General features: G+C 36.9%; 2 protein-coding genes across 5 annotated transcripts; one reads left to right on the plus strand and one right to left on the minus strand.

The window, feature by feature from the left end:
- The first annotated feature begins 287794 nt into the window (after positions 1-287794).
- Positions 287795-890596, plus strand: LAMA2 (laminin subunit alpha 2). Its single transcript, XM_079939315.1, has 63 exons — positions 287795-288046; positions 444494-444664; positions 450693-450805; positions 495443-495685; positions 546593-546772; positions 549693-549782; positions 551163-551280; positions 556595-556773; positions 562783-562882; positions 572542-572702; positions 585170-585310; positions 587668-587841; positions 633330-633431; positions 634825-635036; positions 643645-643756; positions 649371-649484; positions 655576-655703; positions 665676-665762; positions 673648-673859; positions 678736-678842; positions 684093-684273; positions 687127-687263; positions 698681-698917; positions 700773-700916; positions 702642-702821; positions 702928-703116; positions 703200-703333; positions 707288-707405; positions 714593-714727; positions 726550-726674; positions 732973-733059; positions 736917-737110; positions 754917-755059; positions 758405-758503; positions 770701-770812; positions 775599-775761; positions 777068-777278; positions 784333-784449; positions 785146-785309; positions 786650-786788; positions 805369-805471; positions 814628-814744; positions 816196-816378; positions 821027-821181; positions 827720-827863; positions 828871-829004; positions 830871-831030; positions 833997-834121; positions 838453-838615; positions 839290-839434; positions 845735-845873; positions 851254-851374; positions 853855-854031; positions 857665-857813; positions 862413-862589; positions 862829-862997; positions 872285-872397; positions 872718-872907; positions 874842-874997; positions 877536-877689; positions 880142-880272; positions 886431-886653; positions 888190-890596. Exons 1-63 carry the CDS (start codon positions 287926-287928, stop codon positions 888345-888347), a joined length of 9360 nt encoding a protein of 3119 aa, XP_079795441.1. The 5' UTR covers positions 287795-287925; the 3' UTR covers positions 888348-890596.
- A 40346-nt stretch (positions 890597-930942) lies between these two features.
- ARHGAP18 (Rho GTPase activating protein 18) lies at positions 930943-1062951 on the minus strand. 4 transcript variants are annotated; one of them, XM_079938882.1, is made up of 15 exons: positions 1062775-1062935; positions 990027-990223; positions 986364-986602; positions 982613-982676; positions 978143-978321; positions 967926-968091; positions 965677-965768; positions 961331-961408; positions 957534-957693; positions 955068-955150; positions 950548-950754; positions 949361-949501; positions 938437-938561; positions 934776-934837; positions 930943-933191 (listed from the first exon to the last, which is right to left on the minus strand). In XM_079938882.1, the coding sequence occupies exons 1-15, from the start codon at positions 1062885-1062887 to the stop codon at positions 933100-933102; spliced, it is 1998 nt and encodes a 665-aa protein (XP_079795008.1). In that variant the 5' UTR covers positions 1062888-1062935; the 3' UTR covers positions 930943-933099. The 4 variants fall into 4 exon arrangements, with proteins under 4 accessions (XP_079795008.1, XP_079795007.1, XP_079795006.1 ...); XM_079938881.1 differs by having other exon boundaries at positions 934776-934840; XM_079938880.1 differs by lacking the exon at positions 930943-933191 and having other exon boundaries at positions 934399-934840; positions 1062775-1062951.
- Positions 1062952-1151647: the final 88696 nt, after the last annotated feature.

Genomic DNA, 1151647 nt, shown 5'->3' on the forward strand with positions numbered 1-1151647 from the left:
GGACTTGGAGGGTGACATGTGGAAAAGAATTAGGAGTAAAGGCAAAAATGATAGGCACAACTGAGGTACAAACAATCGGCTGTGAAAACACAGATAGAGAAGCAATTAATTTCTGTCATTTTCTAAGCAAGGATGGGTGACAAAATATCTTCACTCTGCTTATTCCCCTCCCATCTGTTTCTCTCACTTTTTATGGGGACAATTTGGGATCTGGGTTGTCTGTTTCCGCTACTGAAATGTGAAACTGGAGGATGAAATTTATTCTGATGTCAACCATAGAAGAGGCTGTATTTAATTTAATATCGTGAAAGAGCAGTTTGGTGACCAAATCTCTATGAGGAACAGTGATCCTAGGTTTCCGTTGCCAGTTTCTGCTTTAGGACCTGCAATCCTAGTTGTTTGAGGCATATTTTCTCATTTCTTCCTCTCCCTCCAACTTCCCAGTGCCTTCCTAGGATTTCCCAGTGTTTTGCCTCACTACTTCCTCGTACCAGACTATTCTAGTTGCTGCGTACTTCAAGTACAGATCAGACTATGTAACAGGACAGCCTGATTGCCTATGTGTTATGAATTATAGACACTCTCCAGAGTCACTTTGTCTAAAATGCCATCATTTTACTTGTCTTATCAAGCATTCAAATGTTCCTGTGAGGGTAGAGTAGAAGTTCTATCAGTCATTTATACCACAGTTTGAATTATTTTATCATATCCTTTTCCCCTAAACATCTAGTGGTCATGAGCTACCTTCAGGAGGCTAATTCACTCATTCAGGCTCTATTTATTTAGCATCCTATTTCAGGCTAACTTGTTACAAAAATGGAGAAGACTTGTCTGACTCGTATGCCAGTTGGGAAAAGAAACACACCACAACATTAATAAATGACAACTGTAAGGAACAACCACCAGTGCTGCCTTGGGAACTGGGTATAGGCTTCAGAGAGAGGGTCACAGATTTGAGGAAAATCTTGAAGTTTAGGTTGGAGTTAACCAGAGCTAGGGAAGGAGGGAAGAATTTGGAATCCTAAACATTTTAAAATAGGGAGGTTTGGCGTGAAGGCCAGGATAGAGACTTTAAGCAGCCAGGAATAGCGAAAGACAGTGGGTAGTGGAGGAGACATAGATTCAGAATTTGGGAGAAAATGTCAAAAGGGAGATGGGGACAGGGGAAGATCATAAGACAGTCTGTGACTATTTTAGACTTTTGCCATTGAGAGTTTGTTTTAAGAGGTAAAGCAACAAGGCAGTTGGGAGTCCACTAGTAGGATAATTTGGAAGGAATTAAAATATGAATAATGGAACTGACAGTACATGAATCATGAACATTCCTTTTAATCAACCCTTCTCCCAGTCACCTAGGATCTTCATTGTTTGTTACACAGAAACATGTTGAAAAGCACAGGAGTCCTGGTTGTATCATTAACTAACTGCTTGCAAGTACTCTAAACTTCCAGGAATCCGTTTCTTCATATTTCATAGGAAATCACAGGAAAAGATAATCCTTAAGATCGATTTTAGTTTTAAAGTCTATGATTATTTTTAGGTCTCAGAAGAATTGTGTTTTTTATAGCACTACCTTCCTACTAGGAACATAAGCATTACCAGAACATTGACACCAAAGAACTCAGGAGTTTACTATTTTAATTTTTTTAAATAACTTATTTCCTCATTACAAAAAATAATATACACCCATGACAGAAAAATTAGAAAGAAGAAAACCTGTAAAATGTCACAACTCCTACCCACTTAGACACAACCATGGTTGCTACTTGATGTATAACCTTACTAAGAATACTACTATTTCATGTAAGACTATATTAAATTAATGGTGAATCAGTCTCTACTAGAAAAAGCTGTTTGCTTCTTCTAGAGCTGAGAGATTTTTACACAAATTACTATTGAGCATTTCATGGGGTTCAACAAATCCAGGCAGATTTCATTCTCCCTAGAAACTCAATCAATCTACATTAAGTAAAAACTAATAGAATTACAACTCCATACAAATGTCTTCCCTATGATTTCAGATTAATGCTTCCTTAAAGTGTTTCAAGGAACACACTAAAACATTAACAGGAGGTGTGATTTATGGGTACATGTACCATGTACCATAGAAAGCACAAGGTACTTTCTATGGGTTGTGTTTAAACCTCAAAATAATACAATAGGGCAGGTATTTTGATCCCAGTTTTGTAGATAAGATTTCAGAGACTTGGAGAGGTTAATTGACTTTATAACAGACATATTGCAGTAAAGAGCTGAGCCAAGATTTGGACCCCAAACTGCCTCGTGCCAAATGCCATCTTCTTACCATAACACCAGCATTCATCAAACTCTTTTCCAAATGATACTAGTGTCTGGTGAGAAAATAAGACTGTTCCCTGAAAAAGGGCTTTATCACCAACTGTGCTTGAAAAACATCACACTGCGGGCAAGAAACATATTTAACTTAATTTAATGCTCAGTTCCTTATTATTTGAACACTACACATATGTTTTTCACTAACAGACTTTCAGCCACATCACCCTAGAGACCAAGGAGAGTAATAATGAATGAGGAAACCCAGGCTTTTCCCTATTCAGTACAATTTAAACAACCACTGCCTACCAGCAACATTTTATCCAAGTTTAGGGAACCCTTGAATAATAGAGTATAAAAATATCAAGGGTTATTATTTTCTTTCTAGTCTCAACTACAAACAGAAATGGATTTATTAAAGTTAATGAACCTTAATCTATAAAGCCTCTTACATTGACCCCCTTCCAAAACCATGGGAAGTCCCTAACAAGGTACACATATCACCATAAGCTTTTCGTAAAATTTGTGGAAGATAAAAGTTATTATATGTGCAATTGGTTAAGATTTTGTCTCTTTCCTCTTCATCTTTCCCTGTGCCATGTTTTGCCCTACTGAGAGATATTGGAGTAGTGGTGAATATTTTTGGTATTCAGTTAATTAGATGAGCTGGGAACGCAACTGATTGTCTAATGCATTGATTATCAGCTGGGGACAATTTTGCCCATCAAGAGCTATTCAGCAATGTCTAGAGACGTTTTTGGGTTTCACAACTTGGGTGGGAGGTGGGAATGTTACTGGCATATAGAGGAGAGGGAGGCTGCCAAACACCTGGAATTCAAAGAATGTCCCTCCCTCCCACCAACAAAGATTTATTGGGCCCAAAATGTCAATATTGCCAGGCTGAGTAATCCTGATTTAGTGGAACACATTTTTGTGGTTTGCAATCACTTTCATGTAGAGTTAAGTTATTTCTGGTTGTCCTGGTGTAGAAATGACTTCCATGGATATTCTGTGCTGACACTCCCAGGGTCATGATATGAAGATGGAAGAGCAGAAATTGTATGTGAACTGGCTCTACAGTAATTGACAGTAGAGTATATAAGCAGGTTGCAGAGGAGAAAAGGGTTTTGAAATTTGTGGAGCCAGAAGCTAGCCTGAGATAACTTTTCCAAACATTGAATAGCGAAAGCAAGGGGAGGCTGACTACTCAAAACAGAAGTCCTCTTCTGTTGGAAACATGCTAAATAACACAGCATATACAACTGTAAATGCACCATACATTTTTCTCTTTTTGATGAGAATTATGCAAAATGGAATTTATAGAACTCTTCAGATTGATTGTAGGGCACACAGCTAAAGCAGTACTACAAACATTGTGTATGTCTGTTTTTTAAAGTCACCTATTTTGGGCATTCCAATATAGGGGCATCTTGGCATGACAATACCAACTACCAGTTGTGAGGCTGAAATAAAGGTTTCTAAGCCAGCATTAATTAAAACTCATTTGTTCTACAAGACTAGAAGACAGGCTGAATTATCTTTTCATTCCATTTAGAGAAAACATAGGAATCGTCACATAAAAAAGTATTATACAGGTATGATGGGCAGTTAATTAATTATAATTAATTAATGACAATAATGTTAGGCTTTTCTTGAATTTTGTGATGTTTATTTGTCAGCTTTTAAAAATACACAATTTATTGTGCTTTTTTATCATCTTAAATATTCACTTTTGAATCTAATTAAATTTTAATTGTAATTTCTTTTCTTAAAAAGGGTCCACATAGTTGTATTAGACATCAGGCCTCACAGAACCTACATATTCTCTCATATATACATTTTATTTTGATATAAAATACTGAATTGGTATTTCTTTTGTTTCTTTAAAGACAACGTTTGCTTCTAGCTCATGGCTCATTGCAAAAAGCAGCCCCACTGAGAAGTCCATTTCTTTCCTTCTTCTGCTCTCTTACTAGGACTGAAATATTCTCTTCCATTTCCCTTACTTAATGGAAAATGAAGATGCAAGGAGAAAAATCCCATTTCCTCTGTGAAACCTTCTGCCCTAAAGTCACAAACATAATTTATGGATTCTAGCCATGCTTGCATTCCTTGCCATGCCAATAAAGTTTATTGAAATTGGAACTGGAATTAAAAAGCTTAAACCAAAAGAACCAGTCTGGGATTGGAAAAAAATATGTATGTAGGCTGTACCCAAATAAGAATGTTGCTCTACCTTGGTCAGACTGTAATGCAAGTTAGCAAAAGCCAGACTCTTTTATTTTTTAATCCAAGCTAATCATGTTAACATTGAGGAAATTTTTCATTTTTATTTAATATTTTATGACCTAAGACTTGTCATTCCATATTAGAAAGGAGGTCCAAGAAAAAAAAACTTTTGCCTTGTGGTTCAGAGTTCTAGGGCTTTAAGATTTAGAGAGAACATGACAAAAAATATCTATGGTAAGGCTAAAAATTACTAGTCAGGGTGAACATTATAAAAATGTAAGTAAAAATGAATTTAAAAGTGATATGAGTACATTGAATTGGTTGAAATGTAAAATCCCACAGAGAAGTATTTGTGGATTGCTGCAGGAAATCTACATTAAAGTACATTATTTCATGCAGAGAGAATCTTACTGAAATTATAAAGTACTCCTATGGCAAAAAGGAAAGAACAACCCACTGCTTTATAGCAGCAGTCAGAGTAACAGCACACATCTCAAAATAAATCCCTCACACTTTCAGAGGAATAACTCCTGCTAATCAAATGTCTCAAAACATCTGGGCACTACTTGAAGTAGTTGAACATTCAGAATGTTCATACTTGAACATTCTGGACAAAGAGAGAGAAATGTGGGTTGCAATAGGGCATAATAATATTTCAGAGATGCTGCTCTTGAAGCATATCTAATTTCATTCAATCTTAAAATGTCCCATTCTAATAGGGAGACACAAGAATGATGGGCATTGAAAGCCCCAGATTGCAGATTAGGGAATAGATGAAGCAAAAACAACTAGTAGGCTGTATGTGTGGGGATAATAGAACAAATTAAGCATCTGAGATCCTGATTCAATTTGTTATACTCTACTTTGTGTAGCTCCAAAGTGATCAGGTAAGCCTGTTGCCAGAAACTTTGGGGGAGAATCTGTATGCTTGGATGTTTTAGTGGGAGAATTTAGTTGAGAATTCCACTAAGCTCTTAGCATCAGGAAAATATTTACATGGGTCTATAGATTCAATCGTTTGCAGAATGAGGAAAAAAGGAAGTAGTCTGATATTAAGAAAAGGCTACCAATCCAGAGACAGAGAAACCGTTCATAACTGTGACTTCGGTAAATCTCATTAATTTACCTGTAAAATATACAATAGTATACATATGAGGGTGTTGTGATGAAGGTTAAATAATAGTAACATATGTGAAATGACTTCACATGGTGGTGGGAACAGAATGGTTTTCTTATTGTTGTTTTAATAGTTATTCTGTTCTTCCCTCATCTGACCTCAGCTACGCTTAAAAATAATCATGTTTAAGAGAATGCTGTTTGTCTACTATATTTTGAAATTAATTACAATAATTTTGTTTCTTTATATGGGTAAACATTTTGAAATTTAAGGGAGAAGATGTCAACGAAATGAAGAGAAAGACTGACTCATTAGATGATTCAGAGAATAACATTAGAGTTTATAATTGCTTAGGAGTGGGAATGGGCACATGGCATTTTAATAGTACTAACATTATAAATACTCAGGCTACTTTGTGCACTCAGAATTTCTTTTCAGTTTAACAAAGTCCAACCTAATCTGAATAAAAATCAAGTTTCTAAAAAACAATACTACGTATGAAAACCATGCTGAAATTAAGTGCATATTTTAATTTAAGCAGGAAGCCTGAGCTAACAGTTTCTACCATCCAATATGAAATGTCTAATACATTATTCACCAGAATGAAATACACTTTGATTTCTCCCTCCCTTCCCCCCTTCCTTCTTTCCTTCCTACCTTCTCTTCTTCCTTTCCTGCTATCTTGTTTTCTTTCATTAAAAAGGAAACAGAAGTCAGTTGGCCCTCAGTCTCAATGTACTACATTTTAGACCTGAAAGATTTCACTGTGATAGTCTTATCTATAAGTTTGTTCTACACAGACCCTGATGATAGTATCATAATGAGGTTCCACTGTAATAGGAACATAATTTACTAACTTAAATTTAATATAAGTATATATAAAAGTATATCTTAAGTATGCTACCTTAAATATGATATAATTTTTACGGTTCTGCCTACCACACCACCATTCATAATTCTTGAAGTTTTCTCTAAAAAAACATTGGTTTCGTGATCCATAGCCACACTTTTCAGAAAATACATGGCCATTCTGTAAAAATTCTGGAAAAATGAAATTGAAATAGAATAGTTGAAAACTACCAGACCTATATCTATATTATCAGCTCTTTGAAAGTTAATGGAAATCTGTTTAAATGTGTGCATATACTTTATTTTTCATATTTAAGGCTATCTCCTCCAGTTTTATGCCACAGTTTTCTTCTCTTCTTCTCAACATATTGAAATTGCAGGTCCATAATGCCTTATCTGCAAATCTGAAATCCAAAATAGTCTGAATACCAGAAGATGTTTTGAAACTCATATGATGGCAAAACCTAGCAGAACATGAGATTATTTATGATCTCGATTTTACACACTTATGGATGTTAACACATTTCCCTGCAAAAATAGCTGAGCCTTTGATTACAGTGCTTCTACAGACCCCACTGTAGATGTATGTGATATATGGTATATGTACCATATCACTGCTCTAAAATTCTAAAAGTTCTTAACTTTGCTATACATCTTGCCCCATGAATTTCAGGAAAGAGGTAGTAGACGTGGATTTCCTTTAGGATCACTCTTGTTGTATTGACTCTCAACTTTTCTTTTTTATTTCTATTTTGTAAAATTTCAGTAAACTTGGACTACATTAAAGGTCAGCTTTGTTTAGAAATTGATCAGGGGTTAATAATTCAGAGCCTCTTTTGTGATCTATTAAAAGTGGAATTGAAATTATTTCTATTACAGAACAGGGGAGAACACTAGATGTTATACAAGGGTATCCATTTGAAAACCAACAAACAAAAAGATATGATTCCTTATCATGGTGGGAAATAGAATGCTAAATTCTAGGTAATCTTGTTTAAATGTAGAAGTTTCATTTTAGCAACACATCTCAAAAAGTGATGCCTGGCACTGTATCCTAACTGCTAAGAGTCCCATGATTATCTCCTATAATCCAGCTGTTTTCAAAGTTTTTGATAGATGGCCCTTGGTGCTCTGCCATCTTGCTCTGTGAATCATGTAATTGTTTACTGTACCGGTCCATTTCTTTCCCATTTAGTACTATATCTCATATATAAACCCAGAATATTTATATCTCCTTTCTTTGATGATAAAAAAATTTTATGATTTTTATATAAAGGAATTCAGAAGTCAAGTTATTAATACAAAAATATATAAATTTTTGCCCATGTTAGGTCTTTCCCTTCCTTTCTTCCTTCTTTTCTTCTCTCCCTCCCTTATTCCTTCCACCTTTTCTTCCCTGCTTCCTGCTCATTTGTCCTTTCTTCCTTCAAATGAATATTATCTTTAAGAAATCTGATGCAATGTGGAGCCCTTCCCTTGAAATACAATGCTTTTTTTTCTCATATGAAAGTTAAATACATGAATATTGCCCTATTTAAAACAATTGTAATTAACTCTGTCTTTATTATGAAAATGCTATTAGATAGCACTTGATCAAATGATAATATGATCATATAAATTAAGCAAACATAGCTCATATGTTAATGACATTTGGTCTGGATAGAAAAATACGAATTTGAGAGTAAACTTCTTTAACTTGGTAAAATTTCTATCAACTCAGAATGGTAAAAATATCCCACTATAAACTGCACATATTTAAGTACACAATTTGATAAATTTTGACATATGTATACATCTGTGAAAACATCAACACACTCAAGATAATGAACTTATTCAGCACCCCCAAAAGTTTCTTCAAGCTTTTCTGTCACCCTTTCCTTCCACTCCTCTGGGCCTTCTCTTCCATCTTGTCCTCAGACAACCACTAATCTGTTTTCTGTCACTATAGATTAGTATGTATTTACTATGATTTTATATAAATGGAATCATACAATGTGTATTTCTTTTCTGACTGAGTTATTTCGCTCAGTCTATTTTGAAACCCATCCATGCTGTTACTCTAAGTACATGTAGGTTAATTGCAGATTGTGGCCCTTATCAGGTTGAACATCTTTCATTCTATTCCTAGTCAGTTGAGAGTTCTTATCAGGAGTGAATATTGAATTTGTCAAATGTTTTTTCTGCATTTTTTTCTGCAAAGAGTTTTTCCTTTTTAGTCTGTTAATATGGTGAATTACTTAGGTTAACTTATATATTATTGATTTCAGTTTTGCTAAAATTTTAAGAACTGTTTCATCTACGTCCATCATAAATATTTGTCTGATTTTGGTATTAGCATACTAGTGCTAGCATCATAGAGTGACATGGGAAGTATTCCTTCCTCTTTAATTGTCTGTAACATTTTGCAAATACTTGGTATTATGTCTTTAATGAATGTTCGGCAGAATTCACCAGTAAAGTCATCTAGGACTAGAATTTTCTTTGTGGGAAAGTTTTTAACTACAAATTTAATTTTTTCAGGTAAATATAGAGTGATTCAAGGAGGTGAATAAACCTGAATAGGACAAACACAAAGAAATTCACACTCAGCTACATGAGTATCAAACTTTTGAAAACTAAAGACAAAGAAAAACTATTTAAAGCAGAGAGAGAGAGAGAGATGACACATTACCCAAAGGGAGAAAACAATTCAAATGACAATAGATTTCTCATCAGAAACCATGAAGACCACTAAAATGCAGCACAATATTTTTCAAGTGGTTAAAGAAAAGGTCTGTCAACCCAGAGGTCTATATCTAGCAAATATATTCTTTAAGAATAAAGTGGAGATCAAGAAATGTTCAGATGAAGAAAAACTTAGAGAATTTGTTTCCAGTAGACCAATCCTCAAATAATGGCTAAAGGAAGTTCCCTAACAGGAAGGAAATAATAAAAGAATAAATCTTGAAAAAAATGGAAAGGTAAATATGTGTTTACTTACAATAATTTTTTTCTTCTCTTTCTGAGTTTTCAAATTGTGTTTGACAGTTGAAGCAATAATTATAACACTGTGTGATGTGGTTCTAAGGGTATGTAGAGGAAATATTTAAGATTTATTATAAATGGGTAAAGGATTGTAAGGGAGCTAAGGTTTCTATATGTCACTTGACCTAGTAAATTATCAACAGCAATAGACTGTGGTATGTTAGGTACATATAATGTGATAAACAGCATGGCCACTAAAAAATACAAAGAGATACACTTAAAAACACTATACACAACCCCCTCAACTTATGATGGGGTTATGTCTCCATAAACTCATTATAAGTTGAAAATGCATTTAATACACCAAATCTACTGAATAGAATAGCTTAGCCTAGCCTACTTTAAATGTGCTCAGAATGCTTACGTTAGCCTACAGTCAGGCAAAATCTTCTAACACAAAGCCCACTTTATAATAAGGTGTTGAATATCTTATGTAATTTATTGCATACTGTACTGAAAGTGAAAAACAGAATGGCTGTGTGGGTACAAAATGGTTATAAGTATACTGGTTGTTTACCCTCGGGATTATGTGTTTGGCCGGGAGCTGCAGCTTGCTACCACTGCCCAGCATCATGAAAGAGTATCACACTTGTATCACTAGCCCAGGAAAAGATCAAAATTCAAAATTTGAAGTACATTTTCTACTGAATGCATATAGCTTTCATACCATAGTAAGCCAAAAAACCATAAGTTGAAACATCAAAGTCAGGGACTGTCTGTAGATAAATCAAAATGGAATTCTAAAACATGTTCAAGTAACCTGCAAGACAGCAAGAAAAAAACACATAAATGCAAAAGAAAGAGAACAAACAGAAAACAAAAAATAAAATGGCACACTTGAACCCTAACATATTGATAATTGCACTAGATGTAAATTATACAAACCCAAGGAAAAGACAGATATTGGCAAAGTGGATAAAAATACATGGCCTAAACATATACTGTCTACAAGAAAGTCACTTCAAGTGTAATGACATAGGTAGATTGAAACGAAAAGGGTAGAAAAAGGTATACTATGCAAACCTTAATCAAAATAAAGCAGGAGTGGGCTTCCCTGGTGGCGCAGTGGTTGGGAGTCTGCCTGCTGATGCAGGGGACACGGGTTCGTGCCCTGGTCTGGGAGGATCCCACATGCCGTGGAGCTGCTGGGCCTGTGAGCCATGGCCGCTGAGCCTGTGCTCCACAGCGGGAGAGGCCACAGCAGTGAGAGGCCCACATACCGCAAAAAAAAAATAATAATAATAAAAATAAAGCAGGAGTGGCAGTATTAATATCAGATAAAGTAGACTTAAGAGCAAAGAAAATTACTAGACACAGAAAAGGCCATTATACAATGACAAAAGGGTCCAACCACCAAGAAGACACAGAAATTCTAAATGTGTACTCACTGAACAATGAGTTGTAAAATGTGTGAAGTAAAAACTGATAGAACTGAAAGGAGAAATAGGTATAACCATAATTATACTTGAAGACTCCAACCATCCTCTGTCAAAAATCGATAGAAAAACAAGACTGGATTTAGAAGAGCTCAACAACACCATCAGGCAGTGAGATCTAATTGAGATTGAAAATTCTACCACAAAACAGCAGAATAGTTACAAGTGCTACAGAACATATACCAAGATAGATCATATTGTAGGCCATAAAACAAACCTCAACAAATTAAAAGGAATTGAAATTATAAAGAGCATGTTCTCTGATGGCAACAGAATCAAACTAGAAATCAATAACAAAAATGGTAACAGGAAAATCTCCAAACACTAGGAAGCTAAACAACACACTTCTAAATAATTCATGGGTCAAAAAAGAAGCCTCAAGGAAAAGAAATACATTGAACTAAATGAAAATGAAAAAAAAAAATCAAAATTTATGGGACATAGGTAAGGCTACGCTGAGAGGGAAATTTATAGCACTAAATGCTTACATTAGAAAAGGGAAAGTCTCAAATCAATAATCTAAACTTATTTTCTAGGTCCTTAAGGACCGAGAAAAATAAGAAAAAACCAAAGCAACCAAAAGGAAGGAAATAATTTAAAAAACAATAATAAAGTAAAGAACAGAAATACATGAAATTGAAAACAAAAACTATGGAAAACATAAAGAAAAAAACAGTTCTTTTTTTTTTTTTTTTTAATTTATTTTGGGCTGTGTTGGGTCTTCATTTCTGTGCGAGGGCTTTCTCTAGTTGTGGCAAGTGGGGGCCACTCTTCATCACGGTGCGCGGGCCTCTCACTATCGCGGCCTCTCTTGTTGCGGAGCACAGGCTCCTGACACGCAGGCTCAGTAGTTTTGGCTCACGGGCTTAGTTGCTCCGTGGCATGTGGGATCCTCCCAGACCAGGGCACGAACCTGTGTCCCCTGCATTATCAGGCAGATTCTCAACCACTGCGCCACCAGGGAAGCCCAACAGTTCTTTGAAAAGATCAATACATTTAACAATCTCTAGCAAAACTAACAACAACAAAAAGGCATAAATTACGAACACCAGTAATGAAACAGGGGATATCACTATGTTATCCTGCAGCCATTACAATGATAGTAAAGGAATACTGTACTACAAACAACATTAAACTCATAAATTTGACTACTTACCTGAGGTGAAATATTTTCTCAAAAAAGCACAAATTAACAACTCAATATGAAATAGGTAATTTGAATAGCCTTACAAATATTAAGAAAATTGAATTTATAATTAAAAACTCTCTTCCCAAATGGTTTTATTGCAGAATCCTACCAAACATTTAAAGAAGAGTCAATGCTAATTCTATATAATCACTTCCATAAAACAGGAGTACTTCCTAAACTATCTTATAAAGCTAGTATTTCCCTGATACTAAAACCAAAACAAGATGATACAAAAGAAAAAAATATAAATCAATATCTCCTCCAAATAGAGATGCCAAAATTCTTAAGAAAATATTAACAAATTGAATTCAGCAATGTAAAGAGAATTATACACTATGAGCTAGTGGGATTTAGTCCAAAGATATAAGGATACATCAATATTTGAAATGCAATCAATATAATTCATCATATTAATAAGATAAAGAAGAAATATCACATGATCATATTATAGAAAAACATTTTACAAAATTCAAAATCTACCTATGATAAAAACTCTCAGAAAACTTGGAATAGAGGGGGAACTTCTCAGATTGATAAAGAACATCTACAGAAAACCTCTAACCAATATACTTAATGGTTAAAGATTTATTGTGTTTCTCCTAACATCAAGAACAAGGCAAGTATGTCTACTCTCACCATGGCTATTCAACATGGTACTGGAAGTTGTAGCTGGCACAATAAATTAAGAAAAAGAAATAAAAGGCATACAGATGAAACAAGAACAAAATTGTCTCTAATTGCAGATACCGTATTCTACATAAAATATCCTAAGGAGTTTACAAAGAAACTCCTAGAACTAATAATTGAGTTCAGTGAAGTCACAAGATACAAGATCAAGACACAAAAATCAATTGCATTTTTATATTCTAACAATGAATACATGATCACTAAAATTAAAAATGCAATACCATTTACAATCACTCAAAAAATTTAGGTGTAACCATAACAAAACATGTCCAGGACTTGTATGCTGAAAATTATAAAATGATGAGGGAAGACATGATTAAATTTCAAAATTAATGGATAGATGTAATATGTTCTCGGATTGGAAGTTTCAAAATAGTATAGATGTCAATTTTTCCCAAATTGATATATAAGTATAATGTAATTCTTGTCAAAATTCCACAGATATTTGCTTTTAGAAATAAAAAAGATTTTTTTCTAAAGTTATATGGAAAGGCAAAGGAACTAAAACAGGAAACGATTTTGAAAAAGAAGAATAAAGTAGGAAATATTATTTTACTTGATTTCAATACATACATAACTACAGTAATAAAAACTGTTGTGGTGTTGGTTCAGGGAGAGACACATACATCAATAGAACAGAATAAAAGACTCATATATAGCTCTAAACAACTATGGCTAACTGAATTTTTACAGAGATGATAAAAGCAATTCAATGGAGGAAGGAGAGTCTTTTTTAACAAATAGTGCTAGAGCAATGGGATAACCACAGGCAAAAATTCCTTCACCAAAACGTTGCACCTTATACAAATATTAACTCAAAATGGATCATAGATTTAAGTGTAAAACAAAAACTGTAAAATGTTTCAAAGATTATATAGGATAAAATCTTTAGAATTTAGGGCTTAGTGAAGAGCCTTAGATGTGACACCCCGCCAAAAAACAAAAAATACCCCATGATCTCTAGATGAAAAGAAATCCAATAAACTTGCCTTCATCAATATTAAGAAATTTTGCTCTTCAAAAGAGCCTGTTAAGATGATAAAAAGACAAGCTACAGACTGAGAGAAACTGTCTGTATACCTCATCAGATAAAGGACTCCTATTTTGAATATTTAAGAATTCTCATAACTCAACAGTAAAAGACAAAAAAAAAATTCATACAAAACTAATGAAGAGACATTTCAAAACAAATGGAGAGGTTATACAGATGGCAAATAAGCACACGAAAAGATGTTGTGCATCATCAGCCATTAGAGAAATACAAATTAAGACCATGATGAGATATCACTTCACATATACTAAAATAGCTAAAATAAAAGAATGGTCACAATACAAAATGCTAGCGGGGTTGTGGAGAAACTCAATCTCTCATACTTGCTGTTGGGAATATAAATTACAGCCCCTGTGGAAAATAGTTTGACAGCTTCTTTAAAAACTATATATATTTACCATACATTCCAGCAATTGTACTCTTGAGCATCTATCCTAGAGAAATGAAAATTAATGTGCACATAAAACTTGTACATGATTGTTTAGCAGTTTTATTTGCCACAGCCTCAAGCTGGAAAAAGCTAAAATGTCTCTAAATAGTTGAATGTCCCTCAAAAGTACATCCAGGGCTTCCCTGGTGGCACAGTGGTTGAGAATCTGCCTGCTAATGCAGGGGACACGGGTTCGAGCCCTGGTCTGGGAGGATCCCACATGCCGTGGAGCAACTAGGCCTGTGAGCCACAACTACTGAGCCTGCGCGTCTGGAGCCTGTGCTCCGCAACAAGGGAGGCCACGATAGTGAGAGGCCCGCACACCGTGATGAAGAGTGGCCCCCGCTTGCCACAACTAGAGAAAGCCCTCGCACAGAAACGAAGACCCAACACAGCAAAAATAAATAAATTAATTAATAAAATCCTACCCCCAACATCAAAAAAAAAAAAAATGTACATCCATTCCATGAAAACTACTCAGCAATAAAAAGAAATGAACTATTGTTATATATGATACAGTCTTGATGTGGAAAATTTTTCATTTTTTAAAATAGCCATTAAAAGAGGATGGGCAGATTTGAATACCAAAAAATTAGCCATCTGAACAGCAATAAATCAACAAATTTATTTTGATCCTGACTGATGTAGGACCACAGCATGTAAGATGGGGTTTGCACATTGAAGAACTATCAGCACACTATGAAGGAAATCTTCAGGGCTAGATTCAGGGAATTTTGTCTAATTTGTAGTTTTTTTAAGTTCAAACTTTGAAAAATTTATTAACAACATTAGAAGTATAAAAATGTCAGATAATCACTAGCAGTTCCAGAAAACATGTGAATCGGAATAAAAATAATAATAAAACCTTCCTTGACTTACACGGAATATTATTGATTTGTTTCCTTAGGTTGGTTTTCACAGATGTTCCCTACAAAATTTGAAAATAGAAATTAATTTTAACTAGTGTCATCTGATGTGTAAATACCTACCTTATGTGTGTATTTGTCAGTTTATACCTCTTCATGGGCTATAACACAGTACTCTCAAAGGAGAGTTTTATCTTTTCTGCTCTATAATTGTTTTCATTTCCATTAAAAGAGAAAGGCACAAATAATAGATAGAATGAAAGCATGCAATCTATGTTATGTCAGTAAATCCTTGAGGTCTATTAAAACCCCACGTAAACTTGCAATTCTCTTGAAAGAGCATATAGGAAGGCCTTTCTCCCGCTGCTGTTTTTGCTGATGAGATGCCAAATGTCTTTACAGATACATCTCAAAAGGAAAGAGAGAAAGAAAGATGAGAATGCAATTACAGGAACTCTACTCTTAAAAGTAGTTCAAAAAAGGTGACTGATTTTTATACTTACTAGATCACCACACAAGGATAATTTTAAATCACGTTCATTAACAATAAAAGAGAATTTGATCTGATTTTTAAATATTGGATTATATCTAATAAAATGCATGAAATGGCCATCAACTGCCATTCAAAACTGTGGAGCTTCATCTTGTGATTTTTTTCATTTAAAAAAATATTTCAAATTTTAAACTTTGAACATTAAAAAAAATTTATTTGGAATCCAATTTATTTTTATACATCAATACTCATGAGCTATACTCTGAAGACTTGTTACACCACAATGAATAGAGAAGCAATCAATATGTAAATATTACTTATTTTCAGGATAGCTTTTTTTTATGTAGTATAACAAAGGAGTAGCAACAATGTTGTAAATATAAATTCTGTAGTCAAAAATTTCAGTAATTCCCTTTCCTGTTTTCAACAATGACAAAATAGTCCAACATTCAAATAATTTCCATTATTTCTGTATCTTCAAAGAGCTTGTTCTTTATATACAGGGGTTGCTGGTTTGGATGAATATTCATATTTGTGAACATATTATTGGCATTAATAGTCTTTAATGAGGATCAGCACAATATTAAAAATTTCTAATTTCAAACTTGGGATTTCAGAAATATTGATTGTTCGCTTATTATTGTATTCTCTGGGAGTTTACAACCAGGATTATCCAGTAAATAGAAATTTCAGAAGGTCGACAAAAGAGTAAAAATAACAAAACTTGTTTCTCTGTCTCTGTCTCTCTGTCTTTCCTTTCCCTCCCTCTTATCCTCCTTCTTCCTCTTTTTCCTTTTTTATAATAGTGAACATAGCAAATTGAGTTCACAGTTATTTGAGATTGGACACTATTTCTTATTCATCACTTCCTAAGTTAAATTATACATCTGTTCTTTAAAGCATCAAATTGTTACAAAAGTGTGTAGGAAAAATAAAACTGCCTTTGAGGCTGGGTGATATATTTTTAGTGTTCTTGAATATAGGTGTAAATTGAAATGGAATAAAACAAGCAAGAGCAAACAGGGTAAGAATTAAAAACACTTTATCTTTGTTCTTTCATTTCCTTTAATACAGAGTGTAATCAATACTTTACAACAGGGTTAATACACTCTCTTCAAACATGCTATTATTCTTTCACAAGAGCACAATAACTTTGTTATGCTGTCTGCAATCTTTCCAAAGTGACAAGAATGTGTGGGTATGTTAATCACAAGCAATTCTTAGTGCCCTCTGTTGGAGTATTTTCAGTGTACACCAACAATAGCATCAAGAACCATACAGCTGCAGGTAATTTTAATGGTGGAAGTTCTAATTTTAATTAGTATAATTAACTGAAGCAAACAAAAAATAGAGATTTACTCTTTCTGCTCAGTAGTTATTGAATATTCAGATCTTACATCTGCTCTTCATTCAAGCAAAGCCTGAGTTGCATTACTTTGCTTTAAAGTAGGCCTAGTTTTATTTCATATGAAGATAGTTTCTCAATTTACTCCTGGATATTTTAGCATAGTTCAATTTATTTTTATAAGGATTTTGTGTTTCTAAAAATGTACTAAAAATAAAAGCAAAAATATTATTTGAGCAACATATAAAATATCGAGTGACATACATTACTAAAACTTGTATTTCAACCTGTTTTTCACAGATGAGAGCAGAAAATCCTTTCTCATCGGCAGTTTTCTTCTTATGACCATTACCACCAGTATAACTAATAGTAAAAAGCATATGTGTAGAAATCAAAATCAAATAATGTGAATTAAACATCTCTAGTATATATGACATCATATTAGATAATTCATCACTGTGATTTCAAATGGGAGAAACAAAAGGAAAGGTATCTGTTATGGATTGAACTGTGTCAACAAAGAACATATGTGGAAGTCCTAACCCTGGGATCTATGAATGTGACCTTACTTGGAAACAGAATTTTTGCATATGTAATCAAGTTAAGATGAGGCCATAGTGGATTAAAGTGGACCCTAATCCAATGCCTGGGGTCCTTATAAGAAGAGAAAACAGAGACACACACAGGAAGAAGGCCATGTGAAGACAGGCAGAGATTGGAGCTATTCTGCCACAAACCAAGGAACACCAAGGATTGCCAGCTACCACCAGAATCTAGAAAGAGGCAAGGAAGAATCCTCTGCTAAACTTTCAGAGAGAGTATGGCCTTGCTGACATCTTGATTTCAGACTTTTAGTCTTCTGAACTTTGAGACAACACATTTCTACTGTCTTAAGCCACTGAGTTTGTGGCACTTCCTTACAGTAGCCCTGGGAAACTAACACAATATCCTCCAGCCAAGTGAGATAACTCCTAATCAAGGAGATTCTTTATTTATTAGGGCCCTTCAAGCCCTACATACCACATGACTTGGCTGGGAATGCAAACAATGCTGAGAGAACAGTTTGTCGGAAAGATGACAAATCATAAACTGCTTTTGTGCACAATTACAAGAGGAAAATTACCTACATCTAACTGATGAAGTCAATAAGCTGTACTACAAAAAGAGGACACATTTTGATGTTCTTCAGATACTGAAATTCTGCAAAGAAAAACACAATATGTGTACCATCACTTTATCAGCTACTTAACACAGCTGATGTTCTCTCTCTCTTTTTTTTTTTTTTTTTTCAGGCTTTCTCTAGTTGTGGTGAGCAGGGGCTATTCTCTGTTGTGGTGCTCGGGCTTCTCATTGCGGTGGCTTCTCTCGTGGCTCGCGGGCTCTAGAGTGCAGGCTCAGTAGTTGTGGTGCACGGGCTTAGGTGCTCCGCAGCATGTGGGATCGTCCCGGACCAGGAATAGAACCCGTGTCCCCTGCATTGGCAGGCGGATTCTTACACACTGCGTCACAAGGGAAGTCCCTGATGTTCTCTTTTAAAAACATTTTTTGAGCAATTATCAAAGTGGAAAATTATCAATATAAAGCAAACCAATGAATGAAAATTTCAAATAATTTTAGGACTGGAAGTCTTAGCACTGATCCTGTCAAATTATTATTCTGTTGACCTCCTTCCCTGGCCCTTGCCTTTCTGTATTTTGGCCCTGGCTTATTACAATCTAGCATCAGCTTGCGATATTATTTGCAAATAACTAGGAATCCCCTAATACTGAGAGAGCAAAACACAGATGATTCAGAGAGGATAATGTATTAGATTGAGAAAATAGAAGAAAAACATAGAAACAGAACTTTAACAGATGGACTGCACACAAAATAATTAAAAGATGGTACATTACATCAAGGAGAGGAAATAAACATTGAAAAGGAAACAGGAGAAAGGAAGAATCAGAAACAGACAGTGCCTGGAAAAACAAGAAAGCTTGAAACAATATTAGAGATAGGAAAAAAAATAACCTAAATTGCATTTTAGGGCAACATTTTAGAATAATATATAGGATTATAACTTCACAAATATCTTTATAAAATGATAATTTGATTCAAAACAACTACTAAATAATTATGTAAATGCAGTTTATTTTTGATCAAATATGTGATTGGAGAGGTTTATAATAGATTTGTCAGAACCATGAAGAGAATAGATATCTGGAGGTCACAACAGTCTTCTTGAATTTGTGTTCTTCATACTTGTCCAATAATCTCAGGACTGGTAGGTTCACTGTGCTCTTTCCCTTTAGATGTTGTTAATAGGAGCTTCTATGATATTTAGTTAGTGTTTATAAAATACTTTATTTTCACAAAATGTGATATAAAATATTATCAGAGATCTGTGTATGCATTGTGTATGTGTGAGACAGTATCCACCAATAAACAATACAACACATTTCTTCAGAAAGCCTTCTCTGCTCAAATAATGTTCACACTCAATTACTCTTATGATGAGAACAAGCTCATCTGCTGCTGTGAATAGATAAGAGGCACAAAGTATGTAAGAAGAGAATAGAGTGGAAGAAACATTTTATAATTGATCAAGATCTGCTGTTAGTAAGTTATTAAAAAATAAACATTATTATTATAAGGTTATTCTATCCTGTTTGCTTTCCTACTCTCTGCTATTTTTTCCCTTTCTTCCAATTACTTTCCATTTTCTACACTTTGTTACCTTAGCCTTCAAAATCATTAAGTTTCCAAAGAACTATTAGCTTGGAAAATGTACATTTTCACCACTCACATTAATCTATACTACCACATTTCTTTTTTAGTCATTTTTTTTCTCCTTTCTATCACCTAGAATGCTGTCCACCTTAAAATTCTCCCCACTGCTTATAATTCCATAAAGGTAAGGGTGGGGATGAAGGAAGATGAATATTAGGTTTAATTCAAATTTCCTTAATTTCTTCTAGACTATGGGGATATAAAATCTTCCTTTGGGAGGGCATGGCATACATATAGTATATTTCTTTATAGAATACTGTACATGCAAAAAAAAAAAAAAAAAAAGATGTGCATCTAAGGGCCTAGGGGAGACCAGCAGTCTTGACATCTCTGCCTCCTCTCAGTCATATTCTTAACACCCAGTGATACATGCCGTTGTCCACTTGCCTAAAAGGATTTGTACAAGTGTTTCCTGTTTAAATGCAAAACACATTAATCTATTATCAACCAACATTTTAATGGCAATTATCCATGCTTATCCAATGGCAGGCCCTGGGGAAAAGAGATAGGGCCTTGAGAAGACAAAGAACCTGGGAGGTTAGATGGACTCAAAAGGAAGGAAGATTAACACATGGGAGGAACTGAGGACAAACTGCCTCATCATTTTGATGGTCATGCCAACCACAAGTGCTCCAACTGTCCCAATGTCCAAAACTTTGCCATAATTACTTGACTATTCAATAGTTAATTCTCATCTCTTGCTATAATTTAGTTTCTGTGCATTAGATTTGAGAGCACAGGTAGGTTGCCCTCTTCAATATCCTCCCAGGTATACTTTTTCTCTGACACCATTGAAAGCTTTTTGTTTGTTCTGTGCTCAGATGTATTAAACAAATTTGCTACTTGGAACTATGATATGAAAAACATCATAAATACTTGTGTCTTCCTTTGGGTTTTATTATAGTTTGACTTCTCTAAAAGATTTTTTCTCTTTCTGAGTTCAGTTATCATCTCCGTAGTAACACCCTCAATTCTGTTGCTTCACTTAATAACTTTCATACGGTGACTTTAATTTTACTAACATGTCTTTTGTTGTTTTCTTCTCTGTATTTTGTGGCTATTTTTTTTTTCTCTTTCACCAATATCTCCCCCCTGCCACCCCCATCCACCCCCAGCCCCTGGTAACCACTATTCTATTCTCTGTTTCTGTTGAGTTCAGCTTTTTTAGATTCCACATCACATGTAAGTGGTATCATACAGTATTTTTTTTTGACTTATTTGGCATAATGCCCTCAAGATCCGGCCACATTGTTGCAAATGGTAGCATTCCTTCTTTCTCATGGCTGAATAATATTCCTTTGTATATATATGCCACTTCTTTATCCATTCACCTATTGACTGACACTTAGGTTGTTTCCAAATTTTGTGAATATCTTATGAATAATGCTGCAATAAATATTTTTGGTGTTTAATTTTTTTCTTCTCCTCACTAAACCCATCTTCTTTATATCCTTCTGTAAGATGTTCAAAGTCACCCCAATCAATCAATGACCAAGCCTTTGCTCATTCTTGTTTCTCTCTCTTTTTCAAGCTCTCTGTAATCTGCTCCGTTTAATCTTAGCCCTTGGCACTCTGGTTGTCAGGGACTTCCTCTTCTTTGCACTGATATCTATGACCTACTTCTCTTTAATTTTTCTTGCCCTTTTGCTTTTTTTTTTCTAATCTATTTAATCTCCTACATTCCAAATGATTTTATTCTCTCATAAACTGCTGCGTTTGTTCAATTCACTTCTACATTAGCAATGTATATCCTTTATACCTAACACCCTTCAAACTCCTTTGCCACATCCTAAGCTTTCTTTTAAATATACATGTTACTGGTTTTGATAATTAATGATGTGCATGAGTAGGTGTTTTTAAAATATGATCAGTCCAAAAAGAACTGGCAAAAATCCACAATGGTAAAGTGTAAAATTAGAACAACAGTTAAAAAATGGTTGTACATGTGCACCAAACCCTGCTCATTCAACCACAGCTAATATCAGAAAGACCCACTGTTGAAGCTGCAACAGTGATGGAAATTTGAGCAGCTTGATTATGTGAATAAAATACAGCCTTGCTTATTTATACGAAATCAACAGGTATTTATTGAAGTTTATTATATACCTGAGTATGCTGCTACATTATATGAAAAATATAGATGAGTTTGAGAAACTGCATATCATACAGAAATGAACAATTTAGTAGCTTTATCTTTGGACTTCTCATATGATTGTCCTTTCTCTGTGCTTAAAAGGAATTACTGGGAGTTCCCTGGTGGCCTAATGGTTAGGATTCCAGGCTTTCACTGCCCTGGCCTGGGTTCAATCCCTGGTCGGGGAACTGAGATCCCGCAAGCCGTGTGGCACGGCCAAAACAAAACAAAACAAAAGGGCTTCCCTGGTGGCGCAGTGGTTGAGAGTCCGCCTGCCGATGCAGGGGACACGGGTTCGTGCCCCGGTCCGGGAAGATCCCACATGCCGCCGCGGAGCGGCTGGGCCCGTGAGCCATGCCTGCTGAGCCTGCGCGTCCGGAGCCTGTGCTCCGCAACGGGAGAGTCCGCAACAGTGAGAGGCCCGCGTACCGCAAAAAACAAAACAAAACAAAACAAAACAAAACAAAAATGAACTACATAGAGAAAAAATAATTAAAAAAAAAAGAAATTATTACCTAAATCAAGGATTATCTGGGCTACAGAATTCTTGTTCTGGCTACTACGTTGCACTATTTCACAGGACCTATTGATTATTTCTTCTAAGTATTTCTCATCTATTCAGTTCTCGTTATTCCACTATTATTACTTTAATTTGGTACTTCTTTAATAATTAACTAAATAATTATATTAACTCCCTAACTGGTCTTCCTGCCTCTGTTCTGTCTCTGTCCCTGTCTCTTTCTTTCTCTTTGTTTCCACCCATCTGTCTACCTATCTATTTACTGTCTATCGTTTGCCATGCTCTTGACTAAGCCCCGGTTTAGTCAAGGCACCAAGGTGGTGCCTCCCTTAAGGAACTAACAGCCTGGTCTACTTCACTACTGCTCAGTTAAACCTTGTATTTTCCTTTCTTAAAAAAAAAAAACCTTTAACATATGCCAGTGACTTTTAGGATAAGGTTCAAATTTGTCAGGGCTTGCAAGACCCTTCACATTTTGGCACAATATATTATTATTTGGAGGGAAAGGCAGGAGCCAGGGATGATTGATGTCCTGCAATGTGCAGGGCAGTTCTATATAACAGGGAATTACATAACAAGAAATCTTGCATGACATTCACATGCTCACAAGGTATTCAAAACTTCATCTGAACCCAGAGCCTAACTCTGTTTTTCATTATGTACAAAGCTTTTATTTTATTTAATTTTTTGAAATGGTTTTCATATGCACTGATTTTGATGCTGATTTCAACCAAGATACTAAACTAGTCCGACTGCTAGATTCCTCTTTTATTTTCAACCTTCAGCAACCAGAACAGGAACATGAACAACACTGGGTTATCACCTCTTTGTTGCTCTCTCAGCAACTGGTGTGTGTGTGTGTGTGTGTGTGTGTGTGTGTGTGTGTGTGTGTCCTCAGATGGTTTTAGCCTGGGATAAGATGCAGTTCTGTTTTTGCTCCCCTGTCCCCTTTTATCTTGGTACACTTAACATCTGCTCCAAATCCCTGCTCAGAACTCTTGTCCCAATATCCTCAAGAGTAAATTTTGGTCAGTAGAAACAGTTCTTTCCTTCTAAGGAACTATTATATACCTGAAAAACAGGTGAAGAAAAAAAGAAAAATAGGTGAAGACAATCCAACTTCAGGCAATTGTGTCTCCACCCTCATTCTCCAAATTCTTGGAAGAGTGGTACTCAATTTTAGCTGCACAATGGAATTATCTATGGAACTTTAAGAAATACTAATGAATGCCTGGGTCCCACCCTTAACAGCTTTGGATTTTGTTGGTGTAGGGTGTGGCCTGGTGATTAAGTGGTTCTCCATACAGTTTAGTACTAAAGAATTATAATCTAAGGAGTATCTCCCTCTAATACTGATTCTACCAAGGGTGGTGAAAGGTGAAGCATTGACCTGAGAGATTTTTGGAGTAAGGTGTGATTTTTCTGGAATTTGGAACTCTTCATCTTAGGAGTCATCAAACCCCCTCACAGGTACTCCCTGACTCAATGAGCTGACACATTGGGAAATACACACTGCTTGACAGCAAAGCTGATACTTCTAGAACAGTGGTTCCCAAATTTTGTTGAAATCTCATGGAGATGTTAAAAAATACTAACACCTAGCTCCCACTCCTAGACATGTTGATCTAATTGCTATGGAGTGGGACCTGACTTTGGGGATTTTCAAAGTTCCACAGGTGATTCTAATGGGCAGCAAAGCTTGGAAGCTACCCCTAAAGAAAAAGCACTCAGAATAATATAACAGGACACGTGAGGAGCACAGCCATTTCAAAACGAATTTCTGGATTACAGATCTCCACAGAAGCAGATTATGAATTTAAAATTATGGAAGATATTAGAAAAATAAAAAACAAAATACATAAATAAGAGTGTGGGTAGCCAAATTCACACCATATACATATATAAAAGACTAACAGACTCTAAAATCAGATTGATATCAGATTTTTCAACAAACATACATAAGAAGATAATGAAGAGGTATTTTATAAGTACTAAAGGAAAATAGTTTAAAATATAGAATTTTCAAATATGCCAGCATAATAAAAAAAAAAATTCTCAGGCATGGAAAGTTTCAAGAGAATTGCCATGAGATAATGCACAGAGACAACAGTTTCAAGTAAAGGAGGATGAAAGAAAAATCCAAGAGATGCTGCAAAAGATATATGAATTAAAGGTGACTGACAGGCTTGGCAAAGTTTGTTCTTATTGTAGCCATTTATTTAAGACTAAATAAAAAGAGGAAATACGTCCACAATAATCCAGAATTAAAAGTCTTGAAAAAAATTACATGATGTGAATTGTTGTGGAGGAGAATTAAGGAATTTAAGAACTTGCTAATTTCTTGTCTTAATAGGGAAGACTAGATTTGTTTTTTTTTAAGAGATAAAGTGTTAAAAAGAAACAGTAAACAAAAATAAGTTAAGGTTGATGAAGCATTCAAGTATATGAATAATAATGATGAATGTAAATAGGTTAGACTCATGAATTTAAACTCCAACTTAAAAACTGAATATATAAAAAATCCATATAGATAGATAGATATAGACATAGATGGAGTTTAAAAGACACATTGACCTTACTTGTGGCCAAGATAGAACACGAAAAATAAGATTTACTCTTCAATCTGAAAGAACTTAAAATCTGGACACATATAGGAAAGAACAGTTTTCAAGACATTGGCCTCAAATAACAAAGGACAGTGATCTCTCACAGATAGGAAACAAATGAGGCGAACCTTCTGATTGCACCAACCTTGAGAGAATGTCCAGATTATACGGAGGGTAAATTCAGGTGGAGATCAGTGGACTTCCTGATTTGAGGAGGCTGAGCTAAGAATCCAAGGAGAATGTAGTTAAAGTTCACGTGGCAGCTAGAGTACCAGAAAGGAAATAGCTACATGAAAATAAAATTCTGGACAACTACTGAGAATCACCCTCGTATAGTCGGCAAAGTAGTGATCAGTGCATGCATTTGAGTAAACTACCTCCATAGTAACTGAGGGGAAAAGAACACCCAAAATGATTAAAGGGAACAGGACCCATCTATCAAGTAGGATGGAGAATAGTCATTGCACCTATCAGCCACATTGGAAAACTATACAATTCGCAGGGCCCTGGGTAGTAGGGTCTAGTCTTGGTACTGGGAATATTTAACTAGTTTGCATAAAAAAAATAACTCTAGTTTGCATTAAAAAATCTTAAAAGCAGGACTCCAAAGGATCAAACTATTTTATCTCAGAAAAAGCTCAAGATATTTTTAGAATACAAAATATCCAGCACCTAATAAGGTAAAATCTATATTGCCTGATGTTTAATAACATTTTTCTAGACATAAAAAGAATGGGAAAAATACAACCCACATTAAGGGGAAAAATCAGCCAATCAAAATCAATCAATGAGGACTTCCCTGGTGGCGCAGTGGTTAAGAATCTGCCTGCCAATGCAGGGCACATGGGTTCGAGCCCTGGTCCAGGAAGATCCCACATGCTGCGGAGCAACCAAGCACGTGCACCACAACTACTGAGCCTTTGCTCTAGAGCCCGTGAGCCACAACTACTGAAGCCCGTGCGCCTAGAACCCGTGCTCCACAAGAGAAGCCACCGCAATGAGAAGCCCGTGCACCGCAACGAAGAGTAGCCCCCGCTCACTACAACTAGAGAAAGCTTGCACAAAGCAACGAAGACCCAACACAGCCAAAAATAAATAAATAAATAAAAATTTTTTTTAATTAAAAAGAAAAAGAACTTCTGGTAAACCTGTGACTAGTATATGAAATAGAGCTTGTTTAATATACTTTGTTAAAGGCTTCACAAAGCAATAGGAGAAGATTAAGCAAATTAACTAAACAATTCAAATCAACAATGGGCTAGTTTTAAAAAAATTTTTAGGTAAAAATTAAAATGTGTCTTAATTTTATGTTGGCTACCAAATGATAATCTGCACACATTTTCAAAGTTAAAATAAATATTGTATTGTTCTTGTGACACTTTTAATTCACTTATATGATTTATAATGTAATTCATTACCAAAAGATTCCTTACTTTTATGGGGATAGTTTACATACAAATAGGTATCAAAGTAGAATGTTTTAGGTTTTTTAAAAAAAATTCTCCACATTTTCCAATTGAGTAAATCTCATCTCTGATGTTACAAGTCAAACACGAACCTCCAACAGATTTCTCTGGCTTCCTTAATAAAGGCAATAGAGTGATTCAATATTCTGTTTCAGATTTTTTCTCCCAACCTTTTTTTGTCTCTAGCTATGAAGTGATGGGCGGTGATGGTAGGATGGCATTGAACATAAAGTTCTGAAAATCCTATCTCTCTCACAACTGTTTCACAGTTGGTTCCTTCCAGGGATGACCTACAGAAAGACACCACAGCATCCAGAAGGAGTTGAAAAAAATAATTCGTGGAAATCCTATCCCTTGAATGTCTTATGGGAGAAGTATCCTTAACGATTTCCTCCTTCTAGAGGCATATGTGCACCTTCTAATCAAATTGTGGTTGACCACATATTGGTCTTCTGCCTCCAGGAAACTGCCAATCAACAACTCAAATTGCCTCCACTTGCCATGAGTGAATATACAATTCCCACTGAGTTCCTGGTTGGGTTCACTCATTCACCTATCTCCCTGCCCCTCTTTCTAGTTTAGGCAATAACAGATAACTGTTTTGAATTCTATTTTGTTACACATGGTGCTCTTTACTCATAATTTCACTTAATGCTCACAACATCTCTATGTGGTTAGAATTACTATTATTTTTTAAAAGGAAGGAAATGAAAAGATATTTAGGGAGGTAATTAACTCAAGATTATGCAGTAAATAAATAGCAAGGCCAATAAATTAAATATGGTTATTTAACACCAGGTTACACAATTCATTCATTCATTTAACAAAATATCTGAGTATTTAATATATGTCAAGCAGAGAGCTAGGTGTTGAGAATGCAATGATCAAAAAGACAAAGAAGGTACCTGCCCTTTGGGAATGTAAATTCTACTGAAGGAAATAGATACAAGTAAGGAAATAGATTAAGCAGTAATAATTTGTAAACATTTTGATGAAGAAAACACATAAGGAACCCAGTAGGGAAGAAAGGTGTCTCTGAGTAGGGACTGGTTAACCTAAACCTTTATTTTATTTTATTTTTTTAATACTTCTCTGACTCCCAGACCTTTTTTTTTTTTTATTTTTTTTATTTTTGGCTGCATTGGGTCTTCGTTGTTGTGCACGGGCTTTCTCCAGTTGTGGCGAGCAGGGGCTACTCTTCGTTGCGGTGCGCGGGCTTCTCATTGCCGTGGCTTCTCTTGTTGAGGAGCATGGGCTCTAGGCACGGGGGCTTCAGTAGTTGTGGCACAGAGGCTCTACAGTGCAGGCTCAGTAGTTGTGGCACATGGGCTTTGTTGCTCCACAGCATGTGGGATATTTCCGGACCAGGGCTGGAACCCGTGTCCCCTGCATTGGCAGGTGGATTCTTAACCACTGCACCACCAGGGAAGTCCCTAAGCTAAATATTTAGAAAGACAAAGGATTGGACAGGGAGAAAGATAGGGAAAAACACAGCCTCCCAAGCCTGCACACAAGCCAGTATGGAGGATGAATTGCATGTGATTTGCGTAAGACTTGAGAGGTCATATACGTAAGGCATTTTTTGGGCATGTAATTTGGCAATATCCATCCACATTTTAAATCTGTTTAAAACTGCTTGGATGCAGCACTTTCTTTTCTCATAGGCTTATAAAAAATAGTCTTGCATATGTGAACTAAGCTACTCAAAATCGGTAAATCTTTCTCTTTCCTAAGGGAAAGGAGGATATGGAATCCCAGGTTGTTGTTTCTGTTTTTTCTTTTCTTTTTGGTATCCTCTAGGCTATAAGTTATAATGCTCCATTTTGGGTTTCTTCCCTACTCTGCAGGCAGTCACTGATAGAGATCTTTCCTGGAATAGTAAGGAAAATAAGGTACAACAAAGCTGACATGCCACATGCTGGGCTGTATTGCAGGTGCAATCATAACTTTTAATAAAAAAAGTTTATTTTGGTAAAATAATATCTTTCCAGCTGTCCTAACAGATACCAGTGAGAAATGCCCTCTGTGGACAGAATGGTGGTGGGAAGCCATCCCAGAACCCTGGGGGCATGCCCTTAGGGCTGAAGCACAGAGCATTCACACAGTGTAGTAGTGAGATTGCCGATCTACCAGTAAAACCTGCTCTGTAGGACTGAAACAGACTAGATTTTTATTTGTGCTTTCCTTTTCCTGCAAATCACTTTTGAGTTTGTTTCTCAAGTCTGGAAGCAGCAGGCATGTCATTCTGCCAGAACCTTTCTCAGCGACTTTCTAGTTGTTTTATTGTTTATTTAGAGTGTGGGGTGAATAATAATGAAGAAACTGGTACCATGGGTTAAGTCTGGGCAAGTTTCCTCTTGCAGCTCTGCCAGCATTCCACATTCTAGGCAGAATGGAGAGGTAAGCCAATTATCTAGGTAGTTTAGGCCCAAAGGTAAAAATAAAGAGAGGATGATTAAGGCTTCCTCTACCTCCTGCTTGTGTCACTGAGGCAACAACCACAAAGACTCCATCCAGCTCAGTAGGCTGTGACTTCTCTTTGTGTGGTGTAAAGAATGTATGAGGTTACTGGGGCATATACCCTGAGAAAACCATAATTCTAAAAGATACATGTACCAGAATGTTCATTGAAGCACTATTTACAATAGCCAGGACCTGGAAGCAACCTAAATGTCCATCGACAGATGAATGAATGGAATATTACTCAGCCATAAAAAAAGAACGAAATTGAGTTATTTGTAATGAGGTGGATGGACCTAGAGTCCGTCATACAGAGTGAAGTAAGTCAGAAAGAGAAAAACAAATACCGGATGCTAACACATGTATATGGAATCTAAAAAAACGGTACTGATGAACCTAGTAGCAGGGCAGGAATAAAGATGCAGACATAGAGAATGGACTTGAGGATACAGGGGGAGAAAGGCAAGCTGGGACGAAGTGAGAGAGTAGCATTGATATATATACACTACCAAACGTAAAATGGATGGCTCATGGGAAGCTGCCGCATAGCACAGGGAGATCAGCTCAATGGTTTGTGACGACCTAGAGGGGTGGGATAGGGAGAGTGGGAGGGAGGCTCAAGAGGGAGAGGATATGGGGACATATATATATATATATATATATAGCTGATTCACTTTGTTGTACATCAGAAACTAACACAACATTGTAAAGCAATTATACTCCAATAAAGATATTAAAAAAAAGAATATATGAGGTTAACTAGGGCATGTAGATAGACATGATCTAATTCCTGATTCCAAGCTTATCACTTATTGCCTTATTTCTTTTGCTTTTGTATGCCCTTAGATCTCCAGCATAGTTTGGCATCAATGTATTCACCTCTATATTAAAACTTCTTCAGGTTCAGATCATGTGATCATTGGAATAAACTGTGACATGTATTTACATTAATGTTTATCTCCTTCCTCCTTCCCTTCCTTTCTTTCATCCTTCTACATTTATTTAGTGTATATAATATCCCAGGTACTGAGCTACATATTAGAGAAACGAAGTCAAATGATAATCCATACCCTAATAAACCCAGACTATAGTTGTTGGGGAGACAGGCAAGTAAATTAATAATTATAATACACTGTGGATGAATACTTGGATAGAAATATACACTGGAAGCTGCTAGACAATAACACAGGATAACATTATTGTGCCCTGACTAATACACTTACACATACAAAAATACACAAAAGCAAACAAAAAACTAATAGTAAGACTCAAAGCTACCCAGAAAGGAAAATGCATATCAACCCAGATGCTTATTAATATGTCTTAGTTTTTAAAATTTTACAGAAAATAAACCTGATATATACTTACTGGTGGTCTAGGAAAATAGACTGACTGAATAAAATAATTTAAATAAAGAAGAGGTTAAATTTCTCTTTATCTTTCTTTGAGTTATAATCTCCATTACAATATGGGTAATATTTATTCTTTCTTTGAATTATCTACATTTCATGACACATAGCAGATGCTTAATTAAAATGTTTGGAGGAAAGAAGTAAATACCACAACTTAAAAAAGTAATAATTCTTTTTTTGGTAGGATATACTTATGAAACATATTACCTACTTCTCTGAATTAGAAAGAACAACACTGAATGTGACATCATTTCTTTGAGAATTCTGAGTCACTATTATGATCAATAATTATTTAATTCAGCTTTAGGTGTACATGCAGATAGAGATATAGGATGTAGGGACAAATGGATGTCAATTTGAGGAGGTACATCACATTTTTTTCTTGAAAAGATGCCTGGATTGCTGAATGCTTGCTTCTAGTTTATTTTCATTGATTTGTTTTCTTTTTCATATATATGGAAGAAAACCAATGTATTGCTTGGCCCCCGGGAGAATGTAATATGGTTATTCTTTCCCAATGTAAATCATGGAATAAAAGTACACAGTCCTCTCTCAAATAATTTCCTTACCCTCCGGAAAATTCTTCATTCTCATTGTCAGTTTATTTCTTAGTAGCACACAAATCATCTCCTTTTTCCAACCTGTCACTTTTAACATAGAAACTTCAATATATTTTTCTATATATGTATGTTAATATTTATTGAACAAGTATTTATTGAGTACCTGCTATGTATCAGATATTGCTCTAGGAATTCAAGATACATCAAGGAACAAAACAGAATTGCTAACTTCATGGAGTTTACAATCTAATATTTTTAACTGAAATGTCTCTGTTTTAAGAATTCATGTTAGTTTACCTGGGACAAGAACACCTATTCACTTAAAATTTTATAATATTTTACAGTTGACCATGTTCTTTTGGAGAATATAATTTCATTTGAATTCTGCAGATAAGAAGATAGGTGTTATTACTGCTTTTTTGCAATGTATAGGTGCAAAACTTGGGCTCTTAGACAAAACAACTTCTCAAGGTAACACAGGTGTAAGTAGCTGAGCTGCTTGAACGTAGAACAATTAAATATTCCAAAACTGCCTCAGTACTTTTCAATTTAGAAAATATCTTTATATTCATTATTTAATTTGTTATTCACAACGATCTATGTGGTACTTACTGATCCCTCTCTAATTTTGGTACCTAATGGTGTGGAATTGTTGGGTTGTCTGTCCAAGGTCATCTAGCTGGTAATGGTGCAACGAGGAATCCAGCCACGTTCATTGAAAAAAATCATCTCTGTATGCTAAACACCAGACAAATATTTTCTTTAATCTCTCTATATTCTTTTAGGCAGAGTCCTACAAATTCACCATAAATATGATAGAAATTTTTGAATGCTTTATGAATTAATATCCCATGAAATTAAATTTTCTTATAGCATTACATATTCTGAATAACACCCAGGTACACCATTTGAATAATGAGGTGACAGTGGCAGGCAGCAAAATCACAAAACTATTACACTATGTATTCTGTTTTTCAGACTATATTCTACAATTTTCTTAGCTGAACCTATCATTCAGACAAGGCTTTTTAAAAAGTACACTGCAGGTGACAAAATAAGGTTAAAACAACCAGAAAAAAACAAAACAAAACTCTAGCTACTCATCCATTAATACATGGTAAGGTATCTTTTTCCTTCTTAAACTCAGCAGTTTGAGATTGTTACTGTTTGGCAAGCAGGAGTAAATTGGACCACAATTTCACCAGCTTTGTAGAAGTGTTCCAGGAGAATGTGTTTATAAATGAGTCCTAAAATGCCACATGATTTTCCTGCAGCTTCATTGTTTGATGACTTACTTTCCATGGACACACTCAGTCCTTAGGTCTCATGTCCCACTGCCAAATGTGAAAGCTGCTGGTTAAGTGGCACATAAAGAATTTCTGCCTTTTTGTTAATAGGAAATACTTTGTATATCTGGTTTCTATGGAACTAATTGTTATCCTTCTTGTATATACCTGAACGTTGCCCTGGATATTATTATGGCTTCCTTTGCCAGTAGATACCCCTTACTGTTCAGAGGACCCTCAAAATGATAACCCCTCCAATACAGCCATACCCTCAAGGCACCTATGGTTAACAGGACTCAGATTGCCCGCCTCCATGAATAGCCTAAATAATCTGGTGAAATATAGCTATTTTATATTTTGTTTTAAGAGGCTAATGAGGTATTTAGAGTAAGGGAAAGATAGGAAACCATCATATATTAGGCATCTAATATCCATCAGGCACTGTGAGGTGCTTTCTACATGCTGTCTTATTTAATTTTCACACCAGAAAACTTCCTCTATAAATTACATACTATCCCTATTTTACAGATGAGAAATCTAGTACTCAAGAACGTTAAATAGCTTGTCCAAAGTTAAGTGGCAGAGGTGGGATTTCAACGGATTATCTCACTCCTAAAATAAAGCTCTTTCTGTTTACTATTTTGTTTAGTGGGCCTAATTTACCCTTAGGCCAAATGACAGTGAAAGAATCTCTCTTCTGATAGGCAAACTGGCAAATTAAATTTATTTTTCTTGACTCTGTGGATCTTTCACTTTTCATGGCTCTGTTTTTTGTTTGTTTTCTGTTGGTAAAAATTGAACATATTTAGGCAGAAGTAAATTTGGTTAAGGTGAAATTTTGTAAGTTGAGTGGAAGTAAGACTGCCTAACTGGGTTTGCTCACTTTTTGCCCAAAATTCTATAATAATCAGTAGAGTCTACTCAGTCCAGATATCTGTATGTGATAATAGGTCAGAAAGATGCTTTTTACTTGAGACTTTGTGAAGTTGACCAAAATAATTATTAAGAATGACTAACTGTGGGCTTCCCTGGTGGCGTAGTGGTTGAGAGTCTGCCTGCCGATTCACGGGAAACGGGTTTGTGCCCCGGTCCGGGAGGATCCCACAAGCCACAGAGCGGCTGGGCCCGTAAGCCATGGCCACTGAGCCTGCGCGTCTGGAGCCTGTGCTCCGCAACGGGAGAGGCCACAACAGTTAGAGGCCCGCGTACCCCCACCCCCCCAAAAAAAGAATGACTAACTGCACTCCTGAATGGGGATTACATTCATCTTCTGGATAGGTCACCTAAGTTTAGCTAGGGTGGCCATGGAAATAGCTGGTACCTTTAATTGTTCTAGACACTTTGTTTCCTTTGATCCTTCTGGGGATTTCTCCAGGCTCTACTAGCTGGAACTGAAATTTTTTCCCCCTGGAATCCTTACTAATAAGATCTTGGTCCTTGGATGTATAAATAACCAAAGTTTGATTTAAGTAGAAGGTTTATCAATAGATTTTTATGGAGACGTTGCATCCTTCCCATATACTTGCTGCTTGATTTACCTATTAGCTCTGGTCTTTTCTTGCCTTTGTCTGTATCTATTCAGGTAGGAGTTTTGTGGGTTTTTTTTTTTTTTTTTTTTTTTTTTTTTTTTGTTGCGGTACACGGGCCTTTCACTGTTGTGGCCTCTCCCGTTGCGGAGCACAGGCTCCGGACGCGTAGGCTCAGCGGCCACGACTTACGGGCCCAGCTGCTCCACGGCATGTGGGATCTTCCCGGACCGGGGCACGAACCCATGTCCCCTGCATCAGCAGGCAGACTCTCAACCACTGCGCCACCAGGGAAGACCTTGTGGGTTTTTTTCGACTTTGTTTTATTCTTTTTTTTTCCCCCACAGCTACTTCTATTTTTTTAAATTTTTAACTTTTTGGCCACACCATGCCATATGCAGGATCTTAGTTCCCTGACCAGGCATGGAACCTGAGCGCCCCCAGCCCCGGCAGTGGAAGCGCGAAGTCTTAACCCCTGGACCACCAGGGAAGTCCCTGTTTGTTTTATTCTTGGTTAAAGTAACAAGAAACCTAACTTAAAGTGGCTTAAATATTAAAAGTGGTTAATTCACTCTCATAACTGAGAGTCCTAGTGGTAGTCTGAGCTTCATGTTCTGTTCAGTGAAGAATCCAGCCCTATTTTTCAGTAATTCTCTTGGCTCTGGCCTCCCGCAGTTTCAGCTTTGCCCTCAGCCTGTCTTGCCTTATGGTTATAAAATGACTGCCAGCAGCTTCTGGAGTGACCTGTTTCTTAATTCAGGTTTGTAGAAAAGCAAACATTGCTTCCCAAACTGTTGAAGTTCTAAATTTTTCTCTGAGTGAATCAATCATGGATGCCCAGGGGGAATGAGTTTAACCTAAATGATTTATTCTAATCAAGGCTCATCCTTGGAGGAGGCCAATTGCACCACATGTGCATGGTTTCTATACAATGGAGAATGACAAATACTTGTAGGTGGTAATCAAAATGCCCATCATACCACATGAACCTAAACATTAAATTTGTCTTTATTCTTTTTGTTGTTTGTTTTTTCCACTAACAGAGGAGAAAAGAAAGTTAGAGAAAGGTTATTGGGATCCTTTTGATGAGAAAGCCACATTTTTTTTTTTTTTTTTTTTTGCAGTACGCGGGCCTCTCACTGTTGAGGCCTCTCCTGTTGCGGAGCATAGGCTCCGGACGCACAGGCTCAGCGGCCATGGCTCACGGGCCCAGCCGCTCCGCGGTATGTGGGATCTTCCCAGACCGGGGCACGAACATGCGTCCCCTGCATCGGCAGGCGGACTCTCAACCACTGCACCACCAGGGAAGCCCCAAGTCACATTCTTAATGGTAACCAAGACGAAAACAGATTTTCTCATTTGTGTAAGTACTGACACACAGTACTGTCAACTGTTTTCAGCAGTAGTTAGTATGGTTCAGCCAAGTGGTTCCCAAAGCATGGCCCAGGGACCAGCAGCATCAGCATCTCCTGGGAATATTTAGAAATGCAAATACTGAAATAAAAACTTTGGGAGTGGGCAAATCTGAGTTTTAGCAAACACTGCAGTTGATTCTGATCACGTTAGAGTTTGAGAACCAGTGCTCTGGTCTAACAGTTCCTTCAACTGTCACTATTCTGTGGTTTCCATGTGTACTTCATAGGATCATTTACTTTCATTTAATTGCTATTTGAGACTCAGCTGTACCAGACAATTGAGACCCAGATAAATTGTTTTCTTGTTATGTTCTGGTACATACCAATAAAAATTTGAATTCAACCAACCCTGTACAGTCAGTTCTGTTATAATGATTATTTTTTTAAAATGTGGATTTGTTCCAATGCAATTGATATTTTAAGAAAGAAGTTTCACATCAGACAAATTTTGCTTATGCACCATTTCATCTGCTATAAAAAAAGGTAAACACAAGAAACTGTACACTGCTGAGCTAAGCCTCCTAGGAATGTACAAAACGTACACACATTCACACCTTACAAGGATAATTAGTGGTTCACACTCATCCATATCTGATGCTTCACTTCCTGGTGACTCAGAAAACCTTCCTTCCACACTTCACAATGACTCACAAACTGCGACCCTTTCACAAACAAACTTCAGGTCCTTTTCAAAGTAAAGTGCCATATTTATTATAGTATTTCTTATCCATTTAGCAAGTGTAAAACTGTGCTACCATATTCATTAGGTTTTTTACTTTTTTTTTTTTTTTAATGTTCTGCTGACAAATTTTTGGAGTATCATGCCCCAGCCCCTATGGTTTTAAGTGCATTCTTTTGCATAGTGTGGAGATTTTTAAAAAATTAATTAACTAATTTTTGGCTGCATTGGGTCTTCATTGCTACACGCGGGTTTTCTCTCTAGTTGCCCAGAGCGGGGTCTACTCTTCGTTGTGGTGTGCGGGCTTCTCATTGCGGTGGCTTCTCTTGTGGAGCATGGGCTCTAGATGTGCAGGCTTCAGCAGTTGTGGCTCACAGGCTCTAGAGCGCAGGCTCGGTAGTTGTGGCGCACGGGGCGTGTGAGATTTTCCCGGACCAGGGATCGGACCCGTGTCCCCTGCATTGGCAGGCAGATTCTTAACCACCGCGCCACCAGGGAAGCCCAGTGTGGAGATTTTTAGAAACACCTATGTTCCATTAAAGCAGAATTGAGTGTGATTTGATCAGAACTTAGCAACTTAAAACTATTATAATCCTTATTTCAGGGCAAACTTTTTGTTTTACACTTATAATTATTTTGTTTCCTCGTTAGCAAGCATAGAAAACTGAATTTAAAGTTTTTACCACCAGGGAGTGATAGCCTTTAAAATATTTACCAGTTTACATATTGATGTATTTTGTTTGACTCCAAAATTGCAGGTTGTAGGTACTAAAATATATTAGTCCATACCAGAAAAGATTCCAAGAAAAAAAATGCATTTCTCCTTAATTTCCTCTTTTTGCTAACCAATCATCTTAATACACAAATACCTGAAAATGCCCAAATTTTCCTTCTCTTCTTGAAATAAAGATATATTGATAAGAGCCAAAAGGTTTTTAAAGAGTATTAGGAGTCTGACATCATTGTAGGAAGATTTAATAGGAATAGCTGTTTGTTATTAGTATCATTATTGCTGTTATTACTATTTCCTTGAATATATATTTCTTTGTCCTATTTACCCTTTTCCAAAATATTTTTATTCTTGTGGTTTTAATCAGTGTTTTAAGGAATGCAAAAAATGCTTGATAATTATAGTCATCCCTTGTATGAAGGACGGAGGTCTTTAGTAAATAGCTGTGTACATGTTGTGTGAGGTGAGAACACCTGGCTTAAATGATGTTGTACAGAAATGACTCTTGGAACTTATTTATTTTTCACTATATTCCTCACCTCACCCCTATTGCTTTATCCAGTGATAAAGTGCTCAGAAAGTATGATTTCTGGAGTAATGAAAGCTCAGTGAGGAAATAATAGCATCTGATGACCCTTTAAAGCATTTAGCAGTCAAAGGTGAGTTGTCTAAAATGCATTTACCCTGAACAAAAATACAGTGACACTGCTAAGTTTTATCTTTGTAATTACTCATTGCTTATTATTTTGTTGTCTGCCTACCCTGTATGTTTTCCACATCAGTGTTATCTGTCTTAGAATATGATCTGTCTTGACCTAGACTCTGTTTCCTAAATTGCTCTGTGTAATTAAATGCTTTGTGATTATGATAAAAAGCACCATTATAATTGTTAGACTAGAGGTGTACATACAAAGCTGTATCCCACGGAGAGCAGCTTCTGTCACTGAGCAACGGCTGGCTGGGTACAATCCGTGTAAGGGCGGGACAGACGATTAGTCAATTTAAAACCATCACTTATGCATATCTCTCAATATGGTACACCAGGCCAATGTGTGTGTATGTGTGTGTAATTCAGTTCTTAATTTATAACAAACGGAAAAGCAATTAAATTGAGTTATAAAAAAGATCGATTCATAAATTTGTTAATTGGGGAACTTTGAATGGCTTTGCTGATCCCTTATGGTTTGATCTCTTAAATCTGCAGTCTATTTCTCTCACGAGTGACTCAGTAAGTGGTGAGGCATTTACATGTATAAATATAAAATATCAGATTTTATACTTTGTACAATGAAAAAGTCCCAGGCCATACTCTCAAATAACTTCCAGTAACATTAGCTTAATGTTTGCTACATCATTAGACACAAGGTCCTACAGAACAAACAAAATACTCTTCTTCAAAATTAAACTAAAGGATTTGCAAAGATGTTCACATTAAAGAAAAGAATACAGTTAGTTCAATGGGCCAGTCAGTTTCTATAAAACCCCTTGAAAAAATATGAAACAGTTATTAACTTGTCTATTTAAAAAATATTTTTTTTTCTTGACTGAGTTTGCAGTCTTCTACTTGTCACCAAATACCAAATGGACTTAAAGTAGGAAAGGGGAAAAACCAAAATCAGATGTCAAACATACATGTGCACTTTTGGCATTGTATAATGAAGTACCGCTAAATCTTTGATGAATGAATGTCTTGAATACCAAATGGATTTTCAGGGGAAATATAAACTGACAAACATTTCTAAAGTTCTAAAGTCAATTTCCAAATTCTAAGTTATTTTTTCCTAATGTATAAAACCCTTAAGTCTTCAACAGAAAATACTTTTTTTAATTCCCCCCCCCCGAAAAAACCTGAAAATTTGAAAATAAAAGCTTATATTTTAGGGAATTGGTGAGAAAATAATCCATTTTTATTTTTTAATTTCTTAACATTATTGCTTGACATAAAGTATAAATAAGATCAACCCAGTTAGAAATTCAGGGACCCACAGCTGAGTAGGTTTGAGGATTATCTATGAAGTGTTAGTGAATAATTAGGATTTAAGCATTTATTTGAATAAGTTTGGCTTTGTCCACAGGACCACATGATTCTGTTTTTTTTTTAATAGATCTTTATTGGAGTATAATTGCTTCACAAAACTGTGTTAGCTTCTGTTGCACAACAAAGCGAATCAGCCATATGCATACACATGTCCCTATATCCCCTCCCTCTTAAGCCTCCCTCCCGTCCTCCTTATCCCACCCCTCTAGATCATCACAAAGCACCAAGCCAATCTCCCCGTGCTATGCTGCTTCTTCCCACCAGCCAACTATTTTACATTCGGTAGTGTATATATGTCAATGCTACTCTCACTTCGCCCCAGCTTTGCCCTCCCACTCCATGTCCTCAAGTCTATTTTCTATGTCTACCTCTTTATTCCTGCCCTGCAGCTAGGTTCAACAGTACCATTTTTTTTTAGATTCTATATATATATGTGTGTTATCATATGGTATTTGTTTTTCTCTTTCTGACTTACTTCACTCTGTATGACAGACTCTAGGTCCAACCACCTCACTACAAATAACTCAATTTTGTTTCTTTCTATGGCTGAGTAATATTCTACTGTATATATGTGCCACATCTTCTTTATCCATTCATCTGTTGATGGACATTTAGGTTGCTTCCATGTCCTGGCTATTGTAAATAGTGCTGCAATGAACATTGTGGTATATGTCTCTTTTTGAATTATGGTTTTCTCTGCGTATATGCCCAGTAGTGGGATTGCTGGGTCATATGGTAGTTCTATCTTTAGTTTTTTTAAGGAAGCTCCATACTGTTTTCCAGTGTTTGTATCAATTTACATTCCCACCAACAGTGCAGGAGGGCTCCATTTTCACCACACCCTTTCCAGCATTTATTGTTTCTAGATTTTTTGATAATGCCATTCTGACCAGTGTGAGGTGATACCTCACTGTAGTTTTGATTTGCATTTCTCTAATTAGTGATGTTGAGCATCTTTTCATTTGCCCCTTGGCCATTTATGTCTTCCTTGGTGAAATGTCTATTTAGGTATTCCACCCATTTTTTAACTGGATTGTTTTTTTTTTTGATATTGAGCTCCATGAGCTGTTTGTATATTTTGGAGATTAATTATTTGTCTGTTGTTTCATTTGCAAATATTTTCTCCCATTCTGAGGATTGTCTTTTTGTCTTGTTTATAGTTTCCTTTGCTGTGCAAAAGCTTTTAAGTTTAATTAAGTCCTATTTGTTTATTTTTGTTTTTATTTCCATTACTCTAGGAGGTGAGCCAAAAAAGATCTTGCTGTGGTTTATGCCAAAGAGCGTTTTTCCTATGTTTTCCTCTAAGAGATTTACAGTGTCTGGTCTTACATTTAAGTCTTTAATCCATTTGGAGTTTATTTTTGTGTATGGTGTTAGGTAGTGTTCTAATTCCATTCTTTTACATGTAGCTGCCCAGTTTTCCTAGCACCACTTGTTGAAGAGTCTGTCTTTTCTCCATTGTATGTTCTTGCCCACTTTGTTGTAAATTAGGTGCCACTGATCTATATTTCTGTTTTTGTACCAGTACCATACTTGTCTTGATTACTGTAGCTTTGTGGTATAGTTTGAAGTTGGGAACCCTGATTCCTCCAACTCCATCTTTCTTTCTCAGATTGCTTTGGCTTCAGGGTCTTTTGTGTTTCCACATGAATTGTAAAATTTTTTGTTCTAATTCTGTGAAGAATGCCATTGGTAGTTTGATAGGGATTGCATTGAATCTGTAGATTGCTTTGGGTAGTATAGTCATTTTCACAATGTTGATTCTCCCAATCCAAGAACATGGTATATTTCTCCATCTCTTTATGTCATCTTTGATTTCTTTCAGGATTTTATAGTTTTCTGAGTACAAGTCTTTCTCCTCCTTAGGCAAGTTTATTCCTAGGTATTTTATTCCTTTTCTTGCAATGGTAAATGGGAGTGTTTCCTTAATTTCTCTTTCTGATTTTTCATTGTTGGTGTATAGGAATGCCAGAGATTTCTGTGCATTAATTTTGTATCCTGCAACCTTACCAAATTCATTGATTAGCTCTAGTAGTGTTCTGGTGGCATCTTTAGGATTTTCTATGTATAATATCATGTTGTCGGCAAACAGTGACAGTTTTACTACTTCTTTTCCAATTTGTATTCCTTTTATTTCTTTTTCTTCTGATTGCTGTGGCTAGGACTTCCAAAACTATGTTGAATAAGAGTGATGAGAGTGGACATCCTTGTCTTGTTCCTGATCTAGTGGAAATGCTTTCAGTTTTTCATCATTGAGTATGATGCTTGCTGTGGGTGTGTCATATATGGCCTTTATTATGTTGAGGTAAGTTCCCTCTATGCCCATTTTCTGGAGAGTTTTTATCATAAATGGGTGTTGAATTCTGTCAAAAGCTTTTTCTGCATCTATTGAGATGATCATATGGTTTTTATTCCTTAGTGTGTTAATGTGGTGTATCACATTGATTGATTTGTGCATATTGAAGAATCTTTGCCTCCCTAGGATAAATCCCACTTGATCATGGTGTATGATCCTTTTAATGTGCTGTTGGATTCTGTTTGCTAATATTTTGTTGAGGATTTTTGCATCTATATTCATCAGTGATATTGGTCTATAATCTTCTTTTTTTGTGATATCTTTTTCTGGTTTTGATATCAGGGTGATGGTGGCTTCGTAGAATGAATTTGGGAGTGTTTCTCCCTCTGCAGTTTTTTGGAAGAGTTTGAGAAGGACTGGTGTTAGGTCTTCTCTAAATGTTTGATAGAATTCTCCTGTGAAGTCATCTGGTCCTGGACTTTTGTTTGTTGGAAGATTTTTAATTACAGTTTCAATTTCATTACTTGTGATAGGTCGGTTTATATGTTCTAATTCTTCCTTGTTCAGTCTTAGAAAATTGTACCTTTCCAAGAATTTGTCCATTTCTTCATGGTTGTCCATTTTATTGGCGTATAGTTGTTTGTTGTAGTCTTTTATAATCCTCTGCATTTCTGCAGTGTCAGTTGCGATTCCTCCTTTTTCATTTCTAATTTTATTGATTTGTGTCCTCTCCCTTTTTTTCTTGATGAGTCTGGCTAAGGGTTTATCAATTTGGTTTATCTTCTCAAAGAACCAGCTTTTAGTTTTATTGATCTTTGCTATTGTTTTCTTCATTTCTATTTCATTTATTTCTGCTCTGATTTTTATGATTTCTTTTCTTCTACTGACTTTGGGTTTTCTTTGTTCTTCTTTCTCTAGTCATTTTAAGTGTAGGGTTAGATTTCTTATTTGAGATTTTTCTTGTTTCTTGAGGTGAGATTGTATTGCTATAAACTTTCCTGTTAGAACTGCTTTTGCTGTGTCCCAGAGGCTTTGATTCGTGTTTTCATTGTCATTTGTTTCATGTATTTTTTTATTTCTTCTTTTATTTATTCAGTGATCTCTTGGTTATTTAGTAGGTTATTTACTGTTTAGCCTCCATGTATTTGTGTTTTTTACAGTTTTTTTCCTGTAATTGATTTCCAATCTCATAGTGTTGTGGTCAGAAAAGATGCTTGATATGATTTCAATTTTCTTAAATTTACCAAGGCTTGATTTGTGACCTAAGATGTGATCTATCCTGGAGAATGTTCCATGTGCACTTGAAAAGAAAGTGTATTCTGCCACTTTTGGGTTGAATGTTCTATAAATATCAATTAGATCTATCCGGTCTATTGTGTCATTTAAAGCTTGTGTTTCCTTATTTATTTTCTGTTAGAATGATCTGTCCATTGGTGTAGGTGGGGTGTTAAAAGTCCCCTACTATTATTGTGTTACTGTTGATTTCTCCTTTCATGGCTGTTAGCATTTGCCTTATGTATTGAGGTGCTCCTATGTTGGGTGCAGAAACATTTATAATTGTTATATCTTCTTCTTGGATTGATCCTTTGATTTTTATGTAGTGTCCCTCCTTACATCTAGTAACAGTCTTTATTTTAAACTCTATTTTATCTGATATGATTATTGCTACTCCAGCTTTCTTTTGATTTCCAATTTGCATGGAATATCTTTGTCCATCCCCTCACTTTCAGTCTGTATGTGTCCCTAGGTCTGAAGTGGGTCTCTTGTAGACAGCATATATATGGGTCTTGTTTTTGTATCCATTCAGCCAGGCTGTGTCTTTTGGTTGGGGCATTTAATCCATTTACATTCAAGGTTGTTATCAATATGTATGTTCCTATCACTATATTCTTAATTGTTTTGGTTTGTTTTTGTGGGTCTTTTTCTCTCTTGTGTTTCCTGCTTAGAGAAGTTTCTTTAGCATTTGCTGTAGAGCTGCTTTGGTGGTGCTGAATTCTCTTAGCTTTTGCTTGTCTGAAAAGCTTTTGACTTCTCCATCAAATATGAATGAGATCCTTGCTGGGTAACCTTTGTTGTAGGTTTTTCCCTTTCATCACTTTAAGTATATCCTGCCACTCTCTTCTGGCCTGCAGAGTTTCCACTGAAAAATCAGCTAATAACCTTGTGGGGATTCCTTTGTATGGTATTTTTTGTTTTTCCCTTGTTGCTTTTAATATTTTTTCTTTGAATTTAGTTTTTTTAGTTTGATTAATATGTGTCTTGGTGTGTTTTTCTTAGGACTTATCCTGTATGGGACTCTCTGTGCTTCCTGGACTTGGGTGACTATTTCCTTTCCCATGTTAGGGAAGTTTTCAACTATAATCTCTTCAAATATTTTCTCAGACCCTTTCTTTTTCTCTTCCTCTTCTGGGACCCCTATAATTCAAATGTTGGTGTGTTTAGTGTTGTCCCAGAGGTCTCTGAGATTGTCTTCAATTCTTTTCATTCTCTGTTCTTTACTCTGCTCCTTGGCAGTTATTTCCACCATTTTGTCTTCCGGCTCACTTATTCGTTCTTCTGCCTCAGTTATTCTGTTATTTTATTTATTTATTTATTTATTTATTTTGCGGTATGCGGGCCTCTCATTTTTGTGGCCTCTCCCATTGCGGAGCACAGGCTCCGGATGCGCAGGCTCAGCGGCCATGGCTCACGGGCCTAGCCGCTCCGTGGTATGTGGGATCTTCCCGGACCGGTACACGAACCCGTGTCCCCTGCATCGGCAGGCGGACTCTCAGCCACTGCGCCACCAGGGAAGCCCTATTTTTTTAAAATTAATTAATTTACTTATTTTAGTTTTGGCTGTGTTGGGTCTTCGTTTCTGTGCGAAGACTTTCTCTAATTGCAGCGAGTGGGGGCCACTCTTCATTGTGGTGTGCGGGCCTCTCACTGTCGCGGCCTCTCTTGTTGCGGATCACAGGCTCCAGACGTGCAGGCTCAGTAGTTGTGGCTCACGGGCCCAGTTGCTCCGCGGCATGTGGGATCTTCCCTGACCAGGGCTCGAACCCGTGTCCCCTGCATTGGCAGGCAGATTCTCAACCACTGCGCTACCAGGGAAGCCCCGTTATTCTGTTATTGGTTCCTTCTAGTGTATTTTTTCATTTCAGTTATTGTGTTTTTTTTCTCTGTTTCTTTGTTCTTTAGTTCTTCTAGATCTTTGATAAACATTTATTGTAGTTTCTGAATCCATGCCTCCATTCTATTTCCGAGATTCTGGATTATATTTACTATCATTACTCTGAATTGTTTTTCAGGTAGATTGCTTATTTCCTCTTCATTTAGTCTTGTATGTTTTTACCTTGCTCCTTCATCAGTGACATATCTTTTTGCCATCTCATTTTTTTTTTTATTTTTGATGTATGGGATTGTGTTCCTGTCTTACTGGTTGTTTGGCCTTAGGCTTCCAACACTGGAGTTTGTAGGCTCTTGGGTAGAGCTGGGTCTTGGTGCTGAGATGAGGAACTCCATGAGACCTCACTCTGATGAATATTCCCTGGGGTCTGAGGTTCTCCATTAGTCCAGTGGTTTGGCCTCGGAGCTCCCACCGCAGGAACTTCCATCCGACCCCGCGCTCATGAAACAAGATCCCGCAAGCCACAGGTTGACTTTGGGGTTCCTCCCATCTCCTTGGGCATTAGAGTCCCCCACCAGTGGCTGGCAGGCACCCTAGTTGTGGGAAGGTGCTAACGCCGCATCTTTCCACACCGCCATCTTGACTCTGCCTACGGACCACATAGGAAATAATCCATTAAAAGCAGCTTTAAAAAATATAAACTGCTGGAGAAAAAAAAAAAAAAAAGACAATGAAAACATTCTGACATCTCGTCATGATTTAGTGCTGATGAATGTATCTCACACTTGAAGTCTTTGCTTCCTAGTTCTGCCTTGTTCACTAACTCAACGTTTGACTTTGGGAAGATCACTTAATCTCTTAGGGCCTTGTATCTCTTATGTCAAAGGAAGTGGTTTGCCTGTAAATCTTTTTTTTTTTTCTGTAAAATCTTTGAAGTCCTCCTATTTATAAAATATTATTAAATTATTCAGATACCATGGTATGATTTTGAAAAATTATTTAAATATTTACAGAAAAATATTTTGAAGGCACACTGAGGTAGTATGTAGAGAGTCTAAAAAAATCACTGAAGTGTAATATTGCTCCAATAACTGACCACTACTGGAGGGGGTGCAAGTTCTCTCTTAGAATTTATTTGCCTCAAATACTGATGGAGATAAAAGTATATGAATGTCTGTTGTAAAAGTACAGACAATTAGATATAATTTAGCATAACAGATCTATAGATAACATGGACCATTACCTACATATTATTCATTAAATTTAATGCCATCTAGCGCTCAAGTAATTGTATTGAACTCCTCATTTGTGTGTTTGTTTATCTTGAGCAAAGTTTATTTCAAAGATCAGGGAGTTTGGGGTTAGCAAATGCAAACTATTATATATAGAATGGATAAGCAACAAGGTCCTACTGTACAGCACAGGGAGCTATATTCAATATTCAGTAATAAACCATAATGGAAAAGAATACAAAAAACAAGAATGTATATATATGTTTAACTAAATCACTTTGCTATACAGCAGAAATTAACACAACATTCAAAATCAACTATATTTCAATTTTAAAAAAGAAAACAAACAGAATGGATGACAGTAACAAAAAAATAAAATAAAATAAAAAGAAAGGCAAAGATCAGTGCCCCTGAGTTAGTCAGGAGAAGGTCAAAGCTCATAACTCAGTCCTATGCATGTTAACTAAAAGTGTCAGAACTAGTGGTATTTCTCATTAAAGCCTTTCAATTGCAAGAGAGACAGAGAGAGAGAAACCACAGGGCAGGCATTTTTCTACAGTAGTTTGCTTTAGTGAATGTTGGACTAGTAAACCATTAACTGAATATAAAAACATTGAAAATACATATTTTCATGTTTGTTTTGTGTTGCCTGCCACCCTGACAATTAAGGGGAAAATAATGTATTTGTAGGAGTAGGTAATCCTTGTGTCTCTGAGTTCCTTATGTCTGAAATAATTGGCAGTGTGAATCTGAAATGCAGACACAGAAAGTCACCCTTGGTTTGATGCCATGTTTTTCTTTTTGCTTTTCATATTTTTATTTTGGTGTATTTTTTTCTGATATCAAATATTACCTTGGCGCTAAAAATCAAGAGGGGAAAATGCAGGCAGAAAAATGAAAAGAAATCATCTCATTACTTCTCTCCCATGTATGATGGGGCTCATGTGATTGGTGCATTAGACTTTGTAGTGTCATTTCACTCCTTTCTCTGTAGACATCAATACTAGGAAATAAAAAGGGAAGTTCTAAAGTGGGAGGAAAAGCACCCATTATTTATGCATGCACATAGTTTGTGAGGGTTTCTAACTATTGATCTTTAGGTAAATGTCTAGGCTGAAGTAGATTTAAATGTGTAGGTGGCTGGGCTGTATTTTTACATTTATTGTAATTAATATAAAGCAGGAAGGGGAAGTCAAATTGTCACTCATTATTTCCCCCAATTGCCTCTGCACAAGTAGGAAAGACAGGGGATTGCTTTCTATCTGCTTGAAATAGACATTTAAACTACAGTGAATTCAAAAACCCTTGGACATTTTTCTTAAAGTTTCCTTCAGTGAAAATTGATAAGAATCAAAAATTTATATTAAAAAAAAAATGGCAGGGCCATTGCTCCTAGCAGAGCTATCTGAATGATTTGCTAGGTCAAGCAATCTGTCAACTATTTTCCTCTAGATCAGAGGATTAGTATATCAGGCCAGAGTCTTATCCTGTATAACATTGAACAAACTTATTTTTAGAATCTGACAGAGGGTATGATTTGACACTCCTAAAGGAGATATCTAAGACTTTACTTCTAAAAAACTGAGTGGATATTATAGTAAAATATAATTCCTATGGTAAAGTACAGCTGTAAAGACTAAAATGCAGTTTGAATACATTCAGACTGAGTCTTCAATGCTTTCTCCATTAAATAAAGAGATTGCAAATTAAAAGTACTCAAAAATTGCAGTTGACATTCAGAAACTCATTAGCTTCATTCTTTTCCAAAATCACCATAGCAATTAGTCTAAACTTTAATTGGCCAAAATTGTTCATCACTGAAACACTGATTTTTAAGAAACATATTTTTTTCTGCCTTGGACTTAAATTTTTTAGAATTTTAAATCCATTCCTCTACCAGTTCCTGAAATGGTTGAGCACATTTGCATTTGCATTTTGTCTTTCCATGGAAGACATTCTTTTTCTTGAACTCTCTTATGCTGGCTTCTTATGCTTGGTCAGATGCTGTGAGCATCCTATGCCAATCAGCTATAGATTGCATGCAAATATGTATTTCTCAAGGGAAAAATGGAAAAATTTGTACACAGGGATCCAATTTATATTTAGAAATCTCAGATAGGATCTTTTGTCATTCTTAACTATTTCTATGTGATATAATCTTTACATTTTCGTCTCACTTTAACTTCTTCAGTTTAAGACACTGCTTCCTTGTTAAAATATTTACCACCTTAAAATTACCCACTACAACTTAATACATTCAAACTTATATTCCTTCCTTCATATATTCAGTCAATTAGTTATTTGTTCATTCAGCAACTTCTAGTGCTGACACGGTGCTAGAAACAAAGAGGAAAGAGATGTGTTCTATGATCTAAAAATGCTTGTAAAGGCCAGGTAAACAAACAAGTGCAGTTAAATGTTAGGAGAACAAAGGCAGAAGGAGATACAGGGCACTCTGGGGGCCCAAAGGAAGGTATGGTTTTTACCATCTGAGAGAGGGGAGATGAAACAGAAGCTTTGTGGGTACAGATGATGCATGACCTGAGTGTTCAAAAGAGCTTTTCCAGATGGTCAATGGATGAAGGTACTCTTCTTCCAAAGGAGAACCAGAGGAAAAACACAGGCTGGGAAATGGCAGGGTGGATTCAGGAAACAACAAGGAGCTCAGCCTGGCTAAAGCAGAATGAGAGACAAGGCACAAGACTGAGTCAAGGCCCATTTAATGGATGATATCAAGACAGAGAGTGGATTTCAAACAGCAAAATATGGGTCAGGGGAAGAGTCAGCAAAGTTAAGCAAGAAAAATAATATGATACATTTTTTTTTCTTTTAGAGAGAACACACCAGATACTGGAAGAAATGGAAATGAAACATTTCAGAGTCTAGCTTTTGCTTCTGGTTAACAAAGTCTCTGCTACAGTGGAACAAAAACAGAAATATGCATGAGAGGGAGAGAAGTTGCTTTCCTTCATGAATGAGAAGAAGGGTGGAACATAGAATTCTGAGAATATGGGGACCCAAGCACATTCTTAACTCCATCTCTTTCACCTATGCTTGGTAAATATGTGGCTAAACATATAATTATATTCAATTAGTTTCTGTAAAACTCATATGATAAAAACCAAAACTATAAACCTATGATTGAGAAAACAAACTATATGATTGAAACTATAAACTCTATATTTGTAGAAATAATATGTATGGCAACGGTAACAAAAAGGACAGGAGTGGATAAAAGGAACTCTTTGCAAGGTTTTTACATTTTATTTAAAATGTTATAAAATTAACTCTAAGTAGACCATGGTAGGTTAAGAATGCATGTTGAAATCCCCTAAACATCCACTAAAAATAAAAAGCCAGTAAAGGAATTCAAAGAAAAAATAATCAAGTTAATCTAAAAGAAAGTAAGCAAGAAAGAAGACAGGAACAAATAAACAGATGAGAGAAATAGAAAATGAATAAAAAGTTATAGTTTGGTCTTGAGTTTTTGGTGGTTGTTGTTTTTTAATCCAGGTGAAGAATCTCTTGTCTTTTAATAGGAAGAAGTAATTTATTTATATCTAACATAATTTGTGGGATGAGATGGTAAATTCTGCATTATCCATGAGGAAGAAATTGGTATAGAATATGCCTTTTCTCTGTAAACAATTAGAAAACTGGACCAAATATATGAAACAATTATTTTCAGACATTGGCCAAAAGGTAGCAGAGCACTGTAATTCCTTCACAAATGAGTTAAGCCCTACCTGCCAGAAGCAAAAAAGGCACATGAGAATGGCTTCTTTTCAAAAACATGCAAGTCAGAAAGTAATGAAACAGTATTTTTAAATGCTGAAAGAATTTTATATCCAACAAAATATTTTCAAAAACAGCACGCAAATAAGGACTTTAAATTATTTACTTATTTAGATAATTATTTATTTTAAAAAATTTTGAGGTATAATTTGCATATAACATATTAGTTTCAGGTGTATCATATGATAATTTGATATTTGCACATATTGCAAAATGATCAGCACAATAAGTCTAGTTAACATCTGTCACCAAACATAGTTATAAATTTTTTGTTGTTGTGATGAGAACTTCTAAGATTTACTCTCTTAGTTACTTTCAAATATGCAGTACAGTATTATTAACTATAGTCACCATGCTGTACATTACATCCTCAGGACTTATTTATTTTATAACTGTTAAGTTTGTATCTTTTGATCCTCTTCAGGCATTCCACCCCTTTCCACCTCCCCACCTCCAGTTTCTGGCATCCACGAGCTCCGTTTGTCTTTTTTTTTTTAATTCCACATATAAGTGAGACCATATGGTATCTGTCTTTCTCTGTCTGACTTATTTCACTTAGCATAATGCCCTCAAGGTCCATACATGTTGTTGCAAATGGTAAGAGTTCATTTTTTTTATGGCTGAATAATATTTCATGGGATGTATATATGATGTTTTCTTTATCTACTCATCCATCGATGGACAATTGTTTGTTTCCATGTCTTGGCTATTGTAAAAAATGCTGCAGTGAACACAGAGGTGCACGTATTTTTTCATGTTTGTGTTTTTGTTTTCTTCAGATAAATACCCAGGAGTGGAATTGCTGGATGATATGGTAGTTCTATTTTAAAATTTCTGAAGAACATCCATATTGTTCTCCATAGTGGCTGCATCATTATATTTCTACCAATAGTGCACAAGCCTTCCCTTTTCTCCACAGCCTTGGCAACACTTGTTATTTCTTGCCTTTTTGATGATAGCAATTCTAACAGGTGTGAGAGGATAGCTCACTGGGGTTTTGATTTGCATTTCCCTGATGTAGTGATGTTGAGCATTTTTTTTTCATGTACCTGTTGGCTACCTGTTTGTGTTCTTTGGAAAAAAATGTATGTTCAGATAGTCTGCCCATTTAAAAAAAAATAATAATTAATTAATTAATTTATATTTGGCTGTGTTGGGTCTTAGTTTCTGTGCGAGGACTTTCTCTAGTTGTCGCAAGCAGGGGCCACTCCTCATTGCGGTGCACGGGTCTCTCACTATCGCGGCCTCTCTTGTTGTGGAGCACAGGCTCCAGACGCACAGGCTCAGTAGTTGTGGCTCACAGGCCCAGTTGCTCCGCGGCATGTGGGATCCTCCCAGACCAGGGCTCGAACCCGTGTCCCCTGCATTGGCAGGCAGACTCTCAACCACTGTGCCACCAGGGAAGCCCCAGTCTGCCCATTTTTAATCTGATTGTTTTGCATTTCGCTATTGATTTGAATGAGTTCTTTATATATTTCAGATATTACCTTCTTATCAGATATATGATTTGCAATTATTTTCTCCCATTCAGTAGGCTGCCTTTTCATTTTGTTGCAGAGGCTTTTTAGTTAGATGTAGTCCCACTTGTTCATTTTTGCTTTTGTTGCAAGACTTTTTTAGAGAGACAAAAGCTGGAAGAATTGCTAGCATATTTTAACCACAAGAAATATTAAACAAAGTTCTTAGGTTGAAGGTAAATGATCCCAGATGGGAACATATATGTATACAAAGGACTCAAAAGTGCCAGAAATGGTAAATTAGCAGTAAATATAAAATATTTTCTTTTTTCTTGTAATAAAATATACATAACATAAAATTTACCGTTTTGACCATTTTATGTGTACATCTAGATCAGTGGTATTAAGTACATTCACATTATTGTATAACCATCACCACCATCCATCTCCAGAACCTTTTCAGCTTCCACAAAATTCTTTTTTTTGGTTTTGTTTATTTTTCACTTGTTTAAATGATATTATACTATTTAAAGCAAAAATAATGACAATGTATTTTGGGATTGATGAAGCAAAGTATATGATAACAAGAGTGCCAAGTGGAGGAGATGTAAGTTTACAGTTGTAATGTCCTCACGTTATACATCAAGAGGTATAATATTATTTTTATGTTGAATAAATCATTTAAATAATTTAATAATTTTAAAAGCAAATTGTGAAAAGTTAAGATGCATACTGTAAACCATAGAGAAACCACTAAAAATATAAAGCAAATAGATATAGCTAATAAGCTAACAGTGGAGAGAAAATTGAATACTACAAAATAATTATATGATCCAAAAGACACAAAAGCAGAAAAAAAAAAATGAACAAAGAAGAAATGGGACAAATGGAAAGCAATAGTAAGATTGCAGCCTTAAATGCAACCCTATCAATAGTTACATCAATTCAAATGATTTAAGTACACCAATTAAGAGGCAAGACTGTCGGAAGAGATAAAATAATGGAGTACCCAATTACATGTTGTCTACATGAGATATACTTTTACTATAATGACACAGGTTTAAAGGTTTAAAAGCTAAAGAATGGAAAGAGATGGACCATGCATTATAAAGCTGTTATGATACACTGAGAGGAATATAGCACCACTTCTGTTATAGTCCTGCCAAGAATGCATACCCTGAATCTGATCATGAGACAAACCCAACTGGAGGGTCATTTGTCCCACAAAATAGCTGACCTGTCCTTCTCAAAAGTGTCGATGTTATAAAAGCCAAGGGAAAACTAAAGAATTGTCCCAGACTGAAGGAGACTAAAGAGACCTGTAAGAGGTAGTTCTGAACTGGATCCTTTAAATATAAACATTATTGGAACAACTGGCAAACGAATAGGGTCCAAAGAGGTAGCCTAAAGAATTAAACCAGTTAGCTGACAGTGTTGCATCAATGTTAATTTGCTAATTTTGATGGCTGCATTTTATTATGTAGGAGCATATTGAATATCTTTGTTTTTAGGAAATATATACTAAAATAATCAGGGTATTGAGGCTTCAGATTGATAACTTATTTTCAAATAGAACAGGAAAAAAAATTCTTTGTGCTACTTATGCAACTTTTCTGTATGTTTGAGAATTTTTTTTAACTTTAAAATTGACTATTAAAAAAAAGAACAATAATCAGAATAACACTGAACTTCTCAGTAGTAACATTAGATGATGGAGATAGAGGGGTACTGACTTCAAAAGTCTGAGGGAAACTGTTTTTCAACAAATAATTCAATGCCCAAGCCACCTATTAATCAAGGATGAGTGTAGAACAGCAACATTTTCAGATACACAAGAACTCAGAAAGCTCTTATCAGAACTGAAGAATCCACTCTATTTAAATAAGGGAAGACAAAAAAATAACATCCACTGGTGAAGAGAAATATTAAAATGGTAGTGTTCATGTTGCCGAAAGTGTTAAAAGAGGTGCCCAAGAGTAGCCAAATCGGGAGGTGGACAGTGGTAGATCTGGAAATTACTATTCTTCATTTAAAAATAGGTACATGCATTCCTTTATGATGATGTTAAAGAATTATATTCTTTAAAATAAATGAAATATGGTGAAGTGAGTGAATAAGTAAAGATGTAAGTGAAGGCTATTCTTCTTAACAATAGAAGGATGGAGAATGCAGGAAAGGTAGCTAGAGAAGGAACATAGGTATGACAGATTTTTTTTCCTGCTAAATTAAGAAAAATAAGCATGATTTTATAATCTGAAGGAAAGCCAGAAGAGTGGGTGATCAAATAAAAAGAACTAGAAGGAGCACTTTTTCAACTACGCTGGTAGAAAATACGTGACATGCCACGTAGATAGAGATAATTTGAAGTCTTGTGTACTATAGAGAGCCCCACTTTTTTCCATATAGATCATATGTTAAGAAAAAATGGGACATACAGAATAAAGAGGATTTTGAAGCTTGGTGAAGATTTGAAGTCATATTTGTGGCTCATAGATGAGGGAGCTGAAACAGGGACACGTTGGATTGCTGAGCAGCATTGGATGGTCCCGTGAAGAGATGACTGTACATTTTCAGTAGCGCTAGTTGTACATTTGTATGTTTCTTTTTCCTCAAATGTTATCACAGCCTGGGTACAAACAAGTGATAACCAAGGGGGTGGTCCAAACTTTTCCAGGAGAAAAGGAAGTGAAACTATGCAAGGATGACAGACAGGATTAAGACGGAGGGGTTGAAAAGCTGGAGGTCAAAATGCACTGGAACAGCAGTAAGAGTGAGATTACAGGAGCACAGAAGTAGGATGATGTGAAATGTAGTCCAGGCAAGATGGGGTTAAGGAGAGGGAGACTTGGAATTGGGACTGCTGATTCAAAAAAATCACCATTCCAAAGGAGCACGTTGGTGGAAAATAATCAGGGCTCCTCATGTAGAATGAAGAAAAGCAGATAGTGGTGCCCCGGGAACGTGGAGCTCTCCAGTTGTTATGGGGAAGTTAGGCTGACTTAGAGCCTCTTTGCTGTATCCTTGCATTCTTGGGGCTGACATTTCTTGGATGAATCAAACTTCCACCATATTAAACTATCTGTGGGTGATAAGCCACCTACTATGAAGTTGGCCTTTTCCAGATTTCGATCTTTGCACCAATTTAACACCTTAGTCCTTTCTAGCAAGGTTGTTTTTTATTTATGCTTTCGATTTCCTCTGCATTTCAGTGATAGTTGTCTTGGCACACAGTCCCAGCTGCAGACAGCTTTTATTTTTAGGTTTCCCTATTCAGAAAGAGTAGTCCCTGTTTAGGGATTTCACTGTCATTCTAAGCTTTCCACTGATCTGCGACCCTGCAGCTTTCTTCAAGTTCAAGTCTCTGGGGAAACCTTTCGAAATGCTGAAAAGACAAGACAGCATTTTGTACAAGGGAGAAAAAGCAACCAAAAAGAGATTCCAGAACCGAGAAGACACCACAAAAAGGACAGGAAAATGAAGACAGTGACAGAAGCCAAAAGGACAAAAGACAATACATCAGACCCTTAATAAGCCAGCCAGAAGCATCAAGACCAAGGGCAATAACTTGTAGCTAGAGGTTTGCAAACAGGGAAGGAAATTCTTGCTTCATAATTCCCCAAAGTACCACCCAAGGTACTATAGGTCATAAAAATACTTCCTATTGCTAAAATAAGGAAGTTACTTCCTGGTCCACAATATTAGTGAACTGGTTAGATTTTGAGGACTCTCCTTGAAACTCATTCAGGTATAGATCTTCAAATAAGTACATTATTTGAGTTCAACAACCTTATGTTGAACCTATATTTTAAAAAAGCAATAGTATAGTTAACTAATTGTGCCTAGATATTGAAAATACATTTATCTAAGCATTGCCATAATTTATAAAGGATATGTTCAAGTCCCTCATCCCAATATTTAGCAGTCCTAGTAATGACGCATGAAAGATGAACAAATATCCTGTAAAGTAATTGTAATCAAACGTAAAGGTACAGTTTAGGGCATGCATAAAGTGCCTTTAAACATGGGTGTCAGGAGCAATACGTACTTCAAATGATGCCCCAATATGCCACATTTTGTTCTCTTTGAAGAGCCTGGAAGGGATGATCGTTAGGAAAGGATACAGTAAGCAAGGTACAGGGCAATTGCAAAATTGCAGAAGGAAAGAATTGTACTAGAAAGCATTACAATTTTGTGGCTCCCAAATAAGACCCTTCTTATCTCAGAAGATTTTAAGAATGATTTTTCCGTCATTTATTTCTTAAAAATGAATGCTATTTTAATCATTGAGGTATACCTAGGGAACACTGAAAGGCCATTAACAATTTAAACTAACTCAGATGTAGCAGCACCTGCCTCCACTCACAGCTTCACTCCTGGTTACTGCCTTCTGCTCTCTCCATATGTGGTTCTCCACCCAGGCTCATTCATTCTCAGCAGGATGGGAGGGAACCCAAGAAGTAGGTGCAGGAGAGCAGGCCGCCTGGGCTCAGGGCTCCTGTCCTGGCCTCCTGTCCCACAAGTCGTGCTTTGTCCTTACAGTTCTTTGGCTCCCCTGGCAGTTTCTGATGGCCTGCCTGTCTGGCCACACATTTAGCTTTTACCCCTTCTATTTCTGCGGATCATCTAGAAGCTGTTTGCTGGGGCCTCTAAAACTCCTGACTTGCTCTGACTTCCAATACTTATGTCTGTCTTCTTGATTCTTTGTTTATTCATTTCCCTGATGTTTTAAAATACATTTCTCCCCAGTTTTAGGGCTTCTTCTGACCTCCACTTTGCCCTGTCCCTACATATTTTGCTGTAATTAGTGTTGTATGAAAGAAGCTAATCAACCAATACTTGAAATTCATAAAAACTTTGAAGTGAGAAAGAAAAAACTTACATTTTTTTCAATGTGTCCCCATAGATTTGACTATCAAACTTCAGAGTCAAAAGGGTGGCAATCAGCAACCTTAAGTGACAACTTCTGGGGGTTGTGCGATGACAATGGGTCAAAGCTTCAGCTCTACTATGTTGTAACTTTGATCAGGATAAACAACAATGATGATGATGACGACAACAATTGTAATAATGATACTTTCCTCCTAGTCTTAGCATAAAGCTAGATAAATAGAAACTGTTCAATATGTACTAACTTTTATGGTGATGAATAAAAATGTGTAATGATCATTAAGATTTAGATTGACTTTTAGAGGGACTTCCTCTAGAAGGTGCCTGGCTCCCCCAAATTTTCTCACATCTATGGCATTCTCTTACCCTAGCAGAGCTTCTCAGTATTATTACTGTGCTGTTTTCTAGAAGGTCCACATCTACACTTCTAGCTTTGTGGCAATACTGTCCCTCCCAACAGTCTCTGCTGACACATTTTACCTGGTATGATGGTCCCTATCTAGTCAGATGCTATCTTTCTGTCCTGTGACACACTTACCAGAGGTGTGTCTCTCAAAGATCATTAGCGGACCTTAGGAATCACTTGGAAAGATTCCCTCCTGAATATGACTCAACACCTCTGGCTCAGCCATTCATATCTCATCACCAATGACCGTCAGGAAACAAGGTCAGTACAGAAATGGCACTCGCCTCGTTTACTATCTCGATCTTCTCCCCATTATGAGAAACCTCATAATCCTTAGGTTATAATGATTTATATTGCCCTGTCTCTACAGTTCTTCCTTGGCTCTCATATAGCACTTGTCACTTGTGATTGTAATTGGTTGTTTTCAGCATGTCTCTCCTTCAAAACTCTAAGCTTTATGAAAACAAAGAAAACATATGTACCTCCTGATGATGGCTTTATTCTGAGTTCCCAGCCCAAGGATCAGCAGTATCACCTAGCGGTTAAGAGCTTGTGATCTGGAGCCTGGCTGCTTGGTTCAATTTATGACTCCAGCTCTACTATCTGTGTGGATTTTGGCAAGTTACTTAAATTACTTGTATTTCAGTTTACTTGCATGAAAAATAGGTATTTTAGTAATAGTGTTTACCTCTTGGGGAAGATTAAATAAGTTAATATGCATAAAGCACTTAGAATAGTGCTTGGCACAGAGCAAATGGCTATTAGAGTAGGTTCTCAATAAACGTTTGCCAGATTAAGAAATGCCACAGTAGGTCCAGCCGTCAGCACTCTGCACATGTCATTTCATCAATCTGAATAGTCCAGCTGCCTTCAGAGCCGCTTGATTTTCTTCACACATGTTTTTCATTTACTGCCTCTCAGGCTTTATTGTATTTGTGTCAAATCTACTTGTGTAAACATTCAAAAAAGCAAAACAGTGCTACATAGTTTTAAAAACTGTTAAAATTTAGCTCTATGGATTTCTAAAACTTCACATACAAAGCGCTTAACTGCCTCACCTGAGGTTTTATGTTGCTGATCAAATGCACTCATTTCATAAATACGTGGTAACATGGTGTGTGGTGTGTAAAGAACAATACTAGATTAATGTTTGCGTGTGCACATGTACTTGTGTATATCTGCATGTGTGCGTGCAGTGGGAGTGGAGCTGATAATGCCGAAGATGAATAAGATGAAGTTTCTGCTCTATGGAATCTTAAAATTTAATAAATGAGATAACCATGCAAACAACTAGCTAAATCCCAAGGCCCGATCCTCTGGGAGCCTGTGAAAATCTGCATCCTGCGCTGAGAAAGCATAATCTCTCTTTGTGTCTATAATTTCACCCAGGCTGGCATCGGAGTTAGAGAGTAGACTCCTAACGTTTCACATTCTCTGTTTGTACAATGTCCTACATCTGTGAACACAGAAGTAAACTGCTGCTATTAGCACAATGTGAAAAGCACTTTTCCCCTGAAAGGAACAAAAATTTTGCCATGAAGCTATAGAAAAAGGTAAGTCTTTCAGGAAAAAGACTTTTCCAAAAAGGACCTCCTAAAGAACATTTTAAAGTATTTAAACAAACAAACAAACCAGGATGAGTAGAGTTTAAGCCTATGCCCCTTCTATATTCTCTTATCCTGTGTCTTTTGACCTTTAGTGAATCACTTCTTTGGGTTACTTATTTCCACCCTCACTTTGTCATAGTAGTAAGAGAATTCTCAGAGGGGAGACTATAGAAGTCTGTCAGCAGCAGGGTCCATTCTGGCAGGAAAACTATTCTATAAAAGAGAAAGAAATGGATTTCCTTTCCCTGTAGTTCAATATTTTCTTCCTCTACACATTGGTTAAATTCCTCCATCCTATTTCCTCACAAATTCAGGGTTGGGTTGCCCCACTGTCAGAGAGCTCTCTTCATTATGATTATCTGTGTTAATGCCATGTCATTAATCCTCATGGGTGTAAGGAGGCCTCACACTGAATGAATGGGGAAGGTCACCATGGAAACGTTTGTCTCCATAGCTGACTCACTGCAACCCCCATAACTGCTGAACCACATCTTGTCCGCCATCTGAATTGCACTGGATGAAGCCACATATTTGGCATCTACTATAGAACCATATTCTTTTTAAAAGCTATAAAAATCTATGCCAAGGAAACATACCTCAGACTTAGGGTAAAAATACCATTTCAGATGTGTCTAAGTGGCTGATGCCATGCAATTACTTGTTAACACCTTTTAATAAACACACAGAGTGAACGTTACCTGTGGTTTTCCAGCTCCCAGTTACTGCATGGTGTTGTAGCCTCTGGAAGTGCCCATGTAGGAAATGAGCAAAACACCGACAGCCTCACATTTCAGAAAGGATAATATTCAGGGTTGGTGTGCTCTATCAACCTGTATCACAGTGAACTGGAGGGGGAAAAAAAGGTCTTTGCTGAGGTGTTGCTTTGTTTTGGTTGTTTCAATGCAAAAAACTTAGCAAGATAACCCATGTAGAAAAAATTACACTTGAGAACTACAGATTTCTCACTTAGCCTTATCATGGAAAGGCAGGATATGAGCATTTCCTAGATGGGAAATTAGGTTTATGCTGGGAAATATCAGGCATAAATAAAATCACATGAGAACTACAGTGTACGTCCCAGCCACCTCAGCACAGCTCAGTGGAGCAATCTGTCTAGTTCTATATTCAGAGCTGGCTGTGATTATTCAAACCTAGGCCCAAGCAGGAGAGGCAAGCATGGGAGTGAAAAAAGGGAATGGGCTATTCCCCAAGCTGCACACTGTCACTGGATCTTCACAGAGGCAGGTAGGTCCTCATTTCTTGTTTATACGTTGGATCTCAGGTGGAAGTCTTAAACTTGACTGATAATAGTAGATGTTTACATAGCACTTGCTTAAACATATGCCAGTCTGTACATGTATTAGCTCATTTGATTCTATAAATTATAATATGAGGTAGGTATATTCTTTACTTCATTTGAGAGGTTAAGAAACTAAGGCATGGAACGATTTAGTGATTTCCCCATGGTCACATAGCTCTTAAGTGACAGAACTGAGACATAAGCCTAGGCAGTCACTCTCCAGAGTTCAATTACGTAACCATTAAACCATACATTTGCTTCTTGTGGAGTCCCATTTATTCGTTCTCTCCCTTTTCCTCTTTCCCTCCTTCTCTTCCTCTCCTCTCTTTACCCCCTCTCTCCATCTTTCCCTTTCTCTCCCCTCTCTCCTCCTTCCCCACATTTCTTTCTCTCTCACCTCCTTCCTCTTACTCTCCCCCATCTGCCTCCCATCTCTACCTTCATGCCCACTCCCACTATCACATTTTTTCTTGGAAGGTTTGGGATATCTTAAACTCATACAGTGAATTCAGTCTCTTTGTTTACATTATTGAAGTACACCATGTACCTGGTGTTATGGACTGAACTGTGCCCCCTTCCCCCACAACAAATTCATGTGTCCAACCTTAACCCCTAATGTGACTGTATCTGGAGACAGGGCTTTAAAAAAAGGTAATTAAAGTTAAGTGAGGTCCCAAAGATGGTGCCCTATTCCATTATAACTGGTGTCCTTATAAGAACATAAAGAGACACCAGGGATGGCTATGCACAGAGAAGAGGCCACGGGAGGAAACAGGGAGAAGATGGCCATCTGAAAGCCAAAAAAGAGAGGCCTTAAGAGAACATGGCTGGTGGGGACTTCCCTGGTGGCCCAGTGGTTAAGACTTCACGCTCCCAAAGAAGGGGGCCCAGCCGGATTCGATCCGAGGTCAGGGAACTAGATCCCACGTGCATCCCTCAACTAAGAGTTTGCATGCTGCAACTAAGACCCAGCGCAACCAAATAAATAAATAATAATTGAAAAAAAAAAAAGAGAACATTGCTGGTGCTTTGATTTTGGATTTCTGGCCTCCAGAACTTCAAAGCTATTCTAGTAAATTCCAGAACTTCAAAGCTATTCTAGTAAATTGTTCTATTATTTTAAAGTCTAAAGGCTCTGGGTCTTGCAGACAAATAGAGCTCCTCTACAACAAAACACAAAACTCCCATTATTATGGGAGTTTTATCCCCTCGCCTTTTTTTTTTTTTAACTTACTAGATCACTGGTTTATTATCAGTGCTCTACATGTTCAGGGAAACTTCTCTAGTAATGAGCTATAGAAATGATCCCTGAGAGTATAGCCTTGCTAATCCCATTTTTAGCTCCTGTATTTCCCAATATGTTGCATACCATCTGTTAATCTAATGAAATGTCCCAAGGCTCAAACTGTAAATTTTAAAACCTCTCACTTCTTTTGATATGTGATTGAAGATCCCACTCTAATGTGGATTAGTTCTTCAATGAAGGAGTAAGGACAACTAGAAGTTTAAGCAGATTTGGAGCTGGGCTGCATGACTAATGTCACTTGTCTTAATTCCCAACTTCCAGTCAAGAATGGTGTTGGAATCCATTTACTTACCTTTCACTCCAATCATACTTATGGAAAGGGCAAGCAGAGAACCGCCCCTTGAAGATTGGGGAGCTACACCAAATGGTTACTGAAATCTGAGCAGATTTGAGAAAGGAAGAGCAATGTAAACACTTCAAAGAACTGCTGGATGGGTTTTGAGGTGACAAAGCTATTACTGGTGGATAGTCAGCATGAAGAGTCCTGTGTCCTTAGGGAACATGTTCAAAAAATGAATAGATGGAGACTTTAAGGGAAGACAGACAAACTGAACCATATTAAATGTAAACCAGGCAAAAGATAAAATCCAGGCCAGGGTTTGTTACTGTTTTGGTGAGATTATCCACTCTAGGGTGGGGAAGGTACCTTTGGAACATAAAAAACTCACTGACTTCATGTGGTTACTCCAGAGATCTAAAGAGTACGATTTGAAAAACAAATGAAACAAATGGCCAGGCCTGAGAGAGAAACTGAGAGGTCAAGAAAATGAAAAATAGTCACTGAAAACCTACAAGTGGTGAGAGACCTACATAAAATAAAGAGGCCAATTTAAGAAACAAATTAAACTGTTAACAGGTGCATGCCTTGATTATCTTGTGTGATCATCTAACTCTTTGGGCTTATCAACATTAATGAGAGACCACCAGCATTCCAGTAATAAAAAATCCCAGGCCACAGCTGCTGAAGAAACTTGAAACCCACCCAGGTGTCTGAGTGGGATGCTTCTGCCAGGATTCAGCAGTAATTGTAGAGGAATAAGTATGGACTTTAATTTCTTTGAAAAATTAGCTTACAAGGGGAAGATTTGATGTGTCAGCTCAACTGGGCTAAGAGATTCCTTGATAGTTGGTAAAATATTATTTCTGGGTGTGACTGTGAGGGTATCCTTGGAAGAAAGTAGCTTTTGAATCAGTAAACTGAGTAAAGAAAATCACTTTCACCAATGTGTGTGGATATTATCCAAACTGTTGAGCACTTATATGGGAGAAAAAGGTGGAGGAAGGGTGAATTCACACCCTCTACTTGAGCTGAGATATTCATCTTTTGTGCTCAGACTTGGACTTAACACCATCACCCCTAGGATTCTCAAGACTTTGGACTGAATTATACCACCAGCTTTCCTGGTTCTCCACTTGCAGACAGCAGATTGTCCTATTTCTTGGCCTCGAAAACCACATAAGCCAATTCTGATAATAAATCTATAATAAATTCCTAAATAAATATCCATATATGGCCTATTGGTTCTATTTCTCTGGAGAACCCTGACTAATACAGGGCCTGAGCTCAGCTTAGGCACTTTTAACTTATAATACACTGGAACTTTATGAAAACTAATTTGGCCCTAAATTTTCTAGAAAATAAAACTTCTGTTATCAGTGCTAATACTTCTTTTCTCCCTTTGTCCTTTTTATATTAGGATATATTACCAGAAGAAAGATTAAAAATTTAATGATCTCATAGGATATCCTGCCAATGTATACTTCAAAAATTTACCCCAATTTACTTGTCACTAACAATATATAAATATGCAATTTTAATCTGCTTCGTCAAAATAGGGTGTTGTCATGTTTTACATTTTGTTTCAGTCAGGACAGGCTATATTATCCATAGTAGCAAACAATCCCCAAACCTTAGTGACTTACAGTAACTTAGGTTTATGTCTTGCTCAAACTATTTATCTTTTTCAGGCTCGATGGGCACTCTGCTCTGGAATCCTACCCAGGAGAGATCTGGAGGACTTTACATCAGAAATGGAATATTCTAAGCCGGAAGTGAAAAGCAGCACTTACGTTCACATCCCCATTAGCCATAACTAGTCATATGGCTTCACCCAGTCATAAGTTGCCCAGGAAATACAAATCTACCATGTACAAAAAAGGAAGAGAGCTAGAAAATACTTCATGAGATCAGCACTCGGATTGTGACACATTTTCACAAATTTCATAGTGGAAAAATGACACCTTGCCTTATTTTGCATTAATACTGCAAGAAACGTTGAGAAATTTCTCCTTTGAGAAATTTCATGCTCTTCTTGTCTTGCATATTAATGGGTATGTTGGTGGAGTCCAATAAAAAGTTGGTTGAGGAACTGAAGTTGTTCTCAAGTTATTACCAAGGACTTGCCATGGCCTCCCTTTACCAAGAAGTTCCACACAGGGAAAAATTCTGGAGGGTAGTGATCACTTGATCTGCAACACTTCTTAGATTCGTTTCAGTAGGGGCAATGACTGTTAGCAATGTTTGGTAACCTATGATTGACTTGTATTTACAGCAACACAACAGGCAGTCTACCTTACTTTGCCAAATGTATCTATTTTTCCAAGGTACAGTTTGTTTGGCTTTTTTCAATTGGAAGTGACATTAGTTAGTAAAAGAAAAACATATGGCCTCAGGTAAAAATTATAGAAGTTCCCTAGTTTAGACATGCTGGATATGTGTGGTCAAATAATATCAGAATTCTTTCTCCTCCTATCTCTCACGTCTTTTTTCCTCATGTTGATCCTTGACAGTTTTTCTCTACGTGGCTAAAAAAAAGAAGCTTTGTAAACTTATAGGTAAGCTCCAAACCTATATCATTACTGGAACTGTGGATCTCAGAAAGTAGGATATGACCTTCCTTTTTCCACATATTTATCAATCCTCAAAAAGACACTGCATAATCTTGCCTGAAAATATCCCCAAATGGGACCAACCTCTCTATTTAGGGGCATGGGATATACTGATTGGCCAGCTTTGGTTCACCCAGGTATGGGCCAAATTGTATTCTCCCCCAAATACGTATTTTGAATTTCTAACCCCTAGTAACTCAGAATGTGACTGTATTTCTTGGAATATGTTCTTTAAGGATGTAATTAAGTTAAAATGAGGTCATTAGGGCAGGCCCTAATCCAATATGACTGATGTTCTTATAAGAAGAGGAAATTTAGACACAGATGTGTACAGAGGGGAAGATTATGTGAAGGTACAGGGAGCAGATGGCCGTCTACAAGCCAGACAGTGAGGCCTCGAAAGATATCAACCCTACTGACACCTTGATCCTGGACTTCTAGCCTTTGGAACTGTGAAAAAGTAAATTTTTATTGTTTAAGCCATCCAGTCTTTGGTACTTTCTCTTGAACGCCCTAGCAAACTAATACACATTTCCAATCCTGTAGTGTGACAGGGTAAATGTGACCCTTTGATTGCCCACCCAACCACTAACTCCAGAATGGGAGACAGGCAGTCATCAGGAGGAAAGGAGAGGTTGCATGACTTGAAGAAGGAGAGAGTGATGCTGGACATATAATTGTTGATGTTCTCACAGATGGAGAGTAACTATCTGCCTTGGTCAAAAGGTCATGATTTCATGGCACCATTCTGGAAGGAGAGTTTATTATCTATGATAGATTTCTTATTTAAACTTTTCAAAACATTCTGAACCTCAGCTTCAATCATCACAATTTGGTATACGTTGGAATGGCAGCAGAGGATAGTATTTACGAGGCAAGAGAGAGCATTACCATCACACTCCCAGGGGGCAGATAGTGTTAATTGGAGGGGTGTGGTCCAAAAGAGCCACATTCCCAAAGACTCCTGGTAGCCTGGGTGGAAAGAATCTACTGGTTTTGTTAATTAGAAGATGACTCATGGCATACATTAATGAAAGCAGTTTCATTCCTGTGATTGGACAGAACTCTGGTGGACAGAGGAAGTGAGGAAGTCCTTTTCCTTTCTCTTTTTTTTTTGGAAAGTATTTTGTCTAATGGAGTGATAGCTAGATGAGGTATTTTATAGGAGGGCTGCTTTTTTATTATAGAATAAAACAGTGTTATTGACCAACTCGGAAGAAGTTCGAGTAGGAGATAACTGCAAATAGCGTGAAGAGACAGAAACAATAGATAGAGCCTGATTCTAGCCAGCTGTGAATGACTGAGCAAAAAAAAAAAAATTGTACCCACATAAACCTCTTAATGAGTTAATCTTAAATGTTTGGGGGGGACATTTCAGTTTCCCCCTGAAGAAATGAAAAAGTGTTGGGTCTCACCCCCAAAGCCACTTCCACCAGCCAATAAGTACCTGCTGCGAGGACATTTCTGTTGCTCTGAAATCTTGAAATAGATAAAGAAAGAAACGGTATCAAGTGTTCACCTGGAGACATGACACGCAGTCGGCCTCAGAGCCCTGTCAGGCGGGGTATCTGAGCTCCGGACAGTCTCGCGAGACGTCGCCAGGAGGACGCGAGGGCTCGTGGCTGCGGTCGATTGCCAGCTGGACGCAGGTGCTGCGCCGAGTCCCGCCTGGGAAGAAGGGCTGCGAGGCCGCCTATAATCTGTCCTGTAAGTTGTCTGGGGCTGGGACGCCTTCCTTCAGGCCTTTGTGCTTACGTGTCTCCGCGTGACCTGGCTGGGGTTGCCGGTGTGGTGGAAGGGGTCGGCGGGCAGGGTCGGCGGCGGTCAGACACGCACAGGGCCTGGCGGCCGGTGTGGAACTCAGATGGAAAGCAAAGCCAAAGGCCTCGCGGTTGGGACTTCACGACAAATATGGGGGTGCCGGCCACCGGAGCCTCCTCTAAGACATGGCTCCGCTACCTGTTCAGGACCTGGTAGAGGCCACCCGGCCCTCGGTGCAGACACAGACCTCCACAAGGAGATGGGCGCTTGGGTCAGGGCTGGTGGCCGGCGTGGCGTAGAGGTAGCGCCCTGGCGTGGAGACGCTCAGGATGGATCCGCGCAGCGTCACGTCACGTCGAGGCGCAGGGCCCCGCCTGTGCTACAGGCGCAGCGCTCCTTCTCGGTGGCTCCGGGAGGCCGGCCGCCAGGTGGCACTGTTCTCCTTGAGGCTCTGCGCACCCTTGCTGACGTCGCGGAAAATGATAGGGCTGGTGCTGGCCGGCCCAAAGGACGGCATTCTTTCGGCCTGGGACAGGTTCCATTCATATTTCCTGGCCAGATCGAGGCCCGTTACTTGAGCTCCTGGCTGGCCGACACCTGGCCCTTGACGGTGTCCTCAACCAAGGAGTCGAGGAAGGGCCCTGCCTTCATGTACAGCCTGTTGTGCTTGTGGGGACTCCTTGCTGATGGTCTCCCTAGTACTAGATGACTGGTGGGATTTTTATTTTTTCACTTTATTGAAGTACAGTTGATTTACAATGTTGTGTTAATTTCTGCTGTACAGCAAAGTGATTCAGTTATACATATATATTCCTTTTCATATTCTTTTCCATTATGATTTATCACAGGATATTGAATATAGTTCCCTGTGTTACACAGTAGGACCTTGTTGTTTATCCATTCTCTATATAATAGTTTGTAACTACTAATCTCGAACACCTAACCCTTCCCTCCCTCACCCCCTTAGAAACCACAAGTCTATCCTCTATATCTGTGAGTCTGTTTCATAGGTAAGTTCATTTGTGTCATGTTTTAGATTCCACGTGTAAGTGATGTCATATGGTGTTTGTCTTTCTCTTTTTGACTTACTTCACTTAGTATGATAATCTCTAGATCCATCCATGTTGCTACAAGTGGCATTATTTTATTCTTTCTATGCCCGAGTAATATTCCATTGTATATATATGACACATCTTCTTTATCCGTTCATCTGTCGATGGACATTTAAGTTGCTTCCAAGTCTTGGCTATTGTAAATAGTGCTACTATGAACGTAGGCGTGCATGTATCTTTTTGAATTATAGTTTTGTCTGGATATGTGCCCAGGAGTGAGATTGCTGGATCATATGGCAACTCTATTTTTAGTTTTGTGAGGACCCTCCATACTGTTTTTCCTAGCAGCTGCACCAATTTGCAATCCGGGTGGGATTTTTTTGATAGTAATGCAGGTGTGGTTCTCCTCTGGGTCTTTCAGGCAGATCTCCAAGTGTAGCTCACTGGCCACTCTCCATGATGTGCTCCCCCCCTACTCCACCATGATGCATTTCACCATGATTGAGCAAAATCGTAATCACACAAAATGTGAATTTTAAGACTTGCTAGTCTTGAGGTGGATGTCCCATATCCTAGAGCTCAAAAAGTTTAAAATAAATTTCATTAATTGACCCTACCCATTCTCAAATATATTTCTATTGCTGCCTTCCCCCTCCTAGTTATCCAGTCTCCCAAATGAGAAGCCTGGAAGTCATTTTATACTTCTCTTTTCATCCCTGCCTGTTCCTCTTATCTTTCCTGCCGCCTCCCATCCATCAGACACAAAGTCCTATTGATTCTTCCCTTAAATATGTCATGAGTCTATCTTTTTTCTTAATCAGGTTTCTCTTCTTGTGATCTCCACTGAACTGGAAGCAGCTTTTTGTTGATGAGGGTTTTTCTGTATGTTCTTTCTCATTTCAACTCCTAAAAGCATATAAAATATAATATGCAATAAGTTTTGTGGAGATGAACTAAATAATCTGGTCTCTGGTTTTCTAGTTTTATGTCTTGCTACCCTTGCATCCTACACCCCACCCACACTGTACAGCCTACTCTTCCACCAATACTCCAGATGATTCCATGGTTCTTTGCCTTTACAAGCTGTTACCTCTGCCTCAACTGTTCTTAGCAATGCATTGTTTACCTGAAAAGTGGATATGTCTCTGAAAAATTAGTAGCAGAATTAACATCCCTGTGAAATTTCCCTTTATTTCCCTACTTCTATGCAGACCTTGCTGGAGAATAACAAATACATTTGTTTTTCTTTCTGGCACACAAGGAAACATTGCAGAGCCTCACTTGTTTGACATGGCCATAGAATATGAGTGGAAACAATCTGTTTAGTGGAGCTCTTAGTCTCCACTCTAAATTCCTCCCAAATGACATCCTCCACTTTCAGATGGCTGGTTTAAGAACCCCTCAAGGATATCTCAGGAGCTGTGTATTGAGGCTGGTAGAACTGTCGGAAAAAGAGAGACCAGGTGCCTGAGTCATTGCTTGGAGGAGAACTGCCCAACTAGTAACTCCTGCATGGGACCATTGTAGGAGTGAGAAATAAACTTCCATGGTGTTAAATCATTGAAATTTTGGAATTTATCCACTATAGCCACTAATCTAATCTTAACTAATATAGCTCTCACTGCATCTTTTAGCCCCCTTATAACTTAAAGTGTAGTAATTGATGGCTATGTCTATTGTTCCACTAGACTGTGCCTGTCCTGCAGACTTAGTCTCTATCAATATTCCCAGTATCAGGTACAAATTAGGTGTTACAAACATATACCCTAAATTTTATGGGAGAGCCACAGTTTACTGTATTGGCTTTCTCTCAAAGGAGAAATGAGGAGGATGGCTCACAAAAAACAGTCCTCATAACTATAACCAACTACATTTTTTTCTTGCACATGAAATTCTCTTATTGGAAAACATCAGATGTAAGCCATCATATTTTTACCCAGTTACCACAGCTAGTTCCTTCTATTTGGGATAACAAGTGATATTGGACATATTTTCAAATTCAAATGTAGTTTTGAAATGTGTAATTTATTATTTGTATTTTCATGAGTAGCAAGTGTAATGGTAGTTTGTGCAAATTAATGCTCACAGTAGGAGTGTTTTAATACCATTGAATAATAACAGTATGCAGTTTGAAAGGTAATTCTATTATGGCAAGCTTCCTGGGAAAAGCAAATGGCCTGATTGTTATAAAATTTTGCGTCATTGTTAGAAATTACAAGTTTATTGAATAATAAATACAGTAGTCACTTGGCCTCTAAAAGTGAAGTTTTGAATTGCTTAAAAGAGATAGTTTCACATAATTCTTTTCATTACCTGTCTCTTCTTTTTTCCAAATTACCAAACCCTGTATTGGGAGTAAGAAAGAGTTGTGATGGGAGCGAAAGGGTAATTGTTGTTCAAGTCAAAATAATAGCTCTTTTAGTTGTTTTTAAGTTTTTTCATCATTCCAGGACAAATAAGATATTTTCAAGCCATTTTAATTATAATGAGTGATTGTTAAAATCATAAAGAACAGAAAATGCCTTTGTTATGCAGGATTATTCTAGAGAATAATTAGTACAAATAGATCTAGGAAGTACTGGTTACAAAAATCCAATACAGACTAAAGAGTGGACTCTGTCTACCGCCCAAGCCCCTTCATGAATGTTAAGGAAATGTAAAAACTCAATGTGAAATTTTAAACAGTGATTCCAATGGAGTAAAAATGACTTTGTTGCATAGTCATGACATAGCTTGCCATTTCCTTGGAGGAAGGACTACTGGCTGTCCTATTTCTGAAGAGGAGAGAGTGGAAGGTACACAGCAGAGTCCAGAAGAAATTCCATCCTGGAGAACGAGAGACTCCCTCTTGTGAGAACACTGGAATCACAGCTAACTGATGAGCAATCATCGATCAGAAGACACTGGAACTCACCAAAAAAGATACCCCACATCCAAAGACAAAGGAGAAGCTGCAGTGAGACAGTAGGAGGGGTGCAATCACAAATCAAATCCCATAACCGCTGGGTGGGTGACTCACGAACTGGTGAACACTGATACCATAGAAGTCCACCCACTGGAGTGAAGGTTCTGAGCCCCACGTCAGGCTTCCCAACTTGGGGGATGGCAAGGGGAGGAGGAATTCCTAGAGAATCAGACTTTGAAGGCTAGCAGGACTTGATTGCATGACTTCGACAGGACTGGGGGAAAGAGAGGCTCCACTCTTGGAGGGCACACACAAAGTAGTGTGCACATCTGGACCCAGAGGAAGGAGCAGTAACCCCACTGGAGACTGAACCAGACCTACCTGCTAGTGTTGGAGGGTCTCCTGCAGAGGCTGGGGGTGGATGTGGCTCACCACAGGGACAAGGACATTGGCAGCAGAAGTTCTTGGAGGTCATCCTTGGAATGAGCCCTCCCAGAGTCCACCATTAGCCCTACCAAAGAGTTGGGTAGGCTCCAGTGCTGGGTTGCCTCAGGCCAAACAACCAACAGGGAGGGAACCCAGCCCCAGCCATCAATAGACAAGCAAATTAAAGTTTTACTGAGCTCTACCTACCAGAGCAACACCCTGCTCTACCCACCACCAGTCCCTCCCATCAGGAAACTTGCACAAGCCTCTTAGACAGTCTCATCCACCAAAGGGCAGAGAGCAGAAGCAAGAACTACAATTCTGCAGCCTGTGGAACGAAAACCACATTCATAGAAAGGTAGACAAAGTGAAAAGGCAGAGGACTATGTACCAGATGAAGGAACAAGATAAAACCCCAGAAAAAGAACTAAATGAAGTGGAGATAGGCAACCTTCCAGAAAAAGAATTCAGAATAATGATAGTGAAGATTATACAGGACCTCAGAAAAAGAATGGAGGCAAAAGATTGAGAAGATTCAAGAAATGTTTAACAAAGACCTAGAAGAATTAAAGAACAAACACCTAGAAGAATTAAAGAACAAACAAACAGAGATGAACAATGCAATAACTGAAATGAAAAATACACTAGAAAGAATCAATAGCAGAATAACTGAGGCAGAAGAACAGATAAGTGACCTGTAAGACAGAATGGTGGAATTCACTGCCATGGAGCAGAATAAAGAAAACAGAATGAAAAGAAATGAAGACAGCCTAAGAGACCTCTGGGACAACATTAAACGCAACATTTGCATTATAAGGGTCCCAGAAGGAGAAGAGAGAGAGAAAGGACCCAAGAAAATGTTTGAACAGATTATATTCGGAAACTTCCCTAACATGGGAAAGGAAACTGAAAGCATTTCCTCTAAGATCAGGAACAAGACAAGGATGTCCACTCTTGCCACTCTTATTCAACATAGTTTTGGAAGTCCTAGCCACGGCAATCAGAGAAGAAAAAGAAGTGAAAGGAGTACAACTGGAAAAGAAGAAGTAAAACTGTCACTGTTTGGGGATGACATGATACTATACATAGAGAATCCTAAAGATGCCACCAGCAAACTGCTAGAGCTAATAAATGAATTTGGTATAGTTGCAGGGTACAGAATGATTGCACAGAAATCTCTTGCATTCCTATACACTAACAATGAAAGATCAGGAAGAGAAATTCAGGAAACAATCCCATTCATCACTGCAACAAAAAGAATAAATTACCTAGAAGTAAACCTACTTAAGGAGGTAAAAGACCTGTACTCAGAAAACTATAAGACACTGATGAAAGAAATCAAAGATGACACAAACAGATGGAGAGATATACCATGTTCTAGGATTGGAAGGATCAATATTGTGAAAATGACTATACTACACAAAGCAATCTACAGATTCAATGCAATCCCTATCAAATTACCAGTGGCATTTTTTACAGAACTAGAACAAAAAATCTTAAAATTTGTATAGAGACACAAAGACCCCGAATAGCCAAAGCAGTTTTGAGGGAAAAAAATGGAGTTGGAGGAATCAGACTCCCTGACTTCAGATTATACTACAAATCTACAGTAATCAAGACAATGTGGTAGTGGCACAAAAACAGAAATATAGATCAGTGGAACAGGATAGAAAGCCCAGAGATATACCCACATATCTATGGTCAACTAATCTATGACAAAGGAGGCAAGGCTATATAATGGAGAAAAGACAGTCTCTTCAATAAGTGGTGCTGGGAAAACTGTACAGCTACATGTAAAAGAGCGAAATTAGAACACTCCCTAACACCATACACAAAAATAAACTCAAAATGGATTAAAGACTTAAATGTAAGACCGGACACTATAAAACTCTCAGAGGAAAACACAATAAGAACACTCTTTGACATAAATCACAGCAAGATCCTTTTTGACCCACCTCCTAGAGTAATGGGAATAAAAAAAAATAAACAAATGGGACCTAATGAAACTTAAAAGCTTTTGCACAGCAAAGGAAACTATATACAAGACGAGAAGACAACCCTCAGAATTGCAGAAAATACTTGCAAATGAATCAACTGATAAAGGATTAATCTCCGAAATATATAAAGAGCTCATGCAGGTGAGTATTAATAAAACAAACAACCCAATCAAAAAATGGGCAGAAGACCTAAATACACATCTCTCCAAAGAAGACGTACGGATGGCCAGGAGGCACATGAAAAGCTGCTCAACATCACTAATTATTAGAGAAATGCAAATCAAAACTACAATGAGGTATCACCTCACACCAGTTAGAATGGGCATCGTCAGAAAATCTATAAACAACAAATGCTGGAGAGGGTGTGGAGAAAAGGAAACCCTTTTGTACTGTTGGTGGCAATATAAATCAATGCAGCCACTATGGAGAACAGTATGGAGGTTCCTTAAAGAAACAAAAAGAGAATTACCATATGACCCAGCAATCCCACTACTGGGCATATACCCAGAGAAAACCATAATTCAAAAAGACACATGCACCCCAACGTTCATTGCAGCACTATTTACAATAGCCAGGTCATGGAAGCAGCCTAAATGCCCATTGACAGGTGAATGGATAAAGAAGATGTGGAACATATATACAATGCAATATTACTCAGCCATGAAAAGGAACAAAATTGGGTCATTTGTAGAGATGTGGATGGACTTAGAGACTGTCATACAGAGTGAAGTACGTCAGAAAGAGAAAAACAAATATCGTATATTAATGCATATATGTGGAATCTAGAAAAATGTTACAGATGAACCAGTTTGCAAGGCAGAAATAGAGATACAGATGTAGAGAACAAATGTGTGGACACCAAGAGGGGAACGTAGGGTTGGTGGTGGTGGGATGAATTGGGAGATTTGGATTGACATATATTCACTAATATGTATATAATAGATAAATAATAAGAACCTGCTGTACAAAAAAAACTAATACACTGACACATGAATATTACTGTTACATAGAACCTTATTTTATATTTTGTCTTCAGAATAAAATCTTATTATTTTTAATTGACAATTGCTTAAAATTTATGATAAATCAAATATTTTATTCTGAAGTTTGTTTTAGTTATAAATTTATTTATATTTATTTATTTATTTATTTTGGGCTGCATTGGGTCTTCATTGCTGCCACGGGCTTTCTTTAGTTGCGGTAAGTGGGGGCTACTCTTTGTTGCAGTCCACCGGCTTCTCGTTGTAGTGGCTTCTCTTGTTGCAGAGCACGGGCTCTAGGTGTACAGGCTTCAGTAGCTGTGGCACATGGGCTCAGTAGTTGTGGCTCACAGGCTCTAGAGCACAGGCTCAGTAATTGTGGCACACGGGCTTTGTTGCTTCGCGGCATGTGGGATCTTCCCCGACCAGGGCTTGACCCTGTGTCCCCTGCATTGGCAGGGGGATTCTTAACCTCTGCGCCATGAGGAAAGCCTCTGTTTTGTTTGTCTATTTTAAAATGTTGATGGTAAAAATGAAAGTTTAGACGATTTGGTTAACCTACATACAGTATTTAAAGAAAGAAAAAAAAGGCATAGTTCTGTTTATAGAGTCAATGCTAATTACAATGAAATCGTAGCTATTTCCCAAGGTATATATAATAAGATCTTGATTCATCAGTAATTGAGTTTATATTACTATATATACTTCGGGTGGATGCAACTATATTTCTTTAAAAATATCGTAGAATCTTTGTTTTTTGCATTTTGTTCATATATTTCTTCATTAAATAACACAGGAACAAGCAGACAGAGTTTAAAAGATTAACACTGAATCTTTGCTGTTGGGAAAAAATGTTTCCTTAAATTAATGTGCAAAGATTAAAAACAATATTAAAAACATGAGATTCTAGGAAGATGGTAACCTACATTTGGTGTTCTTCCTTTCCACTACGTACCTACGCCATCCAAACTGTCTTTCCTGAGTCAAATGGTTGCTAGGACTCATAGAATGACTAGGTGGAAAGAAAGCGTTCATTTTTCCCACTCTGGTGGGGCAAATGCCCAGGACCACTAAAGGAGCCTTGTGCTGTTAATCACCAGAATCTGTAGAGAGCTTGGCCCTTAGAGGTTCATGGAAACCCAGTGGAAGATCACCATGTTTGTGGGCATGGTTTTCATTGGTTTCCAAAGGAGAAATAACATTTTGTTTTTAATAAAGGAGAAGAGAATTGCACCATTCTCAGATGTTTTCCATGTACCTAAGTCTGGGAGAGAATGACAGCTGCTTTAGCAAGAATTTCTACACTGCTGGTGGGTCACCAAAGAGGCCTCCAATATATGTGTAACTTTCATCACTTTGGTACTATACAACCAGACTTGAGTGCCACTGAGCAGGAAAAATGAAACAAAACCAAAAACATCTAAACGAGCCCAGCAACTAGAGAGGAAGATGGGTTAGAACAAACAAAACACATGCCAAACAGAATTGAACTTCTGGATGAGGTAGATAATAATTTGAACTGCAATCTAGAGCTCTCAAGGAGATTCAAGTACTTCTCAAGAAGTCTTTAGAAGCTAAAATAAACAAACAAAAATAAAATCCACTCCTTCCCCTCAAAAGAGAAAAAAATATGATTTTCTAACTGAAGAATTTACCAGAAGAACTGAAGGATTGACAGTCTTCGGTAAGGTGACAGAGACTGCTATATGTTCCACAAAACCTGACCCTTCTTTGTCCTGGGCATGTGGGTAGATTACATTCCCCAGCCCCTTTTGCACTAACGAATGCCCGTGCCATAGAGCTCTTGCTAATGGAATGTGAGTAGAAGTGATGTGCACCAGCTCCAGAACTGACAAACTTCTAATGGTGAGCCTCCACTCTCTCCCTGTTTATTGGCTGGATGGAGATGTCTGAGGTAACCTGGAAAATCCTATGTTGAAGACAACAAGTTTCTGTCAAACAAGCTTGATTGAGCAGAGCAGACCCTCCCACCCCAACTTTTACCGCTTACACTTTATGCGATCAAGAAATCCACTGCAATTGTGTTAAGCAACGGAGTTTATCTGTTATGCCTAAAGTATACGTTAATGAATACGGTGACCTGAAAATTAGTGGCTTGAAAGATCAAAGGAAATAAATATCTCAGTGTGTACATTTTAAAAAAAGATTTATGGAAATCATAGGACATTTGGAAGGTAACTAATATGTGAAGAAATGGAGTTCCAGAATGAGAAAAAAACCCAGATAAATGATTAAACCAACAGTAGGAAACTTCCTAGAGATGAAGAGAGAACCAAGAGAACTTAATGATGTTCAAGTAAAATTGATGAGAAAATACATGCACCTAAGGATTTCATGGTAAAATGTTTTTTAAAAGATCCTTATAAGCCTTTATCCAAAAAAGGAAAAAAAATTTTTACAAAGGAAAGAGAATCTGTCAATGGACTTCTCATCTATAAAAGGTAATATAGAAGAGAGTGGAATAACATCTTGAAGGGAGAAAGACTTCAAGCCAAGAATCGTAATGCACTCATGAAAGATACCCATATTTCAGAGTGTAGGAAAGATATTTATGATTATGCAAACCATGGAGTATATTCTGCATTAGAAGAAAATAATTGAGATAACAATATATTCAAATCACAAGTAAAATAGAAGAGAGACACTGAAATAGAGGAGAGGAGAGGAGGATATGGAACCATATAGCTAAGTCTATGTGGATAATAATATCCTACTGATTTGGACTGTTAAGGTAGTGTTAATTATGGAATCTTGAAACTGAAAGGATATATGAGGACTGACTATTACTCACAACCAAAAGTACATTATTTGAGCAAAACCTCAGAGTTTGTAATGGATAAGAGAGAAAATAAAAGCATTTAAATAGTTTTTTCTGGGGGCATATAGAAGAGGGAAAAACTGTCCCTCATTTTTATTAGGTTCCGATCTTTTTATTAACGTGTCACTGACAAAGTCTTTGAGCGTTGTACTCCCAGCCCCATTATTCCCATAAGCCTTTTAATTGCATGGTTTTGCAAAAGACAGTCATTTTTAGGAATTAATATGTTGAGTTAAAGAACTGACTGCATTTTACATTTTCTTTCCTTCTTTTCTCTTTTCCTTATTTCTTTTCCTTATTTCCTTATTTTCCTTTTCTGTTCATTTATTTATTCCTTCAGTTCAGGCATTCAGTTTAGTCATTCTTTTCATTATCTTCAATTAATTTAATAATTATTAAGCACCTATTTTGTATTTGTCACTGAAGTAGGGGCAGAGGTTCTCCATTCAGTCACTACTTGATGGCTAAAATGCAAATTTGTTTTCACTAATTTCTCTTTGTGCCTAGAAGTCATCTTTTATTCTGATTCCAGCTCTGTTGGAAAGAGAAGCAAGTTTCCTCTTCTCTCTTCTTTTGTTTTCCTTTCTCTTGCTTAGTTTTAGCAAAGTGAGAAGGATAGAAGCTGGGAAAGAAAGAAACTGGGAAACTTTATTGAGTACCTTCTCTCTTTTAGGTAAGAGTTAGCATTTCACAGTTGGAATCTCGCAAATCTGTCAAGGAGGTATTAATTCTATTCCTACAGATGAAGGTACCAAGACTCAAAAAGTTTAAGTAATTTGTTAAAGGTCAAAAAGCCACTTAGTTGCAAAGCTAGGATATACACGGAAAAGTTCTGCCCAAAAAACTTTTGATTACAGTTTCAATAAAGTCAGAGGAGAGTAAAATTATGTCCCTGTGGAAGTTATGTGCATAGGCATGTATTTGGGGAGTGTCTGGGAAGGTAGTTGTCTTTAAGTTTTGTCTTATATCTTACAAATTTATATGACTTTTTATTTCATTCCTTACATGTTAGTTAGTTAGAATATAAAAAACTGTGGGTTAACAGTTTTTAGGAAAAAATAATCTTATTTTTCTGCTTTAATGGGTGCAATTGCATCAAGTTTATGAATTTCAGATAAGTATGATAAAGACAACTGACTTTACATGTAAGTTTCAGTGTCCAGGAAATGTCTACTCTGTCTTGTAATCACTAAATTTCAGGAGTTCATAGTAACATAAATCTAGGGATACAACAGACTTTTTCACTGTGCTTCTGAAACTCTTACAAGTCTTGCTGAGAAGAGACTCAAATGCTATCTAAGTTGAAAAGGTCTCTGCATCCAACTGGCCAGTCTTACTTACTCACTGATGCTGATCTTTATTTTCTCCTAATGGTGTAATTCTCATCTCATGAATCAAGAATCTCAAGTGACTCATAGTCCTTATTATTAACTCTTTCTTCATCCAATTAAAACTTTATTTTCTGTGTAGTGATCATATATGTATTTCAACCACTCAGTCCATAGCACTTTGCACCCTTATAATTATTTATTCAACCCTGGTAATTATCTGTTTAATTTGTGTATTTCCTACTGGTGTAAGCTCCATGAAGGTAGGAACCTGGCTATCTTTTAAACTAATATATCCCCCACGTCTAACATTTTGACTGGTATATATTAGGCATTTAATATTTGTAGGACTTTCCCAAAATAAGTTACTTCTAAAATATACTTTTTATGTGCCAAGCTTCACTGATTTTTGAAGAAAGCCTGAAGTAATTTTTAGTTTCATTTATCTACTCTCTTTTTAGTTGCAAAATATCCTGAAAAGCTCTCAGATTTGTTTGGAATGTTACTATAAGAATGATGATTTCTTGTTGTTATTGCTTGGGAACTTAAAAAATAAAATAAAATTCTACCCAATATGTGGAATTATTTATATCTTTATTATAAAAAGTTTAAAATATAAATGAGCATCAAAGTTCATCAACATCTTTAGTATTAATAGCTTTTATATACCATAAATTTATCACTTTGGATTGGGAAAAAATCCTTTGGTTGTTTCTTTTATCAAGATCATTTCAAAGATATATCAGGGACATCTGAGGGACAGTTGACTCTATGATATCTGATTGCTATGCATTTCTGTTGTTTTGTATGTTTTTGCTGGTTTCAGACCGATTTTCAAGTTATTGGCTTTTGTATCCCTTTCAATATTGCTAGTTAAAACTAATTAAAAAATTATCTCGCTTCTTTAAAGTAAATAGGAAAGATAATAAATTCCCTTACCTACCTGTAATTAGAATTCTCATGTTATTGGGGAGCTCATAATATCAGGAACTGGAGTAGTGGCAAACTTGCCCTGAGCATATATAGTAACCAGGTATATGCAACCTCTGTATTTCTTTTATGACATTATTTCATATGTATTCTTTATATGTCACATGTCACATTATATAGTTTTATCACATATACATGTATATACCATTTTTTAGTGACACATAACAATTTTATATTATAGTATCCTCACATTGATAGAGAAGATATTTGTTCCTTAAAAAAATAAAAATAAAAAAGAAAGCAACTGAGAATTTTGAGATTCAGTCTTGCCCAAGGTCACATAAGTCCATCCAGAGTTGGAACCAGTCACATCTCTTCTTTAGCACTGTCCACTGTGATTTCAAAGTAGAGGCTCTTTTTCACTTTTCCTATTTTAATTTTAGAGTTCTGGCAGAATGGAAAAAGTATAAAGAAAATGGTTCATTGCATCCTCTGGTATACACTTTATCTTGTGAGAATTTATGGTAGGTAGTACTTGCGAACAGTGCCTGCACGGCAATTCTTGCAGCATCTCTACTGCTGTATATCATCCCATTTTCTTATTTGCTACACTGTAAATCAGCTTTGCAAATAGCCACTCATGCAGGGAAGTACTTACACTGGATAGTATAGTACTTTCCAATTTTGAATGTGGTTTAGTAAGCTATATCTGCTAAATATACTGCATTTTTATCATTGTCATCTCGAAACCGCAATTAATATTAACTGACATGTGATCAAGGTAACAGTCTCAAAACTCTTTGGAAAACAAATGATGCTATTGCAGTACCACTGTGCTAGACAGGATGGATATGGGTAGTTTAATAATTTTAGGATATTTAAATAGCGATTCCATGGAGTTGAGGTAGAAAACCTTCACCAGGAGTTGGCAAATATAAGTAAATAAAAATGAAGCAGTATGGTAAGACGCAGAAAAAAAATAACCTTGTCAGAAAGAACAGATACGAAACACAAACTGGGAGTCTTTTCAAGAGAAGTTTTGAGCTGATCCAAGCGAGAATAAAGTATGAATGCCCAGGGCAAGACTCTGCAAAAAACAGTGACTGTGTATGTATTTATTGTTTTCAAAGCTAAACCTAGCTTGTGCCCATGGCTTTGACAGCTTCAGGTGGGTGAGAAGCCACAGGAGTCAGGAGGGAGCACTGGACTAGCCAGCAGCACCCTAGTTCTGGCTAACGAGCTGGCCTAGCCTGTTGCCGGGGCTGAGAAGCTGCAGTCAGCAGCCTAGATCAAGGTCCTGGGGAGGGACTAAGCAGGTGGTTTGATCTGAAACACTTGGACTGGCACAAAGTCAAGTAGGTCATACAGGTTGGGCAGAGGCAGGCATGGCAAGAACTCCAAGAACTTGTGGCTCTGAGAGCGGACACCTGACCTTTTTGGCTAAGGGCTGCTTTGTTGTTCTTTGCCTTTTCTACTCTCCCATGAGGTGGAATGCTCAAGTCGGAAATCTTGAAAAAATTGGGAAAATCCCTGTTACCTGAAAGTAACATCATATCTTTGGTCTCCCAGGAAAATTCATTGTGTCCTGAATTAGGACATGTTATTGATCTTTGTCCTCAGTGGCAAAATCATTCCCTGGTGCTAGGAAAGAAGGAATTTGTGCTAGTGAAAGGGGGAATCTTTTTTTTTTTTTTTTTAAGGGGGAATCTTAAAGCCAAGGATGCATCTGTACTTAAGCAGTAAAACCCTAATCTGAGAGATCTGTAAACTGTAGCTCTCCTTACTTTGCCCTTGACTTTGTCAGCTCCCTTATTTAAAAAAAATGACGTGAGGCAGACAGATAAGATAGGTTCCCCAGAGTATATCCACCCCCTCTTCAACCAGACTGTGGTTGACAGTTCGTGTAACACTAACTCTGAATATGTGGAACTGACAGTTGTCAAATTAATATTTTTTATAGAATTTGCTCCATATGCAAAACCAGTCAGGCTCAAGTTTTTAAACAGTGGACATTGGTTTACAGTTTCTGATGCTTTAAATATCATCCTGGTATGACTGAATCTTACCTTGGTAGTGTGAGTGCTGGGCCATTTTTAGTGCACAGTAATTGTCTCCCACAAGATAACTTTATTATTATCCTTCAAGATAACCATGAGATTTTTGAAACTATTCTTCTTTTTCTCTCCTGTCTAACTCTAATGGAAAAGAGTCTTAGCTAAATTTTCTTATTCACCATAACTTCTGGACAACTCCATCAAAGCTTCAACATTTAGAATAGGCCCAAAACCTCCTATAAGTCCATTCACTGACCAAAAGATCTCTTTTTTACGTTTACAAAATGGACAATAAGCTTATGATAATTATTACTCCAAGAAATTACACAAGCTGAAAATATATATGGAATTTAAAGGCATACACTTAAAATATTTTAAAAACATTTAGGTACATCTGAGGAATACCCCTGTCACTTGAAAATATTTCTCAAACATCTTCATGTTTCACGTATGGAATCATGAAGATGTTTGAAAAATAAGGCTTTGGTCAATGGACAGTTACTAGACAATTCTGAGCGAGGGAGTAAGACTAAGAGGAGTTAAAGGAGATCCTTTTCTCACTTCCTCATAAGATATCTTCATTATCCTATATATTTTTCCCTTATGACACTTGGTAAGAATGACACTTGGTAAGAATTATATTTATTTAAGTGAATAATGCCTGTTTCCTCAGATAAACTATAAAATCCATAAAGGCAGGAACCTTGCTCGTTTTTTCTCATCTTGAATCCTCCATGTACTGTGTATGATACACAGAGCCTCTACAAGGTGAGAAGTTAATACATTTTTTGTGAAAGAATAAATGAATGAGTGGAAGAATGAATGAACCTAGTAGATAATTAGAGGGTTAGACAATGAAGGAAGTAGGTCCAGGGATACCACAGAAAGTCAGCAGAGTTGACCTTGAATAAAACACTAAAGGTTCTGTGCTCTGTGCCCTGATTTATAGCCTGTTGGGTACCAGTGGCCTGAATGCCCAAGTGTTGGCCATGGCCAGGGAGCATTGTGAGACCTGGAGGTGACTCTTTTCTCTGATTGTGTTGGTAGCAGCAAAGCTGTTATCTTACCCTGGATTCTGATTACACACTGTGTATACAGTAATTGTGTAACAGGCCAGGTGAGCTGTAAACAAAAGCTGTTTTCATTTCTTCAGCTCCCTGTGCAATTCTTTAGCATGAGATGATAAACAACTTTGGCAGTCAGTCAAATGTTTTAAGCATATTTTCAGGGTGGTCATGAATACATCATTATTTGTATGCTCAAATTTCATGGTAACTCTTAATTGTATGTTCAATAGGAACAAATCTAAGCTGACCTAACTAGTTGGTTGTATAATAATTAATACACATAATAAAGACGTTAAAGGACCATTTTAGCTAATAATAGCAAGTTTATTTTCCTTAAATGGGCTATTTTTTTCCCAAAACGATTTGCAATATAATTTATTCAGGCTAGTTTGCATTCACCAAATTTCTTTACATTCTGTCTACTGGAAGTAATTTGTCTTCTTTTGTTAATAAGCTTATAAATTTGAGTTTTAAAGCCAATTAAAGAGAAAATCACCAAATGAACTAAGCCTAATTTAACTAACTAATTTAATCTAAATTAAGCCTAATTTAACCTAATTTAACTAACTAAAATTTAACTAATTTTACTTTTACAGAATTAAAAAAATGTGGAATTTTATGTCTTATTTTGTCTTTAGTGACTTTCATTGAGTACTTCAGACTTCAGTTTCCCTGTTACATAATCTGTAGACTGGAGTTAGTCATTTGATGATTATTCTCTGAATATTATGGAGGTATTACATTTTAAGCTAAAGAATTTCACGTATGAAATATTCAAAACAAATCTGTATTAAGGTGTTTGTTTACTACCTCTTATTTACTAAAACATTAAAAAAGTCTCACTGGTTGCAGAAAACATCTAATAAATAGTAGGTTAGATACTGGGGATATAGGGATGAAAAACGTGATCTTTTTTCTCAAGAAACTCACTGTCTAGTAGGGAATATAGATAAGGAAAGCAAGCATTTCATTCCAGTGTGATGAGTAATATAATAGAGGAATTCACACAATATTTAAAGATGAGAGCAGAGAGTTAGAGACATTTTTTTTGTACTAGAAATAATTTATTTTGTTGTCAAAGAAGATTTTCTAAAGGCAGTTATACTTGATGGGTTTCTTGAAGGAAAAGAAGATACCAGCCAGAAGGAAAAGTGTGTGTGTGTGTCTGTGTGCACGCCTGTAGGCTGGGTATTTCAAATAGAGAAAATAGCATGTGCAAAGATATTAAGGCATCAAATAGCTCTTTATCACTTGTAGCTCTGTATAGTATTTATGTTTAGTAATCATTGATGAGAAGCTGAGGGGAGATAAATAGGAGCCAGATCACTGAGAACCTTATAAAGCATGCTAAACAAATGGTTCTTTGTTCTAAGGATAACGTGGACCCACTGAAGAATCTTATTCAGTATATTTTATTTTCCTTTCTTTCCTTTTAAAATACATGCTCTTTTTCAATATACATAGAAATAATATGGCCTCCTTTAAAAGATTTTAAAGTTCAAAATAAAAATTATTACTCTCCAATAAGATTTTCCAAATTACTTTATTAATAATATGATTTGTTTAATTAAAGAAGACTCTCTTCTTTCACCCTACTCTTTCCCTAACATTTAGATGGGATTATGTGATTTTCTTCTAGTCACTCAGTTAAGAATAACAGCTTTAGGATCAGTATGAAATGTGGATAGAGAAGTTTCAGAATAAACTTGAGAGATTTGTTAGGAGGCTATTGGGTATTCCAAGTAAGAAGTGAAGAGTGCCTGAGCCAAAGCAGCAGTGGTAGGAGCTGAGAGAATGAGGTTGGTTTAAGAGATACTAAGGAGGTTAGATCAATAGGACAGTATGAAAAATTAAATAGGGGATGGAAATTATAGAATGGTTAAAGTTGATTGCTCAGTTTCTGGCTCGGCCTAATAGTTAATGATCCACATCAGAGAGTTTTGAAGGAGTGGGTATGAAAAAGAGGTAGGAAAAATGGTGAGTTCAGTTGTGGATCTATTGCTTTAGAAATGAGTGATGTATAATAGACATATAGATATATGGGTTGGAGCTCAGGAGAGAGATCTGAGAGACAAATATAGATTTGAAACTCATTGCTGAACAGATGAAATCACAGGATTGGCCAAGATGTTTCAGGACAAAGGGTTAATAGGAATCAGAAAAGTACAGATGAAGAAACTTTGGGAAAAACCAGTATTTACAGGGAAAAGGAGGAAGATGAAACTTAAGGAAAGCTGAGGAAGAGTACCGTAGAAGTAAGAATAAATCCAAGACATAGCAGAATCTTGGAAGATGATGGAGGAAATAATTTCAAGGTAGAAGAAGCAGTCACCATGTCAAAAGTGACTGAGAGGTCAAGTAAGATGGGGACCTACGAGTGTTCACTCAATTTAAAAGTTAAAAAGTCAGGGGTGGGTATTGCCTCATTTGTGAAAATTCAGGTGATATTTTAAGGATTTTTGTTAAGCAAAATGATTTACCTTGGAAGGATGAAGCCAAATCAAATCAATCAAAACCCACTCTGATACCGTGAAAGTATTTCCTTTACTTCTTTTTCTAAATGTTACAAGACCCTTTGCTCATTTGGTTTAAAAAAAAAAAAAAAAAGAGGGGAGGAGTTACATTTGCTCCTTCAACACCCTTATTAATTCAGAGAATTGTTGATTTTAGTAAATTCATATAATCAAAATGACAAAATTGTCCTCTCAGATTCTATTTCTTTCTTTTCATGATATTATTTGTATTTCTTTTATTAATTTAAATAGTAATTCTGAATGTCATTTTCTAGACTAGCATTAATGGTTCTAAATTCATAATGTAGCTATTGTAACGTGAAATTTTTTCCAGCTTTATTGATATATAATTGATATATAATGTGTAAGTTTAAGGTATACAGCATGATAATTGGGTATACATATATATTGTGAAATGATTACCACAATAATGTTAGTTACCACATCCATCACCTCACATAGTTACCCTTTTATTTTATTTTGGTGGTGAGAACTTTTTTTTTTTTTTTTGCGGTACGCGGCCCTCTCACTGCCGTGGCCTCTCCCGCCGTGGAGCAACTGGCTCCGGACGCACAGGCTCAGCGTCCACGGCTCACGGGCCCAGCCGCTCCGCAGCACGCGGGATCCTCCCGGACCGGGGCACGAACCCGCGTCTCCTGCATCGGCAGGCGGACTCTCAACCACTGCTCCACCAGGGAAGCCCGGTGAGAACTTTTAATATACTCTCTGAGTAACTTTCAAGTATACAATATGGTATTATTAACTATAGTCACCATGCTGTATGTTAGATCCCCAGAACTTATTCACTTATAACTGGAAGTTTTTACCCTTTGACCACCTTCACCTTCACCTTCATTTCCCCCACCCTCCTCAACCCTGGCAGCCACCAATCTATTCTCTGTTTCTATGAGTTTCTTTTTTTCTCACTTACATGAACCCACATGTAAGTGAGATCATACAATATTTGTCTTTCTCTGACTTATTTCACTTAGCATAATGCCCTTAAGTTCCATCTATGTTGTTGCAAATGTCAGGATTTCTTTCTATTTTTGACTGAATAACATCCATTGTATATAAAGTTGACCCTTGAACAAGCTAGAGGTTAAGGACGCTTGCTCTCCAGGCAGTACTCTCTGTCCCTGGTGCTACATCTTTGAATTCAACCAATTGTGGATCATTTAGTACTGTAGTATGTATTTATTGAAAAAAATCCGCATATAAGTGGACCTGCACAGTTGAAACCTATGTTTTTTAAGGGTCAACTGTAAATACCACATTTTCTTTATCCATTCATCCATCCATAGACACTTACTTAGGTTGTTTCCATGTCTTGGCTATTGTAAATAATGCTGCAATGAACTCGGAAGTGGAATTTCTGGATCATATGGTAGTTCTATTTTTGATTTTTTGAGGCACCTCTATACTGTTTTGCATAGCAGCTACACCAATTTACATTCCCACCAACAGGGTACAAGGGTTTCCTTTTCTCCACATTGTCACCAGTATTTATCTCGTCTTTTTGATAATAGCCATTCTAAGAGGTCATTATATATATAGTATAAAACTTAACATCAGTGTTGGAAGAAATTAAGACAGTATTTTGTTTTTAAGAATTAATTTTGTTTTTTCTTAACTCCATAGAACCTCTCAGGAAGAGGGGCTTCCCCAGGTTAATAAGTAAACTAAAAGCATCAAGGAAAATGTATGCCCAGAGCTGGATTGCTTTCCAACTGATTCAGGTTTTCCAGTTTAACCCTTAAAAAATATGAAAAACATTGTACATGAAGTTTGAACTTGGTGACAGTGAAGACAGGAGAGAGGAGAGAAATACTTAATTCCATTACTTAACAGTATTGTTGTAAACCACAGGTCAACTTCTATTTCAAAGTAGAGTGATCACAAAAGCTCAAAATAGCCTTGGGCACTACAGGAGAGCTGAGAAAGTACTGAACTGGATGCCAAACATGAAATATTATGAGAGAGAACTGGTGAAAAATGGCAGCAGGAATAACATTTTGGGCCCAAGAAAGGCTGGGATATTTCCAAGAGGCTACCCACTTCCTGAAACAAGATTATGTGAACTATGTTTCCTAGATATGCAGGACCTGCAATGTAGGTGGTTAAGAATTTTGGACATTTACCATTGCAACAAAAAGAATAAAATACCTAGGAATAAACCTACCTAAGGAGACAAAAGACCTGTATGCAGAAAACTATAAGACACTGATGAGAGAAAGCAAAGACGTTACAAACAGATGGAGAGATATACCATGTTCTTGGATTGGAAGAATCAACATTGTGAAAATGACTCTACTACCCAAAGCAATCTACGGATTCAGTGCAATCCCTATCGAACAACCAATGGCATTTTTCACAGAATTAGAACAAAAAATTTCACAATTTGTATGGAAACACAAAAAACCCTAAATAGCCAAAGCAATCTTGAGAAAGAAAAATGGAGCTGGAGGAATCAGGCCCCCTGACTCCAGACTATACCACAAAACTACAGTAATCAGGACAGTATGGTACTGGCACAAAAACAGAAAGATAGATCAATAGAACAGGGTAGAAAGCCCAGAGATAAACCCATGCACATATGGTCACCTTATCTTTGACAAAGGAGGTAAGAATATACAATGGAGAAAAGACAGCCTCTTCAATAAGTGGTGCTGGGAGAACTGGATAGCTACATGTAAAAGAATGAAATTAGAACACTCCTTAACACCATACACAAAAATAAACTCAAAATGGATTAAAGACCTAAATGTAAGGCCAAACACTCTAAAACTCTTAGAGGAAAACATAGGCGGAACTCTCTATGACATAAATCACAGCAAGATCCTTTTTGACCCACCTCGTAGAGAAATGGAAATAAAAACAAAAACAAATGGGACCTAATGAAACTTAAAAGCTTTTGCACAGCAAAGGAAACCATAGGCAAAATGAAAAGACAACCCTCAGAATGGGAGAAAATATTTGCAAACGAAGCAACTGACAAAGGATTAATGTCCAAAATATACAAGCAGCTCATGCAGCTCAATATCAAAAAAACAACCCAATCCAAAAATGGACGGAAGATCTAAATAGACATTTCTCCAAAGAACATATACAGATTGCCAACAAACACATGAGAGGATGCTCAACATCACTAATCATTAGAGAAATGCAAATCAAAACCACAGTGAAGTATCATCTCACACTCGTCAGTCAGAATGGCCATCATCAAAAAATCTATAAACAATAAATGCTGGAGAGGGTGTGGAGAAAAGGGAACCCTCTTGCACTGTTGGTGGGAATGTAAATTGATACAGCCACCATGGAGAACAGTATGGAGGTTCCCTAAAAAACTAAAAATGGATCTACCATATGACCCAGCAATCTCACTGCTGGGCATATACCCTGAGAAAACCGTAATTCAAAAAGAGACATGTACCACAATGTTCATTGCAGCACTATTTACAGTAGTCAGGATGTAGAGAATGGACTTGAGGACACGGGGAGGGGGAAGGGTAAGCTGGGACGAAGTGAGAGAATAACATTGACATATATACACTACCAAATGTAAAATATATAGCTAGTAGGAAGCAGCTGCATAGCACAGGGAGATCAGCTCGGTGCTTTGGGACCACCTAGAGGGGTGGGATAAGGAGGGTAGGAGGGAGGCTCAAGAGGGAGGGGATATGCGGATATATGTATACATATAGCTGAGCCACTTTGTTATACAGCAGAAACTAACACAACCTTGTAAAGCAGTTATACTCCAATAAAGATGTAAAAAAAACCAAGAATTTCAGAGAAGTTAAATTGATTAATTATTTCATTCCAGGTCAATGCAAACATTTTTCAATAAATAGAACTGCTCTACAATTAAAAAGGAAAGTTCCAGAAAGTATAACACCTCCTAAGTCAGGGTCTCCTGAGTGAATATGTAGATGTGTTCTTACTTCCATGATCTGTTGTTCACACAAGGGGCAAAGACAAGAATGATGAAGAGATTTCTATCAATGAATTTAGCAGAGCTGATTGGAGCCCTTGGCCTTCAGAACATCCATAGAGCTCTGATGTCCTCTAATCCAGTTTGTGAGGGTCAGAAGAGCTTCTGTCTCTACAGAGACAGAGAGGCACTTTCTAGAAATCCCCCTTGGAGTTATACCTGGAAGCGGCAGTTTCCTTTATAATTCTTATTGGTTTAAAAATGTTTCAGTTGGAAGTGAATTAGAATTTTTACCTAAATATTTCAATAATTTAGCACCGTACATACAACTTAACACGCCTTTGAAAATCACTGCATGTATCCATATAAGCACGTGGATCACATATACCTGAACACACAGAAGGTTTTCAGGGCATGACTCAAGAAAATATGAGATTACACTCTGTGATGGCAAACTTCAAGTTCTGATATTTATGTCTGTCTTGCTTGATGTGAGTAGATAATTTTTTAAGAAATATACAAATGTGCTTTAGAAAAGAGACATACTTCTCTAGAAAGGTTATCAACCAAATGATAACCAAAGGTTATCAGTTAGGAACAGGTCATTGTTCAGATTTCTATGATCTTGTGAATGAATTGTCATAGGAATGGCTAATTATTCCATAAAATTTATTACCAGTTTTAAATTTGTGGGAGTTGCTGGGACAAATTAAACAGTGCTAGAAAGAGTATCAAAATCTCCCTTCAGAATGAATAAAATTGCCACTGAAGATGTTGAGGCAGTACCTTAGCTCCTCCTTGTCAAAACTTGGCTACAGAGAGTGACATCTTCCTGACTTCCAATGCCTGCCACTCTCATTCAAAAATATTCAGTGACTGCATATTTGCTAGCAAATTACTCTTCCCTCAGCTCTACTTGACAAAAATCTTAATCATTTTCAGTTTCTTTCTCAAATGTCACTTCTTTGTGAAGCCTTTTCCGAATCTTTTAAACTGAAAATAATCTCTCCTTCCTCTGACTGCACAAAATACTTCACTCTTCATATAGTTACACTTATTTGCTTAATCTGTTCATTTGCCACACTATTTTGTAAGCTCCTTAAAGGCACAGAGTTTCTTTTTCAGCTTTGTATTCTCTATCTCCTTAGCCCAGTATCAGATAGATAGATAGATAGATAGGTAGATAGATAGATAGATAGCTGATGTTTAAATATTTTATTTTAAATTAAAATTATAGAGAGGAAAAGCAAGTAGACACAAAAGGACCTAGAAAGAGAGAAGACGCTCTGGTCAAAAAGATCTTCATCATCAGCACACTAATGACCTACAGTTGGAAGCATTATGCCAATCCATGTGGGGACTAGCTCTTTTTTGGTGACTGCATGCTTTTTACTCTTGTTATAATAGTTTGTTTATTATATTTTAATCTTGGCTCACTGGCCTTCTACTGCTGGGTTCTAGAATGATCATGTCCCCGTCTGGCCAGAGCAGGAAATGTTTAGGAGTTACTTAGGGAAGCCTAAGTTGTTATAATTTCAAGGTCACCTTATTGCTGCACTTGTAATCAGCTGTTTAGTTCATCTTTGATCTTTGGTGTTTGTATACTTCCAACTCCACTTCGGACACCGTTTTAGGACCTTCAGCTCCATCGGTTTTGGGTCCCAAATATCTCTTGGCTGTTCCAGTCCTGCCTCTTAGTAACTCGTAACCTTGGCATGATCTTTTGTAAGGTTTTTCTTGGGCATTTTTATTGGATTAAAGTGAAAGGTGGGAAGGAGAATGGCACAGAAGAAAATAAATTTGATTGCTTGTGTTACCTAAGATGATGTGATTATTATCACATTAACTCATGCTGCCGTCTTTGCCCGTAAATTTGTCTGATGGTTGTTGCTACGCCAGGTGGTCCTGAAGTCTTCTTTGGGCACCTTCTGCTTCTCTAATGATCCAGACAACAGTGAGAGGCCTGAGTACCGCAAAAGAGGTCTTTGCATATGTGACTAAATTAAGGATATTGTAATAAGGAGATTACTGTGGCCTGTTCCCTGGGCACTAAATACCATCACAAGTGTCCTTATAAGTTAGAGGCAGAGGGGAACTCCACATAGACACGCATGTAACTGTAGAGGCAAAGATTGGAGTGATGTGTACACAAGCCAAGAAAGTGCTTGGAGCCACCAGAAGGTGGAAGAGGCAAGGAAGGATACTCCCCTAGAGCCTTGGAGGGAATAAAGTTCTGCTGACACTTTGAGTTTCGACTTCTGGCCTTCAGAATGAGAGGGAATAAATTCCTATTGTTTTAGTCCACTAAATTTGTAGCAATTTCTTTTTTTAAATATAAATTTATTTATTTATTTTTGGCTGCATTGGGTCTTCTTTGCTGCGTGCGGGCTTTCTCTAGTTGTGGCAAGCAGGGGCTCCTCTTTGTTGCAGTGCATGGACTTCTCGTTGTGGTGGCTTCTCTTGTTACAGAGCACGGGCTCTAGGCACGCGGGCTTCGGTAGTTGTGGCACGTGGGCTTAGTAGTTGTGGCGCAAGGCCTTAGCTGCTCCGCGGCATGTGGGATCTTCCTGGACCAGGGCTTGAAACAGTATCCTCTGCATTGGCAGGTGGATTCTTAACCACTGTGCCACCAGGGAAGTCCTGTAGTAATTTCTTACTGCAACCCAAGAAATGAATACGGTAACTAAAATAACTCCTGCCTTGGAGAACATCTTCATTGCAATTTGTTGGGGAGAAATGTGATTCTAAATGTGCTTTTAATGTGGTGAAAGGTAAAATTTGAAAAGCAGGTAGGCAATGTGGGAGGTATCTAGCAGTACAGTGGCAACAATAACATTTGCTATTGTCATAGAACTGGAAAGTGAAAGGAGGGGAGAATAAGAGGGAAAAGGTCTCTTTTTGAGTGCCCCAATCTCCCTTTTAGTTGAGATATTAAATCTAACCACCTAGATGGAATGAAGTTGTGTTAGTTACAGCACTGGATGAGAATGGGTGCCAGATACTCTTTTTTTTCTTTTTTCTAATCCAAGTCCTGGATTATCCTTCAAAATTGCGTGGCTGAGTAAATAGGATGTATGCTATAGTTTATCAATAAAGAAACCAATAGAAGGAAAATTGTCTGAGTCACTTTTCTGGACCTTAAGAACAGTTCTTTTTAAAGAAATGGTTTAAATCACCAGGTTTAAAAAAAAAAAAAAAGGGCAAAAACAACTGCTGCTTCAAAACTCAAACTAGATCCACTCCAAAGCATTCTTTCCTCAAAATGACCTTGTGGATGCCAGACCTAGTAAATTTACATCTGACAGACAAAAGAAAAGTTTTTCATGTTACACAAAGGCAACATTATAATCTAGCTGTCAGGCTTTAGCTCCATTGATGCACAGAGATGTGGGACAGATAATTCAGGGAATCCAGCTGTAGCCCCAGTCTCAGGGAGCCTTCCCTCAGTTAGTTGAAATCCCAAACGCTTATCACAAAAGCAAGAGAAATTTGATAACGACCTGGCAGTGGCGACCAGACTTATTCTTGCTAGAACAAGAGAGTGATATTCAGAGACTGACATACCCTTAAAACGATCAAAAGGGAAATGCAAAGGTTTTCTTTTCAGAGTTCAAGTCACACTGAGTTTGGTCAGATAGTGTGAGGGGCCCAGTCAAGTCACTTGTTAGAGTATGTAAAATAAAGTTGGGAAAGAAAAGAAGAAATTGAAAAGAATGGGGTATTTAGTTACTGAAAGGACCAATGAAATCAATCCCCTCTGAGTGTAAAAGGAGGAAGGGAGGGTACTCTGCTAGATATTTAAAATGTGTATGCAGAGGATTACTTCTAAAAGACACTTAGTGGATATTTGCTGTGGTATGCACCAAAGATAATAGAATTCTGTTATGCCAGTTATCACAAAATAATGGATTGAAAAATCTATAGTAATGTTTGTTTACAAAAGTACTACATATTATTAGAAAAGAAAAAAACAAGAGCTGTAATAAAGGCAGACATTCCTATGGATGTCCACTCCTTGGAGTCAGCCACAGTTAATAGCTTGGTGTACAAAACTGCAGAATTTAGAGCTGATAAATTTGTTACATGTCATCCAGTCCAACTCCCCTACTTTATAGTGGAGGAAAATGAGGCACAAACAAAGCTATTGAGTTGCTGAAGTTTGCGCAGCTAATTAGAAAAAGCTGTTGGTTTGCTAGTACATCACCTGAGTATACAGATGCTTTTATTCACCTGATTTTTCTCTTAAACTACTAGGGAAACACATCGTAGATATTCTGAACTTTCTGCTAGGTTGACTCAACAAAGTAAGAAAGGAAATTTTAAAAAATAGCTGAAGACAGCTAAAGAGAGCTACCTAAGGTAATTATATGAAGAGGTAGCATGTTACTGAATCATCACTCAATAAATTGAAGAGGACTCCATTCTTACTTTCAAACTTGAGGAAAAAACATGATAACAATACAGTATTTACAGTCTGCAGAACTTTTTTTGTTCAATGCAGGAGTATATTTTTTAGCACTTTTTCCAGAAAATCAACCTCCAGTTTCTGAATCATTTGGGCCAGTTTCTACATCCTCCTAATCTATCCTCTGCGGCACTTTTACTTGCTAGCTGTGTGATTTGGGGCAAGTTGCTTAGCTTCTGAACCTTACTTTCCTCATTTATAAAATTCACATAATGACTATCTTGAAGTGTTATCACCAGGATTAAGTAAGATAAAGAAATAGAAGTCCTGATACCATGCCTGGCATCTAGTAGGTATCAACAAATGACAATTATTATCATTTTTTTCTTATAAATAACATTACATTGTCAGAGGACTAAACAATATTGCCTAAAAATAATCAGCTCTTGTCTTTACCGATTTCTGCCCATTAGAAAATGCTGCTTCTTTGAAGGTCATTTGCAGATTGTAGCTTTATTCAGTCTTTCTCAAACTTATATTTTCTCTTCTGCTCCATCTCTGACAGCTGTAGCTGCTCTGCTGTTATCACTTTCTGGCTCTTGTCCTGTTCATGCATTGTTTCAGATTGGATTGTAACATGTTCTGGAACCATTTCAGGTATTCTGCCCTCTGTGCAACTGCCTTAGAATCAACTTCTTCCACAATTGGTTGTCACTTGTTACATTTTTATCAGTTGACCAAAATGCTTAGTTGAACGTAGATTTGGTTGTCATGCCTCTGGAGTGCCTGAAGTTCAGAACTTTTTAATGGACACTTTTCCCTTGTCACTTGATGCTAAGAGGAACATGTCAACAGTGAAACTTATCTGGAAGCTGAATATGATGTTACTGATAGATTTAGGTGTCACATTGTATAGTAGACAGTAGTGTTGCTTCATAAAACATTGTTTGACTTCTTGCCAAAAGCGCATTGGGTTCACTGTAGCTGTTTAGCTCTTCATACGTCAATATGTCATTTGCTAGCATGCTAAAAATGTAGCAAGAGGCCACGATTATTTTTAGTTGGAAAATCTTCATTTAGTTCTTATAGGATAAATAGATATTTAATGAATAACCTCTTTAACTTAGCCTTGTTCTTAACACATGAAAAGTGAATATTCAGTGATTTGAATGATGAGTTTTCTGTAACAATGAAATATTTAAATGCTCTTACCAGCACCATTAATACACCATAACGTTTCTTTTGACAACCACAAGTATTTTCTGTTAAATGAGTAATCTTTTTTAAGCTAAACGTAAAATCACAAACAGAGAGAGCTTTCATTTTGAACTTTTAATACTTAGAAGTGAGACTTTGTTCAGATTAACTTAACTGCTGCATGCATAAAGATCTCTTCCTAATCAGCATTAGTTTTATGATTAATTTGGAAACAAACCCCCCAGTTTTAGTCACTGGCATGAAATGTTTCTTGGAGCGGGGAACTGGAATTTGCTTTCCTTGAGCACTAATTCATTCGTCATTTGATGCCCTCTGATATTAAATGACATATTTTCAGTGATCTAAAATGTTGCATAATTTACAAAATACTTCAATTCTATTGTTATAACATTAAATGTGGTAGATTATATACAGTAATACGAGCTCACCTATAATAAATTTGCTGAGATTAACTGAAATCTGGCTGAGAGATATGCCTGTGAAGGATTATCCTGCCTTGAGAGTAAGAACCAAAAAGATGGTTCATTCCTTCGACTAAAGCTTTGAGTTCACAGTCATGTAGTGAACTACTTTTCCTATCAAAAAAATGCATAACCAGAAAAAAGTTTTTGCATAATTTCTTACAATAAATGAAGATAACAATAGCTCTTCTATTTCCCATACAAGTAGCCCTTGAGGTAGACTATTATATAGCAAAATCCCCTGATCTATGGTTTCATCAGAACTGATATCAAGGGTGGTTTTTGGTTGTAATTTGTTTCTTTTTTTCTTTTTATTTCTCAGTTACTTTTTGGCCATTTCAAACTTGTGATATTTTCCTGTATTGGAAGGTTTCCGTTTAAAAAGCAGGAGCCTCTCTGACTATTCAACAGGAAGGGGTTGGACACAAGAATTACAGATGTAACCATAGTTATGGCTGGTGATTGAGGGTAGGGAAGTCAAGACCCAGAGGCCAGCAGACCTAGAGTGGATTTTCAAGAGTTCCTCTGGAAGCTATGGCTCTTAAGAATCTCCAAGAAGTGGCTACTAATGTTCATGTTGCCTCAGGCACCCAAAGTGGATGATTTGGAAGCCCTCATCTCAGAATCTCATGTCTACCTATGCATATTTCTTTAACTGCTGCCAGAAAATAATGCTTCTTTTCTTTGCTACTTTCTGCATGTTATTGCTTGTTTGCCCTTTGCACACTAACTTGGAACCATCTAAAGGGGGTCTGGGAAATGGAGTTTCAAGTTCTTCTCCTTTAAGCAGACCAAAAGATAAAATGCTGTCTTAGTCAGTTGGGGCTGCTATAACAAAAATACCTTAGACTTGGTGACTTAAACAGCAACTATTTATTTCTCACAGTGTTGGAGGCTAGGAAGTCCTAGATTAAGGTGCCAGCAGATCCAGTGTCTAGTGAGGGAGCTCTTCCTGGTTTGCAGATTGCCATCTTAACACTCTATCCTCGCATGGCAATGAGAGAGATCTCATGTCTCTTACTCTTTTTTTTTTTAAGTTCTTTATTTTATTTATTTATTTTTGGCTGCATTGGGTCTTCGTTGCTGAGCGTGGGCTTTCTCTAGTTGCAGCAAGCGGGGGCTACTCTTGGTTGTGGTGCATGGGCTTCTCATTGCAGTGGCTGCTCTTGTTGCAGAGCACAGGCTCTAGGCACGTGGGCTCAGTAGTTGTGGCACACAGGCTCTAGAGCACAGGCTCAGTAGTTGTGGTGCATGGGCTTAATTGCTCTGTGGCATGTGGGATCTTCCTGGACCAGGGCTCGAACCCGTGTCCCCTGCATTAGCAGGCAGGTTCTTAACCACTGCGCCACCAGGGAAGCCCTCTTACTCTTTTTATAAGGGCTTCAGTCCCTCCATGAGGGCCCCACCCATGACCTAACCTAACCCTGATTACTTCCCAAAGGCCCCATCTCCAAATACCATCACATTGTGGATTAGGGCTTCAACATACAAATATTAGGTGCACACAAACATTCAGTCCAAAGCAGGTGGGAACAGGAGTGATGCCAAGTCGAACAGTCTGGCATAGTTCACAGTTTGTCAACTCAAAGTCTATATATGCCTTTCTACTCATATTTTAACTTCAAAAACAACAACCATTCAACTTCATGCTTCTGTATAATATGATATAACTCTGCTTTATATAGCCATATATACATCTGGCCACATATAGCTCACCTTTTCTCCAAAAAGGTTGACACATAATTCCATGAGTCACTATCTATCCCTAGGTGATGTCCATTCCTTTTCTAACTTAATTCCAATTGTCCTTTGATAGCTTATAACTTACAGACTGAATTATAAGATTAATCTCTACTAATACACTTTATATTAGATACAAGAAGAGGAAGGTTAGAAAACAAACTGATTGATATATGCAAATATGTATATCATAAGTCAGAAAAGGAAATAGGCTTAGCTCCTACCTGCCTTATTTTCACAAGTAAATAAGAGGCCATAGTCAGTGTTTATAATTTCCTTTTCTCACTACCCATTCCATTTGCCTTCAGTTAGCACCTTAGCTGGTTATGGTTCTTTACCTGATTGGGTGATGCAAAACTTCATTTTTGAATGGCTGGAGTTATTACTGGCCCTTCTTTTTTGGCTTGCTCCACTACTTTATTAACCTATCTTTCATGGGACATATGTGTACTAAGAGGCAACCCAGAGAATCCCTTGAATCCTCTCTGCCTTAATTATGTAGCAGTAACTATATTTCTCCTTGATAATCAGGATCAATCACTCCAGTTAGTACAGCAAACCCTTCTTTGCCTATTGGCTTAGGGGCATGAAGAGTTCAAGGTTTAAACTTCAAGTTCAGTGGAATCATGTTTAGGTCTACTAGTGGAAACATTTATTCTTCAGGAATTAAGTCCTCTAAACCTGTAAAGCCAAAAGGTGGGGAATGGGAACAAAAGCTTTTGTGATTGGATGCTAAGAATAACAGGGAGAGGAAACACTCCTATTCCCAATTCTTGGTTCCTTAGTCAATATCTTCTGGCTATGAGAAAAATATAATATTGGTTGCTGGTTCCAAACATACACAAAATATTGTAGGATAGCACCTAGCTGAACAAGGTATTATTACTTGTCTTTAATAGGGTATTCCACTTTTTCTATCAAGCAAGGAGATTTGAAGTGATGTGACACATAACGAAACTGATAAATTCCATGGGTGTGAACATTTTCCTCATTTTTTTTTTTCCGGTAAATGTGTTCTTTGGCCAGAAGCAAAGTTTTGTGGCTATCACAATAGAAAATCAGGAATTTCATTAGCTTATGGGTAGTGGTGCTTACAAAACAGTGCAGACAGGGAAGGCATATGCATATCTATCGTGTTTATTCTCATGACATGTTGCTTCCTCCTCTGTGATGGGGTGATCATCCTGGCTAGCTAATCCCCTTGGGTACGGTGCCACAAAAGGGGATTAGCATCCGGCTCAGCTGATGGCATGTCAGATATTTAGCAATAATAACAGTCAGAATTGTTCTTGTTGAAGGGAAGACCATGTTTTTTAACCCATGCATAGCCTCTGTCACTGATGCTTTGAGTACTTTGTTCACGAGCCCATTCATTGGTCAAGCTGGAGTGGCTGGGGAAAGAGTGTAGCTAATATCCACAGAAAGTGTTATTTTCTCCACTTTATTATTGAGGAAATTCTTTGCAGTTGATGCCTGTTTGTGAGCACTTACTTGGGCACAAATCATTGCAAACTCTTACTCATTCCCAGAAGTTTACCACTTCTTACTCAAATCTTCTTGTTATCAATCCTTTAATTTTTTTCTTTCAAAATTCCGAGCAACGGGAAAACTGTTATCCATTTTCCATGGTGTAGCTCTGCCATCTCTTTTAAGAAGAAGTAAACAATTGAAGGCATTAGTTTATATACACAAAAGCATTCATTTTTGGATAATTTGATGAATTTTGGCAAATGTGTACACTGTAACCTCCACAAAACCACAAATATAGAACATTTCCTTCATCCAAAAACTACCCTTGTGCCTCTTTGCAGTCAAAACCCCCACTTACCTCCCTCCTAAACAAACACTGACTTGTTATAGATTAGTTTTGCCTATTCTAGAATTTCATATAAGTGGAATCAAGCAGTGTAGAGCCTTTCATGTCCGGCTTCATTTAACTGTCTAATATATATATTTTTAATTGAAATACAGTTGACATAAAATATTACATTAGTTTCAGGTGTAAAACATAGTGATTTGACATTTATATACATCACTGTGTAATTTTTCTGAGATCCATTAATGTTGCAGCATGTTTCAATAGTTCATTCCATTTCACAATATTTATTGTGTGAATATACCACAGTTTGTTTACCCATCACCAATTTGTTTACCCATCATCTGAATCATGATGGATGTTCATGGGATTTTAAATCTGGGCTCTAAAATTTAAATTGAAAATTAGGGGAGCCACTTGAATGGGTAAGATGCAATGTTAGGATGCTGTAGGATGGGCATCTTTGTTCACTGTATCTCTGTAACCTTCAGAGAGAGATGAATAGGTGAAGTTAGTACTCAGCAAGAAGCAGAGGGGAGGAGAAAGTTTCCAGGTTTTTGATGTGTTCCATTTTTCTAGTTCCAGCATTTCTCAAAAGCCAACCTACATTCCTGTCCTTAGGCATTAATGAAATGTACCTATTACCTTATAATAAATTCTTTCTTTCTCTTGCTTAATCTAGCTAAATTAGTTTATAATGCTTATAAGGCAGGAGTTCCAACTAATAAAGTATTCAACTTATTTTAGCAAAATTTTGGTATAAACCATCAGATATGTTATCCAACATCTACCCTAAACTATATAAACTGTATATCATCTCCTGGGAAGCAGATGAAGTCAGTTGGCAGAAGAAAGATGATAAGGTCAAGTCAGAGGCTGGTAATGCAGATTTATATCAGATTCTATAATTTCTAAGAAGGTTAGACTTGAGCCAGGTTTAAAAAAATTCTGTGTGGGAAGTTTAAGTACCAGGTACTCTAGAGCTGGAGATGGGACTGAAGCAGGTTGGAAGGGTGATAGGAAAAGGCTGGAAGTAACATTTAGGAAAATGAGGTAATCCATGCAGAATTAATCTAGGGTGAATCTCAAGGATAAGCAGTTTAGTTATTCATTTAATTTTTTCATTGGGCAGCTATAGAAGCATAAGGCACTGAACATATAGCAGAAACCAAGGCAGATACTGCCCTTTCCTTATGGAACGCATATTCTTGTGGGGAGGGAAGAGGAAGATATTAAATGATTAGTTACACATTTATTTACTTCATTGTTAACTGTAATGAGTACTATTCAGGAGAATCACTAAGAGAAGGAACTTGACCAAGTCTGAATAACATGGAATGATTCTTTGAGGAACTGAAATAAAGTGTTTTTGTATGTATTTTCTAAGTCAGATGTTAAAGTGGCAGACTTGTTCCAATAGGCCTGTGGAATAAAAAAAAAATCAGTTTATAATTACTTGTAATAAAAAAGTGGAGAAATGTAAAAGTGTATGGGTTTAAATTTCCGAGTTCTTTTTTTATGCCTTTGACATTAATTTTCTTCTTGAAATAAGTGTTAGTCTTGCGACTTAAAATGCAGAGAATAATACACATTGTCTAGTTTTGTCAGTGGGATGCAGTGAATGCAAAGAATTATCCTGCCTAAGAAATCTACCATTCTAAGTAGAAAGGCTTTAACTATCAAATAAACTTAGCTGGTTATATATATTTCCTTACACTGTTTCAGTAAGACTTGTTTTCTTTCTGCTATCCAACTCATATTGCTCAGACTTTTCTCCAGACCTTCAGTCACTGGGAGGAGAAAGAATGTAGGAGAACTTACAGATTTTAAGCATGAATTATGTGCCAGATTGTATAGGAGGTGCTAGGGCATTTTTGGATGCTTCCTTGTCCTTAGAAACTTATTCTTTTCCTCATCAGTCTAATCATATCTAATTCTCTAACAGAACAGACCTTTTTCACCAAAGCTGTAGACACATTTGGAGTTTGTGCATAGGCTTCAGGGGGTCAGTGAAAACTTAGAATTGTATTTCAGAGTCAAGATTGGACAAGAGAAGTAAGTCCATAATATTTACCAGCTTTAAGAGAAAACAATGAGTCAAAATTGTAGGTAGCTGCTCAAAAATCCTGCCTTGTCCCTGAAGACTCTAGTCCACGTTTATCTCACTCTGGAAGTAGTTCTGCAAGACTTAATGTACTTAAATATAAACTGGTTCACATGCTACTTACTGGCTTGGGAAATGAATGGCTTCTGTTAGAGATCAGATAGAAAATTCCAAGAGGCATAGTTTTTTTATGACTTTTGTATCTCCCCTTCATTTCTAGCACAAGGGTTTAATCTTAAAGGTTAATTAAAAATTTTGTTCACAAGTAACCTATATTATTGCTTCTTAAAATTATAAAAAGTTGAATTTTCTAGTGAAAATTCATCTACCATCACATATTTCTACATTTCTGTAGTTTACAATTGGATTTGATTATTGTTCACAGAAATTTTTTTATTTGTAAAAATAATAATAAAATATGTTCAGTTTAATGAACAATACATATACAGTTTGCTGACTTTGTTGTTATCTAATATCACTGGGTTCTTTTGGAAAGGGATCTTGTAAATATCAATGTTTTCCTATTATGCCTAACTTTTTAAAATGTTATAGTTAGTAAATTAAATAATATTATTTAACTACTCAGTATGTGGTAAGCAGAAGAATGGCCCCACCCCAATGATATCTACCTGCTAATCTTCAAGTCTGTGAATAAATTAAATTGGCATAATTTCATGGCAAGGGGGTGTTAGAATTAAGGCTACTAACCAACTGACTTTAGAATACGGAAATTATCCTGTATTTTCGGGGTGGGTACAAAGTAACCACAAAGGCCCTTAAATGTGGAAGAGGAAAGCAAAAGGATTAGAGTCAGAGTGATTTGATTTGAGAAACTAGCCAGACTATTACTGGCTATGAAAAGGAAAGAGGACTATGGGCCAAGGAATGTAGGCAGCCTCTAGAAGCTGACAAAGGCAAGAAAACAGACTCTCCACTAGAGCCTCAGGTGTAATGCAGTACTGCTGACACCTTGATTTTAGGCTACTGAGACCCATTTCGAATTTCTGACCTCCAGAACTCTAAGATAATAAATCAGCTTGGCTTTAAGTCACTAAATTTGTGGTAGTTTGTTACAGTGATAACAGGAAACTTAATATGACTGTCAGATAGAAATAATAACACTAGGTTACATTATTGTCCACATACTGTGCACAAAATAGTTGGTTAAATACTCTATATTCTTTTTGTTGTTGTTCTCACACAATTTTATGCATTAGACTTTTACAGCAGAAGGCTGAAGGCAGTTTTGAATCAAACTCTGTCTGACTCCAAAGCCTATAGTCTTAACCACTGTGCTATGCAACCTCCTCTTTTATAAATCAGTGAATGAATAATTGAGATATGTAACACCAAGGTGGGTACATATGGAGCATAAATGAAGTGCTCAGGAAATGCTTATAAATAATTAATATTATAATTTAAAATTGCCTTTTCTATTAGAACCCAATTCTTAATTTTCTAAAGGGCAGCATTTTGGTCAACAGGAATATTCAGGAGGCTGGAGTTATTCTACCTCCCTGGATAGAGGTGTCAGTGGCTGGAGCAACTTAGAACTTGGCTTTTTCTATTTTAGCTATTCATTACATCTATCTTTTGAGAGCTACTCAAGCCTTTGAGAGTTCATTTCTTAGAATTCTGAGAATAAGAAGATACATGAACCTCCTAGCACACCCTGGTGAACCATCTTAATCTGGGTGTTTCCCTCAAGGTGTTCCAAATAGACATTTTTTATAGGATGAGAGAGTGAAAGCATACTGAACCCAAGGCCAAGTTATAGATTCCCTAAAGGTAAGCATCATATAAAACAAGTGATCTGGGCTTCCCTGGTGGTGCAGTGGTTGAGAGTCCGCCTGCTGATGCAGGGGACACGGGTTCGTGCCCTGGTCCGGGAGGATCCCACATGCCGCGGAGCAGTTGGGTCCGTGAGCCATGGCCGCTGAGCCTGCGAGTCCTGAGCCTGTGCTCCGCAACGGGAGAGGCCACAACAGTGAGAGGCCCGCGTACCGCAAAAAAAACCACCAAGCAACAAGTGATCCATTTTTCTTCAACTTTCCAAACTGTTTTTATCCATTTGCTTGAAATGTTTTCTCTCTTGCTGTATGAGTACATTAAGTATAGTGCCTGATTCTCCCTATGATATTTGCTTTCCATTAACTTCCTATTGATTTTTGGTTATGCGTACACAGTACTGCACCAACATAAACCGCAAACACCAGACTTAAAGAAGTTGTGAACTATAACTTTTATCTTGGTGACAGAGCACTACAACATGAATACGTGGATATTATCTGTGGCTTCTTAAAAAATGTGACAAATAGGGTCAAGTCTAACCAAGTGATAATATATATAAATTATAATGGGAAGAAATTTGGCATTTGGGGATGAAAGATGTTCAAGAAGAAAGGAAAGATTAGAATGGGTAAAGATGAGTTTTTGAAAATATAGCATTACAGAAGGTGAAGCAAAGTATAAATCATTATGAAAAGAAAGGTACCAAGAGATGAGAAAAGTGGGGAGGAGTGTTAAGGAAAAAACACAGCAAGTTGAGATGACACCTAAAAGGGGATGCAGTTTTTGAGACAAGTGAAATTTTAACAGTTATTTTAACTTAATGTGATTAGTAATGCCTCTCACATTTTAAAAGCATTCAAATTTTTTATTGTTTTGCTTTAGAATCTCAAACAAAGTAGCAATACTTTGAAACTATAGAGACTTGGATATAGATTGGACCAAATAATTACTTTATCAGTCTCAGTTATGTCATCTGTAAAATGGAGACAATAAATATTAGCTCACAGAATTATTGAATGGCTTTTCTACTAGTAAAGAAACTAGTAAAGTGCCTGGGTAGATTTTATATTTTTTAAAGTAATATAAGTAACTCAATATCCATACTTATATTGAAGCTGATTGAAATGAAAAAGTAAATGTAACAGAAAAGACTAGCCACAAATAAAATGGATTGAAATAATCAAGTAAAAAGCACATACGCTTTAATTTCTTTCAATTATTTTAAAGATTTTGATTGAAGTTCCCAATGTTGATTAAATGTCTATCTCCATTAATAGCTGTTAATAGGACAGAAGAAACAAACAAGCTAAGGAGATTGGTGGCAAAGGCAGGAATTTTTTAAGCCGATATGTTGTGGAAATGATCTCAAATTAAAAGAATCTAGTGAGATTCCTTTATATTATAATCTGAGCTAAAACTGAAATTGAGGTTGTTTTTTTTTCCCACCTGTATCAAAGCAGTAACAAGTAATTCTCTTGAATTTTGAGATTGGATTCCACTTTCAGACAGTATTTTTAGAAACAGAGCTAAGTTAAATTTCTTGTAAGAAAACTTTTAGCACATTTCCAAAAAACGTTTACATAAAAGACCTGTATTGCATGAAAAACATTTAAACAACATTCAAACAACATTCGTCTAGTTGAACACAATGTCTCCCCTAAAGCTTCTTTCTTATCGGAAGAAGGGAATAAAAAAAGGTGTAGCTTTGGAGGAGTGATAAACTACCTGTTATGACTTAGCTTTGTGCATTCTTTCATATGTATCATTTGTACAAATAAGAATTTTCTATTTATCTTTCACTAGTTAATTACTGGCAATACTGTTCTGTTATTTTTGTTTTTACAATATTTTGTTTGAAGAGTTCAAGATTCTAAAGCAAGAAGCTTACTTACAGAATATTTTATATTGATTTTTGTTTATATAATTTATATAATATTATATATATTATATATCATATATTTATTATAAATTTATATAATATATATTATTATATAATATATATTATTTATATTGATAAGTAAAAGTGGAGATCAACAGAAATTTGGCAGAAAGATTAATATAAAAATTGTAACCTTAGGGGCTTCCCTGGTGGCGCAGTGGTTGAGCGTCCGCCTGCCGATGCAGTGGACACGGGTTCGTGCCCTGGTCCGGGAAGATCCCACATGCCGCAGAGCGGCTGGGCCGTGAGCCATGGCCGCTGAGCCTGCGCATCCGGAGCCTGTGCTCCGCAACGGGAGAGGCCACAACAGTGAGAGGCCTGCGTACCGCAAAAAAAAAAAAAAAAAAAAAAAAAAATTGTAACCTTCAAGAGGAAAAATGAAATCTAGATCTTCATGAAGCAGTCTTAAAGGGTTAGAAAACCATTTATTTAGAAAACCACACTAAAGCCTGAAAGTTTAGAATGTTCAGATCCCTAAAGAAATAAGGATACCATCATACAGATTTTATGGGGCATTTTATTTTCACAATACTTGATACTGAACGTTATTTTTTTTCTCAGAGAGAATCTACCATATAACAACTAGTAAAATAGCGAGAAAAACAGGTAAAATTGGGTAAAAGACTCCATCTTCTAGCAGTCCAGGATTTTACCCTGCAATTTGTCTTTAAGTTTTTCACTTAGCCTGTTCCTGAATGTCTCATATAACAATTGATTTGTAGATTATCCTTTGAGTGGTTTGACTGTCCCCGAATTTATAGCCTGGGAAGCCTTATATATAGTCTATTTTCCTGACTCCAGGCCCAATACCATTCAAACTAACCTAAAACATCTCTCTTGGTTCTTAAAAATCTGTGAAGAAGAGGCCACAATCTTTCCTTTGTAAGCTCTGTGGAAAACATCTATTTGGCAGGCTGCTTTTAGATACATTTTCAAAGATTTTCCTTTTTCCAAGTCTCTTCTTAATATAGTACTAGCACAGGATGTCAACAGCCCATCTTATTATCATGTCATTCTAGTATCTTAACTAATAGACCCCTGGGAGGAATGAGTTTATTCTTTTGAAATTATATATATACTTCCTTCCTTAATTTTATCTAAAGTGTAAACTTGTATACAGATCATGTCTTGTCTTTTGTATTCTATATAGCACTCCTTTGGCTTTAGAGAAAGTTCAGAAGAGATAATGATGGAGGATATTTTAAATGGTAGTAGAATTAAAGTTGGATGAAAGATACAGGCTGAGTGTGAAAGGGCTTAAGTAGATAGTTTAATAAGAGGGAAAGATGGGACTCTGTCTTCAGAGGAGACTTCTTGGAGAGGCAGACTAGTGTCTTTGTCAGAGACAATGGGAACTAGGAACATTAATTCAGACTGACACAAGACACTGAACAAAGCTTTGATTATTTGTAAATTGACATAGTGTTTTTTTCCACTGTCCTTAGGAAGTTGACATTTTATTTTAAGATACTCATCTGAATATACCTACTACTGAATATCTACTTTTGCTCACTAGAACCCATTACCTTTCTCTCTTAAATTTTTTTTTTCACCCTGCTCCCAGTTTTAGGGTTTATATTTTGAAAGAGATGAGCACCCACCCAGACCCTTACATGACTATGATCCAGGCCTAGACAATGACTTTATTCAATTCCTGTGCCTACAGAGCATGGTTTTCAGGGGAGGGTGGGAATCACACCTTGCAGAACAATCCTAGGGTTGAACTATTGAAAAGGAGGAGGTTTTTCCACTGTGGTTGCTGAAAGTAGAAAATGTAGCCTGGAGCTGCTAGCAGCTATTTTGTTACTCCCTGGGTAAGCTTGACTGAAAGAAGCCCACGCAGAGAAAAGCAGACCTGAGAGAAGAAGAGAGACCAATATAGTTCGAGGCACTGGATCTAGAGCCTTTTGAATGTTCAGTTTTTAAGCCTATAGATTATCCTACCCCCTTTGTTTCGCACGAGCCACCATGACTTGCCTTTTTCTGTTACTCACAACTGAAACAGTCCTAGGTAATAAAATATGTTTTACTTCCATACCCATAGAGGAGCTTGGGTGCTTCTATATTTCAAATGCTGAGTATTCTATCCAGAATCCACTTCCTTTCTGTCTTGCTTTACCCTTAAAAGAGGGCAGTGAAGGCAGGCATGAGCGGCCAGCCAACCAGGCATGCTATACAAATAGCTGCCATGGGTCATCTCTCTTATGCTGATGGCGTAATAATAAATACTTCCTTCCCTTGTTAGGGAACAAGGTGGACTTATCTTAAACTAGAATTTCTTCTGTAGTGAATAGCTATGAAAAACTGGTATTTGAAAGAGAGATCACTAACAATACACTTTAGTAGAGCCCAGGATGCTGCAAAGGGAAAGGAACAAAATGACACTTTTACTTTCTAGGCTGGAATACTAGTGTAGAAATTGTTGCCTTATTGCCTTCTTCTTTCCATGTAGCATGGCTAGTGTTGCAGAGGATCATGGATGCTAAACACTGGTTCTTGCTAAACTTCAAAGAAGTGAATAAGAGAAAGAAACAGCCCCCAGTGAAAAGTCATGGTGATATCCAAAGTTGAGCTCTGTCCCTGGAGGGGAATTTTTTATGAGATACTGGGATATTATAGTACTATTCTGGTGGTTTAAAGAAAAATAAATAGATTCATAGCTGTAGACATTAATTATATTAGATGATATACATCATTTGTATATCAAAGTATCATATTTTCAGAAAGTATCTGACATATGACAGAAAGTATCATATTTTCTTTATTAATTTTCAAGTTGTTGAATCATTTTTTCTTCTCAGGACTTAGCATGAAGGCCATTTCTGTACTGGCAAATAAAATGTGAAATTGAGAAGGCTCGAAGTCATTTGACAGTAGGGAAAGTGTTAGATTTTTAACTTGGTAGCAGATTTAATTTTATCATTTTTAGAAAATTTAAAAATATATATCATGTAAATTGCACAAATCATAAGTGAAAAGCTTGATGAACTCCCACAAAGTGAACATGCTGGTGTAACAAACACCCAAATCGAGAAACACAACATGACTGGCACCCCAAACTTCTCTGCTCAGTTACTGTGTACCTCCTTCCTCACCAAACGTAACTGCCATCTGATTTCTTACACATTGCTGACTGTAGATTAGTTGTTGTCAGAGATTTGGAATGGCAGAATGGCCTACTGAAATGTGAGGGAAGTTCCATGGATGGACTTAAGCCTAAAACTGCATGGATATTTTTTACAACAGTACCTATTTTTCCTCCAACCCACACAGGAACCCACCCATACCTACTCCACTGTCCCTCTAGAATATTTTTTATATTAAATTTTCAGTCTTGCAGTTGGATGATTTAAGAGACTTTGTCATAAGAGTTATACAGCATTATGTAAGGTTGCCATGGGGGAGTCTGGGTCAAGTAACCACCTGCAGTAGCTATGGGAGAAAGGGCTAAGGTGGAGGCAGCCTTGTCCTTTTCTCTCTCGCCTTACTCCATAACTTCCATGGATTACTCTTTTAATAAGAGAACAAAGGAAAAGAAATATGTCTTAAAGAGTTTCATTTAAAGTCTCTTGCTTCATTCTTAAACCCTGCTTAATCTCTCCTGATTTTGACTTTAAGTAGTACAGATCTCTGTTGGAATTTTCTATTTGCCTTCTGAGGCCCAGAAATTGGACACAAGTAAAGAGGGTAAGAGATAGTTCAGGAGCACTGGCCAGTGTATGCTCTGGACAGATGGGTTAACTTGCTTTGGAAGAATAATGGTCATTCCAATGTACTGCTGGGTTCCAGAGTGTGGTATTCTGTGTCTAGATAAACTAATCTCTTGGTCATTTGTCAAAGAGAATACTGAATGTTTAACAGAACCTACTACACATGCAGGTGTATCCTCTCCAAACTAATAGATGTTACTCATCATGCTGGGATATCGGACAGATTTGACTTTTAGAAGCATAGAGAAATGATTTGGCTTAAAACCAGAGATGCTGGATTATATAATTACTCATAGCATCAAGCAAATTTAGAATTTTAAAAATGTACCTTGAAGAATATTTTACTCTTTTCAATAAACAATAATCCATGAACACTAACAGTGAGAGTCTATGAATTTTGTAATTTTCAGAGCAGTTATTTCAGTTGGATTTAAAGGAGATATTACATTGCTTCTCTGTCTTTTGGCTAAGATCAAGTGTAGTATCTCTTATTATCAGTTTAATAAAAGGGATATTATGCTGCATAAAACCCTCAAAATATTTTTATGTAGTAGTGCCATGGTTTATTATGTAGAGCTCATTTAAAGGCACCCATGCAACGTATTAAATTAGCTTCTTATAATCTTATATATTATAAGTATTTCTTCTTCCAATCAGTAATTATTGAGAAATAATGAGAACTGTTGAGAGAGTGATTTTAAGAGTTTAACAAAGAAAGTCTCTACCCTTAGAAGCTTGCAGTCTTCTTGAAGACAGGGATTCTGAGTCTGTGTGTTTTGGGTTAGTGTCATCCTTGCCTAAAATGGTGTGTGGAAAACAGCAATAATGGGAAGGAATAGTGTGTATTTGAGGGAGGAGTAGACAGGTCAGTCCAGTTGAGTGCTATGTGTGTGTGTGTGTGTGTGTGTGTTTATGAACCAGGTGTAAAATAAAGTAGGAGTCATAAAATTGGGTATATTGTAGATAGTCTTCCATTGTAACAGATGCAATTGTACTCAATATAAATGGTGAATGAATGAATGAAAAAGAGTCTTGAATACCTAGTAGAGGATTTGAGCCTTCACCCTGTAGGAACCAAGGAAATATCATGAGTATAAATTGTTTCCCACTCTGTGACCAGAAATGCTAGAGTTCCTTTGATGGACAGAGCAAAGTTGCAAGTTCTTAGATGGATGAGAATTGAAACTTTCCAGCTTTAAAGAGAGAATCCTACTCAACATTATACATATTTAAATTTATGTGAAGTTGCCCACAGGCAATGGAAGGAGTTAGCCAAATAAATGATAAAGAAACTTCAAAACATCTTGTACTTGGATATAAATTTGGTGGTTACATATCCTATGGACTATAACCAATCCGTCTTTCCCAAGCCTAAGAGCACTTTTTTTTCCTGTAACATTAAAGACTTCAAATTATACCAACAAGTGTTGTGACAATATCAACTGTTGCTAGAGTGATAAAACCAAAATGCCATCTAAAAAATATATATGTAAAAAAAATTTTTTTTAATTAAAAAAAAATATATACACCAAAATAATATATATAGCTATATATATAAGTGCTATGCACACACACTTATTAACTAGATTTTTAAAAATTCCATGAGATGAAATTGTGAAAACTTAAAAAAAATACTTCATTAGAGTTTCTGGGTTTTTTCTTTTTTAAAAATTCAATTTATTTAAACTAAAAAAAAAAAAAAATTCAAAAACGGGTCACCCATTTTTTCTACCCCCAACAATCAGAGTTTCTGATAGGAATCCAGATTTCATAAGTATTTCCTTGAAGTCAGATCTATGACTTTTAAAATATAAACCAATTTATTTTATTTAGTTTCTTTTGATTTGTTTTACTTTAATTTTACTTTTAGTAATGAATTCTAACAAAATGATCCACTTGGTTGTGCTTGTGGCACAGCTGATGTCAGCATATTACTAGCCAGCTGTAGATGACATATCTTGATGTCCAGTCCTGTCACTACATTGTTCCCATCAACACTGTTACCAAACATGAGATGGTGAATGGGAGTCATTTATTTTCTGCTTGTTATCATCTGCATAATTTATTTACCCCCTAGATGACATCTTTGTAAATAGTGTTGGGTTCTATAAACTAGAGTGGGCAGGTGGCATATTGGGAAACATTCGCCAGTCTTACTTAAGTATATAACAAATCCTAGTATAAGAGAATTCAGATGTTTCTGTGGTCAGCATGAAATTTTGCTCACAAGTTTCCAACATAATATAAAACTTAACATAAAATAGTTGAGAAAAATAAAGCTTTAGAAATGTTTTCAGCTTATTTTGGGTCATCAAATGAAAGAGTCTGGTCATCATTTCATTTGGCATCTTTGGATTATTTTAATGGATTATGTCCCAGATGGGTATTAGCATATTGGTAGGGCATGGTCAAATTTTTTAAGAAAGCAACAGCTACTGGATTGGCTAGAACTGTTTCCTTAAAATGGCAGATTAGTTTTATGAGCAGTGTTTTTAATACAGCTTCACAGCAAAGCAGATTTGTGTAATTTGACCACCTGCTATAAACATCGATTTTAATCAATCACATATATCTTTGCCACTATAGTTTATCAGTGGTAAAATGTCTGAAGATTTTGAAATAAATTTCATGATAAAATTAAGCAGCCATCTGGAATTATACTATAGTTTTTCTCTAAATGATTTGCAAGGCATAAATTTGAAATGTTGTATATAGAGAATATACACATATAAGTGCACATCTGTTTTGTCCTTGTTTATAATGCCGTTTGTGAGGACATTTTATCGTGAATAATACAGAAAATTTACCTACTTAACAAGGCCCGTAAAGCTCCATGGGCAGAAAGATGCTTGAGCTCTGCTGGTCTAGCCTGTGCGCTTAGATAATGATCCATCTGCTCCACTCTGGGTCTCAGTGATTATGATCCAACCTTTGTAGCTTTTCAGTCAGTGTAAAATTATTGCAAAACACAAAACCTGCTTTCTGATATTTGTTTCAAGTGATGTTGCTTTAATAATGTGCCCCCATCCAAATATAATTTATGGGAAAAGTATGTATTTATCCTGTATATGCAAGTTAGATTTGTCTCCCCCCCACCTCCCAATTCTCTGTGTAGAAACTTCCCAAACTGTTCATGAAAGACACATTCAAAGAATCTGCGTGAAGATTATATTACATCTGGATCTGTGAAACCAAAAATATTGAATATTTAAATTAGTAATACTTTCTGCATGTAACCCTTCAGTCCACTTATTTCAGGGACATGGCTTGTTTTAGATTTTCTCACCTTGGTCTTATTTTAGGTTTAGTTATTTATTCATCGCTAGTGATAGGGGATGTACAGGTTGGTTTCATATCCTCTGTTTTGTCCCTCTTTTTAAACTCCTTTTATTACTCATTTTAAAGTGCCACCTGTGGGGTTTCTCCTTGAAATAACAACTATTCCTCCAGCTAAGAACATATTTTATTAGTTTTATAACTTATCGTGCCTTTTATGCAAAACCATAGATTTCGAAAAAGACGGCATTCAAAATTAAAAATGTAAAATCTGAACAAAAATATGTTTAAAAAGAGACTTGAGATCACCAATGAAAGACTCATTATTAGCACTTAAAAATAAACTTTTCAAAAGTCATTAGGGATGACATTATACTTTTAAATTCTATGACATTACTGTCTGTATATAGGATATGGAATCTCTACTTTATAGAGATAAACATTGAACATGTAAATAAACCAAGACATATAATTACCCTTGTGCTTTCTTTTTTTCTTTCATTTCATTTAAAAGTAAATTATTTTATATATTTGAAGGATATCCTTCAGTTATCAACTCATACAGAGGAAAGTGAAAGTTTTTATCACTTGTTCATTTAGCAAAACACATATAAAGGACTGAGTACTTACCTACATCATCTAATATAAAAACCCGGTGAGGTAACTTAGGCTGACTCTAGATGGCAAACTGTTGTCAATATACTACAATATCTCTCATGTAAACAAATAATTTAATGCATGATATAATAATTATGAATAAATGTCCGTCTGGAAAACAGAGGAGAAAGCAACCCCCTCTTCCTTGAGTAGTAGGTAATGATTTCACAGAGGAAATAACATTTATACTGGGCCTTGAGAGATGCGTAAGAGTTTGTGAGGCAGTGAAGATCATTCCAACAGAAAAAATGGTATGAAAGAGTATAGTGAATTAAGAGAAGCCAGAGTGATTGAGGCCTATCGAGTTGGGTAAAGGAACCCAAGATGGTGGAGAAGTAAGATAAGGGGCTTAGAACTCATTTAAGGTCAAATTATTGAGTATTATTGCCATGATAAAGAATTATTCTGTAGGCATGGAGAACCAACCAGTATTTTAAAGCACAGGACTGACATGAATGGATGGATTTTTGTAAAAAAATTAAAAAGTGACAATGTGGAGGCAGTTCCAAACAGGAACAGATGCAGCAGAGCCAATTATATAGAAATGATAGTGATACATGTTGCTTGAGAGGTCCATCAGGCTGACGAATTAACTCCACTGTGGCCCTCAAAACTGTTTTTTTTTTTTAAACAGTAAATATAAGTCTCCTTTATCAATATTTTGCAGTTATCCAAGAGCATAAGGAACTGGTTTGTGTTTTGTCTCCTTTACTTGACTCTTCTTCAAAAGCAGATATAATGTAAATTATTAGATAAATATCTAATAGGTATCTGGCTAAAGAGAAAAGAAGAAGTATGTGAATAAGGAATATATCAAAAGTTTAATTCTTGTATAGCTGAAAGATGAAAAGCTAATATGTCATGGGTTTTGAAAAGTAGCAACTCTTGTGAAAATTATTATTGTTATTGCTATATAAGATGTCTTTTTAAAAAAAAATCTACTCTCTTATTTATGCTGTTCAAAATCCCTACTGTAATGGGTTATGAAATGGGATTCACATGCCTGGGATTGTTTGTCCATATCAAGTATTATTTGATGGCAGTGACTTGATTTGACAAGTCAGGTCAATCAAAATAATGAAATAAGCCTCTACATTTTATCTAGTCTAATTATACTAACACTTAGATGTTTTATAGTAGTGATGCATATTAATTGTTTGCTTCGAGGAGTTTAGCGTCCTTAGCTGCCCTTCTAGCAATTAAAGTGTTGTTCGCTTTAGCAAATATGTAAAAAAATAGTTGGAATAAATTTTGAGCAAAGCAATTTATTTCCTTACTTAATGCAAGACTAGTACTAATGATTCTTTTAACAGTTGTCATAAAGATGATTCATATTTTCTATGTGGCTTTATAAATGCACCATCTAGCATAAGATAGAAGATTCTACTTTAATTGCTAACATTCATCTTTTTGGGTCTCATTTTCCCCCTGGAGTAATATTTTTAGAAATGATAAAAAAAAATAAATCATTACTTAAAAGATTGGGCTTTAAAAATGGAATTCAAGGTTATTAGATAAAGTTTTATGGGTGGGGTTGGTGGTACATGTATTATCCTTGTTTGCATTTTTTGGTCTGTTAGACCATAGATATAATTAAAGAGTTAATTGTTATAATTGTCTTTTGGAAGTCAAAGTCTAGATTAAAAATTTAAGGGAACAAGAAATTTGCTTTAAAATTATCCCTTTAAACAATACCTTAAATGAGCAACTCTTTTCATTTCATTCTCCATCTCTTGCCCTCTGCCTCCCCCCCACCTCCATTACTTCTTCCTCCTAACTCCTTTTCCTTCCACAAATGTATATTGAGAGCTCACTGGGTGTAAAATGTGTTAATGTAATGACAAATATGTTGCCATACAAACAAATGCATATATTTCTTAGATTAAAAGTACTGTTAAGATTAGTGTTGAGCAATATTTGAAGAAGGAAAGAGCCATACTTTTTGGAGGGATGATATCATGAGTGAGCAATGACCGTTTCAGGGCAAAATTGGCTATTTAGGACCAAGTCCAAAAGTCCAGTTATGTAGAAAGAATGTTGTAGGCACTGTAGATCTAGCAGGCAAGAGGTCATGTTCCAGCTAGCAGGGGGAGGTTCTATTAGACAATGATTCTGGTAAGGAAATTACAAACAAATTACAGTTCCTTTTAGTAGAACCTTATGAGGGAAGGTGCATGGTGCAGAAAAAGCATGGACTGTAAGGAGGAAGAAGGTACAAGTAGTGGCTTGTGCTGTCAAGGAAGACAAGTTCATTATAAGACAAAGCAAATCCCTTTGTCTTCATTGGTGAGCATTAGCTGGACCATGGTGGAGTTGGCCAAAACGAGTGGGCCCTTGTCAAGAGTATTAATTTAAATTGATTGGCTAGCTGTTTTTTTTCCCTTTTCTTTTTTTCTTGAGGAAGAAATATGGCAATTCTAGAATCAAAATGGTTATCTAAGGAGGATATTTCGGAGAACCTAGTGATTAAGAGCATGTACTTTAGAGTCAGACTGCCTGGATTCAAATCTCAGCTTCATTACTTACAAATTATGTGGCTTTGGGCAAATTATTTAACCTCTTTGTGGCATTTTTATCTTTAAAATGAGAAAATTAATAGTACACACCTCATAGAATTGTAATGAGGATTAATTGAAATAATACTTGTAAAGTGTTAGAATCATGACTGGCCAAAGTAAATGGTTGTTAAAATATATTTTATTAAAGTTATTTTATGAAATTAAAATATTTAAAAATCAAATAAAGGCTGTATGCATGAATAGCTCATAACAGAAATTATAAATAATATACCATTATAGGAAAAAAAAAGGCAAATATGAGGTAATTAGGGTTTGAACTAGGAGTGTGGCCTGTGGTAGAGGGAAGAGTGGATCTAGACTTTTATTCCTCTAGTTTTACAAGGACAGTCCAGATCTTGCCCAGACATGCCAAGTTAGCCTGGATGTATCATAAGCTCAGTCATATAAGTATTAGAAGAATCTGAGATTTCAAAATCTTACTTGAAGGGACAAGAGCTGTTTTGAGACTCCCAAATTCACTCCTGAGTTAGCAAAATTTGGATCAAACTTCTCTTTCCATGGAACTTAATTATCTTCAGGGCTAGAAACCTTGGGGCTTCTGATAAAAATATCATACCACAGAGTCTACATGAATCTGCAGACTGAACAAACAGGTCAAACACAGAAGCTGAAAGGATTTTAGAGCTGGTTCAGAGGCTGTTTTTTATACCTGTATAGCCCATTAATAAATAGCTGGTTTTTGTGATTTGCATAGTTCTTTTGGGGGTAGAACCTGGGACTTTCTGACATTTGAAAGTCTCATTCCATCTTTGAATCTGTGATATATCCATTTGGAGAGTCCTAAAAATGTGAAGATATTTTGCAGAAGCTGGAGAATGATGCAGATTAAGGAATGATTAATTGTCCTGTTGAAAGGTTGATTCATATTCTCAGTTATTCTAGAGGGACAGTTTTATTGGATGAAAAAAAATGTGAATTTCTCTCTAGGTCACTTTGTTCAGTCTGTGAAGAGCAAAGGATTATTTTTTACAGTATGTTTTCTAATAATTTGTCTAAACTAATTTTGCATTCCAGAGTCACATAGTGCTCTTGGGTTATTTTTCCCCCACATTTCCCCCTAATGGATTATTTATACTTTTAACAAAATGATGAATGGTACTTTGTATATTCGAAATGTGTTATTTCCTCTGGAGAATCTGAGTGAAACAAGTACATTCTTGCAGAAGAATTCCAATATGGTTACCTATTCCTTTGAAATTGGCTTTATCTTTGATTGTGACAATTCTCTACAAATTGAATGCTGTATATTAAAGAGCTACAGTATTTCATATTTTTAATAGCAGAGGTAAGATTGCAGAAACAAGTTATAATAGAGAAGGGATTTTAGTTTCATCTAGAGCGGAGTATTTCATAACATAAAATAACTCCATTTAGGGATTTAAAAATATATTTTCCTGCATGTTACTATGAAATTTTTAAAGATGTGAAATTATTTTTCTCCTTCGTGGAGATACTTTCTCTCTCTCTGATTCTCTTCTCTGGCCACCATCACATTTTTGCCCTTTGGCACTTAAGCATTTGACTACAGTTTTGACTTAAGGGAGGTATCCATTTGTTTTCATAATATATATATATATATGTTATATATTATGAAATATATATATGATGGTTGATTTTGGAGCAGAAAGTATAGGGAAAAGTGAAGCTATGGGGCAACAAAGGCACAAAATTCTCCAGAAAGTTGCTTTTTTTTCTTCCTATATGAACAAAGTGTTATAAAAAGTATATTTAGATTTTTGGAATTTCTCAAATTGGAATGGTATTAAATGATTTTGGAGTTTTTTTTAAAGTGTAGTTATGAGCACATGCATAAGTAATTATGCAGTAGGTAGTATGAGTAGAAAATTTATGCAAGCTCAGTTGTCATTAATTCTATTACAATTGTTTATAAGATGGACTTCAATAAACTACAGATTTTTAAGTTAAAAAAATTTTTTAGCTCTCATTAAGACACTTTGGCACTTATATAAGAATGTATACACATTCATGACATGGTCCATACTCTACAAGGATTTATAATTTAGTTGGAGAGAAAAATGTTGACACCATGAAGATACAAGCTAACTTGTGAGTGGCACAGGATACCAAAGGCATTTTTGACTCCTTAGGAGAATATTGGGAAGATGTGTATATTCATATTTCTCTGAAGAAAGGATTTGTATATTCCATTAGTTTCTCCTCAAACTTTAAAGCCATAACTGCTTTCATTGTTGGGGATCTTTTGCAATAATCAGTGATGGTTTCTTGGAGGAAGTAAGATAAACATAGCACCTAAAAGTTGCATAAGATGCCTATGGGTGGAGGCACATACAGCTAAAGGGAGAGCATTCTATGAGAGATCAAGAGTACAAATGATAAGAAAGGAAAATATAAAGTAAATTGGTTCAGAAATGATGAGCAAGCAGCCAAATTGAATTAGAGCTGAATTAAGTTGGGCCAAATTATAGAAGTCTTTGGATTCCAATTAAGATATTATTGGTGGAATGGGGTCTTTAAATGCTTTTGAAAGTTCAAATTGATTGTGGTGTATAAAAGACTGGGAAGTGAAAAGAGATGAAGTTGGTGTAAGATTTTTTTTCTTTGCATAGCATATATAAGTTCATATAAGATTTAATATGAGGAAGAAAAAGAAGAAATTAGGATGAGAGAAAATAAGAAAAAACCCTGAAAGCTCTTTTTAACTATATGTGCATGGATATAGGAGCTATGAGTACATTCATTCACCCCCCACAGAAATGACTGAGGGCCTATGCTATGAGCCAGGCACTGTTCCAGGCATTTGAAATACATCAGTGAACAAAGCAACGTTACTGCTCCTAAGGTGTTTACATTCTAGGGGATGATACAGAAGTCCTAAGTGAGCGGGACAATTATGGCACCACAAAGTGCTAGTTGTGAAAGGGTAAAATGTTACAAAGCTGTGGAGGTATTTCTAGTTTTTTGTGCCAAAATAGTAGGCAAGAAATTTGCTCCTTGGAGTCTGGAAGAGATGATATTACTTGTCATTAATATTCCATTTGAACTAAAGAATAAAGTAACTGAAGAGTATTTAAATTAAACATTTCAGAATCATCTTATACTTTATCAGTCTGAAAGTTCTACAGTGACCTGACAGAAAAGTAAAAAGAAAAGAAAAAAGAAAGATAAGGAAAAAGAATTGGAAAAAAATCTGAAGTGCTTTGGATAGCTGGAGAGAGGCATTGAATTGCCTGGGTATTAAACATGTTATAAAACAAAAAGTCTTCAACATATGGCAGTTTTCATTCATGTTTGTAATAGTGAGATTTAAGTCTGAGAAATACATTTCCCTCAAGAGTATTTCTGTCTGTGAGACTGACTAGTTATAGTCTTACTAAGCACTGAGAAAGGATTGGCAATAAGTTACTAAAAGTCACACAGGACCCCAGTCCTATAATGATATTAGAAATTTTCTTTGGTTGTTTTAGATTTATGTGAAATTCAAAATTTTAATTTAGCAAATATTTAATAAGTACTTTCTATGTTCAAGGTACTGTAAAAGGCAATGGAAATTTTATAAAAAAGAATAAAAGACAGAATTTGTCTTCAAGAAATTCACCATCTAAATAGGGAAACAAGCATGTTAAAAGTTAAAACAAACCAAAACAAAGCTATAATAAAACATAGCTAAAGGAGCTTAGAAAAAGTATGTCTAATTCTGCTTGAGGTTATCTGGCAAGCTATGCCCAAAGAATGAATCTCAAGATAAGTCTCAAAGGTAGACCAAGTAGGAAAGGGCATTTCAGGCATAGGAAACTCTACAGGCAAATGCACTGAAGAGGTGTAAAGTAGAGAACGCTGAGGAAATTGAAAACTGAATGGTAGAATATTGGTGGAGCTGTCAAAAGGCATGACATGACCCTGGACTGTGACAAAGGCCGACTGATGAAAGGCCTTGCCCACTAGCACGTGTTAGAGCATTCTGAAGTGGACTCTTTTGAACTCTGTAATGTGAGAAGAAATAATGCTGTCATTATAATCCCCAAACGTACATTTGTGTCAAGCAATAACACAAACCTATGGAGTGTTGTGAAGTAGGATGGTGTAGTCTAATGCAGAGGTCCCCAACCTTTTTGGCACCAGGGACCAGTTTTGTGGAAGACAGTTTTTCCCTGGACAGGGGTGGGGGCTGGGGGGATGGTTCAGGTGGTAACGTGAGCGATGGGGAGCGGCAGATGAAGCTTCCCTCGCTCCCCTGCTACTCACCTTCTGCTGTGTGGCCCAGTTCCTAATGGGCTGTGGGCCGGTACCAGGGCTTGGGGACCCCTGGTCTAATGTACAGCAAGTGGTCATTTTTGCAAGATGAATCTAGATTCTCTGGGGTGAAGGAGAGTCAGACCATAAATAGATAGAGGAGGTTTAATGAGCTTCCAAAAGGCAGTCTTCATCTAGTCAGACTGTAGAAGAGAGTCACAAAACGAATAATTCTAATTTATTAATTAATCCAATAAATCTTTATTAACTGCCCATAACATATCACTGTGGGAGATGACAGTCTTGCTCTTGAGGAATTTATAAGTTACCACAAACATCACGATCTTTTGAGTCTGAAGAACTAAAGTAATAGAATCTGCTGAGTGATGTTGTGGCTACTTCCTGCCCCCCAGGTATCCTGAGTGAATTATGTTGGTGATCATCAAAGATCAGGAAGGTTAATGGACAATTGCATTTCTTAATGTGCTTGTAAGTGCTTCTTTTGTGAACTGAATGTTAGCCTATTTATAAGACATGCCACAAAGTGGTCTAGTGGGAACTCTTTAAGCTCATGCTACAAACTTGGGGTGGTGGAAAATAAAACAAGTAAGTCAGTATTTTAAGTATATAGCAAAAGTAAAAGAGAAGAAATGCATGAGCAGAACAAAGAGATAGCATTAGAAACCATGACAGATAGTGTTGGTTGGGGGACTACATGCAAACATTCACTGATTTTATTCATGCTCTGCCCAGGGATGTTGAGCATCAGGAGAATTTGGCTTCCTCCCCAACTCCAGGGGTGAAGCTTGATTAGTCCAAGCCAATTATGGTAATTCCATATCCCTGCCAACTGATTCATTCTGGCATGGGCATGTGACAGAATTTTGGCAAGTGAGCTGTAAAGGGAAATCATTTGGACAGCTTCTGGGACACTTTTAGCCATTATTTATTTATTTATTTTTTGCGGTACGCGGGCCTCTCACTGTTGTGGCCTCTCCCGTTGCGGAGCACAGGCTCCGGACACGCAGGCTCAGCGGCCATGGCTCACGGGCCCAGGCGCTCCGCGGCATGTGGGATCTTGCCGGACTGGGGAAGGAACCCGCGTCCCCTGCATCGGCAGGGGGACTCTCAACCACTGCGCCACCAGGGAAACCCTTAGCCATTCTTATTTAGGGATGTGAAGAAGGAGAATATGTCCTCTCTTCTTTCTGGCTTTTGAATATTGTTGTGTGAGGATGTAATGTTTGAAGCTACTGTAGCCATCTTGCTATCAGGAAAAGACAAGCCCAAGGACATATGTCTACATTCTGATGATGGCAGAATGGAAGAGATGGAAAGAACCTGAGTTCTTCATGGTATAATGGACTGACAAATTAACCAACTAACCAGTCCTACCCTGCCATACCTATGAACTCCTATATGACCTAACAAATGTCTTTACTGAAGCCAATTTTGTTTTAATGACTTTTTTCTTTCTTGCAGCCAAAAGCATTGCTGGGATGGAAAAACTTTTCCTCTTCCCTTTTAGTATCAAAGTTTGGGAGACTGCAAATTAAATTGACAAAAGACAGATCAATGGGAGAAAGGCATATGTTTCTTTATTGATATAAATTTTTTTATGTGTATGCAGACCACACAGATAAAAAGTGAAAACACAGAGAGTTAGATTTGGGGCATGTATACCATTTTAACAAAGGGTCATAAATTGCAGAGAAATGATTAGACAAAGGAAGAGGGGGTTTGGGCTACTAGGGGCAGTAAATTATGGGAAGATGACTAGGAAATATATAGTAGATAAGGGTTATTGAGTGTGGTTTGTTATGCAGATAAGAGTTGTTTTCCTCTTCCTGGAGAGGGGAACACATTTACAAATGGAAACTTATGCTCTCCTTTTAGGAAAAATGGGGGAGTGCAGAAAGTTCTTCCTGTATCTGCTGCTTCTCTATTGCCCTTGGCTCAAAATAGTCCTTATGCCAAGTGACATATGTTGAAGTAGTATATTCTACTCCCCTTCAGCATTCTACATGATATAGCAATTATTTCATATTATGACTGAATGTTTTGTCCCCCCAAAATTCGTATGTTGAAACCCTACCCTCCAAAATGATGTATTAGGAGGTGGGGACTTTGGGATGTATTTAGGATTAGATGAGCTGTCATGAGTGGGATTATTTCCCTTACAAGGGTCACAAAAGGGCTTGCTTTCCCTCTCTGCTCTCCACTATGTGACGATACAAGAAGTTGACAGTGTGCAACCCAGGAGAGGGCTCTCATCAGAACTCAGTCATGCTGGCATGCTCATCTTGGACTTCTAGTCTCCAGAACTGTAAGAAATAAAATTTTGTTGTTTATAAGCCACTTAACTTATGGTCTTTCGTTAGTGGCCTGAGCTAACTAAGATACCCACTCTTGCATTCCCAGAGACTCAACTGGAGCCTTTTGTTCAAGCTGACGTGTTCTCTAGGAGCTAAAGCAGATCGGAGGGTTTTTTTTTCATGTTAGACATATTTATAAATTATAATTTTTATGTCTATAGTAAAACCAAATCTTAAGCATCATTAGAGCAAGGCTGGAGGTGATATATAAGTTGAGAAATAAAGAACAAAATTAAAATGATTTACAAAAAAATCCACAGGCAGGTTTTAAACTAAGGCTTTAATAGTTTACAATTAAGACACTTTTCTTATTTTTATCATTACTAAGAGTAAAAACAGAAAGACCAAAAGCAAGTGATTAAGAACTAGTGATGGATCGGGCAGACAGCTACTTTTCAGGTATAAAATTAAATGCAGCTCTGTAGGGAACTTAAGCAAGTGGATGGCCTTTAGCTGTCCCTATAAGGCCCTATAAGTGAGACAAAATTTAACCCTTAAATAAAGATTGGGAATAAGGAAATTCAGAGATTTGAATCATATGATCAATAAACTGTCTCTGTGTTATTGTGGATACCATTTGTGTAGGGATCTGAATGACATTTAAGAACCTCTTGCTTATATGAAATTGAATTTCAGTGAAAGTAGGCTGTTATTTTGTAAAGTATCTGACTTAGCATTTTTTCTTTAGGAAGATATCATTTTAATTAGTGTATCTGAAGGTTGAGTGGATAGTTTTATCCTTTCAAAGTAGTGGTTTTCTTCACAGACTTCAGTTCTATGTCTTATATTACTGGACTTTAAAATGTCTCTGAATTACTGCTGTTTTCCCTTTTTACATTGGGAGATCTTTATTCCTGATTGAGAAGCAAGAACTGAAGATGTCACTTCTCCCTTTGAGGTGTGAGGTGTGGACGAAATCTTTTTAAAATGTTCAGTTTTCTAGTTTCACGAAGTGCAACTTCTACTTGTGTAGAATGTTAGGTCAGAATTTTTTACCGCTGGCATTTCTCGCATTGAAGGGTAAGGGCTTGATGCCCATGTAAAAACAAGAAAAAATCGCCACCTGTTTTAGGGAATTCAGTCCCCAACCGAGGGCAATTACTGGCAGTATTAACATGTTAGTAACAAATGTCAGAATTCAAATGGCCAGTCTGAATGTTCAGTTTTTACCTGCTCTCTGATACTGGCTTGAGAAGGGTGTCTTTTTTTTTTTTTTTTTTTTTTTGTTGTACGCGGGCCTCTCACTGTTGTGGCCTCTCCCGTTGCGGAGCACAGGCTCCGGACGCGCAGGCTCAGCGGCCATGGCTCACGGGCCCAGCCGCTCCGCGGCATGTGGGATCTTCCCGGACCGGGACATGAACCAGTGTCCCCTGCATCGGCAGGCGGACTCTCAACCACTGCACCACCAGGGAAACCCAGAAGGGTGTCTTTTGAAGGAAGAAGGTGATCTCACATGGATTGACAGGCAGCAGTCACGACTCATGTAATATGTGTCATGGCTCTAGACCAAGAGAGAATTATTCACTCATTTGGAAAATGTTGTATGTCCTAAAATCCATCAAGGGCTTACTGTGTAGGTGGCTTGTCTCTAATCAGTGATCATAGCATTTAAAAAATCATTCTAGTAAACTTCCTAGACTGCATGGAGAAAAATTAATTTTTCTCAACCATTTATTGGTTACCACATCAGGACAGAGACCTGTATTAGGTCTTGATGGTCATAGATAATTAAGAATCTACACTCTAGCAGAAGGAAATAGATGTATGCATGCAGAGATAACCAAGTGTAACAAAAAGCTGCAAGTGATATAGTTGAAGTACAATTAGATGAAGGGACAAAGATTATGTACCATTTGATGAAAAAAAAATCATGCATCCATTCATGCAACAAGTATCTATTGACCATCTCTCGTGTGCCAGGGACCATGCTTTGTGCGAGAGTTATGATGAAGAAAAACAAAACACTTATGGAGCTTATTCTTGGAAGGTAAGATATTAATTAAAACATCTCACTAATATTTAATTACAAACTAGGTTAAGTGTGTGGTTGAAATGTACAGCTGGATGGGGGTTGGGGTAAATATAGGGCAAAGAATTTAACTTTTCCATTTTCTCAATGAGCTGGGAATTGTGAGGTGTGTTCCATACTTTGATTTAGCCCTGTGACCTTTTGATGCTTTGTTTTCTTCATCTTCAAAACCAGGAGAAGTTATATTTATCTTATCTCACAGAGCAAATTAACATGAATGAAAGAACCTGGAAAAATAAAAAGCATTATACAGATTTAAGTTGTACAGTGTTACAAGATAATAGTTAAAAGTACTAAATCCAGGAACATCCTCTGCAGAACAAGATTGTTATATAAAATCAATTCCGGTATGTAATTATGACTTCTCTGTCAGCCAAATAGGCTGAAAAACCCCTAAGGCCTATGTCTGGGGTCATTGTTGACTTAGATTTTTCTCCTTCTTCCTTTTTTAAATAGACTATTCTATATTATTATCCACTCCTTAATGGCTTTCCTCATATTTTCCTAGTTTATGTTATCCACACATTGTTCTTCTAAATGTAAAGATTAAATTCTGTAGATCTTGCATTTCCTTTAACCTAACTCCATGGCACACTGAAACCCGACTGGATATTGCATATTTCTGACTTTGTCCAGGTAGTCATCAGAGGTACCTGACAACAAAAGCATAACAAATCAACAGAAGAGGTAGCTCATTACTTTTTGTGATTTCTCAAGCCACTCAAAATTATAATCTGTTTCAGGAAGAAAAAAAATGTCTAGAGCTCCCTGTTATCTTCCTTCATGTGTGATCAGCAAGTGCTCTGATATTCTAGGTCTTTAAGAAACATATCATTTGGAATTGGTAGGTTCTTTTGATAGAATTGCCAACTCTGATATTTATTCCATGCCTACGCATCACTCTCATCCGGTCAAAAGTCATTGTATTATGAACATCTAAATTGGTTCTTTAGTAATACTTAGAGTAAGTATTAATCCAAGAAGTAGAGTAATACTGAGAAGTAACACTTAGAGTCTATAGATACAAGGGTGATTTTGCATTGACATCTGTCAGTCCATTAATCACTAAGGAAGGTTTGGCTGAATTAATTTGTTTTCTGTTTATCCTCTTTCTTCTCTACTTTTCCATTTGTGTCCTTTACCAGTTTGCAGTCTTGGACAGTTTAAAGATACCTTCCAAGATAGAGAAGGGTTTTCATCGAAGGTATGAAAACCGAGTACATAAGTGTAACATCAGTTCAGTGCAGTTTCCAACATATAAAGCCTCATTGGGCATAAGGAAGGCTTTTTGTACACCTCTATAGAAGAGCACTTTGAATTCATGAACATTTCCTCAGACATTTAATGACAGTTCACTCTGTGCCAGACACTCTGTATAAGGTGGGCGCTCAGGCTGGGGACTGGGAATGAGGACATGGAAGTGAGCACAAAAGCAGACACTCACAAAGAAGGCACTTGGAGGCCTTTTTAATTCCTTAGTATCTGACTGTATTTCTATTTAAACATGAAGGATTTTTAAAATCTTTTTTTGGGGGGGTGTTGGGGAGAGTGGTCTGTTACCAAATGAGTCAAGTTATTTTCTCCTTTGTACTTGCAACAGTCTTCTTCCATAGTTGATACTGTCCTTGTACTCCACATGCTTGTTTCCTAATGGTTTCCTACCTGCGATAACCCTGTCTCTTTTCTGTTTTCATGACCATTTTTCTTTTCAGGGAAAATTGGAATAAAGTAGAATAGGATAAACCTGTATTATTTTGTGCTCTTTTTATATCTCATAATTTTTTTCTGTCTCTTTTCTGCAGTACTTAAAAAAGCAAAAAACAAACTTTTGTCCATGCTTTTCTTTCTCTTTTGAATACCCCTTTTCCCCTTTCTTCTCTTTTGTCTTTCTTGTCATAGTTAACAGTACAAGTTTTTACTGAAGTTTTTCTAAAGCTCCTTTAATAGGGGTCCTATTATATTTGTAAAAGTTTCTCTTCATTCCTCTCGTCATACATCTTCCATTTGACTTCAATGTACCCTCTGCTCAAACAACTAGAATAAATATCACCATTATTTCTGCACAGCTTACACAGCATGAAAAAGACTCTGTCCTTGTACTTTTCATCTAAAAACACTTATATATATTGCAATTCATGTTTAAGTGTTCAAAAACTGTAGATGGAGCAGTATTGCTTATTTACTCAAATTCTTCCTTATTTGGGTAGAGAATCCTTCTTGTGACTTCTTTCAGGTGTGGAGACATTGGAAGAAGAATTAGTCACATGTCAGCAGGGAAAAAAGTGAGGTGGCAAGTATTGACTTTTGTTTTTAATGAAAGGTGAGGATGCCAATTAGGCTTTAAATGTACTGCTTCATTTACACAAATACACATTTAGAAGAAAGCTCAAAAGTGAAAAATTTTGAGAAAGTGATCATATGATAAAACTTGGTACATATACAAGAGGTGAGGCAACCAAAAATTAAAAGGGAAAAAGAGAAAAATTAAATAAAGGGGGAATAGCTTTAAACTATTCTACCTCCAAACTCATTATTTGAAAGTATTTATTATATATTTACCAATCTTGATAAAATGACACCAATGTATAGTTTTACTTCAACTCTATTAATACTATCATTATTACTGTCATCTTCATCAACATTATCATCATTACCATTGAACACTCATTCCATACAAAGTAAGATACTGTGTATTTGTGTGGAAACAGAAATTAGACAACAGCTCTGATCACAAGGAGTAGAGATAGTAGATATACACAGCACTGAAGGAATGCTAATCAAAACCATTAGACTTACTTGAAGAGTCCCCAGAATTTGCCCTCATTGATTGTGATGTTTCCCCTTTATGCTATTATATATAATTCCTCTAACCTTCATAATTTGATTAATATTGGATTTCAGTCTATCTGGTTGATATCAAGAAAACCTGTAATTCTAAACATGGTTTGTCCACCTAACAAAACTAATCTGGTATGAACTATATTTGAGTCACTAGAACATATAGTGAACCTTTAAATTATTGATACCTGTTTGTGTTCATCAGTGTAATTAATGCTTTATGGAACAAATAACCTTGCAAATCTCATAATTTTAATAGGAAGTCTGATAGGGGTTTGTGTAATGGTTTTTCCTGGATTGCCCATCTCTAAGCAGTGACTCACACCTATAGATTCCTTCAGTTCTTTAGCTCTACCATCTTGGAGTCCATCACCCCTGCTTCAGATATAGCAGAAAGAGTGAACTATCAAATGGGGCCTTTTAAGAATATATCACTTCTTAAAAAAAAAAAAAAAAAGAATATATCACTTCTTCCAGTGTTCCACTGGCCTGAATCTAGTCATATGGTTTCAGTTTATAGTAAGGGAGGGTGGTAAATGTAGTCTTCTTGTGTGCACCATCCCCCTCTCTGCCAAAAAAAAATAGAATGGTTTGGTGAGTACATAGCAGTATGTCTGTCACACTGTAGAAAATCCAAGTAGAGATGACAATAGGCATTTTGAAATTAGGAAGTTAGGAGACAGGACTGAATAATAAATATAGCTTTAAAGATAATGACAATTACATTGGGTTGATAAGTTGGATATTGGATAATGAAAGCCACTACCCAAAGAAAGAATATAACAGATGATTTAAAAAGTATTTGAAGAATGCTTTTAAAAATGAGGGACAAGGAGGGAACACTCTCATGTCATGGATTTTTAATTGTCCCCTAATGTCCATTTCTTCTTTTGTGAGAAAATTCTGATTTTTTGCCCAGCTAAAAGACTATTTCCTGTCTTGCTGTTGGGTGTGATCATGTGACTAACTTATTTCCATTGATATAAGTGGAAATATTGTGTGGGATTTATGGAAAGCCTTCTTTAAAAAGAGGAAGTATGCTCTTTGTCTTCCTTTCCTCTTTTTTGAACCATGATTGACCTTTAGAATGCGAAGCATGTACTAGGATTGTGGAGTAGAAAGAGAGAAAAAGTCTGGGTCTCTGAAAACTCTGACTGCCTTCCCCCAAAATTATTTTACATGGGAGAAAAGTATACTACTGTTTTGTTCAGGCCACTAGTAATTTTTGTTTTCTGTCTCATGCAAATGGTCCAAATCCTAAATCCTAAATAGTATATCAAGGTATACCAACATTTAACGTAAATAACTCCATGGCACACTGAACCTAGATTTGCTACTTTATACTTCTGATTCTTTCCAGATGGACATCAGAGTTTCATGATAGTAAAATCACCAAAAAAAAAAAAATCAATAAAAGATGTAACCTCTGACTTTCTGCCATTCTCAAACCACTCAAAATTATAATCTATTTTATCAAGAAAAAATAATCTAGAGCTCTCTGTTATTTTCCTTTCTGTAAAATAAGTAACCTCTTTGACTTTCTGGATGTTTAAGGAACCAATATTTTTAGAAAATAACCATTCGAGAAAACAGAAAGTACTCTATTTTTAGATCTTCATATCTATATGAAATATATAGATACTGTGGAAGGTGAAATAGAAAATGTATGTGATCATAAAAAAATTTTAATTAATTTTGGTAAGGCTGTTTTTCCTATAAGCTGTTATATATATAGCATCTTGGAAAATTTAGAGGGCACTGGGATCAATTAACAATAACATGGTCTTATAAAGGATAAATTATGTTAAGATTGATAGCTTCATGTCAAATTACAAACTTTGAGAATAGAAGAAAGATAGTAGATGCAGTATGTAGTTCCTGGAATTTAGTAAACCATTAAAGGTACCTGAAATATGTGAAAAATTAATTTTAATTGGCACTGTCATTGTAGCTGAAAAATGAGTGGCATTGAATGAATTGAAAACTGTCTGATGGTGATAAATACATGTTAAGATTAATGGCATTGCATTAATTTTTGGCAGAGCTGTCCAGAAATAAGTCCGTGCTATGAAGGTCTCTCTTTCTTTTCTCTCTCTCTCTCTGTCTTTCTCAGCACATTTTTATTAGTCTTATGAAAGGATCATATTATATAGTTTTATAACCAATTAATAAATAAATATTTATCACATATTGGACTGTTGTACTCCCTAAGAATTTTGATTAATTATGATTTACTGATGAATTGATCATAAATTGGTTTTGTTTAATTTTAATGTCATTGCTTTTCACAAAGCTGCATTTCATAGATATAGTGTTTGCAAGCTTCTTTTGTAGTCTCCTGGTTTATATGGTTTCCTTTATTCTTAAAGTTTTTTGGAGAGGGCACAACTTTCTTCTAGAACTTTTTTCTTGCCCTATTTTCTTGAATGGTCTTCTCTCCCTGTCCCACTGTTTTCTCTTTGCCACTTTTTTTTTGGCCCCAATGCTCTCACTAAGATTTTAGACTTTTAAGTGTTCACTTAAGTATAAATTAGTAAAAAGGTATGAGAATTGTGAAGTACAAAAAGGTTGTTCTTCAGAATTAGATCTGGTTTAAAATTACTATTACTACTCATATTAATTGAGTAATCTTGGGCAGATTGCCTAATAGCTTTGAGCATTTTTTCTTTTTTTTTTTTGCGGTACACGGGCCTCTCACTGTTGTGGCCTCTCCCATTGTGGAGCACAGGCTCCGGACGCGCAGGCTCAGCAGCCATGGCTCACGGGCCCAGGCGCTCCGCGGCATGTGGGATCTTCCCGGACCGGGGCACGAACCCATGTCCCCTGCATTGGCAGGCGGACTCTCAACCACTGCGCCACCAGGGAAGCCCGAGCATTTTTTTACTTATAAAAATTAGTATATAAATCCGTGTTACAGGCATACTGTGAGAATTAAACATGATGTATATAAAATGGTTAACAGGTGCATCTTACAGAGTAGGTAGATAGGTAGTCAAAGAAGATTTTCTCTGTCCCTTTTTCTTATGTTCATCCACCTTTCCATCCCTCCCTTTTTACCTCCATCTTTCCAAATGTTTGTACTTTAATAAAGACAACAATATCCTAATCTAAGGTTTAACTTTAATATACCTCTTAAGTCACTTTTTGCCAAATTTTTATTCAATCGCTGGAGACTCAGATAACTTCTGCAAGAAAACAAAGGAGCAAATGAAATATTTCTGACCATAGTTTTACACTGGAATATTCCGTGTGAATTTAGGGGAAATGTTAGCATTGGCTGCTTTCTGTTTCCTCTCAGGGGTATTTTCTCATTCTACTTTTGATTTCACTCACCCACACATTCTGATTAATGTCATAGTGGTGGCAAGCATGTGGATGCCTAAAAATGTATACATAGTAAGAAAAAGGCTGTTTCAGGGCAGCACTCTGAAGTAGCTGTTCTGTGGGGGGTTAGCCATGTCTCTCTCCTGCCAAGAGTTCAAGACTTCCATGAGAGTTAGCAGTCAAGTCATTCCACAGGTGAAGAAATAATAGCGCTGACCATGGTTCTTCTAAAACCTCTCCTCTCTGCTACTATGGAAACTCCTAGTACTTCTCCATCACATCCCTTCCTCTCCTCACCGTCCTTTACACTGAGTGGACAACCTTTATTTGAAATGTTAAGCACTGACATGTATCCTGTCATCATCCACTGTCTTGGCTTCCTTCCTTTCTTAAATGCTTCTGGCATTTCAATCCTAAACTATTAAGCAGCTAATGGATACAATTTTAAAACTGGTGTATTAGTTTGTATTTTCTTAAGAAGTGAAATTGTAGATTGACCTATTACGTACAAGTTAATATGCTCAACAGAAGACAAGGTATGATTGTAGAAACTGAGTGTTTAGTGAGAAGCTGCTACTTAAGTGACCACTTTGGAAAAGAGGCACAGATATGTTTAACAGTCTCAAGGAAAAGATCCATTTATGTTGACTGGGTGGATGTAGACATCATTTTGAATATATATATTATAAGTAAGTGGTGCAAATACAAAGACACATCCATATTCTATGGAATTAATAGGACAAGAAATTTGTTTTCCTAAATCTGTGAACATATCCTATAATGCATCTGAAACTGCAAATTCACAAACACAAAATTGACAGAAATATGCAAAACTTTTCCAACATTTTATTTCCAAAAACATTATAAAATATGACAACATAGTATATTTCGTGTCATTTATTTCCCGAGGGAAGTTCTAGGTTTGTAAATCCTGGAATATCATCAGACTATGTTTTGAACTTTATTTCTCTTTGAGCTAGAATTTTTAAAAGATTACATATTTTCTTGAAGAAAATGTTCATCCACTTACTACTAATGATGCTGAAGGAATGGAAAAGTAATTTCTAGAAATCACTTATCCCTTTGTAAAATTTTATAGTTTAAACTGGAATACAGAAGACTGAAGTTTGATTTAATATTTAGTGGAAGAGGAGAGTTTGTTATTTATATCTCTGATATTAAAAATTATTTGAGGGCTTTGGTGGCGCAGTGGTTGAGGGTCTGCCTGTCAATGCAGAGCACACGGGTTCGTGCCCCAGTCCGGGAAGATCCCACATGCCGTGGAGCGGCTGGGCCCGTGAGCCATGGCCGCTGAGCCTGTGCGTCCAGAGCCTGTGCTCCATGACAGGAGAGGCCACAACGGTGAGAGGCCCGTGTACCGCAAAAAAAAAAAAAAAAATTATTTGAGGTTTCTGTTAACAAACTTCATAAAATATATTTTGTAAAAATCATTCTTAAATCAGGTTTTAGAGTGAAAAAAAAAGTTGTGCTGAAAGGAATTAGATATTTAACACTGTAGCTGACCTAAGTAAGCTGGAGAAAGTTCTTAAACAATTTTGTTTCATTTTCCCATCAGTAAAGAGAGAGATAATAATAATTATTTATTGCACAGGAGTCTTGCAATAACTAATGTCTTAGAGCGTTTTGAAGATGAAAACAACTTTATAGGCCTCATTATTAAAGGTAAATTGTTATGGTAAATGTCAACCAACGAAAACCACGCATTTGATCTCTTCAATTTCTCTTCAAATATTTAATTTGGATCCCTATGTTAATTAGGAATCTTAAAAAAAAAAAACTATTATAAAGAGGATGTGAAATCCTGCTTTGAATTTTGATGTTTAGGCTGTGAAATCATGGATAGCTTGTTTTTCTGAATTTTGTTTTTCTCACGGTCATAAGCCTCTTTTATATCCCAGGGAGTGAGCAAAATCGCTCCCACCTCCTTATTGTAAAAAGAAATTTGTCATACCAGAGCCTCAAAGACTCACCTTTCTCTAAAGCCCTTTACTTAATGCAAAGAGCACCCATGACTCTATTATGGCAATTCTGCATATGGAAAAAGCAAAATTATTAATTTATTTAAAAAACATTTATTGAGCATATACTAAAACATACAAAAGATAAATCACCAATTACATTGAGAAATATAGAAATGTTCTCATTTTCATGGCAAATGCATCTAATAGAAGAATTCAAGCAATTCAGTTCAAGGTGGAAAGAGATAGGTTCTCTGTAGAAGGTTAAAAGTCATTATTACAATGGCTGAGAAAAGGGAGATCCAGTTTCAAGAAATACAAAATTTCTGTAAAGGTAGCATCTTAGAGGTGGCTTTACTAGGAAAAAAAGGAGGAATGGTATTGTAGAACAGTGGTTCTCAATGGGGGACAATCCTCCCCTTTCCTACCTCCTCCTCCCATCCCAGGGGGACATTTAGCAATGTCTGGAGACATTTTTGATTTTTGGTCGTCACAACTTGGGAAGTGCTACTGACATCTAGTGGGATGCTGCTAAACATCCTACAATGTACAGGACAGCTCCGCACAACAAAGAATAATCAGACCTTAATGTCAATAGAGAAATTCCGTTCTTGAAGAGAACACAGGGCTATCAAAGTTACCAAATGGAGAAAGTATAGGATGCTTGGAATTAGTTTGACAGGAGTAGAGAAATAGAGGTAGGTAATACTGAAAATGTTATTAATACTCTAATAATTTTGTATGGTGACAAATGGTTACTAGACTTATTGTGGTGATCATTTCATAATGTATTTGACTGTCAAATCACTATGTTGTACACCTGAAACTAACATAATATTGTACATCAACTATACTTGAATTAAAAAAATTTAAAAAGAAAATGTTATTAGGTGAGCCTTGAGTATTAGGTTAGACTATAGAGTTGATTCATTCTTTTCACTCACTTACTTATTCATTCAGTAAATATATCTCAGGCAATGGGAACAGAGAGATGAGAAACAGTTTCTGCTCTCAAGGTTACAACGTAGCTGGAGAGAGTCAGGTAAACCAGCCATTGTATGGGTAGTGAATCCTTGCATTTGATTTCTGTGAAACACCGATTCTACTAAGTGTCTTTTAAATTAGTTCAATTAAAAATGAAGTTTTGAAAAGAGTACACACTATATCCTTCCTCATGCCTTAGGATTTGGCTTTATGTTAGCCAACAGTTATTTTGCCAACATAACCTTTTCTTTCCTTTTGTGTAGCTGTTAGCAACCTGTGATGTGTTGGGTAGCATCCATTGTTGACCCTTCCAGATTTACTCTCTACTCTTCTTCACATTGTTCCCAGGATGCTGATGTTTATGGATTTCATGCTCGAGTGCCCCCGTGTTTGTTTTTGGTTGTGTTTAGCCTAATTGGGACACTTGTACTTTCAGAAGGTAATAGTGGGAGGAGAGAGTATTTAGGATATTTATTCCTCTTCCAAGTAACCAGGTCACCACAGATTAGCTGCTCCCTCAGCTGAAGGCCAGAACTCCTTTTCGATGGCCTTTCTTATAAAGCTACCCTCTCTGAGTTCCTATAACTTCTCCTTCTCCTAACCCCTTTAGACCTAAGGCTGGCAGTACTCCTCAGCTGTTGCAAGCCTTTTGAATTTACACTGTCCCTCTTTATGAACCTGTCTACATGTTTATAAAAAGTCCTTTCTAAGCTTTCCTCATATTACCCATCTAGGACCTCATTTTTATGTATGGAAAACATGACTTGGGTAATGCTCATATGGTAGCTGCTTATAAAAAGAGTTCTGGGGCTTCCCTGGTGGCGCAGTAGTTGAGAGTCCGCCTGCTGATGCATGGGATGCGGGTTCGTGCCCCGGTCCGGGAAGATCCCACGTGCCGCGGAGCGGCTGGGCCCGTGAGCCATGGCCGCTGAGCCTGCGTGTCTGGAGCCTGTGCTCCGCAAAAAAGAGTTCTGCAAAGGAAAGAGTCCAGAAAAGTTTAAATTTCATATTATGACCTGTGAAGATCTACTGAAGAATTTATCTGTTAGCTTATTTATTGTTTTGTTTATTTTTAAGTGTGACACACCTCAAATTTCCGTTGTTTCACAGAACCATTTTGATATTCTCTATGTCAGTGGTCCACAACATTTTTGGCACTAGGGACCAGTTTCGTGGAAGACAGTTTTTCCACGGACTGGGGCGTGGTGGGGGGGATGGTTTTGGGATGATTCAAGCGCATTACATTTATTGTGCACTTTATTTCTATTATTATTGTAAGATATAATGAAATAACTATACAACTCACCATAATGCAGAATCAGTGGGAGCCCTGGGCTTGTTTTCCTGCAACTAGCTGGTCCCATCTGGGGGCGGTGGGAGATAGTGACACGTGAAGTGTGTTGCTTATGTCCAGTCTACTCTGTAATCTTGTTTTGGTTGCTGTCACTGCAGAAAACCCTGCTTCACAAGACCACCATCATTTGCGATCTCAAGCAATTGATTCTCTTCTAGCCCGGACAGTCGATTCACCTGGCTTATTCACAAATGGGTTGCGATCCATTCCTCCCTAGTTCAGGGGTCTTTCGTGTTTGGGAAGTAATGCTCAACTCTTTTGAAAGCTGAGATAGGTGATCATGCACCAGCTGGGAGAAAGAAGGCCCTGGCTCAGTCCCTTGCAAAATCTCTGCTAATGTTTGAAACATGTCAAAAATCCCAATGTTCACTCGTCGTCCCCGTAATTCCAGTTTAGCTTTGAATGCAGCCTTTTTATCTGCCGACTTGAACACAGTTGTCATTCTCCCCTGAAGCGACAGATTGAGTTCATTGAGCAGGTTGAGTATGTCACACAAGGAAGCAAGTTTTGTGACCCATTATGTGTCACTGAAGTGTGCTGCCGGTGGTGACTGTTTTTCTAAAAGAAAGCTGTGAAGCGGCTCTCATAACTCAAAAACTCTGCCCAGTGATCTACCTTTAGGAAGCCATCTCACTTCTGTGTATAAGAGAAGACGTGTGTGCTCTGCGTCCAGCTCCTCACAGAGCTGTGCGCGAACAGACGTGAGTTAAGGGCACGTACTTTAACGTGGCTGATAATTTTAATCACATCCTGCAAAATGTTAACTTCAGGTGACATTTTTCAGCTAGCCAGCATTTCTCTGTGGATGTCACAGTGCGTAGACTCACATTCTTCAGAAGCGAGGACACAAGACGTTTATCAGATATAACTTGCATATATTTTCTCTCAGCCTGTGTCTTGTCTTTTCATTTTCTTTATGGTGTCTTTTAAAGCCTTGGATATATAACCATATGTATCCATACACGTGTACATATGTTAGAGATTTTATTTGGTCTTTTGGTTTTATTAAAATAAATTCTAACTCCGCATACCTTTTAGCATCTTGATTTTCTCACTCCGCATTACCTCATGGAAATTCTTCCAGTGGCTCTAATTAATTATTTTTAACGACTGCATACTATTCCATGGTGTTTATTTCCCCGTTGAGGAGTGTTCAGTTTGTTTCTAGGTTTATTTTTTCCCTTCGCAACAACCAGTGAAACAACAGACACACTCATATCCATACCTATATGTTCTAAGTATTGGTGCATTTGTTTCTATAGCTTGAAGCATAGGAGTAAGATTTTTGGCTCAAAGGCTGTATTGACTTTTTACTTTGATAGATGTTGCTGGATTGCTTTCTGAAATGGATGCGATAACTCACTTTTCTCCCAAATGTCTGAGCTTCTTTTCTCCCATATCCACACAAATCAGAGAGATGTCCATTTAAACATGCTTGCCAGTGAGGAAGGTAAAATGTGACTGGGCATGTGCATTTCTATGATGACTAGCAAATTTCGGCATTTTTCACATGTTTGGTAGTTGATTGGATTTGTTCATCTATTAACTCCCATTTAAACTTTCATACATTTTTTTCCATTGGTCATTTGCATTTTTCTTTTCAGAATGTGTCTATTTGGATATTATATTATAGATGTTAGCTTTTGCTATTTGGATTGCAAATATTTCCCCCAGTCATATTGTTTGATTATTGGTTTTGCTTTTGGTATTCTTTGCTGTAAGAATTTTTTCCTAGTATTGGTTAGGAAAGTCGTCTTCATCTCCAGACTCATGTAGTTTTTTGAAATACTTATGTTATCTTTTTTTATATATTTTTAAATTATTTTCTATTTTTAAAGGTAGTTACTAAGTTTCTTTGTTTTTGTCTTTCTTCGTTAATAATAAGGTACTGTCATGAAAGTAGTGACATCCCACCGGCAGACACCTAGGGCACAGATCTTGGTTTCTGAATACCATTAACTTCTAAAGGAACCAAGCCTCTTTGGAGAAATGGCTGAGATTACAGCTTGTGGCCAGGAAAATACAATCAAGCCAGATCATCTTGTGGTGCTAGAAATAAAGGAAGTGGTCAGAGACTAATGGGGTCATGTCAAAAGGACTCAGAGATCACATTGAAGGGTCTCTGACTGGTCTAATTTGGGAAAATGTGAACATAAAAAAAAATAACAATGATGGTAAGTGATCACAAAAATTTGAATAAACAAACAAAAATTCATCAGTCAACAGAGATATCCCAAAAAAGAAAAGAAAGAGAGAGACTAATAAATTATAGGAAAAAAGATACATTTAAAAAAATCACTGTTGCAGCATCAATGTTGTATCTGATTCAGGCAGGAATGTCAATGGAGGCTAAAATTTTTGACCAGTGGATTGTTGGGTAACACGATAGTCCCACAGTGATAAGTCATCACTCCACAGATTTCTTGCTAATTGCAAAGGGGAAAATGTACCTTTAGTATGAAAAGATTTGTCAGTCACTACCCCAACCAAGTAGACAGTCTTAGTATTTGCTAATAGTAGGATGATCTGACAGTTTGTGTCTTCTCTTCTATGTAATATAACATATATAAATCATTGACAGTAAAGTGATTTTGCCAAGAATGTTTATTCTGAATAAAGCATCTATCTAATTTGCATTTTACAAGAAGTATTGGAATTAAAGAAGCAAGTTAAATAACATCATTATGAATCAATCAGACAAATTGATAATTTGGGACATTCTCAAAGCAAACTTGTCTGGACTTTTTAAAAAGTCAAAGTCAAGAGAAAAAAATTTAAAAAGTCGAGAGAAAAGAAGAAATACTATCTAAAGAATAGAAGGATTCTTTAGATTAAAAGTGATTTCAGAGACATAACAATCTTTATTGAAATATGTGACTATTTGGATATTGGAGTTCAAAAAACTGTTAAAATATATTTTGAGCATAATTGGGGGAATTTGAATGACAACTGAATTAGAAGATATTATGAAATTTTTATTAATATTTCTTAGTTTTAGTAGTGGTGGTGTACCTTTTTAGAACCATGCCCTTATTAGGATATGTGTGCTGAAATGTTGGAAGTTCTAATTACTGCAAAAGTCTTTTTCATGTATAGTGAAAATCTTTTACTACCTACTGGTCCCCATTCTGCCATCTGAAGCTCAAAACACATGAGTTAATACTGTCAACAAGAAAATACTGTCTTTGCTATCAATAAAATAATTAAAGTGTGTACATATAAAGGAGATGATTACAAAAACTTGGTGTCCTGATATTATTATACTAATTATATGCCACTGTGGCACACACCCTTTTAAATGCATGATTCCTCCTAGCAGATTTGTCTGGGTATAAGTCACGTATGTCAACCGTTTCCCACTGCTTAGATGCCGTGTTAGAATTAGGATTAGAATTATGTGGGAAACTGGGAATTCATTCTTGCCATGATTACAGTGAATTATGGCCCATTTTCAGGGATTGTGAAAAAAGCTGGGAATAGACTTACCCTAAAACAGAGAGGGGTAATAACCATGACTTTTGTCCTAGATAATTGAAAATGAATGGGAATTAAAGATAAGAAAATAAAAATATCAATGACAGATTTCTGAGGAGAAGAAAAGAAAAAGAACAGGTAAATTATCAGTGATGTAGGGGAAAAAAAACTCAAAAGAAGAAATTTCTGGAAGGGGACTAAAGAAGTATAAAGGTGATCATTCTGAATTGGTCCACCCATTGATGGGTTAATCAAGCTGTCTACACAAGACTGCAAGGTGAAGTATGTATTCTTCCTGACCGTTAGTTACCTAGACACTTTCTTTAGTTAATGACAACTACAATAGGCAACAGGAAAATGTCACTTAGCCAGCATGCCCAGCTGTATCTTCCTTGACTTTCATGGTGAAAGCTTTTTCTATGTAGAGACTACATATTTTATCCCAGATACCTGACTGACAATAGAGGTAAGATACGCAATGTGCTTTGGAGCTTGTAGTTTCCTATTTTTTTTTTTTTTGGTTGGTACTATGTAGATGTGGAGAGAAAAGTTTGGTGAGAGAAACATTAGTGTTAAAATATGTTATGATTCAGCTGCTACCTTTTTTATGCAAAAATAGTTCTGCTTCTGAAGTATTTTCCTTTAGGTGTGATCTGTTGTACCTATAGCATCTTTAGTGGTATTTAAAAGTTTCTACACCTGACAGTTTACTTGGACAAATGCAAAGAACAATGAACACTGATTTTTAAGGAGCTAATAAGTAGTCATTTAACTAACAAATTAGCTTAATTTTAGTTAAAATAATCTAAATTTTGGAAAAATTTATTTGTATATCGCAATGACATTTCTTAGCATAAATATGCTTATTTTCAGAGGCTTAAAAAGATACAATAGACACGATTCTGTTTAATATACATAACTGTGGATAGATTTAACATTGAAAGTTTAAACACTTGCTTTTAGAATTTGGATTTTTGTTTTCACTCTCCCTAGCAAGGTAACTTTGAGATAGATATGTGTGAGAAATATAGAGTGGATGGTGAAATAGAATGCTAGGATATGAAGGGAAAGTTGATGAAAGTATAATTGATTCAGAGATTTTTGTTGAACAAATGAAACCAAAGATTTTTCCCCCAACATCACAAACTAATTGCATTTCTTTTTGATTTCCTTGGAGACACATGTGGAATAAAATGTAATAAATACTGTATTTGTGTGTTTACTTACCAGAATATTCTCCTCAGAAAAAGTAATGATACCCTTTCATTGACATCATCCAAGTGATAATATACTTTTGTTTCTGTCGTTGGAGTAATAACCTTTCAACCATATCACTGCACATTTGTTCTTTCTTTTATTGTACATAATGCATAAAAATAAAAAGGCTATATTATTTCTTAAGGAAAAAGGTTGTTATTTAAATAAATTCACAGACATCTGAAAACTATAGTTCCTTGTTAATGTGTGCTAAAATTTCTATAGATGCTTGTAACTTTTTACAAAAATTTAGTTTTAATATTCTTTCAATTGTCACATTATACTTAACTCTACAGATCTCTGCTAGTTCACATCTCAAAAATATGACTTCAAATTGGTTTTAGTTGCTTATATCACAATAATAAGAAATTAGATTTTTTTTTTTTGCCAAATACCTCTCAGACTGTTTCAAAGTCTGGTTTGCATAAAATATTACTGGTAGATAAATTGTTCGTTACTAAAGGGCAGATATGTCCAAGCTAATGTTGATGGGTGATTTTAATATAATTCAATAAGAGTTGACACTACTCAGAGTGAAAATTTCAACTTTTTCTTTCAAATTACTTTAATCACTTAAATATAAATGTAATATATTTAATATAAAACATTGATATGTATTTAATAGAGTCCTTTATGAATTGCTTCCTATTGTAATAAATTGTAAACAGTATGAAATAAATGGTGACATTGGTCTCTTTATTTAGTATCTCTTAAGAACAAAGAAGGTAAGTCCTTTGTGTTTTTGCTTATTAAGTTTGCTTTACTGCATCATAAATTGTAAAACTGTGTTTTTGCTGAATGAAGGAAATCCAAACAGCATCACTCTATGTAATAAGAAAAGTGAACGATATATTGAATATTTAAAATAAAGAACTAATCTTAATAGTAATAAACTAATCATAAAGTGTCTTCATGCAGGCATGAATTCTGGGAAGTAGGCTAGAGGAGCTTTATAACAATTAATTATAAAATTTTATATTTTTTCAGTATATGTTTATTAAATAAGTGTCTGTTTCTGGTCTTGTTCCATGTCCCAAAGTACTTTATCAGAGATGGATATGCTGGTTTGAAGTCACACTTACAAATGCAGGGCAGAAATGTTACTATCATTTACAGATTTCTACTACTACAAATAATCTCTAAGTTAAAGCCTAAATTGTCCACTGGATGCCTAGTTAAAGTTTTTGTTAAAAAATTCTTATTTATTAAGCAGAGCAAGAAAACAACTTCAAGACTAACTTTTAGTTGTTCTAAACATCATCTTTTGGTTTTCTTATTGGAAGGAGAGGGATTGTTCACCAAATTGGTAATAATAAGAGTGCTAGATGACTCTGTTATTTAGTTAGTGTGATTTAACAAGCCAGGTCCCTTTCCGTGAGTATTAAGTGATGTGTTATTCTCAACAGCTATTGTTCTAGGAAGTTTTTTGTTACAAGTCTTATTGATATATATTTTACATACCTCACAGTTCACCTACTTAAAGTATACAATTCAGTGGTTTTTAATCTATTCAGAGTTATGCAACCATTGGCAAAGTTAATTTTAGAACATTTTCATGATCCCCAAAAGAAATCCCATACCCATTTACAATCACTCCCCATTTCCTCCCAACCATCCTCCTACCACCCTAACCCTAGGCAACAGCTAATTTAACTTCTGTCTTTGTATAGATTTGCCTTTTCTGGACATTTCATATAACTGGAATCATGCAATATGTGGTTTTTTTATGACTGGTATCTTTCACTTAGCATAATGTTTTCAAGGCTCATCCATGTTGTAGCATGTATCAGTATGTCATAGCATTTTAATGCCAAATAATACCCTATTATATGGTATACCTCATTTTATTTATCCGTTCATTGATTGAAGGACATTGGGGTGGTTTCTATCCTTTGACTATCATAAATAATGCTGCTATGAACATTCTGTACAAGTTTTTAAGTGGATATTTCACTTCTCTTGGGTATATGCTTAGCAGTGGAATTGTTGGATCATCTGGTAACTCTATGAATAGTCATTTGAGGAATTGCTGGGCTGTTTTCTAAAGAGGTTGTGCCATTTTACATTCCTACCAGTGGTGTATGAGGTTCTGATTTCTCTACATCCTTGCCAGCACCTGTTGTTATCTGCCTTTTTTATTATAGCCATCCTAGTGAGAATAAAGCAATATCTCATTGTGATTTTGATTTGCATTTCCCTGATGATTTTGAACATCTTTTCAGGTGCTTATTGGCCGTTTGTTTATCTTCTGGGAAAAATATCTATTCAGATCCTTGGTCCATTTTAACAATTGTAATTTGTCTTTTATTACTGTCATGAGTTGTTTATATATTATTTTATCAATTTTGTGTGGTTTACTAAGATGAAAATCTTAAATGTATGTGTGTGTGTCTATAATAAATTCAATTATTAACAAAACATTAAATCAATTAAATATAAATTTTGGTCAGTCTGATATAGGGACATTAATTTGATTCAATTTTTCTTTTAATTATTCTGAAGCCTACCAAACTGTGTGGATTTTAATAAATTACCAAGGGCATAGCTTATAAAATAATAGGATGTATTGATTGGAAGTTAAGTTTAGAGAAGTAAATTATTTGTTGTGGGATTTCAGAAAGAGCCCTCTTTTTAGGAAGATATGATATGAAGAAAAAAGTAAATTTTATTCACCAATATTTTCATTATAATGCATTTAAGTTATCTTTTAAGTGTTTAAGATTTTAGCATTTGAGCAACCATCTTTCCTTCTTTCAAATTTTTTCATAATCCTTTCCTCATACATGTTATTACTTTTGGGCTATAAATTAAACCCAAAGGAACATAAATGTTTTCATATTTCAACAAAAACAGTCACCTCCACTCCCCACTCCCTTACCTTCAGTTGAACAAGTGAGGGAAAGAGTAAAAATCATGATTGGTCCTTTGATGTTGCTGGTCTGGCCCATTTTCCAAGCACAATGGGGCAGAGGTACAAGCCTACTTTACATGGAAGAACATTTAAGAACAATCAAAGCTTGGAGAGGAAATCAGCTACCAGTAAAATGTCAAAGTATTAAGTATTTCTGCATATGTAACTGAAGGAAATGGAGAAGACAGCTGAGTGTTCAGAATGAGGTCCAGGTTCCCTGGCATTTGAAAGAAGTTATTAATGACCCTTTCTTTAGGTCTCTTTCTTTGGGTTGGGGATGTAGTATGAACATCTCCTTACATACACTGGACAGAAAGAATGTGCAGCTCAACACATACATGACTTCCCTTTCATGAGAAAAAGAAATTATGGGAATATAACTGAAAATTATCATACCAGTTTGCAAACTCATTGGGCAATATGAATTTTTTTTTAGGGTTCCTTATATATTTTGGTCAGACAATAAGTCTTCACCATAAAACAAAAATGAATGGACTAGAAAACCAAACAGACTAAGCTTAATTATAAATTTGAAAGTTTGGACATGTACAGGGAGTCAGCACTTAAAATATAATGCTTATTTTAAGTGATCTTTGAAGTAAAGCAGCGTATGAATGTATGGTATAACTTTAAGATAAAATAAGTTTACATATATATAAATTTATAAATATATATAAATAATTGTTTTAAAGTTCATGCAATTCTCTCAAACAGATGCAATTCTAAATATCAGCAAATTACTACTAACAAGAAGATGCTGAATGTAAATCATGATCCAAGACCTGGACACAGTGATAACACTGCTATCTCATTTGAGTAACAGCTCCTTATACCAGGTGTCAGCAGCGTCATCTTCTGAGCTTCTCATTCTTATGCCTAGCCTTTATTTTAGCTCATAGGTATGTCATTGGAATTTTGCCATTTAACAACCAAGCCCTGTGACAGGATAATAAGTTAAGAACAGTTCAATAATGTGAGTGCGGAGAAGAGCATGTCTTCAGCCAGGAAAGATGGAAATTGTCCATATAGAAGAAAAAGAAAGTAAGAGGGAAAGAAACAATAAGAGAAGTAAAACCTTAAGGGCAAGAATTAGCACTAGTTTTTGCAAGTGAGTGCCTATATTTTGTCGTCTTAGTAAATCATGGCTGCTTAACCACAAGTTTAAAGCTGTTAAATTACCAACAATCAATCCCCCAAAACATATGCATAAAAAGATGTAAAATAAAACAATAAAGAAAATTTCCTGTTTAAAATTTAATGATGATATCATTAAAAACATATATCAACCGCTTAAAGGCAATCAGATGTCATTATCAACAAGTAAGCTTGTTATAATAAAAAGAAGCTTCATTGTCATTTCTGGGTGCCAGATTAATTTATTATTGTTTCTTAAAAAGCTGAAAATGGTAAGAGGTGATTCATTTATTTGGATTGAAAACTACATCTGAGTCAGAGTTAACAGCCATCTGGAAGGAAAGTACCGTTGAGAAGCCTTGGGGGTATGCCTGAAGCTTTTTACTTTTGTATCGTTTGCTAATAAGCTAGTTATCTGGAAGCTGTTAAATTAAAATATTTGATTTTGCTGAGATTAAAAAGAAATATTGGACTCATAGTTAATATTTTGTACATAAGTCTTCCATTATATTCTGTAACTTTTAAAAATCCAATGCTATGGCCTGTTATTTCTTCTTCCTTCCTCTGTTCCTCCTTCCCTCCTTCTTTGTGCTTTAGGAAATATGTTTCTATTTGTTGTATGTGAAATAAGTGTAAGAATTGAAGTAAGATAATGTTTTTAGCTTATGTTTTACAAAGCTTCAAACTTTAGAACTATGTTTTGTTTAAAGAACTTTGTACTTAATATTTGTGCTGTATAAGCTCACTGGTTTTTACTAGTATATGTACTAAATTCCCAAAAGCCTGTATCTGTAGAGTAATTAGTTATACTCTAAGCATTTTTCCCCTCTGACTCTCCTGAGAAAATAGGTATAGTACAGGAAGATGTGAGAATGTTAGTGAACCACTTAGGAACAAACTAAAATGGAGAAAAAATAAAGATGAGAGAAATGTTATGACCAACATTGAACTTAATGTGTATTTGACAAATGTTATACATTTTTTTAGACTGTAATTTTTTGTATTTGGTTTTCCCTTCATTAATTTTCCTTTCTCTTTTATTCTTTTCTCCTCTCCTTTCTCATTCCTTTGTTTCTTTTCTCTCCTTTTTCCCACCAAATTTTTTTTCTGCCATGAACAAGAAATGGTTCCACTTTGAGGAGAATTTTAGAATGCCAGTGTCCTTACATTTAGTTTTGCAAGTTCAAGGCGTGTGTGTGTACATGTTGACGTTTTTCTTCTAAGAAAATTTAAAATATAAATTTGAATGTATTATCTTTCTCTTTTGCCTAACGTTTTATACAAATTCTACATAGTTTTGGAAACAAACTGCAGTAAACAGTTCAGAATCCCTGTGGTATAGACTTTCCTTAAAATTTCTTGCTTACTGGAAATGTCCATATTGACTTATTTTAACTTGAAATATAGCCACAAGTAGATCTTCCTATGATATTTTTCTCAATGTTCCAGCTATGGAACTGCAAATATGAAAACATCATAACTAATTTCTTCAACTACTTATTAAACACAGTCTTCTGTTAAAAATCAACTTCTTTAACACAGGCAATTAATAACTAATGAATGAGATTTAAAAATTTTCATGTATAATATCATTGTTTACAAATTTTGGAAAAATTTTCCCACTGCAGCAATATTAAGGAGTAGGACTTGGTCCAAGAATGATCCCCAAACTGGTTTGTTTATCTCATAATGAAGCTGAAATGTAGAAATCTAGATTCTGACTTCAATGCATTGTTTGCAAGAAAAAAAAAATGGGCTGAAGCACTCTTGATTTTCTGATTTACCAGGGTTTTGCTTTGCCTGTGTAATCTGATTCTTATCCCTGGCTTCACAACTGTATAGGAAAAAAAACAAAAACAAACAAACAAAAAAACCCCAAGGAATTGTTCAGCTCTTGCTCACCACAATTTCATGCCAATTTTAACTGAGCTCATGCCTTCTCTTTTAAAAAAATTATCTCAATGGTTCTCTAACAAAATATTCAAAAGAGTAGCTGCTGTGAGGTTTTTTTCATCTTTCCCCTGATCTTTCCAATTCCGTATTCCCTTCTTCCTCAAGTTCCATCCTTAGTCCTCATCAAATGATTATTCTTTATTCTTCCTATTTATTTGGAAAGATTCAGGGCACTTTTCCCTCCTTCTTGGCTTGTCAGTTTGTGATTCCCTTCAATTTTTAAGAAAGAGATGTTTATAGTATAAAACCAAACTGTCTCTTTGTCCTTGACCCAGTTCTTCCTGTTTCATAAGCAGTATTATTCTCACAGATACTCTTTTCCAGACTAGAATCTCCTTCTTAACATTCACAGTTGTTCCCATATCCCCCTCTGGCTACAGTCCTCTTTCCTTCTTTTCCTCTATTGCTAAACATCTTCAATGTCCCTTTCAGGTCTATTCATATGATCTTAAATGCATGTAATTTTTTTTTCTTCTCTCTCATTCTACTGGGATTACCCTCTCAAGATCCACTCATTGTCAACTTTAGTATTCACTCTCAATCGACTTAATTCTTTTTTAAAAATTAATTAATTAATTAATTTTTGGCTGTGTTGAGTCTTCGTTGCAGCGCATGGGCTTTCTCTAGTTGTGGTGAATGGGGGCTACTCTTCGTTGCCATGCGTGGGCTTCTCATTGTGGTGGCTTCTCTTGTTGCAGAGCATGGGCTCTATGCACGTGGCTTCAGTAGTTGTGGCACACAGGCTTAGTTGTTCCACGGCATGTGGGATCTTCCCGGACCAGGGCTTGAAACCATGTCTCCTGCATTGGCAGGCAGATTATTAACCACTGCGCCACCAGGGAAGTCCTCAATCTACTTAATTCTTTAATACATTTCACTCCTTAAAATTGTGTTTCTTTGACTTCTGGGAAAGCACATTAAATTGCTCTGCAGTTCTCAAATTCTCCTCTTCCTATCTCTTAAATGCTCAGTCTTTTTCAAATATTTCTTTTCACTCCTCTGTTGTGCTCTCTATTAAATAATACACCTCAGAGATCCCATCTCCCCCAGAACTGCAACTCTCCCTTTTGTGTGAAAAATTATTTAAAAAAAAATGGCTTCCCATTTTTAAAGAGTTTTTTGTTTGTATGGTTATATTTAATCTTCAATATGAACCCGTGAGGTTGATATTATTGTACTCATTTTATAGACTCCTGAATTCATATTTTTCAGTTTCCAACTATCTGGCCACTTTCCAAAAGTCAACTGGACATACATTGTACTTAGGCATTCAATATAGTGCAGTAACACATTCAGGATTAAATTTATAATCTTTTTTTTCTGTCCCATCCAGTGTCTTCTAACTTTCCTATGGGCGTTAATAATACAACTACTAGCCAAGTCATTTAGTTCAAAATCTTCACTTAACTTTGATTTTAACCAATAGAGACTTCTAACCCGATTAGCCTGGATTATCATCTGGTGGTGGCTACAATGATCTGTTTCTACCCACAGCACTTCTGATATCAAGTGTGTGGGTTTTTCACACTAAGAAATTTTCCAGTTCTCTGTGGACACCAGCTGGCTTGCCTACAATTTAATTCATTTCTGACACCAACTACTGGGAGCCACATGTTAAGGACTCAGTCCCGCAATACTGCCCCCATTTCAGATACCAATCACATGTAGAGGGCCCCCAGCTTATCCACACTTTTGTCCAATTTGGCTATAAATCAGAGGTCCCCATGACCACCTCTTTACGTTGTTACAATGACCCACAGTACTCAGGGAAACATTTCACTTGCTAATACCAATTTATTAAAGGATGTTGTAAAAGATACAAATGAACAGCCAGATGAAGAGGCACATGGATTAAGGTCTGGAAGGAAAGGAGCTTCTGTCCCCATGGAGTACACCACCCTCCCAGTGCAAGGATGCATTCACCAACCTGTAATCTCTCCAAACACTTTTGTTTAAGGTTTTTATGAAGTTTCCATTATGTAGGAGTAATTGATTAAGTCATTGGCCACTGTGATTATTAACTCAACCTCCAGCCCCCTCATTCCTCCTCAGAGGGAGGTTAGGGAGTGGGGCTGCAAGTTCCAACCCTCTAATCACATGGTTGATTCCTCTGGCAACCATCGCCAATCCTGAAGCTATCTAAGGACCTATCAAGAATCACCTTCTCAACATAAACTCAGATACAGTTGAAAGGGACTTACTATGAATAATAAAAGACCATACTCATCCCTATCACTCAGGAAGCTTCAAGGATTTACGGAGCTCTGTGCCAGGAATTGGGGATGAAGACCAAATATATATTTCTTATTATATCACAATAGGCAAGTACAGAATAAGATATTGTGCCTTGACATTGCAAATCAACTGAAATTATAGCGGTCCTCTTCATCACCTGTCAACTCATTCTTCAAAAGCCCACTAAAATGCTATTTCACCTGATCCCAGGGTTCTTAGGAACCTTTTCACAACTCTTTGTTCCTGTGGCACTTTTTTATTCCCATCCTGATACCGCTGAATACTGTGGTTTTCAGAGCTCAGGTTCTTGGGTTAGACAGGCCTGTATTCTGATCCTCGTGCCATCACTTATAAGCCGGATGACTTGTAACAAGCCACTTAACTTTTCTGAAGCTTCATTTTTCCATAGCGGTAAACAATACTACTAATGCCTAGTTTGTGGGTTGCTTAAAAAGATTAAATGAGAAAATAATGCACATAGCGGGAACATAGTAAATACTCAAAAGATCACCTCCTAAAGCATAATATTGTGAAAATATGTAGAACCTGGAGTTTGAATATTCAGTTCCCAGTTTTGTGCCCCTTGGTTTAACAGTGCTGTGACCTAGTCATAGCACCTAAACCCATAGTACTTTTATTATCTCTGCTATACAATGGGATGGATTATAATTCAAGTGAGTATTTGTGGGATATGATGAGAAATTTTTCTATGAGATGTTTATAAACTATAAAATTTGTGGTAAAATGTAAATAATGACTAAAATCAAGTGCTTGAACAGAGGAGTCAGATTTTGTACATCTTTGCATTTTGTTCATTACATGAACAAACATGAATAACAGAGTGGCTTTTATATAAAAAGCCTGTGGTTATTTGTGGTTTGAATTTACTTTGATATCACTTCTCCATTTCTCATATACAGACACTTTCCAAATCCTGTTGATTAAAACAAAAATGTCTTATCTTTATTACTTTCTTCTATAAGCCAAAGCCACTTTCCTAATCAGGTCCCAATATCCTTTGAGAATAACTATAAGTTTAGTCTACTTGGACACCTTGCCCCCAGGTTTTAGCTCTATTAATCCTTTCATTACAATGATTTAGAATAATCCTCCTTAGACACTCATTTGACCATACGATATCCTTGTTCAGGAACCTTCAATGGCTTGCTTTTTCCTAGCACAACAAAGCTTCTCCGTTGAATTTTAAAATCTCCATCTGTTCTTGCTCTTCCTAGGCAATAATAGTTTCCATTATTCCTTAACAAGCTTCCACTGCCCTACCAAGACAGGTATATTTTTTGTCTCTAGTAAACTAGGCCCTGAAGATACAAATTTGCATAAAATATTCAGTAGCATGTTCCTTATTTTTCTCTCGCCTTCTATGCTTTCATACATGCTGTTTAAATCTCCTGGAATGCCTTCTTCTCTCCCATCACTTTACATAAATCTACGGAAACTCCATGACCCAACAAATGTTTTTTATTCCCCTATCAATTTTTTCCTCTTATTCTTGTTAATCTTTCCCCTTTCTTAATGTCATATACATAGTCTTTTAAAATAGATGATTTACTCGCTTAGTATAAGATTCAGAAGGTACCATGGGACATATACAGTCTCTGTCCCTTAGCAGCTCCCCATTTAACTCCTCCCAGAGATGTTCTATATATAAACAAATATAATATATATATTCTATCCTCATTCCTTCCCCTCTCCCCGCTTTTAATACAAATAATGAAGGGAGTGGTGAAGCTGTCCCTAAGGAGGTCTCATTCGAGCAGAAGCCTTAGTGAAGTGACTGAGCGTATCCAGTGAAAATTTGGGGAAAGAAAATTCCAGGGAAAGTAAACAGCAATTGCAAGGTCCTTTATGTGGGAACAAGCTTGTTGTACTCCAGGAAAAGCAAACTGGCCAGAGTAGACAGATTGGGAGAGTGAGGATGAAATCATAGCAGGTGAGGATGGTGTGGTATAGGGCCAAATCAAGGAAGTGACCTAAGCCATGGTAAGGAGTCTGGAATTTATTTGAAACTTGATGAACATCTTTTGTAGGATTTTGAGAAGAGCATGCCATGAACTACTTATATTTTAAATATAAAATATTTAAAACATGACCATTATAGATACTCCATTGAAATTTGACAATAGGCAAGTACAGAATAAGATATTGTGTCTTGACATTGCAAATCAACTGAAATTATAGATTACTTAGAAATTAATGACATTACTACATATTAAAACTTAAAGGATATAGGTAGAGTGATACTGGGGAGAAATTTATAACAGTAAAATGATCTATTTAAATTGTTGAAAGTAAATAAACTAAACATTTAGCTAAACAAAAGTGTAATTAAGAAAGTAAGGTAAAATAGGTGGAAAGGCTGAAGAAAGCTATAAGCAGGAATTGAATATAAATAAAATAAATAAAATAAGACTAAGTTCTTACTGGTTCTTTGAGAAAACAAATGAAAAGGAGAAAATTGGCAAGTTGAAGAATAAGAAAAACAAGAAAACACATTAAGACCTGTTGCAGGTAACTTTTGTGAGGGTGGTACAGCTCACAACTTCACCTTTTCTAGGATTGGCCTCCAATAAATAGTGATTGATTCATTTTTTTAATTTAATTTTTATTTTATATTAAATTATAGTTGATTTGCAATGTTGTGTTGTTTCAGGTATACAGCAAAGTGATTTGCTTATACATATACATATATCCGTTCTTTTTCAGATTCTTTTCCCATATAGGTTACTACATAATATTGAGTAGAAATCAACAAGGACCTACTGTATAGCACAGTGATCGATTCTTAGTGGCCCTGTCTGTAGTATGTGATCCTCTCCCAGTAGCCGTCATTCACTGAGTAAGCTGGGGAACTCACCCAAGCTGGACCAATTATGATTTGCCCCCTGAAATTTTGACATTTAAAATTGTAAGAAACCAAGATCCAGAATGGTTAGAGCCTAGAGAAGTAGACTTCATCTGGGGTTCACTGTGCTTCTGCACATATGTACAGACTCTCCAAAAGTTACTGGGACTCATGGATAGATTAAAGGAATCAATTTCCACAACCTTATCGTCCATTCATACTCTAGTTATGCTTTTCTCATTTTAATTTTCACAATATCCCTTTTCTCCTTTACAAAAAAAGACATACATCTCACTCAGGCTTCTTGAATATTACAATGGTTAATTGCACCAGTATGTAAAAAACACCAGGGTGCCAAAGAAAGAACATTTGGAAATATTGATGTAGGTATTGAAGAAGTGAAGGCCTAATGACTGGGTAACAAATCCTCTTGCAAGTCAGGAGATTTCTTGTCATAGAATTAAATAAAATTTCAGGAGAACTTAATAGAACTTCCATTGATTAATCATTAATAATAATTTTAAAAGATATATCTTTTAAATTTTTGTAATTTTTGTCATGTAAATGATGTAATTTTTGTCATGTAAATGATGATGAGTTAAAAGAATCCAAAGCATTACTATATCAAAACTCCTTCTAGGACCAGTTATTAATTTATATGAACAAACTTTCTCAGCACTTAAATCTGTGAAAATGAAAATACAGATAATCTGAATTTTGAGCCCTATCTCATTAGCAATATTAACATTCACCAATAAATATATGAATTAATAATAAAAAATAAATGGAAAGACAGAAAATCTTTAGTCCCTTCCATTTCACTAAGAAATACATTTTTAATTGAAGTTTACATTTTATGGTTGGTAATTGTTAAAATTTGTGAACTTGTTTAACTCAACAGAGAGCAACTAGTAATAATAATTCAATCCAAAAGAAAAAAAAATAATTTAACACTTGGAAACTTATAATCAAAGGAAATTAAACACTAAATTTATATGCATAGTTTTCTTGAAGAAAAATTTTAAAGGTTAATAAATAAAAGATGCTCAAACATAAAAATATGTATCACCTTGGTATAAGTTTTATGGGGTCAAGTGAAACATAAAAAAGGAAACAAGGAATGATGGAAATTTTTGACTTTTTAAAGCTTTTTAGAAATGGATTGTTAAAAAAAAAGGGTTGTGGTGGGTGTCAAATCATTATGGTATTTAGAGTCCACTGGATACATTTTAAAATGATAGAGGAGTTTCATTTTTAAAGTCATATATTTATAACATACAGAAAATTATCTTTTTGCAGCTAATTAAATTTACAATACAATATTTTAATTTTCAACTTAAAAATTCCTTACAAGTATCAAATCAATATACTGTACACCCGAAACGTAAAATGTTATATGTCTATTATATCTCAATAAAACAATTCTTATGAAGATACATAAGCAAAATGTTTGATGACCTCTGTTTTAAAGAGAAGACCAACTCCTGAAACTTGTGCTGCAGGGGTCTGGTGAGAACTTCTTCCTTTCACAAAAATAAGTTCAATTTGCAACCTAAAGAACCTAACAATTGCCAGATTTTTATGGTGTACATGTTAAGAACATAGGGTTTGAGTTTGAACCCTTGAGAGGCCACAGAGGCCCTACAGAGGCTCTCTGTATGATGTTGGATAAGTAACACTGATTACTCAATTTCTTCATCTGAAAAAATATGGTACCTATCTCAAGAGTTGTAAGAATTACGTTTATACAGTTCTTGGCATACATTAAGAATATGAAATATTAGTTATTGTTGGTATCATGAAGAAATGGGATCTAATTAAACATATGGGAAGGAATATGAGAATATTTAAAACAAGTATTTGACAAAATAACTGTGAAAAACTGGATTAATTGAATTTATCTCTAAGAAAATATAAATTGGTAAATTCTAATCACATAAAGTAGGAAACCTGAACAGAGCAACAATTACAGAAAAAAATGGTACTTAAGACAGGTAATAGGATTAGATGATTTTATGAACAAATTCTTCTAACTTGTGTAAGATTTTTAGGTTGTTTAAAACTGCTTCCCAAAACAGGACAAGATGAAAATTCCTATATTTATAGTAGCATTATACTGCTAACAAAACCTGTCACATAAAGGACTCATTTATACACACACACACACACACACACAGAGACACGTTAAATCTCACTTAGAAAATATGATTTAAAAGTTAAAGTTTACTCTAGGAGTATAACCTTGCTTAAACATTAGAGAAACTATCATTATAACAGGACTAAGAAAAAAACCATACCACTTACTTATATTCAGAATTGGTGACCTGAGAAATACCAACATATAGGATGTTCTTAGATAGGAAAACTCAGCATGGAATGATATCACTTGTTCCTAAATTAATCTATAAATTGAGTGTAATTCAAATAAAAATTTTAGTAGTCATGATTCTAAATTTCATTTGAATTAAATTAATCAATGTTTGCAAAGAAATGGACATATTCAGTTATGCTTGGTGGGAGTGTTATTTGCTACAATATTTTGGGGGGCTAATATGGCATTACATATCTAGATGAGGAATGTGCATATTCTTTGACCTAGCAATGAGGTGGATATTGATTGATTGATGGGGATATTAGTAAGGGAAGAAAGCAAGTTGAAAAACTATGTTTAATTTCATTTTGCTTAAAATCCATATTTATACATTTAGATATATTTGAATATATAGAGGAAAATGCTCAAAAGATGCACATCCAAATGTTAACTCATGAGGCACTGGAGACACTTTACTACTTATTGCATACAGTTCTATAACACTGGGTTTTTTTTAAACAACAAGAACACAATTTTTTATGATTAAAATAAAAATCGAGTCATAGTCGAGACTTAGGAAAAGTCATAAGGTTGGCAGAGATATTGGATAAACATGTTGCTTAGCTTGGAATTACAGTCAGAGACATAGACTTTTGGGACAAAGTTAGGCTGAGAAAAATTCTTTCCATATAGGCTCTTCTCCATTTAATAATTTTGGGCAGATCTGTGTTAGAAACCAGATTCAGTCACTTCATCTAAATCACACTCTCGCTTTTGCAATCAAAAGTTTAGATCTAAGCACAGCACCTTACATTGATCTCATTTAATATTATTTTGTTAATTTAGCCTATTCTCTGCACCTAATCCAAATGGTATGGGAACTTTTGGTAGACCAAAAAAATCCCATATTTTCTTCCTAGTTTTATGACATACTACACATATATCTAAATTATAGCTTAAATGTTTTCATTGTATAGAAGCAAAGAGGATATAAGTCTGAGTTTTAGTATCAAAAGTCTCCTTGTTTCAAGGATATAGATGGTAAAAGAAAGGTAGACTCACAAAACTGTGATGTCAGCTATTTATCCCTGGGATGTTCCCACATTTCTGTCTTTCTTTTTGTTGCCCTGTCTCCAACCTGATTCCACCCATAAGCATTGTATGGTCATTCTTCCCCAAGTTTTCCTCATAGCCATCCCTGCTTCCCTACCTAGCCCTTAAATATGGACCTCAACTTCTGTCAAATTGCTTTCCTATCTATCATCTATCTATCTATCTGTCTGTCTATCTATTTATCCATCTATCACCTATTTTTTTCTGTATAGGCAGCTGCCCTTGATTTTCACATGGATATGATACATACACTTTCCTTTTAACAGCTTTATTTGTTACCCCTCCCAGGAGAGTCTAAATTTGAACAGAGAACTTGACCACAAGCCTTTCCATAGAAATATTCCAAATAGAAAAATAAAATCTCTATAAACCCAAAGGACTTGGGAAAATAGCTTAAAGCATCCAGCAAATACTGAATTTCTTTGAAGGCCCATGTTTTATCTCTATAATTCAAGTCTGGCTGAATTCCGCTTCGTAATATGCTTACTTTAATATGAAATTGTGGCTTCAAATATGAAATAGAATAAATCATTTATTCCACCAAATCTTGAATAAAGTCGATTCTCCATCTCCAAGATGATGTGTTCTTGTTAATATCATCACTCTCATGCTTCCCTGAATAGCACCTTGCCAAAGCACTGTATTTACCACTTAACTTTCATGTGCATTTGGGTTTAGGAGTGTGTGTGTGTATGTGTGTGTGTATATGTGTGTTTGAATAGGGCATTATTTTGTACTATTATTTGACAAGGAAAGATTGTCTTCCCAACCTTTCTTAGGAGCTTTCTATGCTCCTGGTGGGAGTTATATATAAAAGAAAGCAAAATGTGCATAAGCTCTTTTCTAGGATTTCAGCATTTTTGAAAGCTGAACTTCAGAAAAACCATTTCAGTGTCTTATGAAATTAGTCACTGGAAGGAATTGATGCAGCTTTTACAAGCAACGAATGTTCCCAGAGAGTGCTAAGGCTCTGCTAGAACGAGCATCAGTAGGCAGGTAAATCAGTCATACAAAACGAAATTATGTGTGCACCTATTAAGGGGTACCTTCTTGCTAAGTAAATGAAATTTTTTTATGAGACATATTTCTTGTAGTTGAAAGTCCTTGGTTGTGGGTGTATAATGACAACAGAAACTTGAGGCCACCTGTTTGCATAAATTCTTTTTACAAAATATGGAAAATGCAGATTAAAAAAGGGTATTTTACTTTCTCCCAAATGTTTGAAATCAGAAACATAAAAGGAATAAAATAAATCTTATAGTACTAAATCATCTTAGAGAGTAAAATTGTGTTTTTTGTTAATACAATTCTTTCAAAGCATTATTTTAATTTAGCATGTGTGATCTAAATAATTTACAAGTTAGATAAAAGATGTTTATTAGGAACCATTTATGTGAAACATAAAGGTACTTCTTTCTTGATAAAGGTGAAGGGGACCTACAGAGTAAAATCAGAGGGTATAAGAGAAAAATCAAAAGAAAAATCCACTTTGAACAAAATTTAGGGACTTATGGAAGGTTTAGATTTTAAATGACCAATAGAAATTGTTTGCTGATAGAACTGGCATTTGGAAAGGTTAAGGTCCCAGTTGTGAAGCACTCACCAAGAAAAAGGTTCTCTTTTCATGGACACATTAGAACAAAGCAAGAAAATGAATCCATATCCCAAGAACCAATGCGTTGTATGAGTAATGGGTGATGTGTCAGCAGTCATTGTTAATAGCAGAAGTTCTGCTATCCTTTTAAGTTCTACCTCCCATATTAAATCAAGAATTTCATCACTACATTCAATTTCCTTCTTATTCCTTATTTTCCCCATCAGTCTGTACTGTTCCTTGTTGAGTTCATATGAGTAAAAGGAAGTAGCAGTGCTGTCCTCAGCACAAACTTTGCCTAGGCAACTCTTATGTCACTTTGGCACCTGAAATTCAAAAGGAGAGCGTTAAATGTCTAATTTTTGCTTAGCTCTGTGCTGGTGTCAAGTCAGCTCCAGTCAAGAACCTTAGTAAATAATGGCAATAAAACTTAATAGGAAAGAACTGCAGGACTTTCCTACATACTACATTTTTTTTTTCTCCAGGAAGAACTCCCCTTCACATGTAGGGTTTCTCTGTCCCAGCATGTCTTCTTTTTGCCAAAGTCTCTCTTGTTGAGTGACAATGAGTTCAAAGGACGCAGTAAGTCACTTTTGACCTCTCATTTCATTTTGTCACAAGTGACAGGTGTTTAAGCTGAATTATTTTCCTTTTTCTGCAGAACTGGTGACTTTGCGTTTGTTGAAGGTGAACCTTTCTATGCAAAAACTAGTAAGGAAGTAAATGATTCTCTCAAGACTTTCTTACTAAATACTTCACACAAGTCTAATGCTGTGGCTTATATAATTTGTCATCTACAGTGCAATGTGGAGTTAATGTTTGGGCATTATTTTTTCCTTAGCTAGTTTTCTCTGTTCTCATTCAAGCAAATCTTGTGCCTTTTCCTCTTATTTTATTCTTTTTCAATTTGTACATTTTCAGTGGGTGAAAGGGAGTTTATGTAGGAGGAACTGTGTTGTTTGAAAGATTTTCTTTAAACATTTTAGTAATATCTTAAATAATAATGATTTATGTGTCAATAGACAATTAAGGCAAGTAAATTAGGTCTTTTGACTTGTCGTATAACGCATGCTACTGAATTTTTCCCCACACTTTTGGAGCTTTGTGGTTTTACTTGAATTTGGTTTCTAAAGGCCAACACTAGGGGTCACCCTTCCTTATATTAAAATTTTAGTCATTGCTGAGAACCCACTGACAGTCCATTAATCTCAGAAGGAAGTAAGCAACTTTGTAAAGAAAAGCAAAAGACTTTTGGCACTAAGTGCTAGTAATTTTGCTTCTTGTCCTTGCCCTGTTGTAAAGACCAAATTTGTAACAGAGTTTTATGAATGAGGGAATGTTGTTGAGCTTTTTTGGGCAAAAACTATTTTGAGAATAAAAATCTGCTTAGTTGCTTTGAAGCAGGGCTCTTAAGACAGTAAGCATTTTAGGGTATAATATATAGGGCATTACTTAAAACCATTAAATTTTAAAATGAGGTTTTCACTTAATAATTTACTTATAGATAAGATAATGATGTTGCTTAATAAAATAGTACAAATATCTTCATAAAATGAAATGGGAGGAGTTAGGTAATCAATGATTATACATATCATAACTATGGGTTTATGAAAATTATCTTAGAATAAAATTGTAGATAAAGGATATGCTGAGCTATATAATGTTCACTCTCTGGTGTGTGTGTGTGTATGTGTGTGTGTGTGTGTGTGTGTGTGTGTGTCTGCTTGAAAGAATATTTCTATTTATAATAATGAAAAGAAGTTGCAGACTAGCAATCATTACCTCAAGATTTATTCCACAGTTCAACTTTGAGGATAGGTTTTACAGTTTTATTAGGAAGCATGTTTCTCTCTGGAATATTTCAAACATAAAGTGGCACTAAAAGAGATCACTCAGAATGGCAAAGAGTGCTCTTCTTCCAAGAATTTTGTTTAACAGTCTTAAGTTTTTTTTTTCTTTCCTTTAGAAACTCTTACTTTTGTCCTCTTCTTCCTTTTTCCTTGTTTTAAATGGGTTTCCAGATAGTAAAGACAATACTTTTAGTTAAAAAATGCTTATTATGTGCTAGGCATTAAGTCTTCATAACATCTTCATTTTGTAGATGAAGAAACTGAAGCACAATGGTTTATGCAGAGTGCCAGAGGTAGGGTCTGAACGGAGGCTGCCTGACTGCAGAAAGCATGCTGCTAAGCTCTAGGCTCTGCTAAGTTTGCCAGCTGACCACAAAATTGTATACCAGTTACACAGCACACATGTAGAAACACCCAAAGAGACATTTAAACATTAGGCAACAAATGTATGATTATCTGTAGCCATCTGAAGATAGTGATGCAATTTCAGAGGAGTGATTCTAATAGTGGCATTTTGGCCAGTAGTGGGATTAGTAGGGCAGCTATTTAGGGACAGTGAGGATCACACAAAACCCTAAATTTTCCATACAAAGGGAGCCATGTCAGCTTGGAGGGAAGAGTCTCATTCAGGTGGTTAGGCAGGGCCAGCAGTTTCCATGGCAATAGCCAGGTGATGCATTCCTGCTGCTTGTTCACAGTGATGTTCCAGTGTGCTGAACTGGAAGAAAGGGAATGGTTAAATGGGGATTCAATTACATTTAATTGGTTCTTTAGCTATTTTTTTCCTGCATGTAGGTTTTCGTAAGTCCAGAGGAAGAACAAGTTTCTCCTTTCTCTGTGCTCCTATAGCAATTTGTATATATATTTTACTATAATTTTCTCATTACCTGATAATTGTGTCTTCAGTTTCTTCTTTCTGCACCTAATCTACAAATTCACTGAAGCTGAGACAATGTCTTTTTCTTTGTAGCATGCCCAATATGTATCACATTGTCAGACATATGAGAAACTAAAAAAAATGGTTGTGAAGAAATGAACTCTCAATTTTTAAAGGACTCTTTGCCATATTTTTCAATATGAGATTATCATCATATTGTTCAACACCAAAAAGATAGAAATTGGGGCTGGGTTGTACAAGAATGCTTTGCTAGGCAGATACAGAAGGTGATATAGGTGATTAGGAGAAAGGGAGAGAGAGAGCAAGCCCAATTGAACTTCCAGAAAGGGAAGGGAAGTGATGAGGCTTGTCCCATTGCTGGACCAAGGTAGCTGTTCTGTGTCAATTTCTAGATGGCAGTCTGTATATTGTACTTGTAAGGTTCAAATAATCTTTTGCAAAATTGAGTTTGGTATAGGAAATTAAATTTTCCTCACTTCATTTTCAGAGTTGACTAAAACTTGATTTGGGGGCTGAGCAAGCATCCTCTTGCAATCTAGAAGCCCACTAAGGCATCTCTTTCACTGCATCCCCACGTGCTGTTTGCTCTTCCATCAGTCAGGTCATGAAATCTGCCAGCTTCCCATGTTTGCCACAGCATTTTCACTCACCCTCAGTATTTTTTGAGTTTAGAAACTCTAAGACTGATGAAGCATAGACAGCATTCACCTGCCCAACTTTATATTGTCTTCTGTCTGCTCTTAGACTTTCTGTTTCCTGTTTTCTCTGAGTAAATCCTTCTTCCTCCCTCCTGTGGTCTTTCAGCTAGCTGGTGGAGCGAAAAGAAGAAATGAGCAGGAAAGTTCTTTCTTGACTGATGTTTTCATGAACTGGCGTTAAGCTCCCTGGGAATTGATGTTGTTTCAAACTACCCATTTCTCTTAAGGCACTTTTGCGAGTTCCTCACAGACTCCTCTTCTTTCACCTCACATTGCTGAAAGTCTCACAGCAGTTGTTTCCTCGAGGGAGAGTTCCTGTCTCACCTTCATATTTAGACATACATCACTCTCTCTAAATGGTTTCTTCAAAGGCCTTCTCTTTGGTTTTGACATTAAGACAAATGAACCCCTAATTCCTTTTCCTAGGGGAGAAGCTTAACACACCAACTCTCCAAAATTCTCCAGCCCTTTTATACACTCAGTATGGGTGGGAGTTGAAGACCCACAAAATCAGTTCCTCTCACCATTTTCTGCAAATCTCATTGGTGGTCTTGCACCTGACTTTGATATGTGGTCTCAGGGCTTTAGCAGAAAACTGAGATAAAACAGTTCAATTTTAATGCCCTGTTAACCAGTTCTGACTTATGCCAACATGCTGAAAAAGAACTAACAGTCCACATGGTTAAGATCCTTGCCCAGTGTCACCTATTCAGTAAATGGCAGAATCTACTTTTTTGGTTATTGTGGTAAAATATATGTAACAAAAATTTACCAGTTTATCATTTTAAGTGTAAAATTCAGTTGCACTAAGTACATTCACATTGTTGTGCATTGAATCTACCAAGGTCTTTCTGCTCTCAGGCTGTGTGCACGTTTTGTGACTCCGGTGATTCTCATCCTGTTTGTGGCACTCAAGGCTTCAGGAGAGGTTCAACAGGCTCTAATATGAGAACTGTGTAACAAGAAGGTCTTTTAATAAACAGTTGGGTAAATTGGTGAAAATTTTTGAGAATTGGGCAAAATATTTTCAAGCATTCACTCAAATATTCATTAAGTGCTTATAAATGTGCCAATTACTGTTTTAGGCACTGGAGTTAACGCAGTGAACATGATAGACAAAAATCTCTGACCTCACGTAATTTCATTCTATCAAACTTAGTGTGCAAACTCTTTGCCCCAATAATTACACTTCTAGAAATTTATCTTAGAGCTTGCACAAGTGCACTGAGGTTTATGTAAAATATTCACTGTAGCACTGTTAGTCATGTGAAAAATTAGAAACAAGCTAAAAGTTCATCAGTATAGGAGTAGCTGAATAAGTTATGGTATTCATTGTGTAAAATCTTCAGTAGCTAGTAAAATAGTGAGGTAAGCTTAGGTCTGTGAGTTTGGGCATAAAAGATATTTATCTGTGTATATAAGTATGTTTTCATAGGAGACATTCTGGTAGCATATACATAAAAATGGTTTCCTCTGGAGGTGAAATTATTGACAGACTGTACTTTCTTTGTGTATTTTTAAGTGCTGTGTGTTTTCTAAAAGGTACATTTTGTTTGTAAAAATCAGAATTTAAAAAATGGGCACACTTACTAGTAATCAAAGAAATCCAAATTAAAACAACATAAGATACTGTTGTTGCCTTTCAAATTAGTTTAAAAGAAAGAAAAAGAAAAAATAATGGTGTTGGCAAACGTGTGGAGAAATGGCCACTGTAATACACAGACGTTCTAGCAGCACCATTTTTTCCAGAGGGCAGTACTTAGTCTGGGTCAGCTACAGTTGTCAAGCTAGCTTGTGGTTTTAGGCAATACTGCCCCCTAGAGGTCATCATTCTTTGGTCATCCAAACTTTCCTGCTTGCAGGGAACTGGGAAGTAGATGCTCAGCTGGAAGTCTGTGCCTAGGGTCCATGCATGGGGCATGCTCGACCATCCACTAACCAGAAATCTGTCCATCCCCAATCCTGTTTTTGTTACCTGTGAAAAAGGCCAGGGATATGAAAGGAAAGAACTGTGTCACCCGGGGCCCAATTTCCTGTGAAAGAGCAAGGTTTTGAAAAGGGGAGAGCTTTCTTGTTGGCTGACAAGCAAAAAAAAAGCACCAGTATTCTGAAGTCCAGAAGAAAGCAGGGCCGCTGAGCCCCGGCTATGGAAAAGAGCAGGAAGACTGCATGATTAGAGGGCAACCACCAGGGGGACTACAGAACTGTGATACCTCCCTCTACTCCTCTAGCCCAGCAGTTATAGGAGGAATAATTTGGAGGGTAAAGCGGAAAAACACCAAACTTCCTCCTAATTTGTGTTATCACACTGCAATAGCCACGTTTGTATTTACTTTGAGGGAACCAGTGAAAAAGATCCAGATATCAAAGGCCAAAATGTGTATCTGTTGAGCTAAAAATTCTACTTCTAGTAATTCACCCTAAGGAAAAGTACTTGGCATCCCCACAGATTTATGTTCCAGAATGTTTATTACAAATAGTAGAAATAATCTCAGAATCATCTTGAAGAATACTTACTGTCAGAGGAAAACGTTATAATATTTTTATTAAGTGAAAAAATCAGATTGCAAAACAACACATAACCAATTTTACAAGAAACCTAAAAAGCATGTATATATTTATGTGATTGAAAGGATATATGTACCATAATGTTATCAGTTGTTTATCCTGGATAGGTGGGATTTTTTTTATGATTATTTTTTCCTTTTTATACTTTTGTACATTTCCAATTAAAAAATATTACTTTTATAATTAGAAAATATTTAATTTAGAAAAGTATTTCCTCTTGAATTGTAGGTACAATTCAAATTCTTTCTTTTGTGCCACTGTTCTCATAATAATTTTTTATTGGCTTAATTTAAGAGTCAGTGATTTTAGATAGCCGAATATTATGTGTCTTTAAGATTGTCCTCTTAGAATGATTGGTATTGGATTAAGTGGATGACACTTTGATTGGGTGACTTTCTTTCTCTTCCTCTTTTTTTTTTTTTTTTTTTTGCTCTAGATGAAGGGGCCAAGAGGTTAGGAAAAATGAATAAAATGATCCGATTTACATTATTTAAAAAGAGATTGTCGGGCTTCCCTGGTGGCGAAGTGGTTGAGAGTCCGCTTGCCGATGCAGGGGACGCGGGTTCGTGCCCCGGTCTGGGAAGATCCCACATTCCGCGGAGCGGCTGGGCCCGTGAGCCATGGCCGCTGAGCCTGCGCATCCGGAGCCTGTGCCCCGCAAAGGGAGAGGCCACAGCAGTGGGAGGCCCGCGTACCGCAAAAAAAAGAAAAAAAAAGAGATTGTCCTCATAATTTAATCACAAAGAACAATTATATCAATCATATGATTTTTAAAAACTGATTTTTTTTTAACTAAGGAGACTGATATGGTATAGGTTGGGAAATATCCTCCTCTATAAAATAGAGTTAATGTCACTATTTATTCCATTGGCTCTTGGAGAAGTAAATGAAACTGATTCATGGTAAAGACCTGGCTCATAGTAAATATTCTAATTAGTACCTATAATTTTCATCAGCAGCAAGAAACAATAATATAATAGATGTGATATTCTATATTCTACATGATATTCTAATATCATGTGTACTATATTATTGTCTCTTCCTTTGATTTCAGGTTTGAGCACTGGTCATGTATGCAGAGAGTTGCAGAGAGTTATATACTTAGCATACCTCCAAGTGGTTGGTTAGATACCAGTGAATAACATGTCCACTATTCAACCATTATCATTTCCCATCTTTCTGAGAAAAATTCTTTTTTTTTTTTACAAATATATTTTATTTTATTTATTTATTTTTGGCTGTTTTGGGTCTTCAGTGCTGCGTGCGGGCTTTCTCTAATTGCGGTGAGCAGGAGCTACTCTTCGGTGAGGTGCACGGGCTTCTCATTTCGGTGGCTTCTCTTGTTGTGGAGCACGAGCTCTAGGCACACGGGCTTCAGTGGTTGTGGAGCGCAGGCTCAGTAGTTGCGGCGCACGGGCTTTGTTGCTCCGAGGCATGTGGGATCTTCCTGGACCAGGGCTTGAACCTGTGTCCCCTGCACTGGCAGGCAGATTCTTAACCACTCCGCCACCAGGGAAGTCCCCTGAGAAAAATTCTTAAACCTTGAACAATCAGATCGAATGTGTTACCAAAATGTATATGGATACAATGCTACTGAATTCTATTTGGCTCTTCATTTGACTTCATTTTAATCAGTAGTCGAAGGATAGTGCCGTTGTCTTGGCAAAATATTCTAAGGTCTGTTGTTTTTTTTCTTTTATAAGCTTGTTTCTTGACATATCAAACTTTGCTCAAACTTATCAAATGAGTAAACAAAGTAGAAAGCAATTCTGAATGGCTCTACATTCTACTCAGATTCACACAGTGAACAACACTGGTGAACAGATGAATTAAGGAAGAGATCAGCAAATACAAAAGACACAGATAACTATTTCATATTCACAATGTAAGTTTTTCATACCCACACTGATACACAGGAAATTCAGAGGAAGTCTGAGTTTTAACTGTTAATTTTTCATTATTTCAGTATTGCAATATTTCTAAATAAATGCCATGGTGAGATTCCTATTAATTCCTTTATAATATCTTGCTTCACAGAAATTAATGGAATATGAAAAGGATCTTCATAAGACATTTGGTTCTTTTCTTTTTGTTTTTTGGATAAGTGAATTGAGATTCACAATCTTAGCTTGAAGGATGATTTTTCTTTTTTTTTGCGGTACGCGGGCCTCTCACTGTTGTGGCCTCTCCCATTGCTGAACACAGGCTCCGGACGTGCAGGCTCAGCGGCCATGGCTCACGGGCCCAGCCGTTCCGTGGCATGTGGGATCTTCCCGGACTGGGGCACGAACCCGTGTCCCCTGCATCGGCAGGCGGACTCTCAACCACTGCACCACCAGGGAAGCCCTGAAGGATGATTTTTTTACATTTATTTTTTGCAACTCTTCTTCATCAATGAAAACTATTGATTGGGCAGGCCAGACATTGCAATAGTACAAATGTGCAAAGTTAAATGGATTTATTAAAATGTGAAACAAATAATCTATTAAACCATAGATAGAAACACCTAACTTCAATGAAATAAATGACTAATTTTGAATAATTTGTCATGGTAATTAGAATGAACAAATTTTCATTATATAAATTATTAACAAGAAATAATTATCAAATGGTCTTTTGCTATTATTATGTTTATGAGGCCAGAATATAAAAAATAAATATTGTTGAAAGTGTCAAAAAATAGCAAGCTCAACTTAAATTTGTTTCCTCTCATGATTTCTGATCTGGCAACCTTTATTTTATTTATGTATTTATTATTTCTTTTTTTTTTGTCATTCACCCATCATTTGTTGAACATCTACAACATGCAATTCTGTGAAGGTTTCCAGCAGTATGAAAAAAATTCAGAGACCCCTATAGTCTAGAAATTTAACATTCATCCTGGGCCTAAGATAAGCCCACAAGCAGCTCAACCTCAAGGCAGACTGTAAGAATAAGAACAGAAGTTCTAGCAAATTGCTATGAAGGTTCAGAGACAGGAAAGATTAAATAGACTTAGAAAATTGCTCCAATTTCCATAGGAATAATAAATATGGTCAAAAGCAGAAGAAAGAAAACAACGTTCACAGTTTTCTCCCTGTTTAGACTGCCCACTCTATTTCAAGAAAATTCAGATTAGAAAGCCAGGCTTTACTACACACCTCAGAATGTGTACAAAATTTTAAGTTTGTCAAAATGGATGGAATATAAATTTCCAAAGACTAGATTGCCTCCAGCTCCTATTATTTGAAACTAAGGATGGCAAACAGGAATATCTTATCTAGCAACTTTTAAACATCAAGAACAGGGAAATCTGGTCCTGGCTTGTGAACTTCAAGCTTACTGAACTATTCAAGCAGGGTTAGTCCCTATTCTGAAGCCATGTATTGAAACTTGCTTAGTAATTTTTTTAATGCACATTTAGGCTGCTAACTGGAACTAATATAATTATCTCTAGAAATTTCACTTTGTCTAATTTATTTCAGAGTTTGATTTATAAAATGTAATGTGAGCTTTTACTGGGAACTTAAGAAAGTAAAAAAGAACTAATTGATCTCAATTGTATAATACTGGTTTGCTACTATTTCCAAAAATATAGTGGGTGAGATACTTTAAACGACCCTCCCAAACAAAATAATTACAATGCTTTAAAAATATGTAAATATCTTGAAATATAATGCTTAGGTGGCACAAAGGAAAGGAATTGAAAAAGGACAAACAAAATGAAAGCAGTAACCTCTGGAGATAAGGAAGAGCTGAAACTTGCTTTCACTCTGAAAGATCTGAAGCTTTTCTTTGGAAGGGCACATGATGCAGGAATAGGCTATAAAGCCTAGAACTTATGCAGGATGCAGAGTCTTATAGGAGACATTTGCATAAAGCTGAGACTCTTTATAAAGATACAGAGAAAAGAACCACCATGCTGAAGTGGGCAGCAAGGGCATTTTCCTGTCTCAACTTTTGTTCTGGGAAGAAGGAAAAAAACCTAATATGAGAATTCATATCCAAAAACCAACCCTCAAGCAGATTTGAGATCCAAATTCACACTGTGTTGATCTAGAACATTTAAATGGAGAATATAGTTTAAAATTGTCTAGGATTGTTAGTGCCTCTAGGCAATTTCCAAACACAAACACAATTGTATTTCTCTGGAGAAATACAACTTCAGAAAAGTCCTCAAAGAATTTCCTCACATCAAGTTCACAAAAATGAGTGCAAAATTTAAAAAAATCTCATTTTCTCTCTCTCTCTCTCTCTCTCTCTCTCACACACACACACACACACACACACATAATAGACCACAGGAGAGAGTCAGATGAAACAATAGACTTCACAATAAGATCCAACACGGTAGACTTTGTTAGCTATGCCTCTTAAAATTGTAAGGGTGACTAAAAAAGTGTATACTGACAGAATAATTTCTAACAGGTAGAAGGAAAAATGTCATGAAGGAAACCAATCTCAAAGAATACAAGAAATTAGTAAAAGTAAAAAAGAGGAAAATAGAATTCAGAACAATAGGAAGCACATAAAAAGTTGGTATAAATAAATTCAAACACAGCAGTAATTACAACAAATATAAATGGGTTACACTCTAAGCATATAATTTCCAAACTAATAGGAGACTGTAATGAGGAAAACAAGATTCTAGTCCAAAAGAAAGCTAGAAATTTATAAAAGCAAAAAAGAAACAGAAAAAATATACAGGACAATAATAAAAACACGTAAGAAGGTGATACAAGTAAATCTAAACATAGCCATAATCACAATAAATATAAATGACTGAACTGAGTTTCTAGTTAACACAAAAATTATCAAAACTAGAGTAAAAATCAGAATATCTGCTGCTTATATAACATGTTTAATATTATAAAGACACAAAATTAAGAAAAATTGAAAAAGACAACCCTTCCAAAAAAAACTAAATCAAACAAAACTATATTATTATCAGACAACTTAGACTTTTAAGCAAAATGCATTATTAAATATGAAAAAGGTACTAAATTTGCTATAAAATGAAAACATTTAAATGATAAATGAACAAATATACTATCTGAATAGATTTTAAAACAGGAATTCATATTTCAAGGAGACAAAATAAATAGTAAAAATACAGCACATTAACAAGTTTGATCTGATAAACAGAGAAGGATGCTCTCAAAGTATCCTGACAGACAACCACTTGGACAAACTCAGTATTGGATTTTTTTATCATTCCCCACTGATTTGCATTACCTCTGTTGCATATCTTTTCCATATGTGTGGAGATCTATCTCTAGGCTGTCTATTCTCTATTTGTTTATAATTGAGGTAATAATTGCCATAATTATTATAGTTTTTATAATGGTAGGGCAGCATCTCCACTTTTCTTCTTCAAAATTTTATTTTTTATTGGTAGAATCATTGTTTTCCATATGAATTTTAGGAATATAAAATCAAGTTCCATGAAATTCTGTCAGGATTTTGTTTAGAATTGCAAAGAAACTATAAATTACTTTTTGTTGACATTGCAAATTGAATCTCATTTTCTATTATTTTATAATGGAAGATTACTGATAATAATTTTTTCAATGCCTCATTGTTTCTAACATTATGAGTCTAGATTGTCTTTGATTTTCTAATTAAACAACCATGTTTTATGAAAATATGTCCACTTTTATCTTCTCAATTCATATTCTTGTAACTCTCTAATTTTCTTGTCTTTTTGAATTGGCTGAAGCCATCAGTACGATTTTCAGTAGGATAGTGATATCAGGTCTGCTTGTTCTTCTGACTTCAATGTCAAGGATATTTCCTACAAATTTTTAAAAATGTCTTTTTCCAGGATATAGTAATTCTCTTCTATTTCTATTTTTATAATTAAAAATAAACATGAAAGCTGAATTTGCTCAAATGTGTTTATCTATTGAGGTTTACCTATGGATTTACTCTTTTGATATGAGAAAATGGTATCTTACATTAACATTCAATTATCCTTATGGTAAAACCAAACTAGATGTGTGTGTGTGTGTGTGTGTGTGTGTGTGTGTGTGTGTGTGTGTGTGTATGCGTGTGTACGTATGCATATGTGTGTAAGGTACTGCTGACTATGACTTGCTAATATTACAATTTTTGCAAATATGCTTATAAAAGATATTGATGTCTATTTTCCTTTTTCCTAACTGTCCTGGTCCAGTCTTAGCATCAAGACTACACTAGGCTCATAAAATTAGTTGGAAAGTATTCTATCTTGGGAACATTTTACATATGATTGAGATCTGTTCCTTGAATTTTTTATGGAAATTACCTCTTTGAGTGAAAATTAAGTAAATAAATATGTGTGAATGTATATATATACATATACACATATATATATTTACAAAATCAAATTCATTAATTGTAATTGGTTTATTCAGTTTTTCTACTGATTATTGAGTTTTATAGCAAAAACAATTAGTTCATGTATGCTCAGAAAAAAGTGGTAATTCTATTTTAAAGGGGGAAGAGAAGAATTAATTTGAGGAAAATTAATTGGGTGCCTGCTCCCATATGTTTAATAAATATCCTAAATAGCTCTATCAAAATCTTTTATAGTTTGTCTTATGTGTTTTATCCTTATTCTATCTATTTCTGATAGAGGTTTGTCAGAAATTGTCATCATGTTTGTGGATTTTTAAATTTCTACTTATAATTCAGGCAGACTTTTACATTTTACATTTCAGGCCTGTATTGTTAAGTGCATACAATTTTATGGTTATTTTTTCTTCTCAGAAGATGATTATTAATTTTGTGACTGTATAGCAACCTTTATTCCTATTAATTTTTTTTGCTTAAAATTCTGTTTTCCCTTATATTACTATCAATATTGCTTCAACACCTTTGTATCTGTTTCTGTTTGCACACTGTATCTTTTTAACCTCTTTATTTTCAAACTTTCTGTGTGGTTTTGTTTGAGGCATGATGCTTAAAAGTAGAATATATATATATTTGTTTAAATTATTTTCTGTATGGATTTGGCAGTTAAATATTATTGTTTTGTTTAATCCTAAATGAACATAAATAACTACAATTTTTAATTCAAATCTATAATTTTTTAGAACTTCTGTTTCTCAAACACACAACAATAAAGATCTTAGCACGATTTGCTCATTGAACAATGTCTGAAACTGCCTCACCTTTTTATTTTAACTAAGAATTTTAATTTCCTACTTTAAAAGACAAAATTTTTATTTTTGAAGGGTAGTTAGTTGAATTTACTAGAGTATTTTTATAAATTTCAGTGCTCATCATTTCCCTACCTTACCTCCTTCTTCACTTTTCTTTCCATAAAATACATGGTTCAATTTTTTTTAAGAGAATGGCTAGTGGGGAAATGATCTTAGATATTTTTATGTCTGAAACATCTTTATTTTGTTCTCACTCTTGAATAATAGTTTGTTAAGTATAAATTCTATCTTGGCAGTTTTCTTTTTTTCCCATCTATCTGTCCTTGTATATAATTATTCTATAGAATTTTGAAATGCTTTGTTGCAGATGAGAAGTATCTGTTCTGTCATTTGTAAGTAATTTGTCTTTTTTCTCTGGTAGTTTTCAGGAGTGTCACTTTATCCCTGATGCCCTATAGTATGTATTAGTGCACTGTGTCTATGTATAGAAGTTACCAACAAATCAGAGTGTACTTTTGATCTGAGGGCTCATGCTTTTCTTTAGTTCTGGAGAATTCTCAAGAAGTTATGTGTTCAAATGTTGCATATTCATCAGTCTCCCTATGGGACCAGCATTTTAGCTTTTCAATCCATCCTCCATGTTTCTTCACTGCTTTGTCATATTTATTTTCCTTCTCTGAACTGTATTCTGGATGAGACCCTTCCTTATGCTCACCTTCCTAGCTGTTCTGTATATTTGTTTCCATTTCTATGTTAATTACATATATTGTATTTTAATTTAACATTATTTTTCATTTTTAGTATATTTAAATATTTTCTATATTCTTAATTTAAGAATTCAAAAATTTGAAATTTTAAAGAGAACCTTGTCTCCCTTTTCCCTTGAAAGTCTTCAACTTATTTAGTTTTAAATCCTTGCCCCAATTTTTAACAATAAACTTAAATTAGTTAAAATGAATTTATTTTCTAATTATTGACTTTCTTGGCTGTCTCTTAACATATATTTCTTTGTGTGTATTATTTTTACTGTCCCTCTTTCTTTCTCTCCCTTTCTCTTCCCCTCCCTCCTTTACTTCCTCTCTCTCTCTTTCTCTCCCACTCTGTCACACTTCCCCACCCAGGATGTTGAATTTGCTTCTAGCTGGTCCTTGATTGTCTATTTCAGAAACAAGTCAAGTAATGACAATCAATATTTCCTTGCCCAGTGGTGATACTGGGAATACCAGATCTATTCACAAAGCCAGTGATCAATTTGGTTCAGCCTCCTGTCACAAGGTTGTTTGTCTTTTTGTCTATTTCCTTGTCCTGAAACATCAAGCTCTCACACTGTTTTGCATTTATATTCCGTTTCTGGTCAATGGAGATATTTGCTGTGAATTTCAGTATGGCTATGTCATTTTAGTTTTTCTGTTTTTATTTGTCATTACTACGAATCAAGGGAGCTTATCAAAGGGTGTACCCTTTGTACTATTTTGACCTGTGTATATGTTTATTCAGCTTAATGTTCACCCTTTCATCATGCTTTCTTGCCCTGACCCATGTTTTGTTTTGATTTCTTGGTATTGTGATAATTTTTGAAAGTTAGCTACAGGCTTTGTAAGCTCCTTTTAAATTTGTTTAGTATCTGGCTATTGAATTATAAGCTTTTCCACTCTCCTAAGAGTTGTTGAGGGCACTTTATGGCTGTAGTATCTTGCTTAACCTAAATGCAGTACAAACGAAAAGTACTAGAATGTTAATGCCTTTGGAAACAGTCCACAGAAAATTGGATATGACTTGGTGTGTAACCATCACAGGTTCCTGCCCCTCATTTAGGATAACTCCAAAGCATGTTCTACACCGTCTACCATAGTTACTTAGTGGGTTTAGTTCCAGTTGCCCATAGTGGTAACTTGTATTACATATTTTGTTGGCTTACTTTCCTTTCTTTTCTCTCCACTCTTTTATAGATATTTACCTGGATCATTTCCCAAGCATATTACTTATTCTAGCCCTTTTCTCTGGGTTTGCTTCAGGGGGATTTCAAACTCAGATACCAACCATCTTGTCCACATACTCTAACTAGTGTTTATCCATTCCTACTTGATGTCACAGTAGATATTGGTACAGCATTTTGGCTCTCTTTTCTGAATATTTTAGTTTGCTCTTTACATTCATGCCTGCTTTTTCTATGTGCTGACTATTTCACTACTCCATAAGAGAAGTTACCTTATTTTTGCAAAAGGTGCAAAGTTCTACCAGTGTCGTTTATAAAAAAAATTCTCCCTTGCCTACTCCTAGGGCCTGACAAAGAGTCTCTCTTTAACCAAACTTAAGTCAGACTCTTTTGTTTTTGTTTTTAAAGATTTTTTTTGATGTGGACCATTTTTAAAGCCTTTATTGAATTTGTTACAATATTTCTTCTGTTTTATGTTTTGGGTTTTTGCTGCGAGGCATGTGGGAGCTTAGGTCCCAACCAGGGATCGAACCCGCACCCCCTGCATTGGAAGGCAAAGTCTTAACGACTGGACTGCTAGGGAAGTCCCTAGTCAGACTCCTTTGAATACTGTCTAGTGAGGCCTTGATTTTTGGACTTCTGTGTTCTTCTTTGCATAGCCCACTTTTAGCAAGAACCCTGTTAAGTTGGTTTAGCCAGAATCCCCTACTCTGGGTATCTGATCACCTTTGGTTTCTGATCAGGTTCTTCAGTTCTCGCCATTGCCCAGGTGTTATCTGATCATCCTGGCCTACCTTCATCAAGAATCCTGTTATGTCAGTTTAGCTAGAATCCTCCCTTAGGTAATCTTCATGTTTCCTCTTAGTAATTTTCCACTCACTGCCGCTCTACCTGCCACCCTCAGCTCCTTGACTATAAATTCCAGTTTCTACTTGTTGGATTTGGAATTGAGACCAGTTCTTTACTGAGGTCTCTTTCCCTTTATTGCAATAGTCTTGAATAAAATGTTTTTACTCTTTGCTCTCCAGCTCTGGTTTTCTTTGACATGATTCTTCTTTAGATTTTTTTTTTTCTGTTATTCCTCTTTCAAAATATTATAAGCTAAAGAAAAAAAAAGCTAGATTCACAAGGTAGTCTTTAAAACCAATTTTGCAGTTTGGAGCAGGCATAGGCAAAGGCTTTAACTTTCTCTTCCAAAATAGATTCTGTGAGTTGGTTCATTTTGTACCAGCAAAGGAGTGATTGCATGGTGTGTTTAGGGGATAGAAAATTAGACCTATTTGTTAGACTTATGAGTTTAAAAGAGTAGAGTAGTAGATAGTATGGTTGAGAGCTTGGTTTATAGGAGTCAGAGGTAGTTGTGTTTTGTAGCACTACTACTTCTCTTTCTCTCATCCTCCTCTTTTTGTATAGTGATAAGATAATTATTTAATTGGTCAAATGGTAAATCTTTGTAAATGTATTCTGGATACACAACCAACTTACAGTGTTACAAGTAGCAGGAGCTTTCTAGTTTTCTCTATATCTTTTATAGTCTCTGTTGTTTCCATTTTTCATCAGGGAAGTCACATTGATTTCAGCTGTAGAAAGAAGGCTAAAAACTGTCACAAACTGCTCTACAAGGCAATTTAATCTCAACAATCAGCTAGCTGAATGGATATCATTCAGGGGCAAAGGCACCACCATGCAAATTCAAGAACATTTAAACCCAATTTATTTTTAATCTCTCCCCCATTGACAAATATTGATACTGGGTACTAAAATCTGTAGAGCAGAAGAGAATGATTTTCATGGCTTTTGAACAAAGCCACTGGAGTCACTTTGCCAGTTGTTTCTTTTTATCTTTAAATTGGCTTATTGTTTCAGGCATTGTCTCTCACTCAGAGGTCTCCTTTTGCATATTCTGTTGAAAAATTTGAAGCATGTTTCCTTGGAAATTTGGGTTGTCTGGAACAGTTATTTACATAAACAATGTTTTCATCAAAGATAATGTTTCCAAAGGAAGAGGAATATTAATAGTTTGCCTCAGATAAAGCATGAAGTAAAACTACAATATTTTTATGCTCTTTCATTATGATTGTCAAACCTTGGTTACTTTCATCAACAACATGAAATAATTACAAAAAAAACTTTCCAAAGTCTGTATTAGGTTACAGGTTCTATACATTATGTAACAATATCCCTCCTACTCAATTCAGGAGTAGTGGTAGAAAGCTAACTGAAGTAGTTGTTTTAAGTTGAATATCAGAAACAAATATAGATACATATTTCAACATTCCACTTTAATTTTAAAAAGTCAGTTTGTATATTTGCCAATCTGCTGATGGAAATCCAAAATCTTTACTTTGATGGAATGGCTGAGAGAAGTTCTACTTTTTCCTTTTTATATAAACATATCTATAATACACTCTGTAATTTTTGATTTTGGTTTCCTTAAAATTAGAATGAGAGCCCATGCCCTTGAAAAAAAAAATATTGAGAGCAAATTCCTTCTAGATTCATCTCCTGTCAACTTTTAACAGTTTTGTCTGCACTTCATACAACAGAGAATACGTGTTAGTGACTCACAATTATGAAATCTTTCACAGCATTTAACTTAGTTTACATAGCACACCCATCATCAATCACATTTCATCAATTTGCATAAAATTTAATTTAATTACATAATTGTAGTAACAAGTTCAACTGGCATAAACAGTTAGGAAATTTAACTGAATCTTGGTAAGCATACAATTCTACTAGTGGAAGCATATCCACTTAAAAAAGTATTCACTGACTATTCAGGAGGGAAAAACTTCTTTCTGTCCTCTTAGGTTCTGTAGCTGGGCCTAAGAATTAAACAGACATAGATTAACAGGAAAAGACCAAACAAGTTTTATTTAATATTTTTACATGTACATGAGAGTTTTTAAAAGAAAAATTAAGATTCAAACAAGCCATTAGGTCTTAAAACTTATATATCTTTAAATAAAGAATAATAAATTGTAAGGATGTGACAAGACAAACGGTCTTGGGCTAGGGGCAAGTAGGACAGTGGTACAGTTATTAGGAAATATACGGGGGAAACTAATGGAACAAAAAGGTTATTTTAGCAGATTTGTTTGTATAGATCCATTTTGTTGTTGATTCCTAGTCTCTGGTGGTAAGAATGTTCTTCTCGCTATGGTACAGGAAACACATCTTTCTCATGGGAAATTTTACGACTTGCTTTTAGGTAGAAAGTGGTAGGTCAGAAACCCCGTCTTGTATCTGCTGTTTCTCAAGTGCCTTCAGCTCAAAATAATAAATAGGCTAAAGTGATATATTCTGAACTCCTTCAGTACTTTAGTATACCAGGCTCTGAGCTTTGTCCTGGTGATATGAGAGTAAGTAAAACAGATGAGAATCCCTGCCAGCATGGAAAGGTAGATTAGAAAATAAATAAATATTTATTAGTAAATAACTATAGCCTCTCTATGACAAATCAGGGATGTTCTCTACCTGAACACTTCCCCAGGTTCACAACAAGTGTGTGGTCCTTCCTCTGCCTGAGGTCCTTGATGTTTAAGTTAGAAGCTATTACTATGGACCTTCCCACATTCAATGCATTCAGAGGATTCTTCTCTAGTGTTAATTCTCTGAGGTTGAAAAAGGTATGTGATATGGCTAAATATGTGACCAGTCTTTTCAGCCATCCACCACAAGTTCTTTTTTTTACTTTGAGCAAGGTATGCATTCTGGCTGAAGATTTTCTTTAGCATGAGTTCTTTGAGCAGAAGTGTAAGGGCACTTGGATAATAGTTGGCAGCATTCAGGAATCAATGGACATTAGTCAGTATCCTTATAGTAGAAATGGAGAGAATAGCTTACTCTGTTGAGTCAGTCAAGTAGACTGAATATTCATATAAATTTGTTATTATATTATGATTTGGGGGCATAAGAATACAATTAGGTATATATATATTTTTTCTGATTGGCACGCTGAAAATGTTTTCTTTCAGAAAATATAAATGCTGCTGTTTTTATCCTATTTTGATATGTCAGTATTGTTATTATTTTATCTAAAAACTAATATTTTAATAAGAAATATGCTTACTTATAACTATTTTTGTCAGTACCACAAACTAATGTTCGAAAACTTTTTCTTTTTCTTTTCAATGACTTATTTATTAAATCTATTCAGTACTTTAATACCATATTATGTCATATTAGTACTTTAGCAATGTCATAAGGAAATTTAGAAAAGAAACAGAGGACTATGATTCTTTTTATGTAAACACAAACACTAAACATGTACAATGTGATAATGTGTCCATTAGAACACTCCCACTATGTCAGTAAACAAAACACTATTTTTTTCAACTTTGCCTCCTTCCTATTTCTTTACCAAAATGAACCCAACTTAATTGTAGTTTTCTTTTTGCTGCTATTGTGATTTCTCATTCAGCAATTTTAGGCAAAGCAGAATCACTTGTATGTATGGGAATTAAGTGGTGAAACGAGCTTGGAATCCAAAAGCAATAGCTATAACATGCTATGTGATGTCTCTTGATTGTTTTTTTTTTTTTTTTTTTTGGATAATATTGGACAGTTTTAAATTTTCTTCTTTTTCAGAAAATATTTTTGATAATTTCTTCAAGTTGAAGCTGAACTTTTTTTCATTCATTAAATAAGTGTTTACTGTAAACACTAAGTGGCAGGAATGATTCTAAGCATTTGGAATATATCAGTGAATCAAACAGCTAAGATTACTGCCCTCTCAGAGCTCACTCTCTAGTAGGGAAGAAGAATGCACAATGGAAAAGGAAGCAGAGGAGGGTAGGCAGATGGGAGTATTAGGGGCATGGTGGAGTCAGGGTAAGCTCCATCGAGAAGGTGATATTTGGGCAAAAACCTGAAAGAGGAAGGGAGTAAGTTGTATGGTGGAGAGAGGAAACTAGTAGAGTCCCTGAAGAGAAGTATGCCTGGGGTGATGGAGGATAGCAAGGGGGCCAAGAGGCAGGAGTGACTGAGTGAAGTGAATATTAGAAAGAGAAGTGAGAGCAGTAGAGTCATATTATCTCAAGGATCACTCTGGTTGCTGTGCTGAGGAAAGGACAAAGTAGAAAGAATAGTTGGGAGGCTGTTAAAACAGATGAGAAATTATGGTGATCCAGACTCTAGATTTTGCACGGTAGGATTCTGGATATGTTTTGAAGACAGAGCTTTAAACTTATATTATTGTGTTTTTTAAAAAAGTATTCTGTTTCTTTTCGTGGGATGGAAATATGAATTGGACAGATTCTATTATTGCTTTGTAACATTTCTAGAAATATTTTATTACTTTTCTTTACCATGAAAAAATTTTGAAAGTCTGTTTGACACTCACACACAAAACCATCATTTTTTTAGTGGGAGTGATAGGTGATTGCAAATATATTTCACAGATTGTACATGGATTAGTTTTTAAGATGAACTTGCCTATGTTGTATGTATCATTTCTCAGTATCCTGAACATAAACATGTCTACTAATTATAGAAATACTGTAATTCATTCTAAATTTTCATTTTAAAATTTATTTTCAAAATAGGCACCATAGTTAAGAAAAATGATATACGTATACATATATCACACATATATTTTGTCTTTTTAAATTGGCCTTCTTAAACTAATAATAACTTTATTTCTTTTCTTTTATCGCCAACTTATTTGAAATGAGGAGCCTGACTTTCTGAAATGTTTGCAGATGTATCTTACATTTTCTACCTTTTCTCTAAATGCCAGTTCTAGTCAGAAATTGAAAACAAATCAAGTATCACCAGCCTATTTAAGAATGTTGTCAAAATCATTCAACTTCATATGTAGCTGTTCTCTAGATCTTTGACTCCCAATTATAAGAAGGTGTCTAGTATTTTCATTTTCAGTCTTTTACCCTAATCTCTATTACAACAGCTTATTTTCTTTCCAAACAATTTAAAATTATGTCATTACCAGTTTATTGTCTTCTACTGACATAAAGACATATTGAAAATTTTTAGGTTGTAAGAACTGATATGTAAAGAAAAAGACTGATGGAAATGATTAAAATGAATACAGAATAGAGAGTGACTGTACTATGGTGGTAAAATCCAGTCATCTTCCTAGATAGAAATTTGAATGTTCTGAACATCTTTCACATCAGATTTAGCCTGGGCCTTACTGACAGTTGAAAAATATGTGTTGAAAGTTTCAAATTTTCTCCCATTTGAGTGCTGATAAGCTCATTTCTTCTGGCAAAACCACATTCTTTTTATTGGAATTTAGGCAGTTATCTCAGCTGTTTATGGACAACATGGCCTTAAAATGATGACAGAAATGGAAAAAAAATCTCATAAAAATATTCTCAATTTTCAATTGAATTCCATGCATTTAGGGGTTCTTCATGTTTTATTTATATCAATTTCAGTGGTTAAATACCACTCACAAATTTCTCTTTCCAGCCAGATCATTCCATTGAATATCAGACTGTATATCTACCTGCTTAAAATTAATGAATCCCAAACTGAATTCCCAATCTGGCCTCCTCTTCACCACCTCATTCTTTTCAAACTCCATAAAAGTCATCTGCATCTTGATTGATATCATTAAATCTTTTCAGTTGTTCTGGCCCCCAAATTTGACTTCATCCTTTTTTTTTTTTAAATATTTTAAAATTTATTTATTTAATTTATTTTATTTTTGGCTGCGTTGGGTCTTCATTGCTGCATGCGGGCTTTCTCTAGTTGCAGCGAGTGGGTTACTCTTCATTGCGGTGCACAGGCTTCTCATTGCAGTGGCTTCTCTTTGTTGGGGAGCACAGGCTCTAGGCACCTGGGCTTCAGTAGTTGTGGCTCGTGGGCTCTAGAGCACAGGTTCAGTAGTTGTGGCGCACAGGCTTTGTTGCTCCCTGGCATGTGGGATCTTCCCGTACCAGGGCTTGAACCCATGTCCCCTGCATTGGCAGGCAAATTCTTAGCCACTGCACCACCAGGGAAGCAGCTAAATTCATCCTTGACTGCTCTCTTTCTCCCTTATCCCACATTCTATCATCCGGAAATCCTGTTTGCAGTAAATTCAAAGTATATATAGCATCTAACTAGTACTGTTTGAACCACCACAGGTAGACAATTTCATTAGACTTCTAAATAGTCTTCCTACCTCTTGTCTGGTTTCTTTACAATTTATTCCCATTACAGTAACTGAGTGATGCATTAAAACACAATTAATTTTCATGTCACTTCTTTACTGAAAAGCTCCATTGGTTCCCCATTTTAATTAGTGTAAATGCCAAAGTTCATACAATGGCATGTAAGTCCCTGCATGACCTGGCCTACTGTTACCTCTCTTATACAAGAATAGTGTTCAAGATCCACCAGAGAAAGAGGCACTAGTAAACACATTTGAATCTCAGATGAAAACAATGAGAGGCTCACCTTAGGAGTGAGTAAAAATCAGAGGAGTCTTAACAAAACTGTAATCAGACTCTACTTAGCTTAGTCCCTGATTAGATTAAGATGATAGCTACTCCATATAACTGTATTTTCTAGGCAGAGAGAATTAAAAAAACAAAACAACAAAACAAACAAACAAGCATAAAGAAAACTCCTTAGAGGAAGTCAAAATTATCTGGAGTTACAATTTTTTACACAAAATTTGTGCTATTTCATTAACACTGGGCACGTTATGAGATAGAATCATGGGATCAGAATTAAGAGATAAAATAGACAATAGAAGGAGAATCACAGGGAATCTAGTAACGAGAGTTAGCAGATAGGAACATTAACATAACTATAATTAATATGTTCAAAAAAAAGAGGAAAATGTGTGAAAAGATGAAAAGTTAGAGAATGTTACTATAGAATTAGAAATTGAAAAAACTTTGACATTTTAGGACTAAAATTAAGAACTCTATAAAAGATTAGAAACAACAGAAGACTGGATTCAATGGAAAATATCCAATTTGAATCCTTGAAAGAGAAAGAACATCAGAGACTTATGGAAATATGGATATGATCTAGAGTTCTAGAAGGAGAGAGAAAATGTGGCAGAGGCAATATTTGAATAAATAATGACTAAGAATTACTAACATTGATGAAAGATGCCATAGAATGACTAGAAGAAAAACTGTGCTGGAAAACTTTTAGCAGAATACATACAAAGAAATCATACCCAGGTATACCATAGCAAAACTTTGAGAACCAGACAAATAGAAAATTTCAAAAGCAGCAAAAATGAAAAAGACACTTCATCTTCATAGACTGACAGTTAATTACTCAGTGAAAATGATGGAAGCCAGAAATCAGTAGAATGCTATCTTAAAAATATTAAAGAAAAGACATGCCTGAATTAATTTTATATCAAACAAAATAATCCTCCAAAAATGTAGACAAAATAATGACATTTTCAGACAAACAGAAAGTGAGAAGACATCACCAGCAGATCTGAATGAACAGAAATACTTAGGGAATTCTTCAGGCAGAAGTAAAATAATTTCAGATAGAAATATGGAAATTCAGGAGGTCAGATAAATATGTGGGTAAATCCAAACCTAGAGAGTCCATAAAAACAACAATAATAGTAATGATTTATGGTGCTTAAAATATGTGAAGATTTAAAATCCATGAAAATACAAAATATGGAGGGGATAATAACCAATCTATGCTATTAACATTCTTACTTTTTCTAACCTCTTTCCCTAGAGCTACAAGCTGGGTAACTTTCAACGTATTGATGTTTATAGTTTTACCAAATATTTCGCTATTGGATAATATAGTTATCCATCTTTTCCATTTCTAATATCAATTTCCTCACTGTCTACTGCCTAATCACTAAGCCAGTGCTACACTGCAAAATATTTCTTTTTTTGCGGTACGCGGGCCTCTCACTGTTGTGGCCTCTCCCATTGTGAACACAGGCTCTGGATGTGCAGGTCCAGCGGCCATGGCTCACAGGCCTAGCCGCTCCGCGGCATGTGGGATCTTCCCGGACCGGGGCACAAACCCGTGTCCCCTGCATCGGCAGGCGGACTCTCAACCACTGCACCACCAGGGAAGCCCTGCAAAATATTTCTTAAAGGAAATATCCCACTTCAAATTACTAATATCTATATTAATTAAAATAAAACCAGGTGCTATAAAATTAACAAACAGCACAAACAAAACAAAATTTTGGTTTATATGACTGAAGATTATATTTTGCTCAAGTAATATCTAATATAGTTGCTCTTGGTTGATAATTTGCCTTGTATTAAGTGATTCAGGACCTCAGGCTCCTTTCATCTTGTGTTTCCACCATCCTTTAGGACCTCGAAGTCCTCTGCGTTTAGTTGGTAAATAAGAAAAGAGAGTGTAAATAAAGCAGGGCTGTTTTCTCAGCCTGAGGTGACATCACTTTGATTCACACTACATCGGTGTCACTGCCTAAAGGTGGCAGCTAGACTTCAGATGGGTAGGCTTCCCACAGGAACTCTTATATTAGTGAAGAGGGATCAGAATTTTTTTGTACAGTTAACCAGTCCTGTCGCAGAAGCCTCTCATCACTATAACTTTATACCCACATTCAAATTTAAATAGAGTTGATGAGGTATCCATTGTGTGGGAATGGAAATGCCATATATTCTGTGCCATTATGTAAAACCTTTCGGTTAAATCACTTATCTAGGAGCATGTATCACTAAAATGATAAGTAAAAGCTGAAAGCAATCATGCACGCACTCTATTATATGATACATATGTTAAAAAATACATTTTACTTGAGAGTAATATTTGTGAATTTTAACCTATTCACAGTGAATTTAAAGACACTAAAAATAAAAACGTCTTGATGAGAGTGTTTTATATGTGAATCTTGTATAAGTCCTCATTTAATTCTACCTGCAATAGCAATAGAGTCCTGAAGTTATACAAACTTTCAAGATTTAGATTAGCCTTTCAAAACTAGCTCCTCTTAAACATGGGAGAGTATAACACAAATAAAAATGTGTATAATTAAAGATATTGTGCTGAAATGCTTAATTTCTCAAAATCACTCATACTTTAATAGTGGAAGAAACAAACGATAATTATGGTCTTCTCATTTGTGACCTAAGCCCATACTTCCAGAGAAGAGAGATGAATATTTTGACAGAATAAATTCAAACTCACAGGCTATTTGCATATATTAGATACACACTGCAGTATCAAGCCCAATTAATTGGAGAACATATTTTGTGAGATGCAATAACAACATAACACAAAAAAAGTCCTATAATACTAAATCTAAATTAAATATCTACTCTTGATTATTTATACTAAGCATTTAATGTGGAAGCACTACTTTTTAACTAATTTATTTTTGGCTGCGTTGGGTCTTCGTTGCCGCACACTGGCTTTCTCTGGTTGTGGTGAGTAGGGACTATTCTTTGTTGCGGTGTGCCGGCTTCTCCTTGCAGTGGCTTCTCTTGTTTCAGAGCACAGGCTCTAGGCGTGCGGGCTTCAGTAGTTGTGGCATGAGGGTTCAGCAGTTGTGGTTCACAGGCTCTAGAGCACAGGCTCAGTAGTTGCGGCACAAGGGCTTAGTTGCACCGTGGCATGTGGGATCTTCCTGGACCAGGTCTCGAACCCGTGTCCCCTGTATTGGCAGGCGAATCCTTAACCACTGCACCAGGGAAGTCCCTGGAAGCACTACTTTTTAGGTTTTAATTTACAAATAGCAACATTTAAAACAATTACATTCATCCATGGATATATTTATTTGCATCTCAGAATCAAATGAGATGGCTGTTTAGAAACTGCTCAATCTTACATACTGAGCTTATGCCTCCTAATAGTCTGCAGAACCCATTTAGATTTAATGAAAACCTCTTACTAGTTATCCATTTCCAGTATCCTTATTAAATTAGTGCTGAAATATTGTGTCTATAATGCATTGAGTTCATTCATTCTAGTTGAGTTCCTGTTCAAAAGGCACCTTCCAGTATGACACAATAAAGACACCATTAAAAAGTTTTAAACAACATATTAAATGCTAATTAGATCTGATCAAATACATAGTAAATTTTTATTGTAGTTCATTTTGCTTGATTTATTATTGAGTAAGGTAGTTACATTTTTTTTAACTTGATAGCAAATGAATTGATTTCAACTTTATAATCATCATTAAGAGTATAATCGACCTGTTGATTTTTCTCTTGTTTAATACAGGATATTTTTTTTTTGATTTCACACTAGAGTTTTAAAATTTTTTATTTATTTTATTTTTTATTGAAGTATAGTTGATTTACAATGTTGTGTTAATTTCTGGTGTACAGCAAAGTGATTCAGTTTATTATATATGTATATATATATATATATATATTCTTTTTCATATTCTTTTCCATTATGGCTTATTACAGGATGTTGAACATAATTCCTTGTGCTATACAGTAGGACCTTGTTGTTTATTTTATATATAATAGTTTGTATCTGCTAATCCCAGACTCGTAATTTATCCCTCCCCCACCCCCTTTCCCCTTTGGTAAGCATAAATTTGTTTTCTATGACTGTGAGTTTGTTTCTGTTTCATAAATAAGTTCATTTGTGTCATATTTTAGATTCCACATATAAGTGGTATCATATGGCATTTGTCTTTTTAGTTCTGACTTACTTCACTTAGTACGATAATCTCTAGGTTCAATTCAATGGAATTTTTTTAATAGACAAAGTAGAGGAAGACCTGCCTGTGAGGTATTTATTTTGCCTTTAGGGCCAACACTGGAAAAATTAATATGTACAGTTCATTGCTAAAATCAAGGAAATTTTGGTCTTTTGTGAATATTATAAATTACTTGGGGGCAAAAACTATGTCTTAGATATTTTTTATATCTATACTGTAGCTAAGCAGTTTTATAGCCTGCAAGGGTACTGAAGGAAGTGAGGGAAGGAGCAGGGAGAGGGAAACAATCTCATTCCTCACCAGCACTGGAGAGATGAATGAGAAAGCCCTTGTAGCAGCCTCTCATGAAACCAGTCTCCTCCGTGAACATAGAATATCCCTGTTTGTTTTTCTTAATTTCTCTCGGATGACTTTTGTAATTTTCAGTATATAGGACAGGTATCTCTTACTTTAAATTTCTTTCCAAGTATTTTGTATTCTTTAACACTTACATAAATGCTATTTTAAAAAAATATTCCTTTCACAATTGTTTCTTGCTAATAGAGACAAAACTGATTTTTAGCAGATATTGACTTTGTATTCTATGACCTTGCTGAACTCATTTATTCATTCTAGTCATTCATTTTATAGATTAAGTCTATATATAATGATGCAGTCTGTGAATAAACACAGTTTTACCTTTTGCTTTCATGTTGTTATTATTTTAAAAAATGTCTTTTTCTTGCTTTATTGTATCTCTGAAGACTGCAGTAAAATTTGGGGTAAAAGTGTCAAGAGTGGGCATCTTTGTCTTGTTTCATATATCAAGTGAAAGCATTTGATGTTCTACTTAAGTAGTTATAGATTTATTGCATCTATTCCTAGTTGCTATGGATTTCTATCATGAATGGGTGCTAAGTTTTGTCAAATGTTTTTTTCTGCACCTACTGAAATGATTATATGACTTATGTTAATATGGTGGATTACATTGACAGATGTTCTGATATTAAACCAACTTTGAATTTCTGTGTTAAACTCCATTTAGTCAAGATATATTATCTTTTTATATATTCCTGGATTAGGTTTGCTTATATTTCAAGGATCTTTGCATCTATATTCATGATAGATACTGTTCTGTGATTTTCTTTTCTTTTAATGCCCTTTTCAGGTATGACTCTGAGGATTCATTTTCAGCAGGGCTCTGGAAACTTTGCACCCCAGAAGGCATAACACTGCATGAATTCTGTTTCATACTCTTCTTCCACTGCCAGTGTTCACCAAAATTCAGGGAGTTTTGGGAGAAATTGTCAGGTACATTGATATCTGGGGATCTTCCAGATTTTAATCCTCTTTGCCAGTGTACACTTTTAAAAAGCTAAGCTGGTTTCTCCTCATTTCTGCCAAGTCTTTCTATGACAAGCCCACTTACTGCCCACTTGTACCCAGAAAAGGCATGCACCCCAGGCATGGAAGCTATCTTGGCCCACTACTTTTCTGTGCATGCTTCATTTCTTGCTGGGGTTTAGCTTCTCAAGGCTTCCATGAATCCATCAGCCTTTGATATTCCCATAGACTATTATGTATAGGTTTGTTATTTGTCGTTTTTCTTGTGGCTACCATGAAAAGTCTGTATTTTTTGCATTTCTATACATCCTACTTAGAAGCAGAAATTCTTTCTACTGTATTATATTGTTCTTTCTGTTCTTAAAGATACAGAATTATCCCTATTGTCTATGTTTGCTGTCAGACCAATTTTTTTCCTACTAAACCTTTTTACCTGCATGAGTCCAGTGTATAGTTATGTCCAAGATCTTGTCTCCTACTTCCATCTGTGCCTTAAAATCCAAGCCTTTAGTTTATTAAAATCAATAAATATTTCCTGAAGAATCATTCTGAGGTTTTAGCATACTATGCAGGTTGTCAGTGCTTTCTCTTTTCTTTTCTTTCTTCTCTTACTCTTTTAGCCACCATTGGAAATTTCCTCACTCTCAAATGAGATAAATTATGCTTATAAAAGCTTGTTTTCTATATTTTATCCCGCATTTCTAGGTGTTCTGTGGTTGAACAATATCTAGTATGTCATATTCTCAGGAAACATAAGTCACTTCTTAGGCCTTCATGTAGCTTTTAACCTTTTGCTCAATCTGGAAATACTTTTTTTCTTCCTCTGAAACCTGCCAGTACTTTTCAGTTCTCTTTTTATATATTTATAACATGCTCTGTGCTATTGTTATATCATTGCTAGTTTGCATGCTTGTTCTTGCTGTGCTACAAGAGTGTAAGTTCAGCAAAGAAAGGAATTTTTTTACGTTCTTTATATCATAGTGCATGCTCGGTGCAATACATTACACAAGCTATACACTCAGTGGAGGAGTTGATGTATAATGAGTGTAATAATGTGGATGAATTTCGATGAGAAAAAGCAGCGTTTCTGTGGGCAAGGTAAATTTTGAAGATTTTTTTCCCCTTTAGTTGTAGTTGCAAACAAGAATAAATCCAAAGGCAAGAGGACAATGGACAATGGTTGTTTTCTCAAACCACCTACCCAAAGTTGTATTGCTTTCATACCATGGTTGCCAGACTTACTAAACAACAAAAATGATAATGATAATAATAATAATAAAAAGCATCCAGTTACATTTGAATTTTAGATAAACAAGGAATTATTTTTAAATATAAGTATGTCCCAAATTGCAATATTTGCTCAAATTTACCAAGATGTTTTGTATTTTATCTGGCAACCCTATTCACATTACAACTAGGATGAATGCCCAGAGCCCCACTGTTGAACACTTTCCAAGTTTAGCTTCATTGCACTGTATCCTATACCCAAGACCTTCTCTCTGAATTCTACTTCTCTCATGAGGATAATTTCCTCAGCATTGTTCTTCCTGTTTTTCAAGATGACAATTAGCAAATTGACAAAACTGAGCTGCATTGAAAGTGAATAATAACGGGTTAATTCCCCAATTTTCAACTCATATAACATATGCACAAGGTAATAGTGGTCTTTTGATGTCAGTGTCATAATCCAATATAAGTGATTCTATTACTGGGAATTTCAAACCAGAGACAAAGATATTTCCAAGAAGCAACAAAGAAGTTTGTGGTTTTCAAAGCAGCCCAGTAATGTGGCTGCTGATTACACCTGTGTTAGAAGAAGCACTTCCAGCTTGTTGGGATCATCAGCACCTAGACTTCGTGATTATTTAACTGTAATTGGTGGTCTTAACTATAATTGAAAATCTTTTTTTGGTGTTGCTACTTAAAAATATTTTAAAGAATGTTCTTGGAATTAAAAAAAATTCAAATGATCACTTATAGTCTTGGTTTCTAAAAATTTGGTGGTAAATCATAAAAAAAAAACAGTTATTAAACCCACAAAATTCCTCACCAGTGTTTTTTTCTCTCCAGATTACATATACTTACTGAATATCACAACTTTCCCATTATTAAATTAAGCAGTAAATCAGGAAATAAAATAGAATATAATTGGAATTAAAAAGAAGTAAACTGCTACCTAAAGTATTCATCTAACTATAAGAATTTTTACATTTGGAACTAATGGGAACTTTTTAATTTATAAATTTAGATTTAAGGTTGATTCTTCCAGAGAATATTATTATTAGGAGAGGAGATGGAAAAAGGAATTATGAAATAGTTTCAAGTAAAATAAGAGGAATTTTATTAGTATTTTAAGTACACATTTATTTTTTTGGAATAATAGAGATTTTAAATTATAGCAGAAACAATGGTTACATTGAATATAGTGGAATACTTGTAATTGGAGTGTATAAACAAGGAAGATAGCTACCAACTTTGGACAATTTTTAAAGGAACCCTTATAATTATCCCTCTAAGATAAATATCTTCTTGATGATTTTGTACATTCTAAAGACTTATCTGTAGTTTATTTCTGTATAACAAATGAGATTTTAGAGCTGAAAAGAGCTATTTCCCTGTGGTCCTCAACCATTTTTCTCCCTACTCAACACACTTGATGGAAACAACCAACTCCTATAGGTAACAACTGGAGTGGTTCCCAAAAGGGTGTAAGTTTAGCCTCTTGGCGAGGGAGTGGGAGGCTACAGAAGGGCATGGATACTTTGATAAAATCCTCCGAATAATTCTTGTATCCTTTTCCATTCCTTTAAAAGCTTGTATCTAGTACATATTTTTAACAAGGCAACTGAGAGTCAGTTTTGTTCAACACTGAACAAAAAATTAGGTCCAGAAAATTAGGTCTGGAAAATTAGGTGAAGAGTTAGAATTAGAACCCATGTCTCCCATTTCCAAATGCAATGCTGTTTTTAATGCCTCGTGTTTTACTATACCCCTCTTAAACTTATCTTAGTGTCAGTAATGATTTATCAGTTTAATTCACAAATGGATTTAATGTACATGGATTCTTTGACCTCCTTTTTTTGTTTTAAACTGATTTCCCTTAAATATTGTAAAGCAGAGGGTCTCTGGAAGAGATATACTCAAATATGAATTGCCTGAGTTAGTCTTAGTTTGATGCTTCCTGACAAACTCAAAGATATCAAGACAATTTTACCAGTCTTTGAACATATTTTGTCTTTTATTATTTTAGGTTTTGAAACATATTGTTAGAATCTTTAATCAAGGATGAAAAATGTCAGAGCTCTTGCCCTAATGACTAATTTTGATTAACTCATCCAGCCAATATGGTTTGCATTTCCATACTGTGGTTTCACTAATTTCATAAGTTCAGACAGTACTATAACTAGGAGAATAATTTTAGGGGACAGCAGACAGTAGTGGTGCATATTCCTTTTCTGGCACTAAGGACAAGTGGATGAAAAGAGGCATAGTTACGTACCTGGGATCTGTCAGCCCCTGCTCAAGTTACCTGCTTCTTGGGTGAATCTTCAAGAGCATAAATTCAGAAACAAACTAGTCAGATCAAAATATTTCATCATCTTTTATTCACATACCCACTATATAAATTCATTCATGTCCTTCAATTTAATGTCTGAGCTTTGAAAGATACTCTTATTTTCTGTTGCATCTTGGACTTTCTTTTTCTCTTAAATATGTGTGTGTATAAACTCTTATCTGGATTATATTCTTTTAGTAGAGATTTAGTCATTTATTTATTTATTTATTTATTTATTTGCGGTATGCAGGCCTCTCACTGCTGTGGCCTCTCCCGTTGTGGAGCAACAGGCTCCGGATGCACAGGCTCAGCGTCCATGGCTCACGGGCCCAGCCGCTCCGCGGCATGTGGGATCTTCCTGGACTGGGGCACGAACCCGTATCCCCTGCATCGGTAGGCGGACTCTCAACCACTGCACCACCAGGGAAGCCCTAGTCATTTATTTAAAAAAATTCATTAAGTGCCTACTATGTGTTAGACCTTATCCTAGGTCGTGGGCACAAAGCAATCAATAAAACAAAGTCTTTGCTCTCATGGAATTTATAATCTGCTTGGAATTTACAGTTGTACAGTCTGGTTGGTAAAGATTTTGTGTATATACACCACACATATATGTATCTCTACATACGTGTGCATACACATATATGCCATGTCTACATACATTTAAATGTATATATATGTATGTGTGTTTTGTGATGCAAACTAATATGAAACATAAAGGGACAGAGAAATTCACAGGGTTGCTATTTTAGCTAGTCAGAAAATACCTCCCTGATGTAGTAACATTTCAGTACAGACATAGATTAAGTGAAAGAGTGAGACAGGACAATATCTCAGGAAAGAACAATTCAGACCAAGGAAGAAGCTTGCTTTGTATGTTTGTGGAATTACAAAGAAGTGATGCAGCTGGAGCACTGGGACAGGAGAGTGAGAAATGAGGTCTGAGGTGTTGCCAGGAGCCAAGACACACAGGGCTTTGTGGGCCTTAATAAGGACTTTGGAATTTTTTCTCTATAAAATGGGCATATACTGGAGGGTTTTGAATTGAGGAAGGGCATAATCTGGCTTGTGTTTTAAAAAAAATGCTATGTGTGTGGTGTATAAATAGACTATAGTGGAACAAATGTGGAAGCAGGCAGATACATTGGGAGGCTATTAGCATAAAACAGACAAGAAATGGTGATGCTTGGGCTAATGTGGGATCTGTAGAGGGGTGAGATTCTCACTCCATTTCAAAGGTAGAACCAACAGGCTTTGCTGATGTTTGGATATGGAATGTGAGAAGAAGAAAAACTAAGATGACTCCATGATTTTTGACTGAAAACCTGGAAAAATAGACATTACTATTTTACTGAGAGGGAAAAATAATATTAGATATGTACTGATTTCCAAAGTCTTTCCTAGGAGTATAACAATTCTCACAGGATATAAGTAAAAACTCAGAAAGACTGAATTGTTCCAGGACCTCTTTATATTACTTTGTGAGCATTTTTCACACTTGCTAATGAAAGTTCAGGTTGGCAGCAGGGATAAAAATGATTGGTGAAGCTATTAGGGAAATATTCACAGAGGCTAACAACTATCTTGCTTGACAGGCAGAAACAATGACTACTTAAGTGGCTTTAGGGACTGCGAGTGGCCTAAAAAATCCACTAGCTTAAAGAAATGTCAGTCTTACCAGAGAGTCCCTGACTTCACCATTTGTTTGCTAGTATAAAAGAAATAGAGAAGTTTCCCTGCCATGGTTGGATTTTAAATCAGTACTAAATGTTTAAATGCTAAAAATTAAATTGATTTAATTCTCCTTTTTTTTTTTGAGAATTTTTAAATTTCTTTTTTATTTATTTATTTTTTCCTTTTTTTTTACACATCTTTATTGGGGTATAATTGCTTTACAATGGTGTGTTAGTTTCTGCTTTATAACCAAGTGAATCAGTTATACTAATTCTCCTTTATAATTAACAGGAAAAGATTTGTTGTTTTTTGCTCCTGGGAGTAGAAAGGAGAACTCTAGGACCACTTAGTATACTGATACCTCTTGTACAGACAGAAAAATAGACAAAAGCAAGATTAGAAAAAGATACTTAGTAGAAATTTTTTAGACAATATATAAAATTAATTCTTCAAATTTGTATAATGGACTTATTTTTTTCTTGATATATGCTTTTTGATATTTACAGTTATAATTCATAAAATCCAGGATAATTTATTGCATTCTCTTCTGAAGGCTCTAGGAGAGAATCCATTCCTTTGCCTTTTCCAGCTACCTGCAATTCATGATCCCCTTCTTCCATCTTCAAAACTAGCAATGGGGGTTGAGTCCTTCTCAAATCCCATCATGCTGACCTCCCCTTCCCTCTCCCTCTTCTACTTTTAAGGAACCTTGTGATTACATTGGACTCACTGGAATAATTCAGGATAATCATCTCAATATCCTTAACTTAATCACACTTGAAACATCTTTTGTCATGTAGGGTATCATATGCACAGGTTCTGGGGATTATAATGTAGAAAGCACTGGTGGGCCATTACCCTGCCTACCACACCCTTCAAGTACCCTTGTTGCTACTGGACTCATAACTATGGTTATTTATCAGCATGCTTCAGAGTGCCAGGTACAAAGTCTGAGCAGGGAGGAAATAACTCATTTACCAAAAAAATTGCAGAAAATTTCTAATGTATGTTGCAGATGCCTGAGGATTAGATGTGGGAGTGCCTTTTAAGAGTATTAGACCAAGGAGAACAGAATGTAACATTAGATTGTATCAGTTTTTGAAATGTGTAAATTTGCTAGCTATGTTAGATTTTATATATTAACTTGAACAGCTGGAAAGAGCTTTCATAATTTGTTTTGTTGTTGACTGATACTTAGATTGAAAGAGGTTGATATCTGGAACTTCCCTAGAATAATGTAAAGGAAGGAATCCAAAAGTCTAAGGAAATATGAGTGTTGAAATATTTATCATGTATGACCTGTGCATTCCCTAATCTTTATATATTCCAAAGAGACCTAAAAGATCCTCACTTAACTAGGGCATTGACCACCAGTGTCCTTAAAAAGCCTAGTGATGACTGTAATCTGTAGGCTAGTGATGACCACAGGAGATGCTGCCAGTGAGATATATTCTCTGGCTTTATTAAGGGTGATGGGATTCAGAATGACGTAACCTAAGTGTCAGTGCTTAAATAGGATCAGAGACAAGGTAGGTACATTTACAGTAATGGGCAGCAGGAGTGAAGTGGTAATCTGAATATTTTAACTCACAGGAATCTTTGGAGAAGGCTATTTTTAAAAAATGATAACATATCAAAGATATATTTAACTCATTATTGATGGAATCAATAAAATGGTAAAGCTGATTAAAAAAAATTATAGGGTAGATAGAATTATTTATAGCCATGGAAAGAAAGAATGCTAGACTAAGATTTATAAATTACATACAAAAAATTTCAATACCCTACAGGATATATAAGGGTTTCTATGGCATAAAAATATTTTGCATATCTACAGGACAAAATCAATCTGCCTTGCTATAGAAACAGGATCATCCGCATCACTGTCAGTTTTATACTCACCAACACCTACCTTTACAGAGTTGCAAAATACCACAATCAAATGTACATGCCCCTAGGAGTTAGCTAATACTTGTTAGACAAACCTGCTACAAAAGGATCTAACATGACATTGAAAGGACATGCAGTCATACATTTGCCTATTTCTAAGTTTTGGATTTTTTTTTTTTTTCTTATCAGTCCCTCCTTTTTAAACACAAATTTTCTTCAACCCTGGCCACAGGCAACTACTGATGCTTTCTGTCACTATAACTAAGATTTGTCCTGCATGAAATCATACACAATGTACTCTTTGTGTCTGAATCCTTTGTTAGGATAAAATTGTCTAGCTAAATATTTTCTAGTATCTATCAGTAGTTCATTATTTTTGTTTTGTTGAGTTGTATTCCGTTATATGGATATACCAAAATTTATTTATACGTTTGTCTACTGGTGGACTTTTTGTGTGGCTCCAGTTTTTAGCTATTTTGAATGAAGTTGCTAAGAATCTTCATATACAAGTCTTTACGTGAACATATGATGTTTCCATTTCAACTGGTAAATAACTATGAACGGAATTAATAAGTTGCATGGAATGTGTACACCTTTATAAAAAAGCTGCCAAAAAGTTTTTCAAAGTGGTTAAATCATTTTACATTCTTACCAGTAATGTATCAGGGTTCCAGGGGCTCCCCATTTTTACAAATACTTTGTATTGTTAATCTTCTTTATTTTAGCCATATTAACGGGTGCATAGTGTGTCTTAGTTCAAGCTGCCAAAACAAAAATACTATAGACTGGGGAACCAACAAACATGTATCAATACTTCTCATAGCTCTAGAGGATACGAAGTCCAAGATAAACGTGCTAGTGTTAGGGCCTGTTTCCTAGCTCATAGATGACTGTTCTTGTTGCACATGACAGAAAGAGAATGAGCGCTCTCTGGGGTCTCTTTTATAAGGGCACTAATCCCATTTATGAAGACTTTATCTCATGAACCAATCACTTCCCAAAGGCCCCATTTCCAAATACCATCTCATTCAGAATTAGGTTTCAACATAAGAATTTTGAGGGACAAAAATATTCAGTCTACAGCATAATGGTAAGTTATTGTGGTTATAATTTTCATTTAACTGATCACTAATCACATTGAACTGTTTTTCATGTAGTTGTTTGTCATTAGTATGTCTTCTTTTGTGAGGTACTTAATTAGGTCTTTTGTCTATTTTGGTGGGGAAGTGCTTTGTCTTTTAAATATTTAGTTGTAAAAGTTCTTTATATGTTGATGATAAAAGTCAGTTTCCAAATATACATATAGAGGACATTTTTTTCTCAGTCTGTGGATTGCTTTTTCTATTTTCTTAACACTGTCATTTAAAGAGCAGATGTTTTGAATTTTAATGAAATCCAGCTTGCCAATTTTTCTAAAATGGATGATGCTATTTCCCCCATCTTTGCCTACTCCAGAATCACAAACATTTTGTCCTATGTTTTTTAATAGATGTGCTATATTTTTAAGTCTTATGGTTATGTGTATAATCCACTTTGAGATAAGTTTTTTGTGTACTGTAAGATAAGGGTCAAGGTTTATGTTTTTTCATATTTATATCTAGTTTTTCCAGCACCATTTATTGAAAAGACTACATTTTTTTCCCACTAAATTGCCTTTGTCAAAAATCAATTAACCATACATGTGTAGGTCTATTTTGTTCCTTTGATCCATAGCTTGATCTTTATACCAAAGATAAATTGTCTTGATTTCTTCAGCTTTATACTGTCTTGATGTCAAATAGTGCATGCTCTTCAACTTTGTTCTTTTTAAAAACTATTCTTAGTCTTTTGTATTTCTATATAATTTTAGAATCAACTTATTAATTATCACAAAAAGCCTGCTTGTTTTGTTGGAATTGTAAATATTAAAGCTATATTTCATTTATGTAGAATTATCTCAACAATTAGAAGTCTACGAATTCATGAACATGGTCTACCTCACCATTTCTTTAGATATTTCAAAACTTTGTCCTACAATGTTTTGAAGTCTTTAATATATAAAGTAGTCACATAGTCAGCGAAAGAATTAAGGGCAACACTGTGCATCTTTCTGGACTTCCTTTTCTGTGTAGCTCCCTCACTGTAGAATACTGTTCTGTAATTTCCAGCTACCTAAACTTCCCTCAATCCAGCTTTTCACTCTTTAATTCAATGAAATCACTGTGTTTTCTTTGGAATCTTCCCCATGAACTTAGATCTGGACTGTGCTTCCAGACAGAAATCCAGGGCAATGTAAGTCTCACTGATTTGTTTCCTGTCTCTTAGTTGTTTCATATATTTTTGTGCAGATTTTTCATTATGAATGGTGAAAGAGCTAGTTGGCTTTTGGTACTCTACCTTGGTCAGAAGCAGAACTCCTAAAAATCATTGTATGTAATGGAAAAGAAAATAATTTAATTTCTTTTTTTTTTCTTTAAAATGTGATGCTTTATTTATTAATATAAACTTGATAAATATGCATTCTCTAACTTGGGAGGTAGAGAAATCAAGCTGATAAATTGTATTGCTAAAATAGTTTCTATAAATTTGTGTCAGCTTGATCTATTAATTTAGTAAGAAAGTTAAAAATCTTAGATGGTGAATGTTTGCATTATGAGGCTTTGTTAATAAGCGTTTAAGTTTAGAACAGAACAGTACTTCTGATAAAATGAACCTTTTTGTCCTTTAGTAGTGACCCTCTTGCTCCCTGACAGCACTTTGTTTCTTAAAGAATAGCCTCATATTAATATAGCAACAGCAACATTCTTTTGCTTATATTTGACTAGGTATCCTTTCTTTTTCTTTTTGACTTTCAAGCTATGTTGTTTTTTTAAAAAATATATATATATTTTTTACATCTTTATTGGAGTATAATTGCTTTACAATGGTGTGTTATTTTCTGCTTTACAGCAAAGAGAATCAGTTATACATATACATATGTTCCCATATCTCTTCCCTCTTGCATCTCCCTCCCTCCCTCCCTATCCCACCCCTCCAGGCAGTCACAAAGAACCGAGCTGATCTCCCTGTGCTATGCGGCTGCTTCCCACTAGCTATCTATTTTACGTTTGGTAGCGTATATATGTCTATGCCTCTCTCTCGCTTTCTCACAGCTTACCCTTCCCCCTCCCCATATCCTCAAGTCCATTCTCAAGTAGGTCTGCGTCTTTATTCCTGTCTTACCACTAGGTTCTTCATGACATTTTTTCCCCTTAAATTCCATATATATGTGTTAGCATACGGTATTTGTCTTTCTCTTTCTGACTTGCTTCACTCTGTATGACAGACTCTAGGTCTATCCACCTCGTTAAAAATAGCTCAATTTCGTTTCTTCTTATGGCTGAGTAATATTCCATTGTATATATGTGCCACATCTTCTTTATCCATTCATCCGATGATGGACACTTAGGTTGTTCCATCTCCGGGCTATTGTAAATAGAGCTGCAATGAACATTTTGGTACATGACTATTTTTGAATTATGGTTTTCTCAGGGTATATGCCCAGTAGTGGGATTGCTGGGTCATATGGTAGTTTTATTTGTAGTTTTTTAAGGAACCTCCATACTGTTCTCCACAGTGGTTGTATCAATTTACATTCCTACCAGCAGTGCAAGAGGGTTCCCTTTTCTCCACACCCTCGCCAGCATTTATTTTTTGTAGATTTTTTGATGATGGCCATTCTGACTGCTGTGAGATGATATCTCATTGTAGTTTTGATTTGCATTTCTCTGATGATTAATGATGTTGAGCATTCTTTCATGTGTTTGTTGGCAGTCTGTATATGTTCTTTGGAGAAATGTCTATTTTGGTCTTCTGCCCATTTTTGGATTGGGTTGTTTTTTTGTTATTGAGCTGCATGAGCTGCTTATAAATTTTGGAGATTAATCCTTTGTCAGTTGCTTCATTTGCAAATATTTTATCCCATTCTGAGGGTTGTCTTTTGGTCTTGTTTATGGTTTCCTTTGCTGTGCCAAAGCTTTGAAGTTTCATTAGGTCCCATTTGTTTATTTTTGTTTTTATTTCCATTTCTCTAGGAGGTGGGTCAAAAAGGATCTTGCTGTGATTTATGTCATAGAGTGTTCTGCCTTTGTTTTCCTCTAAGAGTTTGATACTTTCTGGCCTTACATTTGGGTCTTTAATCCATTTTGAGCTTATTTTTGTGTATGGTGTTAGGGAGTGATATAATCTCATACTTTTACATGTACCTGTCCAGTTTTCCCAGCACCACTTATTGAAGAGGCTGTCCTTTCTCCACTATACATTCCTGCCTCCTTTATCAAAGATAAGGTGACCATATGTGCGTGGGTTTATCTCTGGGCTTTCTATCCTGTTCCATTGATCTATCTTTCTGTTTTTTGTGCCAGTACCATACTGTCTTGATTACTGTAGCTTTGTAGTATAGTCTGAAGTCAGGGAGCCTGATTCCTCCAGCTCCGTTTTTCATTCTCAAGATTGCTTTGGCTATTCAGGGTCTTTTGTGTTTCCATACAAATTGTGAAATTTTTTGTTCTACTTCTGTGAAAAATGCCAGTGGTACTTTGATAGGGATTGCATTGAATCTATAGATTGCTTTGGGTAGTAGAGTCATTTTCACAATGTTGATTCTTCCAATCCAAGAACATGATATATCTCTCCATGTATTTGTATCATCTTTAATTTCTTTCATCAGTGTCTTATAATTTTCTGCATACAGGTCTTTTGTCTCCTTAGGTAGGTTTATTCCTAGAAATTTTATTCTTTTTGTTGCAGTGGTAAATGGGAGTGTTTTCTTGATTTCACTTTCAGATATTTCGTCAATGCCAGACATTTCTGTGCATTAATTTTGTATCCTGCAACTTTACGAAATACATTGATTAGCTCTAGTAGTTTTCTGGTAGCATCTTTAGGATTCTCTATGTATAGTATCATGTCATCTGCAAACAGTGACAGCTTCACTTCTTCTTTTCTGATTTAGATTCCTTTTATTTCCTTTTCTTCTCTGATTGCTGTGTCTAAAACTTCCAAAACTATGTTGAATAAGAGTGATGAGAGTGGGCAACCTTGTCTTGTTCTTGATTTTGGTGGAAATGCTTTCAGTTTTTCACCATTGAGGACGATGTTGGCTGTGGGTTTTTCATATATGGCCCTTATTATGTTGAGGAAAGTTCCCTCTATGCATACTTTCTGCTGGGTTTTTATCATAAATGGGTGTTGAATTTTGTCGAGAGCTTTCTGTGCATCTATTGAGATGATCATATGGTTTTTCTCATTCAGTTTTTTAATATGGTGTGTCACGTTGATTGATTTGCATATATTGAAGAATCCTTGCTTTCGTGGGATAAACCCCAATTGATCATGGTGTATGATCCGTTTAATGTGCTGTTGGATTCTGTTTGCTAGTATTTTGTTGAGGATTTTTGCATCTGTGTTCATCAGTGACATTGGCCTGTAGTTTTCTTTTTTTGTAGTATCTTCGTCTGGTTTTGGTATCAGGGTGATGGTGGCGTCATAGAATGAGTTTGGGAGTGTTCCTCCCTCTGCTATATTTTGGAAGAGTTTGAGAAGGATAGGTGTTAGCTCCTCCCTAAATACTTGATAGAATTTGCCTGTGAAGGCATATGGTCCTGGACTTTTGTTTGTTGGAAGATTTTTAATCACAGTTTCAATTTCAGTGCTTGTGATTGGTCTGTTCATATTCTGTTCTATTTCTTCCTGACTCAGTCTTGGCAGGTTGTGCATTTCTAAGAATTTGTCCATTTCATCCAGGTTGTCCATTTTATTGGCATAGAGTTGGTTGTAGTAATCTCTCATGATCTTTTGTATTTCTGCAGTGTCAGTTGTTACTTCTCCTTTTTCATTTCTACTTCTATTGATTTGAGTCTTCTCCCTTTTTTTCTTGATGAGTCTGGCTAAATGGTTTATCATTTTGTTTATCTTCTCAAAGAACCAGCTTTTAGTTTTATTGATCTTTGCTATTGTTTCCTTCATTTCTTTTTCATTTATTTCTGATCTGAGTTTTATTATTTCTTTCCTTCTGCTAGCTTTGGTGTTTTTTTGTTCTTCTTTCTCTAATTGCTTTAGGTGCAAGTTTAGGTTGTTTATTCGAGATGTTTCCTGTTGCTTAAGGTAGGATTGTATTGCTATAAACTTTCCTCTTAGAACTGCTTTTGCTGCATCCCATAGATTTTGGGTCATCGTGTCTCCATTGTCATTTGTTTCTAGGTACTTTTTGATATCCTCTTTGATTTCTTCAGTGATCACTTCGTTATTAAGTAGTGTATTGTTTAGCCTCCATGTGTTTGTATTTTTTACAGATCTTTTCCTGTAATTGATATCTAGTCTCATAGTGTTGTGGTCGGAAAAGATACTTGATACAATTTCAATTTTCTTAAATTTACCAAGACTTGATGTGACCCAAGAAATGATCTATCCTGGAAAATGTTCCATGAGCACTTGAGAAAAATGTGTATTCTGTTGTTTTTGGATGGAATGTCCTATAAATATCAATTAAGTCCATCTTGTTTAATGTATCATTTAAAGCTTATTTATTTTCATTTTGGATGATCTGTCCGTGGGTGAAAGTGGGGTGTTAAAGTCCCCTACTATGAATGTGTTACTGTTGATTTCCCCTTTTATGGCTGTTAGTACTTGCCTTATGTATTGAGGTGCTCTTATGTTGGGTGCATAAATATTTACAATTGTTATATCTTCTTCTTGATCGATCCCTTGATCATTAAGTAGTGTCCTTCTTTGTCTCTTCTAATAGTCTTTATTTTAAAGTCTATTTTGTCTGATATGAGAATTGCTACTCCAGCTTTCTTTTTGTTTCCATTTGCATGAAATATCTTTTTCCATCCCTGCACTTTCAGTCTGTATGTGTCTCTAGGTCTGAAGTGGGTCTCTTGTAGACAGCAAATATGTGGGTCTTGTTTTTGTATCCATTCAGCCAATCTGTGTCTTTTGGTGGGAGCATTTAGTCCATTTACATTTAAGGTAATTATTGATATGTATGTTCCTATTCCCATTTTCTTAATTGTTCTGGGTTCGTTATTGTACGTCTTTTCCTTCTCTTGTGTTTCCTGCCCAGAGAAGTTCCTTTACGATTTGTTGTAAAGCTGGTTTGGTGGTGCTGAACTCTCTCAGCTTTTGCTTGTCTGTAAAGGTTTTAATTTCTCCATCAAATCTGAATGAGATCCTTGCTGGGTAGAGTAATCTTGGTTGCAGGTTTTTCTCCTTCATCGATTTAAGTGTGTCCTGCCAGTCCCTTCTGGCTTGCAGAGTTTCTGCTGAAAGATCAGCTGTTAACCTTATGGGGATTCCCTTGTGTGTTATTTGTTGTTTTTCCCTTGATGCTTTCAATATGTTTTCTTTGTATTTAATTTTTGAGAGTTTGATTAATATGCGTCTTGGAGTATTTCTCCTTGGATTTATCCTGTATGGGACTCTCTATGCTTCCTGGACTTGATTAACTATTTCCTTTCCCATATTAGGGAAGTTTTCAACTATAATCTCTTCAAATATTTTCTCAGTCCCTTTCTTTTTCTCTTCTTCTTCTGGAACCCCTATAATTCGAATGTTGGTGTGTTTGATGTTGTCCCAGAGGTCTCTGAGACTGTCCTCAGTTCTTTTCATTCTTTTTTCTTTATTCTGCTCTGCAGTAGTTATTTCCACTATTTTATCTTCCAGGTCACTTATCCTTTCTTCTGACTCAGTTATTCTGCTATTGATCCCATCTAGAGTACTTTTAATTTCATTTATTGTGTTGTTCATCGTTGTTTGTTTCACCTTTAGTTCTTCTAGGTCCTTGTTAAATATTTCTTGCATTTTGTCTATTCTGTTTCCAAGATTTTGGATCATCTTTACTATCATTATTCTGAATTCTTTTTCAGGTAGACTGCCTATTTCCTCTTCATTTGTTAGGCCTGGTGGGTTTTTATCTAGCTCCTTCATCTGTGGTGTGTTTTTCTGTCTTCCCATTTTGCTTATCTTACTGTGTTTGGAGTCTCCTTTTTGCAGGGTGCAGGTTCGTAGTTCCCGTTGTTTTTGGTGTCTGTCCCCAGTGGTTAAGGTTGGTTCAGTGGGTTGTGTAGGCTTCCTGGTGGAGGGGACTAGTGCCTGTGTTCTGGTGGATGAGGCTGGATCTTGTCTTTCTGGTGGGCAGGTCCACGTCTTGTGGTGTTTTTTGGGGTGTCTGTGGACTTATTATGATTTTAGGCAGCCTTTTTGCTAATGGGTGGGGTTGTGTTCCTGTTTTGCTAGTTGTTTGGCATAGGATGTCCAGCACTGTAGCTTGCTGGTCGTTGAGTGAAGCTGGGTGCTGGTGTTGAGACGGAGATCTCTGGGAGATTTTCACCATTTGATATTATGTGGACGTGGGAGGTCTCTTGTGGACCAGGGTCCTGAAGTTGGCTCTCCCTCCTTAGAGGCACAGCACTGACTCCTGGCTGCTGCACCAAGAGCCTTTCATCCACACAGCTCAGAATAAAAGGGAGAAAAAGTAGAAAGAAAGAATTAGTAGAAGTAGAAAGAGAGAGGAAAGAAAGAAAGAAAGAAAGAAAGAAAGAAAGAAAGAAAGAAAGGAAGGAAGGAAGGAAGAAAGGAGGGAGGGAGGGAGGAAGGAAGGAAGGAGGGAAGGAAGGAAAAAAGAATGGAGATAAAGTACAATAAAATAAAGTAAGATAAAATATAATAAAGTTATTAAAATAAAAAAATTATTACGAGAAAAGAAAGAAAAAATAAATAAAAAATAAAAGAGTGATAGAACCCTAGGACAAATGGTGGAAGCAAAGCTATAGAGACAAAATCTCACACAGAAGCATACACTTACACACTCACAAAAAGAGGAAAAGGGGAAAAAATCATAAATCTTGCTCTCAAAGTCCACGTCCTCAATTTGGGATGATTCGTTGTCTAAAGGAGGGAAGGAAGGAAAGAAAAAAAGAAAGAAAGAAGATAAAGTAAAATAAAGTTATTAAAAAATTATTAAGAAAAAAAATTAAAAAAAAAAAAGGACAGATAGAACCCTAGGACAAATGGTGGAATTAAAGCTATACAGACAAAATCTCACACAGAAGCATACACATACACACTCACAAAAAGAGGAAAAGCGGAAAACATAATAAATCTTGCTCTCAAATTCCACCCCCTTATTTGGGATGATTGGTTGTCTATTCATATATTCCACAGATGCAGGGTACATCAAGTTGATTGTGGAGCTTTAATCCGCTGCTTCTGAGGCTGCTGGGAGAGATTTCCCTTTCTCTTCTTTGTTCTCACAGCTCCCAGGGGCTCAGCTTTGGATTTGGCCCTGCCGCTGCGTGTAGGTCACCGGAGGGCGTCTCTTCTTCGCTCAGACAGGACGGGGTTAATGGAGCCGCTGATTCGGGGGCTTTGGCTCACTCAGGCCGGGGGGAGGGAGGGGCACGGAGTGTGGGGTGAGCCTGCGGCAGCAGAGGCCGGCGTGACGTTGCACCAGCCTGTGGCGCGCCATGCGTTCTTCCGGAGGAGCTGACCCTGGATCCCGGGACCCTGGCAGTGGCGGGCTGCACAGGCTCCCCGGAAGCAGGGTGTGGAGAGTGAGCTGTGCTCGCAGACAGACTTCTTGGTGGCGGCAGCAGCAGCCTTCGTGTCTCATGCCTGTCTCTGGGGTCCGCGCTTTTAGCCGCGGCTCACGCCCGTCTCTGAAGCTCCTTTAAGCAGCGCTCTTAATCCCCTCTCCTTGGGCACCAGGAAACAAAGAGGTAAGAAAAAGTCTCTTGCCTCATCGGCAGGTCCAGACTTTTCCCCAGACTCCCTCCTGGCTAGCCGTGGCGCAGTAACCCCCTGCAGGCTGTGTTCACGCCACCAACCCCAGTCCTCTCCCGCTGCTCCGACCGAAGCCCAAGTCTCAACTCTCAGCCCCGCCCACCCTGGTGGGTGAGCAGACAAGCCTCTCGGGCTGGTGAGTGCCGGTCGGCCCTGATCCTGTGTGCGGGAATCTGTCCGCTTTGCCCTCCGCACCCCTGTGGCTGCGCTCTCCTCCGCGTCTCCGATGCTTTCCCCCTCTGCCACCCGCAGTCTCCGCCCACGAAGGGGCTTCCTAGTGTGTGGAAACCTTTCCTCCTTCACAGCTCCCTCCCACTGGTGCAGGTACCGTCCCTATTCTTTTGTCTTTTTTTTTTCTTTTTTTCTTTTGCCCTACCCAGGTACGTGGGGGGTTTCTTGCCTTTTGGGAGGTCTGAGGTCTTCTGCCAGCATTCAGTCGGTGTTCTGTAGGAGTTGTTCCATGTGTAGATGTATTTCTGGTGTATCTGTGGGGAGGAAGGTGATCTCCGTGTCTTACTCTTCCATCATCTTCCCGGAAGCCCAAATAATTTAATTTCTAATTAGTAAATGAGTTCTCAAAGCACTGTTTAAATCTTTATTCATTGACTTGAAATATCAACTTTATCATAAAGTTAATTCTTACTTATATCTCTTTCTGGACTTGCTGTTCTCCTGCTATTCGTGTGTTTGTTTATACTTAAGAAAGTATCTAATAGTTTAATAGTAGGAAGTTGAAAATATATTTTAGAATCTTGTAGTGCAATACCTTCTAATGATCTTTCATTTCTTGTAATTGATTAAGTATGATATGCTATGATGAAAATAGGAATATAAGAGATTGTATATTTGTTTTTAATATGTCATTTATCCACAGAATTTTTCTTCTTTTATTAAAAATATAATTAAACCTTATTTTGGTAAATTATGTATTTTTCTGAACTTAGTTGTTTAGTAGTGTTTAGATTTGATGAAGAACAAGGAAAGGTTAGTGTGAAGAAGCTATTCCTTGTTTAAACAGTTTTATTTTCTCTATGCTATGTTGTAGATGAATGGATGAACTGGTATGTCTGAGCTATTAGTAAGAAACTTGTACAAATTCAAAGTAATGTTAATAATTTTAAACTTATAAATGTTAAATGTAATGTAAGGGTTTAAGATGAACAGTCTACCTAAGGAATTGAGAACTTGATTTGATTCAGTCTTATAACAACAGAAGTATATTTTTGAAGGTTAACTTATGAAAGATATTGAATTGAACTAAGTAAATAAAATAAAATTCCAATAAAAGTATGAACTTTTGAAAACTGAATATAATATTATACAGAGATATGAGAAATTCATATATGAAAGCTACAGTTGAAATTAAGTTTGCAGAAAGGAACATAAATATTAAAAACCTTACGTAAATGCAGGAGACGTATGTGAAAGAAGAAAAATTGTTCATTTGACTCTAGAAGGATTTCACTTTGAGCATTCATTGACTTATTCAGTCTACAAACATTTATTGAGCTTAGTTAGCATCTACACTATAACACATGGATATTTATTGAGAGAATAAAGTGATATAAGACTTTCTCTAACTTCAGTGAATTCACATGTTCATAAAGATCAAATTAATTTTTATACAAATGTTAAAAGTAATATAGTTATTCTCTAATGAATAGATATATGATCTATAAATTTTATAACATTAATGATAACCATGCTAATATTATGAATTATGTTAGCCTAATATCAGTATTTTCCAGTTTTAAAAATACTGCTTTATTATATTTGCATATTTTATACCAAGCAAATAACCTAGCAATCTTTTTTTTTTTTTTTTGAGATGCCATCCAGGTCTTTTTTTTTTTTTAATTAACTATTTTTTAATGTCTTTATTGGAGTATAATTGCTTTATAATGCTGTGTTAGTTTCTGCTGTATAACAGAGTGAATCAGCTATACATATACATACATCCCCATATCTCCTCCCTCTTGCATCTCCCACCCACCCTCCCTATCCCACCCCTCTAGGTGAACACAAAGCGCTGAGCTGATCTCCCTGTACTATGTGGCTGCTTCCCACTAGCTATCTATTTTACATTTGGTAGTGTATATATGTCCATGCCACTCTTTCACTTCGCCCCAGCTTACCCTTCCACCACCCTGTGTCTTCAAGTCCATTCTCTATGTCTGCATTTTTATTCCTATCCTGCCCCTAGGTTCTTCAGAACCATTTTTTTTTTTTAGATTCTATATATATGTTTTAGCATATGGTATTTGTTTTTCTCTTTCTGACTTTCTTCCCTCTGTATGGCAGTCTCTAGGTCCATCACCCTCACTACAAATAACTCAATTTCATTTCTTTTTATGGTTGACTAATATTCCATTGTATATATGTGCCACATCTTCTTTATCCATTCATCTGTCGATGGACACTTAGGTTGCTGCCATGTCCTGGCTATTGTAAATAGAGCTGCAATGAACATTGTGGTACATGACTCTTTTTTTTTTTTGGCGGTACGCGGGCCTGTCACTGTTGTGGCCTCTCCCATTGCGGAGCACAGGCTCCGGACGCACAGGGTCAGCGGCCATGGCTCACAGACCTAGCCGCTCCATGGCATGTGGGATCTTCCCAGACCGGGGCACGATCCTGTGTCCCCTGCATCGGCAGGCGGACTCTCAACCACCGCGCCACCAGGGAAGCCCACATGACTCTTTTTGAATTATGGTTTTCTCAGGGTATATGCCCAGTAGTGGTATTGCTGGGTCATATGGTAGTTCTATTTTTAGTTTTTTAAGGAACCTCCATACTGTTCTCCATAGTGGCTGTATCACTTTACATTCCCACCAACAGTGCAAGAGGGTTCCCTTTTCTCCACACCCTCTTCAGCATTTATTGTTTGTAGATTTTTTTGATGATGCCCATTCTGATTGGTGTGAGGCGATAACCTCATTGTAGTTTTGCTTTGCATGTGGGATATTCCTGGACTGGGGCACGAACCCGTGTCCCCTGCATTGACAGGTGGACTCTTACCCGCTGCGCCACCAGGGAAGCCCCACAATTTTAACCAATGAGAAAAAGGATCTATGTTTTGTCCCTCTTTATTTGCTTCTTTCCCTTGGGCTTCCATTAAACCTGAGAAAATAAAAACTTTAGCCAGTTAAGTGCTTGAGAGAAAGCAGTTCCTGGGGGAACAAGAGAGATCATGAAAAGGAGACTAAAGATATTTAAGCACAAGATGGTATTCTGAAACCATGCCTCTTCTGTGTGTACCTCAGGAGTTCAAACCAGTATTATTGCTTCACCTGCCATGTTACTCATATGGCATCTTTAACTTTGTCTTGCCCTAATCATTCACTTCCTCCTTTACCCTCATATCATCTGTGCTTCCTCCTTAGTTGAAGTGGGACTTAGGCATGCCATTCCAGAACATTTGAGAACACAGAAAAACTGTGCCCCCCAGTACTCCCCTGCACTCCTTAAAAGTAACTGCAAGAAATTCTGATTAATTCTCTGTGACAAATTCTAACTGAGGATTGCATGCAACAGAGATCACATTTACAAATTTACACATCCATCCAAGTCTTCATTACAGTATATTTCTGTGCTTTTCATGAACTCATAAGCATTGGCAGAAAAAAACCAAGTAGATATCTATCACACTGTCCTACGTTAGACAGTCACTGACAGTCTGGTGCACTGGTTATTTAGTTCTTGAGAAATTTTTACTTACTCTCATATTTAAATGTGTCACTCTGAAGGAACTTTACACTCTCCTTATCCCTCCCAAACCCCAGCATTATTATCTTTATCTTCTGGGATACAGATATCATGACCCTTCCCTATGTTCTTTCTGGTGTTGATAGAACTTATTCCTGTCCCAGGGATCTTGGAATACTCTCTTTGATCAAACCACAGTTTCTTTGCCTCTGAAACAAACAAGTGAATAAACAATTAAAGCTCTAATGTTAGCTTCCTGGAATTTTGCCTCTTACTAGTTTCTATGTCACTGACACATGTATTCTTCATGTGAAAGACACTGTAAAGGTACAATGCTGGTACCATGCATAAAATTTCTCCACTTTCAGATTTTAGGAATTTAATAAATGGGAATTGACTCTAAAGGAAAAATGAGACTGATTTTTATGGAATGAAGTTTTATACCTTGAGCAGCATGTCCTAAAGCAAGACTACAGAATATCCTGTGGGATGATTCATGAAAACACAAATAATTTTATGATATAATATGCAGTATAATAAGCATAAACCATGTCTTGTCTTGTAGATTCAGTGAATTTAAACATAATAGTTTCTCTCATATGTCCTATTGAAGAAATCTGCTTGGCATAATAATTCCCAAGTTTATTTGAAAAGTGGTTTAGTGCATTGGTTAGGAGCTCAAAGTCTGTAGTCAGGCAACTCAAGAGCACATTCCGACTCTGCCATTTGCCAGTTGGGTGACCTTTGGCCAATTATTTGATCTCTTTGTTCCTCAGTTTCATCATCTATAAGGTGGGGATAATAATAATAACTGCCTCATAAGTTTCTTGTGAAGATTGAATGAGTTAATATATGTCAAGTGCTTAGAATAGTATTTGATGTAAGTGCTCCCAAAAGATTTTGATTATGGTTTAACTTTGGTATCATTTTTTTTAAAAAAATGTAGCACCTACTAGTAGCTTGTTATTAATAACTCACTTATCATTCACTGACTAGTTCACAAATGCTGGTCATATGTGAGCTATTGTGTTAGTCAGTTTGGGTTGCTCTAACAGAATATCACAGACTGAGTGGCTTAAACAGAAACATTTATTTTTCACAGTTATGAATGCTAGGAGGTCCAAGATCACGGTGCTTGCAGATCCTGTGTTGGTGAGGGACCACTTACTGGCTTATAGATGGCTGTCTTCTTCTTGTACCTTCACATGGTGCAGGGCAGAGAGTGAGGAAGCAAGATTCAATTTCTTATTTTTATAAGGGCACTAATCGCACTCAAAAGGGTCCAACTCTCATGAACTAATTACTACTCAAAGGTCTACCTCTTACCATCATCACATTAGGGATTAGAATTTCAACATATGAATTTTAGGGGGGACACAAACAGTCTAACAGCTGTACTACTAATATTTATTTTTATTTTAAAGATAAGCAAACAGAAACATAGATTAAATTGTTTCATTTAATGAACAAATACATGGCAAAATGTATCAGACATACATTTGTAGATAAGAGGCACCCATATAGTAGAACTTTGGTCTCTCTGACTCCAAAGCTTATGCTAGCAATGGATGGGCTTAACAGTTTTATTCTGTTTATTTAAGATACTTCAGACATTGAACATGACCATCTACTACCAAGATCTCAATTTCAGAAGAATCTATTATGTTCTTGGAACTTGGCACACTGAAGAGTGCTAATAGGTTTTTCCGTAGCTGATTGCATCAGAGGTAAGTTTCTGACCCAAGGATGGATGATCAGTTGCCTGATGAGTTCTTCCAAACAGCGATAATAGGTGATTAAATGAACAATTCCAGACTTTCTCTTATGGCATTTGAATATTGAACATACTGAGAGGGAGTCTTTAATCTCAGGAATACTGGATGGAGAGCCAGAATGTTGATAACTCACCATAATGGTTAAGTCCTAGGCTCAAAACACTCACTTCTGATAAAACAATAAGAGCCAGGTTTGTCTGATTTTCTGCTAGAGCTACCACTATATTTCAGTGTCTATGAGGTCTGGTTTGTTGCTGTTCACATTTTCCTTTCTTCCCACATATCCTTTAGTAACAGGAAAGTTTTGACTAGCTACGATAGTGCAAAGATGCTGCTGACACTTTTCTCTAGCTCTACCTGCTACAAATATCAGTATCCACATGTGTGAAGTATCTTTGTTTCCTAATTAGAAAAAGAGGGAAGAATTTTAGAGTATAGATTTTTTGAGAGCAAGAGGATAGAGAAACTGATTCTTCAACTTTTGAGCCCTTTAAAAGGGAATTAAACTCAACCACAGGGGTTGTAAAGAGATTTAATTTCCTTCATCCTTTGAAAGAACTTTGTGGTATTCAGGCAAGAGATTGTGATCAAATTTGACAGAACTCTTTGTGTCGATGTTGTACACCCAGGGGCCCTGCAGAGCAGGGTTTATTTTCACAGTCAAAGTATAGCCCAAAGTTAGTAAAAGGTTATTCTTCCCACATCTGCATTGAATACAGCATCCTTCTAGTCCTTTAGAGCCCAACAACATGGGGCATTGGAGTTTTCATTACTAGAAGCAGCCACTCTTTTCCAAGGGCTTCTGCAATTGGGGGGTGTGAACTTATGTTAAACCTGAAAGGAGAGCTGAAGATGAGTATAAATGTGACATGATAACTGCAGCCGACAGGCTGTGTTTTAAGCATAATCGAGACATTTTTGAGCACTTCCAGAAAAAGATAAAAAACCTGGAGAACAAGTTGAGGGGAGCTTATTTCTTGCTTAGGCAAGTAGGAGAGAGGTTTATGACTCATAATTAAATATCTCTCAATTTAAAAAAAATTCAGTCTGTTGAGTCTTGGGAATACTTGTTATAATTAAAATAATTCCCTATCAACTGAAATAATATCAGCATATCCTAGAAGATTTCTTCCAGTCTGAAAGAGCTTACCTATCACGATTGTATGGTATACTGCCTACAAGAAGTGAGTACAGACAGCACTATTGAGAGATTTTTTCCTACTAAATTAAAGGATTGAGAAGGCTGAGTGTTATTTTGTTATTTTTATTTTTTTGCCTTTTCAAACCAGAAGTGGTTGCAATCAAAGAAATAAATAACAAAGTAAGAATCACATGGTAGATTCTTACTTATTCATACTCTCATAGTAGTAAATAGTTGAATTAATATGTACAATATAAAAAACTTAACAATTACTATTAAAAATACATGTACTTCTTTTTATTCAACTTTTAATTTATTTCACTAGGAGTTGCGAAAATAGTACAGACAGTATGCATCCTCCAGCTTCTGTCAGTGGTGACATATTACAAAGTACATTATCCAAAACAGGATATAGATATTGGCAAATTACAATTAACTAGACCAATTCCTCAAATACTGCAAACCACCAAAACTCACTCAAGATGAAATAGATAATCTGAATACTTCTGTGAATATTAGAGAAATTGATCTTTAATTTAATCTTTAATTTTAATCTTTAATTTAATCTCTAAAGCTTCTGGAAAACACATTAAAATCTTTAATTTAATTAATTTAAATCTTTAATTTAATTAATTTAATTTAATCTTTAAAATTAATCTCTAAAGCTTCTGGAAAACACATTCCCAGATGATTTCACTGGAGAATTCTACCAAGTACTTAAAGAATAGTTAAGATCAGTTTTACATAATTTCTTCCAGAAGACAAGAGAGGAGGAAACACTTCCCTATTTTTTGAGGCTAGCATGACCCTACTACGAAAACCAGATGAAGATTGTACAAAAAACCAAACTACTTCTTCATGACCATAGACACTAAAATCAGCAACAAAATATTAGCAAATTGAATCTAGCAGTGTATTGAAAATGCTATGTATAATAACCAAGTGGATTTTATTCCAGCTATGCAAGGCTACTTCAGCACTTGAAAATCATTAATGTGTCTGCATGCTAAAAACTACAGAACCATGGTAAAAGAAATATAGAAGATCTAAATAAATGGAGAGGGAAGCAATGTTCATGGATTAGAAAGTTCAACATAATAAAGATGTCAGTTCTCCTCAAACTGATCTATAGATTAATCACTATTCTTATCAAATTGTCAAAAAGATCTTTTTTGTAGACTTAGACAAATATATCTTAGAATAGGTATGGAAAGGCAAAGGAACTAGAATAGCCCAAGCAGTTCTGAAAAGAAGAATAAAGCTAGAGGACTCACACTACCTAATTTTCACACACTGTAATATATATTTATTTATTTATTTATTTATGTCTCTACTTTTAAATTAATTTCTTCCAGTTATATTGAGATATAGTGAACATACAACACTGTGTAAGTAAGTTAAAAGTGTGCAGCATAATGATTTTACTTACGTATGTCGTGAAAATGACTATCACAAAAAGTTCAGTGAACATCCAACATCTCATATAGATAAAAAATTAAAGACAGAAAACAATTTTTTGTGTGATAAGGACTCAGGATTTATGATCTTAACAGCTTTCATATATAACACACAGCAATGTTAATTATCATGTTGTACATTACATTTTTAGTACTTATTCATGTTATAACTGGAAGTTTGTAGTACCTTTTGACTGCCTTCATTCAATCCCCTTACCCCATCCCCGGTCCCTGGTAGCCACAAATCTGATCTTTTTTTTTTTCTATGAGTTTGTATGTTTGAAGTATAGTTTACCTACAATTCTTTGTTAGATCCTTTTGAACAACATAGTGATTTTTTTTCCATAGATTTCAAAATGATCACCACAATAAGTCTAGCTATGGTATTTGACCAAAGATATTACTTAGTTGTTAACTGTGTTCCCCACACTGTACGTTTCATCCCATGACCCACTTATTTTGCGACTGGAAGTTTGCACCTCTTAATCTCTGTGTCCTATTTCTTTCCTTCCCCCAAACCCCCTCTGGTAACCACCTGTTTGTTCTCTATCTATAACTCTGTTTTTGTTTTATGGGGTTTGTTCACTTTTTTTTTTTAAGATTCCACATATATGTGAAATCATACAGTATTTGTCTTTCTCTGTCTAACGTATTTTTCTTAGCCTAATGCCCTCTAGGTCATCCATTTTGTTGCAAATGACAAGATTTCCTTCTTTTCTATGGCTGAGTAATATTCCATTTTGTGTGTGTGTGCGTGTGTGTGTATACACACACGCACACGCACATAAACACATGTATGTATATAACCACATATTCTTTTTTTTTTTTTTTTTTTGAAGTACGCAGGCCTCTCACTGTTGTGCCCTCTCCCGTTGCGGAGCACAGGCTCCGGACGCGCAGGCTCAGCGTCCATGGCTCACGGGCCCAGCCGCTCCGCGGCATGTGGGATCTTCCCGGACCGGGGCACGAACCCGTGTCCCCTGCATCGGCAGGCGGACTCTCAACCACTGTGCCACTAGGGAAGCCCAACCACATCTTCTTTATTCATTCATCTATTGATGGGTACTTGGGTTGCTTCCATATCTTGGTTATTGTAAATAATGCTGCAGTGAACATAGGGGTACATATATCTTTCTAATTAGTGTTTGTGTTTACTTTGGATAAATACCCAGGATTGTAATTGCTGCATCATATGGTAGTTCGGTCTTTAACTTTTTGAGTAATCTCCATACTGTTTTGCGTAGTGGCTGCGCCAACTTAACATGCCCACCAACAGTGCAGGAGGGCTCTCTCTTCTCCACATTCTGACTAACACTTGTTATTTGTGGGCTTTGGATAAGTGCCATTCTGACAGGTGTGAGGTGATAGCTCATTGGGGTTTTGATTTGCATTTCCCTGACGATTAGTGATTCTGAGCATCCTTTCATGTGCCTGTTGGCCATCTGTATGTCTTCTTTGGAAAAATTTCTATTCAGATCCTCTGCCTATTTTTAAATCAGTTTGTTAGCTTTTTTTAAATGTTGAATTGTATGAGTTCTTTGTATATTTTGGATATTAACTTCTTATCAGATATAGTACTTGCAAGTATTTTCTCCCATTCAGTAGGTGGTATATTTGTTTTGGTGATAGTTTCCTTCACAATGCAAAACCTTTTTGGTTTGATGTAGTCCTGTTTGTTTATTTTTTAAAATTAATTCATTTATTTTTTCTGCGGTACGCAGGCCTGTCACCGCCATGGCCCCTTCCGCCGCGGAACACAGGTTCCGGGCGCGCAGGCCCAGCGCCCATGGCCCATGGGCCCAGCCGCCCCGCGGCACGCGAGATCCTCCTGGACCGGGGCACGAACCCGCGTCCCCCGCATTGGCAGGCGGACTCCCAACCACTGGGCCACCAGGGAAGCCCCCCTGTTTGTTTATTTTTGCTTTTGCTTCTCTTGCCTGAAGAGACATATCCAAAAAAAAATTACTAAGACCAGTGTCAAAGAGAGTACTGCCTGTTTTCTTCTAGAAGTTTTATGGTTTCAGGTCTTACATGTGTCTTTAATCCATTTTGAATTTATTTTTGTGCATGGTGTGAGAGAGTAGTCCAGTTTGATTCTTATGTACATGGCTGTTCCATTTTCTCCACGCTATTTATTGAAAGGCTGTCTTTTTTTGCATTGTATATTCTTGTCTCCTTAGTCATAGATTAATTGCCAATATAAGTGTGGGTTCATTTCTGGGCTCTCTTCTGTTCCATTGATCTATGTGTCTGTTTTTGTGCCAGTACCATACTATTTTGATTACTGTAGCCTTGTAGTATAGTTTGAATTCAGGGAATGTGATACCTCCAGCTTTGTTTTTCTTTCTCAAAGTTGTTTTGGCTATTCAGGGTCTTTTGTGTTTCCATAAAGATTTTAGAATTATTTTTTCTAGTTCTGTGAAAAATGCCCATGGTATTTTGATAAGGATTGCATTGCATATGTAGATTGCCTTGGGTTTTATGATTATTTTAACAATATTAATTCTTCCAGTACATGAACATGGTATATCTTTCCACCTGTGTTACTTTTAATTTCTTTCATCCATGTCTTATATTTTTCTGAGTATAGCTCTTTTATTTCCTTAGGTAGGTTTATTCATAGGTATTTTATTCTTTTTGATGTGATGGTAAATGGGGTGTTTCCTTAATTTCTTTTCCTGATAGTTCATTGTTAATATATAGAAATGCAACAGATTTCTGCATATTAATTTTGTATCCTGCAATTTTACTGAATTCATTGATGAGCTCTAGTAGTTTTTTGATAGTGTCTTAATTATTTATATAATTTAATATATATATATTTAATATATATATAATATATATATATATTTAATATATATATATATTTAATTATTTATATTTATATATAAATTCAGTCCCTGCTACTCCTTCTTAGCCAGATGTGTAAGTTCCACCATTCTATTTTACCTGGACATCTTTAACGTTTCCTATATCTCTCCCTTCCTTCATTTGCACTCTCTTCTAATAAATTCCTTTTGCTGCAACCAGAGTAATCCTTCTAAAATACATAGTTGATCAAGAACTCTGCTAAAACACTTCATGACTTCTCACAGCATTTAGCATGAAAAATAAAGTCTAATTAAAGCTTAATATGATTTTGAAGGCTTCTGTCTAAATCTGGCCATAATCATTTCAATCCAGTATCTTCCATTTCTTCCTTTTATACCCTGTACTCTAGCCTCACTTAACCTGGGGTTCTTCAAATGTGTGAGATAGTCATGCATCTTTACATCTTCACACATCCTTACCCCCTTCTCCTAGGTATACTCTGTTCACCCTTCACTTCTTCATTTGAAGTATATTTTCTCTGGGTTTAACTTAAATACTTAGCACATAACAGGCAAATAAGAAATATTTCCTTTAGCATGTTGTTATTGGGGGTTGGTGTGGGAAGGATATGTTGAAAATAGACTAATTATGTCTGGGACATTTTATTTTTAAAATTAAATGAATTCTAAGTAAAATTAAGTTACTAATATTTATATTCTCGAGATCTTTCCATTTCTACTGAAGAGGTATAAGCGTGGCTGTTTTCAACACTTGAGTTTGCAATGGAGTTTACCCACCTGCTCCCTTTTCTCGTCTTTCCTACTAAGTCATCTTGGCCTTTCTCCAGGGCTCTCTGTTTAGTGCCAAATTTCACCCAATTCTAGGTTGGCATGATCATTCAATTTTATTCCAGGAAAGGCTCTTCTACTTCTTCCCCAAGCCAGCTGGCATCTTCTTAAAATCCTTTGCCATATTCATGGCCTATCTCATGTTCCAGGTTCTTCTTGCCTTGGCTTTTTCTCATAACACACCAGATTCTCTAATGAGGCAAAGACTATTTGTCTTGACTGCTGGTGGGCAGAATTCCTAGTCTCATTATAAACCACCAAGTAGAAATTATTTAACTAGAAAGAAAATACGGCATTTAAAGATTTTTAAATAATAAAGGTTGAAAATAAAGTGCAAAATTTTATTTCTACACTTTAGATAAATATCCTCAGGAGAATATTCTCATAAAAAGATGATGTTATTAATTATTGTCATATACTTTGGAACGTGTTTCAGAGTATTTTTTATATAAATGACTTTAAAGTATGTGTATAATGTTTTTTGGAAAATAATTATTTTCTCCTGCTTTTTATTTTAGGGGCCTTCTTGAATATAGACTGGGTTAATATTTGAATCATATATCCATTTGTCATAAAGTATTTATTAAGCAGAGCTCTATGCAAAGCACTGTGCTTTGTTGATCCTTTGTTGATCCTTATGTGGGACACATAAGGATCAACAAAAGACATGTGCTGTCTGCCGTCATGTAAAATTATGTGAATAGATCATTAGAAGGCGAATTATTGATTTCAGGATGAGCTACAAAATTTTACAACATCTGTAATGCCTAATTATGCTACATACCTATTATGTTTTTTGTACTTTGTAGAAACATACATTAATTAACATTTATCTTCCTTTGTATCTTAGTGTTTCTAAGTTTGTATCGCAGGGGAACAGGATTTGACTAATATTTATCTTTATTTTACCACACACACTCATCAGTGGCTCTTGCATATCTTATTAGTTTGTTTTTATGTATTAGTTTAGTTTGTAAGCAGTAGTATAACTGGTACCAATTAACTTAACACCCAATTTAGAAAATGAAACATCTAATGACCTGGTTTTTACTATTTCTACCCCAACCTGAGTCTCACCACTTTCTGTCACTATTATCTTGGATCATATATGGATATTATGTTGCTTTTAAAAATATGTCTTAGTCATTGCTAAGACGTATTTAACAAGTAGATTGTTTTGTTTTAATTTTTTAACTTTATAAAAATGTTATGCAATATTTTAAGTTTTGGACTTATTTTTCCCACTTAAATTTATTTATTTTTCTTTTTAAATTTTATTTTATTTATTTTTTTATACAGCAGGTTCTTATTAGTCATCAATTTTATACACATCAGTGTATACATGTCAATCCCAATCTCCCAATTCATCCCACCACCACCCCCACCCCCTCATGGCTTTCCCCCCTTGGTGTCCATACGTTTGTTCTCTACATCTGTGTCTCAAATTCTGCCCTGAAAACCGGTTCATCTGTACCATTTTTCTAGGTTCCACATACATGCATTAATATACGGTATTTGTTTTTCTCTTTCTGACTTACTTCACTCTGTATGACAGTCTCTAGATCCATCCATGTCTCAACAAATGACCCAATTTTGTTCTTTTTTATGGCTGAGTAATACTCCATTATATGTATGTACCACACCTTCTTTATCTATTCGTCTGTCAATGGGCATTTAGATTGATTCCATGACCTGGCTATTGTAAAGAGTGCTGCAATGAACATTGGGGTGCATGCGTCTTTTTGAATTATGGTTTTCTCTGGGTATATGCCCATAGTGGGATTGCTGCATAATATGGTAATTCTACTTTTAGTTTTTTAAGAAACCTCCATACTGTTCTCTATAGTGGCTGTATCAATTTACATTTCCATCAACAGTGCAAGAGGGTTCCCTTTTCTCCACACCGTCTCCAGCATTTGTTGTTTGTAGATTTTCTGATGATGCCCATTCTAACTGGTATGAGGTGATACCTCATTGTAGTTTTGTGTTTTTTTGTTGTTTTTTTTTTTTGCGGTATGCAGGCTTCTCACTGTTGTGGCCTCTCCTGTTGCGGAGCACAGGCTCCGGACGCACAGGCTCAGCAGCCATGGCTCACGGGCCCAGCTGCTCCGCGGCATGTGGGATCTTCCCAGACCGGGGCACGAACCCATGTCCTCTGCATCAGCAGGCAGACTCTCAACCACTGCGCCACCAGGGAAGCCCCTCTCATTGTAGTTTTGATTTGCGTTTCTCTAATAATTAGTGATGTTGAGCAGCTTTTCATGTGCTTCTTGGCCATCTGTATGTCTTCTTTGGAGAAATGTGTACTTAGGTCTTCTGCCCATTTTTGGATTGGGTTGTTTGTTTTTTTTTAATATAGAGATGCGTGAGCTGTTTATATATTTTGGAGATTAATGCTTTGTCTATTGATTTGTTTGCAAATATTTTCTCCATTGTGAGGGTTGTCTATTCATCTTGTTTATGGTTTCCTTTGCTGTGCAAAAGCTTTTAAGTGTCATTAGGTCCCATTTGTTTATTTTTGATTTTATTTCCATTACTCTAGGAGGTGGATCAAAAAAGATCTTGCTGTAATTTATGTCAAAGAGTGTTCTTCCTATGTTTTCCTCTAAGAGTTTTACAGTGTCCGGTCTTACATTTAGGTCTCTAATCCATTTTGAGTTTATTTTTATGTATGGTGTTAGGGAGTGTTCTAATTTCATTCTTTTACATTTTGCTGTCCAGTTTTCCCAGCACCATTTAATGAAGAGACTGTCTTTTCTCCATTGTATATCCTTGCCTCCTTTCTCATAGGTGTGTGGGTTTATCTCTGGGCTTTCTATCTTTTCCATTGATCTATGTTTCTGTTTTTGTGCCACTACCATACAGTCTTGATTACTGTAGCTTTGTAGTATAGTCTGAAGTCAGGGAGTCTGATTACTCCAGCTCCGTTTTTTTCCCTCAAGACTGCTTTAGCTATTCGGGGTCTTTTCTGTCTCCATACAAATTTTAAGGTTTTTTGTTCCAGTTCCGGAAAAAATTCCTTTGGTAATTTGGTAGGGATTGCATTGAATCTGTAGATTGCTTTGGGTAGTATAGTCATTTTCACAATATTGATTCTTCCCGTCCAAGAACATGGTATATCTCTCCATCTGTTGGTATCATCTTTAATTTCTTTCATCAGTGTCTTATAGTTTTCTGCATACAGGTCTTTTGTCTCCCTAGGTAGGTTTATTCCTAGGTATTTTATTCTTTTTGTTTCAGTGGTAAATGGGAGTGTTTCCTTAATTTCTCTTTCAGATTTTTCATCATTAGTGTATAGGAATGCAAGAGATTTCTGTGCAATAATTTTGTATCCTGCACCTTTACCAAATTCATTGATGAGCTCGAGTAGTTATCTGGTGGCATCTTTAGGATTCTCAATGTATAGTATCATGTCATCTGCAAACAGTGACAGTATTACTTCTTTTTTTCCAATTTGTATTCCTTTTATTTCTTTTTCTTCTCTTGTTGCCATGGCTAGGACTTCCAAACCTATGTTTAATAAAAGTGGTGAGAGTGGACATCCGTGTCTTGTTCCTGATCTTAGAGGCAATGCTTTCAGTTTTTCACCATTGAGAATGAGGTTTGCTGTGGGTTTGTCGTATATGTCCTTTATTATGTTGAGGTAGGTTCCCTTATGCCCACTTGCTGGACAGTTTTTATCATAAGTGGGTGTTGAATTTTGTCAAAAGGTTTTTCTGCATCTATTGAGATGATCATATGGTTTTTATTCTTCAGTTTGTTAATATGGTGTATCACATTGATTGATTTGCATATATTGAAGAATCCTTGCATCCCTGGGATAAATCCCACTTGATCATGGTGTATGATCCTTTTAATGTGTTGTTGGATTCTGTTTGCTAGTATTTTGTTGAGGATTTTTGCATCTATATTCATCACTGATATTGGTCTGTAATTTTCTTTTTTTGTAGTATCTTCGTCTGGTTTTGGTATCAGGGAGATGGTGGCCTCATAGAATGAGTTTGGGAGTATTCCTTCCTGTGCAATATTTTTGGAAGAGTTTGAGAAGGATGGGTTTTAGCTCTTCTCTAACTGTTTGATAGAATTCACCTGTGAAGCCACCTGGTCCTGGACTTTTGTTTGTTCGAAGATTTTTTTTTTTTTTTTTTGCGGTACGCAGGCCACTCGTTGCTGTGGCTTCTCCCGTTGCGGAGCACAGGCTCCGGACACGCAGGCTCAGCACCTATGGCTCACAGATCTAGCTGCTCCATGGCATGTGGGATCTTCCTGGACCGGGGCACGAACCTGTGTCCCCTGCATTGGCAGGCAGACTCTCAACCACTGCACCACCAGGGAAGCCCCAAAGATTTTTAATCACAGTTTCAATTTCATTACTTGTGATTGGTCTGTTCATATTTTCTATTTCCTCCTGGTTCTCCTCTCTAAAAATTAGTTCAGTTTTTCCAGGTGGTCCATTTTATTGTCATAGAGTTGTTTGTGGTATTCTATTAAGATGCTTTGTATTTTGTCTGTTGTAAGTTCTCCTTTTTCATTTCTAATTTTATTGAGTTGAGTCCTCTCCCTCTTTTTCTTTTTGAGTCTGGCTAATGGTTTATCAATTTTGTTTATCTTCTCAAAGAACCAGCTTTTAGTTTTATTGATCTTTGCTATTGTTTTCTTTGTTTCTATTTCATTTATTTCTACTCTGATATTTATGATTTCTTTCCTTCTGCTAACTTTGGGTTTTGTTTGTTTTTCTTTCTCTAGTTCCTTTAGGTGTAAGTTTAGATTGTTTATTTGATTTTTTTCTTGTTTCTTGAGGTAGGCTTGTATAGCTATAATCTTCCCTCTTTGAACTGCTTTTGCTGCATCCCATAGGTTTTGGATCATCGTGTTTTCATTGTCATTTGTCTCTAGGTATTTTTTGATTTCCTCTTTGATTTCTTCAGTGATCTCTTGGTTATTTAGTAATGTATTGTTTAGCCTCCATGTGTTTGTGTTTTTTACGTTTCTTTTCCCTGTAATTCATTTCTAATCTCATAGCTTTGTGGTCAGAAAAGATGGTTGATATGATTTCAGTTTTCTTAAATTTATTGAGTCTTGGTTTGTGACCCAAGATGTGATCTATTCTGGAGAATGTTCTGTGCACACTTTAGAAGAAAATGTAATCTGCTGTTTTTGGATGGAATGTCCTATAAATATCAATTAAATCTATATGGTCTACTGTGTCATTTAAAGCTTCTGCTTCCTTATTTATTTTCATTTTGGATGATCTCTCCGTTGGTGTAAGTGAGGTGTTAAAGTCCCCCACTATTATTGTATTACTATTTCCTCTTTTAGAGCTGTTAGCAGTTGCCTTATATATTGAGGTGCTCCTATGTTGGGTGCATATATATTTATAATTTTTATATCTTCTTCTTGGATGGATCCCTTGATCATTATGTAGTGTCCTTCCTTGTCTCTTATAACATTCTTTATTTTAAAGTCTATTTTATCTGATATGACTGTTGTACTACAGCTTTATTTTGATTTCCATTTGCACAGAATATCTTTTTCCATTCCCTCACTTTCAGTCTGTATGTGTCCCTAGGTCTGAAGTGGGTCTCTTGTAGACAGCATATATATGGGTCTTGTTTTTTTATCCATTCTGCTATCCTGTGTCTTTTGGTTGGAGCATTTAGTCCATTCACGTTTAAGGTTATTATCGATATGTATGTTCCTCTGACCATTTTCTTAATTGTTTTGGGTTTGTTTTTGTCGGTCCTTTTCTTCTGTTGTGTTTCTCACTTAGAGAAGTTCCTGTAGCATTTGTTGTAGAGCTGGTTTGGTGGTGCTGAATTCTTTTAGCTTTTCCTTGTCTGTAAAGCTTTTGATTTCTCCATCGAAGCTGAATGAGATCCTTGCCGGGTAGAGTAACCTTGGCTGTAGCTTCTTCCCTTTCATCGGTTTAAGTATGTCATGCCACTCCCTTCTGGCTTGTAGAGTTTCTCCTGAGAAATCAGCTGTGAACCTTATGGGAATTCCCTTGTATGTTATTTGTTGTTTTTCCCTTGCTGCTTTCAATAATTTTTCTTTGTCTTTAATTTTTGCCAGTTTGATTATTATGTGTCTCAGCATGTGTCTCCTTGGGTTTATCCTGTATGGGACTCTCTGAGCTTCCTGGACTTGGGAGGCTATTTCCTTTCCCATGTTAGGGAAGTTTTCCACTATAAGCTCTTCAAATATTTCCTCTGTTCCTTTCTCTCTCTCTTCTCCTTCTGGGGCTCCTATAATGCGAATTTCGTTACGTTTAGTGTTCTCTCAGGGGTCTCTTAGGCTGTCTTCATTTCTTTTCAGTCTTTTTTCTTTATTCTGTTCTGCAGCAGTGAATTCCACCCTTCTGTCTTCCAGGTCACTTATCTGTTCTTCTGACTCAGTTATTCTGCTATTGATTCCTTCTAGTGTAGTTTTCATTTCAGTTATTGTATTGTTCATCTCTGTTTGTTCTTTAATTCTTCTAGGTCTTTGTTAAACATTTCTTGCATCTTCTCGGTCTTTGCCTCCATTCTTTTTCCGAGGTCCTGGATCATCTTCACTGTCATTATTCTGAATTCTTTTTCTGGAAGGTTGCCTATCTCCACTTCATTTAGTGTTTTTTCTGGAATTTTATCTTGTTCCTTCATCTGGTACATAGCCCTCTGCCTTTTCATCTTGTCTATCTCTCTCTGTGTTGATAATTCTCCATCAAGGTAGTCAGTTCCACTCCTAGAGACTAGTTACCTCAGTCATGGAGACCAAGGTTATAGAGCCAAGACATGGTCTGCACTCCCTCACTCCTTCTCTTCCCTATCAAACAACTGACCTTCCCCCTCTTAAATTCAGATTGCTTACATTCCTTAGTGTTATTATATGTAACATTTATTCATTCATTATTTGACATTATTGCATTTTGTGAATATACAATAATTTAGTCATCCATTTGCCTGTCAGTGTACTTTTGATTGTTTACAAATTTTTGTTATTACAAACACTACTGATATAAATATTCTGTATATATGTCTATTTACTTTTGCATGAGATTCTCTTTAATATAAAATTATCTGAGTTAACCACAAGTTTCTTAAAAGTTATCAGGAAAAAGAGAAATGTTTTAGACTGTGTTTTGCTATTATATAAACTTATGTATCCCAGACAAATTCTATTTCTTGTGAAATACACATGTTTAGAAATGTAATATTAATACTTTTTTTGAAAGTTAATTTTGTCAGAAATATCAAATTTGCTGTCCAACCTGCAAATATTTTTCTTTGTTGTCTTATTTTCAAAGGTATGCACAATGCTCTTTTGCTTAATTGTTTAAAAAAGGTAAATACTATGTTTTATCTCACTTGGTATATCAGTTGATGTGAAGAAAACATCCATTTCTGTCCAGGACAAGGATTTGTGTTCCGCTAAAAAAAAAAAAAAAAAATGTAGAGAAGAGTTTTGAGTAGATTTGACAAATTGAAAGAAACTGGAAAGCACTGTCCAAATACCATTTTCTCATATGACAGAACACAGAAGTTTGAACAAGCAAATTGCAGCAAATGAATCTACTGATATTTGTTCAGTGTTGATATTATTCAACATCATTTTCAATAGCCTTTCTTACAAACTTAATTTGAGATAATCTTTTTGTCCTCGCCTTTTTATTCAAATCATTTATCTTGTATCTCCTTTTCTAAAAACAAAAGTCACACTAAACCTTTTTTTTCCACAGCCACGTAGGACAACGGCTGGTGCTTTCTGAAAGTAGCAAACAGATGACTCACAGTTGCTTCTTTTCCATCTCGCTTTATGCTCTGAAATTTTTAAGGTTGCATTTGTAAGGTATGACTTGACCACAAGGGTGCACTAAGAAGCACTCATAAACACAAGAATCAGCTATTTAATTTGCTGTAACTCATTTGTCTAGAGCAGTAAAATGTTTCTATTGGATTCATATGGAGATGTTCATACTCAAAGAACTTTTCTACATTATTAGAGATTATGTGCATAGGAGCAAAAAATGAATTTCCCTTACAAATAAAAGACAACAGATAAGAATTTATTTATAATAATTATTAAGTTTTAAAAATTGTTTCATAGATTGTTTCAGGCATGGAAGTGAATTTAGTCAGGTTTTTTTTAAAATTTCTTTGACACTTAAAAAATAGTTTTCCACTCTAAAAAGAATTTTAAATTATTTGGGAGAAATAGTGATGAGATTTTAGCATATATTCTAATTATGAGGTATAAAACTTTAATACATTATGTTACATTATATTAATTTTTCTTCATTACTTAGATTAAGTAAAATTATATATTGGGTTTTTATGAGCCTTACATAAATCAAGAAATACTTTACATACTGCTTATACCAAGTTGCACTGTTGGAAGTGAGTTTTGTTTCACTTCACAGAACAAACAAACAAAGAAAAAACCCACACCAACAATAATGCTTCAAACCTATTTATGTCTATATATCAGAAACATATCACATCACCTCTGTCATCTCATTGACAAAAAGTGACAATTATTTTGTTTTCAGATGAAGTTTTGCAGTTGTTCACATGTAGATCTGCCACATCCTTTATTCTCCAGTGGACATTCATTAACTGCCTCTTGTATGTCAGGTACTGTGATAGATCTTGGCGAATTAAGGTTAATTGATTGAAACCTTTGAAATTGAAACCTTTGAAATTGAAACCTTTCTTCAATATTCACTGGAAAGTTTGCATCAGTTGCAGTCAGAATGGATTTTTTTGAAAGGGACATTATCTTATCATGTTTTTGGGGTGGGTAGTGGAAGAAACACTGGATCGGGAGGCAGAAGTTCTGGGTTTTAGTCTCAGCTCAGTCAATAATATTGTACTTTGGGAACTTTAAAAGATCCTGTTTCCTCTTTTGTAAAATACAAGAGTTAGAGTAAATGATCTTTCAATTTTCTCTGACTTTTAAAAATGCTATGATTCTACTTATGTGACTGTGTAATTAAGAGATTTGCTCTACTAAAATGCAAAAGAAACTGGATTGCAAACTGAACATTTTGTAGTAACAGGACAATAAATATATTGTGGGCTCTTGATTTTGAAGATAAAGACATTATTCTTTTTACAGTTCAGTTCAGCATTCAGCATCTTGCCAATGCAATAGGCACAAAACGACCCCTTACATACAAAATAATCCTTTAAATACCACAACATTCCAATCTACTGATATTCATCACTGTAAATTTCTTGGTAGGCTAATTGGCTTGGTGATGGAAAAATATGGAATATCATTCCAAGAAATTATATTTCATATTGAAGATTTAATATTATGGAATTTACCAAGGACTTCCTTATTTTCTTGTCTATAATCACCTTTAATTTACTTCAGAAATGTGTATTACGGAAAACGCCAAACATAAAAAATGAGAGAAAATGATGTAATAAATTTCCGTGTATTCATCATACAATTTTAACAATTATCAACCTATGACCAATATTTATTACTCTATGCTATCCACTCCTGATTACTTTCAAGGAAATTCCCGTATTGCATCATGTCATCTATAAATACAAAGACAAAGCAATCTCAACCATTTGTAAACCAAACTCAGCCTTTTTCCTATTTCTTCATTTGTTTGTATTGGACCTTCCTCCTTTCATATGACCATCAGTGTAGGTTGAGGGAATGGCACTGGTGCAAGCATGGTGGGTGATACAGGATTATGGGATGCCTGCTTTAGTGTCTTATTAATGTGCTTTAGGTTTGTTTGAGCTTGATCCCAGATGTACCACTTCCATCTTATTATGATGGCTGGTGTGTCTACCTGACTTCATGACTTAGTGGACCTAACAGAACACAACTCATGATAGGCGGTTCCTTATGTGTGACCACTTGGTGTTCTACTGTCAAGTGTTTCATCTTTACCAGGGCCCAGTAGCCCACCAGGAACTGTTTTTCAAAAAGTGTATAATTCTCCACTGTAGATAGCATGACTTTGCTCCATCACCCCAGCTGCCTGCCTTGTGATTCACCTACTGGGGCTTTCCATAAATCCCTCACTATCTTTAGCTACCACTGAGACTTCCACTTCAATATAGGATGGACTAACTTGTATAGCCTAAGCAGCAGGCTCCTTACAGCATGCCTGAACCCATTTCATATACCCTATCTGCTCCAGTCAAAGACAGCAGTATCTCATGGTATCCAGTATATGAACCAGATCAGTATTCCTCAGTGAGAAATGTGTTGCTTCAGAACCTTAAGAGGTGAATGTGTTTCCTATGTTAGGGAGGAAGAAATATTCTTCTACCCTTCTAGGTTCTTCTGGCTGATCTAAGAATTAAATTGGCATAATACAGATTAACAGGAGAAAATCAAACAAAAGTTTAATAACACGTATACATAGGAGAGACCTAGGAAAACTGAGTAACTCACCACAAAGGCCAAAATTCTCACCTTAAATATTATTCTCAGCTGAAGACAAAAGATATTGGGGGTAGTTGTTTGGGACTACAGAGGGGAGAAGGCAATTCACATGGAGATGGAAAAACAAATGTTTGCTGGGCCATGCAGAGACAGTGGGACACAGAGTGGACTCTAGGCCTTGCTGAGTTTCCCCCACCATACTATGACTATTAATGAATTTAGTGTGTTTGTTTCATAGGGCTACCATAACAAATTACCACAAACTTAGTGGTTTCGAACAATAAAAATTTATTCTCTCACAGTTCTGGAGGCCAGAAGTCCAAACTCAAACTGTCAGCAGGGCCAAATGCCCTCCAGAGACTTTTAGGGAAAATCGCATTCCTTGCTTTTTCCAGCTTCTGGTGGCAGTTGGCATTCCTTGGCAGTCCTTTGCTGCACCACACCAATGTCTGCATCCATGGCCACATTACTTCCTTGCTCTTCTGTCTGTTCTCCTCTGTCTGTCTCATAAGGTTCTTTTCATTAGATTTAAGGAACACTCAGATAATCCAGAATGATCTCATCTCAAGGTCCTTAATTACATCTGCAAAGATTCTTTTTCTAAATAAGGTAACATTTACAGGTTCCAGGTATTTGACTTGGGAATCTTTTGGGTGCCATTTTTCTTTTCTTTTTTTAAACTTTTATTATGAAACACTGTCATCACCCAATCATCAACATTTTGACAAACTTGCTCCATTTATTTATATTTATAAATAAATATAAATTTTTAAATTTATTTAAAAATAAATTTATATTTATTTATATTTAAATTTATATTTATTTATTTATTTATATTATATTTATTTATATTTATCCTCCAATTATTTATACTAAAGTATTTCAAAGCAAATTGCAGAATTCATGTCGTTTCAACCTCTAAATACATCAATATGCATCTCCGAAAAGGGGAGGCATTTTCTTACATAACCACAGTGCCATTATCACATCTTACATAATTATAATTTTTATTATGATCTAATATCCAGTTCATATTCAAATGTCCCAAAATATCTAAAAAATATCTTTTTGCAGTTGGTTTGAATTAGGATCCAAACAAGGAACTCTCACTGTGCTTGGTTATTATGTTTTTTAGGTTATTTCTAATGTTGAATGGTCCTCCTTTAGTTTTTCATGCCATTGACTTGTTGAAGAACCTGGGTCAGGTGTCCTGAGGAATTCTGGGTTTGACACCTTTCTTCCTGTGGTATCATTTAACTTGTTTCTCTATCTGCAGTATTACCTATAGACAGGAATTTATATGTAGAAACTTAAAATTAGGTTTAAATGACTTTGGGGTGCCATCTGTTGGACTACCTCATTTAGTATCAGTTCTTGCTCCCCATACTCAGTGTAAAATAATTGTAATGTATCTATACTTTTAGAGAATGTAGTTTTTTGTGACTATACTATTTTCTTTATAACCATCATTTACTTTTAGTTCTGCAGATAAATATATCCTTAAAGCTTCTTCTAGACATCTTGCTGATGACTCCCAATTTATTTAACTTGCCTGAAACTTTTTCTTTAATAGATTCCTTCAGAATGCTCATGGAAGTAATATTCTCTGGGCTCCTGATATTCCTAAGAGTTGGACGCTTTTCAGCTTGTATATGTAGTATGCTTGTATGTATGTATGGCAATTTGCCTGAATATAAAAATTATTGGCTTACATTTTCTTTTATTGTGTTTCTCAAATCTGTTTCTTCGGTTGTCTTCTGGCATAAAGTACTGCTGTCAAACAGTCTAACAACAATTTAATTTTCTTTTCCTTTTAGATATCTTGATGTTTTTGCCTAACTGCTCAAACTACCCCCCTGCCCCCTTTTCCTTTTTCTTAAAAATTCATTTTTTTTTTTTACTAAATGTGACAGTGTATCCTCTTCTGGATCATTTGTCCACATATATAATGTGCCTTACAATATGTACTTTCAGCCTTTCTTTTTTCAAGAAAGTGTTTTTGAATTGTGTTTTTAGTATTTGTTCTGTTTTATGGTCATGGTTTTCATATGTTGGATCTTGCCTAACTTCCAGTGATGTTTATCATTTTCTTTTGAATCCCCTTTTATCTCTATTTCTTTTTTCTTTTTTTTTTTTTTTTTTTTTTTTGCAGTATGCGGGCCTCTCACTGCTGCAGCCTCTCTCGTTGCGGAGCACAGGCTCCGGACACGCAGGCTCAGCGGCCATGGCTCACAGGCCCAGCCACTCTGCGGCACGTGGGATCCTCCCGGACCGGGGCACGAACCCACGTCCCCCGCACCGGCAGGCGGACCCTCAACCCCTGCGCCACCAGGGAAGCCCTATCTCTATTTTGTTTTGCTTTTCAAACATTAAGCCCTTTCCATCTTTTCTTTCTCTTAAGCCATTAATCATGCTGGTGTGTGTGTGTGTGTGTGTGTGTGCGTGTGCATGTATATGTGTATCCCTTCTAGTTTAGTCTTCATTTCTGAAGTGATTTTTTTCTTTTATTTAGAATTCTTTCTAAGTTTTTTTCAGCAGTCTTTCAAATCATACTTTCGTCTAGTCATCACATTTATGAATTTGTATAATTCTTTACTTAAGCTATTAATTCATAGTTTGTAAAAATTTCTTAAATTCTTTGGGCTAATATTTAATGATTAGGTAACTGTTTTGTGGGAATATTATTCTAGTGCACTTTCATTGTCTGTAGGGACATAAACTTTCTCCTTAATTTCAGTTTTGCTACAATAATTTTATCTGTGATTTGGCTGCAATCCTTTTCATTGCTAATGCTTCAGATTAATTTTCTTGTATTCTTAGGAGAGAAAAGTGGGTACAATTGTATTTCCTAGCTTCATGGTTCTAGACCTCTCTCTTCTGTTAGTTTAATGAAGTGTTGGATAAAATATGTCTTCATACTCTCCGAGATCTTATGTCTTTTTTCCCCTCTCCAATATTAGATGACTTTTTCTTTCTTTGCCCCTCCCCTATTTCTCATTCTACTCTCCAGCAGATTTTGGAAGGAGTTTTGATTGTTTTGTTTGTTTTTTAAATAGAGTTTTGAGGGTTCAGACTACTCCAACACCATGTGATCTTACCATGTTTTCCTGTATTGTACCCACAAATTGGAAGCTGTCAAGTCCTTTTCCAAATCAGTTAATGTTCCCATATTTCCTTCCCAAGCTTTTCAGAGCTTGATAATTTGAGGGTTCTCTAGCTGTTATGGCTCTAAAAAATCCCTGTGCCTTTCCTCTACTTCCTCCTGCAGAGTCACCCAACAAAACTATTTGGGTATTGTTCTTGAGGTGTGTATCGTCACCTATTTTCCACAGTGTTTGATTTTGCTACCCTGAGTGTTCCATCTGGTTTTATGGGAACATTAACAAAGATTCGAAAATGACATGTATTAGTTTGCTAAACCATCCTAACAAAGACTAGAAGTCCTAGAAGTGAGATCCAAGGCCTAGAAGGGAGAGAATGTGCATGCCTGTTCAAATTGTACAGAGAAGATTTAGAAATTACAGTAGACCTCAAGAAGTAATCGGGAAATGATTGGATAGGGATGATGTGAACAACTTTTGGTGACCTTGAAAGTCGAGTGGTGGAGCTAGACTACCTGAGGAAGAAAATGGAAAGCTGATCAAGGTTTTTGAGGCATATTGTGTGTTAAAGCAAATTTAAGGAGATTAGTCTATCTGCAATATGATTGATGGATTCAAAACAAAATTAAAATTACTAGATTAATTTACAGTTTATAAAATATGTTTACATCATTTTCTCAATGCCAGTAGAAGATAGGAAATAAAGACTTATTTAGACTTGATAATTTCTGAGGAGACTTGCACAACTGTTATCTCATTTACTCCCTGCAAAAACACTTTGATATAGATGTTAATGCCCATATATTACAAATGATGAAATTAAGCCAAGAGAGTTGAAGTAACTTCTTCAAAAACATACATTTCATGAGTGTTAATGTTAAGATTTGAATCTAAAAGTCTCTCTGCCTTCAAAGATCATGTTTTTTCCACCATAATGCTCTGCCTCACAGGAAGTAGCTATATTTTAGAGGTGTTGTTATAAAATGTATATTAGAGACTAAGCAATGAGAACAGAGAGGCAGGTATAGGCATGAGAGATTTGGGGAAGGAGGATGAGTTATTGAATGACCATATATTTTGCAAGTTAAAGGTTACATCTAGCTCATTTTCACATCTCCTATACTCAACACAATGTGGCAACATATTAGTCTCTTGAAAAGTTTTTATGGGAATACAATGCTGAACATCATTTTCAGTATTATGCAAGTCAAAACAGCATTCTGTAATTTTGTGTTCCCACCCATTAAAAAAAAGAGATGAAACATTAATAGTGTGTAATTAATCATTACAGATTTAATTGTCCTACATATTAAAAGGAAGCATTTCTTTAGTCGTTTTTCTTAAGTTTGTGGTCAACTATGTCCTATGTATTGTGGGTCTGAGATAAATCTACTTAATAGTTGAAAGTACCAATAAAAATTGAGGGAAGGAAAAGAGGTGCAGTAGTCACTAGTTAAGTCTCTCTTTTGGGGGAATAGAATTTAGCTCAAAAGCAGCTCATTTTACCTTCACCTTCTCCTAGGGCTGATTTCTAGTCTTTTATGATTCTATACACAGAATGATTTTTGTACCTCTCTTGATTACATCAAATTTTGGCTAATATAAGTATGTTACCATGTTGTCTGCACAAACAGGGAAAAGAAACAAGAGATGCTAATGGTAATAAAAACATGGACAGACCAAGGAGTTTCTTGCATATAATATTTTAAGTTATGCTTATATGATGTTATTTTAAAGTATTATGTTAAAAAATTTAAAATTATGGAATTATGTTGTAAATAAGGAATATATATTTGCACCTCACTAATAGTATTGAATGTTACTTTTAGAAATGCTTTTTGCTTATTATATTATAAAATTAAAAGCTTCATAAAATCAAATTTTAATTATTAAAATAAATAATAAATGTATTAAATTTATTATTATAATAAATAGTAGGGGGGACCTTCAAGATGGTAGAGGAGTAAGATGTAGAGATCACTTTCCTCCCCACAAATACATCAAAAATACATCTACAGGGTAGAGGGAGGCTGTGGTGGCAGAAGAAGCTCGGTGGCTGATGGCGGATCAGGCTCAGAAGCCTCTCTAACATTCCCGTCTGCCTGGGAGTTCCTCAGTTGCCGTGTGGCTGACAGGGTCTTAGTGATCTGGCCGGGTGTCAGGTCTGAGCCTCCGAGGTGGGAGAGCCAAGTTCAGGACTGGACCACCAGAGACCTCCCGGCCCCACGTGACATCAATCAGTGAGAGCTCTCCCAGAAGTCTCTGACTCAATGCTAAGACCCAGCTCCACTCAACGACCAGCAAGCTCCAGTGCTGGACACCCCATGCCAAACAACTAGCAAGACAGGAACACAACCCCAACCATTAGCAGAGAGGCTGCCTAAAACCATAGAAAGTTCACAGACATCCCCAAACACAGGACCAGACGTGGTCCTGCCCACCAGAAAGAAAAGATCCAACCTCATCCACCAGAACACAGGCACCAGTCCCCTCCATCAGGAAGCCTACACAAGCCACTGAACCAACCTTACCCACTGGGGTCAGACTCCAAAAACTACGGGGACTACAAACTTGAAGCCTGCAGAAAGGAGACCACAAAAACAGTAAGTTAAGCAAAATGAGAAGACACAGAAATATGAAGGAGCAAGGTAAAAACCCACCAGACCAAACAAATGAAGAGGAAATAGGCAGTCTACCTGAAAAACAATTCAGAGCAATGATGGTAAAGATGATCCAAAATCTTGGAAATAGAATGGAGAAAATACAAGAAACTTTTAACAGGGATCTAGAAGAACTAAAGAGCAAACAAACAATGATGGACACAATAAATGAAATTAAAAATTCTCTAGAAGGAATCAATAGCAGAATAACTGAGGCAGAAGAACAGATAAATGACCTGGAAGATAAAATAGTGGAAATAACTACTGCAGAGCAGAATAAAGAGAAAAGAATGAAAAGAATTGAGCACAGTCTCAGAGACCTCTGGGACAACATTAAATGCACCAACATTTGAATTACAGGGGTCCCAGAAAAAGAAGAGAAAAAGAAAGGGACTGAGAAAATATTTGAAGAGATTATAGTTGAAGACTTCCCAAACATGGGAAAGGAAATAGTCAATCAATTACAGTAAGCACAGAGAGTGCCATACAGAATAAGTTCAAGGTGAAACATGCCAAGACACATATTAATCAAACTATCAAAAATTAAATACAAAGAAAAAATATTAAAAGCAGCAAGAGAAAAACAACAAATAACATTCAAGGGAATTCCCATAAGGTTAATAGCTGATCTTTCAGCAGAAACTCTGCAAGCCAGAACAGAGTGGCAGGACATATTTAAAGTGATGAAAGGGAAAAACCTACAACCAATACAACTCTACCCAACAAGGACCTCATTCACGTTCAATGGAGGAATCAAAACCTTTACAGACAAGCAAAAGCTGAGAGAGTTCAGCACCACCAAACCAGCTTTACAACAAATCATAAAGGAACTTCTCTGGGCAGGAAACACAAGAGAAGGAAAAGACCTACAAAAACAAACCCAAAACAATTAAGAAAATGGTAATAGGAACATACATATTGATAATTACCTTAAATGTAAATGGATTAACTGCTCCAACCAAAAGACATAGACTGGCTGAATGGATACAAAAACAAGACCTGAATGTATGCTGTCTACAGGAGACCCACTTTAGACCTAGGGACACATACAGGTTGAAAGGCAGGGGGTGGAAAAAGATATTCCATGCAAATGGAAATCAGAAGAAAGCTGGAGTAGCAATTCTCATATCAGACAATATAGACTTTAAAATAAAGACTATTAGAAGAGACAAAGAAGGACACTACATAATGATCAAGGGGTCAATCCAAGATGTTGTAACAATGGTAAATATTTATGCACCAAACATAGGAGCACCTCAATATATAAGGCAAATACTAACGGCCATAAAAGGGGAAATCGACAGTAACAAAATAATGGTAGGGGACATTAACACCCCACTTTCACCAATGGACAGATCAACCAAACTGAAAATAAATAAGGAAACACAAGCTTTAAATGTTACATTAAACAAGATGGACTTAATTGATATTTATAGGACATTCTATCCCAAAGCAACAGAATACAGTTTCTTCTCAAGTGCTCATGGAACATTCTCCAGGATAGATCATATCTTGGGTCACAAATCAAGCCTTGGTAAATTTAAGAAAATTGAAATTGTATCAAGTATCTTTTCTGACCACAACGTTATGAGACTAGATATCAATTACAGGAAAAACGCTGTAATAAATACAAACACATGGAGGCTAAACAATACACTACTAAATAACCAAAAGATCATTGAAGAAATCAAAGAAGAAATCAAAAAATACCTAGGAACAAATGACAATGAAAACACGATGGCCCAAAACCTATGGAATGCAGCAAAAGCAGTTCTAAGAGGGAAGTTATTGTGTTGTAGCAATACAATCCTACCTCAAGAAACAAGAAAAATTTCAAATAAACAGCCTAACCTTACACCTAAAACAATTAGAGAAAGAAGAACAAAATAACCCCAGAATAGTAGGAAGAATGAAATCATAAAGATCAGACCAGAAATAAATGAAAAAGAAATGAAGGAAACATTAACAAAGATCAATAAAATTAAAACCTGTTTCTTTAAGAAGATAAAATTGATAAACCATTAGACAGGCTCATCAAGAAAAAAAGGGAGAAGACTCAAATCAACAGAATTAGAAATGAAAAAGGAGAAGTAACAACTGTGACAGCGCAGAAATACAAAGGATCATGAGAGATTACTACAAGCAACTATATGCCAATAAAATGGACAACCTGGGGCTTCCCTGGTGGCGCAGCAGTTGAGAGTCCACCTGCCGATGCTGGGGACACGGGTGTGTGCCCCGGTCCGGGAAGATCCCACATGCTGTGGAGTGGCTGGGCCCATGAGCCATGGCCGCTGAGTCTGTGCGTCCAGAGCCTGTGCTCTGCAACGGGAGAGGCCACAACACTGAGAGGCCCGCGTACCACAAAAGAAAAGAAAGGACAACCTGGAAATAATGGACAAATTCTTAGAAAAGCACAACCTTCTGAGACTGAATCAGGAAGGAATAGAAAATATAAACACACCAATCAGAAGCACTGAAATTGAACCTGTGATTAAAGATTGGTCAACAAACAAAAGCCCAGGACCAGATGGCTTCACGGGTGAATTCTATCAAACATTTAGAGAAGAGCTAACACCTGTCCTTCTCAAACTCTTCCAAAATATAGCAGAGGGAGGAACACTCCCATACCCATTCTATGAGGCCACCATCACCCTGATCCAAAACCAGACAAAGATGTCACAAAAAAGAAAACTACAGGCTAATATCACTGATGAACATAGATGCAAAAATCCTCAACAAAATACTAGCAAACAGAATCCAACAGCACATTAAAAGGATCATACAGCATGATCAAATGGCGTTTATCCCAGGAATACAAGGATTCTTCAATATATGCAAATTGATCAATGTGATACACCATTTTAAGAAATTGAAGGATAAAAACCATATGATCATCTCAATAGATGGAGAAAAAGCTTTTGACAAAATTAAACACCCATTTATGGTAAAAAACTCTCCCGAAAGTAGGCATAGAGGAAACCTACTTCAACATAATAAAGGCCATATATGACAAAACCACAGCCATTATTGTTCTAAGTGGTGAAAAACTGAAACCATTTCCACTAAGATCAGGAACACGACAAGGTTGCTCAGTCTCACCACTGTTATTCAGCATAGTTTTGGAAGGTTTAGCCACGGCAGTCAGAGAAGAAAAAGAAATAAAAGGAATCCAAATCAGAAAAGAAGAACTAAAATTGTCACTGTTTGCAGATGACATGATACTGTACATAGAGAATCCTAAAGATGCTACCAGAAAACTACTAGAGCTAATCAATGAATTTGGTAAAGTAGCAGGATACAAAATCAATGCGCAGAAAGCTCCTGCATTCCTATAAACTAATGACGAAAAATATGAAAGAAAAGTTAAGGAAACACGCCCATTCACAACTACAACAAAAAGAAAAAAAATACCTAGGAATAAACCTACCTAAGGAGAAAAAAGACCTGTATACAAAAAACTATAAGACACTGATGAAAGAAATTTAAATGATACAAACAGATGGTGAAATATGCCATGTTCTTGGATTGGAAGAATCAACATTGTGAAAATGACTCTACTACCCAAAGCAATCTACAGAATCAATGCAATCAGTATCAAACTACCAATGGCATTTTTCACAGAACGAGAACAAAAATTTCACAATTTGTTTGGAAACACAAAAGACCCCGAATAGCCAAAGCAATCTTGAGAAAGAAAAATGGAGGTGGAGGAATCAGGCTCCCAGACTTCAGACTATACTACAAAGCTATAGTAATCAAGACAGTATTGTACTGGCACAAAAACAGAAATATAGATCAATAGATCAGGATAGAAAGCCCAGAGGTAAACCCACGCACATATGGTCACCTTATCTTTGATAAAGGAGGCAAGAGTATACAGTATGGAGAAAAGACATCCTCTTCAACAAGTGGTGCTGGGAAAACTGGACAGCTCCATGTAAAGGAATGAAATTAGAACACTCGCTAACACCATCCACAAAAACAAACCCAAAATTGATTAAAGACCTAAAGGTAAGGCCAGACACTATAAATCTCTTAGAGGAAACATAGGCAGGATACTCTATGACATAAATCACAGCAAGATCCTTTTTGACCCACCTCTAGAGAAATGAAAATAAAAACAAAAATAAACAAGTGAGACTTAATGAAACTTAAGAGCTTTTGCAGAGCAAAGGAGACCATAAACAAGACAAAAAGGCAACCCTCAGAATGGGAGAAAATCCAAATGAAACAACTGACAAAGGATTAATCTCCAGAATTTATAAGCAGCTCATGCAGTTGAATATCAAGAAAACCAACAACCCAATCCAAAAATGGGCAGAAGACCTAAACAGACATTTCTCCAAAGAAGGTATACTGATTGCCAAAAAACACATGAAAGGATGCTCAATGTCACTAACCATTAGAGAAATGCCAATCAAAACTACAACGTGGGGCTTCCCTGGTGGCACAGTGGTTGAGAGTCTGCCTGGCATTGCAGGGGACACGGGTTCGTGCCCCAGTCCGGGAAGATCCCACATGCCGCGGAGCGGCTGGTCCCGTGAGCCATGGCCGATGAGCCTGCGCGTCCGGAGCCTGTGCTCCACAACGGGAGAGGCCACAACAGTGAGAGGCCCGCATACCGCAAAAAAACAAAAAACAAAACACAAAAAAACTACAATGTGACATCACCTCACACCGGTCAGAATGGCCACCATCAAAAAATCTACAAACAATAAATGCTGGAGAGGGTGTGGAGAAAAGGGAACCCTCTGGCACTGTTGGTGGGAATGTAAATTGATATAGTCACTATGGAGAACAGTATGGAGTTTTCTTAAAAAACTAAAAATAGAACTACCATACAACCCAGCAATCCCACTAACTGGGCATATACCCTGAGAAAACCATAATTCAAAAAGAGTCTTGTACCAGTGTTCATTGCAGCTCTATTTACGATAGCCAGGACATGGAAGCAATCTAAGTGTCCATCGACAGGTGAATGGGTAAAGAAGATGTGACATATATATGCAATGGAATATTGCTCAGCAATAAAAAGAAACAAAATTGAGTTATTTGTAGTGAGGTGGATGCACCTAGGCCCTGTCATACAGAGTGACGTAAGTCAGAAAGAGAAAAACAAATGCTGTATGCTAACACATAAATATGAAATCTAAAAACAAAAAAAAGGTTTTGATGAGCCTGGGGCAGGACAGGAATAAAGACTCAGATGTAGAGAATGGACTTGAGGACACGGGGAGGGGGAAGGGTAAGCCTGGACGAAGTGAGAGAGTAGCATTGACATATATACACTACCAAATGTAAATAGATAGTGGGAAGCAGGTTTATAGCACAGGGAGATCATCTCGGTGCATTGTGACCACCTGGAGGGGTGGGGTAGGGAGGGTGGGAGGGAGACGCAAGAGGGAGGGCATAGGGGATATATGTATACAGATAGCCGATTCACTTTGTTATACAGCAGAAAGCACAACATTGTAAAGCAATTATACTCCAATGAAGTTGTTTAAAAAAAAGTAAATTAATATATAGAAATCATGAAGGGGGTTGTATTATGAAACTTTTTTTAACCAATAGAATACTGATTAGAATTCACATTCCAGAAATAGTAATTTTTATGAGACTTATGCTCCTGTTGATAATTATTATAACTGAATTAAAAAAAACTTTTTAGTGACATTAAAAGCAATCGAAAGCATCAGAAAGTCTATGGGCCACAATATTCTACAGAAAAGCAGTAAACACGATGACATTCTTATTTAGTTGGTTTTCCCTCTAGGCCACTCCCCAGTTTCCTGAGACATACAGAATAATAGAATTCAAATAAAAATTTGCAGTCTTACCGGACTGAAGAGACAGAGGTTGAAAAAGACATGAACAGATGGAAATTTAGGGAAGACCTCAGAAGTGAGGAAGCAAAGAAGGAAAGGATGCCCACCCCCAAATTCTGTATACACATTTCCTTCAACTGTTTAGATTATTCCTAAAATGTGTATATGATAAACAAGACTCCAAAGAGCCAAAAGGAAAGCAGAAGCTGGGAGGTTAAAGAAATTAGAAGAGGTTTCAGTCACTGATCATTGCTTGGGAAAAAAAGAGTTTACCATTTAAATGTTGCTAAGTTCTAGCTTCCAAAACTGTGAGACAGTAAATTTCTTTTCAAACCACTTAGTCATGTACATCTTTTTGGTAGCCCTAGCAATGAGCAAATCATATGTGACAATATATAACAAAGATAATAAGTCTTGACCAAGCTCACTTGATTCCCTGAATGCAAGGTTGGTTTAATATTTGAAGTCAATCAATGTAATTTCAACAGAACAAAATGAGAACATAAACATAGGAAAAAAATATGATCATCTCAATAGATGCAAAAATGTCATTTGACAAAATTCAACACTGATTCATGATTTTTAAAAAAGTTTTCCCAAAACAAGAAAACAAGGAAACTTTCCAACCTCATTGAGGACATCTGTGAAAACACTACAATTAACAGTACATATAACGGTGAAAGACTAGAAAGTCTCCTTATGGGGAATGATAGATGCATCAGTCGCACCACTTTTATTCACCATTGAAATTAAACTTCTAGCCAGTAAAATAAAGCAAGAAGGAAAATTAGAAAAGAAGATGTAAAACTTTATTTAAGGATGACATGTATACTTAATAAACTTTATGCATTTTACAAAAGAAAACAAATCAAAGCCTACTAGAGCTAATGAGTTTATTTAGCACTGTCAAACTCTTCTAGAAAATATATAAATAGAGAGAAAATTGAAAAGGAAGTAATACTTTCTTTGAGGCCAGCTTTATTCTGACATCAAAACCAAACAGATGCACTACAAGGAAATAAATAGATTAATATCCCATATAAACATAGATGCAAGAATTATTAAAGAAATTTTAGCCAATCAAGTACAATATATATAAATGATAAAGTATTATGACCAAGGTTCATGTGGTTAATACAAGTTTGATTTAACATTTGAAAATTAAAGATATGATTCAAAAATGAAAAAATTGAAGGAGAAAAATTATGTGATCATCTCAACACATACAGAAAAAACTGATAAAAGTCCAACTTCTATTCCTTTTAAAAACATTCAGCAAACTAGGAATAGAGGTATATTAGTATTCTCCAGGGAAACAGAGCCAATAAGATATCTATACTTTTATCTTTCTATTTATTATCTATCTATCTGTCTACCTACCTATCTATCTATCTATCTGTCTACCTGGAGAAAGGGGGAGGGTTGATAAGGGAGAGAAGTTGAAGGAGGGAGAGAAGGAAGGAAGAGGGAAAGGGAGAGGTTAAAGAAAGTATTTATTTTAAGGAATTAGCGCATGTAATTGTGGGGGCTGGCAAGTTTAGAACCTGCCAGGCAGACCCTCAGGCTATAAGCCCAGGGAGGAGTTGATGTTGCAACCTTGAGTACGAAGGCAATCTGGAGGCAGAATTCCTTCCTTTTTGAGGGATCTCAGTCTTTTATCCTAAGACTTTCAGTTGACTGGATGAGACTCACACACGTTATGGCAAGTGATCTGCTTTACTCAGTGTCTACTGATTTAAATGTTAATCACATCTAAGAAATATCTTCATAGCAAATCTAGACTGGTGTTTGATGACATAACTGGGTGCCATAGCCTAGCAAAGTTGTTACATAAAATTAACCATCACAGAAGGAAACCTCCTTTAACAGAATAAACGCTTTCCAAGAAAAACCTACAGCAAATCTTGTAGGTGAAAATTTATGGTGAAAGATTAATGCTATCTTCCTAAGATGAGGAAAAGGCAAAGATATTCAATCCTACCACTAATTTTTTTTTTTTTTTTTTTTTGCGGCACGCGGGCCTCTCACTGCTGTGGCCTCTCCCATTGCGGAGCACAGGCTCCGGATGCGCAGGCTCAGTGGCTATGGCTCACGGGCCCAGCCGCTCCACGGCACGTGGGATCCTCCTGGACCGGGGCACGAACCCGCGTCCCCTGCATTGGCAGGGGAACTCCCAACCACTGAGTCACCAGGGAAGCCCTCAATCTTACCACTTCTAATCAACCTTATATTGTAGGTTTCAGCCAGTACAATATGGTAAGCAAAAGAAATAAAAGGAATCCAGATTCGAAAGAAAGTCACTTCATTTGTATAGAACATGATGATTTGTAGACTATTCCTTGGAATCCACAAAAAAAGCTATTATAATTAATAAGTGAATATAGACATGTTGCAGGATACAAGATAAATATATAAAAATATATTTCTATATACTACCAACAAACTATAGGAAAATTAAATAAAATAATGCTACTTACAATGGCATCTAAAATACGAAAAAGTAATAAATCTGAAAAAAAAAAGAGGGGAAGACCTATACAATGAAAACTACAAAACGTTGCTCAGTAAAATGATACAGCTAAATAAGTGAAGAGATATACTGTGTTCATGGATCAAAAGACTAAATATTGTTAAATATTTTGATCTATATTCTATATTTTGATCTCCACAAATTGATCTATATAGTGATTGGATTACATTCATTTATATATTGTCTAAGGTTGCTTTAGCTCTGCAATAGCAGATTTGAGTAGTTGAGACAAGAGACTGCATGCAAATCCTAAAATATTTGCCAACCGGCCCTTTACAAAAAGTTTGTCAACTCTTGCTCTATTTTATTTTCCACACTAGCCCTGGGTATTTCACCACCCCCATCTCTGTCATTTCCCACTCTTGCACTCTACCCATGTTAAACTTCTTACAGATCATCTAATATGCTATGCTGTCTTTCATCTGTGCCTTTGTACGTGCTCTACTTACAATATTCTTTAACTACCCTACCTCTGATTTGACTGTGTTGTCCCTTTTTTTCACCCTTCAAGCCTCATTTTAAGATGCTGCTTCCTTTAGAAAATGTCATTGAGCCCTGAAATCTTATGGAGTTGCCCTGACCATGTGCTTTTACTGCGCTTTGTACATTTTCAACTCTTAAGAGTTAGCACACTATAAATAATCTCTAAAAGATTGTAAGCTGTGTGAGGAAGGAACTGTGGTTTATGTTTTTGAGGGGTGGGATAGGCATATAATATTTTTAAATATTAATTAATTAATTAATTAATATTTAAAAACAAATTAATAAATAAATGACAGCTTAAGACCCAGATAGCTTTGGACTTAGAGAGCATGCTCAAAAAAAGGATTTATGAATATCACAATGATGCTATTGTTTTCTTCAAGAATAATTGCATGCCATTTCTCTTGGTTAGTCTGGCTTCTAATTTGAGACACAGAGTTACAGTTCTCTGACTTTATCATTTCAGAAAAAAAAAATCATGGAAGCATATTACAAAGAATTCTATAAATATTTGGGAAATTAACCTTTCTTCTGGCAGAGCATTGATAGAATTCTGCCTAGGCTATAACTGAAACCAGTCCCTTCCAGTCTTACGATTTTATCTTAAGTGAAAATAAAAATTAGTCTATTTACTGATATGCTAACATAAGAGGCAAGTTTCCTGGGCTCCTTTCCCAGACCAACAACTGACTTGTGTAGAAAGTGCACACTTTTATTTGCAGTCCAGCATCTCCCTATTTAAAGTGGCAACACAACTGCTTTCCCTATAATTCCTTAATATGGTTGTTGAGAGGATTGGCATCCCTGAAATATTTTAAAATAAAAATTTAGGAAGGCTTCTGAGTGTGCCTTCAGGTTACATGAAGGGAGAAAAAAGCACAGCAATACTTGGCTGGGTAAAGGAGAGGACAAGAAATTATATTTATGTCATATAAAGAAATACTGTACTGGTATTCAAGGTAAATAAATGAAGTTGTTTCAAAGTAAAAATAAAATTTGAAACTAGTGTGCAATGGAGACAACCATATGATAGTGACAAGTCAGTTTAATTTGCCGAAGTTTTACCAGTAAAAATTACAAATGGAATCTTGAATGCAAATTATTAGTTCTAGTAGTTAACTAGTCTAATATTTGGAGAATTTGACCCAGGACAGCTGCATTTTGACTGGTACAAGATGGCTCTAATATTAAATGTTTGGTAGTTTAGATTAAATACAGTAGGAGCAACTCTGGGAAGCTAGAAGGTACAGTGAGATGTCTAAACAATGAGAGGATGATATTTGAGAAGGAGATAAAGACTCATTAGACTTTAGAAAGTAAAAGGGGTGTTAGGAAGTGCTGATTTTTAGTTAAGGAATTATGTCATAACCATATACTGGAATATAAAAAAATAGTAAACATATTGCAATATAAAGATAGTAAGTTCGGGCTTCCCTGTTGGCACAGTTGTTAAGAGTCCGCCTGCCGATGCAGGGGACACTGGTTCGTGCACCGGTCCGGGAAGATCCCACATGCCGCGGAACGGCTAAGCCCGTGAGCCATGGCCGCTGAGCCTGCGCGTCCGGAGCCTGTGGTCCGCAATGGGAGAGACCGCAACAGTGAGAGGACTGTGTACCACAAAAAAAAAAAAAAAAAAAAAAAAAAGATAGTAAGTTGATGAGAAAGAATACAAAGTGACATCAGTCATGTTGCCTCAGAAAAATAATGTCCTAAAATCTTTCTGTATATTTTGCACATTTGGCCTCCATCTGTGATAGAGAAAAGGTGATGAGCAGAAGCTGCTATCTTCCCCGTAGAATATTTTTGACTCAGCAGCTGAAAGTGACAGCTTAAGTTATAGAAAATTGGTGGAGATACAATTAGATAAGTAAAAGTCATTTTTTTCTTTCAGAAGTTAGAGTATATAAACTAAGAAACAGAAGTTTGCGAAGCCTAAAGATCTAAACCTTAGAGGAGAGCTAAACAGAAACTGTTGACTTAGAGTGAAAAATAAAAAAGATAAAGAATGAACATGTTTTAGGATTACTGATGTTCTTTGTTTTCTCTCAGTCAGTTCCCAGTTTCCAGAGATGGAAGACAGATGTATTAAATAGTAAGCAAAACAATGGCGAAAGCAAAAACCCACCACCAACAGCCCCCCTCCAAACAACAACAATAACAACTCAATGTATTTATGAAGAAAAACACTTGAGAAGGAGGGCAAAATTGAAACTAATCAATAAATAAACATTTATTGATGTTTATTAAACAAGAAATCATTTAGCAAAAGGTTTATGATATTTATACAATTCTTGAAGTATTTTTAGAGGGAATGTATCCTTAGAAGAAAAATAATAAACTCTTTGGTATTGGGGATACTTTCCAAATTTGGAAAATAGCAAGAGCTGTTTTCTGAAAAGCTGCTATCATATATAATAATAATAATAATGTTAAAAAGCCTTTTGATATGTGAAAAGTTCAGTTTATTAAATGTGATTCCATGATTCCACTGACATTGACTGATGACAATGCTCCCTTGAGTGCTGAATAGCAGAACTATTTTCCGGGTGCTTTGCTAGGCACCAGAGACCCTCAGGTGACAGTCCCAGTACTTGCTATTAAGCTTCTTATAATATAATGAGAAAGAGACAAGGAAACAAGAAAGTACATTACCATGTACTTTGGAGAGGTATGCTTGGTATATACATGAAATATTGATGAAAAAGCTCTAATGTCTCCAATTCTCAGAATTGGATGCTCAATTTGTAAGAGTAGAGACCTTACCTGTTTTGTTCAACATTAAATTTCCAGTTCCTAGAATAGTGATTGGCCTAGAAGAGTACTCAGAAATTTTTAAAAGAATAAAAAATTAAATCTGCCTTGGGAAGTTAGGCTAGATTTCACAATGGAGGCAATGATTCTTTAGAAAAGGCAGGCAAACAACATACCAGTATGCCCAATGGCACAGAAGCAGGCTGATTGGTCAACAGCCAGTAGTGGCTGTCAACCTTGTAGGAAGAAATGAAGTCTCTGAAGTCTGAAGATCCTGGAGAGGCAGGCAGCAGTCATTGCATTAGATGGATCAGAAATGTAGAGGATTTGATATGGATGTTTGCTGAGATAATGGAAGCAAAACGAAGATGGAGAAAAATGGAAGATGGAGAAAAATGGAGACTTTGGAAGAAAAAGAAATTTTCTTCTTGAAGGAAATGAGTTTCAACACTTTAAAAAATCTGGTTTAGACAGGTATGAATGGGTACCTCAATCAGGGCAGAGACATTTCTGAGGCTTGGAGGTGCCAGGAGAGTTTTTGGGGGTGAGGTCTGAGATGCCTATGGACATGGGGAGGCAGGCCAGGGTAAATAGCTCCTAGGGCTTGGGCTACTCTATATCATAGTATAAGTTACTTGCTGTTCAAGAATTCTCTTCCATTATCACCCAGTCTTTAGGAGGAGTCATGTCCAAAGTTATAAATTGGTCCTGGTTGACTGTGGAATATTAAGGATACCATCAGGGATACCTGGAGGACACTGCAATAAAGCCATTGATACCTAATTTGGTTACAGTTTAATAAGACACTTAGCACATTTCTTGGGCATAGAAGTCGTGCATAAATATTAGTTGCCTTTGTCTCCTCTGCCCTATATCACTGAGTACTTCAGTCATCACAAGTATTTATTTGTCTCTCACTGCTCTGTATCATTGAACCTCTCATTTAGTGTTTGATCTTTTTCTTTTCTTTTGTATAGACAATTTTTATTTCTGTTTTCCCTGTACCCTAAAATGCTTCCCCACATTCTCTCCAATAACCATGTTAATCAACTCCATTAGAAATCAGAGGATTATTTCTATCAGGATACCTAACATCAACTTAACCCTATGTGTTTATTTCCAGTGCTTGACATTGTTTTTCATTTAGTTTCACAAAATCATGGCCAACCCTTAAGCCTCATCACAGGCCCTACCTACTCCATGAAGATACCCTCAGCCCTACTGAGTTTGTTTGGATTCAGTCTACTATTTCCTTTAGATAAATCCCACTCATTAGGCCTTAATGATTTTGTGTGTTAGCTACAGCATCACAAATAGATTGTAAACTCCTCGCCTGTCAGGACTTGATGTGTATTTGAATCCCACGTAGTGCAAATTCCAAGGTAAGAACATGGCAGATGTTCATCAAGTGCTTGTGGTTACTGACTTAAAGAAAGGTTTTGTGTGGGTGGAGGAAGGATTCTTGAACCTCTGGACAATACAACACTTGGATCTTTCCTAACAGGGAGTGGTTAGCAGATTATTCAGTGTTGGCAAGTGCCTCTTCCACTTCTCTTCCTTGTCAGACATCTTTATGACCTGCCTTTTGTCATTCTACTATTTTCCTTCTGCCATCAACGATTTGCTTGGCTCTGCATCTATGAGATATTTATAATTATAAAATGACATGAGGTAAACATGGAAAGAATTTGTTGAATTCATCACTGAATAAGAGATGTTGCTCATCACGGGGTAATGTGATATGGCAATCCCCTAATCACTGGAATGTTCTGTGTATATTATTGAACATAACAAAAACGGAACGGTTACACCATGCACACATGACTTTACAAATTTATTCTCAGAATCGGTGAAGCAGTAACCATAAATAGCTGCTTGTATTTTGCTCTGTTATATATAAATGTAACAACTAATTATAGACCTATCTCCAGTGTCTCTGGGTTAGTCAACCAGTTATTAGATACGTACAGATTTTGCTGTTATATAAATAAAAAATGGAATAGTGCTTGGTTGAGTTTTTCTTTTTATGCTCTATAAAGATAAAAAAATCAAGAACATTAGGACATTTATGAACGATATTAATATTGCACAAAAAAAATCAGTATAGTAAATTGGACTGCTGATATAAAATTGTTATCCCTCTCAATATCCTTATTACAGAGCTTTTTTTTTTTAACATCTTTATTGGAGTATAATTGCTTTACAATGGTGTGTTAGTTTCTGCTTTATAACAAAGTGAATCAGTTATACATATACATATGTTCTCATATCTCTTGCCTCTTGCGTCTCCCTCCCTGCCACCCTCCCTATCTCACACCTCTAGGTGATCACAAACCACCCAGCTGATCTCCCTGTGCTATTCGGCTGCTTCCCACTAGCTATCTATTTTACATTTGGTAGTGTATATATGTCCATGCCACTCTCTCACTTTGTCCCAGCTTACCCTTCCCCCTCCCCATATCCTCAAGTCCATTCTCTAGTAGGTCTGTGTCTTTATTCACATCTTACCCCTAGGTTCTTCATGACATTTTTTTTTCTTAGATTCCATATATATGTGTTAGCATATGATATTTGTCTTTCTCTTTCTGACTTACTTCACTCTGTATGACAGACTCTAGGTCTACCCACCTCACTACAAATAACTCAATTTCATTTCTTTTTATGGCTGAGTAATATTCCATTGTATATATGTGCCACATCTTCTTTATCCGTTCATAAAAATATGGAACGCTTCACGAATTTGTGTGTCATCCTTGCGCAGTGGCCATGCTAATATTCTCTGTATCGTTCCAATTTTAGTATATGTGCTGCCGAAGCGAGCACTACAGAACTTTCTGAATAATAATTTTCTAAGTTATCCTAAGTAGCAAATGAGAATCATGTACACAATTAATTGGAAATTTGATAAACTGAATTATGGTAGTAGTTTTCTAATGAGTAACTGATAATATTAGGAAAGGCAAGATGATATATTTTCTGCATTTGTTCTTCAGACAGAGCTGTGCTTTTACTTCTACTGACCATAACAAAAGTTTTCTCCCCGAGTTGTGACAGGGAGACAGTCATTTTTTCTCTAAGAATATCTGTGATTGTTATTCCCATGAGAAATTGCCTAAGGGTCCTCTTCTCCAGTTATAAGCTTTCTCAAAGACAAAAAGCAGTCTCTCGAAAGCCATGGATAGTTGTGAGCAAATGAAGCCTTTCCCATGGGCATTGCTGCAGCACTTCAGGTCTAATGCCTCAGCTATGCTCCCTCAATACCTTTCAACTGATTCTTATCTTGAAATTGAATAGCGTTAGAAATTAATACTAGAAAGACTGTTTGGAAATACTTGGTGAGATCAATTTAAGAGTGACCAGTTACAGGGCTTCCCTGGTGGCGCAGTGGTTGAGAATCTGCCTGCCAATGCGGGGGACACGGGTTCGAGCCCTGGTCTGGGAGGATCCCACATGCCGTGGAGCAACTGGGCCCGTGAGCCACAACTACTGAGCCTGCGCATCTGGAGCCTGTGCTCCGCAACAAGAGAGGCCACGACAGTGAGAGGCCCGCGCAAAAAAAAAAAAAAAAAAAAAGTGACCAGTTATATGCTTCCTAAGTGTTATTTAAAGTTGATTAAATATGATAAGGTGAGGCAGAACTCTAAAAGGAAAAAGATTCAATATGATAGACATGTAGTACTGGTTTTGATTGTTGGTTTTTTGCAATGGCAAATGGGATGATGTGAGGTTTATGTCTAGACTTTTTTGTGGTGCACTTACACATGCTTTGTAACTGTTAATACTTAACTCTTCAATAGTTATGGATTGGTCCTTCTTTTTAATGTATAATCACATTGCCTTGTTAATAGCCGACTTCCTGTTTATGGATTCAAAGTGGCCAGAAAAGAGACTTTTTGAAAGGAGGATCACAGTCTGTGAGAAATACATTGGTGCTGATATGGTTCATGTACTTATGTTTTCAATTTCCCATTCTCTGGGAGCCCTTGTAATCTTTTACTGTGGTGACTGTTTCCACTACCATTGAGAAGCTCCTGCAGGACTCTGAGTGCACATCCCTCATGTCTACCTTTAGAATATTAATTCAAACTTCTTTTTCTCACTCATCTCTGAACACAGCCACAGACTGCTTTGCAAGATCACAGAGTTGGTGAAATTTTCTTCACTGATTTCAGCACAAGTGACTAACAATGTATAATTATATTTCTCAATGATTACTGCATTTTAACTTCAGCTTCATATAGTCCTTTTCACTAAGGTTAGAAAAAAGAGAGGTAATCAAATATATGAATTATTATTTTTTTTAATGTACCTGTGGCAGCCATGGAGGTGGGCTGTTTGAATCTTCCTCCAAGAAAGTATCAATACATTTTGTTCAACTGTAGTTAATACAGTGATCTCATAATCTACAGCTGGAAGAATTGCAGTCTCTGTCTTAGCCTTTGAGACAATCCATGCTGTTCCCAGCCAGCCCATAGTCATGACTGAGCCCACTACAGGTGCTGGTCCTGGCATATCTGTTCAATACATACAGAACTCTACTATGAGACAGTCTTTACTTCAGAGCTCCCAATTGGTTGGCTGAGATTTTGTTAAACCTACATCACTGTTAGAATATCTCCTTGTCCAATCTTTCTTATAGCTTCCTTTTCCTTTCATAAGTGTCAGATTTTCACTATCATGACCTCAAGTCTTTCTCTACAAGATTCTGCTTCCTCCAGCTTTTATCTTTTATAGGCATTATAGCTCAACAAAGCCTTTTATTTCAGAGATGACTTCCCAGGGCACTTAACTGACATAATATTTTAACTGCTTTGTTTAATGCTTAAAAAATTCACCATAGTTTATAATCTAATTACCCTTTTACTCCTTAAGTTCCCTATGAAGCAGAGCTTGAGACAAGAACTTATGTCCAGACAGCTTATTTTACTAAATTATTCTAGGGAACAAGGATGGGGCAGTTGACAGAGTGAAACAGATAATCCAAAGGTAGTTAGGATGACCACTGAGAACTACTGGGACTAAGTTCCACTAAAGACCAGTGGGGAGGCTGCAGAATTGTCTCCTGGAGAAATGGAAAAGTGGAGTAATTTTCATCATCCCCAGTCTCTCACTGGTCAAGGGATGCCTTTGGGGTGTTAACTCCCTTACATTACCAGATTTGCCTGTGTATCAGAATGGCTGAATAGACTCCTACTGAAAATTCAACTGTGGGATAGAGAATCATCCTCTTGCTAGAAAGTGAGAGAGAAGAGGATGAGCTGAAGTAAGATGCAGGTGTCAACCTCTGCACAGCTGGTAGCTGCAACAGCAGCTGCAATAAAAAGTTGGGTCTAGTGGATGGGAGGTGTGGAAGGATGTGTTGGATGTAACCCCTCTAGGAGCTCCATTCCCTATCAAGTTAGGTTAAATTTCTTTCATCTTAAGGGCTTCTGACAATTTTTCATCATTTAGCATCTATTTATTAAGGAAATTCTAAAATCAACAAAATTATAATGGATGGTGTAATAGAACCCCATGGATCCAGCTTTAAAAACTAGGGATTCAATGCAATCCCTATCAAATTACCAGTGGCATTTTTTATAGAATGAGAACAAAAAATCTTAAAATTTGTATGGAGACAAAAAAGACCCTGAATAGCCAAAGCAGTCTTGAGGGACAAAAACGGAGCTGGAGGAATCAGACTCTCTGACTTCAGACTATACTACAAAGCTACAGTAATCAAGACAATATGGGGGCTTGCCTGGTGGTGCAGTAGTTGAGAGTCCGCCTGCCAATGCAGGGGACATGGGTTCGTGCCCTGGTCTGGGAGGATCCCACATGCCACGGAGCGGCTGGGCCCGTGAGCCATGGCCGCTGAGCCTGTGCGTCCGGAGCCTGTGCTCTGCAACAGGAGAGGCCACAACGGTGAGAGGCCTGTGTACCGCAAAAAAAAAAAAAAAAAAAGACAATATGGTACTGGCACAAAAACAGAAATATAGATCAATGGAACAAGATTGAAAGCCCAGAGATAAACCCACACACCTGTGGTCAACTAATCTATGACAAAGGAGGCAAGGATATATAATGGGAAAAGGACAGTCTCTTCATTAAGTAGTGCTGGGAAAACTGGACAGCTACATGTAAAAGAATGAAATTAGAACACTCCCTAATACCATACACAAAAATAAACTCAAAATGCATTAGAGACCTAAGTGTAAGACTGGGCACTATAAAACTCTTAGAAGAAATCATAGGAAGAACACTCTTTGACATAAATCACAGCAAGATCTTTTTTGATCCATCTCCTAGAGTAATGGAAATAAAAACAAAAATAAGCAAATGGGACCTAATGACACTTAAAAGCTTTTGCACAGCAAAGGAAACCATAAACAAGACAAAAAGACAACCCTCAGAATGGGAGAAAATATTTGCAAACGAATCAGTGGACAAAGAATTAATCTCCAAAATATATAAACAGCTCATGCAGCTCAATATTAAAAAAACAAACAACCCAATCCAAAAATGGGCAGAAGAAGACCTAAATAGACATTTCTCCAAAGAAGACGTACAGATGGCCAAGAAGCACATGAAAAGCTGCTCAACATCACTAATTATTAGAGAAATGCAAATCAAAATTACAATGAGGTATCACCTCACACCAGTTAGAATGGGCATCATCAGAAAATCTACAAACAACAAATGCTGGAGAGGGTGTGGAGAAAAGGGAACCCTCTTGCACTGTTGGTGGAAATGTAAATTGATACAGCCACTATGGAGAACAGTATGGAGCTTCCTCAAAAAACTAAAAATAGAATTACCATATGACCCAGCAATCCCACTACTGGGCATATACCCAGAGAAAACCATAATTCAGAAAGACACATGAACCCCAGTGTTCATTGCAGCACTATTTACAATAGCCAGGACATGGAAGCAACCTAAATGCCCATCGACAGACGAATGGATAAAGAAGATGTGGTACATATATACAATGCAATATTACTCAGCCATAAAAAGGAACGAAATTGGGTCATTTGTAGAGACGTGGATGGATCTAGAGACTGTCATACAGAGTGAAGTAAGTCAGAAAGAAAAAAACAAATATCATATATTTACGCGTACATGTGGAACCTAGAAAAATGCTACCGATGAACCGGTTTGCAGGGCAGAAATTGAGACACAGATGTAGAGAACAAACGTATGGACACCAAGGGGGGAAAGCAGCGGCAGTGGGGGTGGTGGTGGGATGAATTGGGAGATTGGGATTGACATGTATACACTGACATGTATAAAATGGATGACTAATAAGAACCTGATCTATAAAAAAATAAATAAAATTCAAGAAAAATCCCTACTGATATTCTGCTACTCTTATTTCATCAATACCTTCTCTCTTTTTTCTTTGTGTATTTTAAAACAAAGTCAAGGTAATATATTAATTTTTATCCACAATAACTTCAATATATATCTATATGAAATAAGAATTTTTAAACCTAATCATAATACCATTGTTATACTTAGCAAAATAAACTCAGTTGACTACCCAGTCCACGTTCATTTTTACCTGACATTTTCCAAATGTGTTTTATAATTGGTTTATCTGAATTACAATCTTAACATTGCATTTGGTTTAATGTCCCTTAAGTTAAAAAAAATCTGTTATATTTGTCTTTTTAAAACTCATATATATATACGCACACACACACAATATTTGTTGAAGTAACTGGATGTTATGTCCCATGGAATTTCCCATACTTTGCCTTTGACTGATGATAACTTCATGGCATTCTGTAATACTCCTCCACACCAGAGTTCTTAACCTGAGGCTCTCAGATCTATAGAATTCAGGGATTCTATGACATGGGTTAGGAAAAAGACATCTTTATATTCCCTAATGTTTAACAGAAATTTAGCATTTCTTTCATGTTGAATATGGGCAGCAAACCACAGAAGTATTTAGCACTACTATATAGATTTTTATTTCTATTTGTCATAAATAGAAATTTTTATGTCCATATTATATTACAGTTGTTATAGAAACCTTGAAATATTATTTTCCTTCATGATTACTTTAAATTTTTACTGTAGTTATTAGATACTCCACTAGACTCCAATTAATCACAGTCTTCTTGTCCACAAAACTGGCTGGCCAACTAAGGGTCAAACCTGGGGCTAGTAATTATTCAGTGATGACATAGTGACCTTAAAAAACCACATGAGAATTCTCAATTCCCACTCTGTGTTACAAAAATACAGTAGCCTTTTGTAACACAAATGGGTGCAAAAGCTATAATTAAAGAGCGAGCAAGTTTAAAACATTTTATCATTGAGGTAAATACAGTATTTGCTATTTAATGTAATTTATTATGACTACAAGCAGATTAGGTAGTGGATTTTTCACTGGTTCTAAATTCTGTGAGTAACAAAGATACTTCTTTTGGTTTTCTTTTTTCTGCTCCCTTTGAACACTGTACTATGAAATGAAAACATTCCCATGCTGAGAAAATAGTAGTGAAACTTGATTACAGGAGGCTGTTTACATATGTGAAAGATTCTTAGAAGTGTTTGTTTTGAAGTGGGTTCTAATGTACTTCTTTTGACAAATCTAAGTCAGTTAAAAATCATTGCTTCACTTGGAGATGAAGAAAATAAAGAGCAGCAAAAGATAATACCTTTGTTAGAGATAATTCCTTTTTACTATTTTATTTGAAGATTTATAAAAGTTCTTAATTTGTTGAGAATCATTCATCAAATTACAGGTGACATGAAAACATTAGGGATTCATGTTTCGTTTAAGTCTTTCCTACCATGTAATTGTTAGGTGAGTAATACTGGATGAACTAGGAGTACTGCTAATGTTTGACAAATGCTCTAATGGTACACTGTATAAGTATGACATATTACGTTGTGTAGTTTTTGAAAGACCATCATAAATATTTTAAATGTTACTTACAACTTAGATTTTTAAGAAGTTATAATTTATTACTATATTGTCAATATTTAATATTATACTAATGAGTTATTTGCAATATTACAAGATTTGGAATCCAAATAATTAACAAAACACTTTCCATTTTAATAAACATCAATTGTTATTAAAATAATATCTGGAGGAAATAATTCAATTTGTTTATAAGATAAGGAATGCTTTCTCCCCACACACATTTTCAAAGTCATTCATTTATTGTTGAGACACTTGGATTTATGTGGTGACAGCAGTGGTTCTGAAATGTTAACCTGTATCAGAATCTCTTGAAGTCCTTTAAAACTCAGATTGCAGGGCCCCAGAGCTTCTGATTCAATAACTCTAGAGTTGGATTCAGGATTGTTCCTAAGATGTTCTTGGGTGGCATTGAAACTGATGGCCCAGGGACCACACTTTAAGAACCTCTACTATGAAATATGATATGAATTTATTCAGTTATCAATTCAACCATTCTATAAAAATTTGAGTACTATGTGGTAAAATCTGGGAATAAAAAGGTAGAGAAGTTACATTTTCTTTACTGGAGGGAATTATCCTGAGGTATCCATGTTCACTTCATATTGCAAAATAATTGTCAGTGTTTAGTTTCTACTTGCAATTTCATGTTTCCACATTATGGTTACATCACTCAATGTTTTTTCTATAGGGAATGAATTAGTATTTTCTTTAACAGCTTAAGACAATTTGACCTAAAATAAAATGTGATAGATCAAACTTAAAGCCACCTCAGTAAATCTGAAAAGCAAGGTAGCCTTGAAGATCTTATACATAGTAGATTGAGATACTAAGTTCACTAGGGCTGCCATAAAAAATATCACAACTTAAACAACAAAAATTATTTCTCACAGTTCTGGAGGCTGGAAGTCCAAGATCAAGGTGTTAGAAAGGTTGGTTTCTTGTGAGTCCTCTCTTCTTGCCCTGCAGATGGCCTTCTTCACACTGCATCCTCACATGGCCTTTTCTCAGTACCTGATCATTCCTGGTTCTTATAAAGACACCAGTCATATTGGATTAGGGTACCACCCTCTAAGCCTCGTTTCAACAAAACCACTTTTTTGAAGGCCTGTCCCCTAATATGGTTACATTCTGGGGTACTGGGGATTGGGAATTCAAAATATGAATTTTAGGTGGACACATTTCATCCCATTGAAGACGCTCACAGTTGTTACAAGAAAACATACCTTTGAAGATACAACTTTAAAATTGTTCTCCCTGAGTTTGTATCTAAAACATCATCTTTTCTTTTCCCCACAATCAGCCCCTCTATCAGCCTCTATAAGAGGCTTCATTTCCAGGACTATAGTGGGAGCAAAAGGAATAAAGAAAGCTTATTTTGTCTTCAATTTTGAAGGTTATTTTTACATGTTTATTTGTAAATTTGTCTATTTGCAAATTATGATGCATAATCTTTAAGAAACAATATTTTGGCAGAAGATCAGTTTCCTAGAAAAATTCAAAGAGTCTATTTAATCTATAATGAAGTTGAACTACTGTATAACTCAAACATAAACTAATTCCAATTTGGACGAAATATAATTTAGATTTTCTTGATGCAAGTGGTAAAATGAGGACAATTTTAATCACAGCAGCAAGCAGGTTCTTTCTTGATCTTTAGCAGCAACTTCCATCCATTCTTCAACAAACATTTACTGGACTTTGTGTTCAAGGTACTTTCTGAGAGCTTAAAATACAGGACTGAGTAAGAAAGACAAATCTGTACTTCAGTGGAGCTTGTGGTCTAGGAGGCAACTGAAAAGTGAAAGTGCAATAGCAGAAGGAAATCAAGCTATCCATAGGAATACTGGAGAGAACTGTTTTGGAGACCAAATGGTCTTATCCGGAAACAATTTTACCCCAAATGACTAAATAGAAGGTTCTTCTAAAAAGAACTACTTAGCCAGGTGTGGGCAAGGTTGAAGAAACAGACAAGGTATATTGAGATTCTCAGAGCCTAGCCATTACCATCCCTAGGTCTGAAGGGTCCAAGTAAGGAATTCCTGGTACTGGATGGAGCCCAGCAAGTAGAGAAATCATGAAGGAAGTGACACACAGTGGGAGGTGACAGAAACATGGCCCAAAGTAAGGAAGTAAAGAAGTGGTTAGAATAAAACATCTTAGTTTCTCTCCTGCTCTCTATTTTGATGGTGCTTTCCTTTGTCCAAATCCTACAGGAAGTCAAACAATGAGGGAACTTGAGTGATGTGGTCTACTGGGACTAGCAGAGAAAGAGAATAGATGGGGAGAGGAGAGGTCCAGGGGAAATAGCAAATCACCAGCATAGAGGCTGCAGAGGGCCCGAGATTATAGTTAGAACAGCCATTCTAACATTATCTACGAACAAGAATATTTGTATGTCAGCACTATTGTTATGAAATAAAGTTTATATTTTGCATTTGAAATCAAATTATGGAGAAGACTAAGTAACATATGCAAAAAATCACAGAGCTATAAAGAACAGTAAACAATCATGAGCTAGGTCATTTACCAAAAGTGGAGGCTCAGGCAGAGAGAAAGATCACTGGGTGTCACAAACTTACATTTTATCAAAAATCAATTTTGATCAATTGACCAATTTATTTAATGGTGGCCTAAGTTTTTCCTAAGCTTGTACTCAGAGTCATGGTAATTCCATAGCTGATGTAAGATATTTTTTTCAATCTGTGCAGTGAATATACCCTACTGGAATCTATTTCTTTGAGAAGGCTTTGAAGGTAAAATCTTGGCAGTATTCCTGGGGTGACAAAATCTTTCTGTCTTTGGAAAGAGTTGCATAATTTCAGAAACTGCTAAGGTAGCTGGATGTTACTTGGATTCAACATAATTGGATAGTATTTTTAGGACACTGTGTGAGCATGAAATGTATTAAGTGATAAGGTAGATGAGTCCTGGTAGAATGATAGGAAGTCACCAAGTACTTATGAACACAAAACAACAAAAACTACAAATAGTTTTTAAAATATTTTCACATCATTTATCAAAATAATTGGAACACTTGTAAATAAGAAATCCACTATCTGATCACTTTACACCCATCTCTGCATAGATTCTTGGCTTTCTAAAATGCAGTATATTATGACTAACAAGAAAATTCATCTTTTAAGTAGTTTCTAAAACTTCATCCCCTCAGACAAATATTTGTAGGTTTAATCTACGTGAACATACAAACTTTGTAACTCATTATTTCCTTGGTGTATCATTTGCACAAAATATACATCACTACTGAAAATAATTACCTTTTAAAATTTCTAGATTTAAATCTATTCTTTAGTTGCCTATCATCTGTCTCTTATATATTTGTAGTAATTAAAAATTTTTTATATTGCTAAACTTTAAATTGAAAAAGTTCTGATATCCTGGGAAGAATCATTCAGTGAGTAATCCCATAGGCTTGAAGTTGGATTCCGTGGATTTCAGCCTTGGCTCTCTGTTTGCCAGCTGTTTACCTTGACCAGGTTATTGAACTTCTATAAACCTTAGCTTCTTAATTTGTAAATAAGGAATAATAACCTTCAGGAATTATTATGAGGAATATATGAGAATGTATTCCTGATTAAGCAGCAATTTAAAAATTTAAATTATTATTGTTATTAGTACAAACAGCTCGAATTGTAAACATTTAAAATATCTATTAAAAGATTTAAGCGTTTATAAGTATCAAACCTCTTGATATTTATGTAATTTAATATTGTCAATCATGATACAATATACATTCTCATACTTTAAAATATGACATATTTACATAATTTAATGTATGACATTCCTAAGAATAACAGTAAATTAAATATTTTAAAGATTTGATATTTATCTTTTGTAATTATTGATTTTTTAAAGTAATTTATTATTGACTTTTGAGAAATAAGGTTTTAACATTAAGAAGTTCATCTCTTTATCAAAACACACAATAAGTTAAAAATTTGGGTGAGATTTTGGAGAAAAAAATTCCTAAATGTTAGGATTTGCCTCTAGTCAAATTCTAAAATATTTTCACATATTAACATCTCCATCTGCTCTTTCCATCACTAGTGAAGCAGGTGGTATATGTAATCTCCAAGGTAAAGCAAAAATCATGTGGGCTTTCAACAACTCTAATGTAAGTTTAAAAGAAATTATTACTATTTCCATTTGCAGAAATATTTTAAAAATATAAGATAAGTAATTAAAGTAACTGATATTTATCTTTTATCACATAACAATGACAGAGGATTAAAGCCGTTTGTGCCTAATGCCATATTTTAAAAGTAGAACCTCCAGGAAAAGAAATTTCTAGAGATCAGCAATTCATTTCCATAGCTAATATATCTTGTCTTGTCTATACTATACTATACCACACTATATGATACTGTAGTTTTGTATTTTTTTAATATTTCATGTAACTAAAAAAAAAATCCCAGTGAATGTGGTTTAAATATTAAAGAGGATGTATTGGCTTTCATAAATATATAAATCTGGAAGCATGCTGAATTCATTTTGATTCAGCAACTTAAAGATATCTTTAAAGACCCCTATTTTTTCCTTCTTCCTTCCATTGTCAAGTTCACCTTAGAAGTTTCCTCATATTAACAAAATAGCTCCAGCAGTTCCAGTCTTTATAAACACACATCCTCCAGAAATAGGAGTGTTTCTTTTTTAGGGTTCTAAGCCAGAGTCCTAAAATTTACTTTTTAAAATTTGGTTTCTGGGACTTCTCTTGTGGTTCTGTGGTTAAGACTCCTCGCTTCCAATGCAGGGGGCATGAGTTCAGTCCCTGGTTGGAGAATGAAGATGCCGCATGCTGAGTGGCACAGCCAAAAAAACCAAAAAAAAAACCAGAAACAACAAAAAAATTAAGTTTCTGCTTGGATTGGCTAAGGTCACATATGTCTGAACCAATCTCTATGCAAGAGAATGGAAATGTGCTGATTGGCTTAGGTCAATCAAATGCTACTCTATCAAATTTAACTTTCCCCAGAACATATGGGCTGCATAATGAAATGGTAGATACCCAAACTGAAATTAAAAAAGCCTTTAGGAAAGATAAAGGAGCCAATAGATGCTGACTAGGTGACCGGCAGATCCACTGCAGGCACTTTGATCAAAGTCATCAAAAAGAACGATAAAAATCATAAAAACTAATCTTGGGGATTTTCTAAATATAACTGTACATCTTACATTACTTGTAGAAATAAATAAAAGCACATGTGAAGAACATATCTACAGTTATTACAGTAATCCCTTAAGTTTTTTTTTTCTTAAATAGAACCTCTGTTCCCAGAAATTTTATTTACTTTTCTATGTAGATTTTGTTGAAGTTTACGGATCTGGAGATCCAGGTGTCTTAAATGACTGTGCCTGTGAGTATTGAGTAATGTGTCCCAACCAAGAGCATTGTCAGATATGGGAACTGAACACTTGTTTTGAAAATATACCTCCCAGTAACTTGCTCTCGATGGCATCTGGAAGACACTTGTCATGTGGTTCCATCATGCACAGTTCAGACACTTTTTCATCTGGAAGCATGAGAAATACTGCCTTTATAGATCTGATTAAATAATGAACAATTTAAAAATGCTACATCAAAGTTGTAGATGGTTTTCTATCTCCCATTTCTCTGATGCTAGCAATAACCACACCGCTTTTTTTCAAATTGACTTCCAGGACTGACAACTGTGTCTGAAGAGGGAAAAAAGAGTTAACATTCTTTTTTCTGTCTATTTGGTTTTAGCAAATCACTTCAGGTGAGCTGAGGCAAAGCTCCAGTTGGAACAAACTTGAGAACACTAGGCGAATATTGCAGTACAAGTTAAGGATGGTTTGTGTTAAAAGTTGACAGATACTTTAAGTTCTGTAGGGACTGAAAAAAGCAATTCTGTTTACAGTTCAAATGAATAAGATATAAGGATTTGCTCCAGATCTTTTAAAGTTTTAGAGCCAAAATTCTTCAGTTTTTTAAAAATACATTTTAAACCACATGTAAAAACTATACAGAACAAATAAACATGGATTTGTATATGACTGTCTTGGAGGAAAGAATTAGAAGGATTAGGGATATAGGAAACATCATTTAGCATTGAAAAGAGTGCTAGGAAGGACACCTCAATACTATACTATCTTCAGGCTAAAGCATACTTAACATTTTCCAGAAAGGTATGGTTCTAACATTTCTTAAAATCCTCCAGAAAAGCAGGCTCAGCCAATAATCCAATAGTCAAGATACTGTGTACTATATGTTAAATGAATTATTGCCAAGTCGGACCATTCATTAATTTATTTACATGAAGGAGAAATGACTTATAGGTGGTTTGTGCCTGGTTGGGTTGTAGTGTGAAGCCGTGCAGAGATAGACCTATGGACTCTTCTTATGAAATACCCCACAAACCAAGGGTGGCTCCGGCAAAGCAGTTCAGTGCTTTGGTTTAAAATGTATCTAGAGAGGCACATTCCACTTGTTCATTTTTCAGAGCAACACAGCATGAAGCAGACACAGTGAAGAGTGAAGTAAATGCAGTATCATTTTGTTCTCTAGTGGTTCTGTAGCTTTATAAGCAACAAGAGAAGCTACCCTTATCCTGAAATAATACTTTCATGAAGGTCACAGACAGCAGAAGCAGCGTGAGGGGGCCCACTCAGAGAGCCGTGGTAGACAGCAAACTTCAGGGAAATGTTGGACTAAGACCTGAAAATTATTTGTGAGCATGTGTGAGACAAACAACAAGAGGTGGGCAACTGGGTGGGGATGTTGAGTATTTTTCATAGACAGATGGAATCATAATTCAGTGATATTTGAAGTACTGCTGTTAAGATTATTTCGTACTAGTAAGGGATGCAGACAATAGCCTATTTCTTAACTCTGTGATCTTAAAAAACTAAACAAACAATCAAATGAACAAAACAAAGATGATTAATGAATCTTAAGGCAAAGAATGGTATATTTTATTTACACTGTCTATTTCAAGAGTTGTGTCCCGCCTACGTTGTTTCCATGGCAGTTACTTCTAACGTCAGTTGTGTAAATGATAGTCAGTTTCTTACTTTAAGTTTAGAGATTAGTTTGATTGCCTGAAATATGAAGAATTAAATGAATAAAGGAATACTCAGAGTTCTTTTTTTTATAACGTGGGAGGATAGCATTACATTTGGAAAACTTTAGAAAGTAATTCTTCAGATTGCTTAAGGTCAATAGATTTCAGAAGTGTTCACTTATGAGAAAGACATGGAATGTCTTTGATAGGTTGGCATAAATGACTACTATTGCCCTCGTTCTGATGTTTTTTGATGATTTTAAGTAGAAATTTTTTGGTAGCATAAATTTCAAATATATGAAAGGCTATACAATGGCCTTTCAATATATTCTTTGTTCTGCTTATAATAGAAATGTTAGTTCCAGATATTGAACCAAGAACCTTGTCTGGAACAACAGACATGAAGTAAAATGGATCTTGTTTTCTGTGGAATTGCTAAAGGACACATACATCTTTAATGGTATTATTTTAGAGTATTAAACTGATGTCAGGGTTGGACTGGTTCTTCAGGCTCTGCAATTTTTCTTTTCTCACAGTCAGTACCTCCATTAACTTTGCTCTAGATCCGGTTTAACCATAAGGGAAGAAAGAGTAAGGATTGCTCTTTCGGTAGATTGAAGCTCAGCATCATCACCATGACCACCAATCTACCTCTCACCTTTTCATTTCTGAAAACTAGGATTCTGCTTGCTCCTGTTACTAGGATGCATGGATTAATTAATATTAAAAGAACTCGTTATTGTTTATGGATGCAAATGTATTCTTTCAAATTCACTATCTCAGTAACACCACTAACATGGATATCCATGTAAGAAAGTTTGGAATTGTCCTTAACTCTACCCTCTACCTCTTATCTTTCATTTAGTTGTTCATCAAGCTTCTATGCTTTTTACTGCAAAAGTGGGTCTCAACTATTCATCCCAATTCCTTTTTTTGTAATCATAGAATTTTATCATCTGTTGTCTGCTCATTTGGTATTACCTCTTATAGAGTTCTGTTGCTTTGGGGTTTCCATTTATAATTTATCTTTCAAACCATTCCCAGAAAAGTTGGAGTTAACATGTGAAGTGGCAAAGATTCTTGACCCAGCTGTCAGACCACCTGAGTTTAAATTCTATCTATGCCTTGGTAGTCTGACCTTGGATAAGTTGCTTATCCACTCTGTGCCTCACTTTCCTGTTCTATAAATTGGGGGGAGGGGGAAGAAGAAGAACAAGAAGAAGAAGAAAAAGGGAAAAAATTGAAATGGAGAAGAATGTTGAGAGTTCATGTTAGATGCTCTTTCTTGTTTTAATAAACTACAAGAGGAAATTAACTGGAGATAAAGGGGCAAGAAAAGTTTAAGCTTGAATGAAGTGGAAAAGAGACTTGGAAAACCTGATAAGACTAGTGTAGATAGATAATTAGTGATGAGTCAAAGTACTGGCATTCTTCAATCAATAAACAATTAAACCTATTATGTTTCATGTCCTATATTGAGCAGGACTGAGACCATTATATCTGACAAGTAATACAAATCTATAACCTTATGTCAGTCTTTTTATTCTAATTTTTTGACCAAGCTACCTCAAAATGCATATAAACAAAACCATCAATCTAAAATATAAAAACACTCATAAACAAAGACAAAATTAAGTTAAAAAATTGTTGTGAAAGTAAGTATTCCGCTATAACATATAGCTTCTATCAGTGTCAGAATCTATTATTTTGCTATTTTGTTGTCCAGTAAAGGGAAAAGTACCTCTGGCAATATCACTTTCTTTATTGTCTCTGCTGATGTTATCCAGAAAGCAGAATATTTACTACTTGTACTAAAGCAGAAAAAAATGTCTGCTGAGGTCTTCTCAGAGGTTTACAATATATTCTAAAGTCTAATTTTGCAGCTAGAGACTTGTGACCCAATTTCACAATCCTAAGAAATTTTATGCCTATGGCAACCATCTTAATCGAATGCGTCAGGCTTTAAATTCAATCACAATCTTATATTCTTCTTCTTTTATATGAGTTTTCTTTAGCACCTTATCAGTTTTCTCCAAAAAAAGCAATATTATATGTCAAAATTACAATATACTTTTGGACCTTGTGAGAAGTTTATTATGCAATTATAAACAATGTCCATAACAGCTAAGAGGGTGGATTTAGCATCTGACAGACCTGAAATAGAATTTTTTCCTGGTACTTATTAGCTGTGACTTCAGATAAGCTATTTAAACTCACTGTATTTTAGTTTCCTCTCCAAAAATGGGGAAAATGGAGTAATGTAAGAACTAAATAAATTAACAGATAGAAAGCTCATAAGAGTGCCTGGCAATGATAAGAACTTGGTAAATGTTAACAATTTATATTGAATATTTGCCTTTCTTCTTGTTTGTCTATCATACAGACCATCTTCCTATACACAGGGAATTCCCCATCTAAAACCCCTTGGGAAGAGGGAGAGTCAACTGTCTTATATAGAAGTTCAAACGGCAAGTATTTATGATGCTTGCATATCTAGCCTCCTTTGTACTTAGGCTTAGAAACCAGATGCATGTAGCCCACATTTTAAATTATGAGATAATGATGCAAAGAAATATACACAGAAGTGAATCTATTCTGTAGAAGACCAAGACAACTGTAGCAGCAACAGCCACCTTCCAGGGCAGTAGCAGGGGTCCTGCCTGACAGTGACTTCCAGAATTGTCAGTGGTGTTTCTTGTGGCTTTGAAGGTTCAGCAGTGACAATAGCGGCACAGGAAGTGGCCAGTTTCTGGGGTATGATTTGGCTGCTGCTCTGGTTGTGTGGCCTTTGAGTCTGTTCTCCAGCCCCCTTGGCATTTCTTTCAAAACATTCTTTTATCTTGAATCAGCCAGTGTCGGTGTTTGCTGCTTTCACTGAAGATCCCTCATATAAAATTAGGACCAGAAATGTTTGCGGTCAACAAGCTTAAGGGAAAATAGGGGGTGGGGTGGGAAAAGAGCACATGAACAGATGCACGTTGAAACGTCTGAGATTTGTTAACTGGCCTAAAGGCAGAAAAATTCTAGCAAATATTAAAGGGTAGAACTCTAGTGGCCAATGGCATGTGGTACCTGAACCACTAATTAAATTATCACTTGGGGTTATCTACTATAAAATAACAATTCAAAGCAAGGCTGTGAGGCAACAGTGGCTATTACAGTGAAGTATGAAGGGCAATTCAATGAGTATGAGAGATTTTTTTTCCTAAATGCATGGACATCTTAAAAAAAGTGAATGGCTTGCTCATTTTCAAAATTCTTGGCTTAAGGCACAGTCTGTAAATAAGAGAATCTTTATGTCTGTATTAAAAGAAAAAAGAAACCCTATAATCTTTTGTTGCACAGAGCTAATATATTGAAAACTAAACAAAAGTTTGAGTCTGTGCATTGCTGAATTACACTGGGTGAATTCATTGTTCCACTGACTTTCTTGGATGAAAGTTAGAGCACTGTTTGAAAAAAAAATGTGCCCGTGAACATTGGAATTGAGATGTTTGGAAAATTCAGAGAAGCCTGGGCCTCCAATGCTTTCTGAGCCTCCTTTGCCTGCAGAAGGCTACCACTCCTCTGTTTTGATGTGGTTGCCCCTGTCTTGCTTGTCTCACCTAAGAGATGAATGAAGGAATTGCCAGCAGGAAGCCAGTTCTACTCATGTCCCTATCCCAATAGTCCCCTCATCTTTAAATCAATCAGAAAAGTTAGATCCCAGCATGCTTTGGGGCACAATTACAAACTCAGATCTTACAAAGCTTTGTGCATACATGCATGCATGCACACACACACACACACACACACACACACACAAACACATAAAGAGTTGTAAGAACTTGCAAATTTGTGTAGTAAAAATCTAATGAACATATGTGGGACTGTTTTCTGAGGGTCTAGATTAGAAGTGACCTGTAGACAAAATCTGCTCAACTAACTGTGTTTATAAAGAAAATTTTATTGGAACACAACTTTGCTTTTTCAATTACATATGTTTATGACTGCTTGATCATTACAATAGCAGAGTTTAATTGTTGTGATAGAGACTGTCCCACCTGAAAAGCCAAAAATCTTTACTATCTAGACCTTTCCAGAAAAAGTCTGCTGACCCCCTGTTTAAGAGAAGAGAACAAAGTTTTGAATCAGCCTGGACTTATTGATTTGGGTTGGCCACACTGGCAATTCTGCCAACGTGCTGCTTGAGCTGTTGGAAGTAATCTGAATTTTTAACTTCTATTTTGCATTAGACTCAGTAGTGACAGACTCTACATTATGTTAGGTGCCAGAAATTCCTCCAGTATGATAGCGCAGAAAAAACAGTCTCAGGATTGAAGATGTTGGACATTTTGGAGTGGAATTAGGGTATATGAAGCACTCACTTCCTCCCTAATCTGTCACGTCCTCCACCCATGTAAATCTACAGAAGCCTGTAGGAATATTTCATTTTCCGAGGCAAAATGGGGCTGGTTACCATAAGAGCTAGTAGGACTATCTTAGAAACTGTATTGGGCATACACACAGGTGTTGTGGTTGTGCTTTTGTTGTTGTTTTGAAGTGACTAATTGACTATGGAATTTCTAGCACTGAAAGAGATGGACAATTCTTTAAGGCCCTACTTGATTTATATGTACCAAAAACTCGGTCTGAAGAACAGAGGCCCAACTTGAACTCATAAGATCTGAGTCTATTTACAGGTTCTCAGTCCCTGGATTAAGGGAGGTTAGGTCTGTGGAAGGAGGACCTCTTAGTAACAGCCCAATACACAGAATACCATTAACCAGGATAATTGTGCTCTGTGGAAAGAGAAATTCCCACATGAGTCAGGAATGATTGGACCACAGCCTGAATGAACACTGGTTTTAGGGGACTAAGTATGCTGACGAGCCACTGGGAAGAGTTAAGATTTAAGGAAGTTATTGATAAATAGAATTCTGACCTATGCATACGTCCCATTAGGCTCAGATAAATCCATCTGTATTCAGTAGGATTGTGTATGTCTGCAAATAATATAATAGCCCAACTAGTGTGATTTAAATAAGGAAGCATTCATGTTACACTTATACCAAGAGGTGTGGAGGTAGCAGATGTCAATGAGTTGAATAGTTCTGTGGTGTCAGAGGTTATGGCTCTGTTTCCCTTTGCCACTCCCTCATGTCAAAGGACAACCCCTGCAGTTCCTACCTCTACATTCATGTTCAAGACAAGGTCAACGTAAGGAAAAAAGGCTAATCTTCTGCCTATTTCCCCTTTTATAAAGCAAATAATTTTCCAAGAAATAACATCAATTTGACTCTGCTAAGAGATCATTTCTAGGATTGTGTAGTATGTATTCACCCTGACAATAAGAAAGTATAGGAAAAACAAGGAAGGTTTGTAATGATACATTCAGTTGGGCTGCGCTCATTGCTCTCCTGAATTAAAATGAGGACATTAGCAAGGATGGAGTGGGGCATGGATGTTAAGTTATCAAACAATAAACTCTGCCACAACATGCCATATTTATTTTACCAGATCTTGAGTATATTATTAGAATACATGTATTTAATAACTAGCAACACCTCCTATTTACCCGTCTGAACCATGAAATATAGGTTACTATAGTAGGGAGGGCCAAATTAAATGCCCTGGAGCTTTCCCTTCCTAGCAAGGTAATAACTTGAAAGCAACACCCTCTCCCTGGGGGGAATTAATCATCATCAAACCGTCATCAAAAACTTGGAAGGACCCCAGGAAGCCCACCAAGGCACAGATGCTTCCTTTTTAATGCTGGGAGATGTAAGATACAATGTTTTGTCCTGTCCTTTCAAAAGGATCTACTGGCATGTCCCCCAGATTTCACTAACACAGGGACTCCTGAATTTTAGTAGTTTATTTCTCCCCTTTGGGAGCTCATTTGTGTTATCAAGACTTCTGATTTAGTTGCCTCTTATTGCTTATGTGGCCCCTTTAGGATGCTGTCATTGATACATAGGAAAACATTATCCTGTTGTGTGGAATGTCTAGATGTTCCAGGTCCCCTCAAGCTACATTGTGATAGAGCATGTGTGAGAGAATGAACACAGATGAGGGACAAGATTGCAAATGTATATGCCAAGAATCAGATCAGTGTCCTTAATTGTTCTTTAGATTTGAGAGCCTGTTTAATCACAGTCACCATGTGTATGTGTGTGTGCGCAAAGACAACCCCAGTATAGAAAGATATTTATTTCTAACAATTCCTGTATAGTTGGTTACATGGGCTTTGGATTATTCCTAAATAAAAATATATTGTATTCTTCTTTTAAATAGATTTTATTTATTTATTTATTCAATTTTGGCTGTGTTGGGTCTCTGCTGCTGCTTGCTGGCTTTCTCTAGTTGAGGAAAGTGGGGGCTACTCTTCGCTGCAGTGTGTAGGCTTCTTTTTTTTTTTTTAACATCTTTATTGGAGTATAATTGCTTTACAATGGTGTGTTAGTTTCTGCTTTATAACAAAGTGAATCAGTTATACATATACATATATCTCCATATCTCTTCCCTCTTGCGTTTCCCTCCCTCCCACCCTCCCTATCCCACCCCTCTAGGTGGTCACAAAGCACTGAGTTGATCTCCCTGTGCTATGCGGCTGCTTCCCACTAGTATCTATTTTACGTTTGGTAGTGTATATATGTCTATGCCTCTCTCTCGCTTTGTCCCAGCTTACCCTTCCCCCTCCCCGTATCCTCAAGTCCATTCTCTAGTAGGTGTGTGTCTTTATTCCCGTCTTGCCCCTAGGTTCTTCTGACCTTTTTTTTTTTTCTTTTTTTGGATTCCATATATATGTGTTAACATAGGGTATATCTTTTTCTCTTTCTGACTTGCTTCACTCTGTATGACAGTCTCTACGTCCATCCACCTGACTACAAATAACTCAGTTTCGTTCCTTTTTATGGCTGAGTAATATTCCATTGTATATATGTGCCACATCTTCTTTATCCATTCATCTGTCGATGGACACTTAGGTTGCTTCCATGTCCTGGCTATTATAAATAGAGCTGCAGTGAACATTTTGGTACATGACTCTTTTTGAATTATGGTTTTCTCAGGGTATATGCCCAGTAGTGGGATTGCTGGGTCATATAGTAGTTCTATTTTCAGTTTTTTAAGGAACCTCCATACTGTTCTCCACAGTGGCTGTATCAATTTACATTCCCACCAACGGTGCAAGAGGGTTCCCTTTTCTCCACACCCTCTCCAGCATTTACTGTTTGTAGATTTTTTGATGATGGCCATTCTGACCAGTGTGAGATGATATCTCATTGTAGTTTTGATTTGCATTTCTCTAATGATTAATGAAGTTGAGCATTCTTTCATGTGTTTGTTGGCAATCTGTATATCTTCTTTGGAGAAATGTCTACTTTGGTGTTCTGCCCATTTTTGGACTGGGTTGTTTGTTTTTTTGATATTGAGCTACATGAGTTGCTTGTATATTTTGGAGATTAATCCTTTGTCAGCTGCTTGGTTTTCAAATATTTTCTCCCATTCTGAGGGTTGTCTTTTTGTCTTGTTTATGGTTTCCTTTGCTGTGCAAAAGCTTTCAAGTTTCATTAGGTCCCATTTGTTTATTTGTGTTTTTATTTCCATTGCTGTAGGAGGTGGGTCAAAAAGGATCTTGCTGTGACTTATGTCATAGAGTGTTCTGCCTATGTTTTCCTCTAAGAGTTTGATGGTGTCTGGCCTTACATTTAGGTCTTTAATCCATTTTGAGTTTATTTTTGTGTATGGTGTTAGGGAGTGTTCTAATTTCATTCCTTTACATGGAGCTGTCCAATTTTCCCAGCACCACTTATCGAAGAGGCTGTCTTTTCTCCACTGTATATTCTTGCCTCCTTTATCAAAGATAAGGTGACCATATGTGCGTGGGTTTATCTCTGGGCTTTCAATCCTGTTCCATTGATCTATATTTCTATTTTTGTGCCAGTACCATACTGTCTTGATTACTGCAGCTTTGTATATAGTCTGAAGTCAGGGAGCCTGATTCCTCCAGCTCCGTTTTCCTTTCTCAAGATTGTTTTGGCTATTCAGGGTCTTTTGTGTTTCCATACAAATTGTGAAATTTTTTGTTCTAGTTCTCTGAAAAGCATCAGTGGTAGTTTGATAGGGATTGCAATGAATCTGTAGATTGGTTTGGGTAGTATAGTCATTTTCACAATGTTGATTCTTCCAATCCAAGAACATGGTATATCTCTCCATCTATTTGTATCATTTTTAATTTCTTTCATCAGTGTCTTATAATTTTCTGCATACAGGTATTCTGTCTCCTTAGGTAGGTTTATTCCAAGATATTTTATTCTTTTTGTTGCAGTGGTAAATGGGAGTGTTTTCTTAATTTCACTTTCAGATTTTTCATCTTTAGTGTATAGGAATGCAAGAGATTTCTGTGCATTAATTTTGTATCATGCTACTTTACCAAATTCATTGATTAGCTCGAGTAGTTTTCTGGTAGCATCTTTAGGATTCTCTATGTATAGTATCATGTCATCTGCAAACAGTGACAGCTTTATTTCTTCTTTTCCAATTAGGATTCCTTTTATTTCTTTTTCTTCTCTGATTGCTGTGGCTAAAACTTCCAAAACTATTTTGAATAATACTGGTGAGAGTGGGCAACCTTGTCTTGTTCCTGATCTTAGTGGTAATGGTTTCAGTTTTTCACCATTGAGGAGGATATTGGCTGTGGGTTTGTCATATATGGCCTTTATTATGTTGAGGAAAGTTCCCTCTATGCCTACTTTCTGGAGGGTTTTTATCATAAATGGGTGTTGAATTTTGTTGAAAGCTTTCTCTGCATCGATTGAGATGATCATATGGTTTTTCTCCTTCAATTTGTTAATATGGTGTATCACATTGATTGATTTGTGTATATTGAAGAATCCTTGCATTCCTGGGATAAACCCCACTTGGTCATGGTGTATGATCCTTTTAATGTGCTATTGGATTTTGCTTGCTAGTATTTTGTTGAGGACTTTTGCATCTATGTTCATCAGTGATATTGGTCTGTAGTTTTCTTTCTTTGTGACATATTTGTCTGGTTTTCGTATCAGAATGATGTTGGCCTCGTGGAATGAATTTGGGAGTGTTCCTCCCTCTGCTATATTTTGGAAGAGTTTGAGAGGGAAAGGTGTTAGCTCTTCTCTAAATGTTTGATAGAATTCGCCTGTGAAGGCATCTGGTCCTGGGCTTTTGTTTGTGTGAAGATTTTTAATCACAGTTTCAATTTCAGTGCTTGTGATTGGTCTGTTCATATTTTCTATTTCTTCCTGGTTCAGTTTTGGAAGGTTGTGTATTTCTAAGAATTTTTCCATTTCTTCCAGATTGTCCATTTTATTGGCATATAGTTGCTTGGAGTAATCTCTCATGATCCTTTGTATTTTTGCAGTGTCAGTTGTTGCTTCTCCTTTTTCATTTCTAATTCTATTGATTTGAGTCTTCTCCCTTTTTTTCTTAACAAGTCTAGCTAATGGTTTATCAATTTTGTTTATCTTCTCAGATTACCAGCTTTTAGTTTTATTGATCTTTGCTATCGTTTCCTTCATTTCTTTTTTATTCATTTCTGATCTGATCACTATGATTTCTTTCCTTCTGCTAACTTTGGGTTTTTTTTGTTCTTCTTTCTCTAATTGCTTTAGGTATAAGTTTAGGTTGTTTATTTGAGATGTTTCTTGTTTCTTAAGGTAGGCTCGTATAGCTATAAACTTCCCTCTTAGTACTGCTTTTGCTGCATCCCATAGGTTTTGTGTCATTGTGTTTTCATTGTCTCTTGTTTCTAGGTATTTTTTTATTTCCACCTTGATTTCTTCAGTGATCTCTTGGTTATTAAGTAGTGTGTTTTTCAGCCTCCATGTGTTTGTATTTCTTACATATTTTTTTCCTGTAATTGATATCTACTCTCATAGCGTTGTGGTCGGAAAAGATACTGGATACGATTTCAATTTTCTTAAATTTACCAAGCCTTGATTTGTGACCCAAGATATGATCTATCCTGGAGAATGTTCCATGAGCACCTGAGAAGAAAGTGTATTCTGTTGTTTTTGGATGGAATGTCCAATAAATATCAATTAAGTTCATCTTGTTTAATGTATCATTTAAATCTGTATTTCCTTATTTATTTTCATTTTGGATGATCTGTCCATTGGTGAAAGTGGGGTGTTAAAGTCCCCTACTATGATTGTGTTACTGTCATTTCCCCTTTTATGGCTGTTAGCATTTGCCTTATGTATTGAGGTGCTCCTATGTTGGGTGCATAAATATTTACAATTGCTATATCTTCTTCTTGGATTGATCTGTTGATCATTATATAGCATCCTTCTTTGTCTCTTATAATAGTCTTTGTTTTAAAATCTATTTTGTCTGATATGAGAATTGCTACTCCTGCTTTCTTTTATTTCTATTTGCATGGAATATCTTTTTCCATCCCCTCACTTTCAGTCTGTATGTGTCCCTAGGTCTGAAGTGGGTCTCTTGTAGACAGCATATATACGGGGCTTGTTTTTGTATGCATTCAGCCAGTCTTTGTCTTTTGGTGGGAGCATTTAATCCATTTACATTTAAGGTAATTATCGATATGTATGTTCCTATTACCATTTTCTTAATTGTTTTGGGTTTATTATTGTAGGTCCTTTCCTTCTCTTGTGTTTCCTGCCTAGAAAAGTTCCTTTAGCATTTGTTGTAAAGCTGGTTTGATGGTGCTGAATTCTCTTAGCTTTTGCTTGTCTGTAAGGCTTTTAATTTCTCCGTTAAATCTGATGAGATCCTTTCTGGTTAGAGTAATCTTGGTTGTAGGTTTTTCTCCTTCATCACTTTAAATATGTCCTGCCAGTCCCTTCTGGCTTGCAGAGTTTCTGCTGAAAGATCAGCTGTTAACCTTATGGGGATTCCCTTATATGTTAATTATTGTTTTTCCCTTGCAGCTTTTAATATTTGTTCTTTGTATTTAATTTTTGACAGTTTGATTAATATGTGTCTTGGCATATTTCTCTTTGGATTTATCCTGTATGGGACTCTCTGTGCTTCCTGGACTTGATTAATTATTTCCTTTCCCATATTAGGGAAGTTTTCAGCTATAATATCTTCAAATATTTTCTCAGTCCCTTTCTTTTTTCTCTTCTTCTTCTGGGACCCCTATAATTTGAATGTTGATGTGTTTAATGTTGTCCCAGAGGTCCCTGAGACTGTCCTCAATTCTTTTCATTCTTTTTTCTTTATTCTGCTCTGAAGTAGTTATTTCCACTATTTTATCTTCCAGGTCACTTATCCGTTCTTCTGCCTCAGTTATTCTCCTATTCATCCCTTCTACAGAATTTTTAATTTCATTTATTGTGTTGTTCATCTCTGTTTGTTTGCTGTTTAGTTCTTCTAGGTCCTTTTTAATCGTTTCTTGTATTTTCTCCATTCTGTTTCCAAGATTTTGGATCATCTTTACTATCATTATTCTGAATTCTTTTTCAGGTAAGCTGCCTGTTTCCTCTTCATTTGTTAGTTCTAGTGGGTGTTTGCCTTGCTCCTTCATCTGCGGTGTGTTTCTCTGTCTTCTCATTTTGCTTAACTTACTGTGTTTGGGGTCTTCTTTTTGCAGGCTGCAGGTTCTTAGTTCCCAATGTTTTTGGTGTCTGTCCCCAGTGGCTAAGGTTGGTTCTGTGGGTTGTGTTGGCTTCCTGGTGGAGGGGTCTGGTGCCTGTGTTTTGGTGGATGACGCTGGATCTTGTCTTTCTTGTGGGCAGGTCCACGTCTGGTGGTGTTTTGGGGTGTCTTTGGCCTTATTATGATTTTAGGCAGCCTCTCTCCTAGTGGATGGGGTTGTGTTCCTGACTTGCTAGTTGTTTGGCATGGGGCGTCCTGCACTGTAGCTTGCTTGTTGTTGCGTGGAGCTGGGTTTTGGCATTGAGATGGAGATCTCTGGGAGATTTTCGCCATTTGATATTATGTCAAGCCGGGAGGTCTCTTGTGGACCAGCGTCCTGAACTTGGCTCTCCCACCTCAGTGGCACAGCCCTGACGCCCACTTGGAGCACCAAAAGCCTTTCCTCCACACAGCTCAGAATAAAAGGGAGAAAAAAAGGAAAGAAAGAAAGAAGAAGTTAAAAATTAAATAATATAGTTATTAAAATAAAAATTAATTATTAAGAAAAAAAATTAAAAAACAAAACAGAAAAAAAAGGGAGAGATAGCACCATAGGTCAAATGGTAAAAGCAAAGCTATACAGACTAAATTACACACGGAAGCATACACATACACACTCACAAAAAGAGAAAAAGGGGAAAAATATATATATATCATTGCTCCCAAAGTCTACCTCCTCAATTTGGGATAATTCATTGTCTGTTCAGGTATTCCACAGATGCAGGGTACATCAACTTGATTGTGGATATTTAATCCACTGCTCCTGAGGCTGCTGGGAGAGTTTTCCCTTTCTCTTCTTTGTTCGCACAGCTCCCGGGGTTCAGCTGTGGATTTGGACCCGCCTCTGCATGTAGGTCGCCTGAGGGCGTCTGTTCTTCGCTCAGACAGGATGGGGTTAAAGGTGCCGCTGATTCGGGGACTCTAGCTCACTCAGGCCAGGGGGAGGGAGGGGTACAGATGCGGGGCGAGCCTGCAGCGGCAGAAGCCAGCGTGACGTTGCACCTGTCAGAGGTGTGCCTGTGTTCTCCCGGGGAAGTTGTCCCTGGATCACGGGACCCTGGCAGTGGCAGGCTGCACAGGCTCCTGGGAGGGGCAGTGTGGATAGTGACCTGTGCTCGCACACAGGCTTCTTGGTGGCGGCAGCAGCAGCCTTTCCATTTCATTCCCGTCTCTGGGGTTCGCGCTGGTAGCTGCGGCTAATGCTCGTCTCTGGAGCTCCTTTAAGTGGCGCTCTTAATCCCCTTTCCTCGTGCACCAGGAAACAAAGAGGCAAGAATAAGTCTTTCCTCTTCGGCAGGTCCAGACTTTTTCTCGGTCTCGCTCCCGGCCAGCTGTGGCGCACTAGCCCCCTTCAGGCTGTGTTCACGCCGCCAACCCCAGTCCTCTCCCTGGGATCCGACCTCCAAAACCCGAGCCTCAGCTCCCCAGCCCCCCGCCCGCCCAGGCGGGTGAGCAGACAAGCCTCTCGGGCTGGTGAGTGCCGGTCGGCAGCGATCCTCTGTGCAGGAATCTCACCGCTTTGCCCTCCGCACCCCTGTTGCTGTGCTGTCCTCTGCGGCTCCGAAGCTTTCCCCCTCCGCCACCCACAGTCTCCGCCCGCGAAGGGGCTTCCTAGTGTGTGGAAACCTTTCCTCCTTCACAGCTCCCTCCCACTGGTGCAGGTCCGTCCCATCCATATTCTTTTGTCTCTGTTTATTCTTTTTTCTTTTGCCCTCCCCGGGTACGTGGGGAATTTCTTGCCTTTTGGGAGGTCTGAGGTCTTCTGCCAGTGTTCAGTAGGTGTTCTGTAGGGCTTGTTCCACATGTAGATGTATTTCTGATGTATTTGTGGGGAGGAGGGTGTCACCAAGTCTTACTCTTCCGCCATCTTGAAGCTCCTCCAAAAACATATTGTATTCTTAATCATGTTAGTTACTAGGCCAGCCCACAAAGGCCAACTTAGAGCCATTAGACTATAGATACATTATGATAGTAAGATGTAGGTTTTAGGCCCTGTGAAAAAACAGCCATGAAATGCAGTAGAAGAAAGAAAAGCCTTTTCCTGTCTTTAGGTCTTAAAAACCAAACCAAACCAAACCAAAACAGATTTTCCCATCTTGCTTATTGATCCTTTTGTACTTTTACTTCCTTGACTAAACTTGAGTTGCTAACCTAGTTATTGAAGTGTAGCGCTGACCCAACCTTACTACATGATCTAAAGGGATCCTTGTTCCAAAATTATCTACTTTTAAAAAATTAATTTACAGTAATATTTATAGCACTGTATTTGCATGCAGAAAGTGAGAAGGCATTCAATTCGGGTGGTTGAAACACCATGTTGGTAGGCTGCTCTGCCTATATATTTGCTCCCAAGGTTGGTTCACCAAAGCTGTTCTGCTTTCTACAGGTCCTTCTTTTTTCCATTTCTAAATACATAGATCCCTTGAAAAACTTGAAGGCTTTTCTGGAGATTCCTTTGGTGTCACAGATTGGCTTCTGAGGATGGAGGCAGTGGATAAAGGTAAGTGGTTACATTTTGAGATTTTTTTGTTAGTTGAGTTCTAGTTAAACTGAGACCTGTAAAATAAACATTATCTACTCATTAGGCAGTTATCATCATTAGAGAGTTTTGTTAGTTTTATTCAGGAATACATGATGCACTAGAGGTCCAAAATGGAGTGCTGGGGACCAGTGCAAGGGGAAAAGAGGGACAAGGACAGAGAACTGTTGAGGCGGCAGGGCTCCAAGTCTCTTCCCTCTTCCTTCCAATGGCAACTCCTTCTTCCCCACTCCCAATTGTATTCAGGTACTTTGATCTGGTTCTATATATTAGATTAACTTCATTTGTTCTCTATGTTCAATTTTCATCTCATATTTTATTTAAAGAAAGGATTCCATTGCACAAAGACTTTTGAGAAGCGCTAGATAAGATGATGTTTTGTGTCCATTCCAAATCTGAAATTCAATGGCTTGGTACTTAAAATCTCACCACTTATAACATCCTACCAATTATTTGAAATAATTGTTTGAAATATTTTGTTTATATTCTTTGAAGAATTTGAGAGAAATTAAATAAAATGTATTTTAAGTTTGATTATAAATACAAAATTTAAATGTTAATAATAGATAGTACATTTAACTTTAGAGCAAAAAATTTTTTTTTATTTCTTGCAAGGCTTGATATTTTAAAACAGCATTAAGTCCCTATTCTACCATTTCCTAGCACTGTGAACCGGAAAATTGTCTTGAACTTCTTATTCTTCAATTTCCTCATCTGTAAAATGGAGATAATAGGTGTATCTACTTAGTGGTTATGGCAAAATGTTAAGACATTTAAAAGCTTTAGCAGACTGACTGGAATCTAGTAAGAACACATATAAATTAGTAATTATTATTATTGCTTATGTTGAAATCATCAACTCTATGTTACTCGTTTGACCACTGAAAATTCAAGTAACTAATTTATGAAATCATGAAAAAAGAGAGAAAGAAAGACAGGAAAATTAGGACATCTAGAATAGTTTGAAGTAGAAATGCAAAGAAGGAAAACAGATGGGCAATATCCAGAAAGAAAGTTTTGCTCAGTACTGCCCATCTGCTACTCTTTGTGTGCTTTGCAAGTAATATAAAATTTCAAACAGCTAAGCAATGTAATCCTCAATCTAGTTTAATTTGTGTTTGCACCTCATCGGCTGCTGGCAAGGGAATGGTTAGATTCAGATTTGATTATAAAGCCACATAGTCCTCATGTTTATCCCATGAGAGGCAAAGCTGTAAAAAGATTAAAATTAGTAGGAAGCAACTATTCTCCTTATGAATCAATTCTTTTCTCTTGCAACAGAGGTACTATTCAAGTAAAGGTGGTAGAGACTCTCTTCAATAATTTTTTTTATTGAAAGTATCAAGCTCTCTTTAGTAGCATAATCTTCTTTGTCCAAGAAAGTGTTAAGATTACTGTTTTTCATTTGAAAATTACATAATTTTCTAAAAGCACCATCATTATTTTTTCTCTTATTAATTTAAACTATGCTTATTCACAGTAAAAATAAATAGAAGTTTGTTTGATTCAGAAATTAGAGAATAATGCATTTTTCTCCTAACGGGAAAAAGTTGGTATTATTTTGTTTTCTTTTAATTTAATTTAATTCTTTTATTTTCATTCCAGATCAGTTATCAGATGACAGTTTTTGTAAAAGTCAGGACTAAAATAAACTTCTATATTTAATAAGAAGTTACCAGCTTTTACAGAAATAAAGATGGTAAGGGATTAAGTCTATAGATTACTAGACCAAGTGATCATTTTTCTGTTTTAATCAGTCAGTTCAAGGACTTAAAGATGAATTTACAAATGAGTGATATTTATTTATTTTTAATCCAGAAGAGGCAAGTATACTGAAGGCTTTTTTCCTCCATTCTCTTGGATGATTCTTAGTACCTAGGGAAAGGTATGCTCTAATGCAGTCAACAGCAATTCCCAACTGTCAGGGTCTTATAACAGCAAATGTTTATATCTCACTTACACTACATGTCACTTTAAAACCCAGGTGATGGTCCTGGCTTATTTGGAGCATTGCTAGTCCTCATGAGAGAGTGGGGGAGAAGCATAGTGAAGCACAGAATGACAAATATCACATTTCCCGTTTCACTGGCTAAAGCAAGTTACACAGCAAGCCTGAGTTCAACACAGTGGGGAGGTGTAATCCCCCCATGGGTAGGGTCAGTATCTTTTGCAGCACTTGTCACAAATACAACTGAAAGAGGTCTTGACAAAGCCCTGTAGGTTTGCATCAAAAATATGTAAGGAGAGAAGACTTTTATTTGTAAGTTGGTTATTTCTCTAGTGTGGGAAGAAATAGAAAAGATCAAATAAGAAGTAAGAAAGTTAAAACTAACACAACATTGTAAAGCAATTATACTCTAATAAAGACGTTTAAAAAAAAAAAAGAAGTAAGAAAGTTAAAATTGACCTATAATCCTGAATATCACCTCTAGCCATTCCCAAATTACTCTGGTTAAGAGTGTTCTGAGACTATGTGTCCTGACAAGAACAGGGTGTTTGAATTTTGTAAGGGCATTTTGCTCACTAACTGAAAATTAAGAGTCTGTCAAATCATTTTCTTTCTGAATACCTCTTTTGATGTAAGTGTTCTTTCAGTGGAAATTTTCTGTAATACTACACTAGTTATAATAAACCTACAAGTACTTTGTCATTCTTTATATATTCCTTTTTTATAATTTTTGCCTTCATATAGATCATGGAAATATTTTGCTCTCAAACTGTGATACAATGTGAGGCAAAATAGGCTGGTGGGACATTTAATCCTAAAGAACATTATTTGACATTAAAATATAAATTTCAACACTATTTTTTCTCCTCAGAAGAATGCTGATTCAGGGATCATTCTATATTTTTAAAATTCTAAGTCAAGGTTAATGATGCATTTTATGTTTCATATAAGGGTTTTAAGTTTATCTGCAGCATAAGTTACATAAAAAACCCTGAAAGGAGCAAATTTCCTCTAAAATAGTAGAAACTGTTTTATAGTATGCTTTATAATTTACATTAATAGCCATGAGAATTATTCTTTGAAACTTTTCATCTCTTCTGTGGTAGATGTCCCCTAATTACACATTTAAATCTCTACTTTCTCTTCTAGTCTCTGTAAGAAGGGATGGGCCTTCCTTTTACTTGCCTTCTTGTTCTCCGTGAGGATTGACATTCCTGCCTCTCAGTCTCCTCACTCTATCTTCTCCATGGGAGGAGGACAGAACTATCTGGTTGATAACTACAGAGTGGGAATTGGGTATGTGAAGCCTAGGCTTTCTGCTTTTGGTGTTTACCTGCCTGCTCAGGTTCTCAGCCCCATAACACAGTTTTATCTGGGTGGGCTCCATGGGAGTGTTTGTAGGTCCCCAAAGTTGACTGTCAGTAGGTGGATAAGTATCTGACTAACTTTGGGGTTGGGGCTTAAGGACCTGTGGCCACACATTTAAGCTACATTCTCCAACAGTACTATTATGTTATACTGATTTTCCATTACTCCTCTGCCTGACTTCTTCGTTTAACTTTTAATTGATTCTGAATTCAGGCAAGGAAAAAAATTGCTGTTCTTCAAACCCTGACCATCTATCCCTCTTTTAACCACTCCTACACTTTACTTACATCTACGGATTAACAACTTTACAACACCATGTTATTTTATCCAGCTTTCCTTCCTCTTTGCCAGATTGAATTGGAATTTCTGGGGGTGGAGAAGGGCATCTATATTTTCAGAAAAACACATATTTTTTGATGTGCTCCTAAGTTAATGAAGATATTGACTTATATCAGTTATATCTTTTGTGTGTATTTTTCATGTTTGTGTTTATATTTTCATTTTATTTATAATTTTTGAGAAAATAAACATATGAAATTTACTAATAAAGGTTATTTGTCTTTTTTAATCTGTTTTCATTTCTATCCTCGTCTCTCCTAAGAGCTGAACATTTTCTTGTAGATTTTTAGTGTTTGAATTTAAAGTAGGTTATTTACGATCACTACAAAGATGATCTGTGAATATATGCATATTGTTTTAAAAAGCTTTAAATCATACAGAAACATATTTACTAAAACTTGAAAATTCTCCATTAATAACACTTGCATCCTTATATGTAACCCTGAGAACAATTTGGTACAAGTAGATACTTTTCTATTCCTGATTTTAATGTAAAAATACATATTGCTTAGAGACTTTTTAAACAATATATCTTGGTAAAATTTCCATGCCTTGTTTTGATAAATGCATGGAATTCTATAGAAAAGACATCGTAATTTATCTAACCAGTGCTCAATGAATAGACGTTAGGTTTCCAATTATGTACCATTGCAGTCACTCCTGCAGTGATCATCCGTGTACCCATATTTAGTTGCTCACTTGTGCAAGTATAGGCTTTCTTCCTACAGCTATGTATGAGCTCCTAAAAACCTCATGTTCTTCAAAATAGTGCAATTAAAATACCAGAACATGAAATAGAGTTGTGGCAGACTACTCAATACCTATGCACATTTGAAACTAGAGCACCACAAAACCAAATTGATACTTAGGAAGATCATGTGGACAGTCAGGGCAAGAGAGCTTTGTGTGCCGGGGGGGCTGTCACAGTGGATACTAAAAATGTACAAAATTACTAACTTAAAATGCTGATAAGAGTAGGGCTGGTGGTGCTGAAGGTGTACAGATTAAGTGTAGCCATAAACTGGGTGGATGCCATGAAGGTGGCAATACAAATTGCCCTTAAAGATGAAAGCGGCATAAGGCTGAGGGTGAGCAATCATGAGAGAGGCCTGGGCTCAGGCACTGATTTTTAATTTTTAAAAATAAAGCCAAATGGGGCTTCCCTGGTGGCGCAGTGGTTGGGAGTCCACCTGCCGATGCAGGGGACATGGGTTCGTGCCCCGGTCCGGGAGGATCCCACATGCCGCGGAGCGGCTGGGCCCGTGAGCCATGGCCGCTGAACCTGCGCGTCCGGAAGCCTGTGCTCCACAACGGGAGGAGCCACAACAGTGAGAGGCCCGCGTACCGCAAAAAAAAAAAAAAGCCAAATGGAGTCCTGATTCTACTGTATCATCAGCCCAGCTCTGGGCTTTTTCCTTTTCTGCTTAAGGTTGTATTTTTACTTTTGCTTTCTCTGATTCCTTTGCCTGGAAAAAATAATGTATAAATCTACATAGCATCTGTGTTTTTTGCATCTACTCCCTTACTTATGAATCAAATATGAGTAATTCAAATTAGAGAAACATGGGCTGAGGTAAAAACAGACTGTGTTTATGAAATATATGTTTCTGCAAGAGGAATAATTGGGTCAAAGGCAATGTATGTTTCAAATGTGTGGATTCTGTCAAATTGTTCCTCAAAAGCATAATAAGAATTTCTGACCACAGAGTATGAGGAAGTCTACTTTCCTATTATTTTCACCAGCACTGGGTAAAATTGACCTTTAAATTTTGTGATCAATTTATTTCACTTCCCTGGACAGTATATGAGCACCCCATTATCATGTTTTGTCCGACCTTTGAAAGTTTTGACTTATTTTTGCCAACCTAATGGTTGACAACTGTTTTAAGCTGTGTTTTCCTACTAACAAGGATGAGTGCTTTTTTGTTTGTGTATTGCTATTCACGTTTTACTTTCTGTGAAAATCCTCCGTATATTCTTTGCCCACTTTTCAATTTGCCTTTTTCTTGTTGAACTTATAAAGGTATTTTATATATTCTAGGTACTAAACTCTAATCTCTTATACATTACACATATTTTCTACTTGTCTGTTGTTTATCTGTTCATTTTATTTATTTTAATGTTGATACTATTTATAAATTTTGAATTTTAGAATGTTGTCTTCCCTTTGACTGTATTTCCTTCTAATGCTTTTATGATTTTATTTTTAACAGTTTTAAAAGCTAGCTTCTTAATCCACTGGAAATTTGATGTTGTGAAAAGTGTGAAGCAAAGAAATCCTGTGGGCTGTACCTTTAAAATATGTCCCAAATCTGTCACTTCTCTCCACCCCAGCTACTCCTCTGGTTCAAGCCACCTTCACAAGTTCTGGATTTCTGCAGTAGCCAGCTAAGTCATCGTCTTATGCATACACTTGCTCATGACAGGCTACTTTCAACAAAACAACCAGAGACATCTTTTTAAAAAGCAATATAGCAATAGCTGCCCTTTTCACTCAGAGTGAAACCAATGTCCTTAAAAAGGCTAAAATGATCTGGCCCCATCACCACCTACTTGTCGCTTACCACTTTGTCTACCCCTTCCTCTGTCCCTCACCGTCTTCCACTGTGCATTGGCTTCAGTCTATACTCAACCCCTGACTTGGGCACTTTGCCTTGCTTTCTACTTAGAGTAGCGGCTTGCTGTGTCCTACAGGCCTGGAGCCAGATTGCTGCTATGGCAGCTGCTTTTGCTTTAGACTAGCGCTGCCACTGTGCCTGCCTCTCCTGTTCCCCCTTTAAAGTCTGGGTATAACCCGTCTTACTTCCTGTTTCTATGTTCCATGTTGCCACTGGTTTTCAAGACATGGGCAGCAGCTCTCCATTTCACTAAGCACCACACATGTGCTGCTTGGAAGTCTGAGGGGCTAATTCCTGAAAGATGAACTTTGACTGAAGGGGGATGGGAGTGAGTGGATAAATTCTTTCTTCTTCCTCTTTTTAAAGGCAGAGTGGCTTTGTGTGATCTCCCTGACAATGTCTCGCATGACCCAGCCATCAGTTTGTATAAAGCTGTGTCCTGGTCCATAACACTCTGCCTTATTTTGTTCTATCTCATCCCCTGCTCTACTCCATTTTCCCAGTGTTCATGCTTCCCTGGGATTGTACTTCCCAATAAAACATTAGCAGAAATATGTTTCCTTCAGAGTTTGTTTTCTAGTAGAACATTTAGTGCAAATGTTTATTCTAAATTATTTTGTACCCTTACATTTGTTTCTAGACTAGCTATGTCTTCTAATTATTCCCTTCACACCCACTCCTCAACTTCATAGAGAAATATATTCCCTTGAATGTGTGGTCTGTTCATGGGATGACTGTGAAATGTGATAGAAGAACTAAAAATAACCAACTGGATATCTCCAATGGTAGTTACCTCAACATTTCTAACTCACACCTGGCAGTCTTCCTGTATTTCCTATCTCAGTATTAACACTGCCAGACAGCCAGTTGCTCCAACCTGAAACTTTAGAATGATCCTTAAATCCCCATATCCGGTTGGTTAGCATGTCTTGTTAATGCACTTGCTCAAACATCTCCAAAATATTTTCTCTTCTCCCTACTGACCCTGCATTCATCAGAGTCCTGTGCTCTGTCAAGTCTCAGCTTAAGTGTCACATCCTCAGAGAGGCTCGCCTGACACCCTCTTTAAAGAGTCTTCACTTTACAGTTACAGTTATATCACCCTGTTTATTTCCTTCATAGTGTTATAACAAATTGTAATGACATTTAAAACTTTTTACTGATTATTTGTTTCTTCATTGGAATGTAAGTGCTATGATAGTAGGGCCTTGTCTAGCATGTTTTCTGTAGTAGTCACAATGTCTAGTTTCTAGCTCATAGGAGGCACTTTATAAAGATTTGTTACAAGAATGAATGAATGAAGAACACATTGCTTTCTATTAGGGTCGTCATTTGATTCCACTTTCCTTACTCATCTCTTCTAATCAACCCTCCACACTGATAGAATTGTTTATCAAAAACAGAGATCTGATCATGTTACTTCCCAGTTTAAAAACTTCCTTTATCTTCATAAGTACAAGATAGACATCAATTTCCACAGCCTATAAAAAGTGGTAAAATTACTTCTAGTCTATTTTTTTAATAGGAAAACAGCAGTATTTTTTTTGGAGTTTGGTATATCTTTTAAAATTTTTATACAATTTTTAAAGGTTACTTTCCATTTACAGTTATTAGAAAATGTTGGCTATTATCCTCTGTGTTTTACAATACGTCCTTGTAGCCTATTTTTTTTTAACATCTCTGTTCGAGTATAATTGCTTTACAATGTTGTGTTAGTTTCTGCTGTATAACAAAGTGAATCAGCTATATCTATATATATATTCCCATATCCCCTCCCTCTTGCGTCTCCTTCCCACCCTCCCTATCCCATCCCTCTAGGTGGTCACAAAGCATGGAGCTGATCTCCCTGTGCTGTGCAGCTGCTTGTAGCCTATTTTATATCCAGTAGTTTGTGCCTCCCACTTCCCCTTCTCCCCACCCCAAACTGGGAGCCACGATTTTGTTCTCTTTATCTGTGAGTATGCTTCATTTTTTGTTATACTCACTAGTTTATTGTATTTTTTAGATTCCACGTGTAAGTGATATTATACAGTATTTGTCTTTCTCTGTATGACATATTTCACTTAGCATAATGCCCTCCAAGTCCATCCATGTTGCTGCAAATGGCAAATTTTTTTCTTTTTTATGGCTGAGTAGTATTTTATTTTATATATATATATATATATATATATATATATATATATATATACACACACACACACACACTGCATCTTCTTTATCCATTCTTCTCTTGATGGACACTTAGGTTGCTTCCATATCTTGGCAATTGTAAATAATGATGCTATGAACATTGGGGTGTATGTATCTTTTTGAATTAGTGTTTTTGTTTTTTTGGGGATATATACCCAGTGGTGGGATTACTGGGTCATATGGTAGAGAAATGAAGGAAACAATCCCATTTATCATTTCATCAAAAAGAATAAAAACCTAGGAATAAACCTACCTAAGGAGGCAAAAGACTTGTACTCTGAAAAGTATAAGACACTGATGAAAGAAATTGAAGACAACACAAACAGATGGAAAGATATACCATGTTCTTGGATTGGAAGAATAAGTATTATTAAAATGACCATACGACCCAAGGCAATATGCAGATTCAATGCAATCCCTGTGAAAATACCAATGGCATTTTTCACAGAACTAGAAAAAAGTAATTTAAAATTTATATGGAAATAAGGCCCCGAATAGCCAAAACAATCTTGAGAAAGAAGAACATAGCTGGAGGAATCATGCTCTCTGACTTCAGACTATACTACAATGCAACAATAATCAAAACAGTATGGTGCTGGCATGAAAATAGAATTAGATCAATGGAACAGGATAGAAAGCCCAGAAATAAACCCATGCACTTATGGTCAATTAATCTACAATAAAGGAGGCAAGAATATACAATGGAGAAATGACAGTCTCTTCAACAAGTGGTGCTGGGAAAACTGGATAACTACATGTAAAAGAATGAAATTAGAACATTAGAGCACCATATACAAAAATAAACTCAAAATGGATTAAAGACCTAAATGTAAGACTGGATACCATAAAACTCCCAGAGGAAAACATAGGCAGAACACTCTTTGATATAAATCACAGCAATATATTTTTGGATCCATCTCCTAGAATAACAGAAATAAAAACAAAAATAAACAAACGGGACTTCATTAAACTTAAAAGCTTTTGCACAGCAAAGGAAACCATCAACAAAACAAAAAGACAACCTACTGAATGGGAGAAAATATTTGCAAATGCCATGACCAATAAGGGATTAATATCCAACATATATAAACAGCTCATACAACTCAACATCAAAAAAACACAAAAAAACAACAAACCTGATTAAAAGAATAAACAGAAGAACTGACATTTTTTCCAAAGAGGAAATACAGAAGACAAACAGGCACATGAATAGATGCTCAACATCACTAATCATCAGGGAGATGCAAATGAAAACCACAATGAGATGTGACTTCACTCCTGTCAGAATGGCTATCAACAAAAAGACCACAAATTACAAATGTTGGCGAGGATGTGGAGAAAAGGGAACCCTTGTACACTGTTGGTGGGAATGTAGATTGGTCCAGCCACTGTGAAAAACAGTATGGCGGTTTCTCAAAAAACTAAAATTAGAAGTACTTTTAATGTACTTTAAATGAGGTTTTAAGTAGAATTGAATGTACAGTAGTACTAGGTCAAAATCTTAAAATTCATATTTGGTCTTAAATTATGCATTTAAAAAACATGATTCTCTATAGTTTTGGAATTTAAAAAAGCTCATGAATTTGTATAGATTTTATCCTTTTTTTTAACATCTTTATTGGAGTATAATTGCTTTGCAATGGTGTGTTAGTTTCTGCTGTATGACAAAGTGAATCAGCTATATATATACATATATCCCCATATCTCCTCCCTCTTGCATCTCCCTCCCACCCTCCCTATCCCACCCTTATCCTTTCTTCACAGATGTTTTTGACTTAATTTTTTTCATAGATTAAGTTTTATTTTTTCTCTTTTCCATACATTTCCTTTATTTTTCTATTTTAAAATTTCAATTGTTAGCTTTTTTCTATATTTTAGAATCTTAACAGTTAAACACTATCTTTTTCTAGATAGAGCTATAGAAATTACACATAAAATAATTGTATTTTGTGATTAGCCTGTGGGGTTGATTTGTCTTATGCCATTATCTCTTCTGCAGATTATATGTTTCTGTGTGGCAATCACTAAAAATTTACATTTTAATATCTCGTCCTCTTTAAATAAAAATAATTTAAAAATCATACATATTTGACATTAAAATTGTGTATTGGCCATATAATTCATTTTTAATAGTTTTCTATATCATATTTGTCCTATAATATATAGGGGATTTTTTTACTACTAAATTTATTTCCATACAATTTAATGGTATGATTTAATCAATTCCTTTGAAGTAAAATATAAAATAGTATTTATATGTTTTTTTGTTTGCAGAGTATTTTAACAATTTTATCTTGAATTATACTTTGTTCCTTTCAGATCTATGCTGTTTTTACTTATACATTTTTCTTTTTAAGTTAGTCTTTTAAATTACAGTTGGCCCTTGAACAATGTGGGGGTTAGGGGTGTCAACTCTCTATTCAGTCGAAAATCCATGTATAACCTATAATTGAACCTCCATATTCATGGTTCCTTTACATATATGGTTCCTCTGTATCTGCAGTTCTGCATCCTCAGATTCAACCAGCCGTGGATCATGTAGTACATATTTACTATTAAAAAAAGAATCCATGCATAATCGGACCCACACAGTTCAAACTTGTATTATCCAAGGGTCAACTGTATATAGATAAAACACTCTTTTTGAAAAAAAAATTCCTACTTTGTAAATCAACTCTTTAATTTCCTGACCTTCAATACTACTTTGTAGGGTAAAATGTTCCCACATTTATTGCCAATCTGATATTTTGTGATTAGTTACTTAGAGAATATATTTTGGTAAATAAGTGTTCAGCTTATTAATAAGTAGTGCTATGACTTCCCCATTATTTAATATGGATAAATTCAACAAATAGTCTGACATAATTTTACAGATTTGTAAGAAATGTTAGTTAGGTTAACCACAATTATTTTTCCTGTTCTTGATCTTCTCATGTTTTCTTAAAGTACAGGTTGTGAGGAGCTGTTAAGTATAATTTGAAAAAAAATTTAAACACTGTGAGCCATTTCAAAGGTCATATTATTAATATGAAGAGTAATAAAATAGTCTCAGGCTATGATCATCAAAATTGTTCTGCTCATTACATTTCTTAAATCATTAGGATGAATTATCATTATTTGTATCTAGTCTTTTAAAAAAAAAATATTTAAAGAGTGTAACTTCGAGACATTTACTCCTAGCCATGAGGGACTAATAGGTACTGAATTTTCTATATATAAACAACTAGGGAAAAATGTGAACAACTGGGGAAAATATAAACATGCTCTTTTAAGACACTAGATAATAGGCAGTGTAAATCTGTGTCTTGAGAAAAAAGAAACACACTAGATAGTGCCAGTGATTGAACAAACTTTCTGCTGGAGACAGTTTATGAACTATAGCAGTCCCACTGAATTGCAGAGCTAGAGATCGGAGTTTGGGGAGGCAACTTAAATTCGCAAAGCAGAGTACTGGAGAAGAGTGAGTTTGAGGGATAAAGCTCCATGAATCTATTTGCGGGTCCCCTTGTATTTTTGACTGAATGTCAAGTTTCTCCAGCAAAAGTTGAAACTCTATGAAACTATGCAAAGAATTACAGGGGAGTTGTAGTTGAACATACAAGACTGGAAGACATGTCATTTCCAGCCAGCCACAATGAAGAGATATTACTTAACAATTCTATAATCCTGTACTGACCTTAGAGGAGTGACGCATTAATAGGAGAGCTAAACTAGACCTAAAGTGAAGGCTACCGTATTTATACCCTAAAAAAAATCTTAAAAACTAACACTGAAAGGATCATGCTGATCCACAAAACACTTAATCTTAGCCAAAAGGCCAAGAAGCGTTTAATCCACAAAACAAAAAAACATTATTCTTCAAAGGAAGAAATCAAAGTCCAGATACTCAACAACATAGAATTTATAATACTTCATCACTTTAACAGTCAGTCAATAATTACTAGACACACAAAGAAGCAGAAATATATGATCCATGGTAAAAAAAAAAAATACGTTAAAAAATACGTTGATAGAAACAGAATCAGAAATAACAGAGATGTTTGAATAAGCAGATAAGAACTTCAAAACATCCACTGTAAATATTTTCAAAAAGTTAAAAGTTAAATTTGAACACAAGAAGAATAGAAAAGGGAAGCATAAAATTAAAACTAACAATTTGTTTACTTAAAAAAATGCAATATAAAACAGAAAAAATGTACTGTAAATGGGCTTGAAAGCAGATTAGATGCTGAAGAAGAAAAGATAACAGTGCTATAGACTGAATGTTTATGTCCTTTCAAAAATCATGTGATAAAACCTAAACTCTAATGCGATGGTATTTGGAGGTGGTGCCTTTGGGAGGTGATTAGGTCATGAGGGTAGAGACCTCATGAGTGAGATTAGTGCTCTTATAAGAGAGACCCCAGAGAGCTCCCTTACCCATCTGCCATGTGGTCTATGAACCAGGAAATAAACTGTCACCATACACTGAATCTGCCAGCCTCTTGATCTTGGACTTCCTAGCCTCCAGAACTCTGAGAAATAAATTTCTGTTGTTTATAAGCCACCAAGTCTATGATAATTTGTTATAGCAGCCTAAACAAAGACACATAGATACAGCAATAGAAAGTAACCAAACTGAAGCACAAAGAGAAAAAAGAATTAAAAAAAAATGAACAGAATGAGAACTGATCTCAGAAGCAGAGGCAGACAGGGGTGGGGGTGGGAAAGGACATAAGAGATTATAGAAGAAATTACTTAAATTTTCCTAAATTTTATGAAAACTCTAAGCTCACAGTTCCAAGAAGCTCAATGATCCCTAAGCAGTATAAACATCAAAGAAATCCATATCAAGGTACATAATAAAAAAATTTACCAAACCAAGGATTATATAATAATCTTAAAATCAGCCTGAATAAAGAGAAACAGAAGAATAATTACAGACTTGTCATCAGAAATTATGCAATCTAGAATGTAATGAAACATCTAAAAGTTGTATATTGCATGCCATTTATATATACACACAATATATGTACATATATGTAGACCATTATTTATAATAATGTATATTATGATGTATAATAGTGTTATTATATCAATGTATATATGTACTAGACATATATGTGTATATATCACATATATACACAATAGTACAATAGTGCAGATATAAATAGAATACTAAAAATAATTATTCAAAAAGAAAGCAGAAAAAGAGAAAAAGAATAAAGAATAGATGGAGGAAATAGAAAACATAAAAACTGGTATATTTAACCCAATCATATCAATAATTATATTAAGTGTAAAGTGTCTAAACAAGAACTGCATGATAGAACTTTCAGTTGTAAAAGAAATGTTCCTTGTCCACATATAGCCTATATTGTCCACATGTGGCTTGTGAACATTTGAACTATGGCTAGGGTGAGTGAAGATCGGAATTTTTAATTTATTTTATTTTAATTTATTGAAGTTTAAATTTAAACAGCCATATGTGGTTAGTGGTTACTGCATTAGACAGTGTAGGTCTAAACACTCCAATAAGAAGGCAGTAGTTATCAGTCTAGATGAAAAAACAAGATTCAATTATATATTGGCTGTAAGAGACACTCTGTATATATGAAGATTCAGATTGAAAAGTAAAGGATGGAAAAAATATGCCAAGCAAACATTATATCAGAAATATGGAGTAGAAAAAAAAGAAAACAGAAATATGGAATAGATATATGAATAATAAGAAAATGGATTTTGGATGAAAAATATTAATAGAGATAAAGAGAGATTTCATAGTGATAACAGATTAAATTTTGAGGAAGGCATAACAATACTAGTGTGTATACACTGAGCTTCTTATTACAGAAAGCAAAATCTTACAGGATTGTGGTTGTTTTAAAACATACCCACAAATTTTTTGATACTCTTTCTTCAAAAGGTGTAGGCTAATTCCCCATTCCTTGAGTGTGATCTATACTTATCCTGCTTCTAATGAATAAAATTTGACAAAAGAGATGGTATGTGATTTCTGCGACTAGGTCATAAATAGCATTGTAGATTCCTCCTTCCTCTCTTCACCCAAGTGAAGAAAACCACCAAATAAATGGTTCTGAATTCCTGATCCATAGTAACTTTGGGATAATAAATGTTTATTATGTTAAGCTTCCAAATGTGGGCATAATTTGTTATGAAGCAATAGATAATGTAAGACTGGAAAGGTAAAATAGAAATATCAATAATTACAGTGGGAGATTTCAATATTTATCTCTTAGTAATTGATAGACCAAAAAGCAAATGAATAAGTATAAAAAAACCCACTATCAACCAGTTTGACCTAATTAACCGTTATAGAACTTTCCACCCCAGAACAGCAGAATGCCATTGTTTTCAATTGAATATGGAACATTCATTAAGATAGACAATGTGCTAGAATTAAGAACAAGTCTCAATATATTTAAAAGTATTTAAATATAATCTCTGACAATAACAGACTGAAACTAGAAATTAATGACAATAAAATATCTAGAAAGACCTCCAAAAATTGGATATTAACAACTGTCTTAATCCATTTCAGCTGCTATAACAAAATATCATAGACTGGGTAGCTTATAAAGAACAGACATTTATTTCTCACAGTTTTGGAGACTGAGAAGTACAAGATCAAGGTGTCAGCACATTTGGTGTCTGGTGAGGACCTGCTTCCAGGTCTTTTTGTTGTGTCCTCACATGGTGAAAGGGGGGCAAGGGAGCTCTCAAGTCTCTTTCATAAGGGTACCAATCCTATTCATGAGGCTCAATCCTCATGACCTGATCACATTCCAAGGGCCTCACCTCCTAATACCATCATATTAGGCATTAGAATTTCAACATATAAATCTTGGGGAGATACAAACATTGAGACCATAGCAACAACACACTTCGAAATAACACACACGTCAAAGAAGAAATCACAAAAGAAATTTTAAAAAATATTTTGAATTGAATTAAAAAAAATTTAAATTCCAAATTTGTTATTTGTAGCTAAGGCTCTACTTAGAGAAAAATTCAGGGCTTTAAGAGTCTTTTAATAAATATTAATATAAAGTTATAATAGTGATATAAGTTATATAAGAAGAAAGGTCTATAATTAGTGATCTAAGTTTCCACCATAAGAAGCTCAAAAGAAGAGTGAAGTAAACCTAAAATAAATAGAAGGAAGGAAAATTTAAAGATACAAGGGAAAACGAATGAAACAGAAAATTGACAAGCAATAAAAAAAAATCACTGAAACCAAAAGTTGATTCTTTGAAAGAATGAATAAAATTGACAAGCCTCTATGAAAAAAGGCTGATATAAAAAAAATAGAGGAGGAACTTCCCTGGTGGCTCAGTGGTTAAGAATCCGCCTGCTGATGCAGGGGACACAGGCTTGAGCACTGGTCTGGAAAGATCCCACATGCCGCGGAGCAACTAAGCCGATGCGTCACAACTACTGAGGCTGCACTCTAGAGCCTGCAAGCCACAACTACTGAGCCCACATGCCACAATTACTAAAGCCCACCCGCCTAGAACCCATGCTCCGCAACAAGAGAAGCCACCAAAATAAGCCCACGCACCGCAACAAAGAGCAGCTCCCACTTGCCACAACTAGAGAAAGCCCACGTGCAGCAGTGAAGACTCAATGCAGCCAAAAATAAATAAATAAATAAATTTATTTAAAAAAAAATAGAGGCGCAAATTACCAATATCGGGAAAAAGGTGTCATTTACTAAAGATGCCATAGACATTAAAAAGATAATAAAGAAATATTAAGAATAATTTATGCCAATAAATTTGACAACTTAGCCAAATAGATACATTACTTAAAAGATACAAATTATCAAAAGTGATTCAAGATAAAACAGAAAATTTGAATCATTCTATACCTACATAAAACATAGAATTTGTAACAAAAAAAAAAAGAAGTGTGGACTCAGATGGTTTCACTAGTATGTTCTATAAAACACTTAGGGAAGAAATTGTATAAATTCTATACAAACTCTTTCAGGAAGGACGATATTCCAACTAATTACATAAGGCCAGCATTACTCTGATACCAAAACCAGATATAAATATTACAAGAAAAATTACTATAGACTAATAACCCTCATGAACACAGACATAAAAATACTTAATCAAATACAAGTAAATCGAAACCAGCAACATATATATAATAGGGATAATCTCTCATGACAAATTGGGGTTTATGCCAGGACTGTGAGTTTGATTAACATTGAAAATCAGTTACTGTAATTCACCAAATAGAGAAAAATATGTGTATTTAAATAGATGCAGAACACCATTGCCCAAATTTAATACTGTTTTGTCACAAAAACTTTCAGTAGAAGAGTGGAATTTCCTTCAATTTCATAACAAGCACCTACTGAAAACCAATAACCATCACCATAATGGTGAATGAATGACTGCTTTCCCCTCTGATCAGAAATAAGGCAAAAAACACACTCTCAACACGTTATTCAACTTTTTACTGGAGGTCACATCCGGGGCAATATGGCAAGGAAAACATATAAAAGACCTACAGATTGAAAAGGAAGAAGGAAAATTGCTTTTATTTTGGAGATCCTGTACATGGGGTATTCTAAGGCATCTACGTATAAGCTTCTTGAAGTTATTTTAACAATTTTGCTGGATCCAATATATATAACCAAAATCACTTGTATTACCATTAGTATGAAATTAAATTTAAAAATACTGCTTATGATAGCATCCAAAAACATGAATATTTAGAGGTGAATTTTAGGAAGTATGTTGAAGACATAAATTGAAAACTAAAAAGCACTGCTTATAATACTGAAGATGTGAATAAATGGAAACATGCTATATTCATGGATTGGAAGGCACAGTATTACTAAAATATCAATTTCCTCCCAAATTTAGCTATAAATTCCACCCAACTGCCATCAAACTCCCTACGACACTATTTTTTGGGGATGGAAATTGACAAGCTGACTTTAATAATTGTATGGAAATGCAAAGGACCTAGAATAGACAAAAGAGTTTTGTTTGTAAAACAAAATTGTAGGATTTACATTACTTAACTTCGAGGTTTCTATAAAGCTACACTAATAAAGACTATGATATTGGCATAAACTATCATATATATATATTTGGATATATGAAAAGAGAGTCTAAAATTAGACCCACATTTGATCAATTGACTTCTAAAAAAAGGGCCAAGGTAATCAGATGGGAAAATAATAATTCTCTCAACAAACAGTACTAAAATGAATGGATATCTGCATTAAAAAAAAAAAAAAGCCCTTACCTAAGGCATTTACTTCATAGCAAACACTAATAAATCATAAACCCAAGACTATAAAATTTCTAGCGAAAAATAGAGAAAGCAAAGATTTCTGAAATGGGACACAAAAACTATTAAGCATAAATGAAAAGGCTTAATAAATGGAATTTACAATTAACTACTTCTGCTAAAGCAGTTGTAGCCTCACAAACTGGCCCCAGTGCATGGAGGGCAAGAGGAGATGGAAGAGGCAAACCACTGAGGATTTGTAGGTGGCAGGTTTAACAAGCAGATTTAACAAGCAAGGGAGGCTTGTCTTGTGCAGCTGCAAGATGCATAGATCTCCATACCAGCCTGCAACGTTTATATGGAGGCCTTAGCTGGCTTCAGTCACATATACCGTCCAGATGATCTCAACAACACATTACTGTTTCAAGGGTGTGTTCTAGAGGCAGCTTCTAGTGGAGGGAAGGCAGGCAGCATTAATGCACTTTCCAAGGAGAGGGAAGGGGGAGAGGAGCCTCCAGTTGCCCGGCCCAACTGGCTGTCACGTCCTCCCGATGACCTCCTTCAGCAGTAGTCGAGAAATTGAAAAGTCAAGCCACATACTGAGAACAATATGCACTACATTAAGTATATTTGACAAAGGACTTTTCTCTTGAATTTATATTTAAATCTTATCACTTAATAATAGTATGGCAAATTAAACAATTAGAAAAATGAACAAAAGATCTGAACAGACATTTCACAAAAGAAAGTCATAGGAATGCCCAGTAAGCCCTGAAAACAGTTTCAGCACTACCAGAGAAACGCACATGACAAGGCCAGTGAGATACTAGTCACTAAAATTAAATAATTTTAATTATTGGTGTTGGCAAAAATGCAGATAATCTGGAACTCTCATATACTACTGGAGGAATTTAAAATGATACAGTCATACTGTAAAACAGTTTCATAATTTCAATTATATACCTACCAAAACTCCTGATAATATCACTCTCAGGAATTGAGGAATATAAGCATATGTCCACACAAACACTGTATTCAAATATTCATAGCATCTTTATATTTAATAGCTCAAAACTGGAACAGTCCAAATGCACTTCAACAGGTAAATGTATAAACAAATTTTGATATATCCATACAATAGAATACTCTTCAGCAATGAAAAGGAACACACTACTGACATAAAGTAACAACACGGCTATACCTGCAGAACACTGTACTAAGTGAAAAAAACAGACACAAAAGATTATTATTTTATTATCCCACTTACATAAAATTTGTGAAGAGCTAAAATAATCTATAGTGACAGAAATCAGATCAGTGGTTGCCTGTTTCTAGGGATGCTGGTTGGGGAAATTATTGCAAAAGGGCAGAAAAGAAAACTTTGGGGGAATTATAGAAATAGGCTATATTTATTGAGTAGTTGTCAAATGGTTGTTTACATTTTTAAACATATCAAATGGATGCATTTATTTTGTGTAAATTGTATCGCAATTAGGTTTATTTGAAAAAAATTATAGCTCTAATAGTACTGTTTTTGTATCTTAATTTTGGTTAAATAATTTTGTATTTTTTTCCCTGTGTTGAATCAAACAAGTAAAGTTGACAGCAGAGATCACAGTCTTATTCTCAAGGTGTGGGCCGTTTTCCATTTTGCTTCTACAATAAAGAAAAATTGATTTTAAAGTTTCCTAGTACTAATATTAATAACACTCGGAAAGATGGGTAACATTGAGGGATATTCATTCACTTCAGTACCATTTGGCCAATGGGTCTCAATCAGTCCTATTAGGAACAATACCTCCTTTATTTTAGTGAAAGGAAATCCATAGATAATATCACCTAACTTCAATATAATATTTTAAAAAAATCAATGTAAAATCAAGTATAAAATAAAGGGGAAAAAAGTTACCTATATAAAACAATATGTATTTCAATGTGTAAATGCTTGGGTAAAACTACCTTAGCAGGCAAAATGAAACAGAAGTGTGAACCTGTTCCCAGAGTCACCATCAATGTGACAGGTGGGGTATTGTTATTGTCCTGTAGTCAATACCATGAGCAGAACTGTTATCAGTTATTTGATTTTCTGAAATGGTTAAACAAATCTTGATAAGGTTAAAAAACACAGACATATTCTTTCCTCAATTTACATAATAGATGCATCCAGGAAAATAAAAGCTGTGTGAAAAATTTTGCTTGAGTGCAAAACAGACTTAAATTGGGCTTCAAATATAATGCAAGGGTTTTTACCTACATGAATGTCCAGCAGCCCTTTCAGACCTGCATGGGGGACAATTTATGGTGTGGGACTGTTCTACCCATTGTGGGACAACTAGCTCTCTGACCTCACTGTATACTGATGCCAGTAGTACCCCTAGTCGCTGAGTACACCAAAAGACATCCTGCAACTCTCATAAAACCCCAGTAAGGAGCTGTTCCAAACCTTATGAGAACCACAGACCATAAAAAAACAAACACACAAAGAAACAAAAAACTAGTAAGGAACTGTCATCTGAACATGGGGTGTTAGAAAAACTTGCAGAAATTCTGTTGAGTTAAAGGGAAGGAATGGGGACTGGAAACATGAAATTTTGAGTCTGAAGGGAAACAAATGAAAAGACCTTTTATCCTCTTTAAATAAATGTTTCCTAACTGAATGGAAAAGCTTAATTTTTACCTTTATATTGGTCATAAACATTGCAGTGGATGAAGGGGGCTTGTTTTATTTTGTCCTCCCTTTGCTGCCTTGCCAGCAGTCTACCAAGCAGTAAGTCTCCTGGCCTGATTGCAGCACCCCGGGGACCACCTTCTGCCTCCTGGTAACTTCGCAGTCAACGGGGCCTTTGGATAGTCTTACCACCAACGTGGATCACCTGGATCCACACTGCTCGCACACAGCTGTGCCAGGCCTTTCTCAGGAGGTGCATCTACTCAGCTTCGGTATAGACCCTAGCTGTGCAGATTTCCCACAAGTAATGCCTTCCATGTGGAGGGAGTTTAAAGATCACAAACTGCTCTCATATCAATTACTTTCTTTAACTTAAAGGAAGTTCAGCTAACAGATCAAGCCAATCCCTTCTCAGAGGGAAGGACCGCCGTAGGAAAGGCCTTTTTCACGGAGGACCCTTTAAGGGCCTGGGCCGGGACGTCCGTGGGGCGAGGGCCCGGGAAGGGGGCGGGAGGGGGAGTGTCCTCTTTCTACCCCCACGCTCCGGCGCCGGCCGAGTTGAGGCCGGCGGGGGCTGTCTCCTTCCCTTACCCAGCAGCTGCGGCTCATTCGGCTCGCGAGCTCTGACCAGGGGAGCGGGCGGCAGCGACTCCGGCTCCTAAGAAGTGGATCTGCTCGGGGCCGCCGCAATGCCTGGAGCCGCCGGGGTCTTCTTGGTCCTGCTGCTCAGCGGAGGCCTCGGGGGCGGCCAGGCGCAGCGTCCGCAGCAGCAGCAGCAGCGGCGGCAGCCACCGGCGCATCAGCAAAGAGGTACAGTCGAGGCACGGGCTCCAGATGACACCCTTTGCCGGGGCCCGCGGCCCCTCACGGGTCCCTTCTTCTCACAGTTGCAGGCGAGGGACCGCTTTCTTGCTTTTTGCCCTTGAGGAGTGCGCTTTGGGGCAAGAAAGGCTAAGTTTGATGCAAGTTCACTTTCAACTCCCTGAGTTCACGGTGTAGGGGGAACTGCCTACCTCCCCCAAAAGAACACGAAACGCTTTTCATCTTTCATTCGTTTCTAAGAGGACTTGCTATCACTATACATGTTGCAAATTGATTTCCGAAATCTCTCCAAGAGGCAAACTTTTAACCAATTAAATGTTTTTTAAAAGTTTCTCCCAATTAGATTCCATCCCTACATAGAGAGCTTTCCCAATCTGTGGTACGTCTTGGAACTTAAGCGAGGGCAGCTGATACATCTTTTTTTTAAGGACTTTGTTTCCAACTCTTTGAACGGGGTTTGTAAAGGCGTTAAGTATGTGGATTTTTTCTTTCATGGCAGTGTTGCTTCCAGCCTCACCTTTTCTTTACCCACATCCTATTTTAGGTATCCTATTTTATTATACTGAAATGTCTTCGCCTTCTTAAATACAGATGAGACCTCTATGTCATTTGTATTTTAATTAAGACCACCGTGACCAGATATACCCTTCACGGGACTTCGGAAAACAGCTGCACTTAATGTAACTCAAATTATACTCTTCAGAGCGCCTTAATGTTTATATGCATATCATTTCTGGAACTCTTGGGAGGCTTTGAAGGGTTACTTTATGATCATGAATTTTAAAAGAAACATATGTGCAGCGTTTAAAAAATAATTTATAATACAAAATTTCAGAAATCTTTTCTGTAAGTTAGAAAACATGTATCAAATTTAAAAAATTAAGAAATATTTAAGGTTTGGTTTCAAATATCAAAATATTTACCCTAAGTACAAAATCTGGAGATTAGTGCTTTTGACAGTTTTGATGAGGCTGAATCTGCCAAAATTTTGAAATATACTTATCCCTCTTTTAGTTAACTGGGATAAAGCTACGTCTAACAGTTCTGATAGGTTTTCTGCTCGTAGTCTAGCATGTCTAACATTACTATTTTATTTTAAAAGGAGTAGAAAAAGCACTCTAAGCTCCTTGCTATAATAAAAACCTCTTGATTAAAATTCCTAGAATGAAAATGACCTTACGTTCACTATAAACTTTTTTCTTCTATTTTTGCTTTTCCTTCTTTGAGAAGTAAAATGGGGTCAATGTGGCTTAATTAATAGAATTTATGAGAGTGAGTTTGAGAATATCTTTGGCAGCTGGTTTTTAAAAATACTACTTTTAAATACTAACTTTACTTAATTATGTGATATGTTTTAACAATACATAATACTTTAATACTGTTAGGCAGCTGGGAGTGAAGAGACCAAGATCACCAATCCTCTGTTCGCTTGGAGTGGGCAGAAGCTCAAAGCATGCCGAGTAGGGATCAAGTGGGTTCCTGACAGTTTTCCATAGAGTGTTCCCCATTCCCCTTTTCTCTTATTTCTCTCTCCCTTCCCATCCCCCCTCCCCAGGTTTATTTGAGGTAAAATTAACTCTGACTTCTGTGGTCCAGGCACAAGATGAAGTGAATTCAGAAGGGAGAATTTATACTGCCATTCTGTTGAGAGATAACTTGAACGTTACACACAATAAGGAATTCTATGCAAAATAACTATAGCACAGAGTCTACTATACACTGCTATATTCTGCATTCTAACATCAATTATTGTGTATTTTATAGATTATTTGCAATATGTTTAGAGACTGGATAAATGCTAAAACCTGTTAATATTAAAAGTCTACATAAAATATATTTCATAATGCCTTAAATTTGTATAGTGCTTTATAATTTTAAAATGCCTTATATACGTGAGATTATTTCAGCTCCAGCCATTATTTATTATTGTTGGACAAATTTAAAACCTGGGACTTGGAGTAGCTGTCTCTTAAGTTCATGCAAATGATAATAACTTAATTTTTAACAACTAAGAGTGCTTCTAGTATTGCCTTATGCTAAAGGGAACTTTACAAGGAACTTTATGCTAAAGTTCCCTTTTTATAGTACCAAAGTTTCTTTCCATTTAATTTTTGAGGCCGTGTTTCCTTTTCAATGCCGTTCTGTTAAAGCAAGCTCTCAGTGAAGATCATTGAATATGAGTTTGATTGAAGAGGTGTTTTCTTGGCTGTCATCAATTTTCTCTTTTCAGTTACACTAGCACTGACCTTCCTGACCAAAAATTAATTGTTTAGAATGAGTTCTGTTTTCCCTTATAGTATGGTGCCAGTTTACTAAGAATGTTGACACGAAGCAGACTTTTTCAGATGTTGTAACTAAGTTAGAAACTTAATCAGAATTAAAAAAAAATATTTGAAATCTTGTGTAGTTTCTAGAACACACTGTATTGTAGTATGAATAGCATTGACTCAGCAAGAAAGATATTCCAAGGAAATTCCTTAACTAAATTGAAGATTGACAAAATAGGAAAACGATGTAGTCAAAATAGTTCTGTATTTCAGCAAGGCAGCAGAAAAAATCTTTTCCTCACATCTGTGTAAATAATATGTGGAAATGGAAATGTAATAGTAGGTAAATTGCCAGTGATTGAAAACAGTTTCCAAAGACTGTTGCATGGTGGATCACGGTCAATTCAGAAAGAAGTTTTTAGGGCTGTGACAGAGGTTTCCTTATGTTCATTTGTCTTGGTAATGGCTTGATGGAAAATAAAATCCAAGCATATGACAACTGCAGGTGGTCCAAAATTGATTCAGGTAGCTAAGCTGGTGAATATCAGATTCAGGAATCTATAAATGTCTCTATAGCCTGGTCCATGAATAGAACGTACATGGAGTTGGTTTTATTATTTGTATCCAGATGTTAATTTCATTTTGCTGTCTTCTGGAAATTTGTTTTCTCCTTTATATGTACAGGAATGAGTACAAAGACAGGATGAGAAAGGCAGTCTGAATTGCAGCAAGTTCAATATGAACATATAGTATGATATGGTGACAGAAAAATTAACTCACTTTTATAAAAAACTCAGAAGCGGGTAGGTTTGTTTGTTTAATATACATTTGGGTGCTTCATTGACAAATGGATGTAAATTCAGAGAAGGGAGAGTAGAATGGTTAGAAGTCTGAAAAGATTTTCAGAGGAGAATTATTCCAAGTAAAGACTGTTAATTTGGAGAAAGAAAGACTTAGGAAATCATAAGATATATCTTCGAAGTTTTAGAAGGGTTGTTATTTGGAAGAGAGACTAAAATATTCTTTCTAAAGCCTGAACTTGGATCCATAGAACAGTGTGACAAAGGAATGTTTGAGTTAAATAAAATGGGAGGAAACCTCTTCCCTCTCCTCTCCCTTCCCTATTCTGAGCTCTTCAGAAATATCTGGGTTGTGCTGGAGCACCCAGCTTCTGGAAATGTCCATGCAGTGATCAGATGTTCAGGTTGTCAGAGATGATTTAGGACTGAATGCCTCTACAGAGAGGAAGTTAAGACTCATCAAGTCTCCAGTCCTTTTTCAAGTCCAAGATTCTAGTATTACATTCTATTGTTTTCAGAATGCATACTTGTATTTGAACTTCTGAATTCTTAAAAAATGTCAAGAAAGTATTAAGTGAATATAAATGTGTTTTTAAATGTCTTCTGGGATTTAAAATAAAAACATGTTTGAGACGATCCTCACTCATGTTTGGCAAGAATACTTAAAAATTTAATATGGAACTTCCACATCACCATAAATTGCACAGTTCTAAAACATCCCGTGCTATAAAATGTGAGAACACTTTATAAATTACCAGAGAACTTTTCAGGGGATTTATTGTGGCAGTAAAGCTGGAATTGATTTTTTTTTTTTGATATTTTCTTTTGCTACACATGTAACTTGTTGGCTTGTTCACTACCTACTGGCCTACTAGTTTGGTAAAAATTATTAATAATAGATAAATGTATGGCTAAGAATAAGAACATATTCAACATCGACTATTATATTATGGATGTGTTAGAATTTTTTAAAATGACATACATTATATATTATATTTCAAAAATCTGATATATCAATGTATGCCAATTGCTGATATATCTTATTCCTAAAATATTTTTCTTCTAAGATTTCATGCAGAGTGATGAACTGAATCTGTATCAAGAGTTGCTAGGGATTATGAAAGAACTGTGCCTGCTCTGCCGATTCTTTCTTAGTACACTTCAGTTACTGTAGCTCCTGAGAGATGGGATAACTGTCACCTCACTGTAATAACTGCACTCTTCACCTTCTTCAGATATAATTATTTAACAGCTCAAATAGATATCCCAAGAGTTCTACCCAGATATGACTTCTGTAAGAAAAAACATGAATTTGTTTTTTTGTGGGATGGATTTATTTAAATAAGAATTTCTGAAGTAGTATTTGGAATTTTGCCACCTTACAATTATATTGTAATAGCTACTACTCAAAAAAGTTTACTTTTTGGTAGATTTCACATCCCAGTATTTTCTCCATTCCCATTTATCTAAAGCAGATCATTGCCACTATTTTTCTATTCATACATTTAATAAATACTGCTTATTCATTGACAGTGACTAATGTGCTAGACTTTTCAGTGTGGACCTCTGAGACTGAATCATTGTTCTTTCTTTTAATCCAAATATATTTAGCAGTGAAATATAAAAAGAAATTCACTTAAACTTTATATGAGGTCTCATATCTTCTTTCATAATCTGTTTTAGAATTATGGAACTACAGTTGTGGGCAACAATGGAAGAGGAGGAATAGAGGTCTAGTGGGGTTCAGAATAGGGAAAACTAACTTCAACCTAGCCTATGCATAACAAGATTTGTGGGGCAGCTAGCTGTCTAAGTTGTAGAGTCCAAAGGATGTATCAAATGCACACTTGAGTCCAGTCAGCATTAGCTATCCAGTAGGATTCTGTCATGTGGGTAGAACATGTCTGGAAGAGTTTCCAAGGGGATAATTAAAAAAAAAAAAGGTGACTCCAGGTCATCTGTCTATTTTGCAGTAGATCCTTATTTAGCACCTGGAGACCCACTGGAAAAGATCAGGAAGAAAATGTTGTCAATGGCCAAATTGTTTAGTTTCTAATCTAGAAGATTGGGGTTTAGGATTTGTGTAGGGTCACAACTCTGAAATGTGTAGCTAAGCGGGACCTAAGGCAGAAGCCTAGTTGCAGTGAATGAGAAAACAAGGTAGAGGTTAGAGAAAGATGGCATCAGATTGGCACACGGTTCTCAAGACTCATGCCAGGCTCAGTGTATACCAGGCAGACAGAAAGAAGACAGATTCTGGGCTGTACCCATTGGTAAGACTGAGTTCCAAGGTCAGAATTTGAGCAGGAAATTGGTGGGGTTGGGCCTATGTGTATTCATTCATTGGTTAATGAATGAATATGTTCAGTGAGTAAAAGAGAGCCAAAAACAAAACAAAAAACCCCCACACACGTATCCCTGCTCTTATGGAGTTTATATTCTAGTTGACGAGACAGAAATATGATGAATATATAATGAATAAGTATTATAATGAATACCTATATTGTGTAGAATGTAGAGGGTGATGGATTCTGGACAAATACAGCAGGGTAAGAGGAATCAGGAGTTCTAGGAGTGAAGGATGGTTGCTATTTTTAAGTAGTGATAAAGGTTGACCTCATTGAGGTCACACTTGAGCAAACACTTGAAACTGATGTGGGAGTGATTCATACAGATATCAGCTTGAAGGGTACTCTGGGCACAGGGAACAGGCTTATAAAGGTCTAAGGCACAATTAGAAGGGACAGAAGTAATGGGAGGCTAGATCATTGTAAAGATTTTGCCTTTTAATCTAACTCAGCTGGGTGGTATTGAAGAGTTTTGAGTAGAATTAAATGAACAAATGAAATAATAATTAATATTTTTCATCTCAAGCAGACGCTAATCCGTTGGACTAGACCAGTAGTACAAATGTAGGATTATTTTAAATTCATTTCCTGCCCCAAACCTTTTATTCATAGAGCATATTTAAGTGACTCCATTTCAGAGTATTCCACCTCAACAATCTTACCATTGGGAAGCTCAGATGTGTCTTTGTAAAATTTCTTTTTCTTTTTCTTTTTTTTGCTGTTGGCATCTCACTTCCATTCCATGATTAAAAGAATATCAATACCTCAAAACTACTCAAGCGCAAGGAATTTCTACATATCCTTTTATTTTGTCCCAGTGTTCTTAGAAAGATTTCATAGGTTTCTTAGAGTGTTTTTAACTAAAAACGTTAAAACAAAAATTATCCACAATTCCACGTGGATATGTGTGTACCTTGGAGTTCTCTTTTTTATTATTCATTTCAGTATCAGAGCTAAAGTTTAGATACTATTGGTAAAAATGACACAATGATGTATTGATCTGATGACTTCTTTTATGAAATGGACTTTGAAATGTTACCTATTTTTACAATCAGAAACTTACTCTACGCTCTGTTTCGATTTTTATAACTTCTTTAAGGGTCTCTGTAAGTCTTGTAGTAACCTTTGGAATAAAGTAACACAATTTTGGCCTAAGTTCTGTCATTTAGAACAAACTTAAGTGAAAAAAATTGTATAGCTTCTCTCCCTCCCTTCCTTCCCTCCTCCCTCCTTCCTCTTTCTCTCTAATCTCTCTCCTTCTCTCCGTCCTTTCCTCCCTCATTCCTTTCTTCTCTCCCTTCCTCCTTTTCTCCTATAGTACCCTGATTGTGAATACAATACGGTTTTCGAAGAGATGATGCTAACAAATTTAACTTTTTAGAAAATATGAAAGGCAAAACTTTGCTTAAATCTTTCTTCTTATTAAAAGCCACTGATAATTACTATCTAAAGATAGTTTTGAAACATAATCTAAACTTACATAGTGAGTTAAAGCTAGGGGATTGCCTGCCAAAGATGTATAATATGAATAAAAAATAGTGTTTTTCCAGTCATCTTGAATGTGAATTTTAATATGGGAGCTTTATCCTATTTGGCACATGACATTTAGAAAAAGATCATAGAGGGTAGTCTATTAGTGGTTTATTACTCATAGCACCCGCTTTCTGTAACAGGACTAATCTAATACAAATAGCAAGTTCATCTGTGCAAATTCTGAATGATGAACACCTGAGCAACTATTTCGTGCCTGGCACTTGGGAAAGGCACCTTGTGCAATGTTAACTATGTCTCGCCTTGTACGGTCCTCTCATCTGACCACTGGGCTGTGCCATTTCCCGAGGCTCTTTGTTTAACTGCATCTTGAGTGCCAGATGCTTTAGATTGGTTGAATAGTATCTAGTGCGTTGTGAGAGTTAACAAATTCATTTACATAGCAAAAATTTTTAGTAGGTTAATATAATTATCCTCATTTTATAGAAGGAGAAGTTTGTCAAGGACAAACACAAGTTCCAATGTTAGTTTGAGAATTAGAAATTAGAATATGTTCCTGCTGCTGATTTTATGGATCCTAAGTTGTCATCTCTTTTGGAGTTTTAGATCCTTTCTTATCTTTTATAAAACACCTCAAAAATCGTATTTTCATTTCTAAGTTATGTTAGTAGTCTAATCTGAAACTGGAGATTCACTAGGTATTATGTAAGAACAAGAAAAATAAAATGTGTAGTCTTCAAAACTCATTTTCATTTAAACACACGTGCACACTACTTAAAACTATGCAGAGATACACACACACATTACTCAAAACTATGCATAAATTTAAAAGTATTCATCAAATTTTAGTCTTTAAATTCTTAGGATTTGGATTATTGGGCACTAGACTGTGAGAAAGTATTAACTGATTATTGGCTTTTCTGGAGTTACCTTACAGAAATTACTTCAGCAGGCTAGAAACATAATGATATTTATTATACAAAAGATTCTTTAAAACATAGTCACTGTGTATGTCTGTGAATGAAAAGAGCAAGAATCAGATAGATACACCTAAAAATCAGAGCAGAGTGAATCTCAAAATTCCTTCTGAAAAAGTGTAGAACACTGGCATCTTCATAAAAAGATTTAAAGAGTTCTATTTGAAGTTGAACCTCTCAGTTAAGAGAAAATTTTGCAAACCTCCTAGATTTTGAGAGGATGTGTATGTATGTACCATTTATACTTTAACACTCTCACAGTACTTAATATATTTAGTATATTCCAATGTGATTTTTTTTTTAGTCATTAGATTTTCAGTTTTATAAACAAAAGTATAGAATAAGGGAATCTAAAAATTTCTAGAATTCTGAATTTGCAGAAAAGTCTAGTTGCCTTGATAAATGATTGTGGACCACAGAATAAACTGTAAATGGGATCATTATATTTTTCAGTCTGGTAGCTGTACTGTTAAAACTCTAAGGGTAGGGCTTCCCTGGTGGCGCAGTGGTTGAGAGTCCGCCTGCCGATGCAGGGGACACGGGTTCGTGCCCCGGTCTGGGAGGATCCCACATGCCACGGAGCGGCTGGGCCCGTGGGCCATGGCCGCTGAGCCTGCGTGTCCGGAGCCTGTGCTCCGCACTGGGAGAGGCCACAACAGTGAGAGGCCGGCGTACCACAAAAAAAAAAAAAAAAAACCAACTCTAAGGGTAATTCTTTTTAAGTTGCTTGTAACATATAAGGTCCTATTCTAAAGAGGAAATAAGGTTAGTCGAGCTTGCCACATCAGATATATTTTTCCACAAGCCTGTATAGCTACCCCAGTTCTCTGGCTTATTGCCTGCTATGCCTTTTTCAATTACTGAATAAGGCTGAAAATATGAAGGAGAACACAAAGTCGTGCAATTGTCATTTCAGGTAGCTGCTTCATCTCATTCGTTTGTTGTGAGGAGTATATAAAACATAGAGCATCTATTAGGGACTCAATCAATGTGAATTTTCAAAATGCTTCAAGAAAAATGAATTAAGTCTAAAAATTGTCATGGTGTCTTCTGGCTTAAATCAGCACTTTTTTTCTCCAAAACTGTGGTATACCAAACTCAGCTGAGGTTGATTATGAAGGTATTTGCTCATATACTTGAAAACACAAATGTATGAATTCAATTTTAATTGGAATTTGTGTTGTAGTATTTCGCTATTCTGAACTTCATAGCTTGGCTTACAAAAATATTCTTATTAACATATACTTTTTTTTAAAGTATAGTTGATTTACAACATTGTGTTAATTTCTGCTGTACAGCAAAGTGCTTCAGTTATGCATTCATTTTTTTTAATAAGAAGATGTTGGGGTAGGAGTTTATTAATTTATTTATTTATTTTTGCTGTGTTGGGTCTTTGTTTCTGTGCGAGGGCTTTCTCTAGTTGTGGCAAGCGGGGGCCACTCTTCATCGCGGTGCACGGGCCTCTCACTATCGTGGCCTCTCCTGTTGCGGAGCACAGGCTCCAGACGCGCAGGCTCAGTAGTTGTGGCTCACGGGCCTAGTTGCTCCGCGGCATGTGGGATCCTCCCAGACCAGGGCTCGAACCCGTGCTCCCTTCATTGGCAGGCAGATTCTCAACCACTGCGCCACCAGGGAAGCCCCATTCTTTTTATATTCTTTTCCATTATGGTTTATCACCAGCTATTGAATATAGCTCCCTGTGCTACACAATAGAACCTTGTTATTCATCCATTCTATATATGCTAGTTTGCATCTTCTAACTCCCACTCCATCTCTCCCCCACTCCTCTCCCCCTTGGCAACCACAAGTCTGTTCTTTATAACATATATTTCTTTATGTCTTCAATTTCCATATACATTCCTCTGCTTTGAAGATAACTTTGAATAGCAGAAGAAGTATAAACTTGGGAGATGGAAAGTATTTTCTTACTGAGACCAAAAACCTGAGTCGACAGAGTTTAAATTTCCTATTAGTAAAATAGAATTAAGCTAGATAATATTTGTGAAAATACTTGGCAGTTAATCAGTAAATATTAGCTAGTTTCTTCTTATTTGATCACAAAGCTCAAAATGATATTTGCAGTGCAGATGACACCCCTTTAGCTTAAGAAGAGCAAAATATTCTAAAAGCTTCGTTGAGTAGACCCTAAGAGATTATAGATGGTAAACTATGTCACTGCAGGGTGACTGAAGAATTCTATCAAGGTCACACAACAAGTCAGTAATAGAGATAGGAAGAAACACAAGGTCCTATAATTAGCTAATAGTTATGTTAGTAGCTGAATGTGAGAAGTGATTTAAACAGGCAACAGAATGGAAATTTTAGCAGTACTTTTTGGCTTTTTGTATTTCAAATATGATATAATAAACTTTTTAAAGGCATTTCTCAATTCTGGACATGAATTTATTAGGGATTGATAAACTACTTTTTAAAGACTTTTAATATATGTAATGTGCTAGAAAAATGTATGGCACATAATAAGTGCTTCGTAAAGATTAGTTATTATTTTCAGCCTGTGAAGCTTGTCTTCATTAACATCTGCTTGGGTAGAGATGGCAATTCAGCATGTTTGACACACAATGGAAATTAATTTCAGGATGGTCTTCAATGCAAAGTCTAATTGGATTGTAGAAAAGCTCTCAAGATAGACCCTCTTTATTTGGACTCTCTCTATTGACTAAGGTGAAAAATAGTCTTGGAACACAATATTTAATATCAACCTGAATAGGGAGAACTTTTACTGTGTCTACCTATGTGTTAAGTCTAATGGTAAATTACTAAAAAAAACCCAAAAACTACCTCAGGAAATCATGTAACCCCAACAGATCTCTAGGGAAACCTGCTTTTTAAACTTGGGAATATCAGATTTTGAAAATTAATTCAGACAAAACACTTCTTATAGGCCTTTTTCCTATTCAAAAAGTTTCAATCATGCCTAACATGTAATGTACAACTATTTAATTTTTCACTGTGGTAAATTGGAAAAATCACTGGATTTGTAATTGGAGCTCCAGGATACGGGTTTTGTTTCCAGCTCTTCCTAAAGCTGCGCCCTTAAACAACAGTTCAGTCATTTAACTATTCTGAAACTCAATTTCCATCTAAAAAATGAGAACATAATGTTCAAATCTATCTCATGGGGTTGTTATAAGAGTTAAATGAAATGTTCCATACAAATAGTATTATTAATACTACTACTCTGTATTATAATAAATGATAGGTTTGGTCAAAGGCATTATTGGTTTATAACGTTTTTCTTCACTCCCTTTCTTTGATTTTTTTTCCCTTAGTAGCTCTTAATACACTTAGTTCTTGTGTATTGAAAACCGTGGCGCATCTTCCTTCTATTTCTTTTTTTCATTTTTTGTGACGTATCTCCCAGTAACACAGAAAAAGTGAATTGGTATGGAAAGGAAATATTTAAAATGCATATCCTATCTTTATTGGTTTTGCAAATAGCTATAGATACACTTCGTATACAGACAATGATATGTTTAAAGATTCTTCAAAATGCTTTTTATTTCTCTTTATTATCTTCCTCAAGCTGGTATAAAATATTTTTCACTCAACTTTCAAGAACTGATTTTATCCACAGGCTTCCTAATATGTGCTACCTAAGACGTGCTAAGAAAGCAACACTAACCTAAAGTTCCTATCCATCTAGGATCTGAAATTTTAACTTTAGATCCTTTGGACAGAACATTGCCCTCTCAGACCATTTTCCATATTCTAGGAGATCCCTACTTTAAAAAAAAAAATTAATTAATTAATTTGTTTATTTTTGGCTGCGTTGGGTCTTCGTTGCTGCACACAGGCTTTCTCTAGTTGCGGTGAGCAGGGGCTACTCCCCATGTCCCCTGCATTGGCAGGCGGACTCTCAACCACTGTGCCACCAGGGAAGCCCTGGGCTACTCTTCATCGCGGTGTGGGGCTTCTCATTGCAGTGGCTTCTCTTTGTTGTGGAGCACGGCCTCTGGGCGCCTGGGCTTCAGCAGTTGTGGCATGTGGGCTCAGTAGTTCTAACTTATGGGCTCTAGAGCACAGGCTCAGTAGTTGTGGCGCTCGGGCTTAGTTGCTCCGGGGCATGTGGAGTCTTCCCAGACCGTGTCCCTTGCATTGGCAAGTGTATTCTTAACCACTGCGCCACCAGGGAAGTCCCCCACCTTTTTTTTTTTGAATTAACAAATGACTGCATTCAGGCTCTCTGAACGTAATTCCATAGATTAGGTCAAAATTGGTTCACGTATATAATTAATCTGTCTTGTTTTATGATTTTCAGCTGTGTAATAAGTTGAACAACCAATCCAATCTTATACAAACTTCGAGAGCTATTGCTATTTCAGAAAGCTAGAAGGGCATATAATTAACTAGTTCCTCTTCCAAGATCTTCAGCTATGTGATGGTTAGAAATTAATATGTTAAGTTTCATAATAATAGGGCTTTTTGTCTTGTTATTTACTGCTCTGTCTCTTGTCTGGTATATAGTAGGAACACAATAAAACTTCTAAAATGAAGAAGCTACTCTTTTTGGACAGACTAAAAGAGTTGCCTTTAAAAATTGTTGTACATGTATTATTTTTCCTAATGCTTTCATAGTCGAAATGAATATTTTTATAAGATATACATTTCAAAAAATACTGAAACACAGTGTGCACAGATACAAGGTATTGCTATCAATGCCACTTAGGTGATAAATAAAATATTTTAGAGTACTTTATTTTGCTCTTGATGCATATTTTTTTCCCCTAAGGATATTCCAGTGAGAGCTGAGCAATTTTTAAGCTGTGGATGAGGAATGCATATTTCTTTGCTTGGTCAGAACTTTTCTATATGTGAGGTCTTTTTGGATGAGAATTATAATACAAAGAATTAAAATGTTTACCAGCTATCATTTTAGATATATCATAGACATTAATATTCAAAGCTCCCCACCTCTTTCCTTCCTAACTCTTCCACTTTCCAAGCTTGGAAAGGATTCCTTTTTTTACTTTTTCCAAATTAATCTGTTTTCACCCATTTTTTGCAAAAAGGTAATTCTCACCCTCTCTGCCTTTACTAAGCTCTTTGAACCATCAAGACACCTTTCTTTTTCCTCACACACCCTGCTTTTGAACACCCTACATTCTCTTGCACTTTTAAAACGGAGTTAAAAGCTCGTTTCCTCCAAGTCCTCAGGTATGAATCCACCTGTGTCTGATCACTTCTGTAACGTTAGTCCCACATATCATTACGTATAGTGTAAAAATATTCATCATATTATGTATGTGAAGTTTTTCTTAGTTGTCTTGCTTCATTTATGTGTTCATGAGCTGAGAGTGGTAGGAGTTTCTATTGAAATTAGATGTTTTCTTCATTTTATATAATACCAGTTGAAGCACTAGTGATTGAATTCTACGTGAACTCACCAGGCAAGGGCAGTATTTTCAGCTGAGATTACTTAAAGGGAATAGAAAAGTGGCTTGCCACTCTAATTATTATTCTCTTGGTGTGTATTATTCATAGATGAAGAAACAGTAAAGTGACTGAAAAGATAATATAAATCAAATAATAAAAAATTTCTGCAGTCAACTATAGAATTATTAGCATACTAGCAAATTTCTTTCAAGTTAGGTGTTCTGCTACAACTGGGAATTATATTAAACACTTTAAAAATTTCTGTACAGTGATTAACTAGTATAACTTTAAGATAGAGCAGATCCTATAAACTAAATTTCTAAATTTAAGTAACTGCATAACATAGTTATCATGATTTCCATGGAGAGATAAAATCAAATCCTTTCTGATAGCCTTAATTACAGCCTCATTTTCCACCATGCTGCTATCATATGCTTTACATTTGTGTAGCATCTGGTGTCTAGGCTGTTTTATTGTTTCACCACCATTTCTGTGCCTCCACACAAAGCTTTTGAGTATTGTTGTATATAGCAGTGTACTCCTACAGTTGGAGTAACATTGGGGTCAGTACTTAAAATGAACGACTTAGCCTGATAAAAATAAGAATGGAGATATAGAATCCCAGATTTTCTAAATCCCAGACGTGCATTTCAGTTCTATATAAATTCTTCTTTCTAGTATGGAAAGTAGCAATTTTTAAAAGGAGGAAGCTAATATGAAAATTGCAGCATTATAACAATATTTAGGGATGGTAGGGTTAAGATTTTTGAAAACTGACTCTGTAGATACTCTATAACAGGTTTTTTAAATTCAGTCAAAAATGATGGTTTCTCATGTTCTCCAGAGAGAAACATCCATTCATTTTATCTTTGTGTTTAAGATAATTCTTATTCCTTCCATAACTTAATTGAAGTGTTTAATTCATTTTTTACATTCTGTTCATAAATATGACCAGACACAACTTAGAATATGTATACTATATTGTTTTATATTAATACACATGTATTTTCTGTCTTTCTTGGTAGACTTGTATATGGTTTCATATACTGGGGAATTATAAACTGAATTTATTATAATTATTCACTGAGTAAAATATTGATGTTAAAATCTAACATTATTTTGAATATCACCTTTGAGAGATATTGGAGACTTACAGTGAAATCATCATTTCACTAAGATTTCTTTCTAATAAGACATTCCCCATTACTGGAATTATATTTTATGCATTACATTCCATTGATGTAATTTTAAACTTCCATTCTACTTCACTATAAATGGAATTTCATTATATCTGACTCCACAATAAGTGGGTTACAGTATCGTTGACATTTAGTAGAATTACAGATCTTAGTGTCTTTGTACACTCTGCATTAAAATGCATTATGTGTGCTTTCAGTTCTGTTTCAAAGAAACTACTGTTGATTTACATAGTTGTTGTATAGAGGAATTCTGTTAAACTCCATTGCTTGATTTAATGGTGGCTTTTTTTTCCTTTCTGAAATCATTCAAAAATATTTCTTCATGTTAGTTGCAACTATTGTATAAAAATGAGATAAAATTTATGGATTCTAAATATATTTGCATGAGTTTTCCCTAACAGTAGGTCTTTATAAAGCCTTTGTGGAACTTAAGCTGTAATTGTGGCTTTCTCTTGTAACTTTCTTTTATTCTGTACTTTATTATGAAAACTCCTGTAGAAAATTAAGTATTTTATGTAGTGCTGAGAATGCCTTTCTCTTTTAAAGAGTAAAATTAGAATATTTCTTTTGTCTCAAGCTCAGGGGAAAAAGCTTGGTGAGAATAGGATCTTTTGTCTGGATACATGTTTCTGGATTAGATGGCAGAGCTATTTCTGTGGAGGCCGGAGAAGGAGGGGACTGGGCTGAAGGAGGTGACAAAGACAATGGACTCTGGTTTTAAGAGGGCTGGTGTTGAGACCTCCTCATCTTTTACCCTCGAAAATCTCAGACATAGGCTTCCATCTGCAGGTAGTCCCTTTTTTTGGCTCAGAGGGACACTTAGAGTGCCAGATACAAAGGGGAAATTGCCCTAGAATAGTCTTAAAGCCATTAATTCTAGAACCATTTCCTCAGGGGTCCGAGACCCAGGGAATACCAAGGCTGAGGATACTTCTACTCAGTCTAGTTTGATGGGAGGAACATTTGAAATTCATCCAGGTCAAAATGACCTGCTATGTCTGTGCTTAAACCTTACCACACCTCCTCTTCTTTCTACTCTTTCTGTTCTTTCTGTGGGGACAGTTAGTAACCACCTCAAAACACAGCTTTATATTTCATCATTATGCCACCCACAGTCTTAGTTTCCAGCTTGGTTTGGGGGCATCGTGTTTGAACTTAGGTAACATATTTGAAATAGAGATGCCCTTGATGATGTTCTAATGAGCATTTAAAATTCCACAATAGAGTAATTCAGAGAATCGTGTTCCTTTGTTTCTATCTCCCAAGATAAGAGTATCTGGAGGCCAGATTTCCTGCTGAGTTCCTTAGCATTATTTCTAGGTCAGAAACTAGGCATATTAACGTGAAATGTTGTTCTGCATCTGGAAGCCAGAGTCTAATAAGCATTGTTAATTTAGTTAAAGAACGAGACAGCTGTTTAAGATTAGCCTTCTTGTGTATGTGTGGGAGTTAACAGAATAATATCTCTTTCCTGAGATGTGTATGTTTTGCTTATTTGCAAATTTTAATTGAAGCAATTAATGAGCTAAATGAAATAATAAAATATTTTATAATTTTAATTGGAAACTGGTTGACAAGTACTCATCTAAACGGTGCTATAAAGTTCTAGAAACCATATAACTTCCAATATCTTTCTATACTGTGCATTGTATTCTGGGCATGGTTTCCTGTAGTACAACTATTGAGCCAGATAAAGCAACTCTATTTCCAAAACTAACCTTCATGGTAACCATTATTTAGAACCGTAGCCTAAATGACATCTTGCAGTTGAAACACTGTTGTTTTCTGATATGTATTTTGATAATTATCTATTTTAAACACATTTATATAGATGTGTGTAATGAGGTTTCTTTGGGAAATATGTATGTTGAGTTTAAACCTATTTCCATTTAACTTTCACAAGCTTTCACTATTTTCCTGTTCTACCCAAGGGATAGTACCAATTATGTGTCAGGCATTTTATTCACTTTGTCTCTACTATTTCTGAGATCCCTGAGGACTGGTTTTATGGTTACCATTCTAGAGAATCAGGCTGAGAAGGTGAGGCTCATATGACTGTACAATATTTACAGTATGACATAAAGGCACAACCTCTATTTTTTTTAATTAAATTAAATTAAATATTTGGCTGCGTTGGGTCTTCGTTGCTGTGAGTGGGCTTTCTCTAGTTGAGACGAGTGAGGGCTACTCTTCATTGAGGTGCGTGGGCTTCTCATTGCGGTGGCTTCTCTTGTTTGCGGAGCATGGGCTCTAGGCACGTAGGCTCAGTAGTTGTGGCACACGGGTTTAGTTTCTCCGCGACATGTGGGATCTTCCCAGACCAGGACTTGAACCCATGTCCCCTGCAATGGAAGGTGGATTCTTTTTTTTTTTTTTTTTTTTTTTTTGCGGTACGCGGGCCTCTCACTGTTGTGGCCTCTCCCGTAGCGGAGCAAAGGTTCCAGACGCGCAGGCTCAGCGGCCATGGCTCACGGGCCCAGCCTTTCTGTGGCATGTGGGATCTTCCCGGACCGGGGCACAAACCCGTGTCCCCTGCATCGGCAGGCGGACTCTCAACCACTGTGCCACCAGGGAAGCCCAGAAGGTGGATTCTTAAACACTGCGCCACCGGGGAAGCCCACAACCTCTATTTTTTTTAACAACTTTTCTGTAAAAGTCATCCATATTTTTGTGTTCATCAATATTTTGTTCCTTTTAATTGCTAGGAATTAACAATGTATGAATATATCTCAATTTTAAATTTAACACCTGTTGATGATTTTTAGATAGTTTTCAGTTTTTAGCTGTTGTGAATAAATTTGCTGTATATGAGTCATGTACAAGACTTTCTATGGACATATGTTTTCACTTCTCATATTTATCTAGGAGTAGAGTTCCTGGGTTGCATGGTAAATATACATTTAATTTTATAAGAAATGGGAAAATTGTTTTTCAAAGTGATTGTACTGCTTTACTTTTCCAAGACAAAGACATGACCTTATTCTAGTGATGTTTACTTACTTCAAGCACTGTAAATGTTTGGTAAGCTAAATTTTGGGATAAAGAATGATATGACAATTGACCATTTTTCTCTCTACTCCTTTCTTTCTATTTCTCTCTCTTTTTCTAGAAAATTTAAAAAAAGGAAGATTTTATTTTTCAAGAGGCTCTCTGGTAAATTTAAGATTTCTTAAAATTCTACATAGGTATACAAAGCAGAATAAATAGGCTTTGTTCAACTTTTAAAGTAGGTTATTGGTCATCTTACTTAACTGTTTTACGTGTACTATGATCATGGGTAAATCAATAATAATATTAATGGGAAAAGAAAAAACTCCAATTTATTCATTAAACAAGAGTGTGTTGAACATGTACTATGAGTAAAATAAAGTTTTCTATACTGTACATACAAAGATGGGAAAGACATAATTTTTTCCTGCAGAATTGTATAAGTAGAGAAAAACGTAAATGTATGTATGCAGTGAAATTAATACAGGCAGTATGTATGTGGAAAGGGATTTAATGAAATTATTTAAAATGTTTTAAAATTCATAGTGGGATGGAAGAGTCAAGATGGCAGAGTAGGAAGACACAGAGTTTGCATCTTCTCACAATTAGGCAACTACAGCGCACTGGTAGGCGACCTCGGACACCTAAAGGGACGGGAGGAATCCCCGAATGACCGGGTAGGATGTGGAGGGAAGAAGGAGGGGAAGAAAAGTGGAGTTGGGATGGGACCGGCACCCCTGAGGGGCGGCTGGGGGAGGGGAGGGGTTCAGACCCCAGGTAATATTAATTGGTGTGAGGTCTCCCGGAGGTCCTTATCTTGGCACCAAGAGCCAGCTCTACCCAACTGCCTGCAAACTCCAGTACTGGATGCCTCGGGCCAAACAACCAGTAAGACAGCAAAACAGCCCCACCCACATCAGAAAAAAATAAGATGACAAAAAAATATATTACAGATGAAGGAACAAGGTAAAAACTTACAAGACCAAATAAATGAAGAGGAAATAGGGAACCTATACACAAAAATAAACTCAAAGTGAATTAAAGACCTAAATGTAAGGCCAGACACTATAAAACTCTTAGGGGCAAACGTAGGAAAAACACTCTTGGACATAAATCACAGCAAGATCTTTTTTGACCCACCTCCTAGAGTAAAGAAAATAAAACAAAAATAAAAATATGGGACCTGATGAAACTTATACACTTTTGCATAGCAACGGAAACCATAAACAAGATGAAAAGACAACCCTCAGAATGGGAGAAAATATTTGCTAACGAAGCAACGGACAAGGCGTTGATCTCCAAAATATACAAACAGCTCATGTAGCTCAATATCAAGAAAATAAACAACCCAATCCAAAAATGGGCAGAAGCCCTAAATAGACATTTCTCCAAAGACATATAGATGGCCAAGAAGCACATGAAAAGATGCTCAAATCACTAATTATTAGAGAAATGCAAATCAAAACTACAATGAGGTATCACCTCACACCAGTCAGAATGGCCATCCTAAAAAAATCTACGAACAATAAATGCTGGAGAGGATGTGGTGAAAAGGAAACACTATTGAAGTGTTGGTGGGAATGTAAATTGATACCGTCACTATGGAGAACGGTATAGATGTTCATTAAAAAACTAAAAATAGAACTATCATATGACCCAGCAATCCCACTACTGGGCATATATCCTGAGAAAACCATAATTCAAAAATACACATGTACCCCAATATTCATTGCAGCATTATTTACAATAGCCAGGACATGGAAACAACCTAAATGTCCATTGACAGATGAATGGATAAAGAAGATGTGGTACATATATACAATGGACTATTACTCAGCCATTAAAAGGAATGAAATTGGGACATTTGTAGAGATGTCACTGGACCTAGAGTCTCTCATACAGAGTGAAGTAAGTCAGAAAGAGAAAAACAAATATTGTATATTAACACATATGTGTGGAATCTAGAAAAATGGTACAGGTGAACCTATTTGCAGGGCAGGAGTAGGAATGAAGACATAGAGAATGGAAATGTGGACATGGTGTGAAGGGGAGGGGGGACAAATTGGGAGATTAGGATTGGCATATATACGCTACCATGTGTGAATTAGCTAGCTAGTGGGAACCTGCTGTACAGCACAGGGAGCTCAGCTCGGTGCTCTGTGATGACCTAGATGGGTGGGATGGGGTGGGGGGGTGGGAGGGAAGTCCAAGAGGGAGGGGATATATGTATACATATAGCTGATTCACTTAGTTGTGCAGCAGAAACTAAAACAACATTGTGAAGCAACTACACTCCAATAAAAACTAAAGTAAAATTCTTAGTGAAGCAGAAAGATTTCCGTCTCATAGGAGTAGAGACAGTTTCACAGGGAAGATGGAATTTGCCTGAGCCTAACAGAGGAGAAGAATTTTAATAGGCAGATCAGGAAAAGAACAGTTCAGGAAAGTGAAGGGTGGGTTGTGGGGTATGGCTGATCAGAGAGGCAGGTAAGTTAAACAGAGTTGATGAACTGGGAAAACAAAGGATGAAGTTTAGGTTTATTACTTTCTAAGGAAAGAGGATCATTTTCAGTGAGAGAAAGGAAATCTCAAAATTAAATTTTGAAAATGTCCCCACTCAGAGAGATTATGAAAATTAAAGGTGAGATCTCCTTGTATGTTATTGAGATGAAATGATGCCACCAGCCATTGGCTTTGATGAAGTCTGGAAGGTGTGAGAAAGGTCATCACTATGTTAGCATTTTTAAGTGGCTGCAGACTTTCAAATTTCACATTTTTAGTAACTTTTCAAATTTGATTACTCTAGCCAGAGAAAAAGACATGCCATCATTGATTTAACCAATTATTACAATGGTTTATTGGACTGGTGTACTTTTTCTTTAAATGACACATTCTTATGAAAAAAAAGGACAGTTTTATTCTACTCAGGCTTCTTTTCGCACTGGATAGACATCCAGAGGAACTTAAGCTATTTCTTTATCCCAGTTGTTTAGGTGACTTTAATAATTTGGTTTTTAACTTATTAACTAGAGGTGTTTTAATAGAAAATTCCTTTAAAAATTGTGTACTTGTGTCTTATTGCAACATACTTCTACCTCCAGAATCTGATTTGTGGTCATTGTCTACAGTACATTTTAAAGCTGCAGTAATAAAGCAATCAGAGTTAAGCTCTCAGAGAAGATTAGACATGCTTACTAACAATAAAATATAGTCAAAAGATATCAGGCATAAACATATTTTTATGTAGTGGAATTACCTCAGCACATGGTTAATCTAAATTAAATGAGTTTATAATTGAGGTTTGTGCACAGGAAAAGGGAACATTTATCTGTTAGATAGACTATATACGTTTTTAATATCACAGCCGAAGTTTTAGGTATCCTCTGAGAGTAAGCGTAGGTTCCGTTAAATGTGGCTCTGCTTTTCTGCTGTGGGTACAGATATATGGCAAACCTAGACCAAAATTAGAAAAATAAAAAAGGGATTGTGGAGAAATGGAAGAGAAACAAAATTAGAAGAATAGAGGAAAACTAACTTCCTCATCCTTTCTTTTCTTAAGGTTGTTGGCCCAAATAATTTCCAACCTTAATAGTTACAGAAAAATGGAGATTTTACTTTTATTTAGAAAATAGCTCTATATAGCTCAAGGTTTGTTTCCATTGTTTAACTGTCACAGCTCCCAAAAGCCACATGTTTTGGGCATGTTGTATTAGATTCTTCAAACCAGTGGTTTGTGTTCATTGCCTTCCTGGTGTAAATAGGGAGATAAATGCTGCTTAAATAGTCTTTAGGTGCATTTGATTATGCACTTTAGAAACTATATGCGTGTTTATTAGAAACGTGAACGTTGAAATTAGCAAACAGATGTGAAGTGAGTGACAGAGAAATACTACTGATGATAAGAGCTGACCTTTGTAATTTAGCTGTGTCATCCTCCATAGCATATGTATGTAATATTTGCTTCAATTCACCATAGCTTCTGGGCCCTGTATATCCCAGTCTGGTCTCAAGCATGTCTAATTTTGAAATAGTTATGCTCACTTCAAAGGAAGAATTTGCTTTATTTTTATTTTACTTTATTTGTTTTAGTTTTAAAGATGTACCACCTAGTTAGATAACTAAGTCAGCTTTCATGGACACTTCCACTTATAAGAGTCTTAAGATAATTCTTTTACTTGAACCTTAAGGTGAAGATAGCATATTCTTTAAAACAGACTGATAATTGAACATGGGTTAGTCATTCTTGAATTCATTACTATTGAACCTAAATACGTTTTAATTTATAATATCAAAAATGTGTTCTTAAACTTGGTAGGATATTCATATTGTTTAGTATTTTACAAATTTCTAAATTCAATAGAATATTCATAATATATGGTACTTTTGAATTTTTTTCTATTTTACTAACAACAGTAAAAACATTTCCCCCCAAATACATTACTGATTTTGAGTAATAGTAAGAACACTTAAAACAAATGGCTAGATCGATTTGTGAATAGTTCTACTTGGAGCAGTTTGTTTCTAGACCCTATTAGGTGATAGAGATAAGGTCAAGATGGGAGATAGTTGGTCTAATTCGAAGTACTTTGCTTTACGTGGAACTTAGCCTGAGTGCCATTGCTATGTATTCAATATTTGTCCAAGGGCTGAAGATCAGCATATATTTGCCTGTGTCAAAACATTTTGTAAACTTTCCAGTTGGACACTCACATGAACAAGACAGAAAGGATAATGGAAAAAACGTACTTATTTTCTTAAAAAAAGACCACACATACATACATACTCACATAAATATTTCCCCCTTTTAATTGCTAATCTGTTTTTCGGATTACTCTGTGGTTGACCTTGAAGAGTTATGGGAGCACAGGGTAAGAGCTAAGGAAGGCATTTTACCCGGAGCTTTTCTGATTCCCTTAGCACTTTGTGGAACAGCATGAGAGGTCTCTTCCAATTGTGTAGGATAAGTACAGCCCACTGAACACTGCTTAACTGCAGTTTACCACAAGCCAGTTACAGTGTCAAAAACATCGGAACCTTTTCTTCTATATTTAAACAATGATAAATTCCTTCACGCTGTGTGAGAACTATTGAAGTGTGTTGCTCTGCAGGTAAACTTGGCAGTGTCTTACATAACTCCACTCGATGGGAGTATTACTTAAACAGTGTGAAATACATTTTCTGACGAGAGTTGTATCACAAGTTGGAGTGATGTTTATGCAAGTGAATAGTCTGCCAGTTATTTGTAGTTTAAAAAATGCACCTCTGAGGCCGCAATATAAAAGCCCAATCTTTATCTGTAGTGAAAACTATAATTGTTCCTTGTGGGTAAATATTGTAAACTCAGTCATTGGGCCATAGTCCATCAAGTATATGTGATGAGAGATAACTTCCCTGTTCTTTACTTCTACAATAAGATGTATAATATAATTAATAAGTCACTGTTGTTTTCAAGTGTCTAAATATAATTTTGTTGAAATTGAAACATTTAATTGCATATGTACCTAATACCTGATTATCTGCCTTTTGCTGCTCTTATTTATTATCAAATTGCTGTGCCATTTTTTGCTGCTGGTTGTCACCATCCATCTCCCTGGGTGATGATAGTCCTGCTTCTTATGGCAAATTTTAGTAGTGATTTCATGGTCCTAGCTGGGCAGAATAATAGCCAGGTAACCAAAGAGTGTGTTTGCCTAATGGAGATATGGGAATGGAGACCAAAACTTTCAAAGTGCTTGGCAAATTTTTGAAAGACTTCAATTCTGTTAATTTGTATTCTATTCAGTGAGTTGGTAGGCACTCCAGAATAAATGCAATGATCAGAGAGAACACTAAGTGTAGGTACTGAGGTTAGCAACTGAAATAGTTAGTATTTGAATCACTGAGTTTCTGATATACGAATAACTCACTAGTTATGTGACTGCTTGTGAAATGGTGTATGCAATGCTGTTATAATTGGGCATGGCAGTTGAGCAATATAATCTGAAAAGTCTCACCACTGTGATCATGCTTCAGTAAAATAACTGGCATTTTAATTCTTCCTTCCCTTGTGATTTCTTTGTCTTTATTCAACGACTGCTTTTTAAGTTAAAATCTGATTGCGTACAACTCCAACATCCATTCCTTATAAGATGGGGTTTCTCGAATAGTGTGGATATAATTGTGTGATGTGGGGACATCACACAACTCTGAGAAGCTGTTGTGTCCTGTCAACAGTGGCTGTAAGACCAGCCCATGACTTATGGCTAGAGGTGATCCAAAGTCTTCCCGCCCAACTTCCTTTCCATCTGATGGGTCAAGTATTCCAATAAAATTGTAAACCCATTGGTCCTCAAGCTGGCTCTTTTCTCTGTTTTGATAGGAATGATTTGGGTAAGTTATTGTGCAGATGATAAGAATGGATCTGAAGGGGTGGAGATTTGGGAAGTAGAACCTTTTAAGCATTAGATTTAAGATAGGTGAGGAGTGTTGACCGCCCCTCCCCCACCCCATTATCTTTACGTTTATGTTTACTATTCCCCCTTCTCTAACTCGGCCCACCGAATTCTTGTTCTTTCTTTCATTCCTGTGTTGGATTTCTTTCCATTTCCTCTATTCCTTGGTATCTCATTGCCTCTTCTTTTCTTCCCCCTTCCACGGTGGAATATGAAATTGAAGCTCCCTCTTAAAAAAAAACAAACCTGATAATAAAAGTAATATATGCTTATTACTCACTCATTACAATTAGAAACTATAAGCAAAAAAGAGAAAAAATCCATCTTTCCAAACTAGAAATGAATCAAAAGCACTGAAGAACTATAATTATATAGAAAGAAGTATAATTTACCTAATTTTTCTTAGCTATTTAAGAGTTTATTGTGTTCTCAGTTCAAAAATTCATTTTATCTTTTATTTTGCTTTCACCTTCCTCCTTTTCCATGCCACAAAAGCTATATTAAATTTTACTTGCTTTGTGTAAGGCCTATTAACTTCAGTGGAGAAAGAGGCTCCTTTTGCTTGCTTCAGGATTTATATATTTTCGTATTTAGTTCTTGAGGTGAGGAAAATGAGAAGAAATGAGAAGAGCCTGACGTCAGCACTAGTTCTTTCCCATGGAATTTTAATTCCACCACAACCCCTTTACTGAATGTGTACAATGGTGAATGTTATTTCATTTTCTTACATCTATTTTCTCTTTATTTTATTCTATATCCTTCTATCTGTCTTCCTTTCATCTTAATATCTCTTATTTGTCCTCTTTGTCCCCTTTCATTTAACCTCGTTTTTATAAAGTGGTTGAGTCAACCTAGTGTGACAGAAAGGTTAGTTTTGTTATTTTCTTGTGAATGAAAGGTTGGGAGCAAAAGTGATTCCCCCAGCTTGATGATGTTTACCAAAAAACTGGTATCATTACTGTAAATTTTTTGAACTTATAATTCAGTTTAGTGAAGTAGGAATTCTGTACTTGATTCTAGAAATATTGGAAACATACACTTCGGGATCTAAGTAAACTTGCTGGAATGAATGTATGTATATTTGCATTCCGGTAATGGTTGTGTTTGAAAATTTAATGTTTTTATCATAAAAATCTACATAATGCTGAATTATCTAAAGAGAGGTGGGAGTTAAAAAAAAGAAATAGAAGAATGTTGGAAGTTAGAATTTGCACATTTATCGTCTTCTATTCCTCTTCCAGCTCTCCTACACTGAACACTAGAAAAGCACTATCACCCAACTCTTGTCCAACCGGAAACATTTTGTCTTCCTAATCTTCACTTTCTTCTTCCCCTCCATTATACCCAACATTCTCTTGTAACAGGAATAATCTTAGCAAAAAAATGTAAATTTAATATTGTGCAAAAAAATGTAAATTTAATATTTCTAGTATAGAACTTGATTAGTAACTCTGAGCTTTCAGGGTAAGCAGTTTAATCTAGGTGTTTTCAGGTAATGTGAATTCAATCCGGTACTTTTGGGGTCACTTTTCAATTTAAAACTATCTCATTGCAAGCGTCAGCCTCCTGATCTTTGTCCTGGTATAAGATCTGGGTGGGGGGTGAAGGGAGCATATGTAGCATCATAGTGTCAGGACAGGGAGGAGTGCATTTTGGATCCTGATTAAATGTATCAGTATAGAGAGTATATTGTGATTACTTCAACTAGTGGCGTTCAGGAATCCCTCCTCATACACATTCAGTTTTCCCATAGTAACTTCAGTATTCACTTCAACCATACATCCCATCTGGCCCACGGTTTTCTCCTAAGCTGGTCCCTTTGCACTGTACTCTGGTGATCTCTAGCAAATGAACTGACTCCCCTCAGTTGCCTCACTGATGGGCCCACAAGAGTGTTGGGGTTTTCTCCTCCCTCCCCCTTGAGAACCATGGAGCACTCACGGGGATTGTCCAGATTGATTCCCTGCTTGTGCCTGTTTATGCAGGAGCCATACACCATCAGCTGTTCTCCCAATATCTAGAGGTAGCAATTTTGAGTGTTCTATGTTTGAAACATTAATGTACAGTTGGTGTCAGTCAATCCTGATAATAGTACTCATATTACTGCTATTACTACTATAATCATGTAACAGTCGTATAGTGATTAAAATTTGCCATGTACTATTGTAAGTGCTGGAAATATATTAACTCATTTAATTCTCAAAACAATATAATGATGTAGATAGTATTGTTCTCATTTTGTAGATGAGAAATTTGGGGCATAAGGTTAAATAACTTTTAAGTGGCAGAACCAGGTCATATGACATTAGGGTCTGTCCTGTTAATTCCTAAATTCGGTGGGGTACACCCATATGTTTAACTTTTCTCTTCTCATCTCTGCCAATTCTTTTGTCCTCGGTGGTCCAGGGGCTGATCTAGGCCAGGGGATGGTTGTGGAGGGTTGCGGAGGAACTTGTTCAGTGGAGAGCAAATTTCATTTGCTTTCAACTATTCCACTAACTCTCACTTGAATTCTGACCTTTTCGGTTCAGAAACCACAAATTTGAGATCTTTATTTATTGTTCTTTTCCTCCTCTTGCTGCCAGTCTCGGACTCCTCCCAGGAAAAGGATGCCCTTATAGTCTAAGATTCAGCCAGTATTGGTCACATGGGAGAAAAACCAGAACACATTAATGTTTCAAATTGTTACTTTGTCTAGTGCACACTCACCAATGAAGTCCAATCTAGCCTATTTCCTGCAAATCTATTAGTTGAACCTTATGAAACTGCCACTTTTGTACATTAAAAATGGTGAGTGGCAGCAATTTCATGTGGTTCAACCTAATATTACTTCATCAATTTCCTTACAGACTCATAATCATTACAATTATTCAGGCCACTGTCATCTCACAAGTAGAAGTATCACAGCGGTCTTTTAATGGATCTTCCTGCTTCTCATTTCACCCTCTCCCATTTGTAGAGTAAGGTTTATAAAATTTAATGGTATTGAGCCACTTCTCTGTATAAAATTCTGTAATGACATCTGACTGACCTTAGTATAAAATCCAAGCTCCGTTAATGTAACTTGTAAGTCATGTAACCATACATCCCTGTTAAGTCTCTGACAGCCCTGGTTTATCCTGCTGCCCCAGCTCAATTATTAAATGTGCCCCTTTTAGTCTCACATGTGGCCTGGTTTGGGTGATGAATTATATGATCACCTTATTTATAAGGCACCTTATGAACTGGCCTGTGCATTTCTCTCCAGCCTCATCTCTCACCACTTTTTAGATTACAATTTGAGCTGTAGCCATCCTGAAGTCCTTTGAATTTATAGAACATGTCATGCCATCTCTCAGTTCTGAGTGCAGGCCCATGATGATGTCGCTGCCTGCAACACCCCTCTGTTAGCCTAATTTGTGCCAATTTGTCATGATTGCATTTATGTACTTACCGCTAGAAGCACCTCCTGATCTCTAGACCAGCTTAAATTCCCAGGTTTCCTGTACTCATATTTGCTCTATACACCCCAGTCAAAACCTCTTCCCATTTAACCAGGTTTCTATCTGATTTCTGTGCTTCTTTCAGAGTGTTAGTTCTGGCAAGACAGAGCTCTCAGTTTATTCAGTATTGTATCCCACCCGGGCTTAATAAGCGCTTATTGTTCATAGATGTTAATAAAAATATACTTATATGTGCTGAATGAATATATGAGACAAAACAATTTTAGGGTGACTTTGCACTTTGACACCTGCTCCTGACTTTTTATGTTATGAGAGAGATGTTGAGAGACTATACACTATAACGAGGAGAAGAAGAGAAAGGGAGACCAGAAAAGGGACTAAGTCTTGAGTATCAAGAAAAGAACAAATGGAAAAAAAACTGAGAGGTTTTGAACTGACACTTTGCATGGACACGTACGTTCCACTTCTGATCATCTGATCCTGTCTTTGCCCTGCTGCTCCGCTTGTCTTAGTAGGGGCACTTAAAAAGTCTGAAACCCATTATATTTTGCCTGCAGTGCACAAACTTATTAGAGCATCATATATAGTAACATAATTTTCAGTAAGTGCAGAAAGTAATTATGTTTGAATTTGAGGAAGTATTGTACTATGATAATCTCTCCTTTTAAAAGTTGGTAACAGTTATGGTAAACAAAAACAAAATAATTTCTGAAATGGTGACTAAAAGTAAGGGCTGTTTAAGTCCAATTTATAGCATTCACTTCCAGAAAATGAAAGTGGGAAGCTGTTTGTAAGCTATTGTTGAAAGCTATTGTTTGCAAGCTATTATTGTGGGTTGAATTGTATCCTTCAAAAAGATATGTTGAAGTTTTAATCCCTGGTACCTATGAATGTGACTTTATTTGGAAATAGGGGCTTTGCAGATGTAGTAAGTTGAGATGAGATCATACTGTGTTAGGGTGGGCCCTAACCCAGTATGATTGGTATTTTTATAGGAAGAGGATGAGAGACACTGAGATAAAGGACTAAGGCCATGTGATGATGGAGGTAGAGATTGGAGTGATGCATGTACAAGCCAAGCAATGCCAAGGATTTCTGGCCACCACCAGTAGCTAGGAAAGAGGCATGGAATAGATTCTTCCACCTTGATTTCAGATTTCTAGCCTCCAAAACCACAAGAGACAAAATTTCTATTGTTTTAAGCCACCCAGTTTGTGGTAATTTATTATGACAGTACTAGGAAACAAATATAGCTATTTTAAAAAGAAAAAAAAAGTATATCCAATATATTTGACATGGAAAAGATGGAGCTAGAAATGGTAGAATGATCAGAGGAATACTTATTTAGGATTTAATTTATGTGCTGTGCTTTCTTATGGCTCTCAATCCCACTGCTAATTCTTTTAATAACAAAATTTCACAATGATTCATCTACTGTAGTAGTCTGATCAGTGCTAGGCCATGCTGTAGGAACAAATAAACCTCAAAATCTTAATAGCTGAGCATGACAGAGGTCTAGTTCTCAATCATGCAGTGAGCAAGGGGTCCAATCGGTGACTCAGAGTCCCTCTGCTCCTCCTCTTGTGATTTCTCCAACTCAGCAAAAGTCTCAGAGGGTGAGAGGAGGGCAGAACTGGCCCTCCAGTTCTTCAGTGCTTCATCTAGGAAGTCATACACATTTTTCTGGTCTACATGTAATTATCAAGAAATAGTCATATTCCCTTACTCACTGCAAGGGAGCTAAAAAGTATAGGGGTCACAAGGAATGTTTGGTGAGAAAAACTATCTCTGCTTAATCATAATGGCAAAAGAAAATAGTCTTCAACATCTATGAATATCACACTATCTTCTCAAAGATTCCAGCTACTCCCTAGTTTTGGTTTCCTTTTATCCTAGTAATAGTCTTTTAAAGGCTTCTTTTTACATATATACAGCTATTACACGTCCTTCCATTTCCACAGTGTTATATTTGTCTATGCCAGGACTACTGACAACATCGATGAAGTTCTTCTCTGTCCAAAATCATTCCTTATTTAAACATTCATTAATGTTCAGTTCTAATATGTTTGAAATGTTTATGATGGAGGAGAAGCAGGAGCCTGAGATGGAGGAGAAGGAAGAAGAGGAGATGAGAGGGAAAAATAAAGAAGAAAAAGGAGATGAGGAGAAGGGGGAAGGGGGAGGGGGAGGGGAGGCATCCACTAAAGATTTTAGAGTAAAAGAAGCATCCTGATATTTTACTTGCATTATTTTTCTGTCAATTGAATAATCAGTTATCAGAATTCAGGAAAGAATTTCCTCTCATAACAAACTAAAGCTTTACCCAACACTCTTCTTAGACTCATAAAAAATTTACACTCCTCTGTTAGATATTTGTAAGAGTTCAGTGCACAGGTGTCTAGGGTGCCCCCTAACTTCCCCCTAGATTTGTAGGTGCAGCTCATACCCAAGAGTTATTACCCAGTATGTAGATGCTTTATCTGACTCCACCACAAGCCAAACTACCCTTTCGTATCAAGCTGGTTGCAATTACTGTTTACAGGATTACATCTGTTTTAGGTATGGAAATAACGTTGAAAAGCCTTTTACAGAATATACATACTTAAGTCTCTAGCAACATTAAGATATGTGTTTGCAAAAGTAATATAAGAATATATTTTGCTTGTAAAAAGTTCAAATGTAACCTCACACACATTAAAATGGCTACCTTAAAAAAACAAAACAAAACAAAATTAGTGTTGGTGAGGATGTGGAGAAATTAGGACCCTTAAACACTGTTGATGGGAATATAAAATGGTGCAGCCAGTATGGAAAACAGCATGGCAGTTTCTCAAAAAATTAAAAATAGAATTACCATATGACCCAGCAATCCCACTTTATGAGTATTTATCCAAAAGAATTAAAAGCAGAATCTCAAAGAGATATTTGTATACCTATATTTATAGTAGCATTATTCATAATCGATAAAATGTAGATGCAACCCAAGTGTCCAAGTACAGATGAGAGGATCAACAAAATGTGGCATATACAAACAATGGAATATTATTTAGCCTTAAAAAGAAAGGACATTATGACACATGCTGTGATATAGATGGGCCTTGAGGACATTATGCTAAATGAAGTAAGCCAATCATAAAAGACACATACTGTGTGATTCCACTTATATGAGGTACCTAAAGTTATCAAATTCATAGAGATAGAGAATAGAATTGTGGTTGCCAGGGCCGGGGGCAGGGAGAAGTTATTGTTTAATGGTACAGAGTTTTAGTTTTTCAAGATGATAAGGGTTTTGGAGATGGATGGTGGTGATGGTTGTACAACAATATGGATGGACTTAAAACTACTGAACTCTACACTTCAAAATGGTTAAAACTGCAAATTTTATATTATGTGTATTTTACCACAATTTAAAAAATTCACACATTCCTAGTGCTCTACCCAGAGAAAACCACTGTCTTTATTCTTCAGTTGTGAGGTTTTTCTTATGCCTTTACATAAACACATATTCTCATGTAGCAATATATGGTTTATTCTTTGATTAGTTTTGTTTTTCACATAAATATTATCTTACTGCAAATCTTGTTCTGCATGTCCAACAATGTTTAAGTCCTATTACGAGAGATGGCGGAAGAGAATTTCTGGGCCCAAACTGAGGTGACCTCTTATTCCCTTCTCTGCTATGTTCTCTGTGGTCTTAATTTCATTAGACTGAGACTCTCCATCAGTCCTTCACTAATGACCCATTCTGATGGACTTTTTCGTGGTCCACCAGACCTGAGATTTCTACCTTCAACTTCCACCATTTCCATATTGCTTCTCCCAGATTCCCTTATGTACTGAAGATTATGTGTCTCTATCTACCTAGATAGAATCTATCTATCCATCCATCCATCTAGGGGTATGAGTGGAATGTTGAGCTTCAAAGGTGAAATCACATCTTTTACAACTCTTCAAATAGCCTTAGCCTTGAGTCTGTTCTGAATTTATTTAAAAAACCTTTTTGGTGGTGATAGTAGGGGTTAGAGTACAAATATTAGTTTTCCTTCAGGTCTCTAATCTTTAGATATGAGCAATTCACAATTTCAAGGTTGAGAACACATCATACCCCGAATTTATAATTCTCAGAGGTTACTCAGGTATTTTATACTTCAATAATATTATTTGTTCTGAGTATTTAGGGTGAACCCAAGATGAAGGATTGGGAAGAAAAGTTTCAAAACCTAAATGCTTAAAAAACCAAGACAGCTTAAATCTTGTTTCTTTTTTCAACATAAGGAAATTTCCAAATAACAGTGAGATACTCCATATCTAATCCTTATTTAATACTAATACTGTGTCTTGATTAATAAAATATAGACGATATTTTGAATATTTATGCTCATTTTAAAAATTGGTGATCCTTTTCTGAGATAAGTTCAGGAAATTTGGCCTTTCTTCTGAGCCCCTCACTCCTTTTGAAGTAGATAAAGACCACTTTGGCAATTAGAAATATTCAGTATAGTAGTCAAGTGCAGGGTTGATAAGGTGTTTTAGTATTCAACAGATATAATGTTACAGTATTACCGGTAAGATTGTGAAACAAATCCCAGTACACTTAAGCTCTGCTAACAAAGATGAAATGGAGAATAAGTATGTATATGCTGAATCTGATTAAGGTTGACATCCAATTTGAATACATTCATTCTCTAAGGTATAGTTTTGGGTATAAATCATCAACCAAGCAGAAAACGGTGAAGTTGAAATCAGCAGAACACAAAGACCTGGTGGATTTTAAGGGACTGAGAATGTTCTATGGCTATTGAAGTGGGATCCATAGCTGGTATTTTCCTGTAATTAATAAAGTAGCTAAAGCATGTCCTGGTTAACACACTAGTCTCCCTCCTGTCTCCTTACTCCTGTAGAGCAGTGGTCTTCAGACTCTTTTTCTTGGTAAAAAAAAAAATACATTTAAATTATGACCACTTCTCTCTGTCTAACACACACACACACACACACACACACACACACACACACACAGTGAAAATGTCATAAAGTGTCTTCAAGCAATACTTAGACTTATTAAATTCAGTGCACTCCAATATTTTAACTCGATATTCTTTATTTTAATACTAGGTTTAACCTACTAACTTGATTTAAATATCCACTCACAGATCGTAAAATCAATTTGAAAAATCCTCCCTAGAGTGTTTCATTTTATATATTTGACTTCACTATGAGAGTAATTGAATGTGTGTTGACTGAGTAATGGATCACTTCATATTTACCTGCATAGACAAGTAAAATGTTTCTGTGAGCTCAAAGCTTTGTTCAGGAAATTTGCTTGAAATTCTTTATAAAGGGTTTACCTTATTAGCTCTCTACTAAATGTTGATGTCTGTGCACGCTAAGGCAAAGGGAAAGGAAAGCTCTCTTTTTAAAAATTGCATAAGTGTTAAAACACCATGAGGGGGATTATCTTTAAGTATGTGCTTATTAATTATCCCAGTAGAGATTAGCAATCTTCACTTTCATTTACATGGTGACCTTCTAGGAATGAGATATAAAAGTTGTAAGACTGTGTTAACAAAAGACTCCTGACAGATTTGAAATTCATCACTATCACCAATTTTAATACTTAAAATAGTAGTGTATCTTCCTCCAGAACAACTGCAAATTCCTGTCTGCATTATTTTTATCATTGGTAGTTTATTTTCTTCAGGAATATGAAGCCAGTAAAATAAGATCAGCATTCTCTCTATTGGCTCAAGAATGTGGTAAGGTCAATCTAATGATGCAAAATTTGTAGTCTCATCTAAGCCCATAGGTTTAAACATTCCACGTTACTTCTATGTCAATGAGTCTAAAATCCTTATTTCCACATTTGAACTTTTCTGTGAACTCCAGCTCCTAATTTTCAACTGTCCTTTGGATATCATTATTTACAAAGTATAAATAAGGATATTTATTAAGGACTTATAACTTAACGTAGTCTAAACTTAACAAGTAAGCATTCTCTCTTTGAAGTTCCCCATCCTCTATACCACCTCTATACCACTCTTCACCCCTCAAATCAACTCTTTTCTCCTTATTTTCTAATTTCTGCTAAGGACACCTTAGAGTCATACTAGAGTCATACTAGATCCCTTTCTTAGAGTCATACTAGATCCCTTTTTTTCCTCCTATATTATATCAGTCAGCAAGGTCTTGATTCTATTTCTAGAGTATTTCTTTTACTCTTCTACTTCTTTCAATTCCCATTGCTTACATCCTTATTACCTTTTATCTGAACTATGGCAGTCATGTCTTGAGGTAGTCACTGGTGCTGTTTGTGGATATTTCCCATTCTTCTCCTGGATTCATAGCAGTATTGTACTTGCCCATCCCCTGAAGTTAGGCATAGCCATATGCAATGTGAACAGAAGTGGCATGTGTTACTCCTAGACTGAGTCCTTTAAAATCCAGTGTACAATTCACCATGCTGTAGAGACAAATGATCTTCCAAATAGATGCTTGAGTGCAGAAAATATGCATCAATGGCCCCTATGGGCCCCTACATCACATGGAACAGGAGCAGGGAATAAGTCTCTGTTAGTTTAATCCACTGAGCCTTGGGAGTTTCTGTTTATACAACATCCCACCTGTCCTGAGACATAGTATACCTTAACTGAGTTCTCTACTCAAAGTCTCTGCCCCTTCCAATTATTCTCTATCACTGTCAAATTAATCTTTCTAAAATATGTCTAATTATATGAATTCCTTACTAAAATCTTTCAGTATTTCCTGTTATCTTCACTCTGGTCCTCACATCACATGTATCTCAACTTCCTTTTAAACAACCTGCTGCTTCTCTACACGCATACACACCAAACACCTACCTCATTTGCTTTTCTGTTCTTCTGATCCAGGATGCCATCCCCTTCTAGTGCTGTCCAAGTGCTACCTATTCTTTTTTTTTTAACATCTTTATTGGAATATAATTGCTTTACAATGGTGTGTTAGTTTGTGCTTTATAATAAAGTGAATCAGCTCTACATATACATATATCCCCATATCTCCTCCTTCTTGCATCTCCCTCCCACCCTCCCTAGCTCACCCCTCTAGGTGGTCACACAGCACCGAGCTGATCTCCCTGTGCTATGCAGCTGCTTCCCACTAGCTATCTATTTTACATTTGGTAATGTATATATGTCCATGCCACTCTCACATCGTCCCAGCTTCCCCTTCCCCGTGTCCTCAAGTCCATTCTCTACATCTGCTTCTTTATTCCTGTCCTGCCCCTACCTATTCTTAAGTAACAGTTCAAATGCCATCATTTCTATGAGGGCTTTCCTGGACTCTTGCATATAAGGGGCAAGAGATAACTCCCACATCTCCCAAAGGACTTTGAATCTCCATTATAGCTCTCACACCTCGCACTTACCATTCTGAGTAGATTTCTAGTTATTTTCAGGTAGGAAATTGTCTTCTTTCACTTCCATATTATTGCAAATTCTCTTTCATGGTGCCTAGTAAATATCTTAAAATTGAATAAATGAATACATGAAATTAAGGTTACATTTGATTTAAAACTGCCACTTTGCTCTTTAGAAACCGTGTGGTATTGGCAACAACGAGACAAGTGCTGCAATGAATATTGCTTGTTAGAAAAATGTAAATTCCATGGTAGTCATTTTCTTTCAAATGATCTTCTTAAAAATATTTTTTCCTAAGGTCTACTGTGACTTTTACTCTTTTATCTGACTTATTTGACTTTCAAGCATTTCTTTATGACTCCAGTTTTTAAACAATTTAAACAAATAAAAATTAGAGAACTTATTTTCAAGCTGTTACTTCCTAAATAGTGCACTTGGTCTGTTACTGTAAAATCTGTTCATATTCATTTTAGATCTATTACTTCATTTTAAAAAATAGCAATTGTTCATTATATTTTTTTCTCAAACTGCTTTAAATGTACCAACCATTTTTTCTGAGTATATGAATATTCTCAACCAATGAATATTCATATACTGAGCCAATGAATATTCTTCTATATTGCCCTAATTGTAATTATTAAAAGGAAAAAAATCTAAAAATTTTTATTCTGCATAATCATACTTAAACATGCCTCTATATTATACTGTAAAAGTAATCTTCACAGTAATAAACAAAAGAACAAGATTAAGTCATTCTTCAATACAAATTCCAAGAGCTTTGCCTCTTCTCTATGGGCCCTTTAGCAATATTCTCACAAGTGGAGATCTGTGTCATGGACTGCACTTTTGCTAATGTGAAATCTTTAGTAGGGGTGACCAGACCTTATGCAAATCTCTCCAGTTGTTGTTTCTTCCAGTAATGATGCCTTGGAGCCTGAGAATCAATCACTCAACAAGTATTTACTGAGAACTTACTGATACTCAGGCCTTAAGCTATTACTAGAGAGAATACCAAGTATGGGATATAATCCCTGCCTCAAGGGCTTATGTTCAAGACAAGACTCACATACGTTACAGAGAAATGTGCAAGTAAATGATTAAGTTTTAAATTGTACTGTACAGCTTATAAGTGGAAAGAATGGAGTAAAAGGAGAAATCAATATGGAGCATGAATGGTATAGGAGAGAAATCCTTCGTGGAGGCCAGATGTCAGTAGGTGAGTACTTGCGGAAAGCTTGTGGGATCAGGCAAGGATATCCTTGGATATCCTTCAGAATCTCTTGGAGTTAAAATTTCTGACTCCAAAGCCAGGCTGCTCATGTTCAAATGACAGCTTCAGCACTTGCAACCTATATGACTTTAGGCCAATCAATAGAATTCTGTACCTCAATTCCGTTATCTGTAAAAATGGGATGATTGTAATAATAATAATAATGATAATAATGCCTGTCTCATTAAGATGTTATGAGAATCAAATTAAGTAGTAGGAAGTAGTAGTAGGAAGTAGTAGTAGGAAGTAGTAGTAATAGTAGTAGTAGTAGGAAGAAAAAGTAGTTGGAACAGTATATATCAATAGTATTTATTATTATTACTTAAACTAATGTTTTATGAGGCCTTTACAGTGCTAGGCACTGTTTACATGGATTATTTCATTTGATCTTCACCACAATCTTAAGAAAGTTTTGTTGTGCCATGTTTTTGGTGAAGAAACACTTGGAGAGGTTAAGCCAGTTAGCATATGGAAGAGATGGTATACAAACCTCAGGTTTTTTCATCCAGCACAGGAAGCTGAGCACTTCACCACCACATCTGCCTCCCCAGATGAGTATGCATTTAGTGCCTGGATTCCATGGAAATGAGAAAGGATAAAGGCACTGCACATTAAAATTTCCAACTCAAACTTGGCAGAATATGTCCTTTTCAGAAGTATTCCTCCTCCTACTTATTTGTGTTTTGCTTGTTTTTGTTTGTCTTTATTTGTAAACATCTGTTGTGCTTTATTATATACCACAGGGAAATCCCTGGGCGTACCAACATTTGAGAGTAAGCAAAAGAAAAAGAGCCAGCCAAAAGGATAGAATTCTATCAGCTTGACTCCCCAGTGCACTCCATGTCCGGTGGTCTTAATCTCAGTTAATGACTCCTGCTGCCTTATTTGGAAACCTCAGAGTGACCCCACTCTTTTCTCTCCATCTGCACAGCTTGTTACATCTTTACAGTCCAGACTTCAGTATTTTCTCCCTGTACTTTCACTACAGACTTTCAACTCATCTTCCTGGTGCTAGCCTTTCCTTATTTTAAGCAATCCTCCACCCTACCCTAAATCCACAGTTATTTTTTAAAAAAAACAAAGGTTCTGCAACTTTTAATTTCTCCTCAGTTCCCACTCAGATTTTTCACATGCTCATCACCTGGTCTAGGGAGGCCTTCCTCCACCATTATGCTTGGGAAACTCTCTTTCATCTTTTAAGACTCAACAAAAATGTTGCTTTTTCATGAAAATGGCCACTCTTCTATCCTCTCGATATTAACAGTTTTCTTTTTTGTTCCTGTTTCTATAATAGCCCTTAGCATAATGTGTTACAAATGTTATCTTCCTCACCAGAAGGAAGCAGCACCAAATCAGGCATTTTCTTGTTTCACTTCTGTATCCTTACGCTTGGTACACGGTAGCTATTCAATAAATAGGCATTGAGTGAAAGCATGAAACCATTTATAACATCTTCACTTGACTTTGAGTTTTATGAGTCACAACTGCTTCTAATTCATCTAATTAGAAGAGTATCTGATACACAGTACAAGCCTTAAACATATGAATGAACAAATGTTAAATGCCTAATTATTTTAGAGGAAGGCAGAGAAGAAGATTTCAGTATCCAGAAAGTTCACTCAGAGATGGCAGATGGGTATCATGGTTACAGGTAGGAAAGCAGAGTCCAAAGTGTAGGGTCGTACTCAAAAGCAGAGAGGAAAAGGAAGATCAACAAAAAAGAAATGGTCACTCGGGTTGAGTAGAGGCTATAATACCTACCCCTCCATTATCTTATTGACCAACTCCTACTTCTCACAAGATAATTAACTCAAGCACACCTCATCTGAGAAACAGGTGTCTCTTCTATGCAGGTTCAGCTGCCCTTCCTGATTCTCTCTGAATGCTCTGAGCAAAGCCCCCATCATTGTTTTCTGAAAAGACTTCCCCAGTTCTTGCTCACTCCAATCTGTTCTCTTCACAGTAGCCAGAGATGTTTGTCATTCCCCTATTTTAAAGTTATAGCGAAGTGATCTGCCATTGTTCCTGTAAGAAACACCAAAAAAGTCTCCACCATTCTTGCCTCTAGGGGGTTTTGCCATTATTTGTCAAGTTGTGTCTGTTCATACTAGACTCTTTTGATATCTTAAATATGTTCTGTTTGCTTCGCTGAATTAAAAGTCCTTGTCTCTGAGCCTTCCTACTGCTTTAGAAGATAGCCCCCACCTAGCTTATTTATTTCTCAAACTTCAGTTCAAATATCACTTCCTTAGAGGAGTCTTTTTAAGGTTGCCTCCTACCTCCCAAGTAGATCTACTCCCTTATTGGGGGTGCTGTCATTTCCTATGCTTTTCTGTCTTAGCACTCCTCATGGATTATAATTGTTGACTTTTTGAATGAGTTGATGAGTGTCCCTTTTTTTCTCTATTGTAAACTTTAAGAGGGAAAGGACTATTTCTGTTTTCCTTACCATCTCTCTCTATTAATGCTTAGCACATTGTTTGGCACTGATAGACACCCGATAAATATTTGTTGGAATGAATCAATATTGAATGAGGGAATAAACAGATAATGCATTCATGAATGAATAAAGAATGTATCACATTTTTGTGGTAAATATTTTGTTTAACTCCATGGCTAAATCTAGGAGTGCCATATCCTAAAATATGACCTAGAAGCCATGGAAACACAGAGGGTATATTATATATGCAGAATGCTATTTTAAATCTTAATGAGAGGTGTGTAGTACTTACAGAGGTACAGAACCACATATTCCATAAAGGAAGAAGTCAAGGGCAATGACATGGAATAAGACTGGGGCTTTTAAGATAAGTTGCCTGAGCAGAAGGTATTCTTTGGGTGATGGTGGAAAATAAGGCTTGGAGTGGAGCAAGTAAATGGAAAAACTTCAGAGTAATTTAGATGGAATGAATTTATGTAAAACTTTCCATGAACACTGACTTAATGTCTACCAGTTACCAGCCATTTAATACTAGGTGCTAGAGAAATGGAGGAAAGTAAAATGAGGTGGGAGAGATTTACTGTGAGCTCTTGAAAAGTAAAGTACACCATCAAAGTTTGTGTTAGGAGATTAATCTGAAAGGTTTTGAGAGATTGGGGATAGGGAGGAAGTTTGTTGAATGAATGAATGAATCAATAAATCAAATAAATGAGTCATGCTTTTTGTGAATATTCTGTGCATCCTCATTCAGTTTGGTTCTCTTGACTGTAAAATTTGACTTTGTATTTCACTAATCCTTTGCGTCTCTTACATTCATTTTAAGAGATTTTAAAAATATAGTTTACAAGATTCAAAACAAACAAAAAATACATGACATGCTGAACAAACAGATGAGCTCAGAACTAAAAAACAATATTAACCAGATGATAAATATGTAAGTGAGAAACATGATAATGAGTTTCATTAACAAGATACACCATTAAAAGCAAACATATTCTCATGTGTTAGATGGTAGTTTTACGCTCTGTGCCCAGTGTGCTGTAATCTACTGACAGTGATTTTTCAAATACACCATGTAGCTAGGGGTCATCACATAACCTATATATACCTCTGTCACTGAGAAGTTCAGAAGCAAAAGATAAAGGAGGACATTGTTGGCCTATGTTTATCTTAGCTTGAAAAGATTATGGCTAGAGAACACTATGCAAATTTAGCTGTGTTTAAAGGTCTTCACCACAAAAGAGCAGCAAAAACAATCTCATTAAAACAAGCTCAGAAAACAATTCCAAGATATATGATTAAGAGCAAACCTAACAGCTGAAGCACAAATACTGTGACCTTCCCTTGACTTCTACTTTCACAGCTCCTTATTCAAGTTCTGTTTTGGACAGTAAACTTTGTTCATAGCCATAACTTCTGTGGTTATTCACCCATCCCATCTACTATTTTTCCCCTTTGATTTTTATTGAGTTCTTTTAGAAGAAACTTGAAAGAAAATCTTTATCAGCAAAGGTTTTCACTCAAGTGCTTTTATTTTATTCTCTTTTTTTTTACTTGAATAATATATATATTTTTATACAGCAGGTTCTTATTAGTCATTCATTTTATACACATCAGTGTATACATGTCAATCCCAATCTCCCAACTCATCACCCCCCCCTCCCCCGCCACTTTCCCCGCTTGGTGTCCATACGTTTGTTCTCTACATCTGTGTCTCAATTTCTGCCCTGGAAACCAGTTCATCTGTACCATTTTTCTAGATTCCACATATATGCTTTAATATACGATATTAGTTTTTCTGACTTACTTCACTCTGTATGACAGTCTCTAGATCCATCCACGTCTCAACAAATGACCCAATTTTGTTCCTTTTTATGGCTGAGTAATATTCCGTGTATATATGTACCACATCTTCTTTATACATTCGTCTGTTGATGGGCATTTTGGTTGCTTCCATGACCTGGCTATTGTAAAGAGTGCTGCAATGAACATTGGGGTGCATGTGTCTTTTTGAATTACGGTTTTCTCTGGGTATATGCCCAGTAGTCCGATTGCAAGATCATATGGTAATTCTATTTTTAGATTCTTAAGAAACCTCCATACTGTTCCCCATAGTGGCTGTATCAATTTACCTTCACACCAGCAGTGCAAGAAGGTTCCCTTTTCTCCACACCCTCTCCAGCATTGGTTGTTTGTAGATTTTCTGATGATGCCCATTCTAACTGGTGTGAGGTGATACCATTGTAGTTTTCATTTCTCTAATAACTAGTGATGTTGAGCAGCTTTCATGTGCTTCTTGGCCATCTGTATGTTTTCTTTTGAGAAATGTCTGTTTAGGTCTTCTGCCCATTTTTGGATTGGGTTGTTTGTAAACAGCTGCATGAGCTGTTTATATATTTTGGAGATTAATCCTTTGTCCGTTGATTCGTTTGTAAATATTTTCTCCCATTCAGAGGGTTGTATTTTCATCTTGTTTATGGTTTCCTTTGCTGTGCAAAGGCTTTGAAGTTTCATTAGGTCCCATTTGTTTATTTTTGTTTTTATTTCCATTACTCTAGGAGGTGGATCAAGAAAGATCTTGCTGTGATTTATGTCAAAGGGTGTTCTTCCTATGTTTTCCTCTAAAAGTTTTACAATGTCTGGTCTTATATTTAGGTTTCTAATCATTTTGAGTTTATTTTTGTGTATGGTGTTAGGGAGTGTTTTAATTTCATTCTTTTATATGTAGCTGTCCAGTTTTCCCAGCACCACTAATTGAAGAGACTGTCTTTTCTCCATTGTATATCCTTGCCTCCTTTTTCATAGATTAGTTGACCATAGGTGTGTGGGTTTATCTCTGGGCTTTCTATCTTGTTCCATTGACCTATGTTTCTGCTTTTGTACCAGTACCATATTGTCTTGATTACTGTAGCTTTATAGTATAGTCTGAAGTCAGGGAGTCTGATTCCACGAGCTCTGTTTTTTTTTCTCTCAAGACTGCTTTGGCTATTCGGGGTTTTTGTGTCTCCATACAAATTTTAAGATTTTTTGCTCTAGTTCTGTAGACAATGCCATCGGTAATTTCATAGGGATTGCATTGAATCTGTAGATTGCTTTGGGGAGTATAATCATTTTCACAATATTGATTCTTCCAATCCAAGAACATGGTATATCTCTCCATCTGTTGATATCATCTTTAATTACTTTTATCAGTGTCTTATAGTTTTCTGCATACAGGTCTTTTGTCTCCCTAGGTAGGTTTACTCCTAGGTACTTTATTCGTTTTGTTGCAGTGGTAAATGGGAGTGTTTCCTTAATTTCTCTTTCAGATTTTCATCATTAGTGTATAGGAATGCAAGAAATTTCTGTGCATTAATTTTGTATACTGCAGTTTTACCAAATTCATTGATTAGCTCTAGTGGTTTTCTGGTGGCATCTTTAGGACTCTCTATCTATAGTATTTGTCACCTGCAAACAGTGACAGTTTTACTTCTTCTTTTCCAATCTGTATTCCTTTTATTTCTTTTTTTTCTCTGATTATTGTGGCTGGGACTTCAAAAACTGTGTTGAATAATAGTGGCAAAAGTGGACATCCTTGTTCCTGATGTTAGAGAAAATGCTTTCAGTTTTTCACCATTGAGAATGATGTTTGCTGTGGGTTTGTCATATATGGCCTTTATTATGTTGAGGTAGGTTCCCTCTATGCCCACTTTCTGTAGAGTTTTTATCATAAATCGGTGTTGAATTTTGTCAAAAGCTTTTTCTGCATCTATTGAGATGATCGTATGGTTTTTATTCTTCCATTTGTTAATATGGTGTATCACATTGATTGATTTGCATATATTGAAGAATCCTTGAATCCCTGGGATAAATCCCACTTGGTCATGGTGTATGATCCTTTTAATTTGTTGTTGGATTATGTTTGCTAGTATTTTGTCAAGGATTTTTGCATCTGTATTCATCAGTGATATTGGTCTGTAATTTTCTTTTTTTGTAGTATCTTTGTCCGGTTTTGGTATCAGGGTGATGGTGGCCTCATAGAATGAGTTTGGGAGTGTTCCTTCCTCTGCAATTTTTTGGAAGAGTTTGAAAAGGATGGGTGTTAGCTCTTCTCTGAATGCTTGATAGAATTCATCTGTGAAGTCATCTGATCCTGGACTTTTGTTTGTTGGAATATTTTAAATCACGGTTTCAATTTCATCACTTGTGTTTGGTCTATTCATATTTTCCATTTCTTCCTGGTTCAGTCTTGGAAGGTTATACCTTTCTAAGAATTTGTCCATTTTTTCCAGGTTGTCCATTTTATTGGCATAGAGTTGCTTGTAGTAATCTCTTAGGATGCTTTGTATTTCTGCGGTGTCTGTTGTAACTTCTCCCTTTTCATTTCTAATTTTACTGATTTGAGTCCTCTCCCTCTTGATGAGTCTGGCTAATGGTTTATCAATTTTGCTTATCTCTCAAAGAACCAGCTTTTAGTTTTATTGATCTTTGCTATTGTTCTCTTTGTTTCTATTACATTTATTTCTGCTCTGATCTTTATGATTTCTTTCCTTCTGCTAACTTCGGGTTTTGTTTGTTCTTCTTTCTCTAGTTCCTTTAGGTGTAAGGTTAGATTGTTTGTTTGAGATTTTTCTTGTTTCTTGAGGTAGGCTTGTCTAGCTATAAACTTCCCTCTTAGAACTGCTTTTGCTGCAACCCATAGGTTTTGGATCGTTGTGTTTTCATTGTCATTTGTCTCTAGGTATTTTTTGATTTCCTCTTTGATTTCTTCAGTGATCTCTTGGTTATTTAGTAACATACTGTTTAGCCTCCATGTGTTTGGGTTTTTTACATATTTTTCCCTGTAATTGATTTCTAATCTCATAGCGCTGTGGTCAGAAAAGATGCTTGATATGATTTCAATTTTCTTAAATTTACTGTGGCTTGATTTGTGACCCAAATGTGATCTATCCTGGAGAATGTCGCATGTGCACTTGAGAAGAAAGTGTATTCTGCCACTTTTGGGTGGAATGTCCTATAAATATCAATTAAATCTATCTGGTCTATTGTGTCATTGAAAGTTTCTGTTTCCTTATTTGCTTTCATTTTGGATGATCTGTCCATTGGTGTAAGTGAGGTGTTAAAGTCCCCCACTATTATTGTGTTACTGTCGAATTCCTCTTTTAGAGCTGTTAGCAGTTGCCTTACATATTGAGGTGCTCCTATGTTGGGTGCATATATATTTATAATTGTTATATCTTCTTCTTGGATTGATCCCTTGATTATTATGTAGTGTCCTTCCTTGTCTCTTATAACATTCTTTATTTTAAAGTCTATTTTATCTGATATGAGCATTGCTACTCCAGCTTTCTTTTGATTTCCATTTGCATGGAATATCTTTTTCCATGTCCTGCCTTTCAGTCTGAATGTGTCCCTAGGTCTGAAGTGGGTCTCTTGTAGACAGCATACGTATGGGTCTTGTTTTTGTATCCATTCAGCAAGCCTGTGTCTTTTGGTTGGAGCATTTAATCCATTCACGTTTAGGGTAATTATCGATATGTATGTTCCTATGGCCATTTTCTTAATTGTTTTGCATTTGTTTTTGTAGGTCCTTTTCTTCTCTTGTGTTTCCCACTTAGAGAAGTTCCTTTAGCATTTGTTGTAGAGCTGGTTTGGTGGTGCTGAATTCTCTTAACTTTTGCTTGTCTGTAAAGCTTTTGATTCCTCCATGGAATCTGACTGAGATCCTTGCTGGATAGAGTAATCTTGGTTGTAGGTTCTTCCCTTTCATCACTTTAAGTATATCATGCCACTCCCTTTTGGCTTGTAGAGTTTCTGCTGAGAAATCAGCTGTTAACCTTATGGGAGTTCCCTTGTATGTTATTTGTCATTTTTCCCTTGCTGCTTTCAATAATTTTTCTTTGTCTTTAATTTTTGCCAGTTTGATTACTATGTGTCTCGGCATGTGTCTCCTTGGGTTTATCCTGTATGGGACTCTCTGCACTTCCTGGATTTAGGTGGCGATATCCTTTCCCATGTTAGGGATGTTTTCAATTATAATCTCTTCAAATATTTTCTCTGTTCCTTTCTCTGTCTCTTTTCCTTCTGGGACCCCTATAATGCGAATGTTGTTGCATTTAATGTTGTCCCAGATGTCTCTTAGGTTGTCTTCATTCCCTTTCATTCTTTTTTCTTTATTCTGTTCCACAGCAGTGAATTCCACTGTTTTGTCTTCCACGTCACGTATCCGTTCTTCTGCCTCAGTTATTCTGCTGTTGATTCCTTCTGGTGTAGTTTTCATTTCAGTTATTGTGTTGTTCATCTCTGTTTGTTTGTTCTTTAATTCTTCTAGGTCTTTGTTAATCATTTCTTGCATCTTCTTGATCTTTGCCTCCATTCTTTTTCCAAGGTCCTGGATCATCTTCACTATCATTATTCTGAATTCTTTTTCTGGAAGGTCGCCTACCTCCACTTCATTTAGTTGTTTTTCTGGGGTTTTGTCTTGTTCCTTCACCTGGTACATGGCCCTTTGCCTTTTCATCTTGTCTACCCTTCTGTGAATGTGGTTTTTGTTCCATAGGCTGCAGGATTGTAGTTCTTCTTGCTTCTGCCGTCTGCTCTCAGGTGCATGAGGCTATCTAAGAGGCTTATGCAAGTTTCTTGATGGGAGGGACTGGTGTTGGGTAGAGCTGACTGTTGCTCTGGTGGGCGGAGCTCAGTAAAGCTTTAATCCCCTTGACTGCTGATGGGTGGGGCTGGGTTCCCTCCCTGTTGGTTGTTTGGCCTGAGGTAACCCAACACTGGAGCCTACCTGTGCTGTTTGATGGGGCTAATGTTGGACTCTGGGAGGGCTCACGCCAAGGAGTACTTCCCAGGACTTCTGCTGCCAGTGTCCTGTCCCCACGGTGAGCCATAGCCACCCCTGCTTCCACAGGAGACCCTCTAGCACTAGCAGGTATGTCTGGTTCAGTCTTCCCTGGGGTCACTGCTCCTTCCCCTGGGTCCTGATGCACACACCAGTTTGTGTGTGCCCTCCAAGAGTGGAGTCTCTGTTTCCCCCAGTTCTGTCGAAGTCCTGCAATCAAATCCCACTAGCCTTCAAAGTCTGATTCTCTAGGAATTCCTCCTCCCGTTGCCAGACCCCCAGGTTGGGAAGCCTGACGTGGGGCTCAGAACCTTCACTCCAGTGGGTGAACTTCTGTGGTATAAGTGTTCTCCAGTCTGTGAGTCACCCACCCAGAAGTTATGGGACTTGATTTTACTGTGATTGTATCCCTCCTACCATCTCACTGTGGCTTCTCCTTTGTCCTTGGATGTGGGGTATCTTTTTTCATGAGTTCCAGTGTCCTCTTGTCGATGATTGTCCAGCAGGTAGCTGTGATCTTGGTTCTCTCACAAGAGGGAGTGAGCATGTCCTTCTACTCTGCCATCTTGGTTCCAAATCCTCAAGTGCTTTTAAAGTAACATATGTTTATAATATCATTTAAAAGTGTCTGTTCCATTGTCATTTAAGTTACTGTTTATTGAAACTTCTCTGAAGACTAAAGAAATCCTTTTCTTCCAGCTTAGTTTAAAAGAAAAAGTAATAAAATATGGACAGCACCCAGAAACATTGAATAAATTATTACCTTTTTTAATTTCATTTTTAAAATTATGAGTTGACTCATTTAAATGGGTTCTAAAAGTTTTTGTTTGTCTGAACACTGTTGTCATGGAGAGTAAAATTATTTTTTTCAGTTGTATATACTGAGAATGGCAGATTTCTTCTAGTTGGTGCTTCTGTGGAATAAAAAAAAATTAAGTTTCGTCACCATTGTAAAGCAATTATACTCCAAGAAAGATGTTAAAAAAAAAAAATAGTTTCTGTAGAATCCTGTAGACTAAGCCGACTAGTTGATCTTTTATAGAATTTTTTTAAAAGCTTAGTTAATGACGATATGTCTTAATGGGATTCTTAATATGTAGTATTATTTGGATAACATTTTTAAAAAAATCACATATTTTTTACCTGTGTATTATGGAGCATATTGAACAAATATCAGTTCCATTGGTAACTGCCTTCGTTGCAGTTAAGCCCAAGTACTTATCAGAGGGAGCTCACTTGGGGTGGCAGGACTGACTGCAAGGTTGGCTGAAAGACTGTTCTAGAGACCTGTGGGCAGTGTGCTTACTGGATGAGGAAGAGTGCCATTTGTGCAAGCTGCTCTATAGGGCTCTCATTATCATGAATTTCTACACAAGCTAATATATATTTTTTAAACACAAACTATTTATTTTTAACATCTTTATTGGAGTATAATTGCTTTACAATGGTGTGTTGTTTTCTGCTTTATAACAAAGTGAATCAGCTATACATATATATATATATCCCCATATCTCCTCCCTCTTGCATCTCCCTCCCACCCTCCCTATCCCATCCCTCTAGGTGCAAACTGTTTATTTTTAAGGCATAGTTTTTATTTTGGTGTGATCAGAGAATGTGTCTTGGACAGTTTCTACTTTTTGGAAGTGACTATGATTTTCATTGTGGGTTTGTATATAATACATTTTTCCATATGACTAGGAGACGATGAGAGTTTCATAAGTTTTTTTCTACTCACTCACTTATCAGAGAAAATTAGTGGAAATAATATTAAATAGAAATAATATTAAATATTATTAAAATAGAAATAATATTAAAAAGAAATCACCAAATACTTCTCATGAATAATGTAGAAGAAAACAGTTGTAAAGATAAAGAAGAGGAGGAGAAGCATATCTACCTTGTGAGAGTATCTCAGATGAGAGGCTTTTTGGATAGGAGGCACCTTGTGAAGAAAAAGCCACTGACTTTAATAGAGATTTACAGAGACAGCTTATAAAATATATTTATGGTGGCAAGTTCATTAGGTACATATATGTATGACGAAATCAAGATCTTGGAAGATCGTCAAAGGTTAGAGTGATACATCTATTATGATGGACTTCTGTAGTACTATGTCAAAGCCCTTGTGATTTGTCCCCTGAACTTGATAGTTTTACACTGCACGGGAACTCATATATATAATCTTAGGGAATTTAGTGAACAGGAAATTCATAAGATGTCAGTTCTCTGATAAGATTACACAATAGCTAATGGAATCTTATATGATTTCAAGAGATAAATTTTCTCACATAGTGACTTATGATTCACCTGAGTCCAAATTACCAAGGGTTTAAATATGCACATTCAAGGGACCCTACCCAGATTAAATGAGATAATCAGCATCTCTGGATTTGGGTCCAGTAATTTGAGTGTTTACCAAAATCCTTATGTGTACCCCTAAATTTGCAGCCCACTGATTTAAAATAGAAAAGTGATAGCTCCTGTCTTCTGTTTGCTGAGTTAAATCTGAAGACATAAATTTCAGATGCCATACCTCAGAGGCATATAGGAAAGCAGTTTACTTTTTGAGGAAAGAGTGGATATTGGAATGAAGGCCCATATGAGTAATGCCTGGGGTGATGGCAAGTATTTATCATATACCAGAACAGGCTCAGAAAAGGTATACTAGTTGTCTTCAGACATTTGAGAGAATATCAGTAAGAAGAAGTATATTCATAAGGGGGCCTCACTTACCTAAAAATTTTTATTAACTGCGAGATGACTCAGAGCCTTAAAAAAAACCTAGATCCTTTCAACCTAGATCCTTTCAACCTAAATCCTTTCACTGAAGGCTGTAGGGAGGAGGTATGATTTTATAATGTTCACTCATTTTATTTGTGGTGAAGCTGGGAATGCTCTCAGTAAACACTTATGGAATGAAAAAAATTAAAAATGCATTTTAGTAGATGTAACTGTGCCTTTTTCTTCTGATGACTGTTCAAATTTTAAATACCAAGACCTATGAAACATTTTATGTCAGTAAAGATACATTTGCTACAGCAAGCTTCTCCCTTCTGGACTTTTTAATCAGCATTGCTGCCATCAGACTGACCAACCAGCTTGCCTGCTAATCCATTTGATCCATGTCACAGTAATTCAACAGCAAATGAAGAAAAGCTGCTGTTATTATTTCATTTCTCCTTCTGTCATATCATCCAGGTGCTAATAAACAGGGATAGGCACGTTACTAGAAAGAGTTTTTACGATAGCTTGAACTCTAATCCCAACTCATTTCCCACAAAAGAAAAAGTTGAGTGTAAATTTCAATAGTGAAATATAGATTAAATATTTGGAGTTGGTAATTTTACTTAAAAATTTTTTTTTTAAATCTTTATTGGAGTATAATTGCTTTACAATGGTGTGTTAGTTTCTGCTTTATAACAAAGTGAATCAGCTATACATATACATACGTTCCCATCTCTTCCCTCTTGCGTCTCCCTCCCGCCCACCCTCCCTATCCCACCCCTCCAGGCGGTCACAAAGCACCGAGCTGATCTCCCTGTGCTATGCGGCTGCTTCCCACTAGCTATCTACCTTATGTTTGGTAGTGTATATATGTCCATGCCTCTCTCTCGCTTTGTCACAGCTTACCCTTCCCCCTCCCCATATCTTCAAGTCCATTCTCTAGTAGGTCTGTGTCTTTATTCCTGTCTTACCACTAGGTTCTTCATGACATTTTTTTTCTTAAATTCCATATATATGTGTTAGCATATGGTATTTGTCGATCTCTTTCTGAATTACTTCACTCTGTATGACAGACTCTAGGTCTATCCAACTCATTACAAATAGCTCAATTTCGTTTCTTTTTATGGCTGAGTAATATTCCATTGTACATATGTGCCACATCTTCTTTATCCATTCATCTGATGATGGACACTAAGGTTGTTTCCAACTCCAGGCTATTGTAAATAGAGCTGCAATGAACATTTTGGTACATGACTCTTTCTGAATTATGGTTTTCTCAGGGTATATGCCCAGTAGTGGTATTGCTGGGTCATATGGTAGTTCTATTTGTAGTTTTTTAAGGAACCTCCATACTGTTCTCCACAGTGGCTGTATCAATTTACATTCCCACCAGCAGTGCAAGAGGGTTCCCTTTTCTCCACACCCTCGCCAGCATTTATTGTTTGTAGATTTTTTGATGATGGCCATTCTGACTGGTGTGAGATGATATCTCATTGTAGTTTTGATTTGCATTTCTCTGATGATTAATGATGTTGAGCATTCTTTCATGTGTTTGTTGGCAGTCTGTATATCTTCTTTGGAGAAATGTCTGTTTAGGTCTTCTGCCCATTTTTGGATTGGGTTGTTTGGTTTTTTGTTATTGAGCTGCATAAGCTGCTTATAAATTTTGGAGATTAATCCTTTGTCAGTTGCTTCATTTGCAAATATTTTCTCCCATTCTGAGGGCTGTCTTTTGGTCTTGTTTATGGTTTCCTTTGCTGTGCAAAATCTTTGAAGTTTCATTAGGTCCCATTTGCTTATTTTTGTTTTTATTTCCATTTCTCTAAGAGGTGAGTCAAAAAGGATCTTGCTGTGATTTATGTCATAGAGTGTTCTGCCTTTGTTTTCCTCTAAGAGTTTGATAGTTTCTGGCCTTACATTTAGGTCTTTAATCCATTTTGATCTTACTTTTGTGTATGGTGTTAGGGAGTGATCTCATCTCATACTTTTACATGTACCTGTCCAGTTTTCCCAGCACCACGTACTGAAGAGGCTGTCCTTTCTCCACTGTACATTCCTGCCTCCTTCATCAAAGATAAGGTGACCATATGTGCGTGGGTTTATCTCTGGGCTTTCTATCCTGTTCCATTGATCTATCTTTCTGTTTTTGTGCCAGTACCATTCTGTCTTGATTACTGTAGCTTTGTAGTATAGTCTGAAGTCAGGGAGCCTGTTTCCTCCAGCTCCATTTTTCATTCTCAAGATTGCTTTGGCTATTCGGGGTCTTTTGTGTTTCCATACATACTGTGAAAGTTTTTGTTCTACTTCTGTGAAAAATGCCAGTGGTAGTTTGATAGGGATTGCAATGAATCTGTAGATTGCTTTGGGTATTAGAGTCATTTTCACAATATTGATTCTTCCAATCCAAGAACATGGTATATCTCTCCATCTATTTGTATCATCTTTAATTTCTTTTGTCAGTGTCTTATAATTTTCTGCATACAGGTCTTTTGTCTCCTTAGGTAGGTTTATTCCTAGATATTTTATTCTTTATACTGCAGTAGTAAAAGGGAGTGTTTTCTTGATTTCACTTTCAGTATTTTCATCGTTAGTGTATAGGAATGCCACAGATTTCTGTGCATTAATTTTGTAACCTGCTACTTTACCAAATTCATTGATTAGCTCTAGTAGTTTTCTGGTAGCATCTTTACGATTCTCTATGTATAGTATCACGTCATCTGCAAACAGTGACAGCTTTACAACTTCTTTTCCAATTTGGCTACCTTTTATTTCCTTTTCTTCTCTGATTGCTGTGGCTAAAACGTCCAAAGCTATGTTGAATAAGAGTGGTGACAGTGGGCAAACTTGTCTTGTTCCTGATCTTAGTGGAAATGCTTTCAGTTTTTCACCATTGAGGATGATGTTGGCTGTGGGCTTGTCATATATGGCCTTTATTATCTTGAGGAACGTTCCCTCTATGCCCACTTTCTGCATGGTTTTTATCATAAATGGGTGTTGAATTTTGTCGAAAGCTTTCTCTGCATCTATTGAGATGATTCTATGGTTTTTCTCCTTCAGCTTGTTAATATGGTGTATCACGTTGATTGATTTGCATATATTGAAGAATTCTTGCATTCCTGGAATAAACCCCACTTGATCATAGTGTATGATCCTTTTAATGTGCTGTTGGATTCTGTTTGATAGTATTTTGTTGAGGATTTTTGCATCTATGTTCATCAGTGATATTGGCCAGTAGTATTCTTTCTTTGTGACATCCTTGTCTGGTTTTGGTATCAGGGTGATAGTGGCCTCATAGAATGAGTTTGGGAGTGTTCCTCCCTCTGCTATATTTTGGAAGAGTTTGAGAAGGATAGGTGTTAGCTACTCCCTAAATTTTTGATAGAATTCGCCTGTGAAGCCATCTGGTCCTGGGCTTTTGTTTGTTGGAAGATTTTTAATCACAGTTTCAATTTCACTGCTTGTGATTGGTCTGTTCATATTTTCTATTTCTTCCTGATTCAGTCTTGGCAGGTTGTGCATTTCTAAGAATTTGTCCATTTCTTTCAGGTTGTCCATTTTATTAGCATACAGTTGCTTGTAGTAATCTCTGATGATCCTTTGTATTTCTGCAGTGTCAGTTGTTACTTCTCCTTTTTCATTTCTAATTCTATTGATTTGAGTCTTCTCCCTTTTTTTCTTGATGAGTCTGGCTAATGGTTTATCAACCTTGTTTATCTTCTCAAAGAACCAGCTTTTAGTTTTATTGATCTTTGCTATCGTTTCCTTCATTTCTTTTTCATTTATTTCTGATCTGATTTTTATGATTTCTTTCCTTCTGCTAACTTTGGGGTTTTTTTGTTCTTCTTTCTCTAATTGCTTTAAGTGCAAGGTTAGGTTGTTTATTCGAGATGTTTCCTGTTTCTTGAGGTAGGATTGTATTGCTATAAACTTCCCTCTTAGAACTGCTTTTGCTGCATCCCATAGATTTTGGGTTGTCGTGTCTCCATTGTCATTTGTTTCTAGGTATTTTTTAATTTCCTCCTTGATTTCTTCAGTGATCACTTCGTTATTAAGTAGGATATTGTTTAGCCTCCATGTGTTCGTATTTTTGACAGATCTTTTCCTGTAATATCTAGTCTCATAGCGTTGTGGTCGGAAAAAATACTTCATACAATTTCAATTTTCTCAAATTTACCAAGGCTTGATTTGTGACCCAAGATATGATCTATCCTGGAGAATGTTCCATGAGCACTTGAGAAAAATGTGTATTCTGTTGTTTTTGGATGTAATGTCCTATAAATATCAATTAAGTCCATCTTGTTTAATGTATCATTTAAAGCTTGAGTCTCCTTATTTATGTTCATTTTGGATGATCTGTCCGTTGGTGAAAGTGGGGTGTGAATGTGTTACTACTATGAATGTGTTACTGTTGATTTCCCCTTTTACGGCTGTTAGTATTTGCCCTATGTATTGTGGTTCTCCTATTTTGGGTGCATAAATATTTACAATTGTTATATCTTCTTCTTGGATTGATCCCTTGATCATTATGTAGTGTCCTTCTTTGTCTCTTCCAGTAGTCTTTATTTTAGAGTTTATTTTGTCTGATATGAGAATTGCTACTTGAGCTTTCTTTTAGTTTCCATTTGCATGAAATATCTTTTTCCATCCTCTTACTTTCAGTCTGTATGTGTCTCTAGGTCTGAAGTGGGTCTCGTGTAGACAGCAAATATATGGGTCTTGTTTTTGTATCCATTCAGCCAATCTGTGTCTTTTGGTGGGAGCATTTAGTCCATTTACATTTAAGGTAGTTATCAATATGTATGTTCCTATTCCCATTTTCTTAATTGTTTTGGGTTTGTTACTGTAGGTCTTTTCCTTCTCTTGTGTTTCTTGCCCGGAGAAGTTCCTTTATGATTTGTTGTAAAGCTGTTTTGGTGGTGCTGAACTCTCTAAGCTTTTGCTTGTGTGTAAAGGTTTTAATTTCTCCATCAAATCTGAATGAGATCCTTGGTGGGTAGAGTAATCTTGGTTGCAGGTTTTTCTCCTTCATCACTTTAAGTATGTCCTGCCAGTCCCTTCTGGCTTGCAGAGTTTCTGCTGAAAGATCAGCTGTTAACCTTATGGGGATTCCCTTGTGTGTTATTTGTTGTTTTTCCCTTGCTGCTTTTAATATGTTTTCTTTGTATTTAATTTTTGAGAGTTTGATTAATATGTGTCTTGGCATATTTCTCCTTGGATTTTTCCTGTATGGGACTCTCTGTGCTTCCTGGACTTGATTAACTATTTCCTTTCCCATATTAGGGAAGTTTTCAACTATAATCTCTTCAAATATTTTCCCAGTTCCTTTCTTTTTCTCCTCTTCTTCTAGAACCCCTATAATTCGAATGTTGGTGCGTTTGATGTTGTCCCAGATGTCTCTGAGACTGTCCTCAATTCTGTTCATTCTTTTTTCTTTATTCTGCTCTGCAGTAGTTATTTCCACTATTTTATCTTCCAGGTCGCTTATCCGTTCTTCTGACTCAGTTATTCTGCTATTGTTCCCATCTAGAGTATTTTTAATTTCATTTATTGTGTTGTTCATCGTTGTTTGTTTCATCTTTAGTTCTTCTAGGTCCTTGTTAAATGTTTCTTGCATTTTGTCTATTCTATTTGCATGGTTTTGGATCATCTTTACTATCATTATTCTGAATTCTTTTTCAGGTACACTGCCTATTTCCTCTTTATTTGTTAGGTCTGGTGGGTTTTTATCTTGCTCCTTCAACTGCGATGTGTTTTTCTGTCTTCCCATTTTGCTTATCTTACTGTGTTTGGGGTCTCCTTTGTGCAGGGTGCAGGTTCGTAGTTCCCTTTGTTTTTGGTGTCTGTCCCCAGTGGCTAAGGTTGGTTCAGTGGGTTGTGTAGGCTTCCTGGTGGAGGGGACTATTGCCTGTGTTCTGGTGGATGAGGCTGGATCTTGTCTTTCTGGTGGGCAGGTCCACGTCTGGTGGTGTGTTTTGGGGTGTCTGTGGACTTATTATGATTTTAGGCAGCCTCTCTGCTAATGGGTGGGGTTGTGTTCCTATCTTGCTAATTGTTTGGCATAGGATGTCCAGCACTGTAGCTTGCTGGTTGTTGAGTGAAGCTGGGTGCTGGTGTTGAGATGGAGATCTCTGGGAGACTTTTGCTGTTTGATATTATGTGGAGCTGGGAGGTCTCTTGTGAACCAGTGTCCTGAAGTTGGCTCTCCCTTCTCAGAGGCACAGCCCTGACTCCTGGCTGCTGCACCAAGAGCCTTTCTTCCACACGGCTCAGAATAAAAGGGAGAAAAAGTAGAAAGAAAGAATTAGTAGAAGTATAAAGAGAGAAAGAAAGAAAGGGAGGGAGGAAGGAAGGAAGGAGGGAAGGAAGGAAAAAAAGAAAAGAGATAAAGTAAAATAAAGTAAGAAAAAATATAAAGTTATTAAAATAAAAAATAACTATTAAGAGAAAAAATTAAAAAAAACAAAAAAGGACGGATAGAACCCTAGGACAAATGGTGGAAGCAAAGCTATACAGACAAAATCTCACACAGAAGCATACACATACACACTCACAAAAAGAGGAAAAGGGGAAAAAATAATAAATCTTGCTCTCAAGTCCACCTCCTTAATTTGGGATGATTCGTTGTCTATTCATGTATTCCACAGATGCAGGGTACATCAAGTTGATTGTGGAGCTTTAATCCGCTGCTTCTGAGGCTATTGGGAGCGATTTCCCTTTCTCTTCTTTGTTCTCACAGCTCCCAGGGGCTCAGCTTTGGATTTGGCCCCGCCTCTGCGTGTAGGTCGCTGGAGGGCGTCTGTTCTTCGCTCAGACAGGACGGGGTTAAAGGAGCCGCTGATTCGGGGGCTCTCGCTCACTCAGCCCGGGGCGAGGGAGGGGCACGGAGTGTGGGGCGAGCCTGCAGCGGCAGAGGCCGGCGTGACGTTGCACCAGCCTGAGTCGCGCCGTGCGTTCTCCCGGAGGAGTTGACCCTGGATCCCGGGACCCTGGCAGTGACGTGTTGCACAGGCTCCCCGGTAGCGGGGTGTGGATAGTGACCTGTTCTCGCACACAGGCTTCTTGGTGGCAGCAGCAGCAGCCTTAGCATCTCATGCCCGTCTCTGGGACCCGCGCTTTTAGCTGCGGCTCGCGCCCGTCTCTGGAGCTCTTTTAAGCAGCGCTGTTAATCCCCTCTCCTTGCGCACCAGGAAACAAAGAGGTAAGAAAAATCTCTTGCCTCTTCGGCAGGTCCAGACTTTTCCCCGGACTCCCTTCCGGGTAGTCCTGGCGCAGTAACCCCCTGCAGTCTGTGTTCACGCCACCAACCCCAGTCCTCGCCCTGCGATCAGACCGAAACCCAAGCCTCAACTCCCAGCCCAGCCCGCCCCAGCGGGTGAGCAGACAAGCCTCTCGGGCTGGTGAGTGCCGGTCGGCCCTTAACCTCTGTGAGGGAATCTCTCCGCTTTGTCCCCCGCACCCCTGTTGCTGTGCTCTCCTCTGCGGCTCGGCCACGAAGCTTCCCCCTCCGCCACCCGCAGTCTCCGCCCGCAAAGGGGCTTCCTAATGTGTGGAAACCTTTCGTCCTTCACAGCTCCCTCCCACTGGTGCAGGTCCCGTCCGTATTCTTTTGTCTCTGTTTATTTTTTCTTTTGCCCTACCCAGGTACGCGGGGCGTTTCTTGCCTTTTGGGAGGTCTGAGGTCTTCTGCCAGCGTTCAGTAGGTGTTCTGTAGGAGTTGTTCCACGTGCAGATGTATTTCTTGTGTATCTGTGGGGAGGAAGGTGATCTCTGTGTCTTACTCTTCCGCCATCTTCCCGGAAGCCTCTGGAGTTGGTAATTTTAAATTGTGTGTTTTTAAGTGACTGGTCTGCATGTCTGAGGTCTTTGTGTATATACAATCATATTTTGGGACAATTAGGTTCTTTGGTGTGGTGGGCACCAAGGTTCCCAACCCTGGGGTTGCATGTCCTGTATAATCACTTCCTTTTGAGTGTGAGAGGGACCTGTGAAGATGATGAGATATCAATTTCATAATTAAGTTCCATTTTATGACAAAGTACAAGGGGCAATTTGAGATATACTTCAGATCTCTAACTAGATTACTTTGAGTTAATCAAAAGGGGGATTATCCTAAGAGGACCTGACCTGATCGTATGAGCTTTTAAAAGAACACCTAGAATTCAGAGATTCCTGTGCTGGCCTTGAAGAAGCAAATAGCCCGGTTGTAAGAGGGTCACATGGCAGGGATCTTTGGGGGCCTCTAGGAGCTGAGAGCAGCCCCTGGTTGATAACCAGCAAGAAACCACAGCTGGATTGCAGCTTTGTGAGACCCTAAGCAGGGGACCAATCTAAGCAATGCCAACGCCTGTCCCACAGGAATTGTGTGATAGTGAATGCATGTTGTTTTAAGTCATGAGGTTTTTGGTAATTTATTATGCAGCAGTAGAAATCAAGATTGAAAAGATAATACTACAAATCAACAGATAATACTACAAATCAACAATCCTGTACTCAAACACTGAATATTTTCTTTACAATACATATAACTTCTATTTATTTATTCTATAATTATTGATTTAAAAGAGGATTCAATGATAACAGAATGGAAAAGTTTGAATAATTATACTTCTTTTTTTTTTGCTTTATCTACAAGTTATCATCCAGTTTTGACATTGCCTTTTTAATTCTCAAGTTGTAAACTGCTGAAAGTTGAGATTTTCCTACTAATAATTCTGTTAACATTTGATAAATGTCTCATTGGATACAAAAATTAAACTACTTAAGAAGGTTGAGAGATTTACTGTTTAACCATGGAAAAAAGGAAAATAGAATGATAATTTATACTTTCCCCTACTTCATGAACATGAAATATTAATTTAATGCTCTTCACCTTCTATGGCTTGTTAAATTGTTAGCTATCTAGCTGGAAAATAAAACATTATACCATAGATAGCTTTTCCAAATTGAAACCCATCAACTTTGTTTATTCATTTGCTCATCAATATTTGATTAGGTATCTATCCTGTGTTAGGGAGATGTTTATAGATGTTGAGTTTTATAATGCAAAATCAGAGCACATCCTTTGTAAAAGAAAAAAGAATTACCCTTTTATATTAATAGTAATAATAATATTTAGCATTGTCAGATACCTTCTACGTACTGTCCTAGATTATTCATTGCTAGAATTATATAAGATAGGTAGTTTCTCTTTGGTTAGTCTTCAGTTGCAGGTGATGGAAATAAAAATTTAGCCTCTATTGACAACTCTTGGTATTTTGTCCAGAGAGTGCAAAGGAGACCTGACTTAACCACCTGTTGATGAGGGCTTGCAGTTGCTTCATTGGGGCTCTCCCCTCTCTCCTTTCAGTTTTCCTTTTTGTTGTCTTTAATTTCATTTGGGCTCTCTCTACAAGATGCCTAAGTTACAGGGTTAGGTGGTCCTCAGCACTTTAAATCTCAGAAGGAGAAAGTCTTCCTACTTCCAGGCTCTGATTAGCTTGCATGGTTCATGTGTCCAACCATGTGTTCATAGGGACCAAGATAGCTGGCCGGCTTAGGTCACATTTCCCTGAGTATCAGATAGGTGAAAATGCCTGATACGTATTCCAGAACTAGTCAATATCAGCTGGGATCGGAATCCATGCTCCTTCCGAAAGATCACCCTGTCTCTGCTTAAAGTACCTTTCAATTGAGACTGCTTCCTGGTTTGTTTCTTTAATTTTGTGTGAAAACCTATTATTCTAGTTTTCGTATAAAAGCAATAAGAAGGCCCTGTAATATTTTCTTCTCACAAAGAAACTAGCTTTTACACAGAGTGGATTTCACTAGTAGATCTAATCTTTAAGGAAGAAAAACATAGTTTTTATAAACTATTAGAATATCCTTTAATATTTAATGTCTCCTGGATTCTGACATACTTGACAGCCTGTATGATCCATTTTCCAACCTCCAAATATGCCCCTTGTTAAAAAAATACTCCACAACAAACCTGTGTCTGTAGTATGTATGCTTGTGCGTGTGAATGTGTGTGCAGATGGATGTGTGTGTGTCAGTATGTGTGTACGCATTGTGGTATGTATGAGAGGCGCAAGGAGAAGAGAGAAAAAGTATGATATTAGCTTATTGAGGTTCTATGATAATTTTGTTGAATGTTTCTTTTTTCCTTTCTTCCAAACTGATAAAAGGATGACTTGGGATGTGCCGTTTAAAGGAGTTAAACTTGCTCCCTGCCACCCCACCTTTTCTGAGGACAATTTTAAAAGAATTTCATTTCTCAGATATTTCTAGTCAAAATGACAAACCTGCAAAGTACATTTGCATTATTCTAGGTATATTTTATTGATAGTATCCTTTAAATGTTGAATCCCAGCTGAATTTTCTTGATCTTCAAAATGTTCAGGGACCAAATTATATCCTGCAGATTTTTTTGTTATTGTTTTGCTAAATTTCATGTTTCATCTCTTATGCTTTAGTTCTACGGGAATGTTTGATCAAGATTGTTTGAAGTAGACTTGAATCCTGAAGTTTGTCTCCTAGACCAGTGGATTATTTGCTAGTTTTAAAAAATGTAGTATGCATGTTAAAGATTTTATTTTGAGTGCCAGTGTGTTGTCATTTTTAGGAGCAGAACACATTTTTCAAAGAAAGAAATATGAACTTCATAATGATGATCTATTACTCCTGAAGGTGGCTCTTAGCTTTCTAAAACAGGAAGAACCATCATGGAACATTAAAATATAATATCTATAGTAAAAGTACCATACCATTAAATAAAGTGAAGACGTGAATATTTAAATTAGGATGTGTTTTTTGTATTATATTATTTCAGGAGGAAATTGCAAGCTCTGGAAATTCTTTGTGTCTGAGTGAAAGAAGATTCTGGTTTTTATAGCTCTTTTAAAGGAATATCTGTATCAGCAAAAGATTGCTAACAGTCATCATATTTGATTTTATTTAATATTTCTTAAACACATACAGTTGTTTTATGAAAGGGGGGTTTGTTGGCATTTTACATTACCAATTCCTTGATGTAATTTTTACTCTCAGTGCTGACCTGTCATATGGGATAAATCTGTACCACAGCAAAGCTCTGTTGTTCTCAAGTACATAGCCAGATATGACACATTTGAATGAAAAAATTACAAAATCTTATAAGGGGAAAAATTTAAGAGCTTTTTAAACAATCCTTTGGTTTAAAGCACAGAAGTTTTCTACCATCAAACAGTAGATTGTGTGAGATGTCTATGCATGTTCCAACTAAATTTTCTTTATCTTTCTAAGTACTCTCCACATGAATTTAAATTTCAGCAGTATTAATAAGCATTCTTCAGTGTGTCAGAAGAAGATTATGATTTATGAGCTAGATAAACCTATAAGAAACAGATGTGAGCAAGGAAAGTACTAAGAGTAAGAATCACTCTTCACAGGGAAGTAATAAATAATAAAATTATTTAGTGCAACAATAAATGAAGCATAATCTTGGGGAGATCAGAAGAAAGAGAACAGGGAGTTGGAAACAGGATCCTGAGTGCTGTTAGAGCTAAGCACAGATTGCTGGAGAAATGTAGTGGTGGGGTGGCCAGTGGGCATGGGGTTCAGAGAAAGTTCATGGTGAGGACCTTGCACGAGGTTATAGATCTCTTCACTGGTGACGTCCATATTCTAACTCAAGTTGTGCTAACTTCAAGGCATCCACTTTCAACCACTAAGTGTCACTTTGTCACTAAGTGTGAGCTTTGGATGGAAAAATCTTCAGGTAATAGTTATTTAATCATTCATATTATAGGATCAGAGGAGGAGCTTAATTTAGATGTGTTTATACTTCAGTAAGATGTGATTATTTCATGGAAGACCTTATAGAATACCAATGCCCAAACAGCATTATGTTTCTAAACATTATGTTTCTAATATGTATCTCAGTTCCCTTCCTGGTGACAGTGCAGGAATGTAGTGAGAATGTCTGAGAATATATTTCTTTTGATTTTTTTAATTGAAAATTTTACTTAGACAATTGTAGATTCACGTGCAGTTGTAGGTAGTAACACATAGAGAGCCCACTGGGTCTTCCCAGTTTTACAGTATATATGTATTATCAAAACATCGAGTTGTACATTTTAAATATATGCCATTTTATTTGTCAATTATACCTCACTAGAGCTAAAAAATTCCAAGTTGATAAAATTGTCTGAGTGTATTTTGATTTTGTTTTCTTTATTTCTTCCAAGGCTGTATTATAAAAGCAGTATACAAAAAATATTATTGAAAACTTCATACAATATTTTTTCCACACAAATAAAAACTACTGTCTTTAGAAAGCTAGAAAGTTCAATCCGACAGTCAACGAAATTGTTCTATTTAAAGCAGTGATAAATCTTGTGTTTACAGATAATTTATTTTCTCACTAACTGCTATGAGATAGGAACTATTGTTATTCCTGTTTTACAGATGAAGTCATAGAGGTAGAGGTTAAGTAAGCTTTAGTGAGGCCACACAGCTATTAAGCACCAGATCCAGGATTTGGGCATATGTAAAAAGGTAGTATGATCTGGGTTGTCAGCCACTAGTCTGTGAGTTATGACCACAGCGGGTGAGTTAGAGATAAGTCCTAGCTTTATCAAAACTTGAAAACAAAAGGTCAGAAGATGTGGAGGTACTCAAAACTGGGAATACTTTTAAAATAGAATAAAATGAATAGAACAAAACCCACATTTAATAGTTTCATCCTTATATTACTTTTGCCACTCTATGAGCATTTGGATCCTGTTTGGATTTCTAAATTTGTTTTTTTTTTAAATAAATCTGTCATCTACCTATTGTATCACTGTATCTCTCTTTGCAAGTTTTGTCTAATCTGAGGAGCAAAAATCAAGCTACCCATACAAAGTTTTAACGTTAAGTAGAGCCATTAATTAATCATTTCAAAAACATTTAAAATGCCTCTATTTCTCAGATGAGAGTAGGTAGTGTGGTTGATTAGTATATCTAAAAAAACTCCAGTGTGTAAAAAATTCAATAAAAAAAAATTGGGGGCAGAAAGGAAAAAAATAAAAGCTCATCTGAACAAAATACATGAGTTCATATGAGTTAAGAATTCTTATTATAAATTTCACTACCATTTTTAGAGAAAAAAATTCACACCATTTGCAGCGTGGAGAGCAGTAGCTACTAAAGATATCCATGGCATAGTTCTATGCCGTGGAGTTCATAACGCCACAGCATGAACGTGGCATGTCTTTTTGGGCCATCGATTTTATTCAAGAGCAACTTTAAACATTATTTTTATTTAAAGAAAATATATATGAGTAGACCAAAATTTATTTGAATTTTTGAAAGATCCAGTCTGACTCCAAAAAATGTTTCAGAGTTGTGGCTATACCACCAGACCCCAGGGTATATCCAATTTATTCTTCTCTACCTTGAGGAAAATTTTGAAAAAAAGTTTGAGAAGCACTGAGATAATGAGGCTTTCCATAGTTATTCTCTCCATAGATTGCTAGTAAATTTTTGATACTGTGAAGCTGAGAGTGAAGGTGAAACACAGTGCTGGAAATTTTTATATACCTTATGCGTACTGATCGATGTTACTCAAATAGGATGGATAGATGAAGTTTATTTAGTGAAAGAAAATAAAGAGAAAATAATATATAATAAATACAAATTAAAGTTACATGATATTTTATATAGCATAGGATTGAAAAGTATGTGCATTGAGTAATCTTTTTCACCTTGCAATTATTGCTTTTTAAAATAGATTTTTACTGTTCTCTGTAAAGATATCACAGCATATGCTAATATTATCATCTACTGCTTCCATTTTATTTGTCACGTCATAGAAATTCACTTCTCAAGTAATACTGTTTCAGGAGGCCACAATGATGGAACTTTTTTAAAATTTAAGGAACACTGAAATCGAATGATGGTGTGGCCGGATTTTATGTGTGACTGTATGTAGAATGAAGAGAAATTCAAACTAAAATGCTCTATAAGACATACTGCATGGAAAAAGCAAAGCAGCGCAGTTCTTCCATAAATTAATAGTTATACTTTCATTCAGAAGATGGAGGCCGCTCTTCTGTTTTTGATTGTGAAACCAAAAGACTTTCCAGGAAAAGAAATGATTTGCCTTCATGGTGCCTATCTCATCAAATTAGGAATGTTTTCCCGAACATTCATTCAAGTTATTGAGTATTTATTATAAGTGTTTTTTATGTGGCAGGCACCAGCCTAATTGCTGGTTGGATATAAAGGTATTTGGACTCTAGTACTATTCTCGAGGCTATTTTTTTTTGGATATAAGGTCATAATATTTTTTTATTGAGGTATAATTGGCTAATAACATTATATTAGTTCCAGGTCTATGATGTAACAATTTGATACTTGTATATATTGTGAAATGATCACCACAATAAGTCTAGTTAACATCAGTCACCATACATAGTTATAAAAATTTTTTTCTTGTGCTAAAAACTTTAGATCTAGTCTCTTAGCAACTTTCAAATATTCAATACAATATTGTTAACTATAGTCACTGTACTTGTACATTACATCCCCAGGACTTATTTATTTTATAAATAAAAGCTTGTACTTTTTGATCCCCTTTATCCATTTTTGTGCCCCACTACCCCCATTGGCAACCATTTGAGGCTATTTTTATTTTTAGTCAGTGTCAATTTATAAACCATTAAATCCTGTAGATTTGTGCCTGGAATTCCTTTCTGTCTGAAATTTACCTGCCACACAATTTAAGTGGTTATTTCAAATATACCTTGGACATATTGTGGGTTCAGTTCCAGACCACTGCAATAAAGCAAATATCACAATAAAGCAAGTCACACAAATTTTGTTTCTCAGTGCATTTAAAAGTTACATTTACACTGTACTGTAGTCCATTGCACACTTGTAGTGTGCAATAGCATTATGTCTAAAAAAATCAATGTACATACTTTAATTGAAAATGCTTTACTAATACAGCAACTCTATGCCAATAAAATGGACAACCTGGAAGAAATGGACAAATACTTAGAAAGGTATAACCTTCTAAGACTCAACCAGGAAGAAATAGAAAATATGAACAGACCATTCACAAGTAATGAAATTGAAACTGTGATTAAAAATATTCCAACAAACAAAAGTCCAGGACCAGATGACTTCACAGATGAATTCGATCAAGCATTTAGAGAAGAGCTAACACCCATCCTTCTCAAACTCTTCCAAGAAATTGCAGAGGAAGGAACACTCCCAAACTCATTCTGTGAGGCCACCATCACCATGATACCAAAACCAGACAAAGATACTACAAAAAAAAGAAACTTACATACCAAGATCACTGATGAATATAGATGCAAAAATCCTCAACAAAACACTAGCAAACAGAATCCAACAACACATTAAAAGGATCATGCATCATGATCAAGTGAGATTTATCCCAGGGATACAAGGATTCTTCAGTATACACAAATCAAACAATGTGATACACCGTATTAACAAATTGAAGAATAAAAACCATATGATCATCTCAATAGGTACAGAAAAACCTTTTAACAAAATTCAACACCCATTTATGATAAACACTCTCCAGAAAGTGGGCATAGAGGGAACCTACCTCAACATAATAAAGGCCATATATCACAAACCCACAGCAAACCTCATTCTCAATGGTGAAAAACTGAAAGCATTTCCTCTAAGATCAGGAACAAGACAAGGATGTCCACTCTCACCACTCTTATTCAACATGGTTTTGGAGGTCCTAACCACAGCAATCAGAGAAGAAAAAGAAATAAAAAGAATACAAATTGTAAGAAAAGAAGTAAAACTGTCACTGTTTGCAGATGACATGATACTATACGTAGAGAATCATAATGATACCAGCAAAAAACTACTAGAGCTAATCAATGAATTTGGTACAGTTGCAGGATACAAAATTAATGCACAGAAATCTCTTGCATTCCTCTACACTAACAACAAAAGATCAGAAAGAGAAATTAAGTAAACAATCCCCTTCACCACTGCAACAAAAAGAATAAAATACCTATGAATAAGCCTACCTAAGGAGGCGAAAGACTTGTACTCAGAAAACTATAAGACACTGATGAAAGAAATCAAAGATGACACAAACAGAAGGAGAAATATACAATGTTTTTGGATTGGAAGAATCAATATTGTGAAAATGACTATACTTTCCAAAGCAATCTACAGATTCAATGCAATCCCTATCAAATTACCAGTGGCTTTTTTTTTTTTTTTTTTTTTTGCGGTACGCGAGCCTCTCACTGTTGTGGCCTCTCCCGTTGTGGAACACAGGCTCCGGATGCACAGGCTTAGCGGCCATGGATCACGGGGGCAGCCACTCTGCAGCATGTGGGATCTTCCTGGACTGAGGCACAAACCCGTGTCCCCTGCATCAGCAGGCGGACTCTCAACCACTGTGCCACCAGGGAAGCCCAACCAGTGACATTTTTTATAGAACTAGAACAAAAAATCTTAAAATTTGTACGGAGACACAAAAGACCCTGAATAGCCAAAGAAGTCTTGAGGGAAAAAAATGGACCTGGAGGAATCAGACTCTCTGGCTTCAGACTATACTACAAAGCTACAGTAATCAAGACAATATGGTCCTGGCTCAAAAACAGAAATATAGATCAATGGAACAGGATTGAAAGCCCAGAGATACACCCACACACCTATTGTTAACTACTGTATATCAAAGGAGGCAAGGATATACAGTGGAGAAAAGACAGTCTCTTCATTAAGTGGTGCTGGGAAAACTGGACAGCTACATGTAAAAGAATGAAAGTAGAACACTCCCTAATACCATACACAAAAATAAACTCAAAATGGATTAGAGACCTAGATGTAAGACTGGACACTATAAAACTCTTAGAGGAAAACATAGGAAGAACACTCTTTGACATAAATCACAGCAAGATCTTTTTTGATCCACCTCCTAGAGTACTGGAAATAAAAACAAAAACAAATGGGACCTAATGAAACTTCAAAGCTTTTGCACAGCAAAGGAAGCCATAAACAAGATGAAATGACAGCCCTCAGAATGGGAGAAAATATTTGCAAACATCAACAAAGGATTAATCTCCAAAATATATAAACAGCTTATGCAGCTCAATATTAAAAAAAAATCCCAAAATGGGCAGAAGACCTAAATAGACATTTCTCCAAAGAAGACATACAGATGGCCAAGAGGCACATGAAAAGCTGCTCAGCATCACTAATTATTAGAGAAATGCAAATCAAAACCACAATGAGGTATTACCTCACACCAGTTAGAATGGGCATCATCAGAAAATCTACAAATAACAAATGCTGGAGAGTGTGGAGAAAAGGGAACCCTGTTGCACTGTTGGTGGGAATGTAAATTGAGACAGCCACTATGGAGAACAGTATGGAGGTTCCTTAAAAAACTAAAAATAGAATTACCATATGACCCAGCAATCCCACTACTGGGCATATACCCAGAGATAACCATAATTCAAAAAGACACTTGCACACCAGTGTTCATTGCAGCACTATTTACAATAGCCAGGACGTGGAAGCAACCTAAATGTCCATCAAGAGATGAATGGATAAAGACGATGTGGCACATTTATACAATGGAATATTACTCAGCCATAAAAAGGAACAAAATTGGGTTTTTTGTAGAGGTGTGGATGGATCTACAGACTGTCATACAGAATGAAAGTAAGTCAGAAAGAAAAAAACAATTATCATATATTAACATGTATTTGTGGAACCTAGAAAAATGGTACAGATGAACCAGTTTGCAGGCAAAAATAGAGACACAGATGTTGAGAACAAAATGTATGGACACCAAGCAGGGAAAGCGGCAGGGTGTGGGGGTGGTGGTGGGATGAACTGAGAGATTGGGATTGACATGTATACACTAATATGTATAAAATAGATGACTAACAAGAAAAGAAAATTATGTGTTTAATTAAAGTGAAGTATAATTCTGACAAAAAAATTAAAAAATAATATGCTTTATTACTAAAAAATCTTAACCGTCACCTGGGCCTTAATTGAGTTGTTTTTTGCACTAGTAGCATCAAATATCCCTGATCACAGATCACCATGACACATAAAGTAATAATGAAAAAGTTTGAACTGTTATGAGAATTATCAAAATATGACACAAAACACCAGGTGAGCAAATGCTGTTGGAAAAGTGGTGCCAGTAGACTTGCTCGAAGCAGGGTTGCTATAAACCTTCAATTTGGAAAAAAAAGCACACTATCTACAAAGCGAAAAAAATGAAGTATTCCTGTACTCAGTTGGGGTTTGATATACTGTCTGTGTCTTTTGTATTTACGTCATTCTGCAGATCTCAAATGTATATAATCTTCTAAAATCTGTTCTATAGCAGCCCCTGGATTGCAGTAATTGGTTTTGTCTTTTTCTGGACCTTCCATTACGTCAATGTCCTCTCAAAGTTGTGGTTACTTATAGCTGTGTGAGGGGTGCTTTTTTGGATAACAAATGTAGAATAATACTTTTCCGTTTGTTTGTAATATCCTTCTCAAGGATGCCTGGTGTTTTATTGATCTTACTGACTGTCTCAGTGGCTTAGATCTGTTATCTTTGAGGAGCACTTGACACAGTGTGGATGAGGTCCCTGAGAGCACAGAGCTCAGTTTTCATTTAAGTAGAGTTTGTATTTTTTCCTAGGGTGTACTATTTCACGCCAGTTTTCTGCCTATTTTATTTACAGTTTTTCCTGAAATGTATTTCTGTGTATTTGGCTATCAAGAAAACCTGTGTCATCTGCAAATTTGAGGTTTCACTTGAAAATCCTCCTAGCCCACACAGGTGATAATTTAGCTCATCTTCAGTTGGTTCTTTTTATCTGTTCTCTGTTTCCTATTTCTAATCTATTTATTGCTTTTTAAAAACATTGCCATGTATTCATTTTCCTGATTATAAAATATTGCATATTTATATTAAAATTTGGAAATTTCATAAGAGCAGAAACAAGTAATCTCACCAATCAAAAATAATGTCTGCTAGTATTTAGCATATGTTATAATATTTCTATTTGCAAGTATACATTTTACATATTTGTGATCACCTGTACCTACCATGTTATATATGCATTTCTTTCTTCATGGCTTTCAATCTGTCATCTACATTTTTTTATTATCTGAATGTTACTTTTATTCCAAGATTATCAAGTGATTTTTATAAAATTACCAGGTGAATTTTTAAAAGATCTTTGTAATACTTAAAACAGTTTATCAACAGATCCCCTTCCAAAATTTACTATTGGTTTTTCTCATTGTTACACAATTGTCAATAAGCTTCAGACAGATCATGCTTTTGGCATTTTCATTTTGGGTAGGTTATTTTCTTGTATTTTTATGTAAGGAATTCAAATTATTCCAAACTTTAAAAATACCTAATTGTTATGAAAAAAAATCTATGCTTATTGTCAGGGCAGTGTTTTCTAATAATTACAGTTATTTATATATTTTGGTTTTAATTTTTCAGTAGTTGGTCTTCTTGATCTGTAGCACACATTTTTCTGTGACTTACAGATGATACTATTAAAGTCTCAGGACTTAAAGCAAAATTCTTAAAGTTACTGTTTTTATGTTTAATACATTTTAATCTTTTTATACATTAAGTTTTGAAGACAGAAAAATGATATAGCAGACTCTTGAGTACCATGTGTTTATTACATTGTTGAGAAATGAGAAATAAAGTATTACAAGTGCAGTGGAAGCCCACTGTGTACTACCATCACATCTATCCTCCTCTCCTCAAGGGAACCGGTCATAAGTTATAATTTGTGATCATGAATGACTTGAGCTAATTATTATGGTATTTATGTTTATTCTTCACATTCACCCTCATCATCATCTTTACAGTAGATTTTGTAATCTGGAAATAACAGATAATATAGATGTGCTCCAGTCATGACCTGCCTCTTGCCCAAGCAGGTTGGATGAATTTTATTATTTTTAATTAATTAATTAATTAATTAATGGCTGTGTTGGGTCTTCATTGCTGTGCATGGGCTTTCTCTAGTTGCGGCGAGCGGGGGCTGCTCTTTGTTACGGTGCGTGGGCTTCTCATTGTGGTGGCTTCTCTTGTTGTGGAGCACAGGCTCTAGGCACACAGGCTTCAGTAGTTGTGGCACGTGGGTTTAGTAGTTGTGGCTCGCCTGCTCTAGAGCACAGGCTCAGTAGTTGTGGCGCACAGGCTTAGTTGCTCCCTGGCATGTGGGATCTTCCCCGACCAGGGCTTGAACCCATGTCCCCTGCATTGGCAGGCAGATTGTTAACCACTGTGCCACCAGGGAAATCCCTGGATGAATTTTAAAAGAGGTTATATGTATTTTCATTCAGTTTAATCATATCTAAGTGAAACCAGCTAAAGCAAAAAAGTAATATTGAAAATGATAATAACAAAAAATTGCAATTTGTCTATCCCTTCTTCACTCTGAGAGGCATGACTGATCTATCTTAGCTGTTTCTTCTAGCATTTAACTCCAAAATTTTAAATATCTTGATTTTTAAATTTTTAGATATTATGTTTTCCTTTCATACTGTGGAAGACAAAGATTGAACTCTCTCATCCAACCTGTACACATACTTCTCCTATATTCTCTGATATATACTTATATTTTAAAATAAATATTTAGTGTTAACATAATTAAAACTATTTGAATATTACTCACAGCTGAGTTCTGTGATGCACTATGCCTGTGTTTTCTTTCTTGTATATTTGTCCTATCATTAGTAATTGCTTTGTTTTCTTTTTATATTCTTAGTTTGCTATAGACACATCCTTAATTCTGAAGTATACTCTTTGATGGAATTGTAAACCTCCTCTCAGTATACTGAATAACACTTCAAAATCTGTTAGTTGAATTTTTTTTTGCCCGAAACAATCATCCTGGAACTCTTTACTCTCACCTTTCTGTGGATAACACTTTCCAGTGGTTTCCTTAGAAACCTACCTTCACCCACATCCTCCACTATGTGGAGAATGGAGACTTTCTGATTTAATTTCTCTGGGGAATAAACCCCTATATCCTGCCAGGTCAGCAGTGGGATGGTAGCTAGACTTTATGGGGTTGGTGAGGGTACTTGGTGACCTAACTAGTTTTTAAAGACAGATTTTGTAACCTCAGTTTTTACTCTTGCCTTATGAATTATTTGATGCCTCACATTTCAGAGACTTTCTGGGGATCAAACTATCCTCCTTGCTATTCCTTCCCATCCCCTACCCTTCCAGACACATCCTCGCCCCAGCCTTCTCTGCTCTGAGTTAGGACCACTTACTCAATCCACTAACTTTCCATCCTCTGTGAATTTCTCTTCAGCTGTCATCTTCTGTCTAGTTATCTAGTGACTGTATATCTTTTTATTACTTTACCCTTACTTTAGAAGGTTTTGTAGGTGAAGTAGTATTTAAAGTGTGTGTGTTTGTGGCCATCTTTAACCAAACTCCCAGGTATGGGTATTTTAATGGGAAGCACAAACAGAATATGCTTTTTCTATCCCATAACTTTTGAGAGCCTATGATTCTGAGCCCTAAGTTTTCCATCAAATTACATACAAATAGTGTTAAACTGTTTGCTAATTCTATGTGTATTTCATTAATGCACAGAAGTGAATGGTGTCTTAGATTTTTCAATCACATGACTATGGTGAGGAGGATGCTAATGAGTTATTCTTCATTGCCATAGTGACAAGGACATTGAAAATTTAGTATAACTACATTAAAAGTTTTGTTAGAAGTTAGGAAGTAGTTTTTAATTATTAAACAATGGAGGAAATTTTCTCTTTAGCCCATGTTTGTAAAGAAAAGCACCCTGAGTGATTTAGTCCAAGACTTTATCATCCGTGTGATGTGGACCTCTGGTTACTGAAGATGTCTATAAATCCAGACTATGTCCAGATTTAACTTAAAAAAATGTATATATATATTTATTTAGCTGATGGCAGAGATAGAATCAATTAAAAGTTATTTCAAGTTCAATGGCTCTATTTTTTAAATTTAACCACAGAATCTTCTGGAATGGCAAAGAGAAAGTTGTCATCTACATCCCTTATTAATGAAAGGGCAACAAACAAATACCCATATTTTTCCTCCTACTGAATAAGACAAACTAATGATGAGAGATTATGCTAATTATTTTAGTAGCTTTGTTGTTTTATTATTGTTATTACTTTTTCTTGGGGAAAAAAAAAACAAAACACATGGTTCTGTTGGGGGAAGAATATTGGCCTGAGAAATAGATGGCCTTTTTCAGGTATAGTTCTTTCACTAACTGATGCATTTAGTCCCTGATGTGTGACCACAGATAACTGTAGGACTAGATGATTGGTAAAGCCCCCTTCTTTCTATTCTCCCTTGCGTTCTGTGATTTTGCCTTTCTTTTCTTTTTGATATTAACATAAATGACTCTTGCTTTCAACTGGCTCACATTCTAGGGGTAAAAATGTTGGTGCACATCATTGACAAACATACAAATAAATAATAGCATATGACCATATGATTACTGTAAAAAGGTATGTAGAAAATGCAAGGGTGATATGGACTTTTTTATTTTTTTTTTGCGATACGCGGGCCTCTCACTGTTGTGGCCTCTCCCGTTGCGGAGCACAGGCTCCGGATGTACAGGCTCAGCAGCCATGGCTCATGGGCCCAGCCGCTTCGTGGCATGTGGGATCTTCCCGGACCGGGGCATGAACCTGTGTCCCCTGCATTGGCAGGCAGACTCTCAACCACTGCGCCACCAGGGAAGCCTGATATGGACTATTTTTTACACAGTCTTATTTCTTACCTAGTAGGCAGTTATCACTTCCAATTATCGAAATGTAATTAAAATATTGTCTTGTATGACTGAGATCTTTCACATATGGCTATCTTTAGACCCCGTGTTACGCAAAATTCACTGAGTATTTTCTACCAAGTGCTTTGTTTACTGCCATAATATCTTAAGTTAAAATGTTACATCAAAGGAAAACTTTCATCAAAAGAACCTCAGCGAAACCTCAGAACGACCAAACACTCTATTCATCCCTTAATGCATTAGCAAAGGCAGAATTTTTATCCCAGTTTATAAGCTAACTAGACTCATCACTTTGGTCCTTTCATGAATGCTTTTCCCACGGCCAAAATTCTGCAAATTACTAATAAACACTGGTGAGGAAAGAGGTTAAAAACAGACAAACCATTTCATTTTAACTGACAAAACATTTATTGAAATGTTACCTGTGTGAAGCACTGGGAAATTTATCATCTGAATAGTCTGAATCCAAATCCCTGAAGAATGTAATCTATCTGGGGGGAAACCTTCAACATTCTTCATCTAGGTTAATTTAAACCAACATGTAGATGTTTTATATGTTCCACACATGGTATCCCAGAAGGTTGTGTTTTTCCTTTTGAGCTTTGAATATGCTGATCACCTTTCATAAACAGTGCTATTCAATGCACTTAAAAAAATACTTGGTGTAAGTAGTGGGAAAGAACCATTATTAAAGACTGGATTATAGAATTGTTGTTGATTGAAAGGGTATCAAGTGAGTTGAATGCCCTGTATTTTTAAAATGGGAGTGATCTCTCTTGTTACTAAAAGAATCTGCATTTGTGCAATACCTGACGTCAGAAAGGAATGCCTGATGAGCAGCCAATGATGTTGAACTTGCTATATTTTCCAACTGACTTGTTTTTCTTATGAAGGCAGCATCTTAGTGAAATTGTGTTTGTTTTTCTTTCTGATAGGTTCTAACTGAAGTTTGAAGGTTCGTTACATAGTGTCTGGGAATATGTTGTCAAATACAGTTCACCTCTCCCATAGTGAATGTTGGCATAATTTTATAGGACAGGGGACTGCAGAGTACTCTGCTGTCATTGTGTTTGACTCCAATTTGCTTCATCATGGGCAGAACTTCTACAATGTTTAGAATCTCTACTTTCAAATTTCAGTACGCTGAAGCAAATATTAAAGAACAGGTTTGAATCTGAGTAGATGAACGTTGGCATTCAAACACTTGGTGAGCTAAATCATATGTCTCTTTCAATTATGTTGAAAAAAATACAACCTTTAGTGTTTCACAGGTGTATCACCTGAAATTCAAAAAACATGTACTTCATCAAAGTCATCTTCATTTAAGTTTAATAAGAAAAGTAAAAATCAAAAATGTTTGCTCTTATTACACACACATGTCTCACGTAGCAGGACATTTATTTGGGAAATTGAATATATGTTGGGTAAGCTTGGGTTGCTCGGTAAATGTTTACTTTAGTGTGAGCCCTGTTTTTATTAAGAGATTTTATAAACTGGCTTGGTAGTTTCCAGTTCTGTGGCAAGAACAATCTATCATAATAAACCTGTAACATAAATGTACAGGATACATTCTTGTTTCAAGAGTCTATAAGAGGAGTCCCCTCATGAACAATTTATGTGAGAGCATCATAAAATGAAGTTCAGCAATAGCACAAGCAACTGCAGTGACTAGTATGTTGTTAAGGTCCTTTAAATCATGAAAAAAATACACTTTCAAGGATTTATTAATCTTACTGCAAATATATATGTATTTTTGTAAATATCAATTGGGAGGAAGAGTTTATATTTTTTTTTATTAGTACTGAGCTGACCGTATATTAGAAAACTAAATAAAGCAGGGCAGTGATCTCTGTTCTGAGTGAAATATTTTGCTGTTTGACATTTGGGTGTAGTGATGGCTGTGCCAGTATCATTTTATTTTTCTCTTGCGCAGGTTAGATAGAACTCTTTAAATATATTAGTTTGTACGTTGGAAAACACAAACTCTGTTATATTATATTTAGAGGAAAATTGGCCTCAAGATATGAATCAAATCTAATAATGTGGTCATCAGCCAAACTATAACAGATAACACTGTGAAAGAAAATTGGGATTTGTCAATTTTTATTTTACTCCTATCTTGTTTCTTGTTTATTTGAATCATTCATTTATTCTTCTTTCAGCTCAGAGGGACCAAGCTCTCTAAAGGAAATGAGGAGCAATTTAAAGTGTATAGGTTTCTGAGTGTGGGTGTTTGCAAACAAACAAATAATAGCAATGGCATTATTATGGTATTTAAAAATTGTTTTTAAACAGTTTTAAAGTATCTCCTGAGTTACATTTGTTTTATAATGTTTAAAAATGAATCTTTAGGGCTTCCCTGGTGGCACAGTGGTTGAGAGTCCGCCTGCCGATGCAGGGGACACGGGTTCGTGCCCCGGTCCGGGAAGATCCCACATGCCGCGGAGCGGCTGGGCCCGTGAGCCATGGCGGCTGAGCCTGCGCGTCTGGAGCCCGTGCTCCGCAACGGGAGAGGCCACAACAGTGAGAGGCCCGCGTACAGCAAAAAAAAAAAAAAAAAAAAAAAAAAATCTTTAAAATGGCTGCTGATATTTTTCCCCCTCGGTATAGCAATATTTGAATCCATTTAAAGTCATCTATTATTCTAGTGTTCCCTTTTTTTTTTTTTTCTTTTTTGCGATACGCGGGCCTCTCACTGTTGTGGCCTCTCCCGTTGCGGAGCACGGGCTCCAGACGCGCAGGCTCAGCCGCCATGGCTCACGGGCCCAGCCGCTCCGCGGCATGTGGGATCTTCCCGGACCGGGGCACGAACGCGTGTCGCCTGCATTGGCAGGCGGACTCTCAACCACTGCGCCACCAGGGAAGCCTTAGTGTTCCCTTTTTTAAGCGTATCGACATTACATTAAAATAATAAACAATGGCCTATACTTCTATTCCCATGTTCTTCATTTCTGTTGAAATATAGCTTGCTCTTTGGAAGATTAGATATATAAAACAGCTTTTTAAAAAATTCTTAGAACAGTCTAGCCTAAAACACTTCTTAGGATAGTATTGTCAATAAGAAAGATTGAAATCCACAGATAAACTTATCAGGAATAGAACATTTGTTTGAATACCTTTGTTTGATATTTAAATAGTAATAGATCAGAACTAGATTTTTTATAAAGAACTTTTCAATTTGTAGGACTTCACATCGGGTTCAACCTGGTATCTGAAATGCAAATGTTTTGATTTCCTTTTTTGCTAAACAATGGTCAGAAATTGTTCATAGATTTTAAAATGTAACTGTTGTTATGTTCTCTATTAGGACAGTTGACCCTTGAACAACACGGGCTTGAACTGCATGCGTCCACTTATATGTGGATTTTGTTTTCAATAAATATGGTACTTGTATTTTTGTTTTAAGGGCCTTTAAGTTTGGGGAAAAGTTTGTGTTCAAGTAGAGATCACAATATGTGGACTCAAACTAGGGTTTGAGTCCTGATTCTATTCAAATTGTTTCAGCTTCCTGCCCTAAGGAGTCATTTATCAGTTCTTTTGTTTTTGAGGCAGAGATAGCAGTAGGCAGATTTTTGACTGAATGGGGGTGGGGGTGGGGGTTAGGGTCAGCGCCCCTGTGCTCCTAACCCCTGAGTTATTCAAGGCTCAGTTGTACAAGTTTATAAGTTAGACCCTTGTTTAAGAGCAACTGAATATCTGAGTTAAATTCTTTTTAGGAAATACAAGTCTCCTCTGTAATTTTTACCTTCTGTGGACAACTTCTGGAGGTCTCTTCTGTTGTTCCTGGTTAACACATAGGCCTTTCAACTCAAATAAATAAACTAAAACAATACATGAGAACAAAGACTTGAAAATACAAGGAAAACTAATTTGAACTCAAGGGATTTTCTTGGACAAGGCCTCAGAGAATGTGCCAGCTCTTTTAAGAAAGGCATTGTGTTTAAAGGCCACATTTAACTGAATAGATCGAAAAATCCTTATTATTTTGATTAATGGTTCAATTGTTGTCTCAATGCTAAATATTCATAAAAATTATTCATTCACATTTTAAAATGAGATAAATTAAGGAAAAAGTAGGTCAGTGTGCTGAGAAATGAGCTTTTATTAAATAGTTAATTCTGTGCTCTTTAAGAAGAGCAAAGATCAGCTCAGCAAATAAGGTACTTGGGATAATGAAAGTACTGTACACAGGAAAACTGTCCTTTTGTTTTGAACCTAGAATTGATTAATTAAATTTCACTGTAGAAGTATTGCATAAAACACATTTCAGGGTCAAAATTCTTCCTCATTACCCAACTAGTGAAGGTCTAAATTTTAATGACTAACTCAAGTGTAGGTGGGAAAATGTGCTTACAAACTTTATGCAGATTGTTAGAGAAACTTACATAATATCATTGGGAATACGGAACAGGGATGTGTCCAGGAGTCAACAGCCTCGATTCATTCTTGCTGCTATAAAGCTTTCAGGGCTATGCTCTTTGCACTGAGACAGAAAGCAGCATCAGGGAAGCTTCCATTACCACCTGTGCCCAGTGGGGTTTGTCTGACTGACTGCTAATGAACACATAGATTGAAGCGCTCTACCATTCCCCAAAACATACTAAATCAAACATTAATAAAAATAGAAATATTAACAAAATAAATTTTAGAAGGAAAAGAAAACAAATATTTTTTAAAAGGTACCAGAGAACAACACAAAGAACAGTCAATATCAATTTTTTAATTAAATATTAATTGAGCAAAATATCTGTGTGGGCACTGTTAGATTGACCTCATGTGCTCTGCTTGTACACCCACTTGCTATATGTCAGGCTTGGAGACACACTCCTCACCACTCTTCACGGTACATGTGACTCCTGTCTGCTATTGTACTGAGGAGACCACCAGAATCTATACTGAGGAATACCTGATGAATATATTTGCCAGACATTTAAAAAACTATCCCTCCTGCTCAAGAGTGTAGGGGAATCCCTGCCAATCAAGAGCACAAGGTTTGCATAGGCTTCTAGGAAGAAGACCCCATTCTCTACTGAGGAAAGCAGATTTGAGTCTGAACTTTGCATCTCAGGTTGTTTCTAAGTTACTCAGTGTCTAAAGACCATTAAGATTCCAAGCCACAGGTCCATCATTGTTAGGGTGTTGTGCTAGTTCATGGGGTGGGAGTCAATTTGACTGGGAGGTCAGGAAAGGCTCTGCTAAAAGAGGCAATGTGTTAGCTGAAGCTCAACTGAAGGCCTTTCCAGCTATGAGAGATCTAAGGTGCAGGTGGCTCTAGATGGACAGAGAGACTCACAGATCCTAAGACGTGAATGAATGTCTCATGTGGGATGAACTTCTTATGTTTAAAGAACAGAAACAAAGCCATAAAAGCTACAGTACTGTGAGTCAGGGCAAGGGTGGTATGGGGTAAAATCAGAAGACATGCAGGGGCCAGATCGATCCTGTAGGGTTTTTTTAACTGTAGGGCTTTGTTTGAGCCTTATTATAAGTGCATGGGAAACGAATAGAAGGTTTTGAAACTGTGCTTGTTTAATACGATGATACTCTGCCTGCTCTCTGGAAAACAGATTGTAGGGAGACAAGAGTTGGAAGCAGGTGATACTTCTGGTCAAAGACTACAGAGGAGAGTTTGCCAAGTTCAGTTTCTATAATTCCCAAACTCTGAAGGAGACCACTAGGGCTTCTTCCTCCATTGCTCTCATTTATTACAGGTCAAGACAACTGAGCAGGTGAAATTTGGGACCAATTACAACTGTTAGTTCTGGCTCACATCTTGGCCAGTTGAATAGGGTTAATGCACCTATAGGGAAGATGACAAAGTGAAACCTTTTTTAAAAAAAACAAACTTTTCCTTTGGTCTCCACAGGATGCAATAGCACTTTAAAATAATCACATTTGTACAATTTAACAGGAGTTTTGAAATCTTAAATTATCACTGACATTCCAATTTCTAAAGGCAGTTCACATGAATTCCCAGTTATTTGAGAATATATTTTATTTTTATATTACAATTTCCTGTGTAGTTTTAAATACTTGGGTTTATATATATATATATAGATAGATAGATAGATATAGATAGATTTTTTTTTGCGGTACACGGGCCTCTCACTGTTGTGGCCTCTCCCGTTGCGGAGCACAGGCTCCGGACGCGCAGGCTCAGCGGCCATGGCTCACGGGCCCAGCCGCTCCACGGCATGTGGGATCTTCCCATACCGGGGCACGAACCCATGTCCCCTGCATCGCCAGGCGGACTCTCAACCACTGCGCCACCAGGGAAGCCCTATATTTTTATTTTTAAAGCAAATTAATATTCTGCATACAGAAACCATAGCAACAATGTTAGTATTTGTATAGACAAGGAAAATCAAAAGTGCTCTATAAGTGGAAGATATGACATTGGTGTTCCCAGAGGTAGGCTCAGGTCTAAGGCTGTGTGAAGATCAACACCAAATACAATTACAGCTGGTGTTGCAGTTATTTTGAGGTTCAGAAAGGAATAATAAACAACTAGAATCTGGGTTGAAAGTAAGTGGAAATAATTTTTTTTCAGGATTAAATAACTCGAGTGAAATAAAGAATTTGGCTTTTAGGGGGAAAGTATGATATCATTTTCCTTAAAATGTATAAGTTATAAGCTGCAAATCACTATATTATGATTGCAAATTACCAAGTTTAATTCTTATGAAAATTGAAATAATCTTCTAGCCCCACATCATATTTTAGTCACAAGGCTTCTTTGCTTTTTTAATAGATCTTCGTTGGAGTATAATTGCTTCACAGTGCTGTGTTAGTTTCTGTTGTACAACAAAGTGAATCAGTCATATGCATACATATATCCCCATATCACCTCCCGCTTGAGCCTCCCTCCCACCCTCCCTATCCCATGTCTTTAGGTCATCACAAAGCATCGAGCTGATCTCCCTGTGCTATGCTGCTGCTTCCCACTACCTATCTATTTTATATTCAGGAGTGTATATATGTCGATGCTACTCTCACTTCACTCCAGCTTACCCCTGCCCCTCCCGTGTCCTCGAGTCCATTCTCTATGTCTACGTCTTTATTCCTGTCCTGCCACTAGGTTCATCAGTACTTTTTTTTTTTTTTTAGATTCCATATATATGTGTTAGCATACGGTATTTGTTTTTCTCTTTCTGACTTAATCACTCTGTATGAGAGACTCTAGGTCCATCCACCTCATTACAAATAAATCAGTTTTGTTTCTTTTCATGGCTGATATTCCATTGTGTATATATGCCATATCTTCTTTATCCATTCATCTGTCGATGGACATTTAGGTTGCTTCCATGTCCTGGCTATTGTAAATAGTGCTGCAATGAACATTTTGGTACATGACTCTTTTTGAATTATGATTTTCTCAGGGAATATGCTCAAGTCGGATTGCTGGGTCATATGGTAGGTATTTTTTTAGTTTTTTAAGGAACCTCCATACTGTTCTCCATAGTGGCTGTATCAATTTCCATTCCCACCAACAGTGCAGGAGGGTTCCTTTTTCACTACAGCCTTTCCAGCATTTATTGTTTCTAGATGTTTTGATAATGGCCATTCTGACTGATGTGAGGTGATATCTCATTGTAGTTTTGATTTGCATTTCTCTACTAATTAGTGATGTTGAGCATATTTTCATGTGCCTCTTGGCCATCTGTATGTCTTTTTTGGTGAAATGTCTATTTAGGTCTTCTGCCCATTTTTTAATTGAATTATTTCTTTTTTTGATATTGAGCTTCATGAGCTGTTTATTTATTTTGGAGATTAATCCTTTGTCTGTTGTTTCATTTGCATATATTTTCTCCCATTCTGAGGGTTGTCATTTCATCTTGTTTATGGTTTCCTTTGCTGTGCAAAAGCTTTCAAGTTTAATTAGATCCCATTTATTTATTTTTATTTTTATTTCCATTGCTCTAAGAGGTGGCTCAAAAAAGATCTGGCTGTGGTTTATGTCAAAGAGTGTTTTTCCTATGTTTTCCTCTAAGAGTTTTATAGTATCTGGTCTTACATTTAGGTCTTTAAACCATTTTGAGTGTATGTTCGTATAGGGTATTTGATAGTGTTCTAATTTCATTCTTTTACATGTAGCTGTCCAGTTTTCCCAGCACCACTTATTGAAGAGGCTGTCTTTTCTCCATTGTATATGCTTGCATCCTTTGTCATAGATGAGGTGACCATAGGTGTGTGGGTTTATCTCTAAGCTTTCTAACTTGTACCATTGATCTATATTCTGTTTTTGTGTCAGTACCATACTGTCTTGATTACTGTAGCTTTATAATATAGTTTGAAGTAGGGGAGCCTGATTCCTCTGGCTCCGTTTTTCTTTCTCAAGGTTGCTTTAGCTATTCGGGGTCTTTTGTGTTTCCATACGAATTGTAAAGTTTTTTGTTCTAATTCTGTGAAGAATGCCATTGGCAGCTTGATAGGGATTGCACTGAATCTGTAGATTGCGTTGGGTAGTATAGTCATTTTCAAAACATTGATTCCTCCACTCCAAGAACATGGTATATTTCTCCATCTGTTTATGTCATCTTTGATTTCTTTCATCAGTGTTTTATAGTCTTCTGAGTACAAGTCTTTCGCCTCCTTAGGTAGATTAATTCTTAGGTATTTTATTCTTTTTGTTGCAAGGGTAAATGGGATTGTTTCCTTAATTTGTCTTTCTGATTTTTTGTTGTTAGTGTACAGGAATGCAAGAGATTTCTGTGCATTAGTTTTGTACTCTGCAACCTTACCAAATTCATTGATTAGTTCTAGTAGTTTTCTGGTGGCATCTTTAGGATTTTCTTTTTTTTTTTTGGTCCATACGTTTGTTCTCTACATCTGTGTCTCAACTCCTGCCCTGTAAACCGCTTCATCTGTACCATTTTTCTATGCTCCACATACATGCGTTAATATACAATATTTGTTTTTCTCTTTCTGACTTACTTCACTCTGTATGACAGTCTCTAGATCCATCCACGTCTCAACAAATGACCCAATTTTGTTCCATTTTATGGCTGAGTAATATTCCATTGTATATATGTACCACATCTTCTTTATCCATTTGTCTTTCAATGGGCATTTAGGTTGCTTCCATGACCTGGCTATTGTAAAGAGTGCTGCAGTGAACATTGGGGTGCATGTGTCTTTTTGAATTATGATTTTCTCTGGGTATATGCCCAGTAGTGGGATTGCTGGATCATATGGTAATTCTATTTTTAGTGTTTTTTTTTGTTTGTTTAAGATGTTGGAGGTAGGAGTTTAGTAATTTATTTATTTATTTTTGCTGTGTTGGGTCTTCGTTTCTGTGTGAGGGCTCCCTCTAGTTGTGGCAAGTGGGGGCCACTCTTCTTCGTGGTGTGCGGGCCTCTCACTATCGCGGCCTCTCGTTGCGGAGCACAGGTTCCAGACGCGCAGGCTCAGTAGTTGTGACTCATGGGCCTAGTTGCTCCGCGGCACGTGGGATCCTCCCAGACCAGGGCTCGAACCCGTTTCCCCTGCATTAGCGAGCAGATTCTCAACCACTGTGCCACCAGGTAAGCCATATTTTTAGTGTTTTAAAGAACCTCCATACTGTTCTCCATAGTGGCTGTATCAATTTACATTCCTACCAACAGTGCAAGAGGGTTCCGTTTTCACCACACCCTCTCCAGCATTTGTTGCTTGTAGATTTTCTGATGATGCCCATTCTAACTGGTGTGAGGTGATACTTCATTGTAATTTTGATTTGTGTTTCTCTAATTATTAGTGATGTTGAGCAGCTTTTCATTTGCTTCTTGGCCATATGTATGTCTTCTTTGGAGAAACGTCTATTTAGCTCTTCTGCCTATTTTTGGATTGGGTTGTTGGTTTTTTTTTAATATTGAGCTGCATGAGCTGTTTATATATTTTAGAGATTAATTCTTTGTCCATTGATTCATTTGCAAATATTTTCTCCCATTGTGAGGGTTGTCTTTTCGTCTTGTTTATGGTTTCCTTTGCTGTGCAAAAGCTTTCAAGTTTCATTAGTTCCCATTTGTTCATTTTTGTTTTTGTTCATTTTTGTTTTTATTTCCAGTACTCTAGGAGGTGGATCAAAAAAGATCTTGCTGTGATTTATGTCAAAGAGTGTTCTTCCTATGTTTTCCTCTAAGAGTTTTACAGTGTCCAGTCTTACATTTAGGTCTCTAATGCATTTTGAGTTTATTTTTGTGTATAGTGTTAAGGAGTGTTCTAATTACGTTCTTTTACATGTACCTGTCTAGTTTTCCCAGGACCAGTTATTGAAGAGACTGTCTTTTCTCCATTGTCTATCTTTGCCTCCTTTGTCATAGATTAGTTGACCATAGGTGCGTGCGTTTATCTCTGGGCTTTCTATCTTGTTCCATTGGTCTGTGTTTCTGTTTTTGTGCCAGTACCATATTCTCTTCATTAGTTTAGTTTTGAAGTATAGTTTGAAGTCAGGGAGTCTGATTCTTCCAGCTCTGTTTTTTTTCCTCAAGACTGCTTTTGCTATTCGGGGTCTTTTGTGTCTCCATAAAAATTTTAAGATTATTTGTTCTAGTTCGTTAAACAATGCCATTGATAATTTGATAGGGATTGCATTGAATCTGTAGATTGCTTTGGGTAGTATAGTCATTTTCACAATATTGATTCTTCCCGTCCAAGAATATGGTATATCTCTCCATCTGTTGATATCATCTTTAATTTCTTTCATCAGTGTCTTATAGTTTTCTGCATACAGGACTTTTGTCTCCCTAGATACATTTATTCCTAGGTATTTTATTCTTTTTGTTGCAGTGGTAAATGGGAGTGTTTCCTTAATTTCTCTTTCAGATTTTTCATCATTAGTGTATAGGAATGCAAGAGATTTCTGTGCATTAATTTTGTATCCTGCAACTGTACCAAATTCAGTGATTAGCTCTAGTAGTTTTCTGGTGGCATTTTTAGGATTCTTTATGTATAGTATCATGTCATCTGCAAACAGTGACAGTTTTACTTCTATTTTTCTAATATGTATTCCTCTTATTTCTTTTTCTTCTCTGATTGCTGTGGCTAGGACTTCCAAGACTACGTTGAATAATAGTGGTGAGAGTAGACATCCTTGTCTTGTTCCTGATCTTAGAGGAAATGCTTTCAGTTTTTCACCATTGTGTATGAAGTTTGCTGTGGGTTTGTCATATATGGCCTTTATTATGTTGAGGTCGTTTCCCTCTCTGCCCATTTTCTGGAGAGTTTTTATCATAAATGGGAGTTTAATTTTGTCAAAATATTTTTCTGCATCTATTGAGATGATCATATATGGTTTTTATTCCCTAATTTGTTGATATGGTGTATCACACTGATTGATTTGCATATATTGAAGAAACTTGCATCCCTGGGATAAATCCCACTTGCTCATGGTGTATGATCCTTTTAATGTGTTGTTGGATTCTGTTTGCTAGTAGTTTGTTCAGGATTTTTGTGTCTATGTTCATCAGTGGTATTGGCCTGTAATTTTCTTTTTTTGTGATATCATTTTCTGGTTGTGGTATCAGGGTGATGGTGGCTTCATAGAATGAATTTGGGAGTGTTGCTCCCTCTGCAGTTTTTTGGAAGAATTTGAGAAGGATTGGTGTTAGCTCTTCTCTAAATGCTTGCTAGAACTCACCTGTGAAGCCACCTGGTCCTGGACTTTGTTTGTTGGAAGATTTGTAATTAGTTTCAATTTCATTACTTGTGATAGGTCTGTTTATATTTTCTAATTCTTCCTGTTTCAGTTTTGGAAAACTGTACCTTTCCAAGAATTTGTCCATTTTTTCCACGTTGTCCATTTTATTGGTATATAGTTGTTTGTAGTAGTCTCTTATAATCCTTTGTATTTCTGCAGTGTTGGTTGTGATTTCTCCTTTTTAATTTCTAATTTTATTGATTTGCATCCTCTCCCTTCTTTTCTTGATGAGTCTGGCTAATGGTTTTTCAATTTTATTTATCTTCTCAAAGAACCAGCTTTTAGTTTCATTGATCTTTGCTATTGTTTTTTTTGTTTCTGTTCCATTTATTTCTGCTCTGATCTTTATGAGCTCTTTTCTTCTACTGACTTTGGGTTTTCTTTGATAGGTGTAGGGTTAGATTGTTTATTTGAGATTTTTCTTGTTTCTTGAGGTAGACTGAATTGATATAAAGTTCCCTCTTAGAACTGCTTTTGCTACATCCCATAGGTTTTAGGTCATTGTGTTTTCATTGTCATTTGTTTCTGTGTATTTTTTAAATTTCCTCTTTGATTTCTTCAGTGATTTCTTGGTTATTTAGTAGCACACTGTTTAGCCTCCATGTGTTTGTGTTTTTTTTTTTTTTTTTTTTTTTTGCTGTACGCGGGCCTCTCACTGTTGTGGCCTCTCCCGTTGCAGAGCACAGGCTCCGGACGCGCAGGCTCAGCAGCCATGGCTCACGGGCCCAGCCGCTCCGTGGCATGTGGGATCTTCCCGGACTGGGGCACGAACCCACGTCCCCTGCATTGGCAGGCGGACTCTCAACCACTGCGCCACCAGGGAAGCCCGTGTTTGTGGTTTTTACATTTTTTTTCCTGTAATTGATTTCCAGTTTCATAGCAGTGTGGTCAGAAAAGATGCTTGATAGTATTTCAATTTTCTTAAATTTTCTGAGGCTTGATGTGACCCAAGATGTAATGTGTCCTGGGGAATGTTCCATGTGCACTTGAAAAGGAAGTGTATTCTGCCACTTTTGGGTGGAATGTCCTATAAATATCAATTAAACCTATCTGGTCTATTGTGTCATTTAAAACTTGTGTTTCCTTATTTACTTTCATTTTGGATGATCTGTCCATTGGTGTAAGTGAGGTGTTAAAGTCCCCTACTTATTGTGTTACTGTCGATTTCCCCTTTCATGGTTGTTAGTGTTTGCCTTAGGTATTGAGGTGCTCCTATGTTGTGTGCATAAACGTTTGTAATTGTTGTATCTTCTTCTTGGATTGATCCCTTGATCATTATGTAGTGTCCTTCCTTATCTCCTGTAACAGTCTTTATTTTAAAGTCTATTTTATCTGATACGAGTATTGCTACTCCAGCTTTCTTTTGATTTCCATTTGCATGGAATATCTTTTTCCATCCCTTCAGTTTCAGTCTGCATGTGTCCCTAGGTCTGAAGTGGGTCTCTTGTAGACAGCATATATATGGGTCTTGTTTTTGTATCCATTAAACCGTTCTGTGTCTTTTGGTTGCGGCATTTAATCCATTTACATTCAAGATTATTATCGATATGTAGTTCCTATTACCATTTTCTTAATTGTTCTGGGTTTGTTTTTGTGGGTCTTTTTCTTTTTTGTGTTTCCCACCTAGAGAAGTTTCTTTAGCATTGGTTGTAAAGCTGGGTTGGTGGTGCTGAATTCTCTTAGCTTTTGCTTGTCTGAAAAGCTTTTGATTTCTCCGTAGAATCTGAATGAGATCCTTGCCATGTAGAGTAATCTTGGTTGTAAGTTTTTCTCTTTAAATATATCATGCAAGTCCCTTGTGGCCTGCAGAGTTTCTGCTAAAAAATCAGCTGATAATCTTATGCGGATTCCTTTTTATGTTATTTTTTGTTTTTCCCTTGCTGCTTTTAATATTTTTTCTTTGAATTTAATTTTTGTTAGTTTGATTAATATGTGTCTTGTTGTGTTTCTCCTAGGGTTTATTCTGTATGGGACTCTCTGTGCTTTCTGGACTTGGGTGACTATTTCCTTTCCCATATTAAGGAATTTTCCATTATAATCTCTTCAGATATTTTTCAGACCCTTCCTTTTTCTCTTCTTCTTCTGGGACTCCTATAATGTGAATGTTGATTCATTTAGTGTTGTCCCAGAGGTCTCTGAGATAGTCCTCAATTCTTTTCATTCTTTCTTCTTTGTTCTGCTGTTTGGCAGATATTTCCACCATTTTGTCTTCCAGCTCATTTATTTGTTCTTCTGTCTCAGTTATTCTGTTACTGATTCCTTCTAGTGTATTTTTCATTTCACTTATTGTGTTGTTCATCTCTGTTTGTTCTTTAGTTCTTCTAGATCTTTGTTAAACATTCCTTGCATTTTCTCAGTCTGTGCCTCCATTCTATTTCTGACATTCTGGATCATCTTTACTATCATTACTCTGAATTTTTTTTCAGGTAGATTACCTATTTCCTCTTCATTTATTTGGTCTTGTAGCTTTTAACCTTGCTCCTTCATTGTGACATATTTTTTTGACATCTCATTTTTTTTTCCTTTTTTTTATGAGTGGAATTGTGTTACTGCCTTACTGGTTGTTTGGCCTGAGGCTTCCGACACTGCAGTTTGTAGGCTGTTGTGTAGAGCTGGGTCTTGGTGCTGAGTGGCAGACCTCTGGGAGACCTCACTCAGATGACTATTCCCTGGGGTCTGAGGTTCTCTGTTAGTTCAGTGGTTCAGACTTGGAGCTCCCACTGTAGGAGCTTTGGTCCGATCCCCGGCTTGTGAACCAAGATCCAGCAAGGTGTGTGGGGTGGGGGGAATAAAAGGACAATGACGTAGTAAAAAGTAACATTAGACTAGGGCTTCCCTGGTGGCGCAGTGGTTGAGAGTCCACCTGCCAATGCAGGGGACACGGGTTCGTGCCCCGGTCTGGGAGGATCCCACATGCCGCGGAGCAGCTAGGCCCGTGAGCCATGGCCGCTGAGCCTGCGCGTCTGGAGCCTGTGCTCCGCAATGGGAGAGGCCACAACAGTGAGAGGTCTGTGTACCGCAAAAATAAATAAATAAATAAATAAATAATAAATAAAAAAAATTAGGCCAGAAAGCTAACAGCTATGTTAAGAAATATATTTAAAAAAATATAGAGGAAACAACAACTGGAAGGTAAAACAGAACCACAATAGTAAAAAAGAGGAGGAGAATAAAGAAAAAAAAGTAGAAAAGGCCTTGGCTGTGGAGGGTAGGGCCTAAGCAGGGGTGAGGTTTGGGTGGTGTGCAGGGCCTATGCTTAGTACCCACAGGGATGGAAAGGGCTGGGGTGTGTGTGGGGGTGGGGCTTAGGCTCACCAGAATAGAAGGGGCCCAGGGGTGCCTCCCACCTCTGGTCTCAGAGGGCGGGGGACCCCACCTGGGAGCCTAGCAGGCTTCCTGGGCTTGAATGGAAGGGGTAAGTGCCCTCTGCCCCTCTCCTGCTCCTCCTGTGTGCCTCTCCTGATCTCCCTGACCTCCCTTCCATGCCCTCAGGGCCCACGGAGCCTGGAGTGGGCTTTGGAGAGCGGGAGAATGGCCTGGGAGCTTAGCAGGCTCCCCGGGCCCTGGTGGGCGGAGCAAATGCCCTCTGCTCCTCCTCTCGTCCTGGGGGGCCCCTCCCACCTGCCTCTCCTGTTCTCTCCTGGTCTCCCTTCTATACCCCTGGGACTAACCCAGCCCGGAGGGGGCCTCTGAGGGTGTAGGACCTGGCCCAAGAGCCAGGCAGACTTCCCTGGCCGATTAGGCAGGGGAAATGCTGGGCCTGCTCCCTCCTGATCTGAGCCCCCGAAGGTTCCTCCAGGCGTGGGAACCCCTAACCCCCTCTCAGCCACCCCTCAGGGGCACTGGTCTTGTCCGACCTCCACTTCTCCTCCCCCCCTCATTCCCCCCACGTCTTACTGGTTCACTTGGGGGTTCTTCCTGTCTCCTTGGGCGTCAGGGTTCCCCACCAGCGACCGACAGGAGCCCTAGTTGTGCGGAGACGCTAACTCTGTGTCTTCCCACTGGCCATCTTGACTCCTCCCCTCGTCATAAGTCTTTTTGTTTTGTTTTGTTTAATAATCAGTTCTTGAAAGAATGCAAACTTATGGTGACTTTTATTATGCTACAAGTTATTTTTAAAAATTTCTGTATGGATAGAATATTATAGAGTTTGAATTCAAGAAATAAAGGTGGAAATTAGAGTGTGACGAGCCTTCAAATATACCGTCACTTTAAATAGTTCTCTTCTATATTACATGACGTACTGTGTTAAGAGTCTGCGTGAGTTTTTGCAGCTGCTTTTGATTTTACCAATCCCCGATGGGTACGGATAAGAAGATGCTTATTTGGGGCTTACAACTGAAGTTGGATAAGGTTCAAAGGTTCAACAGACATAAACACACTTTAATTAAAAAAAACAGTCTATTAAAAATTTTCTCAAACAGCTTTTCTCTAAAATTTATTCCTGAACATCAGTAAATAAACTTTCATTTCATGATAGAAAATTCAGTTGTTAGAAATTGTGTTCTTATTCTGATAATTTATTTCTCTTAACTTGTTAGGATACTTGTTTTTAAAATGTGTTTGATGGTTAGTGATAGAGTTATCATCACTAAGCTGACCATTCCCCATTGTTTTTTCTATACTAGTGAGCTGTCTTTTGGTGCAATGAATTAAGTTGTAATTTAGAATGACTGTAGCCTACAGCTGTGAACCTTGGTAGCTAAACTTGTCTCTGGTGAGAGGTGCTAGCTTTCTTTTGCATGTCCCTTGAAGCAGGATTCATTTGCTGAAGGGCTGATTTTACTAGTGACTGTGTGGGAAGGTAAGAATAGGAGCCCAAACTACTCCTCTCATTTCCTGGCAATGGTTTCCTCTCTTCTTGCTCTGACCAGTCTTTCAGTTGACTCAGGAGGGTTTGGGTGCCCTGGGCTTTTGCAGTCGCAAGAGCCCATCTCCTTTGCTCTCCTTCACCTGGCACTGGAAAGGCACAGTGAAAACTAAAGGAAAAAATTCTTATATGGAGAAAGCATTTTAAAGCATTTTGTTACCTATATTTATAATTTAACATGATACCTCTGTTGATAACTGAAAATTCAACACGTTCTTTTAGCAGGCAGTTATTAATATATTTTTTATGTGCTTAGTGTTGTTGTAGGTATAAATGAAGTAGGCTACCTGCCCTCAAGAAAGCGTACTGTTGATTCTTGAATGACATGGGTTTGAGCTATGCGGGTCCACTTACACGTGCATTGTTTTCAATAAGCACATACTGTAGTTGATCCTTGAACAATGGATTGTGCGGGTTAGGGGCATAGACCTCCAAATAGTTGAAAATCCACATACAACTTATAGTTCGCCCCCCTTATCTGAGGGTCCACCGCATCCTCGGTTTCAACCAACCATGGACTTTGTAGTACTCTAGTATTTACTGCTGAAAAAATTCCTCCTATAAGTGGACCCTCACAGTTCAAACCCCTGTGTTCAAGGGTCAACTGTATAGTACTGCATGATCCTCATGGATTTTTGGCACCCCTAACTGTGGTGTTCAAGCTTCAACTGCATAATTATATTATGGATTAGAAAAGAAATGAGTGTTCACAGAAAAAAGAAATTATAATTAAACTCTAACACAGAGAACTTAGGCAAATAGGTATCTGAGAATATAGAGGAGGATGAGAATCACTGCCAGGTGAGTACACAGAGAGAGCATTCTAGGAGAGGTGTACTTGTGCTGGGACTTGGAGGATGTGTTGGGATTAAATAAGAGAAAGGTTAGAGAGAGAAGAGTGGCAGGTCTTCCAAGCAGAGTATCTAGAACAGAGCCTGAGGCAGGAACTGTAGTGTGAGTAACTACTGAGGGAGTGCTCTCAGAGGAAATCCATGAGAGGGAGGGAGGCAGTAAAGGGATGGGGGAGAAACTGGACAGACGTTATTTCAGGAGAAGCGGAGCCTCAGCCTGACCCACGGTGTGGTCTAGAGAGAGAAGTTCATCACAGAAAGGGTTTCCTCATTACGGAATGAGGTGTCAGAGTTTTACACCCCATATCAGTCAGCCACTGGCTTCAGGCCAGGGGTCGGGCTGATGCAAGTGATGTAACTTGCTGGGTGTCGCAGGCCAGGTGGCTCTCGTCCACATAGGGCAGGTCTCTGGAATGGCGCAGCTGCAAGCCATTAACAGCCAGCCCTGGGTGCAGCTGAGAGAGGGGTGCTCAGGCCTGGTGAAGGGTTCTGGGCATCAGCAGAATGTCCTATGCTGGGGAAATTAATGTTGGGAGCATAGCGTGTTAGGTGTGGGAAATGAGACCAGCCTACTGGGCAGTATCCATTAATGCAGATTTGTCAAGACTTCTAATTGGTAATACTGTATTAAACTTCAGCTATTGCTCCTTTATGGATTTTGAAGAAATAACAGTTTTAAAAAAGTGCACTTAGTAAAAGATCCATATCATTCCCTTCCTTACAGATAGGAAGGTTTATTGATTAAGAGCACTTGATTTCAATCGAGTGAGACAGATATGGACTTAGACTCTGGCTTTGTCCCTTGCTGTATAAATGGTTTTGTGTGAGTTACTGAACCATGCTGAACCTCAGATTCCATCTGCAGTATGTGCTAATCATGTCTGCCTCAAGCTTGTTGTATTAAAGCAGTAATCCATGTGAAGCATTCAACAGAGTGCCTGGTGCATAGTAAATGTTCAGCAAATGGCATTTATTGCTTTACTAAGTGAGTAAAACTTTACTCTTTCAATACAGGGTATTTGGGGCCATTGTTGATTCTTTCTGGGGGATTATTGACAAAGACTATGATCAGGATGAGGAAATGAGATGCCTTGGGCATCTGCCATCTTAAATTTTGTGTCATAGGGTACCTCCCTGACCTCATCATTGAAAAGTAAATCTTTATGCTGAATTAGAAAAAAAAATGATATTGAAAAGGATGGTTTATTGATATGTTAGAGCATCCATGAAATTCATTGCAAAGGAAAATATATTAATAATGAGATTATTTTAGTAATACCTCGAGAATAGCTCTGATTCCAAATGATCTCTATGTCTCTTGTAATGGCTTTCCAATATTCTATGAAAAGTATTGGCATTGTTTTAGTTATAATATCGGTATTTCAGTTTAGTATTAATATCCTTTTGTTGTTGAGATATAAAATTTCAACTGAGTGTAAGAGTTGAGAATACATAGGAAAATAATGGACTACAGTGTAATCAACTTGCTTATTAATTTAAAAGTAGTTACCAGTAAGTTACTATATTGCAGTGGAAAAATAAGACTGGTAATTCAACAATTGCTGCCCTTATAGGTGAAGTCATTTTTATGTGGGGAAATCCTAAATCAAAGTCCTTGTAAGATGTTACAGACCTCTTAATAGCTTGGCTCGGTTGCTAATGAGCCTAGGACATTAAAGCTTATTTGACAGCAAGATTCATGATTTCTTTACTGTGCAGTACTCCTACCTCTGGCTTTGGCTCAAAGGCATAGCCATACAGAGAAGGACACTGATAATAATAGACTTTGACATTTTTATAATTTTTCTTCTGCCAGCATCACTTTCTAATTCTTGAATCAAGAATAAAAAGGGGGGCTTCCCTGGTGGCGCAGTGGTTGAGAGTCCGCCTGCCGATGCAGGGGACACGGGTTCATGCCCCGGTCCGGGAAGATCCCAGCGGAGCGGCTGGACCCGTGAGCCATGGCCACTGAGCCTGCACGTCCGGAGCCTGTGCTCTGCGGCGGGAGATGCCACAACAGTGAGAGGCCCGCGTGCCACCAAAAAAAAAAAAAAACAGAAAAAATACAAGGAAATTATTTAAAAATAGAAGCTTAATTTAAAATATAGTATTTTCTGCCTTTTTCTTTCCTTCAGAACACCCTTAGAAGCTCTACTGATGATTTAAAATATTGAAGCCATAACAGTATTTATGGCATGTTTTTAAAATCCTCCTTCTCACTATACACTTCTCTAGCTAAATGACTCAATATTTGGTTTAATCATCTCTAGACAATATTAATGGTACGAGTTTGCTGGCTTGCTTCATGGGAATTTGAAGTTGAAGGAGGGAAAATGGAGGGGTGGGTGGAGGAAGAACAGAAACTCCCTTTTTGAACACAGCTTCAAATTGCAAGAAGAGATGAAAGAGTCACTGAGACAAAGGACCCTTTAAGTATAGGGTTAACCCTATTTCTTTACCTGTCCCACGAATAAATAACTAAGGGACTCACTACAAATGGTCAGCCACCATGGGAGTGGATGGAGTTCTTGCTTTGTGGGGGCAGTGCCGTGGGATCTTATAGCTGGTGCCCCTTTCCATAAACAGTTCTGGGCACTGCCTTCTAGCACGAATGCAGACTTACATTTCAAGTAGATGCATTTCCCTCCTCAAATGTTTTTTAAGTTTGCATATTAATACTGACCTAGTGCAGCATTGAAAAGGCCTGAATATATCACACAGTGGCTAGTTCAATCAAGGTAAGTAGTCAGATACCAGCATGCTGTGCACGGTATGTCCTCTGGCCTTTCCTGTAATTCAGGGTACTCCATTTATGCCCAGTTAACCAGTTGACCCTCTAGTTGCTTTATCAAGCATAGACTAGACTGTCAAAGAGGTCACAATGGGACAAAAAGTATCCTGGCATTCTATAGAAATTGTTACTTGATATCACAGAATATTTGCTATTATTTGCTACATCCAATCTTCACTAGAAGACATGCCTTCATGACTTGTGGAAAAATCAATCCTGGAGGTAGATAGGATCTTAAACTCAAATACTCACATCTATTGGGGTATGTAACAGCATGCCAGCAGATAACCAAAACTACAGCATGAACATGGTACTAGCATCTTGTGGAATATAAATTTTACCTAAAGATTTTGTTGAGGTATGGGGTAAGAAAAACACTGTTTTGTATTAGGATATGTTCAAACATATTATGGTGTATAACTGAACGTTTGTATGCAGTTTTCAGATAACCCCCCCAAATTAATACCTTTTCTGGGGTACTAATTCAGACTCTTCTGCCAGTAGTATTAATGCCTTCAAAAAGTTTGAGAAGTGTTGTCCTAGACTGTCATTGATTTTCAGAGAAATATTTGCAGAGTAAATCAATTAGAAAAAGCTAGTGGAAATGAGCCTGTGGATTCACTGATTCATTTATTCATCCATCCATCCATCTATCTATCTATCCATTCACACAGTATATATTTATCAAGTCACTCTTATGGGCTAAATATATTTTATTAACTTTGAATATCAAAATTAATTGAATAGGAATTCTGCTTTGTGACACAATCTATTGAGAAACAATTACTAAAGTAAATAGTATATGGTGAGCAAAGTACAACAGTAAATTAAACAAGATTCTGTAGGAACATATGACAGAAAAAAGAAAAATAGGTCTTCAGAAGAGTTAGGGAAGATTTCCCAGAGGAAGTAACAACTAACCCAAGATTTTTAAGGATGAACAGGAGAAGTTCACCTGAAAAGAATTTGCAGTGAGGTTGGGAATGGGAGGACGGGGCAGAATGTTTCAGGCAATTCATTTAGCACTTACTTTTCCAGGAACAGAGAGAAATTTGGAATGCTCGGAATTTAAGTGTGGGGACAAAGATGGAGAAGAAGGAGGAAGTGAGGATCAGAGGGAATGGAGGGAGGGAAGGTTGAGTGATACAGAAGGACCTGATCATTAACCACTTTATGAGCCTTGATAAAGAGTTTCAGGAAATCCCTTTGATGGCAGCTAGGAGGAAAATGAATCAGAGGGGTCAGGACAGGACAATTCATTAGGACATTACTGAGGTAATTGAAAGGATTGGTGATAATGACCTGAACTACAGTGGTGGCAGTGGAGTAGGACAGGCATGAATGGACTGGCAGAATTTTTTTCTTAGTGGTCTGACTCAAAAAGGCTTGGTAACTGATTAGATGTAGAGTGTGAAGAGGAAGGGGTTAGGCATGACCCTCAGATGTCTAAGTTGGTTAACAGAAACACAAAGATTTCAAAAGGAAACAAGAGCTTTCCACTTGGATTTTTTTTTCCTTTTCATTTCCCGTGCCTGATAGATACTCACAGGCAAGTATCTAAGCATCAGTTAAACAGAGTCAAAGCTCACGGGAGATTTCTAGCTGGTGATAATGATTTGGGAAATTTCAGCGTATAAATAGTCGTTGGAACCCAGGGGAATGGGAGATGCTGTCTAGGACAAGTTGGTAGGGTGAAAAGGAGTGATAGGAACACTGTGAAAGACATCACCGTGGGAGAGGAAGCTGCTTTGCTTGAGGGTGTACTCTACATTTTGATTTTTCTCTTTGAGGGAAGCATCATAACAAAAGAAATTGTTTTTTCCATATTTCAGACTATTGTACAGTGGTATCTCACTAATGAACAGTGTATGATGTGAATGCTGTTAGCATTCATGAGGAATGTGTCTTGGGACCTTCAAATCTGTAAATGTCATTTTAGTACATATGAATACAAAGAAATTCTGAGATGTTAAGTTTCATGGTTGTGTTGCAAGATATATTTCAAATATAGCACTTATAAAACTGATCCATACAGTAGCCTTGTGACCCAATGCCAATATATGGACATAAGTTATTCTTATAATTCCCAATTGGGGTTCCCAGTATAATATAGCAAAACACTATGTGCTACCAAGAGAAGACATATTTGGTTATTTCTCCTCTTCATATATGTTCACAGATGCATTTTATTCTGGTGATATCTGTCATGAATGCCTTTCCTGGTCTATAACCTTTTTCTCTATGATCACCTTTGGTTAGGAAGAACTTCACAAGGCTATGTGATCACCTTTCAGCCTCTCATCTTAATTCTTTTTTTGAAAGAGAATGATTCTTAAACTATGCAAACTAAATTTTACTTTGATAAATGCTGCTTTCAGCCTCTTTTGCTTCAGAGGAATGATTACATATACTTTACATTTCACCTGATTTAGGTTTCTGTTGAGATGAGTATTTTCTGAATATGTCCTCACTTCACAAAGTTAATTTATTTTCAACCTCTATCTAGTTTTACCACTATTTTGATAAATAGTTTTATAGCAGAGGAAATCGTATGGAAACAATTTCAAGACCTTGAAAAATTTATCTTGTTTGCCTCAGAGAATATGTTTGATTCATTCCCTCTCCAGATTGGAAATACTGCAAAATCAATGTTTTACTTTTACATGAATCCCAAATGTATATATTCTAGTTAAGAACCTTCAGCATGGGACTTCCCTGGTGGCATAGTGGTTAAGAATCTGCCTGCCAATGCAGGGGACACGGGTTCGAGCCCTGGTCTGGGAACATCCCACATGCTGTGGAGCAACTAAGCCTGTGCGCCACAACTACTGAGCCTGCGCTCTAGAGCCCACGAGCCACTACTGCTGAGCCTGCGTACCATGACTACTGAAGCCCGCATGCCTAGAGCCCGTGCTCCGCAACAAGAGAAGCCACCACAGTGAGAAGGCTGTACACTGCAACGAAGAGTAGCCCCCGCTCGCTGCAACTAGAGAAGGCCTGTGCACAGCAAAGAAGACCCAACACAGCCAAAAATAAATAAACAAAACCAAACAAACAAAAAAGAACCTTCAGCACTGTCAGTTGACTTTCTTTTAAGGAGAACTTCTTTTATAAAAAGAAACCATTAAAAAAATTATTTCCTGATTTACTCTATGAGAGAAGATGAATGTGGAGTAGCAAGCCTGCAATAAAATAAGTATCCTGGGTGCCAGCAGCTTCACTGACTAGCTAATGAACTCACACTTTAACCAAACAATTTTGAGATTCAAAGCAGGACCTGAGGGGAACTACCAATGAATATTTGTAATAAATTATTGCAACCGTATGTGGATAGTTGAAACTTCAAATATTAAGTCTGTGTATCCCAAGAATCCAAGTATTTTTTCAGCAGTTATTTTTCTGAACACCTACTCTGTGTCTTAAGCAAAGACGCTGAACAAAAACCAGACCTCTCGTTTCTTTAAAGACCTTTGCAGCCTATGGGAGAACAGACTCAAATAATCAAGCTAACAGAACATGAGGTAAGATAAGGAATGGTGTTCTCGAAGGTGTGTCACCAAAGAACGTGGTTTTCAGGTCAGGCAGCACTCGTGAGCCACTTCTCTGAGAAAGTGACTCTTGGAGTATGAGTAGGAGCTAGTCAGGCAAATTGGGGCAGCAGGTTGGGGAAGGTGTTTAGAGAGAAAGGCTTTAAAGGTTACGTTAAGTATTTGGTGCATTATCCTAATTAAGTAATATTGACCATTTAGGTTAGGGGTAGACAAACTTACTTTGTGTAGGGCCAGATAATAAACATATGGTGGCAGCTATTCAGCTCCGCTGTTGTAAGGAAGAAGCAGCCATAGACAACACATGCATGAGTGGGTGTGGCTGTGTTTCAATAAAACTTTATTTACAAAAAAAAATCAAGGGCAGTATCTTGCATACTCCCTAATTAGGTAAATCCTAAAGTTCCTGCCTTATTTTCAAATTTCACTGGAAGTGGCACAGGGATATTTGGGGGACGTTAACAGTGTATAGTCAGTGAGCATCAATGTACTTTATACATTGAAAATTGGGTTCAGAAAAAAAAAATTGGACTTCTCTGATTTTCCTTTGAACTCATGTCACGAGAAGAAAGCAACAGCCTGGTTCATCTGCCAAGAGGAAGAGCGTAAAAGACAAAATGAAATGCCAGAAACTGGATTACTAGAGGGAATGAGTGCTAAGAAAACGTTAAAAAGGTTTCATGAAAAGCAAAAATCGCTTGGGAGGTGAACTTGTTCAAAGCATGCATTAACTTGCCTCTTGCTAGAACAAACTGTATTACAAGGCTGTGCTCCAGCTTGTCTGATATACAGCACCTGTGGTCTCCATAGACAACAGACTCTACCTGAGAAGTATTGAGTTTAGTGCTCATGCTGTAGAGAATGATGTACTGTCATAAAAGTGTTCAGATGAAATCTGAAAAAGCTAAAAAGACTTTAAAAACGTGGGTTTGACTTCCCCTTATAATTATGGTACTAACTTCTTAGAGTAATTTCATAAAATTTTTTATGCTCAAGTGACCAGTTCATAAAATCCTTGTCAAAATTACATAGCATATTTAAAATATTTTGGAATTATAACACTAGGCACAATTTAGAAGAAATTTATTACTCAGCCTGGGTTAGGTTATGCTGCAAAGACAAACAACCCCAAAATCTCAGTGGCTGTAAGCAACCAACTTTTTTGTCACTCACAATATATGTTCATTGTAGTCAGCACAGGGCTCTACTAATCTTAATCACTAATGGAGCAGTCATCATCTCAGTGTTGCTGGTGGCCATGATGGAAGGAAAGAGAGAGCTGTGGAACAATTAAATATTTAGCCCAGAAGTGACTCATATTACTTTTTCTCACAATGCATTGGCCAGAACTAGTTAAATGGCCCCCACTCACCCATAGTGGGCCAGGGTATACAGCCTTGCCATCTGTATGCCCAGAAAGTGGAAAGCTGGAGTATTTGGCAAACAGCACTCAAGACTATCACACACAGTTTTATATTTGCTTGTATAATTGCTTTATTAATGCTTATCTCTTCAACTTGCTAGGGAGCAACATAAGAGCAGGGACTGTGATTGATTTTGTTCAGTTTCCTCCATTCAGTGTCTTAAAACAGTGCCTGGCACGATGAGGGGCTCAAAAAATATTTAAGTGGATGAGACTTCTGTCTAGTCTAGCCCTTTGATAATAGATCATGCAAGATAATGTGCTCTTTCTTGTCATCAGAGTCTTCAGAAATGTGAGTTCTATGTAATATTAGCATCGAAGTAGATGTAAAATCACTATTGAAAATTATAGCCCTAAAGTTTCTCTTTAAAACAGATACTGTTTAGAAGGAACTGAGGATAATCTTTTTAAATGTCCACCTTTTCCCCACAATAGCAGGAGACAGTTGAGATTGTGGCGCATTTGACCTTGGGGGGTTTACTCTATTGGTTCATGCTAATCAAGGTTATTCTGCTATAATAAGCAACCCCGTCAGTTCTGGTGGCTTAATACAGCAAGGTTTTTTCTTTCTCACATTACTTATCCAACTTGGATTACTAGGGAGGTAGAAAGAGGAGCTCTGCTCAAATAGCCACATTAGGACTGGAACTAATGGGTGCTCCACTGTATGGACAATTGCGGGGCACCTTGACTGATGTAGGGACACCTGGAGAATCCCATGCATCTCCTCCTTTCTTGGCCAGGATGACAAGCACCACTTATACCTGTAGGTCACTGGCCAGAACCCCATCACACGGCCTCACCTAATGCAAGGTATCTGAGTGACATGGAAGAGCAGGTGGGATGTTTGGAGGGCACCACTTTTTCTACCACAGATAATCTCCACAGAGGTAGTTTAAAAGTCTAAATATTTATATGTCGATATGTAGAGGATCCCCTTTGGAACCGTGGGGATATGGAACCCCCTAGAAAGTAAACTCGTGTTGACACCACGGGGGATAGAGTAGCTTGGTCATGGCTTGCAAAAGCTATCAATGTAACTGATATGATAAAATGATAGGAAGAGTATCAAATAGGAAATGGATTGGATCTTTAGTGTCATGTCTGGTCCCAATAAATGTAGGCTGTCACTGCTGTTATGGTACAAAACAATGAAAGGTCTGTCTGCTATTAGGAGAAACATTTTATGAATTGATGTCAACAGTCATTTCTCATATCATATATTAGAACATTGTAAGGGAAAAATGGTTATTTCACTTTTCTAGATTGGTGTCATACACAGTAACATTTGTTGTACCTTTTAAAATATTTTGTTGGTTGTCCTGTAGATCCCCGGACTTCCCGCACTATAGCCCACATGAAATGACACTTCACATATGTGAATAACATGCCAGGTTCTAGATTTCCATATTGATTAAAGAGGTTCTCTTTGGTATTTTTCTTTTTAACCAAAAAAGTCCATTCTCTTTTTTTTTTGAGGGACATTTCTCATGGAATAATGGGTCATATTAGGTTAAGTTTAGGAAACTTGTGTTTATCAAGCTGTCTACATATCTGTTAAAAGAATTTCACATCTATAAATAAATAAGCTTATTTTTCCATGGTGCCAGAGAGATAGTGAAACTTTTGTATAAAAATATTTCTACCAGCTGAAATATCATGATTGTTATTCTAATATTCCCTCCACAAATACTTAGTGAACTATGTGTCTGTTTTAGAAAGTTAGGGTAGATATTTTATTTTTTTCTTGCTTCTTGAGAACTTCAATAACAACAAAAGTAGATTTGATTTTAATATGTATATCTTAAGATTTCTTTGGACCAGTACTAATAACATGAAAATAAATTTGGGATACCAATCACTGAACAAATGTAGGATTGGACAAAAGATAGTATTTAGAAAGTCTTAGTTCTTATCCTTCCAGTTTCCCCAAACCAAGCTACATACTCTTTCCCATATTCTCCTGTTTGATGAAGGACATCCCATTCATCCAGGTGGCTAAGCCAGAGCCTGGCTTCATCTTATTCTTTCTGCTCCTCAAAGTCACATGTAATTAAGTGTGTCCTGTAGTTTTTAGTCCCGAAATACTTCTTGATTCCCCTCCCTCTGCCCTATTGTTTCTCTGCCAGTGCAGGTCATGTTCAGTCTCCCTGCAGTGATCTGTCTGTAATCTACACCTGGTGTTATCATTCCCCTGATTAAAAGTCTTTGGTGGTTTCCCATCCATCAGGATAGAGTTCAAAGTCCTGAGAGTTGGAAATACTTCTTTTCAGGATCTCACTCTTGCCTGCCTTTCTGGCCTCAATTCTTATTACCTGTCTGTACACCATCTGAACCCAAGGCATTAAAAATGACTTCCACTTCCTCCAGAATATCCTATTCTCTCTTGCTGCCTTTCCATTGTAAATGCTATTCTTACTGCCTTCAACACAAAAACACAATCCCCAATTCCCAGTTCCTCAACTTCTACTCATCTCTTAATTGGCAGTGACTCCTTCTGGAAGCCATCCTGTAATTCCTGGTCAGTTAGGCAGCCCACGCTCTCTGCTCTCACAGCACAGTCTAGCCCTCTAACAGCATGTCACACATTATCAGAATTGTGGTTTTCCTTGCTTGCCTTCTTTACTGCTTTGCTCTTTGAGGATATTAATTGTGTTTTCTTTGTCTATTTATTTTTTATACTGAGAAAATTAAAAAACACAGAAAAAAGAAATACCCACAGTCCTGTCTCTTAGAAATAACAACTTTTGACATGTCGTGTTTTCTTTTTCTCACCAAAGAAATAAAACAAAATACAACTCACCTCTATCTCTATCCTAAATCCTACTCCTCTTCTGCCTCTCTTATAGGAAAGCACCATCATGGGTTTGTGGCCATTTTCCTTTCCACTAAAAATACTTTTACATATGTATTATATATACATAGTCAATATTGACATTTATATTTTTACAATTTTTAAAATGGTTTTGTACATTCCGTAAGATACTACTTGCAATTTTATTTTAATATTATGCCCATATGTATAGGTCTCAAAAACACTGAGTGAATATGTCAAGATGTAGAATGTTAAATACATTTTAATTTCTGTCAATTTTATGAGTGAAAATGATATATCATTGTGGTCTTCATTTACCTTTTTGATTAATAATGGATTGAGCTTTTTCCCATTGGTCCGTCAGATGCTGCTGACTCTGAATTTCCTGTAAATTCATGTTTTCCCCCCCCAGAGAATGAAAAAGTGAATGTTCACAGGCTTGAGGAAGTGGGAGTATTCTATTATGCATAGGCAGGCAGTGTGGTCAGTAAACATTGTATTGTGAAAGAATGATAGAAGGAGAGGACAGTGAGGGAGATGGAAGAACACACTGCTGAGAAGCTTGGATTTTATCATCTGTTTATGGAAATTTATTGATGGACTCTAACTAGAAGAGCAACAGCTTCAGAGCTGGTTTTTAAAAAATGAGCTTTGAAGGATGCTTTGGAGGTCAAGGCAGTAGGGAAGCAAGAAAAGGGCTTAGAAAAATATTGCAGTGGACCAGACAAGAAATGGTAATGGTCTGAAATGAGCAGAGGGAGTGGAGAGAAATGACTGCACTTGCCATTTATTTAGGAAGTTGAATTTCAGGGATTTGGGTCAAGTACACAGGTAAGTATTTTGTGCACATAATACAGATATTAGTTGTGACATTTACTTAATATGTACCACTGATAGTTATTTTTCCTTCATTAAACTGAAAATTAAGGAAATCAAACCCTATTGAATATTGTCCTATGTTCATCATTTTATATCCAGTGCTAATACATAAAAAATTGTACAGTAGGGTTTCCCTGGTGGCACAGTGGTTGAGAGTCTGCCTGCCGATGCAGGGGACACGGGTTCGTGCCCCAGTCCGGGAAGATCCCAAATGCCGCAGAGCGGCTTGGCCCGTGAGTCATGGCCGCTGGGCCTGCGCGTCTGGAGCCTGTGCTCCGCAACGGGAGAGGCCACAACAGTGAGAGGCCGGCGTACCGCAAAACAAAAAAAACAAAAAAGTGTACAGTGAATAAATATAATAGATACATGCACGACTACCTGAAATTTGCAGTGTAGTTATTCTTGCCAATTCCACCTTTTCCTTTCCTATCTTTCAGTCCTTCTCATTTCCCCGCGCCCCGATATGGTTAACCGCTACATCATTCTGTTTTGTTTTATTTTGTTTTCTGCTGTGATGCTGGGACAATTCAGAACTACTAGCAAATTCTCATGTTTAGTCGGACATGATCTTTTTCTGTTCATCAGCTGCTCACATTCTTGCTGTGCTGTAGTCACTATGTATAACCGATTTGACTAATGCCTCCTCATTCCTGGCAGATGTTTGAAAACTTACTTCTCTCATTAAGGACCCATTCACATGTATTTAAACGTGAAGATCATTAGAAACAAGTATCTGGATGTGAACTCCCTCTGCTACTCTCCTTTTCTCTAAACTTCTCATTTTCTCTGTTCAAAACATGGCTGTTTCAACTTTCTGGACACCTCTAAAGGAAAAATGCTGTGCCTACAAATTCTGCAGGATCAAATTACAAATTTCTCAGAGTAAAAACCATTTTTCTGTGGAAGAAACAAAGTTTCTTTCTAGAGATGAAAAATTTAATGAAGTTTTTGCGATGGGAAAGAGAGACGTTTCTCACGAATCTTACTGGGGTTTCCATCTGAATTTCTCTGTAATTTAATCTTGATAGTCAGTTTAGATGGTGACAGACATGGTTTAGTTAAATTTTGATTCCTTAGTTTTCGGGGGTGGAGTACTTAGGAGGGTAGTTGTCAGGGGGCTGTGTTTGTATTACAAAACAACATAAGTTTCCTATATACACCTTGGGAATCACTTGACTGCATTGAATCAGGATGGAAAATAGACTCATGAATATTTCAAAGTTTATTAGAAACTATCATTTTCTTGCTCTTCTGTGTAGATCTTCTACAAATTAATTAGTAGGTCTGAAATACATGATTTTTATTATGCAAAGACTGTATCACTTTTTATTCATTTGATATAAATCATAATATAGTGTCCTGTAAGTACAGCTTTTAAAAAACTCTTGTTCATCGCCTGCCTCATTCTTTTTAGATTTATGTTCATGATGTTCATGGTCCTGAATGTGGAATGGGTCTGTCTGAAGGAAAGTGGGTCAGATGGTTGCTTGTGCCGATTGAGGAGAAACTGATAGCTTCCTGGGCTTTTTTGAAGGGTGCTATTTTATAATACGGATTAGTCAAGGTTTACAGTGCTGTTACCAGCCTGAACACTTCAAACCACTATGCAATTTTAAACTATTCAGTGCTTATGGCAAAATTCTGCTCTTTTGATGTTGGGACAGGAGTAGACATTTTATTGGAAAGTGAGGCAAAAATAAAGACAAAAACATTGGATGATTGTGGGGAGGGGATTGACTTTAATAAGAAAGTTTGACTCAAGATCTAAAAGTGTCAACAAAATGGCACACAAAAACAAAGTAAAACTTCGGTTTGGAGCCCACTGGAGAATCTGACATTAATCCTCCAATATTTAAAAAATGTTTTATTATGGAAAATTTCAAACATAAAGAATAGAGAATATAGTATAAAAAACTTCTCAAGTACACATTAGTCACTTCAATAGCACTACTCATCACCTAGTCTTTTTTTTAAACATCTTTATAGGAGTATAATTGCTTTACAATGGTGTGCTAGTTTCTGCTGTATAACAAAGTGAATCAGCTATACATATACATATATCCCCATATACATATACATATATGTATACTCCCTCTTGCGTCTCCCTCCCACCCTCCCTATCCTACCCCTCCAGGTGGTCACAAAGCACCGAGCTGATCTCCCTGTGCTATGCGGCTGCTTCCCACTAGCTAGCTATTTTACATTTGGTAGTGTATATATGTCCATGCCACTCTCTCACTTCATCCCAGCTTACCCTTCTAGTCTTTTTTTAAAATCTGAAACCCTACTGACTATCCTCTTTCCTCACTGGATTCTTTTGAAGGAAATCCTGGATATCATCATATAATCTGTAATCTGCAAATATGTAAGAATGCATCTCTAAAAGACAAAGATTATTTTTAAAAACATAAGCCCAATATCATTATACACTAAAAAGTAAACAATAATTATGTTTTATCATCAAATAGTCAGTGATAATCTAACATTCCTTTTTAATATATTTGCTGGAATACTTATATAAAGAAAAGCTTTCCATCATTGACTATTTTTTTTAAGCCCAGCTAGAGTTCACACAGGAAAACAGATTAAATACTTGATATTTTGGGTGTACGTCAATCCCAATCTTCCAGTTTATCCCTCCCTGCCCCTTACGCCCTGGTAACCGTGTTTGTTTTCTACATCTGTAACTCTATTTCCATTTTGTAGATAAGTTCATTTGTACCTTTTTTGTAGATTCCACGTATCTTTTTGAATTCATGGATTTTGAACATATTTGATGTCCTTCAATTCATTGTAGTTATCCCTATCAATGCTTAAATTGCCCCACCTTTGTCTGGTGGGAGTGTTTTCAGCTTGGCTTTTTTATAGTCTTTACAGCTCAATTTTCTTTGCTATTTTCTGTGCTGTCTGGCATATGAAGATGTTGCAGGATTGTCTTGCTTGTGTCTTACTCTTAGAAACAGTCATTTCACAGAGGAACTCTGGTCCTTGTAGTGGGAAATGATATTTGTAGGCCACATCTAGGCCTGTAGGGCAATTCACTGTTAATATGTCGGTAGTTTTTAGGTCTTGCAGCGGCTCATGTGAGAAATATGTATTTTTTGATAGTGAAAATACATCATGAGTTCATGCTGGTATGTCCATTTAGGATAATGGGGCTATGTTTAATTTTTTATATTTTATATTGTATCTATTTTCTCATTTACTGAAAGCTTTTATTCCTAATAATTTATTTGCTCTGTCATGCTATCTCTCTGTCTGTATATGTACTTTTAGAATAATACCAATATTATCATATACAACATAGTTACTGAAATTATTTTTAAAAAATTCGTAGTCATTAGTTTGTACTTCTGAAACATCCCACTAGACATGTGCAGTCAAATTACCTTTCTTAAAAAAATATTCACCTGAAAAAATGTTTATGTGGTTAAGCTACCAATTCTAATCACAGCTTCATTTGTTTTATGTGATTTTTTGCTTTAAGGCATTACATTTTTTTTTTTTTTTTTTTGGCTGTGTTGGGTCTTCGTCGCTACACGTGGGCTTTCTCTAGTTGTGGTGAGCAGGGGCTACTCTTTGTTGTGGCATGCGGGCTTCTCCCTGCGGTGGCTTCTCTTGTTGTGGAGCACGGGCTCTAGGCGTGCGAGCTTTGGTAGCTGCGGCAGGTGGGCTCAGTAGTTGCGGTGCACAGGCTCTAGGACTCAGGCTCAGTACTTGTGGCATACGGGCTTAGTTGCTCCATGGCATGTGGGATCTTCCTGGACTAAGGATTGAATCTGTGTCCCCTGCATTGGCAGGTGGATTCTTAACCACTGTGCCACCAGGGAAGTCCGGGCATTACAATTTTTAAAGTTTTGGTTTTTTTCATAAAAATGTAGAACTTTTTCATAGTTCCAAAGTCAAATCTATGAAATAAAGGTATGTTCAGGGAAAACTAGACTCTGTCTATCCATCCTGTTTATTCTCTCCCTTATGTGTCACCGTTTTCTTTAGTTTTGGATTACCTTTACATTTTGAGGGGAATGTCTCAAAATAGTTTTTACAAAGAATCCACTTAAGGGTATTTTTTCCAGTCTTTTGCTACTACAAGTAGATTGCAGGCAATTGTTTTGTGTATGTCTCTTTTATATGTTTTTCACTATGTATTTAAATAGATTCCTAAAAGTGTGATTACTCAGTCAAAGGGTGAACGTGAATATAAATTAATTAGATATTGTCAAATTCCTCTCTGTGTGGGTATGACCATTTTCCAATCTCAAGACCAGTATATGATAGTGTATTTTTCCTGCAGATTATCTAACAAATCATGTGTCTAAATTTTATGTTCCAAAGCTTCTGAGGGTATGTCTGATGGTTAGGGAAGAGGAAAAAGGGAAAACTCAATTTGAAGGGAACAGTCCTGGACTTGAAGTTAAAAGATCCAGGTTCAATTCCTGGCCTGTCAATGACTACGTTTTTGACTTTAGACGGGTTAGTTAACTTTTTTCATTTGTTCCATAGGTCTGTGGTGAAGGCTGTGTCAACTGAAAGAAAAATGCACAACTTGAGAGTTGTGAGTCAAGTTTTATTTGGGGCAAAATGAGGACTATAGCCCGGGGGATAGCATTTCAGATAGCTCTGAGAAACAGCTCCTAAGAGGGAGGTGGGAAGGTCAGTATATATGTGATTTTTGTGAAAGGGGAGTGCGTGCAATCAAGCACACATTTTTGCAGAAGGTTGCTGCTACCCTTGTGAAGATTACTGATAGTCACGAGGAGCAGACGTCACCATGGAGGATTTTAGTGCCTTTCTAGGTTCAAGGAGATGCAAGAATTTGGCTTATAAAATCTTATCCTGAATATATCTAACTATCTGAAGACCTATTCTGCCAGTTTTTCCCAGAGCACAGAGGGCCTCACTCCTGATCTCCACCCTGAACTCCTTTCAGGGGGTGTTGAAGGTCAGCAGCTGCAGCGGCTCATAGTTTAATCCTTTTAGAGGTAGATGGCAAGTTCCAGTTTGTACTTGACAATTGAATGAGGTGATATTATGAAATATATGATAGAATACTTTATCATATTAGTTACTCAGCATGCAATTTTCAAATGTAAAGCAATTGAGTTTTTTAAACTATTTGGAAATTTCTAACAGTGTTTTGATGAGAACAGAAAAGGGGATATCTATTACTGACCAATGATTTTAGGATCACCACTATCCTAGATGTTATGATAATCTCTAGTGCCCCTTCCAAGGCCAAAGTCGATGTGGAACAATAATTAAAATAATAATAAATATGTATTACATTTAAAACTTACATGCCAAACACTTTTCCTGAATTAAAAATTATATAATTATAATTATCACAAAACTCTGTAAATATAGAGATTAACCCCATTTGACAGGTAAGTAAACTGGGTAAGAAAGGCTTAGTGACTGCACAAGTTCATGTAGCTACTATGGTTGAATCAACTTTTGAAATCGACAGTCTGCAAGTGTACGTGCATGAGCGTGTGTGTGTGTGTGTGTGTGTGTGTGTGTGTGTGTGTGTGTATTTGGATGTTTGGGTTTGAGGGAAGAAAAAGTTCAGTTCAAGAAATCAAAACCAGTTCACTGCCTTATAGATAGTATGACTGTATATTCTTGTTTGCCCAGGACCATGCCGGTTTACACTTCATATCCTGATACAACTGCTAGTAGCACCAACATTCATTCTTAGAAGTTACCCTACTTAGGAGTAAAAAGAGGCTGTAACCCTGTGGGCAATTTGTGAAGTGGCTTAATGTTATAGTTGTTCAAAGAGTTTAGTGGAAGAATCTTCTCTCCTAAATTAAAGAAAGACCATTGAAAACATCACCCTCCTGGTGGGTGGTCTGCTAACTTCTTCATAGTACCTGGGGGTTAATTCAGCCTGCAACTGTGATAAACATCGCCTTAGAGTTTAGGTCTCTAGTGGAGCTCAGTCTGAAGTTGTAGAGAAGAAAAAGAGCACGCTGCTCTCTATGCTGGTCACTGATTCCTTACATTTTAACAGTCTATGTATTCCCAGGGCTTAGATTAGTGCTTGGCATAAACTGATCACTTAATGTTTTTTGAATAAATGAATGACCCTTAATTGGTCTCTTGCTACTGTGATGGAAATAAAGTTAGCTTAACCAGAGTACTCACTTAAGTTGAATACTCACCTAAATATTTACATTCATATTAATTCGCCCTCTTTTTTCAGAGAGAAATGTCACCAACTTGAACTGGAAATGCCTTTTTCAAATTATGTCACTATATTTGTTTTTTTAAAGGAAAATCAGGAACCAGTGTAACTCATTTGTCAACCAAAGTCATAGTTTGTTGGTTTTTTTTTAATTCATTTTATTCAAGTATAGTTGATTTACAATATTGTGTTAATTTCTGCTGTACAGCAAAGTTATTCAGTTATACATATATGTATTCTTTTTCATTTTCTTTTCCATTATGGTTTATCACAGGATATTGAGTATAGTTCCCTGTGTTATACAGTAGGACCTTGTTGTTTAGTCATAGCTTGGTTTTATTTTGCTTATTTACTTTATAATTTTTATTTGTGCAAGTACTGCTCAACATTTGATCTGATAATCAGTACTTGAAATGTTAGTCTATTTAGAGAGTGCACCATGTTGGGACAAGTGAAGGAGTTTTAAAAGGGGGCATGACAATGCAAATTTAGTGGAAAAAAAAAATAAAGTGTCCACTTGTTAATGAAATAGGCTTGCTAGTGCCAAACCAATGCACAGGCTATGAAAATGTGATCCTGGGCAAGTAACATTTTATTTTCTCCATCAAATGCATTTTTTGATAAAAAATAAACACATTAGGTATGGACAAATGTTTTACTAAAGAAGTTTTAGGTATTAAACAAAACCTGCTAGGCCAGCCTAAGACTAAGGCACTATAATAATGTACATTACATATGCTACCATGGGCATGAGAAGGGATCAGGGGGCACGGAGCCCAATACTGCGTAAGCATCGCCTGGACAATTAAATAGTGATTGGTATTCTCATAAGTGCTCAGAATTTAGAATAAATTAGAAATATTTTTTTTTCTTTAAGTCTTTGAAATCATAGGACTAAGAGAAATTTGGTTCTCCACGTTTATTTTCTATGTTGATGGAGATTAAGTTTCATCTGAGTTGAGCCAAATAAATTAAAACTGAAGCATTTGATTTAGAAAACTCAGAAATTTCTTCATGCTAAAGTTGTTCATTTATCAAGTCTATTAGATTCACTTCAAATTAATAGGATATGGAATAAAAATGAAATTATCCTTTCCTAGTCAATTAAATGAAAAACAGGACAAAATTGTTCTATAAAGTAATATTGAGTTTCTAGAAGTGAAAGGATTGTCTTCACAAAAACATTTTATAAAGAATGGCAGTGGTGGTGATGTGTGGATGTAGGTTGCTTAAAAATGATGATTATCTAGAAGATATTATGACTATGTGAGCCTGGCTTCTTGAATTTTATAATATTTAGTTAAACAAGTTTGTTGATACTTTATACATATATTTTAAATTACTGAAATAGGGCTCCATCCTTCAAAATTTTAACAACTGAATTGTAGTAAAGCATATACATGTGAAACATTTGTTCTAAAATTTAAAAACTGTAAAAATTAAATATAAATTATGAAGATGGAGTAACGCAGAGAAGAATCATGTGAACTTAATTTCTTTTGAGTGAGTGAAATCATGCATGGTGCTCATATATGCTCAGTTGATAAAGCATCAGTTTACAAAATAGCATTCAAATAGCCTGCATGGGCTAAGTAAGAATAGACCTTTGAATTTGTGTCAAAATTCTTGTTGTACCTTTGCTAGCTGGCTACTAGAAAGCAAGACATTTTCCTCTCATGCCTCAGGTACTCTGCCTATTAAATCTATGCCTCACAGAGCTGTCCTAAGAATTACAGATAATACATACAAGGACCTGGCACATAAGAGCTTATAAAATGTAACTTACTATTTTTCACTTCACATCAAACTTCATTGATATTTATAAAAGCCAGTTTTCTAGATAATTTTACTGAATAGAACTAAGAGTAGTTATAAATGTTTATTATTTTTAAATGCTTTCTATTTATTATGGCCACTGCTGAAATATCACTAAACTCAAAGCTCTAGCACAAGCCAAGATATCTCATATAGCTTTGTTTCAGAGAAGTGTTTATCAGGCTTCCGCAGCACACAATATGTAGTTAGCGTTTTTTATTTTTCAGCTCTTCCTCGGCCTGTCCTTTTCAGAAAAAATATTATTCTCTTTTGTATTTCCTGTTGGTTCCCTGAAGGGTGTAATTATTCTAATTATTGATTATTGATGGTTTAATTAAGGACTATTTTATTGTAACTCATAGGAATAAAACAACAACAAATGAGATGCAAGTGAAACATCTCAGAAATGTGTATCTAACAAAGAAAACATATATCTTCAAATATGAACATGCATTTAGAGCCTGGCTGGCTGCCCGAGCTCCTAATAAGTTGTTCTGTGCTTCAACTTCCTATTATAATAGATCCTGCTAATGGAAGCTCTGGGTCCACAGCTAGAGGTAATAACACCCAATAGAGTTTTGTGTCTGGGAAGAAGTGAACTTCTTTGTGGTGAGCTTATTAAATATTTATTGGTTTGCCTTAAGCCAAGTACATGGTAAAAGACTAGTTTGTATTTTTGTTTTGTTTTCAAGCAGGCCACTTTGACTCTTATTTATCTTGCCTTAATCAGAGAGTTCATTGTTGAAAGCTTTAATCTGAAATACTTTCATTGTGTGTTGTTTGTTACCTAAAACAAATGAGCTAAAATTAGTTTTTAATTGAGCTGGGAGGACTTGTCAGTACATAAATGACACAATATCGTATATTTCGATATATGCATAAAGAGGATATTTTAATCAGCATGGGTTCCTGTATTTAAAGGTTGAAAGAACTAGTCTACAGATCTAAGAATGTAGGTATTAAAAATGCTTTTTAATCATTATAAAGGGGACAATTTCAATGTTATTTCTTTAATGTTGGGTAGAAGATTGTGATTCAATCAGTTTAAACAAGTATAAATATAGAGATGATCATTTAGGTTGAATTTTGGTTCAAAAAGAATGAATTCTTGGGATTTGGGGTATTGCACAATCTGTCCCGTACAAAGGGAAAAATCACCTTGTGATTTTTGTTTATTTTTTTTCCTGAGAGCAGAATCCTGCTAGGAAGCTTACTTTATTCTCCTAGGTTTGCTTCCTTCTACTTTTTTTTTCTCCCCTAATAATGATGACTGGTTTACAAATAGAAATTTGTATCAATTGACATAGCCCTTTTTCCTCTGCTGTCCTGAAATATGAAACACTCTATTGCTATATTTTGGTAAAACTAGTGCTCCCCAAAATGTAAATGGATGAAAATACTACAATCTATTATGGAAGCAAAAACATCTTCATATTTGCTTTACAAATTTTTCAAAGTAAAATACAGTAATGTTGGTATAATAACATAAAAATTCATTTTAGAATTCTTCACAATAAATTGAAGAAGGTAAAGCAATCTGCTTCTCATATTAAATAGTGAAGCAAAAAGCACGATTTAAAAAAACTCTTCCTGTTTTGTTAGAATACAAAAGTCTGTGACAGTTGCTGACTTCTTTAAGAAACCCTTCAGGAGAAACTTACGGTTGGCTATGAAACCTATTTTAAGATAAAATAAAATGATATTGGAATTACATACCTAATTCATTGGTGAAATATTTGAGCAAACTGACCATTTAAGTTTTAATTTTCAAAAGTATTTCCTGTGTACTCTTGACATCTGTACATCTGTTTAATTTCCAGTGAAAGCAAAACCCTGGAATTAGGCTCATTTGAATATTAACTTGAGAAATGCATTCATGGTCTAGTAATTTTCTTTTATGTCCACATTATTTTAAATCACAGCATGAATTTGCCACTGTATTCTATGGCCAGAGCATGTTTATTGTGAATTATTTAACCCTTTTTATATTATAGCATATAGTATAGAATAATTGACATAATCAACTGTTTAAAAATTTTAATGCAGTGATAGAGCCTTGGCATTTATTTTACCCTATACAGTTACAAATCTTTCAGTTTCAGATATTTGTGAGAAATCTCCAAGGTGTGTAATACACTTTGAAATTTTTAAGGACAGTAATTTTTGCTCTGACTTCAGTTATTGGCAGCCAGTAAGTGAGTCCAGCTGACTACACAGTACCAACATTGCAGTGTGGTTGTCAGTTAATTAACACCTTATATTAACTTTTGAAAAGTTATAAAAACTTTGTTTCATAGCAGGAAGTGGTACCTAAAAAGAAGTTCAACTTCTAGTCATTTAAATTTTTTATGTATTATGAGATTTGTGATCCCAAGATATATCCCTCAAGAATGTTATGGTTTTACTGAAGTTAGAGACATTTCTTGTTCTGTGATCAGATTATTTCAGGAGTTGGTATGTAGCCCTCCATTAAATGAGAAATGTTGCAAATTAGAAATAGTTTGCAACTATAAGGCATTCAAATAATTATCATCTTTGATAAAAATCTTTTTTTTTTTTTTTTTTGCAGTTTAGGGTATCTGGATATGAGACCCAGGAATTGTCACTTAAGGAGAACTACACACACACACACACACACACACACACACACACACACACACACACATATCATGCTTTCACATTTAAATTTAAATAACACGTCTATATTCTACAGTATCCAATTACATTTATGTTCAGTGAAGAGTAGGAAGAGTGTAATTCCTGACTAGCTAGGTTAGGGTAAGAAGAAACCAATATTTTGTGCAATAACATTTCAGTGTTTCCACATGGCTTTTGTCCTTTTTGTCTTCACTGTTTGTTGACAGTTTTGTTTTAGATACTTCATGTGTATCACCTCATTGAATCTACTGCTGTGAAGAGAAAACTATAAATTTGGGACAGTGTCAAAGTAAGGTCCAATTCTCAGTTATGTACAAGGCTATCCAAAAGTAGAATGGAAATTTCATTTAAGATAGCAGAATGTTTTTTTTTTTTAATAAAAGTATTTTGGGTTTCATATGCCAAATACATCGCTGGTACTACTTAATTTCTCTACCTGTCAATGAGAACCATCCCGGAGATACACTGCAAAATCTTTCTGCAGATGAAATCACTGAACCCCAGCAGTGAGTGCCATGGATTATTTATTTTAAATGACAACAGCCACATTTTTATGCACATGTATCGATCGTGCCAAAAACATCCTGACTGGAAAGCTGAAGAGAAAAAAAGTACTCTCTTTTTCGTATGAAAACATTACTAGCAGCAGAAACTGGAAAATGATCCACCAAGAGTTTAGATATAACGTAGATGGAGCCTGACTTAACAATGAGTGAACAGTTACTTCTCACAAATTTCAGTAACATTGTCTTGACAGTGGTTCTGGGTGCCTTCGTGTTGCTAGGCAACTCAAAAGGGGATGGGAAATTTACACTCAAATTTATATATGTTAGATTTTATACATATTATATTGAGAATATATTACACACATCATTACAGGCTAGTTGTACATTTCTCTTCTCTTTTGTGTGAGCTTTTCAGCATATACATGAAAGACACTCTTACCTGCATCCTTGCTCCCCCCTTTTTTTGAAAATTAACATAGCCCTAATATACACATTGTTATGGTTGACTATTCTGGCTACATGAAAGAAAATATGTAGCTTTTTTGATGCAGAAATAATAGTTTTTTAAAAAACATAAACTTTACAATGTGTGTGTGTGTGTTCGTGCGGGGGTGGGGGGAGGCAGTGTTTTTTAAACAAGAAATCTATGAAGGAAAGTAGTGTCTTTGTTCCACATGTTCCTCTCATTTAATTACTATGATTAATAGACTCAGAGAAAAATTAATAGAAAGTTTAAATCCAGTGAGATATTAAAGGTCCAAACTGTGGCTATTTTAATTAAAGACTAATCAGCTTGGGCTTTTTGAGCAATACTCTGTGGTGTTTAATAAACTGGTAGCCTAATTTCAAGTGGGAGTATTATACTTGAGAACTGGAGTGGTTTTGTGAATCAAATTTTAAGAGTTAATGCTATGTCAATGCTAAGAACCAGAGAATTAGATATTTATGACAGAAGAGCTTTAAGGAATGGTGCGTAATGGATTGTGACATCTGAAACTGCTGAAAATTGATGGACCAAATCAAAAGGATAGATTAGGAATCTCTGTCGTATGATTACACACCTGTAACTGTGAGAAGGACAGGTGAGAAAAGCAAGGAATACCAAGGATTTTTATTTCAAGGAAGACTCCCAGGATTTGGGGTATCCGTTATCTTATTAGTTTACTCAATTTCCAACTAGCTGAATGGTCCAAATTTGTGAATGAAGGTGTTTTTAGTGTATCACACCAAGGTTATGGAACCATTCCAGGACAGTAGGCCAGAGTTTATAATACCTATGCTAAAGGAATACTAAAGGGATGGAATCTGATCTATTTAGAGTCTGATACACTTTGAGTTTCTTATGGTAGTTTGAATCAATATTGAGCTGAGAGCTTTTTGTTTATTTATTTGTATTGTTACCATTTGATCGAACCTATGTAGTTTTATCTTTGAAACTGAAGATTAAATTGGGTGTAAGTTCCACTGTATATTTTACCAAGATTACTTTTAAAAATAACACTTATTATACAAATCCTGATCACATATTTATTATAATCTTCTACCCCATAGAAGTTTAGAGATAGTTAAAAAGTATCCTCATGGGTATAGTTTTATGGGCAGAGAAAATAAAGAACATGTAAAAGTTTATCACATTGAATTATATATAGTCAATACAAATTATTTTCTGAGTGAAAGTTCTCATAGATATTATGTCAGATAATATATGTATTTGACATAATTCTATTATACTTAGCATAATACTGTATTTACCTGGATAGTTAAAGAAGATTTCTGTAGGATGAAGTTAAGAGGGTTGATAAGAACCTGATATTTGGTAGAGAAATCCCATGATTCGTTAGATTTGTGACTCATCAATGACATATTCAATTACTTAATATTTGTGAATTTCAGAATTTATTGTAAATATTATGATTTAGCGTATCTTTGTTATTTCATAGTTTAAATCTGATTCTCTTATAGATGAATTTCTGGGTTCTATCTATATTTTTCATGCTACTTTAATTTTAATTTTCAAAAATTGAATTCAGGTATCATTTTCCTTATTATATGCTATCAAACAACCCACTTGACTGGTTTTTCTTTTTTTTGATTAGTGAATTTTTATGTTATTACCAGTTTTTACATTAAAATACATTTATATGCCTTAATTTCTCTTAGTTATATTGACCAAAATAAGAGTATAATTAGTAGACTTGGTATACACCGATTTTTTTTTGTATAGATGGCTAAATAAATATTGAACTCTTTTTTTTACTGTTTTTCTTTATTTTTTCCTTTCTAAATCAATTTTTATTTGTTCATTTATTTTTCTTCCTTTATATTGAGATTTAATTGATATATAGCACTGTATAATTTTAAGGTGTACAGCATAATTTGACTCACATACATCATGAAATGATTATAACAATAAATTTAGTGAACATCCATCATCTCATATAAGTACAAAATTAAATAAATAGAAAAAAATTTTTGAGTGTGATGAGAACTATTAGGATTTGTTCTCTTAACAACTTTTGTGTTTAACATACAGCAGTGTTTATATTTATCATGATTTTTACATTCCTAGTACTTATGTATCTTATAACTGGAACTTTTAGCACCTTTTGATGGCCTTCATCCAGTTCCACCCCCCCTTTCTTTTTGGTTTTTTTTTTTTTTTTTTACTATTTTTAGATTTTTGACATGTATATAGTCAAACCTTACTCTCCTATTACTTCCCTTTTATTCATTCTATTAATTTGTGTATGAATTTAATATTTGCTAATATGTAATATAAAAGCGAAAAAACAGATAAGGGCATTTGTCCTTATGGAGCTTATAAGTCTAATGCAGGAGATAGCCAGTAAGTAATTAAACAATATAACTATATATACAGTTAGTTCTAAGAAGGAAATAAACAAGACAATGTAATAGAAAGTCATTGTGTCAAGTTATTTTAGATGAAATGGCCAGAGAAGACTGTATGTCTAGGTGACATTGCAGCTGAGAGAAGGATGAGAGAGAGGCTGGCAAGTCAAGAGTTGGGGAGATAAGCTCACAAGGCAGAATGGTGAAAAAGTGGATAGGCATAATAGTAAGAATGGGTTTGGTGGGTTCAAGATATGGCCAGTGTGACTAGGGTAAAGTAAGGGAGTCAAGGTTGGAACTGTAGGTACAAGCTGACTATTCAAGAGTTCATACCTGTGATAAGATGTTCAAATTTTCCAGTGGTTTTTAAGTAAAAGAATGAAGCAGCTTTCTTAAAAGAGAAATGGAGTTGAGGAGGTTTGTAATGCAGTGGTTTTAAGGATGGATCATGGAATCATTAAGCCTGGGAGGAGGGAATGATGGCAGGAAAGAGAGGATGGGTAAGAGAAAGGACCATGACTTGTTGTAATGGGGTACAAGAGTAAGTGAGCTGAAAGGATGAGGTGGTGTGGTGAATTCCAGGTCTAGGGAGGAGCCCTGAGGGTGGGTACTGGAGATGGAGAGGCATAAAAGAGGTTGATGAGGAAGTCAAGGACCTGAACACTGGGTGAGTCACATGTGTAGATTTTGCTGTTACACAAGGAGAGGTGGGAAGGAAGATGAATCAGAAACCATGTCTTTAAAATGCCTGGAAGGTGGTTTTATGAAAGCAGTGGGGGATGTAGTAGGTGGTATAGCTTGATGATAGAAGCTTCAAATAAGCTGAGATTTCTGGAGGGAAAGAGAAAATTGATTTGGTAGCAGCAGCAAAGAGGAGCAAGGTGGACATGTAAACTACTGCTACGTCTTGAAACATTTTAGAAAAATAGGTTTCCAAATCAGAGGTAGGATGATGGTGGTTATTTTCAGTCAAATACAGTCATGTCTCAATACTCATTGCTTTACACCCATATGTATTTCTGAACAATTTAGCAAGGATGTATTTCTGTGAGAGCAGGGATCATGTTTGTTTTGTGGACTGTTGAATCATCGGAGCCTAACATATTGTCCTCTTAGTAAATACAGTTTGACTGAAATTAATTGACTAAATTGTAAACTGAGTTTCTTGTTTTTCTTACTTTGATTTTAATTTGCAAACTAAGAACAATGTACTTTTCTTATTTTTTGACTTTATTTCTAATTCTTTTTCTTATATTCTATTATAGTATATGCTCATATTTTGACACGTTCTAATTATTGTCAAATTATAAACACAATATCTTTTTGACGCTTCATAATCTGTTATATGGAATTTAACACATTTCCCACTAAACTCATTTCAGGACATATTTATAGTTAGTGCTTGTTGACACAGTTTCACCCTGGTTTCAATTTATGTGATCCAGATTTTCAAGTGAAATCTTAAGGAATTATCAGATTCCTCACTAACATTCAAAACTTCTATAAAATATCTGCTGAGTTGTCAGAAATTTATTTTGGAAAGAAAAAATATACTGGAAAGAAAATTCTACTTTAATGTGTGTTATTTTGGATAAAAACTTCTATAAGTTATGATTTACTGTCCTTTTTGTGTAAAAATGCAAAGGTTTCTTTCCCAGAGTTTATTCTCAGTGTTTATGTTAGCTGCTGAGGTTAGGTTTGTGTAAGGCAGTGAGTTTAAGTTCTCCCTCATTTTTCTCTCCATCCCCCCTTCCTTCTTTCTTTGTTTTCTTCCTTCTTCATTAATTTTTATAGATAACACACCTCACATTTTTCTTCTAGGAGGAGGGGATAATGATTGCTCCATTCTTAGCCCACTCAAATATCTCGGCCTTGAAATAAAAAAAAAAATGATTTACTAACGTTATCTATTGTTTTTTTTTTTTTTTTTAATGGCCATAACAGCAGCATTTTCCTGTCAGGCCTGATTTTTTTTTTTAATTAATTAATTTATTTTTGGCTGTGTTGGGTCTTTGTTGCCGCGCCAGGGTTTCTCTAGTTGTGGCGAGCAGGGGCCATTCTTTCGTTGCGGTGCTCGGGCTTCTCATTGCAGTGGCTTTTCTTGTTGCAGAGCATGGGCTCTAGATGCGCAGGTTTCAGTCGTTGCAGCCCATGGGCTAAGTAGTTGCGGCTCACAGGCTCTAGAGTGCAAGCTCAGTAGTTGTGGTGTGTGGGCTTAGTTGCTCCATGGCATGTGGGATCTTCCCAGACCAGGGTTTGAACCCGTGTCCCCTGCATTGGCAAGCGGATTCTTAACCACTGTACCACCAGGGAAGCCCTATTGTGCTTTATATAATAAGATAATATAAAGAAAACCTGCTTTTTTAGCATTTTACTTTTAATTTTTTTAAATTAATTTTTATTGCCTTTACAATGTTGTGTTAGTTTCTTGCTGTACAGCAAAGTGAATCAGTCATAAGTATACATATATCCACTATTTTTTAGATTTCCTTTCCATTTAGGTCACTACAGAGCATTGAGTAGAGTTCCCTGTGCTATACAGTAGGTTCTCATTAGTTATCTATTTTATACATAGTAGTGTATGTATGTCAGTCTCAATCTCCCAATTCATCCCATCGCCCCCTTCCCCGCCTTGGTAACCGTAAGTTTGTTCTCTACATCTGTGACTCTGTTTCTGCTTTGCAAATAAGTTTATCTGTACCATTATTCTAGATTCCACATATAAGCGATATTGTACATTTGTTCTTCTCTTTCTGACTTATTTCACTCTGTATCTGCCCTCCAAAAGGAGGAACAGGTGAGGATTATCCTACCTGATGATTTTTTTAGCACTTTATTTAATTAATTAATTAATTTATTTATTTTTAATATTTATTTATTTGGCTGCACCAAGTCTTTTTTTTAACATCTTTATTGGAGTATAATTGCTTTACAATGGTGTGTTAGTTTCTGCTTTATAACAAAGTGAATCAGTTATACATATACATATGTTCCCATATCTCTTCCCTCTTGCGTCTCCCTCCCTCCCACCCTCCCTATCTCACGCCTCTAGGTGGTCACAAACCACCGAGCTGATCTCCCTGTGCTATGCGACTGCTTCCCACTAGCTATCTATTTTACGTTTGGTAGTGTATATATGTCCATGCCACTCTCTCACTTTGTCCCATCTTACCCTTCCCCCTCCCCATATCCTCAAGTCCATTATCTAGTAGGTCTGTGTCTTTATTCCTATCTTGCTCCTAGGTTCTTCATAACTTTTTTTTTTTCTCCTAAGGTTCCATATATATGTGTTAGCATACGGTATTTGTTTTTCTCTTTCTGACTTACTTCACTCTGTATGACAGACTCTAGGTCCATCTCCCTCACTACAAATAACTCAATTTCGTTTCTTTTTATGGCTGAGTAATATTCCATTGTATATATGTGCCACATCTTCTTTATCCATTCATCTGTTGATGGACACTTAGATTGCTTCCATGTCCTGGCTATTTAGCATTTTAATACTGGTATTTTACTAAATTTTTGAGTAATTGATAACTTGTTGACTTCTCATTACTTTAAAATATTTCCAATAATTTAATAGTAATTGTACAATTTAAATTAATTCCAGTTCCTATGCTAAATACACAGAGACTAATAAATTGTTGTTGAAGGAATAATTACAATAGTTTCATTCTAGAAAAGTTTTCCACTTATTCTGTAGCTCTGTAGATTGATCCAAAGATGCCTCAACTCAAGGGAAAGACTATATCTATATTATATATAATATATAATATTATATATATATAATTATATATATATAATTATATATATATAATTGTATATGTATGTATAATTTTTGTGTTTCTGTCCCTTTTTATATTTATATTTTTATATTTTTATATTTATTTATCTACCTATTAGCTCCATATTTCTAGTTTTTGTTAGGGGAGATCCTGTTTTCAAATGTTTCCTATTCTTATGCTTTTTCTTCAGAACTATCTGTTTGAGATTTATTGTATTTTTAAAGAAAAGATATGTAAGTGTGATATAATTATTCTTATGTTTTGGTAAAAAAAAAAGAACCTAAGATTGAAAAGTGCCCATCAGTGTCTCGGATGGCAAAGCCTAATGTTAGGTATTTATCATAAATGCCTAACGATCAGTATTTAATCAGTCTATAATTAAATATATAATATTGGCAGCAGATAACACAGGCTAGGTAAGAACCAACTTGTAAAGTGTTTAAAATGTGATCTTCGATTATTGAAACCCAGAGACATGTCATTTGTGGTTGTGATCATATATAGGAAATTGTATTGTTCTCTGCATAACACTTTTGTAGAATTTTAATGTGAAATTTTAAAGTGCTTTTTGCTAAGAGTTTAGTGTCTTTTTACTACTTGTGTTAACAGATTTCTTTTAGGAAGAAATGGGTGATAATCTTATTTTGTTTTAGCTGCCTTAAACATACTTGTTTCGATCATAGAGGCTGCACTAGTCATTGTGACCTCTCATTTCTTCCTCTATATTCCTGATCTCGATGAAGAGCCCCATTCACCCATTATCCACATCACAAGCCATACCATGGAGCCCGCTTTTACAGTTGCCATCCACTCAGCCACCAAGTGCTGTGGGTATTGCCTCTGACATCTTTATAAAAGCCTTCTGCTTCTTTCCAGTCCTACAGCCATTACCTTCATTCAAAATCTAAATATTTCTTCCTTTGATTTCTGAACAGCTTCTTAAGTTAGTCAGTCATCTGCCACCCTTTCTTCCTTCTCCCATTCTCACATCTCTGTTGCTTAATATTCTCCTAAGGATGCCATGGTCTCCAATTTAAAGTTTATATGGGAACTTTTAGTAAGGCAGGCATCTCCTTTATAATCTGGTCCCTGTTCATCAGCCCAGCTTAATCTTTGACACGCCTTGCATTGACACGCTGCGCTCTTGCCATGCTGAGTGCTTTGTGGTTATTGCACAGTGAACTTGCATACACTTTCTCAAAGGTTGCCCCTTCTGCCTCCCTTCTCCTAAACTTCCTATTATTTGCATGGGCAACATGTCCTCACCTTTTAAGAATTTCCTGAAATTATCCCCTGATGTCCTAATCTTTTAAAAGTCACCATTCTGGACTACAGAGGTCTTTGTATTTATGTTATTTATCACATGATATTGCCACTGAAGGTTTGTGGCTGTTTCCCATCATGGGCTTAGGTAGCTCTGTGGAGAGCTCAGGGGAAGCAATCTTGGAAGGGGGCCAAGGAGACGTGTCTCTAAGATGCAGTGGCAGCACAGTGTTTTACTTAGATTGTACTGATTCGAGATGGTTTTAGGGAAGCTCAGAGATATTACCAAGGAAAGGCGAAGTATGAGGGATGCTAAGCAACTCCTGGCGCCACCGCTGCAGTTTCCTCCACAGTGGAGTGAACTCCTGGAAAACAGGGGCTATGTCTGTGATCTGTGTGTCCCCTGAGCACCACATGGTGTTTGGCAAACAGATTGTCTGCTGGTACATAGTAGGTTCTTAAATGTTAAGTGAATTGGGGATCCTAGATGCTATTCATGGAACCGTATTAAATTGCTTTCAAAAAATAATTTCTCTGTAGCATTGGAATCTATTTAAAATACATCCTTTTTTCCAAATGAAATGTCTGATCCATGCTATTTGATTAAGATATGTGGGCTCAAACAGGATTCCCAAAGTGTTGCCACGTGTATGTAAATCACACACGAATAGCTAGTCTAACATTCTATTCACTGAGGGAGATTTAGGGAAAGGAATCGCTTTGGCCAGTGCTTTTCTGATGGAGGAATACATCAGAAATATTAACAGCCAGCTTTCTCCATTTTAGGCTGCCATTTTTTCCTAAGAGCTGCTACACATCAAGTATACCCAAATTGCCTTTCTGAAATACGGGAACACAAGTGTACTGTCAGTGAAATGGTCTGTGTTGATTAGTTTGTCTTTGGGGTACAGTTGACTCATCAGGTGATGGAGATGCTGCTGGCATTTCACGCAACCTGCCGTGGTGTGCTGGCTTTATTGGCTTCCTAGCAGCGACACTGACACAAATTGTCAGATTTTATGGGCAGTTTTAAACCTAATGAAATACATTCTCAAGAAATTTCCCTCACCATTTTAGTAGCTGTACAGTTTGAAAGAAAAGAACTAAGGTACACAACACATGATAGTTCAGGACTGAAATAATGGAAGACAGTGACAACATGCTTATTTTGTTCTTGCACATGGTGTCATTACCTGCACGATGGGATACTGATGCTGTCTCAGAGGCTGGCATTAATCTTTGTGCCAAAGCTTGCAGAAACCCTGCATGCATTCACTGATGCAAGCGTTGCTGTCCATCTTTTTGATCTTAAGATTACTCCTTTGGGATATAAGGTAATATAAGGCTGCCAGACTTTAAAAAAAGAATTCAAAGTTAGTGAAGGTAAGAGATGCTCATTTTCTTCCAGTACTGAAAGTTAACTACAAAGCCACATAAGAATTTACATCCATCATCCTATTTCATCATAACACTGGGAGAGTGGAAATATAGTTAGTCCTATTATACCAATGAGAACTAAAAGTTTTGCTCGTATTTGGTCCCAGGTCTACAAGAATCCAAAGATGTAGGTTTAATTAGTACTATATAGAGTCTCCTAACAAAGCAGTTGTTTTACTAAAGTCTTGCTGTTTGTTCAATCTAGATTCAAAAAAATTCTATCTCCACATGTAAAGGAATGCTGAGAAAAATATGCATTCAAAGATAGCTTATCTTTTCATTTTTTCTACCTCTTAAAGTATTCCCTAAATAGCGATAGAGTCAAGATCTGTATATTGCCAGGACCTTTGGCGGGGAAAGATGACTTTTTGGATAGAATCACTTGTAGGAATTTTCCAAATGATTCATACAGAATCAACTTAATCTTCTGGAAAACATTGTAGGGACCATAAATACATATTGTACCCAGGATGTAGGGTGCTTACTGCAGTGTGGTCTGTGATTTTTTTTTTTTGGGGGGGGTGTGCCTAACCCAAAGACCTAGATAGAAATGGCTAATTGTAGCACTTCTACTATGAAACAGTTTCCTACAAGAGAATATCTTCATTCATATTAAACATACCAGTATCTTTACCAACTACAATTGATTAAGAAAGACATGCCATTGAAATCTCACCTGGTGGTGATGAGGAAACAATCGTCTCCACTGGGTGTCTTTGGAGAGTATAGAAGTTAACTCTTTAGTAAAATAAAGACTCATTTGGTATAAAAATTGCCTATAAAATGCTTGAGCCAATGTAGAAATAAGTTAATTATCTTCCCACCCAGACCACAATCTCTCAACTATTAGGAATTCTCTGTCTTTTTGCTTCCAAAGACTTTGGAGTTATGGCTGAAATTTTTTAAAATACTAAAACTGGAATTTATTTCTCAAAATAAGGTATAAAAGGATTCTTCACTTGTCAGAAGGATTCATCTTACAGTTTCTTATTGATTTTTTCCCACGAATATATTCAGAGCTTGTAATTTTATTTTCCCAACTTCCGTTCACACAGATTTTCAAGGGTACCACAACTGCAGAAGATAAAGCATGCTGGTGTTATTTATGTGTCATAGATAGTAAAATTGAGTCACAGTGTCTTGCCAAGAATGACAAAAACTCAATACTAGAGTCAAGGTTGCGGCTCAGATTCTTTAAAAACTGTGTTGTGACTAGTTTTCCAAAAACCTCAAAATTTTGCCAAATATTCCACAACAACTTCTAATTGGGATAGTTATTTTTAAAAAAATCACAACGTGCTTAATCCAAAAATCCAGGCTGGAGACAGACATTAGAGTGAGTCTTCAGAAAAATGAAGAAATAAGTTTTTTGAAAAGCATAGAGTTATTAATTAAATATTTGACCTTTTGTGGCTTCTCAAATGTCCATTTTCAAAAAGAAGCAGTTAGAAGGAAAAGATATGAATGTAGATTCAGGGCCAGAGGACAAAAATAGTTTAAATTGCCTTGATATATGTTCACAGATTGCAAATGAGCACTTCTTAAAATTTAAATCCTTGAATGTGATATCTCAGGCACTGAGTTTTTTATGTATACAATGTGATTCTTACTGCCTTCCAGCTGTGTTCTGATTTCAGAAGATGACCTTCCCTATAAGTTTTATATGTAACTCATAAAATGCATGAGTCTGGAGAACAATTATCATGACAGGGAGTGTGCTTTCTTGATTATGCGGTGGGGTCCTGTTTCCCACCTCTGTTTTTGAAGGATATTAAAGGTAAGATTAAAAATGCTCCAGTCGTTCTGCTTGCTTGATTGTAACAGTGAAGGAGACAAAATTGATTCTAGCTTATGGCTCAGTGTTTCAGTGTTATTCGGCAGCACCTGTTGGCCGGCAGCTGTTGGGGATTATTGCAGGTTTCTTTGTCAGGAACAATGTGGCAACAGTAATAAATCAGATTTAAACTGGTTACTGAATTGGTTTAAAAGATTTAAAAGTCTTTTTATAATCAAAGATGTTAATTCTAAGTGGTGAACCCAAATGAACCTGTATATATCTTGGGACCAAGTTATACTTTCTAAATCTGGCTACTGACCATACACATACTGAAGCCAGGACAATTTTCTCCCAGAAATACAGCAACATTGAAAGTATCCCTACCAAACATGCCTGAAAAGATGGGAAAGCTACAATATTCCTTTAATTTTTTTCCCTTTGGTTCAGGTGAAATGGAGGATACAGCTCTGATAATTAGAATTTCATATGGCAGGTGCTCACAGACATAGTGGATTTGAGGAAATCAGTTTTCACTAATCTAGAAAATTCTCTCCTCAAGAGAGAAGGGATTTAAAAACTTTCATGATCTATTTAAATTCAACATATCTTTCTCCTATTCTGAATAAGGAAAAGTGACTCTAAGGTCATAATGTGGAATTGACTTCTCCCTTCCTAGTATATTATGACATTTCACATTAAGGCAAAATAGAGAGAAACATTCACGGGTGAAGAGGAAGGAGAGAAATGTAGTTGTTTACTTTATTAGTTTTCATGACAATGCATACTTTATGCAGTCCATCATTCCTGATTGTCTAAATATGTGTTTTCCCTAAGGTAAAGTCTCAAAAATTTCAGAAGATGTTTTAGGAGTTCTGTCAGAGAGGTGAATGGTCTAGAGCTAAAGCAAATGTAATATGACTTTTTATTTTATATATTTGTTTCCTATATCTATGCCTTTATCTGTGCATACGTGTACATCCATATACCAAAAATTCAAGTGTTCGTTTTTTCATATTCAAATTTTATTAGTGAGAAAAGCAGACTTATACGTAATCTCATTTATTTATGTGGAGACTAGCCCACTTTGCTCATTTTACTTTGTAAACCCACTCACTATTCTTCTTACCCCTTCTCTTTCTTTTCATCCTTCACTAATAGAGCCTTCAGCTACTAAGGCAAGACATGCAGACCACTTTCTGAGAAGTAACTTAAACACATACATCATTTTGGTGGCAAACCTGACAGTCACAGTCTTTTATAAAATCAGGTCCCTGCTCTTTTGGTAACAGGGTTAAGAAATGCTACACCAGCTCCTTGTGTGGAGAAAAGAGATCTGCTGATTATTCTATTTGGAAGCCTTGAACCCACCTCCATGTCTTTGCACATTTATGAAATTACTGTGACTTGTCTTTTATATCTTTTTGAGCATTTATGTAATTAGGTCAGGCTCTACCTAATGGAGAGGAGTTGCTCTCATTCTGTGCCTGGTGGTTCATCTATCTCTGAGTGTTTCCGAGCATGAAAGGTGGCAGTAGTGTGCCTGGCATCAAGACTGAGCAAAGAAAAGATCTTCAGAGATTTCTCTTGAAATCTGTTCTGAGAACACACGGTTTTCCTAGCGCTGTTTACTTCAGGACTTTCGGGGTCAGGAGGAAAGTTTTTCAGCAAATCTGGTTCCTTTTCAAAACTATTTTTGGTAGTTTTTTTACCTGTGCCTGGTAATTCATTTTAAGTGGTAAAGGGAGGGAGATAATGAGTAGATAGAATTCTAAATGCACTAAGGCTCTTTTATGATCCTATTTTTTTCATAAATTGTATCTGGTAGCATACAAAAATTGTAAAAATGAGTAGGTTTAATGTTGTTGAATACAGAAAATTTATTGAAAGAGGGCAAATGCAGCACTAGGTTCCTGGACCATGGCTTATATTCTCCCTTTGCTTCCTCCAACCCAGGGCCCAACTGTAGACTTTCAGGATTAATTTTAGTCATTTCACACAGTTCCATACTGTACCTTGTCTTTCTGCAAAGCAAAGGTAATGTTGTAGTTCAAAACTCAGCCATCCACGACCCTTAGGATATATGTTTTTATTATTTCTGGCAGGGACATTTAAAATTTCTTTACCTACATTTTGCACTTATTTGCATTCTTAAACACAGAATGTAGATGATAAATTTACTGATTTTTGTAACTCATTCACTATTACTATAATTATAGTTCTGATTTAAATACAGTGATAACATTATACACTGTAAATTTATTTAGAACTGTTTATCTCTATCTGCAAATAACCCCAGATTCCAGTACTGTTACCACCCTTAATTTGTTTCCTTAAAACGGCTGTAATTTGGAATTAAAATTATTAAAGTTGTTATAATTATTTATGAAAAAAGGATTTATCCATTCTCCTATGGATAAAATAGACACTTATTTTGGATATTAAGAAGACTTTGTTCACTTTTGGAATACTTCCTTCTTCTTGGCTATTCACTGGAAATAGCCAGTTATCATTTTTACATGTCTCTCAAAATTATTGCAGTTTCATTAAAGATAATGGGGTTTTGTCCTAGTGGAAAGGTACTATGAAAATAATGCTCACTGAAGGGCAAGAATAATACTGTACTGTTTTTCTGGTTCATCAAGGTGATGGTTCATAAAGAATAAATAAATGTTCCATTGACAATGTTAGTTATGTATTTTAGTTTATTAAATGAATTAAAGCACAATAAAAAGAAAATCATTTTCAAACCTGCTGCGCTTGGCCCAAAAACTGATTATGTTTTTGTCTATGGTATATACATCTTAAAGGCTTTATTTAGAGTCAGTGACAGATGTGCCATCTATATGTGATAAGATATAAAATGTTGACCTTAAATAGGAAGGTGCTGTAATGTCCCCTTCTCATTCAACATAATCATATTACAAATTCCCATCTCTTCTTGAAGTCTTATCTATGGCTATCAGACTATGATATGAAACTCACTTTTAAAAATAAAACAAGTATAGCCAGATATCATTAGTCTTTCAACTTTTTTGTATATTGATATTTATTAATTTTTTTTGAATAAATAGGCTAGTATGATAACAAATAACCAAATAGTTATTAAGGTGGTCAGGGAAGACCTAGTAAAATAATCCAGAGTTGCACATTATAGGAACCAAAAGAATGCTGGTGTGACTGGAGCATAGAAGGTATGGGTTAGAGAAATAGAATGTTCCTATTCTAGAAAGGAATGTCAGAGAGGTAGACAGGGCCAGAACATGTAGGGCTTTGTAAGCCAGGAGAAACATTTGCATTTTACTCTAAATAGATTATAAGTAGAGATGTGTATTACTTCTGACATATTTTAGAAAGATTTATGTGGCTACCATATGGAGAATTTATTATTGGGATGCAAGAGCTGAAGTAGGGAGATGAACTAAGAGGCTGTAGGAAACCAGGTGTGAGGGCAGCTTGTATAGGGTGGATTTCATGGAAATGAGAAAAAAGAAGATGTGTATGGGATTTTTTGGCAGGCGGAATAAATGCTACTTTCTGCTGAATTGGATGTAGGTGATAAGGGAAAAAGGAGAAAGTTTAATTAAGGTAGTTAGGAAAGGAAAATCAAGGGTAGATCCTAGATTTTGGTCTTGAGCAACTACGTGGATGATGATGTCATTGAAAGTGCTGGAATAGATTAGGAGGAGAGCAAGATTTTTAGGGAGGAAAGGCTGGGGAATAAAGAGTTTAATTTGAGACATCTTTTAGACATCAAAATAGAGCAAGGTCCTTGAGAAAGTGGGAGAGGTTGTAATACAGACTTCATAGACCACATGTGTAGAGCTTGGTCTTTGATAAGAGTGTCGTTTCCTCTATAGCAACAGTGATGTGAACATGAGAAGGTTTCTGTCTCATTGCTTCTAATTTCTTGAAGGGGTATGAGACAAGACCAACATTGGAAAATAAGGCAGAGGAGGATGGAGTCTAGTACGCTTGGAGAGCAAGAAGATATGGGTACCTCAGCTATGCCTTTTCTGATCATCTTACATTTGGATCCTGTGTACTTTTTACATTGGTCTGGGCTACCTAGCAAAACCTGGAGCTGGGTGTGTCCCCTCTGCACTTTTACCACTTCAGTGGGCAGGTCTGGTTTTAGGTACTACATCTTACAGTCAACATTCATGAACAAGTATTTATTGAGTTTCAACTTCTCGAGTACAAGATACTGCATTTAATCATTCTAATTTTAAGTTTTTCATCATTCCATCATCTAGATTTAAGCTGCATCAGAAGAATCCATATAAAACCTGCCTTCAGATGGCTCATTAGTTTTATAAAGATTCTCTAAAGTTGTGTTTTCTGAGTACAAAACAGAAGAAAAATACCATTCATCCTGTGCACACTTTCTAGATGTTTGACTATGGTGGAATTATTTAACCTACCATCTTTAAAATAAGGAATATAAAATCCAGCTAGCAGAGCAGAACATAAATATGAACAAGTAAGGATATTAGGATTGTGAACTAATAAGTGTTCAATATTGTCATTAAACTCTAACCAAGCATGAGTATATCAGGTATTATATTCTGTCAGGGAGAATTATCAAGCCTTAATGCTTTGAAATAGAACTAAGGAATCTCTTCAAATAAGAAATTAAATAGAATTTACTCCAAGGTAACTAATAAACACTTTTCAAAATAGGTGAGAACACTCTTGTCTGAAATTGAACTCAATATAGATCATTTATCATTAAAAATGTAAACAGGGCTTCCCTGGTGGCGCAGTGGTTGAGAGTCCGCCTGCCGATGCAGGGGACACGGGTTCGTGCCCCGGTCCGCGAAGATCCCACATGCCGCGGAGCGGCTGGGCCCGTGAGCCATGGCTGCTGAGCCTGTGCGTCCGGAGTCTGTGCTCCGCAACGGGAGAGGCCACAACAGTGAGAGGCCCGCGTATCACAAAAAAAAAAAAAAAAAAAAAATGTAAACATACTAACTACACGATACCAATTTAGAGTTTAAAAACTGCTGTAATCTTATTTGGAGATACAAATCAAGAACGGATATTAAGGAGAAGTTATCTTAATTAATCATATCAAATCTCCAGGGTTTCCCCACTTCCCTTAAAAACACATGTATAAGTTTAGGCTGATTGTCTTTGCTGTGAGATCATCAAAGTCATGTGTTTAATTTAAGAAGCACTGGTGACAAATGAGAGCCAGAAAAGGGGGCCTCACTTGTGAACCGCTTAGGAAAAGGACATATGCAGCATCTCAACCACTTTTGCTTCTCCCTACAGTTTATCTGTATTATGGATTATAGAGGTATTTTTTAAAAATATTTTTCTTAGTGTAATAATATTCACAAATATTTCACCATAAAAAGCACTAAACATTTTAAGTATATAATATTAAATGACCATCTTTGCTAATTATTTTTATTGACCTTATTCTTGTCAATTCTAACTTTATTAAGAAATTTAATACCCTAACACTCCAGAATTTTATACTTGTTCAAGTCTTTAAAGTTTTCTTATGACTGTCAAAGGAAGGTATTTCTTTAAATAAATATAGTATTCCTCATTGTTCCTAATCAAAAGATCTCTTTTATGTAGTCTGCACAAGAAAATGGAAATGATGCACAAAAATACAGCTTTTTATCTTGCAAGTTGTTTATGCATCTTGGGTTTGCTTATTTTTGCAATCGTGTGCATTTTAAAATTGCCATTTGTATTTTGTATTCTAGCTTTTGACTGTAGTGGAAATTTGGATTGAAGACAATAAGAACTGTGAGGTACAATATATAAGCTTGCATCCAACTGAGAAAAACCACCACTCTTGTCTGTGCTTCAATCAGCAGGAGATTTTCTTTCAGTTTGTTTAGAAGAACCAGGTCCTGTCATCTGCATAGAATACAGTATTTGACAGAAAGATTTTTCTTCTGCCCCTTGTGGCTTAAATGCTGAATGCCACAAAAACTTCTGTCTGGCTGAAGAACAGTTTAAGGTATCCTCTATGATGATGGGTAACAATAAAACCAAATAAAATTTTAAATTACTATGCATAGTAGACCAAGAACCATTATCTGAATACCAAACAGAGCCAAAAAATTCTCTAAGGTCCAGATTAGACATAAAAACAGGTATGCAGGTATGTCGTATAAACCATTTTGGAAAACTCCTTGGCATTATTTACTGAAGTTAATAAATGCATACTCTGTGAAGCTGCAGTTCAACTAGTAGGCATGTATTCATGAGAAATGTGTGCCCCAAACACACATCCAAAAATGCTTGTAACAGCACTATTAATAATATCCTAAAGCTGGAACTAACCTATGACATAAATATAAGCATGGATAAATATTTTTTGGCTTAGTCATGTAAGAGATACTATAAAGCAGTAAAAATGAACCTATACCTGACAGCATGGGTAAATCCTCAAACATAATGTTGAGCAAAAGAAATTAGACAAAAGGCTATCTACTGCATGATTCTGTTTATACAACATTCAAGAATAGATACAACTGAACTATCGTGTTAGAACTTAGGAAAGTAGTTATTTTTAAGGAGGTTGGATACAGGGATTGAGAGGGTAGATTCATGGGAAATATTGTCTTGACCTGGATAATTGTTATATAGGTTTTTACTTATGACAGTACATTGATAATATTAGTATAGGACATTAAGATTTTACATTTAAATTATGAAAAGATAATACATGTGTGCATTTTTATATTGGTACATTTTTATATTGATACATATATATATATATAATACATGGCATTTATAATATATAATATGTTGGTATGTAGCATGTACCAATTTTAAAAATGCTTTAAAAAGAAGAAAAAATTTCAGGATATAAAAAATACTTCATTTCCTTTTCGCTAGAGATAATTCAATTATGTACAAGTCGTGTATGCATATATATGTTAAAATATGCTAAATAAGCAATTCAGCAACTCCATTTAGGCTTCTAATGGGTCACAAAACAGAACTAAGTTTAGTTACATTTCATTTAGCCACTTAAAAAATTAAAGTGAAAACTGTTTTTCTTTCTTAACAATCTTCAAGTATTTTAACTCTGAGCAAACTTAACATGATTTAATGTTAAAGTTTTTATAACTCAGAGTCTGTTGAATTCATCTTGATTTTCATCAAGTTCAATAATTCACTTCAATTTTAAGTTAAAACATTTTATTTTGCTCCTACTTTATGGGAGGCACTATGGTTTTTATATAATAAATGTTCCTATTGTGGCATCCCAGTTAGAAAATTTTGTACATAAGAGTACTCTTGATTTCAGCAAGTGAGTACATATGCGAATCTCTGGATTAGTTATCGACTACTCAGAAAGTGCACTATGAAAGGTAGAAGATCTGTGTAAACATGCCTGGCATCTGGCAGCTGAACTTGGTAATATAAAGTCTAGGAAACTGTATTATTCAGATATATAATGTATTGCTTAAAAAAACTACTTTTCATAATCTCTTGGGATGCATTATCTAAGAGGATGATAAAGGTGATACTAAACTGCTGTTTCCCAGGCATATGTCATGTGCTGGGCACTTACTTCTATGGCCGATAATACATATGATACCTATATTTCCAGAGAGAGTTAATTTAAACAAGGAATTTTTTCTGCCTTAAAATTGGTGAAGTGATTTTCCTAAAATCATTGTTTCACTTATACTATTGAAGAGAAAATTGACCATTTTTAAAGAAGAATGCCATCATTTGATAGCTATCATCCAGTATACTTAAAGATTCTTTAAAGAAGTTAGCATCAAGGGAGGATAAAAGTAAATGCACTTATCCTACCTTAGATCTTGTAGATCTAAATATATGCACAGAAATACCAATATCCTGAAACCAGCAGTTCTGTTACTGATGACATCTTTTTCCATTACATGATCTGAAAAATTTAAAGGGATTTTCCAGTCTACTTTGCATGGAAAAAAATAGAATGAGAATATTTCTTTTTCAAATCTAGTTGCCTTGGAACAAGAGTGAATGACTGTGTTGGATGTTGTAAAGTGTTTTTGCTATTTCAAGTTAGAATTGGTTGTGAAATAATAGCGTCACGCTGAATAAAAGATTTTCTTTTAAGAAACAAAAATTAAGTATTTTAGAAAAGGATCTACGAAAAGAAAGGACATGATGATCTTTTATGTTGCTTTAAGAGGCATATGCAGTAACTCTAAGAGGGTTGAACATGTCAGGAAATTACTCTGAAGGCAAACTTGCATACATGAGAAAAATCAGAAATGATGACTAGGGTCTTAAAAGGAAGAATTGATGGGATATGTTAAAAGTGATATACAATTCAAAAGAAAAGATTGATGAGATTTATTATTATAAAATTTTGAGTTTTTTAAAATAAAAAATATAAGTACAGGGCTTCCCTGATGGCGCAGTGGTTGAGAGTCCGCCTGTCGATGCAGGGGACATGGGTTCGTGCCCCGGTCCGGGAAGATCCCACATGCTGCGGAGCGGCTGGGCCCGTGAGCCATGGCCGCTGAGCCTGCGCGTCCGGACCCTGTGCTCCGCAACGGGAGAGGCCACAACAGTGAGAGGCCCATGTACCGCAAAAAAAAAAAAAAAAAAAAAAAAAATATATATATATATATATACACACACACACAAAAAAGTTAAGTAATATTAACAAGCTTGAGAGAAAACAAAACACATTTATCCATCCCTCTCCAGTTATTTTACTCTTAGGTGTCTAAAGTTAACAACTTCTGGCAATTTCATCTCATATTTTTTGATAGACTTCTATTCATATTTCTCAATTTTCAATTTTATATACTATCAATTGACATTCTGTTTTTATAAATCACAACTTAGCTTTCTTGCACACCATCTTTCTTGCCTGTCTTGAGAGTTATTTTTTATTTGTTTATGTTTCCTGGATTTCTAATTCTTCTTGTACTTCTTATACTATTTGCTATTATATTGTTTCCCCTCTCAAAAATGTTTCAGTACATTAGTTTTTTCTAACAGTCCCACTTTTCTTTAGATCTCTTTGCCCAAAGTCCTCTGTGTTTTGCCTGAACTTGGATTCATTGTTCCCTAGGTTTACTGTAACGTTTTCCTACATTGAATCCACCTTGTCTAGGAATTCACACCTTCCTGTTTTTTGGTTTACTTTCTCATTTTACTGGAGTACATCCTCAAATAGTTTCTTAAGAAATGTTGCATGGACACTAAACTTTTTGAGTCCTTTTAATAAAATTTAAGTCATTGTATTATATAAAATTTTTTTCAAGTTTGGGTAATTTCTCTTTTTTTTAGTAGAAATTCTTCTATCTAGTTTCTCTATTTTATTTTTTGAAGCTCCTTTTCTTCGAATTTGGCCTTTTTCATCTTTCCTCTCCTATTTTTAATGTTTTCCTTTTGTTTCTCTTTTATAGTCAGTGTCTTTAACTCTATTTTCAAAAGTTGTACTGAAACTTTATTATAGATAAATAATTGTAATATTACTTTTTCATGTTACTGTATTCCTTTTCTCTTCTCATATCTCTCCAGGAATATTAATTAGAAATTTCTTTCTTTCAAAAATGGTATTATCAGTCCTTTGTATAATCTTCTGTCTTGCAGTTTTTTTTACTGTTTGATCTTGGTTCTTCTTTTCTATGAGGTACTCTTTACTAAAAAAACTGCCTATCTTTATTCCCTATTAATATTGTGCTGTGAGGTCTTAAGATGATCTGCTTGAGGAGCTGATTGAGAGGACTGAGGGCCCAGGGTGTGATTAGGCAGGGAGCTAGCTCTTCCGCGGAGGCAGCATCAAATGCAAGAATATGTTGTTTTTCCTCTGGGATCATATTTCTCTAGAGAGGTAACCTTCATTCTTTTTCCTGGGGGAGAAGTACCTACGAGTATTTGAGGCCACAGCTGTTCTTGGACACAAGTAGAAGTGTTCACCTATAGAGAAAAGTTTCCATTACTTTTGTCAAATTATACCTCTTATGAGAATCACATCTTATGAATAACTTCCCCCCCGACCCTGGGTAATTAACTCTTCAGTAGGCAGGTTAGTGCCCCAGTAAGATTTTTTTTTTTACCATCTTTATTGGAGTATAATTGGTTTACAATGGTGTGTTAGTTTCTACTTTATAACCAAGTGAATCAGCTATACATATACATATATCCCCATATCTCCCCCCTCTTGCATCTCCCTCCCACTCTCCCTATCCCACCCCTCTAGGTGGTCACAAAGCACCGAGCTGTTCTATCTGTGCTATGCGACTGCTTCCCACTAGCTATCTCTTTTACATTTGGTAGTATATACAAGTCCATGCCACTCTCTCACTTCATCCCAGCTTACCTTTCCCTCTCCCCATGTCCTCAAGTCCATTCTCTTCGTCTGTGTCTTTATTCCTGTCCTGCCCCTAGGTTCTTCAGAACCATTTGTTTTTTTAGATTCTATGTATATGTGTTAGCATATGGTATTTGTTTTTCTGACTTACTTCACTCTGTATGACAGACTCTAGGTCCATCCACCTCACTACAAGTAACTCAATTTCGTTTCTTTTTATGGCTGAGTAATATTCCATCGTATATATGTGCCACATCTTCTTTATCCATTCATCTGTTGATGGACGCTAGCTTCCATGTCCTGGCTATTGTAAATAGAGCTGCAATGAACACTGTGGTACCTTATGAATAACTTTTATTTCACATAACTGATTCGTTGAAGGAAACTTCGTAACTTTAATTCCCCAGTAACTCTTTGAAGTTTTTCCTTTTTGGATTCACATTTCAATGTATAGTAGGCTTGAATCTTAGTGTTTGAGAAAATCCCAGCTTTTGAATTATATAGTCCACTTAATTATGTGGAGCCCTGGTTGCTAAATTATAGTATCTCATGCATCGAGCGAAATATTGAGTTGTTTAGCACATTGTATCACTTATTTATTCCAAAATATCTCATCTGTGAATTGACTGCTCTTTTATGTTGGCTTTTCTTTATATAAAAGTTAAAATAATGTTAGAAAGGCAAATTATTCAGATGCTGAAATTACGTTTTCCTCGATTTCAAATAACTTATAAACTGGGAGAATTAGTATATGTTCTATGTAACATAGCTTATTTCTTAAAATTATACAGAAAATGCACATAATTCTGGAAATAAAAATGTTCAGCTGCTAAATAACTCTCCCTGTTACTTCGCTATTTTTCTTCCATTTGCTACACACACACATACACAGACTCACACATATATATAGTGTATTTAGTTCTGTAGCCACAAGAATTAGCAGCAGTTTTGGAGAGAAAAGGTAGGAGAAAGAATGCCCTGAGCATCCCTTTGAATAGCTCAGGCAAGAACAGGTGTTATTATCCCAGGAGGAAACTGTAAGTGACTTTTTTGTAATTGGAAGTGTGTCCTGCCCTGATAAGAACTTGTGGATAAGGAAACAAGAGACTCATAAATAGCCAAAGGGAAGAAAGCCAGAAAAGCTTGCTGTGCTCCTCCACTTAAATATACGTCATTTCTTTAGGGACTACAGGTTTTACAGAAAGATGAGGACTAATTTGGGATGCTACTTACCTTTGTTTCCAAAAGAAAAAGACTCCTCTAGAATGTGATTTTAAGTAGGCCATGGACCAAAAATAGGCCATAAGGCCTGCCAGGCAGCTTTATGAACTTCAAGGTTCTAGGATACTTCATCCATTAGAGAGTTCCCCAGTGCTTTAAACAGTATTAGAAAGAAAACAGCAGCAAAAAATCAACCATGCTAGTAAAAATCTCTCCTGCAAGAAATGGTTGGGTGGTAGAACCTAAGTAGTTTTGTTGCTGCTTTGTTGTTGTTTTGTTGACTGGATGGTTTGTTCTGGATATTTGCTTACTTCTTGGCTTGTTGATTTTCAGTATATAAATATAACTTTGCAATGACAAGAAAAGAAAAGAAAAAAGAAATCTTTCAGGAGTCTTTAAGATAATATCATACATTTTTGAGGTTTTTAAGACTGAGATTCAGTTTTGCTTTACCTAAATGGAATGTTATAATGCTGCACATTTTTGCTTATTCTACATTTTTGCTTATTCTTGAAACTCAGAAGAAATTCTGCCCATTGACAAGCTCTCATTGTGTATTAATCACAGCATGAAACCCTCACTTACTCTCAAATTAAGTGTTCAGTGCTATGCATGTTATAAATGCATTCTCAGTGGCAAATTTTCTTGGGGCTTAAGAAATTGTACTTTAATCGCTTTTAGCCAAAACAATTAGCAAAAATAGTATTTTGACATATAATGTCAGCATGTTCTTAGATTTTGATAAACGTGGACAAAATTAATAGATAGATACATGAGGAGTGCCCACATGAAATCATCATACTTCAAAAGCTTTTCCTAGGGTAACTCACAACTGTAGACTTTTCCTTTCAGTAATAAGAAGCAACAGTGTTGATAACTAGAAATCATCTAGCTAGCTTTCTATTCAAAGAGGACTTTTTTGAAATAATAATAATAATTCAACAAAACAAACAGAATCACTAACTTCAAAATACTCTCATACTTAAAAGTAATGTGAGTTTTAAAATTGTTTAGTGCTTCCAGTTTAGATATTTGGGAACTCTGTTTGCATCTACATGCCAACATTGATCGACTCCTTGAATTTGAATATTCCCCATAATCAGATCCCACTCCATCCATTTTTTCTTCACTCTCAGTTATACTTTTAATATACCACCCTATTATTTCTTTCCCTTCAGCATTTTGTTTGCTTTTATTCCCCTTTTAAAATGTGAAACAAAAAAATTTTATACGCTACCCCCTGCGTCCATGTCTATACCTGCTGTCTCATATCCATCCACTCTTTGACTGGTGACAGTCTGCATTGTTTCCATCTCTCTATAAAGCAGTTCTCATTAAATTCATCAATAAGCCCCTGATTTCTGAATCCAGTGAAGATTTATTTTTTTACCTTCCCTGCATTCTTTGTGGCATTTAACATGTCTGAGCACTCCCTCTTTCTTTGAGAACCCTCTTCCATTGACTTCTGAGATGACACTCTGTAGGTTCCTCTGCATAATGCTTATATACAGATGTTCTACATTTTTTCAGTTCCACAGAGTTTCTCTGTGTATCTGCACACATTTCCTTGGCATCCATTCCAAGTGTATATCGGAGACTTTCAGGTCTAGACCATCAACCGGATCTGTTGTGCTTTCTGTATACCATTGCGGGGTGCCAGCAAAGAAACTTGGGGATCACCTGGGAGCCCTCCTTCTTTCCTACCCCTGCATTTAAGGAATTACCAGTCTCACTGATTTTGCTTTCTTAATATCTCTTCAGTTGTTGCTTTTTTCTCAGTACCCTATTGTCAGTACCCTTCAGACAGGGTTATATCCCACCTGCATTGCTAGAATAGCACTCCAATTTGCTGTCTTGTATCTAGTCTTGCCAACTCCATTCAGTCCACTCCTCTCATCTTCCTCTCTTTTAACATTTATCATATCACATCAATTTTTATTATATATTTGATTTTACTTATTCACTTATAAGTCATGCTCTTTGTTAGCTCATTAGGTACCAATTCTATATATTTTTTTAACATCTTTATTAGAGTATAATTGCTTTACATTGTTGTGTTAGTTGTTGCTGTATAACAAAGTGAATCAGCTATACGTATACATATATCCCCATATCCCCTCCCTCTTGCATCTCCCTCCCACCCTCACTATCTCACCCCTCTAGGTGGTCACAAAGCACCGAGCTGATCTACCTGTGCTATGTGGCTGCTTCGCACTGACTATTTATTTTACATTTGGTAGTGTACATATGTCCATTCCACTCTGTCACTTCGTCCCAGCTTACCTTTCCCCCTCCCTGTGTCCTCAAGTCCATTCTCTACGTCTGCATCTTTATTCCTGTCCTGCTTATTCCTGACTTACTTCACTCTGTATGACAGACTCTAGGTCCACCCATCTCAATACAAATAACTCAATTTCATTTCTTTTTATGGCTGAGTAATATTCCATTGTATATATGTGCCACATCTTCTTTATCCATTCATCTGTTGATGGACACTTAGGTTGCTTCCATGTCCTGGCTGTAGTAAATAGTGCTGCAATGAACATATGTACCAATTCTATATTAATATTATTTTTGTATTTGTCATTCATTCCATATCATAGTACTTGTTATAAGTACTTAATAACTGTTTTTTTGGTAAATAGATATGTGAATAAATACAGTCTAACTGCTCCAAAGCCAGTTGATAATGACTGAGTGAGTAGTGGGGCATGGATAAGAGCTAGTCACTGAAATTGGAAGCATCATTCAGCAGCTGTTTCAGCAACAGTCTGGGAGAAGTTTTCTATTTCTTCCTTGCATTTGTGAAAGTTGACTGTATTAAAAGCAGGGTTATTCATACATTTAATGTAGAACTTAAATACAATTCAATGCTGAGTCTACTTAAGTATTTATTATATAGAGAGTACATGAGATAAATAAGTCAAATTATGTGAAAAAATTTAGGATGTACGATAACCTTATTTTCTAATTTCTATGATAATATGCCCAAGGAATAGATTCAACCCAAATATTGTATAGTTGTAGATCTGTCTAACCCAATTCACGTTACGTTATGATGTTAATGGTATGTCCAAATATCTTTCCAGTTCTTGATTAGGCAGAAGTGTACTTAAGGTCAGTCAAAATAAAAGATCAAGTGCCACAAGAAATAATTTCTTTTAACTTTTGAAAATTTAAAAATTAATTTAGTGCTACATAGTTTTGGGGTTCACAGTGCATAGAAAATAATTTTGCAATGACAAAAATTACACATAGTAAATGTCCACATCTGAGTGAATTTATTGAGGAGTGTAATTTAGTTTGAGTCATTGGGAAAAAAGAGAACTGAGGTATTATAAAATGTGAAAAATTAAATGAAATGTATATTTCTGCTATTTTTGCATAAATTAGACCTTTTTCTTCCAATTATGAAAAAAAAGTCTTTTTTGCCTCCCCTCTCTCTGGGTAGCTTGTTATCTGTAGCAAGTAAATTTCTAAGAAAAGTGCAAATATTCAAATACATTGTTTTAACATTTAAAAGAAAAGAATACATATTCAGACAATGCTACCATTTAAAAAAAATTAAAGCTTAAATCATGAATTTTGTTTTATTAAAGATTTTTTTAAAATAGTGATCTGACAACAGTTATTGCTCTTTTATAAAGGTAGAAATATCACATTTTGCTTGAATATAGCCACGATTACTCTTTTCATCAGTAGCTTTGTTAGTAGGTCAAGGAGAAATCATACCTAAGAAGAAGGATCCATGGAGAAAAAGATGAACCATATCAGAATTAAAATTAAATTGAAAAAATTTAAATCAAGGAAACCATTTTTACTTCTTTCAGTATGATGTGCAAATTCATGCATTTTAAATGGGAAATGGGAAATTTCATAGCTGCTGAACAGCAGTGATGTGAGCTCTGTGGTCAGAAGGGATGAAGGGTACAATAAACCTGTGGCAGCTTTTGCTCATTTGAAGAAATTACATTTGAAATGTTCTGACTACATTATGGAGCCATAAGAAAATTTACAGTGATTTCTTTTTAGTGGAACAAAGTCCTTGCTCTTTTTCATCTCAGAATCATTTTCTAATTTTGCTATGCTTAAAGGGGAGTGCAAATTCAGTCATAGATGTACTTGCTGGGCACATACCTGCACAAACGCTCACACGTGTCAAAGTTTACCAGCTGTCTATATATTTATTAGTGTGTGTCAAACTTAGCCATCAACTAGAACTTATGTTTTAGTTAGAATATTATTTTATCTCATCAGTAAAATGCTCTTTACTTACTCTGTCTCTCTCGGCTGTTTTACCTTAGATGTATTTGTGATTTTTATTTAATATAATATGCAGTAGAATGAAAGGTTGTGTGCAATTAAAATCACGGTAACAATTATCTTTCTATCATGCAGAAGGAAATAGGTACTTTGACTAGATATAAAAAGTATCTATGATAATTAAATACATTCGTACTGTAGGAACTGAATTTGTAGAATATTGATTTCTCTGTTAAGTTATATAACTTTCCACTGGGCTACTTGCAACTTGATAATACACTGTTTTAAAACAAATATATTATCAAGTTGCAAGTAGCCCAGTGGCAAAATATTTTGCATTAAGACAGTCGCATAAATGTGCACTAAAATTGAATCTAACAGCAAAGATGAAGGTAGTGGTGACAAATTTAGAAAGAAACTCCAAGAATAAAGCTGTTTAGAAGCCATTAGTATACATGTGCTTTGAGAGTAGGGATGCAGTAATTCTTTCAGACATAAGAATTCTATTTTCCAAGTAACTCCATTCATGTAAGCAATACACTTCATATAAGACAGGTTTCAGCTTCCAGCTGTTTTCTTATGTTGGAAAGTGAAACACTAGGGCTTGAAAGTGAAACACTGGAGCTTGAAAATGAAACACTAGAGTAGGGATGCAGTAATTCTTTCAAACATAAGAATTCTATTTCCCAAGTAACTCCATTCATGTAAGCAATACACTTCATATAAGACAGATTTCAGCTTCCAGCTATTTTCTGATGTTGGAAAGTGAAACACTAGGGCTTGAAATGGTTCTGGGGACACAGCCTTTCCTGTCAGGGATTCTAGCAGATGCTGATATAATTTAATATTCGTGGAAGACGGACCAAATATAGAATAGCATCAAATTGATTTTGCAGAGTTTTCAAGCCAGCTGTCCCTTGGTATTTACATGAAAGAAGTCTACAGTGTACCAAGTTGCATATTTTTGTGTGCAAGTTCTCAGCCATGGTATGTAGTCATTGGTGTTTTGACAGCCATCTGCTCAGGCCTTACTTTCTCTATTCAGCCATAGCTAAAATTGAACATTTTTCAAAGTGGAAAATTCCAGGTAGTTTTGACTATAAGAGAACATAAAACTAGCACTCAATATTAAAAATAAATGCAATATTTTCTGCTTAGTAATAACCTGTATATTAAGGTGAACGTCTTCTAAATAGCTCTGAAAAATAAATAAGCTCCTTTAGAACAGAGACCGTATCTTCTTATTGATTGAGTTTCATTTAATTGTGTGTAAAGCTCTAGCTAGACACAGAGGGAGTTACAGAAATGAATAACTTGACAGTGACTTAGCCAAAGGCTGACCTTGTCTTGTATACAGCAAGGCCTCCATAAATATTTGCTGAATGAATGAATGAATGAACAAGTTAGAATCCATACGTAATAACCTGTTTATTTGTAGAAATTTTCACCCAGAAACTTACAGGTTTTAATACACGGAGATACATGCACGCACACACATATGTGTGTGTGTGTGATAAGTATGTTTATATACTGTAAGCGAATGAAAGAAAGTTTGATAAGAACTTCTGAGCACTGACTATGCACTTCCTCGTATGCTAGGCATTCTGGTGATTTAAACAAGTATGTAACATTTTTTTTTTCTCATCTCATAAGTACATTTGCATTAAAAGAATAAAATAAAGAACAATTTGTTTAAAACGAAAAATTGTTTAATAAAGATTCATTGATTTTTTAATGCAAAAGATTGGGAAAGGATGGATAATTTTTTTTAATCAAGATTTTGAGGGAAATATTATATTTAGACCCATGGAGAATAATTCAGGTAGGGAAATTAACACAAGCTAGGTGAGGTGGGTAATGAGATAGTGTTTTCAGAATAAGATAAGGAAATTACTTGAGCATGGAATTTTAATTGTGAATAATAGAAGATAATTTTAGGGGAATTTAGGTAGGAAAGGTGGATTAGAGTGAGATTATGGAATACTTGAAATATCTAGATGAAACAATTATAGTTAGAGTCCAGTGACAGTTATTATAGGATCTGGAGTGATGCAAGAACTTGAAGAAAGTGGACTTCTTTGGAGCTTATTTTAACAATAATGCACAGGAATCTAACACATTATTATAATCTCTGCTTTTAACAAAAATGGGATTTAGGCTGCATCAGTACTGATGGAGGATAATGTAAATATTGAGTATATTTTGAAAAATAAGTATAAGATTTGATGATTCAAAGATGAAAGAAGAATTTGTCTTAGATCACTTTAAAACAATGCAAATACAGACACACAGTCAAATTTAAATTGTAAATTATTTGTATTGTTCTCTGCAGTGTAAGTTTAATTCATATTGTAAACCAGCCTTTTATGTTGAATTCATGCATTAAATGATTTATTTATCAAATATTTTTTGAATATTTTCTTGGGTCCAGCATTACATTAAGCAGATATTGGGGTGGCCAAAAAATTCATTCAGGTTTTCCGTAAGAGCCCATGGAAAACCAAACGAACTTTTTGGCCAACCCAATATATTGTTAAACAAGTCTTCAATTTAGTTTAGAAGAATGGAGACAATATAAAAATATTATTATGAATGCCTAGAAATCTTAGGTCCCCAAATCCATCTGTCAGTTTCATGAGCATGATTTACAAGCCTGCTTCATTACTGACAAGGTAGACAAAATATATATCTCTAAAGAATAACATTTTACTGGGCATGTTTGTTGTAGCCAAGCAAATATATAGCGTTCTGAAAGTGGTGTTTAAATCTCTTGTTTCAACATGCTTGGGACCAGTTAATGTTTACAGTTTTGTGAGTGAATAAATCTATATACTGAAAACATTTTGTTCAATAAGTTGACCTTCTTGAGTTTTGAATAAATTTTGGAGCCTTAAGTTTAATCTTCTATGTGTGTCTAAGTTTAATCTTTTTGTATTATCAATGCTTTACTGTTATTATTTTAACATTTTGAATAAAATAATTACCTTTTGGAATATTTTACTCTGACCAGTAACTTCTAGCCATAAGCCAATCTGGTAGCAGTTGTGAGATTCAGTATCAACAAGAAAAAAATAACCAACCCTTGGCTGTCTTGACATGACTGAATCCACCAAATATATACACACACACACACACACACACACACACACACACACACACACACATATATATCTCACTTCCAAAGTGATTCAGGGCATATTATCTAGATATGATTTTAGATGATGTAGTATATTATTAAATTAACCAGTAGTGCAAAAATAGATTAAATATTATTAAAGATACAAGGAGAGAAGTTAGAGAAGTGGGCAGACAGAAATCATAAGTTTCTTATATAAAACTGAAGAGCAATTTACTTTGTAAGCAAAAATCTCATGACACTAAAACAAGATGACGAAGAAATTACACTGTGTGCAAGTGTGGAGAAAAAAATAGCTTGTGATACCATAGTGATCTGAGAGCTCATTATACATCAGCAATGAAAAGCTCTAACTACCATGCAATTAAAATACTAGAGAGTATAAATAAGAGTGTATCATGTGTGGTGGCATATAAAAATTTAGAAGTGGGTGGAATTTTAGTAGAGTGATACTCTTGAAAAAGGAGACTGATTAGGAATATTTAATTAGAGAACAGTTACACAGACAACTTCTGTAATATCTTTCAAGCAAGAATGTCTCATTTTGGATATCATACTTATAGTAAGAATGATACGCCAAAGAGGCATCAACATCTTGTATGCTGATTGGAATGTTCTCTTTCACGGCCAATAGTATATATCCTATACTCCATTAAAGTCCCTCTGTCAACTTGACTGCCAAGCAAGATTGAGAACTGAATAAGTTTCAATGCGGATAACTAGTAACCACCGCAAGTTATAGAGTCCTATTCGTCTCTTCTCTGTGTCCTAAACTCATTGATTCTAGTGATGATAAAACGCTTTTTGGACAGCTACATGTAAAAGAATGAAATTAGAACACTCCCTAACACCACACACAAAAATAAACTCAAAATGGATTAAAGACCTAAATGTAAGGCCAGACATTATCAAACTCTTAGAGGAAAATATAGGCAGAACACTCTATGACATAAATCACAGCAAGATCTTTTTGACCCACCTCCTAGAGAAATGGAAATAAAAGCAAAAATAAACAAATGGGACCTAATGAAACTTAAAAGCTTTTGCACAGCAAAGGAAACCATAAACAAGATGAAAAGACAACGCTCAGAATGGGAGAAAATATTTGCAAATGAAGCAACTGACAAAGGATTAATCTCCAAAATTTATAAGCAGCTCATGCAGCTCAATATCAAAAAGACAATCCAATCCAAAACTGGGCAGAAGACCTAAATAGACATTTCTCCAAAGAAGATATACAGATGGCCAACAAACACATGAAAGAATGCTGAACATCGTTAATCATTAGAGAAATGCAAATCAAAACTACAGTGAGATATCATCTCACACTGGTCAGAATGGCCATCATCAAAAAATCTACAAACAGTAAATGCTGGAGAGGGTGTGGAGAAAAGGGAACCCTCTTGCACTGTTGGTGGGAATGTAAATTGATACAGCCACTGTGGAGAACAGTATGGAGGTTCCTTAAGACACCAAAAATAGAACTACCATATGACCCAGCAATCCCACTACTGGGCATATACCCTGAGAAAACCATAATTCAAAAAGAGTCATGTACCACAATGTTCACTGCAGCCCTATTTACAATAGCCAAGACCTGGAAGCAACCTAAGTGTCCAACAACAGATGAATGGATAAAGAAGATGTGGCACATATATACAATGGAATATTACTCAGCCATAAAAAGAAACGAAATTGAGTTATTTGTAGTGAGGTGGATGGACCTAGAGCCTGTCATACAGAGTGAAGTAAGTCAGAAAGAGAAAAACAAATACCGTATGCTAACATATATATATGGAATCTAAAAAAAAAAAAAAAAAATGGTCGTGAAGAACCAGGGAAAAGATGGGAATAAAGACACAGACCTGCTAGAGAATGGACTTGAGGATACGGGGTGGGGGAAGGGTAAGCTGGGACAAAGTGAGAGAGTGGCATGGACGTATATACACTACCTAAACGTAAAATAGATAGCTAGTGGGAAGCAGCCACATAGCACAGGGAGAGCAGCTCGATGCTTTGTGACCACCTAGAGGGGTGGGATAGGGAGGGTGGGAGGGAGGGAGACGCAAGAGGGAAGAGATATGGGGACATATGTATATGTATAACTGATTCACTTTGTTATAAAGCAGAAACTAACACACCATTGTAAAGCAATTATACTCCAATAAAGATGTTTAAAAAAAAACAAAACCCTTTTTGAAGATCTTTGAAATACTTGCAGTTGTATTTACTTGGTAGGAGCTCTACAGAAAATTAGAACATTTAAAGTGACTGAAGTTATTAAAGAACATAAAGTTGGTGGTGATGAGTTATTATCTTAATGTCTACTAATAATTGGAGAAAAAAGACATGCTTCCAAATAATCATGAGAAAAACTAGGAAAAAGCCCCCACAAGACCAAAGGACATTTTTGAAAATGTTTTTAGCCTGCAATACTAAACTATTTTGGGTCACATTTTGACAGTAGTTTTTCAGAAATTTTCAAATTTCGAAAATCGTAAGTGGATTTTTTAGGAATGACATGGTTGCTTTTTCCTCAGATCTCTAGGGCAACTAATTGTAGAGCCTTCTTGCCTTTACCCACTGCAAAGGCTACCTCTGCCTTTAGGTTAGAATACAGAGGTTTTCCCTTTGAAAGCAGCTGACTCAGAATCAGACCCCTTCTCAGAGATCCATAGCTATATATTCTGCATCTCCAAACTTAGGTTTCAAGTCCTTGCCTAGGTATTTAAGGTGAAGATTAGTTAAATCTGGTGTCTTTGGGCTTATAGCCATATTTACCTTAGGACACCCTCTGGGCTTGACCTCTGGCCAGACTTACTTTGAGTATCTTTGAAATTCTCTCCTTGCTGCCTGCTGTCACCCCCTAATTCCAGTCCTTCATTTATCGTTTCTAATACAATTTATGCAAAAATTCTATTATATAATTCTCTGGCACTAGTTTGAAGCTCTGTGAAGGTGGAAGGTTTGCCTGTGTTTTTCATTCTTGTATTAATTCGCTGCCTAGCTGAGTGGAGAGTTGGAGGAATTCAATGAATTTGTTACATGCAGTCGAAGAAAAACTGGGATTGGATTTGAAAAACACAAGTTCTATATTTAGGAAATGGTCTATCGTTATTGATGTTCTGTTATTTCATCTATTTAATCGAGTGAATAATGCCTATACCATCTATCTTATAGTTTTGTTGTGAGAGTCAAGCGATAAATGAAAATCTTTGTAAAATTCAGTGCTACTCTTTTATTATGATCAATGAATTGCATTACTCAAACAAATGTTAACAATACGTACCGTGAGACAAAGGAAAGTTCATGGTTCTTGGTTTTGTTTTTTGTTTGTTTTAGTTCAAACTAGAACAAATATACTTACTCCAGAATTTTTAAAAAGAACTGATGTGATGAAATCAATTCACCGAATCTCATTCACTTTTGATATTCATTAATATTATGAATATTAACTGAGCATCTATTTGATGTCAGTGACTCTAGTTGTCTCTGAGAATAAAAAGATTCATGAATTATGGTCTCTGCCCTCAAGGAACTTAGAGTTTAGTGGTCAAAGAATGTTGGTAAAAATGCAAAAGCAAAAGTGACAAAAACCTCATTATATATGAGAGTTTATATGTGCTTGGTAAATGAAAAGTATTATTAGCAACACTATGCTAAATGACTGTAAAATGCTGATTTTTTGCTTCAAGTATTTACAAGAGCAAACAGAATATTTGTGAGTTTTCTTGCATATTTATATGTGTGTTCAAACAGCTGCTGGAGAACAAAGTGTTTTGCTATAAACACTGTCAAATCTCACTTTGAAAAAAATTTGTCCATAAAACAAGTATTTCCATAGATATACTAAAGCTGCATAGAATTTGCTTTTAAAGCATAAACTAGAATTAGATGCTTGAGTCAGCTGTGAAGTATTTTTTCATACAACTCTCATTCTAATTCTTCAGCCTATGGATCAGGCTAAGACCTGGTACAATTTGAAAGGGATAATACAATATAAAGTTCCAGTGATGAGCATAACTTTAACATTGTATTTATTAGAACCATACATTTATATATTTATATCTTCCAAATTTTTTTTTTGTAGAGGGGCTTTGGGATGAGGATGGACATAGACCAGGGTGTGGGGAAATACATCAATCAATAAATCTAACTTCTGATTTATCAACCAAACCAATCTAATCCCAGAGAGAATTCAAAGTTGCTCACATATAACACAAAAGACAGTTTTATTTTCTAAGACAGAAGATAAGAAACTACCCAGAGCTTAGGGACTTGGGTTTAAGAAGACAGTTAACACAATAAACTTTAAGGAAATAATGGAGCCCTGGAGACTAACGTTGTCTATGTTGTCAAGTCACTAAAACAATGAAAGAGATATGTCAGTGGGGTTTTTTTGTGTGTGTTGGTTTTGTTTTGCTTTTTTCATGTTTTATTCTTTTATATTTTGACAAAAGGAAGTTTTCCACTTCTTCAGACTAGGCATACAATTATACCCTAAGTTCTAAGATTAATTTCTCCTTAGAGAATCTTTTTGAGCACCTTTGTGTGTCCAGCCCTCGCTAGGCCCTGAGAATACAGTGGAACAAAGTAAATAAAATAAACATGGTTTCTTCCTTCATGGAGTTTCTGTTCCAGTATGGGAGATAGACCTTGGGTAAGTAATCATTAAATAAAATTACACATGGGCAAAGTATGGCATATTTAGGGATTAAAATGGGGGATTGTTTAGAAAGGGTTAGGAAAGATCTCAGAGGAATTAAGGTATAAGGAGAAAAGATTTGTGAAAGATAGGAAGGTATAAAGAGTGGAGGAAAGTTAAGAGGCAGGGATTTCTAGGCAAAATCCTGAGGAAGGAAAAAACAGAGCCTTGTTCTAGAAACTAACTAAAGGTAGTATTCTTTGAATGTGATGAGAGAATATTATACAAAATAGGATAATAATTTTAAATTTTAACCTAGGTGCACTTATACTCCCTTGAAAGATGTTAAGAGTGACTTGATCAGATTTGCATCTTAAGAAAATCCATTTTGTTAAAAATGGATTGAAGAAAGGCAAAGGGTAGTCAGAAGTCCATTTAAGAAGCTATTGCAAAAATCCAGATGCTAAAAATGCCTGTGACTCGGCCTTGGCGCTGGGGAGAAGCGTATGGATCTGAAATTAATTTTGGACTTAGAATAGTTTTTGGTGATGGAATGCATCCACAATGACTCCTAGCTTTCTGTATGAGACACTGGGTGGGTAAAATAAAATGTGTTGAGCTAGAAATAACTCAGGAGTAGCTAATTCAGGACGGTTGTGTGGGGACGGTGGTGGTGCCTGAGCACTGGAAATCACAAGCTCTGCTTTGTGTAGATTAAGTTTGAGGTGCTGGTGAGACATCTAAGTGGAGGTAGTATGGTATTTGGATAATTAAACCAGGAGCTTCAGAAAAAATATCTGGCCTGGAGGTATAACTCCACATTGACTATGCAGATGGTATGTAAACGGTTTAGAAGTAGATGAGATTATTGCGGATTATTTGGAGATTATTTGGGGATGCGAATGAAATAAGAAAAGGATCTAGGATCAAGCCCTGAGGAAGTCTAATACTTACTGATAAAAAAAAAATGAAAAAGATCATAGTAAATGAATGTGACTTTTCTTTTTCCTTTTGTCTAGATCTTTTAAGCCAGAGGAAGCACAATGTAGAATAGCGTTTTTGGTTTTGTTTTAAAAAATATCTGTTTCATCATTAGAAATAAGAAATTGTCTAGCAGTCCTTAAAGAGCAGGACCCATGGGGAACAGCGTCTTTCCTGCTGCCATTATATGCACCAAAGCTTACTTGAGTCCCTTCTGATAGTTTTGTTTGAGGGCCGTAAATATAAGCTCATGCTCTTTGCAGAGCAATTAATTTAGAGCTTTCTTATATTTTTGTACTTTGGATTGTCAACAGCAGACACAGACACAAAGTTTTTATTTTGTTTTCTATACACCTCTGTTGTGGGGTAATTGCCAATTTAAGGCTCTAAATTTCGTTTTCAGTGACTTAAAATTGTTTCACATTTCCTCTCCTTTGCCTTTTTTACTTCTCATTTTGAGTTTGCAGACAGACCTGCCAAAGAGACATCTAGTTTATAGGCTTGGTTTTGGAAGCCAGGCAGGAGAGAAGAGAGCAGATACTGAACATATGCTCTGCTGATATGGATGAAGTGAGATTGGAGGAAGCTGGGAAACAGTCTATTTCTCCCTAACTGCCACCCCCTCAATGAATATTTTGGGTACCCTTATGTTAGAATATTCTAAGTAAGTGCCCCAGCTATAATAATTATTTTTTATCATATGATTTTGAAAACTTCTAGGATGATTCACGATTGTTCTACAAGTGGAACATTAAAAAAATTAAAATAAAAACAAAGCAGTTTGTAGATACTAATTTTAAATGGATAGTGGGTGAGATTTCCACGCAAATTGAAAGGAATGGAAGTTTTGTGACCAGGGCAATGTCCACCAGGTCCTCAACAAATAATGGAAGTGGGAGTAGTGGGGATCTGTATTTTGGGGATATAAATTTGAAGTTTGAAAAAGAATCTATTCAATCTAGCCCTAGAGATGATATTTTGCTGAATTTAATTTATTTATTTATCCATCTCAAGAAGCCTTTATTGATCAGATATAGTGTGGTCAAGTTCAATTTAATGAGCATACGGTAGTTAGAGAGTTGGTTTAAAATATATATATTTTGAGGAGTTTGAGGAACTTTGAGTACAAATGCCTTATTTTGAGTCACTGTTATAGAGATGTACTGTCATGTCCTTCCTGGTGTATCTGTTAGTGTTCTTACCAGAAATCCATGTCATAATGACAGTTATTTTCTTATATATATCATTTTAGGTTATTGAAAATCCATGATGTAATCCTGTCTTAATAAGATTAATAATATGCTTTGTCAGAAATTTAATAAAATCCTATAGCGCTTGGTTGGGTCAAGTGGCTAAGATGGCATTTGAGTTTATTATGGCCCTTGTAATCCTTATTTTAGTCAGAATATCTGTACATAGAGTTGACATTCCATAAGCAAAACTTGCTTAAGACCCTTTGGAATATGTGTGTTTGCATCTGGTTTATTTTGTGTCTGATAATAATAAAAATACTTAAATTTTCATCTTTGTTTAGAATAAACTAAACAATTTTTAACATGTACTAAGTAGAAATTGTACTACTTTTTCTGATTAGAAAAGAAGAAAGGAGACCAAACCAACCCTTAAGCCTCCAAAAATATCCTTTTATTTTGGAAGCTGAAAAGAGGAGAACTGAGCAACAGTACAAGACATATTGGAAAGGCCTATTAGGATGAGAATACATGCCCTCCTTTTGTTTTTCTTCTGAACAACTGGATTCAGCATTATGTTTTTCCAGCTTACAAACATGGTTGTGTCTGGATGGCTAGTAGTTCACATTGGACTGATTTTCTAGTTCTGTAAAACTCTTCATCTGCATCATGGATTAGGACCATTAACTTCCTGCAGTGCACAGCTGGAAATCATTCTCTTCGGCAACATGTTGTTTTGTCCCATTTTTGTTTTATACCAGTGTGTTCCTACACACCCACATAGCTCAGGATTTCAGACAAGTATCTCCTTTTCTTCCTTGACATGTCTTAGAACATTTTAAATTGGCATGTTCTCTTTTGTCTTTCAAATGCTGAATTACTTGCAAACAGCTCTGTTTGCCTGCATGAGAATTTTTAAAAGTGCTCCACAGACCTAGAGACTGAAATGGAAAGTCAGAAACATTCAAACAGTTTCCTCTTATTCGTTTGAGAGGGGAGAGATGCTTGGCATAAGCGAGCAAGAGAAATATTGTGTATCAAGACTAGGATGACAGAAGGAGGCGGGGGGAGAAATGTGCATTGTATTACTGTAAAAAATATGTGATGATTTTTAAAAGTTATTTAAAAATTGAATATATTGGAGAGAATTCATTGACTGGATGACTTTCCCATAGCAAGTCTCCAAGTACTGTCTGTTATCAATTATGTTAACGATGGTCTTTGTGAGTTGGACTGTAGATGTTAACAACAAACATTATTTGAGAAATTAAAATACATATACTGATATTTAACATGTCTATCAATATCTCTGAATGTTAATGAAAAATATTATAGTATGCTAGGCACAGGTAGTGAAGACAGCTACTCGACAATATTCATTTAGTTTAATATTTTAACTGATGAAAACAAGAAAATATATTTAGGAATTCTTTTTGCCAAACTACTTTAGGAAGATTTTCTTTTAAGATATGAGTTATATCACTGTCATTTTAAAATGGTGGTTCACCAAACGTCACACAGTTAAATATAATTAAGATAAAGAGCATGATGGAAACAAACAAATAAAATAAGCTAGAAGGAAACTTTCATCATGAAACATAATTAAAAAAAATTTTTTTAACATCTTTATTGGAGTAGAATTGCTTTGCAATGGTGTGTTAGTTTCTGCTGTATAACAAAGTGCATGAATTTATTCTCATTCAATAAATTTAAATTTGAGTGCTATTATAGGCTAGCTAGTATTATCCCCGTACTCAATAATGTTATAGACTGGAGATCCACTGTAAAAGATACTAAGTTTCAGTGTGATAAGGGTTATAATAAAATATAAACTAAGTACTATGTAGACACCAAGAAGGTAATAACCAATTCTGTGTTGCAAAGTCGAGGAAACATTTTTACAGAGGTGTGGATATTTGAGCTAGGTCATGAAAGATGAGTAGATGACCATGTAAGCAAAAAAAGGAAAATGTTCTATGGACAAGATAATGTCATGACAAAGAATTTTCAAAGCACCTGATATATTTGTAAACAGTAAGATGTTAGTACTCTGGTTGTGTAGGAAGGCATGAAAGAGGATGGAAACAGATGAGTTTAGAGAGGTAGATAGGGGCCTGATTATAAATGTTCAGATTACCAAGAAATTTGGCTGCTATGTTATAGGCAACAGACAACTCACAGAGGTTTTAAACAACAAGGTGATATGATCAGACTTAATTTTTAGGAAGGTAATTTCTCCAGCAGTTTGGAAGATGAATGGAAGTGGAGTCATGAAGGAAGACTAGTATGGGTGCTGTTGCATTAGATGTAAGATCAGATAGGATATGTTTACCTGAAAGGATAGATAGATAGATGGATAGATAGATAACATTAAGCTGCAGACAAAACAATTAATTGGGAGCAGAGATCTTAGAATTAAGATTAGAAGTAAGACATATTTGTCCTTAAAGTACCTTTTTTTTTTTTTTTAACATTTTCTGGTTTCTGTGGAGTAACATTTTATTAATGCTGGTTTATGTTCACCTATTTAGTAAGAATGACAGAGATTTGGGGGATGAAGATTACTGTGAATCAGTTACCAATATTTTTGTAGATGGTCTTCATGAAGTCAGTCAACGGAGGTGAGCACTTAGAAAGGTTGGGTGACTTGGAATTTTTAAGAAGTTATGAGTGCCAACGAGAGGAACTGATTTGTAAGTAGCATTTAGAAGCCAGAAGGAGGCTATTTTTCCTTTCCCAGTGCTTCTAGGGATCCACTGGGGAAATCTATGAAGTGTCATTGTCAGAGGAAATCAAAGCTTCAATTACAATAAGCAGGTTGAAGGAGTGCTTTCTTAAAAAGGAAAATTTGGTAATAAATTATAGGACTTGTAAAACTACGATGGAAGTTGGCCTGTGGGTGTGCATATAGAAGGGAAAAGGAGAACTAGATGACACAGAACTCAGGAATGATGTAGGAGGTGAGAAGGATTTTCATTTAGAGCAGGAAGAGGAGTGAGGCAGGGTGGATCTTTAATGATAAAATTAATTCTAATTTATTTGGGATTACAGTAATTGTGTTTGAAAATCAGCTGTGCCTTTTAGGTTCTGGGAGTTATTTTCCTCATTTGTAAAGCTCAAATTCGAAATAGTCTTGTTTTTCCTACTGGATAACAACCCTCTGGCTCTTCACCTAGAGAAACATTGCCTAAATCCTAAGGAACGAGTCTAAATTGTGCCACACAGTAGATCACTTACTGATATGTAAAATGCATTTCTCTGTGACTCACTTGTAGTTATTCAAAAGACAAACATGTATTAAATATGATGCTGTGTCAAAGTTCTTCATTTTTATAAAATAAAAGCTGGAAGAGCTGGAAAGCTGTACAGGAAAATAAATTCACCTGCTGTTTGCTGGCCAGCAGGTGTCTTGGAAAGACATTCAGCTGTTTTGCTAATACAGGGTTTTCTTTCTCTCCATTCTTCTGATTCTGAACAGGATTGAAAACAGTTTCCCTTTGTAGTATCTAACCAGTTTTTCCACATTTGATTTGACAAATGTCAAATTAAAATTCTATTGTTACTGGTATTGATAATTTATAAAAGCCAAAGAATGACATGAATTATATATACATATATGTACATATATGTGTATGTGCATATATGTGTATGTATGGTTATACACACAGATATATACTTATATATATTATTTCTTTTTTTTCTTTTTTTTTCTTTTTGGCTGCATTGGGTCTTCGTTGCTGCACGCGGGATTTCTCTAGTTATGGCGAGTGGGGGGCTACTCTTCGTTGTGGTGCGTGGGCTTCTCATTGTGCTGGCTCCTCTTGTTGCAGAGCACGGGCTCTAGGTACGTGGGCTTCAGTAGTTGTGGCACGCAGGCTCAGTAGTTGTGGCTCGCGGGCTCAGTAGTTGTGGCTCGCAGGCTCTAGAGCGCAGGCTCAGTAGTTGTGGTGCACGGGCTTAGCTGCTCCACGGCATGTGGAATCTTCCCGGACCAGGGGACAAACACGTGTCCCTTGCATTGGCAGGTGGATTCTTAACCACTGCGCCACCAGGGAAGTCCTCCAATTTTTTTACTGATCTCATGTAATATTTTTTATTCTAGATATTGCATTTTTCAGTTCCAGAATGTATATTTCATATTTTTTGTAGTTTCTATTCTCTATTTTTAATATAAGCATTTTTGTGTGTGTGTCTTTCATCATAGTTATGAAAGCTGCTTAAAATTTTTTGTGTACTAATTCCAACATCTGGTTGATATCAGTGTTTGTCTCCATTCACTGCTTTTCTTCTAAGTGCTGGTGGCATTTTATTGTTTCCTTGTAAGTCTATCTAATATTTTTTTGTAAAATTGCATTCTGGATGTTGTGAACAATCCATGGTAGAAAACTTAGGATTCTGATATGTTCTGAAGAATAGTTATCGATCTTATAGTTTTGTGTTATACTGGTTAACTTATCTGAACTGAAACACTCTTGTCTTTCCTGTGGAATGCAGCAACTATGATCACTGTTTTGTTCTTTTAGTCCAATCGGGGGTACTTGGAGTCTGCCTAGGGCATATGCATATCTGTTATTGATGAGAGATTTGGGAAGAGTTTATACACATATTTTGAGGTTCCCTGTCTGTGGCTTTCTTTTTTCCAGTATTTCTTCCTCACTTTACAGCAGCTGTGATCATTCTTGGTTCTGTTTTCTGATTCTTCAGACAGTAAAGTAAAAAAAAAAAAAAAAAAAAAAGACAGTGAAATTGTGGGTTTCTACTTGAGTTTTAGCCACCTTGCATGGGCAGTCTGAGACACATCCATCATCTTCCTTCTAAGAATACACATCCTCCTGGTTTAACTGTTTTGAGTTGTTCTTCAATGTCTTCAAGTATTTGAGATTTTTAAAAATATATTTTCTTTAGAATTCATAGCTGTTATCTGTGAGTGATTTAATTTAATAGGAGCTACTTCACAATTACTGAAAGTAGAACCTCCATATGCAGGTTTTATAGATGCTTCTGCCATTTAAAACCAAATGTGGAGTTTTAAGGCAGATCATCAAAATTATGCAAAATCGTATGAATAGAGCACAGTATGTGAGTAAGCAAATATTGTCTAAAAACATTCAAATAAAAACAGTGACAATTTGGTGAATTTTTAAATGTTTGCCATATTGTAGCAAAATTTCCATTTTTCCCATGATGTAAATTTTTCTAGACTATTTACTAAATGTATATATTATAGAAAAGAATTTATTGTATTATTCTCTATATAGTGTACATATTCTAATCTCCAATAAAATATATAGTATAGGGAGAATAAATATTATTTGTTTTTTGTTTAGACTTTGTTCTTTAAGCCACAAATCCAACTAAATTTACTTAGTCTAGATACTATTCAGAAAAAAAAATGTCAGACATAATTATATTGGTAACGATGACTGGCTTTTATGTCATTAACATTACATGACCTCAAATTAAGAATTTAATTAAGAGGTTGTAAGTCAATACTCTGTAAAGGTTCACCATCTATTTGTAGTTCATTTACACTTGCAATGTTTATATAATCTTAACCAAGTAACCCATATTGAATATGGCAATAAATATTGCTCTGCTGCTTTTGAATGGGAATAAATAGGTACAGTCTAATAGATTTAACTTATAATGAAAATGGGCTGCAATCTATAATACAACCTGCTGAAAATTCAGTAGAAGCTCAGATATTGAATGACTCTTCAAATTGGTCGTTAGAAACTACTTGGGGAACTTCCCTGACCAATACACTTTACTGATTTTTTAAAATAAACAACAAAATTGCTAATAAAATTTCAAAAGTCACTTGTTCCCTGATCACAAAGCAAGGCAATTAAATTATGAAAAGGTTAATTTTGAGCACATGATCAATAAATGTAACAAACAAATCAATGGAAAGAACTGGAAGAAAATAAATGTAAATTATATTAACATCTTTAGTTTATGATTGGAAAACTCTATGAAACAACAAAGGGGTGGTGACTGGGTAAGTTATTTCTTTTATTAAATATGTAAATTGATAAGCTCTGCCAAGGACCAGGTTTTTCTTCATGCCCTGATGAGAATTAGCCTTCTGAGTTAAAGAGCTGAGTTCAGATCTTAGTTATTGATCTTGGTAATTCATAATTTTGTGCATATTGTTTGTCTTCTCTGAGCTGCATTTTCTTCACTTGTAAAATGGGACTAATAAAATCTACATAATGGGGTTACTGGTGATTAAATCATATTAATGAATATGAAATAGCTTCTTAATGTTACTTCTATACCCATAATTCTTTTATAACCATGTCATTTTGCTCACATTTTATTCATTTAATGCTGTGGGTAATTTGGGATGTAATCCAATTCTATATTTTGGAACATACGACATAGAGGAAAATAATTTTCACCAGCCATCTTCCCATCTCAGCTGCCTCCCATGATTCCTCAGATCTGAGAAAGTCCAGGCCTACCCAGCTCCAATTAGGTCTCACAGGGCTGTACCAAAGCAGGGCATGGGGAGTCTCACCCATACCTACAAAACAGAACCCAAAGTCAGGGTCAAGGTCAAGACTAGGCAGAGGTGAGGGAGACAAAGATCACAGAGTAAAACTGACAATGTCCTGGGGCAGTTTTAGAGATATTGGCTCCTGCCTGAGAAGGCTTTTGTGTAAGTAAAGTGGCTTTTGTTTGAAGAAGCTGGAAGGGGCTTAACTATCTAACTTCATCCTGCTGGCCAGCAAGGTGTTTTGACCTCTTAAGAACAGGATTCTCAGCATATTTCTTCCTTCCTACTACCTACTTTTTTAATACTATAAATTATAATTTTAAAGACCTAGAAGAAAATCCCACTAAAATTACTGACAATGACAAACAGGTAATGGTTTGGTTGATATACATGTGAACCATTGTGCATACTCTGTGTATAATCTGTAGGTAGCTATACTATATCTATATCTACATCCATATCTGCATCTATATATGATCACATAATCTAACAGGTTAGAACAGTTACAAATTCAGTCCTCTTGTCAGTCACTCAGCATCCATATAAGCTTTCAGAATAAAGTCCATACTCATATAATATTCCCTCTGCCTGGTATGTTTGTTTTTTTCTTCTTCATTTTCTATATCAAAAACATTTCTATTTCTCCTCCAAGATTCAGATCAGGATCACTTCCCACAATAAGCCCATCTTAATAGTATTTTCATTCCCAAACCCCCAAACCTTTTATGGTATCTGGCATAGTATGTGCTCAACATGTTTTTTTTTTTTTTTATCATCTTTATTGGAGTATAATTGCTTTACAATGGTGTGTTAGTTTATGCTTTGTAACAAGATGAATCAGTTATACATATACATATATCCCCATATCTCTTCCCTCTTGCATCTCCCTCCCTCCCACCCTCCCTATCCCACCCCTCTAGGTGGTCACAAAGCACCCAACTGATCTCCCTGTGCTATGTGGCTGCTTCCCACTAGCTATGTATTTTACATTTGGTAGTGTATATATGTCCATGCCACTCTCTCACTTTGTCCCAGCTTACCCTTCCCCCTCCCCATATCCTCAAGTCCATTCTCTAGTAGGTCTGCGTCTTTATTCCTGTCTTGCCCCTAGGTTCTTCGTGACCCTTTTTTTTTCTTAGATTCCATATATATGTGTTAGCATACAGTATTTGTTTTTCTCTTTCTGACTTACTTCACTCTGTATGACGGACTCTAGGTCCATCCACCTCACTACAAATAACTCAATTTCGTTTCTTTTTATGGCTGAGTAATATCCATTGTATATATGCCACACCTTCTTTATCCATTCATCTGTCAGTGGACACTTAGGTTGCTTCCATGTCCTGGCTATTGTAAATAGAGCTGCAGTGAACATTGTGGTACATGACTCTTTCTGAATTATGGTTTTCTTAGGGTACATGCCCAGTAGTGGGATTGCTGGATCATATGGTAGTTCTATTTTTAAGGAACCTCCATACTGTTCTCCATAGTGGCTGTATCAATTTACATTCCCACCAGCAGTGCAAGAGTGTTCCCTTTTCTGCACACCCTCTCCAGCATTTATTGTTTCTAGATTTTTTGATGATGGCCATTCTGACCGGTGTGAGATGGTATCTCATTGTAGTTTTGATTTGCATTTCTCTAATGATTAATGATGTTGAGCATTCTTTCATATGTTTGTTGGCAATCTGTATATCTTCTTTGGAGAAATGTCTGTTTAGGTCTTCTGCCCATTTTTGGATTGGGTTGGCTCAACATGTATTTTATGAAATAATAATTGTATAGCTAAATGCAAAATAATGATGAATGACAGAAGAGAAACCTTATTTATTTAATAATAAATCATTTAGCAACCTAGAGAATACAATGTCTAAAGGTAGAGAGGTAATGTTCTGGGGATGATTGAATTATTTTAACATTTGTAACCTGACAAATTTCACAAAATGGCTGAAATGCAGAATGGAGGTTTCAGTAAGACTTGTGTCAATAACATGAAGATAACAGAAGACTTTTTTAAAAGTATGTTTTAGAGACAGGATTTTCTAATTATGTATTAGAGGTTAAAAATTAAGAAGATGGTTTGAGAATTCATATTTAAGACCCAGAAAGAAAAAAAAGGTTCGCTTGATAACACATGCTACTTATGTAGTGTACTTACTTAAGTCAGATATTTAATTATAACTGATTATTCCCTTTTCATTTAATTTAATGCTCTGGAAAACATCCTATCTTAATTTCATTTTAAAATGCAGCAAAATCATCCCACACACCTTCATTTGTTCATCTTTTTTAGGTTTATTCCCTGCTGTCCTGAATCTTGCTTCCAGTGCTCTCATCACCACAAATGCAACATGTGGAGAAAAAGGACCTGAAATGTATTGCAAATTGGTAGAGCACGTCCCTGGGCAGCCCGTGAGGAACCCTCAGTGTCGGATCTGCCATCAAAACAGCAGCAATCCACACCGTACGTATTTTAGGATGAATTTGTGTGGCACTGGGTAGGAGCTGTAATTGAGGTTGTTGAGGTCAAAGTGCATTAAAGTCAAAGGGTTTGTGGTCCCCCAAATTTCTAGAACTTTACTTCCACTGTGAACCTTACAGCCCCTCTCTGTCACTTAACAAACGTTATTGGAATTCCTTATGTGTAGTGGGTGTGGTGCTTGAGGAGAGTTTTCTAGCTGAAGACTTGTGGCAGTCCTTAAGTTTATCACTTGCAGAAGATTATCTGAAGATGTGGTTATTAATTCATGTTTTAGTCATTCAGTGGTCACTTATATGCCAGGTACTTTGCTGGGGATCCAACAGGAATAAGATGTGGACTCTGACTCAGTTGAAGAAGTGGCAGAAAGCAGATTATTGCTGTGTAATGTGGTAGGTACCAAGGAAAGAATGAGCATAGGGGCTTTAGGGAGAAAGGGGAGGGTTACAAATTTAGTCCTGGTGTAGATGAAGGCTTGCCAGAAGTGACATCTAAACTGAGACTCAAGGACAAATATGAGCTGAGCAGGCAAAGGGGAGACAGAGGGAAGAGAAGGAATGCCAGGAAGAGGTTTCAGAGTAAGGCAGAAAAGAGTACTTGCTCAGGGAACTAACAGGTAGTTAGGAATGGCTGCAACTGAAGGTGTCAGAGGGCAGAGGGTAGGGATGAGTCTGGTACAGGGCTGGAATCAGACTATACGGTTCTTAAACACCACAAGAAGAGCGTTTCAAGGAAAGGAGTCATACAAAGCCCTCTGGGGTGGCCTCTAGGAACCACACTGATATCTCAGACTCATTCATGCGTTTATTCAGCAAGCATTTGAACACCAGCTACTAGAAATGCATTCTACTGGAGCAGAGTGTTGAATCATACATAGTCCTTGACTTAAAGGACTTGGAGGGGGGGAATAGGGGAAACAAAACTAAATTGAGTGCTAAGGGAACATCTAGAGATTCCTGGGAGAAAGTGACCATGTACTGAGAAAATAAGGGTTAGTAAGATGAAAAGGGGAAAAGTATTATATATATATAAAAAATACATAAATCTTGAAGGCATGAAATAGCATGATCTATTCAGAGAACTGTAAGTAATTAGGTTTAATGAGTAAAGAGTTTATATGGAGAAGGGGAGAATGGTGTGAGATAATTCTAGAGATGAGGGTTGATTTATAGATATATTGATACATTGGGAAATCATCAAATATTGGGGAGATTAATAAAGTGAATAATGTCAATGAGGTGCTTTATAATAAAGTTTCACAATTATACTGTTTTAAAATTTACTTAGTTTTTCTTCTCTTCTTAAAAAAAGTTACAATGCTCATAAAATGAAGAAAGCTTTCTCTCACAGTTTATATTTTTTAATCCCAAAAGAAAGTCGGGAGGCACTGTGCATTCTTTCTTGGAGCTGGTTAAAGGGAAGAATGCATAGTCCCTTCTCTATTATACAATTTAGAGATACTGAAAACGTTAATATGTTTGGAGAACTGGGACTTTTATGAATACAATTGCTGGTCTTGTATATCACAGAGTGTTAAACAAAAAGTTGAGAAACCAAAGATGGCAAGCATCAGAAACCTTCCTTGCCTGTTAAGTGACTCTGGTTGTTTTCTATGGTGTAGATTGTTATGGGTGTAGGAGTAGGGAATATTGGAACACATCCTATCTGTTTGCTGTTCTTGTACAAAACGTTTAGGGCAAAAGACCTAGGTCAGAGCCCTGGGGAAACATCAAAAGCAAGAAAATTGAGGTAAATAAATGAAAATAAAGTGAATTAAAAAATAAATGAATTGATGGACTATGAGCTTTAGGTTCCTTAGAGAAGAAGATGAAGCCTGATAGGGAGAAATTGACATTGTTGCAAGACTTGGTGGCCTTGATGATTTCACAGAGAATGTGAGAAAGCCTGGAGGCATGGAATGGCTGGGAGGAAATGATGGGGGTGGTTGGGAGTGTGTATATGTGTGTTTAGGACGGGCTGGGCAGAGAAGGAGAGTTAGAGAGAGAAAGTACGAAAATCGTATATATGCGTGTTTGTGTGCGTGTGTGCGTATATACACGTATATGTATGTGTATATATGTATGGTTATCTATATATACATATGCATAAAATCGGATATAGAAGACAATTAAACAGATATTCTAGCAGTAAACTTAGGGCTATACCTTAGGGTACATGTTATCAATGATGTAGAATTTCTAAGAGGGAAAACATCAGTGGGAACTGAAGTAGCAAGAGAAAGTTCCAAGAAGGGCTCTAAAAACCTGAATTACCCGAGATAAGAAGGAAAAGCATTCCAGGAAAGGAGAAAAAGCTGGAAATGTGTAAATAGACAGGATGGAAGGAAGGTGCAGTGATTCAGGTAGAAAATAATTGAGTGGACACTCTTGGTAGCAAAATCAGTGAGATGTATTCACCAAATTAAGTCTACGAGTGACTGTCACTCCCTTCTTCAGAGTTCAATATTCAGCGTCTTTCAGTGGGAGACATCTGTATTTAGGCAATCCCACCCCATATTTTCACTTTGGGACAAAAAAGTGAATAAACTGTTTTAGTAAAGCAAGACATATATGAGGTATGTTTTGTATTTCCCATTTTATTTAGTTGTGGTAAGTTTTTAAAACTTATCACAGCCTACATTTACTTTGATTAATTTAATTTCAAATTACCAGCTTCATTACATTTCAAAATCCTGTTTTGGAACCAGAAATTTAGAAAGAATAATACCCCACAAGAATAAAAAATCTAGCAATAATCCACATGGATATATTTTAGTAAAAGTTGAAGCAACAGATGATAAAATTCCACAGATTCACTGAACAGCTAGAATTAATCTGGAAGGTTGGTACTTAAGTACTATACAAAGAAAAGGAAATTTGCACCTCCTGACTGTTAATAGATTGTGCTTTCCAATAAAACAGCAGTTTGAAAGATTTACTTCATCAGTGATTCCCTCGCCAATTTTCAGATGCAGTTAGCCTTTGGATTGACTTGAGTCACTATCCCTGTTGAGGATGTTATAAGTTTCTATCTCTTTTTTAAATAAGGGAAGTATGCCAACAATTAATCAGTATTTTCAAATTAATTATGATTCAAGTTTCATAATGGGGATTATGGTTAATTGTTGATTCATCTCCCAGTCTTCCTTTTCATGACTAATTCTCATATCAATTTGACCTGAGGTGACAGATATCAAAATTTCCAATTAGATAGCTCTCTCACAACTACCTTATGAGCCACAAGTATGATTTGGAAATGTGGTTGTGTGTGTGTTTTTGTATCACATTTTAAACCCACAATCTGTGAAGAAGATTCAGGAGGATGTTTAAGGAATGCTTGCTGTGATATTTATTTTTCTTCAGAAGCAGTGCCAGTAATATTTCAATTATGGTTCTGATTCCCAATGTGCCAATTTCAGCACCCACTCATACCACCAAGGACATTTATTTGATATTTAGTTATGCTTCTTGTATTTGTTGATGTTATAAAGACCTAACACTTTCCCTAGCTTCAGCAGAACAAGTTAACTAGTGCTAATTATTAAATTTAGTCAGCAATTTTACTTTTCATTAATGAGATAAGGTGCCTCATCTCAGTGGACTGCTAATGTGATAAGACTTGGTACAAAACAAAGCCCATCCAGATGTTCAGCTGAATTAAGTAATTTACCAATAAAAATAGATTATTTTTGTCCTGTCTTATATACTCATGTTACCATAAGTAAATCAAAGATATAAGCCTTTATATTTTCAGTTAAACAGGTTATAGCAGACTATGTTAATAAAATTAATATGTAATAAAAATGTTCACAATCTGAAAAAGGCAAATTTAATGAATATTCAGTTTTTGTAAATTTTTTGAAGATGATTTTACTTTACTATCAGACTCCTATTGCACTGAGGACTTCTTTTTGCTTGGTTTTTATCTTCAAAAATTTTATTAAATGTAATTTGTCCCCAGTAAAGATTCAGAACCCTGCATATTTTGAACAGATGTATAATTAATTCTATGTATATGCATAATAATGGCTAGAATATTAATGGTTTTAATGTTCCTCTGGTAACCCTGTAAGTTGAGAGTTCCCATCCAATTACTGGTCCATGGCAAAATGAGAAAATGAAAACAAAATTCCAAATTTTTTATGAAGATAAAATGAATACCTTTCAAAGAATTATCCTTCATTTTAATATTATGTTGTTTTAAAACTTTTTTTGTTTTTGAATATCCTCCATTTTATGAAATAAGTGATATTTTAAATGATAGCAGGAGTAGGCTGAACGCTACTACTGAACGCTATTACTTTGAGAAATAAAGAGCTAGAACTCCTGTATCAAGTCCACAAATCTCTTTCACATACATTTAATTTTTTTTTTTTACTTTTTTCTGAGAGTTAAGATTCTGGGTACCTGTGCTATGAGTGGAGTTATGTTATCCTCACTTCAAGAATGACACAGAGTTTAAGTGACTTGCCCGTGGTCAGTTAAGTGCTGAATGGTGGGTGCAGATAGGCTGTCCAGCTGCTCCTACTCCAGCACTTCATGGTTCAAATCTTATGCTCTTTCATCACCATTATCATTAAAACACCTGGCTAGATTACATTACGTCCACAGATTGCAAGTAGTCCATGATTGTTCCTCATAGTGATATGGCTTGTTTATTATTTGAAATATTCCTTCAGTTTGCAAAAAAAGATTATGTTCTAATAAAGGGGTATTCTTAGGCCATTCATTTGAAACATCTTCCCAAGGAATTAGTGTTATAAAGGTTCTCACGACTGACACTCCAAAGCATAATTAATCAGAGTAGCAGGGGAGCTAACCTCCACTCTATTTACATTTCTGTGGGCAAATAGGCTGACGTCCAAGTGAGATGTTAGGGAGTTAAGAACTCTTACTGCAGCCCTAGGAATAGAAATAGGAACATCCCCAGCAAACTGCCCTCCTGCCGTTCTCACCCGTGCCTAAGCTGGGCCGGATCAGAGGAGGAACAAGTTCTGTTCCTCCTTACTTGGGAAATGAGAAGCACAGATGGCAGATAAGAACCAATGACTGCATCCAAAAAGGAACAAGAGCTTTGGCACTCCAGAGGTAATGGTTGCTGTTGTGAGATGCATGGAACTAAGTGGGAGGAGATGAAGAATGTGTGAGTTTTGAGGATTGTAAGAAGGAACTGTGGGGGGAGGTGGCAACGATCGTCCACACCTCCTGTTTTTTATTGCCAATCTCCTTTTTAATTTTCACAATACGTCCTGTTCTCATGTATCTGGAGTAAAGACAAGGGGAGATCCATGTTTAGTTAGTAGGATGGAGTTTCATGTGCCAAGCTCTCTTTGCTTGCTTTTATTGTCCATACCCCTCCACTGAGTTAGTGATTATGGGGACAGGCATCGCTGGATGGGAGATTTGGAGTATCTTTCATTATATTTTTAAATAGTGGTTTAAATAGAAAGTTGGCAGATTGAGGACTGACTGCAAAAAGCCTCATAGGATGGATTTGACAGCATTTTCTATTAAAACCAGATACATATTGAATTGCCCAAGTCCTGGTAATAATGTATGTGTCAGAAGGGCAAATCTTCAAGTACCTTTCAACCACAATTCAGGATTTTATGTTTCTGTTCAAAAAGTTGATGTCATACTAGAGCTGCCTCAAACAGTAGAGTTTTTGCTTCTTTGAATGACTGACACACCAATTAGACTTCAAATTCATTTCTTCACACTTAGTTTCTATAGTTATCTTTAGAGTTGCCCGTTTCCGTTGATGGCCAGAGTGCTGCACAGTTTCTTCTCTTATAGTCTTTAACCATTTCACACTACCTTGCGGAGCGCTGTGAAAAAGTCGACAGTAACCAAATTCTGTTAAAGATATGAATTGTTCTCTCTTTATGTTACTTTAATGTTTGACCTTCACATGATGATGGTTTTAACTTAGTTTTACTTTTTACTTTAAAAAAACAGCTATAAGTTCTTCATATGATCTTTTCTTCTTTCACATGCTGCTGCTGACTCAATAGTGAGACACCCGATTACAAATGCTATTGATGGAAAGAACACTTGGTGGCAGAGTCCCAGTATTAAGAATGGAATCGAATACCATTATGTGACAATTACACTGGATTTACAGCAGGTATTATGCCTTTTTTTTACTTTTCCACTTTGAAATTGGATCTTGGATTTGCTATTTGTGTAGTTAGCAGTTCTTGGGTGAAAGGATACTCTTTCTTATTACCCTCCATTGTTTTCTTGATACAGTGAACAAAGGGGCTTATTCATTTAGTAAATTGCTATTTAAAAATATTTGGCATTTATTTCTAAAGCACAACTATTTGGGTTGGCCCAGAAGTTCATTCGGTTTTTTCCATAACATCTTACAGAAAAACCCAAACTCACTTTTCGGCCAGCCCAATAAAATGAATTCGCGTGAGAGGTTTAGAACTGAATTAGGAGCTGACTCTGTTCTGGCCAATGAGAGTTAATGATAAAAATGTTGATCAATGAAATCTTACATAAAGAAAATATAATAGTGCCATTTTAAAACTTTTAAAATAATAGAGTGCTGCCACTCTGCTCATGGTGGGTGTATGAAAAGGTTCTTGGATAACAGGACTCTTGAGTACATTGCCTCTCATTACTGGGAGTTGAGCAAGATGTGACGGTTGATTCTTAAAGTTGGGCCAGTAATGAGGTAACAAGCCTTGTAGTTGTATAAAATTGATGTTAGAAGTTGTTAGAGTTTGTGGTACGTAGGTATAGTGCCTTCTACCTTAATTTTTTTCTTCTTTCTGTTTACAGTATTCAGGTCAGGTGGAAAGTATTCATCAAGAATTATTTAGGCTTGCAAATAGGATGGAGTCTGGAAAAATGTTCCCATATTTTACTGTTATTCCAAATACAAAAGTTTAGTTGATCGACTGAAGGCTGAGACTGGAAATGTTGAACTTAGATGACTTTTTTAACTCAACCTGTTCCTCTCTCACTCTCTGGGATAGCATAGGAAAGGTACTTAGGCATTCCTCCCTGACCCAGTAGAGGCAGAGCAGCAAAGGGGCTTGGGGTTAGTGGAGAGGATATGGCTAAAATAGTTAATGACAGATACCGTAACTGCAGAGCTTGTGTTTCCACATGTGATCACAGTGGAGGAAAGCACTAGCCAGTGGGGGTTTGTCACCTTCTCAGGAGGCTAGATAGGCACCAGGCATTTCCCTAATGGATGCTGTTTATCATCAATAGGATACGAACTACCCACTTCAGGTTTGAGGCCCATTTTGGCCAGGGTGCACATATTCAGGAATTGCAAAGGGCCAGTTAGTGGGTCTCGCAGCAGGTACTCTTTCCACCCACTTGGGACTCCTCAGGACTTGAGCAACAGGGTAGCAGCAGGGACTCAGTGCTGCAGCTAAACTGCCAACTGGTATGTATTTATTTCTACCCATACCAGCAGCTGAATGTCAGCCTTGAGTTAACAGTATTTCTCAGGAAATCTCAGAGCACAATCAGGGAAAGCAGGCAAACGACTACGTTGATCAATTATGCTTTAGTTCAATGAAGTCTTATGCATGAATTTCCTGAAAATCCTAGCCTCGAAATGGACTTTATCCCTCTCTGGATAAAGACAACTTGGTCCTTTGCCAGTCACAGCAGTTGTCCCCCATCATGTGGTCGTTGAAAGTTGCAATCCCACTTTCCAATCAGGAGTGAGTCTGCTGTCTATTACCTTGGGTCATCTCCTGGGATAGGGAATCAGTAAATAGTGATGGTTCATTGCTCTGGTTTACTTTCTGCCTATTCTTTTAAATCACACATGGAGCAGGAGACTCAATTGTTAATATAATTTGCACAAGTCACTTATACTATCCTTTGAGCTCAACCCTCTTCCCTGTTAGTTTAATGGCCTTCAGAGGTGTGAATATTCAAGACATCTTTTATAGTTCAGTCTTCATAACAAGTGGCAGGAATCTGTTTATAAGATCAGTTTACCGGTCTCCAGAGTCTGGAGTACACCTCATGGAAGTGGCACAGATGTGTCCTCGTATGGCCTCATATCCCAGAATGGCACCCACCCATGCCCTTATTCACTTCAGCCCTCTCTTACCTCCTGTAAATCAACTCATCATGTGTTTAAGAGAAGCAGAACACAGCCTATAAAATAAAATAAATCCTTATTTCTACTTGTCTCAAGATTTTAATTTAGTCAATGATTTAATAATGTAAAAAGCTAAGCAGATTTTGTAATCAGATTTTATAAGGGAATTCCACAGACAGAAAGGGGAATTAGACCTCTTATTTAGCCTCAGGCTTTGGAGGAACAAACTGTGGAACAGGTTCTTAAACCTATTCAATTAAGGGGCAAATCTGCAGGAAGTCATGTTACAATGCATTGGCAACAGAGAAAATGTGGACATCCTTATTATATCATTTACTTCTTACAATTAGCTGATAAGGCAGCTAGTATTATTACCCCTCTTTAATAGTTGAAGAACACTAAGACTTAGAAAAATTAAGTGACTTGGGCTTCTTACTAAAGTCTTTTATGGACAGGGCTGGGATTTCATCCGGAGTTGTATGAATCCAGACGGCAAACTATGCCAGTATTTCCTAAACTGGGATTGGAAGACCTAATTTAGGGAGAATTTTTGGTATATAATTTCAGGGGGTCCATACATTGTTTGGGTTTAAGGAATACTGGGTTATCATCTCCTGGCTTACACAGGAGAATATAGCCAAAGTCTGTTTTGTCATAAAACAAGGACTAGATCTCTCATTTTCTACTACACTTTAGCATATCTCTAAAACAGCATAACTTCAGTCTTTTTCACCTACAGCATGAAGGATTAATAGGTTTTTCATCATAATATGAGCTATTATTCAGCTGGGAGGCAAGGGCAGTAGTTTCATAATGAATAGGTAAATATCACTAAATGTTTGTTTGTCATTCATTCAGCAAGAGGTTTGACCATTTATTAGTTCTTCTTTTTATTTTGAGATGCATGAATTTCAACAAGTGCCGGTTTTTTGTTGTTGATATATACTTGGCTCCTCTGTGGAATACTTTTAATAAGTTACTATTTTAAATAAAGTTCACCATTGGATTTCCTTGATTGAATCATTACAGATTACACTGGGAAATTTCTTTTACGTTTTATCATTCAAGATGAGCCCTAGAAAAATATAACTTACTGAGAAGAAAGTAGGTACTTATTTTATAGATGGTTTTTAGATTTTTATTACTAAGGGATTATTAACTTTTCCCAATACTACTATTTACTCACAGCCTATCTTGAGCAAATAATTTAATCATGCTGTGCCCCAAGTTCTAGATTAGTAAAATAAATATTATAATATCATGGCAAGAAATTGAAATAACGATAATAGCAATACAACTAAATTACATCTGACAATTACAGTTATCATAAAGACCTACTATCAGCATAATCTCAAAGAGAAGCTTAGCTGTTCCAATGATGTGTAGGCAAAACCCCAGTATAATGGTAAATAAAAATATACATAAATTTAAAAGACAATAATAGGAAATTGAAGGTTAATAGGATGTCCAAAATATTCCATTTTAGTCCCTTTCCAACCGGATTTTCATGACAATATATATTATAATATATGATCTCATTTTATTACTTTTAAAAATCTGGTCATTTTTAGGGCTTCCCTGGTGGCGCAGTGGTTGAGAGTCCGCCTGCCGATGCAGGGGACACGGGTTCGTGCCTCGGTCGGGGAAGATCCCACATGCCGCGGAGCGGCTAGGCCCATGAGCCATGGCCGCTGAGCCTGCGCGTCCGGAGCCTGTGCTCCGCAACGGGAGAGGCCACAACAGTGAGAGGCCCGCGTACTGCAAAAAAAAAAAAAAAAAAAAAAGAAAAAAAAAAAAAATCTGGCCATTTTCTTAGGCTTTCCCTTTGATTTGTTTAGGAAGAAAGTTGATTGGCAAGTGGGTTAAAATACAGAGGGGCAGCTTTTTAATAGACCTTTAAAAAACGTACATTGAGTAATACTCACTCCTGGATAATCCAGGTATGCCATGGAATTAGTTATGCTCATGTGTAGGAATCTCCTTTATCTCAATACATAATTCCCTTCTCTTCCTGGTTTATCCCCCAAAACTAAAAATGCATTTATCAAGAAAAATTGTCTTACAGCTACAGAGATCAAGTTCCACATGTTCTTGACCTAAATGTTTTATTCATTGACCTTATAGAGACATATCTAGTGAGATAGGTTAACAGTTTAAAGTGAGAGTTGTGTTTTGGAGGAGGATGAATTAATATTTCTATACAAATATTGTTATACTTTTGGAATGTGTGTGAATAGCATAAAACCATTTTTCCTTGAACTGTTAATAATTAATCCCTCATATAATAATAAAGCATGAAAAAAGTGAGATAGATACAATTAATTATTAAATATTCAACAGGTAGAAAGAAGTATAAATGACATTCCTACATTTAATATCCCATTATCTAAATAAGGAAGATACACGTGATATATTAAAAAGCGAAACAAGATTTACATAGCTCTGGTTGAATATGGTTCTGTTCAATACAGTCTATTTGATCTGTCTCCTGGAGACAGAGCTCTATGAAGGATTTAGCCCATGGCATGGTGATTAGATGTATTCCCCTGTTGTCCTTCTGGATTGAGCATTCTTGAAGGCAGAGTTCTCAGACTGTTTCTACCCACCATGGCACTCAGCATCTAGCAAGAACTCAGCAGATTTGATGAAAGAATGGTTCATGGTTGCTCTTCAAATCACTGAATTTTTTCTTGGTATTATTTGCGTCACTGCTAAATTGATGAATATAAAACTAACTACAGTGGAGATTATAATCTACACGTTCAAAATGTCCTACATGATACGTCTTGTTTAGTATAGCAGAATATAATTAAATATAATATAATTCTTTACCTGCTTTAGTTTTTTTTTAAGATCATTGATTCAATGTCACAAGTAGGATCTGTGGTTAATTAGAAAGTGTAATCTCTCTCACTAAATGAATTTGTGCTGATCTTTTAATCATTAATAAAGGTGACTACCAGCTTTACTGTCTGTATTGTGCAGAGCATTAGTTTTAATTTTCTCCCCTTCAGTCTACTTTCAACACTGCACTCACATTGATTTTAGTACCAAATTGGATCAGATCACTCCTTCCACTAAAACCCTCTAATGGCACTCAGTGGAAAAAGCACAATTACCCACAAGAATTTACCTCACCCCCTTTCATCCCTGGCCTCAATCTCCCTTCTTCAGTTGCCCCACTGGCTACTTCACTGAGTCTTGAAGTCCTTTGCACTTGCGGTTCCTTGTGTTGGAATTATTTTCCCTAATTTCCATACAGTCTGTTTCATTTCCTTTGGATTTTTATTCAAGTGTCATGTTCATAGCAAGGACCTCCTTGATAATCCTATTGAAAATTACAAATCCCTCCCTATTTCCTAACCCATTTCCCTGCTTTATTTTTCTCCATAAAGTACATGGCTATCTAACTTACTACATGTATTTTACTACAGCTCTTCCTCGACTTATGATGGAATCACATCCCAATAAACTGATTGCAAATTGAAAATATTGTAAGTTAAAAATGCATTTAATACACCAAACATCATAGCTCAGCCTAGCCTACCTTAAACATGCTCAGAACACTTACATTAGCCTACAATTGGGCAAAACCACCTAACACAGGCATACTTTATAATAAATTGTTAAATATTTCACCAATAATTTATTGAATGCTGTACTAAAAATGAAAAACAGAATGGGTGTGTGGGTACAAAGTGGTTGAAAGTGTATCAGTTGCTTACCTTCCTGATCCCGTGGCTGACTGCGTCTTGCTGCTCACGGCCACTGCCCAGCATCACAAGAGAGCATCATACCACATATTGCTAGCCTGGAGAAGATACAAATTCAAAATCTGAAGTGAAGCATAGTAAGTCCAAGACCATCTGTATTTATATTGAATGTTGTTTATCTCCCCATTTAAAATGCAATTTTCATGAGAGTGGAGATAGTTGTTTGTTGTTTTTTTGAATTGCCGCATTCTAAGCACTTGGAATAATACACAGCATATAAGAGGTACTCTATAGATTTATATTAAATGAATAAATGATTGAATGAATAAACAATCCAAACACCAATTCATAGTGCAAGAATCATATTAAAGCTGAAAATGAAACAAAGGAAGAAATATTCTTACTGTATTTCTTATGATAAAATATGCTATGCATTTTCAAATTTATGATTTCTCCTTTAAGTCTCCGGCTAAATAGCATGAAGTAAATTTTCTCACTAATCCTTTTACTAAACATGTTCTAAACTTCGGTCATATTTGTCACTCTCTGTGTGACTTTACCACATTTATAGCTTTATTTGGGAAAAGCAGATTTTAATCAATTTAACTCTTCATTTGTAACAGAGAAGTCTAGAACTGTAATTTTTTAATTGATATTTAAAAATTTCCCAGTTGAAAAAAGTAGAAGTATAAAAGGGGGAAAGTGCCACCAGAATGCTGCTTAAACAAGATTCTAGACAAAAGATATTATGTATTTTGATATAAATAGCTAATAAACTAAATTCTAGCAATATCATGAAAACGTAAATGTTTTGGAGATGCAGATCCTATTTCAAATGGTGTCAAGATGACTACCCTGGAAAATGATTCTTGAAACCAGGGAATAAATTCATGAATTTTTTAAAAATAGAAATAATAATACATAATTAAAAGATCTGTTAAATATCTGTGGGAAAAGATCTGTTAAAAATTTTAAATCATACTGATTCTGTTATGCAAAGTCTGAAGAGGACTGACTAAAAGAGACTGAATGTGGGCAATTTTTCACAGCTGTCTGATGACTTTCACACATGAAACACAACTGTATTTCCTCATGTTGGTGGAATATTGTGTATTGTCCCATTTTATTCTTGAAGTCTAAGTTTTTACTTATTATATTTATATATGCTTATATATATAATTATACTTATATATAGTTATATATCATATGCACATATAAATTAGAGTTTTTTCCTAGAAGTTGACTGTATATTTAAGTTATGTGATAGCATGTGTGTTTTAATTTGTAGATGATACATGTTTTCAGTATGACCCTGAGTCTTAAAAATACTAAAATGGCAAGAAGGATGAGCAAGAGGCTAAGGAGAAAGGAGGAGATATAATTTTGCCCACTTCCATTTCCTGACCTATCACTTATTAGCTCATTTACCTTAGGTAGATTGTCCTACTTTTATACTCCTCAATATGGTCATATGGAAAATGGAATCAATAGCACCACTTCTTTCTTAAGAAGACTGTTATAGGGTAAAGTGATGTAATATGGGCAAATAGCCAAGCACACTGCTACACAGTAGTTAATACTCAGTAAGTAATAGGTCCTGGCCTTCTACACTGATAATAATGCTGAGCAGAGAACAAATGGGCTAGAGTAGTAATGAGAGTGACTTGAAAAAGCAAAACAAGGGGACTTCCCTGGCAGTCCAGTGGTAAAGACTTCGCCTTCCAATGCAGAGGGTGTGGGTTCGATCCCAGGTCAGGGAGCTAAGATCCCGTATGCCTTGCAGCCAAAAACTAAAACATAAAACAGAAGTAGTATTGTAACAAAATCAATAAAGAGCTGCCTGGCTCGTGGCCTCCCGAGAGCAAGGTTCTTGGTGCTCTGACTGGGTGTCAGGCCTGAGCCTCTGAGGTGGGAGAGCCAACTTCAGGACATTGGACCACCAGAGACCTCCTGGCCCCACATAGTATCAATCAGTGAGACCTCTCCCAGAGATCTCTGGCTCAACACTAAGACCCAGCATCACTCAACGATGAGCAAGCTCCAGTGCTAGACACCCCATGTCAAACTACTAGCAAGACAGGAGCACAACCCCACCCATTAGCAGAGAGGGTGCCTAAAATCATACTAAGTTCACAGACACCCCAAAACATACCACCGGACTTGGTCCTGCCCCTCAGAAAGACAAGATCCAGCCTCATCCACCAGAATACAGGCACGAGTCCCATCCACCAGGAAGCCTACACAACCCAGTGAACCAACCTTAGCCACTGGGGGCAGACACCAAAAACAATGGGAACTACGAACCTGCAGCCTGAGAAAAGGATTTGTCAAACACAGTAAATTAAGCAAAATGAGAAGACAGAGAAATACGCAGCAGATGAAGGACCAAAGTAAAAACCCACCAGACCAAACAAATGAAGAGGAAATAGGCAGTCTACCTGAAAAAGAATTCAGAGTAATGATAGTAAAGATGATCCAAAATCTTGGAAACAGCACGGAGAAAATGCAAGAAAAGTTTAACAAGGACCTAGAAGAACTAAAGAGAAAAAAAACAATGATGAACAATACAATAAATGAAATTAAAAATTCGCTATAAGGAATCATGATGAACAACACAATAAATGAAATTAAAAATTCTCTATAAGGAATTAATAGCAGAATAACTGAGGCAGAAGAATGGATAAGTGACTTGGAAGATAAAACAGTGGAAATAACTACCACAGAGCAGAATAAAGAAAAAAGAATGAAAAGAATTGAGGACATTCTCAGAGACCTCTGGGACAACATTAAACGCACCAACATTAGAATTATAGGGGTCCCAGAAGAAGAAGAGAAAAAGAAAGGGACTGAGAAAATATTTGAAGAGATTATAGTTGAAAACTTCCCTAATATGGGAAAGGAAATAGTCAATCAGGTCCAGGAAGCGCAGAGAGTCCAGAGAGTCCATACAGGATAAATCCAAGGAGAAACACACCAAGACACATAGTAATCAACCTATCAGAAATTAAATACAAAGAAAAAATATTAAAAGCAGCAAGGGAAAAGCAACAAATAGCATACAAGGGAATCCTCATAAGGTTAACAGCTGTTCTTTCAGCAGAAACTCTGCAAGCCAAAAGGGAGTGACAGGACATATTTAAGGTGATGAAAGGGAAAAACCTACCGCCAAGATTACCCAGCAGGATCTCATTCAGGTTCGATGCAGAAATTAGAACCTTTACAGACAAGCAGAAGCTAAGAGAATTCAGCACCACCAAACCAGCTTTACAACAGATGGTAAAGGAACTTCTCTAGGCAGGAAACACAAGAGAAGGAAAAGACCTACAATAACAAACCCAAACAATTCAGAAAATGGTAATAGGAACATACATATCAATAATTACCTTAAATGTATTGGACTAAATGCTCCAACCAAAAGACATAGACTGGATGAATGGATACAAAAACAAGACCCATATATATGCTGTCTACAAGGGACCAACTTCAAACCTAGGGACGCATACAGACTGAAAGTGAGGGGTTGGAAAAACATATTCCATGCAAATGGAAATCCAAAGAAAGCTGGAGTAGCAATTCTCATATCAGACAAAATAGACTTTAAAATAAAGACTATTACAAGAGACAAAAAAGGACACTACAGAATGATCAAGGGATCAATCCAGGAAGAAGATAATAACAATTGTAAATATTTATGCACCCAACATAGGAGCACCTCAATACATAAGGTAAATTCTAAGAGCCATAAAATGGGAAATTGACAGTAACACAATAAGAGTAGGGGACTTTAACACCTCACTTTCACCAATGGACAGATCATCCAAAATGAAAATAAATCAGGAAACACAAGCTTTCAATGACACATTAGACAAGATGGACGTAATTGATATTTATAGGACATTCCATCCAAAAACAACAGAATACACTTTCTTCTCAAGTGCTCATGGAACATTCTCCAGGATAGATGATATCTTGGGTCACAAATCAAGCCTTGGTAAATTTAAGAAAATTGAAATCGTATCATTTCTGACCACAATGCTATGAGACTAGATATCAATTACTGGAAAAAAACTGTAAAAACTACAAACACATGGAGGATAAAAAATACGCTCATAAATAACCAAGAGATCACAGACGAAATCAAAGAGGAAATCAAAAAATACCTAGAAACAAATGACAGTGAAAACATGACAACCCAAACCTATGGGATGCAGAAAAGCAGTTCTAACAGGGAAGTTTATAGCATTACAATCCTACCTCAAGAAACAACAGATGTCTCAAATAAACAACCTAACCTTGCACCTAAAGCAATTAGAGAAGAACAGAAAAACCCCAAAGTTAGCATTAGGAAAGAAATCATAAAGATCAGATCAGAAATAAATGAAAAAGAAATGAAGGAAACTTTAACAAAGATCAATAAAACTAAAAGCTGGTTCTTTGAGAAGATAAACAAAATTTATAAACCATTAGCCAGACTCATCAAGAAAAAAAGGAAGACTCAAACCAACAGACTTCGAAATGAAAAAGGAGTGGTAACAACTGACACTGCAGAAATACAAAGGATCATGAGAGATTACTACAAGCAACTATGTGCCAATGAAATGGACGCCCTGGAAGAGTTGGACAAATTCTTAGAAAAGCACAACCTTCTGTGACTGAACCAGGAAGAAAGAGAAAATATAAACGGACCAATCACAAGCACTGAAATTGAAACTGTGATTAAAAATCTTCCAACAAACAAAAACCCAGGACCAGGTGGCTTCACAGGCGAAGTCTGTCAAACATTTAGAGAAGAGCTAACACCTATCCTTCTCAAACTCTTCCACAATATAGCAGATGGAGGAACACTCCCAAACTCATTCTACGAGGCCACCATCACTCTGATACCAAAACCAGGCAAAGATGTCACAAAGAAAGAAAACTACAACCCAATATCACAGACGAACATAGATGCAAAAATTCTCAACAAAATACTAGCAAACAGACTCCAATAGCACATTCAAAGGATCATACACCATGATCAAGTGGGGCTTATCCCAGGAATGCAAGGATTCTTTAATATACACAAATCAATCAATGTGATACACCGTATTAACAAATTGAAGGAGAAAAATCATATGATCATCTCAATAGATGCAGAAAAAGCTTTTGACAAAATTCAACACCAATTTATGATAAAAACCCTCCAGAAAGTAGGCATAGAGGGAACTTTCCTCAACATAATAAAGGCCATATATGACAAACCCACAGCCAACATCATCCTCAATGGTGAAAAACTGAAACCATTTCCACTAAGATCAGGAACAAGACAAGGTTGCCCACTCTCACCACTATTATTCAACATAGTTTTGGAAGTTTTAGCCACAGCAATCAGAGAAGAAAAGGAAATAAAAGGAATCCAAATTGGAAAAGAAGAAGTAAAGTTGTCATTGTTTGCAGATGACATGATACTATACATAGAGAATCCTAAAGATGCTACCAGAAAATTACTAGAGCTAATCAGTGAATTTAGTAAAGTAGCAGGATGCAAAATCAATGCACAGAAATCTCTTGCAGTCCTATACATTAAATGATGAAAAATCTGAAAGAGAAATTAAGGAAACACTCCCATTTACCACTGCAATAAAAAGAATAAAATACCTAGGAATAAACCTACCTAAGGAGACAAAAGACCTATATGCAGAAAACTATAAGACACTGATGAAAGAAATTAAAGATGATAGAAAGAGATGGAGAGATATACCATGTTCTTGGACTGGAAGAATCAACATTGTGAAATTGACTATACTACCCAAAACAATCTACAGATTCAATGCAATCCCTGTCAAACTGCCAATGGCATTTGTCACAGAACTAGAACAAAAGATTTCACAATTTGTATGGAAACACAAAAGACCCTGAGTAGCCAAAGCAATCTTGAGAAAGAAAGGCAGAGCTGGGGGAATCAGGCTGCCTGACTTCAGACTATGCTACAAAGCTACAGTAATCAAGACAATATGGTAGTGGCACAAAAACAGAAATGTAGATCTGGGTATCAGGATAGAAAGCCCAGAGATAAACCCACACATATGGTCACCTTATCTTTGATAAGGGAGGCAAGAGTATACAATGGAGAAAAGACATCCTCTTCAATAAGTGGTGCTAGGAAAAGAGGACAGCTACATGTAAAAGAATGAAATTAGAACACTTCCTAACCCATACACAAGAGTAAACTCAAAATGGATTAAAGACCTTAATGTAAAGCCTGAAACTCTAAAACTCTTAGAGGAAAACATAGGCAGAACACTCTATGACATAAATCAGAGCAAGATCCTTTTTGACCCAGCTCCTGGAGAAATGGAAATAAAAACAAAAATAAACAACTGGGACCTAATGAAACTTCAAAGCTTTTGCACAGCAAAGGAAACAGTAAACAAGATGAAAAGACAACCCTCAGAATGGGAGAGAATGTTTGCAAACAAAGCAACTGACAAAGGATTAATCTCCAAAATATACAAGCAGCTCATGCAGCTCAACAGCAAAAAAGCCAACAACCCAATCCAAAAATGGGCAGAAAACCTAAATAGACATTTCTCCTAAAAATATATACAGATTGCCAACAAAGACATGAAAGAATGCTCAACATCACTAATCAGCAGAGAAATGCAAGTCAAAACTACAGTGAGGTGTCACCTCACACCAGTCAGAATGGCCATCATCAAAAAATCTACAAACAATAAACACTGAAGAGGGTGTGGGAAAAGGGGATCCCTCTTGCACTGTTGGTGGGAATGTAAATTGATACAACCACTATGGAGAACAGTATGGAGGTTCCTTAAAAAGCTAAAAATAGAACTACCATATGACCCAGCAATCCCACTACTGGGCATATACCCTGAGAAAACCATAATTCAAAGAGAGTCATGTACCACAATGTTCATTGCAGCACTATTTACAATAGCCAGGATATGGAGGCAACCTAAGTGTCCATTGACAGACGATGAGTAGAGAAGATGTGGCACATATATACAATGGAATATTACTCAGCCATAAAAAGAAACGACATTGAGTTATTTGTAGTCAGGTGGATGGACCTAGAGTCTGTCATACAGAGTGAAGTAAGTCAGAAAGAGTAAAATAAATACTGTATGCTAACACATATATATGGAATCTAAAAAAAAATAATTTTGAAGAATGTAGGGGTAGGACAGGAATAAAGACACAGACATAGAGATTGGACTTGAAGATATGGGGAGGGGGAAGGATAAGCTCTGACAGAGTGAGAGAGTGGCATTGACATATATACACTACCAAATGTAAAATGGATAGCTAATGGGAAGCATCGCACAGCACAGGGAGATTAGCTCCATGTTTGTGACCACCCAGAGGGGTGGGAAAGGGAGTGTTGGAGGGAGACATAAGAGGAAAGGGATATGGCTGTATATGTATATGTATAGCTGATTCACTTTGTTTAATAACTTTCTGTTTTACAGCAGAAACTAACACAACATTGTAAAGCAGTTATAGTCCAATAAAGATGTTAAAAAAACAAATCAATAAAGAGTAAAAAAATGGTCCACATCAAAAAAATCTCCGAAAAAGAAGCAAAACTAAAGCTGGTTTAATAGTTCTAAAACAGCTTAATTACTGACATATTTGAAGGTTACCTATAAGTTTCACTTGGCCTATAACTTAAATAAAGTATTGATTCAATAAATATTCAGTTTTTATGAAAATTAATATTTATATAGAGAAAGCCCCAAAAGGGTCACTTGGGCGATGAAACTTATTTTAACACGTTCTGTACTATTTTTTTGTTGTTCTTATATCCTCCTGATTACTTGAATTTTTAATCATTAAGAAGTAAATGTATTCATTACTAGTATGTTCTTAAAAACTTTTTCCTCCTGGTATTATTTCATTTACATCCCCTTTATTTTGTTATCATTTGCATGTTTATTTTTTTCTTTTTATTAATTTCAACTTTTCTGCCACTTTCCATTTGAAATATGTTTCTTATAGACAGCATAGAGCTGAATTTTGATGTTTTAACTAGAGTGATAATGTTTTTATTTTAGAAGGAAGCATTTATTTTCCATGTATATGTGTATTTCTAACATTTTTATTGAAGGGAAGCATGTGTATGAAAAAGTTGACAAATCATAAGTGAAAAGCTTGATGAATTTTCATAAATTGAACCTACCTAAGTAACCAATACCCAGATCAAGATAACCAGCAACCCAGAAACTAACCTAGGACCCTCTTGGAGCCATTCTGTCCCTCTCCCTGTAAAGATAATCAGTATTCTAACTAACTTCTTTTCAATGCTGAAAGCCTTTGGCCTCAGGCATTTTCTCTGTGGATAGAATTTTAATTATAGATCAATATCTATAATAAATGTGGGACTCTTCAGAGTTTTTATTTCTTATTTTGTCTGGTTAGTTGAGTCAGACTTTTCAAAAAATTCATCCATTTCCTCTCCATTTTCAAATATACTGGCATGAAGTTGTTAATGATATACCAGTATTAACTTTTTAATATATAAGTGATCTGTGGTGATGCCTCTTTTTTTTTTTTTCATTCCAAATACTGTTTGTGCAACCTGTTTTTAAAGCTTTAACAGGTTTTTTAATAATTTTATTACTTTTTGAATAGTCAGTATTTGGCTTGGTTGTTTTTCTCTCTTTTTAGATTACTGCATTGCATTGAATTCTGTGTTTATGTGTCTTGTTTCTTCCTTTCTAATTTTTTAAATTTTAGTTTACTTTTTTTTTCTATCTTCTTGAATGGATACTTAAATTATTAATATTTCAGCCTTTCTTTTCTCCAAATGTATTTATTTAAGGGTACATATTTGTCTCTATACATGGCTTTGGGTGCATATTATAAATTTGAAATTTTGCATTATCATTTATTTAAAAGTATTTTCTAATTTCCATTATAATTTCCCATAATATATGGATTATTTGGAAGTGAAGTACTTCATTCCTGAACTATTGAGTGTTTTTCTCATCTCTTTGCTGTTGTTATTTTTTCTTACTTAACTTCACTGTGATCATTATATTTTCAATTCTTTGAAATTCAAATTTTTGAAACTCATTTTCATTTAACATTTGGTCACTGACATTTGTGCACTTAGGAAGAATGTGGATTCTGTAGTCATTGGCTGCAGTTTTATGAATATATCAGTGAGTAAGTTTTTGTTTATATATATTGAAGCTATTTTATTAGGGCATACAAATTTAGGATTTGAGCTATATTAACCCTTCTTTTTAATAGTACCATTGCTAGCAGTAATTCTATCTTTAAGATTTACTTTTGTAGCTTCACGAGCTTCCTTTTTGTTAGTGTTTACATAATATTGCTTTTTCTGTTTATTTTGGGGTCTTTAAGGAGTACCTGTTTTGAGCAGTATGTAGTTGAATTGTTTATTTAACCAGTCTGCTGATCTTTGTCTTTAAATTGGATATTTAATTATTTGCGTTTAATATCATTATTAATATTTGGGTTCAAAGTGACATATTCCCATTTGTTTTCTATTTGTCTTATTTTATATTTTTTCCTCTGACTTTAGTTCTTTTGGATATTAAAGATTTTCCCCCATTTAATTATTCTATTTCTCCTTTCATTAACATGTGTTCTGGGCAGTCTTTTATTACTTGTATTAATTATAATATTACAGCATAAATATTATAGCATGTATTTTTGATTTCAGAACTTGCTATAAATTGGTACTTTCATCACTTCCCAGACAAGGCAAAAGACCTTATAACATTTTAACTACACTCTCCACCCACCCCCAGCTCTCCCCTGTCCCAGTCAGATTTTCACCCATAGTTCTGATGTGTTTAATTCTATGTATATATTAAGCTCCATAAGAAGTAACTATTACCATCATAAAGAGGCCATATTCGTTTAATTTTAAACACATGTTTTACTTTTTCTGTTGCTTTTTGTTTATTCTTTTATTAGTTACTTCCATATAAGGTCATTTCCCTTCTGACTTATTTTTCAATGACAGTTTGCTGGTGAAAAATTCTCTCAATTTTTTCCTGAAAGTGTTTATTCTTCCTTTATTTTTTGACTTATATATTTCATTAGGAATAAAATTCTAATTTGGAAGTTTTTCCAACACTTTAACAATTTTATATCATTATTGCCTGGCTTTCATAATTTATGTGAGGTCAGTGAAAGACATTGCTTCTCCTTTGAAAGTAAGGTGTCTTTTTTGCCTTTGAAGATTTTATTTCTTTGTCTTTGGTGTTCAGAGACACCTGTGTCTAGGAGTGATTTTATTTGTATAAATACTGGTTGGGATTCAAAAGCTTCTGTATTCTATGGATTGATGTATTTCACTGGTTTTGGAAAATTCCCAGCCAGTATTTCCTCAAATGTTCCTATCTACATTCTCTCTTCTATTTGTGGGATTCCAGTTACATATTTTATGCTTTTCCTTATTTTCTTCTTTTCTCTCTCTCTCTCTCAAGGCTTCTTTAGTCTATACATTTTCAGGTGACCTATTTTTCAGTATATTAATGCTTTCTTTTGTTGGATCTAATCTTCTATTAAACACATTTACTCAACTCTTAATTTCAATAATTCTATTTTTCAGTTCTAGAATTTCCATTTGATTCTTTTAAAAAATAGATTCCAGACTACTTCTTTATTTAGTCATCTGGAACACATTAATCACAGTTTCTTTTAATTATATGCCTGATAACTAACATTTGAAACACCTGTGAGTCTTTTTCTATTTTCTTTTTCCCCCTTCTTGGTTTACTGATTCATGGAAGGCTTGGTAGTTTTGTTTTTGTTTTTTTTAATTAAATAATATACATTGTATCTGAAAATTTGTAAAAATTCTCTTAAATGAATTTATTTTCATTCTGGCAAGAGTTAGAGTAGGACCAGATTGCCTTGATTAAATCAGCTATTTAGATTTTTGTGGCTTGATCAGGGATTCTGATGGCTATTTCTGGTTTGCCCTTATTTCTAGGGGTAGACCTTCAGGGTTCATAATTGAAAGCCTTTTCTTTCTTTCTTGGCAGACTCTGAACTTTCAATTTTGTCTTCTCAGCTCTGTGAGACTTACGAAAGATCTGCTTAGCTTTTCACTTCTTATGAGTTAATTTTTGCATGGTGTTTATCTTCTGGCTCCTTCACCACTTAATTTGGCAAATCTCTTGAAGTCAAAAGCTGAGCAGAACGTAGGATTCATTTCTCTGTGGCTCATGGCCCTTCACATCCTAGCTGACTTCATAGCCATGAACTTCAGTGTTCATCATCTCATCCTGAGAGAGTGATGAAAGCTCTAGGATGTAGCTTCCTGTAAGAATACCCTGAGAGGAAAATGGCCAGCTCATCTTTATTTGTATCTCTTTAATCAAGTCTGGCTGCTTTGCTTGCTCTCTGATGCCTTCAAACAGCTGTTTTTAGTATTTTATTCATCTTTTATAGTTCTTCTACTTGAAAGAAAATGTGTATTTGTTTTGTTTATAGTTAAAAAATGAGAATATTATCTGATAAGAATTTGGGGGGGTTCTTTTGGTGAATTTAAGGAACAGTTTCAATTATTGCTTCAATATTAAAATATACTAAATATTGGAATATTTTGATGGGTTATGAAGAAAGCAAGAAAGCATATTTAAAACTGGGATCATCCTGAAAAATCTGAGATGCATGAAATTGTCATCTAAAGCAATACTAATCAAAGTAGGGACATGATCCTCAGTAGGAAGCACCATGCCCCTTATGGTATATGCCCTGAATAATACATAAAGAAAATCATTTAACAATAATACACTTGAAAAATATTTATTGAGTAACAACTACTTGACGGGCACTGTTCTAAGCCTGAAAGTCTGGCCATGAAGGAGACAGAAGTCCTTGTTTTCCAAGATTTTACATTGTAATTGCAGGGATAGAGAGGGTTGCTACAGAGAGAGAAGGGACATGGAAAATCAAATAAATAATGTAAAATAGTGAAAATGTCATGGAAAAAACAAAACAGGATAATATGATAGAGAGTAATAAAAGGTGCTACTTTATTTTTGTATGGTTTGTTTTTAAAAAATATTTATTTATTTACTTTTGGCTGTGTTGGGTCTTAGTTGCAGCATGCAGGATCTTTCACTGTGGTGCTTGGGCTCCTCCCTAGTTGTGGTGCATGGGCTTAGTTGCCCTACAGCATGTGGGATCTTAGTTCCCTGACCAGGGATTGAACCCGCATCGCCTGCATTGGAAGGCGGATTCTTAACCACTGGACCACAAGGGAAGTCTCTATGTATTTTTAAGAAAGTGATATTTGGGCTGAGAATTGAATAACAGAAAGTGCCAGTCATGAAAAATGCTAAGTAAATTTTATACCAGGCAGGAATAAACTTGGTAGGCTAAGGAATTAAAAGAAGGTCAGTGTGGCTAGAGCATAGTGATGAAGAGCAAAGGTTTTATGAGATGATGTCTGGGACATATCCAGGTCTACTTAGAGTAGGAGGGAGTTGTCAATCACCATAAGGAGCTAGATTTAATTCTGAGTGTAATGAGAGACCTACGGTGGTATTTAAGAAAGGAATAATGTGATTTCATTTATTTTGTTAGAAATTTTATTGTGCCTGCTAAATGGAGAATGATTGTAGTGAAACGAGTTAAAAACGAGGTGGCAGTTAGGAAACCATTGAAATACTCTAGCCAAGAGATGATGTTGACTTGGACTGTGGTGGTAGGAGCACAGATGGACAGAAGTGGTAGGTTGGGATTTACTGTGGAGGATGATGTGACTAGATCTGATCGTGGAATGGAGAAAGAGTGAGGCAAAGATGTTGACTCCTAGGATTTTGGCCTGAAGAAATTTATTTTACTGAGACAGTTATAGACTCAAGAAAGACCAGGATGGGGATACTAGGTGGTAAATAAGGCCTCTGTTTTAACATGTTATGTTTGAAAAACACAGTAACCATCCAAGTGGAAACATAAAAGATATGATTGGATTTTTGAACACTGTATTTAATACAAAGGCCCTGTTTAAGATCACCTAGAAAGAAAGTATAGAGTTAAAAGGAGGTCCTGAAATTGAATCCTAGGCACTTCAAATTTAGTGGTGAGTGGAGTAAGGAGAGAAAGGTAAAATCAGAGAAGCCAAGATAAAATATATCAAGAAAGAGGGAACGATAAACTGTGGTAATGTAGCTGCTAAGAGGGACGAGTTAAACCACTCAGGTAGTGGAAATATCAGAATATACAAAAAAAGCACCATATTAAATTTCAGTGAGTGACAATATTTATTTATTAGAGAAACTTTAATACAGGGTGAATGGCTCCAAACACCAAGATTTAATTTGGAAGCTTTCACCACAGCAACACCTATCAGTGTTCAGTCTGTTTATTTAAACATGCACGTGTTGATTGTATAATTTTCAAATTAAGGTGATAGCTAATAAAACAGTACAGAAAAAAAAATAGATTTTAGCATCCTTTACTTATTAGCCAGGTTGGGTCTACATATTAAAAGTAATATGTTTCCTGTCAAAATACTCAGTTCTGTTTGTTTTTACAAATATTTTAATGTGGTATTTCAGCCAGGTTTGCTGTTGAAGGTCATGGTAGATTAATCTCAAATTAGCTGAAACAATGAACTCAACTAAAAGAAAAATCAGCATCATAATATAGTATAACCAAGGAAAGCAGCCCAAACCCTAATAAGCGGTTGCCTCTCTGCATTGGGTCATTATGATTATATTAATTTAACAAGCCAGGTTGGGAAGCACAGATGAATACTCTTGCAAATGCAGCGTAAATACTTAATTTAACAGTCTGCCATCATAGTATTTACTATTTCTGTGATAAAATCTTGCAGTAGTGGGCTGGAATATGTCATCTTCTCAGTAATAATATTTAAATACAGTTTCCATGTTTGCTTCATTATTATCCTTACTGCCACCTCCCTCAATTAATTCATTTCAAATGATAAGCTTTTCCATCCATCAGTGCTGAGAAAAATTTCTTTAACTAATTAATGATTCTGGAAGTATGGCTTTGGTTGCTTCCATCTTTTGGCTATTACTAATAATGCTTATAAAACATAGATGTACAAAAATCTTCCTGAATTCCTGCTTTTGTTTCTTTTTTGGGTATATACCCAGAAGTGGAATTGCTAGATCATATGCTAATTCTATTTTTTAACTTTCTGGGGAGCTATCATAATTTTTTGTAGCAGCTACACCATTTTACATTCCCACCAACAGTGCATGAAGTTTCCCAGTTTGCATACCCTTACCCACCCTTGTTATTTTCTGCATTTTTTTTTTGATAGTTGCCATCCTAATGGGTGTGAAGTGGTAGTGGTTCAGATTTTCTGTCACAGTTTTTAATCTTTCTTGAGATAACTTGGGATAAATCATTCAGAGAGATATATAATAACTTTTAGACCATATGCTGTTGGAAAGAATAGCAGTAAAGAGTGCCCATGTAAAATGTGAGAATCTTGAAGCATGGCAGATAAAAGAATTATATGAAAGGAAGTTAAATCCTGGGCAGTTTTGCTCAACTTGCGGAAATGTGTCATCAAAAAGAGGCCTGTGATAACTTTGAGTCATCAAAATGGAAATCAACCATTTTGCTTATCATAATTTATTTGTGTAAATTATGTTTTTTACAGTATAAATAATTTGATAATATAAATATAATATGTAGAGTACTTGTGTTGAGAAATACAGCAGAGGTACTTTTATCTCTAGGGAGTTTTAACTGGCACTTTTTGTAAACCTGTTTTTTCCTAGACATGGGGCAAAATGTTTTACATGAATCATCTTATGGAGTTTTTTCAACTCTATTAGAAAGATGAGAGATTTAGCAACTTGATCAAAATTTCACAACTGGCAAGCAATAGAGCCAGAGTCCAAACCCAGTTCTCTCTGATTTCACAGCCTGCCCTCTCTACTCCCAATAGACATTCATGCAATGTATAATTCCTTACTTGAATCTTAGAGTAATTAAGAGCATAGGACTTCTCTGTATACCATATACATTTGCATGTATAATGGCTTGTGTACATGCCAATAATTGTGATAATCTCACTAAAAACAAGAATAGATGAATATAAAAGAGTATTAAATTTTAAAACTCTACCTCAAATTTAAGATTTACCAGGAATACTACTAACCTCTAACATGTAATATATGTATAGATATAACTTGAAATATGCAGTTGGCTATTTAAGTGCATATTCTGTGTCCTTGGTCTTTTCAAAATGTTTTGAAGACAGTTATTGCATTATTAAATGCTATTCATTGCTCAGTTTAAGTACGTTTCTTTTAAGGAATCATGCAGAATTTGTGGGCCTCTATAAGAAAATTCTTCGGGCAGTTACAATTGCAATAAACTAAACACTGTGCTAGAAGATTTGAGAAAAATTATCATTAATCCAATTTGGTTAAAATGATTTCCAGAAGTTTAAATCCTTATTTCTTCATTTTTAGTGTTATTCATTGATTTTCCTAAGGAAGGGCTTTTAAACTTCTCTCCAGTAATCACAATGAAAGCCTGCCTGAATAGTTACATATCAACATAGCTTTTAAAATTCTTAGTACTTATAGACATTAAATAGAGTTCCATACTCTAAATTTTACAAAAGAAGCATTTCTGAACATATAGAAAATAAGTAGAATTTTTTTAAACACAAAAAATTACATGCTTTTTAATATCATTGTCAAATGTAGAAAATGAAGGTTAAGGTGCTAAAACAACTTGATAGGAAACAATGATTTATTATAAACTTGCTGAATCTGTATGTCAAATAGCTGGGGTTTTTTAAAGTCATATATCTCAATCAAAATATTTCTAAAAACATGATGATACCTTTGACAAAATAATATTTTATACTTGAAATAAAATTTATACTGTATGATTGAATTAAAAGCTGTAATTGCATATGATACTATTTAGATGTAGAAATATGTAAGAGTTCTTGGTAATTCCTTTACAGATTTTCATTACTTTTCTAGCATCAGTGGATTCTGGTGACTGACATAATAGGTGCCCAATAAATAGCTGTTGAATAAATGGATAGCTTTGCTGAATCTTCTTGTCTCTGAACTTTCTTCTTTGTGTTGCTATGACATTACTTTCTAATTATATTATATCACTCCTTTATAATATGATTATATAAATTATTCCTTGCTCCAGAATAACATAAATTGCTAATCCAGTCTCTTAGTCTTAACACATGTTTTCAGTAATCTAAGTCTTTTAAACACCCAATGAAGTTAGGATATAATGTGACTTCCCTAGTAGATGCCTACTTTCAAGTTTCCAAAAGAGTTCAGTTTCAACAAGAAACACTTGTATCTATTGATTATGTAATGTGGGGATTCTGTTTTGGGAACAAACTTGAAGTAGATGATACTGTAAATTGTAAAAAATAGGACTCATATACAGTCCTTTCTAATTTAGGCTATATTGTCAATTTCCTAGGAATAATTCTTATTCCCTATCTGAATACTGACTGTATTGACTATCTTTAATTCTTTTGATTTTCATTAAAACTTTGAATTCCTAATTAATTTGTGAACTACATGCTCATATAAAAGTACACTTCATCAAACATCTTTTCCTTTATATCTTTAAAATCATTTCATTTTACTATTTCCAGTATATATATTTTTAATTTTTATTGGAGTATAGTTGATTTACAATGTTGTGTTAGTTTCAGGTGTATAGCAAAGTGAATCAGTTATACATAGACATATATCTACTCTTTTTTTAGATTCTTTTCCAGATAGGCCATTACAGAGTATTGAGTAGAATTCCCTGTGCTGTACAGTAGGTTCTTTTTAGTTATATATTTTATATACAGTAGTGTGTATATGTCAGTCCCAGTCTCTCAATCTGGTATGGTTTAAAATTAGTACTTTAAACTTTTATTCTTGAAACATTTTCTTTTTCCATGGGTACTTTCCTATTGATTGTTTCTCCCTTATACATCTTGGGATTTTTTTTACCTAGGTTTCATAGGTAGCATAGCTACATTTGTAGGAAGCATAGCTATATTTACAGGAAGCATAGCTATATTTACAGATTTTTTTTCCTCATGAACTAACTTTTTGATATATATTCTGCTCTATTGAATTATAAAAATTAGTTAATAGCAATAACATTTGGTTTTATTTTCTTTTACTTCTACACACACACACCAATGCATATGTGCACACACAAATACATATGAATTTTAAATTGGTAGCATACTGTACATAAAGTTTTATCTTCTTTTCAACTGTGTTTTGTCAAATGGATATTATATTATGAACATCTTCCTCATATAATTACGTAGTCTTTGAAATTTAGCTATTTAAAAATTAAATTGCAAATATATGGTCTCATAGACTATGTTCCTGCTTCCAGACCTCCTAGAAGTTGTGGACTCCCTGGAATGCAAGGGTGATGTAAGTAAGACAGAACACCTAGCCAGATCTTAGGAAAACCATAAACTTTATGCTACCTGCAATATCATTGGAGCAAATAATATGACCTTTCAAAACAAGTAATAAATCTCAATAATAAAATAAAATTTAAAATGTATTTTGCCATTGCATTATTTACAACCCCTTTTCTTCATTTTCTCTTCATTACGATAGTAAAACCAAAGCAAGACAAAACGAAACAGAAACAACCAAAACCCAAATGCCTATTGGCATGTGAATTATAACGATAGATAGGAGTAAAGGCTAAGGTAGACTTGGCTTCCACTTTGAAGATATTTATTGACTAATCTAATTTCTCTTTGGCTCTGTGTCTCTGTCTCAGTTAAAAGTTTTAAAATAGATCTAGATTTTTTTTGCCAACTCTATATGCAAGTTTCTTTGCCTTTCAAGGTTATCTAAAAAGTATAACAATTTAGAGCCTATGTATCAGCTAGGAAATGGATGAAAGCATTGCTAACTAATATTTAATGAGTGTATAATATGGGCTGGACAGTGCTGTAGCACTTTATGTGTATTATGTTTTATAATCCTCACAACTTTATGATGGAAATGTACTATTATTCCCATTGTCCAGATGGAAAAAAATGAGGCACTGAAAGGTTATGAAACTTTCCCAAGTGGCAATAGCCCATTTAACACTACCCTGCCTCTGTCTCTCAACCAGCAACTCCACTTGAATGTCTAATGAAGCATCACATATTTTATAGTTCAAAAGAGAGGTCTTGATGATTTACTTTATCCAAACATGTACCTTCTCAGTAACAGTACTACTCTTAATTCAGTTTTCCAGGCAAATAGATAAACACAAACAAAAACCTTGGGAATTATATTTGATTATTCTTTTCCCTTCATACCCCTTATCCAAGTTCTGAAAACTCGACCTACAAAATGTATCCTGAATTTGGCAACTTCTTATCTGCTCCATTACAACCCTAATCTAAGCCACCATCTCTCATCTAGATTACTAGCATAGCTCCCTGTCTAGTCTTTCTGATTTCCCATCCCCTATTCATAACCTACTCGCCAAACAGCAGCCACAGTACTCTTTAAAAAATATATGTTGGATCTATCACCTCATTGCTCAAAATTCTACAATGATTTCCTTACATACAGAAGCCAAAATCCACACTTCTTGCCACATCCTGTAGAACCTGCAAGACCAGGCCGTTGTGTGCTTCTCCAAAATCATAGCTGACAACAATCTGTAGCTGCTGTTTTATTCTAGCCACATTGGCCTTCTTGAGATGAACCAAGTTCATTCCTACAACAGGCCCTTTACATGTGCTATTTCCTTTGACTTAAATGTTCTTTCCCCAGATCTTGACGTGGCTTCCTCTGTCATGTCACTGAAGTCTCTGCTCAAATAAAAATTCTTCCCTGATTACCATCTATTATAGAAACCCCTACCTAAAATTGCATTATTTATTCATTTGTCTTGTCTGTTGCAGTGGAGTCCTGACAGATGTTTAACAGTTGATTCTCTGGGGGTGAAAGAAAAGTCCTGATTTATAGTGTTAGCCAATTTCTGTGGTGTAAATATTCGTTATCAGGACTGATTTCAAGCTACCAACATGATGTCACTGAACAAGGAATTGGGAAGAGATAAACACAATTGGATTTTTAAAAAATTGAAATATATTTGATATACAACATTGTATAAATTTGATATGTACGTGTTAATTTGATACATTTATATAATGTAATATGATTGCCATTATAGCAATAATTAATACCTATATCATATTAATAGCTGTCATTTATTTTATTATTTTTTTTAACATCTTTATTGGAGTATAATTGCTTTACAATGGTATGTCAGTTTCAGCTTCACAACAAAATGAATCAGTTATATATATACATACATTCCCATATCTCTTTCCGCTTGCGTCTCCCTCCCTCCCACCCTCCCTATCCCACCCCTCCAGGCGGTCACAAAGCACCGAGCTGATCTCCCTGTACTATGCGGCTGCTTCCCACTAGCTATCTACCTTACGTTTGGTAGTGTATATATGTCCATGCCTCTTTATCGCTTTGTCGCCGTTTACCCTTCCCCCTCCCCATAGCCTCAAGTCCCGTATGCTAACACATATATATGGAATTTAAGAAAAAAAAATGTCATGAAAAACATAGGGGTGAAACAGGAATAAAGACACAGACTTACTAGAGAATGGACTTGAGGCTATCATTTATTTTTAATGGTTGTAATAATTAGTTCTAGTCTCTTTGCAAGTTTTATGATTATAATACTATATTGTCTGTGTTCACTATACTGTGCATTAGATCTCTAGGTCATATTTGCCACTCGTTGCAATTTTGTACCCTGAAACCACATTTGTCCTATTCCCTTCCTCCCCATCCCCTAGTAACCACCATTTTACTCTCTGTTGTAACCAGTTTGGCTTTTTTAGGTTCTACATATAAGTGATATCATATAGTACTTGTCTTTCTCTGTATGACTTTTCTAACTTAGCATAATATATGTGCTCAAGGTCATCCATGTTGTTGCAAATGGCAGGACGTCCTTCTTTCTCATGGTGAAATAATATTCCATTGTATGTATTTATATATATATATATATATATATATATATATATATATATATATATATACACACATCACCTCTTTTTTATGCATTTATCCATTGATGGGCACTTAGGTTGTTTCTGTGTCTTGACTATTGTGAATAATTCTGCAATAAACATGGGAGAGTATATATCTCTTCGATATCCTATTTTCAGTTCCTTTGGGTGTACACCCAGAAGTGGAATTGCTAGATCATATGCTAGATCTATTTTTAATTTTCTGAGGAACCTCCATGTTGTTTTTCTTAATGGCTCTGCCAATTTACATTTCCACCAACAGAGTACAAGTATTCTCTTTTCTCCACATCCTTGCAAAAACTGGCTTTTGAAAGTCAGCGCAAGCTGGCTCCAGCAGACTACTGGTGTATTGTCTGTTTTTCTAGAATATAATCTCCATGAAAGAGCAATTTTATTATCCTCACTGCTATATTTCAACACTTATGTTAAGGACTGGCACAATAAACAATCTGTTCAATAATATTTGGAGAATAAATGAACTAATTAATATATTACTATGTGAGCCTTTAAAATATGTACAGAAGTACAGAATTTTAGAATCCATAATAGGAATCTTGGAACAAAAGGGTGACAGTAACACTAGCTCAAGCGAATTTGACTGCAGGTATAACTGTCTTTCCCATCCTTCTTAATCAAGGAGTTGTTCCAATTCCCATTAGAATATATTCTTTTAAACCTCCCTAAATAGATTACCGAGAATATAGACATTTAAATTTATTCTGTTCATATTTAAATAATTTCATTTATGTTTGGTCTGGAAAAATGAATCTGAAGTTATTCCAGTATGTTGTGTTCTTTAAGCACTTGATATATGTCTAAAATGTTGTTCATGTCAAGAACATCTACAATTCAAATCATGACCTTCTTTTGGTTTGTACTATAATTTTAAAGTGACATAGACACAAAAAGGATTAGACTAAAAAATGTTAATAGTCATACGGCTATTCTTCACTCCTGTCTGTGATGATACTTGGTAATGTATTTTACTGAACAGGCAAGCAATGGAAAAAAGGTCTCCTTCACACAAAATGTGGTAAAGTCTGCTTTCAATAAGTGACTTTATTTACTACTTGCTTTTCATGGTCACTATTTGTAATACGATATTTATGCCCACTGCAGACATGACGCCTGGAATAAGAAAAAGTTAAGCTTTCATCCTTCATACCTTTCATAGCGCTTTACTAATAGCTGCAGTTATTTTGCAACAATCCACCGTATGTTTAGGTTTAACAGAATCTTGGCTTAGTAATGAAGCACGGCATTAAAGTGTTGTTTATAGTGTTTCTATTCACAACTATCCCTCCATATATGCTTATGGTAGAGTTGTGTGGATGTTCTGCTGTCATCCATTCTCTGCTGTTTAGACAGATTCAGTTTATAGTGTCGGATTTTACTCTTGATGATTTTGCAGCTTTATTATTTGATGTTGAGTAATTGTAGTCAATTACACTGTTCAAGAAGCCCTATGGATTCTGTTTTATGCCTTGGGTATCATAAATGAGTTGGAGCTTGATTCCATATTGATGAAATACTACTTATGTTTCCCAAAGGTATATTGTTCTTTACAGTTTGTTTCTAGACATTGTGATCAAATGTTCTCTTGGATAGCAATTTCAGAATCAGAGTACAATGACATTTTGTAATAATTTAAATGGAAACGTGTGTAGGGTTTTTCTAGTGAAGGCTTTTACATAAGTTAATTATGTTCAGGGCCGATAGAATGTTCACAGCAGGACATGTAGTACTACAGAAAATGTCCAAAAACATTTATTTGCTCTTTTTCAGGACAACTATAACCATGACTTTTCATGACGTTCATAACCTGCTTAACTGGATGAATTTCAGTGTCAGAAAATTGTTTTCTAAGTCAATTTTTAAGCTTTTCTCCCCCTTTCCTGTGCTGAGTCCTAATTTGATTAGCCTTGATTTTCCTCTAAGGGTGAGGGTTTAAAAAAAAACTTTTGCTTTGGTGCAACCAATTAATTAGTCCTGCATGGAGAGGTTTGGAAAATCCACGAGCAGTCAAACTTGCTGACAGAGTAAAACACAATTTTGTGAAGGCAGCATAAAGGAGACAGTAAAATTCCCTAAGTGTTATCTGCGTGCCATGGATTCTTTTGGAGCTTCAGAAATCCAGCTCAGCACTTCATAAATCATTTTTGACTTGACATCACCAAAGTTCTATGATGATTTGGTGTGTTTTGAACTCATAAAAAAATCAGGAGAAATCTAGGCAGAATACAAAGAACAAAGAACTTGTAGGGTGGTTTTGTAAGTACTTTATCCTATGTCCTCTTGAAATGGTCACCTTTCAGGCATATTTGTCATAACTGTTGGCACTCAGTCTTTAGAAAATGTCTATACAGTTATATGAGTGCCATCTCCTATCCTTATTTTAAAATCTTAGCCAGAATGATATCAGGCTCTGCAGTTTTCTCATTTTTCATTTCATTTACACTCTTCACACTTCACTGGCAAGTGAAGTCACCTCTTTAAAATTTGGGGTAAAGGCCAGCTTGACAAACCTTGTCAGAATTCTCTTTTTTGCAGATTTTCATTTCAGAGGAAGAATATGTGATTTAGATATATTTAAGATTGTTACCTTGGTAGAAATTCCCAAGGAAATTAGAAATGATGAGGGATGTGTCACCTGTATTTATTAATGTTGAATGGTGGCTAGGTAGGTTCACACTTTAGGTGCTTATAGAAATTACTTCTGAGGTTCCTTAAATTGTTTCAGAGGTGGCATTCCATTTTTGATCACCTATTCCATTGAATTTTAAAAAATAATTGATAATTATGTGTAAGACATTAAAAAACATCTATAGAGTATTCTACAGTTTCTACTGCTAGTAACTTGTATCAGTTTTGGTGGTAAAACGAGGGCAAAATTAATTTTTTACAAAGCAAAATTAAATTTTCATAGAGATGTTCAGTTGTTAGTTTGAAATATAAAATGGGACGTGAGAATGTGGTTAGGTTAGAAATTGAGATATGGGACATATCTGTATAAAGGAGTTAGTTGTAATAGTCATAGACATGGAAGGTATTATGCAGAAAGCAAAATTAAACAAAACTGGATCTATAGACTTGCTCCATAATTTACTAGTCATGTGAAGTGGAACAGGTTACCTAGTGTGCTAGTTTTCCATTGCTATCGTAACAGATTACCACAGATTTAGTGGCTTAAAGCAACACAAATTTATTATCTTACATTTTAATAGGTTAGAAGTCTGACATGAGCCTCACTGGCCTAAATCCAGGTGTGGGCAAGGTTGCATTCCCTTCTGAAGTTTCTTGAGGGGAATTCATTTCCTTGATTTTTCCAACTTCTGGAGATTACCTGTGTTCCTTGGCTTGTGGCCTTTTCTTCCATCTTCAAAGCCAGAAATGGGTTGAAGCTTTCTCATGTTCCATCTCTCTGGCCTCCTCTTTTGCTTCCCTCTTCTATTTTTAAGGATCCTTGTGATTATATTGGACCCCTTCATACAATCCAGAATTATCATTCCATCTCAAGGTCTTTAACTAAATCATATCTGCAAAATCCCTTTTGACATATAAGAGAATGTATTCAAAGGTTCCAAGGATTAAGATATAGACATTTTTGAGGAGCTATTATTCTTTCTACCACACAAATTAGGGTAACTCTCTCATTTCAATTTCTAATCAGTTCCTACCTACCTATCTCATAGGGTTCTTGTTAACAGAAACAAACTTCTCATGCTGAAGTGCCTGGCAAAAACTAAGCACTAAATAAAATGCTGCTTTCCCCAAGAAAAGATTATTAGGACATAGAACATTGGGGCACACCTTTGTTAAAGAAATTCGAATTAAAAAGACCCACAGCAGGCGTACCCCACACAGTGCTCTCTTCTGAATATTCCTTTTGTCTTCACTCCCTTCTCTCCTATTGTTTACCTTCCATTTTAAGTAAAAAGCCATATTAGGAAAACATGTTTCTCTTTTTTAAAAAAAATCCCTGAATTATAAATAAATATCATTTTTCCAAAGATAAAGAGAGTTTCAGATGGGGGCGGGGGGAACAGTATAGTCAAAAGCTGCGGAGATCTCAAAGAAGATGAGGATGGAGGAAAAAACCATGAATTTTCCAAATGGGTTGCTGTAACTCTTCTGAAAGTGATTCAGGTAGGGTGGTGAGTGTTGCATGCACTGCAGAGGGTTAAGTAGAGAGGAGGTATTAAGGTAATAAACAAAAGAGGATACAAACTACTCTTAAGAAAGTCCCTAGAGACGGACAAGGAAGTGGGGCAATATATAAGCATGAAAATAGCTGATGCTATTTCATTTGTAATGGCTAAAATTGAATAAGTGTTAAGTGGCTCTGATCTGTTGAAAGAATTCATGAACCAAGATCAGAAAGTTTCATCTGTCTTTGATTTGTTATTCTCCACTGTTAACATTATATTTCTAACTCTTCTCATCACTACAAATCTTTGCTATTATTCCCCAAATGCTTTGAACTAGAGTGATTCATTCATGTCTGCAATGTCATAAATTTGAGAAGGTATAGGTTCTTCTTACCCTGATCACTATAGAAGCACAAAAACAAAGGCAATCCTGGGTATTTCTCCAGGGTGGATAATTTTTAGAACGCAAGCTTTAAACCGTCACATTTCTGATTGTCTGTGATTCACACCAATATTGTCCTCTGTGATGGCTTCATTGAAAGGACTGTCATGTTCTGTGGGGGACTCAGCCTACCTGCTCTTTTAACAGTAGCTGGTGTGAAAGCCATGCTGTGCCAATGGCTCATTCACAGGAGGCAGGTCAATGTTTTGAAACCATAGATTGTTTCAGATAAGAGAGAAATATGTGAGGAGAGAACAGATGTCAAGGGCAGTGCTAAAGAAAAGGAAAATGCTTGTCTGAATTTTACCTGCAGCTAACATTGTTAAAAATGATAGCAATTTAATGAAGCATAGAGTACTAAATGCATTAATAAGCTGAGGGAGGACCTTACTCATTGCATTTTGGATTCCATTTATTCGTGTTCCTAGTTTTCTTAAGATGGGACTAAAATTTTGGACAAGCAATGCCCTTTAGAGTTGATAATTAATTTGAAAGAATTAAGATATATTTCTTGAGCTCAGAATGCAATGTCTTCGCAGCATGAAGCAGAGTTAACCATGTATCAAGATAATAAAGAAAATGCATTAAATATTTGCTTTTTAAGAGCAAGCACTGAATTACCAATAGTGTTAAAATCATTATGTAGGGCTTCCCTGGTGGCGCAGTGGTTGAGAGTCCGCCTGCAGATGCAGGGGACACGGGTTCGTGCCCCGGTCCGGGAGGATCCCACATGCCGCGGAGCGGCTGGTCCCGTGAGCCGTGGCCGCTGAGCCTGCGCGTCCGGAGCCTGTGCTCTGCAACGGGAGAGGCCACAGCGGTGAGAGGCCCGCGTACCGCAAAAAAGAAAAAAAAAAAAAATCATTATGTAAAAGAGAATCATTTGTTTATCAAAATGAGATGTATTAGTAATCTTTCTAAAAATTCTCATTATGAAAATTTCCCAACATACACAGAAGTATGGAGAAGAATACCCTAGACCCACATGTAACCAACACCCACCTGTAAGAATTAACTTGTGTCCCTTCTTGTTTCAATTCTACATTTATCGTACCCCACCCCACCCACCAAATTATTTGGAGGCAAATTCCATGCATATTACTTCCTCTGTAATTCAGTATGTATCTCTGAAGGATACAGCTCTTTTGTAAACAAAAGCATTGTCACACCTAAAAATTAATACTATTACTACTACTTCTTTAATACTAGCAAATATTCAGTCAGTATCAAAATTCATCACATTTACCTCCAAATTTTTTAAACAGCTGATTGAATTTTTTGAACAGCTGAAGTTACATACTGCATTTATTTGATATCTCTTAAGCTTTCTTAATCTATAACCTCATTTTTTATTTTCTTGCAGTTTATTTTGGAAGAAGCGATATGGTTTGTCTAGTAAAGGTTCTCACATTCTGGATTTTGCTAATTGTATTCCTGTGGTGCTGTTTTCATGCTCCTTGGATACCTCATTTCCTGTAAACTGATAGTTAAAAATGTAGAGATCCACTCTGATTTGGGTTCACTTTTCTGGCACGATTAATCATAGGTGGTGCTGTGTTTATAGATGGTGCTGTGTTCTCTCTTTTGGGGACGTTAGTGGCCATGATGACCATTAGTCCCACCACAGATCCATCATTTCAAAAAAGGCCCTCTTAGTAAACAGCAGCATCCAGTATAGCTGAATATTCTCGACGTTGATTATTTTTCATTTAATAATACATCCCTGCATCTGTTGTTCTTTCATTTCAGGTTCTCTTGGCTATTCTTTCTCATTAATTTTTCCAAATCAACTTTATAATCAACTTGTGCAGCTTTAGGGGGAAAATAAACCTAACATTTTAATAAGAAATTAAATTGCTTTAAATTTATGTATTAACTTAGAGAGAGCAGAAAAAGTAACTCTTGTTACTTTTCAGAACTAGAAGTTGAGATTTTCTTCCTTGCATAGTGAGGTGGAGCAGTCCTTCAAATACTTGCCCATGAGTAGTTAGACATTGATAAAAACCCTTAAAAAAAAACTTTCAACAAATAATTGAACGTTTTATCTTCAAAGGATTATTAGTCATCCAGGTAGATTATTATTTCTTAGAAATTCTGGAGTGGTAGATTAATTCATTTTCAAATGTATAAACTTTACATGAGTTTAATGTGAGTATAAAAAATCTGTTTTAATTGAGGGCAGAGTGTTTCTGTTCCTCTGGCGACTCGGGAGCCACTTACCCTGAGGTGAAATGGCACATTTGCTTACCTGCAACTCACTAAATTCACACTCAGCAGTTGTAGTGTACACTTGGGGGGAGGAGAATAAATGGGCTGCACATTATAACTGAGTGACAATCTCAAATCATTTCCGTCTTTGAAATCATTGTAAATGAATTTGTCTGAAAGCACAGGCAGGCAAGGAGCTATCCTTCTGGACCCGCCACCACATTATTCTAGGTTTATTGAAGTAAGTGTAAATTTACAAGGGACATAAAACTGACTCAAAAAGTAATGATTAGAGTTATTTGTAGGTTAATTTTTTTAAGTTTAAAGCATCATTTAAAAGCTTCTGTTGTTGGAACTTGATCCAATAAGTCCAGTAATAATATTTTCAAAATCTGTATAATAATCTATTCAGATAAGTTTTAAGATTATAATGAGCCACTTGTTTTCTGTGATTGCTCAGAAATTTTTTGCTGGGGAGTAAGAATTTGGTTACATGTGGTTGGGTGGGCGCATCTTTGAGTGAAGCCTCTATTAAACTCAGAATTTTGATGAATTTCGTACATTCAGCCCCGCTTCTCATCCCTGCTTCTGGTCAGACTTGCCTTTGTGAGTTTCTGCTGGACTTGACCCAGGGCAAGTACTGAGTACTTTAGGCCATGATCTCTGCTCTCCCTCCTCAGCTGACTCTCATTGACCTTCCAGGAAAATACTGAACCCTCCTCATGCTCTTATCTTTGTTGTTATTGGTTTCTTATTTATTTATTTATCCTCTTTTTAGGTCTCAGGTGAAAGATTAGGTAACACATGAACTCCATCTATCAACTCAAACACAGAGACAGGCACACATTTCTGTAAGGCTTCCCCGATTATTCTAGTGGGTACTAAGCTTGAAACTCATGATTCCAAGGATACTTTCAGGTTCTGATATTGTATAACTCTCATTGCTTTCTGAAAGCCAATATACCTATATGAATAAACAAGAGTATTTGACAAACGTATACTAGAACTAAGAATACACAGGAGTGTTCAAAACATATTAGAGATGACATCACAGCTTGTGGAAATGTTTAAATCCATAACATTGGCAAGAGCAGGTAGTAGAATATTGCAAAGCCTCTTTCACAACTAAGCAATTCTGTTATGTGGACAACTATTTGCTATAGGAAGTTCACAGACAGATAGCAATGGGGGGAGGGAGGCAGAGCATATCAGTGGGCAGAAGTTAGATGGCCATGTGTTTTTCTCTTGACAAACTTTCTCTATGAGAAAGTTGAAGTACCATCTTCCACAGAGAGTGGCCTTCATTAATAGTTTTATGGCTGTCATGGGGGATCAGCCTATAGGAAACCGAGGTCCTCTGTCCTTGTTACATCATTAAGGAGTCCTACTTTGGCCTGGCTCTCTTAACTGTGTGCCAGTGACACTCAAAAGTCTCACTAAAATCTCCAAAACACAATACTCTTTGGTAGCATTTTCCTAGATCCATGATTCTTCTGAGGACAAAAGAACTGGGATAAAGTAGGTTCCTGAGAGTCATAGCAGAGAATATTTTTCAAAAATTCAGACCCAGCAATGCATGTGCTAGAAATTGGTTCTGGAGGTCAGACTTACCCACATGGGTTACAGGTGAGCTAATGTATATCCTGTCCTAGGACAGTGGCCAAAGTTCCTAGGCTGTTCACTTCAGGCTGTGAGGTCTCCTCCTATAATGTGAAAAAGATGAGAAAGCATCAGTGCGTATGATGGTCATTGCATGTTACTTGTTACTTTGGGACAAGGATTCTTCAGAAAGACTGTATTCTTCATTTCCACCCTAAGTGAGATCAGGTTCTTAATACTCTAGGAACATCTAATTTAATGCTACATCAGTGACATATGATTATAATTACATGATATTTTATTAGGTGATGCACAAATGGAATATGAAATAGAAAGTTCTCTTTGTTACAGTAAAATGTCAAACATTTGGTATTATTTCAGAAATTATTTGGGATTTTTTTTTAGTTACCAAGTTTGTAAAACGTGCCCTCCAAAAATTTGGGTATTGTGTATTGATATCTGCGGTTTATAAAAGCCTAGCCATCATAGCATTTTTGTACTTATAATGAGGTGTTTGCTTTCCTTGTTGCACCCCATACAGATTGAGTTTTTTTCTATCTGGAAATAAGGTTTTATAACTACTGATTTTGAAGAGCCTTTTTACTGAAAACACAAGACAGAGTTAATAAAAGTAGCATGAGTACGTTAGAGAATTATTCTATTCAAGTCATTAAAATTTTGGCATACTTAGAAAATCACTATTAGAATTTTCACAGTCTTTGCCTGATGCCTTCAAAGAATACTTCTATTCATTGTGTTTTCCAATATGCTGTCTACCACATTTTTAAAAGTTTATTCAAAATACTACATGCTAACTAATTTAATTAATTTTGCATGAAATGTGAAAGAATCCATAGAAGATAAATGAAAGAAGGATATTGTTTTGAAATGGGGTGACATATTCTCGAAGGCAATGACTGCTTTTCCATGTCACTTAATGTAGGCTGTTATGTTGAATTATAGAAAGAGTCTGTGTGGTTTCTAGTATAACTTCTTTTCATGGATTTCATCTATTATTCCAGAGCCAGCACAGAAGCTCCTAAGTCATAAATCCATGTTGTAGCTCCAAGACAATTTGGCCTTTTCCTATATTTGCTTGCTGAGTTGTTTCTAAACAAAGTACTTTATCCATACATCAGTATATCTTTATTTTTCTTATTTGTACTTGTGATCTCTAATTATGCTTTGATATTTCTCTTTTGGTTTTCCACTAAGAAAATATCTGTGCATTCTTTTTTCTGGATAGAAATTTGCTAATTTACAATATTTATATAGATTGTTTTTTCCAAAGACCACGCAGTATTTTATATTTGTTATCTTTCCATGGTTTTGACTTTGGAAAAGAAACACTGGGAAACAGAGGGTAAAAGAGTTTAAGAAATTTTTTCAACTCATAGAGATGTAATAGGACGAACATTACAAGCAATGTATGTCTTAGTTCCTACAAGTGACAAAATATGCTGGTTGACTGAAATTCAGGCTCTAACAAACAGAAAAGAAAGTGTTAAGCTAGTAGAAGTAAAATGGAAGCATGTTGCAATGATTTTGGTTATTCAGTTAAAACTAATAAATATTGAATGCACACTATTTCAAAAGAATTATAATAAGGTATAATAAGGATTGTAGCATCTCTGCCCTTTAGGAGCTCACAATTTATTTATTCATATTCTTTATCATTTTATAGACTGTCACGAATAATTTAGGATTACCAGAAATTAGGAACAGGGTATTTCAGATTTTTAATAGGATCAAATATCTCTCTGTTCTATCAGATTAATCAATAGGTTTGACCTTCAGTGAATTCCTTTTTAAAGAGGTTCCATGTGTATGAGTTATTGAATACAGAGTGTCTAAGAGAAATAATTTCTTTTGAATAACACCTAAAAAATGCAGAAGTAGCAAATAATTTAGATTATGATTGCTAGAGTATATTCCATTTTACTCCTACTCTTGTCCTTTCTTCAATACTTTTAAAAATACTTCTTTATTTTAAAAATAATTCTATTAAAAACCAAGACATTTATATTAATGCAATTAATATAGCAGGTTATTAGATGAAATTTAAAAGCTCTTCTTATCTCTTTGACTCTTGATTGCCAAACCCCATTGGTCACAGCTTTAAGATGTCCATATCTACCTTTCCCCAAAATGTCTAAGTGTATTCCAATAATTATAGACACATAGGCATATATGTGTGTATATCTGCAATTACACTTATCTATATACCTTTGGAAATATAAATTCATAATATTTCCCACCTGGAGTGTTAGTCAATAAACTAGAATTGGTCAAAGCCCAGACTAATCAGAGACGATGTCTTGGCTATTCCTTGCTATTCCAAGGTTAACCAGATGATCTCAGGAGAGAGGAGGCATTTGGAAGGCTTGGGCAGCAGTGATTTACCAACTACAGAAGTATTTCAGTATTTTAATTACCAGTATTTCCACAACTGTGCCTAAGATGCAAATACCATCCGTACTTTCAGTCATATGATGGCTCGTGATTCTCCCCTTAGTGCACACAGATAGAAATGCTCACATCCTACTAAAGATCTCAAAAGACCAGCATCAGAGCCACCTGTCTTATGTTTTTTTTAAACATCTTTATTGGAATATAATTGCCTTACAATGGTGTGTTAGTTTCTGCTTTATAACAAAGTGATCAGCTATACATATACATATATCCCCATATCTCCTCCCTCTTGTATCTCCCTCCCACTCCCCCATCTCACCCCTCTAGGTGGTCACAAAGCAGTGACCTGATCTCCATGTGCTAGGTGGCTACTTACCACTAGCTATCTATTTTACATTTGGTAGTATATATATGTCCATGCCACTCTCTCACTTCATCCCAGCTTACCCTTCCCCCTCCCTGTGTTCTCAAGTCCATTCTCTACGTCTGCAGTTTTATTTCTGTTCTGCCACTAGGTTCTTCATAACTATTTTTTTTTTTAGATTCCATATGGTATTTATTTTTCTCTTTGTGACTTACTTCACTCTGTATGACAGTCTCCAGGTCCATCCACCTGACTACAAATAACTCAATTTCATTTTTTTTATGGCTGAGTAATATTCCATTGTATATATGTGCCACATCTTCTTTATCCATTCATCTGTCGATGGACACTTAGGTTGCTTCCATGTCCTGGCTATTGTAAATAGAGCTCCAATGAACATTGTGGTACATGACTCTTTTTGAATTATGGTTTTCTCAGGATATATCCCCAGTAGTGGGATTACTGGGTCATATGGTAGTTCTATTTTTAGTTTTTTAAGGAACCTCCGTACTGTTCTCCATAGTGGCTGTATCACTTTACATTCCCACCAACAGTGCAAGAGGGTTCCCTTTTCTCCACACCCTTTCCAGCATTTATTGTTTGTAGATTTTTTGATGATGGCCATGCTGACTGGTGTGAGGTGATAACCTCCTTGTAGTTTTGATTTGCATTTCTCTAATGATTAGTGATGTTGAGCATTCTTTCATGTGTTTGTTGGCAGTCTGTATATCTTTTTTGGAGAAACGTCTATTTAGGTCTTCTGCCCATTTTTGGATTGGGTTGTTTGTTTTTTTGATATTGAACTGCATGAGCTGCTTATAAATTTTGGAGATTAATCCTTTGTCAGTTGCTTCATTTGCAAATATTTTCTCCCATTCTGAGGGTTGTCTTTTTGTCTTGTTTATGGTGTCCTTTGCTGTGCAGAAGTTTTTAAATTTCATTAGGTCCCATTTGTTTATTTTTGTTTATTTCCATTTCTCTAGGAGGTGGGTCAAAAAAGATCTTGCTGTGATTTATGTCATAGAATGTTCTGCCTAGGTTTTCCTCTAAGACTTTTATAGTGTCTGGCCTTACATTTAGGTCTTTAATCCATTTTGAGTTTGCTTTTGTGTATGGTGTTAGGAAGTGTTCTAATTTCATTCTTCTACATGTAACTGTCCAGTTTTCCCAGCACCACTTATTGAAGAGGCTGTCTTTTCTCCATTGTATCTTCTTGCCTCCTTCATCAAAAGTAAGGTGACCATATGTGCGTGGGTTTATCTCTGAGATTTCTATCCTGTTCCGTTTATCTATATTTCTGTTTTTGTGCCAGTACCATACTGACTTGATTACTGTAGCTTTGTAGTATAGTCTGAAGTCCGGGAACCTGATTCCTCCAGCTCTATTTCTTCTCTCAAGATTTCTTTGGCTATTAGGGGCTTTTGTGTTTCCATACAAATTGTGAAATTTTTTGTTCTGGTTCTGTGAAAAATGCCATTGGTAGTTTGATAAGGATTGCATTGAATCTGTAGATTGCTTTGGGTAGTATAGTCATTTTCACAGTGTTGATTCTTCCAATCAAAGAACATGGTATATCTCTCCATCTCTTTCTATCATCTTTAATTACTTTCATCAGTGTCTTATAGTTTTCTGCATACAGGTCTTTTATCTCCTTAGGTAGGTTTATTCCTACATATTTTATTCTTTGTGTTTCAATGGTAAAATGGAGTGTTTACTTAATTTCTCTTTCAGATTTTTTGTCATTAGTGTATAGGAATACAAGAGATTTCTGTGCATTAGTTTTGTATCCTGCTACTTTACCAAATTCATTGATTAGCTCAAGTAGTTTTCTTGTAGCATCTTTAGGATTCTCTATGTGTAGTATCATGTCATCTGCAAACAGTGACAGCTTTACTTCTTCTTTTCTGATTTGGATTCCTTTTATTTCTTTTTCTTCTCTGAGTGCTGTGGCTAAAATTTCCAAAACTATGGTGAATAATAGTGGTGAGAGTGGACAACCTTATTTTGTGCCTATCTTTGAGGAAATGGCTTCAGTTTTTCACCATTGAGAACGATGTTGGCTGTGGGTTTGTCATATGTGGCCTTTATTTTTTTGAGGTAAGTTCCCTCTATGCCTACTTTCTGCAGGTTTTTTGTCATAAATGGGTGTTGAATTTTGTCAAAAGCTTTTTCTGCATCTATTGAGATGATCATATGGTTTTTCTCCTTCAATTTATTAATATGATGTATCACATTGATTGATTTGTGTATATTGAAGAATCCTTGCATTCCTGGGATAAACCCTACTTGATCGTGGCACTTGATTCTTTTATTGTGCTGTTGGATTCTGTTTGCTAGTATTTTGTTGAGGATTTTTGCATCTATGATCATCAGTGATATTGGGGTGTAGTTTTCTTTCTTTGTGACATCTTTGCCTGGTTTTGGTATAAGGGTGATGGTGGCCTCATAGAATGAGTTTGGGAGTGTTACTCCATCTGCTATATTGTGGAAGAGTTTCAGATAGATAGATGTTAGCTCTTCTTTAAATGTTTGATAGAATTCACCTGTGAAGCCATCTGGTCCTGGGCTTTTGTTTCTGCGAAGATTTTTAATCACAGTGTCAATTTCAGTGTTTGTGATTGGTCTGTTGATATTTTCTATTTCTTCCTGGTTCAGTTTTGGAAGGTTGTGCTTTTCTAAGAATTTGTCCATTTGTTCCAGGTTGTCCATTTTATTGGCATATAGTTGCTTGTAGTAATTTCTCATGATCCTTTGTATTTCTGCAGTGTCAGTTGTTACTTCTTTTTTATTTTTAATTCTATTGATTTGAGTGTTGAATTGTATTGTTTTAAGTTTGTTTTTGTAGGTCTTTTTCTTTTCTTGTGCTTTCCTGCCTAGAGTAGTTCCTTTAGCATTGGTTATAAAGCTGGTTTGGTGGTACTGAATTCTCTTAGCTTTTTCTTGTCTGTAAAGGTTTTAATTTCTCCGTCGAATCTGAATGAGATCCTTGCTGGGTAGAGTAATCTTGGTTGTAGGCTTTTCCCTTTCATCGCTTTAAATATGTCCTGCCACTCCCTTCTGGCTTGCAGAGTTTCTGTTGAACGATCAGCTGTTAACCTTATGGGGATTCCGTTGTATGTTATTTGTTGCTTTTCCCTTGCTGCTTTTAATATTTTTTCTTTGTATTTAATTTTTAATAGGTTGATTACTATGTGTATTGGCGTGTTTCTCCTTGGATTTATCCTGTATGGGGTCTCTGTGCTTCCTGGACTTGATTGACTATTTCCTTTTCCATATTAGGGATATTTTCAACTACAGTCTCTTCAGATATTTCTCAGTCCCTTTCTTTTTCTCTTCTTCTTCTGGGACCCCTATAATTCGAATGTTGGTGGGTTTAGTGTTGTCCCAGAGGTCTCTACCACTGTCCCCAATTCTTTTCATTCTTTTTGCTTATTCTGCTCTGCAGTAGTTACTTCCACTATTTTGTCTTCCAGGTCACTTATCCGTTCTTCTGCCTCAGTTATTCTGCTATTGATTCCTTCTAGAGCATTTTAAATTTCATTTATTATGTTGTTCATCATTGTTTGTTTGCTCTTTAGTTCTTCTAGATCCTTGTTAAACGTTTCTTGTATTTTCTCCTTTCTATTTCCAATATTTTGGATCATGTTTACTATCATTATTCTGAATTCTTTTTCAGGTAGACTGCCTATTTCCTTTTCATTAGTTTGGTCTGGTGGGTTTTTACCTTGCTCCTTCTTCTGTTTGTTTCTCATTTTGCTTAACTTACTATGTTTGATGTCTCCTTTTTGCAGAATGCAGGTCTGTAGTTCCCATTGTTTTTGGTGTCTGCCCTCAGTGGCTAAGGTTGGTTCAGTGGGTTTGTAGGCTTCCTAGTAGAGGGGACTAGTGTCTTTGTTCTTGTGGATGCAGCTGTGTCTTGTCTTTCTGGTGGGCAGGACTGCGCCCGGTGTTTTGTTTTGGGGTGTTTGTGATCTTATTATGATTTTAGCAGCCTCTCTGCCAATGGGTGGGGTTGTGTTCCTGCCTTTCTAGTTGTTTGGCACAGGGTGTCCAGCACTGTCACTTACGGGTCATTGAGTGGAGCTGGGTCTTTTTTGTTTTTAATTTATTTTTATTTTATTTATTTTTGGCTACATTGGGTCTTCATTGCTACGTTCGGGCTTTCTCTAGTTGTGGAGAGCGGGGGCTACTCTTCATTGTAGTGCACGGTCTTCTCATTGTGGTGGCTTCTCTTGTTGCAGAGCGTGGACTCTAGGCACATGGGCTCCAGTAGTTTTGGCACGCAGGCTCAGTAGTTGTGGCTTGCGGGCTCTAGAGCGCAGGCTCATTAGTTGTGGCACATCGGCTTAGTTGCTCCTCAGCATGGGGGATCTTCCCGGACCAGATCTCGAACCCGTGTCCCCTGCATTGGCAGGTGGATTCTTAACCACTGCACCACCAGGGAAGCCCAGAGCTGGGTCTTAGCGTTGAGATGGAGATCTCTGGGAGCGCTTTTGCCGTTTGATATTACATGGAGCTGGGAGGTCTCAGGTGGACTCATGTCCTGAGCTCAGCTCTCCCACCTCAGAGACACCTGGCCGGAGCACCAGGACCCTGTCAGCCACATGGCACAGAAGAAAAGGGAGAAGAAAGAAAGAAAGAGAGAGAGAGAGAGAGAGAGAGAGAGAGAGAGAGAGAGATGGAGGGAAGGAGCGAGGAAGGAAGGAAGGAAGGGAGAAAATAAAAGAAAAAGAATTAAAAGGATTTTTTTAATTATTAAAAATTAAAATGTAATTAAAAAAAAAAGAAAGTAGAGAGCAACCAAACCAAAAAGCAAATCCACCAATGATAACAAGTGCTAAAAACTATACAAAACAAAACAAAACAAAACAAAAAAAAGGACAGGCAGAACCCTAGGACAAATGGTAAAAGCAAATTATACAGACAAAATCACACAAAGAAGCATACACATACACATTCACAAAAAGAGAAAAAGGAAAATATATATAAATATATATATCTATACATTAAAAAACAAAAGGAAGAGAGCAACCAAATCAATAAATAAATCTACCAGTGATAATAAACTCTAAATACTAAACTAAGAAAAACATAAAACCAGAAACCAGTCTGTCGCATATAGCAAGCCCCAAGTCTACAGTTGCTCTCAAAGGCAACTGCCTCAATTTTGGGATGATTCGTTGTCTGTTCAGGTATTCCACAGTTGCAGGGTACATCAAGTTGATTGTGGAGATTTAATCAGCTGCTCCTGAGGCTGCTGGGAGAAATTTCCCTTTCTCTTCTTTGTTTGCACAGCTCCTGGGGTTCAGCTTTGGATTTGGCCCCACCTCTGCATGTAGATCACCTGAGGGCATCTGTTTCCGCCCAGACAGGAGGGGGTTAAAAGAGCAGCTGATTCGGGGGCTCTAGCTCACTCAGGCTGGGGGGAGGGAAGGGTGCAGAGTGCGGGGTGAGCCTACGGTAGCAGATGTCGGCATGACGTTGCAACAGCGTGAGGCATGCCGTGTGTTCTCCCGGGGAAGTTGTCCCTGGATCCCGGGACCCTGGCAGTGGCGGGCTGCACAGGCTCCCAGGAGGGGAGGGTGGATAGTGACTTGTACTTGCACACAGGCTTCTTGGTGGCTGCAGCAGCAGCCTTAGCATTTCATTCCCAGCTCTGGTGTCTGTGCTGATAGCCGTGGCTCGCGCCAGTCTCGAGCTCGTTTTGGCGGTACTCTCAATCCAGTCTCCTCGAGCACCCCGAAACAAAGGACTCTTAGGCAGTTCCAGACTTTTTCCTGGACTCTGTCCCAGCTAGCTGTGGCGCACTAGCCCCCTTCAGGCTGTGTTCACGCAGCCAACCCCAGTCCTCTCCTGGGATCTGACCTCCGAAACCCGAGCCTCAGCTCCCAGCCCCCATCCATCCTGGCGGGTGAGCAGACGAGCCTCTCAGGCTGGTGAGTGCTGGTCGCCACTGATCCTCTGTGCGGGAATCTCTCCGCTTTGCCCTCTGCACCCCTGTAGCTGCGCTCTCCATTGTGGCTCCGAAGCTACCCACCCCGCCCCGCCACCCACCATCTCTGCCAGTGAAGGGGTTTCCTAGTGTGTGGAAACTTTTCCTCCTTCACAGCTCCCTCCCTGAGGTTCAGGTCCCATCTCTATTCTTTTGTCTCTTTTTTTTCTTTTCTCTTTTGCCCTACCCAGGTACGTGGGGAGTTTCTTGCCTTTTGGGAAGTCTGAGGTCTTCTGCCAGCGTTCAGTAGGTGTTCTGTAGGAGTTGTTCCACATGTAGACGTATTTCTGATGTATTTGTGGGGAGGAAGGTGATCTTCACGTCTTACTCCTCTGCCATCTTGAAGGTCTCCTGTCTTACGTCTTATATATCAACCTTTCATATTTTTAAATTAAGTCCCTTAAAGTGTACCATAGACAGTGTAGATGTATTCCTGAAAGTCTCATATCAAAACTATGTAGCAAGTAAGGTTTATTTTCAGAACATTCCTTTCAAGCTCCCTTCTAAGCAGACCCTTAATCACTTTTAGCAGATTTGTCCTCCAGTTGTATCCTTTCAATGACCCCAATCACCCAGAGCTTAGGGTTGACAAGCTCCTTGTACCTCACTGAATTTACTAAAAAGAAGATATACCACTGCTTTATTATTAGTGTACTCATTATATATCTCATTATTACAATATATTATCAATTCATAGATGGTGGGACAATAACTTAAACTAGTTTGTATCTACCTTTCTACCCAGGACATTGCAAATAAATGTCATTCGGTAATGTTTGTACATTGTTCTTTTGGATTGAATTGGTAAAGACACATATGGACCATCGCAAAATATCCAGAATATTTATTTTTTACCTCTTCAAATATTATGTAGATTTGAACGTAGAGGATTGCCATATTTCCCTCAATTGTCACTCTGTTGATTTACGGTCACTTGATGCCTTTATTTTCCTTTTCTTTAACACATGTTTACCTCTTATACAGAAGGTACAGAAACCCTTCATTGAATATGTTCCAGTTTCCAACAGTTGTCTGCATGTACTAGAATTTCCTCCCCGTTATTTTCTATTTGGGGATGTAAAGGAAATGACATTTATTGAGTATTTATAGCCAAGCCTTTTGCTAGGTATTTTGCATACATTATCTCATTTAATCTAAATTGTCTCTCAGTAGTGTACTTAATGTACTTGTTATTGACCCTAATTTGCAGATAAGGGAGCTAGGAGTTGACAAAGTAAAATAATCTGCCCGAGGTCACAGAAATGCTGGGACCACAATTTGAATACAAGATTGTGCCTCTGAATCACTATGTTGTTTTTGCTATACCACAGTAACGGATGGTACTTGTCTGAGGATTAGGTGACATAAGTAACTGTTTTCTAATCTATCAAGCACTATCCACACATGGAATTTCTAACTCATATATTATAATTTCCAACAGAGTAAGGTGAGTAAATTGGTATGTAATAAATGTTTTAACTGATTGTGATTATAATAGAACTTCAAAAATTACGTGAAATGATGTTAATGAGTTATTAGAGAACTAAAATCCACAAAATGGAACATCTCATCTCAGCCATAAGGTATGAAATATGAATATGTAACAGTAAAAATATTTTTAGAGAATATCATAGGGTTATGGAATAATATCTGAATAAAATCTATTGTAGCCTTAGGTAGGCCTTATATTTGATATGTAATAGTGAGAACACTTTGGAATTCAGAGTTACATGTTGTTGTTGTCACTCTTCCCCAGGTGTTCCAGATTGCGTATGTGATTGTGAAAGCAGCTAATTCCCCTCGGCCTGGAAACTGGATTTTGGAACGCTCGCTTGATGATGTTGATTATAAGCCCTGGCAGTATCATGCTGTGACGGACACAGAGTGCCTAACACTCTACAATATTCATCCCCGCACTGGACCGCCATCATACGCCAAAGACGATGAGGTCATCTGCACTTCATTTTATTCCAAGATACACCCCTTAGAAAACGGAGAGGTAAGATGAGAAAACTCACCCTCAGTACACTTAAGGTGCCAAAATAGGCCTGTCATAAAAACTAGAATATATCAGTCATAATGTCAGGGAGATTTTAAAATAGGATTTAGCAGAAGTACATTTTAAATAACTTATTAAATAAAAGGGAAAAACTGAAAGTGATTAGAATTTTAACTGCCTTCCTCTAGTGTGTTATCTCCCATTTCCAATAAAGATCAGAGAAGAGGAAATGGGCTTAAGTTGGAAAGTCAGTGATTAATTTTAAATATAAAGAGACTTTAATTTTAAATATAAAGAGACTTTTCTAACACTGTGGTTTGCTAATAATTGGAGGAGGATTGAGACCTTAAAAGAAGGCCTAGATCTGTGTGTACTCTGGTCTGAAGGTGGGGACAAAAGAGGTAAATTTGGGAAGAAATATAATTCACCTGAAGGACCTAAAGAGAAGGAAATTTTGTCAGTTTTTGTATGTTTTTCTGCTGTCACCACATAGTGCTGCAGTGGGGTTCCTTTCCTTTGCTCAGGCTTTGCTTATTATATGCTTAATTCAAAAGCGTTCAATTTCTCCGTAGCATTTTTTTTTGTATGGGTAAGATTTTAGATTCATTCATTGCTTTTCAGCCACAGAGTCAAACCATGACTTCACCTCTACCAGCTGTGTGATCTTGAATCAGTGACTTAAATTCTCTGTGCCTTAGTTTCATCTCCCATAAATTGGAAACAATAACAATAGTTCTTATTTCTTATGATTGTCAAGAAGATTAAATGAATTATTATGTTTAAAACGTTAGAACAGTGCTGACAGACATATACACTATTGCTTTGTAAGCATTAACTATTTTTGTTGCTCTTGTTATAATAATAATAACAACTATTTGAGATTGTTGTTTTTGTTGGTAGTCGTAGTCGTAGTATTAGTAGCCTTCTCTCAAATACCCAAACCTAGACTTAGTGACTTTTTTTGGATTCTCTAGTTATATTTCCCTAATCAGTCTCCCTTCAGTATATACGGCCTAGCTCTTTTTTTCCTACCTGTTTGTATACATCTCTATTTATATTCATGTCTGATATTCCCTCCTCACCAGTTCACACACCTAAAGCTGGTATCATTTTTTATATTCACAGTTTCAGAAAATCCATATTCATACACTATCATGCCCACCTCCACCAATCTAGGGTTATCTCTTTAAACACTTCTGGGGGCAAGTTAGAGTTTTGACATAAATCTATCACACTCTCTTTTGGCACTATTATTCTATGAATGTATACCAGTGCCTCACTATATTTCAATTTCATGTTCAAAAATATCAGTTTTGGGCGAAAAGAAATCCAAATGGTGCTCTCAGCAGAGATTCCAATCTGCCAAATGACAAGGAGTCAAAAGCAGTGAGTCAAACAGCTGTTCAACCTGCTTTGTGCCCAGAGGCATCCAAAGTCCTGGCCAGATTGGCCTGAGGATATGGGAGTACGGAGGAGTGCAGAGAGACTGTATTTGAGTTGAATTTGTATTATTTTTCTCCTGGATCCAGTGTTTACCCAGAACCAATAATTATCTAATATTTATAAAGCTATTCTTTACCTTTAAAAAAATGGTCTAATTCAGAAATTTGTTGAACAATGTCAAATGTACCCAGATAGATGTGTAACATACAAGTTACATGTATATCCCTGAAGCATGCTCTCCCTACAATGATGGTGGTTCTCCATCCTTTAGACCGTGTCAACTTGCCAACATGGAACAAACACACATTCTATTTGTTTGTGTTTAACTGGCTATGCTGTATTAGACATTCACTAAAAACTAATCATTGATGGTGACTTTTAAGAACAACTTATTCAACTTTCTCTGTGACATGCTTTTTTAAGTCTATTTTTCTCTCATTGCAAAGTGGATGAGGTGAGGAACAGAAAGTAAATTCAAAATATTTGATGTAGAATGATAATATTTAAGAATATGAATTAAATTCAGACCTCTCCTAGAATATCTGCTTCATTTTATATATTATGCTGTGAAACGTATTACTTTTTGGAATGAACAGGTCCAGCAAAGGTAGGTGATAATCTCCCAAGACTCCCAGATCCACTGGTGACAAAGCTGAGATAAGAATCCAGGTCCCCTGACTCCTAGGTTAGTGTTTCTTTCAGACTGAAGACTGGAAGTCAATTTTTTTTAAAAAGTTGGTAATAGCTAAACTCAAATAATGGTTTAGAAGAGATACAGAGATAGATATGCTGGATCCATTAAAGTAGAAAGATTCTTAATCCTGAGATATCATGATATAGAAGAATGTACATGGGACTGGAAGACTGGGCTCTGCTTCTGGCTCTTGTTTTTGTGGGATGTTGGGCAGGTCACTTAATCTCTGAGTTTGAATTTCTTTAATACATGAATTAGTTTTATATATAAATTGTCCTAAGGCATCTTTCAGTTCTAAAGTAATAGTTTTGGATATCAACTACAATATAACATGTGGGAATAATTTTTGGATGCTTGTCTCCAATATTTCCTAGACAAGTGACTATGAAATAAATCTTATTAAATTTCAGTTTTAAAATGATTCACTTTTGAGTACCATCTGAAATCTAATTACTAGGTGCATATGTTCAGAACTTCCCAGAGAAGTGACATTCAAGTAAAAACCAAATATGTAAACCAGTAAATGCAAAATGATAGTATAAATGCCACAGCAGAAGTGTGTACAGAAAGTGGTAACGTCCATCTGGGTAAGCCAAAGGAGCCACATTGAGAAGATGAATTCTCAGAGTACAGGGAAACAGAAACAAAAGCTTCTTAGTATCTCAAAAGTTTCAAAGGCAATATGCAAATTCATCTCTAAAATGCCCTATGACTTAAACTAGACATATAACAAGACTTCACCTCCATTGTTGAAGGATATTTTTATTGGGTATAGAATTGTAGGTTTCTTATTGTTTTTTGGCATATTTTATTGTCTTCTGGTTTCCACTGTTTATGTGGAAAAGGTAACTATTTAATAATTGTCCTTTGTAAAGTCTTTTATTTCTTCAAAGATTTTTATCTTTGTTTTTCACTAGTTTTACTATGATGCTCCAGATCTGCACTGCCCATTACAATCTTTATTAGACATATGTGGTTATTAAATTTATATTTCAATTAATTCAAATGAAATTAAAATTCAGTTTCTCAGTTGCACAGCCACACTTCAAGTGCTCAATAGCCACATGTGACTAGCAGCTACCACACTGGATTGCACAGAATAGATCATTTCTATCATTGCCTAAACTTCTATTGGGCAGTGTTGCTGTAGATGATAGCTTTCTATTTTCTAGATTGGGATTTATTTGGTTGGTATATCTGCAGAGTGATGTCTTTCATCAGTTCAAGAACTAATTCAGCCACTAACTCTCCAAATATTGCTTCTTCCCCATTATCTCTCTTCTATAAATATGATTTAGAATAATTTAGAACTTCTCACAGTATACACTATGCATCTTACACTCTCTTTTATTTATAGTCATCCTTTTGGCTTTCTGTCCTTCATTCTAGATATTTTCTTCTTGCTTACTTTGAGTTCACGATGTCTCTCTTCAGCTATGTAAAAACTACTATTGAAACCAATCATAAGATTCTTAATTTCATTTATTATATTTTTCAGTTCTAGAATTTATCTTTGGTTCATTTAAAATAGTTTGGTATCTAGTTTTATATCAAATTTTTATATACCTATTGAATTTTTAATAATAAAATTATATTCAAATTTTCAATATTCTATTTTTATCTCCTTGAGCATAAAGTAACAATTATTTGAGTTCTCATTTTATAATTCTAATATCTGGCCTTTGTGAATATATTTTATTTCTGTTTCATTTGCCGATTCTTTCCTATGCTGTATCGTATCCTCACATTCTTGATTATTTTTGCATATCAGAAGTTGTATTTGAAAAACTGTGTGTAGAAATAATTTAGGCCTAAGAAATTATCTTTACCTTATGAGGATTTTCTGATGCTTCTGCCAGGCAATGGCAATATGGATCATCTTAATCCAATTTCTGGGATACTTAGTTGCCTCAAAGCTGTGCTGAACTCCCATGACAGCTGATTTAATTCTAGTTTATCCCCATTCTAGGCTTCCTGTCTTTGAAGTCCAAACTAAAGTGTGTGGAATTTACCTAAGTCTCACCCATACAAGTTCCGGAATCCAACTTTTGTCCTCCTAGTACAGTAAGACTGTCAAAGCACTGCTCAGTCTCTGAGCCATGTCTTCTGAACAGGGAAATGTCCACAGGACAAAAGCTGTCACAATACACTAATTATCTCTATAGACATCAGTCTTCTCCTTGATATTGAGAAGTTGATTTTTTATCTTCCTGATAGCTGTCATATGGCTTTACATAAATGTTTTTATATATTTTGTCCAGTTGGTCTAGTTGTTATCATTGACAGTGTTAGCACTAATTATATAATTTACTATAAACAGAAGCATAGTCTCATATGCACTGTTTAAAGCCTTTTTATTCTGGAATCATTTTATATTTACATAAATGTAAGAAGAGGACAGAGAATTTGCATGTCCCTTTTACCCAACTCCCACTAAGGATAATATCTTACATAATTACCATTCATTTGTCAAAATAAGAAATTAATATTGATACTTTATTACCTAAACCACAGATTTATTCAGATTTAATTCATGTTATCATTAATGTCTTTTTTTTTTTTCTCTTCTGGGATCCAAGTTGGGATACTACACTGCGTTTATTGCATCATTGTGTCCCCTTAGTCTCTTCTAATCCATGACAATTTCTTAATCGTCTCTTGTTTTCCTTGGCCTTAATCACTTTTAAGAGTACTGGTCAAGTTTTTTGTAACATGTTAGTCATTTTGAGTCATGATTAGACTGGGCTACTGTGTTTGGGGGAAGAATACCACAGAGGTGAAACAACTTTCTTATTGCATCACTCATGTTTATTTTTATATGCACATCTCCTATGTCCTCCTTATTGGTTTATAAGTTTTACTGTCTTCTAGATAGGATTTTATTTTAGACAGCAATATCTAAATATTCACCATGATTTGAAATGTATATTTTTGACTAAGCATTGAATGATCATTTGCTTCCAGATCTTCATAATACCCTTTAAATATAAATTTAAGTCAGAGAATAAGAAAAATAAGAGCAGAGTATTTTTAAGACTCACCTGTGCAGCAAGGCATTATGAAATAAACATGTCTCAATTATAACACACTAAGTAATAATGTTTATGTTATAGGTATAGAACATTAATAGAAAATAGTCTTCTGTGACTAACATCAAATCTATTGAGTCTAAGGTTTATTACATTATTACTTGTCTGTAGAGTTTTAGAGACATGTGCCATAACTTTTGGAACATTCCAAGATATCATATTTCAGGTGAAAAGTACATCATTTTAGAGCTGAAAGATACCTTAGGTGAATACCTTAGGAATTCAAGGATATCATAGCCTTGACTTTGACATCTGTATCCAAACTTCAGCGCTCTCCTCTGTCCATATTATCACTGGAGACCATTTAGCCTTTCCTTCTGACCTCTTGAGTCTTAACAGCATCATCTCTGCTTATTTCTTCACTTTTATTTGTTGCTACATTCACCGCCACTTTTTGGCCTCCACCCTCTAGCCTGGTCCATACATTGCCTGCAAGAGATCAACAAATGTTAGTCATGTGGATTCACCAGAATGGCACATACCCAGTCCCCTAGATGACTGGGTTCAACTGCATCCAAGAAGGAGAGTAGTCCTGCAGGCTAGCATCCTGGGCTTGCACCCAAAGGGAGAAGAGAAATTTACTGAGCTATGAGATAATCAAGTCTCAGGACTGGCAGAGGAAAAATAATAGAGGGCAATGGAGGCAATGGTCATAATAGTATGGCCTAGTATGTTGTTATCCAGGGTGTAAACAGAAGGAGACTTGGAGCAAAACTTTCCAAGAGTTTCATTTTAGAAAGGTGATTTTGCATCAGCAGTGCCAAGAGAGGGCTCAGCAGGAACCCTGCTTGCCTTGCCTTGAGAGAATGATCCTACGCTCCAGAATAGTTGTGTAGTATGTAGTAACAGACCGCAGGGGGCCTCCATTACTTTGAGGGCAGCCAAAGACAAAAACTTTGGTGGATACAGCTGCAAAGATGTACTTCTCCAGCAGTGCCACAGGGAGCCAATTCCAACCAGAGCTGCTATCAGCCCGAGTGCTGCCTCTGATGAAAGCACTTGCCCCTGGATGCTATTTAGAACTGCTAACAAGAACTACCACTTGGAGGCACCACTGTGAACTAGGATTGCAGCCATGGCTCCTCCCAAACTTGGCTCTACTTGGCAATCACTGGGAACATTTGAAAGATAGCTATTTCTGGGACCAGGGTTTTTAATTCAGTAGGTTTGGGAACGGCTCAGGAAGCTCTATGTATATGTTAAACAAGTACTCCTGGTGATTTTGATACCCCTCCTTTTGGCTCATTGTTCAGATATTTCCAGCTTTCCCAAACCCTGGAGAAGAACAGATCATTAGTTATTTAGGGAAAGCGAATCAGACATTCTAACTCCTTCTAACTGAAGAAAGAGGCTTACTTTTCTGACAGAAAACATGATTGGCTTTGGTGGACCGAATCTGTGGGTGAGTTTGAGTTTAGTAAATAAACTTTGAGCTGTCACTAAGTTATAGATGGTTAAAGGAGCGGCTGGGAGAGGAGAATCACATTGATATTGACAAGAATGGGGCTGTATGGATGGCACTGCTTTAGGGCTCCTAGAATTAAAATTGTAGTAAATGTGTTTCTGTTATATGAGACTCTCCCCTTTCTGTGACTGGGATTATTGCTTTAAATTTCTTTGGATTGTCACTAGACTGCTAAATAATATTCATAGTTACCATATTAATTTTTGCTTCAGTTTCCTCATACAGAGATCTTTAAGTTATTCACATATGATTTCCTCTTTTTTTTTACTACAACACTTCCCAGCTCTTCAGGACTGCAACTCAGTTGGAACTTAGATTCACTTTGATTCTGCTTTTGAAACATGGCAGGCTTGTATAAATTCCCTGGAACAGCCATCATTAATTCTTGAAGACACCTTTTTTTCCTTTAAACTGTGTGTGGAGCTTTGATATTATTTTCATTTCCTATGTGACAGAATTTTACATATACAGACAGAATTTTTTCTCCCTCTTTATATCACCTGACATTATGATGATCCTTAGAATTGCAAATACTTGACAATGAAGAACAAACCCAACACTGTGTAAAAAAAACTGTTTCTGAGAACCTTCTTTGATGTGATATTGTTCACGGTATGGCATGATTGCATGTGTGAGTTTGTGTGGAAATGCAGGGATGGAAATGAGGAACGAGCCTTTCTCAATTACCCTTGGAGTTGCTCCCTTAAGGAGAAGCATCAGGGTATCACTAATTTGTATTGGTTTTGAATAGAGATTTAGGGAAATAATTTATGGGGGTTTCAGATTTCCTTCCTCTAAAAATAGTTCTTGCATTGACCAACATCCAGCCAGTTAGTACCTGGAGCAACAAGGTGAAAGTGCCTCAATACAATGAGGTTTATGTGGCTTCCTCCAAAAAAACCCCCAGCTTATTTCAACTCCAGTTGGAATATACAGAGCACTTGAAATGTATTGGAATTACACACACATAAAATCCATAATTCACTTTTTTCCTTATTTGGATCATATTTTTTAACATCTTTATTGGAGTACAATTGTTTTACAATGGTGTGTTAGTTTCTGCTTTATAACAAAGTGAATCAGCTATACATATACATATATCCCCATATCTCCCCCCTCTTGCATCTCCCTCCCACCCTCTCTATCCCACCCCTCTAGGCGGTCACAGAGCTGATCTCCCTGTGTCATGCAACCGCTTCCCATTAGCTATCTGTTTTAAATTTGGCAGTGTATACATGTCAGTGCTACTCTCGTACTTCGTCCCAGCTTCCCCTTGCCCCACCCCGTATCCTCAAGTCCATTCTCTATATCTGCGTCTTTATTCCTGTCCTGCCCCTGGGTTCATCAGAACCTTTTTTTTCTTTTTTAGATTCCATATATATGTGTTAGCATACAGTATTTGTTTTTCGCTTTCTGACTTACTTCACTCTGAATGACAGACTCTAGGTCCATCCACCTCACTACAAATAACTCAATTTCTTTTCATTTTATGGCTGAGTAATATTCCATTGAATATATGTGCCATATCTTCTTTATCCATTCATCTGTCGATGGACACTTAGGTTGCTTCCATGTCCTGGCTATTGTAAATAGTGCTGCAATGAACATTGTAGTACCTGACTCTTTTTGAATCATGGTTGTCTCAGGGTATATGCCCAGTAGTGGGATTGCTGGGTCATATGGTCGTTCTATTTTTAGTTTTTTAAAGAACCTCCATACTGTTCTCCATAGTGGCTGTATCAATTTACATTCCCACCAACAGTGCAAGAGGGTTCCCTTTTCTCCACACCCTCTCCAGCATTTATTGTTTGTAGATTTTTTGATGATGGCCATTCTGATTGCTGTGAGGTGATACCTCATTGTAGTTTTGATTTGCATTTCTCTAATGATTAGTGATGTTGAGCATCCTTTCACGTGTTTGTTGGCAATCTGTTGGCAGTTTCTCCATTTCTTTGGAGAAATGTCTATTTAGGTCTACCGCCCATTTCTGGATTGGGTTGTTTGTTTTTTTGATGTTGAACTGCATGAGCTGCTTGTATGTTTTGGAGATTAATCCTTTGACAGTTGCTCCATTTGCAAATATTTTCTCCCATTCTGAGGGTTGTCTTTTCGTCTTGTTTATAGTTTCCTTTGCTGTGCAAAAGCTTTTAGGTTCCATTAGGTCCCATTTGTTTATTTTTGTTTTTATTTCCATTTCTCTAGGATGTGGGTCAAAAAGGATCTTGCTGTGATTTATGTCACAGAGTGTTCTGCCTAGGTTTTCCTCTACGAGTTTTATAGTGCCTGGTCTTACATTTAGGTCTTTAATCCATTTTGAGTTTATTGTTGTGTATGGTGTTAGGGAGTGTTCTAATTTCATTCTTCTACATGTAGCTATCCAGTTTTCCCAGCACCACTTATTGAAGAGGCTGTCTTTTCTCCATTGTATATTCTTGCTTCCCATATCAAAGGTAAGGTTACAATATGTGCCTAGGTTTATCTGTGGGCTTTCTATCTGTTCCATTGATCTATATTTCTGTTTTTATGCCAGTACTATACTGTCTTGCTAACTGTAGCTTTGTAGAATAGTGGGAAGTCAGGGAGCCTGATTACTCCAGCTCCATTTCTCAAGATTGCTTTGGCTATAAGGGGTCTTTTGTTTTTCCATACAAAATGTAAAATTTTTGTTCCAGTTCTGTAAAAAATGCCATTGGTAGTTTGATAGGGATTGCATTGAATCTGTAGATTGCTTTGGGTAGTAGAGTCATTTTCACAATGTTGATTCTTCCAATCCAAGAACATGGTATATCTCTCCATCTGTTTCTATCATCTTTAATTTCTTTCATCAGTGTCTTATAGTTTTCTGCATACAGGTCTTTTGTCTCCTTAAGTAGGTTTTTTCCTAGGACTTTTATTCTTTTTGTTGCAATGGTAAATGGGAGTGTTTCCTTAATTTCTCTTTCAGATTTTTCATCATTAGTGTATAAGAATGCAAGAGATTTCTGTGCATTAATTTTGTATCCTGCTACTTTACCAAATTCATTGATTATCTCAAGTAGTTTTCTGGTAGCATCTTTAGGATTCTCTATGTGTAATATCATGTCATCAGCAAACAGTGACAGCTTTACTTCTTTTCTGATCTGGATTTCTTTTATTTCTTTTTCTTCGCTGATTGCTGTGGCTAAAACTTACAAAACTATATTGAATAATAGTGGTGAGAGTGGACAACCTTGTCTTGTGCCTAATCTTAAAGGAAATGGTTTCAGTTTTTAAGCATTGAGAACGATGTGGGCTGTGGGCATGTCATATATGGCCTTTATTATGTTGAGGCGAGTTCCCTTTATGCCTACTTTCTGGAGGGTTTTTATCATAAATGGGTGATGAATTTTGTCAAAAACTTTTTCTGCATCTATTGAGATGATCATATGGCTTTTCTCCTTCAGTTTGTTTATATGGTGTATCACATTGATTGATTTGCATATGTTGAAGAATCCTTGCATTCCTGGGATAAACGCCACTTGATTATGGTGTATGATCCTTTTAATGTGCTATTGGAGTCTGTTTGCTAGTATTTTGTTGAGGGTTTTTGCATCTATGTTCATCAGTGATATTGGCCTGTAGTTTTCTTTCTTTGTGACATCTTTGCCTGGTTTTGGTATCAGAGTGATGGTGGCCTCGTAGAATGAGTTTGGGAGTGTTCCTCCCTCTGCTATATTTTGGAAGAGTTTGAGAAGGACAGGTGTTAGCTCTTCTCTAAATGTTTAATAGAATTCGCCTGTGAAGCCAAGTGGTCCTGGGCTTTTGTTTCTTGAAAGATTTTTAATCACAGGTTCACTTTCAGTGCTTGTGATTGGTCTGTTCATATTTTCTATTTCTTCCTGGTTCAGTTTTGGAAGGTTGTGCATTTCTAAGAATTTGTCCATTTCTTCCAGGTTGTCCATTTTATTGGCACTTAGTTGCTTACAGTAATCTCTCATGATCCTTTGTATTTCTGCAGTGTCAGTTGTTACTTCTCCTTTTTCCTTTCAAAGTCTGTTGATTTCAGTCTTTTCCCTTTTTTTCTTGATGAGTCTGGCTAATGGGTTATCAATTTTGTTTATTTTCTCAAAGAACCAGCTTTTAGTTTTATTGATCTTTGCTATTATTTCCTTCATTTCTTTTTCATTTATTTCTGATCTGATCTTTATGATTTCTTTCCTTCTGCTAACTTTGGGTATTTATTTTCCTTCTTTCTCTAATTGCTTTTGGTATAAGGTTAGGTTGTTTATTTGAGATGTTCCTTGTTTCTTCAGGTAGGATTGTATTGCTGTAAACTTCCCTCTTAGAACTGCTTTTGCTGCCTCCCATAGGTTTTGGGCCATCGTGTTTTCATTGTGTTTTGTTTCTAGGTATTTTTTGATTTCTTTGATTTCTTCCGTGATCTCTTGGTTATTCAGTAGTGCATTGTTTAGCCTCCATGTGTTCATAGTTTTTACAGTTTTTTTTCCTGTAATCGATATCTAATCTCATAGCGTTGTGGTCAGAAAAGATACTTGATACGATTTCAATTTTCTTAAATACCAACGCTTGATTTGTGACCCAAGATATTGTCTGTCCTAGGGAATGTTCCATGAGTACTTGAGAGGAAAGTGTATTCTGTTGTTTTTGGATGGAATGTCCTATAAATATCAGTCACATCCATCTTGTTTCATGTGTCATTTAAAGCTTGTGCTTCCTTATTTATTTTTGTTTTGGTTGATCTGTCCATTGGTGAAAGTGGGGTGTTAAAGTCCCATACTATTATTGTGTTACTGTCGATTTCCCCTTTTATGGCTATTAGCATTTGCCTTATGTGTTGACGTGCTCTTATGTTGGGTGCATAAATATTTACAATTGTTATATATTCTTGGATTGATCCCTTGATCATTATGTAGTGTCCTTCTTTATGTCTTATAATAGTCTTTATTTTAAAGTCTATTTTGTCTGATATAAGAATTGCTACTGCAGCTTTCTTTTGATTTCCATTTGCATGGAATTTCTTTTTCCATACCCTCACTTTCAATCTGTATGTGTCCCGAGGTCTGAAGTGGGTCTCTTGTAGACAACATATGTATGCGTCTTGTTTTTGTATCCATTCAGCCAGCTTGTGTCTTTTGGTTGGAGCATTTACTCCATTTACATTTAAGGTAATTATCAATATGTGTGTTCCTATTACCATTTTCTGAATTGTTTTGGGTTTGTTATTGTAGGTTTTTTCCTTCTCTTGTGTTTCCTGCCTAGAGAAGTTCTTTTAGCATTTGTTTTAAAGCTGGTTTGGTGGTGTTGAAATCTCTTAACTTCTGCGTATCTGTAAAGGTTTTAATTTCTCTGTCAAATGTGAATGAGATCCTTGCTGGGTAGAGTAATCTTGGTTGTAGGTTTTTCCCTTTCATCTCTTTAAAAATGTCCTGCCACTCTTCTTGCTTGCAGAATTTCTGCTGAAAGATCAGCTGTTAACCTTATGGGGATTCTGTTGTATGTTGTCTGTTGCTTTGTTGGGGTTGTGGTAGAGGGCACAAAGGCACAGCTTACTCTCTTTTAGGGTGTTCGCTAGATATGGCTGTCACGTATAGCTGTGTAACTGATTAACCATGGGGCTTGGACGGATGAGTAACAACCGAATTCGTGCCCCAGCCAATTCACATAAATATAATAAAGATCAAATTAAGTCATTTATGGTAATGCCTCCTTGTAACCTATGTAATAGGATAGTAAATACTCTAGTTTAGTAGGTAACATTGGCTTAAGCTCCCCTCTAAATGTGAGATGACTGGTCAGTGCTAGCCTCACTATTATATAAGGAAATTTGCAAAGGATAAAATAAGATTTAATATTATATATGCAGTCTTTAGCTTATACATCCAATAATGCTATTCTTCCATATAAATATTGTAGAGACAAGTGCACAAGCTTTAAGTTATGTGAGCACCTTGTAGAGGAATTTCAAGAAAGCTGGGTAAACCAAGTTCCATTTGTTATACTCATTGCAACTTATAATAGAAAAACTTATGTTAAAATTCTCTGAAAGTGTTGTCAGTATTTTGAGACCCAACTTTAAAGCGTGTTGAAATTAGAAAATCATGAAACAGAATTGTATTTGTTGTGTACAGAAAGAGGAAAAAAAGAACTATTAAATGCACTGGACATTATAAGAAGCACTTGAGACCATTGAAACTCACCTTGTGGCTTTTAAAATCAAGTCTGAAGTCCTGAGCAAACATTCCATGAGAGAATGGCAGGTCATACTATACTTAATGGTGTCAGCATTTTTTTTTTTTCATGTTACCAAAGTAGGGACTAAGTCTTCAGTTAAAATGTAAATCCCATGGGAAGGAAGAGGATTTGTGGGTACTGTTGTTATTGTTATCAATAATGTTGGCAATGACCATTTTGGATATAGTGCTTCACTGATTACAAATCACTTGTCATACACTCTTCCGTCTGATCTTTATCAAAGCCCTGGAGACACTTGAAGCCAAAATATTTATCATTCTCATTTTACTGATGGAGGTTAAATAACTTGTTTGTGGTCACATAATGGTAAATTTTCAACATTAATCTCTGGTTCAGGTCCAGTTCAAATCTTCTGATGGCAAATCTCATAATATTTCTACTTCATAAACTGAACCCTTAGGTCCAATCAGCCATCGTCTAAATGTGCGTTTACCATTGGTCACAAGGGCTGTGTGACACTGTGTGGTATTTAAATGCCATCCACCATCTCTCCTGGGAAAAACCTGAGGACCTGAGGGTGTGTCAGTTAATCAGTCTCACAGAGGAAAGATAATATACTATTATCTTTATTGCAGAAGTATACTTGAAAATACAACAAAGGATCTTAAAACTATTAAAATAAGCTTCTGATCCTTGGGGAAACTATTTCAATACTAGAGCTATCATCAAAAGTCCTTGAGACAAGTAACTCAGGAGTGGAATAGTTATAATTGTACTTTACAGGCAAACTTAAAAAGATACCAGGAGCTGCTTTACCAGGTCTCCTGCTATGAAATAAAAACTGGAGAATAATCTTCTGCAAAGCATTCTAGCCTGAGGATGTGTACTAGTTTGCACTGTGGCAGACTGACTGCAGCCAGATATTTTCATTGAAAATACCTAAATGAGTAACTGCTGAATTCTGCTACCTGGGAATCATATGAGACGTACAATTTAAATTCTAATCATAGGTAGCAAAAATCCCATGATACTCATTTTGCAAAGGAGAATGGCAACCTGGCAAGATTACAAGTTAGAAGAAAATTATATTGCCCTTGGGTAAATTTGTTCTTCAGCTTCATTAAGTTATAAGAATTATTTATTTTCTTACTCGGCAGATAAGTGCCTTCTAAAACCAAGCTTACTCTTAGGTTGAGCCATATGAAATTGCCAATATTTGACTATTTTTAGACAATAAATATGCAGTTTCATATGGTTTTAACTAATATACGCCAAAGCATGAATAGAAACATTTGCAGAAATTTAAATTGTCCTCAGCATAACCTCACTTGTACACATTATTTTAGCAAAAGCATTAAAAGGAAATCAAGTCCCTTCACTGAAACGATAATTTATAAGTATAATAATTTATAATAGTGAAGTTTTTTTTTTTTTTTACTGTTAGTTATATGGTAAATATTAAGCTAAAATGAGTTGTATTGCATTTGTTTCTTAATTTTTGGTCGATGGGAGAATAGCAAATAGCATTTTCATATGAATAATCAGGCATTACATCGGGTACCATGGAGAACCACGTGGGAGTTGAAGGTGTATTGGTTACTGGGAATAAGTTTGGGAGCTGAGTAGGTTTGGTTCATAGAATGTAAAGCATATCTGTGTTTTTACACACACACATTCCAGTGCCAATAAATGTGCAGCATAATCATGTAAATAGATGTTAGTTGTATCAGGAGTGACAGCTGCCACCTTCTTAGAGGCATTTCAGATATTTAAAAAACTGGCATCCATCTTATAGTAGTTATCCACTCTTCAGTATGAATTACCTTATTGTAAGATTATTGGTGAAAATTCTTGAAGATTATGTTAAAGGGAAAAGAAACACTTTGTTTTTAAGGGGAAAAAAATCATAGCAATGTTTCCATTTTGCTTTCTTATCTCTACACTTGTTCTTTTTATCAGCAGATGAAGAAACATTTTGTTCTTCCTTTTTATAATTTGTTATGTTGCATCCATTAATCTTATAACAAGATAAAATTTGGTGTTGAATTAGCTGCAGTAGAGAAGTTCACACATTATTCACTGCAAAGCCAATCCATTACCAAAAAAGATAGGACAAAAAAATATGGCCAGGATACAGTTTCAGTTCAACCACCAAATGATTTGATATTATGAATAAATGTTATGGGTTTATGTAGCCAGTGAGTAGTCCTCAACATTTAGCTATTTTTTTCCATTAACAAATACTGATCACCATCTATGTTGCAAACACTCTCTTAGGTGCAAGGGATAAAGGACATTATATTTTGGGTGAGGGTAAGATAAGAGATTCAATAAATCAGGGAAAACACCTTGGAGGCTTGGACAAGGTGGTAAAGGCATACGTAGCACAGAAAAGTCTTGGTTACAGAGAGAGAGAGAGAGAGACAGAGAGAGAGAGAGAGAGAGAGAGAATGAATAGCAGTGACCTGTCTAGGGAACTGAATAGTGCCACGTAGAAAATGTGGGAGGGGATAATGGGAGACAGGCTGTGCTCATAGCAGTTGCTTTGACGCACTGTGATTATTTCAGCTACTGCATATCTGAATAAATTCAATAGAAAGGCTGCCTATATTGAGCTGTAAAACAGTTTCAGAATGAAAAAATTCGATTTGAAGCCCACACCCAGAAAAAAACCAAACACCCGCCTTGCCGAAACATATCACAGAAACGGATTTTAGGGGAGCAGAATTCTTCCCTGTACAATAATTATGGCTAAGTGCTTGCTAAATTACAAAAAAATAAGGATGCTATCAGCCTAAGGAATGAAAGCATTTGACTTTAGTTTATAAAATGTATCCTGTTTTGTAATTCTTTTCCAATAAGGCTCATGTAATGTGGGGTGTGCCCTTTAGCATGAGGGACCTTTTACTAGAGTTGCAATGTTTTAGTCCTTCATTTTTTCTCAGTGTTCTAATCAGCCTTTCCATCGGGAGGTAACTTTTTAATAATTTCCTGAAACAAGCACAGAGTAATGTTTAACCTCTAACTTACCGTCACAGATGAAGCAGTTCCGTTGGTAGAATATGGATGTACTCATCGTTAGCAGGGCTCCACACTAAGGAACGTGTCTACATGTTTCTTGAGACAATGGCTAGCTGAAAGCATCAGAGAACTGATAGAAAGATAGAACTAATACAACTGTAGGGAAAAAAGCCCAAAGCAAAGTACTATAGTTGGCACTCCATATCCATGGGTTCTGACTGGGCTGTGCCATTTTATAGAAGGGAGTTGAGCATCTGCTGATTTTGGTATCGGGGATGGGGTTGGTCCTGGAACCAATGCCCTGCAGATATGAGGGACCACTGTAACACATTTTGTCAGCACTTCCATCTTACATTGTGTTGTCTGGGTGCTGTGACATAGTCTCTTCTAGTTAATTCCATTAGGCCTCTGATGTTTACTGAATACTAACACAGATGATGTTAAATATAGGCAAACAAACAAACAAAAACACACCTCTTTATATGGTCACAACTCTCTGTGACCATATAGAGTATTGAAACTTGGACTGAGGATTGCAAACGGTGTTCTCAGGAAACCAAATCATTAGGGCAGTAGCAAAATGAGGGGAAATGGTATCCAGGGCATGTAACGTGTTTATACCCATCTTCTTACCCTCAGAGCCACTCTGCTGAAGTTTGCCAAGGCTCTCTAGTGTCTTCAAGGCTCCCCAGGGAGGGGAGTCCAGGGTATCAGTCACCCTGAGCCTTGCTCTGGTTAAGGCTCCACATTGGTACTGAGAGGAGAGATGGTTTGGGGCATTTTATCTCTATCACTGGAAAAACAGCACAGCTGGTGCCTAACTTTCATTTCTGAAAATAGCACAGGTGACTTTTCAGCCAAATGAGATTTTTATCAAAAGAGGAAACAAAGGCAGAATATGGAGAGAAGCTGATATCAGCTTAGAATATACAAAGATTTGTTTTAAAATAATAAAAGAAACAGTATCTCCAGGCACTTTAGACTCTAAAATTGGAAGCAGATCAAATAATGACAAATAGGATATTCATCCATTAAAAAGAGGGGACTTGTAAAGCATAAGATAAATGCAAATCAAGGTTGAAAAGATATAAAATAATTAAGTCAAGAGCAATCAGTAAAATATATGCCAACCAAAGAATACTTTGATATTCTGGTCTGGAATGAGGATTTGGGGTTATTTTGAAAAACAACGTCACTACAACTCTGTCCAGAACTCACAGCTGCAGAAACAGAAGTAAACAAGTCATCCTATTAGAAGACTGGAAGGTAAAAGAACAACAAAAGACTCAAAACTCAACAAAATTCTTCTTAATTCTCAGTGATATGGTTACCTCGTATACAATTCCCTAAAGGAAAACTACAAAAGGATGTTTCTAGAGATAGGAATACAAATATCATTTGCTCATCTGTTTGTTTTTAAGTCAGATAACAAGAATGAAGATGAGGTAAAAAATGTTTTCTGTATTTGCTTTTAAAAAGTATCTCTGTATTTTATATCTGATCATTTAACATAAAATCTTTTCCCACTGTCATAGATCATTAAGTAGTTGAAAGATACTGCTGTTTTCTGAGCATTGCTAAAAGTTATTGAATTCCATGAGAGAGAGGAATATGATTTATCCCTTTTTGCATTTTCCCACTCCACGGTTTACATCATGTAGACATATGTGTAAGGTCTTCCATACCAACAGCCAAATAGGATCATTCTTGCCTGGGAGTAGAAAGTGGGACTTGACTTATCTAGTTTGACTGTCTTGACCAGTGAACCACATAACTTTCAAAAGTGTGGCAGGAAAGTAACACCTTAGAATTTTGTAGTATTTGCGTGTGTCATTCTTTTATGTGCTAGAGCAACATCAAACTCCCAGGAAAATCAAGAACAAAAAGATAATCAATTATTCTTGATTCAAATTTAAACATTCACATAGGAATATTAATAGGTAAAATATATTTGTATGACAATTTTTATTTTGTGTATCGTATCTCTTGAGGGTACCTAAGAGAGAACTATACTTTTTCAATCCAAAAGTAACACATAAGCAAAATGCTACAGAGGCCCCAGAATGTTATCTTGAAGACTGTGCATTAATTACTCAAGTCAGTAAACTTAATTTTGCAACCCTATTCCATCATTTAAGAGAGTAATTTCTTAAAAACGGAGAAATAACCAGTCTCCTGTAACTTAGCACAAAACCAAATTGGTGTCTCCACTTTGATTTCTCTTTTGAAATTAATTTCCACTTCGGTTTTCTTTTGCCTCTGGTGTTCTGGATGATCATTTTGTAGCATCTGGATAATTTTATGTTAACATCTGGAATTGAGGGTCTTTTTTTACTTGTCTGATGCATATAGAATACTTCTGTAAGAAATGTATTTTCCCAGCTGCTGTTTATTCATTCCAGGAAGACATGGTTAAGTGAGTGTAACAGCCTCTGAAATTCCTGAGGAAACACAAAGCATGTTTAATACAAAGTCCTGACAGTTGACTGTCTCTCCTACCAGCTTTTCCCATGGGAGAAATGGTTGAGCTCTGTATAGAAGGAAGAGTTTTGAATGGTAACAGGTGGTGTCCTTGAGCACATGGGATTTGAAATCAGGCCTGGTTTGGAATCTTGGTCTCGCAGCCAAGAGCTATGTATCCTTGGGCAACTCTTTGAAGTTCAGTTTCCTTATCTCAAAATGGAGAAGTATAAATACATGTCTTCTAATACTGGTTGTATTAAATGAGACAATTTATATAGATTATCTGGCCCAAGCTGGGGACTCAATAAATGGGAGCTGTTATTACCATTTATTTGTGTGTATACAGAATGCAAGTTAGAATTTCTTTTTTTCTGACCTCCTAGGGCTTTTATGTATATAATCAGCAGTTTGGCAATTTGTACAGGTTTTTGAGAACTGTGACTAAATCTTTTCAAGTTGCTCTTTTGAGTGGAAAGAAAAGGACAGAATCAAGCTAGATAAAGGCATTATTGAGGAAACCAGAGAACACTTCCTTTCTGAGCTTCTGTAGCACAGGCTATGATGTGTGCTTCCAAAGTAACTTAAATTTTTAAGCAGTGCTTTGGAATTCACATACCAAAATAAAATCTTTTAAGTTCAAACTATTATGGTAAGAGGTAAAAATAGTTTTACGTTCATAATCGTGAGTGAAATGTTTTTCAAAATGTTTTGGAAATCTTCTTGGAGTCTATTATTTTTATATTGATGACTTCATTAACCACTCTTGACTCTAAATGACATTTCATCATTCCCACCCACCCATTATTCACCTTCAAAGATAAAATTTTGTAATATCAAGTTAGTCAAAGGAATCTACTGAAGGTTCTGAACACAGCTCTGAAGAGTTCAAAAAATCTCTTGAGTGCCGTTGAGATATGTGTAGAACCAAGGCAATTAATGTAAAGTGTTTTTCGTTCATTTAGTTGTAAGATTTTTTGATCTCTTTGTTAAAAAATTAGCAGCTTCATTTTACATTCACAGATTAGAAGGCAGTTTTCAAAGGAGCATGAGTTAACAGAGGTTCAGAGAAATGATTTTAATAACATGGGTTTCACACAATGATCTGAAAACCCAATAATTTTCTTAAATATTTCCTTCCTCATGCTTTTATGCTACAGGTTTACAGACTAATTTTTCATTCTTTCCTAGATACTTGGCAGGGTTGGTGCTCAGTAATACTAGATAATACTAGATGAGCAAATGAATGAACAGATGATAAAATAAATGAATATATTACCATCATTTTTAAAGACGTTCCTTTTTGTACCTCCACTCACTTCCAAGAAAAGTGTCAAGGTAGTATACATAACAAAACACAACGTTAAACTGACAAAAGAAAATTTAACTGAACCAGAAAAATATTAAAGTGCACATTTATTGTTCATCTGGAATGAGTTAGTTATTGCAGTTGAACACTTAATTCAGAATTTTCAGATAATTAGGGCAAAAAAAAAGAGAAAATGTTAAATTATACAGTGTCCTTGCCTAACAAAGGACAGCTTCCAAATTTTCAAGACAAACATTTTCTTGGCAATGAATTCTCAGAGAACATTTTAATGCAATCCTTATGTAAAGACTTCAGATAGCAGGAAGTGTAATATCTGCAAGCATAACTAGTACTATTATTTGTGTATTTCTTCCACATTAAGGATACAGACTTAAAATTTTCACTCAATGGTGATATGTGGAGGGGTGAGTGCACAGGCATGAGAGGAGTCAGGTGTGAGGGCTGTGCTGCTGAGATGATGGAGCTCCTGGAAGATCCCCATCCTGAGGAAGGGAACTTGGAGGCTGAGTTGGTCCCCATATTGTGATGCTTTCAGCAGGGGAGCAGTGCAGAGACAACTGTGTGGCTGACAGGGTCTTGGTGCTCCAGCTGGGTGTCAAGCTTGAGCCTCCAAGGTGGGAGAGCTGAGTCCAGGACATTGGACCACCAGAGACCTCCCGGCTCCACGTAGCATCAACTGGAAAGAGCTCTCGCAGAGATCTCTGTCTCAATGCTAAGACCCAGCTCCACCCAATGGCCAGCAAACTCCAGTGCTGGATGCCCCATACCAAACAACTAGCAAGACAGGAACAGAACCCCACCCATTAGCAGAGAGGCTGCCTAAAATCATACTAAGTTCACAGACACCCCAAAATACACCACCGGACACAGGCCTGCCCACCAGAAAGGCAAGATACAGTCCCATCCACCAGAACACAGGTACCAGTCCCCTCCACCGGGAAGCCAACATAAGCCACTGAACCAACCTTAGCCACTGGGGGCAGACACTAAAAACAACGGGAGCTACGAAACTGCAGCCTACAAAAAGGAGACCCCAAAACAGTAAGTTAAACAAAATGAGAAGACAGAGAAATATGCAGCAGATGAAGGAGCAAGATAAAAACCCATCAGACCAAACTAATGAAGAGGAAATAAGCAGTCTACCTGAAAAAGAATTCAGAGTAATGCTAGTAAAGATCATCCAAAATCTTGCAAATACAATGGAGAAAATACAAGAAACGTTTAACAAAGACTTAGAAGAACTAAAGAGCAAACAATGAGGAACAACACAATAAATGAAATTAAAAATTCTTCAGGAGGAATCAGTAGCAGAATAACTGAGGCAGAAGAATGGATAAGTGACCTGGAAGATAAAATAGTGGAAATAACTACTACAGAACAGAATAAAGAAAAAAGAATGCAGAGAAGTGAGGACAGTCTCACAGACTTCAGGGACAACATTAAACAGACCAACATTCGAATTACAGGGGTCCCAGAAGAAGAAGAGAAAAAGAAAGTGTCCAAGGAAATATTTGAAGAGATTACAGTTGAAAACTCCCTTAACATGGGAAAGGATATAGTCAATCAAGTCCAGGAAATGCAGAGAGTCTATACAGGATAAATCCAAGGAGAAATACGCTAAGACACATATTAAACTATCAAAAATTAAATACAAAGAAAAAATATTCAAAGCAGCAAGGGAAATGCAACAAATAACATTCAAGGGAATCCTCATAAGATTAACAACTGATCTTTCAGCAGAAACTCTGCAAGCCAGAAGAGAGTGGTATGGCATATTTAAAGTGATGAAAGGGGAAAACATACAACCAAGATTACCTGGCAAGGATATCATTTAGATTCGATGGAGAAATTAAAACCTTTATAGACAAGAAAAAGTTAAGAGAATTCAGCACCACCAAACCAGCCTTACAGCAAATGCTAAAGGAAGTTCTCTAGCCAGGAAACACAAGAGAAGGAAAACACCTACAATAACAAACTCAAAACAATTCAGAAAATGGTAATAGGAACACACATATTGATAATTACCTTAAATGTAAATGGAGTAAATGCTCCAACCAAAAGACATAGACTGGTTGAATGGATACAAAAACAAGACCTGTACATATGTTGTCTACAAGAGACCCAATTCAGACCTAGGGACACATATAGATTGAAAGTGAGGGGATGGAAAAAGACATTCCATGCAAATGGAAATCAAAAGAAATCTGGAATAGCAATTCTCATATCAAACAAAATAGACTTTAAAATAAAGATTATTACAAGACACAAAGGACACTACGTAACAATCAAGAGATCAGTTCAAGAAGAACATATAACAATTATAAATATTTAAGCACCCAACATAGGAACACCTCAATACGTAAGGTAAATGCTAATAGCCATAAAAGGGGAAATTGACAGTAACACAATCATAGTAGGGAACTTTAACACCCCACATTCTCCAATGGACAGATCATCCAAAATGAAAATAAATAAGCAAACACAAGCTTTTTTTTTCTTTAATTTTTTTATTTATTTAATTTTTGGCTGCGTTGGGTCTTTTTTGTTGCTGCTCATGGGCTATTTCTAGTTGTGACGAGCAGGGACTACTCTTCATTGCAGCGCGCAGGTGTCTCATTGTGGTGGCTTCTCTTGTTGCAGAGCACGGGCTGTAGGTGTGCGGGCCTCAGTAGTTGTGGTTCGTGGGCTCTAGAGCGCAGGCTCAGTAGTTGTGGCACACGGGCTTAATTGCTCCACGGCATGTGGAATCTTCCCGGACGAGGGCTCAAACCCATGTCCCCTGCATTTGCAGGCGGACTCTCAACCACTGCGCCACCAGGGAAGCCCCCGAAACACAAGCTTTAAATGACACAATAAACAAGATGGATGTAATTGATATTTATAGGACATTCCATCCAACAACAACAGAGTACACGTTCTTCTCAAGTGCTCATGGAACATTCTCCAGGATAGATCATATCTTGGGTCACAAATCAAGCCTTGGTAAATTTAAGAAAATTGAAATTGTATTAAATATCTTTTCCAACCACAATGCTATGAGACTAGATATAAATTACAGGGAAAAAATGTAAAAAATATGAACACACTGAGGGTAAACATTACACTACTGAGATCACTGAAGAAATCAAAGGGGAAATCAAAAAATACCGAGAAACAAATGACAATGAAACACAATGGCCCAAAACCTATGGGATGCAGCAAAAGCAGTTCTAACAGGGAAGTTTGTAGCAATACAATCCTACCTCAAGAAACAAGGAACATCTCAAATAAACAACCTAACCTTACACCTAAAGCAATTAGAGAAAGAAGAACAAAAAACCCCCAAAGTTAGCAGAAGGAAAGAAATCATAAATTTCAGATCAGAAGTAGGTGAAAAAGAAATGAAGGAAATAATAGCAAAGATCAATAAAACTAAAAGCTGGTTCTTTGAGAAGATAAACAAAATTGATAACCCATAAGTCAGACTCATCAAGAAAGAAAGGGAAAAGACTCAAATCAACAGACTTTGAAATCAAAAAGGAGAAGTAATAATTAATACTGCAGAAATACAAAGGATCATGAGAGATTACTACAAGCAACTATATGCCAATAAAATGGACAACCTGGAAGAAGTGGACAAATTCTTATAAAAGCACAACCTTCCGAGACTGAAACAGGAAGAAATAGAAAATATGAACAGACCAGTCACAAGCACTGAAATTGAAACTGTGATTAAAATTCTTCCAACAAACTAAAGCCCAGTACTGGATAGCTTCACGGGTGAATTCTATCAAACATTTAGAGAAGAGCTAACACCTATCCTTCTCAAACTCTTCCCAAATATAGCAGAGGGAGGAACACTCCCAAACTCCTTCGACAAGGCTACCATCACCCTCATACCAAAACCAGACAAAGTTGTCACAAGAAAAGGAAACTACAGGCCTATATCACTGATGAACGTAGATGTAAAAATCCTCAACAAAATACTAGCAAACAGAATCCAACAGCACATTAAAAGGATCATACACCATAAGCAAGTGGCGTTTATCCCAGGAATGCAAGGATTCTTCAACATATGCAAACCAATCAATGTGATACACCATATTAACAAACTGAAGGAGAAAAACCATACGATCATCTCAATAGATGCAGAAAAAGCTTTTGACAAAATTCAACACCCATTTATGATAAAAACACTCTAGAAAGTAGGCATAGAGGGAATTTACTTCAACATAATAAAGGCCACATATGACATACCCACAGCCAATATCATTCTCAATGCTGAAATCTGAAACCATTTCCACTAAGATCAGGAACAAGACAAGATTGTCCATTCTAACCACTATTATTCAACATAGTTTTGTAAGTTTTAGCCACAGCAAACAGAAAATGAAAATAAAGGAATCCAAATAGCAAAAGAAGAAGTAAAGCTGTCACTGTTTGCAGATGACATGATACTATACATAGAAAATCCTAAAGATGTTAGGAAAACTACTTGAGTTAATCAATGAAAACTACATGAGTTAATCAATGAATTTGGTAAAGTAGCAGGATACAAAATTCATGCACAGAAATCTCTTGCATTCCTATACAATAATGATGAAAATCTGAAAGAGAAATTCAGGAAACAATCCCATTTAACATTTCAACAAAAAGAATAAAATACCTAGGAATAAACTTACCTAAGGAGACAAAAGACCTGTATGCAGAAAACTATAAGACACTGATGAAAGAAATTAAAGATGATAGAAACAGATGGAGAGGTATACCATGTTCTTGGATTGGAAGAATCAACATTGTGAAAATGACTATACTACCCAAAACAATCTACAGATTCAATGCAATCCCTTTCAAACTACCAATGGAATTTTTCACAGAGCTAGAACAAAAAATTTCACAATTTGCATGGAAACACAAAAGGCCCTGAATAGCCAAAACAATCTTGTGAAAGAAAAACGGAGCTGGAGGAATCAGGCTCTCTGACTTCAGACTATACTACAGAGCTACAGTAATCAAGACAGTATGGTACTGGAGCAAAAACAGAAATATAGCTCAATGGAACAGGATAGGAAGCCCAGAGATAAACCCACTTTATCACCTCATTTTTGATAAAGGAGGCAAGAATATGCAATGGAGAAAAGACAGCCTCTTCAATAAGTGGTGCTGGGAAAACTGGACAGCTACATGTAAAAGAATGAAATTAGAACACTTCCTAACACCATACACAAAAATAAACTCAAAATGGATTAAAGACCTAAATGTAAGGTCAGACACTATAAAACTCTTAGAGGAAAACCTAGGCAGAACTCTATGACATAAATCATAGCAAGATCCTTTTTGACTCACCTCCTAGAGAAATGGAAATAAAAGCCAGAGTAAACAAATGGGAACTAATGAAACTTAAAAGCTTTTGCATAGCAAAGGAAACCATAAACAAGACAACAAGACAACCCTCAGAATGGGAGAAAATATTTGCAAACGAAGCATCTGACAAAGGATTAATCTCCACAATATACAAGCAGCTCATGAATCTTAACATCAAAAACACAAACAGCCCAATCCAAAAATGGGCAGAAGACCTAAACAGACATTTCTCCAAAGAAGATATACTGATTGCCAACAAACACATGAAAGAATGCTCAACATCACTAATCATTAGAGAAAGGCAAATCAAAACTACAATGAGGTATCACCTCACACCAATCAGAATGGCCATCATCAAAAAATCTACAAACAATAAATGCTGGAGAGGGTGTGGAGAAAAGGGATCCCTCTTGCACTGTTGGTGGGATGTAATTTGATACAGCCACTATGGAGAACAGTATGGAGATTCTTTTAAAAACTAAAAATAGAACTACCATATGACCCAGCAATCCCAGTTCTGGGCATATACCCTTAGAAAACCATAATTCAAAAAGAGTCATGTAGCACAATGTTCATTGCAGCACTATTTACATTAGCCAGGACCTGGAAGCAACCTAAGTGTCCATCGACAGATGAATGGATAAAGAAGATTGGCACATATACACAATGGAATATTACTTAGCCATAAAAAGAAACAAAATTGAATTATTTGTAGTGAGGTGGATGGACCTAGTGTTTGTCATACAGAGTGACTTAAGTCAGAAAGACAAAAACAAATACCGTATACTAACACCTATATATGGAATTTTTAAAAAAAGAGGTTCTGAGGAACGTAGGGGCAGGACAGGAATAAAGAAAGACGCAGACATAGAGAATGGACTTGTGGACACGGGGAGTGGGAAGTGTAAGCTGGGATGAAGTGGGAGAGTAACACTGACATATATACACTACCAAATGTTAAATAGATAGGTAGTAGGAAGCAGCTGCATAGCACAGGGAAATCAGCTCGGTGCTTTGTGACCACCTAGAGGGGTGGGGTAGGGAGCGTGGGAGGGAGGGAGGGGATATGGCGATATATGTATGCATATAGCAGATTCACTTTGTTTTACAGCCAAAACTAACAAAACATTGTAAAGCAATTTTACTCGAATAAAGATATTAAAAGCAATTTAAGAAATGAAATTTCCCTGAAGAATTAAGTTAATATGATCAATTTCATAACTTTCTGACAGTCTAACTTACCCAGGAAGGATCACAAGGGATGGTTGGGTGCTGTATCCATCTTGATGTCAGTCTCAAATGTCAAATGCACAGGCATATCTACAGAGTTTAATTATTTGACAGAGACTTAGGCATCAATGTTCTTTGTTGCTGGCTAGTCTTCTGGGTGGTTAACATAAAGAATGTACTCCTAGCCCAATGGAGAGCCAGCTCAGTGCCACACAAAAGTGCATTGTCAGGTGGCCTGTGGTTAGAACCAATATATTTTACTGAACATAACATTTTGAGTGAGAGTACCTAACATTTATTTATTACTTGACACATGCCAGATACCATTCTAAGTGCTTTGCATCCTTTAACTCCTCAAGCTTCCACAGTAACCTCATGCCAATGCCGTCGACATTGTCATTGCTACCGCTTTACGAATGAGGAAATTGATGGACAGTATCACCTTGTCCAAGGTTATACAGCTAATAAAGGGCAGAGCCAGGATTTGAACCCAGGATGATATTACAGCCTGTGTGCTTAACCACAGTCATGAACTTAACGTCAACCTACTTATGAAGTTATATTAGCGTGTGGACTGGACAGAAGGGATATTTTAGATTCTTTCATGTAATATAGAAGGAATATTGACATGATCAGTGAGTGACAGTGGGAGTAATAACTAAAATTTTCTTGCCTTAGTCATGAAAGAACATCATTGTGACTCCCTGTCCAGTATCTGATTATGAAGAGAATTGCATTGTTATCAGCAGGCTGAGATGAAGAAAGTAAGAAACGTACCCTGAAACAGCCAAATGAATGGATCAACCTACTGCATGGCCTCAGGCTCAGAAAGAGTGCTCATCTTATGGAAATGGTTGTGGTCTAATGGGCACTCCAATGGATTTGAAGTGGAAACCAAAAATAAAGAGTTTAATTTCCAGTTCTACCACTCATGGTCTCTGTAATCTCCTAGTCTTTACTTTTCCTGGGGCCTTTGATGTGCCTTCTTAGAAGCACAATTTTCTTATCCGTAAATTGGATAAAGATTCCTGCTCCCTCTACTTTCCAGCTTTGTTATGATACCAAATAAAATACTGTTTATGCATACCTCTGTGGATTCTAAAGCAATCTACAAGTGTACAACATTCAAACGTACTTGCCATAGGTGAGAGGCATGCATCCAAGTAATGTTCAGCTGTACCAAGTTATTTTAGTTCAATTAAAAAGCCAAGCATTTTGTCGAAAGCTTTCTCTGCATCTTTTGAGATGATCATATGGTTTTTCTCCTTCAGTTTGTTAACATGGTGTATCACGTTGATTGATTTGCATATATTGAAGAATCCTTGCATTCCTGGAATAAACCCCACTTGATCATGGTGTATGATCCTTTTAATGTGCTGTTGGATTCTGTTTGCTAGTATTTTGTTGAGGATTTTTGCATCTATGTTCATCAGTGATATTGGCCTGTAGTTTTCTTTCTTTGTGACATCTTTGTCTGGTTTTGGTATCAGGGTGATGGTGGCTTTGTAGAATGAGTTTGGGAGTGTTCCTCCCTCTGCTATATTTTGTTTTTGTTTTGTTTTTTTGCGGTACGCGGCCTCTCACTGTTGTGGCCTCTCCCGTGGTGGAGCACAGGCTCTGGACGCACAGACTCAGTGGCCATGGCTCACGGGCCCTGCCGCTCCACGGCACGTGGGATCTTCCTGGACCGGGGCACGAACCTGTGTCCCCTGCATCGGCAGGCGGACTCTCAGCCACTGTGCCACCAGGGAAGCCCCCTCTGCTATATTTTGGAAGAGTTTGAGAAGGATAGGTGTTAGCTCTTCTCTAAATGTTTGACAGAATTTGCCTGTGAAGCCATCTGGTCCTGAGCTTTTGTTTGTTGGAAGATTTTTAATCACAGTTTCAATTTCAGTGCTTGTGATTGGTCTGTTCATATTTTCTATTTCTTCCTGGTTCAGTTTTGGAAGGTTGTGCATTTCTAAGAATTTGTCCATTTGTTCCAGGTTGTCCATTTTATTGACATAGAGTTGCTTGTAGTAATCTCTCATGATCGGTTGTATTTCTGCAGTGTCAGTTTTTACTTCTCCTTTTTCATTTCTAATTCTATTGATTTGAATCTTCTCCCTTTTTTTCTTGATGAGTCTGGCTAATGGTTTATCAATTTTGTTTATCTTCTCAAAGAACCAGCTTTTAGTTTTATTGATCTTTGCAATCATTTCCTTCATTTCTTTTTTATTTATTTCTGATCTGATCTTTATGATTTCTTTCCTTCTGCTAACTTTGGGTTTTTTTTGTTCTTCTTTCTCTAATTGCTTTAGGTGCAAGGTTAGGTTGTTTATTTGAGATGTTTGCTGTTTCTTAAGGTAGGATTGTATTGCTATAAACTTCCCTCTTAGAACTGCTTTTGCTGCATCCCATAGGTTTTGGGTCGTCGTGTCCCCATTGTCATTTGTTTCTCGTTATTTTTTGATTTCCTCTTTGATTTCTTCAGTGATCACTTCGTTATTAAGTAGTAAATATAGGTAGAACGCTCTATGACATAAATCACAGCAAGATCCTTTTTGACCCACCTCCTAGAGAAATGGGTATAAAAACAAAAATAAACAAATGGGACCTAATGAAACTTAAAAGCTTTTGCACAGCAAAGGAAACCATAAACAAGACTAAAAGACAACCCTCAGAATGGGAGAAAATATTTGCAAATGAAGCAACTGACAAAGGGTTAATCTCCAAAATTTACAGGCAGCTCATGCAGCTCAATAACAAAAAATCAAACGGCCCAATCCAAAAATGGGCAGAAGACCTAAATAGACATTTCTCCAAAGAAGATATACAGATTACCAACAAACACATGAAAGAATGCTCAACATCATTGATCATTAGAGAAATGCAAAGCAAAACTACAATGAGATATCATCTCACACTGGTCAGAATGGCCATCATCAAAAAATCTACAAACAATAAATGCTGAAGAGGGTGTGGAGAAAAGGGAACCCTCTTGCACTGTTGGTGGGAATGTAAATTGATACAGCCACTATGGAGAACAGTATGGAGGTTCCTTAAAAAACCACAAACACAACTACCATAAGACCCAGCAAGCCCACTACTGGGCATATACCCTGAGAAAACCATAATTCAAAAAGAGTCATGTACTACAATGTTCATTGCAGCTCTATTTGCAGTAGCCAGGACATAGAGGCAACCTAAGTGTCCATCAACAGATGAATGGATAAAGAAGATGTGGCACATATATACAATGGAATATTACTCAGCCATAAAAAGAAACGAAATTGAGTTATTTGTAGTGAGGTGGGTGGACCTAGAGTCTGACATACGGAGTTAAGTAAGTCAGAAAGAGAAAAACAAATACCCTATGCTAACATATATGGAATCTAAGGAAAAAAAAAGGTCATGAAGGACCTGGGGTAAGATGAGAATAAAGACACAGACTGACTAGAGCATGGACTTGAGGATATGGGGAGGGGGAAGGGTAAGCTGTGACAAAGTGAGAGAGTGGCATGGACATATATACACTACCAAATGTAAAATAGATAGCTAGTGGGAAGCAGCCGCATAGCACAGGGAGATCAGCTAGGTGCTTTGTGACCACCTAGAGGGGTGGGATAGGGAGGGTGGGGGGAGGGAGTCGCAAGAGGGAAGAGATATGGGAACATATGTATATGTATAACTGATTCACTTTATTATAAAGCAGAAACTAACACTCCATTGTAAAGCAATTATACTCCAATAAACATGTTAAAAAAAGAAAAAAGACAAGCAGCTTATCTATAGGCCAGTTTCATGGCATTTAAAGTTGCAATTTCTTCTGTTGTAAATTTGTTCTTAACTACTCTGATTCTGTCTTTGAGGAAACTTCAAGAGACTGGCATATATGCCAAAAGTATATAGAGTCAGAATCTCTCTGTAACAGTCAAAAGCCGATGAGAGACTTCCCAAAACTGTGAAAAGCATGTTATTGTTTTGCACTACTTCCCGCAAGCATGGAAGAAGTGAAGCCAGGACTAGTAGTGGTACTTGATGTGCTCCTTAGGGTGATGCGTAAGACTGAGGGATCCAGCCTAAAGATTCCTTAAGGGGTCAAAAAGTTTTATAACATACATAAAGTTTTGTTTTAATGCTTTTTAAATGTCAATTTAAAAATAAACAGTACAAAATTATATAATGTAATTATATTAGGAGAATTACACTGTGATCAATAGGCCAAGATGAAGTAAAGAGTCCTCGCTTCCCCAACTCTTCTTTCCACTGCTAACAACTATTAATGGTTTGGTATGTATCCTTCCTAGACATTATTTTTAATGCATATATGAAAACCTGTGTAAAATATATTATGTGTTCTTGCTTTTTTCACAAGTGGAATTATCCTCTGCATGGTATTTGTGATTTGCTTTTTCACTTATGATGTTGTAGACATTTTTTTTCTATTTCAGTACTGGTAGATTTACATTGTTTGATTATTTTAATTGTGATGCAGTACTTCATTTGAAAGTAGGTACCCTACAATCTATTTAATCATATTCTCACTGATGGTTCTTCATTTCCAACTTTTAATGATTGTAAACAATGCTGTAATGGACATCTTGTACAAAGATGTTTATATTCATCCACGAATATTTCTGTAAATAAATCTAGTAATATGAATCACTAGTCAGAGGATATACACATTTTATTTTGATATGCACTGGCACAGAATTGAGTGAATAACCAATAAAAAGATATTTCTAGGGGATATAGAAGTTATATTAGCTAATTATTATTATTAATAGTATTATTATCACTTATATTAGCTCTAATTATATCTGTGATATGACCAACTTAAGAAACTTTAAAATATAATTTCCAGTACTTGTATATTAATGTCATAAAGAAGTTCTATTTATAACCAGAAACTTCTAGGTCCACAGGAAAGTCAAATATGTCAAGAGCCTTTTTAAAGTTGTCAGAGCAGATTTCAGCATGTCTGAGCCTGAGTCTCTCAGATACAAATTTTTGTACATTCAAAAAAATCAAAAGAAATTATTTAAATATCCAAAATTCCATTGTCTCCCTTTCTCCTTCTTTCTTAAGAGAGTCACCATTGACACAGTAATGTAAAGCTCAAAATTGAGTTTTAAATGTTTTGGGATTTCTGAACCCAATTAGTGAAAATCCATAATAGGATTACCATTTTTAAAGTTTTAAAAGTTTATTATCCAAAAAAGGAGAAAAAAATCTCAAATGATCTAAAACAATAAGCTTTGTGCCATGAAACATCATCACACATAAAAACTGATATGATTAGACTAATAAAATTTTGAACTGAAAAGATTTTATGAGAATCATACTGAGTAAAAACGTATAATTATTTTGTGAATAAAATCAATTATGGGATTTCAGATTCAAAAATCAGGAAAAGTGAAACAGTTTTACAATGTTTACTAAAAGATAAGAAAAGATAACATCTGGATTTTAGATATTTATATGACCTTCAAAGTCAGACCTTTCTCCACAGATGACTTTACTTTTGTCTCTAGTGCTGTTTTATTTAAGGGCTTATTTATCCTCCATCAAGTGATCTTTCTAAGGCTTTCAGCGTGTCTTTTCCAATTGGTTGAGAAATCTTCTTCAAGGAAATGAGTATTCTCAAGTGTCTCCACAGTCTTTGGCTATTGCATTTGCTGTGACTTAGAATAAAGGCAAAATATACAGGGAAATGTAGAAGTGAGCACTCTAGAAGAATCCAAATGCACCTAACATCTTCTCATGCTGCTGCCTTATTGCCTTTAATGAAAAATAACTTCTGAATTGCAAGGGTATTTTTCAGCCATGTGAATCAGTATGCTCCTTTAGCTGGACTTTTCAAGGAGACTTTTTGAATGCTGAAATGATTAACAATATCTGAAGTGAAATTGCACAAACTGTGCTGTGGTAATCGTGGGTGTGTATACATATTAGTCTAGAGGCCCCTGCTGAGTGCAAGATGAAAACCTTCCCCATTGTCCCTCACCAATGGTGGGCCTGGGATTTCAGAAATGATTACTTACAGAGCACTTATGAAAACAAATGACTCAACCTCTTCACAGTGCTTGTTCCGTTTTGGGAAATTTGTCTACTAGGCTGTTAAATTGGGAGATTTGCCAATTTAATAAAAATATTTGCTATCTTTTTGAAGACCTCAGAGTCTTCTGCAAATATACTTTCAGTTTTTTATTACAAACCTCCTTAATACTGTTGTTTTCCATATATTTTTACTTACTTTGGATATTTTAATTTAGCCTGAGTCATTCCTGTAGAGTAACAACTTTCCATCCTAGCTCTATCTAGCAGTATCTTCTATGTGTTTTCAATGGTGTGTCTGCTATTCCAAAGATCTCCCTGAACTTTACACATTAGACCTGACAGAGCCTCATGACACCTGGAGTAAAAACTGAAAGCTCTGGAAGGAAGTGCTAACAAATATCCTCAAATCCGGAAATTGTATGCTTTAGAAAAATAAAATCATCTTCTTAGTGAAGCTCTAGATTAAATCTTCTAAAAGCCATTATAAATCAATTTTAAGAAAATTATATCTGGAACCTCTGGAAAAGGCTGTGGATCAAAGAAATTAGAAGGCAGTAGCAAACTGTAAATAATATATTTTGAAATTATAATTAAAATTAACTAGGGTCAATTTTCTGAGGCCTTGAGCCATTAAAGATTTACAAGTTACCTAGAATCTCAAATCCTGAGGTAATCGCTTCAGTTGAGATAAAGGAAAGATATCTTATTTGCTGCCTCACTTCTTAGACCAGCATGAAAAAAATCAAATTTGTGATTATTACTGATACCTGGGTTTATTGCAAAATTATGGTTAGCTCAACATTGTGTGAAAAAAGATTACTAAACGTTGTTTTGGTCTCTCCTTAACACATAAACAAAACTTACAAGTTTCCTAAACCAGTTAATCTCTACTTGAATACGCAGCTAAATGTCCTGTGAAAATTTAGGCTTAACTCTATGCAATACTTTCATCATATCAACTGATAATTTATATATGATTAACAGAATATTGAAGGAAATGGTTTTTTTTCTCCTAATCACATTTATACAATCAACATTTATAATGTGGTTTTGAAAAAATCTTATATCAGAATTGCTTCCCTATTTGTCAGATGTTCTTTTCTGAGGTCATACCAATACAGACTTCTGTGCTTCCCCTAGGCAACGGGATTTCATTCCCTGGTGCTTCAGTGGGAAAATGTGCTCATTATTGCAGACACATCCTTATTAATACTTGTGGTCCAAAGTGAAAATTCAAGAAAATGGGACTCAGAATGCCTTCATGCTGTTCTTTGTTTCATGCCCTTGGAAATCTTTGGGAGGCCCAGTAGCACTAGACAGAACATTGGAAAGCAAAATTATATATGAGGTTTACAACCTGATTTTTCCCAAGTGGTGCTTATGTGAACATTTGTAACTTGTGTTTTTGTGGGTGTTGAACGATCTCTGGATTTGCAGGACAGGAGTTGTGCAGAGGATTTGTCTGTGGCAGGTGTGTTCAGCTTGGGTTACCTGCTCCAGCTCACCCACACAGCCCCACCACACACATTTACTGTCAGACTGTCCCAGCTCTGTCACTATCAACCTGTTTGCTCTTGGGTAAGTTCTTTAACCTCTCTGAGCCTGTTTCCTCATCTGCAAAAATGAGGAACATGGTAATTCCTTCCTAACCCTGAGAATTAAAAGAGATAAACTTAAATGATAAAATCAGCATATAAATGCCCGTTTTTAAATTACTGCAACTTAAAACCTTCCAATTCATGTGGTGTTTTCTTGAAATAATAGTTATATTTTGGTTAATAGTTGAGATTTAAAAGCTTATGTCTAGGGCTTCCCTGGTGGCGCAGAGTCCGCCTGCCGATGCAGGGGACACGGGTTTGTGCCCCGGTCCGGGAAGACCCCACATGCCGTGGAGCAGCTGGGTCCGTGAGCCATGGCCGCTGAGTCTGCGCGTCCGGAGGCTGTGCTCCGCAGCGGGAGAGGCCACAACAGTAAGAGGCACGCGTACCACAAAAAGAAAAAAAAAAAAGCTTATGCCTAAATTCAGATGGCACCCCTTGATAAATTGGTTATAAATTTTGAAACCAGCAGCATTGATCATTTTTGTTCCAGGCTATCTTTTCAAGGCTATTTATAGACTGAACAGCCTTGGATAGTATCTCCCTGTGAATCCAAGGACAGGTTTGCTTATCGCCTTGAAAGATATGGATGGTATCTCCCCCCAGAGTAAAAGATTTGGGTTCGTTACCCTCAGAGTTCTCCATCTGTAACACAGCCCACTGGAGCGCCAGTATCAGCTGGTCCTCATTGTATCTCTTTGTGTGGCAAAGTGAGGCTCAGGGACTGGCATCAAATATGCTGATGCTCATGCTGCCTCCTGTACTCCAAGTGATAAAGACCCTTTTTCCTGTTGTTGGAGTCTCATATGTTCCACCAGCATCCAGGAAACTGTCAGTCTAACTTGTTACCTTGCAAATAAGGTAAAAATTGAAAATCTCAGATCCTTCACAGTTTATACTAACAGCTTTATTAAGATATAATTCACACACCACAAAATTCAAAAATTTAAAGTGTACACATCAGTTGTGTTTAGTATCTTCACAGAGTTGTGCAACCGTCATCAGAATCTAATTGTAGAACATTCTCAAAAAGAAACCTAATACACATCAACAGTCATTCCCCATTCCCTCCCCATTCCTGTCCTTCTCCCCTTCTCCCCGGCTGTGGCTGTGTTGGGTTGGTTAACACATGAGGGGGAGGGTAGAAGCAGGAGAGCAGTCAAGAGACTTTTGCAATACTCCAGGGGATAAATGATAGTGGCTTAGAGCATGCTGGCAGCAGCGAAGATGGTGAAAATTGTCTGAATAGAAGATACATTTTTAAAGTAGTGCCAATAGGATTTCCTGACCAATTGGATATGCCAAGGAGGATTTGCTGATGGATTTTCCATTAGGTGTGGGAGAATGAGATGAGCAAAGGATGAGTCTACAGTTTTTGGCATGAGCGACTGGAAGGGCTGAGCTGCAGTTAAGCGAGTTAGGGAGGACCGTGGGTATAGCAAGTTTTGCTGAGGAGGAACAGGCGTTCAGTTTTGAGTATGTTAAACTTGAAATGTCTATTAGACATTATGGCAAGGTTGAATAGACAGTATATATTCAATAGTATTCTAGAGTTCAGATGAGAAATACTGCCGAAATGTCTGAATTTGAAGCTTTAAAGCTGTAAGACTGCACAAGATCACCCAGGAAGTACATGAAGACCAAGAAGAGAAAGAGCTCTAGAACTGAGCCGAGGCATTTCCACCTTTAGAGGTCAGAGAGATGAGGTAGAACCAGCAAAATCAAAGAGCAAACAGTTTTGGACAGAGAGTTTTCTCACAGGAATATTGCAAGCATTACATATTCTCTTTGTTGCAGGATGTAAAAATAATCTTTTGGGAAACGTGCACTCAGACCTTGGTGTGATTTATATAATAAACAATGGACTATTTGCTAATTCCATTTGATTACTATTAAAACTAAAATGTTATTTGTTATTAAAAAAACAGTATCAGGGGAAGGGGCTCCAGGCTCACAAAGGAGAACTTGATTAGGGTTTTCCAGGAAAGGTGTGGAAAAGCCCAAGCGTTGCTATACATTAAACAAAAGCAAACAAACTAGTGTATACTGTTTTTATGTCCTTCAAGCTCCACATTCCAAATTGTCACATCAGATCTTATATGCCATATATTCAAAGATGTCTCACAATTGTACATTCTTGAAATAAGATCTAAAGGATAAACTCTGAATTTAGAGACTTGCTTTGAAAAAAGTTTATGATATAAATTACTTAATTATTTTTTCATTCTGGCTTTTGGCTGCATTGGTAAAACTTTGAAAGACATTTATTTATTTAAATTTATTTTTGGCTGTGTTGGGTCTTCATTGCTGTGCACGGGCTTTCTCTAGTCACGGCGAGCCGGGGCTATTCTTCGTTGAGGTGCGCAGGCTTCTCATTGCGGTGGCTTCTCTTGTTGTGGGGCGCGGGCTCTAGGCGTGTGGGCTTCAGTAGTTGTGGCGCATGGGCTCATCAGTTGTGGCTCGCGGGCTCTAGAGCTCAGGTTTATTAATTGTGGCGCACAGGCTTAGTTGCTCCGCTGCATGTGAGATCTTCCCAGACCAGGTCTCGAACCCGTGTCCCCTGCAATGGCAGTCGGATTCTTAACCACTATGCCACCAGGGAAGCCCCAAGACATTTATTTTTAAGTATAATTTCATTTCTGTATCTTACAAGCCTTGCCAGTCAAATTTTACATATTGAGGAAAAAAAAAAACACCCGCCGCGTCATTCATATTAGTTCCCCTCCACCATAATGTGCCAGAATTCAAGAAATTTTTTTTTTTTTTGTAAAACTAAGTTTGGTGATGCCAAACATCTGGGTGAAATGGAAAAATATTGTTAGTCATCAGTGTTTATTACTACCTTGATATTTGGTGTCATGGAAATGATAAATCATAATTAGCATTACAATTTGTCAAACAGATGTTCATTGAAATACAAACACAACTCATTCTACAAGCTGGAAGGACATTTTAGATGACCCATAATTGTTCGTTTTCTTCTCAGAGTTAAAGAGAAAAACACTATTAACATAATCCATCCAATGATGTATAAAGATAAGGTATATTATTTTATAAAAGAATTTATACTAAAATGATAATGTGTTGAAATTAATTTAACTTGTTGTGTTTTAATGATATTAATGACTGAAAACAGCAGCAGGCAGAATTATAAATTACATTTAAGGTTCAAGCATAGTGTATATTTTTGTCAGGTTTTCTTCTTTTAACTCTAAGTTGTTTTTTTTTTATAAGTGTCATTGACATAGTAAAATCCTTTCCATCATGAACGATTATTTGTCTTCAGTGGGCTACAAGTATTTGATTTGACGAGTGAAAAGATTTCTCCAGTAAACTATCTTTGGTTGCCAGTTTCTTTCTTAAACGTTAAATATTTCCCAACAGCCTTCGCTGTTAAGTCTTTAGGAGTGCCAGAGCTGTAAGAAGCCCTGTAATTCTGGGTGGTGGAGGAAAAATGTGCATAGGCTTTACTAGCTGTACCTTTCTCTATTTCAAATTTTAACTTTTTAATTTCTATCCTGACGTTTAATTTTTGTGACTTATTTTTCTTTCCCCAATAACCTTTGTTTTTGAAATAGTCTTCCTCCTACCACTTAAAGAAAAATTTCAGAAATAAAGAAAAACCCAAGGACTGTTAAAATGATTAAGGAGAAGGCACTATTGTTGTAAACAGAGCACTCCAAAATAGGTATTTTGAAAGAGCAGCATTCATTTGAATGTATGAACTCTGGAATGCTTATTTTAAAATTATTCACTAGTTTGTTGACCTACATACATATTGTATTTTTATTTGAAAAAGAAATGGTATTGCTGGTGGTATATGTGCACTTCTGTAGACATTGTGTAAATTGGTAATGATATTTATAAGAGAATGTTTTCCTTTCTCTTTGTCAGTGCCATCATTTCTTAAATATACTACTGGTAGGAAAATAGGGATTTATAATTGTAAGAGATTCAGGTAAAAACAAGATGGTAAATTAAAATAGAAAATTAGTTCAATTTTATTTAGAATATGACATAATTTTGAGACCCAGTAAAGGGACTTTAAAGAAGCTGGGGTATAGATGCAGCAGTTAAGAGGAAGGACTATTTCTCCTAAAGTAAATTACTGGAGGATGGAAAAGTCATGAGATAAACCAGTGAAAGAGCTTAATTATGATAGAGAAGAAAGAGAAACAGAAAAGAAGGTGGATTATCAGGAGAGAAGGGAATGAATATTGATCAGATTTTCAGAAAAATCAACAAATAAACCCCAGTCCATACTAATGCAGTCATAGGCGCCATATTTCTTCAAAACCAGCTCTAGTGCATTGTGAATAAAGGTGGGCTTTGGAGCATGGCCATTGTGGTCCCTGGGCCTGGGCAATGGAGTGAGATGACTGGGATAAGAAAAGTCTGTATGTCATCTTTCCACATAGGTAATCAGCCCAACTGGATGCCTATAAGTAGGATTTCAGAGATTCTTACTTGTGTCTCTCAAAGGACTGCCATACCTAGGCAACTAATAAGGAATGACATCTCCTATTAATGAGTCTATGTCTTTAATAAGCACTTGATCAGACAGAAGATGGCAGGGATGCTGATAGTGTCAGGATACAGGAGGCCTAGAGAAAAGATACAGGGAAGTCTGTGATGAGAGAGAAAAGGTAATTTTGGAAATGGAGAGACTGGAAGCATTGCATTCTGGTCAGTGAATATTCACTGGACTTACAGTGTACTTTTATTTCAAGGAATGAAGTTCACAGCTGTTAGAACTACAGAAGCAACATATCAATAGATAATCATGACATATGCTTATTTTTAATATTTTATAGGTATTATTAGTATAAACTATCTCAAAAAAGATTAATGGTAGCTTTTTATTTTGAAAATAAACATAGTAAGAGGCAAAAAGAAATGAAACAGTCTGGTTGCCATTTCTCATTGGAGAAACAAACAAAAAAATTCTTAAGCCCAACAGTGACATTCATAACAATTTTCTAATTTAACTCCTTTTCTTTTTTGTTAAGGAGGAACAGCTGTATTTTTATCATTAATAGAAAGGGGGGCAGTCCCTAAACAGCCTATTATAAATTCTTCTAGGAAAGCATGTTACAAATAATTGAAAACAAACCTGATTCTGTGAATTTGGCAGCAAATGTGTAACAGAAAGCAATTCAGCCCTGGCCTCTAGATGATTGATTAAATTTTTTATTCCCTTTACCTTTCATTCACGCCATGTTTGTCAGAGGAGAGAGAAAAGGGAGTGTTTCAAAACAAAATCCACTTTAAACAAATAACAGGATAATGATCAGTGACCTCGAATCAGCCGTTTATTCATTTTTCTCAAGTTTGAATGTTTCTGAATAGTCACTATTCTGCATGGGTTCCTGCAGAAAATGAGACCCTGAATTTCAGCACCCCCCCACCCCCACCAGCTAACCACAACACGAGCTGTATTTGAGCTTCTTTGAGGGCATGGCCCTGCAGCTTCCTGTGGTCAGTTATTAGTGTGAGTCCAGCAAAGGAACAAGAACACTGTGTACTCGGTCAATCTACAGAAAACTTCATCTTCTGTTTGTGTGGGAGGAGAGGTCCCTTGGTGCATTCTGTTTCTTTGAAGGGACTAGAGATCTGTTGCTGCTGTACAGATGTCAGGGGTGCAAGGAGCCAACATCTTATAAACCTAGTAAATAAATGATTGTGGTCCAATTCTGTACAGAATAATGGTAAGAACCTGAACGTAGGCTACTGTTGACATGGATCATATTTGTTCTTGTTGTTCAATAAAGCATGTAAAATTAACACCTAACCTCTTAAATGAAAAACTTCCTTAAAACCTTGATATTTTCAGATGGTATCTAGTCGTCTGTGCACATCACAGTGCTGTGTTGCAAACCTGGTGACTCCAACGAAATTTTACGTATGACTGCACATTTATGGAGTCCCTTCCTGTGACAGATCCCTTTCCTTTTCGTCTTTCTCTTCTCACAAACTACTGCCCAGATATTGGTAATTCTACAGCCTCCTCTTCCTGCAGTCCTTGTGTTGGCACATGGTCACCTACTCTGTCCTCAGGCCCAAAGGTTGTCATGTCAGGGGATGGGAATATAAGCCATCCCCAAACAATAGTCCCAGCATGGAGCTGGAGGGGGTTTGAGCTAGAAAGTCCTCTGATCATTCTTTCTCTTAATTCTTGTGTGAAATGGGATATAAGCAAGGAGGCAAAACGCAGGAAGAGGTCCTGCTCTTTCTTCTTGACACATAATCCCTTGTTGAAGTTCAACATTCTTACTATTTCCAGATTCACCTCTCCATTGTGGGTGGGAACTTTATCACTACTACTTCCATTGTCCTGAGGCTGCCCAGGTTGCTGGTAGGTAAAGAGGACAGCGTATTCTGCTTAGCAAAGAGACATACAACTGTTTGTGTTAGTTTTCTTACTCTTTCAAGAGTAACAACAATTAACACTTAATAGTTTTTCCTGTGTGCCAGGCATTTTCTATTCAGGTTGCATGAATTATCTTTTTTAATCTGGCAGCAGGATAATAAGTAGGTATTATTATTATTACTTGCCTTTTACAGAGGAAACTGAGGCACAGAGATATTAAGTCAATTGCCTAAATTCACACAGGTAGTAAGTGGCAGAGCCAGACTTTGGTCCCAGGCAGTCTGCTTCAACATATATGGTCTTCAGCTGTCATTAGCTACCTGAACACACAACACACATCCACACATACTATCGTACAAAGCACCAGAAACGGTATTAGCCCAAATTAGAAAAGCATATATGTATAAACATTTTTGTAGTCTCACATACAGACTCATCGGTACTCAGATTTACAAGCCCACTGAAATAAAAAGCCCTCAGTTATCTAAGTATAAAATTTTGTTCCACAAAAACACCAACTTATTTTATTAATTGTTTTTACTCTGTGCAATGAAAAATCTTAGGATTAAAGAGGTAAATCCTGCAGTTTCTTCTTACAAAGCTAGGCTAGAGGCCATATTTAAAGTAATTGAACACATGTTTTCACTTGAAAGCATAGAAACTTGATCAACTGTGGATGGACAGTTTCACTCTAAAGATGAAATAAAATGAAGCAGGGCAAGAATAAAAACCGTAAGAGGTGAGTGGAGAATAAGAAAAGATATGAAGAAGACACCAAAAAATTAATAATGTGAAAGCAAAACAAGAAGAGAGAGAAAGGTGGCAAAAGAAGGGAACATTCAAAGAATGAGCCTGTCCTTGTATTGGTGCAAGAGGGCAGTCCGGGGACACATATCAGAGGGTGGGGGACGCGGCAGTCAGCTTGCACACACATAGGTCAGAGATATCAGAAATACGCCAAGCCTAGAGGGCATGCTCAATCTTGAGGACCTTGTGCTATGTTCAGACCCCTCTCTAAGTATGTATTAATATGTCTCGATCATTTAAAATCTGACATGTCGTTTGAAGTTGAACCTTTCTGAATCTTAAATTAGTTGAGATTGCCAATGACCATCCCCAAACGCTATTCTATATAAATGAGAAAAAGCAAATTAATGTGTTTTTACAGCTTTCATTTAAATACTTGCAACACACACACACACACACGACACACACACCCTTCTCTCTGAGGAACTCTTGAGTCAGAGAATGAGAACGAGCGACTGCATTTCTTTTTCAAGTACACATCTAGGTTTTGTTCCAATCGAATGACACAGGATCTGGCACTGTATTTAGACCTCTTGCTCCAAGATTTTGTTTTAATTTTAAACAAGCGTTCCCACACAGGGACTGAAAACAAAACAGGAAAATGTTGCTTAAGTTTTCCTTTGTGTTGTTATTAAATGTCTTTCAAGTGTACTGATTGTTCTATCCTACTAATGTAGGTCATTGTACCCTCAGTTGCTTTTTTTCTATTCGGAACTGTCTCTAACAGCTCTCCACAACAAGGAAGAACATGTTAGTTTCACAGATATTTATTTTTGGTATTAGCACATTATTTTCCCCTTCTCTCTATAACTTGAGATTTTAGTACTTCCTACTAAGTAGAATTTGCCATAAAGTTTAAATTAATTTTTTTGCATATCAGCGTGTGGTTTTCACTTACTAAAATGCTTAAGTACTAAACCTGTCATAACTAATTTCATTTATTGTGATGTTAGTAAGACCTTAGGGGTTGGTTCTTTTCAGAACAATTGGTGCTTTAGCCTTCGATTTTTGGACAGGTTCTGGTTCTGATTTTGATTAATGTAGAGCTTTGCTTCCATTTACCAGGAGGTTCTCTACTGATATGGATCAATCCCAGGAGATGTTGATGAGGTCTGCAGCTATCCCTTGCCTTAGTGATCCTCTGTGCTTTAATATACTTCATTCTTGCCCCTTTGCAGGAGGCCTGAACACCATCTGACCTGGGGGTGGGTCCTGAGTGGTGACCTGGGGCATGGTAAACAGTTTACCCAAGGAAGTCTAGAACAGATAAAACTAGTGGGATAAACCTGACACAGATTCAAGAAGAAAAGCCAAGAGGTGGGGAAATTGAACAAGCTAGATAATTCCAGAGGAGCAAGAGCAGGATAATAGAGAGAAATTGAAGTTAAAATACTGGTGTCAGTCACAGACAGGTTTGGAATGGAAGTAAGGCAAATAAATAATGGAGAGCGTGTATGGAGAAGATTGTCTCACCAGTGGTGAGCTTAATGTTGCTAGAAGTCTTCAAATAGAGCCTAGATGACCAGCTATTATTCATTCAACAAATGCTTACTAAACCCCTGTTCTTTGAGGTAGTGAAATGGTGAGCTGAGGAACTCAGCCAAAGAAGTCAGACTAGAATCAGAACACATCTTGGCTATATGAACTTAGCCATCCTTGTTAAAATTTCAATGTCTATTTTCTCTTCTTAAAAAAGGAGATAATAATTGCACCAATTTCATGAGGTTGTTGTAAGCATTAAGTGAGTTAATACTATTTGAGTTAGTACACACAGATTATATGCAAGAGTGTCTGGTATCCAGTAAGTACAGAATCATAATCACTATTGTTTTTATGAGTAAGCTCCTGTATATTGCAGAGAAATTTCTGAAATAGCTATGAGGTTGGAATAGGTAACTAATGATTTATTCTCTTAATCTATCTTTGGTTGAGACACACCCAGAATGAAATTTGGAGCAATGCAAATGTTGGAGGAGAGTTGAAAGAATTCTTCTTCTGGTGATTTTTCCCTCATGGTCTGCTCTGGAGCAACTCCTCTTAGATTCTTTTCTTGCTGTGAATTTCAGATGATATCTATATCCCTATATCGTCTCAGCTGGACAGCACAAAGATTTAGTAATGACACCTGCATTTGATAAAATTTAAATGAGACGCTCCCAAAAGAGACTGAGAAAACCTATTTTGACAACTCTTTTATCCACACAAATATCGTATACTTTAATGGGAGGAAGAAAAACACAAATGATAAATGAAAAATTCACAACTTGGAGTACTTTTAAAACTTATTATTTGAAAATAATTATAAATTTTTAGAGAGATGTAAAATGAGGTCATGTGTCAAGGTCCTTTTTGAGGGAAAAAAGCTATTTACATTTAATAATTATTTCCTTTTTTTGAAACTTTCAGGAACTTAATTGTCATTGTTTCTTTCATACATTATGACCAGTGGGCTCTTCTATTCAGTTATGATGGATTACATGTCACTCATCTGGACATGTTTCAGATGAAACTAATCTAAGATCAAAGGGCTTAGAATTAAATGCTTTGCTGGATTGCTTTGACTTGTACAAAGCAAGAACACCACCAGAAGCTTTTTGAAAGAAGGACCATACCAATTTCGAAACTTTGAGAAAATTGGAACTCCTAAAACAGCTAAGACTTTACTTCTATTTTTAATCTTTCCAAACCACTTAGCCTTTCTGTATGTTAATTCCATAGGATTTAAAAAGCACTGCCACATGAAATCTGGTATTCGTACAAAAAATTAAATAACTCTGAATAACTCTGATACAGAGAGTTAGAGACAGAGCGAGAGAGAGAGAGAGAGAGAGAGAGAGAGAGAGGTTCTCTTTTTTGACCAAGAGAGAAGCTACACAACCTTTGGAGCACAATATTTTAACTAGTTTCACTAAGAGAGGAGAAAAATAAAAACATAAGATGACAGATACTCATTGAAGAAAACTGATTTTCTTATTCTACTGTAGTTTATTAATGACCATTACTTTGGCAGTGATGAATCTCTGTAAATATTTCATGGAAGGAAAAGTTTTCATCCAGGAATAACAAATTCAAGAATTGTAATTCTAAAGAACAGGAGGAAAGCAATCTAAGTTTCAGGGGCAATTGGAGCCAAGTAGGTGTCAGAAAGGAGATATATTATGGGAGTCGGAAAGACCTGTTAAGACTAAGCTCAGGGTACAGGTGTCAGTGATACAGTCATATTTATTAAATAGTTCATTAAGCTGACATTTCCTTATATTCTTGGAATAGATTAGTTAAGGAAGTTAATGTCATTCACAGTCTTTGACATTTTATATGTTAAAATATTACTTTTCCAGCAGCACAGTAGTCATCAACCATGGAAGTATAGTAGTTGTTTTGGTTGGGCTTATAAACTTCTGATGATAGTGTGATGTTTATTAAGGACCTTCCAAGATAATTCAGTACACTACACTCTGCATGAAAAGAAAATCTTTCCAGTTCTGTTAAGTAGGAATACTGAGGCACCTAAGGATATACAAGTATATTGCATTATTTTTATATTCAAAAATGGCTCTATTAGTGACTTAAATAATTTTTGGATGATTTATCCAAATGTTGGGGCTACAGGAATCTGCCTGTAATGTTTTGTAGGTACTTGAATTATTACACCTCTAGTGAGATTTATTGAATTATGTCAAATAAAATTTATGCTAAAATTCTTGACGTACATCCAATAAATGCAATTAAAAATATAGGTGAAATATATACAAAGTCAAAATTTAAATGACATACACAATTCAAAAATTGTGAATGTTTGAAGAAAGAGTTAATTCATTGGAAATTCTATCACAGTCTATAATATTTGGGCACTGTTAATGATTTACTCATTCAACAAATAATTATTGAATCTACTAGATGCTACTCACTATATTAATCACTAAGACTATACTGTAAATAAGACAAAGTTCCTACTCTCATTGAGCTTACAGTCTAGTAGCAGATACAAGCAAGTAAATAGGCAGTGATCACAGTGGAGCTCAGAGAATTCATAGGAAGAGCTCCTAGACAGGACATGCAAGTGTTCATGGAAGGAAGGAATTGACATCTTAGCTGAGACCTGAAAGGTATAAAGTATATCTGTGCTAATGGGAGCAGTAGGGAGACATAAAACACGTTTGAAGGTAAAGCCAACAAGATTTGCAGAAAAGTTGGATGTAGGAAGAAGGAAAACAAGAGCAGGCAAGCATGACTCCAAGTTGTTCGTCCTGGGTAATAGAAAGGATAAAATTATTTAATGAGATTGGGAACACTGAGGGTGAAGAAAGGGAACTCAGTTTGAGATATAAGTTTGAGGTACCTATTAGACAGTCGCATAAATGGATCAAGAAGGCAGTTGGATTCTGTATCTGGACCTTAGGAGAGATCAAGCCTGGAGATATAAGTGTGGGAGGCATCAGTATAGATGGTACTTAAATCTGTGAGCTTTGGTGGGATTGCTAAGTGAGTGTGGATAGAACAGAAGACAAGGCCAAGGACTGGGCACCATGGTACTCCAATATTAGAAAGTTAGGGAGGAGAGAAGGTATTAAGTAGAGAGGGAGATTGGGAATGGGTAACTGGAGGCAAAAAAAGACAGTGTGGTATCCTGGAAATCAATGGAGTAATAAGTTGTTTCAAATGCTGTTAATAGATCAAGTATGGTGGAGACTGAAAATTGATCATTTAGAGGCTCCTGTTGACCACCCAGAGCCAGAGTCAGAGCCTTTGTTCGTGCTGTGCTAGAAACACAGTGGCAAATTGGTGCACTGTCACCTTTTCCTAAGCTTCATACAGATCACCCCCTTTCTCCAAACGTATGCTTTCTTTTTTTTTCCCATGCTGGGTAAAATACAAGTGATTAGGTTCATTTTTTAAAGTTATCGTTGTGATCTTATTCTCCCTCTCTGAATTAATATCACATTAATCATGATTAGATTTAAGAGGTTCCACAAGTCTCAACCACTCATTTACATACATGTTCTTTGACCACACCTATAGATAGCTGATCTCATCCTATACATATGAAAATTATTGTTCTATCCTCTGGTGTCACCTTACTTTCAAATTGTTATACCAATTTCATTGACACACTTAGAGATTGATAAAGGGGATTTTAAAATGTTCGTCAAGTTGTCAACTCCATCCACTTCCACTACTCATTTCAAAGTTTCTTATCCTTATTAATGATCCTTAAGTAGCCTTCATTCTCCCATCCATCCACTCAGTAAACTTCTATCATTGGGGAGGCTGTTAGGAATATAGCTTTTCCAGTAATCTAAAGCAGAGGTAGTAATATAAATAGAAAAACATAATAATAAGGGGCCATTATACATACTAGAATTTCGATTATTTGCTGCATAAAACGTCTTTAAATTATATTCTAATTATCAAAGTAAAAATACCATAGAGGCCCTCAAATCTTATCCATCTGCAAGGGAAACATGATTTATATAGTACCCTTACACTAATAAAAATAATTTATTTGGATGAGTAGAGTGTAATATTGATTTAGTCGTAAAAAGAGATGATCTCTCATGAGTTTTTTTTTCTCTTTATCTATCTGTGAAAGTTAATTTCAAAGAAGAGTGTAATTTTAAAATCTAAAAAACCGGTGGTTAATCAGGCTGATATTTTCAGTTGGAATAAATTCCTTTGACAGCATGAACATGTATCCACTAACATGTCTGTAATGGAAGTCATTTCAGAAGACACTAGACTGCCACAGACTTCCCACAGCCTCTCAGCAAGACAGTGGTGGTCTTGAGGAATGATACTTTTCATCTTTTTGAAGATAGACACCCTCCAGTTGTTACCCCACAGGAAATCAGGAAGTATGCTAAACTATCCCGTGGAGTTGGAATTACACAGCGAGGTTCCAGTGGAAATATCTTATCCAATATTATGATTTATTTGGAAGGAGAGTTTTTTTAAAAAGGAAAAAAAAATGATGGAAATAAGCTGCACAAAACATGGCCAAACAGCTGTCTGGTTTTCTGTCTCAGAAACAGCTTGGGACTAACTATGCTCACAAGATCTCTTGGCGGAGTCGCTTGATGAAAATACAAAAGCTGTGAAGAGAAGTATTCTTTTGCTGAAGCCTTTCTTTAGCGATCATATAGTTTATTAACGTAAATGAGAACATGTTCACCATTTTTTAAAGTTCCTGTATGTTTAAATGAGGCACTTACTGATTCCATGTATAGCACAAATACAGTTCACCATAGCATTAATGCCAAATAAACCTTAATAATTTTTGGAAAACTTAATTCTAGACATGGTCTGATTTTCTCCCTTCAAATAGCATTTTTAGGAGCAGTCAAGTAAGAGCTTGATAAGACAGAAATTTAGCATGAATTCAAGGGCACTGGTGAATTTTTGGATGCCAAAATTAATCTGTAAGGGGAATTCATTTTAATTGCTTCATACATCTATTTATTCATCCTTTACCGTTTAATGGATACCTTCTTAAGTAATAGAGACAACTTGACTTTAAACACATTTCTGGCTCACCTGTTAGATGCCAGAACTGTGGAATATGCAAGATCTGTCTTACTCTTAAAATTTTCTACATCAGATGGGGAGGATATTCAATATTTGGAGATTTATTATTTTAGAAGACCTTGTATTTTATCATCCTCAAAAGTTGATTTAAGTGAATTTATTCTTTACTAAGTATCCAAGGTAGGTTCAATTAGCTGGGACATTTCATATTTTTATCATGAAGCATTTTGAGTCTATTCTTTGTGGCATCAGAATTAGTTTCTCATCTCAGAGATTGCTGTATTTATTCCTCTAGTGACTCAGTAGTTTATTGGCAGTCAGTTTGTAAAATTCTCTCAGGGATTATCTAAATGCAGAATGTTAGGAATGGAGACACGTATTGCCTCTGCCGTCAAAAAGTGTAATTAACACAAATGATATATTGTCTTGCAAAAGTGGATGAAAATTCCAGTGGGTGACCTCAAGTCACAGTTCCCAGTGCATTTACAGACTGTTGTGTTCCTTAATAGCTCCCAGCCCAGCACAGGACTCCTTTCTTCTTTTTCTTATTTTATTTTTAACATCTTTATTGGAAGATAATTGCTTTACAATGGTGTGTTAGTTTCTGCTTTATAACAAAATGAATCAGCTATACATGTACATATATCCCCATATCCCCTCCCACCCTTCCTATCCCACCCCTCAAGGTGGTCACAAAGCACCAAGCTGATCTCCCTGTGCTATGTGGCTGCTTCCCACTAGCTATCTGTTTTGCATTTGGTTGTGTATATATGTCCATGCCACTCTCTCACTTCGACCCAGCTTACCCTTCTCCCTCCCCATGTCCTCAAGTCCATTCTTTACGTCTGCATCTTTATTCCTGTCCTACCCCTAGGATTTTCAGAACCTTTTTTTTTTTCAGATTCCATATATATGTGTTCCATACTGTACTTGTTTTTCTCTTTCTAACTTACTTCACTCTGTATGACAGACTCTAGGTCCATCCACCTCACTACAAATAACTCAATTTCGTTTCTTTTTATGGCTGAGTAATATCCATTGTATATATGTGCCACATCTTCTTTATCCATTTATCTGTCGATGGACACTTAGGTTGCCTCCATGTCCTGGCTACTGCAAATAGAGCTGCAATGAACATTGTAGTACATGACTCTTTTTGAATTATGGTTTTCTCAGGATATATGCCCAGTAGCGGGATTGCTGGGTCACATGGTAGTTCTATTTTTAGTTTTTTAAAGAACATCCACACTGTTCTCCATAATGGCTGTATCAATTTACATTCCCACCAACAGTGCAAGAGGGTTCCCTTTTCTCCACACCCTCTTCAGCATTTATTGTTTGTAGAATTTTTGATGATGGCCATTCCGACTGGTATGAGGTGATACCTCATTGTAGTTTTGATTTGCATTTCTCTAATGATTAGTGATGTTGAGCATCCTTTCATGTGTTTGTTGGCAATCTGTATATCTTCTTTGGAGAAATGTCTATTTAGGTCTTCCACCCATTTTTTAATATTGAGCTGCATAAGCTGTTTGTATATTTTGGAGATTCATCCTTTGTCCGTTGATTCATTTGCAAATATTTTCTCCCATTCTGAGGGTTGTCTTTTCATCTAATGGTTTCCTTTGCTTTTTAGCCTCCTGTGTGTGCGTACACATGGGGGGTGTGTGTGTGTGCGTGTGTGTGTGTGTGTGTGCAGTCCAAAACTTACCACTCAATTTCAGTTTCTTTAACAATTTTCATCTCATTTGATTTATTGCATAGGTAATAATGCATTTACAAAGTACAAAAAAGTGAAAGTAGTTCTTCCTGTCATTATATTGAGAGTTTCCTTATTCTTTTGTAAGGTACATATAATTCACTGTATCGATGTATAATTTATTTAACCAGTCTCACATTGATGGATATTAGATTGTTTCCAGTCTTCTGCTATTACCAAAAAATGTGGTGGGAATTCAATATAGTTGTACATTTCATTAATTTCATGTTAATTAGTGATATATATATATCTGTAGGGTGATTCCCCAGAAGTGGAATTTCTAAGTAAAATATTCTGTGCATTTGTAATTTTGACAGTTATTGCTAAATTCACCTTCATAAGGGCCTGTGCCATTTTACACTCACACCTGTAAGTATGTGAGGATTGCTGTACCTCTTTAGTCTTGCCATCCAGGAGTATTATCAATATTTTAGGATTCTGACAACCTGAAAAACTGGAAAAGGTTTTTAGAGTGGTTTTAATTAACGGTTCTGTTATGAGTGAGGCTCACTATCTTATCAAAAGTTTAATAGCCATTTATATTTCCCTTTCTTTGAATAGTCCTCTTACATCTTCTGTCTGTTTTTGTGTTGTTGGTATTTTTTCTTGTTGATTTATAGGAGTTCTTTAGGCATTAGAAAAATAATTCCTTTATCTGTGATAGAAGTACTTCTTATTTTATCAAATGGTTTATTCCGCATTAGAATTCTCTGCTCTCATGAAATCCCTGTTAGAATATGTGGGCCCCATGCCTCCAAATTAGCTTTGGAGGGTAATTCCTTGACCTTTTCTCCACTTTTTACATGGAAAATGGCATGGTTAGATTTGATTTCTTCTGGTGTCAATTGTGCTAAATTATTTTCCTGAAAAAATTACCATCCTGTCCAGGTTTTAATATATTTTCATAGAGTATATTTTTCATAGAATGTGTTATATCCTTGGTAAATTTTTTGCCTTCTTGATCTATCAATTACTAAAAAACAAACAACAACAACAACAAAAACCAGCTTATTGAAATTTCTCACTGTGCTTGGAGATTTGTGTAGTTTTTCTTATAATGTGTCCATTTTTGCTCTCCATATTTTAAGGCTATATAATTGGATACTTTCAAGTTCAGAATAAAAAAAATTAAGCTCCTGATGGTTTCTTGCTTTTGTCTGATATTTTGTAACTTTATTATACCAAGTTTTCTGGTTTCCCACTGTATACTACAGTCTTAAATAATGTTAGGGCACAATAATTCTCAGAAAATGAATGACTGACAAGAATTTATAGAAATCCTAGGAAACTCAAGTAGATGCACTGCCTTGGAACAGAGAAATATGGGTAATGCAGTATATACAACACACCTGAAATATAAGCAAATAAATTGCATGTATATGTACTAAAGCATTCATAAAATTTCTCAATTACTTCGCTGCATTCCAGTAAGTAAATATGAACCTGTATCTGCCTGACTGACTGGGAGAAAGGGAGCTTAACTTTATTTTTCTAAGAAAAATTAAAACCAGATATTTAACTTTTGGTAACTTTAATTGTCAAATGATTTCCCACCTTGCATAGATTCACATCTCTTTGATCAATGGGAGACCAAGTGCTGATGATCTGTCTCCTGAACTGCTGGAATTTACCTCCGCCCGCTATATTCGCCTGAGATTTCAGAGGATCCGCACCTTGAATGCCGATTTGATGATGTTTGCTCACAAAGACCCAAGAGAAATTGACCCCATTGTCACACGAAGAGTAAGTTACAATGAATCATTCTGGAACTTGTGAATGATATTGCACCCATCGTTTTAATTGTCTGTTAAATAGTTTTAAAAGATATCTTTCAGTGAAGGAGTGAAAGACTTTGAAATTCCACAGACCTTCCTTTGTTTAAATCTAAGCTCTGCCACTTATTAGATGTGTAACATTTATCAAACTTTTTAACATTTCTAAACTTTAATTTCCTCTTTGGTACAATGGAGATCGTAATGCCTAGATCATTATCTTAATTTTGAGGCCTAAGTTAGTTTTTCGACACTTTGGGTAATCCATACTACTATTATAATTGGCTTTGGGGGGGGGGTTACTACAGGAAGAGAATGGGCTTTGAAACATTTTTGGTTGCAACGCACACTAAGAAATACATTTTATATCATGACTCAGTACACACACACACACACACACACACACACACACATCACATGACATCTTGATAACCTTTAATGTGCATAGATCAGCTGGTGATGTGGAAATGCAGATTCGGATTCAGTAGGTCTAGGGCAGAACTGAGAAACTGCAATTCTAATAAATTCCCAGGTGATATGGATGTCACCGTTCTGTGGACCATTTTGTCTAATTAAATAATTTAGTTTTATGCTTCATTAATGAATCACAAGGCACTGCTAGTTCAAAAGAGCGCTGCTATAGGAAAAAAGTGATCATATATACTATTTTATTTTCCTTTATGAATTGAATATCAGGAAAAAATGGTCATAGCATCCTTTCAACAGATCATTGAAAGTAGGAGCTACCAAGTGTTGTTTTCCAGTGTTAAACAGGAATTTGAGAGATTATGACATAGACGATCAACCCAAGTTGCTATGAGTGATAACTGTTCCCTCTCCTATCCACGCCTCACCGTATTCACTGGTTTACTCATCTCCTTTATATGCTGCTACACAGCCAAGACACTATTACCAAGAGAGTCAATTCAGCAGTAAATCCATAGAACAAATATATGCTAACAGCGGAGGAGAAAAGAGGATTGTAGGGAGAAACTGAGATTGTGAGAAAAAGCATCTCTCTAGAATGACCCTACTAAGGTTAGACGGTTGCCACGAATTACCAAATTGCTGAACCGGCTGGCTGAATACCGAAGGGTGGTACTTTTCACAATTCCTGAGTACCCCTCGCATATTTTCTCTTCTCATTACTTAACTTACTCACACCTAACCTCTCCATCATGGCAAAATAACTTTTAAAGTTTTATTTTCCCCATGCAACACGTGTTGGATGTGTTAGTGCCCTTATTTCCAAACCTGAAATAATTTTACCTTGTCTTATATTTCAGTATATTGTAAATTGTTTTATGCAACAGTAATCATTATTTTTCACCAATGTTTAGATTCTTCACTTGTTAAAAAAAAGATTTTTAATTATAATTTTGGCATGACTTAAAAATGCACACCAAGGAAGACTGAATAATTTTGAAGTGAAATTTAATCTTTCCTGACAGTATATCTATCAAAGAAAAAAATCAATGGAAATAAATGTGTTCTTTTTATCATCTTTTGCAGAAAGCAGAGAGGGGTTAGGGTGCACATCTATTATTTATAACTTCATTGTACATGAGCCTTTAAAATAGTGCAGTAAAATTCAACATATAAATGTGTTTTTTGAAAGTACTCAAGTTCTGTAAACACTACATATAAATTTAAATATATAAAAATAGGATATTGAATTTTAGCTCCTCTTCATGACACAGAAATGAAGCATTGCACATTTATATTTAAAGCAAATTTCCCAATTTTACAAACACCTACAAAACTACTGTATTAGCTTTCTGAGCAACTATCCCTGTTTGTATCTGTATTATAAGGTGATGAAGTTAGTGAAAAGCAGACTTTTTTATGTCTAAACTACACCTAAACTCCCTTGCAAGTTACAATAGTGTGAGGTCTAAGTATATCAAGTAAGATAAAGTAACAAAAATATTATAAAAGATACTATACATAAATAGCAAAAACAAGCAAAAAGAATTTTAAAAAGAAGTGAAGAAAAGAAGTAAATTGGAAAAGGGAATTTGTATTCAGGGAACTTTGTGTCTACCTACTTATTCTCACTAAATGTGTGGGGGTTTTTTTTAGTGTAAATAATTGGAATAATAGAACTGTCTACCATAAGATGGTTATTTGGATTCCATAAGGTAATATGAAGTACTCTCACAACTATAAAATGCTATATACAAATTAAGTAAAATTTTTACATAGTCCTGCTCTGTAATTACAAATGATCTTTTAAAAATAACTGAGTAGATGAAAATAATTAGAAACAGTCCTGTTAACTCAGATAGGAAAGTAATTGCATGGATATTTTAACATAATAATGAAAAAAAAGTATTCTGCACATCTAGTTTACTTCTCACATTATGTTAAATCAATCTTATAATTAATTTTCATTTTCTTCTTGATATGGTTAAGAAATGTGTTGTTATGAGCACTATTTCCCTAAATTTGTTGATTCTTTTCAAATCCATCGAGTAAAACAGTCTGCGTATGATTCACGAACACTGATGTTCCTATAATGATAATAAAAAAGATTTTCTTTCTTTCAACTTTTATGAAGAATTAGTGCCCTTGCTCCCCCGCCCCATAACAATTTGCTCTCAATAATAAATACTCCAGCATGGAGTATTTGTACTGTGCAGTCCTTTGTACTGTCTGTAAGAAAGAAATTTCTAAAATGCCCACCTAACATAAATTAGAGGTATTCTGTCCCTGGGCTATGATTTCAATGTGAGGAGTTACTGGATACTTTTGTGAACCTTCTGTTGTTCTCTAGTGCTTCAAACTAAGGATACAAGCAGAAAGCCAAGTTTTTAACTGAATGTTCCCTTTTGTTGCTTTCACCTTGCAGTAGTCTTAATAGGATTTCTCTCTGGATTGCTTTTTTGCAGTATTACTACTCGGTCAAGGATATTTCGGTTGGAGGGATGTGCATCTGCTATGGTCATGCCAGGGCTTGTCCACTTGATCCAGTGACAAATGTATGTATATTTATAGGATGCTTTGGTAAAATGAAGCTCTGAACTGTAAAATGCTTCATGAGAAGCTTTGCTGACAGGGACGCTGTGAATGGGTGTCAGGCCCCCACTTAACAGAAAGCCGTGCCAGGGTGAAATAGAGCTGGCAGGTAGGATGATAGACTTTGAAGGCAGCCATCACAGTATCAGAAAACAAATTAGTTTTCTTCCAAAAAGGCTCCAAACTGGTCTATATATTTTGAAACCTTTCTAGCTATGACAGCCAGCTGTATGATTTAGCTTTAAAGAACTCCTGTCATCAATCAACCTGACCCTTTCTTTTAAGAATTTTCATCAAAAAAATTAATGCAAACAAATGAAAAATGTACATGGAAGTAAATCTAAATGACCATGGAACCGGAGGCTGAGGTAGGACAGGGGCAGGAAGGAAGAGAGTATTCAAGAGAGCTTGAAACCGCCAGGTCAGAAAATGCTGGAATGGTTTTGGGTTGAATTTTTCATTAATGACAATGGACTAAATGAACATAACCTAAAAAAGAAGATGAATGAGCATCTGTTTTTCTCAGTCATAAATAAACTGGTGAAATAGAAAATCATCCACTTTATAGTGTATGGAAGAAATGTGTTCAATAGTAAGATCAGTGAATGTAGCTACATGTGTAAAGATTTCTTTTCCTACTAAAACTGTAATGCAAATGGTATTTCTCAAATAGTATTAGTTTTCTGACTAATGCATCATAGTATTACCTCCTCGGGAAGATTCAAACCCCTGGCATACTTTTCTGGGCAAGGTTGTGGTCCTGCTTTCTTCAGAGCGTGGGCACTGTCTATCAGGGGTATTGATGAGCAGTATTTCCCAAGCTTTGAGAGATCAGGTGGCAGCTTTGGAGGGCCAGTTCCATGTGATGAAATAAGACTGTACTCAAAACACACACAGACAGGAGATTCAGGCTTGGGGTATTAGATTTCTATTCTATCCATGCCCCTCCATGCCTAGGAATCTACTCTTTCCCCTCTTCCTACACCAAATGTTAATTGGGAATCCTTAAAATGGATACATCCCACCCAGAAGACCTGTGGATCTCAGGAATCAGAGAAGGGATTCTAGTCTTCTAGACTACTTCCAGCTGGTCCTCTTCTCTCTTCTGTGTTTGAGCCCAGTGATTCCAGAGCCAGCCTGGATCTCCCTCCCTAAGCTGGTGTTGATCAAATATACCCACTCCCAAGGCTGGCACCTCTTCCTTCCCAGACTGATGGGAGTTTTAGATTTTGGTACATAGTCTTGATGTTTCCTTTTCTCTTCATTCTGCCTTTCAGGGGAAGCCCCTCATTTACGGTTCCAAAGAATGCTGAAAGTATGCTTTTTCCCCATTTTTTGACTAGAAATCCCGCTGTGAATGTGAGCATAACACGTGTGGTGATAGCTGTGATCAGTGCTGTCCTGGATTTCATCAGAAACCGTGGAGAGCAGGCACTTTTCTGACCAAAACTGAATGTGAAGGTATGTTCTGACAAGCCAGCACCATGGGTAATTCTTCCTTCCCTGGGACACAGGTGATATAAACATGTGCTGATTTCAGGTGAGCGCATATTTCCAGTTCATATAATTTATCCAAGACAGTAGCTGGTAAGCTCTTTTACCCTCCTGTTTTAGAGTTTTCAAGTTTTTTTTTTTTAATTTGACAAATATTTACAAAACACCCACGAATTTACCACTGTGTGAGAATAATGAGAAATAGATAAAGCATAGGATACACTTACTGTCATCAGGGGTGAATCTGAAGCTTACGGCATAATACATATATACAAATGTAAATAAACATTCAATAAAGCCTGCAGGGTATAGAGATTAACCTTCTAAACACGTATGTTTATAAAATGGTTCTGAAACCAGTATAGCTCCAGATCCTTCTGCCTGTTCCCTTTGTAGTTCCTCCCCTAAATAGCTCAGGTAAATAGTAAATAGCTTTTGAGTACCCATCATCTAATAAATGGAGAAAAACCAGAGGGAAGAGATCAGACCCTACAGGTTAGAGTCAGTTTGTTATCTGGGAAAGAAAGGACTCTGATTCATTAGTTATACTTATTAAAGGGTAGTGTTTGGGGGCAGTAGCTGGGAAGAATAGGAGAGTAAAACGTAACAGAGAGAAGGCAAGAAGTCAAATTTGTGGAGAAAGAATATTTATTTTAATAATAGGCATTAATATTTTAAATGTGTGGTTTCACATTAATAACGGTATAAAATGCTACTATTAGAAATGGTATCAGTGACAATCATTAGCATAAACTACGCTATAGTAATTATTGGACAGTGACAACCAAGAAAAAGCCGGTAATGAAAAACCATAAAACAACTGGCTATGCAAACATTTGCCAACAAATACTCATTTATACTTTAATATTATCACTTTTGAAGTTTTCCCTGAAGGGAAATACCCAAGAAAGGTAGCAGATGACTTTGTAGCCTAATATGGCCAACTGTCCCAACACAGTGACAGGGAAGCTAGAGAAACTTCTGTTTCTGGAGATCTGTTCAGGCCAAGACGAGACCTAAAAACAAAGACTTCTGCTGAACTATAAATCCGAACTAGCCAGAAAGCCCAATTCTATTGAACTCAAATATTAATATTTTAGTGAATCAATCCTAATCACATTTTTTCAGTTCAGTAGGTGTATGTGGTCACCAAAACAGGCTTGGTAGCCATTTTAAACCAATACCAACCTTATGTATTTATTGAATAAAAATATCATGTATCATGTGTCAGACAAGATACGTCCTTAAAATTATTGAATTGTAGCAGACTTTAATCATAAAATATTCCCCAAACATAAAATACATTTTCTTTTCAGTTTAAGATTCTGCCTATCCTATCAATGTCTTGAGTCCCTTCATTTTCTGCACATATCTCTTTTGCCTTTTGAGTTGTGTCTGAGTGCTTGTGAAGATATTTTGGTTTAGAAATCACTCGTTGATACTGAGATGTATCTGAGGGAATGGGCCACCACTACCCAGTGTTGTAAGGGGGTGGGTAGCAGATGCCCAGCCCTTGTTTTTTATCATCTGCCCCCAACCCCATTCCTGACAATCCCTCAGGATCTCCACAGCTTGTCCCGACAAGAGCAGACATTCATTCCTAAGACTGAATTTAAGTTAAAGGACACCATGAATATCTCTTCTCAAACTTCCTTAAATTTAATTAATTTCTCTTCGGCTTGTAGAATATCAACAGTCACACGTGGAACTTTTGAGCATTTGAGGGTAGGGATTCTTCCTGTTGTCTCTAACATTCTATCACAAAGTTATCATGATGTAACGTTAAGTGGCTCTGCAGAATCCTTTACCGCTCTCCACTTGTGTGTATGTGTTTAAACAAGGAAACAGAAAGGATGGATCAGACTTATTAGCAACAGGGATGGACAAAGCAACACAGAAGGAAATTTCCACTTGCTGCTATATACATTTTTATAAAATAGTGTTATTATAAAACAGTTTTATCTTTCTTTGTGGAAGAGATGGGAGGTTGTATTTCCAAACTGAGAAAATAATTTCTTTTTTTGAAATCCACAAATTAAAGATAGGGGTCTTAACCATAAAACCTTGTATAAATATTGTGCTTTTGGCAATGTACACATTCGTAAAAGCTTATATGAAAATTTTATTTTCCAAGTTGAATTGTGTTCCGTTCACCTCTTAATATTTAGAAAAATCCTGCAACGTGACAAGTCCCTCTATAAAATGAATAACTGCCTTCTAATTCATTTGAATTTAATTTCGACTTTTATCAATCTAGCTTATTTGAGGCAGCTTATATCTCTAAAGTGCAAAGGATATGTATTCCATTGCTAAGCCTGTACTAACAGACAGTTTCTATCATGTGTCTTGGACATTCTGTGAAATAACAAACTGCTGATGACAGAGTGAAAAATGGCTCTTTGTGAGTAGGTATTATCCATGTCCTCTAAGGCTATAGATGAAAGCTGTGCAGGCCCAGGACCTTTAAACAGCAGCCAAGGCTGTGGGAAAGGGCCCTCATACATGGAGTGTGAAAAGGACTGCTCCTCAGGCATCAGTCTTTACCTGCATTAGCTCATGGTTATAAGTACAGTCAGCAATACTAGTTCTAAATAATGTGAGAATAAATTTGTATTCCTCTGTATTTCCCTCTAGTTGTACTTGTAGCAGAAATCTTGACTATTTCTTGCAATATAGTTTTACAAGATTTTTGAGAATTCTTGTGCATTGTCCTAAAGATATAAAACTGCTTATGATGCCCAGTGATTTATATTTGTGATTACATGTCCCCTAGAATACATTTTGAAAACTCTCCACTAATATAGCAAGAGTACTATATCTTAAATAAAAGCCAACAAGGTGAAGAAGATATTTGCAACAAACAAGAAAAGGAGATAATATCCTTACTATATAAAGAGATCTTCCATAGCAATAAGAAAATATTCAAAACAACCTGTTAAAAATGAGCAAAGATCAAAACAGACATTGCTCAGGAAAAAAATATGATATAACCATATAAAGAAATGATCACACTTATTTATAATTAAGGAAGTATCCATTAAAACAATAATAGTACTTTTTTTAAAACTTACCAAAGTGTTCATTCATTCACTCAACATATGTTTGAATGCTCACCGAATGGAAAATGTTGGTAATACACAGTTTTGGTGAGGCTGTGGGGAAACAGTTTTATCCTATCTATCGGAGGGAGAGTAATCTGACATAGCATTTGCAGAGGGAATTTTTTCAAGTTAATTAAAATTAAAATTTCCCATGCCCCTTGACTAGAAATTGCACTTGCAGGAATTTAATCTGTAGATGGACTTGGATAGCTGTACAGGACGTTTTATGCTCCTTGTCTTTAGTATCCAATTGCTAATACCACTGCTACTGACATTTACAGGGCTGAGTATTTACTGTCTCAGGCGTTCTGCTAGATGATCTGCATTCTCACCACAACCTAAGAGTTAAGTACCAAAATGATGCTAAGACTTGAACTGTCTCCTCAAAGTCACTCAGCTGGCAAATGGGGAGCCATCTAACACCAGACCCCCACTCCTAACCCCGACCTCCATTGCCCTCCTGTTAGGTACTCAGTGTTATTAAGGAGAAATCTGGAAACAATGTAACTGCCCACTATTAGGCATCTAATTAATCAAGAAGTACCCAGTGTAGCCTTAGGGAAAACATAATACCAATAGAGAAGGAGCCATGCTATTTACTGTTAGTAAAAAGATAGTTCAGAACAGTATATAAATGTCCCCTTTTGTGGAATTAAAGAGCTGTGTGCCGCACACAGGCCCGTGCACGTGCATACACATGCACACATATGCACACACGTATAGATGTGGAAATCAATGCAAGGACACCTAAGAAACTCAACATATGAGGAAAGACATTGCATAGTATATTTTTTGCCTAGTTGCCATCCTAAAATAAATTCTACCCATTTTTCAAAGCCTTACCCAATTCTTCCTGGGGAAGTAATTTATCATTCCTCTGAACGCCTGTAATGTGATATGAAAAAGAAAAGGAGAAGAGAAGGGGGTTACGAAAACATAGAGGATGAAGATGAGGGGAAGTGGAACAGGGAAAATCATTTGGGAACTTATTTGTAACGCATTATGCTAATGATTTTACGTGCATTTTAAATATCCCTACCTAGTAATTACTACTGACCACTTCATGTTTTATATGGAAACTGAGCCTTAGTGAAATGAAGTTCCCTACCTCACAGGACTACTAAGGAGTGAAGAGGACACCCAAATCCAAGACTGGCACAAAATAGCGTGATCTCACCACTGGGCAAACCAGCTCTCATCTTGTCCTGATACCTTGGCACTTATCGTACAGCTTTTTCTTATCAGATAACTTGAAGGGATTGTGGTAGTGGTTAGCCCTGCAGACTCTGGAGCCCGACCTCAGAGTTTGGCTTACAATACTGACTTGGTGAACTTTTACTAGTTACTTCACTTCTCTTTGCTTGAGATTCCTAATATATGAAAAGAGGTTGATAGAGTCTGTAAGTCACAAAACTATTGGAGAATTAAAATCAGTGGTAATAAATATAAAACATTTAGAACAGAATGTGGCATATAAAAAATCCCTAGGTTTTAGTTATGATTAGTAGTAAAAGAAAGGAATAACATTTGACTCTTGAACAACATGGATTTGAACTGCAAGGGTCCACTTATAGGCGGATTTCTTTCACTAAATGCAGACAACAGTGCTACAGTACTACACAATCCGTGGTTGGTTGAATTGGGGGATGAGAAACCAAGGACAGGGAGGGCTGGCTGCAAAGTTATACTCTAATTTTCCATTGTGCAGAGGATTGGTACCCTTAACTCCTGCATTATTCAAGGGTCAAGTGTATATACTAAGCATCCTTTTTACCCATAGTATCTAACATAGAGGTTCACATATAATAATTATTCATTACAGATTACATGGATGTTAATCATTCAGTACCATACTTCAGTAATTTGTCGTAATAGGAAATTGTAGGGTGAATTATATGACATATCAGTTTTATAAGATAAAATCAGTCAAATATTGGCAATGTCGTATGCTTCAGCTTAATTTATGTTTTAACTATTTCAAGTTCCATTAAAACGTGCAAATTTATTAACATGTCTAATAAATCCAAGTACTTTCTAGATACCTTTGTATTGATTATATATATATACATATATAATGTAATATAATTTTCCATATGGTATAAAAATCTCTTATGTAACAAAATATTATTTTTAAGTATATCTGAAATTAATGTCTATAAATTTATTTTTCCCTAATGTAGCCTGCAATTGTCATGGGAAAGCTGAAGAATGCTATTATGATGAAAATGTTGCCAGAAGAAATCTGAGTTTAAATATACATGGAAAGTACATTGGAGGGGGTGTGTGCATTAATTGTACTGGAAACACTGCTGGCATAAATTGTGAGACATGCATTGATGGTTTCTTCAGACCCAAAGGGGTAAAGTATGCTTTTTCTTTCATTAAGTGTTATTTTGGCTTTTTCAGACAGAGATGTATTATAGGGAAAAATAATTTTGATAGCTTCTCTAAATAATTGGACTTCGAATTCTCAAAGGTGACTAGAAATATTTCATAGTAGAAACTGTATAAATCTTTCAGGATGTGATATAAAATATTTCCATCTCTCCAGAAAGTCCCATTGTACCTCATTCCAGTCAATCACCACCCCCAGGCAAACTCTGTTCTGATTTTTAGAGCATAAATTAGTTTTGCCTCTTAGTGAATTTCCTAAAAAAGAAATCATAAAGTACATAAAATTGTTGGTCTTCCTTTCACTCAATTTAACATGTTAAGATTTATTCATGTTGTACACATCAGTAGTTATTTCTTTTAAAAAAAATTGCTAAGGAGTAGTCCTTTGCGTGAACATATCTTAATTTTTAATCCATTCTCCTGTTGGTGGACATTTGGGTCATTTCCAGTTTTTGGTTAGCTCCTATAAAACAGTTTTATGTGAGTCTTTTTGTGGTCATGTGTTATTAACCTTGTGTAAATATCTAGGAGTAGAGTACTTGCTTCATAGGATAGATATATGTTTGACTTTATAAGACACTGCCAACATTTTGTCAAGTTAGTAATACTGTTTTACATGTTCACCAAAAGTGTATGTAAATTCTAGTTCTTCCACATTATCTCTGTTATTTGGTCTTGACTATCTTTTTGAATTAGCCATTCTAGTAGATGTGGGTGTAGTAGGTATGGCAAGTGGGTACTAGGCAATCACTAAGTCATTCCCATCAATGCTTGGTGCTACAGCAGATCTTCTATTATGAATTTACAGCAGATCCCATGGATTAAATTCTTATTTTAAGTGTTTATTGGCTATTCCTATATCTTCTCTTGTGAAGTATTTCTTCAAGTCAAGAAATTGTTCTTTTTTATTCTAGAAATGTTATAATTTTAACTTTTAGGGCTGTGGCCCTTCTCAAGTTAATCTTTGTGTAGGGTATGAAATAATGATTGAGATCTATGTGGTTCATCTGTTGTTCCAGCACCATTTTTGGAAAAATACTTTCTTTTTCTCTTTTAAATTGTTCTGAGGCAGTTTTTGAAAATCAGTTGATCTTTTGGGTCAACATCTGGAGCCCCAGTTCTGTTCCATGGATTTATTTGTCCATCTTTGTGCTAATGGCACACTATCTTGATGACTTTAGCTTTTTTTTTTTTTTTCTTTTTTTTGCGGTACGCGGGCCTCTCACTGTTGTGGCCTCTCCCGTTGCGGAGCACAGGCTCCAGACACGCAGACTCAGCGGCCATGGCTCACGGGCCCAGCCGCTCCGCGGCACGCAGGACCCTCCCGGACCGGGGCACGAACCCGTGTCCCCTGCATCGGCAGGCGGACTCCCAACCACTGCGCCACCAGGGAAGCCCGATAACTTTAGCTTTAATAAAACTAGAATTCAGAAACATATGTGCACTAACTTTATTCTTCCTTTTGAAGATTGCTTTGGCTATAGTAGTTTCTTTACATTTCCATGCAAATTTTAGAATCAACTTCTCAATGACAGAAATATAAGTTGGGATTGTTGTATAGAATCTAAATGCAAATATGGAGAGAACTAACACTTTAACAATATTGAGTCTTCCAGTCAATGAATATAGTATATCTCTTCACTTATTTCTGTCTTCTTTAATTATTCATATCAGTGTTTTCAGTGTAGAGATCTTGCATGTCTTTTGTTAATTTGTTAATTTTGTATAATTTCCTTCTGCCTGAAGAACTTCCTTTAGCTTTTTTTTAAAATAGGGCAAGAATTGATGGTGACAATTTCTCTCAGGTTTATTTCATCAGAAAATATCTTTATACTACCCTTATTACTGAAGTGTATTTTCATTACATGGAGAGAGATGTTTGTTTTTCTTTCAGTACTTTAAAGATATGGTATTTTCTTGGGCTTCCCTGGTGGCACAGTGGTTAAGAATCTGCCTGCCAATGCAGGGGACATGGGTTTGAGCCCTGGGCCAGGAAGATCCCACAGGCCTCAGAGCTGCTAATCCTGTGAGCCACAACTACTGAGCCTGCGTGCCACACTACTGAAGCCCACGTGCCTAGAGCTCGTGCTCCACAACAAGAGAAGCCACTGCAATGAGAAGCCTGCTCACCAGGACTAGAGAAAAGCCTGCATGCAGCAATGCAGACCCAACACAGACAAAAATAAAATAAATAAATTTATTAAAAAAATAAAGATACAGTATTTTCTGGATTTCACTTATTCTAATGAGAAGGCAGCCATCATTTGCATTTTTTTTCTTCTATATATAATGTGTCTTTAATTCTCTGACTGATTTCAAGATATCCTCTTTTTATTTGCCTTTTAGCAGCCAAAACATGTATTGGCAAACTATGACCTCTAGATAAAATTTGGCCCATGGCCTATATCTATATGGACTGCAAACAAACAATTTTTTTTTACATTTGTAAAAGTTTGTTAAAAGAAAAAAAAGAAAGAGGCAGAGGAGAAGGAGGGGAGTAGAAAAAGGAGAGGAAGGGAAAGGAGATGGAAAGAAAATGAAAAGAACAACAAAACAATTAAGGAAAAGAAAAAGAAGAACAAGATGAACAAGAACTAGGTGGAAGAGGTGGAGGAGAGAAGGAGGAGGAAGAGAAGAAACAAACCTTATGTGCCTTACAAAGCCTACAGTTTTAGTTACAGAAAAAATGTTCCAATTTCAGAATTGGACCATGTGTATCTAAATGTGGATTTCTTTGTGCTTACCTTCTTGGCTACTGAGCTTCATGTAATTATAAATTGAGATTTTATACCACATTTTGGAAATTTTAAGCCATTATTTCTTAAAAGACTTTTTTGAACCATGCTATCTCTTCCCCTTTTGTGACTCCAACTGCATACAGGTCAGGTTGCTGGACGGTGTCCTATAGGTTACTGAGTCTGTGGTAATGAAAATTTGTTTTGTTCTTCAGATTGGATAAATTCTATTTATCTGTAATTAGGTATACTACCTTTCTCCCTGCGATCACTTACCTGCTGCTAAGCATATCCAGTTAATTTTTTCATTGAGATATTTTATTTTCAGCTTTTTAGACTTATTGTGTTTTTTGTAATTTTCATTTCTCTGCTGAAATAATCCATGTGTTTACTCCTTATGAACATTATTTCCTTTATATTCTTGGGCATATATACAGACCTGTACAAGTCCTTGTCTGCTAATTTCAATACTTGGGACACCTCAGGGTCTGTTTTTATTGACTTGCTGTGTCTTGAATAAGGACCACACCTTCATTTTTCTCCTCATGTCTAGTAATTTATGATTTACACAGGACCTTGAGGATGATACAGTGTAGAGACAAGATTTTGTTGTCTTCTTCCGAAGATTTGTGAATTTTGTTTTAATAGGTGATCAACTTACTGACTAATCACTATTAAACTGAAGAGGCTTGCTTTTATACCTTGTTAGGACAGACTAATAAAAAGCTCAGGTGTTTATCTAACCTTTCCGACTTGGTTGATAAACTCTCGTTTCTTTCCCCTTTATGGTGCGTAGACTGGAAAATTTTACTCAGATCATTTAGCTTTCCAGCTGTTGCTATCCACTGAGCTCCTTGGAGTCCCCTGATTTAATGTACAATTAAAGGATCAGTTAAGAATTGAGGGGTATTGATATGCAAATTTTGTTGTTACCCTTATATGAACATGGATCTCATCTACTGTATTTTTTTCTTTCAAATCTCAAATCCTTCTAATTTCTGCCTGCTTTTGATTATTCTCCCACGTCCTCAAATGTTTGATTTTTATATTTTGTCCAGAATTCATAATTGTCATTTGACCATGTGCTAGACCTATACAAGACACTGTGCCATCATTAAAACTGGAAGCTTCATCAAGTTATTACAAGTTATTAAGTGAATCTGAGCCTAGATTTTGATATTTTAACACATAAAAATACGTATGCTATATTGTGTTAAAAATTCAAATCTTTCAGGTTCTTGATATTTGGGTAGAAATTCAGTGTGTTTTTATGAAGATATAGATAGAAAAGTTTTGTGCATTGCAAATTTTATAGCTAAATAACGTATCTCTATGATATTCTTAAAATTATTGCCTTAAAAACTAATTTTAGATTTATCTCCTAAATACATATATTTAAATGTTAAAATACACACACACACACACACACACACACATATAGCAGTGCTTACTTTGCGGATTGATTAGTAATCTGATTATTTTAATAAAATTAAAAATCAAGTATAAAGTAGATTAATTTATAAAATCTCTATGTTAGGACTTGTTCCTGATCAGCAGTCTGATTCAGGCAGATTTTCCCAATTACCACAAAGAAGGATAACAAATTAAGAGGCTTTGGTTTACTCAAGCTCATCATTGGAATCATAAATCATATTTATAAGAGCTAAGAATCTATCCTAAAGAAATGTATTGCTATATGCCCACAGAGAGTTTTGTTTTGTTTTTCTTCATGTCTTGGTTTTCTGTTGGTTAGAAAGCCCTCCTCCCAATTCCACTCTCAAATTGCTACTCATACTTCAAGCTCCAGTCTAAATGTCACTTTTTCTGTGAAACATTGCTTGACTTCATTGTGTTATTACTCTCTCTTCTTTTGCCCCAGAACGCGCTGCTTGTGTGTCTGTTTTATCACTTTGCACATTCTATTTAATCAATATCTTTCAAGTCTGCTATTCCTGTAAGCTTCTTTAAGGCAGAAATCAGGCCTTATCTGTGCTTTGCACAGTCCTTACTTCATAATAGGAAGTGAATGAATGGGTCTTAAACAAATGATGATTTTGAAACTGATCTGTGGATATAGTTGATTGAATTCTATCAGACATGTAAATATTTCTCTACTTGTGAAACTTTGACTTATATTAGCAAACAGGTTTTCATTTATCAATTAAACCTAGATATATACATATATTAAACTGTATTTTATTGGAGAAACATATATATATACTTATATACACAATTTTATATATATATTCAGAGTATTTTAGTATTTCCTAGGCAAAGAATTGTTTATTTTTTTTTGTTCTTATCCTATTGCGTCTTGAAAATAAATATTGTATATTTGGTACATTAGCACGGTCTAGGTGTGTTTAATTAAAATATTCTAACATTAAAAACTACTAGTTGTACTGTGTATTTAATGTATGTGAGGAATCTTATGAGATGTTTTATATGTTATTCCTCTTAATTTTAATTTAATAACATCACTAAAGTTTCTACTATTAGCCCCCTATTATCAGGAAGTAAGTAAATTGCAGGAGGCCACATAGCCAGTAAGTGGACACAGTGGGATATGAGCTCAAGCCTTCCTAATTACAGAGCCTACATTGTTTCCCCCCAGATTATGCTGCCTCCGGGGAAAGTCAAATTTTCAACGTAAATATTTAACATCTTTTTCAAGCACCAAATATAAATTTCTATTTAATTAGCTATATCATGATCAATGTAAAAAGTTTTTGAAAAATTAATTTGGGGAAAAATTACTAATTTTGAACTATGTTGTAATAAAACAGTAAGGAAGATTTTATTATGGAATGTATATTTCTCTAATATTCTAATGTTCTCTGTGTAAGCAAACATTGTTCTTTTTGTTTGTAATGATAATGATACTGTGATTATAAAAGAAAGATGCATACTGAAATGTGTAGGGATTAAAAGACTCTTTATTGGGGATTTTCTTTAAAAACTTCAGCAAAGAATAAAACGTGATGAATCATATAGCAAAATCTTGATAATTGTTGAATCTAGGTAACAAATATTTAGTAGTTTATTGTGCTATCCTCTTTATTTCTGTATATCCACTTAGATGAAATGGATTTTAGAAAATGCAAACATATAATAAAGAAAATTTCTTATATTATCATCTTCTAAATATAATTTATTATTATTTATTAAAATGTTCTGTAAAGGCTTGCTGAATTGAAAAATTTACTGTTTTTAAAACAGAATTTTAATATTTTTCTTAGATATCTCCAAATTATCCAAGACCATGCCAGCCATGCCATTGTGACCCAGTTGGTTCCTTAAGTGAAGTCTGTGTCAAGGATGAAAAACGTGCTCAGCGAGGTGAGAGCTATAGTAGAAGGCCGTTGTTCTGATGAACGGACAACTAAAGCCAAGTGTGATTATTTTCAGAAGATGGAATAAATTTATTCTTTTTTTTTTTTTGGCTGTGTTGGGTCTTTGTTGCTACGCACAGACTTTTTTCTCTAGTTGCGGTGAGTGGGGCTATTCTTTGCTGCGGTGCGCAGGCTTCTCATTGTGGTGGCTTCTCTTGTTGTGGAGCACAGGCTCTAGGTGTGAGGACTTCAGTAGTTGAAACATCCAGGCTCAGTAGTTGCGGCATGTGGGCCCCAGAGCACGTGGGCTCAGTATAAATTTATTCTTACAGCTATCAGTGTCCCCTACAGGAAGCAGTTTTTAATTCATCTCAATAATTATGTTTGTTTAATTATACTTTAAAAGCAAGAAAAGTTGAATCATTTGTTTTGCATTAGTATACAAGTGTATATATATATATATATATATATACACACACACATATATACGTATTTACATATCTATATATATATCTTCTAGTCTATTATAAATCTGTGGTGTATGTAATTTTTTGACGTCCTGCTATTTGTTATATTGCTTTGTAGCATGTATGATTTCTAGGGTGAAATGACAGTGTTCTTTGAGGGATGTGTGTGCTACAATGGGAAGAGCGAATAGATGAGATCACAGACTGAGATGTAGTTAATAATACAGAAAGCAAGAAGTCTACATAAAGGACTGTAAAAGGCAGTAGGAATGAGTTAATGAAGGGAAAGAGGTTGACATTAATTTAAGACAAAACCTTCTATGAGGATTGAAATTCACGATGAACTCCAAACATTAAGTAATCAAATGCCAAATTAACTCTTTGATGTAAAATGTTTAGGAACTACTTCCAGGAAAGTTGCTTGCCAAAGTAGAAAATTCATAGAATATATCTGGAACTGTTTCTTTATATTTCTAAGACTGGATTCTTCTCTTCTGTGGAAAGACTAAAATAAATCATGGCTATGCTATAGGCTTTTTCCCCGAAAGACCTTCTATTTAAAAGACTGGCAATATTTCTTTGGCACAGTTTAGCTTACCTGCTTTCTTTACAAAACTATTTGATTATCTGTTTAAGCCTTAAAGTCTTAAATCTTAAAAGATTAAAAAATGATTATTTAAAAACTCAAATGGTGAATTATTGATGTCACTTTTCATTTTATGGTCCCTTATCTTTTTATGGTAGCAACTGAATCACATTATTTTGAGCAATGTAATTTAATTTTATCCCCTGAGTTTAAAATGGTAGGTATTTTGTTGTTGAAAAAAGTGACTACCAAAAAAAAAGTGGAAAAATGAGTATTCAATGCAGTGGTAATTCAGCATAGTACTCTTATTAACATTTGTGTGTTAACTTTACATGATGAATTTTTCCCCATATCCGTTTGTTTCTCTGGAATCTGGTTTTAGCTCCTGAATACAGTACTCAACTTTGAATAGATATTAAGATTGTTTCTAAATTTTGTATATTTTAACCAATGCTTTAATGAATATCTCTGGATATAAATATTTTTCAATTATTTTTTTCCTCTGTGCTCTAAATTCTTTTTTCCAAATTATGGTATAGTTGATGTACAATATTATATAAGTTACAGTTGTACAAAATAGTGATTTTTCAATTATTATAAAAACAACACATGGTCACATAAAATTTTAACAGTAGGGAAGGTAATAAAATAAACAGCAAAGTGTCCTCTTCAACTTATGCACCCCTAGTCTCATTTCCAAATTTAATCACACTGATCCTTTCCTCCTCTTAAGTTCTTTTAGAAGAACTTATCTTTCAAACAATATCTGAATAATATTCTTAGTATTTTTCATCACCATTAAATATTGCCTATTGACTGTCCATCTTGGAACACAAACATTTCATTCATATCACCTTCTTCCTACCATTCATATCTTTTTATAATTTTTTTCTTCTATGGTATTTTTAGCATGTTAAATAAAAAACTTAAATTCCTAGTTTTTGATTTATTAAAGTTGGACTTTATCTCTTGAGGTCATACTACACAAACTGAGAAAAAGACCATCCTTACATGCTCCCCTGATCTTCAACCTACTTGACAATATCTGTCAATTGCGTCTTCACCTTTTCAAAAATTGTGTAGAGATATTTGGTTCCAGGCCAATAATTAATTTTCCTAATTTTAAATTGAAAGCAATAATCAATATTTGTAATATTATAATTAGATCTATTTTATTCAGTATGGGCTTGAGTTGAATAATTAGACATATAACCATGATACATTTTTCTCTTGCTGTTTAGTCTGATGATCTCTTTAGGAAACAGTCTCAGATGTAGTCTAATGATTTGGATTTCTTAGTCAGAATGAATAACCAGATCATGAGAAATGATGTTCACTATCTCATTGGCATTAACCTGATTGCTAGAGAAAAACAAATATTTTGTGTGTGAATTTTCTGTTTCCTTAATTTTCTTTTTGGTGTAAGGTTGTTTTTTTCCCTCCATAGATTTGTAAGAGCTCTAATAATATGTCGTATTTGTTATGAACAATTCCTAGATTTTCTTTGTGTCTCATTATTATAGATAAGAATTTTTAATGTATATAATTTTAAAATTTTTATATAATAACCTATGAAAATTTAGAAAACCCACTTTAGCTATAATAATGACATGCTAAAATTATTATGCATAGCAATATTTTTCTATTGGATTTCTTACATGCCTTTATAATCCTAAAATTCTTATCTACTCCAAGTTTAGACAAATTATTTATTTCTTTAGTTTTTATTTCCTTTTATTCTTCCAGTTTTATTGAAATATAATTGACATACAACACTGTTTAAGGTGTTCAGTGTAATGATTTGACTTTCATACTTCATGAAATGATTACCACAATAAGTTTAGTGAACGTTCATCATCTCGTATAGATACAAAATAAAAGAAAAAGGAAAAAAATTTTTCTTGTGATGAGAACTCTTAGGATCTACTCTGTTAACAACTTTCATGTATAACATACAGCAGAGTTCATTATATTAATCAGGTTGTACATTACATCCCTTGTACTTATTTATCTTATAACTGGAAGTTTGTACCTTTGACACTTTCATCTTGACCACTTGATTTCTTTTTATGATACTTAATTCTTTAATCCATCTGGAATTTATTTTGGTATATTTTATAAGAAAATTTTCTAACTGCATTTTGTTTTTCTGATAGTCTCTTTTAATTCACCTATATTTAATATTATTTTTGTTTTTTTAAACATTTAAATACAGTCCCCCCTTATCCCTGGGGGTATGTTTCAAGATTCCCAGTGGATGCCTGAAACTGCAGATGGTACCAAACCCTGCATATATGATGTTTTTTTCCTATACAGACATACCTATGATAAAGTTTAATTTATAAATTAGACACAGCAAGAGTAACAACAACTAATAATAAAATAAAAGTTATAGCAATATACTATAATAAAGTTATGTGAATGTGGTCTTTCTCTCTCAAAATATCTTTTTGTACAAATTCCATGCCTTTTTCATCTTAACCAAACACTTATCATGCCCTGTGGTCAAAACTTTTACAATTTGAGGTGCAACAGCAAAACTATCACAAATTTCTTTTTCCTTCTTCACAATTTCATAGAAGATTTGTTCTTATGGTAGACCTTAACAACCTTAGCATACAGTTTGTCTTTCTTAAGTTGAAAAATTTCACCTTTTCACTTAAAGGAAGCATTTCATGGCTTCTCTTTGGCATATCTGAATTGCCAGTATCACTACTCATATTTGGGGGCCATTATTAAGTAAAATAAGGGTTACTTGAATGCAAGCACTGCAAAACCTTGACAGTCAACCTGAAAACCAATATGGCTACTAAGTGACCAGTGGGATGAGATATGCTGCCAAAAGGGATGATTCACATCCTGGGCAGGATAGAGTGGGATGGTGCAAGATTTCATCACTGTACTCAGAATGGCACTTGATGTTAAACTAATGAATTGTCTGTTTCTGGAATTTTCCATTTAATATTTTTCGACTGTGTTTGACCATAGGTTAACTGAAACCATAGAAAGTGAAACCGCAGATAAGACAGGACAGCTCTATGTTTATTTTTTAATTTGTATCTGTTACCAGTATTCTCTGCTATCTATTTGATTCTGTAGTTTGATTTTTCTGCTAAGTCTTTATCAGGGCCTTGTTTTCTTGTGTGTTTCATGATTGTGTGTGTGTGTGTGTGTGTGTGTGCGCGCACATACCTGTGTATTTTCTAGTTTACCCTTTCAGGAGTCTTGAGTTTATATGTAAAGTTCTCTGATATGTCCTCCTAACTTGAGTAGTACCTAGAAATTGTCTTTTGTTCCATAAAACCATGCTCCATGCTCTAGACTAGTTAATCAGAATTAGTCAACTTCAGGAAAGACACTGGTTTAAGGACTGGCTTACCACTCTAGAAAGTAATTTTTTTAGTTTCTGATCTCCAAGGGGTTTCTCTATTTCATAACAGCACAACCATTTTATATATATCTCTCTCTGCTAACTGTCTATCTTTAATTTCATCCTGCATAGTCAAGTGTTCTGAACAAGGAAGTCTTTATGGACATTTACTTCATAATATTTCCAGAAACAAACATTAATAGACATTGTTTATTACTTACAGTATTTCTACATTTGGTATCAAGGTCTGGAGATTTTAACATCAGAAACAAATATTAATTTGGGGGAATGCATCTGCAACCTTTATTGAACGGATTTCTTTTCCATTTGACTTAAACATATGATTTAAAAAAATAAATGTATTAATGTTAAACGATACAGGCATATCTCAGAGATATTGCAAGTTCAGTTCCAGACCACTGTAATAAAGCACGTCACACTAATTTTTGATTACCCAGTGCATATAAGTTATGTTTACACTATACTGTAGTCTCTTAAGTGTGTAATAGCATTATGTCTAAAAACACAATACCTTAATTAAAAAAGTACTTCCTTGCTAAAAAATGCTAACCATCATCTGCGCCTGTAGTGAGTTGCAATTTTTTGCTGGTGGAGGGTCTTACCTTGATGTCAATGGTGGCTGACAGATCAGGGTGGTGGCTGCTGAAGGCTGGGATGGCTGCAGTAATTTCTTAATATAAGACACCAGTGAAGTTTGCCACGTCGATTGATTCTTCCTTTCATGAACGATTTCTCTGTAGCATGTAATGCTATTTGATAGTATTTTACGCACAGTAGAACTTCTTTCAAATTTGGAGTCAATCTTCTTAAACCCTGTGGCTGCTTTATCAACTAAGTTTATGTAATATTTTAAATTCTTTGTTGTTAGTTCAATAGTCTTCACAGCATCTTCACCAGGAGTAGAATCCATCTCAAGGAATCACTTTCTTTGCCCATCCAGAAGAGGCAACTCCTCATTCATTAAAATATAACATGAGGTTGTGGCAATGCAGTTCCATCTTCAGGCTCCACTTCTAATTCTATTTCTCTTGCTATTTCTACCACATCTGCAGTGACTTTCTGCACTGAAGTGTTGAACCCTTCAAAGTTATCCATGAGGGTTGGAATCAACTCCTTTCCAACTCCTGTTAATGTTGATATTTTGGCCTCTTCCCATGAATCTCAAATGTTCTTAATGGCATCTAGAATGGTGAATCCGTTCCAGAAGGTTTTCAATTGACTTTTCTCAGATCCATCAGCAGAATCACTGTCTATGGCAGCTGTAACCTTAGGAAATACATATTTTTAATGATAAGACTTGAAAGTCAAAATTACTTCTTGATCCATGGGCTACAGAATAGATGTTGTGTTAGCAGGCAGGGAAACAACATGAATTTCATTGTACATCTCCATCAGAGCTCTTGGGTGACCAGGTTCGTTGTCAAGATGATCAGTAATATTTTGAAATGAGTCTCTTTTTTTTTGAGCAATAGTTCTCAACAGTGGGCTTAAAATATTCAATAAACCATCTTAAACAGATGTGCTATCATCCAAGTAGAGTAGATTTAGTATAAGTCTTAAGGGCCCTGGGATTTTTGGAATGGTAAATGAGCATTGACTTCATCTTAAAGTCACCAGCTGCATTAGCCCCAACAAGAGAGTCAGCCTGTCCTTTGAAGATTTGAAGCCAGGTGTTGACTTCTCCTCTCTAGCTATAAAAGTCCTAGATGGCATCTTCTTCCAATAGTTGCCTGTTTCATCTACACTGAAAATCTGTTGTTTAGTGTCCCCACCTTCATGAATTATCTTAGTTAGATCTTCTGGATAACTTGATGCAGCTGCTTCATCAGCAGTTGCTGCCTCACCTGACACATTTATGTTATGGAGACGGCTTCTTTCCTTAAGCCTCATGAACCAACTTCTCCTAGCTTCAAACTTTTCTGTAGCTTCCTCACCTCTCTCAGCCTTTATAGAATTGAAGAGAGTTAGGGCCTAGCTTTGGATTAGGCTTTGGCTTAAGGGAAGGTTGTGGCTGGTTTGATCTTCTATCCAGACCAATAGAACTTTCTCCATATCAGCAATAAGGCTGTTTCACTTTCTTAACATTTGTGTGTTCACTGGAGTAGCACTTCTAGTTTCCTTCAAGAACTTTTCCTTTGCATTCACAACTTGGCTAACTGGTGAAAGAGGACTAGCTTTAGACCTTATTTCGGCTTTTGACATGCCTTTCTCACTAAGCTTAATTATTTCTAGCTTTTGATGTAAAGTGAGAGACATGCAACTCTTCCTTTCACTTGAGCACTTAGAGGCCACTGTAGAGTTATTAATTGGCCTAATTTAAATATTGTGTTTGAGGGAACAAGGAGACCTGAGGAGAGGGAGAGAGATGGGAAATGGCCAGTCTGTGAGCAGTCAGAACACACTCAACATTTATAGATAAAGTTTGCTGTTTTATGTGTGTGTGGTTAGTGGTGCCCCAAAACAATTATAATAGTAACATCAAAGCTCTGATCACAGATCACCATAACAAATATAATAATAATGAAAAAGTTTGAAACATTGGGAGGATTATCCAAATGTGGCACAGAGACACAAAGTAAGCAGATGCTGTGGGAAAAATGGTGCCAGTAAATGTGCTCAATGCAGGGGCAAACCATCCATGTGTAAAAAACAAAATATCTGCAGAGCACAATAAAACAGTGAAATAAAATGAGGTATTTATATTACCAAAATAAATTCTACTAGGTCATCATGGAAGGTCCTTTTAATTTACAGTACTTTAGGGTTCAGCTTGGTGTTTACTTTATTTAGGATTTTCTTATCTGGATTCATATGTTAACTTGTTCCTGGCTCTGACACCTGCCAGCTGTGCTACCTTGGCAAATCACTAAATTTCTCTGTGTCTTAGTTTCCTCATCTGTAAAGCGGGGAAGATAATAGGGTCTACCTCATATTGTTATTTTGAATGTTAACTCAATTTGCATATATGTAGTATGTAAGCAAATTGTAATGCCTAGCATAAAATAAATGCTATTTAAATATTAGTCGTTATGTTTATTTTGGATTATCTTTGTTAGATTTTTATATCATGTATTCACTAGCTTAATAAACTGAATTACATATCTCTCTGTTTTTTATATGCTCCATAAGAGTTTCAAACTTTGAAAACACTGTAAAAACTAACTGGTACTGAAATATTTTTGTGGGAATTCTTTCATCATTTGTCCTCTTTTGATATCCTTAATCAGCTTTGTCTAAGTTTCCTTTTTTTGCTCCCTTTTCTTTTTGTTTATGTTTCAAATTTACCTTCTTTCCCAGGTGTTCATTTTGTTTTTTAAAATTTTTTGATAATTACATGAATTAAGTTTTAATTTATTTACATTTTTTAAAATTTTGGAATATTTAAACCTAAAAGTTTGGCTTCAGTTTTTCAACATCCAATGAACATTGCTAAGTTCCTTTCTTACTGCTTTTATATTCTATTTAAAAAACTATTTGATCTGCAATTAAAGTCTGGATTTTCTTTTTAACCTAAGAGTTATTAGGAAGAAATATTTATTAATTTTTAGAGTGTCTGAGTTTTGCATAAAATTCTATCTTCATGTTTGATATTCATAATTAATTTAATCCTAATTTAATGTAGCATTTGTTACAAATATAGAAGTAGCAATTTATGTTAAGAAAATAAGCCTTAAATAATTTCTGCTTTGAGAAATTGAACATTTTTGTGGATTAGTTAATGATAAGCTACAATAAATATTTATATGCCATTTAATATATAATTCAACATTATTAGATTATTCAAATTTTTGTGTTTTGCTTTTTACTAATTCATGTGTAAATATTTGAAGTTGGTAGGTTAATGTCATTCTCAGCCATTGATTTTGGGGCAATTTTCCTTTGATTTCCAGTATCTTTCATTGTCTATATTTTTTTGTACTTCTAATTAGTGCTTATTTGGAGCATAAATATAATAACTTAAATTATGTTTTTATTGTACCTTTAGTAATGTAAACAGAGAGCTTGTTCTATTGAATTTATTTTAATTGAATTCTACTTTGGCCATCATTAATATTACTACAACTGTTTTTAATTTTCTATATGCTTTCCTAATGTATATTTACCTTCTTTTATTTTTAATATTTCTTGTCATTTTGTCTATTTCTTGTGAACATTACATGCACATATTTTTAATCAAAAGAGTAAGACTAACTTATGTATTGTTAGTATGTATGTTTGTCACTCTTTCTGTCATTGTTTTATGTTTTCTCAGCATAATGTTTCCTTGCTTTTTTCTCCCTTCTTTTGTTTTTTGAGTGGACTATATTTTACTGATATGCTCTTATATTTTTCCAGATTTTGAAGGTCAATAACTTGTATTCTTTCATGTGTTTTTTTTCTATTTTTCTAATCAAAGACAAGAAAAAAAATTGTCTCTTGCATTTCTCTATTTAAAATAAGCAAACTTAAATGGCTATTATTTCCCTCCTCTATTCCTTTTTATCCCCCAAATATGTATTCCCATGAACACCCTCAGTCTCTTTTAAAAATTTACTTTATTGAAGTATAGTTGATTTACAATGTTGTGTAAATCACAGCCAAGTGATTCAGTTATAGATATATATATACATTCCTTTTCATGTTCCTTTATATTATGGTTTATCACAGGATATTAAATATAGTTCCCTGTGCTATACAGTAGGACCTTGTTGTTTATCCATTCTCTATATAAATAGTTTGCATCTGCTAATCCCAAACTCGCAGTCCATCCTTCCCCCAACCCTCTGTCGCTTGGCAACCACAAATCTGTTCTCTAGGTCTATGAGTCTGTTTCTGTTTGGTAGATAAGTTCATTTATGACATATTTTAGATTCCACATGTAAGTGATATCATATGGTATTTGTCTTTCTCTTTCTGACTTACTTCACTTAGTATGATAATCTCTAATTGTACCCATGTTGTTGCAAATGACATTATTTCATTCTTTTTATGGCTGAGTAATATTCCATTTTATATATGTACCACATCTTCTTTATCCATTCATTTGTCGATGGACATTTAGGTTGAACACCCTTAGTCTTTTTCTTTGTTGTACTTAGTGATGTTGTACTTAGATGATTGTTGTTAGGTTTTTTTTTCAAGTAGTATATTTTTATGCCCAAGGCACTTTCCCATCTTGTGATAGTCTGAGGGGGGTTATGAGTCAGTTAGAAAATATTGATATGTGTCTCATCTACCATTAGGTCTGGCACCTGGGTCCTGTCATTGCAAACCTGGCTTCGGAGGGGTGAGCTGTGATCGGTGTGCCAGGGGCTACACTGGCTACCCAGACTGCAAACCCTGTAATTGCAGTGGTGCAGGGAGCACAAATGAGGACCCTTGTTTTGGACCCTGTAACTGCAAGGTATGTTGTTTATTCTAGTAATGTCCCACTGTTTAGAGCAAAGGTCATTTTTCTTGGTTTCTCTCATATATCTGCAGGCATTAAGCAATTGGAACGTCTGTAAATCTCCATTCTCTATTCTATTGGTGGCATTCCTGTTAAGTGTCTTTAGAACCAGGTTCACTGCAGCAAGACACATGCCATTTGTCTAAAAACCTACAAATACAGAAGATAAGTCACCTTGAGAATGTGTTATTTTATAACAAAACAGGTTTCCCCCACTGCCTATCTAGTCTGTTAATTTTAAAATACACAACAGTAAAACTAGCAATCCTTTAAATCTACTGTACACTCAAAACTACTTTAGCTTTGTATCTAATTCTGAAAATAATTCTGTCAAGGGTTTTATTCTAGATTTTTAAATAATCTTCTGAATTTGAACCCAGATAGGTCTGAAAATACCATGTTCAAAATCCTCTGTTTAAGTACCAAATAATGTGAGAAACCCTAGTGGAATTGATTAAATGCTCAATATTTCCTCCCAAGAGTACTTTCAGAAATTGCAACTTTATTTGTTGTATACACTCAGATAATCGTGTTAACACCAAGGGATATATTACACCTGCAGCTTATACACATAGGGGAAACATAGAGGCGAGCCCAAGTCTAAACTGATAAAACTGATTTCCTTTAGCTATAGTAATCAGTTCCAAAATGTTCAGATCAGACAGTGTTAGCTATATTAGCTGAGAAAATAGCCACTCCATTGAAAAAGTTAGCACTCCATACTGATGTAAAAATAAATGTTACTTCTTTTTTTCTTTGTTCTCAAACATAGGTGGAATCTTATTAAGAATATTTCCTTTAGTAATTCATTAGTCTTCTCTAGGCAGCTATAAATTATATGCTGATAGTTGTTATATGAGTGTGCATATGTGTACAAACGTTAGACCATAAAATAAGAAGTAAATATTAGTATTGATGTTGAGTGTTCATTTATTGGGACAGGAATGTCTGAAATAGGAAGCTAAATACTATAATAGTTATATAATAAGTATATGTTTTATCAAGGATAATTTAGGTACCTATCTTGGACCACTGAAACAATAAAACTCCCATCCATATAAACAGGCAGAAAGTGTACAGTCCATGGTAAAGAGTTGCCATGTACTGAAATATAGTAAATTAACTAGATTTAGTACCTTTTATTCTAATATTATTAGAAATGGAGACTTACACTTGTAGATCAAGACTGGAGTGGTCTGTGGGTGATCACTTTTTAAAGGACACCACCTATCTTCATCCTGTATGTCTTTTGGGGCGATCCTAGAGGCTCTTAATGCATCTTCTCTAATATTTACCAAATATATTTCCTGTGTGTGATTTATTCCTTTTCCAAAACTCCACAGAAATCTCTAACCTTTATCACTTGCTCAAATAAAGTACAGACACAGCTGTGTTTAAAATAGAAGAGAAACCTCCTAAGTCTCTAGAATATAGGAAATCAAACTGGACAAAAAGGAAAGGGGGCTTCCCTGGTGGTGCAGTGGTTAAGAATCTGCCTGCCAATGCAGGGGACACGTGTTCGAGCCCTGGTCCGGGAAGATCCCACATGCCGTGGTGCAACTAAGCCTGTGCACCACAACTACTGAGCCTGCACTCTAGAACCCACTAGCCACAATTACTGAACCCACGTGCCTAGAGCCCGTGCTCCGCAACAAGAGAAGCCACCACAATGAGAAGCCTGCACACCGCAACGAAGAGTAGCCCCCGCTCGCTGCAGCTAGAGAAAGCCTGCGCGCAGCAATGAAGACCCAAAGCGGCCAAAAATGAATTAAAAAAAAATTATAAGAAAAAAAGAGAAAGGGAATATTGTTACACACATACTATATATAGAAGGGAGATGCCCAGTATTTTTGCGAGGAAAGAGAAACACATAAAGGAGGCAGACCCCATTCATTTTCCTTGAAAAATATATAGAGAAAGGCTAGAACAGGAGAGTTGTCGCCATTAGCAGAGATCTGAGGGATAGTTCCTCGAGCCACCACCTGCTCTCTGCCTGCCTCAATATTGCACTAAGAGTGATTATGATCCTAATAAGAAAAATGCCTTCTACAAAGTCACTTGAAGCTCTACATAGACAATTAAAACACAACAATAAGCAATTAAGAAATCATAAAAGAGAATGAAAAATTAAGTAGCTAGCATCATGAAAAGAGTTACCCTTCAACTATGTGATATTTTAAATAGATTACTATAAGTTCTTATAAACTAAATGTTTTTTGGGATAAAAACTTGCAGAAAGCAAGTCTCAGTAGATATCTACATAATTTTAAAAGTCATGAATTATATGCATGTTTAACAAAAACGTGATTTGACATAGGATTGTCAGTTGATTATTCAAAACAACATATATCAAATGCTATTTAACAGGTAAAACATTATTGAGAAGCTAAGATACTAGAGACTTAAATTCAGGTAAAGTGATATCTGTAAAAGCGTTCATCTCCAAAATGTCTATTAACCAGTAAACATTTGCACATTTATTCTTTTTCACTATAATATATAACAGTTTTCCATAATTTCTTTAAAAAAATATTTACTGAAGTTTGTAAACATTTTAAGAAAGTACTTTGTCATAAAGTCTTGGGCCTAAATTTATTTCTATTATAAATTTTAAATGACTAACATTCTATTAAAATGCAGTACCGAGAAAAGTTGACACCGCTTTTCCCATTTCTGCCATTTCAAATACAAGTATTCTGGATAAAACAGAGCAAATAAATTTGCAATCACGTAGATTCAGGAAAGAAAGGGAATTTCCTAGATGTTAAACCAAAGAGGGAAGTCTGAGTTAAGCATAAACTCAAGCAAAACTGTGCAATTAAGGTCATTGGGGGGTGGGGTGGGGGGTGGGAGACTGGTCATAGTCCTAAGATGGGGGTTAAAGTTTAGAGTTTTAATGGCTTTTCTGAGACTTGACACTAGGATTTGGACTCACTGAGGGAAATTGGAACTGAATTCACTTAAGCTTAGACTCTAGAAATGTCCCCTGGCAGTGAAACAAACAGGCACGAGAAAATTGCACCTGCAAGCTAGGAGTGGCATAGAAAACATTCTCTTTCCTTTGGGGCTCTAGGTGGGTAAAAATAGTGCATTGTCAAACCCTCAAACCTGTGTGCCACATGGGAATGGGGTCAGTTTTATTCTCCCTTTCTGTGCTAGAATTCTTCAACAAGTCAAGCAAATGGTATTTCCACAGGAAAGAAAGTATAGCCTTAACTGACAGTGAGCTCACTGGAAAGCAGTATACTGCACAAAAGGAAAATAACTACAAAAGGGAATCAGAAGCCATAAAATTCAGAATATTTGTACACTAAAAACTAAAAAAAAATAGGATAGTCTAAAAAAATTATATAAACAAAATATGTAATCATAATTTTATAATATAAATAATAGAATAAAATATGTAGAAAATGTACAGTCATAAAAATATGACTAGAAAATAAAAGAACAAAGAAAGAAAAAATAGGAAAAAACAACACAAAATAGGGCACTATATTAAAAGAATACGCAGGTGTGGAAAAACATTACTGTAGTTTACTTCTAGAAATAAAAATATATGTAGTCATTGAAATTTAAAATTCAGTAAATGGGTTGAACAAGAGATTAGAAACTGCTGGATAGAGAATCAGAAATACACAATGGAGGAAATTACTTGTAAATTGTCATAGGGAGATAAAGAAATAAAAGTGTGAGATGCTAAGTGGCATGGCTGATAGAATGATAAAAGAACAACATAAAATTTAGCAGGACTGGCCAAAGAAGAGATTAGATGAAATTGGGGAGAAACAATATTCAAGAAATAATGAAGGAGTAAAGAATTATGTAGAATTAAAATTATACATCCTTTGAAGAAGATAAAAAAAAAAAAAAGACCACCAGCAGGTCTTATAGTAGAAACCCTGCCCACTAGCCAAGACAAAGAGAAAAATATTAAAACTAGAGACAAATATCAGATTATTGTGTTTCCCACTAATAGTCCAACTTCACTGAAAAAACTTCTCAGAATATATGTACTTTAGTCAAAGAATTTTGAACCCAGAAGAGTTTCACTGGATTGCAGAATACAGGAATCAGTTTATAAAAAGCAGTAGCATTTCTATACACTAGTGATAACCAATTAGGAAATGTAATAAAAATATTTAGAATAGTAACAAAACTATGTGGTGCTTAGAAATAAATGTCTCAAGTACAGGTATTTTTTAAAAGATTGTTGAAGACCATAAAGTAATATTTAAAATTGGGAGATAGCTGCTAATATCAAGTGCTGGTGAAAATCTGGAGAAATGGAAATGCTGTTATTAGGATGAATTAGTACCACTACTTAGGAGGCCTATATGGCATTATCTAGTATCATTAAAGATATTAAAAACCTGTCAGCCAGCAACTCAATATCTAGATGTTTACCCCAAAAGAATCTTATATAACATGTATAAAGAGACATATAAAAGCATGTACAAGATGTTCAACATAGACCTACTTGTTATAATGAAAATTAGGAAAAATCTAAATATCCATAAAGAAGAAAAAATAAATTATAATATATTCATGTAATCTGGTACAAGAAACAACTCGAGTGAGTGAAATAGGTCTTATGTGTAAAAACACTGATAAATTTCAGGTGAAGTGAAGGAAAAAAATGCCATTATGTTATCATTTATGTAAAGTTGTAAAACATAAAACATTCTGTGAGCACACAAATATAAATTTTAAAAATGTAAATACACTGATATTATGTGTACTAATTTCAGAATAATAGTTAACTCTAGAGAAAGAGGGAAAGGAATAGGATAGAAGCGCAGTGAGAGAAGTGAGATTCAAATGTGCTTAAGTTTTATTTCTTTAAAAATATAACTGAAGCACACTTGGGAAAACATTCATATTTTTTGCCTCTAGGTTGTGGGTAGTGGATAATTATCATATTATATGTACTTTTCTAATGCTTTAAAATAATTCCAGATTTAAACTTTCTCTAATTGAAGGAAAAAAAGGATTTCCTGATTTAAAAAGAGGTGAACAAAATTTCTCACTTAATACACTGTCAAATACTATTACCTCTACACATAAGATTTTCTGTTATATCCTTCTTTAAATAATGATATTACTGAGCACCCCATCCTAATTATATTTCAAAATATGAAAACAATGCAACACAAAAATATTCACTAATTGTTATGCATTATTAAAATTTTGAAAATTCCTCTCTCTTCTGGTAAATTACAAGAGATAAGACAATCTCAGATATATGACAAATCAAGTAAATGTAAATACTGTTCTGACTCTTGGTATTTGTTCATTTTAAGTACTACATGCTAAAAATTGGCTCTTTTGAAGTTTGGCATCATATTATGTATCCAAAGTCAGTTGGATTGCAGGCTCTGATAAATAATATAAATAGACATTGATCTAGGTAGGAACATGTGCTTTTATTTTTATCAAAGTCATAATGGAAAGATAAACAGTGAAGTAAAAGACTAGAAATCAAAATCTGTATTTTCATCTTGTTTTGCTTTGCGTTTATTATTGCACTTTACATTAAGTTCTTACTGACGCACAAAATGATGTGATCTGACCTTGGTTTACCTCGCCAGAATATTCTTGAGCTTCAGCCACTGTCTTCCAGCCTTGCTTAATTTCTTGAGTCATCAACCTCTTTCTAACTCTGGAATTTTACAGATTCCATTCAGACTGCTGGGAAACCCTCACTCTCACCTTTTTCCTTTGCTTACCTAGGCATTTTTCAAGGCTCAGTTCCACTTCTCAGCAAAGCTATCCTTTATCCCCCGGTATAAATCGTTCTTCTGCCATAGTCACTTGTCACCTTTTTCTTTTCCTTTATGATCTTTTCACAATTTGCAATCCATTTAATGTCTTTTGCACCTCTGTGATGACATCAATTCTGTATATTTTCTTCGTCATTAAAAAATAAGATAACACAGTGGCTCATACATAAAAAAGAAGGAAAGGAGAAAACTAAAAGAAGTGTGAAGATTTGACAGTTGCTTAAACTGTCTGATTCTTATTTCTTAATCCATAAAATGATACTAAATCTTTCTTGCCCAGCTCTCAATAGGTGTAATTATAACATTGAAGCCCTGTGCAAATATAAAGTATAATCATAAATACCTGCTGGATTAATTTTTTGATTATTTATATTGTTTTTTACAAGTAGAGATGTTTCCATTATTTTCCCCAATGGGACTTTTATGGTGTGTGCTAATATTTTTATTGGTTTGAGTTTCCCTCCTCTTTTCCGTTTATGTACAGGAATGATTACCTCTTTAACTTGTTAGGCTCGAACCCAGGGCATTTTTACAAGAGGCATTTGATTTATATATTTGATCCAAAATCTAAATTACAGATGTAAAATTTTTAGCATAAAAGGTATATACCAGAATTTGTCTCTTGCAACAGTTACAGTTAAAAAATATTCATTGTTTTTTCTAATATTAAAAGTTAAGGTTGTAAAAAGTGAGAACTAAATTTTCATTTATTTTCTTCTCTCTCTCTTTCTAACCCACCAAGTATTTATTATTTAGCCTTGGAACAGTATATTTAAAGAGTAAACACTCAAGAAATAATGCTAATTATCTAATTAACCTTCTTTTGTTAACTTCTTTTAATACTAGGATACATTAGAATGAAGGCCATAACAGGAAAATCTGTAATTGACTACAAACACCCCAATAAACAAGCATGACTGCAAAATTTCTGAAGCACTTATCACAAAAAATAACTTAAATATCAGTGGAGATATTCCTGGTAACTTTGTCAATAGAATTCCCAGTTGGCTAACGATCACAGATAAACATGTACTGTTGAAGTTGTTCCTAATTTATAAGAAGGTGGCTTCATAAGAAAGAATACAGGGGAACTATTGTGACTATATTTCTCAAGAGAGAAACTGCTAAGGAAACTATAGCAAAAATAAAACTGATGTCAACCAAACAATATGTCACTTCAAGAAAAAAGAACCTAGTCAGATTTTTCTAATTCAACTTTGTTTTTAGGGAAAAAAAAGTACTAAAGACAAAAAGGACAGTTATTACATATATTTTTTATAGGGTAGGCCACAAAATATCTAATTAGATACTCAGCTAAATATGTTCAACAGAAATATGTATATAAAGCACATATTTCTCTCTAAGGGGATGAAAATTTGTTCTTGGGGGCAAAAATATCATATCCATTTTATGTATAAGGCAAACATATTCACACAGTACATCAGCACATGCAGTATATCTGTAGAATTAAAATTTCATGGTGGAGATGATTATGAAAAAAATGACTAAAGAGGCTCCTTAGGGATAAGATAATAAAAACTAGGTTGAGAACCACTGGTCTGAAGTGACACTTTTTGTTATCACGATACATAAGAGAATAAAAATATTTATTATGTGGATTAATATTTGACAATGAAAAAATAATTAACTCTCATTAGTTTCTGTTTAATTTTTGTTAATATAACCAACTGGAGTAATGGTTTAGAAATGAAAAAACTAGAATATTTGTTTTTAGGAAAATATGGTCATATAAGGGAATGTTAATCTCTAGAGTGGAAGTCTGAGCATTCTGGAAATTAAGTCTGGAGCATTCTGGAAATTACCTATTTCATAGGTTTAGGTATAAAAATAACCATTAAATTTGTAAATTAGAATCACTATTGAACTCTAAATAAATAAAATATTAAAATAAATATACTGGATTGACAAGAGCTATCCATTTGAAATGCTGAGAGAGAGAATAGATTAGACCCCATTTTGTTTAGATAAACAGTTAAAACAACTTTTAAAATTTGTATTAAATTACACGTTAACAATTCTTTTTAAAGTTGATCCGTACAAAGAAGTGATAGAATAATAGCTAAAGGAAAGAGAAGTCTCATAATGACTAAAATAGTATTTGGGCTAGAAGTCACAGACTCTCACCGTCATTATTAGGTGTTCAGGATCAATTGTTTTCACATCTGTGCTTTAGCGACTGAGTTGGATGGTGACACATTATAAGGTATTTGCCTTTGAAGATCTTAGTAATATAAGTGGCAAGAAAAGAACAAAAACGATGGTTTTACTGTTTGGATTGATTGATTGATTTAAAAGATCTACAATAGACATTCTTACATCTGTGAACATTCTAATTAAAGAGAACAGTGCTGCAGTAGCCTATTTTACTCCTATCATACAAACCTTGGGATACATCTTTTTCTTTCAGCCTTGTGGCTTCTCTGTGTTATTCTTCCTTCAGGGGGTTGGAGAACTTTGGTCATAAATCTGGTGTCAGATCCAGAGCACGTACTCAATACTCCTCTTAGGGCAGTAACTCCCTTGTGCCTTATACTTATTTGTCCACATTCTTACTTCTTTTGCTATAATTGTCTTGAGGGCATTTTTTACATTCCCTCTGGCATTTCATATAATGCCTTATATGTAGTAGCTCAGCTATGATTTGATGAGTGAATAATTACAGAGAATAAAGAAACAGTGAGAAGTGATATACAGAGCATTTATTAATAATTTGATATTGATAGCAAAGGAAATTAAAATGGTTAACGAACTTACCCATAAAACTTACCCATCAAGCTGAAAATAAATTAGGAATACAATGAGGGGTTGCTTCATGGATGACAGTTGTTGATGAGTCATAAAGAAGTTTTGAAAAAGCAATTATGCACCTGGGAACCCATAAAAAGAATTGAGACCCAAGCTTCCAAGATCACATGTATTAGCAAACTACTAGAAAGTGGGGAACCTCTGTCTCTATGAAGGTTCAATAAAAGTCCTGGAACACCATGCTTCTGTGTTTGAATTGTGCCACTCTAAAAATCTAAAATTTATTAAATATCAAACTGTAATGTCCTCTAGTTATCACTATTTTAAAACTAGTATCTTTTTAAAGAAAACTCTGGAGACACAATCCTTCAATAAGAAATTACTTAGATATATACTCTCTCAAGGGAGATTAGAAAACTAAAAAGGAAGTAGAACTTGATATAACTAATTAATTCTATACACGTCCAGAGAGCAGAGTGCTAGGGAGCTAAAAAGATGTTCTCCCTGATTCTTCATTTTCCTACCAGCTTCAAGAGGCTCTTTAACCAGTCCATAAGGACACACATATAGGTACTATATCCACCATATTTACTATTTAGTGTTGGCTTAATATTCAACTGTAGTAGAGCTAGAGAAAAGTCAGAACCAAGAACTTCTCAACTGAATGAGTCTAGCTCAATCTGATTAGGAGCTAGAGAAAGTATGAAATAAAGAAAAAGTATGGTATAGACTCAGGACTGAAAAAGTAGAAGTCTAGAAACTTAAAGTGGTGGCTTCCAGCTGGGATGCTATACAATATTAGATAAGGTCTTTGCAAATTTATGAGTTGATAATTGCTTGTGAAGAGGGTTGAAGTGAATTGAGTATAGGATTAGCTTGAGGACCTGTAGCAGGATCTAAAATATTTTGCCTCAAAGATTTGTCACAATAAACAAAGTAAAACTACCAGTTGGCTAACCTGTTTTTATAGGTGTAGACATCCTATTATCTTTACGGTGGTGTGTTGGGGGACCCAAGACAACACTCCTTTTCAATGATTCACTAGAAGGATTCAGAACTCTGAAAAGCTGTTATACTTGTGGTTTATTAAAGTGAAAAGGATACAGATTAAAATCAGCAAAGACAAAAGGTGCAAAGGGAAGAATCAAGAAGAGGCCAAGCACAAACTTCCAGTTATCCTCTCCCAGTAAAATCATACATACATGATTCTCCCAGCGACAGTATGTAACAACACATTTACCAACCAGGAGAACTCACCCAAGTCTTGGTGTCCAGGGTTTTTATTGGGGGTCAATTAAGTAGATATGGAGTCCTCATATAACTGGCCTTATTTACTCAGTCTCCAGTAACCCCAGAAGTCAAACTAAGCTTTGAATTATTTCTTATTCCTAATACTTTACTAACATAGGCCTCTATTCTGTCCCCTCCAACAGGTCGAATTTTTAAACCATGCTCCAAAGTTTAAGTCAAATTCCACTCCTTCATAAATCCTCCTCAAGCCTTCATAGCAGAAACTAGCCCCTCCTCCTCTGTGTTGCCATAATTTAATTTATTTCTGAGATGATCTTTTTTTGTGTGTGTGTGCGGTATGCGGGCCTCTCACTGTTGTGGCCTCTCCCGTTGAGGAGCACAGGCTCCGGACGCGCAGGCTCAGCGGCCATGGCTCACGGGCCCAGCCACTCCGCGGCATGTGGGATCTTCCCGGACCAGGGCACGAACCCGTGTTCCCTGCATCAGCAGGTGGACTCTCAACCACTGCGCCACCAGGGAAGCCCTGAGATGACCTTTTCATATTCCACCTTGCATTAAGGTTGATTGTAAATGTATCTTTTTACCCAACTCTAGATGCTGGCTTGTAAAAACAGAGACCTTGACTCACCCATCTTTATAGTCCCTAGAATGTCTACCCTAATGTGATACTTCGGTTTATTAAATTAAATTGAATATTGCTATTATTTAATCATTACTTTTCAAGGTCATATTGCCAGGCGAAAATGTTGTTACAGAAAATGTAACTGATGTCTAAAACTTTCTAATTGTTGAACTCAGTCTGAATCTCAGAAAAGTGGTATTCCAAGCTTTCAAATTAGAGTAAATGAAAGTAGATTAGACCAACCACGTAAGAACACAGTGTACAGAACAGCTGTACCGTGTCTTCAACAGGATAAACTAAATTATGATTATGGATATGTTTCATCTTTCCTGCCTGTGTACTCTTCTGAAGATGCTCTCAACTTCAGGGTTTGGGGGATTTATTTGTCACCTTAGGTCTGAAATTAGTTTGATTAGTTTTGTTGACATCTACCATCTCAAAAAACCTGAAATTTACCTTGGAAACAAAAAGTAGCAAAAATATCATTGCAGTCATTAAATCTGTGTACATATTGGGAGGCTAAAGCTTGACACATGAAACGGGCCTAGAGATACCTCTTTGTTTAGGCTCCCGGCAATGTAGAAATGATTGAGGTGGTAAATAATTCATAGAAATTGAGCCCAAAAGTTACTTTCAAATAAATTATTCTCTTGGATACAAGGAGAACTTTTTTGTTTATTTTTTATAAATTTGTCTATTTTTTTCTCTATTGTTCTTCCCTCTTCTGTCTTTCCCCCATGTTCTCAGATTTTATTATCCCATCTTCTGACCAATCTTGCTTTATTCAAAAGTGTTTTTATGAAACATCTACTAGGTGAAAAATATGACCACCAAGAGACTTATTTAAACTTAATAAAGTTTTATTAAGCTAGTGCTCAGTGTTGTACCAGGAACACTGCCATTTTCTTGTACTATAGAGGTAAGTAAGACAGGGTTCTACCTGAACAGATTATGGTATGTAGCTGGAGAGAATAATCTTAGAAGATACAGCAGTACATTTTTGTGGTTAGAATAGAGCAATGTGTAAAGGGCAATGGGAACACATTTGAGAGAGAAGTTAGTTCTCTAAGGAAAAGGAAAGCTTCAGAATTGAAGTAATAAGGGAATTCAAGGAAGAGGGAAAATGTGGAGCAATTTCGTGTGTGGGGAATATTGAGAATCTGTTTCCTGGAAAGCAGGGAACTTTCATTGAGAAGACATTAGTCAAGATTAACCATTCTTTAAGTTGAGAGATTACACCCTTCCCAGCTTTTCATCATATAGTCAGCTTTCCCTGGCTTGAATCCCACCTATAAACAAATAATTTTTCAGTGTATTGGGCCTAGGATTAATGAAACCAATTTGGAGAGCAGTCACTGAATGAGAACTATTTTTTCCCATAATGTTACTATATGATTAACTGGCTATACCAGCGGGTTAAAGGAAACACTGAAAATTAACCAGGGAAAATTTTCCTCCCTTCCTACTGGATCTCATCAGGGAAATAGTATAACTATCTGTCCCAGTTTCTCTACCTGTCAGATTCTTATGCTTGCTTCAAATATATGTATTTTTCATATGTGGAGTGAAAAGTATTTTACCATCTGTATAATTTCAGTGTTCTATTCTACATCCATGTATTAGCTTAATGTCTTTTATTTTTATCATATATCATGTGTTCCTAAGAGGAAGTACTTCAACAGCATAGAACGGTAAATAGTAAACCAAATGTCTAACTTATTGTTGTATTTATTGTGACATTTACTCCATACCCTTGACAGAGATGAAGATCAAATTGTAACTTACTGCAGTAGATTAGAATCCAAATTATTTCCCATCAGTGTGGTTAGGACAGCATATAACTTAATAAGAAGGTTTTGAGAAGATTTTTTAAAATATCATTATACTTTAAGGCTAAGAGGTAAAATGAAGAATAGAAAGCTTATATTTTTCATAAACAGAAATAGAGACAGTGCTCCATTTTGAAGGGCACCTCTGTTGCTAACCCACCTCTCTATTTATAGGAAAATGTCGAAGGAGGAGACTGTAGTCGCTGCAAATTCGGCTTCTTCAATTTGCAAGAGGATAATCATAGAGGTTGTGATGAGTGTTTCTGTTCAGGGGTTTCAGACAGATGTCAGAGCTCCTACTGGACCTATGGCAATGTAAGCAACAGCCTTTGAATCCTATGTGCTGCTCCACGGGGCTTCTTGCTATTGTTGTTGTTTTCCTTCTATAAGAAATTAATTTTTTTCTTGTAGTGAGCTTCTACTTAAACTTATCATGAAGAAGTGATAGAATTTTCTTTCAAATGCTAGTTGTGCCTCTTTGACCAAAGCCTTTAGGATTTTATTTGTACCGATGTGTAGACTGGAACCTCTTAGAATAAGTCAACACTAGCCTTTCCGGTGTCCATGATTATTATGTGAAGCAATAATGGAATTAATGTTGCTTTAGCCTCAAGGGCAGATGATTCCACAGAGAAAACATCAGATTGTGCTATGAAGGATTATGTATTTCACTCACCAGTATTTTTGGGATACCCATTAATAAAAACTCCTTTAATAACTATATACATGGTACATATTACCCACCAGCCTTTAGTCGTGATTTGATGTTGCCAGGGCCCTTTCTTCGTTAAAACGAGACACTGAATTTGAACAATACCTTCATTCTTAATTGATTTGAAAAAGTTCAATTATTACCTGTTTAGTAGTTACTGGGATATTCTTCCTCTACCATAAACAAAAACATGTTTCCCTTCCCACCTTCACTTCTCACCATACTCCCATTGCCTTTTCAACCCTCCACAGACAGCGATTTGTCTCCTTATAAAAGAGGACCTTTGGGAATTTCAAATAGCCTATGTGGCAGCACTTAGAAGTACAGAGTAACAGAAAACAGTCTGGGGAAAGAAAGAGAAACCTGCAGAGTGAATGAGAAACTATACCATATAGGGCTGAGTTTACTGAGAAGTTGAGTTCTTATCCTTGGAGAGTCACTGGAGGATTTTAGCAGGAGACTGTTATGATTAGGGTTGGTTTTTACAAAGATCACTATTTTAATAAAACTGTCTTCCAAACACTACTCTTGCCTTTCAACTTCAGTCAGCTAACTAATCCTTAACACAACTATGAAAATTTTCTCTGCCTGTATTGCTTTTAAAGTCTGAAATATTATGAGTAGTTTCTGATTGTACTCTCTTACCTAAATTTGAATTTATACATACTTTATCAAATGCATAGCTTTTGGAGCAAATTATGTAGAACCAACGACATATGAACATCTAGTTTAACTTCTTTCTTTTGTTTGTAGAGTCGCACCTCACCCTCTAGACTGTTGCATTAATGTACTAAAGTTTTATGTTTAGCAGAGGAACAGAGGTAGAACTCAGCCTTGTTCTTCAGAAACTAGGTCCATTGATATTTGCATTTCAGTAGGTCTTCTGGAAACAACTTTCTCTGAATCTCACTGGGCTGTCTTAGAATGTCTGATGATGATGTTGGAAAGGGAAGAGAAGGAAGTAATGTGTATCTTGTAGTGTGGCTATCCCATAAGCTTTTACTTAATCTCTCTTTCTTTGACCAGGGCAGTCCCAGCAATTCCACAGCTTTGGGAGATGCAGAATCAAATGACCTCTACATGAAGAAATTTAAAAAAATATTTCATCCACATATTATCACCATTACCATTCTGCTCCCCATCACCTACAGCACCAAGCAGCTCACACACATCTAGTGGGCACCTGGTAGCCACAAACCCCACTATCCAGTGTTTTGTCCTGACGAGGTTGGATGGTTTTGAATTGTAGCTGTGTGCCCACCCATGGCTGGAGTATAAACATGGAAAAGCAAATCATCATGTATTCCCTAATTCCCCCTTAAAGGCCCCTCCCTTCTCTGGGCCAAGGATCTAGGCTAGGAGTTCCTACAACGCTTCCAACCTCATGGGAAGGAATAGGTACAGTATTGTGAGCTGGTAGATTCAAATGCACTTGAGCCTCAAAGTTTAAATTTAAATATATGAAAAGGAAGGAAATATTAAATGAAAAGCTACCTTTCATATCTTTTTTCTTCCTCTGCTTTACAAACACATACATAACACCTTTTGAAATAATTTTTTCTATGCGAAACAGGAAATTACTAGTGGAATGAAAAACATGAAAATCAAAGTTCAACTATTTGATAATTTATATAACATTATGTTTAATTTTGAATGAGTTTCTATTTTTAAGAAAGAAGCATTTGTAATCATAATTTTAAAAAAGCACGTTGGATCAATAAAAGCAGGTTACTATATCATACCATCCAAACTCTTAGAAACATCAAGCAAAAAAATAATTGGTGCCTAAAGTTGAGTACATCTGACAAGTTTAATGATATTCACAACTCTCATTTTTTCTAAACTTTCATAGTTCCTGCGTTTTTAATTTTCATAAAATGAACACTACAGGAATATGAAAGAGAAAAGAAGTGGGTGGGGTTTTTTTCCTAAGTAACGATGGTTGTGTGTTTTCTTTAAGATACAAGACATGAGTGGCTGGTATCTGACTGACATCTCTGGCCACATTCGAGTGACTCCGCAGCAGGATGACTTAGATCCACCTCAGCAGATCAGCATCAGCAGCGTGAAGGCCCGACAAGCCCTGCCCCAGAGCTACTACTGGAGCGCGCCAGCTCTGTATCTGGGAAACAAAGTAAGTCCAGATAGTGCTTGCTTCTTGCTACTTTGCTTTAACTGATCAATAAGAATAATGGGTTTTATTTAGTCTTTCTTTAAAGACAGATAAAATCAAATGTATACTGTATTGAATTGCTGGAAACAGCTGAATCAGATTAAGTTGGACATTTCCGCCCTGCCCCGTGGGCCGCAGCATGCCTACTTCACAACTCTACATAGTTGCTGTTCTGTGTCCACATTTTGGATCTACAAAAAAATTAATGAAGCCTCTAGGATATTTTTTTGCAAAACAAATTATAGATATTGGAAGAGACGGTGTTATGTTTACCTGAAATAGCTGTTTTTCTAGAGTTGTCTATGGTGCAATACTTACTGAAGTTTTTCTCATCCGTTTCTATTTCACTTCAAAACTGATATTCAAGAGAGCTACTTTTTCTACCATGTCTGAATGTTAACTGGAAATGAAATTTATTACACAACTAATTTAATGCTTGCCATGAAGCTTATATAAACACCATATTTCCCGGAGCTCAGGAAGAGAACTACCCTAAGAGAAGTGCCAGACTGAAAGCACATGTTTGTTTCCAAGCCCATTCACACACATATAAAAACACACACAGATAAACAAATGTGGCAATCTCAGAAATGCAGGTGCTTCCCCCCCACACCCCAGCCTGTTGTGGATTAACTTTATCTAGATAGGTTCCTTGGCTTTTATCATTTTATTTTATTTTGCTTAACAATTTGTTGGAAACAAAATTTGATATAGTAATTGTAAGGGGGAATATTTGCTTGGTCTGTGGAACTTAATACCTTTTCAGCTAATAGTTAAGTCAGCTAATCACACCAGAAATTGTGACAGTCTGAGAAAAATTCGTTAGCAAGTTGATGCTATTTAAGCCTAGTTTTCACCTGTAAGAATATAGCATTACTTTTGAAGAAATCTTCATTGATTAAATAAATTAAAATATATTAATAGTGGCGTGTGAGTATTGAGATAGAAAACGTTACTAGTTCATATGAATGGGAACTAGTGGTTTTAGCTGACTGAAAACATTTTAATTCGTGGCCTGTTTCTTATTTTTACAAGCTTCTGAATACCATTATGAAAAATGTGTAAATGAATAAAACACATTTTCATTGAATATGTATTTTTAAAGAGACAGTGTATATTGCGTAAAATTTTCTATCTGTAATAAAATCCAATTAAACTTTTACTTCAAAGCCCTTTCCAACAAGAAGTCATTCTATCCTATTCTATTTAGGAACTTCCTGAATCCCTGACAGGAATAAAATAGCACATACGACTTGAATGTTTATAGCTTAAAATTGCCAAAAAAATAAATACATACATAAACTGTCTTTTTTTCTAACTGCTCTGAGGAGTTTAGAGAAGAGCCATTGGATGAGTTTCAGAGGTCTTACTTTTCTTACAATGGAGAAATTTACTTACAGATAGTTTTTAAATAGAATATTCTTTACCATATTTTCCATCATTTCTTCTTTGGTCATATGCTTTTTCTTTCTGTTGGCTGAAAATCAAACTGACAGAAGGAAAGCAAGCAAAAGCGATATTAAATAGCATCAGAGCAAAGGATTTGGACATCCTGTTCCTAGTTGTTGGTTCCCAAAGATAACTTCCCTTATCCTGGCTGAACTGCGTCTTATATCCACCCACAACGAAGTACTTCATGTCCCCCACAGATCATTTTCACATCAAAAAGCTGTGCTTGTCTGTGCTTCAGTTTCCATTCAGTGAACAAAATAATCATAACAGGGTGTGCAAATTGTTTGAATATGGAAGACATTTTTTAATGTAATGTGAAATCCCTCTGTGGTTTACAGTCAGATATCTCAGTATGAATGAAACAATTCGCCTTAATAACTGAACCATATAAATTTTTGATACTACAATAATACTGCCAACTCTCACAAATTACCACAGTACATCTTAACTGTCATGTCATATCACATAAATTACAGTCATGATGACATGCTTAGCTTGGTTGATTTAATATCTTGCTAAGGAAATGGAAAATTGTAAGGCCTTGTTTGTAAATCCAGTAAAGCCATTTTTCTAAATAGTTGAGGCTAAGTTCTTTACCAGTAATTGCTGTAGGAATCAGAGCCATTGCCAGAATCTGACAGAAATAGTATATCAAGAAACTAGTACATCTGCTTAAATACAGAATTTTGTTTACATCCAGGGGGCTGTGGGTACATAATCCCTCCTCTGCCTTTTTATTGTTAATTCCTAAGTCAAAAAATGTATATATTTATGAGATGCTATTAGCTTTTCCTAAATATTTATATAACCAATTTTCAAACATTTTCCAAGTTACTTGGTTATAAGTCCACTTATAACGGAAGGGGGATGTGTTGTACATATTGTTATAATGAAGGTGCCACATGCCAGTCTTCCTTTTTTTTGGTAACCTAGCCCCAAATAATAAAGCTATTCTCACTTGGGATACACTTTGCTAACATAGAAACCTGCCTGATCATAATTAAACTCAAGAGCACTAGCCAATTTAGCAAAGGAATACTTTTCATCTTAAGAAACATTTTTATTGACTACAGTTCCTCTATGGACTAATGAGGAGTACATAAGTGAATATAGTTATGTATGTGGATAGTGGATGAGGCCTAGAAAAAGGTAGCACATTTTTATACTACCCATTTAAAAAATTTCCATGATCTTGTTGTCAATTGCAAGTTTTTGTGCCCAACACACAGTGAAGCCAAACAAACTAAAACATCAGAGTTTGGAGCTGAGGAAGGTTTATTGCAGGGCCAAGCAAGGAGAATGGGGTGGCTCACGCTCAAAAGACCCAAAATCCTCGAAGTGATTTTAAAGGCAAAGTGATGGAGGGGAGCTGCCTGGTGTGTGATCAGCCTGTGCACAGTTCTCTGATTGGTTGATGGCAAGATAACAGGCTAGTGTCACAGGGCTTAACATTATCAATCTTCAGGTTCACTAGGTCTGGGGGCTACATGCTTATGGTCATTAAGTAGTTAACTTCTTCCATTTGGTGGGGGTTTTAGCATCTGTAAAACAACTCAGGAAATGTGCATCAGATACAGTTCTCTAGGTGCTTCAGGGAGGAACTAAAGATTCTGTGACTGTCATATGGCTGATTTATTGTTTAAATTCTTACCAATTCTCGTGGCCCAACTGCTATTTTTGTCACTACGTGTTCACATCCTTTCAGTCATTAATTCTTGAGCCAGGGTTTGTGACTCAGGGGAGGCCTGGGAGCCTACAGCTTTTCTACAAACAAGAGGCCAGCAGAGGACATGGGGGAAGGAGTCTGTCCCGTGAAGGCCCCAGAGGGTCTTGCTGGATTACAATCTCAACTATGAGTTGGTTCCTCAACAGCAATCTTGAAAATGTTTGTTTTCTCATATGTGAGTGAGTATTTAGCACAATTGTCACAATCGAGTGTTAATTCCCTGCCCTCCTCCATTCTAGATATTCAAAGAGAATTAAGTCAGGCACCCACAGGGCTCTACTAGGCAGCAGCTTATTTTCAAAATACTTGGCACATGTTAATGCTTAGTTTTAGGGCAGTTGTTTAAGCATGAAACTAGGCAGGAATGGAAAGAGCTAGAGGACAAAGAGTCCTGCTGATTTGCTACAGGCTACAGCTATTGAGAAACAGTTTGGGTATTTCAGAGTTGGAATAATTTACTGCTTTAGTAACCTAAGTGCTATTGGAACATTGAAAGGTCATTTACTTAAGGTTACCCTAGTGGTCTGAAATAGATAGTGCAGCTTCCAAAAGCAATTCTCTTCCCATCTGTAAAGTTCCCTGAGAATCTGGCTTGGCCTATCTACTGTTCCCGCATTACGATTAAGGTTTGAAAATCTCTCTCTGAGTGTTATTAAATTAATCTTGTGTGATGTGGTCTTTACAAAACAATGCTTATTTTCTACAACATTATACTATCTTTTTCTGTTTCTAGCTTAGAGAAACTTTAAAATTGTTTCATGTAGTTGCCAAGAATACCTATAGTTTAGCTTAAGATGCACATTATGAGTCTGTGGACAAAATAGTGTCTGGTTCTAAAAGTAATCTCTGGTATTTCTTTGCTGTGTTTGCTTGACTTTCAGTTCTACCCCTAAGATCCCTAATTAAAGCTGTGGATTTGAAGGAGATTGATGTTTGAGATTTACAGGACAGGGTAGGCCTTGTTACATAAAAGGAACTTCACAAATATTTTGTGATCAATGCTACATTTTTAACAACAACAGAATAGTTTTCATTAGATTGCTCAGAAATGACTCTTGAGTTGGGATTTAAGTTAAAATTGAAAGATGATTTCAATCTTGGTTAAAAAAAAACTAAAAACTTACTAATAAGCATGATCCATTCTCCTTTTAGCAGCATAATTTGTATTTCTGACTTCTTTGTTCCACATTCCTCAAAATTATTCAGAAGTAAAGGTCGAACTCTCTCCCTCATCCTGAATGTCCTTCAATTTAAGTCTTAGATTTAATGGATTAATTAAGAAAGTATTATGTATGTGGTGAATGGTAGGGCCATAAAAGTAAATACGATAAATCAACTGTGATTGAATTTTTATTCCATAAATGAGACCATATAAAAAATGATTTGGTAATGGAGTAGTACTAGAAGAAGATCTGTTGTCAAGAATAAACCAAATGAATTGTTAGGGGCAAATGAGGAAAGATATTATTAAAAAGCAAACAAAAGAATTCAAGAACTCATTTATTGCCCATAGTTCTGGTAATGTCTACTATGCAAAATTAGCCTACCTATGAGGACGCAAAGTCAAATTTCTAGAATAATGAAAATTAATAAAACTGACTCAAGCTGAAAAATGTGAAAAGTGATATGAATATTAAAGCAATTGAATCAGTAGCCAAAAAGTTCTTCCCATAAATAAAATAAGTATTTTGTTTACTTCTGTTTAGTTTGTTCAGTCACATTTCAAACCTTAAATTTTTTTTTTCAATCTTAGAAGGTTTCCAGAGAACAGAACAGTGAGGACCACTCCTCAAGCAGTTTTATGTGGCTTAATATGCTGGATATCAGGGAGGTATGAAAAAGGGAATCCCTGTTCAAACTCATTCATGAAAATAGATGCAAACATCCTAACCAAAGCATGAACAATCAGAATCCATAATGTATAAAAATGGTAAAACTAAATTGGCCAGGTTACTTTTATCATAGGAATTCAATGTTGGTTTAATATCAAAAAGTCAGTGTAAGTAATTGACAATATTGACTGATTAAAGGAGAGGGAAAAAAATATTTCGATAGAGGTAGAAAAAGAAATAGTTAAAATTAAATAACGATTCATGATGTTTTAAAAATTTTGCAGACTAGGATTGGAAAGGCACTTCTTCATCTGATGAAGATTATGTCCACAAAAATGAATAGCATCTATGTTGAAAGAATTCTTTAAGATTGCAAACAATTTTCACTCTGACCACTTTTATTTAACATTGTACTAGAATACTTGGACAGTGCAGTAAGATAAAAAATAAAAGATACAGAGATCGAAAGGGAAGAAATAAAACTGTCATTTGTAGATGATATGATTATCTGCTTTGTGAACTCAGAAGATAAATTATTAATAGGTGAATCAAGAAAGAAACTGTATACAAAGTTAATATATAGAAGTCGATTGTGTTTCTTTACATCAGCAAAAATCAGTTAAAACAACACTTTAAAAATAAGTCCTCGGGCTTCCCTGGTGGCGCAGTGGTTGGGAGTCCGCCTGCCGATGCAGGGGACACGGGTTCGTGCCCCGATACGGGAAGATTCCACATGCCGCGGAGCGGCTGGGCCCGTGAGACGTGGCCGCTGAGGCTGCGTGTCCGCAGCCTGTGCTCCGCAACGGGAGAGGCCACAACAGTGAGAGGCCCGCGTACCGCAAAAAAAAAATTAAAAAAATTAAAAAAAATATATAAAAATAAGTCCTCTATATAGACCATCTTATTTACAAAGCAGAAATAGAGACACAGACATCGAGAACAAACGTATGGACACCAAGGGGGAAGGGGGGGGTGTTGGGATGAATTGGGAGATTGGGATTGACATATATACATTACTGATACTATGTATAAAATAGATAACTAATGAGAACCTACTGTATAGGACAAGGAACTCTACTCAGTGCTTTGTGGTGACCTAAATGGGAAGGAAATCCAGAAAAGAGGGGATATATGTATACGAACAGCTGATTCACTTTGCTGTGCAGTAGAAACTAACACAATATTGTAAAGCAACGATACTGCAATTAAAAAGAAAAAAACTTAACAAAAAAAGAAGTGCTTTATTATAGCGATAAGTAATAAAAGTACCAAGGATAGAATCTATACAGAAAACCAAAGAGCCAAAAATAATTAAAAGAAATCCTAAAGAAAGCCGGAAATGGAGTATTAATCAAAACTTCCCTGATATAAAGACTTAGGACTCATTTTAAAAAAGAAATAATGACTGAGACAAAGTGCTGTTGGTGAGAAAATAGGTTAAAAATGCTCAATGGAGCTGAAAAAAATAGCCCAGAAATATCCCATGCATATATGGATACTTGATTTTTAACAAAACAGATATTGCAGATCAATGAGAATAAGGTAAACCATATAATAAATGCTACTGGTACCATTGGTTATCTAAAGAGGAAAAAAAATAACCATCTCTACCTCATATTATTCATAAAAATAAACTCTAATTGAATCAAAGACTACAATTTAAAAAATCATACTAAAAAAGCTTTTCAAAGACAATACCTTGGATTTTTGCTTCTGACCATGATTGAATAAACGTTTCTTAAACAACAAGAAAACTTGAGAAAAAGTGTCAAACAAGAGTTTTTAGACACTGGACAGCAGATGGTGTAGGACTATGATCCCTGAGAAAAAAGAAGTAGATAAGTTCAGGCTTAACAGCTGCCAAGATTGTTGCCTGGGTGTAGTTTCCAAGGTGAAATGCACTTAGGGAAAACCCAAACAACATTGTTTGAAAGAGGGAGATTGGAGTTCAGGGAAGCCCAGGAAGCTAGAACTTGTGGGACAGAATATTAAGGAAGAGGAAGGTGGAGAGAAAATGAGAGAGAGAGAGAGAGAGAGAGAGAGAGAGCGAGCGCGAGAGAGAGAAGAGAAGAGAAGAGAGAAGAGAGAATCAATCCAAATATCTGTAAAGATGTAAAGGGAACTTTCAACCTGGCTGAATACTGACTTGGATGGCAGAAAACTACCTATCTAATGTTGATGGAAGAACTACCAAAAAGTAATGAGAAACAATTCCTAGCTCATTTTCCCACCACCTAAAGGGGAACAGTGTCATAATAGAGATGACTTCAGTAAAATACTTAATACTGTCCTAGTAATAGGGCTAAATTAGACCCAGACTACAGGCTGCTCTAACCCACCTTAACAAATCTTAAAAGCTGACCTTAAAAGAAACCAGTTTATTCCAAAACTGCATACCAGAACAAAATCCAATACTACTTAATTAATTACAACAAAATTCATCACCCAACAATGTAAACTCTATCATGTCTGGCATCAAATAAAAAATGACCAAGCATGTAAACAAGCAGGGGCATATGAGCCATAACCAGGAGAAAAATCAGTCAACAGAAACAGACCCAAAATGATAAGGAAATAATGTCAAAGTACATCAGAATCAAATTATTAGAAAAACAAACAGTGGTCGAGATAAAGAGAAGATCTTAAAAGCAGCCAGAGAAAGATACAACATGTACAGCAGAAGATAAGATAGAAGATTCTTAGACATCACAAGAGCCAGAATACAGTACAGAAATGTTTTAAAATATTGGGGGGAAAGAAACAACAGCAAACAAACAAAAATTATTAATCTAGAATTTTTACCAGGCCAAAATACCTTTGAAAAAGGAAGGCAAAACAAAGAGTATTCCAGAGAAATAAAGGCTGAGATACTTTTTCACCAACATATCACTAGAAGAAATGTAGACAGTTCTTCCAGTAAGAGGAATATGATAGCAGATGAAATTCGTCCCTACAAAAAGAAACGAAGAGTAACACAAAAGGTAAATAATAATACTTTCTCCACGGATTGCCACCTACCATGGGACCTCAGGCTGGTCACCTCTTTAGCCTTGAGGTTTAACACAGTGATTATCAAATGAACGACAAAACACACAAGGTGAAAATAGAAATTTGGGTACTCTATAATTTTTTATTTGGAATTATAAAATGGAAGACCATGAAACCCCCATTCCTTATCTCAAAAGTAAAGAAAGCAAAACCACCATCAATTTGAAAGTTTCAATCAAATCTTAATGAAAAACTTTACATTTTTACTATATCCTTTTCAATAACACTTTTACACCCATGTTTCATGTGCAACTCAGTGAAGAGCTATAGGGAACCAGTGGATTGCTGGTTCTGATGTACTAGCCCAAGTCCTTGTGGGACAAACCTCCAGTGTGCTGGCCTCTGCCACTTGCAGTAGATCAGACCCAGCAACTATTGCTGTTGTAGTTTAGGAGGGCAGTATTATGCCCTTTCTGAACCTATCATGGCCAGAGTGTTTTATCTACTGGGTTTTTGTATGTAACCCAGTGTATGCTGTTTAATTGGTGGTAGTGGGAGAAGAGCAAGATGGTGGGGAAGGATGGAATACAGATATGTATAGAAGGAAGATGGCCATCTGTAAGCAAAGGAGAGAGGCCTGGAGCAGCTCCTTCTCTCACAGCCCTCAGAGGAGACTAGTCCTGCTGACATCTTGATTTTGGACTACCAAAGGAGTACTTATTTTCTTTCTTCATTTTCATTTTCTATACATATCTGTGTCCCATCCTTTCCCACCATCTTGCTCTTGATTGAAAGCTATTATTTATGCATGGGGAGGCTCTGGTAAGTTATTTTCAGTGTTTTGCCTTTCACAGATCTGATTCAAATGCTGCATCTCTTCCTTATCAGTTTTGTAATCTTGGACACATCCCATTATTTAGTCGAGACTTACTTTCAATATCTGCAAATTGAGAGTTCCAGCACTGTGTACGGCCCCGGGCGTCCCCGGGAGTCCCGACCAGCAGGACAAATCCTTGTGAGTCCGAGGAGGAACCTGTGGGGGTTGAAAAAAGGGGGAAGGGCAGGAGACGCGAAAGAATGGAGGCAAGACAAAATCCTGATCAAGCCTCAAACTTTTATTGCTGCGGTAGCTGTATTTATACACTGCAGAGAAAGGGGGGCGGGATTCAGAATGAGGGAAGTACTTGGCTAATCATCATTGGTGCTGCGTGCGCGGGCTTTCATTTTAGGCGCGAACTTCTATCTCATAAATCAGGAAGAGAAGCAGGGTGTCGGCCATCTTCTAATGGCGAAAACTTCTTGGCTCCCAACACAGCACCTCCTCAGAATAGTACAAAGCCCTCAAAAATGCCCTTAGCATGCAGAAGCTGTTCAGTAAATGTCAAGGATTGGAATTTATACAGAGGTATAAATTTATACAGAGGTAATCTTTGTATCAATATAAGACACTTGTTAAAACACTTTGTCCCTTGCTTATTATTGCTATCTGATATAGCATCTGGTGGTGGTAAAGATAAGGTAGCATTAAAAATAAAAATGGACAATTACAGAGAGTTAATTTTAGCAAGTAAGTAGATTATGTGACTTAAACAGCAGCTTTACGGAAATGTGAAAAAATTAAATCAGTTATCTAGATTTTTGAGAAACCTGCAGAGTGTTTTGCACTTTATCTTGAAGGTACCAAAATAAAGCAAACAAGCATCGCTTCATGTCTTTCCAAGTAAATGATGTGATAAGTATCTAACTATTCCTGCTTTACTGAAGTATTTAAAGGGATTTAAGATTTCTGTCCATCAATAACTGATTAGGGAAGTTAATTTTATAGGCATTATGAACAGCATCAATACCCTGCAGCTATAATGTACCAAGTTAAAATGAGGTCATTAAGGTAGACCCAAACTTGATATGACTGATATCCTTATAAAAAGGGAACATTTGGAGACAGATACTCATACAAGGAGAATGCCATGTGAACATGAAGACAGCCATCTACAAGCCAAGGAGAGAGGCCTAAAACAGATCCTTTTCTCACAGCCTTCAGAAGGAACCAACACTGCCAACACCTTGATTTTGGACTTTTATCCTTTAGAACTGTGAGACAATGAATTTCTGTTTATTAAGACACTTAGTTTATGGTTTTGTTGTGGCAGCCTTAGCAAACAAATCAAGTAAAATATTAATTATTTTTAAAATTTGATATTTTCATTTTGTTTTAATTTATAGCAAACAAAAGGCTAATCTAATATCTAAAGAAGTTATAGAAATTGATAAGAAAGACCAACAGTTCAATAAAGAAATGGGCAACAGATATGAATGAACAGTTCATAGAAAAGGAATACAGATGGCTCTTAGGTATATGAAACAATGTACAACCTGACTCATAATACAACTACACTGAGAAATTGTCATTTATCTTGGAAAAGACAACAAAATGGCAAAATGGATAGCAAGTATTAGTAAGATTTTCAAACGACAAAGATCTTATAATATTGGTAGTGGAGATACATATTGATGCAATACAAGAAAACTAATTTAGAAATCTTTACCAAAGTTACAAATGCACATGTGCTTATATATTTCTCCTCTGGGAAGTTTTTCCTACTGGTATATATAAACGTGTGAAATGCGAAGTATTCATTTATAAATGTTTGTGATAAACACAAAAATGTCTGTCACCAAGAGACTGATTAAGTGAATTTTGGTACATACACACAGTCAAACACTATAAAACTGTAAATAAGAAAAGAAGTTCTTTGTCTACGAATATGGAATGATCCAAGGTATATGGTTAAGTAATTAAACCTATAAGTAGAATAGTGTATATATGACCACCATTTGTGTAAAAAATAGTGGAGAAAAATAATATGCTTGTAATTATAAGGTAACTTAGCTATTTAAAGTCACAGCCAGCATTTGATTTGAGGTGAGTTTGCCTCAGAGACTATCTACTGCCCCACTCAAGATTGTAATATTGTCAAAGTTGTAAAATAAGATATTTTAAGTAACAGTCTGTTTTTATTTTGATCTATTATAACCTATTAATTTTCTATTCTAGACTTTGTTGTAAAGGTTATTGCTTTGATGTGATCACTTAAGTGCCTCAATTCTATAAGCTAAAAATGGTTGTCATGCTTAATTAATCACAAGGATTCCAATAGCACTCTTATCTTACCAGGTAGTTTCAGGAAATTCTGTTATTGTCAGCAGGGCATGTTGGGGAAGCATAAAGCTTACATTTATATTACTGAGGTCTTCTCGTCACTTCCAACAGTAGTAGCCGAGTAAAGCAGACACTCACTCTCTCACCTTACTTTTTCTGAAGCTCTCCCTCTATTACCTAGGTCGGAGATTCCAAGTAGTTAAAATTCAACATTTGCCACATGGAAAAAGGAGCTATGTGATAAGATCCCAATCTGAAATGTGATGAATTATTGAACAGGTAGTTTGCTGGGTGATTGAAAATTACCTGTGAAAGAGTGCTTATCTCCTTGAGGCACATCGAAAGCTGACGGAATTGATCCAATTAGACTGACTGTCTCTTCAATGAGTTGTGACCTCTCGATGGTAATAGCTTATTATGATGATAAATGAACCCATCTCTTCAGCTGAAGCCTGAGTACACACTTCAGCAGTTTCCTTGAATCATGAGGCCATTACCTCTCAAGTTCAGATCGACAACAGTGACAGCCACGGGAGCAGAGAGCATGCATGACTAGACACAGATGATTGTTTTACTCAGATGAATATATTTACAGCTATTTCCAAAGAAACCGGACCTCCTTGTGCCTTGTGTGTTCACACCTGAAATATTTACCATGTGACGTTTCCTTTATCAGGAAAGCTACATCATTCTAAGATAACTAGGTTTTTTTCCGGTTTTGTTTTTTGTCTTAGTTTTTGTTTGTTGTTTTTGGTGTTTTAATTGCCCAGTCTTGGTCTCCTGATTGAGTAAAATTTCAGAATAACAATACTTTTTTTACATTAATGAAGCTTGTAATATACAAACAACTGTTTTTTTAAAAATTAATTATTTTAATCCTCACAATTTAAATCTCACAGTTTATATTTGGTGTGAGTTAGGGAAACTAGTCAGAGACATTATTTGTAGAGAACTTTTGTAAAGCTCTTTCTTTAAGAATCACATAAGCACAAATTCTTTAGTTTTTGGATTTCTATTTTAAGGAAATGTCAAAAATTCTTTAAGTAGTTACTGAAGGTTGATATCAATTTCCTTATTCTGCTGTAGTGATATCTCTGGTTTGAGAAGAATTAGAGGAGAACAGGTTATTATGTCTATAACAAAATACAGCCTTCTAATTCCTAATAATTACTAGACAGCGGTCAGTTGCCAACCTCCCAAATATATCCTGAAAAAACTTATTACCAAGCAAAACTAAGTTTATGAAGTTACTGAAGTAAGGGAGAACAACAGCCACCTTGACAGTCTTAGTAGCGTCTCAAAAGGAAAGGAAAGATCAGAGGAGGATACTCGTGGGCAGTATCCCAGTAGGGGACAGGTTGGGTGACTTCAGGGTGCATCTCGTATTGCAGGCAAGTGGACAGAATTTATGATACCATAGCTTTGGATTTGTCACAAGAGTCTTGAAGTGTTGAAGAGCATGCTATTAGTATATAAGTAAGCTGGTTGAGACAGATCACCGTCCAGGAACCAGGTTTTCTTGGAGCTTGTTTGCAGAATTATTTAGTTAGTTAGTTTTCCATATATTTTTATCTTTTTATAATAAAATGTTTCAAGCATATACAAGGTAGTGAGACTATTATAGTGAACCTACCATCAGCTTCAACAATTATCTACTCATGGACGATCTTATTTCAACTATAATCACACCTATTCCCCTACACCTCCCTCCCTCCACCACACTGAAGCAAGTCCTAGAGCTCTTATCATAAGTATTTCAGCAATAGGGGTTAGAAATTATGCTTGCTCCCGGCCTTAACATAGGAATAGGGAATTATGTTGACTTTAGTTCTTACAGACAATAGCTGTGGGATCATATAATATAGTTATTTAGTTTTTTTGTGCCACTGCTTCCTCATGTGTAAAGTGGAGATAATACTAATACCCATTTCAGCAGAATTATTTTGAGGATTTAATACATATACAGCACTTAAGACATTGCTTGATAAATAATAAGCACTCAGTATTAGTGGGCCTATTTTGAGGGCAGACATTATTCATTGAACTTTTAGAAAAACTACTCATAAAGAAAGGAAGGAAAGGAAAGGACAGGAGAGGAAAGGAAGGGAGGGAGAAAGGAAAAGAGGCAGGAAGGAAGGAAGGAAGGGAAGGAAGGAAGGAAAGAAGGAAGGATGGAAGGAAGGAAGGGAGAAATAGAGCAGAAAAGGAAAAGAAGAATCTGCTTATATATATTTCATTTTTTAGGGTGTTTTGATTTAGAAAGTAACTATCTATTGGGACCTCTCTCTTCTAGTCCAAATCTATCAAGAGGTGGTTTGGTCTTTGAGTAAATACCCTTTTTTCCAGTTTTCTTCTGAGGCTGGGCTTGACATGATTATCAGCCCCAGTGTCCTTGAAATAAGTCCTTTATAATGAAATGGAACTGGAAATAACCCACAAGCACAAAGCTTGGCAGGCCATTGAAGGTCTCCGAGGCCATTTACTGCCTTAAGCTTATTTTTACTTATCATCACAGGGGAAAAAAATGAATAGGGGCATTGTCTTATATCAAATAATTTTAAATTAAGATGTGATGGTTTTTTATAAAAGTCAGAATACTTTTTGCTTTTCTTTCAAAACACATGTAGAGATAAAATTTGATTATGTTAATATCTAATCTTAATTCTGCTCTTGATGAGAAACTTTTACACAGGAAACAACACAGCAGTTTAATGGATCTCACTGTCTAGCAGATATTTGGAGGATGAAGGATAGAGTAAGTGTTTGGAACAAGAAATAACTTTCTATTGTGCCAAACACATGAACTTTGTGCCTGGTGAAAGATATTTAGGCTAAAGAAAATATAAACTATGCTGAGAATGATCCCTATGACCACTTGATCCTGGAAGACTTAGCAGGGATGGGGTTTGGTTCCATGTCCCTGACTCGTGTGGTAAGATAATTTTACTTAAAAGAGACAAGCCAGGTTAAGGGGTTCAGCAAAACCATTTACATCAACCCCTTTTTAAAAATCTAGTTAGAGCTACGTCAGTCTCTCAAGTGTGGTGCTCAGGCCCACATCAGAGTCACTGGGCGTCTTTATTGAAAGTGGACATTACTGACCCCTATCTTAGATTCACTCAGTCAGGAGATCTGGGGGAAATGTGTGGAAATCTACATTTTTAAACAACCTCCCCAAGTGATTCTTTACGCATAAAATTTTGAGAGCCACTCTTTTATGATTACTTTAAAAAATTACTGCTGATGAAGTAAGTATCTGTAGATGATTCCAGAGAGTGAAACTTCCCAAAGCTTAAAAAAAAAAAAAAAAAAAAAGTCCTGCCGCATGCTTTACTCTGAATTCAGAGGTTGGCTTTTTTTACCCAATAGTAATAGTTTAGCCTGTGCAATGGAACCCTATTATAATATTTTCTTAGCTACAACAAAATGTGTAAATCCAAATCTATATATCCATGTCATTACAAATAGAAACACACACACACAATACGCACAAACATAGATACTCACATGGGGAGAAAATGACTCTTAGAAATAAGCTGTGTTCTTTTTTAACAGGAAGTCTGAAATGCCCTGCCATGGATACCCGGAATGAGGAAGCTTGGCAAGATCGAATATGACTTGGGGATTAGGGACAGTTTCAGGTTCTAGAAGGGGTTCCAACTCTTCCTGAATGTGTTAACAGTTTTGCTACTTGAGCTCTGTTGCTCACTAGCTAAGTATAAACACAAGCAAGACCCTTAACTTCCTTGTGTTTGAATTTTTTATTGGTGAAGTTAGGGAGAGGTTATAACTTTAGCAACAGATCCTGTGTTGCAAACAAAATCTTAATTAGAACACACAAAATCAAGAAAGATCATTCAAGTGGGTGACAGGGCTGGTGCTGGTTACCAGGGGAGACAGGAACGGTGCTGGTTATAATGGCTGGCAGGGCCGATCCTGGTTGTACTGGGTGACAAGGCCAGGAGCTCTGTCTGCGTTTTATTCCATAGCCTCATCTGTGGTTTCCCCAAAAGAAAACTAGGTTTTGGAGAAACATGGTATGAAAACAAACAGACCAAATGAATTAGAAAGTCTCTTGCAGGTTTAAAATTTTATGATTCTAACACCAAACAGAATAATACAATCAGCTGACTACTAACAATGAAATAACAACTCTACAAAGTATGGTAAAGAGGCTACTTGATACCAATTGAAAAAACAAGTGTTTCTCAGCTGAGCTATTGTCCATGTCCAGATGCCTTGATGATACCTACACCCAGCCATAGAAAATGTGGGAGGTTTCAGAGCAGAGCAACTAAAATGATTTAAGACACTGAATAGTCAGTGTTGAGCCCACATCATTTCTTACCTAAATTACAGAAAAAGCCATCTAACTTTCTACCTCCAGCCTTCCCATTCTAATACTTTATTCACATACCTGATGGAGGAAGATCTTTATAAAACTCAAATTTGGTTGCCTCAGTCCACCACACTGTCTTAACGATACATTGAGGTCTCTGAGACAATTCTGGTCTTGCACTCAGGAAGGAACTCTGTGGTCCAGCCATTCAAATGCCCATATGTATTCCATGCTCTCTCATACTTTCCTATCTCACGTTTTCCTTTTGTCTGAGATTCTCTTGTACCATTTTCCTGAGTGACTAACTTGTATTCATCCTTCAGAATGCAGTTCAAGCATTGATTTCTATAGGAAAATTTTCTGACCCATCTCCCAGGACAGGCTGAGTTAGGTCTTCCTTTGTGCTCTTTCCCTGAGACTTCCCACCACCCAGCATACAGAAATATTGCTCCCTAAACTGTGAGTTCCTGGATGCAACTGGTTTCTGTTCACCTTTGTACTTCTAGGACTTAGGAGATTGCTTACTGTTGTTTAGGAGCTTAATAATCCCCTGTAGAGTGAATAAATAGATGCTCTATGTGAATAGTTATTATTTCTGTTTCCATAGAAGATGAACAAGAGGAAATAGAGGTAGAATTCTCCTAAATAAAAAAGTTTTGAAGCTGTAGGAAAAGAACTTGGTTGGGATTTCTTCAGAAGTGCCTGTCTGGATTTTCTAAATATTGTAAAAAATAATTCTGGGATCATTTAAGGCCACATCCATTCAGAGCCAGGCAGATGACCTGAATAGTCTGCCAAATTCTTTTCCAGCCCTCAAATTGTATGAGCCTGAGTAGCATTGTTTGAGTAAAAGTCTTGTTCTCTGTGAATCAGGAGGGAGTTACACTGTTTTGAATATTTACGCAGAAACAAAGAATTTCAGAACTGGAAATCATTTGAGCCATATTCTATTAAATGGTTTTCACACTGTGTTCTGTGTGGTCTTCCTGTGCTGGGACAGGAGGCATGGAGCAGACAGGGAGCCCCTTTCCTTCTTAGACCAGGTGTATTTATCTATTTTGCACGTTGAGAGTACATGGAATGGAAGCTGAGGCTGTGAGAGGTGAAGTCACTTGAACAAAGATACACAGCTTCTCCAGAGACCAGGCTGACGTTAGAGTTATGACCCCCTGACTTCCGTGCAGATCTCTTTCCATTTTCCTATGCAACACATGAAAAAGGGCAGGTTATTTACATAATGGTCAAGGTAAGTTAAAATTGTGACATTTGTTTTGAAACATCAGTTTTGAGTTTACGCCATCAAATTAAAGAAGTTTGTTAACTAAGTTTAATTTGCTTTCACGTAGGAAGCAGCTGTCTTTCAAGATAATAAACAGATACAATAATATTTGGTCAGCTGTGGCTTTTAATTTAAATGTTTGACTTAGTGCTGTTTAGTCTGCTGATTTCCAAACTATTCTCGTGGAGAGAGGTGTACGCATTTTAAAGCATTTTTAATGTTTATTATGATGTCCTGGGTCTGGCTGTCTTTCTATGTCTCTGCATCCCCTGAATAGACATGACACTGCTTTGGCAGCACCTGTTTGACAATATACGTGTTACTTTCATAATCTATATTTTTTAGAAGAAGCGGCAAAGATGCGATAGGCCATTTTCTTCTTTACTGTCTCCATAGTTTTGTCTTTCAGACTGTCATGTAGTTGGAGTCATAAGTATGTAGCCTTTCCTGGTGGGTTTCTTTCAATTAATAAGATACATTTAAGGTTTCTTCATTTCTTTTGGTGAATTGATAGTTCATTGCTTTTCAGCGCTGAGAAATACTCCATTTGGGGGCTACACTACAACTTACTTATCTATTCACTTACTAAAGGACATCTTGGTTGCTTCCACGTTTTGGCAAAAATGAATAAAGCTGCCGCAGTCATCCACAGGTAGGTTTTACTGTGGATACAGAATTTTTTGTGGGCTTAAGTTTTCAGTCCCTTTAGGTTATTGGAAGAGAATGTTTAGTTTTATATGTAACTGCCAGTGTCTTTCCAATTTAGCTATATTGTTTTGCATTCCCACCAACAATGAAAGAGGGTTCGTGTTGTTCCACATTGTTGCCGGTATTTGGTGTGTCAGATTATAGGTATTAGGCGTTCTAATTGGTGTGTGGTGGTCTCTCATTGTTTTAATTCTTGATTCTCTAATGATGTATGATGCTGAACATCATTTCATATGCTTTCTTGCTATCTGTATAAAATCTTTGGTGAGTAGTCTGTTCGTATTTTTGCCCATTTTTTAAACTGGATTGTTGACATTTTTATTGCGGAGATTTAAACGTTCTTTGTATGTTTTGTAATAAGTTCTCTATCAGATATGTCTTTTGAAAATATGTTCTCCCAAACTGTGACTTGCTTCTCATTCTCTTGACAGTGTCTTTTGCAGAGCAGATCATTTTTAATTTTAATAAAGTCCCACTTATTTATTTTTCTTTCATAACTATAGTATTGTATTTAAATCTCATTACCAAACCTAAGATCATCTAGATTGTCTCCTGTGTTATCTTCCAGGAGGTAAAAGACTGAATAGAACCCCAAGGGATTATCCAAATTAGAGGTTTTTATTCCCAATAGATTCATAAAGGCTTATGTACAGTATGCTAGCTGCAAATGTAACCCAATATCAAAGCTTCTGATTTAGACCACTCCCCCATATCCATAAGTCTTTTTTTGTCCTCAGTAAGAAGTAACTAGAAATACCGTTTTGCCACTCCTTGCCACAATAATGCATTTCTGGAGAACGCTAGGGTACCCAGCCCATACATTTCTCAAGGTTGTGTAGTATAATAGCAAAAATGATGGAGTCAAACAGACCTGATTTTGTTTTTTAAACCTAACATTTACTAGCTGTGAGATTTTAGAAAAATTCTTTCACTTCATATCCTTCGTCACTTTAGTTATAAAATGGAGATTGTAAATGCTACCTCATAGAATTGTCATGGTGATTTCATTTAATAATACATAAAACATCTGGTGTGTAATAGGAACTGGATTATTATTTATCCCTTTGGTTTCCCTTGATAGTCCCATAAAAATAATTTGATTTAATATGCAAAATTATATGATAGATTCCAGTTGACTAACTTAATCTGGAGGAAGAGGCTTATCACTTATTTTTCTCTTTGGTTTTTAAAAAGTATCTAGAGAAGAAACAGAATCAGTGACCATAAACAAATTGCTGCCTACTGATTCAGGATGAACAAGGACAATAATGGTTGTCGATGCCCTACTGTGCAGAGCAAAAATGAGCTCAATATATGACGGAAATCATGAATCAGTAAGCAAATCCTGTTTTACAAGTGATGAATAACTACATATCAGCTAGCGAATGGAGTCTCTAGTTGTACAACTACAGTAAACTGCAGCTACATTCTATGGAATAAACACCATTGTAGAGATAGAAACTTCATTGTTTGTAATTTTTGAAAACTGTTCTTCTTTGTTTTCATGTCAGTTTGAGGATAGGAGAATACCCTTTAGGGCAATACATGCCTTTCATATATTAGGGCTGCCTTGAGCATATTCTGGCACATTATATAAATATTAAGTAATCCCTATAATTAAAATGATGTTCCTTGACATGAGGATGGAGACACATGGTTATCTGAATAGCCTTAAGGTAGTTTTGCAATAAATAGACTTTTGCTTCTCTGGAATGTGTAATGAATAATGCTGTGTTACAAGTAGGTATTAATTAATAGTTGAAATGCAAAAGACATTTTCTTCGGATTATATAATAATCTACATTATAGCTACAGGTATTATCATGACAGATGCTAGTTAGTATTGAATCATGGAGGAATATAAGAGATCCATTTTCACTCTTAATGGAAATTATTATTTCATTTTATTAATACACTGAGTATTAACCTAATAAATAATAAAAGAACATTAATATAAAGTGCCGTTATTAATATTCCATTTATGATGCATGATTTTTGTCTCAAAATTATAAAATACTTTAAAGTTATTGAGAATACTTTGTATAGATTGTACTTATTGGAAATACAAATTGTACCTAAACATGGGTTAAGGCCTTTGTTTTGAAATTAGATTTTGGAGCAGGAAAATAAGCTGTATAATTATGTTCTTAAAATGTAGATAAATACAAAGAGTGTGTTTTGAATAAAAAAATACATATTTTTAGAATCTTAGTTACTTCCTTTCATATACAAGTCCCAACATCTGGTTTCTGTAATCAGTTTATATCTATTAGGTTTGTAATTATGTGAATGCACGTGAATATCAAATCATTTGGTCAGTCTTAGAAATCTTTTTGGCCATTGTCTACTCTACTTGGAGTTGAATTCAGCCTTCCCTTTAAACTAGAGAAAAGAATGTTAACAGACTACCTTCAGTAAGACTACCATAGTAATATGGAGAACTATACCTTACTTTACCTCAACAATCTTTCTCCTGTAAACGTTTCCATCGCATTTTCCATGGAGATCATCTCTTACCAAGTTGTGAATAAATTCAAACCTTTCCTCTTTTAAAATAATCTGTTCATATTAAAACATGAGATGTTTCCTACTTTGAAATAAGATTGTTAACGAGATCTGGTTTATAGCCTTTTCATAGAGAAAAAAATGAAGACAAGTTTAAACAAATGTCAGCATTTCTGAAGACTCCAGGATGTAAACTATTCTAGACTGTCATTCACAGACGAAGACAGCTTCATATTTATGGGCTTGGGGCAGTTCAGCCTCTATATATAACTTGAAGAGTTAGTTCTGAAGCTCAGATGCAAAGAGATATTGTCACATTTCAAAAAATGTTTCTAAAAATTCCTTGAGAAAAATAAATTTGGGCCAGTAAACAGTAGTTTGTGTTCCAGAAGACTCTGTGTAAACCTAGTAAAGTCAAGAAGTGGTAAACCTAGTAAAGTGAAGAAGTGTCTTTCTCTCTTTACTTCTTAGAAATGCACAGAGGAGATAATTGTCACTTGTATGCCAACCAGCACAATCCCAATGCCAAAAGCTCCTGGCTTGCATCACCAAAATTCACCAGAATTCATAGTTTGTTTGTTTTTTTTCAAATATTAGAAATATCAAATTTTCTTTGCCATAGGGTTCATGACATATAAAAAGAGAGTGTACAGATACATGTATGTATTGCGTTGGCCAAAAAAGTTTGTTTGGGATTTTCGTAAAATGTTATGGAAGACCCGAAAGAACTTTTTGGCCAACCCAATACACATGCATGTATATATGTATTCTCATATATATGTGTATATATACCCTAAAAAGCATTTTTGTTGCTAAAATGGTAAAACCAGTTCTGGCGACCCCTGCTCTAGGTAATTGAGTAATGCAGTAAATCCAGCCCTAAGAAAAATCTGTGGACTAGATGAAGTCTGTCTTTCATGCACAATTAATGTCTTTCCAACTGTGGCCCCCATTCTCCTGATGGTTATCTAGGATTCTTCTATTCCTCTTAATTATACTGTTACTTGGATCTAAGTACTCAAGACAGACACTTAAGAGAATTATCATTGCAAATTACCATTTGATGACCGATGTGTATATTCATTTATCAGGAAACTTCTAGTCTCTGAGCAGTGAAGACAACAGAAAAAACCCTGCCCTCCTAGAGCTCATTTCTAGTTAGAAAAGAGAAAATTGATTAAGTACATAAAATACAGTATGTTAGGTGGTTATAAATGCTAAGGAGAGGGCTTCCCTGGTGGCACAGTGGTTAAGAATCTGCCTGCTAATGCAGGGGACATGGGTTCGAGCCCTGGTCCAGGAAGATCCCACATGCCGTGGAGCGATGAAGCCCATGAACCACAAATACTGAGCCCACACACCACAACTACTGGAGCCCATGCACCTAGATCCTGTGCTCTGCAATAAGAGAAGCCACCGCCATGAGAAGCCCGTGTACTGCAACGAAGAGTAGCCCCTGCTCACCGCAACTAGAGAAAGCCCGCACACAGCAATGAAGACCCAGTGCAACCAAAAAGAAATAAAAATAAAATAAATTAATTTTTAAAATGCTAAGGAGAGAAATAGATCAAGGAAGAGGATAGGAAGAGTGATGGTAGGTTGATGATGCTATAATTTTAGATAGAATATTTATTCAAAGAAATCAAAATGATATAGGAGCAAACTATGTGGTTATCTTGGGCAAGAGGGTCTTAAGGCAAGAGTAAGGCAATTGCAAATGCCCTAAAACATGAATATGCCTGGAATGTTAAAAAAAAAATCATTATGTGGTGAGTGAGAGGGAATGTAGAAGGGGATGGGGTAATGTTGTAGACCTTTAGGTCATTATAATGTCTTTGGATTTTTCTCACAATGAAATAGGAAGCCTTTGAGCACAAAAGTGTAATTATCTGAACTATTTTAATAGGGTCAATATGATTGTTACATTGAGAATAGAATGAAGAGGACAGGACAGAAATAGGGAGACCAGAGGCTTTGTAATCATCGGATCAGTAGATATGATGGCTTGGACCAGAGTGGTAGCAGTGGAGGTAATGAAAAGTGATTTGATTATAGATTATTTTGAAGGTAAAGCCAAAAAGATGTGTTGAGAGTTTGGTTGTGGAACATTTTAGAGAAAGAGGAGAGTTGAGGATGACTTCAAAGTTATCAATCTGAACACCTGAAAGAATAGAGTTACCGTTTACTTCAGTGAGGAAGACAGGGAAGAGCATATTTTGGGAGGAAGATCAGGAGCTCAGCCTAGCTGGTTCTATTAAGTAAGAAATGCCTTTTAGGTATCCAAGGAGAGATGTTAAGATGATAATTGTCATACAGGTCTGAAGTTCAGTGTGTGTGTGCGTCTGTCTGTCTGTCTGTCTGTGTAGTGAAGGGAGGGCATCTAGACTAAATTTCTAAAAAATGTTTTAATCTTTAATACAGATGTCGGTTAAGCTAGGAAACTAGATATGATAACCACAAACAGGAGAAAAGAGAGGTAAGAGAAGAAATCTGAGGATTGAGTCCTGGGACACTCCGATGCTTAGACATTAAGAAAGTGAGGAGAAACCAGAAAGGAGACTAAGAAGGAATAGCCAGAAAGATAGAAGGAAAATCAGGAGAGGAGGGTATTGAAAGCCAGTTGAGTTAATCAAGAGTGTACAACTCTGTCAAATACTACTGATGGATCAAATAAGGTACAGAATGAGGATTGACCATTGAATTTAGCAATGGGTGTTACTGGTGACCTTGGAAAGTGCACTTTCAGTAGAGTGATGGGTATAAAAATTTGACTGGAGTTGATTTATGAGAGAATGAGGAGAAAGGATTTGGAGACAGCAATGATAGACCTCTCTTTCTAGGAAAAAAATACAGACATATGCTTGGACATGAATTGAAGTGGTGGGAAGGGTTGAAGTTTTCTTCTGTTGGCTTTTATGTTCTTAGAAAAATAGAAAATGGTTGAGCATGAGGATATGGGAGGAGGATTTTGGAATTTGAAGAAGAAAGGAGAAAATATGAAATAGCAAGCAAGAACATAGGAGGAAAAATGGACCAGGAAGTACTAAGGAGTCACATAAGTTTAGTGATCATGAATTTGATGTGAGGTCAGTCAACAAGGTGTTATGTATTTCTTCAAATACATCCAGCTCAACAGTTGCAGATACAAAGAAGGTAGAGAGTTGGATTTAACTAGGGTGTGTTTAGCCAAGGGAGTACAATGAAACTAGAGAAGGGCAAGGGAATTGAGATTTATGGAAGGGAGAGATTAAAATTTTTGACCACAGAGTTCAAGATGGTGATGGTAAAGTCTCAGATCATAACATTTTCTCATTTTCCCCTCCTTCAAAATGCTATTAGGGGCTTCCCTGGTGGCATAGTGGTTAAGAATCTGCCTGCCAATGCAGGGGACATGGGTTCGAGCCCTGGTCTGGGAAGATCCCACATGCCGCGAAACAACTAAGCCTGTGTGCCACAACTACTGAGTCCGTACTCTAGAGCCTGAGAGCCACAATTACTGAGCCCGTGCGCCTAGAGCCTGTGCTCTGCAACAAGAGAAGCCACCGCAGTGAGAAGCATGCACACTGCAACGAAGAGTAGCCCCCCGCTCGCCGCAACTAGAGAAAGCCCGCGCTCAGCAACGAAGACCCAACACAGCAAAAAATAAATAATTAAAAAAAAAAGAATTTAAAATGTTATTGGTATTTTAGGTAAAATAAGTCTTTGTTTTATGGGACTATGCAAGACATTATAAAATATTTAGTATCCTTGATCCCCCAGACACTAAATATCAGTAGCACTTCACCAAAATTAAGGGAACAGTAAGTAATCATGAACAGTTTTTTAACCTCAGTGCCTTTTCTTCTTTTTTGAAATGGGCCTTTTTCTACATGCCCCCCAAAACAAAGCTAGTTTATATAATATTAAAATACTTATGCAAAGACAAAAAACAAGCCAATCATCTATTTGTTATATCCAGTACAAAATATGGCAACAAGGAAAATATAGGTTAATGTCTTGAAATAACACTTTGCTATGCACACAAGAATGTTTACCAATTATTTAAGCAGTTGTCATATTTCATAATTATATTAGTAATAGCAATAACTGAAATGTTTTGAGGAATTTTGTGTATATCTGAAGTACTTTGTGTTCACATGTGTACATGACACAGTGCCAAGTGTTTTACCTACATTATCTGATTTGACCTTCACAGTGCTCTGAAGTATCTATTATCATTATTCTTATTATATAGCAAACAGTTTAAAAATGTGCTTATTACTTGGGGAACGGAGGAATGTTTTGCAATATTATGTATGGTTGTTCACTTTTCATTCGTATGTGTTGACACTGAATAGTTTCAGGCTGCTAAGGCAGCACTGTAGAGTACACCCGTTTTTCTAGGCATAAACACACTTTATTCTTTGTCCTTTAGTTCCTCAAACTGCCCATGCACTTCCTTCCTCTTTCTTTTTACACTGATGATTAAAATGGAGAGCTTAAATTTTTTTAAACAAAAAGAAGCCAATGGAACATATGCCCTCCAAAATATTGTTTAGAGCATCTTAAGCATAAAATGATTCAGCTGCTTAAAGAAAATGTTCAGCTTCTGGAGTGGCATGTCATTAGATATTAGTGACATTTACTTGTAAATGAATACATGTCCTCTGCCTCAATGTAGTCACCATCGCTATATCAACACAATATATATAGACTTCCAAACACATTGCAGAAAAATGATATAGAAATAATAGTGGTCACTAAGGCGCCCTTGATTGAAACTGCATTATACAAATGTTCTTTCTTTTTAGCTCAATATCCTGAAAAATATAGCTGTCTATTTAAAGAAGACATTTTCATGTTTGTCAGAATATTGTCATCACACAGTTTATGTACAATATGGTCCTAATTTGTGTCTATGTGCTAGGCTTAGAAAAGTCACTTTAAGTTTTACTTAATTTATTTTGGAGTTTAACTCTTACTTTTGACATGATTTATATTCTAAGGAGATCTCAGCTTCTTCCTGCTTGAAACTCAGCAAAATGTCATTAGATACATAGGGAAAGTATATGGTCTTATTATAGCTGTGTCTGCTAGGGCTGCAGTCCTGTTGTTAGAAACCTGTCAGAATTCTCAATGTAAGCCTTCCTTTTCTGGGTGTTATGATTTAATCTGTTAACTCCTATTGCTCCATGGAAATTGTGCAGCCATTCTGTATCTTAGAGCAAAATCTATAATTGCAAGTCCCTTTTTCTTTCTCCATATTTCCCCTCCCCCACGTTTTATTTTTACTATTTCAATATCACAGCTCTTGATTCCAAATTGGAATTCTGGATCTGTTTACAGAGCTGGTGACTAGTGACCCCTCAAGAATTTCTTTATATTGACTGATATATGTGGTAGGTTGAATAATGACCCCTCCAAATATGTCCACGTCCTAATCCCCAGAACCTATAAAATTTTCTTTACATGACAAAAAGTTCTTTGCAAATGTGCTTAAGTTTAAGGACCTTGAGATGGGGAGATTATCCTGGATTATCTAGGTGGGCTCAATCTAATCACATGAGGCCTTAAAGTTAGAAGCAGAAGGCAGAAGAGAAGGTCAGAGTGATGTGACAATGGAGGAAGAGGAAGGAGAGATTCTAAGCATGAAAGAGATTCTGTCCATTATTGCTGTCTTTGAAGATGGACGGGCCCATGAGCCAAGGAATGTGGATGACCTCTAGAAGCTGAGAATGGGCATTGGCTGACAGCCAGTAAGGAAATGGGAACCTTAGTTCTATAACCACAGAACTGAATTCTGCCAATACTCTGATGAGCAAGCACATGGATTCTGCCCTAGAACAGAAATCCAGAAATGAATGCAGTCCTGCTGACACCGTGATTTAGCCGTTTTAGCCCAGTGAGACCCATTTTGGAATTCTCACCTACAGAACTGTGACATAATAATTTTGTGTTGCTTCCAGCTGCTAAGTTTGTTCTGACAGCAATTGGAAACTAATATAATATATATGGATGCTTGTATCTTTGGTCAGAAGGAGGTGAGAGTTATTTTGTGCAAAAGACCAGGAGGAAATAATGGGGTGAAAAAAATCAGTAGGGAAGATGTCATAGTTTTTGTCCCTTTTTCTCCTCTCACCTTCTTGAAGGGCCGTGAGAAACTGGTATTTGAATCCTCATTACAATAGAGAAAAAGGTGGAGGACTAAAAACGAGTAAGATATTTTTGTGAAAATTTTGTGAGACAAACTGTGAAACACAGCAGAGGAAAAGCCCATTTTCCCCACATCTAACCAAGAGCAGATTTGATATCCTGAGAGTTAAGAGCAGCTTTGCATGAATCTGGGTTCCTGCTATGGGCACCAGCAGCCACCTAATGAAGAGGTGTCTTGATGAGAGACTAAAACAGATTTCCTTTGGAAATGAAAGGGGTCTAAGACTATCTTTATTGGACACCAATGTCAGTGAGACCTTATTTCTACCCATACGTTTGTGAGGTCTGGGAATATGGGCATCATGTAAAACAGACTATATTTATCACTAGAAAAACCTGAAGTAATTAATGTCCACATATTCAGCCATTATAAATGATGTATAATGCCACATATTTAGGTTAAAACCCCAAAAGTGAATCATTTATCATAATAATTCTACCAATCCAGCTGTTTGTTATTATGTAGAAGCTCCTCAGAGCTCACCTATTGCTGACTTTTGTGTTTTTCACTTATATCACAGAGTCAGGATGTTCAAAGTATAAGAAAAATGGGAGCTAAATTGAAGAAAGAATGTAATAATGGTATTTCTGCTCCATACACATGTTGTACTGGAGCTATTTTTTTAAAATTAATTAATTTATTTATGGCCGCATTGGGTCTTTGTTGCTGCGCATGGGCTTTCTCTAGTTGCGGCAAGCGGGGGCTAGTCTTCATTGCAGTGCATGGGCTTCTCAATGAGGTGGCTTCTCTTGTTGTGGAGCACGGGCTCAAGGCGTGCGAGCTTCAGTAGTTGCGGTACGTGGGCTTCAGTAGTTGCGGTACGTGGGCTCAGTAGTTGTGGCTTGTGGGCTCTAGAGCGCAGGCTCAGTAGTTGTGGCACATGGGCTTAGTTGCACCGCGGCATGTGGGATCTTCCTGGACCAGGGCTTGAACCCATGTCCCCTGCATCGGCAGGCGGATTCTTAACTCCTGCACCACCAGGGAAGTTGGAGCTATTTCTGTGATAAGAAATCCATTAACATGAATTTAGTTTAAATTAAATGAGTAAATTTTATTGAAGCAAAATAATGTTTACTTGGGAGGGTACACTTATGAACAGTTGAAAAATCAAAACTGCATTATTAAAATTAAGCCATATTGATGTGAATAAATCAGTTAATATGCTCATTATTAATTGTGTATATACTTTCATGCAATTTAGAAAATCAGTTACATGGAATGTGTGTTTAAGTATTCAAGTGTTAAACAACCTAGGCAAATACTAGGAGGCATAAAACTGATCACTGACTCTGGGTCTTTATGAAACTATGAAAAAAAGAGAAATTTGTCAATGGACTCAAGTGAGTTCATCTCATTAACCTACTACAAATTGTGGCCTGTGTGCTTGAGTGAACGAAATGCAGTACATTAAGTTAATCTTATCTTATTCTAGTTTATTTTAGACAAAATGTATGATTTAAAAGCTGGAAGTAAAATTTCAAACACATTTCTGAAATATTAAAAAGATAATTTCGTAATTCCAGCCTTTACATGAGCGTATTGACTCATCTGAGCATGTTTTATACTCAGAATTGAATGCTCCCATTGGCATGATTGACAAGCAAGAAAATTACAGGGACTGGGAAGCTTAGAACCAATTGAACTGGAAGAAAACAAACATTATTTATTTCAGTGTATAGAGTTTGTGGACAAAAAAAAAAGGGTTCTTCTTAATTATTATGCTCCTAGAGTATCCACACTTTGGGTTTGTTTTGTTTCACTCTTATCAAGCCATGGTGAGGAACCAATGAGCTTTAACAAGATGACTCAGAGACCCCTGGTGCTCTTGCTTTCTCCCCTCACATGCTGTGCATAATCAGTACTCCTCCAAAAGAGCAAACTTTGCTTCACCCCACCTTTTTCATCCATTGACACAGCTACCAGGCTTTTCTGTCTTTCTAACTTGACATTAAAAAAGATTCACATTTTGTAAATTGAACCAAAATAGAAATACATGGTTCTTTTTGCTATATCCTTAGATTTATACATACTTTTGCATAAGGCCAAGCTTAATACTAAGCCATATGTAAAAATATGCTTATTGAATTACCTGATAATAACTAAAATTATAACAATTTTATTTGGTCCAGAAAAATGATCAAATTTTCTTGAATGTCAGATGTATAAAATAAGACAGAAAAAGTTAATAAAATGATGAATGTGCTCGCCTGATGATTATGATACACATTAACATTTCAGTTCTCATTAGCTAAATATAATGTAACACTAAAAATGTCTATTATGGCATTAATTTGTTATAAATTTATTATGCAAATTACCTTGCATAAAAGATACTTTGCCTGGATGTTCTTTTTCCTCTCATTTTTGAACTTCTTAGTGCATCCAAAGTATATTGTCAGATTTGATAACAGTTTTAGAAATTGTGAAATTTATTGTTTATGTTTAATTATTTGATTCTTAATTTACAATTTTAAATAAATTATATGGTTAGTATATTTTCTTAGAATTACTTGCTAGTTAGAAATGCTCCAAATGTTGTCTTATAGATATGAAAGTATACATATCATTAGTTTACCCCAGGCTTTCTTTGTTAGAATAAAAACTATGCCAGTATATCATGAATTTCTTCTTATGTTTGAAGAATACTCACTGCATATTCCTTGACACTATTGTATTGATATGCAAGCAAACAGCTGTAGCAGTGATAGACTTTAATACATGACTCAATCTTTGAAAGGTAAGGAGAGAGGATGTAAACATTGATAAATCTTACTGAAGATTAAAAAATAAATAATAGCACTTTGTTAATTTTATATTCATAAATAGGGCCTATACTGATGGACTATTTTAAAAATCAGTCTCATGACAGACTACACAGGCATACTCGTGTACACACACACAGAAATTCTAAAACCAGAAAATGTTTAGTTTTCAGTCTCTGATCATGGTGTGGTCAAATATAAATTAGAAGTAATAAATGAATTAATATCTTGAAACATGCTGTAAAGTAACTATCCTGCAAAAAGAAATTTAAATTACAATTATATATAATCTAGAAAACAGTGTATGATAAAGCAAAAACTCAGATGATGCAAAAGCGGTATTCAGGGTAAATCTAAAGTCCTAAATGCTTTCATTGTAAAATAAAAAGAGGAGAAAGAGGAAAATAAGGACAAAAAAATCAAACAGCAGCTCTCTCTCTCCCCACACTCTCTGGAGAACAATTATTTTATTCTGTTCATCTCTATATGTTTGAAATCTATTAATTTTTAAAATATAGATTATATATTCAATACATGTTTAGTGAATGAAATTTAAAAAAGAAATTTAACCAAAAAAAAGTGCTGTTCTATGCTCATAAAAATAATATGCAAAAGGATGGCAGAATTATAGCTCTAAAGAAAGGTCATTTAAGAAAAGCTAAGCTATAGAACAGTATACCTTTTGACTGGCAATAGCTAAACGTATCAAACTAGCCAGCGTGCTTAACCCATATGGGAGAAAACTAAGATCTAAGAGTTTTCCAGTTATCTATTGCTGAGTGACAAACCACCTCAAAATTAGTAGTGTAAAACAGCTATTTTAATATGTTCACAAATTTTGCAGGTAAGGAATTTGAACAGAGTATTGCAGGGATGGCTACTCTTTGCTCAGTAATATCTTGGGGCTCAGGCGGGCAGACTTGAATGGTTGTGAGTGAAATGAACCATTGGAAGCTTTTTCACATACATGGCTATTGCCTGGAATGCAATAGCTCAAAGGCTGAACTCACCTGAGACAGACCAGGCACCCCACACATGACCAATATATGTAGTTTGGGCTTCCTCAAAGCATGGTGGCCTTAGGGTAGTAGGAACCTTCATGGCAGCGCAGAGTTCCAATAGAATATGTACCCAGAAAATAAGGCAAAACATAATGATGATTTATGACCTTACCTCAAATTGCACACGATATTCCATTGGTCAAAGCCATCACAAACCCATTCAGATTCAAGAGAGAGGACAGATACCCCCATTGACTCTCACTGGGATGGGTGTCAAAGAATTTGTGACAGTATTTTAAAACAATTATAACAAAATAGAACAGAAAACATGTTGTCCTAAGCAAATAGTATCTATGAACACATGTAGAGACGCAGAACTGAAACCAGGTCCCAGAATCTCTGCCATTATTTACACTTTGGCGTTGGGCAGATCACATATCTTCTTTGGTCCGATGTTTTCCTTATGATAAAACAAGTGTTTGGGGGCTAAAAGGCATAAAAAGTCCTTTTATAGGTGGGGAAATAAATGAAGTCAGTTGATTTGCCATCAACTTCTTCATACATGATTACTTTCAGAAATACTGCTGTAGACTCTAAAACGATGGGAGGTTCTTCATGTTATCACACTTCTGCTTATTTAACATTGAATAAATGAGTGCTAAAATCAGACAGTGATGCATATAGGTTTTCTTTATTACCTACTTTTAGTGAATTTCTAAGAAATATCTAATATTTTAAAATTAAATCTATCACTTCCAAGAATTATATGAGTGGCCTAACTGATTTGATTTAGGAGAGAGATAAAGGTCCATATTTTTATGTCTCAGCACTTAGTGGATGGATTAATTCAAAGACGTGTTTTCCTTCTTCTCCCTCAGTGGGAAGGGAAGTTGCTATTAAATGGACCAGAAAGCTGATGAAGTTTTGCTGTTGCCATTTACAAAGTATATGAGGTACTACACATTTAATTGGAAATGTTTTATATTAGTCATTAGTAGCTGGAGCTAACCTTCTGTTTTAACTGATAATACAAGTCCCATGCTTTTCCATGTACCAAAATATAAATGGTAGCTCAACGAGAAAAACTGATGAGGAGACTAAAAATTAATGAGACATAAAAGCTTTTGACTCTGACCTTGAGATGCAATTTGGTATTTATGATGTTAAATCACTTGCCTTCTTTTAAATGGAGAAACAGCTGGTCTGTGTGGGAGGGTTGTTCAGTTATGACTGAGAAGAAAGAGAAATAACAGAGATGTTGAAAGCTTTAGAAATAGTATATAAAATAAAGTATGTACTACGAAATTCAGTGCAATATGGTAAGGTTCAAAGACTGCATAAATGTTCCCCACCGCAAAAAAGTATACAATTGCTATGCTGATGTGAAAGTGCATGAAGAAAATAAGTGTCCAAAGCTGCATAAATATTTGCACCCCTGTGAGAGTGTGAGAAAGTGTGTGTTTCATGTTGTGATTGATGGGGCTGCTTTTACGTGCCTTTTGAACTCTTAGCAGAATGGAGTGTCCTAAGGGTCTGTCTGCCTTTGTATGGCAGAAACTCTGTTTTCTTAGAAAATAGTAAGGAAGACTATTTATACTCCCTTTGTTATAAAAGCGTACCTACAGTTTATGGGAATTGGGGGACTTAGTAGAAAAATCACAAGTTTTCTCCTATATCTTACAAGAAATACTAAGCTTTATCTTAAAATTTTGGCTATTGTTTTTCCCTGACTTCTGGGTTTTTGGTTTTTGTTTTTGTTTTGAGTTAAGGAGTCCAGAGTCTGACGTACTTTTAATATATGAGTGATGAAATTTGTAGATTCAGGTAAGGATATTTTAGTGTAATGATTTATCTACTTAAAATGAAAAGAGGGCTTCCCTGGTGGCGCAGTGGTTGAGAGTCCGTCTGCCGATGCAGGGGACACGGGTTCGTGCCCCGGTCCGGGAGGGTCCCACGTGGTGCGGAGCGGCTGGGCCCATGAGCCATGGCCGCTGAGCCTGCGCGTCCGGAGCCTGTGCTCTGCAACGGGGAAAAAAAAAAAAAGAAAAGAGGGCAAGGCATATCTAAAATACTGTGTAATATATTTACTTGAGTGCAATCATTTCTGCATATTAGAGTTTCACTATTGAAGCAAGAAGTCTGATGTATCAGATTTCTATTGTCATTTAGTCAGAGAATTTTAGAACTAAAGGTGTCAAATAATAAAAATGTACATATATGTAGTCTCCAAAATATACTAATATTACTTCTTAGAAATCTCAAAATAATACAGTAAAATAGCAGGAAAATCATTGAAATTTGCACAGTAAAGATGATGATTTTAAAGCTCTTTTCAGATAAATATGTCATATAAATATGACAGAAGTCATACTTCTGTGAAATACTCATGAACTGAGACATCATGTCAGCTCTTTCACTTCCATATTCAGAGTCTGGTTTTGGTTTTGTTCTTCAGAAACAAATACTTTTTAAATTACACATCTGGTTTGAGCAGGTCTAGCTAACACTCAAGTCTCCTGACTCCCTTTTCTTTGTATTTCTTCAGTATCACTATTCCAGAAACCCCTCTAAATATATGTGCAAAGCATTCTTTATAAAAATGCACTTTCTCCCTGGTTACCAGGGCCATTTTGCAGGTGCTTAAATCACAAATATTTGACCTTACTCAGATATCCCAGCTAATGATGCTGATTCTATTAGTTATTTCATCTGATAAATTAAGAATAAATAATATCAAAATAGTAACTGCCATGTATGTTGGGGTTGACTCTTATTTTCCCTATTTCTACTTTACTTTTTATGTGTGTGTGTGTGTATATATATATATATATATATATATATGCATAGATGTAATTTTTCTCATTTTATGTAAATGGTAGTATGACATACCTATTATAAAAGCACATTATAGTTTTTATTTAATGTGATGAAAATAATTCCATATTAAGGGATATTTTTCTCCTCCATGTATAGAAATATATATATATATATACTTATATATATAACTTTTGGTTAATTTTATTTTGTTGAATAGATGCACCCAAATTCATTCAGCAGTCATAAAAGAGGTTAAACTTTGACTCTAGTGCTAGGTCATGAGGTTCAAGTCCTGGTTTCACCACCTACCAACTTTATAACCTTGAGCAAGTTATATAATCACTCAATGCTTCAGTTTTCTCATCTTTAAAATAAATGTAACAATGATAATATGCCTATCTCATAAGGCTGTATGAATATTATTTTGAGGGTTAAATGAGTTAATATATGTACAGCCACATTGCAGAATATTTGCCATCGCCATTATTATCATTATTAATATGTCCAATAATGATCACTATTGATGGACATGGGTCTATTTTCAATGCTTTTCTAGTACAAACATTGTTGCAATGAATAATCACGTGCTTAGCTATATCTTACATGTGCAAGTATAACTGTTGGATAAATTTCCAGAAGTAAAATTGCCATATGAAAGTGTATATGCATTTGTACTTTAGATATTACCAAATCGATCCCATAGATTTTTTTTTTTTTTTTTTTTGCGGTACGCAGGCCTCTCACTGTTGTGGCCTCTCCCGCTGCGGAGCACAGGCTCCGGACGCGCAGGCCCAGCGGCCATGGCTCACGGGCCCAGCCGATCTGCGGCATGTGGGATCTTCCCAGACCGGGGCACAAACCCGTGTCCCCTGCATCGGCAGGCGGACTCTCAACCACTGCGCCACTAGCGAAGCCCCGATCCCATAGATTTTATACGTACACCACCAATGCATGAAAGTGCTTGTTTCCCTAAGCCCTTCACCAATAGAGTATGTTTTCAAACTTTTGGATCTTTACCAATTCAATGAGTGAGCAATGGTATTTTAGAGAAGTTTTACTTTTTCTTCTCATTATTAATGAAGGTAATATATTTCCATGTTTAAGAAACAGCAGTATTTTATTTTCTACATGAACACTTAGACTCAAATTAACAAACTTATTTTAAGCTTGCTCAGTTCCCAGAATAATTATAAGAGAAAATGAGACTATGTTTGAATAAATTCAATATGCCTCGTGTAGAACATGAAGAATAGGTTTTACATATTTTCTCTCATGAATTATTTTACAAAGACCCTTCAAGGTAGGTATTTTCATTTTCTTTTAGACATAACACTATGTATACTATAGAATTAAATTAATTTGTCCAAAGTCACACAGTAAATGTAACGGAGAGTGAGTCAGTCCTATTCTGGAGTACAGGATCTTTGCATTATAGATACCATGCACACTGAGTGTGTGTGTGTGTGTGTGTGTGTGTGTGTGTGTGTGTGAGAGAGAGAGAGAGAGAGAGAGAGAGAGAGAAGGAGGGAGAGATACAGAGTCTTGAATTTAAAAAGGTAAATCAAGGCTGCATCTCAATATCACTAAAGTAAAAGTGTGACCTTGAACAATTTAACCTTTTGGAACCTTAATTTCCCCCTGTATATGATATGATATAATAATAATAATACTTATGAGATTTTTCAAGAGTAAATAAAATGATGCCAAAAGTGCTATTGAAATTCTAAAGTTTTATATAAATGTTTGCTTGATTATATAAGGCTCAGTAATTGGGTCCCTTAATTTGAGACCTACCGTAGTTTTATGTTATGCATATATTGCTTAAAAATGTGACAAATGTTTGTTTTCAAACTTAAAAATACCCAGATCATCTGATTTGTTGCAATGATGTGGTAATCAGAGAATCTTGCTCTGGATGGTTACAAACTTTTGGAGATTGCTTTACATAATAGCAACAAGAACAATGATAGCAGCTAACCTTTATTCAACACTTGTAAAGTGTCAAGCACTATTCTAGATTATTCAATTGAATTCTCACCACAACCCTATAAAGCATTTACTGTTGTATCATATCCATGTTTCGGATGAAGATTTGAGACAAAGAGAGATTAAGTAATTTACTCTAGTCATAAGCAATTAATAAGTGGCAGGCAGAGCTGACTGTTTCTTCCCCAGAAGTCTAGCTCCAGAACATGTTCTTTTTCCCACTATGCCATTCTGTCTTTGTGTATACAAGTAGTTTTCTCTTAATAAAATGTGTTGCTCTTTCCTATAAATTTTTTATCTCTAAAATCACAGAGCAGAAAGCAGATGTATATAAAACTAATACTATCCTGGGTCTCTACAATAGAAATTGCAGAGGGTTACCCTGATATTTAGTCACCAACTATAATAAAGTAGCTGTAAAACTTAGCATGGTGGAATTTCAAGTTGCCCAGTGATTTCAGATCTAGTCCAACCTTTCAGCTGATATAGGCATTCCTCCTCCATCATCCTAGACAGATGAAGCTCTATTCATACATCTTCAGGGATATGGATACCCTACAAGGTAGTTCATTCAATTTTCAACAGTTCTAGATATTAGAAGTTAATTTTTCCACATGACCAAACAATACTCCTTCTCCCCACTTCCTTATATAGGCTCAATTTCTGTACTACAAACAGAGCACGTTTTTTTCCTATTGTACAAGCTAGAGCCTCAGACATTCGAGAAAACAATCATGTTTTCCCTAAGTTTTTTCTTTTTTAAGATTAAAGATTCCTATTACCTTTCTAAACCTTTTGCTCAGCTTTTAGAGCCATCGACATCCTGGTCATTCCTCTTTGAATGAACTCTGATTTGTCAACTACTCTCTTAAACGGTGATATCAAGAATGTGCTCTTACTAGCTGTGATTGCAGTTGGATTATTGCTTCCTTTAATCTGTGTGCTAGGTCTCTTCTTAATACAGAGAGTACATTATTTGCCAATGTATCAGAACGTATTGAAAATGTGCATATGACTTATAAAATATGTATTAGGGAGTGCTGGAAATTGCACTATTATTCTAGCATATAGAGGCTGGTGAAAAGTAATGGCGTATAGTTGCTTCATGTGTGTAAATGTCTAAATGACTTAAATATTGATTTTTTTCCCTTCAACTTCAGATCAAACTTCCCAGTGCTAAAGCCTTCTTATTTTAAAACAAATGCATTTATAGTTTGCCAGTCAGCAGTACAGTAAGTTCCTGTGGTAAGCTCAAATCACCAAAAAGCTCAAATAGATATGTCTAGTTTGGTTTGTTTTTAGGACTGATAAAGATAATAATAGAGAGACCAATAAAGACCTACTTTAATAACAACTGCAAGTTATCTCATGGAGTCGTACAAATTTTCCAAGTTTTTTTAATGCCTTCTCCATCTATTCAATATCATATATTGAAATGATATATGGTGTTGAATTTGATTAAAATTCAGCAAATATTTATGTACCATCTACTATCTGTGAGATACTTACCAGATACTTACCAGAGGGAAACATTAAAACATGAATAAGATCTGAATCCTGCCATCACTGTGACTCTTCCAGAAAACCTAAGACTTTAAAGTTCATTTAGAATTGTGAAATAAATATTATTATGATTAGATTTTTTGTGTGAAGTGTGTATATATTTAATTTTGAAAATATATTAAAACAGTATAACTTACAATATTTTTTACTTATATACTATATGCTAGGTGCCGGGTGAGGAATTTACCTTGTATTTTCTCATTTCATACTCAGAACAAAATTCTGAGGTAGGTGTAATTCAGCTCATTTTAGTGAAAATCAACTGAGACTCTGAAGGCATAAATAGCTTTCCCAAGGGCCATACAGCAATTTAGAGGCAGAACCAGGATCTGAAATTAGGTCTGGAAGATCTCCAGGAATGGTTTTGATCTTTGGTGTGATTTATGTCTGACCCCTATATTAATAGACATCAGATAACTAACACAGCCCTTTATCTGTTCATTCTGGAAGAAGATACTTAAATGTATTTTATTAGCCTGTTGATTCTCCTCTAGTTTCCATTGCACATTTGGGAATGTTTTCTTCTAAAATTCATAATCAGCTTCTACTGCTGTTAATAAAGAATCACCAGCAGAGTTCACAAATGAGGAAAGAAAGCAAAGAGAATAGTGGTAGATCAATTTAGCATCAGATCGGAATAGTATTCCAAGATGTGTTCTGGCTTCTGCTTTTGAGGGAGATAAGTTGACTGCTATTTCAAAATAACCTCTATTTAAATAATGTAACCTAAAATTAATTGAACTTATTTAAACATGCAGCAGTTCCAACCATATTTAGTGTTGCTAAAGATATAAACTGTTAGAATTGACTGTGGGCAAGAGGAAAGCTCTGTTTATTACACTCTTGTTGCTACTTTTGCAATGTGAGGGGAAAAGGCTATACAATAGCCATATACTATCCAAAGTAATGAATATACGTAAAGACAAAATACTTAAGCAGTAAGAGAAAGGTTAACTAAAATTCTCATTCACATAGAAAACAGCAATGCTGCTAACTCTTTTTTACAGTGTTTTCATAAATTTTCCACAAGGATTGTATATTTTGTTTTCATTCGTCATTTATGTGAAAATAGTAAGTCTGTTTCTATTTAACTTACTGGAACTTGGATTAAAATGGGTCCTGTTATTTTAATCAGATCAATGTTGTATATCATGAGGATATAGTTTTCTGTTTTCTTGGCAGAGAACTTAAAAAAATTAAGCCCTAGTCAATACAAAACATACGTATATATAAAACCGTAATTTATGGTTTATTTGATTAGATCAATGTTTAATAATATGCTACATGTATTTTTTGTACTGAATATTTACTCATAAATTAATCCAACCCAAAGAAAGAGTACTAATGGAAGCTTCCATCCAAACATAAAAAGTAAACAGAAGACAAACAGCTGTTGCAAAAATCCTATTTTTGAGTCTGGGCTTGATAACAAAAAACAGTTTGGAGAATTTGGCTGCTACCATTTACTCACATCTGTTGAGACTGTACTATTTCAACTCAATATTTGATCAGTGCATGTCACAAGGTAGCAAGTAGTTCTCTAAGTCAGAGAACTTAGAGAAAACACTAAATACTAATTTATGTATGGGATGTTGTACTTCTAAGTGCTTCGTCTTCTATGTAAAGTTTAGCAAATCTGTTCATGAGATGTTTATATTTTTAAGTGCCCCCAGAAGGATCTAGGCATTTGTAGAAAATACATGAAATAGAAAAAGATTAACCCATTCATTGTAATTTTAAAAAATTTGATCTGTCTACCTTTGGACTTCTTGTTATATGAGAACCACTAATTGTCTGGTTTTCAGTTGCAACCAGATACATTCTTACCTGATCAAACCTTTATAATTCCATTTGCTTTGAATCATAACTGAGTATAGGGAAAGTATAATTGGGCCTCACTTTGTTACGCAGGAGACAGAAAGCTTATGCTGGAGATAGGTTGGCATTACTCAAGTGAATAAACATCTAACAAAAATTCATATGGGAATCTCATATTGACTTCGTAATTCCTCTAGATGTATCTCTCACAATTGCTTTGTTTTCCCTCTGCCAACCAAAATGCTGTAATGAATATCTCTTGGCATTATGAATAAGAAACTTTGTATATGAATACTAGCTAGGAGGTAGGTTGTGAGAATTTGGAAAAACATGGTGCAAGTTGGGAAGAATAAATATGCGTGAGTAGTTCCGTAAGCAGTTGGAGGACTGGGCTGCAAGGACACTGAATGATCAGGTAGCGAGTGTTACACTGAGGGAGTATCCCTAGTGGGCTGCCACAAAACTCTGTCCTTGGCCCTGACGCATTCACAATTTTAATCACTGCTTTGGATACATATGAACTTTAGATGATACAAAGTACAGAGGGATGCAAAATTATCTTATCGGGTTGGAAGTGGCCAAGTCTAAAAGGAAAAAAAAAAATCAGAAGAAAGAGGAGAGAAGGAGATGGTGGGAGTGGGGGTAGGGTTTGAGGGAGATGTGTAAAAGGAAGGAAAGAAGGCAGAAGAAGCAAGCAGAGAGGAAGAAAAGAAAGGGAGTAAGGCAGGCAGAAAGTAAAATTCCTCGAGTTTTTTTCTTTGTATCTCCTGGACTGCATAAAGTAGCCTCTTGCCTTCCAAAGCAACATCTCTAGAACGTATTGTCCCCACGTGACACCCACAACTCCTAGTCCATTTTCTGTGCGTCAAAGATGATGTAACTTTAAGATCTCCCATGTAAATTCTGCCTGTTCTCTAATTCAACATCCCCTTGCATCGGTTCTATTCTAATGATCAAGTTTTGAAAGGAGAGAAACATGCACTTATCTCAATGTTATAAATATACAGAAGAGTATAACAAAACCTGTAGTGGAATACTTTTCCTGTTTTGAAAGAGAGCTTCATGAATAGACGCATTAATAAACACTTAAATGGGAGGATACCTTTTCAGAGTTTAATACTCTGGGGCTTTGGAATCTAGAAAGATGAATCGCCTGCCCTCTTTGTGATACGAAATTGAAATTGACAGCTCTGTTTCACTTTTCCTGCTCAATATTACAAAGCCTTTTCCTCATTTGATTTTAGTATATCTCTTCTGAAATATTTGCTGTGATAAGAAAAGCAAATATTAGGTTTCACACCCCATTTTGTGGAGTAAGAGTGATGATGTTCTGACATCAGAGGACCAAATATTCCAGGCTTATTTTTCTGAGAAAAATTTCCTTGCAGATATATTGTCCTCCATAGATCATCTACCCTTCATCCCTCAGTCCATACTTCTTAAATTGGGGGAAAAAAAGAGAGGCTAGAACACACAAAACCTAATACTAAATGCTTTTGTAAAGCTTAGCTTTATGAATTAACTTTAGCCTTTTCCACTCATGAGGAAAAACTTTCCTGCCTCATTAGATCTTTAATGCAATGCGCTGCATGCACACTGCATTATTAAGTGTGACATTAGGTTATATATTGCATAGTAACTATAATGTTACTTGCAATCAAGCTGTTCCTTTCCCCTGAAGGTAGAATTAAAACAGGTATTCAAGGGAAACAGCTACTTGCATTGCTCTTTTCTTAATGGGGTGAATTTGAGGATCAGGAGAGTGAAGGGCTTAGCACTGAACCATCTCCAGGAATGGATGGATGGGTGCTGCTCCTTTGTCTTGCAGCGCCTTCACAATTTGATATCTGAATCTCCCCAAAGGGAATTTTGCCTAATAGATAAGGGGAAAGATAAAAGGCTAGGTCTTTGGGAACTCTTATAGAATGAAATATTTTCATTAAATTCACTTTCTCTTTGTATTGAAAAGGAATATAATTTTCATCTCTGGTACATATAGTCTAATCCATCCAGTAAATATAAGAAAGGCCCTAAAGCAAACTGGAATTGCACTTATTTCTACCTGTGGAAAAGCATATTTCTCTAGCCAATAGAACGATGCCAGTTTAGTTCCTAAATAGCAGGAGAAAATGAAATGTTCTATTGGCTGTACATGCAGTGCTCTGTAAAATTAGAGAAATCAGTGTTGTCCCCAAAAAGGACTAATATGAAAACCTCAAATATAAAATTAATAGAGTCTACAAAGTCCAAGATTGTGGAAAGTTAAAGTTATGCACAGTACACATAACTTACCAATGTCATGTGATGTATGGTTAGAATTCTTTAATGTTATTGGATGGGTTGGTTTATACAGAGCTCTACCTGTTCTTCTGTCCTTTAGTTCTTTTACTAGTTGTGGTTGCCACTGACTTCTCAGTAGACTTTAAGAATATCACTGAAAGAACTTTTTTCCCTCAGTCTTCTGTCCAGCGGGACATCAACCAGGCAAAGAAAGAAAAGCAGCATTTGAATCATCAGAGAGCTGTAGGAATGAGAATTGCAGCAGGAAAATTACTTGAAGCACACATAAGTAGCAGAATGGATAGATACAGAGGCTAGATTGGGAGTTCTGAAACTTTTTCAATTTGTGGTATTCTTAGTGTCTCCATATTTTTCTCACAATGCCTTCTAGATCAACTGAAATATGCCGCAGTAGTTAGGGCTAAACAACTTAATAAATATTTGTAATTTAACAACTTAGCAGTCATTAAAAAATAATGCACATAAATTTAGACAATATAATAATTTCTTTTCTTCATAAATTAGCACAATTACTTACTAATGGGATCTTTCTTGCTGAGTAATATTCAAGTTCTCAAAACCGAGAATCAGATCAGACATTGCTGATTTTATTTTCTGTTTCATATTGATTTTTGTACAATGCTTGTTTTTGTTTTTGTTTATCACAGCATCCACTGAAAACTTTGCTTAACAAAGATATGACATGGCTGAAAATGCAAGTAAACAAAAACATAGCTCAAAATTTTGAGAACATCCTCTAGAGGAATATAGAACTATCTGTTAAAATTGTGAACTACGTAGAGCTAGTTGTTTGTGTGGTGTCCAACCATTATATAGTATTGCTGTATTTCCTTCAAACATTTACAACATCCCACAGTGCCTTTGTGAGTTTACTGAAGTGCCCTGGGACATCTCTGCGCAGATTTTGTGAACAGGGGGCTAGATAGATCCTACAGAGTATTGAAACTGCATAGAAACTTGAATGATACCATAGATCCCAGGGCCACTAGAGGTTCTTCATTAGGCAAGTGCAATAACAGAAGTAATTGTTGATAACACTTTCCCCCAAAAAGAAGACTGAAGTCAGGGAATTGAATTCAAATGCTTGATGAGGACCTAGTGAGTGGGATGTAGCAATGGGAACAGAAAGTTAGACAAAAAGCATTTCAAGGAATAGGATTGAGGCACTAATCTGATACAGAAAATAAAGTGAAAACACTATTATGTTGTACCTATGGTTTCCAAATTACAGTAGAGAAACAAAGCAATTGGCTTGACCCATGCTTCATGAAAGTTAAGAAAATAGTTGTTTCCTGGGAAGACCCAGATAATAAGATTAACTTTGGGTATGTGAGTGTGTGATACATTACTGAACAATCATTCAGTACAGAACTGTTACAGGCTGAATTGTTCCCCAAAATTGTATGTTGAAGTCCTAACTCCCAGAACCTCAAAATATGACTGTATTTGGAGAAAGGATCTTTTATTCCAATTAATTAATTAAGTTAAAATGGGGTTCTTAGTGTGGTCCCTAATACACTATGACTGTTGTCCTTATAAGAAGAGGAAGTTAGGACAGAGACAAACACAGAAGGAAGACCATGGAAGAACACAGGAAAAAGATGACCATCTATAATACAAGCCAAGGTGAGAGGCCTAAGAAAAACCAACCCTGCTGACATCTTGATCTCAGATTTCTGTTGTTTACCCAGTCACTGGTCCTTTGTTATGACACCAGGAGCAAATTAATACAGGGACATGGGACAGGATAGAAGATACAGATTGAGAAACCAGGTATGAACATAGTTCAATCCATGAGAGAGAAATGGAAAGTCAATAAGAAAGGATAACCAAAAGAGAGTAAGAGTCTTGGAGACATCCATACACTGAGTATAGAATAAAATAAAAATGTATCTATCACAGAGACAGAGTTATGACCTCTGTCGTACTCCAGGGGAAGAAGTATCAGAAAAGTCTAATGTAGTAGAAGACCAAGGAGTCAAGAATCTTAAGAATTATCACATGACACATAGAACTGGACAAAAGCCCATTAGTGGTTGCTAGATAAAGCTGATAAATGACCTTTCAAGAAGCACTTTTAGTGAAGTACTAAGGGTGGAAAGCAGGCTGCAGCTTGATAAAATAAAAAAAGGGTGGATGGGTAGAAATAAAGAAAACGAGTGTAATACCACATATCTTAGAGTTTGACAGCAAAACTAACAAATAACCAGAGATAACAGCTAGAGGAGACAACAAAGTTAATTGATGACTTGCAGCCCTGTGCACATTTGATTTGATGGAGAGAGTGAAGATTGGGATACTGAAGGAATTATAGGAGAGTGGAGAAGCAAGCATGTGGGGGAGCCAAGTAAAAATGGCATTTGGAATATGGAGCGGTACATTGATGGAGAAGAGACAGAACTCCTCATCCAAGCCATATATGAAAGGACAACTTATATTCTGAGTATTTGCAAAACTTTTTCCCCCAAAAAACAATATTCCTCAGAAAAGAAGGTGTTATCTTATAATTGAATCATTACAAAGACCTTACAATGGTATGTACTCTTTGGGGAAGACATATTAGCTGGAAACACCACCAGGAAGTGCTTGGTCTTATTGCATATGAAGAGATTACTTTATGGAGTTGAAGGAAAAATAGAGGCAAAGGAGTTTAACAGAGAATAAGTAATTATTCCTAGGAGGTACAATCTCTAAATTGAAGGATGATATCTTAAACAGTCTTTTAAAAAATTACCTAAGTACTTGACTAAGTAGTTATATAGAGGTGATCATAAATAGACACCTTAGGATGAATGAAGTAGACAATGATTTTAATATTATAGAAATGAACACTTGTGGTTTGGGAAAAAAACACCTGGTAACAGTATCATGCATCTATTTAAAATTTCCTGTTTTTCACAACTTAGGTGGAAGCAAAATAGATTCATTCATGAAAATTGTTAGATGATTCAAAAACTGGTTCTAATGTTGCCAAAGCATGGGTATCAAATATGCGTGGAAGAGTTTGGAAAAAAGTTTTTATGAAATGTGAAACCAGTTTTTCATTATTATTATTACTACTATTACTACAAGCCCTCAGGAAAATAGGTTGAATTAATTCTATTCCTTAGTTCATGTTTTATATTATCATTGACCCGCAAAAGGCCCCTCTCTTTTTCTATGTAATTATTTGTTCTTTTTTCCCCGTTTCCACCCTCATTACTCTCCCATATATATTATCTCATATACTATATGACTGATTATAAGCAGGTATGGAAAATACATTGACAAATCAAATATTGTAACAGATCAAACATTTTTGTATTTCATCTTAAGTCTTAACATCTGGGATACTCAAATTACACACACTTTGGCTCTTTTTATTGGCAAAGTGGGAATTACCTTTAATTCTAAGTTTCTCAAATTGATTTAAGAAATTCAGAATTAATTTACATTGGTCTTTTTTTTTTTAGAGAAACATATTCCAGAAGAATAATAACATGTAATCCAAATTTTAAATAATCAAAACACATTTGGAAGCTCAAAAGTTTGTGACATTATAGATCTATGTCCCAATGTTCTTCCCAAACTCAATCCCTACCTCCTACTAAATATTTTTATTAATTTATGAAATTCTGAATAGTTAAGTCCTCTTTGAAATATATGAAACATTCTTTCTGCTGCCTTTCTAGACTCCTGTCATTGAGAAAATGTCTGGCTGATTTTGAACAAGCATGCTATGTGAAATTTTGGAAGCTTATCTTAATAGAACCAAAAACCTTTTACATAGATTCACCCCTCATTACTCACAATAATGCCAAGGGCTATAGTCCAGAGAGATATTTATTATTTTATATATGAAAAGACATCAGAATAGGGCTATTTCTCAGTGGAGCAGGGAAATAAAAGTTTTCTGAATTTTAGTTCCTTATAGAGCTCCCTGTAATGAGCTCTTAGAAGACATTAGGAGCTGCAATTTTAAAACCCTGTTTAATCAGCCATGGCGAGCTATGTTTCATTCCCTACGGAACAACTCTGAGAGGAATCCGGGTTCCTCCTCTTCAATCCAGAGCATGATCGGGAATTGCTTTGTGGTCAGGGTCTGCTGTGAGAGGCCACAAAGAGCCTAGGGCTGCGAAGCTCGGTCTGTTTGTCAGCATGGAGGAAACTGCAGAATACAAATCATCAGCTTTGTTTTATGAGTGTCTATTTACAATGCTGGGGTGGAATTTTTTAAAAAGCACTGTAGCATTTGCATCGAGTCTGTCACTCAAGCTCCAGTGTTGATTCCTATCCTGTAAATGATCTTGCTTTCCTATTTTTTTATCCTTTCTGCAAGGTTACTGTCAATGTCAGAGGATGTAAACCTCAAGCATACATTGTATGGGGCTCGGCATGCATGTGGGAAGGAAAGAAGTTTGTTTAACGAAAAGGGATAACAGCATTCATTCAAACTAAGCATAGTTGATTGCACAGGGGAAAGTGTATCTTCTTTGGGAGTTTTGATTGAATTTTATCATGATATAAAATTTGCTGCTACACTTCTTTTTCTTTGACCAACAACATTTCCCAGCTTAGCTTATAGTCTAGGTAAAGTGCCTGTGAAATGGAGTGATGTCTTTGCTGAAATCATTCAGACCCACAGAAAGTGAGTGACCCTCAGGGATGGGTAGAAATCTCCCAATTTTAACAAAGATCCTTCTCTGTTTGGGAATTTTAAAGCTCAAGCTACGCACTAGGAGAATGACAGGAGGGGCTGTGTTTGGTTCCCTGGAACTTAACCTATTTCAGCAAGCCTGCAATACCAGGGAAAATAACACATGAATTTATATTTGTGTCAGGCTTGCTGTTGATGGGTAAGGTTCGTATAAAGGTTACTCCTAAAGAAGTGTCTATCATTCTCACTCTGCACGCTCATGATTTCTGCTTCTTCCAAATCCTGCCCTCTAGAGCAATACAATAATTTTAAAATAATAACTAAAACATGATTTAATGACCCACCTCCAGTCCTGTAATGATTACGCATCTCCTCTCTTGTAGCTCACAGCAGTTGGAGGACAATTGACATTTACTGTATCATACGACCTTGAAGAAGAGGAGGAAGATACAGAACACGTACTCCAGCTCATGATCATCTTAGAGGTAGAGTATGGAAAGTGTCATTTATATTTAACTGCTTTACACTCTTACGTTATTTGAGGTTACTCCTTACTTGGCTAGTTTAACATTAATTTACATACTACTAGAGAAAAATATCATATTTTGGGAATTTTTTTATGCCAGTCTTATGTTTCACTCTGAGACATAACTAAAAGACTGAGCATAGGCATTGGGTTCCAATGGTAAATGGGAGTTTTACAGCAGATTTGGAATTTAAATTTAAAACTTAATGACCATTTTCCCAAGAATATAAGGATACTGAGAGTATTTAGGCAAATGGCAGATTTACATAGTTGTACTTTTTCCATCTCTCCTTGCTTCCAAGTAGATTTTATTGTTTATTTCTTTGTTTATATTAGGTAGAAGTAAATGGAAAAGGAAACATTTATTTAGGTGCAGTTAAATCGAATTCAAAACTCCTAATTTAGGTAAGAAAAATATAGGAGAAACTGCTTTCGGGATTTGGAGGGCCGTAGGCAGTTCCCAAATGCTAGAAGGCTAAAGTTATCACAAAGGCTGTCTTCCATCCTTTCTCATACTCTTCCTTTCACATAACACATGCCCTCCTCCCCTCAGCTCACACAGAATCACACATTTCATGCATATTTATGAGTCCAAACGGATCTATGTTGATTTAGCACGAGGCTCTGTTGTTTTTTGTCTTGAAACTTTCATGCATGAGAATCAATTAAAAAAATTCTTTCCCCAAAATGAATGTTCCCAGTATTAGATGAAGTGATCTGGGTGATATATATATCATTACATATGTATGTGTATGAAACTAGAAGTATGTCATGGAATTCCTTTGAGATAAAAGGGATTCTCTAAATGTAAAATGTTGAGAAGTTACATATTATTAATACGAATGAACTAAGATAAAATGTTAACCCAAATGGTAATGATCATTATCCTATTGTGAACATTAAACTGCAGGTTTTTTTCTTGTTTGTTTGTTTTTCCCCCAGATAGAAGAGTCCTTTAAAACAATGGCTTCATACACTGTTCTAAGTTTTCTTCCCTATTTTCCTATACAACCCCCACTCACCATAAAATAGTATATTTGAAATATGCAATTTTTGTACACTTCTGTAAAACTGAGACATTTGTAATCACATATATCTATGAGTTGCCAGGTATTTATTATTTTAGTTAATGGGGGAAGCAAAGTCTTGCGTAACCAGGAAGCTTATACTTTGTGATGCATCTGGTTAAGGCTAATATTTGAATTGTTTTCTCTGCCTTTTGTACATACTAGAAATATGCTGACTGACAGGGGAAGCTAACCTGAAATTAAAAGCCTACAGAGGATAATCCACAGAGAAGAGAATCCCTTTCTTCACAGTTTTACCCTTTTATACTTTCTTTTTCTCTTTAGGGAAATGACTTGAGAATCAGCACAGCCCAAGATGAGGTGTATCTGCAACCATCTGAAGAACATATTAATGTGTTGTCACTTAAAGAAGATTTATTTACCATACATGGCACAAATTTCCCAGTCAGTAGGAAAGAGTTTATGACCGTGCTTGCGAATTTAAAGAGAGTCCTTATACAAATCACATACAGCCTTGGGATGGATGCCATCTTCAGGTAAACTCAAGAACTGCATCTCCCAGCGTTCACACATTTACCTTGGGGCAAACACGCATGTGCTGAGTGACTGAAGATCCCTAAGGTTTGCTGTCTTCAAATAGTAGATAAGAACGGAGCACTGGTTTTCTGAAAAGTGTTTCTATTAAGCTTTAAAATTTTACATACCCAAGATGAATTTGTCTTAGTCATTTTTTAGTATTGATGATTCTTTTTCAATTCTGCCAGAGCATGCAATAAGAATGATTCCCATACTGAGAAATGCTATACTGGAAAAGAGTCTCCTTTATGATGACTCATATAGTGGAAAACTAAAGTGATACAATTCCAGGATACCCGTATTCAGAAAGTGGTTTGTAAAATATTTTCTTCCATTAATTAATTCAGTCGTCTCTGACTTAATAGTATATAGTTTATGATGAGAAATATAAGCACCTTCATTTAAGTAACTACAAGGTTTTTTTAAAAAAAAAATACTGTAATACTGTAATGGCTGCATGATATAAAGGAAGGTATGAGCTTTGGAGGTAACCTGACTAGGAATTAAATTAGCTCTATTGCTTATTGTATGTGTGACCTTTGGCAAGTGGTTGGTCCTTGTGGAAACTTGATTTCTTCAAATGTGAAGTGGAGAAAACAGTGCCTACCTTTCAGGGTCGTTGTGAAAATTATATGTGATAATTATGTAAAGTGCTCTTTACCTAGAACGCTTTCAAAGGATTATTCCTTTCTGTTCTCCATTTTTTTTCCTTAAAGAGGGAGCTCCCTGACTTGAACCAAACATCCATAAGGGGCTGACTGTAGGCTGCTGTGCTTTTCATTTTTAAAACAATGATGGGGCTTCCCTGGTGGCGCAGTGGTTGAGAGTCCGCCTGCCGATGCAGGGGACACGGGTTTGTGCCCCGGTCCGGGAAGATCCCACATGCCGTGGAGCGGCTGGGCCCGTGAGCCATGGCCGTTGAGCGTGCACGTCCGGAGTCTGTGATCTGCGACGGGAAAGGCCACAACACTGAGAGGCCTGCGTACCGCAAAAAAAAAAAAAAAAAAAAGATGTATTTTTCTGACAAAATTTTGACTTTGTGTCTAAATGAGCTCTTTTCCTTTCTCCTTTTCTACTCTAATAGTAAATAACACAAGCTCTCGTGGCAATTTTGTCCTAAATCAGGTTAATTCGATGACCAAATGTGACCCCAAACCGACAACTTGGCATAACCATAATCAAAGCAATGTCTCCAATACTGATTTATCTGCAAAAGGGTTTTTTTATTACTGATGCTCCCCTACCTCCTTCATTTGCTTGCATGGCCTAGTTTGTCTTTCATTTGTAGTACTTTAACTAAGCGTAATCATCATTACCATCTCCCAAAGGAGAGTATCGCAGATTCATAAACAGAACCACTGCCAAACAATGTACCTCTTCTGCGGAGTCAGTTCTGCTAGAAGCTGGGTTAAAATGCCATGAAGATGAGAAGCAGCACTTAGGAATTAATTATGTTTTTTCACATTTAGTAAATAGAGATTGCCACGATGTTTAACAAGTACAACGAGATGAGTCCTCTGGATTTCAAAATAAATGACAAGCAAATTGACAAAAAGTGGCTGGGGGACTTATTTATTTTTGCCAGCATTGTTTCTCAGACTAGTTAATCCAAAGACATGAATCCCCCTGATTCATGTCAGATAATTTTAGTGTCTACCCATCTGAAAATCACTAGTTTCATTTGGGCCTGCTGAGGTTTCCCCATACACGAACAACGTGTTCACAGAGTGTGTCTATGGGATCTGACACAGGAACTAGTCCAAGTAGGTGATGCTTTCTGCGGCCTACATTTTGTAAGGCACTGTGGTTCAAGAAGTGAAAGCCATATCTTATTTGAAACTCCTACCCACTTCAGGTGAGCCGAAAGTCAGCATGAATCCCGAGTCAGTACGCTTGTTATATTTTATTTATCTCTTATCTACTAGTAGATTGAGTCATATTTGTAAAACATCATTTGAATTGATTTCAACTTGTCTTGCACAGTAGGCTTCCAACTTGGTATACAGCTTGTGTGCAAGCACAAGTAAATTGAAGCTATCTCAACAGAAATTCATGTTTAGAATTACTTAAGGAAGATTTATTTCCAGGGTAGTTCTCTCAGCAAATGGGCTTACATTCCTCCTGTTATGGAGGAACTGGAATTGAATAGTAGAGGGAGAAGTGGGCTGCAGGTCAGGATTTTGACTTCTGTTTTCAACTTAGCTATTTAACAGTTGTAAACGTAAGTGTCATTTTGACCTTTTTGGATTCAGTCACCTCATCTGTAAAATAAGGATGAGGACAATTGCTTGCCAACGTCAGAAAGTCACTATGAGAATGGAATTAGAGGACTGCAAAAGCATTTTGCTAACGGCAAATCAGCACACAAATCTGAAGCCTTTCTATCTGACCTGCATCATTCCAGGGAATACCATTTTTTCCAAGTACCGTTAAGACTTGGAGACATCTAGAATAAAGCATGGACTGATATTTCTAAAACTGAGACCATTTTTGCTGTCATTCTTTTCGACAATGCTGAGAGGCCCATACGATGAAATTAATTGATTTCCTTCTCATTGCCCTCATTGATAAGATGAAGATAAAAATGGAAAATTTTTCATTCTTCCTTTAAGAATGTAAGAGAAATCAACTTAACCTGTGTATCTTTCTCCTTTAAATTCACCAAACCTTGTTTTTAGTAGCATCCTTGATATTTAGCTTGATATTTTTTCTTATGCCCTATAGTAGACATTAGTACAGTTCATCAAATTTTTAATCTCCTCCTTTTGGAATATTGCATTTCCTTTGAGGGTAGATGTAGTCATAGGACTTGGTTTGGCCAATGAAATCTGAGCTGAAATGATGTATTATTCCTCTCCTCCTCCCCCCAAGCCCTGGAAAAGCATTGAATTGCCAGTTTGAGACTCTGTGGAGCTTACTTAGCTACCAGAAGATCAAAACAGCCTGAAATATTGACAGCACACATAGGTCAGCTACCCAGAATAGTTACCCAGACCTGTGGAGGATTTCACATGAGTAAACTTTTGTTTTCTGTTAAGCCACTGAGAATTTGGAGTTGTCTGTTACCACAGCATAACTGAGCCCATCATGACTTTATTGTGATGCAACCCATGTGTCTTTATTGCTTGAAAAGAAATACGAAATTTCTCCAAGGCAAGATGTTTTCACGTGACTTTTAATAGTAAATTTTTTGGCATGGGTATCAAAAATATTACACAGAATTTACATAATAAATAATCTAGAAAAATCCTTATAAAGAGAGGAGTGTTTTGAGGCTTGTGGAAATAGTGTTGATAGTATACTTCTACCTTTTGAAATTAATGATACAGGTAATTGCATTTTGAAGAAATTATTACGACGAGGGCTCTCAGGCTCTTAAAAAGATTTATGTAACTTGCTCTTGGGAAGAGGTTCAGCCAGGGTTTATGCCCACATGTGTTTTCTCCCCATTATCTTTGACTACCTCCCAAATCTATTCTGTAACATTGGATTCATTCAGTCTGCCAGCATTTACTGAGTGCCTTCCCTGTGCATTTGAGTTGCAGCTCTCTCTTCTGTAAAATGGCAAAAAGAATACCTAACTTTCAAGATTGAATGCTAAGGTGAGAAAATGATGTATCCAAGACATCTGACCTGCTATCTAGTATATGTTGGGAGGCAATGTCGAGTAACAGGCTAACCACTGGGTTTGGGTTTGAGTCTGTGCTGCACCATTTGCTAATGGTATTATAGTGACAAGGCACTTTACTTCTCTGAGCTTCAGGTTCTGGCTTTGTAAATGTGGACAAAAACATGATTACCACATTAGTTTCATTGATATTTAAAGGAGCTATGTCTCAAGTTCCCATGATAGTGCACAGAAGACACTCAGTACACAGTAATTATTATGTGATAGTTCTAGGCTAAGGAAAGAGGATACAAAGATGGATAAAGGATCATTGAATCCAAAGAAGGCATAGTCAAGTATGAAAGGCAGACATGTAGTAACGTTTATGGTAGTATAATAAAGAGTGCAATGGAAGTGTGCATAGAGCATCCTGGTGGAACTAGGGAGGAAGAGGTGAATTCTTATATTAGCATTTAATATATTTTTGATGAATGGCTGCAACAATAGCAGATTCTGTCAGTTATTTTCCTTACTTGGTATGGGATTGAAAATGTTTGGAGAAAATTTCTAGCTCGTTCCCAGATGGCCCACTCAGACATCGAATGAACCAGTGAATGATTCTGTTGCCTTTTTAGGAATGAAGTAAAAATGATCAGCCTTCACTAATTGAGTAGTACTTTGTGGAACTTCCACAGGACAGAGGCTAAAGGAAGTTCTAAGTCATCATCTTATGTTTTGTCAAAAACGAAATAGAACAAAGCACCTGAACAGCGATAAAATCTTTATGGTGATGAACCTGAAGTAACATTTGTTTAAGTAGAATTAAATAGATATCTTCTATACAAAAAAGGTGAATTAAGAATATAAAAGAGTTTTAAGATCAAATGTCCTGTTGTTTAAAGAATAGTTTGGGTTTCTTTCTTTTTTGTGTGTGAAGCATGACATAGCTAACTCTGGTGGAAAATATAGGAAAACAAAAATATTAAGAACAATCTTTAAGACAGTTCCAGGACAGTGTTTCTTATATGATTCCAATATTTTCAATACTAGCTTATATAATTATGTCTTTTCTCTTCATCCATCATCTTCTGTATTTCCCACTCATAATAATAAAGAGAACTAGCCAGCTAAAACATTTGATTTAGTTGACAAATCTTCGACAGTTCATGCATCTCCAAACTTTAGTACTTTATTACTATCAGCATTATGGATTTAAATAAATGCAGCCTGTATCAAGAAAATAAAATGACCATATTGAAGGGAGAAGAAGAATAAACTGCAGCCTTCTTCATGAGTAACACTAAAAACTGTTAAACACATTAAAATCCCATTTAACAAATAGCAAAACCTAATGAACATTGGGACTGCTCAGTGAATACTAATGCGCAATATTGCTGGAAAAGATGTTTGAGTGTTGAAATTTCTCATAGCTCAAAATGGTTACATAGATTAAGGAGAGGAACATCTGTTGTTTCAAAAGACAAATGAAGGTTGGCAGTTCGTTGAAAATATTTTTGTTTTTGTTTTGTTCTATTTTAAATTGTTTCTTAAAGCAGTCAATTACTCATTTTTCTATTTTAAAACATTCCAGTAATCTTTCTTTATGTTTTGCTCATTAATTTTATATTGAAAATCCTGGGATTATATCTATATACAATTGACCAGGCTGCTGTTTAGTAAGTTGTGAAAGTCTTTTGTATGATAATCAACTAGTATAGTAATCATGAAATCATCTAATTCTGAAATTAAAGTGATCAGAAATACAAGTTTGTCATGCGACAGTCCATTAATTGCAGGCAATTAGATGTCACAATAAATTCAGATGAGTTCTGGCCTCTGGCCTCAAGTCCTAATGCTAGCAGTTTTCAATTTATTTTCTTTGTTAGATAAAACAAGTAAGTTTTCTTCTACTTATCTGATTTTATTCATCTGAAATGTGGATCCTGGCTTCAGTGTATCATTTGTTATGGAGTATGTTACACATTGTTTGTAATATAACTACATTCCATTCATCTATCCATTTATTTATTCATTTATGTATGTATTTGGTCTTGTATCCATCCATTTATCCATCTATCTATTCATCTACCCACTACCTATCTATCCTTCTATCCATCCAGAGATTCATCCATCCAACAAAAATGTGTTGAGCATGTATTGACGTGATCAGGCTAGGTAGAGACGACACAACAGGGTCTCTGTTCTTAAGGAGTACTCATAAACTCATGTTAGCATAAACAAGTCCTATCCTTATTTTAGTAACTCTTCCAAACCTTATGTTGTGTTAAAAATTGCCAGATCTAGGAATTTCACTCCTCGTTTTATACCCCAAAGAATTAAAAGCAGGCGCTCAAAAATAGTTGTATACAAATGTTTATAGCAATATATTTACAATAGCCTAAAAGTAGAAATAGCCAACCATCCATGAACAGATGAATGGAATAAGAAAATGTGGTATATTCATGCAATAGAATATTACTCATCCATAAAAATGAATGAAATACTGATATGTGTTATAACGTGGATGAACCTTGAAAACATTATGCTAACAGAGAGAAGCCAGACACAAAAGGTCATGTATTATATATGTCCATTTGTATGAAATATCCAGAAGAGGTAAATCCATGGAAACAGAAGCAGATTCTCAGTTGCCAGAGGTTGGGGGAACAGTGGACTAGAGTGTGACTGCTTGATAGATACTGGGTTTTATTGTGGAAGGGGGAAGGGGCTAATGAAAATGTTTGGAACTAGATAGAGATGTTGGTTGTACAGCACTGTGAATATATTAAATGACACTTGAAAGTGGTTAGTTTATGTTATGTGAATGTCACCTCAATTAAAAAAATATTGCCAGTGACACTTTATATACAAGTTTATTTGGTGGAAAAAATTACCGTTTGAAAAATTTTTTCAATCTCTGTGTAACCTGAACACTGTAAAATAGTGATTTTTAATGCTTGTAGGATTAAGAAAATCGGAGTAAAAACAATAAAGATTTTAGAAACTTGTTGCTGAAAAGCTTACGACTTGGTTAAAGGTTGTCACTTCTGAAGATACATTTAATGAGCTGATTAACTTTGTTCTCTGGCTTGATTACAACATAGATTCTCAAACTGGCAAGCTCTTTGGTAATTGTGAATCGCCAAACAATAAAAATCTACCACCACTCTTAAGAAAGCAACTAAAAATGCATACCCTAGCAAGAATCAGTTACATCTTTTTTATGGTTAAATAATGGCATATTATGTGTTATGGAGATCTATCAGTCATTTTAAAAAACAATAATTATCATTATGAATCAATAGCAGTCATTTAATTTTGTACTCTTAGAGTTTATTTAAAATTTATTTTAATACATTAAAATGACAAAAATCTAGTTTTGGGGATGGAAATAGTATTTCTTGTACTACTCACGTAGTCATTTTGATCCTGCTGCAGCAGTCAATATATGTTAATAAAATGCCTAGCATTTTATAACCACGTATATGAGCTATGTACTATATCAAGAGCTTTACATTCATTATTTCATTTAATCCTTTAATCAAGCTCATCGTGTATGGACTCTTGTTTTATCTCCATTACATAGATGATGATATTGAGGCCAAGAGATGTTAAGTAATTTTTCCTAGGCTACGGGACTGGTAGATGTCAGAGACAGGATATGAATCTGTCTGACTTCTGAGTTTGTGTTCTTAACAATGAAGATTTTACATTTTGTTTTTTTTTAATGGGAAAAAGCCAATAAGACACTAATAACATTTATTTAAATTGTGAATGTATATTGGTTGCATATTTGGAAAGAAATACATACACACACTATACATATATACTATTTATGTAACAGCATTTTTCAATTTGACCAAACCAGCTTTTCCTAGGAATAATGAATGATACCAAATCTCTGTGCTAAAATCACCAGATTGTACAGAAGTACCAATAAAGTGAAGCCCGTAAGTACAGAAAACAGTGAATTTAATTTAGGCCCAAAACAATTTAGGAAAATAGTTCTAACTAATGCAACAGAGCATTTGAAAAAGTTTCACTTTTACCTACCAACATGAAGATCTATCTCTGAGAAAAAGCAACCAAAATAATTTCCATCTTTTTCTTTCTTTTTCTTTTTTTTTTGCTTCCATTTTTCTTTAAATTTAAAATGTTGGACTGAATATTAATATTATGTCCTTCTGCTTATCTAGTTTAAATATTAAAAATAAGTCCATCATATGAGTGTTTCCTGTTTTAAAAATTCCTTCAACTATGGTTTTTTTTTTTTTGGCTGCGTTGAGTCTTCGTTGCTGTGCACGGGCTTTCTCTAGTTGTGGCGAGCGGGGGCTACTCTTCGTTGCAGTGCGCAGGCTCCTCATTGTGGTGGCTTCTCTTGTTGGGGAGCACAGGCTCTAGGTGCGCGGGCTTCAGTAGTTGCAGCACATGGGCTCTGTGGTTGTGGCGTGCGCAGGCTCCAGGGTGCACGGATTCAGTAGTTGTGGCTCGTGGGCTCTAGAGCACAGGCTCAGTAGTTGTGGCACATGGCCTTAGTTGCTCCACGGCATGTAGGATCTTCCCAGACCAGGAATCGAACCCATGTCCCCTGCATTGGCAGGCGGATTCTTAACCACTGCACCACCAGGGAAGCCCCTTCAACTATGATTTTAAACTCTGTATCTCAAAAAAAAAGGGGGGGTGGTGGAATCAAAACACATAGCCAAAAACCAAGAAATGAGCAAGAATAGTCCTATCTTTTCAACATTTGATTGTAGTACTGGTTGTGAGCACTTGTAACTGGGCTGACTTTGCCTAATATGATGAATGACCAGAGCATCAAGTTATGGATATTCATTTGCCTTCTTTTTCAACATAAAAATTTGCTTATATTTACATCATTGTTTCTGTACTATTCCTCAAGGGATGTAACACCTAGGAGTCTGTTGCTTATTTACCATTTCTTTTTCCTTCTGCTCCAGGCTGAGCTCTGTTGGCGTTGAATCTGCTGTCCCCTATCCTACTGACAGAAGCATTGCAGCAGCTGTGGAAGTTTGTCAATGTCCATCAGGGTATACTGGCTCCTCCTGTGAAGTAAGTTTGCAAGAATATAGCTTCAGTGCATTCTAAGTTCCTTCAGCATTATTTTCCATAAACTATTCTAAAATAAGCTTAGTTTTTTCATCAAGGATTGCACAAATGATAGTGTATTATTAGTTAAAGAAGAAACTCCAATGTCTGCGAAAAAGTCATGACTTTCAAATAGTGTTACTCATGTAATGCCATCTTGAAATCAGGTTTCTTGTAGAGATATTTTGCATTATGACATATAGCTAAAAATCTGCTGTTTCTTTAAGTGTTTGTTTTTGATTTAATCTGTTGATGAAATAGGATAAATGATGGTGGAATAATATTTCAATATATTTCTCTTTCATTTCCACCTGAGTACTTACGAGGAATTTAGCACTATTTCTTTTCTTTTTCACCCTTTCCACATTTTTTAATCCATTTTTTAATCTACTTTATTCCTAAGAATACAACCAAATCACAGTCATCTGAAGGGCTCAGTCTTTAAAATGTCCAGAACATAATATATGGAAGAAATACCTTGATCTAGAAAATTTCCTACAGGTCTTTGATTTGTCTAGCACCTAAAGTTTGAGATATTTATTGCTGTCTCAATATTCTAGATTTATAATAAGATTAATGTTCCTTACTTAATATCACAGTGTGTTATTCTAAGGTAATAATTTTTATTTACTTTTATGCATTTTCTTTAGGTAGTTTGAAAATTGATTTTACTTGAAATCTGGTCAAAAAAATATAAACACCATTTCCCTTATAGAGGGCATGGCTTGCGGATAAATGGGAACTTAAATTCTTTAAAAATGGTGCCTTTAAGGAATCATCTGACTGTACCAAGATGTTCCACTTCAGCACACTATCCCATTATGCCATTTACAGAAATACCCTAGGCCTTGCTTTGTCGTTTCTCTTGTACTTTAAAATAATGCATGCTATGAGAGGACACTCAGGGCTTAGAGTCATATTGGTGGCAAATGTGTTTTCTTTAACTGGGCTCAGATTCACCTATCCGGAAAGAAAACTAAATGTAATTCACTGTCGCTTTTCCAAAATTCAAATAGAGAAGAGAAAAATAATCATGGAAATGAATTAGCTCTGTCAACCCAAATTTGATTTTACATGTAAAATAAATACTGTACTTGATGAAAAGTATTTTTTTATTAAGAGCCTAGCAGTTTTTATTTCAAACCAGAAAGCTCTCTTTGAACCTTTATGTTCTTATTTCAACTGAAATAATAAATGCCTTGATTCTATTCTTGGTTTAGCACTTATTCCCGCATTGGTTACTCTCAGTGCTCCTCATCATCTTTTATACAAATTTAAAATGCCCATTGAATCTAAAATTGTCTGAATATTAGAATTATTTAATTGGTTATGCATTTTGTTTCTTCTTTTCTTTCTTCAAAAGTATTTATTAAGAATCTTTGGTAAATTCTGCCCTAGATGCTGAGGGGATTATCAAGAAGATTACACCACAATCCCTGTTCTTAAAGAGCTAACAGTCTGTTTAGGGAGACAGAACAAATACCTATGAAAAATTGGATCACAGCACTATATAATTAAGGCACCAGTAAGTGGTACAGAACTTAAGTGTAATAATCTTTCAAAGAGATGAGCAATTCCAGTGGAGAGAGACGTCACAGAAAGTATCCTAGGGTGGAAAAACCTCAAATTGGATGCTAAATAATGGTAACAATTAGGTAGGAAGAGAGAGAAGCAAGCGAGTGTGGGAGAGTCAGAACAAAGAAGCAGAGCAGGGATAAGAAAACCTTCCTGTGCCTCTCACATGATAATTGATAAATCAAGTTACTTTGGAATCCATAAAAGAATTTAGTTGAATCAGAAGACAATGAACTCTGGAGTTTCTCTCTGGCTTCTTAGTTTTTTCTACTCTCTAATAATTCCTTCTTTTCTTTGAAACTTCCTATCCTTAAACTCACTATTATCTATTCCTATCCTTTCCTAAACTCATTTGCTTTTTTATTGAGTTCCTAACGCCAGGCACTCTAGTTTTGTTATCACTAATATCACTGGATCCTTTAAAAGCTGAGGAAACTCCAAAGACTATTAATGTCTTAATTCTTGCTTACCAAAAACACATTCTATAACTCCATTATAAAATCGTTCTCTTCTGTTTTGTTTGGGTCCACAATGTTGATTCAGAATCTTTTTTTTCCTTATTTCTACTTCTTATAAATCCCCCCACAGTTCATCTTTCAAATATTTTCATACTTTCCTAGTATCATCATAATTCATTTCACTTGACAAGTGGAACAGGTGAGGAAGTGAAAGCAAAGTTGGGTACTAAAAAAAGTTGTTTTGATTCAAATCTCAGTTCCCTCTTCTATATGATGCCACAAAGAAAATTTAGATAAATATGATAAATTCAATGAAGAAAATAAACAGGGCGCCTTGATAGAGGTACTGAGAATGGGTATAGGAAGATTAGATGGGAGGGACTACTTTATGAGAGGTTGTCAGGAAGGTTTTCTGAGGCGGTAGCATCTAAACTGAGTTTAGGGTCAGCTTAGGTAAAGGAGCTGAGGAGGAAATGAAACAGAGTTTGGAGTCGGCAAGGAGCTGAGTTGGGGCAGGTATGGCTGAAGCTTATAGTAAGCAAGTAAGAAAGTGGCACAAGGTATGATTGAAGGAGGCTGGCCATTCAGAGCTTTGCATGCATGATAAGAACTTGTGGTTTTATTCTAAATGCAATGGAAAGAAGGCTTTAAGCTGGGTGATGCCATGATCTGAGTTTTATATTTTTCTGAAAAAGTCATTATAACTACAGTGTGTAGAACCTATTGTACATGGCAGGAATGGTAGGAAGGAAAATGGTTAATATGCTACTGTGGTAGAATGCAATGATGATAGTGGTTTGTTAGTATAATGACAGAGGATGTAGAAAGACATGTGTTTATTCTAAATATATTTTGGTAGTAGAACCAATAGGACTTCCTGATAGACATGCCATGGGAGAGTTGAAAAAACTGAAGGTTTTAAGAATGAGTCAGATGATGAGCTTGAGCAATTGGATGTGGTGCCATTTACTGAGCTGAGGAAAACTGGGAGAGGAACAGCTGTGATGGGGAGGATGAAATCAACGATCCATTTTGGAAATATTAGGTTTGAAAGAGCTGTGAAGTGTATTGTCCATGTCCAATGTAGGTCCTGAACTCAGAATATCTGTCTGGTCTATAGATATGTATTTAGAAGGAATCATCAACTAGGGGACTAAATAAAGTGACCTGGGAGAAACTGTGGAAAGAAAAAGAAAAGTGACTAAGCCCCCAGGAGCTCCTGACAATGAGAAGTAGGTTGAAGCAGAGGAGACAGCAAAGAAATGGGGTGGAAACTTTGGGACTGTAATATCATGGAAGTTTCTAGAAGAGGACTTTTGAGGGAGATAGGAATCAACTAAACCATATCTTGATGAGAGAACAATAAGGTGTTGCTTGTAGAATTGTGTATTAGGTTTGGCTCCCTGGAATTTGGTGGCATGGACCAGGGCAGTTTTAATCAAGTGGTGATAGCACAGGACTGATTAGGATGGAATGAAGCATAAAAGGGAAGTGAGGAAGAAAAAACATTTTTTTTTTTTAGTTTTTTTCTTGTTTTAAACTTCTATCGGAGTATAGTTGATTTACAATGTTGTGAAAGTTTCAGGTGTACAGCAAAGTGAATCAGTTATACATACATATATATATATATATATATATATATCCATTCTTTTTAGCGCAGTCTTACTGAAAAGAAAAACAGGGAGGTAACTGAAAGTTATAGGATATTAAGGAAGTAATTTTGTCTTTTTTTTCTATTAGCTGATTTTTGATGGAGACACTAGATCATATTTTCAAGCCGATAGTAATGATCCAGCAGAAAGGAAAGCTATTACTGATGCAGCACAGAGAGGAAATACTGGGAAGACAATAGATAATGGAATACAGATTGCAAGTGCAGTGATATTCCTTTGAGAGCATGAAGAATCCTGCATGCCTGTTCCAGAGGGGAATATGACAAATGGAAATATACACTTATGCTTGTGGACTTAGTAGTGGAAATTTGGCTTCCAATGGCTTTAATTTTCTCTGTGACTAATGAGATGAAATTACTGGCTAAGAGAGAGGTGTAAAGAGTTGGGAAATTTGAAGAAAGAAGATGGAGTACATGTACAAATGGAGTAGTACATTTGCAGATATATATATATATAACTTATTAATGACAATTCCATGAATATTTGTCCTGAAAAGAGTAAATCAGTTCTCTCCTTGTTATCATCACCCTTAATTTCTACCCCCTTCTGGATATGTAGCTTCACCAGTTTTTAGAAATATATATTACATTACAAAATCTCTTCTATAATGAGTCTAGGGTGACAACAGTTTTAATGAGGAGAAATTATTAGAAGAGGTTAGAAAATTGACACCTTTTCTGTACTGCGCAAATTAAGAGGAAAGTTGTTTTGTTTTCCTTTCAAATATGAAGTATCAGCTCATCCTTTTTTTTTAATGTGTTTGCTATCGATGTTCACATTTAAGAGTCCTCATATCCTGAGGCAGAAGGAACATTTCCAACAATACACAACACAATTCTATATTATTTATTACTTCAGTGGTTTCTCTCTTGTTTCCACTTTCAACTGGGAAAAAAAAGGCCTTTTCATGATATATTATGTCATAGTTAACCATCCAGAAATATGGTAAATAACCCACAAAATGCAATTTTAACTTGATGGAGATCATAACCTCCTAGAGGGCAGTGAAGTTTGTCCCCTTATTTTGCATCCCGTCCAATTTATAGTGACCCGCACGGAAGAGAAACTTAAACATGACGTGAACTGAAAGCCAGCACAGACACCCAGATACTGTATGGCCCAAATACCCTTTTTCTAATCAGAATTCTATTTTTGGACGGTAAAGTGTCTCACACTTAGAAAGGAAATGATAGATATAAGTAGAGTTCTAGTAGAATAATGCCATAAAATAAAATATCAAGGGAATAAATATATGGTAAATAAATCATAAACTATTTTGTGTAAATTTGAGAAAGCATAATAGGATGGAGGAAGTTGAGAATGAGAGGTATAAATTATATATGTGTGTGTGATCAAATGTTAAGAGCGGATGCTACCTTTCTTCCAAATGACTGCAAAGATTTTCTGAAAGTGACAGAGTTATGGGCAGTTTGTACGTGGGAAAGAGAGGTCACTCCAGAGAATCTATATTCCTTGGAATGACATTAGGTGCTCTCTTAGGCTAAGGTTCTGAAGAGTCCATTTCTGTCGGCTGCTTTTTTTCAGTACTTTTTCTTCCATTTTCTTATCTGTGCTTTTTACTTTGCGACTGTCATGTTTCAGTTCTTTATATCTCTGCTTTATTTTGCTGTTTCAGAAGAGACATCAAGCTAATGCTTCTTCTAATCTCATACCTGCCAATAACACTAAGGTTAGTATGAAGCTCCCATGTCAGGAGGAATAGCTCTGTAGCAATATTTCCATAATGGCAGTGCTCTGACAAGCACATTTGCTGGGTTTGCTACCTAAATATTTTCCTTTATCCAATAAAGACAAAAAGCAAACTTTTAAAAAAATCCCTGAGACTAACTTGAAGCCTTATCTTCCTTTCAGTCTTGTTGGCCTAGGCACAGACGAGTTAACGGCACTATTTTTGGTGGCATCTGTGAACCCTGTCAGTGCTTTGGTCACGCGGAATCCTGTGATGATATCACTGGAGAATGCCTGGTAAGTGCTTTCTCCTTTGGAGATGCTGATTGACAGGGCTGAAGTCAGCTCAATAGGCCCTGCAATTCAGTTACTACCTTTGGGGCTTTAAATACTTGAGTCAGGAAGTGATTTGATGGCACTCTTTATATTGAACTGAGTTGGAAGCTGGGAACGTTCTTTCATACGTGGTCTCCCTGACTAACAAGCATTAGAAAGTGTTTATTCATATTAGTCTAAGAATTGAATTAAGATCAGATACATCATAATAAAGCATAACTAATGACTGGGATACCTTTCTACCACAAATATATATGGTTTCAATCCTTTCCATAAATCTACCAAAAAATAGACTGTATTTCTGTAACAGGAAATAATTTATATCCCCATAATATGAAAAGTATAAAATGTAACCTCTGTAACAGGCATAATTCAGTTTTTGTCACTTTGAAAATGAGGGAATACTACATTTTTTTATTGTCAAATGTCAGCATTTAACTAAATACAAAGCAACATATATAGATTAAAAAATCATAAATATATGCAATACATATTCACCAGAGCTCCTTACTCCTTTTACAATTAAGTCTATACTTCAACCAGAAAAAAAGCTCTGCAAAAGGCAAAGTACTTTCCATCCTGCTAAGAAGCTTTTGGATTAGAGAATTACACTGAATAGACAATTCTGATTAACTCAAGGGCATGTTAGTTTTATATTGTCTGACATGGCATGAAGCTTGAAACAACACTTCTCATTTCATTAGTCTTGCAGAAACACAATTTGAAATGGTGGCAGTTTAGGAAGATATCATACTCTCATTTCCCTGTAGAATTTAAGGCAGACTCTGTTATCTGTATTTCTTAATGTTCTCTCTTTCTCTTGCTCATTCTTCCCCCCCACCCTTTTTCTTCTACTTAAAAGCTTCTGGGAAAAATCCAAAATGAAAATTCAGGGCTTTTGTTTCAATGTGATTTGGCATTTAGGTTTATTGATGCTCTTTCTGTTTTCTGTATAGAAGATTTTGTTTAATTGCATTGCAGTATAAAGCGTGATAGCCTTAATTTGTGGATCAGTAGATTTTTCAAATGGCATTGTTATGAATAGAAAGACTAAGTGATTTTCATTTTAATTATACAATAAGTCTTTTAAAATGTACCTTGGAAAAAATACTGAATTACCTTTAAACACTTTACTAACATGCAATAGGAAATATTCAGCCCAAACCAGATATAGATTTGCTTTACTGAAACCTAGAAAGACAAAAATAAATATTTCATGATACCAGACTTTTAATGTTCCCAATAGTAATATTTCATGTTGCATTCATTAAGTCTAAAATCATGCTGTTAATTCATTTGGTTATGTAATATTTCTAAGAATGAAAGCCCATTGTTTTAGAATAAAATAGTTTCATCCAGCATAATTTTGGGAGGAAGAAGGGAGGGGATCAATGATTATGTGAGACCTTCTACTAATGAAGCCTAGTTTACTGACTTTGTTTCATGGACAGGGAGATAGGCTACTTCAAATAACACAATGAATCTTAGGGAAACAACAGAGATCTTGATGATAGAGAGAGAATCTGGGGTGTTTTCTGAGGTTTCCTCTGTAGCTGGTAAATAGGTGATCATGTAAGATATTTCTGGAGACTTTCAAATTCTCTTTATCTGAAATGGTATTAATAACTAAATGCTGATGTTCCATTTTGAGTGTATTCATTCTAATGTGATCCACAAAGAGAAAAATATTTAAATGTTGCACATCAAAGGCATTCTTACTGTTCAGTTGACCCGCATTTTAGCTTCCTTTTTTTATTATTTATGCTTCCCCCCCAAGCACTAGACAGAAAATTTACAAAACTTACAGATAAACTGCTTTTTAGTTTGGCTTTGAAATCTAATTAGAAATTAACTGAAATATTTTTTGATATTAGATCAAAATCCAGACCTCCGTTATAGGGCAGACTTATTATATATTAAAAGGTCATTTTGACTCAAAGTACTTTTGAAGTGATCTAGGAAACACTCAAGCCACATGGGAAGATTGCATACTTGTTCCTTGTCATTGTTCTTTTGATAAGCAATGTGAATAGACATTTGGAAAGTAGTTTTGTAGCAGGACACCTGTAAAAATAACCAGCCCATCAGAGCGAACCTTTCGTCTTTTTCAGTTTGGGTTTTCCATAGTATTGTTGTCTAATATTGTTTTATGGTTTCAACTGCAGAAACACTTGAGTTTTAAGATTAATTTTATTTACATTAACTGAAATATGACATCAGGAAATGTAAGAAACTCCTACATGTTATTTTTCTTTCAAATCAGTAAAGAAAAGCATGGTCTCGGGGTTGTGCAAGATTTTCAGTTGAGTTTTAGAAATACCATTTTCAACATGGTTAAAACATAATCAGTTTTATAATCTTATTTTTTAAAGTCCCTAAGTCTTTGAAGATATAATTTTGATTGTGTCAATATGACAATATGCAAAGAATATTGCAAAAAACATACTTTTTTAGTAAGAGACAACTTTAAACTTGAAAACTGCAAGGAACTAATATGAAGATGAAATCAAAGAGGAAAGCCTTTCATCAAATTGATCCATGTTTTGCACCTTCCATCCCAATGTGCTGTTATTTAGACAAATGTGGATAATAAAGTTAACACCTTTGCTACTTTCATAGAGGGTTGCAAAATAAATTTGAGAATTTTAGATACCTTAAAGAAAAACCTATTTTCAAGTATCACCAGATACTAAAGAATTACCTACTCACTGTCATGAAACTGTCATGAGATTTCAGAGCTTGAAAACTTCATGTATTGTGAGCTTAACTCCCACATTTACAGATTGTAAGCAAGTGGATTACTGGATTTTCATTTAACATTGTCTACAATAAAGAATCTGTCCCTCTCCCCAAGGAATTTAACAAGCTATGTTCAGAAGTGTTTATTTATGGGTGTTTTTTTCTTAAATCCATTTACTAACTGTAATTAAAATTGAGCTTCTTAAAAATATACTAAAAGAAATAATAATTCAGAATTTTCATTGAATCAAACTGGCTATCCCATTGGTCAATCAGATTAACAAATTTTTACTTTATGCTTAAAGTGAATTTATATTTTGGCTATTAGCCATTTCCTCTACCTATTTAGTTATTGATGATAAAATTAAAGGTTTTGTACTCCAAGCTCTGATGAATTCTTTGGAAATGAGAAAAAAATAGCATTTTATATGCTTGTAAAATTAAAAATGTATTTCAGTCATAATAAATCCATATCGTATGATAGGTAATAGGCATAAGATACATTTTATTGTATCATTGGAGACTGAAGAAGTTATGTTTACATGATACCAAAACATCATTAAAACTTTTCAGTGCTTTATAGACAGTTTCACTTGTTGATTATCTGATTGCTCACCTTTACCAGTCTTGATCAATTTTGTGAACACAAAGTGGGTTTATGAATATACTTTAATTAATATGAAGATATCAAGATATAAATTACTTTATTTTGATTTTTTATTTTTGAAAAGAACATGGTTTCAAAAAATACTAATTAACAGAAAAATACCATTTCAATTTTTTAAAAAAGTGTGTGTATGCAGAAAATTGTAAGACACTGATGAAAGAAATTAAAGATGATACAAATAGATGGAGAGATATACAATGTTCTTGGATCGGAAGAATCAACATTGTGAAAATGACTCTACTGTCCAAAGCAATCTACAGATTCAATGCAATCCCTATCAAACTACCACTGGCATTTTTCACAGAACTAGAACAAAAAATTTCACAATTTGTATGGAAACACAAAAGACCCCGAATAGCCAAAGCAATCTTGAGAAAGAAAAAAGGAGCTGGAGGAATCAGGCTCCCTGACTTCAGACTACACTACAAAGCTACAGTAATCAAGACAGTATGGTACTGGCACAAAAACAGAAATATAGATCAATGGAACAGGATAGAAAGCCCAGACATAAACCCACGCACATATGGTCACCTTATCTTTGATAAAGGCGGCAAGAATATACAGTGGAGAAAAGACAGCCTCTTCAATAAGTGGTGCTGGGGAAACTGGACAGCTACATGTAAAAGAATAAAATTAGAACACTCCCTAACACCATACACAAAAATAAACTCAAAATGGATTAAAGACCTAAGTGTAAGACCAGACACTATAAAACTCGTAGAGGAAAACATAGGCAGAACACTCTATGACAAATCACAGCAAGATCCTTTTTGACCCACCTCCTAGATGGAAATAAAAACACAAATAAACAAATGGGACCTGATGAAACTTCAAAGCTTTTGCACAGCAAAGGAAACCATAAACAAGACGAAAAGACAACCCTCAGAATGGGAGAAAATATTTGCAAATGAAGCAACTGACAAAGGATTAATCTCCAAAACATACAAGCAGCTCATGCAGCTCAATATCAAAAAAACAAACAACCCAATCCAGAAATGGGCGGTCGACCTAAATAGACATTTCTCCAAAGACGATATACAGATTGCCAACTAACACATGAAAGAATGCTCAACATCATTAATCATTAGAGAAATGCAAATCAAAACTACAATGAGATATCATCTCACACTGGTCAGAATGGCCATCATCAAAAAATCTACAAACAGTAAATGCTGGAGAGGGTGTGGAGAAAAGGGAACACTCTTGCACTGTTGGTGGGAATGTAAATTGATACAGCCACTATGGAGAACAGTATGGAGGTTCCTTAAAAAACTACAAATACAACTACCATACGACCCAGCAATCCCACTACTGGGCATATACCCTGAGAAAACCATAATTCAAAAAGAGCCATGTACCACAATGTTCATTGCAGCTCTATTTACAATAGCCAGGACATGGAAGCAACCTAAGTATCCATCAATAGATGAATGGATAAAGAAGATGTGGCATATGTGTACAATGGAATATTACTCAGCCATAGAAAGGAATGAAACTGAGTTATTTGTAGTGAGGTGGATGGACGTAGAGACTGTCATACAGAGTGAAGTAAGTCAGAAAGAGAAAAACAAATACCATATGCTAACACATATATATGAAATCTAAAGAAAGAAAAAGAAAATGGTCAGAAGAACCTAGGGGCAAGACAGGAATAAAGATGCAGACCTACTAGGGAATGGACTTGAGGATATGGGGAGGGGAAGGGGAAGCTGGGAAAAAGTGAGAGAGTGACATGGACATATATACACTACCAAATGTAAAATAGATAGCTAGTGGGAAGCAGCCGCATAGCACAGGGAGATCAGCTCGGTGCTTTGTGACCACCTAGAGGGGTGGGATAAGGAGGGTGGGAGGGAGGGAGATGCAAGAGGGAAGAGATATGGGGACATATGTATATGTATAACTGATTCACTTTGTTATAAAGCAGAAACTGACACACCATTGTAAAGCAATTATACTCTAATAAAGATGATAAAAATAATAAAAAAATAAAAAGTAAAAAACAATGTGTGAGGGAAATTTTTATGTGCCTTGTGGTTTTATTATTTATTGGTATAAATTTTTAATTTTTCAATATTCTCATTTTTAAATTATGAGTTAAGCAAGGCCCTCGCAGCTGTAATACATTAGTGCATTGTCCACATCATCAGAGCCTACTGAGGTCCAAATTAATCTCTGATGTAAAAGGCCATAGTGTCAGAGGTTTTGTAGGATTAGCCATAGTTCTCATTAAATCAGCAGTTTAAGCTGAACAATTGATTTTTACCTAAATCAAGTACAATTTCCATTAAACATATATTATTAAGACTCTATAACTATACACACATACACACTCATGATCACTTGTATTTCCTTAAAGAAAACAACAAAGAAAAAAAGGAAATACTATTTGCGTAATTAAAAATATTTATAATGAATTTCAGTCATCTTTTTGTAAGTATGCATATGCTGAAACTAGTGTGTAGTTTATAAGCTAGATATTAAATTAACTTTCAGTGCTCTCTCCCAGCTGTAAAATTGACCATTTAATGTGGAAAATTATTCTTTCTGGCGGGGAATAGACTAATGATTCTGTAGATCTATTTTTGGTAACATGTTGATGCTTGAGACTGAAGTAATAAACTCTGATGTGCATTTCTTCCTCAGAACTGTAAGGATCACACTGGTGGCCTATATTGCAATAAATGTCTTCCTGGTTTCTATGGTGATCCTACTAAAGGAACCTCTGATGACTGTCAGCCCTGTGCCTGTCCACTCAATATCCCATCCAATAAGTGAGTAACAAACTTAACCTCTCTGATGAGCTGGGAATCCAGTTCTGCAAGTGCATTTTTGATATAGAATTTACCCTTTCTCTTGTCACACATAAAAAAGTAATAGATTTATGCATGAATTTCTCAAGAAGATACTGTGAGTTTTTCTAAATATAAAACATTTAAAGTTATGGCTATTTATTCCGCAGATTTTTTAGTATTTTAGCTCTAGTTTGGGGGATTTAATATCTAAGAGACAGAACTTAAATAGATTTTCTAAACCAACTCCAAAGAACAGAAGACATATATTATACAAACATAGACATGTGCCCACAGGCAAGCACTTGCACGCACACACACACACACACACACACACATCTTCATACTGTAATAAAAAGACTACTAATATAAATGCTGCTCATTTGGGTCCCAGTCACACAATATTTGTAACTCTTAGGCAAGTCATAAACCCCTCAAAAAGGTAAAATAAGAAATCAGTTAGTTGACCTTTAAGCACCAGTTCTGTCCCTTAGCGCACAGTTTATCATATTATCATATTATGTGTATATATATATATATATATGTTTATCTTATTGAAATAATTATAATGGTATTATATGATAAATTATATAAATATTGAAATATGGGTAATAATTTGCATCTTATTTTACATAAACTACATCTTGAAAAAGTTTAATGCAAACTTCATACAATTTTTCTAGTCATCCAGGTTTCTTTCTGTCTTTTTTAAAATTTTCTGTTTGTTCACCTAAAATAATAACCTTTTGTAACAGACTTTGATTTTTGTTTGCTTTTGTTTTGCTTTATCAGTTTTTATTGGAATATAGTTGCTTTACAATGCTGTATTAGTTTCCTACTGTACAACAAAGTGAATCAGTCATGCATATACATATGTCTACTCTTTTTTAGATTTCCTTCCCATTTAGGTCACCACAGAGCACTGAGTAGAGTTCCCTGTGCTATACAGCAGGTTCTCATTAGTTATCTATTTTATACATAGTAGTGTATATATGTCAAACCCAATCTCCCAATTCATCACCCTCCCTTCCCCGCTTGGTAACCATAAGTTTGTTCTCTACATCTGTGACTCTGTTTCACCTTTGCAAATAAATTCATCTGTACCATTTTTCTAGATTCCACATATAAGCGATATTATACGATACTTGTTTTTCTCCTTCTGTACCACACTTTTAAAAGTATATATTTTGTCTGCTCTTCCTTTTACCTTTTAGGGGAACACTGTATTTCAGCTGCTCTAATTCACTTTCCCCTTAGAGCAGCCATCCCTTAAGCAAATATGTAAGCAAGACCCTGAAACCAAAAATGTTTTTTATTTTAATGGGGCATATTATGTTGAACAATAATCAACACTTTTTACTAGTAAAAATTATAAACTATAGTTTTAAATCAAAGAAATTATAAAAATTTTTCTTAAAGGCAAGCTTAGTGCTTAATAAAATTCATATTATTTTATGTACTTTCCACCTGTTTCTAAATGCTGTATTAATGCTTGCAGAGCAAAAGTTTTTAATGATTTTTAATGAAATCTGTCAGTTACAGTTTTTTAATGTGAAGCTGTTATCAAGTTGGTCATACTCTGAGGTCTTACCCAGGATATTCCTAATGGAAATGGTCTTTTGTTACTAGAGTCCATAAATACTACAAGCTAAAGACTTTGAGAATAACTCTGTCATTAAATTTAAAAGTCCTCATAGGAACTATGCTTCCTATACTTCGTCTCACATGAAATCCTTGTCCTCTTTCCTGACAACCTTCCTCCCTCAGAATTTTCCATCTTAGTCACTGGAAAAGAAGAGAAAGAACTAAGATTTAATGAAAGCAGCCTACTACATTCTAGGCATAGGCTCAAGCACTATATTTGGCATTATTTTACCTTCAAAAACTATTCAATAAGTGGGTCTTATTTTATAGATTAAGAAAAGAGTTTCTCGAGTGGGAAAAGAGCATTATAGTGCCAATTCTCAGAGAATTCCTTGATTTAAATGCTGAGTTTCATACTTTCTAACTGTGTGACTCTGGGAAAGTTACTTAAACTCTCTGTGCCTCAATTCTCTTGTCATTAGTTGTGATAATAGGACCCTCTCATAGGGTTCTTGTGAGAATTACGTAAACTAAAATACACAAAGCACCTAAAACAATGATTGAACATGGTGAGCCTTATTTTGCTCAGAGTCATAAAATATTAAAGTATCAGAGTTGGAATTTTAAGTTTAAAGTCCAATGTGCTTTCCATTCCTCTACAGTTTTACATTGAGGGCTTCTTTAAAAATCACACTGCATTTTAAGTGATAGCATTAAGAGACTTAAATGGGAAATGGGGTAACTATATATTAGTGATCAGAACATTTTCAGAATTTAGGGCATGAGCCTGGGTGGTTACAAAACTGAAGATCCTTTGGTAACCAGGGATGTCAGAGAAGAGGAAGAAGGCAAAAGGAAATCTGGAAAATAATGAATATGTTGGTCATAACGTGACACAAACCTTGCTCTCTGGTGTACTTGTGAAGGGTCAGATCAAGCAGTGGAGAACCTACTCACTCACGTAGCTGAATGGAATTCTCCAGAACCATCCAACGTATACAAAACTTTCACTGAGGTGAGGAAAACAAAGGGATAGCATCTAGCCACTCATCTACATTGCACTCCTTCTCAGCCAAAATGTCAATGACATTAGCACAGCTGTCAATGCAGCACAGCTGACCATTCATAGTACCATGGGAATCCTAGCCTAATATATTTGCAGAATTATGTAATTTAGTGAACATGTAGACCTTATGAATTTATCTTCAAATTAGACCAACTAATTACCAATTACTATAAATGCAGAAGAGCCATAAGGGAGAGAACTTTGCTTGGGTAATTATAAGCATTCATGACCCATTCTTCTCTGCTTACTGTGCCTCTACTTTAAAATGGATTCTAATTGTGTTCCTGAAAGGAGAAAGTCAGCAAGCGTTACAATACCATCCGTCAGTGCTAAAAAGGATTGAGGTCCCAGTGTCCAGTGATAAAATGTTCTTTAGTATTGTATTACAGTTCGGTATATTATGCAGATCTTGATTCTTTAAAATAAAGACAACTCAATAATAACAATGTAAGTTACACCAAATATTTAAAGATTCTTAATTTCAGGTGCTTTCATTTACATTAAATAATTATTAAATTATTAAGTAATAATTTTAACTTTAGAATTGGCAATAGAGGGCAAAAAACAATTTTAAATGCCAGCTTTAAATGTGACATTTTTACCAGGAATTATACCCAGTATCTTGTAATAACCTATAATGGAATATAATCTGTAAAAAACCTGAATCACTGTGCTGTACACCTGAAACTAACGATATTGTAAATCAACTATACTTCAATAAAAAAGTGGCATTTTTATAAGTAGAAAGAGGGAACAGTGATGATCCACTTTGTTTAAAAATTTGTTTTCAGAGGTATTAGGTCTTTTAAATTTAACACACTTTGAAAATTAACATAGTTAAGCTGCACAATAGTGATGAGAAAAATTCATTTTAATCTAATAACCTGAATTTTTTTATTCACTAAATAATGGGGATACTTAATGACTTAGAGAAACTCCCCTTTTAAAAAAGTTTTTACAAAGTCATTACTATTATAATCTGAGTTAGAAACTATGAGGAATAACTTGACTAGTTACATATTATTCAGAAGATGGGATTTGAATGTTCATAAGTTATTCAGAAAAAAAAAATTCAACTAAAGGTTGCTGCAACCTTCATCTAGAATTGTAAGGCTTAGTGATAGTTTTGCCTTGGTGATTTATCTATTTAATCCCCAGTCATAAATCTTATAGGTCATAAGCATTTTGGCTCCAAATTTCTTAGATAATATTGCAAAATAAATCACATGTGTAGGGAGATAGAGATAGATCAGTATAATTATTATGATGTATGAATACAGACAAGCATATAATATTTAAATTATATATAAAAATATATATATATATATCACTTCATTAACTATTTGCAGTGTCCACTGTTTGCTTAGCCATCTCACATTGGTGATGTATGTATTCTAGCTATAGATTGTAACTAGGTAGTGAAATTTATCTCTAGAGAATAATAATGTAATTATCATTACAGTATGTAATAATGCAAATAAAAATGTAAATATTTCAAATGTTTATATTAATTAATTTCTGGCATCACACAGCTTATAGATTAAATATGATATGAAAGAGACACATGATTGTCTGCCCTTGAACACTTAGGATGTGTTTGAATAAATAATATTATTGAAATCATTGTAGATTTTCATCAGTTATATAAAAAAATTGGAGATAATCTTGGCACAAAGCTGAACAGAGAGTAGGCTCTTAATAAGTTCTGTCTACTAATATCATTGTGAATACTACTTCTTTGTGCACATCAGAAATGCTAAACTTTAAATTTGTGAAAGGATGGACCACTTCTAGAGCTGACTTTTGGACTCACTCAAGGGGCCACATTGAATTGTTGTTAAAATTAGTACTTATAACAGAGAAATATATATATTCTAAGACAAAATTTAAATTTAAGGACCTGTTCATTTCAACAACTTTAGAAATTTTAGAGTGTGCTAGGTATTTTAGAGCACTTTCCCACATACAGTTTTATGTACACACAGGTGATTAACGTGTATCTTACTAGTCCCATATACCAGAGGGAAAACTAAACTCCAGAGAAATTAAGTTCCTGGATCGTGATCATACAGCTTGCTTGTGGCAGAACCAATATTAGAACCCGTATATTCTGATTCACCTCTCTGTGCTTCTTCCAATGGCACTATAGAAATAGAAACAATTACAGAGACATTGAAGAGAAGCAAAAAAAAAAAAATTTAATAGGACTTAATGTTAGACAAACTATGAATGTCCATTGTAAAAAATGACTCTAGTGTTTGGCAACAGCTATGCTAACTCAAATGTAAGGAGCTAGTTGGATGAAAAACTGCAGGTTTAATTACTTAATTTATTGTGGCACTATGCTAAGTATTTGCTTTCGTAATTTATCAGCATGAAGGCTTTACTCAGATCATACTCCCATTTTGCTAAATGAGAAACTCATGTTTAGAGAAACACAGAAAATTACCCAATTCTAATTACAAAATCCAATTATGGACATAACATCAGATTTCACATTATTTAAAGATAATTAAAGAAATATGTTTGCTAAATGGGTCTCCTGAGAATAAAGAGAACAGATATCACTGAACTGAAAGAAGAAAAAACTTATGGAGAAATTTCAAAAATATATGTGATCCAAACCATAGTCATGAAGTAAGATGAGTTTGCCCTTCATTTTTCTCCTCTTTCTCTCAGTCCTCTACTCCTTTAGCAGTTATTCGTGGACAGTCACACCATCTTAGCCCTAGCTTCCTCACTCACCGACACTTTGCAGCATCTTATCCCTTCTGGTCTGTCTTCCCCTACCCAAGTGTTCCAGGTAACAATTAGCTAAAAGGAGTCCTGCTCTCCTATTTTATATGCAAACGTAGAACATGTCCTGATTGTCTAACCCCTAATGATGGAAAATTTATGCCAGTGATGAAAAACTTCATTATTTCCTGTCACATCACAGAAACCAAGAGGCAATTCAGTTCCCTCTTGCATTGGCTGTGAGAAAGTTCAAAGCCATATGATCTGCCACTATCCATATGGTCTGCCACTATCCAATGAACATATTGTACAATATATACATATACACATATATACGCATTTTTTACAATACACATTCTGCACTCTAAATATACCCCTGATTTTATCTTATTTTTTAGTTTTTTTCTCTTTAATCGTATTGCATCATTTTATCTTAATGTACATATTTTGATAGGTAAGATTAAATGCATTCTGGAACAAAGCTAATTTTATCTGTATTTATACATTCACATACCTAAATACATACACATATGCTCACATACATATTCATTTGTATGTACATATATACACTTACTTATAAATATAAAAATTTACATTCAGCCATTTAAAAAGACTGTTTCTATGTGTAGTTCCTTACTGTTTATTCCAGCAATAGCTTCTCTTCCTCCCCCTGTTTGTGGAAAAAGCCTGCTATTCTTGATCTCTTGTGTCTTCTGTGGCATGGAGTGGATAATCCAGGAAGCCGAATATTGCCTCTGCTGGTGTAGAGCGAGCCAACTAGAGTTATATGACATAATCTTGGAATCACTTGAAGTCAACAAAGATCTTACAGTTCCCTCTTTCTATCACAGAACAGTTAGCTTCCTGTATTTGCCAAAATCAGTGTCAAGTTGCTGCATTTGCCAATCCGAATTCTATAGACATTTTTTGTTGTACATGTTTATTTCTCATTCTAATTTTATGTTTATATTTGACTACCATCTTCTCCATACTTACAACTGCAGTTACAGCAGTAAGGGAGTGAACCCTCAGTTTACATTGTTTAAGGAGTATTGAAGCACAAATACAAATATATTTTATGAGGAGCTTTTATTTAGACTCATCATGTCAAATAGTTATATTACTAGAAGTTTAAATTCACTTAATTCTGAATACTGGATGGTTATAGGGAAAAGAGAGCATCAAGTTAGAAATCAAAAGTTTTGGATCCCGTGATAAATTCTCCTGGAAATTAGCATATGACTTTGAGCAAGAAAAATTATGCCCGCCCCCACCAGCTCATAGGATTTTGTGAAAATGTGATAGAATTATGCATAAAAGCACTCTAAAAATGTAAAGAGCTAGTCAAATCTGATATATTGTTATTGCTTAATTTTTTTCTGAAAAAGCATTGATTTCTGTCAGTGAGTGTGTTTTATTTTACTTCTGTCAGCCTTAACTGAGGCATGAGTATATTCAAGAATTTGAAATCTATTTTATAAATAGTTTTAAAGTGTCAGAAGCCTTATCAAGAACCTTTGACATGACTTATGGTAAACTAATTTAGGATCAGTAAACAATTGGTATGGTTTTCTTTCAATCATTGTAGTCCCACATGGGTGGGAAACCTAGGGCTTCTAGTTAAGGGTCACTTTCTCTGTAGATGATGAGGTAGTTAAGGAATGCCAGTTTTAAAAGAAAACATACGTGCATTCCAGAGGTTTGTCAAAATCCAGTCCTCCGTTTTATGTCTGAAAACAATAGCAAATCACGGCATGAGGAGGAAAAAACAATTGTTTCTTTCCATTTTTACGTGTGCCTCTTCTCCTCACTGCAGTCATACTCCTGCCAGGAAAATCACCCTTGGTGAGCTCCCTTTGGGTCATGGGTGGCAAACCACAGGCTGCTCTCTGAAAGATGGGTCCCCTCTCACAGACCATAGACTGGGTGTAACTTGCTTCTGCTGCTCGTGGCAGCCACCAGAACCCCTTAACGTGAAATCTTTTATCTGAGTAAGATTTGTGAACTCAAGATACGCCAGACCAGGCTTTTCCCCACTTACCTCACCAGATTCATTTAAATGTTCCGCTGAGTTGAAATTTTTTAAATGATAGAGCTACTTGGTTCTAATAGCTTGCTACTATCAAAAAATAAAAATTATTAAATCTTTAAAAACAAACAACCCAAATAAAAAATGGGCAGAAGACCTAAATAGACGTTTCTCCAAAGAAGACATACAGATGGTCAATAGGCACATGAAAAGAGGCTCAACATCGCTAACTATTAGAGTAATGTAAATCAAAACCACAATGAGGTATCACCTCACACTGGTCAGAATGACTATCATCAAAAAGTATACAAATAATAAATGCTGGAGAGGGTACACTGTTGGTGGGAATCTAAATTAGTGCATTCACTATGGAAAACAGTATGGAGGTTCCTTACAACACTAAAAATAGAGCTACCATGTGATCCAGCAATCCCACTCTTGGGCATATATCCAGAAACGATGAAAACTCTTAATTGGAAAAGATATGTGCACCCCAATGTTCATAGCAGCACTGCTTACAATAGCCAAGACATAGAAACAACCCAAGTGCCCATCAATAGAAGACTGTTTAAGAAAATGTGGTATATATATAATATTACTCAGTCACAAAAAGAATAAGTAATATTACAAAAAAAGTAATATTACTCAGAATATTACTCAGTCACAAAAAGAATAAGATAATGTCATTTGCAGGAACATGAATGGACCTAGAGAATATCATACTAAGTGAAGTAAGTCAGACAAATAATAAATATATGCTATCACTTATATGTGGAAGCCAAAAAATAATACAAATGAATCTGTATACAGTAGAGGTCCCCAACATCTGGGCCATGTACCGGTAGTGGTCCACGGCCTGTTAGGGACCAGGCCACACAGCAGGAGGTGAGCAGCGAGGGAAGCTTCATCTGCCGCTCCCCATTGCTCGCATTACCACCTGAACTATTCCCTCCGCCACTGGTCCATAGAAAAATTGTCTTCCGCGAAATTGGTCCCTGGTGCCAAAAAGGGTGGGGATCGCTGATATACAGAACAGAAACAGACTCACAGACATAGAAAACAAACTTACGGTTACCGAAGAGGAAAGGGAGTGGGAGAGGGATAAACTACGAATACGGGATTAATAGATACAAACTACTATACATAAAATAGGTAAGCAACAAGGATTTACTAAATAACACAGGAAACTCTATTCAATATCTTGTAATAACCTATCATGGAAAATAATTTAAAAAAAAAATATATATATATATATATATAACTGAATCACTTTCTGTGCACCCAAAACTAACACAATCTTGTAAATCAACTATACTTCAGTTAATATTAAATAAATAAAAGAAATATTAACTATTTACAGGACTACTATGAGTTAAGCCAAAGGGAGATTATTTAAAAAAATAGTACGCACGATCGGATCTGCACAAAAGTTAAGAAAGTATTCCAAAGTCATACAAGTGTCAGGAGCAAAATGAGCTCAGTGTTTAATTTGTAGTTCTCTCTTTAATTCATTCAGCCATCAAGCAAACCTCTACTGAATTGTCCTGTCATATATAATAGAAAATAAATCTATTTAGGGAAAACATAGTGAGAGAAAGAGTAGTTGGGGGCATTTCCTTTGAAACGGCAGAGGAGCAGAGGTCACAGAATTCAAACAGTTGATGGCTCTGCAGAGAGCCCATGTGTCACTTCTGAGGTAACAGTCCATGCGCAAAGGCTGTCTCTCACAAGGCAAAGAAGTATGGCCAGAGTCGAACAGGTTGATGAAGGCTAAAGCTAGCACGTAATTACTCTGCTAGCTCCCGACTTGGTGTTCAACTCCGTGACTTCAGACACCCAGGATGGAAATATGTACAAAGAGAGGTAAACTTTGGAACGTGCCAGAAGATATGAAATGGCAAGGTTGTTTTGGTTTGTTTCGTTTTATTATAAATTTAGGCGGAATATGCATGCTTGATCTCATCTGAAAGCTTTTCTGAGGGTTCTGTCTGTGTAAACAGTGTAACCCTGAGTACACGTGGGCAGCAGCCTGCACACACACACACATCCACGCCCATGACAGAAGTACTGGACAGAGGAACCCCATCACCACCACCACCACTACCACAGCTTCCACTACCACATACTGAGTTTTCCAAAATCTCTAACAGATTTCTCTGGGTTGCTTCAAATTCATCAGGATTTGGCTAGAGAGAAAGTATGTGAGACTGTATTTTTCCAGGCCCAGGGAATCCCTCAAGAGCAGCTATACAGTCCCACTTGTTACTGATGATCAGGGACCCAGAACAGTCAAAAATCAGTTAATAGCATGTCACAGGGATACTGTTTTCCATTGGACTGTGTTCACGTCCGCAGAAATAGCAATGTCATTTTATCCTGGATTGGCCAGATCCTACTCTCCGTCTGTGAGACGAGAATGACTAGCCTGTACCCTTTTGTCACAGCAACATTGGAAGAAGAGAAATGAAAATATGCTGCTAATGACTTTGTGTATATGCTTCTTCCTTGTCGCCGCTGTTTCCCAATGACATCAACATAGCTTTAGCCCGACGTGCCATTTGGACCGAAGTCTTGGCTTGATCTGTGATGAATGCCCTGTCGGGTACAGAGGACCACACTGTGAGAGGTAAGCACATACTACACTGTCTTCCAATGTGATTTCCACCTTGGGAGTTATAAAAACCACAGGCATTATCATCCTTCTCACTATCCCAGAAAAGCCGCCACACTCAGGTGAAATAAAGTTTCTCACCACACTTGTCAAACAAATGCGGTATATTTTTATAGTTTATTTATTCTCTAGAAATTGCTCTATAAATCTCCATTCACTCAGAGAGTGTTTGATTAATGTTTTAATCTTAAAGGTTAAGCATTAACCTGCAGTCTTTCTAGAAAGTATTGTTCAAGTGGAAAGTCATACACTTTAAGATTTATCTTACTGTCTACATTGGCAACATTTACTTTTCATAATTAGCTTTTTGTCCTTAAAATGTAGCTTAAATGTGTAGTTCATAGTTCAGCAAGTGGTCCGTAATTTACCTTAAATATATTTGAAAATCGAAATAAAATGTAATTTATTATCATGATTTATATTCTCTAATTACTTCTAAGCCAGTATTTTAATTCCCGTTGATTTTACTAGGTGGTTTTGCAGTGGAGCCAGGGATATTATTTTATGTAATTTGTGTGATTATTTTTCCTCCTAAAATCTTTTGGAGGAAAAGGTTCTTCTGTATTTCAGTCTCACTGAAAATGGTACAAAATTCTCCTATAATGTCATTGACAAACACAACAGCATCTTCCGGGTGTAGCACTGAAAATAGTCCCTTTCGTTTCCATCACTAGAAGGTGGGGGGGGGGGGTCAAGGTAGGGGGAGAGGCAGAGAAAGTAACCTGCTTTCACCCAGCATCACCAAGGCTAACGCCACAGAGGGCTATTTCTGCCTATCCTTTCCTGTCCCCTTGGCAGCCATCAACCCTATTTCAACAAGGCTGTATAAAGTTAATGAAGGAAGAGCCAATCACCCAGAGAGAATTTAGCCAGCAGCTAGCAGTCTGTGGACACAGTGCCCGTGACAGCTCCTAGCGGCAGCAAGTACTGTTTGTGAGTATGGCAGCATCTGTAAATTAGTAATGGAGGAACAGAACTGAAATAAGGAGGGTTTATTTGCAGTTGAGAAACTAGAAGTCTTTGATTGTGTTTTTTTTTTAAAAAAAGGAGGACACATGCATATTACTTACTGTAATAGGAGAACATATCATTGCCAAGACAGATTTACATCAAATGCCTAATCCCTCTGGCTCACTACAGGCAACCTTTTTTTTTAGCAACTGGAAAATGACAGCTGCTCTGTCATACAAGGCCATTAAATCCATTTATCTAGGGGGACTTAGTTTCTGATGTATTTATACCGCTTTGCTCCGTGATATGTATTTTCTGTATACGTTAGACAATGGTTTCTGAACCATCTACAATTTAAAATCCTACATTTTATTTAAGAAACATTTGTTTGGCAACTACCATGTGCTGTGCATGGGGCTAGACATAGGCTATAAACAGATGTATCCTACCATCCTTGCCCTCAAGCAGCTCACATTTTTAATGTGGGTGAGAATATTTGAACATATTCTGGAGAACATTCTGGTCTGAATAATAAAATTCACCTAGGAAAGGAATACCTGACAAAAAGGATGATTTCCTGTCTAAAACCTTTATTAATCTGATCAAAAAGAAGAGAGAAACATGCCTCAAATGGCATATCTTACCTCTAATTCAAGTTTTTCAGTCAAAAATAACTTTAATCCATTATTATATGGAAGATGTGATATTATATTTTTCTAGCCAGAATACAGATTAGGGTTTTACAGGAATATTTAGAGTCTATCATTTCTTTGTGTTTGTAGGGGCTAAGGAGTCCATTAGATGGATCCAAAATATTAGGAGAAACATTTTTGGGGATGTGCAGGCTGAAGTAGACCGGGGTGTGAGGGAGAATAAGGGTCAGGGAAGGAAGGAGATATGGGTTGGACTGAAAATCCTGTAATCAAAACTATTCTGTGAGTGATTGGTGTAATCAGTTCTGCATATCATCTACACAAAATCAGCATTGAAAAACTGAAGCTGTGTTTTCCAAGTTATAGATGTTCTTGGAATAGAGTTCTATGATCACTTACATTTGGGAAGCATCTATTAGCATGTGAAAGGTTCTGACCAGTCCTGGAGTGAAAAAAATCTCTTCAACTTGTTTAACTCATCATTTTCTAATCTTACGTGACCATAAATTCCCTACTTTTATTATATAGCAAGAATGCATCTCAGACTCAGATAGATGGGAATTATAACTTTATATTTTTATCTCAGTTTAATTTCTACTTTGAGATCAAATTCTTTATATGTAGGAGCTGTGAGGGCTTGGACACATAATCTCAGTCAAGTACACTTTAAACTTACCCAGTGTTATATGTCAATTATGTTCCAGTTTTTAAAATTTTTTCTCTTCTCCCCACTTTCCACCTCTAGCTTTGGTTAGAACCAAAGTTCTAACAAGCTTACTTATAGTACCAACAGCCTTGAATGCCGGAATGAGTGTGTGTGTGTGTGTGTGTGTGTGTGTGTGTGTGTGTGTGTGTGTGTGTGTGTGTGTGTGTGTGTGTGTGTGTGTGTGTGTGTGTGACTGTTTTGGGTAGTGCACATATAGTAGGCCCAACCTGTTCTGAGTAATTCATCCAAATGCATTTCTGCGGACCTCTTCCTGTTTCCTGTCCTCCTGATTACCTTTGCCCTCAGGTCTAATAACTCTCCCCACTACTGTCCTACCACTCGTGGGCACACAGGACACATACTGCTGTCTTCTTTCCAAACTGGGATCCACCAACATGCCTCCTCTCATCATTTCTCCTCCATCTGCCTTTCTAACTCCATCCCATTTCCTGTTTGGGGATGAATTGCAGGAGGAGGTGCCACATTCATAGAAATGGTGACCTTTAAAGGCAAAGTCCAAAAGATTCCTATGTTTCTGCTTTCCTTCCTGTCAGATCCCTTGACTCAGTCAAGCAGCACAGATGGTCTTGCTGCTTAAATTGAGGGAATGGAGAAAAATTGTGAACAAGAGGACGGCAAAACAAGATATGACAAAATATGGACTGATAGTCTGTCACACATAGGACACTGGTTACAGTTTTCAGAAACTTTTGCTTGCGGCCAAAGCGCTCATCCCTTGAGACAGTACTGCTTTCCTCTGACTAGGGACTGTTTTAAACAAAATGAAAAGAAGAGAACCAGGGGTGAGGGAACTGGGTATTCATCATGGCACTTTGCTAAGATTCTAGGATATTATCTGGACAAGAAGAGAAAAATATAGAAAAACAAGGAGACAGTATTTTGAAGGGCAAAAAGGGATGAGTGCCGGAGCATCAAGTGAAATTAAAAAGAACATGGAGAAAAAAAAGTGAGCTAAATGCTGATGACATCTGCTCTACTGGGTACTAAGCTACTTTCTGAATAAGTTTGTAGCCTCAGCAACATATCACACTTCATGGAGATAGATATTTAAAGAGACTGTGACAAGTTCATCCAGTGAGATCCATAGGGCCACAAGAAACTTAATGAGCTATGTGGACCCCTTAAACCCTGTCCCCTCCTGAGCTGGGCAGTTTTTTATGTCCTCCCTAAGTAAGGAGAGAGAAGTCAAAGTTAACTTTAATTTCTCAATTGCCACAGAGAATGCAGAAGGTATTTGGATTCAATTGCTTTGTATTTGGAAAATTTACCTACAGTTTTATCCACATGATTTATATTCAGTGTCAGAGAAGCCCCTTTTTTTTTTTTATTTCAATTCCAAAATCCAATTTCGATATTCTCTGCTTCAGAAACGTCTTGACTCTGAACCAAGTCTAATTGTCATCTGATCACTATGATGGTGAGAATTTCTACTCGTGGCTGAGTCTCCTTGATCCCTCGGTCCTGTATGCAGAGCATGGGGTTACAGAAATTAGAGATGAGAGACAGTTATGCTTACTCAGTAGTGCCATTAGGAAAATTGTGACTGGAAGTGAGGTTTCAAAAGGCTGCTCATCTGTGGTTGTGCAGTGCGTACACTGCACAAAAGTACTCAACCAAGGGGGAGACTAGGGGCTCGAATCCAGTGTGCCCTCTTCTTGCCAATACACTAGTGCCCTCTTCTTGCCAATACACTAGCTGTGCTGTGCTTGGGTGCCCAGCCACGTCTAGTCTTCTGTTCATTTTTCTGCATCTGCCCAGAGAGAATCTTTTTTTTTAATTTGCTGAAAGGCACAATATAAGCAGGCATAATTCCTCAGTCTTCAGCTGATTCAGTCAAGTGGGAGGTAGTAAGAATACAGTGCAGTTCCACAACCATTCCCATTTAAACTCCAACCACCCTCCCCTGTGCCTTTGCCAATACTGCTTCCTCTGCCTGGAAGACTGCAGCCCTTCCCCCACCTCTGCCTGACACCAACTCTGCTACGCTCTTAAAATTCAGCTCTGTCATCCTGAAAAGGTCCTTGATGAATCCTAGCTCGAGTTGGTTGCCCTTTTCTATACTTCTTTAACAGTATTTGCATATCTCTAATAGTTCACTGCTACATTTTTAACTATAGATGACCCTAGAAAAACATGGGAGTTAGGGGCACCGACCCCTGTGTGGTTGAAAACAGTTGGCCCTCTGTATCCACAGTGTGGTATCCGCACATTAAACCAACCTCGGACCACGTAGTACTATAGTACTTATTGACAAAAATCTGTGTAGAAGTGGACTCACGCAGTTCAAACCCATGTTGTTCAAGGTTTAACTCTATATCTTTCTTCTCCATGGACTGTGGTATAAAGGCTGTTCCTTATTTATATTAGTATCATGTGCAAGTGCTCAGTAGATGTTTAAGGAAGAGTGGGAGGGGAAAAAAAGCAAGAGCTTTTCTAACTTGCTTAGAGAGACTGAAGCATTGTTTTCAGTCTATAGATAGGAAGAACGTAGACCAAAGATTTTAGCCAAAAGTTGTTGAAAAATGATGGAGCAGAATGAAATAGAGAAAAGTCTCACCAATTTCCTTTCTTCTTTGCATTATTGTTTCTCTCCACTGCCATTTCCTCTCTCTCTCTCTCCCTCCCTCCCTCCCTCTCAGTCTTACTCTCACTTAGATAGATAGATAGATAGACATATATATATATATATATATATATATCTTCCTTTAATATTGTTCCTAAGTCATCTTACATAACTGCATGTGTTATCTACATTTAAAGAATCTCTTTCTAAAATATTGCAATTCGATTTGAAAAAAAGTTAGCAAATGTGCAAAGGAACAGGGACTTTGTCATGTTAAGGTCCATCTCTAGCAAAAAAAATCCAATTAACTCTCTGTTTACAAATGTCTTCCTTTTGCTTTTCATATGAAAGTGAGAGGACTTTAGATTTCAACTAACAATTTGTTTTGGTAGAGTGAAAGTCTGAGAAGCTGGAAAGGTCTAAAGGACTGTGATTTACACTAATGTTAATTAGATGAATCCAACTTGATCAGACTATAAAACGCTATTATTAATACAAGTTATATGATTAGCGGTATTGTATTCACTGACCCTAGAATTACCTTTTAATTTCTATTGATGGGACTTCCCTGGTGGTCCAGCGGTAAAGAATCTGCCTTACAATGCAGACGATGGGGATTCGCTCCCTGGTCAGGGAACCAAGATCCCACATGCCCCAGGGCAACTAAGCCCACGTGCCACAACTACTGAGCTTGCGTGCCTCAGCTAGAGCCCATGTGCCACAAACTATAGAACCCACGCGCTCTGGAGCCTGTGTGCCACAACTAGAGAAGAGAAAACCTGCACGCCACAACTAGAGAGAAACCCGCGCACCACAATGAAGAGTCCGCACGCCTCAGTGAAGATCCCATGTGCCGCAACTAAGACCCGATGCAGCCAAAAATAAAACAATTTAAAAATATATAAATAATAAACTAATTAAAAAAATTTCTATTGAAACATTTCTGTAAGTCTCTAAGAATACTGTTCTATGTATAGAAACACACACACACCTGCACACCCCTAATAAAATCTGAATGCTTACTTTCAGTGAAGTGCCATATGAATGATGTATCATGTATATTTAGTAAGTCTCCTTACATGTCCTACAACAAAAAGTAAAAGACAGATGCCTCTTCAGTTATTCTATTTAATTGTAATTATTTTCTCATGGATTGAGTTGGTTTTTTAAATTATTGTTGTGGGAGAATTTGGGACTTAATTGCTATCTACGTTAAAAAAAAAAAATTACAAGATCTTGTTATATAGCGCCATCTCTCCTGAGGGCAGTAAGTCATTTTGAGGAAAGTGAACTGAAAATAATGGGGGTTTGTTATCTGTGATAATGATCATTGTATATTGTTATTCTGGTGGAGCAAAGTCACTCTCTTAATGGTAAACAAAATGAGATGTGAATATATGTGGGTGTGATCATGAGCTCTGAATATCAAGTAAGGCAAGAAGAATCGGATTAAAATTCGAAAGGATTTTCTTCTTATCATTATTGACTACCACTCCTGAAGTGATTGTGGAGGAATTTTTTGCACTAAAATATTAGTTCATTTTTACAACAGAGAATTAATAATTAATATGTGTGGGTGGCAGTATTCTTCCAAGCAATATTTATACAATGACTTTCACAATTTATAAAAGATTTTGTTAAAATTAAAACTAGTAATCTCATTAAAAATTATGATAAAAGGTTAATTCTACAAGATTATTATGGTACCTATAAATGTTCTAGAAAACTTAGACTAATCAATGTATCTTACCAAATTAATGACTTTGCCCCACAATCATGATATTATTAAAGTATCCTTATACGATGTACTGTATTTAAACCATTTCTCTTTCTAGAGTAGAGAGCATTTTTCTCTACGTATCTGTAAGTAGATGAGCATAAACATAATGTACTTTTGAGATATATTCCCCTTCAATTTTGACCCTTGCCGTAAAGGACTTTCTATTTTGCTAAGATGGCACAGAAAACAGGGCTAGCCTGACCATAAGACTTCAGATGTACTGTTTCATTTCTCCTTTGGCAAGTGGAGCTTAATATGAAGCATAAGCAAATGTAACTGAAAGAGAAAACAGAGTAGAATATAAATAAGTACTTCCTATAAAGGTGTATCTGTGCATCTGTAACATTAAGTAGCATTGTAAAACATAACGGTGTGGTTAAAGGGAAATTTGATACTATAATTGAAAAAAATCTCTCCCATGCCTCACAAATAAATGAACTTTTGTTTTTCCAATAATATGTACAATAGTGTTTAGTCCTTTAAAAAAAAAAAAAAGAACTGGAGTTTGCTAATAAGAGTTCTGGGCACCATTAAGCCTCGCCTTATGTCATGTTACCATAATATGCAGCAGGCCTGCTACTCAGTAAAGACTCTTCAGTGGAAACCTGCCTCCATATGGATGTGCAAATGTATAAAAGCCTATTAGTAAGGCAGACGTACGGCCCTCACACAAATGATGAGGCTCTTTCGATTTTCTATTTAATAAACTCTGAATTCTCACTACTGAGTTGCCTTGTGAGGCTGCTTCCCCACAACAACTCTTGCTGCAGCAACAGAAACGTGTGAACCTTACATATGTGTACAGGAAACAGCCAGCTGCGTACATATGTGTTGTCCTGCAAAGGCTTTCCAGCGTGGACCTGGATCCTGCCGCAGTGCCAGTGGCAGGTTTCTTATTATGCTTTGGTCTCGTCTTCAGTGCCAGTGACAAGTTTTTTTTTTCTGGCTGAAATCTAATTACTAGTGGGGCTGGCAGGGTTTCATCTTGTATCTACACTGCAGTAACAGAAGAACATTCTTTTAATCACCTTGCATTTGAGAAAAGGAGTGCTTAAAGGGAAAGCATATCCTGGGAGAGGGATAGAATGAAAAAATATATAAACATTGCCCCCAAAGGGTTTCATGAGTTCCTCCCAAATACTCACTGATGCAACTTTTCACCTTAGGTGTGCAGAAGGCTATTTTGGACAACCTTCTCTACCTGGAGGATCGTGTCAGCCATGCCAGTGCAATGACAACCTTGACTTCTCCATCCCTGGCAGCTGTGACAGCTTGTCTGGCTCCTGTCTGATATGTAAGCCAGGTACAACAGGCCGGTACTGTGAGCTTTGTGCTGATGGATATTTTGGAGACGCAGTTGATGCAAAGAACTGTCAGCGTAAGTCCTGAACTATTGATGCCCCTGACAGAATTGATGCATTGCACCTCAAAGTAACTGATGAGTTCTTGAGTGGGGATTGGAGGGTAGCAAATTATGTGTAATACATGTAAGATAGATAGATACACAGCCTATACACAGAGTCTGAATATTCTAATACATTTCTTTGTGCTAATAGATTAAATCCTTTCAAAACTGCTGCATTGTTGAAGTATCATTTTTCAAATGATACATATATCTCTGTTTCCACATGGGATGAAGATTTTTAAATAAGTTTCTGTCTATGGCAGGAAAGAAGAATTTGAAAATTAGGTAGCCCCTATTTATCCTTATTGTTTATTACATTTCTAGCCATTTTCTTGAAATAAATTTATCAGTCCGTATTATTTCATTAGTACCTGTCAGTAGGTATTAATCTGTCATGCTTTCATATGTAAACTTTACATTCTAGCATTTCACAGCAGGTGTAAAATTCTGCCAATATTCTTACACACTGGCATTTGTAACTGTTGAGGTATTAACCTTAGGACTACTCACAGAATGCTATTTCTGTGTTTTACTTCCGCAAATTAGCTATTGTAGGACTTCACCCATATTAGTCAATACATTCCTACCCTCATCTTGATCTCTTCAGCTGTATTTTTTGGTGTTGCATAGAATTTACAAATGATTTATATTAGTGGTAATATATTATGCAAGAGAGATTTCATTGTGGAGAATTAAATGGAACGAGCATCCTTGTTAGTCCACGTTACTGCTGGACACTGCCATCATCAACTTCACCTGCTGTGATAATCTTTAGGCAGAGCAGGTTATGATACCAGCTCAATATTCACTTCTGCAGACTTCGTTATCTAAGAAGGGACTCTTCCAATCATTCAGTTGGGTCCCAGGACCTGCAACAATACAGAAAGCACTGGAAATGTTGTGCCTGTTAGTATCTCCGCTGTAAACACCAAAGACCTGCTAGTCCCGTCCCCCATTTCAATAAGAAATGTGTCTTTCTCCTCACAGGTTTGGAAGATAAGTGCCAGCTTTTTGTCATTTAAAAATGACAATTTATTGAATCAAAAACAAACCACTCTCTGGGACAGTCTGCAGCTATTAATATCACGTGTAAATTGTCAAGTGTTTTTAAAGCAAAATTTCCAACAGGCTCAGAAGTGCCTTTAAACACTGTGGGTTTATGGCATCTGTGTAAAACCATAAGGAACTTAAGAAATTCTCCAGTTCAAACTCATCATCTAGGGTCTACACTTTCTACCTGTGTGATGCTGGGCAAGACGTTTGACCTCACTGAGATTCAGTTTCCTCATTTACATAAAGCGTCCTAATTTTCAATGAGGATTAAAGGATCTAGCATGTGAGAGCATCTAGTGAGCTGCCTGGGGCATGGGCTACTCACACATGGTAGCTCCTTTGGTAGAGATGCTCACTAATTCTGAGGCTGTGTTACTCGCTGAATGACCTCATTTTCTATCTTCCAATAACCCCCTCCATAAGGTTGAAGAGACAGTTCCACTCTTTTTATTGTGGTAAATTCAGGATCTGTGGCATGAAGTCTTAACACATAGAAGAATATGGTATAAAAACATTTTTGAACCATCACCAATTTTTATATCACTTGCCATGAAGTATAGACACAATTATGTTTTTAATGCTCTTTAGCATATAAAAATACCAAAACATATTTATTTTCTATTTTTAACTTTTCATAGATACACTAGCTCTTCTATGCATAGTTAGTAAACCTTTACAAAAAGAAAATTCATAATAAACTATTATTTTAGTTGCCTCTGGATCTGTTCATGAAAAGTACACCACTACTAAGAAATATATTTTGCTTTTTAAATTTATATACATATTTCTGTGTCATACATTTCATTTAAAAATGCCACTTAAAATTCTATATTGCTTTTGTTTTTTGTTTTGTTTTGTTTTGTTTTTGCATTATGCGGGCCTCTCACTGTTGTGGCCTCTCCCGTTGCGGAGCACAGGCTCCGGACGCGCAGGCTCAGCGGCCATGGCTCGCGGGCCCAGCCGCTCCGCGGCACGTGGGATCTTCCCGGACCGGGGCACGAACCCGTGTCCCCTGCATCGGCAGGCGGACTCTCAACCACTGCACCACCAGGGAAGCCCAGCTTTTGTTATTTTTAAGATGACTTTTTAGTAAATTTAATCTTGTATTCCCCACTCTAAGAAAAAGTGGCTTTTAATTTATAAATTATTTGAGATTTTTAAAATCGATGTATCATATATATATGAAATATATAAAGAAATTAAAAGTATATATAACAATTCTATTAGCCAAATGAAATGGATATTTAAAGAAAATATTTTCTTCAGCCTCTTCTCACACACCAGCTATAGACTATCCGTAGGCTATTACCTGAGTAAGATAACTGGCTGGGACAAGTTTTTAAATGGCCACCCAACAAGTATCAAGTTAGCAGACACTGAAGACCAAACTATTGGAAGAAAAATCAAGCAGTTTTTAGGAAAGCAGTAAAACTAAGTAGTGCTTCCAGCCCCATGAACAGAAAAATAGTGCAGGCTGATGGAGTAGCTATTTATAATGTATTTATAAGTTGTGCTCAAATCAAAGTATTCAGAGACATGAAATATTGTACAAAATTTACAAAAACCATCTACGAATAGTCTAAATTCCCATGTCATCTCCCCCTCACATTTTTACTCTGGTATCAATGCAATTATATGTACCATTAAAAATACACTTGTGGAGTACAGAGTGAACCATTAATTACTGTTCTATTTGTGAAAAAGCTTCTTAATTTTTAGGCTGATTTATTATATGTTTCAGAATAACATCAGACAACTTTGTAACATAAAAATGACAAAAGGTTACTTAAACCAAATACATTTTCTATCTTTGGAGATAGTATATAATATATACTATCATAGTAATAAGGTTTATAGTATATAAACTGAGGATAGTATATATCTTCCTCAGTTTAAAAATTATAATGCTGTACTCCTAATACACTTGAAAAAGTTGTTTTTATCTTATATACATTTTATTGAATATGTTTGACATATAACATGTAAATTTAAGGTGTACAATATGTTACTTTAATAAATTTATATATTGTAACATGGTTGCCATTGTAGCAATATTTATCCTGTTACATAATTTGTAGTACAATATTGTCTATATTCATTATACTGTGCATTAGATCACTATAGCTTATTAACTACTTGTTGCAATTTTTTACCCTAAACAGCAATAATTTTATCCCCCCTTCTCCATCCTATGGTAACGATCATTTTACTGGTTTTTTTTTATGAGTTTGACTTATTTAGATTCCGCATATAAGTGATATCATACAGTACTTGTCTTTCTTTTTTTTTAATTTATTTTTATTTTTGGCTGCATTGGGTCTTCGTTGCTGTGCGAGGGCTTTCTCTAGTTGTGGCAAGCGGAGGCCACTCTTCATCGCGGTACGCAGGCCTCTCACTGTCTTGGACTCTCTTGTTGTGGAGCACAGACTCCAGATGCACAGGCTCAGTAGTTGTGCCTCACGGGCCTAGTTGCTGTGCGGCATGTGGGATCTTCCCAGACCAGGGCTCGAACCTGTGTCCCCTGCATTAGCAGGCAGATTCTCAACCACTGCGCCACCAGGGAAGCACAGTACTTGTCTTTCTATATCTGACTTATCTCACTTAGCATAGTGTGCTCAAGGTCCATCCAAATGGCAGGATACCCTCCTTCCTCATGGCTGAGTAATATTCCATTGTGTATATACATCGCATCTTTTTATCCATTCACCCACTGATGGGCAGTTAGGATGTTTCCATATCTTGGCTATTGTGAATAATGCTGCAGTAAACATGGGAGCGCATATATCTCTTCAAAACACTGTTTTCATTTAGTTTGGGTATATATACAGAAATGGGATTGCTGGATTGTATGGTGGATCTGTTTTTAACATTTTGAGGAAAATCCATATTGTTTTCCATAGTGGTTGGACCAGTTTACACTCCCACCAGCAGTGTATAAGCGTTCCCTTTTCATCACATTCCCACCACCACTTGTTGTCTCTTGTCTTCTTGATGACAGCCATTTTAACAGGTGTGAGGTGATATCTCATTGTGGTTTTGATTTGCATTCCCCTGATGAGTAGTGATGTTGAGCATCTTTTCATGTGCTTGTTGGCCACTTTGATATCCTCTTTAGAAAAATGTCTACTTGGTTCTACGGTCTTACATACTTTTCTAATCTTAAAGGTATGTATATATTTCCCCTCAAGCTCATTTTTTGAGCTTAACACAAAAACTGGCATATTGTAAATAATCATTAAATTGGAAAAAATTAATTAATTTTGCTTCATTAATTTTAGAATTAATATTATGCCATGGGTGCTATTCATTTTGATAACTTCTCAAAATTATTTCAGCTCTAGAGTCAGTATGCATTACTTATATTGAGATTATATTTTAGGTGCTACCCCAGTGTATCTATGAAGAAGCAAAACAGCTGGAGGACGGGTGGAAAGAACCTTTTACCTGAAGTCAACTATATCACCTACTAATCATGTGGCCTTGTTTGAGTTATGGCTACGTGGAAGTTCAGTGTCTTCATTCTCAGAATTTGAATACTAATGGTGACATTAGTATTTTCACAGCATATGAATGTGCCAGGAACTGTGCTGTTGCTTTACATAAATATCTCTACAGCTTATAAAGTGGGTGTAAACATCAAATAATATAATGCTTAACAGAACCCCTAGCAATCAGAAGACATTCTATTCTAAAACTTTGTGGCCAGTGTTACCACCTGGGGGATATTACTATTTAACAAACCTATTAAGACTATTAGAACATTTTTCCCAATCACAGATCTCTCTTCTCTTTGCAGCTTGCCTCTGTAATGCCAACGGCTCCTTCTCTGAGGTTTGCCATGCTCAGACGGGACAGTGTGAATGCAAACCTAACGTGCAGGGGCGGCAGTGTGATGAATGTAAGGTAAGAAGTAGGAGCTGACCATGATTACTTCTTCCTTCAAACTTCTCATTGGCTTTCACTGATGTACTCCTGAGCATATTGAAAGACAAATTCAGGAATATCTCATTGTACATATAAAATTACTGTGATCATTGAAATGTTTTTTTCAAAATAGAACAAAATTTACCATACACTAGCATTTGACCCTCAACCTATATTTCCTTGGTAGTAAATTTGTGTAATATTTACAATAATTCAGATGCTTCTGAAACAGCATACAAATTGAATCCCAGTCTATGACAAGTCATGTATTCTTTCTTTTGCTTTTATGTTTTTGGCAGAAAAAAAAAAAGTGTCACACCCTTTGCTCTTATCAAACACTTTGTACTAGTTCCATCAGTTAGAAGTTCCAGTGAGCACTCTACTCAACAAAAGTTTTCAGTAGAGAAGTAAATCAAAATATTTTTTTTAGATACCATTTTGCTAAAATGAAACAAAAACCAAAATATGTTGCTCTCTGTTCCTGCATGTATTGCCCTGCCTTCAGTATGGTGAGCACCTGAGATTCCTCCATAAGAGGACATGGATTTGCACTGTCTCCTTCACATATATATGTAATATTTTGGTGATAAACACTGTTAAGCAGAACCAAGCATTTCTCAGGTGTCAAACCGGCCGTCTGTAGGAAGTTTGGAAATATCATTTGCTTCTATCTCTTGAATAATATTATGTGCTCTTTTTTTGTTGTTTTTGTTTTATTTTTCTGTTGGCCTTTAAAGCCCACTATGTGGTGGGACCCAGAGAAGCGATTCTGTGTGTCCTGTGGCTGCAATCCCATTGGCTCTGTGACACCACAGTGTGATATCACAGGAAGATGTGTCTGTAAATCAGGCTTCGTAGGGAAACAGTGCACCCTCAGCAGGCAGGTGCACCGACAGAAGGAGCAGCCACAGAGAGCGCAGCCAGTGCTGGGGTCTCCCCAGAGGTGGGGTGTCAGCAGCTCCAGTGGATGTCCTCGGGGAGCCTATCGACCCCCAGCTCCGGTAATCTCAGAGGCGCTGCATGGCTCGTGCCTCAGCATGTTGTGTTCCATGTGCTGCTGCTGACCTGCTCTGGTGCCATTTTACCAAATAAAGGTTGCTAAGTGTGCAAATTGCAAATGCGAAAACTAGACAATTCCTGATTGAAGTCTTGCCTTTTAAAAATAGCTATCGATATCTTTTTTTATCAATATCTTTTTTAAAGCCCTTTCAAGTTCATATGTTCATAAAAGTTTCAATTGATCATGGATATGTAGAAAACAAAGAAAAATTTATTAGTAGGAACCTATAATCTTAGAAGGGGAAGGAACCTCGGGCATCATTTGGAGCAAATGAAGGGAACACATGAATGAATAAATGAAGGGAAATCTAGCAAAGAAAGTGAGATCTAGCCAAGAAAATCTAGCCCATTGATCTGACATTGGGCTGACCTTTCATCATAATTAATGATTTTGTTACATTTCCACATTACAATTTTGTTCACGTATACAACAAACACAAGAAACGCACTTTCACACACTATAAATGTACAACATACACAAAGTAAGTTAGCATGTCTTCTACTACAAAAGTTTGGTCCCCCTTCTCACAGGGCAAAACAAAAATGTTGGGAGGAAGGAAGTTAGGAGGGGAGAGGGGAGAAAGGAAGAGAGGAGGAAGGAGGGAAGAATAGGTCCAAGACCAAGTTGCAAAGTACCAGGAGACAGGACTTGCCAGTGTAGAATCAGAGCTCAGGAGAACTAAGGGTAGGGGATAGAAAAGGGAGATGGAGTAGGAGGAAGGCGGGGAGGAAGTAGAACAAATTTATGGTTTTATTTCTTGGCTCTTTATTGACATTTAAAAAAAACTACTTTTGATATCAGACTGCCTCAGATCAAATCCCAACTCCAACACTGCCTGTAAACTGTAAAAGAGTTTCTTAAATCTTTCTGTAATTCAGCTTTTTCATCTATAGTAGGACCTACTTCATAGGGTTTGTGTTGGCTCAGATCCTCCAAGAAGCAAATGCCAAGAGATTTACTGGGGGAAAACTCCAGTGAAGGATGATGGAGGAGAGAGCAGTATGCAGGGAGCCTTCTACTGAAATGCGGGTCTGACCATGTGAAAGGAGAGAGGGAAGGAAATATTGAGTAGGAAAGTCTCATTGGGTGCATTCTGCCCAAATCTCAAATTCTTAGCCTGGCCAGTAGGGAGTGCCCCAGCAAAATTTGCCCATTGGAGGAATCTTGGATTGGGCAGGAAGATTCTAGTATTTCAGTGTACCAGTCATTGACTTGGAGAAGCGTGACTTGCTGTGAGCTCCTCCACTAGATCCAAGAGTGGAAGCTGGGGCTTGTCAATCAGCGACACTGCCACTGCAGGCTCTCTTGCAGGGAGATCTATCCAGGCACCTCCATGGCTGTTTCCAGGTGTCATGAGAAGCGTGCATAAGACACACATCTGAAGAGTTCTCAGTAAATGTTAGGTATTATTACTGTTATTATTACTATTGTTATTAAATGAAGAAAGCTTTAAAAGAGATTATGTTTTTCAGAAATAAATGCATACATTTAAAGTGAAAGAAAAGGACAATAACTGATCAGTATGTCTCCAAAATATAAATTTAACGGAATTTTAACCCTGATACATGCCCTTTTCCTACATATCCTACAGCACTGATGTATGATGGAGTGGTGTTTTGTCCTGAGACCATTTTTCCTTTGAGGCAGTATATGTGAGAGTTAAGAGCACAGACTCTGAAGCCAGTCTAGTTGATTTGGCTGACTCCACAATTGGTTAGCTGGTAACCAAATTACTTGACCTTTCTATGCCTCAGTTTCACCACTCTGTAAAAAGTTATTGCTAATAACTATCTTCCAGGATTGCCTTGAGATTTTGAATGAATTCATATTTTTAAAGGGCTTTAGAACAGTGCTTGGTACATAGCAAGTACAATACGTAAGTGATAGTTTTTATTATTACCCCAAATGAGAATAATTTATGGGAGCTCATCAAACTCTCCACTGAGACTAGGCAGGCACTTTCTTCCATATATGTTTTACCTCATTAATCTCAATTACTGACTAAGAATATTTGTTCCTTAAAGTTGTTTCCTACAGGGTTTTCCCTGGTCTGTGAAATAAATTTTTGATCACCAATTTATTAAAATTTTATTACTGAAATTTTGTAGTATTTGTTTTGGTATAACCTAGGCTTTAAAATTACATTAGTTAAATATTAGAAAAGTATGATAGGGACATTACTTCTCATATATTTCTTCATATAATCAACTTCGGAATTTTTAAAATAACTAATGATTTGAAAGTTTATTTAATATTTTATAGATTTATGCATTAAAGATAGATACGCTAAGTAAAGCAAACTTAGGAAATAAAGATGAATGTAAAGTATATCTCTACAATTCACATTCTAAGTCAAGAAAATTTAGGAAATAAGGACAAATGCGAAGTAAACTTTTTTTAAAATTTTAATATATAATCTAGTCTTTTATTTCTATGTATATATGTTTCTATCAGTGTGTGTCTGAATGGTATGTGTATCTTTACGGATATGTAATTAGAATTATAGTGTGTACATAATTTTGTATTCTGCTTTTTAAAATTTTACTTAACGCTATATTCTACATATATTCATATCATTAAAACTTCTTAAAAACAGGATTTTAATGATTGCATATATTTCATGACATGAATGTATCACAATTTAATTTATTCAACTTTTTCTCTAATATTGAACATTTAAGTGCCTCTACAGTTACTCACTGTGATAAATAATATTGTAATGGGCATGCTTGTACTTTAACCATTTTCTTAATTTCTGATTACGTATTAGAAGGATACATTGAATTGCTTTTTATGAATAAAAATACTGTATGTTTTCATTTTTTCTTATAACTTAATTTAACTTCAAAATCAAGTGTTAGGTCATTTGTTAGAAGTGATGCACACTTCCGTCTTTAATTATATAATGAAAGCTGAAATAGAACTAGAAATAAAAATAAAGTCAGCAGGAAATATAAAGATTAAAATGATTATCAAACATAACCCATTTTAGATTTAAAAAACAAAACTATTCTTAGCAACAGTCATTTTAAGAAACTAATTTTCAGTGTGATTTTGTTTTCTAGGACTTATTTTTAATATTGTTAACAAGAATGGCAAAAATACCTAATGAGTCTTCATTTCTCTTTGGGTGGCTCACATTAAATAGCAAGATTTATTTTTTCCAAGAAGTAATTATTAAGTCTAATTTTCCAAAATAGGAATTAGTTTTACAAAGAAGTAATTACTGAGACTAAGTTTCCAGATAAAGATATCATAATAATATGACAAACTTCTATTTAAAAGACAGCCCTGACATACTTTAAGTAGGATATGTGCTTTTCATTTTTCTGATAGGAGTGATTTTTAATCCATCAGCATTTTCTAACATAGTCACTCTAGGTCTGATAACATGTATTTCCAGAAAGTCAGCCAAAGCTAGTAATGATTGACCATGGAAGGTTATTTGTTATAAATAGATAAGAGATATGCATATGAATCACTCATCAGAGGATGAAAGTTTCCCTTTTTCAACCTAATCTGGTGCTTTGATATGTGATCTCACAAATCAGTTTTGATCGTTAGAATGAAACCCAACAAACGAGATATCAGTCAAACCACTTATTTTGTCAGTATAGGCATAACCTAAGAGTTATATTTATAATGTGAGCCCTATAGTGATGATTAGAAGTATTTATGGATATACGACAAAAATTACATCAAATATAAGAGGGAAAAAAAGATTTATTTTAACTTTAGGCTGCTGGCCAATAATATTGAAAACATTTACCAAGTAAAAGGACTTAATAAGATCTGAAAATAATCAATTCAGATTATTAGGAATGAAACAAGAAAAATTTTTAATTAAATAGAAATGCCACCCTCGCTTATTTCCACATTTCCATTAGAATCTTGAGAGGTGTAGGGAAACGCTGGTGAAAATATAACAGACAATAATAGTGCCCTAATTCTTCCAATAATCTTGGTAGAATTTCAAAGTAATTGAACTTTTGTCTTGGACATTATAGAAAAGGTCCATTAGATTAAATGACAGCCCAGTTGTCATAACATCACTGAAGAACCTGGATAACCCCAGGCTCCTCTTTTCCCACCTGATCTTACCGTACATCTTGTGCCATTGTGAATTAATTGATTTAAATGTAATTTTTCTCTTTCCTCTTCTATGCCAGCCTGAAACCTTTGGCCTCCAATCAGCAAGGGGGTGTATTCCCTGCAACTGCAATTCCTTTGGGTCTAAATCATTTGACTGCGAAGAGAGTGGTCAATGTTGGTGCCAGCCCGGAGTAACAGGAAAGAAATGTGATCGCTGTGCCCACGGCTATTTCAACTTTCAAGAAGGAGGATGCACAGGTCTGTAAATGAGACTAAGCTCCATGCATTCATTATCTGCTTTTGGTGTTTAAGCATTTGTAACAGTTGGTTCTACAAGGTTCCCAGAAGTTAAGGGAAATACACTTTGACAACAAGCAAGTATTGATATATAATGCAAATAATATTTAACCTAATATATATATATATTTTAAATAAATTAGATGAAATACATTGCAGTTTGAAACACTGCCCTATAAATAACTGTGCTTGCAATAAAAATCCATCAGCAGGTCCCAGTTCTGCTGTCTCCCTCCCCTTCTGTGACCTCTATTCAGCCAGTCGCTCAAAGGCTACTGCAGCTTGAAAGTCAGATGTTCAATTTTTCTGGTGCGAATGTTACCTTAGTTTAAACATTACTCGCAGGCTAATACAGTTCAACTTTGACTCTTCCTATTGCAAAATTGGTACAAGGATCAGGGAAGTTAATATCTTTCTCTGGTACAAAAAAAAAAAAATGTTTTCATCTACTTCCAGGTGCCTTGAAAACTGTGATGTTCTGAGAGAGAAATAGATTGGCTCTAGATATTTGTCAGTTCCTGAGAAATTGCAAGCCAGGTTTTTTAACCATGGCTCCCTCAAGCAGTGTTCTCCTATGTCCGGCCACAGCCTTCCTACAGATCCTGAATGAAGAAAATAGGAATTAGCACACTACAGATGAAAGTAAAGATTGAACATTTGCCTTAATTTTATGCCACTAAGTTGGAATTGACCCCTATTCCAACAGTCACTAGGTTGAATATTACCCTTGTTTACTAAACTCACTGATGCAACATTGATGGTACTCTTACACTCACAGCACCGTAATAAATACATGGCAAGATTTTAAGATACTGTTATTGACTACTGTAGCAAATTTATGTGAGAAGTGGCAGGAATAATATTTAAAGTTCTTTTAAAAGCCAATACCTTTCAGATATTCTCAACCACTTCTGATGTATACAGGTTTTATCATAAATTCAGCCATTATAAGTTATTCTGAATATTATAATTACAGATCCTCTAAGAATCTATGTATGATCTCTAAGGCAATATCTGTATATACTAAAAAATTTATAGAGCTGCATTTTAAAATATACTCTGTTCTTTATAAACACAACTCTCACTAGCATTTTCACTGAATCTGAATTGATGAAAAAGTACTACACATTCAAATATATCCACTACCAGAAATTATAAATACCAAAAAAATTATTTTAAATTATGAAACAGTGATAACATTTTAGAAATGCAAACTTAGTAGCATTCGAACCTGGAGAAGCAGAACAGAAAAAAAATATAGCACAGGACAGGCAGGGTAGCATTATGGTTGAGAGCATGACTCTCACCAAAGAGCTTGGATTTGTTTAGTGACTCCACCAGCAACTAGTTATATGACCTTGACTGAGTGACCTGGCCTCACTGTCCCTCTGCAAAATTCATCTATTAAGTCAGGAAAATAATAGTATCTACCTCACTGGGGTTTTGTAAGAATTAGTTGAGTTGATGGCTATAAAAGATTCAGAGAAATGCCTGGCACTAAAAGTGCTATGTAAGTGTTCATCATCATCATCATTTTTGTTTATTAGTATTATCAATTGTGATAAACATTCTGTTTTGGTAGGGAAAACTAGCTAATTACTCAAGTCTTCCTATTCAGTGTTGTGCTTCCATTGAAGAACTACTTAGAGAATTTCTACTTGCAAGTAGATTGTAACTGTCCCAAGACATTCTTTAGCGCATAAGTTTAAACATAATGTGAAAATATTTTTCTTCTTAATAAAGGGTATATATAAAATAAATCCTTTGGCTTAAAATTAGCAACAACAACAATAATAAAAACAACCGCTAACATTTATGTCAAGCATCGTGCTACACATTTTTCACATGACATTTCATATCATTGCTGTGAGCAATGATAATTGTGATCCCTTGAAAAGTGAACTTAATCAAATAAACTAAATGTATTTTTAAAAAGATTTCATCATCATATAACTAATTAAAGATTTCTCGTAACATTAGTCTTCTATTTGAATCTGAGTATTTGATGGTATTTTTCTCTTTCACTTTTTTGATTTGAAATGCTGCACTAAGGTATACTCAGCAACTGAGTCAACTATAGCTAATAAGTGACATGCACTCCTTGTCTTGAATGGCTTTGAAGATCTTCTCAAATCTTTTTTTTTTTTCCGTCAGATCTTATTTTTGCATTCTTTGAGAAAGTGCAATAGATAGGGATGTTTGCACTCTTCATATATAGTGTCATAGCTAGGAAAATGAAAAATCCATTGAAAAGAAATAATGCAGGTGGTAAATGAAACTCAAAAAATATTTTTATATGTAAATATATTTCTGTAGTTCAACTATTTAAAAAATATTTGTACAACTGAAATATCCTGATGTCATTTTAATTAAATGTACGATATACTGAATTTAGGAAGCTTATTAAGCTTATTGTTTTTATTGCAAATCTGAGTCATCAACAGGAAGGAAATATTAATCTATACAGCACAGAAACATTAGTTATGAACTTAAAATAAATATAGAAACAGAATTGTAACCTTGATAGTATCTAGATATAAGGGAATACAGTTAACAGGGAATCTGATACATCGGTTCTTTTTATCCTTAATCGAAAAACAAAAATGTTTTACCCTTTAAAATTATTAAATGAAATTCAGTATATATTTATTGAACAACGCCTCTGAAATACACGGTACTATAATATAAAAGATGAATGAGGTGAGTCATTTTCAAGGATCTTTAACCAAATAAGATGACACAAATCGCAAAAAAAACAACACAAACACTTTATATCAAATTATTTTTTTCTTTTTTATCCTTTCACCTGTGAAGCTTGCGACTGTTCCCATCTGGGTAATAATTGTGACCCAAAGACTGGTCGATGCATTTGCCCACCCAATACCATTGGAGAGAAATGTTCTAAATGTGTACCTAACACCTGGGGCCACAGCATTACCACTGGCTGTAAGGTGAGTGAATTGCTTTATTTCATCTCATAATGTCTTTTAAGGATTTCTATTTTGGTAGACCTCAGTAGTCGGGCATTTCAAAAGTCAATATTATATTACAAAACAATACAGAACTATCACTATAGCATGCTTGCAGGTATTGATCAGTATCTTACATTTTACTTGTGGGAAAGATGATAAAGTAAATATACATTTATGTAGCTTCATCCATGATACTTACCAAAAAAAAAGGAGGAAAAAGAACCAAAAATTCGAAAATAAAACCGGAAACATCTATAACTTCATACCTACACACAATGAATATATCTGCAAAGTACAAGGAAATTAAGAATGAATTAAAAGAATTTGCCAAAAATCCATAAGAATTTCTCCCAACTTATACCTAGGTGTCAGTTTTCAGGAAGTAGGTGAGAGGATTCTGAAGAGTCATATAAACAACCTTTAGCTTAGAAAACTACCCATTTTTTTTTTTCATGAGTGGGCCATAGAAAGTGGTATGACCAGACTCAGATTTAGAGAAATCTATACAGCCTCAGGGTAGAAGGCTGCTTGTAAGGCCTTTGCAGAAACGTTGGTGAGAGTTGACAGAGATTTTGGCCCCAGTCAATTATCCACTAACATTTAGGCGGCAAGCTAAGTTATAGAACTCCTAGACTGATATGGCCTGCTGAACTCATGTATTTAGGGGGTAAGAAAGAGAAGGCATAGGGATGCCTGCCAGGTTTTGCTTTGCAACAGGTGATCGTATCATTTACTGCTAGAGAGATTATAGGAGGAGATGCAAGTTCAAAAAGGAAAAGTGATGAATTCGGGGCTTTTTGTCAGCTTTTTGTGAGACTTTAATTAAATAAAATACAATTCACCTATTTAAAGTGATGAGTTTTGATCAATGATTACAGTTGTATAACCAACCCTTGTGCTCCATTGCAGTCTACTTCCCCTGCCCCCCGCCCCCAATCAGCACCAGGAAACTACTCTTTTCATTCTATCACTGTACTTTTGCCATTTCTACAAACTCATATAAATATAGTCATATTCCATGTTGTTTTTTGGAGGGTTTTTTGTTTGTTTTGGGGGATTATTTTTAGTTTGGCTTCCTCTACTTAGTATAATGCTTTTGTAATTCATCCATCTGTTATATTTTATCAGTAGTTCTTTTTTCTTGTTTAATAATTTTTCATTGTATGATATGCCATGACTTGGGTCATTTCCAGTTTGGTCCTGTTATGAATAATTTTGCTGTGACCATTAGTGTATAAATGTCAAAAGCAAGTGTGTAGACACATTTTCATTCCTCTTCACAAGAATGCTCCACATCCCTGCCCATACTCAAGATTCTAAGTCTTTTTTTTATTTTAAGCATTCAGTTGGGTGTGTATTCATATATTTGCATTTCTTTTCTTTTTTGTCCAATGATATTAGGAATAATTTTGGTATTTTGTCAGTTATATATCTTCTGGATGCCTATTTAAATCTTTTGCCTATTTTTATTTGGGGTTGTTTGTTTACTTAGTAATAAGTTGAAAGAGTTCTTTATATATTCAGGATACTAGCCCTTTAATACATCTAGTTCTGCAACTGTTTTCTCCTAGTATATGACTTGCTTTTCAATTCCTCTAAGTATCTTTAATTTTTATAAAAATTAGTTTATTATCTTTTTCTTTCATGGTTCATGCTTTTTATGGTCCATCTAGGAAGTCAATTTATATTTCTTAAAGGTCTAAAGTATCTCTCCTATGTTTTCTTCAAGAAGTTTTACAGTTTTATGTCTTAAATTTGGGTCCATGTTCAATTTTCAATATTAATTTTTATATACGGTGTAAAGTAAAGGTCAAAATTCACTTTTTTTCTGGATGTCCAATTTTTCCAACACCAATTGTTGAAAAGGCTATCTTATTTTCCCCATTGAATTACTTTGATTCGTTTGTCAAAATAAACTGACCATATATGCGTTCACACATTTCTGGACTCTATTCTGTTTCATTGATTTATGTCTATCCTTATGCTGACAGCACACTATCTTGATCACTGTAGCTTTCTAGCAAGGAATGAAATTAGGTGGTATAAGCGCTCCAACCTTGTTCATCATTTCCCATACCATTTGGTTACATTGAATCCTTTGCATTTCCATATAAATTGACAACTCAGCTTGCCAATTTCTTTCTAAAAAGCCTGCTAAGATTTCATTGGGATTATGTTAAATCTACAGGTCAATTTGGGAAAAATTGACATTTTAAGAACATCAGATCTTCCAGTGTATGAACATGGCATAACTTTCCATTTAGTTAAGTCTTTATCATTTTCCTCAACAATGTTTTATAGGTTTTGGTGTGCAAGACTTGCATGTGCATTATTAAATTTACTGTTGTATTTCATATTTTTGATACAAATGCTATTATTTGTTCCATTTCAGTTTGCAATTGTTTGTTACTAGAACAGAAAAATACAATTATTTTTATACATTAACCTTCTATACTGCAATCTTCCTAAGCTTATTAGATTTACTTGCTTTTTGGTAGATTCATTAGGATTTTTTATCTAGACAATAGTGTCATCTGCAAATTGAGTTTTACTTCTTCCTCTCCAATCCATATAAGTTTTATTTCATTTTCTTGACCTACTGCAGTAAATCGTTGACTAGAAGAAGTTGGAGCAAACATCTTTGCCTCATTCCTTCTGTTAAGTAGAAAGCATTCAGTCTTTTATAATTAAAACATAATTAAGAATGATGTTAGCTATATTTTACTTACAGATGCTCTTCATCAGTTTTAGGATGTCTCTCATGTTCCTAGGTTGCTAAGAACTTTTATCAGGAATGTGTGTTCAATTTTGTCAAATGAATTTCTGCAGCTATTGAGATGATCATATGATTTTTCTTTTTAAGCTCTTAATATGGTGAATCATATTGATTGATTTTCAAATGTTGATCCAACTTTGTAATCCTCAGATAAACTCTGCTTGATCATGGGGAATTATTCTTTTAGAATTATTTTAGATTATGTTTGCTAGCATTTTGTAAATGGTTTTTGGATCTACATTCATAAGGAATATTGGTTTATATTTTTCGTAGTGTTGTTTTCCGGTTTGGGTATTGGGGTACTGCTAGCCTCATGAAATAGATTTGGAAGTATTCCCATCACATAATTTCTGAAGCGTTTACATAATCAATGAAATAGAAAATAAAAATACTCTAGAAAAAAGTCAGTGAAGCCCAAAACTGATTCTTTGGAAAGTTTAATAAAGTTGACAATACTCTAAGAAGATTGATCAAGAAAAAAAGAGAGAAGAAACAAATAAAATGATGAATAAAGAAGGGGACATAACTATAGATCCTATAGACATTAAAAGAATAATATGGGAATAATCTGAACACCTTAAAACAATAAATTTGATAACATATTAAATGAACTGAATGGAGGAATGTTTTCAAAGGTTTATTTTAACATCGCTTTTTTTTTTCTTACTTTGAAGTTAATTTGCCCTTGCGTTTCATGTTTCTTAAGGTGAAAACTTAGATTATTGACTTGAGATCTTTCTTCTTTACTAATATAAGCAATTCATATTATAAATTTCCTTCCAGGCACTACTTTAATTGTATCCCATACATTTTGATATGTTGTGTCTCAATTTTCATTGTTTAAAATATTCTTACTTATTTTATTTTTAATCCAATGATTATTTAAAAGTATGTTCTTTAATTTGCAAATATTTGGGAGTTTTCAAGATCTCTTTCTGTTATTGTCATCTAGTTCTGTATTGGTCTGAAAACGTAATTTGTATTTTTTAGTCCTTTTGAATATATAGAGATTTGTTTTTTGTCTCAGAATCGTATCCATTTTGATTAACATGTGTCCTTGAAAACAAGGTGTGTTATGTTCTGGCACCGTTGGATAAAATCTTCTATAAAAGTCAATTATCTTTAATGATTTTTATGTCTGCATGTTTTCTCAATACCTGAGGATGTTGAGCTATACCTGTGATCTATTTCTTCTTTCAGTTCTCTCGGGTTTTGATTCATGTATTTTGTAGCAGTGATATTAGGTGTATGCTCATTTAAGATGAATCTATCTTTTTGAAAAGTTGATGCCTTTATCATTATGAAGCATCCCTGTTTATCCATGATAATGTTCCTTGTTCTGAAGTGTACTTTTTATCATATTCATATAGCTATTCTGTCTTTCTTCTGATTGGTGTTTTTGTGGTCGTATACATTTTTAAACATTATCATTTATTCCATCTCTTTTTAAAAATAGTTTAATGTTCATCTTAATGCTTCCGCCTCTTAATTCAAGTATTTAAATCATTTCCACTTAATGCAATTATCAGTCTGAATGGGTTAAGTCTACATTTTGCTATTTGCTTCATATTTGCCCTATCTGCTCTTACCTTCATTTTTCTTCTTTTTCTACCTCACTTTGGACTGAGTAATTTTTTATAATTACGTTTTATACTCACTTTGACTTCTTAGCTCTACTTATTTATTTTATATTTTTGTCTTTGTCTAGGGATATACATCTTTAACTTTTCATAATGTACCTTAAAATAATGTTTTAACACTTTACATTTAACATAAGAAACTTGCAAGGGTAAACCTCTAATTTTCTTTCTTATCTTTATGCTATTGTTGTCATATGTTTTACTTCTATATATTATATATCCCACAATATAATCTTACGATTTTGATTTAAATAATTATTTTTTCAAAAGGAGAAAAAACTTATTTTCTGTTTTTCTATATAAATATCAATTCCAGTGCTCTTTATTCCTTTGGATACATCCAAATTTCTATTATTATTATTATTTCTAGTATTTCAGGTCTGCTGACAATGATTCTTTCAATTTTTGTTACCAAGAAGTCTCTACTTTTCCTTCATTTGTCAAAGTTATTGTTTCTGAGTATATAATCCTAAATCCTGTTTTTCAGCAATTTGATTATGTTGTCTTTTTGTAGTCACCTTATATTCATTTCTCAGGGGGTTAGTTGGACTTGAATCTGTGGGATTGCAGACTTCATCAAAGTTGGAAATTTTCCAGCCATTATATCTTTAAAATTTTGTTTGTTTGTTTTTCATCCCCATTGTCTCCTTCTGGAACTCATTATGTATGTGTTGGACCACGTGATATTTTCCCACAGCTCACTGAAATTCTGTTTATTCTTTCATTCTTCTTTTTTCTATATTCTTCATTTTTGTTAGTATCTATTGTTAGGTGTTCAAATTCACTGATTTTTTTTCTTCTGTAGTATCTAATCTGTTGTTAATCCAGTTGCTAGTCTTTTTTCATTTCAAATATGTATCTTTCATCTTTAAATTTCCTTTTGTATCTTTTTATATCTTTCATTCTCTCCTCCTTATATTCACATTTTTCATTTATCTTGAGAATATTTATTTATAATATTTATAAATATTGGTTTTTGTAAGGTAGTTTTTTGCTAATTCCATCATTTGTTTTATTTCAAGATCATGCTTACTGGTTGATTTTTTTTCCTGGTTATGAACTATATTTTCTTGCTTCTTTGCGTGACTGGTGATTTTTATTTGGATGCCAGATGTTGTACATTTTTTCATTGTTGCACATTAGATTTTGTTGTATTCCTTTAAAGAGAGTTGAACTTTATCCTGGCTATCAGGTTAGTTACTCACCGATCACTTGAATCCTTTTGATGCTTGCTTTTAAATTTTATTAGAGAAGGTCCAGAGCAGCCTTTAATCTAGGAATCACTTAGCCCTACTACTAAGGTGCTAAATACATTGAGAACACTACCCAGTGCATTACTATCTGTTCACTCTGGCTATTGGGAATATGAATTATTCCAAGCTTTCTGTGGACCCTAGGAATTTTTCAGCCTCAGGCTTTCCAATTATTTTTTCTCCAACCATGTAGAATTTCATTCCATGCATGCACAGATCAGTACTCAGCCAACGACTCAAGGGAACCCTTCTGCATATCTCTGGAATTTTCTCTCTAACTTCCTTCTTTTGGGACACATATTCTACTTGTCTTCCATAAATTCTAATTGCCTCAGCTTCTCCAAACTCTACGCTGTTTCTCAATTCAGCTATAGTTTTGGGCTTTATTTGGGTTTCCCCTCTTTGGGTTGCAGACTAGAATGCCTTTATGTTCTAACTCATTTGTTTTCCTTCTCTCAAAAATCACAGTCCTTCGCTTCCTGTTATCCAATGTTTGAAAACAGTTATTTCTTGGTTTTTATTTCTGTATGTGTTTTGTTTTTAGTTTTATAGTTTAACAGATTAAAAGAGAGGAGATAAACCAGTAAGTGCTCTAAAAACTAAGACTGTTTAAAAAGAAGGAATATTCTTTAGTGCCTAGTGCAACACAAAGGTCAAGTAAGATTAGGGCTGAACTGTGTCCATTAAATTTAAGAGCAATAAATAAGGGCATTTTTGATGTTAGTGAGAGCCATTCCAGTTGATCACATTGGACCGAGAAATACTGGAACATAATGCCCAAGTGTGGCCTGTTTGACTCCATGATAGTACCCTATAGAGATGTAAACTATTATTTTCTACTGAGTCAGCACACATGTAGACTCTGTAACCATTCTTACATATATGATAAAATATCTGAATACATTCGTCTAGATACACTGATCTAGAGGAAAACAAGAATATTGGTGACTGTTCAAGGAAGTGCAGATACATGACTTCAGTTAGACATGTGATTAAATTAAAAACTGGACAGGATGCTCATTTTTCTATTGCCAATAGCAATATTAAGTTTGAAGGTCCATAGAACTACATTTTTGGAAACAAAACAAAAATTTCTCAAGAGTTCCAAAGATTTTTGATGAGTATGAACAACATTTTAAGTTTCTATGACTGACATTTTGCATTTTCAACCTCAAATCCAAGCATCTGCCCCATCGCTTGACTCATGAATAAGTTGTACATAAACTTAAGAGGGTTCCATGTTATCTACAAAATCCTATGATGTGGCCAAACTCTAATGAAACTCCTGAAATTGAAGCTGATGCTTAATGTTCAGGATGTAAATCAGGATAGAATGTAGACCAAGTTATTTTTAAGCATTTGTATGTTTGATTCCATTATATTTACTTATCATTGAATAAACACTATGTTGACTGAAGTCGATCGAAATATTTTGATTACTTTGAACCACTGTTAAAAATCTAAATTTCTGAATAGCTAGACACTTCATAATTATGAATAATTACAAAAAACTTCATACAGCCCTCACAAATATTTATAAGCATGTATCCTACTATTTAAAAATCTTGGATGATTATAATCTAAATGAACAGTGATTTGAGATTTATAGCTTTCATTCCTTTGTGTCATGGATAATTTCTCTGTGCTGAGGTGTGAGCACACACATCATCTGAGCTTTTATTGAACTAGAATACAAAGCCTGCCATCTTTCACTAGCAGGGGAATAGTGCATAAATCTTCTATTGCTAAACAAACATTACATCTAATTATGATTTACATTTCATGTTGGCTATAGTACTGTCTAAACATATGGTTAATGGTCTTTTTTATTCTCTACTATAACTTCCTGAATAAACTCCCTGATTTGGAAAGGTCCCAATGTCTATCTGTACTGTTGACTAGTCTTTAAGTATTAATACTTTCGTTTTATAATAATAAATTTGTAGCAGACATTTCATATTTTAGTTAAAGTCTAAAGACAGTTATTTTAGTTAATAAAGTCTAAGACATCTATTTTAGTTAAATATCTCTATCTCATAAAACAATTTTTAAAGTTATTGCATGATTATAGTTTCCATAGCATATAATTTTCTCTTTCTGATTATGGTCAGTTTTGTTTAAATGAGTCAAGGAAAAGTTATTTAAAGGAATAAGTCAGTCATCCTTATTTTGTTTTTTTTTTTTTTTTTTGCGGTACGCGGGCCTCTCACTGTTGTGGCCTCTCCCGTTGCGGAGCACAGGCTCCGGACGCGCAGGCTCAGCGGCCATGGCTCACAGACCCAGCTGCTCCGCGGCATGTGGGATCTTCCCGGACCGGGGCACGAACCCGTGTCCCCTGCATCGGCAGGCGGACTCCCAACCACTGCGCCACCAGGGAAGCCCAGTCATCCTTATTTTGAATTCTCATTCTGCATCTGATGTTCTATAAGAACGAGTTACTTGGGGGGATTGCGGTTGTTTGTTCTATGCTTTGGAAACTATAGCCATGTTTGTAGTATAATACATAATCACATTTTAGATCTTTGAGTTTAAAATACCTTTTAGGAGCATCCCCTACTGCAGGCCTTTTTACTGGATAGCAGTGAAGACAGAAAAATACGGAACCAGAAAGACACCAAAAATAAGGCCAGGTGATATTTTAATATCAGAATCTGGGAAAATATTTCACCAAACATTTCGACAGGGAAGAGATAATAGATGGAAAGCTGGTGATTGTACATCACAGCCTGGAAAGTGTTGTCCCATAAGTTAACTGCTGGCAGGAGCAGAAGCAGGAATAGCCCTAGTAGTAGTGGGTATAGGAATTAAGCTGAGCAATGAAAGTGTGAGAAATGCAAAGTGAGATCCAGCCAGACTTGGATCTGGAAATTCGGCAAGTTGTTATGCATTTGAGTATGCCACAGAGCTGTAGATCTGAGAAGGATAATTAATAGAAAGTCACCAAAAAGAGGTCATAGACTAAGTACAAAGCCTGTATGGTGGCAAACGCAGACAGAGACAGGTGGTACTCACTTGGGGGACAGAAACCACACTAGTTGTTTAAACAGGGAAAGTAGAATATAAAGAATTGTTAACCGGTAAAAAGGATAAAAGAGGGATATAAAATGTCCTGAAGTAGTAGGTACAAAAGAGTAGCTACTACTTCCAGGGTGAGGGGTGGTGGACAATAAAGGAACCAAGGGCTAGGGGAAGGCATCCCCCTGCCCCCCACTCCCAGCAAGGCTTAGGTTCAGACATAGTTGAAAAGAATGTGGCTACTACAGGAATGCATAGCCTGCTGGTGGTAAAACACAAACAATAATAATAATACACAAAACTTGCCAGAGTTTGTGGGCAAGTGTTGGTCTATAGAGGCTACCCATCATTGCTGGAGGTTATGGGTATGCTGGAGCTACTTAGAAGCAGCCTGTTGTGGACAGAGCTTGTGTGCAGACCTACGCAGCCTAGGGGAGAGAGTGGCCTGATGGCATAGCTAGAATTCTTTCTGGGCCTCTGGGCTCCCATGCTAAATAATTAAATAATAATGATGGCAATAGTGATGAAGACCCAGAACCCAGAACAGAAATGTCTTTCCATCACTATGGCCTTCTAATGAATAAGCCTAATGTTCTGCTACCTGGCCAGGGAGAGGTGTCCACAGGGTCTAACTGCAATATCACAAAGTAGGGCAAGGAGGAGTGAGTTTAGAGCTCGGAGGCAGCAGAGTAATCACTGGCGCAGCTGATCTGTGAAAATGATGTATTCCAAGACCTTAGATAACATTTAGAAATCCACTTGAATTTTAATTAAAATGCAAGGAACTATGAGCTGTAAATCAGAAGCAGAGAGCCTTAAGCAATAAGAGACGAAGAGACATGTGGATGAGCAGCAATTGAAGATTGCTGATGAGGTGAGATAAAGAAATTATTGAAAAGAAGCTAAAAATGCAGCAGTGTAATTAAAATAAGTATTGGTGGTATATACATACAACAGAATTTTCATGGTGTAGAATGGAAAGGACAAAATGGAGAACAAATTTGAGAGGCAAATAGGGAAACGACTACAGAAAACAGTAGTATAGTATTGATTTGGCAGACAGACAAAAATGATGTACTTTAAGAATTATAAGTGATCCTGAAGAAGAATATTGATAAATTAGAACAGAAGTAAAAATCAAAAACAAATTTGAAGAAATAGCACTGAATTAAAGAGCAATTTTATTCTCAAACTGAAAGAACTCACCATGTTCCAGTAAATTAATTTTTAAAAAGACTCAAGCTTTTAAAAATTCTAGCAAAACTTGGCATCATTTTATTTTCTTTTTTAAATTTTTTATGTTTTTAATATTTTTTAACATCTTCTTTGGAATATAATTGCTTTACAATGGTATATTAGTTTCTGCTATATAAAAAAGTGAATCAGCTATATGTATACATATAACCCCCATATCTCCTCCCTCTTAAAAAAAAAAAAAAGTAGCTGCTTAAACATGAATATCAGAAGGAAAACAAAAAGATATCTTTAATTAGTAGCTTGATCCCCTTCTGTGCTAGTTTCCTTTTCCCAGAAATACATTTTGTACTGTTTTGTTAGTTGAGTTTTAAGTGTCTCAGGAGGTGGTGGATCTGGCACTTCCTTGGCAGCATATTTCACAGCCTAATAATCTTAATAGCTTCAATACTCTGGAATGGGTTTAATCCAGTCTTATTTGTTTGTATAGGTTAAAATTTTCCAGGGGCCTCTCATCACCCTAGCAATAGGAATTTTTTAATGGTCTCATCACTTTTTAATTGCTTAAACTTTTTTTTTTTTTTTTTTTTGTGGTATGAGGGCCTCTCACTGTTGTGGCCTCTCCCGTTGTGGAGCACAGGCTCCGGATGCGCAGGCTCAACGGCCATGGCTCACAGGCCTAACCGCTCCGCGGCACGTGGGATCCTCCCAGACCGGGACAGGAACCCGTGTCCCCTGCATCAGCAGGCAGACTCTCAACCGCTGTGCCACCAGGGAAGCCCCTACCTTTTTTTTTTCAGTGTTTAAAATAAAAGGTTTGGAATGAGCATTAAAAAAAAAAAATTCTAGCAAAATTTCAAATTACATATATAAAGAGAAAATCCTATGCGTATCTAGGAAGAAGAAAAAAGGTTACCAGCAAAGCACCTCAGATTGGGCTTTTCTGCAAACCTAACTCTAAAACACAACATCCTAGATATCACTTCTCCTCTAAATTCTCCCTGGCTTCCCCACATCTGGTTTGGTGCTTTTTATACGTTCTCATAGCATTTTGCATTTTCCCTATTACATCATGCTTATTCCACTGTGTTATATTTATGTATTTACTTATATTTATGTACATTAGATTGTAAGGTATGTCTCTGTACAATAAATGCTATAAAAATGAAATGATAAGGTAAAATGGCTTTGTCTAAAGTTCAATCTTTGAAGTAAGAAGTATTTGAAGAAAACCTATACCTAACTCCTGCTCACCACAAAGACAGAGAAAACACAGTTTCTTTCTTATTCAATAGCTTTATGGTTTCTGGACACTCATATATTTTAGTAAATGCAGGAAGCAATTTTAACATTATGTTCACTGATGTTTCCCAAGCGACTGAACTAGAACAGTACAAAGCATGTAACAGACACATGATTAATATGTGCTTAATGGAAGCATAGAAACATTAGAATTAAAATTTAAAGATATTGCCCATGAAATGATGTTAATCATTGCTGTTTTTATCTCCTCCATAGCCTTGTAACTGCAGCTCGGTGGGATCCTTGGATTTCCAATGCAATATAAACACGGGGCAATGCAACTGTCGTCCCAAATTCTCTGGTGCGAAATGTACAGAGTGCAATCGAGGCCACTGGAGCTACCCTCACTGCAATCCCTGTGACTGCTTCCTGCCAGGGACTGATGACTCAACCTGTGATTTAGAGACTAAAAAATGCTCCTGTACTGATAAGACTGGGCAGTGCACTTGTAAGGTAAGTGCTGCCGAAATTCAGTAAGGAAAAAGCTTACTCAGTTCTATTTCCATTGCTCAGCTTTAACTTCATTCAGTTATTTATTCCTGCATCATTAGGCCAAACAGACAGACAAATGAAAATTCATTGCCAGACACAGTTTTATTCTAGCATACAGATAAGCACTGATTTTTTTTTTTTTTTTTTTTTTTTTTTTTTTTTTTTGCAGTACGCGGGCCTCTCACTGTTGTGGCCTCTCCCATTGTGGAGCACAGGCTCCGGACACGCAGGCTCAGCGGCCATAGCTCACGGGCCCAGCCGCTCCGCGGCATGTGGGATCTTCCCGGACCGGGGCACGAACCCGTGTCCCCTGCATCAGCAGGCGGACTCTCAACCACTGTGCCACCAGGGAAGCCCTAGCACTGATTTTTAAGAACTGATTTTCAACCAGAACCCAACATATTTTTCTAGCTCATATAAATGATATATTTTCGACAGTAAAGTTCAGTTTGTCTTTACATATTCACTTTGCTTCAACAAGAATAATGTGGGAGAGAAAAAAAAGTTCTCTTAAGCATCATCAGAGAAAAATCACAGCTAAATGATAAGGTTGATTTAAAAAAAATTTTCTCCTCAAATTAATCCGCAATCACTGTACACTGAAAAATAGATTTACTGCTGTGAAAGTTCAGTAAAACTTCATCACGTATAAGCAGTGACATTACAAACAGTGACTATATGCAAATTTCAGTCCTCATTAATATTGTTAAATGACATAGGAAAACAGCCAATTAAAAAGGGTAAGAAGGGCTTCCCTGGTGGTGCAACGGTTAAGAATCCGCCTGCCAACACAGGGGACATGGGTTCGAGCCCTGGTCCGGGAAGATCCCACATGCCGCGGAGCAACTAAACCCGTGTGCCACAACTGCTGAGCCTGTGCTATAGAGCCCACGAGCCACAACTACTGAGCCTGCGCTCTAGAGCCCATGAGCCACAACTACTGAAGCCCACAAGCCTAGAGCCCATGCTCTGCAACAAGAGAAGCCACCACAATGAGAAGCCCGCGCACTGCAACGAAGAGTAGCCCCCACTCGCTGCAACTAGAGAAAGCCCACGTGCAGCAACAAAGACCCAACGCAGCCAAAAATAAATAAAATAAATTTTTAAAAAAAAAAGGTTAAGAAGGATTTTTTTCTCCCTTAGATATTTCTGGAAAATCAGTCCCAGGATAAATGCAGTAAAGACTGTATCAGAAGTATCTTTACAAGAAAAAGTCTGTGCAAAGAGAGTCAGAGGAAACAGAAAGATGAAATCTAGGGAGTGGTTGTTAAGAGTCTTGAGAATTTAGGAAAATGGAAGATTCTGCCATTAAAAGTCCTAGACAAAGCACAAAGTATGATGCTGCATTATTACATATTATAATTATGATTATACATTATACTTAATACATGCTATATGTGTGTATATACAGTAAATAATAATTGTATAAATCTATATTTTAACATATTGCCTGTTTTTTACAGCTTTGCATCACACCACTGTCTAGGAATCAATGTTTTTATTTTGCTTTCAAAATTCTCATGACTCTTTCATATTCCTCACAGTGGAATAATGGGAAATGTGCTGCCTAAATTTAAAAAACAATATACAATGTCCTTAGTAATGCATGCATTTATAAATAAAGCACTTTTTTAGACCCATGCCATGCTAACAAAGAGATTAACTGCATATGCTATTTGGGACGTGAGTCTGATATTCAGCATTCTTTTATTTTTTGTTTCATTGTCTTTAAAATGTGCTCCTGTTATTCATTCTTGAGTTTATTGCTCTCACCATGTCACCGTATGGACTCTGGGAATCTCTCATCTTTCTTCAGGTGAATGTGGAAGGCGTCCGCTGTGACAGGTGCCGGCTTGGCAAATTCGGACTTGAGGCCAAGAACCCACTTGGCTGCAGCAGCTGCTATTGCTTCGGCGCCACTACTCAGTGCTCTGAAGCAAAAGGACTGATCCATACGTGGGTGAGTAAGGAACTGCTGAGCCATGTAATGGTATAATGTTAGTTCCTGCTGGCGTCTTTTAGCCAGGCACTGAGGGGTAGGAGGAAATGGCAAAACATTTAAGTAACCTTTTCCCCTGCGCACGTTTAGAACGGGTAGAGGGGCCATGTGCCATTAGACAGTTGGAGTAAATATCGTTTTTATCCTGCCTTTAAAAGAGTTCATTTATTGCGGACGAGGAAATAGATGCCGAGTGAAAAAGGAAAACATTATAAGGGAAATGTTATGTTTGGGGATGGGAAGAAGCTGCCCTCTGAAGAGCAAGGGCACCAGAGCGGGAAGGTAGATGTGTGTTCCTGCAGTAATGAGAACCAGAACTTGCGCATTTAGTCCAACCAGGCTTAGAGAATCATCACTCTTTAGGGCGGAAAAAAGTTCATTTTTGCCTTAATTTTCCTTTAAGTCTTCCTACTTTTAAACTCTACTTATTGTTAGTGTAAAAGACCAGTTTTCACAGATGTTGTGGATTTCACTATGCAAACAAGTCAGAAGGGTTTATGCCCTCTCCTACCTGTTCATTGTGCACGAGTTGTTTCTCATGAGAACACTTCATCAGAAGGGGATGGGGCTGCAGAGAGACATGCAGTCTATCACTCTTTTTTTTTTAACATCTTTATTAGAGTATAATTGCTTTACAATGGTGTGTTAGTTTCTGCTTTATAACAAAGTAAATCAGCTATACATATACATATATCCCCATATCTCCTCCCTCTTGTATCTCCCTCCCACCCTCCCTATCCCACCCCTCTAGGTGGTCACAGAGCACCAAGCGTATCTCCCTGTGCTATGCGGCTGCTTCCCACTGTCTATTTTACATTTGGTAGTATATATAAGTCCATGCCACGCTCTCACTTCGTCCCAGCTTCCCTGTGTCCTCAAGTCCATTCTCTACGTCTGCGTCTTTATTCCTGTCCTGCCCCTAGGTTCTTCAGAACCACTTTTTTTTTTTTAGATTCCATATATATGTGTTAGCATATGGTATTTGTTTTTCTCTTTCTGACTTATTTCACTCTGTGTGACAGACTCTTGGTCCATCCACGTCACTACAAATAACTCAATTTCATTTCTTTCTATGGCTGAGTAATATTCCATTGTATATATGTGCCACATCTTCTTCATCCATTCATCTGTCGATGGACACCTAGGTTGCCTCCATGTCCTGCCTATTGTAAATAAAGCCTCAGTGAACATTGTGGTATATGACTCTTTTTGAATTATGGTTTTTTCAGGGCATATGCCCAGTAGTGGGATTGATGGGTCGTACGGTAATTCTATTTTTAGTTTTTTAAGGAACCTCCATACTGTTCTCCATAGTGGCTGTATCAATTTACATTCCCAGCAACAGTACAAGAGGGTTCCCTTTTCTCCACACCCTCTCGAGCGTTTATTGTTTGTAGATTTTTTGATGATGGCCATTCTGACTGGTGTGAGGTAGTATCTCATTGTAGTCTTGATTTGCATTTCTCTAATGATTAGTGATGTTGAGCATTCTTTCATGTGTTTGTTGGCAAGCTGTGTGTCTTCTTTGCAGAAATGTCCCTTTAGGTCTTCTGCCCATTTTTGGATTGGGTTGTTTGTTTTTCTGATATTGAGTTGCATGAGCTGCTTGTAAATTTTGGAGGTTAAGTTTAAAGGAGGCCTCCAAAGACTTAAACTCAGCCCCTGCTGTGTTTTGATCCCATGCAGGTGACTCTGAAGCCTGAGCAGACCATTCTGCCCCTGGTGGATGAGGCGCTGCAGCACACAACTACCAGAGGCATCATTTTTCAACATCCAGAGATTGTTGCACACATGGATCTGGTGAGACAAGATCTCCATTTGGAACCTTTTTATTGGAAACTTCCAGAACAATTTGAAGGAAAGAAGGTAAGGACAAGAACTTTGAAGTCACATGAGAACAAAATAAAATGTTTTTAGAATAATGCTATTTGGAGATTTATCTAACTCATCATTCCTCATTCTGTTTTATCAGTTGATGGCCTATGGGGGCAAACTCAAGTACACAATCTATTTTGAGGCTCGGGAAGAGACAGGTTTCTCTACGTATAACCCACAAGTTATCATTCGAGGTGGGACTCCTAGTCATGTGAGAATTATCATCAGGCATATGGCTGCTCCTCTAATTGGCCAGTTGACAAGACATGAAATTGAAATGACAGAGGTAAGGTGGTTACTTGTTGGGTGCCAGGATGCCAACGGATTTGCACTCGGTTTCGGCAAAGTGGTTTCTTTTCTTGTTAACAGAAAAAATGGAAATATTATGGTGATGATCCTCGAATCAGTAGAACTGTGACCCGTGAAGACTTCTTGGATGTACTATATGATATCCATTATATTCTTATCAAGGCTACCTATGGAAATATCATGAGACAAAGCAGGTAAACTATAATGAATATAAGTTAATTTCTTATTCTAGAGTCTATAAGAGAGATCAGTAAGACATCAGACAAGAAAGATTTAAAAGTTTGGTTTGGGAGTGTGATGATAGAAGACTAGTCAAGGATGGTGTCCAGGTCATCTGGTGGAAATTACTGCCATTCCCCCCAAAAGGGAAACAGAATCAGAAGCAAGATTAAGGGGAAAAATTGAATTGATCTCTGACATGGTGAATTTTAGATGTCAGGCAGAAGTTCAGGAGAAGGTGTCCTACAGGGTAGAGAGAATTCACTGCTGTGCTATAAATAGGTTGCAAGATTGCTGAGAAGGTATCCTCCTTCAACCGTCAGGGGAACCAGGCAGGGCCAAGTTGGTCCTGTCTCTCCCAACCATATGCATTCTCATCTGTTCACCCCAGTGTGCCATACTATATTGCCATTTTCCCTGTGCCTTATGATGTGAAAAGACTGGGAATCACATTGAATAGGAAAGTACACGGAACAAGAACAAGAATGAATGTCATGAAAGCCAAAGGATGAGAATACTATAAGGGAGTAGGTATGGTTTTTTCGTATGACCCGAAGAGGACAATTAAAAGGAGGCTGTTTGAAACTGGCACCTAGGATCACACTGGTGACATTCATAATACCAGTTTTAGTGAAGTTCTGGGGCAGAAGTAGTCTCAAGGTTTTGAGGAATGAATGGGATGCAATGAACCTAATATTATGAATGTAGACTATTGTTCTCCATGAACAAAATCATAAAAAGGGAGGAATGAGGTCGTGTCAAAAGTCAAGGGAGGATTGTTTAATCAGAGAAGTAAGCATGTTTATATACCATGGAACTGGGGAAGGGGAGGAATTAGTAGCAAGATATAAATTTTAAAATGATAGAATAAAGAGAAAATAAACAATGAAGAAGCCAGGATTCTTCAACATCATGAGTATACATGAGTATACTTGAGGTCATGTGCCTCAAGTATAAGGGAAAACTTATCTAATGAGATAAAATGAGGAACTGCACAGATGTAGCTAAATGTATGCCATGGAGGCAGAAAGTTGAGTTGAGTTCATACACATAGTCTCAACTTCTCTGGCATATTAGCTTCTCTGTTGTGTCTATAAGAATATGAAATCAATAGATGTTTAAAAATAATCTTATATAACAAAATAGTAGATCAGTGCAGGACAACAAAAGAAAACAAAATTATGAACCCTCTCATTGACAAACCAATGAATATCAAAATACCATGTTTCACTTCTTCCCAGCATGGACTTAACATATACTACCATGGACTTATATATACTACTACGTAAAATAGATAGCTAGTGGGAAGCAGCCGCATAGCACAGGGAGATCAGCTCGGTGCTCTGTGACCACCTGGAGGGGTGGGATAGGGAGGGTGGGAGGGAGATACAAGAGGGAGGAGATATGGGGATATATGTATATGTATAGCTGATTCACTTTGTTATAAAGCAGAAAAGCACCATTGTAAAGCAATTATACTCCAATAAAGATGTTTAAAAAAATAAAATTAAAAATAAAGAAAAGAAAATAAAATACCTTAAAAAAATACCATGTTTCAAATGTTTACACTGTTAAACATGTAGCAGAAAATCCTTTCTTTGTTGCAGAAGATCCATATTGCTCTTCTGATTGTACCAAAAGTAGGGACCAAATCAAGGACCAAAATTTACTTTTAAGTCTATATTGTTTTGATTTTTTTTTCATATTTCTCATTTCTAACAGGAGATTCTTTGTTTTGTTTTTTACAGTAGGTCCTTGTTGGTTATCTATTTTAAATAATAGCAGTGTGTACATGTCAATCCCAAATCCCAATTATGAAGTAATTTAAAAAAACATATACCAAAATATCTTGTCAGTTATATTGTTAATTATTTTAGAATTTCAAATGTAACTTAGATGACAGAAGCCAAAGCAGGTTTGCATGTCCTAGAAGACAGCAGGTGACTTTGTGAGTGTGAAAATATGTTATTTTGAAATTGTTCTATGCTTCAGTAAAAAAGTTTGGTCATACGCAGAACATTTTGTTAGTGGATCTGGTAGAAACAGTGTTGTCATGCATTTTTCATTACGCTTTCTTTGCCTCTCTCACACCGATTCCACCTTTCTTTGCTGTAAGGTTGCTTTTTTTCCCTGTAAGTCTCTTTCTCTTATCACTTTATTTCATATAGCTCACTAAATAATATCCTTTGGCTTAGGAGTTCCTTTTTTTAAACACTAGAGTAAGTAAATACTTCACTTTTTCTAGGCTCAATAAAAACTAGAGTGAACATCTAGTAACGATAAAAACAAATAAAGCAGTGTATCAGCACTTGATTTTGTAAGACAGTGGAATTTTGACAAAGGTCAGAGATATGTTTGAGTCTTCCTCTCAAAGCAGTTAACACATAACGCTGCATCTTTATTCAGTTACAAATTTAAATAGTCTCAGAAGCAGAGAGTTTGTTATACATGTGGTTTGAGGTTCTGACTTTGTACATATTACAATGCTGAAATTTTCTTTTTTCTTTGCTTTTGTCCTGTCTTACATTTATTTGAAGAACTTAACGACTTTGTTTTTCAGTATTCATTTAAATAGATGCCTGAGTTTGGCCAAATCCCTGATTCAAGCAAAACAGTTCCTCTCTGATTCCCTGAGGAAAAATAATGATGTGTTGCAGAAATGTCTGTTGCTAACACCATTCAGGTTTCACTTGGTTTTTAAATACTCACTAGTCTGTTGTGTGCATGCACGTGCCAGAGAAGGGAAGGTGATGCTAGAAACTCCTCAGGTTATAAAATACCATGAGATACTAGCAGAGATGACTTTGCAACAAACACCGAGTTACCTTCCTACTCCGTCAGAGAACCCAGAGTCTTTCTTGTAGGAGGGGAGTGGTTTATTTACAGATCACAACTGCTGTGCGTCCTATAATGAGGGGAGCATGAAATCTGAATTTTAACTGAACATGTGTTTCATAAAGGCTGGCTGGTCTTCAGATTGTAGATTACAATGGGAGCCAAGTCAGAATGCGCCTTCATAATTCAGTGTCAATAAAACCTACCTATGCTTGTTATAAAGTTTATGATTCAAGCTCCTTAAGCTCTTAGAGGTGTGTTTTAGTGAAGCAAAACTATTCATTGTCTCGTTTAAAAGTTTATTTGCAAAAAAAAAAAGTTTATTTGCAGAACATTTCATGTTACCAGTTAGTCATGAAATAGTGTGAGTTTATGGACTGTGTATATTTTTTAATGTATAATTTCAAATTATTACAAAGAGTATCAACATTTTTATTGTGAATAATTTTTTTCAATTATGAGGACCTTTCCGCCAATAGGAAGGGTGGGTTAAGTTACTTGAAGGATTTATTCAATAAAGTTAACAAAAGACTAATTTGAGAGGTTCTTTATCCTCAGAAAGTTATCAATATTACTAGCTTATGCCCAGTCGTTTCCTAGATGGTTTTCTAATGTTCTTGAAAGGACGTTCAGAGATTCAAGAGCAAGAAATTGGGACTGGTTGCAAATTAAAAGCAATTTCACTAGTAACGACTGGAGATTTTCCAACAGGGAATGACCTTGGATTGTCTGTTTGAAAGAATGAAAATGTCTAACTAATTGGCCATGTCTACCTGAAGCCACTCACATTTTTAAAAGTGGGAGGAAAACGCTTTATAATAACTTCTCAATAGGACATCAGACATCTAATTTCCTAAACGCTTTATGATTTATGTGAATATTTTGCTAATGTGTAATCTCACCCTTTGAGGAAGCGAAGATGCTGAAATAAAATGTGGCACACGGAGCCCCTAGAATTTAGCAGCTTCAAAACAATAGAACAAGTTTGTGATTGTTGACAAAACCTTGAGAAGACCCTTCTTTCAGGATTGAATGTTTGCTGGGTAAGCTTAATTTACTGGTACCCCCATCTAAGAATTTGCTCGCTGTTCCAGGATTTCTGAAATCTCAATGGAGGTAGCTGAACCAGGACGCATCACAGCAATGACTCCTCCAGCTCACTTGATAGAAAGATGTGATTGTCCCCCGGGCTATTCTGGCTTGTCCTGTGAGGTAAGCTGGATCCGACTAACCTTCTCAAGTCCCACTCAACCAGCCAAATGGAAATACTCCCAGGACCACCTTTACCACAGTCAGTTTTACTTTCAGGCATACCCTCAACCTATTTTATCTGATCTTCCACTCACAGTATGAGACGCAGTAAGAAGAGGATGATGTTATTGCTCCCTAGAAGTAGGAATCACAACTCAAGGGGAATATCTAATAAAAATTAAAAGATTTGTAAAAATATGAAACAGTCAGGAGATAAGAATGTTTTCTTAAGGCCCCTTTATTGTATCTGATCTGTTTTCTTGGCACCTTTTCTGAACAGAGACATTTAAACTGCAGTGATTATGAGACAAGATTGTATTGGGATTTGAAAGATTGTTTTTATATGGAACATGACAAAACTTAGGCAGTAAATATCAGACTGTTCCCTTTAACATAGGCTTCTCAGAAGGACATAAATTGTTCCAATAGTGCCGCTGTCACTCAGTCATTATATTTTTAAAACTGCATTTTTTACTTTCTAGTATATTCCTTTGACTATATTCAGAATCGGTAGATTTTCTAGATCTTCATTTTGTGGAACCAATTTAAATTTTACAAATATTAAATCTTAATAGGAAGAGTATGATCTAGGGAGAGGTGGAATTGCTGAAAAAGTCACCTGGATTTGAATCTCTACTTCATCATATACTAAGACTGAGACCTTGTGCAGCTTGTAAACCTGCTTAAGCTTCAGCTGGTAAATCTCCAAGCCCCTGAGTAACTGCCACCACACTCACCCCTTCTCCTGCAGACCCTATAGTCCTCTCCACAGTGAAACAAATAAAAGCTGGGCCTGGGAGGGACCTCCAGGACCTGCTCCAGCCCTGCAGCATGGATTCTTTCCCCTTAGTCAGATTGGTTGGTGGCCACTACATACTAGTTAGATATTTTTAATATCTCCCGTACCCACAGCCCAAGAATCACATGAAGGCTAAATGAACTAGAACTTAAGCGCTTATCACAGTGCCTGGTAGTAGTCATAATAATAATAACCAAAGTCAATATGGTTAATAATATTATTAATGGAATAAGTAGTTATAGATCTAACTATTGATTTATTTATAAATACAGTTGACCCTTGAGCAACATGAATTTGAACTGCCTGGGTCCACTTATGTATGAATTTTTTTCAATAAATATACAATGGACCCTCCACGGGTTTCCAGTCCACAGATCCAACCAACTGCAGATCAAAAATTCCATCCATGGTTGGTTGAATCCACTAATGCCATACCAGCGGATATGAGAGCACCAACTCTGGGGCTTAAGCATTGACAGAGACTCATGGAACTAATCTCCTGGCCAATAATGAGGGAGGACTGTAATTTTGTATATCTTTTGTAAATAGGATTTGAGAAGTTTTATTAAGTGTGGCTCACAAGGCAGGTGAAGTACACTAAAAAACAATGAATATAAATCTCTTGAGAGGTGGCATGGCACAATGAAAAGAAAAAAGGAGTTTGGTCTCGGTGAATCCTCCCTAGCTTCTCCACTTGAACAGGACATTTGCTCTTAGTTGCTGAACTTTGGGGTTTTCATACCCATAGAATCGTCATGAGGATTAATTTAAATGAAATCATACATATGAAAGCTCCTTTGCAAATTGAAATGTCATTCAACTTAGTTGCCATTGTATGAATTCCACACAGGTCAGAAAACAAATTTCCTAAGAATAACTGCAAATATCTGTGAAATATCCTTGGAATAATTTTATAGTTTTGTGACTGCTCTGAACAGCAATATTTATTTGAATGTGTATATTTTGATCTAATAAATGACCAAATAATCCATCTCATTATTAAATCATAACTCGTTCATACACATGTATCCATTTGTACATATACCAGTAAGTATATATATTGTACCTATATGCACAACCCAATATGTGTGAAATATATATATGCACACACATTGTAGATGTGAAAAATGGGGCAGTGACAGAGGCACATACAAAATATGCTACCTTTCCAATGAGCATGAAAAAGATAAAAGATAGAATTTGAGATTTTTCTAGACAAGAGGTGGAATTTTTTTTATCCCAGGGAGTGTTTGGCTGTACTGCTGTCTCACTGTGTAACCTTGGTCAATACCTTAATTGCTGTAGGCCTTAGTTATTATATAGTTATCCAATCTATAAAATTACAGGTTGGGTTTTGAAGTTCTAACATTCTCTAATTCTGCAATGTTATTTTGTTATACAAGATATTAAGTAGTCAAAATTGACCTTATATATCTTGAAGAGCAAGTTACTACAGCTATATTTTTCTGCATTTATTTAAAGAGTACTCTTCACTTATGAACCAAAATATTAGCAGAGAGTCAGATTATTTTAATGCAATCTACCTTCCATTCCAGATTTGAAATGTTAAAATTCATCTTATTATGACCACCAGGCTTTTTAAATAGTATATTCTAAAACACACTTTCCCATTAATTTTAGTAATTTTCCATCATTATATGAAAATATAAATTAGCCAATACAAATACAAATAAAGCCAATGAAATATGAAGAAAATCAAGAAAAACTAGAAACACATACAAACTATTATCTGCATTGGTGGCTTCACCTATGTCCTGTGAATTTCACTTAAGCTCCTGTTAACAGACAATAATTACAGTAATATCTTAGAGGAGAGATTAGGGGATAAAGACCTATCTCTTATAATAAGCTACCTGAGGTTTTCTCCACAACCCATTGCCTCTAATCCATTATACATCTTATTTATAATTCATCTTGAATCTAAAGTGTAATTACTCAGGCATAAAATCTAATCATCAAAGCAAGAACTAAGGACAGTTTTGAAATAATACATCCCATTCTAGTAACATATGCTTTGGGTCATGAATACGCAAAGCAATACCTTTACAATATTTTCACCAAATGTAAGGTATTCTAGAGACATTTGCATTTACAAGCTACTCATTTCATGTTTTTATCCAGAAATGTGGTTGCAAAGAAACAAAATTAAATGTTGGTTACCATTGTAAATATAGCCAGTTGTGAAGACACTTAGCCTTGCCTATTACCTGTAGGGTTATAACACTGTAGCCCTGTTCATTAAAAATTTCAGTTCTAGAAGTGCTTACTTATTATAATTTATGATTTAAAGTAGAGACTAGGTTACCTTTAGAAGTCAAGTAACACAATTTCCTCACCACATTTGTTGGTGTGGGAGCCGTTGAGTTTACCATACTTTACCTAAGCTACTCGTCACTGTTGTCTCGGTTAACATTGTTGCCTAAACTGACCTAAACTCAGGTTAGGTTGTAGGTAGAAATGGAAACTATTCAATGCTGAATATGTGGTTCTCTGCAATAAGATCATGGAAGTCAGAAATTCACAGGTGATCTCCTAATGATATTTTGCTCATTTCATCTTGTTTCCCCTCTCCATCATGTTTTATTAGGGCTTCTGGCTCACAGTTGAATGGCTAGTGTGTACTGGATCACCACTCACAAGCTGTCAATTGGCTATCAACAATAATTTTTTAAATCCTCAAACAGTACCTCTTATCAACTCATAAAACTCAAAAGACAAAATAGCGAGACTAGACATTTTTTCTTACACATGCACATTTCTAGGGATGCTCTTTACCACTTCAGTTGCACATGGAAGACCCAAAGACTCTTTTCATATACATTAAAATATTAAAGAACATGGTATGGGTAAGTGGCATACATTGTAATTTTGTTTCCCAATGCAGTGTAGAACAATCACTGTTGCCTTTGTTTTCAGTGTATTCTCGATGACTATATCGAAAAAATTATCTGGAATAGAGGCACCCATATTGATTTATTGTATTTCAAGCACTACACACACATCATCTCATTTAATCCTCACAACCCTATTAAAAAAACACACAAAACTGACCATTTATTGAGTGCTTACTGTATGCTGCACAATGTCAAGTGCATTCCCTAATACACTTACACCAACATCATTAAACACATTATAATTCCCATTTTATGGGTGAGGAAATGGAAGCTCAGGCAGGTTAGGAAACCTGCCCTTTATCACACAGTTGGAAAACAGCAATCTGAACCTACCTAAGTCTGTTTCAAAAAACCTAGCTACATTAATACTCAACTAGTAAGTTATACAACATCCTTACATTCCACGTGAGGAAGCTGCAGCCCACAGTATTTAAAACGTGCATAAGTCATATGTAGTAAGTGGTGAAACAGGAATTAAACCTAGGATTGTCTGATTGCAAAACCCATGTAAAGATACAAGACAGTGTTTTTACTGGCAACAGCACAAGTATCTATTATTTTTTTAATGGTTAAACTCTGCGTTATGTAACCCGGCACCTGGAGTGTGTTGCCTCTTTACTCTCTTTGTCTCCCATTCCCTTCTTTCCTCCCTCCCACATTTTTGTGCAATTTGATTCTAACATTATGATGGGGTACCATATTATGAAAACAAATTAAAGATGGAAGGAGAGCAGAAGAAAATTGAGCTCTGAATAATTTCAGCACAAGGCAAGAAGAGAACTTTGGAAAAGTTTGAGTTAGGAAAAAAAAAATGGATAAGATTAGGACAGTGTTTATGTACTTGCTTTTCTGTAATTCTTTATTTTGTTCCAGAAAGAATTTTAGATGGGACTTTAAAAAGTAGCTGTTATCTTTCCTCTTTTTTGCCCAACTCAAATATAATCATTCTCATGAATTTTGCCCCAGTTGACTGACAAGAAAAACGTCTGATTTTGAAAAATAGCCTCAAATATTTGAAAAATGGAAAAAATAAATACAGGGTCCATGAAAGGAGGAGATTAAAGAGAAATAAATATGTCTCATTCCTTTACAGTGTGTTTGAAGTTTCTAATTCTTGTGTTGCAAAATAGTCTTTCTTTTTTTTTTTCTAACTCAGAAGTTTATAAGGACACAAAATTTATCTAGAGTGTTAGAACTGTAGAAACTTCAGAAATCAACTGAGTTAATACCTCTGCTCATTTGTGGGATGAGGAAACCACATCTCAACGACACCAAACGACTTGCGTGTATCCCTCAGGAAAAACTAACTAGTAAAATCAAGGCTTCCTTATTCATTGATGTTATAGTACCAGAGTCTGTACGCCCTTCAAAGACACACATTCCCAGCAGGGAATGAGGAGTGTGCCAGTGACTCTCAATCCTGGCTGCTTATTAGACCCTCCTGGGAGTTTTACAACACACCCTGGCCCTAGTCTCCACCAATTATATAGACTCTCTGGGGGCAGAGCCAGGTATCCGTATTTAAAGCTCCTCAGACGATTCTATGTGCAGCCAGGGTTGAGAATCACATAGACAGGCCTAAAAGCTTCCACACAGAGCTTGACTTGGAGCCCAGACTTTTACCCGCACTGGAGTGCTTTTCTACTTTGTCCTACTCTTTCCAGAGAAGAGCCATAGTAATAAGAGAAACTGGGTGTAAACTTTACCTGCGGTGCTCACCTTCAGATTTCAGTCCATAACATTGAATTTCTTATGATTCCTCAATGAAAAGTACCATTTCTTAATGTTATTCTTCTTCTAAGACTTTTTTTAAACTTCTGTTTGATATAAAAAGTAGAGCTAGGAACTCTCAATTTGTGTGATTTTTAAAGACACACACACACACACACACACATACACACACACACACACACACACACACACACACACACCCCCCAAGCAAATATACCAGTAAAATAACAATAATTATATAGGTATCCAGCGATGAAATCTATATAAAGAAAATCCAGTTTTATTCTACAGTCAGCACACACCAGGACTGGAACAACCCATACTAGGTAAAATTTTTAAACACACCTTGGATTGTTTCTTCAGTTATGCTTAAATGAATTCCTCAGCCATAATTTCCAGGCCTTATTTGGTAACAAAGGCAAAAATGAACCTTTATTTTCAAGAATATGAATAAACTTATTAAAATATCTTAGGTCCACTATAAGACAAATAGGACTCAAAATATTTTGAATACTATTCCCAGTTTTATCAGCTTGCTCAAATCCAGGATATTATTAAATCTCATTAGAATTTCTTATAGGCTGAGATAAAAGCAGAGAGACTCTTAAATGCTTAACTGAAGTACTCTCACATTATCCAAATCAAACAAACACGGAGAGTGCAGACTGTTGATCGTTTTTCTTCTAAGGAGCCTCTACGTACTCCACTCTGGATGACCTAGTCCAGAACCAAAAGGATGCAAAGGCAGTAAGAAGTTCTTAATTCACTTTTTTCCCCTGCTTATTCAGCAATCACTTTTCTCATCAATGGGAGCAAAATATCCTGTGAAAAAATTTTTACATAGCTAATATCCCTTTATAATCTGCAGTGGAATCTGGAAAACTAACTCCTATCTCTTACTCATAAATCAAACAATGGCTAATAAATGCAGCAGCTTTGCACACTGAGAGATCTGAGCCCAAAACACAAGACTGTTCTCATTCCCTCTTCAGAGCTCTGGGCTTTCTTTCAAAGAGCCAGAGATGTTTCTTGATACATTTACATAATAAACCCAAATGAAGATGGAAGTCTTGATTTTGCATATGTCAGCTTTGCTAGCGGTTTCCTGTTTGCTCTCAGATTTTTATTGCAAAATGAAAAAACTACATCAAGGAAAGATACATTTTATTGGTGGCCTAATATTCCCAAGACATGTAGAGCTTTTATTATTTTGAATTTCTTACTTTTATAGTCTTCTAATTATACCGATATAAATAACATGACCGTGACACTTTTTTATTTATTTAATGTTTTTCTGAGTCTCATTGGACATTTCCTAGTTACCCATCAAGCACAGTGGAAGCAGATTTTAGGTTGTCAAGGACACTGGAATTCTCTCTTTAGTCCATATGACAATTTTATTTAAAAACAAACTTTTGTTTCAAGAAAAAGAAGACTATTTGAAGTTTGTCCAGGCTGAGTGGTATTTGCAAATGACAGCTTTCCTTTGCTAAAGTCTGATGACACAGACACTGCTTGTATACTCTATGGACCAGGCAGAATACACATTAGGAATCAAAAGTGACATTCATTGCTTCTAAGTGGTGTTGCCTTTACTGCTGATGAGGGGAAAGAAATCCTTCTTTTTAACTACTGAAGAACCCAAGTGTTACTAAAGAAAGATTTCCAAGTTGGCTGTCCTAATTGGCTTCGTTTTCTTTCAGGCATGCATGCCAGGATTTTATCGACTGCGTTCTGAGCCAGGTGGCCGTACCCCTGGACCAGCCCTGGGCACCTGTGTTCCATGTCAGTGTCATGGACACAGCAGCCTGTGTGACCCTGAAACCTCCATATGCCAGGTATTCATCTGAGCCTTTCTTGAACAAAGCCCGTGTGCTCATTTCTCTTTACACATATTCATATACTGAGTGCAGAGGTCAGCTAACCTGCAGGGGACTTAACATGTGTGTGTGTGTGTGTGTGAGAAACAAAACGTGGGAAAAAAATACATTTACCGTATTATGCATTTTTTAAAGTAATTAAAAAGTTACAACTGGAAAAACCACTGCTCATGTCAAGAAATAGTATATTATTATCAACAGCATCGTAGACAAATACCAGACAACACAACGATTTATTTAAAAATCACACGAGGGTTTTTTTCTGATTTTAAATAAAAATAAGCTCTTCGGAAGACATTTGGAAATCATAGAAAAGTGTTAAGGAAAAAAATAAAAGTCACCCAAAATTGAACATAAACATTTAATATTTTATGTGTTTCCCACCAATTTTATGTATGTGTTTATAAAGAAGATTTATATGACACCATAGGTGTAGTTTTATGTTCTGCATTTTAAAAAATGTACATATCATGAGCATATTATGTTGTTAAATAGTCTCTAAAATCTTTACTATCTTTGATTTGATATCCCATAATTTAACCATTTCTTTAAAACAGTTTACTGCTCTTATTTTTTTGTTGTCGTTATTACATTCCTGCTAACACCCTACTCTGTCACCCCTGGAACAATCAGGACTGTGGAGAAATTCAGGTTTCCTGTGTCACCACTTAGGGTCCCCAGACTCTAGTCCCCAGGCATCTCTGGGTGTCTCCTCTGCTGAACTCATTTCCCACCTCTCCTCGTCTCCTGAAGCTCTTTCATGGAGCTTTGTGGAACTCATGACCAGACATCAGCAAAATCCCCTACGTAATCTCCCTCTTCTTTTGAGGTCCTCTTTATTTGCTCAAACTGAAACCTGGTTTCCCAACACACTACTCCCCTGGCAGCGGTCTCAAGTGGAAGCCGCTGTTTTTTCTCACACTCTTCATTTCCCTGAGCCTGAGGGCGGGGCTGTGGCCCTGCTCCTCGCTGCCACTTTCAGGTCATCCTTGTTTTCTCTTCTGTAACAACACCTAGCTTTGAATCTCAGGTCTCCATCCATTTGCCCACTACACCTGCTTGTTGAAGCCATTTACTAACCCTCAGGTCACCCACCTCATTCCTTGAAGATTTTTCCTTTGTATCATTGCCGTTCACTGTAGCACCACTCCTATCATAATTCCTGGTGATTTTGATGCCCATAAAATGGACTCTTCCCATGTCTTGTCCTCACTCCATGAGCCTGTCTGAGAACTTGTCATTACCAGGAACTGAGTGCCTCTGTAGTCTCAATGTCAACTATCCTCTCTTTGACCACCGTTTCTTTTCTTTCCAGTTCACTTCTTCTTAGTACTTCAATGTCAACATTTTGTCTCATCATCGACGCTCACATTTTTATCATTCCTTATGTTTCTCATGCCCTCACTTTCTTAACCAGCTTAATATTCACGACCCTTTTTTTTTTTCTGGCTGCGTTGGATCTTCGTTGCTGTGCACAGACTTTCTCTAGTTGCGGCAAGTGCAGGCTTCTCGTTGCGGTGGCTTCTCTCGTTGCGGAGCACGGGCTGTAGGTGCGCGGGCTTCAGTAGACGCAGCACACAGGTTCAGTAGTTGCAGCTTGTGGGCTCTAGAGCACAGGCTCAGTAGTTATGGTGCATGGGCTTAGTTGCTCTGCGGCATGCGGGATCTTCCTGGACCAGGGATCGAACCCGTGTCCCCTGCATTGGCAGACGGATTCTTAAGCACTGCACTACCAGGGAAGTCCCATGACTCTTCTTTAATATCACTGCTTTGTAATGTTCATTTCTCTTATTACCACTCCTTTACTTATGTTTACTCAGTGAATTCCAACTCCGGTTAAATCCTACTCCTCCAATACCTATGCCTTCTAATCTGAAAGTGGCTCTGGAAAATAGTCGACTATGCTGACTAGTCTCACCGTATGTTCACTATCACTCACTTCAAAGGGAACCTTTATTCTGCTCTTCCATCATGCCACGTTTCTCCAGTCCAGTGCCTCTCTCACATTCCTGCGTGATAATTTCCTACCTTCTCATCCCTCTTCAAATCCCAAACCCTTCCCAGACCCATTTCCATCCTTACTTTCAGTTGATGGCCTTGTTTCTTCTTATTTCACTGAGAAATTAAAAACAATCAGAAGAGAACTAACCCAAGCTCCCACTAACACATGCACCTACCTTTCTGCATCTGTGTGCAGTGACTCTGGTTTTTCCACCGATTTGGATGAACTGTTCTTGTTTGTAGAAAAGACCAACTCTGCCACCTATGCTCTAGATCCCAGCCCTCCCTCCCACTCAAGGACATCACTCTGGCCATGCCTATTCTCCCCTCCCTTCTGAATCACTTTTTGGTACTTCTTCTATCTTAAAAAACATAAATAAACAAACAAATAAATAAATCTCTCTTGACTCCACTTCCCCTCTTGATTTTCACCACTTCATTCCTCTCCTTTCACATAGAGAAGAGTTTATACTCTTGTCTACAATTTCTCTCCTCCCATTCTCCCTTGAACTACTAAAATCAGGCTTTTCCTCCACCACGTTATACCAACTACTAGTGTTCCGCTCTTCACTGTGCTTGATTCATCAGCAGCATTTGCTCCTCTGAAGCAGCCATTCCTCTCGAAGCTTTTGTTCAGTTTGCTTTTCTGGACATGACAGTCTAGGGTTTTTCAGGCTAGATGGCTGCTCCTTCTCAGTCCTCTTTGCTGTTTTCTCCTCATTACCTGAAATCAATATACTGGTATTCCTAGGATTCAATCCTTGGAGCAATTTGCTTGTCTGACTACACTCATTCTCATGGTGATCTCACCCAGGCAATGACTTTCAATATCTATACTGAGATCTCACAATATTTACCATTATTTCTATGATGAAATTTTAGATCCAACTCTTTAGTCTTTCCAGAATTTATTATAATGTGGGGAGATAATTTTCCTTCAATATGTTACTTTAAAGAAACCTTTATTTTTTAATATTTCCTTTTCTCCTTGACACATCATGGTATCTGAATATATACACATTTCTTTTGTTCATTTTAAGATATATTTAAAGAATCATCTATTCTTTTCTGCTTACCTTTTATTTCCTATTATAATGTTCTGATTACCTTCATTTTATAGTTCACTATAAATTCTGGTAAAGCAAGACCCTTTACTACTCTCCTTTTCCTAATTTTCTTAACTTGATGTACTTATATATTCTTCCAAATGACATTTTGATTCACTATTTTAATCTCTTCCCCAAAAAATATTACTGGAATTTTTATTGAAAATGCATTAAAGCTGTTTGTAAAGAATTGCTATCTTTACACTATTCAGCTATCCTCCCTAAACCCAGGAATGATACTCTTCTCTATTCAAACATTTTATGTCTCACAGTTTTTAATATTATCCGTATGGGCTATGCATTTGTTAATGTTAAAATTATTGCCATTTATCTTACATTTTCTTTTTAATGGTGAGCATTACATTTTTTTGTTTCAGTGTATTTATTAACTGGTCATTACTGGTAAATATTGACAAAATATATTTTTTACATGTGTTTGATACCAGCCACTTTTTTTCTACTTCTAGAAGTTTCTTGCTTGATTCTTACAGTTATTTTTATATTTACAACAATAATATTTGCAATAGCTATAATTGTGTCTTCCTTGCCAGAGCTATATCTAGTATAATAATTTCATTTTTTGCATTGATTAAGTCTCCCAAAAAATGTTAAATAGGAGGGTAGTCAGCTTCCTATCTTATTGCTGATTTTAATACGAAAGCCTCAGGTCTTTCACCGCGAACTATGTTGCTGGTGATTAGTTTAAGGTAAATATTTTTTATCATGTTAAGAAAACTTCTTTTTATTCCTGACTTCTTAAAGATACCTTCTTTCAATCAAGGCAGAGTATGGAAATTTATCATATGCTTATTTGTGAGGACTGGAGTGGAGGTGAAGGTCTTACCCATCCTTAAATTCTTGAAATAATCATGATTTGGTTTAAGTGTAGCATTTTTTTCACCAATCTACTGGCTTGTAAAATTCAATAGATAATTTCAGGAATGTGGTTAACTTATGCATTCTTAAGTGGGAATTAAATGCCTTTTTCTTTCTTATGCAATCGTCGCTGGAATTTTTAATAGTAATGTCACTCCATATGAATAATTTAGAAGCATTCACAAAATATACAGTTTACTTTCATTTTTATTTAGGATAAAAATTTGCTGTCATTATATTGTCCTGTTTTGACCAATAGGCTATTATATCTATTTTTGTGCCTTAAGGATCCTTATTAGAGGTCTATTTTCTGAGATATCCCTAGATAAAGTAAAAAATAAATACATAGGTGCATCACACATGCACAGCTAGTATAAATTGCCGTGCTCTGAATTTTTATATTTTCCTTCAGGGAACTTATAACTTCTGAATTTGGACAACTTTGTTTATCTTTGAAACAGCCCCATGAGGCAAATAGAAAATAGCTATTATTACTCCGATGCTATAACTGAGGCAACTGAAGCATACTGATTTCTTTACTATTTGTACTGTGTTTCCCAGTTTAATATCATATCCACTACACAGTGCAATGCCCTCTATGTTGGTATAGTGGTTATAAGCATGACTCTGATCAGACTGCCTTGATTCAAATCCTGGCTTCATCCCTTTTGGGCTGTGTGGGCCTAGTCAATTTATTTAGCCTCAGTGGTGTCTTAATTTCCTCATTTATAAAATGAAGATAAGAATAGTACCTACTCAGAGTTTTTCTATGGATTCAGTGAAATACTAGATAAAAGGCTTAGAACATTAATTAGCTTGTGATAAGCTCTATAGTGGAAGTGATAGCTATGATGATTGGTGATGATAAAGATGATCATTACCATACATGTTAGCCACTATTTATAGTCTAAGAACCAATCAGATGATAAATAATCAAAAATTAATGTAAAAACCACCGTTATATCCAGCGCTATGCTAGATTTTCTCACTTTTTCTTCTTTTTTCTTTATTCCTTTCTTCAAAAATAAGGGGTAGAGAAGAAACGAAACTATAGAAAACTTCACAGGCTAGGCATTTCAACTGTTAAATAAAACCCACATCATTTTGTAACTATTCTCTTCATAATTCCTCATGACACTTACAAGAGAGCTGTTGCTTCTTTGTAGGTGCTAATAAATCCTACACGTAGGCATGTGATTACCAATAGCTCAGTGACCATTACCCCTTAAGGGAAATTTTCTTCAAAATGGAGGAGTAAAACCTACATGATATTGAACCCTAAGCCAGAAGGGGGAGAAGAGGTAGGTGAACTAATACTAATCAGTACACACATACACACACACATACACAATCAGATAGATAGATAGATAGAGTTTTCAGAGTTTATATAACACACACATCTATGCCTATATTTATTTATAAACATATATATTCTCATTTAATTATCACTATAGCTCTATAGTCAATATTATTTCTCCTATATTTTACGTGAGAAAATTGAAGTCCCAGCTAGTGCAAATAACTTCTCAAGACCAAATACTTTGTGGAAATATTAATTTCACTCTATCACAATTCTTATTTTAAAATGAAAAGGATAAAATAAATCTCTATCATTGATCTGCCCTGTTGTCTGTAACATTGTCAGTATCTGTGGTTAATCAATTAGCTATATCCTCAGTAAATAATCTCATAGCTATAATCTACTGTATATGAGGTGTTTTATAAACCTTATCTTATTTAATCTATCTGACCTCTTACCAAGATAGGAATTATTAGCATTTCATTATAACTCTGAAAATTAATCCTAAAAAAATTTAACTTACAGTGCCTTGGCTAAAAAGCATTAGACTCGGGTTTCAAATCCACTGCAAAATGGTACCTGGAGATTGTGAGAGAGAGTAATCACACTTTTAGCTGATTAAATGAGTTTGATTTGAAGGTCCAGGTGAATTATACCCTAGAATACTGATGGAATCTGCAGTGTGATTAAGAGCCATATATGAAAAATATTTGCAAAATCATGAAAATATGAAATTTGTCACAGGATGGAAAGCAGTGAAATGTCATTCCAAGTTTTTGTTTTTTGTGTTTTTTTTTTTTTGCGGTACGCGGGCCTCCCACTGTTGTGGCCTCTCCAGTTGCGGAGCACAGGCTCCGGACGCACAGGCTCAGCAGCCATGGCTCACGGGCCTAGCCGCTCCGTGGCATGTGGGATCTTCCCGGACCGGGGCGCAAACCCGTGTCCCCTGCAGCGGCAGGCGGACTCTCAATCACTGCGCCACCAGGGAAGCCCCACTCCAGGTTTTATAAAGGAAAGTATTGTAGAATATGAGAAACAGATTGATTTCGATCTCCAGTGAAACATAAACAGTGCTTATTAGGAATCAGAATAGGTTCCCTCAAAACAAAACATATCAAACTAATTGCTAGAGTTACTATGTATATAATATCTGAGACTCTAGGTCCCTGAATCTCAGTATAGTTTCAAATTCATCAGACAGTGTGATAAATCATATGTCAAATTTAGTAAAAATGGTAACAGCTACCATGTGTCCAACCTTATATATGTACCAGAACCAGGGCTTGCCACTGTAGATAGATCTTTTCTCATTTATTCTTACAGTAAATTTATGAGACAGACAGGATTATTCCTTCTAATACAGTTGACGAACTGATGCTGAGAGAAATTGTATAATTTGCTTAAGTCATAAGCCTATAAGGGTTAGATCTATGGTTCAAACTCTGGTTTGTTTAAATAGGCATTTGATAGAATGTTTCATTATATCCTCACAAACATGGTTGAAAATATGGGTCAAGTGGTAATCAGTTAACAGAAGTTAGAAGTTGCTGAACAGCCTGACCTCGAATAAGCTCTAGAGATGTCTCCAATAATGAGGCATAGGATTTGTGCTTGACCCTGTCATGTTCAAAATCTGTATCAGTGATTTGGATGAGATCTATCAAATATTCAGATGATGTAAAGCTAGAAGTTATACCTACTGTGTTGAATGGTGGTCAAGAATCAAAAAGAGCCTAGCAGGTGGAACTATGAGCTACAATTAACGAGATGAAATTAATAGACTAGGTTTTGAACTTAGGTAGGTTCACTTGTTTATTCATCCTTGAGGCATTTGTTAATAAGTATTTCCAAAGTTCAGGCACTGTGGTGGGTGCTGGGAGAATAATGATGAGGAATGTGTGAACATTGCCCTCTAGGAGTTTATATTCTAGTGTTTAAGTGAAAGAACGAAGGAAATGACACATAGTAGCAATTTCTGTGAAATAGGAGTTCTTACTTGACTACAGATTCATTTGTACAAGATCAAGATCAAGGAAGGAAGTACATTAAATATATTTGCAAAATTTATAATCTCTATTTTAAGAGAAATTCTGAGTAACCAGGGTTGTTAGCTGTTTAGCTTGGGGAAAAAAAAGATATTTAGATTGAAAAAAGATTTAGGAAATAATAGTGTTCTTTAGATATTTGAGGACTTTCCCCAGGAAATGGGAATTAGACTTAATTTGCATAGCTTCAGAAGGCTGAATTTGGATCACTGACTAAAAATTAGAGTGAAACAAGTTTTCATTCAGCATAAGGAAAAACTTTATAGCTTGTAGTTATACAAGATGAAAAGGGCTGCCTTATAAGAATCCATGCATTTAATAATATGTCAAGGAATGTGTAGAGGCATCCCTATAAGGAAAGAAGGTTAAGTAACTTCTCATCTTAGTTTTAAGATTCCAAATATAAATATGATATTCATTTGATCTAGTGGAAAAGTATATACCACCAGTTTTCCCATGTACAAAAAACAGAAACAAATGCCATATATTCTAATCTACTATTGAAAAGATAGTAGCACATATTAATCTTGAGATAATTAAACTTCTCATTAGGCATCTAAAATATAAAAATTGTTCCTAAAGATTAATATCTATACAAGAGAAATATTATGTCCACTATTTCAGAGCAGACAGGAAAGTCATACGAAAGGTCGATGTCAAAAAGTTTCAAAAATAGCATCATGATTTATGTGCTGTGTTTGTGGACCTAACAGGGACATTTGATTCCGTTAACCAAGTTTAGTATGTCAGCAGCCCTGTGAAAGATTGACTGTCCAAAGAAAGTTAAAATATTTGCTTTCTCTGTGAAGAAATTATACAGAGTTGTAGATATAAAAGAGGCAAACCATGTTTTTCAACCTCTGTATTTTTAGTAATGATTAGCATTATTGTTTTGATTCAGTTGTCAGTGTTATAGGAGGTTACACAAAATAACTCATGCAGTTAGTTTTTTTCCAAAGGCAAAAGCTGACAGTTATTGTTCTAGATTCCATGCATTTTGGGGCACATGTTCATTTCTGCAACTATAAAGTATGTTCTTAAAACACTCCCCAGTTGACACTTATTCATCATTTGGCACCTTGCTGAATGATTTGAGACTGCAATTCATAGATAATTATTTTATCTTGGAACCATTATCGCTCACCATGCTACTGTTAAATATGGAATGGCTATTTTATTGCTAAAATACAGTGGTTCCTTTGGATGATTGAATAAGAGAGGATTATGGTACTTAAATCAATATCCAAATACGACAAATCCTCTTTCCCTGCTAACCACCTTTCTGCAAAGTCATCAGACTTGAAGCTTGGCCTTTTTCATCTTAAGAAGCCTGACCAGTTTCCTCTATAATACCTAGAACATGCATTCATTTATGCAGTCATTCAAAATAGTCATTGAATGTCAACATATTTCAGTCACTGTGTTGAGCTAGATGGAGCATTTAGCCCAGACTTGGGGCATCAGGGAATGTTTATTAGAGAAAGCAACAGTGAAAATGAGAGCTGAATGAATAGGTGTTAGCCAGGCAAGAGGAGGAAAAGCATTCCAGAACAAGGGATTTGCATATGAAAAGTCCTAGAGGTAAGAGAGAGCACTGCATAATTTGAGAATTTCGGATGGCTGCATATGGGTTTAGCGTAGAGTGCAAAGTTTGCAGTGGCTAGACAGAAGGCTGGAGGGGTAAACAGAAGCCAGATTATAAAGGTCTTGCCATGCCAGAGAGATGATAGTGACCTCAAATGAAATGGGAAATGCAGGAGTATTAGCAGGTTTTAAAAGAGATGAGCTTGATTTTTGACATCTCAAATTCAAATGCTTTTGCATTATGCAATAAGACCTAGCTAAGAAGCAATTAGAAACGTAAGTCTGGAACTCATTAGAGATAGATATCTAGGCAGAATATATATAAAATTTAGAGTTTGGGGTACATAGAAGATAGCTGAAGTTCTAGTAACGGTTAAAATCACCAAGGTAGAAAATGTAGGAAAGAAAAGAGATAAGAGCCAAAATTAGCATCAAGGACCCCAATCTTACTCAACAGAAAAGGGAAGAAGAATCCATGAAGGAGGGTTAGAAAGAGTAGCCATAGAGGTAGGAAAACAATCTACATACTGTACTATTAAAGAACCCATAGGAAGAGAAAATTTCAAATAAAGAGTGGCCAGAAATATCAGCTGCTGCAGATAATTCATATATCATGAGGACTGATTATTGTCAGTAAATTTTGATTTAGCAACAAAGATCTTATGCATGAGTCTGGACTTATCCTTCAATAGTGAAATCAGGAGCCTGTTTGGGGGAGGGGAATAGATAAGTTAGGAGTCTGGAATTAACATGTACACACTACTATATATAAAATTGATAAACAACAAGGACCTACTATATAGCACAGGGAACCATACTCAATATCTTATAATAACCAATAATGGAAAAGAATATATATATACATATATAAATATATATACATATATATATATATAGAGAGAGAGAGAGAGAGAGAGCCTGTTTAAAGAATGAATAGGTGAAAGGGAGATGAGGAAGTAGAGACCAGCAATGTAAACAATGCTTTTAGGAAGCCTATCGAACATAGGATGGAAGTTGTCCAGAAACCCCAGAGATTTTTTTAAGATAAGAAAAGCTTGACCAGCCTCAACTGTCAATGGAAATAAGCCATCAAAGAAGGAGAAAATGCAGGTGCTGGAGGAAATAGGAGACAGGAGGGCCTTCTTCCTAAACCAGAGTTTAGGAAGAGAGAAGCTTTAGACAGAGAACAACACACCACTTCTTGTGGACAGAACTAAATGTCGAAGGGATGGAAAGTAATGCAGACAAGATGGTGTGCTGTTTGGCAGGAAGCTAAGGGAACACCCAATGAGGGCTGCCTTTTCCCTGAAAATAGAGGGCTAACATCTGCTGAGAGTGAGGTGGGGAATTAGAAGATTTGAGATTTGCATCCTATCATATAGAAAACTGGATCCATTTAAGAGTGAATTATAAAATCTATCTGTAAGTAACACAATGTGTTTTCAAATATAACAACAAATAATGAAAAAAAAAACCCACGGTATTCTAAAATTCATTGTGATAATGGCATGGTTTCTCCCCAGAGAGTAACATAAACATAAAAAAAGTCAGAGGAAAAGACTTCAGTTATTGTTTGTGGTGAATGACCACACATACCATACCAAACACTGGCCATTAGATGACACATGAGAAATAAATATGTTCTTCTAGATTAATTGAATAAAGCAAAGAGCACAGCATATGGAAAATTTACTGCAGAGCCCACAGGTGGCCATGTGGTTCCAGCTGAGCTGATCAGGAGATGGGTTCACTAACATATATATACATGTATTTTGTTACTGACATTTTTGCTTCTTAACCTTTTAAGAAATACTATTTATAAGAAATTACCCTTCTGACCATTCCAAATGCGGTTTTATAAAATCAAGCTAAAATCCAACTCTAAATTCCTTCTATTTCTTCCTTTTTCTCAACTCCTAAAGTCAACTGTCCCATTTCCAGTAAATTCCACATTTCTTATTTGCCATGTTTCTTATTTGCCATTTTTAAAAATTTTTCTAAAAGTGGAAATAAATTCTTATAGGTTAGAATGTTATTTTACCTTTTCCCTCATTTGATTCCTCCTGGTGCCCCTCTCAGTACCTGGCTTGTAGCTCTTCCTAAGTCCTTATTGCGTGAATAATTGCTAAATATATTGTTAAATAAAGTTCCACTTTGTGAGAATTTTAATTTCAAAACTGTTTACACAATATTCTGAAACTGTTCTCATTTTCTTGTGGAAATGTCTTAAAGCATATTACCCAAGTGCCTCTTACTATGCAAACATAAAAAGAAAATATTGACTTGAGATCCCTGGTTTTAGGTTGGGTCCTCCTATCTATAAAGAATGATCAACATTTGGCAAGAATTAGGTGAATAACATTCTTAATGTGGTAACTAGGCTGACTTTTTTTTTTTTTTTTTTTTGCTATTCCTGCCTCTTAAAATATTTATATTTTCCACCTTGGTTTGGTTTCAAAAAGCCCGCTGATGGGTATGCACCAAGGCCCCAGGATTTTTAGCACTTTTTTTTAAACACCTTGTAGAGAAGAAATGTAAATAGCCAGATGCTACAATAAATTTTAGAGATTTGTGAGTCTATTCCCCAGATTAGAGTAAGAGAAAAACTAATGCAGAGATTGATGTAGGGAAAAGAGAACAGAAACTCTTGTCAGTATAGCTACAACAGCCCAGTATTCGTTTCTCAAATCAAAGAGCTTCTTTAAAAGTATGTATCAATATGTTTAAGAGCTGAGTTCTCTCTCAATGATATGTGTGTGCACATGCGCATGTGTGTTCACAGGAGCACACAAACGCGTAGGTGGGGAGCTGTATGATAAATTACATTCTTTCATTAATTTAAAAACAAACATCCCTCTTCCTTTACAGAATTGTCAACATCACACTGCTGGTGACTTCTGTGAACGATGTGTTCTTGGATATTATGGCATTGTCAAGGGATTGCCAGATGACTGTCAGCAATGTGCTTGCCCTCTGATTTCTTCCAGCAACAAGTAAGATTGTGAAATATTACCATGTTTCCCAATCAGTAACACCATCTGTGTAGCACATGGGCTTTCTATGATTTGGCTATTCTTTTCATGTAGACAAAAGTCTCAATTTAAGATAGAGTTTTTAAACAATATAAAAACATGACAAAAGTGAGCACATAATACTCTATGGTTCATTTTTCTTTTAAAACTCTGTCCCAAGTAAATAATGCTTATTAATTAAAATGTAAATACCAACATTAACTTATATTTATGAAATAAATAATATATGTACAAATGTGCATAATTTTATAAATTTTTAGAAAGGTCTAGTGTTTGCATATAGTTCTGCCATAAATTCAGCTATGAAGGATTGTTTGATGCATATTATATAAATTTTGTAGCTGTTTCCATTCATTTTATGTGTTTATTAATTCATGATTGGTAAAGAATAATCAAGGAAATAATTGAAAAATAATGTTGTTAAAGCAGGGTGACTTATTGTTATACTCCAGAGTAAGTCAATATCTCCCAGAATCACAACCCCCTTTCTGTTAAGATAGTCTGAGCTTGGTACCATGGAAACACAGCCATAAGGGGAAACAAACGCTGGCATATTTTATTTTAGTGCTGTCAGAACATTCTGCACTGTTTATGTATTGATGAAAACCCCTAGGTGTTTTCACTTACCTTTTTGCTAAGGCTATCTATACTTTCTGCTAAGTGATTTATAGACATCAATCTCTACATTGTAGGGCATTTATTTCTCTTAAGAATTTGCTTTTGAAAAGAATGTAGGGCACTTTGTTCAGAATTAGAATCCTGGACACCTTATCTTGAGTGTATAAGAAGCACAAAGCAACTCAGATGAAGAACTGTTTCCACCTATACTCACTAAGTTTCTTTTTCCATCTCTGGCTTTGTTTACATTCTGCAAACATTTTCACGTAATTGTCTCCCTTTCCTCTGTAAGCACCTCTTTTTGGTTGAACAGAGTCACAAGTTTTGCATAGGGTCTCAAATGTAAATTTTTAGGTAAGTGGTGTATTGATGAGGATAAAATACATGATCTTCTTGTTCATCCAAGCACCAAGTGGTAGGTGTATGAAAAATATCATTTTCCTTTCCCTAATCTACCTCTGATGACCAGATTTTGAACAAGAGAATGCTGTTTATTGTTTATTAAAATATAAATGATCTGGATTAGAAAGATTCAATAATTACTTTATAATTTCCTGTTGGGCAGACTATAGCAAAAGCTCCAGGAGATATAGAAAAGAAGCATAACACCTCTTGGAGAGGCTCACAGTAAAATGGGTGTCTTCAGAGAGGTCAACTGAGATATAAAGAGAATTCAAAGGCACAAAGTACCACAGTTGACTGTGGAAACTTAAAGAACATATTTAAAGAAGTAGGAGTATTTATAATAAATTTAAAATGTATTTAAATTATTAAATTTACAGTGGATTGAAGGGTTTTTACTGGTGGAGATAGTAGAAAATGTAAGGAGCAAAAGCTTAGCAGCAGAAAACTCAAATCATGTTTAAGAACTGTTAAGAGTTTGGAGCATGGGTTCAAATAGAATTTCATAATTACAGAAGAAAATGAATGAGAGAATGGAGGCCATAGTGTAGAAATCCATGAATACCAGTCTAAGAAACTGCTATTTAATTTTCTATGTAATGAGGAAACATTACACATTTTTATTAAAAAAAAAGATTAATGTGATGAGAGCCACACTTTAGGAAGACTATTATGATGGAATTGAGTGTAATGAATTGAAACAGGAAAATAAGAAAAGCAAAGAGACTGATTAAAAAGCTATTGCACTAGCTTAGGCAAAAGATAATTAGAACCTGAAAGTAGGTAATAGCAACAAGAATAGAGACAAGGAGATGGATGTGAGAAAATTGTTGAATGCAGCTCTACAGGGTTGATAGCTAATTAGATACGACAGGTTTAGGCAAAGCAGGATTTGAAGCCAGGGATTTGTAACCAGGTTGACCCCCCCAAATGGTGGGGTCATTAACTGAAATAGAAACCAGGAGAGAGCTGCTATAGAAGAAAGACAATTTATGTTTCACATAAGTTAAATTGATATGAAAGGTCTATCTGAATGGAAATATGCAAATAGCCACAAGAAATCAAAACCTGAAAATTGGAAGGGCAGATGAAGGAAGTGATATGTTAATAAATGAATTATAGATAAGATTCCCCAGGGTCATGTTACTCAAGGGGAGCACATGGAAAGAAGGAAAGACAAGACTATGTACATTAGAGAAGTCAGAAGAGAAAGAAGACCCAGGACAAGAGCTGTGAGGGAGGCAATGGAACCAAGGCCACACTGCCACTGACACAGTGAGAGAAAAGAGCAGCAGAGAATGAGCATTGGATGCTGCTCTCCCAAGGGAGACTAAGTACATACAGTGGCAATTAACTGTGCAGGTCCCTGATGGATTTTGGCAATCAACAGTGGAAGCAGACATTAGGTCACGTGGGTGTGAGTGCACAGCTCTAAGAAATGTGAAGAAGGGAAAGAAATAGTACTACCTCGATTGATTAGCAGGATCAACAAAAACGTGTTTTCATATTTGTTTCACTTTTGTTTTATATGAGTTACGTAATTTAAGTATATTTTTATACAAAGGACACTGTAAGAATCAAGTATGAAATCAAAGTGGCTAGTTCAGTGGCTTTCAAACTTTATTGATTGCAACCACTGGAAGAAAACCTTTTTTTAATCATAAGCTAGAACACAAAAAATGTGTGTGTGGATATATAGCTAGCTAGCTAACTAACTAGCTAGCTAGCTATACATATATAATATATACTGTAACTTCTATTCAATTTTATTTTCTTGTATTATTAGAAGAAACTTTAGCCAAAACCCACTAAAGTGATTTCATGACCCCCTAAGGTCATCACATAAAGTTTGGAACATTCATTAACAAAGTAAAGACCTATGTATGATGAGAAGAGAAGCACTTCTCCCTGAGATAAGAAAAAAAGATTCTGAAACATAGATGGAGGAGGCTGAGATATCCCTCTTCATAGATGGAGGATGGTGAGTAAGTGATTACTAACTCACCCACATATTAGTTCAAGTCTCCAATATCTCTTACCAAAACAAATACAATGAACTTTTAACCATTGTGACAGTACAGCATTGCTCGCATTACCTCAAGGGTTTTCCACTGCCTACCAAGGAAAGCTCAGATATTTTAGCAGAGTGTTAGAAACTCTCTGCAATCTGACCCCTCTTTCCAGGCTCAATGCCCTCTCCTCCCTTCTACAATGAGGCCAAGTTTGAGTTTCTCGGAGCTTTTCTTCTCCAAATGTGTTCAGCAGTTTTTGCCAGACAAAGAAAAAGCTGCATGGTTTCACATATGGGTGTAAACTAAAAACGAACAAACTCATGGAAACAGTGTACAACGGTAGTTGCCAGGGAGCAGGGAACGGGAGAAATTGGGAGAGGGTGGTAAAAGGGTGCAAACTTCCAGTTATAAAATGAATAAGGTCTAAGGATCTAATATATAACATAATGACCACAGTTGATAATACGTTATTGTGTAATGGATACTTACTAGGAGAGTAGAACTTGTGAATTCTCACACAAAGAAAGGTACATATATGAAGTGATAGATATGTTAATTATCTAGATGGTGGGAATGCTTTCACACCATACACGTGTATCAAATCATCACGTGTACACTTTAAATATATTACAATTTTTTTTGCCAGTTATACTTTAATAAAGCTGAAAAAACACAAATAGATATATAATGTAATATCAGATAGTGAAAGTGCTACCAGGAAAGAATAGAGCAGCCTCAGTGAATCTGGAGTGAATGGGGTACCCTTTTAGTTAGGGTGCTTGATGAAGATCTTCACAAACAAACAGGTGAGGCTTGTTCAGAGCCTTGAATGAAGTAATGGAGAGAGTCACCTGACTACCTGGAGGAAGAGCAGACCAGCCAGAGGAAAAAATAAGTGCACTGGCCTGGAGACAGGCCACGCTTAGTAGACAGCAAGGATCCAGGGCAGCTGGAGCAGAGCGAATGGGGACAGGGGAAGGGTGACAGGAGTTGGAGTCAGGGAAGCTCCAGTGAGTAACTAAACGTCCTGAAGGCTAAAAATCTGCCAATGGCAAGAGGTGGCTTAGAACAGGATAATGCAATGAATTAATTATGGTGACACCAGCAGCATTTGCAGACAGAATACCTGCGGAATGTGAGAGAAAGGAGACAAAGGTGACTCTGTGGTTTATGGCAGAGCAAATGGAAGCAAAGTAAGCAAAGTATGGCCATTGACAGAGACAGGAAAAACGATAGAATGGTTAGCGGTATTTTTTGGAGGACAGGAGCTCAGTTTTAGATTTGTTAGGATAGATGCAGTATTTAGAGTCTTTTAATACTGAATGAGATCATTTAGGGGAGAAAGGACAGGACAGGATAGGAGAAACCTAAAGGCTAAACTGTGAAGCATACTAAGAGGTCAAGGACATGATGTAGATCCAGCAAAGGAGACTGAAAAGGAACAATCAGTGAACTGGGATAAGGGGGTGGGATCCCAGAAGCTAATTCATTTCAGTAGACTCCACAGGGGATGACACAGAGCAGCAGACTCTAAATCTCAGAAATTCTGTTGAAGCAACCTTGGAATTAACAGATCTAAGGGAATGTAAAAGATGGCCTACAAGAGGAAAAACAGTCGGATTTCTGAGTGATCCTGCAGACAGTATGAAAATTGAGAGGAGATGAGGGATTTGGGAGCATAAAGAATAAACTCTAACCTCAAGTAAGGTGTAATTCCTACTTCCTCTTTCATAAGTCCTTATATATGATGTAAGGAAAAAGTTTAGTCCACCATAATGTCATAATTCAAAAAAATTTATATCTACTATCCAAGGAGAATTATAACATTCCTGCATAGTAATTGAGACAGATATGTTACTATAAAGGAATATAATTTAATTATGTTGGCTCTGTAGAATTTCCCTTGAATGTCTAAAAATCTGTTTCCAAGTGCCTATATATGTATATGAGTTTGTGTGTGCACGTGTGTGTGCGCGCGCAGATGAACTCAGCATCAAGCTGAGTTAAAAGAGCTAGAAGCTTGCAAGAATGTGTCAATTATGTATTTGTGGGTCTATTTTTGTGAAGGCAAAAAAAATAATTTGTTGAATAATGATGTTGTGAGTAGTTGATCAATTTGTTCACATATTTTGCAAAGGTTAGAGTTTATTACTCATTCATGTACTATTGATTTAATGCATTAGACAGAAAATTGAAATAGTGTCCTAATGGCACCTGACCAATAGGAGTTGCAGCTCTGGTCTATATACTTTATTGCTTTTTCAGCATCAACTGCTTTTGCAGACCAACAAAAAGGAAAATGGTGTTTGCAGCATTACCATTTTGCAACGAATATATGTGTCTTTTCTTCCTAAATTTCCAGTGTACCATGCATTTTGTCCAGTGGGAATGAAGCACTACTTGTATTTGAGAGAGGTTTGTAACAATACAAAACTACGTTTTAGCATAGTTTAGTTTTCAAGTCTTGTCTAGTATTTCTTTTGCGGTGTAAGGTGATCAAGAATCCTGGAGAAGGGCTGACTGGCCGTGGTCTGTCAGTGTTGTAGTGAAAACAGGGCATGTTATATGAGACCTACTTACTAGAAGAGATTATAAAATTGTCAGAAAAGCTTATTCATTTTCATGCAGAAAGATTTCCATTCTTCTTGCCTCACACTAGATCACATTATTTTGTGTTTAAAGTAAAATGTAGCTTGAAATCTGTATATAAATTAGAAAAGGCACTCTTTTATTTTAAGTGAAACATCTATTCACACGTCATGCATTGAAATGCCAGTGGCAATTTGGGCTTTTTAGAAAAAAAATTATATAGCTTTTATGTCCCCATTTTTTTAACCTGAAAGATATTCAATAATACTTATTCTACTATCTGACAAATATGCAGGAATTCTCATCATGTTTTTCTTCTGATTCATGAAAAATAGTACACTTTCTCTGGGTGTTTAATATTTTCCTGGTTGTCACATAATTATTAAAATTTGAAAGTTTTAACATGGTCGGTGAGATGCATTGTTAATTCATCAAAAAACAACCATCTTTATTTGCTGACTATTATTAGTAGTACTTAGTTGTGATAGCCTACCCTTGAATAGAAACTTATAATTATAAATATGCCATTTCTAACCATCAAAAAATAGTTCCAATCATCTAGTTAATAGATAGAATTGCTTAAATGTATAAAATAAATAAGTCAAAAGATTTTTTGCAATCTTTCTTTTCTGATTCAGTTTCAGCCCTTCTTGTGTCGCGGAAGGCCTGGATGATTACCGCTGCACAGCTTGCCCTCGAGAATACGAAGGCCAGTACTGCGAACGGTAGGAACAGTCATGATACATTTAGAGCAATGATGCATAGAGATCATATAATAAAAGATCATAGTAGAAAAGTATTCATTATTTTTATGTCATTATTTTCATATTCTCTAGTAGCTTATATGCTTTCAAAAGTATTTTTATATCTTTAGACTTTATCCAAAGAAAGTTGTTTACTTCCATCTGTTTAGACGTTTTCTAAGATTCCAAATTATTTCACAATTATCTAATTTATATTTTAGCATATATATATGTATATACTCCAACATAGATAGAGAGGGAGAGAGAGACAGAGGGAGGGAGCATTTTACAAGAACAAATAAATAATTTCCAAAAGCTTATCTGTAGTTAACAGTAATAAAAAGTTGGCCACACATAATTCTCATTTTAATTCACTGGAAGTTGTTGGCTAGCACTAACTGCATGCACATCACTGTTCTGAGCACTCTGGCACTACATCAGCACGTATACACGTAATACAGAATATAAATGGTATCAGGAATTCTTAATTAAAACCACGAAACATTAAAGTGTTATTTGGTTCTCCTTTTCAACACGCAAACAATAGTATTTAAATGCCTCCTCTCACCATATTTTTTACAAATTCTGATAATGCATGTATGTAGTTATTAAATTGAATGCTAACATGTAATACAAATGGTAAGTTAAGAAACAGAATTCCAGACTGACTGTCTAGGAAGGTTGTAATTTATATTTTTCTGGATGCATATTTTCTATAAGATCAGTATCTTGGATACTCAAGCTTATCACCACTATTTTTAGTAGGTTTTTATTCTTTCTAAGGTAATGGAGAGCAACTGATATTAACTATTAACATTAAACACACATGATAATTTTAGTGTAATTGATAACAGTATAAAGTTCTATAAAGACCCTTGGACATAGCTGAGCTCCACAAACTGCTGGGTCTCATTTTTCTCTTTTATAACATCAGAATAGCTGATACTGTACCTACTTTCCACTGACATTATGAAGATCAGGTAAATGGAGGATACCCTGCCTGAGTACCTACATAGAGGTCTCCTCTCCCATAGGAGAGGCAAAAAAGCCTGAGAATTTACCCCCCACGCCTTCCTCCAGTGGCCCAGATCTAATGACTCGCTAGTGTGGGAGTACAAAGGTCCAGCTCCTTTGCCCGAAAGCTGAACAAATCTTGAAGGCTATTTATGCTCCAGAGCTTTCCATGGACTTAGGCTAAGACTGGGACCTCACCTGGAATCACACCATTGCCTGGATTCTTTCTTTTCCATTTCCTGCTTCACCCACTCCTTTGCTGGATTCTTCCAGGAGCACTTCCTTAAATTACGAATCTCTTTGCAAATATAAACCAATATTATCATCATCAATTTAAGAATCGTCTTTTAATATAACCAGCAATGGTTGTGTTAATAATGGAAATAAATAGGTAACTAAATAATTAAACACGTTTTATAAATTCCAATTCTGTTTCTATAAGTTTGCAAAATATATTTCTAAATAATTCTGTATGTGGTAACTTTAAACACAATATCCACTACTTGCATATATATATATATATTTATATATATATATATATTTATATATATATATATATATATATATATATATATATATATATATATATATAAAACAGTACATTCACAATTTCCATGCCAACAGAGATTTGTAACAATTAGGTAACTAAAAGCAGTACAAAATCCAAAAACATTTCCATTTGTTGTGGAGATATATACATCATTTGAATATGTATATTTTAATGTCAGCCAGCGTGCTTTAGTGTTCATGCTTAGGCTAATATTCATTTCATGCCCTTGTAAACACCAGTAGGATGATGACTAAAACATCCCTGGATGCCAAGGGGATTATCTGCCATAATTTATGAAAAAATGTTTGATACTATAGCTACATTTGTAAATTGGAGTTTCCACTATCTATAAAAGCGTGTATATAGAAAAGACTGGAAGGGTACACTGAAATGACAATTATTGTCATAAGGCAGAGTGATTATAGAAAAATTACTTTTTTAACATCCATAAATGTTTAATCAATAAGAGGTGACATTTATATAGCATAGAGATGAGCAGGGTCATACACTATCAAATGGGAATGGCTTGAATTGTTTTTGCAGTTCTCAAATGTTGTTACGGCTCCACATTCATCATCTCTAACACATAAATGATCAGGTTATATTTCCCTGAAAAATTGCTTTTATTCAGCTAAATTAATCCAAAGGTCTTGCTTAAATTTTTATTGTAACCTTCCAAATAAATTTGTTTCACTTCTGAGAGCTTCTTAAATCATTTAAATCACCTTATGACCTGCCCAAACTCATCAGCTCAGGTCTAAAACTGCTTAAATGTCTTGAGTGTCACTGTATTGTAGAAACCCCTACCCATGCTTTGTCTTCGTTACTCTTGTAACTAAAACTCTTTGAACATTTAATCATTCTGAACCTGCTTAGAATTGAATTCTTTCACCTGAAAATGTTAAGAAACCATTTAAGTGGGCTTATTTAAATGATACTTTTATTGAGCATTTGTAATAGTACATTGGAAATAAAATATTAAAACCATAAATCTATAAAAACCTAACATTACAGATCATTTTCTTCTTGCTTTGCTTTTTCTAACCAGCATGGAATGAACTAACTTTCACAAGCCTGCAAGTTTCTACAATCCCAGGCCACTAAAGATGGTCCAGGATTATCTGGCTAGTGTTTACAACTTTTGCCTTCAATTTCCTACTGTCTCTCATCTTCCTCCCATATTTTCCTCTTGAACAAAAATTCTTACCGTTGATTATATTTAGGCTATGTGTATAATTTATTTTCCAATCCAGGATACTCTAGGGAAAGACAGAATATGTTTTTAATACTTAAGCCAGGACAACAGGCAAACTGGGACCATTCTGGGTAAACCAGAGCGTATGGTTTTGCCAGCATCTTGTAAAGTTATCAGACTTCCAGTAACATAACCGACAGTGGTATATACGTAGATGAATGGTTGCACAGACGGGTAGAAGAGAGTGGATGGCAATTTGGCTTCATCCAGCTGGATTTCCTTTCTAATTTCTCAAGTCGGTGTTACATATTTTATTGGCATAACATTACCCCACTTCCAGAGATACACAATGAAAAATCCATCTTGAGGAAGATGTGGTAGAAAGGAAAGACCAGTCGAATTAAATAGAAAATGTAGTAGTTTATCGCCACTTGCTTCTTTTTGCTCATTAGTAAAATTAATGGGTTGAATTCCTTGGTCATTTTGATCTCTAAAATGCGTGCTTCTAGGAAAGCCCAGGAGTAAACAGAAAATTTTATTCATTTCTAATTTAAAAATGAAACCTTCAAAAAAAAGTTTATGATCTAGAGCAGTAGTGGGCAGAGTATGGACCACAAAATTTGGCCCATTGCCTAATCCTGTATGGCACTCAAGCTGGGAATGGCGGTTATGGGCAAACTTTGATGACAGAGAGCAATAAATTTGAGCCCTAGTTAAGTAAATTTGAGCCCTAGTTAAGTAAATTTGATACCTCGACAAGAATCCCATTCTTCTCATTATTAGTTTGGTTTTCCATTAGTAGATTATTATTATAAAACAATTTATATTCTATTATTATGTTTTGAATTCCATCAACCAACAGTGTTTGAAAATTTCTTTCACTGCACGAGTTTGATTTTGCCTCTTGACCTGCAAAGCCTAAAATATTTACAGTCTGGTTCTTTACAGGAAAAGTTTGCTAACTCCTGATCTATTGACTTCTGGTATCAATTTTGTTTCATTCAAACAATACACACACACAACAATTTCGAGACATGACTTACTACTAATCTCCTTTGCTTTGTCACTGTTTAAATTCAGGTGTGCCCCTGGCTATACCGGCAGCCCAAGCAGCCCCGGAGGCTCCTGCCAAGAATGTGAGTGTGACCCCCATGGCTCACTGCCTGTCCCCTGTGACCCTGTCACAGGGATCTGCACGTGCCGACCCGGAGCCACGGGGCAGAAGTGTGACGGCTGCAAACACTGGCATGCGCGCGAGGGCATGGAGTGTGTTTGTACGTATACTAACTTAGCTATTAGTTCTGGGGGCCTTGGTTCCAATTCTATCTCATTTCCAATGGGAAAGACTGACTTTTTTTTTTCTTATTCTGCAATAGCTAGTGTTACTCTTCATTTTCTCTGACACTATCTATCCACCTTCTTCTGTTTGCCTGCTGTTTTTGTCTCCACCTCCTGAGCCGAGAACAGCTGAGAAAATCCTCAGCATGCTTTAGTCAGTTCATTGAAGACCTACAGCAAAGCTCCCGGAGGCAGATTTTATTTTATTTTGCCCATCTCAGAGTTTGCAGTTTTACCTAAAGTTGACATTGCCTTTGTGACAGATTAAAGGTCTGGGTTTATTAAATATTTTTAGAATCCTCCTGAATTTGTAATCAGCTGGACAGACACTGTAAGGCTTGAATTACAACTGACTTTTCTTTTCCGAGTTTTTTTTTTTTTTTTTTCTTTTCCGAGTTTTTACAGAAATCCATGGGCATCCTGCTTCGTAACTTTCTCTTGCCCTACAGAACCTGGAAGCAGTGACAATGAACTCAGGTGTTTTTACTCATATGTTTTGTTTTGTTTTAATAACTGCTTCTGGATTCAGTAATGCCATACTGAACATATATCGAATATCAGTAGTTAAATAGAATTCTTGGATCTTATATAAATTCTAATCTAAAACAGTTATTTATAAATTTAGAGAGGACAGTTATATTATGGTATTCTTTTCCTTGAGGGAATTTACATTAGTGGTCTTAGTTCTTTCTAACAAATAGAAATGGAAATTATTTAAGTGTCTTTTATTTCAATATTTATTTATTTTAATGTATTTACACATGCCAGTATTTCTGGTTTTAACATCTTATGTGTGTCTGAAGCTTAACATTTTAACTAGAATTTTTGTTTGTGCTCTAGTTTGATGAGTCACCTCAAAAGCTAAGGCTGGCTTTTTAGGTATGCCAAAAGGTAAAGACTGGGTATGTTTGGGAATATAACTTTTTAAACTTTTTTTCTATGTATTTCAACAATCTTTGATGAAAGTGTATTGCATTTAAAATAAAAGTAAGTGTCAAGGTTGATGGGAGGGGAGAGATGAAGTGTAATATGTAATATACATTTACGTTATCGTATTCAGTTATTGGTGTATACATATTCACTCTTCTCAAGTAAAATGGCATATTTTAATGATAATTGAAATGGACTTCCAATGTACTCCAACTAGTTTTAATATTATTGACACTAAATTATTAATATGGAAATATTTAACTAAGTAATATATAGATATTCCTAACCTAAATGCTAATCTAACGGACCTTGAACTATAAAGTAATTAATTTTCTAGAGGTGAGATCAGAAAAATCTGATCTCTTTTTCTATGAGTTTGTTGGTTTCTTTGCTTTCTACCTTGTTCCATTAATCTATATGTATATTTTCGTGCCAGTACCATACCATTTTGATAACTGTAGCTTTGTAGTAGGGTCTGAAGTCAAGGAGCCTGATTCCTCCAGCTCTGCTCTTCTTTCTCAAGACTGTTTTGGCTCTTTCATGTATTTTGTTCTTCCATACAAATTTCAGAATCATTTGTTCTAGTTCTGTGGAAAATGCCATTGTATTCTGATAGAGATTGGATCAAATCTGTAGATTGCTTTAGGTAGTATGGTCATTTAAACAATACTCTTCCAATCCATAAGCACGGTATATCCTTCCATTTGTTTGTGTTGTCTTCAATTTCTTTAACCAGTGTCTTACAGTTTTACAAGTATAGATCTTTTACCTCCTTAGTTAGATTTATACCTAGGTATTTTATTCTTTTTGATGCAATTGTAAGTGGGATTGTTTTCTTAATTTCTCTTTCTAATAGTTTGTTGTTAGTATATAAAAATACGATAGATTTCTGTATATTAATTTTGTGTCCTACCACTTTACTGAATTCAATGATGAGTTCAAATAGTTTTGGGGCAGTGCCTTTAGGGTTTTCTATATATAGCATCATGTCATCTGCAAACAGTGACAGTTTTACTTCTTCTTTTCCTTCTATCTTTCTATATCCTTAAGCTAACTTAGAGCAAGAAACCAAAGAATGGATTGACCCAGCACATTTGATCTGCAGGGCCTGTTTTGTCACGTGTGCCTATAGTAGAATTTTATAATGCCCGTGAGTGGGAGTGGATGAAAGTAGCCTGGTTCTGGCAAGAGAATATTTATATAGTAAGAGAAATGTCTTCTGAGAAAAGCTTCTTTGGAGCCTGGAGCATGTATTGTACAGTTAATTCTTCTCTCTTTGGTTCATTCTCTAGAAAACACAGTTTAATTTGGCCTACATCATGGATATGTATACCCCCCCAAAAATGTAGGATAAATGACATTGGCACGATCATTGCAGTATCTCAGGTGAGCTGCATATTGGTGGAAGGAGTCTCCCTGCATAGTTAGTTTATGCTCTTAATTTATTTAACAAATAATTTTAAATTGTGCTGTAGAGGACACAGAGAAAATGCAGAAAGCATGAAAGAACTTTTCTTGACCACCTACATTTCTAAAAGAAACTAATAGCTGCCACGGACAATTGCCAGAGAGCAAGCTAGGGTTTTATTGGATCCAAAATAGTGAGTTTCTTGCAGGACACAGGCTTTTTATACATGGGCATTCCATTACTATCATGAAGAATTTACACGAATAGTCTGTGCCTTTAGTAGGAAATATTTAGATACAAGAGTCTCTCATAGTTAGCCAAATTCAAACCACCAACGTTCTCAACCCCGCCAAACCAACTCAGTGCCTGGGCACACCTGACCAACGTATCTGCTTTCAATCCCAGGCATCCCCTACAGCCCCTTCCGCCACACAGGATTCATCACAGTAGTAATTCTTTAAAGCTTCACCCGTGTTGAGAGCCTTCCATTTGTCAGAAATGATGTTAAGTGCTTTATATGCTGTTCTTTTCATTCTTGCCACGTCCCCGTACATTATTATGTCCACAGTGTGATTTTAAAAAAAAAAAAAAAAAAACTGAAATCAACTATACCCCAACAAAAATTTTTACATTTTAAATAAATAAATAAATAAAACTGAATTTAGGTGATTTAAGTCACCTTTCCAAGGTTCACCCTGACTTTTCAACAGAGTTGTGATTTGAACCTAGATCTGTCTCGAAAATCTTACTTTCTTAACCCCTATGCTGACTGTTAATGCAAGGCACAAAAAGAAAACATGGTTTTCCCAATATATTCAACATTAATTATTTCAGTTCTTAATTCATTTACTTCTTCTGGGCTTAGAGCCCATCTTACCTCTATGAAGAAGAAAGATAAAATGGGCTTAAAAAATGAAAAAATTTTAATGTGTATAATGTCAGTAGGTACATACATTTTTTTTCCCCTCTGCTAACCATTAAGACTCTTTCCTCTAAGTTTTAAAACATTATGGTAGTTATCAGGAGTTCCCTGGTGGTCTAGTGGTTAGGATTCAGAGCTTTCACTGCTGTGGCCCAGGTTCAATCCCTGGTTGGGGAACTGAGATCCCATGAGCCACATGGTGTGGCCAAAAAAACCAAAAAAACGTTATGGTAGTTATGATAGATTCTTATTCATCAGAGATGGTCAAGTGGAGTCCTGTCCTCTGTGCAGATGAGAAGACACACTAACTGGGTGCTCAGATTTCCTCCAAAGCCTTTTCATTTTTTTCTTGTGGGGATAATTGGAGAAAGCTCTGCAATGCATTCTTTCTTTACAGATGTTGATGAGTTCTGAGTAGCTATTTTATTGGATTTCCCAAATCAGGACTTCTTACTAAGTTAGGTTAATACAAATCCAACTTCTTCTTTCAACCCTCATTCATAATTTACAAGTCATTTTATAAAGTGAGAACAACCACCTGCCTTTCTGAAATCTGAGACTCGGCAAGAAAAGCATTATTTATTTAATAGTAAAGTTTTGTATTGGGAAGCACAAAACTTGGATTTTTTCATGTCCTATTTTCTACAGACTAGTAGTTAACACTGAACAATTTGTACAATGTTTAAAATAGATTATGAGTGGCGTAGTAAAATATATTATTCTCCTAAAGAACAGAATTTAAAATTAGTAGCTGTTGGCAGGATGTCATTCTGTAAAGAGAGCCTGAAATATCATTTTATAAATATCATATTGATGCTTTCTATTTTTATTCAAAGCATATGAAATATTAGGTATATATCAGCTTTATTATTTATAGTCACAATTTATCTAAAATATAACATTTTAGAAGATGCTTTTCTTGCTAATGTTGCAAAAGCAATCATAAACTGTGGTTTTTTTACCTATAACCTAAGGTAAGCCTAACTAAATGTGGTAGTGCACTAACTCTGTAAAATGTGCACTTTCTAGACACTTGATAAAACCCAAGGTTTGAAGTTTTACCCTGACTTGATACCGACCTGCAGAGACACAGTCTAGATTGTTGTTTTTATTTTTATTTTTTTTAATTTTATTGAACCCTAGTTGATTTACAGAGTCTTGTTAGTTTCAGGTATACAGCACAGTGATTCCATTTTATATATGTATATTTTTTTTCAGATTTTTTTCCCTTATAGGTTATTACAAAATATTGAGTATAGTTCCCTGTGCTATACAGTAGGTCCTTGTTAGTTATCTGTTTTATATAGATTATTGTTTTCAATAGCCAGTTGCCAACAAGGATCTATCACAGTAATGCAGAGGCCCTTATGTATTATCACTAGAACCCTGCAGTACTCTTATAATCAAAAATAATTACTGATGGCAGTTATTGTCCCCTATATATGAGAGCAGGAACAAAATAGTGGAATGTGGTTGATTACTGTAAAGAAAATGGGACTTTCTATAATAAAAGATGATAAAAAACATCAGTTGACCTCCATTTGCTATTTAATGAGTGAGGCTCTGTTGGACATGTGATCACACTCCATCCTAACCTCTTTTTTTTGGTTGTTTTGTTTTTGCGGTACGCGGGCCTCTCACTGTTGTGGCCTCTCGCGTTGCGGAGCACAGGCTCCGGATGCGCAGGCTCAGCGGCCATGGCTCACGGGCCCAGCCGCTCCGCGGCATGTGGGATCTTCCCGGACCGGGGCACGAACCCGTGTCCCCTGCATCGGCAGGCAGACTCTCAACCACTGCGCCACCAGGGAAGCCCCATCCTAACCTTTAAACACCATCCTCTCTCTGTCCCCATTTAATCCCCAGGTACTAGTTCCTATTCAAAGCCCAGTATGGCTATTATAGTTTTCTACAACTCTAAACTGGGGTATGTTGTTCAAATCCAGGCATCAGGATAGCTATAAAAGTAACTTCTGTTCACCCTCCTCACACCTTTTTCACATCTATTTTGTTAGTGAAAGGTGCTTTGAGTTTCTTGTTGGCAACTTTCTCGGCCTTGGTCAAGGCTAGCAATGCTGTAGAACAGCAACTATCACTCTGATTCCAGGTAATTTTCTTATTGGCCATCAGTCTCAGTGGTTTGTATATCACATTGAGAAAGCCGTTCCATTAATAGATTAAGGACTTGTGCTGTTGAACTGTGTGTAGAAGAGGCTGATCACTATTTCTTTTCTTTTCAGTCAGGCTTTATTTTGAGAGTAAACTCTACTTGATTGCAATTTGCACTCTGCAGAATCCAGGGAGTTTATTAACCTTGAAGAAAAATAGATCACATCACCTTAAAGTTGGAAGTCTTATAAATGAGGTAGTCTAATCATCTTCTGTTCGGTGGTGTCCTTGAAACAGACCATCTCCTAATGCAAGGAAGCATGCTATAGTGAAGGGGTATAGACGCTTTGAATTCTGGGTGGCCACATAAAAGTTGTGTGACATTCGATTAGCTAACTTTTCTAAACCTCATTTTATTATCTGTAAAGTGGAAATAAAGTCCTATGTACATTAGGTGGTGTCTAAGCATAATACATGTTCAATAAATTTTAGCTGTTCTTATCACCATGGTTATTATTTGATCAGTTTTTTCAAAAGCATGATGCTTTATGTAGCTCCTCAGTTTTTGTTTTTAATTTAGGCAGGTTACAGTTTATTATTGATTCAGAAAGTAATAGTTTAATGACTCTAACTTGTGATTACCCTCAGTTTCACCAGTAATAAGGAAGATTATTTTAATGCTCATTTAATTTTAATATTTTAACACTTTTATTCTTTAAATTCGAAATTCTGAACATGAGCATAATTTTATTGAGCCAAATCTATTTAGACAAGTATATTTCCTTTCCAAATTGAAGTTAAGAACTGACTAGAAAAATAAGAGGCAAAGTATAACAGTAAAATTTTTACTCATAGATATGATTAAGACTAAATTCATAATTTTTTTTATTACATCTTTATTGGAGTATAATTGCTTTACAATGGTGTGTTACTTGTTGCTTTATAACAAAGTGAATCAGGTATACATATACATATGTTCCCATATCTCTTCCCTCTTGCGTCTCCCTCCCTCCCACCCTCCTTATCCCACCCCTCCAGGCGGTCACAGAGCACCTAGCTGATCTCCCTGTGCTATGTGGCTGCTTCCCACTAGCTATCCACTTTACACTTGGTAGTGTATATATGTGCATGCCACTCTCTCACTTTGTCCCAGCTTACCCTTCCCCCTCCCCATGTCCTCAAGTCCATTCTCTAGTAGGTCTGTGTTTTTATTCCTGTCTTACGCCTACGTTCTTCATGACATTTTTGTTCTTAGATTCCATATATATGTGTTAGCATACGGTATTTGTCTTTCGCTTTCTGACTTACTTCACTCTGTATGACAGGCTCTAGGTCCATCCACCTCACTACAAATAACTCAATTTCGTTTCTTTTTATGACTGAGTAATATTCCATTGTATATATGTGCCACATCTTCTTTATCCATTCATCCGATGATGGACACTTAGGTTGCTTCCATCTCCTGGCTATTGTAAATAGAGCTGCAATGAACATTTTGGTACATGACTCTTTTTGAATTATGGTTTTCTCAGGGTATGTGCCCAGTAGTGGGATTGCTGGGTCATATGGTAGTTCTGTTTGTAGTTTTTTAAGGAACCTCCATACTGTTCTCCATAGTGGCTGTACCAATTCACATTCCCACCAGCAGTGCAAGAGTGTTCCCTTTTCTCCACACCCTCTCCAGCATTTATTGTTTGTAGATTTCTTGATGATGGCCATTCTGACTGGTGTGAGATGATATCTCATTGTAGTTTTGATTTGCATTTCTCTAATGATTAATGATGTTGAGCATTCTTTCATGTGTTTATTGGCAATCTGTATATCTTCTTTGGAGAAATGTCTGTTTAGGTCTTCTGCCCATTTTTGGATTGGGTTGTTTGTATTTTGTTATTGAGCTGCATAATTTGCTTCTATGTTTTGGAGATAATCCTTTGTCAGTTGCTTCATTTGCAACTGTTTTCTCCAATCTGTCTTTGGTCATGTTTATGGTTTCCTTTGCTGTGCAAAAGCTTTGAAGTTTCATTAGGTCCCATTTGTTTATTTTTGTTTTTATTTCCATTTCTCTAGGAGGTGGGTCAGAAAGGATCTTGCTGTGATATATGTCATAGAGTGTTCTGCCTATGTTTTCCTCTAAGAGTTTGATAATTTCTGGCCTTACATTTAGGTCTTTAATCCATTTTGAGTTTATTTTTGTGTGTGGGGTTAGGGAGTGTTCTAATCTCATACTCTTACATGTACCTGTCCAGTTCTCCCAGCACCACTTATTGAACAGGCTCTCCTTTCTCCACTGTACATTCCTGCCTCCTTTATCAAAGATAAGGTGACCATATGTGCATGGATTTATCTCTGGGCTTTCTATCCTGTTCCATTGATCTATCTTTCTGTTTTTGTGCCAGGACCATACTGTCCTGATTACTGTAGCTTTGTAGTGTAGTCTAAAGTCAGGGAGCCTGATTCCTCCAGCTCCGTTTTTCGTTCTCAATATTGCTTTGGCTATTCGGGGTCTTTTGTGTTTCCATACAAATTGTGAAATTTTTCGTTCTAGTTCTGTGAAAAATGCCAGTGATAGTTTGATAGGGATTGCATTGAATCTGTAGGTTGCTTTGGGTATTAGAGTCATTTTCACAGTGTTTTTTCTTCCAATCCAAGAACATGGTATATCTCTCCATCTATTTGTATCATCTTTAATTTCTTTCATCAGTGTCTTATAATTTTCTGCATTCAGGTCTTTTGTGTCCTTAGGTAGGTTTATTCCTAGATATTTTATTCTTTTTGTTGCAGTGGCAAATGGGAGTGTTTTCTTAATTTCACTTTCAGATTTTTCATCATTAGTGTGTAGGAATGCCAGAGATTTCTGTGCGTTAATTATGTATCCTGCTACTTTACCAAGTTCATTAACTAGCTCTAGTAGTTTTCTGGTAGCATCTGCGAACAGTGACAGCTTTACTTCTTCTTTTCTGATTCAGATTCCTTTTATTTCCTTTTCTTCTCTGATTGCTGTGGCTAAAACTTCCAAAACTATGTTGAATAAGAGTGGTGAGAGTGGCCAATCTTGTCTTGCTCCTGATCTTAGTGGAAATGCTTTCAGTTTTTCATTATTGAGGATGATGTTGGCTGTGGGTTTGTCATATATGGCCTTTATTATGTTGAGGAAAGTTCCCTCTATGCCTACTTTCTGCAGGGTTTTTATCATAAATGGGTGTTGAATTTTGTCGAAAGCTTTCTCTGCATCTGTTGAGATGATCATATGGTTTTTCTCCTTCAGTTTGTTAATATGGTGTATCACATTGATTGATTTGCTTATATGGAAGAATCCTTGCATTCCTGAAATAAACCCCACTTGATCATGGTGTATGATCCTTTTAATGTGTTGTTGGATTCTGTTTGCTAGTATTTTGTTGAGGAGTTTTGTATCTGTGTTCATCAGTGATATTGGCCTGTAGTTTTCTTTTTTGTGACATCCTTGTCTGGTTTTGGTATCAGGGTGATGGTGGCCTCGTAGAATGAGTTTGGGAGTGTTCCTCCCTCTGCTATATTTTGGAAGAGTTTGAGAAGGATAGGTGTTGGCTCTTCTCTAAATGTTTGACAGAATTCGCCTGTGAAGCCGTCTGGTCTTGGGGTTTTGTTTGTTGGAAGATTTTTAATCGCAGTTTCAGTTTCAGTGCTTGTGATTGGTTTGTTCATATTTTCTATTTCTTCCTGATTCAGTCTTGGCAGGTTGTGCATTTCTGAGAATTTGTCCATTTCTTCCAGGTTGTCCATTTTATTGAGATAGAGTTGCTTGTAGTAATCTCTCATGATCGGTTGTATTTCTGCAGTGTCAGTTTTTACTTCTCCTTTTTCATTTCTAATTCTATTGATTTGAGTCTTCTCCCTTTTTTTCTTGATGAGTCTGGATAATGGTTTATCAATTTTGTTTATCTTCTCAAAGAACCAGCTTTTAGTTTTATTGATCTTTGCTATCATTTCCTTCATTTCTTTTTCATTTATTTCTGATCTGATCTTTATGATTTCTTTCCTTCTGCTAATTTTGGGGTTTTTTTGTTCTTCTTTCTCTAATTGCTTTAGGTGCACGGTTAGGTGGTTTATTCGAGATATTTCCTGTTGCTAAGGTAGGATTGTATTGCTATAAACTTCCCTCTTAGAACTGCTTTTGCTGCATCCCATAGGTTTTGGGTCGTCGTGTCTCCATTGTCATTTGTTCCTAGGTATTTTTTGATTTCCTCTTTGATTTCTTCAGTGATCTCATAGTTATTCAGTAGTGTATTGTTTACCCTCCATGTGTTAATATCTTTTACATTTTTTTTCCTGTAATTTATATCTAGTCTCATAGCATTGTGGTTGGAAAAGATACTTGATACAATTTCAATTTTCTTAAATTTACCAAGGCTTGATTTGTGACCCAAGGTATGATCTATCCTGGAGAATGTTCTTTGAGCACTTGAAAAAAATGTGTATTCTGTTGTGTTTGGATGGAATGTCCTATAATTATCAATTAAGTCTGTCTTGTTTAATGTATCATTTAAAGCTTGTGTTTCCTTATTTATTTTCATTTTGGATGAGCTGTCCATTGGTGAAAGTGGGGTGTTAAAAGTCCCCTACTATGAATGTGTTGCTGTCGATTTCCCCTTTTATGGCTGTTAGTATTTGCCTTATGTATAGAGGTGCTCCTATGTTGGGTACATAAATATTTACAATTGTTATATCTTCTTCTTGGATCGATCCCTTGATCATTATGTATTGTCCTTCTTTGTCTCTTCTAATAGTCTTTATTTTAAAGTCTATGTTGTCTGATATGAGAATTGCTACTCCAGCTTTCTTTTGGGTTCCATTTGCATGGAATATCTTTTTCCATTCCCTCACTTTCAGTCTGCTATGTGTCCCTAGGTCTGAAGTGGGTCTCTTGTAGACAGCATATATATGGGTCTTGTTTTTGTATCCATTCAGCCAGTCTGTGTCTTTTGGTGTGAGCATTTAATCCATTTACATTTAAGGTAATTATTGATATGTATGTTCCTATTCCCATTTTCTTAATTGTTTTGGGTTTGTTATTGTAGGTCTTTTCCTGCTCTTGTGTTTCTTGCCTAGAGAAGTTCCTTTAGCATTTGTTGTAAAGCTGGTTTGGTGGTGCTGAACTCTCTCAGCTTTTCCTTGTCTGTAAAGGTTTTAATTTCTCCATCAAATCTGAATGAGATCCTTGCTGGGTAGAGTAATCTTGGTTGTAGGTTTTCCTCCTTCATCACTTTAAATATGTCCTGCCAGTCCCTTCTGGCTTGCAGAGTTTCTGCTGAAAGATCAGCTGTTAACTTTATGGGGATTCCCTTGTGTGTTATTTGTTGTTTTTCCCTTGCTGCTTTTAATGTTTTCTTTGTATTTAATTTTTGAGAGTTTGATTAATATGTGTCTTGACGTGTTTCTCCTTGGATTTATCCTGTATGGGACTCTCTGTGCTTCCTGTACTTGATTAACTGTTTCCTTTCCCATATTAGGGAAGTTTTCAACTATAATCTCTTCAAATATTTTCTCAGTCCCTTTCTTTTTCTCTTCTTCTTCTGGGACCCCTATAATTCGAATGTTGCTGCGTTTAATGTTGTCCCAGAGGTCTCTGAGGCTGTCCTCAGTTCTTTTCTTCCTTTTTTCTTTATTCTGCTCTGCAGTAGTTATTTCCACTATTTTATCTTCCAGGTCACTTATCCGTTCTTCTGCCTCAGTTATTCTGCTATTGATCCCTTCTAGAGTATTTTTAATTTCATTTATTGTGTTGTTCATCATTGCTTGTTTCTTCTTTAGTTCTTCTAGGTCCTTGGTAAATGTTTCTTGCATTTTCTCTATTCTATTTGCAAGATTTTGGATCATCTTTACTGTCCTTATTCTGAATTCTTTTTCAGGTAGACTGCCTATTTCCTCTTCATTTGTTAGGTCTGGTGGGTTTTTATCTTGCTCCTTCATCTGCTGTGTGTTTTTCTGTCTCTTCATTTTGCTTATCTTACTGTGTTTGGGGTCTCCTTTTTGCAGGCTGCAGGTTCTTTGTTCCCGTTGTTTTTGGTGTCTTCCCCCAGTGGGTAAGGTTGGTTCAGTGGGTTGTGTAGGCTTCCTGGTGGAGGGCACTAGTGCCTGTGTTCTTGTGGATGAGGCTGGATCTTGTCTTTCTGGTGGGCAGGTCCACGTCTTGTGGTGTTTTTGGGGGTGTCTGTGGCCTTATTACGATTTTCGGCAGCCTCTCTGCTAATGGGTGGGGTTGTGTTCCTGTCTTACTAGTTGTTTGGCATAGGGGGTCCAGAACTGTAGCTTGCTGGTCATTGAGTGAAGCAGTTTTTGATGAGATACTTAGGTTAGGCTAAATTCTGTTGTTTTTTTTTTAATAATTCTTAGCTTTTCAAGTCGCTGAAAACCCCTTTTACGGTGACCTTACATTTTTGTTTTCTCTTAAAGTTCTTCAAATACATTATTTATAGATTCATAAACACTATGATTGTAACTCTTTTTCTCATCTTTAAAATTAGGATATTAATAGTACTTATCTCATAGAATTGCTGTAAACATTAGATGAGATAATGAAGGCAAGACACAACATATTGTCTTCAATGTAGTGAATACTGTATAGATAAAAGCTACTGTCCAATTATTACTTATAATACTTTCAAAGCTTCCATTTGTTTTTTGAAGAGCTATACCATACTTGAACCATATCGAACTTATTTTTAATATATATTTATATACATAATTTTATTTAATGTTTATATATGTATATATATCACAACTGCTTGGTACATGAATAAATTCATCAGCCTCATTCTAAACCTACAGAAAGTCTTTCCCTCTATTCAAAGAACTAACAGGCAAAAAAAAAAAAAAAAAGCCTTTTTAATGGGTCTGAAACCACATTTTTATTTTAGAAGATATTTATCTATAAATAATATGGAATAACTGAATCCATTTTAATAAGCCCTAAATAAATGCTAATCTAAAACTTTCTTCTTGAAGAAGAAAGAGGAAAGAGAAATATACAATCCATACCCAAGGAATTATCAATGGCCTTAATGTAGAAGAATTAAATTAAAACACACACATTAACACACAAATTTTATCTTTTGTTAGAAATGTATATTTACTCATTTGATCCCTTTTTGATTAGAGCCAGACAATTTATGTATCTTTACCTAAAATTGGTTTATAGGTTTGGCCTTCTTAAAAACATGCAGTGCACTCATTTCAGCTTTGGCTTCTTTGGTTTGGATACAGTGTGTGAATTTTTTGTGACGGTAAGCCAGTAGTTATTATGCATGGGGGACTCTGGTAGAAATGCAGTATTTTGTACTAATTGCTAACGGAAAGATCTGTAATATAAGCTGCATGATTTGCCCCTTACATGTGCCCAGCTGTAACAACCTGAATGTAGTATTGCATTTGCTAGTATTAGACACAAATTTATCCTGACACTTTTATAAGCAAAGCCTCAAAAACATTTAGTCATGTAAAATATAATCATAGTCTTGAAATATTTGCTTTTGCTCCCATGCATTTCAGGCAGAATCTCATTTTATAACCTTATCTCTATTGCTGAATAGGAGAATGGTTTGGAGAGGTTCCTTGGGGGTCTTGATTATAAGATAGGTGTCAATTTACACTGAGCAGTTACTGCACCCTTATCAAAGAACAATTGTTTACGTAATGTGAATATTCCTTGTCTCTATACACTCTTCAGATCTTCCCTATCATAGTGAATTAAACGTGGTTTTAATTTGCATCCCACTTCCAGTGTTTGTTGCCAGACATTTCAGACTTTTTGAGGACAAATAAAAGTAGCTTGTGGTGTAAGTTAAATATTTTGTGTCAGGATAAAATAGCAAACCATTATGTAAAGGGCACACTTCCCTATGTGTTTATCTTATAACTGCATGAACTAGACTTGTACAGAAGCTTTGAAAAAACTCCCATGGCTGTCGAATTCATAAGTCTTTCTGACCCATTTGGACAGATGTTAGTGTATTACTTGGAGCATACTATAAAACTTACCTTTCATCTATGGAAATGTGCTTGTACTTTGTTCCCCCAAAAGCAGATACGGAGACCATAAGACATGGGATAATAATAGACCTTTGGACACAGAGACATAAAATGGAATTATGAGTCCTTGAAAGAGCAATTAAGTACATTTTCATTTCAACAACTGAAGATGAGGAACCAAAACAGATGGGCAGGAGGTAGAATAAATGACAGAAAAATCCGTATCCATCATGCCTCTTGGCATCAGTTTAGCTCACCAATTTACTCTGTAGTGTATTACAGTAAATCAGATCTAGTTCTGCATTCCAGTCCCTGATTTCTGCTTGTCTGAAGTGAAAACTGAGAGTACTGAGAAAACATTTCCCTGAAAATTTCTGGAACCATCGGTAAGGAGCCTCTAGCCATACCATTATCAATGAGCTGACTCAATTCCTCTTAGAAATGGGTAGGTTATGAATTATAGATAAATTAGAGAAAGAGCTATCAAAGTATTTCTGAAGCGTACACTACCCTAAAAAGCATAGTGAGATGTCATATTATCAAGTATCTTTCAAGATCTTGAAAGTGAAAAAAGAGCACAGTGCTTTGAATGGAACTTTTAAAGTAGTGATGAACTTGGATTCAGTGGGAAAGGGACCTTCACATTCTTCTTAACTTTTAATAAAATTAAGAACTGTTGTTAATACTTTTTAACCTATGAATTGCAACTTGAAGTCTCTAAGCTGAATTCACATTCTAAATCACACATGCGAAAATTGACAAAGTTTATCAGTTATCTATTGCTACTACTCCAAAATTTAATAGTTGTTGAGAATATACAGCAACTATATATATCCTCACTATTCTGTAGGTTGGCAATTTGAACAGGGTCCCCTTGGATACTTCTTTTGTTATCATGCGGTGGTGTGGGTTCCTAGATGGCCTTATTCACATGGTAGGACCTCAGCTAGAATGTTGGATCTGCCTCTCTGTTGCTCATGTTGCCTCTCTTCCTCAAGAAGGCTAGCCTGGGATTTTTCACAAGGCAGCAGGATTCCAGAAGTGTGGAAGCAGAAACTGCGAAACTCCTTGAAGCTAAGGCTCAGTGTCCCTCTGAAGCATTCTGATGGTCAGAGTTTGTCATAAAGCCAACCCCGATTCAAAGGGGGATGTGCGGGGGAATAGACTCCACCTCTTAACGGGAGGAGCGGCAAAGAAATGGTAAACACTTTTAACCCTTCATCCTCCCCAGAAATGAGCATCATCTTTATCTGGCCAGTAACCCAACTGTGTCATTTCTTTTATTAACGTTTTGTATATCTTTTCTTCCCCTCCATTCCTCCATTCCAATACCATTCCAATTCCTGTGTCAATATTACCTCATGCAGGTATCATAGCAATCATCTCCTTGACATGAGTCAGTTTCTGCCTCTCCAATCACAAGACAGTTTTCCCTCTCTGGCCATTTTTATACTATGTTTTATAGTTTTATAACTATAAAAACTATAGTTTTTATACTATTCTGTTCCTCACATATCTGTGTGATTCTTCATTTCGTATCATGTATAGTGTTCTCACATTCAGACATTTCCTATTTGGCCAATATTTTTATCTCTATTTCTCTGTCTCTTTCTCTCCCTCTCTCTATTCTTCTCTCAGTCCTCTCCTTGTAACTCCCTGATCTTCTCCAAAATATTTTTTGCTCTCCTTTCACAAAGATAGTAGTAAGCAAATATTTATTGATTATTTACTATGTGCAAGACACTTTCTTAGGCACTGTGACCAAAGTTGATTAAGGTCCCTCTCTGAGGAGAGAGAAACAATATATAAACACATAAAATGAAAAGATAGCCTATACGTGCATGAGTGTTAAGATAAAAGGACAAAGGGAATACAGTAGTGGTTGGTGGGGACAGTAATTTCAGAGTCATCAGGGCCTTCTCCTCCGAGGAGGTAACACTTGAGCACTTGACCTAGATCTCCAGGAGTCACATGGGTGAAGATGAAGAAAGAAGTGTTCTCGGCAGAGGAGACAGCAAGTAAAATGACCTCTTCCAAATCCTTGCTCCCTTTAGGATAGAGCATCCCTAAAGTTTGTTATCTGGCCCAATGGTTCTAAACTCTGGCTATATGATAGGATCATCTGGAATCTCTTAAATATACTGTTGCCTGGGCCTCACCACAGACCCATCAAATCAGATTCTCTGGAGGTGGGTAGGGGAAACACCTAGATACCTGTATTTTGTAAATCGCCATGATTTGTATGCAGCCAAGATGGGGAACCACTGACCTACAGTAGTGCTTTTCAAACATTAACATGCATAGGTCACATGGGAATCTTTCTAAAACACAGATTCTGTTTCACTAGATCTAGGATAGAGCCCAAGATTATGTATTTCTAACAAGCTCCCAGGTCATGCCATTGCTGTTGATTTAGTAGTTATTCAAAGTGTGGTGCTCAGACCAGAGTATTAGTGTTCACCTGGGAGTTTGTTGGAAAAGCACGTGATCAGTCAGAGAATCAGAAACCAGGTGATTCGATCACCTCTTGAATCAGAACTGCTAGGGGTATGGCCCAGCCTCCTGTGATTTAAGAAAGCCCTCAGATGATTCTGAAACCCACTCAAGTGTGAGAATCAGACAGGGTCTTGGTGTTTAGACATAGTCAATTTGGTACCTAATTGTGTTCCAGGTTGTGTTTTCTACAATTACTTCATGTCAAGAGGTCTGTTGAAGCTTCTCAAGCACTTGCATTGAACTGAGGGTTTGAAGCCACAGCATTCTTTTCCTTTTACTTAGTTTCCATGCAGAGCAAATTCTCTTTCGTTCTGGCTAGAAGAGGAAGAGATCCAGCTCTAGCTTCAGATTCCACCTCCAGCTCCCAAAGCCTCTTTGTTCGCTCAGCTTGCAAGGCATCAGGAGCTTACAGCGCCCCTGCAGGTGACACTCAACACTTACGGGTGTCACCTGCAAGGAGCTGATTTATTAAAAGCCCTGCTGGGGCAGTTTAATCCCTGTGAAGGGATATTGTAACTCACCTCTAACTGCTGTCCCATCACAGAATCACTCTCTGTACTACTTCTCTGTGTTTACAAGCTTCAGTTAATGGTTTTCTCTCCATTAGGCAGCTCAGGGGAGTCCTGTTTAGAGAACTAATTGAATTCTTGCCAGTTTGGGGCATGATCCAAAGCTGCTCCAGGTCTCAGTATTTTTCATGTTATATACTTTCCTCTCTTCTAACACGTGTATAGTTTTTATACCTCTATCTGCAGAACGTAAGCTAGAAATTGTAACTGTATGCACGAACGCATATCATAAATGTGGTAGCACGTGCTTCTTGGCATGGAGAGCTACATCTCATTACTCTGATGCAAAGAGTGAAAAAAAAAATTTTGAACTAAAAATCCAAACTGAATAGGTGTATTTTATAAAGCCTCCAAAAGAATCAATATCTTTTAATTTTAGAAATTTTACTATTTATGAGATTCAAGTGATAATGGTGAAGAAACCATTGTTTCTCTCCACCACCCTACTACCGTCCAACCCCCTTCCACCACCACTAAATTTGAATAGTCCCCCTTTCTAATCACTGAAAAAATATAGGTAGAACACTAGCACTCTTGGCTACTTCAAGAATAAAGTTTTCCTGGCTTTTGGCAATTATTTATCCACAAAACAGGATTAGGTTAATCATCAAAGTAGGAATTTGTGGGGCTGCATCTAATCATGAGTGATAATGTGCTGAATAGTTAAAGAGGAAGAGTTGGCAAATGCATAAGTAAGTGAACGAGTAAGTGATAAATAAATACATTTCATCATGACAAAAAAATTGTAAAAAGAAGAGTTCTTTTGACTTTTAAAAATACTCTTCTCAATAGATGTCAAGCTAAAGAGTCATACAGTTTTTGAATATGTAATACCTGAAGCACATAGAGACCTAATTGCTATAGACACTCCACATTGCAATCTAATGGGGCAATGTATACATTTTTAGATTCCAAAGCATATTTTATTGCCAATTACAGATTTCCTCTAGATTGTTCATGTGTGACTCTCTGGGGCATTTATAATGTTATAGTCCATGTTTTACCTCTCCTTAGGCAGTACACTCGTTTACCCTCAAAATCCATTTGTTCGTCCTCTTTGGTTTCTCAGTTTATATCATCATCCCTATTTCAGGTTCTGGGCAACAGGAATGTCTGCTCTTTTGTTGTTCTTTTCATCTTTTATCAACCGTCATCCATTCGAAAGCATTAATTATCTGAGATGAGAAACATCATCTTTCACAGGATAGTACTTAGGCCATAAAACATTTCATAGCTGAAATCTTTGCACATCTGCCTGGGATGCTTAGCAGAAGTAAATATTCTTTGCTGTTTCCCTTTCACAGTTTGTGGAGATGAATGCACCGGCCTTCTTCTTGGTGACTTGGCTCGCCTGGAACAGATGGCCACGAGCATCAACCTCACTGGCCCACTGCCTGCTCCTTATAAAATTCTGTATGGTCTTGAAAATATGACTCAGGAACTCAAGGTAGGTTGGAGCAGTAACAGCAAGAGCCAGGGTAAAAATGACAGAAGCTTCCAAAGGGGTAATTGCCATAATTGGTAAATGCTCTTCCCTTTGTCCCAAATCAAGGCAGGCAGCCATTAGGGAAATTCAAAGACTTTCTAAACCAGTGTTTTTCAAACTTGAGAACTATAATTTACTGATTGCTCTTATGGAAAAAGAGGCTTATGTACCCCCAGTGTTTGGCCTAAATCAATTTTATTATGTTCCTTAAATATGTGCAAACGTAAAATCAGATATGAACTCCTTATACTTAATAGCTCTATAAAATCAAAACAAATTAATCTTTACAAAAGCCTAAAGAACCAATAAAATTCAAATTAAAAACATTAATATAAAATAACAGAAGATTTTTGCTGAAAGCAAATTGCTACTTGCAACAAGAATATCACACTGACTACTTCCACATAGGTTCTTTCATCAGCATGTGACATGTGGTAACTCGGTTCTCCTACCTTTCCACAATTTGAACTAGAGAACCCTTTGTGAGGGGTCCTGAGATGACATTTAGCGTCACTTGGCAAGTGATTTATGTGCTCAATCTGCCATATGATCAAGCAGGCATGCAAATGTAGGTGCTAAGATCAAGTGCGTCTCTCAGGTGCCCAGCCTGGGTTCCAGAAATGCTTACATTAACATTTAAGTTTACTGTCAAAATGAAAGCACAAGGTGAACATTTTGTACTAGAGAATGAAGAGACTTTTGAAAGTACTTCAACAAGAAGTCATTTTGTTGTAAGAGAAACACTATTCTAAGACATCCTTAAAGCTTTCAGTAGTTAATGGGATAAAGAGGAAATGTTAAGGAAATTGAAGTTGTTTCACCTGAATAAAAAAAAAAGATGAAAAGTGACTCCTTATACACTATCAGTCAATTACTGGATATTTATTAAGAAACTCTGGAAAGCCCCAATATTGCACTTGGTTCCCCAGGGGTTTCATGACCCCTATAATGCAGTCACTACCCTTAGGAAGCGTAGAGTCTATGTGGTTTAAAAATAGTTAAACAATTAGCAAAAATACATAATTACTACGTGCTTTATAGACATTTGACATACAATAGAGTTCAAAAACTGGAGAAATAGATAAGATCCAGAGTAACCAGGGAATACATCTTTAATGAAAGTGTAATTTGTGTTAGAACTTGAAGGATAGAAACAATTTCAATAGGCAGAGAATTATTGGTGAAGACTGGAGGAAGAAACCTAAGATTTATTCACTAGGCACTGGCGGACATTCTTCTACGGAATATATTCTTTAATTTAGACCACAGCCTTCAAAGTAAGTATTGTTATCCTTATTTACCAGAAGAAGAAACCAATCATAATGATAGCAAGAATAGCATTTATTGATGAGTATCTCTGTGCTAGACGATTGACTAAAGTCTTCTGTGAATTATCATGCATAGATTTTACAGAAACTCCAAGAAGTAGGAAAGGAGTACTGTATTAGCTATGTTTGTCTCAGATAGCCGGGTAGGGACACTGAGGCACAGAGACAAGGTCACATGGCTACTAGGTACAGAGCTGGGACGTGGAAGGAGGTAGTTTAACTTTAGGGCCTGTGAGAATGAAACTACCTTCACACAGCTCAGAGAGAGAAGGGCTCAGTCCACCAGCAGCAAGGTCTCCTTGACCCCCAGCCCATCCTTACATACTCTTGCCACTGAATCTAGGAGAGCCACGTGCGCAGAGGCAGAGGTGTGGATGAGCGAGGCCTGTCCAGCAGACATTAGAAGTCAGGCCTGCTAGTGAAAGATAAGGCTGGAGACCTCAGTGGGGCTGGGTGATATGAAGGACAATCATGAAAGCCAGGCAGAGGAATCCGAGTTTCCTTTGTAGGCCCAGCATTCAGGAGTGCAAAGAGTTCTAATAAAGAAAATGCTGACCAGTTATCATGTATGGAAGGAATACAAAGAAAGAAAATTAAACTAGAGAAGCAAATACTTCAGTAGGACGTAAAATAATTTTAAAGTAATAACTTAAGTAGTGGATGAAGTAGTGAAGGGCCCTCTGAAAGAGGTTCCAATCTGTGGACATCAACCAAGCCTGGGGTTCAGTCACCTGTTTCCTTATGGCTGGGTATTGGTCAGAATGACCTTGATTTTCCTTAAATTCCAGTCTTTCTTGATTCTGTTTGTGTTCTTCTTCCATAACTTGTTTAATATCTGGATATTTGGAACCCCACTTTGATATTCTAAGTCCTTAAGCAAGTCATGTGCCCTCTTTGTTCAGTTCCTTTAACTGTGTCAGTGCTCCCTGGGTTCCAGCCAGAGATGACCAGAAACACACATGTGATAGAACGAAGTTGGGTTTACTAACTTGTTGCAACAAGGGGCACTACACCGTGTGGGGAATTGGGGCTGTCTCAATAACAGGGCATTAGGAATCACTTAGAGTATTGGGGGTTTGTGCTAGGGAATTTGGGGGCAGATTCAAGGAAGCAGGAGTTTGTGTTGGACTGGGTACTATTAGGAAGTGGGAATAATTCCATAATTAAGTATTCTAATGAATCTTATCTAGAAGGAGGGAAGAAAAAGGGAGGCTAAAGCTACAGTTAATAAGGAGGCAGTGGTCACTCATATTAGCCAGAAAATGGGATTTGAGGTACTTTTGTGGTCTGCACAGAGACCATGATTTCGTCTGCATTTAGATAAGATTATGGAGTGGTCTCATCTTTTGTTTCATTCATAACTCTCAGAGTGATGCTGTCTACTGTTAGTGTTTGGTGAGATTGATTATGTTTAATAGGAGAGGAAAGTGGCTCATCTGTGAGTGCCAGGGCAGCTCCTACCACATTGATGCCATGCAGTTCGTTAGTGTCTGGCCAGGCCCTTCTGTCAGGGCTCCTGTCCGCAAAGAAAGAGGTAATAAACCTGTAAACTGTATCTCTGTTGATTAGAATGGGAGCCTTAAAGACTCAGACAAGGTTCATCTTGACTCTACCCCTTACTGGCTGTGCAATCTGGTATAAATTTTTAAGTCTCTTTAAGCCACAGTTTTCTATATACAAAATGAAATAGCATTTATCTCATAGAACTGTTGTAAGAGCTCAATGAAAAACAAAACAAAACAAAAAGACCTGGAACATAGTAATGTCTCAATAAATTGCAGCAGTTTGTAGTATTTGCCAGATTATTCTGCACGGTGCTTTGTAAGTGCCCAGCTGAAATAGTTTCTTTCTCTCTTCTCTGAAGGTGAGAAGGCTAAGTTCTTTGTATATAAAGAAAAAATGTGTTCTGTTAAATGTTCAACCCATGATCGCTGCAAGACCATTTACTCTAAAACATATGGAATGAAATCTTTTTCAGCATTTGCTCTCACCTCAGCGGGCCCCAGAGAGGCTCATTCAGTTGGCAGAAGGCAATCTGAACACACTGGTGACAGAAATGAATGAACTTCTGACCAGGGTAAGTTGGCAAAATCATGCTTCTTCTTAAAGCAGATAGATTATGTATAATTAAGGAAAATTACTTCAAATTTCTGAAATGCAAATCTTGTTCTTCCTAAATCCCAATTTGGTGCATGAAATAGATGTATTTTTGACTTGCTACTTCTGCCACAGATAAAATCTGAGAACCCAGTAGCACAAGAAAAGATTGGGATACATACTTGGGAAGTGTCAAGGACAATGGCTAAAAATATCAGAATGACAGTATATTTTGAGTACTCTATCCAGTAGCTTCCATGGTAAAGTTTTTATTGATTCTGGATTCCCAAAGCCCTGGCTCTGATATGTAAGGAAAAAGAAAAACAAATGAAAATACTTGTAGTCTCTTTGATCTCATCATAAGATTTTTGTGTTTGTATAGAAATACAGCCTAAATCATTATCCCCCCACAAAAGAGGAAATGTCCTTTATCATGAAAATCCAAAGCATTCAAGACACTTTTTAGAGTCATAATGTAAAGTCCATGTTGCGTTTATCAGACTTTTTAAGATATTGGGAGTTTTTAATTTTCAAAACTGCAAGAGGGTTAAGGTTCTTTTCCCTGATACAGAATGAAAAAAACAGCATAAAGTCTGCCATCTTGTGGCCAGAAAAATGCATGAACTGGAAAACTGGCCTGGAATTTAGGGATCCAGTTTGATTATCAAAGAACTTTAAATGACAAAAAATATTGGAGGTAGAAGGTTCTTACAGATTATCTAGTACATTTTTTAAAGAAGAAATCCCTCGGCCATGATAGTGAAATGAATTAGCAATGGCCGCGTACTTCACCAAATTCAAGGACCTAAGTAGGACCCAGATTCCAGATTCCCACTGACCCAGTACCATTTCCACCTAAGCTGCTGCTGGCTTAGGAGAATTTCCACAGGGAAATCAAATGGGATTCTGAGCACGTGATGCTAAACAATGGCCCTAATGTTACAAATAGCGTACTAAACACATTTTCAGAATCTCCTACCAGCAATGTGGAATGTACAAATACAGAACAGAGTTTCTTGCCAAATGTAGTTAGATATTAATCAGATTAATGAGTTCAAATTATCTCATATCAATTCAATAATTAACAATTTTGTATTGGTTATATGAATACTAAATAAGAATTTTTAAACAGATCATGCCAAAGTAATCTCAATTCAACAGCACATATGAATGTTCACCACATACAAAGCCCAAGTGCTAAGTGTTGGCAGATGAAAGATAAAAATGAGGCTCAGTCTGTCTTCAAGGAGGTTGCAATCTCGAGTGTGTGTGTGTGTGTGTGTGTGTGTGTGTGTGTGTGTGTGTGTGTATAAGTATTTAGGTATGTGGAGGGTAATATGGGACAAGTGCAAGTAAATATGTAACACAGCATGAAATAAAATAAAGGAATGTACTTGAGAAATACACACAAATGGATTAATTTAATATTAATTTAATGTTAAGGGTAACTAGGGAAAATTCCATGGAACAGAGGCCTTTCATTCATTCATTCATTCATTCATTTAATTAATCCTTACTAAGGGTCAAATATATTCTAGACACTATAACAGAATGACAGACACTGGGAAAGAGGTATAAGCAAAACTGACACTGTTGTTGCTCTCACTGAGCTGATTACAGCCAAATGATCTGAGCTTTTAATATTATTATTACCTTATAACTTCTTAACCGGCATCCTTTCATCTTTCCAGCAGACTCTCACATACTGAATTTTTTTAAATGGACTTTGTATTTTTGAGAAGTTTAAAGCAAAATTGATTGGAAAATACCGAAATTTCCCATATGCCCCCTGCCCCAAGACAAGCACAGCCTCCCGCATTATCAACATCCTCCACCAGAGTGATACGTTTGTTCCAATAGATGAATCTACACTGACGAATCATCATCACTCAAAGCCTATAGTTTACTTTAGGGTTCACTCTTGGTATTGTATATTCTATAGATTTTGACAAATGTTTAATGATACGTCTCCACCTTTATAGTATCATTTCGAGTGGTTTCACTGCCCTAAAAGTCCTCCATGGTCTGCCTATTCACCTCTCCCTTTCCTTAACCCCTGGCAACCACTGATCTTTTTACTGTCTCTGTATATCATATAGCTGGAGTCATACAGTATGTAACCTTTTCAGATTGGCTTTTTTCACTTAGTAGTATACATTTATGTTTCCTCAATGTCTTTTGATGGCTTGATAGCTCATTTCTTTTTAGTGCTGAGTAGTATTCCATTTTCTGGATGTACCAAGTTTATTTATCCATTCACTTACTGAAGGACACCTTCGTTGCTTTTAAGCTTTGGCAATATGAATAAAGCTGCTATAAACATCCAAGTATATAAGTTTTCAATTCATTTGTGTGAAAACCAAAGAGTGCAATTGCTGGATCATATGGGAAGAGTGTGTTTAGTTTTGTAAGAAATCTCCAAACTGTCTTCCAAAGTGGCTGTACCATTTTGCATTCCCAGCAGCAATGAGTAAGAGTTCCTATTGCTCCAAATCCTCACCAGCATTTGGTGTTGTCAGTGTTCTGAATTTTGGCCATTCTAGTAGGTATGTAGTAATATCTCATTCTAGTTTTAATTTACAATTCCCTAGTGACATACTATGTTGAGATTTTTTTTTCTTTTTTTTTTTTTTTTTTTGCGGTACGCGGGCCTCTCACTGCTGTGGCCTCTCCCGTTGCGGAGCACAGGCTCTGGACGCGCAGGCTCAGCAGCCATGGCTCACGGGCCCAGCCTCTCCGCGGCATGTGGGATCTTCCTGGACCGGGGCACGAACCCATGTCCCCTGCATCGGCAGGCGAACTCTCAACCACTGCGCCACCAGGGAAGTCCTCCAATACTATTTTTTAATAAACTTTTTTATTTTAAAATAGTTTTAGATTTACAGAAAAGTTGTTGCAAAGATAGTACAGAGATTTCCCATATACTCCATACCCACTCTCCCTACTAATATCTTGGTATGATCTATCTATCACAACAAATGCACTAATATTGATTATTATTATTAACTAAAGACTCTGCTTTTTCTTCAGTTTTACTTAATGTCCTTTTATTGTTTCAGGATCCTATCCAGGATATTACATTAAGTCGTCATGTCTTCTTAGGCTATGGCTTCTAGAATGTGCCAGTTTCTTAGACTTTCCTTGTTCTTGATGATTTTGACAGTTTTGACAAGTTCATGTATTTTGTAGGATGTCCCTCAGTTGGGGTTTGCCTCATGTTTTTCTCATGATCAGAATAGACATATAGGTTTTTGTAGGGAAGACCACAGAGATAATGTATCATTTTATCACGTCATATTAAGAACCCGTGCAATCAATATGTCTTATTACTGTTGATGTTGATCTTGATCACCTGACTGAGGTAGCATTTGCCAGATTTCTCCACTGGAACATTACTCTTTTTCCCCCTTTCCACACTTCAATACCATTTTTATCTGCCCATTCTTCAGATTTTGTAACATAGAAAGCCTAGAAATAAGACTTCTAAAAGTGAGTATCTCCTTGATAAAGTGAGGATGGGGAGGAAATAGAAATCCTCGCTTATTTATTAACCTTGTCCCCACCAGAAACAGGATTGTCATGGAGACCTTCAAATATTCAAAATGATCAATTCTTTCTTTGCCTGTGGTCAATCAGCGTGATAATCAAAAGGTGTATTGATACACATGTAATCATAACTAGAGGGCTAGATGACATAAATATCCACTAATATTGGCTGAGACCCCCAGTACCTTTATCTCACAGCCATGAATGATTCAACAGTTGGGCCCAGAGTATAAGTGCAGGGGCCATGACTTCCTATTATCCATGGCTACGTTAGAGGAGATAGTGCCTAAACTAGGAGTGCACATTAGAGTTACGTGGTGCCCAGTCTCACCCCCAAAGGTTGTGATGTATTTGGTCTGAGGCACAGTATGAGCATTGGGAGTTTCAAGAGCTTCCAGATGATTCTGATGTCGGCTAAGATTGAAAACTATGGTGAGCCTAGAGGTACCCGGTTCTTCCAGTTCCCTTTCCTCTGGAAAGTGCTTTCACTGCTACAGTCAATCTTTTTGAGAATCCTTTTCTCTACTTTGTTAGCTGGCGAGTCACTTTATGACTAGCACATTCTTTTTTTTATTTTATTTTATTTTATTTTTTTTGCGGTACGCGGGCCTCTCACTGTTTTGGCCTCTTCCGTTGCGGAGCAGAGGCTCCGAACGCGCAGGCTCAGTGGCCATGGCTTACGGGCACAGCTGCTCCACGGCATGTGGGATCTTCCATGACTGGGGCACGAACCCGTGTCCCCTGCATCAGCAGGCGGACTCTCAACCACTGTGCCACCAGGGAAGCCCGACTAGTACATTCTTTATGTTTGTTAAAACATCTGGCGAGTCTGATCCTGCATAGCTGGTGTGAGCTGCCTTCTGTCCTGCAAGTGCTTGTATATTTTGTGCTTATCTTTTTCATGAAGCAATTTAGTTCTCTGATAGCCCTTGGTAAAGAGAATAATATTCCTCCCCCAGATTAACATTTTAAACATTTATTTTATATAATTTAATGTCAAATATTACATATGCAAAATGTTGCATAATTATGTATCCTTTTCAATGTATTTTAATTTATTGTCATTCCATTTCCCCCTTGGAATATGTTTTTTGAATACGACAATCTTATGTTACATGTTCATACTGTCAGACAGTATGATTAGTGTGGAATATTGAGATGTTTTTGATGACAACTCCATATACCTCTGTAGCTACTGTCCTTACCTCCCTCTTCCATTTCACAGCCAAATTTTTTCAAAGACTTGGTCTGCTTTCACTTCTCACTCCACTGTAGTCTAGATTTCCACTCCCAGCCTGCTACTAAAACTATTTCAACTAGGTAATCAATGACAAGCTGGTCACTAAATCCAGTGGAAACTTGATTTTACTTGAACTTCCTACAGCAATTGCCACTTTTGACCCATCTTCCTTCTTAACATACTCTCCTCTCTGCTTTTATCTTAATTCTCAGACCTTTCATTTTCAAGCTCTTCCTCTGCCCATCCCTCAAAAGTCGATTTTCTTGGGGTCCAGTCCTCAGTCCACACCTCTTCTCACTTTGTAAACCCTCTCTTTTGGCTTTGATCGCCACATATGTTTATGATTAATAAGTCCATATTCTCAAGACAGACTTCATTCTCCTGTTTCAGTCCTACGTACCTAACTATCAACTGGACATCTCAAATTAAACTCACCGTCTTCCTCTTAAAACCCATACTTTCTTCTGTTTAGAACACCTCAATGATTTATCCTCCAATATTTACCAGTCTCCCAAAATAGAACTGAATGGTTGCTCTTCATTCTACCCCAACCCAATTCAGAGGTCTTCTATTACCTCTCTTCCTAAGCTTTATCTAACTCCAAACAATTATTATTCCTATGGCAGAGTGAACTTTCTAAATCACAGATCTGATCACATCACTCTCCTCCTTCAAATTCTCCATTTTGTTCATTGACATGTGATGCTCTTTCCTCATGGTCTTAATTCCCCAGCCTCATCTCTTCCCCAACTCATGCTCTGGTTATCTGGACCCTGTGCATTGAACATATAAGCCAGAAACCTAGAAATCTTCTTTGATGCCACTTTCTTCCTTCTCATCCTCCCACTTATTTAACCCATTACCAAATACAGTGAGTTCCCCTTCTGTGTATAGATCTCATCTTTACTACCCTACTCTCATCCAGCCCTTAGTTTGGGATTAGCTTTCTAGCTTGTCCAGCTTTTATTCTTATTTTCCTTCGATTGTTCTCCAAGGTATAGCCAGAATGCACTTTTGCTACCCCAAATTTGAACATGGCACCCTAGTGCTTAAACTCGTCCCCCTGGCTTCTCATTGGTCTTCAGATAAAGGCCAAAGTCTCACTTTGGCCACATCTCACACCACTTTGACCCTGGCCATCTGTACTCCAGCCATGGTGTCCTTCAATTACTTTGTCCCGCAGAGACTTTCCGGACATGTTTTCTTTAGCCTTGAAGTAAATCACTTCCTCCTACATCTTGTTAACTTCTGTTAATTCCAATGCACTTTCTATAGCTCAGCTCCTCAAAGTCTACCACAAGTCTTCTGTGATATTCCAGGCGTGATGTGATTCCTCTTATAATTGTGTTATACCACTGTGCTTTTTCTTCAGTTTGTGGTTATAATTTATTTTCATGATCATTAAACAAATACCTCTCTATCCCACCAGACTATAAACTCCAAAAGAGCAGGAAGTGTGGGGTTTTTTCTCCCTTACCACAGTATCACCAGTATCATGTATACAGGAGGTGTTCAGTCAGTATTTGTTTAATTAATTAATTAACTAATTGTGAATAATTTTAAAAATAGCATAAAAATAAATGAAAGGTATAGAAACCTACAATAAGCATTAATTTTGAATTTCTCTAAAATGCACTAAAATCAGGCATATAATTATATTGAGTTGAATATTTTGCTTTCTTTGATAAACATCTCTTAACTGTTTATATTTCATAAGGGGTAAATGCAATGTAATAGACTGAACTATATAAAATATCAAAATTTAGCTTTATCTACCTTGTCTCTTACTGTATATTGAAAATCAAATTTAAATGAAGATGAGGCATTTCCAAACTGATGAAACTAGTTTTTAAATGATTTAAGTGCCTACTATATATATATATATAAACACACACACACACACATATATATATATTTACAATGCCTTATTTATAGTTTTAAAAGGTTTAAGTTGCCAACAATGTTTTTCATTTCTGCTGTTATATTTTAAAAGAGAGAATTTGTAGAGACGTGGATAGACCTAGAGACTGTCATACAGAGTGAAGTAAGTCAGAAAGAGAAAAACAAATATCATATATTAATGCATATATGTGGAATCTAGAAAAATGGTACAAATGAACTGTTTTGCAAGGTAGAAATAGACACACAGATGTAGAGAACAAACGTATGGACACCAAGGGAGGAAAGTGGAGGTGGTGGTGGTGGTGGGTGAATTGGGGGATTGGGATTGACATGTATACACTAATATGTATAGAATAGATAATAAGAAGTTGCTGTATAAAAAATAAGTAAATAAAATAATATTTTTTTAAAAGAGAGAGAGATAATGTATAACAAATCACACTTGTTTATTTGGAACTTTCAAAACTGACACCTGAAATATTTAAGGAGAAATTTCACATAGAACTGACTTATTATCATTCCCCAGGGTCAGTTGATTGTCTCTCTCTTTGTGCTCTGTCTGTCCTAGTAGCTTGTCCTAGTACTTCACTGACCCTTGGATATACAGAACCGGTAGTGTCTGAAGTTGACCCTAAAGAATATCATGTAAATGATTAGATCTCAAATTTAAATTCAGCAGAAAACCTCTGCAAATGCAAAGGTGGATGACATCTAAGCAATGTTGTCTACTCAGTAGTTAGATTTGCTCCATTAGGTTCTAGTTTTAACATAAAGAAGGCGGAAAATGAAAGACACTAGTAATATCCAACCAAGAAAATTATGTGCAGATTTCAAGAGGCACAGTGAGAACTGCTTGAGCTAAAGTAAGAAAGTAATAGCTACATTGTTCAGAAGTAAATGAATGTGTGCCTAATGGTAATGCGTGCTGCCTAGATATAAATACTCAAAGAAAAAAAAAAACCCCAAAAAGAAAATAAAAGAAAAATAAAAGGAAAAAATACCTAGTTGAGTGAACTTGAATGTAAAAAAAATAATCAAAGGTAAGAGAGATACATGCAAAGCAGTGTGTGAGCTATCATTTACAAAGGAACACTGGAAATATGTAGAACAGAGGTAAGAGAAAGTAAAAATAAGAAAATCTAAGATAGAGAATGAAAGGAAGATTGTACAACATATTAGGATAAATGAGAAGACATTTGTCAAATACTCAAAGGACAAGATAATAGTGAGTTAGAAGGAAGCTGACTAAGGGATGGGGATGGCAAGTTAATAAAATACAAGGAGAGCCAAACTGAATCAGGCAGACAGCTCCTATCATGTACTATGTAGCCTTCATCTGTAACATTATCAATAGCCTGTCCTGGTTGAAACTGATTTTTGTAAATTTCACTTTTTACAATCTATCACCACTCCCCATAGGTGATAGTGTATTTGTAATTGCCTTCCTTTATGGAGTCTCTCCTGGGTGGTTTTGACAAGGTGACTCTTCAACTTCATTACTGTGTAATGAGACAGGATTTTTTTTTTTTTAACCACGTCGCACAGCATGTGGGATCCTAGTTCCCTGACCAGGGATCAACCCTGCACCCCCTGCACTGGAAGGCAGAGTCTTAACCACTGGGCCACCAGGGACATGATTTTTTTTTTAATGTATCTATATGATATTCTGATATGGATTTTTAAATATGTTTACTAAACCCTAAAGCTTATGCACTTAAAATACATAAAAGCTGGAGCCGTGTCCCTCCTCCCACCCAGAATGCTTAACTTTTTCAAGTATCTTCCCAGTCCTCCTGAATGTTAGCCAAACATAAGTTAATGTTTAATACAGACAGCATACAAGGCTGTGAGACAGAAAATTTGTGTCTTGTCCCCTATTTCCTATATGTGTGAGTTCAGATAAGTCACTTAACCTCTTTATACCTTCATCCTCACCAGTGTGAAAATAGAGATCATGCCCTCTATGTATCTCTAAAGGCAGGAAGAGTAAACGAAACACAAGAGTATTGTCAGCTCTCTGAACACGCATATCAATCTGGGGTACAGCTGAGCCTGACTGTGTAACCCGCCTCTTAGAGGGCTAATATCATAAGTCAATGCCTTTTGGTCCAGGAATCTCACATCTCCTCCTCTCCTGGAGTGCAGCCAAGAGAGGAAGCTCTTTTTGTGCAGAAGGAAGGCTATCTTCTCCCTTAGTAAGTACTGTGCTGGCCATAAAGATTTCTGCCCAGCCCCGGCCCCTACCTCCACTCACCCCCACCAGCGTGGTATTTGGTGTGCAATCGCAGGCTAGTTTTGAATTACCAGAAGGCCACTAACTAGAATGGAGTGTGGTTGGGACCAGAGGCACTCAGGCCTGGCTCTCCTCCTAAGCACTCAGCTGTAGCCCTTCAGCAGCAGCTTCCTATAAGGCTGTGAAAAATGTCCAGAAAAAATGCCCAGCCATCCACATTCACTGGTAAGCAAAACCAGGCATATGGCCAGTTTGAATGGTATCAGAAAGGCATATGGAAAGAGATTTTTCTTTCTCCACCAGGCTTTAGAACTTCAAAGGAATAGTTTGTTTGATTATTACTACATCAGTCAATCACCAAACATCCTTGACCCCCTACAGTTTGCCAGGCACTGTTCCTGGCACTCGGAGGAATAAAAAAGAGATAAGATATAACCCTAGCCCCCAAGGACTGCGATTCAATAGATATGACGAAACACCTAAAAAAATAATTACCCACAACAGTCACGAATAGTGGTAATGATAGTGGTTTTTGAAAATCTAAGAAAGGAGTGTATGGGTCAAAATCATTGGGAATGCCTTCACAGAGAAGGTGAAGTTGGAAGCGAATCATCTTGGGGGCTGGATTTATTTTGGATAATTGGAGAGGAGTTAGGGAGCAGTAGTGTGAACAAAGCTTTTTCTGGAAAGGTAGGCAATAAGTAGGCAATAAGAATGGCAATAATGTTGACAAGATTAGTTAGGAAATTGTTTAGTCATATATTTAACAACATTCATTCAATATTTGCTGTAAGTGAGATATCATACTAGAAGCTGGATATAAAGTGATGAGCAAACAGACCAAGTTTTTGTCCTCTTAGAGCTTACTTTTTAGTCAGGTAGCCATTACATAGGTATGCCAACACGTAAATAGTAATTCTAAAATGCATGGAGCTATGAAGGAAATATTCTTCTGCAGGAAGCTGAGAAGCCTAGATAGGTGCCCTGGGGATGGCCACACCAAGAAGAGATACTTATTAAACTGAAAGCTGATGGATGACAAGGATCCAGCCACTAAAGTGTTGAGCAGAAGCTCATTCCAGGCAAAGACAACAGAATATGAGAAGACCCTAAGAAGGGAAGAGATTGGCATATTACATATAAAAGGAAGCCAGGGAAGCTGATTGCATAGGGTCTTAATTATAACATTTTTGACTTATTTCTTACCATGGGTCATGTAGAATTCTTCACATCTTAATATTGGAGTACTCATGTTATTGGTACTGAGTGTGTTAACAATGACTCTTACACATTTTTCTATAAATTAACTTGATAAATAGAAGTCAAGGCAATGAATATTATCTTGATCATCCAGAATTTTAAAAGGAGAGTGTATCAGTATACATTTATTTTCAAGAAATTAGATGCTTTGAGCATACAAGAGTTGGAAAGCTCGATGGTATGAGATTTATGGGAATTATTACCTTTTAGTAATGTAAATAAGATACTGATGAAGCAAAAAATAAATTTTAGTTCAAATTATAATGTATATTTTCTGTATAGTAAGTGATACTAGTGCTGGTGGTATATTAATTCTTAAGATATTGCAAGATGATAATAATGTAGATCAAATCCCTTATAGTATTCTGTGATATGTGAAATTAGTAGAGATATTATAGAACACAGTAAAATCCAGACTAGACAAACATCTAAAGCAGTTTAGATGACCAACATCTTAAGCAGCTGACCTTAGTAATTCAAAAGCAACATTTAAAAAATTATGTGAGCATACATTTGTGTGGTGTGTATGTGTAGAGTTTCTTGACCCAACTGGACCTCGAATTTAAAAGTGAAAATCATTCCAATATTAATGTTGTGGAAGAGTTAATCCAGAGCATTCTAATATATTGATTAACACACGCCAAATCATTTTGTATATATACTGAAACTATAAAGAGGAATTTTTTAAACTTCCATTGGATTCTTTTCCTTTCATTCTTTTATTTGTGGTGGTAATATTTGAAGGTTGAGAAATTAGATGATAATGGTTGGACTTTATATTCTACCTTTTATTTAAAACCTTGAAAACTTTCTTGGATTAAACCTCTTATTGCCCCCTGGGAAATCATAAAATGCACTATAATTCCTGCAGCACCTCCTACCATGTTCTGTGCTGGCCAGACAGTTAGTTCTATCTTAAGTTCTATTTAAAATCCGTTTACATATAAAACAACTTAGATTCTCTGGGCATGTCTAAAATGCAAGCACTCTGGTACAAGATTGTGGAGCATTAATACTCTGCCAGCTTGAACCTTTATTTAAATTGTATTGAGGCAGTTTGTGATTCTTTGATTCATTTTCTGTAGTTAGATTATCCCTATTTTTTAGAAAAGGAAGTCATATTTATTAGCATATGCATATACATTAAAAAACGAAGTATAAACCTATTACAAGGTGCTCTAAGCCTTGTAGTATCTGAAACTTGTAATGTTACACATGCCATTTGATTACATATGGTATATCTTAACTATGAACACATTAAATGGATTCCATTGTGTCAAGTGATATTTTCAATGTGAATAAGGGTGAAACAATATGAGGACATTCTTTGGGAGGTGGGGCTGTTGTAGAGTTCTGTTCTATTTTGTTGATAGTAATATATGGTCCTGTGATTACTGGAATCTTTTTTGGTGATGTCATATGGGGAAAGTTAACATTTATTCTTCTTTAACATTTTACTAGATCTTTACAGTGTTATAAAACAAGCATTTACTACTTAGTAGCTAAGCATTCCCTTTCTTTGTTTCTTTAATTAATGTATTGATCTAAACCGAATCTATAGGATCAAGCTGATTGAGACAGGTTGTCTGTGCCTCTTTCGAGAGATCATTGCTACACTCCACATTTTTTCAGTAAATAAAATATGGACAAAACTGCAACATGTGCAGGCTGAAGAATCCATTAAAGACTTTTGGCAATAGTACCTTCAAAATATTTCAAAAATAATTCTGCTTTATGGCTTCTACTGTGCCATTGCGTACAATGAGGGTTTTAAAAAGACCAAATACAGCTCTCTGATTTCCATTTAATGGAAGAAGTAATAAAGTTTAATTGTATATTTGAGCACGGGCGTCATTTCCAGTACATCTGATCAATAATTCATCAATTTCCTTTGGCTCAAAGTAATATTTGAAAGAAAATGCAGCCGGTGAGAGCTTATCTAGCTGTAGCTTCATCATCTCTATTAATTATGCTTTTCCCGAATTTGGTTCATTAGGCTACCAAAGTGACAGCAGATGGCGAGCAAACTGGACAGGATGCAGAGAGGACCAACACGAGAGCAAACTCCTTAGGAGAATTCATTAAGGACCTGGCCCAGCACGCAGAAGGTATTAGAAAACTCACAATTTAATCATTATTTCTCCTAACAGGAAAAGAAAAAAAGGATTGCACAGGACTGGAATTTCTCTAGTAAGAGATGACATTTCTAAATTTGAGGGTTGGATTTTTAAAAAGTTTTTTGATCAAGATATTCAAGGGCATTATCAACTGAGAATCTACAGCCTACAGTGTTAAATTTGTGACAGAAGTCAGTGAATTAGGAATTATGAGTACAAAATAGCAGTAAATTGAATGCATTCCTTTATGAATGCTCTGATCCTTGAGGAATGGCTATTGTGATCAAATATGATTAAATTAGTTAATGGGCAACTTATCCTCTGCTATGGTGCTGTTTTTGTATTCAGAACTATTTAAAAGATCCTTGATTTTTAAAAAAAAGTTAATTTTATTGTTCTGCTCAGTGCCTTAAAGCAGCACTTTAATTTCTCAAAATGGCTTTTAAATACTTGGTACCAGTTTTTAATGAACATCTGTTGCTTGGGATTTGGATGTGCTACCTTACCAGAAGCTCTACTGCATTTAGTCCACAATTCTCAAGGGGTTAGTTCTTGGCATCTACCAATCTGATTTGAGAATCAAAGTGGAAGCCATTTTTAGGCAAAAGCCCAGATTAAGAAACCCAAAGAAAACAGATAAGAAAAGAAAAGAAAAAAGAAAGAAAAAAAAAACCCTCAAAAAACAAAACAACAAAACATTAGTTCTTAAATATCTACTAATATATGATAAACATGCATGCATGTTGAGAAAATAGGAAAAAGTGTTTTCTTTTTGCTTTAAAAATAAAACATTTTTATTGCTCTATACATTTTAGATACTTTGCTTTCTAAAATGTATATACATTTTAGATACTTTGCTTTCTAATATAGCCAAATAAATCAGGACGTGAGAACCTTCAAGGCATATCCTGACAGGTCAGTCTTAGGAATCACTGGCCAAGAAGAGGCAGAAAATTCCAAAGATTCCCCACAGCAAGAAACAACAGAGTTTCAATCTGAGGCATAATCTCAGGCAAGACGTGTCAGGATCCGAAACAGAAGTTACTCCTACCAAAAAAATCTCAGTTAACTCGTTGTGGTTTCTCCTCTGCTAGATGAAGTTGTTGTCCTTTCCCTGTTTTTATTTTCCAGTAATGTTATTTGAAAGTGTCCACCCTCCCTTCCACCAAAAAAATCCCATTGCAGCTAGAACAGATTCACTCTACCTGGATCCCTGAAGACATTAGTCAGTACTCCAGGGAGTTTCCTTTTCCTTCCAACTCAGTCTCAAACACTAACACCCAGCAGCCTATCCTAGGAACTAATCTTGATCATTTCAATCAAACGTTGCTACATAAGAATAAATCCTAATACACGTTTCTGATAGACTCCAGTACCAGCACTGCCTACTGTATCTACATCTTTGTGCGTGCCACAAAGGCACCAGCAGGGGGCAGAGTGGAGATGATATTTAACCCAGGCTTGGCTCACCATCCACAATCTGTCTATCAAAGAAAGGGGTTATGTCATCAAAGGTGTCTCCCATTTCCTACATTGTGCATCAGTCAGGTGGTCTGGCTGTGTCTGTCCAAATGGGGCACCTTTTTCTAATTCATGTGAAGTACCATGTGGACAGCTGTGATCCTATACCCGAGGACAAAATGAATACTACTCTCTTCTTCCACCAGGTACTAACGTAAATGATAACAAAAATGGTAACCACAGCTCTTTGTAAAAGAACTTTGACAGAATTAATCTAACTATTAAAATTTCATGAAAATTCAAATTTGAATATGCCAGAGTTAAATCATAAAGCGTTTACATATATATAACAAGGCTTGGATGTCTGTATAAACCATTAGCATATGTTCTGATGTATAATAAGACTTAAGAAATGCTGGACACCCTTCTTTCCTGTTCTTCAGGTCTCAATAGTATTAGTCATTCATGATAAATTTACCCATTATAGGATATTTTTCTCAGGTTCAGCATTAAAAACAGCTCTGCTTCTCCTGAGGAATTTATTTATTTAGTTTGTATGTTATAGATCCTGTATACCTCTTAAAATACTCCTTTTTATCCTGATGCATTGGCTACTGAGCTGCTTAACACTAGATGTAGGATCCACTGCCCTGGGCGTTCCAGCATATGTATTTCTGTCTAGTAACTCTTTGCCTGATTTACATTAATTTTTTTTATCTTTGCTCCATTTCCTTTTATATTTATTTTATCTTGTTTTAAAGATATTTTTAAACGACTTTAAATTCCCTTTGTAATAAGTTAGAAAGAAAAGATAATTAAATTTAAAAGATGTGTTTATGTTGCAAGTATTTTTAATACTGTTGAAAACATACTGAAGTGATAGTGTATATCTTGGAATAGTAGACTACATAACACATTTATCTTTAGTTTAAAAGTACTCAGAGAAGTTCCAAATTCCATGTATAGAAGCAAAGGAGCAATCAGCCCTCTTCTATTAAAATAATGCTGCTTTCTGAATATAGCATCATTTTGCTAAAGCAGTTTTTGTGTACCCTAATAATTTCTTCTGGTTGCTTACATATTGCTTTCATTTAAAAGAAATGATGCAATCCATCTTTTCCTTTTCTCACTCCATCATTCTTTTTCCACCAAATTCTTCTCTGTAGAAATTTAGCTGTGAGACCACAAAAGAAATAGTGAGGCTGCATCTCACATTCCTTCCTTCCTCAATACCACCTAGGCCCAGGACCTAAATTCCATCAAATTTCCAAAAATGTCTTTAAGCAAAGTTCATTTATGTATTCATTTAATAATGAAAAAACATACAGCTTTGTCAGGTTAGAAAGTGGGGCTTATCCCTTTCATTTAAAAAAAAAATGTGAAGACAAATGATGTCATTGGTTACTTACATGCTACAATTGGTTAAAATCAACTGTACAGATAGGCATGCACTCAGACCAAAGGATGGGGCTGTATCATCAGTAGAGCCAAATCTACTACTACCTTTCTTGAAATCTAAAGAGTAGAAACCTTCTTACATTTCATCATCAACATTCTAGCATGGCTTCCCCATAGTCTGCTGGACCAAGGAGCTTTCCAATCAATAGTCCATGGTTACCATGTTTCCTTAACAAGAATGACATGGCCTAGGTGATATCTTACTAATCATAGTGGTGGAATCTTAAGAAGGTTCTTTGGCATATGTCAAGGGATGACTATGAAGTAGTCAGCCAGAAAGTAGGCACCCTCACCTACTTCTAAGAATAGCACCTGAGCAATAATTTCTACCACAGGGCTAAGAATGGCCATATTTGTTCTTTAAAAGACCTGATTTAGATTGTTCTGCAGATTAAACTATGGTTATCAGAAATAACAGGTTGACTGCAGCAATTTTCTAACCAAAGACATTTATCATTAAAAAAGAATTAGAAAGATGCATTTTGGAAAGGGTAGAATTCGAGATTGAAACTCAATTTCTTCTACTAACCCAAGATTCTCAAACTCTAGGTGCATCAGAAGATCCTGGAGGGCTTGTTAGAAACACAAATTGCTGGTCCACACCCCAGACTTTTTGACTCAATAGATCTGTGATGGGACCTAAGAATATACATTTCTAACAAGTTCCCAGGTGATCTGAGGTTGCTAATTTGGGGACCACATTTCAGAACCACTGTACTAACCCACCATGTCACATCCCCATGGCTGGTCTACTTCGCCTAACTATGTGCACTTTTTTCAGGAGCTCTGTTCATATGACCCTTGGAACAGCTCCCACCAGTGTTAATCAGAAAAGTTTCTCCAAGTATAGAAATGAGTTTTGAAAATTCTTTAGATCTTAAAGAGGTCTTAGGATACAGCTTTGAATGGTAGAAAATGTCTCTTGGCCAACCCATAGCCTTTATTCTGGGGATTTTCATAGGTAATATTATATAATAGAAATAGTGTTCAGAAGATAAAAGAGTTCAGAAAAACACCTCTCTTCATCTTGCTAAATTAGTGCTCCATAGAACACGCTTCAGGAAAAGTTGGTCTAAAACTAAGGTAGAACTGTGTACAGGTTTCAGTTCACCAATTTTTCAAACTATTATTTGACATAGAATTCTTTTTTCAAATGAAAACTTGCCCAGAGCACGAACCTATAAAACAGATTCTTGGCAGAAGAGATATCATTTGTAGAATACCTGAAGCGCCTGGAGAATCCTAAGATTCCAAAGAGCACAGTTTGAAAACCTGTTTAGTGCATAATAAACACAGACTCTTAGGATGGCTGTTATTGCTGGAGGGTATCTGTGAGCCCTAATGCATAATGCCTGTCCGTAGATAGGGGCTCCTTTCCTCATTCCTTTACACAGATCAACACAGAACTGCGTGGAAGTACAAGGGCAGGTTCGTTTTGAGAGATCTCATCACTGATAGTGTTTCTATACTCAGGGTTTTAAAATTGAATATGATTGTGTCTTATCAGCAATGCAGACCTTGCATTTTCAGCTTCCAAGTGTTATGCTACATGTCTCATTTTTTACCTTTTACCTGAAGAAGGTTTGAGCTATTTGTTTACTTTATTTCTTCCTTTTGGGGTAGAAACACTGTGTTTTAATTACTGTGTCCCCCTAAAAGCAATGTAATATGAAGAAATATGTCACATTTCCTTGTTTGTTACGGATTGTTATAGCAACTGCCTCTCTGTTTCCCAGCAGGAACACCCATGACAAACAACATTTCTCTTAGACATGGTGGGGAAGAGCAGATGCTGGGTGCCATTTTTGCATGTGGCATTTAGTTTACTAATTTGCAAAATTTGTTTTACCCCCTGCAGCTGTAAATGAAAAAGCTGTAAAACTAAATGAAACTCTAGGAATTCAAGACAAGGCCTTTGAGAGAAATTTGCAAGAGCTTCAGAATGAAGTTGATAAGATGATGACAGAACTGAGGAGGAAAAATCTAGACACACAAAAGGAAGTTGCTGAAGATGAGTTGGTGTGAGTAGAAGCTCTATTACTTTTTCATTTGATAAACTGAGCTTTCCAAATTGTTGTTTAGAGATGTCTAAATTTTCCATCACATATCAGTAGGAGATACTTTGTTCTTTATTTATTTTTCATCTACTTAGTTATAATTTGTCTTGCTCTAAAACGGATCAAAGGCATGTTTATACCTATATATAATCAAGTAAATGATCTTTTTTTGGTGCTGTCCCTTCTGCAATTAGGCTAATGGTCTTGCTTTATTAATTTCCATTATTAGGGCCTTTAGAACTATTAATTATTTTTGTTTTAATAAAAATATCTTTGGATAAATAAAGTTATGAATTTAACAGGCCATCCTATACATTTTGTCATCTTAGGAAATACTGACTAGAAGAATTGTCAAATAATACATGCCTAATACTATGAAATAAAGTTTGGGAATTTGAGGTTGTGACTAATGATAGTGATTTTACAATGCCAATGAATTCCTGTGACCGTACACTCAATAAAAAAATACATTTTTACATTCATAGTCAGCTAACTTCAAAGTGATGGTGTTATTAATAATCAAATAGTATATACTAAATCAGCAACATTAGCAACACCTAAGAACTTGTTAGAAATACAAATTATCAAACCCCACCCTAGACCTACTGAATCAGAAACTTTGGGGATGGGGCCCAGCAATCTGTTTTGGCAACTTCTTCAGGGAATTATGATGCCTTTTAGTTTGAGAACTACTGTTCTTCAAATATTTAGCCTTCCTTAAAGGGCTCAGATATTATCACTTTAGGAAAACCATTAAGTTGAATCCAGGAAACTCCCAGAACACTCAGTTCAAAGGAAAAGAAATGTAGGTCAAAATTATATCATACTAGCATGTCAACAGCACGGCGCTATATTCAGTTTCTAACCAAACATATCAATATTCATATCTTATATTCAAAGTAACAGTGAAAATATCTCATGGTTAATCAGGTAGATTTTATTTTTGGTGTGTGAAGTAATCATAAAACTGATTTCATCAGCCAGACTATGAGAATAACATGAGATCCCTTCCAAGTGAAAATGTTATATTACTAATCAATTTCAAATGTGTGGAGATTTTTCTTCTTTAGTTTTAATTATAAATGCTCTTGCCACTTTTCAGCTATCAGTTTTCAACTTGGTTTAGCACACAGTCAATCTGCCTTAAATATTGTTTTTAATTTTTCCATACTTTTAATGTTAGCATTTCTTTGTAACAGTGTTTAATACCAATAAACCCTGAGGCAGTGTCAAGGGCTTATTGTCTCTTATTGGGCTGGGGTGTTTATAGAGCTGCAGAAGCCCTTCTGAAGAAAGTGAAGAAGCTGTTTGGAGAATCCCGAGGGAAAAATGAAGAAATGGAGAAGGATCTCCGGGAGAAACTGGCAGACTACAAAAGCAAGGTTGATGATGCTTGGGACCTGTTGAGAGAAGCCACAGATAAAATCAAAGAAGCTAATCGCTTATCTGCAGAAAACCAGAAAAACATGACTGCTTTGGAGGTGAGTCTTAGAGGCTCTTTCATCTGAATCTGGTAGCACGGGGTGGGAGTTTGACCATGGCGGAGTAAGTCAAGTTGATGCACACGCATGAAATCAAGTGTGACAACTCTGAAAGGAGACTTCTAAGAAGCAGAACGGGGAATGATCCTTCTTTTTGTTTTTTAATGAATGATCATTGCCCATATAATCAAATAAAATTTAGATAACCTAAACTATTTAAGATTTTTAAGGGCAGAATGGTACAGTGGAATGAGATCTTTACTGGGAGTCAGGGGTCCTTGGTCTTAACGACAACTGTGCCACTAACTAGAAGTACTAGTGTAAGTTAAAGTCTCAAAGCATCAGTCTCTCAACTATACAATGAGTGCATTACACTAGGGCATATCTAGAGTTTCTTCAAATACTAATACCATATGATTGCACAGTGCACCCAACCTGATCCACAAACCATGGTTTTAGACATCCGGCTGCCATAAATCACAGAAGTGCCAGGGATTTTCTAATGGAATTGGGGCACAGAGGAAACAGCTCACTGAGAGACCAGAGCCTGGGAAAATTTTGGTTCTCTTCTTCTTTGCAACATGTTCTATGAAAATGATATTTTACAACGGACTAACATGAGCAGATCAAGTCTGAGTTATTTTCGTCTCCTTTTCCTCAGACAAGAGAGAGTTCTCTCCTCAAGAAATGATAGGCAGCTTCTGCCTTTTTTAGAGTGTTAATGAAGCTAGAACTAAAACAGAGCCTTCCATCCATTCCTTCCTTTCTCCCTTCCTTCCTCCTTCCCTTCTTTCCTTCTCTCCTTCCTTTCTCTCCCTTTCTCTCTCGTTTCTTTCTTAATATTTAACATGGCAAACTGATCACTTCTCCCTACAGTGAATTCAGCTCATATGATGGCACAAACCTGTATTTAGCATTTAAAAAAAAAAAAAAACTTCCTCACCAGAAACAAACTTACCTTTGTTCTTTTCAAAGTATTTGACCCCAACAGATCTGAAAACAGTGGCAGACCTTTATCTCTTCTAACATAAAATTATACCTGCAGCTATAACTGAACACTCTCTGGCATATATTATGTTCTCAAAACTGTTCATGGAATGACAGTTGAATAAAAAGAATCTGGATTTTTTTTATCCATTCATTTCTTTCCATTTTCCTTTGGATACAGAAGTAAAAGGATGAATTAATTTTTTAAAAGAATTGTTTTCTGGATCCCTCTCCTGGGACTTAGCCTTGTCATTTTGATAGAGGATTGAGAAGACTCACTGATGTGTCTAATCTTAACCAATTTGGAATCTACTGACATGCTGGCAATATTAAAGAAAAAGTACTGTCTTGTTAGGCAGGATGCTAGGCTGCCTTCATATCACAGGCTTCCGCATGATTCATCTTGCTCGTGATACACCAGTGGTGTAACTTACCCGGAGGTGCACCACTCCATTTTATGGCAACACTTTAAGAAATTAAAATAACCTGTGTGGAAATTATAATAAGCATCTGGGAAGTATTTCAAGAAGAGTTGTAGTGGCACAGTTAATGGTGCTTTTAGCTATTCCTTCATTTTAGTGATGTTTAAAACCAAGAGCCATCATTCTTGGGTACCCCTAGAGAAGCCTGGAGCTTACGTAGTCAGTATTGAAGTGTAAGTTGTCCTTCTTGTATTTTCATTTTACACGTGATGCTTAACTAAAGGCTTGTTTAAAACTTACTAGAATAAATAGATAAACTGACTAAATTAATATGAATAAGGCAGAGCTTATTTAAGGTTGCTTGCCAAGGCTGATTAAGGTTGATTGCCAAGGTTGATGCTAGACTGGCCAATAAAGCATCGCCTGTTTAGATTTTGCTAAACAGATGCATCCCCTGGGCTCCCACCCAGAATCTGAGGTAGCTGGTCTGAGGTGTGATCCAGGGTCCATATTCTAAAACATCCCCTGGGTTAATCTGATGTACATATAGATTTTAAAAGAACTGATACGTTGTATCCATTTGATTGAGTAATTAGTTGTGCTTTAAATAAATGACTTCATTGAGCCTGTGCCCACAAAAAGGTGATATAATTAAGACCCAACTCATTTTTTTTAATTTAAGGAAGTAAGCATGTAATGTTTATTATTAAAAACATTTATCAAACCCCTCCTAAGTTCAGGAAATGTACTAAACCGAGTATATCGAACACTGGTCCCCATGGCGTGGTCCTTGGAACAGCAGCGTTAGCATCGCCCAGACACTTGTTAATAATGCAGATTCTCAGGTTCCCCCCAAACCTATCAACTCAGAAACTGGGAGTGGAGCCCAGCAACCTGTGTTTTTAAAATCCTACCCATGATTCAGATGCAGCCTTAAGCTTTAAAGACACTGATATTGATATAAAAAATAAAACACCACCTCTGATGATTTCAGGTGACTTGTATTTAGTGGGAGGCTCACACAAGTAAACTAGTCTATACACTCCAGGAGTTATCATGGAGGTATGCAAAGGAAGGGCATCGAAATCACCCCTGGATTTAGGAAGGGCTTCATAGAGGACTTGACACGTATGCTAAGTCCTGATGGGTGAGCTCTAGTGAGTCAAAGTAGAAGAGGAAGAACATTCCAGAAATAAGAAAGAAAACATGCAAACATATAGACATTTTGGAGAAATGTCAGTGATTTGATAGGATTGGAATAAAGACTGCCTGTGAACTAGTGAGGGGATAGAAAGCCAACGAAGACAGAGAGGGTCCAGACCTTGAGTTATAAGAGAACTGCATTCTGAGAACGAAGCTGAGGAATTTGGTTTTATCCTGAAGTCTATCAGAAGCAATTGAAATATTGGAGTCATGGATTAAAATTATATCTGGGGGACTTTCTGAGTGGTTCATGTAAACTGGAGGATTGGTTTTGTATTGGAAAATAGTGTGATATAAGGCTAGGAAAGCAGGCAGGAAAAATATGCAGATGTCTGTTAGACACCTACCATTATCAAGATGCTATTGGTAACCAGGGTGTTAGAGGCTGAATAGGAATGATTTCTGGCCTCAGAGAACTTACGATTGCCTGAAAATTCAGGCATTTTAACCTTTCATTATACGTAACACTGTGATTAATATGGGCTGGGAGAATCAAACACCAAAATGATGGCATCATAGAAGTTGATAGAAATGATGGAGCAGCATAAGCAGAAACACAGAGCTCTGCAAGTATGATCTTAGGAAATGTCGAATAGAGCAGTGATACTTGTTCATAAGCTACGTAAGTCTGTAGCAGAAGATGGCTCTGAAAATGGGGCTTTGGAGCCAGATCACAGAAGGCTTTGAATGCTACTTTCTAGAACGGGACAGGGTTAGAATGCCATTTCCAGCAATGGAGAAAAGGCAGAGGAAACTGTGGGCTGAGGGGCAAAGAGAAGATGAGCAATTCAATCAAGCAAAGTAATGTGTTTTGAGCAGTCTGTCCCCAAGTTTACCATTATGACCTTAAACAGGAAGGAGCTAGAAGAAAGGGAAGAATGAGTTGCTAGATAGAGACAGACAGGAGGATAACTTTTGTAAGTTCTTAATCCACCCCCCAGCAACACCCCTCAGCAAAAAAAAAAAAAACAGGTATTAAACTTACAAAGCTCTGGAATGTATTAAGATCTAATTAGAAGTTAAAAGTAGAACTACAACAACTTTGGTATCTAATCAGAATCACTTAACAATTATGCTTGTGGTATACACTTGGAGAATAATTCTCTCTAAACATGAGCACCCCGTTTGCTCCTCAAAGCTTCCTATCTTTAAGTATTTTATATCCTACATCCTTCTCTATCCATTCCCTGTCTTTATTTATTTTTATAGCACTCATCATTAAAAATATACATTAATATATTCATTCAATTTTTTTCCCTCCAGAAAGCCATGAGAAACATGTCTTCTGGCCCACTGTATCTCCAGGCCAGAGAGTAGTACCTGGCACAAGACAGAACAGAAGTGTTCTTTCTCAATGAAGAAAGTACTATAAAGCAAACACAGATAAATGTTATATCGATGCTTTTATCAATATTTAGGAGCTCCAAATCTTCATCTTTCCTTGTTTCAAACCTAGATTTCATTAGTGTCTAATCTGAAACTAGCCACCACTGAAAATCTCTTTAATCCCTAGATCATTTCTGCTTCAGTGTGATTAAAAAAAAAAAAAAAGCACATTTTGATCTTTGCATAACAATGAATTCCTTAAAGTGACTCAAAGAGAGCTTTTATAAAGATTCTAACTCACTGCTTAATTGAAACCAAAATGAATGTAGCTCTTCACCTCACGTATAGGTGGAAATATTCTCCCTCCTATTGATACAGCATTTTGTTAGCTTGATTCATAAATGAAAACAAGCCATGCTAAAGAAAGTTTCTTGAATGTCTGTCCAGGGTCAATTTTAAATCAGTTCATACAAAAGCTAAGGGCTAGGGCTTCCCTGGTGGCGCAGTTGTTGAGAGTCCGCCTGCCGATGCAGGGGACACGGGTTCGTGTCCTGGTGCGGGAAGCTCCCACATGCCGTGGAGCGGCTGGGCCCGTGAGCCATGGCCGCTGAGCCTGTGCGTCCGGAGCCTGTGCTCCGCAACGGGAGAGGCCACGACAGTGTGAGGACCGCATACCACAAAAAAAAAAAAAAAAAAAAAAAAGCTAAGGGCTAAAATTGATAGTTATATAAAAGTGTCAGACCTTTGGAAAATAAGATATGCCTTATAACCAGGAACATCAGGACTACCTCTACATTTGCTGTTCGTGAAGGGAGAATGAAATTTCTCTTATTTAGCCAGGTCTGGGAGTAGTTGAATGAACCAAGAGTCACCAGTGCAAACAGAACTATTTATTGAGGAAACTCTTCTAGGTACTGAAGATAAAGTGATACAAAGACTGTTTTATGGAATTTATATTATAGTGAGAAAGATAGTCACTAAACCAATAAATAAGAATATAATATGGCCATAAAGTCTGGAGCATGGGCTAATATGCATAATAAGTGACTTGTTCTCAGTGTATTGCCTGATGAATTAAATGTTATCCTTCGCCCACTAGGTCCAGCTCAATGGGCTGTACATTTCCTCTCCTCCCTATGCATGCATCTTGTGATGAACTGGTGTCTGATTATCATTAAATAGCCTGTGCTTTTAGCAACTCTTAGAAGAAGCAATCAAGATGGTTCCATCTATACAAAAAATAAAATCGTATTATCTGTGTTCCTATAATCGATGGCCACCCTATAAAATATAATTCAGATAAATGAGTTCTAGGGAAAAGAAGATAAGGTAATTATAATAGTTAACAATTCTGTAGTGTTCACTGTGTGCCAGCCTGTGTTCTAAACCAATTTCTCTCAAATTTTATTGTGTATATCAGTCACTTAGGCTTCTTGTTAAATGCAGATTCTGAGTTGGTAGTTCCCAAAAAGGCATTGAGATTGTGCATTTCTAAGAAGCTTCCCAGTGATGCCAATGCTGCTGGTCAATGGGCCATATTTTGAGTATTGAGAGAATAAGCATTTTACATGAAGCTAAATGGAGGAGGAAACAAGGCAAGGAACTGGGGAAGGGCACATGGTGAAGGCAACTGCAACTGTAAAGGCTCAGAGGCAGGAATAAGATGTGTGCACTGGCAGCAGATTGAAGTGGTTGGTGAAGAGGTAGGGAAAGTAGGGTGTGAAATTAGCACTATCCAGTGCAAATAAGAAGTGTGATTTCCACAATTGGAAAGTCAGTGCTTTCACACCTCAAGACCGAAGCTCTATCATTAGGTAGACTGGGATTCAAATCTTAACTACACTGTACTAACTGTGTGACCTTGGGTAAATCACTTAACTTGTTCAATTTTCTATTCATTTAAAAGGTGATAAACACAGGACGTGCGTTAGTTTAGAATTAAATGAGAAAAGCTTATAAACTACCTGGCACATACTGAAATCTAAATGAATATATAAACTAGCATTATTATTTATATAAAAAGCGTAAGTGGCAAAGGCTTAAAATTATAATTGATGCAGTTAAATCCACAGGTAAAAAGGTAATTGAAAGAATGAGTCAGAAATAGAAAGAAAAAAAAGGCAAAATTATGTTCCAAAAGGAGAAATAACACTATATCTTTCTCATTGATTTTACTCTTCCAGACTAGGAATGAGTTTCATGTGGTTTGAGACAAGCTATCAGTTTCAAAGAAAAATTAGAGTCTGCTCTCTTTTTTATGGAACAGTCCATTAAGTCTATTCTTCCATGTGAGAGTTTCTCTTTTTTTTTGGAAAGTACTTTCCCTAAGTTTCCTTTGAAATCCCACTTCTGGGCTTCCCTGGTGGCACAGTGGTTAAGAATCCACCTGCCAAGTCAGGGGACACGGGTTCAAGCTCTGGTCCGGGAAGCTCCCACATGCCGCAGAGCAACTAAGCTCATGCACCACAACTACTGAAGCCTGCCCGCCCAGAGCCCATGCTCTGCAACAAGAGAAGCCCGTGCACCACAACGAAGAGTAGATCCCGCTCGCCACAACTAAAGAAAGCCCGTGCACAACAACGAAAACCCAACGTAGCCAAAAATAAAATTAATTAATTATTTTAAAAATAAAAAGAAATAAAATCCCACTTCTTCCAATTTTTACAGAACTCCCGTAGAATAAATCTGCTTACACTTATGCTCACAAAACATTCATTTGGACATAGATTCTGGAATTTAATGTCTCATTCCAATGTAATTCAGTGTACTGCCACATGCTCAGCAATGCATATTCAGTACTTACATTTCAGTTAAAATGGATGTGCATCTCACTTTAAAAATATTTTTTAATTCCTCAGCTACCATCACATAACTTTTCTTCTCTTGCATGACTTTCTCACAATAGGAGGAAGAAAGTACCTGTACAGGTATTTAAATAAAGTAACTCTTGGAGGGCTGGCTGGGTAGTCTATAGCACTCTCATGTAGTCTCACAGTCAACATGACATATCTTGTTTGCAAAGCCTTGTTTAGACAGCTTAGGAAAGCCAGGAATACAGGGCTGGATAGGGTTTTCCCCAAAGGGCATTTTGATGTTTTGTTTATACTGTCCTACAGAAAAAGAAGGAGGCTATTGAAAGTGGCAAACGACAAACTGAGGACACTTTAAAAGAAGGCACTGACATACTTGATGAAGCCAACCGTCTTGCAGATGAAATCAACTCAGTCATAGACGTGAGTATTTGATGAAACCCAAAGTTAAAAGAAAGATGATAATGATACAAGCTCTCCTAAATGGGAATCAATGAGAAATCTCAGTAGTATAAGCAAATACTGTTAGTTTCTTGTGGGTATAAAGTTGTTTTTGCCTTATTCTATTGTGACCGTGCTCACCCATTGGTAACAATTAGGACTTCACAGTATTCGCTCAGTAGACATGAATGTCTGGTGAGGGTACTCACACACTCACACCGACCTGTATTTTTTTCACAGTGATGAAGGGCATTTCTTGTTCCTAGGATAGCACTTACAATCTGCTTCAATATTCACAGAATATTAGTTAAAAGAGAAATGTAAAGCTACAAACAGACTTTTAACATGGTGTCTAATGCAGTAGATACTGATATGTGGTGATGAATGGTAATAGAAATGCAAATAGTGTAAAAGATCCCAATGACTATTATTTATGCTACAAAGTAACATTTTTTAAAAAAGACTGTCAGGTTCTTCTTGGTATAAATTGCCTTCATATATTTCCTAATCTCTATCATTAAATAATAGCTTTTATTTTCTATTCTTTTTTGCTAGGTTAGTAAATTTGAAGTTTCATAAAAACCTAAGTGTGTATAATTAGATCTCCAAGAGAAATTAATAAGTGAGAGGAGGCTTGGATTCACTTACTTAAAATACCTTCTTTTCTCTACATATCAGTATGTTGAAGACATTCAAACTAAATTGCCACCCCTGTCTGAGGATCTGAAAGATAAAATAGATGACCTCTCCCAAGAAATAAAGGACAGGAAGCTTGCTGAGAAGGTGTCCCAGGCTGAGAGCCATGCGGCTCAGTTAAATGATTCATCTGCTGTCCTTGATAGGTATGTCATTTGTTGTTGGAAATATCTATGTATCTTGACACTTGTCCAAAAGTTTTGACTAGCAGAAATGGTAGAGAGTTGCTTTCAAATCTTGATTTTTGTAATTATGCACATACGAGCTACATGGCCTTTCTGTAGAAAAGCCTAATTAGAAGGGTCTGGGCAAAGCTCTACTGGAGCAGCATCAAAAGTCTGAGTTAAAAGTAGATTCAAATATGGCATGGTGGGGAGTGAACATTGCCTTAGGCTACACTTAGAAAAAATATTTTCTGTTCTTTATTGGAGAGCACAGCAGTTTCCTTATTAGCATTTTAAATAATAATGTATAAACACACATTCTGCTTCAAATTTCAGTTTTATATTTTTAATGAAATCAAACTATTTATTGTTAAAAGGGTGGCTTTTGAAAATGTGGCTCCATACATAGCCTTTAAGTCCTGTTTTTTCTTTCAAATTCCATGGAGGCACTACATGCTGCCCTGTGAAATAACAGCTCATTATAACTGGGATTCTTATACGGGTCAGTGAGGGAGGGGCAACTGGTGAGGTGTGTTTGACTCGTAAACAGCCTTCTAGGTATAACTGGTGTGCTTCCCCTACAGGTTCAGGGTTGTCATAACAAAATAGGTGTATTAGCCCCAAGAATAATTTTCCTAAATGAATCTGTATTTAATATACTCCATGTGTAAGGTTCTGTTTCAATACTTAATACTCTTGATACAAAGGAAAATATTAATGTTTGAAGACCCTGGGAAAAAATTTACATACAATTCATTTTATAACAATTTTACAACATTTTTTAACATTTTGCTAATTTATCATGAAGGGTGGTAAATGGAGCAGTAAGCTAGAAGTCAACAGAGGCAGGCTTCAAGTCCTTAATTAGCTAATTAGTGACATGTTGGTCATGTGACCTGAGACAAGCAATTTAACCGAGACTCATTTGACCTCATCTGAGAAGTGGACCTACTCTAAAGAGATTTTGTGAACTTCATTCCAATAATGTAGAACAAGTGCTCTGAAACCTGTGCGTGCTTCACAAATAACAAAGAATCATCTCACTGCTCATACTTGCGTGGTGCTCATGGTTGCAGAAACTTCTGGAGGATGCTATGGGTACTTAAAAATACGTTGGCAGCATTTCACTGCTTAATTATTTAGGAATATGAGTTTAAACTGAAAACTACAATATAATATAATTAGTAGATACCTCACTATGGTTTGGAATTAACATAATTATACTGACCATGATCATTTGGAAGCCATATTTGTTATAAGTAAGATGTTCTTCATTTGAGTACCAACTGCTCTGATGTTCTTTTGGGGGGCAATCCCAACAGAATCCTTGATGAGGCCAAAAACATCTCCTTCAATGCCACTGCAGCCTTCAAAGCTTACAGCAATATTAAGGACTATATTGATAAAGCTGAGAAAATTGCCAAAGAAGCCAAAGATCTTGCACATGAAGCCACAGAACTGGTAAGAAACAAATAGCGTTATGTACTGAGAATGGAGGTCAATCTGTTTGAATAAGTACCTGAACTAAATTTCTCAAAGCTCTGGAAAATGCTAGTAAATTAGAATATTTGTTTTGTATTATTTTCAAAGGCTCCTTTTAAATTTTATCCTAAATAAATTCTCAGTCATAGCAAAACTCTTTTCTCAGTCACCTACTAATTTCCACTATTAATAAGGGTCTTGAAATTATCGCAGATGCCAGATAGTTTGTGCCACCAACTCGCAAAGGAAAAACAGTCAAACATAAGACTCTGAACAGGGAAATTTATCACTATTATTCCATATGCCTTCAGTAAGAAAGTGCCTTGGAAATTAACACCAGTGCTTATAGTCACATACAGATTGATTCTATGTAAAGTTTGATTATAAGGTGCACATTTTACAAACACGCCAGATCATATATTTCTAAACTATTATACTGTTTTTATCAGTTGAAATGTTTACCTTCAAAGCTACTTTTGGCTGCTGTCATTGTTCAAAATAAATTTGCAATTAATATTTTAGAGTTTTCGGGTTCTAAGTATAGCACATTATCTGAGTATCTTCAATAGTAACAAATCTTTTTCCTTTACATGTAGAGCAACATTTTGTAACCAAGTTATGTGATAAACCTTGGTAATACTATTTCAGGTCAAATTTCATTTCATAGGAAGCACGTGGTGAGTTAAAATGTTCAGAACCATCACTTACTCCTTTGGCTTCACACAGAATCCCCCAAATACATCAGAATTTCAGGAGAAAAAGAATTTGATTGGACACTTGACTGTGAATGAAATATGCATAAATAGTGGGTGTTGAAGAAACAGATCCCTATTTTCTTTGCTTTGGTATTGAGCACAATGCTTTCATGGATTTCAGGGGTATTGGAGGTATTTGCCACACTCTTAGCAGGTTTATTTTATGGTCATGGTGAATGATGCATCATATTCCATCAGCAGTTAGTACTGTTTTGGTTTCTCTGGAATGAGCTCTACCAATACCATATGTTCTGTTTACTTCTTATTCAAAATCATGGCACAGTTATTACAGAAACTTCCCTATGTTCAATTATCCTTTCAAAAGGAACCATTTTTCAAATCTATTTAAAGATCCTAGTCTTCAAGTTCACCATTTTCATCTGACCCATGTTTTATTGGATCACCATTTTCAGCATTTAGCACAGTACCTGACAGAGAGTAGACACTCGTGAGTAAATGAATGAATGTCATTCTAATTGACATTTTTCATACCTATTTACAACATTTTGTACCAATAAAATCCTCACTATTGTCATTGCTTCATTTTCATGAACTTCTAACATTTTATGTTAAAGACCTGTTTATTTTCACCCAAATTTACTACTATCACTTTATCCTCAAGAGACTCTCATATTCAGGCCAACATGAAATATTCACTTTTCCTCAACACTGATGCTTATACATGATAGGCTAGCCAAACTCTAACATAGAGCTAGGACAAGTTTTTTGTTGTTGTTTTTTGTTTTAATTAGGACAAGTTTTACTGCATTACAGCATGTCCCCTTGTTATTGTTATTCCTTCTCTATAAGCCATGTAAAAATAATTAAGTGTCTGAAAAATTACAAAGTAAAAGCTAAAGAGAATCACTGATTTATTAAGTGGCTAACAACAAACACACAGAAGACTGATTTGGCCAGAAAGTTTGTTGGACCGTGTTTCAAGAACAGAATAAATAAAGTTTTAATTTTAATAATTCATTATATATAGTTCTATTATACTGGAAAAGAAATATATTTGCCATTAAATTGAACAATTACCTAGATAGTACTAGCATTCCATAAATGTTAGAGCTGGTATTATTGCTAGAGCTATAGATAAACACAGAAGAGTAAGATTAAGTTTATTATTTGTGTATGAGAGAGTCATTTGAGTCTAGTCCTGCAAAGCAGGAAGAATGTTTTCAATGAATTAGAAACAAAGGACAAAGAAACACAGCAGGAATTTATACAAGGAGAAAAAAGACATATTAGACAAGCAATAAAGCAATCAATTACTACGGTGAAGAAGATGGACGTAAGATAATATGAGAAGAAAAAAAGCATTGAAAATACCATAGGAAAAGAAACAAATGAATATGGAATAGTCTCAAAGCATAATTGACAGCATTTGTAAAGCCACTTCACTTTTAAAAATCTGCTTAAGTCTACCTATTTGTAGTGCACACATAATCAACAATGGAATTGAAAGGAAAATATGAATGAGAAAAAAGTTGATCCTTTATTTTAATTAAATAATAAGCAGGTGGAGGTTATAAACAATTCAAGGTTGTAGTATAGTTCCTATGTGAAGAGTAACAGCCCCTTGTATATATAATTTATTTAAATATCAAAATGAAATATTATTTTAGGAACAGACATTATGAAAAAACACTATATTTCTATTAGTGCTAGGCAGATAAATACTATTATTATATTATTGGTACAAAAGATTGTTTTCCCTACACATGATCTCCAAGATAACGTCTCATTTTGTGCCTCTCATTGGTGGGCACAAGGAGAAAGAGAAAGGAAATATGTCACCGTTTAGAAAATAGAATATGAAGATCCAGTAATTCTTTTCTAATCTTTATTGCTTTGATGCTGTAAAAAGTCCTCAGACTCTAAAATAACAGAGAATTAAACCTTTAAAAAATGTTTCCAGATCATAGGTGAACTTAAAACCTATGTTATCAAGCAGATCAGATTTTAGAAGTAGATGAAAAGTAGATTTTATGTGCTGCTGGGTCCTTGGGATGACCACCAGAGGCAATAGGCACGGTGTCAGTAGCACTGGGAGATGAGACCCTCTGCCCTTTTCACTGGGAAGTTCTTAGATGCTCTGCACTTAAATCTGGTATATCCAAATGGCAAACAAAAGGAAGGAACAAAAAGGAAGTCTAATGTAGAATGGATTCCTTAGATCTGGTTCTTTAAGATCCTGAAGAATCATCACACAACAATAATCACACAATCTCCATCTATTCTGAAATGTTCTCCTCCTTCCTTCATTTCTTTCTTTTCTCCCTCTCTCCCTTTGTCAAGGTGAATAGAATGTGCTCTGTGATATATACTTCAGTGTAGAAAATGTAGGCAGTCCTCACCTTCCCTAGGTATCTTCCATTAAAAAAAAAAAAGAATCACTTTTTCACTTCCCACAGCACCTGAAGATTTCTTTTTTCTTCTATACCCTCTTCTTTACACTGCAATCATTGTTATTGTCTGAAACTCTCCCTCTCTCTCTCTCTCTCTCCCCATCCCAACACACACCAACAAAATTCCTTAATACCCTCTAATCCAGAATCCTCTTTCTCAATTAGTCTCAGTCTCAGTGTTTAGTCTGATCTTCACTAAGAATCAGCACTAGAAATTGAGAAGAATTTATACTTGCTCTCAACACCAGTACACAATGTGGTCTTCCTCTTTATTCTCCAAATTCAAGTTCTGTCACTTGCTACAGTTACCCATAACTCCTGGGAGCCATAAGTCTAAATATCTTCGGCATGATCTTTCTCAGGCACATCTAGGAAAAAATAATATAAAATACAGAAGAAAGTGAGCGCAATTTGTAAGTAATGCATTTTCTCATAGAAACAATAATAGTGAGAGATAGTAAAGAACAGTGCTGTGTAAGTGATATGTAGGCTTTAGATGAACTAAAGAGAGGGGTGAAATTCTGAAAAAAATATTAGACAGGAGGAAAATATACCTAAAATTAAGTAAGTTTAAAGCCTTAGACACCTGATCCTAAAAATACGTGAACTGTGTAAGTGACTTCCCACTGTTGATTCCTTAGTATGAGGGGAGTAAAAATCCATAGAAACTCGAAGTTTTTTCTTCAGAAAACTTGAAACTTGAAGGAGTTTTTTCTTGCTTTAGGGTCGAGTCTACAGAATAAATTGGATTTTTGTAAATTCACTCTTATGTGACAGATCAGTGGGGAGTAAAACCCTGATAGAAAATAAGGGTACTAGAAAGAAAAGTCAGGGAGCTCTGATAACATGGCAGTCTGAGTTAATTCAGATCCATCCTAATGTGAGAAATTCACAGAAATGCTAGGTAAATTCTAACTCCCCAAAATTTAACTCATACTTTATTTTATAAAGAGGAAACAAGGGGCTTCCCTGGTGGCGCAGTGGTTGAGAGTCCGCCTGCCGATGCAGGGGACACGGGTTCGTGCCCCGGTCCGGGAAGATCCCACATGCCACAGAGCGGCTGGGCCCATGAACCATGGCCGCTGAGCCTGCGCGTCCGGAGCCTGTGCTCCGCAACGGGAGAGGCCACAACAGTGAGAGGCCCGCGTACCGCAAAAAAAAAAAAAAAAAAAAGAGGAAACAGAAGAAAATCTAAAAATAAAAACGAGAGTAAAACAGAATAGCACATTCTAGAGCTGGCAGCTTGGTGACTCAATGAATTTGGAACATAAATATAGATCATATGTCTAGGGACTGGGATTTTAAAGCCCAGGCAGGGAGAGAAGACATCACAGACATCATCCTAAACCTACAAAAGAAGGAGTCTTTTTTGACCAATCGAAAGTATGCAAAACCGTGAGACTTGGAAACAATTGTTCTCATCAACAAACACTCCTTCTAGCCCAGAACATGCCAAGGAGCCTTGTTACTTTTCATGCCTCCAGTTGTGAAAAATGTCTCTCATAAGTTGCTAAAACCATAAGCCTGTGGACTGAAGTCCAAATTTATACTGTATATATTTATATATGGGTTGAAGTCCATATGGTACAAGACTTTCCAAGCTAAAAATTTAATGGGGAGAGGAGGGAACTGATCCTGGTTCTTGCAACCTCTAGAGCATCTAGAAGGACACAGGAAAGTGGTCTGTTTAGATACACTATAAATAATCAAGTAGGAAAGAGGGTAGGCAGGCAAAGTATGTAACATGATCCTGAAGTTATTAAAAAATCTGAAAGAGAATATACAGTAAACGTGTTTAAAAGTATTGAAATGTTAAAAAGAATAGAAAAGAGTGATAAAAAGAAAAAATACAGAAGATTACGGAAATTTGTAACAGAAGCAAATAAAATTTCTAAAAATAAAATATATAGGAAAACAGAATGAGTTAATAGAAAGAGTTGAATACATTGCCTAGAATGCAACAAGTATGGTAAAACATAAAAGGAGTGTAAGAAACAAGGACTATAGATTGTAAAAATGAAATGCAAATCTATTAGGAGTTCCAGAAGTTGAAAAGGGTGAGAACAGGGAATAGTAATAGTAAAAGAGATACTGAAAATTTTCAAGTGCTGGTGAAGGATATGATATGATTTCTCAAGTTAAGGAAGCCTATCACAATAAATAAAATAAGTCCACACCTGGAAAGATCATTGTTAAACTACAGAAACTAAAGAGAAAAAGAAAACAAAATCTTAAAATAATTAGGGAGAAAAGTCTTTGAGTCAGATGCCAACTGCACAGCCACAGCATCCGGGGCTTTGAAAGATGTTGCATCTCTCTGCTTTCTACTCTGGGCATTCTGCTCCCATGGCCTGCTGCCACCATTTCACAGCTTAGTGACTGTGGTGTTTTCCTCTTCCTACTTCCTTTTACCAGAAAATAATGTCTCCAGTATTAAATTTTAAGCTGAAAATAGACCTCGAGGGGACAGAAGCATGAATAACTCTGTGAGAATTTCATTTGCACTATTTCACAAGTAATATTCCATGATTTTCATATAGGTAATACTTGGTGTATAGTAGCTGATCACTAAATGTAAATTGCCCCCTGCCATCTCCAAACATTGATACTAGGAATCTAGAAAGGCTAGGATGCTCCAGATTTTCAGAATGAACAAGATATATACACTGCCAAGAGAGATAGGAAAGTTGAATAGAGAAGAAAATTTCAAAGAAAAAATAAAATTACTTTCTTTCCCTACTTAGTTTGAGATCATCTATGAATATTTATTTGAATGTAGATGCCTTGTAGGATTTTTTTATTGATTAGAATTAGGTTCAAGTGGTGTGCCAGAATTTCCTAATCAGGCTGTGGAAAGAAGATAACAGAAGATTCTGAGGGTTATCTTTTCGTCTTGTTTATGGTTTTCTTTGCTGTGCAACAGCTTTTAAGTTTCATTAGGTCCCATTTTTTTATTTTTGTTTTTATTTCCATTACTCTAGGAGGTGGATCAAAAAAGATCTTGCCGTGATTTATGTCAAAGAGTGTTCTTCCTTTGTTTTACTCTAAGAGTTTTATAGTGCCTGGTCTTACATTTAGCTCTCTAAACCATTTTGAGTTTATTTTTGTGTATGGTGTTAGGGAGTGTAGCTGTCCAGTTTTCCCAGCGCCATTTATTGAAGAGACTGTCTTTTCTCCATTGTATTTCCTTGCCTCCTTTGTCATAGATTAGTTGACCATAGGTGCGTGGATTTATCACTGGGCTTTCTGTCCTGTTTCATTGATCTGTATTTCTGTTTTTATGCCAGTACCATATTGTCTTGATTACTGTAGCTTTGTAGTATAGTCTGAAGTCAGGGAGTCAGATTCCTCCAGCTCTGCTTTTTTCCCTCAAGACTGCTTTGGCTCTTTGGGGTCTTTTATGTCTCCATACAAATTTTAAGATTTTTTTGTTCTAGTTCTGTAAAAAATGCCATTGGTAATTTGATAGGGATTGCATTGAATCTGTAGATTGCTGAATCTGTAGATTGCTTTGGGTAGTATAGTCATTTCCACAATATTGATTCTTCCAATCCAAGAACATGGTATATCTCCCCATCTGCTTGTATCATCTTTAATTTCTTTCATCAGTGTCTTATAGTTTTCTGCATACAGGTCTTTTGTCTCCCTAGGTAGGTTTATTCCTAGGTATTTTATTCTTTTTGTTGCAGTAGTAAATGGGAGTGTTTCCTTAGTTTCTCTTTCAGATTTTTCATCATTGTATAGGAATGCAAGAGATTTCTGTGCATTAATTTTGTATCCTGCAGCTTTACCAAATTCATTGACTAGCTCTAGTAGTTTTCTGGTGTCATCTTTAGGATTCTGTATGTATAGTATCTGTATGTATAGTATCGTGTATGTATAGTATCGTGTCAATATAGTATCCACATCACTATTCTGTATGTATAGTATCGCAAACAGTGACAGCTTTACTTCCTCTTTTCCAATCTGTATTCCTTTTATTTATTTTTCTTCTCTGATTGCCATGGCTAGGACTTCCAAAGCTATGTTGAATAATAGTGGTGAGAGTGGACATCCTTGTCTTGTTCCTGATCTTAGAGGAAATGCTTTCAGTTTTTCACAATTGAGAATGATGTTTGCTGTGGGTTTGTCATATATGGCCTTTATTATGTTGAGGTAGATTCCCTCTATGCCCACTTTCTGGAGAGATTTTATCATAAATGGGTGTTGAATTTTGTGAAAAGCTTTTTTTGCATCTATTGAGATGATCATACAGTTTCTATTTTTCAGTTTATCAATATAGTCCACCACATTGATTGATCTACGTATACTGAAGAATCCTTGCATCCCTGGGATAAATCCCACCTGATCATGGTATATGATCCTTTTAATGTGTTGTTGGATTCTGTTTGCTAGTACTTTGTTGAGGATTTTTGCATCTATATTCATCAGTGATATTGGTCTGTACTTTTTTGTTTTTGTAGTATCTTTGTCTGGTTTTGGTATCAGGGTGATGGTGGCCTCATAGAATGAGCTGAGAGTGTTCCTTCCTCTGCAGTTTTCTGGAAGAGTTTGAGAAGGATGGGTGTTAGCTCTTCTCTAAATGTTTGATACAATTCACCTGTGAAGCCATCTGGTCCTGGACTTTTGTTTGTTGGAAGATATTTAATCACAGTTTCAATTTCATTACTTGTGATTGGTCGGTTCATATTTTCTATTTCTTCCTGCTTCAGTCTTGGAAGGTTATACCTTTCTAAAAATATGTGCATTTCTTCCAGGTTGTCCATTTTATTGCCATAGAGTTGATTGTAGTAGTCTCCTAGGATGCTTTGTATTTCTGCGGTGTCTGTTGTAACTTCTCCTTCTTCATTTCTAATTCTGTTGATTTGAGTCCTCTCTCTCTTTTTCTTGATGAGTCTGGCTAATGGTTTATCAGTTTTGTTTATCTTCTCAAAGGACCAGCTTTTAGTTTTACTGCTCTGTGCTATTGTTTTCTTTGTTTCTATTTCATTTATTTCTGCTCTGATCTTTACGATTTCTTTCCTTCTGCTAACTTTGGGTTTTGTTTGTTCTTCTTTCTGTAGTTCCTTTAGGTGTAACATTAGATTGTTTATTTGAGATTTTTCTTGTTTCTTGAGGTAGGCTTGTATAGCTGTAAACTTCCCTCTTAGAACTGCTTTTGCTGCATCCCATAGGTTTTGGATCGTCGTGTTTTCATTGTCATTTGTCTCTAGGTATTTTTTGATTTCCTCTTTGATTATTTCAGCAATCTCTTGGTTATTTAGTAATGCACTGTTTAGCCTTCGTGTGTTTGTGTTTTTTACGTTTTTTTCCCTGTAATTCATTTCTAATCTCATAGCATTGTGGTCAGAAAAGATGCTTGATATGATTTCAGTTTTCTTAAATTTACTGTGGCTTGATTTGTGACCCAAGATGTGATCTATCCCGGAGAATGTTCTGTGCGCACTTGAGAAGAAAGTGTAATCTGCTGTTTTTGGATGGAATGTCCTATAAATATCAATTAATCTATCTGATCTATTGTGTCATTTAAAGCTTCTGTTTCCTTGTTTATTTTCATTTTGGATGATCTGTCTATTGGTGTAAGTGAGGTGTTAAAGTCCCCCACTATTATTGTGTTACTGTCAGTCACCTCTTTTATAGCTGTTAGCAGTTGCCTTATGTATTGAGGTGCTCCTATGTTGGGTGCATATATATTTATAATTGTTATATCTTCTTCTTGGATTGATCCCTTGATCATTATGTAGTGTCCTTCCTTGTCTCTTGTAACCTTCTTTATTTTAAAGTCGTTTTTATCTGATTTGATTTTGCTACTCCAGCTTTCTTTTGATTTCCATTTGAATGGAATATCTTTTTCCATCCTCTCCCTTTCCGTCTGTATGTGTCCCTAGGTCTGAAGTGGGTCTCTTGTAGACAGCATATTTATGGGTCTTGTTTTTGTATCCATTCAGCAAGCCTGTCTTTTGGTGGGAGCATTTAATCCATTCACGTTTAAGGTAATTATCAATATGTATCTTCCTATGACCATATTCTTAATTATTTTGGGTTTGTTTTGGTAGGTCCTTTTCTTCTCTTGTGTTTCGCACTTAGAGAAGTTCCTTTAGCATTTGTTGTAGAGCTGGTTTGGTGGTGCTGAATTCTCTTAGCCTTTGCTTCTTTGTAAAGCTTTTGATCTCTCCATCGAATCTGAATGAGATCCTTGCGGGGTAATCTTGGTTGTAGGTTCTTCCCTTTCATCACTTTAAGTATATCATGCCACTGCCTTCTGGCTTGTAGAGTTTCTGCTGAGAAATCAGCTGTTAACCCTATGGGAGTTCCCTTGTATGTTATTTGTCATTTTTCCGTTGCTGCGTTCAATAATTTTTGTTTGTTTTTAATTCTTGCCAGTTTGATTACTATGTGTCTCGGTGTGTTTCTCCTTGGGTTTATCCTGTATGGGACTCTTTGAGCTTCCTGGACTTAGGTGGCTATTTCCTTTCCCATGTTAGGGAAGTTTTCGACTATAATCTCTTCAAATATTTTCTTGGGTCCTTTCTCTCTCTCTTCCCCTTCTGGAACCCCTATAATGCGAATTATGTTGCATTTAATGTTGTCCCAGAGGTCTCTTATGCTGTCTTCATTTTTTCACTCTTTTTTATTTATTCTGTTCTGCAGCAGTGAATTCCACTATTCTCTCTTCCACATCACTTATCCGTTCTTCTGCCTCAGTTATTCTGCTATTGATTCCCTCTAGTGTAGTTTTCATTTCCGTCATTGTATTGTTCATTTCTGTTTGTTTGTTCTTTAATTCTTCTAGGTCTTTGTTAAACATTTCTTGCATCTTCTTGATCTTTGCCTCTATTCTTTTTCGAGGTCCTGGATCATCTTCACTATCATTATTCTGAATTCTTTTTCTGGAAGGTTGCCTATCTCCACTTCAGTTAGTTGTTTTTCTGGGGTTTTATCTTGTTCCTTCATCTGGTACATAGCCCTCTGCCTTTTCATCTTACCTATCTCTCTGTGAATGTGGTTTTTGTTCCACAGGCTGCAGGATTGTCGTTCTTCTTGCTTCTGCTGTCTGTCCTCTGGTGGATGAGGCTATCTAAGAGGCTTATGCAGGTTTCCTGATGGAAGGGACTAGTGGTGGGTAGAGCTGACTGTTGCTTTGGTGAGCAGAGCTCAGTAAAAGTTTAGTCCCCTTGACTGCTGATGGGTGGGGCTGGGTTCCCTCACTGTTGGTTCTTTGGCCTGAGGCAATCCAACACTGGAGCCTACCTGGGCTCTTTGGTGGGGCTAATGGTGGACTCTGGGAGGGCTTACACCAAGGAGTACTTCCCAGAACTTCTGCTGCCAGTGTCCTTTTCCCCACGGTGAGACACAGCCACTGCCTGCCTCTGCAGGAGACCCTCCAACACTACCAGGTAGGTCTGGTTCAGTCTCCCCTGGGGTCACTGCTCCTTCCCCTGGGTCCCAGTGTGCACACTACTTTGTGTATGCCCTCCAAGAGTGGAGTCTCTGTTTCCTCAGTCCTGTCAAAGTCCTGCAATCAAATCCCAGTAGCCTTCAAAGTCTGGTTCTCTAGGAATTCCTTCCCCCATTGCCAGACCCCCAGGTTGGGAACCTGACATGGGGCTCAGAACCTTCACTCCAGCGGGTGCACTTCTGTGGTATAAGTGTTCTCCAGTCTGTGAGTCACCCACCCAGCAGTTATGGGATTTGATTTTACTGTGATTGTGCCCCTCGTACCACCTCATTGTGGCTTCTCTTTTGTCTTTGGATTGGGGTGTCTTTTTTTGGTGAGTTCCAGTGTCTTCCTGTCGATGACTGTCCAGCAACTAGTTGTGATTCTGGTGTTCTCGCAAGAGGGAATGAGAGCACGTCCTTCTACTCTGCCATCTTGGTTCCTAATCTGTAGCCAGAGTCTTTTGATATCATTGCTATTGATCAATACATCACATAGTTAAACACTGTGAATCTTACAATAGGAGTAAACATTAAGGTATTTCTAATGAGTATCTATTTAGAAATGTGGTCATATCGTCTTTTCAGTCTGTCTTATTTAATATTTGCTTTGTGTAATTGGATGAATCAAAATACATAAAGAATACTTGCAAGGTCATTTTGAGTTTTTATTTCCTACATAAAGAAGTGTGCAAATATTGGCAGAATACACATTGCATTCAAAAGGCCCAATATAATATAGTGTCAGTCAAGTTTTAAACTTTAACTCTCATATATCTTGTATTTTATTCTGCCAGTGATTACTTAGGAGTCATTCAAACAGTAATTTTGACTTCTTATTAATATCTATAATCATTGGGATTTAAAGTTTGTACCAGTGTAGTGTTAATGGAGAAATAGTATAATCCATAATAGGTATGACAATTGAATCTGTCAATAAAACTGGTGAACATTTTTTCTCCATCAGCAATTCAGCAACTTATATAAGAACTGATTCACACAAGAACAAATATGAAAAAGTCAGTGAGGATCTAAGTTACATAGAAAAATATTGAATCTGTGTGTGAAAACGGTATTCATCAAGCCAGCTGACTTTAGTGATTTTCTTTGTACATGATACACTCATTTGCATCAATAACTTTAAGAAAATCTATTGGAAGCAGAATAACAAACTTCTATTTGATTACCCAGAATTTGGCGTATTTAAAAATTGAGGGCATAAAGTGTTAAAAATGAGATCAAAGAGTTTGTTACATCAGTCAGCAACACAGAAACTCTTTGGGGTGATGCTATAATGCAATATAAATTTAAACTAATTTTATTCAAGGCAGCAATGCTCTCAGACCTGGTATTTGAGATTTCCACCAGTAGGAATAAATACAATAATAAATATATGAATAATCAAGATTTGAAATTGCCATGTTGAGTTTGATTCTGGACATTAAATGGAAAGAAAGCAATAAGCCCTCTGAGGAGGTTTTCTAACTCAATAGACCTTTATCCATTGTCTGTACTCAAAATCAAGACTCCTTGTGGTACCCACCCACCCTACCCTCAACAGCTTGTCAGCAGCAAGCCAGTGGCACCCAAGGGTGATGGGGCAATGACTCTCATGCTGTGACTGGTGAAAACCTGTTCTCAATTAGTTATATACTTTAAAGTCCTCTCTCAATTGTCTTTCTTGGTGTTCTCAAGCTGCAAATTCGCAGTCATGAATTCTAAATTCTCATGAGTAGTTTTGGAGATTTTCTATTTCATCCCTTGGTCTCCTTTGTGTGCTCAGTTGCTTCCAGTCCTCCAGAGACTCATCTAACCCCTGTCCCATTTTAGGATATTATGCAATGCTAGGATCTACAACCTTTCTTTCACCAGATTTCTGACCAAAGTCATTCTTTGAGTTCTTTCTGAACTCATTTTTGATTCATAATTTCATTTTAGTATCCTGTAGATTTTTAAAATATGGGTTATATTAAAACACCTTTAAAATCAATACACAATGATTTTCTTTTTTAAAAATTGTGTATGATCTTTTCAATTATTACAAAAGCAGTTCATGTCCATTATAAAACAAAATAGGAAATACAGACAAGCAAGAGGGAGAAAATCTAAAATGTGTGTAATCTCACCAACCACAAACAACGACTTTTATAATGTTGTTTGTCTGTCCATACTTTTTCCTGTGCAAATAGCTTTTGTACAAATGGGTAATTTTTACATAACTGTTTTGTAGCTTAATGTATCTAGTAACATCACTTGCACATTTTTCAGTGTTCTCAAAAGTTATGTCTTTTAAAATGTATATAGGGCTACTTTCCACCATTTCTTCTAAGAATTTATTTTATTATAGTAAGAAATTTTTCCCCGATTTTTAACAACAGCCTAACATGCCCAAATATAAATTTCTTCTGATAAATATTTTACATAAACACACTGCAGCTAATTATCAGCCCTTACATATACCTCTGCACATTTTGAACAGTTTTCTTTATTAAAAAGATATTGAATTTAAAATCATCTAAGTCACATATTATCTTGACACATTATCCCCATTGGAAATGTGCAAGACTTGTCTTCTAAAATAAATTATTTCATAAAGAGGAAGTAATGGAATAGGCTGTAAACCACGCTGATGAATTTTCAGCTAGTACTTTCTTTAGAAAATAAAAATAAAAACAATTATGCATCTCTCCTTAGCACCAACTTATTCAGAAAATTTATCTCTAATAAAGAAGTTAGTAGAGGAACGTTTAGAAAAATAATAAAAATGTAATATAGAAAGAAATATAAACAATAACTTTTAAATTTGCTTATTTAAATAATACATCAGTGGGGTGTGGGTATACCATCCTGATAAACTTAACTTTAGGTCTCACCTGCACATCTCCTCCCCCTAAGAGAGCCTCCTCTGACAACAAAACACTTAGATATTTCCATACTCCATTATGGCAATCATCATTTTCTTTATAAGGATTTTTTGGTTTGTCTCTCCACTCCAGTTCCATTAGAGAAGGCAGAGTCTTTCGATCTTTGAATAATCAGAGCTTACTCTGGTGCTTGAGAGATCTAAAAACTTTTATTGGGTAAATCAGTCAATTCATTCACCTGTTAGTCAATGACATGGTGCCTAAACAAGTCACTATGAATACTTAACAAATAGTAGGAAGAAGAAAACTAACATGTATTAAAAGCCAATTAAGTGCCAAGCCTCTGTTAAATCTTTGTAGACTTTATCATTTTACTTTTTCCTGTATCTTTCCTTCTCTGATGTTTTAAATTATCTCACATTTTCTATAAATGATTATTAGCTAATAAAACATATAGCAACCTACATGTAATAATAGATCCTATTTTGTGTGATATAATAAAAGGTTTTAGATAATTTATAAATACATATATGTATATATACACAGAGAAGAACTTATTATTTATAAAAATACAATCTCTAAAAAGCAAGTAACAAAATATCTTGCAAGTCTAAGAACCTCATTTATATTTCACATATGCTGTAGACACAGCCCAGAAACTCAGATGTGATGCTTATAAATATGCATGAAGTATAATTAGCTTGGAAAATGCTGCTTCATCACCTGTCCTGATATTGCTGATGTGCTTCAGTGACTTACTAAGCAATGTTGGAAAATGAACTCTCCAAATTCCAATGAATTGAAACAGTTCTGTTCATCCATAACGTATTAGAGTTTTCCATTCTGTTATCATATGAAAGACTTGTCTTTTAAACCTGGATTGTTAGTACACTGCTTATAGCTGACAGTTGTACTCCATCAGCTCTTTACTTTAATATTTTGAAGTGCTTCTTGAAACATTGAAACGTGTCTTATTCCTCCACATCTCTTGAACCCAAACCTCTCATTTCCAATGCCCTTGCCTAAGGTTACAACTCTATTTTCTCTGGCTCATACTATTACAATAGTCAACTGATATCTCCTTTTCGTCCCACACAGCTGCCCAATTCCTCTTCTGGACTATTGCTCTGAGCATACATTCCTACTCAGAAACTTTTAACGGCTCCATGTTGCTTATTGTCCAGTTTCCTTAGTCTAACGTTCAAACTTTCCAGAAACCGACTCCAAACTACCTAACAGCCTTACTTCTTAACACTGCCCTTCATAAAATCTACAGTCCTTTGCAACCAAAATACTTGCTCTCCCATCCACACATCAAAATTCCCTGTCTCCTTGTCTTTCCTTACCTTGTTGCTACAATATCTCCTACACCCCCATGTATACCACCCACCTCCTTACATCTGAGCAAGGAGTAGTTGACTAAGAATCCAGGAAGAAATCACTGGCTTCCTGAAAAACAGGAAAGACAAGAGGTCTGGAAGCAAAAGGTAGGCAACAGTCATAAATGCAAGATAAGAAATTGGCAGCAGGGAAGTTTATCAGCAGATGGACTTCAGTCAGGATTCAGTCGTGTTGCTGGATGATGGTGCAAAGGTCCAATGGAAGATCATTGAACTGATAATCATCTAGTCAGACTCATCAGAAAAATTGAGAAAGGCCACCAATATCAGGAATAAAAGAGGTGAAATCACAGCAACTTCTGCATACAGTAGAGGATAATAAGAGAAAATTACGAGCAACTTTATGCCAAAAATTAGACATTTTGAATGAAATGGGCAAATTCTTTGAAAATCACAAATTACTGAAACTCATCCATAAATAAAAAACTTGAATAGCCCTGTACTCATTAAGGAATTAAATTTGTATTTTAAAACCCTCACATACATGCACATGTGTGCACGTGCGTGCACACACACACACACACACACAATTCAGTTCCAAATGACTTCACTGGTGAATTCTACCAAATATTTAAGAAAGAAATAATAAATTCTTCAGAGAATTGAAGAGGAGAAAATATGTCCTATCTCATTCTAAGAGGCCAGTATTACTATGATACAAACCAGACAAAGACATTACAAAAAAAATGAGAAAATTATAGACCAATATCCCTCATGAACATAGATGCAAAAATTATGGACAATGTTAAAACAAATCAAATTCAACCATTTATTAAGATAAGGTACAAAGTAGAAGCATATATTTGCAAATTACATATACGATGAAGGATTTGTCATATTATGCATAAATATCTTTCAAAACTCAATAAGAACAAAAAACCCAGTTAAAACTTGGACAAAAAATTTGAACGCTTAGCCAAGGAATAAATAAATAAGCACAGGAAAAGATGCTCAACATTATTAGTCATGAGGAAAATGCAAATTAAAACCAAATGATGTACACACCTATTAGAATGTCTAAAATTTTAAAAGACTGACTATATCAAGTAGTGACAAGGATGTAGGCAAACGTAACTGTCATACACTGCTGGTGAGAATTTAAAATAGTACAAATAATTTAGAAAACATGTTGATAGTTTCTAAAAAATGTAAACATACATCTGCCAGATAATCTAGCCACTCCACTTAGAGGTTTCCACTCCAAGAGAAATCAGCATATGTTCATACAAAGATGTGTACACAAATGTTCATAGCAACTCTATTTAGAATAGCCAAAGCTGGAAATAATCTAAATGTCCATCAAGAGATGAATGAATAAATAGGTTGGGGCATATCCATGTAAATAAGAAAGGGATCACATGTTGATACACACACAACATGGATAAACATCAAAATAATTACACTGAATGAAAGAAGCCAGACAAAAAGAAGAGTACATACCGGATGATTCTATTTGTATAAAATTCTATAAAATACAAACTAATAGTGATGGAAAGCAGGTCAGTGTTTGTGTGGAGATGGGGGAAGACAAGGAGGGGTGGAAGGGAGGGATTGAAAAGAAATGATGGGTATGTTCTCTACCTTGATTGGCAGTTTCATGGGTGTATAAATGTCAAAACTTATCAAATTGTAAATTTTAAATATGTGAAGTTTTTTTATACCTCAATAAAACTGCTGAAGAGTGTAAGAAAGTAGAAAAAAATAAATATTGCCCATCGCTGTTCCTAATCCCTCCACAGTTTCCACGGCTCAGACTTTAGCCTCTTTACATGTTGTCTGGCCCTTCTCTTCTCTCTTACCTCATTTCTTTAATTTTCTCATGGACAGCAAGTCAACTCTCTCTCCCTCCTTTACTCCCATGCCTCACTTTGCATATCCAAGATTAGCTCTAAGATGTTGGTTGTTAGACACTCACCACATTATGTTCTTGTGGAGAGGAATTCACACGTTAAGGATATGGGGAAAGCTTGCTTTGTCTGGTTTCATCTTGTACTGTGAATGACCTGTGTTATCCTCATGGTTCAGGATCATCATTATCAACATTAGTTATTTTACTACAATAATATTGGCATCTACTGAAACCTATTTCATCCTTATCGATTTGGATTTCTGAGATTTAAAAACTCTTCTCTCTAGTTGTTGGTTTTCTCTTTCCTCATTGTCAGACAGATTGTCAGCTGTCACTTCGGCTGTTTTCATGTGCCTATTTAGAGAATCTTCATCCTTCTTTCTTTGTAATTTCCTTTCTCTCATCTGTTTTGATTCAGCAAACCTATAACCAAGGGAGTAAGAACGGCATATAAATTTGGAACAAATATAGAACCTGAGTGGGTAATGGAGGCTTATTTTTTTTGAGTAAGGTACATTGGATTTGTGCCATTTATATTGACACTCTTCCTTTTTTTTCAAAATAAATTACACTTATGTGGTGTCACTGTACCTAATTTCTCACAGGAAACTGCAGGACTAAGAATTTATGTGTTCTCAGTTGAAGAGAGTGTCCATTTCCCATAGAATAATTTGTCAGGGTTGTCACACAGCTCTTTTTGCATGTGCTAGATATAAATGCACAATGTCTCTTTTTTGTTTATGTAGATGTTTCCTATATGTCCCTTTGTAGATGTCATAGTATTATATAATCAATCTGTTCTATGAACAATAGATTCTTTAAAACTGTTGGAATAACACCTTAAAATAAATTTTGCCACTACAGTAGCAAGTCCTGTAATCTCTCCTAGTTTAATGTTTAAATCATATGACTGATAAAAAATGTTATTAAGGCACTGGAGATGTATTTGAAGAGTATTATGTCTGGGCTAACCTGAGTTCAGATCTATAACTTCGACAGTAAGTTATTTAGCATTCTCTAGCTCGTCTTGCACCCTGAAATACTCTTCCAATTTAAAATTTACAGGTAAGATCCTATTTGATTTATCTTTTGGTATTAGCGTACTATGTAATGATTCTTGAAGAGCAAACACTATTAAAATGGATAACTAAACGTTCAATTTAAATGATCGTTTTCCCATATCACTCTATTATCTTTGTGTCACCTCTTATAGTCCAAGGTTCAACAAATCCATCTTTGCTAGGAGATGACTGTGGCTCAGAGATTTTCATTTAGAAGATTTTGTTTTGCCCTAGTACTCTGAGATGCATTTCAAAACAGAAGCAGTGTTCTTCCTCATTTCAACACCTAGGGGACAGAAAATGCTCCCCGACTTACCCCACAACTTGAATGAAATGTGCTTAGGGATAAAGTCAAGGATGTGCTTAGTTCTTAATTTGCTTGACCATTCGACAGCACTTGATAGTACTGACCAGTTTTGACCTTGCAACACAGCAAGTCATCATACTCTGAGCCACTTCTGTATCTCTTGATTTCCATAATATCATGCTTTCCTAGGTTCTCTTTGTCCTTTCTGGAATCTCAGTCACCTTGCCAGCCCAGCTTTCTGTACCTGCCTTTAAATGTTGGGATTCCTAAGTTTTCTATTCTAGGCTTTCTTCTCATCTCCCAATAAACAGTCTCCCGACTTTAATCACAAATCTGTGCTGATAATTTATTATTCTGCATATGTAGCCCAGAATGCTTTCCTGAAGGTAAACTCTGTGTACCAATTGCCTGCTAGATATCTCTACTCCACAATTCTTTTGTTTTAGATATGTGACACTTCTTTTTCTGTCCACAGGCAACAGGTCCTCAGGGTTCATTACAGGAAGGTGCCAAAGGCTCTCTTCAGAAAAGCTTCGGGTTTCTTAATGAAGCCAAGAAGTTAGCAAATGATGTAAAAGGTTAGTGTGACCACTTTTTATTATTATTTTAAGTTTAATTGTAGTTGTAATTGGTAGGATATTTTATCACATTATTGGAAAAGTGTAATTGTTGCAGCATAATTTTTATGATTGTTTTTACTATCTAGATTTAGTGCAAGTAAACTCTCTCATCAGTTTTACAGTATTTTGCCTTCACACCTCATTTTGCACTGGGCAATACTTCATAATTTTTAAACCTAATTTCTATAGCATCATTTCATCTGTATATAGAGTATAGGAACTTTTAATGTACGATAAATTTTAAAGAGCACCAAACCCCACCTTTTTTTTTTTTCGACTTTAGAAATCGTAGTCACAAAGGAATCAATCAGGCAGATGTAATATAAATATCCTTGGGAAACTTTCGATTTAGTGGGGCACGTCTCGAAAAGTTTTCACCTTTTAAATACACTTTTAGGTATTTTATTCCTAATTCAAGGATCAAAGTGCATAATAGAGCTACCCTGATATATTATGGGTTTTGCATTAAAAATGTATTATTCAATACAGCCACACTCTAGATAAGCTATTATATTTTTATTTCATTCGAATATCTCCTGTTCTCATTTAATTGCCTCCTGTTTCTATCTTCAGTCTCACTCACCCTTTTCTATCTTGCATCCAGCTCTGCAACCTTACTGAAACATTCATGTGCTCTGAAAACATGCTACCATTTCAAGCCTCCACATTCCACAGTGTTCATTCTTCTCTTTGGAACTTCTCACCATCCTTCTTTCTTTTTCATCCAACTGCCTTCTACCAGACCTTCAAGATTTAGCTCAAATGTCATCTTCTCTGGGAAACCTAGCACCCCATCTGAATTACATGCCTCTTCTCTGTGCGTCCCTTTCTCATAGACTTATCAAATCACTGCAGCCATGGACTTGGCTTCCATCTTCTTGAGGACAGTCACAGGGTCTTCTTTTTAACTTTGTATTTCTAGTGTATAGTATCACAATGACTATCTCAAATCAGGAAATAAGCATATTTTTAAATAAAAGAACGGTGTTGGTCTTTACTAATCTTAGAAAGAAAAGAGCTTTTATCATCATTTATACTTGTCATGCTTTAAACGAAGAGTCTCCAATAGAGGCTGGTATGGAATTACACGTTCTTTCTCCATTATAGATGGCACTCTGATAGTAAATGCTTTGGATTACGTATCACAGGTGAAATACAACCCCTTATATATATATAAAATCCTATGCAGGAGATTGCACTTATTACAACCTGAACAGTAACTATAGAGTCAACCCTATTTTTCTTTTGGGCAAGTTGAGTTGATCTCATTACTTTGCCATCACTCCTTCATCTCCAGTGTCCTTGGCCGGAGCTGGGATCAGGGTGAGGTGAGAGAGGTTGAGCCATGCAAGTGCAGAGTTAGGTCCTGTTTTTTGGTTTTTTTTTTTTTGCGGTACGCGGGCCTCTCACTGTTGTGGCCTCTCCCGCTGCGGAGCACAGGCTCCGGACGCACAGGCTCAGCGGCCATGGCTCACGGGCCCAGCCGCTCCGCCACATGTGGGATCTTCCCGGACCGGGGCACGAACCCATGTCCCCTGCATTGGCAGGCGGACCCTCAACCACTGCGCCACCAGGGAAGCCCAGGTCCTGTTTTTATTTTAAATGTTAATATTTGCTCATCATTGATCTTTTTTGATTTTTTAAAAAATACTGCATTAAAACATTTTTACCTTGATCACTGAATTTTTTGGTGCCCCTTTGAATTTCACACCTGGGGGGAGTGCCTGAGTCACCTCACCCTACTTCCAGCCCTGCACTTGCCTCTCTTTCTCCACAAATACTGGTGTTATAAAAATGAAAAAAGAATCCGATTTTTAAGAAATTTTTTCCAAGGGAGAAAGAAATCTAAGGACAGGCATGGTCGAAGGGGTTAGCTGACAGAAATGTTCATTAGTTTAAATGTCTTTTTTTGTACTTCAGGTAGTACATTATTTAAAGTAATGAAAACCCACAAACTACTCAAGTAATAATTCCTCCAGAAATCCAAGCCAAGGCTCTGACGGAGACAGGAATGTTTTCTTGCTACATTATGACATTCCCCTGATTTGTGGCCAATTACACAAGTTATAAAATGGCTGTTAATCAGGGAAATGCCATATATTACCACCAGGAACTGCTGAAATAGGCCCTACAGAGCAAAATACTTTACAGCAGCTATTAAAAATAGAGATTTAGTCATTTCTCTCTCTATGGTGCCTGGACTTAGAAGGAATAAAAGTGGTGAGGCCAGTACACACTCCATATTTCTAAGTTGTTCCTTGGTTCGATTCAGTACAATCCAGTTAGCTCATGAGCTTTAGTCATGAATGACTTAGAGCTTCTCCCTGCCATTTTTGTGCTGTCCGTGCCTTGAGGGAACCTGAACTTTCCAGGAGCAATTTGTTTTGCTTTTTAATTTTTGAATGTACATTTGTTAAAAGTAAAGTCGCCCTTCTGTGCATTTGAGACTTGAAGCCATTCTACATTGAATTGATTGAACGTCCATGGAGATAAAAATTGTTTTGTTGATGGATATGGGGCTTGGTACAAATTGATGATTGAAAGAGTTAGAAGATAAATTAATGCCACTGGGTGAATTAATACTACTTTATAGATTGACAAAAGATTTTTGTCAATAAAAGGGCTAGTTGAGGTTCTCATTGAATGTGTACAAGGCAAGGAATGAAGCTGAGGATGGTACATTAGAAGTCTGAAAATACTAAGATTCTATAATTATATACCTTATATAGAGTAACTTTTAAACTTTATTTTACTTCTTAATTTATCCCTACTTTCCATCTTTGCCCAAAATAAGTGAAATTATTTAATTACTTATGAACAAATGGATAACATTTCTATAAAATGGACGACACGCACATGGAATAAAAAGATCTATTTCCAAGCCCAAGAATATGGAGTCAGTGAATTGTATGACATGTGATGCTGTCCAAACTACAGAGCAGTGCCAGAATTATTCCAAACATTTACTTTAATCAAATTAATCCATACTTTTCTTCTGTACTCTGATCCTCCAGACACTGAGTCATTAAGTCCAGACAAGTGTATCAGAATGGTTTTGCGATCATGAATATAATAACACTTGCAATTACTAACCTGTTAAGAATCTATGTTATTATCTCAGATTAGAAAAAAGAGAATAAACAGGAATATTGCAGTGATGTTAAGCCAAAGTATGAATCAGGAGTTAAACATTGTGGGACACTAGTTTTCGCAGTCTGCTGGCTTTCCAAATAAAGTCGCTATTCCTTGCCCCCCCAAAAAAGTAAATAAAGCATTTTTATATTATTAAAAATATACTCTTTTTGGGAATTCCCTGGGATCCAGTGGTTAGGGCTTCATGCTTTCAGCACCGAGGGTGCGGGTTCAATCCCTGGTCGGGGAACTATATCCCAGAAGCCGTGTGGCGCAGCCAAAAATATACATATATATACTCCTTTTGAATTTGCATACTACCATTTGCCAGAATCAGCCTTCCCATAGGTAGGCATATGAAAAAGAAACAAAATCCATTCCACTGACAAAAAATAATTTTGGACTAAATGGACAAAACCAAGCCTGGATCCCCTAGCCTACTGTAGTCTGAAGAACAAAGCAGTCTTTTCCTGTAGATATTGCTGATCCCTCATACAGAGTTTTTATTCCTCCTTAGCCTTGTGAATAGAGGAAATTGAGAAATTAAAACCAAGTTGGGCTTGGTTTAGGAGTTAAAAGGAAAAGGGGCAAAATAGTGGCCAAACATAGAAGGGCAGGAACTATTAGAACCAGAGAGAGTACTTGTCTTACTTAAAGTTGTTTAAAGTCCATTTTTTTTAGAATATCTTGCTGGCCAAAACAAAACGAGCCTGCAAGCCCACAGTCAGGCTTTAGAGCTTGCCCTAAAGGAACCACATGGAGTTTTCGATATCTGGTCCTTTTGATTTCTCATTCCACTGGCTGAAGAGATGACTCCCTCTATCCTGATATCTTAAGTCTTTGGAGATCTCGCCACCAGGCAAATTCCCCTTCCTCCTCTCCTTGGGCTTCTACTACAACCCTGTAGTGGGGAGGAAGAGCCTGTGCAGTTAGTTGCAGCTAACAGTTATTGAGGACCTAGAAAGCACGGTGCCCATGCTGAACAAGAGCTGACTTGGAACTTTTAGATCAGGACAAAGTTTATCGGTAATATGCCTTCCTATAAACGCAGGCTCCATTAAGTGATCTTAGAAGTTCCCATACACAGTCACTGGTGCATGTCTGGACAAAAGAGGCAATCAGAGATAGGACACTTTGCAAACTTGTGACAGCAACTGGGGAAAGGGAAGCATAGGAATAATGTCATGAAAGAAGGCTAGGTGTACCCAAAAGTGGAAAGACTGGGTGTAGCAACCTCATCAAATCAATTAACAGAATGCTAGGGACAGGAATAGGGCTCTGAATTTCACCCAGCTTTCTTCCTTACACAGCTGCTCTTCCTTCTGCACAGGTGTTGGGATCCTGTACTCAGTCATGGGGTTGACCTAGGGGCAGGTTCTTAGAAATCTCAATATTGAGAAGACAAAGGACTATATAAGTGGATGAAAAATTATAGTAAAGTAACTTGAGGGAAATTGTACCTCTTATGTTCTTAAAATATCCAAAGGTAAAAACATAATGCAGGGGCTTCCCTGGTGACGCAGTGGTTGAGAGTCCGCCTGCCGATACAGGGGACACGGGTTCGTGCCCCAGTCCGGGAAGATCCCACATGCCGCGGAGCGGCTGGGCCTGTGAGCCATGGCCGCTGAGCCTGCGCGTCCGGAGCCTGTGCTCCCCAACGGGAGAGGCCACAACAGTGAGAGGCCCGCGTACCGCAAACAAAACAAAACAAAACAAAAAAAACATAATGTAATAAAATTAATAAATTGTACAGAGCAATCACATATTATATAATTTAGTACGGTTGGCCCCCTTTGATATTTAAAGCAAAATCACTTAAGTCGAAGAAATACTAACAGATTGAATAAACTTCATAAATATAGTGGAGCCAAAAATTTAACAAGTTAGTCAGGCTTCAAAGCTGATGCTTTTAACCACTGCTGGACAAAAACTGGGCTTTCGCCATGGTGCAGAGGTGACACATTAAAACTCATGGCCCTAACAAATATTTGATATAGAATGAGTGAATGGAAGAGAGTAGCAGGAATCTCTCATTACCAGAAAGGTCAAAATCAAGGTTTCCACCTGACTTCATACAGATCCCTTACCTATTCCAAACTTTCTGCTTCGGAACTGCAGATAGAAGCACTGCAGAGATTAACCTGTTCTCTAATTCAGAAGGAGCCTCTAGAACAAAAGATGAAACAGGTTTGTAGCCTTGTAAAATTTGTTTACAAAGAAATCTTAAAGAGAGGATATTTCTCCATTTTTTGCTAAAGGAGCAAAGTCAGAAGTGATATTGAGTACAAGAAGTAGCTCATAAGACAAATGTCACGGTAATGAAAATTGTGCTTGCAAAATGTTATCTATATGGTAATTTTGCAGTAGATTCCATTTAACTAGATCCCTTCAAAATTAAAAACATTTCTACAAACTTCACCCTTGTGAATGAGGGATTCTCTCAAGGTATTTATTTGTGCTTTGTTCATATTAATAAAAAATAAAAAATTGCATTTGAGGAACTTAACTAGATGGGTGTGAACAGTCAAAATAGAACATTCCCATTAAAATCTATAAAAATCATTCTTATATTTAGTTGAAAATGAGAGCTATATACATATATTAAAAACGTATAATAGAAAAATTAACAGCTTTAGTTTCTGGATGATGCGGTTTAAACAAAGAAGAAAGCAAATCGTAAATAATATTATTGAAAACTGGCAAACAGACCAGGGCAATTATCAGACCAATGTAAATTATCAAACCAACATGAATTATTTGTTACTATTTAGTAACTGCCCGTGATAAATCCAGTACTTTCTCATACATCCTTCAATTTATTTCTCATGTCAGTCATATGAAGGAAGTTGTTATCTTCATTTTACACATGTAAAAATGGATAGAAATGACATTTGAACACGCAGCTTCCATCTCCAAGTCCTGTAATAATTTCATTGCACCACACTACTTTCTCTAATGGCTAGAATTTGTAAAAGAATGCATTATTAATGATCAAAGAAATACTTGTAATAGCTTTTTAAATTTATTTTTAAATTTTTATTGAAATATAGTTGATTTACAATGTTGTGTTTGTTTCTGCTGTATAACTGATTTACTTGTAATAGCTTTATTTTGAGATATTACATAGCATAGTTCAGTGTTAGCAGTTCCAAGTAAACTAAACTCTAATATATTTAGCACAGTACAAGGAATGAGGTCAACATAAGTAAATGCATATTATTAATGGAAGTAACATATAACTCTGTCTAGTGATTTTCATTCTGAATATGTCTACCTGGTTCAATGTCAATGGTTATGCAACAAAGAGGAATGATATTGTCAGGCATGTTCACAGTCTACCCTGGCTGTTCTGCTTCTTCCCCTCACTTTATGAGCTCTGTCTCTGACGAACCCATTCCTGGACACTTGTCTTCTGATGTGGGAGGAGAGGATGAGAAAGGGAGAGCCAAAGCTGGAGCATGTGTGTAACCTTTGAGGTTAGTTAGGTGTGATATCTAGAGAGAAGATAAATGACTTGGCTACAGCTAATGGGTATGAATACTGAAGAGATAAGGAGCGGAAAATGCACTATGATTATAATTTGGATCCTTTTCTTGTTCTCCAAAAATTACAAGTAAAGAATTGGGTTGGATGTTTTTTTAACTCCCAATAATTCTGTTTCTTTGGCCATGTTACCGTTCTAACTGGACCACATGCGTTCTTCCTTACATTTTGATTATAGATACCTCTGCCTCATATATCTTTGCATTTAAAGCCAGCCTTGGAGTGCTTATTTTCTAGGTTTTCATGGCTAACATTTTGTAAGTTTTCCATTTTAAAATCTGTAATTCTTTTCTGCATACAACTTCTATTCATCTAAAGAATTAGACTGACAAAGCTATAAAGTGTTTAGACTTGGTTTGAGAAATTCCAAAAAGTACTTCAGAAAAAAATGACCAGAGTGTAAGAAAGGATAAATTAACAAGAAAATAGAGTCAAATAGCTGAAACAAAGAAATCAGAACAGGCTCAGAATATTCACATCTTGACTTTCTAGTACAGAAAAAGAGGAACAAAATCACTGCTTTGAAACTTGAGGGACGGCAGTAACAATGTTCTTCAGATCAGTCGTTCTTCTGAATAATTGGCCTGATTATTCTGCCAGTATTTGCATTCAGAATTCATAAAATAGTGTAAACCAAGTGATACCCTTTAAATTAATGATTTTTGCAACTGTACATGTATGTCTTGCTTGCCAGAACATTTTAAATGTTTCATTATTTAAAAAGTCAAATACAATCAAGAAACTAAGAAATGAAATTTGTACCGTTCTATTTCCTTAATTGATGAAGACTTCTAAATTAATATCAAAAGAGCGGCCTTTAGCTATTCTTAGGGGATTCATATAGCTATCACAGTCATAATCATACTGTCTTTATTTCAGAAAGTATTCTTTCCATAACCTAGTCAAAGATTTTACTTTAGTGCAGTGAAAGTAACAGAAGTATTAAAAGAAAAGTGAATTGTGATTGACAGAGGAGAAAATCTAATTACTTGGAAAGTATATTTTGAAGGACTAGAATTGAAAATAATAATATCTTAGTGACTGAATGGACATATTGATATTTTAGAGCCACGTTTTGCTGGAATACTTTATGCTTTGTTCTTCAGTGATGTTAGGCCTTTGGCTTGGAACCTAAAAGCAGATGCCTCAAACAATATTATGTACTTATATTACTGTAGTATAACAGTGGTGTAATTTGTCCGCCTATAAAACCCTGATATGAAATGGAGTGGATCATTAATATGTTCAGTACTCTTTTTCACACCCAGTACACTGACAGTTAAGAATCCTCCATCTATATTCCCTTCCCTTTGCTGTTCTTCCCAGATGAAGGCCAATAAAGGCAAGCATTGTTCCCTAAGCTGCCAGTGGCTTGTTTGGTTCCTGCAAGAAGCCAGATGCACTACCTCTACAAGGGTGGACACACAATCAAATCAACACTGTTCTGGCTCTGTTCTGTGAGATGTAGTCTCTCCTGGTCTGCCCACTCTGGGTACCAGGAAAATGACGAAAACAACAGTCTCGGTGTTGGCAAATAACGGTCCTCCCCAGTCCAAGTTGCTTATTTATTTTACTGTTTTAGATAAAAAAGCAAAAATATTTGCACAGAGAAAACGATTTAACCAGCACAAACAGGTATAAAATGAGAGATTTTAGTACACTGTCGCTCACACCATCATTAACTGCCTTACTTGTTCCATTCCTAGTTTTTATCTGCTATAAAATACATTATATACAAACTAACTTAAAATTCAAACATGTTAAAAATTAGTGGAGAGAAGCTGGAAAGTTTACAGTAGTAATATTACATTAGTAATAGTAAATAATATATTTTAATTTTAAAGTAAGCATGCTAGAGTAGCAAGAAAAGACCTATATAAAGCCTGCTTGAAGTAGTTTATAAAATATTATTTTCTCTATAAAAAATTGGAAATGTGCTAGAAGCTATTTATTCATTCTTTTGATTTTTGTTTTTTTCAAATAAATGTTAATAAGTGATGTTTAGTAAAGTTGGGAGATTCTGCTTAACAATCATATCTATTTGAGATTTTTAAAAGCTAATTCAGTGATTCATTTTGGTAATAAAATTTTTAAAATAATGACATAATGGAAGTGATGTCAAGAGGGCATCATTATAAATGCAATAAAAGACCAAATCTGTCAAAGTTTTTTCTCCATAGAAAACCATCAAATTAAGTCAAATAAAGATCAGATACCAAGAAGAAAATGTAATTGTTGAACATGTTGAAGTGTCAAATGGTCATTTAAACACATATTTTATATTCTGGTCTGAAATATATTTTTGGACAGATGCCAATAAAGTAAATCAATTTCTTGCTTTTAACTAAATTTTTATTAAAATAACCTGAAATTTTATATCCATGTATCAGTTCAGAGATGATTAAAATTATTTCATCCTTTTTTGTTTTCTGTTCACAGAAAATGATGAACATCTGAATGGCTTGACAACCAGATTAGACAATGCCAATGTCAGAAACAGGGATCTCCTGAGAGCTCTGAATGACACTTTGGAAAAGTTATCAGCCATTCCAAATGGTAAGCATTCAGGACACTGCAAACCGTGCCAGTGGATATGAACTCTTAAAGGATGTTCTAACTTATGCCTTTTTTCCCTAACACTACATTTGTACCATTGTCAGGCTATTCAATAACAGTTTTCTTACTTATGAATTCTTCTTTGTGAGAATGAGAAACTAAATCGTACTTTACACTGTGATATTTATCATTTGTTACCCTAGCTGACATTCGTTGGAATAAATTACAAAAAGGAAAATATAGACATCTTATTATTGTATTGTCCTTCCATGTTTTGACCCAGGAAATCTTATATTGGTGGGAAAAATAAAATCATACAAACACTATTCTCTACAATGTTGATGTACACAATTGCAGCTTATTACAGTACCTACAGTAATAGGTAGAGCCAACTGCCTTTCGGCATATCTTTATTGGCAAAGTTCTGTTACTTAAAATGTTTTAGCTTTCAAAAACATTGACATTAAGAATTGAACCATGTCTGTAATATCTTTCTACCTATTACACGTACTTGGAGTTAATGTTTCGTATTAGTTCCTGAAAGCACTATTCTTTTAGGGATACTATTTTTATATTTTAGTAGCATGATATAACAATAACAAGGGTTGCTAACATTTTTTGAGTGCTTATTCAATATGCTTATGTTAAGTGTATGTAATCCTCATACTAATCCTACAAGGTAAATAGCATTGTTATCTCCAGTTTATAGGGGACAAACTTAGGGATACTAAGGGCCATTGTTAAAAGAGGCATATATGATTTGAACCTCGCAGTTTAACTTCAGAGGCTGTGGTCTTAACCACTAATCTACAACATACTATTAGGCACATATATATGTTTTTTATACAAATTATGGTGAAAGAAACACATACATCTACAGAAAACAGGAAATATTAAAACCTTAATGATTTTTACTTTTTTAACATTAAAAATCCTAAGTAACTTTCCCGATTTTCATGTCACCTCTTCAGTAGTAAAGATGTACATAGAAAATTTCCAATGCTGAAAACAAATAAAAATACACAAACACAAGGTCTAATATATCTGAAAAAGTCTCTTTATACTAAAATTGAAACACATTCATTCCCTCCCCATCCCGCCTCAGAAATGCAGATTAAACCTACTTTTGATGAAGCTGTTTGATTCATGTGGATAAACTTCTCTCTTTAATATGTTCAGCAGCAAATCACAATATACCCTTACACAATGAACATTTAGAACAATCATGTTGCTATTTTAAGAGCTAATCAGGTATTCATAGCAAAGGTCCCTGAGAAAATTCAATTTAGCTAAAAATGTACTTCATTTGCTATGACTGAATGAGACAAAGTTCAGCCTTTCCCTCTGTGCCTGTGTCCCTGAGGTCAGCCAGCCACAGCCTCTCTTTGACAAGCATGGATTAAGCCAATAACTCCAGACCCTTTGTTTCTCATACCATCTTCTGCTGACAGACACAGCCGCTAAACTGCAAGCTGTTAAGGACAAAGCAAGACAAGCCAACGACACAGCTAAAGATGTACTGGCACAGATTAAAGATCTCCACCAGAATCTTGATGGCCTGAAGAAAAATTACAATCAACTGGCAGACAGCGTAGCCAAAACAAATGCCGTGGTAAAAGATCCTTCAAAGAACAGTAAGATGTGCTTTTTCACTTTGATTATGTCATTTATTTCTTCACACTATAAAAGTATCCTAGACTCATAACTGTTAGAGCAGGAAGGGACCCTCATAGTGGTGTAGTCTGCCCTCCTCCCTTCATAGACTGGGCTCAGGAATTGAGTGCGTGCAGCTCCAGACACAGAATCCAAGACTCCCAGCTCTGCACTAGAGCTTATCTTATTCAGATTTCGTCCAATTGAGAGGAAATTAGGAATTCTCAAATCTACATGATATTTGGTATAGCGATGCCAAATATTTTAAAATCCTTTAGTGTAATTGAAAGTAGTTATACTTGGGAAATTATATCCTCGGAGCTGGTGAAATTCCATAGAACCTAGAGGTCAAGGAGCAGTCTTATTAGCAATCCTGTTAGAACAGGATATTAAATGGGATCAATTTGAAATGCATTCAAATTGGAAAATATTATTATTTTATTACTTAGATTCTGGTTAGTTAACATTATCAGGAAATTAAAATTTTTATCTAGTTTATCAAGAAGAATATTTCTTTACATCTTTTGTATATTGCATTAAACTATATTGAGTTAACAAGGATTTACAAGAGAATGTGGGAGAACTAAATATAATTTATTAATTATACTCAATAAACGTTATGATTTCTAATATTTTTTATTCTTTCAAGTGATAAAATGTTATCTTAGTATGTGATTTCACCAAAGGAGATGCTTGATTCTTTGTACTTGTCAGTCTCAAGAGGTTAGCCCGCTTTATATAGCACCAATATATTTATTGGGAATTAAAACATTTGTAGAGTGTAATAACAAAACCACAGTTATTGGCGTTATACACTGTATAATCCAGATGCTGTTCGACGGGGGAGTGGAGCCTGATTTTTCAGCACCTTTGCCTCAGATCAAAGGCTAATGATGCTATGAAATAATAGATACAACTAGCATGACTCCTTCCTGAGCAAGGAAGAGTACAAACACAGCTGACATGCACTTCAGAGCTAGGGAGAAGGATTTCACTCCTCACTTCTTCAGGGAAAAAAAAAGAAGAGATATATAGTTTTAAATTTATTTCTTGTGTAAGCCCAGAGTTAGCTTACCCCTGTAGTTCAAAGATACCATCTGAATAACTGGTTCAGAGTCATGCCAAATCACAATATTTCCCCCCAAGAAATGAATGAAAATAAGTTTTAAAGTAAATGTCACTCTCTTTTATTCTGTAAGTTAAGGTATCATTTCATTCATTTTCAGATTGATTCTCAGCTGAGAGTGGCCTTTTTATAATATTTATCTCACTTTTATGATTCTATCATCTATCAAAAGAAATAGTTAATATCTATAAACACTAATTAAACTGGGTCTGTTTCTATCTTATTAGAACGTTATAATAAAGCTCCCTTTCATATGAACAATGGCTGCTAAATGCCATGTTTTTGTGGACTTTTACTTGATAACGCTAGTTTGACTTAAAATGGGGTGAATTTGTAATTAGCACCTGTTGTGAAAAGTTCTAATTTTTGATAATCACTACTTTATAATACCTATTAAAAATATTTTCTCATGAATTTTCTATTTTTCTGTTTTACTTCCATATGAAATTACCTGAAGAAATCAGTATGTATATGTTTACTTGCATACCTTTTAGTAATTTTTATGCTTGGTTGCCTATTGCAAAAAGCTTCAGCTTTGCATGTTTCCAATGTTTTAGTATTGCTTTACACATCAGATAGCTATTCTTTCCAGTGTCACAGTATTAATGCTGGATTAATAAAGGAATCTTTCCTTACAAAAAGTTAGTATGTGAATATATTTGACATAAATATTTTAATTGTGCGTTTGAAAAGTTAGTGAAATATCTGTTATCCATATAAAAGTAGAAAATTGAATTCTCCCACAGATTCAGCTAAATTATGATGCTTCTGATAACATATATGCAGCCACTGAAGTCCAAATGACTTCCTTCTAGCAGGATTAAAATAGATTAAAATCTACATTGCTGTTGTTGCTGTCCCCCCCTGAAGCTCACTCCTCCCCTTACAAGTAATTATTCTCAACTTCAAGAGCATTACATTTGGAGATGCATAAAACAGAATTAATAAAATCAGATCTTAACAAGTGAGCAATCACTGGAATATAAAAATATTCTGTCTTAAACAATTTCATAGTTTAAATTCCAAGTCTAAAATAAAACTGAAAAATAGAAAATAGTAATAATAAAATCCAGCATATCAAAACCTCAGAAATACGATGAAGGCGGTCCTCAGTGGAAAATGAATGCAATGACATTACTAAAAAGCATTGAAATAAACAATTTAGGCAATCAACTCTAAGTCAGACAAAATAAAATTAACTAAAAGAAAGAAGATAAAAAAGAGTTAATGAATTAGAAGACAGAAAATAATAGATGTGATAAATTCAAGTGGTATATCTTTAGGAATATAAAGATAAAAAATTTTAGATGCCTGACAGGCTTAATAAAGAAAAATAAAGCACAAATAGGCAAAGTTCTGAAGGAGATATAACAAGATAAGGGAAGAAATTTAGCAGGTAAGAGAAGACTTAGCAAAACTCTAGGCTAATAAATTGTAAAGCCTAAAAGAGATAGATAATTCTCTAGTAAAACATTGTTATTAAAATCTGTCTTCAGCAATGATTTTAAAATCCACACAAATAATTATGGAAGAAAGTGAGAAGTTTTCAAAAACTACTGCACAAGAGAGCATCAGACTCAATATCACAGGTTATTTATTTTTAAAACCTCAAGAAGATAATTTGCATATGACTTCGACTGCTACAGAAGATAGAGGGGGAAAAAAAGTAGGGGATGGGGGGACCTCCAGGTTCCATTTTGAAACATTTGATAAAAGCTTCTGGGAGCTTTAGACGAAAAGGATCCATTACTTGTCTAAGTAGTCCCTGCATAGCCCTTTTTTCATTCTCATGAATCTAAATCTAAATCACTTTTTCTCACTTCTAGAATAACTTTTAGAATATCAGAGTAATATTGGGGAATATTAAAGGAAGGGAGAAAATGGATAAATGGTTTATTTAAAGTGTAAAAACGGAGGGGTAACTGTCTTTATGTTGAATACCTATACAGTTATGTAACAAGAGCTTTGACCTCAATAACCTGCATTTCAGAAGAGTCAGTTCTTGATCTAGCAACTCTATTAGTTGAAGTTAATAATAGACCATGGGCCTTCCCTGGTGGCGCAGTAGTTAAGAATCTGCCTGCCAATGCAGGGGACACAGGTTCGAGCCCTGGTCCTGGAGGATCCCACATGCTGCGGAGCAACTAGACCCCTGCACCACAACTACTGAAGCCCACACATGTAGAGCCCGTGCTCTGCAGCAAGAGAATCTACTGCAATAAGAAGCTCGCACACTGCAACGAAGAGTAGCTCCTGCTTGCTACAACTAGAGAAAGTCTGCGCCCAGCAATGAAGACCCAATGCAGCCAAAAATAAATAAATAAAATAAATAAATTTATAAAAATAAAATAAAATAAAATAATAGACCAAGTTCTTTTTAAACATCACTAACTATATAACTCATATTTATGAGCATGAGTTCAAAATACTTACTTCAAAACCGAGTTTTAAAATAACTTACTTCCTTTCTAGCACATCTGATTCATTCCTAAGGATTAATTCCCAGATCGTTCATAGTTCATCAGAGCCAAAAGCCTTGGACCTTAAGCAGTTTCTCTTTTTCATCAGGGTCGCAGTGACAGAAAACAGAACAATACACACTTGATCAGATAATTAATGACATGGTTTGGATAAGACTGCCAGCATCCTAGGGACAGAATAATTGATTTTCCATGTGTCATTTGCCCTCCTATGAAAAGCACAAACTGGAAGTCTAAGGATCAGTGATAACCTTCAATTATTTTAGGGTTAAACCCCTTTTAAAATTGTCAATATTCAACCTTCTTTAAATTTTAACTACAAAAGTGACAGTTTAATGTGGTTCAACCTAATGTAAAGAGCAGGAGAATCAACTGTTCTTCAAAATGAAAATGAACTGCAGCATGAAAGATTTAATTAAAATATAATATAGGCCTTCAGTCAAAGGATTGTTCAACATTGAGATGTTTTTCAGAAGACATTTTTATAGCTTTTCTCGTTAAGATGTAGAAAGAAAGACAGTGAGAAAAAGAAGGAAAACCAATTTTGTGTGAGAACCCTGATTTAAATACAGTTCTGGCTTGGACAGACTAGTTGACATTTTACAGATGCTTCTCCAATTCCTTGATTCTATGACTAAAGTTCTATGCTATAAAGGTTAGCTTTGGGGCTGAAGCTAGAAATTAAGCATTGAATTAGTTCATCATATTCTCAATCTTCAATGCAAATTTTCACCTCAATCACGAAACCAAAGTGTTGGCCTTCTTTTTCTAACATCTCCTCCTCTGGTCTGCTTGAGTCCCAACTAAAATATTTCCATTTGCCATCACAAACTGCTTCAACTGTCATGGGCTTGCTTTTGTCGTGTGGATGAGATGAAATCTTTTCCATTATTTACTTAAGCATACTGCTATTTTCATTTCTGTGTATGTGTGTCTGTGTGTGCATGCATGTGCATGCGTGTCTGTGTCTGTGTGTGTGTATGCGTGTGAGTGCATGGTATGCGCTAATCTTGTTCTATGCAGTTGCAGATGCAGATGCCACTGTAAAAAATCTAGAACAAGAAGCTGATCGACTGATAGATAAACTCAAACCTATCAAGGAACTTGAGGATAACCTGAAGAAAAACATCTCTGAGATAAAAGAACTGATAAACCAAGCCCGGAAGCAGGCCAATTCTGTAAGCTCTTTCTGCTTTCAGTTATCAGTAAATGATTGTAATTTTTGGTGTTATTCCCAGAAGGAATACCTTCCTTCAGTGTATCCTGTTGAATGATCTCTGGTTCTTTTCCTTTAATTTGAAGCTATTTGCAGGTGAGGTGGGGAATGGAAGATTAGATATTTTTCCCATAAATTTCAAAAGACATTTCTTGAGAAGAGTAATCACTACTTACTATTTTAGAAATGAAAGTTCTGATATATTTTATTATTGTTTGAATAGAGTTAATACAAACTGTAAGAATGAAAGCCTGGTTTTTGTGTACTAAAAAAGCATGGATGAGAGAGCCTTGCTCTTAATGAAAGCAAAACAGGCCAACCAGTGAGGCTGTAGACGGAATGAACAGACAAGGTTATAAGGAATAATAGCATAGAGGAACTATTATTTTCTATATATTCTTTTGTCTGAGTACAAGCAACCAAAAATTATTTTGCTTACAGTTTCTACAATTTTTTGGAGGAAGAATAGGAAATACTTCACTTGTCTCAAAATTTTTCTCTTTATTAACCCAGTTAGAAGACTCTAAGGATAGAGGCAAAACTTTCTAGAAGGTAGCATCTTAATGAACCAGGACAGAACTGTAAATGCCAATATGAAACTTTAACCTTGTGAAGTCATCTTATGATCTTTGTAGAAATAGAATGAAAAAAAATAACAGTTTTCATGTTATCAGGCTTAAACTGAAATCTTTTTAGATACCCAAGCCTTCCATCTCAAAAATTCCATTTTTTGATACAAATGAACTTATTTACAAAACAGAAACAGACTCACAAGCATAGAAAACAAACTTAATGGTTACCAAAGGGGAAAGGGGAGATAAATTAGGAGCTTAGGATTAACAGATATACATGATTTTATGTATTATAGCTAAACAACAGGATCCTACTATATAGCACAGGGAACTATATTCAATATCTTGTAATAACCTATTATGGAAAAGGATCTGAAAAAGAATATATATATGTGTGTATATATATATATACACGTATATAACTGAATCACTTTGCTGTACATCAGAAGCTAATAAACATTGTAAATCAACTGTACTTCAATTTTAAAAATTCCATTTTTAAAATTTATTTATTTTTATTGACATATAGTTGATTGGCAGTATTATATTAGTTTCAGGTGTACAACATTGTGATTCAATATTTTTATAGACTATACTCCATTTAAAGTTATTACAAATAATGGCTATATTTCCCTGGACTGTATAATATATCCTTGTAGCTTATTTATTTTATGCATAGTAGTTTATATCTCTTAAACTACTTGCCCCTTCCCCTTTCTTCTCCCCACTGGTAACCATTAGTTTGTTTTTTATATCTGTGAGTCTGTTTCTGTTATATACATTCATTTGTTTTAGTTTTTAGATTCCACATATAAGTGATAACATGGAGTATTTGTCTTTTTCTGTCTGATTTCAGTAAGTATAATATTCTCTAGGTCCATCCACATTGTTGCAAATGGCAGAATTTCATTTGTTTTTATGGCTGAGTAATAATCCATTGAATATATATACCACATCTTCTTTACACGTAGGTTGCTTCCAAATCTTGGCTATTGTAAATAATGCTGCTCTGAACACTGGGGTGCATGTATGTTTTCAAATTAATGTTTTCATTTTCTTCGGATATATACCCAGGAGTGGAATTGCTGGATCATATGGTAGTTCTAAAAAGTTCTATTTTTAAGCAACTGTGAAGCCAAAATGACCAGAAATAACCTTTCTTAATCTATAAACTTATTTTTTTAGTAAGTGGCCAAGAATATGATGCCCAAGTGACAGTATATTCTTCTCCCTCCTTATACGTACCTGATATCTTTAAACCAGGTCAAGACAATAAGTTCAGGTTGAACCTTGAAAAGGAATTCATGACTAATTGAAGAGAAACCTAGAAAATGACAGAAAGATTAGTGAAGATGAAGTACATAAACTCAGAGTAAAAGAAGCAGATAGGGTTGAGAAGACATACATTGAACTACAATATGAGAACCTTGCAGGCAGTAAGGATGACAGGTGAGCATTGTATATGTGAAGCACAAGGTGAAAAGAAATCAGATGTTACTCCAAGGTTTGGATTTTTATTTAAGATTTAACCAATGCAGAAAAAGCATCTCCTATGCACAAGGTTACATGCTGTGAGGCATGTTCTTCCACTCGAATAGTTTATGACGCCATAGAAGAAATAAGATATGTACACAAATAACTCTAAGATAATGCAGAATATTGTGCTACATTCCATGAGCGCTGGGAAGTGCTATTAAGTTTCTGAAAGGAAAGATCACCTCTAGTCAGGGCGGGAAGATTTCCTGAAGGGAAGGATGAGCCAGGCTCTGAAATGGGATAGTGCTGGTCATGGGATGAGAAGGTGAAGAAGGAGAACATTCTGAGGAGAGGGAATGACTTCAGCCAAGGCAGTGAGAAAAGGAGGTTTCAGGGTCATTTCATGACAGAACAGTCTAATTCGCCAAGACTATTGTTAGAGTGAACATTAAACTAGAAAATTCAACGGAGGCCAGGTTTTCTCAGGTAAATTGAATGGTAAGTTAAACAGTTTCTTTTAGCCGCAATTGTACCTGAGATAAACCTCATTGGTGAGGAGAAGCTGAAAGTTCTTGAACATGAAATGCAATATAAACAGAACGGTGATTTTTGAATATGAATCCAGAAGTAGTTTGTGGGATAGATGAGAGAAACTAGAAAAAAGGAAGCAAATTTAATAAGAGACCCAACTGTAGCAGTGGCAGTGGTAAGAGAAAGAAAGAGATTGATGTATCCCTCCTGTATTTTGCCATGTTAAGTTTGAAGAAGCAGTAATAGTAACTGTTCTCTTGTGAATTCCACACTTAGCCACATTTTCTGACTTAGTTACCAAGCAGGGAAATCTGTACATTTTCATTATTTCTTCATTGTAAAGAAATCTAAATATATGCCTATATATTCATCAATTATAAATGCTTCCTCTTCCCACCCCCACCCCCCTGGAAAGAAAGATAAAATTCTGGCATGTAAATATATAAAACCTGTCTCAAAATACAAAATGAAAGAAAGGTATAAAAGTCATGCTTGAAAAAGCAATCATTGTCTGTGCCTTTTAAGGAAATTTGTAACTACCTTTAGAAATGGAAGTTACAACAGAGTTCTTTGTTTTTTGTAAGATGTTATAAATTTGTAAGCAGCCAACGTTTTTTTCAAATGGGTTTTGTACTAATTGAAGATTACATTTGCCCGATTTTAGAAATATATTTGTAATCTGGCATGTGTCTGGATGTGGCCCTAACACATATTCAATATGACCAAGAAATTAAAGACATTTATTTTAAAGTAGATTTCCCCTTGTTTGTTGACTCTGAAATTGAGTGGCTGATACTCTTTTTAAATGAATGACCTAGTTAACTGGATGAAAAAATGCAGTGAAAATTCAATAGATATAATAATGAGATCCTCAATAATGTTTGAGTTCATGATGACGAATTGGTAAATAATGTTGTATGAGAAATGCCTCAGAGAGACCTACTTCTTAGTGATTTTTGTTTAGAAGTCTTACTAAGGGTTCACATTAGAAATAACAATAATTAGTGGCGGGGGTGGTGGTGGTGTGATGAATTGGGAGATTGGGATTGACATATATACACTAATATGTATATAATGGATAACTAATAAGAGCCTGCTTATTAAAATTCAAAAATTCACACACAAAAAAGAAATAACAATAATTGATAGCAACAAATATCTTAAGAGGATGTTTGTATTTCAGAAATCTCTCCCCTCTTATGAGAGGATCGTATGTCAGAGGTTTCTTCTAGAGAAGTTTATAAATATTGTCCTTTGATTTACTTGTCTTAAGGTATATAAAACAATATAATTGGAAAACAAAACACAAGGTACTTAAACAGAGAGATTAGTAGCTATTGACTGGTTACAGATAGTTTGTCTGAATATCTCAGATACTGAGGATATATTCAAAACTGTAAGCCAGAGAACAGAAAATCCAGAGAATTTTTATAAAAATGTGTAAGAGTTGAGCAATATGTTACTTTACAAGATTAATTCCTGGCGTATTGGGTATAACAATGCCATGTTGTTCAGAGATCCATATATTTTTGATATGTAAAGTATGCCATAAGGCAGAGTAATTTTAACTCCTAGAGATGTTAAACACCCTTAGTTCTAAAATGGCTACTCAGACTTTCAGTCCTCCAGTGGAGTTTCATCAGTTGAATTAGGCTTCAGTACTGGTGCTCTGTCTACAACGCTTTGAGAACCCCGCTTTCAACACTCCAGTCATGGAATCCCCTACCATTTTTACCAGGTATACCCAAGCAAGGGCAGAAACATCCTGATCAGTCATGCATTCCACCCATATTCAGTCACTTCTTCTCTAAACAGTAACCGAGGAGTATTACTACATTGTGTTCTTTATAACACATATGAGTTATTTGTAATAACAAAAGAAATAACCAAAATAACATATGATGGCTAGTTTAATCACAAATAACAAAAATGAGTTATACCTTTCCCGGTTCTGTTTCTCTGCAAGTCATTTTTTTTTCCCTGTTAAAAATAAATAAATAAATTTTATTAAGTCAGTTTGATCTTTTTTAAAATCTCTAACAAATTGTACAGTGTGACATTTTAACCGTTATCAGTTCTATTTTGAGATTATTCCTTCTAATAAAATTCATTAAGAAAAGGGGAAAAAATTCCTTGATACAAATCTGTTGTCAAGCCTTCTGGACTTGATCTGTGTTCTTTTGCAAGTCATTTTGATTCACCTACTCTTAGCATTTTATGTAGAAGGGAAATCCTATCTTACCTTTGTGGAACAAAGAGCTACCTTCTTAACTGAAAAGCACACAAGCAGGAAGACTAACTCTCCAGGGCAGAGAGCAAACACTCTGGTGACCAGTACTGTGCTCCTCAGTTGGCAGTCTGGGTCCCACCCTTAGAGGGAAGGAAAGGACAGGGAGAGCAGTCTAAGCAGCAGTCGTCCTAGATTATTCCAGCCCCAGCCCCACACAGAACTCCGTTAGGGTGAGCCCCTGTTTCTTTCCAGCACACTGTTTTCTTTGCTTGGAAATGCAATTTGGATAGCAGATTAGGCGAGGAAACAGTACAAGTATATGACTTACACAGGATCCGCAGGAGATTCAACAGATCTGCTATATCCCCGGGAGTTCTCAAACATAGATGAATTTACATATTTGTCAGAACCAAAAATCTCTCCTTAGCTTTCTCTTTTGAATCCAACCAATTTTGAATCCAGCACGTCCTCTGTGTAGTCTGTACCACCCTTGGAGAGGGGTGCTGGCGCTGCCTAACACCTACTCTCTCATTAGACTCTTCAAGACACCTCCTTGTCTCACCATAAGATGGAGACGGGTTTGGTGTCCTAGGCTATCTTGTTTGGAGTTTGCACAGCCCTTTTATGGAGGTAACAGTAATAGCCGTTGGCTTTCTCCAAAGTGTGCAAGGTGCTATAAGTGATGAGAAAATGGAAATTCACCCCTAGTGAGGGCCAAGAGGCTTCCTGAAGCCTGAAGCCAGGAATTTGAATCAGTGACAGAAGTTTTGTATGTGTCTCCGCCTCCTACTTTGAACACTATCACTAACAAAGTAACAGAATCTCTCTGAGTCCAAACAACAATATTGCTGTCCTGAAAGTACCTTTTTGATAGTACACATGAACCAAAGAAAATTAAATGGAATAATCAACTAGTGTTATTTGTGATTGAAGAAAGGCTCCCTAAGTGTAAGTACAAATTGGTACAAACAGTGTCAGCTCTAGTCACATAGGAATTTCTATCTTAGCAATTTATAGTAATTTTTAAAGTACTAGTCAAAAGAAAAAGGAGCTGTTAAATACATTAGTAATGATAGCCACTGGAAATTGTTTCTGTTCCTTTTCCTGGTGACTTAATAAAAAGGTATAATTTATTCTGAAATGTATATTCTGAGTAGAATGATTATTCTTCTTATTGTTAGAACATCTGGAACAAAATCTAGTTGGCCTCTTTCAACTGTAAGAACATGGCAGGGTAGGTAACCTCCTCTCAAAACCTAAAAGAAAAATGGTTTCCTACTTTAAGTGATACCAAAATCACTGAAATTTGAATTGTAAAATTTCATTAAACAACCTGAATGAAGATCTATACCATTAGCTTCATATAAAATCACCTCTTGAGAATGTTCCCCTATTCATAAAGGAGTAAGTTATGAAGGCAAGAATTTGTTAGTTGCATGCTTCAAAAAGTAGTGGCGTGCTAACAAGCCATGAGACTGTGAACAGCTCATTGTCAAAATACTGGTGGAAAGGTGCTCTTCTGTGCCCTCATTAATGAGTATAATGGGGTCTGCATATGGGCATTTAATGGTACCATTTGCTGATGGAAAAATAACTTCAAAGAAGAGATGATGATGGCTTTGTGATTGGGAGCTACTTCAAACTTTCTGAGAGATTTAGTCTTGGTTCTTTGTACCTCGTTTTTCTTAAAGATCAAAGTATCTGTGTCTTCGGGAGGTGACTGCATTCGAACATACAAGCCAGAAATCAAGAAAGGAAGCTACAATAATATCATTGTCAACGTAAAGACGGCTGTCGCGGACAACCTCCTTTTTTATCTTGGAAGTGCCAAATTTGTAAGTCTAGCATTCAGCCTTTCTTTGGCCTACTGTGTATGTGTATAGTCAGAGGTTAATCCTGGTAGTGTGGGACATGTATAGAGTCTAATATAATGGTCCCAAAATTGAATAAGGTAGCCTTTCAGATTCGAAAACCTCAGAATCTTACCTCACCAAGTTCTGAAGTGTCAAATGAAGTTAGAAGGCAAATGAAATGAAAACTTTTTACAGTGTTTAGGCATATCTGCTTTCATTTGTGAGTATACCAGCATTTATTTTTGAAGTATATTTTCAGATCCAGCTATTTAAGAAGAAAGATTAATAGGAATGAGGCTTTTTACACATTTTTCTCTAACAAATTACAATGAACTTTCATGTGAAATGAAACTGAAAATTGTGTACTATTTCTTACCAATGAAAACTCTTCTGATTCATGTTGAATTAATGACTCAAACTGAAATAACAGAAATGTATCTAAAAGAGCTCACCTCAAACTTCTAATTCCTTCTAATTCCTTCTAATTCCTTTCATTTGACCCATTGGACTCTATTCCAAAACGAATAAGACTTTTCAACAGACCACTTATCACATAAATCAATACTTGGAAATCAGGTGAGATATTTTGGATCACCTTGGGTGAAAAAGCATACCTGGCCCCTCAAAAACGTCAGTGCCCATGGTGAAAACAATGAATTCTGAACCCAAATATTTGCGTTTATCTCTACCACAAGTATCAGTGCAAGAAAAGACATTTGTCTCAATGTTAGACCTAATTAGAATTGGTTGAATTAACACATTTGCCTCAGCACTATGAACATGTGTATGGACATTGTATTGTAAAGATACAAGAATAAAGTATTATTTAATCGTAGAAATAATAGATCATATTATTTGGGAATCTTTATTGTGAGGCTTCTAATTATTTCATATATCTGAAAATGGTACCTGTTGAAAAGACTCGGCTGGTTCCTCTTTCAGGGTGCCTTACATCTGATATCTATTGTTTTTGTGTTTCTCTGCACTAGATTGACTTTCTGGCTATAGAGATGCGTAAAGGCAAAGTAAGCTTCCTCTGGGATGTTGGATCCGGGGTTGGACGTGTCGAGTATCCAGATTTGACTATTGATGACTCATATTGGTACCGTATTGAGGCATCAAGGTAACTAACTCAATAGAGATTAAGATCATTGACAGAATTTTGAAGTAGTTTCCTAGTTTATAAGAAAAATTTTATTTCTGTTTCAAGAAGGTAGCTATGTAGGTACACACACACATATATACGAACGTTATATATTATATACATGTATAAGTGTGTGTGAATGGTACCTTTGTAGAACGTGTTAGGAATTGACAGATCTTCAAGGTATTGAACAGAATGACCGGTCCTTTTTGGCCTCCTTATCTGGTTGTCCTGTAGAAACCTTGAGGTTAAGTTGTTTTCTGTTGCCCTTATTCAGTACAATCCAGAGCCTAAGAGGTGCCATTGGTATCTGTCTTTGGTGCAAAGTGCCTCTTCTAGTCTACACAGCAGTCTTGGCTACAGGTGGGTGCAGTATCTAAATGCTGGCATGAATATAAAATATGTCAGGTCCACACTACTTGTGGGAAGGAATAGGAAATTGATTAATTCTATCCTTGATGCTTTAATTTAATTAACTTCTAACAGTGTACAGATTACTTGTAGAATCCATTCTTGTCCTCAATACTTCCTCTTCATTTTCTCCTCCTCTTTTTCTAATTCCCAACTACCTACTAAACACAAAGCAGCTAACAGTCAAGAGGTTTTGTTAAAGGCCAAGGGAAGTTGATCAGAGATGGGTAAAGAAGACTTGAAGATCTGGTGATTGTTGAATCTAGGTGATAGATACATAGAGTTTCATTCTATGGGTGTACATGTTTAATTTTTTCACAATTAAAAGTTTAAAAAAACTTAATGAAAAGAAATATCTTCAATTCCTTTTTAAGATCTTAAATAAAAGTGTGTGTGTGTGTGTGTGTGTGTGTGTGTGTGTGAGGGAGAGAGAGGAGAGAGCAACAGATAAAATGCTTACATGTGTGATGGTGGGGGAGGGATTAAGTACTTTATTGGGCTTAAGAATACTTATATTTGCAAAGTACAGTTCTTCTATTAGAAAAGATGTATTCTCTTAAAGAAGAACCTTATTTATAAATTCATTCTATTGTTTCTACATATTTCAGTTAATACTGCACCCTCAAAGATAAAAAGATTACCAAAATGAGACAGTAGGGAGAGAAATATGACAAAGTTTTGTTACGACTGCTTGTCTCCGGAAAAAGATCAGATTTTCATGTTTAATAACTCATGGGAACCAATCATTTAAAAAAAGAAAATGAAATACAATAATAATAGCTTCCAAAAGTCTATTAATTGAATCTAAATGTGAAGTTCTTCTGTACAATTTGTATACACAACTCTGTAGCCTGGCTTTTATAGTGTACACATTAAGATGGTGCGCCAAACAATAAACGATGCATGATTCCAGGAAGACTACTTCAGCAAATTTGGATCCAAGATAATCAGGGATTTTAGGAGCAATTATGCAGTTTATAATGCAGAAGCGTGGCTTATTTGGGGTTCACTTGCTGAATTAAATTAGACTGAATGAAGTAATATAAACTTGTTTAAATAGTCCATGTAGGTAAATAGCATATTGTTTTGTAAAGCAAGAGGAAAAAGACTTTCCATTTAACCAACAGCAATTCCATCAGCTAATTGTTGCTGTGTCATTTCCTATCTATCACTGGACACATTCAGAATCCGGGTAGATTGCTCAGTGGTCCTGGTTGAATCTGATGGTAAACGTATAGCAGAGAGCAGATTCTGGGTTTTGATTTGCAGCTTAATGAATCTGGAATGTTTGAAGCTAAACACCCAGCTATCTCTTAAATATTCCAAAACAAATCTCTACATTTTATATCTTTTAAATCTGAAGTGACCAGAAATGTGATACCTACTTCATTTTCTGTATTTTCTTTCATTTCATTTCAACACGTACCCTGGAAGAACTGGGAGAAATGGAACAATTTCCGTGAGAGCTCTGGATGGACCCAAAGCCAGCATTATGCCCAGCACATACCATTCAGCGTCACCTCCAGGGTACACTATTCTAGATGTGGACGCAAACGCAATGCTGTTTGTTGGTGGCTTGACTGGGAAATTGAAGGTAATGTGTTGTTCTTCCCCATTCTGTTTATTTAATCTCTGCAGACAATTCCTGGCATGATGACTTTGGGCAAAGACATGATAAAGCACTGCAAAAACTTGACCACTTTTTACTTAATTTGTTTTTATGAAAACATGAATATATTTTGAGTAAGAATTTTCTTCCTTGAATATGCAATCTGGAAGCACAGTCTTTTTAAACCTATGTGTATTTACTTAAACAGTTGTTTTGCCCTCATCTGTGGCATCAATTTTTTGATATTTTAGTTGCCTCAAGAGCAAAGTGTTTTCTAAAGATACCTCATTTTCTGAATCAATTTATGAGTTATTGATATAAAGTGCTATAAAGTTCAAACTCACATCTAATTAAAAGATTTATGAATACCTTGGGAAATATCACAGGAGCCATAAGCCTTCAGATCATGATCCGATTTTTAAAGTTTTCAAGTTGCTCTTCTCATTCTTACCGAGTAATGCACTTAATATTCATAATTGCTTTGTGACAGGTCCTTATGCATTTCAGATTGCAAAGTGCCTGTATTTTAAAGAAGCTCGTGTTGATTAAGTGGAGTTAGGTGTTGGAAAACGACCTGTGGGTGAGATGTAAGAGCACAGCCAAGTACAATGTGTAATCCTGGGTCTGGCAGAATCATCCTGGGATGAGATTAGTCAGAAAATGTGAAAAGCCAGGGTGACCCCAAATTTATGAGAACTCAACCTTCATATAGAGTGAGGTTGTTTTATTTGCTTTGTGTATGAGATGTGACTCTAAAGTATTGGAATGGATTCCACAGCTACACACTAAAATCATCCTCATTTCTTAGAGCTGCATATAAATATATATGGTACATCGTAATATATAGTCATACTGCCAACTTTCTTTCCTCCTCAGAAAGATAAATATAGGGATAGCACCGAGTAATACAAAAAAAACATGAATTTTGAAATTAAATCCAGGTTGAATTCCCTGCTCTATCACTTACAAAAATATGACCTTAGGCAAGTCACTTAACCTCTTGGGCTTCAGTTTCCTTAACTAGAAAGGGAGATAAAAGTATCTACCTTGCTTGCATATTGTAGGATACAATAATAAACTTCTATAACATTTATATAACCCTTACTATTTGCTAAGTAATGTTCTAAGTAATTTACATGAATTAACAGTTTTCATAACAACCCAAAAATGTAGATAATATCCTCCTCATTTTATAGTTAAGGACTCTAAGTAAGAGAGAAGTTAAATGATTCACCGAAGATCACACAGCCATCAGTGGTGGAACTGGGACTTGAACACTCGTTACCAGGCACAAGAATCTCTACTCTTAATCACCACCCTTTACTACCTCAATGAATAGCGAGATTACATGCCTAAGATATGGTAGTCACACCTTAAATTGCACCTTAAATAATTCTTCTTATTATTCAGATGTCACTAGACATAAAGAAACTTATTTATGCCAGTCTGAGGGGGAAAAAAAACACAAGCAAATGAAATCTACAGAAAATCTTCATCATTTTGGCCAAGAGTTTCAAGGCTTCTGCCATACCAGAATATGAACCAAAAAACTGAAAACAAGTAATTAAATCAACATGCTAGTGAAAATTCAAAGGAGCAGGAAAATATCCCAAGTATAGTTTTTATGATGCAAGAAGGAAAAGCAAAAAGCAAATACAATTCGCAGGTAGGATAATCAACCTCTGGAAAATTAAGAGAAGCTTCCACAGATGACAGAGAATTCCAAGGACTGTTCCTGACTTGTATTTGTCAGTGTCTGACAACATTCCTTCTCCATGGCAGTGCCCCACTTGATCATAACGGTAGGAAGATGTATGTGTTGATGAGTTTAACCTAAAATTATAACTATAAATGTTTAACTACTCAGTGACTATCTTCTATTTTTTCTAAAATCCAAACATATCAATTCACTTTTTCCTTCCAGGTTATTCAGATAAATGTGGATTCACCTTGGCAAAGTGCTTCTAAAGTTGTAGAATTGTAATATATTGACGCTAAAAGGAGTAGTTGTTCAAATTACAGCAAGGTTCTCTAGAGTGGATCGGATCATTCCCCTCCTTCTTGACTGCTAAATACCCAGAACTGACATGTACACACTGCTATATTTAAAATAGATAACCAACAGGGACCTACTATATAGCACATATATTTTGTAATAACCTAAATGGGAAAAAATTTGAAAAGGGATAAATGTATATGTATAACTGAATCACTTTGCCGTACACCTGAAACTAACACAACATTGTTAATCAACTATGCTCCAATATAAAATAAAAATTTATAAAAGACCTTCCCCTGTGAGAATGACACCAGAGTTGTCATTCAACAGATATTTATTGTGCCCCTATTCGATGTCGGGCTCTGCGCTGTGTATGCCTGCAAACAACAACAACAGGGACCCTTCTCTTATAAATTTACTCTGTCCCTTCATTCTCCTGCCCTAGAAACCTACTTGGGTGTAAAAGGAAATGAAAAATTGGGGACAGCAGTATCATAGGGTAATCAATATGCAAGCTTTTTTCCCCTTTATGTAGTCAGTATGTACCCTTTCTCATAAATCTCCTTAGTGGATAGGAACACTTACTTTTATGAAACACCTTCTCTGTGCCAGGCACTGAATGTGGTACCATAAATAAATTCTCTTAGTTAATTCTCCTAATAATCTCATGTTACAGACCAATAAAAAAAATAGAATCTCAGAATAAGCAGTTTACCTAAGGTTGGAAGCTTGGAGTGTTCACTTACTAATGGTGATAAACTGGTAAAGCACAGAATAACCAGGATCCATGAGGATATTATATGATTAAAAGATGGATACGTACACAACCAAGACTTTCACAAAGAGTAGGTAATAACTACTCCAGATTCTGCTGCTCATCTAATAACTCTCATGGGTACTCTTAATTTTTCTGTGAAATTCTAAATTCTAACAAATATGTTTCTCTCTTCAGAAGGCTGATGCTGTACGTGTGATTACATTCACTGGCTGTATGGGAGAAGCATACTTTGACAGCAAACCTATAGGGTTGTGGAATTTCCGAGAGATAGAAGGTGACTGCAAAGGATGTACCATCAGGTTAGTGGAGAGGAGGACTCTTCCAAGGTCTATCAGGCCTGTGTATCACAAAAGCTTTAATTTTATTGTGCAGTGTTCTATTATCATGTCGATGATATACAACAAGTTTGAAGTGATTGTGTTCAGAGGTGGATTTACCAGGAAGCTAAGAAACTTTAAGTCCCCTCCCTCACTTGTACAGGCACTTTCCAAGGATTTGGGAGGTATCCTAGTACTTTGACATGGTCGTGTGTTTTTGTAAAATTTGCAAAGGTAAGACATTTTAGCCTCAATCAGTTAAGACTACTGTCTCCTTCCACTCCAGCTTACCTTCATGTTCAGGAGGTGTTGTGTGTCTGTGGCTATTATGTAGTCATCATTTATTTTTACTTAAGGAAAAGTCTCCCTAAACTGATTAAGCTTCAGGCCTCTCAGAGCCTGGATTCACTCTGCTTGTGTTTACAACAAAATATAGAACGATACTGCAGGTTTTATCTCCCACAGGATTTTTCAAATGGCACACAGCATCATGTATGTGCTTTTCAAGTGGAAACCCATGGGACTTGGAGATTCTGCTTAAGAAGCAGAGGTCAAGATAAACCAGGACAAAGTTTCATAATAAACATCACCAATTATAAGATAGAGGTTAGAATGTTGGAATTCAAAAATATTTAAAAAGCATACAAAGCATATATAAATATTCTTATATAAACCTGAATAGAGGATGTAAAACAATTAAGAAGAAATAGAGGATTTCTCTGCATAAAAAACTTAAAGCCCACTGATCATCTGAGCCTACAACAATTTTAATTATACTTAGTTAAAGCTATAAAATTTAAATTAAATACCTGGAAGCTTAGTATATATACATAGTAACTCTAACATCATTAGGTGCTAAGGAGTTTATATTTTTTATTTCCAGTATAAAGGGAACATGTACATTGTTAGGACCTAAATTCTCCATTAATGTAGCAGAGTATACTTCACATCTTCTTTTCAACATCTCTAGAGTTTTATAGAAGAAAGTAGCCCAAAAATATTCCCTCTCCAAAAGTTTTAACTTTCATCTTTCTACTTTTTTTTTGTCATCATGGACTTTTCAGTATGTCATTGAGGACAGTTTGAAAGCCTGATCCATTCATAGTTTAAAGTGGTTTTGTTAATAATCTTCAATAAAATCTAATATAGAATGTTGTCTGTAAAATTCTTTCAATACAAGGACAATGAGCTCTACAGTAATATTCTGCTACTCACAAATCAACACCAACTTTTCTGTAAACATTTCTTTGGTAAATTTCTAAGTAGGATTTTCCAGAGCTTATTATCAAACAAACGTCTAAAGTATTTAAATGTCCTTTCAGCAGTGTATATTATGTGTTAATCACTAATCACATATTATGTGTTAATCACTAATTATCAATTCTGCAAAGATCTTGGGCCTTCATTATATAAAGTATTATATGAATTAATATAATTATAATAGGCTAAAGTTCTACATTTACTGAAATAATTCCTTATTTTAAAAATTCCTAATATACGTTTTTGAATTATACTAATATTTTGATCAAGAATGTTACTGTTTTTGTGAGTGCTCTGATTACAAAGTCACATACATTTTGAGTGGCTTGCCCTAGCCCTATTTTTCCATAAGCCTTGGTAATTTTAGGAAAAATGTTTTAGAACTCCTGGTGTTTGTTTTCTTTTCAGGAGAACATATAACACATTTTAACATAAAATTAATGGTTGCACTTTTAGAGCAGAAATGGTAAAACGGGGGAGATGAAATAGACAAGGCTACAAGACATAGACTAGGAACATTTTGTAGAAAATCTTGGAATGTGAGTTTTAGAAATTTGCACTTATTCAGTAGTCAGTAGAAAGGATATAATTTTTGTAATGTTTTAGAAAGGAATATTTTTGTAATGTTTTAGAAAGGATATAATTTTTGTAATGTTTTAGAAAGGAATATCAGGGCTATAAAAAAAGTGTATCTTATTTTTCTTAAAAAATAGGGAAAAAACTGCTACTAGTAAAATGTATTTAGCTGAACACTGAAACAATGATGAAATATTAATATACTAAACTTCAATATTCATCTAGTTCTATGGTTAACAAGCTTTACATGGAAGAGCATGGCTGTTCCAAATAGCATAATTAATCTTTCCTAACTTGACCAGAAATCCAGGTTCAAAAGAGAAACAAAAGGCAAGTTAAGAAGCTTAGCATTTATTAATTAGAAAAGAATTGTCACTCTTCCTGGTAAATGTATTGAAAATGAATAGGAAAACTCTAGCATAATGTTAGATGTTGAAATATTGAGTCTATACCTGGAAAGATTCATTTTTCCCCCACCTCCAAGTCAACAATTTGAAGCCAGATTTACCGGTTTTAGCTAATGAATTAAATGAAGTAGACTGATTTTCATCTGTATGTTTTGCTATTCTTGTACAAAACTCTTGCTCGAAGATTTGCCTGCTGCTTGAGTAGAAGCTCTAATAGGGTTGGAGTAGATCTAACCCTTTCGTCTCAGAGTGGAGACACTGAAACCTGAGGTGTTAAAGTGACTTCTGAAATTCCACGTCAGACTCCAGGGTACCTGCCATCTACTCTGCTAATTTTTCGATTGTGTGTTGAGGAAATTAATAGATTAAGGGCATGAGAACACCAGGATACAAATATCCCAGGGTTTCCGTACAAGGAAAATAAAATGTGATATATATATTTTTATTCCAGTGCCTCTCCTGACATTATATATGAAGTTTTGTATTTTTTTCTCTTCAATTTGTGAGTAACAGTGCACTGGGCCAAAGCACTCGGGAAAGTGTCAGTGGTGACTCTCGCACCCTATTGTCACTGGTAGCATGGCAGTATATCATGCAAAATCCTAGGATTTGAGAACCTCATGGAACTTCTCCTTAGTAGATGCTACATTACATCTTCTTATCTCAAATGTGGTGCTCTTCATTTTAATGGATTTGTTATAATGATGAAGGAAGGCCAAAATTATTCAGCTGATTTATTCACATAAATTATATTGTTAATAGGCTGATTTAGTCCCTCAACCTTTCAGTGAACATGTTTCATGAATATTGAAAAAGCATCTTTTAAGGGTATATGGCATCATCTGATCTTATACCTATTTAGATGTATCTTAAATTTACAAAAACCTGACTGTGAAACGCATAGTTAAGACTCTTCCCTTCCTTTTGTCTTCAGAGTTTTATTTCTCCTTTTCCGGAAACAGAGAGAAAGCCAACTTGTCTAAAATGAGTAACAGTTCCTCCTCCTCAAGGCCATTAATGTTTATACCCTATTATTTTTCTCATTAGCCAAGATTGCATGCAAATACTATTCTAACCTCTTGTTATTTTATGAGATTACTATAATATTTCTCATATCTCCTCTCTTCTCAAGTTAATACAACACTCCAATTTCACAGATTCAAATATAAGCTAATACGCAGATAGTTAAAGTTTAAAAATATCTCCACAATCAAAACTTACTCTGTTAACATCAATTAGATAAGATAGATAGATGATAACTTTTCATTTGAAAAAAAATCTTTTTAAATGTTATATTTACAAGACTTATCTTAGATATTCATTAATTATTCAACCAATATTGATTGAACATATATTCTCTTGGAGGCAATTTGCTTTACTAATATCCCTTTCATTCCACAAATATCTACCAGATTCTGCTATTAGCCAAGTACCACACTAGATGCTGAGTTTGTGCCTGGCATGGAGCCTGGCCCATAATCTCTACTTGGTTTCATAGAGCTTACATCCTGGTGAAGAAGACGGATCAACAAACATACATAGTTAGAGGAACCCTTCATTATCTGAATCTAATCTGTCCCAGAAAATCCTACTGCATAGCAAGACTTCAGAGAATAGAAGCCTATATCCTGGTACAGCTTTTTTTTTTCTTACAACTTTAAGTTAGTACCTTTCAATCACCTTCACTCTTCAGCCAACCCCTACTCCCTATTATGTTATGGATTTGGGAAATGTAATAATGCATTCTCAGCCCATTCCAAAATCCCACTAGTTCACACCACTAAAATACACTTAAACACTAATATAACTAGCCACCAAGCACTTCAGCAAAAGTAGTTAAAACATCAATGACCTAGTAATTGAACACCTAATGAAGTCAGGTGAGAGATGGTGGTTACTTGGTCTGATGGTGGCAGTAGAGCTGGAGAGAAGGGGAAGGATGGAAGATGTATCTGGGATGGTTCCTGCCCTACAACAGCCTACAGTCCAGTCTCAGAAGACAGTGTGATGTATTGAATACTGATGGACCAAGTAGACATCGTCTGATTCATGTGAAATGTCTCTCTTCAGTCCGCAGGTAGAAGATAGTGAGGGGACTATTCAGTTTGATGGAGAAGGCTATGCATTAGTCAGCCGCCCCATTCGTTGGTACCCCAACATCTCTACTGTCATGTTCAAGTTCAGGACATTTTCTTCAAATGCTCTCCTGATGTACCTTGCCACACGAGACCTGGTAAAGATTTGCACAGCTGATCTTTCATGACTGAAAATATGTTTGCTTCTTTTCTGTAAGGTTCCAGTGCAGTTATCAGTTTTGTTGAATTATCAGTTATTGTTCAAAGGAGTCTGGGATGGCTGTGTAATGTCCAAGAGTGGTGCATAGTGTTTATATATTTCCATCAGTAACTTTAATTACAGATACAATTTAATTTTTATTTTCAGTATAACTCCCTTATAATCCTTTAAGAGAAGCACCCAGGAAAGATTCCCCCGGTATGGAAACGTGCAGCACAAAAACTATTCCTTAGTCTTCTTCTAGAGACCCAAGTCAAAAGGTTGTTCTAAAGAGCCTCATTATTTTTTCCAGGTCAATATTTCTTAGTAAATTCTTTCAGGAAATGTACTCTTTAGTTTGCTTAATATGTTTTCAAAGGAACCCAATTTTACTCCTGTCATAAAAGGATACATCCTAGTAATTTCGTTGTGACCATTTGCACCATAATATCACACCCACAAACATTCACAAAATAGTAACACCAATTCTGTATCCAAAAATGGATTTCAATTACAGATCAACACAGTCAGTAATTTAGCCATAAAGCCCTATTATAAACTCCACAAAGAAAATGAATACTCATATATTTCTCTGTGTATCTAATCACTGGTGTGTTTTTACTCTATTAATAGAAAGATTTCATGAGTGTAGAGCTCACTGATGGGCACATAAAAGTCAGCTATGATCTGGGTTCAGGAATGGCTTCCGTTGTCAGCAATCAAAACCATAATGATGGGAAATGGAAATTATTCACCTTGTCAAGAACTCAAAAACAAGGTGAGTTTCTATAGTAATAATGCACTCAGAGCCTTAATCATGCTATCCAAAGCTCCCACGTACCTAATCATGAGGAAGACCCTGTCTGTTATCTTAGGTACTCACAAATTCTGTGAAAAATTGATACAGTCATTTCTTTGGCTTAGCTTATAGGTGGTTTGGGTTAGACATGACTGATTGAAGAGCCAAATGGTTCTCTGTCATTTTCTTTTGAAACTGAGAGCTTAATTTGAAAGCATGAAACTGTCTTACAACTTGTAAAATTATATCCTGTAGTAGATTTGAAAATCTTGTGTGCTTTCCTTTTCTTCCCATTTTGCCAAGATGTTTCCTTTAGAGTGGCCCACAGGTAGAATTTGTAGCGGGGATAGAGCACAGCTACCAGTTCTTTATTTTTTGAAAATGCCAAACATTTGTGTGTGTGCAAGTTAATAATTAATAATAATGTAACATTTTTATGATTCCAGGACATTTTCAAAACACTTTCACAAACATTATTTCATTTGCTCATGAAGCAGGTATTCTGTTCTGGTTTACAGAAAGGAAAGTGTAGACTCCAACTTATATGTGGTCCCAGACATATATACCTAAGATCTCACAACCAAGACAGAAATCCGAGCCTATTAGGTCTTTGCGGACTGCTATTTTTATCTTAGTATAATTCCGCTAATTCTATGTACGATGGCATTACCAATATCTGCAAATGAAACTTAGATTCTTCTGTTTATATAATTAGACTTCATTCATTTTGAACATGCCAGTGTGACATTTCATGAAAATTTAGGTATAACTTTGCACCATCTTTCATTCCTGCACTTAACGTATATCTGCCAAGAACCAAGTAAATACTCTGCAAGAACTAAGTGAAGTCTATAAGTCCTTGTCTTTATGGAACTTGCAATCTAATGGGGGAGATGGACAAGTCAGTCAATGGTTAGAGAGTAGAAATCTAACTGCCATGTAGAGATCTGTAGAGCAGGCTAGGAATCTCAGAAGAGAGAAACGTCAAAGTCAAACCCAGAGGTCAGCCCCCAAGGAAGCACCCTGAGGCATGAGCAGGGGCTGAGGAGTACTCTGGGTGAAAAGCACCTTTGGACAATTCAGAGAGGTGAACATTGTATGAAAGCCTCAAGGGCTCAGTGAGCATAATACATCATTATACATCTTGTTCCAACTGCTTTTCCTTGGAACAGGAAACCCTGGAGAAACTCCTCAGTTTGGACAAAAACTGGTTTTGCACTCATAAAATAAATTGGAATACTGTTGTCTGTATACATTGTTCCTGAGTAAGTTACATTTGCGTGTTAGAGGCTCAGCACAGTAGTTAAGAAGAATGTTTAACTTTGTTTGATCCAACACTTCCCAGACTTCTTTGATCACCAGAATCCTTCCATGCCATAGTAGCATTGGCTGAACACACTTTGGGAAATGCTTTAGGAACTACGAGTCAATCCATAGGCTAACAGGATGAATGTTGGCAGAAAATTATCAGATGAAGCTGGAGAGAATACAGAGTCAGTTTATAAAGGGCCATATGAGCTAAACTAATGAGTTTAACTCTTCCTGAAATCGATAGGGAACTACTAAGAGTTTTAATCAAGAATGTGACACCATCAGATTTGTGTTTTAGTAAAGTTTCTTTAGCAGCAGACTGGAGGGTAGATGGTGACAATTTCAGATGCTCCTGCAGTCTGCAGGAAAACGAGGGGAGGAGCAAGGAGAAGGGAACCATGAGAATGGATAGGAAAGAATGGAGTTGAAAGATATTAAGCATTTTAAAATTGAGGAGCTTTATGATATACTCAGTGCAGAGAGTAAGATTTTTTAAAAAAGGAGATCAAAAATGATTCCTTTTTTTTTTCCTTAAAATAACAAAGAATATGTCAGTGCCATTTACCAAGCTATTGGATACAGGAAAAATGCAGCATAGTTTTTTAGAAAAGATGCTGAGTTCTATTTTGGATGTGCTGTATTAAAGGTACTCTTAGTATCCTTAGCAACCTAGAGAAGCTGTGTAATTGACAGGCAATTAGTTACGTGTATCTGAGGATTAGCAGAGTTCTGGGGCAGAGATGGATAGCTACAAAGCATCCTCATGTTTTAAATCATTGTACCTTAATAGAGATGAGAAAAACAAAACAGTCATATCTGGAATAAGGTGATCCAAAGCCCTTGAGCAAACAGTAATATTGAAGCAGTATAGTAAAGGAAGAGCCCACAAAGGGAGCTATAAGGAAATAATCAGAGAAAGGAGAAATAAGAAATGGAAATTTTCAGGTTAAACTGGAAGCAGGGTGACCAATTAGGTACAATAGTAGTTCAGACAGATGAATGATGGCTTGAAATAAGAGTTGCAGTGGGACTTGACAGTAAGGAAATGCAAAATGAATCCACATGTGATACCACTATACGGTTACTAGAATGTCTAAAATTAAAAAGACTGAACATACCCAGGGCTGGCAAGGATGTCAAGTAAGTGGAACTCTTATACACTGCTGACGAGGATGTAAATTGGTAGAGCCACACTGGAAAACAGGTTGGCAGTTTCTTCAAAAGTTTAATATAGACCTGTCACATGAAACAACCAATCCACTCCTAGTATTCACCTAAGATATGTGAAAGCACATATCCATACAGAGACTTGTACCAGAAGGTTCATAGCACCTTTATTTGTGATACTCAAAACAACAAAAAATAAACATCCATCAGCAGGTGAATGGATATACAAATTGTTGTACATGCACACAATGGAATAGTATTTAGTGGTTAAAAAAAAATGAACTATTAATTTGCACACAAAATGGATTAATAACAAAATAAGTTTTCTGAGTAAAAGAAGGCAGACAAAAAAGTACATTTATGTGAAATTATATAGAAAACATAAACTAACATATGGTCACAGGAAGCCGATAGAGGATATTTGTTGACTGGGTTTTGTAGGGAGGGACTGGAAGGAAGGATGACAAAAGGAAACTTTTGGGGTGATGGATATGTTCATTTCTTGACTGTGGTCATTTCATGGATGTATAGAGATCTCAAAACTTGTCAAATTGTACATTTTTAAATATGGGCAAATTATACTATGTCAATGTTACTTCGATAAAAGTGTTTTTTTAAAAAAAGGACAGAGGGAGTTCCCTGGTGACCTAGTGGTTAGGATTCCAGGCTTTCACTGCCGTGGCTGGGTTCGATCCCTGGTCGGGGAACTGAGATCTTTCAAGCCGTGCAGCGTGGCCAAAAATAAAATAAAAATTGAAGATTAGAAAAAATAAATTTAAAAAATTTTAAGAAGGACAGCTATTAGAGTTATTTAGGAGATGAAATTAGTAGGGCTGTTGATTGGTAAGATGTGGAATGGTGAGGAGAAAGGATGACTCTAATTTAGGAGGTTGGGTGGGAGTCTTAGTGCCACCAAATAAAATAAATAATACAGATCTGGGAGGAAAAAGAGAACCATTTTAATTTGGAATATCAACTGGGGATGTATATAGTGACTCACCTGTTGAATGTGGATTTTTAGGCAAAAATCAGGTCCAGGCATATATATTTCTGAGTTGTCAACATATGGTAAGTAAATATAAACTTGAGCTACCCCGAGAGCTGAAACCTGACAAGTGGCCAAATGAAAGCACATTAGGGAACATCAGCGTTTCAGAAGTGTTCAAAGAAATAGGTCCTGGGGAAGGAGACTGAGAATGATGTTGGAAAGGCAAGAGAAGCTTGGAGAAGTTGGCATTATGGAAGTCAAAGAAGAAAATTCTAGAAGGATGGAAAATTTACCCTCACATACTGCATAGATATGGATTAAGATAAGGATCAAAGGACCCCATTGGGTTTGGTTGTAGGGAGGGCACTGGATTTTAGCAAGATCAGAATCCATGGAATAGTGGGACAGGAACTCAAGTAAGGCCATTGCTCCTTTTCAGATACCAGATTAGTTGCTTTATTCTCAGCTAGTTTGTAAAAGCCACTGTCCCTTGAAATTCAAATCCACTCCTTCAGGAGGGATTCCCCACCTTCCCTGAGAGACAGTTAGTGGAACCACAGTCACTAATAGAAGTGCTTCCTATCCCCTCAAGTGCATTGATATGGATGCAAGATTGATCATTTAGATTTTCAGTGGACTAAGAGAGAGAAGAAAAGAATTACCAAAGTAAAAACAATTCCTTTATAACAACTCCTTTATAGCATTGATTATAAAATACTTGTTAAGCCCCTACTCTGTGTCTAGTATTTAATAAAACCCTTATTTCCCTGCTTACCCATAAATGATGTCTGAACTCATCAACTCTAAAATTTTATGTTAATGGCTATTCTATAAGGGAAAGAAATAGGGCAAGAAATAAAAGCAAGTATTAGCATTCCATAGCAGAACCCACTTCATTGCTATCACTCATAAAGGATAGGGTAGAGTGCTTCCTTTAAATCAGTAAAAATATGCCATCCTCTGTCTCTCTATCAAAGCTAACACTTGGGCCAGTGAGTTTCAGTTCAATTGTGTTTCTGCTTTTTAATCAGTTTTTCTTAGAATGATTTCTAAAAATGCATATATTCACTCAGGGATAAGAAGGAAAGCTACCTCCAGTCTCTGGCTTGCCTGTGATAGAGAGAGAATCTCATTTTCACAGACACCATTAAAATACATACCAGGTCTGTAGAAAAAAAGGCTATTTTCATGTTCCAGTCAACAGCCCTATATCAAAACTTCTTTGCTGATCTGGATAAGAAAGAATATGTATGAAAAATTTTTTATTTCAGCCACCAGTCTGGTCAAAAAGATATGTGTGTATGAAATTAATATGTGCTAGAAAGTAATTAATTTTTTAAATCTTAACTTGCTGAATATTTTTTTAATTGGGAACTTATTTTTGAGTATTTTTTGTTTGTTTATTTTTACAAAATTCTGCTTTGAGGATTTGAGGTGTTAATAGGTTTAGGTATTTTATTTTGGACATTTTTTATAAGGCAATTATGTTTGGTTTCATTGAAAATACTTCTTTTGAAATGGAAGGACTACAGATTACAATGGAATTTTCAGGTTTGATAGTTCTTTTATTTTTCAAAGAACACTCTTCTAAAAGATGATGAGTTGAGAGAAAATAATGTTCCAGGGTCAAACAAATTTGGGAAATACTTGGTGCTCTGTGTCCCTCTTTTGGAGCATCCCATTACATATTAGCATGTTGAAAGATATGGGCAGCTATAAAATTAAGACATATGTTTAATTTTGCTTAACCCAGTGATTGTCATATTTATTTGACCCAGGAACATCCAAGAAACTAGTGTTCCAAAGAATAAACATTTAGAAATGCCCTTATAATCCATTGGTTCAAGTGGCCATCTTTAGACCCTTACTAATCCAGATCTTATATCAGGCAAAGAGTTAGAGGCCAAATTTGTCATATTAATGAACCAATGCTTCAGTATGCATCAAGGATCCAAAATATATTTAGCAGCTAAAGGCTGGGCCTGGGTAAATGTTATGGTGAGAAAGCACATAATTCAGAAGGAGCCTAGCTTGACTCTTAAGAATGAAGAGGGTAAAATCAATGAGAAAGTGTTCCCATCTGCTCTCTGAACAAAGCAGTTTAAACAGAGAAGAGCCTCTCTTTTTTCCTTTTTCCTTTCTATTTCTGAATTCTTATCCTCATCCTACTGGAAGAAACTTTAGAGACCTGAGAGAAAAGCAGTAAGGCATGAAGACGGTACCTCTCTCAAAACACGCAGCATCCCCCAACTAAAATGTAATTTACAATGGACGTGGATCCCATTATCTTGCAAAACAAACATTCCCATCTCTCCACTTCCATGCACAGCCGCCTTATCAACATCACTCTGTGGATGAGCTTAAACCCCAGTACTTCTGTGGACACTGAAATTTACAGAAGGAACCACAAATTCTGTATATTTCTAATGAATAATCTAATTTCTAATTAGATGTTTATCTTAGCATTAGTTAATTATATTACCCTATTTTCTAACTACCTATCAATATTATGGAAAGCTATGTCAACTGGTTCTCTGCTGTCCATCTACACTTCTTTCTTTTAACTTGATTAGTTTACCTTCACTGGTGTTCAGGCTGTTATTTTCGTGCTTTCTTTGTGGATCGTTTAACAACGTATTTATTGATGTTATTGTCGTTTCTGCAATTATTAAATAGCTGTATATAGTATATGTGCTTGAGAAAGTCAATGTTAATTTGAGAATTAAAGTAAATTTATCTTGAAGGAACAGTGATGACATAGATGTGGTTGGTATTGTGCAAATAAAAAGTGAAACTTCCTCTTTCCTTTGCAGCCAACATATCAATTGTAGATATAGATACTAACCAGGAGGAGAACGTAGCAACTTCATCTCCTGGAAACAACTTCGGTCTTGACTTGAAAGCAGATGACAAAATATATTTTGGTGGTCTGCCAACACTGAGAAATTTGAGGTAATTTGGTGTATATTTAGAGCTAAGGATTAAGTTTTAATTAAATGGCCACTATGCTCACTAGAGTTCTGAAGTTTAATTACAACAGGAATGTCATAACCTTTAGTTGCAGAAAGGCCTAATCTAAAAATTCATGTTGCATGTTACAATAACACCACCAGGATTTAAAAACTAAAGATTAATTTGATATCTTTGTTGAAGAGATGTATGGGAATTACTGTTTCCCTTACAGTCACTGGATGAAAAGAATTATAAAAGTTATTAAAGGTAGAAACTGGAGTTGAATGTAATTGCCCTTCTCCTTGCACATTCACTGGAGATAACGGTGCACTGACATTGCTTAGTGTTCTGAAAATGAGTCAGTGTTCCAGGACACTGTGAGTATAACCTATTTTATGGCTAAGCACAAGCAATGATAATAATTTTGGAACTTTTCCATATGCCTGATGCTAAAGTGGTATTAGTTATTCTCGTGCCCATGTCAACATTTTTTAAAATTTCACGTATGTTTTTTAGAGAGCAGATAGGGAGATATATTTAGCTCGTAGTTTAACTAGTTCAAAAAATTAATAGAAGTAACTAAAAAGTGTCAGAAAATATTTCATGTGGTATTTAATTAGTTTCCTTCTTGTTATAAAACAACCTATAAGAAATACAAGTTATAGAGTATTTGGTGCTCAATAAATGTTAATTAAATCTAATTAGAATGGGATGAATTGATGTGGCTAACCCGTAAGAGTTTACTATAAATACAGACCACCATGTTTTTAATTTTTGTTTTGTTTAGTTTGTTACCTTTTGATGGTTGCAAAAGTCCTGTCTAGGTGTTTCTACTCTAAAAAGACACATTACGATAGGAAGTGTCTCAGAATAACTGAAAAGTACGGTGGTCAATTATTTTCATATTTCTCAAATGAGCAGTGGAAATTCAGTCTCATTTTATGATAGTGAGCATTCAGACAGAGGTTTGCTCCTCTCTGTATCTAAACTCGTAAACCAGGCACCTGTCCAGTTACCAGTCTATCGGGGTATAAGTTGATAAGCTTTAATGGTGCAGATAAACTGGCTCTGCATTCATCTACATGATATTGCATTTGTATTAGGAATATAGATTTAAAGTGTCTGGTCAGAAAAATCACTGCAGATTAAATGTATTTGAATAGTGGCATAGTTATTACTCCAAAGTCCATTTATCCATTCAACAGGTGTTTGATGAGCATCTATTAATACTATGTTTCAGGTACTATTTAAATACTAGGGATCCAGCAAATTGTTCAAGGCTAAGATTTACTTTGCAAGATCACTAACTAAATTCTCTAGGAGTGAACTAAATGTACCCAGAATAAGGCTATCCAAAGGTGGCTTCATTTATCCTTGTGATAATGTAGCTTTAATTACCATAAAGTGATTTTTAGGAATTATCTACAAAAATGTATATGTTAACTTCATTGAGATGGGTTTATGTATTAGTTTGCAGACTACATACCTGATGAGTCTTTACTGCCAAGATATTTTTACTCTCACAGTACAGCATTTCATAATTATAATATTTCTATGGCAGGGCACATTAGTTCAAAACAGCCTTTAGACATATATTTGTGACTAGTCAAGGAGCCATGCATTCATAGTTAGCTGTAGTTTTGCCTCCAAACAGGATCTTAATATGATAAAGTACAAAAGATGTGATGAACATGAATTATTTTTATGTATATTAAGTTCAAATTAAGTTCAAAGAGGCAATAAGCTCTCCTTACAGGCTACTCATGAACACTACAGCATAGCAGCACTTGGGCATTTTCCCATTTGTAAGAATGATAAATATGAGTGCTTTAAATTCAATTCCAAAATTAAAATTTTCCAAGAGAATAGTGTGGGAGATGGTCACCGTTGGACTCTATTTTCACTGTAGTCAAGGGTATATGTCTGTTTTCTTTTCTGTTCGTGTTTTATATTCCTTTCCTTTGTAGATCTCTATGAAATGCTTTCTTTTTTAAAAGATTTATGATTAAGGTTTATTGTTTTACTAAATGAAAATGCAATTATAAGTAAATCATTTTTTTTCTCTTCCCTTTGACCTAGTATGAAAGCAAGGTAAAATTTAAATTTATGCATGCCTTCTTCAAGTGCATGGATTGGGTAAATGTGGCTTCTTAGATAAAGCAGTGATGCAGAAGCAGAGTGACACCTATGCAGCTTTATTCACAGTACATTTGACGAACGAGCAGTGCATTCTGAGATAGTTCTCATGCTGCCCTTTGCTTATAAAAATGCTGCTGCTTCCCCACCATCACTGCAATTTGACTTGTTCACCAGCCGTGATGACAAATTTGCTCTGCTTATTTGTTCAACCGCCCACGCACAGCGCCGCCAGGTGCACACATGCAGTAGCACACGCTAAGGGCAGCTGGACAGGTTTATGGGCGAAATCTAGCTCCGGGGAACAAACTGGTCTCTTGGGTTGAACCTCAGACTCTGGTCTCCCAGGTACCGTACTGTCTGCTGAACAATCAACCTGTGCTCCCAAATGCGTACTACTGCCTGGTTGCTTTTTGCAAGCCTGCAAATATGCAAGCGTTAACATGGCCCTTGCACCTCTTGACAAAGCTGCTTCTTTCTTGCCATGTTTATTTAGAATTTAGCTATGGAGTCGGTATTTCTCTGGAAATACTATATGTGAAACAAGTGTTTGCATTAATGACGAGGAAGCTTGCGGACAGTCATCCTAGCTTCTCAGGAGCATTTCAGTTCCTATTTGTAGGCAGGAGGTTTTAGCATGGACGTTGTAAGCAGCAGGCCCTCTGTAAGTGGCTGATCAAACTCTGGCTAGAGCTACAGCTGAGTGTTTTGGTATTTCAAAACCTAATGGTGCCAAATTTCCCGAAAGGACATAATGAAGCTGAGCTGATCTAAGAAATTTTTAAAGCAAAGGCTAGACTTTTAATACCAGAAACCAGACTATATAGAAATGAAAGTGTGAAAAAAACAATCCAAGTTGTTTAATCACGATACAGTTATAAGACCAATCAAGTGCTGTTTGCTGAGATGGCTGAAAAGCAGAGGTTGGCTTTCAGTGAAAATATATGCTAATAAAACTCTGGAATGACATTGTGTAGCTTTGTAATTTTGTCTCTGAGGCAAACAGAGGAAACAGTGGCCTGTGGTTTTCATTAGGAATCTGATCACCATATGTGATTACTTATACCCTGTGATTTTCATAATGTCGAGCTTGCTAAATCATTGTGTTTTGAAATGATTCTTTGTATTTCCCTGAAACAATGAAGTGTATAACTTGTAGGAGTGATTTATTTTGTGTAGGAGTGATTGATAAGACCTCTGAGAAACTTGTGATAAATCAGTCTTCCTCTAAGCGAACATGGAAGCAAATGAACACTGAGAATGAAGTCCACCCATTTCCTTTACTTTATACGAGAAGAATATAAGCAAGATTCTCACTCTCCAGTTGGCATGTTTTTTGTAATAACCAGCTAATTGAACAGAAGGGGAAGACCTTGGGAACAAGTGGAAATGATCAAAGAAAATAAAACAGTCCCAGAGAGAGAGAAACAAATAGAACAAGTACCCAGCATGACATAAATCACCTGATACACACTCCCAGGGTCTGATTTGCTTTCCTACCTGTTTGTCCTCATGTCATGTGTTTTTTATTAAGACAAAAAAAAGGAATCCTGCCATCATGGAACAGTGAGGAGAGAATTAATCATTATCCAAATAAATATAATATCTTGGTGTTGATTGGACAGTTTTTAGAGTTGCTTATTAACATAAAAAAAAGTGTTACTTTTTCTATTGTTGTTGACCTGCATTATTCAATATGTTAACCACTAGCCACAGTGGCTATTTAAATTTAAAGAAAATTTTTTTAAAAATGGAACTTCCCTGGTGGTCCAGTGGTTAAGACTCCATACTCCCAATGCAGGGAGCACAGGTTTGATCCCAGTTCGGGGAACTAAGACCCTGCATGCCGCACGGTGCCGCCAAATAAATAAATAAATAAATAACAATAAAAATTCAGTTTCTCATTGGCATAAGCTACTTTTCAAGTGCCAGCAGCCATATATGGCTACTAATTACTGATTTGGACAGTGCAGAAAAGAATATTTCCATCATCACAGAAAGTTCTACTGGACAGTGCTGCTATAGATGAAAGAGGTGTCATCACCATTAATATCCTGCTAGCTTATGTTTATTGAGCACTTACTACGTGCTAGCAAGTTTATCCCTTTTTAAGAAGTAGTGAGCAAAAAGTAAACATTCAAGTGTCATTTGGGTACTGAAGCCATTTTCAACCTTATTGGAAAAATTAAATGTATGTTTCGTGACTCTGGTTGCTTTATTTTGTTACTGCTGCAATACAGAATAAGGACTTTAGGGTCAATCTGTAAACTTAATCTTAAAGTATCTTTTTTTTAGACTATGTAATCCAAAAGAATGTTTCTCAGGTTTTATTTGACTTAAAATCTTTAAAGAGAAATATGACATTATCTTATTCTTCAGCTAACCACCCCCCCAAAAAAAGTCTCAATGAAAATATCATCTTTTCAAAATCAATGTTTCCAGATATTTTTTTAATTTTGAGCAAGATTTTATTTAACTTTGTCAGTATGTAGTTTGATTATGCTGTCCCATACAAGTTCTGCCCTTTGTTGGAAAAAAAGAAACACATTTCATTATGCATATGAAGCACTTCATAAGAAGTCAGTTAATTCCTGTACCTTGTATTTAAATGCAATAGGTGAGATTATTTTTTAAAAGGAGAGGAAGAAGAACTACATAAAGACTCCTTGTGCAGGATGGTGCTCATATCCACTTATCCAACCAGTAGCTAATGGAAGCATAGTTTGCTGGGTGCATGTGTGTGCATGTGCACAGTCTGAGAGACGTGCCTGCCTGTGCAGCAATTCGGGAAGCATAGTTTGCTGGATGCATGTGTGCGCATGTGCACAGTCTGAGAGACGTGCCTGCCTGTGCAGCAATTCGGGAAGCATAGTTTGCTGGGTGCGTGTGTGCACAGTCTGAGAGACGTGCCTGTCTGTGCAGTAATTTGGGAAGCATAGTTTGCTGGGTGCATGTGTGTGCGTGTGCACAGTCTGAGAGACGTGCCTGTCTGTGCAGCAATTTGGGAAGCATAGTTTGCTGGGTGCGTGTGTGCACGTGTGCACAGTCTGAGAGATTTGCCTGCCTGTGCAGCAATTTGGGAAGCATAGTTTGCTGGGTGCATGTGTGTGCGTGTGCACAGTCTGAGAGGCGTGCCTGCCTGTGCAGCACTTTGCTCCATGTGGCTTTCATCCACTAGGCACACACACTATACCGCCATTGCCCTAATGATACTGCTTTTGTTTTCCATTTAACTTTTCAACAGGCCGGAAGTAAATTTGAAGAAATATTCTGGCTGCCTCAGAGATATTGAAATTTCAAGAACTCCATATAATATACTTAGCAGCCCTGATTATGTTGGTGTTACCAAAGGATGTTCACTGGAGGTTGGTCTCTTCTTAATGACTTCCTAAATACATTCATATCGGATTTCACTTACTTAGGTTGGGTCTATTACAGGGACCAGTCCTTGTTAATATATTTTAAATTCCTACTGACCCTAGTCTTAGCTATGCATAAATGATAAAGCAAGATGGAAGTACTTCTATAAGTTTTCATGATCAACTGAACTTAGGAGAACAGTATTATAGAGACCCCAAATTGTGAACAAGTTTCCCACACGTACAGCACTTCATAGCATGTATTTTTAATATTAATCCCTTTTCTGGTTCCTTCTTCCTTTCCCACACTACTTATCTCTTTTCCTCATTTTTGTCATCTATATTAGATTTAGTTTATCTTCATGTATTTTATATAGCTTTATTAGTAGCCTTAAATTATTTTTCTGAAATGTGTTAGGAGTTTACACAAATAGCAAGTAATAGTTCACACCATGATCATTAGTGCATAGAATCTTGTTCACAGCTTAGAAGTCAAACCTCCTTTTCTTTGAAAATGGCACATAGTGGGAACCATCTACAAAGACTTGGCTTTGACGGGACTGCAAAGTACCCTGTTATCAGGTATCTGCAGTATCTTTTCTTTATTGCCAAAGCAGCCCAGAAGCTTCCTGATACCACTTGACTATTTTGCACTGACTCTTCAGTAGAGGCTGGTCCATAGGAGAGAGGAACACAGGTCACAGCGCTGCTCTTATTATATCTGTAAACAAGATCCAACAGTCATCAGCAAATATTAGTAAAAGTTTTATGGGAATTCTAAAAGTGATGAGTTTGTTTTAAAAAGAAAATGTTAAATATATCATACTTACAAATTTTTAATTACCCTGATGTGACACAACTATTCATTTTAGCTGCTTCCTCCAATTAAGATTATGTTAAAGCATTGTGATAGGAGATGAAGGGATTTGGGGAAAAAGAAAAAGTAAATCACCACTGAGCCGTGAGGTTAAAGACTGAAACAGAACTTTCAGGGTCTTCACTGTGCCTAGTTACAGTCTCCAAGTTGGAATTAGCCATAGACATCCACCCTGAGAAGCTTGGGAATGAGGAAAAAGGAAGTACATACAGAATCAAATCTCTAAGAATCCATACTAGCCTCTTTTTACTCAGAGTTTTAATCTTCCAAAGCCTAACTCTCATCCACATGCAAAAGATATATGCATGAGGATAGAAAACTGTCCAGAAAATGGATAGCCTGTATGCGTGGAAATGATAATTCTGTAAAGGCACTTTTCAATAACTGGGAATTGTTTGCAACTAAAATATGATGCAGAAAGTTCAATATTTGATAAATATTGAAAAGTCTGCACAGTAGTTTTATCTGAAGTATCCAAAATTCTGTGATTTGAAAATTGGAATCAAAAACAGATTATACATTTTTACAACACATTTAACTGGGCCTGAAACACTGTGGAGGAAAATAACCTGCATTAAAGGATCCCTTGTTTTCACTCCAGCCAAATCCAGGACTTTTTAAATGAATGTTTTAAGCACTCTAAATGCCCGACTCCATGGCCATGCTTAAATAAGTCCTAGCACATTCATACAATGGAATGACCTCCTGCCATTATAAGTGATGATGAGATCTGTGTTTACTGACAGAGAGATATCCTCCACATGTGAAGTGAGAAAGAGAAGTTACAAATGAACGTGCCTGTCATGATTCAGTTTAAATATAGACAGAAGGAGAGAGGAAGAGGGCAGGTATAAAAGATAAAGTGAGTGAATGAAAACATGCATGCATGCATGCGTGAATGAATGGATTAGAAAAAGCTATATGCTTCTACACAGCTTTGGAATGGGGGTGATTTTTACTTTCTCCCTTTTGCACTTTGTTACCGTTTAAAATGTTACTGTTTTAATTTTATTATCAGCAAGGACAATGATACTACTTTCATTTTGAGAAGAAAACCAGACTAAGAAATATTTGGTTTATTTATTTTTAAGATATAGATTGTATCTGATTTTTTTAAAATTCTGCTAGAGTGTCTTTATATGCTTGAGAGCAGCAAACATCTTTACCTTGGGCTCTTCACTGAGGAAGAATGCAGACAGAGACCATGGTCAGACTCAGCTATAAAACATAAGCAGTTAGTTGGTAGGTGTTATTCCAGGGATCAGTTAGAGAGTTTTCAAGGGAGACTTAGCAAGACAGATTTAAACCAAAAGAAAATGTTACCTGTCAGTGATAACCTTTTATATTTCAAATCAAAAGTTCTAGAATAAAAGCAGAGGCCCAAATTTTTATTTTAACTCAGACTGCTCAGAAAATTCAGTTACAGCTAGAAATAATATTTCTTTGGTTGCTCTTAAGCTCTCCATGTAACTGTGGGTTTTTATGTGTTCTAAAATGACACTGTATTTCATAGTAACGTTGAGTGCATTGAGGAGGATGAGTGAGATGGAGAAATTAATTTAAATGTTCATTTCTAATGCTTTCTTCCCTTCTTTCCTTTTACCCAAAGAACGTTTACACAGTTAGCTTCCCGAAGCCTGGTTTTGTAGAGCTGTCCCCTGTGCCTATTGATGTAGGAACAGAAATCAACCTGTCCTTCAGCACCAAGAATGAGTCTGGTATTATTCTCTTGGGAAGTGGAGGGACACCAGCGCCACCTAGGAGAAAACGAAGGCAAACTGGACAGGTACCCTCACACCTAGCTAATAATGCATTTTCCCTAATGCTTATATAAAATGATTATTTTATAGAGACTCAGGTGAAGCATTTACAGTTTATAAATTGTTTTTATATTTTTTGATTTGCATCATTTATTTCCACTATCATCTTCTTAGGACAATTATCTCCACTAGGATTTTCCTGTTGGTCAGTTCTAGGTGCAGACACACCTGTATTTACATCCATATTTCATATGGGTTTTGCATATATAAAGAGAGAAAGCTTAAAATACATTCACATTGTGTTAATCTTCTCTCTAAATCCAATTTCCTACCAGATCTGTAGATAACCAGATGGAGTCCCTTAAATTTAAATTTAAATTTTAATTTTTTTAGGATCAGCTTCCCATTTTCACTAGCTAATGTGATGCAGTCTGTTGGAGCCTAACCTGCTGCACCCTCTCTGGACAGAGAGAAGGCAGAGAATGGACCTGGGCAGGAGAAGGTGAAGAGAACACAACCAACACAGGCATGGACACTAGTGACATTAAAATAAAGCCTACACAGTGTCTGTTTTGTAGGGCTGTGAGCTTTAGTTTTCATACCCCCTAGCCATTTGATTCTGTTAAAAGCTGTCTCTTAGTTGTCCTGATCTAGGCACCATAACTCTTTACTGCATGGATATTCCTCCAATACTTTCAGTCACATTTTTAAAGATATACATTTTTCCATTTAATCTCATTTTTTCTCAGTGAAAGCATTCTTAGGAATTACCAGTATGCCATGGCCAAAGCACAGAGTGCTTTACAAATATAGCCTTAAATATGCATGCATTCTTGTAAATCAGGTTGTGTTGTTTGTAATTATATGTTTTTTAAAATCACTTTTAGCATTTAAAATTTAGTAATGGGTAGTCATATAATAATACCATTTTCTTCCCCCACAAAAAAAATAAACACTAAACAAAATATGGTTGACCCTTGAACAACACAAGTTTGAAGTGCACAGGTCCAGATATGCACGGTTTTTATTCAATAGTAAATATAACAGTACCACACGATCCGAGGTTGGTTGAAACTGAGGATGCAGAACATCTGATATGGAGGAACTGCGTATAAGGAGGGCTGACTATAATTTATACTCAGATTTTTGACTGTGCGGAGGGTCAGCGCCCCGTGTTGTTCAAAGGTCAGCTGTATTGGCAAATAAAATTCAAAGATGCATTACCGTGAGTAATTTGCAATATCTCAGGAATACAAAGGTGGCTTGATATTAGAAAATCTAAAATCATATAATCATTTTGATAAATGCAGAGAAAACTTTTGGTAAAACTTAACAACCATTCCTGATTAAAAACAACAACAAAAAAAGACTTGATAAACTAAGAACAGGATGGGGCTTCTTGATAGGAAAACATTATAAACATTTTCTATGAAATCAAGCCCAAGAAAAGATGAATATTATCACTGTATCAGTCTTAGCCAATACAATAACAAAAGAACAAGTAAATATAGTACAAGAACAAGTATATAATTTAAGAATAAATATAACAAAACAAATGTAAGGCCTATATGGAAAAAATTACAAAGCTTATTGAAAAATTACATCAGACTACTTATTAAAGTCAACATGCTAATGGAAAGACTCAGTGTTAAAAATATATCAGTTCTCCACAAAGTGATATGTAGATTCACCTTCAATGAAAATACCCTTATCTTTTTGTAAATCAGGACAAGCTAATTCTAAAATTTATATCAAAGATCGAAAGCTCAAGAAACTCCTGAAATAGAAGAATAAGTTGGTGGACTGTCCTAGCAGATATCAGCACATTAGAAGCTAGAGTTTTGAACCATGGGAGTATGGTGTTAATTCATGGATAACTCTGTGTCAGTGGAACAGAATAGAGAGCCAAGTATAGATGGAAACAACATTTGGCAATAGGTGGCATTGCACATCACTAGGGAAAAAGTGGCCCTTTCAGTGAATGATTCTGGGGCAATTGGTTATCCATACAGAAAAAAATGAACTAATTTCTACTTCATGCCAGACAGAAAAATAAATTTCCAATGAATTAAAGCCTTACATATGAAAGGAAAAAAGTTTTAAAAGTTTAGAAGAAAATATAAAAGGATAACCTTTGACCTTAGGGAAGAAAAGGATTTCTTTGGGAAGAAAAAAAAACAAAAAATATTTTTTGAAGAGTAGAGGGAGAAAAAGTGGTATTTTATCTCATTTTTTACTATGCATAAGCACTGAATAAATATAAAATATAACTTCTCTTAAAGCCTTTATGTTTTAATCATAAAAATTAAATTATTTTCTCACTGCTACAAATGATAAGCTAGTTATAATAAGAGGGCCAGATCAAACATTCTGAAATAGGTTTCACTAAAGGATATGTGTTTCCTAGGTCACAGTCAAATAATTGAGCACCAGCCTTCGTTTCCAGATTTCTCCTCATCAGAACTAAATAAATGGACTTGAGTCATCAGCTTTCAGGATAGTTCTTAAAATAAAACATGTTCCCATTCAAACAATTAAAATGAGAAAATATTAAGCACTATAGTACACAGTAAATTAGAAATAACATGTTAATGTTTCAACATTTTAATGATAATGAGTATCTAGTTTTCAAAATCTCATTGTCAATGCTATCTGAAAGAGGAAACAATGTTAAGCAGTTCATGTCTGTCGTAGAATCAATACTGGTTAAATGACATACTTTATTTTTCAAAGCTACCAGTTTTGATACCCATAGGGTCATTTGTGATTATGTTCTGCTAAAGGGGTTTGAGAACTCAGTCAGCTAAAAAAATTATAATTGAGTAGATGGCAGCTGCCCCTTTTGATGAATGGCAAGCACTAATCCAGATCCTCTGGCCATTTTGTGGTGGACACGACGCGGCACAGACGATTTTGTAAGTTATTGGAGACGTTATGATGTTTGAATGAAACCATCTCCACTACCTCAGGTGACTCGCAGAGGATCAAGTGATCACCGTGTATCAGGTGCCACCCCCCTGCTCCACAAGAAAGGGAGCAAGCGTGGCGTCAGCTTTGGGGACAAGGACTGCATTCAAGCTCCCTGGGGTTCATAAACTGATCTCAAAACCATACTGTTTCTATAGTAACAGTGGCAAAAAGAAAGCAGTCCTGTTTGTGGATGAAAAATTGTCTTCCTTCTTTCTAAATGTGGGAGACAAGTTACATGTGGATAGCAATCTATTCCACCAGCCCTGAGAACGAATTGAAATCTAAACACTCAGAATGCCGTGAGGTTGGGAGTCAGACCTCATTCCCAGAAGCTAGCTGTCTGTTTGTGAATACAAGGGAGAGGGATTTTATTGACACTCTTTATTTCCTGATGGGATTTGTGAGTTAGAAGCCCAGTGCCAGCACAACTGTTCCTTTCAGCATTGCAGATCTGCTTTGCAGAGACTGCTATGTTACTATCTCCACTTGCCACATCATCTAACAAGCAAAAATGGTAAATGATTAAAAAGCTATTTCCAGCTGCTTTAAATACTCTTTTTAAGAAAATACTGAGTCTTAACTTCTCAGGTAAGATCTCAGAGCGGATGAATACGCAGTTCTGTCAGGGAACTAAGCTAAGTCATAGATGAGACTCCTCTTTAATCTTCAATGACCATTTGCTATTGCAGGCCTATTATGCGATATTCCTGAACAAGGGTCGTCTGGAAGTGCATCTCTCCACAGGGGCACGAACAATGAGGAAAATTGCCGTCAAACCAGAGCCGAGTCTGTTTCACGACGGGAGAGAACATTCTGTTCATGTAGAGAGAACTAGAGGGTAACAATAGTCCTAACGACTGACTGTACTGTCATAACTAACGCGAACTCCTTTGCTCGCCTTAGTCCTTTACTGGACCTTTGTGTGTATGGACATACGATGCATTGCAAAACTATCAAGTAGTTTAATTTCATCTTCTTTATATTTCATACTTCGGGAACCTCATTTCCCTTGACCCTTAGGAGTTTTGTTCGTAACGTTTTTATGCTAGGTGGTTCTCCTCTCCACCTTTGGAAAAACCAAATGCATCTTCTGAAGCATAGATGAGAAAACTCCCTCCTCACCTCTCGAATACTCTCTCCTCAAGCAGGGCATGCGCGTGGTGAAACGCACAGAACAGCTCCGCTGGAGCCGCCAGCCTTTGACAGCTGCTGTTTCATTCAGGTTCCAAAGCAGTTATGGCGGCTGCTTAAAAATCTGTCACAGATACAGAGCGCGGCCCGCGGCTGCAGGACCCACGGAGCACGGTTCTGCGCATGCCTCGGCCCCGGCCCTTACCCCCGCACCCACCGCCAAGGTGTGCTGGGTCCCTGCGGGACGGCTCCGTGAGGGAACAGAGTTGAGAGAGGGAAGGGAGAAGGCTGCTGTCCTGCCATCCGTGCATGGTGGCTGCCTTTCTGCTGATCCACCAGAGCACCTGCTTCCCAGCCCTGAGTCAGGGAATTGCTTATTAGTGTTATAAGCTGATTTCTCATTTCTTCAGAATGCTACAGTACTTCATACTTACTTTATTGGGGAAGTCATTTGGTTTTTTTTCCATAAAAATGTTGTATGACAACTCAGAGAGGTAATGAGCTTAGAACAATTAGAGAAAAAGAAAACAGAAACCCAGAGACTTCAGACCTCCAGATCCACAATCCATTTTATTAGACTGAAGAAATAGAAGAGAACTGGAAAGCAAATCTGATGAAACCTCAAAACACAGAGAATACTTTTAAACACAACAACAGTATGAATGTGTAGCAAAAGTTCAAGTAAGCAGATGTTATTCTGTACTTAAAGACCTCCATTTTCTAATCATCCTCTTATGTGGATAACAGTTTAAATAAGTAATAAGAATGCCTTTTCTTCTACGTAAGTGATGAAGCTCTCCTTGGTTCATGTTTTTCTATTACATAGAGCATTAGGTTGTGGGATGAATTGATACTAAGCCTTCTTGCAGATATCTTCTAACTGAGATGTTTAGAAACCATGATTAAGACAAATGAGGGATCAGTATTTGGACTAACTAAGAACTTTTACTAATCTTATAGGCACATATTGCAGTCATGGTCTCTGAAGAGAAATGCAAACTGAATTTTCTCATTTGGATCTTAGGGAATGCTCTAGAATACTGATTTTACATGTCTTCTAGACTAGATTTCAGGTCCTTTGCCAAATGTTAGTCCTTCTCATTGTAGGAAAGACTTTCTAAAGTCTTTAAATTTTAAATAACTTCAGGAAGCAAATGCAGATCTGACAAATATAGTTGACAAAAAAAATCACCCAAATATGTTATTTTGTAGAGAAAGAATTCTGACATTCTCAAGTGCATTATGATGTTATGCTAAGGTGTCCTTTTAACAGGTGTGTCTCTTCAAGAAGGGTATTTATTATGCCAGCTTCACAGCTGTTGGCCATCAATCCAACCTTTATTTGATTAAGCTCAGTGTATAGTGCATCCCCTGAAAACTGGTCATTCAGTTAATTGGCCATATAAACAAACAGTTTTACTATTGGCTGTTAATTAAAGGATAATGTATTGGACATATTAGTGGGTTGTCACTGCAGTCTGTGGCAAAGCAAGAACTCATTTGCACCATAATGTCTCATTCAGCACTCTGAGGTCAAAAAACAATCATCACCTATCCTTTAGGCGAGCACTTCAATTAGCTGATTAACTAGAGATCACTAATGACCCTAAGAACGTCTCCCAGAAACATATTTTAATGCTTCATATCAATTCTATGGCATGCTGTGTGTCAAATACTAAACAAAGATTGTCCTTTAGTCATTCTAAACGTATGTGAGATCTGTATTAATATCATCACAGATGAGGATATATTAACTAATTTGCCAAAAATCACATAGGTAGTAAATAACAGAGGCAGGATTTAAACCCAGATATACTTGACTTTAACACCCCCATCTGTGCTCACCCGCTATTTATTCTTACCCTTTTTGTGACCTCAGAGATTTGTATTACTTCATGTTGATTATGATACTCCTGTTAACTTGGAAATATTTGCTTTCTTCCAACACTATTTAGACCATAAATGTCAACTGTTATTTCTTTTCTTAAAACTCTGGATAAGATGGCAATTTTAATACCATTAATACCACCTCATAATAGAGAGGCAAACTTTTCAATATTACTCTTGCCCTTTTCTCTCCCTCTGCCTCTCTTTACCCGTCCTCCCACATTCTCTCTCCTTTTCTACCCCTTCCTCTGCAAAAATTCCACTCCCTTCACTTTGGTATCTAATTTCCTAGTACTCCAGTGACCTCTGCCTTTTATAACTGCTTGGCCCTCTGATCTTCCACCTGGAGTCCACCTCAGTGGCCAGTAGTTCTAACTGGACGAAAACAGTAAACCCTAAGGCCTGGAGTAGACGTTTAGGCAAGTAGGTATTCTCCTACGTGAAAGCATTCTACACACAGGTACAGAATTAGGCTAAAGACCACACAGTTGTAGCGAATATTTCAGGAGTAACTTGAGGTTTCCAGAAAGGGATCATGGTTTGGACAGTGCAACCCAAATATTTCTTTCTTACCATCAACTTAAAAAATTTCAGATTTTGTTTCTCATGTAAACTGCAAATATCAGGGCACTTCTCTTAATATCTTTTACCATGTACGCAGTTCATTTGGTGGTGGTTTGAAAAAAATCTTAGATCAATATTCCATACAAATAAATAGAATTTAAGTAATAAAATATTTAATTATAAAACTTCAAGAATCAACTATTGAAATTTTAAGGAAATTCAGCTGACCTATCACAATACTAGTAGTAATGTAATGATTCTTATAATGCTTTTTGCACATAGTAGGTCCACAGTAAAGAGTTTTTGAATAAATACTTTTTAAAAAGGAAATGCACCAGAATCAGAGAGGACATGTAGGTAATATCCCTATTTACAAAGAACTAAATAAATGACCTAGATTTGATGCTCCTAGGATGTAAAATACAAACTGGATTCAGCTATAGTCTTCTAGCAATGCCCTTATTAAGTAATACAGACTCAGCGCAATGCCTTAGTTAATGCTTTCCATGGTTCGAAATAGGTGTTCTTATCCTCATTTTATAAATGAATGAAATGAGACTGAGCAAGATTAAGTAACTGGCCCAAGGTCACACAGCTAGTAAGCTTCCATACTAGTGCTTACTTCCAGTCTCTTCCTTCTGAAAGCTCAGGCTCATTCTACATCTCCACCCTATGATCCAGGAAGAAAGGACCATTGCTATGGTCCTTGGCCCAGAGTCTGGCAAAACATCAATGTATCATTTCCCCTATTTTGCCTTTGAAACTAAACCCAACCTGCTCCCTCTACACCTCCTGAATAATGGCCTTTTGAGCCACAACAATATCTATTCTTTGTCTTATTCTCTTACATTTGAATTGTCCCAAAGTGGGCCAGTTGTTCAGTGCCATTTCAGAGCATCTTTGCCCTAGTTTATTGTTTCTAATTTGACATGTGGTTTTTCTTCTTTCTAAAATCAAGTAAAATGGCATTTTAGAACTGAGTTTTCCACCTAAGTACTTAGGGTTTTCTCCCCAGATGTGAAATAAGTTTTCAGCAATCCATTCATGATCCTCGGGCTATTGACTAACACTTATGACTAAGAGCCCCATGCTGACTACTGGGACTAAAGTTTAAAACCTGCTTCTAGAACAAAAGAGAAAATGCCTTTGGTCATTTTCATCAGCAGAATTCTTTGTCTCCTGATTCTGTGCCTCAGGATCCACAGAGTGAATAAGTAGCATGAGGTGTTCAATTAGTAATGTGTGAGTTCTCTCTCATAAGCAAATTAGGGAAATCAATGAATCAGCCACTAAGGAAAATCATTGCCGAGAACAGTTAGCATGGTACTCTGGCCTGCCTCTTCTATTCAAAAGCCAGCAGCTACGTTCTTTATAAAACATCCTGTAAGTGTGTGCTGTTGATTCCTGCAATCTAAGCTCTGGGAGTACAGTTTGTTCCCTAGCAAGGAGATAAGAGCTAGCACAAAGCAAGAAAGAAAGAGCGAAACAAAACGTGACCCCATGCTGTGCTAAACCGACTGAACCTCCTGCGCTTAGACATTACTACCCCTTACAGAAGCCTCTGCTCCACAGGCTCACGTGTAAGGCCGCTGTTGTCAACCACCACCAGAGGCTAGTGTTGCAGCTGCACCATTGCCTTGTTTCCAGAAACTCTCAAGGAGAGTTTACAAGGGAGGCAGAGGGATGAGATCCTGAGAAACAGTACTGTGTGCTTAGTGTCGAATCCCTAATCGTCAAACTTGGCTGTCTTAGAAGCTTCAGGAAGGAGGGGTGCGGGGTGGCAGGAAAGAGTTGGATTTCTGGTTGTGTTGGACGTTGTGTGTTTTATACTTGTTTATTTTCAATGTTTTATCAGCATCTTTACTGTTCAAGTGGATGAAGACAGAAGGCATGTGCAAAATCTGACAGTAGAACAGGCGATAGAAGTTAAAAAGCTTTTCGTCGGGGGTGCTCCACCTGAATTTCAACCTTCCCCGCTCAGAAATATTCCTCCTTTTGAAGGCTGCATATGGAACCTCGTTATAAACTCTGTGTAAGTGAATCTCCTTGTTACTAATTTTTTTTTTTTTTTTGGTATGAGCATCACTGTTGCATCTACACTATCTAAAACCATAGGGGGAAGGAAACAGTGAAGATCTTCAGGTTAGATTTTTTTTTTTTTAATTGCACTGATGACCTTTAAAATGGGAAAGGGGAAATTTGATGTCATGGTAAGGAAGCAGGACAATGAAAAATAGGAGAAAGTATTGAATTTTAATTATATTCCCATAGCCCTATGGACTTTGCACAGCCTGTATCCTTCAAAAATGCAGACATCGGTCGCTGTGCCCATCAGAAACCACCTGAGGATGAAGATGGAGCAGTTCCAGCTGAAACAGTTATCCAGCCAGAGGCAGTTCCCACCCCAGCCGTACCTGCACCCACCCCAGTTCTGGCATATGTAAGTGTTTATATCCCGTTGCTTTCTCATTTTAACGCTGTGTTTTTAGTCATTTTCAGAATGAAGGTTATTCAGGATATCTAGTATACTCTACTGCTAGAATTAGAGGAAGGGTCACTGTAAGGAACGGCACCAAGAAACGGAGGAGAGCTTAAACAAGCTTTATTTGGGAATGCTCCTGGGCGAGGTTCACTGGTCCGAGAGAAAGGGGCCAGAGAAGTCGCGCCCGAATGCGGGCGCGAACAAAATTTATAGGGGTGGACGCAGGGGAGGCGCTTGCTGTATGAAGCAGCCCTTTTCTGGTAATCTCTCGGGTGTTGTGGCAATGTCAGGTGTCGGTTACATCAGGCTCAGAGCCGTTGGTTCCGCCCCTCGGGGAGCGGGAAGACCGGGGCCGAGTGGTGTGGCAATGTCAGGTGGCGGTTGCATCAGCCACTTTGGCGGGGGTTCCGTCTGGCTCCCTGGGCCCTTCCCCGGACCTGCTGGCCTTACAGTCACCTGTCTATGAAAACCTTTTCTCCTTACATCTTCCTTGGATTACTTTCTTTTATATATCTATTCTCCTTTAATTTTCCTGTTTATAAAATGGCACATGTTTTCAGTTGAAAAGTTAGCACAGAAATGTCTACAGAATCAAGAATAAAACCCACCTACCATAGCACCACACAGAGGCAACCATATTGATTTTCAGCCCCTTTTATTTGCATTTTGCATAGTAGATCGCATATCATGCATACAATTTGGTATTCTATTTTTTAAAACCAGTAATACATAATTAAAATTGTTTCTAAACATTATGCAAATGTGCGTATCTAATATGATTACACGTATATGTGTTTGTGTGACAGAGAGACACACACAGAATATTTCATAGCACTGGAGGTAGTATATCCTTGATTAGAGCGTGGGTTCCAGAGTCAGCCTGCCTGGGTTCAAATCCCAGCACTCTAACCTACCATCTGTATGAATGTGGGAAAGCTACTCGGCTAATCTATTCCCCAGTTTCCTCATCTGTACAATGAATATACTAACAACACATATATCAGAGTCATTATGAGGATTTTAAAAAATGCTTGTTAAACCCCTAGCATATACTAAGCATTTAGTAAATGGCATAATTACTATAAAGTAATGATCATAATGACTGTTTTTAACAATTTCTATCCAATATTATTGTAATTTTCCCAACAGCTGTGTAAAATATATACCTATATACCATCATCCCATTTTTAGTTGAGTTAATAAGAATTAGCTAGCCTAAGTAATACACCCAGACACGGCCAGTGAGTGACAGGATAGGAATTTTGATCCAGTGGGTCTGATTATACAATCTGGTCCCTTATCACTGCAACACTTTGTGAAGCCAAATAATCATCTTTTAGGAAAACCGGCCATTTATTCCAAGCATCATTTCTTCCTCTGTAAAATGTGGGTATTACACCTACCTTGCCTGCCGATGGGATTATTGTAAGAATCAAATGAGGTAATGCACGTGGAACTTCTTTGAAAAGTGAAGGAAGCACACACACATAGATACTGTGAGGAATCCCTGCATTTACTAAGTAACTATATAGTATGTGTCCAGTATTCTGCCGGGCACTGTATGTCCATTATTTCATTTGATTCTCACAAGCTATTAATTGTTTTATTTATGTTTATTTATATCGTTGGAAGTATTATTAGCCCCAGTTCACATTAGAAAATACCTACAATCACACAGCACAGCTAGCAAGTGAAAGGCTGTCAGTCATGTGGGGATTAGTTCAAGGAGTTGATTTTCTCCTAAGACCTCACTGAGATCTGCCACGTGGACTGTAGAATGTCTCCTTAGCTCTTTCATAACGTGGCCTTATGCTCGATTTCCCCCAGCAAAGGGAAGGCTAATGATCCTCCCTCCCTTCTGCCTCACGTCCTGTTCTCTAGACTGTTATCCCTCGTGTCTGTTCCCTGGACTCAGGAAAGTGTTTTCCTGAAGAATTTAAAAACACCATGGTTAAAATAAACGTTTTTGACCTTGGATCCAAATGTCCATTTGGATTCTATAGGAAAGTAGATCCTAAATTCTGAACAACTGACTTAGAATTATAAATTGTAAATAGCAGAAGCCCTAGAGACCAGCTGGTCCAATCTCCATCTTAATACATGAATCTTTTTATATGATACTTGATGTGGACTTACAGCCTTTGCTTGAACATTCCATCGACGAGGATTTTCCAGTGTTATGATGAGGCAGGCTGTAGTCGTTAGAAAGCCATTGGTTATAATGAAGTAAAACTGCATCCCTATAACCTCTACGTAATGACTGTGTTTCTGTAGCCAAACACATTATATCTTCTCTAACAAACACCCCTTCAAGCATTTGAAAACAGCTAAGTGTTCTCCTTTCCCACGCTGACTATTCCATTATCTCAAGCATTCTCCTTAATTTCTAATTCCCATATTCACACTGATAATATTCTTACATTTGAAATATCTCTTTCAAAATATGGCACCTAGAATAGACCATACTACTCAAAATGGAGTGCCCAGTCCAGAGGACAGCAGAGTTGCTCCTTTCACTGGTCTGTCACCATATTCTACTAATATACCTGGGAATGTTTTAATGTTGTACACGGATGGATCATGCTATTAGTTCATCATTAGGTACCATATTCGGTCAACCAAAACCTTGAGGGCCTTTGTATCACTTGAACTTCTCTTGAATCAGGTCCCTCAGCCAGTCCACATTGAATTGGTCTGGTTTATTGGTGAATAACACTGCTGGTCCTCAGTGATCACCTTTCTTTTCTTAGTTATATTTCTAAAACACAAACTTTCTTTTATAGGAGGTCTCAAGCATATCCTTCTGTGGTTTCTAGAGATCACATTTTTTTTCCCTTTTTCTGAAAACAAAGGTACTTTCCCATCTGGACTGGAGATTTTAACTCATTTACGTTTTCTTATAACCTTCTGTTCTCATTCCAGTTTCCATTTTCTCTCAGCAGTGTATGTTTTAACTTCTCCAAAAAGAGCATTCCACTTAGTAGATAAGACAAAAGCAAGAGAGAGGTTGAGTAGTGGTCCCGTGCATTGGTACAGAAAGACTCATAGAACATCAGCTCTTGCACGTTATAATTATGTATGACTGTGGCCAAAATTACATATTTTAGAATTTTTCATCTCTATTGGGCTGTACTGTATTTTCAGGGTTTCAGATCATGAAACCATACAGATCTCCTCTTTTAATCTGATTTCTTTCCCTTATCTTCATTCTTTATTTTTCGTGTGTGTGGAGAGAAGTGTCGGCTTTTTAAAGTCTACTTAAAGGTTTGACAATTTATTTCATGACAAATATTTATTAAAAGGCTACTAAATGCAAAGATGAATAAGACATTTATGACATTTATTTTATGAAAAATATTTATTGAGAGCCTACCAGAGAAAGAGAAAGAAAGAGAAACTGAGAGACATATTTGAGAAAGTAGACATTAACATAAATACCACAGTAAGCAAATATGTGTAGAGGTCAGTCAGGATAAATGCCAATATGAGCTGCAAACACAACCTGTTGGCTTCCAAGACTGAAAATTAGAAGCATGGCAGGGGACACCGTTAAACTCCATCCAAACAAAATGGGTAGTGGTACCTAGAAGTGTGAAAACAGGTCCATAAAATGCAAATTTTAATATGCCACCATACTCTTAAAATCTTTCAATTGAAACAATATAAAATGAGGATGACATACTTATGACATTATGTTAAGTAGGGAAAACAGGATATAAAACTCTATACTGCATAAGCATGGCTATATCAATAGCTAGAAAAATGCATAAGAAAAGCCTTTCCAAGAAATGCATCAGATGCTAACAGCAGAGGTATATGTTCCAGAGATGATTTTCATCATTTCAAAAAACATTCTTAGATGTGTTTTGCTTTCATAAATGTTTAAAAAGACAAAAGCAGTGGTCTTTCAACCTTGATTCCTCCACAACATCCAGTTATATAGCTGATTTCTTCACTGGGGAAGAGGGACATGGTGCGTGATCCCCTCTCAGCTCCTTTGCGTTGAGAGTCACTGAGGAAATAAACTGGGTCTTTAATCCAAGTTATCCACGATGCGGGTCTGCCTGCCTGTCTTGGTATAACGCACCTACCTTTACTCAGTGAACTCAGGGGGGGCTCACTGAATAACTTACTGTCCTCTCTAAATGTAAGTAAACTCACTGAAAAATGAGGATAATATCTACCCTGAGGATTACCATGGACTAAATTATATACACTGTGTGCAAAGCACCCAGCACCATGCCTGGCTCACAGTAACACTCCATCATTCTTCTTCTAAGGGAACTAGTTAGTTTAACCTTTCACACTGTTAGGGTGAGATCAAGCGCTAGGAAAAGGAGGGTGAGCATTCCTTTTTAAACAAACTCCAACACGATATGGTTATTATCTCTCAAGTCTCCTATCATTTTCAATTCTCACCATTTTCTTTTCTTTTTTTAAGATCAGAATTCAGAATTTTAAGAATTAAGACTTCTTACACACTAATTCCAGAAGTGGGAACTACCTATCTATATGTTTCTTATTTGTTCTAGCACAGTGGACAGAAACCCTCTCCTATTCTCAGTTCCTTTAGTTTTCTTCTTTATGCCATCGTACCCCTCCCCACCAGCAGCTTACAGCAACAGGACGACATTCACTCTCCTCCAGGGCAATTTAAGAGTATCTTGAGAAAGCCCTGCCCTGTGAAATGGATTATGTCAATCCTATTATTAATACATGCCAGAACATCGTAGATCAGAGAGCATATTTTATGCGTATTATCTCATTTGATAATGTGATACCCTGTCTTCTCTTTATACTTTTATTCTTCAGCCCATTTAGAGCTGCATAAAACATTTCTACATGTTTTATTTGTGGCTATTTCTCGTGGAGGACGGGAGGGATTAAGAGTGTGGACTTCTAGTATTACAGAAGATTGTCAAAATGTGACAGGTTCTCAGCAGGTATATACGGCGTTTATACCAAGTCTTTACAACCAGCGTGGCCTGTGTGGATTTGTATACAATAAGCTGGCTGCATGTTTTTTGTTTTTTTTACTTGAAGTTTATTGGAAAGTTGAACTTCGAACTTCAAATTTTAAAACGTGAATAACTAAGAAGAGCAGCCAGGAAGAGTCCCTGTGCTGTTCGGGGCTCTTGGGGAGTTGTTGGGGGAAAGAAGGGAGCAGAGAAGGAAAGAATAGAGCAAAAGAAAGCTCTTCCTCCAGCAGATTGAATGCTGTGATTTTAAAAGCTAAGTACAGTCCCGGCCAAAGGATAAATCAGTTGGATGCTGATATGTATTTAAAGGGGAAACATACATTTTCCATACTGCAAAGAATTACTGTTCAGGCATTAGTGTGTAAATAGTGCTGCAAATGCCCACTACTTACCAAAAAAGCTTATATGCAGGGAGTTAGCAAATGCCCACTACTTAGCAAAAAAGCTTATGTGCAGGGAGTTAAACTCAGTTTCTCAGTAAACAGCTTGAATAGGGATTTTGTATTTCAGAATATTAAAGTCAGTGCCGTAAAAAGTGTCTTCCGCTTAGTATTCATGCTGAAAGAGCATCACAAAGAAGCACCCAACTTCGCAGATGTCATGTTAGCCCACATTTGTTAGAGGATTTTTGACTCATGAAAGAAGAAAATGATGCTATTTTAAATTAATTTTGTATTGAAGTATAGTTTAGTTGAGTTACAATATTACATTATTTTCAGGTGTACAGCATAGTGAACCAGTATTTTTGCAGATTATACTCCAATGATGCAATTTTTATATCATTCATCATTTGGTGCTTTCAAGGACAGAGATGCCAGTTTTGATCCATGCAACTGAAATCTCTACTCTGCACCAATCTAGAGTCAAGGAATGCTTATCCACCAATCATATGCCGTCCTGAATCCAGTAACTCATTTCCAAACGTCAGCCAACAATCAGCAGTTGGAAATGACCATGCTTTATTCTGATCTGAAATTAATTAACAATATGAGGGTGAAAATGTTAAGCTCCATTACTAACCTGCGGCTCTGCCCACTTGCGTAAGCATGGCTATGGGCAGCATGGCTTCCTTCAGAATCCTCTCCAGCTGTGTCCCTGTTCTCAGCAACAGGTGCAGGGCCACATTTAGACTCCCCACCCAAGTCTTGTCTGCCCACATCTTGTCACCTGCCAAGCAGAGACAAATAAGGAGCAAGCACACCCTGCCCTCTATTTTCCCCCATATGTACTTTAAAGAGTCCCCACAAGGTGGCAGGATTGTAACATGCTGAGATTGATGAGCCACTGCTATTTGTATTATTGTTTTAACACATTTCAGAGATAAGTGTTTCCAAAATAGCACAGGTCATGTATCACATCCATAAAGACAATGCCTCCCCTCGAGCTCACACTGGCTTGGAGAAGGACGACTCATCTTTCAACAGCCATTCTTTAAAGGTTCCTTAAAATTACCTCATCAGAAGATCCTTCCTCTTAGCTTAGATTTCTATGGGAAGCAGGGTTGAAAATGTCCTTAATGACAAGATCATTTTATTCTCGTGCAAACCTTGGGGCATTTTCTATTCCATCTCACATGGTCATTCTTTAAAATGCTATTAGGGACTTCCCTGGTGGCGCAGTGGTTGAGAGTCCACCTGCCGATGCAGGGCCTTGTTTCAGATCCACCCAAGGGAAAGTGATGCAAAGCAGACACAATCCATCCCGCCTCCCCTTAACCAAGTGAGAGGAGACATCTAGGCTTGCACCAAAAACATTACCAGATCAGAGACTGTTGGAGAATTGTCTTCCCATTTAAATCCTAAAGTAGATACACAGAAAATCCTCTTACACTGGAACCTCTCTGCCAGTTTTATAAAGGAAGGTGATAGACAGTTTATTTAAACTGTTTCCATAATATCCATCCCACTGCAAATTGATGACAGTAAATGTCAACTCGAATGTCCTTAAAGAACAATGAACTTACATAACGGCTTTATACTTTGCATTTACCTAATAGAGTGATGCACCTCTTCTATAAAACTGGCCAATCTGAGAACACGGTTTTATTAGCCACTGTTTTCCACCTGCTTCTCAGGATCCACCTGTTGTAAAAGTGAAGCAGAAGCCTCTCCGGGTAACACTGCTCTTCCTGAATTTCAAGTGGGTGTATGTACCATGTAACGCTTCTAAACAGGACCCTTAGGAAGTCAAAGGTTTTTCTAAAACAATGTAAGCAGGACCTTTTTCATCTAGAAAATCTGATAATGTGTGGCAGAGCCGCTCAGCTCAAGACCAGTGTTGGAAATCACGTGTCCAGTCTACCAGCAAGCAAGGTTAGCATGGTGTTCAGGCCACACAACGCCCCAAACATGTAAAGACAAAAGGTCTCCACGACAAATAGCTGCTACCCATAAAAGACCTACTCTTTACAATAGCCACTTTGATAATTTAAAAAATTACGTGAGAAAAGTTGTTTTATATTAACATATATATGTAGCCACTAGACAATGTTAACAATAACACAGAAATAACCTGCTGGTGGTTTCCTTTTAGGCTATGCATTATAGTTCCCTAATTCCTCCACATCCAATGACCTTTTCAATCCCTCAGTTTTTCAGAGCTGAGGGTTTAGAGATATTGTAGCTAAATTCTGCCCCTGATGGACTCCCAGCAGGTTGGATTCTCTTCGAGATTTCTGCAGGCTACTCACGTGTGTTGTGATGGTCCTCTCTACAGGAAATATTGTGAGAGGTTGATAAATGTTCCCAGTTCTATTAATAGCATCATTGAAGGCTGAGACATTAAGCTACCAAGGCCTTTCCATTTGGGCTCTTTTTGCAGTCAGGGTAATAAGAAAGGTGCCACATGTTGATTCCAAGAGAGGCCCATTCAGCTGTGTGAATAAGTAGCATGTTCCTGTTCTGCCCGCTGGGTTTTTGCATATCTGTGTGAATTTCAGCCACAGTCTGCTCTTTGTAACTGACCATCTCCTGGGAAGCAAGAAGGGAAATACTTCCATAAAGCCCAATTTTACAGCATTTCAAAACACTTAAAGCTTTTTACCTGCTGTGGCAGAGTGCTCCATTTGACTAAGCTCCAGAGAAAAGAGGGCAAGGCTTTTCCTCATCAAGTAAAAATTTCCTGTGCGCTGAGGAGTCATCTCCAAGGTACCCCCTGGGGAGAGCATGCTGCATCGAAAGCCTGCCTTGGGCTGTTTGGGAACCTCTGCTGAGTCAGCACGCACTGGGGCAGTGGCCCATCCACAGCTATTAAGTGCAGATCTTTAAAAACAGATGTGTTGTTGAGAGCAGGCAGGTTATTTATTTTCTCATGTACTTTGTGTTGTAAAAGACTTCTTAAGCAGCTTGTACTCGGAGCTATTTCTGTGAAAATAGAGACCAAGGAAAGGAATTGTGGTTTTGGTAATTTGAGGAGCCTTGATTAACTATTGAGCTGAGGGTTACGGTAGCCAAGTAAGGTCTACCCAGTCAGGTCTGGCTATGTAATTGGCAGGGCCCAGGGCCAAGTGAAAATGCAGGGTACCTTGTTCAAAAATTATTAAGAATTTCAAAATGGTGACAGCAGAGCATTAAGCTCAGTGACTACACAGGAAGCCTGCCTCTGAAGCTAGCCCTGCAGCGAGCTCTACCTCGTAAGCACCCTAGGAAGTTGATCTTTGAACAGTGGCAGTTGAAATGGTGTATGGCAGGTTACATTAAAAAGTGTGCTGGGTTGCCTAGCAACGGGCTAAGCCTGAATGGGCTGACTTGCAAGTTGAGATACACCAGCTTGAAAGTCTAAATTCATGGAAACCTTCTAGCACCGATAATTTTCAAGAAAAAGTAAGCCGGTGGGAGAGAGAAATGGGGAGGACAAGAAGGACACATTTTTCTACTCTTGTAACCCGGTGGCAAGCTTGTCATTTTCCCTGTTCAATCTTCTAACAATATAACTCTTCATAAATGAAGTAAAAGTGAGAAGGAAATTCCAGTTTGCTCAGAAATATAAATAATAGAGTTCCTTAAAGGATAATGAAAACATGCATTAATCAATGAACATTTTTGAGCACCATTCCTTTGGCAACGCAAAGGTACAGTATAAATAGTAAGTACCTACTATGTAGTAGAGTACAGAGAAGAATAAGAGGCAGCTTTCATTTCTAAGGAACTTAAACGAGATTTTGTAAGAACATTAAACTAAAATATAAGAAACCATTAGGCAGCAGCATTACATTTTTAAAGAATGGAGTCCAAAATCTCTGTTCCTTCTCTCCTTGGTATTTTACAGGCTCCTTGTGCTGCAGAATCGGAACCAGCTCTCCTGATAGGGAGCAAACAGTTTGGGCTTTCGAGAAACAGTCACATTGCAATTGCGTTTGATGACACCAAAGTTAAAAACCGGTATGATTTATTCTGAGATATTAGACAAGAACCGATAAATGGAAGTACTCAGTATTTGTTTATTCAAGTTTAATTAACTATATTTATTAATAAATGAGGTGAGCTTTTTTAGTTCACTGAATACTGTAAAGAATAGAATTACATGAATATTTGTCTGAGCCTGAGAAGCCAGTTGAGGAACTCAGCAGACCTAGATAGTCCTCACCTTGGAAAAGGTTTTGCTATCCTTTATGAAAAAGCACCACGATCGGATGCCGCTGTATCCTAGAATAAGAACGTTCTTATTCTTCTGTTTTACTTCGCATACTTTTATCTCACAGTCTCACCATTGAATTTGAAGTGCGAACCGAAGCCGAATCAGGCTTGCTCTTTTACATGGCCCGGATCAATCATGCTGATTTTGCCACAGTTCAGCTGAGAAACGGATTGCCCTACTTCAGTTATGACTTGGGAAGTGGTGACACCAACACCATGATCCCCACCAAAATCAATGATGGCCATTGGCACAAGGTAATAGTCCCCAGGATGTTGGCAGTGCCCTACGAGGGGGTTACTGGGTGGCAGCCATCGGCATTCCCCTGGTGCCAGTATTATCTTGCCAGTGCAGACACTGACTCTGGCGGTACTGGAACGCGGCCGAGGCCAAAAATACAGGAAGTGCCATATACAACTGCCCAACCTAGGAAGACGCGATCAAACCTGGGTAGGTTTATAGTCGACCACTTACATGCCTCATCATGGTGCTATAAGATTCCATCATTGCTGTACATCTGTGGTTCCCAAACATCTGTCCACAAACTAGGGCCAGGCAATTGAAGACATTTCCAGTACTCTAAGTTAGTATGATTATTATTATGGGACAATGGAGTGTGTTAATCATAAAGCTCTACGTATTCAATTGAAAGGAATAATATTTCTTCTAAGATTATATTTTCCTCTTTTTAAAGTGCTAAAATAACCTCTCTTTATGAAATAACATTTGACCAGCTTAAAAGCTGGCAACCTAAAATGGGCCCTATGGCTGCGCCTCCCCCCCCTCCCACCCCATAGTGGTCTGAGCACACCAAGAGTCTGAGAATCTGCTACCTCCCGTTTAAAGGCCTCTGGTATCATTTCCACTAACAGTCATTTGGAACAACTTTTTAAACGTTGGCCTTACACCCAGAAGCTGGTACTATTATGGGCACAGAAGGCTCACCTGCCAGCTTACTGTCCTCTTTGGCATGACTGCAAGTAGATAATATACTGCCTGATTAAAACGAAAACTCGGAATTTGTCTCTGCACCTGTGGTAGCCTATCAAGTAAAGCTTCCCTAGGTGGACAAATTAAATGTTTAATTTTTAGAGTAAGATATTATTAGATATTGGATTTTATATATTAACATATTTGGACTTGTCGTATCATATAGAAAGCCAAGGAACCTGAAAAAATACAATATAAACGCAAAGTCAACTAACTTGTTATCTAGAAATAAGAAATTTTCTAGGGAGCTTATGACTAGCAAATACTTTATGCAGGAGCTCTCATTAAGGTTTATTCTCATCTCTGGCTAATAGCGTAATAAATATGATACTTAAGAAAAAGACATATTGTTGGGCTACAATGAGGCTGGGATTACACTAAGTAGCCAAATTAAGGAGGGATTTTATCCTTGCAGGTTTTTAGAAAGTTATTTCCAAAACCAGACTAGATCAGTGTAAAATAAGGTCTTAAATTACTCTAATCCTGATGTAGATTCGTTTTTAAACCATTATTGTACTCCAGCATTTCACAGGGTTACAGGCTCCTTTTCCTAAATTCAGACTCGAGGATTTTATGCTCAAGCTAGTCTCCACACTTTTTATTTCACTCTGCCCCAGAAAATAATTCAATCCGCTGCTGTCATTTCAGCCCAGTCAGCCTTCCATCTTCCTCCCTGACGTTGTACTAATCAGCTGCTGCAGAAATGGCAGTGCAGCCCGGATGCACTGCATTCCTGCAGTTCTGCACGAGAAGTGCCTCTTAAGCAGAGGGATGCAGCATATCTGAAATTGTGCTGGGAAGACCAGGCTTTGCTCAATCAAACCAATGAACTTTTGAATTTGGACATGAATTTTGCAGCCCACTTAATTCATGACAGGGCTCTCAATCTGCAAGTTTCCTTACAACAAGCATACCTCTTGATACAGATGCTCCCTTAGCTACTATAGAAGAGTCTTCAATCTAAAACTCACCCAGGAAGATTCTCTCCTCTTTTGGAGATGGTACTCATGGAAAAGACAGACTCTGAGACATTCTGTAAACAGATTTAATTTCACCTATATTATGGGTTTAGCACATATTAGGCCCTCAGTAAGTTGTTTCACTTTTTCCTAAGGAATATCCTAAAAGTTCTTAGGCTTTATACTCTGCATATTTGAAATTTATCTATGATTGGTGTTAATGACTCCTCTTCTTTTGGTAGATTAAGATTGTTCGAATTAAGCAAGAAGGAATTATTTACGTAGACGGTGCCTCCAACAGAACCATCAGTCCCAAGAAAGCTGATATTCTGGATGTTGTGGGAATGCTGTATATTGGCGGGCTACCCATTAACTACACTACCCGAAGAATTGGTCCAGTGAGTGTCTAATTTGTTTCTTTGTGGCCTAAACAGCTGCCTGAGTCATGAATGTATTTTGAATTATTAGGTCACATTGGCCCATGACCAATTATAGATGAATAGGAAATCATCTTTTCTGAGAAGTGACAAATTTTCTAGACAGATCTGACTATGAGAGGCAATATTACAAAACAGAGTGTGGACCCTGGAGCCAGACTCCCTTGGTTTGAATATGTGCTTAACTGTTAAGTAGCTGTGCGATCCTGAGCAACTTACTTAATTTTTCTTTGAAAAGTTCCCTCTTTTGTAAAATAGTTTAATAATAATAACCAAACAAGCAAGGTTGATGGAAAGATTAAATGAGGTAATATACTTAAAGTGCTTGGAAAAATACCAAGTATACAGAAAGCACTAAGACAACAAGGAAGATGATAATGATGATATTGATGGTATTGTTTCGGGACTAGACATTTAGCAAATATTGAGAGATGCAGTATCTAGAGCAGTGATCCCCAACCTTTCTGGCACCAGGGACCAGTTTTGTGGAAGACAGTTTTTCCACAGACCCGGGGCGGGGAGGTGGAGTGGCACAGGGTTGTTTTGGGATGATTCAAGCACATTACATTTACTGTGCACTTTATTTCTATTATTATTACCTTGTAATATATAATGAAATAATTATATAAGAAGTCATCATAATGCAGAATCAGTGGGAGCCCTGAGCTTGTTTTCCTGCAACTAGATGGTCCCATCTGGGGGTGATGGGAGACAGTGACACCCAAAGCGTGTTGCTTATGTCCAGTCTACTCCGTAAGATGCAGCTTCATTGTCACTTGCCACTCACTGTTAGGGCTTTGATGTGAGTCTGCAAACAACTGATTTATTATGGTCTCTGGGCAGTCAAACCTCTCTTCTAATGACAATCTGTATTTGCAGCCGCTCCCCAGTGCTAGCGTCACTGCCTCAGCTCCACCTCAGATCATGAGGCATTAGATTCTCTCAAGGAGCGTGCAACCTAGATCCCTCGCACGCACAGTTTGCAGTAGGGTTCGCGCCCCTATGAGAATCTAATGCTGCCGCTGATCTGACAGGAGGTGGAGCTCAGGCGGTAATGCGAGCGATGGGGAGCGGCTGTAAATACAGATGAAGCGTCACTCACTCTCCCACCCCTCACCTCCTGCTGTGCGGCCCAGTTCCTAACAGGCCACAGACCAGTACCATGGGGATTGGGGATCCCTGATCTAGAGTCCTGTTATCCAGTACTGGAGTCAGAATTTAAAGTCCTCACAAATTTTGTAAATCAGTATTCACAAAATAATTTTTTGTCAGACCATGTGTCCTGGTTGGCTTTGGAAAGCACTCTTTTAAGAAGCACAGGGGATTAGTGTTTTTAGAAAACGCACTACACACGAGTGTGGTTCATTTCTATGCTCACATCAGAACACGCGACGACGCAGCATTGTTCTTCATCAAAGACAATTGTCCGTGATGGTTACAGTTCTCAGTATCTGGCCTCTTGTGGCTGATCAGTATTACTTCCCCTTCACAGCTATTGGCTGTGCTACGCAGGCCAATCAAAGTGAGAGCCTCTGAACAGAGAGTCGCAAGAGTGATTAACTTGCATCCCTTAACCCAGATGAAATATAATGAAGCAGAGTAGGATTGATTTATTTCTAAAATCCCTGAACTTTGAATGTGTCATGCGAGCTTTCAAGTTTCATGTGTATGTGCATTTTCTTAGGAAAGTATCCACTGCTTTCCTTAGATTTTCATAAGGAAGAAGCACTGAACCGAACCTAATTATCTTTTCAAGTAGAATTTGAACATAGATTGTGAAAAAAATGTATATATAGTAAGGTTAATAAACTGTTACTAGAAACATGAAATAGAAACATAAGAGACTAATTAAAAGTTACAGTTTCCATAGGGGCCCAGAGTCTGTCAAACCAGTGGTCCCACTAGAGACGTAGTGTGCAGTATTTAGAATATCTAAACAATCATATTCCAGGCTAGATACATCCTAGTTCAGCGGTCCCCAACCTTTTTGGCACCAGGGACCAGTTTCGTGGAAGACAATTTTTCCACGGACCGTGGGGCAGGGGAGATGGTTTGGGGATGATTCAAGTGCATTACATTTATCGTGCACTTTATTTCTATTAGTATTACATTGTAATATATGATGAAATAATTATACAACTCACCATAATGCTGACAGGAGACGGAGCTCAGGTGGTAATGCGAGCGATGTGGAACAGCTGTAAATACAGATGAAGCTTCGCTCGTTCGCCCGCCCCTCACCTCCTGCTGTGCGGCCAGGCCAGTCCGCCGCCCCGGGGGATGGGGACCGCTGTCTTAGTTGCGAATCACAACACCGGATTCTCTGCACCTGTGCTCTGAAGCCTGGGCTGATGGTGCCGATCCAGGCAGTTTGGGAGATGGCCTAGGACAATCGGCAGATGTTTATACACACAGAACCCCCTACCAATAATTGCATTCCACATAAAGGCAAACTTCTGCTAAAACCCGATATGTGTTTCTTCTGACCTGAATGTTTAGGTGACCTACAGCATTGATGGCTGCATCAGGAATCTTCAGATGGCAGAAGCCCCTGCCGATCTTGAACAGCCAACCTCCAGCTACCGTGTCGGGACGTGTTTTGCAAATGCTCAGAAAGGAACGTATTTTGACGGAACGGGTTTTGCCAAAGCAGGTGAGGTGCTTCCATGTCCTTTCTGTTGAATATTAACTAGGTCCAAATATTGACTTCTTGTTTGTGTGGGAAAATAAAAGTCCCTGGGGTCTGAAACTAGCATCCTTCGTTTAAACCAGAAATAAAAACTTTTAGAAGTAATAAAAAAAAATGCCTCTTAAAGATTAATACGTCTGATTCTGATAAGAACGAATAGAAGAAATAAAGCAAAAGGCTATCTGGCGAGTTTATTCCATCTCCTTCCCTGGAGATCAATCATAGCAAAATAAATGTAATTCTACAAGAAGGTTCATATGTTTATATTATGTAAGGTATCTACTTTCTAGTTTTCCCCATCTACCTTTCTTTCTGGAGATGAGACAGCATTTTCCTTGCTTCCTCTCTTCAGTTCCTTGCAAGGCTCCATTTCATGCTCTCCCCTCACACAACAATGTACACATACTGGTGCCCATTTCTTGCTGATGGAGATGATGACTGGCACCTTTCCCTGACTTTCTTTAAGTATCTCCCCCCGTTCCAGTGAGCATTTTCAGCGCAGGTCTGGATCACTGACAGTGAATGTACAATTTGGAAAGAAAAAATATGAAATCACTTGTACATAATAACAAAAAAATCTGACATTAACATACTCTAAGATAGAATCAGTCCTATGGTTACCATAGGAACATGCATTTGCTGGTTAGAAAAAAATTAATGAGTACATAATATGTTGAAGTTAACATGGGAAACAGAAGTAAATAAGATGTCATTCCCTTCCTTCAAGAACATGCTATCAATAGATAAGATTCTTTATGCTCAGAAATCACAAGAAGACAAGTAAAAATATAACTAGAAACTGTAGAAGACACACAAGCAAGGTTCTGTGGATATTTTAAGGAAACATTAATTTGGGGAAATCAGGAAAGGTTTTATGGAGGAATTGACATTTGAGGTAGGTTTAAAAGATGAGTTGAACACACATGCAAAGGTTGGAGACGGAAGAGCAGGGCCCTCCAACAGGGGATACATGGGAAATTTCCCCTGTGCAGAAGCAGAAAACAGAGAAACACAGGATATGTTAAATATTGAAATGTTGGAGGTTATGTTGAACCCCAAATTCCATGTTCTGTGAAAGCCCAAAGCTTTTCTCAAGTTTTCTGCAAATTCAGATAGCTGGCATTAGCTTCGTCAAATTGATGGCAAGCTTCAGCTTCAACTTCTGCAGTTAACAGATTAACTTACCATCCTGCCTGGGCTTTTTTGGTTCGAGATCAAACTGGACCAGAAAATTAGCCACTTCCCCAGTTTCCAATAACTCCTGCCATCACCTCAACACACAGTGTAATACAATCTATATAAGACTTGGGTGGTCAGAGGAGGTTACATTACTGGAAAATACACGACTTCAATTTAAACCTTTGACACCTTTGTCCTTAAAAGCTTTCCAGCTACCCAGTTTCTGGGGGTTAATAGCTTCTTCATTCCCCCTATCCTCTGCTGATGGCTTCATGTTATTTCTCTCTTTTCCTTATCCTCCTTTCAGGAACAGAAACAAAATCATTGTTTTATTTTGCAGAAAATTCCAGCTTCTTCTACCCTTTATTCTTAAAATCTGCCCTAAGCCCGTCTTTGTCCATTCAAACTCATCAAGGTTCTCAGTAGAAGAAAAAAGTCTTTCACATAACAGCTGCCTCCCTTCATTGGAGATAGCTGTGGTTACACATAGCATTTATTTCTTGCTTAATAAATAGGAGACCTGGAAAACATTTCCATGAGTTTTCCTCTAATATTTCATGCAGGTCTAGTCTAGCCTGATCTTAATGGATCACTTTGTTTCTAAGAAGCATGTCTTAAATACTTGCTAAAAGATTAAGTAAACCAATGAATCAAATATGGAAAATTATAAAGACTTAACTTGATGAACTAGAAAAGTCTATTTATGTCCCAGAATCTTATCCTTCAAAATTGTATTTGTAATTCCTTTCTTTATAAGTAAAATGTCTGGGGATATTTGAGCCCTTTCAGATCATCGTGGTACCATGTAGAGTGCCCCAGTGAAATTTTACTGAATAATCATTGAAATGCTTGACTTCATCCAGCAACAAGACTTCTGACAATCACACCTGGCTGCGAGATTCTTTGAGTCAATCTTAGTCTGTGTTCATTCATTGATTCAACAAATATATATTCAACCTCCACCATGTGTCAGATACTTTGGTGAGCACAGAAATAAAATGGTGAGCAATATAGGCAAAGTCCTTGCCCTCACAGAATTTATATTCTAGGAAGGAAGGCAGCCAAGAAAATAAGCAATAACTATAAATGGTGGGGGTGTAGGCCATACGAAAGTCTGGAACTTATAGTTGTCTAACACATGAATTGAAAGCTAATAAAACCATGGCATTGTACCAATTTGAATTAACAGTTCCTAAACTCGAATCCACAATTTTTTAAAAATGTTTTCATTTTACAGTTGATGGGTTCAAAGTAGGATTGGACCTTCTTGTAGAATTTGAATTCCGCACAACTAGAACCACTGGAGTTCTTCTGGGAATCAGCAGCCAGAAAATGGACGGAATGGGTATTGAAATGATCGCTGAAAAGGTAAGCATCAGCAGTCTAAGCATTTCTGCTCTCTTCACGATATTGTCGTTTACATGTAGAAAGCTCTATTTTATTTTTAACATCTTTATTGGAGTATAATTGCTTTACAATGGTGTGTTAGTTTCTGCTTTATAACAAAGTGAATCAGCTATATGTATACATATACCCTCATATCTCCTCCCTCTTGCGTCTCCCTCCCTCCCACCCTCCCTATCCCACCCCTCTAGGTGGTCACAAAGCACCGAGCTGATCTCCCTGTGCTATGCGGCTGCTTCCCACTATCTGTTTTACATTTGGTAGTGTGTATATGTCAATGCTGCTCTCTCACTTCGTCCCAGCTTACCCTTCCCCCTCCCCGTGTCCTCAAGTCCATTCTCTACGTCTGCTCTATTTTGAAGCCCTGCTCTTGTCTTTGTTGGGAGAAAGCCAGATTGGATCTTTTCATCCTTCTGGATTATCTCAATTCTTGTGTGTTTTCAACACACTTATTTTGTAGACCAGTGTAAACTTTAAATGTGCTAATTCTACGGTAAGCCAACTATGCTAATAATGGCCGAAGTGGTTTTGGTTCTCAAGCTAGTTACTGTGTGGTTAAAAGTAAAGTTATTCTCCTCTTTATGAATACATGCTCTATGAAGCTATCAATTCCAGTGGGGAAAAAAAGGGCTTAGATTGTCTAAAATCAGCCTTTGCCTCTTATAACAGTGTAGGCACCGCTCAGAAATGAAGATGTCTAGCTGACATATTGATTGCTCAATTTATTTAAAAGCATCCACATACCATTGCACAATAGAACAAATTTATAATAAAGTTATATTAGTAGAATATAAAGTATTGTGCCGGTTTGCTCACAAAGGATAATCTAATTCTAACTGCCTTTTCTGTCCCTACCTGCAGTGAGATAACCAGTTTTCATGTACTTTGTACTATAGGGCACAGGTAAAAAGAAGGCGGCAAAGCAAGCAATTTCACAAGTTTCCTATTTGCCTTTGCAACAGGAATCACACTTCAGCTCTGTTCACATTTCCAATCCTAGGGTGCCGTTGCCTCCCAAGAAGAAAAACCACACACTGACCTAAAATACGCTTTCCTTATCCTCTTCCCTCCTTCCTCTCAGTCTTCAAACCATCCTCAAAGGCAGTAAAGCAAAAAGATCCAGGAGCCCAGAGACAAAAAGGGGGAATAAGCAACACTTAATAGTTTTGACAGGAAAAAAAAAGTCTGGAGCTGCCGAAGAGGCAAGAGACTTTTTCTTCCCTCTTTGTTTCCTGGTGGGTGAGGAGAGGGGATTAAGAGCGCTGCTTAAAGGAGCTCCAGAGACGGGCGCGAGCCGCGGCTAACAGCGCGGACCCCAGAGACAAATGCTACAGCCATAAAAGGGGAAATCGACAGTAACACTTTCATAGTAGGGGACTTTAACACCCCACTTTCACCAATGGACAGATCATCCAAAATGAAAATAAATAAGGAAACACAAGCTTTAAATGATACATTAAACAAGATGGACTTAATTGATATTTATAGGACATTCCATCCAAAAACAACAGAATACACATTTTTCTCAAGTGCTCATGGAACATCTCCAGGATAGATCATATCTTGGGTTACAAATCAAGCCTTGATAAATTTAAGAAAATTGAAATTGTATCAAGTATCTTTTCCGACCACAACGCTATGAGACTAGATATCAATTACAGGAAATGATCTGTAAAAAATACAAACACATGGAGGCTAAACAATACACTACTTAATAACGAAGTGATCACTGAAGACATCAAAGAGGAAATCAAAAAATACCGAGAAACAAATGACAATGGAGACACGACGACCCAAAACCTATGGGATGCAGCAAAAGCAGTTCTAAGAGGGAAGTTTATAGCAATAAAATCCTACCTTAAGAAACAGGAAACATCTCAAATAAACAACCTAACCTTGCGCCTAAAGCAATTAGAGAAAGAAGAACAAAAAAAAACCCAAAGTTAGCAAAAGGAAAGAAATCATAAAGATGAGTTCAGAGAGAAAGGAAAAAGAAATGAAGGAAAGGATAGCAAAGATCAATAAAACTAAAAGCTGGTTCTTTGAGAAGATAAACAAAATTGATAAACCATTAGCCAGACTCATCAAGAAAAAAAGGGAGAAGACTCAAATCAATAGAATTAGAAATGAAAAAGGAGAAGTAACAACTGACACTGCAGAAATACAAATCATCCTAAGAGACTACTACAAGCAATTCTATGCCAATCAAATGGACAACCTGGAAGAAATGGACAAATTCTTAGAAATGCACAACCTGCCAAGACTGAATCAGGAAGAAATAGAAAATACGAACAGACCAATCACAAGCACTGAAATGGAAACTGTGATTAAAAATCTTCCAACAAACAAAAGCCCAGGACCAGATGGCTTCACAGGCGAATTCTATCAAACATTTAGAGAAGAGCTAACATCTATCCTTCTCAAACTCTTCCAAAATATAGTAGAGGGAGGAACACTCCCAAACTCATTCTATGAGGCCACTATCACCCTGATACCAAAACCAGAAAGGATGTCACAAAAAAGAAAACTACAGGCCAATAACACTGATGAACACAGATACAAAACTCCTCAACAAAATACTAGCAAACAGAATCCAACAACACATTAAAAGGATCATACACCATGATCAAGTGGGGTTAATTCCAGGAATGCAAGGATTCTTCAATACACACAAATCAATCAACGTGATACACCGTATTAACAAATTGAAGGAGAAAAACCATATGGTCATCTCAATAGATGCAGAGAAAGCTTTTGACAAAATTCAACACCCCTTTATGATAAAAACCTGCAGAAAGTAGGCATAGAGGGAACTTTCCTCAACATAATAAAGGCCATATATGACAAACCCACAGCAAACATAGTCCTCAATGGTGAAAAACTGAAAGCATTTCCACTAAGATCAGGAACAGGACAAGGTTGGCCACTCTCACCACTCTTATTCAACATAGTTTTGGAAGTTTTAGCCACAGCAATCAGAGAAGAAAAGGAAATAAAAGGAATCCAAATCAGAAAAGAAGAAGTAAAGCTGTCACTGTTTGCAGATGACATGATACTACACATAGAGAATCCTAAAGATGCTACCAGAAAACTACTAGAGCTAATCAATGAATTTGGTAAAGTAGCAGGATACAGAATTAATGCACAGAAATCTCTGGCATTCCTATACACTAATGATGAAAAATCTGAAAGTGAAATCAAGAAAACACTCCAATTTACCATTGCAACGAAAAGAATAAAATATCTAGGAATAAACCTACCTAAGAAGACAAAAGACCTGTATGCAGAAAATTATAAGACACTGATGAAAGAAATTAAAGATGATACAAAAAGTTGGAGAGATATACCATGTTCTTGGATTGGAAGAATCAACATTGTGAAAATAACTCTACTACCCGAAGCAATCTACAGATTCAGTGCAATCCCTATCAAACTACCAATGGCATTTTTCACAGATCTAGAACGAAAAATTTCACAATTTGTATGGAAACACAAAAGACCCCGAATAGCCAAAGCAATCTTGAGAACGAAAAACGGAGCTGGAGGAATCAGGCTCCCTGACTTCGGACTATACTACAAAGCTACAGTAATCAAGACAGTATGGTCCTGGCACAAAAACAGAAATATAGATCAATGGAACAGGATAGAAAGCCCAGAGATAAACCCACACAAATATGGTCACCTTATCTTTGATAAAGGAGGCAGGAATGTACAGTGGAGAAAGGACAGCCTCTTCAATAAGTGGTGCTGGGAAAACTGGACAGGTACATGTAAAACTATGAGATTAGATCACTCCCTAACACCATACACAAAAATAAGCTCAAAATGGATTAAAGACCTAAATGTAAGGCCAGAAACTATCAAACTCTTAGAGGAAAACATAGGCAGAACACTCTATGACATAAATCACAGCAAGATCCTTTTTGACGCACCTCCTAGAGAAATGGAAATAAAAACAAAAATAAACAAATGGGACCTAATGAAACTTAAAAGCTTTTGCACAGCAAAGGAAACCATAAACAAGACCAAAAGACAACCCTTAGAATGGGAGAAAATATTTGCAAATGAAGCAACTGACAAAGGATTAATCTCCAAAATTTACAAGCAGCTCATGCAGCTCAATAAGAAAAAAAAAAACAACCCAATCCAAAAATGGGCAGAAGACCTAAATAGACATTTCTCTGAAGAAGATATACAGACTGCCAACAAACACATGAAAGAATGCTCAACATCATTAATCATTAGAGAAATGCAAATCAAAACTACAATGAGATATCATCTCACACCAGTCAGAATGGCCATCATCAAAAAATCTACAAACAATAAATGCTGGCGAGGGTGTGGAGAAAAGGGAACACTCTTGCACTGCTGGTGGGAATGTGAATTGGTACAGCCACTATGGAGAACAGTATGGAGGTTCCTTAAAAAACTACAAATAGAACTACCATATGACCCAGCAATCCCACTACTGGGCATATACCCTGAGAAAACCATAATTTAAAAAGAGTCATGTACCAAAATGTTCATTGCAGCTCTATTTACAATAGCCAGGAGATGGAAACAACCTAAGTGTCCATCATCAGATGAATGGATAAAGAAGATGTGGCACATATGTACAATGGAATATTACTCAGCCATAAAAGGAAACGAAACTGAGCTATTTATAATGAGGTCGATGGACCTAGAGTCTGTCATACAAATACCGTATGCTAACACATATATATGGAATTTAAGAAAAAAAAATGTCATTAAAACCCTAGGGGTAAGACAGGAATAAAGACACAGACCTACTAGAGAATGGACTTGAGGATATGGGGAGGGGGAAGGGTAAGCTGTGACAAAGTGAGAGAGTGGCATGGACATATATACACTACCAAACGTAAGGTAGATAGCTAGTGGGAAGCAGCGGCATAGCACAGGAGATCAGCTCGGTGCTTTGTGACCACCTAGAGGGGTGGGATAGGGAGGGTGGGAGGGAGGGAGACGCAAGAGGGAAGAGATGTGGGAACATATGTATATGTATAACTGATTCACTTTGTTATAAAGCAGAAACTAACACACCATTGTAAAGCAATTATACTCCAATAAAGATGTAAAAAAAAATAATAATAGTTTTGCCAGATTTTCAACACACAGTTTCAATGCATCTTGTCAGTGTTGCTCTTCACCTGATTATAACCACAGTTTCCTGCAACTTGTCAGGGTGTCGAGTTCCATCACAATGCATATGGATTTCTCACCAAGCTCTTTTTATATGCCAAATTCCCTTGTTACAAATTTCACCGAATATAGCAAAATCTTAACTAATATTTACATCACTGTATAGTTTACAAACTTTTCACCTATTTACTTGCACTTTTAATCTTCTTTTTAAAACCCCTATTTCTTTTCTTTTACCTTGTCAAATGTTTTGCCAAACTGACTGTTTTTAATGTTTCAATGTTTCTTTTCTTCATCAGCTTCAAAAGAATTCTGCAATCTCAAGTTTCAGGGCCCATTCTGTGTTACTAAAAACAGATTTTTCTCATTTAGACAAGAACTCCTAGTCTAAGTTCTTCATTGTTAAGAATTGAACTGGCCTTCTGGCTCAAAGTCTTTGGTAACTGTGACATGAAACTTGCCCCAAAATGTAATTTATGTAACTCTCAATCCTATATATAAAATAGATTCCGTGAAGGAAAAACTATACAATTAAAACATCAAAATCTTAAAAAAAAAATCATCCTTTCAAATGAATTTGTAAACCAGATTCCTAAGAACTCCCACACTCTAAAAAGATCTGTGGTAGAATTTTTCCCAGTGTATACTACATCCTTTTTTTGTCACCCGGCCTCAAATTGTATTTCACATTTTCTGAAAGCAGAGTTATTTATTACCCGCCTCATACGTCTTGCCTATTGCTCCCAACAATGTCCGAAAGTAAAGAGCATAATTTGTGACTCCTGGTCATTAAATCTGCATTTTAATTTCTGTCAAGTTTTTTTTTAAATTTAATATGCCTAAGTTATTCATTTAAAACTATTTCAGCTAATGACTTTTCTAGAGATAATTTTTACTCCGTGAACCACCGTGACACCCTTCCAATGAAACCATCTGTGGCTGTTCAATTTCCTGCTTTCTAGCTTATGTTTCATGTGGACAATGGCGCCGGCCGATTCACTGCTGTCTATGATGCTGGGATCCCAGGGCATTTGTGTGACGGACAGTGGCATAAAGTCACGGCCAACAAGGTCAAGCACCGAATCAAGCTGACAGTAGATGGGAACCAGGTGGAAGCCCAGAGCCCAAATCGAGCATCTACATCCGCTGATACAAATGACCCCGTGTTTGTTGGAGGGTTCCCAGGTGAGTGTTGCCTACCCCAGCAAGAATATCTTTGCTCTGTTTTGTTAGTGGTTTTGAACACATTTATAGTCTATAAATACATTCAAGAATGTGTGCTTAAGTATACTTGCTTCCTAGCTTTAGAATCTGCTCCAATAAATAATACATTATCTGACATTTCTAGTGTGTAAAATGAGCATTTTACTTATATAAACCACATGGGACTGAACTTTTCATGATTGCCTCCAAAATTTCATTCGTGGGAGATGGAGGCTAGAGGAAATGCATTTGGCTTATAAAGATATGAGGCATTTAACAGCAATCAGGGCCAGAATCGGTGTTCTTTCTCATTTTTAAAAAACTAATATACCAGAGGAATCATTAAATGTTATGGAACTTATTTCCTCAAGTTCTGGAAATCATTGGGTTAAACATAGCTAATTTCCCCCTTAGGCTATTATAGAGTTTATATGACAAAGAAACCCAAGCAATAAATCTGCATTCAAAAATACCTCTCCAGCACATTAAATATAGCATGTGAACCACAGAGAGTTACCCAAAGTGCCTATAAACAAGAGTGCCCAACTTGATAAGAAGTAAGCCAACAGCCTCTTAATAAATACTGTAGTAATGCAGACTGCTGGAATGGTCTTTCAGTATTTTGGCCAGAGAAACCTTTGTCCCCATTTATATAGAGCTCCTCTCCTTAACAAAACAAGCAAAATGTATATTAAGCAGCAGTTGATGATGGAAAAGATATAGAAGCCATGGGGACCAATTCTGAGTTCCTCTTTCCAAAATTGCTCCTGGGGTTTGGAAAATATCTCCTTCTGGGAATTCCCTGGCAGTCCAGTGGTTAGGACTCTGTGCTTCCAATGTAGAGGGCATGGATTCGATCCCTGGTGGCTCGGAGAACTAGAATCCTGCATGCCTCATGGCGCAGACAGAAAAAAAAAAAAAAAAAAAATTTCGGGGACAAAAAGAAAAAGAAAATATCTCCTGCTTCAATCAGGATAAACCCCAAGGTATTATGAAGGAGGTAATATACTTCTCCATTTACAGTCTACGAAATGGGATCTTAGCACCTAGTAGGCCTGCTAAAAGAAGGGACTCTCTCCTTAAGAAGAGAAAGATTTTGTGTGAGTTCACAACAAACTTAACCATTTGGGATTTATCTTTACAATGGAAGAAAGTAAAAAAGTCACCATTAAAAGTCCATGTCCTAATTCAGTACTTAAAGTATTTGATCAGTTACTTTGGTTCATTAAATAAAATTTAATAATTTTAATTCACAACCGTAAACTTGTCCCTTCCAAACCAAATTCTTTGATGTCTTCAAATGTGTAATTATAGATGTCTCCATATTTCATAATACATAACTATAAAAAAGTTGATGTTTCTCTACCAGTTTAACTGTTAGTAAAGCTAAGAACAAAATCACTAACTTTACGTAAAATAGCATTCCCATTGCATCTTAAGCTAACAGCTGACTTTGAAGCATGCTCTTAACATAGTAGCTGAACTTCAAAACTGAGCCCTCCCTGCTTGGTTTTTCAGAGGGCCTCAACCAGTTTGGCCTGACAACCAACATTCGTTTCCGAGGTTGCATCCGATCCCTAAGGCTCACCAAAGGCACAGGAAAGCCATTGGAGGTGAATTTCACCAAGGCCCTGGAACTAAGGGGTGTTCAACCTGTATCATGCCCAGCCAACTAATAAAAATAAGTTCAACTCCAAGAAGCGTCCTCCAAAACAACCGTATCAAATAAAACAAATGTATTTTACTTATGTATGTTATTAAAACTAATTTGTGCATGCGTATTAAATTCCTTCTGTATTCTGATGGTGCTAATTCAGATCCCAGACTGAATTTTAATTCAAGTTCTTTCTCAAGTCCATAAATATTAAACCATTTACTGCATTCTAAATAATTGCTTGTTTTGCGTGATTTGAAGGATAAAAGGCAACTGATCATAAATTGTTGAATTTGCAACATGCCCTGGAGTCATCTCAAGAAGAGCTCAGATGGAATTTGTGAAGGCAACACTTTTTTTACTAACTCCTATTAATACTTCTGTCATCCTTTTTCCATGTACGTCAGCTTTGGCTTTCTGTCGGGCCACTGAAAACACAGTGGGTTTCGGGTGTGTGATGGGAGGAAATGAGCTCCCTTTCCCCGTGTTTGCGAAAAGCATTAGCAAGTCATTTCCCTGATCCAGATTCATTATTGGAGGATTTAACTAGCTACATGAATGGATACCTTTTTAGGCTTAAGGTGGAGAGTATAGATCAGATTCAGGCCACAGAGCTTAATTACTTGATTTGTTTGTTTGATGATGATTTATAGGCTTTGGGGAGACACCAGAACCAAGCTCCAGAATGACAATTTAGCACACATTTGATACTACAGTACTGAGGCTCTGGACTCTTGAAGTTTCCAGTGACTATCACAATCTACAGAGGAAAATCACAGAGGAATAATGCTGAAATGCAGTTTTTACCTATGAGGAAACAACAAAGCTGAAACTTAAAAGGCATACACCATTGGGTCTTTTTGAGTTGCAATTTAACCTAACAAATTAATGTCCTAAAAAAACTGCTGTGTTTTCTCCTTCTTTTACCCACTATTTCAATCATCTTCAAAGGGATCTGTGAGAAGACAGGCCTAGATTTTATTCATCAACTTAAGGAAACGTTTCATTTGCCACCTGCAGTAGAAATAGTTGTAGTCTAATAATGCTGAACATTTAAAGGAATAGATTTTCCTCACAGTGGTAATTTTAGCAAAAGAAGAATAATCATCTCTGACAGTGTTATCCACAGGGGAAAAGGAGGTGCTGTTTCTAATCAAGGAGATGACTAACACACTCTTAGCATTTCATCACTGGCCAGTTGCTTGACCCAATTTGTCCACACAACTTCATTCTAGAGCAAGCAGTTCTCAGCCCTGGCTCCATTTTGTAATTACCAGGCAAGCTTTCAAAGAACTGGTGCCTGGTCCAGCGATTCTGATAGCCTAAGCATGAAGATTTTGAAAAAGCTTCCCAGGCAATTCTGAAGGGCCGTCAGGATTGAGACCCACTGTTCTAAGAGAAAAGGTGCCCACTATGGCAACAAAGAATTGTGGAGTCATTTGAAAAATCTGCTGTTAACTTTGTCTTGGCCATTTTCACACACACAAGAAAATAATGTAATATTGTATCTAGTTAATGCCTTTTGACCAACCTCTAAGCAATAAAATCCTTTGAAAACCAATGTGTTTTGAAAGTGAAGGTATTACTTCTGCACTGGACACTGACATGACTTTTGGGCTTATTCTGGATAATGAATAGATAAGCAGGAATAAAGATGCTAGGCTACTAAATTAAAAGCTAATGCCATTCTTTCCTGAATCTTGAAACAAAAGATACATAAATTTGAAAGCAAAGGTACTTAATCAGCACTCCTATCAGAGTCAAGCCCTGCCGGAGTCAACTTGTACATCAGTGCCTTAGAAAGGTGTAGTTGGAAGGATTCTTTGAGATCAATAAATACAGTGATTCTTAAGTCTAGCTAGACATTAAAATTGCCTTGGGTACTTAAAAAGAAAAAAGAAAAAATCTTACATCTGAGTATCACCTAGACCTTAAAATATAATCTCTGGGTAAGGCCCTAGCATTTTCGAAACATTTCCACTTTATTCTAATGTGATTCTAAGGCACCCAGGGAGATTTAATGGTGTGCTCAAAATCCCACATTAGTTAAGTTTACCAAAGTAGTCCCAAGAAATGGATCTGGACCCGAGCAGCTTTCACTAAATCAGGTAATTGGCTAAAGTTGTCCATACAAAATCCACATTCGAAAGTGGCTCATGAATTTGTATGGACAAAGCTTGTCCAAATTCTAAGATGAGAAATAAAGAAATGTTGTGAAAGGGAAAAGTTTCTCTAACATATTTTAAACTAATTTTATACCTCAAAAAAAAACAATTTTTATTTCAAAACAAGGTAAAATGTTTTTTTCACCCAACTTTATCCCCTGTATAATGTCCTCACCTCCTGCCACCTACAGCAATCATGAAGAAAGCAGAATACTTTTCATTTGATTTTTTCTGAACACCCATTCCTACCAGGTTGTCGGCCTTCTTTAAAAAGGTGCTTTGCACTCTAGAAGAAAAACATTTGTGAGGGGAGTTTTATTGAAGTTGCCATGGTGAACACTGCTGACAAAGGAAAGTAAGGAACAGAGCAGATTTCAGCCCCAAATCACCAGAACACTGGCAGACACTTAAAGCTTCAGTGGTTTTAAAAATCATAACTGTTTTCTCCTTCTTTGATTTACCCTATTGTCTCCAACTACAGAACTCTTCTAGGTTTTCTGCTTAACAACAGAGAAAAAGACTACTTTGACAAATTTTAAAATCCCTTGATTTTATGTGAGTTAGTGAATTATTTTGTATATAAAATTGGTATCTACAATTAACGTGAAAACAAAACACAATACTCAGTCTTCATAAGTACAGAAGGTAGTCTTCTTTTCCACTACCATTTGCAAAGATATGACTTGTTACTGATGCAACTTTTTTATCTCTGTTTTTCAATCTTTTTATCTGTGTTGAGTCAAGAGAGAAATACAAACAAATATACTGTACTCATTTGCTGGACCTGAGATTAGTAGGTACCACAAACCAAAGGGCACATGAAGGTAAGGGATGCCCCAGGCTGGGCCCTGAATGCCATTATTTTGGAATCTTGACACGCAAGCTGGTGACTCAGATCTCTCTTTTGCTTTTGTGCCAGTTATCTAAGTTAACATGACATCTGTGCCCATTACTGAAGTGAAAGTGTGGCATGAATTATCTCCCTCCAAAATTCATGTGTTGAAGTTCTAACCCTCAGTACCTCAGAATGTGACTGTATTTCGAAATGGGTTCTTTCAAGAGGTAGTTAAGGTAAGATGAAGTCAAATGGGTGGGCCACAATCCAACATGACTGATGTCCTTCTAAGGAGAGATCAGGACACAGACAGGGCTAGAGAGAAGACCACGTGAAGACACAGAGAAAAGAGGGCCATCTATAAGCCAAGGAGAGAGGCCTCTAGGGAAAAAACAGCCCTGCTGACATCTTGAACTGAGACTTGTAGCCTCTAGGATTGTGAGAAAATTAATATCTGTTGTTTAAGCCAGCCAGTGTGTGGTACTTTGCTATGGTAGTCCCAGAAAGCTATCACAAAGCCTTTCTGCACAGACACACAAGTACATACCTAAAGCATCAGCACATTTCAGGTTCCCTGAAGAGTGACATGTACATCAGAGAAATCAATTGTTTCGAACAGTGACTATTATCACTTATGTAAGTGAATAGAAAAAAAAAAATCGAGACTTAAAAAAAATATAAAAGAATTTTCACAACATACTTAAATAGAGGAAGTTGGTTTATACATGCTTGGGGATATTAGGAATAGCTAGATAGCAATTATAAATCACAGAAATAATGTTCAATAACACCACTTACTGGACTTTTCAGGAGAATAGGTTTTCTGGAGAGCCAGTTTGTATATTCAGGTTTAGAGAACTATTCATTTGCCCTTGAACAAATCAAAGCTCTGCTTTATTTGGGAAAGTTGTCTCCCTGGAGCTCAGCCCTTCTGCAGGGACATACCTAATGATATATGAGGTGGTGGCAGTGGAGGTGGTGAGAAGTAGATTCTGATATATTTTGAAGGTGGATTGGTATTTCCTGAAGGATTGCCTATAGAATGTGAGAAAATAAGGTACTGATAACTTCTGCTTATCTGAAAGGATAGAGTAGCCAATATTGGGGGATAGGGGATATAGGTATAATAGCCTTTTTATAGAAAGGAAAAGCAGGAGTTTAGTTTTAGATGTGTTGAATTTAAGCTGTCCATTAGATATATAAGAGCACTGTACTATAGGCAGTTGAATATACAAGTCTGGAGTTGAGGAAAGAGGTCTAAATATTTATACTTAGATATAACTATGGAAGTCATCCAAATGTTTATATAATTTATAACCACTAGACTGACTGAGTTCACTAAGGGAGTGAGTATAGACAGAGGATTATGGACACTCCAACATTAAAAATATTGAGAGAACAGGTGTCAGAAAAATTATGCAGAACTTGACAATAGGCAAAAGAAATTGCTAAGTGTTCTTTCAGTGCAGAACCAGGCTTGACTTTCTTTTGACTAGGCTATTTTACAACTCTATAGGGTCAAAGATTTCTTGCAGATTTTTGTCTAGTAGAGATGTAAATAGTTTGTTTTGTTTGGTGGCAGAGATAACCCCAAAGGTAACAATTTTGTATCTAACTGAAAAATCTTATCCTAATATTCCTTTGCTTATGTGGGTGTTTGTAGCTTCTCAAATGCTCTTTAGACCAGTTTTAACATCTTACTGGTTTCCTCATTAATTAATGAATTAAATAAAATCTTTGACATGGGTTCACATTATATTTGCCTGAGGGTCATGAATATTTAACCTTTTGAAAACTATACTGTAGCAGGGGAAGAGGAACCAGCTTAATTTAAAAAATCTAGGTCACACAATTTGTTCATTTATAATTGAGTTTTCTTAATTCCCTAACCCTATGATTCCATTGCTACATTTCTTGTGAAATAACAAATGTTGGCAAGAATGTGGAGAAAAGGAAACCCTTGCACACTGTTGGTAGGAATGTAAATTAGTGTAGCCACTGTGGAAAACAGCATGGAATTTTCTCAAAAAACTAAAAATAGAACTACCATATGACGCAGCAATTCCACTCCTGGGTATATATCCAAAAAAACCAAAAACACTAATTTGAAAAGATACATACACCCCAATGTTCACAGCAGCATTATATTCAACACAATAGCCAAGATATGGAAGCAACCTAAATGTCCATCAACAGATGAGTAGATAAAGATGTAGTATATATATATACAGGGGAATACTACTCAGCCACAAAAAAGAATGAAGTTTTGCCATTTCCAACAACTTGGATGAACTTGGAGGGTATTATGCTAAGTGAAATAAGTCAGACAGGGAAAGACAGATACTGTATGATATAACTTATATGTGGAATCTAAAAAATACAACAACCTAGTGAACAAAAAAGAAACAAAAAAATAAATAAGTATATAAGCAACAGCAAATTTGTTGATAAATTCCTTTTGTTTGGTCCCAATATACAGAATGCACACAAATACTTTGAAATTTTAGTAATGTGTTACAGCATCAGAAATGGGTCAAAACTATGATCTGATGTTTGCAATTCTTATATTTTTGTGTTTTAAAATATCAATTGGTTAATTTTGATATTTTTTGTTTCTCAATGACAATCAAAAGAGGAATTTTTACACTACTCCATGCAAGCACTTCTCAAAAATAACACATTGTTACTGTGAATAGTTTAGTCCCAGTAAGTAAAAAATAAACGATATAATTTAATAATTTATTTTCACTCATAAACTGGTTTCTAATATATTAGAGACAATTACAATGCATCATATAAAAATTTTTATCAGATGAATATAAATCATACATCTGATGATGCAAATTTGCCAAAATTAACTTCATAATAGTCAAAACATCAAGGTACCCAGAATTGCTCTGTTGGGTAGTAAAACAACTGTGTAACTGAATCATTATAACGTTTATCTGGTTTTCATTTACTGGCATGTACTGTCACTTGATGTGCTCCAGTGGGCTTTCAACTGTGTAGTTAAGGGAAACATTTCAATAATTATTTTATTTTGTATAATGCCCTTTTAAGTGGGAATAGAAATATTTGCTATTTTGCCTTTATGAGACAAAATTCCTTTGAGTACAATCATAAAAACCCTGTGGGGTAAAAATCTCCCAGTGAGGAAGTACTGCTTTAGCAATAATTTTCAAGTTATATTGTTGAGACACATCAGTGGATCATGAGGTCAAATAACAGGATTATAAAGGAGCAACATATATAATAAAGTTGAATGGAATAGAACAGAACAGAATAGACAACATCAAGTTGAATTGTACGGTAAGTATTGTTTTGTAAAACTTGTTTTACATATGTATGTGTGAATATGTATATATGCTGGATCATAATGTAAAGTATATGTAAAATGTATTTCTGTAGGTTACGAGTTTAAAAATTTCAAGTAGAGATGATCAGAAACAATAAAATAGGAGGATAAAATGGGAAGAGAAGAATGGGGATAAGGAAATTTTTTTCAGGGAGATTAGAATAACAAATTTGTAAAAATTAGGTACTAATCCAAATTATATCGGTTTAAGCCAATGTAATGTACACTATTAAACTGAATTCTTAAACTACATTAGAATATTTAAAAGTGTAGCTTAATAAATAGCTTCCCAGATGTGACTGCTCTGACTCTTGGTACCAGATACCAAGAGGTTCAGTTGTATCCAGAAGCTCATCTCTGAAAAGATGTGGTAACAAAAAGGAAGAGTCATGGGAGAACAAAGTGCTTGAAGGAATAATTGAACAGGAATATAACAGGAACCAAAGACATTAGGCACATTAATATGAAGAGTTATTTTTTTTTAATTAAAACATTGCAAAGGGCTTCCCTGGTGGCGCAGTGGTTGAGAATCTGCCTGCCAATGCAGGGGACACGGGTTCGAGCCCTGGTCTGGGAGGATCCCACATGCCGCGGAGCAACTGGGCCCATGAGCCACAACTACTGAGCCTGCGCATCTGGAGCCTGTGCTCCGCAACAAGAGAGGCCACAACAGAGACAGGCTCGTGCACCGCGATGAAGAGTGGCCCCCGCTTGCCACAACTAGAGAAAGCCCTCGCACAGAAACGAAGACCCAACACAGCCAAAAATAAATCAATTTATTAAAAAAAAAATTGCAAAAATTCCATTTTCTTAGAAGACTCTGGAAAGTAGAAACCCTACCGAAATTTTTTAAAAGGCCAAATAATAAGTTGTTCAGATCAACCTTTCAATTAAGAATAAAATATTTCTTAGGATGCCTTTCTAAAAACCACACTGAGATACAAACTAATGAAAGTTACACAATTGTGAGAACTCATACAAAATAAAATATTGGAGAAGATAATATGGTCTATTTTGTGTAGGTTTTTAAAATCCTTTTGAAGGTGAAAAAAAAAAAAAAGGTACATTTACTGAATGTGCTGAGTTGTAGAAGACATCTGCCTCAAATCTATCCCTCTTACTTTTGAGGACCTACCCTTCCCACTATCCCTACTGAAGAAATAGGTGCTAGTTTTGGGTGATTCATCAGTGAATCGCATCCCATTCTCCTGCTTACATTGACTGGGATGATAAGAAATCCAGTGAGAATCAATGAGCTTTCTGTTAGGCCCATTTGAAAATATACAACCTCTCTCTTGAGCTAAGGCATAGTGTGCACAAGGCTGTGATAGCTGGGACTGTTGCATCCAATTTGCTAACATGAGAGGAGAGCCCAGATCTGCCGAGGGATCACAGGATGGAATCTGAGGATGGGACTGGTAATGCATGAAGGAGAGTGGAGAAACCGTATCGTCAGTGAGTAAAACCTCATCTGAAGGTTGTCGTAACTCTGGTCTTTTCAACTACGTGTGGCACGACAGTTTTCTGTTGTTAAAGCCAATTATCAGAGTTTTCTCTCACTTGGAACAATCGGTTCTAACAGACACGTCATCTACGTGCTGGGCACAACACAATCTCCAAATTAGTCTTCTCAGCAGCCCTTCATGGCAGTGCTGTCATCATCCCCGTTTTAGATATGAAAAAGACAGAGGCTTAAAATAATTAAGTGACGTCCAAAGTCACCCAGCCAGGAAGTCCTGGAACCACTGACTTTATATTGAAAATATTCATATTAGGTTCAATACTTTCTGAAAGTAAAGTCGTAGATTATTATTTTCTTACGCTTATATTGCCTTTTAAAAAATAGAACTTGCCGAATTAAGTTGAAAAGTAGTTATTGTGAGCCTAGGAGTGTTCTCATTGAGAAGAGAGAGAAAAGCTATCATTCCAGATCTTTCTTTCCACAAACATTTTTAACTCCTAAAACATACAGGCACTGTTGAAATGAGAAGCATATATCTTATCCAAGTTTCTTTAGCGTGTAAGTAAATCCATTAAACCAGCCAAAGCAACACAAGGGTGTGTATTATCACAATATCAGGGGTTTTCATGGAAACCAAGGAAGCAACAGAAGCCTGACCCCTCATAAGGATGTGCGGTCAAGGACTGAAAACCCTCAGGTTCCCCAGCAGCTATTCTGCCTCCATCTCTGCTTCCCACTGGGTCGCTGCTTCACTCTTCCCTCTTTCCAGATGGGATACCCTGCTACGGCCGCCTGTATATAGACAACTTCTGATTACAAAAGTCATTTTCAAGGACCCCACAGAGAAGGACTAGATGCTCTTGATCCAAATTTGAAATTCCCTAAACAGAAAGCATTTTTGGCTAAGCATGAATCCAGTGTTGACCGCTTATGATCAAATCAGTGTGGCCATGGGAAGAATCAGATAGGACAAATATACCTGTTTATAACCCTCCCCAGTGGCTGAGGCAGGAGGGATCCCAGAGAATAGGGAGATTGACTACATAGAAACTCAAAAAAAACTGTTCAACTATCACACAGCAGCAAGACAAAATCAGGTGCTAAATTTAGAGTACATAGAAGTTCAGGGGAGAGGGGGTTCTGTGGGGCTGCTAGGAGAGGCTTTGAGTCCCTGGTGGAATTCTGACTCTGATCCAACTTCTGATCACCAACTTCGACTCAGCACCCGACTCCAATGTGTGGGGTTTTTTCCCCATATCACCAGCTGGGTGTCCTACAGTTTAACTAGTTCTAACACTATCTACCTAGAGATGGTGTCAGATCCCACAGGTTAAAGGCTCAGCGGCGCACAACTACCCCAATCCCCTTCAAATGGCAATCGCAATTCCAGGCTGTCACCTGTGATTCAGAGGTTCCGACCACCTCCTCCTTGGGTTCAATTAATTTGCTAGAGCAACTCACAGAACTCAGAGAAATCTTTTACTTACTAGGTTACCAGTTTATTATAAAAGGATAAAACTCAGGAACAGACGGATGGAAGAGATGCATAGGGCAAGGTATGGGGTAAGAGGTATGAAGCCTCCATGCTCTCTGATCATGCCATTCTCCCCAAATCTCCAAGAGTTCATCAGCCTGTAAGCTCTCTGAACCCCATCATCTTAGGTTTTGATAGAAGCTTCATCACATAGTCATGATTGATTAAATCGCTGGCTATTGGCCAGATACAACCTCATCTCCTCTCTCCAACCCAGAGGTGGGGTCGAGGATGGTGGATATGGGACTGGAACTTTCAACCCTCAGATCACATGTTTGTTTCTCTGGGCAACCAGCCCCCGTCCCTAGGTGCTTTCCAAAGGTCACCTCATTAACATAACAAAAGACAATTTTTATTGCTCTCACACCTGGGAAATTCCAAGGGTTTTAGGAGCTCTGTGCCAGAAATGGACAAAGACCAAATATGTAAATATTGGTAAATCACTATATCACAGACTTGAACTTGGCCTTGAGGGATTTTCAGAGAAGGAAAGGTAATCCAAACAGGGAGATTAAACCTGGACTCCTACAGAATGTGATCTGATGAATGAAAGGATCATATTTTGATAATATATCTAACAACAGAAACAGGCACTGAAAAAAAAAAACTGGCATGTTAAAACTACCACTTTTTTGATATTCCCAAAGAAATTATAAGATTTATGCAGTGTCTCATAGAATCCTTCCAAAAGACAGATGATAAATGAAATAAATGAAAGTTTTATCACCACAACCAAAAAATATTTAGTCACTGATTAAATGATAATGAGTTTTTAAAATCCTATCTCCCCCTGCTTTTAAAGAACCTCACCTGCCAAATAAATCAATCTAAATTGCTCCATAACTTAAAGGTTTACTCAAAATGCTTGGTTTGTGTTTATTGCAGTCCACATAGTGCAAATATGAAAAAAAAAAAACTAATTTACTTAACGGAATGTCTATAATTGACTCAATCTAATGTATTTCTGAAAAATTAATGAAGCTACTTTTCCTCATGGCAGTAAGACAGATATTAAATAAAAACATCTCTCAAGAGTGAAGAGTAGGGACTTCCCTGGTGGCACAGTGGTTAAGAATCTGCCTGCCAGTGCAGGGGACACGGGTTCGAGCCCTGGTCCAGGAAGATCCCACATGCCGCGGAGCAACTAAGCCTGTGCGCCACAACTACTGAGGTGTGCTGTGGAGACCATGAGCCACAACTACTGAGCCCATGTGCCACAGCTACTGAAGCCCACGTGCCTAGAGCCCATGCTCCGCAACAAGAGAAGCCACTGCAAATGAGAAGGCCACACACCACAATGAAAAGTAGCCCCCGCTAGCCTCAATTAGAGAAAGCCCGTGCGCAGCAAAGAAGACCCAACCAGCCAAAAATGAATAAATACAGAAATTAAAAAAAAAAAAAAGAAGAGTGAAGAGTAACCCAGTAACCTCTTTCTCATTATCAGCAAACACTTTATGAACACATACAAGTGGATATGGTCACTGGACCCACAGTCATCTCTACTGAATTAAAGTAGATTGTTTTCCCAAATGGAATAAAAATTGTAAAACTCATATAACAACCTTCATTTATGCTTTCTAGATCAAACATTCTAAAATGAGGTAGTAATATTCATAGTGTGATAAATTATTAAATGCCTTTTCCACCATTTTCTCTTTCTCTGATTCTCCCCCTTTCTCTGCCTTTCCACTATGTCACCCTTTCATTTAAAAAATCTAATCTTGGTGAATGCCAAATTAAGATCAATGGACATGACTATTAAAAATAAGAAAAAGTGAAGTTTATCGCTCCTCTTTCATCTAGCACCTACTACTGAGTGCCTCCTACATGTAACACATTGGCTACGTGCTGGAGACCCTATGTTGAATAATATGGATGGATTCCCTTGTTTCTTTCCTTCTTTGGGGAGAAAGAGGTAAGTAATGCAATAAAATAAAATAAATGACATTATGCATTGGTCAAAGCCAACACAAATATAAACATTAATATAACCTATGTACTTCAGTTAATAATCATTTATTAATATCATTACGTCAACTGTTACAAGTGTACCACTCTAATGCAAGATGCGCATCACAGGGGAAATTGTGTGGCGGTATGGGGTGAGGAGGGTGGGAGCAGGGGAAGAAGACATAATGGGGATTCTCTACTTCCTACTCAATCTTGCTGTAAACCTAAAATTGCTCTAAAAATTGTCCGTTAAAATAAAGTCAGCATTCTGCCAGTCGAAAATATAAGATAGAGATGTACGGGTGGCTAACAGTATCTATAATGGGTGAGGAAAATAACTATGTTCCTTTATGAACATGTTGAATTTGAGATATGAAGCATCCCGTGAATATGTCAGTCATTGGCAGTTAGACGTGTGAATCTTACACTTAAAAAAAAAGATCTGGGCAAGATATATGAATTTGAGAGGCAAGGACTCAAGGACCTATGGAGATTAGTAAGATCTCCTAGGCAGAGAGCAGAGAGAGAGAGAGAGAGAGAGAAACAGAGACAGAGAGATACTGAGGACCAGGCTTGAAGAACCAACACATTTAGAGGCTGGACACGGAAGTGGTGATGTCAACAAAGTAGAATGAGGAGCAGAAAAAGATTTCAGGAAAATGTGGTGTCAGAGGGAACCCCCTGGTGGTCCAGTGCTTAGGACTCCATGCTCTTACTGCCGAAGGCCTGGGTTTAATCCCTGGTTGGGGAGCTAAGATCCCACAAGCCACATGGCGTGGCCAAAAATATAAAAACTAAAAATTAAAGAAAAATGGGACTTCCCTGGTGGCACAGTGGTTAAGAATCTGCCTGCCAACGCAGGGAAGACGGGTTCGATCCCTGGTCCGGGAAGATCCCACGTGCCACGGAGCAACTAAACCCGTGAGCCACAACTACTGAAGCCTGTGCACCTAGAGCCCGTGCTCCGCAACAAGAGAAGCCACCGCAATGATGAGACCGTGCACCACAACAAAGAGTAGCCCCCGCTGGCGGCAACTAGAGAAAGCCTGCGCACAGCAACGAAGACCCAACGCAGCCAAATAAATAAATTTTAATTTAAAAAATGTGATGTCAGAAAAGACAAGAGAGGAGAGTGTTTCGAGAGGTGCTGAATGTGTTTTCTGAAAGATAAAGAAGATAGTCTTTTGGTAGACAACGTGATGACCTCAGCAAAAGCTATTTCTGTAGATTGGTGAAGGAAGAAGTGGTTTGAACAGTGAAGGAGAAACAAAGAATTAAAAAGAGCATTTATAGACATTAAGTATTTCCTACTTTTCTGTAAAGGGATTATTTTGTGTCAGCCCAATGGCTTGCATATAAGTTGCCTCACTCACACCAAAGGAGTAGAATGAAAGATCATTAAACTATTTGAACACATGTGTGCACACACAATTTCAATAAAAGATACTGGTCCATTAAACAAGCTTATATGACTCCAAAAAAGGCACTGGTTCTCAGAGATGCAGCTCCAGTAACTGAGAGATCACTAACTAATCAGATCACATACGCCCTCTTACCCAAGTACTCTTAGCCAGGTTGCAGTTTGGGAATTGAAAGAAAGCAGAATGTTTCCAGATTTCTAGAGCTTAAATAATTCAGTTAAAATAAATCACTCTCCAGCCATCAATAAGTAATAAAACTTTATACATGTAATAGAGTAGAATAAAAGCAAGCAAGATAAAATCTCAAAGTAAAAGATAAAAACATAGATAATGTAATAGAGTCTAGCAGACAAAAGGAGCTAGTTGAATAAGGCACAAAGCACCAGCACTGCTAACCTCAGCCTCCCGCTGCCTCTCCCCTCTCCCCCCGCACACCACAAAGGTGAGCAGCGAGCGCCCTTTAAGACGAGGTGGCTGCAGAAAGGGGAAAGGCCACTGACACTGTTTTGCAAGCTGAGCTTCTACTGGAAAGAACACCTGACAGTTGAATTCTGGAGGGCTCTATTCTTAGGAAACTCCAACGACCACAAAATCCAACAAAAATTTCTTTGGGTAAACCCAAAAAGCATAAATAAAATTGAGTTTATAAGCAAAGGCCTTACTTGACATCATTTCAATTCCTCCTTGTCTTGCTTCAATGGTAAGGTAATTTACTAAGGTCAGGAGGTGAGAGTTGTTGTATTGGGGGCAGGTTAGGATACAGGGACAATGGACAAATTTCCTGCTTCGTGTGAAGTATTCAGAAGGCTGTGTCAACCAAAGCCAACGAGTGTGAGATGAGATGATTGGGTGGAAAGAAAATATTTGATGGGAACATTTGCTCTGAGGGCTACTTTGGAAGTATTCAAATATAACCATGTGTCAGAGATATTACAGAGTGTGTTCCTCTTAGAAGTGAAGGAGAGACATAGCTTAGTGAGATAGAACTATAATCTACCTAAAAGGCAGAAGATGAGAGTCTGGTTTCCACCACTTAGGTGTCTGATATTAGATGAATCATTTAAACTCTCTGAGCCTCATTTGTCCCATTTCTAAATAAAAATAATACCTTCTGCTTACCTGACACACAGACTTTGGTTTTGCATCTTTCCCTCCTTTTTTCCTGCATTATGTTGAATAAATAATTCTCTTATTTCCCACGGTTTTGCAATTATACTTTCTAACTTATTTTCTTAATTTTTAAAATGTAAGGTTAATTCTTTAACCTTAATATATTCAACTCAAAATTTAATTTAGAAAAAAAAGCAGTCTAAAAGAACTTGGACTGTTCCATCTTCATCCTTTCTACCTTTATGTTACTTCTGTATAGTGTTTTACTTCCATTTTGCTTTTAAATCCATCAAAATTGGCTGTTGCTGTTTTTCTGTTGTTGTTTTGGGTTTGTTTTTTAAATAAATACGTTAGTTTAAAAACTTTTGTTTACCATTTCTTCATGGCTTTCACCTCTTCATTCTGGATTCTTTTGTTTTTCTTGCTGAGGAATATTATTTAAGTAGCTCAGTGAAAGTAAACCTCTTAGTTTTTAAATGTCTGGAAATGTTTTTCTTTCACTCTTAACACTGAATGATAGTTTGGGGTACAGAATTCTGGGTTAACATTTTCCCTTAGCACTTTGAAGATACAATTTCATGGTCCTTCTGTATCAATTATCACTGATGGGAAGTCTGTTTTTATTCTGATTGACATCTTTGTAAGTTTTCTTTCTGTTCTCTCTGATAGTTTTATTATTATTATTTATTTATGGCTGTGTTGGGTCTTCATTGCTGTGCACGGGCTTTCTCTAGTTGCAGCGAGCGGGGGCTACTCTTTGTTGCGGTGCACAGGCTTCTCATCGCTGTGGCTTCTCTTGTTGCGGAGCACAGGCTCTAAGAGCATGGGCTTCAGTAGTTGTGGCTCGCGGGCTCTAGGGCGCAGATTCAATAGTTGTGGCGCAAGGGCTTAGTTGTTCCACAGCATGTGGGATCTTCCCGGACCAGAGCTCGAACCAGTGTTCCCTGCATTGGCAGGAGGATTCTTAACCACTGTACCACCAGGGAAGTCCCCCTCTCTGACGGTTTTGAAGATATTCTGTAGTTTCACTGTAACATACTTAGGTAAAGATTTGGTTTCTTTGTGCTGTTCAGAACTTAATGTACCTTTTAATACAAGCCTTAAGTTTTCTTGCAATTTGAGGAAATTCTCCAACACATCTCTTTAAATATTGCCTCTTCCAAATTCTCCTATTCTCTCCATTTGAATCCCACTTAAATTGGAATTTCTCATTTTATCTTCCACAGCTCAACCAGTCTTTCATACTTATACGGACAGATCCAGGTTTTGGGGACCTGCAATTTCCACAATCTGGGAGTCTTTTTTAAAAAAGAATACAAAGTATGAACAGAAAATTGAACATGAAGTGAATATTTATTTATAATGAAAAAAATAAATCACACAAATTATAAATCGAAACAAAGCAGACAAATACTACAAACATAATAAACTCTAGAAAAATATAATTTGTATATTAACTGCTGGAATACCTCCATAATAATTTTTTCTCCTTCATTTTTGGTTGCATATTCTTTTATGACAATGATTATGTAGTATCTTTTTCAGTTGAAGGAATAGAAGGATATTTTGGTCTGCTGTTCTCTAGTTTGATTCTTATTGTTGATAATTTGTTTCTAAGCAGTTTTCTTGTCGTGCCACAACTCATCATTAGTAGTATCTGTGTCTAGGATTGTTGTCAAATATGGGGAAAACTGCTAGCACGTTTCTTTCGTATATAAACTGGAAGACCACCTTCTGACTCCATATATATCAAATCTTGCTTCTTCTTAATTATCCTTACTGTCCCAGTGCCAGGGGCTAGAGGACCTTTTTCTGTCGTGAAATCATCTCTGGCCCTGTTTTTCGGTGACACGATCCTAGGTATTTTGGCACAGTGGTGGCAGGAGTGATCCTGGAACTAGGAATGCCTGCAGTAACTCAGCTACACAGAGAAGTTGCTGCAAACTACACAAGTGTATCCCACCAAACACAAGCCAGATATTCCCAAGTCAACTTTCCCAAAAATGTACATAACTACTCCAATGCTTCCCAACACGAGGAAAGTGTGAGAGAGGCTAATTGGAATGGAAAGATATAGCAGTATTAACCAATTGCAGTTTAAAATCTCACTTCTGCAAACTTTATACAAACATATACTAAAATGAACACATTGCTAAAGAGGGGCGTATTGTTGGAAGGGGCAAGGGCCTAGACATAGGCATCATTATTTCCTTATAAATCTGGTAAATCTGTCTCTACCTGTCCCATTTCTTTATTTCTTTCCACTGTATTCTGATTCCTTCAGCTTCTATTTCGTGTTTCATGAATTTTCTTTTCAGTGAAGTTAGTCTACCATTTATCTCATCTGTTGATTTTTCATTTCAATGCCTTTTTATTTCTGAAATTTTTATTCTGTTGTTTATCACATCTTCCTGTAATTAAAAAAAATAATACCCTCTTCTTGTTTTATGTATTCAACTTCTTCTGAATCTCTAAGCATTTTAAAGACACATATTTTAACTTATTCTAAGTTTCTCTATTATCTATAATTCTTTGAGAGGAATGCTCCCAATTTATGTGCCAGCTAACAATCTCAGGGTGGTAGAGTGCCTTGAGTGTTCTGTAGTTTTTGACTGAGTGCTTATCATGGTGAGAGTCTTATGTGCCCTGGTTTAGGAAGGCATCCCCATGGGGCAGTTTCCCGTTTACCTTTATGAACAGAGCCCAGTTCTGGCACCCTGCCACGCAGGGTGCCTGCAGCCTCAACACCATCTCTGCTCCTGCTGTTAGAACCCCATCCCCATGTTGCAGAAAGATGTGGGTCAATTTGATCATTCAGCAAATAGCAGATCTGGGGGGTAAATGTTATCTTCCTGCGGCTTGAGGTAGGTAGCAGCTGATACCACTCATAAGCACATATACCACACAGATATAACCTCCATAACAGATGGCGTATCACAAAGAAAGCAAGTCATGAGCCAAATGCTGCTCACCAGTCTCCCACAGAAGAGAAGACAAACATTTATTAGCAAGAACTTTCTAACTGCATGCTGAGGTCTTTGACGCACAGCACCTTGCATGAAAACCTTGCTCCAGTACAGAAACAGTATTCTCATGGCAAAACAACCTAGACTTATCACCAGTTTAGGTGGCTGGGTTCCTCATGAACTGGAGGAACATAATAGGTCCAATGGCACTGTAGAACTCAAGCACAATAGTAATTGCAGAAGTCTTCTGAGATACCTGGACTTCTGTACCTTGAACCTGTATGTACAATGTTCCTAACCAAACATCTATCTTGAACGTGACACATTTCACCAAGAAAGTGTTTCCAATGGCCCTTAAACTAATAAAAATCTCTTGGATGAAGATTTTGATAATATTGGAAATGCTAAGCATCCACCTGTAACAGTGTGGATTCCTGATGAAGGTACTTCAAAGACTGACTAACCATATCTGTCTCTATATTTATCAGCTTTAGTCTTTCATATTGCAGAAAAGTATCTCCATAAACTGGAAAGATAGCCACCAAGAGCTCCCAGTATCGCATTCCAACAGCTTTCTGACCAGTTTCAGCTTGAGAATTCCAGTGTACAATGCTCCTCTTAAATGTGGTTTCAGAACCAAGTGGCCTGATGTAAATCAAACATCCCTGAGGAAAACATGACTCTTAAACACTGAGATAGAGATTCTAACTCTGTTTACATGATCACAGAGCTTTTTAACAGCTATTTGAGTAACGTCGAGTTTTTAATCCCCTGTTATTTATACGTGCACATATTTGCTTAAGGTAGGGTGCTCCGTACTGTAACTGTATGATTAATTTTTACACCTCAATTTAGAGTATATATACATATATCCCTTTTACATTTAATCTTACAACTTTCCTTCCATAATGGCCAAGGTTTTTTTTAGACTATTTATTCTGCCATCTGGGTGAACAGATGGATGGATGGATAAAAGATCTAACATTACTCCACTCAGTAGACCATGCTTTACAGTCAGCAGTGCTGTCCTAAAGCTATTTCAAGCTCTGGATCCTGCTTCTATTATTTCCCTATCATTGCCCCACTTTCCCTCTTTTTTGGATATTGCAAGCAGTCACCACTAGCAGCCCCGGAAATTGCAACCAAAGAGAAAAGCTTACCATGAAGAAATAGTAATTTATGAAGTAGTACCCTGGTGGTCTGGATTATTACAGGCTCCCAATGAGTCTAACTGCCTTTGGGGGAACAGCTTATGCAGTAGGGGAAGCTGATTCCACACATTTCTGACTCGATTATGCCTTCTCTCCTAGTACCGAGTATGCTATAACCAACTCTAAGTGATCAAGTTTCATGGCACATGTAATGATAGCACAGCAGGACTTTAGCAAAACAACAAAAATTAGAGGTAGCTAGGGAAAAAGCAAACAATTATGGAAAAGTTAAGGATCAGGGAGAGGCGGCTCCCAAGGCAGAAAATTCTTCCTGTTTCAGGCTTGAGTCTAGGGAAACATAAATATGGTGGTCTGTTGTACAACTGTTCAACAGTAATGGGCTTTGGTCACTACCAGTCTGGGAATGTTTGTACCAGGCAATCTTAAAAGTAATTCAGGGCTTCCCTGGTGGCGCAGTGGTTGAGAGTCCGCCTGCCGATGCAGGGGACACGGGTTCGTGCCCCGGTCTGGGAAGATCCCACATGCCGCCGAGCGGCTGTGCCCATGAGCCATGGCCACTGAGCCTACACGTCCAGAGCCTGTGCTCCGCAATGGGAGAGGCCACAATGGTGAGAGGCCCGCATACCGCAAAAAAACAAAACAAAACAAAACAAAGTAATTCAGTTGATTATTAGTTCCTGAAGCAGTCCTGTCATTCTATGCCAAATAATAATAGTGATAATAATAATAATTATTATAGAAGTCTTATATACAATGAGCTTTTAAAAATCAGCACACTCTAATTCCTAGCAAAATAAGACATGATAAGAGATATAGTATCAGATTACTCATCTCTCAAAAGCTCTTGAAGGATGTTATCCAGGTGGATATCTGAGATGATAGTATCTATTAAATGAATTATCTCCCTAGAGATGAGCTTAATGGGTACTAAAAACTTGATTCTTTTATTCAGTGACTCAAGATGTTACACACAGGTCTCCTGTGTGTGTATATAAATTCTAGAATTTGTTATATTCCCCTTTATATAATTGCCTTAAAGAAAAAATGGCTGTAAAACCTACCAGACTTCTCTTTTGGTTGTCTTCACTCTTGCGATGTCCCTTTCATGTCTCCAAAACCTCCCTCATTCCAAACTTTCATTTTATTTTCACTTTATATTCATTTATTCATATAAGGAAAATCTGTTTCTTAGTTTCTGGGTGGTGTTTAATCCATACTTTCTCTTAATAAAGTGAATATTTAGAATGAGAAGTCATTACAGATTAAAAGATGCTGACAAGACCACAAACATCACAAACTCCAGAAAAATAACATTATTATTAACTGCCTGGAAATCACTTTTTTTTTTTTAGCTGCCTACATTTTGATTGCTTTTTTTTGGTAAAATATATATAACATCAAATTTACCATTCTTTTAGTTGCTAAAGACTACCGTTTGTCCATTGCTACATGCTGATTATTTTGAACAACTCCCTTATGGGTCCTTTTTCATGTTTGAAAGATGCTAGCCAAATTCCCTTCTAAACAAAGAGGAAATTGCTTCTTCTGCCTTCATCCTGGATTATCTTCTTCATCCCCTTCAGGAGTAGTGAAAGCAAGGGTTGTGGACAAGTCAATCATTGTGTGTAGACCAGAGAATCCCAGTGCATGTGGAACTATGATCTCCAGCTCTGACTGCCTCCTTGCTATCCTTTCTGGGCACTGAACTACACAGTGCCTTAACTCTGTCTGCTTGTGCAGGTTTCTTGTCAGGGTAGTTACTACGATAGCTGTACTGTTTTGTGGGCATGTAAGTGTGCTGGAACAGGGTGCAGAGAGCAGGAACCTTTAGCTCAGAAAATAACAAACCAGCAAATCTACCAATTCTGCCGAAGAAGTAATCTCTTTCCCAAGTAGATGAAGAAGTGTACGTTCTGGTTTGATTTCAATTGCCTAGAATCCTATTTTAAAAACTAGATTTCAGCTTTTCTGTGTTAAGACTAAGCTCCTTTTCTTTCATGTTGTTTGTTAAGAAATATACGCAGAAAATAAATACGAAAACTATGCTGACCTAAATAACTATTCGCCTTGTCTTCTACAGATGTAATTTGAAGGAGCTGATAAAGAAACTAGAGGTCCTTAGAGACCTCCATGTAACTACAAAGAAAACCCTCCAGAAAACTAAAATGGCAAATATATTTAAGGTAATTCCCTGTGAATAGCCTTTGGCTGCCACCATCCATTTTATTATTGCTTTTCTAAATTGCTTTCTTGCTGTTCTCTACCAGAGCCTCAGCTCAACCTCTAGGTATTGTTGTGAGGGCTTGTCCAAAGTAATGACACCTGGCACAGAGCTGGAATTGTTTTATGTTCAGGGCATGTTAGGCTGTGCACTAAGTCTTCTTCTTCATTAAGAGACTTTGAATCTCATAGTAGGCTTTAAGCACTATGAGAGGCACCTTGCAGCAAATGTTTTCATTTAAATAGAATTTCCTCAGAAAGCAAAGAGCACAGGGCCACCCTCATTTAGGGGATGAGAGGTGGTGGGGAGATATCTAGAGTGCAGTGTTAGCTATCGATTTATTACCTCTCGGCTCCAGATTCACTTTTCCTGCCATGCTCTGCAATATCAGGGCTGAATTCTGCAAATCTCTCTCCATTGCCGGGTGGCCTGGTGTTCAACGCTGTCAGGAGAAGAAGGCGAGGCTTCTCTGCCTGGTCCGCCATGTTCAGCTTGTTGGGCTCCTGCAGAGTGTGTGACTTTTTTTCGGCAATGCCTAGCAGCCAGCAGCAAGTGACCCCTATCTGTGGCAGCTTCCCCAGCATACGGCCTTCAGGAGACGTCCCAGCTGAGGGTCCAGGATGGTGTGTCTGAGCCGTCATCTCTGAGGCTGGCTTCTCAGCACACCAAGCCCCCACCACCGAGAGCTTCCTAGGGGAGGGCCACTGTTTAGCACCTTTCCGTGAAGAGTTGGTGGGCCTGGCATCTCCTCTTTTACGGCATCCCAGGCCCCCACAGCCTGCAGACTTCCGAGACCCAGCACCTCCTGGGGTGCCCCATCTCAGCACCAGGGGCAATGTCTGCTACTGTATCTGCTATTCTTGCATTTGTTAGCATTCCCATGGCTTGAATTAGTCAATGCCTCATTCCCCAAAGCCCCTGGTAATTCTTTATATTAAACTTCCTCTATTCAATTTTTTGGTGTGTTTTCTGTTTGCTGTTGGACCAATCCCTGACACAGCCCCTCGGTGGGAAGGAAGAGAGAGAGGTTCTCAGAGCTTCACATAAAGAAGAGCTGCTTCATCCCTGACTTTTCTGCCTCACATGCCCATCTTCCTAATAACACTCTTGCCGCCACTGGCTGCTCTCTGCATATGGTGATCGTTGGCTTAAACCCACTGAATGCTGGCCCTTCAAAGGCTCCACCTCCCTCACTCCCAGAGTTTCCCCAAATCTCTGGCCATCTTAGATACCTCTAAGAGGGGTAAGTAAAAAGAATCACTTTAATTTCTATATAAAGTGTACTGTGGTAAAAGCTGTCCCTTGACCTTTAAAAAAAATTCACAAGTTGATACTTTGTAGCAGATACTTGAATAGAACTCTAACTTGATCAATCCTTCAAATTGCCAAATTAGTGAAAGTCCTGGAAAATCATGCTGAGAAACAGCAAAAATTAGTTCATCACGTGAAGGTCAATCAGGAATTTCTGAATTGCATTGGACAGTATCACAACCAAAATCAGTGGCCTGATTTTGACACTATAATCCACCTCCACCATGGCACACAGAAAATCAGTGTTCATTATATAATTTTCCAGTGCATGACCAGAGTAGTGACAAATTGACTTCCCATGATGACTATAAATAAAGGAAATGCAGTTTAAGACTCTAGTCTCGCGTAGTAACCTATAGATAGATTAGACATTAAAGTGAGAGGATCTGGGGCTTCCCCGGTGGCGCAGTGGTTGACAGTCCACCTGCCGATGCAGGGGACACGGGTTCGTGCCCCGGTCCGGGAAGATCCCACAGGCCGTGGAGCAGCTGGGCCCGTGAGCCATGGCCGCTGAGCCTGCGCGTCCGGAGCCTGTGCTCCGCAACGGGAGAGGCCACAACAGTGAGAGGCCTGCATACCGCAAAAAAAAAAAAAAAAAATACAAAAAGACCTCCAACCCAGACCTCTCTCCTGAACTTCAGATGTGCCTGTCTTAACTGCCTAACTAACGTCTCCCCTTGGAAGCCAGTAGACATCTCAAATCTAACATATCCCAAAGTGAAACATATGATCTCTACCACTGTCTATTCCCAACCTTCTCTCCCTGAAGTCTTCCCCATCTTGAATGGTGGCAAACATATCCTTCTAGATTCTCAAGCCCAAATCTTTGGAACCATTCTTGAATCTTATATTTCCCTCACACTTCATATCCAATCCATCAGAAAATCCTATTTGTTCTACCTTCAAAATATACCCAGCGTTGCATTTTGCCTGTGAATTTCTGCCATTGTGTACGCGGCAGCTGTGATGTCTGCCTGGCGCTTCCTCCTGGCACTTTCTCGCCTTCAGCGTGAGTATTTTCAAAATAACAGAAAAAGAGAGAGAGCATGACGTGGGCATGAAACTCTAATTGCTTTTTAGAATGTCTTTGTTTTCAAGGAAGTTATGCTTAGAAACACAAACACTTAACAGGAAGAAAAATTAGAAACAAAGATCTCATGTAATGGTTTAACATTATGTTCTGAACACGATCTATCACATTCAATGCTTCATGAAGGCTCATTGACACAAATACTACTATCTTATATTTACACAGAGGCTCACCATGTGCACAGTGTTGTTACATGCATCTCATTAAACCTATTTACTCTTTACAACAATCCTATCATTCAGAGGATCCTGAAGTCCTTGTGGGCAGAGACCGCTTTGCATCCCCAAAGGCTAACACGGGGCCTGGCAGGCACTGCTTGCCCAGGAGATGTTTGTTGAACAGCTTGACTCACTGACGCAGGCTTATCCTCATTTTACTGATAACAAAAGTAAGACTCAATGATTTGGTCAATATCATCAAACTAATCATTGGGAGTAAGCTGTCTTCTAATTTCTAAGTCAGTGTTCTCCCAAATATTAGATCTAAAGCTTAAGATTTGGTTTCCTGTTTCTTATAATAGAACAAATTTGTATGGAAATTTTAATTGCTACCATTATCTTCTTCCACTATCTTTCAACTTAACCTAAGTATAATAAATACCAGTTTTCCATTATTTTCAGTCATAGATAAACCTAGGAAACATAGTAAAATAGGTGTAGGCTCCTTGGTGACTATAAGTGCCGTGGAATGCCCACTTCATTATTTCAGGAATATCCTACTTGATTTCAGTTGGGCGTATTGGTTACACTAAACCAATGATATTCTCCAAATCCATAAATACCTTGTATACAACTTTACACAGTTGGGGAGTGGAAGTTGGGATAGGAAGTTGACAATATTCAATTTAACTCTCTCTGAGTTTCTAAATGTTCCCCCTCCACCAGCCGATTTTTATCAAATTGTTCTCTGTAATGGTTATTCCTGAGTCATGCCATCACCAAACTCTCTTGACATCTCATTTCTTTTACATGCAAGCATCTAACTAAATATACTCAGATGCTGTCATTTGGGATATATTGTTTCATCTCCACTTACATGTGTACCTTATTAATAAATGTATCATTTCCATAACCCCACCTCCTTCTGGAGTCATCCTTGAATGTTTTTCACATACAGTGTTCCCAACCATCGGGACTAGCTTTATCTATCATGTCCCTTTTGCTCCCCAAAGCCTCCCCCTTTCTTTCATACTCTAAATTAGTCCCACACTTCTTCCTCATGAAGCCAAACTTCTCACCCATGGCAGCAAATAATCAAGTTGGAAACCTGCCCCCATGGCAATTTGTTTATAACAAAAATGGTCATCACTCACTTCTGGTACTGTTCTCCCTCCTTATCTACTGTTCTCTCTCCTTATCAGCAATACTCAGAAAATGTATCCAAGAATACTTAAGATATTGCTTTTTAGTTTTCTTTGAGGAATTCACACAGTACAGACTTTAGCAAACATGAGAGGTAAGAGTGATGGAAACTTCTGGACAAAATGGAGACCATTAGCAAGCCCCATTTCAGTGAACTGGGGCACACAGCTAGTCTTCTTCACTGGCTTCCTTCTTCTTCTTTCATGATGCTTTCCAATTTCGACCAATCTCAAGGCAGCTTGGGAACAATCAAGGAAAAGTTATGTCCTATATGCTAACTAATCTGTGCAAGAGAGAAGCACACGAGACCTAAGAAAGAGTAATTTCCTAGAAGAAATTTATAATAGCTTAATTATCTTTAGATTACATTTTATACAACCTCACGTAGTTTCTTAATGGCTAGTAGAACCCATTTCTAACAAGCCCAGAAAATGTCCTTTGCCCTCTTTCTTACTCTGAACTGATTTTTTTAAAAAAGCTAATAAATTGAAAGCTTCTCATGTATCTTAATGAAGTAGGAGAAGAACTGGTGGTTCTAAGTTTGAGTCAAGTCCAAAATTTGCTCAATGACCTTGGGTAGATTGCTTTGCCCCTCTGAGCCTAAGTTTCCTCATCTCTAAATGAGAATAGTATTATCTTCTTCCTAAGACTGTTGGGAGGAATAAATGAGAGTATACATGAAAAATTTTCATAATCTATAAAGTGCCAAACACAAGGTAAGTGCTATCATCCAATTCCAGCCAAAGAGCAGAGCAGAACAACCTGTCGGATGAGGAGGGAGACTACAAAACGTGCACTTAGGAATTCCATTCCCCGAACCACAAAATTATCCTCGTTTCAAGTCACTGTGCTGATGTTTCACTGCTTAACGAACAGACATCTTCAAATACAACGTGTGGAGATTTACGGGGCTCTGGAAAATGATATTACTGCTGTAAGCATAAGAAATGCAAAGACTGATACCTAAGTGGACTCCTTATATTGCATTCGGTAGAGTTAATCAGAAAAGGGAGCAAAAGATTTGATGCAAAACTGTGTTTTTTTCTCATAGACAATCCATAGCTCCCTCTATGTGAAAATAGACAACTAATTTTCCTAAGGTAATATAGATAGATTTTCCCCAACACACGTTGCAATCATTTCTAAGTCACACTTCCCAGTTACTCTTTGTTTCCTGTACTCCAATCCCTATGGGGAGGCCTCTGCATATCCCTTATCCTGCCTCCATCTCCTAGGACTCTCTTTTGCTTCATCATTTAAAATGCTATCTACATGCTGTCAACTCCCAAACAAGTATCTCCAGCCCATACCTCTCCTGATGGACAGATTTTAATATCCAACTGCCACTCATCACCTCCACTTAGATGTTAACATGACTCAAAATTAACATGCCCCAAACTGAACTCCCGATCTTTGCTCTCAATATTGCTGTACGCATAGTTTTCCCCATCCTTGTTAATGACTATTCCATTCTCCCTTTGATTAGACCAAAAATCTTGTAGCTGCATTTCCACATCCATTCTGTCAAGAAATCTCATTGGCCCTACCTTTCAAAATACATCCAGAATCTGACCAATTCTCACGGATCCCATGCTACCATTTTGGTCTGAGCCAACAGTATCTCTTGCCTAGGTTATTTCAACAGCCTTCTCACTGATCTTTGTTTTCATTCTTGTTATCCCCATCCTTACCCCCCAGCTCTGAGTTTATTTTCAAAACAGCAACAGAGTGATTCTTTTAAAACCTACATCAATGCATCTTACGGCTCTGTTCAAAACCCTCCAAGACTAACGCATATTATTCAAGGAAAAGCCTTACATGAACTGGCTCCACTATTATCTCTCTGACCTCATCATCCTACAACTCTACTCTGGCTCACTCCGCCTTAGCCACGCTGGCTTTTTTTTACCCATCCACGCACATGCCAAGAGCATTCCCTTCTAATGGTCTTTGTACTGTTTTGTCTATCTGCCTGGGGAATGCCCTTCCCTAAGTCCAAATATCTAACTCCTTCACATCACTCATTTTCTCAGTGAGGACCACACTGACCACGTTATTTAAAATTGCGCTCTCCTTTTTTTTTTCTCTCTAAATACATAGCACTTATCACTTCAATGTGATATTTATTCTTTGTTTTCTGTCTCCCTCTATTAGAATATAAAGACCACAAGGGCATTAGCCTAGTTAGAGTGTCTGGCACTGAATGGATGTTTGCTGAGTGAATAATTTCAGTCTCAGTTATGCAGAATCTTGAAACTTGGGTTATGTGGTGTGTTAGTTTTCTGTTGCTACTTTAACAAATCACCACAAACTTAGTGGCACAACACAAACTGATTCACTTATAGTTCTGGAGGTCAGAAGTCTAAAATCAAGGTGTCAGCAGGGTGTGTTCTTTCTGGAGGCTTCAGGGAGAATGTTTCCTTGTCTTTTTTAGCCTTTAGGGGTTGTCTACTTTCCTTGGCTCACAGCCCCTTCCTCTCATTACTCCAAACTCTTGCTTCTCTTGTCACATCTACTACTTGCTTCAATCTCCTGCCTCCTCTTATGAAGACCCTTGTGATTACATCAGGCCAACTCAGATAAACCAGGACAATCTTCCCATCTCAAGGTCCTTCACTTATTCACATCTGTAAAGTCCCTTTTGCTATATAAACTAACATTCACAGGTCCTGAGGATTAGGACACAGACATCTTTGGGAGGCCATGACTCAGCCTACCTCATGCGGAAAACAGTTTTGTGGGTGGAGTATGTGAAGCACAGCACAAGTAGGCAACAACTGAAGAGAAGAAACTACTGTATTTGCCAGTATGCCAATAGGAGTTCGAGCTTTGTTCGGATAACTTGGGAGACAGACATACAACTTCTGTTAAATAGGCACATACTGGAGATGGAATAAAAACCAGTAGTATTGGGTCAGATAAGCTTTGAGCAAAGAGGTGAGTATGAGGCTGAGAACTTGGTCGGGGGTGAGACGTGGAAATTCTCTTAAGCCACATTAAGGATTTCAGACTGGATTCTAAGGAAAATTGGAGACCACTGAGGGGACTTTCATAGGGAAGTGGCCTGATCAGATTTACAATTTTAAAACATAATGTGGGAAAAAAATGGGAGAGCAAGAGGATATGTGAAAAGACAAGTTGGGAAAATGATGCAGTAATCTAGGTGATAGTGGCTTGCTATTATATTGAGTCTTAGCTTCCTCTCTGCAAAATGAAGCTCATAATTGTTATCAACCTCACCTGGCTATTGCAATGAATCAATGAGAATACACATAAAGCATTGCAAAGGCATATATGCTGTGCTGGTTACTGGCGTTGTAACTCTGAATCAGATTTTAGCTATCTGGTCCTAACACAAAATTACACTAATCTGCTTAAAAGGAAGTAAGGTTTCGATTACATCTAACACAAGGTATTTAAAAACCAATAAAACATTGACATAATCACTGGCCTCTGCACTGCCTGATTAGGTAAAGAAAACATGTCTGTAAATACCTCCTGGTAAAGGAAGTAAGAGATGACCATGAGCTTGGAGAGAACTTGGATCCCAGATTTCAATAACAGTAAAACAAGGAGAAACAAAATCACCACTGGGAATTTTGGCTGCCAAAGACTAACTATTATGAAAATGAACAATGTTGAGGGTTCTCAGAAATGATTTCGTATCGCCAAGCAATGAGTTATAATAGTATTGTGTATAGAAGCATAGACTTGGGCAGGACAAGTAGATTCAAGTCCTGGTTTTGTCACTTACTAGGTTTACCATTAGGAAAGTCACTTAACTCTCTGAGTCTCAGCTACTCTTTCTGAAAATCGAGATAATTATAGAAATACCTCACTTGTGAGCCTTAGTCAGAATTTAATGAGACAATGTTTACAAAGTGCTAACACAGTTCACGGCACAGATTAAGTACCCAAATGGTTGCTATTGTTATTATTAATATTATTAATTGTTACAGCCTTTTTTCCTTATATGTTTATCAGTTCAATAACTTTCAAGGAATTGCAAATAGCATCTTAAAAGGTGAGGGAAGCAGGAAAGAGGCCAGCAAGGAAACAGTACAGGGAATGTTAGGTCAATACCAAGTAATCTTAATCAAGCAAGGATTGAAGTGTGTTTACAATGAGCTGGCTAAGAGCACGTAAGGGAAGAAGTAGGTAGTAGGTAGGCGCCAAGGGGAGAGAGAATGACAGTACCTATGTGCCAGGAGAAGCTCATTTCCCAGAGTGCTGGGCTCCCTATCGTCAGAAATCTGAAAGCACACTAGGAGGAGGAGGATAAATGAGAACACTGGCCGTGCTCTCTGGGCTGCAGCTGCCCTCTCTGCGAAAACATAGGCATATTAACCCTCTTTACATGAAAGGTGGTAAGAAGCTGTTTGCAACCTTCTCCAGAAGGCATTGTCAGTGTATGAAAAAGACCCCTTAAAAATAACAAGACACAGGGCTTCCCTGGTGGCGCAGTGGTTGAGAGTCTGCCTGCCGATGCAGGGGACACGGGTTCGTGCCCCGCTCCGGGAAGATCCCACATGCCACAGAGCGGCTGGGCCCGTGAGCCATGGCCGCAGGGCCTGCGCATCCGGAGCCTGTGCTCCGCAGCAGGGGAGGCCACAACAATGAGAGGCCTGCGTACCGCAAAAAAAAAAAAAATAAATAAATAACAAGACTGCTGTTGTCAACAATAAAGCTCTGAAGACAATCTCAGATATTATCAAGCCTAAGAGGGCCCATGCTGCTGAGCTTCCCAGTGGATTTGGACAGCCACGGTTTGTAAGTTGCATATGGTCAAGAAAAAACCAAAGAAATAATACAATTTTCTGAAAGCCAAGGCGTAAGTCCAGGTCCAGGATAAGCAAATGAAGAGGTGTTTAAATGACTGAGCCTTTTCAGAAGGGAGGGAAGTAGGAGAGTCACGTGGCTGTCATTCTTCCCTTTGGATGCCCCATGAACTCAGGCTGAGTTCCTGTGGAAAAAAAGTACTTGGGTTTCATCTCAGCAAAGTACGCTAGAGCAGGCCCTTAGAATAGCTTTCACACAGTGAATTTAGCAATTTTCAGAACTAACAAGTATTAGATGTCTCTGGCAGACTAGATGACTGATTACAGGTCATTCTCAAATAAAAAAGATCTCAGTGGCTCTCTACTGCCTACCAATTACATACTGTTCTCCTGATTTTGGAAAACCTTCCCTTTCTCTGCTCAGTCCCCATCATGGGATAAGGAAACTCTGAATGGCCCAGATGCAATCCCACCTGGGTGTGGAGACTAACAAGAGAACGCTCAGTCTAAATTCTAAATTCCCAGGAAAACTGAATGTCCATCTCAAGTGTCCACCCTTGGTCCAATTAGACATGACAGGTCATACATTACAAACATGCCAGAAGTGTGTCCAGTCTGCCTTGCCCCTCTCTTCATTTTCTGTGCCCTAGACTCAGACACATTAATCAGTTTGCCATTTCTTCCCCATCCTTCCTCTGGGTTTCCTTGTGATTTTCCTCAGGGTAGAATGTCCTTTTTCTAGAGATTACCGGTTAGAAAAAGAAATCAAACACAAATTCAAGGATTCACACTGATTCACAGGTCTTAAACAAACTATATTTTACTATGGTAAGTTTAAAGGGTACGGGTCTTAGTTAAGGTTACAAGATGACATCAAGTTGGGGATATTCAGACTCTGGTCTGTGCTCATTCCTTACCAGGGAACATGTATGAAGGTTGGCATACGTCACAGAAGCCTGGTACTGTGCTATTTGGAGTCTCTTTCAACCTCAGCCAGTCACTTTGAAATCATAGCATCATTGCCTTAACAAGATCACCAATACTATTATTCTTCTAACTCCAGTTCCAATGTGTAGGTTTTCCAATACCACTGTGCAATTCTCTGACACCAGCTGGGTGTCCTACAATTCAGTTTACTTCTGACACTGCCTACCTGGAGACAGCATCAGATTCCACAGTTAAGGGCTCAGTCCTACAACACTGCTCCCCACTCCTACTTCAGATGCCAACTGCAAGTTCAGGTTGTTACCTATGCTTTTGACCAACTGGCTATAAATTAGAGGTTCCTAAGACCCCCTCCTTGGGTTTGATTAACTTGCTAGAGTGAAACCATGAAAGCAGTTTACTGACTAGATTACCTGCTTCTTACAAAGGATATTAAAGAGTACAAATCAACAGCCAGATGAAGAGATTCATAGGGTGAGGTCCTGAACAAAGGGGATTCTGTCCCCATGGAATTTGGGGCCTGTCACAGTGGCACAGGAAAGCCTTCCGGTTCACCCACCTGGAAGCTCTCCAAACCACCTCCTTCTGGGTTTTCACGGAGGATCCATTACATAGGTATGATTGATAAAATCACTGGCCATTGGTGATTGAACTGAATCCCTAGCCTCACTCTCTACCCTGGGAAGCTGGGGGTGGGACTGAAAGTTCCAAACCTCTAATTAGGATTGGTTCCCTTGGCTACCAGCACCCTCCCTTGCTGCTTTCCAATTCGCCTCATTAACGTAACAAAAGACACCTTCATGGCTCTCATCATTAGGGAATTCAAGGGTTTTTAGGAGCTCTGTGCCAGAAATGGGAATGAAGACCAAATGTATATTTCTTATCATAAATCACAACATCACAGCTATATTGTTGAGTTAATCCCAGTTGACATAACAACTAAGCCTCATGCATGTAGTCGCAGAAAGGCAAGTAGTCACGAGTGATCACTTATCTGCAGAGCTACAGGGCCTGCAGGTACTGAGCATGACAGGCTTTGCCTCGTCACTGACCCAACTCAGCCCCATCTCATGAGGAATCTTTCTTACCCTTCCAGGTAATGTAATATATCCCTCTCTCTCATCCCCAGAGCATTTGGTTTCATCTCCTGCATCAGGCTGTAAACGTTTTGCACACTGTGGGTGATGTGTATTTTGTGGTCAGTTTGAATCCTTGTACAGCCACTTAATTGACCTGGTGGAGAAGGTTCCTCACTGGTAAAATAGGCTATAAAATATCACTTTTAGGTGTGATGTGAAAATTAGATTGCACTGTATATAAAACATAATATATTGCCAGGTACAAAGTAACTACCCAATAAAGGCTAATAACATCACTATTATTTCTCGAAGAAACAGACTGTATCTTACATACTTGAGTACATTGCTTATATCTAAGAACAATAAATAAATTAAATAGAAAATGGCCACTCCAGGACAATGCCTCCAGCCACCAGGTCGAGTCCTGTCAAATGCCTAATGGGATGACATGGACATCTTCACCAACAACAACTTGAAACATGACAAAGATACCAGCATCTTTTAGTTAATTATGTCCCTGCCATGGCTAAACTCGCCTGCCTTCTTTGAATCCTTTTAGAATTCTCCTATATTACATACGTGTAATCTCTAAGTGTTTGTTAGTCACGTAAAAATTAATAAACAAAACCTCAATTAAAATAGAGTAAGGCCACCAGAAGGGGGAGCTCTCACACCCAAGGACAATAGAAGGGCCCAACAGGAAGAAGAAAAGATTTCCTCTTGCTGGCAAGAGCTCAGCCAATGAGAAACTGTCACAACTCAGCCAATAAAAAGCCACTGTACTTCCAACCCTCAATTCCTCAATGGACTCTGTAACCCTCCCAACTTATTTCTCCCCTCTTTAATAGAGTTCTCCTTTCCATTTTCATTAGGAACTTGTATGGGGCTCACCATGATTGCAAACCCTGAATTACAATTCTTTGTTGACCCCGAATAAACCCATTTTTGCTGGAGAAATAACTGGCAGTCTTGGTTTTAGATCAACAATCATGAACATTCACTGGGCACCTACCATGTGTGAATTACTACATTAAACACTGCAGACACCAGATGAGAAAATACTCTGTTCTCAGTGTGTAGACAATCTCATTCTTGGACGCATTATCTAATTTAACCCTTAGTTTGATGCTCACTTCATGTTCACAAATCCACAATTTATACAACTTTATGATTTATAACGATTTCACTTCTCAGTCTACACATTCACACTTGAGAATCATAATCTTTTCCAACTGACAGCAACCCACAGGCCATCACTGCGAGTCCTACTCTGGACTTCCTCTGGTTCCATTAAAATCACCATTGCCATCATCATAACTGATTTTCACAAAATGATGGGTACACTTTAAAGAGTTTGTTCCTATAACTTACCTCATTTACTGTATCCAGACTTCTCATACAGGTTAGTTTACTAAAGCTCCATAGGATGTAGTCTGTTGTTTTTTAGCATCTCTTTTGATAAGCCTAAATGCTCAATATGCTTTTTGGTCACAACAGGTCACTAGGTCTTTGTCTTCTTGGAACAACCTACAAAAGGTCTACCAAGCTTCTACTATAGGTTCAGACCTAGAGTAGCACATTTTAGTAATATATTTTATGTCTTAAATTTGAATTTAATGTTTCTCCCAAGTCCTTGGCTTTGTACTTACCATCCTTGAAAGTCATCTGCCACCTTTGCACCCATTCAGAAATTTGCAAGTCCTTCTTACAGTCTGAGGTCAGATGCCAAAGGATCCTTCTAGGCTGACTGTGTGTTGTCCTGGGACTGAAAGATTTGGGGTTTCTTTTTTACTAACCATATATCTCTGGAATCTTAGTCACTGCATTTCTCTACCTAGATAAGTTAATTTTTCTTACTCTTTATTATTATCTTCATATGTAGTTTCCTAGCCAAACGACTGACAGTTCCATAAAAATTACACTTAGATATATCTCGTACTTACATATATTCGGTGTAAAAGTTTGAGAAACCCCTTTTACATCGCAAATACATATACAAGTTTACTTCTACCCAAATGCCTCTTCATCCTCACTTTGACAATATGTGCAACAAGAGCTTTAAATATTCTTACACTCTTTGATTCAGTAATAATTTTTCTGGCATATTTCTCAGAAATTGACAGAATGAATTACCATAACAGCTGAGTAACAAATCCATACACAAGTCAGATTATTTCAAATTGTTTGTTTTCAATAAATATAAAGAAGGACCTATTAGCTGGTGGATCGTTACAAATAATTTTGCTGATAGATCGCTATGATTTTTGGCATGTGATAAACTTTTAAAGGAGTTAAAAATCTGTCACTGCTATAACTAATTTTTTTAATTCCAATTTACATTTGTATGTAAACAAGTTTCGCAGTGCACATATATATATATATTTGAAAAACAGAAGATGCTAAATTTATTAGGAATAAGTAATATCTATTCATGGATAATTAAACAGAAAAAAACTAAAAATCCTTTTCTCATTAAGAACCCCATTTTCAATAAAACTTAAATTTTGTATTTATTAACTCGAAATCTGTGATATAGTTTTGTTGTTTGATCAACTTCAATATATATATACTTTTTTGTTGCAGAGAAATGGAATTAATCTGTACCACTGAATAGGTTACTTTAGGATAAATTTATAAGGAGAAAGTACAATGGAAATAGAAGTTCAAGGAAAAAACAGAACAATTTAAAATATCTTACTATTAATGTAGAGCTGTCATGCTTTTTTTTTTTTTTTTTTTTTTTTTTTTTTTTTTTGCGGTATGTGGGCCTCTCACTGCTGTGGCCTCTTCTGTTGCAGAGCACAGGCTCCGGACGTGCAGGCTCAGCGGCCATGGCTCACGGGCCCAGCTGCTCCACGGCATGTGGGATCTTCCCGGACCAGAGATCGAACCCATGTCCCCTGCATTGGCAGGCGGATTCTTAACCACTGTGCCACCAGGGAAGTCCTCAAGGGTACTTTTGACAGAGCTGTTAATGTGGAACAAGCTTTAATATATCAGAGTTATCAGCCCCTTTAACAAGAGCTTCCAAACATGCTTACTTTAACATCATTTGATTTTAAACTTGGGAAAGAGTCTTAAATTTAAAAATCATCAAAATTAAATAAAAATAATCTCTCCCAAGGACTGGCAAAGTTCTTGGGGAATTTTCCACCTTTAGTACAGTTTTCTTCAAAAGTTATTCAATTACTTGAGCAATATTTTATCTTTTTTTTTTTTTTTTTTTTTTTGCGGTACGTGGGCCTCTCACTGCTGTGGCCTCTCCCGTTGCGGAGCGCAGGCTCATCAGCCATGGCCCACGGGCCCAGCCACTCCGCGGCACGTGGGATCCTCCCAGACCGGGGCACGAACCTGCGTCCCCTGCATCGGCAGGCGGACTCTCAATCACTGCGCCACAGGGAAGCCCTTGAGCAATATTTTAGATAACAGGGACCAAGAAGCTTTTGAATTAACTAAGTATAGAAATACAGATAATATCAGATATTAGAAAATTATGTGTGAAAACTATCTTATGATCAAGTTTCCCCTCTGCAAAATATTAAAGGAGAAAAAAAAACTTTGATAAAATGTCTTCCTTTTTCCCTTCCCCTCAATAATCCCAACTAAACTCATAGCTTCCAAGTCCTATTTACATCTTGGCCTACTCCAGTAGGCTTCTGTTCCCATCACTACAAAACTACCTGCCCTCTAGAAGGTCAACCTTGAACTTGTAAACTTTAGCTCCAATCTTTGTCTCTAATCAATCTTCATCTTCAATTATCTGACAGAGGTGACCATTTCCTCCTTGTTAGACCTGTTGTCTTCCCTGATGCCAATGATCTTCCTCTTCTGACACTACTACTATGGTTTGAACTGCTCCTTCCAAAGCATCTGTTCCTTTACGATCCTTTAAGTGGAAGGAGATATACCCCAAAGTTGTTCTTAGCCCTCTCTTGGCCCTACGCCCTCAGGACTGTACACCTCAATGGCTTGAACTATCACCTTGATGCACACATTTTCTAAATATACACCTTTTAAAGACATCTTACCTAAAAGATGTTTCATTTCCAACTGTTTAGGCTCTTCACACACCTCAACATATCCTCATTTTCTCTCCCTTCTACACCCGTAATACACACCTCTCTCTTGCCCCAATCCCTTCATCCCAAACCAGTACTTACCTTCTTCTAGGACTCAATGCAAAGCACCACCATTTCCTCCTAGGTGTCTTTTTTCTTTTTTTTTTTAATTGGAGTATAGTTGCTTTACAATGTTGTGTTAGTTTGTCTGTACAGCAAAGTTAATCAGCTATATGTATATATCTATATCCCCTCCTTTTTGGATTTCCTTCCTGTTTAGGTCACCACAGAGCACTGAGTACAGTTCCCTGTGCTATACAGTAGGTTCTCATTAGTTATCTATTTTATATATAGTAGTGTATATATGTCAATCCCAATCTCCCAATTCATCCCATCCTCCCCTTCCCACCTTGGTGTCCATACATTTGTTCTCTACATCTGTGTCTCTATTTCTGCTTTGCAAATAGGTTCATCTGTATGTACCATTTTTCTAGATTCCACATACATGCGTTAACATACCATATTTGTTTCTCTCTGACTTACTTCACTCTGTATGACAGTCTCTAGATCCATCCACGTCTCAGCAAATGACCCAATTTCGTTCCTTTTTATGGCTGAGTAATATTCCATTGTATATATGTACCACATCTTCTTTATCCATTCGCCTGTCGATGCACATTTAGGTTGCTTCCATGTCCTGGCTGTTGTAAATAGTGCTGCAATGAACACTGGGGTGCATGTACCTTTTGGAATTATGGTTTTCTCTGGGTATATGCCCAGGAGTGGGATTGTTGGGTCATATGGTAGTTCTATTTTTAGTTTTTTAAGGAACCTCCTTACTGTTCTCCATAGTGGCTGTATCAATTTACATTCCCAACAACAGTGTAAGAGGGTTCCCTTTTCTCCACACCCTCTCCAGCATTTATTGTTTGTAGATTTTTCGATGATGGCCATTCTGACTGGTGTGAGGTGATATGTCATTGTAGTTTTGGCTTGCTTTTCTCTACTAATTAGTAATTTCATGTGCCTCTTGGCTATCTGTATGTCTTCTTCGGAGAAATGTCTATTTAGGTCTTCTGCCCATTTTTTTGATTGGGTTGTTTTTTTTGATATTGAGCTGCATGAGCTGTTTGTATATTTTGGAGGTTAATCCCTTGTCAGTTGCCTCATTTCCAAATATTTTTTCCCATTCTGAGGGTTTTTTCCTCTTGTTTATGGTTTCCTTTGCTCTGTAAAAGCTTTTAAGTTTCATTAGGTCCCGCTTGTTTATTTTTTATTACTCTAGGAGGTGGGTCAAAAAAAGATCTTGCTGTGATTTACATCAAAGAGTGTTCTGCCTATGTTTTCCTCTAAGAGTTTTATAGTGTCCGGCCTTATATTTAGGTCTTTAATCCATTTTGAGTTTATATTTGTGTATTATGTATCCCATTTACCATTGCAACAAAAGAATAAAATACCTAGGAATAAACCTACCTGAGGAGGCAAAAGACCTGTACTCAGAAAACTTTAAGATACTGTTGAAAGAAATCAAAGATGACACAAACAGATGGAGAGATATACCATGTTCCTGGATTGGAAGAATCAATATTGTGAAAATGACTATACTACAGGTTCAATGTAATCCCTATCAAATTACCAATGGCATTTTTCACAGAATTAGGACAAAAAAATTTTACAATTTGTATGGAAACACAAAAGACCCCGAACAGCCAAAGCAATATTGAGAAAGAAAAACGGAGCTGGAGGAATCAGGCCTCCTGACTTCAGACTATACTCAAACTACAGTAATCAGGACAGTATGGTACTGGCACAAAAACAGAAAGATAGATCAATGGGACAGGATAGAAAGCCCAGAGATAAACCCGGGCACCTATGGTCATCTAATCTATGACAAAGGAGGCAAGAATATACTGTGGAGAAAAGACAGCCTCTTCAATAAGTGGTGCTGGGAAAACTGGACAGCTACGTGTAAAAGAATGAAATTAGAATACTCCTAGGGGTCTTTAGGAAACCTATCTCCTCCCCATCCAGTGGAATCATCCAGTTCTCTTGACCCCAACTCTGCAACATCAATATAACCCATTCTCACCCATTTTCATTGCCATAGGCCTAATTCTGAATCTCATCCTTTCAGGCCTGGTCTAATCCTTGGTATCCTAACTGGGCTTCCAGCTTAAATACCATGACCTCCATTAACAATTACCCAATTAACGGTGCCCTTTCTCTATGCTCCCCAGTATATTTTATCTATAAATAAAATATAGAGTTAGTTGCATCCATTTCTGCCTCCCTCAGATCAGAGATTCATTTGCTGAGAATACCTTCCCTATCACCAGCCTGTATCAATGCTCCCCACAAATCTAAACGTAATCTCCTGTGAAAATGCATCATACCGTGTGATTGGTTTTCACATTACCACAATATAAACCACAGTGCAGCAAGAGCAAGCACTAAAATGCTTGGAAAGCAAAGGAAAGGAGAAGAAAGAGGAACAAATAGTTACATTTCTTTCTGAAACTTTAAAGTATTCCTTATCATAATAACATCTTCTAATGAACTCATAGTATGCTTTAAGGCATTATCTAGTAATGTCTAATCATTTCTTAATGATGAAGAATGTGCATTGCTTCCCTCGCCTTAACATGAAGACAAGAATGAGGATGAATGATGCATGTCCTTAGAATGTGTTTCAAGATTCTTGGACAGAAGTGACGCACAATCTCTCAATAGTTGATTAATTCTTCTTGTTCTCAGTAGAATTCTCGGTAGAATTGCTGAATGCAAACTGGGTGATACAAGCAACCAAAGCTAAGATGCCCCAAGATTCCTCCCACTGAAATGAGCATTTTAAAGGAACAAGTAATGATTAAATCACTCTTTTTTTTTTTTTTTAATTTGTGACAAGGCAACTGTCCGATGAAAGAGAGAAAATTGTAACTGACTGTTCGGAATTGGGCCACTCTCTGTGAGTCTCCTTATGAACTTGCCTTCCTGGGAAATTCCTTGTTCACTTTGGCCCTGGCTGGAGGGGGTAGTGACTTAAGGCAGAGATGACATGAAAGCCATAAGTTTCTAAAGGTTATAGGAGATGCAACAGGAGACAGAACTGAGCTGCCTTGGTGCAACAAGGGGTGAACATTAAAAGAGGAGTAAAGATGGAAGAGAGTGGGGCTGCTTTCTCTGAAGCTTATCTGAACTCCTTTGGTTGAGAAATCAAGACTGGAAATCTCAAGATAAAAAGCTTGCTTGTGACAAAGCCAGTGCACATTGGCTTTAGTCGGAAAGATCATGGAAGAAGCTTTTTTGCAGCCAATCTGCTTCTCTTATACAGTATGCAGCTACGTGCAGAAACAGCCCATGGAAACTTTCAAAGACATCTTAAGGAGTTTAAGAAATGATTACATGGAGGGAGGGGGTACTAGTGTTTCATATGAAACCCTTTCTAGCAGAGCCAAGTTACCCCATGCAATACTTTAGGCCAGAAGTGGAAAAAACAAAACAAAACAAACCAGCTAGATGCCAAAGCCAGATTCTAAGATGTGAGGCCAACTGGAATGGAAGGAAAATTCTCATTGCTATATTTATTAAATATGAAATTTGAGAAATCACAGACCCAGAAAAGCCAAGAAAATGTAGCAGGACCTCTGTCTGCAGGAGCAGTGAACACCAACTGAAGATGCCCAGGACAGTCGCAGGAGTGAACAAGGTATCAAGTATGGAAAATAAACCAGTTAAGGGTTGGTTTTCTTCCCGGGCATCTAGGTCTCAGATGCAGGGAGAGAACTCTGTCCCTTATGCCAGTTCATTTACCTTAAATGAAACAAATCATATTTAAAATGGAGCTGAACTCACTTCAAGTAGAGAAAAAATGCTCTGGAATTATTTCTCTGCCCTTTACAGTGCCCTATATACCCTGAGGAAGAGTTACCGCCAGGGATTTCCAGGTGGAAAACTTTTATGACATTGAAACCAATAACCCCAAATAAGACTGACAGCTGATCATACTGATCATAATACCACTAATAAAAATACAAGTTTTATTGAATACTATCAGGCAAAAATACACCGCTGAGCCCTTTTATATGGATTGACTCATTCTAGTAAGCTTCTAAGTAGTAAACATTCCTTTTATTCTCATTATACAAAGTAGAAAATGAGGCATAAGGAAGGAGCTTGTCTTACTTAGGTCACATTCGTTAACCCAGGTAGGCTGGCTCCAGTATCTATGTCATCTCTTCAAACGGTATTTAACTGCCTAAATTCCCCAAACCATTTAGCCCAGCATTCGAGGCCCTCTCTATACCACCTCTTACTACTTCTGCTTGCTAGTATCTCATTTATTTGTTTCTATGTAGCAGACTCCTTGTAAGAGCTGTCCATACTCACAGGCTTTGATTCTTCTGCAGCTGCTCTCTCAACGCCACTTTAATCAGTCTTTCATCCCTATCACTTTACCTAAACTGCACAGCAAGGTCAACAATGACCTTCACATAGGTAAGTCCAGGAGTCTCTTCCCAGCTTGTACTGTATCGGAGCCATAAGTAGCCTCTGACATCACCATCACCCCCCTTTCCTCAACAGTTTTTCTTCACTTGGCTGCTGGCACATCTCAATCTCTTGGTTATCTCAACGGTCTCTTTTCAATCTTTTTCCTGGTTCCTTCTTTTTCTCACCTCTAATGTTGGGTAGCTCCAAAGCTCCACTCCTGGTTATTTTTTCTACTATATGCACACTCATTCCCTTGGTGATCTCACACAAGCTCATGGTTCAAGTCCATTTACAAGCCGGTAACTCCAGCCCAGACCTCTCTCCTGAGTTTCTGCGCAAATAACTGCCTACTTGACATTGCTGCTTGAATGTCCAATAGGCACCTCAAATTCAATACATCCATGATGAACTCCTGAATCCTTCTTCCCTCAGAACACCTGATTTACCCTCTTCTTCCCTATTTCTGTAGTTGGAAACTCCATCCTTCCAACTGCTCGCGTCAAAAATCTTGTGGTTATTCTCAATTGAAAATGCATCCTCCTTCTCTCTCCTACTAGAAACCCGGCAGGTTCTACCTTCAAAAATATATGCAGAGGGCTTCCCTGGTGGCGCAGTGGTTGAGAGTCCGCCTGCCGATGCAGGGGACACGGGTTCGTGCCCTGGTCCGGGAGGATCCCACATGCCGCAGAGCGGCTGGGCCCGTGAGCCATGGCTGCTGAGCCTGTGCGTCCGGAGCCTGTGCTCCGCAACGGGAGAGGCCACAACAGTGAGAGGCCCGCATACCGCAAAAAAAAAAAAAATATATATATATATATATATATATATATGCAGAATCTGATCACTTCTCATCACTGCACAGCTACTGCCCTCACCAACAGTGCCCTGTTTCACTCTCAAAAATGTTTTAATTTGAATAAATTATGGTCGCCCTGATACAAGGCCTCCATGGTCTCACGCCCACGCTCACCCCGGTGTTCCCTCTCTGACCTCATCCATTACTTTCGCAGGCTCTCCGGCCATGATGGCATCCTTGCTAATCTTTGGTGAGCTAGGCACACTTCTGCCTTTGGGTCCTTGTTCTGGTTATACCCTGTCTGGAATGCTTTCTTCCAGATATCCATGTGGCACGTTCCTTACTTCCTTCAAGTTTTTGCTCAGTTTTTAGATGTTCAGTGAGACCCCCTGTTTACTACTGGAATGAGCCTATCCCTCCATTATTTGTCACATTCCCTGCTCATCCTTTTTCTGTCTCCACTGTATTTCCATCCTTTCAACATACCATGTAATTTTATTTACAGTCATCCCTTTGTATCAGCGGGGGATTGGTTCCAGGACCCTGGCAGATACCAAAACCCATGGATGCTCAAGTGCCTTATATAAAATGGTGCAGTATTTGCATATAACCTATGCACATCCTCCCATATACTTTGAATCATCTCCAGATTACTTAAAATGCCTACTACAATAAAAATGCTGCGTAAATAGTTGCCAGAGAGGGCAAATTTATTTTGCTTTTTGGAACTTCTGGATTCTTTTTTTATCCAAATACATATTCATTTAATACTGAAAGATTTATAGTAGATATTTTTGTTACACAATTATGTTACATATTATGATACATTTGCAACGCTAACATATATGGAGACTGTTAAATCGTTTACTATTTCTTTTGCAAAAAGATAATTTCTTGAGGTTTTCCTACCTGTAATAACTGAATCTGTTCTCATTTGGATCAAATCTTCATCCTGTAGCTCTGCGTCACAGTCCACTGCTAAACGTGTCTACACTTGCCCATTAACCTTGCTTGGAGTACTTTATGTATGGAATATCTGAGCCTTTACTACTAAACTGTTTTATTACTAAGCCAGGACACGCCCTCTGCCTTACTGAGTAATTTCCCTCTGCAGCTGCAGTCCTCAGATGCTGAATAAAAGGCAGATTTCTCGTAGTTGCCTCCCTGCCTTCTCCTGACTCAAACATCTAGAGGATTCATGAAAACATCCAAATATTTTTGATCCTTGAAACCTCTGGATATGGAGGGCTGACTGTACTTATTAATTCATTTTATTTAATTATTTGTCTCCCTCCACTGGAACGTAAGAGCAGAGCTCTTTTCCTCACTGATGTACCTCAAGGGTAGAGCCTGTCTGGAACATACATGTAGGTACCCAATAAATATTTGTTGAATGAAGAAACAAGCACATATACACTAAAGACAGAGGTTATTATGTCCTCTTAGACATCTCTCTTTTTAATTTCCTGGTTCACTGTCTTCCTCTTATCATGATCCTTCTGCTTGAAATAGACATTGCCAAAACATTTAATTGTGTGGGACTTCCCTTGTGGTGCAGTGGTTAAGAATCTGCCTGCCAATGCAGGGGACACGGGTTTGAGCCCTGGTCCGGGAAGATCCCACATGCCTCAGAGCAACTAGGCCCGTGCACCACAACTACTGAGCCTGCGCTCTAGAGCCCGCAAGCCACAACTACTGAGCCCACACTCCACAACTACTGAAGCCCGTGCGCCTAGAGCCGGTGATCCGTAACAAGAGAAGCCACTGCAATGAGAAGCCCGTGCAACGAAGAGTAACCTCCGCTCACTGCAACTAGAGAAAGCCCGTGCAGCAACGAAGACCCAATGTAGCCAAAAGTTAATTAATTAATTTTAAAAATACGTTTAATTGTGACTCAGATAACCCTCCTCCCACCCTCCCTTCTCCACTCAACAAGTTAAGGATAAAAGCAGACTAACAGACTGAACATAGAAACCTTGGAATTATTATTTACAATTTTCACAATCAGTGATCTGAGAGAGATCCATGCTCTTACCTAATTGTCTTGCAGATGCCTGGCACTGAGTCTTAACCGCATACTCTGAACTCAGGTTCTCTTTCAAAACTTCCAAGTTTAGCTGCGAAGGAATTCCTGACCAATAGTGCCACCTACTGATCAATAGGTGAGAAATCAGGACAGTGAGGAAGAAAGTACAAACCAGTCTAATCTGAAAAAGTAGGAAAAGATAGTAATGAAAAATCCCATAAAGTCAGTAAAATAAACTGCTTTTCCCAAAGAGTGCTAGCAAGGAGTTTACACTGAATTCTATAGCAGCAGTAAGCAAATATTGTGCAATTGTAAAGACTCATAATAACCCCCTCCAGAAAAGAGGAAGCACTTCCAAAACATTAACAGGGCAACCAGTTTTCTATAAATACCAGCTCTCTGTTTTTCACCAGCAACTTAAGAATTAGGATATTTGAGAGGCAAAGCAAATATATTTGTTGTTTTTATTTTCCCTCACATACAAACGAATAAAAACTAATCTACCCAGAGATTTAAAATTCACTAGAAAAAAAATTACAGAAAAGGCATTTGGGAAAATGCAAGGGCATTTATATTTAAGACTATACACTATAAAGTTTCTCCTCTTTTATAAGTGTAGATAGACATTTTTCTTGGTTAGTTAAATGCAGTACTTACTGTTCAATGTCAATGAACGCAGGTCATGAGTTCTAAGAAGGACTCAAATAAAGTGGCATTTTCATGTTTATTTACCAAGATCTGCTACTTTTTCATTATCAAAAGCCTCTTGTGTCTCCCCACTCCCTGCCGTGAGTAGTAAATGTGGTGACAATTAGTTGACACATGCTTTACGCAGCCATTTATCTAAATCATATTCACCCCTGTCTTTTATTTAAGTTGGGCACCCCTAAAATGCATTAAGCACTTGATTTTGCTTTTATATTGTTAACTGTCTTCATTAAATGAAAATATTAATAAAACATTTTACTAACTGAGAAATTAATATATACTGTCAAAATCAGAAATAGAATACAGTGTGTTTTGAAAAATCCTAAAGAATAGAAATTTGCATGAGGAAAAAAAAAGAAAGGAAACAAGTTTAAATCTCCCACGTGTCTTCCCACTTTAAAAATTACACAGGAACAATAAATAGGAACAGTAAAAGTAGAAATGACTTTTAACAAAAACAAAAATGGTCCATTATTATACTCATGAACGGATAGGGTTAAAAGTAATAATTCCAAGAGAAGATAATTTAGAAAAATGCATTTAATTATAAAAATTTTTTAAATAAAAAAGCAATGGCACAAATCACCACAAAGATATTTAAGTGATCATATCCACAGGCTGCTCTTATAATTAAAATTTGCGACTGTTCTCATTAGCAGCATTTTTCCCTCCTAATTAGAGTGACATCAAGAGCTTCTGAGAATGTGCAATTTTTCCTAAAGTCCTAATAAAAGTATCATAAACACAGTTGTGCAATATTTATTTACATCACCTTTTATTTACTACACTCTAAACTCAAAAAATATTGAACATTTCTCTGTCACTTCATTCCTCTTATTTACATACAGAGGCTCATCTCTTTTCACAATATGGTTTGTGCATTAAAATCCCTGGGAATAGTCCTTTCCACCGCATTGTAATAAATTTGCTCTGATTATTTAAAATAAGGACACAAACAAAAGCTTGTTCATATGACTGTGTCATACCCAGAAGAATAACTCTTACTGTTGACTTATTTATGAGTTAAAAAAAAAAAATTCCTCTTTCAGCAGAATACATTCTCAACAATTACTGGATCATACAATCATGCACATTTGTACTGTTAATATGACAACAGGTAAAGCCAGCTATGACTTTTTAAGTTTCATTGAGAAGACTACAGCATACGTGAAGTGATCTGGCTTTCACTCTCTTGTTATCCATAATCCAGTTATTCCACGTGGATTTTTTTATTTATTTTGAGTATGTAAGTCTTAAATGGTGCAGTAATAATTGGCAGTTTCTGACAGTTCTATTTTCTTGATCGTGGATACAGTTCTGTGCACATGTCAGATAAACTGAAAAAAAAATGCAAATCACCTCATGTGATACAGCAGGAAGAAGTGGGATGCTACTGTTTGAACAAATGATTCAAAGAGATAAATATTAATGTTCAATAGAGACAGGAATACTGTTGAATTCAGTCTGATTTAAGAGGTACTGCCCTTACAACTTGCCATACCTGGTATTTGTTACCTTTTTGGTTGAAAAGTAAACCCATTTGGGGGAAGGCAGATGTCAGGAGGAGAGAAAGGTGAAAAAGCATATATTACTGTATGTATTATTTTAGGAGAAAAAAAGAGAGGGAAGAGAGCATATTTTCACATTTAAAGAAAATGATGTCACTTCTGGACACATTCCACAGAGTGTATGAAAATAGCCTCCAAGCTAAATAAGCCCCTTTCTTCTCACTCCAGAGATGTTTTCTAATAATAATATGAATAAAAATAATTAACATAATCTGGCAGCAGCACAAATCTATAACTTTTTAAAGCTTGAGTGTGTCACTATTCAAGAGTCAGGTACATTTGAATAATAAAAGTGTCCTACTGTTTCTTTTATTTACACTCTTGACCCAGCAAATATGACTAAGGGAGTCCTTGCGGTTATTTGCAGCGTTAAGGCTTCTATGATGGCTTTGACTTTATAACCCATTCAGCATTGGGGTTGAGCTGATATAAATCCTTCATGTAAGTGTCGTCATCGAGGCAGCGTTCCCCTAGTAAAGAGATGTTGCATCAGTTTAATACAGTGGGGAGATAGGGATGCAATTTTAACTTTAAGCCTAGTGGTTTAACTCAAGTCTTACGCTTCGAAATAGTTCTCATTTTTTCCTGTCTCCCATAATATTATAAGGCTTGGCCAAATACTGGAAAAGTCGATTGAGTAGTTCTCTAAATGTGCAGGTTTCAAATTAATTTAGGAAGTTGAAAATTCTGTGATGGGCTTTTAAATGGTTCCTTAAAAGCTTATTCACCTTTATTAAGAGTGGCAACAGTTTTGAATTGACCTAAGTAAGAAACCATGCTTAATTCCCAATATCTAATAGCAAAATGCAAAATCAAATATACTAATACTTAATCTTTTTTTTCTAATAATCTTGATTAATACAGGTAACAATACAGAGTTCTAGTGGAGTTGTGGTTTATTTAAATTTTTAGGAGTCTTCACACTCTTGCATTCAACTTTCAATATTTACTAAAATTTTTAAGTCCTAGAAAAAAATTCTAAAAACTTATCTTAAAATATTTTCAATTACTCTTTTGAATTAAACACCATTTCATTTATTTGTTGACAATTTCACTCTTACCTTTTTAAAGGTCAAAATAAGAGAAAACGTTTATGTTGAATTTTAATAAGAAGATGAGGACAACCCATTGATAATTACACGTGGGAAAACAAAATATGAGACATGGTCAAAACGAATCCATTTATCTTATTTCTATTTCATAAGCTAACAATATGTTTATGTATGCATATGTATATTATTTAGTAGGCAATCAACAATGGCAAAAATAACTTCTGCTTTCACTAACTATATCTAGTACTGTACCATAATAAAAGTGTCATCTTGGTCTTAAATGAGCTCAATTACTTCCTTTATTAAGATGTGCCATCAGTGTATAAAAAAGAAAAAAGTTTTGAAAAACTGCATTAACCATTTTAGGAGTTATTCCTGTTTTAGAGAACCTGCCTTTGGCTCAGGTTCCACATAGATGGGCATTTGTACAAAGAAGCTCTAAGGAGCCAGAACAGAAAGGTGAGACGACTAAAAGGAAATCCACAATATTCATCAACTATCTACAGCTTGCTATATTTTACTTCTAATTTCTTTTTCTCTCCCAAAGACATAAATAATAACCACTGGCAATGTCAAATCAGCATATGGAATGCAAGATTTAAAAAATGTGCTTACCGGGACTTCCCTGGTGGTGCAGTGGTTAAGAATCCACCTGCCAGTGCAGGGGACACAGGTTCAGTCCCTGGTCCGGGAAGATCCCACACGCCGCGGAGCAACTAAGCCCGTGCACCACAGCTACTGAAGCCCGTGAGCTTTAGGGCCTGCGTGCGGCAACTACTGAGCCCACATGCTGCAACTACCGAAGCCCAGGCACCTAGAGCGCATGCTCCACAACAAGAGAAGCCACTGCAATGAGAAGCCGGCGCACCGCAACGAAGAGGAGCCCCTGCTCGACGCAACTAGAGAAAGCCCGCGCACAGCAACGAAGACCCAATGCAGCCAAAAATAATAAAATAAAATAATAAATAAATAAATAAATAGCAACAACAAAAAAGCGCTTACCAATATTTCCTCCAATTTCATACAAAAAAACGTCCCCATTCTTGAGAGTCTGGGCAACCCCACTACTAGGGATAAAACAAACTGATTAGTTGCATCATCAGACAGCTTGCAAGTAAATCACTTTAATGTCCTTGGGGAATTCTAGCTTGTATGGAAAATTCATAACTTAGACATACTGTAATTATCTACACGTTTGTATTTTCCCATCTGTTAAATGCGCTGAATAGGTAATAAAAATGTCACGCCTGTAAATTAAAATAAACAAATGGAACTGTACATCTGAAGGTGAAATAATAAATCAGTATCTAAATTTGTAAAGTTAAAAAGAAAAGTAACAACATTTTAGCTGCCAATAAAATTATTAATATGGTCATCTATTTTGCACAGGAACCAAAAAGGTCCTCATAAAACTCTAAGAAGTAACGTTTCCACCTTAATTTTCACATTGTATTTATTCAATAGGTATTTATCACGGGTTTGCTGTGCTGACCACTCTAATAGTCTGCAAGATGAATATAAAGACTAGGACATGGTTCATAAACCTCCCTGTGCTGACCGTCCAAATACGGGAGGTACATACACTCAAAACAGAAGCAAATACACATTATGAAGACTTTACAAGTAGGATGCACGTACAGGTTTATACTCTTCAAAGAATCAACTCTCCAGAGCATTAGGTTCAAACAATAAAAATGGGTAAAATTCAGTGGTTTACAAAAATCTCTATATCTGGGAAACCTGCTAAAAATCAGATCCAGGGCTCTAGAAACTCTGATTTAATTTGTCTACATGAACCCGAGAATGTGGTTTTTAAATGCTCTCTAGTGGGACTCTGATGCTCAGAAAGATTTGTGAACCACTGACAGAAGACCCTGAGGACACACTCCCTGGAATTGAGAAGAGAAAACCAGGTCTGACTTTTATCCAAACCATTAGAAAAAAAGAGTACATAGAGGCTTTCCTAACCAACCATTTAATGGCTCATCTGGTTATCCAGCTCCATCTACTCTGCTGTCCATGACACACTGACTGCTCAGGGCTCTGGGAGTCCTCATGCTTAAGATCTGCCCTGCTAAGCTGTATCCTGACCAAGAGACGATTCACTTCGTTTTCAAACTGGCGTATGCTTATTTTTGAAATTAAATAATGTAATAATTCTATTTTCATTTTAAATATAGTACATAACCCAATAAACTATGAGTATAAAAAGAGTCATTATTTCATGAAAACCAAGTGGAATGTTTTGGCAGACTAAAAAAAAATTCTAGTCAGATATTGTTCTCAGATTTTGCTTCTTGAGTATCTATGTTCTTATGCCACTTTAAAGAAACCTGAACTGGATTTCCTGGTACACATGAGCTTTCACTTAATACTAATCAACAAATCCATACAGAAAAGACAACAGTCGTTATCAAAGACTGGTGAAGTCACTGGGCACTTATTTTATGTCACTCATGTGTTCTGGGCTTCAGTAGAGGAAGAAGGTGAAGAAAAGGATGGAGGGAAGTAGGGTTTCCCACTGTCACTATACAAGTGGAATGCAAATGGGAGGAGGGGAAAGTGGTGAAAGAAGATACACATAAACACTTACTGAGAATTTCACTTATTAGATGGCCCAGACAGATAATGCTATGTGCTTCACGGTCATTTTCCCAGTTAATTATCACAAGGCTATAATGTAGGCCCACTTTTACAATGAGGAATCTGAGACTTATAGAGATTATAAAAACTAGCCTAAGATGATTCAGGAAAAGCTGGTATTTGGATCCAGATCATCTGCTTCCGGCATCCCCAAGCATAAGGGAAAGGGCTGAGGACTGGGCGGGAAAGGGCAAATGGACCAAGATGCTTACCAGACTTCCCTCTGGGTGAAGCAGGACGGCAAGAAGGGGGGAGGTAGAAGAAGGGATTCCACTTAAGGGGGTAGCAAAGCACCACAAGCAGAAAATCCAAATATGCAAATGGCAACTGTCACAAAACTGGTGCTTTCTTATAAGAGTATGCCTACTATTATCCTACTCTACCCTAAATATTGAAGTCAGAGTGGAATATATCATACAACTTCAGAGTCACACCTTGTGTCATCTACAAGTAGAGGAACACAAGTACAGATTAAATTGAGCACTTGGGTCCTGCAAGTAAATGCTGTGTAAATTAAACCATGTCTAGCCTGGAAGAGCTGCTTATGTCTGAAGTCTGGCCAGATATTCAAGTGCACCCTTTGTGGACTGACTCCCTTGAAGTGGAGAGAACTTTTAGGGAGCAAAGACATCCAAGACATTCCAACTGCTCCCAGAACTTAATCCCCCAAAATTCCAACTGGCCCAGGACTTTAATCCCCCCAAAGTCCATCTAGTCCCAGACTCTGCACCAATGGCCTCCAGATTCATGAGAGCCTCTAGGCGCTCGAGCCAGTATGGAGAGGGGTTAAAGGACCGCCTTGGGGGACAGAAACCACAGATTTAGAACTCAGCTCTACTCCACCACCTATGTAACGCATGACCTTGCAAAGTCTTGGTTTTCTTATCAGTATAACAGAAGTAAGATAATACTTCCTTCAGAGCATGGTTGAAAGGGAAGTTTATGCTGGCTTACTGAAAGCCCAGAATTAGCACTAAGACACTCTTTTATTTCATCACCATCTGTTAACTGCACGGGCTCATCTCTTCTCCCAATTTACAAACCCTGAGGGAAGACAGTTTAAAGTATTTTTTATAACCCTTCCAACATCTAGCAGAGAGCCGTAGACAGAGCAGACACGTATTAAATACATGTGGTTCTGTATTAAAATTGGAGAAGTTCTGGCAGAAAAGTTGAATGTTAGACTGAGGAGATGAAATTCTATGGGAGACAGAGTAGACAGAAGTTAAGAGGCCAACGTCCCTGATGTCCCTGTCTTTAAAAGAAAAAAAAATTAGATTTGTTTATTTCAATGAGTGGAAATGAGCGGGGGAAGCATTAAAATATAATTTTAGCTAAAAATAAGAATTTGAACACTGAAATGCCTATACCCTGTTCGAACCCCTAAAATTCAAGAAAAGATATCGCAAAATGTCTCTGCAAGTGTACATGGGAGGGATGCCAATGACCTTCAGAGGACTACTCCTGTCCCACCAGCTGCACACAGAGGGGAAGGCTTGGTCGTTCCTACTGAGGATAGCATGCTTTGTCCTACTGACTTCAGAGCTCCAGGGACCGGCTGTCCCCTCTCAAGTCTTTATACCTTCTGTTTTAAAATTTAAGCATTTCTTTGTATTCATTATATCTCCTAGAAGAAGTTGTACCTTTTGTTTTTTTTAATCCCACTGTATCCTAATTAGTGATTTTCCTAACAGCCTACACACAGTAATTAACCTCCAATCACCATATTCTGGAGAGACTATTGAGTGGCATCATGGACCAAGCCCACAGCGGGCACAGTGAAGGAGTGCGCAGACCTCCTGTTCGAAACAGGCTCCACTTGAACACAAACTACACCCAATGAACTCAACTCATTCCAACAGTCTAATTGTTAAGTCTGCTTTTGTTTTCTGCCGGGAAGACAACATTAATAAGCCCTCACACCAGCCATAGTTTAAAAAGAAAAAAAAAAAAAGAGGGGACGGAAAGAGAGAGCAAGTGAATTATACCATGGAATAATTAAAACGAAACAGGCCTCTACCTTTCTTGGCTGAGAAACCTGGCAAGTACATCACTGGCTCTGAGTTCTTCAGTTAGCTGTATTGCCATGGAAACTTTCGAAAGATGGGGAGCTTGCACTCGAATCACTCCCTGAGGAACGTCAGCCTGCAAAGCAATAATGACACTGGAACAAAGCTGGCAGCAGCTGGAACATGTAACTCTGTACAATGCATTATACGGTAAGTGTGCTTAACTACTATGCATTTTACTTCACTACATAAAAACCTTAACTACTATATAATGTAATTTGCTAAATTACATCAAACCTCAAATATCCTCTTAATGGTGATAGGAGAACTTCATAATGCCTGTGCAGTAATGCTTAATTATTCTTAAAGATGTAAAGAATGACAGCAATAACCATTACTGCCATATTAAGTGCTGATTTCTGAGTGTTATCTACTAGAGGGTGCTTCTTCATGTAGCAATTTATGAAATTGAATCAGAAAGAAGTTACTTTGCATGCTATTGCAATGTAAGCGTTTTAAAAAACATTTCTGCGCATTCACAGAATTTCACAAAAATTTTTGTCCCTGAGAGTATTAAAATAAATGAAACATACTTTTCTAATACATTTGTATTGTGTCTGCTCCTCACGTGGCTGACGAGCACACACTGCGACCGCATACTTTGAACTTGACCCATTCTAAATCCTTTGCCCACAGACGTTAAGAACATTTTATGTATTTGGAAGGTTATCAGAGAAAGATTTTGAGGATTGTAATATCAAAATATCAACGATGGCATTCAAAATATTAGGCTTAATTAAGTCCGAACGGCTCTGCTAAAATAAATACTAATTTATTATTTATAACCATATGTTCTTGAACAGATCTTAGACCAAACAGCACGCACAAATTATGTTTAAACATAATGCTTTAAACACTACAAACACCCTGTTTAATTCAACCAAAATTTACTAAACATCTACTGAGTACCAGGCATTGTGCTAAGTCTACTTACCTAGTAAATAAATAAGACACAAGTCTTTCCTGCACAATATTATTTTTGTACTCATAATATCATTTTTAAATGTATATGGTCTTGTATTTTTTTAAACAAAGTATAAATATATCACAGATGGAATTAACGTGATTCTTTGCAACGTTTAACAAAAATAAGATGATTTTTAGATCAGGCTGCATAAAAATGCAGGTGCCTCCAAAAGATATGACTGCTTCTCAGTAACATCTGAGATGTAGTGCAGGAATAACAAAGAAAAGCAATACTGCATAGGACCATCAAGGGACAAAAGGGGCTTCCCTGGTGGCGCAGTGGTTGAGAGTCCACCTGCCGATGCAGGGAACACGGGTTCGTGCCCCGGTCCGGGAGGATCCCACATGCCGCAGAGCGGCTGGGCCAGCGAGCCATGGCCGCTGAGCCTGCGTGCCCGGAACGACAATGGCTTCGTTCCCTGAAGGCTACAAACACACGCTCAACCTGTAGAGACAGGCTGTGCCCTCACCTGACCACTCGGTGAAGCCCCAAAGGGTGCATTCTCTCCAAGCCAGTCAAAGACAAAGCATGTGGTACTGCCCGCTCACCATTCTGCTAGACTAGATGAGGGACTGCATTCCTAGCAGCCTTGTATGACTCCTCTCCCTGGGGATACTGAGCTCAAGCCCTAAAGGACGTCCTGATCCCAACCTGTGCCCAGACCCCTCAATTCCTGCTCTCTCTCTCCCATCCAGCCTGGACCCCTGGCTTGGTTTGTTGACTTCCCATTTCTGGGGCTTGTAGTTTGGCCTGATACCTTACCTAGTCTCTGACCTCCACCTCACCTCTAGTTTACAGGTCTAATTTGCCTTTTCCCTTGATTCTAAGACAGATTTTATTTTCATCTGTAGCATTTTGGAAAATGAGCTGCTTCTTACAATGGATGGGGCATTTCACGTGGTAGTGTTGTTACCTTTTTCCAAAGCAGTTATTCAATCAATGAAGTATCTTATAACTCAGGGATTACGCTACATGCACTTCTCCCTTGGGGTTCATCTCTAGCTTATATCCTGCTGTGGCCATTCTGCCTGCTGTCCTGGCCTCAACTGTTTCCTCATAGGAGGTGAAAAACAATAAGCTGGGCCTGACAACTTGAACGGTGGAGCGAAAATTGTAATAGCAACAGTTGAAGCACTGAGTCTGTATTGATAAAATCCAATCCACCTTGCCTACTCAGGGAAACAAGTACCAGTATTTTGGATTCTGTTAGTCTATTGTTATAACTATACTATAGGAGGGTCCTAAACAGCAGGTTGGGGTTTGCAGATCGACATCTACTTTATGCTGATTTAAACGTTAGGAAATTCTGCTCAAGTCATAGTGCCAAATATCCTTACATAGAGGCTTTCTTTGGTGAAAGTAATAGCAGCAAAAACTGTTTCCATAATTACATCTTATACAACCCTAGAATATCAAAAACGGCAGGCAAACGTATGCTGACATTTAAAGTGAAGTAAGTTGATATGATTAAGTTTTTATATATAGAAGGTCTACAATAAATGAGTTATACAAGCAAAATGATCCAGAAAAATAATATGTTGCTGTAAAGAGTTCAGGAATATAACAACCTTCCTCTGCTCCCTGCCTCCCCCACTATTCCTTGTGGCATATTCCATTCTTTGGATAAAAAAAGGACAGTCAAAATTCACTACAAACACCATGCTTTCCTATCTTGACGTATGTTCTCCTCCCCTTCTGAAATATCCCCTGCTACCTATCCATTTTTCAAGGCCCAGCTCACACACCTCAAACCGCATGAAACACTCCGTGGAGGGTTTCTGACTCCATAGAATCAAGAGGAATTTCCTCTTTCCACTGAATCTCTTTTATGATGGAGATTCTAATATATGACACCTGTATTCTAGTTACATGCCACATATCTGAGTGACATCTGTAGCCATCTGTCAATGTTTACTGATTACGTGAGTCACTCAAAAATATTTCTCACTGGGGACTTCCCTGGCGGTCCAGTGGTTAAGACTCTGCACTCCCAATGCCAGGGGCATGGGTTCAATCCCAGGTTGGGGAACTAGATCCCGCATGCTGCAGAGCACGGCCAAAAAAAAAAATATATATATATATATATATATACACATACATATATATACACATATAATTTCTCTCTAAAAATGGTATGTTAATAAAAGTAAAATTTCTCCAGAATAAAATAAACTATACCAATGAGTATTTTCCTTAATAGCAGAAAATAGTCTTAGGAATATTGTCTGAAAGAAACAAGTTAAGTTGCTTCTATCTACCACATGGTACTACTACTCCCCTTGCTACTGGGAAAAGACAGGGAGGGAAAGAGAACAGAAGAAAGGAATTAAAGATGCTACAAGGGATAATTCAGTCATTTGGTCCTGCAGAGAGTAACCAACATTAGCATGCACCTGCTTGGGGATGCAGCCACTTCTCCCCCAAGGCATCTCATGAACAACTAAAGACCCCTAACAATATGACCATGGCCTATACTTTCTAAATGAGGTCAGGGATCATACTTTGGAGAGTATGGCCATAATTTCTTATAAAACCTAACATTGAAATCAGGGTGGTGTCAGGGGTTGTACCCAAGAGCACCACATCTGACACAGGAATCCAGAGTCTCTCTGATTGTTAGTTTAGAAGGAAGAGGCCCAGGTACCAGCTTCTGAGGGCACTTGAGAGTTCTCATGCGTATGTGAAAAGTCAGGTAATTGCTGTATTTTGGCTTTTGCCAGCATATGGGGAGTGGCGTGTGTACAGGTTTCTTATGGCTATGAAATTAAACATTTCCCACACCCTTCCCCTCGGTGCACGTGTATGTGTGTGTGTTTGTGTGTGAGAAACAGTAACAATTCTCAGAGTGTTTATTTCTGTGGTAATACATCCCATCTAAATTCTCACAACAATAAAAAGATTAACAGCCTGACTCAACTTGAATCTACCCTGCCTTTTGCTGTTGGAGGAGAAATTAGTTTAACTGGTAACGTGCAATGGTTAAAGATGAAGTGTTTAGAACTTGTTTCTGGAAAGTTTTCCCTGGATTTCTTGACAAGGGTGGCCAAATGATATTTACTAAAGATGATAAACAATAAATGATGTCAAAGCCCTCATTTAAATAGTGTATGACGACTACTATTAAGCTCCAGGATCATGGTGTATCGAATACTAAAGCTATTAGTATGCTAATTACACTGAGCTGCCAGGCTTTGAATAGACGCAACATGCCTGATCATTAAGCCAAACCGTCTGTTCTTAGCTTGAGCCGTAAAAATAACTAAGTCTGTGAGTAGTATAATCTTTGTAACCTTCCTATTTCACTTTTTTTTTTTTTTTTTTTTTGCCTTAACAGCTGTGACTCTGTCCCTTACTTTTAAATTTCTTTGGTGTGCTTGGGAGCTGAAGTTTTATGATGTACAGCAGGACTGGAGAAGAGCAGTATCTGACTAACATGCCATTAAAAATTAGTCACAAAGGATTTTACAACTTACAAAATGTTAGTTAATTTCTTATGCATGCAAAGACTGTTAAAATAGAGAAAATGATCTCATACGGCCCTCACATGTTTTACACATTGAACGAAAGTATATTTTTAAAAATAGGATTTTAGTTCTTACTATCCGGTAAAATAAACAATGATTTTAGTATTTTCTCAAAAGGTGTAGATAAATACTGTGTTGCTCATATTTTTACACTCTAGAGGCCATAAATTTAATGTCAGACCCTCAGGAGAAATGTTAATTTCTTCTTTTAAATTAAAAGCTAATTTAAATGTAAAGCTGACATTTTTTAATACTACAGAAAAAACCTTTTACGTTCAAAAGGGCAAATTGGACATATAACTTTCTCAAATAAAGGCCAGATATAACACACATTTTAGAAAATTTAACAAGGACATTTTAGCAGGGTATCTTAAACTAAAATGGCATATTCCTCACTTGGAGGTGGAGATACAGAAGTCGTTTTCTGTTGTCTTGAACTGTCTGCTCTGACTATAACTGGCCTTTTGTTATCCAAATGCTTAAACTTTTATCCAACTTACAGATTCAGAGAACATTAAAGAAGGGCCTGAAGTAACTTCCAAAATTAATAATCACTTAATTGATAATGAAATAAGTTGTGATATTTTTCTCTTTTAATATGGTATTTAAGTACTATAAAAAAATCAGAGAATGTCTGAAAAAGAAACAAGATTTTGTGCTTGATATTGTAATTTGATTTTCCACATGAGTCCCCAACTAGGTCCAGACACTGTTTCCAGACCTAAAGCAGATGCTTGAAACTGTACCTGCGACAATGCTCTGGGTCAGAGCTGTTAAGTGAAACCAGAGATGGAATTCTAAACAGAGCTGTGACTAGACACACAACTTCGGCCACAAACGACCCAGAGTCTACACCGCACTGCTGCCAACTCCAGGATTCTTCTGGAGAATGGCAGAAGATGAGAGAAACAGATTTCTTTTCCATGTCCAAAACCCTAAAAACGTTACCAGATCATTTTGGAACTCTTAGAGAGTCTTGTAAGCTCTCTAAAGCTCAAGCTCTCGACTGTGAATTAAGGGTGTGACCAGCAGATCATCCTGAGTTAACACTGAAGCTCACCTTAGGAAGAGAGAACTTTTGTTCCCTCTACAATGAGGGCAGATGTGGTGAGCAGCCTGGCTTATTTCACGGAATCTCACAGAGCCCCACTTTGTGCTCACGCTCTCTCATAAATGTACAGCTTCCTTTTACTTTCAGAGGTAAGCTTAAATGACAGAAGAAAACTCACCCAGATCTAAGTCCACAATGGACTTGAAACCTGCATGATTCAGCAATTCATAACCAGATGCTCATCAAAGCTGCCCTAGAGCCTTTTTAGACAGGGATGCAGTCTGAGGTAATTACGGGTGAAATGATGAAAGGTCTGTGATTTCCTTAAATATACTAAAAGGAAAAAAGGTGTGGAAGACAAGATGAAACAGGATTAAAAAAATATGGGTGATTGCTGGTGATGGGTTTATGGAGGTTCATATACTATTCTATCTTTGTGTACGTTAGAAAACTTCCATAATAAAATTAAATATATGTGCACACAGACACATATACAGCAGATGGGGGAAAATTACCCTGACCGTTTTTATACAATACACATGTGCAGGTACTGCTCTGGGAGATTCTGATTCAGTGGGTCTGGGAAGCAGCACAGGCATGGTTTTTTGCTTTTTGTTTTTTAAAATAATACCACAGAAGCCCCTACTGTATACTTCTGGTTAAACGCCATTAATCTGGTCTTACTCTCATTTTATAGAAGAAACTGAGACCCCGAGAGAGAAAATGATTTGCCATTAATGTCTCGTTAATGGCAAAGCTAGGGCTATATCAAGCCAAATGACTCCTGGTGTTTGATGTTGTATGTGTATATACGTGTGTGTGGTGTGTGTGGTGTGTGTGTGTGTGAGATATCATTCCCAACTACAAGTTGAAGGCTATCAGAAAATGGTTATTTTCAAATAGTCTACAATTATGTTATTTTTCACTAAGTGTTTCCTCTTGCTGTAATTAATAGATGTCTCATTAGTACTTAAGAAATTCACACTTGTACCAAATAATTAATATGCTGCAGTCATTATAAACATTGGTCTTGTTAAGTAGATTGTGTCCCTTACAACCTGATTCAAACTATTAATTTACCTAGTCAAGCATGTCTTAATAACATGAATGCCCAATTATATATAGTTAACATTAATAGCATACAGAGGGCTTTAAAAAAATATTGCCTTGATGAATTCTCATGATCTATAATCTCTTGTCTTTCACATTTCAATCCCTAGAAAGCATGGTTTCTTCCATCAATAGTCACAGACAATGCCTTGGAGAAAGTCACAACTAACCTTTCAAATGCAAAATCTAGAGGACCTCTTATCCAAGGCTAACCTTACTCAACCTCTCTGTAGCATTTGGTACTACTGATCAAGCTCCATTACTTTATTCTTCCCCCAGGGGGCTAAGACACTACAGTCTTCAACTTTCTCTTACTTCCTATTATTTCTTGCCCTCTTCTACCAGTTCCGTTTCCATGGCCCACTACTTAAATATTGGGGTTTTTGCCTTTTTGATTTCTTACCCCATATATCCACTTGTGTAACAGGAACCAGTCTGTGCCTTCAACTACAATCTCTATGTTGGTCCCAAATGCACACCTCCAGCTCTGGCCACCCTCTGAGCTTCAGGCCCACATAGCCAACTTTCACAAAGGCATGTCAACCCCAAATGCCAAAAACTGACTATCTCATCAAAGTCTGTTCCTTTTGTTGGATGTTTTATCTTGCTGATAAAATCACCCAAAGTAAAATCAGCAAGTCATTCTAGATTCCTTCTTCTTGCACATTCCTTACATCTAATCAGTTTCACCATCTCACTGATATGGGTCTTACTGGCTCACATTCAACACTTCTTTCCATTCCCATTGCTGGGCCTTAGCTCAACCCAGAACTGTTTTTAAAGCTATATATTAAACATATCTAATAATGGCAGTAATACATGTTCAATTTTATTACTATACATAAGCCCAGGATTTGGGGATGGAGTTTTTCTGTGCTCTATGGGGAAAGAGAGGATAACAGTAGAGAGACCTGGATTTAAAGTCATATAGACTTGGTTTCAAATTACAGCTCCACCACTTCCTATCTAGATAACCTTAAGTAAGTTACTCAACATTGCTGAGCCTCACTTTCCTGATCTGTTAAAAAAAAAAAAAAAAAAGAGACTATTTTAATAATAAACTCCAACTAAACTACTATGAATATTAAATAAAATGTTGGTAAAATGTTTAGCAGCATACCTGACCTCTGGTGAGCATTCAAAATAACGATAATTATTACCCCTTACAAATACAGCGATGAACTGTTCACTGATTTGTAACTTCTTCTTTCAACATATTACAAATATCTTCCAATGCCAATATATACACTTGTCCATTTTCATGGTATTTCATTATCTCGATATGCCATAACATATTTAACTAACCACCTCTTTCCCTTTGGATTATTTCTAATTTTGGCCAGTATACAGAAAATGGCAATGAACTTAAGCATAACTATTTGCATGCTCGTCTGATTATCCCCCTGAAGGAATTTCTAAGTCCAATGAGGAGCATGGTTTTCAAGATTTTGCCACATGCCAACTGCTCTCCAGAGGGATTCTACCAGTTTATATATTCCCATCAACAATGAAATTAGCTGGCATCTCCTACCAAACCTCCTCTCTCACACTCCTCCAATGTATCCCTCACCTGCCATCGTAACAGCTGTTCTAAAATGCAAATATAATCATGTAACTGCTGGGGTCACAGCTTTCAGCAGTTCCCTGCCACATACAGAAGAGAAGCCTGGCTCCCTGCTGAGCCCCATTCCAGCCTTCCTTCTGCCCCTGCCCCTCCATGTACCTCACTGGCCAGGATGACTGAATTTTCCCTCCAAACACCCTCAGTCCTCCCCACTTAGATATCCAACACACACCTCACACTCAACAGGCCCTAGGTTGAAATTATTATCTTCCCTATCTAAGTGTCAATTCCACACATCAAAGAGTTGTTTAACAAATAAAAAACATGCCAGTTTCATTCAAATGATTTGTGGGGAGAGTCAAGAAACACAAACCAACAGGAAAAATGTGGGGACAGTGTGGGAGGGGATAGTTTATCGAAACATAGATGGCTCACGTTCCACCCAAAGGGAAGAGCTGCTACTTGGATCCAGGCAATTGTTACCCTGCAGGAAACAGGTCCCCTACGGCAAGGGGACATGAGGATGCTCCCACCTCCAAACTGTCAAGTCAAGATGGAAGTCCAGACTTTCATGTTAAATCTTTTCGAGTTAACATTCTGGCAACTGATGGAAGCCTACGTAGAAAACTGATTAGTTGGTGACTCACCACATAAGCATAGTATTTGACATTATCTTCTACTTTCTTTGTTGTCCTGTAATTGTTTCCTGGGTACATTTTTTCTCCCTAAGAAAATGATAGCAGCTTGGAAACAACCTCTGGCAACTGATGAAACTTTTTCAACCGAAATGACAAGGTACATGACCTCCACTGTGGGCCACCATCACCGATGGTGACCACTCTACCAGGAAGCTCCTCTGCTAGGGAGACTTAACGCCTGACATGTGTTTCTCATGCCCCTGCTCTACTCTCTGGTGGAGCCCCTCTGATGCCCACTTCCTGTCTGATAGCCCAGGGTCCCCAGGTCAGGCTCCATCACACACCTCTAGCACTTCTGAGCCCAACCCTCCTACATCCCTCTCTGGCTCCCTGTAGGGGAGCAGCAGGCCCATCTCCTCGGAAGACCTAACAGGAAGTGGGGCTTCAGCACCAAGGAGGCTCTTAGTAATATTTTGTCAGAATAATCACTGAATTTCTCAGAAGGGATCACCAAAACTCGAAGATTAAGTGACACCTAATACATGATGAAACTGAGAGTTAAATCCAGGCTTAAATCCCAAGTCTTAAACTGACAATACAGCTTCTAACTAGTCCAGACATAATTCTCAGACCAGCTCTCCTCTATTTAACCCAAAGTACCAACTAAAGAAATCCAAGTTAACGCTATTTTTCTATAAATGACAAAATAATTTAAACGTTCCATCTTCAAAAAAAGTAACATTTTAATTTTTGTCTAAGGACTTATTATTAAAAAGGTACAGCACAAATTTTGTTTTCTTAGATACACACTATTCCTCAGAGTATCACATTATAACGGTCTTAATTAAAAAGACAAGGATATAAAGTCACCTAAGTTAATGTGAATAATCAGGGCTACAAAAGAGGTTCACGTATTCATAATCCTTAGAGGTAATAGAACATTCTCAGTTAAACAAGAATGATATCTCAAAAATCCTTTCTAACCTGTATAGCATTTCTCAAAAAATATAAACACTATGTACAATTCCCACTTATTAAATTTTATGCTTTTAAAGATACTTTGAAATTGACCAAAAACAGTTTAATGCCAGGAGAATGCTATTTTGTAAGAGTGAGAGCTATAAATAAATAAAGGAGAAAAAAAAATTTTGTGTGATTACTGGATCCCTAAGTAGGCCAAAGCAGAAAAATCAAAGGCTGATAATTGCATTTCCACATTATTCCACAAGATGTCAGCATGTAACTGAGGAACTTCTATGGTGGTGGTGGTGGTGGAGGGGTGTCTTCACCATAAATAGAACAATAGAAACCCTTGCATTTCATGATCTTAAGTTAGAGCTTTGGTAACTCACTTCTTCTGAATGTGTTTTCATGTATATTTCATTATTGTAAACCCAGTTCTTACTATACTCTTACAGAAGTTTATGAATACTAAGAGTTAAATATCCCTTTTTTGAAACAGTTTAATTTTCTGCATTCCAACATAACTCTCTCCAAATTCTTAAGTTCCAGTTAAGACACTTTAAGGACTTACTGAAGTCTAGGAAAGATCTCAGGCACTACACCAATATTGACCTATTTGTTTATCTGGGTTAGTTTTTTTCCTCATTTTACAGATGAGAAAATTGAAGGAAAAAAGGTCAATGGTTCACACAAGGGACTGTTTTAATTACTAAACATTACACATTTAGTGGGCAACTGGAATCTCCACAGAGTCCTCTGTGTGTTTATGTGTGGGTGGGGGTGTGCTGAGACAATCCTGTCTTGTTATCTTCCTTTGTTCCTTAACAACAGCTCACATGCTGAGTCACCAAGACCTGTGCAACTATCCGTATTCATCATTAGTACTAATAGGAGCATAGCTACCATTATTGACGCCTTTAACTTATATATAGTACCAGAGCCTACTAAGTGTATAGAAATTCATCCTACAAAAACATTCAAAACTCTTTGTTGTATATAAGATATTAAAAACAGTACTGCAATCTGTATAACTACGTATATCTTCAAGTTTTTCTTACATCATTTGCACTCTTATCTTGCTTTTCATATTTTTCCCGGTCATAAGCCATTTTCTTCAGCAATTTCTTCATGGCTTTTTTATCTTTTCTATGATTTTCAGTGTTTTGTTTCCTCACTTGGTTGACAATAAACTTGGGAATCTATGGAGAAATGAAATTAAGTTTGGGGAGGAAAAAGAAGTAGTACCATTTTAAACTATAGAAATAATTACCTTTATTTCTTATATTTGGAGAGAAGTAAAGACTGTCTATTTGATAAGACTATGCCAGTCATTAAATCTGTGGGAAAAAAATTCATCATATTACCTACCATGTGTACAGAGCATCCAGGTGATAATTACCACCCACTATGTAAGGTTCAAAAAGAAGCTTAGGGACTTCCCTGGTGCAGTGGTTAAGAATCCGCCTGCAAATGCAGGGAACACAGGTTCGAGCCCTGGTCCGGGAAGATATCACATGCCACAGAGCAGCTAAGCCCGTGCACCACCGCTACTGAGCCTGCACCCTAGAGCCAACGAGCCACAACTAGGGAGACTGCGTGCTGCAGCTACTAAAGCCCGTGCACCTAGAGCCCGTGCTCTGCAACAAGAGAAGCCTGTGCACCACAATGAAGAGTAGCCCCTGCTCGCCACAACTAGAGAAAGCCCGCACACAGCAACGAAGACCCAACGCAGCCAAACTATTAATTAATTGATTAATTTTAAAAAAGAGGTTTGGTGAAGTTCAAGGACATAGTGACCATCTTCTACGCCAGGACTGGAGACTGCCTGAGGTGATGGGCATTAGGCACCACGAACTCAGCAGTTGGTCCCTTTAGCAGCCACCTATCTACAACCTAGCCTCCAACTAACCTATACCCTTCTAATAACCAGCTAGCCTCTCCTGTCAAAAGAGAAAGAAAAACTCACCAATAAACAAGAGCTGACAGGTACCTAGCAATAATCCAGGAAAAAATAATCCTCAGAGATTCCATTAGCAAAAATAAAATATTTTAGAAGTTACCAAACTGAAACACTTAATCATGTAGGCATTTTAAAAACTGAGACTTTTAAAAGTAGACATCAATTTCTTTAACAGCATTTGAAATCACCTATATTGGTTACCTTTTTATAGAGACTGTAACAATAAAAAGACTTCAGAATCTAGATATCATCGCTCATTAACAGAACTTGAAAATATATACTTACTGTCCACAGAAGTTTTTGATACTTAATCAATAAGTGCATGATATTAGCTATCCCAGCTGCCATTACAAATTCTCGCTGTTCACTGGACTTCAAACCCAATGTATGATACATGAAGAGATTCGGGGCCATGACCATTGCTACATTCATGACCGTCATCTTATTTTTCTCTTTATTGTCCACGACTCTTTGGAGAAATTCAAGCAGGGCCTGAAACAGAAATAACGCTTTGAGACCTGTGTTAGACATGAAGATAAGAGATTAAGGCACTGCAGGGATTTTTGTTTATTAAAAAAAATAATAAGTTGTGCATAACCACAGTCAGCCAGCCACATCCAGTGGGCCTTGTCCTCAAAGCTGCTCCATTGCTTAACACACCCGGAGCTGGTGCTGTGTTTCCGCTGTGGACTATGGCCCTGGGGAATGAGGCAAGAGGACACACATCTGAGCTGGGCAGTGGGAAGAGGGATGGAGAAGCGTCAGACCGCCTGCCTATCAAAGCCATGGAGCACTGAAAAATAGTTCAAAATATCAAACAAGTATTCACTTGCTGCAGGAAATGCTGTACTTTTATCTCTAAATATTAAAAAAAAAATCCATTAAAAAGGCTCATTCAATCTCAGTTGCGTTTGTTTTAAGGGACTCAATAGCTGGCTGGACTTGAAATCCAAAAAGAATGGAGACTGGGATGGGGAGAAGGGGAAATAGAGACAAAGAGAAGATAATTTTTTTCAAAAAAATGAATGGACGAAAAGAAGCTTTTCACCAGAACAAGCTAGTTTATGCTCAGTTTGAGGCCCCCCACTTCCCACCTCCATGGACAACACTTATGTGTCCTCTGAGCGCCCCTCCACAAAAGCCACGGCAGCTTAGATCGCCCTCCTTCTGCTAGGGCATAAAGCTTTAAGTTCTTCTTTTGCTTTCTTTCTTGAATCAATTTTGGTCCGAAACATTAACAACAATAACTGCACAGATATTCAATGATCTCTACAGGCGAGGCATTGTTTTAAGAACTTCATAGAGATCACCTCACTTAATCCTGATTGGAAATAGATGCCGTAATTGATCCCCATCATACAGATGAGAAAACAGCGTCTAAGAGAATGGATGGAACTTACCAGAGGTCACAGAGCAAGCACATGGTGGAGAAGGAATTTAATTGCCTGTCTATCTGGCTTTGTTTCTGAACTCTTAACTATTAAAAGAAGCATGTTATCATACTTAGCCTAAAACTCCTACCTGAAAAAGTTCAAACAAACTATGCCAAAATGGAAAAACAAAACGAAAACAAAAAAACTGTGTTCATCTCTCACAGGATTTCAGGGGAAAAAATATTCCTATAAGCTCTAACAACTTGATCTTGAGTCCAGTTTAGCTACTATATAGACCCTCAAAGTTTGAAACAAACTAAAGGCATAGCCTATTTAACAATGAGATTTATGTATCTAATTTCTGGTCCAGTGCTCACAAAGTTAAACTGTAATCCAAGCATAAGGTTATATAGAAACAACACCTTCTCAAATGAGGACAAAAGATTAATTGGTAAGGTTTGGAAAAAATATTTAATTTTATTCCAGAGACCAGAATAATTATTCAGGGACCAGTGTATCTCTTTCTTTACAAGCATAAATTGCAGAGATTAGGTAATAAACCACTTAAGTGTGGGGTACATAATACAATAAAGTTATTCAAAATATTACTATCAGGATATTAGAATATGTGTGTATATGTAGATATGAAACTAATAAAATGTTAACCTAGCCTTTGCTGAAAGAACTTCATCTTTGGATATATTGTCTCTTCATCTGATCTATAAGCACTGTCCTTTCTTAAAAGTATCTATCACCAGGACTTCCCTGGTGGTCCACTGGTTAAGACTCTGTGCTTCCAATGCAGGGGGCACGGGTTTGATCCCTGGTCAGGGAACTAAGATCCCACGTGCCACAAAGTGTGGCCAAAAAAAAAAAAATGTATCTATCACCAGTCTGGTGTTATATAAGTATCACTGGACCCACTCTCTGAAAACTCAGTTTGAGTCTTAGCACAGTTACTTATTAGCTATGTGTGATCTTGGGATAAACCTTTTGGCATCCCTGTTCTTTAAAGTCTTCTCATTCATAAAATGTGTACTTTTTAAAATTTTAAAGTAGTTTTAATTTAATGGGAATTTTAATGGGAATACTAATCTCCTAGCCTGCCAGGATTAAGCAAGAAAATGTATACAATGAACTTCCTAAAACTACAAAAAGGATAAACACATGCCAATAATTATATTAACATGAATTCCCCACTGATATCTTAACATTAGTCTTTGTTATTCCTCCAAGTCGAAGGATAGGTATGATCATTGGTCCAAATGCACGATAACCCAAGGTTAAAAAAAAATCTTGGTGAAGCAACTTGCCTAAAGACACCTGTTGCTCTAGACTTAAACCAGGACATGGGATTTAACATGGTCCCTCCAAACCCTTAGATATGCTGTAGAAATAGTCTACACAAGTCATGCACATGATCCCATCCCTCCAAATGGCAACGGAAAAAGTGGCAACAGGACTGGGAAAATTGAGGAAGTTCACATTAAGCTTCCTGAAATTACCTTGTGATGAAGTTTCCCTTCTCTTTTAGAGAACTAAATTTAGATGGTTTATTCTCTTATATATGGTATACTTGTTTTGGTGCTTCTGTTATTAGAAATCCTGTTTGAAACCTTCATCAGAGCTGGCTAATTAAGCTACTAAAGCTTAAGTAAATTAGTAAAATTACTTGTTTGGCATTTTCCAATTTTTTATCCCAAGAAAGTATTTTCCACCTTATTTATACAATTGTGCTCCCAGTAACCTTATATGCTAAAATTAAAACTACTTTAAAATTTTAAAAAGTACACTTTTAAACAGATTTTGTCTTAAAAGAATGTGCCTGGGACTTTAAAGGCAAAATCCAAGAACGAGTTCTAGAACCTCGCCCAACAGTAACCATATCGAAATAAGCGTTTCCTCCCACAATTATTTGAACTCATCTGAATGCAGGCATATTTTAAGTAAATCATGTCTTTCAATTTCTACCTTATATTGATCATTCACAGGGCCATCGCACAGACAGGCACCTTTATGTGAAAAAGAAAAAGATGGATTAAATTCCTCTTTCTAGATAGTTGAGGCCCTGTGTCAAGGGCACGGCTGGCAAGCAGAGAACAGACTGAAAATCGGTCCCCGCTTCATCCTGGGCCAGATGTCCTTATTTCAGCCACAGTCTACACACCCATACCCAGCAGCCCTGGTCACACAATGTTTGAATGCAACCCTTTCTGGAGTTGGCCTCTGTCTCCAAAACCAAACCAAACCAAACATAATCTGCCTTCTCAGTTATTCATTCAGTTAATCAGTGAAGCGAAAGATTATTTTCTGACTTAGTAAAGGGACTAACTAACTCTTTGGAAGTTCTCCTGCAGCAATGCAGTGTTTTTATTCCAGCAATCCTCATCAACTGCTTCAGCCAGAAAAGTTGAGCATTAACATTCATTCCACGGGCATGGAATTCGTTCACCTAGCTTCAGTTCAGGGAGTCTTAATGAAGTACAGAAAGACATTTCCAAGATTTACCAACTGGTGGTTTTGTTTTCTTGACAGGAAATTTTTTGACATGATTTTTTTCGTTTTACATAGAAAGAACCATCGGGGGTAAATGGGCAAGGGTTTCACCCTTACCCGTATAAAAAAAATTTTTTTTAAGGCAACAACAAAACATACGGGAGATGTTCTTTCTAAATTATATTTTGAAAATTCTTTCTCTTTTATAAAAGTGTATAATTAAACCTTTTCTAACTACTCTATAAATGGTTGCATTAAGGAAAATTAATCAATGTGGAACAATCCACTGATTATTATGAAAGCCTCTGACAATACATAGTAAATGGTATTTAATCATATGAATATCAGACCAAATCACTTTGAAATGATGGTATAAATCAGAAACTCAAGGTAATCCATTAGAGAAATAACTAGAATTTATTTGAGTTGGTCTATCTTTTGGCTAACCAAACATTTCAAAATCATCATTATAACATTTCAAACTCTACTGCTTGGAACTACAAACAAGTGTAACCTTTTTAGGTGGGCTATATTTGATGACCCTTAGGATTTTCTTTTTAAACATTCAATTTTCACCTTACTCGTATATGCTCACCAGATAAAATTTGGAAAATGCAGGAAAATAGAAAGAAGAAAAAAACAAAAGGCACCCATGTTTTTATTAACAAATGAACCTCAATCACCTGTTTTGGTAGAAGAAATGTTATAATTGAAAAAAAATCAAAAAAACGCCTAATGATACTATTAACATGACTAACCTGGTTAATAAATTAATAAAGAGTTAAAGACTTTCACCATCTGCCCTTAAAAATAGGTCTTTTCCTTATAGACAACTACTAACATCTCCACGATAACATCATTTTGTTTTGCCACAAATAATGAAAAATTACTCTGTTTAGTTCTGAGGGATATTTAACATAAATGAATCCAGCTGACCTTGAGTGTGTCTCTGTTTGCATCGGGCAGGAGGATGACAAGAAGGTTCAAAGCCTGTAGTTGTTGCTTCTTGGTTGGAAGATCTGCAGACAGATTAAATACATCTGAACGCATGTCTTTACCAAACATTTCTCTTTACTTTCTTTTTCCATTTTGTAAGAAAAAAGTTTTTTGGCATAAACATCACTGTGAAATGTGAGACACAATGCCTGAGCAGCAAGCCTTGTTGGGAGCGTGTCTGGGGGAGATCAGGAGAAGCAGCTGTTGCTATAGAGCTTTCTCTCTCTCAGAATGCTCACTTCCAACTATGAGTGTATGACGGGCAGCCTTATGTTTGCAGACACACAACAGTGCTTTGGAAATAATTTTAACTTCCGCGTGATAATTATTCCCCAGTGTAAAGACATAGGAGATCAGATCTTCTATGATATGGTGTCAGGGTGGACCCGCAACAGTGAAGTTTGTTTGGTATAATGGTGAGTTAACAAATTACGTGGTGTACATGGTAAGAGTCCATCAATTCCAGCAGGAATATGTAAAACAGAGCCTAGAACACAGCAGGTGTTCAATAAATGTTTGTGGAATGAACTAGAAGACCATCCAGCAATGGAAGAGTTGAAGAGGTACATTATTTTCATTGATACGTCTTATTTTCAGTAGCCCTTACCCCATTAGGTAATACTCATGGATATCTGCAATTATTCTGGCATTTGTTTTTCAGGTATAAATTTGGTCCTTTGATCCACATCCAAGGAATATACATGCAAAATAGCACAACTTAACCATTAAAAAAAATATTTTAAACAGATGATTTCAGTCATGTTTCCCTAAAAATTCTGAATAAATGCTATGATATGAGATAACCCATGGGAAACATCTCAATAAGACATGCTTTAAGAATAGCCTGGAACATAATGGAATAACATTCAGCCATTTAAAAAAAATGAAATCTTGCCATCTGCAACAACATGGATGAAACTTGAGTGGATTATGCTAAGTGAAATAAGATGGAGAAAGACAAATACCCTATGATCTCACTTATATGTGGAATCTAAAACAAAAACAAAGACAAAAACAGAACAGCTCATAGATACAGAGAACAGATTGGTGGAACAACCTGAATCACCATAGGTAGTGGGGATCGGGGGGAAATGGGTGAATGGAGTCAAAAGGTACAAACTTCCGGGTTTCCCTGGTGGCGCAGTGGTTGAGAGTCCGCCTGCCGATGCAGGGGACACGGGTTCGTGCCCCGGTCTGGGAAGATCCCACATGCCACGGAGCGGCTGGGTCCATGAGCCATGGCCGCTGAGCCTGCGTGTCCGGAGCCTGTGCTCCGCAATGGGAGAGGCCACAGCAGTGAGAGGCCCACATACCGCAAAAAAAAAAAAAAAAAAGGTACAAACTTCCAGTTATAAAATAAATAAGTCCTGGGGAAATAATGTACAGCATGGCAACTATAGTTAATAACACTATATTGCATATTTGAAAGTTACTAAGAGTAGATCTTAAAAGTTCTCATCACAAGCAAAAATGTTTCTGTAATTATGTATGGTGACAGATGTTAAGTAGACATATTATGATGATCATTTTGCAATATATACAAATATCGAATCATTACATTGTACATATGAAACTAATATAATATTGTATGTCAATTATACCTCAATAAAAAATAAAAGAATAGCCTGGAACAGTTCTGGATGACACTTTAGTTCAGCCTAATCATTAATAGTGCCTCCCTTTTACTCTCAAAAGTGTTCCAATTTGGAACTTAAAGTATGGTTTGGTCACTAGAATGTGGTGACAGCACTTTTCCTTTTTTGATGGTCTCTCTGACTAAAAGGTATAATTATGACAGTACAAGAACCTCATCAGCTCTCTCTGTTCACTGGAAAGGAATTGAGAACTACTCGAGACGTTAATTTGGAGCTTGCCTAAGGCCACAGAATGTAAAGACATGAGAAATTTGTTGCCCCCTGACCAATGAGGCAGCCAAATGATTTGTTCCATGTTTCTGCATGACAATTTCAGAAGTTAATTTTTCAGGAAATAATCACAGACTCTGCCGTATCTCCTTGTGCTTTTATGATAACTGTTAATCCACAGCTTCTCCAGTAAGTGTTGCTTTTAACACTTGGAAAGAAAAATGTATCACAGAGCTTACGGGATTCATTCTATTAAAAAAGAAGTGTGAAGTTTCCAGGTTTTAACATGAAAATATGTATATTGTATTGCTTAAAGGGCATGCAATTAATCCGTACCCAAAGAGAACATTCTGTCATCTATTTACTCAGAGATGTATATTTATAAAAGAAAAGGAAAACAACACGTGGCATTTGAGTACTCGCTGACATCAGTGAGTAAATACGTCTATCCAAATTTATCTTTGCGACGCAAAGTATCATTAAAGCAATTAATATGGATGGCACCAGCACAAGGACTGCTTCAAACAGGGATGGCACTTACTCTGGACAGCCTGAAAGGCTTTGAGATATTCTACACTGAGCAGTGGCTGGGGCAGCTCCCGGATGAAGAGCTTCAGCAGGCTGGCGGCATCATGCTGCTTAACACTTTCCCAATTAAAAGTCCCTTCATAAAACTTTGCTTCCAGTTCTTGGCAAAGATTCTGAAAGGCAGAAGAGAGAGAGAAAAAAAAACTACCAGTAAGTGCATGTGTTTTTTTTTTCCTTCTGAGACTGATATACTTCCCACTTTATAAGAGATTCTACTCTTTTGAAAAGACATTTGAAAATACTAAAGGCCAACACTTCTCTATTACTCAGAAAAATACTCCTCCTCCCACCCCAAGTGTACTTCACCAATGAAAATGATACCTAAGGCCCAAAATTCTGAAACTTTACACATGTTCCTGGACATGCACCAAACCTTAAGCAGTAAAGACTGAATTAAAATATTAGTTAAAACAGCCTTTACATTTGGGGGCTTTACTTAGATACTATAATTTTTCACCATTTTTTTTTTTTTTTTTTTGCAGTATGCGGACCTCTCACTGCTGTGGCCTCTCCCGTTGTGGAGCACAGGCTCCGGACGCGCAAGCTCAGCGGCCATGGCTCACAGGCCCAGCCGCTCCGCGGCATGTGGGATCTTCCCGGACCGGGGCACGAACCCACGTCCCCTGCATCGGCAGGCGGACTCTCAACCACTGCGCCACCAGGGAAGCCCTTCACCAACTTTTAAAACATCATTAAGAAAACAAGTCTATGTTTTAAATTAGTTAGAAGTACGTTACGTAACAAAATACATAATCAATCTCTGGACCTAAAGCAGAAGGCCACCTCTGATTAGTCACCTCTGGGAAATGGAAAACCAAATTCTATAGCAAATGAGGCATGAAAATACATCAGTATACCTGTCTGAAATGCACAGGCTGTCAGTGACCCAGCCATGCTGCTGCCAGCTGCCAAAAGCAGCTGGAGTCCTTGCAGAATTAGAAATACCTATAGTTCATTTACCTCAGGGACGCTACAAAATTTGCCAAATTATTAATAATAAATCAATTTCGTTTCATAATTACTACCTTCTATATGCTTTTTCACTGTGGCATAAATCCTATTACGTTAGAAGTCCTTCCAAGTTTCTGTCACTTCCTTCTAATATTTGAAACTGTTCTCCCAAGGAACATTCTTTGTTTTTCCTGTGAGGTAAATTTATTACGCTTTCCCTTCCCAACACAATTCCATCCTCTACCCCAATTACTTTTGTAATTGGTGAAATACAAAAGGTGAACCCAGGGGCTTCCCTGGTGGCACAGTGGTTGAGAGTCCGCCTGCCGATGCAGGGGACACGGGTTCGTGCCCCAGTCTGGGAAGATCCTACATGCCGCGGAGCGGCTGGGCCCGTGAGCCATGGCCGCTGAGCCTGCGCGTCCGGAGCCTGTGCTCCGCAACGGGAGAGGCCACAGCAGTGAGAGGCCCGCGTACCGCAAAAAAAAGAAAGTGAACCCAGAAATTGGGGGTAGGAGAAAGAAAGGTGGAAGGAGAAAGGGATGCAAGAAGGTGCAGGGGGAGGGAGGAAAGGAAGAAAGGAAAGGAGAGAAGGCCTGAAGAAGAGGGAGCAGGGGAAATGGGGAGAGAGAAGGAAGGAGAGGGAAAAGAGGAAAGAGAAGGGAAGGGGAAGGACAGGAGGACAGAGGTGGAGGGGAGAGGGGGAGGGAGGCAGGAGAGTCCAAGAAATGTGGTGGGGAGGGGAGAGGAAAGACAACCCAAAATTTTGCACATTATCTTTAAATTATTTATAACAGACCAGCTGCGGCATCATTCAGTCTGTGACAAGAGGCTGTGTTGAAGAGTTGAGCCAGATGAATCCACTTAATTGACCTTCTAAGAAAGTACATATAGTTGAACTCATCCCTCTGCCAGCTAACTGGTCAAAATGTAAAATCCGCATTATATCCACTCTTGTATGGCAAAGTAAACGTGATTATGACTCTTGTGAGTTGGCCATCACATTCTGCTAATGTGGGCCGTGAACAGTGACCTGAGAGGCGGTATTCTTGCTGAGATGGGTAGTATGAAGTCACGTTACTGGTTTCTGAGGGACTCTTGCTCTGTAAGAGAATGTACTTCTCAACAGAACTCGTCTCCCAATCACACACAATGTCCCTGATGGACTGGTGGTGAAACTGCCGCAGGTATCAGCAAATGAAGTGAGACAGTGGCCACGTATCAAACTTACAAGAGCACCAAAACAGTTTCAGGGACCTCTGTGCACCAGACAGCAGATCCAGGGGACACAAGCTGAATGACATTTGTGAGCAGGGTATATATCAGGTTACTCAAATCCTATTAAACTGAGATCACTATGTAGTAAGAGGCAAGTAGGCTGAAACTGTCCGCCTAAATTGAGGAAGCTTATTGAAATCAGCAGGTGATGCAAACTGTGGAACCTATGAACAGTAATCCAGTCCTGGACGCATCACAGCCACAGTCACAGGCGAGGAGAGTGTACAACCACCAAGAGTCATTTCTTCCCGATCCAGCTCTAAAGATGTCATACACAATATATCTTCAGGAAACCAACAGAGAACATCTCTTCCCCCATCCTATTTTTTCTTGGATTTACAAATTCAGGACGAGGAAATATGGGATGTGGGCAGCAATAAGTGTTACCTTTTTAGAGCTGGAGCTGAATTTGGAGGATAAGGATAAAGGAGGTTGTTAATGACTGCTAACCACAAATTTTCCCTGGATACATTTTCCAGATAGAGCTACAATTCCAAGTATGCGGCCCCTGTACACTGCAAAACCCTGTGGAGGCGTACAAAGTATGCATCATCTGTAGGGTAATTCTACTTGTACCATGCATTCATTGGATACTTTATTCCCTAGCACAGGAGTTGGGGAGCAGAGAAAGGAGGAAGGTACACAGCATCCATGGACAGTGGGAAGGAAATGTCATCTTGAGAGAAAAGAAAGCAGGGGAGGGAGATAGGGGACTCCAACTGGGAAGGCTGGGAATCCCCTTGCCTCTTTCACAAGCCGGACTCAGGCTACCCTTGGACCCAGTGAGCCAAAGAACTGCAGCAGCCAGGAGAGTGGTTTAGACAGTGTCATTTTGCCAGTTCACTAAGACTGATAATGTAGGGGAACTAATGTCAAGTCTCCTACTCTGCTCACCTGGTGGAGTGTATCATCCTGCCCTTAAAAAACAACAACAACAACTCATTTTTTGCTGTTACTCACGCTGACTAAAGCTGTCACCAGCCCGCTCTTAATATTTTGACTCACCATGCTCTCTTTTCATCAGAAGGACAGAACTACCCTTGTCTTTTTTTTTTTTTTTTTTTTTTTTTTGCGGTACACGGGCCTCTCACTGCTGTGGCCTCTCCCGTTGTGGAGCACAGGCTCCGGACGCGCAGGCTCAGCGGCCACAGCTCACGGGCCCAGCCGCTCCACGGCATGTAGGATCCTCCCAGACCGGGGCACGAACCCGTGTCCCCTGCATCGGCAGGCGGACTCTCAACCACTGCGCCACCAGGGAAGCCCTACCCTTGTCTTTTGCTTGTTTACTTTCGTTCCTATTTTACGTCTGCACAGTAGAGAGATTAAAATCATTTGTCTCTTTATTCATCACAGTAATATTACAGGTAATAGGGTGATTTTGAAAAAAAAAAATCAAAAATCAGAAGAGCCTGTAGAAAAACTAAATATAAACTGAATGTTAAGAGGTTTTTGGTCTATTTTGTCTTCTAAAAAAATATAATTAAACAAACAAGTTTTAGATGACTAGAACCAAGAAATTACCTTGATTCGAACAGCAGCTCCAGGTATCCTTAAGAGGCCTTCTGTTTCCAAACCTCCCTCTTCAATGCGAGAAATCAGCTGTGTATAAACAGAAGAACGTTCTGAGTTTGGCATTCTTAACAGGTACAATCCCAAATTTAACATCTATTTCATATATAAATAAAGGAAAACTGATTACAGTGACGTGTAAACTGGATTTCACCAAGTTTTGAATGCTATTGCACTACCACTACCCATCCTTTAAGCCAATGCATCCCAACACTTTAATCGTAATTTAGAAAAAGTTGGGTCCTTTGGAAGAAAAGTGTATAATTTCACACAACAGCTGTGCTATCCCAAACAGACACTGACCCACGTTCATTGCTTCAAAGCAACTAAGACCATGCATTTCTTCTGCTTTTTCAGAAACACATTCTGCCATCAAATAAATCTTATGAAATTCTAGTATTTGCATATTTACATCCCTTTTTTAGTCTGTTCAAAGAAAGAATTATTTATGACATGAAGGAAAAAAATGCTTGCAAATATTCCTTTTTAAGCTTTAAGCTTTTGGTGGTAAACTTAAATTAAAAAAAACAGTTCTTGTATAGGGCTTCTAAATCATAGCCAATGCCTGATGAATACATACAGATCTCTCTATCTCCAGAACCCCATTAAAATAACAAAGGTTGTTTGTTTGTTTGTTTTAAAATAAAGCAGAAACACACAAGAAGAGGCAAATGGAGAAATTACAATGACATAACACTGGACGCCAGGAAGATAATAAAAGAAGTGGTCATTTTCTTGGCAGACTTCCAACTGGAATGTGCATTCCCTGGGCAGTACACAAAGGCTTTTTAGGGGGCGCTCTGCTATTTTAAAGAAATAATTTCTTTGTCCTCAGTTTAAATATAGCATTTCCTAGCATCATATAGGTTTTCCTTCCTACCACCCATTCCCCTCCTTTCACAACTGCCTTCTTCAGAAAGACAAACCTACTCTTCACTCAGTCCCAAACTTACTATAATACTCTCTGCATATTCTAAGGCATAAAATCTTCCAGAGTGCTAAAATAATGTAAAATTTTAATTTTTTTTTTTTTTTCAGGGAAACCTCCTTTAATGATTTACCAAGGCTCTTAGAGCATGTAGGCACTGGAAGACAGGGCAATTTTTCTTTAATGACCCCACCTCTCCTACCCCTGGATTATGGCCAAAGAATGCACTGATCTTAAGGGAGTCAGGTAAGAATAAAGCAAAGAGTAGTCTCAAAATTCTCCCAAAGATTTATTATTAACTGAAAAAAGAAGCATCTTTGACCAAAGCAGTACACGATTTTAAAATATTCAATTGGAATGACTTCTAAGACATTTTTCAAGTTACACTGGATAAAAACCCACAGCAAAAATCTTTACATGAATTATTTTAGATTAGATGAGCATTATTTAATAAAGTAGTTAAAACCAAATTTATCAAAAAATACCAAGCAACATTTATTCAATGTACATGTAATTTTTGTTTTAATTCATCTTATAAAATGTTTAAAATGTTCTATTAACAAAAAATAAAATTGTATGCTAGCTAGTAGCTGGACCAAATTAGTTTTTAGCAGTATATAAATTTTGCTTTTATTAAATACACAGGAAAATTTGATGATTTCTAAATAACTGAATGAGAGTACTTTCTGCATTCTTATATTTGAATTCTTTTTATTATTCTCTAATGCTGAATACCAGCATTCAATAGATACAGATATATATATACATTGAAGGAATGCCAGGTGTTTTCCCATATTTCTCACTTTGAAAATAACATATTTTTTGCTACCACATTATATTGTCATTGTTAAAATATAAATAATGCTTTACAGCTTTCCTTTTATTTTCAAGACTTCAAAATGGAGAATAACTATAATGATCTATATATTTTAATCATGCTGCTGTTAGTAATTTATCTTATAAGATACAGTGTAAAATTTATCAGTAATGTTCACAGGCTTTCCCCAAATAGATAATACACACTTATATGAATTTATGAACTAATGAATTGAATATGAAGTCAGACTTTTTTGATACAAAGTATCTTTGATCTGGCTGATTAGTTTGATGGTGAAAATAGGATTTGCTAATTTGGCAGAATTTTGCCGTAGATAAAAATTAACAATATTTCTATTTCCCCAACCCTTTCTGAGAATATGGTTTAAACAATGTGCCTCTAAGTAGGGAAAAAAAGGAACAGATACAATTTACAGATATTAGATAAGCTTTGTTAAAGCCCTTTTGAAGTATATTTCTCAATAACGGAGAAAATGTAATCCTCTAAAGAATGGTAATAAGAATGTTTGCCAATCAGTGGTTTCCAATTCTTTCCTTTCTACAAAATTAACAGAATACCTAAATGAGTTGTCAGCTGATAAATCAAAAAATATTTTTCATGATAAATCACTGATTTTTTGCTTATAATTCAGAGGGAATGCAAACAGATGAGTGTTATCTAATAGACAACTCTGTATGTTCCCTTTTATTTTTTATATGAACCAAAAACCTTTAAGGCTCTTATCTAATGACTTCAAACTGGTGGGCAGTCTGAGTCTCCAGAATGTTGAAGTGACCAGAAATGTAAAATAACTAACTAACTAAATAAATAAATACGAAAACAATTTCAAGAGAAAGTGATAAGGGGCTGGATGCAATCCTGGGCCTGATCAGGAGGCAACATTGACTTCTGTTAAGACCAAAGCTTACTCTTTGCTGATGTGATAGTGAATCTGATGTGTCAACTTGGCTGGGCTACAGTGCCCAGTTGTCAAATACCAGTCAAACACCAGTCTAGATGTTGCTGTGAAGGTATTTTTAGATGTGATTAACATTTAATCAGTAGACTTTGAGTAAAGCAAACTACTTTCCATAACGTGGGTGGGCCTCACCCAGTCAGCTGAAGGCTGTAAGAACACAGACTGAGGTTCCCCAAAGTAGAAGCAATTCTGCCTCAAGACTGTAACACAGAAACCCTACAGGAGTTTCCAGCCTGCAGGTTCTGGACTCGACACTGAAACATTAACCCTTGCCCGTGTTTCCAGCCTGCTGGCCTGCTTTACATAATTCAGACTTGCCAGGTCCCACAACTACAGAACTCAATTCTTTAAGCTGAATCTCTCTAGATAGATAGATAGATAGATAGATAGATAGATAGATAGATAGACAGACAGATAGAGATAAAATCTCCTATTGGTTCTGTTTCTCTGGAGGACCCAAATACACTTGGAAAGGATCCCGCTGAGATCCCTGCTTTGTCCATGTGTATAAGTAACTCGCACCTTTTACTGCCATTAAAAGAATTTGAAAATATGGCCTACGTTTGTTAGCATCTCTCTGTTTTCACAGACACCGCTGACAACTATCCACACAGACACAGGTTCTGCAGACAATGACTGGCAGAAGCTGGTGAGTAGAACAAGCTGTGTAGAACAAGGTCCATCAGGAGAAACACTGAGACACGGGTTTGGATGTAATGGTGAATATGAGGACTGAAGAAGTCAGAGCTTAGTAGGTAAGACAGTAAATGACTGTCTTGGAATAATGGAAGAATTAGTGCCAGGTAGATTGAGCTTGAGTATTGAATGAGTTTGTTGAGCCAAACAACTGTGAAAGTTCCCACTGCCATTCTTGCTACCCCAGAACTTTCAGGAACTGTGAGATGTCTGGGCTGTTGCAAAAATCCGCATCTCGGGTAGCCCATAACTGATTTGACCTACCTTCCTCATGGGCATTCTCTGTCTTTTATCAAATGTAATCTGTATTTCTAAACAGTGATGGCTCAGAGGTTAGACTGAAGTTTCTATATTGTCATAGATAACTGTCTTATGAATAACTGAGTGTTGACTACACAAGTGAATTCATAGTTTAGCAATCATTTTCTAATTCTACTTTATGGTTTCTTTGTCTACTTTTGAAGTAGGCACTAGTAAATTAAATTGGACATCCTCATTGTAAATAGGAAAGCTTAGAAAATACATACAGGCGTGCAATATTCATGAGGATTCAATTCCCTAGAAATTTACCAGGAGTTCCCACTCCTATGTATTATAGAACTGAAATCTCAATTATACAAAGCCAGCTAATATAAGACAGAAAAATGATGCCAGGTAATCACAGTTACAAGTAATAACACTGAAACCATCACCATGAAATAAAAATTATAAGCCCTTGAAACAAATTTGTTTCCTGAATAGAAAAATCGAAGTATAAAATAAAAGAGCATAACAACTGGAAAACTATATTACAATAGTATGAATGCAAAAAGAACAAAAACAAAACACTATTAGCTCAAGTATGTTCTCTCTATGCTGACCCATTCAGGCCTACTTACTTTTTGAAATATCAAGGGTATTCGAGTTCCTGGTACTTTCTTCTGATCTTGTTCTAACAGCACTGTCAATGGAACACAAAAAAGGCCAGAATCTGCAACAGAAAAATAAAATTTCTTCACTTTCATCAACCTATAAAATATTAATGAAAAAATGTTAAGGTTTCAGATTCCTGATATTGTCACTCGATCCAACAACTATTTATTGAGCACCTAAGTGAATGACTGAGTGACACTGTCTACCAATTAGGTGCACACAACCTAATTGGAAAATTCTGGCCCTGCCTTATAAAGCAATCTAGCAAGTAAAGACAACTAAACAAATGATTACAAATCATCACCAAAATAATTAGAAAATTATAAACTGTTACATATGAGAAATAGAGTGCTGTGGGAGTATGCAAAATATGCAAATAATTTACTAAATGTAATCAAACTAAAAGTTCTGGCTTAAAATAAATATCACTCATCTCTTCCATACTTAACTGACATTTTACATTCTATTGAATACAATACAGCAAAATATAAATATTTGCTTTTTGAGAAATCAGCCAACATTATGGGCTTGTTCTACAAATGTTTTCCTTTAGAAAATATAGTTTATACTTGGTCTTTGTGAATTTAAATTTGTAGTTTTATATATTTGGGAATAACTCCAGAAGAAATGACAGGTAATAACTGATAATTTTTCTAAATTAAAATTATATACCTTCAGTCTGATGTGAGCATAGCTTCTCCCCAGAACCTCCTACCCCACGTCCATCACTAAGTGAATAGTTAGCTCAGAAGTGTAACACACATTATCAGGGGAGATATAAATCATTTGTGAACATGGAACAGGGGATTATCCTGTGATGTGAAAATAGACATTGGAAACTGTGACACTCAATAGAGATGACATTCAGCAGAATGCTAGTAACCCAGTAAATAACTTTTAGTTTAGGAACTAAGAAAAATGTGATCTTTAAGAATGTCAAAAGTCTAGTTTATAAGATAAATATCTTAGATAAAATACAAAAATATAAAAAAGATGGAAAGAAAATCTATAATATTAATAGTGATACTTTTAATGAGAATGGCTTAATATTTCTCTCTCTGCTAGGAGGCAATTCTAAAACATAAAATTAAAAGACCTCTTTAAGCCACTTTTAAAGTCTTGAACACTGAGTCACAACTATTTATATTTCTATTTTGTATCTGGAGAAGACTTTGTGAAGAAGCATCTGAAGTCTTCATTATCTATAATGGACTTGTGGAAAACCAGAAGAACTATTTGACTCAGAAATTCACCATCCCAAGCCTTAAGCTAAAATACTCAAAGGAACAGAACACAGAATGAGGTCTTCTGGGGCTCAGCATGGGAGAGAGGACCTGAAGGGAAGGTACACTTCAATCCTACAGAGGAATTGCCTCTAAAACTTAAATCAGGTGAATACTTGTCTTTGCTCTTGTTACCATAGCAACTCAATAATCCCCATTCTTGGTTTCCCTTTAAGAGATACCTTTAAAGTTAAATGAGATGTCAGAGATTCCTAAACAGAAAAGCTGTGTCAATAGAAAATTATCTGGATTTCCAGACAAATAAAATCTTGGAAAAATCAGAAACTGAGGAGGTGTCTGTTCTATATCATACTATAAAAAATAAAGTCTATTTATATAATGGGTAAAGCAAGCTGCTTACAAAGGAAAAAAAAACTACACATACCTGTGAGAAGCACAATTTAGTGATATTGTGTGCCACAGTTGCATTATTTTCTTAATAGAGGGAAGAATATTTTTTGCAGAAAAGTTAAAAGTAGAATGCAAATGAACAAAGGGACAGACTACTAACTGCCTATGTATTTGCCATGAAATAAATAAGCAAAAGTAATTGATCAGGATTAATTATCTTAAAGTCATTTTTCAAGATCCAGTTTTAGAAATAAGTATATGTACCAGATGTTTTTAAATACAGTTTTCAAAGGAGAGAGCATTTGAGTTAAGAATCCTTGATTCAGAATTTCCTTCTAATTTCCTTCTATGATAATTAAATATTTGATTGTGTCTTTATTTTCTATAATCAAGGAGACAGTGCATTTTTATCAAGTTACAAAAATTTTGAAGGGAATGTTTTAGAATCTGAACTTTACATGTATTCATGTGTTGGTTTATTTTGTAGGCGTTTCCCACTCCCCAGAAGAATACTTCTAAAAAGCCAAGCTCATTCTTACTACTTCAGGAGTAAATCCAACTGTTTTTCATTTCAAAATTACCTTTTGTTTTGATTTTCACAGCTTTTTGTTGTTTCAGTTCAACACCCAATACATCATAGAGGGCGGTCAGCTCAATTAAGGCTAAATGGCAAACTTTCTTCATGTCCTGGGGCGCCAGGTCACCAATCTTGGTGGTGCCTGTTTTGTCTTTTGGCAGTCTGAAACTCTAAAATAAATGCCATTAATATAGGAAGGATTTACAGTATCTATCTCGTTTTTTAATGGAACACAACAAAATTGTAACTATAGAAAGAAGTTATTCTCAGAGTGGTGACAATGAAATTGGCAGAATTTCTCCGGTCAGAATGAAGAACAATCCTGTTGTGATGATGATCCCAAACCTGCAGGGAGTCAATATGTGAAGTCTGACAGACAACGAACCAGACCATGTGCTAGGAGTGTGAATACCAGTGGCCAAGAGAACAAGAGACAATAAAAACCAAAGGAGAAAAAAAAACTCGAGTTAACTGACCTTCAAGAGACAAGAAAGATTAGAAGTGAAGACAAACCATGAGGAGGAAGATGGAGAGGAGGTGGGAGATGAGAGAGTAGGAGCAACCACTGGTGTGTGCCAGGTACCCTTTATATACATTATCATTCATTGTTATATACGTAATACATGGCATTATATATACAATATTATATATGCAGATATATGATATATATAGTAATACTGTCATAAAAATCCAAATAAGGCAGGTACTGAAGAAGGGCTGTATAGCACTGGGGAGAGGGGGAGAGCAGAGGGGAGACTAAAAGCAAGACTTTAGAGCCAGCATGCCCACCGGTCATCTAGCTACTGCCTAGTTGTGTCTGACTTCTGGCAACTCTTTAACCATCCTTTCTGTAAAATGGGAGGAAGAAAGGGGGAGGGGGTTGGGGGAGGGGAAGGAGAAAGGGAGAAGGGAAGGGGGAAATGGAAGGAGAAGGGGAGGGGGAAAGAGGAAGGGGAGGGAAAGGCGAGAGCGAAAGAGGGGAAGGAAGGGGGAGGGGGAGGGGGAAGGCCACCTAGTTCAGAGGGCTGTTGTGAGGTTTAAAGGCCTGGCACTTCCCAAACACTTTTATGTGGTTGCTGCTACTATTACTTTCACCACTGAATAAATAAGCTGAGACTTAGATATACCACTATCACAGGCAAGGAAGTGGTGTTCTCGTAGTTTTGTGCCTTTCTCAAATATTATCTACTACCTATTCAGCCTCTTTTAATATTAAATATATTAAAATAAGAAAAAAAAAGTAAGAACATGAATTTCTCTAACGTATTTACTACAAATGACAGCCCCATTGTATTTACCAATTACTAAAACAACGATCATTCTCTAATAGTTTGATAAAAATCTTATTATGAAGGTTGTATCTCTTGGGTTTGCCCTTGATTTCCTAATTTAATGGCCAAGGATATTCAACTGATTCCCTTTTATTCCCTTTATTTTGCTCATTTTTGTGCCATATCATTAACACTTCATAGTCTAAAACCTACTGCAAAAGACGTGTCCTAAATTAGCAGTTCTCAAGGTGTGCTCCAAGGAGCCAGAGAGGTGCCCAACACTTTTTTCAAGGAGTCTAAGAGGTCAACACTATTTTAATAATTAATACTAAGACATTATTTGCCTTTTTCACTCTCATTCTCTCATGATGCACAGTGGAGTTTTCCAGAGTTTTCACAAGACATGTTATTGCCAACAGACTGAACGCAGAAGTAGATATGAGAATCCAACTAACGTCAACTCAAGCCAGACATTAGAGATTTGCTAAAATGAAAAACCATGGCACACTTCTTAATAATTTGTTTTAGAAAATATGCCTATTTTGCATAAAAATGTTATTTATGTTCACCATAACACTAATATATTTTAAATGGGTTAATAGTTTAAAATTTTTTCAATTTTAATTTCTAACATGGTAAATATCCATGGGTATAACTGACATAAAGAAAAGCTCTCCCCCCTCACATACACAGTATTTTAAATTATTTATCAAGAGAAACTTTTCCTTAGCCTACTTATTCATGTTTCATAGCTCAGGAACACAGGTCAGTGACCAACTTCCATGGAACTCAATCCAAAGAAATTCTTTACATTCCAAAATCACTTTGTACCAGCCTTCTTCGTCTCCTCAAAATCTTCCATGGGATCACAGCTTCCGTAGAAATCTGTGTACGCCTTCTTTCTTGGGTCAGCCAGAGTAAACACAGAGAGCTGCAGTCCCCAGGGAGACAGCAAATGCTCCAACGGTATGAAATCACAGATTCTTGGCCAGAAGGCCATGCGTCTGAGGTTTCATCAGAGCACTGGAAGCTGTGGTAGTTATTCTCCTCAACACCAACATCCTTCCTGACTGATAAGACAAACGCTTTTTGAGGTCCTCAATAATTTTTAAGAGCCTAAAGGGGTTATAGGGCCAAAATGTTTGAGAGTCACTGTCCTAGAGCATCTCCTAAAACCTACAACTTTTGGCAGTTGAGCAGCTAATTCCTTTCAAGCAAACTCAGCTCCAAGAGAGAATCTTCTAAAGTTCTCCACAGAACCTCCTACAGAACCTTCTTTGGAATCTGCTATAGTCTCAAGAAAGTCCAGTATAGGAGAAAAGAAATCTTTCTTAACTTTTTGTAATACATTTTCCCTATGAGAATATTAAAAGAACAGCAGTAGATATCATTAATATGCAGCCAAAGTGGATTTCCAGCAAAATTTCCAGCATTAATGGTACAGTGCCTAGGGGTTGAGAACGAGAACGTGCAGCCAGATATCACAGTTTGGACTTTTAACTATTACTGCAAGGTAAGACAAAAATAACACTCATCTTTCATAAATGGTTTGTCATTCTATTCTGCAAAAGTTCCAACGGGATAAAAATTATTACAGCATATTCTAGGTTGGGAAACTGAGGTTCTTTAAGAGACTAAAAATGCCCACATAGCCAGTGATATATGGAAGCAAATTCAGACCTTCTAAATCCTAAATTCAGTGGCCATTCTGCTCGGCTCCATTTTCCCTGCCCCCCACAGCAGGCAGGGAGGAATCTAGGTTGATCAGTGTTGATGCAGGACTGTGAACCCCGCAAGGACAGGAACCATGTCTTAATCACCTCTGTATCCCTGCTATACCACAGCCCTGACACACTGCGGGTGTTCTGTCCCAGTGTATTCAATGAATGAAGACACACACCAGACAGGGAGAAAAGCACAGAATCAAGCTCAGTGAGGTACAGGGTTACTGGCTCGGTGCTCCCCCAATTTTTTGGGATTTGTACTGGGCTTCACTTTTAAAATCACACAAAACTCTTCCCATTTTTTTCTCGCCTGGCCCCAGAGTTCTGCTAATTGTTTTGTTTTCTTAAGGGCTGAACCAATTCCATTTACCAACCATTTATTAATTTAAAAAAAGCCCTAAATGTTTCATTAAAATCAGTTGGTTTTGTTGTAATAAACCAAATACACGTAATATAATTATTTAAAGCATTACCCAAAGTAAATGTGTAAAGAAACCTGAAATATTATTAGTTCAAACATTGGATTTACCTAGCAATATGTCATGAGCTTTATTTATTTATTGATTTAACATTGTGCTTAATGAAAGGAGTTAGTTCTTTATCCCAATGTTTAATTCATAGCAGCAGCTTTAAATATTTATGAAGTTTCACATCGTTTTTGTTTAGTTAATAGACTGGATGGTTCAGTTCGTTGGCTAAGAGAAGGCAATGCGATTTCAGCAAAAGAAAAGCTCTTCACCTTTTGAAAAGTGTGCTTTAAAAAAGGAATGAAATAAAATTTTTCAAAACATATAAGGTCCTTGGCTCCCATGCATTACCATAAATTAATCAGGCAGCTCACCCAGGCTGCACCCCTCTTCTGTAGGCCTTGAGGTATGAGGGGCCCATTAGACACTTTATCAGCAATGAGGGACTAGACTTTTTCACTCATCAAGTCACTCTAGCTTCAATTCAGAAAGCAAGAGAATCTACGCTTACTCGGTCAATTTCCACAGCTGACTTCTTATCATCTGCTAGGAAATTCATTTCTTATCTAAGATTCTTCCATGTGTAAAAATGGGATTTTATTACAGTGTTTCAGTCATTGTCATCCTAGGGAATGAATACTTTTCTAGATAAATGAAGTTTTAGAAAACTTCAAACTCACAGTTTTTTAAATTTATTTTTTTAAATGGAGAGCAATAATCATAATTTAAACTTCTCATGACAATTCTGGATCACGATCCTACACACCTACTTTTGCATTGTGTACAAATGTGTGTCTGCCTTAGGTTTTCAGTCTCCTCACCCTGTTCCGAACTAACATGTCTTTCACTGTCCTTCTGCTTCCTCCAGAGATGTTCCATTTTCTAACAAACCCCCAACTTGAGCCCCCATGCAAGTTTTTAGCCTTCAGTATGCACTGAGCTTTGTTACCAGACAACCAAAGTTGCCATAAAACATGAATTTACTTGAATTAAACATAATTCAGTAAGAATCCAAAAGACACTAAAGACTTAAGAAAATATAGGCATGCATCTAGAATATAGGCTTCACCATAGTTATCATTTCAAAGCTATGATCTTAAAAATTGCTAAATAAAGCCTTACTGATTTTAGTCTCCCAAGATAGGATAAAGGAGTGCTACTAAATTTCTATTGTATATGAAGGACTCAACAAACCAGAATCTTATTTGTATAACATCCCAAGCTATCCTGAAGAAGTTGTCAGTAGCACCAATACAAGGACACAAACTCACACCTAAATTAAATGCACATATACCTTGCGGGCACATGTCATCATGATCTTCCAGAAAAACTCCAGCTTCAAAGGCTTAGTCACTGAAGCCAAGCCTTAGCATGCCATGTAATCTCTCTAACCTGTTTTTTTGTATGAAAAAGAATCATAATATCCACCTCATAGAGATCATTCGATAAATGAACAAAATAATTACAGAGCATACTTTCTAAGATATCATGGGTACACAAAAAACAATAAGTAACAGCTAAATTTTCATCTTCACACACATTAAAGGTTATAAAACCTGATCTCCAAATTTAAGAGAGAAATTTGAATCTGCTGTAAGAGATCATAAGGAATTAACAAAGATTGCCCAATGCCATAAGAAAAAGGAAGTGAATGTAAAATGAGGTCAACAGAGAACAATGTATTACATAAAGCCTACTGCTTATTTACAGAAGCAGGAGAGCATGGAGTAGAAATGGAATTTGAGGTTTTATCTGCTTAGACTCTCACCTCAGAGTGACGAGTATAAATATTTACTTCACCAATCATGCTGATGACCTGTAGAAAGCTTACAGTATGCGCATGCCTTCTAGAAGATATACAAATAAATAAATGGTTGTATAGATGAACTGAAGCATATATGCATAAATAAATACATGGAGGGGTTTCCCTGGTGGTGCAGTGGTTAAGAATCCACCTGCCAATGCAGGGACATGGGTTCAAGGCCTGGTCCAGGAAGATCCCACATGCCGCAGAGCAACTAAGCCCGTGCGCCACAACTACTGAGCCGGCGCGCCACAACTACTAAAGCCTGCACGCCTAGAGCCTGTGCTCCGCAACAAGAGAAGCCACCACAATGAGAAGCCTATACACCACAACGAAGAGTAGCCCCTGCTTGCCACAACTAGAGAAAGTCCGCACACAGCAACGAAGACCCAACACAGCCAAAAATAAATAAATAAAAATTAAATTTAAAAAAATTAAAATAAATAAATACATGGATACATTGACAATAATTATCAAAAGCATGGCACCTTAACAGTTTAAAGAATGATTTTATAAATTTTATCTAATGTAAGTTCACAAACAGGAAAGCACTAACAGTAAAGCTAGATACTGAGCTAGACCCCAAAGGATGGGATAAGGCTTCCTTGATAAACACGGAACTACAGACGGGTAGAAATGGGAAGGTCATTTTAAGCTTGGGGCACAACGTGAATAAAATCTAGAAAGCAGGTGAGCAAAAATTAGTTTGTTAGAGAATAAAATGAGAGAGGAAGTTTTGTCTTTAAGTTTCTGAACAAAATTCCTAGTTTATTCCACTGTTCGAATCAACAACTTAGAAGTCAACAAAGTCTTCATCTTGTTTAATTAGACTCTACCATCCTTCACTTAAACCCCCTTCCATCTGTTGAGATATATTAGACCATCACTTTTTTTTTTTGTTTTTTTTGCTGTATGCGGGCCTCTCACTGTTGTGGCCTCTCCCACCGCGGAGCACAGGCTCCGGACGCGCAGGCTCAGTGGCCGTGGCTCACGGGCCCAGTCACTCTGCGGCACGTGGGATCCTCCCGGACCGGGGCACGAACCCGCATCGCCTGCATCGGCAGGTGGACTCTCAACCACTGCGCCACCAGGGAAGCCCAGAAGACCATCACTTTTAAAAGATACTTTTGCTAAGGATGGTCTGGAGCCTGGATCATCTCTTTAGGCCACATGATGCATGCATACTCCTTTACTTTTCCCAAAAGGCGTAGAAATAGATTCTTAAAAATATATGATAAAGCCTGGAAACAACCTAGATGTCCACCATCAGGTGGCTGGTTAAATAAACTGCGATACATCCTCACAGCAGGGTACAATGCATAAATAAAAAGGAATAAGAAATATTTCTCTCTACTACTATGGAGTGATCTCCAAGACATACTGCTAAGTCAAATATAAGTAAATAAATAATGAAGTGTGTATAGTGGGCTACCATTTATCTAACAATGGAAGGATAAACCATAAAATTAAAAGAAATTTACCTGTAAGGTAATTTACCTGTGAAGGGCAGGGAGAGAAGAGGGTGATGGCGCAAGTATAGAAGTGAGACTTCTTATACACCTTGTTTTTAATTCTGACTTTTGGACCACTTAAATAATTTACATGTTTACAAAATAAAATTAAGTTTCAAAACAGCAATCACTAAACATTGAATATGAAATGAAACTAATTAACCCAACCAGGTATGCAGTTGGTGGCATAACCATATGGAGAATCACTATCCTAAACGACCTAAAGCAGAGTAATTTGATTATTACAGTCCTTCTGGGATGTATCCCAAGGATACAACCAACTGAGGAAAAGAAAAACAAGCTTAAACTGTTTCTTAGTAATCACATTGTTGATATGCTGTGCATTAACGGAGGATAAAACACATAAATAATTATGTGATACTCTAATTGTATTATCTGCTGTATCCTGAAAACCACTATTCTCAGCATGGAAGAAAGAAGACACAGATGTACTTCTGTCCTCTGAAAAGGCTTTAAGCAATGACCAACTCAGAGAAAGGAACATTCCTAGTGTCTTGAACATAGTCACAAAAGTATATTCCTACTAAATGGAATCAGAGTTTCTTGCAGAAATAGACAATTCTAAGTCTGAAGCAGAAAATATACCAGAAACATATGAGAAATTTTCTCTAGGGTCATGTCATATATATGTCTACATCCATGAGTTAAGATACTATTTTTACAAGAAAATTAAAATGAAACAACACTAATTGGTCACTGATGAAAGATGCTAGGGAACAAAAAAAAAAAAAATTGAAGACTGGTAAATGAAAGTAAGAAGTAACCCATTTGAGAACATTTTTCTTAATAGAAGTATTCAAATTAATAAAGGAAAAAAAGAAATTAGAACATCATTTTGTAACCATCAATAAACAAAAGGATCCAAGCATTGATCAGCAGCAGCTGCTAATTTCACAAAAGACAACCAGATATTTTTAATCTCTTGATACATGATCACATATGAAGTAGTCTTGACCAAAAAATGAGCCTGAGTCTGATCAATCTAGAGTCAACCAATTTACAAGAAGCAGAAGAACATGGGGACAGAACAAGAAACTTAATAACCATGTTTCTTCAACAAACAAATTTTGAGGGAGGGAGAAAGGGAGAAAGGAATGGAAGAAAGGATAAGGAAAAAGAGGGAGGGTAATGAAATAAGGGAGAGAGGGAAGGAGGCAGAGAAAGAGAGAGACACACAGAGACAGAAGGAGGGAGGGAGGAAGGGATTACGAGTCTTGAAAGGCATTATCAACCAACTGCAATGTATGAACCTTATCTGGATCCTGATTCAAACAAACTAAAAAAAAAAAAAAATCATGAAATTTGTGATTCAATTTGAAATTTGAACACTGATTAGATATTTGAAATTAAGAATTATTAGCAATTTTTAAGGTACAATAATAGTAATATGGATATATATTTTGGGTTTTTTTTTTTCATTTATTTTATTTATTTTTGGCTGCATTGGGTCTTTCTTTGTTGCTGCGTGGGCTCTCTCTAGTTGCGGCGAGCGGGGGCTACTCTTCATTGCGGGGCACGGGCTTCTCATTGCGGTGGCTTCTCTTGTTGAGGAGCATGGGCTCTAGGCATGCTGGCTTCAATAGTTGTGGCACACGGGCTCAGTAGCTGTGGCTCGCAGGCTCTAGAGCACAGGCTCAGTAGTTGTGGCGCACAGGCTTAGCTGCTCCACGGCATGTGGCATCTTCCCAGACCAGGGCTTGAACCCGTGTCCCCTGCATTTGCAGCCGGATTCCTAACCACTGCGCCACCAGGGAAGCCCTGGATATGTGTTTTTTAAAAAACCTTCTTTATCTTTTTGAAACACATACTGAAATATTTATAGATGGCAAAATATAATTCAGAGATGTGTTTCAAAGTAACACAGAGTAGGGAACTGGTTGGGGGTATGTATAGGACAGGACTAGTCATGGGAAAATGAATGTTGAGGCTAGGTGGTGAGTATTGGGGAGTTCATTATACTATGCTTTTTAACTTTTGTGTGGTGAAATCCTACAAAATAAGTAAATGTATTTTTTTTCTTATTAGTCATCCATTTAATACACATCAGTGTATACATGTCAATCCCAATCTCCCAGTTCATCACACCACCTCCACCACCACCCCCGCCGCTTTCCCCCATGGTGTCCATACATTTGTTCTCTACATCTGTGTCTCAATTTCTGCCCTGCAAACCCGTTCATCTATACCAGTAAATGTATTTTTTAAAAATATAAGACATTCGGTAGCAATGAGAACACTCAGTACACAGAGGTTGGTTTCTAAACACAATCTGCTACTGAAAAAACAAGGACTCCTTGAAGAAACAGATTACTTCTAATCTGAGAGGAGAAAAGTACAAGGTGAGCCTGGAACATCTTGTACTAGAAAGCAAAGGAGTAAGAGAATGAGGACATGTTAAATGGCATAGGAACCAGCTTGAAGGGCTCCCTTTTGTCAAATCTGGGTAAATTTAAGCATCAAAGAAAAACAATAATGAGTTATAAAACACTGAATAAAAAAAGGAAGTTTTTGAATAGTGATATTCAAAAAAAAAAAAGGGAGGAAAAGCACTATTATGGAAGATTGCCAGCCAATCAATATAGAAGAAATAATAGAATGAGAAAAATCACCGTTTCTCAAACACTAGTCTAATTATTGTTTCAGGCAAGGATTACAAATGCATGGTGAAGCCACTGGGCGGTAGGATATTCCCTCGGTCTCAAGGATCGCAAATTAGTATTAATTGTACATAGGAAAAGGTATCTTTATGATGGGGAGAACCGGTGAACGTCTCCTTAACCAAGTGGTCAAAATTCCATTTCCAGTAAAGGGACCATCTGATGTCATGCCCCTCTTCTGATGATGCAATGAGAGGCATAAACATCATCTAGGCAGTAGTGTGACCAAAAATGTTTAATGTGAATTCAGTCACCAAGAACAGACAAAATCAGAAATTTGATTTGGACTCTTCAAAATATTAAAGAAAAATCAAGGGATCTGATCTAGATTTAAGAAACCAAAAAAATATGACATTAAATGCAACACATGACCCTCATTTGAATCCCAGGTGGGAGTAAGGGAGAAGCTATTGATATTAAGGACAATATTGTGACAATTGGGAACATTTTAATATGATCATATATTAAAATATAATTATTGTTTTAATGTTCAATTTCTTAAGCATTATAACTGTGTTTTGTTTTGTATGCTCTTGTTAGGCTAAAAAAAAAAAGTGAGTATATGTCTATAGTATAACCTATACATAGATAGATAGATAGATGTAAAAAGAAAGTAAAGGTTGTACAATGTTAAATGGATCTACAGGAAGGCTGGGAGTGTATGCTATACTATTCTTTCAACTTTTCTAAGGACCTAAAATTTTCCAAATAAAAAGCTGATGAAAAATATACTCTGATAATGACATCTGAATAGTGTATTACGTACAGGTAACAAGGCATCGTCCCCTTTGCTCCTCTGGATTTTCTCTCTGGAGCTCTCTTTCTGATTGACAGCTTGCTCTGCAAATGATACCTCCAGGTTGATGTCTGTTTCAGAGACAGGTGCCTCTTCAGGCACCAATGGAGTCAGCTCCTTTCCGCCAACAACTAGGCTAGATGCCTGATCTGGGAAAAAGACAAAAGATTCAAGTGCTTTGGCTACTTCTTTTTTTAACTTCTAATACATCAACCATATAAACCTTTGGGAAAAGTACTATTTACTATAAGCAATAATTAACGGTTATTTTAATAGTAAAAAGTATATTCAAGGAATTCTACCAATGGTGAATGGGGGTGTAGAGGAGAGAAGGCGGTGACTAGAAAGCCAGAGTTGAATTGTGGAATCTTTCTCTAAGGTCACAATTCTTAGACTGAGTCCAGTTCCAAAACATTGACGGGTGATCTCAAGCTCTGAATGAAAAACCTCACAAAAATTTAGTAGACTTAATCATTGCTTTATTTTATACTCGGAGAGTAAAAGCAAAAAAAGGAGAGAAGGAGGTTAGCGTTACTCTCTCTTAAAACTATGATATACCATTTAATTTCCTTACAGTGGAACAGATTCCTGAAAAAGATTTCTTCCATGCCCTGCATGTCCTTTCTGGAATGTTACCTATCTATCACAGTAAAAATTCCAAAACAAAAGTTAGCACCAACAATGTGCACTGTGGGAGTCAGGTCTGGAGGTATCTGGTACCAGAAGCAACAGGTTTTGCACCAGATTATTACAAAGATTATAACAGCTCTCTTACAACTATAAATCTAATGAAATAAGTTCCATGTATTTACATCAACAGTTTATAATAAATTTAACATTATTTTCTTGGTTTGTTTGTTGTTAATCCTCCAGGAAAAAAATTAACACCTGAAAACTTATTTGCTGAAAATGTCGGCTTTAGGCTTGGAAGAAAACACTTCTAAATTTGGCTATTTGATAAGTTTTTGGTTTTTAACACAACTCACACTAGATAAAAACCTGGAATCAATGACAGGATTACTGTTATTTTCTCATTGCAGACCTTTAATTCATGGTGGGCAGCTCTGGATTACATCAGGAAGCTTACATAGTACATTCAAATGCTTATATACTAACACAGCAAGGTGATGGAGGGTAAAGTTAATTTTAAAATTGAATAAATATGTCATATATACGTATATTATTAAAAGTCTGATGCCTTCAGAAAATGTATTTGTATTATCTTCTATATATTTTCTATACTTATAGTCACTTAAAGCAAAAACACACAGAAAAACTGTTTTACTCAAAAGAAAATACGGATAAATCTAAATCTAGCCTTTTTCACTCTCATTCAGTAAGCAGTGCGGGCTTCGTGGTTGTAGGACTTAGGTAGTGCTCAGCGGGACCCCAGGTTGGGTTTAACGTTCTACTGTTGCTGTCTTGCAATTTGAACAAGAAGCCCTACATTTTCAGTTTTCACTGGGCCTTGCAAATTACATAGCTGGCCCTGGTGACATCTCACAGTTAAGAAAGTAAGTAAAATGGACCTATGTGAATTCCAAAAATAAGAGAAAATTTAAAGCTCTTTGATTGTATTTATCTGCTGCCATCTATGCCACATTATGCTTTTCCAACAGCCTGTGACAATTTTTTTTTTAATTAGGATAACTAGACCTCTCTCCGATTAATTTTTAAAGTATTAACTTAAATGTCAAAGCACAATTTGAGTTTTACATTCCCACTGGTTTACACCGCTTTATGTTTTACTGTGAATATGTATGTTGGTTTCCTAGGAAACCATTCTAAGAGGAAAAAACTGATTAGCCATTTTCTTAAATTAGAAGCTACCTTTCTAAAAGCTGAGTGTTTATGGTCAAGAATGTTAAAACGACTCCCTTTTCTCCTTAACAGCCCCATGTCAGAGCTACAATAAACACCACCTCCCCACACACACAAACAAATGTTCTGTGAATTCAAAACTGAGGAGAAGAATTATAATTAAGTTAGAATACATTTTATACATATGAAGTTCCTTCAAAAACTGGCAAAAATAAAAAACACAATATACAAAAGGCTTAAGGATCAAATGGTAACTCCAGTTAAGGCAGAGAGCAGGAAAAACAGTTTCAGGGGTGATAAAGGAGCACTGCTAAAAGAAATAGTTAACTGATTAATAAAAGTATCTATGAATCAATTATCTACTCTCAAAGAGAAACGTTAACAGAGAATGCTGAGATAAACCTTTTGGCTCTTAAAGCCCAAAAGTGTAAATAATATAATTTATTTAATCTATTCTCCTTTGGTTTTTAAGTGGATAATAGCACTGAGTTACAAATATTTTACAAAACTCAAAGTTTTTCAATTGTCCAAAATAATCCATATCTTTATTTTAAAAAATAATTTCCCCTCCTCTTTGGAACTCGGAAAAGAAAACATAACACAAAAGTTTTAAAAGTTATTTCGGCATTATTAGTATTTCTAAATGTATGTATTAAACATTGGACTTTCATATACACAGAGTTGTATAATTTGATGAAAAGTTAAGATTGATACTTAGCAGTAGATTAATTAATTTGAAATGCAACAATGCTTGCAACATTAAAATTTTATTTTTCATTTAGAGTAAGTAACTTTGATTGAACACGCATAAAAGCCTAAGTGTAAGGAAAACATTTAAAATAGACTACGTAGCTCACACTTACAGATTTCAAATGGAAAGAGCTCCACTTTTGAACTCCAGACAATATTTTCCATGCATTTCATTCAGAACCTTTCAATGTTTGCATAACACTGGTTAATTCACTGGCTAGCAAAAGAGCATGGCATTGCCCAGAACAGGTGCAGTAGTAAATACTCAGTGACTTGGATGGCATTATACACATTCTCTTATTATTCTGACTGGAGGCTCTATGCCCACTTCATAGCATTCCAGCAAAAGCAGATGTAAATCAGGCAGCAAGTTTGTCACATTCCACTCGGCTGCTGCAAGCTAGGCTGGAAGGGACTGCTATAATGAACTTGTCTTCCAGAACTTCTGTTTATATAGCCTACATCACCATCTCTGGCAAAGGAGGAAAACACCAAGAAAGGACAATGTTTTCCTCAGTATTCATTTAGCAATTGCCAGTCGCTCTTCCCCAAAGCCCAAAGCATATTGATATTGGCACAAAAGGTTCATCTGTCTCTCTTAACGACCCAGCTCTCTAGCCCGCCTGCACTGGCTATTCCAGCTTGCTTGCCACTTCAGTGCCTACTGGCACACAGACTTAGGGAAACACCCAGTAATTTCATTCTGATATAAAGCATGTAACTAAAGAAATCTCCACAGAACAGTAAAAATCAAGTGCTTTTATAGACATAAATATATAGACACGTATGTGTCTATACACACGCATGCACACACTTATATATGCACATACGTGTGTGTGTATATATTTTAAGGCAGGGGTGCAGGAGAGAAGTTCTGAGAAAAGTATGAAAGGAAGGATAAAGATACTAGATGCTCCAAGACTCCAAAATGTCCCGTACACAGTAATTTTGGACTAACCTTTGATTTTTATAGGAAGGTTGGGAACACTTCCCAGGCCTCCACAGTCTACCTGATACTCTTCCTCCACTACTTCCAATCCAAACACAACACAAGTAATGCCATGAACACTCCAGGTGCCAGGTCTTAAGGACATAAACAAAAGAAAAGTCCCAAGCGGGACTCAGGCAGCCACCAACCACCTCTGCTATAGTTTTTAAGTAACAGCACACTGAGGATTAAATCTGTGACCTTAATTTAGAAATTTTTCCTTTTTGTAAATCCATGAAATAGCTTTAAATTCTTTCTTGGTAAGTATTAATAAAGTCTTACTATTTATTTTCATCCATGCCTTGAATTTCTAATCCATTTCTGAAATAACAGATACAGAAAAAGGAATGAAAAGGAGAGTTGTAATCAATGACCCCCCCCCAAAAAAAATCTTAACTTAAAAAAAGTTTTTCTAAACTTTCTGAAAAGCCATCCATTTATGAGCTAAGAACTTCAGATCTGAAAATGAGGTTCCAAATTCACTGGCTCCCCTTACTAGCTGTGTGGCCTTGGGAAAGTAACTTTACATCTGTAAACCTCACTTCTCTCATTTGTAGAATGGGTTAAGAACAATATTTACTACATAGAGCTCCTGAGTTTATTAAATTAGGTAAATATCTCTGCATAGTACCTGGCACATGGTAAGCATTTGGGAAAACTGACTATGTACAGAGATGTTAGAACAGATAGACATAGACAAGTATTTAAAAAAAATCAAAGGCCAACTATATGCTCAGTCTTATGTAATCATCTATTTGGGTACTTTATATGAGTATCTGAATAGAATTTGCTTACCAGAATTGAAGATGAATGTTTTAAAAGGTCTTATCTGTTTGTTATACTAATAAATGAGAAAATACAAGAGAACGGGTCCAACTTACCATCTTTTCCTTGGTATTTGTTTTCGTCTGTTCTGACTGATTGTGATTCTGCACCATCTGGAGGCTAAAGATAGAACATGGGCCATTTAGTCATCTCCACCTCACAACCAGAGAAACGGTACTGTGAAATAACTCTATTACTAACCTTCAGAGTACAAGAAATGCACTCAGAATTATATCAATCACAGAAAAAAAGGACTACAGGTATAATCAACAAGCAATCATCCAATAAACATGTGATCACCCACAACTTGTAAGACACACTACTAAGCCCTGTGGGGAATAAGGGCAACATCAAGAGTGTCCCTGCCATCAAGAACGCCGCTATACATTGAAGGGAAAAGAAAACACATCAAAAAGTTAACAATATCCATTAACAGATGAGTAGATAAACAAAATGTGAGCCACCCACACAATGAAATATTATTCTGCAATAAAAGGAAACAAAGTACAGGTACATGCTACAACATGGATGAACCTTGAAAACATTACACTAAGTGAAAGGAATCAGTCACAAGGACCACATATTGTGTGATTTCATTTCTACGAAATCTTCCGAATAGGAAAGTCATAGAGACAGAAAGTAAATTAGTGGTTGCCGAGTGGGTAAGGAGAGGAATATGAGGAATGACTGCTAACGGGTATGGGTTTCCTTTTGGAGATGATGAAAAGGTGCTCAAATGGATGGTGAGGATGGTTGTGAATCTGTGACTACACAAAAAACCTCTGGATTGTAAACTTTAAGTGGGCGACTTGGTGAATTCTCTCTCAATAACGCTGTTATAAAATAAAATTATAAGTTGACATGTAGGTAATAAAATAGAATTCTTCATATTTTTTTAAAAAGCTAGTAATAAATGTGAGATCAACTAAAACTAAATTACCAAGCAGGTAATAAGAGCGTAGATATTCAAAGGAACTCCTTTTTCAAGGGGTTGAGGAAGTGACACCTGAAGAATGCAGCCCTCCAAGGGCTTATGGACACAGGAAAACATGGCTGGCTCCTCTCACCAGTAAGTGTGTCCAGGCTGTACTTCCTCCTTTCCAAGTAAGGCTTCAGGAGGAATTCAGGAATCAGGAAGGGGAGTCTAGGTCAATCATACACAGAGGTCTATTTGAATGAACTGTCTTTAAAATACTCATTCCATTGGATTTTCCTCTCTATACAAAAGAAGATAGCCTTTGTAGTCCCCTCCCCACATACTTCAACTCAGGTGTTAGCAGAGGAGAACTCCCCTCTCCACCTGCAGTCCAAGAAGAGTCTCGAAAAGCACCGGGGCAGGTACGCAGAGGTGCTCTACTTAGAGGTTAGAGGTACCCAGGTCAGTGTAGAGCGACTACCAATCACAGAAGTGGTACAAGAGTCATGGCACTACTTCAGTCCCCCTCAGGCAGGGCAATATCATCCTCCTCCCTCCGCCCACGAGCCTGCAGGAGGCCAGCACTCCACGGCACAGGGCACACAGTGAGTAATTCTAATCTTACACAGGAACACGTATTTTGGAGCATGTGGTTGGAATTGTTTTCCTAAGCAATTGAAGATAACAGTGCAGATGGTATTCATTTCTGTATTATATTTCCCAGTGTCAGCAAGGGCTTCAAGAGGAAGCATTTGAAACGGAAGAGCTGAATATGGACAGTCATCTCTCAGTATCTGTGAGAGACTGGTTCCAGGACACCCCCCACCCCTGCCCTTGCGGATCGACATTGGAGGATGCTCAAGTCCCTTATAAAAAATGGCACAGTATAGTCGGCCCTCCGTATCCACAGGTGCAGAACCCAGGGATATGGAGGGCCCACTGTACTTATCTGAGAATAGAAGAACTGCAAGTAAAGATAGCTGGCCCATGTCTGCTTGAGGGATGGGGGACATATTTCTAATGGGTGGCAGTGTTTCGATTAAAGGCATAAAGTGTAAGCAAGTTAACATTATTTTAATTTACTTGTGCTATTTCTCTCTTATTGACTCCATCAGATGATACAACTCACCAGTTACCTTGAACTCAAACCATGTGGTTTAGACATTACCAAGAATTTGCTGGAAAATGTTGCTTGAAGCATTGAGTAGCAACATCCTCTTAGAGACTGGCAGGAATCCCACAGTACATGGTTTGCTTAGGCTCAGCTCTCTGCGCCCCCCCCCCTTTTGTTTCCTCTTAACTCCCTCAGGGAGAGCTCTTTAATTGGGAAGGAAATGTCATAATACTATATTTCCTTACTATTCATTTTCCTACAGCTAGAAACCAAGTCCAGTCCTTCAACCCCAGTGGATGTCCCAAATAACGACTGGGTGGTATGCAAGCACGTAACTGCCTCACAGCAGCCAGAGACCTACCTAGAGCAATCCAGTCACCCCAAAACTCCTATAAAATGGACTGGATTTGATCTACAGTTGGCCATGCAAATAGAGCAGGAAGCTGCAGCTACAAAGGATTTCTTGGAAGAATGAAATGTCTACAAAAAGCAAAAAACCTCTATATGACAGAAAGATACCTTAAATATAAGTCCATTTAGTCCCTCATCCTTTAAAGATTTTTGTTACCCTTTATTTATAGTGTAAATACACCTCATGTATTTACTGAGACTACTAATATCAGAATCTTATATGTAAAGCCAAACGTAGCAGGATGCACAGTGGTTAAAAGCACTTATTTAGAGTCTGACAAATCTGGGTTTACTATCTACAGGACCACTGAGCAAGTGACTTAAAGTCTATGAGCCTGTAGAACGGAAACGATGATACCTCACTCACAGGACAGCTCTAAGGATGAAACGGGATATCGCATGGAAAGTAGTTGTAACAGTAGGTGTTCAGTAGTGGCAGCAGCAAATATAACTGCTATTATGATCACTGCAATCATCGTTCAACATCCGTTCTGTTTGTTCTCACTCCAATCATCCAACTGGGTCTTCTAGACCAGAGCTATTCCAACTTCATCAGAGAACAGTCCAGAGTATAGATCAACTTTGACCCTAAGAACATCATTAAGTTCAGCTGACCTTTTTTTCCTCTTTGTAGCAAGACTTTCTTGTTGAAGGAGCAGATGATATTAATTTACATTTTGTGCAAGCTCTTGAGGTCCTCCTGGACAAGCCACTAGCAGCCCACCAACTGGCTGTACTGAGCCACACTGTTCTACGCCATACAGATCTCCTACTTGTACCAGGCCTCCCCTGACAGCCATCAGCCCCAGAGTCTCTACCAGACTCCAACAGCTTCCACTAATAAATTCATCGTCTTAGCAAATATCTACTCAAATCTTCTATGTGCTAGGCACCGTGCTACGTGCTAGATGCAAAGGGGAAGTTATTTCATGTTCAGGGTTCCTGTTTTATAATTCAGCTACAACTAGCTCCTTCACGTTCCACTTCCATTCATCCCCACATGAGTCTAGAAAAAAAGCAAATTTTCCTAAAAGAGTTAACGTAGAAGGAAGAATCCTCTACCTCTGACTTTTCTGTAAGTAACAATTAGCCATCACATTGCCTAGGAGGTTGGGGCCATTCCTAACGCTCCAAGGACACCTAACACAGGGACTGTCACAGAGAAATGTAACTTGTTTCATTTTCTGCCCCATCAGTATAACTTCTAGAAGGACAGGGGTCAAGTCCCTCCTGATCATGGAGAGCACGGAGCTTTAGCGCCTTGCATATACATGCCCATTAAGTTTTTAATGATCTGAATTAAACTGGATGGGTTCAATTGATTCTAAGCAATTATTCCTTCGCTTTATCAAAAAAGAAAACCTACCTCCCTTTCTTTTGACCCTCTCTGTTGAGCAAATATGTCTCTGACGTCAGGAACCTGGTACTGTTTGTTTTTTTTCCTCAAGGTCTGGGAGACAGTCTCTACTCGTTTCTGAACAGCTGCCGCCTGCGTCCGGGTCAGTGTTGATAAAAACACCATGCTTTCTTGGTTATCTCCAGCAGCCTCTCCAAAGAGATTGGACAAACCGGCCTCCTTAAGCCACTCTTCTTCCAGTTCTCCCTCTAAGACAATAGAGAAGAATGGTATTTAAATCACAAAATATGAGAACGTTTACATTTTTTTAAGCTGTTTAAAAACCCTTACTGAAACTCTTATATCACAACCAAACCGCAGTGCTAAGAATCATCATCTGAAACTTGGACAACTGCCATAAACTCCAGGCATAAAGATATCAAATTTTAGATCCATTTCATATACACTCAATTAAAAGTTTTAAATGACTTCACATGTGATTAACCTCTATAACTTCCCTGCAGATTAACCAGGGGAAGATAATACTGTTCCCTTTCCAGAGATGAGCAAGCCATGAAAAGATAACTTACTTCCATCGAGTTACAGAAGGAAGTCGATGCTGGGGATGGCCATTAAAGCCCTGTTTCTTGGCTTAAATTCAGCACTACCCGAGTCCAACCCTAACTGATGGAAAGGCTTGTTTTCTCTGCTCGCTGTAGCTGACAGGGAGTGTGGAAAAGAAGTAAAGAGCATCTGGACATCAGGAACTAATCAATTTCAAATTAATTTTTTTAACCCCCCAGGTCAGCCCATCAAAGTCATGTTTTTCACAAATTTTTTTTTAAAGCACACTATTTTCAGCAAAAAGACCAAAATAGCTTATTATAGGAAACCAATTAAACAACTGAATCCATTCAAAACACTGAAACGAAGTAAACAGTAAAGCAAATGTTGTATACGATCTATTGACGATTCGGGTCTTCCCTAGCAGTCCAGTGGTTAAGACTCTGTGCTCCCACTGCAGGAGCACGGGTTCAATCCCTGATCAGGGAACTAAGATCCCATATGCCAGGCGGCGCGGCCAAAAAAAAAAGGAAGATCTGTTGATGATTAACAGAAAAACTGAATGATAACTAGAATAGATTCACTCCAAGCTCCATGTTTATAGAGGAAATTGAAAGATCAAGGACTTGAGACACAAAAGACCTGTGTCCTTACCCCATTTCTGCACCTTGATGGCCATGTCACTTTGGCCGGGTCACTTAGCCTCAAGCTGACTCTGTTTTCTCATCTATAAACTAAACCACAGCTGCCCTGGGTGCCTCATAACCACATGTGAGAATGTCACATGGGAAGAACTTTGCAGAGCTCTATTATAGTCCATATCACATGATGGAGCCCTGACTGGTGTGCCCATCTATCCCTCTCTACTATCTAAACTCCATGAGGGCAGAAATAAAGTATTAATAACCTTGGCTTCAGAAACATAAGGCAGTGCCAGGCATTCTGCATGCCAGACAACAAAAACTGTTTACTGACATAAAAAGTCAGTCGTGATTATTAACGCTGTTAAGGCAGAACTCGGTATACGTGTATCAAACCAAATGGCCAGAAAAAAGCTGATATTGCCATGATAAGGGAAGTAAACAAGATTACAGTATAGAGTCACTTGTTCCATTAAAAAGTAGAGGTAAAATTCAAACAATTTCAAGTCAAAAAGAAGGCATGGGTGTATAGAAACAGTCCCAATTCTTCTTGATAATCACAACACTATGAATCCATTTTAGCCTTGGAGAATTATGAAATAGCTAAGGACACATGGCTATGCAACAGGCTCGAGTGCTGCTTTCTGCAGAATGTTTTCTCCTTACTCAGCAGGCCGCTGGTATGCTGCTGCCATCTTGAAACATTGAGACAGAAATGTTGGGAGACACTATTACCACAAAAAGCTCAACTGGATTGGTAAAGTGAGAAAGAATGAGAGTAAAATGAAAGAGAACCCAAATAAAAGAATGAGTTGGTTATAATTTTCTTTTACAAATCAGTGTTAAATTAAGGAAAATGTCTAACTTTTCTTTTTCAAGTATTATCGGTTGCTTTTTTTCAACAAATGGTATAGCAAAGGAGAAAAGCCTATTTATGTATTGATAGATTTCAGTATTAAACAACTTGATGCTAAGTCATTTAGCATTATTAAGAAGTCTTCTGTTGAGAGCGTCCCTGGTGGCATAGTGGTTAAGAATCTGCCTGCCAATGCAGGGGACCGGGGTTCGAGCCCTGGTCTGGGAAGATCCCACATGCTGCGGAGTAACAAAGACCGTGCGCCACAACTACTGAGCCTGCGCTCTAGAGCCCGCGAGCCACAACTACTGAAGCCCGCGCACCTAGAGCCCGTGCTCCGCAACAAGAGAAGCCACCGCAGTGAGAAGCCCACGCACCGCAACGAAGAACAGTCCCCACTCCCGCAACCAGAGAAAGCCCGCACACAGCAACAAAGACCCAACACAGTCAAAAATAAATAAATTTATATATATAAAAAAAAGTCTTCTGTTGAAAAACAGGTCACTACTAGCAGTGGGTCCCAAGGTACTAACTGTGGCTCTTACTTTCTTGGCATTTGTATCAATTTATACACCAAAGACTGACTTACAAACTTATAGCTGGCACAAGGCATAGAAAGAATGCTAATATAATAGATGCCAGAGTTGGGCATCAGAAACCTAGTGTCTAATTTAATAGATTAGCAAAAAAAAAAAAAAAAAAAAAAAAGAAAACATGAAATTTAAGGGGAAAAAAAAAGTGAAGTTTTACATGCTTCTTCCAGAATATGAAATACAGTAGTGGAGACTGTGGGAAATGCGGCTAGAAAGAGACTTGAGTGAAATTATGAACCAAATACAAGAAGTAAATGTGGAGGCTAAGAATGCTAATACCATCTTCCACTGTCCGAATCTGTACCCTGAGCTTAGCTGGCTAAACTGTGGCACTGCTGCCAATCTGGAGGATGATACTTTGAAAGATAAGATGACCAGTACTGGGACAGCTCTGCAAATCACCAACAACGATGGATTTATGTGAATCTTTCCTTCTAGAAGAAGTTGCTTGGCTAGTAACAAGACAACTATCCTCAACCATTTGAAAGGCTATCATGCAAAAAATAAAACACACTTGTTCTGATCTTCCAGAAGGCAGATCTACAGTAAGTGAGTAAAAGGTAGTATAGAGCAGATCGTAAATCAATAAAATAAAGAACACCGAAACAGCTCAAGCTGACGGAAAAGCAGCATCTATACTCAAATCATCAGCATCTATACTCACTAGAGGCCAAATGGCCATGTGGCTAGGATATCAAAGAAGGAATTTAAATAAAGCTTAGATGATTTCAAAATTCTAGTCTAACTCTAAGAGTCTATGATACAGCAAGCTTAGCCAACAAGATTCTAGCCACATCCAAAACTAAGCGCATTTACTTATGCCACTTATATGTGTCAGCTGCATCTATAAATCTGCCACAATTAAGTCATTTTCAAGTTGAAAGGCAGCTACCATTTATCTTTTTCTGGTTTTCCTAGCTTTAATATTTTTTTTCCTCCTCTTCCATTCCATGTATTCATTTCCCATCTATACATATTAAAAAAGAGAGAGAGAGAAAAAGAAAAAAAGAGAAAAAAGTTTTGTTAATTTCATTATTACCATCAGGCTCTTTGACAACCACCACCTCTTGATCTTCTTGTCTGTTCTCACTGGATTTCTTGATATTTTCTAGCTCGGTCCAATAATCTTCCATAGATAGTTCATCCAAAGAATCCTGGGAACTTGATCGATCAAATGGAGGTCTTTCTATAACTTTGGTGATTTCCTGGTTCATGGTATACTGGCCATATCTGCGACTATAAATTCAAAAGAAAACACGGTTCATCTTAGTACATGAGGAAGTAGTACAATTTCTAAAATATCACAGTACTGAGCTGGAGAATTTGGAAACTCAAGTTCTCCTAAACAAAACCAAAGAAATGTGTATTTTGAAACTGTTTATCTTGAGAGGCTACTGATTATAATACGCTTGTAGAATGAACAGTTTTATCCTCTATGGAAAAGCATGGCAAAGAACAAACAGCAATGGGATAAATATTCTTCCATTTCCATTTCACTTAAATTATTTTAAGGCTTCTTTAAACCTGAAAATTTGTTCTTAGAAAGCAACAGGTTAAATCTTGATTAGAGGTTAATTAAATTGGGATTGAATTTTACACAGTATTTCATATTTATCATTGATACCTAAAAATCAAACTCAATCACCCCTTACATAGCAAATATCCACAATCAATGAATGAGGCACCATTTGAATTTTAAGTTTGTTTTTTGGAACCAAAACATCAATAGAAGGATGGTATATTAAGTTTGCTGTTACACTCTATTTTAGAAAGCAACTTTTAATATTTACACTTATAAATGTACCCATTACTTACATATATTTTAAAACATGGTAAAAAATGTATTTATTGGCAATTCTGAATAAGTAGTTAGGAATTACCTTGTAAACATTTGGTTAAATATAATCTATGAAGAAAAGGATAAGTGAATAAACTTTTTAATGACTTCAACTGTATTTTTTTTCTTTGTAAGTCATATCCTACCTACTACTAACATTGAATTAAAGTGCCTAATAATAAAAAAAAACCCATATAGAATAGAAATATTAAATTGCTTCATTATTGTTTATATTGAGATAGGGAAAAGCCTTATTACTTGAAGAAGGAAATTTTTCAGCTATGGTTTTTCCCCTTTATATTCAACAATTTTTCAGAAATACAATTTGAGTGGAGACAATAACTGGTGAATGAGTGTTTTGTTACTCTAATATCAAATTGCTTTTTTATCTCCCAAGAAGACATTAGGAAGTAATACTCTGCTAGACTGGTTTTACTTACTGCACATAGAGAAAATAAAAAGAAATGCAACAAAACAAAATTCTTTAATAGTGTGTGAACATTTTCACATTTAAACTGGCCTTTCCCATAGTTATTTAAAATAGTAGGATTTAATACAGCATAAGGAAGAAGGTCACTAAACTCTGGTCGAATCTACCCAGCAGTTTAATTCTAACTGACTTAGTAAAAGTCAAAGAACTTAATTTCCTATTGTTGCAAATAAATGCAATATAACTGACTACTTAATGCGCTAGTAATGCGCTAATCAGCCAGTTTTATCCCTTTAAAGATGGTTCTCTCTGCCTTGATTACATACTTTATTAATGCTGGTGGCATGAATGATGGAACAATCCCTATAATCTCACCCCAGCAGCAATCCTGGCCTGGTGATGGGTGGGCGTTAGAATGAGGGCCAACAGCAGGAAGTCTAGACATGTTTGTGTGAATCTCTTTCCTCTAGCCTCCATTGTCCATTGTTTGCCGCCCCCATCCCTTAATTCAAAGGACACTTCCTCCCTCCCTGCCCCAACTCCTGTTTACATCCTTGTATCCCACCCTGTGGCCATGATACCACCCGGTGTTCTCAGTTTAGGGTTTACACTCCTGATTCTTAAGTTACAGTGTGAACGAGAAAGCTCTCTTTTCTCTTAAAAATGAAAAGTAAATTATATTTTTCATTTCTGTGATCACCAGCTCAACTGATCTCTGGTTCATACTCCTTAATCCTGCTTTATCAGGATAGCTAAAGCTAATTTACAGTGTTTGCCGGATTCATTTTTGGTTTATTTCATGTCAAATATATAGACGCCCTTCCTTGCTTTTGTTTTACCTCTCATTATAATGTAAGATTGTCTACTTTATTGCTATTTTCGACAACCCTTAGCCCCACGGGAGATCATGATGAGAACTGAGGAATGTGTGAAGTATAATGACTAATGCCAAATAATTTGGTTTATCTGCTCACAGGAAAGTGGTGCTGTTGAACGAAAAGTACATTAAACCTTTCACTCCTGAAGGAATGTGTTTATTCTGGCAAGAATTTTCCAGTAAATTTCCATTAAGATAAGAGCATGTGCAGAAAAATGCAAGGGCATTGAGCAACAGCGTTGTTATGTAAATATACCTTCTATAGCAAGCCCTGCTTTCAAAACACGCATAAAGCGAAAATCTAATCGCTTAGTGCTGATGAATCAACTCAATATTTTGACTTTAATAAGATTCAAAAGCTGAACAGGTTTGTTGTAACAACCTGAAGACACTGAGTCATGAAAAGGAGGATTTTTTTTTTCCTTTTTTTGGATCACTGGCAAATGCTGCAAGAAAACGATTTTTTTAAATATTAGGGGATGGAGTGTAGGTAGGAGGCAACCGTCCAGTGACAGTCCCCTCCTTAGTCAGCTGCCGAATAGTTTATATTTTCTCTAAAAATGTGACTGAACCTTCTTTATTCACAGTTTACATCAATAAACATGTCATGACACTGCTTTTCTCTTAGAATAGTCTCACTTTTGTACTCCAGACAGGCCACGGCTAAAAGTCTGGCCCTTCTTAAAACTGTCCTGGTAAGAGGCCAGTTAACTAGTTTCCTCTCTTCTGTTTTTAGGAGTATTGTTTTACGACACCATGTTCATTCTGCAAATTGGGCTCAAAAACATAAAAGCAACATCTGCTAGACATAATGAAGTATGCAGCAGCAATATTCTGTATTTCCAAAAGATCCCAGGCAACACATGGTGCTCAAATCAGAGAAACACACGCTTTGCCCCACAGGCAACTACTAATTACCTCCGCCTGACTTACCAGCAAATGATGGTTCTCTGTTCGCTTTTCCTCACTCCCCATCCAGCATCCCATGTGCTAAACATCCATGACCACTCTTCCAAAACTCCCCCATTTCTCACCTTTTACAACTATAACTACAGAACTAGACACTGTCCTCTAAGAGAAGATGCTTCCTAGTCCACTGTACAAGTCTTGCTCTAATACATCACAGTATTATCACTCGGGCTTTTTTCCCATGGGCACTATAGCATCACCAGCAAATACTCAACTTTACAGACTCCCCATGGGCCTTCATGGTGTGTTATCTTGCTGACATGTCCTCGTGCTGTGTTGATAAAAACTGGAGTTTTGTTTCCTTATATTTTCCCCAGGTATATTTTATCCCATTTTTCTGTAATATTTTTTCCACCTGGTCAGTGAATTTCAAATGTACTGATATCATCAGGGTGTTAGTGATACCTGTTATTTTTTTTTTGTCGCAGAGGATCTTAAAGTGATCTGACACAAGCTGTCCTCCACAAGGAGTTAAGAGTTTGCCATGCACCATGCTGTGGTCCACTAGAAGAAAATTTCTTGATTCGTCCTAGCACCAATGCAGTCAGTGAAACAACAGGAAAACACATGGGACTAGGATTCATAAGTACCAAATGGTTCCAGCTCAACTTTTTTTCATGATCCTTGGAAAATCACTTCTCTGATTCTAACATTTTCCTATCTATAAAATGGAAAGAATGCCAACAGCCTTCACTGCTTTGTCTGTTGTGAGTTATCAAATAAGAATTCCTATTAAAGTGTCTCAGAGGTAACCAAGAAGGCGGCACTCAAGTTAGCATCATTGCTAACATTTGTGTAACTGCTAACTACAGATAACTGCCACTCCCATAGTTTAATAAGGTCACCTTTGCCCTCTTCTAAGGTTCAGAGAAATTACTTATCCTCTAGGGACAGTCATTCTTAAACCTTTGGTCTCAGACCTCCTCTACACACTTAAAAATTTTCAAGGGCTTGCTTCCAGAGTGTTTTTGAGATAGATATATCCACTGATATGGACACTATTAGATATTAAAACCAAAAAAAATGTAAACACTCATTAATTTAAGAATAAGAAGAATAAATATCTTAAATAACATTTGGGGCAGGGGGGAAGCCCTATGTTTTCCAAACCAAGACAAAAAAATAGTGAGATAAGTAGCATTGTTTTACATTTTTGAAACTGTCTTTAATGTCTGGCTTAATAGAAAACATCTGGATTCTCACATCTGCCTCTGCATTTACTCTTCTGAGATATTGTAAGTCATGTAGTTTCTGGGAAACTCTACTGTATTCTCAGGAGAGAATGAGAATGAAAAAGGCCAGTAACATCTCGGTGTTATTATGAAAATAGTTCTGATCTCCCAGACCCCTGAAAGGGTCTCAAGAGCCTCAGGTGTTCCACAACCACACTTTGAAAACACTGCTCCAGGATTTCTCAAAAACACCAAATGGATCTGAAAAAGCACTTTTCAATTCTGTGGGCAACACTCCAGAAAGCCTTACTGAAAGAAACAGACATGCTTTCCTAATGACCTTTGACCTACTTCTTTGTTTATTTTAGTTTAGTTTTACAGCCTTTCATCAAGACTGGGACTCATTCCAATGATATATCCATATTTAATTCATACTACAATGACAAAGAATAAAAGCATTATTTAAAAACCCCTACCTTGCCAATGTCTTCCATCATTTGCTTTTTTTTTTTTATAAATTTATTTATTTTATTTATTTATTTTTGGCTGTGTTGGGTCTTCGTTGCTGCGTGCGGGCTTTCCCTAGTTGCGGCGAGAGGGGGCTACTCTTCCTTGCGGTGCGCGGGCTTCCCACTGCAGTGGCTTCTCTTGTTGCAGAGCATGGGCTCTAGGTGCCCAGGCTTCAGTAGTTGTGGCATGTGGGCTCAATAGTTGTGGCGCACGGGTTTAGTTGCTCTGCAGCATGTGGGATCTTCCCAGACCAGGGCTCGAACCTGTGTCTCCTGCGTTGGCAGGCAGATTCTTAAGCACTGCACCACCAGGGAAGTCCCCCATCATTTGCTTTCATCCGCCATGTACAATGGGCAGAAATCCTGTCTAAGCTTCCCCTTTTGCCCGGTGTATTTGAAAATATGTATTTTCTTTAATGCTCCTTTGTCATCGATCTGTACCTCTTCCTACAATTATCTCAAGGCATTTATTTGGAACTAGGACATTTCTTTGAACTCATATTTAACAATCGATGCAATCTCTACTTTTTGTACCCTGCCCCATCAAGAATCATACTGCTACACTTATATTCAGTCTGTCTCCTGGTCCTGCTCCTTCCAGGGCATTTCTGTGGCCCCAAGTCTGCTTTCGTGAAGTCCTTTGATGCTAGGACTTGGTTTTGTTTATTTGTTTTCTTTCCTTACAAGATCCTTACACGTACACTCTCATGCTCCTTATTCTACTTTTACTTCCAACACGGGAAAAGAAGTGACTGGGTTGAGAGATATAAGAGAATAAGGTTATTTTTGTTTTGTTTTTTTGTTCTGTTTTTAATGTGCCAAAAAAAAGTTCTTATTGAGATCATTACTTATCAAACCATAATGACCAAGTATATTTTAGATAAAGCCATATTTATTGAAGTGTAAATTTTAGAATGGTATTAGACCTCAGAGATTTAAACCTATCCCATCATTTTCTAGATGAGGTAATGAGGCGCCAGGGTAAGTCTTCTTCAAAATCTCAGCAAAGTGATGGTTGAACCAAGATTAGTGTCCTCATTTCTTTTTCGGTCTATTACACCAAATAGACTAGAAAGGGCAGAATTTACTTTTTTCACGTCTGATGCTCCAGTCTTTGTGAGTTTATATTGCACACAGCAAAACCAAGAGTGATCTTGTTCACACAGTCTATAATTAACATTTTAAAATGACCACTACACTTATCTAGAGAAAAATACATTTAACAGTCAAATCATACCTCTTTAAAATGCATGAGAATTCTTTTCCAATGCATTTTATAAAGAGTGGTTTGTGCCACGCTGGGGCACAACTTCAAATATACCCATTTTTTAAAAAGCTTTGTTTTGAAGATGTTTAAAATTTTTTTAATGTTTTAAAAATTCACTCTGTCTCTCCAGCTACATTATCTCTAGGCTGGGGGTAAAAAAAGTGTTTCTGATGTGTAGATCTTTCTCTTTTGTCAGTGATATTAAAGAAGTAATCACTGCCATCGTGAGATGGTGAAGCTATTAATACTCGTAATGGCCTGTCCATAAGCCTACACTGAATTTGAATGACTATGAAGAGCTGCGGCCTATGAATGACCCAAGTCATTTTTCCCTGGGAAGTGAATGCCTACTATTGTTTAGCTGAAAGCAGTAATTATTAGAAGTGGCTCTGACACCAGAAAGAAAGAACACTGACAGTGCCTTAAGGCAGCAAGAAGTTGATTGGAAAGCAATCCCACACTCTCCCCACTCCCAGGCAGCCTCCAGGAGCCCAGGGAAAGGATTCCTCACATCTTCGACCTGACCCAGTTGCTATTATTTTTAAAATATATTAGTTAGTTTTCACGTTTCAAGTAAACTTACTTTTACCCTTTGCATATTTTACCCCTTTCATGTGGGGGAAGGATAAAACTTACCCATTATTTCTTTCAGCTTTCTTTTTCTTTAAAAATAAACGTCACTTAACATACGTCTAGCACATTGCTGTAGTCTTCACAGAGCGTCTGCCCAATTTTGACACACAGCAAAACAATGAGCAAATGAACTGATGATGCTCTATTTACTTAACTTTGCCTAAGTAAAGCTGAGAAGAGAAGCCCATTAGAGACGCTGCTGAGAGAGAGCTATGAAAACTTGGCTTTCTCACTTTTACAGAAAACTATGGTAGAACCAATTCATATGTGAACATCACTAAAAGAATAGGGGAGGGAACACTCTCGCACTGTTGGTGGGAATGTAAATTGATACAGCCACTATGGAGAACAGTATGGAGGTTCCTTAAAAAACTACAAATAGACTACCATATGACCCAGGAATCCCACTACTGGGCATATACCCTGAGAAAACCATAATTCAAAAAGAGTCATGTACCAAAATGTTCATTGCAGCTCTATTTACAATAGCCCGGAGATGGAAACAACCTAAGTGTCCATCAACAGATGAATGGATTAAGAAGATGTGGCACATATATACAATGGAGAAATATTACTCAGCCATAAAAAGAAACAAAATTGAGTTATTTGTAGTGAGGTGGATGGACCTAGAGTCTGTCATACAGAGTGAAGTAAGTCAGAAAGAGAAAAACAAATACCGTATGCTAACACATATATATGGAATTTAAGAAAAAAAAATGTCATGAAGAGCCTAGGGGTAAGACAGGAATAAAGACACAGACCTACTAGAGAATGGACTTGAGGATATAGGTAGGGGGAAGGGTAAGCTGTGACAAAGCGAGAGAGAGGCATGGACATATATACACTACCAAACATAAGGTAGATAGCTAGCGGGAAGCAGCCGCATAGCACAGGGAGATCAGCTAGGTGGTTTGTGACCACCTAGAGGGGTGGGATAGGGAGGGTGGGAGGGAGGGAGACGCAAGAGGGAAGCGATATGGGAACATATGTATACGTGTAACTGACTCACTTTGTTATAAAGCAGGAACTAACACACCATTGTAAAGCAATTATACTCCAATAAAGATGTTAAAAAAAAAAAAGAATAGGGGTATAGGCAGCAGTGACTACCACCAAGTCTAGTAGAAAGAAAGGAGAAAAGGCACAAGACAGAAGGGCATGTGGGAGAGTCATGAGGCAGCCCAAGCAAATTGGAAAAACTCCCTTCCCTTTTAAGTATAGACGTAGGGTATGTAAAGGGGAAGTTATGGGCTAACACCGGCCACCAGACATCGGTCTTTCTTATTTTCGAGCTTTGGTTCTGGGTAGAAGTGAGATCCTCTTTGTTTTGAGCTCCCCCAATCTCTCTCAGGAGGCAGTTTTTCCTCCTCCATTGGCATCAAGACTCAACAACAAGTAGCCAAATGGTAGCCAGGGATCTGAATGTCTAAGTCATTTTCCAAGACGAGGGTAAAGAGATCAGCAGTGGGACTTGACATGAAATATCAAGACCTTGGAAGACTGGTTCAAAGCATATCGAACTGAGTTTGCATATGCACTCCACTCAATTCTCCATCGCCAGGACTTGTATCTACCTGACACTTGGATGTACCTGACACAGCTCTTCTCCAGAACTCTCTCCTTTCCTTGTTCTGGTTAGTTTCAAGCCATCTGGAGATTCAACACCAGCAGCCACTTTGCATTCGGAGCATAGGCTCTCCAGCTGGATCTGTTTTCCAGCTGTCATTACTCAATTTCATATCTTGGTGTCTTTCTCCATGGGGGTTGGAAAAAAGAAAGACATATCCACGCTCCTTCAGTCTCCCCACAATCCTGACCACATCCTGCACTGATACTCATGCTTGTATCTCTACCGCTCCACTGTATGTTCCTTGCTGCAAGGATCTGCAGAGTTTTTTGCTTGTTTGTTTGGGGGGTTTTGTTTGTTTTTTCATCTGGGTATCCCTGGGTTTAGCCATCCATTTGCCATAGCAGATGCTTGGGAACTGTTCAATTATTAATTACTGATTTATGGCTGCTTCTGAAACAACAACATCCTTTTAATTTCTAAGGTGTTTCTCATTTAATTGCACAAAACTACAAAGGAATGAAACAAGGACATGAAAAGTAGACAGTAAAGAAATCAGTCATCAGGAAACCCTAGAAGGTAATTAATAGGTAATTGTTCTATGCCTCTGTAACTCTTGGGTGTTTAATTTGAAAGCAGCCTTCCTTATGAGGGAATAAAAACATAACAAAAGAAAGGGCCAATTTCATATCATACTGTACCTAATATTAAGTCACAAACAAGCGCTGGCATACATTTTGTTAAGCCCACCACATTCCCTGGTTTCATCCTGTCAACTTAATCTCTAAAATAAATTTTAAAATATTTGTTGAATGCCTGGTGTATGTTGGGCACCTTATCAGAGATGTCTGTTCAACCAACCTACTCAAGCCTTTATCTTGAAATAGATTATAAATGACACTGAAACTAGGCATGCGTGGAATTTTCCAGTGCCTCACTGAGCCAGCGGCCCAGACAGCTCTCCAGCATGGGCCTCTGGGTCATGACCTGTGCTTTAGCATCGTCTCAAGCCCTGCTGTGGTTCACCATTCCTTCCTCAGAAAGAATTTCCTTTCCTCTCTGTCACTACCCACTCACCTCCAGCTCACCCTCCACCCAAACAACCATTTGCATAGACTCAGCTCAACAATTTGAGGTTACCTCCACAGCCCATCCTGCGATCCCTCCTTCTGCCCGTGACTGTTTGTCACAGTCCTCCTGGATTTGTCTGCAGCTCACTCACTGGTCCAAAATTGAGGCTGTTCTTTCCCGAGATGGAGTCTAGCTTTCTCACCACAATCGTCTAATGCCTGGTTCTTGTTTCACAACAGTCGTGAGGCTTCAAAGGTAGCTATCAGCACCCCAAATTGTCATCAACCTTTTATCCTTTTTTTCTTTTTTTTTGCTTTTGACAAATCAAATTTTTGTCTTTTTGGTTTCAGGGCTGTGCTTTTTTCTTTCTGAGGAATCCATCGAGTTCTCAACACATTTTCAGAGGTGAAATGAAGAAAGGGATTCACTAATGAAGACCAAAAGTCTTCCCCATCTTCTCTAATATGCTTGAACTCGTCATTCACAAAGTCCCCATCATGCCTTCTATTAGCTTAGAATCTCAGCATTACAGTTCACCAATATGCCTTAAAAATACATTAATACAAATAGATAAATTTTCATCAATGTGCAACTCTCTCACATACAAGACATAACAATATACTTCAGGATCTGGGATCCAGGATAGATGTTTAACTGTTGGCCAGGAATCTCATTCTGGGCGCTGACTGACTAAATATTGACAAATTACAGTTTTCTGATATCCCCCTCCAATTCATAAAGTAGGTTGCTATTGATTCATAATACCTACCACCATATAGGTACTAACAAAATATATGTCGATAAGACACAAAACTATGAACATTAATATTTTTTAAATTTAATATTGGAATAGTGTTGAATAAAATATTGGTTTTACTTATTTCTATGGGCCAACCTCTTGCCCTTCTGTAAGACTTTATATACATAGTAACATCGATTTTCCTATGCCAATAAAAACGTGGACACAAGGCAAAGTTGGATTTAAAAAAAAAACCTTTGATAATAACTGAAGCTAAATGCATGGGCATATACTTTGGAAAAGATGCGGGCATTATTATTAAACTCTTTTTGGTTCTTTGTGATTATTTGTTACAATAAGGTAGAGAAATCATCTATCTCAGTGGGGCTACAGGGGCATGAAACCAAGCTTCCACCAGACAGCATAAGGAACGCTATGGACAAACACTGGAAAAAAATGTTAAAAGTGAAAGGATGTCTGTGTTTATGTTACACAATGAAAAGGGAGAGGATACACACTTCTACATCATTTCAAAGTAATGCTGGTGAGTAGTAATAGCAGAACAATTTAAAACAGCAGCAACAGTGTGGCAAATACCTGGGTAGGAAAAAAGAAAGCTACTTCACTTAGGCTGCAAAGTGTAATTTTATGGATAGCTCCAAGTGACCTTCAAAGGCTATAATGCTCCACCGATAAGTACCGAAGGCCAGGAAGTATTTTTATAAGCCAGGTCCTAAAAGTCAGCTCTACTGAGGAGATGGAGGGGGGTGGTGAAGAAATAATTTCCGGCTTTTCAAATAATTTAGCCAAGCTTAGAAACAATCCATCTGTAACATTTTCCACTAAATGTCTTCAGGAGTCAGTTACAAAGTAGACGATGTGAATATTACAGGATAAATTTTCCTTTGTAAATGAGATTATCTGAGACCTCTTTTTTCTTAGTATGCTTTAGAATCTGAGCTGACCCAACACAAGTCAGATATGAACGTAAGTAGCCTAAAAGAGACATGAAATATAAAATAAAACATGGGAAACTAAAGGCAATTTCCAATGGTAAAGTACTGCCTGGGGGTGGGGGCTTTAACCTTAACTTTTGAAGGAAAAACAAAACAAAACAAAAATCCCACAAAAACGAGTGTTTTCACTCAAAGCCACCAAGCTCTGTTTGGAGGACAGGAACAGGTCTCAGAGGGCAGAGAGACCTAAGGTGACCATGAGGGATGGGCAAGGGCTTTATGGGAAGGAATTATGGGAACATACAGGCAATGAGGGGAGGAAATGCAGAAGGGAAAGAAAACATATTAATAAGAAAATATAACTAATGCTATTCCTTAGCATTACCACATCATCTGGCATAGTTACGGGCACACTGAGCTCTGGTAAATGCCACCCACAGGACATCAAATTCTGGGAGGATTAAATCCTCCAAACTGGAAGTTTCTGAACCTGTCCCAGTTGAATTCCTACCTTGGTCCTCTTAGGAAGCTCCTCCGTCTCCAGCTTATCACCGAGCTTATGCTCGCCTACTACTGACCTGTTACTTACATGGGGCAGCAATGTTAGCACTTAGCCAAAAGCAATATGGCATCTAGTTCCAAAATGCCATTCCATGTGGGAATTTGAAACAAGCTAAGAAGTCCACAAGAAGCCAGTGTCCCCTGAGAGTTCCCTCCCTAGCCACGACCCAAGCTGTTGGCTCTCTATAAAAAGCTGACGCTAAATCAAGGTCCAGCTCAAGGAGGTCCACCTCCAGTTTTCCACTGCCAGCCCTCTTGCTCTCTACTGCTATCCCCACTGCTCTGCATGGATTCTCCTTTCTGCCCAGTCCCAACAAAGAAACAATCCAGACAGAGTGATATCTAATTCTTTCCCAAAGGTCACCTGCTGAGTTGCCTTCCTGACTCCCACATTCTGAACTGGCCAAGGCTCCCAGGAACTCACATCCCAGCCAAGTGTGTTACCCATGCCCTTCCTTGCCAGGAAAGAAGAGGTGGAAGAAAGAGGTGTTGTCTCAGGAAGCTAACACTGCAGAAGAGATTAGCCATTGGGCCACTGACTAGAGAACAGAGCCTCTTGAAACCAGAACAGAATCTGAGTAAATACTACAAGGAGGAGATGAAAGGACTAAGAGGATGTAGTGCCCCTAAGGCAGAAGGTGGTAGTTGTGCAGGGCACCAAGGGCATGGTAGCCAGGCAGGATGATGGGATCAAAGATGAACTTCCTTTATTTGCTATACAGCAGAAACTAACACAACATTGTAAAGCAATTATACTCCAATAAAGATGTTTTTTAAAAATAAAATAAAATAATAAAATTTTTTTTTAAAAAAGATGAACTTCCTTTACTATCTTGTCAGGGTAAGCTGTCGGAAAGACCTAGGTTGTCAGATACTCCACAGTAAAGATCCAAGACTTAGAACTTTTTCTTGCTCTTTGTTTTTCTTTTTCAACTCAGGTGTTTGAGGGCCAACTCTTAAGGGTTCCCACCTCATAAAGGACTTTAGCTTTGCTGAAGCTGGTTCTATAAAGTAAAATATGCAGCTTTTACTAGAAATATTGTGAAACTCTAAGCATATGCCAACCAATCTAATACAGGAATATAAATTTCTTAATCCAATAGCTTTGTGAACAGAAAGTTTCACTGAACAACAATGCCTACATTTAATCCTCAGTCTTCATTATGATATTGGGCAGAATTTCCTACTTAAATTTTATTTTTTAAAAAATCATTGTGGTTATAGTTTAACAATGAAATTAACCTACATAATGAAGTATATTTTCCATTTCAAGTAATGAAGTGGACACTGGAAAAAACAGTGGAATTGGGATGAAGTCAACACTTCAGTGTTTTGGTGGAATGATGCCACAGAGCTTAGGTTCTTGCTTGATAATAATAAACAGATAACCAAGTTGTGATTCGTACATTCATTCAACAAATACTGGCTCCTCATTCACTGCAAGGTACTATACATGCTGGTATCCAAAGCAGCACAGGGCCTCAACTCTGATCCCTGAGAGTTTACATGGTATGAGAAGAGATAAAACACGTAGGAAAACAACAAGCTAGGGCAGCACGGGCTCCATGCAAATGACTGGTGCAGACAGCAGGTGCTGTAGTGCTCACTCCAGTTAGACACAGGCAGACACAGTTGCCAGAAAGTGTACAAAATGTTTGTAACACAGTAAGAGGAGGTAAGAAGGGAGACTCCAGGCTCTTGCTATACCTCATTCTAATTTTATAAAGCTCTCCCCAGAGCCAACAATGTCTTCCTGTTATTTGATTCAACTTTACTTCCCTCTAATTTAAGCCCATTTCCTCTGAGCAAAGAAGGAATTAACCAGTGTCCTCTTTATATTAACCCCTTTGCTGGGAATAGTTTTAAGTCGGTCCTTTACCATATCTTGAATTGGCCAATGAATATCATTCATTTACTTTTTCCTCCTATATTTTAAAAAGCAGTGTCTTAGAAATATACTCTATAGTACACATTCTTAATGGCATCTGAATCATAATACAGGTAACTGTGTATCACCTTTGTTCTGAAATTTTCCCTTTGGGCTTTTTCCAATTGGTTCTTGCTCTGCAAGTGAAACCTCCAAGGGGAAGGTGATTTTAGAAGCAAGTGCCTGTTTGGGCTGTGGTGGGTGGCCCTTGGCACAGATACCAAAGTTAGAAACCTAATCATAAATGTTTCTTCTTCCTCACTGAGGACTTAAACACTGTTGCTTTACATGTGAATTGCTTCCCATGGATGCTTCTGCTTTCTTTTTTAAAAAGCCTTTGCTAATGATCTGAATTAATATTATGCTAATAAAAGCAAGGGGATGCTAACTAATTCAGTCTCTTCAGTAGTGACTAAAGATCAGAAAAAGAGAGGTAATTTGCATATTTTCATGAACGGAGTGAACTGGTATTTAAATACTCGCCACCATTTCTGAAGAAAAATAATAATACATGTTGGGCCAGCCTGGGCAGAAGTAATTCCTCCAGTGGAAGCATCTCGAACCCAAGTATTTCAAGAGACGTTTGGCTTCTAAGCATGAATCCCAGATGACAAGGATGAGCATTCAAACACAGGGCAACCTTCTGCATCATAAATACATTTCAGTTCCTCTCTGCAGAAGGAATTCACTTACTGTTGAAGCCCATTCACTTCCACTTCTGAGTGCTTATTCCTCAAAAAGCTTCCAAGTGTTGTGGGAACAATGATTAAAAGAGGATCTTTCCATCTGTGCTGCATTAGGCTGCAAGACAGTCCCTCCTGCAGAAACAGCTTTTGCATAATTCATTGTGCCATTTTAAACGCTAATCAGCGAATTGCAAGAAGCTATGGAATGAGTACAGAGGGAAGAGAGACTGACATTTACCGGCTACCTCCTAAGTGGTCACCTAATCCTCCCTTTGGGCTACCGCTCCATGAAATCATGGTATATATGCCCTCACTTTATCTCCAGCAGGTTCCTACCCTCCACCACAGGTGCTATCATCACTGTTTGGCCATACTAATGTCCCAGGAATGAGTATTTCTTAGGTTATTATCGCAGGGTAGCATAGAAAAGAAGATTCTACTGGAAGACGGAAGAAGTTGGCCTATCTCCAGCCCTACTGTTCACTGTGTAAGCATCACATAAAATTCACCCTATAACAAGAAGAAGAATACCTCAAGTCTCTTCCAATTCTAAAAATTACATAATTTTAATCTATTCATCTGCTCACACTGATTTTTCATGTATAATGTCTTAATTTAGCCAGCCGCTTTGCCTTGGAGTTGCCTTTTGTTTGTTTGTTTGTTTTTGGCCACACCTTGCAGCTTGCGGGATCTCGGTTTGCTGACCAGGGATTGAACCCGAGTGAAAGTGCCAAACCCTAACCACTGGACCACCAGGGAACTCCCAGAGGTGCATATTTTTAAAGAAAGAGAAACTAAGGTGATGGAAAGGGCCTGTCTGGGCTCCCCACTTACCCCTCCCCTCAACCTTAGACACTTTGATAAATACGTTATTTGGAGATCCACTTAAGAATGTACTGCAAGAGGATTCTATGGCTACAGAAAATTAGAAAAACAAGTGCTTTAGGCATCTCAAAAAAAAAAACTTTTATGGAATCCTTAAGCTTTAAACACTGAAAAATTAATTAAGCAGGAGGTTTTTATGATGGTAAGGGATGTGATTTTGAACCAGCAGAAGTACTGAGAAACTATGCAGGCAGTAGGGTGAAAGACATGGATTACAAATTTTATAATAAACTTTCTCATTTCCCATTTCTTATTACTCCATAGGTCATGGTAAATAAATAAATAAACATTCTGAGTTTTTATTGATTTGTGACATTAACATAGGTGAGATATGGTAAAGTTCCTGAGGTTTAGTTTAGTAGCTCAGTAAGAATCAAAAGAATCATCTCAAAAGACACTACAACTTGGAAAACTGAACTCAGTGGTAGTAGTTTCATAAAAATGATTTTATTTTTAAATCAGTAACTCATAATTGAAAACTTAACCATAAATATTAAATACTTGACAGAATGTTAAAAAGCACAATTGATAGGGAAGGTGGGAGGGAGACGCAAGAGGGAGGAGATATGGGGATATATGTATAGCTGATTCACTTTGTTATAAAGCAGAAACTAACACACCATTGTAAAGCAATTATACTCCAATAAAGATGTTTAAAAAAAATAAAAAGCACAATCGGGGGGACGGGGTGGCAGGAAACCTTCCTGAGTTGTTTTGAATGTGACAATAGATCGTTATTTTACAACAGTGCTACCTAATTGAAATAAAAGGCAAGCCACAGTGGTAATTTAAATTTTTCTAGTGGCCACATTAAAAAAGAGGCAGGTAAAAATAATTTTAATGGTATACTTTATTTAACCCAATATACCCAAAATATTATCATTGCAACACGTAATCACCATAAAAACTGTTAATGAGGGCTTCCCTGGTGGCGCAGTGGTTGAGAGTCCGCCTGCCGATGCAGGGGACACGGATTCATGCCCTGGTCTGGGAAGATCCCACATGCTGCGGAGCGGCTGGGCCCATGAGCCATGGCTGCTGAGCCTGCGCGTCCAGAGCCTGTGCTCTGCAACAGAAGAGGCCACAGCAGTTAGAGGCCCGCGTACCGCAAAAAAAAAAAAACCGTTAAAGAGATCTTTTGCTTTCTTTTCATTCTAAGTCTTCAAAATCCTGTAACTTATGCCTGTATCACAGCTCAGTTTGGACCAACCACGTTTCAAGTGCTCAGTCGCCACAGATGGCTGGTGGCTACTGTACTGACAGCGCAGCTACAGAAGAATGAGGCAGCAGGCAGGTTCTCCTTAAAGAGCCCAATATGTATGAGTGATGTAATTCCCTCCTACTTCCAACATGCAAAATTTCATGTCTGTCTACAGGATATTTGCTTTTTCAGTGACTCAGCAAACATTTAGGGAAAACCTATTTTATTCCACACTATGCTAAACTATGGAATGTAGATGTATTTCAGACAAGGTAGGCCTAGGACTTAGTAGGCAACAAAGACCTGTGCAATGAACTCCAAAACAATATTGCAAGTGGTAACTGCTATGGAAGCAGAGATTAGAAAAGTCACAAGCTCTAAGGAGGAGACTTGGTCAAGACTTCATAGAAGAGTGGTAAGAGCTGGGGCTTGAAGGCTGAGCAGGATTCTGCTAGGTAGAACGTGATGAGAAAGGCATTCAAGGCAGTGGCAACCATATGAGCAAAGATACACAGTGAGCCTGGGGAACTGTGAGTGGATTGATATAGACGGATTATACTGACTTCCAGGGAACTGCAACCAGCTGGGGGCGGGGGGAGATGGTGTTAGGCATTGCAGGGAGCCAAATTGTGCTGGACCTTGCCTGTCATATTGAAACACTTGGAATGCGACAGGGGAAGGTTTCTAAACAAGCAAATGTCACTCCAAATTAGTGTTTCAGAAACATACTTTTAAGAAGAATAAATAGTAAGACAGCCTGGAGCTGTGATGCTCTGGAGTGAGGGGATTCCAGAGAGATGAGAAGAATCTGAATCCAGAGGGCATTGACAGAAACAGAAGTGAAAGGACAAATTTAAGAAGCTTTTCTCCAGTAGACTCAAATGACCTTGGTGACCAGTCAGATAAAGAGGATGGAGGACACAGAAGAAACCAAGATGATGCCACAGTTTGTTCTTGGATGGATACGTGACAATCATTAACTGAGAGAGGGAATATAGAACACAGAGCAGGTTGGACAGAGAATGTGATGAGTTCAGTTTGGACCTGCTAAACTTGAAATATGTTAGAGACCCTTGGGTGACACTGTATACCTAGAGCTCACACCCACCTTATACTAGATTCATCTGTCTTTACCTCTGTGCCTTAATTAGTGACCCTTTGGGTATAAAGTGTGTTCCTGGGACTAGCAGCAGTGGCATCAAGCTTGTGGGAAAGGCAGAATCTCAGACCCTATCCCAGGCCTGCTGAATCCCAGTGCGCGTTTTACCAAGATTCCCAGGTGACCCTTTTGCACATTCAAATTAGAAAAGAACTGCTGAAAGTATTTGAAAATCTAGATTAGTAGCTCATGAAAGGTACTGACTGAAGGCAGGATAATTTTAGAAGTCATCAGCATAGAGATGAGAGTTAAAGACTATGAGAGCTTACTCTCAGAAAACAAAGAACTTTAAACAGGATATCTTGCTAAGTACATTAAATAAAAACCGAACCTTCAAGAAGAAGAGGAAGAAGAGAAAAAGGAAACAAAACCTTTAAAAACAACGAAAGATCCACAATGGTGAATCCACAGTAAAGCTATAAAGAACTTCTATTTATGATTCAGATAAATTCGCACTGACGTGCCTTAATATTCAGGGATGCTGAAAAACAAATTTGACGTGAGTGGAAGCAGAATTCACTGGAAACTTCGGGGCCACTGCTTGCTGGGGCAGAGGTAACCAGAACCTGGGACAGAAGCAGAAGGTCTGGATTCTAGGCTGGCCTCACACCAGGCAGGGCATCTCCCCTCTACTTGCCACGGTCTCCTCAGCTGTGTAATGAGGGGGCTTGAGAGTAAGACACTCTCTTCCAAGGAGGTTTCCAGCTGTGGCTAAGTAGGAAGGTGAGATTCATTTGTTGCTTCCAAGCACTCCCTGGCAACAGGATGAGCAATGCTCTGTTCCCCACCCTCCGCCCATCCCAACTGCCTCATCCCACCAGCTCACCCAGCAAACAAGTTTCCTGAAGTTTTGTTCAGAATCCAACAGCTGTCTAGAGCTGATTTCAAGTCCACCACGGGGTCTGCTGCGTCCTCTGTTTCCCAGGCGACGCTGACGTCGCTGCCTGGTGTTGCAACATACAGGACCAGCATACCCAGGCCCGCAACCAGGAGAGTCCCTCTCAAACCCAGTGCAGGCTGCTGCTCCCTGAGGCGGAAGACCCTCTGAAGGCTTCCTGCTAGATGCCGAACGATTCAAAACCAGGGTGCGTAACTACCATTCCACGTAAAAGCCTTACAATATATATATTTGTCTCATCTGGCTTTACCTCAGGTCACAGAAGCAAAGCCCGGAATCACAAGCTGTGCTTTTACGTGGCGGACTGTGCACATGAATACAAACGTGGCAGAAGATGAAAGTGCAGCAGATGAGGACAGGATGCTCGTTCAGTAGCCAGGGCAGCCCGATATGAAGGACCTTCAGGGCACGATGCCTGCTTCTTGGCTCCTTGGAACAAATACTCAGTGTAAACCCGCACTCTCCTTTTGAAGTAGAGGCAATTTGTCTATTGTCATCTTCCTGCCTTAATTACGCTCCAGCATGGATCTGGAGAGGTGTACTTGTTCTTCCAGTGCAGAGGCGCTTCACATTAGCACGTGAAAGCTACGAAAACATCTTCTCCTGTAATCAACTCATCCCTTCACGGCAAAGTTGCATCAGATGATCTCCTTTGAGATGGACACCAAAACCACACGTGCAAGCCTTCTTTCCGTTTCACTGTGCGAGGGGTCACAGGCACATCTACCCAGCCACACATCCAAAAGTTAACTCTTTTGTTAACATCAGGACCTACACCCATCTCATACAAGATTCATTCATCTTTACCTCTGTGCCTTAATCAATTGGTACCAATCCAATACCGAGAGCTCACACCCACACTGCCCTCATATCAAGGTTCAAATAACCTTGCCAACTTTTAATTCCAACACATCTCAGTTTCTACCAAGAAATTTAAAAGCCCTATATCTGCTGGGGAAAGGGGGAAATTCTTATACTTTATTTCAAATGTAAATGTGAATTAAATTTGATTTTTACTATCTACACCATACAGTTGCTCCATGGTAAGAATAAAAGGAGCATTTGATAATTTGCCAGAACAATGATCACAACAGCAAGACTATGAGGTAGTCACCACTATTATTCCCATTTTAAGGATGAGGAAACTGAGGCTTAGAGAAACTGCAACCTAGGCCATGTAGCTCCAGAACCCATGCTCTACATGGTAGAAGCATTTGAAACCTGTCCTCAGGAACATTAATTCAAGTTATGATGGAGTTTAGAGCTGAAATGACCCTACAGATCACCAAGTCATATCATTCTCAATCTGTTTGAGCTTCACAGCTGGCAAGTGAGAGGAACCACAGCAATCCCCTGCTATTATCAGTGTGCTTAAAGACATAAGTGATATATACAAACCATCCAATCCCTGTCTCTCTTGTCTCTCTTGTCTCTGACAACACTGGTTTTTGTTGCGGTTGTTGTTTTTTGTTTGTTTTAGAGACAAAGATAAAGAACTGGGTTTAAGTCCTGCATGAGATCTTCTGAATTCTTTCTTTCCTAGGCCTTATAAAGTCCAGCCCTTAATTATTCAGACATGAATACTGAATTAGAAAAAGTAGAAAATTGGGTGATCTGCCCAGTGACATACAGGTACTAGTTCACAGCCCTGCCAAATCACTAAGAAGATTTCCTGATTCTCAATCAGTAAATAGCATAACCAAGTACCTTCCATTAGGACAGATGGCATTATGACAGAGAAAACACATTACTCTTCAACTTTATCACCAGGGTAATAAAGACGGGCCATAATTACTCCTTTATTGATAATTATTTTCTCTCTGTGAACTTTGACAGCCCAACCCACTGATCCTCTGGCTAGGCTAAAGAACAATTAACCACAGTGACACCACTTCACATATTCTCCGACATCACCCCACTTATTGAAACTTACTCCTTTGGAAAGAAAAGAGCTATTTACACTAAAACTTCAGCAGTCACAAACTGGGAGCCTGCAGGCTAGATCTGGCTGGCAGAAATGTTTTGTTTGGCCAGCAGGGTGTTTCAAACATTTTTAGATTGGTTTACCACCTTTTTCTCTTGTAACATGTTTCTCTGGGCAGGCAGTTTGCCATAGTTCCCACCGGTCCCACTTGACTGTTATGCTGTCTGCTGGTCCCTGTAGGCATCTGGTTTGCAGTCTCTGCTTTACTGCGTTAATATTACGGCATTAAATTAACATGACCCACTATTTCACACCCATCACCAATGAAAGATATCTGAATTCTGCATCAAGATAGGGCTCAGTTTATCAAGAAGAAAGTGAATGCTGCAGGCGGGTGTAGGGGGATAGGACTGAACACGGAGATGGGGTATCTTGCTTCTGGTCTTTCTCCATCAGTAAATAGTGGAATTATTTTGATCATGTCACCAACTCTCAATGCATCATGGTCATTTCTTCATTTGTAAAAGAGGAAAGTTGGCTAGCTACCTAAGATTTTCTTTGCTAACTAAAAAATCCTGTGCAATGTCTCTTTCCTCAATCATGTACAAATATAGGCATCTTCCCAGATTAGCAAAAGTCATTAGCAAACGAAGGAACATGAGGGATTTCAGGAGTCACATAGACTAGAATTTAATACACAGTTCCATCATTTTCCATGAGATCTTAGGCCAGTTATATAAAACTCTCAAAGCCTCAGTTTCCTCACATTCATTAATTTACTCAAAATTATTTACTGAGCACCTACTATATGCCAGGTACCTTCTAAATTCTGGAGATCCAGCAGTGAGCAAAACAAAGACCCTGCTCTCATGGAGCTTACATTTTAGCAGTTAGGAGAGAGAAAATAAAAATATGTGTCATCTGTCAGGTGATGAGAAGTGCTATGAAAATAAATTAAGTGGGGTAAGAGAATGAGGGAGGCGGGAGGAGAAGATCTCTCTGATAAGACACTTGAACAGAGACCTGAAATAAGTGGGGGGTAGAGGAGGTTTAGCCATGCAGATATCTGGGTACAGGTTGTTCCAGGCAGAATACCCAGCAGTTATAAAAATTTAAAGATGTGACAAGCAGAGCTCCTAACAGAGTCTTTGCGATAAGCTTCTTTCCTTTCCACCCCTTCCCTCCCCGTGTCCCTCCTCCAAACATGCGTGCCCTTCAGGATCTACTGTCTGCCCTCTGCCCTGATACAAGTACCAAACATCTCAAAGCAAAGCAGACCAAGGGTGAGAAAACCTCACTTCTAATCCCATGTTCTAACCCATGACAATCCGTACCTGTCATATCCTATTTTTGATACTCAGGTAAGAGAGACAAATCCTTCCTCAACTGTGCTTTGAGGAAAATCTTTTCATAACAGAGTACTCCAAAATACATACAGGTAGTTAACGGTTACGATCTGTTTTCCTCAGAGGGTGGGAGACAGATCACAAAGGTTAAGATCTGTCTCCGTGTCAGAAAAGCCTGGATCACATCCCAGCTCTCCGCTTGGCTTGTGACCTTGGTCAAGTTACGTAGCCTCTCTGAATCTCAAGTTTTTCAGCTATAATTGGGGACCAACATTACCTCCTTCCAGAGTTGTGGTGAGACTTGAATGTCCATAAAACACATGAAACTCTCTTGGCACAAAGGGAAGTGCCCAATGATGTGTGCATATTACTATCTGGGCTTCTGACTGCAAGTTACAGACATCAACTCTGACAAAGCAGAAGAGAATTTTATTAAAAGTCACCCAGTAGGTGGCTCCCAGAATGACCAACAGCCAGGAATAATGCCCCAGATCATGCCGTGGAGTGGCCCAGGGACACTGTGCAAGAGCAGACCACGCAGCTCACACCACCAAGGGCTGTAGCACTAGGCACTGCCTTATTTTTCAGCGAGAGGAGGGCTCTGCCTCCAAGCAAAGCTCAGAAAGCAAAGCATTTCCCAAACCAGACAGGAACTCAGATGCCAGGCAGCCGAAAGAATGACAGGTGTCCAACCGCACCACTGCGACTGTACAGCTGACCCTCGAACAACAGCAGGGGTCAGGGCTGCCGAACCTCCGTGCAATCAAAAATCTGTGTATAGCTTAGAGTCAGCCCTCCATATCTGCGGTTACTCCGTAACTATGGTTCTGTTTCTTTGGATTCAACCAACTGCAGATCAGGTAGTATTGACCATTGAAAAAATTCACCCACACAATTCAAACTTGTGTTGGTCAAGGGTCACCTGTATATATATATATCCGTTGGAGCTCATGTGTCTTCCCTCACCAAGAAGGCCCCAGCCCTCTCCAGGCAGTTCAGCCCCATCCTGGAAGGCTCCCTGCTCTGGGAAGCCTTCCCCCCAGACTCCAATGCCTGCTTCCTCCCTTCTCCCGCTAATTCTCTTACAAGGCACCTCATTACAAACTGATGTACACACTGTCTATACATACTCATATACAAACAGACACAAATCCTTTGTGGAATCCACAGGGTAGAGATTAAAAACAAATGCATATACGGTTATAAATAACACTGCCTGGTCCACTAATCATTTCATGTGTGTATATCTCAACCCACAAATGGGGTTATAATTCTTTGTTGACAGGGAACAGCATCCTTTTCTTCCATACCTGTTAGAAGCCTATTTCCTGTTCTTTGCCAATGCTTAATACCTTTTCCCTTAAATCTGGGATGACACATAGTTTTTATATTGCAGGTCGAATACCTAATTCATCTACAAATATTCCTTTGTTAAGAAAAACAGATTCAAACTCCCATATAGAATGGGGAAAGTTACCAATGCCAACAAATTTCACAAAATATTGAAGCACTTACAAATTAAAATCATCTTATAGAAGCATTATTGCTCCTTATTTTCAGATTAAAACAAACCCACTATCTTCCTATTTCGAAAAGTGGGGAATCCCACACTACCCCAATTTTACCAAGAAAAAAAAAAAGCTGGTTCCCCCCGCCACTGCCGCCATGGAATAACATCCCCATCTTGTGGGCACTACTGCTCAATGTTTTCAAAACTCATGGTGACGTTTTCAGAACTCTGATATCTCCTTTTTTGTTTTTTCTTAATTTATTTTATTTATTTATTTTTGACTGCATTGGGTCTTCGTTGCTGCGCACGGGCTTTCTCTAGTCGTGGTGAGCAGCGGCTACTCTTCATTGCGGTGTGCGGGCTTCTCACTGCAGGGGCTTCTCTTGTCGTGCAGCACCGGCTCTAGGCGCGCGGCCTTCAGTAGTTGTGGCTGGAGGGCTCTAGAGCGCAGGCTCAGTAGTTGTGATGCACAGACTTAGCTGCTCCGCAGCATGTGGGATCTTCCTGGACAAGGGCTCGTTCGAACCCATGTCCCCTGCATTGGCAGGCGGATTTTTAACCACTGCGCCACCAGGAAAGCCCAGAACTCTGATATCTCTTAATGCTGTTCAGGGATAGACAGAATTGAACTACCACCCTATTTGGCCCATAAGCCGAAAGTCTTAACATGTCTTTAATAAATGCTTTCTGCACAGAACACTTGTAAATTTAAAATAATTATAAACCTACAATATTGAGTCAGGCATCAACCAGGTCTACAGAAAAAGAAATGAAAACTATACATATAGATATTTTTTTGAATCCAGAGATACCTAAAGAGGAAGTCCTCCCATGAAGGGTTCTCTTCTCCCAGTGAGTAATGAACTCCTTCAGGAAACAGTTACTGAGATCCAGAGTATCTAGCACGGTACAGGCTGTTATCCCCTGGCCAGGATCAGGCAAGCGGAAGGCAATACATATGTGAAGGGCAAGAGAAGCTGACAAGAACCTCAGTGGTTCCTGGCAGGCTCCTGGCGAAGCCCGGGGGCGCTGATAATGCTGCCTGGGCTCTCAGCCAGGAAAAGGAGGGTTAGCAGGCAGTCAGAAATATGCGGGTGTGAACGAGCTGGAAACAAGAAAGGAGAGGAGGGTGGTGAGACAACAGAACAATGGAAACAGTGGAAAAGCAAGAGGAGGAATAGCGTCAGGGGTACCCTTTCCATCAAGAAGAAGGAAGGGGGCTTCCCTGGTGGCACAGTGGTTGAGAATCTGCCTGCTAATTCAGGGGACACGGGTTCGAGCCCTGGTCTGGGAGGATCCCACATGCCGCGGAGCAACTAGGCCCGTGAGCCACAACTACTGAGCCTGCGCGTCCGGAGCCTGTGCTCCGCAACGGGAGAGGCCACAACAGTGAGAGGCCCACGCACCGCGATGAAGAGTGGCCCCCATTTGCCACAACTAGAGAAAGCCCTCGCACAGAAACGAAGACCCAACACAGCAAAAATAAATAAATTAATTAATAAACTCCTACCCCCAACATCTTAAAAAAAAAAAAACGAAATATGACGAATGAGGTTCAGAACAGTGCCCATCTCTTTTCTCCAATGTACTTCATATGCACCTTGGGAATTCAAGCAAGTCCACAACTTACAAATACCACAGATATTTGAAGTTCGCTTGTCACTACCTTCCTTCCTTTTGTCATTATCATCGTGTGACAAGCTTATTTGGTTTTGCTTCTATTCATTTTCCCTCATTCAAATAGTCTTTTACTGGAAACAGAGAATTGTGCTTCCCAAGCCGGGACGTGGTATCAGCCCACTGTTTTCAGTGGTCATTTATTTCAGAACCACCTCTTTTATTGAAGAAGGTTATCACTGCATGTAAAAGCACCTTTAACTGTTAGTCTCCAACCATCAGTTTATCCAAATATTCACCAATAAATATACAAAAACCTTCTGTGAATTCAACAGGTCTCATCACCTCCAAATTCTCCTTTAAATCTCTTTGTAAACCATAAAATCAGACAGTACAGGAGCAGCCTGGTTCATTAGGTCCCCAGGCCCTCCAGGCTGTCACTCAAGACCCTCTGAGCTCTGCCCCATCTGCCTTCCCCACCTGGCCTCAGGCCCATCTCCCACTTCTGTCATCAAGGACCCAACCCATCCGAACAGTACTGGCTTGCCAAGCCCACCTCAGCCCAGGCACCTTTCCCGCCCCAAGAGCCTCATCTACATAGTCCCCACCCAATCTCGCACCCTCCCTACCTTCCCTAAGGCCCACCAGCAAATGACGCGGTCCTCACCTCTGATGGGACCCCTGCCCTGAGAGTCTGGCGCTGCAGGGACAAATGAAGGCTTTGAGTCTAAACCCTGCCACTCACTGCACGTGGAGCCTTGGCCAAATCACCTAACCTTTTGGAACATCCCTTTCCTTATCTGTAAAATGAAGTAACAATACCTACCTTACAGGGCTGTTATAAGGATTGGAAATAACTTACATAAAGGGCCGAATACTAAAGAGTAGATACTCAAGAAACGAGGACTATGATTCCACAAATAGCAACACCACCAACACCAGCACCACCACCACCACCACTGCGAGTGGCTCAAGTTCAGAGAAATAAAGCAATCACACGACAGGCTGCAGTACAAGCTGTGGGCTCCTGGAGAGGAGGGTCCAGCCCTTCCTCTCCCCCGGGAGCCCATCTACTGGGCTTCATGTTTAACTGGCAGTTTATAAAGAGCAATAAAAAAAAAAAAAAACGACTAAAATAATATGCACCAAAATGTTAATGTAACTATCTTCAGGCACTGGTTTCATAGGCAATTTATTGGGCTTTTTTATTTGTGCTTTCCAATATTAACTAAATTTTCTAGACTGAACAAATATTATTAAAGTTATGCCAAATGTATTCAATATCTCACCAAAATTTTAGTCTCAGTCCCCATTAAGCACCACAAATACAAGTTACATTAACAACTTGATTTTACATCTCTCTTTCAAACTTTCTCTAATTTTTCTACTTAAGCAATAATGCTTCCAATAAAGCACCTTTTTCTAGGCTGAAATAAGGACAGTTTTTATTAAAATTCCCCTTCAATTTGACTCCAAAATATGCCCTCAGAATTTCATCTGTGCCCACAGTGAGCATTAATACTGGATGTTAAGTTCAAACTTTCTCTGGTCTAAAACCAACTTTAAAAAAAAATTTAAAAATATGTAAACCTAAGAAATCCCACATTACATTTTAAAGGATGTCTCATTATTTTGACATTCATATTTTCTCATATGGCCGATGTCTATAATCACTTCAGTTTTAATATTTTCAATACGCTTTAATATATTAGACAAGCTTACAAGTGAAAGATAGAGCTACTCTCCAATTAAAAACCGAAGTGGCAAACAGTGCACCTACTGAAATAAAAAGGAAGGTCGCGCATCACGGGTCAATTTTTCTTGTACTCTGATAGAGGACCTTCACACGGATGATGGGTGATGGCACTGTGTCATAATTTTATAACAAAATAAACTTCTAGAAGAGAGGGACACATTGGTGGGTAGCTAAATGGTTTGAAAAGTCTCCTATACCACCTACTTCCCATCAAAAGGAGGATCACCCAGATGCAGCTAAGAACAATGAGTGTGAAGTTATAGCTTCTACTTTTTTAGGGCTTCCCCCCACTGCTCTGCTCTGCTGTGGACTACTAAGCCGCTCACCCTTCTAAGATGAGCAGAGATGAGACTTTTTTACATGACATCCTTCAGGAACGTCAACTGGGTCATTCTAAAGGAATGACGGACACCACATAATTCCTCGTTTGGCAGGACTGTCCTGAAACTGTATGATGTCTGACACAACTGGAACCTGCCCCACAAACAATGAGACAACATAAAACATCCTCACAAATTTGCAAAACGCCCTTAAGAGGGTAATACTGCCCCCACTGAGAAGTACTGACACAGTTCTACTGTTCCCCCTCGTTTTGCCTTTGACAATATAGAGGCCCTGAGAGGTTAAGTGATTACACTCCCAGCAGATTACTGACAATGACAAAGCTGGTTTCAGAAATGAGACTCATCAGCAGAAGCAAGAACTACAATCGTGCAGCCTGTGGAACAAAAACCACATTCACAGAAAGACAGACAAGATGAAAAGGCAGAGGGCTATATACCAGATGAAGAAACAAGATAAAACACCAGAAAAAAACCTAAATGAAATGGAGATAGGTAATCTTCCAGAAAAAGAATCCAGAATAATTATAGTGAAGATGATTCAGGACCTTGGAAAAATAATGGAGGCAAAGATCGAGAAGATTCGAGAAATGTTTAACAAAGATCTAGAAAAATTAAAGAACAAACAAACAGAGATGAACAATACAATAACTGAAATGAAAACTACACTAGAAGGAATCAATAGCAGAATAACTCAGGGAGAAGAACAGATAACTGACCTGGAAGACAGAATGGTGGAATTCACGGCTGTGGAACAGAATAAAGAAAAAAGAATAAAAAGAGATGAAGACAGCCTAAGAGACCTCTGGGACAACATTAAATGCAACAACATTCGCATTATAGGGGTCCCAGAAGGAGAAGACAGAGAAAGGACCCAAGAAAATATTTGAAGAGATTATAGTTGAAAACTTCCCTAACATGGGAAAGGAAACAGCCACCCAAGTCCAGGAAGCACAGCGAGTCCCATACAGGATAAACCCAAGGAGAAACACGCTGAGACACATAGTAATCAAATTGACAAATATTAAAGACAAAGAAAAATTATTGAAAGCAACAAGGGAAAAATGACAAATAACACACAAGGGAACTCCCATAAGGTTAACAGCTGATTTCTCAGCAGAAACTCTACAAGCTAGAAGGGAGTGCAATGATATACCTAAAGTGATGAAAGGGAAGAACCTACAACCAAGATTACTCTACCCAGCAAGGATCTCATTCAGATTCGTTGGAGAAATCAAAAGCTTTACAGACAAGCAAAAGCTAAGAGAATTCAGCACCACCAAGCCAGCTCTACAACAAATGCTAAAGGAACTTCTCTAAGTGGGAATCACAAGAGAAGAAAAGGATCTACAAAAACAAACCCCATACAATTAAGAAAATGGTAATAGGAACATACATATCGATAATTACCTAAAACATGAAGACACAGGCTTGCTGAATGGATACAAAAACAAGACCCATATATATGCTGTCTACAAGAGACTCACTTCAGACCGAGGGACACATACAGACTGAAAGTGAGGGGATGGAAAAAGATATTCCATGCAGATGGAAATCAAAAGAAAGCTGGAGTAGCAATTCTCATATCAGATAAAATAGACTTTGAAATAAAGAATGTGACAAGAGACAAGGAAGGACACTACATAATGATCAAGGGATCAATCCAAGAAGAAGATATAACAATTATAAATATATATGCACCCAACATAGGAGCACCTCAATACATAAGGAAACTGCTAACAGCTATAAAAGAAGAAATCGACAGCAACACAATAATAGTGGGGGATTTAACACCTCACCTACACCAATAGACAGATCATCCTAGATGAAAATAAATAAGGAAACAGAAGCTTTCAATGACACAATAGATCAGATAGATTTAATTGATATTTATAGGACATTCCATCCAAAAGCAGAAGATTACACTTTCTTCTCAAGTGCGCACAGAACATTCTCCAGGATAGATCACATCTTGGGTCACAAATCAAGCCACAGTAAATTTAAGAAAACTGAAATCATATCAAGCATCTTTTCTGACCACAATGCTATGAGATTAGAAATGAATTACAGGGAAAAAAACGTAAAAAACACAAATACATGGAGGCTAAACAATACGTTACTAAATAACCAAGAGATCACTGAAGAAATCAAAGAGGAAATCAAAAAATACCTAGAGACAAATGACAGTGAAAACACGACGATCCAAAACCTATGGGATGCAGCAAAAGCAGTTCTAAGAGGGAAGTTTATGGCTATATAAGCCTACCTCAAGAAACAAGAAAAATCTCAAATAAACAATCTAATGTTACACCTAAAGGAACTAGAGAAAGAAGAACAAACAAAACCCAAAGTTAGCAGAAGAAAGAAATCATAAAGATCAGAGCAGAAACAGATGAAATAGAAACAAAGAAAACAACAGCAACAATCAATAAAACTAAAAGCTGGTCCTTTGAGAAGATAAACAAAGTTGATAAACCATTAGCCAGACTCATCAAGAAAAAGAGGGAGAGGACGCAAATCAATTAAATTAGAAATGAAAAAGGAGAAGTTACAACACACAAGGTAGAAATACAAAGCATCCTAGGAGACTACTACAAGCAACACTATGCCAATAAAATGGACAACCTGGAAGAAATGAACAAATTCTTAGAAAGGTATAACCTTCCAAGACTTAACCAGGAAGAAACAGAAAAGATGAACAGACCAATCACAAGTAATGAAATTGAAACTGTGATTAAAAATCTTCCAACAAACAGAAGTCCAGGAGGAGGTGGCTTCACAGGTGAATTCTATCAAACATTTAGAGACGAGCTAACACCCATCCTTCTCAAACTCTTCCAAAAACTGAAGAGGAAGGGAAACTCCGAAACTCATTCTATGAGGCCACCATCACCCTGATACCAAAACCAGACAAAGATACTACAGAAAAAGAAAATTACAGACCAATATCACTGATGAATATAGATGCAAAAATCCTCAACAAAATACTAGCAAACAGAATGCAACAGCACATTAAAAGGATCATACACCATGATCAAGAGGGATTTATCCCAGAGATGCAAGGATTCTTCAATATATGCAAATCAATCAATGTGATACACCATATTAACAAATGGAAGAATAAAAACCATATGATCATCTCAATAGATGCAGAAAAAGCTTTTGACAAAATTCAACACCCATTTATGATAAAAACTCTCCAGAAAGTGGGCATAGAGGGAACCGACTTCAACATAATAAAGACCATATACGAGAAACCCACAGCAAACATCATTCTCAATGGTGAAAAACTGAAAGCATTTCCTCTAAGATCAGGAACGAGACAAGGATGTCCACTCTCACCACTATTATTCAGCATAGCTTTGGAAGTCCTAGCCACAGCAATCAGAGAAAAAAAGAAATAAAATGAATACAAATTGGGAAAGAAGAAGTAAAGCTGTCACTGTTTGCAGATAACACGATACTATACATACAGAATCCTAAAGATGACACCAGAAAACTACTAGAGCTAGTCAATGAATTTGGTAAAGTTGCAGGATACAAAATTAATGCACAGAAATCTCTTGTATTCCTATACACTAATTATAAAAAATCTGAAAGAAAAACTAAGGAAACACTCCCATTTACCACTGCAACAAAAAGAATAAAATACCTACGAATAAACCTACCTAGGGAGACAAAAGACCTGTATGCAGAAAACTATAAGACACAGATGAAAGAAATTAGAGATGATACAAACAGATGGAGAGATATACCGTGTTCTTGGATTGGAAGAATCAACATTGTGAAAATGACTATACTACCCAAAGCAATCTACAGATTCAATGCAATCTCTATCAAATTACCAATGGCATTTCTTACAGAAGTAGAACAAAAAAATCTTAAAATTTGTATGGAGACACAAAAGACCGCAAATAGCCAAAGCAGTCTTGAGGGAAAAAAACGGAGCTGGAGGAATCAGACTCCCTGACTTCAGACTATACTACAAACTACAGTAATCAAGACAGTATGGTACTGGAACAAAAACAGAAATATAGATCAATGGAACAGGAAAGAAAGCCCAGAGATAAATCCACGCACCTATAGTCAACTAATCTATGACAAAGGAGGCAAGGATACACAATGGAGAAAAGACAGTCTCTTCAATAAATGGTGCTGGGAAAACTGGACAGCTACACTCCCTAACACCATACACAAAAATAAACTCAAAATGGATTACAGACCTAAATGTAAGACCGGGCACTATAAAACTCTTAGAGGAAAACACAGGAAGAACACTCTTTGACATAAATCACAGCAAGATCTTTTGTGATCCACCTCCTAGAGTAATGGAAATAAAAATAAACAAATGGGACCTAATGAAACTTCAAAGCTTTTGCATAGCAAAGAAAACCATAAACAAGACGAAAAGACAGCCCTCAGAACTGGAGAAAATATTTGCAAATGAATCATCAGACAAAGGGTTAATCTCCAAAATATATAAACAGGTCATGCAGCTCAATATCAAAAAAACAAACAACCCAATCTAAAAATAGGCAGAAGACCTAAACAAACATTTTTCCAAAGAAGACATACAGATGGCCAAGATGCACATGAAAAGCTGCTCAACATCACTAATTATTAGAGAAATGGAAATCAAAACTACAATGATGTATCACCTCACACCAGTCAGAATGGGCATCATCAGAAAATCTACAAACAACAAATGCTAGAGAAGGTGTGGAGAAAAGGGAACCTTCTTGCACTGTTGGTGGGAACGTAAATTGATACAGCCACTATGGAGAACAGTATGGAGGTTCCTTAGAAAACTAAAAATAGAATTACAATATGACCCAGCAATCCCACTACTAGGCATATACCCAGAGAAAACCATAATTCAAAAAGACACATGCACCCCAATGTTCATTGCAGCACTATTTACAATAGCCAGGACATGGAAGCGACCTAAATGCCCATCGACAGATGAATGGATAAAGAAGATGTGGTATATATATACAATGGAATATTACTCAGCCATAAACAGGAACAAACTTGGGTCATTTGTAGAGACGTGGATGCATCTAGAGACTGTCAGAGTGAAGTAAGTCAGAAAGAGAAAAACAAATATCGTATATTAACACATACATGTGGAACCTAGAAAAATGGTACAGATGATCCAGTTTGCAGGGCAGAAATAGACACAGATGTAGAGAACAAACGTATGGACACCAAGGGGGGAAGCGGCGGGGGGGGGGGAGTGGGGGGGGATGAATTGGGAGATTGGTATTGACATGTATACACTGATGTGTATAAAACTGATGACTAATAAGAAAAAATTCAAAAAAAAAAAAGAAATGAGACTCATAACACACACATGCACACACACACACAAAACCCCTGCCCCTGTCACTCCTAGCTCAGATTTTTCACCCCTGCCCTCTGCAATCATCACCCTTAGAATTGAAACATCTGTGTTACTCTGACCCCACACCTCTTGCATTCTTCCTAAATAGTGTATGCTGACTTTTTCCCACTGCACATCAAGTCTCATTAGCATGGGCACAGTCTGAGCCTTATTAACTCATATCACAAGGAACGTGCCCAGTGTTCCCCTTCTTAGACCATAACCAACCTCCTGGCTGTCTTTGGGACCTTCCAGTTCCCAACCAGCCCATTATGTCAGTCCCTCCGTCCACACACCTCATTCTCTCAGCAACCAGAACACTTTGGACACTGCTCCCTCAGCACTGCCCATCATACATCTGTTAAGTCTTGGTTTAATGCCCCACTGTCAGCTTTGTCCTTAATCCTTGCTGCACAGAAGTGTAAGTATGTTAAATTCCATATCTAAGCAGACCTGTGTTATTTCATATTCATCAGTTACAATATAATTCTATTCAATGTAGTTTCTTCTAGCTGCTTAAAAAGTTCTTTAAATGGCTGCTCCAAATCTGCTGAGTCAATCCCTGATTCAATCCACCTATTCTGCTTTTATAATAATCAGGCAGTAAATTACGAAGATGCCCCTTCCAATCACGTCTCTGGTCATGCTGCATGTCCAAGTGGACTGCCTTCTTTCTGAAAAACTAAGTTTTATCTTTCCTCCAAAATCTGGTCCCTGTTAATATCCTCAACAAAGCTTTCAAGCTCTTGGCCCACATTGATCTTTGAATTCTCAAATTATTAACAATGATAGATTTACAGAAATGAAAGAAATCTTTACATGACCTAGCCAAATCATTTTACTTTACAGATGAAGGAACTTAAATCCAGAGAAGCAAGGAAAGAGTCTCTGGTCATGTAACTGGTTACAGACAAGGCTGCAACTCAGGTCTCTCCCTTCCTGCCCAGTGAGTAATTTGATAATATTTACAAGCATGCTTTTGATAATATTGAAAAACATGCTTTTGGACAAATGTTAGAAGGATAATTCTACTATGCTTCATACTGTCATTCATTCAGTACTTAAAAATGGAAATATTTTATTGGCAACATATTTTCATGCTAAATGGAAATTTAATGCAAATATCCAGTTCCTATTTCCCTTGGTCATTTCAGGTTTTTTTCAGTCAATAACCATCTCCAGTTTGCTTTCTAGCCTTGCCAAAAAGCCTTAAACGGGGCCACCAAATAAACATCTGAAATGAAGATTTTTAAGTTTTATAGCATTTCGGTTTCAAATCAGGTTTACTTTACAAGTGGTTTTCATTTTTATTTTATGACTATATAAAAGGACAGAGTAACTAAAAATCACAATATTTCATTTGCAATCATTTCTTACACTTCTGAAGTGTGCCTTACATGCCTTAACTATTGTTAATTAGTCAGCAATGATTCACAGTCTTCAAGCTCATGTTATCTGTCGTCTTGCAATTTCTCAGTCCTCAATCATTTAGGTGGTAAATTCACTTTTGGGTGGTAAATGTCTTAAATCACCAGATTAGATTATTTACATTCTTTTCATACACTTATTTTTACTATCTGCTTCATTTACATTAATGTACCACCAGTTGACTCTTTTTAATGTTACCTCTGACTCCTTTTAATGGTATCTGAAGAGAAGACCAGAGTCAGAATCCAGAATACTAACTCATTTTACACCTGCAGGTACACACTACTGTACTGAATGCACTTCACCAGCCTTGAAAATCTGATGTTTCTATCCTTTGAAAAACTTCTCTCCTTTGAAGTTACTTTATACTCTATTTTAAACACAATCAAAATGTGGAAAAAAGGAAGCAGATATTCTCCCAAAGCCATTAACCTGAACGACAAAATTGGGAAAGGTTTCAAAGATACTGGCTAAGTATCAATCTCTAAACCGATAGAGTAATTCACACACACACACACACACACACACATTGTTGGCCCTCAGTAGAGGCACTGGCTAAGACCTAAACTATGAATCCTTTTTGTTTATAACATCAGCTCATTATCACATATTATGTGTGGCCAACTGAATCTATAAATAATTCATAAGTTTTATTTTCATAAGATGTCGCTTCTACTTTTCATTTTTAAAATGGTGACAAAATTGCTAGTAAGAGAGTCAAATAGCCAATAAGGAATAACAGTAACAACAATCCCAGTAGCTCGCACTCACTGAGCCATCACCATCAGCCAGGAACTTGTTTAAACATCTGCACGGGTGTTTGTGCATTTACTCCTCACAACAACCTTAGCTACTGATTTGCCAGTTGAGAAACAGAGGGACAAAGTGGGTAAGTAACTTGACAAGATGACACCATAGGTTGGAGAGCTGCATCTGGACGCCAGGCAATCCACCTTCGGCTCACTCGGGTGGCTAACGCCTTTACCTTACAACCTCTAAGTAAGAGGCTGAGTGGCAATAGGAAGGTTAGTTCAGTCTGACACTAACCAGATACATTCCTCTGGAATTCATTTTCCACATCTACCATGAGAATGGCTGTTCGAGCAGCTTTGGCATTCCGATATCTGGTGTTATAATCTAGAAAATCCACACAAGTATTTACACAGACATCTAAAAAGACCGGCATCTCTCTCTGGAGCATCTCTTATAGCACAGTCACCTGCCCTCTGTCCTACTTCTCAGAAATCAATCTATAACCAAGGAAACAGCCTTGGTTCAATGCCATAAGAGATATGAGAAAGTATTTCAGAAAGAATAAGAAGCAGAGACTCAATTGCCTTTCCCCACCCCTTGCTCCTTGGACGAGGCATGTCATCAATTCCCCTCCCTCTGTCCCTTGCCTACCTGTGCTGCCAATCAAACAGCTCTCCATTCCAGCCCAACTCCCACTCCACCTTCAACCAAGAGTCACCTCACTTCGCCCTACTCCACCCCACTCTGCTCATGCCTGCCAACAACCGGAGGAGCAACTGTATCCCGTGGAAGGACTGACCAATAAGTAGCCAGGGATCAGTTTAAATGCCAGCTCTTATTTCTGCAGAAAATGTAAAGCAGAGCCACTGAAAAAACCCTGGTTAGTGTCATTGGGATCAAGCACTTGACCTAGAACATCAAGTACTCAACTCTGACTCTTTCCTGGCTATCTTCCAGAAGAAGCTACAGAATGGTGAGAAAAGTGGGAGAGAACGGGGAGAGCAGATGTGGCCAAGCGTCCTCACATCTGACGCAGTTGGTCAGTGTCCCGGTAGTAGACAGGAAAGTAATAAATCTGTGGCAAACGCAGTCAATGTCTTCTTACAAGTGAAAGTGGTAAGGACTGTTACTTTTGCTTTCTGACCACTCATAAAGGTTAAATGACCCCCATGAACTGCAGAGGGGGCAACAGGTCAAATAACACCATAGCACCTACATCACTGGGTAATCCATTAAATATAGCTAAAGGTATTAGTCATTGAATTTTCACAAGCAAATGAAACCACCAAACTATCCAAAACCAACCAATGACCCTCTAAGAAGGGGTGTGTGTGCCATGCACACTGCATGGTTTATGAGTTTCCATACCCTTAGCAACTCTGTTAGAGCTCACGCTAAAAACGCTCCTTTTCCATCCTTCATGAAGACGGAATGAAAACATTCTACCCATCCATGTATAAATGCTACACTTTGTAGAACTTCAATATTAGATTGTTGCAATAATACTCTTTCAAACGCATGGAAAACAAAGTGCTTGCAGCAGGCACTTAACAAAGTTCATCAGGGATTCCAGGCTCTGTTCTTTCCACCATCAGCTGGAAACCTTCAGCATCCACTGAACATCCATCAGTGATTCTAGGTTCTGTTCTTGGTTCCACCACCAGCTGGCTGTGGGTTTACCTCTCCTGACCTCCATCTCCTCATGTGTAAAAGAGTTTAGACCAAATGACACTTGAATTCCCTTAAACACAAAAATCTGTGATTACAAGGTAAAAGTATTATTCTCGACAATTATCTAAGAATCAGTGATTTATCTGAAAACAGATGAAGAGTTGCTTATACATTTTTCCAAAAAAAAAAAAAAAGGAAAACAGGATATTCAGAGAGAATAACACCATTGAATTTTTATATCGTTGAACCTAAATTAAGTAAATCACAAGGCCAGATCTAAAACTGCAAATTAAGGGACTTCCCTGGCGGTCCAGTGATTAAGACTACGCACTTCCACTGCAGAGGGCGTGGGTTCAGTCCATGGTCGGGGAACTAAGATTCCCATGTGCCGCGAGTTATGGCCAAAAGATAAAATAAAATAAAATAAAACTGCAAATTAAGAGAGTGTCAGGGTCCTAGTGCCAAAGGTCAAGTTTAAATAAAGTTATTTTTGTTGACATATAGTCTTCACTGATTTTTTGGTGTTGTTCATAAAAATCATACTTGCTTATGATTATGAGTAGCTAGTTTTAGGCAGTTTGGTGAACTCTTACTTTCATGAAGCATGACAACTTAGAATTCTGGCTCTAAAAGAAATAAGGTACCATTTTCAAGCCAGTTAGATTCTACCTCTTGGTTAGATTAGACTTTGGTGTGCTATTTGTCAAACTCCCGGAGCTGTCCTAAAATTGAACATTGATGCTTGGGGAATACTCCATGGCAGACACAAAATAACAATGGTTAAAATATTTCTTAGAATTTTGTTACCACTAGGAGTACATTAAAAAGTTCACTGGCTTTTTCCCTGGACACACATTCCCCGATCTTCTTGTCTGTTATTAATGCCATTCACAAGTAGCTTCTTCCAAGTATCATCACGTTTTCCTTGTCCTTGCAAAAACCTATGCTTCCAAATTTCACCACTTTTACCATCAGCCAGAATTTAAGCTTCCCACACAGTAATACTACCACCATCAAACTTATGAGTAATTTTAATGTGTGAAGGGAAAAGGGAATGCAAGGTAGCAATAGCTGAAAGGTCAAAAATAAAACTTGTGTGCTGAGTGCCATCCATGTTTTCTTTACCATGTTGGCCTCAAGTTTTCACAAAGATGAATTAAACCCATTGGTACAGGAAAAAAATAAAAAGAAAGAAAGAAAGGTGATAATGTGCATACAAGAATATGAACTCACCCTGAGGGAGGGGCAGCTGGGGTTTTTTTCAAACTGTGCCCCACTGAACCCCAGGGACCCAGATGGGTCCATTAATCTTTTTCTAAATCCAGTGTGACACATTTTCGCTCAAGCAAAACCAGACAGGTAAAGACATCACTCCGTCATATACAGCACACTCAGCGGATGCCCAGCCGAACACAGGAGCCATGGATTAAGCTCATGAAATCTACAAATATTTCTCAATGACCTACTCTGCCCAGTCTTTCTTCCAGGCACTGGGGATACAATGAACAGCGCAGACAAAAATTCCTATCCTTGCAGAGACACTGCAACCAAATACATCATAGTTTAGAAACAAAAACAGCTATACAGGGCATCCAGGGAAATACTGTGGAAACCTTAATGTAGATCATATATTAGACTATAATTATCTTACAGTAGTTTTCAAACTTGTCTGCACATTGGAATCACCTGGGAGCTTAAAAAAAAAATTACTGGCGTCTCTGAGCCATCCAGGGATTGAGATTTAATTAGTCTGGAGTGTGGCCTGAGCTTTGGAATTTTAAACTTTTTTAAATTAAAACTTTGAATCCGGATGTAAGACTTAACGTGTATCCTAATCCATTTTAAAACAGTTCTAGGGCTTCCCTGGTGGCGCAGTGGTTGGGAGTCCGCCTGCCGATGCAGGGGATATGGGTTCGTGCCCCAGTCCGGGAAGATCCCACGTGCCGCAGAGCAGCTGGGCCCGTGGGCCATGGCTGCTGAGCCTGCGTGTCCGGAGCCTGTGCTCCGCAACGGGAGAGGCCATGGCGGTGAGAAGCCCGTGTACCGCAAAAAAAAAAAAAAAAAAAAAAAAAACAGTTCTAAGTGCTTAAATATTTTGCAATAAAATTTGAGGAAACAAAATCAATCATCTAGTCCACTTGATCATCTTAGACAGGATGTGGTCCTGAGTATGAAATTCAACAATTTATAAGCAGAAAACTACTTTCAGATGATGGGCAATGTTTCAGAATTCACCAAGTGAATTTTTAATTTCAACTTAGTACAACAGTTTTACTCTAAACCTTTGTTTCAATGTTTATTTTTAAATGTTTTAAAACCATCCTATCTTTGAAAGAACAGCGACTCACTGACATTATTCTGAACACTCATTGCTTCTGCAGAACGCTGCAGGCATAGGATACATGGGGTTTTACCTATATTGGTACTAAAAATATACTTTAAAGTATATTTTAAAAATAAATCCTTAATATACATTTGATTTGTCCTAATTTGCCTCCTTCTCCTAAAGATGAAACAAAATGTTCCAATATTGTACAATCAGTCTATTCCAGTGCCATCTGTCATCTGGACAGTTATTATTCATAAGGAAAACTGTAGTTATTATTCATTATTTATATCTCCCCAACTTGCTTTTTTTTTTCCTGGTAAGAATACACACAACACACATACACACGTACCGAGAGAGAGAGAGAGAGAGAGAGAGAGAGAGAGAGAGAGAGAGAGAGAGAGAGAGAGAGAGAAGGAGAGAGGGAGGGAGGTGGAGGAATATAGCCAGAAAAGCAGACTGGAGCCCTAATTAGAAAGATACTCATACTTAAGCATGTACTCATTTGGAAAATATTTACTAAGAAACTACTATGTGTCAAGCAATGTGGAAATAATTATAAACAAGCCAAACAGAATCCCAAATTGATAGTCACATTGGGAATACAGACAAGCAAGCATGACACAATTAGGGCATTGCTTTTGCAAGGCTAATCTGATGAGCAGGATTAAAATAAACTAGACCAGGTTTGCATTCAAAGTGTATATTCTGCATAAGTAATAAAAGCGGATCCTTTCTAAAAATTAAATTTGATGGTACAGTCCTGACCGAGTTGCTTTCCATTTCATTTATACGTCCTTTCCCTACTGTATTAGTTTCTTGTGGCTGCTAATTACTACAAACTTGGTGGCTTAAAGTAATAGCAATTTACTCTCTCATAATTCTAGAGGCTAGAAGTTCAAAATCAGGATCACTGGGGTCAAGGTGTCAATGGAGACGAACTCCCACCAGAGCCTCTAGGGGATCCATTCCTCCCCTCTTGCAGCATCTGTTGGGACAAGCATTCCTTTGCTCGTGGCCTTGTTGACTCCAATCTCTGCCTCCATTTTCACATGCCGTGTGTGTGTGTGTGTGTGTGTGCATGAAATCTCCCTCTGTCTTTCATTAGGATGATTGTGATTGCATTTGGAGCCCAAATGAATAATCTGGGATAATCTCCCATCTCAAGATCCTTCACTTAATTGCATCTCCAAAGACCCTTTTCCTAAATAAGATTCACAGATTAAGATTCACATATTCCTGGGACTTCCTTGGTGGCACAGTGGTTAAGACTCCACACTCCCAATGCAGGGGGCCCCGGTTCAGTCCCTGGTCAGGGAACTAGATCCCACATGCATGCCACAACTAAGGAGCCCACATGCCACAACTAAGGAGACTGCCTGCTGCAACTAAGGAGCCCACGTGCCACAACTAAGACCTGGTGCAACCAAATAAATAAATATTAAAAGAAAAAATTTCAGAGACAGGAGAAGATGGCGGAAGAGTAGGACGCGGAGATCACCTTCCTCCCCACAGATACATCAGAAATACATCTACACGTGGAACTGCTCCTATACAACACCCACTGAACGGTGGCAGAAGACCTCAGACCTCCCAAAAGGCAAGAAACTCCCCCACGTACCTGGGTAGGGCAAACGAAAAAAGAATAAACAGAGACAAAAGAAGAGGGACAGGACCTGCACCAGTGGGAGGGAGCTGTGAATGAGGAAAGGTTTCCACACACTAGGAAGCCCCTTCGCGGGCGGAGACTGCGTGTGGCGGAGGGGGAATCTTCGGAGCCACGGAGGAGAGCGCAGCCACAGGGGTGCGGAGGGCAAAGCGGAGAGATTCCTGCACAGAGGATCGGTGCCGACAAGCACTCACCAGCCCGAGAGGCTTGTCTGCTCAACCGCCGGGACAGGCGTGGGCTGGGAGCTGAGGCTCGGGCTTTGGAGGTCAGATCCCAGGGAGAGGACTGGGGTTGGCGGCGTGAACATAGCCTGAAAGGGTTAGTGCGCCACGACTAGCCGGGAGGGAGTCCAGGAAAAGTCTGGAGCTGCCAAAGAGACAAGAGACTTTTTCTTGCCTCTTTGCTTCCTGGTGCGCGAGGAGAGGGGATTAAGAGTTCTGCTTAAAAGAGCTCCAGAGACGGGCGCAAGCCGCGGCCAAAACCGCGGACCCCAGAGACGGGCATGAGACGCCAAGGCTGCTGCTGCCGCCACCAAGAAGCCTGTGTGCGAGCACAGGTCACTATCCACACCTCCCTTCCGGGGACCCTGTGCAGCCCGCCACTGCCAGGGTCCCATGATCCAGGGAAAACTCCCCCAGGAGAACGCACGGCGTGTCTCAGGCTGGTGCAACGTCACGCTGGCCTCTGCCACCGCAGGCTCGCCCCGCACTCCGTGCACCTCCCTCCCCCGGCCTGAGTGAGCCAGAGCCCCCTAGTCAGCGACTCCTTTAACCCCATCCTGTCTGACCGAAGAACAGACGCCCTCAGGCGACCTACACGCAGAGGCGGGGCCAAATCCAAAGCTGAACTCCGGGAGCTGTGCGAACAAAGAAGAGAAAGGGAAATCTCTCCCAGCAGCCACAGGAGCAGCGGATTAAATCTCCACAATCAACCTCAAGTACTCTGCATCTATGGAATATGTGAATAGACAACAAATCATCCCAAATTGAGGAGGTGGACTTCGGAAGCAAGATGGATTATTTTTTCCCCTTTTCCTCTTTTTGTGAGTGTGTATGTGTATACTTCTGTGTGAGATTTTGTCTGTATAGCTTTCCTTTCACCATTTGTCCTAGCATTCTGTCCGTTGGTTTTTTTTGTTTGTTTGTTTGTTCTTACTTTATAAATGTTTTTCTTAATAATTATTTTTTATTTTAATAACCTTTATTTTATCTTACTTTATTTTTATTTTATCCTCTTTCTTTCTTTTTAATTTTTTCTCCCTTTTATTCCGAGCCGTGTGGAGAACAGTCTCTTGATGCTCCAGGCAGGCTTCAGGGCTGTGCCTCTGAGGTGGGAGAGCCAACTTAAGTACACTGGTCCACAACAGACCTCCTAGGTCCACATAATATCAAATGGCAAAAATCTCCCAGAGATTTCCATCTCAACTCCAACACCCAGCTTTATTCAATGACCAGCAAGCTACAGTGCTGGACACCCTATGCCAAACAACTAGCAAGATAGGAACACAGCCCCATCCATTATCAGAGAGGCTGCCTAATATAATAATAAGGCCACAGACACCCCAAAACACACCACCAGACGTGGACCTGCCCACCAGAAAGACAAGATCCAGCCTCATCCACAAGAACACAGGCACTACTCCCTCCACCAGGAAATCTACACAACCCACTGAACCAACCTTAGCCACTGGGGGCAGACACCAAAAACAACGGGAACTATGAACCTGCAGCTTGAGAAAAGGAGACCCCAAACACAGTAAGATAAGCAAAATGAAAAGACAGAAAAACACACAGCAGATGAAGGCACAAGGTAAAAAACCCCCAGACCTAACAAATGAAGAGGAAATAGGCAGTCTACCTGAAAAAGAATTCAGAATAATGATAGTAAGGATGATCCAAAATCTTGGAAATAGAATAGAGAAAATGCAAGAAACATTTACCAAGGACCTAGAAGAACTAAAGAGGAAACAAGCAATGATGAACAACACAATAAATTAAATTAAAAATACTCTAGAAGGGATCAATAGCAGAATAACTGAGGCAGAAGAACGGATAAGTGACCTGGAAGATAAAATAGTGGAAATAACTACTGCAGAGCAGAATAAAGAAAAAAGGAAGAAAACAACTGAGGACAGTCTCAGAGACCTCTGGGACAACATTAAATGCACCAACATTCGAATTATAGGGGTCCCAGAAGAAGAAGAGAAAGAGAAAGGGACTGAGAAAATATTTGAAGAGATTATAGTTGAAGACTTCCCTAATATGGGAAAGGAAATAGTTAATCAAGTCCAGGAAGCACAGAGAGTCCCATACAGGATAAATCCAAGGAGAAACATGCCACGACACATATTAATCAAACTATCAAAAATTAAATACAAAGAAAACATATAAAAAGCAGCAAGGGAAAAACAACAAATAACACACAAGGGAATCCCCATAAGGTTAACAGCTGATCTTTCAGCAGAAACTCTGCAAGCCAGAAGGGAGTGGCAGGACATATTTAAAGTGATGAAGGAGAAAAACCAACAACCAAGATTACTCTACCCAGCAAGAATCTCATTCAGATTTGATGGGGAAATTAGAACCTTTACAGACAAGCAAAAGCTGAGAGAGTTTAGCACCACCAAACCACCTTTACAACAAATGCTAAAGGAACTTCTCTAGGCAAGAAACACGAGAAGGAAAAGACCTACAATAACAAACCCAAAACAATTAAGAATATGGGAATAGGAACATACATATTGATAATTACCTTAAATGTAAATGGATTAACTGCTCCCACCAAAAGACACAGACTGGCTGAATGGATACAAAAACAAGACCTGTATATATACTGTCTACAAGAGACCCACTTCAGACCTAGGGACACATACAAACTGAAAGTGAGGGGATAGAAAAAGACATTCCATGCAAATGGAAATCAGAAGAAAGCTGGAGTAGCAATTCTCATATCAGACAACACAGACTTTAAAATAAAGACTATTACAAGAGACAAAAAAGGACACTACATAATGATCAAGGGATCAATCCAAGAAGAAGATATAACAATTGTAAATATTTATGCACCCAACATAGGAGCACCTCAACACATAAGGCAAATACTAACAGCGATAAAAGGGGAAATTGATAGTAACACAATCATAGTAGGGGACTTTAACACCCCACTTTCACCAATAGACAGATCATCCAAAATGAAAATAAATAAGGAAACACAAGCTTTAAATGATATATTAAATAAGATGGACTTAATTGATATTTATAGGACATTCCATCCAAAAACAACAGAATACACATTTTTCTCAAGCGCTCATGGAACATTCTCCAGGATAGATCATATCTTGGGTCACAAATCAAGCCTTGGTAAATTTAAGAAAACTTAAATCGTATCAAGTATCTTTCCCAACCACAACGCTATGAGACTAGATATCAATTACAGGAAAAGATCTGTAAAAAATACAAACACATGGAGGCTAAACAATACACTACTTAATAACGTAGTGATCACTGAAGAAATCTAAGAGGAAATCAAAAAATACCGAGAAACAAATGACAATGGAGACACGACGACTCAAAACCTATGGGATGCAGCAAAAGCAGTTCTAAGAGGGAAGTTTATAGCAATACAATCCTACCTTAAGAAACAGGAAACATCTCAAATAAACAACCTAACCTTGCACCTAAAGCAATTAGAGAAAGAAGAACAAAAAAACCCCAAAGTTAGCAGAAGGAAAGAAATCATAAAGATCAGTTCAGAAAGAAAGGAAAAAGAAATGAAGGAAACGATAGCAAAGATCAATAAAACTAAAAGCTGGTTCTTTGAGAAGGTAAACATAATTGATAAACCACTAGCCAGACTCATCAAGAAAAAAATGGAGAAGACTCAAATCAATAGAATTAGAAATGAAAAAGGACAGCTGACACTGCAGAAATACAAAGGATCATGAGAGATTACTACAAGCAACTCTATGCCAATAAAATGGACAACCTGGAAGAAATGGACAAATTCTTAGAAATGCACAACCTGCCGAGACTGAACCAGGAAGAAATAGAAAATATGAACAGACCAATCACAAGCACTGAAATTGAAACTGTGGTTAAAGTCTTCCAACAAACAAAAGCCCAAGACCAGATGGCAAATTCTATCAAACACTTAGAAAAGAGCTAACACCCATCTTTCTCAAAGTCTTCCAAAATATAGCAGAGGGAGGAACACTCCCAAACTCATTCTATGAGGCCACCATCACCCTGATACCAAAACCAGACAAAGATGTCACAAAGAAAGAAAACTACAGGCCAATATCACTGATGAACATAGATGCAAAACTCCTCAACAAAATACTACCAAACAGAATCCAACAGCACATTAAAAGTATCATACACCATGATCAAGTGGGGTTTATTCCAGGAATGCAAGGATTCTTCAATATAAGCAAATCAATCAGCGTGATACACCATATTAAGAAACTGAAGGAGAAAAACCATATGATCATCTCAATAGATGCAGAGAAAGCTTTCGACAAAATCCAACACCCCTTTATGATAAAAACCCTGCAGAAAGTAGGCATAGAGGGAACTTTCCTCAACATAATAAAGGCCATATATGACAAACCCACAGCCAACATCATCCTCAATGGTGAAAAACTGAAACCAGTTCCACTAAGATCAGGAGCAAGACAAGGTTGCCCACTCTCATTATTCTTATTCAACATAGTTTTGGAAGTTTTAGCCACAGCAATCAGAGAAGAAAAAGAAATAAACAGAATCCAAATTGGAAAAGAAGAAGTAAAGCTGTCACTATTTGCAGATGACAAGATACTATACATAGAGAATCCTAAAGATGCTACCAGAAAACTACTAGAGCTAGTCAATGAATTTGGTAAAGTAGGGGGATACAAAATTAATGCACAGAAATCTCTGGCATTCTTATACACTAGTGATGAAAAATCTGAAAGTGAAATTAAGAAAACACTCCCATTTACCATTGCAACAAAAAGAATAAAATACCTAGGAATAAACCTACCTAAGGAGACAAAAGACCTGTATGCAGAAAATTATAAGACACTGATGAAAGAAATTAAAGATGATACAAATAGATGGAGAGATATACCGTGTTCTTGGATTGGAAGAATCAACATTGTGAAAATGACTATACTACCCAAAGCAATCTACAGATTCAATGCAATCCCTATCAAACTACCACTGGCATTTTTCACAGAACTAGAACAAAAAATTTCACGATTTGTAAGGAAACTCAAAAGACCCCGAATAGCCAAAGCAATCTTGAGAACGAGAAAAGGAGCTGGAGGAATCAGGCTCCCTGACTTCAGACTATACTACAAAGCTACAGTAATCAAGACAGTATGGTCCTGGCACAAAAACAGAAATATAGATCAATGGAACAGGATAGAAAGCCCAGAGGTAAACTCACGCACATGTGGTCACCTTGTCTTCGATAAAGGAGGCAAAAATATACAGTGGAGAAAAGACAGCCTCTTCAATAAGTGGTGCTGGGAAAACTGGACAGGTACATGTAAAAGTATGAAATTAGAACACTCCCTAACACCATACACAAAAAGAAACTCAAAATGGATTCAAGACTTAAATGTAAGGCCAGATACTATCAAACTCTTAGAGGAAAACATAGGCAGGACACTCTATGACATAAATCACAGCAAGATCCTTTTTGACCCACCTCCTAGAAAAATGGAAATAAAAACAAAAATAAACAAATGGGACCTAATGAAACTTCAAAGCTTTGGCACAGCAAAGGAAACCATAAACAAGACCAAAAGACAACCCTTAGAATGGGAGAAATATTTCCAATGAAGCAGCTGACAAAGGATTCATCTCCAAATTTTACAAGCAGCTCGTGCAGCTGAATAACAAAAAAACAAAGAACCCAATCCAAAAATGGGCAGAAGACATAAATAGACATTTCTCCAAAGAAGATATACAGATTGCCAACAAACACATAAAAGAATGCTCAACATCATTAATCATTAGAGAAATGCAAATCAAAACTACAATAAGATATCATCTCACACCGATCAAAATGGCCATCATCAAAAAATCTAGAAACAATAAATGCTGGAGAGGGTGTGGAGAAAAGGGAACACTCTTGCACTGTTGGTGTGAATGTAAGTTGATACAGCCACTGTGGAGAACAGTATGGAGGTTCCTTAAAAAACTACAAAAACATGACCGTATGACCCAGCAATCCCACTACTGGGCATATACCCTGAGAAACCCGTAATTGAAAAAGAGTCATGTACCAAAATGTTCACTGCAGCCCTATTTACAATAGCCAGGACATGGAAGCAAACATCAACAGATGAATGGATAAAGAAGATGTGGCACATATATACAATGGAATATTACTCAGCCATAAAAAGAAACGAAATTGAGTTATTTGTAGTGAGGTGGATGGACCTAGAGTCTGTCATACAGAGTGAAGTAAGTCAGAAAGAGAAAAACAAATACCGTGTGCTAACACATATATATGGAATCTAAGGAAAAAAAAAAAAAGGTCGTGAAGAACCTAGGGGTAAGACGGGAATCAAGACACAGACCTACTAGAGCATGGACTTGAGGATATGGGGAGGGGGAAGGGCAAGCTGTGACAAAGTGAGAGAGTGGCATGGACATACATACACTACCAAATGTAAAATAGATAGCTAGTGGGAAGTAGCCGCATAGCACCGGGAGATCACCTAGGTGGTTTGTGACCATCTAGAGGGGTGGGATAGGGAGGGTGGGAGGGAGGGAGACTCAAGAGGGAAGAGATATGGGAACATATGTATATGTATAACTGATTCACTTTGTTATAAAGCAGAAACTAACACACCATTGTAAAGCAAGTATACTCCAATAAAGATGTTAAAAAAAAATTTCACAGATTCCAGGAATTAAGACCATAAATCTGACTACCACACCTACCTAGAAAGCCTAAGAGTGAAAAAGCACAACAAGAAACAAAGCCAAGTGACTAAAGCAGAGCATTTACAGATCTGCTCCAAACACATCTAGATAACAAGTTTACCTGCCTCTATACAGGTCCCTAAATGAAGATGGTTTACTCTTCTGCTATATGTATGTGTGTATGGTGAGAATCTAATTACATCATATTAGAAAGCACCATACAAGTTCAAAGTAATATTAGTTTTTTTTTTCCCTCTCTTCTGCCTCCTCAGCCATAACCTCAAATATCCTTACAAAACAGCTCCTGTACCTTTCACTTATCCATTTCAGGACGTGGCTTGATTTTTCACTACACTGAGTATGGGAAGAAAAAGCCCAAAAAAGTTCAGTAAGGCAACCCAACACAGGGCCGGTCCTCAGGAGTCTGTAGGACCAGAGGTGAACCTGGGCAAAGCCAAAGCCTGGTCTGGTGGAACTCTCAAGCTGGAACCTTTGTAGTCTCTAGAATGGGAAAAGTGGCATGGCAATTCACTCTGGGGACAATCTACTTAGTCACTTTTCCCTAATTACAAAAGTAAGTCTTGACTAAAGACGCTGAGAAGTCTAAGGCCAAAACTGTATGGACAAGAAGAATGGTCCAGAGAAACTGAAGATTTCCAGGCAAATCACTGAGGAACCTTTCTGCCTTTTGCACTTCAGCAGTTGCAATAACACAGGATAGGCCACATCATTGGTGACCAAGCTATTTGAGTAGAACCATATGATAGACCATCATAATCCTGACTTGTCTCATTCTCTAGTGACCTGGATATGGAGAATTTCTACTCTTCCACAGTCCACTAAGCAGTGATCCTTAGTGAAAATTCTTACTCATAAGTATTTCTTTTTGTTTCTTTTTATATTTTCTGTTTTGCTTTGTTTTGTTATTTTTTTTCCTTCAGAAGTATTTCTTAATACTGTTAATAAATAAAGGTGGGCTCTAAAAATGAAAACATCCTGATGTAGAAAATGTAACATGAACCACAATTACTTATATACAAGCTCCACCTACTTGTTTCTCACTCCAGATCTGCACTAGTGTATAAATACAATCCTTAGCCTCTGGAGCAAAAATAAAAACACCACCTTATATGCTATGATGCCATTACAAACATATTTTCATTTTATTTGAGCTATTAACATTGCTTTTATAAACAGAATAAATAAAACAATTCATTTCATCGTTGCATTAGCTTAAAATACAACAACATGAAAGCAAATGTAAAATGAATAACAAACTAAAACCCACAGGATATTTATTAGTCAAGTGTTGTCTGATGCAGGGCAATCACTGTGGGACAATCCAAAGACATAAAACATTGAATTTCACCTTGTTGTTTTCCAAGAGCATAGTGGGCAAGCCCATGGGTTGGCAATCTGTTATCCTTCCTCATTTACTGGCTTGCCTTCAGGAAGTAGATGTTCCAGGCAGCTACACAATACATCTATTGTTTCTCCTCCACTGTCTTATCATACAATCTCCTTCCACTACAGTGAAAAACCTATATCCTCTTATAGAAATCATTTTAACTTATTAAATGTATAATGCAACAATTGTACCGATAGAGCACACCATAATTATAGAATCATAGAATGTTTAAAAGAGAGGGTCACTGAAGATCCAGGATTTGAAAGCAGACATTGCCTCAACCCCCAACATACTTTCTAAACAAAAGTCCTTCCACCCCTCTCCCCACTTCCCCAGTTTTGGCTGAACCAAGGAAAGGACAATATTGGTGTCTATGAGTATGAAGACATGCCAGGGACAAAGAGATAGCTCCAGCTTTGGAATATAAAGCCACCCATACAATTTGTCTTTGCCAAGCCAGCAAACTGACATAGCCGCTGAAGCACATTTCATGTGGTCTCAGGCTAGCTCCCTTTTTAGCCCAGTCCCCAAAGCAAAAGACGAGGTCTTAAAGCCAAGTATCAGAACAAGAGGAATCAACCCCTAGCTGCCGCCAATACGGGTTGCAAATGAAATCTCCTCGTGAACAACTGGGTACCATTTTTTGTAGGCAGTTGTTGAAACACGGATTTCTGATACGGGTGTTACAGAGTCAAATCCTTTCATTCTGTTGGGTAAAAATAAACTAAAACACTGGAGATACAAAGAAAGATCATTTTGTCCCAAAACACTGTCGTATAATCAGCAATCATTTATTGACTGTACACAGAATGCCTGGCCTTAACTAGACGTTGATATTCAGGGATAAAGAAAACACCAGGCTCAATGCTGTTATGGTTATTATTCTAAGATGCATACAATAAATATATACATGTAGCTGAGAAGAAAGAAAGGACCGTTGTAAAGCAATTATACTCCAATAAAGATGTTAAAAAAAAAAAAGAAATGAAGGACTACACAATAAAACACAAAGAGAATGTGTTTTTTTTTAATTAGCACACAACATGCATTTTTATCAAAGAAAAACATACTCATAATAATGCACTTTTATCAAAGGACATAGCTTGCTAATATTATTATCTCTTACTGGCTGTCTTATTCTTTATCTCTCCCCCTTCCGCTTCTTTTCTTGTTTACTGCTATAGCTTAAAGTAGTTATTCCCAGACTTGTATACTAGAAAAAAAAATTTGTTTTTAATTTGGGGTGGAGAGTATCAACACAGAGTTGCAAACTTTTTATTAGCCAAGTACATTTTTTTAATAAACTATATCTATTTGCACTAGCTTTATTTCATTAAAGACACTTGATCACATAAAAGAACACGTGATCACATTCATTCAAGTGTCAACCACCAATATCAGATCCTTTCATATCTGACTAGAAGTGTGAATTATAGAACAAGAAGAAAAACCAAAAGACACGTGGGAGGAAAGAAAAACCTTTGTGGGTCAGAAATGTAATGGAGAATAGAGGGTGGAAATGGCAAAGACTTTGCTTACTTCACAATTTCCACTAGGGCCAGCACAGTTTACCTTGAACAATGCGATAACAAAGGACCAAGGTGTGTCTTTGCCTGGCACGGAGTGGATGAGGTGAAGGAGGATGTCACCGAGAATCTGAAAACGATGTAGAGACAACCAGAAACTAATAGAGAGGTGTTATCATGTGGGAGTTCTGCTAAGAACAGGATGCTGAGAAAACAGTTATGAGAAAATTACTTTAAAGTGTGGATTGAAAAGAGAAGCAGCTTGAGGCCCAGAAACAGGCACTAGACAGCACTGAGACGGCTGGCTGGGGGGCAGCAGTTGAAAAATAAAGTACAGATCTGAGAAATTTCAGGGAGAAGGAAAATAGCCAAGCTCAGCAACAGGCTCCATGAGGAAGCCTGGGGAGAGGGATGTCAGTGATGACTCAGATGTCACGAGTGGAGAACAGACAGACCAGCAGCAGGACTGCCAGTGACACTGAGGAAGTACCAGAGGAAACGATGCATGAGATAGCTAAGAAACACTATAAATAGTCACATAGCTGTGGTTTCTCCGGCAAAAATGCATGTGCGAAACATCCTGCGTTCCACACCTTGGTTAAAATTTAACTGGGAGAATAACAACATGTTAATGACCCCAACTGTTGCTTTAAGAGAGCACGTCTAGGAATGCATGTGTGGGGAAAAAAAAAAGAGGGAAAGTAAATTTCAATAGTGGCTGGCTCTGGAGTAGTTGTATAAGTGACCTTTATTTCCTTCTTTGCAGTCTTATTTATCTTTCCAAGTTTCCTCTAAGGAGAATGCTATTTTGTTGGAAGAATTTTTGAGGTTTCGTAACTGAGCATGTTACCATGCTGTGTTACTTTATAAGCTTCATGGACACACATGGAACACACACAAAACGTGTCCACCTACTTGAAGCATTATGGAGGTTTTAGCATACTAGGGCAACTCCAAATCATCACTCACACACCCATCATACTCACATACCCAACGCTGGATCATCCTGCCATCTGGTGACTTTCACATTTAACATACATCACATAGATTGGTCTCACTTCAGCCAAAGCTCATCATGAAAGCCAAGGAATGTCAGCCTAATAGTCAGCCTAACGCCTGCCAATGCCAAGAAGCTACTATTGCGAGGCATTTTTCACTGAGATCTGTAAGAAGTACTTCTTAGAAGTACAGAGGATATCAGCACTAAGATTTTCTAGTATTAAATAAGGCACTTCCTGGTCATAAAGAAGTAGAATGGGTACTTCCAAAGTAAATTGGGCAAGTCCAGTATGCAAGGGACTACAGAATAGTCATTATTCCTGCCTCAAACTCAGTCTGTGGACAGTTGGACATCGTGCAGTCACTAAGAGAACAAACTCTGGAAACCAGACTGCCAGGATGCTTTGAACCCAGCTCTGCTCTACTACTTTCCTCGCGTGTCATCTCGAGCAAGTTTCTGAGCCTCTGTGCCGCAGCTTCTTCCATTGCAAAACAGAGACAAAATTATACTGACCCTCACAGTACTGTGAAGTACAGGAGTCAACATTCACATACAGGATATTGTAAAGTAGATAGGACAGCACTAGGCAAACGCAGGGCACCGTGGGAAGGTTAGCTATTATTTATTTTTCATAATAAATATTATTGAAATATGTTGAAAAAGCTCAGTCTTCTCAAGAATTATACTTACATGCAACCATAAACTGTGCTAATCTTGTTGGTGACCCTTTGATACAGTTAGGCCATATTCAGAAATACAAAGTTGCTTTTTTTCCTTCCCACTTCTTCTCATTCCCTCCCTGACCTATATACAAAGATTAATAGAGCCCACACTAGAGTTCCTCAAAAGTAACAGTAACCCAAGAGTGAGAGGCTGAGATGTTTTCGTCCCCACTGTGTCATGCTCTTCCCTGCTCAAGCCTTTCCCTAGGAAACCAAGGAAACGTCTTTGACTCAACAATCCAGTATGCTGGCAACAACTTTCAAAATGAAAAACAAGTTGACTCACTGTTTAAAAAAAAAAAAAAAAGTCTGTGCTAAAGGAAAATTAAGTAAACATATATTTTACAAAAAGCTATAATAACTAGCTCTCCTGCAGAGCAGTGCAGCCTCTCAGAATTCAACTCTTGAGTATTTCTTCAAGTCACCTCTCTAGATAATGAATCTTGTCCATTTGTGTATTAAGGGCCATCACAAACTGAAATACTAACTCCCACTAGAGCCAAACCCCACTACCAGTGGTTGGTTCTGTCATTTGCACTTGCCCTCTGCAGCCTGGCCTGCTCATCTCCTAGTGAGCTTGTCTCTTCTCAGCCATTCACACAAGGCTCCCTGAGCAGTCCACAGGTGATTATCAGTGAGCCCTGGAAAGCCCACCCCACCTCAAAATCTGGCCAATGACAGTAGCTTCTAGCCTGGCACTCCACCAATAAGATGCCAGGCCAGAGGTTCCCTGTCAGGTAAGCTGCCAAGTGCCAGAGGCTTACGCAGAATTTCCTTGGCCCCTCACAGGGAGCTAGTGTCTTCCAAGCTCAGCCTCTTCCCTGGGATACTAAGGAAGCCAACCACCTGGATATGAGCTGAACGCTTCCAAAATCCTCAGAATTGCAACCACAGAAATATTTATACAGACTTCTGGCTTTCTCCATATTCACATTTCTTTCAGAAGTCAGGGAAGTCGCCATGTCAACTTTCACTAAACTGTCTCCCTAAAAAACTATTCTTTATAAGCACACAGCTTCATCACTTCAAGACAATTGGCTGCAGGTGCCGGGCAGGTATTCCCCGCTCTTGTTAGAGCCTGGTTTCTACACACCATACCTTCAGGACTTGCAACTCAGGTTCATGGATCTCAGAGAAACTCTAAACAACCACAGTTTCCAACCGTCCAAGTTACTGCAAGCGACAGACACTGCAAATGTTAGTTCTGGAAATACTAGGGGTCTGAGGGCCTACTGACAGAGCTTGTAGCTGAGACCTTATCCCACAGTCAAGAAAGTGTTTTCTGATTGTCTAGGGCTGACAAGCCATAACCTCTATCTTCTACCCAGGCACCAATAGGACTCACCAGGACGTTCGAGCTCAGGCTCAAAGCCCACCAAAGCCGCCCCAGCCTGAGGATACTTCTTTCATTCTCTTCCCTGAATATGGGAAGGAGACAGACAAGCATCTTTGTTCTAGGAAGTCAGACTTCACTATAGGAAATGAACCTAAAGGAACTACTTATAGTTCATACAAAATGCCATACTTTCTTTTTACCTACATCTTACCTGTGTTGACCATTTCCCCCATCTCCCCATCATATTTTGTCTCTCTCTGGATTCACTGACAGACTTATTGTGAGCTATGCTCATAATAGGACAGACAGGGGAGGAGACTGTCTAAGATGCCATAAGAGGTACAGTAGTGACCAAACTTTTTCTTTTATTTTTTTTCCCAGTTATTTGCAATGGGTCTGTGCGCTTTCTGTGGTTTACCTCATCTAATCCTCATACCGCCACTGAAACACAGCGAGGTTAACTTGCCCAAGGTCACATAATTAGTAAGTGATGGGTTCAAGGTATGAAACCACGCTGTCTCACAATCCCGAGCTCCTTCTTTTCACCACAATGCCATTCCGTTACATCTGTCCCAGCTTAAGGGAACCAAGGGTCTATACTGGAGCAGTTGGCTATTCTGAAAAGTGGGCAGGTTACACGCAGCCACTGACTGAAAGTAATCCCAACTCCCCAGTCAAGGTTGACCTTTGAGGCTTGCCACAAATTGGCCTCAACCTCCCCTTCTTGCCTTTCCTTCCACCTCCTGTCCTCTAGCCAAACTAGAATCCTCATAGAACTAACGCCCATCTGAACCTCCCTCTCCTCACAATATATTTACTTTCTTCCCCCAAAGCCAAATCCTACCCAACCACTCCAACAAGATGAAACCTGAAACTCTCTTGGGTCCTTAGTTGACTGTGAGATGTCCTTCCTCTGCAGACATCCATAGCAGGGTTATTGGTTGGTTTGTTTTAACCTCTATTATAGTGACTGTAACTTCCTATAGTGATTGTAACATGTGACACGGCTCGTCATCCTTAGCAGAAATTTGAAAACTCCGCAACAGGGTTTTCTCTCTGAATAGCACAGTGTACCCAGCATAGGACAGAACACAGTACCTGCTCAACACACTTCACAGAAGAGTTAACATAGTACGGATTTTTGTTTTTGTTTTTAAAGATGTCTCATCATTGACAGCTGCTACACTGAGTAATGAAAACAAATAGAGCTGCTACCAGTGACAATGATTCCATCTTTTGGAGATTCAGGAAACTGATTCTAAGTGTGCTGCATCTAAGTACTGTCTAATATAAAAATTTCTATTTTCCTTCTATCTCCTTGAAGATCTCAATGTCACAAGGCCAAGAAGATGCAGATTCTAATTCTTCAACATCCAAAAATGTACTTGCTGTTACCCTTCCTTGTCTAAAATGTATTGAACAAACACAACCAAGGGGGCTAATTTTAAATTTCTAGAGGAATTAATAGTTGTTATCACTAATGATGGCTCCCCAGCCAGACGTCTGAGGCCTCATCAGCAGCTTAGGACAAATGTATCAATCTCTAGCATGAAAGACAAGGAGAAACCCGGCAGTGAGAGGCAACAGGTCTCCTCTCAGATGAAGATAGGAGCTTCCTCCCAGGAAGGAGAAATGGACAGCTATTGCTTTTGCATTTGAAAGTACCAGAGTACTTCCATGAAAGATACAGGAACGATAATCCACTTACACATTATTCTGCATTAAGATGTCCTTTTGGAGTAACTTCAGAAATCAGTGCAAGTGTGAAGGCAAAATATATACATACAGACATCTTTCTATTCCTCTTTTTCATCACTTGGAAAAAGCATACATTTTTCCATTTGCTTTTCGTGAGGACCTGAGAAAACAGCATCCCTGGAAAAACAATTCTTTTTCTACCGCCCTCACTCCTGTCATCCCAGCCTTCAGATTTTCATTCTGAATTCTGAAATTACAAAGGAGTTTTGACCATTTAAGTCAACTTGCCATTTAATTTTAAAAGGGGGCCAGTTAATTTGTTTTTAAAATAATTTCATAAATTTAAATTATGAATCTAATGCTAATAAGCAAACATACCAGACTGCTTTGGCTAAACAGTCCAATTAATAACATTTGATTTATCTATTTATTTTTAAAGAAATTTTATTTATTTATTTTTGGTTGCATTGGGTCTTTGTTGCTGTCCACGGGCCTTCTCTAGTTGCAGTGAGCGGGGGCTACTCTTCATTAAGGTGCGCAGGCTTCTCATTGCAGTGGCTTCTCTTGTTGCAGAACACAGGCTCTAGGCACGTGGACTTCAGTAGTTGTGGCATGCGGGCTCAGTAGTTGTGGGTTGCGGGCTCTAGAGTGCAGGCTCAGTAGTTGTGGCGCACGGGCTTAGTTGCTCCGCGGCATGTGGGATCTTCCCGGACCAGGGCTCAAACCCGTGTCCCCTGCACTGGCAGGTTTCCTAACCACTGCACCACCAGGGAAGTTCCTAATAACATTTTATTAATCACAAAATCAATACAAATTTCCTGCCCATGTAAACCCATGTGTATGTGTGTATGTGAAATGACTGATATGGAAATTATAAGTAAAAATTAACCAAATGACTAATTCATGAAGCACTAATATTATCTTCATATATGTGCAACGTCTAAAGTGGTACATGCCATTAAAATGCATAAAATCGGGGCTTCCCTGGTGGCGCAGTGGTTGAGAGTCTGCCTGCCGATGCAGGGGACACGGGTTCGTGCCCCAGTCCGGGAAGACCCCACATGCCGCAGAGCGGCTGGGCCCGTGAGCCATGGCCGCTGAGCCTGTGCGTCCAGAGCCTGTGCTCTGCAACGGAAGAGGCCACAACAGTGAGAGGCCCACATACAGCAAAAAATAAAATAAAATAAAATAAAATGCATAAAATCACTGCTGAATTAAATACATGCTTATCAGATATATTCCTGTAAATGTTATACTTAAAATGGAAAACTCTTAAATATCTGCCGTGGATTGAGCAAAAGTGGTAGATTTTACCCTCAGCTCAAATAACCTGTCATTACATACAACATATAAAATTCTCCAAGTGTAAAAGAATTCATGTTCTAAATATAATAAAATGATAATTCAGACAGTAAAGAAACAGTTGATTGTTTACATTACTCACAAGTATAATTTTAGAATCTATAGATAAGGTTTGCTTTCAAACAAATAATTAATATAGTCCTTATTTACTTTTTATCCAAGACGTAATGCAAATAACATATTAAATAGTATAAACACTTTAAAATGCTCATGCACAGGGACTTCCCTGGTGGCACACTGGTTAAGAATCTGCCTGCCAGTGCAGGGGACATGGGTTTGAGCCCTTGCCTGGGAAGATCCCACATGCCGCGGAGCAACTAAGCCTGTACACCACAACTACTGAGCCTGCACTCTAGAGCCCACGAGCCACAACTACTGAGCCCGCGTGCCTACAGCCCGTGCTCCGCAACAAGAGAAGCCACCGCAATAAGAAGCCCACACACTGCAACAAAGAGTAGCCCCCGCTCGCCGCAACTAGAGAAAGCCCACAAGCAGCAACGAAGACCCAACACAGCCAAAAATAAATAAATAAATAAATACGTCTATATGTTAAAAAAATGTTCATGCATAGAGAAAAGGATATATATCTTTTTTTCTTTTTTTTTTTTTTGGCCACGCCACACACCATCTGGGATCTTAGTTCCCCAACCAGGGATCGAACCCACGTCCCTGCAATGGAAGCTCAGAGTCTTAACCGCAGAACCCCAGGGAAGCCCCAGGAGATATATCAATAACACAGCATTATGTAGATCTGTAGCATTTAATATTCCTCTGAAAAAGAAGGAAAACTTTGCATGCTATGAGCTTAAAAACATACGTCGCAAGTTAGAAGATTCATGAGAAATCAAATAAATCTTATATGCTTCACAATATTTGGACATTTTCTTAAAATCTCTGAAATTGTAAATTCACTTCAATGCTATCATCATTTTTGCAATACAAATTACTTGAATGACAGAAAAAAGATGCTAGTCGTACACGAAAACGCAGTGTAACAATTGTATTACATCTTGGTCATTTATAGATGGGGCTCAGTTTAAGCTGTTCTTTGATGAGTAACATAAGGCAGCATACAAAATCCTCACAATTTAACAGGTTATTTAATCCTTAATTTAGTTCATTAATAAAAATGAGATGAGGAAAGAAGTAGTGAGTGTGTGTGAGGGAGAGAGGAGGGAGTCAATGACCCAGAAATGGTCACCTGCAACACAAATACATTAAAACTTTCCCTAAACCAGTCCTTGACAAAGCACTACATCCTTAAAGAGACTTTGGCCACATCTCTTATCAGCACGGGGTCCTTAGAAGCCTGGGGAACTCCCCTTAAAGAGCAAGCAGATAGGGACGGGAGCAGGGCGGGGAGACACAGTCGGGCAGATCTTTGCTTTAGCCATCTCCATGGAAAGATCTATCTAACCTTCAATGAATTTTGTGCATTTTAACATTTTGCTCAGGAAGCTAGTTTGTCCTAATGAAATTCACTCTTTCGATCACTTCTTCAAGATGCTTGGACTATTAGGATTCCAGGTGGAAATTTAAAGACCAACTCTCTCCAAGCTTTAAAAGTGACTGGCTAATGTTTCACAGAACAAAATGTTATGAGATAGTTTAAAATTTCAGTACTATCAATTAAAAATAAAAGGTGTACCTGAAGAGACGCTTCCCTGGCCACGTCCCCAGGAAGCGTAATTGAGGAGATGTGAATTACCCTACAAAGGCACAAATAAATAGTCTCTGGTGAATACCTGGCCCATGTCACTGCGGGAATCTTCTCCTGCCCATCGTCTGTTTTCTGCCCAAAAGGCTGTTGAGAGGCTGCATACACACTTCCCTGTGGCCAAGAGCCCTGGTAACTGCTCTGCCCAGCAGCCTAATGCTCACTCCTGGTCAGCCCACGTGGCCGTCTGGGTTCTTGGCTTCTCCCGCAGGCCAGCTCTATTGCCAGCCAGCACCTCTGTAAGGCCACAGGAGCAATCGCCACATACTTCCTTAACTGCTCTCCTCCTCTTCCAGGCCTAGGCCCAGTTTTCTGTCCTTGACCCTGAAGCCCAGGGCACCCCTCCTACCCTAGCCTGAGGCCTCTGGACCCACTGGCCTGAGACAAGGAAGGGCTGGGCAGCCTGGGCTTCTCTGTCAAATTTTCACACTGTGAAATGGTTTACTCTTTTCAAACTGCATGCTCCCTTCCTTCCTTCCTTCCTTCTCCCCCAAAGAGGCAGGTTGCCCATGGAGCTAAGCCTGCCTGAGCAGGCCCCTTTCTCAAGACTATCCCATCATGCTTGGTTTCCTCGGCAGCACAGGGTTCATATTTTCCTTCCCCCTTCCCTCTCCTCCCTGCACTGGGTCTGCAGACTTGGCTGCTTTGGAAGATCGCTCCATGCAAACCATTTGCCTGGGTACAGAGAAAGGGTATAATGTCAAGTACTGACAGCTTTAGAAGGCAGAGAATCTTAGGAGACAAATCGATTTCTTTGGGTGATGTGTGCATGCTTTCCTGTGTCGTAAAGCAGCACTGAGATGGCATCCCAGGAAAGCTCTGAGTGGACAAAGAATTCTATTTTTGCTAAGATTAGCAATTTGTGGCAACGGGACATTTACGGGGACATGTCATGCAGGGACAGCTTGGCCTGGAAATCAAAATCTATTTATAGAACAGGTCTAGGTTTAGGACCAAGAATAAGGTAATCCCCAACCTTTGGCTTTCGGACAAGTTTCAAATTACTTTGCCTAAACGTGGAGAAGCTCCAGAAAGAGCTGTGGTTGAGTTGATCACTTGGTTAGTAGTTATAAACTAAGAAAATCTATTTGCTATGAAAAATATCCATGGCTAGAAGATAGTTCTAAGTATATACTGTCCAGTCAGCCAGCCCTCACCACCTTATTTTCAGTAATTTAATCAAAAGCGCTTTTGACGCTCCAAATAGGTCATTTTATTTTGAGACTTTTGGGTCTGTGGTAGGCCAAGACTTTAATGTCCTTGCAGCCCCCTGAAGTGTTTGGATGACTTTACTAAGTGAAAAGGAGCTGTTCATTAGCAACTGCAACATTTCCACACTTTCCCAGTTAAAGAAAATGGCTCGTTTGGATTTCAGTGGAAAATTCTCATGTGACAGAAAGGGTATTGAGACCACCTAGACTGTTGGGGAAGACCTGGAGACAATGTAGCCTCACAGCTGTCTTACTGTCTTACTTTTCTAGCACTAAGGAAAATCTGATTATTGAGCCCTTATAGAAAAATACAACCACCTAATAGCAATGACAGTGGTGATGGTGGCAGTATTTTATTTATTTATTTTTAATTTTATTTATTTATTTATTTTTGGCTGCGTTGGGTCTTCCTTGCTGAGCACGGGCTTTCTCTAGTTGCGGCGAGTGGGGGGCTACTTCTCATTGCGGTGGCTTCTCTTGTTGTGGAGCATGGGCTCTAGGCACAAGGGCTCAGTAGTTGTGGCTCACGGGCTCTAGAGTGCAGGCTCAGTAGTTGCGGCACAAGGGCTTAGTTGCTCCGTGGCACGTGGGATCTTCCCGGACCAGGGCTCGAACCCATGTCCCCTGCATGGGCAGGCAGATTCTTAACCACTGCGCCGCCAAGGAAGTCTTGGTGGCAGTATTTTAAAGGTACATCTTATTACTGTGTCATGCTGGTGTCGGGAGATTTTTCAATGCATGTGAAGAGAGTCTCCAGTTTACAAATGCCTACTGATGGAGAGAGAAGAGAGGTCCCGGCCTGGGGCTTTCTCCTTTACTTCCCCATGGCTCCTGCGGCCCCCAAGGCAGCACGGCATGTCCAGACTGCTGCTCTGAAAGACCCAGATCAGGGCCTGCCACAGAACACATCCCACCCTTGAACTGAGGCCCCACTGTCATTCAGACACATGTGCTTGGAAGGGAGAAAAACGATAATGGCCCCTATTCTATACCAGTCAGTAGGATGAAAATGACCAAGGTTCAAATCACAATTGATCTATATACAAGCTGTACGATCTCAGACCAGTTATTCTGTGTACATGAGCTTTGTCTTTCTTAAGATGTGGATGGTAATTCTCACCTAATGAAGATTAAACAAAGTCCATTTTAAAGGGCTTTGAACAGAGAGTACTCAATAAATATTTGTTTTTCTTTTCCTCCGTGATACCATTTGCACCAGTTGCATGAATAGCTGACCACAAAATGCCAGGAGATACCTCAAGGCCACACAAAATTATTTACTTAAACAGCAGAATTTAGTAAAACTATTTACTACTTCATTGCAGTAAATGGTATCTTGGGGTTTGAACGTAGTTAAGGTTATCTCCCGAAGTGCCTATTTTACTTCTAAGTGAATTGCTGAGAATCCAGATTCACAGAAGCTTCTCTCAATATGAAGACAGCAGAGTTTTATTATATAAATATATATAAACACACACACGAACTACCAGACAACCAAACATTCTGTTGTAATTTAACTTGCTCTGCATATACTTCTAGAAACCATATTCAGCTTACAAAAGTTGGAAACAAATAATTTCTATGAACAGCACAGTGGTGAAGACCCTGAGAGCAGATTGCCCAGGTTCAAATCCCAGTCCTGCCACTTAGCTCTAGGACCTCAAGTGAGGCTCTCTACCACTCCCCACCTCCATTTCTCCATTTGTAAACTGGGAGTAATATCACCTACCTGCTTGGGCTGTTAAATAAGTTAAGATAGCCTCTCTAATTTAGTGGCAGCAATCCTTCCCTGAAAAAAACACTGGTGTTGTCCTCTTCTTTCAAGGAGAAAAAGTAACATATAACACATCTACCCCAGACCCTCAACCCGTTTTCCAAAACAAAACACACAGCAATACTCCAATACACAATTAACAAACTATCATGTTGAATGTAAAATGCTTAAGTGCTGTTTACTGAAGATCAAACTATTAGTAAGATTAAGTGTTATTTCCAAGCAGTGACGTGGCATATATCCTCTTGATTGACACTGGGTATGTTTTTCAAGATGTCCCCATTATACTAAAAATGTAACTCGAGCTATTTCCTCCACATTTGTGTTTAAAATTTCGTTATTGGGTTTGGAGGCATACGTATAAATTTTCTCTATAAAAACATAAGTTAAAAAATGTTGTATTAAAAGATGTATATTCTATAAAGCTTGGGTATTAAAAAGCAATAAACATTCTTACTGTGGAAATATGTTCACCAAGGGGAGATTTTTACAGGTATGCTTGTATCAATAAAACAGATAGTGGCCACAGAAGAAGGGTAATTTTTAAAAACCTATTACTACCACTACTACCAACACAACAGAAAAAGCCCAAAATATGTCCCTAACTCCAAAGTATACAATTTTTGAACATTTTTCCACTTATAAAGAAACAGCAATATTTGGGGATTTCACAAATTGTGTTCCCTGGAACATTGGTAACAAGTGTTATTAAAAAATAAAAGAGGCTCCTAGGTCAAATAACTTCAGAATATTTAAAATATGCTTCTTGCTACCAGTTTTTTTTAGCAATTCATAAATACTAGCTAAAATATTATATGCTACAAGGCGTCTTGCAGTAAACTTTATTTACACTAAAATATTGGACCACGAAACTCCTTTTCAACAGAACACCTAGTAACAATATTTCACACACAATTTGGGAAACAGAGCTCTATTCCTTTCACTTATTTATTAAAGAAATTTTGCTTTAAGCAGATTAACAAAGTATTAGTCTCTCCTGAAATGTGTAAAAAGCTATTAGGACAAGCCTTTCATTTTAAAGACACATAGCCTGGCCTTGGCTTTCAAGCTTCAAGCTTCAAACTAAGCTCAAAAGGGATTAGTCTCTTTCCTTTACCTGCAAAACGGAGATGATATGATTTCCGATCAATAGTATAGGGACGGGAAAATTGGTGTAAATGTGTTTCTTAAATGACCTTAAAATCTTAGGAATTAAGTGATCTGATGAATAAAACATGACCATCATTGCTATAGACAAATAACTAAAATTTATGCAGCAGGTTCTCACAAAAACAGGGGCAGCTCTAAGCTGGAGACACAAAGTATTTTTAAAGAAATAGATACATATTCTAATCTTCAAGTACTAATTTTAAAAAATTTCCTTCCTTTAAGGGAAAAACACTCCCCCCACCTCCACCCAGAGTTCAGAGGGTGTCCTAGCCACTTATTTTCCTCTTTGCTTTGAAGGAAGTGTGGCAAGAGACAAATCCATTTAAGTAACTGGTATAGTAAAGCAATGTCTCTAAACAAGAAAGAAAGGATACCCTACAGTGATGCTATTTAGGTATGCTAAGGCACAATGATAGGAATTATTGGACGACTGCTAAATTTAACTAACATTCTGGGAGTAGAAAAAGCAAGCAACTCAAATACTGGCAATTAATTTTTATATAGCCTCTGGGATGTTTTCCATATGTACTATGTGATCTCAAAAAGATTACGTATTCCAAAATACTACATCTGTGTCCAATAGTCCCTTAGAGTAAGTATCATTGGATGTAAACAAACAAGGGCCTTTGGCAACTCTGCTGCTATCAAATAGAGGGAACATGTTCTATACAAGGAAGATCTCATTTCTCAGGACTCTATTCTTTCCAAATTCAAATTCACTTGTGCCTAAAATCAAATTCAAATTTAGCACTTTTGTGAAAAACGTTTTTGAGAATCAAGTTTTTTTTTTGTTTCTGGTGGAAAGAAAAAAAGGCTCTATACTAAATTGTCCTGCAAACATAAAACCCAACCGTTCCAAAATATAAAATATCCATCAATGCACAAATATAGTTGAATTCCTATTATATACAGGGTACTGAATCCATCTAGTGCTTAGGATTAAAAAAAGAAATCAGGCCCACCCTTGAGGCATTTATGTTCTTAGTAAATAGAAAAATTTCTACAGTATAAACTTGCCTAATAAAGCAAGGCAGAGGGTAAACGCACATAGGATGTGTACACGTACTAGGGGAGAATTTTAAAGTCAAGCTCCAGGGAAGAGAGGTTTCTAAGAGGAGTTGGCAATAAGACCAGAAAAGGCAGGTAGGGCCAGATACAGAGAGACTGGAATGATAACTGAGTAGCTTATTGCCAAAGATGACCTCTTTACCAAGCTCTGTAAGCCATTCCCTCACTGAGAGGTGAAGCCTATTCCTCCATGCTCTTGAATTTGAGACGGGATATGATTAATTGGCGAACAGAATATGGCCAAGTGGCATTGAGTAACTTCTGAGGCCAAGCCCCAAGAAACCTGGCAGGTTCCACCTAGACTTCCTAGAATGCTCACTCTGGGGTAAGCCAGCAAGAATGTAGGAAGTCTGACTACTCTGACTCTGCCATGCTACGAGGAAGCCCAAGCTAGTCATGTGGCGAAGCTGCACAAGGAGAAAGATGACCCACCAGCCCAGGTGTCAAACCTGTGCATGAAGACGCCTCTGACGATCCCCTTGCCTCAGCCCATCTTGCTTGACGGACCCCAAGAAAGAACTTGATTGTGATCCTCCAGAATCAAGAGAGAAAACTGTTATTTTAAGTCACTAAGTTTTGGGTGGTATGTTACACAGCAACAGCCGACTCAAACAGTCACCTTGACCTTCAGGATAGGGGTCACAAATGGTGGTACCTGGGCCAGATCGAACCTGCAGACAGGATTTTGGGGGGCTTACTCAGTATTTTTAAAATTCTAGTAACATTTTCTAACAAAACCCACATTCTTCTGAGGCCTGCACTTTCCAATCATCCACTTCACTTATTATATAACCTGCCAGGCCCCTATTGGTCCTCAAGTATAGAAACCTTTCTCTAAAAAATGGGAGCAAGGGATTAATACACTTATACAATTACCTAAATATATCCAGTCTGATGACATCATATAGTTATACTATAATCCAGAATGATTCAAAAATGCCATAAATCAAAAGACTTTTAGCCTGGATATACTGAGGCATACATATCTCCATTTTTAATAATAAATTTTAAAAATAACAATGATTTACTTAAAAATAAATAAAGACATCATTCAAATTTACTTCTACCTTGATCTAAATAACTTCTATCAAGATGATGGGCCATAGCTTTGACAGTATTATTTGGACCAGAGAGAAATGAAAAGACACACACTTAGTAACTCTAGTCAAAACATTAATTATAGAATAAGCTGATCGAGTTACATGTTTCTAGACCACCTATAAATAGCCAAAGTTCCTTTCAACTTTCAGTTGCCAGCTCACCTTTTCTTACTCAAACCAAATCTTAATTATTCAATAACAAATTATTTTAAAGTTTTATACCTCAAAAGGGGGAACCATGCCATGGTTTCCTAAATATGATACTGAAAACGCTGTTTCAGAATCCATCTGTATTATAATGCAAGCTCCTTCAGGGCAGGAATTCTTACATTTATTTTATTCTAGGCTTATCATATACATCCAGCAAAAATCTTCACGGTTGTTTATTAAAATACATGTTAGGATTCTTTTAAATAATTTAAATTTTTAGACATTCTACATTTACATATTTTTAATGCCTTTCTAAGTTACCCAAATCTCATTCCAGGTAGGATTTCAATTTTATGCTGCTCATCAACAATAAATAATTCTTACTCTTTTTCTCAAAATATAGACGATATCTGACAGACGTTAGCATTCAGAGATAAACCAGATCTCTACAGCCAACCCACCCAAACTTCAAGAGTTCTTGTTAGTGTGAATTCCAATATTTTTCTACACAGCTTCCGTTTCACAGCAGCATGATGTTAAAGCATTTCCCAGTTTATTAAGTTAATTACATTTTACAGTTCTAATCTGATTCAACTAGTGTCACAAGAACATATATCAATTTCCATGTTCCTAAATCTTCCAAATAAATGACAAACTTAGACAAGTGCATACCCCCTAACGGAAGACGGGCACATGTTAAGGGGCTGTGGAAAGACATATCGTATCGGCATGTGCAGGGCTCTCATGTACCTTGAGAAGGACACCGTACCAGAGTAAGACGAAACTAAAGGCAGCAGAAAAAAGCATCACTGTCACGTCTCAATTCACAAAGATCCTAAGAGGCAACAGAGAACAGTCACCCCCAAGTTACTTGAAAATTTTATTTAGGTTTGAAAAATGTATTTCAAAACCTGCTGTTGGGAACTCAGGACACATCCTCCCATAGCAACAATGCCACAAATATATGGTGCTTTGAGTTTTCCAGCAGGTGAAAAGAACTCCGCGAATCCAGAAAATGGCACGACTGGAGAATCTACAGCTCTCTGGGATTTGATTACCATGTATGCTGTTTTTCCCCCTATGGAAAATGGCTACTGCATTACTCACTGGCATACATCTCCCTCCTCCCTCCGGTTCACTATCTCTTTCTTTCCTCCAGTTACTCCCACTCCCACCAAAAAAGTCCCCAGTCTCTTAGAGGTGGAAGCAAAACAGCCTGATCCTGTGAGCCATTCGTAAGCAGGAGCTACCGAGCTAAGAGCAATTTGAAAGGCAGGTATGAGAGGGATTTGAAAAGAACTGGCTAAGGGGACAGAGTTTCCTAGCGTAGGCCCAGTGCACAGTAGGCATTTAAAGTTAATGTATTATGTATAATAATATGATGAAGAGAAAAACCAACAGTATAGTCTTTAAATGTGCGCACTAAATGAGAAAGGGGATGGGGCTCAGGGGGAACTGGGTGGTGATCTGGACCATGGATATCACACCCTCAGCTTAGCTCTGCTCCGTGAAACATCACTTTTAGTTTATAAGATCAAGAGATGTTCAGGGACTTCCCTGGTTGTCCAGTGGTTAGGACTCCACGCTTCCACTGCAGGGGGCAGTTTCCCAACCAGTTTCAATCCCTGGTCAGGGAACTAAGATCCCAAAAGCCGCAGGGTGTGGGCAAAAAAAAAAAAAGAGAGTTGTTCAGAAACTACACAAATATATTTTAAGGGAGAAAAAGCGTAAAAATTATCCTGTCTTCAAAAACTTTAGGTATGGTGATATACTAGTACTTTTACCTACAAGTGTTCAAATAACCTAAAGTCAATTCGGTCTTTGAGGAACATGAGAAAATAACTTTTCCTTGCTCTAAACAAGATGATTTTCCATCTTATTAAGAGTCACAAACGATTTAGAAATTTATATCCACCCAAACTACACAAAGCTGTTTAAAACAGTCACCTGTGCCTAACAGGGGTTCAATACCTTTAAGCCCTTTTTAAGATACTGTTTTGGTATTCTTAGTAGTTATTAACATTAATATAATCTGAGATATTTTTATAAATATCTTAAACTAATTCCACAATATTATTTTTCAAATTAAGAAGTTATATTGCATATGTATTAAAGCAAGCATCCTTTTCCCGAACCACTTACAAATCAATTTCAAAAATGCTTTCTAACAGTATTTCCAAATTAATTCACCCACAGGTCTTTGACTGCCCTGCATCATCACAATCACAGTGCTTTATGTCAAGCACTCTTTTAAGTACGTTACATATACTAACTCATTCAATCCTCATAATAACTCTTGAGTTAGGTATTACTATGCCCAGTTTGCAGAAGGAAAAGAAAAAACTGAGGCTCTATGACATTAAATAACTTGCCCAAGATCACACAGCTATTAAATGACAGAACCAGGACTCTGACCCAGAGAGTCCAGTTCCAAAGTGATTACACAAAGTAGGTGTAATCACTGCACCCTACTCCCTCTCACACTCATTCAAACTTTTATTACCTGCCTAGAGTAAGTCAAGCACTTTGCTAAACCCAGGTAAAGAGACAAAATAAGGCAAGATCTCCATCCTCAAGGAGCTTACATTTTAATGCGCAGCATAAAAGGAAAGTGCAAATTAAACCCAAAAGTTCGATATGACAATTCTGGTTCAGCGAAATGTCCAGGGAAAAGATAAGATATTGTATTGAAAAGGATTTAGTAATAATATTCCTGATGTTCACATTTTTTTGAATACTTTCAAAAGCTACACATTTGATCTTTAAAGTGAACCTTGTGAAGCCGAGCATTATTACACTCATTTCACAGATGAGGAATCAAATAAGTTCTGAACAGCTTAGCAAAGATGCCACATTGCCTTTGGAGGGAAATTGCCCTGCCTACAGAATCTGCTTCTCTAAAAAGACCCCAAATGGTCAAATCATAGGCTTCCTGGGACAGTTCAAAAAAATTAACTGGGCAAACCTGATCCCCTTTCAAAAATTTGAAATTAGTCCGTCCCTTTGCTATGAGATGTAAGATGATAGAGGGCGACGAGGGTGGGGTATCCATTGAGAGCCAAGGTCAAGCTCGAAATGAGGAGATTATAAAGCCAGTGGACAGAAAAGAACAGAGTCCCAAAAAGAGAGCAACATGCCATGTGACCAGTCCTGAGGGAAGAAGACAGGGGATATGGTCTCTTCCTTATGACCCAGATGCCTGCAATAAACGTCATTTTCCCTAAAGACACAAGTGTTCTTTGCAAAAGCAACTACCGAAAGAGCATGTGTCAAGTGGATGACGTTTCACAATTTTTTCCAACACAAAAATTCAGATACTTAGTGGGCTTGAGTAGAGAAAAGACTCCAGATGTAGTAACTGGCCACACAGATCTCCATGGTTTCTGTTTACTTCCTGCAAAAAAAGGGATAAACTTGGCCAGCTCACAGCAACAAACACAGAAGTCAAAAGAATGTGTCTTCAGAATTATCCAGACGTCATCCCTTCTACTTCCTCTGCCCTAATCCACCCCCAACACCTTTACTTATCCCCACTCTCCTCAAATAAGAAAACTTCTTATTTTCTGTCTCCTCTTATCGAAAGTAAAACAAAGTCATTAAAGAATCAATACTGACTAAAACTTTGACAACAAACCATTTCATCTCGGAGTATTTGTATGAAATGAAAGGTTTAGGTCAGGACAGTAATCACCTAAAGGAGAGAGTTCAGGAAAGGACTGGCATCACACCCAGCCTAGCACACCTTCTTCCCCAAACCAAGCTTGGAGACCATGCTGCTAACTCCGCCCACTCCCATCCTCTACTCCATCACCACCCAAGCAACAGCCTGGAGGCCTCAAGTTTCTGCTGTTCCAAGCTCCCTCACAGGGACACCACAAGGGTGACAAGTAGAGAGGCTTCTCAGGACCTTTGGGCAGAAGGTCCTGCCCAAAGGTCCTACGTCAAGAAGACGTAGGAGAGCAAAGGCCACCAAAGGGAGTGAGACCTCACAGATCCATGACCATAGAGCACAGGGGACTTCCACTTGACACAAGTGTGGCCTTGGCCTCTAGGATGCTGAGTCCTTTTTCTAACCTGTAAATGATACTCAGGTGTACAGATAGTGAGGAATTTTAAAACAAGAGAAAAAATAATTCATTTTGGTGGGCCAATCATTAAAAACTCTTTAGGCCTAATTACCAGGCAATCCAGAAGCCATCGTGCGCGTCGTTAAAAGCATCAATTTTTGTGAGTTCGTCATGCTGCAACACTCTCAAAAACAAGACAAGTACTAAGAACTTAAACACCAAAAGAGCAATCATAAACCTTCAAATAAGCACTAGCCCCCGTTAGAAAAGAAAAACAAAGGCAGGTGATGAAGGAAGTAAGAGTACCGTGGAAGACAAGGAAAGTTTTCAGCAGGTTTTTTTTTTTTTTTTTTAAGAAGGTAGGGTTCTTGTGATTTATAAATCCTTATACTTGAAAGGCATACACCTAATATAAGTCCCATGAAGATAACTTTAAACAGGCCCACAAAAATCACATGCCTCACAGATGAGGGCGGTTAAAAGGCAAATATCACAGAACTCTAAATAAAGGTAAGACCTGCCCAGTTAGAATACTGGGTGTGTCTTTTAACAATTCAAGAGAAAGTTATGAATAGGGCTTCTAAATGACACAGTAAAAAAAAAATCAGTTTTTAGAAAGTACTCTTACGCCAGCACATGGAGGACTAGATTGATCTAGAAAACAATTATCCATATGGACAGGTTAAAAATGTATTTGGTCAGTAACTCCTGCAAAATTAGAATGAGGAATCACGCCTTCAATGATAAGGCTAGGAAAAATAAAAAGAAACAGTCGTTCACTTATGACATAATTGCAATATAACAATTCTTCGCCATCCTTCCTTCACCAAAAATATATAAAATTTCAGATAACACACAAATTCAGACGGAAAGAACTCTATTCATGATACAGTACATAGGTTTTTTAAAATGCTGTAAATTCACGTAAAAGAAAGACATTAGAGGACGGCAGCCCTCTGCCAGGCCTGAACTTTTACACAATGGTTAATTTTCAGTTATGCCATTTTTAGTTAAGCATAAGGATCATGCCCATGTTTCTTAACATGTGACAAAATGATATTTGTGAAAATGCTTCTGAAATGAGGAAGAATATGTGATATGCCGCAAAGCTCGATAAGTTCTTTCCTTTTCTGTATCTGGCGTGAGAGCAAGCAGCAGCTAGCCATAAACCAGGCACTGTTCTATGGGCTTTAGATCACTCCACTTAATCCTCTCAGTGAAGTGAGCGCTAATATGAAGTTCAATTTACAGGTAGAGATTTAAATAACCCTTCCAAGGCCACACTGAGAATGAGTGGGAGAATCAATCGGGATGTGACCCCATGCAGGCTGGTCCCCAGCCCACATTTTCAGGGTTTATGTCATCATGACATAAACCAAGCCTCTCGGTTCTGCTTGCCCAACACCAATGGCAAACGGGGTCAACAAAACAAGATCTTACATGATGAATGCTATACATTTACTCATAGAAGACATAAAAATATCTCAGACGAAACTAGAGTTCAAAGGTTTAATAAGAAAAATACCATTTGACATTAATGTTTATCAAATATTAGCAAAAACTGATAGGAAGCAAACAATAGTTTTTCTTAAAATGATGGGAAAGTCAAGGGAAAACAGTAAGAATAGACAAAACGCAGTATTCTTTGAAAAACTGCTTTGCAAAAGTAAACATTAAGAAACCTACTTGAAAATTAACAAGTAAATAAAGTCTTATAAATATAGCTACTCATAAAAAGTGGTTTCCTCTGGAAACATTTGACTATGCACAAGTCAGTCAGAACAACTAATGTCAGCGTATTTCTTCAAATCCTAATGTTTTCAAGAAGAAATATAACAAAACAAATTGAAAACAGAATTCTGTAAATATTTGAGAGGGTCTAACCATGAGTAGGAAGAATTCCTTAATCAGGTATCCAATGAATGTGTCCTGATAAAGAGGGATAATGGAATGGAATGGAGGGAATTTTAGACTAACAGATAACTTACAAAAATATTAATTCCCTACTATCACAGCTTCCCCAAAGACCAAAACAACAATTAAAAAAGGACCTGGTAACATAGGACTAAAACTCAAATGCTTTCTATAAATATCCTAAATCATATACATAATCCTTTATACTTTTCAAATGGCATATAGAGGAGTTCATCTTATTGAACTAAACATTTGATTAAGTAGTTCATCAAAGTGCATGTTATTTAGGAGAAAAAGTCTTGCAATAAGCCAAGTTAGACTTCTGTGCTCCCTTCAACAACTGCTGAATAGGTAGATGGGAACACAAGAGTCTAACTTTTGTCTTTTTCACAGTTTGTTTTGGTTTGGTTTTGACTTTTGAAGAGCTTTTTAAAATAGGCATCAACCACCAAACTTGCACCTCAGGGCTGCTTGCCAATGCTTCAAGTACACGCTGACAACCTCGGGCCAGAGCCAAGCCCTGGGCCCCGCCCCCTCACCACCATCTTTAAAGGCTGGCTCCTGATCCCATCCCACCCTCAAATCCCTCCTCCCACCACCACCCCCCTCCCGCCCCAATAGCAATATCTCAACCTCTCCAGGCTAAAGAAGGTGCCTCCCAAAGAAACACTAAGCTCATCTGATAAATGATTCCATGCTTAAGGGTAAAAGCCAATAAGGACTGTCCCTTTTCTCTCCTTCCCCCCCTGCCCTCAAACCAAGGCTCCCGTCTTCTCCAGCCTAGGACTCTAATTCAGTGGTAGGAATTTGGGGCCAGTATGGGCAAGCAGTATGGCAGCCAGTGGGGGAGGCACTTGGGAACAGGTCTGGCACTACCACGCCATGGAGTGCGCTCACTGTATGAGCAGCTGCCCACCCTACACCCTCTCGATTTTGCGCTAGCCTAGGTTGAGAATGATCCTGCTCTGGCCAAGGTTGAGAATGAGCTGTTCCTCTCTTTTGTTCTCTCAACCCACTCAAGTATAGGCCACCCACAACAGGCTGCAAAACCACAAACATGGGATAAAGGCTCCATATCTCAATATGCAGCCCCAGGCAAAGCCCTACGACAACAGACCTTGCAGCAGCCTAATCCCTGAGGTTTGAGTCCTCAAGGTAAAAATGAGAGGTCAGGATTCAAAGTCCCTAAGGTTCTTTTCACTCTCACAATCAAGACCCAAAATTCAGCTCAGATCCTCAGGCCATCCCAGAGTAAAGTCTCTGGAGCATGTGCTAAGTCTGCATAATTCTGGCCATTTTGACCGTCAAGGGGAGTCCAAGTTACAGACAGTAAGGCGTTGGCGTTGCAGTCTGCTTACTGCTCAAAGGTTACTATCTCGTTAGCGTGCTACAGAAAAATGGATGAGAACACTTCATGACCCTCTCACACAAAATAAAATGATAACACATCCAAAGCACAGGCAGCAGTTCCCTTTTATCTTTGGAAATGAATTAAGTCAATGGAATACATATGGTGGTTGCAACGTGAGAAAAAATTCTGGTCAGCCTGGGAATCTAGAGCAGAGTATTACAGCCGTTCCATTGATTTTTATTCCCCTCCTCCACATCTGGGGATTTTAAAACAAATGAAAGAAGGCATTATTCCAGCTTAAGGCATAAGCATAAGTCACAAAAGAACAAAGAAGGTTTTATTATCACATTAAACATCAAGGAGGAAATGTGCTTACTGATAACTAATTTAGTATCCTACCCTATTAGGTTAGCATTTGCTGTTTGCAAGCTTCTAGGCCAATATTTACAATTTCTATCTAAGACAGGAGGTAAAAATGTTCAGCTAGTGAGAAGGTCATTAAGGAAAGGAAGGGGGGGGAGGCTTGGAAAAACAGAACAAAGTACACAGATACACGGTACTCTTTGCACCTCAGTGGTCTATAGAACATTCGCCCTATCTGCCTATAAAGTGATTTAGCATTAACCACAGGTCACTCTAGCAGCAGAGTACTACTTCCTGACAGAACCTTTTTGAAAGCTCCCCCACCAACAAACAATCTACATACGCCAAAGAATGTGAAACCTACTGCCCCAGGCCAGTGTCTTGGGCTCTCTGCCTAAGAAGTTTGCTTTCAGCCAGAAGAAGGGGGGAAAGAATCACACTGTAACAACAGCAGATTGTAGAATACAGCGAACAGCCCTCCTGCTTGTTGGCGCCGTTCCCAAGCAGCAGTTCCAGTGGCTGGGCCTTGAGCCCATTCAAGAATTCCATCTCACAGGAAGTGTTTCAAATATAGTTATTTGATCTTTCAGCATTTGCAAATGCACCTGCTGAGCAAGGAGCCTGACAGCCATCGCCCCAGTTCCTTCCTATCCGTCTTCACCAGTCATCATAGAGGCGGTTTCAGGATTAGGTGAGGTGCAAAGTACAGAAAACCCCAGCCGAAGATTTCTGCTGCTGCACGAGGTTAGCGCGACCTGTGGCTTTTGGTTCCTTTCTCCCCACACTAACTTCCCTGTCACTTTTTTCCCCGGAGCAGGTAAGAGGGCTTTGTTTTGTTCTCTAGCTTTCAGGTGCCCGGGCTTACCTCGTGGTGGCTTCCTCCCCTCCCTTGCCATGGTTCCCCCCCAGGGCCTGGTCCTTGCCGCTGGGGTGGTAGGCAGTGAGCACAACTCCCTGGGAACTGGAGAGCCAGCTCATGGTGAGAGAAGGGGCATAATTTCTGCGATCCTGACACAGCGGAGGGGAAAGAAGTTCCTGGCTCTCCCGGCAACTCGGCTCATTAGCATCGGCCGGCTCCTCCCACCAAGGCCAGCGATTCACAAGGGAGGGGCGGGGCCTCTCCGGCGCGGGGCCGCCGACTCTCCAAGGGGGAGACCGGTGACTCAAAGCGTGGCAGCAGCCCGGGGACAACCCCAGTCCGAAAGGTTGCAGTTAAGGGGTGGGGGGTGGCGGGGGTACTAGTTGCTCCCACCCCCGAGTTATTCTGATCTGATTAAACAGCCACGTTGCAGCCGCCTCTCAACGTCGTAAGCACAAGCCGTCTTGGTTAGGAAACAATGAATTACTGCAGAGCCTTTTTTTCCCTTCTTAATTCCTGTTTCCATCTGGTAATTTCTGCCGCTTCATGTAACGGAAGTAAGGGCTCTTCTTAATCCCTTCAAGGTCAGCATTAAAATTAACCATAGCAAAACCCAATCAACCTGCCCAGCAAAATTGTGCCATACAGGTGACAAGAAAGGCTTCCTGGGGACTTCCCTGGTGATCCAGTGGTTAGGACTCCGAGCTCCCAAGGCCGGGGGCCCAGGTTCAATCCCTGGTCAGGGAACTAAGATCCCACATACCACAACTAAGCCCGTGCTCCGCAAGGGAGACCCGGCACAGCCTAAATAAATAAATATTAAAAAAAAAAAAAAAGAGAAAGGCTACCTGTTGTGTTGAGTTTAACATGTCTTCATAAAAAAGATGTGTACCTAGAATACCATCTTCTTTCACATAGCAAATGCCAAGTTTACCTTTTGTTTTAACAAAATACCCTTCAGTACCAAAAAGAGACCCATCTACCAAAACTGTTAAATGGCACTGCTGAGAATTAAAAAAAAAGTACTTACTGTTACTTGTTGAGCACTTACTATATGCCAGGCTCTCTCTGTGACAGGTGTTTTACATGTATTATCTCATTCAATTCAGTTGAATTCTCTCTCTCTCTCTCTCTCTCTCTCCCTCCCTTCCCTCTTCCTCCTTCTTCCTCTCCCCCTCCCCCCTCCATCTGTTTCTCTCGCACACAAACACACCTTATAACACGGGTATCATTCTCATCTGCAGGAAAGTGAGGCTGAGGGGCAGATTAAGTACCTTGTCTAAGATAACACAATTGTTCTGTGCCAGAAGCTAGATTTGCCCAGAATTCTAGGCTAAATTCCATTCTTTTTAACCACCATCCTGTTCTTTGTCCTGCAGATAAGGAAACAAGTGGAAAAGTTATGAAAAATATAAGAGATGTTTCCGTCCTTTCTCCTCTAAAAAATTCTACACTCCTCTATATATCTAGTAGCCTGAACGGAAGTGGGTTTTGTTGTTGGTTTTTACGGTCTATCAGTATTTGTGTCTAAACCTCCTCATAAATAAGTTTTCAACGTCATCATTCCATAAACATACTGTTTGTACTTTTTTAATTATTTAAAATGATCATGAGAAATAAATACTTTATTCACACTTACACACTCTTAAGGTATCAAAAAATTATTTTTTTTAAATCCTCTTTGGTATCTGCTGTGAACTCCCATTTACAAGTCTTCTTAAAAAAGAGTTTATTACAGCTTCCTCCCTCCCCACTCCACAATTAGTTGGTCAACCTTTGCGTATCAACTAATACCTCCACTGGGCTCTACACGTTGTCTCCTTTCCATCCCCACTGCCTAAATCCTCTCTGTACCCTGTAATTCGATCTTAACTCCAATCTTACAACAACGCTTTCACTCATTTTCTTGCCTCCTCCTCTAAGTTATATGACACATTATTAGCACACCCAAGCACAGCCCTACTGATGTCTCCCCATGAAACTTCCACTGGTTCCCCACTGCTAACAGAACCAGTTCCAAACCTTTGTGTACAGTACTGAACATTCTTGCTCCCTTATCCGCACAAGTCTCTCCATCTCTTCTGCCAGACACCCTTCCCTCTGGTCCCCCTGTCATTCCTTTCTGGGCCTTCCACATCTAACTTACTTTCCACATAGTGGATGTTCAGTGAATGCTGATTGGTAAAGAACTGAATGAATTTAATGTGTCCTTAGAAAGTACAGTAATTTTTTTTTTTAGTTAAATTGGTAATATTAGACAAGTGATCCCCACGGACATACCAGTATGATCCTATGATGCGATGTTTACCAGTTCAGGCAAGATGAGAAGCACAGGAAGAGAGGCAAAAGGTAAGTTGACTGGAGTGTATGATTTCTTTTTAATGTCTTTATGTGGAAAAATGATTAATGTTCCCACATTTACCCTTCTTTTTTACGTAGCTGCTCTGAGATTTAAAAAAACAAAACAAAACCAAGAATCACTACCTTCTACAATTACTGGTAGGCCATACACTCTAGCTTTTAAAAACTCTTTACTCTCTGTTTTTCTCTCCATCCCACACCATCCTTTCCCTTACTTCCCTGGACTTCCTTTTTACCTTCTTTATTTTTCTATTTTTCCTTCTTCCTTTGCTATATCCTCAGTCAGTGTCACACATGCCCGTTGACAGCCACGAGCGCTGCCAGCTCTCATGAGACAATTTATGATACAGGGAGCTTTTGTCCAGTCTTAACCAAAATGATGATTAAGTTATATCTTTGCCTGACTACAGTCTCTCCATTTGTTTAATAATAAATCACAATGTGTAAATCAAAATGAAACTATTTCACTAGCTCAAAGTAATACTTGGGTTCATAGTAGCCAAGCTTTTTAATTTTTGTGAGGCATAAAATAAAAGGTGGCACAAATTGATTTACATAGCTTGGTACATAAAATCTGAATCCTGCTAATTTAACTTTCAGGTACATGGAAATCCTCTGGACTCCTCTTCCTTTCCTCCTAATAAGCCCAGTTGTTACTGGTCTAAGAATGTTGCCCGTCACAGGGAGACAGCTGGCAGGCTTCTACCCTGGTGTAGTTAGCTTCAAATATAGGCTCAAGTATTCAATAGATGAAAAACCACTTTCAGAAGTTTCTTATGACCATCACGGATGCAAACCTTACTACCAAAATGCTTTTTTGAGGGGCTTCCCTGGTGGCGCAGTAGTTAAGAGTCTGCCTGCCAATGCAGGGGACACAGGTTCGAGCCCTGGTCCGGAAGGATCCCACATGCCGCGGTGAAACTAAGTCTGTGCGCCACAACTACTGAGCCTGCGCTCTAGAGCCCGCGAGCCACAACTACTGAGCCAGCAAGCCACAACTACTGAACCCTGCGCGCCTAGAGCCCGCGCTCCACAACAAGAGAAGCCACTGCAATGACAAGCCTGTGCACCGCAACGAAGAGCAGCCCCCGCTCACTGCAACTAGAGAAAGCCCGCGCACAGTGACGAAAACCCAATGCAGCCAAAAATAAATAAAATATATAAATTTACTTTTTTAAAATGCTTTCTTGAAAGGCTACTCCTGTTTCAAACCTAAAACCCTACCAAGAATTTGCTAGTCTGTCCCTCATACCCTTCCTCATAGAGATACATTTTATGAAAAAAACAAAAAAAAGGTATTATTTTACTCTCTTCTGCAACCACTTTAAACAAACACTGAGAACCTAATGTCCTTGAAGATGTTAATATTCCAAGCCACTCACTGCATGCCAAAGACTTTCCTGCTATGAAATGTCTCACAAAGTAATTAACAACATCAAGACAGTTTAAACATTCATTTCATTCATTCCCTTCAAATGGGACTAACTGGATGACCTAGGGAGGAAAAAGGAAGCTGTAATTTACATACCCAAATCCGTTGTTAAAAATAGGGTGGAGATAGCACTGCAGCCTCAGATAATTTGACAGCCATGTTCAAAAGTAATGAAAAAAAAAAATTCTTGGTCTTGCCTGGTGGCCCAGTGGTTGAGAATCCGCCTGCCGAGACAGGGAACACGGGTTCGTGCCCGGGTCCAGGAAGATCCCACGTGCCGCGGAGCGGCTGGGCCCGTGAGCCATGGCCGCTGAGCCGGCGCGTCCGGAGCCTGTGCTCCGCAACGGGAGAGGCCACAACAGTGAGAGGCCCGCGTACCGCAAAAAAAAAAAAAAAAAAAAAAAAATTCTTAGCCTCAGAGCTAGTAGTATCACAGAATGTATTAACTAGTTTTCATATTTTGATTTAGGAGCCTACTTAGTAGTATGGAATTATATTTGCAGGGTACCAAAACTGCAACAGATGAACATATTTATCTAATATTTTCTTAATTGGTTTCTGTCACTTTAAATGGAATTAACTAAGGCGAATGTTTATAGTCAAACACTATAAGATCATTGGAAGCCTGTATAGGGACACAGTGCAATGTGAAAACTGACCTTTCAATCTGCACGGCTAAACTCAACTTACAATAATATAACAAGAGCTTGGATAACTTAATCATCAACTGTGAAGTTAAAGTTTTACATAGGTGATAAAACCTAGATTCATACAGCATTATTAACTAAAGAAGAGGGCGTGTTCTAATACCTCCTACCTGATGTGATATCAAGCTTTTGTAGGAATAATTCTGTGAGCTTGCAAGGAAGTCAATTCTGTACTAAGGAGCTGTGACGGAGAATTATTCTGTACACAGAATGTAAACTTACTGCCTTGGAAATTGCCTTCATTATTACTAATTCTGTCTCTGGAGCAACAAGGAAAAAGCCTTTTCCCTCTCTCTGGACAGGTCTAAAAATTTCTGCATTATTCTCAAAGTTATTTTCTTAACTATTCCTCCAGGGAGAAAATACTAGCCATGCCTGGAATGATTTCTAACTGCTATTGCCAGAGGCTAATTTAGGCTTCTTGGCAAACATGTGGAAAAGATCCTACAGTTAAGAGTTTACTACCAATAAATAATACCACCTAACGTTCGAATGCTTGCTCTTTGCTAGAGGTAGTACGCACAGTCTCTGATTTAATTGTCACAACAAGCCTGAGAGATAAATATTAGAATTCTGCCCACTTTAGAGATGAGAAATGTGAGGTCACCCCACTAGTAGGGGGCAGAACTAGGACATGTAAACCTGAGTTTATATGACCATTGAGCCTGAGGGCTTAAACACTGTAAAGGTCACAGGTGTCCTGGAACTGACTCTATTTTGTTTATGAAAAACTCCACATGGATAATTAAGCAGGTAAAATCATCTACAGCACATGTGAAGTGTTTAACCAAATGGAATACTGATGTAAATGCAATGCTGTGGAGATGAACATTCAAACAGACTCAAACATATTAGTTATTTCCCGGTACTTTGAAACTTTTTTTTTTTTTTTTTTTTTTTTTGCGGTACACAGGCCTCTCAGTGTCGTGGCCTCTCTCCCGTTGCGGAGCACAGGCTCCGGACGCGCAGGCTCAGCGGCCATGGCTCATGGGTCCAGCCGCTCCGCGGCATGTGGGATCTTCCCGGACCGGGGCACGAACCCATGTCCCCTGCATCAGCAGGCAGACTCTCAACCACTGCGCCACCAGGGAAGCCCGAAACTTCTTTTTTATGCCAAATTACTAGAGGACTGTGACACAGTGTACATCCTACTGTACAAGGTCATCACCATTATGCTATCATATCTAAAATTGTTTCCGTTGATAGAAATGAAAGTCCTCTGGCCGTTATGATTATAAACATCCTTTATCTTTTAATTAAATAAATTTTTTAAGGCAAAGACATCTAAGTTTATAGGCCCTAAAGTTATAGAATTTCTTAGACACGGGGCTTTGGAAGGGGGTTTGCAAGGGCAAGACTGGAGGTTTAACTTCATTTAGCTTCGTGGTGAATCCACCTCACGTCAAAACTAGCCTCAGTTGGAAATTAGCCACGATAAGTAAAAGCAATGACCCTAAACTTTCCTTTGGTTTTCTCTTCATTGCTGAATACAACGGGACCCGTGTTGCAAACACTTGCATTTAGGAGCACCAAGTCAAGAAGAGTGAAGTGTATTCTGGAGGTAGGTACACTCTGGAAAGGTAGTATTTTGCTTATTAACAAGACTCAATTTGAAATATCTAGAAGTATAGCAGTACTTAGACTTGCCCCAGTACGAAAGCTTTGTCCTGAAGTAGATTACAAAGAATGTTTATCTCCTTGTCAAGTAAAAGAAGTCCTAATGATTGGGGAAGACTTAGGGAAGCTGAATATCTAAGGAAAGCACTATAGTTCTATTGAAGTTTTAGTTTTTATTTTAACTAAAATTACTAAGTTTTAATTTTATTTCTTAAAGTTTTAGAGTAGGTCCTGGAGTAGTTATATTCTCTTTATTGACCAAAATACTAGCGAAAACTGCACAGACAGATGCTATCAAAGAAGAATTTTGTATTTTGTAAGCCCTTTGGGAAATTTCTAAGGTTAGAAATATCTCCAAAAATGGTAGAGCATAATTTTACTGGAAAAAAATGTCCTATTGATCAGTTTACAGAAGGAGCACATAGAATGTTGGGCAACACCCCTGGTTTTGCTTTCTGGGGTGAAGAAATTAGATTTATATGTCAATATGGATTACTGCTCTCTACATGTGCACACAATGGTGGCAAAAAATTTCTAGAACCATGTAAATTGTCCACATCACCAGAGCGTGGACATTGCCCACTAACTTTTCAAATGGGGGTGTCAAGAAATAACAGAAAAATATTACCATCCTTTAGATTACACAGGGCTTCACCAGTTTTCCACACAATGTCTAGACATGTTTGACTGTATTTCATGGGGAAGTTTTTCTTTGTTTTGTTTTGTTTTAAGAGAAAAGGAAAACCCTCAGGATAATCTCATAGAGGAATTTAATCAGGGAGTTTGGCTCATTTAAAAGTAATTACTTCTGGTCAGTGGAATGAGCAAATATTTTCATTTTTAAAGCTGTAGAACAAGCAGAGCTGTTTTGGACAAGTAGCCACCATGTCCACAGAGTCAGAAATTGAAATACTAGACAAATTTTTGAATGCCATAACTGAATGCTGATATAGAGAAGGACAACTTCTCAATTTCTCTACAAGCCAAAATCTCAGGAGAACTCTTTTTCAAGTTACTTCTACTCAGATGAATCAGAGAGTTAACGATTCTTGACTTCCTAACACGACTCCAACTCAGGGTCTCAGAGGATTCTTGATAGGCCTGTCTTGACACAGGCCTGTGTCCAGCAAAGCAAGTTATATGAATTCTAATTTTCTATGCTGCTACCACATGCCTTTGAGAACCAGAGTTTTCAGGAATTGTTATCAAAATAAAATCAAAGGAATTATATATAAAAGAAATTATGTGCATTACTTTGTAGAAAAGCAGTCTTTTTATTAAAATTTATTTTGGGAAGAATTTGCTTTGTTTCTTGTTTGACCAGTTGCGATTTTGTTTTTGCTTTTTGGAAATAACCATTAATTTTTTTTTCAAATAAGTGAGTCATAGTTCCTGGTTAAAAAAAGTTTAGACCATATTCCCTCAATTTTAAGAAACAGATTTTAATATTTTTAAAATTAGTATTACCTTGAAATCAGACTTTTTATATGGTAACAAGACATTTATTTCCAAAAAAAAAACTATTAACTTGATTTGTTTTACACTTAATGCAATCTAGAATCATTGAAATAAAGCATTCTGTTTCTGCAAAATTATGGTATAATATACTGACTGCATTGGGTTTAAGGAATTTTCTTCGTTGGTTATAATTTGCTTATTTCATTGGAAATTTATTTTGCTGTGAAAGAATAAATTTCCAATGAAATAAGTAAATTATTTAACACAACTGTAGTATAATTGTGTATACTGATTTTTTTTTTTTGGAACCAGAGTCCATATGCCTCCAGAATTCTCAATATGCCTCCAAAAAAGATGAAGAACCATTGCTCTAGACATTACTATAAACGATTTTCATCCAAATGTTAATTAAGAAAGCGCTACTCACATAACATCCTAGCCCCAAATGGTTTGTGCACCTGAAACATACTCTGAAAATATCTAAGAGAGTTATTTGCCTTCATTCTATTTAATAATTTGGCTAGCTGACTTGTTACAAAGGCTCAAAGAACATAGCTATAATCATGGGGATTTGGGCTTTCTGAAATTTTAAAACAGACTCAAAATTACAGTGTTGAGGTTGTCCAGAGGTTATATATAGCTACTACAAACTACTTCTGTTATAAAAGCAGCTGCTATGGAACAAAAGGTTAGGCAAAAGCTGTCAGGCAGATGATTACAGACTCAGGGCTCTAACAATTGAGGAAAACGCCATATCCTGCCACCAGAATATATACTTTCTTACAGTATAAACTGCTCAAGTTCAGACACTGCCTCAGACACAGTTCCCCGCTCAATCAAAACGTCTCGATTGTAAGAACTGACATCTGGTTCTTGTGAATCACTCCTAAATAATGTCTTTAAAATTCCTATCCCACCTGCCCACCCCCCAAAATCCAAAAGGTTCTCTACAATTGAAATAGTGAAAAAATTGGAATTCCACTACATAAAGTACAAAATACATTATTTTCCGTCATCAATCTGTCTTCCTGCTAACTATATTTCATTTATGTATTTTTCTTTAAAAGTATGTAAGATACATATTCTTTCTTTCCCGAAAGTGAAATTATATGTTTAATATTAGATATGTCACATTCCTGCAGATATGGATTAATAAGTAACAATAAATATAATAAAATTCCCTCCAGTCATCATCCTTCCAAGTATGTCACAATACATTTTACATATACATCAAACGCCCACAAACACTGTAGACTGCATATATTCATGAAAAACAGCTTTTACCACAAATTGGCATGCCAGAAGAAAAGCAGGAAGAGAGTGTGACAAAGGTAGGTTATTCTTTCTAACACACCCTATATCACACTGCCTCTTCCTCTTAAACAGAATTTTTTTTTTTCCAGAAGCTGAATATAACTTTCCAAGACTTGAGTTTAAATCACACTCTGATGTTCTTGAAATTTCTACCACTGTAAGTTATCAAGCATTCAAGTCAAGGCAACAGAGTCACACTTTGGTAACAAAAATGAGACATGTATCAGAATTCTCCTTACTGCAAGTCTGCCCCCTCTCAAAAGTAATACTTGGGGGGCTTCCCTGGTGGTGCAGTGGTTGAGAGTCCGCCTGCCGAGGCAGGGGACACAGGTTCGTGCCCCGGTCCGGGAAGATCCCACATGCCGCGGAGCGGCTGGGCCTGTGAGCCATGGCCGCTGTGCCTGCGCGTCCGGAGCCTGTGCTCCGCAACGGGAGAGGCCACAGCAGTGAGAGGCCCGCGTACCACAAAAAAAAAAAAAAAAAAAAAAGTAATACTTGCAAAGATCATCAAAATAAAGCTGTGGTGAACAAGTAAACACTTAGAGAAAACAAAGCGAAATGGTTAGAGCCCTCTAGGATTTGTCTTCTTTCAAGAGAGACTGCCATGCAGTCTGTTATAAGCATTCATATATTAGAGGATAATAAAAAGAAACTTGATAGAGGTACCATCAAACACTTAAAAAGACTTTTTCAAAGGTTTTAGTCCAGAGCAGACATTCTACCACCTCCATGTGAACTAGAGGCACAAAATGAGCCCAACAGAGACTCCTCAAATGTCCCAAGAGCAGGTACTAGACACCAGCAATGGCCTGCTGGGGAACTTTGAAGAAGACTAGCAGGCCTGCCTCTAAAAGAAATATAATTCTCCAACAGCCCATGGTTTCACCACTAAAGTCACATGTGGGGTTATACTGCATAGACACTGGCTGCCTTCAAATAGATAACCTAAGAGAGGTATAAATGAGTCAGACACAACCCAGCCCCCAGGAGTTCATTTTTAGCTAGGATGGACAAACGTGTACTGTATAGTAAATGCAAAAATAAAGCATACCCAAATGCTAAGGGAACAACTCACAGGAGGTAAATAATTCCAAGACCTATTAAGGTTTCAAAGAAGAGGGCACAATTAATGTGCACATTTTCCCCCAAGCTTTCTGTATTAAACATTGATTACTTTACAATCAAAGAAAATGGTATTAAACACACATCAAGTAATAACAACCCATTAGGTCTTGAATTAGGGTGGGTTAAAACATGGCTTTTTACAAGGAGATAGAACAAAAGAGGCGAAGGCACAGGTCCTGGATGACTGCTTGTACAAAGTCAAGGTGTGTTCACAGCCCAAGTGCTGTGAAGAATGCAAATGGGAAAAGGGAGACAGGATAGGAAGATTAAACATAAAAATATATAAATCCCACCAGATGTTTAGGGACTTCCAGTACCTTGTAACTAGTTAGTCTATATCCCATAGGCAGTGGGGATTAATCAAAGTTTACTGAGAGAGTATCGAAATCACCTATACTAGAAGAAAGAACATTATGGTAGCTGTAAATAGCAGGGATGGGAGGAAAAAGATGGAGAGAGAGATCCACTAGGTCATTAAAGTAGAGCTTATCAGTTAGGAGGGTGCTGTAGTATTACAGCAGCGGCAGACCTATCTGTTCTTCATCTTCTTTCTTAACCCATGCCACCTCTAGCAGTGGCAATGCACAGATACTGCAGCAGTAGAATCAGGAACCGGTGGATACGTGCAGGTGGTGCAAGTGGGAGTGGAAGAGGAAGGGGTCCCAAATTACCCTATGGGTTCTAATCTAGATGAATGGAGACTAGATGTTAGATACAAATGGTTAAAAACAAAGTTGTTTAGAGGACAGCTCTGGCATGTCCCCACAGCAGGAAGGCCTCGAGCAACATGTGATTATGAAGTACCTGGTGGCAGCTGGGAGGTGAGGGAAAGTTTTGGGTCTCTAGCCAGCTCTCCCACTCTGCCCTGGTTACCCAAAGGGTTTTTCTTGTGCCTGCCTCATTGGTGAGTAGCAGCGTTTACCCATTTCTCAAGGATGCTCAACTTCCACAATGGGAGTCCACTTAGATCCGTTAACCTTCAAAACTGTTTCAGACAATGAAAGTTTTCAATCAAGAGTGAGGGATTAAAAAGGAAGAGAAGAAGAAAGATGGGAAAGGTGACTTTCTTGAGCAACTATCAAGTTTCAGGTACTTGTTAGGCCCTTTCAAATATGTTCTCTCTTGGGCTTCCCTGGTGGCGCAGTGGTTGAGAGTCCACCTGCCGATGCAGGGGACACAGGTTCGTGCCCCGGTCCGGGAAGATTCCACATGCCGCGGAGCGGCTGGGCGCATGAGCCATGGCCGCTGAGCCTGCGCGTCTGGAGCCTGTGCTCCGCAACGGGAGAGGCCACAACAGTGAGAGGCCCGCGTACCGCAAAAAAAAAAAAAAAAAAAAAAAAAAAGTTCTCTCTTAATCTGCCATCTTATACACAGGGGCACTAAAGGTTTAAGATGTATCTGAGCTGTGTCCCAAGTCACAGAGCTGGCCCTTGGTAGAGTCTGGAAGCAGGCTAGGCTCACTCAGAAACCTGACTGCAATTTCAAACAAAAGGCACTCACAACTTTCTTTTCATTTTGGTTTGATAACATTTGATTACTGAACTAAGTCAATTTCCTTGTTCTTTGATCCATTTGCAGTGTAATTAAAAATGTGATTACCAAATAGAAAAGGAAATGCTGAGGCTAAAAAAAAATCTTATAATTGAATATTTTCAGACCAAACTGAGAAAATATAAAAGCAATTTCCACAGCACCTACCAGTGATTCCACCCTGGATCTTTAAGGCCTGAAGGTCTAATATCCATTGGCTATTAGTCTATTGGTCTATCATAGTACAGTCCTGATAACTTGCTTTGGGTTTTGCACCAAGCCCTGAGGTTCTATTACTGATCTTTAATTTCAATCTATCCTCATAGGTTTGCTCTATCCAAACAAAAGAATACTGTGAATTGATTTATGAATCCGAATTTTTGCATATGTGGTTTATACCACCTTGAACCAATTTTCTGTGAACAATGAGATGAGGAAAACATCTGGCTCAAAAATTGCTCGGCCAGGTGATATAATATCCTCTTCCCTCTTCCTTTTCCTCTTCTTTAAATAGAGGCCCATCCTTGTTTACAGGATGAGGGCAAGAGGTAAAATCCTTTCCAAAAAGGAAGTAGTGTGTGATATTGTTATTAAGGTATTGTGTAAAACTGTTACACAGGCTGTCTAAGGAAATTTATCAAAAAAGTAGCTAAGCTCTCACCTATGTGGATAGTCACCTGTGAGAAGTCTGATGGAGCACTGAGGGATAGTGGGAAATTAAAGGCTCCAGGGAGGTCCTTCTTTTAACTCACTCATGCTGCTAAGCCTGTGTCTCTGACCCAGTTAAATGGAAGTTATGTGTTCCTACCTGACAGGGATGTTCTAAAGCACAAACAAGCTGGTGGAGGAGGTTGAGAGAAAAAAGGAAGAATTTGCTGAATTTGCTCATTGAATATATGTTTAGCACAGAACCCTAATATGAATGCATTACTCCCATCGCACAGCTGAGAACACTGCAACTCAAAGATTAATGTCAGGGCAAACTCTTTGCTCAGATTTTTAAAAAAGGCAAAGCCAGGATTCACAAAATTCCTGTGACGTAAAATCCATGCTCTTGCCATTCTTCCATTATTCTATCTTGAGCGTATGACGGCACATGCATTATTAAGATGAGTTTATATATTATTTTTATAGTTTAGCGAATCTAAGAAATATATTCCTTTTTAGATTCATCATTCATTAGTTTGCAAACCACTAGTAAAGAAAAATACTGCTAATAATATTATGAAAACCACCAATTGTAAGTTGCATCAGAATTTCACAGATGTTCAAATGTGAATGAAATGAAACAAATATACAGCTTAGAATAAAGTACAGAAATAGAACGACCAAGTAGAACCATTTTTCCTTTTTCTTTTCTAATCCACCCACTGCCCCCCACCACCGACCCCCTGCCCCCGGCCCACTTTCCCCCCTTGGTGTCCATATGTTTGTTCTCTACATCTGTGTGTCTATTTCTGCCTTGTAAACCAGTTCATCTGTACCATTTTTCTAGATTCCACATATATGCGTTAATATACGATATTTGTTTTTCCCTTTCTGGCTTACTTCACTCTGTATGACAGTCTCTAGGTCCATCCACATCTTTACAAATGACCCAATTTCATAGAACTATTTTTTTAATTACATCAAAAAGGTCACAAATTTGATTCTTTTAGGATTTGCCAAGTATTACAAAACTTTGATACTGATACAATTATTCAGTCAATAAATTACATATTTATTTAACTACTATGTGCTTAACACTGCCTCAACTCTCAAGACCATGTTATCAAAAACTAACAATCAAGTCACCGAACATGTTACCAGAAAATATCAATGTTAACAACAACAACAAAAATATCAATCAAGTAAGTGCTCTGGGTATGAGGACAGAAGACTGCAAAGGCAGGAGGCAACACAAAGCAGGGAGTAGTCAGTTCTTCCAGAGACAAGTCCTCAGTCTCTTCTGCAGAACACAAAGGCTGGTTAGTTGCAGTGGTTACCTCTCGTCTCTCTTTCAAATGACTGACTTCAAATGCAAAACTCCCAACTTTAATGTGAAAACCAAATAAAGAAATCTAGAGTCGGAGTTATCTGTTTATCCTTCTTCATCTTTAAAAAGAAGACTTGTGGCCTTTCAGAGTGGCACAGAAGTCCTTGCAATGGGGCATGGTTTAATTGGAAGCTGCCCCAGCCTGCCCTGGAGTCTTCCAGACTTTGCATGTCACCTCCTACACCTATCACATTCCTGGTTTGGTTTTTGGGCTCCTGGAAAGGCTTTGGGATCGTCTTTTGGTTGACCCACACCCCAGCATTGTCACTGAGTCAGTCCTGTTGGAACAAGGTTCCCTGTTCTCTAGGAGTGTGCATGAACCCCCAGGGAAGCCCTGGCAACCACCTGATGTGCCCTGGGTAATCTGGCAAGGACATGGTGTACTTTTTTTTTTTTTTTTTTGGCTGCACTGTGCAGCTTGCAAAACTTAGTTCCCCAACCAGGGACTGAACTCAGGCCACCGCAGTGAAAGCACTGAGTGCTAACCACTGGACCACCAGGGAAGTCTTGGACATGGTTTACTTCCTTTCAGATTTCTGTTTCATACCAGCTAGTGAACTTATTGTAGCCTGACAGATTTCGGGTAGAAACACAGTCATTCCTTCCTTAACACCAAAGCCAATTACCTGTCCTGTTAATTGATACAGCAAACTTTAAATTAATTAATATAAGAAGAAAATTCCTAACTACATTTTTTTTTAATTGAAGTACAGTTGACTTACAATACTATATTAGTTTCAGGTATACAACATAGTGATTCAATATTTTGATAGATTACACACCAAAGTTATGATAAAATATTGGCTATATTTCCTGTGCTGTACATTACAACCTTGTGACTCATCTATTTTATAACTAGTAGTTTGTTCCTCTTAATCCCCTTCACCTATTTTATCACCCCTCCCTCTACCCCCTCTCTCTTCTGGCAACCACTATTTTGTTCTCTGTATCTGTGAGCCTATTTCTGTTTCATTTTATTTGTTTGTTTTGTTTTTCAGATGTTGTCATAAAAATGATAACATACAGTATTGGTGTTTCTCTGACTGACTTATTTCACTTAGCATAACGCCCTCCAGGTTCATCCATGTTGCTGCAAATGGCAAGATTTCATTTTTTTTTTTAATCTAGCTACCTTGTGATAGTTGCAAAATTCTCTCTTAACTATTCACTTCCTGAATTAATGTGAGGGTCACTAGATTGGCCCTAAAAGATCACTCATGGCACAATCCTGCAGCCTGTGGGAAAAAAAACACATTCACAGAAAGACAGACAAGATGAAAAGGCAGAGGGCTATGTACCAGATGAAGGAACAAGATAAAACCCCAGAAAAACAACTAAATGAAGTGGAGAAAGGCAACCTTCCAGAAAAAGAATTCAGAATAATGATAGTGAAGATGATCCAGGACCTCAGAAAAAGAATGGAGGCAAGGATCGAGAAGATGCAAGCAATGTTTAACAAAGACCTAAAAGAATTAAAGAACAAACAAACACAGATGAACAATACAATAACTGAAATGAAAACTACACTAGAAGGAATCAATAGTAGAATAACTGAGGAAGAAAAACGGATAAGTGACCTGGAAGACAGAATGGTGGAATTCACTACTGCGGAACAGGATAAAGAAAAAAGAAAGAAAAGAAATGAAGACAGCCTAAGAGACCTCTAGGACAACATTAAACGCAACAACATTCACATTGCAGGGGTCCCAGAAAGAGAAGAGAGAGAGAAAGGACCAGAGAAAATATATGAAGAGATTATAGTCAAAAACTTCCCTAACGTGGGAAAGGAAATAGCCACCCAAGTCCAGGAAGTGCGGTGAGTCCCATACAGGATAAACCCAAGGAGAAACCCAAGGAGAAATCAAAAGCTAAAAGAATTCAGCACCACCAAACCAGCTCAACAACAAATGCTAAAGGAACTTCTCTAAGTGGGAATCACAAGAGAAGAAAAGGATCTACAAAAACAAACCCAAAACAATTAAGAAAATGGTCATAGGAACATACATATCAATAATTACCTTAAACATGAATGGATTAAATGCTCCAACCAAAAGACACAGGCTTGCTGAATGGATACAAAAACAAGACCCATATATATGCTGTCTACAAGTGACCCACTTCAGACCAAGGGACACATACAGACTGAAAGTGAGGGGTTGGAAAAAGATTTTCCATGCAAATGGAAATCAAAAGAAAGCTGGAGTAGCTATACTCATATCAGATAAAATAGACTTTAAAATAAAGAAGGTTGTAAGAGACAAGGAAGGATACTACATAATGATCAAGGGATCAATCCAAGAAGAAGATATAACAATTATAAATATATATGCACCCAACATAGGAGCACCTCAATACATAAGGAAACTGCTAACAGCTATAAAAGAGGAAATCGACAGCAACACAATAATAGTGGGGGACTTTAACACCTCACTTACACCAATGGACAGATGATCCTAAATGAAAATAAATAAGGAAACAGAAGCTTTCAATGACACAATAGACCAGATAGATTTAATTGATATTTATAGGACATTCCATCCAAAAACAGCAGATTACACTTTATTCTCAAGTGCACACGCAACATGCTCCAGGATAGATCACATCTTGGGTCAAAAATCAAGCCTCTGTAAATTTAAGAAAATTGAAATCATATCAAACTTCTTTTCTGAGGATAATGCTATGAGATTAGAAATGAATTACAGGGGAAAAAAACGTAAAAAACACAAACACATGGACGCTAAACAATACGTTACTAAATAACCAAGAGATCACTGAAGAAATCAAAGAGGAAATCAAAAAATACCTAGAGACAAATGACAATGAAAACACGATGATCCAAAACCTATGGGATGCAGCAAAAGCAGTTCTAAGAGGGAAGTTTATAGCTATACAAGCCTACCTCAAGAAACAAGAAAAATCTCAAATAAACAATCTAACCTTACACCTAAAGGAACTAGAGAAAGAAGAACAAACAAAACCCAAAGTTAGCAGAAGGAAAGAAATCATAAAGATCACAGCAGAAATAAATGAAATAAAAACAAAGAAAACAATAGCAAAGATCAATAAAACGAAAAGCTGGTCCTTTGAGAAGATAAACAAAATTGATAAACCATTAGCCAGACTCATCAAGAAAAAGGAGAGGACTCAAATCAATAAAATTAGAAATGAAAAAGGAGAAGTTACACCAGACATGCAAAAATACAAAGCATCCTAAGAGACTACTACAAGCAACTGTATACCAATAAAATGGACAACCTGGAAGAAATGGACAAATTCTTAGAAAGGTATAACCTTCCAAGACTTAACCAGGAAGAAACAGAAAAGATGAACAGACCAATCACAAGTAATGAAATTGAAACTGTGATTTAAAATCTTCCAACAAACAGAAGTCCAGGACGGGGTGGCTTCACAGCTGAATTCTATCAAACATTTAGAGAAGAGCTAACACCCATCCTTCTCAAACTCTTCCAAAAAACTGCAGAGGAAGGAACACTCCCAAACTCATTCTATAAGGCCACCATCATCCTGATGCCAAAACCAGACAAAGATACTACAGAAAAAGAAAATTACAGACCAATATCACTGATGAATATAGATGCAAAAATCCTCAACAAAATACTAGCAAACAGAATCCAACAACACATTAAAAGGATCATACACCATGATCAAGTGGGATTTATCCCAGGGATGCAAGGATTCTTCAATATTTGCAAATCAATCAATGTGATACACCATATTAACAAACTGAAGAATAAAAACCATATGATCATCTCAATAGATGCAGAAAAAGCTTTTGACAAAATTCAACACCCATTTATGATAAAAACCCTGCATAAAGTGGGCACAGAGGGAAGCTACCCTCTGTGGCCATATATGACAAACCGCAGCAATCTTCCTTCTCAAAGGTGAAAATCTGAAAGCATTTCCTCTAAGATCAGGAATGAGACAAGGATGTCCACTCTCACCACTATTATTCAACATACTTTTGGAAGTCCTAGCCATGGCAATCAGAGAAGAAAAAGAAATAAAAGGAATAAAAATTGGAAAAGAAGTAAAACTGTCACTGTTTACAGATGACATGACACTATACATACAGAATCCTAAGAATGCCACCAGAAAACTACTAGAGGTAATCAATGAATTTGGTAAAGTTGCAGGATACAAAATTAATGCACAGAAATCTCTTGCATTCCTATACACTAATGATGAAAAATCTGAAAGAGACATTATGGAAACACTCCCATTTACCATTGCAACAAAAAGAATAACATACCTAGGAATAAACCTACCTAGGGAGACAAAAGACCAGTATGCAGCAAACTATAAGACACGGATGAAAGAAATTAAAGATGATACAAACAGATGGAGAGATAGACCATGTTCTTGGGTTGGAAGAATCAATATTGTGAAAATGACTATACTATCCAAAGTAACCTACAGATTCTACACAATCCCTATCAAATTACCAATGGCATTTTTTACAGAATTAGAACAAATCATCTTAAAATTTGTATGGAGAAACAAAAGACCCCGAATAGCCAAAGCAGTCTTGAGAATGAAAAACGGAGCTGGAGGAATCAGACTCCCTGACTTCAGACTATACTGCAAAGCTACAGTGATCAAGACAATATGGTACTGGCACAAAAACAGAAACATGTATCAATGGAACAAGATAGGAAGCCCAGAGATAAACTCACGCAACTATGGTCAACTAATCTATGACAAAGTAGGCAAAGATATACAATGGAGAAAAGACAGTCTCTTCAATAAGTGATGCTGGGAAAACTGGACAGATACATGTAAAAGAATGAAATTAGAACACTCCCTAACACCATACACAAAAATAAACTCAAAATAGATTCAAGACCTAAATGTAAGACCAGACACTATAAAACCCTTAGAGGAAAACACAGGAAGAACACTTTTTGACATAAATCACAGCAAGATCTCTTTTGATCCACCTGCTAGAGTAATGGAAATAAAAACAAAAATTAAAAAATGGGACCTAATGAAACTTCAAAGCTTTTGCACAGCAAAGGAAACCATAAACAAGATGAAAAGACAGCCCTCAGATTTGGAGAAAATATTTGCAAACGAATCAACAGACAAATGATTAATCTCCAAAACATATAAACAGGTCATGCAGCTCAATATTAAAGAAACAAACAACCCAATCCAAAAATGGGCAGAAGACCTAAACAGACATTTTTCCAAAGAAGATATACAGATGGCCAAGAAGCACATGAAAAGCTGCTCAGCATCACTAATTATTAGAGAAAATGCAAATCAAAACTCCAATGAGGTATCCCCTCACACCAGTTAGAATGGGCATCATCAGAAAATCTACAAACAACAAATACTGGAGAGGTTGTGGAGAAAAGGGAACCCTCTTACACTGTTGGTGGGAATGTAAATTGATACAGCCACTATGGAGAACACTATGGAGTTTCCTTAAAAAACTAAAAATAGAATTACCATATGATCCAGCAATCCCACTACTGGGCATATACCCAGAGAAAACCATAATTTAAAAAGACACATGCACCCCAATGTTCATTGCAGCACTATTTACAATAGACAGGTCACGGAGGCAACCTACATGCCCATCGACAGATGAATGGATAAAGAAGATGTGGCACATATATACAATGGAATATTACTCAACCTTAAAAAGGAACGAAATTGGGTCATTTGTTGAGATGTGGATGATCTAGAGACCGTCATACAGAGTGAAGTAAGTCAGAAAGAGAAAAACAAATATCGTATATTAACGCATGTATGTGGAACCTAGAAAAATGGTACAGATGAACCGGTCTGCAGGGCAGAAGTTGAGACACAGATGTAGAGAACAAGCATATGGACACCAAGGGGGGGAAACCCCGGTGGGGTGGGGATGAAAAAAAAAAAAGATCACTCATGGCATAATTATTGCCAGTTCATTGGTTTATTTTTCTGTGAGACTATGTTCATTGGATACTCATCAGTTTATTCATTTGGCAAATACTTTTGCCATGCACTTACTAGTGCCAGGCACTGTAGTAGTTGATGGTAATAAATTGCTAAATAAGAATGAAATAAGCAACTTACAAAAAGCTAGTGGGCGCAAATTCTTAGATTCCCCCAGCTGAAAAAAAAATGCATTTATTAAATGCCAATTATATGCTGCTCTGTGCTATTTTACTCCTTCTCAATTAATCCTCATTTCTTTGCCTCTGTTTGACAAATGAGGAAACTGAAAGATTAGTTAGAAAGAGTAAGGAATTTATAAGAGAGAGAACCAGAAGGGTTCACATTTGAACCCATGTCTCCTGACTTTACATCAATCATACAGTCTTTTTATACTAAGGCATATTGCTCATGGCATCTGTCAAAAGGAATATCATGGTGCAGTTAGAAGTTCCAATCTCAAGCAGATTTGTGTTGTGTCAGTTTGAGCATTGTTGTGTCATTAACGGAAACCTGGAGCACAAGTTAGTAGCAGCTGAGCATAGCACCAGAGCTACAGTACTCTGAACACTATTATGTCTTACAATTAAATAGACAAGACGCCCTCACATCTATTTTCATTGGAAAGAGAAATACCATGGTCCCATATTTCATCATACAAGTGCTGTACACATTCCCTCTGTAGTGAGCAAGTCTTATTCTTTCCAGGGAAAAGTTAAGCTACTAATATTTCTCAGCCTTTGTATGTGTTAAAGTTATAATAGAGTCATTGGAATCTTATTATAATGAATTCTAGGTTCATAACAAAGGATTGTTCCAAAGGTGACTTACTCTTACCGTGAGATAATACTTGGTGCCAATAACTAAGTCCCCCGATCAGTCAGCTACGTAGCAAGCATTTGCCCTACTTGCTTACCTTCCTTTTCTCTCTGCACCCTGTCCCACTATAAGAGGGATTTGAGGCTGTTTTTTCCAGGCATTTTAGTTAAATGTGTACCATTAAGACACATACTTGCCAAGCATTTTAAAGAGTGAAAGCCTTTATTTCTCACAAGGAAGTTCTAGGCATTAACTTAGATCTCCCTTGGACATTCTAAAGAAAGGCTGAATTACTGAAGTATGAACAACACTTCAACATGTGATAATTTCACCAATAACATGTTCCCATAGAATATGCTTGGTCCTCTATTCTAACTCTCATCCTGTTATACTGAAGTTATTTCTGGTAACTCCCCCTTCCCCCCCACTCCCAACACACACACACACACACACACACACGCAACACACACGAAGACTCTATAAGATTATATGGTCCTTGAGGGCAAAAAGTTCTAACCATCTCTATACTTTCAATATAATGTCTGGACACAGTCACTCATTAGTATTTATTGACTGAATATGCCGAAGTACCCATGTCAAAGCCACTGGTCTGGCTAAGGACACAAAAGCCTCAAAAGAGTCCTGCTTCCCCACAGATGAGGATGGATCGGTCAGTGCAAACCCTGAGAACAGCATAATTGAGAAATGCAGTAGACCTGGATCCCTGCTAGAACAGTTTCTTGGCTGATAAGATAAATGCTGTGGTGAGAATAAGCTATTCTACTGAATCAATCATTGTTAATACAACCCTATATCACCTGTGAAGCAGTGTCAACGATGCATTCTGAAATACGAAGGAAAAATAACCATTTTCACTCTGTTCTGCCACCTCCCCTTTCCTAAAGAAACCAGAATCACTATCATACTAGAATTGACTAATTTGTCAACAGTCTCAATCTGTCTTTATCTTACTGAGCAACAGGATACATAAGAAAAACACATCAAGAGAAGAGCACAAAGCCTGTAATTCCCCCACAGCACTCAACTACCACTGGCTTCACTAATCAACAACTATAATTAAGCCTAATTATAAATTACAAGTATCTAATTTTAGAAGACCTTTGCTTTATAAAGCCTAGACATTAGAGATGTTAACTTAGCTATTTCAAATTATTCCCGAGCCAGAAACATCCTTCATGCATTCTTGCCTCATGGATCTGGCCTAGAAACACTACACGAGTCAGGATCCTTTCCTCAGGTCTATAGGGATCCTGGGCAGCAATCCATCTGGTATTCAGAGTTGAGCATCTCTGAGAAGGTAACTGTATGCTACCCACCCAAATCTCTCTTCTACTTATAACTGTAACATCCCCAGGGGTTTCAGATTTTCTTTTACTTGTTCCCCTGTGGTCTTGGTGTGATTTTTGATGTGAATAGTCTCAGGAAATGTGGTAAATCCAAGCTCTGTCAGTTTAACAAAAACCTGAGGGACAGCCCTGAAATGGGAAAAGCGTCAGGGAAAAGGAAGAAACAAGTCCACTACAGAATATGTACAAGCGCATGACAGAGTACTTAAGTCCCTTACTGCCAGCTCTGAAGCACCATCATTTATGTTTTGGTTGGGTTTTGAACATCTCCAACTAGAATTAAGATGCCCAAAGTATTATCTTTGCCAGGTATAAGGACTGGTGGGGAAAAAAAACGGAAGGAGAAACAACTGCAGTCGTTCTGGATGTGACAGCCCAGCGAAGTCCTGCCGAATTTTCTGATTTAGAAAACGAAGGGCTTCATGGCACATGGGGACCTCTGTGCTCCCTCCAGCCCCGACACGATTGGTCTAGGGTACATCATGTCGTGAACTTCCCTGACAGTGTGACGGATCACACTTCCCACATTGGCAGGTTATACAGATACGATGGTGACAGCTACCAACTGATTCAAGGCACAGTGTCCCCAAATCCCTGACCTCTAGAGATACTAGATGGCTAAGAGTGGCGAGCAGCAAGCTAAATAAGGGGGCAGGTGTTTTGCCCCTTTTACAGGAAACTGCAAATCATTAAGGGGAGCCACAGGATAGCAGCTTTAGCCACTAGTGTTCCTAACTCTTTTTCCTGGAACACAGGTGGTGGTGGTGACACTTAGCCATTCCTGACAATCCCAGGATGCTGAACATGCCTCAAAGACAATGGCCAGTACGTCTGGTCTTCCTGTTGAGAGAAAGCGGGCACAGCAGGGACTTGCTTTGGAAAAGGAAGCTGGTATTAGGGGTTTATCTTACTGTTTAGAGTCGACTTCATCTCAAAGGATAGCAGCCGCATGTATCACGTGACAGTGCTTTGATCATGACCTCTCTTCTAAAGGCGGTCCATCACAGCATCTGCCATGCCCACTACCCTGCCCACAATCCCTAGAAAAGAAGTAACTAATCCTAGACAGCCACTCTCTACAGCATCCATGTCCAGCCGGAACGAGCTAATGACTCACCTAGAGATCAGTGTTAAAAACAATGCCTTCAGGAGATCTGGTTTCCAGAACCGATGTTAATGCTAATTATCTCTGTGACTTTGTGCGTGGTACCTTTTCTATGCCTCAGTTTCCTCACCGTATAAAGAAAAGGTTAGTTAGATCACAGGGGGCCTCGGATCCCTTCTACCTTTAGTCCTTCTGTGATAATGACATAAATCATCTAAGTAGTACCTTTTTTTTGGCCACGCTTCGAGGTTTGCGGGATCTTAGTTCCCCGACCAGGGATCGAACCTGGGCCCCTGCAGTGAAAGCACCAAGTCCTAACCACTGGACCACCAGGGAATTCCCAGTAGTACCATTTATTATGCTTGCTTACTGTGTGCCACGCACCCTACTAAGTGCTTTTCATACATCCTCTACTTTAATCCTTCCAACAATAAGTGATGACAATTTTATCCCCACTTTACAGGTAAAACAAAACAAAGACTCAAAGACAGGATTTACAAAGGGTTCTATCCTGCTTATACCTTTTCATGTCTTTTTAGTCAAAAGGTGTGCTCTATTTAAAAATCACACAATTTCACAGTGGGCAAACCCCCCAAAATTCACATAAAACTAGATTAAAAATAAAATGAAATAGACTTTTTACAACCGCTCTATTTTATCAATTGATGGCTTTGCTTTTTACTCTGCTTTTTAAACTGCCAAATCGAGTGAACAGATTCATTATTTTCAACACAATATTGCATAAATCCGGATGATTCCTCTGACAAGCCTCTGAGGAGATGTATGACCGTAGTACTCTGGTACTCAAATCAAAAGCAGCCTTAAGAAAATGATTCTTCTAGATCTGGGGCCTCGCGTTAAAAATGCCTTCACCAGGAGTGACTGCAGAGCCAAATGTGTTCCATCCACATGTCATTTCCATTAAGCATTAATATGAAGAGGCAACATTCTTACCAGTTACCAAAATGAGGTGAACTTTTAGCTTTAATGTGATTGCCACCTGCTGGCCAAAAGACAAAAATCTTCCCTCTGCAGCACAGGAAGCTTGGAAGCACAGAAGGACAAACGGAAACAAATGAATTCTTTATCATCAGCAAAGCAAGTTTGGGTGACATCAGGTTAATTTCTAAAGCAGAAGGGAAATAGTATTTAATGTGTCTATTTTTTCCCAGGTACTGCGTTAGGTACTTCATACATACCATTACTTTTTTTTTTTTTTTTTTTTTTGCGGTACGCGGGCCTCTCACTGTTGTGGCCTCTCCCGTTGTGGAGCACAGGCTCCGGACGCGCAGGCTTAGCGGCCATGGCTCACGGGCCCAGCCGCTCCGCGGCATGTGGGATCATCCCGGACCGGGGCACGAACCCGTGTCCCCTGCATCGGCAGGCAGACTCTCAACCACTGCGCCACCAGGGAGGCCTACCATTACATTTAATCAGCCCCAAACAATGTGACTGGCCTAAATATCAGTAACACCATTTTAACTGGCTTCAGACTCCACAACCAAAAAGTGGCCACGAATTCAAAACCAGGTCTCACCCAGACCTGGTTCATCATCATCAGTGCATACTCTTTCCATTTACTCCATTATTCTTCTCAACCATGGTATGTCCGAGTAAGCTTACACTGCACAGAAGAGACTGCGGGATTGAGGCTTAGGAGCAGAGCTACAACTCACCGAGGAGAGTCACAAAGCCTTCCTGGTAGTTCACAAGTTACGCAGAGACAAGCCAGATAAATACTTCATAAATTTGGCAAGAAGAGCATCAATGATTAGTCAAAATAGGGGAAAATGAGAATACCATGACAGCCATCAATAAAAGCAATTTCAGGGGTTCAGAAAAAAATAATACATTTTACATTAAAATTTCAAACATTCAGCCCTTCAGCAAAAAAGTCTGAAAAAAGGAGGGTTGGGTATTTGTCTTTGGTCCATTTAGGAAACGCTCACCTGCGCACCCATCTCTTCATGGCCACCAGTGTACTGGGTGCCCGTGTGGCACAGACACAGCCCAGCTCCTGGCCTCAGGGAGCCCACAATCTAGTTGGCCAGATACCAATATAAAAGCAAAAGCTTCAGTACTCAAAGCCCCTTTCTCATCCACCATCTTCTTTTGTCTCTGAGAGGCACTAGCACTGAAAAGAACAATGGCTAGTGTTTGAGTGATAACTCTGTACCGGACACTGTTCTAAGTTAGTTAATATATGTAAAGTGCTTAATCTTCATATAATGGTATGAGATAACTGGTCTCTTTAATCTCCCTTTTATCCATCATGCAAGGGTAAACAATTTGCCTAAAACCACACAGATCTCTTAAGTGATTAAGCTGGTGGTGTTCAAACCCACGCACTTTGCTCCACAGTTCAGATATTTAAAGACCAGGCTGTGCAGCCTCTAAGAGAAGTATGATTGTCCTCATTTCAAAGAAGCGCAGGAACAGAAAGGTCAGTTAACTTATCAGATGTTGCACAGTCAAGTAGCCAGAAGTGGAACTTGCTCTCTAACCAGTAGTCCAGTTCTCAACTACTACCATCATGTTGCTTCTGAAAATAACAATGATGATACAACATCAAGCATACAGAATACAACAAGCATAAAGAATATTCATCCGTGTCACCTAAGGAAGTTCAAGGTCAGGTTATTGGGAACAGAACCTGTAGCAGCGATGACTACAGAGCGGGCGTATTCCAAGTGAGGCTGCTTAGAGGCTCTGAGTTACTTCCAGACCCATCCATCTGTGAACTAACTCCTCTTCTGTCTTGGATGCCCAGCCTCCAAGAGAGGCCTGACACAAAGTAACAATCCTGTAGGTGAGGAGAGTGACTAACTAGACATCTCAGCCTCTATGCTCTGAAGAAGCATGTGAACTCCCATTTACAGGATGTACATGGTTTATCAAATTAGAACGATCATCAATTTCTGGGGCAAATTCAAAGGGCAGTTTTACATTCTGGAGTCAATTGGAAAGATACACGAGTCACAGTCCACTCCATACATCCCATGGAATTAACACCCACACAAAATCATTATCCTCAGATGAAGTTTTACCTAGAAGTTTTAGGAGGAATCACCATTATTATTTAATAAGCACATCTCACATTCATCTAAAACAGCCATAATTGGAAAATATAACTAGTATTTACCACTAATCAAACAAAATATTGACACTAAGGTAGTGGGAATAATGAGATAGACAGATCTGGAAATGACCCTGTCCAGAATGAGAAAGACACAAATCATGGCTAATGGTCACCCATGAATAGACCTAAAAAATTTTGACAAATTTTTTTTCTTTGATTCTTTTTACTCCGTTTCTCAGGACATTAATACTTGTATGGCTCCATGTTTTCCTTTTTCTTTCTTTTTTTTTTTTTTTAAACCAGAGCATGATGTGTTTGTTTTCCTTTATTAGGACTATGAAAAGAAGACAAAGAAAAATGCAAGTGGAGAAAGGAAAAGCATACACTGGAAAATGTAGGTGACTCCACAGAGAATTTTACAAGTGAGTTATAATTTTCATTGTTCTAAAATTTTTCTTTTTGTTGTTGTACGTGGGCCTCTCACTGTTGTGGCCTCTCCTGTTGCGGAGCACAGGCTCTGGACGTGCAGCCTCAGCAGCCATGGCTCACGGGCCCAGCTGCTCCGCAACATGTGGGATCTTCCCGGACCGGGGCACGAACCCATGTCCCCTGCATCGGCAGGCGGACTCTGAACCACTGCGCCACCAGAGAAGCCCTAAAATATTTTATAATCATTGCCAGTAGCTTAAAGACTTAAAGACAGATACATTGTGCTCTGTCCCTGAGCTAAATAAACTGTATTTGCTCTAATATCACATTTCAAGAAAAATGTGTATCTAGAGAGGATTGGGATGGTATGAAATTCCCAAAATAGATCATACGAGAAAATGTGGAAGGAAATAGGGATGCTTGTCCTCAGAAGGACAAAAACATCCAGAAATAGCAGTCATTACGCTGTACACCTTAAACTTCCACAATGCTATACGTCAATTATATCTCAATTAAACAAAAAAATAATAATGGTATTTACCAAATGTGTATTATACACCAGGCATTGTGCTAAATAATTTATGTGCATTATCTCATTTAATCTTTACAACCACCATTTGAGGTAAGTAATATTATATTTTACAGACAAAGAAACCAAAGACTGGAAATACTCACCCAAGATTATTAGTTGACAATGGGGAAGGTAAAACCATTCTGCAGGTCTGCCTTACATTTAAAGCCTAACACCTTATTCAGTCTGCTACAATGGCCTCAGTGTAAGAGACTACAGCCCAGCCTCTATTGTAGAGGCTGGGGTTCTGGCAGCGGTTGGCTGCCACCACCTGAGAATATGATTTTAGGTAAAATATCATCTCAGTGCATCACTCTTCTGTCATCTGCAAAGCAAGAGTTGGGATGACCACTGAATTTTCTTATAGCTCAAATTACATAACTCCAAATATTTGAAAGTTTATTGAACAGAGAATGAATTTTGTGAATGTGATTACTGAGAGACCGTCTATAATATATGGATTTTTATGGCACTGCTCAAGAATAAAACGGAGACTTACAGAATAAGAGAATATGTGAATGAAAACATAGATCTCAAACTCACTTGTTCAATGTTGAATACATCTACATTTTAGCTGTGTTTTGATATACTACTACTAATGGTAGAGTAGGGCCAAAAGTAGACTCAGAATTCAACTTTTATAATAAAATAAAATTCTAAAATTATACTCTGTGTACCTTTGGTTCTTCCCCATATTCAAGGCAGTGTCCTTCAAAAGAACTAGTAAAATTCTGAGTCCCCTAAACACTAAAATAATTTTAGTGATTTCAAACAGTTTACACTATAATTTGACAGTGCTAATGAAAAATGTTTTAAAACATCCATAACCAACAAAAAATTTCATGGTAACAATATTAGAATAATCCATTCGCAAATATAAAAGTTTTAAATGGCAAATTGTTTTTCTGTCAAACTAAGATTATGATTTTAAAAAGTTGAAGACACTGATAGAAAATCCATGTTGTAGCCATTCTACTCTAAAATTTAAATCATCACTTCTGTAGAGATGACATGCAGTCTTGATTTCTAGTCTCAATTTCTCTCCATTTTAATATGCCAGTCTTGCATTCTGTCTACTGCTGGATATCTATCTCTTTGGGGCATCCCTTCAACATCTTAACTCCATGTGCCAATGCTATCAGTCTGTGAAGATTACAGAAAGGTATCTCAAAGGACTTTACAAAATGACAGCAACAAGAAGTCTGCTGATCCAAAGTAACCTCAGGACAGCAGGACCCTGCCAGTGGGACAAATTTATAATCCTATTAACATATCTAAAGAATGATCAAAGGAGTGAGAGAGGAGAGGCTCGAGCAAAGCAGGTGGAGCCGACAGATGCATAGGAAATGGCAGTTTCTATCCAAATGATATTCAGGGGGCCTAGAGCCTCAGCAGCTGACCGTGGAGGTCGGCTAGACCTCATCCCACAGAGAGACATCCCGAGCCTAATGCTTCTAGCACCCCTTGTTTTTGCTGACGAACCTTTTCGCATGGCTTCACATGTTGGTCTGCCCAGGAGATACTGTGTTAATCAGACTTTCAAGAATTTCCTATTTCTGTGTCACTGACCCCTAATAACATGCCAGTTAAATGGTTTCTGAGTTGACTTTACAGAGGATGAATTGATCATGTCTACTGAAAACTCCAGTTCCTGTAACAAGTCAAATATAATACACAAGAAGAAAAATATACTCAATTGAAATGTGTTCACAAGTGAACCAGGAGACATACAAGAATATCCGTAGACATTATTTGTATGGGTAAAAACTGAAAACAGCCCTAACTTCTATTTACAGTAGAGTGGATAAATGATGTTTCTCCATAAAATGGAACACTGTACATCAATGAAAATGAATAAACTACACTTATTTGAACAATGTGGATGAATCTGGTGAGCATAAATTATAAGCAAAAAAAAAAAAGCTAGGCAGTACAGAATACATATTGCATCTTTACATTCATAGAAAGTTCAGAAGAAAAGGTAAAACTGTACCATGGTTTTAAGGATGTGTGCTTAGATGGCAGTTCTACCCAAAAAAAAGCAATGAATTGGTTATCATATAAGTTTAGCAAGTAGCGGGTGGTGAGTGAGAAGGAAAGGGCTCAGGGTTTCTGGGGGCCGGCAGTATCCTATTTATTAACCGCGGTAGTGGTTACTTGAATGTTTGCATTGTGATAAATCACAGAGGAATAGATTCTTGTTTTGTATATTTTTCTGGGTCACGGACATGCATATCTTCAACTTAGATAATGTCAAACAAACAGTTCACCAAAGGTCTTCTACCTCTACCTTCCCTCAGCAGTATAGGTGAGTTCCCACTGTTCCACACTATTGTCAACACTTGGCATGGTCAGTCATCTGGACTCTGCTAGGTGAAAAAAACTTTTAAAATCATAGAGTTGAGTTTTATCAAATATAGACAATCAAATAATATTTCTCCTTTTTTCTGTTAATGTAGTAAGTTATAATGATTGACTGTCTTTAAATGGTAAACCAATGTTACATCTCTAGAGTAAGCCCAACTTGATTGTTACACATTATCCTTTTCATATGTTGCCAGACTTGGTGTGCTAGCAATTTTGTCAAGGACGTTTGTATCGAGTGTCATAAATCAGATAAGAATGTATACGGTGGTGGGTAGAAGAACGTCCTCCTCCTAAAAAGTCTGTGTCCTAATCCTTGGAATCTGGGAATATGTTACATTACACGGCAAAGGGAAATTAAGGCTGCAGATGGAATTAAACTTGCTAATCAGCTGCCCTTCAAATACGGAGAATATCCTTGATTATCTAGGTAGGCCCACTGGAGCCACAAAGGTCCTTAACAGTGGAAGAAGGAGGCATAAGAGGAGGTCAGAATGACACAGTGGATAACGATTCTATTGCTGTTGTTGACTGGCTTTGGAGCAGCAGGAACAGGGCCAAGAGCTAAGGAATGCTGACAGCCTCTAGAAGCTGGAAAAGACAGTTTCTCCCCTAGAGCTCGGGAAAGCAATGTAGCCACTAACACATTGATTGTAAGCTAGTGAGACCTGTAATGGATTTCTAACCTACAGAACTGTAAGATAATAAATCTGTATTGTTTTAAGCCACTAAACTCATTGTAATTAGTTACAGTCACAGTCGAAAACTATCACATGTGCTTAGGTGGCAATTCTACAAAGAAAAGCAAAGAAATTATCATATCAATTTCTTGTAATAAACTTCTCAGCATTTGATATCAAGGTAATTCTGATCTAATAAAAAATGTCAAGTGTTCCCTCCTTTTCTACTGTCTCAAGAGTTAAGAAAAAAATTACACGAGAATTTTTCTAAGTGTTTTGTAGAATTCATCAATGAAGCTATCTGGGCTAAAGGTATACTTTGTGTAAAGGTTTTAGTAGCAAATTCAACTTATTTAATAATTATAGGATGATGACAATATCCTATTTCTTTTGTGAAGTTACATTTACTAGGAATATGTTAATTTCAACTAAATTTTCAAATTTGTATAATTTTCAATTTGTATAATGTTATCCATGGTATCCCCTTATATTTATAATAAACTTTAAGATTTATAGTTATGTCATGTTTTCTTTGATATTGATTACTTGTGCCTTCTCTTTTCTTAATCTTAGACTCACCAAGAGGTTATCCATTTCATTTGTCCTTTAAAGAATCTGCTTTAGGATATATGATTGTTCTTTATTGTATTTTTATATTTTATGTCATTAATTTCTGTTATCCTCTTTTTTCTTCTATGCTTTTAAGCTAAATTTGCTAGTCTTTCTCCAGTATCTCACATGGGATGCTTAGCTCATTGAAATTCAGACTTTCTTCTATTCTAACATATGCATACCAAGCCATACGTTGCCTTCTAAACAGGCCTTAGGTTTAACTGCCTCTCACAAATAGTAATATGCAGCATTTTTATTATTATTCAGTACAAAGTATTACCTGATTTTAGATTAGATCCAAGAATTAATTAGAAGTGTATTTATTTCCAACCATAGGGATTTTTCTAGTTTTTTTTAAATTTAATTTTATTTTTTTATACAGCAGGTTCTTATTAGTCATCCATTTTATACCCATCAGTGCATACATGTCAATCCCAATCTCCCAATTCATCACACCACCACCCCCACCTGCCGCTGCTTTCCCCCCTTGTGTCCATACGTTTGTTCTCTACATCTGTGTCTCAATTTCTGCCCTGCAAACCGGTTCATCTGTACCATTTTTCTAGGTTCCACATACATGCGTTAATATACGATATTTGTTTTTCTCTTTCTGACTTACTTCACTCTGTATGACAGTCTCTAGATTCATCCACATCTCTACAAATGACCCAATTTCGTTCTTTTTTATGGCTGAGTAATATTCCATTGTATATATGTACCACAACTTCTTTACCCATTTGTCTGTCGATGGGCATTTAGGTTACTGCCATGACCTGGCTATTGTAAATAGTGCTGCAATGAACACTGGGGTGCATGTATCTTTTTGAATTGTGGTTTTCTCTGGGTATATGCCCAGTAGTGGGATTGCTAGATCATATGGTAATTCTATTTTTAGTTTTTTAAGGAACCCCCATACCGTTCTCCATAGTGGCTATATCAATTTATATTCCCACCAACAGTGTAGGAGGATACCCTTTTTTGTTGTTAATTTCTAGCTTATTTGAATCGTGATCAGAGAACTTACTCTGTAGGATTTCAATCCTTTGAAATCTGTTGAAAGGTCTCCTTTATCCAGTATATAGTCAGTTTTAACAAATGTCTTGCATATGCTGAGAAGAAGGTGTATGCTGCTGTTGCTGGGCACCATATATGCTTGTTCAGGCAGGGTTGCTAATCATGCTGTTCAAAGTCTCTACACTTTTACTTGGTTTTCTGGTTTGTTTTTTGTTTTTTCTCTCTCTGCTTATTCTATTAGCTACCCAGAGAGATACGTTAAATTCTCCCACAATGGTTGTAGATTTGTGCATTTCTCCTTGTAACCCTGTGAATTTTACATGGTAGTTATCCCTTATTGCAAATTAATGAACTGGCATTCTGATCTTTACTTCAGTCTTCCATGAGTGTCATTTAGAATAAATTAGGCTCTGAAAGTACAATGGCCTCTAAGTACCCCCAAGGAACGGTCTCTGAATCAGAGGTCCTCAAACTTTGTACCCTTGAACCCCTCTGTCAGTATGATGAAATCTCTGGATACTGTCTCAGAATAATCTTTTTAAATACATAAAATAAACAGGATAACAAATGAAATCAATCCCTTTAAAAGATCATTATCAAAATGTTAAAAACAATTGTGATACTGTAACAATTGTTTCTTTACCAGTACATTCAATAACAAGATCTAATGATGGTTCTTACAATCTCCGTAATTTAAAAGTAATGATAAGCACAAAAAGCTTTAAGATATTTGCAACAGTTATGTGATATGAAAATACCTGCCATATCTACTGGTGACAAAATAACAGGTTCTACTAACACTACTATAATTTATTACTTCCATTCTTAATTAAAAGAATCATTCGGACTTCCCTGGGGGCACAGTGGTTAAGAATCCGCCTGCCAATTCAGGAGACACGGGTTCGAGCCCTGGTCTGGGAAGATCCCACATGCCGCGAAGCAACTAAGCCCGTGTGCCACAACTACTGAGCCTGTGCTCTGGAGCCCGCAAGCCACAACTACTGAGCCTGTACGCCACAACTACTGAAGCTCGCGTGCCTAGAGCCCGTGCTCCGCAACAAGAGAAGCCACTGCAATGACAAGCCTGCGCACCACAACGAAAAGTAGCCCCCGCTCACCGCAACTAGAGAAAGCCCCCGCGCAGCAACAAAGACTCAACACAGCCAAAAATAAAAAATATAAAGTAATAAATAAATTTTTAAAAAATCATTCAATTTCAGTGAGACATTAGTGAAAATAAATTTGTAATTTTTTCTGTCCATGTTCACAGACACACTGAATTCCATCCATTAAAGGGTTCAGGTTTCTGGACCATATACTAAGATAGTCCAATCAGAGATCAACCTTTCAGAAGGTGCTATGATGCTGTTCTCACCTCTAGCTCACTAACTCCTGTTTACTCAATTCTTATTCTTATGTTTTCTTCTCCCCCCGCCTCACTCTTGCTCTTTCTCACTCTATTTTATAATAAAAACAAATAAATAATTTTCTCCCTATTCCCCATTTTCCCCCAACTTCACTATCTTAGTAAATGATATAACCATTTTCTTAAGAAATATGACTGTTTCCTTCTCTAAATCCTCAATGGAATATGTTTCTTTTATTGCATTTATCATGCATTTTACATTATAGATGTTTGGTACACTAGCCTTATCTATACTAGACAATAAATTTGTATAAAGTTTTCATGCAGTATGAAAATAGTTTCTCAAAAAATATTTGTTGAAATGATGTAATTCACTTTGTATCCAAAAAACCTTACCCTCTAAAACTACATTCCTCCTTGATAAATCAGCTGAGTGAATGAAAAAAATTTTTGCCTCTGATATTTCCTTTTGATTGTCTTTTTTCTTTCTTGAATAATCTAAATCTAGATGAGACCCTCATTTTATTTATATCAGTCGAAACCTGGAAACCATCCAAATGCCCAGTTACAGAAAAATGGACAAACTGTGGTATTTCCATATGATGAACAGTAAAAAAAAAAAAAAAAAAAAAAAAATTTAGCTATTGATACATGAAACAATACAGGTGAATCTCAAAAGCAACATATACTAGCCAGATACAGAAAACAAGCCAGACACAAAAGCATACATATATTCCATTTTACATAAAGCTTAATAATAGACAAAAATAATATATGGTGATAGAAGTCAGAATAGTGGCGATTTGGGACCAGGATCTGAAAACGGCACAGGAGAACTTTCTGGGATGATGGGTATATACTTTATCTTGATCCCGATTGATGGATACACAGGTGTATGTACACATATGTATACATTCATCAAGCTGTGCACTTAACACATTTACATTTTGCCATAGATAAATTATGCCTTAAAAAGTTAAAAGAAAAAACCTGCAGCATTTTCGTAAGAAAGTCTACCATCAGGTACTGAAGATAAAGCAGTAAATAAAACACTGTGTGATAAAGAGTAAAATGAATAACATACTGTGATTGCAAACCTCTTTTGACCAAAGTAAAATATATGACGAGTGACATAATCTGAATGGCAACCTTGCAGAAACACTCCTTGTTGACTTCTAGTTTTTATTACAGCTTAATGTGTATTAATACACATGCAGTAACTGTTCATTGTAGAAAATGTAGAATTTCCAAATAAGCACAAAAAAATTAATTATCCATAATCCAACCACAGAGAATATTTTCTTTTTATATTGGCTAAATAACTTATTTGTTCTACTATTGAGCTGTATCCAACTTAACAAGGAATTTCTAAGCATAAATTCTAGGATCACTTTAACATAGAAAATATTGCTCTCTAATCAATTCATCTTCCATTAAAAAACAAAATGAACAATAAAACAAGAAACTCAACTGAGACACATTTTTTGATGACTTTTTTCAAGAAATAAAGGGAATATGGATCTGTCCAACAATTACAAAGTACATTTCAATCACATTGAAAAATATAACTAAGTCTGATGGGGGTGTTTAGCCTTGAGCATCCCTGATTTTAGTCACTGGTTTTTGGAAACAGTCAGTACATAAAGGATCCATAGCCTTACAGAGAAAGTAGGGTGGAAACAGATTCAGTCTAAATAATGAAGTGTTCTAATGGGTCCCCAAGGACTACAGCAGCATTTCCCAATGAAGGGTCGGGGAGAGGTCAGTTGTTCTATGGTCTGTGTATTTAGGAAACAGGCCATGCCATTTCTTACCCTAAGAAAATCAGAATTCACATAGTAAAGTAATGCTCTAAGTCCTAAAATGGAAAACAAAAACCTGTTTTTTTTACCGAACATTTCCCAAACTGATTTGGCTACCTAAGCCCCTCTCCTTCTACTTCCAACTCAAGTAACAACTAAGAACATCTCAAACTAAGACCACTCTTTGGAAACACCAGCAGATCAGCTGATCAGCGCCCTTCATGACGGTCCCCATCAGCCGTCTAATCCTACCTCTCTGTTCTGCCACAGACACACCTGTCTGCCACCACAGCAAGCCCACTGCCATCCCCGTAGATGCCCTGGTGGCTCGCGGGCTCCACGCCGTGGCACGTGCTGCTTCCTCAGCATAAACACCCTGCTGTCTTTGGCCTCCCTAGCTGGTCAGCGCCTACTCATCCTTTACGTTAGAGTAAAACCTGCTCTGCTGGGGAAGCTTGAGCAAACCTGCCTCTAGGGCTTCCATTTACATTCCAATCTTCTCCATTCTAGACATTTCTTCAGTATATTATGATTGTCTTCTTCTGTGACTCCCTATACACAGGTCTAAGTGAGATCTCTGGAGGGTAGGACTTTTTCCTTTTGGTCTTGCACTAAGGTAGACTGGCAGATGGGAGATTCTTAACAAATAATGGTTAAATGAATGAATAAATAATATAAGCACGTCTCAGGGAGGTGAGCCAAAATGGAATAGCTGTTAAATTAAGATACCCATTTTCTTATTTTATCCACAAATCTATGGTATTAGAATTCTTACTAAAAGTGTATTTCTGAATGACTCCAGATTTCCCCATTTGTTACCAGGTGAAAAAGCAAATGGACTTAATGCCCCTGAATTGTACACTTAAAAATGTTTAAAATGATAAATTTTATATTATGTATATTTTGCCACAATTTTTAAAAAGCAAATGGAAACAAGAAACATTTAGAAGGTTTTTTTGTTTTTTTCTGATTGCTGGGGGGTGGGGGGGAGGCACAGTAGAGTAATACAGTACCTACAATCATTTTTAACCAATTTCTTTGAACAGACGAGCAATTTTAAAATGTGCTGAGCTGAAACTGAAAACAAAACTGAGCGTAAAAAAAAGTAAACAAGTGAAAAAAGTTATAAAAGACACGTGTTTCTATTATGAAATTGAAACACAAAGAGCCCCTTAATTACAGATAATAGAGAAGCATTGCTGCAAATTATATCCCCATTAGTACCACTTAAATTGCAAGGACAGCTTACAGCTCACAAGTGACTATAAAGTTAGTTAACTGGTTTTACAATAAAACACATTCTCATACCACATAAGAACTGTCTGTGAGAGAGATTTTTATGTAGCTCATAAGCCTGTTCCTAAAGATATCCCAGTAGAGGGGTTCCTAGTAGATTTTGATCCGTGAGAGATGCTTGTAACAACAGATCCCTAAGGCGTTTACTCCTCATAAATTTTCTTCAAAGGGGACAACATTTCTGGTTTGTTTTAGAATAATCTGGAGTCGTAACTTTATAGGCAAGCTGCTTCTTTATTCTAGATCCTCAATCAAAAGCTCTGGTATTTATAAGATATGCCGAAAAACCAATTACATTTAAACTTGATCCATCATTCACATGACTTATAAATACATGGACCAGTACATTCTGGTACTTTTATCTTTGTCACCCTTAAAATTAAAGCATTTTTTTAACTGGCTTAACTAAGATTTTCCAGGTTTCCCTTGTAAGTAAGGCAGCATGTAACTATGATGAAAAATGATCAAAGAAGAAGAAATTAATACCTAAAACAGAAAAGATACTTTCCTAGAAACAGGTACAGCATAGCAGGTAAACAGCATTAATAACAACTTTGTAAAACAAACACAAAAAAATCCTCCTACAATTTTCTCTGTTCATATCTTATAGCTATTGTTTTTGTTAATCAAATGTGAAAAAGATAAAGAAAAAAGGATCCATTTACTATCATGATTTGGCAGGAGACAATAAATGTAGTCTTTTCTATCACCTTATTTTTATTGAAACTAAGGCCAGGAATTTTTGTACTTTTAAACTTTACCGCACGATCTGTTATAGGCTACACCGAGTTAATGGATCTATTTTTTTCCCCTTTTTGTAGACAGATAATCCAGGATCATAAATTAGAAGAAGCCAGTTCATCTAGCATGAGCGAGTGGGGCTGAGCAGCCATCAGCTGCTTCCTCTTTATCCCACTGAGCAATTACTAAACAGTCGAGCTACAGAGACATTAACGGACATCAACACACCTCTCACTTCCGTTTCTCACTTCCTTTTCCTGTAAAGATTTGGACCAAATAGATAAATTCTGCTGGTACCTAAATGACTAAGGAGAGGAGTATAAAGTAAAATCTATTTAAACAATTCTGCATGATTTGCCATGCCCTTTCATTATGAGGGCATAATTTTCTCCAAACGAATAAAGTACCAAATGCCGTTATTTCGCTGCTACTTGATTTACTACTAAGGCCGAGTGTTTAGATTCTGACAAAATGGACTCATTAAAATGATCTTCTAGCTTCCTCACTGTGCAGTTTTCTTTGCCTGGGTCCATGACTGTCCCTCCACAGGATTCTAAACTCGAATTTCTGACTCATCCTTCTGTTGATTTCTTGGAGTTGACAGTGTCCCTGCCTGTCCCTCACAACTTAGCCCAATTCCCCCAAACTTCACTTCTGACAGGCCAGATTTAGATACCAACCAGCCTACCTTCTAGCTGACCCAATTCCAGACACTGGCACCCCTGGCCTGCCACTTTAATTGTAATTTCTAGACTGGATAATCCACAAAATAATGGGTATGAAGTTACTTTGCAGTAATTCTTCAAGCTATTCTGGGAGGTAGGAGAAGAGACTCATGTGTCATAGCCAAAGACTCAGACTAGATCATAAGGACTCTGATTCAGTGAGTGACATATACCAAGGGAAAGAGTAGATCTTATTAGCAAATTATGAAACATGCAAGAGAGTCAATAGAACTATAATACATGATCCACTGAATAAGGTTTATCATCAAAACATAACTGAAGAGAAATTGGTTACTGGTATCAGGTCATCATACATTATTTAAAGAACACTGTATATTATTTAAAGTATGCGAAAATAGTAAATAGAGTGTGTTTGGTCGTTCTCAACAAATCTTGTTCATATAATCACAAATTTAAAAGAACCTCTGGATAATACCACAGGGGTGAGGGTTAGGGGGGAGACACAGAATAGCATGTATGGTCTCTTGTCACTTCAGCAAAAGCCAAACATGTTGGGAGAATAGGAGTTCTCCCAGGTCTATGTAAAACCCACTGGTAGAAGCAGAATGTTTGAAACCTGTAGGCTTCTGTCTGTGCTGATGGAGCTCTTCTCTCACCATTTGAATGATATATGTTTACTAAGAATAAGGAAGCTATTCAGGCTAATTGGACCTATTATATTAAGTAATTTAACTATATATTATTCAAACTGACAAAATATGAGTTCAAAAATAATTGTTTCTATGAGAACTAAGTTGAAAGTCTTGGGAATCTTTTATAAAGGCAAATTGCCAAGAAAAATGCTGTTGAATTGGGTGCAAGTGAGGTAACTATAAAAAATTAAAGAGAAATGTATAAAAATCTAGCATTCTATACTCACAAGTGGAGAGGTTTTAAGCTCTAGGATTACAAGATTTTTATTTTTTTATAAAACAACACACTTCAAAATACATTATGCCCATTATGTTTCTATATGATTAGATGAGCATGAAGACAGATATGGAAAGGTACACAGCAGGCTGTAAATATGGGTTTCCTGTTTCTGTATTATTTTGTTTCAAAAGCAGTTACAGCTTGGGGGAGAGGTGAGGGAAAAAAGATTGTCCATGAGAAAAAAGTTACACAACAAGTAACATCAGATATAAAGAGAATCATGAAAGGATGGTCATTCAAATAGTAATGGTGGTTATCTTGAAACAATTTTAGCTTTCATACATTTCTTTACGTTTGAATATTTTACAATGAGCAGTATTTTACATAATCACAAGAAAAATGAAACTAGTTTTTTCATGTTGGATTTTTTTACTATTAAAAAAAGAGAGAAAAGAGACCATGGGACTAATTTTAGGGAAAAATCAATGACTAGACATTGCATGAAAATGACTTTTGATCCTTGATGACCTGCTTTTACACAAGAGGGGAGTGACTGCAGTGAATCACCCGTGCTCCACCCAATTTCTATAACCAAAAGTTTCATTCTTCAGGGAGTCAAAGGATCTGCTGTTTTCAAACCTCATACTCTCAGTTGGCAACACTTGGCCTTATTTCCATACTTTCTTCTCCATCTTTGTCTGCACTGTTTTAATAGAAAATTAGCATCACCTTTTATATATCTATGTCCCGTAGACCTACTTATGACTCCTAGTCAGCCTGCCTACTGGTGGATTTTCAATATTTAACTCTGGGCCAGTGCTTCATTCAAGCAATGCATGTCACAGGTTATGGTTTATTTGTAAGGGCAACACATTAGCCTTTGGCTTCCCAATAGATAGGGGACATCGGATGGGAAGGTGTTAATTGCAAGGGTTAGGGGACTTTAAGTTCCAATGATATAGTCCCAAATATACAAGGGGGAAAAGTCCTAAAGAAATCTTGATTTTTTAAGAACGTCTGCTTTGCTTAAGGGAAAATTTCATAGGGAACAAATTCTTGAAAAAGAAATGATAACTTTGCTACAGCGCAAACTAATAATTCAACAAGATCTGGGACCTGAAAGAATCCAGCTCTTCTTACAGCAATTCTTTGGAGATCTTGAGAAGTGAACATTCACATATTCTTGAACACTTTTTTCCAACATTTTCCCTTTTCCAATAAAGCTCATTCCTTAGACTTCAGTACTGCTTTTTTTAAAAAAAAGGCCATCCTCTACACAGTCTATTTTCTTCTCTACTAATTCAATTATTCATTAGACAGGTTTACATTTATGGTGTGCATCAGGTACTCTACCTAATGCTAACTCATACATAGGGGCAATTCAGGCTCACAGAAGTTACCAAACACGTGGGTATTTCTATATGGAGAGTATGTGGTAAAACTGGGATTGAGACACATCTGGAACCTCCTGGATTCCAGGTGAGAGCAGGTACAATGTGCCCAAGACAGGGACATGAATCCTCCAATCCTCCATTTTTGCTAATTGCTTAATTAATGAAAATCTACCTTTAGGGTAGATTCCATAAGATGAGGTTTACTTTGCAGTGGTTCCATCACCTTGGTTGGGATCTAGAGCTGTTTGTCTATAAATTTCCCCAGGATGATTTGAGAGATAAAAATAGAGTATTCTCACGCTATTGCAGACTGACACCAATTTACCAGGTCCACTGCAAAAACTCATCTATCCACTCCGAGTTAAAAACATGGTGACTAAGAAGAAACCTTCCTTATGTGGTCCTATAGTTCATACCAGACTATAACGGACGCTGTTTCCCGTTTTATTAAAAGTTGCCTGCAGGTAGAAATCGGAGTGCATCTCAGCACTGCTGCCTTTGGCTTATGCTAGAGTCCTGACACTGAGCCTGCCTGTCTCACTTCATGGCTGTTCTCATCCTGTCTTAATAATTCATTTGGTTTTACTTTCACTTACACACAAACACACATACCACACAAATGTATCACTAGAAGTTATTACTCTATTTAATATTAATGTCAACATCAAGTATTCTACATCTAAAAATACAATTATTTCTCACGAGGAAGAAAATATGGTTAATTCCATACATCGTTTCTCCTGAAAGTAATAATTAGATTACTCAGATGCTATACACACTGTAATGCACAAAACCAGACCTTTACGTCTTATGGTTTTGAAAGCAGCAATCAAACACGAAAATCATCTAGTTCAGCAGGATTAAAGAGTTTGCAGATCATCTGCTTTCCATTTTTCTTCTCTGTATCCAGTTACTGCAAAGACAGTCAATATAGTGTGGAAGGGGAATTATCAACTTTGGTGTCAGGAATCCCAGGTTCTCATTCTGGCTCTAACACTAACCTGTCATGTGACCATAAACAAATGCCTAACTTCTCTGGTCTTAGTTTCCTTATATGTGAAAAGAAAAGAAAGATGAACAAATAACCGCTAAGACCTCTTCTAGTCCACTCCCCTCTCATTCTAGTTTCCATTTTGGACCCACTGATCCGGCTTTTGACGATGCTGCTCTACTTAAAACTTTTACTGGGATTAAGTGTGAATTTTTGTTGTCATTGTCTAGCACCCCCATTAGAAAAAGAAGATCACATTGTTCTAAGACTGAGCAAACAACTGCTCTAATTTGTCCCTGGTTTTATGGAGATAGAACCGACGTACAACATTGTGTTAGTTTATAGTATACAACATAATGAATTGATACACGTATATACAGTAAATGATCACCATGATAAGTTAACATCCACTGCCTCACATAGTTACAATTTTTTTCTTAAGATGAGAACTTTTAAGATCTACTCCCCTAGCAACTTTAAGATATACAATACAGTATTATTAAGTATAGCCGCTATGCTGCACGTTACATCTCTAGGGCTCACTTATCTTATACCGGGAAGTTAGTACATTTTGACCCCCTTCACCCATTTCCCTCACCTCCAGCAACCACAAATCTGGTCTGTTTCTATGAGTTCCATCTTTTTTAGATTCCACATAAAAGTGAGATCATACAGACGCCATAAAGAACTGAGGAAGCAGGAGAGATGGAGTACTACCAACTTCTCTGTGAAATGAAATTTGTGGTTGTTTGACACTGTTGACAAAGGATGTTATTAGACTGTTCAGAATTACAAATGAGGTTAGAAGGACTGTTAGATATTAAGCAGATTCTATTTCACAATAATTAACAAGGATAGAAGACTACACATGCTAAATCATGTCAGAAATTTCCTTCGGCTCTTTCAGGCATGCCAGGAAGAATCTGAGTCACTTTTATTGCTTATCCTATTCCTGTGCCCCTGAAGGGGAAGGAGAGCGGGAGGGAGAGCGTTAGTCATCTGCAATTAATTACTCATTGAATTTGCTAAACCATAATCATTTTTCCTTTTGAGCTTTCATCTAAGTATCTCTAAGAACTTCTGAATATTAATTATAACAACACTGTCCTGAAATAATTTTGGGCTTTGATTAAAATCGCATGCCCTACTTTTGATTACTCTCTTCAAGTGTGGAGTCTAAAAAAATCCTAGAAGGTTAGAGCTTAGAAAGATGTTAAGCACATCAAACCCCACACCTCACCTTTTACTGATGAGGTTCTGAGACTACAGAGGTTAAGAGACTTGCATGATTTCACCTAGCTAATCTCAAAGCAGATTTAGCATACAATGAACCACATCCTGTTCTCCGAGGCCTCCCTTGAGCTTGTGCCAAAATAACATATTTCATAATAATCTTCCACCCATTCACCCCCTAAGTTACTAAAAAACTTTAATTTATGGATAATTTTCTTAGACACAAGGCCAGCATGTTGGTGGGCATGGCTCTGCTGCCGTATCATGGGTGATCTGGGAGCCTAAGCAAAAGATATTTTCCTTCCTGAGATTTTTTATATTTATGTCATCCTCTCAAAATTAAGGTAATCAAGATTAGGTTAATCACCAATACATGAGAGTTGCATACAATTTTAGAGTTGAATAAAATGAACGGTGTGGGCTTCCCTGCTGGCGCAGTGGTTAAGAATCCGCCTGCCAATGTAGGGGACACGGGTTCGAGCCCTGATTCGGGAAGATCCCACATGCTGCAGAGCAACTAAGCCCGCGACCCACAACTACTGAAGCCTGCACACCCTAGAGCCCGTGCTCCTCAACAAGAGAAGGCACCGCGATGAGAGGCCCACACACCACTGCAATGACGAGTAGCCCCCACTTGCCGCAGCTAGAGAAAGCCTGCACGCAGCAACGAAGACCCAACACAGCCAAAAATAAATATAATAAATGAATAATAAATCTTTCATTTAAAATAAATAAAATAAAATGAACTGTGTTCAAATCCAAGAGAGCAGCCCCTAAACATCAAAAGGAAGTTCACTCTATCTGGCTGGTAACATTAGAACCTGAGTTCAAGCATCATGTTTCCCGCAAGGGATCACAATCACTGGTGAAAAAGCTTTTAAGTGACCCATGGTGCCTAAGCTTCTCTGGGAAACAGTGGGCCTGTGCTGGGGGTGGTGGTGAAGACACTGGAGTATGACTGAGAAAGACGAGAACGTGGAGAGGATATCTAAAGAATATTTCAATTAATTCACAATATGGCATAAGTCTGGCTCTCATGCCACACTTTTCTCAAGGGAAGATCATACTAACATGTTTAGATGGTATATTAGCAGCATGCAATAATTACATCATAAGTTCCCAAGCAGAGGCTGTCTATCGCAAGGACTTTCTTTGCTACCAGTTACCATAGGCTGTTTTAAGTTAGAAACTGAATAGCAACACTGAATACTGTAGAATTGCACTTTGCTTAGTAATACTTGAGTTGTTACAATATTTGATTATCCATTTGGTTGTTACAGAAAAATTCTTAACTGTAATTGATGGTTGTTGCTGTAGTAGTATATTGCCTATATTTCTACCTCTACTAATGGGCTTTATGTGCTAGATTTTAATATCTTTGAGCCTGGGCAAGTGCACAAGTCTTTTTAAAAGAAACATGGTTTACTTGCACAAAACTGATCAGTTTTGAGAGATCGTAAATGCCCTTGAAGTGTGAGTGTGAAACAAATGGTGAGAATTTGAATTGGTCCCTCTTATTGCAGTATTGAAATTAAGTCTACTTAATTTATCAAGTCATGTTCATGCCCTGATTTTATATACTCGTATCTATCATTTTTATATATATAAATTTATTATTTTATTTATTTAGTTTTGGCTGTGTTGAGTCTTCCTTGCTGCGCACGGGCTTTCTCTAGTTGCGGTGAGCGGGGGCTACTCTTGGTTGCAGTGACTCCTCTTGTTGTGGAGCATGGGCTCTAGGTGCACTGGCTTCAGTAGTTGTGGCACGCAGGCTCAGTAGTTGTGGCTTGCAGGCTCTAGAGCGCAGGCTCAGTACTCGTGGTGCATGGGCTTAGTTGCTCCACATCACATGGGATCTTTCCGGACCAGGGATCGAACTCGTGTCCCCTGCATTGGCAGGCGGATCCTTAACCACTCTGCCACCAGGGAAGCGCAAAGTTGGACCTTAAGAATCAGACAGACCAGGCTCCTCCCATCAGTAGCCACAAGACCCTGGGCTTATTACCTTACCCCCTTAAGCCTCAGTCTTTTCATCCCCAAAGTGAGGATAATAAATGAATCCCCCCTCAAAGAACAGTTGGGAAAATTAAATGAGATAATACAAAGAAACAGCAGCAAATGTTAAGCACACAGTAAGCACTCAATCAATTAACTCTTAAGCTTGCTTCAAAACAACTGACCTGTCTTTACATCAGCTGGTTAGCTCTTAATGGTTTATGCAGTTGTGAAGAGCAAAGATACTCATGAGGCATTTCCTTAAGGATGCTATTTTCTTCTCTCCTGGAAAGCTGTTTTTAAACATTAACATAGACTAGTGTGTCGCTTTCAATTTTTTTTTTTTAATTTGAAAGTACTGGGCTTAAACAAACACATCTATCCACCATTATATTTTATTTTTTCAGAGACATTCAGAAAATGATGTGAAATTATATTGACCTGGGTTGCATTAGAGCTTCTCATCTGAATACTGAATCCTTTGTCTCCACCCTTGTAGTTTCTTTCTTTTGTTTTCTACCTTTTGCTTTACTCTGTCTCACTAGGCTCTGTAACTCCTCAAAGAAGTCACAATGACCAGAAAAAGAAATTTTCAAAAAAAGATTATGAGTAATAGTTGAAAACAAATAAATTGACTTAATAGAGCCCAAAGTATGGAAGTTTCATGACCTAAAAACAAATACCTCTAGAGAACAAATGTGTACCCTTTTTGGCTATTTTTTTTTTTGTGTCTTGCATAATGTCACAAGCCTGCATTCCTGGTAACATACATTGCAATGTCCAAGAAAGCATAAAAATTCATTTTATAGAGCTCATAGGAATATTCCTTGACTGTATCATCTCTTTCAGATATTCAATTTCCTTTAATTTTCTATGGTAGGGCCAGAATTACTTTATAGAAATAATGCCAGGAGATCTGTTTGGTTAATGTTCTGCCAAAAATAAAGAATTGGCTTTCTGCTTAGATTTATCAAAGTTCTACTCCAAATTGTAGACAAGGTAGGGTGTTATATTGGCAGAATATCAGGTCAGGTGTTCCTTACATTAGGTATCGGTAGACTGAAATCATCAATGATTCACTTCAGAAAATAAATTCTGTTCTATTTCAAAATAGGGATTACAGGCATCCTATAAATGGCTCCCAACTCTTTTGTTCTCATGCGCCGTCTAGTGTTACTTAAGGGAATATTTAGCTAAATTCTCATCCTGGCTGGGAAAATAAAAGGCTTACTCTAGAAAGAGATCATCTAGTCCAAAGCCCTGCCCTCATTTTTCATATGAAGCCGACTCGTTGCTTTCTGGAGGTAACACAGATAATTACTGAATATCCTTAGATATGGGATTATATATTATTCTGGGATAGTGGGGGACATTCTCCATAACACCCTGTTGACTTACTCTATTTACTGTTCATAATCATCATCATTTACTAACAGTTTCAGGGACATAGAACTGAGGTATACACAATATTCATCATGGAAACTTAAGTATTACAGTGGCTTTGGAGGGAGACAAATAGCTGTGATTTGGAGAAAGTTACATACTTCACTCAGACTCTGTTTCATCACCTGTAAAATGGACATCATCACATGTATCATATCTATCTCAGGGGGCTGTTATGGATTTTAAAAAAAAGAAATATGTAAAGTCCCTATTAGCGTTTATGATCCATGTAAGCAGTCAATTAATGGCAGCCACTTTTAACATTGTATGAACATCCCCACAGAATGGAGTTCTCAGAAGTCAATGCTCGGTTGGATAAGAACCCACCTGGGCAAATCAAACACAGATTTGTACAATAACTGGAGTACCCTTGCTTTCTCCTTACTAGCAATCCTCCTCCTGTGATGTGCTCACAGTGTGATGGGTGAGAGTAGTGACTCTAGTGCCAATAGGTGGGGCTCAAACCCCAGCTTCTCCACACAGAGCCTAGTGACCCCAGACTTCCCGCTTGACTTCTCTGTGGTGAAGTTTCAACATCTGTCACATAGGGATCGTGATAATTACCTATCTCATTGGGGTTTTTTTGTGGGGATTAAATATGTTGATATATGTACCTGGCACATAGCAAATGCTATATAATTTATCTTTTATTTAAGTATTAGCTGTAAATTAAAGCAAAAGTCAACCACTTGGCCTAAGTACTAATAACACTTGTAGATCTACTAACTGATATTCAAATAAACCTAAATTTTTAAGAAAAAGATTGCTACAATATAACAGCTGATTTCCTTAATCAGAAAGAACTAGGAAAACGTCTATATCTTAGGTGTTTCTAATATATATTGTTTTAAAATGTCACCTTTCGGAAAGACCCTTTTTGACAGAAGTATTTCTGTTTTAGTTTAACCAATAACAACAATTTCCCCTGATTTCTTTCTCTAAGCCCCGTACTGTGCTGTGTGCTTGTGGTCATTCTGTCACCTAATCCCAAGGAAGGAGGACGGCATGCCCCATTTTTCCCAACTATACAGATGAGGAACTGAAGCCTTAGAGAAATTAAGTAACTTACCCAAGTTCACAGAGCTATAGCATGTATGAGAAAACAACAATAACCACAATCCCAATCCAGGAATGTTTATAACTACTAATACAGTAGTTATAATGGCCTCTCCACTTACGAATGGTTGAAACCATGTCCTGTAAACACTTCAAAGTGAAATAGTCCCCAGATGCTAAATTGTTTAACCTAAGTCTCAGTTTTCCCTAGATATAAAATGAGAGTGATCAGATCAGATGTTCCAAGATACTAAAAACTCTACAGAGTTTAAAACAAATATTTCCACTTCATGAATCTTGTTGGTAAATCTAGGGTTTTTTTAAAAATTTAAAATACATCTACTTATGATTTTTCTGTTGGATTCTCTATTTAGTGTTCTAAAAATTATAAATCATCCATATCATCTATAATTTTTAAAATTATAAATAAATCATCTACATATAAACAAAAGTTTGCTTTGGTATTATCTAATTCTCTATTCAAGAGCTATAAAAAATATCTCTTCTTATGTACATATTAATTCTATTTGGTCATTTTAATGATGCTTAAATTTTCTACAAGTCTAGAGTAAAGAAAAAAATCACCCCACAGGGTCTAAATTCTCAATAAAAGTATACAATGCTTTAAATCTATAACAAAAATATCCAATATTATAAAACTCGCTTGTTGATTAATTCTACATATTCTTCTCTTAGCCTATAATATTTAAATATTTAATGTTAAAAATGTCATCACTTTTAACCATTTACTCATTGGCCAGTCTCAATTTCTGGATTTCAGTAAATGTAAAACAAGAGAGAAATTTGCCAAAAGTCAGCCTAAATATTAGCAGACAAAAACATCACCTGCTTGGCATTTTGTTTTTATTTTCCTCAAGTCAGCCAGACATATTTATTAGAAAATGGAAGACAGTAATATTAGTTCACTTTTTCATTCTTAGCACTCAATTAACACACATCCAACAACTGGAAAGGTACTTGTTATTATAGTACTGACATGATAGACAGCACTAAAGTCAGTCTAAGCCCCCGTAAGTCAACCTGTACAACCAAACTGTTCAATGGCCTGGCCACTGAAGGTGAATTCCATCTTAGTTCCTAAGATAAGGGAACTGAGCTCTTGATAAGTTAACACATTAGTGTAGCAACTACATTTGGCATGGAAGGGAGAGGAGGACACCCCCACATCCCTGCCCACCCATTGTGAGGTCCATAATCTTTCACCCACACCATTCACTTTCTCTTCACAGCACTCATAACGCTGACATGTTTAGTAACTGTCTCTCTTATCCCATCAAAATTCAGGTTCCATGACATCAAGAATTAACCCTTCTTCTCACTCCTGTATCCTAGTGCGTGGAATAGTATCTGACACAAAATAGGTGCTGGGAAAATATATTTACTAAGTAATAAAAATAAATTATGCAGGTAGTTGAAAAATGACTTTCTCTTTCTGGATAATTTTTATCCCTAATCCCTTGCTGTTAGTTGTTGTCTTGTCCACCACTCCATCCACTATAACCAATCTCCTCCTGCCTCAGCTAACAAGTATCTCTTAATCTGAAAACTCTTCATAGTCAAGGGCAGACAGGGACGGTTTGATGTTGAGCTGTTAAGGGTCTCCCTTGAGTTCTGAGGATGCTTGCTCTTAAAGGGCACCACTTTCCTCCTGGGCAGGAGACACTTCACCTTTTACCTCTCCTCTTGAAACTTCTTTCTTAGGAGTTTTTTCATAGACTAGATGCTCTCATTCAGCAACATGAGCTTTGTACATCTCCATCATGTCTGGAGTTACAAGGTTCTTTATGTATTGAGAGACTTGTGTCTTGTAAGCAACTTCATCTTTCATTACGAGATGCACATCACCTGTCCCATTCTAAATTTATTTATTTTTGGCTGCGTTAGGTCTTCCTTGCTGCCCGTGGGCTTTTCTCTAATTGTGGTGAGTGGGGGCTACTATTTGTTTTGGCGTGTGGGCTTCTCATTGCGGTGGCTTCTCTTGTTGTGGAGCACAGGCTCTAGGTGTATGGGCTTCAGTAGTTGTGGCACACAGGCTCAGTAGTTGTGGCGCACGGGCTTAGTTGCTCTGCGGCATGTGGGATCTTCCCGGACCAGGGCTCGAACCCATATCCCCTGCATTGGCTGGCGGATTCTTAACCACTGCGCCACCAGGGAAGCCCATCTGCCCCATTCTGATCATGACATCCACAAGATGCACTCTTGCACTGAAGCCTTGCCTTCTAAATAAAAACCTGGGAATCATTTAATGCTGTGAGGGAGGGACAAGGCTACATCCACAGCTCCCTTTAGACACTCTCTGCTCCACCCCTACAACCCCTTCCCCAGAGCTACAGTACTTCTGGGCAGGCCCACGTCCAAATTGCACATGAAGGCACTAGACTGACCATTTCTTTGGCCTTTCCATACTGCATTCACCTGGTTACCTCTACTTGGAAGTAGATCTCATCTTGCCAAACCTGAGAGAAGGCCAGCAGGCTGTAACAGGCTGGTCCTTTACGCTACGGCATGGTTTGTAATGCCAACCTTCACCTCATGCTTTGGGAGCTGGTGAGCATAAACTGCACAGACTCTCATGCCCCTTCCAATGGGACATAAGCAATGGGACAAATGGTAGCCCCGCTGCTATCACACAGTATCATCGTGAGCTTGGGTGTGTTGTGCTAATTCGTAGCCTGGTTTATCCTCCACTGTCTCCTAAATTGTACTGACACTTGATGTCACTTGAAACAGGCCTTTTTCTTGACAGCCTTGACAAACCAGAAACCCACATCCACGGCTGGGCACAGACCTACAGGCCTTGCAGAGCCTTGGGAGAAGAGCACAGTCCAGGCCAGGTACGAGAGGACCTGAGGAGTTTTTTAAACGCACAGATTCCTGACCTTTATTCTCAGGAAATTTTGATTCAGGAAGATGAAGAGTGAGGCCAGAGAATCTGTATTCTTTAAAAGTTTATTCACTACTGCCACTTCTGCCAACCCCTCAAACATCCCCCTCACAACGTCTGAAGCAGATTCACTTTGGGAACCGACTTCCCTAAACCACATTCCTATCAGCAATGCAAAAAGAAACAAGAACTACTTTGCTTTCCTCTCAGAACAAAGGGAGCACTCATTCATTCATTCATTTACTCATCTGTGCACCCAGCACAATGCTGAAAATCTGCAGGGAAATAAAAGATGAGTAAGATACAGTTCCTGTTGCCAGGACTGACTTCGTTAGTTACGGGATCCAGTGCAAAATAAAAACATGGGGCCCCTTGCTCAGAAAATATTAAGCACTTCAAGACGGTGACAGCAGAGCATTAAACCAAGCACAGGGCCCATCTAAGCGTGGGCAAAGCGTGTTCATTTTGGGAGCCGACTGACCTAAACAACGTTTCTATGAACAAGAACAAAAAGCAACAAGAAGTACTTTGTTTTGCTCTCAAAACAAGGAGAGCCCTCAGCTACGCCCATGACAGTGGCCCTGCTTATGTATAAAGCAGGAATCTAGAACATTTCCACTTGAGAAATGAAGTTCAAAAAGGCAAAAAGTAATGAGGTAATAAAAAAATTATCATCATTAAGAAAAGTTATTATCATTAAGAGTCTCTATTTTAATCAATTTTTCTAGTTGAATAACTAGCCGTTGCTCTTCCAATGACTGTGCTTAAACAAAAACAACACAGAATAATGAATTAACATTATTACTTTGGGGTTCTCCTGGACACTACTGCCTTCTAGAGGCTGTAACAATGAGTCCTTACAAATAAAAGCCCACTTTGTAGAGCTGATTGAGGCATAAGCAAGTGACATCCATGGGTTCATGAAAAGGAAAGAATAAAAGTTCTTCATTTCTACATAACTCACAATGGCTCCTAAGTACCCTAATCTTCTCATGAAATGGAAAAAAAAAGTGTGAAAATTTTCACTTAAGACAGCTGACTTCAAACTTGAATTAATCCAAATGCCCTTAATAAACGAGCTCTTCCATACCTCGGAACATGATTCTTGTTAAGCCACTTGTCAAATTCATATTCTGACACTTCATGTTAGTAATCATCATGATTCCATAATATAGAATTATGTAATTTAGGAAGTTGACTGCACCCAGACAAAACTATAATTCAAAAAGATACATGCATCCCTATGTTCATAGCAGCACTGTTCACAATAGCCAAAACATGGAAACAACCTAAATGTCCATCAACAGAAAAAAATTATTTATCCATTCATCGACAGATGAATGGATAAAGAAGATTCCATACAATGGAATACCACTCAGCCATAAAAAAGAAAGAAATAATGCCATTTGCAGCAACATGGATGCAACTAGAGATTATCATACTAAGTGAAATAAGTCATTTCTGACTTATTTTCTTTTATTTCCCTTTCTCTTTCGAGAAAGACAAATACCATATGATATCACTTATATGTGGAATCTAAAATATGGCACAAATGAACCTACCTACAAAACAGAAACAAACTCATAGACATGGAGGTCAGACTTGTGGTTGCCAGGGGGTGAGCGGGGAGAGGGATGGACTGGGAGTTTGGGGTTGGTAGATGCAAACTATTACATTGAGAGTGGATAAACAACAAGGTCTTAATGTATAGCACTGGAAAATGTTTTCAGTATCCTGTGATAAACCGTAATGGAAAAGAATACAAAAAAAAGAATGTATATATGTGTATAACTGAGTCAATTTGCTGTACAGCAGAGATTGGTACAACATTGTGAATCAGCTATACTTCAATTAAAAAAAAAGAAGTTGATGGCTATTTTGTTGTATCTTTTGGGGATCTATAAATCCGAATCTTGCTATTTATTCCTATCCTTTTAAGGCCAAAGGATTTTTTTTTTTTAAGTGCAGGCCAAAAGCATGACTGAAATGCGCGCCCTTCCTAAACACAGGGCTTAAGAGTTCTTCGTGTGGCTCCTGATTGGCGAGCCTACTACATTAGCAGCCAAAGTGCCAAAGATGTGGTTCTTAGACATTTACTATTTCATGGTTGTTTTGCCTTATTTGTATTCTGACATAATACTCAGCTTCAGAACATTACAAATAGCAATCAACAAAATTAAAATGAACACAGCTCTAGAGTATGCGGAAATGGCAGTAGAGGGGAATCAAAATCTCTAAACAAAAGCATGTAGAGAGCAACAAGGCTTTATTTTGTTTAAAAGATACCTACCTAGATGGTAAGGGATATTTTCTCTCTGAAGACAGAGGAGGAAAAGCCAGGCAAGGAGACCTCTCTTGTGCTTCTTCTAGCCATTTTTAGAAGGCGCTTGAACATTCAAATTTGCTACAGTGAAACCATGGAAGGAATGGCAGAATGTGAGCTGTTCAGGACTCCCCACCCAAAATTGAAGTATTAGTTGATTTACAATGTTGTGTTAGTTTCAGGTGTACAGCAAAGTGACTCAGTCTTATATACAAAGTGTTCCATATATATATATATATATATATATATACACACACACATATATATTCTTTTTCAGATTCTTTTTCCTTATAGGTTATTAAAATATTGATATATAGTTCTCTGTGCTATACAGTAGGTCCTTGCTGGTTATCCCCACACACTTTTAAGAAAAGTGAAAAGGGAGATTATCAAGTATAGAATTACAATTAATTTTACACAGTGAAAAAACAAAATTTACAAATACTTTCCAAATTTACTAAGAAAAAAATAATTTTGCTGAATTATTGTACATTTTGGACTATAGTTTTTCTGCAGTCCACTGACAAATGTAACACATATACAACATTCCAGTTTATGGTTTTACTTAAAACTAAGAATGTAACATCTAATTGCTGTTTTAAACTTACTGTCAAATAAGTTTATGTTATTATCAAAACACCTCATGTACACCTTAACCAGCAAAGCCCATATGACAGTGCTAAAAGAAAGACAATTAAGTAGTCTTCAGAATTATTCTTTTTGAAATACAGACCAGCTCTGGGAATTCTGACTTGCTAAGTCTGGGGTGAGGCCCAAGCATGTTTTGTTTTTAAGATAAAAATCTCTAAACTCCCCAGGTGGTTCTGAGATGCAACTAAGGCTCAGAACCATATTGCTCTAAACTAATGGTTCTCCAAGTATGGTCCCCAGACCAGCAGCATTAGCAACATCTGGGCACCTGTTTCATCGCAGTTTCTGGAACATCACCCAGACCTACTGAATTAGGAATTCACTGGGGGAGGGGAAACACTCTGCAGTTTAACAAGCCCTCCAGGTGATTCTGATTCATGTTAAAGTTTAAGGATAGCTGTTTAATCCAAAAATTGCTTAGGTCAAAACCATCTGTCTTGTGATTACTAAAAGCTACCAAACCTATCACCAGACTTCTTTTTTTTTTTTTTTTTTTTTAACAGTTTCTACCTTCAACACACAAGTCGAAATAAATCTCAAAAACATATTACTCCATATAAGGATCTGACAGCTGATACTTTGGAAAAGTTCCTACAAGCAATCACTTTTGCCACCCTGATCTCAGCCACCAGCTCCTTCCCAGGTGAGCACAGAGGTCAGAGAACTTTTGCTATAAAGGCCAGATAGTAAATATTTTTTGCACAGCAGGTCAAATGGTCTCTGTCTCAACCACTCCTCTGCCATTCACAATACACAAATGAATGGGTGTGGCTGGGTTCCATTAAAAATTTACAAAAACGGGTGTCAGGCCAGATTTGGCCCAAGAGCTGTACTTTGCTGACTGCTGGGTTTAAGAAGTGATGGCAGACTAGGTAAGAAAAAACAGAATGAAATGCACTCTCTCCCAAGAACACAAACATCCACTCTGAAAGCTGCTTCCAGGTGCAGGACAGACTATGAGGAAAAGGAGAGAAAGAGGAAAGTGTTGTGCCCATCACTTATTCACACACTAATTAACCTAACTGTTAATTAGGTGCATACCATGTGCCTGGAACCAAACATCAAAGCCCTCGCCCCCAGAGACTCAAGTCCAACAGCAGAAAAAAATAAAAATAATTAGAAAGAAACAATGCACTATGGTACAGCCAGACAATGGAATATTATTCATCACTAAAAAGAATGAGCTGTTAGGTCATGAAAAGACAATGGGAAACAAATGCGTATTACTAAATGAAAGAAGCCAATCTGAAAAGACTACATACTATATGATTCCAACTATATGACATTCTGGAAGAGGCAAAATTCTGGAGACAGTAAAAGCATCAGTGGTTGCCAGGGGTTGGTGGGAGGGAAGAAAGGGATGAATAAGCAGAGCGCAGAGTACTTTTAGGGCCGCGAAAATACTCTGCATGATATCATAATAAGATATGTGTCATTATACACTGTCCAAACCCATAGAAAGTAGAACACCAAGAGTGAACTCCATTGTAAAGTATGGACTCTGGGTGATTATGATGTATCAATGTAGGTTCATCGATTGTAACAAATGTATCACTCTGATGGGGGATGTTGATAATGGGAGAGGCTGCGTATGTGCCAGGGCAGGAAGTACATGGGAAATAAATGGCTGTATCATCATCTCAATTTTGCTATGAACCTAAAAGTACTCTAAAAGAAAGTCTATTAAAACAAACAAACAAAAACAGTATTCCCTATGCAGGTAATGAGAAAAGAGATCTGATAGGACTATTGGTTGAGCAATCTTAGAATGTAAAAATAATGCCAGTGAGACATCTGATACTATATTGTTGTTCCAATCATGATAGTTCTATTCCAATAAGTCACACTATCTAGCCCTTTAATCCACTGACCTCTGCAAACGGTTTCAGGATTAAGTGGACTAATTGCCTACAGGGCTGAAGAAAGAAGCCTGGTCTAAAGAAGGACCAAACTCTGTAATAACAATAGTAATAATGACCCCAAACAGCATCCTGCTCTGACCCTGTCGAGTCTCTCACTTTGGAGGTGTCTTGCCATTAGACTGTATATTCATGGAGAACAAGTCCATATCTTTTTTCATTCCTGTATCTTCAAGAACTAATGTAGTATCTGGCAAGTGGAAGGCACACAATATATATTGCGTATTAACACGAAATGAATAAACTACCATTAATTGAGTGGCTACTGAAAAACAAGAAAGGGCTTTAATATTAATCAGATTGTTTCAGGAGAAGCTAAGATGTTTCGGGAGAAGCTAAGAAACAGATAAATTAGGTCTGGATCTTCAGGAATGAATAGGATACAACACTTGGAGAGAAAGGAGAAAGATACTGCAGTACAGGACACAGCAGGTACAGAGGTATAAGCCTCAAGACTAACACATTAAAGAAACAAAAGAAAAGATCAACATAGCTAGACCATGGGGTAAAACAATTAGAAAGGGAAGGCGACAAACTTAGAAAATGAAGGCAAACTGAGATGTACCTTGTATGTCTGAGAAATTCACAGATGATCCGGATATGTAGCACTGTATCATACAATCTGGAAACCATCATGGTCAAACACCTAAATTTTAAAAAAGCCCCACTAGATCACTCTGGCTGCAGCACAGAGGACCAAAGAGGGGAGTATTACAGGAGAATGCTTAACAGACCCAGGGAAAGATGGAAGGAGTTGATTGAACCAAAACAGAGACCAGTAGAATGGATGGGAGGAAAAGATTTGAGAGGCTTTTCTGAACTTGCATAGACATTATTTCCAATCAGAAGGAGAAGAAAGAGCTAAACGGGATTCTCCCGTTTCTCACTTGGGAGACTTTAGACCAGATAAAGTCAGGAATTACAGCAGGAGAAGCAAGCTTGGAATGCAAAGATAAACGTTAGTCTGTTGTGTCTGTGTTGAATTTCAGGTGTTTGGGAGAAGATAAAGAAGTATAGTTCTCAAATGTTTAATAGAGTAACCTATATGACAGCACCCTGAAAGTCTGAAAATACAATGCAAACAAAAAGTACTAATAGTTTTAATAACTGAGATATGACACACTATAAAATGTATTCTGAAACCAGAGTAAGAGGTGCAGTGAGAACATTCTCAGGGATTCACTGGAGACCACTGCAAAATCTCTCCCTTTCATGTTTCTGGTATCCACTGCCTGGAGGAAGCCCAGTTCTTCCCTTACTGATAAGTACCTCTGTGAACTTGAAGGCCTAAGGGCAAAACTTAGAAAAAAATAAATGTTTGGTCCTCCCAGCCCCAGGGTTTCTCTAGGTCCTCTCCAGGCCAGGGCAAACCTAGCAGTTTTAGCCATTCACTGGGCTACCCTTAGTAAAGACTCCACAAATGACACAAGAGAGATCTAGTACCCAAGTCTTTGTGAAAGCAGGTATAGTGAACAATACAATGCACATATTAGGTCGGAGGGTCAAATGCAGCCTTGCTAACCCCAAGAAATATAGTGGTACACATGTGGGATATGGGAAGGGACAGTTTATTCAGAGAGCATACACCACAGGTCATAAAGCCCCAGTCCCTGATGTGCAGGAAAATATTTAATGAATTAATAAGGTGACCCTGTGGCACATGAACTTGTTTTTCCATCCAGACTTAAAGCAGACATTTTCCGGTTGATTAAAGCCAAAAGAGATGTTTTTGCCAGCATATCCAGAATAAACTAGTTTTCTAAAAATAATATATTGGCTTCAAAAAGAGTTCGTAGAATACCAAAACTATTATCTGTAAATTTAAGTGATAAGATTATGGAATATTTTATTTTTTCTGGGGACGGGTCCCTGTATTTTCTAAGTTTTCTATTGGACAAATACCAAAAATATTAAAGTGATTAAGTTTGGGTGGTGGGATTGTGATTTACTATCTTTGGGGACATGAGTATCACATGAGTATCCTGAGTATCACTCATCATGATGAGGTGATCAATAAACCTTTCGTAAGGGAGGAGGAAAAAAGTTATCAGCTGGAAAGCTTTTATCTGAACATTGCCTTCAAGTTTATTTTATAATGTGCTTGAGGAAGTGATTAAGATTGTGCATTTTCCTTCTCAGCATACCATGGCATCACCACTGCCAGTTTGTGTGATATACAGTAGTAGAAGCAGAAAATGGGGATTTAGTTACATCTCTTCTTTTGAACGCCTTTATTGGGTCTCTTAGAACTGAAGGTTTCTAAGAGATTCATCAGGTTAACTCTGCAACAGCTTACAACTTTTTAAAAATTGATAAAAGCAAGACATTCAAACACAATGATATAAGCAACTTAAAGATGTAGGCGGAGGGAGTGGAAAATAGACTGATTTGTTCCAAGAAATGCAGACATTCAGAGGCCAACTAGGCTTGCACCTTTGAAAAGATATCAGCAGAGACTCCCCTTACCTCCTCCCTGCCCGTCCTCCCCCCACACTGCTGAGCAATTCTGCAGAAAATATGTCACAGAGAAACAATATTACCCTCAAACCTTAGGAGGTACCTATGTTCCCAAATTAAATTTCTAGAAGTGACAATCTGAAAGTTGCTGGCTGGGCTGAAAACTAACTATGCCCTTGAAGACGACACAGAATCCCTGGAATTTTGGACACGAATATATCAACTCCAGAAGTTTGATATTTCTGGCTTCCTGCCCAGACTCCAGTTACTGTTTGAGTATTTCTAGTTCTGTATAGGTACAATTTTCCTCTCCTTAAGATGCTAAAACCAAAGCTAAGAGTCATCCTAATTAATGGCATTCATTTATTAAATCAAAAGTAACCAGTGACCAGGACTAACACCTTTTATGCTATACAAGATAGTTGATTAGCTCTTTTTAGACTGCTACAAAAAATCTGATGGGGGATAGATGGAAAAGTTCTATATTATTATTAAAATAAAACATTTCTGATCAGGTAGTCCCTCTATTGAAAAATTAGTGGCGTATATACTGATCTAGGCTTTGAGAATGAACTACAGCTGAGCCATGCTCTAAACCTAAACACTAGTTGAGTCTACCTCAAAAACAGTGGTAGAAATAGAGGCAGACATATGTTCTTCCTTAATAAAGGAAAAGACAAGGCAACATACGTATTAGGACTGAAGTTCTAGAACTATTCAACTGTTAAAAGGGAAAATGAAATTTGTTCTATTTCAAGCATTTGCTTCACAGACCAACTCACTCTAAGGCAGTTTGTAAAACTCACTTTTTTTTTTTCTATCTCGTATGAAGAGACACCAGCGGTGGCTAGTGGGGCTGGGACAGGATAGTGGCAGACACAGAGGATGCCACGGCCCCAGCACCATCCTCACTTTGCACTGGAAGAGACTTTTACTCCTTATTGTGTGTCATCATCGGAGGCAAGGGGAGAGAAGCGGAGAAAAAAAACAGAACTGTCTCCTTATTCCTCAAAATCCAAATGTTGGAATGACTTTTCCCCCTGTTTTCTTCTTTGATCATTAAGGCATCATTCTAGGCAGCTGCTGACTGGGGTTCTTAACATTAGAACAAACTTAATGTCTAGCCAGAACAGGAATAATCACTGCTGATAATGGGGGAGGGGGGGGACTTCCCAGAAACCATCCATTGAAAGAAACTAAGAACAGCAGTAGGCCTTAAGAGACAGTTTTTCTCAGTAAAATCCTGGGTCCTTGGGAGCTTCTAAAAATGGTGCTTCTTATGTTAATTCCCCCGAGGGACCCCTGGGTTGAGGATCTGCAAACTCAGCTAGCGTGAACAGCTAAAGGTCAGAAACCAGACTATCACCATCAGAGTTCCCAGGTAGATTATGTCTTGTCACAGGTCAGCTGAGAGCTCAGAACTTGGGGTGCTAAGAATGCATACAGTCAGGATATTCACACCAAAATGGGAGGAAGGAATGGATTTCTCCCAGCTCCCAGGCTAATAATGAGACTTGAAAGAACCTGGTTCCATCTGTAGAACAAAGGCTAATAATGAGACTTGAAAGAACCTGGTTCCATCTGTAGAACAAAGTCAGTTGACTGAATGCAGCTGTGTTCGTGTCCCTCCAGAATAAACTAGAAATAGAAATTTTTAGCTCTGCCCAAGCCTGAATCCTCACCCTTTCTTCCTAGAGGCTGCTTACTTGTTCAAAGTTAAATGGGCCCACAAGGGAATGCATCACAAACGCTAAGCTATGTTAAAAAGAAGACTTTATAAGCAATAATCTGTCCAGAGATTCCAACTATTTTTCAGTTAAGCATTTACCACTCAATATCAAGTATTTCCTTGTCTTTTCTTTCTCTTTATCACTGCAAGATTTATAATTTGGGAATTTTGGTTTTGATAAGAAAAAGTCCTTTGATGTCTTAGAAAAATAGCATATACTGTTTTAAATGAATTGTTATTAATAAGTTTATCTTTAGATTAAGCAGGAAATAAAGAAATCTGACACCAGATTATAAAGAAAACATTCTTCTGCCCCATTTGATTATAATTGCCAAATGTTAGGCAATACTTGTAGAGCTACTATTAACTTATTAATTTGGGATTGACTTGGAAAACTGATCCTTTCTCTCAAAACCTCCAGCTAAATTAACATAAATTGAAACTAGCTATTATTACATGGCGTTTTGGATAGTTTTTCTTTGGTAGCACTGAGTTAAATACATTTATTTGAATGTTTTGGGTTTACATTTGAAAACCTCTTTTTTCTTTATATGAAGAGCCATCTGAAGATGTTGGCTCCACAGTTTCCAGCAAAAATGTTAATTTGCAACCACAAAGCTACACTTTGAAAATGTTTCTTTACTTTTGAACCGGCGATTCTGTAGACGCTCTCCTGCTCAACACTCAAAGAATAGGAAGGGTGCTAATTTTGTGTTTTTCTTTAAATTTGTGGGCTCCTATTTATTTCTCAAGCGTAAACCCCAAACACTTGTTTTGGTTTTACAAATAACCAGGTGACTGTGCGTAGTATGAATATTTCCTCTAGTCAGCTTAAGTTCAATGCTTATCAAAGTTGATGTTCAATTTTAATATTAATAATTATCCTCTCTTGGCTGTAACTGAAATCATAATCATCCCGAAAAGACTACCAATTAAAATATCCGTTTGCCTATATGGAAAGTACCCTTCCCTAGAATATCCCAGGCATCTTTAAAAGGAAAAAAACGTACCCTTAACCTCATCTTGCAAATAGAGGCTTAAATTTTACCAACAGGTCAGGGACAGGGTCAAGAATAACAGAGGTAAGAAAGAACACTAATGCTTATTTTCAACCCCAACCCGAAAGGATTTTTTAAATCACACAAAAACTCTTTTTTCCCACACTTCGTTAAAAACAAACTTGTAACATGAGAACAAGGCTAGTAGTTAAAAGACCTTTCCCAGCTGTGGGTTTCGGAGCTAATACTAAATGCAGTGGAAAGAGAAAAGCACTCAAAGCTGCTCTCCTTACCTGAGATGAAAGCAGTGCACCAGCTTCGTTACTATTATAACCATCTTTCCCAGGTCAAGAGCACGGAACGCCTGGATGACAAGAAGTGTAAAAGGAAGCGACGATGTTGAGCCGCGGCGAGAATCTTCCCAGGGAGCTGGTGCCCTGACACACCTCCTCTCTCTGGCTCCGAAGAGAAGCAGCTCTCACTCTCCCTTTACGGTGAACCGCAGCCTGTCATTTGTGCTCAACCATCCAGCAGCTGCTAGAAGCATCGGGCTGAAGCGCGGGCACGAGGACCAGGAACACGAGACCAGCGCTGCTGAGCCGGCAGAGCGGCTGCGGCCGGGACTCCCAGGGAGCCCGCGGCTGCGCGGCCGCAGCTGAGGCTCGGACAGCCGCACGTTACAGGGTAGAGGTCAGCCTTTCAGGAGCAAGGATCAGCTGCCGCAAGAGCCTCCACAGTCCCCCTAGCCCAGTGCGAGCCAAACGCGGTTATAAGCGCAGAGCGGCCCCAGCTACTGAGCATGCTCGGCTGCCGAGGCTCCAACTAGGCCTTGCACGTGTAACTTATTTTCCTGATCTGAGAAAGGGAGAACCGAAAGGTGGGCCGAGGGTGAGATTTAATGGAGGTAATTTCTAGAACAGGGAGATGACCTCCTCCCCACCTTACCCCTTCCAAAAAAAGAAAGAAAGAAAGAAAGAAAAACACATCGCACTGCACTTAGCAAATATTTTTGATTGATAGGTTGATGGAGATGTTTGAATGCTATCAGTAATGTTTAGTCTTTAACTCTCTCCCTACACAATTAAGTTGACTCTGGGGTCAAGTGTGTGGTCTAGGTAGTAAAAGGGTTTTAATCTCAGCAAATCGCTGTAGCTCAAAAACTGGGTACGGATTTGCCAATATTTGAAAGTCTAGCAAAGTGCTATGAATTAATTGATCTCTACACAAGTGAAATTTGCCTAGAGATAATTACTTTAAGAAAAACAAGTCTTTTATAAAACTGTGGAATTTTCAAAATTTAAATGTTAACCTGTATTATAATAACATTTTGAAATTTAACTCTTTCAGATGGCAAGCTCCGTGGAAGCACAAACGTTGCTTATCCGTGAATTGTAAAGCCAAATCCTCTTTCCTGGGCTTGGTGAATGGCAAGTGCTCATAAATGCTGGTGTGACAGTGAATTGTGGGTTTGTTAGTTAATCTGTAAATAGCATTTACAGGAAGGCTTAAGTTCTTGAATTTTGATAGGAACCTTAATTCTAACTTGACCTCAGCTTTGCAGTTTGGGCCCAATGACGCTAATTTTTTGTCATAAGTGTCCAGTGCATAAGCAAATTGGCTTTTAAATAGGATTTTCATTTTTGTGTGCTGTGTGTGTACCCATCCCCTTTTGCTCTCTTGCAGCCCTCCTAAGATGCTCTTTGCCAAGGTGAGCCAAATCCAGATCATGTTGAAATCAGGGACATTGACTCTCCATGGTTTGCACATAACACAGTTATTTCGTTTTGAAAAACTTCTAGCAAGTCAATTCTCCCAAGTCTGTGGAGGATGAATCCAAGAGGATTTCATGGCTGAAATGGAGCTATAGGCTGAAAGCTGGGCCTGTGAGAGTCTGGACAGGAAACATGGGTGAGCTAGGAGTCAGGCGTTTCTTGAATCCTTACCAGGTGCCACCTTGGCCCGTTGATCCAATCCCTTAGGTCAGGAAAGTTCTTTCCCTCCCCACCACCCCATATCTGTCTCTCTCCCTGTCTTTCTCCCTCTTTCCCTTCCTCTCCCTCTCCCTCTCTTCCTCCATCCTCTGACTACCCTCCACACTCCCTTGAAGACTCAGGTGCTGCTGGAATCCAGAGCCCTTCCTGGCTCCCCTCCCCCATGCCTCTCCAGAGCATACTTTTATCATTACACTTTCTGGATTGTCTTTAACTAAATTAGGTCCCACCTACCACCAGCTGTGAATTCCTTAAGCATACAGACAACACTGGCTATACAATTGTATACATCTGCACAATTACTGGTTTTCACTTGTTTTCCGTTTAGATTAAGGCACAGGTGGGAGTCCTAATTGGGGTGACCAATTAGAAAATTGGTGGAGTTAATTTAGGGACATTTCCTAGGGGAAGTGATTCCAGATGGAAAAATAAAATTTTCATATAACCAAATCAAATATTTCATAACTGGAAAGGAAGATGCAGACCTTTTTGTACAAACCTGATAAGTATAAATAAGTACTAATAAGTACAAATAATCAGGGTGGAGCAAACAGATGGTCTTTAATCCCTGCATCTTTGTCCTGAATAGAAATAGAAACAGAAAACGAAGCACATCTGCCCTTGCCATGGGCCCTTTGGACCCACTCATTTTATCTCATAGCAGAGACTCCTTATACCACTGCCCTCATTCACCTCCTACAAATTTTTGCTATTCATTAATTGCAGTAAAGCTGGTTCTCACAGGTTACCCAGGATGTCCAAATCATCAAAGCCAAGAATTTCTGTTTTGATGACAAAATCATAGCTATCATTTCTTTGGCACCTTATTCTCTGCCAGGCACAGCTAAGTTCTTTACAAACACTGCATTTCATTGCCACAAGAAGCATCTTTTAATAGCACTTATCACAATTTTATACTTTGAATTTACAGTGTATAATATGTTTGCTGACGTCAAAAGAAAACAGGCACAAACAATAATTGGTCATGGATATGGATAGAATATTATCATGTCTGATGATGAAACCAAGGCTTTGAGAGCTCAAGATAATAGAGCTAATAGGTGGAGCTAGGTTTGAAGCCTGACCGTCAAGGGTCAAAGTTCATCCGTGCTTCACCAGTGGAGATTGCAGCCACTCCTCCGGAGCCCTCACGCCCTGTTAAGATAGCAGAGCCCAAAAGGAAGCAGAAAGACTCCACCTTGAGAAGATCAGCCTTTTAAAGAAGCCAACGTTGTACAAAGTGAAAAGTGGAGATGGAAAACCTGGGTCTTTGGTGAATATCATTGAATTGACACATTTATCCAGATGCCTACCTTACCTCACTTTTTGGAATGTGAGCTAATGAAATCTGATTAAAGTCACTTTAAATTGGGTTTTCCTGGGACTTTCCTGGTGACATAGTAGTTAAGAATCCACCTGCCAATGCAGGGACACGGGTTCAATCCCTGGTCCGGGAAGATCCCACATGCCACGAAGCAGCTAAGCCTATGTGCCACAACTGCTGAGCCTGCGCTCTAGAGCCCGTGCTCCGCAACAAGAGAAGCCGCCACAATGAGAAGGCCGAGCACCGCAACGAAGAGTAGTCCCTGCTCGCCACAACTAGAGAAAGCCCCTGTGCAGCAACGAAGACCCAATGCAGCAAATAAATAAATAGGGTTTTCTTTGCAGTCAAAAGCCTCCTGAGATAAGCTTTTTTTCACTCTCTTAATCAAAATGTTAAAATGATTAAGAATTAACTCAATTTCTGTTTTTAAAATAAATTTATTTATTTATTATTTTATTTTTGGCTGCATTGGGTCTTCATTGCCGCACGTGGGCTTTCTCTAGTTGTGGCGAGCGGGGACTACTCTTTGTTGTGGTGTGTGGGATTCTCACTGCAGTGGCTCCTCTTGTTGCAGAGCACGAGCTCTAGGCACGTGGGCTTCAGTAGTTGTGGCACCTGGGCTCAGTAGTTGTGGCTCACGGGCTCTAGAGTGCAGGCTCAGTAGTTGTGGTGCACGGGCTTAGATGCTCCGCTGGCATATGGGATCTTCCCGGACCAGGGATTGAACCTGTCTCCTGCATTGGCAGGCCGATTCTTAACCACTGTGGCACCAGGGAAGTCCATGAATTAACTCAATTTCTTAGCATAGCACTTGAGAACTTTCTCCTGACCCATTTGTGTTTGTACCTTTGCCTCCCATTATACTCTGCCATGCATTTTACATTCTGGCTGAGCTCGACTCCTTGCTCTAACTGTATCCTTTGCTCTCCCACAGTCCACTCTGCCCTCATCCTGCATTTTCTCCTAAGTTCTATTTGTCATATACGTGAGTCTCTTCCTTACTGATGATAAACTCCTTAAAGGCAGGAATTGGATTTGTCTTTGTGTCCCACTGTATGTTTCACATGGTAGGATCCAAGTGGAGATTTGCTGTGTTACTGAGCTGAATTCTGGAATGTGTGACCTCACACTTTTGTATTAGTAACTCCTTACAAAAGTAATAGGGATAATGCCCACCTCAATTCCATGAGAACTTGCTTCTGGAAGATGGAAAGTGCTATTCCATGATTCATATTTTTTAAAGAAATTTTTAAAAATCATTTTAAAAAGAATTAATTCCATCTCACTCCTGTGGGCCTGCGGGTTTCCACACAGAAGTTCTATTCGGAAACTTCAGTGTCCAGTGTCAGGCAGTAAAGTTGAGCATTGGCTGTTTAATACTCCATTTTCCACAAACTTAATCCCCAAGGCCAGTGGATTATCGAGCTTTTGAGTTAAATTTATAATGTACTTCAGTTCTTGACAGGGAAAATAATTTTCTCTTGCATGATACACTATTTTCTCAGCATTCATTTTCAGGTGATATGTGTTGACCTAAAACAAACGGACTGCCAGATGTTTCTCCAGCAAAGATGAGCTTTATTCAGTATCGGCAAGAATTGCTATGTATTATTGTTAAAGTCAATCAGTGTATTTATGGGTAAGATATAATAATAGTGTTTATAAGTCAGAGCCCGGCAAGGAGACGGAAACCCCAGGGCAATTTGAAAAGAGATGGCTTAATATAAAGAATTATTAACTATTTTCAGAGAAAACTACCAAAAGGGAATAAAGAGAACTCTAAAGAATACCCCAAGGCTGAAGAAGTATCCAAGGAAGGAGGCTCTCCCCAGGGCTGGGACTCAGCCCTCTTTGAAGTGGTTGCTGCCCACTGGACGGTGGAGAAGTTTACAGCGCTGGTCCACAGTCAGCAAGCTGAGGCTTGCAGGCATGGACTGTGGGGGGCTGTGACTTACAAGGCGGAAGGCTTCTGCAGTGATGCTAGTGGGCTGAGGCTAGTTGGTAGGACATTGCCTGCTGGGGTGCTGATGAGATTTGCTGGGAGGCTGCCTGTGGAAGCCGCTGTTGTACTGGCTGGGAAGCTGGCTGGGTACTGGCTGGACTCGCCAAAAAATTGCCAGGGAACCACGTGCAAGAGGTATTGTTGAAAGAATCTAAAAAAGAGTGGATATGTGTATTTGTATAACAGATTCACTTTGCTGTACACCTGAAACTAACACAACATTGTATATCAATTATACCCCAATACAATTTTTTTTTTTAAAAGAGGTTTTGTTGAACCCTCTGGGCACCCACAGAACCCAGGTGAATCCAGCCGTGAGGATGTGCCACTGAACTTACTGATGTGAAGCTGGAGTGACTGTAGAACTCTCCAAATGCTGCTGCCTGGAGATGGGAAGATGTGTGAACTCAGCTAAGATGACTCCAGAACTCACCTGCAAACTGCCTTGGGGGAGTACTGCTGCACTTACTGCTGGAAATCCTATTGGGGCACTTTTGGAACTCACTGAAAAGACTTCTACAGGGGTGTGGCTGAAACTCACTGAAGGTGAGCTGCACTGAACATCCTGCATGTTAGCCCAGCATTGCAGGAGCACGAATGCTGGAATGCACACAGGAACCAGGAAGAGGCATCCCTACCTCCTGCAGTGTCCCTCCAGCGCCCTCTACTGACGAAGCTTAACATCATGCCATCTGGAAAGAAAGATTTCAGTATCACAAGCAGTCAAAGAACGATGGATTTGGAGCTGAGAGGCAATAAATTAATAACTGACAGGCACAGCGCTTTTGGCAAAACAACTACTTTATATTAAAATTATCTCTTTACTCATTCGTCTCTTCCACTAGCAGATGATACGTGTTTCAAAGGTAAGGATAATCTTTATATTTTAGGTGTAGCATAGTGTTTGGCTCATATTATGTATTTAACAAACATTTATCAAAATGTGGTACTGCATGTACATAAATATTGCATCCTGCACTGAAAGAACTCACTTGGTCTGCAAGCCCTAGGTGTGCCCAAATTTAGTTGGCATGAAGGGAGTTATTTCTGTTATTTTCATCATTTGCACAAAGAAGGAAAATTGCAACAGTGGCAATTGACACATTGTACATCTGTAGAGTCACTATTTTCTAAAAATGAACTTTTTGCAGTCCCTTGGAATTTTCCTTGGGGTTGACTGACTGGAAATCCTCCATGAATCACTAGGGCAAAAAATCCTCCCTTCTTTTGAGAGGAAGAATATTCTACTCAGAAATACATTGAGAAAAAAAAGCAATTATCCTAGTAAGCTGAATGATGCCCATTTCACATAGATTTTAGTAAAATGAAAAAACAAAACAAAATAAAAATGACTCAGATATATAACAGGAGGCATGTGCTTCACTACGCGTCCACAAGATCCATTTCTGTGACATTCTGACAAAGACTGAATTTCATCTCTTGGTGAAGGTATTATCTGTGCCGAATGAGTTTGGGAGTTGAATAAAGAGATGAATTTATTTAGTCGATATCAAGTATCAAATCAATACTTCATGAAGAAGAGAAATCAAAGTATAAAGTATAGGCTTAGCTACTACAACAATAAGACCCCAAAATACAGTGGCTCAAAAAAGATATAAATCGATTTCTTTCCCATGTTACATCTGTGAGGTAGGCTCTGCTTCATAAAGTCTTCCAGGGACTCAGGTTTCTGCTTTCTTGTTGCTTGGGCATTCCTTAGAGTGTCCTCTTGTCCCCACGGTAGAAGACAGCTCACTGGCAAAATTTAGCCCAAACTCTGCTGTAGCATTGGCTTAGGGATAAGGGGAAGAAATGGCAGCTTCGGTCATGAGTTTGTCTGAAGTTGTGAATCATCTGTCCAAAGTGAGTGTTTTAATCAAATCCAATGGCAAAGCAAGGACATCTTTATCTTCCTGGAGTGGTCATCTTTTTAAATCTCAACAAAGACACTCTATGCTAGTTTTGCCTTGAGCAGCACCTCTCAGTTCCAGCCCACATAAAAAAAGGAAGAAAGCAGAGGGTAATTAATTCCCTTTGCAGGAAATGAGGTTGCACTTCCACTCAATCCCATTGGCTAGAACATAGTCACGTGGGCACAACTTACTGCAAGTTAAAATGGGACATGTAGCCTCTAACTGATAGGGGGTTTTATTATTAAAAAAGAGGAAGAAGAGATACTGAGGGAAAGTTAGCAGTCTCTACTACACAAAGATTCTCTAATCTGAGATATTTAATACTAAGCAAAAATTTTAATTATTTTTTATTTAGGAATATGCTGAATATTCTATAATAATAATATTGATTAATATTGACTATAAAATAGTGTTAACTATTCTGAATATGTTAAGTGGTTAGAGGATCAAGGTCAGCCTTCACCGGTTCTATTACCTTGTTTTATTAAATTAATATATAGGCTGCTAAAAAGATGAAAACCATTCACCTTTAAAAAACAAATTGGTAGCTAATATGCCAAGAAACAAACATACACATGAAAAAAAATGGGGAAAAAAAATGAAGGAAACAAAAGAAATATCTGGAGAAATACAGCTGAGTAGGAACAGAGGTACAAAACTTAATTTGAAACACAAAAATTATTAAACAATAGCAAAAAGTATACCAACAACCTTGGAGGAAGGACAGTAACATCATTAATGTTTGAAAGATGTCATCTGGGGTAAACCAAAGATATGAAGAGCAGGAACAGAGATGCAAGTTGAAATTATTTAGAAATCACACTGTGATACACTCATTTTGAAGGGGTAAAGTAATGACAGAAATAACCACAATTGAAAAGCAAGCATAAGATATTATACAACAATATTTTCTATAACTATGCAAACAAATTTGAAAACCTGAAATAGATGATTTTACAGAAATTTAAAAATAATTGACTCCAGAAGAGATATAAAACCTAAACAGATGAACAGCCACATAAGAAACCCCAGAAGTAATCAGAGAAATCCCAAATAAAAAATGGCTTTTTGGATGATTTTTTTTCAAATTTTCAGAACACAGAGAATTTCAATGTAATTTAAATTGTTTCAGAGCATAGAGAAAGAAGGAAGGCATCTGCATCAGTCAGGTTCTCCAGAGAAACAGAACTAATAGGATGTGTATATTAGTCAGCTCATACTGCCATAACAAAATACCATAGACTGGATGGCTTAACTAACAGGAGGCTAGAAGGCAGAGATCGGGGTGCCAGCATGGTCAGGTTTTGGTGAGGGCTGTCATCCTAGCTTGCAGATGGCCACCTTCTCACTGTGTTCTCACATGATAGAGAGAGCAAGTTCTCTGGTGTCTCTTGTTATAAGGGCACTAATCTCATCATGAGGGTCCCACCCTAGTTACTTTCCAAAGGCCTCATCTTCAAGTACCATGATACTGAGAGTTGGTGCTTAGACATATGAATTTTGGGGGTGCATTTTCAATCCATAGCAGTTTGTGTGTGTGTATTGAGAGAGAGAAAATATTAATGCAGAAATCCTAAAGAAAATATTAACATGTTGAATTTAACAGTATTAATGCTATAAAATATCATGACCAGGTAGAGTTCATTGGATGAATACAAAAATAGGTCAATATTAGGAAATATGTTTAATTCCAATAATAGGTCAAAGGACAAAAAGATAAAACAAACATGTGATTGTCTTGTAGAAGCATAGTAGAGCCATCTTTTCTGGCCAAAGGAACTGAGAGAGAGGAACCTTAAGAGCCTGAGAATATGGGAGAAATCCCTGAAATGAGAGAGCTGGGGAAGGGGACTCCCTAATTATATGTGTGACCTGACACAAACCAAGCTTACACCTGATCTGTGCATGTACAGAACAGGAAAAAGAAGCACGGCAAAGAGTTTGAGAACTTAACTATAATATAAAACAGTACACAATTCCAAGAATGGCCCATGAGAGGTGCATGTGCAGTTCAGACACAACACAGCATAGCAAAGCTTTGAAAATTGAACTGACAATGCAACCACAGTCAACTGATTGCAAGATAGAACTTTCCGTTTGAATGTTGCCTGATTGCTAACATCAGTCAACATTCGCCACAGGATTTTAACAGGACCCAAATTCTCACAACATAGTATTCAAAATGCCCATGGTACATGTGAATTTACAAAAAAATACCAGAAAAATATGACCAATACTTAACAGAAAAGATAATCAACAGATGCTAACCCTGAGTCAACCAGATGTTGGAATTATCAAAACTACTACTCAGGAATAAAAAAGACTGGAAGAATGATGTATGCAACAATGTGGATGAGTCTCAATTGTATATGTTACATACACACTAGGGTACATTCTCTGTGATTCCATTTATATGGAAGTCTGGAAGAGGCAAAACTATAGGGATGGTGAACAGATCTATGGTTGCCAGTGGTTAGGAGTACAGGGAAGAACGGACTACAAAGGAGGGTCGTGATGGAATTTTTTGAGAAATGGAACTCTTCTGTTCCATCTTGATGGTAGTTTGGCTGCATGACTCCGTGTGTTTGTCAAAACTCATAATATACAGCAAATAGAGTGAATTTGTTGTGTAAATTAAAAACAAATATTAAAAATACTTTAAAAACTTATTCTTTCCTCCTTCTGAAGAATGATTTAACTACAACAATCCACCTCATATCTTACATGCTAATATTGCCCAGTATATTCGTATCACCTTGGTTTTATAGCTACAAATTGGTCATCATATTTCTTATTCTTTTTTATATTCAGTCTCCACTTTTTAAGGTTTACCAATATGTAAAAAAGTTTTTTTCCTTCTTGCCTCTCCTTTCTTTTTGCAATTACTGTTCTTTCTTAAGGAAAGTAGTACTTTCCTTAATAGTTCATTCAGCAGTATTTGCTAACTAAATTTCCTCTTGATTATCCTAATAGACCATATTTAAATGACAGTTTATCTGGGTATAAAATCTAGAGTCTCAGTTATTTTTTCTGAACATTTTGACTACATTATTCCATTGTCTTCTTGCTGTTATCGATGCTATTTATAAGTCTGGGTTTTTTTGTGCCCCATTGCTTAATATCTTCTTTTTATTTCTGAGATTCAGTAGTGTAAGTATGTAGTTTTGTTATCCTCCTGACTACTTGCTTTGACTTTGAATCTTAGACTCCTACCTTTATTAAATTCTAAAGAGTTCCATGTTCATATCAGTTACAAAATTTGCCTCTCTTCTATTCTCACTAATGTCTTCCCATGGTGTACCAGTTACACATATGTTGAACCTCCTCATTCTATCCTTCATGTATGTTCATTTCTCTTTCACATTATTTTTTATCGTGTTGCCCTCAGGATAGTTTTCTTATTACAATCTACCAATTCACTAACACTCTATGTTCATATAATCTTATGTTTAATATTTTCAATAACTATTAAATTCTAGTGACTATATATTTCTTTTCTACAAATTTATTTTTTCTTTTCAAAATTTGCTTGGCAATTTTCATAGTAACATCTTTCTCATGTTCTTGTTTGTTTAGTTTCTACTACTTTAATCATTTAACATGTTTATTTTATTCTTGTGTCTGATAATCCTGTTCTTGGGGGTGGGGTCTAGTCATATCTTTTTTCCCTGCTGATCTTTTTCATGGTAGACTTTTTCCATGTGTGTCTTATAATTTTAGAATGTGAGCTTATCTTCCTAGGATTTATGTATGGCAATCATATGTGATTTGATTTCAGTTATCCTAGGATTATAACAAGTCTAGGAGCATATTTATGTTAATTTATTGGTATGTAGTTCCCAGACTACAGAGATGATGTCAATTTAAACCTCAAAATTGTGTGATCAGGTCCATGATTATAAATTTACAAGGAATTATTAACTATTTTCAACTAGAGCCTTGGCCGAGACCAAAAATTTTCATTGTCACCTACCTATGTTAGGGACAGATAACTTTTAGTCTACCCTTTCCCATATGTGTATATAATTTCTAACTTCTTATCTTTTTGTAGGCTCAATTCCCTACATGCCATATCAGCATGGATTTATGCTCAGTTAATTTCCAAGCGTCTGGTTCGTCAGGATTCACATACCCCTCTAAGAAAGCTGAAGAATCAACTTACAATCTTTTTGTATTGTTTCCTTCCTTTCCTTTTTGTCCTCTGGAGACTTCCCTCACTTTCTTGTGGGTATAGCTGTGTATGTTAAAATGATGTTTGCTATCTTCTATTTATCATTTCTATAATTTTGTATCAAAAAGATTTTCAGTTACTGCCCTATTTTAAGAAAACGTTTTCTTTTTTAAGGTGATATTAAAACACATTAATTTGTCCACATCTCTGCAAACTCTAAAAATATTTTGATATTAATCTTGAAGGTATTTTAATAGCTTCAGATCAGGACAATATTATACAATGTGGCCAATAAATGGTTCATGTGAAAAGACTAAAAACCTTTGAAAAGGTTAATAAACAATGTAGTAATCTAGAATTTTTGCAAATGGTTTCTTTTAAAGAAAACGATGAATACAGAAATGGTCAGAGTGGTATAATTGTGTAAATAACTTGAATTCTTCTCAGGCAAAATCCTGTATTAAGCGGTCTTAATTCCAACAAGAAAACTGGCATAGAAATTTGAAGGTCTAGTATGCAAATTAATGGTTCTGGATGTTTACTGTTCATCAGTTCTTAGAGACATAAAAATGATTTAGCTCAGTGTTGGCAGGGCTGCAAGGAAAAGGGTAAATGCTTTTATGGCTGATGGTAATGTAAATGGGTGCTATTTTTCTAACGATCAAAAAGGAAATATGTAACAAGATCTTAAAAATACATTTATATCGTCTGACAAAAGAATGCTATTCCTGATTATATAGCTTTCTTCTGTTTTCATAGAAGGGGTCAGTGGTGTCTGGGTGTAAAACTCAGAAATGTATAATAAATGCATTAAAAACTCATAAAATTCAGTAGAACCCAATTATTTTTATTAATAAAATTGATATAAGTTTTAAAAGAGTAGAACTTAGATATAGATGACAACAATTGCAGCTAAAGTCGAGAACGGAGATAGTGTACTGGCCCTCAACACCTTCATGACCTGGCATTTTTCCTTTAAAAAAAAAAATGTAATTTGATTTCTATGATTTTTTTGTTTGGCTGAAATAAGTATTATAACTGAGTTATTGAACACTTACAATATTAGCACATTTCTATTCATTAACAGATGTTTAAATAAACTTCTCTAAAGGAGGTGAAATGAGATAATTATTTATTAAGGCATTATGCGCTAAATGGTAAACAAGGCATTGGCTCGTCATGCTAAAGTAATATAGTACAAGAAAATAGCAACCGACATTTTATGGCTATGAGTCCAAAGACAAATTGCCCTCCAACTGAGGTGGCGCAAGGTCGTATGTGAAGAATTTCCCTGCGCCTACAGGTGGAGTTTTCTGGTGCCTTAGGAAACCATTTAGGGTGTCCTTCCCATCTAATGTCATGTGTAACATCAGGGAAGGAGAGTGAATTTCACAAATACATTTCCTTCAGGCCCTTGAGAACTATTCTCTAGCATATGACTTGCAAATAAAGCACAGAAACACTGGCTTGAGGTGACTCAGAGTTTCTAGTAGTAATTAAGAGAATTCCCATCTAAAAGAAAACACAGTTGTAGCGCTTTTTTTAAAATTTACGTTTTTATTTACATTTTATTGATGTTACATTTTTAGGTGTGAATCCATGTATGGAGCATTAGGGTGCATATTATGATTACTATTATTTTTGTTGTTGTTATTATTATTATTTGGAGAACTACCTTTTTTTGGTGGGCACTGAAACCCAAACTATCTAGCCTTTCCCTGCCTGGGGTTTGAATCTGCAGTGGAGATACAACACATAGGAAAAGAAGCACCATGATTCATTTCAGACACAGATGTCCATGAGTTCCCACTAAAATGTATTATTAGTATCTGTTTCCAGGAGCACATATCTCCCTTCATAAATACTTTCCAGATGTGTTCCTCTTGGTTGTAATATAAAAATATGCTCATTTCCCCCCAAAAATATGAATAGGGTAACATCTTAACTAAAAATGATATAATACTACAATTTATTAAAAACCCCAAATGTAAAACAGGCTGTAGACACGATCTATAACTATCACACACTCCTCCAAAGTAGATATATGACCCTTCTTGCAGCAGAATGCAAATACTTAACGCACTCCACGTATTGAGTCTTAGGACATTCTCTCTCCCCATCTGACAAACTTGCTATTCATCCTGTAACTTTGTCCCTGTGTTTCTCAATCAGTTTCATCTCTCCTGACTCAGAACTTTGGCACACCTTTATATTTTGCTGTCATAAGTTTGTCTTGATTTACTACGTTCTCCTCAGGGTTACCCCTCCCAGTTCAGGCTAGCCCTTTGCTGTACTTTCCCTAACTGCAAGTGGCATTTGTTCCTTCAATAAACTGAAGGACTAGTCTAACATCTATTTAAGAAGCCGTCAAATCCACTCCTCCATTTCACGTAGCTGGGCAACTGTTTCTCACCCACCCAGGAAAAGACTACAGGCTTGTTCTCTGGGGAGAAGTTTTCTGACTGGGAGACACCCAGGCATGGGTGTCTGGAAGAAGGCCTGACCTACAAAAAATGGGCCAATTAGAAGATGTAAGCAGACTGGATACTGAACCCTGGAGACTTTATTCTCCGCTCCTAGGATGCTGAAAGCCAGGCCTGCCTTTCTTCCTAAGGCAGGAAAGCGGAATGGTTTCCTTTGGGAAAATTCCCAGGCCCAGGGGAAAGTCCTAAAAATACCAACATCAGTGACTCCACAATTAAATGGCCCACTCAGATCACCTGACAGTGAATCTCACAGATAACAAGCCCCACTCACGGAGCCAGAGCTTCCAATCATCCCTCCCTTTTCAATACGCATGGACAAGCAGGCATTAACAGGCATCTCAGAAGAGCCTCTAATATGAAAGATATAGAACCCCCCAAAAAAAGAAAGAAAAGAAAAACAGAAGGAAGCCACTTAGGAAAGACCTATATTAAGTAGGAATAAGAAAAAAAAACCCTATCATTAATAGCTTCAGCTGTGAATAGTTTTATATAGTTTTAATAATGTACAACATTGAACGTCAATCCAACATATCAAGCCAAAATTATGATACAGCTATACTGGAAAAAAGGGGGATGACACAGGCATATATATATATATATATATATATAGAGAGAGAGAGAGAGAGAGAGAGAGAGAGAGAGAGAGAGAACGAAAGAAAGTCCTCACCGTTTCCGGGGGAAAGTCAATAGGAAACGCCTAAAATTGAAAACATCAAAAAGTAGCAATACAGCTCATTATTTAGTAGGTAAATACCTAAATGATCAGCTAAAATTGTTGATGTTTGCTCCCTCTAGGGAAATGAAGGAAGGATGAGTAGGGGACTAGTGTTGTTTTTCATAACAAATTTTGTGAAATCTTTTGCTACTTTATGTACATGTATAACTTCAACATTTTTTAAATTTAAAAAGGGGGGGTAAAAAGGAGCCCAAAATGGCATATCATTTAGGAAACTTTTTTGAAGTCTATGCAAAAATGATGAGGTCTTGAATCAGGATCATGGTAGAGGAAATTGAAAGAAGTGGACAGATGAACTATTTAATGGATTTCTGCCATTGTGGTCAGAAAAGATGCTTTGAAATGATTTCAACAGATAAACTATTTAAGTCACAGCATCTGAAAATAAGTTAGATATGGATATCCAGCTGGAGAGCATGAGGCATCCAGGATGAACACTAGGTATCTGGCTTGAGCAAGTGGATAGATGGTGCTGCCATTTGCTGAAGGAGAGGATTGAGGGGGAGGAGAAAATTTTAGGGGAGAAAATACTGAGTTCACTTTTAGAACTGTTTCAGTTAATTTGCCTATACATTTCCCCAAAAGAGGTAGGCCTGAGAGGTTGTTGGGTATGAAGTTCTAGAGCTCAAGACCCATAATTAAGCTAGGAATTATAGACCAAAAAATTGATAAAAAGTGATAAATAAGGCCATGGATCTGTATTTTGTTTCCTTGCCCAATAACTCCTTCCCTCCCTCAGAGTTCCTGTGAGGACATTCATGTGTGTTGGCTGGGACTCACTCTGCTCTACAGCCACTGCAAGGATGGGACCCCGACTGACCCTCTAAATACCCCCTCACTATGGCCACAGTGCTTGGTTCAGGATGAACATGTAAACTGAGGTGAGTTTACCAGACGCCTTTTAGAAAAAGTGGGAATGGATATGAGAAGAATGTTCATCTTTTTCCTTCTAGAATTCTGGGCCAGGAAAGTCTGGAGCTGCCTGTGGCTCTCTTGGCTGTTCAGGGAGAGAGCCTGGCTGAGAATGAAGACAACACGGTGTACAGCAGGGCTAAGGGACAGAGAAAACAGGACAGATTCTTACTATGATTAGTCACCTTCTTAGATTGAGCCAAGTTTCATTCTCTGAATTCCCCACTTATGTGAGCCAATAATTTCCCTTCCTAAGATGGTCTGGATTGCCCCGACAGTGTTCTGTCTTGTGAGTGGAAGTGGATAAGTTTGCCATGTCAGAGTGTGAGGGGTAAATAGAGAAAGTATCTAGAAGAGTACCTTACATGCCTCACAACTGTGAGCGGAGAAGCCAGCAGGGGAGACAGAGAAGAAACTGTTGGGTATATAGAGAAAAAAAAGAAAAAAAAGGAAAGGAAAAGCCATGACAGTCATGAGAAGACTGTGTTCCCAGAAGCAGAAAGGAATCCACAATATTAACACTGCCCAAGGTCAATCAACACCTTGAAAAGTTGGCTGACCTCGAAGAAGTTGGTGAGAGCAGTTTTAGTGAAGTGAAACCTGGTAGGAATGGCTTGGAAAATGTGTGGGAGTTGGAGAAACTGGGACAATAAATGGAGATAAATCATTCAAGAAGTAGAGTTTGTAGAAGAGGAGAGATCACATAGAAGCTCCCAGGGCACAGGTCTAGGAAAAGTTTCTTTTTCTTTTTTCAGTTTTAAGAAAAGAGAAGCATGAGTATAATTAAATACTGATGAAAAGGACCTAGTGAAAAGGGAGAAATTGAAGTAGAGAAGTCTAATAATTTATCATGGGAAATCCACGAGGGACTGAGGGAAATGGGATCAGGAGCTCAGTGGAGAAGTGCCCTTAAATAGGAAGAGAGAAGGTGGCCATGTCGATGGATGCAGTGAAATTGACTTTATAGGCTTGGTTGAGAGAGTTCCTATCTTACGAATTTATTTTCACTGTGAAATAAGAAGCAGGGTCATCTGCTGAGAATAAGGAGATGTGGAACATTTGAGTGAGGCAGGCAAGACCTGAAATAGTCACTGGGCCAGCACGTGAAATAACACTGGATTGTTCGGTGGGGTTGAGGGCCTAGATCAGGTTGTGTCCAGGAATTTAAATGGATGTACCCTGCAGAGTTGAAGGAGTTGCTCAAGCAGTGAGGGGACAGCATGGGTGCAGGCAGGGAGGGAAAGCTGAGTTTGTCTAGGATTGACATAGAATGGCAGTCACTGTTTCCTACAGAGTTGGGAGAAACAGAGTGACATTTTTGGGCATAGGATTTCTTTCTTTAGAAAACAACCCATCTAGTTTTCTTATCCGAGGGTATTTCAGGGAGAATTGATGGAGTTTATTGGTTGAATAGTGGGGTGGAGAGTGGAGGGATACATTCTATACTGGGAGTAATAAAAATAGGTATTTATGAGGCAATGGACAATTTATTACTCATCAACGAATCTAATCTTCACAACAACTCTAGGAAGTAGTTTTACTGAACTCATTTTATAGCTGAGGAAACCAAGACTGGAGCATTACTAATTTGTCCGAGGTCTCTCAGCAGGAAACAGCAGACAGACTGTTACCATAATAGAGAAAGCATGATTTCTGGTGTGTCAGAGACACATGTAAACCCAGTCAAGCCCTTTTCACTATGAAAGAGCTACTCGTGTCATCGCGTCTGGTCCTAAACACCTTCTACGTGATGACTGGTGTATCTCTGGGCGCAGCAGCCCTGACAAAGGCCCTAGGGACACAGTGATGGTTGGGTCAGACCATGGGCACAGGATTCCCAGCCATCCTCCCCTAGGACTTGGGCAAGAAAGGCCTCGGTCTGGCACTTCACAAATTTCTGTGAACGAGCGCATGGGCACTTCTGTCACTTGCCATCTGTGCAGCACTCAGTGCTGACATGGTAGAACCCATAATCCTAAACATCTGCTCTTGGAAGTAACACTTTTCATCCTCAGAGAAACACTGCACATTTCTTTCCCTATATCCTCTAGACAAATGCTGGCTACCACTGAGTGCTGTCAAGGTTTGTGGGTCGTGTCGCTGACACTGCTTCTGAGTGTGGGGAGGATTTTGTACGTGGAAGCAGGTAGAAAATAGAAAAGGCAAATTAACCAATTTGTGAAATCCTTCCTCTCAAATAAGATTATTGCATTAGACTCTTGCAGAATGAAATAGCCTTTCCCAGTGGTATCAAGCATCCATGCTCTTGCTTTCCTCATCTTCTGCATTCGCTATTGCATGTGGCACCCAGGGAACATTTTGCAGTATTAAACAGTCTATATCACTCTTATATTTGTTTGTGTACATATCTATATCTACATATACATAAGTCTAGACAGAACATGAGTAAAGCATAATCTAAATTTTTTAAATGATGACTAGATGAACATTAAAAGCTGCAATTGCAAATAGTTTGGTTTTTGTGAAAGTATTAAATGTGATTTTATTAATTTTCCCCCAAATAAATAATTTCAGGCTCATTTAAATAATTTTATACTAAACTTTGTATTAATCATTATAATTTTATATTGCTTTTTAGTTTTTATATGCCATTTTGAATACTTTATAACATAACATTTTTGAAAACATATAGACAAAATTTTAATTTCCACTTTTAATGAAAAGAGGTCAACCTGAGTTTAGTTTGAATATAATGACATTTTATTTCTTAATCCTTTAGGCTAGCGAGAATGAGTTTATGTGTCTAGTATGCTAGAAATAGAAAATACAAAAGTAGAACTTAGGGAGAAAAAGGTGAAAAGCATAAAGAAATAAAAAATGTTCAGGGACTTCCCTGGTGGTGCAGTGGTTAAAAATCTGCCTGCCAATTCAGGGGACACGGTTCAAGCCCTGGTCCTGGGAGATCCCACATGCCGCAGAGCAACTAAGCCCATGCGCCACAACTACTGAGCCTGCACTCTACAGCCCGTGAGCCACAACTACTGAGCCAACACTCCACAACTACTGAAGCCCGCACGCCTAGAGCCCATGCTCCGCAACAAGAGAAGCCACCACAATGAGAAGCCCACACCACCGCAACAAAGAGTAGTCCTTGTTCACCGCAACTAGAGTAAGTCTGTGTGCAGCAATGAAGACCCAATGCAGCCAAAAATAAATTTAAAAATAAATACATTTAAAAAATAAAATAATAAAAAAGGAAAATGTTCAAAGAGGCAGCTTGCTTAAATTTTTAAAAACTCAAAATAAAAGTGAGATTTTATTGACAATAACTGACATAAAATTGGCAAACAGGACATATAAATTCTTTACTAAATAAAGATTTAATTACTGACCAAAACGTTGAAAATGAAATAAAATTATTTTTATTAGATTTACTTTGAACAAATCAAATAAAATCTCAGCAATTATATATAAATTAAGATTTAATGAAAATATTACTATAAGAGATGGTGAAAGTCATTGCATAAGTTATATGATGAAAATGAAATATTTCATAAAATTTTCTTTAATAATGTTTAAATTTTATACTATTTTTGTTTCATTTCTAAGTATGTATATTGTAAATTTTATTAATTTTTTTTTTTTTTTGGTATTTTTCAGCTGGGTAGTTTCCCCAAATTTAAATTAATTAAATGTAGTCATGGAACTGCAGTGACTCAATTTAACATTGCTGTTAATAGAACACAAATTGTAAGAAAATCCTGATTTTAACAACATAATTGGCATTTTTCTTCCTGAAGTAAAGACATGAAAAATAAATTGTATGGAATAATTATATAATAATTTATAATTATGGAGCATTTCATTGCTCACTGAAACATCACCAGCTCAATAAATGAAGCACCCAAACTTGTACAATAATAATAAAATTACATTTTCTTGAAATCTTGTTCTCTTCAGTTATATAACAACCATGTTTTACATGTTTATAAAAATCTTATTGTTAAGATATTTTTGTCAAGATGGGGGATAAACATATTTTATTTAACAGTTTGATAGATTTTATTGTTTAAATGTTGAGTTATGTGGTATATGGGTCACCATTTGTTTTCTTCCCACAGACTGTTTAGTAGTTAACCATGGACTAGAGACTAGTCAACAACTGTTAAATCAGAACCCATTAACTTAACCACCCGTAGACTTAATTTAACCTAGGGATTCCGGAGAACTACCTGATAACCACCCTTAAAACCCCACTGGGATCATTTGGAAAGCAACAATGCAAGCAAATTAACCTAAGAGATTCAGCCAGGGTAGAAGAAATCAGAAAGGAAGGGCACATGTAAGTAAAATGATCTCTAAACACTGGCTCACACTGGAAACTTCATGAAACATTGAATAGAGTGGGCAGAGATAGTTAAAAATTTCACCTGGAAAAGGTTTGGGCAGATTATTTTTGATTATATGCAAATCTGGAGTGGTAATGAGTTGCTTATTTATTTTCGTTATTATTTTCCCTAAAAAGTGATAGTGGTGCTGGGAGGTGGAAGCAATTGTACTAAAGCACGCTGTATATGACTTAGTGGCATCATCTTCTCACTGAAAAACACCCCAACCTCATTCTGTCTGTAATGGGAATAGAGTATTTCTTTAGCGCATATAATGGAAAAAAATTACAGCTGTCAAAAATGATAGCCTAGACTACTCTTGTAACGCATTTCCTTAAAGCTGTGAATCACCCGTGTTAGTACAATCTCTTAAATTTTCTTCTCATTCTTTTTCTATTCTTCTCCCTGCTTGCATTTCTCCCCCTCTTTATTTCTTTGTATTGTCCTTCTTATAACTGTTTATCCATGTTGTCATTTTGAGTAATGCTTCTCGTTAAAAATTTTCAAATATTTTTCACATTTTGAACATAATTAAGCCTCAAAAATCTGGGGTCTTTGTGATACAGTGATTCCTGTTTTGATGTCCAACATGTTAGGGAAAAGGATAGTTTTTAATTTTGACATTTGAGAAAGTTTTTACCTGTGTTAAAACATATGTGATAATACTTAATAGGATTTTTATTTTAACATGAAAAAATATAAGCAAGAAAGTGAAAACAGGGGCAACAGTTGAGAACACTGGTTTACGTCGTATAGGCCTCAGTTCAGTCTGAGCTCTCCCTTTACTAGCTGTGTGACATTGAACAATTTTCTTAATCTGCATGAGCCTGAATTTCCTCATCTGCCACGTGGGTATAATAATGATTCCTATCTCATAGAGGTGTGAGAATTAAATAAAAGGATCTGTGTATGGTGCTTATAACTGTGTGAAGCACATAGACAAGCTTGGCAACATTATTACTGATTCCACTGTTATTATCATTTATTAGTATTAACTGCCTCTGACCTTCTTTTATGAAATAAAGTAATACATACCCACAAAGGAAAATTTAGTTGGTGGAGAAGCATAAATTGAAGAGCCTTCTTTCCTTGCCTCTGCCATCCCCCCTCTCTATTAATGGCTTCTCTTGTGTTCTGCCTCCAAATTAGTTTGGGAACCAGCATATATACAATCCTTTCTGAAACTACACAGACAGATCAGACTTTGCACCCTGTCTTGCTCTTTTGTCATTTAACTTATCTTGAGTGTCTTTCTCTATGCACACCTATATATCACCCTCATTCTTTATAATAACTGTGTCATGTCTCATTGTATAAATGTACTATGAGTCATACAACTGGTCTTCTTTTGCAGTTTTTGATTTTACTATTACGTCTGTAAGAAAAAGTCCTAGCAGTAGAATTTCTGAATTGAAGTATACATGTGTTTTCTACTTTGATACTTTTTTCCAAATTACCTTCCCAAAAGTTTACACTGATCTACTCTAGTAGTATGTTATGCGTTTGGATATGATCCTGAAAAACGTGTACGTAAATAAGTTATTTGAAATAGATTCTTTAAGTTAAATTCACTAGAGATGTGACTTATGTTTTAGCAGGGCCCATGACTTTCTTTGATAATTTCTGAAAGATGTAGACTTTCATCTTTCTGACAATGTACAATCCAGAAGATGCATGTGTGCATATCCATTTAGAGGAAGTCCATCTATGATAGACTGAACAATGGCCCTCCAAAGATGTCCAGTGAGACTCATCTCAGACTTCTCACCTCCAGAACCAAGATAATGAATTTGTGTTGTTTTAAACCACTGAGTTTGTGGTAATTTGTTACAGCAGTAACAGGAAACTAATACATCAACCATGTATCCCAAATGAGGATTCAGCTGTATGGGCACATACCCTGTATTGGAATATATGAGAGCATAGCTTTAGAAAACCAAAAATCCTTTAGTACACAAAGCAGTAAAAAGTTACGCTGGCCACTCCACCTCCCCTGTTCTCCCACTGTCATAGTCCTTAAGCATCTTCATGGAAACCTCAGTGTTCCAAGAAGTAAATTGAAAACTACTCCTTTAGAAAATTTAATAATCTTTCCTCTGAGATTTGAGAATGTGTTCATAAATTGGATCTTTAAAAAATGTATTTTTCAATTAGTAGTAATTATCGGTACCTATTTAAGGTCACTACTGTACTAGACTCCAGAACACAGCTATAAACAAGGCAGACTTATTCCTGCCCTCACAGGTTATAGAATGCTAAGGAAAACAGCCACTTCCAATGGAATGTGACAGATGCTCTGGGCAAAAGACTAGGGAACTGTGTGGATACACAGAAGGGATACTGTCAGTGATCTGATATGAGAAAGGCATAAAAGAAATCTTTCTGAAGAAACATCCAAGCTCAGACCAAGCAGAGTAAGGAGAAGCCTCCGTAGCTGCCTAGGAAGGGGTGGGGTATAGATAAGAGGCATGGCCTGTTGAGAAGCATTCTGGTAGGAGGAACATCATTTCTAAAGACCTAGAAGTGAGACATTAGAATACATTTGGGAAACTACCATGGATAAAGCACAAAATGCTATGGAAAAATGGAAGGAAATGAGGCTGAAGGTCTTAAGGGGTACTGCTGTTCCTAGGAAGGCATTTCCTCTTTATTCTCCTGTCCAGGCAGAGACACCCCAGTAGGTCTGGGGTGAAGCCCCATTCACATTTACAAGCATTGCTCTGTACAGAAAGTGGAGGACCAATGAGAAGAAAAAACATTGGAGGCTATTGCAGGAATCAAAGCTAGAGCCATCGTGGTGGAATGGCCTGACAAGATGTTTAGCTCCCATGCTTGACAGGGCTGGGGATGAGTGGATCTGTGGGGCAGGGGATGACAAGAAGAGAGAGGAATCCAGAATGACACCTGGGTTCCCGGCTTGACAAGGAACACAGGAGGCTTCCATCCTGCAAGTGTTGAGTTTGAGCACTCGTAGGGTGTTCTCTTGGAGAGGTCTAAAAAATAGGTGCATAAATAGATCTGGAGCCCCGGAAAGTAATTTGGAGGAGAGATATTTACGAGTCATTAGCTTATACTCATTAAGTGTGAAGCAAACTGAGGCGAGAGAATAAAATCCCCCAGGGAGAGAGTGTAGAGTGGGAAGAGGGTGTAGGACAAGACCCTGAAGAAGTCAATACTTATGCAAGGACTAAAAGAAGAGGTGCCCACCATGAGGCTGAAGAGGAGCTGCTGGGGAAGGAACAGGAAAGGCAGCCAAGTGGGAGGACGTGGTCAGCAGCGCCTCTGCCACACCATGCCATGCCATGCCATGGAGGGCTGAAATGAAACCATCGCTAAAAATGTCTCTTGAGTGTACAACTGAAGGAGGTCTTGAGTTTCCCTAGAAGAGTTTCAAGAGTGTGATGCGGGTGGAAGTGTGACCTGAATAGGCTGAAAAGTAACTGGGAACTGAGTCCAGTGGGAAGGGATGAAATTCAGAGGACAAGTGGAAGGGTGAACTGCAGAGGTGGGAAAGGAAACTTGCTCCATTGCAAGAGAGGGAAAGGAGGAAAGGATGGATACATTTATGTTTTCATAAAGAGAAAATTTAAGCTCATCTTCACCTATTAGAGAATTATTTTCTGATATCTAAATTATAAGAAAGAGCAATTAGAATTCTTGAGTTGTCTCAAAGGACAGAAACAGGACCAGTGAGGAAACTAGAGGAAGATTAAGTTTGGCTTGACTTTAGGAGGAATTTGGTAATGATGACAGCTCCTCAGAATGGAATGCTTGTGTCAGTAAATTGTGAGATCCCTGTCATAGGTATGACTGAAATGAACACAACAGCTATTGCAAGGGAGAGTAAAAAATAACATGGCGGGGGAGAATGGAGGAGGAAAGGACTGACCATATGTTTTTGAAAATCCCCTCCTGTCCTTCACATTCAACTCTGCAAACTACAGCAATCCTATTATATATTGCATATTGTCCCTCAATTCCTTTTTTCTTGGAGCTCTGCCCAACTACTGGTAGTAAAATTTTTCTCTAGACACTCAGCTTCCAGATTCAGAGGCAGTTACAAATATATCAGACCCAGGAACTGCATCACCTCCGGAGTGGGGACTGGAATTAGTCTTCTGACCTGTGCCTAGTTTCCAAGGTGTCTGAGATGAGATCCACAGATCCCTAAATGCCCATGATGCTAATCACCACAACTCCCATTATAACTGAACATCTTCTTGTTTATTGCTGAGCACCTACTATGTTCCAGGTACTGTTCTAGGTGCTGAATATGTGATGTTGAAAGTACATTTCCTAAGGATGCAGATTTTTGTCTAAAAATTGTTCACTGATGTATTATTCCCAGCACCGAAAACAGTGCCTGGCACAGTGCAGGTCTCAATAGATTTTTGTCCAATGAATGAAACAGACTCTGCCTTTAAGTTGCTTGAATCGTATGTACAAGACAAGCGTATACACTGACACCTGCGGTGCAATGTAGCAAGTACAATTATGAGAAATTGCACAGGAAGCACAGAAGGGGGACACCTTCCTCAGCCTGGGGTTCTTGGTTTGTATTCTGGTTCCCAAATAGCACTGGGGCGCAACCTGAGCTCAGACTGCCTGCCAACCTGTCAATCTTTGCTATTCCTCTCTACCTGCAGAGGAGCCATGTCATTCTATCCAAAACCATTATCTGGAACTCCTCTTCAATCAAGGCACTGTCCCCATCATGACCATGAGTGGATATTGCTCCTGATCAGAGGTAGGTACTTGTAGCAGATCAGAGTTCTTAGAAGAATGACAGTCCAACTGTTCCTTATTAGACATCGTATCTTGGACAGCTAGACAAGTTCTTAGAGGCCAAGGCATGCTGCCAAGACTGTCTCTAGTACAGGCCACTCTACTGCCTCCTGTGCTGGTTGCCTTAGAATCCCAGCAGGACTCATAGAAGTGTTCAAGAAAGTTCTCCAGGAATCATTCCCTCTTCTAAACGTGCATTACTACGATGTGAAAAAGTTGTCATGGAGAGAGGGAGGTGTGGTGAAAACAGCAGGAGTTTGAACCCCAGACACCTTCTTTGCCTCTTTTGTATGGACAAGTCACTTAAATTCTCGGATTCTCCATCTCTCTTTCTCTTTTTTTAAAAGTAATTTTTCTCTATTTTGACATATCAGACTTATAGAAAAATGGCTAGCTGTGGGTCACTGTGGTAGGTGAAGCTGAGTCCTGGGGCTACTGTCAGCCTACTGGTCAGTGGACCTTGGTCCTGGGGTCTCTGGTTGCAGGGTCTGGGGTTCCCAGAGCTGGCATCAGCCTGATGGTGGGTAGGGCTGGGTCCGAAAAGCTGACAGCAGGGTCCCAGGGCTAATGCCAGCCCACTGGTAGGTGGGGCTGGGTCCTGGGGTGGCTGGGGGCTCAGGAGATAACAGGGCAGCTGGTCTGCTGATGGATGGTCCCTGTCCAGCTAGCTACTTTAGCTACTTGGTCTGGGGTATCCCCAAACTGCTGCCAACTGGTTAGTGGGCAGGGCCAGATCCTGGCACTAATAAGCTAGAGGGACGATTCCAAAATGACACTTACCAGCATCGGTGTCCTTGTGGTAGAACGAGTTCCCCCAAATGGCTGCCACCATTGTCTGTGTCCCCAGGGTGAGTTCCAGTTGCCTCCTGCCTCTCTGGGGGGGCGTCCCAGATCAGCAAGTGGGTCTGACCCAGGCTCCTTTTAAATTACTGCATCTGCCCAAGGTCTTAGAGTGTGTGAGATTTTGTGCGAGCCTTTTAAAAGTGGAGTCTCCATTTCCTACATCCCTCTGGTTCTCCCGAAAGTAAACCCCACTGCCTTCAAAGCCAAACGCTCTGGGGGCTCATCTTTCCAGTGCAGGACCCCCAGGCTGAGGAACCTGATGCGGGGCTCAGACTCCTTGTTCCTTGGGGAGAACCTCTGCGATTGTAACTATCCTCCCATTTGTGGGTCACCCACCCGGGACGTGGGTCTTCACTGTACAGCATCTCTCTCCTCATACCCATCTCACTGGAGTTCCTTCTTTATATGCTTAGTTGTAGAGGATATTTTCGGCTAGTCTTCAGGCTGTCCTCATCACTAATCGCTCGGTAAATAGTTGCAGTTTTGGTGTGCCTGTGGGAGGAGGTGAGCTCAGGGTCTTTGGCCACTCCCGGTACTTTATCTTCTTTGTTGCTAATGTAAATGGGTTTTTTTTATACCATTGTGTTCTCTGTTATCACTTTGTAACTAACTGCTATTGATTTCTACATGTTAGTTTTAAGGCCTGCTACAATACTTTGATTGTTTGAGTTTTATCATTGATTCTCTAGGGTTTTCCAAGTATAAGATCATAACGTCTGCAAATAGAGATAATTCTCTTTCTTCTTTTCCAGTTCCTATGCCTCTGATTTCTTTTGTCTAATTGCCTGGTTGACATTGCCAGTACAATGTTGATGGTAATGGAAACAATGGCCAACTTTTGCTTTGTTCCTCTTCTTTAGTGTCTTGCCATTAATTAAGATACTGGCTTTAGAACTAAGGAATGTATATTTTGTCATGTTAAGAAAGTATCAGTTATTATAATCTTAAGCATTTTTATCAGGAAACGGTGTTGACTTTTTTCAAGAGCATTTTTTCCCAGCATTGATGGAGATAATCATGTATACAATTTTTCTTCTTACAGTTTTTAACATGGCATAGTAATTATGCCATATACTATGTAACATAGTAATTAATTTTTCTACTTTTGAAGTAACCTTGCATTCCTGAAATAAAGCCTACTCGGTCATGCTGTATTTTATAAAAAGTGGAATAGATTCTTTTGCTAATATGTACCACTTTGTATCAATATTCATAAGTGAATATTGAATTAAATATTCTAATCCCATATCCGACTACTGAGTACCCTCTCAGAGTCCCATGAGCAAAATTTTGGCTAGGTTTCAAGATTAAAAATTTCTTTTCTTTTTTTTTTAAAGCATGACTAGCACATTTTCACATTTAAGATCTGTTGATACTAGACACTCATGAAGGGAAGATAAATCAGGTTCAGTCATAGGTCTAAGATAGAAGTTATATTTTTTTATGTGAAAAAAATAAAGACACCAACACACTGTGCATTACTAGACAGTGTACACACAGCCTTTATGCATCATGGCTGGGATGACAATCTCTGGGTTTTCTATGCACTTTTTCCTTTCCTTGAGGGTGGATCTTTTTGCACTAAGTAACTCAGCCTTGAACTCAGCCTGATGGGCTGAATTATAACATCTGCAGGTGGTACCATGTTTTCCTGGTAAATGAGGAGATCCTCCCCTATTGTCCAATACAGCAGCCGCTAGTTTGGTTTTTTTTGTTTTTTTGTTTTTTTTTTGCGGTACGCGGGCCTCTCACTGTTGTGGCCTCTCCCGTTGCGGAGAACAGGCTCCGGACGCGCAGGCTCAGCGGCCATGGCTCACGGGCCCAGCCGCTCCGCGGCATGTGGGATCCTCCCGGACCGGGGCACGAACCCGTGTCCCCTGCATCGGCAGGCAGACTCTCAACCACTGCGCCACCAGGGAAGCCAGCCGCTAGTTTTAAATTTAAATTAATTAACGTTAAATTAAAATTCAATTCCTCAATCATGGTAGCCACATTTCAAGAGCTCAATAGCCACATATAGCTAGTGGCTACTGTATGGGACGGCACAGATTCATCATTGCAGAAGAAAGTTCTATTGGATAGAAATGCTCTAGAACATACAAAAAGTTATTTCCATTCCAGTGGCAAAATTTAGCTCTGAGAAGAGACTAGATATCTTTTGTGAGGTAAATATTTTTGGAAAGTCATTTGGGATAGGTTAGGGTGATACCCTGAAGGGACATAATGGGAGAACAAAGAATGGGTGTCCCTCAGGCAATGTAAGGATTTTGTTTATATTACTAGTATATATTAGCTGTGGTCAGAATCTGATTCCCTGGGAACATATAGGGTATTTTTAGAGGCTGTATGGAGAAAAAGTGAGGAAGAGAACAGAGACCCGGCTGGCGGCAGCAGCTAGAGAAGAAAGCCAGGATGTCTAGTGAGGAGATAAGGAGATAAGTGTGCTGTGGTGAGTGCAATGCAACCCTCTCCTCTATCTCTCCTAAAAATCTTGCGTAAAATATGCATTACTCACCAGTGCTTTGGGAGTTGAAAATGTTCTTGCTGAGTCTGCTCTCAATATGAGTATGATGAAGGTACAATGTGTCCAATTATATGCAGTTTAACATTTTACTACCTTGTTACTGGGTATCCTCTTTCTCCAGGGGCAATCTATGCTTCCTCTTTTCCTTATGATACTAAAGACTCTGGTTGGATCAGTACAACAATCAATCCCTTTCCAGGTGTGCCAGGGGAGTCTTCCAATGTGCAAGTAATTGGAAGGAGTGTAGCCAACTGCTTTGAAGCAAGAAAAATAATGTATTTGCTTTTCCTCCTCATTTGATTGTGAATCTAATATGTCTGATACAACTCAGACACTGTTCTAGGAGCTGGATATATAGCATTGAACAAAACCATATCCCTGCTTTCAAATAGCTTAAATCCCTTACCCTTTAATGCCCTACCCAGCAACATCTACCCAACAACAGCTAGTTAGAGATAGAACAACTACTAGGTGTGATGCTTTACCCATGTTACACTTGAACATTCCTAGTGCCTAGGAGTTGATATGTGCTACAAAATTATCATTTTAATAGATGCATATTAACAGTGTAAAAATGATAGTTCTTAGTGTTGGAGGGTATGGTAAAATGGGTACTCTCATACTTTTGTTGGGTGAATACTTTGGGTCGAACATTGTAGACAGCAATTTGGAAATATTTTTCAATAATTAAAAGATATTGATACCATATGGCCTAATAATTTCACTTCTAGTGATCCATTTTATCTGAGAATCTGAAGAGCTATCTAATGTCTACCTACTTAATGTGAGAAAAAATTATACAAAACTTAAGCATCAATAAATGGAAATGGTTAAATAAGTTGTAATGCATTTATATTATAGAGATACATACAGCCATTAACAACATGTTTAAACATATTATTGTGATAATCAAGCATATATGATACCAGCTTTGAAAATACCGGCTAGATTAATAAACTGATATTTTGTGCAGTTGTCATTTAAGAGAGTTATTGGAATAATATTTCCTTCCTGTTTGAAGTATTGAGCACATGGGGAAGGGTGAATATTCTTCACCAAGAAGAATGTCAGATGGTAATTATCTCTGTTTTTAAAGAAGATTTGGTTGGAGATAGTTTTACTAAACTATCAGGAACATTTAAATAGAATAAAGGAAAATCTAAACGAAACAGCTAATGTAAGTTAAGGCATAGTACTTGGAAAAGTTATAAACTGTATTGCCCTCTATTAAAAATGTGGAATATTCCCAAATGTTACATCTTTTATGAGACCTTTTTCTGCAGTGGAAATCTATAGAAGAATACGTTATCTTCATATGAACCAAACTGTATTTCCTCTCTTTTCTGATAATTTTTACAAAAAGCATCTATGGATGCTTCTG

The sequence above is a fragment of the Stenella coeruleoalba genome (assembly GCF_951394435.1).
Source record: "Stenella coeruleoalba genome assembly, chromosome: 12".
Taxonomy (NCBI): Eukaryota; Metazoa; Chordata; class Mammalia; order Artiodactyla; family Delphinidae; genus Stenella; species Stenella coeruleoalba.

Coding starts and splice junctions, on each gene's coding strand:
- ARHGAP18 (XM_079938880.1), bottom strand. CDS start 1,062,887: ATGAGCTGGCTCTCCAGTTCCCAGGGAGTTGTGCTCACTGCCTACCAC. Junction 978,322..982,612: donor CAAATACCAAGGAAAAGATG/GTAAGTTGGACC, acceptor TCTTTTTCCCAG/ATCAGGCATCTAGCCTAGTT. Junction 949,502..950,547: donor ATCAAAAACTTCTGTGGACA/GTAAGTATATAT, acceptor ATTTCTCCATAG/ATTCCCAAGTTTATTGTCAA.
- LAMA2 (XM_079939315.1), top strand. CDS start 287,926: ATGCCTGGAGCCGCCGGGGTCTTCTTGGTCCTGCTGCTCAGCGGAGGC. Junction 635,037..643,644: donor GGGATGGATGCCATCTTCAG/GTAAACTCAAGA, acceptor CTTCTGCTCCAG/GCTGAGCTCTGTTGGCGTTG. Junction 698,918..700,772: donor CTGGGCAGTGCACTTGTAAG/GTAAGTGCTGCC, acceptor ATCTTTCTTCAG/GTGAATGTGGAAGGCGTCCG.